The sequence below is a fragment of the Schistocerca americana genome, chromosome 3, assembly GCF_021461395.2.
Source record: "Schistocerca americana isolate TAMUIC-IGC-003095 chromosome 3, iqSchAmer2.1, whole genome shotgun sequence".
Lineage (NCBI taxonomy): Eukaryota > Metazoa > Arthropoda > Insecta > Orthoptera > Acrididae > Schistocerca > Schistocerca americana.
In genome coordinates this window covers 328982860-329918614 of record NC_060121.1, presented here as the reverse complement: position 1 = coordinate 329918614, position 935755 = coordinate 328982860, and the positions used below count along the sequence as shown (strand labels likewise).

Sequence of the window (935755 nt, the reverse complement as noted above, 5' to 3'; positions counted from 1 at the left end):
CATACAATGATAATACTATATGTTGGATTTCTGAGTCTCTACATCAGTGCTCAGTAATACAAACTACTGAGCAGTTCAAAGATTGGAGCTAAACTTCTAATAGTTGTATTTTATTTTTTATTTATTGCATGTTTTGATGGAGGATTGTGAAGTCTGTGAAATTCCCCATGTTACTCTTTCCAGCGGTTAGTTTTTCTTTGTGACATCTGGTATATGTGATATTTGAGGTGTTAAAATCTGTCTTGTGAGTGATTGTTTCAGTATTTTTTAAAGACATATTCTTTAGGCAGAGGAACCTGTTGTCTGCATTTATCCTAAAAAAGACCTACTTTTCCTACCTATGTCAACAGGTATTTGACCATGTATGGCCCGAGATCCACCCCCTATACTTTCATGAATCAACTGTACCAGTCTTCCCTTCCCAGTCCTATTTAGGTGTCTAGTGAAACCTCATCTGTTGATAGTCCCAGCGGGCACCAGTGAAACATGAGCAAAGTTGGCTGTCCTCAGAGCCATCCTTACCCCTGCATTGATTGGTCTCACAGCTCCATCAAGATGTAGTCGATCATGACACCGGAACAGCTCAACAAAGTGTACGTTGGTGCCATGAGTCAGGGAAGCTATCTTGTCCAGGTTACCACCTATGTCATATGCCCCATCCCTCTCCAAACTGTTTCCTGCCCCACCCACTATCACTATATGGTCCTCTTCTGTAAAGCCCGTATATAAAGACCCTAGGTCCTCTATTACATGACTTAGCCCTGCATTTGGCTTGAAGATACTGGTGAGCTTGTACGCTGTCCCCAAACTTTCCTGTAGCTGAGGGCCTACACCTAGCCCATGGCTACTACCTAGCAGCAGCACTTTGTTCTTCCTAAGACTTTGTACATTCCTAGGCTTCTTGGCCTTGGTTGAAGTGTGCTGCACATTTCCTGCTCCTCCTTCTACCTGAGGCTCTTCTCCACTTAACGCTGGAAGTGGTAGATACCTGTTTTTGTTTTTGATGATAAAACTGTCAGATCACGTTCTCTTTCTTCCTATCCTCCTACCAGCTGCCAGTTCCCAACCACCCTCTTCCCTTCTACCTCCCTTGCTTCCTCCAACAGTGCCTGAAGGGCACAGATTTTCCTTTCCTGTTCCCCAATCAAAATGTTCCTACTGCATACTCTGCAGTTCCAGGAGAAAGCCTCTTCTGTTCACCCAGCACTCTCCCCACTGCTGTGAGTACAATACTGAAGTAACAGATACAGGATTCTCTGACCATATGGCTTTAAAAATAAGGAATGAGAACAATAAGAAATGCACAGTCATTGAAAAATATGTACAAAGAATGCAAACAGCATAAGGGTATTTAATAGCATGCTAAAAAGGCTGCAGTGGGGCGTAGAATGAACTGATGATGCAGAAAAAAAGTTTGACAGTTTTCTCGCTGATTATAAATAATGCTACGATGTAGTGTTCCTCCTAAAAAGAATTAAAGTCAGTGAGAGGACGAACACATGGGTAAAACAAGGGATTAAAAAATCAGCAATCACCCTTGGAAACCTAATTAAACATGCCAAAATAAATACAAGAATAAAACCATACTATAGAAAATATAGAAGGGTCTATAAGAAAGTTTTACAGGCGGCAGAAAGGCTAAACAATGATTCATACATTAACGAGGGAAGCAATAAATCAAAGTCGTTTGGAAGATTATAAAGAATAGCACAGGAAAATGTAAAACCAAGATCCATAATTTCAAAATTAAAAGTGAGGAAAAAGTGATAAAAGATGCTCAAAAGATAGCCATTATATTCAATAAAAATTATGTGTGAGCATAGCACCGAACCTAATTAAAAGTCTGTGCAATTCGAACAACAAAAACATAAAAGGACCGACTTGTGAAAAGATAATGTTTCAGTACCCAGTAACTGAATGTGAAGTTACAAATGCTACTAATAAACTAAAAAATAAAATGTATAATGGTATTGACAGAATTCCAGACAAGGTAATCAAACATAGTTCTACCAGCATAAATTCTCACCAAACTGAAATTATTAATATTTCTTTCAGGACAGGGGTGTTCCCATCAAAACTAAAACTCTCCATAAAAAAGCCACTTCACAAAAAGAATAGTACAGCTGACATAAATAATTATAGGCCAGTGACATTATTGCAAGGTTTCTCTAAAGTGATTGAAATAGTAATGTATGAAAGGCTAGCTGACTTCCTGAATAAAAATTAAATACTGACTAATGCTCAAAATGGGTTTAGAAAGAACAGATACACAGAAACGGCAGTCTTCCAATTGATGAAAATCGTCCTAAATGCCTTAAACGAAAACGAATTAAGCTGTGGGATATTCTTAGATTCATCTAAAGCGTTTGATCTAATCAGCCATAACTTTTTACTTATGAAACTAGAATTGTATTGGGTCTGGGGACTTGCCATCAAGTGGTTCAAGTCTTATCTCTCTGATAGACAACAGAAAGTACAAATATGTCATGTTGCAAAGAGTATCTATCAGATTAAAAAAAAACTAGCTTTGAAGTGTCCCAGGATAACGTGTTGGGCCCTCTGTTGTTCTTGGAGTACATAAACGATTTTCCAAACCATCTGACAGTTGCAGAGGACACTAGCATTTTTGTACAAGTATACATGAGGATAATCTACAGCAGAGTGTTTCTAGGCGAATAAATGAGACAGGAAAACGGTTTAGCGATGATGCTTTGATCATAAATAAGGATAAAACGGTATTTATGAATTTCAGTAATATTAAACGTTAAGTTAGAAGAAGAGTATAAGTTGAGTTAGGGAACTATGTTGATGCACAAGCTCCATACACAAAATTCCTAGGTATATGGGTGGGTGAGCAATTGAGATGGGAAAAGCACTTAGAAGCTTTTAGTAAAAAACTAAGTAAATGCTGGTATGTGCTAAGAATGCTTCAGGAATGTTGCAACACTGAATCATTGCTGTGTGCCTGTTTTTGCTTAGACAGTGTGTGATTTTCTGGGGAAATACAGGTATAGCAAAGCAAGCTTTCAAACTACAAAAAAGGGCTATTAGAATAATGAAAGGGGTGCCCTGCAGAGTGTCATGCAGGGAAATATTTAAAGACTTTAAAATAATGACTCTTCCTAGCTTATACATCTATGAATGTGAATGCTTTCTGCAAACTCAACAGGAATTTTCAAAATTAAATAATCAGGTTCATAACCATGAAACAAGGAGCAAAGACTATTTTCAGAGACACCCACAAAGGAGTGCTCTACCAAAAAAGTGTAAACTACCAGCTCAAAATACTTTTTAGTGTATTGCCTTCTACAATAACGAAAATTAAAGAATTTCATAAATTCAAGGTAGATCTTAAACAATTTTTACTACCACATAGTTTTTATAGCATTGAAGAATATCTGAATATGGAAAAGTGATATTATTTATATATACTGATATAAAACATTTGTATTTATTATTCAAGTTTTTGAAACAAATTAAATATAAGAATAAAGAGATTGAACTGAATTGAATTGAATTGAACTCAAGCTATCACAGATGTCAATAATTACTGGCCAGTATCCTAGCTCAGAGCATTTTGAAAAATTGTAGAGAAAGTAATGTACTCCTCAGCAGTTAGTCATCTCAGCAGTAATGGGATACTCAGTAAATCACAGTTTGGATTTCAAAACTGCTATTCAAATGAGACAGCAATATACAACTTCACTGCCCACATAATGGAGTCTGTAAATAGTAAAATGTCACTAACAAGAATTTTCTGTGACTTATCAAAGCATTTGATTGTGTGAACCATGACATTATGAAACAGAAATTACAATTCTGTGCTATAAATGGAACAGCATATGAGTGGTTTAAGTCATACCTATAGAATAGGAAGCAGAAAGTTTCTTTATATGGTTTAAGGAAGTTTCCCACTTCATCTAACTGGGGTGAAAATACATTAGATGTTCCACAGGGTTCGATCAAGGGTCGCCTTCTGTTCTTGATATATGTGAATGACCTCCCTTCTTATCTGAAAGAAGAAGCTAAACTGACACTGTTTACTGATGATACAAGCACATTATTAATCCAGTAATAGAAACTCCAATTGAAAATGATACAAATAATATCTTTGGAAAAGTTATTGATTGGTTTTCTATGAATGGGCTGGTTCTGAACTTTGAAAAAAATAAATCCAATTTTCTACTGCAGGGATTACAGTTCCTTCATTAAAATTAACACATCAGCAGAAGTCTGTAGCCAGACTAGAGCACACTAAGCTTTTGGGTGTACATCTATAGTTGAGAATCTTAATTGGAAAATTCACATTTTGGATCTCCTAAAGCGACTAGGCTCAGGAACTTTAGCAATCAGAACAATTGCTAATTTTGAGGATATAGAAATTAGCAAGCTAACATACTTTGCATACTTTCTCTCTCTGATGTCACACAGAATATAATTTTGGGGAAACTCAACACTTAGGCAAAAAGAATTCACTGCTCAAAGGAAAGTAGTTACAATAATGAGTGGGGCTCGTAGTCGCACATCTTGTAGGCATCTCTTTAAAAGGTTAGGAATTCTTACAACAGCCTCACAGAACATTTTCTCTGTAATGAAATTTGCTCTCAACAAAATGGATGAGTTTAAAAACAACAGTGACATTCATGATTATAATACCAGAAGAAAGAAAGACTTAACACTATCCTCTACTTAATGTATCTTTGGCACAGAAAGTGGTAAAATATGCGGCTGTAAAACTTTTCGATAAATTACCAGATGAAATAAAATGCCTGAATGACAGCAATGTCAATTTCTAAAAAAATTGAAATCATATGTCCTTGACACCTCCTTCTATACCATAGATGAATTCTTGAATAGTAATAAATAAATCTATAGGTATAATATATGCATTTTGTTCCATTTAAGGGAATGGGTTGGATAATAAAAATTTTAAGCTTAAAAAAAACAAAAAAACTTCATTCATATGCACTTGACACATGCTAAATCATAATGGTTACTGTGAGTTTGATCAATGGAACATGTAACTAACCAGCTAACTCTCATTAAAGAATGGGAACGGATATCACAGGGTGACCTCTGCAGCCTTATGCGAAGCATGTCACATAGGAGTCAGGTGATGATTAACGCTCATGGAGGACACACATCTTATTGAAGTTCTCAACTCAAATAAAAATATGGGATGAATTATTGCTTCTAATTTTTTCTTGACACCCATTGGATATTTTAGTTCTTGTTATGTAAATTAATGAGAATTTAATGATGTATTGTAGTGTAGTTAATTTGTGAAAGATAAAGGTATAATTTGATAACACTCCCAGTCCTCAATTATTGGACATTGCAGTGTGGCAGGTGCCGAAAATGATGTTCCCCTAATTCTTTTGAGCTGTGTATAGGGTTAGAATAGTAGAAAATCCTCATGGCTTAGTAAGTTTTGAAACCAATAAAATATTCCTAAAACACAAGCAGCACTCACAATATCTCACACACCAAGCACAGTGATGTTCTCCTCAACAGAAATTGTAGTCAGGAAGACAATACAGACATTTAAAAGAAGGGCTTTGGCAGGCATAGATGAGGTTTCAGCCTTGGTTCTGAAGATGAGCATAGACAGCATACAAGCTCCATCAACCAACATAGTAATTGAGCCCTTAAGTTTATATATTTTTCTGGAGTAGTGCCCTTACTAATGGAAGGTAATGTGGAAAATATTGAAAACTACGGCCCAGTTTCACTTTGTCTGCATTCTTGAAAATAACTGAACCATGAACCACAGACTAATCCAGGGGCGAGCAAACGTTGCACTAGGCTCATGAGCACACAGCGCTACACATGTGCTTTTCGTGAAATCGTCGACTGGGGCAGAGGCGACAGCCGGCAGGTTGCGGCAGTGTAGTACCAGGCTAAGCTGAGGACGTTGATGCGAAGCAACCGCTATGTAGTGAACATTGTGTTTCAAGAACCGGAAAATGCAGAGTGAATCAAGGAAACGGAGAAGTGAAGATTTGCTATCTTTTAAAAAGGAAAAAACGTGAAGATTCGAAAAGTTTAATATGTGGCAGTATTCTCGGTGGTCATCAGAAGTTTAGTATTGAACGCCATTATAATAAATTTCACATGGATGAGTACAATTTATTGTCGGATTCTGAGCGGATGGGGAAATTGACTGAGCTTAAGAAGTGTGATCTGACGATACTAGATGAATCTGACGTAAGTTGCTGTTGTCACAAGAGATCTGCGACTTTCTTTCGTCATGTCTCTCATCCAACTGATTTAACATTTTATGGAGCACTGTTTTCAATTTTTCAGGACGACAACAATGATAGCCCAGTGGCACGTGCAAGTTAAAAGATTGTGCTCAATATAGCGAGAGCAGGAAAACCATTTGCTGAAGGTGAGTTTGTAAACGAGTGCATCAATGACGCTGATGATTTACTTTGCCCATTGAAGGCAAATCAGTTTCGACCTATCACTCTTTCTCAACGGACTGTAAGTCGTCGTATAAGTGCCATGGCAGGTGATGTTTACTGTCAATTAAGGAGTGCAGTGTAGGAGTTTATTGCATTTTCCATCGTACTTGATGAGTCCACAGATATTTCAGACACCACGCAATTAGTGATTTATGTTCGTGGCGTAGACACTGCCCTGCACATAACAGAGGATTTTTCAGATATGATACCTTTAAAAAGCACGACCACCGCTGTGGACATCCTAAAAGACGTTGAAGAACATGTCGATTCAGGTGGCTTGAACTGGGAACGTTTGGTGTCGGTGACAACAGACGGAGCACCTGCAATGAAAGGGGAACAAATGGGATTTGTTGGATTACTAAGAAGAAAGCTACAGTGTACAGAAGAATCATATTACAGCATCTACTGCAATTTGCACGAAGAAGTACTCTGTGTAAAAGCAGCAAAACTGGGGACATCATGCAAGTGGTTATGCCGGCAGTTAATTATTTGTCATCCCACGGGCTTAACATAGACAGTTTCACACATATTTAGTTGAAATTGGGTAAGAGTACAGTGACGTGCCGTACCACAGTGAAGTCCGCTGGCTTAGCCTCAGTAATGTGCTCAAAAGATTTTTTGAGCTGAGAATACCAATAAATCAGTTTTTAAAGGAAGAAGGAAGGTACGACCCCAAGTTAGAAGATCCATAGAGGGTTGCCGACCTTGCATTTTTAGTGGACATTACTGGACACATAAATGCATTGAACACAAGTTTGCAAGGAGAAAATCAGCTAATTTGTGAAATGGTTGAAAAGGTGCAAACTTTCACTAACAAGCTTGAGCTGTGAGAACGACAGCTCTCGTCAGGGAACACAGTGCATTTCCCTACTCTCTCTACCGTGCGAGAACAGAATTGCAGATAATATGTTTCCGCGCTTAGTTCAATAAAAGAGGAATTTCTCAAGCGATTTGGGGATATATCATATATTTATCTCAATTTGCAAATGTAATTAATAGATCTACAGTGTAATTCTCGTCTGAGAGACAAATTTCTTTTGGCACGATGTGTAATAGATTTTTATGACGTCTTTCCATAGCAAGAGTTTCCTCGTCTCCTTCGTGAAGCCGCGAAGATAACATGAATGTTTGGCTTGACATACGTTTATGAGAGATTTTTTTCTGTTATGAAAATTAAGAAGTCTCAGTTAAAAGCAAACATCAGTGATGAAAATTTACGTAACTGTTTGTGTTTGTCTGTCTAGAAATTTTGTTCCAGATATTAAACGTATTGTAAACGCCACCTGTGATAACTAAATAAAACGTACCGTAGGTAATAGGTACCCTTTCAAACCATGATTTCTTTCAAGCACTTCTACTAACCTTATTCCTACATTCAATAAAGCAAGCTAGGAAACAAAATGCATTACAGAGGAAGGGCCGGAGAGTCGGTATGGTGGGGAGGGGAGAGAAGTGGGTGGCCTGCTTGCCCCTGTGTGCACGCAGAACACCTGTTAACTGAACACGGGCAAGTGCACCACACACATGCAGGGTTCCTGCGCGCCCCTGGACTAATCAGTTACTGGAATAAAGTCAACCGTTTTAATAAATCACAGTTTGGTTTCAGGAGTGAGAGAAGTACAGTATTGGCCTTTACTGAGGTAACAAAAGTGTTTCTTGAGGTTATTTACAAGAATGACTGTAATGCATACATATTCTTAGACTTGCCCAAGGCACTGCCGACCATAAAATAATACTTAACAACGTAGAAGTACTTGGTGTAAGAGGAATGGCAAACTAGTGGTTCCAGTATTATCTGCAAAGCAGAGTACAATAAGTAGTAACAGTTCACTCATTCGCTGAGGATAAATTTTTTGGAACAACAGTTGTCTCCCAAGAAACATAAACATAGGTGTTCCTCAAGGTAATGGATTGGGTCCAATTCTGTTCTTAATATATGTCGATTACTTTCTAGACAGTATAAGGCATGGAGAAAAAGTTCTGGAACTTCCATTAGAGAAAGCAAATGAAAAAAAACAAAGAATGTTTATGATTGGGCTATAAGTAACAAATTAATGCCAAAAAAGAGTATTATGTGGTTCAGCATACAGAGGGATACAATTCTGTCATATTATCTATCGATTGTGTAACAAAAACGAGGTTCTTAAGGACGAATATTGTCAATTAACATGAAATTAACGCAGAAAGATGGTAGCAGAAAGAATGTTATCAGTATATTTTGACCCTAAGGTTATATCATCGGTTTGTGACTGCTAACATCAGTATGTAACTGCCAAGGTCCTGTAGCGATATATTATTCCCACATACACTCATTTATTAGCTATGGGATTTTTTTCTGTGGATAGAAGGCACAACACATAGACCCAATTTTGAAACTGCACAGAAAGGCCATAAGAATAATAACTAGAAGTAGTAGTGTAGAGAACTTTTTGCAGAACTGGGTATCCTTAATACACCAAGAGAGTGCTTCTACCAAATTGTTGTGTATAAAAGGGAGAACATAGTTTTATACATAATCAAGGAACAAGAGGCAGATTGTACTAACATTTAACCAAGAAAAAAAATCAAGACAGTATTTTTTTCTAGGAATAAAACTGTACAGTAAACTGGCCAAGGATGTGTAAAAGATTACTAAAATACATCTGTTAAAAATAGCAGCACAACACCCTGTCACATTACAATACTTGATCACAATGCAAAGCTTTTACAAGAAAATCAAGTGCCAATATCTATAGTACATAAGTGCAATGAAATGAATTCACAAGCTGTCACCCCACCATAACCTGCACTTATAGATCTAATATTCATATTTCTGTACAGGAAACAACACAGCAGTGCAATATTGTGTTTATCTGCTTATACTAGGCAAGCAACTTACAATTAAAATGTCTCCTCTGTTCAGGAATGTACATAATGGGTGTATGAGTGCAGGTCGTAGACACAGGGATGACAACATGCAGAAGTTTGGGTCTGGCCATGAACTGTACTTAGATAGCCTAATGGCTAGGCAAGTGGGAAATCTAGGTTCATGTCCCAGTCCGACACCAATTTTCATTGTTGTCATTCTGTTATACAGCTGATGGTTGTTCATAGTTGTAGGTGCTAATACATTTCATGTATTTCATAATAGCTGTGGTTGCCATAGTACTTGTTTCTTTGAACTTGCAAGCAGGCGCGAAGGAACACTGAATCATACTTCTGAACAACACTACGACATCACATGATAATAATGTGTTGTTGTTATCCTCAGCTATACACCACACTCATCACGAGGGCATGCTGACTTAGTTTTTGAGACAGACTCAGAGGAGGACATGACGACATTCATGGTGCGTAGTTACATGTCTACAGGACTGGAGTCAGTTTTTAAAACAGATTGGAGCTAGTGCAGTAGGAACAACTGTGTTGTTGGTGGTCCAAGGTCATCAACGTGGATGTCCTTACCTGTGCAGCAGTCAAGTGCAAAACTATGTTTTAACCTGTAAGTCATCTGGAGCTAATTTTCTGTTAACTTTAGAACTCTGTACAATAGAGAGTAACCGAAATAAAATAGTGCAGTTGTTAAAATACTGGTCTCATATTCAGGAGGATGGGGTTTGCTCTGTTCAGTCATCCTGACTTATGTTTTCCTGTATCACTTCAGACAAATAATGAGATACCTCCATCATAAGTGCCTCTGGCAACCAAGTGTCCTTTTCTTATTAAAGCATAGTTACATATTCTGTGTTAATGTATATTTTGAGTTATTTCTTTTCACTGTGTTATGTGACAAATCTTATATCAGTGAGGTGATTACTGAGTGAATAAATAAATAAACAAATGGTACCACATGTTATGGTATCTTCCCCTTCCAATCACATAAGAAGCAGGAAGAATGAATGTTTAAATGCCTCTGTGTGTGCTGTAATTAGTCTGATTTTGTCTTCAAGGTCCTTACAGGAGTGATATGAGTGTCATTCATTATTAATTTACACTTCATGTTTTCCCACCATTTACGATGCAACATTTGACTCATTACAATTATGTATTAAGTATGCAGTACTTTTGTATAATTTTAGGTGTGGCACAACAATCATTAGAAGTGTAATCACTGTACAGTACAGACCAGTTTCCCAACTGCTGTAATTATGTGAGTGGACAATATGGATTGTGATCATCAAGGATAGCACTGGATGACATGGGTTCTGTGGAAGAAGAGTATAAATATTGTGGATATTCTCAGGTGAGTGGTGGCTGTGTGGAGAGTGTGCACCATCATGAAAAGTGCTCTTGCAATATGAGAATGCTACTGTCCCCATATAAGTCAGAAAATCTTGGCTGTCATCACTGAAATGGGGTTCCAGGTACTACCACACACACTGTATTCCCCTGAGGTGGTTCTTTTAATTTCTTGATGCCCTCCTCAAACCGCTTTTGCTGGAGTGCAGTCATAACACAATGGCAGTTCACAGTACCTGGAAGTCTCAGAAATGAAGTATGAGCAGAGGTTTTTTCATAGTCACCAGCAGGTGGTATAAGAAGGGCCAAGTCAGGAGAATACAGCGGTTGTAGCAGTACCTGGAACCACATTTCAGGAATGACAGTCATGATTTTCCGACTTGTATGGGGATGAGCACTGCTGTGTTGCAAGGGCGCTTTTCGTGATGTGGCACAATCTCCACACACTCCCACCAAACGCTTGTATATATCCACAGTGTCTACACCCTCCTTCCACCAAAACCAAGCCATCCAGGCCATCCAGCACATTCCATGTTGTCTGCTTATGTAGCAGTATCAGTTGTGAAATTGGGCTGTACCATGCAGGGATTACAACTGCAGCGATTGTCCTGCCACCGATGGTTAGGCCAAAAGAACTACATACTTGCAGCTGTAATAGTGAGTCTAATGGTTCATCATGTACGATGGGAAAAAAATGAAGCGTAAATCAATATGGAATACACCGCATACATAGGGACCTGAGCTGCCTCTCTAGATTCTTCACTAATACTGTTCTCAATATTTTGTAAATAGGTCTTTCCAGAATAATTTGTGTCTGTCTTTAAGTATCTGCTGCGTCATGATTTTTTTAACATTTCTGTAATTCTCTCCTAGGAGTCAGACTTGTGACTATTCACGCTTCACTTCTTAGTACTCATTCAATATCCCTTGTTACTTCTATTTAGTGTAGATCTCACACACTTGATCAATATTCAAAAATGGGTTGCATGAGTGATTTGTAAGCAGTCTCCTGAGCAGATTGACAGCATTTTCCCTAGGTTGTAACAATGAGCCTGCCACCTGCTTACATACAAATGAGCCTATGAAATCACTCTACTTCATATCCTCAGAACTGTTACATCTTTTACGTGTATGAACTGACTGACTGTATTTGTCAGTCTCTGATGTAGTAAAATATACTACATTTTTTCGATTTATGTAGCCAGAGCAAGTTTTCAGTTTTTGCACCTCTCTGAAATTTTGTCAAGATCTGAATGATATTTCTGCAGCTTATTTTCAGGTACGGCTACATTTATACAGAATCATCCAAAAGTATCCTTACAATTCTGATCCTGTGTATTTTAGAAATGGGGATAGGTAGGGGTTGTATGTAGCGTAATGATCATGCACATCTTCAGTTTTAGTAGCCGCTTAACAGAGATTCAACATATGCACCATCTCCAGGAAGCAGGATTTCTAAGTGATATTTCAGTTCCTCTTAAGTGTTGGTTTACCTTCCTGGACACATAAAAGCAAGGAGCAAGCTTCAGCACATTTGATTCTATGAGGAAGCAGTTGTACCCAGCGACTGTATTTATTTCAAGTAGTACGGAGTAGAGAAATCAGTAACAAACAATGTTTACTTCATATCCAATTTGGTCACTGTGTATCCATCTTCAGTGCTAACTGATGTTGAAAAATAAACATCACAAAATAAACATCATTAAACGTAAGTTAAAATGTTAAAACCACTTATACATGCACATAGTCCCAACTGGGCTATTCATATCCAAAGCTGAGTTCACACTGAGGCCACTGTTTACAATTATAGCACAGTTTCCTTCAGTGTATGTCTTAACAATCTATAGTGCCCTCTTTACATGTGTGATGTGCTGACAACATGTATTAACTTTGGTTTACAATTTGTATGTAATCGTTATACTTTTTAAAACAAAAGCAAATAAGGTGGTTGTAACTGAAAACAATGAATAATATTTTATAATTATTCATGATGGTAATTGTGTGAACTTGGATGCTCAGAACTCATTCTCTTCACAGCACTTCTGGATTCTTTTACCTTGTTTAATGTTCTCCGATGGTCAGATGTGATGATGGACTTGGTGGTCAGATCTGGTCTCCGTCAACGATTCGACATGCTGTGGCAATTGCCTGGAGTATTGCCTCTTTTCGCAATAACTAACATTGTAAAAGAAACTTTACACATGTGAACATTACGCCACACCTTTCCACCTATCCTCATTCCTGAAATATATGTGATCAATGTTGTAAATATCATTTTGGAACACCTTGTGTATAGGTACACCATATCCCCATTACCGTTACGATAACTAGGTGTGGCTTGCCCATCCTCATGAATCAGATCTATTGAGTCGAGCACTGAAAGAAAATACTCGAGATCATATTCGGGAACAGTTATTAATTTTTCCCTAACATTTGCAGGTAACTAGTTCTTTAAGATTTTCAGTACATCGACATGAGATATCGGATTATTCCAGTAACGGGTCTTGTTTAGGTATTTTTCAAAATAGCTTCTTAGCCCCCCGAATTTTGAATGATATGGTACTGGGTTAAATACCTCTCGTCTTAACCTCTCCTGGAAAGCTGTTGACCAGTATTTATCTAAAAATGCATTCTCAAACTGCTCATATGTCTCGCAAAGTTCTGACATCTCCGTAGCCCACAAAAGGGCATCACCCTCGGTGTGTCCTACTACATATTTAATTTTTTTTGCTTCTGTCCAAGTCCTGGGCAGTACGTTTCTAAAGGCTCGGACAAACACTACTGGGTGCGTTCGCTTTTTCTCATTTGAGAATACGGGAAACTGTCGATGTTTTATTAAGCTCTCATCCATTAACAACGCTGTCCAGCACGGCGGAACAGCATTTCCCTGCGGTGATGGTATATTTGTTTCAGCAAAGTTTTGCCCGCTGCTCGCGTCGCGCGTCGACATGTGGTCGCGCGGCGTGGGTTGGGCATTGTTGTCCGCGCCACTGATTCCTCCCACTGGCGGATGGCTGTTTATCGCTCCGCTTACCGCCCCAGGCGATGATATTACCGTACTTTGTTTGTTAACTATTTCGTCTCTTAACCGTTGTTCTAACTGCCTGATATCATGTTCTACGCGTTTTAAGATTTCTTCTTCCTTGTCCCCCATTACTTCTTTTACCGCTTCCACATAGGTACGCTGTTCACGTACGCATTTTTCTGCGAACGTTGTATTGTCGTCCTTTGCATTGCTCTTTACCGATTCATAAAGGTGCACAATGTCTGAGTTGATCCTCTTGTGTTCTAACTTGAGTAATCCTACCTCCAATGTGATTTTTTCTACATTTTCTGGCAAGTCGTTACAGAAAGAATGTAGTTTCGCTACATCTGATTGTACATTGTCTAAGTTGACCTGCGTATTCTTTTGCATTGCCTGTAAATTCTCTTGGGTTTCTCTAATTCCGGATAGCTCCTGTCGATACGTGTGTGTTAGTGTTTCAAATTTTTCGCCCACTATGCCTTTTAATTTCTCACCCATATCGTGAACCGAAATTTGTATTTGTTCATTAATTTTACTATCCACCTCCGTGGAGATTTGTGAAATCTGCTGTGTGAACTTCGTGTCCAGACTCTTGAGTTCGGTGCGCATATTTTTTACGTCGTCTGAAATGTGTGTCATGTTTGTATTAACCTTCTCGATCTCGGACTTTACTGTGGTCATGTCTGCTTGTATCGTTTGTAAACTTGACATTTTAGTCTCTAAGCCCGACATTTTTGAATTTATGTCTGCTTTCATTGCACTCATGCTTGTTTGTATGGATTCTGTTAAGGCTCGAAATAAGGCTTGCATATCTTCCGTATTCACTTCCGGCCTACGCCTGTCAGTATCTGTGTCCGTACTACGCGTACTGCTCTCATTTAAAATATTCTCTGGCCTCGAGGTGCCATTAGTTACGTCTACTGTAATTAACGTATTGCTTGTAATTAAATGTTCTGTATTCACGGGCGTCGAATGCAAAAATGGCATGTCGTGCCCAGCATCCAAATAATCACCGTTAAACAGTTCCAGACCACTCATTGTTGCATTTTGCAAATGAACATCCACTACATTCGCATTATGATTTTCGAATGACATTTCCTTATTGTTTTGACCCTCCATTATAGAAATCCTTATACCACTGCAGTTATCAAAATAAAAATTTTCTTTTTTAAGATTTTACTTCCGCGCTACTTCTCACGCGAAAAAAATGCATATACAGTTGTATGTAATTATAGTCTCAGCTATTCTTTAGTCAATATACTTTCTATACTAATAAAGAAATGTCATTATCTCCACTTGACTACAATAGCGTTAATATCTGAAGCTTTAGGTTCTGGAATTTAGGAAATAGGTGGATGGATTTTCTAATAGGTCTACTGGGAACGCATTCTCTATATGCATTGCGCAGTCCTACCTGATTGTTGTCTTGTAAATCGTACTTCCTCTATTGTGCTTTGTTGTGTGCTCTTGGTATTGTCGCCTTTTTTCCTTCTAATTTATTTATTATTTCCTTTTTATAGCATTTCTTCAGTACCACATCATCGTCTCCGTCACATCATCAGCGTACATGGAACATAAAGAAATCGTTAACATACATGTATATTCATTTTCCTAACAATACTAGTACTCACAGTTTTGCCCACTGTGTATCGTGCCTGTCACCTGTCGCCACTTTATAGTATAATAAAATAATGGAATAGATGATAATAAAATGCGTGGCTTTTTAAAATGTATTGAATTAATGAGATTAATTTTTCGGCGTGAATGACAAGCACAATAAGCTGAGCTATGCCTGGAAATAAGTCCGTATTAGTTCATATTATTTTGCAGGGCGGAGTAGTTTCTTTCTCCGCTGTAGATTTGTGCTTACCATTCTTTATAATACTACGTTTGGTCGCCGCGTTCACCTTTGAAGTCTTGACCGTGTTCCTATTAAGCTTATCGGATCTTCGTAATTTTCCAAAGTACACAGGTGGGCTTCAGTTATTGTAATTATTGTAGTATTTGAAATAACAACTCACACGACCTTTCTGTTAATAAAACAATACTGTATTTTTCTAAACGGTGCACATATGAAATCCACACTCCTCACTTATTCATAGCGACCCCAAAATGGCGGTCTACAATTACTCGCTAAAAAATTGACGTGCTTCTCACTCTTTCACTAGCTGAGCGCGAATCCCTCCTTCCTCCTACCGGTACCAGAAAAAAATCCTCTGTTTATTAACAACTGAAAGTCAAAAAATACATGACGGTAGGCATAGGCTCTATGATGGGCTACCGCTTCATCTTGTCTCTTTGCCTTTAAGGAAGACGAAAACATAAAGGAAATGCAAAAGGTTTATCACAAATGCCCCCCTACTGTATACTGTCGGAAATAAGTCTCTTTATTTAGGGAGACAGTATACAGTAGTCTTATTAACCTTGGGGCTCATAGTTCAGTCACTTGGTGCACGTCAATGGAGTTTTAATACCCTTATGTTACTACAAATATATCTAAAAAGCTCATTTTCTTGGCCATTACAAATTCATACATATAAATACATTCACATATACTTATATCACGTAATTACATTCACATATATTCATATTACATATCGCACGTCCATGGCGTGCTAACGTCGTAGTCTCTTATTTCTCCTTACATTTATTAAGCAGTATTATCAGGAGGAAAATGTTACATTTCTTACATTGTCCTTTCACCATATTTTAATAATTGTTTTTCTCCTTGGTGTTTGGTTCATTAGCCATTCTGATAAGCTGTCCTTTCGACACACGTTATCTCATTGTTCGCTGCACTTACGGCCAGCAGCAGCTCATTGTTTAACGCGCCCTACTCAGTGACGCAAACGCCACGTGAGCAGCAGCACTGCCCGCGCCCACACTGTAATGTCGCTCCAGGCTCGTGAAGTCGGTGTTGTATTTGCCCTCCAGTCTGGAGACTGGATACGACGGATTCAGCTCCAACGCTCAACCGAAGAACACCAATACCTCATCTCGCGCCTGGGCGAGGATTTCGGCCAGTGACATTGAAGGTAAGAGCCGCACTGCAGGATACGGCATTATCTTCCGTCGTGCATTATAGTTAGCGGTTCTCACACCTCAACTCGTGGTCATACTGATTTCCTCTGATATCTCCGTCGCACACGCATCACACTCTCTGTATTCACTTTGCTAGACTGCAGCGTTTACTCATATTACGGCTGAGCCGTTATTTTCAATATTATTACGCCTTAATATTTTTGTATCACTTCACACGTGCGAGTATTTTACTCGTCCGTCGCGTTGCACTTCACATACATACATAAGTTGTTGTTCTTCAAGTATAAAATCTCACATAAAATTGATAATAGTACATACATAGACATAAACATTGACAATAATAGAGTTGACACATAAATTTACAATTCACACCCACATTTCATATACGGACTCCATGACATGCACCCTCTTACACACTAATATGTAAATCAGGAAGTATCTTTCATTTATTCTGAACATTCGCATTTTCTATTCTTGTCTTGCAGGACCGACCTCCTGCGCGTTTTTACGTCCACAAATACACATAGAAAAGAAGAAAAGAGTACATACATACATTTTATATGGACATCGACATTAACAATTATATAGTTGGCAAATAAATGTCCATTCACATTTCGTATATGGACTCTATGTTAAGCAGCATCTGACACAGCAATAAGTATATTAGAAGGAATCTTGCATTTGTTCTGAATGTTTGCTCTTTCTTGTTATTGTCTTGCAGGACCGACCTCCTGCGCGTTTTTACATCCACAACTACAATAGAAAATACTACATACATATTTTCATAGACATCGACATTGGCAATAGTAAAGTTGACACATAAATGTACAAGTCACATTCATATTTCCTATATGGGTTCCATGTTAGGCATCATCCATCTTACACACTAATAAGTAAATTAGAAGGAATCTCTCATTTGTTCTGAATTTTTGTTTTTCTCTTGACTTGCAGGTCCAACCTTCTGCATCTTTTTAGCATCAAAAATACACATAGAAAATACGTTCCAGCACTACTCACTACATGGAAAACAGGATTTGCTAAGGTCTGCTTCAGAGATCAAGCTGCTTCTAGGATTGCTATTTGTAGTGCGTCGTTAGTGTACTTATTCTATCCTTGGCATTTGATAAATCTTCATACTATGTATAATATTTACAAATGCTCGTTTGTGAGCGAGTGTGGGGAATGTTTTATCCCTTGACAAACCTGACTTCATCACTGCTTGTTAATCGTCGTAATATTCCACATTCGTGAATATATATTTCAAGCCATATTTCTGCCTTATTGATTCGACGACATGTACATGTTTACCTTTGTGACGTGTGACCGATAATTTTACCGTATTTTTGTCATGTGTTGCTCCACTCATAATTCATTACCGATAGATAAGAACGCGCAAGTGCTAAAATGATGCTTTCGCTTCTGCGTGCAAGAACTCAGTGTAGAAAATATTGTTTCACTGCATTTTGTGTTCATTCCTCATACGAATCGTGTATCATATTTTCATTTATATTAACCTGATAGGTGCTTCAGTAATTCTGTGGTATGCTTTTCCCAACTGAATTTATTATTGAGTTGTAATCCCAGAAATCTAACACTGTCAACATCTTCGATCTGCATGTCTTCATATGTTATACACATGCTGTAGCTGGAGAAATCGAGCAGTTTTCCAAATTTAAAATAAAACTTGGATTAGTGTTTCACACTTTCCCCAATAGGATTATCTTGTACAAGAATGAACAAATCTACACATTATGTATATTTTTATATTGTATTACTAGGCTGCACACTTATCCTACAAGAGGAACTGCACAAGAAATTAAGCTTCGAATTTAACTTACAGTATTCAGTTTACATATTACTTCATATTAAAAACGTAGTGCTGTGGCGAAGTTCCTCGTACGTTCTGTTGCAGCTGCCAGGATAATATGTCCAATAGAGACTGTTAACCTATATGTCTAATAGAGACTGTTAACCTAAACACAAATAATACGAAACAACAACAATCGTTCAAACATCAACTGAAATGTACCTGCAGTTAATTAGCTAAGGTTATGTCACGATTCACACGACATTCCTGCCATTTCGCAGATGGATCCCACCTATGCCGTTATTTAACTGTAGCCCTGTCAGGGTATCCGTAGTGGTGAGCAAGAAATCGCGTAAGTGTTAGAAGTCACAGATATCACAATAACAATTTTACAGAATCTGGCTGCGATTTCACTCACAACTAGGAGTTGCAGGTACCCGGCAACTTTCTTCACCATGTGCCATGTGTTGAACTAGTGATGGGCTAAACTGCGATTTTCCGATATCAGTGATTTCTGTGAATGCTACTTTTCAGTATCTGTTATTCTTAACTGTGATTTGTCGCAGTTAAGAGTCGCAGTTAAGGAACCTAAGTCGTGTATCCCTCCGCCACTGCTATTTCTGCTACTTCCGCGATTTCTGCGACTTCTGCTACTTCTGCGACTTCCGGGATTTCTGTGACTTCTGCTACTTCTGCGATTTCTGTGACTCCTGCGATTTCTGCGACGTACCACCGTATGAAAAAGTTACATCTGTCCACACAGAAAATTGCATCTCAACAAACCTGTCATTGGTAAGTATGTTTTACGTTTATTCTTCCGTTGGCTTTAATTTTGTATTAAGGAAACAACTGTGAAAATATTAATAGTGTAATTAATATGTAAGTAGCCGCACAGTACCTTAATAGTTCGTGTTTAGAAAATGAATTCTAACATATTGTTATGTTCATAGGTACCTGAACTACATTTCAGTCACTCAGTAAAGTGATAATTCAAAATATCATTGTCAACAGATCTGAAGAAATTGCCAGTCTTTAGACCGTTTTCGTCAGACGAGAGGTTAGTTTCTAAGCGTTTTGATGGACTTAATTACTTCAGTGAGATCGTTCTTGCGAATGTGATATAGCAAATGTGATATAGCAAATATTAGCAATCTACTCTGTCAATTATATTGCTAGTAATTAGTGACAGCAAAAATTGTTTAATAATCCTTGTGTTTTTGCAGACGCAGTTCTGACTGATTACTGGTTGCTGTACATATCTATCCACATCAAGGCTGTTGAGAGAGACTCGTGAAGATTCAAGACAGCTCTTAAGAGGATTTGCAGTTTAAAAGTGAAACAATTATGAAATAAGTGTGTGACTGATTAAAGTGTTTTATTGAAGTTGTTGTGCGATTTTAAAGGAATAATAAATGTTGAATACATTGAGTGAATAATAAAAATCTCAGTTTCCACATGTTAAGCCGTCCTATACCCGTAATTTTCCGCCACTTATTTATTGGTAAACACTTGTTGGAATCCGACGTGCCGCCCCCCCCCCCCTTTCTCCACAATCTTGGTGTGACACTGACCTGTAACATATACCGAAGTCTATAATATGCATTTTGAGGCTGTTGATATGAAAGTGGGAAGTACAGATCTTCCAGTTAAATCAGGAATAGCTTAAGTGCATTACTTGAAAGTGACACAGGAAAAGCTTACTTATGTAGGTGGTAGTAGTGTCGGCTAAAAGTTCTTGTGTGTGAAGTTGCCATGTAGAACACCAGGTGCAAAACTTTTCTCCCGAGTCTTGAACTGTGTCGGAAAAAAAAATGACTGTTTTCATTTTTCTACATTTATACAGATGTCTGAGTTCTGCTGTGTTAACATTGCAAAGTCCTGTAGGCATGTAGAGTATTAACCAAAACTGTCATATTGGAAGCAGAATCAAACACATTTGTTACGTTACTTGATATTTTCAGGAGAAAAAGGCAATGTTGCTTCTTATTAATATAATACATTCAGAGTCGCAGCAGTATTTGACCAACCATAACTGATTCTGAATGTGCATGTCGTCATATAATATGAAGGGCTTATTTCAATAGTGGTACAAGTCCATTACCTACACTTTTCTGTCTATAATGCTTCTGAAATTAGTGATCCAAACAAACAAAAATAAAGGTTCATCTCTATCAAGAAGCCATATGCTTGAATATTTCTGGTATCTCAACTGCAGATTTTTCAGCACTCATTTAACTTTACGACTCTATATCTCAAAATTAACAAAAATGGACTTGTACCACTATTGAAATAAGCCCTTCATATGCACACACAGCACATCGATCTCGTGAGGCACAAGGCTCTCATAACGAAGTACGTACGTCGGTCAACAGATGACACTAGGAAAAGTATGTTAACTGCGCTTTTTAGTTGCTACTTGCGACTCTTAGTTGCGATTTGTCACAGAAATCGCAGTTTGACTCGGTAGCGAATAGCGTAGTATGAACTTTGCTCAACAGATGGCAGTGCTAATTGCGCTTTTTAGTTGCTACTTGCGACTCTTAGTTGCGACTTGTCACGGAAATCGCAGTTAGACTCCATAGCGTACCGCAGAGATGGACGTAGTACGAACTTTGGCCAACAGATGCCACTGTTAACCGCGCTTTTTAGTTGCTACTTGCGACTTTTAGTTGCGACTTGTCACGGAAATCGCAGTTAGACTCCATAGCGTACCGCAGAGATGGACGTAGTACGAACTTCGGCCAACAGATGCCACTGTTAACCGCGCTTTTTAGTTGCTACTTGCGACTCTGAGTTGCGACTTGTCACTGAAATCGCAGAAAGCAGTGCTATATTCGACCAATAGATGGCTCACGTCTTTGAATGTGAAATACTACTTGCGACTGCTAACTGTGACTGAAATCGCAGTTAGATTCTGTAAAGTTGCTACTGTGATATCTGTGACTTCTCAGTCACTGCGATTTCTAACAGATACGCGATTTCCTGCCCACCACTATGTTGAACGAATTTCGTACTTCTTTCTGTGAAACTTTCGTCTAGCTGCGATTTCAGCGACAAGTCACAAGTAGCAACTGAAAAACGCAGTTAACATTCAACGTCTAGATTTCTGTGACAAATCGCAGCTAGAAGTTGCTAAAAAGCGGGCACTTATGCAGTTTAGCAGGTACGGAAAAAATTTTTCATTCCAAATGTATCTGGCTTGGAGAGCTTTGTGGGTGAATATGTAAAGTTTGTTGGCGATTGTACTTTGTATTTTCATAAATAAAGTGATCTGTAGGGTAGCCCACTTGAGGTTAGGTTGGGAGTTTTTTTTTTGGAATGCGGCCGCGGCAGCGGCCGCCTATGATTTGAAAATACTGATTAGTTAGTGTATTACGCAATGTTGCGTCAAGGGAAAATGAAAATGGATGTTATATTCGAAATCAGCGCATCAGAATTCACTATATCGACAAAATATTGAAAAATAAAAAAAATTTAAAAAAAATTAAAACAATTTTTTGATGTAAATAATTGACTGGGGCGAAAATAAATATCGTATTCGTAATCAGCGTATCAAATTTGACTACAATCGATCAAATTTTGTAAAAAATTGATAAATTTTCCGTACCTGCTAAACTGCATAAGGGCCAAAAAGCGCAGTTAACGTTAAATGCCGTATGCCATCTGTTGTCCTACGTCCGTATTTCGTTCCAAGGGCCTTGTGTCTCGCCATATTGATGTATTACATGCATATGGCCGAAGAAATGAACGAAGAAGCTAATTTACTCTGAGAAAAATTTTATACTCGGTTAAGAATTGGCGCAGTCAAGAAACGTGAAGACCAAATAAAGGTTGTGTTACTAGACAGACCTATAGCACAGCCTTCAACAACTAAAACTGCAGGGTAATTTCAAAAACAGGAATGTATAAGGCTCCGATGAGTATTTGGATGAGTATTACACACACATATACAATACATAAACTACTACAAATGTAGTCTAGTGTCTGTTATGTAAGTTTTACCAAATGTCTAACAACTGTACTCAAAGGATGGATATTTTTCCCGACAGTACATTAGGTAGTGAAGCTTTTGTCTGCATTTTAAAATACTGGATTATTGATACTATTCCCAATGTCAACTTGCAACTGTAAGATCAGTTCTTTCCACTGTTTTCTTTTGCACATCACCACCTTAAAACATGCAACCTTCCATCCTAACCAAGACCTTGGGTTACGCTACAAGTTACTCTGTCATCACAACCAACATTCAAGGCAGGAGAGGTGGACGGATAAGAATCACACTCTAGCAAATTTTTATCACTAAATACACGGCAGAAAATTTTGGGGTATGGGATGAAAGGTCAGAATAGAATTTTCATGATTCACTCACAGTGTGGTTCACATTAATTAATCACCCACTCAAATCACATAATGACTTCAATGACACGCTGTGCCAGTACCTATTTTGTGAACTTATGTTATCGATTGTGGCTCTTATATAATGTGAATTGTTCAAGGGCCGTTTTGAATTTTCACGATTCTCTCTTATAGAGGTGGATGGGTACATAGAGCAGTCAGTAATCGAAATAGGAACTACGTCTGGAAACTTCCACACTGCTACTTATTACTAGCAATATAATTCACATCATACAACCCCTAATACTTCTGGGAATGAAAGCAGTTGAATGGGGGGAGGTTTCACACTTTGCATAACCAAAGCCCTTACATTTATTCAATAACTTAGACACTAACCTTACTTCTGACGAAAACGGTGTAAACACGATGTGGAATTTTTCCAGTTCTGTTGTCACCGATATTTTGAATTATTGCCATATCGAGTGACTGACCCTGTGATTCAGATACTCGTGAACGTAACAACGTGGTTAGAATCCATATTCTAAACACGAACGTCTATGGTACTGAGTACTATTTGTGTTACGATTCTCAACATCACACTATCAATATTTTCTCACTTGTTCCATTAATATAAAACTAAAGCCAAAGGAAGAACATACGTAAAATATACTTAACACTGACTGTTTTGTTGAGACGAAATTTTGTCTGTGGACAAGCGTTCTTTCGTACATCATGAAACAACTAAGGAAGAATCGTTGGAAATATTAATAATACCATTTCAGGTAACTTTTGTCAGTTGGGTTGCTGAAAAGTTACATTAGGCCCTCACAAATAATCTCTCGGTTGCATTGACACAGTTCACTTCTTACTTGCGCCTAATGACAGTGTAACATCTACGCCGATAAACCGCTTAAAGCGCAGAAGTCACAGAAATCGCGCAAGTCGCAGAAATAGCGGGAGGATACAAGTTATGATTCGTTAATTGCGATTCTTAACTGCGACAATTTGCAGTTAAGAATTGCAATTACCAAAAAGTCAACATTTACAGAAATCACTGATATCGAAAAATCGCAGTTTAGCCCATCCTTACTCTGAGGTAATAGCCGTATTCCAAGGGGTTCACATTTTTTATGACAAATGAATTTCTATTAGTTTCAATTATTACATTATAAATGAATAGAGAAATAAACACAATAAATAGTACCAGATTATGTAATTAATAATAGAAATTTAAAGTGTGCAAATAATTCGTAATTTTAAACTTTCTTTAAAAAAAGTTAGCTGTACATTCTGAGCTAATACATATCGATTGTAACAACGAAAATAAAGTAATTCCTTTTCATAAACTTGAGCTTGAAATAAGGCATATTGTGTATACAATTATAAGAAACTTTTCAGAAAAGCAGCTTAGATAATATTGACCTGTCTAAAATTCGAAAAATATTTCTAGTAATGACTATTACTGTTGAGGGAAAGTAATGCTACAGGAGGATGTCCCTTTACAAGTTCTTATTTTCGGTCGCCACTTTTGATTTATCATTCCCTTCGGAAATTATCAGTGCTTCTTGCTTTCCATGATTCTACAGCCGCCTGCAAGAATATTGCTGAAAGTCAATGAACCTAATCTCTTCACCTGTAGCCCATCCTTTTCCCAGACATGTTCAGATTAAAAAAGTGAGTCAATGAATATTGCTCTCAGCAATACTCCACCAACAGCAATTTTTGAACTTGTAGAAACAGGTTTAAAGCAAATCGTTTCGAGTTTCACTACTTATTTCTTCCTCACTGCTGTCACAAACAGAATCTGTCACAACATGAATTACAACACCTAAGTGCTCGCCATTTTTTTTTCATTTTCGCTTTGAGTTACACTTCGTTCCGTATTCAGGATGTTTTGAAAATGTCTAGTCATCTGCCGCGATCGGATTCCGAGCCGAACATCGATTTCATAGCCTGGAACTGTAACATTTTTCAGTATTGAATCGCCATCATAATGGAATTCACTACTTTCAGTCGGCTTTTATGCGATACTTCGACGTTCGCCCTCTTTGTACGTCACTTTTTTCCATTTATATTTATTTACAAATATTCCAGTGAATAGGTTCCGTATGTTATCGACCACATTTCGCGCAAGTGTGTTTTTAAAAGTTTGTGGCGACTACCGCACATGTCGATCGCAGCCGACGGGTAAAATTCGCGTCAACCACAGAGATTATTCTCCACAATTCGCACCGGAGTCACGGAGAAGAGAGCCGTCGACTGTGATTCTAATACCTACCTTTTTACGCTTTGTTGTTGATTCTCTTTTATTTATTCTCTTATTTGACAACCTGTTATATGTGAAAGAAATAAAAAAGAAACTTGAGTTGAGACTCCGTTAGTTTCAGATTTCTAATTGGGTTTGCGTGGGTACACACCTACTTACGCAACAAGTTTTATTCCCTACTTGCCAAAGGTTTTTCATACACGCCAGATTGTTGCACTTAATTCCATCCGATGGATTCCACGTACATAGGACTACTTTTCTTGTATTAGTTTATCATTTTCTTTCTTTGTAGTCATCAATTCGGTTTTGAATTCCTCAGTTTATTTTTGTTGCAACTTGATAATTTTGTTGCCTGAATCTTGTATTTCCGTTTCACACGCACAGAGCTGAGTCTTGTATTAATCTATAATTTTCTTTCTTTATAGTCACTATTTGGGTTTTTAGTGCCTCAATGCTATATTGTAACAATGTTATAATTTCCTTTTTTGAGTCCAGTGTGCTTACTGCTTAGGAAATGAGCATTTCGATACGTAAACGTGGCATGTCGACGGAATATCGTCATAATGAATTTGAGGTCAAGTTCCGCGCACTTTTCATATAACCACAAGTTGTACTTGACACATAAAATTCCTTTCATCACTTGCTTTTCACATTCTGTACACGAGTAACTTTATTTGTTGCCTTTTTGACGAGAGCTAAGTGTTTACCTTCATGTGGCGCCATCTTGAAAATTTTTGATGGTGCGGAGCATAATGTTTGAGCTTAGATGATGTTCGCGGATCCTACAATAGACAGATGACAATGATGGGTGCTAGTTTTGTAGATCACTTCCATTACCCTTCTTGTAGACAGTTTTATTTTCCACCAGTTATGTATTAATTTCCAGTTGCTGGGCAGAGTTTTTTTTCTCACGGTAGCTGTGGTATATTACGGTTGAAATGGAAACAAATCAGCAGCAAATTCTTTAGAGAATCAAGTAGGGGTCCCATTGGGTCATGGAGCCATGTTTAGTTTTAATTGCCTAAATACCCCTGAGGCTGATATCTGTAGCATCTCTCTTCACAGCGGTTCAAGAAATTAACTGAAGCACTACATCCGTGTCGTCTTTAGGAAAGGAATATTTGAAAATCGAGTTGAATAATTCTGCTTTTGTTTTGGCACCCTCAGTTTCAGTTCCTGTGTCGTCCACGAGTGTCTGGACTCAAACTTTGGTTCTATTGATAGTCTTCCTATATTATCAAAATTTCTATGATTTTTGGGAGACATCTTTTGATAAGATTGGGCTTCAGTCGTTATTAAAGCATCACACATTACTCTCTTGACAGCCAAAGACATTTCATTCGGTATCTATATATGGTTCTGTCCTTTTGTAGTTTCTTTACACCTGGCTGTATAAATGGAGTGCCTGTCCCATCATGAACTGCTTCAGGTACATATCTATCCAGTGCATTTTTTAAAACTTCAGCCACCGTTCTTCTGTGTGTTTCCTGCCCAGAGGTAAATGTTTAAGATTTGTCTTCGGCATTTGACAAGACTGTATCTTTATCTGACTTACTTTGTACTTGGTTAGCTACTTTTTGTACTTAATTAATCATTGTTGTTGCAGTTGTCTCTTGGTCACTCATACTAGTGGACATCCTCAAAGAGATCAAATGTGTCTGTTGCCATTAGGTCTATTATATTCCCACCATGAGTGAGCTCCTAAATACACAAGATGTCTTGTCATGCTCGCCACTATATGTATCCCAACTGATTTTTGGATGCTTATAAAATCTCTGCCAATTATTGGTGAACTGAGCGTTACTGTTATATCTGGGGGCAAATCTAGTGGTCAGTAGAAAGAACCAGTTACAAGTTCATCTTCTTCCTCAGTATTGAGTATTGCCCAAACAATTTCTCATGCATTTTTAATGTCTGTCTGGATGGATTTAAGTTTATGTGGACGTCTTCAAACTCTTAGTTATTAGTGATTTGACAGTTGGTTGTAAGGATTTTTCGTCATTAACTTTATTGGGACCATTTCTTTCACTTTTACCCTGATACCTTGGGGTCTCCTACAGCTGTTTTCTGAAGTGGATGGAAAGTCACCCAAACTGAAGAACTGTGAGAGCACTACACACACACACCCAGTCATGTAAGTAGCAGGCTGTGATGAACAATGTGATCCAGACCCATACAGAGGGACACTAGTACAGTTCTCAGCCATATGGTTTCTGGTTCAAGCCTTCTACTCGTCTCAGACCCAGGGAGGCCCATTCAGTTATGGGTATGATGCATTGTTGAAACTCTGTGAGCAAGGGTGGTTTACTCACCTCTCTCTGCCAGTCACTGCAAGGTTCCTTGTATGGCATAAGGCCCCAGACAACAGGCATTATTTGCTCCAATGTGTACCACAACTTGCAACCGTTTGCACTCTATAACTCCAATGGCTGCCAGACTAGCCTCTTTAACATGTTGAATGAAGTGTCCAGGCATTTGCATATAGGGCACAAGGTGACCCCTCCCATCAAATGTCGCCATTTCCCCGACTGGCTCCACTATTCCCCTTACATTTGAACTGATTACGGTTAACAGACCCCCACCGTTTTGTGTTTGCGCTTATTGCCCCGGTATACAACAGATTTCCCCACAAGTGAAGTGTGTCTCACTGACTCAGTTTCAGTGGAAATCTGGAACTTGAACTTGTTAGGTAGCTGGGTGGCTGTACCATACTGAGTTCTTCCTAGGCCCAGTCTCACCTATACAAGTCTCCTAGGCCTATCATAGGAAAGCTACTCACATTCAAGCAAATGACTGGTGATAGATCATGTACTTTCTGCAGCAGCATCCATTAGAAAAATGGTGTACCTTTGAAATATCTGGTACACGACACTCAGCATTTCAGACAGCACACACATTCCAAAAGAAAAACCTGGGATAAAATTTACACATTTCTTGAAGATAGCTTGGTTCACCAAGCATTTTTCGGAGTTATGCTCTCTAGAAATTCTTGTAAAATATATAGAAAATGATGTTAATGTATGACACATCAACAATGTTAACTACTGTTGAAGTGGGAAACTAAATGGAACTAGTTATAACCATAATAATATGCACAAAAAACAATATTGCAAAACAGAGGTTGAATTCATAACAGCTAAGTTTACTAACTTAGATGAAATAGGTAATTATATGAACCAAATGGTAATATCGTATGATTACATATAACGTAGTACTGTTGTAAGTGGGAACTGATTTTCTAATAAGATATTATTGTCTAAGTTTACAGAATACACAAGTATAGCTGACAATTTACTACAGAATGTTTACACCCGAAAGTTAGAAGCATCTGAAAATTCTCAAAAATATGCCTTTTTTGCATAAATGCACAATGAAATTAGGTAATGATTGTTTTTTAATGTGTATACTGCTGCAAAAATTTTCCGAAAAGCACAAATTAAATTTACAATATAGTATGGATGACGCACAGCACCTGCATATGACCAAAAGTATACACCGTATCATGTAAGAAGCAACCCTTGACACATTCAATGAAAGATTATCTGAAAGTATCAGTAACAGTAAAATACTGAAGTCTATAATTTTGAACTGGACCTATCGAGCACATGTTGTTTCACAGAAAGAAATAAATGGAAGCTGACTTACATACATACATAACCATGTGAAATGCGCATATTTTTTACTTACCTGAATTTGTGGCACATTCTACACTAGTGCGTACCAAAGATGAATCTTGGTGTGTTAGTTGGATAAAATCTTAACAGGTTTCTTGCCACATAAGATTGCAGTGTGTGTGTGACATTTTGGAAAGGCTGTCCTCTCTTGGAAATCAAATAAGGGAAACTCCAGGTAGGAATATCAACAATGTAGGAAAAGACAGATTGCTACTTACCGTAAAGAAGACACATAATGTTGCAGACAGTCACAATTAAAACTATTTAAATAAAGCTTTCAGTCATAGCATTCATCACTAAAAGAGAGACACACACCGTTCACACACACACACACAAGCCAAGAACACCTCACACACACACGACTGCCAACTCCAGGATATTGGCGGTCGTAAGTGCTTGACGTGTGCTTGCTTGGTGGTGTGAATGGTGTGTGTTGGTCTTTCAATTATGAAGGCTGTGGTCGAAAGCTTTATGTATGTGGCTTTTAATTGTGCCTGTCTGCAACTTGCCAAGCCTTCTTTACTGCAAGTAGCTATCTATCCTCCCTTTGCATTTTTTGGCAAGGTGCCAGCATGTCAGTCTCTCTCCTCATATAGGTATTGACAGTGAGCATTTAAATCTCACAATGGCCTTTTCACAGCAGTTAAGCAGTGGCCTGACCAATTATTTACGTAGATGTCAAAGTGCATCCATTGTCCACTGTTACTCTATGAGATGAAGGCAGCTGCCTCTTCTGCTTATTGCCCCAAAAGCTCATTGCCAAGCTACGCTGACGGCTAAACCCTTATCCCGATTAATGAGATTTCTCGATGCTCGTGTCTCTAATGTTTCGTTAATAATGCTGTCCCAGAAATCATTAACTGAGCCGATGATGGACATCTTCAAAATTGAAAATGTGCTTTTCCATTAAGCTGTGCTCAGTGTAATGAATTTGGCAGGGGGAATACTGGAATAATGGCAAAAATACAACAAAAATAATTATTGAAAGGTCATTTGATTAAACAGAGAATTTGAAAAGTTCGTTGTTATACTTCTGTTCCAATGATATCAAGAACGTGTGATCATGGGGTTGTCTTTGTTAATGTCTGCAGCTCGTGGTCTAGTGGCTAGTATTGCTGCCTCTGGATTACGGGGTCGCGGGTTCGATTCCTGGCCATGTTGGGGATTTTTCACTATTTGGGGACTGGGCGTTTGTGTTCTCCACATCATTTTATCATCATTCATGACAGTGGCGAGTATGGACTGGGTAAAGATTGGATCTTTGTACGGACACTGATAACCGCGCAGTTGACCACCCCAAAAATCAAATATCATCATCATCATCTTTGTTACTAATCTCACTGGCTTCACCCTTAAAAGAAATCTTTGAGACAAATGCGTATGTTTATTGCTAGAACAGTTTCCAAACATTACACTTTAGTAATTAGTTCTGCAGTGACATATAAAGTTTAGTTCATTGCTTATACATACCTTAGTTTGGTGTAACTCGGAGTAATCTGCATCTTACCGCTGATGCTGAAGTCGCCGTCCAGTCCATTTCATCTGCAAACTGGATCTAGTTACATGAATTCCATGGAGTAATCCAATTACCAGGTCATTTTATAGTGGTTTATTAATCACAATCTGCACAGCTTATTCTTGGTGGGAGCCCATCCCACAAAACAGGCTACACAGTCACAAAAGCAATGTAGTACAACAATTATTTTATTACATTGATGTGCGACACAGTGGTCACGTCTGTGAACTGTTTCCAACTGAGCCTCCTCTGAGCCTTCTGCTCCCCCTATTTATATGTTCTTAACAATAAAGTTAACTATAGTGCAAATTTATAAAATTGGCAATTAAAAGTTCCAAGTTATTACGAATGACTGCACACAAAACCTTCCATATTTTACGCCCAATCTGGAGTACACAATATAAAAGATTTTTACACAAGACATATATCACATTATACAAAATAATGAAGAACAACAATGCCAACCTAATTTTTCTTAATTATGGCTTAATTAGTGAATGCAAAATTGGGCCAGTATGTATTGGATGAACATGACATACGAGTAAACAAATGAAATAATAAATTTTATGAAATTTAATGTATTATACGAAGTCACTTATTTTGTGCAGGTATACTAGATACAATTTGAATTAAGAAACTTTCAATAAATTGCCTCTTCAAATAGTATTTCATTAGGGTACCGAAAAAGGAATGTAAAATGAGGGGTTCTTTTATTTCATCAGCCAGTGCGGATTTATTTTCCTGCTCGAGTTGTACATTGCATATTTGTTCCCTGCTGCTGCATTTGTCCATTGTAAGACTTTCCACATTTGCACATGATGTGATAGACTTCAAGTGCATAAAGTCTGAAGTCACCTTCCACACTGCCCAGAAAGTTCCTTATTTTTGTAGGTGACAGAAATATGGGGCTGATACGTTGCTCAGACAAAGGTTAACCTATTTTTGTGGAGGCTGTACCAGTGTATGGCAGAAACGCAAATTTCTGTTCTCTTTCATGGTTTTCTCCTTCTCTGCTCTTATCATTGCACCTGTGTGCCCCAGTGCCTTCTTGATTTCATCACTTCTACAGCCACTGGAAGCAAAAGTCTTTTTGAGGGCAGTCCAGCTCCATTAGTAAGATGCTTTCATCACATATTGTCTTTGCTCTGTGGACCAGCATCATCAGGCAGGAGTTTCGCTGTCCTGCATATTGGCAGCTAGTTGTTGTAAGATATAGGCCCATTGCTACTGCCGATTATGGGTTTAAAAAGACTAAACATCTAAGATTATCAGTCTCCTGTTCACACGCCAAGACGGAGCAAGTGTATCCCATTTTCCTGTGCCTTGAGTAAATTCTGTGTGCAAGTGTTCTAAAAGTTTATGTAGCATGTAACTCAGGTAGGATGTGGGTACCAGCCTAGTATTCACCTAGTGGGATGTTTAAAACCACCTAAAAACCATATACAGGCTGTCTGGAGATTCAAACTGGGGCTGGCATATCTCCCTGACCTGGAAGCAGATGCTTCAACGTCAGACTGACACTGAATTCTTAGGTGCTAAGCAGGCCTTGATTTTATTGCAGTGATAAGCAATGAAAACCTTCATAGACATTATAGTGGCAGTTTATCTCAGTCAAAATAATGAAAACCGTTTGATCTCCCTCAAAGCATATCTTTCACTTGGTGCGACTAACTATTATGGAGAACACAATGTGAAGGAACTCTCAAAGGAAAAATATCAAAGTCCTCATTGATCTTTTGCAACATGTCACTAAAACCAACCACTATGATAGTCTGTTTGTAACATAATTGACGCTGTTCTTTCCCCATGGGCCTGTTTCAAACCTGGGTTTTATTTAATTTATCATCTCTTATTTCACCATCATCTTGCACAGCTTCCTGCTACTGGCAGGGCCTGCTTCAAATATAAGCATCTCTGTCTTCTCTGGTTCTCCACCACATCTCTGTTGATTCTCTGGCCCAGTCTTCTCCTCTCTTCTGGGTGTTTTCTTCCAGTCCTTTGAGACAATTGTCACTTTGCATTCCCCTTCATCTTCTACCCTCCACCTTAATTTCATTCATCTTCTTAGGCATCCTCGTCGTATTTACCTAATGTAAACACCTCTGGTTAGTCTTATTTACGTACTTAATGCAAACATCTCTGGGTAGTCTGTCTGAAGATAAATAGGGAGACTACATGATCAACAATAATCATCAAATTTGTCTCTATCTTCCTCATGCCATTAAATGTAATGGCTATGAAGATATCTTCTTAATTAATGTCCTCTTTAGTCACCAGAAATATATTTAGGAACTAAACAAACTGAAAACTTGACTTCACAAAGAGGATACACACAGTATTTGGAAACATGCAACATTTAAAATCAGTCAGGAAAATCAAAAACAAAATAAAAGAGTGCCTTACTAGTCACAGTTTCTACAGTATCGTGCCTCTTATTTGGCACTTTTTAATTTTTTTAAAATAATATTTCTTGAGCTACTCCCGAGTTCGGTTTCATTTCATGTGAAAATGAGCAATGTGTAATTTGGACTCAGTTGAACAGTGCGAAAGGGTATTCAGTTTATTTACTATTGACCACACACAGGTAGGTTTGAACATTAAATGTACAACTAAGAATAATTTTTACAGTGAAGTTTTTACAATTTAGTTCCGTATTTTTTTTAAATATCCTTAAGTAGTAATGTCGATCATATTTCTTTCAAATATTTTGGCTATGTAGTAAAATAGGTGTTTGAGTAACAAGTCATAAATATTAACTTTGTAAATATTACAGGGAAATGTCCAAGCAGGTATTGGAAGTTTATTAAGAAATTTTAAGCATGTTATTTTGTTTGAGTTTGCAGTTTTAGTGAGTCTATGTCTCAGTACATCAAGATTCAGTTTGTGTCTGGTATTGTGGGGTATATGATCTCTCTGGGTTGAACGCATTTAAACTGCTTTTGACATAAGGCAGTGCTTTGTATAAGTATATATTAACAACAGTTAATATGTGGAGTTTACATCTACATCTACATTGATACTCCGCAAGCCACCCAACGGTGTGTGGCGGAGGGCACTTTACGTGCCACTGTCATTACCTCCCTTTCCTGTTCCAGTCGCGTATCGTTCGCGGGAAGAACGACTGTCTGAAAGCCTCCGTGCGCGCTCTAATCTCTCTAATTTTACATTCGTGATCTCCTCGGGAGGTATAAGTAGGGGGAAGCAATATATTCGATACCTCATCCAGAAACGCACCCTCTCGAAACCTGGCGAGCAAGCTACACCGCGATGCAGAGCGCCTCTCTTGCAGAGTCTGCCACTTGAGTTTATTAAACATCTCCGTAATGCTATCACGGTTACCAAATAACCCTGTGACGAAACGCACCGCTCTTCTTTGGATCTTCTCTATCTCCTCCGTCAGACCGATCTGGTACGGATCCCACGCTGATGAGCAATACTCAAGTATAGGTCGAACGAGTGTTTTGTAAGCCACCTCCTTTGTTGATGGACTACATTTTCTAAGCACTCTCCCAATGAATCTCAACCTGGTACCCGCCTTACCAACAATTAATTTTATATGATCATTCCACTTCAAATCGTTCCGCACGCATACTCCCAGATATTTTACAGAAGTAACTGCTACCAGTGTTTGTTCCGCTATCATATAATCATACAATAAAGGATCCTTCTTTCTATGTATTCGCAATACAAAGAGTGACAAAGAGTGGATGGCAGTGCCCTTAGATGTAAGTTTGCTCATTGCTCTGATTACTTTTTTGACTTCTCAAAATTTCACTGACAGATGGACTGTCCCTTTAGCAGTATGCCATAGTAAATGTGTGACAGAAATAGGCCAAAATATGAACCCTTCGGATACTCAACAGTTACTGCCTCAGTCAGTTTCCAGGTGAGATAGCTTTCTCTTGCTATTGCTATTGCTTTGCAGACATGGCTAATATGTTCCCCCCAGTTAAATTTCAAATCAATGTCAAAGCCTAACAGCTTTACTGATTTACTTTCCGCAGCTGTAGCCAGACCCAGAATTAGTTCCTGTGTTTTATCACGATTGCTTAGGAGTTCACTGGAAGAAAACCAATTAATTGCTAGTTGTAATTTTTCCTGTTTTGCCAAATGCAGTCCTGTCATGTCATGGTGGGTACTGAGCAGTGTTGTGCCATCTGCATAACACACTATGGAATCTGCTCCTCCATTGTTACACCGACCGTTAACTGTTACAATGGACAGAAAGGGACCTAGGACCGAGCCCTGAGATGCTTCAGTTCAAACTTCCTTCAAAGAAAAGCAACTGTTTCTGACTGATACAAACTGCCTTCTGTTGCTTAAATATGATTGTGATTATATCTAAAGATGAATTGCGTATGCCATAATACACCAGTTTTGCAGGTAGGGTGTTAAACAGTATACAGTCAAAGGCTTTGCTGAGACTAGATTCTTAGATGCAGTTAACATCTGATTACAGGCGCTGACGACCACGCAGTTGAGTGCCCCACAAACCAATCATCATCATCATCATCATTCATCATCATCTGATTAACAACTTCAGTGACAGCTGTTGTGGTAATTTTTGTCCTCTTGGGATCCAAACTATGTGTTGAAGAGGAAATCATGTTTCTTGAAACAGCTATTTAGCTGGTTGTACATTAGATGTTGAAAAACTTCAGAGAAAATTGGGACATTAGAAATTGGTCAGTAGTTTTGGGGCAGATTCTTTCTCCCTTTTTTAAAACTGGTATCACTTTAGAAATCTTGAGCATTCCAGGGAAAAGTCCACATTCTAAACACACACTGAAAAGGGCGGAAAGAGGCTAACAGTTAAGATACATTATTTTTTACTTAAATAGTTGGAGAACCAGTAACAGTCCATTCTTTTGGAGTTTGAGAATCTTGACACAGCTTTTATAATATCCTTGAGGGTGCTAACATTCCAGTAGAAGGCATACCCCTCAAGTGGCTCAGCACCAAGATGATCTAAAGCACCGGTGCCATTTTGATTAATTTCTCTTTCAGCACAGGTTATAAAATAATCATACTTCTTCTTGGTCCAGTGCCGTATACTGGGTGTGGTTCGGGACTTTCTGTCACTGATGATTTGCCCATGGACCTTCAAAATAATAAAATCCAGAAAGAAAGATAATCATAAACTTAGAAAAATATTATTTCTGCAAGACAGATTCATTCACTAACCAATGTATGCAGCTAGTTTAGCTCTGTTCTCTTAGCTGAATGCATTCTCATGCCACAGACTGCACTAGTTGGGCGACACGATGGGTCCATGACCCCCCAAGAAAGGTAGAGTGTGGGGAGAGTGAGCTGAGCTGTTTATTTTCATGACCCAAGCTGGACTACATGAACAGCCTTTTATTTTTGTATGTAGGCAGTAGTCACAGCAAGGGCAGTGACTTTGTCTTCACCTTGTTTAAGGGAGAAAGTTTGTTTACTTGGGTATTAATCCAATGAAACAACGGGAAACAAACTGTCACCTTGCAAATAAACAAAGGTTTTGTTTTACAATCTGCAGATGTGTAAATTAAGTCTGTCTCAAAGTGCCACACTTGTTCTTTGGGAAGAGATGATTTGTTAGGAAAAAAGTACATATTGCAACACATGAGTTGACAGATTGCATACCAAAATTAAAGTATTAATAATAACACTGGAGGCAGCTAGCAAGATATGCTGTGACATCATTGCATAATCACAGGGAGACCATTGGGAATTCATAGGTGGAAAGAAACAGGTTTCATTAAAAAAAAAAAAACTTGATGAAACTTTTGACAATGCACAGGCAAATGCTTTAAATACCATTACTTTTGAATAATATAAACAGTTTTAATTAACTAATGGTTGAAAGGATGGCCAGGGTACCTGCACAGAATCGATCTCCAGCTATCTGAGAAAGAAAGAAGAGTTTCTGAATACGCAGAAGCTATTGGGAAGAAACGGGAGTGACTCGAGTAGGAAACTTAACAATTTGGTAAGCAAATTAATTTATTAATTTACAATAAAAAAACAGTTGAAATAATTTTTTTTTCTCTGACCAGCTTGCCAAGTATGTGACACCAAGTTGAAGTGGTATTGAACCAGAGGTACATGAATTTCAGGACTTGCCAGGAACACTGTCTGCTAATACTGTCTCAAAAATTCCTTTGCACAAGTAAAACGAGAAGAACCACACTATAATTGATGGTCTGGCTCAAGATATCGAAGATTTTGCTATCAATAGGTATTCTATTGCAAAATTTCTGAGAGAAAAAGACTACTAAAATCAAGAAACAATTTAAGGATAAGAAATTGACGGCTGATAGCGTTTATTGGGATGGTAAATTACTATTACCATTAACAAGTAACAATACAGTAGAAAGACTTTGTGTGATTCTTTCAACTAGTGGTACTCAGCAACTTCTTGAGTGTCTGCTTTGTGATCATGGATTGGGAAAGAGCAGGTTTTAGTCTTATGGTAAAACAAAAATTTTTAACACAACAGCATCAAATATGGATAGTTGTAGAGAGGCATGTGTTTTGGTTAAAAACTTTTTAAATAAAGACCTCTTGTACTTCCCCTGCAGGCATCACATGCATGAAATTACTCTCAGAAATATTTTTGAGGAAAAGATGGCTTACAGTAATATAGGTCCAACTACAATAATCTTTAAAAATTTTCAAAATGTGTGTCCCAGAATTGTTAATAAATTTCAAACTGGCATTCATTGTAAAAAAAAGTCAATGAAATCTTGGATTGAGTAGAAGAAATTTGTAATATTTTTATTATCCGTGTTTATGTCAAAACACAGTTCTCTGACCCTTCTGCAGCCAAAGCAGCATATATGGATTTTATTTATGGTACCTGTCTCCAGAACCTGTTGCATTTACATTCTTATCTTAATTTGTTTTCTGATCCAAAATTTAAAATGGTCAATACAATGAACCATCAGATGCAAACATCATACGAAAATATTAAAAACGTTCCTAAATCAGTCAAATCCGAGACATCAGCAACACTGGGATCAAATGTTTTGTTTCTAATAAAATGAGACTGTTCTCTACCAGATTTGACTTGTGTGATGAGTTTCTTAAGACTGGTCCTTCATAGTGGCATGAAAATAACTTTATCAACTCTCTACACCTAGTCAGTAAACTGAAAGCTGTAAATGATGTGGCAGCACGAAGTGCAAAGCTCATGGAGGACTACAATAAATTATTTTTAAAAAAATGTTCAGTTTTTCCAATTTGGTGGCCAGCTGTCAAACATAATGGGATAATGGGCATAGAGAAAAAGTCTGTTTGATGGAGACAGTGAGTGATCAAAGTGCCCCAAGAAAAACTGAAGAATTCTGTCTTATGGTTTTTCAAATGAACCTGCCTCATTAGATGACTGACCAGCACATTCATTATAAATAGACTCCAAATACAATTTTAGTATTTGAATAAAGAAATGAAACACACAAATTGCAAAAATCAAGTGTTTATTAATAACAACATATGTGCAATAATTATATAAAGTGAAATGTAGATAAGTTTATTACAATTAGATCTCTCAGTGTATGAATTTTGAGGATGTGATTCTATCATACAATCATTAAAACACTTTCTATGCAATTTATTATTTGATGATTATGTACAGAAAATGGCTTATGGCTTGAAAGGAAGGAAAAAACTAGTTTTTATCTGGAACTAGTATTGAATGGTCTAATATCAACAACACGATGATTAATTTTCTTTCCTTTCAAATGAGGTTCCAGAGAGAAGTTAGCTGCATCCTTCAAACACCAGTTTTGTCTATTGCCACCCTTTATAAGGTGTTTGAAGGAATCCCAAACTCTTTTCTGAAAATCTTCATTCCTGATGAACTCCTGAGGTTGGCAACCTGAAAGTTGGGGCAGAAAGATCAGGATCTTTAGTACTAACAATTACAGGTATCATAAACAAATAAATGTCCATTGCCAGGCCACAATATTATCTGCAGCTTACCATTTAAATAAAATACATTCTATTATAATATGAATGCCCTCCCTACATACTTTGCATACAATCATTTAATTTAAATCCAATTCCAAAAGTAATTGTAGCTACTGTTCTGTTACAAAAATTATAAAAAAGAAGTAAAACACAAATTGCTTTTTTAGGACTACAGAAATTCCACACACATAAAAAAGGGCTGATGAAGTGTGCATTGTTTGAGTGTGTTTAAGCGCACAGTTTATTATATGATTAGGCCAAAAGTTAACATCATCAGGCGATTCAATATTCCTTGCAAATATATATCTGTGAACCAGACTTAGTGGATCTGCTGTTTTGAAGGAACACATTTGATTTGCATTCCATGCTGCTTCACCTGCAACACTTTCACCTTCTGAAATATCATCTATTATCTCGTCTATGTCTAGAATATGAGCTGTAATAATGTTATCAACCAAACTGAGTTTTAAAAGTGGACATCAATGGAATTCTTTGCAAGCTATCAGCCAGGCTTCATCAAAGATCATTAACACGGACATTTGCCCCTCCATATGTCTACAGCAAAAACTATATCCACTCAGCCATGTAAACTAGCATGACATCAGTAAACCCCTGATTCTTTTAACAATCAAACTGTCACGTATAAAATAGCTACAGACATCTGATTACTTTACAAGTGAGTTATTGTGTTACATGTGTGACATTAAGCATGAAAAAGTTTGGAGAAGGTTTGAAATTATGTATGAAGTTCATTGGAAGACACTAAGTGCTCTCATTCTCAAATAATAGATGAATATCGCCTCAGTAATTGATGTGCCATGTGCCACACTGCCTCAAGACAAATAAACAGTTTCTAACTGTAATACTTGTCATACTACATTTAACTTTTAATATAAGATTATACCTCTTAATTAGAGATTATGACAGCATTTTACATTTTTAACTTCGATCAGTGATTATATGAAACACGGAAAATTAAATTTTTGTTCCCCCTGGAAGCTATTAGATAGTCTACCTGCAACTGTGGACCACAAACGATGAACCATGAATTGGATTAGCCATTTAGTAATATAGCTATCCTCAAAAATTCCAAGGGACTGATATACACATTTTGTTACTTGCCCTTCTAGGAACACTTGACAATGATTTAATGTTCCACATCCCAAACAGCTGAAGTAAAACTCAGATTATCCCGGAGATTCAGCAACTTCACAGAATCTGTTGTAGAAACTGTTATAAAACAATTTTGTCACATTCAGAATTCCTTGATCCACGAACTGAATTTTGCTGGTTGTGATGAGAACAAGGCAAGCAAGTTTAACATTTTGCAGAGATTCATCTTTCTGGTGGGCAGGAAAGTTGTCTGCAAGAAACACAATCCTGCAGTTTTCTTTCATATTGTGATGAAATGCCTTCAACCACGTGACAAATTGTAGTCTGGGCTTCCAGGCTAGATGATGATTCATGAGCTTGCTTAGCAGTTTCATACATTTTTGAAGCAACTGAAATGACATGAAACTTCAATTTCTCTATATTCTCAGCATTAGCACAAGCTAGTACTGTTGTTCTGTCTTTTTTGTGATTCCCAGCACGTAGAGTGTAAGTTTCCAACACCAGCTTACAATATAGTCCAAATTTGCCTGCATTAAATATGGCACGACTTTCATTCTATTCCCTGTTGCCTACTGTGATGCCATTTTTCCAGGCTTTAACATAATCTTTGTTCATGCATTTGCCCACACCACTGATAGGTAAATAATTACAGTGTGTCACTTAAGCAAGGTGAGCCACCCCATAGACACAGTAAAATTCACTGTTTTCACCTTACTCACAATTTTTAAAGCCTTGGCTTAAATTACTGGTCCACATAGAGTAATTGACACAACCCTTGTTGTGTGAATTGAATTAAAATGTTTTCCAGCTCAGCACGTCTCTCAGCTTTTATCTTCTGGCACTTACTTCCTTACCAAACAATTTGTTAAAGGTTCTCTCGTTTTCTAATAATACCTCTAAATGTCAAAGATGGTCACCCGAGATGCTGGAGTTGTGTGCATGAGGTGTGCTTGCTTGTGTGTATGAATGGTGTGTGTGTCTTTTTTGCTGATGAAAGCCGTGGACAAAAGCTTTATGTAAGTGTCTTTTAATTATGTCTGTCTGCAACTTAATGTGCCTTCTTTATGGTAAGTAGTAATCTGTGTTTTCCTACACTGTTGAGAATAAGTACATCAGAGGAACCAATGACTGAGGAGAGACTTAAGCCTCATGAAACAGTCCAATTTTACTCAGCCCAAAATATTGTTTTGGTTGTATTAGATTACAGAATTTATTTCATTTGATATTGCAATATAAAAGGCAGGAAGACTCAGAAAGGAAAAAAAAGAGGGGGGTAGGGCAGGAGGAGAAGTGGTTGAACATCTTTCTGTGGATAAAAAAGTCAAAATGAAGAGAGACATGAAGGTAGAAAGAGGGAAAAGGAGTACAAAATTATGAAGCATTGAAGTAGAAAGTAAAAGTAGTGTGGAAGAAATTGCATGTTGCAAGCAACACTTAACTTTTAAGGAGAGTTATAGTTAAAATAAAATGACTTCATGAATGAAAGTTTGCAGTGGTAGAAGGCAATACTGCCTGCATGCAGGCACCATGCTTGACAACATTCTACATGTTTCAACAGACGAGGCAACATGCAGGCATTCAGGACCTGAGGAAAAACTGTGATGCACCAAGTTTCAGCATACTAGTTGGGGCCACAAAACAAACTCCTGTGACAGAAATCAGATCACTTCACTTCCATTTGCAAAATAATACAGATGAAAGGTCATGACACACAGGATCCATTTCAGGGAAGATGGAATTTGTTACAACACCCGAAAATGATGCAATTTTATTTATATACATCACATCTACATCTAATTGTTTCACAGATGTCATAGAATAGGTGATGTTGATGCACTGGAGGTGTACTTGAGAAGGAAAGCCGTGCTAATTAGGGCAGTGGCCAAGTGATAGAAGATGTACGTTCTGATCCTGGAGAGATTCTGTGTGCTCGGATTCAAATGGCACTCTGGGTAACATTTCTTACTCTTTGTTGGGAGCATAGTCTTTACATCAAACACAACAAACTTTATTATGAGCAATGAAAAAAAAAAAGTGGGGGGGGGGGGGGGGGGGGCAGCAATGTATACTTGATGACACGTGTTTCATCCACAACGCAGACTGTATAATTATATATTCTCTTTGAGGGCATGTGACAATGAAATGTGACCATATTATTGCTGGAATATCACCCCAACCCCCACCCAGAAAAAACCCACATCCTGAGCTTCCCCCCCCCCCCCCCCCCCCCTCTCTCTCTCTCTCTCTCTCTCTCTCTCTCTCTCTCTCTCTCTGTGTGTGTGTGTGTGTGTGTGTGTGTGTGTGTGTGTGTTTTTTGCTAAAGGCTCACTTATTTTGTTCCTGTAATTGTAATCATCACAGTGTGTTGGATGATATTCATCACATAAGTAGGGAAAGCAGAGAAATCTTCATCATCAAGCACACTGGGTGCTTGATGTAACAACCCAGAACATAGCTACAGTGCAGAGCCATAACTAGGGCTCAGTCATCAATGACCTGCCTACTCAGCAGCAGCAAGACATTTCCACATGGAATACTGTGCGCCAATGGCCTGTGATGTTGACTGACCTCTAGGAAACTTACGCAATTTGATCTACTGCCATGTGACGACAGATGGACCTTGATCATGCTGGTCCAGAATTAGACACTGGGTGATGCTGCGACCTGCGGCAAAGTCAGGAGACATCACTGGCTGCCTTGTATCTGTAGCAGAGCCTCATTCAGAACCCTGGCCACCACTGCTGACTCAGTGCCCAGCATGCCAGCAACACTAGGCCAGATGGCTGCCTCCCTGACAGCGTGTGGATGCCGCATTCTACGTGCTGTGTCCACCTTGCCTGCCACTACAAGTGGAAATATTATAAGCTGATACCAAACTGCACCAGATATGATAGTGCACCTGAATGACTGTTCAGTTCTATAGTGATTCAAATGAGACAGCACCATAGATGAATAGTAGTGCAGGCTTTTGATTTTTGCTTGTTGGATGCATTCCCTTGGGTATCTTTGTTATCTTGTATTCTTATACTCATGTAGTCTTGCCTTCCACTAAGTTGAGTTTAGACTCAGATGTTGTTGTTGTTGTTGTTGTTGTGGTCTTCAGTCCTGAGACTGGTTTGATGCAGCTCTCCATGCTACTCAATCCTGTGCAAGCTTCTTCATCTCCCAGTACCTAATGCAGCCTACGTCCTTCTGAATCCGCTTAGTGTATTCATCTCTTGGTCTCCCTCTACGATTTTTACCCTTCACGCTGCCATCCAGTACCAAAATTGGTGATCCGTTGATGCCTGACAACATGTCCTACCAACCGATCCCTTCTTCTAGTCAAGTTGTGCCACAAGCTCCTCTTCTCCCCAATTCTATTCAATACCTCCTCATTAGTTATGTGATCTACCCATCTAATCTTCAGCATTCTTCTGTAGCACCACATTTCAAAAGCTTCTATTCTCTTCTTGTCCAAACTAGTTATCGTCCATGTTTCACTTCCATACATGGCTACACTCCATACAAATACTTTCAGAAATGACTTCCTGACACTTAAATCAATACTCGATGTTAACAAATTTCTCTTCTTCAGAAATGCTTTCCTTGCCATTGCCAGTCTACATTTTATATCTTCTCTACTTCGACCATCATCAGTTATTTTGCTCCCCAAATAGCAAAACTCCTTTACTACTTTAAGTGTCTCATTTCCTAATCTAATTCCCTCAGCATCACCCGACTTAATTTGACTACATTCCATTATCCTCGTTTTGCTTTTGTTGATGTTCATCTTATATCCTCCTTTCAAGACACTGTCCATTCCGTTCAACTACTCTTCCAAATCCTTTGCTGTCTCTGACAGAATTACAATGCCATCAGTGAACCTCAAAGTTTTTATTTCTTCTCCATGGATTTTAATACCTACTCCGAATTTTTCTTTTGTTTCCTTTACTGCTTGCTCAATATACAGATTGAATAACATCGGGGAGAGGCTACAACCCTGTCTCATTCCCTTCCCAACCACTGCTTCTCTTTCATGTCCCTCGACTCTTGTAACTGCCATCTGGTTTCTGTACAAATTGTAAATAGCCTTTCGCTCCCTGTATTTTACCCCTGCCACCTTTAGAATTTGAAAGAGAGTATTCCAGTCAACATTGTCAAAAGCTTTCTCTAAGTCTTGTTCCTCCTGCCACCGAACTTCACTAATTCCCACTATATTTAAGTTTAACCTATCCATTTCCCTTTTTAAATTTTCTAACCTACCTGCCCGATTAAGGGATCTGACATTCCACGCTCTGATCCGTAGAACGCCAGTTTTCTCTCTCCTGATAACGGCGTCCTCTTGAGTAGCCCTGCCCGGATATCCGAATGGGGGACTATTTTAACTCCGGAATATTTTACCCAAGAGGATGCCATCATCATTTAATCATACAGTAAAGCTGCATGCCCTCAGGAAAAATTACGGCTGTAGTTTCCCCTTGCTTTTAGCCGTTCGCAGTACCACAACAGCAAGGCCGTTTTGGTTAGTGTTACAAGGCCAGATCAGTCAATCATCCAGACTGTTGCCCCTGCAACTACTGAAAAGGCTGCTGCCCCTCTTCAGGAACCACACGTTTGTCTGGCCTCTCCACAGATACCCCTCCGTTGTGATTGCACCTTTGGTACGGCTATCTGTATCGTTGAGGCACACAAGCCTCCCCACCAATGGCAAGGTCCATGGTTCATGGAGGGTGGGGTGGGGGGTTGGACTCAGATGTATTTCTTAAAGGCCAAAGGGCTCGCACTCAATGTAATGTAGTCCCATGCATCACGTCACACAATGCAACTTGTTGGGCGTGTCAATGGGTAGGGCATTACGTTAGCATTTGCCAGGAGTGCATCTAACTTAGACATGGGAAACCAGGGATTCTAAGAGGACTTAGGAATAGGCCAAAATAGCCATAAGTTTCTCTTGTAAATAGGAATTTTGTAAGTACTGTAAATAGTAAAGTTTAGGTAACAGATTAGAAATGCTTTTAGACTGAACTTATATGTGAATAGTTATTGGGACTTTGCACATTTAGTAGTAAAGGTAAATGTAACCAGTGGTAGTTCAGCACTGACATGGTCTGCACAACGGAATCAGATGGTTTCCTGTCTTCGTATTATGTGACTCTGACTCAAAGCAGCAATATGCTGAGACACCACATGGATACAAGATGATCCATTGCTCTTGGCACCACCAATTAAACTGCTCCATGTCTGTGAGGACACTGTGCACATAAATGCAGAGAATTAGGCTTAGATATCTGTAGTGTTTTAACACTACAGAACGTATTGAGTACTAGAGAAAGTTTTGTATGTTTTTGAAAGGTGTATTATGGGCATAGGAGTGTAACTGCAAAATGACTTGCCTACCCAGCAATAGCCAGATAATTCCCTGCAGTCGATATGGTGGTCATAGCCTCCATCACAGAGCTGGCAATGTCCTAGCCAGCAATGTCCTAGTGATGTGATGGCTGGCAGTGTCGCCATGGAGATGAACCCTATACTTTAGTCTGTGGCACCTGTGGTTGTGCCATTACTCTACTGATAACATTTAGACACAATGGTTGTAGAGTCATTCAAAGAGAGCCTAAACTCAATAACACTGATACACCCCAGTCATACGATAGAATTAAATGGTGACTTTAACCTGGCCAGTATTGTCTGGCAAAACAGTGCACAATGTACACTGTATGGCAACTGACTCAAATAACTGGTTCTACAACTGATGCGAAAGAAATATTTTAGCTGTCCTAGTTATTAGAAAATGTGATTTTCTCAAGAATAATGAAAGAGGGATTAGTGACTGTGACGCTATTACAGGAAGCTGATCATGAAATTTGGGAGTGCATTTGTGTTAGGTCAAACTGACTGTCACTGTCAACTTATTTGAAGGATGAAATGAGAAAATTTAGTTCAGATCTGTCATAAGTAGAACAATTGTGACCAAAGCTGAAAGATGTCATCAACTGTAGTCTGGACAAGTACTTTCCAAGTGAAGGAATAAAAGATGGTCAAGAGACACCCAGGTTTAGTAGCACTATTTGGAGAACATTGTAAAAACAGAATTGTTACTCGCTTATACAAAACAGGCTGCCAGGATACTGACAGGAAATTTTTGCATCTCTGTAAAGTCAATGGATATGCCCAAACCTTCCATTCAATCTCTCATGTATTTGTCTGACGTCAGCAGACAAAAATTCTCAACAAACTACAAAGTGACAAAGTGTGTGTGTGGAGGGGGGATAGAAAAGTTCTCTGTATCACAGGCCTTAATCTCAATGTAATGTTCTGAGAACCCACATTCAGATATAAGTCAATAAATCTATCTCTCACATAACGAACTTTTCACATGATATAACTACAACATCAAAATTGGAGGAATTTGGGCAAATACATAAAGATACCAATTGTGGTATCGGCCAAAGAGTGAGGTGTGAAATCGAGGTTGGTAACTCACAATGCAACCACAAGAGAAGATATTTGTTGCAAACCGCACCAATGAATGAGCACACCAGTGTATCAATGCCCAGAAATGTTTTGCTACGCCGTCACAACCACTTTTACTTAAGGCCTAGAACAGTACCACTCAGCCCAATCCAACATCAACTAAGATAACATGGTTGACAGCTGTAAACATAAATAAATTTTCTATATATAAAGTATACAGACAACCATATGCATATTTAATGTAAAAAACCTTGATTAGGTTTCGATACACCAATGGTATCTTCGTCAGAAGGAAGTCACATAAATTACATGATATTAAAATTGTAAACATACATGATGAGCTAAGGAGATCAAATCAAATAGGCTGCAAACAGGTTACAACAGATACAGCTACTAATGTCTGCTCTTTTAACAAGCTGTACCTATTGCAACAATTTTCACTGTTTCCTTGGAGGACTTCGTCATATTTTCTACTGTTTAACTTGAGCTCCTTCACTCATCATGTACATTTACAATTTTAACATGTTGTATTTGCTCCTGCTATTTTTCAACATTTCCTGGAAAGATTAATGGCAAAGGTCACTTCTTGTACAAACTATTGGATGATATTGTTGTCGTGAGGTCATACGTCAACATTTGGCAAATTTAGACTACTTGTTGCAAGTTTTTTCCGTGGTTGGTTTAACGTGCAACAAGGAAAAGTGCTCTTTCTTCCATAAACATCTTGACTGATTAGGACACACAATAAATGCACATGGAATTCATCCTGCTACTTCGCACATCAAAGATCTGCTGGCATCCCATAACATTAAGGATCTCCAAGCTGCAATGTGGAAGCTTATCTTTGACATCAAATTCATTGCCAACACTACACAAATTGCTGCTGCACTGAACCAAACATGCCAGAAAAATGTTCCTTGGTGTTCTTTCAAGAACTTCAGAAATTAAAGCAAGTGTTATTAAGCCATCATTGTTTGATGCATCTTCTTATAGAACTGGAGCTGTGCTTTCCCATACAATTGGTTCTCCTGGTAGGTCTATCTCTTTTGCTTCAAAAAACTCGGTGCAGAGTAGTTACAGTCAGCTTGAAAAAGAGGCATTCGCCATTATTCTGGTGTTACCAATATGCGCCAAAATTTGTACTGGCAGAAGTTATATTTGATTACAGATTATCAGCCTTTAATGGCCTTGTTCAATCCTGTTCCATCACAGACAGCACAAAAATTGCAATGTTGGGCTTTAATATTGTCTAATTATCAGTATGAGTTGTAGTACAAGCACCAACATTTGAATGCTCACTTGTTTTGGTTACTGGTCAGTACTGACACAGCATTTGATTGATATGAAGAATCAGGTTTTCAAATTTGTACCCAGTATTCTGAAACTCTTCAAAATTTTTCTCTCAATTTTTGGTGCATAGCCACAGCAACTGCTGCTGACCAGCTCTTCAGGTTGTTCTGTAAAATGTGTGCCACTGGTGGCTGCATGGTTTGAAATAATTTCCCCACACAATGGTGCATTGCTATTTTTCCCATTGTTACATGCTATGCACAGTCAGGTGTTCAATTTTTGCATATGGGGAATGCTGATGGATGTGTTCGTAACTCCTCACTCCGTCAGTGGGAAGTTTTTCCTTTATTGGATCAACATCATTGGGGCATAGTTTGCACAAAGCAACGCTAAACATCACTGTACTTGGCAAGCCATAGATGCTCGGATTGAACAAATGACCTCTCCTTGCAATATTTGTGGAGACCATCTATCAGCAATATTTGTGGAGAACATCTATCAGCAATATTTGTGGAGAACATCTATCAGCAATATTTGTGGAGAACATCTATCAGCTCTGCCCCAATGCTGTTTTGAATTGCCATGCCTGTCCAGACCATGGCAATGCATGCAAATTGAGTTCATAAGTCTGTTCTGGAACATGCGATGGTTGCTGGTGGTAGATGGATATATTAAATTTCCTTTCGTTGTCCTCATGACATCCACCACTACTGCGAGCACAGTATCAGCTTTGTTTTCTATTTTTTTTGTCTTGAAGGTCTTCCTAAGGGCATCGTCTCAGACAATGCACCACAATTCATCTCGTCTTCCAGTATGCTATCTGTGTGATCACTATTAAGCAGAATTTTACATGAAAGCTATTGTTAAGTGTACTCTTGAGTGAGAGGCTTGTATTTTGTGTGTATCAAGAGCTACATTAATGTTCAGAGACAGTTGTAAATACTCATGTCATTCCTGTGGAAATGGATTGTACAGTTAAGTAATTCTTCTTATCAGTGTTATTATTAAGTGAAATAATATTTTGTGTGTTATAGTGCCCATACGTTCTTCTCCTGGAGCAAAACAAAGAGCCCACCATTGTACTGGTGAGTGTATTTTCGTCCAGTACAACACCAACAATTTTTCTTTGTGTGTTTCTGCTCTGGATGGAACAAGAATGGGGGAAATGTTTCTGATACATCATTTGCCCAGTGCTGCAAACCATACATTGGCTTGTGGAGCACGATAACTGACTATTAACTTACAAGGTAAAATTCACAAATGAAAAATTACAACCGATTATAAAAGTTTTACAGCAAATGATCATGGTAATAGAAATGTATTAAATATAAATCACCATTTTCTTAAGCCTGTGATTTTTTAAAGGAATATAATGAAAGTGAGAGGTATGGTACAGTGATCAGAGAGAAGGAAGTACATAGCAAAGAATGTTGGTTTGAAGGGCACTTATGGTTGTAAAGGAGGAAAAACATACTTACTGTATTTACCCGAGTATAAGACAACCATGATTACAAGATACACACTCTTTTTCAAGAGGTGTTTTGAGAAAAAATTATTTTTAAAATGTTCTTATTAATCAAAATTATGAACTGTTTTACTGACATAAAAGAATCTGCCAAAAACTGAACGTTATACCTATTCTAAATTTATGTCATTTATTGATTGCCTACATTTTGATAATATAAGGAGAAATAAAATAAACAAAAAAAGTCACTTACTTAATTTGCAGACCATTTTCTTCTCTACATTTTTCACTTACTAACCCTATCATTATTTTTAATCACCAGGATTCTCGTAACACAGCTGTGAAATTTGTATCTTTGTTGTCACGAATACTTGACTGTTTCTTCTAAATACGTTGTGATTTCTGAGGTTTTGGTTACTGTGGGACCTGAGATCAGAGCTGTTTCTTTTCAAATACATTTGGATTTCCCTCCTATATTGACATGGGAATGTTACAGTTTCTTGCTTCCAAACATATTGTCTGCCCACTGCTCTCATTGGCTGCACAGTAACAGCAACTGATGTAAACCCTTTTGTTCCTGACATATGTTACAGTGAGCATCGACAACATTGCAGTATGAAACACATAAGTATGCCATTGGCCCCCCTCTGGACTTCTACCGCCTCCTGCAGAAATGAATACTCTTGTTGAGTATGTGTCCAATTTTAAAGTCAGTTCAATTCAACTACAATTGGACTCAAGCAAACTGCAGTTTAAACTTAGTTCATGTTCCTAAAAAGCCAAAGTATGCAACACAGATTCCCCTGGTTGGCAACATGACATAATTTGCTGCCCGCTCACTACTACCCTCCCAGCACACATCTAGTTCTCAGCCAAGCTGGTATCACAGTTCCCCCTCCAACCCTTCCATAGTGCTGTGCAGGAGCAACTGCGAAATACTGACTGCAATATCTTCTAGGGTGCAAACATACTAACAACAAGAAGAACAACAAATACAAATAAAAGATCGCAACCACAATTCAATCTAATTCTTGAACTTACATTCATTCCGCTTTCTACAGATGTCTGTTAGTACTATCTCCATGGCAGATCTCGCTGCTGTAATTTATTCTTGTGACAATAATTGCAGTCTGTTTAATATAATTTATTTCATTTGTTATACATTTCATTCTCAATAAGTTTTCTTTCTTGTTTTACCTGAATGTCAGCATCATGTTCCAAAGCTGATTACATTTTTATCTGGTACTCTAAAACATGAACATGACCGAATTTCTCATTTGAACCCACTCAGTAAATCATTACAGTCTCGCATGATCAAATAAAATATTGATCTGGATTTAGAATCAAGTAATGTTATAACATTTCTGCTTTTGGATGTTATCTTTAGCTTTTCCTGCTAACCTGTTCAAACACACCAAGTGTGTGTAAGATGATAGAATTTGGTGCTATGTCCACCAGTGTTTAAGCATGGTAATAAATAGTTGTAGTGACTAGTTCATAGTTTCTTGCATATCCCTTGCACTATTGCTGTGTGGGTTAAATGTCACGTCAGGAAATCTAGAGCTTGTTCGAAGGTGAGTATCATTTGCCAATCCTGCCCTTCTGAATTCTTCAAAATAAACCTGCATGAGACCAAAGCTTTATCTCTAAATGTAAGACGAGCTCTACAGACTCTATTAAACATTGTAAAAATGCTGCAATAGTTTAATCTTTGATTATAAGATGACCCATATTTTTTGAATGAAGAACTGGGTAAAAGCCTTGTCTTATAATCAGGTAAATAGGGAAAGTATACATAGAAAACAAACAGTTCTTATTTATCTTTTATTGCTTATGGCATATTACTATACCAACACTCTAGCATCGACAGAACCTCTCATAGTTCTTCAGTGTCCTTAATGGAACTAATGATCATTCTGATGCTAAAATAACTGTAATTTACTGTCTACTGATAAAAATCTGTGTCACACATGCTGTGAGTTGTTGCCAAACTATCCCAGAAGTTTGTTCCACAAAGGATAAATAATGAAATAAGCATACAACAAATAATGGGAAAATCAATGCAGACTCAGTGCTACTAGCTCCAAAATACTTACCAAATAGTTTTGTTGCCTGATCACCAGCAAGAGCTACTTTCATCGTCTCCTGGGTCTCATCATATATTTCAAGCTCAACATAGAACATTAACTTCAGAGATTTCTGAGAATCTGAAACAGTATTTATCAAACATACACATACCCTAGAAATAATATTTTCCAATATTTAAAACACATTTTTCTTGTGCTGCATTATTTTTACAGGCGGAAACATTTACATTAGCTCATTTTCGGAAAGTGGTTTTGGTAATACATATGTTGTAGAACTACAGTACCAGAATCACTATAAAATGAGTACCGGAAAAATCCACAGGTTACTTGCATCATCATCTTGGTTCTTGTCACAAACTAAATGTAACTTTAAATATGAACAGTGTAGGAGAAAAGGCAGACTGCTACTTACCGTAAAGAAGACACGCCAAGTTGAGACAGGAACAATTAACAGACACTCACATATAGATTTTTGCCACAGCCTTCATCAGTAAAAGAGAGGTGCACGCACGCACGCACGCACGCACACACACACACACACACACACACACACACACACACACACACACACACACAAGTGCATCTCACCTCACGCAGATCGACTGCCAATCCCAGCATCTCAGGCTGGAATGCAGCATCACATGGGATGCAAGCAGCAATCTGGGTGGGGTGAGGAAGGGGAATGGAAATGAATAGTAGTGCAAGGGGTATCGGCAGGGAGAGAGACAAAAGCTGTTTGGCGGAGTGTTCAAGGACTAGATTGTCGACAGACGTAGCGTTGGGAGGTTGTGGTGGCAGGGTGGTGGGGGGGGGGGAGGGGGGGGGGGAAGGAACAAAAAAGGAGAGGAGTGGGGAAATATGGGTGGCTGCATTGGCAGAGGGCTGCAAATAAACAGGGTGGGAGATCAGAATTGGGGGGTGGGGGGGGAGTGATGGGGCAGAGGGTGGAAACTGTTGGGTGGCGGGTGTGGGAACAGTGTGTTACCTTAGGTTGAAACTGGGATAGTTACAGGAGTGGAGAATGTGTTTTAAGGATAACTTCCAGCTATGCAGTTCAGAAAAGCTGGTGGCGGAAGGGAGGATCCAAATGGCTTGGGTAGTGGAGCAGCCATTGAAATCATGTGTATCAACGATTGTCCGTGCACAACACTGACTTCGTGATGGCGTGAATTGTTGATGCAGCTTTTATTGCCCCAGATTACTTCCTCCGACAGTTATAATTACATTTATTCCTACTGATCTCACTTCACCCTCATCCTGACATATTTGAGCGTTTTGTTGTCCACACCTGGTCCTGCCACATGAACTTTTGATCCTCGATATAACGCATCCTCCACCACCTGTCTTCGATTAATGCAACACACACACTCTCCCATACTTCACTGTACATTATTACCCATGTTTCTGCATGTTTTTAACATATTTGTGTGTCATGTCACATGGTTTCAAGTATTTTTTATGGACCTGTGCATACTTTTGCGTATCTGTTGGGGGTTTCTGTGTGTCTTTACATATTTTATATGCATCTTTTCGCTTATCCAGCTCCTTTCACATCACCTATTTTGCCCTTTTCTGCGTCATTCCTATTTCCATTACATCATTTCTGCCACCATGGACTCTTGCTCCATATTTCTGCACCAGTTCAGAAGAGTATCCCTCTCCCTAGCTAAAGCTCAGTCCAACATCCTGTTTCTCAAATACTGCCTAAACCATGGAATCTCCCCAAACGGCCTAACTGTAAAAACTACTTTCTCTGGATACCACCTCCCTTTCAGTATCACCTACATATTTTCAAATTCCGACAATCCCTTGCCCTCGCAAACCTGTTGCTGCAAAAACACATCTCCATGGCACAGGCATCCCACAACCACCGCCTCTGCTCCCTCCACAAGATACTATTACTCTGCAATCCCTATACCATACACCACAACTCTGACATTGAATCCCTTGCTCTCTAGCACCTAGGGGAGCATTCCAGACACCACTTCTGTAAGTTATCCAACCCGCTGGCAGCCTATTGCTGCCTCGGGGCACCACAATCCAACCTGTATCATATCCACATTGTTTCACCTCATCTGTCCCTCACAGCAGCTAAACCCTGCCTAGCCGACCTTTTCAACTTGCCACATCCTCCAAAACTCCCTACCAACCCTCCACCAAATCCATATCCAGGGCCAAAACATTCCCATAACAGAGTTGTTAACCTCTCCACCAAAACCCTCAGCTCCACAGAAGTTTCAGTCATATACAAAGGCATTATCTTTAGCCCTACACCCAAATTTAACCATGCTAGACTTGTCGAAGACCTCCTCTCCTTCTACCGATGGCCACAGTGGAACCACTTCTTTGCCACCAATCCCTCCAACCAAAACCACCCTAATTCTAACACTGAACCCTGCATCTTCCAGTTCATATCACCATCCAACCATGATCCTACTCCTGTTCCACCTAACCACCCACCCTTCCTGGAATTCCTTACCTCCAACTTGGCCTCACCATCCTTCCCCAGAACATCAACATTTTATTAGAAGAAAGAACAGCCACACACAACCTTAAAACAAATCCTGACTTAATCATCCTGCCTAAAGACTACGGTTCTACCACTGTTGCTATGAATCACAGTGACTATCTCTCAGAATGCCTCTGTCAATTATCTGACTCCTCCACCTATAAACTCTGCCAGAGTGATCCCATCCCAAAAGTCCAACACAAACTCCAGTTCCTGCTTAAAGTCATAGGCCCTTCCCAGAATATTTCCACTGAATCCATTTCCCTCCTCACCCCTATAGTAACCCAACCACCCATCTTCTAGATGCCCCCAAAAATACACAAATCCAACAATCCTGGACACACCACTGTGGCTGGTTATTGTGCCCCCACTCGAAGAATTTTGGCCCTCACTTGCCAACACCCCTAACCAACTGCCCGTAATGTAGCCTCCCACATCAAAGACACCAACCAGTTCCTTCACCAATTCTCGATCATCCCCACCACTTTACCTTCTGAATCCCTACTCATTACTGTTGATACCACCCTCCTATAAACCAACGTCCCTGATGCCCATGGTCTTACCACTATTGAAACTACTGTTACCAACATCCTTCAGTCTCCTAACCTTATCCTAACCCACAACTACTGCTCCTTTGAAGGGAAGGGTATACAAACAAAACCATAGCACAAACATGGGCATCTGCATACCAGGCTCCTATACAAACCTTTTTGGCTCCTATACAAACCTTTTTATGGGCTATCCCACAACACCAAATCCCTAGTCTGGTTCAAGTTCACAGATGATATCCTCATGTTTTGGACCCAGGGCCAAGACACCGAATCTTCAATCCTTCACAACCTCACCACCTGCTCTCCCATCTGCTTCACATGCTCCTCCTCATCCCAGTGTGCAACCTTCTTAGATGTTGATCTCCGCCTCTCTCGTGGCTCCATCTGCACCTGTGTCCACATTAAACCCACCAACAGTACCCATATTCAGTCATCTCTTTCACACCAAAAAAATTGCTCCCTTACAGGCTTGCTACCTGGGGACGGCATATCTGCAGTGACAAACTCCCTTGCTCAGTATGCTGTGGGTCTCACCAAGGCCTTCACAGGCAGGCACTATCCCCCAGACCTAGTCTGCAAACAAATCTTCCCCTCACTCCAATCCTCCCACCACTCCCAGAAACCAGCCACAAAGGAATGTCCCCTTCATCACGCAATACCACCCCAGACTGGAACAACTGAACCACATACTTCACCAGGACTTTGATTACCTATTATCGTACCCTGAAATGAGGGGCTTCCTACCCAAGATACTTCCCACCCCTCCCTAAAGTGGTGATGCCCACCCTACCTCCACAACATCCTAGTCCATCCCTATGCCACTCCCAATCCCAAACCCTTACCACAAGGATCGTGTCCCTGTGGAAGGTCCAGATGCAAAACTTGCCCAATCTACCAACCCAGCACTTCCTATTTCAATCCTGTCACAGGTTTATCCTACCCCATCAAGGACTGGGCCAACCGTGAAAGCAATCATCTCATTTACCAGCTCTCCTTCAAATATTGCACCGCTTTTTATATTGGTATGACTGCCAACTCACAATCCACCAGGATGAATGGGCACTGCCAAACAGTGGCATGGACCAGCATGCAACTGAACATAACACACTTGATTTCAAATGCTGTGAATCACACAATTTAAATCACTTCCCTCATTCCCTGCAGCATCTGGCAGTTAATTTCCTCTTACTGCCATGTGGTCTGGTTCCCAGCACAACCTTCCCCATTGCTGTAATAGGAAAAAGACATTGCCTGTAATCTAGCCTCCTACATCAAAGACACTGACCACTTTCTTCACTGACTCTTGACCATCTCCATCCCTTTACCTCCTGGATCCCTAGTTGTCACTGCTGATGCCACCTTCCTACACGCCAACATCCCTTATGCCCAAGGTCTTACTGCTACTGAACAGTACTTTTCCCAACATCCTTGACACTCCAAGCCCACTACCTCATTCCTCATACACCTTAGTAACTTTACCCTAACCCACAACTATTTCTCATTTGGAGGGAAGTTATATCAACAAATCTGCGATGCAGCCATTGGCACACTCATGGCACCATCCTCCCGAAACACCAAACCTCTAGTCTGGTTCAGGTTCATCGATATCTTCATGATCTGGACCCAGGGCCAAGACACCCTACCTCAAATTCCTTCATGACCTCAACACCTCCTCTCCAATCTGTTTCACGTGGTCCTCCTCAACCCAGTGTCCCACCTTCCTAGATGTTGACCTACTTCTTCACTATTATGGCTCCATCTGCACCTCTGACCACATTAAACTCACCAACCACTGACAGTACCTGCATTTTGACAGCTGTAATCTCTTTCACACCAGAAAATCCCTCCCACACAGCCTGGCCATCTGGGGGTGGCCTATCTGCAGTGACAAAAACTTCCTTACTCAGTATGCTGAGGTCTCATCAAGGCCTTCAGAGACAGGCAGTATCCTTCACAAACCTAGTCCACGAAAAGATCTCCTGTGTCATTTCCTCTCATGCCCCCAATCCTCAAATGACCACCATGAACCAGCTACAAAGGTGCATTCGCTTTGTCCCAGTGCCACCCCGGACTGGAACAACTGAACCACATCCTTTGCCAGGGCTTTTATTATCTGCCATTGTACCCTGAAGTGAGGGACATCCTACCGAAGATACTGCTCACACCTCTTGATGTGGTGTTCCATTGCCCACCCAACCTCCACAACATCCTAGTCCATCCATATGCTACTCCCAATCCCAAACCCTTCCCACAAGGATCATATCCTAGTGGAAGGCCCAAGTGCAAAACCTACCCAATCCACCCACCCAGCTCGTCCTATTGCAGGGTTTATCCTACTCCATCAGGGACTGGGCCACCTGTGAAAGTAGCCATGTCATTTACCAGCTCTGCTGCAATCATTGAACAACTTTTTATATTGGTATGATTACCAACCAGCTGTCAACCAGGATGAAGAGCAAAGTAGACCACCCTATGGCAGAGTATGCAGCTGAACATAACATGTCTGATTTCAATGGCTGCTTCACTATCTGAGGCATCTGGATCCTTCCCTCCACCACCAGCTTTTCTGAACTGCATAGATGGAAGTTATCCTTACAACACATTCTCCACTCCTGTAACTATCCCAGCCTCAACCTAAGGTAACACACTGTTCCCTCACCCTCCACCCAACAGTTTCCACCCTCTCTCTCCCATCATCATCCTCCCCCCCCCCCCCCCCCAATTCTGATCTCCCACCCTGTTTATTTGCAGCCCTCTGGCAATGCAGCCACCCGTTTCCCCACTCCTCTCCTTTTTTCCCCCCACCTTCCAGCCTCACAAACTCCTGACACTGCACCTGTTGGCAGTCTAGTCCTTGCACACTGCACCAAACAACATTCTTCTCTCCCCCCACCCACACACTACTATCCCTTTCCCTTCACCTTCACCTTCCTCTTAACCTTCCCCACCCCCTCCAGATTTCTGCTTGCATCTCATGTGATATTACATTCTGGCCTGAGATGCTGGAGGTAGTGGTGGTGGTTGTTGTCGTTGTCGTTGTTTGTGTGTGTGTGTGTGTGTGTTTTACAGACGAAGACTGTGGCTCAAAGCTATATATGGAGTGTCTTTTAATTGGGCCTGTCTGCAACTTGACGTGTCTTTTTTACAGTAAATAGCAATCTGTCCTTTCCTACATTGGTGCTATCTGTACTTGGAGTTTCCACTGTTTGACTTTAAATATCAAATTGACTTAATGGCCTCAAAATTAGTGTGGTATGATGTATAGTCCAAAGATATATTTACTGATAAGACAGCAAAACATGACTACTTGGTATTACCAACAGCAGTTGAAGAGGGTGTTTGTTGTGCCACATTGCACTGGCTTCACAGCTGTGTCACACAGCAACCATACTTTGTCCCTGCTGCAAATACTTTATGCTTTAGTTTTTCATCACTGGTTTTTTTGACTGGACACACAAGATTATATTTTAGACTTTATTATTTTGTGCAGTGAGAACCACATTACTGTTTCCTGCTGACATTGAGTATAGTATGAAACACTATGTCCAGCCTGATTCAATCTACACATCACAAAAATGAAACTGAAAATATCTTTAGAAACATCAAACAAACAAACAGTTCTTAGTAGTGACATCCAGTACCTTTATAAAGATGAATAAAAAACAGAAAATCCACTTTCTTAAAGGAAGAAATTATTACTGTAAGTCTGTTAATCTATAACAATGTATTAATAGATTACTTTTATACTGAGTGACACACAACCAGAAATACTCACCTACTACACGCCTTGAACACAAGTGATTGGATTCATTCTCATCATGACAGTATTTTTTATGACAATCAACACAGAATTTTATCACCAAATTTGTTGGAGGCCCTGTAAAAAAAAATAAAGACTACATATCCTTCTACTAATTTTCTTCCTTACCCCCCCCCCCTCTATCACACACACACACACACACACACACACACACACACACACACACACAGAGAGAGAGAGAGAGAGAGAGAGAGAGAGAGAGAGAATATATGTAAAAGATTGAAGACAAAATATTTCTTAATTGAAGGTGACCGGTGAGATAGACGTGTTGAAACCTGTATTTTTTAGATTCTTGTGGCTGGCTGACCACTTGTGTAAAGGGACAACTACACCATTTTGAAACTCGTGCTACATTTGTTTAATCTTAGTTTAAAGTCTGAGGTAACTGTAGGATTATCAAACAGCAAATAAGGAACTAAAATATGGCATACCACAATTGGTATTCACAAGCACTGCATACTGGTTGGGCCTCTCACTGACGGAGAAATAATACGTGAATTATTATTAATGAATCATGGGGCAATGTCTACTCAAAATTTAATTATGTGATTATGATGTAGAGTACAGCTTATTGTAGTAGTACTCAGACTCTCATCGATGCACAGCACATCTTCGCAAATATTATAACCACAGTATGTAAGGGTATGGCACAGTGAATTACACAATTTACACCACTTTCCTCATTGCCTGCCGCATCTAGTGGTTAATTTCCTCTGATTGCCATGTGGCCTGGTTCCCAGCACAACAACCTTCTCACATTGTTGTAATAGGAAAAAGACATTGCCCATAATCTAGCCTCCTACGTCAAAGACACCAACCACTTTCTTTACCGACTCTGCCCCATCCCCACCTATTTACCTCCTGGATCCCTAGTCATCACTGTTGATGCCACCTCCCTATACACCAACATCCCTTATGGCCACGGTCTTGCTGATACTGAACACTACCTTTCCCAACGTCCTTCACACTCCAAACCCACTATCTCATTCCTCATACACCTTACTAACTTTACCCTAAACCCACAACTATTTCTCATTTGAAGTGCAGTCATGGGCACCCTCATGGCACCCTCCTACGCCAACCTTTTTATGGGCCACCTAGAGGAGACTTTCCTTGCCTCTCAAAACACCAAACTTCTAGTCTGATTCAGGTTCATTGATGACATGTTCACGATCTGGACCCAGGTCTAAAACACCCTGTCTTCATTCCTTCATGACATGAACACCTTCTCTCTCATCTTCTTCATGCGGTCCTCCTCAACCCACTGTCCCACTCTGCTAGATGTTGACCTCCTCCTCCTCCTCCTCCTCCTCCACTATGATGGCTCTATCTGCACCTCTGTCCACATTAAACCCACCAACCACCAACAGTACCTGCATTTGGCAGCTGTAATCCCTTTCATGCCAAAAAATCCCTCCCATACAGCCTGGCCACCTGGGGACAGTGTATCTGCAGTGACAAAAACTCCTTTACCCAGTATGCTGAGGTCTCACTAAGGCCTTCACAGACAGGCACTTCCCTCTGAACCTCATCTACAAACATATCTCCTGTGTCATTTCCCCTCACACCCCCAATCCTCTAACCACCCCAAAGAACCAGCCACAAAGGTACATTCTCCTTGCCATCCAGTGCCACCCTGGACTGGAAGAACTGAACCACATTCTTTGCAAGGGCTTTTACTACGTATCATTGTACCCTGAAATGAGGGACATCCTACCCAAGATACTGTCAACACCTCAAAGTGGTGTTCGATTGCCCACCCAACCTCCACAACATCCTAGTCCATCCCTATGCCACTCCCAACCCCAAACCCTTCTCACAAGGATCATATCACCATGGAAGGCCCAGGAGCAAAACTGGCCTAATCCACCCACCCAGCATTTACTATTCCAGTCCATTCATGGGGTTTCTCCTAGTCCATGAGGGGCCGGGCCACCTGTGAAAGTAGCCATGTCATGTACCAACTCTGCTGCAATCATAAGACAATTTTTTTATATTGGTATGGTTACCAACCAGGATGAAGAGCAAAGTAGACGACCCTGTGGTAGAAAATGCAGATGAACATGACATGTCTGATTTCAATGGCTGCTTCACTAACCAAAGCATCTGGAGCCTTTCCTCCACCACCAGCTTATCTGAGCTGCGCAATGGAAGTTATCCTTACAACACATTCTCTGCTCCTGTAACTAACCTGGCTTCAACCCATGGTAACATACTGTCCGTCCCCACACACTCCACCAAACAGATTCAACCACCTCTGACCTATCATCTCCTCCCCATTCTCATCTCACGCGCTGTTTGTTTGCCACCCTCTGCCAACGCATCCGCCCATCTTCCCCTGCTCCTCTCTTTCTTTGCTTCTTTTTTCCCTACCTCCCTGCCCCACAACTCCCAGATGGTGTGCCTGCTGGCATTTTAGTCCCTGCACACTCCACCAGACAGTGTTCGTCTCTCTCCCCACCCGTACACTACTATCCTTTCTCCTTCCCCGCCACCTCCAGGTTGCTGCTTGCATCCCGCATGATAGTTGCATTCTGACACGAGATGCTGGCGTCAGTGGTCGAATGGCATTTGTCTCTCTTTTACTGATGAAGGCTGTGGCTGAAAGCTATATGTGAGTGTCTTTAAATTGAGCCTGTCTGCAACTTAACATGTCTTCTTTATGGTAAGAAGCAATCTGCCTTTTCCTACATTGTTGTTATTCTAGCAGGAGTTTCCATTGTTTGATTTTGCCAACCTTTCTTCCATCCTACAACACTGTGATCTTTTCCTTTGTTATTCTTCTCTACAGCATTACTTTTCTCAGTGTCCATTCTTTCACTTCTTTCCTGTGTTTATTGACTGTCTTCCAAACTACATCTCTTCTGAGCCACACTGTATCAACGATTGTCCACACAAAACACAGACATCATGACTATGCTGATTGTTAAAGCATCTGATGCCCCAGATTGTTTCCTCCGATAGTTGTAGTATAACTACTGATCCCATCCTGACAGACTGTAGCATTTTGTTTTACCACATCTGCCCTTGCCACATGGACTGTTGATCCTTGAGCTAACCCATCCCCCTCCATCTCTCTTCACTTACTGCAAAACACACACACACACACACACGCACACACACTCTCCCCCCCCCCCCCCCCCCCCCAATAACTCATCCTTTCTTTTCTCCCACATTTCTATAAGTTTTTAACATAGTTGTGTGTATTTTTAAATGGTTTTACACATTTTTACATGTCTGTCATGTTTTTGTGTGTCTTTACATATTTTTTTACGCACCTTTATGCATCTTTTTGCTTATCCAGCTCCTCTCACAACCATCAACACCTATTTTGCCCATTTCTATGTCATTCCCATTTCCTTTACACCATTACTGCCACAATGGGCTCTTGGTCCATCTTTTTGCACCAGTTCCCTTGCTAAAACCCAGTCCCACATCCTGATTCTCAAATGCTGCCAAAACCATGGAATCCCCCCAAACAGCCTAACAACCGTAAAGATTCCTTTCTTTGGATTCCACCTCTCTTTTCACAATGACCTACACCTTTTCTGATTCCGCCAATCCCTAGCCATCACAAACCTGGTATTGCAAAAACATATCCATGGCACAGGCATCCCAGAACCACCTCTGCTCCCTCAGCAAGATATTACTACTCTGCAATCCCTACTCCATACACCATATATCTGAAACTGAATCCTTTGCTCTTTGCTCTCCAACACCTGGAGGAGCATTCCAGACACCACCACCGTATTTTATCCAACCTGCTGACATCCTACTGCCACCTTGGGGCATGACTATGCAACCCCCACCAAACCCACAGTGTTCCTACTCTTCCACCCCTCATAGCAGCTAAGCCATGCTTAGCTGACCTTTACAACTTGCCACACACCCCCAAACTCCCTACTGACTCTGCACCAAATCCAGAGCCAAAACATTCCCGTAACACTTCTGTTAACCTTCCCACCAAAACCCTCAGCTCCACAGAAATCTTCAGTCCTCTCCAAAGGCCTCACCTTTAGCCCTACACCCAAATTTAACCATGCTGGACTTGTAAAAGAGCTACTCTCCTTCAACCGATGCCTTCTTTGCTACCATCCCTCCCACCAAAGCCACCCTAATTCCAACACTGAACCCTGCCTCTTCCAGTTCATATCACCATCCAACCATGGTCCTACTCCTGTCCCACATAACCACCCACCCTTCCTGGAATTCCTTACCTCCAACTTAGCTTCATCCTTCTCCAGGTCCCTTCCTCAGAACATAAACCTTTCAGTAGATGAAAGAACAGCCAAACAAAACCTTAAAACAAATCCTGACCTAATTATTCTACCTGCAGACAAAGGTTCCACCACTGTTATGAATTGCAGTGATTACCTGGCAGAATGCCTCCAATAGTTATCTGATTCCTCCATCCATAAACTCTACCAGAGGGATCCTATCCCAGAAGTCCAACAAAACCTCCAATCCCTGCTTAAAGCCTTAGGCTCCCCTAAATCCATTTCCCTCCTCACCCCATGACACCCTGCACACCCATCTTCTACATGCTCCCCAAAATCCACAAATCCAACAATCCTGGGCACCCCATTTTGGCTGGTTATTGTTACCCCACTGAAAGAATTTTGCCACCACCCCCCCCCCCCCCAACCAATTACCCGTAATCTAGTCTCCAATATCAAAGACACCAACCATGTCCATCACTGGCTTTTCAGCAACCCCACCTCTTTACCTCCTGGATCACTACTTGTCACTTTTGACACCACATTCCTATACACCAACATCCCTAATACCCATTGTCTTATCACTATTGAACACTATCTTTCCCAACATGCTTCAGACTCCAAACTCACTACCTCAGTCCTCATACACCTTACTAACTTTATCGTAACCTACAAGCTACTGCTCCTTTGAAGGGAAACTGCATGGCACCTTCCTATGCCAACCTCTTTACGGGTCACCTAGAGGAGACCTTCCTAGTCTCCCAAATCACCAAAGCCCCAAAGCCCTAGTCTGGTTCAGGTTTATTGAAGATATCTTCATGATCTGGACTCAGAGCTAAGACATCATATCTTCGTTCCTTCACAACCTCAACACCTTCTCTCCTGTCCGCTCCCTCCCGATGTCCTATCATCTCCTCTCCATTCTCATCTCATACCCTGTTTACTTGCCACCCTCTGCCAACGCAATCGCCTGGCTTTCCCTGTTTCTCCCCTCTCTTGCTTCTTCTTTCTCCACGACCCTGTCCCACGAGCTCCTGATGCTGCACCTGTTGGCATTCTAGTCCCTGTACACTCCACCAGACATCATTCATCTCTCTGCTCACCCACACACTACTATTCCTTCCCCTTTCCTGCCTCCTCTAGATTGCTGCTTGCATCTCATGTGACAGTTGCATTCCAGTCTGAGATTCTGGAGTTGGAGGTCATGTGTGCATGAGGTAAAATTTGGAAATTTGTGTTAAGTTCCTATGGGACCAAACTGTTGAGGTCATCTGTCCCCTAGGCTTACACACTACTTAATCTAACTGAAACTAACTTACACTAAGGACAACAAACACACCCATGCCCAAGGGAGTGCTTGAACCTCTGATGGGGGGGAAGCTGCGCAAACTGTGGCAAGGCACCTCAGACTGCGCGGCTACCCCATGCAGCTGTGCATGAGGTGTGGTTGTTTGTGTGTATGAATGGTGTGTGTGTGTGTCTCTTTTAACTGTGCCTGTATGCAACTTAATGTGTCTTCTTTACGGTAAGTAGCAATCTTTTTCCTACACTGTTGATGTTCTGAGTGTGTTGGACTGACTTGTCAGTTTGGTCCAGTTGCTAACTGGTCTGCACAATGTTCGGCGTACACAAAGAATTTTTACCTCTGACTGCATCTGATGTGCACCAGTGATCAAGTTTACCATCAAACACTATAGTAACTCACCAGGCATATTCTGATGCTGGGACTACAGACAGAGAAACAACAAAGGCGCAACCAACATTATTCCTCTCTTTGGATCCATCAGTGATGACTACCTTATAATTAAGGTATCTTCTTAAACTATCAAAGCAATTTCTCTTAAAAATGTAGTCTGTGCAACAGATTGGAAATTTCTTCCAGTCTTGTAACAGAACATTCATGTCTGCCAACCTCAGTTTTGTCAGCTGCTGCTTTAGTCACTCTCTGAATGGTTGCATGGCTCATGCTCTCCACATGGTTACTGGTGATGGTAGTGAAGGCAAGTGATATCAGGGTGTGCTCAAAACTTGCTGCTGTCTCTGCACTAAGAACAATTGCTGCTTCGGCAACTCAGCTGGTTAAAGGGCTGATATATAGGTTCTAGTAGCTAAAGAAATGTTCTCTTGGTGGAACAAGTCAAGTATTTTAAGGTAAGATGATCGTGCAGATCCACAGACAATGCAGCAACCATCTAAGAAAATGAACAAAGCTCTTACAATATGGAACAGACATGTTCTGTCTGTCCTCCAGTTTTCCTGTTTCAGACACTTTGAAATATTCATGGGTTTGAAGCAACTTAATTTCTTATCCTCCAAGCAGGGTAAGTGATCAAAGTTTTTCATCTAATATACGACCCAGAAGTATTACTGTCTCCTTAAAACTGTCTCTTAGTTGAAACTGTGGTCAGAATGAAACAATACGACTAATAAAACAAATGCATAGTTATGATGAAGCTAATGGTATATTTGAGCATACGACATCATGCACTACAAATTCACAGTTATGATGAAAGTAATGAATAATATACCTCAGCATACGACATCATGGACTTCAGTTCCTGTACTAAAATGTCTCATGAGATTAATGTGGTTAAAAGAAAACCATAAAAGTTTTGACATAAAAAAAAAAAAAAAAAAAAAAAAAAATAAAATAAAAAAAAAAAAAAAATAATAATAATAATAATAATATCGCTATCATCTCCCCCCCCCCCTCTCTCTCTTTCAAAAGAAACACACACACACACACACACACACACACACACACACACACACACACACACACACACGGAGGGAGGGGGGGAGGGGGGAGGGGGGAGGGAGAGCAAGAGAGAGCACCACTTTGCAGTACATTAAAACCTCCAATCCAAGTGTTTCGGTCGTAATCTGAACAAGTCACAACATTTTAAAAATAGTTAATATACAGAGTGAATCAGGAGGAAAGGTACATGGTATGATAGGTGATACTACTGGCGATCCTGAACAAAAAACTTCTAATAAACATATACCCTTTTCTTAACCGCCTCCAGGTACACCAATGAAAACAGCTATGAACGAGAAAGGTGCAGGTGATGGTAAATTAAGATACTGTCATGTTATGGTTTGTTTAATTGTGTACGTTTCCTCACAGATGATATTCAAACAGTCCACCGTCAACTTCAATGCATATTGCTGCTCTTGTAGACAGGTGTTGTGTCACCAATCAGAGCTCAGTTTTGCATTCCTTCACTTGGGCACAAGTATGTAAAATATGTGCGAGAAGTTCCTCTCGTGTCCACTCTGCACTTGTAGATGTTGCTCTTCAGCCACCCCCACAAACAGTAATCCAATGGGGTAATATTGGGTGACCTTGGTGGTCAAGCAATGACTCCACGGCGGCCGATCCAACGATCAGGATACCTTGTGTTGATATACCATGTCACTGGCTGTACAGAATGTGTAGGAGTTCCAGCATGCTAAAGTACATACGAGCTCATGTTGCCAAAGGGATATCCTCCACACAGTCTGCTAACACATTTCGAAGAAACTCAAGATACCATGTCCCAGTAACACGGTTATCTAAAACAACTGGACCGATGAGTTGGTCATCAATAATACCGCACCACACGTTGACTGAGAAACGTTGTTGAAAATTCGTCTCCACAGTAGCGTGCATATTTTCATTTTCCCATACATTAGAGTTGCGTGTGTTGTTGATTCTGTTGCAGGTAAATGTTGACTCATCAATGAACACAATACATGGAATTATCGCTCACTGGCAATGATCCACCGACAGAATTGTTGCCGGACGACAGCATCTCCTTCATGCAGATGTTGTACACACTGCCGATGAAAGGGATAAAGACCGTGCTCGTGTACTGTGCATATCACTCAAGTTTGTGGAATACCAAGGTGCGCAGCAATTCTTCTACAGCTAGAAGTAGGGCTGAGTTCCACTACTTGAAGAATGGAGTCAACTTCATTAAGAGTTTGTTGTATGGGACACTCGGAGACAATATTTACACTGGGAAGGGTGTCACACTCATACAATCCATGAAACACCCTGCTATCTGGCACTCTGAGATTTGGAAATCGTTATTGGTATTCTTGCACAGCAGCTCTGGCATTCCCATTGGACAAACCATAGACAAATACTGTGTCAGCATACTCTGCAGGTGTGAAGATCTGTGGCGTTTTCACTACACAAAACTGTATTTGTTGTTCATGTAACAACACTGTAGTGCTGTGCACTGTTGGACTGAGATTTGAGGGAAACAACTGCACCATGTGCAAGTGAATGGTGTATTGACACCGTTAATAAGGATGACACTACACGTTTCCCGTTCCTAGTTGTTTTCATTGGTTTACCCGGAAATGGTTAAGAAAATGGCATATGTTTCTTAGGAGTTTTTTTGTTCAGAATCATCAGTAGTATCACCCCCCCCCCCCCCCCCCCCCCCCAGAGCATGTACATTTCCTCCTGACTCACCCTGTATAGTGCAGATTCCCACTTAAATTTACTGTTGCCCTCGCCTCAAGATATAAAATGCAGTCTAATAAAATATACTGATAACAACCCCAGCTGGCTGTAAAATGCCCAGTTTGTCCTGCTGAGTACCCATTTTGTCCAGCTTTCTCTTGTGTAGCACTACGATTGGTGGACATATCAAGATTGGAAAGTTGTCACTGTAGTGTAAATCATCATCCAATTCCTGCTGAGCAGTCCGTAAGTGCTGAAGAGTATAAGGACAGACTGATGGCAGAGAACAACTGTGTGATAGTGCTGAAGTGCACACACTGCTAACAAGTGGCTCCCCGCAACTAAAGACTGATATAGGTGGTAGGAATGCGTCATAGAAAAATTAATGGCTTGGCAAAAAGAGGACAGGAGAGTTATGCACAAAGCTAGCAAGAGTCTCTTGGCCAACTAGATAATGAGGTGGCAGAGAAATGTGACACACAGTAACTCTATGCTGCATACACACTGTAAAAGCAACTGTTTGTAGGCTGCTGTTGATAGAGGGAAGGAGTGCCACTGGACTTATTACGCAAACCTGTGAAGAAATGCACTGCACTTTTTTGGACCTTTTCTATTTCATTTATCAGTTTTATCTGTAATGGATCCCACACTTATAAGAGATACTCAAATATCAGTCAAAAGAAGGTTTTGTATGCTGCTCCTTCATGAACAACCTACACTTTCTGAGGATTCTTCCATAGCCTACACTTCCTAAGGACACTTCTGTCTGGCATCTGCCTTTCCTATGACTATTTTTATGTGGCCATTTCACTTTAAATTGCTCCACATGCATACTCCAAAACATTTAATCAATTTTATCTCTTCCAGCAACTGTTCAGTAATTGTATTATCATACAATAACGGGATTTCCACCTAGTTCTGTAAAATACACTCCTGGAAATTGAAATAAGAACACCGTGAATTCATTGTCCCAGGAAGGGGAAACTTTATTGACACATTCCTGGGGTCAGATACATCACATGATCACACTGACAGAACCACAGGCACATAGACACAGGCAACGGAGCATGCACAATGTCGGCACTAGTACAGTGTATATCCACCTTTCACATCAATGCAGGCTGCTATTCTCCCATGGAGACGATCGTAGAGATGCTGGATGTAGTCCTGTGGAACGGCTTGCCATGCCATTTCCACCTGGCGCCTCAGTTGGACCAGCGTTCGTGCTGGACGTGCACACCGCGTGAGACGACGCTTCATCCAGTCCCAAACATGCTCAATGGGGGACAGATCCGGAGATCTTGCTGGCCAGGGTAGTTGACTTACACCTTCTAGAGCACGTTGGTTGGCACGGGATACATGCGGACGTGCATTGTCCTGTTGGAACAGCAAGTTCCCTTGCCGGTCTAGGAATGGTAGACCGATGGGTTCGATGACGGTTTGGATGTACCGTGCACTATTCAGTGTCGCCTCGACGATCACCAGTGGTGTACGGCCTGTGTAGGAGATCGCTCCCCACACCATGATGCCGGGTGTTGGCCCTGTGTGCGTCGGTCGTATGCAGTCCTGATTGTGGCGCTCACCTGCACGGCGCCAAACACGCATACGACCATCATTGGCACCAAGGCAGAAGCGACTCTCATCGCTGAAGACGACACGTCTCCATTTGTCCCTCCATTCATGCCTGTCGCGACACCACTGGAGGCGGGCTGCACGATGTTGGGGCGTGAGCGGAAGACGGCCTAACGGTGTGCGGGACCGTAGCCCAGCTTCATGGAGACGGTTGCGAATGGTCCTCGCCGATACCCCAGGAGCAACAGTGTCCCTAATTTGCTGGGAAGTGGCGGTGCGGTCCCCTACGGCACTGCGTAGAATCCTACGGTCTTGGCGTGCATCCGTGCGTCGCTGCGGTCCGGTCCCAGGTCGACGGGCACGTGCACCTTCCGCCGACCACTGGCGACAACATCGATGTACTGTGGAGACCTCACGCCCCACGTGTTGAGCAATTCGGCGGTACGTCCACCCGGCCTCCCGCATGCCCACTATACGCCCTCGCTCAAAGTCCGTCAACTGCACATACGGTTCACGTCCACGCTGTCGCGGCATGCTACCAGTGTTAAAGACTGCGATGGAGCTCCGTATGCCACGGCAAACTGGCTGACACTGACGGCAGCGGTGCACAAATGCTGCGCAGCTAGCGCCATTCGACGGCCAACACCGCGGTTCCTGGTGTGTCCGCTGTGCCGTGCGAGTGATCATTGCTTGTACAGCCCTCTCGCAGTGTCCGGAGCAAGTATGGTGGGTCTGACACACCGGTGTCAATGTGTTCTTTTTTCCATTTCCAGGAGTGTACATTACATTTGAGTATACTGAGGGTTAATTGCCAATCCCTGCACCAAGTGCCAATCCGCTGCAGGTCCTTTTGCATTTTGTTACAATTTTCTAGTGTTATGACTTCTCTATATACAACAGCAACACCTATGTACAGTCTTCTGGAGCTTCTGGCATTATCCAACAGGTCCTTGGGATCTTTTGCAGCAGTATGCCTGAATAAAATCCTCTCTGTTTTCAAACTGCATCAGTTTGAATAAAGTTTTATTCTATCTGTCAGTCTGGCATTCATTTATATTGTGAACAGCATTGACCTTAAAACACTCAATTGGGGTACACCCAAACTTGTTTTTATGTTGAAAGATTTCTCTCCATTGGACTTGACATACTGTGGTCCCATTGCTAGGAACTCTGCAATCCAGTCACAAAGCTGGTCTGAAGTTCTATGCACTCATATTTCATTCTTTAGGCAACAGTGTGTAACCGTTTCAAATGCTTTCCAAAAGACGAGGAACATGGCATCAACCTGACCACCAATATCGGCCACCTTCTGGGTCTTGTGGATGGACAGAGCGAACTGGTTACACACAATCATTGTTAGAGGAATCCATGGTGATTCCTACTGTACAAACTTTTGATGTCCAGAAAGGTCGTAATGTATCAGCATAAAACATTTTCAAAAATCTACAATAGATGTCAGCAATAAAGTCCTATAGTTTTGAAAATTGTACCAACCTGCACATTTTTCGCATCAATTGCAACCTTTGTTCCTGCAATAACCTACAGTAAACAGCTGTTAGAAGAGATGCAAGTTCTCTTTTGCATTCGCTATGTAGAACTGTACGGGTATCCCATCAGCTCCAGTCACTGTAGTGATTAGAGAATTTCTGTGTAAATTCTAGAACCACTTAGCCTTCTACCATCTCGAACACATGATATTCTGGATATGAGTGTGGGATGGTAGAATCCTACCTACTGCGTGTCACATGTTTGTGTGTGCAGGTTTAAAATCAGTTGTGGAAAGAAAGTAGACGTGGTGGACGAACGGCACCAACAAACACCTGTCGGGCAATCCATAGATGTTTTAGTGTGTGTGTGTGTGTGTGTGTGTGTGTGTGTGTGTGTAAGGAAGAACCATGGAGTTTATATGCAGCTCTGTGCTTATTGGGTCATTGACTTTTTTTTATTAAAACAAAGACAGTTGAAAAAGAACTCTTGACGTAAGCTTGCTATAGGCAAGACTCATTTTCTGATTCATATTAAGAAAAGTTATGGTCTCTAAGCCAACTTTCTTTTAACTGTAACTCAATTTGGCCGTACGAGAGACTTTCAGGAAGTTACATATTTATGTGGAAAGTGAGAGTTTTATTGAGTGTGGAGATCAAATACATCGTTAACGGACGAAAAGTAAAGTTTGTATGTCTACCTATTTCATAAGTAGACTGAGTCTAAATATTCCTGTACCTAGTGTTCTTTGACAGGGAAGAAATCTAGAGTGTTTCCAGCAGGCAGCTAGCCAGGAAAGAAGAGTGGCTGCAAGTTCCAAGTAAGTCACCTCGTAAAGATGTGGAAAGGTGGTTTGGGGGAAATAAACTGATACAAACCAGATTAACACTCACACTTTAAGTTGTTTGAATGTTAGATCACCTTACCTTTATTAAGTGATTTTCAATCATGCGGTCACTTATTTCAGTATCTCTCATTTTGACATTTGTGTAATGATTTAAAGGAGGAATCTCAGTTCAATCTTCACCAGTGAAACAATTTTGCAAAGATAATCTAATATTTTGGCCTTTTCTCAGTTATCCTCCTTTTCAATACAATTAGTCACAGAGTGTCTGGCCTGATGGCTTTACTGATTTAACATAAGGTTACAACTTCTTAGGACTTTGTCAGCTTGATAGAATTGTACTATAAAATTCACTTTACACTTCATTTGTTGCCTCCATGGCTACTTTGGGCTTCATTTAGTTAGGGATGAATTTACAGTGCTGAGGGTAAGTTTGTCTTTGAGGTTTACTTGTTGGGTAGTAGTGAAAATTGCCTTTATGGCAACTCCCCACCACTGCAAGTGTGTTTGCATATTCAGGTGTTTGTGGCAGCTGCAGCTGATAAAGTCTGAACTGAAAAATCCTTTTTTGAAATGATGTTCTGGCTACAGAAGCAAATGACATTAAAAAGCTTGGTAGTTTCTGAACAATGCTTGACAGTTTGTGAACAACGTAACTTGAAAAATAGGGCTTTCACCTTGTGACTTTGATCTCATGGATTTTTTGCTCCTGAATCATGTAATACCATACAAATTGAGTGTCATCATTCAGGACATCTCTTTGTAGTCTTTGTTAACACTTTGTTGTTCATTCATCTGTCATGTGAACAGTCCCATCATTGGCTAAAAACCACCTTCCTGATTCCAACACTTTTGAGGAAATGCAGAATGGCTGATGGGATACAGAATACAGGTCGTAAGGTTCTCCTTAGGAAACACTGTTTTTCAACCTCCACAGTATCACCAGTCTGTCCATCTCTCAACCAAGAGACAGGCTTTCTTCTTATGCAGTCTTAAGATGTGTGTAATGACAACCTGGCAGCTTTGTGGATATCTTGTTTATATGAAGGAGAGACTTCAAGGATGTATAACATGTCATGTTACACATTAACAGTTAGAAGCAACCACTTCTGTCTATTTCTGTAAAGTATAACAATAACAAATTATGACTAGCACTAATCTACTCAAACTGATAACCCCCTCCCTCCTCCAATAATGAACATGACATGAAGGTAACTTTTTAAAACTACAAACCAAATGATTTCTTCAGGTGTGCAGCTGATAAGAGATACCAGTACTGGATGATGATGTGCACACTGCACATAGATATGTTACTGATTTTTTAGTATCTTCTTTATATCACAATGTGTATCAAATGAAAAATATGAAAAATATTTCACATGTGTGCAGCAATCTAGCACTGTAATGGTCAACATCAAAGTGCAACTTTATACTTCTGTGGAAACTGACCGGCAATACAAAATTTGTACACAATAACTGCATGTTATCTGTAATATTTTTGTTGAGCCTTGTGCAAATACAAACCTGATATGGGCGGGTGAATTCCCTTCACCCACGCCTTGACAACATACCGTGTAGCAACTTCCAACAATTCTCCTAAGTCTGAAGGCTTGCCTCTTGGAAAATATTCTATGACAAGAAAAGAATAGTAAATTAGTGAGAATCTAACATCTGGAAAACACTGCACAGAATTTCATCTATGGGGAGAACAGAACAGATCAGAACAATGATAGCAATGAGGGAGACAATTGAGGAAGCAATACATATTCACATACAGTTGACAGCTCACATTTATGACAAGGCACTGCTAAATAATGCTTTCCAAAATACTAACTAAGGAATAGGAATAATTTCAAATTATGATTATTGGAGTTGGTAGTTTCCTGTCAAAGAAAAATACAATCTAATACTGAACTAGCAAAGTTTAATTCTATTCCTGGAATTAGCTTTGTGAAACACACATCATTCAATATCCAAATGTTTCCTTTTTTTCATTATGAAAGTGCTAGTCACTTGTCCATTATTCAAAATGGTTCAAATGGCTCTGAGCACTATGGGACTTAACATCTGAGGTCATCAGTCCCCTAGAACTTAGAACTACTTAAACCTAACTAACCTAAGGACATCACACACATCCATGCCCGAGGCAGGATTTGAACCTGCGACCGTAGCAGTCGTGCAGTTCCGGACTGCGCGCCTAGAACCGCTAGACCACCGTGGCCGGTTGTCCATTATTGGTAAAACATGAAGAACCTCTCTCTATTTCAATAGTGAGTGATAAATATGCAGGTCATTTGCTGTAAATTTACACATTGTTATCAGTCAGTGTTCAGAAACAGTGTCAAACAATGGCTGAGGCTTCAGTACTTGAGACAGTAGAGTGTGTGTGTGTGTGTGTGTGTGTGTGTGTGTGTGTGTGTGTGCGCGCACACACCCAGTAGTGAATGTAGACTTTCCCACAGCATATTAACAGATCAAATTCTTGTTGGGTCTTCAGCTGGATCGAACTGTCATCTGCACACAACATTTCCATGGTCCACCTGTAAGGCAATGCACAAACGCTCAATTGTTGCTGCTGCCCCTTCGTGCATGAAGAGTTGCAGTGCCTCCAGTGGTGAATATTGTTAAGGATCGTTAAAAATCATTACTCATAGCTGGCTGATTCAAATGCAGTTGTTTCTCCGTATCTAATAACACAGGATTCCAAGTTTTACTTAACAGGTATCCATTGTTATGGACAATGATATTATCTGTTAATAATTCCAACATATTCTTTTAAAACACAATCCTAGTAACATGCAGTGTTTGCTACCACTTGTGTCTCATTGTATAGCATCCTATGTCCATCTGTAAGACAGTGCTCAGTCACTGCAGATTTGTCAGGTTGTAATAATAGCTTATGGTGATGATGCAACACATCTGTCATTGACAGTACTAATAGTTTGGTCATTGTATATTTTACCACTCACACATGGTATTTTGTAAATGCCAAGCTTCCTCAAACCTGAATCATCGATAACAGAGCCAAGAAGTGCTCTACTCTTAGCTGGCAGATGGAATACACGTGTGATTTCATGTTGCTTCAAACCCTGCCTATCTTGGCAGACATGCTCCCAGAATGTTGAAGGAAAGCCACAGAACTAAAAGTGCCTTCAGCTAAAATCTGTCTGACCACATAGCTGTTATGATAAAACATGCCCTTAAGATGTTGCAGCTCTTGTGGTAAATTCTCAGCATCCGAGATGCATATGCTCTTTTGACCAAGGCCTGAAGGACTCCTGTACGTTGAAATGGTGGATGACAGCTGGTAGCATGTAGATACCTATCAGTATGTGTTGGTTTCCAATTAACTCTGCGTCCAAAAGTTATCATTTTTTTTATAAATTAGTACAATCTATTCCATGTGGCCAGACAAGAAACATATTGTCAACATACCTCAAAAAACAAGCAGCCTTCAGAAAAGAAGTTTTCAGGGCCACATCCTCAAAGTCCTCCATAAAAATGTTAGTGACTATGGGGATAAAGAACTCCCCATACCCACGCCGTCAATCTGTTCAGAATATTTATCATTGAATAAAAAATAGGTGGACATCAGTATACGACAGCAAAGCATCATTTCCACATCTAGTTTCTTATTAATTAAAATCAATGACTCTTCAAGAGGGACCTGACAAGAAAGAGACACCGCATCAAAACTAACAAGTAAATCAGAGGAATCAAGATGACGAGACTTTAAATACTGAATAAAATCCATGGAATTGGAAATATGGTGTTCACATTTACCCACATGAGGGGGCTGAGGACCGATGCTAAATATTTTGCAAAGTTGTAAGTTGGTGCACCCAAATTACTAAAATTGATATCGGGAGACAATACTTGTCAACAGACTGTGATAAATATAACAAGCAAAGAACTGGATGATGTCACGGTTTCAGTATTACTAAAATTGATACTGGGAAATGATACTTGTCGATGGACTGTGATAAATCTGACAAGTGAAGAACTGTATAATATCACAGTTCCAGTATTGGGAAAAGGTTTAAATTTTGCACCCAGACCTAGCAGTATTTCCACCATGGAATTCATTTCTTCCATTAAGCAAGCAGTGTCATATCTTCTGGAAGAATGGACGAAAGAGATAAGACAAAACATTTCTCACCTCTTGTGTCAGGCTCAGCCTCCACAGAGTAACATTTCCTCAGCTTTACGGGCAGCTATTTAGTCTATTAGAGAGGACTCTTAATTATTAATTTTACCAGCACACAAAGGTAATACTACCATTCTAATCTCCAGGACAATTATGTGAATAAGATGTACGATCTACTTAAGGATCCATCGTACCATAAATTACATAAGGATCACACAAGGATCGCATAAGAGGGATGATGACTTTACTTCTGAAGAAGAGCTCATGAACTGAATACATTATTAAAAAAAAACTTTGTCCTGGTACAGCTGTTCCACCCGCATTATACGGACTGCCAAAAGTCCATAAAGGTGAGGTCCTATTACACCTGACTGTTATTAATTTGGGTACAGCGACTTACAACTTGGCCAAACACTTAGCATCGGTCCTCAGCCCTCATGTGGGTAAAATAAGGACACCTATTTCCAATTCCATGGATTTCATTTGGGGTTTAAGGCTGCTTAGTCTTGGTCCCTCCGATTTATTTGTCAATTCTGATGTAGTGTCTCTTTCCTTTTTTAATTTGGGTACCTCTTGAAGAGTCACTGATTTTAATTAATGAAAAACTAGATGTGGAAATGACAAAAGTCTGCCATCATGTGCTGACAGCCACCTAATTTTTATTCAATGACAAATATTTTGAATAGACTGACGATATGGCTATGGGGAGTTTATCCTTTATACTCACTAATCTTTTTATGGAGGACTTTGAGAATATGGGTCTGAAAACATCTTTTTTGAAGCCTATTGTTTCTTTACGTTTGTTGACAATATGTTTCCTGTTCGGCCACATGAAATAGATTCTTTGAACCAGCTATTGGCCCATTTTAATTGTCTTCATCCTAGCATCAGATTCACAATGGAGACTGAAAAGGAGGGAAGTTACCCTTTTTTGGATGAACTGATTTATAAAAAAGATGATGGAAGTCTTGGACACAGAGTTTATATGAAACCGACACATACTGATAGGTATCCACATGCTACCAGTTGTAATCCACCATTTCAACATACACGATTGTGTTTTAAGAGAATCTGTTGGAATCAGACTAACAGGTAATATCATTAACCGTGATAATGGATACCCACTAGTAAAACTTGTAATCCTGTTTTATCAGATATAAAGAAACAACTGCTTGAATAATAATTTTTAACGATATATTGTTTTTCACCAGTATCCACCACTAGAGGTGCTGCAACTCTTCTTGTGCCAGGGGGCAGCAGCAACGATTGAGCACTTGTGTGCGTACAATTTTGTATTTTTGCTGTATATAAAGGTTCCGTCATTCATAGTCTGAATCAGTTATTGGTGAGAGCAGCTTATCTTTCCTTACTTGATGATGGCAGCCAGGTGGACTGTGGAAATGTTGTATGCAGCTGACAGTTTGATCTGGGTGAAGACATGACAAGAATTTGATCCAGTAGTCAACTTTTAAATTTGCTTGTCTACTGTTCGATGCCTCCTCTACACAGTGAGTAGCAGCCAATCCTAATTTATATTGGAAATGTTTGAAACTGTGTGTTATAAGATCTTTAAAAAATTGAACCAAACAGCATATGCACACACATGCTTGTTCACTTGTGTGTTCTAGTAATTAGCACATTCACCATCCTGGGGCTGGACCAGAAATCGTGTCAAAGCTATTTCTCTGATTTTACAGAAGAGAATTCATGTTACAAATTTTTCTTTTGCTGGTTATAATACATCTCACCTTTGAACAGAACGCTTGACATTTGGGGTTTTACTGGCAGATTCTTCAGCATTGACATTGTAACTGATGACAAAATATTTTTCCATCAAATTACCCTGAGATAAATTATGAACCATATCAACTGATCTTATCTAACAACACCATAAAGAGGACAAGATATATGAGAATGAATTATGTTTCTTCACAGTAAAAAGCAAACTTTGTCACATTTAATGAAGTTAGCGTAGTAATCAAAGATAGGTAAGAAGAACTACACTTTTCTTTCAAGACACTGTAGGAGAAACAGTCAATAGCAGCCATATAAAGAACATTGTTGTCTCATGACAGCACATCTGTTAACAGAGTATCCAGTTCTCAAGATTTCTTGAGGAATTGAAAATACACACACATTTCTGTATCTACCTTCAATGTAGAGTTAGTCATTTCACTGTAGTGACAGAAAGCACCTATTGGGACACTGAGTCTCCAGCAACACATAACAACTGAAAGAAAAGTAGTTTGGAAAGATAAGAAGTTTGAGTTATCAAACAAGTGATAATTGGCATTACTATTTCAAAACATGTTTAAAGTCACCTTCATACATACATAAGTTTACAAATAGCAATACTGTTTGATCTGAGGTTAATGATATTACGAAAAAGCAGATGTATGTGGCTCTTACATTTTTTCCTTTTTAAAAAATCATATTTTGTTCAACAAATACAGGGGACCAGTTTTCAGTGTTTCTCATTGTGGAAAGGCATGCAATAATATAGCCAGGTTAATTTTTAATAACTATTCATACACACAGCAAACAGAACTGTCGATTCATGTGTGTTAAGTTGTTGCTTGTATCAGCAAGTCATTCAGTAGGCCCTAAATCAAACAATCTTTAGACTGATTTCACATATGACGTGACAAAGATTGTTGATGAGATATTTAGACTGAGCACAAGCTCAGAGTGGGAACCAAATGGATCACACTTGCCAGTGTCCTTTCCAAGGCAATCACTCAGCTACAAGGGTCGGTCAGATAGTAATGCTTCCTATGAGGGGTGCTCAAAAGAAAAAGCACAGTGGACATAACTGAAAGCTTTATTCAAAAGTAATCACTAGAGGCCTCAGCACAAATATCCCACTGTTTCATGAGACTAAGGATTCCCTGTTCCCAGACTTCCAGTGTCTGTGATGGGAGCCAGTCCTCCACTGTGTCCTTCAATTTGTCATTTAAGTTGAAGCACTTCCCTTAGCTATTTTTTTTTTTTTTTTTTTTGAGCAGACCTCACACATGAAAGACACAGGGCAACATGTCCAGGATGTACGGCAGATGCTCAAGTTGCTCCCACTTGAAGTTCACTATTACACTTTGTGTGACCTTGGAGACATTTGGATGCACATTACTGTGGAACAGACTCCCTCCCTCTGTGAGCAGCCCAGGCTGTCTGCTCTTGATGGGACTTGCTTAGGCTATGGAGTAAATGCCATGGAGGAATTCAATGAGTATCAGACATTGGACATTAAAAAAAGACAGTGAGTAGTGCATTGCCTGCTGAGGGCACAAATTTGAATTTTTTAGGAGGAAATGTCAACACATGTTTTCATTGCCTAGGTGTCTCAGTACATTATCCCAAAGTGGCATATGCAAAATTCAAGCAGTTCGGTTGTTCACATTTCGTATCTTTTCATTTGAACACTCCTTTTTAATTTGTCAAGAATTCTACATGCAGTTACACAGGTCGAAAACCACAACATTGATGGTTAATTTATGATATGAATGGATGGTGACTGTATTTTCAGACACGTCCAAAAGAACAGACACCACACATTCAAATAACTAATTTACCTGATTTCCACAATCTTCAGTGCGGAGGCACACTTATGTTTGATCTCCAGTGGGAATCTAAAATATATCAGCCTGGAGGACATCGACGGAGATTGCGGATAGGTGGCGCTAGGTGGGAGTGTGGCTCAGCTGGGGACTGTGCTGAGATAGTCCGTGCATTTGCAATAAACATTGTCTGGGTGGCACATTGGTTAATGCAACTACCTATCATGCAGGAGATCCCAGATTCAAGTCCTGGTCCGGCACACATTTTCACTCATCGTCGCTGATTCTGCATAAGGTCCTGAAGCAGCTACTACCATTAGTTCCTCCCCTTTCCTTTTCTTTCTCCCCCTGCCACGATCAATTTACGTAATATGTATCACAGCTGTAGATTATGCGTGGTCTGTTCTTTTGGATATATCTGAAAGAACAAGACAGCATTCATATAACTGATTCACCTTGATGGGCAACAAATCCACAACCTTCAGTGTGGGTGCACTTTTACATTTGACCTCCAGCGGGAATCTAAAATTAGTGAGCACATAGAACATTAGCAGTGATTGCAGACGGGGGGCATTAGATGGAACTGTGAGTCAGCTGGGCAATGTGCTGAGATAGTTTGTGCATTTGTGATAAACAATGTGTTCGGGTGGTGGAACAGTTATCGCAACTGCCTGGTGGAACAGTTATCGCAACTGCCTGGTGGAACAGTTATCGCAACTGCCTCATAAGCAGGAGATGCTAGGTTTGAGCCCTGGTCTGGCACACATTTTCACTTGTTGCTGCTGAGTTGTGTAAAGTCCTAATGCAGCTGATATCATTAGTTCCTTCCTTTTCTTCTCCCTCCACCTTCAGTTTACATAAAACTAATTTATGATTTTTCAGTATAATCTCTGTCCAGTTTCACAGTTTTGGTCCATCTTTTAATAAGTGCATGTATCCAAGTGGGGTAAAATGCATGGTCCTGCTTCTGAAGCCATTTACACATATGACATCTTCATGCCCTCCTCATCTTCAGTGTGTGTGCCACATTGAGCTTCTCTGAGCAGCTTGAGCAGATGGACAATGGATGGTGCCGGGTCAGTGCTGTATGAGGGAGGAGGCAAGACTTCATTGAATGTTGTATGGAGTCAATGTAGTCACTAACCTGCTGCTCCGCATTTAGCCAGCCAATGGTGCTTGCCCTTCAGCTTTGTTACAGTGATGAACCCATCGTCTAACAATGCTGATAACCTCTGTTGCATCACCATTCATATTTTCCAGTCTTTTATGAATTCAAATGGCCGTTTCACATTTTGCATTCAAGAATTCATCTCAGAACGTCATGCATACAAACTTTAAAGTTGGCCATTTTGCAAGTGACTGCAGTGCTGGCATCAGCTGACACAGGAAGTTACTCCTGCAGAAGATTAGAGAAGAAGCTTTGCAGAATAGTACTAAATTCCAGTGTTGCACTTAACAACTTTATTTAAGCAGAAAAAATAGGATACATTATTTTTTGAGTGACTCTTGCATGTGAATTAAGCAATTTGTGTAAACCACACAAAACCTAAATATGGATGGCTACACAAGGAACCACCGTCCTCCAACATGAGAGTCCAGTGTCTTACAACTGATTAAGAGATGAAACCTAATCAATTGTTGAATTTACTTATCTTTCCATTTCTGTGCATGAACATCTAAACTATCTTCATACAAAACTCTACAGCTCTAATAGCCTTGTCATTGCATGAAAACAGGTCTTCAACTGTGCAAGCAAACTCCATCCTTGGAGTACATGAGCAAATATTTAAATACTTGTGTTTCTCCACATTCACACTGATCATCTTCAGAGCAGCTCCACTTAATGATGTTTACTTTATATTTTGGGACTCCTGTCCTTAGTCTACTCAGTGCCCTCTATCAACTATACTGCAGGTGTTGCCCTAGTGTGATTTCCTCTTTGGGGTGCAGTTTGTATTGAGCAGTGTCCAACCACAAAGGTATGCCAAGGGTCTCAGGTCAGCCTTCTGGAGACAGGAGGAGGCACTGTCTGTTGGGTAAAACTCTTCCTTGACTTAAGGTACATGAATGATCTGATGGACATTGTGAGCAGTAACTGTGGCTGTTTGTTGATGATGCTATGGTATATGGTAAGGTGTCACTGTTGAGTGACTGTTGAAGGGACAAGATGACCTAGACAAAATTGCTAGTTGTGATAAATGTCAGCTAGCTCTGACTGTAGGAAAATGTAAGTTACTGCAGATGAGTAAAAAACAACAATCTCAAATAATGTTCAAATATAGCATTAGTAGTGTATTACTTGAGATAGTCAAGTCGATTAAATATATTGGCGTAACAATGCAAAGCACTATGAAGTGGAATGAGCATATAAGGATTGTAATGGGGAAGGCGAATGGCTGACTTCAGCTTATTGGAATAGTCTTAGGAAAGTGTGGTTCACCTATAAATGAGACTGCATATAAACCACTAGCGCGACCAGTCATGAGTACTGCTTAAGTGTTTGGGGTCCCTAATAGCTCAACTGAAGGAAGACAACACAGTTCAGAAGTCGGCTCCAAGGTTTGTTGGTGGTAGATTTGATCAATATGCAAGTATTACAGAGATGCTTCAGAACTCAAATGAAAATCCCTGGAGGTAAGGTGCTATTGAGAAAATCTGAAGCTGACTGCAGAATGATCCTACAGTCACCAACATACATTTCATCTAAGGACCACGAAGATATGATAAATTAGGGCTCATACAGAGGCATCTAGACACTCATTTTTCCCTCGCTCTATTTCCGAGTGGAACAGGAAGAGAAACGACAATCAGTGGTACAACATACCCACTACTGTGCAGCTTGCAGACTATGTATGTAGATGTCGAGTAGAAGATGAGCTGGAACTGTCTTGTGGTTATACTTGAAGTATTATGCGTCAATTTGTTGATTTTTCTTCTTTATTTCGCTGGCTACTTTGCAGCTGATATGTGGTGGTGTTACAGGTGCAAGTGGGTAAATTTTGTGGGCAGGTGTAGGCCTCAGACATCTGGTGACAATCCTTACAGTTTTGTTCAAAGCGAGTGTCTATTTGTTTGGAATGTCAAGACACGTCCCATCCTGGTGCTGCATATTCTCCAGCTGCAAAACCGAGGTCCATTGCTGATGATCTAAGAGCTTCAGGCTGCTCTCCCCATCTTGATCCTGTTAGTTTACGTATAATATTGGTTCCTGCACATATTTTTCCCTTAAGCTCAGTGCCGCATTTTTTAAAGGGCAGCATACGGTCTAGCCTGACTCCCATGTATTTTGGGTTGGTGCAATGGTTTAATGTAATCCCTCCCCATTATATTTCCAGCTGTCTTGTGACATTCTAATGCAGGTGAAATGCACATACCTGAGGTTTTCCAGTATTAGATTACAGTTGATTTTCCTCACAGTAGTTCTGAAGGTTTCAAAAGTCTGCGTCAGTTTTCTTTCAACCTCTTAAAATGTTCTTCCTTGAACTGTGGTGGTGGTGTCACCTGCATACACGAATCTTTTTATTTCCGACTGGTATGCTGGTCATTTGTGTACCATAAATATTGTACAGTATAGGGTAAAGAATGCTCCCTTGTGATATTCCATTCTTTTGGTATCTCAATCTACTATTTTTTCCTTGGAGGGTTACATAGACTCTTTGATTTGCAGCATATCTCTTAACATGTAAGTCAGTCAGATGTCCTGAGTTACTTCACACACTTTCGTGAGGGGTCGTTGGTTGTTTACTGTATTGTACACAGTGAAGAGGTCAACAAAGACAGCAGCAGTCATTAATTCTTTTTCAAAACTGTCTTCAATGTGTTGAGTCAGAATTAGTATTTAACTACAACATGATTTTCCTTGTCTGAAACCAGCTTGTTCAAGGATAAGCTTTGTGTCGATTTTGGTTGGTATTCTTGAGAGAATCGTTGTTTCAAATAGCTTATTTTTCAAATAGATTATTTAGGTGGAAGGTTATGGAAACAGGATGGAATTTTTTTGGTTCAGTTGGCTCTTTGCCAGGCTTTAGTAAAGCTATTACTTTTTCCTCCACAGTCTGGGAGTCTGAAATGTTTCCAAACACCTGTTCATCATCCTCATAAAACAATCATTGGTTTTTGGACCAAACTGTTTTATTTGTTCAGTTCATATGTTATCAGAGCATGCTGCTTTATTTTCTTTCAGTTCTCACAATGCTTGTCAGGTCTTCAGGTGAAAAATGGGTTTTTCTAGAGATTCACTCTCTCCTTCTATGCTTTACTTGAGATTCAATCTAGTCGCCCCCTTTGTTGTCTTTTCATTCCATAGCAGTTGATGAGCCATCTGGTTTGGACTGATGTTTGTGCTCTATGGTGATCCTGTAGGATCAATGCTATGATTTTTTTATCAGTTTCCACACTCTTAAGTCATTCTGTTTCATGTCCAGATCAGGCAGTAATTTAGCCCATCTTTTCCTTCTTTTCTCAGCTATGTTTTGGAGTAGTTGTTCGCCTGCTTCAATCGTATCTGCTGAGAAAGGGTCTGCATTGTACTTGCTACGACAGCCATTCACGATGTCTTGAGAGCCTGAGTCAAGATCAGATATAAATTAAGATCCTACATCCATGTGGAATATGCCTCCTTGGTATTTTCTTTACAAGTCTGACAAATTCTTTGTAGTTTTTTTGGTCTGCCTCTATGTTTTCAACTATGAGATCCAATTCTTCTCTGAATACCTTCCATTTCACTTTCTTGAAGTTAAAATGACATTTGAAGGGTACATTTTCTACTTGGACAAATCCATAAACTGTCCAAGATATGGGTCAATGTTTCATACTGGGGACAGGTTTTCCTACTCTTCCTGTAACATGGCGCACAATGTTCTCACTAATGAAAATATTGTCATGATTATACTCTCTCTGCTATCTGCCACTATTAACTGATGAACCATTGAAGTGGGAAATGCTAAATGAAAGACTCTTGGTATGACCTTCCGAAAATCACAAAGAATTCAATTATTCATTGGTACTTTTGGTTTCCAGTCACCTTGGAAAGCATATACACATAACATTAGTACAAGATGTACACACATTAGTATGGCTGACATTATGTCAGTACAAAAAGAATTGAGACTGCTTGTATTTTTAAGGAATTGTTTGTTGTGACTTATTATTTTGTAACTGTTTTTGTCTTAATCTGTGTGACCAACTTCATCAAAACCTTTCAACTCTGTACCAGTGTTCAGATGCTTTCACACTTCTAAATTACCGTCTTCCTTTTTCCTAATTACCGTAGACAGACAGTTTCCAATCAAGTTATTCCCGTCATTTTTCATTGCATGGTACTGAGTTGGCAGCAAGCATAGTTCTTGGATCTTCTCTCTTTCACATAGAAAAAGAAAAGTTTTTTTAAAAAAAATTCTCTCGGCATTGCAGTATCAAACAAACGGAAGGACCACCTAAAAACCTCCCTAGTCTCAGACAGAATAATTTCCTTGCAAATCTGAAAAAAAAAAAATTCTGATAGAAAAAGGATTCCATAGTGGGTGGAGTATATGTGAAACAATAAGTTGAAGTTACATAAAATGAGGGAAAGGCAACTACTCACTTGTGATAATGTATGGTGCACAGAAACACACAACAGAAAACAATTCAACTAGCTTTCAAGCTCTTGCTCCTTTATTCTAGTAAAAGACCACACAACCACACACATGAAACCACACAGACCCAAACATAACTCCCACGGTAGCTGAACTTACATTTTGAAACTCTGTAGTAGCTGTATTATCAGAGATACCTATAGAAAAAGATACCTACATAGAGATACTTGTGTAGATTGTGTCTTGTGTATTGTATGTGTGTTTCACAACATTTTGTGTTATACAGTGTGTCCCAGGAGGAAAAGTCAATAATCAGGGCCATGACAGGAATGATCTGTTGTGGGTGAACTTAGGATATAATTTCATAGCAAGAACACAACACTTTTAGGAATAGAGATCTTCTTCCTCTAATATCTAAAAGATAACTTATAGCAACAACAAAAATCCGTAGAGTAAAATAATGGAAAAGAAACTCTTAGGAGCAAAGAAATACACACAACACAAAACCAAGCACCACCATAGGAAAGGAAAGGCGTAGACAGGAAACACACTGTTATGATTTATTTACTTTAACACTTCCCCCTAAATCAAACTGTGGTGCACTGAACAACTTTTAAATAAAAAACAAGAACTCAAAACACATTAGTTATGAAGTCATATCTTGGTACACATTGCTTTAAATTTGTTTGATTTTAAAGGCTTTGTAGACATGTCACCAAGTTGATTTTCAGACCGTATTCTACACTGATATCCCCGTTTTGATTGAGTTCCCGCACAAAATAGCACTGTACTTTGATGTGCTTAGAGCATTTGTGGAACACTGTGTTTTTCAATAATTTAATGGTACTTGCATTGTCAATGAACAAATGGGCATTTCTTAACAGCAGTATGTTGAGCCAAACTAATTCTCAATCGAACGCAAATTCTCAATAAGAAGCTTTGTCGTCTGCTCAGATTTAGGAACATGATACCCGGCCAACCTGTAAAACTGATATTCGGGTCCTAACGTTTTGAAAATACGATGGTGGAGCAATGAAAGGGCAAAGTTGCATTTGGATTAATTTTGTTCAGTTCACGCACAAGTAATGGAAAATGTTCGCAAGTAGCGACACGTGTTTTGTTATAGACGTGGCATCATCTTTTGATGTTTCAAAGAAACAATCGAACAACGTATATAGTCACTGCAATGAAGAAAGTTCATATACTGACATAAGGGTATCTCAAATTTCTTTTGAATCTTCTTTGTTACATGAATAGCAGGTTTCTCATCAAGCACTGTTCCAATGATACAAGCTGCCCAAGCATTGTCCCGTTGCCAGTGCTGATACACATCGGATGGTTCATCTTCTTCCACTAATGATGGACACTGATGTGCACCATCTATAATCGAATAAAGAGAATGTTTCTTTAAACAAAGTTGAATCTGTCATATCCATGTTCCCCATTGATCTTCACTTGACAATTTGTGAATGTTTGTACGACTACTATCATCGCTCAACTGGAGCGCTGTGTCTGCCATTCCAAAAGTTTTGCAGTCTCTCAAATATCCTAGTAAATGAAAAAATAGTCTGATGAACAAATACTATAATTCTCAGAACCTGAAGTGTTCAAATCTGGGCCCATAGCCTGTTGTGGGTGAAGTTACGATATAATTTTACTGCAAGAACATAACACTTTTAGGAATAGTGATCTTCTTCCTTTAATATATAAAAGATGGCTTATAGCAACCCAAAGTTTGGTACAGATTTATTGATGATAGCTTCATGATCTGGTCTCACGGTGAAGAACAACTCCAGAATTTCCTCTCCAACCTCAACTCCTTTGGTTCCATCAGATTCACCTGGTCCTACTCCAAATCCCATGCCACTTTCCTCGACGTTGACTTCCATCTGTCCAATGGCCAGCTTCACACATCTGTCCACATCAAACCCACCAACAAGCAACAGTACCTCCATTATGACAGCTGCCACCCATTCCATATCAAACGGTCCCTTCCCTACAGCTTAGGCCTTCGTGGCAAACAAATCATCTCCAGTCCTGAATCCCTGAACCATTAGACCAACAACCCGAAAACAGCTTTTGTATCCCGCAACTACCCTCCCGACCTGGTACAGAAGCAAATAACCAGAGCCACTTCCTCATCCCCTCAAACCCAGAACCTCCCACAGAAGAACCCCAAAAGTGCCCCACTTGTGACAGGATACTTTCCGGGACTGGATCAGACTCTGAATGTGGCTCTCCAGCAGGGATATGACTTCCTCAAATCCTGCCCTGAAATGAGATCCTCCCCACTCCAAAAACAGTGTCTTTCCACAATCTATCTAGCCTTCGTAGCCTCTTGGTTCATCCCTATGAAATCCCCAAACTACCTTCCCTACCCTCTGGCTCCTACCCTTGTAACCGCCCCCGGTGTAAAACCTGCCCCATGCATCCTCACACCACCACCTACTCCAGTCCTGTAACCTGGAAGGTGTACATGATCAAAGGCAGAGCCACGTGTGAACGCACCCACGTGATTTACCAACTGACCTGCCTACACTGTGAAGCCTTCTATGAGGGAATGACCAGCAACAAACTGTCCATTCGCATGAATGGACACAGGCAGACAGTGTTTGTTGGTAATGAGGATCACCCTGTGGCTAAACATGCCTTGGTGCACAGCCAGCACATCTTGGTACAGTGTTACACCGTCCGGGTTATCTGGATACTTCCCACTGACACCAACCTATCAGAACTCCGGAGATGGGAACTTGCCCTTTAATATATCCTCTCTTCCTGTTACCCACCAGGCCTCAACCTCCGCTAATTTCAAGTTGCCGCCCCTCATACATCACTTGTCACTCAGTGACATCTTTGCTTCTGTACTTCCACCTCGACTGACATCTCTGCCCAAACTCTTTGACTTTACGTATGTCTGCTTGTGTTTGTGTATGTGCGGACGGATATGTGTGTGCGTGTGAATGTATACCTGTCCCTTTTCCCCCCTAAGGTAAGCTTGAAATTTGTGTGTGTGTGTGTGTGTGTGTGTGTGTGTGTGATTTTTATTGTGTCTATCTACTAGCGCTTTCTCGTTTGGTAAGTCACGTCATCTTTGTTTTTTTAATATATTTTTCCCATGTGGAATGTTAACAAAGATGATGTAACTTACCAAACGAAAGCGTTGGTATGTTGATAGAGACACAAACAAACACACACACAAAATTCAAGCTTTCGCAACCCACGGTTGTTTCATCAGGAAAGAGGGAAGGAGAGGGAAAGATGAAAGGATGTGGGTTTTAAGGGAGAGGGTAAGGAGTCATTCCAATCCTGGGAGGGGAAAGACTTACCTTAGGGGGGAAAAAGGACGGGTATACACTCGCGCACACACACACATATCCATCCGCACATACACAGACACAAGCAGACATTTGTAAAGGCAAAGAGTTTGGGCAGAGATGTCAGTCGAGGCGGAAGTACAGAGGCAAAGACGTTGTTGAATGACAGGTGAGGTATGAGTGGCGGCAACTTGAAATTAGCGGAGGTTGAGGCCTGGTGGGTAACGGGAAGAGAGGATATATTGAAGGGCAAGTTCCCATCTCCGGAGTTCTGATAGGTTGTAATATCTGACATATTTAAAAATGTTAGTATTATTTATGCAATCTAATGCTAATTATTAAATTTATTTCTGTTCATTTATAAAATAATGTTATATCTTGGTGATAATTCTTCTTTTGTCAAGAAAGTATGTAAACTCTTTTGATTTGTAAACCCTTTGGGATATTATGAGTACTGCAGAATGTAAGTAGTGGTGGGCATTCCTCTGATGGAGATGGACGTATTTTTATAATTGGCATTAACATTTATAATCAACATTAACAATGTATTTTCAGGGTGTTTTAGAAGTGGAAATTGTAAAGACAGTGTGATATTGAACAATGTGACAAAGAATGAAATTCAAGAGTAAAACAGGCAAATCTTCACATATCATTCAGATCAACAGGAACCTGAAAAATCAAAATTTCAGCCTCAAGAGTGTACCACTACACGTGAGAACTGCAGCCAACAAGAGAAAATGAAGATAAGTAAAAAGTTTTTCTTTTTGTATATCTGAGGCTTCTCGAAGCTTTCGAAACTTTATGGCGATGTGTGGGAGGGTAAGAATACAAGTGTGAGTGTCAGCTGGGACCTGTTGACTGATGATGACGATGATGATCTGCGTTATGTGGGTGCTCGACATCACGGTCATCAGCGCCCTGACGTAAAATCAACATGAAATCTCATGGGTGGGGATGAAGGCAGAGCAGAGCAGTTTATAACATACTTAAGTCTGCCACCCTTCCCCACCAGTTTAGGAATGTGAGTGTTGACTGATAATGAAGTTTTGTCTGTTGCAGAAGAAGAAAGGACAATCATTTGTGTATTTGCAGTTTATATAAAATTCCAGTTACTTTAAGAAAGAAGACCGAGAGCTGTCCAACAAAGTCGTATCAACAGTGATGAGATACTATCAACAACCATGGACCAGATGAACTGAAAGAGGACTTTACAACTATGATGAAGGACATCAATAAGAAAAATTAGATAAGCACAAACTATTTTTGCTGCTAGAAAAATGAATGGAGAGTAACAAGTGTAGTGGTGAAGAAGTGAAAGCTGTAGGACCCAACTCAGACATATTTGAAACAAGTGAAAGTGTAGCAGCAAAGAAACAGTTAAAACTGATGTTATGAAATTGATTTTGGCAAAATTGAGTGCAGTTAATGATCAACTAACAGAAATTAAAACAAATAACAATAGCAAATTTCATGCAGTTAATGAGCAGTTAACTGAACAATTTACTTCACTACAAGGACAATTAAATGACCTAAAAATTAATGGACAGGGTATAACACCGAATAGACCCAACTTAGTAATCAGGCTTCGGAACTAAAAAATGAGTTGTCTGAGGGATTAAAAAGTGTGAATGAAAAAGATGATGTATTAGAAAATAAATTAACTGTTTTGGAAAATGAGTTCGTTGCACAATTTGGACAACAAATGAAGAATGTTGATGACGTCAGAGTTGAACAGAAAGCTGTTGCAAAAAGATGGAACAGAGCTTTAGTAGTTTAGATCAAAAAATTTTGAATGCTGAAAACAGTATACTAACTAATGTAAATGTTTTAGATCAAAAAATTTCAGCAGTTCAGGAAAACTGTATTCACAACAATCTGTATTCAAATAATGATGTTGCGTGGTCCAACATTCCAATCAAAAGTTTTCCATCAGACAATTTACATCCAGTGGATTTTCTACACCACTGTAGAGATAGTTTTGTGTCAGGCATTAGTGATGACCAAAAGATCAAGTTTGTTAAAAGACATCTTGAAGGCAAAGTTCTGTCTTGGGTAAATATAAATTTAAGTCAGTGGGAGATATATCATAGTTTTGAAAAAAGTTTTTTAAATAAATTTTGGTTGGAAGCTGAACAAGGGAGAATTAAAAGTGAATTTCTGAAAGGTCCAAATTATAAGAATAGGGATGGTACACTGAAAGAGTTTTGTAAGAATCAGCTCAAGAAATTAGAACGCCTTGACAGGCCATTTGACGAAATGACATTGATTGATGCACTAAAAAGGAGATGATCAGAGAGGTTGCAGTGGGATTTAGTAAACAAAGCTGATGATTGCCTTGAACAATTTTTATGATATGTTGACAGGCTGGATAGGGCAGTAGAAAGGAGCATGAACCATAATAATCGAAATGATAGAGATCACATTGGTAATAACTACAGAAACAGAGATAATGGTAATTTCTATCAGGGTCAACATGGTAAAAGAGACAGAAATTTTGAACATCAGCAGAATAGGAACATGGTCAGTTTAATAGCAGAACTAATCATAGAGGCAACTATTCGGGAAACAGCACTCTGCCTAAATGAAGGTCCACAGTTTTGGGGTGAGGAAACACAAGTAGTTCAGGACCCCCAATTTACACTTACAATTAGACAATAACAATGGTGTTAATAATGTGGCACAGGTATCTGAAATTGGACAGAAGGAAAATCAGATTTCTCATTTATGTTTTGATCAAAAGTTTTGGAATACTATGTTTAATTATAGTAATGCAGATACTAATTACAAACCAGAATGTGAGAGTAATGAGAGTTTTGATGTAGTGTGTACTAATGATTTTTTCTCTTGGTCAGAAAACAGTATCATTGGGATATGTAAAACAGGTGATGATTGTATTGGATCTAAATTAGGTGGTATTTTTGATGTAGATGTGAATGAGAGCTGTGAAATGACTGAGGTTGGTAAGTGTGAGACTGGTAGCTTATTGCAAATGAATCTAAGTGAGGAGTGTGACTTTGATGGTGATGAGACTTGTGTTGTTAATGATGTTATTGATGAAGTAATTTTGGAAGAGTATGGTGATGGTGGTGATTATCATGTATTTGTAGAGTTTAAGAATAATGAAGTTTCAGAGTTATTTGTGAATACAGGTAAGGTAAGTGGAGTATGTGATGATGTCAATGACACTCATGGAATACCAGTCGAGTCAAAGCAGTTTTTCATTAATGTCATGGGGAGTAACGATCAAAAAAGTAGAGGTGAGTTATCTGTAAACCTAGAGAATAAAAGTGAAAACTTTTTGAAATTTGTTTCAGACTAGATTGAGGATAACACAGATAAATGTGCATTCTGGAATCAGTTAGCTGTGGTTAGTCAAAATTTGTATCAAAATTGGTGGAATGAAGTGAAAGGAGATCTAAATAGAAAACATAATTTTGACAGTAATATATTTTGTGTCCCTTCTGTAATAAGTGATGCTTGTTGTGCTATGGAATCAGTTTGTTCAGTCTTTACCTGACAACATGAGTAACCAAAGTAATTCTATGATACCAGTAAAGTTGATAATACCCTGCAAGAACAATATGGATGTAGCATTTGATGAAATTGAAAATGATCTTTTACAAGAGATGTCTAATAACAGAGATGATGATTCGGACTTTGGATGTCCTTACATTAAGATTAAGATTGATCAGTGGGATGGGAAGTTTGTTTGATACAGATAGCAATCTATGATATTGTAAGCTTTTCCATAATAGTTTATCAAATATCTTGCCAAGAACATTCAAAAGACAAATCAGTCAGTAGGATTTTGGTATTGTTGGATTCTTATCTTGCCCTTTACTTGTTATTACAATTTCAGTGTTCTTCCATGGTGCAGGCACTCTTCCTTACAAGAGACACTCATTGTACAGTCTGTACAAGTAACTATTTATTACTTCGGCAAGGATCCCATCTGGTCCTGGAGATTATTTCTTTTTCATTCTTAAAATTATTTGCCTAATTTCTTCTTGCATGATGGGGTCCACAGGTTTATTGATTCTATAGTTTTCCCATAACGTTTTTCATAACTTACACTGATCATCTGCCTCACCTCCTTCTCCATCATCAGGAAGTAGTGTTTCCACTAGCAGGTGACTATTCACAACTTTTTGTTACCGTACCATCATTCCTTTTGAGTGTGGCTGTTGGCATCTGGAGCAGAGTCAATGTTCTGACTCATTCTAAAGATATTCCACTGGGATTAGTTTGGGACTCTGGGCAGTCCAATCAATTTCAGGAATGTTTTTGTCCATAAACCGTTGCCTCATAAATCCTGCTTTATGACAGGGTGTACAGTCATGTTCATACAATCAATCATTTCCTCTGAACTGCTCCTCTATTGCATACAGTACACAATGCGGTAAAATGTATTCATATCCTTCCACATTGAACATTTTCTGAAGCACAATAAGGGGACCAGCCTCTAACTGTGAAAAACAGCCCCACACTATAATACCACTTCCTCTATATTGTACTGTTGACACTGCACACGGTGGCATGTAATGTTCTCTAGGCACTCACCAAACCCAAATGCTTCCATTTGATTGTCACATGGTATAGCACAGTTCATCACTCCAAAATCACTCATTTCCAGTCATCCATTGTCCAGTGGCATTGATGTTTACAAAAAGTCAAGTGTCATGTAGCACTGGCTACAGAAATGTGTTATTTGTGAGAAATTGCTTTACCATTGTACCTGATTCTTCTTAATGCCATATGAACAGTCATTGTGCTAATTTAACTGCTTTTGCAGTTTGGAACTCATAAATAATTCCCTCTGCTGATTTTTGTAGTGACTTTCTGCAATAATTGACAGGTCCTGTCCATCAGTACATGAGGTGTGCCTGGTTTTGGTTTGGCTATGATTCTTCCTTCGCATTTCCACTACAAAGTTATATCAACAACAGTCACGGATGAAATGTCCCGATGGGTTTGTTACTCAGATAATATCCAATGACTAGTTCACATTTTAAGGGGCTCCGGAAAGGCTCAAAATCATGAAAAGTTCAATTTTTACTTTTTTGCGTTTTCTGAATCTGCAGACTATTACCTTTTAATAGATATATAATTTATTCAATTCCGAAGACTACAACTATTTTTAAATTTTTTTTGAAATGTGTCCTACATGGGCGTGACCCACTGTGGCGCTGTTAAACTGCTGTCAAATGGTGTTATTATTAACGTCCGTGTTCATCAGGTACATTTTAGTGATGTGAGATAAAGTATGTGTTGTGGCTAACCTGTGATGATTCAATATATATCGCTGGTGTGATTGTCGATTGTTTCATGTTTATTTACTCTGTCGTTATCTCGAAAATATTCGTAATTAATTCTGTTTCTTTAGTCTCTGTTTTGTTGAAGTATAATAATGAATAAAAGTAAAGTTATTAGAAATCCTCTGAAGGCTTTTAAGAAAAGGAGAAATGTTGGAAAGCCAAAGGTATGTGTTATTACTGTAAACAATAAAGACGATAACCAAGTGAGTGAACCTAACCTCTCAAGTACACCTGCCCATAGCAGTCAAAGTGGGAAAGAAAATACTTCACAGAAGAAGCTTGGTTCAATGAGCGAAAACTATGAATGTTTTATGGGTGAATCGGATGTGAATGAAATATTTGATATGTCGGTTCTCAAAGGAATTTTTTCAAACTGTGTAAGATGTATTCATTGTAGTGAAGTTGGTCTGGAACTCTCCATAATAAAGCACGTAGGACTTGCTAGTGAAATACAACTGAAATGTGATAAGTGTTCATACATGACCACCTTTTGGAACAGTGTTGCAGTAACTGCAACTGAAGAAAATGGTAGCAAAATCTACGAACACAACAACGAGCGATGCTTGCTTTAGACAAGGGACGCCTTCGGGCTGCAGACAAGGCTGTAAAGAGTCTAGAAACACAAGCAAGAGTAAACAGGAGGAGGAACAAGAGGAAGTTGGAGGAGGAGTTTGCAGAGGATGAAGATAATCCATCCTATGGACCTGGAATGCACTAAAAAGTTAATCCAATCTTTGTCGCTCGATTCCCAAAACTTTTATTTTCTCATACTAATTACATGTTTTCTAAGGATCTTCCAAACATATTTGTTTCAAACTTTCAGTAAATGTTACACAGTACCTTCTGCATAATTTAACACAGCCTTTTTCCAAAAAACTGTATATTTTTGAATGTATAAATAAAAATTGCAAAAAAATGTTGTGAATTTTTATTACAATTGAAAAAAAATCATCTTTAATAACTGAACTAAAATTTTGTAAAATCCATGTGTTAAGTTGTAGCCCATATTCCAATAAATAATCTGTAAAAAGTTCAACTTCCTACCTCAAATACTTTGTGAGGAAAGATGTAATTTATAAGCGTTATTTTAACATTGCAAGTATAGGGCGTTCCGGAGCCCCTTAAGTCACTGAGCTCTCCTGAGCGACCCATTCTGCTGTTACTGTTTCTCTATTCACAACATAGTACTCCCCACCTCATTTCATACTTCTGGGTCTACCTTTGATGACATCTAGAAGCCCATTCCACATAACGTAAGGGTGTCCAGATGCTTTTCATCAGATAGAGTATGTAATAGTAGACTTTCAAAATGACTATTGGTTCCTTTCCTCTTTTGTATTTGACAGTGATTCAGATTCCAAATACAGCCCAAATATTGGTACAGACATGCAGTCATATATCCTTGGGTTAGATAGCTATCAAGTTAACTCACAGACCCATGCCATATGATCATCCAGAGCTCAACCTTGTCTCTTTATGTTTCTTGATTTAGAATATTCTCTGCGCAGATTTATCACATTTTGTAACAACCTCCACTGTGTTCTCGAAATTGCTTCTGGTAAGCCATTCACTATGTGACCTCTGTTGTTACTGACCACATACAACTGCCTGTTTGTTCCCCTGGTTTCCATGTCACTACTTGTACATGTGATCAAGAGCTTTGAATCTCCCTACATCTGAGTAGGATAGAAAAGCTTTGGTTCACGAGAAAGCAGGATTGCTGCCACTTCAAACACAACAATTTATATTCATATACCCAGTTTAATGTAGGTATCCGGGGCAATGAAGTCTTCAAGAAAACAAGCACAAGTATTCATATGAATTATGTAAGCAGCAAATACTTTAACTGCATTGGTTGTCCAGTGTAGTGGAAGATGGTGCAAAATTCAACATCTGTTAATCCACCTGCTTATCCTGTTTTACAAGTTACTGACAAATTTTCAGCTGTTACTATTCATTATTTCCATGTGCACACTACAGTACAAAAATCATATTTCACACACGCTAAGCCCCTTTTAGTTGGTCTAAGAATGTTTTCTACCACTGCTTGGTGAACCACTTGTTGCTCGCTAGCATTGTTCAGTACTTGTCTAATAATCCAGCAACCCCCTATTCATCTACATCACAGAGTTGTTAAATTTTCACTGAGTGCACTTATCCTGCACACTTTCTCAAGTTAGGATGCCTCCTCCATTCCCCAGCCTCCCTTCCTCCTCTCACTCATTTCCCAACCTCTAGGCCCCGTTTCATTCTATTGTAATGCTGATTGTTTTTAAGGAACATATGTGTATAAAAAGGGGGGGGGGGGGGGGCAACACAAGCATCACCTCCAAAAAAATTATCAATTACCTGACTGAGCTTCTGACCAGACTGACAGGGTCTGAGCTGATCCACCACCATCCTCATTTTGTCCTGTAACAGAAAAAAATGAAGCTGCTATAATATAATAATACTTGCTGTAACATCAAGTGATCAGTTAAAAAAAAAGACACAAATATTGCCAAGTCTGTGCGAATGTTTGTATGTTAAAGTTGGAATAAGAATGTATGTTGGAAATCTAAAAATGAATGTCTAATACTTTTATTGTGGGACTATGCACCACAGACAGTGAACTGTAGGTAACTAGTGGTATGTTATTTTTTGGATAGATGTCAATTTAACATGTATAGTCATAAGCTTCATCATCATGGATTATAGGAGAGAGATGTCATTTCTCACTCTATGTTCGGAGCTACACAGCATGCTTAGCCTCCATACTTAACACATTTCATTTGCACATAGCAAGGTAAGAGATGCAATAATGCATAAAATAATTACAGTGTGTTATTATTGACAGCAAACTGTTTTCTTCCAATTATTCAAATGTCATCTGATTGACATATAATCCTCCAATGGCCACTGAAGTCCCTAAGTTCATTTCAGTTGAACTAGTTCTTTACTTGCAATTGGCCACATACTGAATCATTCCACATCATAGTCAGGCTCACAATTATGATAAAAAAAACAACAAAAAACTAATTAACTGACAACAGAACAGGCTTCATCATTAAAAAACTATTTCTTTTCCCCGCCCAATAGGATTCTTATAAAAAATTAGTTTTATGTATTCCACGAAGTTTCGGGTTTGCAGATGGATAATGTCAACTTCCCATCATGATATTTCAGCTGACAACCATTCAGCCATCTTCAGGTGAATGTTTTGCACTGGAGATTGCTAGATCACATCACTATCTTTATATAAAAAACAGACCTGGAGACGCATGCACAAAGGCAGCCGCTGCATGAGTGACCTATGTGGACATGCACATCCTCTCCGAATATTGGCCCATCTATGCCACACAGACATGTGCATAGTGGTGATAGTACATGCACATTCTCTGTCAGAATGTGCACTCATGGAGCCAACATTCAGATGTCAAAATTTCAATATTAACAAAATTAACTATTACGTGATGTGTCGTTGGTCATAAAATGTTTTGTTTCTGAAGAAATTAAAGCAATCACTGGGTCTCACACCTTAGCCAGGTGAAAGCCACCATCACGATTAATAAGATCTTGCAATAAATGTATTTCCACAAATTCCTTAATAACAGAATCCCAGAAGGATCTTGTTGAGGTCAAGATTTCCTTGGACCGTCCTGTGGAGATACAATGCTCACCTATGGCTGACTTACTGGGTCATGAAAGATGCACTGAACATCACTGACACACATGCCTTCCACAGCCAAGTAAGTCAGCCATAGCTGAGCAGTGTATCTCCACAGGACAGGTTCATGGCTTATTTTTCCACAGAAATCTTGGTCTCAATTAAATTCTTCTGGGATTCAATTATTTAGGAATTGGTGGAAACACGTTTAGCACAAGACCTTATTAATAGTGATAGTGGCTTTATACTGGCTAAGGCATGAGACCTGGTGATTTCTTTAATTTCTTAGTAACAAAACATTTTATGATCAATGACATGTTTAGCGATAGTTGACTTTATTAATTTTGGCATCTGAATTTCAACTCCACGAGTGTGCATTCTACAAGAGAGTGTCACCATTACGCATGCGTCTATGTGCCACAGATGGGGCAATATATGAAGATGGCACGAAACTTGACAGAAGCTGCTCATGTAGTGGCTGCCTTGATGCATGCATCTCTGCACCAATTTTTGGTACAAAGTTAGCAAAGAGATCTAGCAATCTCCAGTGCAAAACACTCACCTGAAGATGGCTGAATAGTTGTCAGCTGAAATATTGTGGTAAGAAGTCGATGTTACCAAGCTTCAAAATCTGAAACTTCGTCGAATACTCTTTACGCAGGAAAATTTCACGAATCACAAAGTTTTATTTATCACAATGAAAAAATCAAGATGCAGCCATAAAACTTGGTGATGGTAGTGGTTCATCCCCGCATACTCATATTTCAAAGCAACAATATACCCACTGATGAATGACTTGGCCAAGACCCGGATTGTAAAAGTCTGCATTTTGGCTGTCCAGGAAATGTTTCACCTTGAAAATCATATTATCATTCTGGAAATGTCTGCCACACAGTGGATTCTTATTTCTTTGTCCAAGGAAAGAAGATGAAGTCACTGGGTGCTGCATCAGCAGAACATGGATTGGCGTAGAGGGGGGATAAAGCAACATTTTATAGCCCAAAGAATCAGCATATGTGACTGTACCCTGAGCAGAATGAGCTAGGGCTCTGTCTCGGAGCAAAAGCAGCCCCATGGACAGCTTGGCTTGCCATGATGCTTCATCTTAACAGCCACCCATAACCTCATCAAGTGATTCAGACAGTATGCATCTGTAGTGGTTTGCCTCTTACAAGCCTAATCTGCCAATACCTCACCACGGCAGTCCCAGAAACACTCAGCATCATCTTGCCCAATAACAGTAGGGTCTTTGTCTTTCTTGGTGGGGTCAAATCCATGATTCCACTGCTTACTTTGTTCCTTTGTCTTGGTGTCACAGTGAAACACCCAGCACTCATCCATGGTGCTTAGGCACCTTGATTGAGACTGATACATCTTCAACATTCTTGCTCCTGACTCAGTTCAGTGTGCTTTTTGAATGGGTAAGAGCAGTTGCAGAACCTAAGAGGTGGCAAACTTTGTCAGGTGCAAAATGTGTGCAACATGTTTAAAATTGATCTAGGACTGATTGTCATTTTTTTATGATATTGTCTCAACAGTGATACACTGGTCTTTGAGTACCAGAACCTCCACTTCTTTTGTAATTCACAGTTCTTCACAGAGAGATGGTATGCCCCTTCGTTCATCATCATTCAGATTTGTCTGACCATACTGGAAGTGCTGCTTTTTTTTTTTTTTTTTTTTTTTTTGGCTCCTCTAAACCTGTGCAATGATACTGTGGTGCAGGGATTTCAATATGTACCAGAACTGTAAAAATAATAACAATCTGGAAAAGGTGGATTGCTATGCACGATACAGAGGTGGTGTTGAGTCACATGCAGGCACAGTGACAAAGACTGCTAAACATTTACGCTTTTTGGAGAAAAGTACTACTTCTAAATAGAAAAATACACATACATTCACACAAGCACAACTCACACACACATGGTCACTGTGTCTGCCCACTGGACCTCAATTGCAGTGAATGTGTCTGGTGTGGTTTTGGGGGTAAGGAGGAAGCATGGGCTGGGGAAGGGGAGGTATAGCAGGGTGGGGGTGGATGCAGTGCTGCCTGTGGGAGAGTGCAGGGATGTGGTGGGGACAGGATAGGACTACTAGATCCAGAGCTGGGAGGCTGTTCTGGAGGAGGAGGGGGGGGGGGGGGGGGGAGGGGAGACAAGCAGCACTGTAGTGGGAGCAGGGAGGTGGATACTTACATGAGGGACAGAGACTACGAAAAGTTGGGGCCAAGGGGATTGTGGGAACAAAGGCTATGTTGTAGGGAGAGTTTCCACCTGCATAATTCAAAAAAGCTGGTGTTGGCAGGAAGAATCCAGATGGTGTTGGCTGTCAAGCTGTCATCAAAGTGAAGCACTTTGTGCTGTGCAGCATGTTCAGCAACTGGGTGGACCTATCCCCTTCCTTGCTTCCAATCCACCACATGTCTTCTATCCAAGTAACACACCTCCTTGTCTTCCCCTTCTCTACTTTTCACCCCCCCTGCTCTCCCCAAGCACAGACTCCCAACACTGCACTTAGCAGCCCTATCCTGTCCCCATCATGTCCCTCTATGCTTCCACAGGCAGCACACCATTTTCCCGAGGGAAACATTCCACATGGGAAAAATATATCTAAAAACAAAGATGATGTGACTTACCAAACGAAAGCGCTGGCACGTCGATAGACACAAATATACACACAAAATATTAGCTTTCACAACCAATGGTTGCTTCGTCAGGAAAGAGGGAAGGAGAGGGAAAGACGAAAGGATGTGGGTTTTAAAGGAGAGGGTAAGGAGTCATTCCAATCCCGGGAGCGGAAAGACTTACCTTAGGGGGGGAAAAGGACGGGTATACACTCGGGCACACACACACATATCCATCCACACATATACAGACACAAGCAGACATATTAAAAGGCAAAGAGTTTCACTTAATGGGGTCATTGTGGGGGTGTTGTGAGGTTGACATGGTATTAGAAGGTGGAAAGTGTAACATGAGGCTGAAATGAAAATGAAAATAAAAATATATGGGGAGAGATAAAGGTGAACTAGAAAGTAACTGGAGATCTGTCGTGAAAAAAAAGGCGAAAAAGTGTTGGTTAAAGCTGGGCTATGTTGATCCTGTGGTGAACTTGGGTTGGTAGACAACGATGTGCACAAAGGATAGGTGGTTGTGTTGCCGCCAAAACACGTTAAAGGATGGAGAAATTCGGGAAAATTTCGAAACAACTGCGTGTAAATGTATTAAAAGGAGTGGTTTTGTGGTGGCAGATTATGAAAATGAGGCTAACAATTGTCTGGCGCAGAAATAATGACGTTAAAACCTGTGGGAAGCGGCTAAAAATTATCAGTGATGTGGGAAAAACGGAAATGGATATAAAGCGAAAGTTATCAGAACTAGCCGAAATGGTTGTTAAATAGGTGAAAGGAACTGTTCGTGAACCAGAAACGGTGGATTTTATGGCAGCGGTAGTGTTGAAAGCGGATTATTATTTATTTATTTATTCATTTTTTTTTGTTATGGTTTGGAAGTGGGTGACATATTATTGAGTATATATAGGCGGAATGAAATTGTATAGTAGACTACGGTAAAAAGGAGAAGGTGAATACAAAGTGAAACTACTGGCACAAACAGAAAGAGAAAATAAGACGACAGAAAAGATTTCGAAATGCAACAGTGACAATAACAAACGTAATTGTTGGGTTCAGATTAATGATATGAATATAATAGAGGGAAACATTCCACGTGGGAAAAATATATCTAAAAACAAAGATGATGTGACTTACCAAACGAAAGCGCTGGCACGTCGATAGACACACAAACACAAATATACACACAAAATTCTAGCTTTCGCAACCAACGGTTGCTTCGTCAGGAAAGAGGGAAGGAGAGGGAAAGACGAAAGGATGTGGGTTTTAAAGGAGAGGGTAAGGAGTCATTCCAATCCCGGGAGCGGAAAGACTTACCTTAGGGGGAAAAAAGGACGGGTATACACTCACGCACGCACACACACACACACACACACACACACACACACACACACACACACACATATCCATCCACACATATACAGACACAAGCAGACATATTAAAAGGCAAAGAGTTTCGTCTTTCCCTCTCCTTCCCTCTTTCCTGATGAAGCACCTGTTGGTTGCGAAAGCTTGAATTTTGTGTGTGTGTTTGTGTTTGTTTGTGTGTCTATCAACAAGCCAACATCCTTTCGTCTTTCCCTCTCCTTCCCTCTTCCCTGACGTAGCAACCGTTGGTTGCGAAAGCTAGAATTTTGTGTGTATATTTGTGTTTGTTTGTGTGTCTATCGACGTGCCAGCGCTTTCGTTTGGTAAGTCACATCATCTTTGTTTTTAGATATATTTTTCCCACGTGGAATGTTTCCCTCTATTATATATAAAAACAAAGATGCTGTGACTTACCAAACGGGAAAGCGCTGGTAGATAGACACAATAAAAACGCGCACAAACACACACACAAATTTCAAGCTTTTGCAACCCAAGGTTGCTTCATCAGGAAAGAGGGAAGGAGAGTGAAAGAGGGAAGGATGTGGGTTTTAAGGGAGAGGGTAAGGAGTCATTCCAATCCCAGGATTGGAAGGACTCCTTAGGTTTGAGGAAATATAAGACATGTTATTTGATCTTAAGTGAGCCAAAGTGCAGCGTATTTCACTCTGGGGAATTCAAATTTGTATTTTTTGTAATGGAAGCCATCAAATCCATATTCAGAACAGTGGACATTAAAATGTTCTGTGGTGTCTCTCTAGCTCCCTGTTGGCTGGTTTGACATCCTACCTCCCTTGGAAAGAAAAAAGCCTAACAATTAATACAGGGTGGGATTATTTGCGAGTGGGAGAATAAGAACTCTTCAGGAAATTTGCACTCTTCATTGCCTATTAGCTAAAAACTCTCTCTTTTGTGCGACATAAAATTAAGTATAGGAAACCTAAATCCAGTAAAGACAAAAGACAAGCAAGACAGTCTGGTACACATTTCTTCAATCCTTAGGTCCCAGCATTTATTCCCTGTAATCTTACTAAAGCTTTACACGGCATGCTTTTCTTTCTGTGAAAGAATCTATTACCTCACCAAAGTTCATCCAATGTTATGCTACATGAAAAATTAAAATCTCCTTGTCTAATACTGGAAAAGCTGTTAATATGTATAGCACCCAAGACTGGTGTGGTTTCTCAATTTGATTACACCTACTTTGTCACTGTCTGCTAGATAAAATGAAATAGACCTTTCTAATATTGCAGCAATTGTAACACATGCCAAATAAGCGAGACTGTTTTGGCACAAATGACCATTTTTATGTACGTCTTTTACATAAATAACATGACAGAATATAATTCAAGAAGTACCAATATCAAATGTCTATAGGCCTACTACAAGAAAAAAGTTTTATGTTAGGAAATAGTTTTGCATTTGATTCATATTCTCCAGTTTCTCAAGCATGACATCGAAAAGTAGTGGTACAAAATTTTTGTATAAGTTCGGAATCTCCATATTCTTCCATATAATTTGTGTGATGTGCCCATTTTCTTTTCCTTCCTCATTCTAACAATCAATCTTGTCATCACTAATACTGTAACCATTCCTGCCATTGTCAAAACTCATTCTCCGGTTAACTTCACTAACACTATCACAATCACCAGTTCAGTTATCCTATGTTTATTCTCCGATTAGGCATTATTAGATGTTCCTACAACGCATTTTCCACACTATTACGAAAATAGAACTTTAGCAGCTGCTAACTGGGGATGGTACAACTGGCCCTTAGTGGTGTAGCAACCTGGCAAAAATTTTGTCAAAAATTTCATTTTCTTGGATACACCAACAAGATAATATGTGCTCTTCCTTACCTGTTACTCCTGTTAGTAATTTATTTTCATTGTCGTAATGTGAATCTATGGATGTCACTAATAATTATAACAATGCTGAACATTCGCACACCCACTTAACCACAAACTGCGATTGGCATTCACCCATTCGGGTTTATTTGGCTCAGCTCGTATAGCCCTATCCCATTTTGTCTGCAGGAAATTTTTTTATTTTAGCATGCGCTGGGGATTCCCCAAGCAGAGACAGCATGAACACTATGCACACATTCAAAAATCAACTTATGATTCATTCAGACATCAATGTGTAGTGTGTTCAAAAACCAACAGGGATGAGTTTCAAAATCAAATGAATAATCGATAGACCAATGTGCGCGAGATGCTAGGTGCTCTGGTTAAAATGGCTCTAAGCACTATGGGACTTAACATCTGAGGTCATCAGTCACCTAGACTTAGAACTAATTACATCTAACTAACCTAAGGACATAACACATATCCATGCCCAAGGCAGGATTCAAACCTGCGACCGTAGCAACAGCGTGGTTCCCGCTGAAGCGCCTAAAACTGCTCGGCCAGTGGCTGGCTAGGCGCTCTGTGAAACAAGGTTTTTCTCTCCAAGAATATGAATTTGGCACCCCTGAAATCGCTTCCTGGGTCGGATACCGTGGTTTGACCCCCCCCCCCCCCCCCCCCCCCCCCCCCCGATCCGGGCCTGCTTCAACCAATTTCCACAGATGCTCACAACAGAAGCATATGACAAGCACCAACCATGATGTTTTCCGAGATGATTTTTTGCTGGTGGCAGATGATAACAATTTGCTCTTTGTCAAAGTTGCTTATGTCAGGGGATTTCCTCATTTGCAGCCTCTATCATTGCTAACATGATTCACAATTTGTCTCTGCTCTGTTTCTATGCTTTCCTTACCATTTCACATGTTCGCTGTGCCACCACGTGACGTTCAGTCTAGTGGTGGGCATGGTCATAATATTTGTGTCATCAGTGTATTTAAACACAACAGAAGAAAGAATGCATTGCTGCTAATCTTATACAAGTCATGACTATGGTGAAGTAACTAATGTATAATTTAGAAAGATGTACTTCTAATCGAGTCCTCTAGTGGGAAATAAATGGCTGCTAGTCATTCCTACAGATATCTGCTGAAATTTTCTAAGACTCTTCCATTACTCTTTTCCAGCCACTCATGTGGCATTAAGGAATTTTTTCAAAAGTTTCAATGGAAGTGATAAGAGAATTTATTCTTTGAGACAATTCTCTAGTATTGAGCACTTTGTGACACAATGTTAAATACACGAGAGAACAAATACCAGCCCTCTGGGGCTTCCAAGTCCTTACAATCAACTATCTCAGATAATTGATTCCTACTAGTGTGAGAGTCAGGAGATTAATAATCGCACAGATTATTTACTCTACATAAAAGGTATACCACTAAGAAGACTGAACTGGCTCTATTCTAGTGAATAAAATCGTTACTGTTCGCTGGCAACAGAATAAAAGACTTGGGGTTCATTGGCTTATATAAGGAATAAGACAACAAGGAAACTTCATTGCAAAAAGGAATGACATTGTGTTATCTGAAGCACCATACTGCCACAAATTTACCAGAACAATGTAAGAGAGTGCAACAATTGATATTTAGTCAACTGTGCTGTAGCATAACTATTGCTGACCCCAAAACCCTCAATAATAACTGTATTCACCGTGAAGAACATCTTGTCTTAGAACAAAGATATAACAACAGTAATAAATAAAATTATAAACAGCCGACCAGTTGCAATGGATAAAGAAATCTTTACCTAGGTTTCAACAAATTTAAATTTGTCTTCTTCAGAAGGTGGCCTAAGGACAATGAACATCATAGCTTACATTAAAAGGTATGAAACTTGTCACGGTTATCCTACACAGACAAGTCAAAGGGCGTAGACTAGATCTGTGGGAAGAGTTACAAATTTTTAAACATCTAGAGCTCAAAGACGGTAATATACTGAACGACCAGTTGAATCTTGCTTGTAGACAATTTTTCGAAGGCTTTAAACCTGTACTGTTTATGGTATAACATTAATGCTGGTAACCTCAGTGGTCTATTTTCTCAGGAAGCTATGATGCACTTTCAAATCTTTGAGCTCACTACCCTTTATGTAATGTGGTTTTCTCACGATGTATGGCTGCCACTACATCGGCCCTTATGTGATTTTCTCTGGCTCTAAAACGTTGGCTCCCTGAGAATGTGTATTAACTGGATTGTGGACCAGGGTTCGTAATTTTGTCTTAAGAGCCATTATTGTTAATTTTAAAGTTCTGACATATATACGGTGTGTGCGCTTCACTAATATTGTAATGTAATTTTTTATATTCTGGCTGTATATGCCACTGTACGTAACTCTCAGCGTAAGCACCACCTGCCTTTTTGATGTATAACTACATTAATGCTACCAAGGCTCCCATACTGTTATAAGGGGAGTGTTAAACGCTTTCCTTCTCTTTAATGTTACTTTATCTAAAGACGCTATTAATACTGATAATTTACACGTTGCTTTTGTACGCCAATCGGCACATGGTTCGCGCCATGAGCGCCACCTGCCCTGGCCGCAGTGTAACTACGCTGGCCGATTACATTCAGTCGCTCGTGAGCTCTGTAACATCCATGTACTAATTTACATATACATGACAAACCCTATTTTTAGGGCTATATTTTAATTTGGACAAATGGATCTATGCAGAAATTTGTAAAAACGGCGATGATACATCAGTGCATACTAATGTAAAATTGTAAGTACCAGGCGTCCTTCTCATATTTTTGTAATACAAGAGCTCTCTAATATGTGTTAAAATCTATTCTTGACTTAAGTTTCATACCTTTTAATGTAAGCTATGATGTTCATTGTCCTTAGGCCACCATCTGAAGAAGACAAATTTAAATTTGTTGAAACCTAGGTAAAGATTTCTTTATCCATTGCAACTGGTCGGCTGTTTATAATTTTATTACGTGGAACCGTTGCTGTTGTGCAGCTATGTTTAAAAAAAGACAGTAATAAATGATGGAACAAATGTTCTTCATTTTGTGATTCTTATAAGAGGTTATCTAAAATTGTGAAAAAAAAACACAGTTCAAATAACTTGCAATTGGGATTATTTGCAAAGCTTCTTGGATTAAATTATTTATTGTTTCACCCACTGATCAGCTGACTATTGATTCAAATGTGTAATGGTAGGAATAAGTTAAAGCACATCTCTAACTGCCAATACCCCCACTGCCTTGTCTACCTCTGTAACGAGATATATGACAAAGGGGAATGGCCTGATGACTTTCTTGCAATTGGTCATGATACCAACTGAGAAAAAGAGAAATGCCAAAAAATGTGAAGAGTGTAGGACTAGTGGCCTAATTTCTCAAGCAGCTAAAGAATTACTGAGAGCGCTGAAGGCTATATGGCTAGCTGGACAGATGGATTGGGGACAAATAGTTCGGATTTAGAGGAGGAAAAGGAAGAGAAGATGCTATTGGTTTGATAAGAATCATAGGCGAAAGATATATGGAGAATGGTAGAGAAATTTATGCTGGTTTTATTGATTTGGTTGGTTGGTTTAAAAAAGGGGGAAAGGGACCAAACTGCTAGAACATTAATCCCTTGTTCCGAATAAAACAATGCCACAAGGGTGAGAATAAACAAGCAACACCGACAGCACAAAATGGAGAGAAAGAAAAAAACCACAAGAACGACTGAAGGGCAACAAACACTTAAATGGAAAAAAGGGGAGAAGAAAACCACAGAAATGCAAGAAACAGGTAGAAGAGATTAAAACAACAAAACAGATTATCATGGCTGGCTGATCATGAGTATAAAAAGAAGCCAGCCACTCTGCAACACATTAAAACCGCCATCCTAAAAGCACTAGGGTGGAGGACACAGAAGGACAAAGAGCACATCTAAAATTTGGATCAAATGACAAAACCCATCCTCACGAATAAAATGTAAAACTAAATCAGCCAATGAGGCGTTGTCAGATAAAATTAGCGACAACGAGTCTGGTAACTGAAGATTACATCACAGGTCAGTCAAAGCGGGATAGTGCACAAGAATATGGGCCACTGTCAACCGGGCGCCACATCGACACTGAGGCAGGTCTTCACAGCACAGGAGGTAGCCGTAGCCATGGGTCGCCCAAGCATGGCCAATGCAGAGCCAGTAAAGAACCACAGAGACCCTGCAAGAGGCACGCATGGAGGACTGCCACACATTTGTAGTCTCCTTAATGGCATGCAGTTTATTGTGCATACTGAGACTATGCCATTCCATCTCCCAAGCCGAAATACCTGGTGACGTAAAAACGAATGCAGGTCAGTTATTGGAATGCTGATCTCCAAAAGCGGTTTCCGTGCAGTGTGTTTGGCCAGGAGATGGTAATTTGGATGAGCAGGAGAACTGTGAACGTGTGCAACATAGCTGGCAAGCAGTTGTGCACGTCCGACCTGCAATAGAGGGACTCCAGCTTCCACGAGAATGCTGGTCACAGGGCTCGTCCTAAAAGCTCCCATCGCTAGTCGAATGCCACAGTGGTGCACTGGGTCAAGTAAATGCAATGCTGAGGGTGCCACCGAGCCATAAACCAGACTCCCATAGTCAAGGTGGGATTGAACAAGGGTTCTGTATTGTTGCAGCAGTTTAGAGCGATCTGCACCCCAGTTGGTGTTGCTCAGGCAGCAGAGGGCATAGAAGTGCTGCCAGCACTTCCACTTAAGCTGACAAAGGTGAGGAAGCCAAGTCAACTGGACATCAAAAACCAGTCCTAAAAACTGATGCATCGCCACTACAGTGAGGGGATTGTCAGTAAGCTAAAGTTCTGGTTCTGGATGGATGGTACGACGCCGACAGAAGTGCATAACACACGACTTTGCGGCCAAAAATTGAAAGCCGTGGGCTAGAGGCCATTACTTCGCCTTGTGGATGGCTCCCTGTAGGCACCGTTCAGCAACACCTGTACTGGTGGAGCAGTGCAAAATGCAGAAGTCATCTGCATACAGAGAGGGTGAGATGGACGGCCCTACAGCTGCTGCTAGACCGTTCATGGCCACTAAAAATTGAGATACACTCAATACAGAACCATGCGGGACCCCATTCTCCTGTATATGGGGGAACTATGGGAGGCACCAACTTGGACATGGAAAGTACAAAGCGACAGGAAATTCTGTATAAAAATCGGGAATGGGCCTCATAGACCCCACTCGTATAATGTGGCAAGGATATGATGTCGCCAGGTGGTCTCATACGCATTTAGTAAATCATAAGAGATGGCAACAAGGTGTTGGTGTCTGATAAAGGCTTTTCGGATGGCAGCCTCGAGGGACACAAGGTTATCAGTGGTACAGTGACCCAAGCAGAAGTTGCCCTGGCACAGAGCCAGTAGGCCATCTGATTCCAGGACCCAACCCAACTGCCGAGACACCATACTTTCCAGTAGCTTAGAAAGAATGTTGGTGAGGCTGATGGGCCGATAGCTTGTAGTCAGACAATCATCTGACTGTGGAACTGATCGGGCCCAGGAGCTGTGTCTGGGCAATGTACAAGGGCACCGAGGAACTCCCACTTTGTAAATGGGGCATTATAGTTTTCACTGTGATGTGTAGTGAACGAGAGGACTTTTCCCTCCATCCGCCGTCTGAGAGTGCGAAAGGCTGGGGGGGGGGGGGGGGGGGGGGGGGTAATTCTCCGATGCAGAGGTGCGAGCATAGTGCTCAGCAAAGTGCCTGGCAGTTGCGTTTGCATCGGTAGGTAACACGCCATGTATGTTAACACCAGGAACACCTGTTTGGGTCTGATACCCAAAAGCTCGTTTGATCTTTACCCAGACTTGGGAACGTGATGTATGTCACCCAATGGTGGAGTCGACACATACCTCTCCCAACACTCCCGTTTCTGTCTGTTGATAAGCTGGCGAATGTGGGCACAGAGCCGTTTAAAGGCTATGAGGTGCTCCAGGGAAGGGTGCCGCTTATGCCGCTGTAGAGCTCGCTGACACTTCTTAATTGCCTCAGCAACTTCTGGCGACCATCAAGGGACTGTCTTTCGCTGGGGCATCCTCAAGAACAAGGGCTCACATTTTCCATTGCAGAAATGATCATTATAGTTACCTGCTCAACCACCACATCGATGTTAATATGTGGGGGTGATTCAACAGTGATAGCAGAGGTGAAGGCTTCCCAGTGTGCCTTGTTTAAAGCCCATATGGTTAGGCGTCTGTGGCCCTGGTGCTGGGGCAGTGACAGGAAGATGGGAAAGTGGACACTACCACACAGGTCGTCATGTGCTCACCAATGGATAGATAGGAGAAGGCCAGGACTCCAAACTGAGAGATCAATGACCGAATATGTGCCTTGTGCCACAATGAAATGTGTGGCGGCCCCAGTATTTAAGAGGCACAGGTCGAGTTGTGACCGTAAATTTTCGACATCTCTGCCTCGGCCAGTAAGACCTGTGCCACCCCACAAGGCGCTACGAGCACTAAAATCTCCCAAAAGTTGGAAAGGTTTAGGGAGTTGATCGATCAGTGGAGCCAATGCATTCAGGGGTACTGCATCATCTGGAGGAAGATATACGTTGCAGACAGTTATTTCCAGCGTCTTCCTTATCCTGACAGCCACAGCTTCAAGAGGGGTTTGTAGGGGCACGGGTTCACTGCATACTGAGTTCCAGACATAGACGCAAACTCCACCTGGCACTCTATTATAGTTGCTACGGTTCCTGTAATATTCCTTATAGCTTCTAAGGGCAATGTGAAAAGCAGATGTAAAGCTTAACAGTTGCTGTAGCTCAGCCAGGTGGTGAAAAAAAAAAAAAAAAAAAACAGTTCCAGTGGAGGATGACTTTATTGTGAGGATGGGAAGGCATGAAGCACGCAAGGAGGCAGGTTATGCCTGAGGGTCACCTGCTACCTCCGACTGAGTATTTGTAGCCATTTCTATGGTGGATGAGGCATCAGTGAGATCCAGGTCCGCAGGGGATGCTAAGATGTCCACTGCATCCTCAGATGAGGAATTGATAGGGAGTGGTGGTGTTGGGGCCACCAGAGGGTCCTGTTTCTTCGCAGACTTTTTCTTAGTTTGCTTGCGCTCTTGCTTCTCTTTAGGGGATTGCTGGAAAGATTTTTCCAAAGCAGCTTCAGGTATGGAGGAAGACTGTGAAGCTCTTCGTCCAGCAGCTTTTGGCTTCTTTATCCGCTGGTGAGTGTCCGCCATGGCATTAGTGGAGATCTTGGGAGAGAGGGCCCAACGGACCCCTTCCACACGAGAGGAGCCGGAGGAGGCTGTTGCTTCTCTGGCAGGGGGGAGGGGACCAGTGATCTCTGTGTTTAGGAGGGGGGGGGGGGCTTGCACATGAAGTAGGTGCTTTGGAGCAATGGAGGAAGATTTTCCCCCTACCACCAAGGGGGCGGATGTATTCTGGTGGCCCGGAGGGCCCACTGTTCGTGGCACAGAGTGAGGAACCTCTGGCACCTGGAACGGCGATGGTGACGTAGCTGCAGTGTATGTCGATGTCAACCAAACTGGGTTTAATCTTTCGAATTTACATTTAGCCTCTGTATAAGTCAACTGGTCCAGGGTCTTGTACTTCATGATTTTCCGTTCCTTTTGAAGTACTGGGGAGTCTGGTGAGCACGGGGAGTGGTGCACTCCACAGGTGATGCAAGTGGGAGGTGGAGTATCAGGGCTCAGTGGACCTCCGCAGGGGAGGTGGAGTATCAGGGCTCAGTGGACCTCCGCAGTCTCGACAAGTGGCGTTAGAACTGCAGCAGGAAGAGATGTGCCCAAACTTTCAGCATTTAAAGCACCGCATAGGAGGAGGGACGTATGGTTTCACGTCACAGCGGTAAGCCGTCACCTCGACCTTTTCAGGCAATGAATCGCCCTCAAAGGCCAAGATGAAGGCACCGGTAGCAACCCTGTTGTCTTTGGGTCCCTTGTAAATGTGCAAGATGAAATTAACACCATGACTTTCTAAATTAGCGCAGAGCTCATCGTCAGACTGCACTAGGTGGTCACGATGGAAAATAATCCCCTGGACCATGATGAGGCTTTTATGGGGAGTGATGCGAAACAGGAATATCACCCAGCTTGTAACAGGTGAATAGTGCTCGGGATTGGGCAGGGGATGCTGCCTGAATCAAGACTGCACTGTTTCGCATCTTGGGCAGCGCTGCCACTTCTCCAAATTTATCCTCAGGGTGTTCAACGAAAAATTGAGACTTCAAAGGTAGAAAAGAGTCTCCATTGGTTCTGCTACAGATTAAAAAATGAGGTGAATGTGGCTCTCTCCATTCTGTAGCTCTACATTCCTCCCATGCTGTAGTGAGGTAGGGAAACAATTTAGGGTCATACTTGTTGGCATTGTATTCTATCTTGTCTTTCTTAGAGACTGCTGGTGCCATACAGTCACCAGCAGGAGATGACTTAGTCTGCTTCATTGCAGGTCATCCGCCCTTATACCACCCACTCCTATCAGGGGCTCTCCCCACGGGCACCACACAGCCATAGCAAAGGCCAACTGGCGTGATGGCAGTTGCCGGGAGTCTTGATGCCCCAGGAAGACAGGCATATACTCCTTGGCATACTTGGGGAGTTTACAGCTCAGGCATCAGCAGTGCAATCCCTGTGTTGTCAGGGGGCTACCACCAAATGGGTACATGACAGCCCCACCACAATGGACTGGCTACCGTGCCGGATAGTGGGTGCAGAGAAACCCAATATTGTCATGGGGGTGAAAGAGGACAGCAGACAATGGGGGAAGATGACATACCCCAGAAAGTGTCCTCGCTCAAACAGTTGAATTGCAGGTGGAGATGGAAAGCCATGACGAGAGATTCAGGAGAATGAATCTAAGGGCACTTGTGCACCACATAAGGAATCCTTCCCCATATGGCCCTCACTTCTGTGGAATTTTGAAAGTGGCAGATCAAACTACAGAATGGGACCTGAACTTGGCTAAAAAGTGAGAGACTTCTTTTAGTTGCCTCTTACAACAGGCAGGAATACCTCGGGCCTATTCTAACCCTTGGACCCGCAGAGGGATATTGATTTCGGAAAAGCTTTCAACAGAGTACAATGGAAAAAGCTGATTGATATTTTGAAGAGAAAAGGAGCAGACGGGAAAGAGAGATGATTGATACAGAATCTATAGTTACAACAGACAGCAAGAATAAGGATTGGAAATTAAATGTCTGAAGCAAGTAGCATTCGAAAGTGTGTTAGGCAATGTTGTTGCCTCTCTCCTTTATTGTGCAAGTTATATCTAGAAGAGATTATTGCAACAGGTTTAGATGGAAAAAGAGGAGTGTGTACTGGTAGAAAGAGAACAGAATGTATACAATTTGCTGGTGATATGGTATTAGTGGTAGAAAGTGAACAAACTGTAAATAAAATTCTTAAAGATCTGAATGATGCTTGCGTGGAATATAGGATGAGAATCACTATTGCAAAAACAGAGAGTATGGTGATCAGCATAGGAAGAAGACTGAAATATATCAAGATAGGACAAGTTGTTATTAGCCAAGTAAGAGCATGTAAATATCTTGGAAGTATGATTACTGAAAACTTGGAGATTCCATCAGGAAGTAAGAACTCAACTGCTATAGCTAAAAAGGCATTCAATAGAAAGTGGAGATTATTATGTGGCAAACTAGACAAAAGTCTGAGGAGAAGACTTGGAAAGGATTTTGTCTGGAGTGTAGCACTCTATGAAGCAGAAATGTGGACACTGAGACAAGATGGTGAGAAAAGGTTAGAAGCACTTGAGATGTGGATGTGGAGGAGAACGGAGATGATAAGCTGGATGGAAAGAGTAAGTAATGAAAGAGTGTTGGAAAGTGTTGGTGAGAGGAGAAGATTGCTGTAGGTTATAAGAGAAATGAATAAGAACTGGATGGGTCATACCAGGAGATGGGAGTGCCTGCTAACAGACACTTTGGAAGGTGGATTTCATGGGATGAGATTGAGAGGAAGGAGGAGATACAAGATGAAAGATGACATAAATAAGTGGAAATTATCTGGACCTGAAGAGTGTGGCAGAAGACAGATCACATGAAAAGCTGCCTTTGGCCAGGACACTGATGACAATGACTGTATCGTGTGGTTTCATTTGGAAGTAAAGTTTGGAGCTAGAGCTTCAATGTGAAAGACTTTGATTTGTGACAAATAGTTTATGGTTACACACCGGCGTTTGGACATGAATATGGAAACACAAGAAACACAACACTTCACCTAGCATAATTCATGTTAGGAAAATTGTTTGCACTCCTAAAAGCTTCCAGTCATCTCCAAACGGACAAATACAGGTCCTGTATGATTTTCAAATAGTGGCAACTTTACATAACAATGATGGAGATAGACGGTGATCACACACAATTCACCCCGTACTAAACCACAAAGGCTCAATAATATTGTGATCTGGTGACTGTGGTGGCCAGGGGAGATGCAAGAACTCATCCTCATACTCACAAAACCAATTCCAGATGGTGAAAGCTGCATAAACAGGGGACCTGTTATCATGGAACACAACATCACCACTGGGAAACAAACATTGTACCATGGGATGAACATGGTCAGCCAAAATTGTCATGTAGTCCTTGGCAGTAATGTGGCCTCACAGAGTAACCACGGCACCCACGGAGTAACACAATATGGAAGCCCAAACCATCACTTAACCACCCTGGTGCACTCTTGTGACATAATCTTGTCCAGAAGTTGGAAACAGTGTGAAATAAAACTCATCTGTCCAAATGACATTTTTCCATTGCCCCACAGCCCTGGTTTTATTGCTTTGGCACCTTGTTTTCCAGTAACAGGGATTTGCATAACTGACGAGTGGGTCTGGAATTCCAGCTCACCCTGAAATTCACTGCTTCTGGTGCTCCCTCACTGTTGTTTTGATGCTGAAAGAGTTCGCGAATATGACATCCAGTTCTCCAGTGATTTTTCTGTTGTCCTCTATTTTTCGTTTAAGTCATATTCTGTGATGGCCTATCACGATCACTTAACACACTTTTGTCCACATTGTGACTTAGCACATGATATTTTCCTTCTGTTCTTGGGTGTGGTATAAATCTTCGACATGGTGCCTCTTGAAACACCATGCAGTTCGGTTACCTTGGGTACGGAAGCACCCCATCAAACAAGCCCAAATTCGAATTCACTTACCTCTGACAGAACCACACATAACATCGTTCTGACTATGACTGACACTTGCAATGTATTGAGGACATCACACAGGTGCTGTTCATGGTGAAATAAAACAGCACAACCTGCAGGCTTGGCTAGCATCTGCACTTGTGTTCAAGTGTCCATTTCTCACGGTGTTTCCATATTTTTGTCCATCCCTATACTGTTATTGCCTGTTGAGTTCCTTTACTAATTAATGGCTAAACAAAACACATTCATTAACCACAATTAATTTTTCCATTTTTGCATCTTCGTTAATCATGTAATACTTTGTTTTCTTTGAACACTGCTCCACAGTTGCATCCGCAACTCTCAGATTTTAGTTTATTTTTCATAGTAAGGTTAAAACTGCATAACAGTGTCAAAATAAACTAAAAATAGGCTGCTTTGCAACTTAACTCAATGATGGATTAGAAAGCAGACGACGATATTTTTGACGACTCTATTCCACATGCAGCTGACAATTTTTGATTTATTTTCCACGCTAGTGTATAACTTCAAGTTTAATATGAAAAATAAACCAAAAACTGACAGATGCCTCATACATTCCAAAAACTCATGAATTCTGTTCTGGTGGGGCTGTAGGAGGAACCTAGCAGGAGTCTTACATTGAAGAAGGATGTGATTGTGAAAATCCAGGCAGTGTTCTTGTATTTCTAGTTTTCCACTTCTTTAACAATTGTATTATGTTGTATCTGCTACATATTATGGTGAGACCTACCCCCTTGGGAGTAATAAATAACTGGGTATTGAAGCATAGGTAGATCCATAGGTTACATTGTTAATCTAACTGCACTCTGATCAAGTCCTCTAGAATTTTGCATTCCAGTCTTAACATTCACATTTTACATTTCTCATGACCATATGTGGAAAGTAAAATGAAGATTTAGTCGCAAACCTTGTGATAGATCCAATATTCCTGAACTGTAGTTGTTTCTTGTGCACTCTGGCACAGCAGCATTTGGCCTTTCTTAACAGTATAAGCTCTAGAACTAACCTTCACCTCCTCGTGTCAATTGGTAAACAGAAATACCACATAGCTGTACAGGCAAAAGAAAATCCTTATCATTTCACAAAGCCCAAAGCCAGCAGAGTGTACGTTCTACATTTTCTTAAGGGGGAAGGGGTGGAGGGAGAGCACACAGACTAGTTTCAGAATGCATAGGAAGCTTTTCCTGTAGGGCTACTTTCAGCAGTGAAAGAGAGTTTCACATTACTTACTTCCTCTATTTTGTTGTTCCACAAATTCTGGTGATTCACGTATCGCGGAGTCTTGACGACTGAAACGGAATCCTGTAAAATTAGGCCGGTAAAGCTGGAAACCAGTTTTACTTCTAGAAGGCATCTTTTTTCCATCTGGAGGTAAAACATAGTTTGGCAACCCCTGTCGATCAGATACAAGTATTTGCCTTCGTACCCCAATATCTTCAGGACAGCTATGACTGATAACAGTAAGAGAATGCCCAATTGGAGGAACATCATGGTTATTTGATATGATCACATCTTCAAGTTCTTCACCTTCTGCCACACACTGCCCTGTTTTTTGAGAAGCACATATCTTACTCAGACTGAAGTTTTCATCATTATGTGGTCTTTGGGAAGTTATGGAACTTCTTGGTTCTCTGGAAGTCCTGGAATTTATAAGAGAATAAAAAATTTAACACTAAAAGAAATCAAGTAAGTAGCAAGAACAAGTACATAGAAAGAAAAGATAATATCTTGAAATGCATATATTCATTATTAACTTCTTATGTCACTATCAGAACACAACCATTTTCATTAACACTGACCAACATCTCAAAACAGGCACAATAATCAAATAATTTGAAACATGGGCATGAGTGCAGAAGAGAGAGAGAGAGAGAGAGAGAGAGAGAGAGAGAGAGAGAGAGAGAGAGAGAGAGAGAGAGAGAGAGAGAGAGAGGCGTTAAAGTCTTAAAGATAGTAACTTTTAGTGGGATGAAAAATGAAATTATATCTGCACACTACTGAATGTTCTGGATGTTATAAGATAATGTTAAAAAATGGCGGCTTTGAAGTTCTATCTTTGTTTCATGTTATATCACTTTACAAATAAAATCAGACAGCTCTAAGTGGGTGTATGAACTTAAAACACTTACAAATCTTGGTTCTATAATGTACTCTGGGTCTATAGTCCGATACAGGAACAATGGCAGTTCATGCAGACCAAACTAAGGACGGGGATAGCATTGTTGTTGGTTCCAAGAGACATACATGTACTTTGCACTTGATAAAATAATGTACTTGTATACTGCGAATAATGCCTCTCGCTTGCTTGTGTAGAATTTGTCGTTCAGCACCATTATCAGCAATGAAAACTCTCAAAAAGAAGTAAAAATTCACTAAATAACTCACTATGACCACATATAATGCTCGTATACATACATTCACAGCAGAGCACTCAGAACACTACTGAATTTTCACTGCCTGTTGGAGAATGTGTGATGTAGGCATGCAGAACAATTCTGAACTCTCTCACCATCGTTACAGACTCCAACTATGGCAGACAATTGTACTACTTCTTTACAATTGGTGAATTTGAGAGAATTTATAGCCATATTGACTGTTTTTTTTCTATGCATACAAAATTTATAAGAATGTTTTGAAGGAAAATTAGCCGAGAAATCTAATACACTACTGGCCATTAAAATTGCTACACCAAGAAGAAATGCAGGTGATAAGCAGGTATTCACTGGACAAATATATTATACTAGAACTGACATGTAATTACATTTTCACGCAATTTGGGTGTGTAGATCCTGAGAAATCAGTACCCAGAACTACCACCTCTGGCCGTAATAACGGCCTTGATACTCCTGGGAATTGAGTCAAACAGAGCTTGGATGGCGTTTACAGGTACAGCTGCCCATGCAGCTTCAACACGATACCACAGTTCATCAAGAGTAGTGACTAGCGTATTGTGATGCGCCAGTTGCTCGGCCACCATTGACCAGACGTTTTCAGTTGGTGAGAGATCTGGAGAATGTGCTGGCCAGGGCAGCAGTCGAACATTTTCTGTATCCAGAAAGGCCCATACAGGACCTGCAACATGCGGCCGTGCATTATCCTACTGAAATGTAGGGTTTCGCAGGGATCGAATGAAGGATAGAGGCACGGGTTGTAACATATCTGAAATGTAACGTCCACTGTTCAAAGTGCTGTCAATGCGAACAAGAGGTGACCGAGACGTGTAACCAATGGCACCCCATACCATCACGCCGGGTGATACGCCAGTATGGCGATGACGAATACGCGTTTCCAAAGGGCGTTCACCGCGATGTCGCCAAACACGGATGCCACCATCATGATGCTGTAAACAGAACCTGGATTCAACCAAAAAAATGACGTTTTACCATTCGTGCACCCAGGTTCGTCATTGAGTACACCATCGCAGGTGCTCCTTTCTGTGATGCAGCGTCAAGGGTAACAGCAGCCACGGTCTCCGAGCTGATAGTCCATACTGCTGCAAACGTCATTAAACTGTTCGTGCAGATGGTTGTTGTCTTGCAAACGTCCCCAGCTGTTGACCCAGGGATCGAGACGTGGCTGCACGATCTGTTACAGCCATGAGGATAAGACACCTGTCATCTTGACTGCTAGTGATACGAGGCCATTGGGATCCAGCACGGCGTTCCGTATTCCCCTCCTGAACCCATCGATTCTATATTCTGCTAACAGTCATTGGATCTCGACCAACGCGAGCAGCAATGTCGCGATACGATAAACTGCAATCGCGATAGGCTACAATCCGACCTTTATCAAAGTCGGAAACGTGATGGTACGCATTTCTCCTCCTTACACGAAGCGTCACATCAACGTTTCACCGGCAACGCTGGTCAACTGCTGTTTGTGTGTGAGAAATCGGTTGGAAACTTTCCTCATGTTAGCATGTTGTAGGTGTCGCCACCGGTGCCAACCTTGTGTGAATGCTCTGAAAAGTTAATCATTTGCTTATCACAGCATCTTCTTCCTGTCGGTTAAATTTTGCGTCTGTAGCACTTCATCTTCGTGGTGCAGCAATTTTAATGGCCAGTAGTGTAAATTATGAGACAGAACTGCTAACCAGTACTTACTGCTGACAGACACATACAAAAATAAAAGGAACACAGAACCCCCCTTTCAGAAATACTAGTAGAGAGAGGGATATGTTCGGGAAGATTAAAAAGAAAAGGCAGGTTCCTCTGGGCTCAGAATTAGAAAGACCCACTTGTAGTGAGGATCAGGGTTCACGAAGATGAAGCAGAAGGCATCAGAGAAAGTAGGTCACAGATGGTATATTGGTAAATGTTGTACCAGCTTCAGCCTGGGGATGATGATAACACAGTGAGAAGTAAACACAGATTAAGGGGAAGAGAGACGAACAGTTCAATTAAGAATTAGGACAGAAGAAAGGGTTATGTAATAATTAAAAATACAATAATGAAAATAATAATAATAATAATAATAATAATAATAATAATACCCCGTGGAGGCCCGGGAAAAGAATAGGCCTCCGGTATGTTCTGCCAGTCGTAAAAGGTGACAAAAAGAACAAACCACTAATAGGGCTAACCCCCCTTTTGGTCTGACTAGTTGGTTCAGGACAGAACTAATGAAGCCTCGGACAAGCACTGTCATGGTCGGGGACAACGCTTGAACCGTATGCCCGTCCACAATGGTAACGACACTGCTAGCCACACGGAAAATGATTTAAATCCAAATAGAGGTGTTTTGCAGGATATGCTTCCTGCAACCACACTAGAAGGAAAACAAAGACAGAGGATGAGATGGTCAGATGAAGTTAACCGACACCTCATGTTCTGTTATTACCAAGCAACAAACTTAGGAACCAACACAACTGGATACAGATCACAAGTATACACAACATTTATTACCAGATACCCAGAATTAAAATTTTTAACAGAACAACGACTAGCTGATCAGATCCGTGTAATAATCAAAAATAACAGGATACCCCAGTCAGAATTAGAAAACATCAAAAACAAGTACAACAAATACTGGAACAAAATAATGTGCAATCAGAAGAAGAAGAAAATACAGTAATGGACTCAAACATCCCAGAGCAAACAAACAAAGAACAACATGCATCAATTAAACAATCAGAGGAAAACAAAATCTTAAGACAGCCACCAGAACAAGCACAAATAGAACGCAAAATGACACACATGTTAGATATAGAAGAAAAATTTCAGCTGACATATATAGAATACAAAGACACAAATACAGACATTAGACCATTCTTGCATAGACCCCCAAATAACCCACAAGCTGAAACAACATCAACAACTATCAACACAATCATACACAACAAAATAAATGAAAATCCACCTATGGAAGAAACACAAGTAATGTCTGCTTGTGACTGTATATGTGCGGATGGATATGTGTGTGTGTGTGTGTGTGTGTGTGTGTGTGTGTGTGTGTGCGCGCGCGAGTGTATACCTGTCCTTTTTTCCCCCCAAGGAAAGTCTTTCCGCTCCCGGGATTGGAATGACTCCTTACCCTCCCCCTTAAAACCCACATCCTTTCGTCTCTCCCTCTCCTTCCCTCTTTCCTGAAGAAGCAACCGTTGGTTGCGAAAGCTTGAATTTTGTGTGTGTGTTTGCGTTTGTTTGTGTGTCTATCAACATGCCAACGCTTTCGTTTGGTAAGTTACATCATCTTTGTTTTTAGATATAAATTATGGATATAATATGACTGGAACATACCAACACAAAATCACACGTTTGCTATACATGGATGATCTAAAACTACTGGCAGCAACACATCAACAACTCAACCAATTACTAAAGATAACAGAAGTATTCAGCAATGATATAAATATGGCTTTCGGAACAGACAACTGTAAGAAAAATAGCATAGTTAAGGGAAAACACACTAAACAAGAATATTACTTATTGGATAACCACAGCGACTGCATAGAAGTGATGGAAAAAAACAGATGCCTATAAATATCTAGGATACAGGCAAAAAATATGAATAGATAATACAAATATTAAAGAAAAACTAAAAGAAAAATGTAGACAAACACTAACAAAAATACTGAAAACAGAATTGACAACAAGAAACAAGACAAAAGCTATAAATACTTATGCTATACCAATACTGACCTATTCATTTGGAGTAGTGAAATGGAGTATCACAGACCTAGAAGCACTCAATACACTTACAAGATCACAATGCCACAAATATAGAATACATCACATACATTCTGCAACAGAAAGATTCACATTGAGCAGACAGAAAGGAGGAAGGGGATTTATCGACATAAAAAACCTATATTATGAACAGGTAGACAATTTAAGAAAATTCTTTATAGAATGAGCAGAAACTAGCAAAATACACAAAGCAATCACTCATATAAATACATCGGCTACACCATTGCAATTTCATAACCATTTCTACAACCCTTTAGGTCACATAACATCAACAGATACAAAGTAAGTAAATTGGAAAAAGAAAACACTACATGGCAAGCACCCATATCATCTAACACAGCCACACATCGATCAAGATGCATCCAACACATGGCTAAGAAAAGGCAATATATACAGTGATTGCAATACAGGATCAAACAATAAACACCAGATATTACAGCAAGCATATTATTAAAGATCCCAATACCACAACAGATAAATGCAGACTTTGCAAACAACAAATAGAAACAGTAGATCACATCAAAAGCGGATGTACAACACTAGCAAATACAGAATACACCAGAAGACATGACAATGTAGCAAAAATAATACATCAACAACTTTCCATACAACATAAACTAATAAAATAACACGTTCCCACATACAAGTATGCACCACAAAATGTACTGGAGAATGATGAATACAAATTATACTGGAACAGAACCATTATAACAGATAAAACAACACCACATAACAAACCTGACATCATACTCACCAATAAAAAGAAGAAATTAACACAACTAATCGAAATATCCATACCCAATACAACAAATATACAGAAGAAAACAGGAGAAAAAATTGAAAAATACATCCAACTGGCTGACGAAGTCAAGGGCATGTGGCATCAGTATAAAGTTGACATTATACCAATTATACTAACAACTACAGGAGTCATTCCACACAATATACACCAGTACATCAACGCAATACAGCTACATCCAAACGTATACATACAACTACGGAAATCTGTAATTATTGATACATGTTCAATTACCCGAAAGTTCCTAAATGCAATGTAACATATACTGTACAGTTAAAAGGAAGTCACGCTTGATCAAGGTCTGCGTCACTTTCCATTTTTAACCAGACATAACGTCTGAGAAGGGAAAGAAATAATAATGTAATAATAATAATGAAAAAAAGAGAGGGAGGGGAGTGTTAAAGGAGATTACGTCCAGGAGGGTGTCAGGTTGCAACGATGTGTCAGAGGGCAAGTTCCCATCTCCACAGTTCACGGAAATTATTATCAAGTGGAAGAACCCAAATAGCCCATGTGGTGTAGCAAGCACTGAAGTCACTCAGATCTTGCTGTATAGCACATTTAGCAACTGGGTAATGGCATCCTCAAAGTGGACTGGTCTCAATCTTCCCCTGAACTCTGGGGATGGAAGCTTACCCTACAACACTTCCCTGCATTCAGGCATACTCCTGGTCTTAAGATTTGTTATCACATCCCCCCTCCCCTCTCCCACTCATATAATGTTCACCGTGTCCTCCTCATATAGTATCGGAGCTGGAGCTGGCACAATGCTTACTATTGTACCATCTCTGATCTACTCCCTTTGATCCCCCACACCCTTTCATCTTCATTTACACTCACCTTCACTTCAGGTGAGTCTCTCTCATTCTGAGATTCGAGTGACCTGCCCTTCCTTTTTTCATACTGATAAATACATTTTACAGTAACTGGAACTTAGTAATATCTTATTGCCATCTTTCTTAAATTTACTTTGTGGACCATGTTTTGAACTTAATTAAAATGTATTATTATTTATATATTTAAGCAAAAACACAACAAGCTACAACTAGTACAAGTTAATGTGAAACATACATACTCATTTTGAAAGACAGACAACAGTATAACTAAAAACCACTATTTTCTTCTGCACACCTTCTGAAATGTGAATATTCTTATGTATCCTATCATAAGAACTTAGGCACATCTTACCACTATGTGACAATAGAGTCACACTGAAAAGTGTGTGTGTGTGTGTGTGTGTGTGTGTGTGTGTGTGTGTGTGTGTGTGTGTGTGAGAGAGAGAGGAGAGAGAGAGAGAGAGAGAGAGAGAGAGAGAGTTTTAGCATGACTACAGTTAAAAAGGAGTCCAAACCACTTGCCATTTTTCACACAGATAGTGCGTTATTGGATGTGAAAGAAATAATAAGCGAGGGAAAAAAAGGTCCTAGGACCAACTGGAGATACAACATTGGACTTCTGGACTTTGAGTCTGGCACTTACACCATGAGTCACCAACATCAACATTAAGCTACATTAATTCACAGTTTCTTATTTTCTTGAGGGGAATTTGCCATATACAAATCAATATCAGACTGCTGCTTCATTGTAATCAAAAAGGTAAGAAATAATTAGAAAACTAATCAGTTTTACTAACCCAACAAAAATTTCAGTTTCTGAGCTGTCAGCATGACCACTGTTACTTCTTTCTGCACATGCAGTACAGGCAGGAAGTTCTAATTCAGTCCCTTTATCTGACACCTGTGATGTAATGTTCACTATCCGTAGCAGTTGTCTCATTGACTTCTCTGAATCACTGTCATTTATGTATGCACTTGGAGCATCTGTTTCAACTAGTTCAATTGCTGTATTTGGAGGGCTCTCTGGTTCTTGTGAGGAGACATTAACTTCTTTTGAAGACTCAGCTGCCTTCTTCGAAAAGTCTGTTTCGAGATGTTGCAAGGCTTTATTTGAAGAACACGCTCTTTCTTCTGAGGAGACATTTGCTTCCCTTAGAGTGTCACCTGAACCTGCCTTCTCTGAGGATTCACCTGTTATTTCTGGATGACTGGATTCTGAGGAGACATTTGCTTCTCTTAGAGTGTCACCTGCCTTTGCCTTCTCTGAGAAGTCACCTGTTATTTCTGGATGATTATTTTCTTCCAAAAACCCTTGTCCAGTCGCCAGGGGGTCTTTTTCTTTTATTAGACAGCTGTTCCCTGCCTGTGGCAACTGCCCATCATTTTCTCCTAGTTCGCTTTCTCTATGAAGATTTCCATCTTGAACACAGGTTTCCTTCTGTATTAATTCTGCATCCTTTTCTGGCACAGAAACACCCAAGCCACTGTCAGCAATAGCCTTTCGACGTCTCTTCTTTTTGGGTGCCATTGAGATAATACCTGTAACAATATCAAACAATATGAAAAGGATAGATTGCTACTCATCATATGGAGGAGGCATTGAGCCATAGACAGGCACAGTGAAAAAGATCGCTACACATTTAAGGTTTTGGACAAAAAAGCCCTTGTTCTAAAATAACGCAAACACACACACACACACACACACACACACACAGACACAAGCGCGTGGCCACTGTCTACAAGGGCTCGACTGGCATTTACATAATATATTACGTACTTACTTACTTACCTACAATCTTTTCTTCAAAATTGACTTAAAAGTTTATAATTAATAAATTTAATGTTGATGACCTCAAATAATAATGAAATTGCATAAGTAAATTTCAAAATACATCCAACACTTTAAAAATAATTAAGTTATTGGAAAAATAGTGATGTTAATATTATTCGTGTTATTAAATCTATATGAAATGTGAAATAATAAATTTGAATTTTTTGTATAGTATAACAAATTTATGATGTGTATCTTGCGATCCTTTCCTTAACTATATCAACAAGTACCATACTGAACAAAAGATGAGCCACTGATCAGTTCCGTTACAACACAAAACTAAAAATTGGGAAACATTGAATTCAAACAGAAATCAAAAACTCATTGTCTACAAATTGTCAGATTATGTATGGTATTTAAAAAACTTTAGCTCAATTTATGTTTCTTTGATTGGAAACATCTTTCTAAATACTCGTCTGACCACAACAGATCTCTGTGTAAAGCTAATGTCTTCTGGTGACACTCTATTCCTACATACACTCAATTCTTAGTGATGGAATTCTTTTCTAGGGATTATACGTAAAAAAAAAATATGGAGTCAGTTTTTAAACCGCAGAAAAGGGCTGTAGCAATAATAATCAGAAGTAGTACTCGGGCACTGTAAAGAACTGTTTGAAAAATTGTGTATCCTTACTGTACAAAATGAGTACTGTATTCACCAAATAAGATTGGTACCCAACATAAAGGTAACAGGAAGCGAACCCCCTACCACAGAAAGCAGTTGCTGTATTAAGGTGGCATGCTTGCACACAGCATCTGTCTTGCCACAGTGCAAATTAGACTACAATGAAAATAAGGTACACACAAATACCAGCTTAGGTGTTATGATCATTAAGGTGAGGTGTGGCAAACTATGTTAAAGGTATGAACTCTTCTCTAAAACTAACTCAGCGGACAACGACTGACTAACCTAATAGTAAGTCTGGTCTGGCTCTGGTGTTGGTGAACTTCTAACTCTGTTACTAATACAGCTGCAACACTCAACATATCCTGCAATATGGTGCATGACTGCAGCAACATGACAACTATCAGATGACTGTTGGATGACTGATAGCAACTGATGATTGATGGCAACTGTAAGCAATCGGTGACTGGCCAACTCATGTTACATCCACGGTTGGTGGATGAATCTCAATTTGCGAACTATTTGTCTGTCAGGCAGAATCAGGATGTAGGCCCCGTTATCAGTGCCCTCTATGGCGTCAAAGCTTAACTTAGGTGTATGGATGGGATTATCTGCATGAGTTACAGCAGAAGCATAATATGGTTCCCTGTTACGCACACCCTCTGTGGCGATTAACCACAACTATGCAACACCGCATGACTGACCCTGCCATGTGGCGCTCTCTGTGTATATAGCTGTGTACCATATCTGTTGGTAGACACAAAAGCAAGCATTTCAGGGAAAACATTACGTAATATTTCACGAACAGTTCTATACAAAATCATGGAACAAGAGCCTGTTAAGACAGACTTCTTGCACTTATCGAGGAAAAAACAAACAAAAAACTCAAAGCAGCATCTTCTTCCACAGAATAAAACTGTAAAATAAAATGCCAAATCAGGTGAAAAAATTACTAAAAGAAATCTCTTAACAGGCAGCAGCTACAACATTCTTCATAAGTAGTGCATACTACACAATTAAAAATTACTTAGAAGACTCAGAGTATGGATTAATAATAAAAGGGGCCAACTACAACACCCTGTCACATTACAGTACATGAACACAATGTAATGCTCCTGGAAGAAAATCATGTGGCAAGCTCTATAGCACATGTCAGTAATATCTTATCATTCTCAACCTCTCTCTCATCAAGGGGGGATGCTAAATCTGTTTTTCAAGTGGACTGAGGGGAGGATATGAAGATGTTCACAGCACTGTATGTTTACAGATCTGGTGTCAGTTTTCTGAAGGGGCATACCAGCAGGTTCATGGTTTAAGAATCATCAGTGGGCACCCTAAATGTGCACAGCAACAAAGAGAAAAACTGTGTTTTTTTCTTTTTTTTTAACATTAGAAGTAGTTGTTGTGGTGTTTAGTCCAAAGACTGGTTCATGCAGTTCTCCACACTACTCTATCCTGTGCAAGCCTCTTCATCTCTGAATAACCGTGGTAAACCAAAACCATTTGAACCTACTTACTGTACTTGTCTTTTGGTCTCCCTCTGTCATTTTTACCCTTCAAACTGCCCTCCAATACTAAACTGATGATTCCTTGATGTCTCAGAATGTATTCTATCAGCTGTCCCTTCCTTTAGTCAAGTTATTCCACAATTTTTTTTCTTCCCAATACTGTTCAGTACCTCCTCAGAAGTTAACGATTTCTCCATCTAATCTTCAGCATTCATCTATAGCTCTACATTTCAAATGCTTCTATTCTCTGAACAGTGTATCATCGACATTTCATTTCTGTACAAGGCTACACTCCATATAAATGCCTTCAGAAAAAGACTCCAGCACTTAAATTTATTTTTGATGTTAACAAATTTCTCTTCTTCACAAATGCTTTTCTTGTCATTGTTATTCAACATTTTATACCCTCTGTACTTCCATTATCATACATTATTTTGCTATCCAAATAGAAAACTTCATCTACCACACTTTACGGACAGTAAGATGCACTTTTTTCTTCGAAAAGTTCTGCAAAATTCAGGTGCATCTTATAATCAAAATTAATATAAAAATGTCCACTATTTGATTTAAAATTTCTGCCAGTTTTAAAAATGGCCATATATTTGATGCTGCAAAAAACCCATCTCTATCTGGCAACAGTGGATTCAACTGGCAGCAGAACTGTACTGATGCAACGAACATGAGTTCAGGGGATTCACAGGTTGCTAACACTGACTACCTCCTGCCCTGCCATCACAAACCCAGAAAACAATCTAGCCTATGATGCATCACTGCAGCATGTGGTGCCAGTGAACTTAAACTGAAAGTGATTTGTGTTATTGGTACCAGTACAATATTTTTGTTAGTAGCTAGTTTTGTAATGAAAAAATAATGAAAGTTATTCATACGATGCGGGCTATAAACTGAAAGTAACAGCACATACAGAACAACAAGGAAACAGAGCAACTGAGTGGCATTTTGACCCTCCACCAACACAAAAAATCATTTGTAATTGCTGGGCTAGTAAAGAAGAACTGAAAAAAGTGAGGAAGACTAAATGTGCAAATACAGGACTGAATGCCAAATAGCAGAAACTGGAAGATGATTATTTTAGAAATCAGTTCGGTTTTATAAATGAAGATTTTTTTAAATTGGCTTTGCAATCTAATATTAAAAATAATAAAAATGTTATTTTTTTAAAGAACTGTTTAAAAATTCAGGTGCATCTTTTAATATGTACAATACGGTATTACTTTTAGTATATCATTTCCTAATCTAATTTTGTCAGCATTTTCTGATTCAATTAGACTACATTCCATTACCCTTGTTTTGCTTTAGGTAATGTTCAATTTATATCCTCATTTCAACATGCTCTTTATTCCTTTAAACTGGACTTCCAAGTCCTTTGCTGCTTCTGGCAGAATTGCAATCTCCTATGCAAACTGTGAAGTTTGTATTTCTTCTCCTTGAACAGTAATTATTACTTCAAATTTTTCTCTGGTTCCCTTTACTGGCTGCTCAATGTACAGATTGAATAACATCAGGGATAGGTTACAACACTGTCTCACTCCTTTCTCAACCACAATTTCACTTTCATGCCCTTCAACTCTTCTAATACCTGTCTGGTTTCTGTACAATTTGTAAATAACCTTTTCGTCCCTTTATTTTACCTCCGCTACCTTTACATATTTTAAGATTGTATTCCATTCAATATTGTCAAAAACTTTCTTCAAATCTACAAATGCTATAAATGTAGGTTTGCTTTCCTTGGCCTATTTTCTAAGATAAGCCATAGAGTCACTATTGCCTTGTGTGTTCCAATATTTCTCCGGAACCCAAATTGACCTTCCCTGAGGTCGGCTTTTACCATTTTTTCCATTCTATTGTAAATAATTCATGTCAGTATTTAGCAACAATTATTTATTAAACTGATAGTTCGAGCACCCCCTGATCTAGGGGTAGTGTCTGTGACTAGTAATCGAAAAGTCCTCGGTGGCGGCTTATAACCTCACTACTACTTAAATTCTGAATAAAAATAATCAGCAATTGTGGCCAAAGACTTCTGGCATAAGAAGTCACCCTCATTCTGAAATGGCCTTGTCAAAGAGGGCATAGGAGCAGACAGAGGTTAAGGGTACTTTTTGTACTTAGGGTGCAAAACTGTCCCTAAGGGCAGAAGAATCTGCAATGATCAATGACATGATGATGCAGAAGGCAATGGAAACCACTGCATTAAAACACACAACATATATCCACAGGACATGTGGCCTATAACTGAAAAAGTATCATGAGAATGCCAGAAGTTTGACCATGGTAGAGAAGCTAAAAAATCTGGAAAGGGAAATACTAAGGCTCAATCTAGATATAGTGGATGTCATCAAAGTGAAATGGAAAGATGACAAGGATTTCTGTGTAATACTAGCAGCTGCAGAAAATGGTATATTGGGAGAAGGATTAATTATGAATAGGATGGTAGGACAGAGTGTGTGTGACTGTGAAGTTCATGATAGGAGTTTTCTCATTGGAATCGACAGCAAACCAGTATTGACAATGATAGTACACGTATACATTCCAATGTGGTAAGCAGAAGATGAAGAGATAGAGAAAGTATATGAGGATAATGAACAAGTAATTCAATACATAAAGAGAGTTGAAAATCTAATAGCCATGGGAAATTGGAATGCAACTGTAGGGAAAGGAGTAGAAAAAAGGAATACAAGAGAATATGAGCTCGGTAATAGGAATGAGAAAGGAGAAAAACTAACTGAGTTCTGCAATACATTTCAGCTAGTAATAGCAAATTCTCTCTTCAAGAACCACAAGAGGAGAAAGACTTATCCTTAGAAAAGGGTGGGAAATATGGATAGATTCCAGTCAGATTACATTGAGGTCAGGCAGAAATTCCAAAATAAGATACTGGATTGTAAGGTGTACACAGGTGCAGATATAGACACAGACCTCAATTTAGTAATGACGAAAAGTAGGCTGAAGTTTAAGAGACTAGTCAGGAAGAACCAATGCACAAGCAAGTGGGATAGAGAGATACTGAGGAATGAAGAAATATGCCTGAAGTTCTCAGAGGCTACAAGTACTGCAATAATGAATAACTCAGTAGGCAGTTCAGTTGAAGAGGAATGGACATCTCAATAGGGCAAACACAGGAGTTGGCAAGAAAAACTTAGGTACAAGAAAGGTAATTGTGAAGAAACCATGAGTAACAGAAGAAATACTTCAGTTGAGCGATGAAAGAAGGAAGTACAAAAATGTGGAGGGAAATTCAGCAACACAAAAATATGAGTTACTTAGGAATGAAATGATTAAGAAATGCAGGGAAGCTAAGGCGAAATGGCTGTATGAAAAATGTGAAAAAATAAAAAAGAAACGATTGTCAGAAGGATTGGCTCAGCATATAGAAATGTGAAAATAACCTTCAATAAAATTAAAAGCAGGGCCATAACATTAAGAGTGCAATGGGAATTCCAGTGTTAAACGCAGAGGAGAGAGTTGATACGTGGAAAGAGTACACTGAAGGCCTCTATCTGGGGAAGAACTTGTCTGATGATATGGTAGAAGAGAAACAGGAGTCAATAAGGTATGCAGTATTAGAATCAGAATTTAAGAGGGCTTTGAATGACTTTAGATAAAAAAAGGCAGAAGGACCAGATAACATTCCATCAAATCATGGGGGAAGTGGGAACAAAATGACTATTCACACTGTCGTATAGAATTTATGAGACTGGCGACATACCACCAGACTTTTGGAAGAAACATCATCCACACAATTCTGAAGATAGTGAGAATCATTGCACAATCAGCTTAACAGCTCATGCATCCAAGTTGCTGACAAGAATAATATACAGAAGAATGGAAAAAGATGTTGGGAATGATAATGGAAGCAAGACCGAGGAAAAATCAAGCCATGTTCATATGATTTGTTGACCTGGAAAATATGTTCAATGACGTAAAATGGTACAAGATGTTCAAATGTCCGAGAAAAATAAAGGTAAGCTTATAAGGTACCCTTTATTTACAGATAAGAACACATTGTACTTTATTTCCAGTTTTGCTATTTCACATACACTGCAATATGTATGGAGTAAGGAGCAAGGGGTAGGTTCCCACACTGGCTAGCAGAGATGGTTGGCAATCTGGCACTTTCAGAGCCAGCGGGATGAGGTGCAATGCAGAAATCGCTCATGATGTCAGCAAAGAGATACATTGGGAATGTACATTTATTTTGGTGCAAATCAAGTGATTGTTATTAATATTTGCTAAAAAAATGTTGTTGATAGGATGCCTTTCGATCTAGTCATGCGGTAGACCATGCTCTCACACTGTTAATAGTTAGCTTATAATCAGTGTGAACAAGTCCATTTTATGGTTTTCGTAAATAAATGTACCATAATGGTACCCTGTGTAAAAATTATTTGAACAAAAAACCTATTCCTGTTTCACTGCATAAAACATGAACAGTAGTATTGCACTTTTAGAATATGATGGCACTGCTACGGCTTTGCAAGTGGACATAAAGCTAAGAGTGTACCTCCACATAACAGGTAGGAAAAATTCCTACATGGCGGCTCACTAAGTCAGTTCAAGGATGGACTGGCTTAATTACTGCAAAACTCAGGTGGGAAAGTGTGGCCAGTTATACTGTTCACCCGTTATACCACCATCTATCAACTCACAGGCCAATCACACACATTTCTTGAGGTTTAGGAAGAGAAGAGAGCTCAAGCACTTGAATTGTGGTACACAGAAGAATGTTGAAAATTAGGTGGACTGATAACGTAAGGAATGAGGAGGTTCTCCACAGAGTCAATGAGGAAAGGACTACGGGAAACGGTAACAAGGAGGAGGAACAGGGTGACAGGGCATATGTTAAGACAAAATGAAATAACTTCCAGGGTACTAGGGGAGCTGCAGAGGGTAAAAACTGTGAGGAAGATATAGATAGGAATACATTCAGCAAATAATTGAGGATGGCAATTGCTACTCTGTGATGAAAAAGTTGGCACAGGAGAGGAATTCATGGTAGGCTGCATCAAATCAGCCAGAAGACCAATAACTAAAAAAAATCGGTGGTATTCACACCTGTCAGCACCTGCCTTCTTTGGAATTGGAAATGTTACATTCTTCTTGAAGTCTGAGGGTATTTCCCCTACATATCTTGCACACCAAGTGGAATAGTTTGGTCATGGCTGCCTTCCTAAGGATATCAGAGGTTCCGAGGGAATGTCGTCTATTCCAGAAGCCTTGTTTCAGTTTGGGTCTTTCAGTGCTCTGCCAAATTCTTCCCGCAATGTATCTTCCACGTTATTTTCATCTACTTCCTCTTCCCTTTCTATAATACTGCCTTCAAGTTCCTTTTCCTTATACAGCCCCCCTCCTATGAATTCCTCTCACCTATCCTTTCTTTGCTTAGTACTGGTTTTCATTCTGAGCTCTTTATATTCTTACAGCTGCTTCTCTTTCTACAGAGGCATCTTTACTCTTCCTGTATGCAGTATCTTTATTTTGCCAAGTTATACATGCTTCTATAGATGTACTTTCATCCTCTATCCAGTCTTGCTTAGCCATTTTGCACTTCCTATCAATCTCAATGTTTAGACATTTATATTCTCTTTTTCCTGCATCATTTGCTGCATTTTTATATTTTCACCTTTTATGATTTACATTCAATATCTCCTGTGATTATCCAGGGAGTTCTACTATAGTTATCTGGTGCAAATCGAAGAATTCTGCACAACACTGAGCAGCCAAATGAAGCAGTGAGGTTGTTAAGCCTCTGACGTCGTATTTGGGAGAATAGAATTTGCTCTGTCTGGCCACGCCAGTTTATGCTTTCCGTGGTTTTCCTACATAACTTTAAGCAAACACCAGGATGATTTCCTCATCAAGGCCACAATTGACCACCCATCCTATATTCATAAAAGCATACTTATACACTGAAGTACCGTAGAAATTGGTATAGGCACGCGTATTCAAATAAACAGATATGTAAACAGGCAGAATATCACACTGCAGTCGGCAATGCCTATATGACAACAAGTGTCTGGCTCAGTTGTTAAATTGGTTACTACTGTTACAATGGCAGGTTATCAAGATTTAAGTGAGTCTGAACATGGTGTTATAGTCAGCGCACGAGCGATGGAACACAGCATCTCCGAGGTAGCGATGACGTGGGGAATTGCCCATTCTACCACTTCACAAGGGTACTGTGAATATCAGGAGCCCGGTAAAACATCAAATCTCAGACATCACTGTGGCCAGAAAAAGGACGGGACCAACCATGACTGAAGCGAATCATTCAACGTGACAGAAGGGCAACCCATCCGCAAATGGCTGAAGATTTCAATGCCAGGCCATCATCGATATGGGCTTTTAGAGCCGGAGGCCCACTCATGTACCCTTGATGACTGCGTGACACGAAGCTTTACGCCTCGCCTGGGCCCGCCCGACATCGGACTGTTGATGACTGGAAACATGTTGCTGGTCCGACGAGTCTCGTTTTAAATTGTATTGAGTGGATGGACGTGTATGGGTATGGAGACAACATCATGAATCCATGGAACCTGCATGTCAGCAGGGCACTGTTCAAGCTGGTGAAGGCTCTGCAATGGTGTGGGACGTGTGCATTTGGAGTGAAATGGGAACACTGATATAACTAGATATGAGTCTGACAGCTGACATGTACGTAAGCATCCTGTCTTATCAACTGCATCCATTCATGTCCATTGCGGATTCTAATGGACTTGGGCAATTATAGCAGGAAAATGCAACACTGCACACGTCCTGAATTGCTCCAGGAACACTCTTCCCCGACATGAACATTATTGAGCATATCTTGGATGCCTTGCAATGTGCTGTTCATAAGAGATCTCCACCCTGTCACACACTTATGGATTTATGCACAGCCCTGCACGATTCATGCTGTCAGTTCCCTCCAGCACTACATCAGATATTAGTTGAGTCTATGCCACATCATGCTGCGGCACTTCCACATGCTCGTGAGGCAGGTGTACCACTTTCTTTGGTTCTTCAGTGGATGATCTGTGTGTATGTGCATTTTTGAACTATTTGGTTTCATTGTATTACAATGACAAATCCTATGTCATTGTACAATGATCCCTGGCTGAGTGAATAAATATCTGAGTAATGGAGTTAAAAGTAAATCTGCAAACTTGTAGCAGATCAGTAAGAGCGCTCTGTAATGTCAATCATGAACAAGACAGTGTGTCTTTTGTCCAGTGTTCCGCCTATAAACATGCTTTTTGAGGGTCATTTCAAACTTAGGTAGTCTGAGCACATTACAGCAAGAAGTGTTCACAACAAAGGTAGTTCCCACCAAATTGGTGTACACTACAGTGAAGTCATTCAAACATTTAACCACTTTTGTGACAGGCAAACTTTATAGGATCGGCCTTGCAGTGGGTGCCCATGGTTAGCAACACTAACTGAAGACATTACCTACAAATTATGACTCACAGGTACCCAAGTAGAATGCAGCGAAAATGTGTACTGCCTGCTAGGAGACAATTAGGATAGCTGTGTTACTCCAGACAATTTGCAACCTACTCAACATGTTCAATACGGCTTCTAGGCATCCATTACGAATAACTGTATGAAACCTCCAGCACTATGGTGTGTGAGAGAACAGCTAAATGGAACCTGGATCAGTATCAGGTTATTTTCATAGATGAGTGCAGGACTTATTTGCATCTGACCACCATCAAAGGTTGTGGAGGCAACCAAAAACCAATGTCTGTTGTGAACATGCAGCCCCACACGTTCCATACGGAGGTGGATCAGTCACGTTTTGGGACAATATGTTTAATGCCTCCTGATCATTATTGAGAATAATTCAAAGGTCAATGACAGCATTGGTAATAAATGGTATACTATGATAATTCATAACCACATCCATGCCTATATTCCTCACTTAATACTGGTTCTTAAAGCTCTGTAACTAAGCTATTTGGGGTAGCTGGCATGTATCTTCAAGTGTCTACTACTTCAGGTTTATCCCCTGTTAGCTCTATTTGGTATGGGTTCCACACTCATGAGTAATACTGCACGATGTGATGTGTGAGTGTTCTTTAAGCGATCTTCTTTGTAGACTTATTGCATTTTCCCAGTATCCCAATGTAATCTCCCCACGGAAAATTACCCTCTACCACGCAATAATTAATAATGGTCAACCAAATCATCCACATGTATTTACGTTTGAAAAGTATCTGATCAGATTTTCTAGTAATATATGCGCCGACAGCTCGTCGACGCCAAGGTATTTTTCTAGTACGTTTATTCTTTGGAACAACAGAGGTACAGAAATGTATGCTCCATGGTTATTATAGAGAGAGAGAGGAACAGCTTCGGAAGTATCGGTTGGAAGATTGTCGGATTGCTAAAGGAGATTTATTTACTCTTCTTCGCGCTAAAGCGAGCTAGGAAAGTTTGTGCCGCTAGCGTGATAGATAAAGAGAAAGAAAAACCTGTAAAAGAAAATTACATGAGACTTGGAACCAACAGAAAACGGAACATGTACGGAAATGGATTAAATATACAATTTTCCTCAGAAATAAGGTTTGTGACCATTTTATTCTGGAGTGAATGATGAATGAGTTCTCTGTCTGAACCATTGATGATTGTCTCGGCCCTGTAATTAATTGGGAAGTTTCAGCTGTGACGAAGAGAGCCTGCAATCTCTGAGTTTTTTGAAATCGTCCAAAAAGGCTTCGTCCACATCTGAATTTTTAGATCTGTCGTAAACTGAACGAATTGTTCAAACGATCGATTTTCCCAACTGAATGCAGCGCTTAATAATAATAACAAATGTAAAGATCTTTTCTAGCAAGCCAGCCGCTGAATATTAAGACGAAGGGCTCCACCAGAGATTCTACTAGGCTGATTTCACGTAAATAATATATTTAAACTGTACACAGATAAAGGACAGAGAGAGAGAGAGAGAGAGAGAGAGAGAGAGAGAGAGAGAGAGAGAGAGAGAGAGAGAGAGAGAATCCTCCATTAGCATAATTGTTTCTTTGTCTTTTCACGGATCAGCCTAACTAGAAAACACGAAGCCCTGACTTTATTGTACCGATTTATGTGTGAGAGGGAAAGAGCGATAAAGGCGACAGATACACTTCTGTACAGACAAAACATTACACCAAGTTAGTGGCAAGCTGCATTCACATAGACTTTCATCATTTACAGAAGCAGAGTAGAATTCATTATAATGGCCAATCTGTGACAGGACACGTTTTTGGACGTTGTTAAAATAATTTTGTTCTCTGTTTCATGTGAACTACGACGAGACAACTTAACTTGGAAAAGAGAAGAAATACTCGCAGGCAAATTAAGTGGATCTACAAATAAAAGCAGCACGCTGGGCGCAGAAAAAAGGCCAGATCTATAATTTTTTATTAAAGCTTGCTAGTATTGAGGAAGTAGACGTAGATTTGAACATTTACTAATTGTGTTCATGCCAGACGTAGTTTGATTGACCTGCCCTAGTTGTATTTACCTGTATAAGTACTATAAGAAAGTAGCCACAGAAGTATTCTTGTGTGAAGGGAGATATATACACTCCTGGAAATGGAAAAAAGAACAGATTGACACCGGTGTGTCAGACCCACCATACTTGCTCCGGACACTGCGAGAGGGCTGTACAAGCAATGATCACACGCACGGCACAGCGGACACACCAGGAACCGCGGTGTTGGCCGTCGAATGGCGCTAGCTGCGCAGCATTTGTGCACCGCCGCCGTCAGTGTCAGCCAGTTTGCCGTGGCATACGGAGCTCCATCGCAGTCTTTAACACTGGTAGCATGCCGCGACAGCGTGGACGTGAACCGTATGTGCACTTGACGGACTTTGAGCGAGGGCGTATAGTGGGCATGCGGGAGGCCGGGTGGACGTACCGCCGAATAGCTCAACACGTGGGGCGTGAGGTCTCCACAGTGCATCGATGTTGTCGCCAGTGGTCGGCGGAAGGTGCACGTGCCCGTCGACCTGGGACCGGACCGCAGCGACGCACGGATGCACGCCAAGACCGTAGGATCCTACGCAGTGCCGTAGGGGACCGCACCGCCACTTCCCAGCAAATTAGGGACACTGTTGCTCCTGGGGTATCGGCGAGGACCATTCGCAACCGTCTCCATGAAGCTGGGCTACGGTCCCGCACACCGTTAGGCCGTCTTCCGCTCACGCCCCAACATCGTGCAGCCCGCCTCCAGTGGTGTCGCGACAGGCGTGAATGGAGGGACGAATGGAGACGTGTCGTCTTCAGTGATGAGAGTCGCTTCTGCCTTGGTGCCAATGATGGTCGTATGCGTGTTTGGCGCCGTGCAGGTGAGCGCCACAATCAGGACTGCATACGACCGAGGCACACAGGGCCAACACCCGGCATCATGGTGTGGGGAGCGATCTCCTACACTGGCCGTACACCACTGGTGATCGTCGAGGGGACACTGAATAGTGCACGGTACATCCAAACCGTCATCGAACCCATCGTTCTACCATTCCTAGACCGGCAAGGGAACGTGCTGTTCCAACAGGACAATGCACGTCCGCATGTATCCCGTGCCACCCAACGTGCTCTAGAAGGTGTAAGTCAACTACCCTGGCCAGCAAGATCTCCGGATCTGTCCCCCATTGAGTATGTTTGGGACTGGATGAAGCGTCGTCTCACGCGGTCTGCACGTCCAGCACGAGCGCTGGTCCAACTGAGGCGCCAGGTGGAAATGGCATGGCAAGCCGTTCCACAGGACTACATCCAGCATCTCTACGATCGTCTCCATGGGAGAATAGCAGCCTGCATTCCTGCGAAAGGTGGATATACACTGTACTAGTGCCGACATTGTGCATGCTCTGTTGCCTGTGTCTATGTGCCTGTGGTTCTGTCAGTGTGATCATGTGATGTATCTGACCCCAGGAATGTGTCAATAAAGTTTCCCCTTCCTGGGACAATGAATTCACGGTGTTCTTATTTCAATTTCCAGGAGTGTACATATTGACTGTAGAACATTTATATGGTTTTAACTAGGGCAATGTTTAAGATGAGTCAAGCAGAGCAGAGCAACATGCAACAGCCTTCAGCTGTGAGCACGGATAATAGTGATGTAGTAAGAAGTGTTGTAGAACCGATCGCTACAGATAGTGCAATAGAACGCCCGGTAGACACGGCTGGAGATGTAACAGCAAGTATGCAACATGGATTAGATCCATTAGTAATTATCATGAGACAGATGCAGATGATAACCGAGAGCATGAATAATATGAAAACCGACATTAATGCGAAGTTAGCCTCAGTTACCGAGGGGCAAAATGATTTGAATGCGAAATTAGCCTCAGTTACTGAGGGGCAGGAAAATCTGAAAGCTGAGATTAAGCAGCAGTTACATGACAGTTTTTCCGAATTAGAGCAGCGGATAGAGGCGAAGACAAAGGAACTTAAAGATCAGGCCGAAGAGACGGAACGAAAATTAACTGCACAAATAGAATTGGTTAAAGCTCAATGTGAGGAATCTACTCAACGCGTACGTGTAGAAATGAAGGAGTATGTGGCTATTAAGATAGATACCGTACGGGAACAGGTGGAAATGGTTCCGCAATTAGTATGTCATGTGCAATTGCGCAACTTCCTGAATTGGCACGTACGCAGACGAACCTAAAGGAAAGTGTTAAATATCTGACCGAACGTCAAGACGTTATAGACCACCAAATTAATGTATTAACGGGTAAATTATCCGAAATCACATTAGAAAACAAAAGGCTAATGTGTGAAAACGTTGAGCAAAATGTTAAAGCAGCATTCCAGAGTCTATGCGGCAAACAGGAAGAGAATTTGTTTGCGAAAGAACTTGAGGAAGTGCGACAGCAGTTAGGTGCTGATTTCGAGCATTGGAAACAAACGATAGAAGAGTCGATACGCGTTTCACAACAAGGCTCAGAACAAATGAATACCGGCCAGCAGCAGAAGTTGGCAGCGTCTGTAGAGCCAGTTACTGCACATTCGCACACGATACCGACTTGTGTGAGTAACTCGAATATTAAATTGCCACGAGCTAGTTATTCGCGTGAAGTTTTATCTGACGGAGATTACAAAAGCCTTTGCCATGCCGAAGAAAAAATGTTAAAGCATCGGCAATTCCAGATTTTTAACACTGACAAAAGGGGGGTCCATCCGATTGTTTTTATCCGAAGTTTTAGAGGAGTGCTACCCAGAAATTGGTCGGAGTGGCAGAAAATCAGTTTCGTGACTGGGTATATACAAGGTTCGGGGGCGATCTGGGCCTCGGACATGACTTCTGTTTGCTCGACATATGACGATTTTGAGAAAGCGTTTTTAGCAAAATTCTGGTCAGAAGGGGTACAGGAACGCCTAAGGCAGGAGGTGCTCTACCCAGAGCCTTTCTCTTTTTCAAAAGGAAGCCTTAGGAAGTATTTTGAAAAATATATAAACAAAACTAGATATTGGGACAGACCTATGCCTTTGCCAGACATAATAAACATACTTAAGGCAAGATTACCAACTAACATCCGGAATCAATTAATTTACGGGAACGATAAAGACTTGGAGTCGTTCCTCACGACGTTAGATCATATATATAGACATTATAGAAGAGAGCAACCAGAAAGCCCGTAACAACAGATTCCAATATAGGGAGATAGAACCTCCGCCAAATGGTAGGCAAGGGAACGCACAGAGATCGATAAATAGTGGAGAAACCCATCAAAATCTCAATAATAATACCGGCAATAGTCTTGCGAGGGGCTATCCAAGGAACAACAGGAATGGGAAACGATACAATCCCATATGGGGGAACGAAAGGAATTTCAGACCGCAAGCCTGGAACAATAACAGTAATAGAAAGTGGAATCAACCGGGGGGAATAGATTCAAATAACCAACATCAGTGGGGACGGACATCTACGAATCAACCGGTAATTACCGAAGTGACGGACGATGTCAACCACCAGGCGAATCAAAATCCAACAAACTTGTAAGGACCCACTCGTGCCCCGGAGGAGCGGTCAACATTTGGTTGAGGGGCAACAGGATATGTGTACCCATGCTAACGTATAATGATGGACGATTACTGGCAGATGAATTGACCGAGGACTTAGAACTCCAAGATGAGGATAAGGAACAGGTGGCAGTAGCCGAAGTGCAAGTCATTTTGGAGACTGTACCTATACTGGCGGTTTTGGACACAGCTGCAACCACGAATGTTATTTCGGAGGCTCTATTCAACAAGATCAGAAATATAAGACGAGTACCAATTTTTCCAGTTCAAAATTGCAGAATAATAGGCGCCGTTGGCGCTAGATCGGCTAATGTAAAAGTGCAGCCACTACTTAGTGTATAAGTCGGAAATGTAGCAATATTAAGCACATTCCTTGTTGTAAAAAATTTGGTGGTAGACTGCATTATAGGAGTCGACAGCCTACGTCAATACGGATGCAGAATAGATTTTAAAACAGGAAAAATTTGGTTAAATGTAAATAAACAAGAAATTGAGTTGGACTTGTTGAAAAAGGAAAGCCTTACCAGAAAATATAACAGTGGGATCAGTGTGCAAGTAATCAGGACTGCACAAAATTCTAAACAGCACGTAAATAATGAGTTCCAAGTCAAAGGAGACTTCGGTCAATTAGTGTATGGGAAGTTAAATGAATCCGACTGCATTATTGAAGAGCAGAAGAAGCAGCTCAAAGAATTATTATTAGTGTATGAAAACGTGTTTGACGAAAGGCCAGGAGTTATTAAGGGATACATATGCCATCTCTACGTTAAGCCACACGAAACGTACTCGACGCCAGGGAAATAAATAAAATCATAATTCCAGTGAGAACACATCCGGAAAACATAGACGAACTGATACAACGGTTCCACGATGTCCAATATTTGACGAGCATCGATTTGCGGAGTTCGTATTGGCAGGTCAAGCTGGATGAGTTATCAAGGAAATATACAGCTTTCATTTATGCCGGAAGAAGTTACCAATTTATTGTAGTTCCTTTCGGACTCAACATTAGTGCTGGAATCTTTATAGCAGCTCTAGATTATGCTCTAGGCCCAGAACTAAGAAGCAGGATAACAGTATTTGTTGATGATATGCTTATTGCATCGAAGACCTGGGAGGAGCATATTACCTTGCTGAGTCGGGTGTTGGACGTGTTCAAAACCATGGGAATAACTGCTAACCTACAGAAATCCCATTTTGCACTAAACAGAATCAAGTTCCTGGGGCATATAGTTGACGCAAAGGGAATTTTACCGACCAAGGAGAAGCTAATTGCGATTAGTAAGTTTCCAACACCGAGAAATAGGAGGCAATTAAAAGGGTTTATGGGTCTTGCCTCATTTTTTAGAAGATTTATAACGAATCAGGCCATGAATGCAGCAGCTCTAAATAGTTTGCTGAAGAAGGATGTGCCCTGGCTCTGGACATTAGAGTGTCAAGAAGCATTTGAAGACATAAAGAAGCAATTAGTAAATGCACCGCTTTTGTACCATCCGGACATGCAAGAGGAATTCTACTTGTCAACAGATTCGTCAAATGTGGGTCTTGGAGTGTGCCTTTTCCAAGTACGCAAGATAAATGGACAGCTTACCTTTTGTCCTATTGCGTTTGCTAGTCGTGTTTTGTCCAACTGTGAACGAACGTACACGACGACAGAATTAGAGGCTCTTGCGGTCGTCTGGGGATTTAAAAAATTTCATTATTATTTATATGGGTCGAAGACTATCGTATATTGCGATAACCAATCATTAACGTTTTTACAAACGTGTAAACTGTTACACCCCAGGCTGGCTAGATGGACGCTCGCTCTGCAACAATACCAGTTTAAGATCGTACATGTCTCAGGGCAGCAAAACATTATTGCTGACGCTCTATCAAGGTCACCGCAGGGTTTAACAAAAGAGATTGAAGTAAATAATTCCTCAGAATTCCCTGTATTGCTGCTGAAGGAAAATCCATTTAAGACGCACTACGTCAATTTGTGTGTGCATATGGCCCAGTTACAGAAAAAAGATGCTCAATGGGGAAGTGTCATTCAAAGGTTACAACAGCAACCTTCGGATCAGATGGCAAATTATTACAAGCTGGTAAATGACGTATTATTTTTCCGCTGTGGAAGGTCAAACAAAGTCCGTCGGTGTGTTTGTATACCTGAGGCGCAAATAGAGAAACTTGTATGGTTCACTCATTTAACCTGGGGACATTTCGGTGCGACAAAATGTGCAGACAAGATAAGTGGGTACTGTTATTTTCCCAACATGAAGCGCAGAGTGCGTGAGGTCTTAAAGAGATGCATAATCTGTCAAAAAACAAAGCCGGATTCGAAAGGGACTAAGCATCCATTATGCTCTATATTAGTACAAAAACCAAAAGAATTAATTTCGTGCGATCTGTGTGGACCGTTACCGACGTCAAGAGGTGGTGTTAAATATGTGTTGGCATTTCTCGATGTGTGTACGAAATATGTGAAGCTATACCCGATAAAGGTGGCTACAGCCAAAGTAATTGTATTAAGATTGATAAGGGATTATCTTCCACATGTGGATACACCTAAGGCGATCATAACAGACAATGCTAAAAATTCACGGGACTCCGATGGAAGCAGACTTTGTCTCAAATCGGTGTGAAACACATACTAACATCATTTTACCACCCACAAGGCAATTTGGTTGAGAGGATTTTTAGAGAATTCAATCGATTTATGAGGACGTATTGCCATAATAAGCAAACTGCGTGGGCAAATTATGTGGAAGAGTTTGAGCAAATATACAATAACATGCCCCACTCCTCAACGGGATATACACCTTGTGAATTGATGTTCGGAGCAAAAGAGGAAAACTTCTGGACTGACCATATCCCCAAAACTCAGGAAACTGAGATGCCTTGGGAAGAAAAAATAAGACAAGCTATCATAAATATGACGAAAAAGGCTGATCAAAGAAAACAACGATATGACAAATTAATCAAAAGGGTACAGACATACCATGTCGGAGAGAAGGTACTAGTTAAACGACATACCAAATCATCCGTAATAAAGAAAAGTATAAAGAAATGGGAGTTACTATATACTGGACCATACATTACCCTACAAATTCCGAATCCGGGGGCTTATCTGTTAGCATACCCGGGATCGAACAAAATAAAAGGGTTATTTTCTCATAACGACTTAAAAAAGTATAATGAAGATTAGAAGATAGGGAGGAATGGTGTTCCGAGCGACAGAAATGAACGCTCGTAAAAAACATAACAATAAACTGCGTGTGTAGTGATAGAAACCTTTAAATTGAAATAGTTAATCAGTGACATAGAGTATAGAAATAGTGACTAACTATTATTATCGAGTGTTGTAAAGAAGATAGTGGAGATAGGCTTCACTTGTGGTTTGGGTGAACATAGAACTTTAGCATTGCTAATGTCATCAAGAATGATTAAGGATCTAACTGACCTTCAAGAAGAATGAAATGTTTCCCGCAAATGACGCGGAATAATCAAAAGAGGTTCCGAGTGAATATTCATATATAATCTCATGTGAACGCTTACATGTGTAAACGTGTGAAGGGATGTGTTGTGGTAGTGAATCGTGAGTGACGGTTAACGCCGCAAAGATAATTTCCCGCGCAAAACAGTTGACGTCGGCGCGAGAATTAAAATCGATACAGACGATACAGATATGCTTTGTAAGAGACTCGCACCAAACGCGAGGATAAACTGATTCATGTTGAACTCTAAAAGGAATAGGTGTTATAATTAGAAGTTAAGAGTTTTTAATTTATTAATGAATGATTAAAGAAAGTAATATTCATAGATTCAGTAGTAATTTAATGGTTCGTGTTCGTTTGGGAATTTTGTGTGAAAAATCCATTTCCATATATGAGCATGGATGAACACCGTATGAATCGGAGAGTAATTGAAAGAAGCGAATCCGCATTCCTCAATGCTAATAACTTTTACATTTCAGCACTCAAGCGAAGAAATATATGTATTTAGAATAAAAAGTTTTGAGTATAGCTAAATTATATGACTTATCAGGGAAATATGGATGTCTTGGTATAAAATGAACTACACTTTCCATTATTCGATGATTTGAATCCAAAATCTATAGTAAGTTACATGAATCCTTTAAATTACGAAGAACAAATCAGTGATAGAAAATGTGTTAGAACTTTTGGACTTATAAGCACAAGGGGGGAGGCAAAGTCAAAAGGAGTATTCAAAAGGGAGTAAATCGGATGATGCTTTTGGCAACATCATTAGTTAATGGTTGAAGTCCTTTAAGTACGTCGTAACAAAAAGGATCCATGAAGCCATAAGGATTTTGCTTTCAAAAAGGAGAATCTTGGACGGTGCAACCTAATCAGTTCTCTTACAGGAAGAGTTTTCCTTTTGGTCATTGCTAATTCTTTTGGAATGAATGTTGCATGTGAATTCGAGTATCCCTGTTCCTTCTACTCTTCCCATTGTGGGCCGCGTAGAAGATCAACTACAGAGGGGGCCGCGTAGAAGACCGACTACAAATGCGGACGTCGGGGACATGCAAGACCCGGGGAAGTTTAGCACCGCAAGATATTGTACCAGGAGCAAGATTGTAAAACGAGAATTCACGTTATTTATTGTAAAACGTTTTTTTTTGCTAGAGGCACAAACCACTCTTCTCCAAATCGTGATACAAATTGATCCCTGTCTTTCCTTTAGAGATCTATTTCAAAATTATATATTTGTTTCTTCTATAGGCTTTCCTATCTTCTATGTACCGTAGGCTGGGGGTCTAGGTTTAAGAGGTTTTCCAAGGTTTCCCTGCTTAAGAAAGTTCCCGAATGGGTAGACCCTGACATCAGTTCATGAAAGATCATCTTCCTTGGTTGTGCACAGCAAATATAACACCTAGATGCACGTAAAAGCAATACAGCCGCGGTACCGGTCTCTTCATTTCTTCTGTCTTCAACATTTCTTTTCTTCGTCTGTCTCAAATATAATATTCTTTTTCAGTAGGAGGACTGACAATCATCACTTCCGGGTTATCCACGCTAATAGATAGCTCGCGAAGTGTGTTCGGTGAATCAAAATTGAGCTCACAAACTTCGCTCGCTGCGAGGGGCATTGTAATCTCCCCACGGAAAATTACCCTCTACCACGCAATAATTAATAATGGTCAACCAAATCATCCACATGTATTTACGTTTGAAAAGTATCTGATCAGATTTTCTAGTAATATATGCGCCGACAGCTCGTCGACGCCAAGGTATTTTTCTAGTACGTTTATTCTTTGGAACAACAGAGGTACAGAAATGTATGCTCCATGGTTATTATAGAGAGAGAGAGGAACAGCTTCGGAAGTATCGGTTGGAAGATTGTCGGATTGCTAAAGGAGATTTATTTACTCTTCTTCGCGCTAAAGCGAGATAGGAAAGTTTGTGCCGCTAGCGTGATAGATAAAGAGAAAGAAAAACCTGTAAAAGAAAATTACATGAGACTTGGAACCAACAGAATACGGAACATGTACGGAAATGGATTCAATATACAATTTTCCTCAGAAATAAGGTTTGTGACCATTTTATTCTAGAGTGAATGACGAATGAGTTCTCTGTCTGAACCATTGATGATTGTCTCGGCCCTGTAATTAATTGGGAAGTTTCAGCTGTGACGAAGAGAGCCTGCAATCTCTGAGTTTTTTGAAATCGTCCAAAAAGGCTTCGTCCACATCTGAAATTTTAGATCTGTCGTAAACTGAACGAATTGTTCAAACGATCGATTTTCCCAACTGAATGCAGCGCTTAATAATAATAACAACAAATGTAAAGATCTTTTCTAGCAAGCCAGCCGCTGAATATTAAGACGAAGGGCTTCACCAGAGATTCTACTAGGCTGATTTCACGTAAGTAATATATTTAAACTGTACACAGATAAAGGACAGAGAGAGAGAGAATCCTCCATTAGCATAATTGTTTCTCTGTCTTTTCACGGATCAGCCTAACTAGAAAACACGAAGCCCTGACTTTATTGTACCGATTTATGTGTGAGAGGGAAAGAGCGATAAAGGCGACAGATACACTTCTGTACAGACAAAACATTACACCAAGTTAGCGGCAAGCTGCATTCACATAGACTTTCATCATTTACAAAAGCAGAGTAGAATTCATTATACCAGCTATCAATTGGAGTATCTGACCTGTTTCACCTATAACTGAACCTATGTGAACAATTCATTTCCTTTTTTACAAAGTTTTAAATGTAGGTAATTGTATGAGTTGACTGATTCAAACTGTAAGCCAATGGTATTGTTATCAGAGGGTATTATGCTTCCGGGTTTTGTGAAGAGCATAACTTTACATTTCTGAAGCTAATCTTTGTACCACTTTGAAATCTTATTAAGGTCTGACTGAGTATCTATGAAGCTTTCCTTTTCAGATAGTACTCCAATATAGATAACTGTATCATTGGCAAAAAGTCTGACGTTACCATGCATATTATCTGCAGAGTCATTAATATACACCATGAGTTACAAGTTTCCCGATTCACTTTCATATGGCACATCTGTAGATACATCAGTTGATGATTCTTAATACAATGTAACTTGCTGTGTCTTCCCTGTGTTCCTGCAGAACGCTTCACAGACGTATGCGTGAACAGTACCATCAAATCAGAGAACTTGAAAGAGGGTGCACTATTGGCTCACGAGTTTTCTTCAATACCCCACGACATTGTACTTTCAGTAATAACTGTTGGTGTGCTACTGAATCAAATGCTTTTTGGAAGTCAACAAATACTGCAACTATTTGTTTGTCTTGATCCATGGTTTTTCAGGTCATGTGAGAACAAGCCAAGTTGGATTTCACATGAGCAATGTTTTTGCAATTGGTGGTGGTTGGCGTGCAGGAGGTCACTGAGTTTGAACTACCTCTTTACGTCAACTCTGAATATGTTCCAAGAGACTACATCTAAAGGATGTCAATGATATCAGACAGTAGTTTTATGGACTTCCAAAAAGCATTCAGCATAGGTGCCCCACTGCACTTTGTTAAAGCAGGTATGAGAATATGGAATAGGTTCACAGATATGTGAGTGGTTCGAAGACATCTTAAGTTATGAAATTCAGTATGTTGGCCTTGAAGGTCAGTGCTCATCACAGACAAGGGCATCGTCAGGAGTGTCCCAGGGAAGTGTGATAGAACGCTCATGTTCAGGAAAAACAGAATGCCTTGAATAACTAGAGGTAGGACATTCATATTCACACAACATGTACATTTGTGTTTCTGCAGAAATGATTAGCACTTGAACTGTGTCGGTCCGCAGGTTCAGAGTTGACGTCAATATCCCAGTTCAATGCCACCTACCAGTAAAATGTGCCTGTGGCTCTCGTTGTCACTATAAACTGAAGGTAATGGATCAGTGTGACTTGAGCAGACATGCAGAACGCTTCACAGATGTATGCGCAAACAGTACCGTCAAATCAGTGAACTTGAAAGAGGGTGCATTATTGGCATGAGAGAATGTGATGCTTCCATCCGGGAAACTGGTGCTCATGTGGGACGAAGTGTTTCAGCAGTGCAACTGATGTTGCAGAATGGTTCATGGAAGGTCTTAGAACAAGGCGAGATGGGTCAGGTCACATCAAACAGACCACTCCCTGAGTACACTTACACCTCATATGAATGCCATTAGAGGACAGATCAGTGTCGTCCTCCGCTCTGGTGCAGTAGTGGAACAGTGTAGCACATTGTACACTATCAGGCATGCCAGTCCATCAACATTTATTACAGCATGGGTTATGTCCATGTCATCCATTTCTCTGCCAACTTTTGATGAATGTGCAGAAACCTGCTAGATGACAATGAAGTATGGAACGACATCACTGTAGCCAGGAATGACATCAGATAGTGTTTTCAGATGAAGCCAGGATCTGTTTGAAAATTATGGAGGCAGTTTGGTTCACCACTGACTGGGGGTGGGGGGCGAGCTGCATCACAGTGACTGCATTTACACAAGACATACAATGCCAACTCAGGGCCTTATGGTGTGAGGTGCTATTGGGTACAACCACAAATCACAGTTGGTGTGTGTTCTGGGCACTGTGACCAGTGCGACCTATGTGAATGACATGTAGCCATATCCTTACTGCAAAACACCCCATATGCCATTTTGCAGCAAGACAATGCATCGTCACATGTTACAAGAACATGGGCTTTATTGGTGTCACAGGATGTCAGCCTTTTGTCCTGGGCCACCAGATCACCAGACTTGACATCAATCAAAATTGTGTGGGATATGGTGAAACGGAAGGTGCAGTGCTGTGACTCAGTGCCAACCACCTCAGATGAACTTTGGAACCTGGTGAATGAAGCATAGACTACTATAATACAGGACACCATTTGTGCCTTATATGCGCCAATGCCATTACGCATGGAACAAGTTATCAGGGCATGCTGAACTGAGGTGACTGAAATGCTAATTATTTCTGCAGAACATACTAGTGTACATGTCCTGTGAATATGAGTGTCCTATCTCTAGTAGTTTGAGGTGTTCTGTTTTTTTTTTTTTTAAAACCACGAATGAACACAAATGATTTTGCAGCAAAACGGGCATAAATGTTAATTAAAAGTAACACCAGAACTATGGAGCACATCAAAAGCATAACTGTGAGTAACTGACACATGTTGCTTACACAGGAAATTTGGTAGAGTGACAGAACCTCATACCAAAGTCCCAGGTTCAAACGTCAATGACAACAAATTTTTACTGTATTATATGTCAAAGTGTTAAATGGGACAACATGTTTATGGCATGTAAAAGGGCTGTTTGGAGTTTACAGCAATGTTCTTTCAAAGTGGAAACATATTGAGTACATTTGTAGTTGCACAGAATATATAATCATAACAGAAAAATAAAGAAACAACTGCATCACACTTGCGGAAGTAATAATAATAAACAAAATAATAAGATCAGTAATAAGTACATAACATTCAACTAACGAAAGGAAAGCAGATTGCCAAAAGAACACTGCTACAAATTCTGTAATATCCTTTTACATGTCAGGAATTTGTTCTCCAATATACTAGTGTCACGCATAAACAGTTAAAAAAATTGTCATCAGTGGGATTTGAACACAGGACCTATGGTATGATAACCATATGCTCTACCTTCTCACCCACATGAGATCTACTATATAATCACTCACAGATAGGTTTTTCCTGTGCTCCGTAGCTCTGGTGATACTTTAAATTACCATTTACACAAGTTCTACTGAACAATAGCACACAGCATGAACTAAATCGGTGTTTTAGTTCATACTATATTGACATACAACATTTGGTACCGATCTGCGTGTCTGACATCTGAAGGTTTGTGTGTGAGCCAAAAATTCTTATAGAATCCAACAGCATTACAATCTGGTTCTGGAGCCTTGTTCAGCTTTAGTGATTTCAATTATTTCTCAACACTGCTGACACTGATATCTAGAGTACTCACCTTTAAAGTCATGTTAGAATTAAATTGGAGCAGCACTGAATTTTCCTTTGTAAAGGAGCATGTTAAAGCAGAGTTCAGCATTTCGGCTTTTGCTTCCCTATCTGCAATTTTAGTCCCTGTGTTATTCATTAGTGTACACACATTAACTTCAGTTCGAACAATAGCCTTTACATAGGCCAGAATTTCTTTAGGTTTTATGAGAGATCTATTGATCATAACACACTAATGAAAGCAATCATTGTAAGCTTCTTGCACTGCTCTTTTCATCACGAAACACATTTCATTCAGCATCTTCTACCTATATTCCCATGCTTCCTACTTTATTTTATGCCTACTATGCAGAAGTTGTTTTTCTTCAGATGTTTCTTTATGGACACTGTATACTATTCCCATTTAGAACTGTTCTGCTAGGTACATACCTACACAGTGATTGGACAACTATTCTTCTAAACTTGAGACACATTTCTTCTGTGTCTTCCAGTCTAGAACTGAATATTTTAAGTTCATTTTATCTAATTTACTGGTAATGTAGATTTTTATACTTGTTTTAGTTGCACTTTGTGCTTTGATAAGCACCGTTGCTAGAAATATGCATCTCATAGCTACTGTCACCAATTACAAGGAACACATCCACAAAAAGGTCAGGTCTATTTGATGCCTATTGATATATTTCCATAGTGAGTGGGTTTCTGAACTATGTATTCAGTATTAATATGATGTTCAGCTGTGCCATCACATCAGTCAAAATACCTTTAGACTTTCCTTTCTGATAATGGAAGCTAATCTTTCTTATTTAACAGGCTATTTACACTTAAGTGAAAAATATCAAAATGTATTTTTACAGCATGCCTTGATTGTCATGTTTTGTAAAAATTTCAGAACATTTTATTATGGTGAATGAGAAATTTACAAGGGACTAAATCACTTTAAAGGTGGATGTGTACCTGTTGCGATGTAGATCGTTCAGGTAGGCCATCTATGTCAAAAAAAGACAGGACCATTGAGACACCTGCATAAATGATTTGTAGTGCGAGAACTGATGTTAGTACTGATGATATAGATAAAACAGAAGTCAAATAGGATACAGTTACAGGAAGAAATAACATCATCAAGCAACTTACAGTCTATGTGGGTTTCAGGAAGACACAACAGTTAGTAAGTAACCACCTACGGAGTTACTAAAGGAAATATCACCAATGTGATATCTTCAGTTGAAGGTGCCTGATGGAAACCTACAGTGAGAGTAGATTGTAGGATTGCGAGTCGGTGTCCACTGAGAGACGGATTCTACTAAGATGACTGGCTAAACTATTTTTGGTTGTCTTCTTCTTGAGTGTTCATGTGCAGTATGGGATGCGTATCAGTGATGACTGATCAGGGACCTTGAAAAAGTCCAAAGAAGGGGAACTCGTTCTATATTGTTGTGAAATAGGAGAGAAAGTGTCACAAATATGGAAAGTGAGATGGTGTGGTAATCACGAAAACAAAGGCGTTTTCCATTGCCGCAAGATTACAATTGCTAACTTCCTCCTCTGAATTCCAAATCATTTTGTTGATTTCCATCTACACAGGGAGAAATGACTATTGTGAGAAAATAAGAGAAGTCAGAGCTTGCATTGAAAGAGTTAAGTGTTCATATCTCCCATGTGCTACCTGAGAGTGGAATGGCTGTAAGTGGTTGTATGAACCATCTGCCAAACACATATGTGTGAAATGCAGAGTAACCATGTAAACTACACGTTTAGAAATTCTTCTATGGGGTAGAAAGAGTTGTCAAGTAAATATACGATTTTGATCTGTGTTTGAAATCATCTATTAAATTTTCTATACAAGTGGATACAGAATCAAAGATTTTTATGGTTGAATACCTCATATCTTCCTGTGCTGCAATAGGGCTGAGTGACGGACAGTGTAGATCATTCCTCCTCCTAGTATTATATTTACTTATGTTACTGTAGTTTTCAAACTATGTGACTGATTGATGACAGCAAAAATTTATAAGGGAATAAATGTATTCTGAGGCTGTCGTCAATATGCTGAACTGTTTCAAGAGCTATCTACAAGAGGTTATGGAGTGGACATCACATACTGTCCTTATTACAGGCTTCTGTGCAACAAAAACAATTTTCCTCAATGAGTTACAGCAAAATGCCTTAAGATATTAGTGAATGAAAACAGGACAAAAAAGGCAACTTTCCGACATTTTCATCTCCAAGGTATCTACACCTACATCTTTATTTGTGTCTCTTCCTGTCCCAGTCAAATACTGAGTGCAGGAAAAATGCCTCTGTGTGTGGTGTAATTAATCTAATCTTGTCCTCATGATCCCTGCGTGAGCAATACGTGGGGGTCTGTAGCATATTCCCAGAATCACCATTTAAAACTGGTTCTTGAAACTTTGTAATTAGGCTTTCTTGGGATAGTTTACATTTATCTTCAAGAGTCTGCCAGTTCAGATCCTTCGGCATCTCTGTGACACTTTCCCACAAGCCAAACAAACACTTGACCATTTGTGCTGCCATTCTCTGTATACATTCAATATCCTCTGTTAGTCCTATTTGGTATGGGATCCACACACTTGAGCAATATTCTAGAACCAGTCACATGAGTGGTTTGTAAGCAATTTTCTTTGTAGACAGATTGCATTCTCCCTCTATTCTACCAATAGACCATAGTCTACCACCTGCTTCACCCACAACGAGCCTATGTGACCATTCCATTTCATATGCCTACACAATGTTACACCCAAATATGTCGGAACCTAGTAATTCTATAGGTAAAGGATCTGATGCAAGGAGCAGACAAGAGGTGAACACTTCAGACCGTAACTTTGAGGAAACTGTGAGCAAACGGTTGGAGGAATCAGACGACAGTGACTGTGATGATATTCCTGAAGAAGCTGAACCCATTGTGAGTGAGCATTTACTTTGTCACAACAAAGTGCAACAGAAAATTACTCTGATGAAAGTAGTGATCCATGTGACGAGCAACGGAGTAGCAATTACTTCTATGGCAAGAGTCGTTACAAATGGCCCAAAGCACCTCCGAGCTGAGCTGTTAGAACTCCTCGGCATATCATCATCATGAAATTTCCTTACACCACATTGACTACAGGAGATCCAAAAGGCCCATTTTCATTATGGCACATCTATTTTGATGATGAAGTTCTCAATCACATCCTACTATGGAGAAATGCTAAAATAGATTGCGTCAGGCAGGTGTACTCTGACAAAAGCAAAGCTGAACTTCAGAACCTGGATTTGGATAAACTTCTGGCTTTTTTTAGGACTTCCAATATATTCTTCTGTCTTTAAATCCAACCAAGAAAATGTAAATTATATATTTGTAACCGATGGTTCAGTCAGGAAATTTTCAAATGTGTCATGTCTAGGAACCAGTTCCTAATGCTGTTGAATTGCTTACGGTTTGATGACTTTTGAACTAGAAAAGAGAGTCTCAAAGCTGACAAAATGGCAGCAGCCTCTTTCCTCTTTAGAAAAATTATGGAACATTCCCAAAAATATTTCAATTTAGGCACATGTGCTACTGTAGATGAGCAACTAATTTCCTTCGATGGTAAATGCTCATTTGTGGCCTACATGCCAAAAAAGCCTGCTAAATACGGTTTAAAAATAATGTCCTTGTGTGATGCCAGGACCAGTTACTTTTATAATGGGTATATGTAGACTGGAAAAGGCTCTGATGGTGATACTTTGCCGGACAATGACAAGAAACTGATGATACCAATGCAGTCTCTGTTGTGATTGTGTAAACCAAACTATGGCAGTAATCGCTACATTATTGCTGACAACTGGTTCAGCTCAATACAGGCTGTAGCAGAGCTAAGGAAAAGAGGATTGACTTTTGTTGGAACTCCAAAAAAGAATAAGAGAGAGATTCCACAAGCCTTCCAACGAAATAAGCATAGGTCAGTTGGTTCGTCTTTGCACGGTTTTACGCAAGGCACCACTCTATTGTCGCATATGCCACAGACAAAGCAGGGTTCTTCTTGTCTCTTCCATGCATCATAGCCCTGCTGAGGATCTGACTTCTCAGAAACCAGAAATAATATCATACTACAATGCCACTAAAGGAGGTGTTGAACTGGCCAAAAAGTGCTCCATATACTCCTGCAGTCGAAGAACTCGACATTAGCCGATGTGTTTATTCTACTGTTTATTGGACCTCAGCACAGTAAATGCATATGTTCTTCAGAAGAGTGGATCAGATGAAGCTCCTGTTGACAGAGGTATCTTCCTAAAAGAGCTGGCCCATAGTCTTGTGCTGAAACATATGCTAAAGCGAGCTCAGAACCCACGACTTCTGCAGGAGTTACAACCAATGACCCGCTGGATTTTAGGCCCCGACGCTCCAACAGAAGAAGCAGGGGAAGCAGAATTAGGTCCTAGGAATAGGAAAATGTGCAGAATCTGCCCAGCCAGCAAGAAAAGGAAGACTTCATATGTTTGCTACATCTGCAAGAGACCTATGTGCATGCAGTGCTGTTCCCAGGTGTGCAAGCACTGTTGTGAAAAATTGTGGTTTTGAGGGCTCTGATTTTTCATTGGGTATTTTTTCAGGTTAAAAACGTTACATTTTTTGTTCCAATGGTTCTTCAAGAAGAAATACAAAATCTATCCAAGCATTAATTTTGTTATTAGCTTATGAAAAACATATAAATGTATTATTTTATGAGATGCGCAGTAAAAATATCTGAATGCCAGTTTATCAATAATTATTTAATGTTAATGTTTTGCATTTTCATGTTTATTTACATTGTATTAAAGACTCTGCCATATGCAAAACAGAGAATTTCAAAGAGATTCAAATTGTTAACATTACACCCATCTAGAATTAAGAGGTCAGATTGACCGCACCATAGTGTTAGTGTCCCATGTTTGCCACTATGTAAGTTAAAGGTTAGGAACCCCACCCGTGATGGAAATACAGGCTGGAGAAAAATTGTGCCACGAAAGTTTAACCCTGGATAACTGATGCCAGTAGGAACCAAAATTACTAATGTTAATGCACAATTCTTAAACTATGGAAACTTGGCGCCATGCACTCCGATTGACCGTGGGGTTGCTCCGTTGCTGGATGATCTGGACAACGCATGACCGTGAATGCTTTACCTGCTGGAGATTGTGATGTATCCAAGGCGGCCTGCACACTTGGTGGTAGTGCACCAGCCTTTCACTCTCAGGGCCTGGTGGCGAATCCGCTGGGGCCCCTACACATCCATTGTAGTTTCATGATAAGATGTACCAGGAACAAACCCATCAACAGCTGTTCAGAAAGTCTTTCACAAATTTTGTCAGTCCTGAAAAGGGCCATTTTTGTGGCTAGAACATTGTTTCCTTTAAGCAGGTGCTTGAACTGGTAATCCTCTTATGCAACATAAGCTTGGTAACGTCGAACAGTGTTTTGCCGAACTCTTTCAAAGATTCTTGGCATTGCCTTGATGTGATTGGTGGCATGTTAAATGCGATCCTTAATTCCTCTTCATTTCTCAGTGGTTCGCATCCGGGTGGGTGAACTAGAACCCTGAAGAATCCCCACAGGAAAAAGTCCGGTGGCGTGAGGTCTGGTGATCGTGGTGGCCATGTCCTATGAGCACCTCTGCCGATCACCCAGCCATCAAAGAGTTCATTTAAATATCCACGCACAGCATGACTGTTATGCACGGGCACCTCATCATGCTGCAACCACATGGGTAGCTGTATGTCCAGGGAAACATCTTCCAGCAGGCTGGGTAGAATTTCTGGCAAAAAGTGGATTTAATTTGCCCAGTAAGTCGAGGAGGTAGACAGACCGGCCCAATCAGATGATCACCCACAACGCCTGCCCAAACATTGAGCGAAAATCATTCCTTGTGTCCATGGACGTATATGATGTGAGGGTGTCCCCTTACCCAGTAATGAACGTTTCGACTGTTGTAAAGACTATCCTGATGGAAGGAGCACCTGTCGGTAAACAACACAATGGTGGGGAAGTCGGGATCTCATACAACACGTTGCAGAAACCACCGGCAAAACCCTAGCCTGTGTTCATAGTCCGCCACAGGATTTAGGTCTTGCACAGGGTGGAAACTAAATGGATGTTGGCCATCATCCCTCAAAACCACCCAACTAAATGATAAGTGACCTCCATGTCATGTCCAACCACTCAAGAACTTGTCATAGGTGCTTCCTCGAAGCACTCGAGAACAGTCTCTTCAAATGCAGCATCCTGTCATGTTCAACGTCTTCCAGCATCACCATGATATTTCCCTAATGAGCCTGTTTCGCCAAGTCACTGGCGAATTGCTGTAAATGTTAGCAGGTGTGGGTGGTCTCTCGCTGGGTAACGTTCCTCTTACAACTGTCGAGGTTCGTGTTCATTACTGTCAGCTAGTCCATAAACAAAAACCATATCTTGTTGTTCTTCAAACAAATACTGTGCCACCATGCTTACTGTATGACTAAATCGCAGGTGACGTGTGTGCTCCAAAGCGAAGCTGACGTGCAAATGCTTCTGACGTGACAATATTATGAGAAGGAAAGTTGCTACTCACCGAGAGTTGTGTGTGTGTGAGTTGTGTTTGTGTGAGTGTTTGCGTGTGTGTATGTGTGTGTATTGTTGACAAAGGCCATTGGCAGAAAGCTTTAAGTGTGAAAATCTTTTTGTTGAGCCTATCTGTTACTCAGCATCTCTGCTATATGGTGAGTAGCAACCTTCCTTCTCATAATATTATTACAGTCCATCCTGGATTTTCCATTGTTTGCTTCTGATGTGAGAGTGGAGACAAACAGCAAGATCTATTCGAAATGTGTGCATATCACAATGGGGCAGTGATGGGGCGAGGGACATTTGTATGTGTGAACCGACAACCATAGCGCTGCCTGTCAATCGACAAATGGAAACAGGGCAATCCCACGGCCAATCGGAGTGCATGGCACCAAGTTTCCATAGTTTAAAAATGGTGCGTTGTTGACATACACAACATTAATAATTTTGGTTTCTACTGGCATCAGCTATCCAGGGTTAAAATTTCGTGACACAATTTTCTCCACCCTGTATATTGGATCTAACAGCAAAAACAGACCTGATGTCTTTGGGGATGTCCACATTGAAACTGGTGTTTGTGACCAGGACACAGTTGTGGTAACAATGATTAACAAACTACAAAGGACAACTAAAACAAGCAGAAAGGTATATATGTTCAGTAAACTAGATTTAAAAAAATCAGTAGGATCATATCTCAATGAGGAGCTTGAAACGTTCAGCACAGGGCAGGAGAATGTAGAGGAACTTTGCCTCGTTTAAAAGAATAGTTGACCATGCGCTGGAGGGATATGTACCCAGTAGAACAGTTTATAAAGGAAAGGACCGTCCGTGGTATACAATCATTGTAAAGAAACTTTTAAAGAAACATAGATCACTGTGTAATAGATGTAAAACATAGCTTAGAGCTACAGAAGGAGAGATGCTGAATAAAATGTGTTTGGCTGTCAAGAGAGCAATGCATGATGCCTTCAATGTATACCGTATCACAATATTGTCAAGTGACCTTTCACAGAACCCAACGAAATTCTGGTTCTGTGCACTGTGGAGGAGGAGGAGGATATTGGTGTTTAACGTCCCGTCGACAACGAGGTCATTAGAGACGGAGCACAAGCTCGGATTAGGGAAGGATGGGGAAGGGAGTCGGCCGTGCCCTTTGAAAGGAACCATCCCGGCATTTGCCTGGAGTGATCTAGGGAAATCACGGAAAACCTAAATCAGGATGGCCGGATGTGGGATCTGTGTACTGTAAAGTCTGTTAGTGGCACCAAAGTTAGTGTCTAGTCCCCAGCGAATTAGACACGAACTGAACTTGAGGGTAGCAGAGCAAAAACTGAAATGCTTAACTCTGTTTTCAAATGTTCCTTTACAGGGGAAAACCCTGGAGAATTGCCCCAATTTAATCCTTGTGCCACTGAAAATATGAATGAAATAAGTATTAGTGCCAGTGGTGTTTATAAACAGCTGAAATTGTTAAAACTGAGCACAGCTCCAGGACCTGGTAGAATCGCTGTCAGATTCTATACTGAATTTGCTGCCAAGTTCACACCTTGTCCACCTATAATCTATCATAGCTGTAGCAGTAGTAGTAGTAGTAGTAGTAGTAGTAGTAGTTGTTGTTGTTGTCTTCAGTCCAGAGACTGCTTTGATGGAGATCTTCATGCTACTTTGTCCATGCAAGCCTCTTCATCTCTGAGTAACTACTGCAACCTACATACTTCTGAATTTGCTTATTTTATTCACTCCTTGGTCTCCCTCTATGATTTTTACCTTCCAGACTTCCCTCCAATACTAAATTGGTGACCCCTTGATGCCTCAGAACATGTCCTACCAACCGATCCCTTCTTCTAGTCAAGTTGTGCCACAAACTCCTCTTCTCCCCAATTCTATTCATACCTCCTCATTAGTTATGTGATCTACCCATCTAATCTTCTATAGCACCAGATTTCGAAAGCTTCTATTCTCTTCTTGTCTAAACTATTTATCGTCCACGTTTCACTTCCATACGTGGCTACACTCCATACAAATACTTTCAGAAACAACTTCCTGACATTTAAATCTATACTCAATGTTAACAAATTTTTCTTCTTCAGAAACGCTTTCCATGCCATTGCCAGTCTACATTTTGTATCCTCTCTACTTCAACCATCATTACTTATTTTGCTCAAAAATAGCAAAACTCCTTTACTACTTTAAGTGTCTCATTTCCTAATCTAATTCCCTCAGCATCACCCGATTTAATTCGACTACATTCCATTATCCTCGTTTTGCTTTTGTTGATGTTCATCTTATATCCTCCTTTCAAGACATTGTCCATTCCGTTCAACTGCTCTTCCAAGTTCTTTACTGTCTCTGACAGAATTACAATGTCATCAGCAAACATCAAACTTTTTATTTCTTCTCCATGGATTTTAATACCTACTCCAAACTTTTCTTTTGTTTCCTTTATTGCTTGCTCAATATACAGATTGAATAACATTAGGGATATGCTACAACCCTGTCTCACTCCCTTCCCTACCACTGCTTCCCTTTCATGTCCCTCGACTCTTATAACTGCCATCTGGTTTCTGTACAAATTGTAAATAGCCTTTCGCTCCCTGTATTTTACCCCTGCCACCTTCAGAATTTGAGAGAGAGTATTCCAATCAACATTGTCAAAAGCTTTCTCTAAGTCTACAAATGCTAGAAATGTAGGTTTGTCGTTCCTTAATCTTTCTTCTAAGATAAGTCGTAGGGTCAGTATTGCCTCATCTGTTCCAACATTTCTACGGAATCCAAACTGATCTTCCCCAAGGTCGGCTTCAATCAGTTTTTCCATTCGTCTGTAAAGAATTCGCGTTAGTATTTTGCAGCTGTGGCTTATTAAACTGATAGTTCGGTAATTTTCACATCTGTCAACACCTGCTTTCTTTGGAATTGGAATTATTTTGTTCTTCTTGAAGTCTGAGGGTATTTCGCCTGTCTCATTCATCTTGCTCACCAGATGGTAGAGTTTTGTCAGGACTGGCTCTCCCAAGGCTGTCAGTAGTTCTAATGGAATGTTGTCTACTCCGGGGGCCTTGTTTCGACTCAGGTCTTTCAGTGCTCTATCAAACTCTTCACACAGTATCATAACTCCCATTTCATCTTCATCTGCATCCGCTTCCATAATATTGTCCTCAAGTACATCACCCTTATATAGACCCTCTATATACCTCCTTTGCTTAGAACTGGGTTTCCATCAAAGCTCTTGATATTCATGCAAGTGGTTCTCCTTTCTCCAGAGGTCTCTTTAATTTTCCTGTAGGCAATATCTATCTTACCCCTAGTGAGATAAGCCTCTACATCCTTACATTTGTCGTCTAGCCATCCCTGCTTAGCCATTTTGCACTGCCTGTCGATATCATTTTTGAGACGTTTGTATTCCTTTTTGCCTGCTTCATTTACTGCATTTTTATATTTTCTTCTTTCATCAATTAAATTCAATATTGCTTCTGTTACCCAAGGATTTCTATTAGCCCTCGTCTTTTTACCTACTTGATCCTCTGCTGCCTTCACTACTTCATCCCTCAGAGCTACCCATTCTTCTTCTACTGTATTTCTTTGCCCCATTCCTGTCAATTGTTCCCTTATGCTCTCCCCGAAACTCTGTACAACCTCTGGTTCTTTCAGTTTATCCAGGTCCCATCTCCTTAAATTCCCACCTTTTTGCAGTTTCTTCAGTTTTAATCTACAGTTCATAAACAATAGATTGTGGTCAGAGTCCACATCTGCCCCTGGAAATGTCTTACAATTTAAAACCTGGTTCCTAAATCTCTGTCTTACCATTATATAATCTATCTGATACCTTTTAGTATCTCCAGGGTTCTTCCATGTATACAACCTTCTTTCATGATTCTTAAATCAAGTGTTAGCTATGATTAAGTTATGCTCTGCACAAAATTCTACCAGGCGGCTTCCTCTTTCATTTCTTAGCCCCAATCCATGTTCACCTACTATGTTTCCTTCTCTCCCTTTTCCTACTGACGAATTCCAGTCACCCATGACTATTAAATTTTCGTCTCCCTTCACTACCTGAATAATTTCTTTTATCTCATCATACATTTCATCAATTTCTTCGTCATCTGCAGAGCTAGTTGGCATACAAACTTTTACTACTGTAGTAGGCATGGGCTTCATGTCTATCTTGGCCACAATAATGTGTTCACTATGCTGTTTGTAGTAGCTTACCCGTACTCCTATTTTTTTATTCATTATTAAACCTACTCCTGCATTACCCCTATTTGATTTTGTATTTATAACCCTGTATTCACCTGACCAAAAGCCTTGTTCCTCCTGCCACCAAACTTCACTAATTCCCACTATATCTAACTTTAACCTATCCATTTCCCTTCTTAAATTTTCTAACCTACGTGCCCGATTAAGGGATCTGACATTCCACGTTCCGATCCGTAGAATGCCAGTTTTCTTTCTCCTGATAATAACGTCCTCCTGAGTAGTCCCCGCCCGGACATCCGAATGGGGGACTATTTTACCTCCGGAATATTTTACCCAAGAGGACGCCATCATCATTTAATCATACAGTAAAGCTGCATGCCCTCGGGAAAAATTACGGCTGTAGTTTCCCCTTGCTTTCAGCCGTTCGCAGTACCAGAACAGCAAGGCCATTTTGGTTAGTGTTACAAGGCCAGATCAGTCAGTCATCCAGACTGTTGCCCCTGCAACTACTGAAAAGGCTGCTGCCCCTCTTCAGGAACCACATGTTTGTCTGGCCTCTCAATAGATACCCCTCCATTGTGGTGGCACCTACGATACGGCTATCTGTATCGTTGAGGCACACAAGCCTCCCCATTAACCTTAAGCATTCTTCTGTAGCAGCACATTTCGAATGCTTCTATTCTCTTCTTGTGTGAACTGTTTATTGTCAATGTTTCACTTCCACGTGGCTATACTCCATAAAAATACTTTCAGAAAGGACTTACTGACACTTAAATCTATACTCAATGTTAACAAATTTCTCTTCTACAGAAACACTTTCCTTTCCATAGTCACACTACATTTTATATCCTCTCTACTTCAACCATCATTACTTATTTTGCTCAAAAATAGCAAAACTCCTTTACTACTTTAAGTGTCTCATTTCCTAATCTAATTCCCTCAGCATCACCCGACTTAATTCGACTACATTCCATTATCCTCGTTTTGCTTTTGTTGATGTTCATCTTATATCCTCCTTTCAAGACATTGTCCATTCCGTTCAACTGCTCTTCCAGTTCCTTTGCTGCCTCTGACAGAATTACAATGCCGTCAGCAAACCTCAAAGTTTTTATTTCTTCTGCATGGATTATAATTCTTACTCCATATTTGTCTTTTGTTTCCCTTACTGCTTGCTCAATATACAGATTGAATAATATCGGGGCTAGGCTACAACCCTGTCTCACTCCCTTCTCACAACCACTGCTTCCCTCTTGTGCTGCTTGGCTGTTATACCTGCCATCTGATTTCTGCACAAATTGTAAATAGCCTTTCACTCCCTATATTTTACACCTGCCACCTTCAGAATTTGGAAGAGAGTATTCCCGTCAACATTGTCAAAAGCTTTCTCTAAGTCTACAAATGCTAGAAACGTAGGTTTGCCTTTCCTTAATCTTTCTTCTAAGATAAGTCGTAGGGTCAGTATCGCCTCATGTGTTCCAACATTTCTACAGAATCCAAACTGATCTTCCCCGAGGTTGGCTTCTACCAGTTTTTCCATTCGTCTGTAAAGAAGCGTTAGTATTTTGCAGCTGTGACTTATTAAACTGATAGTTCGGTAATTTTCACACCTGTCAGCAACTGCTTTCTTTAGGATTGGAATTATTATATTCTTCTTAAAGTCTGAGGATATTTCGCCTGTCTCATACATCTTGCTCACCAGATGGTGGAGTTTTGTCATGGCTGGCTCTCCCACAGTTATCAGAAGCTTTAATGGAATGTTGTCTACTCCTGGAGCCTTGTTTCGACTTAGGTCTTTCAGCACTTAGTCAAATTCTTCATGCAATATTACATTTCCCATTTCATCTCCATCTATGTCCTCTTCCATTTCCATAATATTGCCCTTGTATAGACCCTCTAAATACTCCTTTCACCTTCCTACTTTCTCTTCTTTGCTTGGGACTGGTTTTCCATCTGAGTTCTTGATATTTCCTCCAAAGGTCTCTTCAGTATTTCTGTAGGCAGTATATCCCTCCCCTAGTGATATATGCTTCTATAACCTTACATTTGTCCTCTTAGCCCTCCCTGCTTAGCCATTTAGCACTTCCTTTCGATCTCATTTTTAAGACATTTGTTTTCCTTTTCACCTACTTCATTTACTGCATTTTTATATTTTCTCCTTTCATCAATTAAATTCAATGTCTCTTCTGTTATCCAAGGGTTTCTATTAGTCCTCATATTTTTACCTACTTGATTTTCTGCTGCCTTCACTATTTCATCTCTGCAACCTCTGGTTCTTTCAATATATCCAGGTCACATCTCCTTAAATTCCCTTCCTTCTTGTGGTCAGAGTCCACATCCACCCCTGGAAATGTCTTAAAATTAAACGTTGTTCCTAAATCTTTGCCTTACCATAATACAGGGGGTTTCAAAATGAATTTATGGGTTTTAGGCTTTGTAGCACATATTACAGTCACCTTACAATTATAAATAATACACCAAATGAAAGAGAAATACAAACAGTTTTTCTTACAATTATTTAGTGTGAACACCGATCATACATCGAGTCGATACGCGAGTTGTTCCGAAACCTTGATCAAAGTGTCAGGAGTAACTGTTGCAATAATACCGTTTCTAAAGTCAGATAAATCAGCTGGCATCAGAGGCACATACACATGATTGTGTCAGATTGTGTGTGAATGTGGAGGTCATGCATAAAATGCTGTGTCAACCAGCCCCTTGTGCCCAATCCACTGGTACAACGTCGTTTAACCAGTCGCATACTGAGTTATGGCAGTGAGACGGCATACCATCTTGCTCCCAAAAAAAGAGGTGTTGTTCAGCTTCTTCCCATTGAGGCACGGGCCATAGCTGTAGCATGTCAAGATAAGAAACATCAGTTACAATTGATTCACCGAAAAAGAAAGGCCCATAAACTTTCCGCGGAGATATTTCTTGGGGCTAAGCATGAAAGACTCGCACTCAAACCCATTTTTCAGTCACTCTTTGCCATTCCATACTCTTCCCATTGCGCACAGGTATACAAACAAAACTGTTTGAGTTGCTCTTTCATTAGGTGTATTCTTTAAGATTATAAGTTGAATGTAATAAATGCTACAATGCCTTAAAAACCGGTATGTTCATTTTTAAACACCCTGTATATCTATCTGAAACCTTCCAGTGTGTACAGGCCTCTTCCATGTATACAACCTTCTTTCATGATTCTTAAAGCAAGTGTTAGCTATGATTAAGTTATGCTCTGTGCAAAATTCTATCAAGCAGCTTCCTCTTTTATTCCTTACTCCCAGTCCATATTCATCAACTACTTTTTCTTGTCTTCCTTTTCCTACTATCGAATTCCAGTCCCCCATGCCTATTAAATTTTCGTCTCACTTAACCATTTGAATAATTTCTTTTATTGCATCATACATTTCTTTAGTCTCTTCATCACTTGTGGAGCTTGTTTAATGTGGTGTCGCCCTTTGAGCTTCAAGGCTAGCAGGATTTAAGTTTATTATTAAAAATATATCAATTACGTATCCAGTACAGTGTATTATGTCAATCATAGAAGAAAAACGGTAAACCAGTGTTGTGTTTCGATAAGTCTCCGCACATTAAATAAATGGCGTCACGTGTGGAAGTAATAATAAATCGTTCTCCAGAAATTGACTTAAAAGTATCAGTTAGCTGTTTATATTGTAGCGAAATTGTTCGTAAAGGTGTCAGACTTTGTTCTGTGAGACAAATTTGGTGTCATACGAAATGTATTGCAGAAGTAAATTTGGAAAACTCGGACTGTAATTGCGGCGTAGTGACTTGTAACGGACGCCGAGCCGCAACAGAAATGGTATATTCTGGTGTTGAAGATTGTGTAGCGAGTGCATTGCAGCGTGATCTTGAACTTAGCAAAAAATACGCATCAGTGCTTCTCAACATGCTTAAGTATATCTCAAGCAGTTCTCATTGTAACGGCATACTAACAGAAACTAGCCGTGACTTTGAAATACCTAAAAAGTTCCGCTCCAAATCTGGTGAAACAGTGTACAAAGTACCGTTGCAGAATCGTTTTGATGCCTCGTATCCAGGCACAAACACGATAGGCCGCGAAACGTGTGAACTAAATAAACATTCACAAGAAAAGTGCATAAACACAATTTCTGAGTGCAATGAAACACAAGACTGTTACACAACTGTACAGACTGATGTAAACACAGTAGGCCTAGCGGAAGAAACGTGTGAAGTGAACAAATTCAAAATTGATAAATGCATTATCGGAAGAACGAAGACGAAAAAGTGTTATAAACGTACAAAAGTAACAGTTTACTCTGATAACCATGGACGAAATCTTGCAGAAATATTGCGTGCTGAACACAATGTGATAGCGTGTGGATATGTTAAACCAGGGGCTCCTATACAGGAAGTAGCTAAAAACATTGAGCAAGACAGATTACAAAACAAAAATCGGCGCATTGTACTGATTGCGGGCGCAAACGATGTGTATAGGAATGAACTGGCAACTGCAGTCCGCAACCTAAAGAAAACTCTTCATGCTACCGAAAAGGACACAGTGATAGTAACAGGAATACCTCATAGGCATGATCTCATACCTAATTCTTGCGTAAATTTAGAAATTAAAAAAGCAAACAGGCAATTCCAGAAAATCTGTAAAGCCTACTCAAATGCCTATTTTCTCAGTGTGAATTTTCTTCAGAGATGCAGCTACACAAATCATGGAATGCACCTAAACAGAAGAGGCAAAAGACTGCTCAGTGAAACTTTAGACAAACTCAACATGCAAGACGACTTTTTAACTGAAACTGTTATGCCACTGGACTTTCATGCAGAAAGCAATGATGACCAAAACACACATTCAAAGGAGGTTACAGCAGAATTAGCCGCCATCCCAGGCTATCCCAATAGCAAAAACGATGAAAACTCAACACTAGTAGAAGTAAGAGTAACATCAACAAAAATAGAGGCAGAAACACCAGCACAACTGCCACCAGTGTCACTAAAAGCAGCAGTACCAGAAACAGCAGACACAGCACCGTCAGCAGCAGCACAATCAACAGAAGCAGTACAGACAACAGGAGCAGCAGCAGTTCCAACATCAGCAGTGGCAGAAAAGTACACAACCTCACATGGAGCAACAAGCAGACGGAAGAGAGTGCCTCCCTCCCATCTGCAAGATTTTTTAGTCACAAGCATGATGAAAAAGAAACCTCCAAGATAAGTAACATTAAATCTCTAACAGTGCTTCACCAAAACATTCAGAGTATAAAAAGCAAAGTGCAACAGCTAGAAGTTGAGTTACAATCCTTAGACAGTCCAGTTATCTGCATCACAGAGCACTGGTGCAAAGTCAATGAAATTCAATACATAAATTTGCCCTCATATGTACTAGCTTGTTCTTATTGCAGAAACTCAATGAAAGGTGGAGGATCATGTATTTTTGTTAAGAGTGGTATTTCATTTAAAGTCAGGAATGATATTATCCTACTAAGTGTAGACAAGCATTTTGAAGTGTCAGCAGTAGAGATACCAGCTGTAGATATGCCCAAAAAACTAATTGTACTATGTGTATACCGTTCTCCCAGTGGTGATTTAGAAACATTCTTTTCAAAACTTATGCAAAGCCTAGAACAAGTGTCATCCCTGAAAAGTAATATACTCTTGTGTGGTGACTTAAACATTAACACAGCTAAGGCAGATGAAACCAGTAACACTTTTCTGAATATTCTGAATAGTTTTGGCATGTCCTCTTTAGTTAATTGTGCAACAAGAATAACCAAACACTCAACATCTACCATTGACCATGTAGCTACAGATATAGGTGGGGAAAACTGTGTCATAACTGTCAAAAATCTTGGACTGTCAGATCATTTATGCCAAATCATAAAAGTAAAAGCTTCTGTAGAAAAACCAGTAAACCTCCACATGTTTAAAAGAGTCTACTCAGACGCAGCAATACAAAAATTTTGCTTACAATTAAGACATGAAAGATGGGAAGAAGTATATTCAGAAAATAATGTGAATCAGAAATTCTCCAAATTCATGTCGGAGTTTAAGATAATATTCGAAGAAGCCTTCCCCAAAGCACTAAGTTCTACTGGAACATCCACCAAAAATAAGTGGATTACCACAGGAATTAGAAAATCTGCCCAAACTTTTAAATACTTAAACTCTATAAAAAACAACAACAGTGATCCAGATTTTCTTCATTACTACAGAAACTACAAAAAAATCTATAGGAAGGTGCTCAATGTTGCAAAAAAAAAAAAAAGGCCAATGATAGACTAATAAATCTAGCTAAAAATAAAAGTAAAGCTACATGGACTATAGTGAAACAAGAGACAGGAACAGCAACACAAAGGCAAATAAACACCCAAATCAGGAACAAAGAAAACCTAACAAGTACCCCAAAAGAACTAGCAAACTTTGTTAATTCTTACTTTAGTAGTATAGCTACAAAGTTACAGGAAAATTTTTCAAAATCTCATAATCCACGAACACGGGAATATACATCAAATTCAATGGTATTGCTACCCACTACTGAGGAAGAGTATGTAATGTGGTAAGGAAATTAAAGAGCAAAAATTCAGCAGGTTTAGATGAAATTCCAATGTCTGTGCTGAAAAAATGCATAAATAGTATCAAAGCCCCCCTAACCAATATCATAAATGAATCTTTCAAAGCCGGTTGTTTCCCTGATTATCTGAAACATGCAAAAATTTTACCTCTACACAAAAAAGATGATGTAGAAAACATTGAGAACTACAGGCCAATTGTCCTACTGTCATCATTTTCCAAAATAATAGAGTCCATAATGAAGAACAGACTTATGAGCTATCTAAACAAATACAACCTTCTTTCAAATGACCAATTTGGTTTCAGACCAGGCAGAGATACAGAAATGACAATAGCACATTTCACTAAAGTGGTTCTAGAAGCACTGGATGAAGGCAACTATGTATCTGGCATATTCCTTGACCTGTCAAAGGCCTTTGATACAGTTGACCACCAGAATCTATTACTTAAGTTAGAAGCACTAGGAGTAAGAGGGGTAATCAACAAATGGTTCCATTCATACCTTAAAAATAGAGTACAGTGGGTAGAGATCTCGCATGTCTCCAGTAGATCAAAGTTCATAGAAAAACACCTGTCAGATCCACAGCATATTAATATTGGGGTCCCTCAGGGAAGTGTGCTGGGTCCGGTGTTGTTCTTGATTTATATAAATGACTTTCCACAATATATCCGACATGGAGAGAAGATATTGTTTGCCGGTGACAGCAATATTATAATCACCAGTGAGACATCAGCACAAATGTTGGAAAATTGTAATGAATCACTGAAAGATGTCTACAAATGGTCTACAGAGAATAAAGTGACCTTAAATATTAAGAAAACAAATAGCATACGCTTTAGAATAAACAGAAAAAACAGTCCCCTAAAGTTAAAGCTACATAACACCTCTGTAGACGAAGTGCCCACCACAAAATTCCTAGGTTTGCATATTGACAGCCAGCTTAGGTGGAGTGAACATGTTAAAAAACTCACAAAAAAGATATCTACAACGTGTTACGCACTTAGAGTTCTCTCCTCAGTATGCAGCGATGAATGTCTAAGAACTGTATATTTTAGCTATGTACATTCAGTCATAAGCTATGGGATAATTTTCTGGGGAAATAATGTACTCAACTTACAAACAGTTTTTAAAGTGCAGAAGAGAGCAGTGAGAATTATAACTAAAAGCAGTAAGTGGGCTCACTGCAGAGAACTATTCAAAATACTTGGTATTCTAACTGTTCCCTGTTTATTTATGTTCCACACTATAGTATATATAAAGAAAAATATAGTGAATTATAGTACAAACAGCATTTTACACAGCTATAGCACAAGAACAAGCCACTGCCTTCATCTAGATAGGAGAAACAAGCATAAGACCCAAAAAAGTTTCTTGTATCAGGGTGTAAAATTGTATAACAAGCTGCCACAGGAAATCAAAGAAATTAACAGCATGTACTGTTTCAGAAAAACTCTTAAACTGTATTTTCAGGAACACTGTTTTTACACAGTAAGTGAATATTTAAATGTTTGAATGTAATTTAAGTGACATAATGACATTGTATTGTATATTCTGTAAATGTATAACAAGCTGCACAGGACATCAAAGAAATTAACAACATGTACTGTTACAGAAAACCCTTAAACTATATTTTCAGGAACACTGTTTCTAAACAATAAGTGAATATTTAATTGTTTGAATGTAATTTAAGTGATAAATGTCATTGTATTTGTATACTCTGTAAATGCATATAAAAGTGTCAATGTATCTGCAAAAATCACTGTATCCAAACTGACAACATCCATACATTGCAAAATGTCTACGGATGGCTAATCAAATAAATAAATAAATAAATAAATATAAACTTGTACTACTGTGGTAGGTGTGGGCTTCGTGTCTTGGCTACAATAACGCGTTCACTATGGTTCATAGGAACTTGGTCCATGATCCTAGTTTCTTTATTCATTACTCCTATTTGATTTTGTATTTATAATCCTATATTCACCTGACTAGAAGCCTTGTTCCTCCTGGCACCGAACTTCACTAATTCCCACTACATCTAGCTTTAACCTATCCATTTTCCTTTTTAAATTTTATAACCTACAAGCCTGAGTAAGGGACCTGACATTCCGTACTCCCGGACATCTGAATGGGGGCCTCTTTTACAACCAGAATATTTTACCCAAGAGGACGCCATCATCATTTAACCATACAGTACAGCTGCATGCTCTCATGAAAAATTACAGCTGTAGTTTTCCCTTGCTTTCAGCCATTTACAGCACCAGCACAGCAAGGCTGTTTTGGTTGATGTTACAAGGCCAGATCAGTCAATCATCCAGACTGTTGGCCCTGCAACTACTGAAAAGGCTGCTGCCCCTCTTCACGAACCACACGTTTGTCTGGCCTCTCAACACATACCAACTGTTGTGGTTGCACCTACGGTACAGCTATCTGTATCGCTGAGACATGCATGCCTCCCCACAAATGGTAAGGCCCATGGTTCATGGGGAAGATACTTTTGCTTACAAATCACTATCATAGTTACCTCGAACAAAAACCTGTGCCCAGTTCTTGGAGAAAGGCACAGGTCACACTGTCCTTGACATCAATTTGTTGTAGAGTCTTAGAACATATTTTGAGCTCAAATATAAAGAGGTATCTTGAACAAAATCACCTTTTCAATGCCAACCAGTACGCATTTCGAAACCTTGATCATGTGAAACACAACTCGCACTTTTCTCACAAGGCAAACTGAAAGCTTTGGATCAAAGCAACCAGGTAGATGCAGTATTTCTTGATTTACAAAAAGCATTTGACTCGGTACCACACCTATGCTTATTGTCAAAAGTATGATCACATAGGGTGCCAAGTGAACTTTGTGACGGGATTAAGGACTTTTTGGTAGGGAGGACACAGCGTGTTATTTTGGATGGAGAGTCATCGTCAGATGTAGAATAACTTTGGGTGTATCCCAAGGACCTGTATTGGGACCCTTGCCGTTCATGTTGTATATTAATGACCTTGCAGACTATATCAATAGTAACCTCAAACTTTTTGCAGATTATGCAGCTATCTATAATGAAGTACTATTTGAAAGAATCTGCATAAATATTCCGTCGGATATTAATAAGATTTCACTGTGGTGCAGAGACTGGCAACTTGCTTTAAATGTTCAGAAATGTAAAATTTTGCACTTCACAGAACGAAAGGACGTAGGCTAGTACCCTATGACTGAACATCAATAGTTACTGATGGTATCAGCCACCTCATACAAATGCCTGGGTGTAACACCCTGTAGGAATACGAAATGTAATAATCACATATATACAGTTGAGGCATGGCAAGTAGAAGACTCTGGTTTGTTGGCAGAATACTGGGGAAGTGCAAGCAGTCTACAAGGGAGATGGCTTACAAATCACTTGTGCGACCGTTTCTAGAATACTGATCAAGTGTGTGGGATCCATACCACTTAAGACTAACGGGGGGGTATTGAACGGATACAGAGAAGGCAACACAAATTGTCAAAGATTTTTTTAATCCATGTGAGTGTGTCACAGAGGAGCTGAATTGGAAGATTCTTGAAGATAGACATAATCTACACAGAGAACGTCTGTTAAAGTTTCAACAACCGGCTTTAAATGATTACTCTAGGAATACACTACATCACCTACGTATCTCTCACATAGGAATCGTGAGGGTACTGTTGGAGAAATTACTGCACGCACAGAGGCATTCAATCGGTCGTTCTTCCTGTACTCCATACGTGAATGGAACAGGATGAAACCCTAGTAACTGGTACAATTGGACGTACTCTCTGCCATGCACCAGTCGGTGGTTTGAATTGGATAGATGTAGACCAATTACGCATCGATCTAAAAGGTTAAAAAATGTAGCACAAACAACTAGGTTTATAGTTGAAGAGTTTATGTAGACAGCAACACTATTAAAGAATACAGCAAAAGTTGACGAAGTGACAAATACCTTTGTTTCATGTCATTCCCTCTTTCACGGTTCCAAACTCGCGCTAAACGGTGTGCATTTTACTTCACTCTCACTGAAAGTCGCCTATCTCTCAGTCAAAGAAATTCAGAGCAGTATTGCAAAAAAAAGAAAGATGTTTGAAGATAGGAAATTATTTTTCTTGATAATAAGATTCTTTTTACACCGTTGGCTATATTACAATAGCTTTTAGCAGTAATGGATATTTAGAAGCAGATATAAATTGTTTTACGGGTTTACGGGAGCGTAGCTGTTATGCGCACCGAAACTGTCATTTGTCTTGCGGTGGGCGCTGTGTGTTTACATATACTGAGCAATTTGAATTGGCACAGGTTGGAACTAAAAGCAATTTTCTCCCATTTGAAGTTTTGGAATATTGTCATAGTCCTTTATATTGTAGAAAGAAAACATTAATTTTGCCGTAACGTGTAATGAAGTAAATTATCATTCAAAGCTAATGCAAAATATATGAAGTCATTAGTTACTTAGGTCGTTAGAAAACGACACTGCTAAAATTCATAACCTCCGATCTTACGATATAAGGATACACAAAACCGCTATAGTAAATGAAATTTTTGTCGTAGCACGCAATATTCCATGGTTTTAATAAAGTTCGGGGCATAATTAACAACTGCTTATAGACTCAAAACGTAGATCAATGTCACCAATTATACGATCTCACGCGAAATTTTAACCCCAAAGTTGGCAGATTAATATCTTAGAAGTGAAGGATATTTATTGAAACGTAAATTCGCAGTTATGAATTAAGTTGTATTGCGTGGCAACTTATTTCGAGTTACTAATGTGATTTACAAATAGGGCCTAAATTTTTATATTGCCTTTCAAAACATAATCTACTGTTTACAACGCGGTATAAATAAAACATCACGTACAACAAAGTAAAAAAGCGACATTTACTGCCACATTGATCAGGTGATGCCCTTTATTTTCTAGATTGCATCGATATCATTAAAGAAAATAATTACTGCATGTATAAATAGAGGGTGATTTTCATTTGACTTTACGAAGAACACTGCTACTTGTCTTATAGTTGACATAACTTTTCAATCCTTGACCTAGATATTCAGAGAATTTTTTGATGTAGTTGCTGATTAGGTATTTTTTTTTTTAAATTTTCTTTTTGGTTGGAGATTCCTAATTTCTTACATAGGCTAGGTGAGAGCATGCTGATTGCCTTTACAGCAAAGTATTTAACTGCATTCTGAACGCTAGATAAGTAGGCAAAGCCTACTTGAAAATTATTTTTGTGTCTTGTATTATGACTGTGTAAACCGCAATTCAGATGAAATTCATTTTATCATAAGCACCTTAAAACTTCAGCTCTAAGAAGAAAATGAAGCGGAAAATGAGTGTAAGAATTCCAATATCCTTAAAGAAGCCTCAGCATCATGTATGTGTATCTTTGTTCCACAATATTCTTACTACTTGCTTCAGCTGAATAAGTGTTTTATTTATGGATGTGACACCAAAAGAAAATTCTGTATGACAGCAAGCAGTGAAAACATGCAAAATAAGTTCACACACTCATCTTCAGGTCAATGCAATGAGAGATACTTCCAAGAGCAAAAGATATCCAGCTGTAAGCTGCTTTGGTGGTTTATCTTTGTGCTGACTCCTTTTGAACTTATCATTCATGCAGAATTTTACACCATGTGTCTCATTTATTGTATGATCATTAATGTCTTGTGCTATCAGTCAGTCTGTCTCATCATGTACTGAGATTTACTATCGTTTTCTCATTTTTTCAATTCATCATAGAAGTCTTCTATCCTCTCAATGGTTTGAGCACCCTTTGGCGCAAAACTTTCAGTGATTCTCGTGGAACACATTTTGTTTATTTTAAGAGCAAGTCTTGATATTCTCACCCAGATTCCTTTAGTATCTGTAATGAGTAATCTCCCACTTGGTTCTGTAAAAAATGAACTCCCACATTTAAAAGAGCTTCAGACATCTGATTATTTTACAAATGAATAAATGTGTTAAATACTTGATGTTAAACTGGTTTTTTGTACAACCTGGTGTTTCTGACATCATATCTCCTGAACTGTGTGTTGTACATTGATTTAATTTTACAGGTAGTTTGTGTGGTGTCTGCAAAATATGATGTGAAAAGAGTTAGTAGTAGAGAAGGAATAAATTAAAAGTCATGTCTTATACAGAAATTTTACTGCATGAACAGCGAAAATGTGACTTAACTTTTTCCTTTTAATTATTTTGTGGGGATGTAATTAAAATGAAGTCATATGGCATGATTGGCTGGGAGACACTGAAGGGCAATTTCAGCCACCTGAGTTTCCTGGGACTTACATGCTGCAACAACTCCTCCTGTCCCCTCTGCTATGAAGGCAAAGGGAAAGTTATCATCACACAACATATACCCACATGGTCACTCTTCCAAATACTGGCCACTGCTGGTGTTGCTTAACTTCAGTGACGGGAACCATTGTAGCCACTATGTCACAACTATTGGTGGGACGTTTTATTGAGAATGACAGAATTGGAATAAAGTTTATTGGATGTCGCTAAATGCTCTCATTCTCAAATTTTGGTTGAATATAGTCTTATGCATACCACGAGTTACACTGCCTCAAGACACATACACATTTTCTAACTTTAATACCTGACATACTGCATTAAACATCTAACTTGACTGTACCTGTTAATCTAATCTACATCCATACTATGCAAACCACTGTGAAGTGCATGGCAGATGGTACTTCCCACTGTACCAATTGTTAGGGCTTTTTCCTGTTCCATTCACATGTGGAAAGAATGACTGTTTAAATGCATCCATGCATGCTGTAATTAATCCACTGTAGTTTTAACAACCCCTATGGAAGCCATCTATAGGGAGTTGTTGTAAATTCCCAGATTAATCATTTAAAACTGTTTCTTGAAACTTAGTACATAGGCTTTCACTGTATAATTTGCATCTATTGTCAAGTGTCTGCCAGTTCAGCTTCTTCGGCATCTCTGTGACACTCTCCCATGGGTCAAGTAAACCTTCTCTGTATACATTCAGTAATCTCTGTTAGTCTAATTTGGTACAGGTCCCACACACTTGAGCAATATTCTAGGATGGATCACACAAGTGATTTGTAAGCAATTTTCTTTGTAGACTGGTTGCCTGTCCCTAATATCCTATCGGTAAATTGAAGTATGTCACCTGTTTTATCTGTGACTGTACGTATATGAGTATTCCATTTCATGTGTCTACGAAGTGTTACATCCGTGTATCTGTATGAGTTGACATTTTCTCATTCTAGGAAGCACAGAATTTTACAGCTCTGAATATTTAAAGCAAGTTGCCAATATTTGCACCACTTTGAAATTTTTATCAAGATTTGCCAGAATATTTGTGCAGATTTTCTCAGATAGTTCTTTATTATAGATATCTGCAGCTATGAAAGCCAAGTTGCTGTTCAAATTGTCTGCAAGGTCATTAATATACAACACGAATGACAAAATAACAATGATACCAACACACTTCCCTGAGGCACACCTAGAATTACTTCTACATTCTTTGTCAACTCTCCATCTGAGATAACATGGTGTTTCCTCCTTACCAAGAAATCCTCACTCAGGCTCCAACTCTCAGCTAATATACATCTACAAACCAGCAGGTTAAGCGTTTAACTTTTTGTGTGTTTTCGTCATACTATATTTATTAAATTTTGTGCATGTTTTTCTGTTTAAGACTTTAATCTCTCGTTTTTGTTAGTTGTTCACTCTGTAGTGCAATAGTTGCTTACTGAACAGTCAGCTACATAGCTCATTAATGCATTAGCATCCATTGGGGACACATTAGTAGGGTAGCAAGTTGCATATTTAGGATTCTGTTTGCTTTACTCCTGTGGTTAGTCTTGCTAAGATGGTTAGGATGTGGGCATACTATGTGAAGATGCAGGAGGAACTGGCTGCAGTTCATGAACAGCTTGAATGCACTTTTGGCTATGGTCAGTCACCTACAGGGAGTAGCGGTGTTGGAGAATCTGGCACGTTGCATGGGACAGCTCAGGTGTCACTTGTTTTGCCTATGGGCTCTACTTCCAAGACACCTCTTAGTGCATGCGGCACAGTGGATCTGCCTCCACAAGAGTGAGTGGCGGGTGGTAATGCATTTGCATTGCTGGAGGCAGAGAACCAATGTGGAAACTGGCTGCTTGGCCTTGCCCATTTCTCCTGTGAGTGGACAGGGAGTCGCTCCTTCAGTAGGGTCCAAGCAGGCCCACGGCGGGAGCTCCAATGTTAGGCACATTATGGAGGCCCTTTGGCAGATAACATTCAGGGATGGAAAGAAAGCCAATGTGCACTCAGTATGTCTGCCAGGGACCTCATCCGAGATGTGGAGGCAGCCTTGCCTGTGGCTTTCGAGTGTGCAGGGTACAGTCATCTGCAAGTTGTGGGTCATGTTGGCACCAGTGACGCGTGTTACATGGGCCCTGAGGCTATCCTTAGTTTGTACTGGTGGCTGGCGAAGGAGGTGAAGACTGCTGGCCTTGCGCATGGGGTGCAAGCAGAGCTAACAATTTGCAGCATTGTTCCCAGAGCTGATCGGGGTCCTTTGGTTTGGATCAAAGCCTTTGTTGACTTCATGACAGTCTTGGTTGCAGATTTCTAACCCTGCATTATTGTGTGGGGATTTGTAGGACTCCTCTTGATAGGTCAGGGGGACACTACACAAAGGAAGCAGCCGCTTGGGTAGCAGGATTCTGGTGGAGTGCACATGAGGGTTGTTTGTACTAGATGGTAGTTTGAGGTGCTCCGATGAACACTTGCCAGCCAATACACAGCAAGGGAAGTCAGATGACATTCGGAATAAAGACACTTTGACTGTCAAAATTTTATCAGTAAACTGTCGAAGCATTTGTAATAAAGTTTGAGAATTTATTTCCCTCCAGGAAAGTTCTCACTCTAAAATTATTTCTTGGGATTGAGAGCTGGCTGAAACCTGAGATGTATAGCGAGTCATGGAATGTATATCAGAAAGACAGATTAAAGGCAGTAGGAGGGGGAGTGATCACTGCAGCTAACAAAAATATTATCTCTATTGAGCTCGATATTGAGTGTGACAATGAAGATGTTGAGTCACGTATAACAGGTGTAGGTGAAACAAAGTCGATTGTTGGATGTTTTTACTGGCCATCCAATTCTGCTGTGACAGTTATAAAGTCATTCAAAGAAAGTCTATTGTCAGCAGCATGTAAACACCCAGATCATGCAATACTAGTTGGAGGCAACTGTAACCTGCCATGTATAGACCGTGATGTCTATGGATTCATTGCGGGGGTACAGACGGACAGACAGTCATGTGAAATACTTTTGAATACTTTTTCTGAAAACTGTCATCAGCAGCTAGCTCGGCAGCCCACATGTATTGGAAATATCTTAGACCTTGTAACTGCAGATAGACTTGATCTTATTGATGATTGCAGTGTAGAAATGGGGCTTAGTGATCATGATGACATTATAACAACTGTGATTACGAATGTTGATAAATCAGTCAAGGAAGCTAGGAAAGTGTTTCTGTTACATAGAGCAATAAGTAGTTGTTAGCATCTCTGTTAGACACTGAACTGGCATCGCTTAGTTCCAGTAAGGTGGATGCAGAGGAATTACGGGCAAAGTTTAAACTGATTGTAAATCATGGTCTGGAGTGTTATGTGCCTAGTAAGTGGATGAAGGATGGAAAAGATCCACCATGGTTCAGTAATGAAATTTGGAAGTTGCTGAGGAAGCAGAGGCTGTTACAATCTTGGTTCAAAAGAGAACATGCAAATGATGACAAGCGAAGGTTGGTAGAGATTCGTGTGTCTGTGAAAAGGTCTATGCATGAAACATGCAACAACTACCATCATCATGCCGCAGCAAAAGATCTGGCAGGGAACCTGAGAAAATTTTGGTCCTATGCAAAATCTCTAAGCAGGTCTAAGACTCCCATTCAAGCCCTTATTGAACAGTCTCATCTCGCAGTTGAAGATAGCAAAATGATTAAATTTCATGGTCAAGAAATCATTTGCACAAGCGACTTGTGCAAACATAGTGTCATTTGACCATTGGACAGACTCCCGTATGGTCATCATAGTAACAGGCATCCTGGCTTAGAGAAACAATTGAAAGATTTGAAAGCAAATAAATCACCAGGTCCGGATGGAATCCCAATTTGGTTTTACAAAGAGTACCCTATTGCATTCGCCCGTTACCTAGCTTGCATTTATTGTGAATCTCTCACTCAATACAAACTCCCAAGTGAACAAAAAAAGTGCAGGTGCCTCCAATATACAAGAAAGGTAAAAGAACAGACCGACCATATTACACAACAATATCCCTTACTTCAGTTTTGCTGCAGAATCCTTATATTGTCAGTTTAAATGTATTAAACTTTGTTGAGACTGAGAAGCTTGTGCCCATGAATCAGCTAGGTTTTAGAAAGCATCACTTGTGCAAAACTCTGCTTTCCCTTTTCTCACGTGATATATAGTGTGGACTACGGATGAAGGGCAACAGGCAGATTCCATATCCCGAGATTTACGGAAAGCATTTGACACGGTGACCCATTAAAAGCTGTTAACAAGCATGTGGAATAATTTCACATATACGTGACTGGCTTGAAGATATCTTGTTCTCGACGGTGAATGTTCATCAGAGACAAAAATATCATCAGGAGTGCCCTGTGGAAGTGTGATAGGATCGCTCTTATTCTTTATATACATAAATGCTTTGGTTGACAGGGTGGGCAGTGACCTGCGGTTGGTAGCTGATGATACTGTGGTGTATGGTAGGGTGTCAAAGTCGAGCAACTGTAGGAAGTAACAAAACGACTTAGACAAAATTTCTAGTTGTTGTGATTAGAGGCAACTATCTCTAAATGTGGAAAAATGTGGATTAAAGCGGATGAATAGGAAGAACAAACCTGTAATGTCCAGATATAGCATTACTAGTGTCCTACTCAACACAGTCAAGTCATTAAGTATCTGGATGTAACATTGCAAAGCAATGTGAAATGGAATGAGCATGTGTAAACTGGTAGGGAAGGTGCATGGTTAGCTTTTATTGGGAGAATTTGGAAAAGAGTGGTTCACCTGTAAAGTAGACCACATGTACGACAATGGTGCAACCTATTTTTGAGTAGTGTTCATGTTTTTAGCATCTGTACTAGGTCAGATTGAAGGAAGACACTGAAGCAATTCAGAGGTCTGCTAGCTTTGTTACCAGTAGGTTCAAACAACACGTAAGTGTTATAGAGGTGCTTTGGGAACTCAAATGGGGATCCGTAGAGGGAAGGCTATGTTCTGTTCACAAAACGCTATTGAGAAAATTTAGAGAACTGGCATTTGAAGCTGACTGCCAGGCGATTCTACTGCCATTAACATACACTGTGCATAGAGACCACAAAGGTAAGATATGAGAAATTACGGCTCATGTTGAGGCACGTAGACGGCTGTTTTTCCCTCACTCTGTTTGCAAGAGGAACAGGAAAGGAAATGACTAGTAGGGTGCAGGGTAGCCTCCGCCACACTCCGTACAGCGACTTGCGGAGTACCTGTGTGGATGTAGATGCAAATGTAGAAACAATCAAAAATTTTGCTTGATACCCCATATGATCATACTCTTCTGGTACTGAGTGAAATGCTTTTTGGAAATTGAGAAATACTATGCATCTACCATACGGCTTTGGTCCATAGCTTGTAGGATGTCATGTGAGAAAAGTGTGAACTATATTTCACATGATCAGTTGTTTTCGAATCCTTGATGTTTAGCATGGAGGAGGTCAGTTTGTTCAAGATACTGTGTTACATTTGAGCTCAAAATAAATTCTAAGATTCAGCAACAAAAAGATGTCGAGGATATTGGATGGTAGTTTTGTAGATCACTTTTTATAGAGGAGTCTAACCTGTGCTTTCTTCCATCTATTGTGCCTAGATTTTAATTTGAGGGATCTGTGGTAGATTTTGTTTACAAGAGGTGCTAACTTAGCCACAAATTTGGCATGGAATGTGACCTTTTTTTTTGTGTGTGAGAGGTCCTTCAATAATAATCTGCTATGGTAGTCTTCAAAGGCATCATGCAATGCAATGCCCTCTTCACAGCTAAATGTACATCATTAAGCATCTCCCATCTATGCCTAGTTTTATACCTACCACACTCCCCCTGCAGGTCCAGGGGTTAGAATAGGCCTGAGGTATTCCTGCCTGTTGTAAGAGGCTACTAAAAGAAGTCTCACCCTTTTCGGCCCTATGAGTTCAGGTCCCATTCTATGGTTTGACCTGCCACTTTCAAAATTCTACAGAAGTGCGGGCCATATGGGGAAGGACGCCTTATGTGGTGCACATGTTATCCATAGTGCCCTTAGATTCGACCACCTGAATCTCTTGTCATGGCTTTGCATCTCCACCTGTGATTCAACTATTTGAGTGAGGACACTTTACGAGGTATGTCATCTTCTTCTGTTGTCTCCTGTCTTCTTTTGCCCCCATAACAATATTAGATTTCTCTGCGCCCAATATCCAGCACAATAGACAGTCGGTTGTGGTGGGGCTGTCATGTACCCATTTGGTGGTAGCCCCCTGACAACACAGGGATTGCACTGCTGATGCCTGAGCTGTAAACTCCCCATGCATGCCAAGGAGTAGATGCCTGTCTTTCTGGGGCATCAGGACTCCCGGCAATGGCCATCACGCCAGTTGGCCTTTGGTGTGGCTGGGTGGCACCCAAGGGGAGAGGCCCTGATCAGAGTGGGTGGCATCAGGTTGGATGACCTGTAATGAAGCTGACTAAGTCATCTCTTACTGGTGACCGTACGGTACCATTTGTCTCTAAGAAGGGCAAGATCGAATACAATGTTGACAGGTACGACCCTAAATTGTTTAATCGTTTCCCTCCCTCACTACACCACGGGAGGAACGTAGGGCTACAGAATGGAGAGAGCCATACTCACCTCAATTTTTAGTCTAATGAGTACTCCTTTCTACCTACAAAGCCTCAGTTTTTTGTTGAACACCTTGAGGATAAGTTTGGAGAAGTGACAGCACTGTCCCAGATGGGAAATGGCGCAGTCTTGATTCAGACAGCATGCCCAGCCCAGTCCCAAGTGTTACTCGCCTGTGACAAGCTGGGTGATATTCCTGTTTCCGTCACTCCCTATAAAAGCCTCAACATGGTCTAGGGGATCATTTTCCGCTGCGATCTCCTCTTTCAGTCTGACAATGAGCTCCACGCCAATTTAGAACAGCTGGGTGTTCATTTCATTTACAGGGGACCCAAAGACAACAGGGTTGCTACTGGTGCCTTCATCTTGGCCTTTGAGGGTGATTCATTGCCTGAGAAGGTCAAGGTGATGGTTTACCACTGTGACGTTAAACCATACGTCCCTCCCCCTATGCGGTGCTTTAAGTGCTGGAAGTTTGGGCACATGGCTTCATACTGCACTTCCAGCACCACATGTCAAGACTGCGGACGTCCACAGCACCCTGATATTCCATGTGCACCACTTCCCACTTGCATCAACGGTGGAGAGCACCACTCCCCCTGCTTGCGAGACTGCCCCGTATTCCAAAAGGAGTGGAAAATCATGGAGTACAGGACCCTGTACCTGTTGAATTACATAGAAGCTAAACATAAATTTGAAATAGTACACCCCATTCGGTTGATGTTGACACATGCACAGCTACGTCACCATCACCGTCCCAAGTGCCAGTGGTTCCTGACTCTGTGCCACGAACAGTGGCCCCTCCGGGCCACCAGAATACATCTGCCCCCTTAGTGGTAGGGGGAAAATCTTCCTCCATTGCTCCAAAGCACCTACTTTTGGGGCAAGCCTACCCCAGACGCAGGGGACATCAGTCCCCTCTTCCCTGCCGGAGAAGCAACAGCCTACTCCAGCTCCTCTCATCCGGAAAGGGGTTCCTTGGGGCCCGCTCTCCCAAGGTTTCCACTAATGCCACAGTGGGCACTTGCCAGTTGATAAAGAAGCCAACAGCTGCTGGACGAAGAGTTTCACTCTGTGCCTGGAGCTGCTCTGGAGAAATCTTCCCAGCAAGCTGCTAAAGAGAAGCGAGAGAGCAAGCAAACTAAGAAGAAATCTGCTAAGAAACATGACCCTCTGGTGGCCCCAACACCAGCACTCTCCATCAATTCTGCATCTGAGGATGCGGTGGAGATTTTAGTGTCCCCTGCAGACCTAGATTTCACTGATGACTCATCCGCCATAGAAATGGCTACAAATACTCAATCGCTGGCAGCAGCTGACCCTGAGGCTTAACCTGCCTCCTTGTGTGCTTCGTGCCTTTCCAGCCTCACGATAATGTCATCTGCCTGTGGAATTGCGGCGGTTCTTTCCACAACCTGGCTGAGCTACGGCAACTGTTAAGCTTTAGCTTTCTGGATTGCCCTTCAGGAAACCTGGTTCCTCGAAATGCAGACTCCTGCCCTCCACGGCTATAGGGGATATTATAATAACTGCAGTGACTATAATACAATGTCAGGTGGAGTTTGTGTCTATGTCCTTTCCTACTTTTGGAAGATTTTAACGCTCATAACCCATTGTGGGGAGGCACCGTGATTACTGGCCGAGACAGAGATGTCGAAAATTTACTGTCACAACTTGACCTCTGCCTCTTAAATACAGGTGCCTCCAATCATTTCAGTGTGGCACATGTAACATATTCGGCCATTGATCTTTCGGTTTGCAGTCCTGGCCTTCTCCCACCTATCCACTGGATACCACATGATGACTTGTGTGGTAGTGACCACTTCCCCATCTTCCTGTCACTGCCCTGGTGTCAGGCCCACGCACGCCTGCCCAGATGGGCTTCAAACGAGGCAGACTGGGAAGCCTTCACCTCTGCTATCACCATTGAATCTCCCCCACATGGTAACAATGATTTGGTGGTTGAGGCGGTAACTACAACGATCGTTTCTGCGGCAGAAAACGTGATCTTTCGTTCTTTAGGGTGCCCCCCAGTGAAAGACATTCCCTTGGTGGTTGCCGGAAGTTGCTGTGGCAATTAAGGAGTGTCGGCAAGCTCTACAGCGGCATAAGTGGCCCCTTTCTCTGGAGCACCTCATAGACTATAAACAACTCCGTGCCCAAAATTCGCCAGCTTATCAAACGATGGAAACAGGAGTGTTGGGAGAGATACATATCGACCATTGGGTGCCATACATCACCTTTCCAAATCTGAGCAACGATCAAATGAGTTTTAGGGTACCACACCCCAACAGATGTTTCTGGTGTTAACATAAATGGCGTGTTATCTACCGATGCAAACGCTATTGCAAGCACTTTGCTGAGCACTTTGCTGAGCACTGTGCTCACACCTCTGCATCGGAGAATTACCCCCCCCCCCCCCCCCCAACCTTTTGCACTCTCAGACGGCGCATGGAAGGGAAAGTCCTCGCATTCACTACATGCCACAGTAAACCCTATAATGCCCTATTTACAGAGTGGGAGATCTCAGTGCCTTTGCACATTGCCCCGACACAGTTCCTGAGCCCGATCGGTTCCACAGGCAGATGATTAAACATCTCCTTGTGATCTTCAACCGGATCTGGAGAGATGGCATCTTTCCATGCACTAGCGGGAGAGGACCATCATTCCAGTGCTCGAACCCAGTAAAAGCCCGCTTGATGTGGATAGCTATCGGCCCATCAGCCTCACCAACGTTCTTTGTAAGCTGCTGGAACGTATGGTGTGTCAGCGGTTGGGTTGGGTCGGGTCGGGTCGGGTTCTGGAGTCACGTGGCCTACATGCTCCGTGCCAGGGCAGTTACTGCCTGGGTCGCTCTACCATTGATAACCTTGTGTCCCTTAAGTCTGCCATCCGAACAGCCTTTACCAGGCGCTAACACCTTGTTGCCGTCTCTTATGATTTACGAAAGGTGTATGAGACCACCTGGCGACATCATATCATTGCCACATTATATGAGTGGGGTCTATGAGGCCCATTCCCAATTTTTATACAGAATTTCCTGTCGCTTTGTACTTTCCGTGTCCAAGTTGGTGCCTCCCATAGTTCCCCCAAATCCAGGAGAATGGGGTCCCGCATGGTTCTGTATTGAGTGTATCTCTATTTTTAGTGGCCATTAACGGTCTAGCAGCAGCTGTAGGGCTGTCCGTCTCACCCTCTCTGTATGCAGAAGACTTCTGCAATTTGTACTGCCCCACCAATACAGGTGTTGCTGAGCGGTGCCTACCAGAACTTTACCTTACTGACAATCCCCTCACTGTAGTGGAGATGTATCGATTTTTAGGACTGGTTTTCAATGTCCGATTGACTTGGCTTCATCACCTTCGTCAGGTTAAGAGGAAGTCTGGCAGTACCTCTATGCCCTCCACTGCCTGAGCAACACCAACTGGGGTGCAGATCGCTCTACGCTGCTGCAGCTCTTCAGAGCCCTCTTTGAATCCTGCCTTGACTATGGGAGTCTGGTTTATTGTTCAGCGACACCCTTAGTGTTGCATTTATTCGACCCAGTGCACCACTGTGGCATTTGAATAGTGATGGGAGCTTTTAGGACGAATCTGGTGACCAGCGCACTGGCTGAGGCTGGAGTCCCTTCATTGCAAGTTAGGCATGCACAACTGTTTGCCAGGTATGTTGCACACGTTTGTAGTTCCCCTGTGCATCCGAATTACTGTCTCCTTTTCCCACCCATGGCTGTTCATCGCCTGTATTGCCTGCTTATGGCAGGGCTCACAATTGCAGTTCGCGTCCAATCCCTTCTATCTGAACTGGAGTCCTTGCCTTTACCACCTATACTTGAGGTCCATTTGCGTACACTTCCACGGTGTACACCTAGCCCGCGGCTTCGCGTGGACCTTTCACATGGTCCAAAGGACTCAGTTCACCCCACAGCTCTCCGCTGTCACTTTCTCTCGATTCTTGACGTGTACCAAGGCCATGAAATGGTTTACACCAATGGTTTGGTGGCTGCTGGTCACGTTGGCTTCCCATATGTCCATGGAGGAATACTGAACAGCATTCCTTGACCAATGGCTGCAGTGTTTTCACTGCAGAGCTGGTAGCTATATCTTGTGCTCTTGAGCACATCCATTCATGCCCTGGGAGTCGTTTCTCCTGTGTACTGACTCCTTGAGCAGCCTACAAGCTATTGACTAGTGCTACCCTCATCATCCTTTGGTAGAGGCCATCCAGGAGTCCATCTTTGCCTTGGAATGGTCCGGTCGTTCAGTGGTGTTTGTTTGGATCCCAGGACACATCAGAACCCCAGGCATTGAACTTGCTGACAGGCTGGCTAAACAGGCTACATGGAAACCACTTATGGAGATCGGCATTCCAATAACTGACCTGTGTTCATTTTGACACCACCAGAATGTTGTGTTTTACAATGACACTTTGAAATCGGCATCTTAATTATCCAGATTGATACACTGAGGAGATTTTATGGAATTCGATGCTTTTGTACTTTTGTGATAATGCATTATGTAGTTGCCTGTTATAATTGTGTGGTTTAGTATGACTGTTTGTATTTTAAAATATTGTAGTGTATGTACAGTACTCTCACAACCTTTGGCGTCAGGATATTAATTTAACCCTGCACTTGGAACTTCTAAGAGTTTTCTAATAATTATACACTCAATCACTGCAAATGGAAGGAGAAACCTAGTTTTTTAGAGTCTTTGTTTTCAAAATGTTGCCATGTATGTTTCGCATCGTGTAGCCATCTACCCAGTTATTCTGCACTTGGGAAGGGGTGGGGGAGGAGGGGGGTGCAGTCGTTCAGATACTGGATTTATGTAACAAAAGAGCAGGGTTCATATTCTCATCTTGTTGACCCAGTTTACGTTTTCCATTTTTTGTTAAATCACTTTAGTTAGGTCATGGCAAATTTTTTTCCATATCTACACTCATGCTCATAAATTAAGGATAATTGCAGAATGTGGTGCCACACAACATGGCACTACAGAAAACTGGCACTAATAACATAGGCACATAGGGAACACACACGGCACAGATACGTAAGTCCAAAGTATTGGTGATAAGTTAGAAAACCGTCCCAAAACACATGTGCTACAAATCGCCACTGTTTCCTGCACATGTACCCTGATATCAGTATGGGATATGATAACCATGCACATGTACACAGGCCGCAAAATGGGTTGGCATACTCTGGATCAAGTGGTCGAGCAGCTGCTGGGTTATAGCCTCCCATTCTTGCACCAGTGCCTGTCGGAGCTCCTGAAGTGTCGTAAGGGTTTGAAGACGTGCAACTATACATTGACCGAGAGCATCCCAGACATGCTCAATGGGGTTTAGGTCTGGAGAACAGACAGGCCACTCCATTTGCCTGATATCTTCTGTTTCAAGGTACTCCTCCACAATGATAGCTCAGTGGGGCCGTGCATTATCATCCATCAGGAGGAAGGTTGGACCCACTACACACCTGAAAAGGCGGACATACTGGTGCAAAATGACATTTCGATGCACCTGACCTATTACAGTTCCTCTGTCAAAGACATGCAGGGGTGTACGTGCACCAATCATAATCCCACCCCACACCATCAAACCACGTCCTCCACACAGGTCCCTTTGAACGACATTAAGGGGTTGGTATCTGGTTCCTGGTTCACGCCAGATGAAAACCCGGCGAGAATCACTGTTCAAACTGTACCTGGACTCGTCCATGAACATAACCCATTGTTCCAATGACCATGTACTGTGTTCTTGACACCAGGCTTTACAGGCTCTCCTGTGACCAGGGGTCAGTGGAATGCACCTTGCAGGTTTCCGGGCAAAAAAACCGTCTGTTCAGTCGCCTGTAGACTGTGTGTCTGGAGACAACTGTTCCAGTGGCTGCGGTAAGATCCTGAGCAAGGCTGCCTGCAGTACTTCGTGGCTGTCTGTGGGCACTGATGGTGACTTATCGGTCTTCTTGTGGTGTTGTACACTGTGGACATCCTGTACTGTAGTGCCTGGACACGTTTCCTGTCTGCGTTGTGGCACACAGAGGGCCCGTGCTACGACCTGCTGTGTTTGACCAGCCTCCAGTCGCCTTAGTATTCTGCCCCTCATAGCGTCATCAATGTTGTGTCTAGACAAGACAGCCTAGACACAATGAGAGGAAGCCGAAAGGCATGCGCTTAAACTCACGCAGGCTGGCGTGAGGTCTGAAACAGGATACATAATGAATGCTATAAAGAAAAGTACGTAGCTTCTGGAATACTTAACTTTAATCCACATTTGTAGAACATCGCTCTTGATGATACATGCTTCACACTATTAATTATTAAAGCTATGGCGCCTTGCTAGGTCGTAGCAAATGTAGCTGAAGGCTATGCTAACTATTGTCTCGGCAAATGAGAGTGTATTTGTCAGTGAACCGTTCCTTGCAAAGTCGGCTGTACAACTGGGGCGAGTCCTAGTACGTCTCTCTAGACCTGACGTGTGGTGGCGCTCGGTCTGCTATCACTGACAGTGGCGACACGCGGGTCCACCGTATACTAACGGACCGTGGCCGATTTAAAGGCTACCACCTAGCAAGTGTGGTGTCTGGCGGTGACACCACAATCAATATGCGTTCTTTGAGCCATTTTCAACACACAGTCATCATTAGCACATCTGAAAAAGTCTGCACATTTCCTCGATGCACCGTACTCGGACATGCACCAACACACCTCTGTGTTTGTGGACTGCTGCCAGTGCCACCGTGCAACGACCACAGGTCAAATGCACTGCATGGTCATACCCCGAGGTGATTTAAACCTGCAAACCACCCAATAGAGCATTGTTTCACCATGTATCAGCATTATCTTTGATTTATGAGCATGAGTGTAGAACAAATTGAGTCTGTTATCTTTCTCTTAACCCAATCTTGAGGAGACATTTAATCTCCTCCCCTTTCCCCTTCATGCTGCCCTGTGCAACTGTATTTTGATTGCACATATGAATAATGTATTTTTATAATTGTGCTCCTCCACTGACATTTTCTGTTTCACTGTGATTTATTTTGTTAAAAAGTATTCTAGTCAGGAACACTGTGTTTGACTTGGCCTAACCAAACTAAATTAGATTTCGTATGGGATACAAAATAATAATAATAATAAAAAAAAGTTCAAATGGCTCTGAGCACTGTGGGACTTAACATTCGAGGTCAGCAGTCCCTTAGAACTTAGAACTACTTAAATCTAACTAACCTAAGTACATCACACACATCCATGCCCGAGGCAGGATTCGAACCTGTGACCGTAGCAGTCTCATGGTTCCAGACTGAAGCGCCTAGAACCGCTCGGCCACCGCGGCCGGCGGGATACAAAAGCCTTACAGTTAATGACAGGATGCATCCCTACCCTGGAATTTAACAAGTACCCTTGCCATCTTTCATCAAGTGAGAGAATGAGCAAGGTTACTAGAAAAACACTTGTTGGAACCTTTCCACTTTGATGTCAAAATTTCACTTACTTTTCATCTTAGTGCAGTATATGTGCACTCCGCTTACAGATCATAGTTGAGACTTGTTAGGTTACTTTTGCCTACAGATATGAATATTTTAAGCAGAATGATCACTTTTATATATATAATATCTGTACTTTTAACATCTAGTAACTGAGCTTTATTTTTATGAAGCTATTCATATATTGTGTCTCTTACTGGGATACTGACAATGATGTCCTCCCCCCCCCCCCCCCCCCCCCGCCCCCCACTCTCTCTCTCTCTCTCTCTCTCTCTCTCTCTCTCTCTCTCTCTCTCCCCCCCCCCCCCCCCCCTCTCTCTCTCTCTCTCTCTCTCTCTCTCTCTCTCTCTCTCTCTCTCTCTCTCTCTCTATTAGGAGAGGTTGGAGAGGAAAGATGTGTGACAATTGAGAGAAGGTAAGGTGTAAACAAGGAGGAGGTTTGGGGAGGGGGTAGAATAATTAGAAGTATGATACAGGACAAGACAGGTGGCTTTGAGCAACAGTAGCAAAATGAGGACTCAGAATGTGAAAGTGACAAAATTGAAATAAAGAAGGGCGACAGGGGGGGGGGATGGAGAAAAAGTGAGTACAGTGTTTGGACAGGAGATGAATAGTACAGAAATTGGTAGGAGGTGGGAAGCCTCACATCTTCTCACTCCTGTCTGCTTGAGCAGTCATTTATAAACTGTCAGTATTGCCATGGCTGTGGGTGGACACATTTGAATTGGTGTATTGAGTGTATTTTAACTAGAAATGTAGTGGTACCCTCAAAAGCTACTCCATCAGCTACTCCATCAGTGGTGAAACTGAAGTCCCAACTGCCACTCGGAGCAGCTACTCTGTAGCATTAGAAAGCTGAATGCTGACTAGCAGTAGCACCCAAAGTTTGGTCAGTGTTTCTCTTGTTCATCTGGAGACTTCCAGTCCCCATTACAGCAGCCACTGGGCACCTTCCTCCTCTCCCAGAGACTCTCCTGATGGTATCCCATGCAGCCACACTTTCAGCAGAACAATTTACAGTGATCAGGAACTGCTGTTTCTAATAATGTGGTGACATTGTCCCCCCATTACATGAAAGGCTATGAGATTCTCTGCAGTTGACCTCCACTTGAACCTATGCAGAGCTGTCTACCTGGTCCTGGCTGTAAAGTGGCATTTGTCATTCCCTCAAGGGACAGGCTGCCTTTTCAGCTGGAAAGGATGCTTCAGAAGCATGGGGGATCCTTTTGGTAATATCATCTGTTCATTTCTTGGATACCGTCGTGGCACTTAAACACAGCGAGTTGTCTGTAGAGTATCCAGTCTGCCCTACTGAGGATCCATCTTGGTGGCTTTCCTTTGGGCACCACTGTGCCTGGGGAATCCAGATCAAGAAGTGATCACTTGAGTGCAGGTCATTGACCATTTCCCTTTGAGCCGTGTGTGCAAGGGCTAGAGAGCAAACTGAGAGAATAACAGTAATAGACCCTATTGCAGTGCTGAAGTGAGTGTTCCTCCCCATGTTCAACAAACATGAATATGAGGACATGAGAAGGCTGTCAATTGTTCTGCACCTGGGACTAGGGGTGGGGAGGGGGGTTGAGGCAGCTGATTAAGGAGGTCACAGAGAGCCTCGTCGTGTAGCTCCTCATGTAGGGGCAAGTAGGAGGAACACGTAGTCATTTGCACTGGCACAGCAACTGCTTGTGGTGAGTAATACAACTGACCCTTTTCCATGTGGGATCTGGATTTTGCAGTATCTGTGATTTGTGAAATGCACTGTAAGTTTATATTTGTTGATGAACTACAGTTTCGAATACTGAAATTTATTCCTGAAATTCAGCTTAACTGTAATAGGTACAGGTATATTGCCTGAAGTGATGTATGAAAATTTGTTCCAGACCAGGACTTGAATCCAGATTTTCCACTTATGGCAAGTGGTCGCCTTACATTCAGGCTATGTAAGCATGCTCCCTGAACTGACCCAAACTTTCATATGCCACACACACATACGGTATCTATGTCTTCTCATATATTATTTATTAATTCATATGCCCACACATGCAAATCTTGAGAATACTGTGCTGGTTTTAGGATCAAGACAATGAGAAGTTGTAGGCTAGAAATAAGGTGAAAACAGGCCTGTGACAAAAATGACCATGATAGTTTATGATTTCTTGTTGTCTTGACTCTACAATCTGCACAGGAATTACAAGATGTGTGAGTGTGGGTACATAAATTAATAATCCATGATGAGAAACAGATAGGTGTGTGGCATATGGAAGTTTGGGTCGGTCCAGCAGCCACTTGCGGTATGCAGGGAATCCTAGTTCAAGTTTTGATCCGGCACACATTTTCTTATGGTGCTTAGGTAGTACATCACCTATTGCAGCTAAGTTGAATTTCAGGAATAAATTTCAGCGTCACTAAAAGGTAGTTTAAAGTACGTTACAGCATCTTACAGGACACAGCAAAGAAGTCCTCCTCATCCTTTTTAACCTCATTTGGGCGTCCTGACACTTTTCCAAATCATGGTGAGGGGCAATTTTAAATTCTAGTTTTAAATCCTGGGAAGGACTGTAGAAACACAAATCGTTATTGTAGTGTTTCCATCACTAGTCATCTGGAACTTAGAATCCAGACAGCTCCATAGTCAGTTTAAGTGTGGGTTCAGGAGATACCCCTCCACCTTTGGTAACCTGGCCCTCCTGGCAGTGGCTGTACAAAATGCTTTCCTGCACTGGCATCACCTAATGGGTATATTTTAAAATGTCATAGCCACAATTCATGGGGAACAGACTGAACTTTTCTGCTCCAGTTTTACAGGACCTTTGTGTGATCTTGGGTTGATTGCCAGCACACAGTATATGTGTCTGCATGACCCTCTTATTTAAAAATGTTGGATGTGGTCACCGAGGCCTTTAGAACCAGCCACATACCGAGCCTACATGCTGAGGCTGGTGAGAAATCACTTCACATGAGGGGATAAATTCTAACGGTGCCACATGCGTATGAATCAATATGCGTGCCAAACACACCCACATACCATACTATTGCTGGTCAATGAATGTAAAGGCTTTTACGTAATCAACAACAATCAATGAGTCCCTTTTGGGATTCCCACGAAGGATTATCTTTTAGAGATGGGTGTGACTGGTTTTAAAGTTTTACACCAAGGTTGAAGCAGATCTCCACCTTGACTCCTACAGAGGTCCAACATTATTTTAGACTTGACAGATTATGGGACAGATTACACTTCAGATTTTATGTTTCAGTCTCTGTTTTTTAACATTTTAGGTAAGCATTACTGTTTTAGAGTTATATTCACTGATGGTCCTAAACAAGGGGACTCCCTTGGATATTCAGTAGTGTCCCCCAACTGTGTTTTCAGGATTTGCCTTCTCCGTGAATACACTGTATTTATAGCAGAGCTCCTTGTGATCCTGAAGGCACTCGAGAATATGAGGCATCTACAGGGCAACCAGTTTCTCATCTGCTTCGATTCCCTAAGTGTCCTGCAATGATTGTAGTACATGTGTCCAGCAGAGAAAATGGTCCGGCTATGCTTCAGTGACAGGGAAAGCAGGTACTAGCGACATGAACAAGCATATTGAGCCACTGAGCCACCAAGGAGGCCTGCAGGGAACGCAATGTGACATTCCCCTGAAGGCTATCATTTCATTCTTGCCTCAGAGATCCATGCAGTTGTGGGGGGGGGGGGGGGGGAGGAATGGCCAATGGTGAAGGACACTAAGCTATGGTTGGTGAGACCAACTAAACAGCCATGGCATTCCTTATGCTGATTACTCAGGTGGGATGACGTGACCCTGACCTGCCTCCGTATTCAGCACTGTCCCCTAATGTGGCTTCCTACTCCACTGATAGGATCTCCCAGTCTGTGTTAACTGCTGTGTGTAAATCACCGAGTGTGTTTTATGTTGTGGTGAGAGGGCAGAAATGAATTTCAGTGGTGATCTTGCCTTCCACTTTAACTGATGATGGGACAAGTGTTGTAAAATTTTGTGGTGTCTGTATTCCAGCCACAGCTATCAGCTGTATTATTTTTTTATGTTACTACATGGTTCTATGTGCCTCTCATCAATCTGCTCCTGGTGAGTAGTTATACATATATTCTGTCAAATGACTGTGTAGTGTATTGTGCACATCACAAAACAAAAGAATGTATTATGTTATGATTAGAATATCAGTGGAACTGACTGTCATATAAATGTGTGGGTGTAATGCCTTGTAGGGTTGGGAAATGCAATGATCACATAGGCTCTGCTGTTGGTAAAGCAGGTGGTAGACTTCAGTTTATTGGTGGGATACTGGGGAAGTGCAGTCAGTCTACAAAGAAGATTGCTTACAGGTCACTCGTGTGACCCATTCTAGAATACTGCTCAAATGTGTGTGGAACGTGTATCAAATAGAACTAACAGGGGATATTGAATGTATACAGAGTAGGGCAGCACAAATGGTCACAAGTTTGTTTGGTCCTTGTGAGAATGTCATGGGATGTCAAAGAAACTGAATTGGCAGACTTTTGAAGATAGAAGTAAACTGTCCCGAGAGATCCTGCTTACAGTGTTTCAAGAACTGACTTTATATCATGAGCCTAGGAATATACTATAACCCCCTGTGTAGTATCACTCACATAAGTATTGTGAGGACAAGTTTGGACTAATTACAGCAAGCACAGAGGGATTCAAACAATCATTTCTCCCACCCTCCATACATGAATGGAATGGGAAGAAACCCTAATAACCTGTACAATAGGATGTATCCTCTGCCATGCGTAGCTTGATGGTTTGCAGAATATGAGTGTAGGAATAGATGTAGTGTATGGTGGGCGGGGGGGGGGGGGGGTACTCTTTATATATTTGCTAGTCACTCCCAGTCCGTTCCTGCTAACAAATGGAGTGAGGAAAAAAATGAGTGCCTGCGTGTCTCTGAATGAGTGACCCCTAATCTCTTTTATTTTATCCTTATACAGGATAAATGTAGGTGGAAGCAGATCTCTTCTGCAGTCTGTTGCAAATGCTGGTTCTCTGCACTTTTTCTGTAGCATTTTATGAAAAGATCATCATCTTCCCTCCAAGAATTCGTATCGAAGCACTTGAAGTATATCAGTAACACTCGTGTACTGATCAAACCAACCCCTAAGAAATCTAGCAGCACTCTATGAATTGCTTCTAGGTCTTCTGCTAATCCAGTTTGGTGGAAATTCCAAACATTTGAGTTGTACTTGATAATAGGCTGCTTAATGTTATCTGGATGATCTACTTTCCCTCAACTCTCTCAATACACCATAGTTAGTCATTTGCCTTCACCACTACTGACCTTATGATTTTGTGGAATTTCATGTCATTTTGCATTGTTATGCCTAGATATATTGTATAATTGAGGTGACTGAGTCAAACAGCATACCATAATACAGTATTTGAGTAATATTGTGAGGAAGTTTCTTCTGTCCACCCACATTAACTTAAATTTATGCACATTTAAAGCAAGCTGCTATTCATCACACTAGATAGAAATTTTATCCAAGTCATACTGAATCCCATTACACACATGCTGTCCCATTCATCACATCAGCAACAGCTTACAGTCTCAGACTGCTTGTTTATGTACATGAGGAATAGGAGCAGTGCTAATTGTCTTTGGGGCACTCCTGGCATTACTTCTGTCTGTGATGAACACTGTCATCCTGGACAATGTACTGGTTCTATTGCTCTAAAGGTCATAATGTCACCCACAGATCTGCTAATAGTCAATAGTATGGAGCAGTGTAGAATGCTTTCCAAATAGTTAGGACTAAAGAATATGTTGAGCTGCATCCACAGTTCACAGGATATTGTGTGTGAAATAAAAGACATGCTTTTCACATGAGCAATGCTTTGTAAATCCAGACTAATTTATGGACGGAACCTTCTCCTCTGTCTAGGAATCTTATGATATTTGATCTTAACATGTGCTCAAGAATCCTACAGGAGACTGATATTAAGGATATTGGTCTATAATTTTGCATTTTCTTATTTTTACTTATTACTTATTTTTAAGCAGTGATGTCTGTAGTGTTAGGAAGGACCCATCATCGAATCCTGTGGAAAATCCAAAGAAGGTTAGGAGTTACAAAAGATTACAAGTGCAAACCAACTGCACATGTCTGGACTCCACAGTAATGTCTATATATTTGTTTGGGACTTACAAACAGGGAGTTTCTGAACAGTCAGACCATTTCAGTGAGACTGTCAGAGAACAGATTTTGCCTGGTAAAAACCATTATACTGTATCAAGATCAGTGAATGCTTTCGCATTTGCACTAACGCAAGTTTATTTCAGTAGTGTCTACTCCCTGAGCTGAGTGATCAGCATGTCTGACTGCCAGGCCAGGACCGGGTAGAAAATTTTCTCTGCTTGGGACTGATTTTCATATTGACTTCATCATTCCATCATCATTCACATGCGAATCACCTGATGTGACATCAACTGAAAAGACTTGCAACTCAGTGGCTGAACTTACAGGTGGGGACTCCCGGCCATCAATGCCACGTGATCATTTCATTTTAATACCACCATAGAAGCTCCAGATGAGCAAATATAGACGCAAACAATGGTACGTCCAGAGAAGCACAGTCATCATAGTCTAAAGAGAAAACTGTGTAGAAACAGTCCACAGAAAATGTGTCAGCTGCAAAAGTTTGGTTACCAGAGTTACCAGTAAACAACCACTGTACAGTCTGAGACAAAACAAGTCCGCATCAATTCTCTGATAGCTGGTGCAGCGAGAAGATGGTTTGGCAGTTTATCACTGACATATGAGGTGAATATCTACAAAGTGTATGCCATAATATGTCTTTTGGCAATCAGTGCCAACAAGTACTGGAGCATAATTTTATTATGACAGCAAATAATGTAAGAAAACATTGTCAACCTCTAATTAAAAGCTGTAACATACAGATGCTCTCATGACACTTAGTTTCCATGAAAAATACTGACTTTTGATAGTAATGAATTATTTAGGAATAAAGGAGGTGATTAACCGAAAGGCAGAAGCACTGTGATTCTGATAGGTGCACAAACAAAAGATACAGAACTTGCCTAACTTTTGGAATGCACCTTCTGTGGGGAAAACACACACACACACACACACACACACACACACACACACACGTCTCCCTACATTGTGCGTGCGCACCCACCCACACACACACACACACACGCACACACACACACACACACACACACACACACACACACCTGTCTCCCTACATTGTGCGGAGTTGACTTTTGATAATAAACAGTCTACTGTTCTGTAGCTTACATCCCCTATTTGCATAAATGTTAAGCATACGTAGCATAAGCCTCATACTTTGCTGTTGGTGAAGTTGTCATTTTGCAGCAATTGGATCTCTTTGTAAGTTCAAAAATCTAACTGGCCTGTACAGATCAGTGCTGTGTAAACCCACATGTACTAGCTGGTATATGTCACTAGTTTAGTGCATGTGCATGCCCCCCCTCCCCCCCCCTCTCTCTCTCTCTCTCCCCCCCTCTCTCTCTCTCTCTCTCTCTCTCTCTCTCTCTCTCTCTCTCTCTCTCTCTCTGATGGTTGATGAACAAGTGCTTGCTCTTGCACAAGAGTTTTGGTGCACACCATTCAACACATGTAGTTGAAGACAGGGCTCCACAGCAGATGACTCCTACGTTTTCCCATATTACCCCATGACACTGTCAGTTACGTTTGTAATGGGCATGGGACCATCAAGATTGGACCTTAATTAGTGGAAACATGTCACCTGGTGATGAATCATGTTTCTTGCTACATAAGACCAGTGATCATTTCCTGATAGTTGTCATTCAGTGAAATGTCTGCTGGAAACATGTACCACACTACAGCCACAATCCGGTGGGGACAGTATTTTTCTGTGTGTGTGTGTGTGTGTGTGTGTGTGTGTGTGTGTCTTGGTCACCAATTTTGCTTGACCTGAACCCATGGAACTCACATGGGATGCTATTAGTTGTCAATGAATGCCCAAGCTTTACAATGTCATGTAAGAGATCTGCCATAATTTCAAATCGCCTAAGACACCTTGCACTCTCTGTATTCCACAAGAGCAGAAAGGTGTCTCCACACTGATGTAGCCTATGCAGATTTCTTTTTAAATGCCCATCATTAAATTGTAGTCTAGATATTAAAGAAGCAAGGTGCTTAGAGATTGAACGTAGGTGGGATTTGGTGGAATGGGAAACCACATTCTGCAGGTCATGTCTTTGTATCTTGATGTCTGGTTCCACTCTCTTAAGCAGGTCTCTATCGTGCCCCTAAATAACAAGTGTTTATAATCTGTAAGGCTGCTTGGGATTCCAGTCCAAATTATGTCCACCACTATAGCAGCTTCTCTGACTGTATGGCAAAGAAGCACAAAATCAGAAATCAGACTGTGATTTCACTGATTTGGAGTTAACATATTTGTGTACTTTCGCGTCAATTAGTGTTTCAATGCTTATAATGTATGAGGCTGTAGTTATCCATGAGCTAAAAGGTAGTGCTTTTAGTATGACCATGAATTTCACAGCTATGATGCTTACCTCTTTCAGTAATATCAATAAATTAGTCTAAGGGGAACTTGAAATGTAGAACATGCTTCCATTATTTAGAACTGTGTTAGAAATGAAACTGACTTGGCAAAGCAAAAGACACTAGCAGCAAGACAGATGATAAATTTAAATCATTGGCCACAAAATTCAATGAATTCTTCATATAAGTAGCTGAAAACACAGGGACAAATAGTGGACCATCAAAAGCAGATACACTAGATCTAGTTGCACAACCGCTGCATACTTCATCATGACACCAAATTTGTCAAAGCAACTCTTAGAGAAATTGCAAAACTATTACATGAAAAGTAGTAACCCTCATGGTTATGAAGGTATTTTAGCCAAGGTAAGAAAATCTTGTACATGCGTGGTAGCACCCTCCCCCTCGCATACACCCCTCTCCTCCCCTCCCAATTTTAACATTTTGTATATTAACAGATTTGAGCAAGTGTGTGTGTGTGTGTGTGTGTGTGTGTGTGTGTGGTCCTGATGACATTGAGGAATGATCAGGGGAAGAATTGTCCAATAGACAGGGAGAAATTTGAATCTGACTGTAATGCTGCAAAATGGGAGTACGATTGGGTTGTATTCCGGGTCCACTGTTTTTCTTGTTACATATCGGTGACCTGTCACTGATGTCATAATCAAAAAATATACGCTGGTGTCCAAAATTAAAGTAACAAATGGAAATTTTACAAGCTTGCATTTATTTTGACACTAAACAGTGCAAACAGGTGATAGTAAAGAATGCACAACATAAACAACTTCAACAGGCATAACAGTAGACAAAAATGTTCTTCATTTTTTCCACAACTGGTTAATGTGCTCATTATGGGGTGTTACCACATCTGGCTGCAATACAGGCCTGATAACGTTGTGGTATGCTGTGAGTGATGTCATCAGTCTCATGTTGCAATAATGCCCATTCTTCCTGCAGAGCTGCTCCCAAGTCTTGGAAAATGGTTGGTGGATGCTGACTTGATGCATACTGTCTCCATAGTGCATCCCAGACATGCTCTATGGAATTTAATTCAGGAGAGTGTGGAGGATATGCCATGCATACAGTATCTTCTGTTTCCGAGAAAACATTAACCACCCGTGCTCCATGAGGTTGAGCATTATCGTCCATCAGTACAAAGTCTGGGCCCACACCACCTTGTGACAAGCACACATAAGGGCCCAAAATCTTGTTGTGATACCTGACAGCAATTAAAACTTGCCGATTCACCCGTACAACTTTACAAACAAGCGTTTGAGTGGTCAGCATAATCCCTGCCCACACCATTAAGAATCCTCCTTGATATCAGTCTCTTTCCATAATGTTTGGGTCCTAAAATCATTTTCCATGTTCCCTCCAGACGTGAATGTTGAGAATCACTCTCCAGACCAAATTGGGACTCACCTGCAAAAAGAACATTGGCCTACTGTTCAACCTTCCAGCTGGCATGTCGATGACTCCCTTCTGTGAAGATGCATCAGAGGTACACATACATAAGGTCACTGACAATAAAGAGTACTCTGCCAAAGTCTTCTGTGCAGTGTTTGTTTCAATACATGATGTCCCATGGGTGCTGCGAGGTCGGATGCCAGTTACCGTGCACTACTAAAGCGGTACCGTCATGCCCTTATGGCCAAATAACTGTCGTCTCTTTTTGGTTTCACACATGGTCAGCCCTACCCTGTTCTTTGGCATACTGTTTCAGTCTCTATACATTGTCACCATACATGAGAAACAACAGAATGCTTCACATTAAGCCTTCGGGCCACATCAATTTGCACCTGTCCTGCATCCATTCATCTTATGGCCCTCCACTGCAGACAGTCTGGTAGGCATCTTCTTTGTTCTGTACTGCACTGTTGGTGACAGTATACACAGTGAATGTGGATGAGGGACTACCCAGCAAACACTACTCCGTTTGATACGTGCCCTGACAGCACTGTTGCCGTGGTTGTCCATTGACTGGAATGCCATCTTCTGTGCGGAATAGGATTGTACGCACATCTGTTGACATTTTGCATGATTATGCTGTGAATTAGGCACAAGACTGGGAAATAGCAGTTTGTTTCTTTAATTTTGGACTCCAGTGTATGATTTCAGGAGTCACCAGTGTTGTAAATGATATTGGAGAAAAATCCTCTTTGGTTGAGATAGATTTATAATTTCCTGGAAGTGTTTTGAGTATCTAAGTCCACCTCTACTGATGGAGGAAGAGGTCTAACAACCCAGAATAGTGCAGTTAAGAATTGTACGCTTGAATTTTAAATGACTGATTGAAGCTTGTTTGATTTGATTTAAGCTGTTTTTGACAGATAATACATAGATACAAAAGTACTGTTGTAGATGAGATGGTGGCTCATGAGATTCAACCAACAATGCACTGGTTGGGTTGGTTACTGGGTAACAGCAACACATTGCTCACAGAGAGCAGGTTGTCCCCCAAATAAAGAAGAATAGGAAGAAAAGTAGGTGTTGATGCAGTTTCTGGCAAAAGAACTCTCATAAACATAAGATTTTACTAGATGAAGCTGACTGAATAGTCTGTGTACTTGAGCATTTTAATTTCTAAGGGCTGAAGATAGGTGAAAAGATTTGTTGAATCTGTCTCTTGCAGGATCTTGTGCAAAGAGCACTTATGTCAATTATAAGTCTAAACCTCATTGTCACTGATTCTGAAACATACAGCCTATTTGATTTGTTCATTGTAATATGTCCTATGGTATCATATTTTGGTGCAACGCTATGCATTCACAAGGAATATTCTTAGTCCAGAAGATGGCTAATGGAGTGCTCTAGGGAGTTGATTTATTCAAAGGAATTGCAGGATTCACTGATAAAAACTAGAGAAAAATACTTAGGTAACACTTCTTTAACTGTTACACATTTTTAGGCTCCGTTTGCAATTGGTTTCCAGAATAACTGGAAAATGTGAGTGATACACATAATCTTTTCAAATGTTATTTGAAAGTATAATTTGGGGCAGACTTATTTTATTCTGTTCAGATGTTTCAGATACTAATTTAGATTCTTTCTGTTTGAAGTGTTACTTCACTTGTATATTCTCTTGTAAATCTGTAGTTTTAATTTTTTCCCTAATTGTCATTCGGTGGATTATATATACAGTGAATCATTCTGTAATGGATTAGCATTTTCTTAAAAGGCCTGTTTACTACTACTACTACTACTAATAATAATAATAATTCTCATTTGTTCTTATTCTGAGAGAGAGAGAGAGAGAGAGAGAGAGAGAGAGAGAGAGAGAGAGAGAGAGAGAGATATGGGGGGGTTAGCGGTTCAAACCATTCAGGGCATTGTTAGATAATATTTTTTACTGATAATGGAGTATTACTGTGATGGAAATTTTACAGAGAATAGTTAAAATTCTGTGCACAGATGCTAAGGAGTGCTGAGACAAGAGACAAACAAAAATTTAGTCAGTCGGTCAGTAATTTTTGGGCAGCATAATTACTAGTGCAATGCTAGTGATTCCAGGTGCAAGGATTGGTTCTGCACAAAGTTTTAATTTGTCACAAAAATGATACAGACGTCATACAGGGCTCATTCTTGTGCTTCAAAAGTAAGGAAAAATTGCACCATCCATGTGCTGGGTAAACTTGGCTCTGGTAAAGGAGGTGGCCTGAAGCTTCACTTCAGGTCTCACTTCCTACCAACTCTATCCTACCGGTCCTGATACTGGCAGAAGACCTGTCTATTCCCACCAATCTAAATTCTTAGGTGTGCATGCTGATCAGTACTTGAATTGAAAGTCACATACTGTAGATCCTTTAAAAGACTTGGGTTCAGCAACAGTTTCTCTGAGTGCGATTGCTGGATTTGGTGATTAAAATATCTGGAAGTTTGCATCCTTTACGTTCTTCCATTCAGTAATGTCACACAGAGTAGTTTTCTGGTGTGATTTCACACGAATGTTAGACGTGAAATATTCATCACACCCTACCCTGCTGTAAAATAATACAACTACTGTCCATACTAGAACCTCATGGAGACATCTGGTAAAAAATTAGTCATGCTAAAAAGAAACAATACATTACTCTCTATTAAAGTTTGTTTTGAAGAACCAATCACTAATTCAAAATAATAGTAGCATTCATAAATATAACTCTAAGGACAAAAATGGCTTTCAGTAACTTAACCTTACTCTTGAACAGAGAGGAGCAAAGTATAGAGTCAAAAAATATTTGACCATCTCCATTGTGAATTACAGGCACTACAGCCAATGAAAACAGTTAATCCAGAATTGGTATGCCAATCAGCCAAAATCACCCAGAAGATTGAGGTGATCATCACACCAACGCAACAGGTTGAAGATACCAGTTTGGTAAAACACCATGTCTTGCTGTGTGAAGAAGTCTGTAACTGCCTGCTGCACATCGTCATCTGACAGGAATCATTGGCCCATCAAGGCCTTTTTTAAGGGGCAAAAGGCATGATAATCACGTGGGGTATGATCAGGACCATAGGGTGGGTGCTCAAGTGACTCTTACTTGAGTTGGTGTAAGTTCTGCATTACGACATTTGCGATTTGGGGTCATGCATTATCATGAAGCAGAAGCACCCTTTGGTAACTTGGCACACCATTCCACAATGATTGTTTTTGACAGACATGCTGTTCCATACACATTCTTCCTTCTCTGATGGATGTCTACCAAAGTTTGTCCTTTGGTAACCAAGGAAAGATTAACAGCATGTTGGTCCTGTTTGGATGCATTTGGTATTAATGTTGCCATAGTTCAAATTTCCACACTTACAGCATTTATGCTGGAAAGATGTGAATGCCACACTAATCTCTTACCTACAAGTCAGTGTCTATATACCTGCGTAGGAGTCACGCTACATTGTATACATGCTGCAGCAGTGCCCACAAATGGAAACTTTTTGATTGTTTTAGTATCATTTCTGGTTGATAACCCCTCCCATCTTGTAGCTGTAAATGTACTTCTGAATTTATAAAATCTGTGTACAGTTGGGTTGCATTTATTAAATTTTATGCGACAGAATTAGTGAGCAGTACATACCTTCAGGAGAAATGTTAGTACTACTGACAGACACACATAAAAGTCTGTCCTCATTCTCACAATAGGTGAGTATCTCTCAACTCGTGGTCTGAGTGATCTACCTTTCCTTTTTATCATTCCTGATTCTATCCCTCTCTTCTCACCTAGGAAGAAACTATTGGTTCTGAAAGTTAGCATAGTGTGGGTACTTTTACATGTGTCTGGTGGTGGTACTCACCTTTTTTCCTAAAAGTACTGGCCTACAGTTCTGTCTTATAATTTTATAGATTTTTGGAAAGAACTTTCCTTTTGACACAATTACTGAATTTAATCTATATTAAGATTAAAGTAAAAATTGCATTTTATAAATGGTCGACATGCAGCCATTTTTCACTTAGTGAGTAGACAACATTTGTAAACCTACAGACATGTTTTACATCTCTGAGAGAAAGATGATCTGTAGAACATGTAAATAACTAAACTGAACTAAATAAATTTCATGCAAGTGTGAAAATCTGTAGAAAGACAATCGTCTTTGTCTCCAGCCACAACTGGTGTGCTATGGTCCAATGTTGTTTATTTGGCTACGCCTGTTCACAGTACCATGCCTCAAGGAACTTATTTCCCCTACATTTGGCCGTTTTTGTGACACATTCAATTAAAGCCCCCACCTACACCACCCTACCCTACTGAGTCTCCAGTGATGTGGTGTTATTTCATTAAGTTAGAAGCCAAATATGAGGCCAGAAATACCCAGAGTCAGTATTTCCCTAAACCTCACTGAGCGAGGTAGTGTAGTGTTAGTACTACTACCTTTAGAGAAGCAAGGCTCAAATCACCTTATGGCGAAACTGATTTAGCATGTTCATGGTTCATCTAAATCACTTAAGGCAAATTCTGGTGCGGATCCAATGAAAAGGACAGTCAATTTTGCCCTCCTCCTCTGACCCCTTCATCCCCTCCCCTCCCCTCCCCTCCTCTGGTCTAGTTTGAGCTTGTCCTCTGTCTCCAATGACCTAGACATTGATGGGACGTTAGATCCCAGTCTCCATTCATTTCCCTGTAAATTTCTTCAAGCAATTGTTGATATGTATCTAAGTCCACGTCCTTCCAAAATAATTCTCCACATGAGCTGAACTCCGCGTCTCAAAATCTCAATATCAACAAGAAATTAAATATTAACCTTCTTTTCTTTCGTGCAGTTTTGAGCACCTGTAGAAAGTATTAAATTTAAAAGAGTGATACTGGTCTTTGACACATTTTTGAAGGGGGTATCTGTTCCATAGTGACAGTGGGAACTTGGTTTTGAAAGAGGAGGTGTTTGTAATTCAAAAGCAGTAGCACAAGAAAACTTTGATTTTTTACTGCATATGAGATATGTAGAGATTGTCTGGATCAAAAATATTTTTGACTGTGGGATATACAGGTGTAACGTATTTAAGCAGAAAGCTATGGAGCATGCAGTATATTGACTGTTTATGAGACTTGCTAACAGAACTGTTAACCCAAAACTGCATGACAGTCTGGAGTTTGGTACACCTGTGATCGTCTAGAATCATGGAGGAAAGGACGCTCTGCTGCAGGAAGAAAATGGTCGAACTAGTCTTCACAAAACCCAGAATTCTGGCCACTGTTCCTTTTCACAGTGACTGCTGAGTAAAATGTAACACATAATTTGACTCAAGTCACTGTTAGTTTGCCTCTGTAGCGTTCAAATCAAAAGCAGACCCCTCTCCTAATGTACCACAATAATGCATCTGCCCTCACATCAGTGTGAATTCGCCTAATCTACTCTTTTCAGTTTTTGGAAATTGTTTTGGTAAATTCTATGGGACCAAACTGCTGAGGTCATCGGTCCCTAAGCTTACACTCTGCTTAATCTAACTTAAACTAACTTACGCTAAGGACACCACAAACACCCATGCCCGAAGGACGACTCGAACCTCCGACGGAAGTAGTCGCGCGAACCGTGACAAGGCGGCGGAGACCGCGCGCTTCTTTTCAGTTTGTCTAGTGCTAGAGCGAAGAGTAGCACTTTTGTTCAGAAGAAGAGATCGCAATTTCCTAAATATGTCCTGTGAACGTGCCCCCAAAAAATGAACCCATTTTAAACGTGGACCTAGAGAATGAAAATGCACAAAAGTGTTCATACGTAGTATTAAGAATAAAATACAGCGTGTACTTTTTGGAGAACTTTATTATTATTGATTCAGCTTAAGCAACTGTTGTTATGGCCCTTGTATTCAACGAAGGCGAGTTACTCAACATCAAAATGGTTCAAATGGCTCTGAGCACCATGGGACTTAACATCTATGGTCATCAGTCCCCTAGAACTTAGAACTACTTAAACCTAACTAACCTAAGGACATCACACAACACCCAGTCATCACGAGGCAGAGAAAATCCCTGACCCCGCCGGGAACCCGGGCGCTGGAAGCAAGAACGCTACCGCACGACCACGAGCTGCGGACATACACTCAACATCATATTCATTATTCAGAGAAATTTCCTGCTGCAGCCGGTCATCGTTCACTTCAATGCACACCACCTTGACAAGCCACGTATGTTACCCTCAGGTGACCCGTCAAAGACTGTTGAATATTTCCTCTGTCCTGCAGTTTATTAGTGCATAGTGTGTATTCCGCACATGGATTAAGGTTGAGGTAACTGGCCGACCACAGTACCTGCCTGGCAGCATCATCGCTGGTGGAATTGTGGAGCTCAGCTATCCCCAGGGTTGGCGCTCACTGCAGTCATCGGCTAACTCTCATCTTCATTTGGAGAAAATGGTGGAAATGATGGGGTTCCATGATTTATTCAACTGGGAGCCGCTATCATGGATCATCAGATTCTCCATCATGTGTAGTTTCACGATTCTCTTATAATGGAGTGCCAAAACATATTGTTGTGCCCAAAATTACTATTTTATCATACTCCATTGAACGTCTAATGGAAATGCAATGCTTAGCAATAGAAACCTTGTTTGCTTGCTAATGGCGATTGTAGTGTTGATGTTTGATGCAGAGTTCTTCCATGGTGCGAGTCATCTGACCTATGTAAGCCGTACCACATTTGCAAGATATTTTATAAATTCCAGCCTTCCGCAATAGTAAATCGTCCTTCACTAATTTCAAAATGTCTAAAATTTTACATCGTGGATGGAAAATCACTTCAGCCAGAAATTTAGGGAGGATTCCGCTGTCTTGAACAAAATATCGCCAACAAATGGAGGAAGACTGAGGGATTTTGCCGGCGTACTCTCCTCTTCATCCTCTTCGTATTTTTTACCTCAAATAATAGTTCTCTTTTACTCTGTCGGATGGAATATCCATTTTCTCTGAACATTGTTATAGATGGACGAACTCTTTAGGCAAAGTATCTGGATCTGAGACTGTGTGAGCTCTGTGTGCAAGTCTTTTAAACCCACTCACAGTCTGTGAAAGTTGACGACAACTCGACGATTGTAGATAAATGTCGGTGTGAGTGGGCTTACGATAAACTGAAAGCCCCCAAAGAGCCATCAGTTGTCTGTCTAACAAAAAAGTCCAGGAAAGGCAGACAAACGTCATTCTCTGTTTCCGTAGAGATTTGAGAGTTACACAAGTGTAGCTGAGGAAATGTAAAAAATCCATTATTTTATCTTTTCCATGAGACCATACTGTGGAAGTATCGTCCACATACCTATAAAATACAATTTATGATGATGGATGAAGTGATCGCTAGAGCAAAAATCTACTAATACCAGTACTGCTGGCCCCTGTTTTGATCACAACTGAGGTAGAATCTTCCTAGACGTGGGTCAGGGGCCTGAAGATGGCGTAGTAAAATTCCGAAACTGATTGCCAAATAAAATAAGATTGGAAACCAGACGGCTGAAAGGTCTTTAACTTGACGTCGTGTATCGAACAGCCGAGTCCCGGAACCATCTCTAAAAGACGGACATACAGAGATATGTTTAAAAATTTGAGAAGTATTTGAGTCACGCAATTCGTTTAAGAACGACAGTAGCAACAGCTTGTCGCAGCTTTGATAACGTCGCAATTTACACAATAAACATTGAAGCGTACACTCACAGTTATTATTATTTCACGAAGCACTACAATTGCGAACACTGGTCTGCAAACTGTGGCATACAACGGGTAAATGAGGAATGTTCTTTCTTTCAGTAGTCTTTCGGGAAGTCGGCCTTTCTGTTGCTTGTCTTATTTAGTAGAGTGTCTTTCCTTTCCTGTCCTGCTTTACTCAACTTAGTGTTGTTTGTCCTTTCTATGTGTGGACTCACAAACCGTGATGGGTTTGTTGTTAGGAGCACCTATGTTTAGGCCGTGAATCTCCGCCGTCATCTGGCTGGAACGTAACTGGTCGGATCGTAAACACATCCCTCAAGTAAGCAATGAAAAGTATCATGTGTTAAATGTTGTTGTAAGTTATCAAGACTCTTAGTTTTCGTTCTACTTTATTCTCCGAAAGTTAGCTAGAAATTTGGAAATTGATGTATGAAAAAATACAAATGCTTCTACAAAAATTTGGGTCAGCACCTATTTAGTGAAGGATGAATGACTTGGTGTGTGAACTGTAATTAGCTTTCCTATCTTTACAAGCCCTACGTGGGCAGTAAGTAGACGTTAACAGGACAGCCTTAGATTTATCGCTTTATATTGGCTATTGGTAGTGGATTTTTCACCACGTAATCGACACTTTACTTAGAAGTTTGCCAAGCTATTACGATAGTCTCTGTTGTCATCGGCCAGCCTTCGCAACTGGCCAAGGGGCGTGCAAGCAAGTCGTCTGCAAAACCGTGCCTCTTGGTGCTGAAGTAATGCTGGCATAATACTTGGCAATACAACCGTCTGCCGTAGCTGCGGGCTGGGTTCCCGCATGCTTTGGCATAACGCTGCGCTTGCTCATCCACCTACGTGACAGGAGCCCGCCTCCTGTCATACCATAGCTGCCCAGAGTGACTATAAATTCTACCCGCTCATCTCTAAGCAACCAGTGTTCCTGGACTTCAAGACTCCAGCCAACGCCGTGAAAGTCTCCTCACCAGCCGACGGACCAATGTGGGGCTGAGCAGCTTCAACCTAACCAAGCGGCGTCATCAGTTAGGTGAAGCCGCTAGTCCACGAGTCGCCAGCTAGACCGGATGGTTGTGGGTCTCGATCCGGTGCCACTGACTGGAGGCCACTTCCAGGTTATCATTGTCTGACACACTGACGGTCCTGGGTTCAACGCAGGGGTTCTGCATGTCTGACTAGCAGTTTTGGGCTGCCAGCAGTCCAACAGAAGCTTGTCGACTGCCGCGCTGATGCTATCCTTGCGTCAGCAAGGCTCCAACACTAGCCAGTGCTGTTTCACTGTGTCAGGCTCCAGCTGCTACTGCATAGACACAGGCACTACATCTACATCTACGTGACTACTGTGAAAATCACACTTAAGTGCCTGGCAGAGGGTTCACTGAACCACCTACACACTAATGTTCTATTATTCCGCTCCAGAAAATCGCGCGGAAAAATGGAACCCCTTTATCTTACCGTGCGATCTCTGATTCCCCTTATTTTATTATGCTGATCGTTTCTTCCTATGTAGGTCGGCGTCAACAAAATATTTTCGCAGACGGAAGAAAAAGTTGGTGATTGAAATTTTATGAGGAGATCCCGCCGCAACGAAAACGTTTTTGTCTTAATGATTTCCATCCCAAATCCTGTATCATGCCGTGACACTCTCTCCCCTATTTCTCGACGATACAGAACGTGATGCCCTTGTTTGTTTCCGTTAATACTATCTGGTAAGGATCCCACATTGCACAACAGTACTACAAAAAAGGACAACAAGCGTAGTATAGGCAGTCTCTGTAGTAGATCTGTTGCATCTTCTAAGTGTTCTGCCAATAAAACGCAGTCTTTGGTTCAGCTTACCCACAATATTTTCTGTGTGTTTTTTTCCACTATAAGTTCGTTGTAATTCCTAGTTATTTAGTTGAATTTAGGGCCTTTAGATTTGATTGATTTATCATGTAACCGAAGTTTAACGGATTGGTTTTACAACTCATGTGGTGTATTTCACCTTTTCATTATTTAGGGTAACTGGAAATGAGCGTTTGGCGTCATTTGCCGGGAAGCCCTTTACGGGGCAGGTCCGGCCGCCTTGGTGATTATTTAGGGTCAAAGACGATGAACGACAGCATCATTTGCAAACAACTCTGCTCAGATTGTCTCTTAAATCGCTTACAAAGATAAATAACAGCAAAGGGCCTGTAACACTACTTTGGGGAACGTCAGAAATCACTTATGTTTTACTTGATGACTTTCCGTCAATTACTACGAACTGTGACCTCTCTGAAAGGGAATCACCAGTTCAGTCGCATGTTGTTGTTGTTGTTGTTGTTGTTGTTGTGGTCTTCAGTCCTGAGACTGGTTTGATGCAGCTCTCCATGCTAATCTATCCTGTGCAAGCTTCTTCATCTCCCAGTACGTACTGCAGCCTACATCCCTCCGAATCTGCTTGGTGTATTCATCTCTTGGTCTCCCTCTACGATTTTTAACCTCCACGATGCCATCCAGTACCAAAATTGGTGATCCGTTGATGCCTGACAACATGTCCTACCAACCGATCCCTTCTTCTAGTCAAGTTGTGCCACAAGCTCCTCTTCTCCCCAATTCTATTCAATACCTCTTCATTAGTTATGTGATCTACCCATCTAATCTTCAGCATTCTTCTGTAGCACCACATTTCAAAAGCTTCTATTCTCTTCTTGTCTAAACTATTTATCGTCCATGTTTCACTTCCATACATGACTACACTCCATACAAATACTTTCAGAAATGACTTCCTGACACTTAAATCAATACTCGATGTTAACAAATTTCTCTTCTTCAGAAACGCTTTCCTTGCCATTGCCAGTCTACATTTTATGTCCTCTCTACTTCGACCATCATCAGTTATTTTGCTCCCCAAATAGCAAAACTCCTTTACTACTTTAAGTGTCTCATTTCCTAATCTAATTCCCTCAGCATCACCCGACTTAATTCGACTACATTCCGTTATCCTCGTTTTGCTTTTGTTGATGTTCATCTTGTATCCTTCTTTCAAGACACTGTCCATTCCATTCAACTGCTCTTCCAAGTCCTTTGCTTTCTCTGACAGAATTACAATGTCATCGGCAAACCTCAAAGTTTTTATTTCTTCTCCATGGGTTTTAATACCTACTCCGAATTTTTCTTTTGTTTCCTTTACTGCTTGCTCAATACACAGATTGAACAACATCGGGGAGAGGCTAAAACCCTGTCTCACTCCCTTCCCAACCACTGCTTCCCTTTCATGTCCCTCGACTCTTGTAACTGCCATCTGGTTTCTGTACAAATTGTAAATAGCCTTTCGCTCCCTGTATTTTACCCCTGCCACCTTCAGAATTTGAAAGAGAGTTTTCCAATCAACATTGTCAAAAGCTTTCTCTAAGGCTACAAATGCTAGAAACGTAGGTTTGCCTTTTCTTAATCTAGCTTCTAAAATAAGTCGTAGGGTCAGTATTGCCTCACGTGTTCCCATATTTCTACGTAATCCAAACTGATCTTCCCCAAGGTCGGCTTGTACCAGTTTTTCCATTCGTCTGTAAAGACTTATTAAACTGATAGTTCGGTATTTTCACATCTGTCAACGCCTGCGTTCTTTGGGATTGGCATTATTATATTCTTCTTGAAGTCTGAGGGTATTTCGCCTGTCTCATACATCTTGCTCACCAGATGGTAGAGGTTTGTCAGGACTGGCTCTCCCAAGGCTGTCAGTAGTTCTAATGGAATGTTGTCTACTCCCGGGGCCTTTTTTCGACTCAGATCTTTCAGTGCTCTATCAAACTCTTCACGCAGTATCATATCTCCCATTTCATCTTCACCTACATCGTCTTCCATTTCTATAACATTGTCCTCAAGTACATCGCCCTTGTATAGACCCTCTATATATTCCTTCCACCTTTCTGCTTTCCCTTCTTTGCTTAGAACTGGGTTTCCATCTGAGCTCTTGATATTCATACAAGTGGATCTCTTTTCTCCAAAGGTCTCTTTAATTTTCCTGTAGGCAGTATCTATCTTACCCCTAGTGAGATAAGCCTCTACAGCCTTACATTTATCCTCTAGCCATCCCTGCTTAGCCATTTTGAACTGCCTGTCGACATCATTTTTGAGACGTTTGTATTCCTTTTTGCCTGCTTCATTTACTGCATTTTTATATTTTCTCCTTTCGTCAGTTAAATTCAATATTGCTTCTGTCACACAAGGGTTTCTACTAGCCCTCGTCTTTTCACCTATTTGATCCTCTGCTGCCTTCACTACTTCATCCCTCAAAGCTACCCATTCTTCTTCTGCTGTATTTCTTTCCCCAATTCTTGTCAATTGTTCCCTTATGCTCTCCCTGAAACTCTGTACAACCTCTGGTTTAGTCAGTTTATCTAGGTCCCATCTCCTTAAATTCCCACCTTTTTGCAGTTTCTTCAGTTTTAATCTACAGTTCATAACCAATAGATTGTGGTCAGAGTCCACATCTGCCCGTGGAAATGTCTTACAATTTAAAACCTGGTTCCTAAATCTCTGTCTTACCATTATATAATCTATCTGATACCTTATAGTATCTCCAGGCTTCTTCCATGTATACAACCTTCTTTTATGATTCTTGAAACAAGTGTTAGCTATGATTAAGTTGTGCTCTGTGCAAAATTCCACCAGGCGGCTTCCTCTTTCATTTCTTAGCCCCAATCCATATTCACCTACTACGTTTCCTTCTCTCCCTTTTCCTACTACCGAATTCCAGTCACCCATGACTATTAAATTTTCGTCTCCCTTCACTATCTGAATAATTTCTTTTATTTCATCATACATTTCTTCAATTTCTTCGTCATCTGCAGAGCTAGTTGGCATATAGACCTGTACTACTGTCGTAGGCGTGGGATTCTTGTCTATCTTGGCCACAACAATGCGTTCACTGTGCTGTTTGTAGTAGCTTACCCGCATTCCTATTGCTTTGTTCATTATTAAACCTACTTCTGCATTACCCCTATTTGATTTTGTATTTATAACCCTGTATTCACCTGACCAAAAGTCTTGTTCCTCCTGCCACCGAACTTCACTAATTCCTACTAAATCTAACTTTAATCTATCCATTTCCCTTTTTAAATTTTCTAACCTACCTGCCCGATTAAGAGATCTGACATTCCACGCTCCGACTCGTAGAACGCCAGTTTTCTTTCTCCTGATAACGACGTCCTCCTGAGTAGTCCCCGCCCGGAGATCCGAATGGGGGACTATTTTACCTCCGGAATATTTTACCCAAGAGGACGCCATCATCATTTATCCATACAGTAGAGCTGCATGCCGTCGGGAAAAATTACGTTTGTAGATTCCCCTTGCTTTCAGTCGTTCGCAGTACCACAACAGCAAGGCCGTTTTGGTTAGTGTTACAAGGCCAGATCAGTCAATCATCCAGACTGTTGCCCCTGCAACTACTGAAAAGGCTGCTACCCCTCTTCAGGAACCATACGTTTGTCTGGCTACTCAACAGATACCCCTCCGTTGTGGTTGCACCTACGGTACGGCTATCTGTATCGCTGAGGCACGCAAGCCTCCCCACCAACGGCAAGGTCTATGGTGCATGGGGGGGAGTCGCATAACTGACACGATATTCCATAAACACGCAGTTTGATTAAAAGCTGCTTGTGAGGCACGGTGCGAAAAGACTTCTGAAAAAACGGAACAAATTTGAAATTCTTATAGCTAGCACTCAACGCTTCGTGCGAGTAAAGAGCTAGCTAGTTACGTTTCACGAGAAATATTTTTTCTAAATCCATGTTGACTGTGTCAACAGACCGTTCTCTTCGAGGTGCTTCATAATGTTCGAACACTATACATATTCCAAAATCCTGCTGAATATCGACGTTAATGGTATGAACCTGCAGTTTAGTGGATTACCCCTATTGCCTTTCTTGAATATTGGCGTGGACTGAGCAACTTTCCAGTCTTTGGGTACGGATCTTTCGTCGAACGATCAACTGTATATGATTGTCAAGTATGGAGCTATTGCATCAGCATACCTTGTAAGGAACCTAAGTGATATACTTATTCTAAATAGTGTATTTTGGTACTGAATTAGCTTTCCTGACTCTGCGATCGCCGCTGTATTAGTAGAATGCAATCCACAGTTGCCGCACACACCATTCTAGGACAGAAGTGGCTTTCCTGGCTAGTTCTGGTGCCAGTGTTGACTGTCGGTCTGCCACGTAGGGTGCTGCTGTGCGGTGTCTGATGCGGCAGACCTGATACCATGGCATCTTGTTAAGCTCTTTCGAGAGTTGCAGTCCCTCCATTACTTTCGTTCAGTGTGTAACTTGTTATAAACGTATTATCCTCCAGATGTAACCGAAAACTGCACTCCACTAGTACGTATGTTCTCTTATGATACTATCATTACTAAAGGATATTTCGATCATGCACAATCGATTTGTAAATGGTAGGCAGGACCAAACATCCTGCAAGATAAACTGAATGCTTTCTCAGAGAACTATTTAGAATAGATAGTTCTGAATCCCACCCATTACAGAAATACATCCTAAGACAAAAAAAGGCGCTTCATGAAGCAATTATCCGAATGGGAAGGAAATTAGTAGGGGTAATGCACATGTAAAGGCAAACAAAAGATTGCAATTAAAGAAAAGTCGGATCATTCATTAAAAAAAAAAAAAAAAAAAAAGAGCTGCATAAATTGATCAAGTTGGTTATGTGTTGGTAGACCTCTGGCACGTAAGCAACCTGTTATTCGGCTTGACATTGATTGGTAGCGTTGTGTGATATCCTACTGAAGGACATCGTGCAAAATTCCGCCCACTTTCCGCGTTAGATCCTCAAAGTCTTGGCTCAAATTTAATTTAGTCTCTTGGATAGAATGTTTTTCCTGTATGCCAACCAGCGTGGATTCCTGAAAGATACATCTTGCGGAACCGACCTCTCATTTTTCTCACATTACACCCTGAAAATTATGTATCAAGAGAGAGAGGTAGATGCAATAGTCCTCGTCTTCCAAAAAGCATTTCACCTAGATCCACACCAGCGTCTACTAACGAAAGTGGGATAATATGGAGCATCAAACAAAGTTTGTGACGTAGTAATGATTTTTGATGGGGAAGACACAGCATGTTATCTTGGACGTGCCCCAAGGAAATGCGTAGTGACCTTGCTGTTCATGTAGCGTATTAATGACCTTGCAAACAATATTAACAGAGTTTTCTCGGAAGATGCGGTTATCTGTAATGAAGCAATGTCCGAAAATAAGAATACTGCACAAATATTCAGTCGGATGTGACTTCTGTCCATTGGTAGGACATTGGGAAAATGCAATCAGTCTACAATGGAGATTGCCTGTAAATCACTTGTGCGACCCCTCCTAGAATGCGGCACGTTTGTGGTGCCAGTATGAAATGGGACTAGCAGGGGATGTAGAACGTAGATTATGCTATTTACAGTGCACAGAGAGCAGCAGTCATACGCGAATGGAATGGGAAGAAACCCTTATGCGTGGCACAATGGGAAGTACCTTCTGCCAAGCATTTCATATTGGTTTATAGAGTATGGATGTAGATGTAGACGAATACGTAGCCTGCCGTTCCTTGTACACACGACAAAACTTGTGAGCTTATTCTAATCCATTACATGGAAAGTTTTGGATTCCATTCGTGAGCGATAATCCACTCACCAAAGGGAGCTGGAGTTTCTTCCCCAGCCGCAGCAGCAGGCACATTCGTATCTAGGTACACTCCTGGAAATGGAAAAAAGAACACATTGACACCGGTGTGTCAGACCCACCATACTTGCTCCGGACACTGCGAGAGGGCTGTACAAGCAATGATCACACGCACGGCACAGCGGACACACCAGGAACCGCGGTGTTGGCCGTCGAATGGCGCTAGCTGCGCAGCATTTGTGCACCGCCGCCGTCAGTGTCAGCCAGTTTGCCGTGGCATACGGAGCTCCATCGCAGTCTTTAACACTGGTAGCATGCCGCGACAGCGTGGACGTGAACCGTATGTGCAGTTGACGGACTTTGAGCGAGGGCGTATAGTGGGCATGCGGGAGGCCGGGTGGACGTACCGCCGAATTGCTCAACACGTGGGGCGTGAGGTCTCCACAGTACATCGATGTTGTCGCCAGTGGTCGGCGGAAGGTGCACGTGCCCGTCGACCTGGGACCGGACCGCAGCGACGCACGGATGCACGCCAAGACCGTAGGATCCTACGCAGTGCCGTAGGGGACCGCACCGCCACTTCCCAGCAAATTAGGGACACTGTTGCTCCTGGGGTATCGGCGAGGACCATTCGCAACCGTCTCCATGAAGCTGGGCTACGGTCCCGCACACCGTTAGGCTGTCTTCCGCTCACGCCCCAACATCGTGCAGCCCGCCTCCAGTGGTGTCGCGACAGGCGTGAATGGAGGGACGAATGGAGACGTGTCGTCTTCAGCGATGAGAGTCGCTTCTGCCTTGGTGCCAATGATGGTCGTATGCGTGTTTGGCGCCGTGCAGGTGAGCGCCACAATCAGGACTGCATACGACCGAGGCACACAGGGCCAACACCCGGCATCATGGTGTGGGGAGCGATCTCCTACACTGGCCGTACACCACTGGTGATCGTCGAGGGGACACTGAATAGTGCACGGTACATCCAAACCGTCATCGAACCCATCGTTCTACCATTCCTAGACCGGCAAGGGAACTTGCTGTTCCAACAGGACAATGCACGTCCGCATGTATCCCGTGCCACCCAACGTGCTCTAGAAGGTGTAAGTCAACTACCCTGGCCAGCAAGATCTCCGGATCTGTCCCCCATTGAGCATGTTTGGGACTGGATGAAGCGTCGTCTCACGCGGTCTGCACGTCCAGCACGAACGCTGGTCCAACTGAGGCGCCAGGTGGAAATGGCATGGCAAGCCGTTCCACAGGACTACATCCAGCATTTCTACGATCGTCTCCATGGGAGAATAGCAGCCTGCATTGCTGCGAAAGGTGGATATACACTGTACTAGTGCCGACATTGTGCATGCTCTGTTGCCTGTGTCTATGTGCCTGTGGTTCTGTCAGTGTGATCATGTGATGTATCTGACCCCAGGAATGTGTCAATAAAGTTTCCCCTTCCTGGGACAATGAATTCACGGTGTTCTTATTTCAATTTCCAGGAGTGTATTAACATGTTGCCGAAAAGTGGACGGTGAGGAAGGAAGACATGAAGCGGAAGACGCAGAATAATAAATACATAAATAAATAAAATGGGCAGAGTGACAAATGAAGAGGCGCTGAGGAGAGCGGGAGAAGAAAGTCAATAACTGGTTGTAATTTTTATACTGGAAAATAAACTAGATGTAGGCGTGCTGTTAGAGTGTATGACTAAATTTTAAAAACCATTTTAGAAGGATATATGTAGGGGAAAAGAAGGCAAGGACGGGAGAACTTAGATCCTGGAAGATTTACCTAATGGGTGTAAGGACAACAACATGAAGAAAGATATGCCAACAGCAAGAAGTGGAGCAAACAACTGATATTGATGGCGGCGGCGGTGGTGGTGGTGGTGGTGGTGGTGGTCGTGATCACGAACATGATCAAGGTGATTCACTCGTATTTGGCAAATGCAAGATTCAAGTTACCGTAGGCTCTTCTCATTTCGATTTTCCATAATTAATTTGGCTCACTTCAGGAAAATGGTGACTTGGTTCCTTCACCAGAGTTGCGTCCAATTCTTAACCAACCGATCATGCTCCAACTTAGATGGTAGATAGTTCTCTTCTTCAATAACAGTTCGTGCTTCTTGTGTCTGTGCTAACGAAACCAAATAGAGCAAAAGTATAGCGACTTTAAAAATATGTATTTGTATCTATAAAATCTTCTTGTTTTGTACATTTTTAAAAGAAAAGTAAGTGGTTTTTATTTCCATTGTATCATTTGGCTGCAGCATATTTTAGTATCATCTCCGAACTGTGTCCCTGCTGGAGTGTAGATAATATGAAAGTATGGAGCCATATGGCGAATGAGTTTTGCTCTCTGTTGCATATTGTCAGATTATCTTTACGTAGGATAACTAAAAAAAAAAAAAAAAGAAAAAAAGTAAGTTAATTGGGTACAGCTTTTCTCTTAGTCTAGTCTTAGATAAGTCTTATAATAATTATATTACGTTGAAAATTTCGTAATTTTTACCCACAAGAATCTAGTTAGGTTTACGTCTCCATGAGACAGAAACGAGTTCCTCGTAGTGTTTCCTCACTTTCATTCCAGTTCCTAGGTGCAGTTCTCAGCTACGATGAGTCTATAACGATCCTATCTTTGTACTGACAATTTTCATTCTTGGTACGTTAAAAATCACCTTCATTGTAAGCTTTAGCCAAGTGCAGTCTCATGAAGTCTCTTGCATGCAAACTGCTGTGGAATATGTATCGTTATCATGTAAGTCTTTTTTTGTTTTTACTCATTACGATCCTTCACTTATCTCTTGATTATGGCTCAGCTTCTGTTCCAGTGGGAGAAATACTTCCTACTTCTGCTCTTTCTCCTTACCTCTTTGTTCCTTATTTACTTCTGTCTCTCCCCACCATCATTCCTGTTTTTGTAGATACCAAGATAGACCTAACAGCTTTATTCCACTTCAAACTTCAACAAAATGCCTATCCTAACCGAGTTTGGAATAAAACAAGGAGTAAGTTTAACCGAGTTTGAGAATAAAACAAGAAGTTAATTTGCTGCTGGCCACCAGAGGACGTATTCCCACCATGTATAAAACACACTTACAATAGCATGAGTCGTGCTTGATTTTCTTCGTCTCTGTTACCTTCTTCTTATTGTGAAATGGTCTAACGTTAGCATGATTCTCGTGCACCGTTTAAAAAGATTTTCGCAAACCAAACTCGCATGCTGCCTTGCCAGACAGACACACACGTATTAATTCAGTACGTCTGAAGAACGCCAGAACATGCGATAGATATTGACTAGTAGCAAGTGTACCTGGATCTATTCGTCGTGAAATCTAAAATTTGTCGGTCATTCACAGGACTAACGTGATTTGCCGCTGCCCCCCCCCCCCCCCCCCCCATACACACACCCATCCCTCCTTTCTACTGGTACTACCAGCGGAGTTCTGTTACCAGAAGATAAAAATGTAAGTTATCTTTGTTTTCTAATAGCATTTACGTGACCATGAATCCATTCATTCAAGTAGCGTGTGACAGTACTCACTTGTAACCGTACTTGATTAATACTGCTGCTTCTCCTCAGATGTGACCAGAGGGGTGCTGCAACTGCGGCTGAGTCTACAGCTGTGTGGTAAAACATCGTTTTATGGTTAAGATATCCATAAATGCAAAAACTGGAATTATATCGTTTACGAGGGCATGCTGCTAAGTAAAGTCTCCGAAATTTTATATGAAAACTCTTTAAAGATTTTTATCCAAAACAAACGTTATTAACATTCTACATCTTTATTCTTTATGTCTATACATTTATTCTTCAACGTAATCACCCTGGCGACGGACACATTCTCCCTACGAGAGATCAGTTTGTAGATGCCGTCACTGTAGAATGTTTGACTTTATCGATGGAGCCAGAACCCCACTTCTGCTTGCACGCCTCATGACCATCAACGTGAAGTTCTTGAAGGTGTTCTCTAAGTTCTGGGAACAGGTGAAAATCGAATGGGGCCAAGTCGGGACTGTGTAGAGGAAGATCGAAGGCATCGGACTGCTGCCAGATGTCGCAGTGGTCGTGTGTGATCTGGCACTATCATGCTGAAGGAGAGGTTACTGTATGTGTGGACGAACTCTTCGAATTCAAAACTCGATTACAGCACGCTGTTTCTCAAAGATCGACATTATTACATTACATTACACGCTGCCATGTTACACACTACAATTAGCAGCCTTCTAGAATAAAGATGCAGACGGCTAATAACGTCTGTTTTATTTAAAAAGCTTTAAGAGTTTTTACATAAAATTTCAGAGGCATTACTCTTCAGCGTGCCTGTATAGAAATTTTGCCAGACTTTCAAACTGGTGTAAAAGTTAATCAAATGGTTTGACTCAAGAGAGTACCCAGGTCCTGTGCCAGGGGAAAGTGGGGAAACTCATGTTAGTTTCAAAGTGAATGCAGGAATAGTTTTGAGATTTAACAGCAAATGGTTCTGGGTACACATGCTGTATTACATGTTTTTGCTTTCGTCACACTTGTACTGGACTGATACTTTCTGCGTGCCTGGCGGAGCAGGATTCGAGTTAGGCTTGCAAAGTCTTTTCTTCTTCTTCTTCTTCTTCTTCTTCTTCTTCCACTCCTTCTCTCTCGACCTCTGTACTATCTATCTTTACTCCCTCCGCCACTTCCCTCTCTATTGCTTCCCTCTCCATTCCTTCCCTTTTTTCACACCAACTCTTCCCACTTCGCTTCTTCCCACTCTACCCCTTTCTGCACTCAGTCCACCCCTTCCACTCTTACTTCAGCCCTTCCCCCTCCCATTCTGCCCATTCCCCCCACATCACCCCTTTTCCTCTCACTAAACCTCTCCATTCCCTTTCCACCTCTCTCCCCTTTCAATCCACCCCTTCCCCAATTGAGATCACCCCTTCCACTCCACCAGTTCCCCATAAGCTCTCTGCACTTCTCCCCCTCTCTCTAAAACTCGTTGCTCTTCTGATTCCAATTCCATACCCATCTTTTTTTCTCTACTTCTCACTCTCCAACTGCACTCCTTCCCATTCCGACTGTGCACTTGTCCTTCCCTCTCCACCCTCCTCCCTATAACATCCCTTCCCCCTATCATATCCCTTCCCTCTCCCATTCTGCCCATTTCTCCTCCCATACAATCCCGTCCCCCTTGCAGTCTACCCTTTCCCTTGGAATTCACCCTTTCCCCATTTCAGTCCAACCCTTCCTTCTTCCATTCCACACCCTCCCTCATCCACTTCTTTCACTCTACTCATTTCCTCTCTTCCACTCCACTCTTCCCTTTCTCCTCCCACTACACGCCTTCCACTCCCTCTCCCCCTGTAGTTCTCCCTTGCACTCATATGCCCCTATTGTTCTATTCCTTCAGCTTTCCATACATTCTCCATCTCCTACTCCTTCCTTTCACACTATAATGCGGCCATTTTCTTTCTCACCCCACCCCTTCCCTTTCCTGCTATGCTTCTTCCCCTCCCATGTCACTCTTTCTCTTTCCATTTTCATTGTCACCATTCCACTCTTATCACTTACCCTTCCCTTTCCATCCCTTCTACCCACTCATTCTACCCTGTCCCCTTCCTATTCTACCACTTCTGCCTCGTTCTCTCCTCCTGCATTCCCTTACTTCACCTTCACCCTCTCTCACCCTACCCCTGTAAATTATTGCGTGTGCCTTATGTCTCTCCTGTATTGTTATACATACTAATCTCTCTCTCCCTCCCCACTCTCTCTCTCTCTCTCTCTCTCTCTCTCTCTCTCTCTCTCTCTCTCTCTCTCTCTCCCTTCCCCTCCCTCCCCCTCCCTCCCATCTGTATCTTCACTTCCTCTGTATTGCTACCTTCCTCAGCTCTCCATGTTGATAACGTCTTCTCTTTTCACTTGTCCTGTTGGGATTGACAATTTATCTTCCTTTTCAGGTGACTGCAACAGCAGAGAAATTCGACAGAACGTAATCAGTGGAAACAGTAAGTGTAATAATGATTACGCTCTTCATTTTTGAATTTTGCTTATGTCTGAGACTTATTTTTGCTTTTTTATGTTGTCTTGATTTGTTGTTACTGTGCTTGGAAAGCTGCTTGACTTTAGGTGTGTCTGATATGCTGTCATATTTAAACAATGGGAACATGGATCAGTATCCTTTCATTTTGTGTGATGTTCGTTTACATAGCATCAGTGCAGTGGATACTTACCTAGATTATTTCAGCTTAGCTTCAGGAAGTGCTGCTACAACCCGTTACACAGAATTAGTGTGTCTACAGTGTGGTATCAGAAAATGGCCTTAGCTAACAATATGAGGGACTTGAGTCCACTAAGGAATTCAGAGAAACTTGATATGTCATAGTGTAACTTGTTCACGACTTGCTGAAATCTCTCTGTAATCAGAGAGCTCCTAGCAATCACTAGTTTCAAAAAGTCTAAATCTGTAACTTAATGTTTCTTCACTACTTTCTGGTTTTCCTTCAGACACATGGAACACTAAAATGTAATAAAATACAGGCACTTAAACGCAACTTGAAACATATAATCTAAATGTACTTCTTGTTCTAGACCAGGCACGCCACTGTAGAGAGGACTTATTAAACTTCAGACAATCACAACCAGGGTAATTGGAAATTGATGCGACTTAAGTGTCTAAGTATTGTTTATTTGTACCAATAAACGTATTCCAACGCCCATGTCTTGAAATGCAGTTAAATGTGTTGTGTTTAAGCCAATCACAACATCCCCAAATTTGTGCCAAACTCAAGGTGATCAGGGAGAATGTAAAATAATAGTAAACGTTCTGTAAATGTTAGTATCTGAATAATGGGCAACTGAATATCCCAAATTTTGCGTCAGTGAAGCTGTCGTATTTGTACCATAGGCGTATGGAGCAGCATTCTTTCATTCTGTGTAATGTTCGTCTTCATTACATCAGTACAATGGGTACTTACCTTGATTATTACTGTATTGGTTTAGGAAGTGCTGCTATGATCCGTTACACAGAGTCAGTGTGTCTGGAGTAAGGTATCCAAAAATGCCCTTAGCTGAGGATATGACAGATCTTAGCACACTAAGGAAATATGAGAAATGCTTCATACATTGAATTGAACAGAATTCGCAAACTGCGACAAGTACCATTCGAGAGCTAGTAAAAAGAAACATTTTCACGAATGCTAGACATTTATTATACATTCATAGCCAGCACAAGTATGGGAATATCTTTTAAGCAGAAGGTACAGCAAAACAAATGTTAGCGAATAAAAAACAATAATTAACGAACCAATAATTTATTACAATATGTAGTGTTAAATTCATGCAAAGATACAATACTTTAGACAGACATAAATACCTCTGTAGTTAATTGTTCGGCTCTTCCAGTTTACACAAAATTGTCTACAAAGGATCATCTAGGTATTTTATTGTCATTGTTGTAAACTGTATGGGGGACTTTCAGACCCGAATGTGGGAGTGAACTTTCAGTGACGATCTCTGACTCTGCTACTGCCAAGGGCCCCGGTGCAGTAACTTGAGTTCGACGTTTGCAACGGTGGAGCGTATTTTCCGTTTAGCGTTGACTTACCGCCACTATGCTTTGAGGCAGATCTGTTTCACATAATGTATGGATCTTCACGAAAATCATAGGTAGAGAGAATGCTCTGCTGTACAGATATGAAAGTTCATCTATGTACCAGAGACACCGGTGAGCGTACACTGTGGTTACCAGTAGCTCTGTGCTGTAGGTGAACATTATCCATTATGAAGGATCCTTGCGCTTTTCATCTCAGTGTGTGCAAGAAATTGGAGCTAAACATCGTCCCACGGAGACGAGTTCACAGCGGTTTGCATGCTGTTCACCCCACCGTGCTTCCAAGGTACCGAGCGAATGAACAGCGAGAAGTAATCACGGCACAGGTGACTACATATTAATACTGCATTGCATTCAGTTAAGATTAGTTCGAGGTTAGCGGGTAAGAAACGATAATACTAAGAAAAATGGCGTAGTACTCCAGTTCGTCCAGCGGATCGTACATGCGCGCGTAAGTACATTTCGGTCGACAGTCAGAAGCGAGAGCAACAGAATAGCTGTAAGCGGCCCAGATTCATTGCGATTGCCAATAGAATCGGGTTGGAGCAGCGAAAAGGTGCGAACGGCGGCTGCGAAGGCGGAGGCGCGATGCGGAGTGGAGGCGTCGCCATCGGCGTCGGCGTCGTGGCGCGGCGTGGCGTGGCGTCGCTCAGTGCGCGCTCCTCGCGCCCTTCTGCTGGTTCCGCTTCCGGCCCATGTGGCAAATCTTGAAGTGGCACAGCGTCGGCATCATCCCCTGCACTGTTGGGACACACGGAAAATGCGTGGCATACACAGTAATGCAAGCTCACGAGAGAAAATATTGAGTCTCTGGTAATCCCCGAAGGGAAGTGGGATTGCAGCTCGACACGTAGTACTTGAATAATGATAACAAAACCAGCGGCTGTATTTGAATCTATCGTCGTTTATTCTTTCTAATTAATGCTACCAGTTTCGACCCAACATAGTGTCATCTTCAGGCCACGAACGTAACCTACCATCCAGAACGGTTTTTCACGTGCAGTGAACAGAATCGTATACAGCGGGCCAAAGTAACTGGAGTTCATGAAATGGACTACCCGATCACCAGATCTCACTCCGTGTGACTTTTTTCTGTGGGGACATATTAAAGATCTGGTGTATGTACCGCCTCTACCACGTGATGTAGCAGAGCTCCGGGAGACAATATGGGAAGCGACTGCCAGAGTCGACGATGCCATGCTGGGACGGGTACGGCAAGACCATGTAAGACAGAATACAGGATGTACATAAGGTCCGGGAACACTTTCAGTTATTTATTGCTCAAGAATCAAACATACATAAAGTCCAGGAACACTTTCAATTATTTATTGCTAAGGAATCAAACATTGTACTGATATCATACGTATGTCATTTTGAAGAGAAACCCTGGAATTTTTTTTTCATGTATTCCGCCACAGCGTAGTTTGGTAACTTGCCGATAGTGAGCGCTAGTCGCAAACGAGTTCAGGTGCGGAGCGAGTTTTCTTTGTGTTGGAGTTCATGAATTGGCCTCCCCGAACACCAGATCGCACTCCGTGTGACTATTTTCTGTGGAGACACATTAAAGATCTGGTGTATGTACCGCCTCTACCAAGTGATGTAGCAGAACTCCGGGAGACAATATGGGAAGCGACTGCCAGAGTCGACGATGGGTACGGCAAGAATTCGACTATCGTATTGACGTCTGGCGTGTCACCCACGGTTTGCCGGCCGAAGTGGCCGTGCGGCTCTAGGCGGTGCAGTCTGGAACCGCGCCTTGGGCATTGATGTGTGTGATGTACTTAGGTTAGTTAGGTTTAACTAGTTCTAAGTTCTAGGGGACTGGGGACTGATGACCTCAGAAGTTGAGTCCCATAGTGCTCAGAGCCATTTGAACTCATGGTTCGCATATCGAATGACTAAAAAAAAAAAAAAAAACTTTGTTTCTCTTCAAAATGCAATACTTATGACATCTGTGCAATGTTTAGTTCTCGTGCAATAAATAATTGAAAGTGGTTCGCATATCGAATGATTACAAAAAAAAAAAACCTTTGTTTCTCTTCAAAATACAATATGTATGACATCTGTGCAATGTTTAGTTCTCGTGCAATAAATAATTGAAAGTGTTCCCGGACTTAATGTACACACTTTATTAGTGACTTCTCTTAAAAGGGCACATTGGTCACTTTGGAGTGAACGCTGGGTTAGAGATTTCACCAGTTGGTGAAGTTGTCTTCAACCACTGACGTAAGCCATGGAAGGGAAGTGACGTAGATGTGCCAGTCGGTCGCATGGAATCAACGCAATGAGATGGCGTGACGTGGAGCCATGGCAGAAAGCAGCCGACGTGTTGGGAAGTGTCATGACAACAGTGAGAATGAAGTTGCCTGATTTCCTGCGATATCGGTGTGAACTGTCCAACGTGTCTGCAAGGAATGGTGCACCGCTTGCAGCTGTGTAACACTACTTAAGAACAGTAGTAAGAAATCCTAACCGAAGGGAAGCGGAGACGAGTGTCACGCTCAGTGTCAGTCATTTTCATAACTGATAGGAGTTGATACTGTCCGTGATTGCAGGTCCATCTCAACTAGCGAATATTGCCGCGAGACCTCGATACGAGCCTACTTGTAGAAGGGTACAACGCAGATGCCCATTGCTCAGAGCAGCATCTAAAGTGGCTCATCTCCAATGGACCGAACAACACAGAAAATGGACATAGACGACTGGTGGCGAATAATGTCTTCAGACGAGTCGCGATTCTGCGTCTGTTCAAGTGATGGAAAACGTGGAGTGCACCAACGGATGAGAGAGGCGTTTAACCTACGTTGTGTGAAGGGTGTACAGGGTAATTCTTATTAACGTTTAAAAAACCCCGAAGCGGTGTAGAGTCGAGACAAGTAATTAAATATAAGATACATTGGACTACAAACGTTGGAAAATATCCATAAAGTGGACGACAGATGTTGAACATGTAACATCACCAGATGATGTACTTAGCCGTACGTGCAGCGATTGAGCATGTCAGTCCTATACTTGCCGGTAGGGGCTAGTGCTACACATTGTTTCACTAGGCTACAGTGTTTTCGAACACCTTTCGTAAATGTAATCTGTTGTAAACGTAGAAGTTACAAAATTGTTGTCCCCGTTGTAACCAAGCAAAAGCTGTCCCTATTTCGTGTTTCTTTCCTTTGTTTCTTCTGTTTTTTGTTTCCATACGAGGTCTGTTCAAAAAATTACGGAACATTCCTAATTTCGCGCCAGAGATGTGTTGGAGCGTAATGCGGTTGGCATCTCTGCACACGCCTGTATTCAATCTGTAACTACCGGAAGTTTCATTGTTGTATGCCAGTTAGTTCAGTGGTGTATTGAGTGGAACGTTGTGTCGCACTGTTTGCGAATTTAGAGATGGCAGAGTTAGAGGAGCAACGCGGCTGCATTTTATTTTGCGTGAAACTCAAGAAAACCTTCATGGAGATACACCAAATGATGCATGAAGCCTACGGTAATGAGTGTTGAAGCCTTTCTCGGTATTATGAATGGTTTAGATGGTTTTAAAATCGCCGGGCGGAAGATAAAGATGCCGGCCGAAGTGACCTAGCGGTTCTAGGCGCTTCAGTCTGGAACCGTATGACCGCTACGGTCGCAGGTTCGAATCCTGCCTCGGGCATGGATGTGTGTGATGTCCTTAGGTTAGTTAGGTTTAACTAGTTCTAAGTTCTAGGGGACTGATGACCTCAGCTGTTAAGTCCCATAGTGCTTAGAGCCACTTGAACCATTTTTTTACAGCGTGTCCACTGCTATTAATGGTGGTGTCTATTAGCTCCATACGATGCGGATGCTGTTCTTACTAAATGACAAGCATCGAGCGTATGAACGGGGAGGAATGCAGCCAGCAGCAACACTCATCCTGAGCTCTTCCCTGTTATTGTCTGTGACATTCAAACCGACAGATCGAGATGGTAACACCATACGCGGGAGTCTTTCGTATTGAAGGTATTTGCCACCGTGACGAGCTCACTGTGGCCGAGCGTTTTCACTTGGTCAAAAAATTTATCGCCAAGTGCACCGGCATAACGACTTCAGTAAACGTCATGATGTACCATCTTCACGTTTTGGGTCCAACCACAGAAACCCTATGTCTTTTACTGACATTTCAACCGTGTGTCTTTCGGCCATCTTCCGAGACAGATGACAGATTGAAGCTGCAGTACTCGCTGCGTTATTCTAACCCGCGGAAACATCACGTGAAGAAACATGGTTTCTGCAGTTGGACGTTCGAAATCTAATGGATCGTGAATGACTTCATCTGCGCATTCTGTTCTCCCAGTTAATAATGTTGGATTTCGAAGCCACGGCAGCCATTTCTCCTTCAAATAGGTTTTCTTTTTGGTCTTCCCATAAAGAAATAAAAGTCTTAACACTGCCAGGAATCGAACGTTTGGTCTTCTGTATGGTTGACAATTCAATTATTAAGACGTACTGTTCTTGTATAATACCAGTGTATTGTTCTCGTCTGATATCAGTCAATATGGTTGAAACACCTCTCATCCTGCGTTTCCGACCGAGGTTTTCAAGAGGTTTCCCGTGGTTGAAAAGCAAATTCCCGGACTAAAAACTCCTTCCTAAAAATTCCCAATTGGGATTCACTCTTCCCTTAGCAGCTCGCTTGGTTTTTGGGTCAGTAGTTTCTGACTCCACATGCGTCTATACTCGGAGTAGTCCGCTAATCTAGCAGATAAAATGGGTGTTAAAAAATAAGAGAAAGATCCCGACATTTCTTGAAGGAAACAGCTTGGAATATTTCTCCAACACAAGGTCGCGATTTGACTGATAACTCGAAAAGATGGTATCGGTGAAATATGCCGAGACTGCATTCTCATAAAAAATGTCGGCTCCTGAATGAATGCATTTACACCACTGGCCATTAAAATTGCTACACCAAGAAGAACTGCAGATGATAAACGGGTAGTCATTGAACAAATATATTATACTAGAACTGACATGTGATTACATTTTCACGCAATTTGGGTGCATAGATCCTGAGAAATCAGTACCCAGAACAACCACCTCTGGCCGTAATAACGGCCTTGATACGCCTGGGCATTGAGTCAAACAAAGCTTGGATGGCATGTACAGGTACAGCTGCCCATGCAGCTTCAACATGGTACCACAGTTCATCAAGAGTAGTGACTGGCATATCGTGACGAGCCAGTTGCTTGGCCACCATTGACCAGACGTTTTCAATTGGTGAGAGATCTGAAGAATGTGCTGGACAGAGCAGCAGTCGAACATTTTCTGTATCCAGAAAGGCCCATACAGGACCTGCAACATACGGTCGTGCATTATCCTGCTGAAATGTGGGATTTCGGAGGGTTAGAATGAAGGGTAGAGCCACAGGTCGTAACACATCTGAAATGTGACGTCCACTGTTCAAAGTGCCGTCAATGCGAACAAGAGGTGACCGAGACATGTAAGCAATGGCACCCCATACCATCACGCGGGGTGATACGCCAGTATGGCGATGAGGAATGCACGCTTCCAATGTGCGTTCACCACGATGTCGCCAAACATGGATGCGACCATCATAATGCTGTAAACAGAACCTGGATTCATCCGAAAAAATGACGTTTTACCATTCGTGGACCCAGGTTCGTCGTTGAGTACACCATCGCAGGCGCTCCTGTCTGTGATGCAGCGTCAAGGGTAACCGCGGCCATGGTCTCCGAGCTGATTGTCCATGCTGCTGCAAACGTCGTCGAAGTGTTCGTTCAGATGGTTGTTGTCTTGCAAACGTCCCCATCTGTTGACTCAGGAATCGAGACGTGGCTGCACGATCCGTTACAGCCATGCGGATAAGATGCCTGTCATCTCGACTGCTAGTGATACGAGGCCGTTGGGATCCAGCACAGCGTTCCGTATGACCCTCCTGAACCCACCGATTCCATATTCTGCTAACAATCATTTGATCTCGACCAACGCGAGCAGCAATGTCGCGATACGACAAACCGCAATCGCGATAGGCTACAATCCGACCTTCATCAAAGTCGGAAACGTGATGGTACGCATTTCTCCTCCTTACACGAGGCATCACAACAACGTTTCACCAGGCAACGCCGGTCAACTGCTGTTTGTGTATGAGAAATCGGTTGAAAACTTTCCTCATGTCAGCACGTTGTAGGTGTCGCCACCAGCGCCAACCTTGTGTGAATGGTCTGAAAAGCTAATCATTTGCGTATCACAGCATCTTCTTCCTGTCGGTTAAATTTCGCGTCTGTAGCACGTCATCTTCGTGGTGTAGCAATTTTAATGGCCAGTAGTGTATGTACTAGTGTTGGCAGCTGTGTACGTTGTGCACTTTCTTCACTAAGGTGGTACTCACAGTTCCTCTTGTCATCGGGAGTGTGCGGGCCGCCGTACGGGAGCGGGTGTTCGCCGTCTCCCTCGGGGTCGTCTGCGACATCTCCCGGCTCCAGCAGTGGCCCGACGTCGTGGTCGGCCTGCGCGTGCTGGTCACGCTCCTGCATCATGCGTAGCAGTAGCATGCGCAGCAGCCGCGTCTGCTCCTCCTGCGGAACACACATGCACACACACTCACTCACTACGAGGCGTCCATCTGACGGTCAAAGAGGCGAAGTGCTATCCATAAGTTACCGAAATTCGAATTTTGCGCGTGAATTGCGTATAAATACCCTGTAGTACAGCTACTTGCCTCCACGTACATACCCACTAAAAGTCTGGCAAGTGGCTGCGAGCTGAGTGGTTTGGTTAATGAACATATTTCCGTTGTCATGTTTCCGTAACTTAACGACAGCTGGCCTGAAAAAGCTGTGTGTCTACAAAGTTTTAAACAAAACTTGGGAAAATCGCTGCAGAAACATGCCAAATTTTGGAGCAAGCTTTTTGAGGCATTTTTAGGTCAGGCACAGATTTACGACTGGTTCCCCGCTTCAAATTCATGCGAACTGATGATGACGCCCGTTCCGGTCGTTCGTGTCCTAGAACCACACTAGAAAGTATTCAGAAAGCGAGGATTCTTATTCAGCAAGATTGTATACAGGCCATCCAAATCCTTTGCAACACCCTGGAAATAATTTACGCTACATGTAAACTTAGATCAGAAGCAAAATCACTTGCAAGTCGGCAGGGAGCTTAAGCAACTGCTTCAGGACGATCCGAACTTTCTTTCAAAGGGTATCACCGGCGATGAAAGTTAGGTTTATGACTATTAACTTGAAAGATCTTACAAGATGGCACTTTTCTCCATCCGCCGTACTCACGACACTCACCTCCATGTAACTTCTTCATGTTCCTCAAGATGAAAGTCAATTTGAAGTGGTGAATATTTAATACAGCGAAGGAGATTCAAGAGGAACCGTAGAGGGTACCAAACACTCTAAGACAGACAGACTTCAAGGATGCATTTCAAATGTGGCAGAACTGTTGGAATCCACGTACTCGCTCCATAGGGGACTAGTTTGAAGCTAACGGTACAGAATGAGATCTAGGTGAAACATAAGAATTTTAATTTATGTATTTCGGGAACTTTCAAACACTATCTTGTAACTTGCGTAACAAACAGTAGGTAATGTTGAAGGTGAATCTTCCTGACAGATTAAAACTGCTTATCGGAGCGAAATTAACATTAAATCTTGTCTTTTGCGGCCTACGCTCCTACCAACCAAGCTATTCAGGCACAACCCTCTACTATGGTAACAGCGCACACTCCGCTGCGGAATGAAAGTTGTATTCCGGAAACAACCCTTGCACAGTGGCTAAGCTGCTTCTCCGCGATATCCTTTGTTTCAGAAGTGCTAGTCACGCAAGTTATGCAAGAGATGTACTGTGATGTTTGCAACGAAGGAGGGAGACGTTAGTGAGTCGTGCTGGGATATCAGCCGGTAAGAACATTGTCCGTGAAAGGCACTGTTCCAGGCTCGATTGCCAAACTGGCACACAGTTTTAATCTGCGAGTAAGTTTCAAGACAGTGCGCACTCCGCTAGAGACTGAAAGCATCGTTCCGGAATGCCGGACATGTCACTATGTACCACAGAATTCTGATAATTCTTGTTTTGTGTCTAATTGAAACTTGAGTATCAACTATGCAAATGCGGTTGGTTACATACACGCTTTGGACACCTATCTCCTTTCGTTCGTTCGTTCATTCGTTACAGAAACCTCACCTTGTACCGAAATTTCAATGGAAAATGATCTGGGAAACTACACTGGTGGATTTTGTTTAAATGCTGCTTGGAATCCGGCTCTGTCTCTCCTCAAAAAACAGAGGGACACAAAATTAGTGCTACCTCATCTGTTGATTAATAGTAACCATCGATATTTCTGATGTTGGTTATCTTTGGTTGTGTTGACACTTGTTCTGTGTGTGGTATCTTCCTTGTTTCTCCTCTACGAACCGAGGTATTAAATTTGCTTGCACATTTTTTCTTCCTTGCATTTGTGCCTTGAGAATGGCAGGGTGTGCTCCTGTCGAAATATCGGCGGTGTCCGACGACTTCACCCGGCAGCAAACCCGTAAGTTATTTGAACATTCGAATCGCCGGGAAAAGTTAAGGTCTCACTTCCTGTATTGTTTGTTACACTGAAGAGGTGGAGCCTTAAGTGCGCTGCAAGCAGTGACGTTCTGGGAGGTATCCCTCCCCTCCCCCATATTTCTATTGCATGCAGTTCTCTTTGCATTGTTCGCTCGGAAAATGATTCAAATGTACCTACATTTACTGACAGCAGCTATTCTTGTCGAGTATGAAACCGATTGTCCTTGATAAGGCGTGATACTTGTCTCTGGTCCCTGTCAGGATATTTTTACAGCCACAGTTCTTACGCCGTATTACGTGGGTGCGAGTGGTACAGAATTGTAGACACTTTGACAGTCTGTATTGATACAAAACAAGTCGGGCAACTTCATTCATGGTTTGGTTATGGCGTGTCCAAACACGATACTTCGTGAAACTTCCTGGCAGATTAAAACTGTGTGTCAGACCGAGACTCGAACTCGGGACCTTTGCCTTTCGCGTGCAAGTGCTGTAATCTGCCAGAAAGTTTCATATCAGCGCACACTCCGCTGCAGAATGGAAATTTCATTCTGGAAACATCCCCCAGGCTGTGGCTAAGCCATGTCACCGCAGTATCCTTTCTTCCAGGAGTGCAAGTTCTGCAAGGTTCGCAGGAGAGCTTCTGTGAAGTTTGGGAGGTAGGAGGCGAGGTACTGGCGGAATTAAAGCTGTGGGGACGGGTCGTGAGTCGTGGTTGGATGGTTCAGTCGGTAGAGCACTTGCCCGCGAAAGGTAAAAGTCCTGAGTTCGAGTCTCGGTCTGACAACAGTTTTAATCTGCCAGGGAAGTTTCATATCAGCACACATTCCGCTACAGAGTGGAAGTTTCATTCTGGTTCACGATACTTCCGATTCTGCCACTCTGTCACGTCCCACGACGCGCCACTTTACTGTGGGAGTTCCATCCAGTCTACTGGCACATACACACCGCTTCACTGGCATGACTTATTGTACGGGTGGAGGTTCACACGACCCCTTCGTAGATGTTGTACATCATCTGCAGTGCTCCAAAGCGACAAATGTGGCCGGCCGGTGTGGCCGTGCGGTTCTAGGCGCTGCAGTCCGGAACCACGGGACTGCTACGGTCGCAGGTTCGAATCCTGCCTCGGGCATGGATGTGTGTGATGTCCTTAGGTTAGTTAGGTTTAAGTAGTTCTAAGTTCTAGGGGACTGATGACCTAAGATGTTAAGTCCCATAGTGCTCAGAGCCATTTTTTTCGACAAATATGCTCTTTTAAAGGGGTGAGTAATGATATGTCCAGTGAGCTCATTTCTATTTGAGGAACCCTTTGCTTCACTTCCAGCTTTTGCGATTAGGGTGAAAGCAATTGATTTTTTTCACTGTGCTTGATCTCAAACCGACTGCCCTGACCATTCAGTCAAGAAATGAATTTTACTTCTATATAAAAGGCGCACGAGGCACTGTACAGTGCATGGCTGAAGGTAAATCGTACCAGTATTATCAGTTTTCTTTCCTATTCCATCGGTATATTGAGTGAGGCAAAATGACACTCTGTTTGCATCTGTATGTATCTTAATGTCCTTTTTTTCATGTTTCCTACGCGAGATATGCGTTCGTTTCAGCATAATAGTCGCCCATTGTTTTTCGATTACAGCTTCTCTAAATGTACTGAACAGTGTTTCACGAGAATTACACTGTCTGATCGAAAGTGTCCATCACGTATTAGTGGACAGTAATATGGTGTATCTCCATCTTTTGCCGTGATGGTAGCTTGAACTTTGCTGACGACGCTTTCAATGTAGTCTCTGAATGTCCATGGAGAAATGGCAGCCCATTCTTCGTCAAGAGCCGAAACCAGAGAAGGTGGTAATGTTCGATGCTGGGGTCCACCCAAAAGTGTTCGTTTCGGTTCAGATCGGTGCTCTGGGGAGACCAGTCCATTTCAGGAATGTTTTTATTCACGAACCATTGACTCACAGATGACGCTTTATTACAGAGTCCATTGTTACCCTGATACAAACATGTAAGCGTACTGTCATATCGCTGGTTTAGTTGTGGAGTAGCTTTGCGGGCAGCCGCGTCTGTAGAGTGTCGAGCATGGGACAGGGAACTGTTATGTTGTGTAGTGTGTAGCTCTGCATCTGAGAGGCATTGTTAGTATGGAAGTTGAAGTGTTGCTACAAGTGCTATTACAGTAAAGTGATAAAATAAGTAAATGATTTAGAGGAAAGTGCGTCAAGAAGTAATTTAAAAATGAGCAGTGCTGCTGATAACGGATTTGTGTATCCTCTCATTGCGTGTCGTACCGTACTATATCAATCATCCGTGCCGTGTTGCCGCAGTTATTGGAAGACATCCCATTGGACGCAAGACAATCAGTGTGTTACCAACATGACGAATGTGCCTCCCACTCCACAAATGTAGTGACAGACCCTCGTAAAAGAACATTTTCAAAGCACTAGAACACAAAATCGTGTGCACGCTCACCAAATTTACTTTTATTGGTGGTGAAAATTAAAACAAGAGGCCTATTAGGGAATACAGACGACTCCCGAAGACATGAAACGCCTTGCAACACGGACCTGTGCTGCCATAGACTTCAGATGAAATTCAACGTGCGCTGTTGTTATTCCAGAACCACTTTATAGCCTGTAGCAATGTTCCAGGTAAATTTTTTGAGCTCCTGGTAAGATCGCTTTAATAATAAACGCAGGAACCGAACCTGAGTTGTGTGTTGCTTACGTTTGTTATAATACGGCTGACGTTTGTGGAACCTCTTTTTCTGCCGGCGGGACAGTGATTTGCGGCGCTGTTATCTTGACACTGTTTGATCCCATACGTTTTATGTCGCTGAAGTTTTTCGTAGAAGCTTGCTTCAGATGCCACAGAAAACAGCATATAATTCCATTAGAAAAAAAGAAAGACAAATAATTCAGCGACTGTAAACTAGGGATGGGAAAAACCGACCTGTTAAAATCAATACCGGTATTATAGTTCTGAATAACCGGTATTTTTCGGTATCTATTTGGTATGTGTTATAATATGTGTTTTTTTAACAAATACCCGAGTAAAAAAATCGAAATATCAATAAGACAAAGTGGCAGTACTAAGATTTTTAATTTTTAAATAAACCTTTTTCAATAAGGGGGTAATTTTTGTTCGTAAAATTTACACTGGTTTAAAATATGACATTGTCATAGAAAATGGGAAGAGTGCAAGACTTTCCCCCACATGATCTGTACGGTAATTTCTCACTGTCGTCGCTGGACATCCGTTGTATTGCATAATGGCACCAACCCTAGTCTGGAAATATTTTTATGAGGTGATTAGCAGTGAAGTACAATGCGTCATTTGCTCTAAAACATTGAAGAGTTGTCTGCCATTTCTATGAAATACTGAAAGAGGAAGGAAATTTGGTAACAGTAATAAATTAAAAACTTAACAACAGTTTATTCATAATGTAAAAAAAAAAAAAAAAAAGAAAGAAAGGAGCGGATCTGCTGCTTGTGTCTACATAATATCCCTTTATCTGCTTGTAGCGCTTGAAAACGAACAGATTAACAAGAAAAACAGAATTCTTCAACCTCATTTTTCACGGTTGAACACAGACTATTCGTAATGCCCAAATAGTGGTATGATCCCCGATTAAAACACTATTTCTGAGCGGAGATTAAAAAAATTAGAATCAAAGAATACGCGTGGTTTTTTGTAGTATTCAACCACTTATCACTTTTAGAGAAAAGCAGAGAACCGTGAACGGACTAAGTATTCTTTTATTTGTCTAGTTAATATTTTAATTCTACAAATCCTGAAACTGCGAGAGAGAGTGTCAAAATGTCTTAACAATTGTTCGATTTTTACTTTTATTACAGGAAGTAATAGGAAAGAAAATTCGGTAATTTTGAGCGTTTGTAACAGTTCGGGTTTCTGACGTGAAAAAAAGATACAACCGAACACCGGTTGTTTCAGTGATAACAGCCAACCTTACTCCAAACGATAAAAATGGAACATCAGGAAATTCATCATACTGTGCGCTATAACTGGGCGAAAATCTCATCTCGATATATTTTTTCATTCTAGATATACAAGGTGAATCACCAAAAACTTGCACTGCAAAACTGCGAGAATGGAAAGTGCTACTGATGTACGATTTTCACAGAATGGATTGGTAGGCAGGGGCTCGTATTGTTATCCAATAAACAGATTGTGCGTTCTCGCTTCCCACGGCCGGGTTCCCGGGTTCGATTCCCGGCGGGGTCAGGGATTTTCTCTGCCTCGTGATGACTGGGTGTTGTGTGATGTCCTTAGGTTAGTTAGGTTTAAGTAGTTCTAAGTTCTAGGGGACTAATGACCATGACCATAAATGTTAAGTCCCATAGTGCTCAGAGCCATTTGAACCATTAAACAGATTGTGATAATACTTAGAAGGTGTATTTTTTTTTGCAAATACACGTTTTTTTTAATGGAACAATTCCTATTGACATTAAGAAACTAGAAGTAAGGTAAATTAGAAAATCAGTCGTGTTTGTTGTAGGATTCTTGTGCCAGTCGTTTATGAGATATCGTATTTTAAAAACTTCCTACCCCGACAATACCTGTGGTAACACATACTAAAGAACAACCCAAGTGCGTGCACCTGTTATGTGGATTCTGACCAGTAACGAGACAATTAACCACTACAGGATGCGTTCAAAATAACCACCGGCAGCGGCAACACACGCTTCCAGTCTGGTACGGAACGACTGCTGCACACGTCCTATCGTTTCAGTGGAGATGTTCGAGCAGGCTGCGGTAATACGACGTTGCAAATCATAGGATGCTGTTGGTATGACCCCGTAGACCGCGTCTTTCAGCTTTCTCCACATAAAAAAGTCTACAGGAGTCAAATCGGGGAACGGGCCGGCCAAGGTATAGGTTCTCTGCGTCCAATTTGGAAACAATTCGTGAAGACTTACTGCAGTACTTCGTGCACTGGGCAGCCATCATGTTGGTACCAAAGTTTCCTCCTAGTCTCCAGGGGAATGTCTTCTAGCGTTCTTGGAAGACAGTCGTTTAGGAATGTGGTGGTTTCACTATCCCACACCACGCGTTTACACTCGGTGGTTGCTGACGTCCCACATAACGAAGCCAGCAGGGATTGTCAACAGCCAAATAGTGCATGTTTCGGCGGTTTACGTGGCCGTGATTGGTAAACGCGGTTTCACCACTAAACAAGATACATGTATAGTATCCTGTCATAATGCCTATATACGGAAGTTAACACGATTCTCATAATCGTTTCCATGAAGCTCTTGATAGAGAGAGGTGTGATAGTGATGGAATCTATGTCGATGGAGTATGCGTAGGACACTTGACTGACTCCTGCCACTTCATCGTCCGATTGCGCGGGAGCGGATCAACTGCAACAGCAAATGGTTCAAATGGCTCTGAGCACTATGGGACTTAACATCTATGGTCATCAGTCCCCTAGAACTTAGAACTACTTAAACCTAACTAACCTAAGGACAGCACACAACACCCAAACTGCAACATCAGCAAGACCATTAATTTCCCCCTCTTCCGTCGTCATTTGTTTCCTTCTGTCACGTCGTGTAGGTGCTACTGTATCACTTTCGCGTAACTGGTTGAAGAGGTTGATAAATAATTGCCGAGATGGTTGACGTCTATTGAGACATCTTACCGCATGCACCGTGCAAGAACGAACTGCATTTTTCCTACACTCTCCATGCACCATGAGCATGTCGCCTTTTTCTCCGATGGTGAGTCCCATCGTCCACTCACGACCTACTGCTTGGACTGGTCACACACTAACTGATTAGCCAGTCGCAAAGCACTCGAGGGATAAACAAGCACATTGTAAGCAAACATAACGGCATCGTACCTAGCTACTACGCAGATTGAATGGCCAAACAAGTATCGGTGCGGGAGCTACTTAAAATACCATGTCTCGTAAACGGCTCGCATTAGAATCCTGCAGCAAACCTCACTGACATTCTAATTTATGCTACTTTCATTTTGTTAATGTCAATAGGCATTGCTCCATTTAAAAAATGCATGTTTGCACAAAAATACACTTTCTAACAAGGGAACTTCCCCATCGCACCCCTCTCAGATTTAGTTATAAGTTGGCACAGTGGATAGGCCTTGAAAAACTGAACACACATCAATCGAGAAAACAGGAAGAAGTTGTGTGGGACTATGAAAAAATAAACAAAATATGCAAACTGAGTAGTCCATGTTTAAGACAGGCAACATCAAGCGAGTGGGCGGTCAGGAGCGCCGTGGTCCGGTGGTTAGCGTGAGCAGCTGCGGAACGAGAGGTCCTCGGTTCAAGCCTTGGGAAAACTGTAATTTTTTATTTTCAGTCTGTGACAAACTCTTACGTTTTCATCGCTTTTTGGGAGTGATTACCACATCCACAAGAAAACCTAAATCGGGCAAGTTAGAAGAATCTTTTTACCCATTCGCCAAGTGTACAAGTTAGGTGGATCGACAACATATTCCTCTCATGTGACGCACATGCTGTCACCAGTGTCGTATAGAATATATCAGACGTGTTTTCCTGTGGAGGAATCGGTTGACTTATGACCTAGCGATCAAATGTTTCCGGTTCCCATTGGAAAGGCACGTCCTTTCGTTTACTAATCGCACGGTTTTGCGGTGCGGTCGCAAAACACAGACACTAACCTTATTGCAATGAACAGAGACGTCAATCAACGAACGGACAGATCATAACTTAGCGAAAATAAAGAAATTAAAATTTTCACACGAGGGAGGACTTGAACCATGGACCTCTTGTTTCACAGCTGCTCACGCTAACCACGGGACCACGGCTCTGCTGAGCTCACGCTATCCTTGATGTTGTATATCTTCCTCATGGACTACTCAGTTTGCATATTTTGCTTATTTTTTCATACTTCCACACAACTTCTTCCTGTTTTCTCGACTGATCTGTGTTCAGTTTTTCTAGGCCTATCCACTGTGTCAACTTATAACTAAACCGGAGGGGGGTGCGATGGGGAGGTTCCCTTGTAAGTATTATTACAATCTGTTGATTGGCTAACAATACGAGTCCCTGACTACCAATCCACTCTTGAAAACCGCACGGCAGCAGCACTCCCCCTTTCAGCAATATTTTCGGTGCAACTTTCAGGATACTGGTCCTGTATTTGGGGTGGCCGTCTTAGCTGCCTCACCCAGTATACGGGGTGCGGCGCTTAGATCCGGACAAATTTCAATTTGAATTTCCCGCGATATCGTACTTCCGCCGGAGGTCGCGATTGGCGTTCTTGAAAGCAATAGGCATCTAGTAAGCAGTCAGAACTTCTAAATGCCCGAGATGTTACGGACAAATGCGGAGTACGCCCGAAGAGGCGCGATTATCGAAAGTCTTCGTGCTGAGCGTTCGCACACAGAAATAGTTCGATTCTTGGAGTACCCGAGATCAACTGATTACGATATTGTGGCCAAGTATAATGCTTCGGAGAAGTCTGGTGTTCGCGTCCAATTATTGTGTTCAGTGACCGCCACACTTATTTGAAAATGGACAAATTGTCACAAAAGAAGTTTATCTGCGAGTGTTGGCGAATGGCGTGAAACCGTGGATGGTAACTGTGGCTTTGGGGAGACAATATGTCTTTCAATAGGACGTTGCACCGGCTCATATGAGCCATTTAGTCCAAAACTGGCTGTCGGATGATGTTGCATTTTCTGGTCAAAGGAGTTCTGACCCCGAGTAGCCCGGATTTGAACCCCATCGACTACTATGTTTGGAGCGTAGTTGAAGAGTTATGCCGGCCGCTGTGGCCGAGCGGTTCTAGGCGCTTCAGTCCGAAACCGCGCTGCTGCTACGGTCTTAGGTTCGAATCCGGCATCGGGCATGGATGTGTGTGATGTCCTTAGGTTAGTTAGGTTTAAGTAGTTCTAAGTCTAGGGGACTGATGGCCTCAGATGTTAAGTCCCATAGTGCTCAGAGCCATTTTCGAAAGAGTTACCAATAAGACGAGGCACTCTGATGTGGCATCTCTGCGCACCGCTATCGAAGCAGCATTTGCGAAAATAGACAGTGCTGTTTTAAAGAGTGCGTGCGATCGCTTCAGTACAAAATTGGAGGCAGTTATTGCGGCTGAAGGGAGTTACATCGAGTAATGTCACTCTTGAAAGGTACCACTACTTACAGGGTGACAATTATTGAACTATGTGAAATAAAGTCGTCGTAACTTCTGAACGGTTTGCGTTAGGACACTCAAACTGCACGGTTAGCCGCGGGGAATAATGGGAATTTGTGTGGACTTTCTATGGTTTGGTTTAGCGACGAAGCCCACTTTCATTTGGATGGGTTCGTCAATAAGCAAAACTGGCGCATTTGGGGGATTGAGAATCCGCATTTCGCGATCGAGAAGTCTCTTCACCCTCAAGAGGTGACTGGGTGGTGTGGACTGTCCAGTCACGGAATAATCGGTGCGATATTCCTTGATGTCACGGTGACTGCCAAACTGTAGGTGAAAGTTTTGGAAGATAATTTCATCCGCATTATCCAAAGTGACCCCGATTTCGACAACATGTGGTTTACGCAAGACAGAGCTCGACCCAATCGAAGCAGGGAAGTGATGTGCTGGAGGAGCACTTTGGGGACTGCTTTCCGTCTCTGGGGTACCCAGAGGCCGCTGGCATGGGCTTCTATTGCCCGTCATATTCTCTGGATTTGAACACATGCGAATCCTTTTTGTGGGGCTATGTTAAGGGCAAGGTGTATAGCAACAAACCGAAAACCATTGCTGAGCTGAAAACAGCCATTCAGGAGGTCGTCGACAGCATCGATGTTCCGACACTTCAGCGGGTTATGCAATTCTTCTGCGTCACATCATCGCCAATGATGGCAGGCATGTCGAACATGTCATAACCTAAATTCGAATATCTGTAGTGACGTTTACATGCTGAATAAAGTGTGCGCACGTTTCTTTTCATATAGTTCAGTAATTGTCCATTGATAGTGATCGGGCCAAATATCTCATGAAATAAGCATCAAACGAAAAAACTACAAGGAACGAAACTCGTCTAGCTTGAAGGGGGAAACCAGATGGCACTATGGTTGGCCCGCTAGATGGCGCTGCCATAGGTCAAACGGATATCAACTGCGTTTTTTTAAATAGGCACCCCCATTTTTATTACATATTCGTGTAGTACGTAAAGAAATATGAATGTTTTAGTTCGACCACTTTTTTCGCTTTGTGATAGGTGGCGCTGTAATAGTCACGAACGTATAAGTACGTGGTGTCACGTAACATTCCGCCAGTGCGGACGGTGTTTGCTTCTTGATACATTACCCGTGTTAAAATGGACCGTTTACGAATTGTGGAAAAGGTCGATATCGTGTTGATGTATGGCTATTGTCATCAAAATGCCGAACTGGCGTGTGCTATGTATGCTGGCCGGTATCCTGGACGACATGATCCAAGTGTCCGGACCGTTCGCCGGATAGTTACGTTATTTAAGGAAACAGGAAGTGTTCAGCCGCAGGTGAAACGTCAACCACGACCTGCAACAAATGATGATGCCCAAGTAGGTGTTTCAGCTGTGGTCGCGGCTAATCCGCACATCAGTAGCAGCCAAATTGCTCGAGAATCGGGAATCTCAAAAACCTCGGTGTTGAGAATGCTACATCAACATCGATTGCACTTGTACCATATTTCTATGCACTAGGAATTGCATGGCGACGACTTTGAACGTCGTGTACAGCTCTGGCACTGGGCACAAGAGAAATTACGGGACGATGACAGATGTTTTTGCACGCATTCTATTTAGCGACGAAGCGTCATTCACCAACAGCGGTAACGTAAACCGGCTCAATGTGCACTATTGGGCAACGGAAAATCCACGATGGCTGCGACAAATGGAACATCTGCGACCTTGGCGGGTTATTGTATGGTGCGGCATTATGGGAGGAAGGCTAATTGGCCCCCATTTTATCGATGGCAATCTAAATGGTGCAATGTATGCTGATTTCCTACGTAATGTTCTACCGATGTTGGTACAAGATGTTGCATGACAGAATGGCGATGTACTTCCAACATGATGGATGTCCGGATCGCGTGCGGTTGAAGCGGTATTGAGTAGCATGTTTCATGACAGGTGGACTGGTCGTCGAAGCATCATACCATGGCCCGCACGTTCACCGGGTCTGACGTCTTTCTGTGGGTAAAGTTGAAGGATGTCTGCTACCGTGATCCACCGACAACGCCTGACAACATGCGTCAGCGCATTGTCAATGCATGTGCGAACATTACGGAAGGCGAACTACCCGCTGTCGAGAAGAATGTCGTTACGTGTATTACTAAATGCATTGAGGTTGACGGACATCATTTTGAGCATTTATTGCATTAATGTGGTATTTACAGGTAATCACGTTGTAACAGCATGCGTTCTCAGAAATGATAAGTTCACAAAGGTACGTGTATCACATTGGAACAACCTAAATAAAATGTTCAAACGTACCTACGTTCTGTATTTTAATTTAAAAAACCTACCTGTTACCACATGTTCGTCTAAAATTGTGAGCTATATGTTTGTGACTATTACAGCGCCATCTATCACGAAGCGAAAAATGTGGTTCAACTAAAACATTTATATTTCTTTACATACTACAGGAATATGTAATAAAAATGGGGGTTCCTATTTTTAAAAAAACGCAGTTGATATCCGTTTGACCTAAGTCAGCGCCATCTAGCGGGCCAACCACAGCGCTATCTGGTTCCCCCTTCAAGCTAGACAAGTTTCGTTGTTTGTAGTTTTTTCGTTTGACGCTTATTTCGTGAGATATTCGGCCCGGTCACGATTATTTGGACCACCCTGTATATGTAAAAGGATTTTAATATTGATTTGTACTTTTTAGTAAATTTGCTCTTTAAAAAATATTTCGTTTGTCCGGATTTGAGCGCCGCGCCCTGTAGATTCACTTTAGCTGTGAGGTTGCGGTAGAAGCGTTGCCCGGCGACTGACCTGGCTGAGCCCCTGAGGCGGCGGCTCGTCGTCCGGCCAGTTGGCGCCGGCGACGGCGTCGTACTCTGCCTCGGCGGCCGCGGCGGCCGCAGCGAACCTGGCGGCGTCGCGCGGCAGCGGCAGCAGCATGGCGCGCGCCGCCACGGGCGCCGGGCCCAGGCCCGGGCCGGCCAGCCACAGCCCGGCCGCCAGCAGCAGCGCCGCGCTGCCCAGCGCGCTCCTCCTCCTCATCCTGCTCGCTCCTGCACACGCAAGCACGGCAGAGCCGTCGTCACAGCGACCCTCCTCTGGCTGGAACAAAGCCGCGGGCTGGAAAAAAATTCCTTAAAAAAAAAAAAAAACTGGCGACGTGCGAGTAGGATTCGCGCACTGAAAGTTCCCTACAAACTTAATTATCTACACACATTAGGCAACACCTCAGTTACGAGAGTTGCGGAAACTGTACAGAAAATTGGAATAGAAATCAACATAAACATTTCCGCCATTTTTATTGCCCATGAAAACCACACATTGTGTGTTGTACCACCATGCAGCGAGACCTTGGTCCGGATTGCTGTACACACGGGTACCTCTAATACCCAGTAGCACGTCCTCTTGCATTGATGCATGCCTGTATTCGTCGTGGCATACTATCCACAAGTGCATCAAGGCACTGTTGATCCAGATTGTCCCACTCCTCAGCGGCGATTCGGCATAGATCCCTCTCAGTGGTTGGTGGGTCACGTCGTCCATAAACAGCCCTTTTCAGTCTATCTCAGGCATGTTCGATAGGGTTCATGTCTGGAGAACATGCTGGCCACTCTAGTCGAGCGATGTCGTTATCTTGAACGAAGTCATTCACAAGATGTGCACGATATGGGCGCGAATTTTCGTCCATGAAGGCGAATGCCTCGTCAATATGCTACCGATATGATTCCAGTATCGGTCGGAGGATGGCATTCACGTATCGTACAGCCGTTACGGCGAGTTCCATGACCACCAGCGGCGTACATCAGCCCCACATAGTCCCACCCCAAAACAGCCCACCTTGCTGCACTCGCTGGACAGTGTGTGTAAGGCGCTCAGCCTGACTGGTTTGCCTCCAAACACGTATCCGACGATTGTCTGGTTCAATTCACATGTGACACTCATCGGTGAAGAGAACATGATGCCAGTCCTGAGCGGTCCATTGGGCATGTTGTTGGCTCCATCTGTACCGCGCTGCATGGTGTCGTGGTTGCAAACATGGACCTCGCCATGGACGTCGGGAGTGAACAGCTGCCGAGAATTATTCTGGGTCGTATGGCCGTGGTCCATGGAACTCTTCTATCCCTCACGTTACGTCCAAAGCTTCGTTGGACATCTTCGGAGGTTCTTCTGGTTGTGCTGAGTCTTGCCGACTCACCACAACCAGGAGCACTTCCAAAAATGTCCAACGTAGCTCTGGACGAAACGTCAGGGATAGAAGAGTTCCATTAACCACGGTCATACAACCCGGAAGAATTGTAGGGATCTGAAACATCTGGTCGTGAAAGCCTTCATTGTATGGTCGGGAGTGAAGTTGCGCATCATGCAGCCTATTGCGCACAGTTTGAATCGTAACACGACGTCCTGTGACAGGACGAAAAGCTTTATTCAACATGGTGTCGTTACTGTCAGGGTTCCTCAGAGCCATAATCCGTAGGTAGCGGTCATCCACTACAGTAGTAGCCCTTGGGCGGCCCGAACGAGGCATGTCATCGACAGTTCCTGTCTCTCTGCATCTCCTCCATATTCGAACAATATCGCTTTGGTTCATTCCGAGACGTCTGGACACTCCCCTGTTGAGAGCCCTTTCTGGCAATAAGTAACAATTCGGACGCGATAGCACCGCGGTATTTACCATCTAGACATGGTTGAACTGCAGACAACACGAGCCGTCTACCTCCTTCCAGGTGGAATGACTGGAACTGATCGGCTGTCGGACCCCCTCCGTCTAATAGGCGCTGCTCATGCATAGTTGTTTACATCTTTAGGTGTGTTTAGTGACATCTCTCAACAATCAAAGGGGACGGTGTCTCTGATACAATATTTACATTCAACGTATATCTTCAGGAATTCTGGGAACTGGGGTGATGCAAAACTTTTTTTGATGTGTGTATATACACTGATGTGACAAAAGTCATGGGTTACTGATATGCACATATACAAATGGCGTTACTATCGTACACACAAGGTACAAAAGGGCGCTGCATTGACAGCGCTGTCACTTGTACATAGGTGATTGACGTGAAAAGTTTTCTGACGTGATTGTGGCCACATGACGGTAATTAACTGGCTTTAAATGCGGAATGGTAGTTGGAGCTCGAGGCATGGGACATACCATTTCGGAAATCGCTAGGCAATTCAATATTCCTAGACCCACGATGTCAAGAGTGTGCCGAGAATACCAAATTTCAGGCAGTACTTCTCATCACCGACAACGCAGTGGCCGACGGCTTTCACTTAACGACCGAGAGCAGCGTCGTCTGCGTAGACTTCTGCTAATAGTCAAGCAGCACAGCGTGAAATGTGCGCTGAAATCAATGTGGGACGTACGACGAACGCATCCGTAAGGACAGTGCGGCGAAGTGTGGCGTTACTGGGCAGACGAACCACGCGAGGGCATTTTTTAACAGCACGACATCGCCTGCAGCACCTCTCCTGGGCTCGTGACCGTATCGGTTGGACCCTAGACGACTGGAAAACCGTGGCCTGGTCAGATGAGTCCTGATTTCAGTTGGTCAGAGCTGATGGTTGCGTTCGAGTGTAGACTTGGACCCAAATTTTCAGTGAGGCGCTGAGCAAGCTGATCGTGGTTCCATAATGATGTGGGCTGTGTTTACATGGAATAGATTGACAAATGACTGGAAATGGTTATGTTCGGCTACTTGCGGGCCATTAGCAGCCCTTCATGTTCCAAAACAACGGCGACATTTTATGGATGAAAATGTGCCATTTCAATGGGCCACAGCTGTTCGCGATTGGTTTGCAGAATATTCTGGACGTTTTGAGAAAATGATTTCGCCACCCACATCGGCCGACATGAATCCCATCGAATATTTACGGGACGTAATCGAGAGGTCAGTTCGTGCACAAAATCCTGCACAGGCAACACTTTCGCGTTTATGGACAGCTGTAGAGACGGCATGGCTCATAACTTCTCCAGGAGACTAACGACGACCTATTGAGTCCGTGCCACGTCGAGATGCTGCACTATGCCGGACAAAAGGAGGTCCAGTACGATAGTAGCAGGTATCCCATGACTTTGTTCATCCATCCAGGGAATCGAGGGACCGATAACCAAGCAGTTTGGTCCCTTCCTCAACCCCCTCCCCCCCTTTAAATCAACCAACGAGAGAATCGAGACTCTCAACGAATGTTGGCTGTTAGGGTCATCGATACTAGCAAGATATTAGTCCCAGGAATTCCAAGTTCGTATCAAAAGCCGGCCGGAGTGGCCGAGCGGTTCTAGGCGCTACAGTCTGGAACCGCGCGATCGCTGTGGTCGCAGGTTGGAATCCTGCCTCGGGCATGGATGTGTGTGATGCCCTTAGGTTAGTTAGGTTTAAATAGTTCTGAGTTCTAGGGGACTGATGACCTCAGAAGTTAAGTCGCATAGTGCTCAGAGCCATTTGAACCATTTGAACCGTATCAAAATCTCTACAGTAGTTCCTCAGACTAACCCAGACATGCAAAAAGAAGCAAGCAGTTTATGTATGTAGAGAGAGAAGATTCATTAAAACATTTTTATTTAGTTACTAAAACATGACGATGAATTACATTTTGTGTTTGCATTGCGGGCTTTCAAAATAAAATGGAGGAATGATGTGTGGCCCTCAACTACGTACTCTCCAACTCGGAGCTGCAATATTAAAAGTTTTGGCTGGTTTCGTTGTCTATTGGCTGGGATACGTAGTTGCCGCATTACAGGCCAAATACTGCTGAGTCTACAGTATACGATACGATTACACACTTGAATCGAATGGTAGAAGGTTTGTATCACTCGACAATTGCGAATTATGAATGTAACATATAAATTTATAAATGAAAGTCTGCAATCAAATAAAACCTGCAGGTACTATCTTAACGACTTTAAATGGTGAGTACGATAGTAGAAGTACTTTTGAGAATGCGGTATATTTCTACCAAACACTTATTGGTGTCGATGGTCCAGCAATTGAATAAAATATAAACTAAATAAAATGGGAACATTAGATTCCTACTTCACGTAATTAGTTATGAATAACATCATAGCTCGCGAAATATTCACTTTTAATCGCTTCACTGTAGAAACTACGGAAATCTCACAAGTTCACAAGTCGGTATTCCGAAGTATATCTCTTGCGACCACGCGCAAACCGCTCCACACTCTCCAAGTCTCTACCACGACCGAGCGTCCGTCGCGCCGATACTTTCAGCAATCCCGTGTCCTGTGCCGTACTCCAGAACCCTTCACCCGAACTCGCTTCCATCCAGTCTCCCCATTTACGAGCGCTGTGATTGGTTAGAGCGCTCGCGCCATGTCTTCATGCCAACGCACCCACACAAACATAATGAAACACATTCGAACTACTGGATTTACATTTAAATAACTTGAAATTAAATAAATATCCCTACGGCTGGACCATAAAGACGCTTTAACCCACATTATTAGATACATAAACAAATTAAATAAACATATATATAAAAAGAATAGAGCAAAAGGTAGGCCAGTAGTCTAATGTCTCTACTTTCTATAACATAGTAAATATGTTACTAATTTCATCATGAATGGTATATATTGGATACAAACAAAGACATAGATGAATAAATATATTTATAAGCATGCTGCTACCGTTTTTTTCGTGTAACTGTGGAGTACGTATGGCCTGACACAATCGATAGTAATCGGTCACTTTGACCTCCAATAACTCATGTAATATTTAAGTTACATGCCTGTAATTCATACCAGTTTAGGTTTACACTGGTAATAGCTTTCTAAAGACATGTAGATCGACGAAATCGGATGAACCGTTTAGATTTAGGAAGTTCCTTGCTAGGTGTTACTTATATAATTTATCGTCAGATACTAAACTTTAACTAATAAATATATTAAAAGTCTGATTACACCATCAGAATCGTCGTGCAAACAATGGCAATGTACATGTTTCTTTTTGAGGTATCGATTCATCTGGCTACTATTAACTTGTGTACGAACTGTGAAATGTCTGCTATGAAGGTTTCACAAAGTCCGCCATCTTTGGCACTCCCTGCCTGTCTCCTTCATAGACACAGCGCCACCATAGGATTCCCAGCCACGCGGCTGATGCACCACGCGGTGGCCGCCACTCTGAACTTGGAATGTTTTCGGAGCGCCACACTCGCCCGTTATCTCACAGCATGTAGTGATGTTCGTCCATTATGCTTTTGACGTATGATAAGTAGAAATCACGTTCAAATCGCAAAAAATGGTCGTGCCGAAGTTAAACACCGTCGGTCATGACCAGTACTTGGATAAGTGACCGCCCAATTACTCTGCGCTCTTGGCTTTTTCCACTTTGCGTTTACGGTAGAGGGGACAGGAGAGGTGATGGCGTAAAATCCCTGATTACCAGTCTTTGCCCAAATGTCGTGGATTCTCCGCTGTGGCTCATGAAGTGCGGACATGCGGCGGTGTTGATGGCGATCCGTGCGTTCCGTTCCAAACTTTAAGTTCGGCGGCCCCCATGGTGCTAATCGAAAGGAATAGGCTACGTGCCGGAACCGGCTTTCGCCATCTCTCTTCTCTCATCATCTCCAACGCTAACATGACACTACACTACAAACACACCCATTAAGTCACCGAGTAACCGACACACTTACATACACAGCTCTCATACTTCGCGAAGGAGAGGTGCCTACGGGCGCGAAGGGTAGGGAAAAACAATTAGACGGCTGAACCTGCCCTTCGAGGTCTCTCAGCCATTCATGCCGTACAGTTTTACTTTAATAAATAGCAAAATATATTTTTTATGTCATATAATTACAGTTTAAAGAATTTCAGATTTTTTTGTTCTACTTGTACTGCGAAAACTTGCTGAATTTTATGAGACTAGGTGAGCGGGAAGCATCTTATAGGTAAAGATGAGAGAGTTTTCGAGTGCCGAAATATGTAGCATAAATGGCTGTATCTTATTATTGCACTGTCTTAAAAAGCTTAAAATTTTTACACTTCCAAGGGAGCATAGACGTTAATATGTCGACCCGTTCTTGAGAAAAAGGACTCTTAATGGTTTGACTGACTGACAGACAGACAAACAACAAAACGGTAATATCTACATCTACATTTATACTCCGCAAGCCACCCAACGGCGTGTGGCGGAGGGCACTTTACGTGCCACTCTCATTACCTCCGTATCCTGTTCCAGTCGCGTATGGTTCGCGGGAAGAACGACTGCCGGAAAGCCTCCGTGCGCGCTCGAATCTCTCTAATTTTTTATTCGAGATCTCCTCGGGAGGTATAAGTAGGGGGAAGCAATATATTCGATACCTCATCCAGAAACGCACCCTCTCGAAACCTGGACAGCAAACTACACCGCGATTCAGAGCGCCTCTCTTGCAGAGTCTGCCACTTGAGTTTGCCAAACATTTCCGTAACGCTATCACGCTTACCAAATAACCCTGTGACGAAACGCGCCGCTCTTCTTTGGACCTTCTCTAACTCCTCTGTCAACCCGACCTGGTACGGATCCCATCTCTCTCTCTCTCTCTCTCTCTCTCTCTCTCTCTCTCTCTCTATTCGTTTAGTCGGTTGCGACTCTTCGTTACCCCATGAACCAAATCACGCCACTTTTCCCTGTCTTGGACTTTCTCCCGTAGACCTTCCAGGTTGGAACACATTGCTTCTGTGACGCCATCGATCCATCTCATCCTCTGACGTCCTCTTCTTCTAGTTCCTTCAATCTTCCCCATCATTAATGTTTTTTCCAGCGAGGCATGCCTTCGCATTGTGTGCCTAAAGTAGGTCAGCTTTTGTTTTAACATTAGACCTTCCAGTGAGAAATCTGGTTTTATTTGCTCCAATATTGATCTGTTGGTTCTCTTTGCAGTCCATGGAACTCTAAGAAGTTTCCTCCAACACCACAATTAGAAGGAGTCAATTCTTCGCCGTTCAGCCTTTCTAATGGTCCAGGTCTCACATCCGTACATCGTAACTGAAAATACCATAGCCCTCACAATACGGATCTTTGTTGCTAGTGTTACATCTCTGGGCCCGCATCTCGTGGTCGTGCGGTAGCGTTCTCGCTTCCCACGCGCGGATTCCCGGGTTCGATTCCCGGCGGGGTCAGGGATTTTCTCTGCCTCGTGATGGCTGGGTGTTGTGTGCTGTCCTTAGGTTAGTTAGGTTTAAGTAGTTCTAAGTTCTAGGGGACTTATAACCACAGCAGTTGAGTCCCATAGTGCTCAGAGCCATTTTTTTTTGTTACATCTCTGGACCTTATAACCTTGTCAAGGTTTGACATCGCCTGTCTACCGAGCAACAGGCGTCTCCGGATTTCATGGCTGCAGTCGCCATCAGCATATATCTGGGAACCTAGATAACGGAATGTGGTCACTACCTCCATGATTTCTCCTGCTACATTCCACGAATTGGTAGGTGTAGTTGCCATAATTTTCATTTTCTTTACATTCAGTCTAAGACCGGCCTTTTCACTTTCGTCTTTCACCTTCACGGGTCCCATACTGGTGAGCAATACTCAAGTATAGATCGAACGAGTGTTTTGTAAGCCACCTCCTTTGTTGATGGACTACATTTTCTAAGGACTCTCCCAATGAATCTCAACCTGGCACCCGCCTCACCAACGATTAATTTTATATGATCATTCCACTTAAAATCGTTCCGCACGCCTAGTCCCAGATACTTTACAGAAGTAACTGCTACCAGTGTTTGTTCCGCTATCATATAATCATACAATAAAGGAACCTTCTTTCTATGTATTCGCAATACATTACATTTGTCTGTGTTAAGGGTCAGTTGCCACTCCCTGCACCAAGTGCCTATCCGCTATAGATCTTCCTGCATTTCACTGCAATAAAGGTTCCGTTTTTATAGATTGGGGCACGGAACCCTAAAAAGTTCTTGTTGTCATAGAGGACGTAATTTGTCAGTCAGTCACGCTACTCTGTTTCCCACTCTTCACTACTCGTGTTCTTTCGAGTCCCTTTTCTGTCTCACGCCGTCTCTCACGTCCACTGCTGCCAGTGGCCTCAGCTTAAATCTACCAGACAGTAATTTGTCTTTGGAATTTCACTTTCCATGTTGTTGCTATGGTTTTCAGGCCGAATTCTTGTTTGATGCAGCTCTCCCATGATAATCTATCCTTCGCAAGTCTCATCATCTCTGGATAACCGCTGCGATCTATTTGAACTTGATTACTATAGTCAGGACTTGGTCTGGCTCTACAGTTTTTACTCCCTCCCCAATAGTTCCTTCCATTACCAAACTGACCAAATGTTTGACACTTCTGGATGTGTCCTATCAACCTATCCCTTCTTTCAATCAAGTTGTGCCATAAATTTCTTTTCTCCCCGGTTCGATTCAGTATCTCCAAATTTGTTATCCGATCTAACCATTAATTAAGCATTTTTCTATATCACCGCATTTCTAAATCGTCTATTCTCCTCTTTGATGTACATATGCAGACTGCAGCGGCGCATGAAAATTTGTACCAAGGCCAGAATTCGAACTCGGGTCTCCTGTTCACTAGGCAGATGCGCTAACCAGTACACCATTCTGGCACAGTCGGTTTGGACAGCTCCACAGACTACCATAGCTCGACTCCCTCATAAAACCTAGGCCAGGGGTAGGGGAAATACTAAGTGAGCTGAGATATGACCGGGATTTTGGATTGAGTAAGGAACATCCTAGGGTAGTGCGACCAGTTGTGCAAAGCCACTGTGCCAGGGTGGCGTAGTGGATAGTGAGCAAGAGACGCAGGTTCGAATTCTGGCCTTGATACATGTTTTCATTCGTCTCTTCAATCTGCCTCCTTGTTTAATCTCCTACATGCTACTGGCCATACGTCTTGCCCTCATTAACGTCCGACTTTCAGGGTCGGTTAATGCGCACTAGCTGCCATGTTCACTACATGTCTGTAATAAACCTGCTCAGATATCGTGTCTACACTTGCGCGGTGCAGCATCTGGCCGTCTCATTATGGCGTTATACACGACACATATTCAAATGCAGCTACCCTCCACATGACTTTTGACCACCTAGTTCATATAGGAAAGCTGCATTGCCTGAAAATGACTGCCAAATGCAAGAAGACCCATAGAGGATGGATGATTCGTGCAGCAGCTAGCATGGGAGTTGACCTTCGGCATAAATAAATGTAAAGCATTGCGTTAAATAGACAGAGCGAACCATTACTGTTCGATTACACTATTGGCGACCAATCACTGGGAACAGTAATAGCCTGAAATTCCTTGGTGTATACGTACAGAGCACACAAGTCCAAATAAACCATAAAAGTAGTTGTAGTAAAGGGTAGTGCCAGAGCGAGATTCGCTGGAACAATATTAAAGTAATATGAATCTCCCACAAAAGAAGTAGCTTACAAAAGCCTCGACCGTCCGATTCATGAGTGTTGCTCGGTTATCTAGGACCCTTACCAGATATGATTTACAGAGAAGATAGATAAGATCCAAACAAAGCAGCACGATCAAAACAAGCCAGTACACAATCCAACGAGTATGTCAATTTAACCTCAGTTCTGAAGAAGACGCTGCTCGTCTCTGCTGTATTTTGAAATAAGTGGTAGTGGCTACAAATACAGATAAATTATTTCTACCAGTGACTCCGGCGTTGTGCATAAAGAAGAAGAAGAAGGAGGAGGAGGAGGAGAAGAAGAAGAAGTAGACGAAAATATGACATTGGTCCAGGGAATGGTTTAAAATGAGAGACATATACGCATGAAAACCTGTTGAAGGAAATGTTACATTCGGAACCTGATGGGTACATCAACTTTCTCCAAATGAACAGCGAACTTTTAATAACCTATTTTGAATTACTTCGCTCACATATTGAAAAAGATGACGCAAATATACAAAAATTTATGTCTTCTACTTAGACCTCTGACAGTTCAATAAAATACGACAAAGTGGGAACATATAGCCTATATCACCTGTGGAAGAACCAGACAGCTTCGGTTTTTGTTATTTATTGCACTCCCGCTTGTATGTTGTACGTAGAATATTGATTTTCTTTGTAACCTCGTCCTGCGTAATATACTCGTATATGGCTGGGAAAGACACGACACCTACACCATTTTTGTGATTGCCAGTACTATTTCGTTTATGTCTTTGATCGTAGTATCCATAGTTGTGAAATTCACTGTACAAGGAGGTAAATTGTCATAAAGCTCTTTTTCACTCAACATATGCGACGAAACATCAACACAAACGACGTTCGCCATTTTGTGAAATTTTTTGTCAAACAAAATTTCTCTCAAACACGCCTGACACGCTCTGTGCTTGACAAACACGTTAAATAGTACTGTACACGGTCAAATATTTGACAATCACAGTACAGCAGGACAAATTTCTTGATCGTGTAGAGGAGCCTTTAAATATCAACCATATAGTTCGTTTATGTAAGTGTATTTTGATTCAGCGTAAGTTATTTGTTTTAACATGCTACATTTCTGAATGTGATATATGTTGCATTGTGTACAAAAGTTGATTAATTTACTGATTTTTTTTATTGAAAATTATTTACGTCAGGAGTGTACAGGCCGGCTAGCACCGCGGGTCGCCAATCCCTCACGGTACTACGTCCTAAGGGTCACAAAAAAGTTCACATCATTTCTTTCACAATTATTTATTTTATTTAAATTTTATACGTTTCCTATTATTATCATTATCAACCGATAATCTTGAAATAAATGGTTACGGGTTCACAGAAATACATAAAATGGTTGTTTACCTTGCTCATTAAAAGTTAAACGCGCTAAAGAGTAGGCTGACAAAGCTTGTGATGCAGTTATATACTGCAGAATACACAAACCACTGATGACTTAACATCTGACGACTAAATAACGTCGTTCCCTGCAGCCCTACGTCCAACTCTTGTTGCAGCTATTGCATTGGTGCGCAAGTGCGAAAGTTTAAAAATAACGTGTCGTGAGAATTTGTTTCGATTTGGGATCTCTTTGCCCCAGTCGCAGCTGGATTGGTGTGAATAAAAAGAATTAAGTTCTACGAGGACTAGCCGTCTCTTTTCCGGGAGGGAATGAGAGATGCGAAAATGACCTCTATATAAACGAAATGAATGAACAGAATGTACGTGTCATTGCGCGGAAAATGGAGAGGATCGCAATGTCGCCATATTTAGCGCTCGCAGATACCTGAACACACCCACTGTTTGTAGGATATTGCGTGTTAATGCCAACATTGGGGCACTCCGTTCAGAATGGATAATGACGACATCATTACCGATTGCTTTTAATGCAAGAAACCAATACCGTAAAATCGACGTTTACCTGAACCTTTTACCCCCTCTACATGATTACTCCACAGTTACACTAAACTGTTTAACAGAACTTCATTCAGACCATTTCTCTGCCGTTCCAGTCTCGAATAGCACGTGGGAAAAATAAAAATTTAGATCTTCCTCTGCGAGATGTGATATCTCTTGTTGCTTGTATTACTGTGATTTCTCTACGTAGATCGGAGTTAATAAAGCATTTAAACTTCGACAAAAAATCTCATCGCAAAGGAAAACGCCTCTGTTTTAAAGGTCGCCACCTCGACTAATTTATCATATCTGTGACACACTCTCCCCTATTTCGCGATTATAGCAAACGAGTTGGTCTTGGTTGAATTTTTTCGGTGTCCTCCGTCAAGGCTATCTAATAAGGATTCAGTACCGCGCAGCAACGCTACAGAAGAGGACGAACAAACGCAGTGTAGGCAATCTGTTTAATAGAGTTCTTGCATTTCTGGGTGTTCTGCCAATAAAACGCAGTCTTTGTTTCGCCATCTCCACAACATTGACTAAGTTATGGTTCCAGTTTAAGTTGTTCGAAATTTTAATCCCTGGGTGTGTTTTATCGTGTAATCGAAATTATACGAAATTTTTTAGCACTCACGTGGAGGAGCGCCGTGTAGATCTTCTTGTTCTTCTTCAGCGTTTGTCACAAAGTGTAGCAGGTTCCGCATTTTTCGCTTTCTGTCCCCACTAGGTAGTAGGTACGATGTTGTGCTTGGTCAGATCTTCATCTACCTATGTTCTTGTTATATCTTGAGGTCTATTTGGGGGAGGGAGATATGCAGTCACCGTTAGCTCGATCCCCGAATAAGTCATACGCCACCGCCTTTCAATGAAAATCGGCGTTTTGCTATTGTTTCTTCCTCTGATAGAAGTACGTGTCTATACCAGCTCATCTTCTAAATTATAGGTGCCATTCAATAAGGGCTTGATTAAATTATTTTGAAAGCCGTTTTGATCTTTGGATGACTTTAATAGACGATAAACGATGGTATCACTTGCAAACAATCTAAGAGGGTGCTCAGAATGCCTCCTAAGTCGTTTATACAGGGTGTCTCAGGGGCAATGGTCAGTATTCAGGGATAATATAGCAACGATCATTCAAACCATAATGTCTAGTAGACAGGGGCTCTAAAATGCATACCTTAAGAGCTATGAGCACTTATTCATTTCGAAATCTCTTTTATTAAATTCTTCATTTGTGTGGCCACATTGCCTGTAATTGCTTTACAATTTGTGAGGATATTTTTGTTCTGTCGTTACAGCTACAAGAAATGCTGGTTTTTCTCACCAGACGCGTTTCACTTTATTGAAGTAAAGCATCATCAGTGGTCTGTAATTAAAGATATTTACAATGTGATTTGATTTGTACATCGAAAAACAGTTCGTTAACAAATTGGTGGTAGCCGTAAAATCAAGCAGAAATTCCCGTATGTAAAAACCAACAATCTGTTAACGAACTGGTTTTTGATCCAGAGAATAAATCAAATTGTAAATATCTTTAATTTAAGACCACTGATGATGATTTACTTCAATAAAGCGAAACGCGCCTGGTGAGGAAAACACGCATTTTTGTAGCTGTAACGACGGAACAAAAATACCCTCAGAAATCTCTTCTAATGCAAGCTCTTTTGCTTTTCATATTTTGAGAGATGCTTGTACGGACCCCAAAATAAGAAAAAATGTCCAATAAACGTGGGCTCTAAAGTGCATAGCCTAAGAATTATGAGTACTTGTTCACCTTCGCTATTGTGAATCACATGTCCTCTATTGAACAAGTGCCCATAGCTCTTAAGGTACGCATTTCAGAACCCATGTTTACTAGACAAGTCTTTCAAGTTTTGGTCGATACTACCTCCTCCCAAAATAAGGAAAGCAAGGAGCTGGCAGTAAGAGAGATTTGTTTTATTGTATCGAAAATGAAGTGCTCGTAGCTCTTAAGGCATGCATTTTAGAACTCACGTTTACTGGACATTTTTCTTTCTAATGATTGTTCCTTTCTATCCATGAATATTGACAATTTTTCCTGGGACACCCTGTGTAGATTGGGAACAGCAGAGGGCCGGTAAGACTGACTGGTGTCTCACTCGATGACTTTTCCTCAGGTACTACTACGAGCAGTGACCTTTCTGACAGGAAATCATGAATTCAGTCCCTCATCTGAGACGATACTACATAGGAACGCAGTTTGATTAGAAGCAGTTTGTGAGGAACGGTATCGAAATCCTTCTGGAAAATTAGAAATATAGAATTAATTTGTGATCCTCTGTTGATGTCACTCAATACTTCGTCCGAGTAAGAAGCCAGTTGCGACTCACAAGAACGATATTTTCTGAATCCGTACTTGTTATTTCTCATTATATGTTTTTCTTTGAGGGTTTTATAAAGTCGGACACAGTACATGTTGGACAATTTTGCGGATGTCAGCAGGGACACCCGCGGATACGCACATCAGTGCAGGCTTCTGTCCACAAAGTCAGTATTACTGCGGACATGTCACCAGCCGCACAGACCTGTGCCGATAGGTCGGTGCGGCTGCGTCCGAAGTCCAGCGGCAGGTCGGCGCCCACGCCTTTGCGAGGTGCGCGCCGCGCCAGCAGAGACGGCTAATTGTGAGTGCGGCGGGGGCGAGGGTCCTCAATGAGGCGCCCCCGAGCTGCGACTCCTCCCTAATTGCGCACCGCCCCCAGCGCTCGCCGCTGTCGTCAGCCGCGCGTACGCCAAACCTTGCCACGTAGAGGCCGGCCGACCCCCACCGGCGGGTGGGCTACATTTCCGGGCCGTTTCTCAGACGCCGTTCCGAGGTGCTCTGCTGACGTAATGAGGTCGTGAACCCACTACCAAGGCCATATTATTATTACTACCATTATTATTATTATTATTATTATTATTATTTGCGAATAAGTCTATTAGACTGTCCAAACAACTTGAGATGGGCAGTAGCTCTGCTTTATGCCAACATTTATTTAATTCACGTCCTGTGGGGCTCCTTTCCCTCTTCAAACCACATTGTTCTTGTGGTATCACATGTCGATACCACCCTACTGGCGTTTCACAGTTGGTAACGTAACTGCAAGTTTCCGTTACACGCCAATAACGGTCGCGCGGGTTGTGGTAGACCCAATGGTGCATGGCCGATGAGCCGCGCCTCCAGTGGCTCTGTACCACGAGTGCTCTCTGCAGTTGCAACATAGGATGGCCAGTGGCAGTCCCTCGCCCCACTTGCACATAGCTTCTTTTCTGTGATACATAGTACAGCGAGCCTCATCTTTGTTGCTATTGTGTGAGGTGGACTGTAATTCCTGCTGCATTATTTGTGATGAGTCTTCCTATGCTTGGAATAATACAAAATAAGTAAACCTTTTGTTTGTTTTTCGCTAATAACTTCTGATCCTGGCCAGCATTCCTACAACAACAGTTGCTGCACTATTCTGTAGTCCATTTCTCCTTATTGTTGTGTACAAATTCGTACCCGATAGTTCTAGTCTTCTTCTTTGATTTTTCCTCTTGGTCACCTTGCCATGTGAATTTAGCAGTTGAAGATATTGCAGTTTCAAACGTGTTCTGCTATAGTTCACAGATCAATGTCGATCTTACCAGTCTGTTTCATCATGTCCTTTTGGGATATACTATCAAAGAATCCATTTTTTTCCATAAACCTATCTTGGTTCTTTCTTTTTTTGGATATTAACCTACATTTTTAATCGTCCTATGGACACTAGTGTATTGTTTGATGTCGCATTTGCCTCTGACTCGATATTATTCGTCTTTAAGTTTTGAGCCAAGAATTTTTCTTACATTTTTGGGTTCTTTTTTTATTTTGTTTTCAGTCATGTTTTCCTATTCAGAATTAGCGTTACTGATCCATAGTTGCATTCTAGTTTAATTGTAATTAATGGTGTAATGTCTTAATTTTATGTGCTTGGAGATACAGCTCTTGTTGTCGGTATTTTGGGTAATTATGTACTCAGTTTACATTTTTTGACACCTAATTTCGTTTCCTATTGTTCAATTCCACCTACCTAAGTTGTGTCACAGAGATATTTAAATTGTGGAACTCGTTCAATAATGCCACATTTCTTCTGCCCAGTGTGCCTGGAAACCAACTGCTCACTAAGTCTCGGCTGAGTGCACTTCGAGGCTCTTCGTCCGCCTGCAACGCTCGCTATGACCAACGGTCCACCTGCAGTTCGAATCTTCGTTCAACCTATTCGATGACCGCTTGAACAGTTACCGTGTGTACGACTGTAACTTTCGTAGTTCGTGCACCTTGTGTGTTTGTATGCATGTAGTTTCGGTATGGAAGTATCAACGATCGTCCGCGGTAAGCCATACGGTTTCTGCAAAGATTAATAGAAAATCGAAGTAGTGCGGGCTTCGATTTGACGCTGTTCAAAACAGGAATCAACTTATTGCCGAGAAATGTTTAAGACCAAAGGTTGTAAGGCGTTTCGTTCAAAAGAGCATCACGTTGCAGTTCCGTGTAACACTTGCTAAGTGCACCAGTAAACACCCGATTCTTTAAAGAATCGAACTCCCAAGCCTTCAAATGTTTGATTAATTTGCAATTGTGCTAACGTGTTAAATATTTCACGCTAAGCATACAAGCGAGAAAAAAAGTTTAGTGAAGCTTTGAAATAATTTCTTGGAAGTCGCTAAGTGCTGTCATTGCCCGCATCTCGTGGTCGTGCGGTAGCGTTCTCGCTTCCCACGCCCGGGTTCCCGGGTTCGATTCCCGGCGGGGTCAGGGATTTTCTCTGCCTCGTGATGGCTGGGTGTTGTGTGCTGTCCTTAGGTTAGTTAGGTTTAAGTAGTTCTAAGTTCTAGGGGACTTATGACCACAGCAGTTGAGTCCCATAGTGCTCAGAGCCATTTTTTTGCTGTCATTATGAAGCAGTGGATGAATATAGTCTCTGTTTTTAAGGATTAGCAGTTTTTCACGTACACCAGTGTTTATGACGTCATATCTCGTGAACTGTGTATCATACAGTGATAAAGATTTGCAAATGGTTCAAATGGCTCTGAGCACTATGGGACTTAACATCTGAGTTTCTTCAGCCCCCTAGACTTAGAACTATGTAAACCTAACTAACCTAAGGACATCACACACATCCATGCCCGAGGCAAGATTCGAACCTGCGACCGTAGCATCAGCGCGGTTCCGGACTGAAGCGCCTAGAACCGCTCGGCCACAGCGGCCGGCTAAAGATTTGCAGGTACATTATATGTGGTAGTGTCTGCGAACTTCGTTGCGAAAAGAGTCGCTATTAAGGAAGTAATAAATTGAAAGGTAGTGTCTGACGGTGAAGTTTTATTGAATGGACAGTGAAAACGTAATAAGCGATAAACTTTTTTCCTTTCATCATTTTGTGGGGGCTCTTAGCGAGAAAAAGGTGTGGTAAAGGTTTGAAACTATGTGTAAAGTTTGTTGGAAGTTGCTAAGTGCTCACATTCTCAAGTCCGCAGTTCGTGGTCTAGGGGCTAGCGTTCCTGCCTCTGGATCACGGGGTCCCGGGTTCGATGTCCGACCGGGTTGAGGATTTTGTCTGCCCGGGGACTGGGTGTTTGTGTTGTCCTCATCATTTCATCATCATTTGTGAGATTGACTAGATTGGATTGTGAAAAGTAAATGGACAGTGTAAAAATTGGGACTTTCTATGGGCGCTGATGACCGCGCAGTTGAGAGCCCCACAAACAAACATCATCATTATCATCATCTCATTCTCAGATACTGGATGAATATAGTTCAGGTACGTGCGCGCTGTCAGTAACACTCCCTCAAGACAAAGACACAGTTTCTAGCTGTAAAACTTTTATTACTATATTAGACTTGTAACATAGGATTATACCTCTTAGTGAGTGTATGAGAGGAATTTGAATTTTTAAATTCGATCAATAATTACGCGAAATATTGAAAATTGGATTTTTGTTGGCCCCGGAAGTCGTTAGGCAACATGCAATGGGTAAGAGGTTCCGGGGTACTCGCTTAGTAATATACAGGGTGTTTCACATGCCATGTTACGCACTTTTAGAGGTTGGTGTGGGGACTTAATAGATCAAGTTTTACATAGGAACCCATGTCCGGAAAAGTCATCCAACGACGCTACACAGCGTCAGAGTTGTAGGCGCCGGTGCCTGTAAATCTATGCGTATACTAGGCGATTCCGTGCTGCCGTTACAAACTTTCATGGCTGATGGAGAAGCATAAATGTAGCAATTTGAGGTAAGATCCCTGATTGGGAAACGAATGAGTCGAAAGTTATAAGCGAAAGCCGTTCTGATACCTCCGACTACGGAATACAAAAAAAAATGTTCAAATGTGTGTGAAATCATATGGGACTTAACTGCTAAGGTCATCAGTCCCTAAGCTTACACTCTACTTAACCTAAATTATCCTAAGGACAAACACACACGCCCATGCCCGAGGGAGGACTCGAACCTCCGCCGAAACCAGCCACACAGTCCATGACTGCAGCGTCTTAGATCGCTCGGCTAATCCCGCGCGGCGCGGAATACATTTACCGGATCTGTTGTCGCTACGTATGTAGGCTATGCAACTTTCAGAGGTGGTAGTATGGACCAAAACAAGAAAAAATGTCCAGTAAACATGGACTCTAAAATGGGAACCTTAAGTTCTATGAGCATTTGTTTCATACTAGCGGAGATAAACAAGTGATCATAGCTCCTCAGATATGGTTTTAGAGCCCATGTTCACCAGACATTTTTTTCTTTTCTTGGTCTATACTACAACCTCTGAAAGTTGCATAGCGACAACAGTACCGGTGCACGTATTCCACTGTCAGAGGTATCAGAATGATTTTTGCTAGTAACTTTCGACTCGTTTTATTTCCGAACGACGGGCTGTTACCTCAAATTGATACAATTATGCGTCTCCATCACTGTTGGGATTTTGTAACGTCATCGCGGAATCACACTGTATATACGAGGGTCACTCCAAAAGAAATGCACACTATTTTTTAAAAAAATCCCTCTTTTATTCTACATGTTTGAAAGTTTTACAGTGTGTAGATACATCCTTTAGGAGCAATATTTTCATTTTTCCACATAATTTCCATCCCTCTCAACTGTCTTACGCCATCTTGGAACCAGCGCCTGTATACCCGCACGGTAAAATTCGGGACCAACCTGTTGGAGCCACTGTTTGGTAGTGTGCACAAGGGAGTCATCATCTTCAAACCTTGTTCCACGAAGAGAGTCTTTCAGTTTCCAAAGAGGTGATAGTCACATGGAGCCAGGACTGTAAGGCGGGTGTTTCAGTGTTGTCCATCCGAGTTTTGTGATCGCTTCCATGGTTTTTGACTGACATGTGGCCGTGCATTGTCGTGCAACAGCAAAACATCCTGCTTTTGCCGATGTGGTCGAACACGACTCAGTCGAGCTTTAAGTTTCTTCAGTGTCGTCACATATGCACCAGAATTTATGGTGGTTCCACTTGGCATGATGTCCACATGCAAGAGTCCTTCGGAATCGAAAACCACCGTAGCCATAACTTTTCCAGCAGGTGTGGTTTTGAATTTTTTTTCTGGGGTGAATTTGCATGATGCCACTCCATTGATTGCCTCTTCATCTCTGGTGAAAAATGATGGAGCCATGTTTCATCACCTGTCACATTTCTTCCAAGAAATTCATATCCACCATTCTTGTACTGTTCCAAAAGTTCGCTGCATACCGATTTTCTTGTTTCTTTGTGAGCCACTGTCAACATCCTGGGAACCCATCTAGCACAAACCTTTTTTAACGCCAACACTTTCAGTATTCTGCAAACACTTCCTTCGCCTGTCCCAACGTAGCGTGACAATTCGTTCACTGTGATGCGTCTGTCAGCAGTCACCAATTCGTTAACTCTCTGCACATTGTCTGGAGTGTGTGCAGTACGAAGCCTGCTACTGCGAGGATAATCCTCAATACTGCCGTGCCCGCTTTCATCACGTAATCTTCTTGCCCACCGACTAACTGTTCTGCGATCGACAGCAGCATCTCCATACATCTTTTTCAACCTCTTATGGATGTTTCCCACTGTCTCATTTTCCCAGCACAGGGATTCTATGACAGCACGTTGCTTCTGACGAACGTCAAGTGTAGCAGCCATCTTGAAGACATGCTGTGACGGTGCCACTCACGGGAACAGGTTGAACTAAGTTTGAAAACAAGCGGGAAGGATGTATGTACACACTGTAAACTTTCATACATGCAGAATGAAAACTGTATTTTTACAAAAATAGTGTGCATTTCTTTTGGAGTGAACCTCGTGCAAACATTTATCGGCGCCGGCGCCTATAACTTTGACGCCCCGTAGGGTCGTTGGATGACATTTCCAGACATGGATTCACGTGTAAAACTCGATCTACTAAGTCCCCGCTACAACCTCTAGAAACGTGTAACAAGTGTGAAACACCCCGTAGGAATCAAACGTGGAAGAGACACTAGAGGAATTGCCGAAATGTTTCCCTTGGCTCTACTATCTGCCGGTAAATTTTGGAGTCAGGCCTTGAGGATTAGTGGACCTCTACTCGACCTTTTCTGGGTGCAAATTTCAGTGGGGGCATTTAAGAGAACACGCCCTTTGGCTTGTACCCAATGTCCTGCTTGTAGTCTGAGGTCTGAATGGTACGTATTTCTATGGAGTCGATCTTCGTTTCATAACCAAATGGAGGGACGTGAAGGAACTTGACACGTATGCAAGTCTCGGTCTGTGAGCAGGTGCAGCCAGCTGCTCTCCGAGGCGAGCGCAGGAACTGGATCTCGTTCCGGTCAGTAGCAACGCTGTCTTTTGTCCGTTCCCGCCTCGTCCCTGACGCACAGGTCGTGTTCCCGCAATTCTGCCGGCGGACAGCTTAGTGTGATGCAGGGCGGCGAGCGCAGCTGATCGTGGCCGGTGGGCGCGATGACATCGGGTGTTTCAAGTCGGCGACCGGCCGATTTCTCTGTGGTAAGCGAGGCGGCGCACGTGCGGGCCAGCCCCAGCTGCGTATGCGAATGCCGCTCAGGCGCTGCGCGCGTGCAGGCAGGCACCGGGGAGCGGCGCTGTTACGCTCGTGTTTGTGGTCCATTTCGCTAGCGCGCTCCTGAATTAAGATCCACCGTTCAGGGCCACATTCAAGCGCGGGATATCTAGCCCTCAGCCAAGGGACCCGCGCCACGAAACTTCAAAACACAAAAATTAAGTCTTAGTTTCAGTACTGTTACCTAATTGTTTTGTATGGACTTATTCGTCCGAGTTGTTCAGTGGCCTCTCATGCGAATTTAGGGGGGGGGGGGGGGGGTAGGACGTCAAACGGGCCGACTTGGAGCAGGAGAGGCACCACATGACATTTTAATTTCCACTTTCTATACTTTTACAAATAAATTCATAAAAATTTGTCAGCATGACCAGGAAGGATTCAGAATTCACACTCATAGCAGTGGAAGTTCGAAAACATAACGAAGTAATTTTTTTTTTACATGTGAAATTTCATCATTTTTTTTCACTTACTAATGGCAGCATTTATTGCTATAGGCACACTTTTCTTCACAAGTAAGAGAGATGGCTCGATGAATTTTGCACAGCATACAAACCATACTTACAGGTGTATGAAACTCTAGAATTTTCCAAATCTATTAAAAACTGTGGTAAAAATTGAGGTAATTAACTACACAATTTGTGTTTTTTTCTAAACATGAAGTTTAAAATACAACAGATCATTCGTTTTTTCATAAATTAACTTAATTCTAGAGTTTCATACACCTGTAAGTATGGTATGTATGCTGTGCAAAATTCATCGAAGAATCTCTCTAACGTATGAAGAAAAGTGTACCTATAGCAACAAAAGCAGCCATTAGTAAGTGAAAAATGATGAAATTTCACACGTAAAGAAAAATTATTTTGTTATGTTCTCGAACCTCCACTGCAATGAGTGTGAACCTTGAATCCTTCCTGGTGATGCTGACAAAGTTTTATGAATTTATTTGTAAAAGTATAGACACCGGAAATTAAAATGTCTTGTGATGCCTCTCCTGCCCCAAGTCGGCCCGTTTGACGTCCTACCCCCTTTAAGTCAGATTTTACCTATTAAATCTCACACTCCCTTTGCGTCAAATTTCCGATGGCGCTCGGTCAAACGTGTGGTACTTCGGCCATCTTGTAATGTTGCGTTATATCGAAAGTAAAACAGGCGTAGACGTCGCAGTTAATGTCTCTACACCTCTGGAATAAGATGTGAATGGAGAACAGAGCCTTTGTTTTTAAGGCTCATAATTTGAGAAAGTACTGAGTATGATATATATATATATATATATATATATATATATATATATATATATATATATATATATATATATATATAGGTAAAATGTGCTTGGTTGATACTTTCCTTTTGTTATCTTGCATTCGCTAACAAACATTTTCTCTTGTAGTTGGAATATTTTAAGCAGATGCTGGTAGAGACCACACCTCAGATTCAGCCTAGAGGCGCGAAGAGCCTGAATACGGCCCTGCGTCTTAAATTACGGGTGGATAATGAAAGGGTAGTTCCCTCCATAGTACTGTAATTGGATACTAATATTTCGTACACAATTTTTTATAAGGGGTGTTTGTTTTAATTTGAGACAACTAAATATCTCGACGCCATTTTTTTTACTGCACAATCACATTTGAAACACTCAAGTAACGTTTGAACATCAATATCAACGGTTAGAATCCATCGTAAATGAAACGTAGAATAAAATGGCTCGGTTCTTAATTGTAAAAACGGACTCACTTGATATTTGTAAAGAAATAAAGAAAGAAAAGAAGATACAAAATTGACCCTGCCCTGCCGGCCGTTGTGGCCGAGCGGTTCTAGGCGCTTCAGTCCGGAACTGCGCTGCTGCTACTGTCGCAGGTTCCTGCCACGGGCATGGATGTGTGTGATGTCCTTAGCTTAGTTAGGTTTAAGTAGTTCTAAGTCAAGGGGACTGATGACCTCAGATGTTAAGTCCCATAGTGCTTAGTGTCATTTGAACCATTTCTGAGCCTGCCCACGCGGAGGGGCTAGCTAGGATGTGGCCAATTGGAGCACAGACAAATGTGCCCTTTACTAAATTAACTTTACACCTACTACATTTATTCGTACAATGCGTCTTTTCCGAGATATTTAGTTGTTTCAAGGCAAAACAAACACCGCGTATACTCGATTGTTGAGTTCTGGTGATGTCGTTTCATGTCAAAGAAAGAAAGTAAAGAACAAAATCCAGCGTTTGTTTCAGCGTGCATTTTTTATGTAATAACAGAAACACAACATACTGTAAGTTTAGTTCTGCTATTAAAAAAAGTGCCTTTTCTAAGAGGCACCGTTGGTAAGTAATTAGTGCAAAATACGTGTTTGCCTATCTCTTTCCTAACGTTTATTCCTCAATACCGGAGCCGTTGTTTTTTATGGTTTCGCAAGCTCATTTAATTTTCAACTTTTTGGCCGTATGCCTTTCCTGTCGCCATAGCCATCAGGCAATTTAAAAGAGGGGATATCGTGTGCGCCATCTGTCTGCCTATCGTGTAAACATCTTTCCGTGCGTTTGTGTATTTAACTGTCTTTGCATCATACATTCTGAGGCAGAAATGGAGTGCCACCACAGCATTTGCCTAGCTGAGCGAGGAAAACAGCCTGAAACCAACTCAGGCTGGCTGGTGCAGCAGTTCAGCGGTAGTTAATTATGAATTCTATCCTCGTGCCGCAAACTAGTGCGCTGCGCGCTACCAACATCTGAGTTAATGTTGTCAGTATTTTCTGCCGCCAATTGCTATGCCCTTTATTTGTGTACTTAGTGCATTTATCGCAGTGCCTTACAATGTTGTTTACACTTGCGTTGAGTTTGGACTCTCTCTTTTCCTCATCTCTTACTGTCTCAATTTTCCTGTCTTTTGTCGTACTGTAGCAGCAAAATTTGATTTTACTTGTAGTCCATCTGGAAACATGTGTTGTTGTGTGTTGATTTGGACAACTTTCTTCAACTCCTGTTTGTTGCCGTAAGTGGTGAAACAAAAATGGCAGGCCGCCCGAAGTGCTAGCTTATAAACCATTGGTTCATAAAGGGTTGCCTTTTAACGTTATGGTCGGTACATGTAATTAATAGTTGAAGGAAGAGGAGGAGCAGATGAGGTCTCTTTCCACTGAAAAGCATCAAAGTATTGTCCGAACGCGGCAGGAGTTCACTATTTTACGGCAGAGAAAAAATAAGCTCTGTGTACTTAGGAAATGAAGAAATGATTTTGTTACGTGGCCTGCACATGTTATTACATGTGTATTATATTTAAAAAATTCGGACGGTATTACAGGATGGTTATGGAGACCAACAGCATATTTAGAAATCGTTTTACATCGATTTTGAAATAGCCACTCCGTCATTCCTCTGTAGAGCATGATTTAAATTTGGACACTTTGTCTCGGGATTTTATCATGTTTGAAATTTCTAAATAAGTATAAAAATCTTTGAAAAACGAACTTATTTCAAAGTAGAAGGCAGTGTATGACACAGTTTTTAACAGTTTTGTTGTCAGACACAATCATTTTCAATTTTTTGGAACTGACATGTTTCGATCGCCATTAGTGATCATTGTGACAACACGTACCTTTCCATTAAGTTTGCCATAGCAAACTGCTTCATGTATTAGGTTTTGAAGCTGACTGGCTGCGGCAGAAACCGATCAGTTTTGAAAACTTAAAAGCGGTAGTTGTATTTGGAGGTGCTGGGTTCAAATCCTCGCGTCACTGCCTTAATGTGCTTTCCTATGATTTCATTATTGAATCAGATTCGGTAGCGTTCTCGCTTCCCACGCCCGGGTTCCCGGGTTCGATTCCCGGCGGGGTCAGGGATTTTCTCTGCCTCGTGATGGCTGGGTGTTGTGTGCTGTCCTTAGGTTAGTTAGGTTTAAGTAGTTCTAAGTTCTAGGGGACTTATGACCACAGCAGTTGAGTCCCATAGTGCTCAGAGCCATTTGAACCATTTGAATCAGATTAATACCGACAAGTTCCGCACCCGCCTCTCTGAAGCAGAAGAATAAGATCCGAAACGTGGCAGTTTAAACCTTTGACCTTCGTAACTTTCTTTGTTTTGGACCATGGATGTCTTGGTCACCTACGTAGAAGAACAAGAACAGGGAATGCATATTTGTGCAGTAAAAGTTCGTAATGATCGACGGTTACAAACAGTTGCAAGTGTCAAAGGCCGGGCCGAGATTGATACACCAGTTCCTGTCACTGAAGTTTTAAGCATTGTTGGGGGTGGACAGTGCTTGGATAGGTGATCGTCCGGGTGAGCTGCATACTGTTGAGAAATGTCAATTTGCCTTTACGGTAGAGGAGCAGGAGGTGTGGTGGCGCTAAGTCCCTAGTTACCAGTCTTTGTTCCATTGCCCTTGGATTAAATTCCAGACATCCTCAGAGTGTTTCATGAAGTAAGGGCATATGGCACTCTTGATGGTGATCCGTCCGTCGGATGGGAACGTTAAGCTCAGTGGCCCCCTTGGTGCTATTTGAGAGGAGTAGCCTATGTGCTGGCACCCGGCTTCGCCATCTCCCTTCTCTCATCATCTCCAACATGAACATGACACTACATTACACACAACTATATCAATCACCCACACTTACATTCACTGCTATCATACTTAGCGAAGGAAAGGTGCCTATGGGGTGCCAAGGATAGGGAAAGCCTTTCAGATTAGGCAGCTGGACCTGCCCTTTATGAGGTTTCACAACCAGTCGTGCCATACGACTTTACTTTTACTTTACTGTTTCTTTCAAGTGTATACTACGTATATAGTAAGAGATAATAACTTTCACATATGTCTGAAATATGACAATCTAAATTTTTATAAATACATAATAGATTTAATGCACGTAAAAGCCAAAAGTTAACTCGTTTGTTGCATGGTAACCTAATGTATGGTAAAAGATAAAAGCAGGTAACCAATTTCAAATGTCCTGAAAGCTGTGTGCATACAATTTGATCACAAAGACTTCATGTGAAAAGTGATACATCTCATCACAGCTGCAACACTACTTAATACACCGTGACCCATAATGCACGATATTATATCGAAAGTACCAACGATTTAAAGTATATGTTTTCATTTATATTTTCTCATTTTCAGAACTGATGTTGGCTGCAAAGCCGAAGCTGGTAATCAGTTTTAATAAAGTAGCATGTGAGCTAGACACTGACTTACGTAATTAAAAAAAATCACAAACCAAATTCAAATCCTCCCCATGATGCAGACGACATATCAATTCAGTATCATCAGTAAGGATAGAACCTGAAGGAATGAATTAAAATTTATGCCACGGCTGGGCCTTGAACCCAGGTCTCCTGCTTACTTTTTTTTTCTTACTAGGCGGATGTGCTAACCGTTACATCACTGTAGCATTGCGGCTGCCGGAGATACATGGATTACCCTAGGGCAGTGCCCTCCCTAACACAAAACTTCAATTCATACCTTCGGCCCATTTTCTGTGACTATTAAAAAGGGGAAAATTGGCTAAAGGTACGAATTGAAGTTTTGCTTTAGTGAGGGAATTGGACTACGTTAGGCCGTGCAGCTGTGGTAGGCACAATGCTATGGTGCTTAATGGTTAGTACATCTGCCTAGTAAGCAGGAGACATGGGTTCAAATCCCGGCCATAAGACATATATTAATTCATTGCTTCAGCTTCTGTCCTTCTCGAAGATAAAGTTGAGACTTTTATGTCTTCATGAAATTCCGTCATATCAATAATCCACTATCAGTTTCAACTGGTGGATGCTGACTAGTAGGAAGTTTCAACCTCCCCCCCCCCCCCCCCCCCCCCCCCCCCCGGTCGCCCTCCTGCTGCAGCCGAAAATCTACGAAGCGCCTCGATAATAATTTTCCTGGAATCGGCTCTTCACCACAGCCTACAACGATGATGAGGTCGGCATGTGTAGCTTTTCAGCAAGTGTATGGGCAAGGTATTACAGGTATGAGACTAGCACCTCCACTCGCTCGATGCCACCCGACTGACGAGCACCCACCGCCAATCGTCGGCCGTCGTCACCCCTGGCCGCTTCTGCAGAATTCGACCCTGCTGCTCTTTGTGCTCCTTAATTACTGCCCCCTTCCCCCCCTCCAACTTCCGATATAGATAGCTGCCGTATTTATTGTCTAGCCGGCGGCCCGGTGTGATGGAGTCGATTGCTGGCGAGGAGCACCCACGGTTCGGGCGGGCGCCGGGCGCCGCCGCCTGAGTGGTCCGTATCTGCAAAACGCCGGCTTGCGGTCGCCTGCGCTATCCACGGCCACTGGAGCCCGTCCCCCATTGGCTAAGAATAATCGTCGCTCCTCTTCGCTGCCCTGACTGCGTTGTTAATTTTTTCGTTTCTTCTCTCGTGTTTTCATCCCATTTTTTTATTTCTAGCTGGAAGAGTTGTTACGCTCCGTCAACTAGAGAGATTAGTTTTGGGAGAGGGGGCTATCTATTGAACTGGTGCATAAGTTCCTAGCGTTTAGATTAATAAACAGAATAGATACATACATGTAACAGAGACTTTAGTCATCAGTAATACGTTGTCCTTCACTATTTACAACAGCCTGCCAATGATGCGGTAACTTTTCGATTACGCGACTGTACAGAACACGTGGTTTTGAGGCGAAGAACCCGTCGGGTCATGTTCGGAACGTATTTTCATCCGGAAAGATCGTTCCAGTGCGATAGAGAGCGGAAAAGGTGAAAATCTGAGGGCGCAAGATCGAGCGAATAAGGTGGCTGCAGAATGACTTCCCTGCCCAACTCCTGTATAGTGTTTTTTTGTCAGTCTAGCAGAATGCGGGCGGGCGTTATCGTGGAGTAGTATCACTACACGCAGTCTCTCTTGTCGTTCAGCCGGCCGAAGTGGCCGTGCGGTTCTAGGCGCTGCAGTCTGGAACCGTGAGACCACTACGGTCGCAGGTTCGAATCCTGCCTCGGGCATGGATGTGTGTGATGTCCTTAGGTTAGATAGGTGTAAATAGTTCTAAGTTCTAGGGGATTAATGACCTCAGAAGCTGAGTACTATAGTGCTCAGAGCCATTTGAACCATTTTTCTCTTGTCGTTGTTCTTGGACTACGTCAGCAAGATGTCTCAGTTGTTGACAATAAATGTCAACAGTGATGAGTACACCGCAGGGAAACAAATCTTAATACACCTCACCGTCGCTGTTCCACCAAATCCGTAACATTGTCATTTCTGGAGGCGCGCAACGGGTAGTTGCTCCTTTTTTTGGGTTCAGCCATTACTTTCTTTTCCTTATGTTACCATAAAGACAACATTTCTCCTCACCATTAACGATACAGGATAGAAAGGGTCGATGTTGTTCACGAGCCAATCGATAACGATCAAGCACACATACACATACGACCACCCGATGATTTTTGTGATTTTGGCTTAGAGCATGCGATACCCATACAAGTGATTTTTGAACCTTCCCCATAGCATAGAAATGTCACACGAAGGTGGAATGATTACAGTTCAACAAATTTGCCAGTTCTCGAGTACACTGACGTGGATCATTGTGGTTTAATGCGTTTAAACAATCTTCGTCAAACTCCGAAGATCTTCCTGAACGTGGAGAGATATTAATGTTAAAACCATCCTCCTTAAAACGGAAAAACCATTTTCTTACCGTACTACACGACTGGTCATTAAAATTCCTACACCACGAAGATGACGTGCTACAGACGCGAAATCTAACCTACACGAAGAAGATGCTGTGATATGCAAATGATTAGCTTTTCAGAGCATTCACACAAGTTTGGCGCCGGTGGCGACACCTACAACGTGCTGACATGAGGAAAGTTTCCAACCGATTTCTCATACAGAAACAGCAGTTGACCGGGGTTGCCTGGTGAAACGTTGTTGCGAGGCCTCGTGTAAGGAGGAGAAATGCGTACCATCACGTTTCCGCCTTTGATGAAGGTCGAATTGTAGCGTATCGCGACTGTGGTTTATCGTATCGCGACATTGCTGCTCGCGTTGGTCGAGATCCAATGACTGTTAACAGAATATGGACTCGGTGGGTTCAGGAGGGTAATACGGAACGCCGCGCTGGATCCCAACGGCCTCGTATCACTAGCAATCGAGATGACAGGCATCTTATCCGCATGGCTGTAAAGGACCTTGCAGCCACGTCTCGATCCCTGAGTCAAAGATGGGGAGGTTTGCAAGACAACAACCATCTGCACGAACAGTTCGACGACGTTTGCAGCAGCATGGACTATCATCTCGGAGACCATGGCTGCGGGTACCCTTGACGCTGCATCACACACAGGAGCGCCTGCGATGGTGTACTCAACGACGAACCTGGGTGCACGAATGGCAAAACAACATTTTTTCGGATGAATACAGGTTCTATTTACAGCATCATGATGGTCGCATGCGTGTTTGGCGACATCGCGGTGACCGCACATTGGAGGCGTGTATTCGTCATCGCCATACTGGCATATCGCCCGGCGTGGTGGTATGAGGTGCCATTGGTTACGCGTCTCGGTCACCTCTTGTTCGCATTGACGGCACTTTGAACAGTGGACGTTACATTTCAGATGTGTTACGACCCGTGGCTCTACCTTTCATTCGATCCCTGCGAAGCCCTACATTTCAGCAGGATAATGCATGACCGCATGTTGCAGGTCCTGTACGGGCCTTTCTGGATACAGAAAATGTTCGACTGCTGTCCTGGCCAGCACATTCTCCAGATCTCTCACCAATTGAAAACGTCTGGTCAATGGTGGCCGAGCAACTGGCTCGTCACAATACGCCAGTCACTACTCCTAATGAACTGTGGTATCATGTTGAAGCTGCATGGGCATCTGTACCTGTACACGCCATCCAAGCTCTGTTTTGCTCAATGCCCAGGCGTATCAAGGCCGTTATTACGGCCAGAGGTGGTTGTTCTGGGTACTGATTTCTCAGGATCTATGCACCAAAATTTCGTGAAAGTGTAATCACATGTCAATTCTAGTGTAATATATTTGTCCAATGAATACCCGTTTATCATTTGCATTTCTTCTTGATGTAGCAGTTTTAATGGCCAATAGTGTATATCCATTTGCATTATTCCTATACACGGCGCAGGTGTTTCTGTCTGCCTCCGCTGCTGTAACCCCTCTGCTGGACTCATACAGAAGAATATGTCGAAAATGTTGCGATTTCTCCGCTTGGTACTCCATTTTCTAGCGTCCACAACTCCACTATCACCAAATGACGGTATGTAAACTCAAATAGCAACAGTGAAGTACAAATAAAAAATGACACTCGATAAATAAACCTGTAGCAACCGGAAACACAACATGCAAGACAAAAACGCTCCGAACTTACGCACCAGCCGAATACATCTACACCCTGGAAACCACTGTGAAGTGCATAGCAGAGGGCACCTTACACTGCGATCACAGGGTACCGTCATCGCGTAACTCCGCCGACGACTGATATAGGCCGAAGACGACCATACTTTTCAAATCAGTGCAGCAGTACGTGCGCGATCTTAGTGCGCCGATATGAACGCCCGTACAAACTGACTTCCCACGACCATCGCTGGACCTCCAATCAGTTTGATTTCTTCAGCACAGTCGGGCGACGTTCCCACACACAGGACATGAATTGTGAGTAATTTTTAAGTTTAATACGGAATTTATGGCTTCTTGAGGATGAGAAAATATAACAACAGGGATATGTCTCGGAATCTAGTGTGAAATCGCTACTTTATTGGAAGCCGTAAGGTTTGAACAACTTAAAATTTTAATAATAATGAGATATTGGACGTTACCTTACAATGTCTTATCCATACTGTATGGCTGTGAAGCCATTTCAGCCTCATGGATATACTTAATAGAGCGTGTCATCTGCAAGACAGACAAAATCTGTATTTTAGGCTTATAGTGTAACATTAAATAATCCTGTATTCAAGTGAGAAAGGTGATGTGTGTCCATTTTGATGCTGGAAGTTGCTGTAGTGTGTCTTTTGTGGATTGTGGAAGGTGGCATTAGCTGTTTACGAATTATCATAACTCCTTGCTGGCGCTTTCAGCCAAGCAGGGTGATGATTCTGTTATATGAAGTGGTTTGCAAATGCGGTGTATATTTTTTTCACTTAACAGTGGTTTAAGCGTTCAGATTATCTTATTCTAAAATTCGTGTTTGCCTTTCACACATATAGACCAGTGGCCTTGCTGCTTCCCGTGAGATTACCGAAGGTAAGCGCTGTCAGGCTTGGCTAGCGCATGGATGGGTGACCGTCCGGGTCTGCTGACCGCTGTTAGAAATCGTGGTGCACTCAGTCCTTGAGAGGCACTACTTGACTGACAAGTATGGGCCCTGGTCAAGAAAACTTACAACGGCGGGGAGAGCGGTGTGCTAACCATATCCGCATCCACTGGCGCCTATCGGCTGAAGATGATACGTCGATCGGTCGGTGCCATCCTTCCGAGGCATGTTCGGACGGAATTGAGTCACACGTTTGCCGAATGGCAGCCATTGAAGTTTAACTGATATACGTCTATTTTACTAAATTTTATTTGAAGTTGTGCAGAATGTTTGTAATCTTGATTTTGAGTGTCGTCGCGAATCCTCATGAATAGGTAATGGAATATTTCTCTCTTCATTTCATCTACATCTACATGGATATTCTGCAAATCACATTTAAGTGCCTGGTAGAGGGTTCATCGAACCATCTTCACAATTCTCTATTATTCCAATCTCGTATAGCGCGCGGAAAGAACGAACACCTATATCTTTCCGTACGAGCTCTGACTTCCTTTATTTTATCATGGTGATCGTTTCTCCCTTTGTAGGTCGGTGTCAACAAAATATTTTCGCATTCGGAGGAGAAAGTTGGTGATTCGAATTTCGTGAAAAGATTCCGTCGCAATGAAAAACGCCTTTCTTTTAATGACGTCCAGCCCAAATACTGTATCATTTCAGTGACACTCTCTCCCTTATTTCGCTGTAATACAAAACGTGCTGCCTTTCTTTGAACTTTTTCGATGTACTCCGTTGATCTCATCTGGTAAGGATCCCACACCGAGCAGCAGTATTCTAGACTAGGATGGACAAGCGTAGTGTAGACAGTCTCCTTAGATCTGTTACATTTTCTAAGTGTCCTGCCAATAAAACGCAGTCTTTGATTAGCCTTCCCTACAACATTTTCTATTTGTTCCTTCCAATTTAAGTTGTTCGTAACTGTAATCCCTAGATATTTAGTTGAATTTAAGGCCTTTGGATTTGACTGATTTGTCGTGTAACCGAAGTTTAGTGGATTCCTTTTAGCACTCATGTGGATTACCTCACATTTTTCGTTATTTAGGGTCAATTCCGAATTTTCGCACCATACAAATATCGTTTCTAAATCGTTTTGTAATTTGTTTTGCTCTTCTGATGACTTTGTTAGTCGATAAACGACAGCGTCATCAGCAAATAACCTAATACAGCTGCTCAGATTATTTCCCAAATCTCCTATATAGATAAGGAATAGCAAAGGCCTATAACACGACTTCGGGGAACGCCAGAAATGACTTCTGTTTTACTTGATGACTTTCCGTCAGTTGCTACGAACTGTAACCTCTCTGACAGGAAATCAAGAGTCCAGTCACACAACTGAGACGATATTCCATAAGCACGCAATTTCGCTATAAGCCGCTTGTGTGGTATAGTGTCAAAACCTTCCGGAAATCCAGAAATACGGAATCAATCTAAAATCCCTTGTCAATAGAACTCAGCACTTCATGAGAGTAAAGAGCAAGTTGTGTTTCACAAGAACGATGTTTTCTAAATCCTTGTTGACTGTGTCAATAGACGGTTTTCTTCGAAGTAATTCATAATGTTCTAACACAATATACGTTCCAAAATCCTGCTGCATATCGACGTTAATGACATGGGCCTGTAATTTAGTGGATTAATCCTACTACCTTTCTTCAATACTGGTGTGACCTGTGCAACTTTCCAGTCCTTAGGTACGGATATTTTGTCGAGCGAACGGTTGTACATGACTATTAAGTATGGAGCTATTGCATACTCTGAAAGGAACCTTATTGGTATACAGTCCGGATCAGAAGACTTGCTTTTATTAAGTGATTTAAGTTGCTTCACTAATCCGAGGATATTTACTTCTACGTTACTCATGTTGGCAGCTGTTCTTGATACGAATTGTGGAATATTTGCTTCATCTTCTTTTGTGAAGGCATTACAGGAGGCTGTGTTTAGTAACTCTGCTTTGGCAGCCCAGTCTTTGATAGTATTTCCATTGCTACCGCGCAGAGAAAGCATTTATTGTATCTTGCTGTAAACATACTTCACATACGACCATAATCTCTTTGGATTTTCTACCAGGTTTCGAGCCAAAGTTTCGTTGTGGAAACTATTATAACATTGATCATTGAAGTCCGCGCTAAATTTCGATCTTCTGTAAAAGATCGCCAATCTTGGGGCTTTTGCGTCTGTTTAAATTTGGCATGGTTGTTTCGTTGTTTCTGCAACAGTGTTCTGACCATTGTGTGTGCCAAGGAGGATCAGCACCGTCGTTTGCTAATTTATTTGGTATAAATCTCTCAATTGCCGCCGATACTATTTCATATACCACAAAACTTGTTTAGTTATTCTGGCCAAGCTATCGGCCGATGTTGTCGGGCGACTTTTGGCGAAGGCGTCAGGCGACCATTTTGTCTGTGCCATTTTAAACGCAGCCTTATTACCGCTTACCATATCTTTCTCTCGTTGCATTCGCGTATGGAGGGCGGGGAAAATGATTGCTCAATGCTTCTGTGCGTGTTGTAATTAATTTCATCTTGTCTTCGCGTTCCATACGAGTGAACTACGTGGGTAGCTGTAGTATATGGCTAGATTGCTCAGTTACTGCCGGTTCTACTTTGAAACTAAAGTTTCGCCGGATGAACGCCAACCATCTTCAAGGGTATGCCAGTTCAGTGCTTTCAGCATTTCCTTGACACTCTCCTGCATGTCAAACCAACTTTTGATCATTCGTGCTCGCCTTCTTCGTAAACGTCCAGTAAATTCTGTTCGGAATAGATATCACAAAGTAAACCAAAAATAATGCGAAGTACCAGAAATGAGAACAACGACAAATTCATCATCAGAATTGGTGAGCAGGAAGTAGATGAAGTTAAGGAATTCTGCTACCTAGGCAGAAAAAAAAAACCTTGACGGACGTAATAAGGAGGACATAAAAAGCAGGCTAGGACTGCCAAAACGAGTGTTCCTGTCCAAGGGAAGTCACTAGTATGAAACATAGTTTTTAATTTGAGTAAGAAATTTCTCAGAATGTGGCACAGTGTTGTATGTCAGTGAGACATGGACTGTGCAAAAACTGGAACAGAAGTGAGGTGTTTCTCCGAAAAATCGGCAAGGAAAGGAATATATGGAAAACATAGACAAGAAGAAAGGGCAGGATGGTAGGACATCTGTTCAGACATCAGGGAGTAAATTCCAAGGTACCAGATGGAGCTGTAGAGGGTAAAAGCTGTAGAGGAAGACAGAGACTGGAATACATCCGGAAAATAACTGAGGACTTCGACTGCAAGTACATCTCTGAGGTGGAAAGGTCGGCACAAGAGAGGAATTTGTGACGGGCCGCATGAAACCAGTCAGAAGACTGGTGAGTCAGTAACAAAATACAAACGTGCACAAAATAAAATGCAACTTTAAATCTGAGCTGAAATAATTTCTTCTGCACAGCTCTGTGTATCCAACAGACCAATATGTCATCAAACACTAGCTGCATGCGCAATATAGTACGTAAATGTGTTTACTTTTTCGTTAAGTTTGTGTTTGCTTTTTGTACGAATAGTTCCAAAGACGTATACTTTTCTTTGCATTAAATTTAAACCACTGTGTTATTTAGTAACTGTAAATGACCCAGGTGGAAGCCATGCATACAAAACAAATAATCTTATAAAGAGCCTCTAACCTGAATTGTTCTGCATCATTTCAACACAAATATAGCAAAAGATCTGTGAGGCATATAATGTACGTGACGCCTTTGACTCTTCACAGTTGGCAGCAGTTGGTAGCGCTCTACGATCTTTTGTCTCTGATGTTCATAGCAAAAATTCACTCGGCCAGAGAGGAAAACCTGATATCTAATGTTGTTTGTCTCTCATGTGTGCTAGCAAAACCCCGTGGCGGAGTACTCGTAAACCGGATAAGCATCGGTTCTCTGGGTGGATCGTGGTAAGTATGGATATTTTACGGAACCCTCTATAGCGTTACTTTTATACACGAATTATAACTGGCTGGTTGAATTCAAAATGTCGGAGGAAGAGAAGGCATACCGCCTCAAATGCCTAGTAAAGCACTTCGGTTTCATGACAGCTTTATTTTCATTGTGTGTAATAAACACTGTTACATGTTTTCGCCGTACAAATATGTTGATATAATTTCTAACTGTGTAAATGAAAATCTGTGACAGTCTTTGTCTTTCGCCGTTTAGTTTCGGGTGATGTCCGTACAACAAGTGGTTGATTATTCTTTTGTTTTTTAATTCCAATTACTGCAGATTTCTCGCGGAGGGCGGCAGTGACAAATAATGGTGTGCTTAAGAGGGGCCCGCTTGGACTGCCATGCCTCTGTGTGCCTCTGCGCTCGCGCCCTCTTCGTAGCGGCGCACGCTCGTGCAAGCATTCGCAACCGAACAGGTGACAACCGCGTTTCATATACCCGGTCAGAGGCGGCTAGAACTTCACAAATATTCCGCGACTGTAAGAGTATTTAGGTGCGCCTCCCGCCGGTGATATTAGCGCGAAACGAATTGCGGCTGCGTGTTTATCTGCAGTTGCAAATATTGATTCTTTCTACATCTAATGTTTGGCTTTTGCCTCTTGCTATTTGAATACTGGTGCCGGAAGACTGGTCGTTTAGAGCAACGAAATGGGTCGCACAGTTCAGATTGCTCTTCCTCATATTTCTTAGATTTGGACGACCGCGTTAAAAGTAACGGTAAGTATTTTCGATGACAGTGTCGTGACCTTTTCCCAGTAGCTGTTGAGTAGACGTCACTGTTTTCGTTTTTTGTGGCATGAGTTTGGGGGTCTAGTGAAGTTCGCAATATTGTCGTTCTACTTTGCTGCTTTGGCAAATTACACCACTGACAGCATTTTTTTGAAGGCGCGTTAACCTATCGATATTGAACATCTGCATTGACATATGAAGTAATGATCTGCTGAGTGTCGTCACACGTGCGCAAACAGAAATAGAGCAATGTTTTTTTTTTTTTTTCATTTTACTTCTATTGTTTTTGGAATGCAGACTGCTGTGACAAACTGATTTGTAGGGCAGCGCAAGGGTCTCGGCTCCCGCTCGATCGAATTACTTTAATAGTTGAAATACTCGTAATTGCATGATTTCTTAGTCACCACAGGTTGCTTAGTGCTGAGGAATAACTGCCTCTTGTCGAATCTGAGAGGTTATATCGTGTGTTGATGTATCTTGGTTCTCTGTATATATCTGGTGCAATCTGATAGATTCCCAGCTAATGGGTCCCAAGCAGTTCGACAGAAGTCACATAGATTTTTTTTAAAATGAGCGTCCATAATATTAATAAAAGATTGGAGTGCATTGATAGCACGCTACTCATGTTATGCGATAGCGGGGTTCAGTAAAGAGGTCGGTGGAAGAAATTGCTAACAAAGCAAAGCGTAATTCAGAGTTTTTGCTTACTGTATATTGGTTTAATTCCAGGACAAGAACATAAACAAAGTAAGATAAAATAATTATTTGCTAGACAGTTCTTTCTAGTGCTAGAAAGTGCTCTACTTATTACCAGTATGCGGCGCGTTAGAAACAGATAACGTGAGCAGACTAGGCCTTGTTAGCAATTTCTTCCGCCGATCCTTTTCAGTTCTGCCTTCAGACATCGATTTGCATTTTACGCGGTTTTCGTAAATCACTGCAAGCAATGGGCTATTGGTTCCCAGCATAATTCCAATTCGGCGCTTGTCTCTGAGGAGGTCAAGAGGCTTAAATTCTTTTGTATACCGTACTGTGATGTGACGCATCTACGATTTCTGGCTTTGTCCGAACGATGAATCCTTCGTGCGATAACGTTTTACTAACCAGTTCTCCATACGTGGGATATTTCTTTGTGCGAATGGAAATTGATATTTAAAGTATAGAAATAAACAAAGAAGTAGCTAATTTTGTGAAACTTGTACGGCCATGAGAGGAATAACGATACTATTGTATTAGTGCTAGATGCGTAGCTACGAAATGAACTGACGACCGTAGTCTGTGGTGTAAGATTTTGAATCATACTGCATTTATTTAAATAAATAAGATGGTAATTTGCGTCTTTTGGAGGTCTTTTAAGGACTTAATTTCTAATTAACACAGTTTGAGTCGTAACGCGACGTCCTGTGGCTGCACGAAATGCTTTATTCAACTTGGTGTCGTTGCTGTCAGGTTTCCTCCGAGCCATAATACGTAGGTAGCGGTCATCCATTGCAGTAGTAGCCCTTGGGTGGCCTGAGTGAGGTATGTCGTCTCTCTGTATCTCCTCCATGTCCGATCAACATCGCTTTGGTACACTCAGATACGCCTGGACGCTTCCCGTGTTGAGAGCCGTTCCTGGCACATGGCAATAATGCGGACACGATCGAACCGCGGTATGACCATCTAGGCATGGTTAAACTACAGACAACACGAGCCGTGAATGACTGGAAGCGACCGGCTGTCGGACTCCCTCCGTTTAATAAGCGCTCCTCATACATGGTTGTTTACATCTTTGGGCGGGTTTAGTGACATGTCTGAACAGTCAAAGGGACTGTTGTCTGTGACATATCCAGTCAACATCTATCTTCAGGAATTCTTGGGACCGGACTGAAGCTAAACTTTTTTTGATGTTTGTATATTACCCTGCTAAATGAACTGAAGACATGATCTGGGGGACAGCGCCCTTGTATTGAAACCTGAGAAACAGAGGAGGTAGTGTGTGCGTTCCGTTCAGTACCTTTGAAACTGAAGCATTACCGTACGCATCACCTCTCTTGGCTACTTTTACAGCTTGCTTACGAAAATGTTAATTTCGTTGTTGGTCTTTTTGCGTAGTTTTCAACACTGTGGGCAGAGAATGCTGAGAAATTTCCCGAAGCAACGAGGAACGTGTAGTTACTTTTCAGATCTACGTTGCAGTGTAGAGCAATGATCTTAGCGATAGGCTCTGGGTCCTGTCTACTAATGTAGTAGCCAATGCACAAGTAAAAACTTCGCATCCGACATCTGAAAACGATATATACACTCGTCAGGTAAATACTGAGCAAGGGTAATAGTCCCTCTTACCAGTTGCTCACTATCAAAACTTCGTGTCTTAATGCCTCCTGGAAGATTTGATTAAGAATTCATCCTACCAAGAGTTCGAAGAACTGATGATTGACCCCTGAGAATTCTGACACAATAATGTTTGACTTCTAGCTTACCTCAACCTTCCTTTACAAACCATGCACGATGTATTTGAAGGACGCCTTAGCACTTGCTAATCAGCTGTTCATCTTCTGTGTGTACTCATCTTACCTTATATGCTGTCCTGATGGAGATGAGATTGCGGCAGGTACACAAGAATCGCCTGCACGGAGCGATTGGAATTCGAGCGGATATGGCGCAGAGGGCGCGTAACATCACAGCGGCATTCTGCCAATGTATGACGTGACTGCTGTGTTAACATGTAGAGAACAGCAACACATTGGGCGTTTGCCGCCCATGAAATATTCATGGCTTCTCGGTTACTGACATTTTAAAGTTCACTCTTGCTCAATGTCTGCCACGCAGTATCTACAGATTGTCATTCTGCGATGGTTTATTTCGCAGATAGCTGGTAGGATTAGGTGAAAGTTGTGATGAATGAAAAACACCATTTGCATCACTACTTTTATTAATGACTGGTTTCTATGACTTGTATATCTTAAAGACCTAGTTGCGGAAAGGAAGAATGAGACGCAGCGATATAAAAACTACACTAGAGTAACGCTGTAAATTATACCGCCAGTGGCACTATAAGTAACAAAATACCATGAACTTATCCATACATAGTGCGGCAAGGTGCAGATTGTCAGTAGTAAGAATGTAATATAAAACTACGTTACAAAAATATGTAGCATGTAATGACGAAGCTTTCGTAGCCAGTATGTTTCAGCGCAACTCAGTATTGGCCCGAATGGTTTGGGTGATAAATCCCTACTTCGATGCTAATATTTGGCCATTGTGTTCCGGAGCCTGAAAGCTGGTGTGTTACTAGTAAAGTACGTGGTTGTCTTAAAGCAGGTTCTCAAAGACTGCGAGATGTTGAGGTGAAAAGCGCTTGGTACAAGGAAAATGAAGACACCATATTTGCGCCGTCTGGATAGTGGGATGAATTCGATGTGACGAGACTAGAGGGAGCTTCGGTAGTGAATTATAGTAGTTGCAACAAAACTACCACTGTTATGAAGACGTAGGAGTATCTAAAGAGCAAAAATAGTGATCAACAGGCGGGATTCAGTGTTCTGTACATAAAGAACAACTTCGTGCTAAGTGTTCAGGCATAGAGCACATGAAGAAATTGGTGGTACGAATAGTAAAATTTCGGAAGTCGCATGCATTATCCCATTGTCTGTTGCAAAAGTCTTAAATGGAACTGTACGAAGAATGAGACGTCATATATTATTGCAAAGTAAGTTGGTTAAGGCCCATGCCTGGAACGATTTGTCGTTTTAAAAGTCGCTGTTGCTGAATTCACGAAGCAAAAAGGAGCGCAGAAACGAAAATTAGAATATTCGGAATGGAACGGAGGCTTCGCATTTTAAATGAACTTGACTGTACACTGCCCGCAGTAAGACATTGCAAGGGAACTTCTTCCTGATTTGACGAGGGTGCAGTTAAAAAGAAAATCACGTTACAGAAGGAACACATTCTGACAGTCCAGTTCCCTAAGCTCAACTGGCGTTGAAGAAAACTTGAGGTTTGAAGAATTCATTGTGGCCTTGAATAAATTAGGATAGTTTTATAGAGGTTTGGAGGATACTGTCTTGCATACGTTTTAGAGCTGTTTTCGAGACCATTTGCCGTTTCAGTTGACAGTGCACCTGTGCATGTGCAGATGTAACTGACTGATCTGCAGGGTAATTTTAATGACAAATCTTTTTACGTTAAAAGTGTCCAGGACGCCTACATTGCTTCCCTCAGGTAGAATTTCAAGTCTCCATAATGGGGTTGCAAAAGGGCGAAAATGTGACAGTTTGAGAGCGAAACTTGAAACGTACTTTTGTAATGTGATGGATATTACGCAACTGACAGTAGTCTGAAACACAACTGTTAGAGTGGGAATGACATGTGAACGTGTATTCTGCGTTTGCGGTCAGAGATGCGAACGAATCAACTGTACCTCTGTGGTGGAATTCTGTAATGGTACGGAAGAAAATCATTTAACTTTTAATCAAAATGCGATCTGTAACACCTAGATATTTTTTCTAAATTATCACTTGCGAATGTTACATGAATGTGTGCGTAGGAAAGAATATGACAAACGACACACATTTGAAATTTAAATGTCAATTTTATATCTTCATCATCGGTTTCGCTTTTATATGTTTATCAAAATCTCGTTTATGAGTGTCGCTAGTATATCAAGACGTCAGAGGTGTATGTACTACTTTCTCTGCAGCACAGGCGGACGGGGGAAGGAAGGAAGGATCATTTCGATACAACAATCTTTTAAATTATCCATGGAACGTGTAACTGACCAACACGAGAATTTAACTATCGCGCTAACCACAGATGAGCAACAAGTTGCTCCGTCCTACGTATGCCTCACACAATGAAGACGACGGCGGCGACAAAATCAGAGAAACTACAGCTCATGCGGTGTATCATCGACATTGTCACGAACCATTTACGAACTGAACCGGGAAGTAGTAAGGGTTAGTGGTACCAGAAGTGCTCTGCGTCACTCAGGTCAGGTGCCTTGTGGAATATAGATGTGGATGAAGCCGCCCATTTTTTTCAGAGCACCCCAGTGGTAAGCGGGTTTTTGACGTGGAATTGATAAAGATGCGAGATCTATGAATACGCTCGAGAACCTGTAATTTTTGTGGGCCTAGAGATCAGTTGAGAGGAAATACGGGCGTTGCTGTCAACAGTTGGGAATTTTTTAAGCAGACACTCCACGGGGAATATCGCCGCCATTGGACGTACTCCGCCAGCGACTTTGCCCGGAGCTGTCTCTACCGAGCACTGGGGCTGGCGTGAGTGCTGCGCGGTGCTGCCTACCTGGACGCCTGCAAAGCCGCTCATACGAGCCTCGACCGGCGTTCAATAATGGATCCTCTCGTTACAGTCGTCGATTACCTCTGGGGCGTCGGGGACAGACGCGGTGGGTGTGGCTAAAGCGAGTGCCTATGCATTGCTCTCCCCGGAACACTGTACAGCGCTGTCGTGACCGTCTAAAGTTCTCTGGCGTTAGCGTGCAACTGCTGGGCACTCAATGTGACCAGGCGTTTTGGAACTCAGGCTTGGTTGTGGGATGAAGACCATCGTGAATTGGATGCACAGGAATCTTGTAAGAACAACAACATGCAAACCGTAATCCTGTTCCATTAACGAGGGACGGTCATGAAGCTTTATCACCTCGAAAAAATAGTTACAAAACTAAAGAATTGAAATAAGATCTGAGTGCCGACATCTCGAATTTCAGGAAAACGAGTTTTAATTATACATTACTAGATAATCAATGATCATAATTGCACTATTAATATGTTTCGTTTGAAGGGAAATTACAAACACTGTGTTGAGATAGTATGAAAAACTCACTGAAAAAGGAAATGCAATGAAAACTGCTAAGTGCCGTAGTTCATCACTCAGCAGAAAGATAGTAAAAGTTCGTTCTGTCTTTGTGAAACTGTATGTAGTCATTTCAATCAAATCTTCTTCACAGATGCGGCTTGTAACATCCTGGACATGTAGTTGCATTTTCTTGACGTGCTGTAATCTTACACCTTTTCTCAAATTATGGATGCCTTCCACGGGCTCCAAGTCTCAACAACATGAGGCTTATGTTTGTCCAACCATACTCGCTGTATTTCGATTATATGTAGATATGCTGTGTTTATATTAAAACCTGCTGCGTTCTTGAAATCTAAGAAGTCAAGTGCATTTACGTTACTGACAGCTTTGTTTTGATTGCTGTATCGTGTCCTTTACATCTTTTAGAACAATACATTTGGTAACTCAAGAATAAACAATGTTTAATTATGGTGTTGATTACCGATCAGTAATGAGACTTACCTCCTGTGTTGGATGAGCTTTTGCCGGAATATATTTATTACCTGAACTTAGGTATTTGTTCCCTCCATTTTTCAGCTTTTCCCTCATTCTTGTCACAGCATTTCCTCCACTACTTCGTTTATTTCCGCCGAAACTCTTACAAACATCTGCTGACTCCGCCATTTTATCTAACACCAAGGAGTAAGTGCGCTTATCATAAAGCTTCTCACATGTCAACAGCAATGGCTTTTAAACCGCATACCATCTGTTGATTGCATTTGGTACTACATTTTCATTCGTGGCAGTTTGAGTCTTTTATACGTTGTTGGGGTTGGCATGTAGATCTCATTTCACACACATCCTAAAAATTTCTCATTATGGCACTTAGAATATTTTTTTTTATTTCAAATCTTCAGTTTGTGTTTGTGCGTTCATGCCTGCAGTCCTGGTACAAGTTGAAATCACTTTCAACAGTACCATGCCATGTTGCTGGAGAAGCCAAAACAAAATGGTGCAGCCCACTGATAAATTGCAGTAGTTGTTTCATCCATTTTGAACGTACTTGGTATATTTAAGGCTTGGTCTCCTTCTACATTTTCAATCCCCCCCACCCCCCTCACTTCCTTCCAATACGAAATTTGCGAGTCCTTGATGTTTCAGGTGGTATCCTGTCAGCCGCAACCCTTCTTCTAATAAAGTACTGGCGTAAATTTTCCCCCCGTTTCGATTTAGTAGCTCATTAGCTATTCGACCTACTAATCTGATTGTCAACATTCCTCTGTAGCACCATATTTCAAAAGCTTCTGTGCTCTCTTCTGCCTGAACTGCTTATCTTTCCACGTCCGTACAAGCATCGTGCGGTAGTTTTAGACGGCAGCTAAAATGTTGTATCCTCGTCAGACCACTCGAGATGCTATCCTGAATCACCTGGATTGGCCTGACACGGTTGCTACTTTGTCGCTGCTGCCGCACTGCCGCACGATTCTCCAGTTTGTCAGTAAGCTGAACCATTTTGTTTTGGCTCCTAAAGCGTTGCGCTACGATACTGCGGCATGGGGATTTCAGTGTGTATCGGGGCTGCAGACATTTACCAGCGAGCAAACAAAAAATTTACCTAACTTTATTTTTTGAAGGAGATAATTAAAACTTCGCCTTCTCCTTGTACATGAGGTTGTAATGACACCCGCTTTTTCCCCTTGTGAGCGGGGAGTTTGAAAAACATTTATGCGAAGATGAAGAAATTGTCGAGCAGGCATCGCCTGGTACTGATAGAGGAGCATAACTGACATGGAGAAATTAAGTCGTTAAAGTTCCAACGCACTCGGCTGCCACTTATACTATAAAACCCCTTACATCGTAATTCCCTTAGCGAAAAACCTGCTTTCCTTTTTATCACCGTTTTCGCTTTTTCAGTAGTTTGGATTTAATGAAGTTCGCAATAGCGTCATTCTACTTCGACCGATGATGCCACCGAAGGTAATATCCTTTTTTAAATTTTTTTAGTTGCGTTGAGTCTATAGACATTGAGCATCACTGTTGACATGCGAAATGTGTGATGAGTCACGTCACACATGCGCAAACAGAGATAGAACATTAATTTGTTTATTTTACTTGTCTTGCTTTTAGAATATAGCTTGTTGTGACAAACTGATCTGTGGGGCAGTGCGAGAAGTGGGTTCCTGCAGGATTCGAACTACTTTCATAGATACCGTAAAATACGTGTAATTGCGTTTGACTTCATAGTCATCGCAGTTGCGAAATGCTGATGAAGCTGAGAGGTTGTATCATACTCTTCACATGTTTATGGTTTTGTATGTGCGTGTGCGCAGATCGACAGATTCAAAGATTACTGTTAAAACAATGAGCCTCTATAATGTTTTATCGTGTGTCTCGCATTGAATAGGTGCCCACCTCTCATCTGAAACATGGTAATAACTCGAAAATAGCGAAGGTCCTGATTAGTCACTTCGGTACAGACCTTGGTTTTTTTGTGCTTACTGCCGCGTGGGATTAGCCGAGCGGTCTGAGACGCTGCAGTCATGGACTGTGCGGCTGGTCCCGGCGGAGGTTCGAGTCCTCCCTCGGGCATAGGTGTGTGTCTTTGTCCTTAGGATAATTTAGGTTAAGTAGTGTGTAAGCTTCGGGACTGATGACCTTAGCAGTTAAGTCCCATAAGATTTTACACACATTTGAACATTTTTGTGCTTACTGTTTTTTACTTAATGTTTTCATGGAGTTTTATCACTATTACCAAAATTTGTCTTCCGCCTCCTACACTGCAAGGCATGAAGAACCAATTCGGAATGAAAAAGAAATTTTTAAAATAATTCTTAATGTTTTCCAGTGTTTAATGAAAAATTCTTTTATGCTATCTAACAATGTGAACGGGTGATTAATTTTGACTGATAGCTGCATTAAGTTGTAAATAGAAATGTTGTGTGTATGGACTATTGTACCTTCTACTTCTAGAGAATGTTGAGAGCTGCTACTGCACTTTACAAACTTTTACTACTTTCACATTGTTGTAACCAAGGATTTTAATCGCAGTGATGGGTTATGCAACTATGAGAACGTCAGGGAGAAAACATGATTCTCAACTTGAGGTCATTTAATTACTACTAATCGCCTACTTACGGAAGGATTAAGGAGGAAGGTTCCACTAGGGCCTTAGGGAATGGAACGCCGGCATCAATTAATGAGTCTGTGATGGGATACTTCATGAATTTACGGAGATAGTCTTTCGGAATACAAACTAAAATCTAATCTACGTAAACGAGTTTTGATTTTAAGACTAGAGCTGCATTTTAGATTTAACGATTTTTTGAAGTTCTTTGCTTTCCCGTTTCGTCACTGCAATTCCGACCTAAACTCAAGTACAGGCAGTCACTTTACTTGCGTGTGATTCAAATTTTGATAAAAGCTGTCAAATCTGTGACTGCTGGTCTCGTGCTATAATTTCAGCAAATATATTCGGACAGAAAGCAGTAATACGTCGTTGCATATCATAGGGTGCAGTTGGTATGTCCTTGTAGACAGCATCTTTCAGGTTTCCCTACAGAAAAAGGCTACACGCGTTGAATCGGGGTAACGGGCCAGTTAAGATACAGGTCCTCTGCATCCAATCCAACGATTTGGAAACAATTCGTAAAGACATATAATAGTACTTCGTGCACTATGGGCTGGACAGCCGTTATGTTGATACCACAGGTTCCTCCTTGTTTGCAGAGAAACGTCTTCTAGCATGCGTGGAAGATGGTTTGTTAGGAGGCTGCGATATTTGTGCGCGTTCGGTGTTGGGTGTCTGCAAAACGCACATACTGACTGTTTACTATCCAACACCTCACATGTACACTCCGTGAACGCCGACGTTCTAAATGACGAAGCCAACGGGGACTGTCAACAGACCGATAGTGCATGTATCGGTGATTTACCTGTCAATGATTGGTAAATGTGGCTTCAGTACTTAACAAGATACATGACTGACTAGCAAGTCGCAATGCACTCGAGAAACACACAAGCACACTGAAGCAAACATATCATACCTAGCAGTTACTCAGGTTGAATGGCACACACAAGTGTCGGTGTGGAAACATACCAAATTGGAAGCGTATGTTGCCGCTACCGGTGGTCGTTCTGAACACGAACTGGGATGGTTAGTTCACTTTACTGGTCAGAATCCACGTAACTATTGTATGCGTTTGTGTTGTTCTTTAGTGTGTACTACCACAGATATTATACAAGCGTCAGTGTGCGAACTTTTCAAAATACGATAGCTCGTAAACGACTCGCACTAGAATCTTTCAACAAACAGCATTGACATTCTAATTGTCCTTAATTTTAGTTTGTTAATGTCAGTAGGCATCGTTCTATTTAAAATGTGTATGTTTGTACAAAAAATACTTTCTAAGTATCAATGCAATATGTTGATTGGCTAACGATACGAACCCCTGACTATTAATCCGTTCTGTGAAAACCGCTCACCAATATTCACGGTGCAAGTTTTAGATGATTCATTTGTATACTCCGCAAGCCACTGTGCGGTCCATGGCAAAGGGTGCATCGTGTCGATATTATCGTTTTTCATTCCAATTACATTCGCGTTGCTTCTGCTCTTCCCCAGTCGTGGAGATGGCAAAGCGACGAACGAGTTGTCCAGATTGTAACACTATTCTACAGTAAAGTAGGGCTACGCGAGGAATTACGTTCCACGCGTGCTAGTTTTCCCGTCCTATATTGCCTGCACAAAACAGTCTATGCAAATGTCAGGATGGTTCGCTGCACGCAGCCACGGCCGTGTCCTTGCCCCGTCTGTATCAAGTATGAAGACAGGCTCCGTGTGTGGTGACCTTACTGATGAGAGATTGCTGAACCATGCCTGCAGAAACACACGAGTAAATAAAAAAAGCGTTATAAGGCCGGGAAATGACATGGCTCACAAACGGGGCGGATCTTTCACATTTGATGAAATAATATGAACAACTATCTGCAATGTTTTTCACGGACGTTTAACTTATTTTCGTTTTTGTTATTCGTTGATCTAGTCAGAGACTCTATCGCAAGTATTCTGTACCATACACGGTGGTCGGAAAGTCCCGTTACAGACTTCTAGGACTTGTAGAGGGGAGTGAGTACATCGTATTTTGAATCGGAACCCATGTCCTGAAACGTCATCCAACGGCACTACAGAGCGTCAGTTATAGGCGCGGGCGTCTGTAAATGTATGTATTCACGGGGTGATTGCGTGGTGATGTTACAGACTTTCTAAGATGATGGAGAACGATAAATGCATTAATTTGAAGTAAGGATCCCTATACTGGAAACGAACGAGTCGAAAGTTATAAACGAAAACCGTTCTGATACCTCTGACAGATGAATACATGTACCGGTTCTTCTGTTGCGAAGAGTGTAGGGTTGGGAACTTGGGAACTTTCAGTGGTGGGGGTCCCCCTGCGGGTCCGGGGTAAGAATAGGCCCGAGGTATTCCTGCCTGTCGTAAGAGGCGACTAAAAGGAGTTTCAACCGTTTCGGCCTTCCATGTGATGGTCCCCCTTGGGGTTTGACCTCCATTTTTCAAAATTCTACAGAAGTACGAGCCTTTTGGGGAAGGACACCTTACGTGGTGTACTACTGGTCCTAAGTGCACTAAGACCTTGGCACTCAGCATTGTGCTGGCGTTGTAACCATACCCACTATTCCTCAAATTGGCCCTAAACGCCTGATGGGTTGTACAAGTTACGCCCATAGTGCGTCCCCATCTGCACCAACGATCATGATGGACTTTCCATGGCACCAGAAATCCAGCACGGTAGCCAGCCCGTTGTGGTGGGGTCGTCATGTACCCTCTAGGTTGTAGCCCCCTGACAACACAGGGATCGTACTGCCGATACCTGAGCTGCACCCTCCCCACGTCGGCCAAGGAGTAGATGCCCGTCTCCTTGGGGCATCAGGACTCCCAGCAACGGTCATCCTGCCAGGTGGCCCTTGCTGAGGCTGGGTGGCGCCCGTGGGGAGAGCCCTTGGTCGGAGTGGGTGGTATCGGGGCGGACGTTTCGCAGATGAAACGTCAACACGTATCAGGTCGCTCTGCGGCCGAGTCTTTCAAAAGAAAAGGTACCGTTTCTGGTCCTGGTTCTCCTGCCCTTTCCCCCTTGGCCACTCCCTGGGAGGAGGGACAGGCCCGCCGGCTTGGGGCGAAGTACTTCCCCCGCTATTTGGTCTGTTCTCGAACCGATGGGGGGACGTTCGCCACCTCCAAGCCCATGTTCTTTGTTCAGCACATTGAGGACATCTTCAGGGAAATCGAGGCTCTCAGCAAGATGCGATCAGGGTCCGTTCTTATCAAGACCTCCGCCGCCACACAGTCGGCGGCGCTCCAGGCGTGCGACCGCCTAGGGGACATCCCAGTGTCCATTGTCCTGCATCTGGCACTAAATAGGACGCAGGGGGTTATTTTTCATCGTGACCTCCTGCTACAATCTGATGAGGAGCTCAGGGCCAACCTGGAGCGCCGAGGCGTGCATTTCGTCCGGCGAGTCCAGCGCGGCCCCAAAGACCGTCGCATCGACACCGGGGCCTTTATCCTCGCCTTCGAGGGGGACGTTCTCCCGGAGAAGGTAAAGGTGATGTGCTACCGGTGCGACGTGCGACCTTACGTCCCGCCTCCTATGCGCTGTTTTCGGTGTTTGCGCTTTGGGCACATGTCGTCACAGTGTGAGGCTGAGCCCCTTTGCGGCGATTGTGGACGTCCTCTTCGTGAGGAACATACATGCACCCCACCACCTCGGTGCATTAATTGTCCTGGCATCCACTCGCCTAGATCCTCAGACTGCCCCGCCTATCAGAAGGAGAAGGTGGTACAAGAACTCATAACTTTGGATCGGCTCTCTTATTCTGAGGCCAGGAAGAAGTATGACCGCCTCCATCCCGTGCCATTGACCACTTTGTTTGCCTCAGTTGTGTCCACTCCTTCCGCGGTATCCTCACCCCTATCCTGTCCCCCCTCCGCCTCCTCCGCCCATCAGGGGGCTCTGCCTCCGCCTCCCAAATCCCTCCCTTCCAAATCCTCCTCCCCCGTGGCCCCCGCCCCCTCTGCCCCAGGGGCCACCCTTCTTCCTCCTCCTCTGACCCCGCCACCTGAGAAGCGTTCCTCTTCTCAGGTGTCCATCGGGGAAACGTTCCGGACCCCAGCTTCCGAGGTCCGGCGTTCCAAAACGGACCCCGCGCGCGAGGACCTTCTTCGGGTCCAGCCCACCATCCCTGTGCCTCCTCGGCCTTCCAAGAAGAAGTCTCTCTCCCCCTCTCCACCCCGGCGCGTTTCGTCTGACGCTCCATCCGTGAGTCGCTGCTCCCGGCCGTCCTCAGTTTCGCCGGGACGCTCTGCTGCCAGGCGCTCAGCTGGCCTCTCGTCGGCAAATGATGCTGCCCCTCCTACACAACCAGGGACAGCGGCCGCAGCTGGCGACGACTCGATGGAACCGGATCCGCCTCCCGCCGGTTGTAGCGTTGTTCCCTCGCAACCTGGCCCTCCGCGGCCGTCGAGGTGACCAGCTCTTCCCCCAACTTTTTGACTAGCGATGGCCTTGTTACATTGGAACATAAGAGGTATTCGATCTAATCGGGAGGAATTACAACTGCTCCTCTGCCTGCACTGTTCGCTCGGTCTCCAGGAAACCAAGTTGCGCCCGACTGACCGTATTGCCTTTAGCCACTATACCTCGGAGCGGTATGACCTCACCCCTGTGGATGGTATCCCAGCTCATGGTGGGGTCATGTTGCTCGTTCGGGACGATGTCTATTACCATCCCATCCCATTGACCACCCCACTCCAAGCAATAGCTGTCCATATTATTCTTTCTGCTTTTACTTTTTCAGTTTGTACCATCTACACTCCACCGTCATCTGCTGTTAGTCGGGCTGACATGATGCACCTGATCGTTCAGCTTCCCCCGCCGTTTTTATTGTTTGGGGACTTCAATGCCCATCATCCCATTTGGGGCTCTCCTGCATCCTGTCAAAGAGGCTCACTCTTGGCGGATGTCTTCAACCATCTCAATCTTGTCTGCCTCAATACCGGCGCCCCGGCTTTCCTCTCGGACTCTACTCATACCTACTCCCACTTGGACCTCTCAATCTGTTCTACCACTCTTGCCCGTCGGTTCGAGTGGTATGTCCTTTCTGACACCTATTCGAGCGACCACTTCCCCTGTGTCGTTCGTCTCCTGCACCACACCCCATCCCCACGTCCTTCGAGCTGGAACATACCGAAAGCTGACTGGGGCCTTTACTCCTCCCTGGCGACCTTTTCGGACCACGATTTTCTCAGTTGTGACAGTCAGGTCGAATACCTCACGGCTGTTATCATCAATGCTGCCGAACGTTCCATTCCTCGTACTACCTCTTCTTCACGTCGCGTTTCCGTCCCCTGGTGGAACGAGGCTTGTAGGGACGCTATCCGTGCTCGACGACGTGCTTAACGCACCTTTCGCCGCCATCCTACGTTGGCGAATTGTATTGAATACAAACGACTCCGAGCGCAATGCCGTAGAGTCATCAAAGACAGCAAAAAAGCTTGTTGGGCCTCTTTCACCAGCTCCTTTAACAGTTTTACTCCCTCTTCCGTCGTTTGGGGTGGCCTGCGCCGGCTGTCGGGCATTAAGGCCCACTCCTCAGTACCTGGCCTGACCTCAGGTAATGAGGTCTTTGTTGATCCTGTGGATGTCTCCAACGCCTTTGGCCGCTTTTTCGCGGAGGTTTCAAGCTGTGTCTGTAAGGTGATGGAGCTCATGGTTAATGCTCGGTTAGTCTGGATTCTTGAATCTCGATGGCTACTTACTAATGTCCAATGCGGCTTTCGTCGCCGCCGCTCCGGTGTTGACCACCTTGTGACCTTGTCGACATTCATCATGAACAACTTTTTGCGAAGGCGCCAAACGGTAGCCGTGTTCTTCGACTTGGAGAAGGCTTATGATACCTGTTGGAGAGGAGGTATCCTCCGCACTATGTACAGGTGGGGCCTACGCGGTCGCCTGCCCCTTTTTATTGATTCCTTTTTAACGGATCGAAAGTTTAGGGTACGTGTGGGTTCCGTATTGTCCGACGTCTTCCTCCAGGAGAACGGAGTGCCTCAGGGCTCCGTCTTGAGCGTAGCCCTTTTTGCCATCGCGATCAATCCAATTATGGATTGCATTCCACCTAATGTCTCAGGCTCTCTCTTTGTCGATGACTTCGCGATCTACTGCAGTGCCCAGAGAACATGCCTCCTGGAGCGCTGCCTTCAGCGTTGTCTAGACAGCGTCTACTCATGGAGCGTGGCAAATGGCTTCCGGTTCTCTGAAGAGAAGACGGTTTGTATCAACTTTTGGCGATATAAGGCGTTCCTTCCGCCATCCTTACATCTCGGTCCCGTTGTTCTCCCATTCGTGGAAACAACTAAGTTTCTAGGGCTCACGTTGGACAGGAAACTGTGTTGGTCTCCACATGTCTCTTATTTGGCGGCCCGTTGTACACGTTCCCTTAATGTCCTCAGAGTTCTTAGCGATTCATCTTGGGGAGCAGATCGCACTGTCTTGCTTCGCTTGTATCGGTCCATAGTCCGATCGAAGCTGGATTATGGGAGCTTCGTCTACTCGTCCGCTCGGCCATCCCTCTTACGCCGGCTCAACTCCATCCACCATCGGGGCATACGTCTTGCGACCGGAGCCTTCTACACTAGTCCTGTCGAGAGTCTTTATGCTGAAGCTGCCGAATTACCATTGACCTACCGGCGCGACGTACTGCTGTGTCGGTATGCCTGCCGGCTGTTGTCTGTGCCCGACCACCCCTCTTACCAGTCCTTCTTCGCCGATTCTCTCGACCGTCAGTACGGGTTGTATGTGTCTGCCCTGCTGCCCCCCGGAGTTCGCTTCCGTCGCCCGCTTCGACAATTGGATTTTGCCCTCCCTACCACCTTCAGACAGGGTCAGAGCCCGACACCACCTTGGCTCCAGGCTCCGGTTCATATTTATCTCGACCTCAGCTCACTCCCGAAGGATGGTACTCCGACTGCAGTGTATTGCTCACGGTTTGTCGAACTTCGTGCTCGACTTGCCGGTCACACCTTTATTTACACCGATGGCTCCAAAACTGACGATGGTGTCGGCTGTGCCTTTGTCGTCGGGGCCGCCACCTTTAAATACCGGCTCCTCGACCAATGTTCCAGCTTTACGGCCGAGCTTTTTGCTCTCCATCAGGCCGTTCAGTATGCCCGCCGCCACCGCCATTCATCGTATGTACTCTGCTCTCACTCACTCAGTGCTCTTCAGAGCCTTGGAGCTCCCTATCCGGTCCATCCCTTGATTCAACGGATACAGCAGTCCCTCCATTCTTTCGCTGATAATGGTGGTTCTGTCAGCTTTCTGTGGGTTCCCGGACATGTCGGAGTGCCTGGGAATGAGGCTGCTGATGCTGCAGCCAAGGCTGCAGTCCTCCTGCCTCGGCCAGCCTCCCATTGTGTCCCGTCATCTGACGTTCGTGGGGATGTATGTAAGAGGCTTGTGTCGTTGTGGTGGGATGCTTGGTCATCCCTCCAAGGAAACAAGCTCCGGGCGGTAAAACCGCTCCCAACTGCTTGGACAACATCCTCCCGAGCATCTCGGCGAGAGGAGGTCCTTCTGACCAGGTAGCGGATTGGGCATTGCCGATTTAGCCACCGCTACCTGCTCTCCGGTGACCCAGCCCCACAGTGCCCTTGTGGTCAGGCATTAACAGTGCGCCATGTTTTATTGTCGTGTCCCCGTTTTAGTCAGTTTCGTGTTGTCCTGTCCCTGCCATCTACTTTACCAGATGTTTTAGCTGATGACGCTCGAGCAGCTGCTCGTATTCTGCGTTTTATAACTTTGACTGGCTTGTCCAAAGACATCTAACCTTTTTACCTATTTTATCTGCATCTTTGTCAGGTCCTTCTGGTGTCCCCCCATCCCCTTGAGTTTTACTAGATTCCATGTGCTCTAACAAGTGACTGGGCGCTAATGACCTCAGTAGTTGAGCGCCCTTAAACCCCACCAAAAAAAAAAATTCAGTGGTGGTAATGTGGACAAAAACGAGAAAAAATGTCCAATAGACGTGGGCTCTAAAGTGCGTACGTTACCAACTATGAACACTTGCTCAGTAGAGGAAATGTGTTTCACATTAGCGAAGATGAACGAATGGTCATAGCTCCTTCTCTGTACACAAGTGACATCTGCGAAAAGCTTCGTGGAACTTCCAACGTTATCCACTATTTTTTTTGTATATGTTTTGTTAACAGTAATGGCCCTATGACACGCTCTTAGGGCACGACCGAATCTGCTTTTACATCTGAAGACTTGTCTCCCTTAAGAGCAGGCTGGCGGGCGATAATAAAGACTCAGGCGAACGCGTGTTTTTTAAGCCACTTCTTTCGTGGATGAATTGTATTTCGTCAGAGTTGTTCCAGTGAATCGTATCCTAACTTCTGCTTTTAGTACAGGTTTTCAGAGGTCGTTCTACTTTGTGACGATACTCCCAAATATTCTACGGTTTTTATTGTTTCTAGAAACTTACCGCCAGTATTGCTATCGGCCAATACTGGATGTTTCCGCCTGTTTGTGTTCAGTACGTTATTTTAAGTTGAGGATCAACTGCTAATCCTTGCACCAAGCGTCGTCTGCAGGACTTTGCTAACATTTTGTAGCATTGCGTCTTCTCTACATACAACAGCATCATCTGTGAACGGTCTGAGTTTCGTACGTTATACGCCTGATAATTTATATATATCGTTAACAGTAACACATCTATAATACTCCCATGGGATTCACCCGAAGTTACTTTAAAGTTCCACGACGCAGATAAATTGCACGTACTTATGAAACTTACTGGCAGAGTAAATGTCTCGAATGTGCACTTGATTTCAAGAGTCTTGCTTTTCACGGATGATGAGAGAAGCCTTCGGGAAATACTCCTTCTGTAATATTAATGAGCCAGATGTGAAATGGAACTGATAATGAATATAACATGTTATGCAGAAGCTCATTGTATCGGTTTCGTAACGCTAGAATGTCAGCTGAGAGCTCTTAATTGGAACACAATTAACATTTGTAAAAGTTGTGCACTCTTGTTTATTACACTGAACTTCTGATCTAGAAAGACATCCAATATGGCTGACGTCATGTCTGCACTCTGAGAGTTCATCTCGGGAGTCATCTAGACGGCCGGCGATAAGTTTTCTGTAAGAGTATTGACCTGATTCTGCCGCCATCCGAAGACAGTGTTATAATGTCACACAGTTTTTGTTCAGTCTGTCGTAGATATTTTTTTGTTATTTCACAGCTGGGAATTCTGTTATGTAACAGTAGAATTCGATTTTTGTGATAAAACACTATTGATTCAGGCTGGAAGGACAGCGTTTCCAATGCCGAAACATCGCCTTTGTTCTTAAAGAGTAAGAGAGCATCGCATTATTAGGAATTTACTCAGTAGTGTCTGAAATATGTTATGGTTTCGTTTGGTGCAATGTTTGCAGCATTTGCAATCTCGTTAGTAGCGCGGTTATTGTTTGATCTAGATTGTTCCACTGAGGTTACAACCCAAGCTCCACTGCCAAACACGACGAGAAAAATGTATAACCTCTTGATTCGTAGCCGTACTGTCGCGAAGCACGAGCGTCGGTTTCGGGTTCACTCTGCACAACGTTATCAGTGCTTGGTTTGCAGGTTGACTAGTGATGTCCTTCGTGAGGTCGCACGTCGTTTATGACAAAGTTCGACTAGGTATTCTCGGAAGTTTCTGGGTCACTGGACATTCCACGTTGAGTGGAGTATTAGGCAGTAAGCGGTGCGTGTTTTAACATGCCATTTTTTATTATGAGATTTCCAATTTGGTTATTGCACTTCACTGTAATAACACTTGACTATTCGTCAAGCGTGTTGAACGATATTTTTCAAAACCTGAGAAGGTTAGGCTGTGTCATTGATATTACTGCCGTTAAACGGCCCGCTTCCGAAAGGGGAAGGCGCACAGGGCCCGGTTCGAATCCGCCCTGCCAATGGACGATGAGAGCTTGGATGTGGTTTCCTATTGTAACAATACGAGTCAACGGAACTTGAATAGCGTATTTGCCTCTATTGGTTACGGTAGAGAGCTCGATCTTTCGGTCCTGTCTGTATATTTATATATAATATTGCATGAATAAAGGCTGGGCGAATGTAAAGCTATCGTTAAAAACGCACGCCGCACGATTTGTTACGATTTGGGCGGTCATAATAATAATAATAAATAATAATAATAATAATAATAATAATAATAATAATAATATGCTTTTGAATACAATTAAAATATAACGCCGATACCTGTTTAGTGTTATTGGAAATATGTAGTATATTAATGAGTAAGGTAGCCGATCCTATAAGAAGAGGTAAAATTGGGCATATTGAGGTGTTTTGCTTTATATCGACGAAGCTGATGATACGGCGTCATTTTTTTGTTTACTCTTAGAAATAAACAAGTAAAGAAGTGCTAATTGTGCGCAGTGAAAAAATGTAGGGGCGAGTTTTAAATAACTACGGTATATAATCAGAGTAACAAAAGGACATTTAGTTACACGAAATCGCGGATAGCGAAGTGTGGTCATGAAATTGAGTACACCTACAGGGCGGTCAATTCCGGGATAAATCTATGCGCATCTCACGAGGGACGCGGTATTGAGACCGTTTTTTTTTTGTTTTTTTTTTTTTTGTTTTTTTTTTATTTTTATTATTATTATATCGCGGAGAGCGGGCTCCAATTTATGAAAAGGAGAAAAACTGTATCATTGACTGTTGGTGTCGAGCAACCAAAACTGTTCATCAAAGGGTTTCGATGGAACTTGGGAGTTAGGATTCAGGCACTCGCATATACTCCACATCAGAGTGTGAATGAGTGGTGAATGCGAAATAGAACTGTGAACAAAGTTACGTTAAATAAAGCAGAAGAAACAAGACAGTTTGGTCGTATCTGTTACTATTCCATGAACTGTAACATTTCTTATCGTTGTACGAAGCCTTTATAGACGATCGTTATGACAATTTGCTTCGAAGGGATCTCTTTACGAGTTAAGTTTAGGGGACCTGGTCAAGAGGGGGTAGTTCGTAGGTCCTAACTACTGCAGCTATTCTGGAATCAGGTGCTACCGTGACCGTTGTGTGTTGTCAATGACTTAAGGTTACCATATCTCATGCTCTAAGATCGACGCGCCTTTCCACTTGGTATAACGGTACCTCACGACAACAACAACGACAACGCCGACGACGTAGGAAGATACGGTAGACTACATCCCACTAAATGAATATTGGCTGGTACCCACGTCTCGCCTCTGCTATACGCTACATGAACGTTTAGAACCTTTCCTAGCCATCACACACAGAATTTAATCTAGACGCAGACCGTTGGGGTGCACTGATTCCGTCCTGGGGAATGAATAGGAGACTGATGACCTTAGAAGTTTACTCTCCTTAAGCCCGTAATTAGCGGCAGTTTGTTACAACTGAGACGCCATCCGCCGGGGTGGCCCGGACGAGTGTATACGGTTGGACGTGAATTTGTGGCAGCATTAACGGAGGAGGAAAAGACCTACAGTTACTTCCAATAGGATGGAGCAGCTGCCCATACAGTCGCCGAACCGTGGAGCTCATTTACACAATCTTCACGCCTGAGAGTTGTTAGCTGAGGTCCGTCCGGTCGCGGCCCTAGCTGGCTGGCTACCCAGGTCATCTGCCAGTGTGGGGAGCCCTCAAATCTAAGGTGTATCCCACCAACCCTCATAGTCTTCAAGAACTGCAGAAGAACGTTTCGGATGAGATTGCAGCAATTACAGCAGGCCAGATTCGATCCGTCTTCAGCAACTTGCTGGCCAGAGCCCATTTCATTACCTTGTTTCAAGCCAGGATGATCCGGAAAACCAGGCGTTCAGTCTGGAACCGCGCGACCACTACGATCGCAGGTTCGAATCCTGCCTCGGGCATGGATGTGTGTGATGTCTTTAGGTTAGTTAGGTTTAAGTAGTTCTAAGGTGTAGGGGACTGATGACCTCAGAAGTTAAGTCCCATAGTGCTCAGTCATTTTTTCATCCGGAAAGGAAAACTCTGACTACATCAGACACACATCTTGTACAGTCCGAGGTAATCCTCAGGGGTACCTCCGCCATACTACAAAATAGTCGCTTCAGGGCACAATAACATTCCGGAGAATGACTTTCGCGTTGACAGATCAGTTTTACAGTAGACTTTGAGGCGTTCTGAGACAGTCCCGCTGGCAGATAGTTTTCCAGTCGGTCGCAGAGGGGTTAGTGCGACCATTCATACTTCGAATAATTGGTGAAATGTCGTATGTGATCTGAATAACAGGGCTTGTTTGGCGTTTATTATGAACATCTGACAGTCTTCTTAATGTACATTTATTGTGGTTTGATGTTGGGTGCCGCCCTCCGTCTCCTTTCTTTTGGTGATCTCGACACGTTCTTGTGCTGATCTCGACAATTACACGTAACCGTTAGAACGAGGATCCTCGATCTCTATTTCAAATTTTAATTTTTATTGGTCCCTTGCAGAGTTATATATAGATGCAGTAGTGGATACCGAATTGACTTGCACCTGCTTTTTGACGTTCGTTTTCTATAATTTTATTACTTCCGTATTATTCGTATTACCAATTTTTTAGTTCGTATTTGATATGGTAACGTAACTTTCAACAATTTCTAGGAACAAAATATTCACTCTCAAGCTTTAGACGTACATTTTTAGGAGCTTTATGTTCAGTTTCATGCCAGGGCTTAATAGCAGTAAGGATTTTTCTTCAAACAAGCCTTCTGGGGCAATCTACGTCTTGTATCTTCCTTATTTTGGCCATATTTTTTAAAAATAATTTCGCTCTTCTCCGTTCTACTGCTCATCGCCACATTCGTTTTGACTTTGTGCACCATAAAACATTGACTAATGCTACGGAAATGAAGTGCATAACATAGTTAGAACAACGCACATTTTTTTAGCCGATGATTGCACTAATGTGAACGTAAATTAATATCATAAAATAGCATATATGAGGTCCTATTTAAAACGTAACTTGACTACCCCCACTATAGTGTAATTTGTAGATGATGCCTGACGGTCAGAGTTGTCTGAAAGTAAAAGTAATTTTGGTAATCTGTTTCGTCCTTCAGTTGTACTTCCCTCTACAAGTTTTGCTGCTTAAAATTCGCTTCATTACTAAATTAATTAGTCGTTTATGCCTTGGGATGTTGTATCAACTTAACTACACCTTTAGTCCAGTTGTGCTATAAATTTACTTCTTCCTCGATTCCATTTATTACTTCTGCATTTTTTATGGGATCTATCCATCAAACAGAAAAAGATAAAGTATCACTGTTTAACATTTCAGAAGCTTATATTACGTTGTCGGTATAGTTGATGGTTTGTTTGACTTCCATATAAGGCTACATTAGAAAGAAATCCTTCTGGAACATACTCGACGAATCTTAAATTTATGTTCGATGTTACCTACTCTTCTTCATGAAAGCTTTTCCTGGTATCGGTAATCTGTATCGCATATCTGCACTCCTACGAATTCGTGATTGTGTTGCGCAAATAGTAAAAATTCCTACTACTTTGTGTCTGAAACTTCCTGGCAGATTAAGACTGTGTGCCGGACCGAGACTCGAACTCGGGACCTTTGTCTTTCGCGGGCAAGTGCTCTACCAACTGAGCTACCCAAGCACGACTCACGCCCCGTCCTTTCTTTGTATCTTATTTCGTAATGAAATTCCCGCAGGCATTACTTGACTTGATTCGATTAGGCATTTAACTTTACTGTTCATTCTGTAACAGTTTATCAAAACATAACACATTCGGTACGACTGATCTCCCAAGTCTCTTCACGTCTGTGGAAGAATTGAAACGCCATCGCAGACCTTAAAGATTATACTTCATTCTGGTCTTTAATTCCTTTCACGAATTTATTTTTGATCTCCGCCGAAGGCTTTGCCTCGTTGAACCCACCGGTTCCTGTGAGATAACCGAAGTCAAGGAACGCGGTTGTTGCCGTACTTAGGCGGGTAACCGCCCGGGTTTGTCAGGCGCTGTTGGCTGCTTTTCGGCAAAGGGGAGGAGGGTTTCTGATCACCAGACTGTGCGCCAATGTCCTGGATTAAATTCCAGATATCTTCTCAGTGTCTCTTGGAGTGGAGGCCACGCGACAATGTTGTTGATGATCCGTTACACACACACACACACACACACACACACACACACACACACACACACACACACATATTCTCTCTCTCTCTCTCTCTCTCTCTCTCTCTCTCTCTCCAGTCATCAAGACGTATCAGGTATACTTAACACAAGACTTACACTTCACGGAGGAATGACAGTTTGCGCCAAGAATAGACGAAATCTTTGCAATTAAGCGGCTGAACCTGCCCTCCTTGTCTTCCGGCCAATCATGCCAGACGGGTTTCCTTTTCCGCTTGTTCAATGCATTTGTAGAAAAACCTGAGGGGATAGGCTACAACTCAGTCCCTTTCCCACTACTCTCTATTTCATGTGCAAGGGGCATTAAATAAGTAATGCAACACAGTTTCGGTAAAAAAAAAAGGTGGAATTTGTAATGGGACTTCACCTCTTATAGTTTCAAGAAATGCTCATAGATGGCAGAATTGTACGTAGCCTTAAAAATAGGGTCTATAAAGGAGGCGCGTTCTTTTGGCGGAAAAGCAGAGCATCGCATACTTTCGTAGGCACTTGCAGAATGTGTACGGAGACCTGGCAGTGAACAAAAGCTCAGTGAGTCGTTGGGCGAGGCGTTTGTCATCATCGCAGCGAGATCGCGCTAACCTGTCCAATTACCCGCGTGCCGGCCGGCGGCACAGAGCTGTGACTCCTGCAGTGTTGGAACGTGCGGACACTCTCATTCGCGGTGCTCGGCGGATCACAAACACCTCGCTGCTCAACGAGAGGCGCTGTTGGCAGTGACACACCAGTCCACCAGTTGGGGTACTCAGAGGTGTGTGATAACTGGGTTCCTCGCTGCCTAATAGAAGACCACAAAGAGCAACGAAGGACCATCTGTGGTCTTCTGGGAATCTGAAGCGGCTATTCTATTTGATGTTCTCCCTCATGGTGTAACAATCGACTCTGAAGTGCATTGTGCTACCCTCAGGAAACTGGAGAAACGACTTCAGTGTTTTCGTCACCACAAAAATGGAAACTAACTTGATGTTCTCCATGAGAAAGCAATGCCTCACCCGAATCTGTGCACCCGAGAGGGGCTCACAGAACTTCATTGGACTGTTCTTCCTCATCCACCCTACAGCCCGGATCTCGTACTTTCTAACTCGCATCTTTTTTGCCCAATGAAGGATGTACTCCGCCCGAAGCAGTTCGTGGGTGATGGGAAGGGGAAAAATGCGATTTTTTTTTTCCCTTATAGAACGCCTCTCATACTTATTGAAAAACATTGGGATAGGCTGTAACCCTTTCCCACTCCTTCCCACTACTGTCTCCCTTTGATGTCCTGCGGCTCTTTTAACTGTAGCCTGTTCTTACTACGAAAACCTAAATGACGTGTAGCTAACCTGGAACGCTCTGTATGTAGTCACTAATTATTTGTCTTCATTTAGGATATTTAGGAAAAAATAGCCAATCTACATTGGTGATCACAGTTGACTTGATTTCATCACCTGCTAGGAACTCGTAGATTGACTCACCTCGTTCGTGGGAGATTGGTCGGATCCCGTTTGCCTTAAGCGTAGAGTGCAGCTGGTATGCGTCGGATTCGGCAGCATAGCACCCGCGGCGGGTGACGCGTTCTCCTGTTGTGCAGCGGTCGCTGGACTCGGACTCTGCTACTGTACTAGCGCCAGCGCCTCTCTACACACACTGACCAGGAGGCGCGGCCATCGAAGAGTCCAGCTGAATGGCGAACTGAGGGGCAGGCGCGGGGCCGACGCGAAACACGCGGGCCGTGTTGTGAAACGCGCCCTTCGACCCCAGCCCCCTCCTCTGTACTCTGTGCCCGCGAGAATGTGGGCGGCGTTCGCCAGTTACGGCCTGCGCGTCTGCAACATTTATCGCGTCGCTTTGACCACCGAGAAAGTAGCGAAAAAATCAGATCGTTTCTTGGTACTTCTCGTAGTTTCCACACACCAATGCGAGAAAAGGGTTTCATAAACGCTACGTCTGAGTTTTGTCACACTTGCCTAAAAGGTGAATTCTAGTTACCATTCTTACGATGGTACATCATGGGAGCAATCATCTGATTCCGGAAATACTGTATAACAATGAGGTTACTGACCCACTTAAAAATGCATAGAAACTGGACCACACTGAACCAAAAATTAGTACCTCACCAGGAGACACCACACTAAAAGCCCCTTTCTTGCTTTGGTAATAGTCTCAGTTCGTCGAGTAAGTCTGAGCGTGGTTCGTTCAGGTATGCCATATCTATATACAAGGGACGTTCAAAAAGGAAAAAGCCGGAGTCTGGAATGCTCAAACCAGTGACAGGAGGGTAATATTGTGGGGTGTGTAACGAGGTGTGGTTCCGACCAAAGCGTGGAAATTCACAGCCCGTCGCTAGAGAGCACGCGGGCACATCACGTGAATATACGGAACTAGCTGCAGCATGCATCAATCGTCCACACGAGTGCAGGAAAGGTTATGCTGACGTTCTTCTCTGACTAAGATTCACTTCTGATTCGCTTCCTGCAGCACGGGACAACAGTGAATCCCAGCGTCGCTAGCAAACATTGACCACCCTTTGCCAAGCGCTCAAGTCAAAACTATCAGGCAATCTCCCCCTTGGGGTCATTCTGCTCCACGACAATGCAAAGCCTCATACGGCCAACACAGTTGCGGCACTCGTGCAGAAATTCAAATGGGTGGTTCTCGGCCACCCTCCATACAGTCCGGACCTCTCTTCCTGTGATTACACCACTTTTGGCCCCCTTGAAAAGGCTCTGAGTGGCAAACGATTCACCTCGGACGACGACGTCCAGCTGTACGTGCGGAACTGGTTACCATGCAGCCCAGGAATTTTATGAGACAGCCTTTCACCGCCTTGTCACAGTGGGACAAGTGTGTCAACAGCCAGGTTCAATACTTCTAACATAGAGGTAGTGGTTTCTGTAATTATGCCTCCGGCTTGTTTCGTTTTGAACACCCCTTATAATACCACTCATTGATAGTTAGATCCTGCAGACCAGTAGTCTTTTGCCTTTTTTGCTTAAGAGCCATTTTAGGGCGACACTTCAGGACGCATAGGAAGGGGAGAGGGGTGTAAAGTGGCCGCTCAAAGAGGAATTCAATTTCCACCAAATCATGGTTACTGATACCTTACCATTTATACGTTTTGAATCTACATACTGTAAGGTATCATAACAAGTATTTTTCACTGAAAAAGAAAATGTATTGGAACTAGAAGCAATTTCTGAAGGTTTACGTACTGACCAATTTTCTGTACTTAGGCGAGCACTGTGGCCAATGCAATAGCAACAGGTACCTATGTTTATTTCTGTGATTTCCGGGCACATTTTCTAGGCATATTTGAGCCCCACTATCTGAAGGAATACAAAGCGCTTGTCGCAAGCCGTTTTCAGTCGGACTTCCGTATTAGGACAAATATAGCAGAACAGAGAAGGTTTTAAATAACGTGACTATCTACATAAATACTCCGCTAGCCACCAAGAGGTGTGTGGCGGAGGGCACTATTCACGCCAAAGTCATATTCCCCCCCCCCCCCCCCCCACCCCCCTCTCCTGTACCACTCGCGGATCGCGCGAGGGAAAAACGAATGTCTGAACGCCTCATTACGAGCTCTAATTTCACGTATCTTTGAATGGTGTTCATTGCGCGATTTGAAAATTGGTGGTAATAACATGTGCTCTACATCCTCGGCGAAGATCGGATTTCGGAATTTACCGATCAGCCCCTTCCGTTTAGCGCGTTGTCTATCTGCAAGTGTGTCCCACTTCAAACTTTCTATGAGATTTGTAACGCTCTCGCGATGGCTAAATGTACTAGTCACGAATCTTGCCGCTCTTCTTTGGAACTTCTCAACCTCTTGAATCAGACCCAACTGGCAAGGGTCCCATACAGACGAACAATACTCTTAAGACTTGACGAACTAACGTATTGTAAGCAATTTCCTTTGTTGGACTGCATCGCTTCAGGATTCTACCAATAAACCGCAATCTAGAGTTCGCCTTACCCGTTACTTGTATAATCTGATCATTCTATTTGAAATCATTTCGTATAGTGACATCCAGATACTTGACGGATGTTACCGCTTCCAAAGACTGGGCATTTATTTTGTACTCCTACATTAATGGGGTTTTTCGCTTTGTTACACGCAGTAGGTTACACTTACTAATATTCAGAGGTAACTGCCAATCATTACACCACGCATTTATTTTCTGCAAATCCTCATTGATTTGGTCACAACTTTCGTGTGATACTACTTTCCTGTAGACTACAGCATCATTGGCAAACAGTCTAATGCCGCTGTCATTACCATCAACCAGATCGTTCATGTAAATCGTAAAAAGCAGCGGATCTATTACGCTGCCCTGGGGCGCACTTGATGTTACGCATGTTTCTGTTGTCTCCTCATTCAGGACGACATACTGCTCTCTGTCTGTTTAAAAACTTTTTATCCAACCCTATATGTCATCGGATAGCCCGTAAGCGCGCACGTTTTGGAGCAAGCGACAGTGGGGAACTGAGTCAAATGCCTTTCGAAAGTCGAGGAATATATCCTCATCTTGGGAGCCGGTATCTAGAGCCGGTTGTATACCATGCACAAAGAGGGCCCCCCCCAGGGGATCCACATCTCTTTTGTGGATACGTGCGTAGCGAGCACGGGGCCCCGAGCTAATGTGGCCTTCCTTCCTTTCCGGGCTGCATACCTTCCCTTTCCGCATCCATCCCCATCCCCTGTCTTCACCCCCCCCCCCTCACCTCTTGCTCTTTCCTTTACTTTCTCCCCCTCTGGGAGCATGGTTTGCGCCTACGTCCGGAGACGGACGCTTGTAAATGTACCGCATTCTTCTTCTTCCTTGCTTGTCTGTCTTCTTCTTACCTTTGTCCTTCTCCTTTCCTTACCTCTTCTCTTTACCCTTTTCTCCGCTGCGGCGTTTGAGACCCCCTCTTCTTTCCTTTCCCTTTCTCTTTCTTCCTCCCTGTGCGTGTCTGAAGGCCGACCCACGCACTTCCATGCGTAGCCGGTGACGGGGTAACGCGTAATTCCCCGCCCCGGGTAGACAGGTAGGACACGTACGTACCCCCTGGTAAAGGCCAGGCCCAGGGAGGGGTGATTACCCGAGCTGATACCTTCCGAAAGTGCCGATTGGTCCCTCCGTCCGTATGTCGGGAGGTGTGACCTGAGGTGTGAACAATCACCTAAGGCGGGTGTGCCCTCGGTGAGGGCCCCCACAAGGGAGGAGCGCGCCATCGGAGACGCCGGTAATCATGGGGGATTCTTCCGCAATGGTTTCCTCACCTTCCACTATGTCTGCTCACAAACGTAAGTTCACTGAGTCTCAGCCACAGACGGTTCTTCCATCGTTGCCACAGTTCCTTGTTGTTTCTCGGTCTGACGAAGGTCACGACTTTTCCACAGTCAACCCTTTCATTATTCAGAAAGGTGTCGACGCAATTGCGGGTCCTGTAAAGTCTTGTTCCAGATTACGGAATGGTACCCTGTTGTTAGAAACACACAGTGCCCTCCAGGCTCAAAAATTGCTGCGTACTTCTCTGCTCCACACCTTCCCTGTCCGGGTGGAACCGCACCGTACCTTAAATTCCTCGCGTGGAGTCGTTTATACACGCTCCCTCGATGGATTGTCTGACGAAGAAATTCAGCACTACCTGTCTGACCAGGGCGTCACCGCTGTTCATCGGGTTATGAAAAGGGTTGACTCGAACATCATTCCAACCCGCACTGTCTTCTTGACTTTTGACAAAGTTCAACTCCCATCAAAAATCAAAGCAGGCTATGAGATAATTTCCGTTCGCCCATATGTCCCAAACCCTACGCGTTGCTATCGATGTCAGCGGTTCAATCACACCAGCAAGTCCTGTTCCAATCCGGCCAAATGTGTTACGTGTGGCAGGGATGCCCATGAGGGTGCTTGTCCACCTCCATCCCCTCGCTGCATCAACTGTATGGGTGACCACGCTGCTTCCTCTCGAGATTGCCCTGTTTTTAAGGACGAAAAGCTGATCCAGGAAATAAGAGTGAAGGAAAAGGTGTCGACCTTTGCTGCTCGAAAGTTACTCGCCAGTCGACAGCCCACCATGCCTCAGAAAGGAAAATACAGCGCTGTCCTTGCTTCTCCTCGGCCAACAAAGGAGGCGGCCACGCAGACTTGCGACCTCACATTTAGTACCACGGTCGTCAGATCGGCCAGCGCAAAGATCGCCCGTTCAACCTCACCTCTTTCGCCTGCCCACTCTATGGCTCACCCTTCGTCGGGTTCTGCTAAATCTCGAGCCCAAAAGTCAGACGCCAAGTCTACAAAAAAAGAGCATTCTCGTGAAGAGTTTTTACGTACTGCAACTTCACAACCATCGGTTCCTCCTTCATCTAAACATACCTCCAAGAAGGCTACGAAGAAACACAGTTCCTCTCCTTCTCCGCCAAGGCGTGTCCCATCTACAGCACCACCTGGCGGAAATCGCCCTCGGCCATCTTCTGTGTCGCCGAGGCGCACTGTTGGTGGCCGGTCAACTGGCCGATCGTTGGTGGCAGGAGCTGCTCCTGACCAACCTATGGATCAGGATCTTCTGCCTTCGACTGAATGCCATTCCATGCTGTCGGTCGCAAGCTCTGAGCAGTCGTTGAGTTGACAGCACCCTTGGTGCCGTTCCTCCATTTTCTGTTCACCCTATGTCCATTATCCACTGGAATATCCGCGGCATTCGCGCCAATCGGGAGGAATTGTCGATCCTCTTACGATCCTACTCGCCGGTCATCTTCTGTCTTCAGGAAACAAAGCTGCGTCCCCATGACCGCTTTGTTCTCCCTCATTTTCAGTCCGTCTGATATGACCTCCCCTCAGTTGAAGGCACTCCAGCCCATGGAGGACTCATGATTCTGCTCCATGATACTCTCCATTATCACCCAATCCCCTTAAACACTTCCTTCCAAGCTGTCGCCGTCCGTCTTTCCCTTTCTGGATACACGTTCTCTCTTTGTACGGTATACATTCCATCGTCTAAACCAATGGCACGAGCTGATCTCCTTCATCTTCTTGATCAGCTTCCACCCCCCTATTTGCTGGTTGGGGACTTCAATGCCCACCACCCGCTTTGGGGATCTCCACATCCTTGTCCACGTGGCTCACTATTGCTAGACGTCTTCCACCAAGCGGATCTAGTCTGCCTCAACACTGGGGTCCCTACATTTTTGTCTGCCTCCACGGCAAATTTATCCCATTTGGACCTTGCGGTCGGTACTGTTCCGCTAGCTCGGCGCTTCGAATGGTTCGCCCATGATGATACACACTCGAGTGACCACTTTCCATGTGTTCTTCGACTGCAGCCTCAACTGCCATATATGCGCTCGCGACGCTGGAAGTTTGCCCAAGCCGATTGGACACTTTTTTCGTCTCTAGCGACATTCGATGACGGTCGCTTTCCCAGCGTCGACGATGAGGTCACACATTTTACCGACGTTATTCTCACAGCTGCGGAACGTTCAATACCACGCACCTCCGAATTGCCCCGGCGCCCTCCAGTTCCGTGGTGGAACGAGGCCTGCCGTGACGCAATACGTGAGCGGCGACGTGCTCTTCGCATTTTCCGTCACCATCCAACTTTGTCCAACTGTATCCGATATAAGCAGCTCCGTGCGCGATGCCGTCGCGTCATCCGCGATAGCAAGAAGGCAAGCTGGAAATTCTTTACTAGCTCATTTAACAACTTCACTCCCTCCTCGGAAGTTTGGAGTCGGCTTCGACGGTTCTCAGGCGCGCCTAGTTTCTCCCCGGTCTCTGGGCTCACTGTCGCGCATGATACCTTAGTGGACCCCGTCGCAATTTCTAACTCATTGGGTCAGCACTTTGCTGAGATTTCGAGCTCTTCAAATTACCCGCCAGCGTTTCTCCCGAAGAAACGTGCAGCGGAAGTGCGACATCTTGCTTTCTCCTCTCAAAATCGCGAAAGCTACAATACTGTTTTCTCCATGCGCGAACTCCAACATGCACTCTCTACTTCTCGCTCCTCCGCCCCAGGACCGGATGGTATCCATGTCCAAATGTTGCTGCATTTATCAACCCATAGCCTGCGTCACCTCCTTCGCCTTTATAATCGAATTTGGACCGACAGTACCTTTCCCAGGCGATGGCGGGAAGCTATTGTCGTTCCCGTTCCGAAACCTGGAAAGGACAAACATCTCCCCTCTAGCTATCGCCCCATTTCTCTCACGAGTAGTGTCTGTAAGGTTTTGGAGCGTATGGTGAATTACCGTTTAGCTTGGTGGCTGGAGTCCCGCAGTCTTTTAACACCAGCCCAATGCGGATTCCGAAAGCATCGTTCTGCTGTTGACCATCTTGTTGCTCTCTCCACTTATATCATGAACAATTTTCTCCGGAAACGCCAAACGGTAGCAATATTTTTTGATCTGGAGAGAGCGTACGATACCTGTTGGAGGACAGGCATCCTCCGCACACTGTTCTCTTGGGGCTTTCGAGGCCGGCTGCCCCTTTTTCTTCGCGAATTTATGGCAGAGCGCACATTTAGGGTGCGGGTGAACACTACTCTCTCCCGTACCTTCTCCCAAGAAAACGGGTTACCCCAGGGCTCCGTGCTGAGTGTTGTACTGTTTGCCATCGCCATTAATCCAATTATGGATTGTCTCCTTCCTGATGTCTCGGGCTCCCTCTTTGTGGACGATTTTGCTATCTACTACAGTTCTCAAAGGACCAGCCTTCTTGAAAGACGTCTTCAAGGATGTCTCGATCGCCTCCACTCGTGGAGCATCGAAACCGGCTTCCGTTTCTCACCCAGTAAGACCGTTTGTGTTAATTTTTGGCGACGTAAGGAGTTTCTTCCGCCCTCCTTACATCTAGGTCCTGTCAACCTTCCGTTTTCCGACGTCGTTAAATTCTTGGGTCTTATGTTTGACAGAAAACTGTGCTGGTCCTCCCACGTTTCCTATCTTTCGGCTCGCTGTCTGCGTTCCCTTAACACCCTCCGTGTCCTGAATGGTACCTCTTGGGGAGCGGACCGGGTGGTCCTTCTCCGCCTCTATCGCGCCTTAGTGCGCTCGAAATTGGATTATGGAAGCATAGTCTACTCCTCTGCTCGGCCGTCTATTCTTCGGCGTCTCGACTCTATCCACCACCGTGGATTACGTTTAGTGTCTGGAGCTTTTTACACCAGCCCTGTGGAAAGCCTTTATGCTGAGACTGCTGAACCTCCGCTGTCCAATCGGCGGGCAGTCCTTCTGAGTCGTTATGCTAGCCATCTGTCTTCCATGCCTGCTAATCCAGCCCATAACCTTTTTTTCGACGCCTCCTTTGATGTCGGGTATGCAGGCCGCTCCTCCTCCCTACTACCCCCGGGAGTCCGCTTCCGTCAACTGCTCCATTCTCTTTCCTTCCGCTTTCCTAAAACCTTCTTGACAACTTGGGGTACAGCACCGCCTTGGCACCGTCCCCGGATCGACTTGCTCAGAGACCTATGTCAATTTCCCAAGGATGGTACCCCTACACTTGTTTACCGTCGGGCATTTGCTGCTCTATGTGCACAAATGACGGAAGCCACATTTATTTACACCGATGGCTCGAAAACATCGTTAGGTGTAGGGAGTGCCTATATTGTTGGCGACACCCCAAATCACTTTCGGCTTCCCGACCAGTGTTCGGTTTATACTGCGGAGCTTTACGCTGTTCTCCAGGCTGTCCACTACATCCGCCGCCATCAGCGGATACAGTACGTAATCTGCTCAGATTCTCTCAGCTCTCTCCTAAGTCTCCAAGCTCTTTACCCTGTGCACCCTCTGGTCCACCGGATTCAGGACTGTCTGCGCTTGCTCCATCTGGGGGGCGTCTCAGTGGCGTTCCTCTGGCTCCCGGGACACGCTGGTATCTGTGGAAATGAGGCGGCCGATATAGCGGCCAAGGCTGCAGTTTCTCTTCCTCGGCCAGCTCTTCAGTCTCTTCCGTTTAGCGATCTACGGAGCGGTTTATGTCGCCAAGTTACTCATTTATGGCATGCGCATTGGTCAACACTTCCCCACAATAAATTGCGGGAAGTGAAAGCCGTTCCTTGCGCTTGGACCTCTTCCTCCCGAACGCGTCGTCGAGAGGAGGTAATTTTAGCTAGACTCCGGATAGGGCACTGTCTTTTTAGTCATCGACATCTTTTAAGCGGTGATCCTCCCCCACTCTGTCCCCACTGCTCTCAGCTGTGGACGGTCAGACACTTTTTAATTGAATGCCCCTATTTTAATCCGTTACGCTCCCGTCTACAGCTATCGCCTGATCTATCGTTGATTTTAGCAGATGACACGCGCTCAGCTGACCGCGTTCTACAGTTTATTAGTGACAGTGAAATGACGTCAGTCATTTGAACCTTTTTTTTTTTGGGACAACCAACCCCTTTCTATAGTGGACTTTTAAGCATTCCTTCTGCCTTTAGTTTCTCAAATTTTCTGACTTTGTTTCCATTGCTGCTGATTTTAAATTTCGTTTTTTTCCTGTTTTCTACGTCACGGGCTGGGCGCTAATGACCATAGAAGTTTTGCGCCCTAAAACCACAAAAAAAAAAAAAAAAAAAAAAACAAAGAGGGCCAGCTGTGTTTCGTTTGACCGCTGTTTCCTAAAACCGTGGTGGTTTCTGCAGATGTGTTTCTCAGAGTCTAGAAAGGTCATTGTGTCGGAACACAAAGTATGTTCCATGATTCTACAACAAATCGATAACAATGAAATTGGCCGGTAATTATGTGCATCCGATTTTCTACCCTTTTTATAGAGTATTGTGACCTGGGCCTTCTTCCAGTCCCGTGGAACTTTCCGCTGTTCCAAAGATCTATTATAGATGATGGATAAGAATGGTGCTATATTTGTACCATAGTCAACATAAAATCTTAGGTGGATACCGTATGGACCAGATGCTTTCCGGGCGTTTAAGGATATTAACTGTCTTACAATTCCATGTACACTAAACATTATGTCAGCCTTCCTTGTGTTTGTTCCATAGTTGAAAGGGGGAATGGTGCTGCAGTCCTCTACCGTAAACGAGTTTTTGAAAGCTAGGTTTACAATTTCGGCCTTACGTTTATAATCATCCTTTACATTACCCCTACTGCCAGCAAGAGAATGCATTGATTTATTTGTAACGTTCGTAGATTTTACGTACAACAAAAATTTTTTGGCTTCATTTTTAGAATCTGCAGATAAAATACCGCTTTCAAAATCCTTAAAAGAATCTCTGATTGACGTTCTGAGAGCTGCTTTCATTTCGCATAATTTCTGTTTATCACCGGGGCAATGACTACGTTTAAAACAACTGTGCAAAATCCTCTGCTGTCTCAGCAACTTTCTAATATGTTTGTTTAACCCAAGGGGATCCTTTCCCTCCCCTATATTTTTGCTAGGCACGTATTTCTCCAGCACGTGTTGGACAATACCTTTAAATTCCGACCAAAGATGCTCAATATCTTTGTGTCCCACAGTGAATGCTTGGAGCTGACTATGAAGATATTCATTAATGACACTTTTATTTGCTTTCCCAAACAAGAAAACTCTACGCTGTTTTATTTTTCCTCTCTCCATCTTCGACTGACATAGAAACCAGGACAACATTATGGTCGCTAATACCTCCTTCAAGTTTAATTTCCTCGAGAAGATCAGGTCTGTTTGTAGCCAAGATATCTAATATGTTCCCATCTCGAGTTGGTTTTCTAACCAATTGCTCAAGGTCGTACGTTGAGAGCGCTTCTAGAATAACTTCACACGAGTCTTTGCTTCTGCCCCCTGTCATAAACGTGTAATTTTCCCAGACAATGGACGCTAGATTAAAGTCTCCACCTATAACTAACGGAGAATTTGGATATTTATTTCCTATGTACTCAAGACTTTCCCTGAAACGTTCTGTGACGTTTGTTGCGGGTGGTGGTGGTCTAACTTAATTCAGAATTGTCTTTAGTGGTGGATGATAGCTTTGTATATAAAATGGTGTAGAACTCTGTTTTATTCGTTGTATTATGCGTGTTTTTGTGGAAGTCGCTAACTCTTATTGGGGGCTTAACATCTTCGCCCCTTTTTCCGACATGTAGTGTGTTGTCACTTCTTTCGATCGGACGCTAAGTCGGCATTAGTGAACCACAGAAAAAACCATTAAACTGAAATAAATAACAGGGAACTGTATTTATGGGCATTACTCACAGTATAAGTGAGATTACAAGGGTAATATAAATGAGTTACGTCACATCAGACGACCCAGAAACAATGTTATCACCGATGAAATCTTCTCGGGTTATCAGCCGAGTCGTGGCGTCGTCTTGTCGCAACGTTTCAATGAGTTTCGTACCCATCATCTTGTGGCAAAGTGTCGGGATGCTTCGCCAGATGATGATGATGATGATGATGATGATGATGATGATGATGATGGGTAAGAAACTCATTGAAACGTTGCGACAAGACGACGCCACCACAAGGTTGATAACCCGAGAAGAATTAATCAGTGGAATACGCCGAGAAAGACTGAAATCGCTTAAATATTTTCACTAAAAAAATAACGTAACAAGCTTCCTCGGTCAGTCTTAGTGACGACAAACCAGATGTGTATTACTAGTGTGACCACTTCTGGGCAAGCAGCAGCGCGTTTCAGGAGTAAGACTATGCAGTGGTCACTTTTCCCGTCCTGACAACTGTACCACACCTTCCTCTACCGATCTTACTATTAAATGGTAACTTGCAAAATGAGTGTTACGTTAATTTATAACAGTACTTGCATTATGAGAAACTACTGCATAACTTTAGTAAATGTTTTGCAAGTAATTTTTTAGAAGTTTGTGATAAGATCTTATGGGACCAAATCGTTCAGGTCATCAGTCCCTAATCTTACATAATACTTAATTTAACTTAAACTAACTTAAGCGAAGGACAATACACACCCATGCGCGACGGAGGACTCGAACCTCCGACGGGGGGAACCGCGCGGACCGTGACAAGGCGCGTAGCCGTGCGCAAGTCATTTTTCTTCTTCTCATTCCGTTGTATTAAAACAAACTTGGTTTGATTTCGTATTACTACAAATATGGACCAACTTTAAAGGTGGCCGCTCCTATAAAGCGCATGGACGAACCCATGTTACTTCCGTTTCACATTCATACCATAGTACCTAATCGGTGCTAGTTGCGCACGCTCGTGACTTGCCAACACTGCAAGACGAACAATAAAATACTCCCCTTCTCACTTCTCTGAACCCCGCAGTGGCTTCGCTACATAGCACTCTCCCCCTGACGTAAGTGGCAAACTTTACTTAGCTCCCGGCCGAGTTCACCCACTTCAATTAAATTTAAGCGCAAATTAAAACATTACTGTTGCCGTAATTAGTTTTGTTTGTTAATGAAGCTCTTAACGTCAGTTGTAGTTTCTGGATTCAACTATTAGATGATAGAAGCATATTATTATAAAATGCAGCTGAGAAGCGCAAGCCGCACGGACACTTGACTCGGGCAGCAGTTTGACGACCAACGCTGTAGACCTATTGTATTGCGGAGATATTGCTTGCTACGTTCCCTCCTCTGTTCTAAATAGTCACCAAAAATTATTTTGGAGCGCTTGGGCGTTTGTTAATCTAGGAACGTGTGCGTGCAGCCCTGTGAACTTACCCGAAGACAGCCTCGAAAATAGAAGCGTCTGCAGTATACTATTCGAGAAGAAGAAGAAGAAGAAGAAGCTACTCTCGGTCAACGTTAAAGTTGAAATAAACATCCTTGTAATGCCCATCTTAATCTTAATGAGCGGACTTGCATAATCTCAAAAGAGACAACTCGCGAATAGTCGGACCATAGCACACGTCTCCAGTCACATATTGTCCAGTCTCTATATTGCTTGGCTCATCGAAGATACGCATTAAGTGCCGCAGTCAACAATGGACTTTTGCGAAGTACCTGACTCCACATGCACATGGCGTGCAGTTCCCTTCGCAATGGTTGCTCGGAAACGGTTTGAAGTGAAGTGGGCCTGAAATCACAGACAGCAGGAATTCCTACCAGGTATGAAATCAGCCGTCACTGAGAAGGCGTGACACTCTTCTTCTGTCCCTGTCGGTTAGCATATTTTTGCGACCACTGTTCTTACGACGTCCTATGTGGGGGTGCGAGCGCACGCAGTTTCTTGTAGACATGTTGGCAGTCCGCGTTGATACACCAACAAATGGGATAACTTCATTCACCATGTTGTCATCGGCACATCTAAGTACGATAGCTGTTTTTTGCCATTCTGTCACGTCTCCACGTGCGCTGATTCCATACAACGGACTGACATATACGCATCGAAAGACTAGCAAATACTGAACACCGTAACGCACTCTGCTGGTGTCGGTGTAAGACGTCACTCGTGTAGCAGGCGAAGGTTATTCTTGATTATTCTTGATTATAGTTATGTTCGGTTTCCAATGACACTAGTTGGTTTTGCCGATTAGCTAATGTTCATCGCGACTGTAAAAAGATGAAAGTACTATGGACCCATTTAAACACGAAAAATCCTTGAGTAAAATGTTTAGCTCAAAATCCGTCCTCGGACACCATATTCCCTACATGTATGAGTGTGTCTGTCTGGAAGGTGATAAAATTTTTTAGATAGGCAACATAGCGGGCAGGCTGAAAGTGTTCTCTAGCGGCTGATTGGTGGATAGGTCAAATTATGAAACTGTGAGGATTTTGAGGTGCTTTCTCGGAGACCAAAACCATCGTATTTAACACAGTTGTCCTCGACGAGCGTTCATCGTAGACAAGGGAGGGTACCGTCACGACTGCCCTAGGAAAGTGTGATAGGAACGCTCTATCCGGAGGACAGAGTAAGCAGTAGTCGGCGGGTGTGGTGTATGGGAAGGTATCGTCGTTCAGTGATTTTAGGACGACACAAGACAGAATTTCCAACTGGTCTGATGAATGGCAGCTAACTTTAAATGAAGAAAAATGTAAGTCAGTGCAGACAAGTAAGTAAAACAAACTCATAATGTACTAGAACAGCATTATTAGTGTGGTTCCTAACAGTACCTTCGATTAAGTATCTACTCTTAACATTGCAAAGCAATACGAAATGGAATGAGCATGTAACGATTGTAGTAGGGAAGGCGAATGGTAGACTTCGGTTTATTGGGAGAGTTTTAGGAATGTGTGGTTCATGTGTAACAGGGACCGCGTTAGGGCACTCGTCCGAGCCACTGTTGAGTACTGTTAAGAGCGTTTGGGATCCTCACCAGGTCTGATTAAAGAAAGACATCGAAGCAATTCAGAGGCGGGCTGCTAGGTTTGTTACCGGTAGGTCCGAAAAACATGCAAATGTTACGGAGATGGTTCGGAAACTCAAAAGGGAATCACTGGAGCGAAGGTGACGTTATTTTCGAAGAGCACTATTGAGTAAATTCAGAGAACCGGAATTTTAGGCTGACCGCAGAAAGATTCCACTACAGTTCGCGTAAGGAGCGTGAAGAAAAGATTAGAGAGATTGGACTCCCGTCTGTTTGCGAGTGGAACAGAAGAGGCAGTGACTAATAGTGGTCCCGGCTACCCTCCGCCACGCACCGTATGGTGACTTGCGGAGTACGTGTGTACATGTCGAACGTTTTTGAGACAGCCTAGTTCCTGATTTTTCGCTGTGGGAGAAACTGCAGGAAGTCATTCTATATGCACGTAGATTCCTTTCAGTTACTGCCCAGCCCCAAATTGTGTAGCTATGGTGTGTTCTGCTTGATAAGTTACTCTGAAGGCGAATAAGTGCTCATCAAATTGCGAGTCAACAGTGTATTACGCGGTCAATATCCCAAGCAGCGGATAAGGCTACGAATGCCGCGATGTGTACGTGTAGCGTTGTGGTTTTTTGTGGGCAACAGTAGAGTCGTAGGTTGTGAGCCGAGTTCCACTCAGACCCGGGAAACACAGCGCAGTCGCCCCTTCCCCTGACGCGCGCCCCCGTTAAGATGGAGCGGCGCAGCACATCGAAAATTTCCACGGCCCGTGAGCCGGCCGGCGGCGGTTCGGTGCGGAGTACTTTTGATAAGCGTCCGTCCGCGGATAGCTTGACGACGTATGCAGCTGGCGGCCGGATGGGGGGCCGGCCGCCTGTCTGCCCCGCGAGACACACACTTGCCAATGGAGCCCGCGGGTCGCGTCCAGCCGCGCCACGCCGCCGGTTCGAATTCGGTCAGTCGCCCGGCCGTCTGGACGCTTTATCTGAGGCGGCGAGTCATGGCCCGAGGTCACGGCGGCGTGGGGATTTTGTCTGTGTCAGCGCCGACAGTGTTTATATCGAGGCAACTCCATCTTCCGGACGCTATTAAATCATTCGGCCGTCTCCGTCGGATGCCACGTTCCTCTCAAGTTGATAGGCCGCCGTCGAATACTGTACAAAACAGCTGACGCAGCAGTAGAACCGCGTTTGGGAGAAGTCTGTAAGTTCAACGTTGTCTCAATATGAAAGTCATTAGGGACGGAACACTTGTTTGGATTGGACAATCACGGGAAAAACAATCTCTTTAAAATAACTATTAGTTGTCAACTTCAATGAAACCACGGATGCGTATCAGGGAATTGGAGGAGTCGTCGGAAGAGTGCTGAACCACAAGAGCGTATGTTTACGTAGTGCATGTTCGATCAAATTAAAAACCAATAACTTAAATTCTAGCGGAACATAAGGAGCTACCTGTTACCAGCGTGGTGTGCATTTGAAAACTCAACAGATAAGGTGATGACGGTAATCGTTTCTGAATTTAGGATTTCCACTATTCTTACGACGTGCTATGTGGATGCGAATGGACGCAGTTTCTTGTAGACATGTTGGCAGTCCGCGTTGATACACCAACAAATCGGATAACTTCATTCACCATGTTGTCATCGGCGCGTCTAAGTAAGATAGCTGTTTTTTGCCATTCTGTCACGTCTCCACGTGCGCGTGCGCTGATTCCATACAACGGACTGGCATATATACGCAACAAAAGACGATCAGATACTGATGTCGCAAATAACAGCGTAACGCACTATCTTCCGGCGACCCCTTCAATTTGTATTCCGATTGAGGCGTGGCTTGGGGGGTAATTGCTAGATTACGGGCTGGAAGGTGTGAGGTTGGATTCCTGACGAGTTCTAAGATTTTTGTCACTAGTCACTTCTGGTTTATGACTTCAGTGTTTATTAATGTGAAAAATGTGAAGCTGCATCGTGTTTCGGTGTCCACGCCGAACTGTAACTTCCCTTATAACTTACTGATCGAAGGCTTCTTACGTAACAGAACCCAGTATGTTGTCCTGGATGGCGATTGCCCATCAGAGACAAGCGTACACTGGGAATTTCTCTCCTCTACTTAACCCCTCGATGTCGATGCGCTGCTAAATTCTAAAGTCCATCTTAGCCTTTAGAATCCCATAGATAAATACATATCCAAGCATCGTAATTGCCTAGAAAACTAGTAAGAACCATCCATCCGTCAGTATGTACATCCACTGTTCGATAAAAGCCCCACATAGGCTTTCGCATGCTTAACGGTTTTTAGGGCCATGCTCCTGCATGTTCTCTAATGGTACGTGTTCAATTCCGATTAAGGCTTTGCCTCGGTATTTCCTTAGCGCTCTCTCTCTCTCTCTCTCTCTCTCTCTCTCTCTCTCTCTCTCTCTCTCTCTCTCTCTCTCTCTCTCTCTCTCCCCCTCCCTCCCTCCCTCCTCCCTCTACCTTTCTTCTTCGCCTCTGCCACGATTTCCCAACATACATACCTCCATTGCTCCTATGAACAACTCACATTTAATGAAAAAGCAAACCGAAAAAGTGTCACATTCATACTATTACTAAGTCAAAAATAGTGCTACATATTGTTGTGTAAACTTTCCTCCTCACATACTTCAGAAGTTTAGTTTTGGAAACTCTGCTATTTACCAGAAGGACTCTAGTCATTTTTACTTTTTCTTTTCGTGCCCATGTAGCTGTTGTTTTGTTATCCTCAATAAAAACCTCGCCCACTGTTCCATGACTTAATTGTTAATTTTCTTTCCAGTATCTTGATTATACATTATTTAGCCTTACTGTGATTAGTTTCCGCGGCTACTCTCGAATAGCTTCTAATGAATTCCATTAAGAGGCTTCCCTTCTTTTTCCAGATGTGAAATAGGGAAACTTCTTGAAGGCCTGCGAATGGTTTTGGTGGCTGTACTACTATATGCAGTTTAGTGATTGAGGTAGCATTAATCTATATGTTCTTCAGTATGCTAAAATAGGTTAAAAGAGTGCCATTTTTCTTCAAGGCTAGTCAGTATAGATTAGTTGAAGCGTAGTTAAAAGATATCTCAAAATACGTGAATCCCAGTCAATGTGTTAATTCATATTTGTCGTTCAGTTTCGAAGATGCTCTATGGGATCGGTATTCTCTTCTAAGGTCAGCTTTGTTCCTTTGCCTGATTAAAATACAATATGTTTTCTATGTGGTTGCTGATGACGTTAGTAAATAGCTTGTTCATTACGGAGAAAATTCTGATAGGTCTATAAATTTGTGTTGTCTTGGCTGTCAAGGAGAATATTATTATTCTCGGAAAATTCTACAAAGATTTCAGGTTATCTGAAGTTTCCCGCTGCAGATTTGATTTTTAGTTTTTATTCTGCCTTCGAGTTACCTTCGAAAAAATTCCTCATTATCACCTTGTTGTAAGATTAGATCTCATTTGTTTCCGTGAATCTTGGTAGACGCCATCAGCCTACCCATAAGATTTTGAGCAAGTTAAAGTCTGTGCACTGTTGCTTAGTACACTGTATAAATGGCATTTGACATGACTGTTGTATATGAGAACAGCTGTTAAGGATTATGGAACCGACCCTCCCTCCCTCCCACCCTATGGCAGCAAGCACATTATTTCCAGAAAATTTTGCATTGGATTCTCTGTGAACGGCAGGTCCGTTCAACTGGAGGACGCCACAACGCAATATTTACGAAATATTATGGTAAATCGAACACGCCCTTAGGTGATTTATTGGCATTAGTGAAAAATTAAGACACTATTTTATTGCGTGGAAATTCAGCCGTAGGGGAACGCACCGGCCTTAACAGAAACCAAGTGAACATTTGAGTAAATATAAATTATTTTTGGTGTTTGCAGATATCATGTAACTGCAAGAACAAACAGCTGTGATCCATAAGCAGCAGAATCAAATAAGTGCCATCTTTTAATGCATATTGCTCTTCGTTATTCTGCGGCCACTTCTCATACACAGGCTGCATTTAAAGCTTTCTGCAAAGCACTGTTGTATCTATGACTGACAATGGGTTAACCATGCCAGTAACTGATGGGTGTGGTTAGTTTGTTCGTGACGCTGGCTGGATGAAAATGGATTATTCTGGAGCGTTGGGCGCTGCTGTAGTCTCTCTCCAGAATAACCACCCCGCTCTTTGTGTGGCGAGCATTGTTTTTATGTGGGTCATTGAAAAAACTACAGGGATATTTCTGACCTTTACCCCTGCTGGAACTGTTGTCGCTTTCTTTACTGTGCGTGCTGTGGGTTACTGTGCAAGTGTCTGGGCCCGTAAGTTGCTATGCTAACACCAGAATACACTGAATGGGAGTATTGAGAAACCTCACATGTCCGTTTTTGATCAAATCGAGTTACTTATGATTTTGTACTTTAAACATATAGCCCGATCATGATGTACAGAAATCCCGTATGTTCTGGAATTTTTTGTATTATGCAGCCATTGTATCACCTAAACCGAAGAGAAACCACCATATGTACAAAGATAAGGACTTCCTCAATATTTCATGTCGTCAACACCGTTTTTGGCAGAGAATAATTGATATGTGCATATAGAAGACAAGAAAATGGATGACCTAAGACGATTTGTATTAGTCCTACGAAAAGAAGAAATCATCCAGAACCTCTACACGGACACATACAGTTGGCAAACATGTGTCAAACAATTAACCATCTGTGGAATAAACTGCAAAGAGAATGGGAAATAGGCATAAGTTGTTTGATCGTTGTCCATATTAGCAATAAAATGAGTTAAGTAATGATTTATGCCTATTTTTTACGAAATATTGAGAAAGCCCACGTGTTCGCGCAATAAATTTTAACCCAATGTCAAAAAGTCTCAATTTTTACAGCATTTTGGCGTTCTTCTCTCCGCATTCCTTTTAACGTAAAATAAGAAAACCGAGATTTCAGCATAATTTTGGATCTTAATTTTATCTATTTCTGTCGGTGTTTCTTTCGTGACGGTATTACTTTCGTAAAACAAAGAACAACCGCCTGCAGTCATAGTCGTGATTTTATTTCAACACATGATGCATTTCGAGCCCTAGGGGCTCATCGTCAGGTGCTTTGACAGTCTACATCGGTTATTTTTCCAGATATAGGTTCATTCTGGTCCTGGTGAGATGACAATGATACATTAAAAAAACGGGAACATTGTGACATTTCTTTTTCTGACTCTCCCTAGTTAAATTTGTATACTTGGAAAACTGTACCTATCTCTTCTTACCCTAATACTTGCATGCCGTGTTTGCGTTATTATATCATCCATAATAATCCCTAGAGTGATTAAGAGCGTTTACCATGTAAAAATCAACCCAAAATGTTCCAAGCGCATCCCGAAGCGTATGCTGCGTTCAGAATAAATCAAGCGTTGGCTGGTGCGTGACGGGTACGCTGCCCCTTACCTTCCCTGGCTTTGATAAGCAATTGTAAAAATTAGAAAACAAGTCGCCAGGTTCAGATGGAATCCCAATTAGGTTTTACGGAGATACTATTCGGCATTAGCTCCTTACTTCAGCTTGTATTCATTGTAAATATCTCGCTGAACACAAATATATACAAGAAGGGTAAAAGAACGGGCCCAAAAAATTATAGGAAAATTTACTTAACATCGGTTTATTGTAGAATTCTTGAGCATATTCTGAGTTCGAATGTAATAAATTTCGTTGAGACAGAAAAGCTTCTGTCCACAAATCAGCACGAATTTAGAAATCATCAGTTCTACGAATCTAAGCTTGCCCTTTGCTCGCATGATGTCCCGTGATCCGTGGATAAAGGTCTATAGGAAAATTCCATATTCATAGATTTCTGGGAAACGTTTTCACAGTGCCCATCTGCAGACAGTTAGAGGTCCTAGTACACGGAACTGATCGAAGGCTTCTTACGTAACAGAACCCAGTATGTTGTCCTGGACGGCGATTGCCCATCAGAAACAAGCTTACATTGGGGATTTCTCCAGGGACGTGTGGTAGGATCGCTCTTGTTATCTAGATACATAAAACGATCGGAAGGCCAGGTTGAGCAGCAATCTACAACTTTTAGCCTTTGACGCTGTAGAATATCGAAAAGTGTCTTTTTCGGTAATTTTAGGAGGATGTAGGATGACTTAAAAAGAATTTCTAACTGGTGTAATGAAAGGCTCTAAATGTAGAAAAAGTCAAGTTAACGCAGATGAGTGCGAAAACAGTCCCGTAATGTTCGAATACAGTATTAGCGGTGTACTCGCGCGACAGTCATGTCAATTAAATGTCTAGACGTAACGTTGCAAAGCGATATGAGATGGCTCGAACACTTAAGTCGATAGTAGGATAAGTGACTGGGCGACTTCAGTTTATGGAAGAGTTACAGGAAAGTGAAGCCTATCTATAAAGGAGATGGCCTGGTCAGACGAGTGCCGATTTCAGTTGGTAAGAGCAGATGGTACGGTTAGTGTGTGGCGCAGACCTCACTAAGACATGTACCCAAGTTGTCAACAGGAAACTGTGCAAGCTGTTGGTGGCTCCATAATGATGTGGGTTGTGCATACGTGGATAGACTGGGTCCTCTGGTCCAACTGAACTGATCATTGAATGGAAATGCTTATTCATGGACCTCACTTTCCAAACAACGATGAAATTTTTGTGGATGACAATGTAACATGTCACTGGGCCACGGTTGTTCGCAATTTGTTTGAAGAACATTCTGGACAGTTAGTGCGGCTGATTTAGCCATCCAGAGCGCCCGACATGAATCCCATCGAACATTTGAGTATAATCAAGAGGTCAGTTTACCCACCAGGGTAGCCGAGAGCGCTAATGCGTTGCTTCCTGGACTCGGGTAGGCGCGCCGGCCCCGGATCGAATCCGCCCGGCGGACTGACGACGAGAGCCGGTGTACCGGCCAGCCTGGATGTGGTTTTTAGGCGGTTTTCCACATCCCGCTAGGTGAATACCGGGCTGGTTCCCACGTTCTGCCTCAGTTACACAGCTTGCAGACATCTGAACCCATTCACACTATTTCATGGATTCCACTAGACAGACAGTTGGGGTTCACTAATTCCGTCCTTGGGGGTACAGGGTGGTGGCAGGAAGGGCATCCAGCAACCCCTTAACATTAACATGCCAAATCCGATTAACCATGGCCGACACTGCGTAACCTCGGGACAAGGCGCAAGCGATAGAATCAAGAGGTCAGTTTTGCACAAAAACCTGTCTTGGTAACACTCCACAATTATGGACTGCCATAGAGGCAGCATGGCTTAGTATTTCTGCAGGGGACTTTCAACGGCTTGTGTCCTTGCCACGTCGAGTTTCTGCTGCACTACGCCGGGTAAAAGGTGGTCCTACGCATTATTTGGAGGTATCCCACGACTTTTGTAACTTCAGTGTAGATACGTATAACATTGCGGATCGCCCAGCCAGCGCCGTTTGTACCTTCACACCACTGCATTTGACGAAGAGTGCCTGCTACAGATTTCAGAGTTTCATATTAGTGGAGGCCCCAGACCAAAAATAAATAAGAAGTGATAACTCTTTCTCCGGCAACGAAAATTAGAAGACAACGAGAAAGGAAATCTAACTGAAAACTTCTTTCCAAACATCAAAAGAAGACTCGGTTTCCATTATTTGAATACCCTCCAATTGATTGCCCCTCTTTCTAACGGGTGTGACAGTTTCACCAAATCCGAAGAAAGGAAACAGAATAATGTCCGTATGGATTGGGCACTCGAGGAATGCCCACTTCATGCAAACACAAAGTGCAGAGCGGGAGCTAGTGACTCAGTTCGGATCAACCTGGCTCATCATAGACGACATTACTGAAGCAGTGTCAGGAAGGTTTCGTTGGCTCATCGCAGTTCTTGTTAACCTATGCCACTTGTAATGGAACAGTAGCACCGCTGAGTTACTTTTCTATATGTCCGACGAATCGAGAGAGATCAGGATGACGAGATTCGTCATACAGCGACGGTTGATATCGGACCTAGCATAGTGCCTTAGGAGCAGTGGTATGTCCCGTGCAACTAGGGAACCCGGGATAAGGAGCAGACTGCTACCCGAACAAATCGACGAATTCGACAAAATATTTCAAGGAAAAAAATCTTAAATAATGAGTCGTAATTTGTGCTTTACACACCAGTGGTCATTTCGCGAGACGTATCGTGGGAGGAAGTAATATGTTGCCCGAACCTTCCTTGACACTTTTCGCACCGCCTTCCCCCCCCCCCCCCCCCCCCACCCCCCCATTTTCTTGTAGCATCTGCAACTGGAGTTCGTTGAGCATCTCCATAATGCTCTTGCGCAGACGAGACAGTCCTGTGACGAAAGGCGCCGACCTTTGCTGAATATTCTATCTACTATGAATCAAAGCTGGTTAAGGTCCCAGGCTGATAAGTATTATATAATAATCCACAGTAGAAATGTTTTGTAAATCACTTCTTTCGTGGATGAATTACATTTAGTCAAGATTTTCCCATTGACTCTCAGCTTGGCATCTGCTTCGTACAATCAGATTTATGTGATCATTCCATTTGAGGTCTTTCCAGACGGTTACTACTAGGTATTTTACGATAGTTCTGTTTTCAGTGATTAGTCGCCAATGGATTAATCGACCTCTAGTGGATCACCTCAATTATTTATGCGGAATATGTATTTACGTTCAGAGGCACTTGCCAGACAAGGCACAAGTTATCGGTCCTCAGCACGTCTTTCTGTATTTCGCTCCGTTCTTCTGCAATTGCTACATGTCAATAGGCGACCGAATTCTCTCTAAAAATCCTCATTAATCAACTTGATTCACTAATCATTTATATATATATATATATTGTAAACCGTAGCGCCCTTATAACAATGGCTTGAGGTCCTCCCAAAAATACCTTTACGTCTGACGGTTTTGTGCCTAAGCACAGAATGTTGAGTTCTGTTTGCTGCGACGTCCTGTATGTTGTCACAAATCTGGTCCGATACACAGAACCTCGTATTATTTTCACGAAACTGTAGTGCGATTCGTGTCAAATGTCTTTCTGAACAAGCAAAAACAAAAAGGTCGTGTTTGGCTACGGCGCTTTGGATCTCGTGGACGAACAGAGCGAAGTGAGTTTCATAAGATCTCCGTTTGCTGAATTCATGTTGGTGTTCTTAGAGGTTCGACAAAAGAAATTTCGCAATAGATGTCACCGTTCTGTTGACCTATCATTATGTGCGTTGTAGAAATACTAATATCAAAGACTGCTTAGTAAAATAAAGAAAGCACGACAGGATATAACTGAGTTTTTTGTTTGTTAAAGAAACGGTGTTACTTTTAAGACTCTGATTTTTGAGAGAGAGAGAGAGAGAGAGAGAGCGAGAGAGAGAGAGAGAGAGAGAGAGAGAGAGAGAGAGAGAGAGAGAGAGAAAGAAAGAAAGCAAGCAAGCAAGCAAGCAAGCATTGGCACAACTTCGAACGCGCATGGCACTTTCTTTCGCAATGAACGGTTTTAGCGCTGATGAGGCTTTGCTGTATTATACCGGTCTTAAAGGCGCACGAGATCAGTATAATACGGCAGTCGGCGCCTTTCGCAGAGTGGAAACGGCATAGCTCTCGAGGAGCTTTACGTAACGACCGCCCCCAATTGTTTCTTAAACCTGGAGTTCGCTGTGGTCGACAGGGGCTAGGTGGTTACAAGGGTCTATATTTAATTGAATTTTTTCTTCTAAGGAGAAGCCCTGCAGCTTACAGGGCCATAACGAAGCTGTGGAAGTAAAACGGACTTTGCTGCTCGAAGTTACGGAGTTGTCGCTACCCGTTGATTGCGAAGGAGTTGAGGTATGTTCTAGAAGGCCAGAAGATTCCGTTGTTCAGAGCGCCGTCGCAATGCTGCATAGTACATTTGTTTAATGATGCAAAAGTAGCCTCATTCTGTGCTAAAAATAACACCGTGCCCTAAGGGTCTTGTTAAATGCCTTGTAGAGATAATTTCCCACAGTAGAGTTGTATGGTTTGTAACTTATTAAAACATATAATTTCGAAGGCAAGGTGGAGATTCGCGGGTTTTCAGAGATGGCCTTGATATTGATATTTTTTATCGGCACATAAATGCACACTAACAAAAGCGTCTGTTCCAACGGTGCAATCCTTCAGTTTATACAACGTTTTGAAACGGTCAGTGCATCCAACCTAGTCATTCAACTTAGAGTGAGCATAAAATGTGTGTATTGAAAGATGGAAAGAAAGTATTTCAGATGGGGCGGCAATACTATAACGAGCAGTCTGTCACCCTTAAATTTGTTGTAACCGATAGATGTTTTACTAACGTAAAACGAGAGGTCTTCAAAAAGTAAGTTACACGTTATTTTGACAGGTCCAGTAACTTCTATAGAATGATGTGCTACACTTTAAAGTGACAAAGACACATGACACTACGTTTTAGTATAGTCGCAATGTCTCTCTACCAATCGTTCGATTCCTCGACTGTAGACATTCGCTCCTTGCTCACGGAGTCATTCGACAAGCGCTACGTGAATACGGAGGGCAGTGGTTAAATTGTTGCTACCATTTCCTTTGGTCCATATACTGGAAGACTTTCTCAGTGAATCTGTGTGCAATTTAAACGTTTTTCCCACAAGATTCGTACTGCCCCGCGTATTTCAACGTTAGAGGAAGTTTCAAGTTCTCGCGGCATTTCATTCGCAGACTGTGATGCACCTTTTAACCGTACCACAGGAGAACTCTGTGCGCAGAGAACACATACTCTCTTCTGACAATGCGCTACTTTTGTTATGGAATGGTATAAGGCTGACATTGGCAACTCACTTTTTGAAGCCCACTCATATAGAAGAGATACCGATAAAATTAAAAAAAAAGAAGTGGTCTTTTGTGTCTTTTTTTCAAATGAGTAAACTCGACTTATCTGTCGTCATGAAATTCCTTATTGTGGACTGTTTTTTGCCAAAAAAATCATCGAATGTCGTTGAAGCTGTCTGCTCTTTCTTTTGTATAGTTGAGAAATAGGCCATAGAATTCTTCCGTGGATGTACTTCTTTGAAGAATGTCCTGGAGGATGTCACAGAACTGCAACCACAGATAGCACGGCATAGCATTGACCGATCGGGTACATTAAGGTGTGTGGAATATATTTAATAAAAATCCTTTCCAATTGCCAGTAATATACTCAATTTGTTTCACGACCGGTTTCGAAATTTAAAAGCTTCATCTTCAGGTTCCACCAAGTAATTACGGGAACACAAATGTGTGGCGATCGGGCCAGTCAGGGAGGACCACATCCACGTCAAACAAACGCATGGGTCCGTAGGACCGGCAACCACCCGGACAGCTCGACACGGAAGTGACTAATCCTAATTATGTTCCCATAATTATTAGGGGGCACCTGAAGATGAAGCTTTAAGTCTCGTAACCGGTCGTGGAATAAATTAAGAAATTTACCGGCAACTGAAGCGGATTTTTATCCTGTAAATATGTTCCTCGGTTGCAGATGTTCACCTGATCAAATATTTTGTCTGCGAAATAGCTGGCTCCCATATTACGTGAAAGAGTACAGTAGTCCAGGATGAATCTTTACATTCTGCATGGGTCTGGGTGCTGTTTCGAAGCTTGCTACTTGATTAAAACTGTGTTTCGGGCCGTCACTCGAAACAGGAACCTTGCCTTCGGCGGCACTCCTCTTATCTAATGAGCGTGCAGACACGACTCAGAATTCTTCCTCAGGCTTTAAAATTCTGCCAGAGCAACTCTCCTTATGGCAGAGTCGAAACTGTGAGTCGTGGCTGGATAGCTCAGTCGATGAGTATTTTTGTGGAAGGTAATGTCGCGGGCTCGAGTCCCGGTCCCACTGATAGTTTTAATCTGCCATGGTGATTGAGTGCAGGATATTTTACACTAGGACTTCACAATGAGGTTTTTTTCAACATGTGTGTCATACTTGTCGAAAGTAAAAACGAATTTCTGTGCAACTGATTCTGTGCGCAGATTTGTTAGTGTGGATAAATACAGTAGCTTGGGGCCAGAAGCGAAACTGCAATCAAAGAAGAGGACTGAGGCTGTTTCGGATTCTAAAGATGGCCCAATGCCAAAATAGGCGGTGTTGTTATGATGCGTGTAACATCCGGATCCCCGATGTTATTCAATCTGTAGATTGAGCAAGCAGTACAGGAAACAAAAGAAAAATTCGGAGTAGGTATTAAAATCCATGGAGAAGAAATAAAAACTTTGAGGTTCGCTGATGACATTGTAATTCTGTCAGAGACAGCAAAGGACTTGGAAGAGCAGTTGAACGGAATGGACAGTGTCTTGAAAGGAGGATATAAGATGAACATAAACAAAAGCAAAATGAGGATAATGGAATGTAGTCAAATTAAGTCGGGTGATGCTGAAGGAATTAGATTAGGAAATGAGACACTTAAAGTAGTAAAGGAGTTTTGCTATTTGGGGAGCAAAATAACTGATGATGGTCGAAGTAGAGAGGATATAAAATGTAGACTGGCAATGGCAAGGAAAGCGTTTCTGAAGAAGAGAAATTTGTTAACATCGAGTATAGATTTGTCAGGAAGTAGTTTCTGAAAGTATTTTTATGGAGCGTAACCATGTGTGGAAGTGAAACATTGACGATAAATAGTTTAGACAAGAAGAGAATACAAGCTTTCGAAATGTGGTGCTACAGAAGAGAGCGGAAGAAGCTACAGAAGAGAGCTGAAGATCAGATGGGTAGATCACGTAATTAGTGCGGAGGTACAGAATAGAATTGTGGAGAAGATGAACTTGTGGGACAACTTGACTAGAAGGGATCGGTTGGCAGGACATGTTCTGAGACATCAAGGGATCACCAATTTTGTATTGGAGGGAATCGTGGAGAGTACAAATCGTAGAGGTAGACAAAGAGATGAATACACTAAGCAGGTTCAGAAGGATGTAAGTTGGGGTAGGTACTTGGAGATGAAGCAGCTTGCACAGTATAAAGTAGCATGGAGAGCTGCATCAAACCAATCTCTGGACTGAAGACGACAACAACACCTGGATGCTCATCAGTAGATATACTAATTTGTAACAACAGTTTTCTTTTACTGTAGATTGTAATCTTCTCATTACTGTGAGCTGAAGAAACTGACTCTGAATCTACCACAGTATATGATGCTAAATAATTGAGTCTATTGAGACAGCTGCTTTCGTAAATAACAATTAAACGTCTTGACTATTGACCTACATAGAAGTTTGTTTTTTTTTCTCCTAAAATTGCGTAAATTTATGCAACAGAAGCAAATTAATTACGATATTTCTCTCTATGTACTTCTTGCATTAAAACATTTGTATTCGTGAGACATTTAAATAAAATTTTTAAATTTTCTTTGATTTAGATAGGACAAGTACATGGGTAAATCTTCGTCCATTGAAAGCAGTATTTCTATTATACAAGAGTTGTTCATACTCATTGGCAACGTAATGAGTGACGTGATGAGGAAAGAAACGTTGCTTTGTTTCGTAAATGTTATGAAATCAGTGGTTTTATCTTTCTGCTTGCTGAATCAGCAGAGGATTTTCTGGCTTAGGGTAGCTTGATGTCCGTTGCATCATCTTCCATCTGTGTTTAAGGCAAATCCTTCATTCCCCCCCCCCCCCTCCACCCCTCCCCCTATCAGAGGTCGCAATGGAAACACTAGGCTTTAAATGGATATCGGCGCAGAACAGAAAGACTGTCTCTCTTATCACATCGTGAAGGTCTTATAGAAACATTGTGGGTAGCATTTTCAGGAAAACAGTTCCCTTTGTAACGATTTCCTGAACTACTGACTGCTACTTTGGAAGGCATTTCCGTCTAGAGATCGGCGTTGCTTGAGTGAAGACACACTGAGCGAGCGCATCACCCCTCCGGTTTCTGTCGCCACCTGTTGCATCGTTCACTTGTTGCCTGTAAGCGAGACAGAGGTACTCTTCATTATCGAAGTATTTACAAACGGTTAACTCTTCACGTGTATCCAAAGGTGTTTTCTCGAATGCACATGAAAAGCCCCTCTCAATGACATGCACCAGTCTTATTGTCGTGATAAGTCACTGGCTATCTTACGCCACTTACATAGCATTGGCCTATAGGGTAAGAAGTCTAAAACTAAATAGCCAGACTGGTTTCCAACTGTGGTTCTACCTATCCCATGTTGTAATAGGCCATAACTTTATTCAGATTTCCATGCTTACTTTTGTCTTACAGAGGGAATGGTAAGTATACAAGTTTTAAAATAAAATGTTTGGAAGTAAGTATAAATGAAGGAAAATATTTCAAGATGTGGGTCTAAGGGTTATGTTGTTGCAGTATTCCTAAATAATAAAAACACATCTATGATTAGTAGTTAGCTCAAAACTCGTGTATTATATTATGCGGCTTATTACGTCATCTACAGAAGGGTCACGATAACAGCGCTATAAGTTACTCTGCGATAGCACGCCCGGTTAGCCGTGCGGTTTAAAGCACAGCTTTCCCGGCGGTAAGGGGTGTCGGTCCCCGGCACGAATCCGTCCGGCGGATTAGTGTCGAGGTCCGGTGTGCCGGTCAGCCTGTGGATGGTTTTTAAGGCGGTTTTCCATCTGCCTCGGCGAATGCGGGCTGGTTCTCCTTATTCCGCCTCAGTTACACTATGTCGGCGATTGCTGGGCAAACACTTTCTTCACGTACGCGTACACTGTAATTACTGTATCATGCAAACTTTGGGGTTATACTCGTCTGGTGAGACGTTCCCGGGGGGTCCTGGAGGGCCGAACCGCACAATAACCCTGGGTTGGGTGTGGGGCGGCGGTGGGGTGAGTGGACTGCTATAGCCTGTGGTGGGGTTGTGAACTGCTGAGCGTTACGGCGGGTACGAAGTCTCTCCGTCGTTTCTAGGTCCCCAGTTAAATACAATAAAATACAATACAATGCAATACAATAAAATACTCTGCGATGCACGTGAAGTGTAGGTATCTTTGGCCCCGTGCCGCTCATATTTTCAGTTGCATTCTGTTTCAGGAATGCGTTATGTTACTCCTTTGAATTTACATTGACTAAGTAGAAGTATGTGAATACGTATGTGATCATTTTGTACACGATTTCCCATTGGCCCTAAGTTTGTTTCTTGTTCTTAACCATGGATTTGCATTTTCAAGACCCGGTCTGTTTCAATCCAGTTGAGGCGACAGACAACAAGGTCTCTCTGGCAATTCCTGACGAAGACCAGTTGCCCAGTCATCGAAGTGTTCAACAAATTAAAGCTATTCAAATTTAATACGGGATAAGCCGCACGGGCGACGTCTAACATGTCTTACACTGCATACGTTCTGATAGTAATTCCTGTTTTGGGTGACATTCCGTTACTAGTTAAGATTACAGACGTGGCCCATTTATAAGATGGATGAAAGAACTCTTCTTAGAATCACAGATTGCAAAAAAGTATTAAAACCGAAGTGCAAATGTCACTTCTGTGAAACAGTGCTCGATCAGTCCAAGTACATTATCTTTCGAAAAGAAGATACAAATAAATAGATCACGCCTCATTAGTTTACGGTTTCGTAATGTTCCCTGATAACCGTAATACGACCACCAGGACTACCTTCCCAAATGCTTACTTCAGCTGAATTTTTGGTGGAGAGAATCCAGTATCCCGTAAGTTACACTGGACGACGAATATCCAACAGAAGCGAGAGTAACATCGTGAGAACCCCAAGAAAACGTGATGGCACTATTAATGCTTTGTGTTCGTAAACAGTTATCAAATGCTCGGTAACACCGGCAGATCATTCTCTGACGTTTCTGTTGCCCTCACGAGAATATCCTAGTTAAATGAAGGTGAGGTACTGTAGAACGTATCAGTAGTTACACTGATTTACTGAATGGCATAGCTCTTGAAATGCGGGTAAGACAATAGTCGAGAATAATAATAAAAAAATCTTCAGATGTGAGATTAGAGGCAAATGTATAAATATTAAGGTTAATAGTACTAATCGATATGGAATGGAGGGAACATGCGAAATCAGTATTAGGGAAAGGGACAAGCTGCCTGTCAAGTGGATACAAATCAATGGATCAGTCGCGAACGTAATTATACAACACAGTACTGAAAGTGAATTACCAATATGTCCGAGAGTCATAGATTTTTTGAGAAACATTTTGATTCCAAAATGAAACTACATGGTTCCAGAGACCTTTCCAGGTCTCAAACATGAGTGATGTATACAAGCAGATTGATGTGGCGAATGAATACGTGGACCCAGTTCGTGATTCGAACCTCGGTCCCCTGCTCATTGAGTAGATGCGCGAACGACTACGCCTCCCTGGAACAGTGGCTTTGCACAACTGCACGGACTACCCTAGCATGCCGCCTCCTTCAATCCAAATTCCTGTTCACTCCTCAACTCACTTGGTATTCCTCATAAACTCAGTCATGAGCAGGAGATCCGGGTTCGAATCCCGGTCTTGGTACAAACTTTGTCATCGATTCAGTCTGCGCGCACACACACACACACACACACACACACACACACACACACACACACACACACACCTAAAAAAGTTTTGTCTCGTCTCGCTTCCCAGAGTTCCGGGACCTGCACATTGCTCGTGAAAACCACACATTGCATGTTGTACCAGCATACAGCGAGACCTTCAGAGGTGGTGGTCCAGATTGCTGTACACACCGGTATCTCTAATACCCAGTAGCAAGTCCTCTTACATTGGTGCATGTCTGTATTCGTCGTGTCATACTATCCACAAGTTCATCAAGGCACTGTCGGTCCACATTGTCCCACGTCGATTCGGCGTAGATCCCTCAGAGTGGGTGATGGGTCACGTCATCCATAACAGCACCATTCAATCTATTTCAGGTATGTTCGATAGGATTCATGTATGGAGAACATGCTGGTCATTCTAGTCGAGCGATGTCGTTATCCTGAAGGAAGTCATTCAGAAGATTTGCACCATGGGGGCACGAATTGTCGTCCATGAGGACGAATGCCTCGCCAATATGCTGCCGATATGGTTACACTACCGGTCGGAGGATGGCATTCACGTATCGTACAGCCGTTACGGCGCCTTCCATGACCGCCATGCCGTACGTCGGCCGCACATAATGCCACCCCAAAACAGCAGGGAACCTCCACCTTGCTGCTCTCGCTAACAGTGTGTCTAAGGCGTTCAGCGTGACCGGATTGCCTCCAAACATGTCTCCGACGATTCTCTGGTTGAAGGTATATGCGACACTCATCGGTGAAGAGAACGTGATGCCAATTCTGAGCGGCCCATTTATCTGCATGGTGTCGTGGTTGCAAAGATGGACCTCACCATGGACGTCGGGAGTGAAGTTGCGCATCGTGAAGCCTATTGCGCACAGTTTGAGTCTTAACACGAAAAGCTTTATTCAACATGGTGTCGTTGCTGTCAGGTTTCCTCCGAGCCATAATCCGTAGGTAGCGGTCATCCACTGCAGTAGTAGCCCTTGGGCGGCCTGAGCGATTCCTGTCTGTCTGTACCTCCTACATGTCCGAACAACATCGCTTTGCTTCAATCTGAGACGTCTGGACACTTCCCTGTTGAGAGCCCTTCCTGGCACAAAGTAACAATACGGACGCGATCGAACCGCGGTATTGACCATCTAGGCATGGTTGAGCTACAGACAACACGAGCCGTGTACCTCCTTCCTGGTGGAATGACTGGAACTGATCGGCTGTCGGATCCCCTCCGTCTAATAGGCGCTGCTCATGCATGGTTGTTTACGCGTTTGGGCGGGTTTAGTGACAACATCTGCGAACAGTTAAAGAGACTGTGTCTGTGATACAATATCTACAGTCAACGTCTACCTTCCCGAGTTCTGGGAGCCGGGGTGATGCAAAAGTTTTTTTGATGTGTGTACATTTCGATTCTCTTGCAACAAAATCTCTAATAGAAGTCCTTGAGAAATGGACAGTGATTAAAGTTACTATGCTGAAGAATATAACTTCACTAGGCAGAGTACTATCACCTTTAAAAAAATTAAAAAATACACTTGGAGCTTTGGAGCGCTGTATATGTTGCTCATCTGATACCAGGCTGTCATGTGACTTTCTTCCCTTCGCATTCCTGCATGGCTCAGTGCAGTAAATATTGCTTAACTGCATCTGTGTTTAGGTTCACGTTTCTACGTGTTCGACGCATCGGGGCCTGTGTAGACGTTGAAAGCAGATTTCTGGAATTCACTAATGGAAGAAACAAATTTTAGGTATGAGTCCGCAATCATTATTTTACTCATAAAACTGTCTAGATCGCTGGATTAAAGTCTTTATTACATTTCAGCAGTAGCCTCCATCAGATAGCAACCCTGCTCCGACTAGATATAGATTTTAATTGTGATACTAAACATTGTTCCGCAGATTCAAAGTTTTTTGATATCTGATGGTGACATGGCGTAGTGATCTTAGACGGTCTTATTCGTATAAAATTCTGAAAAGGTCCAAGTTGCTTTTTCGCGATTCTCTCTCTCTCTCTCTCTCTCTCTCTCTCTCTGTGTGTGTGTGTGTGTGTGTGTGTGTGTGTGTGTGTGTGTGTGTGTGTGTGTGTGTGTGTGTGTCACTATTTTTTTTTAGTCGTCGGACTCCTGACCTTAGCAGCCCACCTAATTTTTCAACATTCGTCTGTAGCACCACATCTCAGATGCTTCGATTCTCTTCTGTTCCGGTTTTCCCACAGTCCATGTCTCAGTACCACACAATGCTGTGCTCCAGCTGTACATTCTCGGAAATTTCTTCCTCAGGCTAAGGCCTTTGTTTGATAGTAGCAGACTTCTGTTGGTCAGGAATGCCCTTTTACCAATTCTAGTTTACTTTGATGTCACCCTTGCTTCGTCCGTCATTGGAGTGTGTTATGATCAATATCTGCTTTTTCCATAACTTGGTCAGATCAGGTTTCTCGTACGCCGGTTAGAAGTTAAGACGTAACAATCTAACGTTTTTTTCTTCGCTCCTGAATTTTTACATCTCGTGACGTGCTCTATTTTGATAGTAATATCTAGCGTCAATGTTTACAATAGGCTTATATTTTGTCGCATCTGACTGGGTAGTAACTAAAGGATTTATTCTTTTATGGTGGGTCGGGACTAGATTTTATTGTAGATAAATGTCATTCGAGAAAAAATCCAAGACTGCAGTCGATTCCATATCCTGAGGAGGAAAATACGCCAAATGCCAAAAAGCCGATTTTCCAGAAACTTCGCTCTGTGGTCTAAATAAGAGAACACCCTTCTCGGATTATCCGTATATACTAGACTGGTTCTGAGAAAAGGTTGTCATAGTTTTCGAGGTACTTTACGTGGCTTTTAGCATGCTATTATCTCAGCCGAAATGGTGGTGAAACGGCTAACGTCGCGAACTATCCAGTTCTGCGCTCCGTGTTTGAAACCCTGTTGCTCTTTTTTTTTTAATTTTCTTTATTTTGTTTTTTCATTTATTAACCGATGTCCGTAGAAGATTACTACGCGAATGTTTTCCAATGTATATTGAATTAACATTGTCCTTATTCGTCTACTACTTGTATTTCTTATGAATGTCATTAATTTGTTGTTAATTCAGAATTATTTGAAATTTTTTCGTTGAAATTCCCGTAGCGTATCTGATTCATAATCAATCGCAAGCTCCAGTTTTGAGAAAAGTGGTCCGTTATACGTGATTCACCGCGGCATTATTGCCAATGTGTGAAATCTTCAACAACGTTAACGACCCTTCTTTCCCGAATGAGATTCATACGATGTAGTTTCGCTGCGATAAACGTGTCTTCACGCGCTGCCCATAGTGTTCGGAATTTCTATGTTCTCGAATGTTTCTACGATCGGTTATCATCCAAGGGAACGCGCTAAATCTTCCTGAATAATAAAAAATAAGAATTGATACAAGGATGGAATATAAGAATATCAGAATTTAAAAAGACCGTGACGTCTGAAAATATCACACACACATATGTTACGTAATTAATGTGATACATACTGTGAAACACAGCTCTAATTTTACAATTAATATAACGCCCTTGTATCCCCTAATTTGGGAAGAAAAATTAGTGTAGCAACCCTCTAAGAACATAAGTAGATAAATGAAAAATACACAGATAAAATAAAATGCATAGAAAATTCAGTTTTCGAAGATGGGGTGCAAAACTGAGATACCGCAAAGCTAGCCACTGTGACACAATTTCGGCTGAAATTATGACACCCTTAATGACAATTTGTCGGACTAATACGTCTAGTTTACTGTGTGTGTGCACATGATAAAGGTTGTTGATGTGGGAAAATGACTGTTCTGAATTATTATTATTCATGAATGTAACAGCTAATGCGATTTTATGATTCAAAAGGTTTGACATGTGACTTCCATGAGCTAATTTTTCTTTGACCGAAACCGGTAGCAAATTAATACATTGTATTAATGAAGACAAGTGACGTGAGTTTCCTGAAACATAATACACTGCTGACAATTGCCGGGAGGAAACTAATAGACTGCAAACTGTCACCGTTATTTTGTGTGAATCGTTAGAGTATCTGCGCGTAAGCGAAGACACTTGCTCCCTTATTTTGAGTCTTCTCCGACTGAACGATGTTTCTGGAAGTAAGGGTTAGCCGGCCGCTGTGGCCGAGCGGTTCTAGGCGCTTCAGTCCGGAACTGCGCTGCTGCTACGCTCGCAGGTTCGAATCCTGCCTCGGGCATGGATGTGTGTGATGTCCTTAGGTTAGTTAGGTTTAAGTAGTTCTAAGTTCTAGGGGACTGATGACCTCAGAAGTTAAGTCTCATAGTGCTTGGAGCCATTTGTTTGAAATAAGGGCTGTGGCACCTATCGTGTTCTCCTCGTAAATAGTTTACAGTCGTTGACGAGTGACATGGACGGTTTTGCACTAAGTATCTAGGGCCGAACGTCTTGCCTGTAGTGTCGGTAATAGATAGTATGCAGAAACCTCTCTTGTGAATCAGCATTATCTGTTAGTGAAAACAGTATCACATCCACTATAGAAGTTCCTGGTATTAGCGTGCACACACAGATAGAAAACCACTGCCAGGGAGTTTACTTTAGTAATATTTATAGATTGAGGTAGAACTTAAGACTGCTTGTTCATTATCACCCAATTCATTAATATATAACATGACCTATTATGGCCGTATCCAGGATAATCCGCTGCCTTCAGCGTGGGTATCAATACTCAACTCCGTTGCAAAACTAGACAGATACCGGTGTAGGGTGCACTGAAGTGCTGCATCGATGCTGTATGAAATTCTAGGAACACTTCTGTTCTTGGGTCTTTGGGATTTCTTAAGTCTTCGGGATTTCGTGTACGAAGAGTACAAGTTTTTTTTTTTCCTAACAGTTTTTACAGGTACGTGATAATTGGCATGAAAGATACCATTGTCGATATGACATTAACATTCTAATAATCCTTCTCTGATTAGTAGTATATAACATCGCAGTGCACACCTTTACATGCTTTGCTGCAAAAAAGTCTCTGGTGACTTAAGGTTCTGTAATATTACAAAGGACACTTGTACAGGCAATGTTCCGTTACATTGCTCGCTGCGGACCAATAACGCGTTCTTCTCGTTTTCCCGACCGCGCCGCGCGCGTTATTTTCCCCTTCATTGCAGAGGAGAGTCTGAAGCAGGTGGCATAGCAGAAACCAACTTCACAAAGGAGAACCGCTGCCTTAACGCAGTCGTTGTTTCGTATATGCATGAAAAAACACGTATCGGAACACGAACATTCCTGGCTGAATTGTTTCTGTTAATTATTTGGTCAGCTAAAGAAAAATAAGAGTATAATACATAATATTGAATTTAATTGATGAAAAGAGAAAATATAAAAATGCAGTAAGTGAAACAGGCAAGAAGGAATACAAACGTCTCAAAAATGAGATCGACAGGAAGTGCAAAATGGCTAAACAGGGATGGCTAGAGGACAAATGTAAGGATGTAGAGGCCTATCTCACTAGGGGTAAGATAGATACCGCCTACAGGAAAATTAAAGAGACCTTTGGAGATAAGAGAACGACTTGTATGAATATCAAGAGCTCAGATGGAAACCCAGTTCTAAGCAAAGAAGGGAAAGCAGAAAGGTGGAAGGAGTATATAGAGGGTCTATACAAGGGCGATGTACTTGAGGACAATATTATGGAAATGGAAGAGGATGTAGATAAAGATGAAATGGGAGATACGATACTGCGTGAAGAGTTTGACAGAGCACTGAAAGACCTGAGTCGAAACAAGGCCCCCGGAGTAGACAATATTCCATTGGAACTACTGACGGCAGTGGGAGAGCCAGTCCTGACAAAACTCTACCATCTGGTGAGCAAGATGTATGAAACAGGCGAAATACCCTCAGACTTCAAGAATAATATGATAATTCCAATCCCAAAGAAAGCAAGTGTTGACAGATGTGAAAATTACCGAACTGTCAGCTTAATAAGTCACAGCTGCAAAATACTAACACGAATTCTTTACAGACGAATGGAAAAACTAGTAGAAGCCAACCTCGGGGAAGATCAGTTTGGATTCCGTAGAAACACTGGAACACGTGAGGCAATACTGACCTTACGACTTATCTTAGAAGAAAGATTAAGGAAAGGCAAACCTACGTTTCTAGCATTTGTAGTCTTAGAGAAAGCTTTTGACAATGTTGACTGGAATACTCTCTTTCAAATTCTAAAGGTGGCAGGGGTAAAATACAGGGAGCGAAAGGCTATTTACAATTTGTACAGAAAGCAGATGCCAGTTATAAGAGTCGAGGGACATGAAAGGGAAGCAGTGGTTGGGAAGGGAGTAAGACAGGGTTGTAGCCTCTCCCCGATGTTGTTCAATCTGTATATTGAGCAAGCAGTAAAGGAAACAAAAGAAAAATTCGGAGTAGGTATTAAAATTCATGGAGAAGAAATAAAAACTTTGAGGTTCGCCGATGACATTGTAATTCTGTCAGAGACAGCTAAGGACTTGGAAGAGCGGTTGAATGGAATGGACAGTGTCTTGAAAGGAGGATATAAGATGAACATCGACAAAAGCAAAACAAGGATAATGGAATGTAGTCTAATTAAGTCGGGTGATGCTTAGGGAATTAGTTTAGGAAATGAGGCACTTAAAGTAGTAAAGGAGTTTTGCTATTTGGGGAGCAAAATAACTGATGATGGTCGAAGTAGAGAGGATATAAAATGTAGGCTGGCAATGGCAAGGAAAGCGTTTCTGAAGAAGAGAAATTTAACATCGAATATAGACTTAAGTGTCAGGAAGTCATTTCTGAAAGTATTCGTATGGAGTGTAGCCATGTATGGAAGTGAAACATGGACGATTAATAGTTTGGACAAGAAGAGAATAGAATCTTTCGAAATGTGGTGCTACAGAAGAATGCTGAAGATTAGATGGGTAGATCACATAACTAATGAGGAAGTATTGAATAGGATTGGGGAGAAGAGAAGTTTGTGGCACAACTTGACCAGAAGAAGGGATCGGTTGGTAGGACATGTTGTCAGGCATCAAGGGATCACCAATTTAGTATTGGAGGGCAGCGTGGAGGGTGAAAATCGTAGAGGGAGACCAAGAGATGAATACACTAAGCAGATTCAGAAGGATGTGGGTTGCAGTAGGTACTGGGAGATGAAAAGGCTTGCACAGGATAGAGTAGCATGGAGGGCTGCATCAAACCAGTCTCAGGACTGAAGACCACAACAACAACAACAACAATACATAATATAGCTGCATCCTCTGTAACGTGGAGTATCCTTCTGTGTTTGCATTTTGTTCTTTGCAGGATGTGCAGTTTCAAATATTATAATACTCGAAGGAAATGTTTTGGTGTCACTATTCTTTTTTACATTTGGGTTCGCAGCCACATTAACTTCTTCAAAGAAGTCATTTTCCTACGAGGGTTTTTAAACTTCACGTATATATCTTACATAGTTTGTGATAAAGGAATTTTTCCCCTGTAAGCATTACCAAGCAACCTGATTGTAAGAACAATAACTAAACTTACAGGCGGTTCGAACAAATAACAAAATACAAGGCTAAATAAATGCAAGTAAATAACGTAATTTTTGGTTTGGTGTGAGTAACCAGTGAACTCCCACCCCAGATTCTATAAATAATCTTACTCCCATGTAAAAAACAGCTTCAAACGTCTTATTACTTTACAAATGAGTTGATGTTATAAATATGACATTAAGCCTGTAAGCGGGAAAAGGTTTAGAAAAGCTAGTTTTTCACGCATCTCAGTGTTCATGACATCACGTTTCCTGAACTATGTGTCGTACAATTATATAGTAATTTTGCAGGTACATTCAGTGGTATATGTAGGTGCAAAATGTGTTGCGAATGGAGCTAGTAGTAAAGAAGCAACAGGCCCGCAATTAAAACTTCATGCTTCGTGCTGAAGGTTTACTGCACGAACACTGAAAATGTAGTAGCCGATAACTTCTTTTCCTTTCATCATTTTGTCGGAAAGGGGAGGGGGGGGGGGTGATGTCAGCGAGAACAAATTTCATAGAGATTTGATATTATGTGTGAAGTTTGTTGGAAGCGTCTAAGTTCTGTATGAATATAGTCTGGGTAATTTCCGCGACTTGAGTAACGCTGCTTCATGACGTATCCACAATTTGTAACTGTAATACTTAATATATTGTGTTTAACCTTCAGCATGTGACTATACCTCTTAATAAGTGGATTTTAAACTTTTAAATTCGATCCATTAGTACGGTGTATGAATTACTGAAAACTAAGTTTTTGTTGCCCTCGGAACCTGTTAGATAGGCAGCCTGAAAGTGGATCCTTGCAGAGAGTTAGTCGTTTACTATCAGTCGGCACGTGAGATGACTACTGGAACAGTATCATCCCCCCTCTCCCCCGCCGCCCCCCCCCCCTCTCACAAGGAGGATTGTCGATACTTCTCCGCATGAGTCCAGATTAGTATAATTGTACCATCTTGGTCGATTCGCAAGCCGTATGTTGGAAGTATAGTTTGATTCTTGGTTCTGCTTGGAAGGAGGTCTCTCGGAATTTTCTAAGGCACTCCGCGATGGATAGACCTTCATTGTAATATCTCTCCAGTTGCTGTTACGATTCAGCTAGTGAGTCTGAGTCTGTTTTCTAGGTTTCTGTGAACGTTCCACGTTAAACTACTCTACGCAGATATTCCTGGATGCTTCCCAGTTGTCAGATCCCAGTGACTGAACGCCGAACGCCTAATCAAACGGTGTTGCAACTTTTCCTCTTTTTAAATATGCCTGGAGGAGGAGCAGATCTCTGCTGTATGCGCTGATAACCTGCAAGTCTCTCTGCACTTTGCAAGTTTCTAATCATGTTCCGTCCCAGTAAAACTGCCACCAGACTGCATGAGTGTTGCTCGTGTTTGTGTTGTTACAGGCCTGGTGGGATATAGAAAGGGACGTGAACAGTGTCAGACGTTGGGTGATCACTGTGAATGACACGGAGATGCAGTGTACTCTGAGACAGCGTTATCAGCACCTGACAGTATGAAAGGGCCCATTGTGAGTCTCCATTTGACCGGCTGATCGAATCGTACAACTCCAGATTCGTGGGGAATTCAGATGTTGCACTGACCCCATGTTGGACTGCCTGGGAACCTGATGACAGGCATATTCGTCGTCAAGGTTCCGGTCGTTCACGTCTGATTTTCATGAAGGATCACTGTACTGTGCCCTAGGCACGTCCTAACCCCTGCGTACTCTTTCATACCAAACTAATGGTCAAAGACCTGCTGCAGCCGGAATAGGGGATTACCATCGCATGCGTAGGGTGCACAGCAATGACTGCATCTGGAGTGGTGTCGTGACGGGGAAGGGTGGACTGCTGATGAATGGCGTCGCATTTTGTTCAGCATTGGAACGAAGTTCTGAATTACCGCGGATGAACGTTCGTTGGCGAATAAGGGGATCACCTGGGGACGGGTGGGTCCCATTCTTCCGAGGACTCCTGGCGTCATAGTGTGGGGGCCATCAGGTATGACTTCAGGTCTTGACTGGTAGTGACTGAGGAACTCTGACGGCACAATGGTACGACACCGACATACTGCGTCTTCGTGTGGTACCTCTCATATAGCAGTGTCGTGGCGCACTTCAACGGGACAATGCACTTGCCCACATGGTATCTGTCTCTGTGAACTGTCTGCGTAATTTTGACATACCCTTGTGGCCAGAAGGATCCTCGGGTTTGTCCCGATAGAAGATACGTGGGACCAGCACCTGTGTCAACTCCTTCGCAGTGCCAGTATTCAGTATATAAGGGGCCAGTAGGACAGTTTTGCACTAGCTGGTCTCAGGAGAGGATACAACGTATTCATGACATCCTTATCAGCCGAATTTGTGCTTGCAGGTAGTCCAGAGAGCGGTACAACGTCATACTTGGGCTCATACTGCCAAATTTCTCGTAAATCTCGTTTGATTTTGTAATCACTTTAGTAACTTCACATTTCCTTTCAGATTGTGATGTTTGATTTCCTCCTCATTCTTTATTGAGGAAGGGGAGATGTTGCTTTTACTTCTGACGATGCCTGTTCGCTAAGTACGACGCACTAAGGAGACGGCCTACACTGCGCTTGTCCGTCCTCTTTACTGCTGCTCGGTGTGGGATCCTTGCCAGATGAGACTGACGGAGTACATCGAAAAAGTTCAAAGAAAGGAAGCACGTTTCGTATTATCGCGAAATATGGGGAAAGTGTCACAGAAATGATACAGGATTTGGGCTGGAGATCATTAAAAGAAAGAAGTTTTTCGTTGCGACGGAATCTTCTCACGAAATTCCAATCACCAACTTTCTCCTCCGAATGCGAAAATATTTTGTTGACACCGACCTACATAGGGAGGAACGATCACCACGATAAAATAAGGGAAATCAGAGCTCGTACAGAAAGATATAGGTGTTTATTCTTTCCTCGCGCTATACGAGATTGGAATAATAGAGAATTGTGAAGGTGGTTCGATGAACCCTCTCCCAGGCACTTAAATGTGATTTGCAGAGTTGTGTTTTCGTGGATGTTTTCTAAAAAATATCATATCTGATAGAAAAATTCCGAATGAACTTTTTTCGAAGACGACGGCGCGGATTTACAAGTTGTGTTGAAGGATTTACGAAAGTTGAGGCACAAGGCATTAGCCGTAGCTGCACGATCTACTGCCTTCTGGATCACGTCAGTGAAGAGAGCTAGCTGCGTTTCATATGATCGCTTCTTGTGGAAATCATGTTCAGTCCTAAAGAATAATTATTAGGTCTTCAGAATGAACACTACACGCGTTTGCAATATACACTCCTGGAAATGGAAAAAAGAACACATTGACACCGGTGTGTCAGACCCACCATACTTGCTCCGGACACTGCGAGAGGGCTGTACAAACAATGATCACACGCACGGCACAGCGGACACACCAGGAGCCACGGTGTTGGCCGTCGAATGGCGCTAGCTGCGCAACATTTGTGCACCGCCGCCGTCAGTGTCAGCCAGTTTGCCGTGGCATACGGAGCTCCATCGCAGTCTTTAACACTGGTAGCATGCCGCGACAGCGTGGACGTGAACCGTATGTGCAGTTGACGGACTTTGAGCGAGGGCGTATAGTGGGCATGCGGGAGGCCGGGTGGACGTACCGCCGAATTGCTCAACACGTGGGGCGTGAGGTCTCCACAGTACATCGATGTTGTCGCCAGTGGTCGGCGGAAGGCGCACGTGCCCGTCGACCTGGGACCGGACCGCAGCGACGCACGGATGCACGCCAAGACCGTAGGATCCTACGCAGTGCCGTAGGGGACCGCACCGCCACTTCCCAGCAAATTAGGGACACTGTTGCTCCTGGGGTATCGGCGAGGACCATTCGCAACCGTCTCCATGAAGCTGGGCTACGGTCCCGCACACCGTTAGGCCGTCTTCCGCTCACGCCCCCAACATCGTGCAGCCCGCCTCCAGTGATGTCGCGACAGGCGTGAATGGAGGGACGAATGGAGACGTGTCGTCTTCAGCGATGAGAGTCGCTTCTGCCTTGGTGCCAATGATGGTCGTATGCGTGTTTTGCGCCGTGCAGGTGAGCGCCACAATCAGGACTGCATACGACCGAGGCACACAGGGCCAACACCCGGCATCATGGTGCGGGGAGCGATCTCCTACACTGGCCGTACACCACTGGTGATCGTCGAGGGGACACTGAATAGTGCACGGTACATCCAAACCGTCATCGAACCCATCGTTCTACCATTCCTAGACCGGCAAGGGAACTTGCTGTTCCAAAAGGACAATGCACATCCGCATGTATCCCGTGCCACCCAACGTGCTCTAGAAGGTGTAAGTCAACTACCCTGGCCAGCAAGATCTCTGGATCTGTCCCCCATTGAGCATGTTTGGGACTGGATGAAGCGTCGTCTCACGCGGTCTGCACGTCCAGCACGAACGCTGGTCCAACTGAGGCGCCAGGTGGAAATGGCATGGCAAGCCGTTCCACAGGACTACATCCAGCACCTCTACGATCGTCTCCATGGGAGAATAGCAGCCTGCATTGCTGCGAAAGGTGGATATACACTGTACTAGTGCCGACATTGTGCATGCTCTGTTGCCTGTGTCTATGTGCCTGTGGTTCTGTCAGTGTGATCATGTGATGTATCTGACCCCAGGAATGTGTCAATAAAGTTTCCCCTTCCTGGGACAATGAATTCACGGTGTTCTTATTTCAATTTCCAGGAGTGTATAATCCATAAGTTGTTTGCTAGGTGCTTGCTTATAGCAAACACACCGTTGTATTATTAATTCCATTATTTGTAATTTTATATCCACTGTGCAAATCCATGGTACAAGACGTATGCTTTAGCAACTAATTATTTAGTTAAAACCTCACTTTCTTAAAATGTTTTGGCAGTTCTCTGTCAGAAGTCGGCGTGAATAGTGGTTCTGTCGTCACAAAGGCATACTCAGTTCTAATGGTGTGGCGAAAGCTGTATGTGTAGAAAGTGGCGGTTGGAAAACCTCAAAAGAAAACCTCACCGTCGCCCTTCTGTCTTCTGTGGGTATCTTAACAATTGGACTGGAAAATGTATTTTAGAGATGTTTCATTCTGCTGCAATGACGCCAATAGAAGTCATCAAAAGGCAGGCACTTCATGAGTACTGTGTGAAAATTTTGAGTAACAGGTAGCACATGATTTCTTTTCACGCGCATATCAAATTACCAAAAAAAAAGCATCTTCTAAGGCGGAAAGGCAAGGTTTATCCACAGTTAACGTTTCCCAGTTGCTTTTACGGTATTTACTGATGCCATGAATAAGTTTCTTTTCGGCAGCTTTTTCTTTCATCTCAGACACTGAGGTTCTTCATTGGTGAAGGACGATTCGCTCCTTATCCCCCACCACTCTACTAGAGTTCTACCACGTTCCTCTTTCTCTCCCTCTTCCATCCTTTTCCTCGTGCCCGTTGCTGTCGTTGCGGCGCCCCCCCCCCCCCTTTCCAATGTGAGTCTACCTGGCTGTAACTTCTTTGTTCTGCATTTCATGAACGAATATAAAATACTTTCACTTTTTTCCTGGTATAACTGTTCCCATTACTCCTGTCACAGTCCTTTGTAAGTCGTCTCATCCCATATTTCGTGTAAGACTTTTTATAATGTGTGTGTCATAATGAACAAAATGTACGAGGGACGTTGAATTAGAGATGCAATACATTTTTAACAGTCAATTTTGGTTCAAAAAAATGCAAAATTTGTTGTACGACATAGCGGAATATTCCTGCTTCGGTCCCTATAGTTCAATGAAGTTCCGTTAGGTAGCGGCAGTATACTTAGCCATCAAAAAGGCATCTGCAACGGAGGTGCGTTCCAAGCAGAACTGTCATTGAGTCTCTTTGGCGGAAAACCAGAGATATTCATAGGCGCTTGCAGGACATCTACGGAGACCAGGTGGTGAACAAAAGCACGGTGAATCGATGCGTGAGACGCCTATCATCGCAAAAAGGTCGCGCAAACCTGTCCAATCTCCCGCTTGCTGGCCGGCCGCGCACACCTTCAGGAAACTGAAGAAATTATAACAGCGTGTTCGTCGCCACAGAAATACAAACGAATTTCCCACTCTCCATGACAACGCAAGGCCTTACAGAAGTTTGCATACCTGAGAGGAGCTCACAAAACTTTCTCATCCACCCTACAGCCGGGATCTCTCACCTTCCGACTTCCATCTGTTGGGGCCAATGAAGATTGCACTCCGCGGGAAGCAGTACGTGGATGATGGGGAAGTCATTGATGGAGAAAGACGTTGGCTGTGACGTCGACCGGTAGAGTGGTACCATGCGGGCATACAGGCCCTCCCAGTAAAGTAGCGTAAGGCTGTCGCAATGAAGGGAGATTATGTTGAAAAACAGTGTTTTGTAGTCATAAGAGTGGGAAATGATACAGTGTATTGGAATCCTGAATAAAACCTACCTGCTTTCAGAAAAAATTGTTACATTACTTATTGAACGCTCCTCGTAAGGTATTCTGAATGCGTGGTCTCACGGAAGGGAGGACGTCCTGGCTCTAATCTTGTCAGAATAAATTAATAAAATAAATTCTGTGAAGAAAACGGATGGTATCGCTTTAGTCCCATAAGATGAATCCAGTGAGATCTTTGCTTCTACTACCTCGTCTATATCCCAATCATTTGAGATCTTTTACCTCGTCGAAATCTCATTCATTTGAGATAGCAGCTATTCGAGATGAGCTAAACCGAAAGCATTTACTCGAGATTTTCTCTAAATTGTTTTAGAAACTGCGAGAAAGTGCTGCTGGCGATATTAGGACTGTGGAATGAAATGGTGGTTCCGAATACTATTTCAGGGAGTACCATTTTGCCGCTATGTTCTTCGACGAGTTGCTGTGAGTAAAATGTGCGTAGACCAGTGTTGTTGGGTTACAGTGGTAAGACACTTTCACAGAATGTCGTAATATGCACGCAATGTCATTGATCGTCAATTTACAGCTTAAACGTCACTTCAGCGTTATACTGATTTATATACTCGTAGCATTGATCAGTGTTAATGTAAGTATTTGTAAATTAAAAACAATGTCGCCGTATATGTCATTTGGATCTATATTTGATGGCTGATAATATAGGCGTGCATCAAGTGCTTGTTTGTTTCGCAGACCGCTCGTGAGTCATATACAATGTACTGGGTACCAGTACAACTGACTGACTTGCCTCGTAGCATTTCATTGGGGACAGAACCGTAGAGGCAATGCACATTTTTTTGCATGTATAAACCTCTGATTCTATCTCGCCCCGTTTTACACTGATTGCATATGAAGATCTGACCTTTTAAATATAGCAGGCATGCGAACTGGTTTACTTGCTTGCGATTACTCGTTCAGATCGCAATAAGCCCTGGTGATTATGTGTGCCATTTGATATCATCCCGTAACCGGTATTCGAAAAATAACGTTTTGAGGTAGAAGCGCGTATCCATTTAATGAGTATTTTGATAAATGCTTTTTTAGAAAACAAAGGGCCGAGCATCTTTGTGAAGTTCTGGCAGCATTATTTGCTTAATATACGGTATGGACCAAAGCACATCAAACTGAAATTGCAAGGTGGTCGCTAGGATCAATACTAAATACAAACTACTGACTTCAGATATTAAAATATTGTTTCATGTTGGTTCAAGTAAGTAGTCGACTGTATTTCCCCAACATAAATAGTGCGAGAACTAGTACTGTATCTCATACATTTTCTGTCATTTGACAGAGTAAATATTGGGAGTGTTTCGTTACGTGTTTCGAATAGGGTGGTGCGTATATCCGTGACTACGAGGTTTACTCTTTAAGGCAGTGGAGTTTCTTGCTTCGAAATACATGTATAAAACATTTTTGGTTTGCTTGTCTCGCTATTTTCTGGTCGATATGCTGTAGTGCATACTGTACAAAATGTGAAAGCGTATTGATGAAGTCAGTGGAGGATATCGTCGAAAGCTCAAGATATTAACCAGATTTGGCGCGCTAAATAAACCGAGAGTGTTTTATACGAGAATTTCACTTAGCTGCCACAGTCCAGAAAATTTCACTTGTGGAACTTTAATATGCTGTATTGGTCCTTTTGACCACTGATTATGTAATTAATGCCCAATGATGATGAGTGGGTTTCCTGTTTCGAATTGCTGAAGTCTTTAAAATGTCTGATCGTGATGAAATTTTCTTCATGCTGTTTCTGCCTGGTGGTTGTGTGTAGTTGACCAGTGTTGATAATCGTTGACACGGGCGTGTGACAAGAGAAACTGACATAAAAACTATTGTAGCGTAAAGAACAAAATTCTTGCTTTCATCTAGTAAAGGCATAAGAATCCTAATAAAATGTTCATAGAGATGTTTTGGTAATAGTTCTGGAGATGCAACGAAAGTATTACGCATGAAAGGGAAGGTTTTCATGCGAAGAAATAAGTGTTGATGTACTTGATTGCAAGAGAGAATTCTTCAAAATCGGATGGATTTGCTGATGTTTTTGTACGGTAGTTTCTTTGCATACCACAGTGTCGTATCTTGCTATGTTCTGGGCATGGTGAAGCGAGTTACTGAATTGCGCTCAAATGAGAGCTAAGCAAGAGGGCATTGTGAGCGGTGTATTGCTTCTAGGGACGTTTTACAACAAATTCGTTACGATATTTGGTATCGACAACAACATCTAAAGTAATATCGACACGAAAGTATGGACTTCTTTTTTATGTATTAAGCCATTGTTTGACACGGACTTATTTACGCAGAGTACAAGGCTAAATATGAAATTCACGCTGTGTGTCCGTGAACTAACTCCAGTATAAAATCAAATACGAACATATGCAGTAAACGAAAAGAATCCACACACATATGTAGGCCTTGTCGTAAAAATAATGCTAAACACATCCGCCCCTTTACTATAAACAAAACTGTTTCTCTGGTGAAAAGTCATGTCTACTTGAACCAGTCTTTTTCTCATACGCTGCTTAGAAATATAACTTTCCTCTGAGTTAGCCAGATAGCTAATACTCATGTCGGGTGACTAGTTCGAGTTTTGGAGAAAACTTTCGAAATTTAGTGTAGTTGCCATGTTAACTAACGTATTCTTGCCTGTTTGTGTAATCCAAGGCAGTGGGTACATCCTTGACATTTCTGACACACCTGGCTCAAATCTTATATGTTCATTATATACTACACATGGTACGCAGCTTTTAATACATCACTTGTTTCCAGTCTTTTCATACAATTTAATTCACATGAAACTAGTAGCAAAAAGTTATTCTCACCTCAATCATTCGATACCTTCGATTCCAATATTAGGATATTTATTAAGATACTACGAAATTACCTAGCCCTAATTCCACCATCGTAGTTAAAGGCCATGTTGATTGCGATTAATACAGAAACCGTGAAAAATTACGCATTGTGTAGTCCCTGTAATAAAACAGAATTGATATTCCTAACGTATGCTATAAAGGGCCCAAAACATACCGAGGCAAGGGCGTCTGTCACGGTCCGCGCGGCTTCCCCCGTCGGAGGTTCGAATCCTACCTCGGGGATGGGTGTGTGTCGTTCTTAGCGTAAGTTAGTTAGATTAAGTAGTGCGTAAGCATAGGGATCGATGACCTCAGCAGTTTGGTCCCATAAGACCTTACCACAAATTTCCAGGGAATCTGGATATCTACGACTTTTGATACAGAAACACAGCTCGTGAGATCTAAAGACTTAATCGAAATACTCAGGATTTACGTTTTTGCGGGCCCACGTTGTGATACAAGTCGTGTAATCACATTGAAAAATAATATGAATCCAAGTGCGCTGCTTCAATTGAATTTCTGTATCGCAGTAGGCCTATTTCGGCAATAATAAAGTATTTGTATGGAGTGTGGCCATGTATGGAAGTGAAACATGGACGATAAATAGTTTAGACAAGAAGAGAATAGAAGCTTTCGAAATATGGTTCTACAGAAGAATTCTGAAAATTAGATGGGTAGATCACATAACTAATGAGGAGGTATTGAATAGAATTGGGGAGAAGAGGAGTTTGTGGCACAACTTGACTAGAAGAAGGGATCGGTTGGTAGGACATGTTTTGAGACATCGAGGGATCACCAATTTAGTATTGGAGGGCAGTGTGGAGGGTAAAAATCGTAGAGGGAGACCAATAGATGAATACACTAAGGAGATTCATAAGGATGTAGGCTGCAGTAGGTACTGGGAGATGAAGAAGCTTGCACAGGATAGAGTAGCATGTAGAGCTGCATCAAACCAGTCTCAGGACTGAAGACCACAACAACAACATCAAGCTATATACGAATAATACCTAGAATTTTATCATTATTTTCTTAACACTCTTTATTTCCATGTTATGGCTATATGGTTTGTGTGTGTGTGTGTGTGTGTGTGTGTGTGTGTGTGTGTGTGTGTGTGTGTGAGCGCGCGTACATAAATATTTTACGTCTAGTTATTCTTGACTTTAATTTCACATCAGTGGATACTGTCACTTATCAACCTGTCACAAATTCGGTAAAATAAAACAGTGATAGACAGTAATTTACAGTACCCACCTATATGAAACGGAAGTCAAGAATAACTAGGCGTAAGTACCAATTTATAAACACACTATGTAGCCATAACACGTAAATACAAAAAATTAAACAAATAATGAAATTCTAAGTATTATTCGCGGATAGCTTCAGAATGGCAATTACAGCCGAAATAGGCCTATTGCAATGAAGATACTAAATTGAAGCAGCGAACTTGGATTCATATTTATGTCATTACAAGAAATACGAAGGCCATGCGTGTAACTCTCGTCCGTGACAGTGATGTGAAGAGATGAAATGTTGGGCAATAAACTGACAAAGGATGGAGATTTTCGTACACACGACTAACGGCCTTTGATTGTCTCATATTTTTCTTATTTTAGGATAAGTACACAAGGACCACCACTTCCTCAGCTTTTTTAAATTTCATTTTGACGCTGTACCCGGGAGAGTATTCAGAAGTGCTGCTTTCACCAGTATTGCGAGGCACTTATACATGATGAGCTCCATAAAATGCAGATGAGCACTGTGGATTATCTGTTTAGCGAGTCTGCTTGTTTCTTAAGCTAGGATTTAATGTAACGACAGTGCATTCTTCAATAATTAAAAATGTTGTTTCTGTGCGGAGAGAGAGAACTGATGGCAGACTGAATCTTTGCGTCAGATCGTGAGGTGTGGTTTCACAGCTCATCGGGTCCCTAAAGGCATGAAGAGAAGCTTTTGAAATGCGTTGCTATAGAAGAATGTTGAAGATTATGTTCTATGTACTGACTTGGCAGAAAATCCTAAGAAATTTTGGTCTTATGTCAAAGCGGCAGGTGGATCAAAACAAAATGTCGAGACACTCTGTGACCAAAGTGGTACTGAAACAGAGGATGACAGACTAAAGGCCGAAATACTAAATGTCTTTTTCCAAAGCTGTTTCACAGAGGAAGACTGCGCTGTAGTTCCTTCTCCCATTTTTCCGCACAGATGACGAAATCGTAGATATCGAAATAGACGACAGAGGGATAGAGAAACAATTAAAATAGCTCAAAAGAGGAAAGGCCGCTGGACCTGATGGGATACCAGTTCCATTTTACACAGAGTACGCGAAGGAACGTGCCTCCCTTCTTGCAGCGGTGTACCGTAGGTCCCTAGAAGAGCGTAGCGTTCCAAAGGATTGGAAAAGGGCACTGGTCATCCCCGTTTTCAAGAAGGGACGTCGAACAGATGTGCAGAACTATAGACCTATATCTCTATCGTCGATCAGTTGTAGAATGTAGGAACACGTATTATGTTCGAGTATAATGACTTTACTGGGGACTAGAAATCTTCTCTGTAGGAATCAGCATGGGTTTCGAAAAAGACGATCGTGTGAAACCCAGCTCACGCTATTCGTCCACGAGACTCAAAGGGCCATAGACACGGGTTCCCAGGTAGATGTCGCGTTTCTTGACTTCCACAAGGCGTTCGATACAGTTCCCCACAGTCGTTTAATGAACAAAGTAAGAGCATATGGACTATCAGACCAATTGTGTGATTGGATTGAAGAGTTCCTAGATAACAGAACGCAGCATGTCATTCTCAATGGAGAGAAGTCTTCCGAAGTAAGAGTGATTTCAGGTGTGCCGCAGGGGAGTGTCGTAGGACCGTTGCTATTCACAATATACACAAATGACCTTGTGGATGACATCGGAAGTTCACTGAGGGCTTTTGCGGATGTTGCTGTACTATATCGAGAGGTTGTAACAATGGAAAATTGTACTGAAATGCAGGCTGATCTGCAACGAATTGACGCATGGTGCAGGGAATGGCAATTGAATCTCAATGTAGACAAGTGCAATGCGCTGCGAATACATAGAAAGAAAGATCCTTTATCATTTAGCTACAATATAGCAGGTCAGCAACTGGAAGCAGTTAATTCCGTGAATTATCTGGGAGTATGCATTAGGAGTGATTTAAAATGGAATGATCATATAAAGCTGATCGTCGGTAAAGCGCATGCCAGACTGAGATTCATTGGAAGAATCCTAAGGAAATGCAATCCGAAAACAAAGGAAGTAGGTTACAGTACACTTGTTCGCCCACAGCTTGAATATTGCTCACCACTGTGGGATCCATACCAGATAGGGTTGATAGAAGAGATACAGAAGATCCAACGGAGAGCAGCGCGCTTCGTTATAGGAACATTTAGTAATCGGGAAAGCGTTACGGAGATGATAGATAAACTCCAGTGGAAGACTCTGCAGGAGAGACGCTCAGTAGCTCGGTACAGACTTTTGTTGAAGTTTCGAGAACATACCTGGACCGAGGAGTCAAGCAGTATATTGCTCCCTCCTACGTATATCTCGCGAAGTGACCACGAGGATAAAATCAGAGAGATTAGAGCCCACACAGAGGCACACCGACAATCTTTCTTTCCACGAACAATAAGAGACTGGAATAGAAGGGAGAACCGATGGAGGTACTCAAAGTACCTTCCGCCACACAGGTGGCTTGTGGAGTATGGATGTGGATGTATATGTGGGCAGATCAAATAACTAATAAGAAAGTTCTGAGTCTTGAAGGGAAAAAGAAATGTATAATACGATTAAAAGAAAGGTTTGGTTGATAAACCGTGTCCTGAGGCATCACGGAATCAATTTGGTAATGGAGTGAAATGTGAGGGTAAGAACTGTAAATGGAGACCAATGCTAGAATACAGTACAAAAAGGTCTAATAAATGTAGGTAGCAATAGTTACGCAGAGTTGCCTACTCAGGATAGGCAAGCGTGAAGAGCCGCGTCGTACCAACCTTTGGACTGAAGACCACGACGACAGAATGCACGCCACATGCCGCGATGACCAACGCTCAATAATAGGCCCGAGTAGACTCAAATTATATTGTTTTCCATAGGTTTAATGTATCGCGTGTGTACGACTCGTGGGAGTGCAGTCAGTATTTGAAATATTACTTGAGTGTTATTAGTAAAATTAAATGTTCAAACGTTCGAAGTGTGTGAATTCCTAAGGGACCAAACTTCTGAGGTCATCTGTCCCTATACCTACACACTACTTAAACTAATACGCTAAGAACACACACACACACACACACACACACACACACACACACACACACACACACACACACCAACCAAGGGAGACTCGAACCTTCGGCGGGAGGGGCCGCGCAATCCGTGACATGGCGCTTCTAACCACGCGACCACTCCACGCGGCTTAGATGTTCTTAATCGAAGAGAGATCGGGGCATGTGAGTAATGTTTCAAGTGCTCCATTTTTGAGGCTCCTAGACTGATGGGAAAAATCACAACACAGAGAGATAACTGACGTAGAATATTGAAATTTCAGAAATACATTGGTTTAGGTAAAGCATTCAGTGATTAGCGTTGCAAGTTTAGAGGTTAATGTAAGTGCGAGAAAAACCACTTCAAATGTAACATTTTGCTACATTAATTATCGGTGTAACCGCCAGAATGTTGAACGCAAGAATGCAAACGTGCATGCATTGAGTCGTAGAGGTGCCAGATTGCAGCTTACGGGATGGAGTTCCATGCCTCTTGCACTTGGCCGGTCGATTCAGAGGCGATTAATGCTGGTTGTGGATGACGCTGGAGTTGTTGTCCGATAATATCCCATATGTGCTCGATTGGAGAAACATCTGGTGGAGGAGCATGCGAAGACATGTCGAGTATGTTGGGTTGCAACAGCGGTATGTGGGCGAGCGTTATCCTGTTGGAATGCTGTCCATGAACGGCAGCACAACAGGTCGAATCAGCAGATTGACGTGCAAATTTGCGGTCAGATTGCACGGGACGACGACGAGAATGCTGCTCCTGTCATACGAAATGGCACCCCAGACAATAACTCTAGGTATAGCTGAGTGTGTCCAGGCAGCAGATAGCTTGGTTACGGGCGCTCACTGGGCCGCCTTTTAAACACAGCCACCACTGGCCCTGAGGCAGAACTGGCTTTCATCGGAAAACACAACAGACCTCCACTCCGCCCTCCAGTGGGCTTTTGCTCGACGTCACTGAAGTCGAAACGGCGGTGGTTGTGAACAGTGGAATGTACGCTGCAGGGTGTCTGAGTCGGTGCTTGCCTTGAAGTAACCACGTCACAGTTTCTCGTGTCTGTGTTGTACCAACTGCTGTTGAAATTGCTGCTGCAGACGCAGTACGATGCGCCACACCAATACGCCGAGCAGGACGGTCTTCCCTCTCGGTAGTGACACGTGACCGTCTTGAGCCTGGTGTTCTTGCGACCGTACATTTTCCTGCCCACCGCTGCTAGTAATCATGTACAGTGGCTACATTCCTGCGAAGTCTTTTTGCAGTGTCGCCGAAAGAACATCCAGCATCTCGTAGGACTATTACACGACCTCTTTCAAATTCAATGAGATGTTGATAATGGCATCTTGTTGTCTTAAAAGCATTCTTAACTAACAGCAACTCACGACGTCCTGTCTCAAAGATGACTAACGCTCACCACCGGTACAGCGCTTATTTAAAGCAAACGTGATTTGCAAAAAAAAAAAAAAAAAAAAAAAAGGCTCTGAGCACTATGAGACTTGACATCTGAGGTCATCAGTCCCCTGGAACTTAGACCTACTTAAACCTAACTAACCTAAGGATATCACACACATCCATGCCCGAGGCAGGATCCGAACCTGCGACCGTATCAGTCGCGCAGTTCCAGACTGAAGCGCCTAGAACATGATTTGCAACCTCATAGTGACGCTACTAGCGCCGCTCATATGCGATTGGCGCGAACTTTGAATAGAAGTCATCTTTAAGATTTAGAAACATACTTACACACTTCAATGTATCTCACACAACTCATCCTTGGTGTTGACATTTTTTCCCGGCTGTATATTTACTAAGATTTACTTCCATGTTTCGGTTAAATTGTGTAAGACAGTGGAGACTAGTTTGCTTTATTTTTCCTCAAGTTCTACCGCCATATTACTTCCATTGACCCAATTTCGAACAATACTATTTTGATGCAATAAGATCAGGACTATAAAGGTTTTTTTAAAAAAGTGAAGTTAACAGAAGACACGGTCAATGCCGGATTATTGTTTTCAACGTCCTTGCTCTCGTAATAGCGCCATAGCTGCTGCGCACGTCGTGTATGTACCACCGGAGCCTTCCATAAACCTGATACCGGCGGAGAGTGTGTGCATATACTGCAGTTTCCTTTTACTGCTCCCAAGAGAATCGTGAAGTTAAGATGGATTACTACATGCAGAAGTAGTCTCTCTTCCTGAGCTTTATCGGTGAGCGGAAAGGAAAATCAGAATTTAGTTCAGAGGAGAGTACCCTTGTGATCTGCAAGGTATAGATGTAAGTGCGGATGTGAAAGTATTTGATTGCAGTTGCCTGTTGTACTGCTACCTAATGGGTGTCGATGGATATTACAACCTGTTACGTATAATATGACGAAGCTGTGACTCACTTGATTGACCGTATTTCAGTGAAACGTGAGTAGAGTTAAAAGTAGCTTTTAAGTTAGAAACAATAGGATGACAATTTAGTGTGCTGTAACGTTATGTGCCGGATATCCTGAGGTTCTTCTTGGTAACCGACAGTCTAAATCCGCGTAGAAATCCATTTATCTACATAGTCTGAACCACTAGTGAAAACATATTCATTCGGCTTAAGTTTCTTCATTGATTCAGACTTAAAGAACGTGAAAAGACAACCATTTAACGGGAGACTAATACAGGCGAATGTTTTTTCGTGTAGGAACCGAAGATACAGAGAAAAGTAATGTAAGGCGGTAGTGGGGTGAAACCGGGTACTGTGTTTCTGATGTCACTATTTGGTGGAGAGATACAGAGTTACACTTCTCAAGTCAGGAAGAGTGAGACCATATTGGTGTGCTATTGCTAATCATTTCACCGCGTGTATGAGAGTAAGTTTGTTTCTCAGTATCAAATAACAACGGTTGTATAGTTCTTAAACTGCGATTATGTCATAGCCATTACAGTTACAAAAACTCTATTTAGTCAGTATTACATGATTAGTGTGTGTTTATACATTAATAAACAATATCAATTAGATTCAACAATGGCGTGCTTGTGTTTCATTTTTGTAACGTTTGCACACGGTGTTTGCCTCATGTAGTATTGCGCTACAAACTTTTTTCGTCTTTTTTTTTTTTTTTTTAAGACAATTAGACAATCATGTGGCGAAGAGAGCATGGAAGGGCCAATAGACGAAGTGTTATCGGGTAAAATGGGTTACTTGAAAGTTGGCTCTGAGCACTATGGGACTTAACTTCTAAGGTCATCAGTCCCCTAGAACTTAGAACTACTTAAACCTAACTAACCTAAGGACATCACACACATCCATGCCCGAGGCAGGATTCGAACCTGCGACCGTAGCAGTCGCGACTTGAAAGTTGCAAGAACCTTGAATGTTCCACGAAGTACCGTTTCAGAAAAACAAGGAAGAGAATTAATGGACCATATATCAATGCTAGAGAAAAGGCTTTTTGTTTTAACTTTGAAAGATATCCGAAGATCAGCATACGATCTTGCAACCAAAAAAATTTGGAGCATAAATTAAACGATGAAACGAAGACGGCTGGAACGGACTGGTTCTACTGTTCTCTAAACAGACGTAAGGACAAACTTTCTTTTAAGATTTCCAGAAAATAGTTAAATGTCAAGAGTCTTGCATTTCAATAAAGTAAGTTAACAATTTGTTTGATTTCTTAGAATATGTGTATGAGAAGCATAAATTTTGTCCTTGCGATATATGCAATGTCGATTAAACGGGAATAACCACTGTTCCTAAAAGGCCTTTGGAAGCTGTTGCTATACGAGGGAAAGTATAGCTTCAATCACTGGTCTCGGCTGAGCATGGTACTTTAGTTACCACTGAAATGTGAGCGCAGTCGGCAACTTTATGAAAACGCCTTGGTCATTGATGAAGCACCATCAGGTACCTTTGCTCAGCATCATCCTTCTGGATGGCTGCAAACTTATTGTGTACTGGTTTCAAAAGTGTATTTCGTTTTCTAAACCATCTGCAAATAAACCAGTTCTCTTGATTTCGGACGGGCATATGTGACATACGAAGAGCCTCGACATGATCAGCTTGGCGCGAGAAAACAATATTACTTCGTTGTGGTTGCCATTACTTTGTTCCCACAGAATGCAGCAACACATCCTGGAAGGTCTGTGACCGTTCATCAGGTACCCGTCGTATGGTTCTGCTTTCCTCAGAGCAGCAGGAATGTAAACTGCGGTGAATGGGTTCAGGAAAGTAGGAATTTATCCACTCAACAGAAATATTTTTCCAGATCACTTGTGTGCCCTTTCTGTGACCAAAGATAGACGTGGTCCGTCAGAGATAGCTACTGTTCCAGGAGAGAGTATATCTGTAGAGGAAAACCTCGCTCTAGAAGAGAACCCACCTTCACAGGCAAATTTCATTCCATGCTGCAGCAGAAAATCTTCCACCGCAAACAAAGAATAAACCTGAAACTCTAGTTTTTGGAAACCAAGAATGTTGAATCGTTTATGAATGAGCCCTGCTGCTCTAAAAGTTTGGAACCCCAAGTTTTTGGGAGTGACACTGTGGCTACACTGTCGGTGTTTGTTATATTGCCACCAGGTCGAGTTGCAAATGGCAATAGAAGGGGATAAACTATCATTTTATCATCACCATGTAAAACTGAATTGGAATGTCATATAAAGGAAAAAGTATTCAATGCTGAAAATGCCTTTGCTGGCCCACGAAAGCTACATTGGAGCAGGTGATGAGAAATGTTACTTTGAATATGAATTTTTTGAATAATAGTGTTAGTTAAATTATATTTTAATAAACATTTCTGCCGCTTTTCCACTGATTATATTTTATCTGTATTCCCGAAAAGTTAGTATATATACCCAATTTTACCCTACCAGTGGGGTAAAACAGGATGATTTGACTTGTTCTATAAAAGAAACTCTCATTAAAAAAGTATCGAAGCTATGAGTTTTCAATTAATATATTCTACCCAGTTAAACAATGATTATTTTTACTAAATCTGACAGTCTCTAGGTTAAGTAGTTTAGCTCCAAAGAGCCTTGTAGTATCACCTATCCGAGCTTCCTCTCTTTCTCCTAACCGCTATATTAATCTCTTGTGATTAAATTGTTTGACAAAAATAGACAATTCAGTAATCTTTTTTTTTTTTTCATGCCCATTCGTATTTGACTTGGAAGATGATATGACCTAGGACGACTAATTGCTATTATACGTTCAGTCCGCAGCTCGCTTATTCGGAGAATTTGGCTTCATCACTCTTCTTCTTCTTCTTCTTCTTCTTCTCGGAACTTTGAATTACTTAGTGAGGACAAAGTTTTCACCACACAGAAAGAGACGAAAATCATTATTAACGCAGAGGACATTCTTTTAAGCTCTTGTCTGGTACGCTGTCCGTTAGTGCTTTACCAAAATACTGCCTAATTATGTTGATAAACGGTAGTTTTTCTGCTTGAAAGGATTAAGTGAAAAAGATTTTAGTTTATTTTAAAATTAAACGTTCACTCTGCAACTGAATGAGATTCTTTTAACTTCATCTCTTGTTAAAATTGTTTTCCTGATCAGGACTTCAATCAGGAAACTTGCTTTTCGCTGACAGTGCTCTAACTGTATAACCTATCCGTGTACAACTTGCGACCTTAGTTCGTAGAATTAGTACTCTCAGTGACTCGCTCTCCTACTTTCTGAACTTTACAGAATCTCTCCAGCCTAGATGGCTGGGCTAAATGGCTGGTAGAAAAGGTATTAGGTTTAGATGGTATTCAGTCTGAGAAGACGTATCGTTAGCCGTGCCTGGACAGCTCATCCCTAAAAGCACTGGTCGCGAAATGTATGGTTCCGGGTTGATGTCCTCGTCATGTACTCAGCTTCAATCCGCAAGGGATTTTGGCTTTAGTTCAGCAGTCCAAAGGCTTATAGGCAAATGTGAAGAGTGCAACATACACTGCATGTGGAACGGTTGCTGTAAGACGTAAATCTGTCAGTGCTTCATATGAGGCACTGATATAACTTCGCAGAAACTAATCGAAATCTTTAGTTTATCCTGCAAGAGATACAAACACATCAGAGATGAGAGGAAAATGGATGTCGACGAACTAAATACGCCCAGTTACTATAATTTTTTCATTGTGCTAACTGCTGAAAACAGGGAAATACGTTAAGACAATGTGTTCGATGCATAATCGACCATGCTCCGAATTTGCAAAGGAAGGGTTTTCTTAGTGCGTTTTGAAGCGGAACTACTTCGAAAATGTATCGAATAGCGAGCGCGAATGTATGGCATACAGGCAGATTACCCAATTTTTTAATTAGCAACGTGTTGCTGCCCATCCTACATAGACGACCAGATATTCTAGCATTAAGATCTGCTGGCGGCATGTGCCACTTCATTGCATTTTTACGAATATTGATTTATATTTTATCACCCTCTAGTTCCCATGCCGTTGTTCGCACTTGGTGCCTATTTGTTTCGTCATAATGCTACTTGACATTTGACACCAGTTTTCGCAAGTGTGTTCAGCGTCTTACATCATCCACTTTTAAATGTTGTTCTTGGGTAATTCAGTGATAACGCTCCGTTTGTCAGCAGGTCTCTACATATAAATTGTGAAGTATTACTCGCCGGTGTGAAATTAACGTACAGAAACAGCGCATCTTTGGGCAGAATACGTATCTTCTGCTTATTTGTATGAACTGCAGTGTTCCAAGATCAACGACAAAGCTGCACTAAAAATGTAACTCCAGTAGCTTAGTTTGCGAAGCACACCCAAATCCTAGCTTTTGGTAACCATGAATGAAGTGTAGTAGAGGTGACGAAAATACCGTACTACAAAAGGTAATTTAAGCAATGCAGTGTATCTCCAGACCGATAGACACACTACATACTACTGATGCCAGCCGCTCAAGTTTCAGGATGTATATTAGAGTTAAAAAATGCTTTATTCTTTGTTACAAATTAGCAGGAAAGATTATTTGGCTTGTAGCTATAAAACCTAGTGTACATACTACGTATCTAACAAAAACTTTTTGTTCGTTTGTGAGGTAACGTAGCATCCGGAAAACATTTCTGACCTAACCACCACTGCTCTGAACACTTGGGCTGCTGAAATAGGAAGAACGTGTAGACCATATTAGTTGTTTTTGGGAAAGTTTCCTCTGCTTTTCTTCCACATGGATGTGTTCTAAAGGAAAGAACTTCACTTGTTTCTGTCTTGAAACATGTTCCCTTACTAATTCACTTGAATCCTATGACAAGTGATAGTCGCAAAAACCGAATGATACAGCACAGTGGTCGAGGCCCTGAACTGAACTGGCAGACGGCAGGAGTGGGTTCAAAACCCCGTCGGCCTGTCCAGATTTAGGTTTTCCGTGGCATCCTTAAATTGGTTGTGGTGAATAATGGGATGGGTGCTTTCAAACCACGCGGACGATTTACTTCCACATCGTTGTGGTACTTGTGTTAGAGCTCCGTCTCCTATGAGCCCGTCATCGATGGGATACTGCAGTCAAATCCTTAGTCAGTAGCGACTAATCCTACGATGCCTAAACCTCGATGTTACTGGAAAACACAGACCAAGTAAGTGGCAAGAAGAGGGCGGGGGAGAGGGGAGCAGTTCGAAAACCGATGTGCTTGCTTTACTGGGCTCGTGATTCATTGAGAGGTACGACGACACAATCCAAAAAAAAGACTGGAATAAAATGCGATTATTAGCAATAAAAAAATTTCACAATTGACAATAAAATTTTACGCGAAAATATAGCTGTTTTTTATACCTACATCTCTGCTCACCACACGGAGGCTACATCATGCAATACTGCCAAACCCCTCCGTATGATCAACATACGTACTTTCACTGTTATTACGAGAGATATGTGGGGGTCATAGGAAGTAATATTTTGCATTATAGGTAAAATATTTGCAGTGTTTAAAGATAGTTTCTTCTACGGCCTGTGAAAAATAACTGTATTTCCGTTGAATAGATGTGAAATAACTTATATATAGCAGAAAATTTTACTGCTTCAGATAGTTAGAACTCCTTGAATACTGTGATACATGAATTAAATAGAATTCTCTTCATTTTTGACACACTGTCTTTTTTATGACACAATCATAACCGGTTCCGGCCCACAGTGGCCATCTTCAGATGCTGGTCAGACAGCGCCTGAACGTTTCTTTGCCAAATTCCGCTCGTAGCCTCTTAAGACAGGCATTAAGGGACAAAACCGGTTATGATTGTCATTAAAAGTGATTTGTGCCAGAAACAAATAAAACTTCATAACGACTGTCGCCGATCTTCTTAAACGGAATGTCGGTTTTTATATGAATTAAAGATTCTTGGTCCAAAGTTAACCGATGAAACGTGACACTTAAAACCTTTCGATAACTCCCTCCGCGGTGACTTTCCGTTATCCGAAGCAACGCGTTCAAGTAGAGTTGTTCAGGGGCTTAAGAATAATAACTGAACGACGAGAATGTCATACACAGCTGTTCAGCGGAAACATGCTTATTTGCTACACAGACATCAGAAACGAATATGTGAAAACACTGCAGATATTTTACGTAGAAAGCAACGTATTACCTCCTCCCACATAAATCTTGGGAAATAATCTTGATAGCAAAATTGGAGATCATACGGAGGGATCTGACAGTAGTGCATGAAGTACCTTCTACCACACACTGTAATGTGGTCTGGCGAGTAGAGATGGAAATTTAAATAACAGCTGGATCTTACGTAAAATTATAGACAAAATGTAAAATTTTTAATGTTAATAATCTCATTTTTCTTCCAGTCCTCGTGACAAAATTAGTGCAGTTTAATAAACAAGAAACACTGAAAAGACGGATGCGTTTGCAATGAATTGAGCAAAAGCAGCCTCGGTAAAGAAAGGAAGGAGGACAAAAGTAAAAAAAAAAAAAGTTATATAGTTGCTACCATGGACGCAGAAAGGTTAGGTTAGGTTAGTGTTGTTTAACGTCCCGTCGACAACGAGGTCATTAGAGACGGAGCGCAAGCTCGGGTTTGGGAAGGATGGGGAAGGAAATCGGCCGTGCCCTTTCAAAGGAACCATCCCGGCATTTGCCTGAAACGATTTAGGGAAATCACAGAAAACCTAAATCAGGATGGCTGGAGACGGGATTGAACCGTCGTCCTCCCGAATGCGAGTCCAGTGGACGCAGAAAGCGACTGCGATTGTAAACTCTAATGAGATGTCGACAGTGGTCGGAGTAGTTGTACAATCTTGATGATAAATTCTATGTTAATATTTTATGGCCCACCGCAAAACAACCTCTTAATTTAAAGATTAATGGAGAATGAAGAACTGACGTTAGCGAATCATAGGTATTCTAGCAAACGTTGTGCCATTCCTGAGAGATCAATATACCAGCTCAGATGCTGGAAATCGTCTCGCAGCTCGTACGTAGCGTCCCTTATTAGGTTTCTAGCAACATTTAGAAGTAACTGAAAGGCTGCAGTGCGGCTACGATTGATATTATTCCATCCGATGTTATTAATCAGATTTTGTCATATCTGTTTGTTTATTAAATTGGATGTCTGTATTAGAGGCTCACTGGCATAAAATATAAAACAACCAGAATTGAAAGAAAACAGAGTAACAGTACATGGAAATATCAACTTCCCAAGTTATAACTACACACAAAATAGTAATAACAATTTACAGTTTAGAATTTACTTAATTGTACAAATTTTAATAATGGACCAGGAAAGAGGAAGATGTCAGTCATCCGCTAATGATAGGATAAATCCTGGTTTCATTTGTATTGATTTGGCGAAACAGTGGAAATCATACATCAGGCATACTGTAAGTGATGAAAAATCAGTATCGTCGTCACACTAAAAAATTTAGTACTCAGTGCGTTTTAATGTCTAACGTTGCAGGCGAATAGGTCTAATACATGAAAAATGTTATCGGTAATTTCATCATTTCAGTGAATTACACATTCTTAAACACAATTAAATTGACCAAAAGTGATTCCTAGAGGAGAAGGGAGTAATTTTCCAGGAGAAAAGCTGTCAACCACGGGATTAAATCCTGCAGATTGTTACCCAGAGCCTTGTACTCTTAAGGAATGCATTGGAAATGCATGCTGTAGGATGATACAATTATTCGGGTCACTAATTAGCATCCATGTCCGTTTTTGAAAGCCAGTATAAAAACCATTCACCGTTCCTTACTAGCAGTGGGATATTAAAAGATGTGCTAGCATCTGCGGCCACTGAAAATCATCTCAAATTCAACTATTAGTTAAATTGTATCTGAATAAAAAAAGTCGCGTCAGTTCTATACTATTCACCAACATTATTATATTCTTACAAATACAGAAATGGTGCGTTTACTATTCTATTCACGCCCATGCAGTCAGAGTAGAAATGAGTTGTTCGTTTATCGATTTTGAGGATAAAAAAAATTTATCTCCGATAAGCATCAGCCAAACAGGACTCAGTTGACTTACCTAATAGACTGAAAGAGCAAAAAATATACTAAAAAACTTAAGCGAAACTCGGGAAATAGCTTCCCGTCCAATTCTCCCCGGGGTGGTGATTTCACAATAAGCGGACAGATTTACTGGATTTCAGTAGTAGAATCCTTATCTTGTAAAATATAGCGTACAGGAGGCTCGTAAATTGAAAATACTATGGTGCTGAGTTTTGAGGTGAAACATTTCATCTGTCTAGAGTGAGTCACCAAAAATACTATTCTATGCGTGCAATAGCGCCTATCCAATAGCCCCATCCGTCAATGGGACACCGAACCCAAAAAAAGAAAACGCTTTGTTCGTAGGAAAGAGGGTTCTTGAAGGCTTCGTGCTGTATGTATGTGAATAATACCCCTATTGTACGCGGTACACCAGGTTGGAGGTTAGAAAGGAAAAAGAAAGATGGCCAGGTACGCGAAGGACCCGTGCGCTCAGGGTTCTGTACAAACTTAATTATGTAGAGAGAGACAGTTTATGCATTCCAGGAATCGAGGATTTCGACGATTTTTGCCAGTTATCGACATGGATATCGACAATATGTCAGTACCAGGGACTGCAAAGGCTTTTGAGAACGGTTCAAGTTCTCAATTGGATAACAAATGACAAAAGAAATATTTATTTCGTGTGATATAATTATAAATTAACAATTTTCATATTTTTTTCGTTTACTTGTTCTGTGAAACCTTGTTTCTTGCAATATTTCACGATTCTACGTCAGCTGCAAGCATCCTAAAAGCTTTGATTAGTGATTTTTGCGAGTAGCAAAGTATGTGACATAAATGGCCGTACCTTTCGGTTGCATTGACTTAGAAGCTAATGTTTCTTGTAGCGCCGAGACCATAGACCTCAGTTTGTGACATAAAATTCAACTCGATACATCATCCTGTTCCAGGGTTCCGTTTTTTAACGACTGCGGTGCGGAACCCTAAAGTCATCTTACTGCTGCCCTTTAGTTAAGTTCGACAAAGCCGTACGCGGCGTGCCTCTCTCTGTCGTTATGGTCGATATTAATGGGACCAGTGAGTCGAGTACCTCAAGACAGCCGAGGACCGCAGAGAGCAGCGGACGCGCTACCAGTGCGGCGGTGGCTGCGGAAGCGGGCAAGCGCGTTCTAGTACTGACCGTGAGTGTGCGGTACGGTGCCGGAGGCTGCTTCCCGGTGGCGACGGCCGTCGGCGTGCTTCTGCTTCTGCTCGGTGAGCGGGGCGCGCGTGCCTTGTGCTATGTGCTGCGTGCGAGAGGGGGGACACGGAGAGCGTGTGCAGCCTGTGGGAGCGCCGCGACGCCCGCGCCGCGCCGTTTTATAGGCGCCGACGGCGGCGCCCGCCCCCGCACCTGCGCACCACCTTGCGGCGTCGGGGGCGGCTGGGCGGGGCCGAGGGGTAAAACAATGAAAAAAGCCACCGTATAGGCTTATCGTCTCCTTCCTCGATGGCAGGCGCTAATCCGAAATCGACACGTTTCGTACGCAGTTAGCGATAAACGCTAATGCCACTGTGTGCCGTGTCCGGCAGCCGTTGTCAGCGTCGTGTCAGATTTGAGGACGGTGCGCAAAGTGGATGGTGCTACGGCGGAGCATCTGTTACTGCTGTAGATAAGGCATGAATTAAATCTTCGATGTTACGTCGCGCTGTCAGTTCCCTCTTCACGGCTGTCAGTGCTACCAGTACGCAGATTCTAGTATGCTCTGTTTTACTTCCACGCACACGCACGCTTGCGCTTGTGAAAGGGAAGACAGACAGACAGACAGACAGACAGACAGACAGACAGAATGGAAGAAACGGAGACAGGCAGGAACACCGACGGAAAGGGAGAAAGTGTACTTACTTAGCTGCCACAGACTCAGTATACATCGATACCTCGGAATATACGTTGTTTTACTACTACTGCTACTCCTCCTCTTGCTATGACACACCTGAGTGTGTGTTTAGCGTCTGGATATCGTCAGTAACTAGTAATAGTAGTAGTAGTAGTAGTAGTAGTAGTAGTAGTAGAAGTAGATTTTATCTTCAGTCTGAAGACTGGTTTTATGCAGCTCTCCACGCTGTTCAGTCCTCTGCAAGCCTTATCTCCGAATAACTACCGCAGTCTACATCCTTCTGAATCTGCTCACCGTATTCATCTCTTAGTCCTCCTCTAAGATCCTTACTGTCACCCCACATCTCCCTCCTCCATACTAAATTAGTGATCCCTTGATGTCTCAAAATGTGTCCTGTTAACCGGTCCCTTCTTTTAGTCAAGTTCTCACAAATTTCTTGTCGCTCCAATTATGTTCAGTACCTCCTCATTAGTTAAACTTTCTCCCCATATAATTTTCAGGATTCTTCTGTAGCACCACATTTCAAAAGCTCTATTCTCTTCTTGTGTGAACTGTTTATCGTCAGAGTTTCACTTCCATATGTGGCTATACTCCAGATTCACACTTAAATCTATATTCGATGTTAACGAATTTCTCTTCTTCCGAAATGCTATTCTTGCCATTGCCAGGCTATATTTTATATCCTTTCTGCGCCTGTCATTTGTTATTTTGCTGTCCAAATAGCAAAACTCATCTACTACCTTAAGTGTCTCGTTTCTTAATCTAGTACCCTTAGCATCACCTGATTTAATTCGGCTACATTCAGTTATCCTTATTTGCTTTTGTTGATGGTCATCTTATATCCTCCTTTCAAGACACTGTCCATTCTACTAAACTGCTCTTCTAACAAGGGAACCTCCCCATCGCACCCCTCTCAGATTTAGTTATAAGTTGGCACAGTGGATAGGCCTTGAAAAACTAAACACAGATTAATCGAGAAAACAGAAAGAAGTTGTGTGGAACTATGAAAAAATAAGCAAAACATTCAAACTGAGTAGTCAACATTATCAAAAACTTTCCTTAAGTCTACGAATGCTATTAACGTACGTGTGTCTTCCCTTAATCTATCTTCTAAGATAGACGGAGGGTCAATATTGCCTCGCGTTTTCCTACAGTTCTCCAAACTTATTTTGCTCGAGGTTTCCTTCTACCAGTTTTTCCATTCCTCTGTGAAGAATTTGTGTAAGTATTTTGCAACCAGGACTTACTAAACTGGTAGTTTGGTTAACTTCCACACCTGTCAGCACCTGATTTCTTTGGATTAGGTATAAATCACATTTTCGTGTTCAGTGAATGTGTCACTACGTATAAAGTACATTGTCGTCTATGGAGGGAACCGAAGTGACAAGAATGCAGCATCTGAGCGCATGTTGTTTATTTTTTGGGAGTAAGCCCTTTAGGACTACGCGAAGCATTTAAGATATTATTAGCCTTCCTTTGTGCCCACATTTCTCTTTTGTTTTTACTTCTAGTGGGCTTCCTTTCTCTCTTAAGACCTGGCTGTTCCAGTCTTCTTTGGTTTTTCCTCTTGGTCAACGTGCCAATAGTGACTTTTGGACTTGTGGTTTTCGTGCTTTTCGGCGTTTTCTGATGTAATTCCTGCCAATTTAAAAACAGTTTTCATCTCGCCAGTCGGTTTCATCGTGTCTGTTTCAGCTTTACTGCTGTTGCGAAAGAATCCGACAATTTTTTCCTGAAATATGTGCGGGCTCATTCTTTTAATGTGTCCATAGACTTTTAACTTGCATTTTTAACGTTGCTATTTATATTTGCGCACTGTTTGATTTTATACTTGTCTCTCAGTCGCTGTTGTTCGTCTCTAAGTTTTGGGCGTAGAATTTTTCTTACGACTTTGCGTTCTTTTTCTCAAGATTTCCAAAGTCTGTCTTCCTTTGGAATATTAGTATTTCTGATCCATAGAGGTATTCCGGGTTAACTGCTGTATTCTAATGTTTTAATTTTTTGTGCTCGGAGATGTTCATATCTTGTAGTAGACATTTTGGGTAACTCGCGCATTTTCAGTCTTTCGGAGTCTAATTTCGTTTCCTTTTGTTTCGGTTCCATTTTCCTGAATGGTTCCGCAGTGATATAAAACTGCGGAACTCGTTAAATTTTGCCGTAAAAAAATTTTTTTTGGTGCTTGTTCGTAGTAGTCATGTATTCTGTCTTATCAGAAGTATATGGAGGCCGGTTTTATTTGCATTTCCTCGTCGTGTGGCATGCTTTTCTAGATGACACCGTATCACAGTGGCTTGCGTATCAGTTGTGTTAGTTACATATTCCATAGTTCATTTTAACGATTCTTTTATCGAAATGAAACGAAACGAGTTAATTTACAGGATATGTCTATATGATTAGGGTTAACATTAATACACACATTATTAATTTTACTCCTACTCATGCAACTACACTTAATTATTTTTTTTTTTACTGGCTACCAGTTTTTAAGTAGAAATTCGCCAATGGAATAGAAGCTGTCCTTGAGAAATGATTTTAAATTAGATTTAAAACTTGCTTCTCTACCTGTCAGACGTTTTATGTTAGTTGAACAGTTGTCAAAAATTTCTGTTGCTAGATATTGAACTTTTTATGAGTGACTGACAGCTTAAACCGTGCGTAATAAAGGTCATTTGTCCCCCCCCCCCCCCCCTCTTGTGTTGTAGGTGTTTACATCACTGTTCTTATCAAATTCTAATGCGTAGCTCCTTGAAGGGGTACCTACATGACGTCCGTGGGTGAACACCAGATAATATTCTTACTACTCGCTTTTGTGCCATCAAAACTCTCTAAGTGATGAGTTAGCCCATAAAATTATTCCTTATGACATTACTGAGTGGAAATATGCAAAATATGTCAGGAGGTTGATACATTTGTTTCCAAGATGAGCAATTACACGAAGAGGAAAAGTAGATGTACTGACCTGTTAGAGAAGCTCAATAATATGCTTCTTCTAGTTCAAGTTTTCATCAAGATGCATTCTACCCTACTTACTGTCTCCTGCTCATGTGCTGCATCAGTCGTTGGTATGACTATTTGTTGTAAAAAAAAGTATATAATGTATTTTTCAAAATTTATGGAGAGTCCATTTTTCGAAAACCACTTAATAATTCTTTGGAAAATATCATTTACAAATACTCCTGTTACTTTCTCGTTAATGGGATAAATTATAACGAGAGTATCGTCTGCAAAAAGTACCAATTTTGAATGTGATGTGGAAGGTTATTCACATACATAAAGAAGGGAAGTAAACCCAAAAGTGAACCTGTGGCACTCCTCCTGATTTTTATTTTCCTACTAACTAAAATTTTCTACCTTTTCGACAATGTCTGAATTATTCAGCACAACCTTTTGCATTCTGTTTCTTGAGTAAGATTCAAACCAACTGTGTGTAAAGCCATCAGTTCCATAAAACTTCAGTTTTTCGAGTTGAGTAACATGATACACACAATCAAGTGTTCTGGAAAGATCACAAAAGATAACAAGTGGCCATATGATGTTGTTATTATTTAAGGCTTATACTGTTTGATAAGTGAATGTATAAACTGCATTCTCAGTCCAGGAACCTTTCTTGTATCCAGACTGTGATGCGCTATGTAAATTATTTGCCCTTAATTGCGCGTCTTGATCATATTACTTTCTCGAATATTTTGGAAAAAGACGCCAATACGGAAACTGGACGATAATTGAGTCTGTATTGTCACCTTCCTTACGAAATGTTTAACAGTTGGATATTACCTGTCTGGAAAAATGTCCATTGCAAGTATGCATTTGCATATGTCACTAAGGACATTACTTACTAAGCTGGAACAACTTTTCAGAAATCTGTCTCAAGTTCCATCAACCTCACATGAGCTGTTGCTTTTTAGAATTTTTATAACTCCATTAATTTCACTAAAGGATGATGGTGCAACTTCTGATTGCTTAAAGTTTTGTGGAATGGCATTTTTTATGTATTCTTTTGCTTCTTCAACTGAACCATTTAATTCTAATTTGCTGCTACGTTTAGAAAGTGATCATTGAAAGTACTTGCAGCTTTGAATTATCAGTCACAAATTTGTTGTTAATTTTATGTGGCTTGTACACTGATTGGCTGTTGTCTCCCAGTTGACAAAGTCCCATATATTTTAATCTCGTACAGCGTAACTGGTTAGTGTAAACGAATGTGATAAGCGCTTGAAGAATATAGTCTCGTGTTTGTTAAGTTGCTGGTTGTCAGAGAGACTGGAGACGGCATATAGTCTACACCCTTTCTCTGATAGTAGCAAAAGGGCTACCCAGTTTTACATCCCCGTCCAACGAACGTATAACCTGCAACAGTGTGGGTCAGTTACAGGTAAAGGAAGTGGCCGGTTGCGATTCAACGCTAACAGAGTGAGAAACTGCAGTTTCTCCATAAAAAGATGCTGCAAACAACTCTCCTACAGCCCATACTTCAATACTGCATAACTGTGCGAGACCCAAATCAGGTCAGTTTAATAAGGGACCGACAGAAAGGCGGTGCGGAATGGTTCTAGGATTTTTTGGCTGGCGGTAGAATGCAACGGAAATACTGGAGGATCTTAACTGACACACTCTGAAGACGCCGTGCATCCAGCGAGAAGTTTTTTTATTTTAATAAATAGTCATCTGACTGGTTTGACGCGGCCCGCCACGGATTCCTCTCCTGTGCCAACCTCTTCATCTCAGAGTAGCACTTACAACCTACGTCCTCAATTATTTGCTGGATGTATTCCAATCTCCGTTATTCTTCTACAGTTTTTACCCACTACAGCTACCTATAGTACTATGGAAGCTATTCCGTTATGTCTTAACAGATGTCCTATCATCCTGTCCCTTCTTCTTGTCTGTGTTTACCGTATATTCATTCCCTCGCTGTTTCTGCGGAGATCCTCTTCATTCCTTACCTTATCAGTCCACCTAATTTTCAACATTTTTCTGTAGCACCACATATCACTTTTTCAGATTCTGTTCCGGTTTTCGCACAGTCCATGCTCCGCTACCATACAGTGCTGTGCTTCAAACGTATATTCTCAGAAACTTCTTCCTCATATTAAGGCCTATGTTTGATACTAGTAGATTTCTTTTGACCAGGAATGCCCTTTTGCCAGTGATAGTCTGCTTTCGATGTCCTCCGTGCTCCATCCGTCATAGATTATTTTGCTGCCTAGGTAGCAGAATTCCTTAACTTCGTCTATTTCCGGACCATCAGTTTTAATGTTGAGTTTCTCGCTATTTTCAGTTCTGCTACTTCTCATAAGGTGACTGTGCGGTAATTCTCGCACATGTCGACTCTTGCAATCTTCGGAATTGTGGGATGATATTTTACCGAAAGTCAGATGGTATATTCCTAGACTCATACATTCTATAAACCAAAGTGAAGAGTCGTTTTGTGTCCACTTCCCCCAACGGTTTTAGAAATTCCGATGGAATTTTATCCATCCCTACTGCCTTATTCGATCTTGAGGCATTCAAAGCTTCTTCAAATTCTTATTCTAATTCTGAATCCCCTATCTCTTCTATCTCGACTCCTGTTTCTTCGTATCCCACGTCATCAGACAAGTCTTCAATATACTCGTTCAACTGCAGAGAACTGTTGTATTAGCGCCGTCAGTCATCTGCCACGCACAGCAAAGTTTTGATAACAGGGGCCACCATCGATATTCATTGTTTCTAACGGGATAGCGATCGCTAGTGCAGTAAAGCATTCACCAGTTCAATTCTGGACAACAACCATCGATGGGAAGATATGTGATAGAGAACCATCTTCTCATAACGGGGCCCAGAAGCCACCGTACCTCAAGCGAATCCTTCACAGCTAGTTATTGGTCACAGGCAGTGAAAGGGCGCAATAAATTCGCCGTTGCAAGCATAGAAAAATTTCACGGGCTCATGAATTATTGTACACGTCCTTACATATCAATGGCAGTTGTGAGGAATTACGTGAGATGGATCTATGGATAAAGGACGGCAGACTTTTGCCAGAAAAGCTTGCTCGCCACTCTCATCAAGAAAAAGGGTGGAAGACGGTTAATCCTGCTACCAGAAAGTTCACAACATACCTGAGAGACGGAAACATAGTACATGTGGACTGAAAACCATGTGAAAGTAAAGGCACTCGATGCGATCTCAGATCCGCAAACCACTCTGAAGCGCATAGTAGAGGGTACTTCCCATTGTACCAATTGTTAGGGATTCTTCCTGTTCTAGCGCGGAAAGAATGATCGCTTAAACACCTCTGTGCGTGCTGTAATTGGACAAATCTTGTCTTCGCGATTCCTGTCAGAGCGTTACTAGGGGTTGTAATATACTCCTTGATTAATAACTTAAAACTGCTTCTGGAATTTTCTAAATAGGCTTTCACAGGACATATTGCGAATATGGCTGAATTTTGGTTACACTAAGCATTGATGACAATGAAAATGTGTGCCGGACATTGTCGATCGCTGCTGTGCCTATTTCTTGAGGTATGCGTGCATGCCTGAAGGACATCGCAGAGCACATTAGAAAAAAACATGAACTACAATTAAGTACTTCACAGAACAGTTTTCGTATATCTTAAGAAGGTCTGGCAGTTCAGTCGTTTCCGTATCTCCGTTGCATTCTCTCTTATACCAGACAAACGTTTGACCATTCGTACTGCACTACTTCATATACGTTCAGTATGCTGTGTTAATTGACATGTCTGTGGTCAATTAATATGTATATATAGTGTGTGTGTGTGTGTGTGTGTGTGTGTGTGTGTGTGTGTGTGTATATTGAACCGGGACTCTAGAAACGATGGAGAGGGCCGAGGGACGGAGAGGCTTCGTCCCGCCGTAGCCCTCAGTGGTTCACAACCCCACTACAGGCCACAGCAGTCCACCCACCCCACCGCCGCCCCACACCGAACCCAGGGTTACTGTGCGGTTCGGCCCACGGTGGACCCCCTGGGAACGTCTCATTCCAGTCGAGTGTAGCCCCACCGTGTGGTAAAGTAATTGTGGTGTACGCGTACGTGGAGAAAGTGTTTGCGCAGCAATCACCGACGTAGTGCAGCTGAGGCGGAATAAGGGGAACTAGCCCAAATTCGCCGAGGCAGATAGAAAACCGCCTAAAAACCATCCACAGGCTGGCCGGCACACCAGACCTCGACACTAATCCGCCTGGCGGATTGGTGCTGGGGACCGGCACGCCTTCCCGTTCGGGATCTATATATGTAGTACATCATATAAATGAGATCTGCAATGGTATCTTAAGCATTTCAGATAAGAAAAACTCATTACCATTTATGACCGTCTGCAGGCTCTCTTGGGTTTTCGTTGTGACGGTCAGCGACGTACGGAACATTTACCTTACAGTGCTCTAACTTCATCGTTAATGAAGTCTGGAACACCAACACTAAATTGAGTCTACACCATCTCAAGCACACACGGAGCAGAGTACAACAAGAAATAACATGTAACGATGTTAAGTAAAGAATTCAGAGAAATATTTACCTTAATGTATCTAACTGAGCTTAAATATTTCTCCACAGAAAAATGGCATTAAACGCACGCCAGTGAGCGCATATGTACATGTTGAAATGTTACTTTGTCCTACTGAAAAATGCGATCAACGTGGAGTGATTATAAGAATAGTTGCACTCGCGTCCTAGCTCTAATGGTGATGTAGCCAGACAGACAGAAGGGAGACATAATCCGTGTTCTCTTATTTATAAAAAAGGTTAAATATTAAATCTATTTGAGCGCTATCTTTTAATATCGTAATGGAACTGCCCCAACGAGGGAATTTAACTATCGCCTATGTCGACGATCTATTAAGAACTGAAGGCGAAATTTTTAAATACGAAGAGTAAGTCTTCATTCACAATGAAAACTTAATGTATTGTCGATAGCCATGTGCACAGAGAACGACATAACTGCAATCTGTGAAACGATTGTTCGTAATGAAATGAAATGTCGTGTGGCTAAGGCCTCCCGTCGGGTAGACCGTTCGCCTGGTGGTCTTTCGATTTGACGCCACTTCGGCGACCCGCGCGTCGATGGGGATGAAATGATGATGATTAGGACAACACAACACCCAGTCCCTGAGCGGAGAAAATCTCCGACCCAGCTGGGAATCTAACCCGGGACCTTACGATTAACATTCCGTCACGCTGACCACTCAGCTACCGGGGCCGGACTGTTCGTAATTACTGATGTATTGTTGTAATCATAATTTGAGTTATTTAACTCGGATGTAGGAATGTTGAAAGATTTAAAATGGTATCTGTTTACAAAAATAGGACTACTACTTAACGACAATTGGTAGTGTTTAAATTCTGTAATTACATCAGGTACTAATTACCTGTATCAGAGATTTATGTAACAGTGCGTTTCTGTTTTGTATAGTAAACAAATAAGTTAGGCGTAGCCTTACTGCCGTATCATGATTGGCGTTTTTTAAACTAGCTGTCAACCAATCGGTAATTTTTGTCATATTTCTGTATGCCATTGAGATTTGGCGTCTGCTCAGAGGTGACGTCAAACTTCTGAATAGCTTCCTCATGTAATGTTCCCCGTCCAATTCTAAAAGTGAAATGACAACATTGTCTTCTAAATATCAGATTTCTGCAAAACTGTAGAAGACTTGGAATACTTCCTGATGGAACGCTAGTTAAGATGGCGTGGACACATAGTTTGTCCAGAGACTGCTAAAGCTGTGTTTTGTTCACATTTTTATAGGGATGAGCTTAAAATTGTTGGCCAATGCCTGCGCTACCAGGACATTTCAAATGAGACCTAGCGTCCTGAGGTGTCTCTGTCGACGCCTGAGAGCAACGCTTCACAGAGGTAAGAGTGGCGATCCAACGTAAAAGATCGAGTATTTGAAATGATGTTGCCACCGCCCACAAAAGTACGTCCGCAGCCAGCTTATGTTTACACAGTTGACAGCAAGCAGTTGCTCTGCATGACCTCCAACAGCGTCTGCAGGGCCAAACTTGACTATCCCAGTAACATCCGCGCCACTCCAGAAGATGAGCCGGAGCGTCTAGGGAAGATAACTTCACGCGCCGCGAGGAAGCGCGGTGATTCGTCCCGTCCCGCGTCCCGAACGCCATTCGACCGAATTTACAAGCTGGCTACATGGTCGTAATTTTGCGATCACTCGCTGAAATTTTAGCGAAAACACGAATTTTCTCGCGTTGTGCAAATGTTGAGCTCGTTACTTTGTTTCTCAGTCACTGGATGGAAGAGAAATATGGAATTATTATTTTCATGTGTAACAGTCGCAGCATCACGTCCGATGGAATACAGCACATTGAAAAACCATTTTAGAAGATTTGTTTTACTTTACATAAGGCAACTTGCTTACCGAACATGCGCCTCCTCTACGAGCCTCTTCCATTCGTTTCTGTCGACTGCCTTGGTTGTCCATTTGGAGTTGTTCGTCCTTATTAAGTCACCCCTAATGTTTCTAGAACGAATTTTCACTTTAGAGCAGTATGTACACTTGATTGAAACTTTCTGGCAGATTAAAACTGTGTGCAGCACCAGGACTTGAACCCTGAAACTTTCCTTTCTCCTAGGAGCTCTGGTCCCGTAAATTACACGGGAGAACATCACAGACGTTCAGAAAGTAGGAGAGAGGTAATGGTGGAAGTGAAGCTGTGAGGGCGGGCTGTGAGCTGTGGCCGGATGCTCAGCTGTTAGACGGGTAGAACATTTGCTCCTGGTGGGCGAAGGTTGAGTTCGAATCCCGGTCCGGCAAAAATTTTGATCTGACAGTAAGTTCCACATCTTGGATGTTGTCTCGCTATCTGATTCTGGGCCCTCCTCCTCCTCCTCCTCACATTCAAACTATTGTTTCTGATATGTCTATTTTTAGGTAGCCTATTCTGCGACGTTTTTGTCAGATGACTAGCCCCAGTCAACCTCATCTTTAGCACTTCGACGATGTTATTTTCATCGATAAAACTTTAATATTTTCCTTTCGCATGTTAAAAACTTATCGTCTTCATCTCTTTATATCAAAGATTTACGTCCACATATTACTGTTAAAATGGTTGACATAGGCGAATTTTGAGTGTTCGAAGATACCATATGAAGTACGTGCAGACGGTTCATCCCACATAGGAGCAACACACTGACATCACTTCTTAGTTCGTTGTGTAAGAGACTTTAGAAATTATATTTATTTGCTCATTGTTTCTCAAATACACTGTATAGATATCACCTTGAGACCTAAAATAGGCTGTACAATATTACATGTTTGTATATGATAATGTGTACAGTGCTTATTACTGCGTGCTACATATTCACCATCAATGGCCTATGCTTCCTAACGGAAGATTCAAGTAGCATCAAGCAAAATTTTTTTGGTGACTCAGGAGCTCAATGCTAGAGTCCCCTTGGTGCACACAGGTGGGACAAATGTATGCCACATCAAAAGATAGGTTCGCCGGAGGCGCTTGTCTACACGCTCGTTTTGCAGCTAAGTTGTTCAGCCAGGCGCCATCATGGAACTTGCTGCCGTCCTTTGATGAGTTTCCTCCTTCTGCTACGGTCTTCGGCGAGCTCCTCCCATTTCAGCGGTAAATGTTAAATGCGTTCCTACCACTCTTGACACCATGTTTAAAGCGCAGAGAAGGTCTTCCAGGGGGTCTCTTGGCATGCGATATCTCACTGAGCAGTGTACGGCGAGGAAGACTGGAGTGGTCCATACGATGTAAGTGTCCTAGCCACTGCAAGCGACGTTCCTTTAGAGTGGCAGTGGTACTCGCATCATTCATGTCCATCTCATTTACCACATGGTCCCTCCATGTTGCGCCTAGATTGTTTCGTAAACACCGCAGATGGAAGGTGTTGAGCTCACTTCTTGTTTGATGTACGACGTCCAGCTTTCGGCGCCATACAAGAGGGTGCTCAGCACGCATGCTTGATAGAGGAGAATTTTTTTGGTCAGCGTAACGTATTTGCTGTACGCCGCTTTGCCAATTCTTGCCTTTACTTCGTCGTAAGAGAAATATCTTCTGACACCAGCGAACCGAGATAGCAGTGTTCGTAGACTTCATTTAACAAGGAGCCATGTAATCTTAAGGCAGGCATATCTGTGTATTCTTGCACCATAATCACAGTCTGCTTTTCATTCACAGACATGAAGAACAACGTCTTGTGCTGTGAATACTGAATCATCAGCGAATAAACAGCTACTTACGTATAAGTCCTTAAGATAGCGGTTGGATCTGAGTAAGGAGATGTTGTGAAGTTTCCCGTCAGCCCTGGTATGCAGATGGATGTCCAGGTTCGTTTCACGGAAAGCAACTTTTGAGAAGTAACGAGAAGAATATACCAAACAAAGTTGGCGCAAGTACACACCTTTGCCGAACTCCTCTTCGCACAAGAAAGGAACCTGATGTGCTTTCTGAAAATAACACAGCATCGTGAAAAGTACTGATCATCTTCAGAAGTTTTAGAAAACACCCTATCTTCACTAGTAAAGTATACAGCCCTCGCGGCTGACTGTGTCAAGTGCCTTATTAAGGTTGATAAAAGGAAGTCTACTAGTATCAAACATAAGCTTTATTGTGAGGAAAAAATTTCTGGGTCAGGGCGTTTATAGCAAAGCGTTATATTGTAGTGAAACAGACTGTGGAAAAAACTGGAACAGAAAATGATCGAAACATTTGCGATGTAGCTCTACAGACGAATGTTGAAAATTAGGTGGACTGATAAGGTAAGGAACGAGGAGGTTCTGCGCAGAATCGAAGAGGAAAGGAATATATGGCAAACACTGACAAGGAGAAGGGTCAGGATGATAGGACATATGTCAAGGCATCAGGGAGTGACTTCCATGGTACTAGAGGACAAAAACTGTGGAAATTGGAATACGTCCAGCAAATTATTGAGGACCTACTCTGAGATGGAGATAGGCACAGGAGAGGAATTCGTGGCTGACCGCATCAAAGCAGCCAGAAAACTAGTGACTCAAAAAAGGGAACGAACAATGGCTTCTTCTGCTCGTGCCATTTTTACTGAATCGGAGTGTGAAGGTCATGTCAGCCGTAGATCACTAGCGTACCAACTCCCATTGAAACTTAGGGTACACATGCTCGGCGAATTTCTCCATTCTACCCAGCACCACATGGGCAGACACGTTTCCAACTATACTCAGCAATGGAACTGCGCGGCAGCAGTTGTAATCATCGCGATCGCATTGAGCTTTGTATAGAGTGACAATATTGGCATCGTGCATATTCTACGGCAAAGTGCCATCAGCCCAACATTTCAGTAAAAGGTTGTAGAGCTCTGGGAGACACGGAGTCAGTTTGAAAAGATCTGTGAGGGTGTTGTCTTTTCCAGAGCATTTCCCGCATTTAAGCCGCGCACAGCTGTCTGAGCCGCCTGCTTAGTAGGCACGGCATCCAGCGCGTGTCAGGTTGGCAACTGAGAAATTTATTGCTTTTGCGATGATGTTGCGCGAATGTGACTTGAGATTGGAATAGTGTTCCACCCATCGTTGCAGTAGTTGAGTACAGTTTCTGATGTCTGTTCCATCGATCTCCTTAATTGGGACCTATGTTTGCAGCACACTCCTTTACTCTTACGCAAGTATGTGTTAATGCTGTGCTCTGAACAATTGCCTTCCCTTTGCTTGGATCCTTGCGGGTGGCGTTGCAATAGTCTGAGTGCCAGTTGATAGCTGCCTTAGGCTTAGAAGCAAGGAGCGGTAGTGAGACATCAGTATTCTCGAGGAACCAGTCTGGGATTTTACGGTGCTAAATGGAGTGTCGGCCGTAACGGTAAGAAATGACTTTTTCAGCCAGTCTCCATGCTTCAAAACAGCTGCAGCAGTGTTTCTACTGTAAAAACAGATTCCACGATTCACTGCACCAATTCAGAAACTATATTTTTGAAATCATTTGCACCAATGCGTCGAACAATCTTGCACTACGTTTACTTCGGTCATTGCCGACCTCGACTGGCTTTTTCCGTCTGTGGGGGATACTGACAGGCAAATTAACGCAACCTCACGTCGCGAATCTGTCATGGACACGTCTCAGACGTTCCTAAATACCACGTGTGCATTTTGGTCGAACGAAAATGCGCCATGTCGACTCGATAGTAACCGCTACCTTGGGATCCCGCCTCTTGAATAGCTACTCGCCATGACATGATCTGCGAGATGAGGTCATAAAGTTTTAATCATCACCTCGACAGAATAAAGCTATTAATTGAATTTTTTACTTGACTGCAGTCGTCGTACACATTGAAATCCCTGCTCTACGGTACCACAACACGCCACTAGAGAGACGAAACACGGTGCAGCCCAGAGGTAAAGTGGAGATGGGCTGTGCTATTGTCTTTCTTCTCTTTTAGCGGCGTGCTACGGTACAATGGAGCAGGGATTTCATTGTGTACCAAGACTGCAATCAAGTTCACACAAAAAAATTCAATTAATGGCTTTACTTTAGTTTACAGGGCAACGTCATTGTGAGGCTGTATTCCTTCCCCATGTGCGTCTTTCCAGAGCTATAGCCAGATCAGACTTCATTTTTAGGGTTCCGTGCCACAGTCAATAAAAACGGAAGTCTCGTTGGATCACTTTGTCGTCTGCCTGTCTGACAGTTCAGAATACTTTTTCTCAGGAACGGGTGGACGTGCCAAGTTCAAATGAGTTAAATTACAATGAAATGAACACCCTTAGCTGCTTACAGGCGTTGACATACGTCAACGGGGGCAGATGAAAATGTGTGCCCCGACCTGCACTCGAACCCGGGATCTCCTGCTTACATGGCAGACGCTCTGTCCATCTGAGCCACCGAGGACACAGAGGATAGGGCAGAGATTTCTCTCTGGCACGCCTCTCGCGAAACCCACATTCTCAACGTATTGTCCCGCACTACATTCGTAGTGCCCTCGCCCATTATACTCATTACTCGCGGCGCGTTGCCGATTCCCGTAAGAGTTCGGGCACTGTTTGTGCATTCACATAGAAGAAGAAGATGGTCAAGTGGCCGGTGAGCCTTAACTATATATATATTAAGATGGTATCTGTTCTTTCGGGAATATATATATTCAAATGAGTTAAATACTAAGGTCTATAGCCATTTGGCGGTGTAATAAATGGAAGTGCAGCCAAAGGAAAAGAGCATTTGTAATATATTTTGATACTCCCAAATTCACTTATCAAAACCTACAGGTTGCTTCCTGTTGACCTAGAAGCAAGGTTTCTCACCACAACCTAAGGGAAAATTGTTACACTGTAGTTACATCGCACGAAAAAGTAACTCTTTTGTTATCCGATTTCAAGCATGAAATTAAAACATACTCGGAAGTCTTGGACTCACGGGGACAGATATCTTGCCATTGTCAATGTCGACAGCAGGCAAAAATCGTACAGATCAGCGTTTCCTGGAATGGATGAACTGTGTGTTTAGGTAATTAAGTTTGTACGGAACCCTCAGTGCCAGAGTCCTACTCGCACCTGGTCAATTTTTGTGGATGACGATGCAAGACCACATCGAACAACGCAGGTTGCGGACTTCTTGGAACGAGAAAAATTCGACAAATGGGGTGGCCTGCACGTTTATTGGACTTAAATCGCCTCGAGCACGTGCGGGATGCTTTCGGGAAACGTATTGCAGCACGTCCACATGGACAAACGATCATCCAGTAGTTGTCAAGCGCGCAGGTGGAGGAATGGAAAGCCCTGCCACAAGAACACCTTACCGGCCTTGTGGCCAGCTTGAGAGTACGTTGTAGAGCATGCGTTGGCGCCCGTGCTGATCATACACTCTATTAAGAACCAGCCTATTGTAATGCTCAGGGGGCCATCATAAATCGCGCTGACTTCATTGTAATATTGTATGTGAATAAGTGTCATTTCTGTTTGTCTCTTTGTATGTTTCTTTATTACCTTCTGTACTATATTGTAGAAGTTCTTCCTATGTATGGTTCAAGTTCCATTGAGCTATGTTACTTGGCAGTGACCTATTATGCGAAAGATACTTTCGTCCTTAAGCTTTGCACACATGTATGCCCTTTTATTTATCGCAGTACTCTGGATATAATTAAAGTGCGGTTAACTTGGAGCTGTGTCAGATATAATCCTGTCGTCAGTGATTGACTGGGCGCCATTACGGTACAAAAAGGATTTTAAGGGAACTCGTGGTACTTGGATTTGTTGTTTTACTTCTTTCCAAACCGAACTGTGTATGAAAAACGTTACTCTTATCAAAAACATTACTCTTATCAGAAAGCCGTAGCTCAAACGATATGTGACGCCTTAGGCCTCAAGTGTACGTTCAAAATATCCTATTGTAACACTCCGTATGGCTCAAGACCGGGGCACTGCTGCGAGAGGGTGAAAGCGGGCGCGCGGACAGCTGGCGGAGATACTTCTCTGCTGCTGCGGGGGTGTGTATAAGCCGTGCAGCTGGTTGGCTTAGCCGCGCTCCGTAATGAAAAGAAGTGAACTGAGAGAGAGAGAGAGAGAGAGAGAGAGAGAGAGAGAGAGAGAGAGAGAGAGAGAGAGAGAGGGGGGGGGGGGGGGGGGGGTTAGGGGCCACGTGGAATTGCGCTCAACTCACACCATGGGTATTAATTCCTGGCACGCGCGTGGCCAAATGTTTCATTCTGTAATTTCAAATATGTACAGCTCATAAACGATTAGTTTGCCTTGATATCAGCAAAGTAGTGAACTACTTAGTTTGTGTGCTCTGAACAGTTTGTCATCAAGCAAGACTGAATGTTCACTGCTCCGAGGCATCTGGACATTTATGGCAGTTAATTTCTCTGTGGCACACAATCATGTTAGCTTTTATGACGTTGACTTCAACCGACTGCCAAACATTTCTTTTGAGTTGTGGGGGTATGATTTAGACCTATATTTGAATACAGACTCTAGGACCTGTGCTTCCTTCAAATCAACTTAGCACTTACTGAAGCGATAGAGAGACTTTACTTACTACGGAAGATTCGGCCATGTGTCACGCACCAACACGAGGCGAGACGGCCCGTAGTTAAGGCACAAGACTCGGTCTTTCTGGAGCGCGTTTCAAAACCACATTTGCTCATCGTAATTTTTCGTCATTTCTGTTAATCACGTGGGCGGAAGCGGGACAAAATCCTTCCGCCAGCCTTCTCAGAGGTAATGCTTCATATTCAGTATATGGACGAAAGGAACTGTAACTTATGGTTCCCCTTGTAACTGTCTTGAAAGAAGTGTGAAGTCCGAGAGGGGTAATTTTTGTTGCCATGCTTTCTCCGGGCAGTGCTTGAATAAACAATTAGAAACATGAATAAAAAAGAATTTACGAAACACACAACTGACGAATTATGAGCATACAGTGGACGTTGAATTACGAAACTGAATTTACTAGAGAATTGACGAAACAAAAGTAAAATCGTTTTGAGAGTTTTGTGAGGGGAAAGTTAATTGCCTTAACTCTTAGACAAAAGGCGAAGATAAAGTCAGAAACACTGATAATTTATTTTTTACTTAGTTAAGCAGCCAGTTTCTAAGAACTTCACGTTGTTCGTCTTTAAGAAGCAGCACTGAAATCATACTGGCATGTATGACAAATAGTGAATAGGCGTAGAATCCCAGACGCTTGCTGTCAAAAAGCCGGGGGGGGGGGGGGGGGGAGGGGGAGGGGGAGGGAGAGGGAGAGGGAGAGGGAGGGAGTTGACAATGAAAAATGACTATCATTCCAAAACGAATTTTCGTGATACCGCTGTGGCAGAACTAAATTAAGGATCTTGAGTGAAACACAGACGTTTATAAGCTGCAGTGTACTCGCTGCAGAGCTTGTGGCCATATCTCGTGCACTTCAGTACATCCGTTCCTGTTCTGGTGAGTCGTTTCTTCTCTGTTCTGACTCCCCGAGCAGCTTCCAAGCTACCGCCCACTGCTACCCTCGCCATCCTATGATAGCGAACATCTAGGAGTCCATCTCTGCCCTGGAACAGTCCAGTCGTTCAGTAGTGTTTGTGTTGACCCCAGGACACGTCGGAATACCAGGCAACGAACTTTCTGACAGGCTGTGGCCAAACAGGGTACGCGGAAACCGCTCGTAGATATGGGCATCTCCGAAACTGACCTGAGCTGTCTTAACGCCGCAAAGTTTCTCGGCTTTGGGAGACGGAGTGGTATAACAGTATTCACAACAAACTGCGTGTCATTAAGGAGACTGAGAATGTGCGGAAGTCTTTCCTGCAGGCTTTTCGCAGGGAATCAGTTGTCATTCGTCGACTCCGCATTCGCCATACGTGGCTCACACATGGTTACCTTCTCCGTCGCGGTGATCATACAGGCTAGGAAAACAGTGGTACCTACACCACGTGTAGTCAGACGGTGCTCTCCTAAATAATGGTATACGCAGTTAGTTGCATTTGAGGTTAATACATTAAGGTTTCAAACTTTCCTCTGACGTAACGGCTTCTATAGACATTGTCATCAATACGTAAGAACTGGTATCTAATCTCCCCAAACACACACACACACACACACACACACACACACACACACACACACACACACACACACGCGTATATGTGGGGGCACATTACCACATTAGGCCACCAGTAGCGCTTAGCTCGCACGCCGATCTTGATGTAAGTCACATGAGACTCATCCAGAAACGCTGTACCTTGCCTTTCAATATACCACCCGCGGCATTCATACTCTCATTACACACTCAGGCTTCGGTTTTTTTGGGCGACTGCAGCCGACGCAGTGGGCAAGTATGCTACCAGTGTAGCCCGCAGCAGACGGTAATGAACCATCATTCTGCGCAGATCCACACCCGGTGCACTGCTTCACCGTCGAGTCAGCGACTTCAGAATATGTTGCGCCTTAAAGATTATTGAAAGAGAAGATGAAGTAGATGGAGATAGAGAAGATGGTGTGATACAGCGAAAATAAATTGACAGATCACTGAAAGGCCTAAGTTGAACCAAGACACATGGAGTAGACGACATTCGCACAGAATTATTGGGACTCTTCAGGGAAAATACTGAGATAACTCTATTTCATCAGGTATGCAAGACATAAGAGGCACGAGAAATACCGCCATACTTAAAGAGGAATGTGATAGTCCTAGTTCCAAAAAAAAGGCAGTTGCTGAAGGTGCGATTGCTGTCGAACCATCAGTTTAATAAGTCATGGCTACTGAATTCTGACACGAATTACCTACGGATGGATGGAAAAATGGTCGAATGTAACCTTCTGGTATGTGGCGTAGGGTATTCTGTGAAACACTGTCACATCCCCCTTTTGCTATTCCAGTAGTGACTGGTTTACGGGAAGAAAGACTGCTGGTCAACTCTCTCTAATTTTACGTTCATGATGATGTTCCTGCAAGATGAACGTAGGACGAAGCAATATCTTGGTTGGCTCTTCTTAGAACGTACACTTTTGAAACTTTTAGAGGTAAACCTTACCGTGATGCGGAACGCCTCTTGCAGCTTCTGCCACTGGAGTTGGCTGCGCGTCTCCGTGACGCATTCACTCTTTTTAAATGAACCTGTAACGAAACGTGCTTCTCTTCTTTGGAACGTCTCTATTTCGTACGGATCTCAGAATGGCAAGCAGTATTAATGTATAGGTCCAACGAGGGTTTTGTAAGCTACCTCATTCATGGGGCGAACTATATTTCCAGCTAACTCTTCCTTTGAACCTGTCTGACATCTGCGTTACCCGCGATTAATTTTATGTGGTCGTATCACTTCAGATCATTACGTACACATACTCCTAGATATTTTATTGATGTGACTGCTTCCATGGATGTACTGCAATCGTGCAGTCATACAATAATGGGTCTTCTTGCTTATTTACACACAGCACATTTGTTCATGTTGAGTGTCAGTTGGTAGTTTCTGCACCAAGCGTCTATTCTCTGCGCGTCTTATTGCATTTCGCTACAATTTCGTAACGTTGCAACTTCTGTTAGATCATCATCTGCAGAAAACTTCACAAAATTTCCGACGTTATCCACAAGGTCGTTTATATGTACATTGAAAAGTAATGGTCCAGCTACGTTCCCTTGCGGTACGCTCAAGTTACTTTTAAGTCTCAAGATTAATCTCCGTTGAGAATGATATGCTGTATGTCTCTTCAATCCAGTGAGAGTAGAGTTATTCTGATGCTCTGCACGCTCACAGTTTGTTAGGCGGCGGTGTGGAACTGTATCGAACCCCTTCCAGAACCCTGTGGATACGCCATCAAACTGGGCTCCGGTATATACTGGTTTCTGTATCTAGCGAGACGAATAGAGGGAGCTGGGTTTCACACGATCGTCATTTCTCGAAACCCATGTTGATTCGTACAAAGAATATTTTCGGTCTGCAGAAATGTTATAATACGTGAGCATAAAATAAGTTCCAAAATTCAACAACATACTGACATCAGAGATATAGGCCTGTAGTTTGTGCCTCTGTTCGACGACCGTTTTGAAAACGGGAATAACCTGCGATTTTTCCAATCATTAGGAACATCGTATTGACGTTCGTGCGACAATCTAGAGGATCTCCAGCAATGAACAGTTTAGAAAAAAGACGTTTAGCATTTCGGCCGTGTTTGTCACCCTGCATTATGATGCCATTATGGTCAAAGTGTATCTGGACAGGGGGCTTCGATCAATTTACTGGTGTAACATAAACCCAAAGCTTAGGATTTTCTGCCAGTTGGAGTTCCGGAGAAATTTAGGAACACGCCAGACAGTACTGACCATAAGAATCATCGTAGAAAATAGACTAGAGAAATTCTTAATGTAGTTTGGATAAAATAAAGGTAGCGAAAGGTTGTCTAAGACTTGTACAGAAAGCAGACCGCGGTTCTGCACTAATGAACCAAAACACTGACCACTGCCAACAACGAAACTGAATGCCGCCAGGTGGTGTTGAAAGATGAATGATGAATAATTTATGCGAGGATATGGGCCGAAATGCGGGACATCCACTTGATGTTGAAAGACGGTGAGACAACGAGATGGCGACAAGGTTTCGGACGACCACGTCTCGTCAAAGAACGTAGAGGTCGGAGGTTTTCCCGCTCTGTAAATTAGGTTAGGCGGCGTCCTGTGAAAGATCTGCCTAAAGAGTACAATGCTGGCGCAGGCACGAGTGTTACGGAGCACACCGTTCAACACACTTAGTTGAAAATGGGGCTTCGCAGGAGACTCTTCGTACGTGTTCCGACGCTAACCGCACTACATCACCAATTAGGATAGCAGTGGCTATGAGATCATCGAGACTGGACCGTGGTTCAATGGAAATGCGTCGCCCGGTTGGATGAATCAAAGCTTCTTGTAACGCCAGGTCGATGGTAGTGTCCGGATACAATGGCTGCTCGAAACGTGCACCGCGCCGTGGACGCACCCCGGTGGAGGCAGTGATACGGTGCGGAGGACATTCAACTGGGCTTCCACTGGACTGCTGGTGGTACACCTTCCAGTAGGATAACCGCCCGTTGCAGAAGGCCAGAATCATACTACAGTGGTCTGAGAAGCATCGTAGCTAACTGGCAGTGACGTCTTTCCCATCATTTTCGCCTAGGACACAAATATTTTGCATGAGAACCGAAATTGTTCGTACTCAGTTCTCATGGACTCTCCGACTAACTGTGCGGGAATGATAACTTCATTTGGGTAAGTGGCACCAGGAAAAGGTCACGGTTTGACTGCTGATGCTGTATCATTGGATTTTAGTAATTTATATGAGTGAGTGAAATGTGATTTTCTGAATACTCTTGTATTTTTAAGCTAACCAGAATTTTTTGGAAGAAAAACAATTGTTGGCATTTGCCAGGGAGCACGCGGTATTCACGCTGGACGAGTCCGTGAGAGCGCTCCCGTTGCCTCTGAACGTGCCAGAGGCTCTCGGCGGAAATGCGGACGCGCTGAAGTGAAGTGCGTCTGTCGGAGGACGAGAAATGTAATCCGCCGCGGCGCGCTATCGATTGTCGGCCGCGCCGCCTTATGCTAATCTTGACGGGCGCTGTTGATGCACAAGGGAAGCGCATTACTGCGTGCCGGCCGACACTTTGTCCGCACGACGCCCACTCGCCGCTCCGACCGACCCTCAGACCGTCCGGCTCTGTTGCTCCACCACAGTCCACACCCCAAGGCTCCCACTGGCCACCCGCGCTCCACTGCCTGGCGTGGGCTCTGCGTCTACGTCGCACAGTGTGCCGCGGCAGTAGAAACAGACTACCTGCATCATTCCCCCTTCCTACTTCACTCGCGACAGATTCACGTGGAGAATGGCTGTGTACCTCTGCTGATGAAACAAAATTTCTCCAATTTTAGCGTCGTTGTCATTACGCGAGATGTATTTAAAAGGAAATACCGTATTTTGCGGACCACTCTACGGAATACAAGCCGCACCTTCATTTTTAAGCAAATTTAAGAGAGACTTTACCATTTTTATTATTAGATTGCAAAGCCAGAATAAAAAATTCGTAGTTTGGTTTTATAAACTGTTTAAAAATCTCTGAAAATCGTCACCTGAACTTTCATCTTCTTTTCTTCCTCTTCTTCTTTTCTTCCTCTTCTTCTTTTCTTCCCATTCCTCTTCTTCTTTTCTTCCTCCTCCTCCTCCTCCTCCTCTTCCTCTATAAGATGGTCTTCACTGCCATTTAGATCGTTACTTATGCCGCACTTCTTGAAAGATTCAACAATAATGTCTTCTCTCACTGTAGAACACAACTTTTTTATCCACTGAACTCTTGCTTGAGCATAGATCGTTTTGTAGCTACCTTCAGTCTGAATTCACGTTGGGTTTCATTCATTTGTCCCATTCCTCTCTCATATAAACTTCAAATGGTTTGCTTATCGATACATAAAGAGTTTGCAATTGTGAGGAAAGTTCTCCCGGCGTAATACCAAGCTGTGTGTTTCCCTGTCTCGGTTTCTTTTTCACAGAATTTTTCAAATGCCGACTAAACTGATCTAGCACAAGAAGAGAACTCTTCTTCAGTAAATCACCTTTCGTTCTCTCCCACTATCTGTTAATCCATAATTTCATACCAGCGAACCCTTGTCAAGTACGTGAACAACACCTGGCGGTATTTCATAAGGTTTTGGCATTGTTTCTTGATTGAAAATGACTATTGAGTTTAGTACCGTTAGCATAACCTGAAAGGATAACAGTGTAGTGCAGTGTTTCATGTCCATTTGTTTTTATATTTACAATTTTAGCACTTGTCATGGCAACAGTTGTTCCTCGTCACATCAGATGTCAGAGTAGTTTTGTCCATATTCGCTATTTGGCTTATTTCTGCACTGGTTGAATAGTCTTGTGGCATTTTTGTGGTATTTTCTGAGATTTTTGGTTTTGGTTCACACGCTATGTCCATGACGCTTCATAAACTTGTAGCACCAGCCCACTCCAACCTTAGAGGCTGTTTAGTTCCATTGTATCGCTAGCTTACTAGGGTGTATTTGAACCATTTTTGTCTTAATTGTAATGTCATTTTGATGGTATTCTTGAATCCATTTCATATGCCATCTTGTAGTTTTGACCATTCTACATCCAGTCCTCTAATTACACATTTAGTCTTTCTCATTTTTTCAGTTCTTCTTTACTAGCCCGCCACTGCCTATGGTTTTTTCCTGTTGGAGGAGGAACTGCCGATTAACTGCTCTGTTTCTATTTTCTTCTACATATGCTATTGCTCTCAATTTATAGCCCGCATCATATGAATAGCTTTTATTTTTTCCATTACGAAACTAGCTACTAACAAAAACACTATACTGTTACCGATAACCTAAATCTCTTTTAAGTTCACTGGTACCGTAGACTGCAATGACGCATCATCGGCTGAACACTATAGTTGTTAATAGCAGCAGCGTAGTTGATGATGAAAATTTTCATTTACCTTTAACAAATGTTCAATTCGCTGTTCATCGGATGCACTACGTACACACACACACACACACACACACACACACACACACACACAGACAGAGAGAGAGAGAGAGAGAGAGAGAGAGAGAGAGAGAGAGAGAGAGAGAGAGAGAGAGATAGAGAGAGAGAGATAGAGAGAGAGAGAGAGAGAGAGAGAGAGAGAATGTTAATGACAAGCCCAATAATTTTTTCCTGTCTTCCATTTCTTTTAATCATCTCTCTTCCCTTTAACACTTCCAGTTTGTTTTTTCTTTCCGTCCAACCTGTTCTTGTCATTTTTCCCCATATTCACATTTCAGCAGCTTTAAGTGGATTCCTTTCCGATTTACCCACTGCCCAACTTTTATTTCCATTGAGCATCTATTTTCCTCTGTGATCTTACTACCGACATGATAAAATTTTTACTTGGTCAGTTCTGACTCGTGATTTTTTATGTTGGTTTTCAAGAACATAATAAAGATGTGTAACCAGTTACGCCGCTATGAGTATTATCTTTTTTATTTGAGCTATAGGCCTATTTCAGCTATACAGCTATCATCAGGTTATGTGTAATAGAGCACCTTATAAATTTTGGTACATTTTTGAGTTACTTATGAATAAGACGATTTCACATACGTTTTCAAATCCTGATTTCCATGTAGTATCGTTGTTTCTGTTGCTGTCTTTTTGTTACTGATTATATTTTACTTTGATGTAGCAATGATAATCAGTTTTGTGGTATGCTCTGACTTTCGTTTAGTAGTGGGCAGAAATATATCTGTCTGTAGTTATTTAAAGACAACAGTTGGAGCAGGTGATTAACCAGTGCTACATCAACGTAAATCAGTAACAAATATATAGCAAAGCAAACAGTGATACTGCGTGGAAGTCAGGACCTATAACAAACATAAAATCGTATTATTCATAAGTAACTCACATTTACTACAAGAAATGTACCAAAATTCATAAAATGTTCTATTATAAATAACCTAATGATGGCTGTATAGCTGAAATAGGGCTATAGTTCAAATAGAAAAAGATAATACTCATAGCAGCGTAATTGGTTACAGAACTTTATTATGTTCTTTTATGACATTTATTACGCAGCAGGCCCAGAATTACAATTTTTACACTGGTTTCAATAGTCTACTACTACTATAGTTTTCTGTTCGTTCACTTTTAATTTCCGTTGTTTACCTGAGAGTACTAGTAGCATTCTATTAATTTATGTTTCGTGATCGGAATAGCTTCCTGAACAAAAACATTTAATAAATACGGAGATAGGCGACATCCTTGGATAACTTTTCGAACCCTGGTCTCTTCCTCTACCTTAACTCTACTTTTTAACACGTTTTTGTTCGGTGGGTTCCTTGCCTGTCTTTTTTTGCGATTGGTTTTTAACTAACTTCCCGATGAACTAGAGACTTGAAATTTTAAATATAACTCAGAACTGCATAACAGTGTGTGTGTGTGGGGGGGGGGGGGGAAGGCGCGAAGGGGTAAGAACCACCTACCTGCAGTAGCGGGTTGGGGTGAAAACGGTGCAACAAAGAAGCATAACGCAAAACCCGCTTGATCCAATTGGGGTTCCTGCGTGATAGCGGTGGTTAGCAGGTTGCGTCACAGCACCGACAGGCGCAACGTGCGTAGATTACTTGCTGCAGAGTGAGTCTGCGACAACCCGTTCGATTTACAGGTTCGCCTCTGTTACGCCTGAATTGCCAAGCTAGGCAAATGCTTAACTAGAAGACAAAAAATACGCCTGGAGCAATTCCAACCAAATTTTATTACGTTTTTATTAACTCGCTCTCATCTATCCGTTAGGTACAGATTTTGCAGTTGATTGTAGACTAGGCTCCCAATGAGCTAGAGACTTTAAACAAACCTCAACCGGAATGACAATGCAATATTAACTTGCTTTCTTGTCTGGTTGTTGGCGGAGGTTACTACGTGTACAACTTCCATTTCCCCACTTTCCCTGTTCAACTTGCGATTGTTTCGTGGTAAGTCTCCGTGTGAGCTCGAATCTCTCTCTAATTTATAAATCCGCGGTCTTTTTGTGAGATATATGTGGATGACCCAGATGACGAGAAACCGAAATAATCCTGAAATACACCTCACGTCTCTGTTGTAATCTCATCAAGATGTTTGAAATCGACTGGTAAATTTCACACTCACAAGACTAAAAAACAGAAAATAGCTGCTTAAATAAAACTAAATGTTTCATGTAACACGTATTTATACTTGATTAAAAAGTATAAAATAATTTCAACTAGCCCCATACAAATTTCTAACCCCATAGACAGGTCCGAATATTTGTGATTGAGAATTTTCAGTTGCCTTGAAAACACTTAAGATCTATAACGAAAAACTTGGGAAAATGCAATGCATACATGATTCACGAATAATTCACCTCTTAACTATTATCTGTTGTATGTGCCCCACATTTTTCGCTATAAATCTTAAAAGCTTTTTCATAGCTGTTAAAAATTCAGAATAACACTTTCAGAAATCTCTGCATGGTACTAGGAGAAATTATTTTACCCATTTTAGTCTGATATAAAAACGTGCTGTGTTAATTTATTCAAATAATTACTCAGACCAGGCGACATCGGAGTGAGAGGTGGAATAGAGCAGTAGAACAATACGCCCCTTTTACTGTAGGAGGTTGTAACTCATGGGCACATGATGAATGGGATAATTCCTTCGTGTTGCGTCCGTTTTATGTCTTAGTGTATTTACATATGTATTTTGTGTGTTATTTCGGGAAAATGGACCAAAGAAATCCGTCCGATTTCAGTTAACAATTTCAGCCTGCTCATCGTATTTATAATGTGGACGAACTCGTTGACAGTTCAGACCAAGAACAGCAAACCATTTCCACGTTCCAGTGCATGTGTAAGTTGAAATTCACCAAAAGTTTCTACTTATTTTATTGAGAGCATAAAGACATATGAAATAGGCTGAGTCTGTTTGACACACCCTGCATGTCTAGAGTTGAATTGCAACATGGGCTCTTGGAATCTGAGTGTGTCTCAGTGCTGTTTGTTTAGTATTTCTGTGTCATTCTCATGCTGACTGAACAAGCTCGTGGCGAAACGTGCATCTCTTCTTTGAAACTTTTCCACCTTTTCCGTTAAAGGAATTAGGGAAGGATAGCACACCGCCGAACAGTACTCAACCATTCGTTGATCTGGTAGACAGATGTATCCCACATTTACTACTTTAAGAGTAGGTTCGGCTCAATTGTTCACCTCTCTTAGATAATGTAGGTTCCAAATAGGAAGTTAAGTATTGAACCTTGGGATCATCATTCGCAAGTAGGTAATTACAGATGCACACATTTACATAACCAACATCGTGGTTCCAGTCACATAATTGTTGTAGTCTAGTGTACGTTTAGTAATAGAGTAAATGTTATAATAATAAATTTTATGGAGTTGTAAAATACAGATGCAATTCTTTCATATTTAAAATGACCAACAGAGAAAACTTCTATAGTTTAAGCTGAGAAGCGAAGATTAAAGGAGTTGACAAGTGTTAGTCGTCGTTTTGGTGACATCTTTGGAATCAGTTGTGTACTCGAAAATCGGGTTACAACCCGAAACTGCGTTCGTACAAAAATAAAGTTCGCTTAAACAAGGGAATAACAGTTCAAGAAGACATTTTTCCATTTCATTGTTTAATAAGTAAAAGAGCAAAGATTGAATGTGCTAATGTACAAGACATAACTATTTGATCTTTGTGTACATGTTACGGAGTTTACACAGTACTAGACTTATGTACAGAATACATACTTGTATGGTTTATGCAGAGTCATTCATACAAAGGAAATTTTCGTAATGATACAAACTTTTACGAATTTTTGGAGACGGGCATATCTATTAATTTCAGATAGGGACCTCTGATACCAGAACGAGAGGGTCGCAAGCTATAAATGAAATTGAGAAAATAGCAAAAGAACCTTCGTAAACTGACGATAATAAAAATGGGCTCATTTTGTAGTAATTGTATTTACTGTACAGCTTGCGTAATATGCCACATTTACGACACCTGTTTAGAGTGGTATTCTTTAGTTTCTATTTAGGCTTGAGATCTTCACGTGAAGTTATCATACCCCTTTGAAGAACAATGGAATTTATGAATATTGTCACAAGCAGAGAAAATTGTTGCCGGGAGATCCTCTTCAGTGTCGAGCAGGTGTCTCGTACGGAAGACCATTCTAAACACCCAGAAAAATAACGTGGGCTCGAATTAGAATCAACTCGCTGGCCACGAAACGGAACCTCCTCTTCCTATCAACCGTTAGGTAACTTCTGACGCGGAGGTTCACGAGCAAGATGTGTGAAGTCAACTAGAGCTAAATCATGGTGGAACCACAAACGTCCATGAAGATAATGTAGGCTATCTTCCAGGAGCATGGATAGCATTTGTCTCACAAAGGAACCATACACCCTAAAAGTCACCATTTCGCAAATCTTTCGCATGGTTGCTGTACGTCTTAGATGTAAAGAATGCTGCTCTAGTACGATGCTCTTTTGAAGAGTTTTCAGAAATATTCAGTGTTCAATGTGTGGTGGTGGTGGTGGTGCTGGTGGTGGTGGTGCATTGGTAACGAAGTATTATAACAAATCATAATGAATAGTACGTTTATTTATTGGTACGTTCATCCTCGTAGCGAATACTACGTTGTTCTGATTTCCGTGCAATACAAGCATGAATGTATCGATGAACAAATGTTAATTTCACCATAGTACTTTGTTATACCTCATCACGAATGCATCCCAACAATTATTATTGTTATTCCTTTCTGAAGAAACAAAGTTCCTATAGCGATACAAGTGTTTGGTGGAAGATAAAAAACATGGAGGAAAAAGGAAAAGTATGATTCGAACACTGTAAACTGGTACAGTCTTACTCACCAATACGCATGTGCGATAACAGTCATTGTATAAGGAAAATTAATTATCAAGTGACTCAAGACTGAGTGCGCATACAAGGTCCTCGGTAACATTTTCCTCACAAAAAATGTTAAAGAAGTATCTTCTTTGGAGCCAGTGACTCTAAGATAATTCCAATTACTTAAACGCCTTACCCATAATGAAGCGGAGACTTAACTAAGTGTTTTGACTTAAAGCCATCAACAATGACGGATTATCGGCGAGGTCGTTCCGGATGGACGCTACGTTGAAGGAAAGTAACGCATGAATCGAAGTTGCATCGCAGCGTAGCGCCCAAGTGCCCCCCCTTACTGGGAGTCCGCGTGTATCAATGACCTATTGCGTCGTCTCTTTCCTTCGTGAATTCTCAACATACGTAGTAACCTCATGAGTCAAGCAGCCTTGATATAAACAAGCGTCTGTGCGAATGTTTGTCGGGAGGTTTACACGTAGAATGAAAGGCAGAAAACCAAATTATCGAGTGGAGTCTCATTTCTGTTGACTGGTTAAATGTAAGTACTGCGACAGTGAAATAAGGAACAGGAAGTGAGAAACAGAAGGAAGAAAAGGCATAGAATGCTAATGGTAAGCAGTGTAGGGTTTTCAGGAGTAAGCTTGCGATGTCTGGAAAGCAAAGTTTACAGTCGGCCTGCATTTACCAATTTGGACTATTGGGCTTGAGACATGGGCTTTTAATACGAAAAACAATCAAAAACAGTGTGTTGCTGAACGTGTAATGGGAAGGATACATGTTAGGAATTACTTAGAGAGAGACGGAAATAAATAAATATCAGGGAACATACTGAATTGGAAAACGTAATTATTATCCTAGTCGAAATGAAATTCACGTGAGCGGTACACGTAGCCAGGTGAATGGGCGTTACGTGCCCCAACAAAGTTCTTTGCGGAGTTGTAAGAGATGATGGTGTTGGTGCATGGAAAATTCTAGAGGTGGCCTTTATCCAGTGTTGGATTATATGACGACGACACCGGGTGTTCCAGGAGGATAAGTTAATTTTTAAGTCGACAGTGTGGCCGGCGTCTATTAAGAAAATTCTCATGAAAACATTGTTTCAGATGCTAGGCTTGAAGCTGCTTTAACGTGGTTGGTGTAGATATGCTACGCGGTTATTTTTGTATCCAAAACCAGCACTCTAGTATCGATTTCCTGACACAATTGACGTCTCGTATTTTCTCTATACTAGTAATGACACACAGATTTACACTCGAAGTGTCAAAATTCATAAGATAAAGTAGACAAAAGTCCTCCAGCAATCTACGTTTAGCCGGCCGCAGTGGCCGTGCGCTTCTAGGCGCTGCAGTCTGGAACCGCGAGACCGCTACGGTCGCAGGTTCGAATCCTGCCTCGGGCATGGATGTGTGTGATGTCCTTAGGTTAGTTAGGTTTAACTAGTTCTAAGTTCTAGGGGACTAATGACCTCAGAAGTTGAGTCCCATAGTGCTCAGAGCCATTTGAACCAATCTACGTTTAGCGTCAGTGCGTAGATGGCCTCCCAGATACAGCCAACTCCACGGGACGGAGAACAAATTATAAACCAGTGTCAACACTTGGAGCTATCAGTGTAGTTTGTGCGAAATGATAATGCGTTTGCACCGGAGATATTCGGAATAGTTACTACATAGACAAGACTTAATATACTCTATCTTACTGTCTTACGGCTGCTCGGCAACAGCTACAGAATATTCCCGCCGTTTACCGTGTGATTTCATTGTTTCTGCCACAAAGGGGATTTACTGAGTGCAGTCTAACATCTATCTGCTCATAGGTATGCACGAGTAGAAGCTTCACTAGGATAAATGTTTCATGTGGCAAACTACTTATAGGAGAAGACTCTGGATCTCGCAAAGCTTGACAGGGTTTCTTTCAGCCAGGACAAGAAACTGCGTAATCATTCTCTTCATTTAATAATCATTGTTTTCATACGTGATATTGTGCGAACAACCAGGCATAAATATTATGTCACCTAAAAGCGTATTATCAGGACCACATGCTTTGGTTCATGTAAGACGTCGTTCTGCAAGCTGGAGAATTATACATAGACATAGAACTATGTTGGTCCATTTTGAGTTTTATGATTAACAATATGAGCAGCATCCATTCAGTAAACATATGGCCTTGTAACAATTGTTGTTGGACTTTTAAGTGGCGGGGACTTTTAAGTGGCGGGGACTTTTAAGTGGCGGGGACTTTTAAGTGGGATTTAAAACACTAATAGAAGACTTTATACTGAAACACTTCTGTTCTGTGCAGGAATAATTAAGATGTACTGGGTGATCAAAAAATCAGTATAAATTTGAAAACTGTACATATCTATCTACATTATTCCGTGATTTATTCAAATTGACACACATGCTTGGAATGACAAAAAGTTCAAAAAATGTTTGACAGATGGCACTCCATCTGATCAGAATAGCAATAATTAGCATAATAAAGACAAAGCAACGATGATGTTCTTTACAGGAAATGCTCAATATGTCCACCATCATTCCTCATCAATAGCTGTAGTCGAGGAATAATGTTGTGAACAGCACTGTAAAGCATGTCCGGAGTTATGGTGAGGCATTGGCGTCGGATGCTGTCTTTCAGCATCCCTAGAGATGTCGGTCGATCACGATACACTTGTGACTTCAGGTAACCCCAAAGCCAATAATCGCACGGACTAAGGTCTGGGAACTTGGGAGGCCAAGCATGACGAAAGTGGCGGCTGAGCAAGTGATCATCACCAAACGACGCGCACAAGAGATCTTTCACGTGTCTAGCAATATGGGGTGGAGCGCCATCCTGCATAAACATTGTACTTTCCTGCTGGTGTTTATCAGCCAGGCTGGGAATGATGCGATTCTGTAACATATCGGCATACCTCACCCGTCACGGTAGCAATTTTGCTGTCCAGTGCTATCTGTCGGACATTTTGAGAAACTTTTTTCTCTTTATTTTTTTTATAAAACCCCATGTCATTCCAAGCATGTGTGTCAGTTTTTACCTCTCTATCTACATTATTCCGTGGTTTATTAAGTTTTCAAATGTATACTTTTATTTATTTATTTATTTATTTATTTATTTATTTATTTATTTATTTATTGTTCCGTGGGACCACATTTAGGAGAAGTCTCCATGGTCATGGAACGAGTCAATACATGAAATTATAACACGATTGTAGAAACAGATAAAATGAAATATAAGAAACATATTCAGGCGACAAGTCGTTAGTTTAAATAAAGAAAATCAAGAATGTAACACTGGAATTTGCTTAATTTTTTAGCTCTTCCAGGAGCTCCTCGACAGAATAGAAGGAGTGAGCCATGAAGAAACTCTTCAGTTTAGACTTAAAAGTGTTTGGGCTACTGCTAAGATTTTTGAGTTCTTGTGGTAGCTTATTGAAAATGGATGCAGCAGAATACTGCACTCCTTTCTGCACAAGAGTCAAGGAAGTGCATTCCACATGCAGATTTGATTTCTGCCTAGTATTAACTGAGTGAAAGCTGCTAACTCTTGGGAATAAGCTAATATTCCCAACAACAAACGACATTAAAGAAAATACATACTGTGAGGGCAATGTCAAAATTCCCAGACTATTGAATAGGGGTCGACAAGAGGTTTTCGAACTTACACCATACATAGCTCGAACAGCCCGTTTTTGAGCCAAAAATACCCTTTTTGAATCAGAAGAATTACCCCAAAAAATAATACCATATGACATACGCGTATGAAAATATGCGAATTATACTACTTTTCGTGTTGAAATGTCACTTATTTCAGATACTGTTCTAATGGTAAATAAAGCGGCATTTAGTTTCTGAACAAGATCCTGAACATGGGCTTTCCACAACAGCTTACTATCTATCTGTACCCCTAGGAACTTGAACTGTTCCGTCTCGCTTATAACATGCCCATTCTGTCTGATTTAAATGTCAGTTCTTGTTGAATTGTGGATTAGAAACTAAAAACTGAGTCTTAATGTGATTTAGCATCAAATTATTTTCCACAAGCCACGAACTTATATCATGAACTACATTATTTGATAATGTTTCAATATTACACACAAGATCCTTCACTACCAAGGTGGTGTCATCAGCAAACAGAAATATTTTTGAATCACCTGTAATACTAGAAGGCATATCATTTACATAAATAAGAAACAGCAGTGGCCCCAGCACCGACCCTTGGGGAACGCCCCATTTAACAGTGCCCCATTGGGACTGAACATCATTATCACTCTCAATATTGCGGAGGATTACCTTTTGCTTTCTGTTCTTAAAGTAGGAGGCGAACCAGTTGTAAGCTACTCCCCTTACTCCATAATGTTCCAACTTCTGCAGTAATATTTTGTGGTCAACACAGTCAAAAGCCTTCGTCAAATCAAAGAAAACACCTAACGTTCGCAACCTTTTATTTAATCCATCCAAAACCTCACAGAGAAAAGAGGCTATAGCATTTTCGGTTGTTCAGCCATTTCTAAAACCAAACTGTACATTTGACAGCAAATTACGTGAATTTAAATGCTGCAGTAACCTTGTATATACAACCCTCTCGATAACTATAGCAAACACCGATGGCATAGAAATAGGTCTATAATTGTCAACATTATCCCTGTCTCCCTTTTTATAAAGTGGCTTCACTACCGAGTACTTTAATCGGTCAGGAAACCGACCACTCCTAAAGGAAAAGTTACAGATATGGCTAAGTACTGAGCTAACATACGTGGAACAATACTTCAGTATTCTGCTAGATACCCCGTCATATCCATGAGAGTTCTTGGTCTTTAGTGATTTAATTATTAACTCAATCTCCCTCTTGTCAGTATCATGGAGGAGCATTTCAGGTAACAGTCTCGGAACACTTTTCTCTAAGAGCGCTATATGATTCCCTGTTGGGACTAGGTTTCTATTTAGTTCACCTGCTATATTCAGAAAGTGATTATTAAGTACTGTACATATATGCGACTTATCAGTAACACGGACATCCCCACTACGCACTGATTCTATTTTCTCGACCTGTCTCTGCAGACCAGCCACTTCCTTTACGACTGACCATATGGTTTTAATTTTATCCTGAGACTTGGCTATTCTATCTGCATACCACATACTTTTTGCCTTCCGAATAACATTTTTAAGCACCTTACAATACTGTTTGTAATGGACTGCTGCAATTAGATTTTGACTGTTTCTAACGTTTTGATATAATTGCCACTTTGTTCTACAAGATATTCTTATCCCTTTAATCAGCCACCCAGGCTGCCTGTTTGTGCTAGTACCCTGTTTTGAACGTTCTAACGGAAAGCAACTTTCAAAGAGCACGAGAAAAGTCTTGAGGAAAGCATTATATTTATCGTCTACTGTATCAGCACTATAAACATCTTGCCACTCTTGTTCCTTGATAAGGTTTACAAAAGTCTGTACAGCAACTGGATCAGCTTTCCTAAAAAGTTGGTAACTATATTTAACATGTGTTGCAGCACAAAAATCTTTTAGACTTAAAATTTGTGCATCATGATCTGAAAGGCCATTCACCTTTTTGCTAACAGAATGCCCTTCTAATAATGACGAATGAACAAAAATATTGTCTATGGTTGTTCTACTGTTCCCTTGCACTCTCGTTGGAAAGAATACGGTTTGCATAAGATTATATGAATTAAGGAGGTCTACCAGCATCCTTTTCCTTGCACAATCACTTATACAATTAATATTGAAGTCACCACATATAACTAACTTTTTGTATTTCCTATAAAGTGAACCAAGAACCTCCTCTAGCTTTAGCAAAAATGTTGTGAAATCGGAGTCTGGGGATCTATAAATAACAACAGTAAGAAGTTTAGCTCCACTAAATTTAACCACACCTGCACAACATTCAAACACCTTTTCAGTGCAGTACTTTGAAACATCAATTGACTCAAATGGGATACCGTTTTTCACATACATGGCTACTCCCCCACACCGCAAAGAGCTCCTAGAAAAGCTGCCAGCCAACCTGTATCCTGGTAAAGGAAGCCTCTGAATTATCTCCTTATTTAAGAAGTGTTCAGATATACCAATAATTTCAGAGTCAACATCTATAAGCAGTTCACTAACTTTATCTCTAATACCTTGTATATTTTGATGAAATATACTAATTCCCTCATTAATCGGATACCCAAGCTTTGTAGAAAGTGGTTTCTTTGTTAGAGAGACTTCCCTTAAGCAGGAATACCTATCAGCTGACTTCAATCTAAAAAAGGTACAGCTCTAACACCCACAACTACCGGAATTTTCCCATGAGTGATCCCACCACCCCCACCTATGCTGTCACCTATAAGTTTTGCCAACCTCCCCTTCACATACCTGTTGAGGTGCAGGCCATGTCTAGTGAAACCCGTCCTACTGATAGACTCCACCGACACCACTGAAATGTGACTCATGCCTTCTGTCATATGCGCACCCCCAAGTCTCATGTTATTACGCCTGACGGCTGTATTAAGATGACTTTTTGATCACCCGGTACTTAGCTGTAATACAGGAACTGAGGATGCAAAAATGAAAGTAGTAGAATGGTGGACTATAGTGTGCTTTAGGTCAGCTTGAGTATGTTATGGTAACTTTAATTCACTAAAATGAATTTAAACAGAGCAAGAACTGTAAGTACAGCGATGATTCAGGCCTGTTCGCCTGACGTAGCTATCTCGTATTTCGGCTGTTTTCTCAGGTAATTCCAGGCGAATGGTGCGATGATTTCTACTTATGGCCTATGAAAGACACCTTCCTAACTTGCTGCTCGCGTTTGATATTCCTAAAATGAAACAATTTCTTAAGGTGCTTGTTTTTCGTCTCTGACATTGCAGTGGCCTTAATAATGCAACATAGAATTATTTCGAATATGCTGCGTGAAAATGTTATGACATGTTGTATGACCTTTGACATTTCACGGATCAGATCATTTTAAAATATAGTAACATTTATGAAAATGACTTGTTAACAAAGAGATCTATTTCATGCTGCTAAAAAAAAAGGATGTCTGTAATTAAATTCCACAAAGGGTGTCAGCGTTGTACCCAAGTAATAACCTTCTCAAGAAGTATGTGCCAACTCATTGAAACCGCCAAGAAAAACGTTTGTTGTTATATTGATGAAAGGAATGTTTGATTTTGTGTCGTAGACAGTACGATCATTAGAGACGGAACGCTTGTCAGCTGAACTAGGAAGGTGAAGAAAATCGATCGAGTCAGCTTTGAAGGAAGCAACTAAGCGTTGGTCAAAAGTGATTTAGGAAAACTGTGGAAAAAATTTTAATCTGGATGGTATGACCGAAATTGAGCCCCGCCCGTCGTGAACGCGAGTCCTGTGTTAATCGCCCTCCATGTGTTTGTTGTTTATAGTTGTTAGCTCAATTTTATGACCAATTTGTAGAAAAATCTTGATTTCCACTCGCGTTTCGTTGACGCCTGTAGACGCGCCTCTAGGTTTGTAAGTACTGTTGACCTGCTTTCTGTAGTGTCCGTTCGGTTGAACCATTGTCCAGAAATCTACTGCAGTTTTGGGCCTAAGATTGGACCACATTGGGCTGCTAAGACTGCCATTAGTGGCATTAAATTCCCAAGCAACACGCAGAAAAATGGCTCTGAGCACTATGGGACTTAACATCTGAGGTCATCAGTCCCCTAGAACTTAGAACTACTTAAACCTTACTAAGGACACCACACACATCCATGCCCGAGGCAGGATTCGAACCTGCGACCGTAGCGATCGCGCGGCTCCAGACTGACGCGCCTAGAACCGCTCGGCCACACCGGCCGGCAACATGCAGAAGCGGGAGACAGTGACGGTACGTATTTTTCAGCTGTGTGACTGTAAACTGGTCTCGTCCACACAGAGGCAGGTTTATGAAACCTTGACGTACTATCAAGTGGAGCCAATAGCAGCGTCTGTCACAGTCAACTTTTACTGTTTTTCCGTGATGATAACCGGTTTAGTTTGGTTGTAGAACATCTTCGGTTGCAGAGCAGTCCGTTTGAGGCGCAGTAAAACAGACTGATGATTTTTCCTTTGTGGGGGACCACAATTATATAGAATTTTTTGCAAGAAATGTCCGCCATTTGACTGTTAATTGTTCGTATATTGTACGCAGTCATGACTGCGTCTTTGTAGCCGTTCTGAAGTGCATGCTGAGATGTTAAAATATGTCTGATATGTCTGTGACGTGTCATCGTCGAAAAAATATATTTATGGTGTTCCGTATCCATCTATATTGTATATATTGGATATGTACTCGTACCTTGTAATACGACAAGTGGTCTGTAAGACTAGAAACATGTATCTTCGACGGTGACATCTCACACATATATTTCAACATTTCAGCATGCACTTGACAATGGCTAGAAAGCCGAAATCATGATTGTGTACAATAAATGAACAATTAAGTCAAATGGCGAAAATTTCTTTAAAAAACAAAGTAAAGCAGACTGGTTTCCTCGTAGCTGTAGACTGTAATAATACACGTTCTAAGAGCTATTTTTGACTGTGGTACGTGAAGACATTACCTTCCATATAAGCATCAAATTCTAAATTCCTCGTCACAAGTGCTGTATTTCCTGATGAGCTCTCTAGAATATTTTACTAACAGGTATTACGATATATAGTTAACGAGTGGTTGTTTGCCATTACCCGTCTTTGTCAGGATGAGTCAAAGAGGAAAGACAAACTTTGGCGTATCTTCTAATGGAAACGTCGTACTTAACAGCCGGGAAGGGAAGCAGAAGTCGACATTACTCGGCAGAAGTAAGGAGCAACACACGTTGCGTCAGATTTCAGCAGTTGTTACGAGCTCTGTGTTCACATGTTCTGCCATTCTGAATTTTGCTTTTTGTACTTTAGTGCTGTGCTTTCCATGTGGCCACTGATGGCGAAACAGTTTCTCGGTTGGGCAAGCACGGAAGTAAGGATCAGAATGAAGTCTTTACATTAAATTACGAATAATGTAATCAGTGATTCGACGTTTGCTCTTTCTACTTATTCTTTTACCATTGTGTCGCCTTGTGTTGAGGAAATACTTTATTGCCCGTATATGGTATGTTTAACTTCATACACGAAACGGAATACTTTTTTGCTTTCTTTGCCTCCAGAAATTCAATTTGAGTTCTTTGTCTCAGATTCTTATAGTGGTATCCACATTTAGGCGACGATTTCATGCTGTTACGTCAGAAAGGCAGTAACCTTAAACATATTGCGAAAATCTGATGAAAAAATGTGTATTGGACACATTTGATTTTTTTAATTCATGCCCTCAGATACGCAGCATATAGTTGATTTCTTTGTATATAGGATGTTAGAACGAGGATGAAACATTCTATGAGTAATGAAGGGAAATCTAATTCGTATTTGGAGTTTTCTTATTTGTATTTTCGTTATTGCCTTGCTTCATTGCAAACTGTAGAAGTGGATGTTTCTCCAGAATAGTCGCTGCCGTGTGATTCCGGTACCTTTCATGACTAACTCTCATATCAGTTTACGTTTAGGTACCGAAAGGGGACATGAAAGGGAGAAGAGGAAGCAGGCTACGCACTTGTTGGATTTGTGGGTTCAGCTCTTTTTTTTTTCGTTAACTTGCATTTTCGCGAATGAGTCCATGCGACCCGTGTGCTCCCCGTGTATCGGTTTTCCAGTTACCAACAGACAACAATTTTGCATGTGGGTAGTCCCAAAATTCAGTTCGTATTGTTTTCATCAACTGCTGTAAAAGTGGTTGTCTCGAAAATCCGGGTAAAGGCGTTGCAAAGCTGATTGTGCTGAGATATAATTGTTAAGAAAAAAATCGATACATTTTCCAGTTAATTAGCATTGAAGATAGCCAATCAAGCGGTTGTGCGCGAAAATTCAACCGTCTCGCCAGATACGATTGGTGTTCTCATAGCGTATATGATAGTGCAGGAGACTGCTCCCACGTCCAGTTTTGTATTGTTCTCTAGTGGGAAACCAAACGAACACGTTTGGCGACACGATCTCTGGCGGGCCGCTTAAATTTGCGCGCTCTATGGCCTGATTGACTAATTTCAGTGCTAATTAACCCGGAAACCGCCCACTGTATCGAATTTTTTCCGTAACTATGTTTTTCAGCACGATGTAATCTGCAACACCCTTACAAGCTTTCCAGGCCGTTTCTGACCACTCTGTATTCTGGCTGGCAACATGTCTTCCAAAATTTTGATTTCAGACCAGACCAGAGCTGCAGAACACGTGAAATTCTAGAAAATGAAAAAATGAAATTTATTCTAAGGAGCTGTGTTTTACACTTCTTCCCTGTTTAGTAGTCAGTATAAAAAGTATTGTCCTACAGCTGTTCTAGTGTGTATTTATACTGAATCCCAAAGTTTCATGACTGTCTACGTCAGGTGTGCACAACATATGGCCCACGGGCCACTTGCGACCCGTTACGTCTCTCGCTGTGGCCTGAGGGAGACTCTTCCAGGAATGGCCAGTTCCATATTTTGTGATATAACTGATTTTTTAGATAAATCCATTATGATAAATCTAGATATCATTTAAAAATTCTGTAACCTGTCAGCAATGGCAGTCTCTGCGACAGCTAGGTTACGATAGGTTTAAATTATTAAACTAATTAGTAACGGAAGTGCTTGCGAGAAAATGAAAGTTCTGTGCTAGGGTCCACTGCCGCTTCCATTAAACAGCGATCGGAACAAAAATTCACTATTAATGCGGTCCACTGAACAGGCGATGCGCGCACCTGGAAGTGGCACACGGATGGACATAGGGTGGGGGAAGCTGCATGATCGGCTGCTATCCTACGCGGACAGAGTCGAGAGTATAAGCTAGTTACTTCATGTACATACAAGCAATACAAGCAAACACTGCATCTGACTGCTGCGCTTTAAGTGACGCGTGAACTGTTGCCAGTTCTTAGAGGTTGTTGCAAGGGGAAAACTGGCAACATACTGTACTTCTGTGTCTGTGTCCTGTGGTCAGGTCGCCTCACAATATTTAAATTTAATTTCTGACGAATATTTATATCTCAGCATTAGAACTGAGTCGTACATAAGCCTATGTATTAGACTTTGAAAGACTTGAAGCTGACAGATGCAATGTCTCACATTAAAGCTTTGTTTCAGTTTATTATCTTTTTATACTGTTTTCATAAGTAATAGTTTGTCATGCCAGTATGCTACTAATACAATCATTCCTCACTGTCATTAAATGTGCCTTTTAATGAAAAAAAGTTTAGTAAATAATGTATTTATTCAAGAGTTCAAAGATAATGTTGTGTAGTTCCACTAAGTTTAATATTTTTGGTTGCTGCTTACGTCACGTAGTCCGTATCTATGTCACAATTCAGCGAACATATATAATAAAATAATTGGAATAATGATTGTTATTAGTTTTAAAGGTTATATTCAGCACAATTGACCAAGAAGTCTACTGTGGCCCCCGCTTTAGATTCTAGTTTCGGTTTGGCCCCAGACTACTTTTGAGTTCTGTAGCCCTGGTCTACTCAATGAATTTCGGTATGAGCCTAATTAATCACAACAACATAATTCACCCCTGCAATAAATTATGTTTGATACATTACAGAGGTTTTTTTTCTTCCTTTCTTTCTTGCCTCGAATTTCAGGTTGGTTAGTATTAGAAATTCCAGAAGAAAGGAGATATCTCGTAAAGAATAACTTTATGAAACATGTAAATTTCTTTGTATAACAAGTATACCGTAATCTATTCTTTCTTCAAATGACTCGTCTTGAAACACAGTATATTAACATCCCTTAAAAGAACTGCTTTCACCAACTTTTGACAAACTGGTGAGTACTAACATTCTCTTTACATCAGATTAGGTGTGCCCGTCGGCTGCAAAACTGCGTTCTCCGGCACAGAAAAAGGTCTGCTTTAAATGAGAAAGACGATACTGCGTTGTCACGATTCTCGTCAAATCCGGATGAATTAAATAAAATCACATTTGCATGGATATACTGAAACATAAATATTGTTAATACATGAAAATATCACAGTATGGAGATTTACCTGTTGTCGCTCAGGCGGAAAAGACAGCATGTCACCAGGACTAATTTGTGGCACTGAAAATCCATCAACCGCACACCATAACTGCATCGGCTTCTATCGATAGCCTAGCATTACCGCAAAGTGGTAGCGGTTCATTTTAACGTCTAAATTTCGTAAGTGCTTGATACAGGGAGCTTTGCAGTCTAAGTAGAGTTGCTACTAAAGAGCTGTGTGTTCGAGCCCCGACTTGGCCATTTACATCTTTCACGCAGTGAAGATGCGCTTACTTCATTTGCTTTTTTAAAAAAAAAAAAAAATTCTCTCCGCGCTATGTATTTTTCTTTGTCGGATAAAATGCAGGGAGCTTTTATCTTCTTGAACTGCAGAATATAGAGCATTGTCCAGCAAACTAGGCATTTATATGGGGATCGCGATTGTGTCACTAACGGCAATGTCTTTGGAAGCGTCACTATTATACATAATCAACAAAATGAAGGGGCAAACATTTTGCCCTGTATGCGAACAATACCTGTGTTTCCAGAATGAGATTTTCACTCTGCAGCGGAGTGTGCGCTGATATGAAACTTCCTGGCAGATTAAAACTGTGTGCCGGACCGAGACTCGAACTCGGGGCCTTTGCTTTTCGCGGGCAAGTGCTCTACCACCAGAGCTGTGTTACTCAAAACGATTAATCTTCACTATACATTTTAAATGACCTAGTGCACGTGGGAGCTCCATAGGGCTGTACGCGGATGATCTGTTGTATATAGAGAAGTCGCAAGGCCAGAAAATGATAGTGGAATACTGGAAGACCTGCGGAGGATCAACGGTAGGTGCCGGGGTTGGCAGTTAACCCTTTAACATAAACAAGTGCAGCATAAGGCGCACAAGTAGGCGGAAAGACCCTTTATTGTATGGTTACTTGATTACTGAACAAGGACTGGAAGCAGTCACATCCATTAATTATCTAGGAGTTCACATACGGGCCGATGAAGTGGAACCTACACACAAATTTAATCGCAAGAAAGGCAGATGCCACAAACAATCCTCAGGACGTGCAACGAACTCACGAATAAGACGGCTTATTAAACGCTCGTGCGAGCCGCCCCCTCCTCCTTTTAAGTCCGCAGCTCGTGGTCTCGCGGTCGCGTTCTCGCTTCTCGAGCACGTGGTCCCGGGTTCGATTCCCTGTGGGGTCAGGCATTTTCACCTGCCTCGGGATGACCGGGTGTTTATGTTGTCCTCATCATTTCATCATTCCTGGAAGTGGCGAGATTGGACTGAGCGAAGGTTGGGAATTTGTACGGGCGCTGATAACCGCGCAGTTGAGCGCCCCACAAACCAAAATATCATCCTCCTCCTCCTCCTTTTCTCTCGCGAAGGGACTAAGGAGAGCGAAGGGACTAAGGAGAGGAAGTCCCCAGCGGTGCTTTCGACTTTTTGAAGCCATGTATACGTTTGTGTTGGCTAAGATCCCAGATATCGCACTCTGCAGCCCTCATTTGCGAATAATTGACCGAAAATCAGTTTCATAATTTTGCGCGACTCTCAGTAGATTTGCGTTATGTGGACCAGGTTATTGCATTCATTATATCTATTCCTCATTCTGCTTGAATTTCGGTTTACGTATAAACCGTTCTTTCGTTTAAATCTTCATCTGAATTTAGGCTATGTTTTTAATGTTTGTTTGAAGAATACCACGCAAATAACTTGGACATCTTGTAAAGAAAAATACGTTTTTCGCAATATTGCACTGTCGATATAAATAGATTAGTTTATCTTTTGTTTTTGAACTGATAGATTGGAATTATCAAATAATTTAATATTATAGAAGATAAATGTTATCAAATGGACTTTCTCAAAAATTCTGAATGAAGGGAGATTGATACAAATAAAAAATGAAACAAATGAAATAGTTCATACATTAATTAAAATTGTTACAAAGGAACAGAAATAAAAAATTACATTTATATCATTTAATTGAATAAAAAATGACCAAAACAATGGCGATGAAGATTTAGGAATAAAAATTAAATTCACTTGCCAAGATTCGAACCCATAACCTCCTGCATGTGAAGCCCTTACCCTAACCATTACATCATACAACCAGTCAATTACAGCTCGTTTAATGCTATTGCATATCGCGCAAAACTCCGGAAGTTTTTCGTCAGTTACGAGGAATCACGAAGTTAAATGGCTGCAGGGTACGATACTTCGGATCTTATTCTGTATCACCGTATATTTGATTTCAGAAAGCCGATCCCACCGCGGGGGAAGTATCCTTGTAAGTAGTTAACATCAGAGAGGTTAAAGATCACACAGAGAAATGCGAACAATCTTTTTCTAGAGCACCGTTAGCAACTGGAACAGAAAAGAGGAGAAAGTCACACTGGTGTACAAAGCACACTCCTCTATACACCATCAGTTGCGTTGCAGAGTGTAGACGTAGGTGTGAAGACAATGACTTGCGCTCGCAGAAGAGAACATTATTTCCTCAATCCACGACTCTTGACAGCTCGCGTGAAGAGTTAAAGTACTTGTCGCCGGTAAAGACACACTGCCTAAAAAAAAAAAAAAAAAAAAAAAAAAAAAAAAAAAAAAAAAAATTTAGGCGCCCATAAGACATCATAGGATGACATTGTAACTTTGTTCACGCACGCACCGTCGGTGAGTGTGTAAATGATTGGATTTGCACTTTTGTGTGATAGAACGGCCACCAGAGTGCATTAGTGTTGTTGATGTTTACTGATGTTACCAAGCCTGGTAGTGTTTATAAGGGGCGTCAACAGCGTCAGATATTGAGTGGTCACTGGGACTGACACCGCGATGCTACGCACACGTATGAGATAGTGTTACTAGGACGTAACAAATTTGAAAGTGGTCTCATTGAGGGTCTCCATGTGGGATATGACAGTGGTCCATCGGAACGCGAACGCTGGCATACTTGTCGTCAAGGTTCCGGTTGACAATGTCTAACCACCCCAAGGGAGGATCGCCGTACTGTGCCCCAAGCATATCCCAACCCATCCATATCTGCACGTGCCATACTAGCACAAGCGATGGACGCCCTGAATCATTCTATCATCCCACACCACTGGCTGGAGACGAGCAACAGCCGGACTAGGACTACCGTCGACACAACACGTACGGCTGCGTTTGGAGTGGTGTCGTGATCTTGAAGCATGAACTGTAGAAGAACGACGTTGCAACTGTGTTCATCGATGAATCGCGGTTCTGCACTATCCCAGAGGACCATCGCTGGCGAGTAAAGGAGCGACTTCAGGTCACAGCTGGTATTAACTGAGGGAAATCTGACGGCACAACGGCACGTCATGGACATTCTGCGTCCGTGTGTGTTACGTGTTATGCGACAGTATCGTGGTGTCATTTTTCAACAAGGTATAAATTGTTCATCCACGCGCGGCAATTGTTTCTGCGAACAGTCTGCGAGGTGATGAGGTATTCTCGCGACCAGATCTCCAGTTCTGCCCCCGATGAACTGTGTGGGGGCTACCTCCGTCTCAGTGGCAGTACCCAGGATATAGGGGACCAGTTACAACCGTTATGGGCCAGTTTGCCTCAGGAAAGGGTACAATGGCTTTGTGATACTCTTTACAACCGAATCAGAGCATACGTCGAGTACAGAGGGGATGCAACGTGACACTAAGTAGGCTCATACTGCCAAGTTCTTTACAAATTTGACACGATTTTGTAAACGCTGAAATAACATCACATACCCGATTGCAGGCTTTCTCGGCATGTTTCAGCTATGAAACCTTCACGGGTTATGAGCCGAGTGGCGTCGTCTTCTAGTCGCAATGCCTGAAGATGATGGATACGCAATCCATTGAAACGTTGCTATTAGAAGACGATGCCACTCGGCTGATAACCCGTGAAGATTTCATAACATCACATACCGTCTCAACACGGAAAGTTTCATTTCGTTTCCTCCTCCTCTTTTCAGTAGTTCATTTTTTTTTCGCGCGCAATGGATTTCAGACGCGCTATGCAGATGCTGATTGGTAGATGGGTGGGAAGTGTCACTCGTCGACGTCGACTTAAAAGCGCCGCCCAGGTGCCGGCGTGCCGTCTCCGTACTTGGCCAAACAAACCACCTACTCAACAGCTCGCCAGACAGCCGCCGAGTTGGCACGGCTGCCCTCTGCACAGTATTTCCGGACCGCTGAATCTACAATAGTAGTTTCCATTGGCTGTGCACGCGTCACGTTTTCCACGTCTCCGTCGGCCGTGTGCACGCCGTAGATCAGAGCAAGCGGACATACGGAAAGAAATGTTCGCACGCTAGTAGATTATGAGGTTCCCAGTGTCTCCTCAGCGCGTCCCGGTACTGCTCTTAAGAACAACATGTCGATATTTTTGTTGACTTTGTGAATGAAATGGGCAATCACACATGTGTGAGTGGTAGTCATAAAAATTTAATAGTCTGCTCGCAATAAGGTGCTTTCTTTGTTTGTTTTGCCGGTCTAGCTACGCTTTGCTGGTACACTACGTATTGAACTCACCGCGCCGTAGTACGCCGCAAGAAGAGCCAAAACAAGACGAACCAACCTACCTTCTTCACTGTATCAGTGCGCTGCTACATACTATTTTGGCTCCTATAACGGTGAGCTATGGTTCTATGGGGTGGGATTTAAAAATTCTACCAGCTCTGCAATCATGTATCTGCAAAGAAACAAAAACTTGGGTACTGATCCGAGGCATTCTGCCACAGGATGGTAGTTCTGCAGCTGTTCAGTGTTGAGGAAATTTAATAATTTTTTTTTATTTTGTCCGTCCCAGTCGCATCAATATACAATTTTTGCTGCAGTGGTTACCGGTTTCGTGCTGACACGACCATTCCCAAACCACACACTTCATTGTGACCCGTAACTCATACAATATAGTGTCAAAATGCGCGAATAGCTACTGGTTGTGTTAATCAGGTGCAACAGTAGATACATAGGCTCTTATTAGTGGGAGTACTTTTTACCTACAGTTTGACTTCCAGTACAGAAGTTACTCGTGCCTTTCGGCACCATAACGTATGACTAGTTACGGTTAATAACGAGGTGTGCGGTTTGAGACTGAGCGTGTCAGCCCGAAACCGGTAATAACAGCAGTTAAAATTGTATATTCATGCAAATGAGACGGACAAAATAAAGAAATCATCAAATTTCCTCAAAAACGTGCATAACTTGATTTTTTCGTGGTGATGATTAAACGCCAAGATTCTCTCGTACTGCGTGTTTGGTGATGCTACGCAATTTTTCGAGAAACAATTTAAAACATCTGAACCATTTTTAAAATGTAGTTACAGGATAGAGGTTTGATTAGGTACGTGGCTTTTAGAAGTGGTGTCATGTACCGTACGTGGTCCGACAGATCCCAAGCTTCCTCATGCTTTCCAAGGAGCAATTTCACCGTTGGTCACGCATTTATTTGCACATAGACGGGCGTCCTTAATTCTCCGTAGAAAATTAACGATCTGGTGATGCTTCAGTAGGCTGTCGAAAGAGATATCAAGAAATGACGGAATCTGAGCTGTAGGCAGGGTGTTACAACGGAGCCGTTCCAATACGGGTGGCTGTAGGCATTTTTCGAACCTATCCTGAAACAACACTTTCCCGACAATTTCCCGACAATAAGCCTGTACATTTGATACGAATTGATGACTTAGAATTGTTGCAAGCATTTATTGTACCCTGCACGGTTTCTAGCACTGCTCTTCTCAAGGTAATGTTCCAGTACAGGTCCTGTTGAGACACTAAAGGTAGTGAACGCCAGCCATCCCGAAGAAGCCAGTGCCTCCAGTTTCTTTTTGGCAGCCGATCCCGATGGTCTCCACGGTATACCCTGGCTTCTCCGTTCTGGCTCATGGTGATGAACCAACATTTAATCTCCCGTTACTGTTCTGCTTAAGACTATTAGACTTCGTTGTAGCGGCCGAATAAGTGCTGGCAGCACTCATCACGTTTGCACTCTACGGTAAGCTCTACTGACGGTTACTCAACGGTTCAGCCAAACTATTTTATAATAGCACACACGTACATACTCACGTACTAAAACGATGTGATACTGTAATCACGACAACACCGAATCTAAGAACACATCCAAATACGACATTACCACAAACCTATACATGCATTATAGAGAAAGTCCACATAATCATTTACCAAAGGTTACCTCACGGATTTAAAGACCACCAAATGCCAAACACACAAACTGGTAGAGGTAATAGTTTATGATCACCATTTATTACTCAACAGCAAATTATTACAGGAAATATGTTTCTTACTTCATACATGGTTTGTCATCCTTATCACTTTGCCTCAAGAAACTAATTGCACTCGTCTGTCAGAGTGGGTCTTTTTTCTTCTTTTTACTCAAATCACAATAAATTAAAATTACTCATTAGGTAAATTATGTTGAGCCTCTATAAACTGATTTACGAGCATAACTGACCTTTCAGCGTTAGTATTGTCTGAGAACCTGATCGAAGGTGAACCAATATCTATAATACCGAGACACAGAGGAGATTGTGTCTCCTGCGTGGACATCATGATTAAACTAAGCGAAAGTGAGAGATAATCTTAAGCTAAACACTTTGAACATAAGGAAGAGCTCCAAAATGTTAGCATCACCGGGAGCCTTCTTGAAATAAACATAGCTTACATAATGTAGTACCGAACGACAGCGACTTTATCATCAAATTACCTGGAGGATTAGGTGATACTGTAAATCGGACACTATTCTTCTGCTTTCGCGATATTAATGAAAATATCATAAAATGGTGGCACGTAGTAAATTTTTCGAAAGGCTCTCGTTTTAAGTCTTCACAGTCGTTCCAAAATGTTAGTTCGAGAAGTCAATGTCGATAATCAGGTTTATGGCGTCGTAGTTTCTCGTTGTGCATCATAACGTTACAGTGTTCCTTAATAGTGGTCAGTCTCTAACTTATATAATGCGACAAAAGGTGAGCTAGATTGCACAGATTACTAGTAGACTATTTCTGGATTATTACTACGCTTCTAATTTTCGACCGTGAACTGTGACCTCACGGTGTTAAAAGTATCGTGAAGATGAACCACCTCCATGACGATGGATGGACGAGCAGATTCCTGCGGAGGTGGTGTCGCGCTTACCTGCAGGGCAAAGACAACTGAGTTCTAGCGGAAGCTTACCGAAAACTACTCGCAGAAATGTTTCGAGTAGTGGAACGAATGAACAAAGAAGGGTGTAGTCTCAAGTAAGTTCTACGTCCACTGCTAACGACATGTGGGAAGTAGACATTTTCGGCATCAGTCTCGTTGCTTTTTGAGTCATATGTACACACCATTTTTCAGCAGAACTTATGCCAACGGGTCCTGCGTTTTACCGTCGTGGTTTAAAACCGCCACCAGACTGTCAGTCCGCTGTCATGACCGTTGCCTGAAGGTATATTTACAAAGGCCAAAAAATTAAATTTTGCTAACAGTATAGTCCGGTAATGTTGTATGGAAAAAATGCGTACACACCTTTTGCAGCCACATGTGCGACAACATTGCCGCCACTGTTGCCTGGCGATGTTTGCATTAATATATTTCCGGGCCAGGAGTATTTACGCGAGCAACACTATGGTGCGAAATGGACGAAAGGGAGGTAGTGTGATTGAGTGCAGGTTTCATGCATTTGCATTCCAAAAGAAAAGAAAAGTTACCGAAAAAAAAGAATCTGGCTTTGTGGAGGTGTTTTATCAAGTAAGCGAAACTTTAACTCGTGGACTGATACTGGACACACAGCCTACGTTTTCCGGAAAGCCGAAACATAATTTTGAGTATGTATTTTAAAAATAGCTAGTCCGAGATTTGGTAAGGCGAGTACCACTATGAATCCCTTTATACCAGTTAGAACCGGATTAGCTTTTCAGTTTTCGATTCACGTAATGAAGCTTCAAGAAAGTATATACGTCTTAAGAACCTATACATAGTACAATTATGGCCTGATAGTGCATATCTACTGCGACGGTAACAATGGAAACCCCTTTTTTCAGTTTAGTTAATTGTGCATATTATTTCGTGTTGTATACCAGACGTACGTATCACATTTATGGAATTTATGTTTGTCTCTTTTGCCCACGTATACAGTTCTATAGACAACAGTGTCTCTACGATCGTGCATTAAATTTCGAACTGAAGGCCAAAAGTGTTTCATGTGACTTGTGCCTGCAGCGCTCGACCAACACGAAATATCCTCCGCACTTGGTGGACAGCACCAGAAACATCTTGGCAGTATGCTGGCGACTGCCAGTAACAACTTTCTGCATTAACGACATTGAGCGGTCATATCGCAGCATTGCCATGTATTGCATCGACATCGCAGCACTATTGACGGCAATACGGTTGCGGCCACAGACAGCCCTAAAGTATGTCTCGAGTAAACACACTTTAGAGCACCTCTCTCCCTCCCACTGCTGTCGTAATTCGCCATGGCGTCAAGCTTGTTGGTGGAAAAGTGTGATTAAAAGAGGGGTCAGGATTATTCGACTTAAAGAAGGGTCGACTACACACTCAGTTAAACTTTTCCTATAGACCGATGAATATATCTCCACGAAGACTCGCACATTTAATAAGAGGGGCGCTCAATAAGTAATGTCACACTTTTTTTCTCGGCCAGCTTACGTTGAAAAATGCGGAATTTTTATGGGACATCGTGGAATATTCCCGTTTCAGCCCCTGTGGTTCCGGTAGGTGGCGGCGCTATACGAATCCTTCAAAATGACGTCTGTAACCGAAGTCAGTTCCAAGGAGAGACCTGTCATTGACTTTGTTTCGACAAAAAACCAGAGCATCGCAGATGTTCATAGACTCGCAGAATGTCTACGGTGACCTCGAAGTGAACAAAAGCACGGTTAGTCGTAGGGCGAAGCGTGTGTCGTCATCGCAACAAGGTCGCACAAACATGTCCGATCTCCTGCGTGCCGCCGGCCACACACGACTGTGACTCCAAATGCTGCAACATGACACACTCATTCAAGTTGATAGACAGTTCACAAAAAAACGCCTCGCTGCAGAACTGGACGTCTCTGTTGGCCGTGCTTGACACACTCGTAACCCCTCAAAGGTGTGCGCTCGCTGGTTTCCTCGCCGACCGACAACGCACATTAAACGGCAACGAAGGACCATCTGTGAGGAATTACTTGTGCATTACGAGGCTGATCGTGACAATTTTTTGTCGAGCATCGTCAAAGGCAGTGAAACATGCGTTCATCACTTAGAACCGGAATCAAAACGGAAATCTGTGGATTTGCGCCACACCACGTCTCCTCCAAAGTAGTAGTTCAGAGCCGCACCCTCTGCCGATAAGGTCGTGGCGACGGTCTTCTGGGTCTCTGAAGGGGTTATCCAGTTGGATGTCCCCTGTCATGGTGCAAGGATCAAGTCGGAATTGTAGTGTGCTACCATCAGGAAATTGACTTCAGCGTGTTCGCCGCCACAAAAATGCAAACGATCCTCCTCTTCTCCATCGCAATACAAGACCCCACGAGGATCTCCCTAAACTTCATTGAACTGTTTTTCCTCATCCACTCTACAGCCCGGATCTCGCACCTCCCGACGTCCATCCGTTTGGCCCGATGAGAGAAGCATTACGTGCCTGGCCAAGCAAGCTGTTGGCTCGGACATCGACCAGTAGAGTGGTCACATGCGGGTATAAAGGGCCTCCCAATAATGTGGCGTAAGATCGTCGCATTGAACAGAGATTGCGTTCAGAAAATAGGTTTTGTAGCCAAAAGAATAGGGAGTGATGTGGTATTGGAATCTTGAGTAAAACAAACCTGCTTTCAGAAAAAAATTGTTTCATTACTTATTGAACACACCTCGTAAATTACAAAACTCTGAAATGAGTGGCAGAAATGTTGTTATTGTAGAGAATTAATTTGTAAAGAACCGGCAGCCAAAGCTCGGTAAATCAGAAAAAAAAGAAGCCACACACAAGAAATCACGGAGCGTAAAGGAATAAGGAAATTAAACATGACAAACTGCGGGGAAGCGAGAGAGATTGGCTATTGAGGGGGCACGGTAGTAGAATGTCGAAGATTACCTTAGTAGCGGTATAGACGTGTCTGTGGTCCGAATACGTTCGTAATTAGGATTTGGCATTGTAATTTCAAGTATCGAACTGTAATGATTAGCGAACGAGAAGATTGTAAGCAGCTTCGACAAAACAGACATTCTCTCCTGAACGTCTGATGCCTTAGGTACTCAGATGTGTTACTGCAACATGGCGCCTAAACTGTAGGTCATTGTGACTTGAAGGCTGACTGTACTAACCGCAGGAGACGGTCGTTGTCAGTAGTAGATCAACCAGCACACTTGAGACCGACCCCCCCTCCCCCCCCCAAAAAAAAAGCAATAAAAGTGATTGCTTATGACTGAAAAGGTGTGGTTATATAATTTTTGATGTTCATGGAATGCTTTAGCAGCATGTTTTACCTGCACACACATCAGTAACTGGACAATAGTACAGGGATGCCCTGAAATCCATGTGAGGCACAAAGACAACACATCCTTGAAACAGGCTGCACCACGGTAATGCACAGCGGCGTATTGCAGGTGGTGTTACTGAATATCCTGCAAAAACCGATGTGAACTTTATCGCTCACCCTCCTAATAGTCCGGATTTAGCCCCGTGTAACTTTTTTCTATTCCCTAACCTGAAGAAATACTTTTGTGAGGCGTTTTCCATCAGATCGTTCTTTATTGTACTGCCTCGTATTTACTATATCGTGTCTGCCGTCGGATCATACATAAAATTAATAAAAAATTCAGGAACTCATAAGCAAAATCAAAGCTGTATGCCATCGGTGGCCTCGAAGTCTTCCTGTGCTTCCATTACCATGAGTAATTACTACAGTCTGCCACTCCTGACGTATGTGGCATCACAAGCTGACGTACTTTATTATTATTGTAATAATATAGAATTTGTTTAATGTCAGGGATATCGAGATTCCTCTGTTTCTGAAAACTGGATGGTAGGTGGGAGGGCAGATAACACTGGTCCTGTAGCCCTGCGCCTGCTATACGGAAGTTTGAGTCACAGCTCACGTACAAGATAAGTAATTTAAGTAGTAATAAACTGTTTCTAACACTTTAAACTAATTTATTACGTTAATTATAGTGCTCTTCAAGCGTACCATTAAAAGTTTTTGTCTTACTCGCGTATTTTCACAGTAATCACGTAAAGTTCGTTTTGTTTACATATCGCGGCCAGGCCGAACTTTTGAGCTTTCAGATTAAACTTCATACCGCAATTTTAAGTGCATTTACTGATAGTTTAGTGTGCTAAATACGTTTGGTGCCCCTTTATATCTGTACAGTATCGTCTTCTCTTAAGTAATTTCCAGTAATAAACTTCTGAACCATTGTTTACATTGTCGCGAGTAGGCCTAATTTTTCGTACACGTATTTTCATTGTTTTCCGGTAACTTAATTGTCTTTCTGTCACTAAAATCGATTTGTACCATGAGTGTAAAGTGCCTGACGTGCCGTAGAATCGTTAGCTCCGGGGTCTGGTGTGATGGATGTAGTAACTTTTTTCATTGGGGCGATTGTAGTGGCGTGGGAATTGGGAAAATGAGCGAGACTCATCAGTGGTTCTGTAGGCTATGCAGTAGAGATAGAAAGATTGTGGAACAGGAGGGGAAAATTGCTGCCCTTCAGGCTGAGTTAGATGAGGGTAGGCGAGAACTGGGCAGGTTAAGGGGGGAGAAGGTTAAACAGGGGTGGGAAGTGGCAACAGGCATAAGGAACAGGTCAAGAAATTCTTCTGACAGCTTTGTTATTAATGTACAAAATAGGTTTGACCTGTAGCCTCAGTCAGAAACTGATGAGCATCTCACAGAAGTAGATGTAGACAGGGCTCAACAAGCTTTCAGCAGCAAATTGAATAAGATGGTAGGGAAGTCTGCAAAGAGAAAGTAAGTCTTGTTGCTAGGTAGTTCGCATGCTAGGGGTGTGGGCCAACTTCTGCAGGATGAATTAGGGTCAGAATACCAGGTCACAAGTTTTTTCAAACCTAGTGCTGGACTGGGGCAGATTACAGAGGATTTAGGTTCACTATGTAGAGGCTTTACTAAGGAACATACCATGGTTATTGTGGGTGGGCCGGGCAACAGTATTGACAGAGATCTGGGGTACAGCATAGAGTGTGACCTGGCAAAGATTGCATCAGCATCGAGTCATACCAATGTTGGGTTTGTGTCGGTTCTGGAGCGCCACGGCCAGCCTCATTTGAGCTCTTCTGTCAGGAGAGTTAATTTGGAGTTGGAACTGCTACTTGGATGTGGTGTGGGGTCACACATTGGTATGGTTCCTGTTGATTCACTCTGTAAGTGGGACTATACTAGACATGGCCTACACCTCAACAAGAAAGGGAAGGGTAAACTGGCTGGGCTGATAGCAGGAAATTTAAAGGGGGGAGGAACTACATCTCATGGTGGAAACTCTTTTTTAGTGTAAGGTCAGTGTCCAGTGGGAAACTCAACCAGGCAACTACTAAAGATGCTAAAAAAGTTCAAGATACTCACAAAAGTAAAGTGAAAAATAATGTTAGTATATTTCATCAAAATATTGGGGGATTGAAGAATAAAACTGATGAGCTTCTGCTTTGTTTAGAAGATATAGAAACTGAGAATGTAATAGATGTACTATGCCTGCCTGAGCATCACATTGTCACTGATACGCAATGGGTACAAATTAGCTGCACATGTAAGTAGAGATAATATGATGAGAGGAGGAGTTGCCATATATGTCAAAAGCTTCCACAGTGTAAAAAATTTAGAAACTAAAAAATTTTGTGTAGAGCAACATATAGAAGCATGTGCCACTGAACTAAAACTAAATGATGGCACTTTCATAATTGTAACACTGTATAGGTCCCCCTCAGGGAATTTCCAGCTATTTCTAGAAAACTTGGATGCTTTGTTGTGCTATCTGTCAGACAGGGGGAAGCAAATTATCATTTGTGGGGATTTCAATGTTGATTCCCTGAAAGAGTGTAATAGGAAGAATGACCTTGTAGTATTACTCAGTTCCTTCAGTTTGAGCTCCGTCATTGATTTTCCTACTCGGACAACAAAGAACAGCAGGAGATTGATAGACCAAGATAAGTTTAAGGACATAAATGCTTATCCCGTTGAGAATGGTCTTTCAGATCATGGTGCACAGCTAGTTACAGTACGTGACATAGCTCCATGCAGTATATCAAATCAGAATTTCAAAGCAGTGCGTTCAATTAACAATATAAATATTGCAAACTTTAGGGAAAGCCTAAAGCAGCTAGACTGGGATGAAGTGTATATGGAACCCGATGCAAACTTGAAATATAACTTATTTCACGATACATTTTAAGGGTATTTGAATATTGTTTTCCCAAGAAAATAGTTAAACATAATTCCAAGAAAACATATAAAAAACCTTGGCTAACTAAAGGAATAAGAATATCTTGCAACCGTAAAAGAGAACTGTATCTAACAGCAAGAGGGAGTACTGACCCCGAAATTGTTCAATATTATAAAAACTATTGTGTGGTATTAAGAAAAGTTATTAAAAAGTCCAGAAGCATGTGTATCATGTCTGAGATCAGTAACTCTGATAATAAAATTAAAGCAATTTGGATTACTGTTGGAAGGGAAACAACCAAGAGCACTGGAAGACTTTAGTGCCATAAAACTGAATGACAAGTGTACTAACAAACAATCAGAAATTGAAAATATTTTCAATAATCATTTTTTAAATGTTGTGGAGAAAATAGGATCTAGATCGTCACTAGAAGAGGCAAGGCTTCTAATAGAGGAGGCCATACCTGTGCAGTTTGAAACAACTGTATTTCCACCAACCTCTCCCTCTGAAATCAGTAAAATAATAAACTCACTGAAAAGTAAAAGCTCTGGCGGAATTGATGGCATTTCCAGCAAGATACTTAAAGATTGTTCCCCACAGATAAGTAGGATTCTCAGCCACGTATGTAATAGCTCTTTGGAGCAGGGTGTTTTCCCCCGATAGACTGAAATATGCCATTGTAAAACCATTGCATAAAAAGGGGGATCCGTCGGATGTCATCAACTATCGCCCAATCTCTCTTCTAACAGCTCTATCAAAAATTTTTGAGAGAGTATTGTATTCAAGAGTAGCATCTCATATTTGTAAAAATAAAGTACTAACAAAATGTCAGTTTGGTTTTCAGATAGGCTTTTCAACAGAAAATGCTATATACGCTTTCACTGATCAAATATTAAATGCTCTGAATAACCGGACATTGCCCATTGGTATTTTTTGTGATCTCTCAAAGGCCTTTGATTGTGTAAATCATGGAATTCTTTTAGATAAGCTCAATCATTATAGTTTGAGGGGGGGGGGGGCAGTGCACAAATGGTTTAATTCATACTTAACTGGAAGAATGCAGAAATTTGAAATAAGTGGTTCATGTAATGTTAAAACAACAACTGATTCCTCAAACTGGGGGGCTGTCAAGTACGGGTCCCACAGGGTTCGGTCTTAGGTCCTTTACTGTTCTTGATATGCATTAATGACTTACCATTCCACATTGATGAAGATACAAAGTTAGTTCTTTTTGCTGATGATACAAGTATAGTAATAACATCCAAAAACCAAGAACTAAGTGATGTAATTGTAAATGATGTTTTTCACAAAATTATTAAGTGGTTCTCAGCAAACGAACTCTCTTTAAATTTTGATAAAACACAGTATATACAGTTCCGTACAGTAAATGGCACAACTCCAGTAATAAATATAGACCTTGAACAGAAGTCTGTAGCTAAGGTAGAATTTTCAAAATTTTTAGGTGCGTCCATTGATGAGAGGTTAAACTGGAAGCAACACATTGATGGTCTGCTGAAACATCTGAGCTCAGCTACGTATGCTATTAGGGTTATTGCAAATTTTGGTGATAAGAATCTCAGTAAATTAGCTTACTATGCCTACTTTCATTCACTGCTTTCGTATGGCATCATATTCTGGGGTAATTTATCGTTGAGTAGAAAAGTATTCATTGCTCAAAAACGTGTAATCAGAATAATTGCTGGAGCCCACCCACGGTCATCCTGCAGACATCTATTTAAGGATCTAGGGATCCTCACAGTAACCTCACAGTATATATATTCACTTATGAAATTTGTTGTTAATAATCCAACCCAGTTCAAAAGTAATAGCAGTGTGCATGGCTATAACACCAGGAGAAAGGATGATCTTCACTATGCAGGGTTAAATCTGAGTTTGGCACAGAAAGGGGTAAATTATGCTGCCACAAAAGTCTTTGGTCACCTACCAAACAGCATCAAAAGCCTGACAGATAGTCAACCAACATTTAAAAATAAATTAAAAGAATTTCTAGATGACAACTCCTCCTACTCATTGGCTGAATTTTTAGGTATAAATTAAGGGGAGGAGGGGGGGGGGGGGGAACTTAAACATTTGTGTCATGCAATATTTTGTGTAATGTAATATCTTGTACAGACATCTTTTATTAACCTGACACGTTCCACATCATTACGAAGTGTCGTATTCATGATCTATGGAACAAGTATTAATCTAATCTACTGATAATTTCAGCAGACACTCCTACGAGCTCTTGACTTATATCCTCGTCCCATAAATGATAGTTTGCTTCAGAAAATCAGTTGCCTGAGAGCTATGTTCTCTGTATTTCATTTGCCACCAGATACTCGATCTCATCTTCTCTGTAAGCCTATTGTTAGAAATATCTTCTGTGGCACCAAAAGACCACATCCACTTATCATAAACACTTACGTTTAATGAGCGAATCTAAATTTGAGCTACTGAAGTTCTTAACGAGCTCATCGCTTCCTTACAGGGTACTTCTGCTGCAACCGGTACTAATTAGGGAGAATGCTCTGATCGACTGAAAATTGTGTATACCAGAAGAGCTGTCGGTTACGGCAGCAAATAACTAACAAGTACTGTCCTACGCCGCTGTGTGTAAGACTCGCATAGAAAATCAACGGCTTAAGAGCTAAAAGTTTTCAGTTACGTTCAATAGTCGCAGATTTTCGTATAGCAGTGGTGAGTTTTCATTTGCGTCTTATTGATACGTTTGATTGTTTCTGGCTGTCAGTAGTAATAAAAAACGAGAAGAAACAGCACTGGAAAGAAGTCTTGGAGGAATTAAAACGTATCTCTCTTTTTCGACTCCAAGGACGCGAGTATTAGAATAACAGAGATTGTGGGGAAAATACTGATAGAGAGGATTGAAACGGTAGAAAACGGAAGATGTGTGTGTGTGTGTGTGTGTGTGTGTGTGTGTGTGTGTGTGTGTGTGTGTGTGTGTAAACGTACTGAGTGGTTATAATTAAAGTACAGCTACTCGTGGAGGTCCGATATTGGGCTGTAATTATCGTACAGCAGTGAAACTTGGTAGATATACTAATACATTAAAGCTAAATCGATTTACGCAGGAAAAAAATTAGTTCCAGTTTTGGCCACCAGGTGCAACTCTGGCGCTATACTCTGATCGTATGACGATAAAACATCCACTCTGCCATCTGACAAGTGAGTGAACAGTACGGGTAACGTGAAGCCACCGTGCGCTTTTAGCGAAACTCTTTAATGCGAATGGCTGTATAGCAAGCAGTCTGATACGTCTGAGGAGGAGCTCGATGTCATTAAATGATTTAAAGGTGAGAATGGAATTCGAAAACATGAGTGAGCTTGGTGTGGCACCTGGAAGAGGAAGTTATTGACGAGATTGCTGTAACTGACCATGCAGCACGTGTCTTGGCTGGTACTAGTGTTAGTGCTCGTGTGGTGTCACGAGAATGGTTCCTGTCGTGGTCAGTAATACGGAAAGAGAGCCAGACGGTGCAGCATCTGAAACCTCATGATCAGCAGCAACGTTCTGAGTTTGGTCGTCAGTTTCTAGCACGGATCGAAGTTGATGACGCGTGGCCGGACAGTATTTTTTGGAGTGACGTACATTTTACACTGCAGAGTGCAGTGAATATACAGAACTTCGGCGCGTCTGGAGTACTGTTAAACCGCGTATTGCGCAGGAAGAGCTGTTACACTCACCGTATGTGGCTGTGTTGTGTGGATTCACAAGCACCTTTATTCTCGGTCCATTCTTCTTTGAAGAGAATACGTCCAGTGAGCCTGGCATGTATACCGTGGCGTCTGCACGTTTGTGAGTCGTCCTTGTACAGCACGTTATTCCTGTATTGGAAGAGCATAACTGTGTGGAATCCACTGTTTTCATGCAAGATAGGTCAACACCTCATGTCGCTCGCCCAGTGAAAGATCTGCTTAATGCAAGCTTCCACGAACGTGTGATTCCCAGAGGTTTTCCAGATGCATGGCCTGGAAGATCAACTGATGTGAATCCATGTGACTTTCGGTTCTGGGGATATCTGAAAGAACATGTTTAACAGGGACACGACCGATCTCTAACTGAACTGAAGGCTAGTCTACAGGAACGTTGCTCAGATTCTACCGGAACTGCTGCGAGCAACTGTTGGTCTCGTCGTTTGTAGGTGCAGCATCTCAACATGTCCGGTGCTTATTTACAACAACAGATGGCAGAGTACAATGACGTTGCAGGCACATGTGTTTCGGAGTGTTGACGCAGCGTCATCGTCAGCTACCAATTATCCAGGCTATCGGTCAGTAATCGGTGGCGCAGGTTCGATCCGGGTCGGGCTCAGCTTGTGCGGCACGTTAGTGCGCAGTTCGAACGATACTTGTGTGGAACATCGGTCCTCAGACGTTAATTTTCGTTACCGTTGGCTTTCCTTCAGTCAGTTGATACAATGCAATTTTCATTATGAATGAAAACACACGCAACACTGGTATAATGTTGTACAATATTATTTCACAAACCGGTTTTCGGCTATTAAGCGATCACCAGGTACAAAGATCAATATGTAGTGCATTGACAAAGATAATTATAAAATAGATGCAGTGCATTTCTCACTTGTTTGGTCTTTTTTGCCCACGTTGGTAGCTTAGTGGCTAACGTGGCGGCCTCTCACTTTTGTCTCCCATGATCGAAGCCAGGTTATTTTTTTATTTTATATTTTCGTTCATCTACCCATGTCCGCAGAAGATTGCTACACGAATTTTTCTTAGCGAGTTAGGAGGTGCTAGGGCATTATATCAATTTTGAAATTACAACTGTGTTTCACAGTAAGTCTCACACATTCGTTATATAACGCGCGTGTGTGTGTGTGTGTGTGTGTGTGTGTGTGTGTGTGTGTGTGTGTGTGTGTTCTTATATTTCATTCTTATATAGATTCTTATATTTTATTTTTATGTTAATTTTTGAGGATGATTCGGTGCATGCCCTCGGATGATACCGATCGTAGAAACATTCAAAACGTAGAAATTCCCAATCGCCCAAAGGCAGATTTCCCACAGTGACATTTCTTTGCATGAATCTCACTCGGGAAATAAACGACGCTTTGACGAGTTGTCAATAATTTCGCGGCAGACCACGCAGAACGGATCTCTCTTCCCGAAAACTGGTGCTCGCAGTTGGTTGTGAATCAAGATACGGTACAGGAATTTCACCGAAAAAAGTTTCAAATACTTTTCCATTCATTTACTTTTTTTACTTCATTTAGCAGTGATACAATTAGTAGACCAGTAAGAAGAACGTTATTTCAGTATACATTGGAAGACATTCGTGTAGTAATCTTCTACGTACACGGGTAGATAAATGGAAAATAAAAGCAAAAATAATAATCAGGTTTCGAACACGGGACGCAAAACTGTGAAGCCGCGATGCTAGGCACTGTGCCATAACTTTGGTTGAAACATATGCTCGTAAAAGGCAGATAACTTGAGGCACACACACTTATTTTTGAGCCCTCTTTCAACAAGCGAAGTTTCTGGGAAACAGAGTTATGACACTAGCCGTGTTCTCCTCGTTAGTCAGCATTGCTCTCACTGTCAGTACATTTGATTTATAGCTGGGAAATTCCGGACTTTTCAGTGGATCAATATTCCCCCAGCTCGATTTACCTCTAGGGTTAGGGAAAGGAAAAGTACAAAAAAAGGTTGAAATTTACTCGATGAGTTCGTTGTATTGGTTGGAATAGTGTTCTCGACTTATCAGATTCACAAATGTTGAACTAATTTTCTTATCACAAGCAAGACGAACAAACAATTTGTGGAACAGCCTTCTCGACTTAAACAGCTCAGCGCTGTCAGACTTGCAGTTTGCCAAACAATTCTCTGCATAGAGAGCTAAAAATAATTTTTTTTTTTTTTTTTTTTTACGGGTTCCCAAATAATTTCGTTAAAAGTTAATGGTTGCTGAGTGTAATTTTATCCAAATAAAATAATTGAATCACTAGAATCAGTTACGTTATTAAAAATATTCATTATGGTTCTGGATTGTGGGCGTCACACGTAGTCAGCTCTCGAAACAATCTAGGCACTGCACTGCACTTCAGTCAGTCAGTTCATTTACGAGATAAATGAACTAAATTTCCGTTGCAGGGTTTGCACCTGCCGCCATCAAGAAGCTAAGACATTCCGTAGTGTTATCAGGAGTGTAGCGCTCAGAGGGACAGATAGTTTATGTGTAAAAATAAAGATGACTCACTTTACAAGCTAACAGCCTTCTCTAATTAAATCCAAGCAAGTGATTTTGTCTGTTAATACATATGAAAGGCTGTTAACTGCAAGCACGAGTAGCATTCATGTGCAGTAGTGGAGAGGAACTCGTTGATCAAATGTCTTACCGTTGTGATGCTGGTAGTTTGTGGTCTCGTTGGGCGCCGTAGCGGTGTCTCCATATATCGGTTTCCGGTTTCGCGTATACCTTGCTTTATATTCTCATATAAAACATCAAACATGTAGACTTAAAGTTAAATGAAGCACTACTCCACCATTTTCACCTTTAGCAGCGTATATTCTGTTACAAACAGCACCCACAACATACAGTTTTGACCACGAATTACATAAAAAGATCAAAATCCATAGGGTCTCTGACAAACTCATGAAATAATTATTTCCTTCTCAGATCATCAAATTTTAGTGCTTTACAACGAGTTAACGGGTGCAAATATGAGTAAACAAACATAAATATCAATAAGCAGATTTAAATATTAATCCTAGAACACTAAAGGAGAAAAATATTACATTGTTACTAAAGCATCGTAAATTTTACTACTACATGCTTTATTCAAAGGAAATCCTAATTTATAGTTCATGCACAAGCTAATTACACTTACAATGTGTCCATGGTATGTCACATACAAAATAAGTACAAAATGTTCTGTCTCACACCCTATATTGACAATACCAAATTGGCGGGAACCGCGGATTGGTATCAGCTGGAATCGTAAATTTTATGAGAGTTTAGTAATCTAGGATTAAATCACGTGCGCGAGTGAATGCTGTTATTTACGCCATTATGTTAACTCACAATGTAACCCTCATAGATAAAGTGCAAGACGTTAGGTTTGTAATTAATAAAGAGAAAACGATGTACATACAACTAAAAAAGGCAGGAGATTGGAAGGGTGACAAGCGCAATGGAGGATATGAAGCTAAAGATGTTGAGTTCATTAAAGTACCTGGGATCCGTAGTAAACTGGAATGTAAGTGTGGAGCATAAACTTCGGGTAAGGATAAAAACTGCCGAGAGATACACGTATATCTCACAGAAAATGTACAGTAGTAAGTTGCTGTCAGGGAAAAGAAAATAATTAAGAGTGTGTGTAACAGTGATCTGGCGCGTACTGTTATATGGGTCAGATAATTGGACAACGAATCATAGAAAAATTGGAAACTGATGATATTTGAAAATAGTCGAATTTCGCATCAGTAGAAGAAGTTGCAAATTACGTGTCGAGTTAGAACAAAGATTCTGGACGCGTGGATTGTCGCAGATCCAGTAGAAATTAGTCGGGCAGCTACAGTGCCGGGCCCAAATGCGAGTTGTTGTAAGCGACAAAAATGTTGTTAGAACAAGTCTAGATGTGAAAAGCCTACCAAGACGACTCAAAGGTAGATGGTAATATGGGGCAATGAAGGACATAGATCTTCTGCAGAACAACATGTGATGTAGGTTAGAGGTAAATGATTAAGGCTGAAGAGATCAATCTGAATGTGTGGCAAGTACTTAATACCAGGTTAGTGATATTGGCTTACGGAAATGCGCAGAAAAAAGGCTTATGTTGCAGTAGTAAAGTGTATTGAAAAGATTCTCACATTTTTCCGCTATGTTAGCTTTTTTGGATGAGTACTTTAATTGTAAGATGCCGTTCTGCGGTACTATGAAACAGGTAATTACGGGAACGGGGCAAAAGCCATGACAAACATTACCCAACGAGACAGGAAACAAAGCCAAGCAAGCGTAACGAAAGTGTGAGCTTCTAGCGTATTGGATCTCTTAGGAGGTTAAATGTGGCCGCTTCGTCTGGTAATACGATGAATATCTTGATTCTTCCTGCTGCATTTCCTCGACTAGACCCCATGACGTTCTCGGTTGAAATATCAGTTAAATATGTAAACTGCACCCAGCTGCATACGTACGATAGCATTAAAATATTGAAACCATTCCTTACTGCCGGCCGGAGTGGCCGAGCGGTTCTAGGCGCTTCAGTCTGGAACCGTGCGACCGCTACGGTCGCAGGTTCGAATCCTGCCTTGAGCATGGATTTGTGTGATGTCCTTAGGTTAGTTAGGTTTAAGTAGTTCTAAGTTCTAGGGGACTGATGACCTCAGCTGTTCAGTCCGATAGTGCTCAGAGCCATTTTTGAACCATTCCTTACTCAAGACACAATGAGTGTTGGTGTGTTTCGGCAGGTATAAGTTACAGACTAGGGAAGTGGATGCTCGGAATAACATCTCCTTTTGCTGTAAGCTTTCAGAAAAGAAACCGCAAATGCAGCTGTGCAGATACTTTCTACGTAGCTGTCCGTGGTACAAAAATCTAACTTACCAAATAAAATACAGAGGCTGTCGAATTTAAAAGCAGATGGCTGGCGATGTATGGATCGCAGCAAGAATACCCTGAAAATAAAGCATATTTGTTAGTTCTATTCTAAATATGCAACTGCTGAAAATAACACTCTTTCCTTAAAAGTATTTTGTTCAGAAAAAAATACATCAAAGCAGTTACAGATTTTTATAGCAATTATAATGGCTGCAAATCGTGAAAATTAGCAGACATAAGATACTTTGAAAAGGACATATTATGGCCTGGCACCTGGGATCAAGTATCTCGTACTCATGCGTATACAGTGAGCATCTACGGAAAGTGACTGTAGGTCGGCGAAACCACGAGAAGGCGAAAGGTCATTAACGTCCATACTTCAATGTAGAAGGTAGGTTTCGACGGCTCGCGTACCCTGTAAAGCAGGATGGGCGGCGATCTACGGCAGATCTGATGAGTGTACAATGACGTTGCATGCACGCGTGTTTCGGAGCACACTGTCCAGTGCACGTTGTTGAAAATGCGGCTTCGCCGCAGACTTCCCTCCAGTGTTGACGCAGCGTCATCGTAAGTTACCAACTAACCAGGCTATCGGCCAGTAATCGGTAGCCGGCCGCGGTGGTCTAGCGGTTCTAGGCGCGCAGTCCGGAACCGCGCGACTGCTACGGTCGCAGGTTCGAATCCTGCCTCGGGCATGGATGTGTGTGATGTCCTTAGGTTAGTTAGGTTTAAGTAGTTCTAAGTTCTAGGGGACTGATGACCACAGTATTTACGTCCCATAGTGCTCAGAGCCAGTAATCGGTAGCGCAGGTTCTTCGAACGATACTTGCGTGGAACATCGGTCCTCAGACGGTAATTTTCGATATCGTTGGATTTCCTTCAGTCAGTTGATACTATGCAATTTTCATTATGAATGAAAACACACGCAACACTGGTGTAATGTTCTACAATATTTATTATTTCACAAACCGGTTTTCGGCTGTTAAGCGATCACCAGGTACAAAGATAAATATGTGGTGCAGTAGCATTTTGTAGGACCAAAGATTTTAAATTGGTTCATCTACAGTGTATCTCCAGAGATAAGATTTTAACGTTAGATTTAGGAATGAAGCTAGAGGAATTATTTCAGTCTAAATGCGGTGTAAGATTATTTAACTAAGATGAAACACGGAACATTAACTAATGAACTATATACTAATTAAAACATTGTTCACAGAATAAAATAAATTGAACAGTAAACTTCTGTGACATGTTCCAAAGGTGTGTCTGAGCAAAATGATCTTGCCTTTAATAGATCCTAAATTACAGACAGATGCAATTTCTTTACTATGTTGTAGAAAGGCCAAGAAGATTGCATGTGACGTATAAAACATTACGAAGAAAGGTGAAAACGAATTTTACTGCTACGGTATATCTGGAAGCCATGTTATAGTGTGTGGCGGATAGGATTTAATGTGTCCGTATCATCCAACCTCATTATTAGGCCATTCAGAAATGATATACGTGAAAGGCTACCGCTGCGCCTCCACATAAGCTTTAGTTTATCTTATCATATTGGTAATTACGCAAGATGCGAGAGAAAATATCATATTTTTAGTCTGTTTTCAATGTACTCTGTTGGAAGTTTGATTAAAGTTTCGCGCGGTACCAATTCCGAGCCGTGCTGGTCACGTTGTTCAGGGTCAAGCAGTCGGGTAGGATTCTTTTCATCATCTAACTTGTTAGGCGACACCCACCACCTCAGAGGCAACGATCACACATACTCAGAACATTGACACAATGATCTGTGAAGGAAATTGTCGTGGAGCTTCAGGTGTCGCTTAACTGACTTTTTCTTTTTTTTCTTTTTTTTCTTTTTTTCTTTTTTAAATTCGTGGTAAGATCTTATGGACCAAACTGCTGAGGTCATCGGTCCCTAAGACTACACACTACTTAATCTAACGTAAAGTAACTTAAGCTATTGACAAAACACACACCCATGCCCGCTGGAGGACTCGGTCCTCCGACGGGGGAGCCACGCGGACCGTGACAAGGTCCGCTAGACCGCACGGCCACCCCGCGCGGCGCATAACTGTTGCCACCATTTTCATAGATCCATATCATTGATGAAAAGTTCCTATAAATGCGAGATAAGTCACCTACAGTTAAAGAAACAGACGGTATGGTTTCGATTGTCTAATTGGGCTGTGGATTCGATTTTTGTGCGCAATATTTCGACAACTACCTGATCGTTTTGGTACGACGAGTTATGATGTAGCCTATAAACACACGAAAGATAAAGACTCGTGCTAAGAAGACGGCTGTATCCTGTTTCAGCCCCTTAGGGTTGGAATTTAGAGAAGTCCCGTCTTAAACGACGCCTACAGTATCAGGTCCACACCTTCCCTAAAGTTTGCGGTTTGGACTGGGCGATGTTGAGTCAGTCAGTCAGGACAGTGCCTTTTATTTATACAGATAACAGGTAGCTTCATTAATAAGACATTTTGAAATATTCATTTTAAGACTGATTATTTATTTTGTAGATAGTACTATATTTTGTATGTAGGTAAATTCTGATTGGCTGCTACGTTCTATTTATTAACTTCCATTTGGCGAACAAATCTGTTCGTTAATGGTTACAGTGCGTTATTTTTTAAATTGAAAGACTTATTTTTGCATGGACTGGAATCTCGTCTGTAGAGTTTCCTCTCCTATCCAATAAGTGAACGAGAAGAAATTTTCCTACCGTGACACACAAACATGTGGGACACACTAACCGTGGCTTTGCGAAAGTTCACATCTGCAAACAACAAATTTCTCCCGATTCTTCGCTAGATCGGGGACGATTTTCTTACTTAGGCTGTTTGAAAGCTATGTCGATTTCCCCAATGGATTTCTCCTCCATAGGCTGTGGCTCCTAACGTGGGCTCTAAAGCAGTGAATTCTGTAGGGCATTTCGGAAATCTTCTACGATGTTACAGTAAAGCCTCAATACTTGGGATGCCACGTCATTTATTAATTCAAACAAAAATGAGTAAAATGTGTTTTCACAATCGTCGTTCTCTGAGTGTCAACCTCAAATAATTAATCACAGTAACTTTCACAGTGTCTGGTTATAGCCTTTCGAGTACCATGATGTTCACAAAACCATACACGGTATCTGTTCCCATGTTCCTTCCATTCTAATCGTCGCACTAGTTAGCATAAAAATTAGTTATTTTCCTAAGTGAGAATTGGCACTCGAGATTTGTGTTGACAATCTTCATGGCAGTACTCGACTGGCTACAAATGTTTCCTGAGCCAAATTTAAACTTTCAGCTCACTTTTAATTAATTGAAATAAGCTCTCGTATAGCTGACATGTTGTCTGCAAGAAAGTTAGTCTTAGACTGGGCTGTCCAACTCTTTCCCGCCTGCCCGAGCAAGGCGCACTTTTGTGATTGGTCAATTAAGTCAGCCAAGCACTTTCAACATTACATTAATTCTCTTATTAATCTTTGCACTCAATTTGGAAAAGCTGAAATTGTAGTTACATGTACGTTCGTGTGGATAAAATCCTCAGCATTGTCAGAATAGTTTATTAAGCCTTTAGACATTAAATATTAATACAACAGGCTAATCATATTGGGGGGGAAGAGGGGAAGGAGAGAGGGTGGGTGGGTGGGTGGAAGGAAATGGACGTAGGAATTGGAAGTGAGAAGGCGGCCAGGCAGAGAGGGGGGGGGGGGGGGGGGAGGGAAGGCGGATATGCACAAGGAGGGAGGGGGGAGAGGAGTTTGAGATTAGGACGCATATCCAACTCCCATATATATTAGAAACGTGCCCTTTCTCTTTTCTTTATTTTCCGTTTAATAAGACTTAGCCACGGCCACGCTTGGCTGGGGGGATGATGATGATGATGATGATGATGATGATGGCAATTTGACTTTCCTCCTGTTACTTGTGACTCGCTACCTACAGGCTTGCATAGCTTCAGCAGTGTAAGCAATTAGATACGATGTAATAAATTACGGCCCACAGCTTTGTTATTTTAAGAAACTAGTTATTCATAACGACGTCTATAAATTGTTTCAAATACCTTGATTTGAATTACACTTTTTTGCGTCATCAGTAAAATTTTATACAATTAACAACACACCGTGATTGCTGCGTTATAGGCTTTTAATTAAAAATTGCTCTAAAATGCTTCTGTTACTGGTTAGTTTTCACAAAATTTCCCGTTGTAGGTTCCATACCACAGGTTCAGCCTATGGATCCATAGATCCTGAACACGCCCTTGGTCAGTAGATGTCTACTGGGAAAAAGCTTGTTACTACATTCCACGCGGACTGATACTAGCAGTAAAGCGATAGTTGGTCCTCTGAGGCTTCGTTTGGCCTTTTACAGAGCTCTGCAGGCAGTAACGCTTTCCTGAAGATCCTCTTTTCGCGCAGCCGCCTGAACCCGCACGGCCGGCTGTCGTCGCGCTGTCGTTCTTTTATTGATGGCAGGTGCCGGCGGGCCGGGGACCTCGTTAATAGATTCTGCTGTCGCTGGACGTGGGTGCCGCGCCGCGATACCATCTGTACATAAAGCGACGGCCGCTCTTAATGGATTCCCATGCTCGGCGCCCTCCTCCCGAGGAAAACAGTGCCGCCCCCGGGCCGGCGTTGATGCGTGGTAACTCCCACGCGCAGCCGTTTCGCCGTTTCACGATTTCCTGTTTGCGATCTGCTAACACGTCTGTTGCCGGCGCCCGCCGCTGCACGCGGAGGGGACTCGCCTGGCTAAAAGAATACTCTGACGGCACATGACTGACTCGCCAAGTAAACAAATAGCGGCAGCCACTTACGTCGATATCGGAAGAGAATTTTTCTTTGTGTACTGTTTTCGAGAGTTTGCCTGCGTGTATATGCGTAAATTAAATTCTCAGACACACATGTGCGCCGTAAACAGAGGCGTCATTCATGTTCAACCACGAACATATTACGTAAATGTAAATATTCGATATAAGTGTTGATCTATAACAAATGTTGCGAAATAAAAACCTCTAATATGATATTGGAAATGAATTGTGAATTTTATTTCGAAAGTACTTACTTTGAAGAATATGTTAACCCAACCACCTGAGACAAGAGGATTTAATCTGAGAGATTGAGATTTTTGCCTACAGGAAATATCACAATGTGTAAGATCTTTGAAAACTACTACTTACGAAAAACGAAAATTTGTGTTATACGACGTGATATTTGTGAAGTCAGAATCTTTTTACCGGGAGTTACAGTGGAAGATTACGTCGTAGTAGCCTAAAATATCAGAATCTTGGTCGGTTATCTGTAGAGCATTTCTTGCGGCTTGCGTGGAGGTTAAACGTAAATATATTATTGCTGCTGAACCTCTCGGTTTTGTTACGTTTTACCCGACTTTTTAAAAGGATTGCGATTACACCTCTTTTGTATCACACGGATCGGCAGTCCCATGACGTTCTCTCGAAATAAGTCGCTAATTTTTCTTGCGTACTTGGAGGCAGTGCTTCTACAAAATAACTCGTGCTTCCCATCAGTCGCCCTATAACGTATTGCATAGCCCTATTAACGACTTTTGGATACCCCCTTTATATAACCTCATTCGTCCCTCGCCTTGTAGTGTGAAGGGAGGACACGATGACGACTAGTTGCGTTGTCGAGAGATTCAATGAGAAACATAAAAAGGGCAGCATTCCCGGGACGACGACATCAACGGTGTCGGCAAGACATCAAAACTTAATTATATCTGAAGGTGTCCCAACTGGCTTTTGCAGGTGGTGCCCTAATTACGTTCAGAGATTCTAATTGTTGACCACGACTTGTAACTACTAGAGAAAACTGCCGTAGACTACCGCAGATTATCATAAGTAAGCGTAAACTACTATAGTTTCCTTAGTAACCTTGGTTAGTTAAGATCGTAACCGCATTACCAGCGGGTTAGGTGCGTTGCGTACCTGTGGGGCGTTACCTCATTCCGATCTCATTGCTTGAGTATGCGGTCACTGTCTTACTATGTTCCGCTAGAAATCGGAACTGGTGTACAGTCTAGAAAGTAAGTGAGGATATGCAGAGGACTTCGTATCTATGAAACATTTTTGTTCTACATGGTTATCCTCCTGTCCGTTGCTAAAGAATAAACAATATTTACAGCGAAACTGAAACTATCAATGTTTAATTCACGTTTTATTCGAGGATTATTGATTTGTAACTTGAAACAGAGGTCTGTTGTGGTAAAAATAGAAAAAAAATACAGATTTATCATATAGCAGTAGAACACAAAATTTCCTCAAAATATCTAAAAAATGCGAGACAAAATATATCATTATTTTTAATACTTCGTCGAGATTATATAGAACATGTTCCTATTATTCATAAACAGCTTTCGGACTTTAAGAAGAATCTTTTGCATTTATTGTGATGAACTTCCTAAATGTTCAAAATAACAATAAGTATATTTATATATTTATGTTTGTACATAGAAACTGTACTTGCGTCAGAAGTAATTGCCTTGGTTACATAAAAGCACAGAGCTTACGTGGTCAACAAATTTTTATAACTTAAAAAATACAATTTATATTTTGCGGAGATATAAAATACACAATGGACTAACAGAGGACGATGTACGGTTCTAATTATGTGTAAAACAAACACACAAACAAAGAGAGAAAAAACGAAAATTTCTCTCATTTCCTGTCGCACATCCATTTTTTTTCTTTTCCTGCCAATTCTGCCAGTACTACCGGTAACCCTACTACGTCATTTATGTACTGTACCAGGGCTACCGGACGGCGGTTTTGGTACAGCGCAGCTCTACTAACTGCGATCCGAATTTTCCACGTCTGTGAAGAACCGCTCTGCCCCTGGATTTCACAGTTGTCGGATGTGACGAACTTCTGTGCAGGAATTCCTGGTCTTGAACCTTCACTTCATTGGAAGTTGTTTATCCTGAAATCTAATCAAACGGCATTCCCCGTTTCTCTGAGGGGTCTACTTAGAGCTGTTCTGTTTTTCTCTTGCAGAAATGTCTGACGAAAGCATGGGCGGAGAGGGCGGCGATGCGCCGCAGATGGAGGACAAGAAGTTCTTCGTGGACCGCGCCAAATCGGGGCGCGCCACGTGCCGCAAGTGTAAGCAGAAGCTGGAGGCGGGCGGTCTGCGCATCGCCAAGGCGGGCCACAACCCGTTCGGGCCGGGCCTCATGAAGCTGTGGCACCACGTGCCCTGCATGTTCGAGGTGTTCGCCAAGCAGCGCGCCTCCACCGCCCGCATCAACTCGCCCGACGACGTCGCCGGCTGGAGCGACCTCGACGAGGACGACCGCAACCACATCCTGTCTTTCCTGCCAGGTTAGTCACTGTCCGCCCTCTTCCACTATCAATCATCTCTCCCCCCCCCCCCCCTCCCCCCGGGGGCCTGTCACACCTCCACCCTCTTCACATTTACACAAACCAGTGACTCACTTGTTAACTTTTCACGCGCTACTGATATTCGTTATGTGGTCATACACTCAAGAACAATAGAATTACTCATTTCTCTTGAGTAGAATGTGGCACCCCGTTTCGTCGTGATGGCGGCACTGACACAATGTCACCGTATTGATTACAAGAGAGACTGAAAGCATTTGGGCGACATCATAATGATCCCACCCCCTCTCCCAACACACATACACCAACAAAAACCGATGCACATGATTGGACAGAATGATAGTACACTCCACAACAAAATTAAAGGATCACTTTTTCGAAACCCCGAAATTTTTTCCCACTGCGACGCATAAGCTCGAAATTCGGCTAAAGATGCCTACAACCTTGGTCTGTGATGGTGCAAGAGAGTGTCGCCCCGCAATTTCACCCTCGGGCTCGGCGGCGCTTCAAACAGCAAAGTGTCAACACATGCGAAAAAGAAGGCCACAGCTCAGAAGTTCGTGTGTGCTGACAGGTTGGTTAATGATGTCATAAAGGCAGAAAAATTTAATAGATTTATCCTTAACGCTACCGTTGACGTGTCGCTCTATGGGAGGGATGTCACACTCCTTATCCACATTTCACCCCTTCTTTTAACTCCTCTGCGATGGAAGTCAGAACCGCAATGCCCAGCGTTGAAATCACACGGTTTTCTTATGTGCGGCGAAGGAAAATATTTCAGACACACCGCCCTCAGGAACGATTCGAGAACGACCAAGGGGATGACATAAAGGGCGTGACTGAAACCATTCCTTCCTTTGGGTCATTGATTCCCACACATTTTGTTGTGGAAAATGGAATTGCGTTGTAACCCTACTGTATGGACATTGCGCTGGTACCACCGAAGATGTAGTCGAACGTGGTGATCTTAGAGGGACACTTTGCCATTTTATTCACACATCATGTGGCAATGCCAAACTTTTTCGTCATCAGGCCACAACTCGGCGCCCAAAAGGAGGGATGAAAAGAACAAAATCACTTTTCTGCTTCGGCTCACGTAAAATTTGGTCGAATGATTTTCAACCGTCCCTAGTGGCTCCACCCTGTGTGGCACAGCAATACTTTTTGCTGCATTACAATGCGGGGAGATGAAGTTCAGTGTGGTTGCAGCCCTGCGGTGTCTTCAGAGTGTAGTAGAAACGTTCAGGTGGTGGCAACAGTGGCCAAATTTGTCAAGAACGTGGACCTGTTGCTCATTGCACCGCGAACTGTCGTTTTCGAGCGCAAAATGTATGGGAATCAATGTGCCGAGCGAAGGGGTGGTTTCGTTGACTGCATTTACGCAACCCTGCAAGACATTTCGTATCGAATCTGAGCGGTGGTGTCTCCGAAATGTTTTCCTCGGCCACCTATACGAAAACCGCAAGGTTTGAACCCTGGGTGTCGCAGTTATGACCTTCATCGAATAGGCGTCAAAGAAGGGATGAAATGAGGGTAAGAGTGGGTGTGAGGACCTTCCCATCGTATGTCGCGTCCACGGTGGCACTGGGCAGAACTGTAGCAAAATTTCCTGGCAACGTAACATTATTAACCCACCTGACAAAAAATGGTTCAAATGGCTCTGAGCACTATGGGACTCAACTTCTGAGGTCATCAGTCCCCTAGAACTTAGAACTACTTAAACCTAACTAACCTAAGGACATCACACACATCCATGCCCGAGGCAGGATTCGAACCTGCGACTGTAGCGGTCGCGCGGTTCCAGACTGTTGCGCCTACAACCGCTCGGCCACAGCGGCCGGCCCCCATCTGACAGCTCACATGAACTTCTGTGCTCTGGCCTTTTTTTTTTTTTTTTTTTTTTTTTTCTCCACATGTGTCGACATCTTGCTGTCTGAAGCGTCGCCGCCGAGGCGGAGAGTGATGTCGTAGGGCGCCAGTCTATCGCACCATTATAGAGTAAGGTTGCGGCCACTTTCGAGCGAAATTTCAAATTTTTGCATCGCGGTGGAAGACAATTACGTGATTTCAAAAAAGTGATCCTTCAATTTTGTTACCCAGTGGACATTACTGCGTGACTCGACACTGAGAGACGATGACCGACAGACCATTTCATGCCATCCGTCGACAGCCTTTTCTAAATCCACGAGTACGGAACATGCATGTTCATCTGCGTTCTTTATTTGCGAGAAATAGGAATTTGCTAGAAATAGGAGCTGCGTTTCACAGTAAGCTGTTTCTTACATAATTTTCGAGAAAATTTTTTATTCCCATAGGACGGTCATAATGTTCGAACTCAGAATATATTTTAGTATCATACAACAGACTGAATTTACTGATGCGCTGGGGTATTTTGTTGGAAAACTCCACGAAACATACCTTCCTACACTGAGAGATAATGCCCCATTTCCAGTGACCTTATGTTGATAGGACACTAATTATCTCGTGTTGTTATTCACTGACCAAATCTGGGTGGTGGATTAACAACCTGCTACATAGTTTTCCACCGTTTTCATTACCTTTGGTCACATCGTCCTCCTGAATTTTCTCCTTGCTGCACTTGTTGAAACCATTGTTTGTTTAAATGTTGATTAACTTATTGTTGGAAAATGACTTTATCACGTTTAAATTACTGTGAAAGTGGCGGATTATTGGCAGATCTTGTGGGAACCTGTCTGCGCAGATAGTACACAACGCTGTAGCAATACGGAGCGCGATCAGTGTGGTGCCGAATACCTGCAGGTGGTTATGAATCAGCCGTCATTTTGTGGACACGAAAATGGGCCTTATCTTGCACTTCTCAGTAGAAGGTTCTGAAACACACACTTTCAACTGCCACGAGGTAGCTGGAAGCACATAGTAATATTGTCGCCATATTCACCAAAACGAATTTTGCTACGTACCAAAGGGGACAGCAGATGTGAACATGTGGCTGCTAATAAACTGAGGGAAGATCAAATCAAGATTCCAATGTTCGCCGATGGTATGGTAAGTTGTCTTCACATCTCCTATTGGAGGTGGGATGCTCTTCTCTGCTTCAGACTTCAGAAGGACCTACAGTTGAATGTGGACTTGGTATTTTTTTTCTTTTTTTTTCAAGTGCAGAACACTACCTAGATGCAAGAAGCATAACAGAAAATATCCTAACGTTGATGGAGAACTGAACCCTGATATTTGGATATGCAACCTGACATCCACTTAGTCACAGTCACAAATAGTTTTTCAAATCAGTGGAAACATTGTGACACCGACACCTGGACACTTGGTTTGCCACACACATTCAGACTGACTTGGATTTAAAGACGGCTCTATAGAGAGAACAGACTTTTTTCCCATTTGGAAAGTACACTGAGATTCCGACCCGAGGGTAACTCAGTTTGCAGTATTACCATTTGCTTTATGATGTATGAGAAAAGTAATTTTTTATCTACCAAAGTCATTATTTTTGTGATACAACGGTATTGTCGCCTTCAAAGTGGTTCTCTGTGACAGCTATACACGAATGGAGTCGTTGTTCGCAGTCTTGGTAGCAGCGCTGAAAGGCTTGAACTGGTAGGATCTTTAACATGTCGGTCACATTTTTTTAATGTTCTCCAGAGTCCTAAAATAGCGACCAAAAGACATTCTTCAGTTTCAGGAAATAAAAAAGTCGCGAGGACTCAGATCGGGAACAACAGGAATGTCTTTTCAGGTCAAAAATTCCGTGATGGAAATGGCCGTGTGACATGAGCCGTTGTCATGATGCAGCATCCACTTGTCTGTACTGTCCGGTCTCTCTCGAGTAGGTTCGAATCCTGCCTCGGGCATTAATGTGTGTGATGTCCTTGGTTAGTTAGGTTTAAGTAGTTCTAAGTTCTACGGCACTGATGACCTCAGATGTTAAGTCCCATTGTGCTCAGAGCCATTTGAACCATTTTTTTTCTCTCGACTCATCCTTTTTAAAGGACCTCTTTTTACATCATTTGGTTCACAGTTTGCCCTGGAGGAACACATTCGACTTTTTCGTAGGTTTTGAAGTTGACTTTCTCCCAGAGCAAGGCTCATCTTCAGCGTGTTCTCGGCCTTCCGAAAATGATTTGTGCCGGTGAAAAACTTGTGCTCCTGATCAGAAAAGATCCACTTAGACCTGTTTAAAGTTTTCGAAAGTCACATTCACCTTCAAAGTAGTTTTAACACAATACTTGATGGCATAACGTTGGTCTAAATTCCGCTGTTCCATTTTCGTAACGCACAACAAAAACACAACTTCATCCATGGCGATCCCAAAAATCACATGATGGCAGTGCGGAGCTGAAATTTGGACTGAAGAATGTGAACACACAGGTCTACACAAGTGGGACGACACAGCGTTGCAGATAGCTCGCAATGTTGTCATTCTTATTACTTTACACACCCATTGTATATACTCTATGACTTCGAAACAGTGATTGCTAGAGGAAGATGGTTAAAAAGAAACTTGACATTTTTCAAAAGCGGAGTAATGATGAGTGTATGTAGACCCTTTAAAGGCAGAACGAGGTGGGGCCAATGTACGAACAAAGAAGAATATGTGATATTATGGATGGTTATCCGAATGAAAACATCATAAGAAGGAAACTGATAAGTCTGTCTGAGCGTGTGGTGAGGCTGCCTGAAGGAGTAATTTGCAGAGTTGTGTTACAGGAAAAATCAGAGAACAGTGCATGTAGTGGAACAAGACTGCGTTGTTGAGGTGAGATGGAAAATGTCTTACCCTTCTGCATAGCTCAAGGAGACTGGAAAACAGTCGAAGGAGATGAAAGCAACGCATTTAGGTTCCTCACGGTCTAATAGCCAGAGATCGCTGGATGATAACAGTGAACACGTAGTTTTGTCCTTCATCAAATAAGCATTCAAGAAAGTTTCACATCAAGAAAGTCCCACACTGACGAATTCAGCAGCACTGGCATACCACTTCATTCTTCTTTAGAATGTACAGTTACAAGAGTGTTCAGATTCCATTTTAATGTTTAATCGGGTAATGCAATGCTGACAACTTCATCTACAACTCCATTAAGTGGGTTTAATAGAAAAAATCGGTTCACTTTATCGTAGATCGAATGGAAGCTACTTGCTGAGATGCACAGTTTCTAGCTTTACAGTGCTACCAGTCATCCTCGACCGACATAACAGGATTTGGGGTAGACATTATTAAAACAAAGGCGTTTCTCGTTGCGGCGGGATCTTCTCGCGAAATTTCAGTCAAAACTTTCTCCTCCAAATGCGAAAATATTTTGTTGACGCCGACCTACATAGGGAGATACGGTCATTACAATAAGGCAAATCAGAACTCACACGGAAAGATATGGGTGTTCGTTCTTTCCGCGCGCTTTTTGAGACTGGAATAAAAGAAAATTATTGTGGAGGTGGCTCGATAAACCCCTCTGCCAGGCACTTGAGTGTGATTGCAGAGTATCTATGTAGATGTAGGCCAGTGAGTGTCCGCTTCTCTTTGAGCTACTAATACGTTTTTAGAGCAAAAAAAAAAAAAAAATGAAATGGGGTAGTTAAATAAACTTTAATGAAATATGCGAGGTCAAAAACTGATGTCAGTGTATGCGGGACGACGCTAGCGCAATATTTGGAAATAAACATGAGCCACGTTTTCCATGATTGCCCTGAATCACTTCAGGCGAACCTCAAGTTGGCTCCTTTGAAAAGACAATGGCCAATTTCTTGGCCCTTTCTGGGCCAGCCTTCGTTAATCCAAAGTGGCAAAAGCCAAGCATAAAGAAATAACCTTAAAGACCAACCAGCGTGAGTTGTTAGCTACATTTCCATGCATACTGTGCAAACCACTGTGACATATATGGCTCAGGGTACTTAGCGTGATTCGACATGTTAGTGCCCATTCCCGTTCCAGTCACGCATAGAACTCCGGAGGAATGATTGCTTAAATGGCTCTATGCTCACTGTAATTAGTCTAATTTTGCTCACACGATCCTTAAGAGAGCGATACGTAGTGGGATGAGAAATCTCTCTAGACTCTGAAATTGTTACTGGTTCTTAAAATTCTGTAGGTAGAATTTCGTGAAATGGTTGGTGTCGGTCTTCAAAGTGTGCCAATTCAAGTTTCTCAACGTTTCCATGATGGTCTCCAGTGACGGAATAAAAAGCCTGTGACCGTTTTCGCCGTTATTTTAAATTTGCATAGACACACATACTGGGTAAGCCGCCATATGGTGCGTGGTGACGGGTACCCTGTACCACAACTAGTCGTTTCCTTTCCCCTTCCACTCGCAAATCTAGCGAGGGAAAACGACTGTTTACATGTATCCATATCAGCCTAATCTGTCTGATGATATCTTCGTGCTCCTAATGCGAAATACACGTTGGCGGCAGTAGAGTAGTTCTGTAGTCAGCCACAAATACCGGTCCTCTAAATTTTCTCGGTATTTCTCCTCGAAAAGAACGTCGCCTTCCCTCCAGCGATTCCCATTTGAGTTCCCGAAGTATTTCCGTGATAGTTGCGTGTTGTTTGAACCTACCAGTAACAAACATGACAGCCTGCGTCTGAATTGCTTTGATGTCTTCATTTACTTCGACCTGGCGCGTATCCCATACACTCACAGTACTCAACAGTTACTCGGACTAGTGTGCTATATGCGGTCTTCGTTGCAGATGAACCACACTTTCCTAAAATTCTCTCAGTAAACCGAAGTCGACCATTCGCCTTCCTTATTACAATTCTTATATGTTCATTTCATATTGCTTTGCAACGTTACGCCTAGGTATTTAATCGAGGTGATTGTCAGGCAGCACACTACTAATGCTGTACTCTGACTTCTTTGTATTCGTTCAATATCTCTTGTTAGCCTATTTGGTATGGGGGTCCATAACTTGTGAACAGTGTTTAAAGACAAATCTCACAATGGATCTGTTTTTTAGACAACTTCATTTTCCTAGTATGCTGACAAAGAACCGAAATCTGTCATCGGTCTTGCCTACGACTGAGCCTATGAATCGTTCCATTTAATATCCCTACAGATTGTTGCACCTAGGTATTTTTACGAATCAGTTGAGTCCAATGGTGACTCATTCTTACTGTAGTCATAGCATATTTCTGTTCTGCGTTTTGTAAAGCCCACAGTTTTACATTTCTTAGCATTTAAAACAAGTTTCCATCCTTGCATCAGTTTGAAATCTTTTTAAGATCTTACCTGATATTTATGCAGCTTTTTTTAGATAGTATTTCATTATAGGTAACTAAATCATCTGTGAAAAGCCTGAGGTTAGTATTGATGCTACTTGCCACGTCGTTCGTTAATTGACAATAAGAAAAACATGGGTCGCAACACACTTCCCTGTCGATGGCTCTCCGTCCGCGATAACATGCTGCATCCTCCCTTCCAATCAGTCTCAAATTTTGTCTTATACCCCGAATCAGTGCTAGTTGACATGCAGCTGGCGATTCTGTTCGTGATCCCTCACTATGTTTGAGCCTAGAATATCATTGCACACTGTTCTGCGTTCTGTGAACAGCAGACGCTGGTTATATCTCGCCACCTTACTTAGCTTGTGTGGCAATTCTACAGCAGGTCGTGTTGCTTTTGGTAGTCGTGCAGTTCCTTCACATATGTCCGACTGAACCCTTTGTACCACGTCCGTCTGGACAGCGTTTTCCCTCGCAGCAGCGAATCAATAGTCACGAGCTGACGTTCCGGCAATTAGGAAAGCCAACGCGTCGTGGAATGACTCCTCTGCCGTCCGAAATTACCTCTAGGGATTACTTGCTAATGGGTATGGGGCTGATTCTTAATTGTAAACGGCACCATTTTTTATTCCGGTTTTATTTCTGTTCCTCTTTCCCACCATTCAGTTGTTGCTCTCTCTGAGTTTACTTTCTGGTTGATAGACGCGCTCGTCTGGTACGACTGTGCGTGTTTCATTCATCGCGCGCAGATTCCTGGAACCGTGGAGGCTGCCTCTATGTAAAGTCCAACGTTCATCCACCTTCAAGTAAATATTTAATATGTAAATTTGTTATTCATATAGGTATTAAAGGAATTCACGCAGTGCTACCAATTTTGAAAACAGTTTTCATTGTCGTGATGTAGTTCACTACTGGTGAGGGAGGGGCAGATGGAAATATTGCGCGGTCCATCTTCATTCGAATTACGAATGAAATCGTGCTTGCACCTGAAACTAGACACAGTATTGGGTTGCAATAAATAGAAAAAGGGAGGAAGGTTGTAATTTAGATTACTCTGAAACTTACTGAGAGAGCGGAGTAATACGAAGATATCGTAATGTGTATAATACCCATGCTTATAGTAGGGGGTTCAATGCGGTCAATAGATTAATGGTGGGATGTGCTAAAGCGAATCATTGATACACTAGTATAGTCAGGTACCAGCCTGTTTCGTATCAGAAACCTATTTGAAGCATGCTTTGCAAATTATTGATACAATTCGTGAGGCCGTGGGCCCTGAATGCAGTCAGATATTAGTTAGTACCCCTTCACTCCAACCCCCCACCACCAACATTAGCGCCTAACTGAACTTTAAATAAAAAAGAATTTTCTTTGCACACTTTCATTTTTAAAATGACGAAAGATAAATGATGTTTAGTTTTTGTAGCTGTTTCATTAAACCCTTAAGCAATGAGTGAAAGAGACATTAATTAGTACTGCTTATTTCTAACAACCTTCTTTATGGACTGATAAAGTAATTCTCGGTGGATCGTGACCGCTGCCTACTGTTCCTTCTCAGATGGGAGAGGTAAGTATCCACACTGAGACTAGATACTTATTACAAAACACGCTTCCCCCTACAGCACTCATCTCACTAGCCACACTTGATTCGTCCACACTCTGCACCCACATTTAAAATAAACCATGTTAAGATGTGTGCATTACATTTGGACCTGCTCTTTGTAAATTACTTGATTATTGGACTCCTTATTTCTGAACTGGCAGAAATTGGAAGACTCCAGGTTGCCAGTGGTTTGTGTCTGATCACTGCGAATAATAATCAAAATACTCTGTACCCCACAGCATTGTAGTAGCCATCACGTAGTTACTGCTATGATGTGCTGTCTGCCAGTTCGTTTATTGTTGCAAAGTGAATAATGAGGAATTTTCTGGTCTACTACTGGAACTACCTAAAAATCTGAGAAGACATTTTTATGAGAGATTAAAGCATATGTCATGTATATGCCACAATTCTACTATCGTCGATGCATGGTACAAATCATGAGTGTAGTCGGTGGACTGTGCAAGGGAAATGTTGTTCATGAATTCAGTCATTCCACAAGCTCCATCACATTGTGTAACGTGTTAACGCTAGAATTTGGGAAAAATGAGTAATTATTGGTAACGTATGTAATCGGTATTACGGTCTAACGAAATAGTGGTAATAGTAGTGATATTTGAAAGAAAATGTGGTTTCGTTACCAAAATACACTTGAACCCTTTTGTTTTTACCCCCCCAGAAAATTACATTTTAGCTCTCGGGAGGTAATTACCCTGTTTGGTAATCACAGGTTTACTGCAACCGCTGCGTCAGAATTTTTGAGGACGAATGCTGTGCATTCCTTTTATCACTCGCAAGGTGTTACTTTCCAGCAAGGGAACAAAAAACCATATGATGCCGAGGCCAAAATGTGGACATGCTATTTTATTGCGGGGTATCTGCCCTGCAATTCTCCAATAGCAAAAACCATTATATTCACATTATCCAGATCCTTGCCACTAGCTGCGTTTTAATCACTTCAAGATGACCGTCAGTATTGCCTGTGCTCACTTACATTGTTTCAAGCTATTGTTTAGTTCTTGCCAAATAAAACATTTATTACAAGTCTTTTGATTCGTTAATCTTCAGATATCTGTCGTGTACAAATGCAGAGTTCGACAGATAACTGACCTTGATGGATGACAGAACACACACAACTCATCTTAAAATAATTTTTCATTTGGTTTAAGTCGTTTGAACTGTGTTACTTCCCTTGTTACTGAAACTGCCATTTTTGGTAGGGTGTCAAGTTGTTGAGGTATGTCAGCTTTTTACTACTTTGTGCGCGTTATTCGTGTAAAGCTGAAAATATCTCTGGAACAAATAGGTACTAAATATGTTGCTTTAGTTGTGTTGCTGATAGTAAGAAGAAACTTCCTGTGAAATGATCACGGTGACAGCTGACAAGAAGTTACGCGTCGAGGCTGGTTTAAGCGGCGCTTAATATGCCTCCTGCGAAGGGTTCATCACTAACGGACGCGACGGGAAATGGAAAGTGTCTCCGGCAACGTGCTTGTAATCGCTCCATGCCGAAAATAGCCTACTCGTTTGTTAGCAGTGCGCTGTCTGCTCTTGTAATTCTAATGTCCAGCTAGTGTTTGCATTACAAAAATGCGACAGCTGTCCGCTGTCCGTCTTAAGATGTAGCTTGTAAATTGTAACGTTTTTTTCGTCGGTTTGTCACCTCATGTGAACCATTTGTTGGTTCGCCGCCATCTTCTGTATGGTGACGGTAATGTTAACTCCAGAGGCGACGAGGAATAATCTGGTAGGCGTACGTGCATGGAGCCGTTGTTACAGTAACTGCCTACACTAAGCTACACAGCGTTGGTTTCCGAACTACCGGACTCCCGGTATCTGACAATACAGTATCCGTACTTCCGTGGAAATATTGTTATTTCGTAGATAAAACAGACTGGATTCCAGTAATCTTACCCCTGTGGCATTAACTTCCCTTGACAGAGAGGAGCGTAGTCGAACTTAGGGCACACCGTTCATTCTTATTTTCGTGGTAATGCCTGACAGTTTTGTGGAGAGAGAAATACTATGGAAATAGGTACGAGTATTTGGTAGTTATCATTTCGGTTGCCTAATCGACTACTGCCGACCCCAAGGAAGTCAGGGTTAGATATTTCCTGACTATTTTAAATTCTTATCTAGACAGTCAACAAATTGTACTTGAGTGGGAAAAAAGTTGCTAAAAAATTGAACCGGTGTGGTCTTATAAATACCGTGTTTTATGTCTACTTGCAGATTATTAATAATTTTTGTACTAGACTACAGAGACCCTTTTGAAATTCTAATAGTAAAACAGGTTAATTTTTTTTTCCACCGTGTGCAAATTCTAGGGGTCGATGGCTGAGAGGATACGGAACAAAAAAGGTCTAATGAACTTATTTACGGAAATGCATGGTTTCCACGCTAGAAACCACTTATTGAATCATACATTGTTACAGAGACTGTGGTCTAATACGCGCTGTACCACGCAGCCACAGTTAAAGTATCTACTGAAAATGGTTTCCATGTGCCTCAGCGCATGCGTGTACGCGTCATAGCATGTTCTGTCTCACACTTTCTCATCGACCAGGCTGCATCCGAACAGTGTCAAAGGCAGCATGAATACGCTACTCCAGTATCTCCACATCTGGAATGGGCTCTGCAAACACATACTTTTGAGATGGTCCCATAACCAGAAATCTCACGGGTTCTGATTCAGTGAACAAGCAGGCCATGCAACTGGACGCCCTCGTCCGATCCATCGACCAGGGAACATAGACTGAGATGCGTCCGGACGTTACCGGCGAAGTTGACTGGAGCACCATCATGTAGCAGTCACATAACTCTTCGATCATCAATGGCACTTCTTCCAGTAGGGGAGGCAAATCACTCGCAAGAAATGCCGATAGTTCCGGCCTGTTAGGCGACATGGAAGGAAGACTTGGCCCAAATACGGTCGCCAATTATCCCGGCCCACACATTCCGGCTGTAACGATGCTGATGATTCGCTGTCTCCATACTATGGGGGTTCTGCATACTAACCCACAGATGACTGTTACGAAAGTTGAAGATATCACTCCGCGTAAAAGTGGCCTCGACTGTTAATAGAATAGATGACACAAATCCCGGAATCGTGGTTGCCTGGTGAAGAAACCAGTGACAAAACAGCTCCCGATATGATGGAAAGTCTGTCACTAATCAGTCGTACACATGCTGTAAGGGATAAGGGTAGTAACAGTTGTGATGGAGAATGTTCCACACGGCCGTCTGTCTTATCCTGTACTGATAGGCCAACTGCTTGGTACTGACGGAGCCGATCACCTTCCACAGTGTTAGCCATATTTTCCTCCAAGTCTTGTGCCTGAACATTTCTGGTACGTCCTTCATGATTTTCTGCTTCCTGGAACAACCTTGTCTCAGAGAAACACCGGAAGAGTAATGCAAACATTCAACACTGTGGTGGTTATTGGCGGGGATAGGTCTTAGGGTACTACCTTGCTGCCCGCCGCCTGTCGCCGTTTGCCTTTCCGTAAGTAAACACCATGTTAGCAAGCTCTCGATTCGAATACGGAACAATGGTGTACAACTCTGTATCACATCCACTACAAGATGAGTTAGCAAGAGAAGTGAATCGGACACACTACCAGTTACTATGCCGGGAGAGTGTGCTAGGGCATGACCTATGAGGAACAGGAGCAAACCATGCACACTGTAATTGTGGCTGCATGGTGCAGGGAATATTAGACCATAGTCTCCTAGTCTCTGTAACAAAGTATGACTGAATAATTGGTCTCAAGCATGGAAATAATGTATTTCTGGACATAGGTTCATCAGACCTTTTTTGTTTCGTATCCTCTCAGCGATCAATCCCTAGAGTTTGTACACAATGGAAAAATCACCCTGCATAATTTTCTTGTGTTCAGATTCTGAATTTTCTCGTTTTTTAACTATAAATATTGTTAAACAGCGTATGCAGTAGGATATGTATGCGAAGCATTTTACGGACCTTCTATACGATGTTAGATGGGCAACTCTCTGAAATCATTAAAGCGTAGCTTTCACAATGTAAATATACGAGTACATTAGAACTGAAATGTGTTCCACGAATAAATTGTCTAGTAATACAGGACAGGGAGCGAAAGATATTTATGCAAAGGACATGCACATTTCTACCAATTACTAATAAATACAGTTACGATTAAGCTGATAGACTGAACACTGAAAGGTTGTATGTACATAGTGAAGATTTCCGAATGCCCTCGTGGAACATTCATTTGCAACATACCAAAATGGTAATGCTTTTACATACTGATAGTTGTTTTCCGCCATTTTACTGTGAAAAACTCCACATAATCTATGCGGTGTCTGAGTGAGTAATGCCCGGTGGCCCGAAAATAGTATTTTGTCATTTCACTGAAGTTGTGCTACGAGAACCACCATGTAGATCACATCACATTACGTTCGCAACGATGTTATCAAGTACGACATCTGGCCTTTTGTTCTTTGTCAGTCACAGTGTAGACAGTGGCAGTTGTTAGTCACCGCTTAAAAAGACAAAACCTCGAAAAATAATTTTTACTGTGGTAATTTGCATTACAGTATATGTGCTTACTATTTGGTTATTCATCGAGCACTATTAGGCAGTAAGACAGACATGAAGTGTAGAATTACATTACCTTGAAAACAGAGGCAGTGCGGCCACACGAGGGTCGTATAGTGTTTTCAAAAGGCCCAAAAAGAGATCCACAGAACAAAAGAATTGTTTTGATATGAAAGAGCGCTTGCACGGACAATTGTTTGGGGATTTCCGCTGAGACAATGGGATGGGAGAAAAAGCCTCGGTTGAGTAACTCTCGCGGCCTTGTTTTTATACCATAATTTTGTGTGACTGTGAAAAGACTTGAATTTAGAAAGGTACTGCTGTCTCTCTTTTTCAGTTGATATCGATATTCTGGACGCTATTTGTTGACAGTATTGACGTTTATTACCAACTTTGACTAGAGCATAGATCCTATTCTCTTTGACTGTAGATCTGTTGATCTTCATATGTTTTTTAAGCTTTGACAGTATTGTCTTCAACAGTTAGTAATATACGTATCTATAAGCCTGAACCTACGTGTTAACCACTAAGTGGCGTTTAGTATATTCTATTGAATTTTTATGGTTCGTAGTGTTTGAAGATACACTTCCCCGTGGTCTAGGGGTAGCGCCTTTGATTCATAATCAAAACGTCTTCGGTCCCGGGTTCGATCCCCGCCACTGCCTAAATTTTGATAAATAATCAGCATTGGCGGCCGAAGACTTCCGGCATAAGAAGTCAGCCTCATTCTGCCAACGGCCTTGTCAAAGAGGGCGGAGGAGCGGATAGAGGTTCAGGGCACTCTCTTGTCCTAGGGGTGGGAAGTTGCCCCTAAAGGCGGAAGAATCAGCAATGAGGGTGCAGAAGGCAATGGAAACCACTGCATTAAAGACACGTAACGTGTATCCACGGGACATGTGGCCTGTAATTGAAGAAGTGTCATGATGATCTCTCCATTGGCAAAAGATTCCGGAATAGTCCCCCATTCGGATCTCCGGGAGGGGACTGCCAAGGGGGAGGTTACCATGAGAAAAAGATTGAATAATCAACGAAAGGATAACGTTCTACGAGTCGGGGCATGGAATGTCAGAAGCTTGAACGTGGTAGGGAAACTAGAAAATCTGAAAAGGGAAATGCAAAGGCTCAACCTAGATGTAGTAGGGGTCAACGAAGTGAAATGGAAGGAAGACAAGGATTTCTGGTCAGATGAGTATCGGGTAATATCAGCAGCAGCAGAGAATGGTATAAACAGGTGTAGGATTCGTTATGAATAGGAAGGTAGGGCAGAGGGTGTGCTACTGTGAACAGTTCAGTGACCGGGTTGTTCTAATCAGAATCGACAGCAGACCAACACCGACAACGACAGTCATGGGCGACTGGAATGCAGTTGTAGGGGAAGGAGTAGAAGAAAAGGTTACAGGAGAATATGGGCTTGGGACAAGGAATGAAAGAGGAGAAGGACTAATTGAGTTCTGTAACAAGTTTCAGCTAGTAATAGCGAATACCCTGTTCAAGAATCACAAGAGGAGGAGGTATACTTGGAAAAGGCCGGGAGATACGGGAAGATTTCAATTAGATTACATCATGATCAGACAGAGATTCCCAAATCAGATACTGGATTGTAAGGCGTACCCAGGAGCAGATATAGACTCAGATCACAATATAGTAGTGATGAATAGTAGGCTAAAGTTCAAGACATTAGTCAGGAAGAATCAATACGCAAAGAAGTGGGATACGGAAGTACTACGGAATGACGAGATACGTTTGAAGTTCTCTAACGCTATAGATACAGCAATAAGGAATAGCGCAGTAGGCAGTACAGTTGAAGAGGAATGGACATCTCTAAAACGGGCCATCACAGAAGTTGGGAAGGAAAACATAGGTACAAAGAAGGTAGCTGCGAAGAAATCATGGGTAACAGAAGAAATACTTCAGTTGATTGATGAAAGGACAAACATGTTCCGGGAAAATCAGGAATACAGAAATACAAGTCGCTGAGGAATGAAATAAATAGGAAGTACAGGGAAGCTAAGACGAAATGGCTGCAGGAAAAATGTGAAGACATCGAAAAAGATATGATTGTCGGAAGGACAGACTCAGCATACAGGAAAGTCAAAACAACCTTCGGTGACATTAAAAGCTACGGTGGTAACATTAAGAGTGCAACGGGAATTCCACTGTTAAATGCGGAGGAGAGAGCAGATAGGTGGAAAGAATACATTGAAAGCCTCTATGAGGGTGAAGATTTGTCTGATGTGATAGAAGAAGAAACAGGAGTCGATTTAGAAGAGATAGGGGATCCAGTATTAGAATCGGAATTTAAAAGAGCTTTGGAGGACTTACGGTCAAATAAGGCAGAAGGGATGGATAACATTCCATCAGAAATTCTAAAATCATTGGGGGAAGTGGCAAGAAAACGACTATTCACGTTGGTGTGTAGAATATGAGTCTGGCGACATACCATCTGACTTTCGGAAAAGCATCATCCACACAATTCCGAAGACGGCAAGAGCTGACAAGTGCGAGAATTATCGCACAATCAGCTTAACAGCTCATGCATTGAAGCTGCTTACAAGAATAATATACAGAAGAATGGAAAAGAAAATTGAGAATGCGCTAGGTGACGATCAGTTTGGCTTTAGGGAAAGTAAAGGGACGAGAGAGGCAATTCTGACGTTACGGCTAATAATGGAAGCAAGGCTAAAGAAAAATCAAGACACTTTCATAGGATTTGTCGACCTGGAAAAAGCGTTCGACAATATAAAATGGTGCAAGCTGTTCGAGATGCTGAAAAAAGTAGGGGTAAGCTATAGGGAGAGACGGGTCATACACAATATGTGCAACAACCAAGAGGGAATAATAAGAGTAGACAATGAAGAACGAAGTGCTCGTATTAAGAAGGGTGTAAGACAAGGCTGTAGCCTTTCGCTCCTACTCTTCAATCTGTACATCGAGGAAGCAATGATGGAAATAAAAGAAAGGTTCAGGAGTGGAATTAAAATACAAGGTGAAAGGATATCAATGATACGATTCGCTGATGACATTGCCATCCTGAGTGAAAGTGAAGAAGAATTAAATGATCTGCTGAAGGGAATGAACAGTCTAATGAGTACACAGTATGGTTTGAGAGTAAATCGGAGAAAGACGAAGGTAATGAGAAGTAGTAGAAATGAGAACAGCGAGAAACTTAACATCAAGATTGATGGTCACGAAGTCAATGAAGTTAAGGAATTCTGCTACCTAGGCAGTAAAATAACCAATGACGGACGGAGCAAGGAGGACATCAAAAGCAGACTCGCTATGGCAAAAAAGGCATTTCTGGCCAAGAGAAGTCTACTAATATCAAATACCGGCCTTAATTTGAGGAAGAAATTTCTGAGGATGTACGTCTGGAGTACAGCATTGTATGGTAGTGAAACATGGACTGTGGGAAAACCGGAACAGAAGAGAATCGAAGCATTTGAGATGTGGTGCTATAGACGAATGTTGAAAATTAGGGGGACTGATAAGGTAAGGAATGAGGAAGTTCTACGCAGAATCGGAGAGGAAAGGAATATGTGGAAAACACTGATAAGGAGAAGGGACAGGACGATACGGCATCTGCTAAGACATGAGGGAATGACTTCCGTGGTACTAGAAGGAACTGTAGAGGGCAAAAATTGTAGAGGAAGACAGAGATTTGAATACGTCAAGCAAATAATTGAGGACGTAGGTTGCAAGTGCTACTCTGAGATGAAGAGGTTAGCACAGGAAAGGAATTCGTGGCGGGCCGCATCAAACCAGTCAGTAGACTGATGAAAAAAAAAAAGTGTTTGAAGATTGTTGAATTTATGCACGCAATTATTTGATTTGAGCAATTTCGTAATGGACATGGAACTGTACCCTGTTTAATGTATTATTGATCCATCGATGTACGGCTTAGCAAGTACTTTAAAGATGATTGTTCTTCAAACACGTTTCTTGTTTCTAAAAAGTTCGTCCGTGTATACCACATACATTTCTCTGTTTCTTTATTTTATAGTCCTCCGTGAAGATGGTTGCTGAAACTGAATGTGGTTGAAAATAAACATTATATATAAAGTATAATTGGCAGGGGCAATATGAATGTAGTGCGGGACAAGAAGTTGGGAATGTAGGTCCCACAGGAGGTGTGCCAGAAATAAGTCCCTGTAGTCGCACTATCCTGTGTGTCCTCTGTGGCTCAGATGGACAGAGCGTCTGCCTTGTAAGCAGGCGATCCCAGGTTCGAGTCCCGATCGGGGCACACATTTTCAACTGTCCCCGTTGACTTACATCAACGCCTGTATGCAACTAGGAGTATTCATTTGAATGTAATTTCAAAGCTCTACTTGTACATCTAGCGGCTCAAAATGCTTTTCTTCTAATAGACAGTAATGACACAGCAAAGAAAACACACATTATCTTCTACTGTTGTTTCGTGCAATTTTCACTATATGTACCGTCTTAGACAATAAAACTGACCGCCGGCCGGCCGCCACAGAGACTAAGACCGAGTCATTCACTTAAGGTGGCCAATAAAACTGACCACCCCTGACAACTCTAAAAGTCCGGCCATATGCACAATCTGGCAACACTGTAAGATGCGGAAGTGTTAGGAGCAAGTGTTGTCTACTTCCGAGACGTTGTCGGACTACGTGAGCTCGTGGTCTAATGGCAAGCGTCGTGCGCTCTAAACTTATAGTCGCCTGTTCGAATTCCAACTGTATTTTTTTTTTTTACCACAGTCGGTCTAAAGTTATGAGTCTGACTGATCATCGAAGATAATTCGCTTAACATTCTACCCACCAGCAATGACAAGTATTCCAGAAACAATTCCGCAGGACAGCTCGTGGCTGCGTCGCGATCATAGCAGCTTACGCTCGGGCGTTTCCTCGCGCTGCAGCGGCTACCGGCCACCGGCCAGACGCCACCCGCCGCCTGAAATCCGGCGCCGCCTGTGTGAACGCGGCGCCACGCTGTCAGTGTATGTATCAATTGTCATTTTCGAATTTGAAGTTCTAGTTATCATGTTGCATTGGATTTTGCATACTTGAAAATCGTGAACTACAGTTAAGCATTGTAAAATTGAGTCGCACGTGGAAATAGATGTAACGTCTGCAACACAACGTTTACTTTTGGTATAACAGAGGGGTGAATGCAGAGGAGGCAGCTAGAAACATTTGAACTGTGTGTGGAGCGAGTGCTTTTGGGAAAAATACGCCAGAAAAAGATATTATTGTTTCAACAAAGATCGTTCTGGCATGAATGATTTTCCACATTAAGGAAGTCTCGACTGCTGATATATGTGATAGATTACCATTTTACCATCATGCGACATTTGCATTCAACAGGCAAAGTTCAGAAGTCTGGTTGTAGGAGTACTGCATGGTCTAATTCGAAACAACAAAAATCAACGGAGTGACTATTATTGAACGTCATCAGGCCGCTCATTGAGCATTCGTATGCAGTACTGTTACTGGTGACGTGTTATGATGCCTTTATCGTTAACTTCCTAAGAAGAAATGAAAGGCTGAGCCCCTCCGAAAGACAAACTCGAGCAAAGAGTAGTGTGAACGTAATATTTTACATCTGATAGCTCCAAAAGTGTGTTTTGGGCTACGAATTCTGCCCCAAGGGCTGTGTGCAACACAGCTGGAATTTGTTGCCAACAACTGAGGCACCTTTCGGTGTCAACGTAAGAAAATCGAGCAACACAACTACATCACATGTGCTACTGCATGATAACCCACTTCTTGATTTGAGAAACAAAACTATCCAGGAGACTGAAATTAAAGTCGTCTCTCAGGCACTTGTATTGATAGAGAAGTCCTCTCTCAAGCACTTGTCCCTCTCTTCATATATTCGTAAAGTTTTACCTTTCCCGCTCTTGATCGATCAACCGTCAACGCAATTCATTTCTAGACGAAAATACTCTTAAAACTACTCTGGTATAATGATATCGTTCGAACCAGTAGGTTTCTACTGGCGTTGAATTTGTAAACAACTTTAGCATTGTCAGATCGTTTTAAATATCGTGAAAGAAAATTCTTTTGCTGATTAATTTCTCTTTGATGATTACTATTGCGTTTAGTAAACTAATGGAAAATCCAATGAAAATATTCACTGTACTAATACAAATTAAATTCAGCTTACTACAGAAACATCACGGCGGCAGACTATCTTAACAAAGCATTAAGTATCTGTAAGACGATTGAGCCTATTTTAACACGAATTAGTAGGACATTACCGACTTTTGACTTCGAAAAGATCTGTATTGACTTCATTTCCTGTATCATTTGCAATTATAATGAAAATGTGGCATTTCATAGATATAATTATGTATTCATAACAACAAAAAATATGTCATTATGAATTTGGCAGTACCGTAAGGATTTCGCTCTGACACTAAGGGTTACTGAAAGTAGCAAGGCGCGTTGTCTTACGATTCCCTTATTGCGTTTGTATCTGCCTGCTTGTAGCTCCGCTAGAAAGGAATTAAAAATCTGGCTTTCAGCGAGTCTCGAAAGGCGAACGAAAGCAGCTTGCACCTGGTAGCCAAACATGTTTCTTGGGAACAGGCCACTTCCTCAAGTGGGAAGACATTCTTTTGTGGTTGAATTGTTGGCAAATGTTAGTCAGACGTGTGCCGTTGGTCTAAGCGTTTCGGTGTGTTGAATTTGTACCAATGATTTTTCTACAGGTTTTTTCTGTCCCAAATAGAGAGTTGAAGTCTCCCATTAGTATGTTCACGTCATCTTGGTGAATTTTGCTCATAGTATTTTCGAGTGTGTTCAACAATTTTTCGACATTTTCGGTGTTTTCCTTATTTTCGATGTTGGTGGGGGCATGTGCATTTATGAGTGCATATTTTTTATAGGGGCTCTGAATGAGCATAGTCATAACTAGATTGTTGATGGGTGTGATTTCTTCGACAGAGTTGTTGATAGATCTGTGTTCGAGAAATGCAATGCCGAAGATTGGTGCGCCTTTCGCTACCTTTTTTGTATTTTGCTCTTGAAGATGCCATGGTTTCCGTAATGCAAGTTTTAATTGTCAGTTAATCGTGGTTCTTGAAGAGCAAGGATGAGAATTTTTTGGCGGACGATTTCTTTTGTGAGATTATTTAGGTTTCTTGTTTTGATCAATGTATCGATGTTTAGTTTTCAAATGAATGTTTTCTGCTTGTAGGGAAATTTACCAGAGATCTTCGATATTGTCTGCCGTGCTAACCTGGACTCCCCAGAGTGCGGAAATCCAACTGCCGCCTATCGGTGGCCAGGTTGTGTACTACCTGGGGTAAAGTTACCTTTGCTTGCATAGTTCATGTTTTCTTGTGTTACATTGGTTTGGCCTGGGTGATACCAGGTCCGGACAGGACCAGAGGGTGTTGAAGCCTTTGGAAGCAAATATTTTCAGCCAAGTTCATTGAGCTAACAGACGGTGACCGGAGTAGCGGTGATTTTCACTCAGATGTGTCTGGATTTTGGGTTCAACGGATTGAGTAGCCGTCCAGGATTGAGTTAGTATTTGGTTCACCCCAAGTATTTGATTTCCTCGGTACCGCCCATATGGGGGAGGGTTTCCCCTATCTGCCACACGGGATTTTTATTATTATTATCATTGTCATTATGTCATCAGCAAATCTGATATGGAGTATCTTCCCACCACTGAAATAGATGTGTATTGTTCGATTCAATATTTCCTTCAGATAAATATGGGTTATAATTACGTTACATTGCTGCTAGTCGACATATTTCTCACTTTTTCTTAGACAGTTGCTAGCTGTTACTCCATCATAGGAATTTATGTGCGCAGCATTGTTGCAATACAGACGTTCAAATTATCCGATTTCTGTAATTTCATTTCGATACAAGATCGTCTCAATCGGATTCAGCCAGTCAGTCTTAATTTGGATATCCGACTACGACTCTCATCATATGATAGACTGGGTGAACCACATTTTTAATCGGACTGTTGAATCTAGATCACTTATCTATGACAGGACCTGAATTCTTAAACACTGTGGAAAATAATAATCCAATGTGCTTATTACAAATACGTTATTTAAATATAAATATATGAACTAACGAGATAACAGTTTATTTACAGGAGCAGAGACCCATCCATCATAGCAGAGCAGTGCGAGATTGGTTTCAGGCCCAAGAGAGGATAAAGCTGTTGCCGTTTGTTCCACGATCACCGAACATCAACCAGATAGAGAATATGTGGGCAGAGGTAACAAGGCCATTGCCATGTGTCCCTACAAATGCAAGCGACCTTTGGACGAATATAGAAAACGTATGGTGGGAAGTAAACCATCACGCTAAACTGTCGACGACTTAATGAAATCAATTCCCCTACGCCCTCGAGAAATCTTACATAATGATCGTGGGTGGGTTCGTTACTAAAAGTATACTCGTCCACAGAACCCACGTGGACAATTATCTGACAATCGGTCAAGCTTGGCTTTGTCGCAGCTCTTTAGCATACAGCAAGTCCATTTACTTTCAGTCCCCTCCTTACAATTCTTTATTTTTTTACTTCATACTAAAACAAAAGTTGTGATATGAGAAGAGGAAATGACTTATATGCTTCTCAGGAACTTTAGTTTTTCGTGTTTATTTTCTCACTTCATATTAAAACAAGGGCGTTAATATGAGAAGAGGAAATGAAATATACGCTTCCAAGACATAATACAGGGTTATTACAAATGACTGAAGCGATTTCACAGCTCTACAATAACTTTATTATTTGAGATATTTTCACAATGCTTTGCACACACATACAAAAACTCAAAAAGTTTTTTTAGGTATTCACAAATGTTCGATATGTGCCCCTTTAGTGATTCGGCAGACATCAAGCCGATAATCAAGTTCCTCCCACACTCGGCGCAGCACATCCCCATCAATGAGTTCGAAAGCATCGTTGATGTGAGCTCGCAGTTCTGGCACGTTTCTTGGTAGAGGAGGTTTAAACACAATCTTTCACATAACCCCACAGAAAGAAATCACATGGGGTTAAGTCGGGAGAGCGTGGAGGCCATGACATGAATTGCTGATCATGATCTCCACCACGTCCGATCCATCGGTTTTCCGATCTCCTGTTTAGGAAATGCCGAACATCATGATGGAAGTGCGGTGGAGCACCATCCTGTTGAAAGAAGAAGTCGGCGCTGTCGGTCTCCAGTTGTGGCATGAGCCAATTTTCCAGCATGTCCAGATACACGTGCCCTGTAACCTTTTTTTCGCTGAAGAAAAAGGGGCCGTAAACTTTAAACCGTGAGATTGCACAAAACACGTTAACTTTTGGTGAATTGCGAATTTGCTGCACGAATGCGTGAGGATTCTCTACCGCCCAGATTCGCACATTGTGTCTGTTCACTTCACCATTAAGAAAAAATGTTGCTTCATCACTGAAAACAAGTTTCGCACTGAACGCATCCTCTTCCATGAGCTGTAGCAACCGCGCCGAAAATTCAAAGCGTTTGACTTTGTTCAAAATGGTTCAAATGGCTCTGAGCACTATGGGACTCAACTGCTGAGGTCATTAGTCCCCTAGAACTTAGAACTAGTTAAACCTAACTAACCTAAGGACATCACACACATCCATGCCCGAGGCAGGATTCGAACCTGCGACCGTAGCGGTCTCGCGGTTCCAGACTGCAGCGCCAGAACCGCGCGGCCACTTCGGCCGGCGTTTGACTTTGTCATCGGGTGTCAGGGCTTGTAGCAATTGTAAACGGTAAGGCTTCTGCTTTAGCCTTTCCCGTAAGATTTTCCAAACCGTCGGCTGTGGTACGTTTAGCTGCCTGCTTGCTTTATTCGTCAACTTCCGCGGGCTACGCGTGAAACTTGCCCGCACTCGTTCAACCGTTTCTTCGCTCACTGCAGGCCGACCCGTTGATTTCCCCTTACAGAGGCATCCAGAAGCTTTAAACTGCGCATACCATCGCCGAATGGAGTTAGCAGTTCGTGGATCTTTGTTGAACTTCGTCCTGAAGTGTCGTTGCACTGTTATGACTGACTGATGTGAGTGCATTTCAAGCACGACATACGCTTTCTCGGCTCCTGTCGCCATTTTGTCTCACGGCGCTCTCGAGCGCTCTGGCGGCAGAAACCTGAAGTGCGGCTTCAGCCGAACAAAACTTTGAGTTTTTCTACATATCTGTAGTGTGTCGTGACCATATGTCAATGAATGGAGCTACAGTGAATTTATGAAATCGCTTCAATCATTTGTAATAGCCCTGTATTTCCTTGTGTGCTACTACTGCATACATGAAGGCCCTGCAGTTAATTTTTGTATGTTGGATAAATTTTGATATCACCTCACATTCCTTTGTGAGAAGGTTCCTGTTTTCTTGGGATTCAAATAGAGTGGACATTTCATCACTGGTTAATATTCTGATGACTAATGACATGATACCCGTTGCAATTGCTCCATGGCACCTGTGAGTAGAGTCTCACGTTGGTTACTATAAGAACACGCAGGCAGTGATATCCGCTCACTGCAGTCAGAGCAAAGGTGATTTCTTTCTGTTTAGGGCGAAGCGTCTGCTGCAGTGTCCACGCTCAGGCAACATAAACAAATCGCGGCGGCATTGGGCACTGCTAATCGCTGCACTTGTCGCGAGCCTCGACAACAAGAGCGCACTGTCTCTGCTAACGATACTATGGAGTTAATACATCTTACTTAGCGTAATACGCAGGACGTGGGATGGGTAAAAATTCAGTTTGTAACTTCCCATCGCATTAAAATACTTTACATTCATACTTGATGCAATATTTATTGTTGGTTGTCTCTCTAATGTTAATAGTATTGATTCAGATTGTGCGTTAACACGGAACACACACACACACACACACACACACACACACACACACACACACTCAAACAGTCATTGATTCCAGTGAGGGTGACAACTACTGTGTGTTGAACAACACATGCACCAGTCAGTTCCTCAGATGGCGTCAAGTGGATGGGATTTTTCAATTACATTGCATTGCAAGAATTGTAAGGAGGGGACTGAAAGTAAATGGACTTGCTGTATGCTAAAGAGCTGCGACAAAGCCAAGCTTGACCGATTGTCAGATAATTGTCCACGTGGGTTCTGTGGACGAGTATACTTTTAGTAACCAACCCACCCACGATCATTATGTAAGATTTCTCGAGGGCGTAGGGGAATTGATTTCATTAAGTCGTCGACAGTTTAGCGTGATGGTTTACTTCCCACCATACGTTTTCTATATTCGTCCAAAGGTCGCTTGCATTTGTAGGGACACATGGCAATGGCCTTGTTACCTCTGCCCACATATTCTCTATCTGGTTGATGTTCGGTGATCGTGGAACAAACGGCAACAGCTTTATCCTCTCTTGGGCCTGAAACCAATCTCGCACTGCTCTGCTATGATGGATGGGTCTCTGCTCCTGTAAATAAACTGTTATCTCGTTAGTTCATATATTTATATTTAAATAACGTATTTGTAATAAGCACATTGGATTATTATTTTCCACAGTGTTTAAGAATTCAGGTCCTGTCATAGATAAGTGATCTGGATTCAACAGTCCGATTAAGAATGTGGTTCACCCAGTCTATCATATGATGAGAGTCGTAGTCGGATATCCAAATTAAGACTGACTGGCTGAATCCGATTGAGACGATCTTGTATCGAAATGAAATTACAGAAATCGGATAATTTGAACGTCTGTATTGCAACAATGCTGCGCACATAAATTCCTGTGATGGAGTAACAGCTAGCAACTGTCTAAGAAAAAGTGAGAAATATGTCGACTAGCAGCAATGTAACGTAATTATAACCCATATTTATCTGAAGGAAATATTGAATCGAACAATACACATCTATTTCAGTGGTGGGAAGATACTCCATATCAGATTTGCTGATGACATAATGACAATGATAATAATAATAAAAATCCCGTGTGGCAGATAGGGGAAACCCTCCCCCATATGGGCGGTACCGAGGAAATCAAATACTTGGGGTGAACCAAATACTAACTCAATCCTGGACGGCTACTCAATCCGTTGAACCCAAAATCCAGACACATCTGAGTGAAAATCACCGCTACTCCGGTCACCGTCTGTTAGCTCAATGAACTTGGCTGAAAATATTTGCTTCCAAAGGCTTCAACACCCTCTGGTCCTGTCCGGACCTGGTATCACCCAGGCCAAACCAATGTAACACAAGAAAACATGAACTATGCAAGCAAAGGTAACTTTACCCCAGGTAGTACACAACCTGGCCACCGATAGGCGGCAGTTGGATTTCCGCACTCTGGGGAGTCCAGGTTAGCACGGCAGACAATATCGAAGATCTCTGGTAAATTTCCCTACAAGCAGAAAACATTCATTTGAAAACTAAACATCGATACATTGATCAAAACAAGAAACCTAAATAATCTCACAAAAGAAATCGTCCGCCAAAAAATTCTCATCCTTGCTCTTCAAGAACCACGATTAACTGACAATTAAAACTTGCATTACGGAAACCATGGCATCTTCAAGAGCAAAATACAAAAAAGGTAGCGAAAGGCGCACCAATCTTCGGCATTGCATTTCTCGAACACAGATCTATCAACAACTCTGTCGAAGAAATCACACCCATCAACAATCTAGTTATGACTATGCTCATTCAGAGCCCCTATAAAAAATATGCACTCATAAATGCACATGCCCCCACCAACATCGAAAATAAGGAAAACACCGAAAATGTCGAAAAATTGTTGAACACACCCGAAAATACTATGAGCAAAATTCACCAAGATGACGTGAACATACTAATGGGAGACTTCAACTCTCTATTTGGGACAGAAAAAACCTGTAGAAAAATCATTGGTACAAATTCAACACACCGAAACGCTTAGACCAACGGCACACGTCTGACTAACATTTGCCAACAATTCAACCACAAAAGAATGTCTTCCCACTTGAGGAAGTGGCCTGTTCCCAAGAAACATGTTTGGCTACCAGGTGCAAGCTGCTTTCGTTCGCCTTTCGAGACTCGCTGAAAGCCAGATTTTTAATTCCTTTCTAGCGGAGCTACAAGCAGGCAGATACAAACGCAATAAGGGAATCGTAAGACAACGCGCCTTGCTACTTTCAGTAACCCTTAGTGTCAGAGCGAAATCCTTACGGTACTGCCAAATTCATAATGACATATTTTTTGTTGTTATGAATACATAATTATATCTATGAAATGCCACATTTTCATTATAATTGCAAATGATACAGGAAATGAAGTCAATACAGATCTTTTCGAAGTCAAAAGTCGGTAATGTCCTACTAATTCGTGTTAAAATAGGCTCAATCGTCTTACAGATACTTAATGCTTTGTTAAGATAGTCTGCCGCCGTGATGTTTCTGTAGTAAGCTGAATTTAATTTGTATTAGTACAGTGAATATTTTCATTGGATTTTCCATTAGTTTACTAAACGCAATAGTAATCATCAAAGAGAAATTAATCAGCAAAAGAATTTTCTTTCACGATATTTAAAACGATCTGACAATGCTAAAGTTGTTTACAAATTCAACGCCAGTAGAAACCTACTGGTTCGAACGATATCATTATACCAGAGTAGTTTTAAGAGTATTTTCGTCTAGAAATGAATTGCGTTGACGGTTGATCGATCAAGAGCGGGAAAGGTAAAACTTTACGAATATATGAAGAGAGGGACAAGTGCTTGAGAGAGGACTTCTCTATCAATACAAGTGCCTGAGAGACGACTTTAATTTCAGTCTCCTGGATAGTTTTGTTTCTCAAATCAAGAAGTGGGTTATCATGCAGTAGCACATGTGATGTAGTTGTGTTGCTCGATTTTCTTACGTTGACACCGAAAGGTGCCTCAGTTGTTGGCAACAAATTCCAGCTGTGTTGCACACAGCCCTTGGGGCAGAATTCGTAGCCCAAAACACACTTTTGGAGCTATCAGATGTAAAATATTACGTTCACACTACTCTTTGCTCGAGTTTGTCTTTCGGAGGGGCTCAGCCTTTCATTTCTTCTTAGGAAGTTAACGATAAAGGCATCATAACACGTCACCAGTAACAGTACTGCATACGAATGCTCAATGAGCGGCCTGATGACGTTCAATAATAGTCACTCCGTTGATTTTTGTTGTTTCGAATTAGACCATGCAGTACTCCTACAACCAGACTTCTGAACTTTGCCTGTTGAATGCAAATGTCGCATGATGGTAAAATGGTAATCTATCACATATATCAGCAGTCGAGACTTCCTTAATGTGGAAAATCATTCATGCCAGAACGATCTTTGTTGAAACAATAATATCTTTTTCTGGCGTATTTTTCCCAAAAGCACTCGCTCCACACACAGTTCAAATGTTTCTAGCTGCCTCCTCTGCATTCACCCCTCTGTTATACCAAAAGTAAACGTTGTGTTGCAGACGTTACATCTATTTCCACGTGCGACTCAATTTTACAATGCTTAACTGTAGTTCACGATTTTCAAGTATGCAAAATCCAATGCAACATGATAACTAGAACTTCAAATTCGAAAATGACAATTGATACATACACTGACAGCGTGGCGCCGCGTTCACACAGGCGGCGCCGGATTTCAGGCGGCGGGTGGCGTCTGGCCGGTGGCCGGTAGCCGCTGCAGCGCGAGGAAACGCCCGAGCGTAAGCTGCTATGATCGCGACGCAGCCACGAGCTGTCCTGCGGAATTGTTTCTGGAATACTTGTCATTGCTGGTGGGTAGAATGTTAAGCGAATTATCTTCGATGATCAGTCAGACTCATAACTTTAGACCGACTGTGGTAAAAAAAAAAAATACAGTTGGAATTCGAACAGGCGACTATAAGTTTAGAGCGCACGACGCTTGCCATTAGACCACGAGCTCACGTAGTCCGACAACGTCTCGGAAGTAGACAACACTTGCTCCTAACACTTCCGCATCTTACAGTGTTGCCAGATTGTGCATATGGCCGGACTTTTAGAGTTGTCAGGGGTGGTCAGTTTTATTGGCCACCTTAAGTGAATGACTCGGTCTTAGTCTCTGTGGCGGCCGGCCGGCGGTCAGTCATATTGTCTAAGACTGTACCTTTGAATATTCATCAATTCGTTTAGCTGCGGTTTTAACACATTGACAGTACAAATTTCTTAGCATCGCCAAGAAAAGTATTCCGAGTTGATCAGTTAAAACCAAATAGGAATGATTTTAACATATGCAGGCTTTCGTTTTACGACCCATCAATTTATCTGTAAAAACGCGATCTTTGTTCAAATTAATATTTGAAGGTTAACGATTCTAAAGATAAGTTGCTTAAGACACAATACCGTGCAACAGTCAGTTATGACCAGCTGATTCAAAAGAGCCATAAACGAGGTACTGCTTGGCAAACAGCTGAACATTTACTAGCAAAAAAAACCATAAAATAAAAAATGAATATCGTATCGCATTATTTGACCGGGAGATGACATCTGAGATTGTTCAGCTGCTAGCTGTGTCTTTGTGTGTGTGTGTGTGTGTGTGTGTGTGTGTGTGTGTGTGACACCACACTGACTACTTGATAGTCGATGAAGACGAGATAAAATGATTGTGATAGGTGGGTCATTAGCTGTCTTTTGATGTTTTAAAGGAGTTTAATTTCGATAACATTTTGAGGAAGGTCGTTCCAGTCAGGTTCTTGACACAGAAAATTATTTAGAGAACATGGCAGTGACTTGTATCGGTACAGAGGGGATTCTGCTTTATTGAAAAGAGTATTTCTCCTGCGCCGTTCACATAGTAGCGCAAGGCCTGAAGATAAATAGGAGGGAGTGCAATGATTGACAAGACGATAGAGCAAACACGGGGCACGGTAATGTCTACGCTTATCGGCACTTAGCCGTGGTAGTTGTTCGTGGGCAGGAGTGATATGGTCGAAATAGCGTACTTCACAAATTTATCACACACAACCATTCATCCGAGTTCCAGTTGGCGTGAGCAGTCGTGCAGTAGTCCTTGGGGAATAACATCGCCACAATCAAGAATGGGGAATATTAGTGACTCTGCCAGTTTCTTGTTATGCTCGAGAGGAAGTACCTTTTTATATTTCAATAGTGGGTAAAGTGATACAGAAAACTTCTTACAGGTTGCAGTTGTGTGTTCAGTCCAGCCTAAGAGATTGTCCAGAATTATTCCCAACTTCTTTGCAGGAGAAGTTATTTCTGTGCTGTTTAGGATTAAGGGTGGAAGAGATTCTCGGAACTGAGAGATAACCAGTTTTTTGTGAACGATCAAGATTGCTTTCATTTTAGATGGGTATAGTTTCAAACCTATAGTCTGCGCCCGCTCTGATAAAGCAAGTCAGTCGGCATTTACGTACTTGATCGCTGTGTAAAGGTTTTTGGGCTTACTCTTAAATACCTAACTGAAGGTCGTTGGTGTATAAACGATATCTGCAATAGGAGATAATAGTCGACACATTATTAAAGTATGATGTAATGAGAAAAGTATAGGGCTCAATACTGATCCGTGTGCTACCGATGATATTACATTCCTCCATTGTGGCTTCTTTGCTGCGATCATAACACAATACTACCGGGATGTAAGATTTGAATGGAACGATTGTACAGCACCTGAAAACAAATTTAGGTATTTGAATTTAACAAGTACTATTTCAAAGTCGAAAGTGTCGAAAAATTTGTTGAAATCCAAGGAGCACATAATAGTCTTGTCTACAGCATGGTTCAGTCAGTTTTACAAGAGCCGCCGTCGCGCTGCAATTTTTCCAGAAACCAGATTGTTGTTCATCCAGAACGTTATTTGATGCTAAGTAATTGGCAATCTGGTCATGTATTATGTATTTTAAAGCCTTAGAAAGTGCTGGTAGAATGCAAATGCATGTGTAGTCAGAGGCTTCTTTGACAGTTTCGTTTTTGGGTAGTGACATTCTGAGCATTTGCTTCCAGGCTATTGCGAAGGAGCTGGAGGTCAAAGAATGGTTAAAAATGTTCTTTATTGCGGACAGTAGTGGATCGACAAGGAAGTTGATCATTTCCTTATAAAATTGTCGTGTCCTTTAACTGCCGAACGCATGTGCGCAATTTACTTCCTGACTGTTACTATCATCCCATGGTGGAAGACTGGTACACATTTTCTTCAGCACCGCAATCCAAATTTCATTCAATATTAGTTCGCTGAGGTGAAAAGAGCGTTGAGAGCACCGCTTAGAAATCATAGGGATGCTCAAGCGCCGGGGAAATTGAAAGTTTTCCTGCCACTCATTAAGCACGTGACTGACCGCATAGGAAAAATCTCGAAAAAGCGGAATATCACGGTTATCTACACACCCACACGGAAGATACAATATCACCTACAATAGGCCAAGGATGCTCGCCAACCGCTGGAAAAAGCTGGAGTTTGTAGGTTTCCGTGTACGTGAATACTACAAAAAGAACTGTCAAAAAAACTGCTCGAAGAGCACAAGGGCAATTGCAGAAGAGGGGAGATTGACAGATCAGCTGTTTGCGGAACATACTTCACAGCCAGGAGGTCACCACATTCTTTTTGATAGGTCTCAAGTAATGGCAGCCACAAGCGCGTACCACGAAAGGCTTTACAGACAGACAATAAAAATTGTGAAACACCCCAGGAATTTCAATAGGAAGGAGGAAGGCGTGAAACTGAATGAAATTTGGATTCTGGTGCTGAAGATAATGTGTACCAGTCTTCCACCATGGTGCGGTAGTAACAGCGGACGACGGCAGTTGACAACGGCAGTTGACAACGGCCAGTTCGCTCCCGTATTCAAAACACGTGACGTTACGCCACTGCGCGGAAGCGAAATTTTGCTGTAGTCATTAACGAGCCAGGGTGTGAATCGGACATTCAACGAAGCTGCGATCCCCCTTGAAAATGCCCTCCGCAGATTGGTATGATACGTCGGGTTTTTAAGTGAAATCCATTCGACCACGGCATAATAGCCCGGAATATTTTATTAACTGTGACTATTATTACACTGCAACTATTTCACATTTAGTAATAAAATTTAGATGCAACGTAAAGATCTCGCAATGGATTCAGTATAGCATGTACAATTGTCAGCATATATATTTACCACCTGGAGTAAAACACACTTGCAATGAAATCGTCCTCTACAGATGAAGTTATTTACTATAAATATTCCCCTGATGACGCAGCGCTCTTGATAGATGGGAACGCAAATGATATTAACAACGCACTTGATATGCTCGATAAACAGGATAAAAATATAAAATTTATTGTTAAATATGAAAACAATGGTAGCGTCAGTTCCTAGACTTGAACATTAGTAAAAAAAAACCACACACACTTCCAAAGTCGACAGAAAAACAGTAACAGACATAACCATAGAAACCCAATCTTTTCACCCCACAACACACAAACGTGCTGCATACAGAGCACTAGTTAATAGAGACAATAAAATACCACTGGATAAATATGTGAAGCATGACGAACTCAGCATGATCAAATAAATAGTTCCAACTAGTGACTTTGATGATACAAGTATTGACAACATCGTACAAAATAGAAGAAAAAATAAAACTGCTACACTGAAAAAAAGGAAAGCCACTACTTGCACACCGTTCACAAGATTCACAATCTCTGTTACAAATTAGCAAATATGTTCAGACTGCACAGTATTTCGTTCAAAAGGCACAACAAACTAAAACACTCTCCCACACACAACATAAAAACAGAGTCAGATAAACACAATCAGGCAATTACAAAATAAATGGGTGTATTACACGCAAAGCCATCTATGCACGGCCTGTTCAAGAAAATTTTTGCACACAAGCGACTTACCATTTGCTGCCCTACTTTGCTCCCTTTTATCCTTGTACACTTTCAGTGTCAGTTTTTGCTACTAATTCATATATGCATTGAATACAAATGTTTCACTAGAACGCCGTTTATAACAACCCTCTCAGCTTGGTGCCCTAAGCAGCCGCTGATAATTGTGATTCGTCCTGTGTAGCAAACTTAAAGTTCTGGTGTGTTTGTGCTCGTCAACTTTGCGCCCCAAGCGGCGAGAAGTGTCACTTGGACTTAAACCATACCTGCATGTAAGTAGTCAAGACTGGGAGAGATTTTCAAAAATTATACAACTATCACACAAATGTCTACCACACAAAAAATTACTCTAAATCATCAATAGCCACCCACGACACTGGCCATCGATTCCAGGATATCGCGAATGATGATCACATATTACATAAAATGGACAAGGGATGCTAAAAGGACTTACATGAATAAATCGAAATCTTCATTCATGGCACAATACAGGGTAACAAGTTGCTAAGTAAGCGAGAACATTTTAATGTAAATTTATTCAAAAATTCACTATGTGGAGTGGTCATTTCATTAATATAAACCACTAAATCACACTACATACTATGTGTCATGGTATATATATTCTTATTTTGGTGTTTGTTATTTTAGCAACCAAAGTAATTTTTTATCTTAGCTGTTACAAAACTTTGAAATGTGAGCAACGGAAGCTTGGAGTGTTAAGTGATGGTAGTGTGTTCATTCTCGTACTCTGTGTGTCGCATTCAGTAAAGACCTCAAAGAGATGGTATAAACATACAACTCACTTAAGGTAAAAATTGAAATAAAGTAATATTTCTGTAGAGGGGCAAATTGCTTTGCATAGCTTCTCTGGCACACCCAGCGAATACACATCATCACACTGCAGAATAATCTAGAATTAAAAATTACCGCACGTATAATTGTATAGCACCTGATGACGGCAGCATGCTGTCGAAATGTGAGTCCCCATAAATACTGGTAAAACGCGTCTGAAGTAGAAAAATTATTTTATAAATTTTATATTACATTCGCTGACATAAAAAAACACCATAAAATGTGGATAAATTTAAGTTCACTGTTATTAAGTTATTTTTGTAAATAAAGTGTAGACATTTGAATGATAAATGGTAATGGCAAGAACCAATGAACTGTTTTAGAAACATATCAGTTTAGCGGCTAGTAGCTGTTATAAAACCTATTTTAGCGAGCAGTTGTTACCTCGTCATTATTTCGACCGTCATACGTCCTAGACCACACCCACTATGTACCGAAGAAATATAAAATTTTGGAAAGGATGTATACTGTCCATTGTCATTGACTATATTCATTTATTTTTTATGAGAACCACAAAAACGTTTAACAATGCCGTAACCGGTTTCGACCAGCCAGTGGCCGTTATCAGCCTAAGGCACATACTGCAAGCGGTGACGCAACATTTCCATTGCACTGTGTTGACAACGCATTGCGAAACGTCGGCACTTGCGGCATGTTCCTTCAATCTGATAATGACCACTTGCTGGTTACGGCGTTGTTAATTGCCTTTATGCTTGTGTTAAAAATAAAGAGCATAAATAAAACATGTCAGGATTTTGTTCAATTTGCTTTGCTGCCCGGCAGTGTTGCAGCTCTCTTGTATTTTCAGTTTATGGATATCCAAACTATTGCGTGGACGAGGGACTACAGCTGATGATATACAGGGTGTTACAGAAAGGTACGGCCAAACTTTCAGGAAACATTCCTCACACACAAAGAAAGAAAATATGTTATGTGGACATGTGTCCGGAAACGCTTACTTTCCATGTTAGAGCTCATTTTATTACTTCTCTTCAAATCACATTAATCATGGAATGGAAACACACAGCAACAGAACGTACTAGCGTGACTTCAATTTGTTACAGGAAACGTTCAAAATGTCCTCCGTTAGCGAGGATACATGCATCGACCCTCCGTCGCATGGAATACCTGATGCGCTGATGCAGCTCTGGAGAATGGCGTATTGTATCACAGCCGTCCACAATACGAGCACGAAGAGTCTCTACATTTGGTACCGGGGTTGCGTAGACAAGAGCTTTCAAATGCCCCATAAATGAGTCAAGAGGGTTGAGGTCAGGAGAGCGTGGAGGCCATGGAATTGGTCCGCCTCTACCAATCCATCGGTCACCGAATCTGTTGTTGAGAAGCGTACGAACACTTCGACTGAAATGTGCAGGAGCTCCATCGCGCATGAACCGCATGTTGTGTCGTACTTGTAAAGGCACATGTTCTAGCAGCACAGGTAGAGTAACCCGTATGAAATCATGGCGGTGAATCGAGGAAGTACAGCACATACTGACGAAACTAAAATGACCTCTAACATGGAAATTAAGCGTTTCTGGATACATGTCCACATAACATCTTTTCTTTATTTGTGTCTGAGGAATGTTTCCTGAAAGTTTGACCGCACCTTTTTGTAACACCCTGTATATGAGAAAAAGTCCACCACCGCTGTATCATGAGAATGTCTTCATTCTCTCAAACGACTAGTTTCGGCGGCACATTACTGCCATCCTCAGGCCCCACCACTGATAAAATTGTATTAGATTTCCTTGGCGCTTTCGTTATAGAGTCCTCGGTGCTAGCGCACGTGGGCTAGCTTCTCTCAGGAGTGTCTACTCGACACGGTGTTGTCTCCACCGTGTGGTATTGGCGACATCACGGTGTAGAGACTCTGAGGAAAGCTAGCTCACGTGTACTAGTAATAAGGACTCCACAATAAATGCGCCAAGGAAATCCACACTGAAGCGCCAAAGAAACTGATACAGGCATGCGTATTCAAATACAGAGATACGTAAACAGGCAGAATACGGCGCTGCGGTTGGCAGTGCCTATACAGACAAGTGTCTGATGCAGTTGTTACATCGGTTACTGCTGCTACAATGACAGGTTATCTAGATTTAAGTGATTTTGTACGTGATGTTATAGTCGGCGCCCGAGCGATGGAACAGAGCATCTCCAAGGTGGCGATGAGGTGGGAATTTTCCCGTATGGCCACTTCACGAGAGTACCGTGAATATCAGGAATCCGGTAAAACATCAAATCTCCGACATCGTTGTGGCCGGAAAAAGATCCTGCAAGAACGAGACCGGCGACTGAAGAGAATCGTTCAACGTGACAGAAATGCAACCCTTTCGCAACTTGCTGCAGATTTCAATGCTGGGCCATCAACAAGTGTCAGCGTGCGAACCATTCAACGAAACATCATGTGGGCTTCCGGAGCCGGAAGTCCACTCGCGTATCCTTGATGAGTGCACACCACAACGCTTCACGCCACGCCTGGCCCGCCAACACCGAAATTGTACTGTTGATGACTGGAAACATGTTGACTGGTTGCACGAGTCTCGTTTCAAATTGTATCGAGGGGATGGACGAGTACGGTTATGGAGACAACCTCATGAAACCAGGGACCCTGTATGTCAGCAGGAGACTGTTCAAGCTGGTGCTGGCCTTATAATGGTGTGGGGCGTGTGCATTTGTAGTGACATGGTACCCCTGATACATCGAGAAGCGACTGTGACAGGTGACACGTACGTAAGCATGCTGTCTGATCACGTGCATCCATTCATTTCCATTGTGCATTCAGACAGAACTGGGGAATTCCAGCAGGACAGTGCGACATCCCACACGTCCAGAATTGCTACAGTGTGTCTCCAGGAACGTTCTCCTGAGTTTAAACGCTAACGCTGGCCTCCAAACTCCCCATACATGAACTTTATTGAGCATATCTGGGATGCCGTGTAACGTGCTGTTCAGAAGAGATCTCTACCATCTCGTACTCTTACAGATTTATGAACGGCGCTGCAGGATTCATGATGTCAGTTCCCTCCAGCAGTACTTCAGACATTATTAGAGTTCACTCCACGTCGTGTTGGGGCACTTCCGCGTGTTCACGGGGGTCCCCCACGATATTAGGCAGGTGTACCAGTTTCTTTGGCTCTTCAGTGTAACACTCCTCTGGCAGTGGTGAGGCCTGAGGATGGCGGTAATGTGCCGCCGAAACAGGTCGTGTGAGACAATACACACATTCTCAAGATAACAGCTGTGGTGGTACTTTTACTCATATGTCTCTGGTATTTTATTTGTAAAAACCGCTATCCAGGTTTAGGCTTTCCCTGGGTACGCAGAACTTCTCAAGGAAAATTTTGCAACGGTTCCTTTGAAAAGTAGACGGGCGACTACCTTTCCTATCCATCTCAAATCCGAGCTTGTGTTCCGTCTCTAGTGGCCCTAGTGTAGCACCTGTTGGGTCGCGCGTGTTTACAGAGGGCGCTGCTGCCGCCGCAGCCTCAGCGAGCAGCCAGAAGGGCAAGGCGGCGCCCGCGCCTGCTGCCGCCCCGTCGGCGCCCGCCTCCAGCGCGGGGAGCAAGCCGTCTGCGGAGGACCGCGCCCACAAGGACAACTCCTTCCGGGAGTTCCGACGCCTCTGCGCGGAGGTCGCCAACCTGCCGGCCTACGGCGACAAGACGGCCGCCGTGCGCAAGATGTTCACCTCGGGCACCAGCGGCGGTGAGTCCCTCGCTCCCCTGTCTCTGCTCAGCCTGCTTGCGAGCGAACTGAACGCGGCACTTGTCCCATCCGCTCCAGTTGCTTTTTCAGAACTTCATTAAGTTCATACGTTTCGAGCACAGCATTGTATAGTAGTGAACCGTGGACTGTTGAGAAACCGGAACGGTAGGGAATCAAAGCATTTGAGATGTGGTGCTACAGACGAATGTTGTAAGTTAGGTGGACTGATAAGGTACGGAATGAGGTTTTGCGCAGAGTCGGAAAGGAACACGTGTAAAACACTGACAAGGAGAAGGGACAGAATGATAGGAAATCTGCCAAGACATCGGGGAAATGCTTCCACTGTACTAGAGGGAGCTGTAGAGGGCAAAAACTGTAGAGGAAGACAGAGATTGGAATACATCCAGCACATATTTGAGGACGTAGATTGCAAGTGCTACTCTGAGATAGAGGTTGGCACACGAGAGGAATTCGTGGCGGGCCGCATCAAACCAGTCAGAAGATTTAGGACTAAAAAAAAATAGTTCATATGAGCGGTTTCGGTTTTCATATTATTCCATTATCAAGTGCATCTGAAACTGAAAGATATTATTCTCATCTTCTGGCGAAGATGAACTGCGCCAGAAGATACGAGAATGATACTTATCGAAAAGTCGCGGATTTTCGACGCAGCTACCCGGATGGAAGCCCGAGATGATTTCATCAGCAGTATACACCAGGAAAGCCTACATTCACATTTGAAAGATATTAATACATAAAATGATGGGCATATAGATATTTTAGGATTTGAGAGACAATTCATATATTACATTCGAGCATAAGTTCGTAGCGGTTTTGTTTTTCATGTTAGAACTCAGGTTACTACAGGTTTATTTATCGATTGTCGTTTTTTATTTGCGGGGTGTTGAAAGCGGAACATTTCCGACATCATCTTCTGTTTCAGTTCAGTAGAGCGAGGATAGCAGCTAAGGCAGCCAGAAACATTTGCGCCGTGTGTGGGGATAATGACACTGGACAGAGCACGGGAGGGAAATGGTTTTCTCGATTAAGAAGGATCGTTCTGACCTTAGTGACTCTCCATGTTCGGGAAGACCTTCGGGGTTTGAAGATCGTTTAAACGCATTAATCCACAGTGATCCACGTCGGTGTACTCGAGAGCTCGCAGCTGTGGTTAACTGTTGGCAATCCACCATCGGGCGGCATTTGCATGGAACGTGGAAGGTTCAAAAATCTGGTGTATGGGTACCGCATGCTCTAAGCCAAAAGCACAAAAATCAGTGGGTGACAGCATGTGCATCTCTGTTTGCTCTTCATCAACTGGCTCGTGAACAACACCGACCATTCCTGGCCTGTATCTTTACTGGTGAAGAGAAATGGTGTCTGTAAGAAAGGAATGGTTGAGCCCAAACAAGCAACAAATCCCTGTACAAAGACCTACGTCTTTAGTTGTTAGTTTCACAGTACTAGTTCTACCTACCTAAATATCTACGAGTATAAAGAAGAGTGTCTCTCTGTAAGTCATAAAAAATCTACAGTTTTATTTCGATCTTGATGAAATTTTGCACTCTTTACCTTCAAGACAAGAGGAAGAGATCACTGTCCACATAATATTTCGTAATCTGAATTGAAATTTGTGTGTGTGTGTGTGTGTGTGTGTGTGTGTGTGTGTGAGAGAGAGAGAGAGAGAGAGAGAGAGAGAGAGAGAGAGAGAGAGAGAGATCACAATAGCGATACATCAACACGATATCGACCTTTTCCGAAATAGGTAAACGATCCATTTTATTTACCGTCCACACTGGCGGAATGTTACGTGATACCACGTACTTATACGTTTGTGACTATTACAGCGGCATCTATCACAAAGCGACAAAAGTGGTCCAACTAAAACATTCATTTTTCTCTACGTACTACACGAATATGTAATAAAAAATGGGGGTTCCTATTTTTAAAAAACGCAGTTGATATCCGTTTGATCTATGGCGGCGCCATCTAGCGAGCCAACCATAGCACCATCTGGTTTCCCCCTTCAAGCTAGACAAGTTTCGTTCTTTGTAGTTTCTTCGTTTGACGCTTATTTCGTGAGATATTTGGCCCGGTCACGATCAATGGACCAATGCACTCGCATAAGCGACGGGTACTCTAGATTTGCTATGAAACGACTTGCAATACCACGCAGAAAGAGTTTAAATATTTAGTTGGCGATGAGAGAGCAAAAACTTACAACGATCGACAGTTTGGATTCATTATCTGTACATCAAAAGCACTATGTGCTAAATTTGCGGGCATGCAGCACGTGAAGACATTGCTGGTACGAATAGTAAAATTTAAGTTGCACACAGTGTCTCAGTCGCAGAGGTTTCCAATGGAACTAAATGAAGAGTACAGAGATTTTATGTATTGCAGGAAAATACGTTGGTTAATTCAAGGGTAGAATGTTTCGATCTAAATCTCGCTAGTGTGGAATTTATGAACGAAAAAGGAGTGCAGGAACGAAAATTAGAACGCCCGGAATGGATTGCAGACCTCCCATTTTAAGTGGACTTGACTGCACACTGCCCACTGTAAGGCACATTGCAAGGTGTTCTTCATTGCTTAGTGTAAACTTTTAGATGGCAGACCTCTCCCTAGTCCTGAATCGGTAGAAGTCGGTAAACGTCGGGAGGCTTCGGTAGGCACGCAGTTTCGACTGCTGCAAACATTACGTAGCTGACTGTGTTGTACAAGGTAGCCATTGTCGTCCGCTTCGTTATTGTTTTGCGCTGTACTGTTCTGCGTGTTTTTATTGTGCAGTTGTGCTAAACATTATCAAAATGAGTGAAGAGGCAGTTGCTGGCCCATCTCGGGAGTCGCCAACAACCCCTACCGGTAGGCCTAAGGTTAGAAGGAAACCAGTATTACGTAGCGATGTTCGCAAAATTATATTGCGTGTGATTGAATAAATACGAAAAACAACCTGCCATTCATGGGTCGTAAATTTTATTTCTATTTCAGACTGTTTCCTTTCCTTGCGATAAGCGTACTTCATTGCTGCAGTTAAGATATTTATTAAACACTAGCTATACGCCCGTGCTTCGCAACGGAAGAAATCTCGGAAAGTTGTTGACCGATTGATTTAAAATTTTGGCACAACGTTTCTTAGGAATACGCCCGTGGTTTTATATACTTTTTTAACACGTTTGCGAAACGTGTTGCGAATAGAAATAATAGAACAAAACGTCATGCCTGACGCGGCACTTTTTCACGCATCTCGGTGTTTACCACGTCATATCTCCTGAATTATATGTCGTAAAGAAACATAAATTAGCCGGCGCATTTACTGATACATGTGGATACTGTATGCGAAATATGTTGCGATTAGAGTTAATAGTAACGAAATAATACATTCAAACGTCATGCCTACTGCGGCAGATTTACGGTATGTACTGAGAAAATGTAGTAGGGGACAACCTTTTTTTCCTTTCATTATTTTGTGGAGGGTGTCAGCGAGAAAAATTTTGGTAAAGGTTTGAAATTGTATGTGACGTTTGTTGCTAGTCGCTAAGTGCTCTCATTCTGGAACCTTCGTGGGCGTACGGAGAACAAATCACCAAAATTTCATCGCAATTAGGTGAATGGCTTGGGAACGCACAGAGGGCAGACTTACATACATTCATTTTTATATATAATGATTGACAGTTATGTTATTCTATATGACCTGTTTAAGTATATTTAAATTTTATAATTAATAGTTTAACATTGCGGGGACTGAAATAAAATGAAAAAAAAAAAAATTGCTAGCAGTGGGAAACGAACCCGGGTCCACTGCACGACAAGCCTTTACCTAATTAATTGCACTACGCAAGTTACAGTGTCTAACTGTTGAATCATTGTCCATTACTCGTTTGGGCGTTCGGAGAACAACTCACCAAAGTTTCATTACAATCGGATGAATGGTTTGTGAGCGCATAGTAGACAAACATATATATATATATATATATATATATATATATATATATATATATATATTTTTAATGGACATGACGATTTCAGTTTCGTTTACGAACAACATTTAAAGCGAGTTTTACTTCCAAGCCTTTCGTCTGCTTTCGTGTAATCATGACACGCAATTTTTAGTGCCAGCACTGGAACTGGTAGGCGTGCCTTGTCCCCCCCCCCCCCCCCCCCCAACGGCTCCTCTCCCCTCGCCAGCCAATGCTTCCTTCCTCCTCTCCCCGCACTCCCCTCACATCTCTGCCGTCTTATAGTTAACACTCCGTAGTTTCCACGTCTCCATAACGAGGTTGCAAAGATGCTACGATATTTCTATGAACATATATATCCGAAAGAGGATTTTTCTTTTATGAAACTAAATAATTTACGTTTTCGTGGCAACCTGAGCGTGAAAATGTGTGAAATTATCTGCGCCTGTCGTATGCCGACAGTTTATGCCAGATAAAAAATATATTTCTTCGATGCGCCAAAAATAATTCAATAATACTAAAAATTTGTTTCGCTTTTGATCTATGTTGTTGAGAAATGTGAAGAAAAAAATCAGGTTGTACATAGTGCAGTTGCATTGCCATGTAAATGCAGCACGTTAGCAATTTCCCTCTCATGCTGAGACAGCGCGGCGTGGCGGTGTGGGAAATACTATGCCAGCCGGGCTGAGTGCTATAGCACTCGTGCCAGGGCAAGGCCCGTGAGCTGAATTCCTAGCCTCCCCTCATATAGACCGATCTGTAGGATGCAACAGTAATGGAAGATGGAGAAAACTAGCTCTCAACCATTTTCCTTTAGTTGCCTCTGGGAAAATAACTATTATTAGTATAAGAAATCACGTATACAAAACCAGGTTGATTTTATTCGGTATTCCAATACAACATATTCTTTCCCACTGTTTTGGCTAGGAAACCCTAGTTTTAAGCATAATGTCCGTTCAATGCAACGGCCTTACACCACCTTACTGGCCGTGCGGTTAAAGGCGCTGCAGTCTGGAACCGCAAGACCGCTACGGTCGCAGATTCGAATCCTGCCTCGGGCATGGATGTTTGTGATGTCCTTAGGTTAGTTAGGTTTAAGTAGTTCTAAGTTCTAGGGGACTAATGACCTCGGCAGTTGAGTCCCATAGTGCTCAGAGCCATTTGAACCATTTGAACCACCTTACTGGGAGAGCCTGTATGCCTGCATTGTAACACACGGCTGGTCGATGTCAGAGCAAACGTCTTGCTGCATCAATAACCTCCCCATCATCCACGTATTGCTTCCCGCATAGTGTAATCTTAATTAGACCCGTCCGCCCCGATAGCTGAGTGGTCGGCGTGACGGATTGCCGTCCTACGGGCACGGGTTCGATTCCCCGCTGGGTCGGAGATTTTCTCCGTTCAGGTACTGGGTGTTGTTTTCATCAGTATTTCATCCCCATCCGGCGCGCAGGTCGCCCAATGTGGCGTCGAATGTAACAAGACCGGCAGCAAGGCGGCCGGACCTGCCCCACAAGGGGCCTCCCGGCCAATGACGCCAAACGCTCATTTCCATTTCCATTAGACCCAACTCGTTGCTCCTTATGATGTTCTGGTAGATGGCGACGAACCCATTGGGCGCACACCTTTGAGTATCCCAACTGGTGGACGAGTGGGCCAGCACTTCGAACACACACATCCAGTTTTGCAGCGAGGTGTCTGGTTGTGATTCGTCGATCACCTCAAATGAGTGTGTCCACACGTTCTAACATTGCACGATTCACTTCTGTGTGCGGCCGGCTGGCACACGGGAGACAGGACAAGTTTGAGCGACCTTGGTGCGGTGATGACAGACGCTTCGCCCACCGACTGCCCTGCTTTTGTTCACTGCCAGGTCTCCGCAGACGTTCACCAAACGCCTTTGAACATTGCGATGCTCTGTTATCTGACGAAAGAAACTCAATGGCAGTTCTCTACTTGGAACGCACCTTAGTTACAGACGCCGTTTTGAAGGCTACGTTTAGCGCCGCCACATATCGGAACTTCATGGGCGGAAGCGGGAATATTTCACGATGTCCCACAACAAATTTCGCATATTTTCAACCGAAATTGGTCGGAAAGAAAGTGTTGCGTTACTTATTGAATGCCTGTCGAAAAGCACAGTTCATTCTCTGCAATTTAATTGCGCAAATCTCTGAGGAACCAAAAGAAAATTCCCTATTGTTTATAACTTGGTGCTGTAGGAAGATAATAAAAAGCTGATGTCACAACGTATGTTGTCTGACACGTTTGTAACGTGATTGTGCTAAGCCCGTAGTAGCTGCATCGTAACCACACCCACTTTGACGGAGAAAACCAAGAGCGTTCGCCCGGGTGACGTACTGCCCATCATCGGAATTTTCCGCTCGCGGAAGCTAGCACAACAAACACGCGCATCGAGGGACGAGTCGGCGGTCTTTGTCTGTTAACAGACCTCGTGGTAACGTCCCGTTCTGCAGTCTTCAGTACTTCGCGCCAATATTACTAGTCTCCGATGCAAGAAGCGTCAAGTTTTCTTCTCTTTATCAACATGTATAAGTGAACATACCTTGCACTGATTGACGAAAAATTATAATTTATGTAGACACGAAAGAAAATACTATAAATAGAAATGACCATATCTTTCTTACGGAGAGAAGGAAGACGGGCATACTACATTAAAGGAAATGGTGCTCTTGGGGTAAGTTGTTAACGAGTGTGTTGGTCGATCGGCTGGTCGATTATTCGTAAACAGAAAATTTCACCGTGAATTTAAACATAGCAGATTAATAAAACGATAAAGCACAATTAAAAGATAAAAGTGAAATATTTAAGACATCATACTCGGAGACTTCAATTACTTACAAAACGACCTCCCCCCCCCCCCCCCCCATACACACACACTCAAACACAAATACGCTTACTCTTACAGGTAATATGACATTCGTGACGATACCCCTGTGTCCATGACCTGATATGGATAAAGCTAATCACCTTTCGCTTTTCTGATCTCAACCTCTCAAATACAGCTCGGGTCTTTAGACAGAGAAAAACCATGAAGAATATACTAATGGTTTTTCTCTGTCTAAAGACCTGAGCCAGCATCCCTTCATACTGTATTTCAGAGGTTGAGATCAGAAAAGCGAAAGATGATTGGCTTTACCCGTATCAGGTCATGGGCATACGACTTCCCGTAAACACTTTGATCATTCTGTGCTCCAATGCTGTATAGCGTAAAAGTTAATCAAAATAACTGTATTTCTGGTACCTTTATTAACATAAAATCGGTTACGCTGTAAATGACCAACTTCAGCTGACACCGAAATTTCACTAACAGTCTTCGTAATTCAGAAAACAGCAGAAATATATGGCAATTTCATGGCTTAAAAAGTCTGATCGCCATACATAACGCTAAGAGGCACATTATGGAACACGAGTAGCACACTAAACGCTTCGCTGACCGCTTGGATCTAGGACGGCCATCAGCCAGTTCATGTAGAGAACATACAGCGGCTGGACAAAAAGAAATGGGAACATCGAAAACACAACGCACTGCAGTAGATAATACCGCGTAGGAAACCCGTTGGCATTCCAAACAGCTTCTAGTCGTCTCGGAATGGATAGAGATAGGTCTTGTATTATTTTCATGGGATTTTACATCATTTTTCCTGCAAAATAGTGGCAACCTCAGGTACATACGCTTCTCTTCAAAGCAGACAACAAAGGCTCAATAATATTGAGTCCTGGTGACTGGTGGCCAGGAGAGATGCAACAAACTATCCTCTTGCTCATAAAACCAATGCTGGACGTGTGAGCTGTTTGAACAGGTGTCCTATCGTCTTGGAACACAGCATCACCATTGGGGAAGTCCGCAGCTTGTGTTCTAGTGGCTAGCGTTGCTGCCTCTGGGTCATGGGGTTCCGGATTCGATTCCCGGCCGGGTTGAGAATTTTCTCTGCCCGGGAACTGCGTGTGTTGTCCTCATCATGTCATCATCATTATTTGTGACAGCGACTGGATTGGATTGTGAATAAAAAATACACTGCAAAAATTGGGACTTTGTACAGGCGCTGACGACAGCACAGTTGAGCGCTCCACAAACCAAACACCACCACCACCACCACCACCATTGGGAAACGAAGATGCCATGGAATGGACTTGATCAACGAAAATGGTCACATAATTCTTGACAATAACACGGCATTGCAGAGGCAGTTTCAGCCTGGTGCACATAGCCTACCATGATATGGCTGCCCAAATCTTCACCGAACCCCCACCGTGTTTCACTCTTAGGAGGAAAACTCGGCCAGCAGTTGGAAACAGTGAAACAAGAACCATCCGACCACGCGACTGTTCCATTGCTCCGTAGTCCATGTTTTACGGCTTCGGCGCCACGTTTACCTATTTCGCCCTTTTGCATGAGTAGTCTTGGTATTCCAGCTCGCCTTGCAGTTACCACCTTCAAGAGATTCCTTTGTGCTTCTTGGTGCTGACAGGGTTCGCAAGTCGGATATTTGGTTCTGCAATGTCTTTTCCAGCTATCGTACTCTTATTTTTCCGAAAAACCTCCTCAGTGACCATCTGTCACTCTCGCTCAACACACACTTTCATCGGAGTTTTGACTTAGCGGATAATGTTTCATCGCTTTCCCAGTATGTGGTATACAACTTTGATGTGGTGCCTCTTGAAACACCCATCACTTCAGCTTCCTTGGTTACAGACACACCCACCATACGAACATTAACAATTTGCCTTCGTTTGAATTCATTTAGCTCCGGCATAATGGACTCAGAAGTGCGCAGAACACTGTTCTGATCACAGCTGGGGCTTGCGAAGTAGGACATTGGACAAGTGCTGTTCGTAGTCAGATGCAGCACTGAAACCTGCAGACTTGGCTAGCAACTGATTTTGTGTCCAAGCAGCATTTCTCTCAATGTTTCCCTATTTTTGTCCAAACCATGCATGTGACTGTTTACTTTCAGTATAGCAGCGCAGACGTTCGGGGGACTACTACTCGGCACAGTGGTTTGCGGTACTTGCTACTACTTAATCAAGTTCCACACACACATTATGTCGATTTAGTACCCTTCGGAAGCTCTTACCAGTGCCACATAACAAGGTATATACACTACTGGCCATTAAAATTGCTACACCAGGAAGAAATGCAGATGATAAACGGGTATTCATTGGACAAATATATTTTACTAGAACTAAGATGTGATTACATTTTCACGCAATTTGGGTGCATAGATCCTGAGAAATCAGTACCCAGAACAACCACCTCTGGCCGTAATAACGGCCTTGATTCGCCTGGACATTGAGTCAAACAGAGCTTGGATGGCGTGTACAGGTACAGCTGCCCATGCAGCTTCAACATGACACCACAATTCATCAAGAGTAGTGACTGGCGTATTGTGACGAGCCAGTTGCTCGGCCAACATTGACCAGACGTTTTCAATTGGTGAGAAATCTGCAGAATGTGCTGGCCAGGGCAGCAGTCGAACATTTTCTGTATCCAGAAAGGCCCATACAGGACCTGCAACATGCGGTCGTGCATTATCCTGCTGAAATGTAGGGTTTCGCAGGGATCGAATGAAGCGTACAGCGACGGGTCGTAACACATATGAAATGTGACGTCCACTGTTCTAAGTGCCGTCAATGCGAACAAGAGGTGACAGAGACGTGTAACCAATGGCACCCTATACCATCACGACTGGTGATACGCCAGTATGACGATGACGAATACACGGTTCCAATGTGCGTTCACCGCGATGTCGCGAAACACGGATGCGACCATCATGATGCTGTAAACAGAACCTGGATTCAACCGAAAAAGTGACGTTTTGCCATTCGTGCACCCAGGTTCGTCGTTGATTACACCATCGCAGGCGATCCTGTCTGTGATGCAGCGTCAAGGGTAACCGTATCCACGGTCTCCGAGCTGATAGTCCATGCTGCTGCAAACGTCGTCGAACTGTTCGTGCAGATAGTTGTTGTCTTGCAAACGTCCCCATCTGTTGACTCAGGGATCGAGACGTGGCTGCACGATCTGTTACAGCCATGCGGATAAGATGCCTGTCATCTCGACTGCTAGTGATACGAGGCCGTTGGGATCCAGCACGGCGTTCCGTGTTACTCTCCTGAACCCACCGATTCCATATTCTGCTAACAGTCCTTGGATCTCGACCAACGCGAGCAGCAATGTCGCGATACGATAAACCGCAATCGCGATAGGCTACAATCCGACCTTTATCAAAGTCGGAAACATGATGGTACGCATTTCTCCTCCTTACACGTGGCATCAGAACAACGTTTCACCAGGCAACGCCTGTCAACTACTGTTTGTGTATCAGAAATCGATTGGAAACTTTCCTTATGTCAACACGTTGTAGGTGTCGCCACCGGCGCCAACCTTGTGTGAATGCTCTGAAAAGCTAATCATTTGCACATCACAGCATCATCTTCCTGTCGGTTAAATTTCGCGTCTGTAGCACGTCATCTTCGTGGTGTAGCAATTTTAATGACCGATAGTGTGGTTCAGTTGGTGTTAATTTGACAGCTGTCAACGTTAAAAATTACTTGCGTACATCAGGAAATTGGCCATGTTTAGACACCGTTATCAGTTCCGTATGGGCATGACAAAAGAATCTTCACCATGTTACTAATTAGTCACGATCACAGTTGTGTAAGTATCCCTTAGAGTTATTTTCCATAACCAACCTTATCTGACTTTCGATTAGCTATTACTTTGACGAAGTTTAGTTGAAATGTCCTGCAGAGTATTTTTATTCCTCGAGCAGCATGTTGTGGTTCCAGTGACCGAAAAGTATCCACAGACCTAGGACAGCCTTGGCCCCGCGGCATCACGTACAGTACGCACAGTGGCAAAACTCTCGTGCCTGCGTATGTTCACCTACTTGCACCTGAAGACGTTGTCTTCAGGTACAATCCCGCAGCATTGTTAGCAACGATGTGCGTGTGGTGCTGCCTTCTGACACGGTCCCCGATAAAATGTCGCGTGGGAAAGCTGTATCTCCTATTGCGTAAGTGCGTGCCCTAATTGGCTTATCACTCTTTATCAGTTCGTGCCAAGTGCGTAGCTGAGAGCAAAATATTGTCTCACTCGTAACGACTTAATCACGAAGGGTCGCGGCTGCTGTATTCGGTCCTGCTATACGGCGGCATTCTGCTGAGCTCTCTGACGTCATGTGCGCCTCGCTGTCTCTCACGAGACGGGTCTTATTCTTTTTGACTGTTCTCCTTGCGCACCCGAGGAGTCCCGTTCAGGCCGCGATAATACTTGCGATTACGCCGACCCGGGATTTCCGCGGACTTTGCCAGTCATACTGTTGTTAGTAAATCTCTCTGAGACAATTCCATCTGAAATTGTTTAATTCTGCATCACCGTATATTCACATTTCCACCTCCATTCTCTGACTGTTTACGGCGGAGAGTACCGCTTTCGCTTCTCACGTTCCCTGTTCAGTTCGCGAGTGGTATGCAGTAACAACGACTATAATTTCTCTGTCTTCATTGTCATTATTTCCCGAGATATGCAGGGCGAGACGCGTGATACATAACACCCGTTTTATTTCGTGGCTGGTTCATGACATAGATACGAGATTTTCGATAAAAAAAAAATGCACGCAAAGGAGCACGGCATTTCGGAGTATGTTTATAAATCTTAACTCTTGCATAAACGAAGATACAGAAGCAAGCGTGTTTGTTTTTAATGCCATTACAAAACTCTTGAAAAGACCAGTGCAGTGATATAAAGCATGTGAATTTGAACTGCAAATTTTCGCAAAAAGACCTGACAATACTAATATTGGAAAGCAACACAGGCGGAAACTGCTACTACGGTGCAAATACCCACCATGTGGAGTTCTCCTGCCAAATTGCAGAGTAAGATACATTGGTAATTACAAACTGGCACGTGTTTATATTACAGCAGAGGTGTCAGATTATACATCTGCTCACACATCGCTAACATCTCGCGAAAAAAAAAAAAGTCGTCATATACGAAAAATAAATTTGAGAATAAAATTATTTCCCGAAACGCGTCGTTAAAAAAATGAAGAAAAATTTGACAAACAGCGTCTTATGCTTTTTAAGAACTAAGAAAAACATTTTTACTGTCAGTCTTTCACCAACCATTTTTAGGTATAAAATAAAATTATTGTATTCATTAACAAGACCTTAGCTGTGCTGAGAAGGAAGCACGCCATTTCCAATTATTTAGGTACAGAGTGGACAGCTGAAAGTTGTACGCTGTCAACTGACAAACTTCAGCAGACAAAATACCGAAGTGTGAAGAAGAAGAAGAAGAAGAAGAAAACTTTGTGTCGTCATACTTCCTTTGCCAAATTTCACGAGGGGTGCCGTGCAAGCCGCTAAGTAACGATCCTCTTGCATTATTGTAGTGCCGTACAACTATAACACAGTAACTTTCAGTCCGCAGCTCGTGGTCTAGTGACAAGCGTTGCTGCCTCTAGATCACGGGGTCCCGGGTTCGATTCCCGGCCGGGTTAGGTATTTTCTCTGCCCGGAGACTGGGTGTTTGTGTTGTTCTCATCATTCCATCATCATTTGTGACTGTGGCTAGATTGGACAGTGTAAAAAAAATTGCACTGTGGAAAAATTGCGACTTTTTCAGGGCGCTGATGACAGCGCAGTTGAGCGCCCCCACAAACCAAACATCAAACTGTAACTTGCAGCGGTCTTACACTGTTCCCGAGTCAGCTAGCGAAGTGTTTTGCACCACTGAAGTCATCAGTATGTTGTCAGGTGACACTTGTTTGCTTCAGCTGCTCCGGATCTGGTAACACCATGTTTCTAACCAACAATAGTGATCTGATTTCACTGCAGGCCTGAAGCACCTGAAGCATCAGTTAGCGTTTGAAAATATTCGTTGCTTTTCTGTAGACTCGCATGGTTTAGATGCTTCGTGATTACATTTCACCACTAGTCACATTGTTGGTGGTCGTACCTAAAATTTTCCCAACATATCACGGTTGTAACGCTTACGTCAGTGCCACCGATTGTCACAATTATTTCATCCGTACCAGATGTCGTTGAGGCGCGCTGGTGCCAAGGCATTTGTGTTAAAGTAGCCTTTTTCGAATACTAATACAAGAAGAAAATTTCAGCAACAGTATTCTATAGAGTGGCTTCTTGTAGTTCCTGATCACCATATTTTATATTACTCTTGGTTGAATATCAAATCTTTTACAGGATGTCATGGAGTGAAATCTTGTGCCTTCCTCGCCAGCCTCGTATTGCTACTCGAGGGTAGTTTGGCTACGTGCGGGCTATCGGTTGCATCTGCTCCCTGCATTTAATTTCCATGATGGACTCTAACCACAGACACATTCCGAAAAAACTGTAAAATAAGTCTTCAGTTATTAACAAGGGATTGACATACTTGATACGCTAAACTGGGGACGGGGAGCGAGACTACTGGATTCATGAATAAGACTTTAACTATGCTGAGTATGAACCCAGTTCACACACACACACACACACACACACACACACACACACACACACACACGTCCTAACGTAGGGTTCGAATTAGTGATAATATAGGCTGGCATCTTTCGTCGTCTGTATAAGTCTATAGCATAGGGCTGAGGAAGAGAAAGGCCGGCCGGAATGGCCGAGCGGTTCTAGGCGCTTCAGTCTGGAACCGCGCGACCGCTACGGTCGGAGGTTCGAATCCTCCCTCGGGCATGGATGTGTGCGATGTCCTTAGTTCAGTTAGGTTTAAGCAGTTCTAAGTTATAGGGGACTGATGACCTCAGATGTTAAGTCCCATAGTGCTCAGAGCCATTTGAACCATTTTTTTGAGGAAGAGAAAGGGTGACAGCAGAATGGTGTTCACTTCAGTAACGTCGTTAATATCTTAGCATTGCCTCTTTGCATTCGATGTCTCTCATGCCCACTTGATTATGTACAAATCATTAGAGAGATACTCGACAATAGTCACGGTAATTTCTTCTAGGTGCTTTTCTCTACAGATGTGCTCTTCTTTTCCGAACCATTCCAAGCTTCCAATTTATGTTCCCTACTTCTTGTTTCATGTATTTACTCAGTTTCATAGCGCTTCATAACCACTAGATATTTAAAGGTTATGACAGGTTAGAGATATTTACGAACTATATTTTGATGGGATACTATCAAGATTTCCTGTGTAAGGGCATTGACTTGAATCAGTTATCAGTAAAAGGGAGCTGCTATTCATTAAGCCAGGAGGAAATATCTCACGGATCTGCAATTTCGTTCGATCTACAAATCAGTATAGTGTCTTGTAAATATAGTCAGTGAACACTCTGAGAATGCTGCCATTTTGATAAATCACTTGGTTTATTGATAACATTAGCGATTAATTATTATACCATGAGGCACATCTGATGTTACTATTACATTAGCTGAGCATTCGCTGTCCAGTATAACACACTGGGTTCTAAGAGTCAAAAATTCTTGAAAAAAGCCACATATTTCTGAAGATACTCATTATGATCATATCTTGATTATCAGTCGGCCACGTGATACAGTTTCTACCGCCTCAACTAACATAATTGTTTTTCACATGAATACTTAACTTCATGCGAGTCAATTGCAGTGCAGTGACCTGAATGCCTTTAACTGACAGGAGACATATTGTCGTGTTCACACAGCAGACCGAGTTGATTGAAGTACTTTGTTCTCTGAAAAAACAATGGGAGGGACGTTTTTCAGGTAGTTCTTGTAGGATGTTGTATGGGTGATTCTGTGCGTGTGTGCAATTCTCTGTACACCCCTAGCGGATATCCTCACCTTGTAATTTTTGCGTTTGCTGTTGAATAAATTCGTCGTTGAATACATCAGCGTACAAATTTGCACCAACTTTCTCATAAAGTAGTTCATTCTTGCCTATGTTATATTCATTTGGTTAGGTAATGCCTCCTTTGTAGTTTAAGGCATCGCTTTTCATCCAAAAGACATTTATACTTGCCTGAAAGTGCCGTAAGAAAGCCGGGAGATGGTAATTGGTATTTCAAACACGATGCTGCATGTATCACATTCTTAACAAGGTTTCAGCTAAGTAGAACGCTTCTGTTTTGTCGAACCTCGTCGGTGGACTAGTTCTTCTTGAAGGGCCTTGCATATTGTACAGTTATTTTTCTGATACAGCTGTGCATGAACGCATTTTGTTTCTTTGCAACCTTGTCCAGGCACCTGTTTTTTGTTAGTCACCTGCACTCGAGAATCGATGATGATAGTAACCCATACGAACTCGGCGTGAAGTTTCGAGTCGGCAGTAAATTGTCAATATAATGTGTTGTGTAAACAGATTCCTCGTTTTACAAGCCATTTATAATGCAATGACAGACGTATCGCCGAAGAAGTGAGTTGCGTTTCTCATTTGGTGGAACAAAATTCCAAAAATGGCGAAGTCTTTCTGCTTATCCTCCCTTTCCCCCTCTCTGCGTTTCTTAATACCACACTACGCGTGCACACTAAGACGATTCCTTCCCCATTGTCACGCCTGATCTCTACTTGTAGCTCAGCAAGTGTTCCGTCGTCAGAGACCCGGTGCTGATAGGACTTCAAAATAAAAGCGACGTGGGAGGGACATTGGTGAATTCTCCATCAAAATACTTAGGTTTTGATTTTTTAATATATAAACTACTAAATATTGCACTTCTGGAAATACTGACACTATATATGCTGTTAAAGACCCCATTTAACAGCTTACTTGTAATAAGGTTGGTGCCGAAAGCTTGGTCATTTCTCATGAACTTGACAAGCCTCTCTGTGGGTTCTGACATTGACGTCAATCTGCACGTCTTTAGTAAATTCTCTTTTGTTTGTTTATAGAAGCTGTCACGCGCCAGCTGCTCTACACAGATTACGTTGATACACAAAGATACAGTCATGCATGGTTCCCGGAAAGGGAAAGGAAGGGAAACAAAAATTTCTAACACAAAGACGGCTGTCAGCTTACACAGAGCAACTCGACTGGCCACAAACAGTATGCTTCTTGCCACATGTGATTATCATACAGCTCGTCAATGACAGGACTATGCGTTTGACAGATCGCTACCGCCTCCATTTTATGGTAACAGAGACAGTTGTTGTATGAGTTTTCATCCTTGGGAACGTTTCATTAAAGTCTCCAATGTATTCGTAATTTTTTAAAGAAGTCCTTAGTGCAATTCACGCCTATACAAGGACTCCAGTTGTGCTGAAGAGCCACCTCGTTGTTGGTGAAAGTTGGTCTCCCCCCCCCCCCCCCCCCCCTCTCTCTCTCTCTCTCTCTCTCTCTCTCTCTCTCTCTCTCTCTCTCTCTCTCTCTCTCTCTCTCTCTCTCTCTCTCACACACACACACACACACACACACACACACACACACACACACACACACACTCAATCATTGTGTATTTCCACCCTGACTCGTGTCAGGATTTTGCCTCGCTCACAAATGTTAATTCATATTGCACATTAAACGTAAACATTAGCTGAACGCCGTACTGCAGCCTATACACTACCCTCAGACTCCTCCTGAAATTCTTCATGTCCATATACATACGTGAGCAGTATGTATATGGACGTGGTCTTTTGGCCAAGGTACTGTTAGTTTTTAAATATTTTAGCGAAGACAAACACACAAACGTTTATGATGTGCTGACTTTTATCCACTTGACATTTTGTGGCCGGCCAGTGTGACCGTGCGGTTCTAGGCGCTTCAGGATGGATCCGCGCGACCGCTACGGTCGCTGGTTCGAATCCTGCCTCGGGCATGGATGTGTGTGATGTCCTTAGGTTAGTTCGGTTTAAGTAGTTCTAAGTTGTAGGGGACTGGTGACCTCAGATGTTAAGTCCCATAGTGCTCAGAGCCATTTGAACCATTTTTTGACATCTTGTGCGTGAAACTCAGGGTAAAATGAACAAGTATTTCTAAAAAAAAAAAAAAAAAAAGTTTAGGACCTGAAGATGACAGCTAAGACTGTTCAAACCAGTTGTCTTCAATTATTAATATTTTGTGCGATCTGAATGGTTTTTACCAGACATAATCCAAAGAGCTCAACACTTAGTAAAATTGTATAAATTGTTAGCAAAGGATAGACTAGCTTAGCGAGCTGCATCCTACCAGTCTTCGGACTGACGGCGGCGACGAAGACAACTATGCTTCATATCGTTACGCAGAAGTAAAGCACACTTTTTGGTACTAATGATGACCTCCCTACTCAAAAGCATCCCGACCATGAAAGACGGAAGCGGCGGTGTGTTGCCATTGCTGAGGTGCTTGGCAGCCCCCCAGCTGTTAGGAGCTCTTGCCGGAGCTCGTTTGCGCGCGACATACCGCCCTCTGTCAGCACTCGCAGACCGTCGTTTGTTTGCTTGTCTGCCGGTCCGCCTTGCCGCTGTCCGGCGACCTTCCAAGACGCTCACCACGTGTTCCAGCCGATACTTCCGTACTTTATTTCTGCAGGACGTGGGTCTGGTTCAGTAATATAGAACGTCAGAAACGTTTATAGCGACGTTGTCAGATTTCTGAAACACGAGGCTAAGTAATCGGAAATTTAGAGATTTTTCTGTAGTACTAGGATCGGAAGTTAGGCCCTTCTTGGTCAAGAGTGGAATATATATATAGGGTGAGTCGCGTAAGACGTAACACCCCCATTATTCCGGGGGCGATTGCACGTATCGACAAGCGGTGTTCGGCGAATCATAGCCGACTACGGGGCACATACTTTGGTACATGCACAATAATCACAATGTTTATATTGACAGAGATAATGAGGCATGTACATGTTTTTTTAAATGGGACGCTATACTTTTTACCATCATTCGAACGCTCTGGAAACGACGCGTATAGTGATGTAACGCATGTTGCTAATAAGATTCAAACTTCGCTTAAAAGACGCTGGGAAATATTGTACGATTGAAGGTCGAGGCGGTCGGAAGCGGCTGCAGACTGTAAACACGCCTCGCACGACCCGCAGGCCGAGTTGCCGTGCTCTATGTATATAGCATGCACGGCCTACGCTACGTAGGTAAATCCTCATCCGCCCTCTTTTAAGCAAAGTTTGAATCACAATAGCAACATGCGTTACGTCACTATACGCGTCTTTTCCAGAGCATTCGAATGATGGTAAAAAAGTATAGCGTCCCATTTAAAAAACACGTACTTGCCTCATTATCTCGGTCAATATAAACGTTGTGGTTATTGTGCATGTATCTACATATGTGCCCCATAGCCCGCTATGATGCGCCGAAAACCGCATGCCGATACGTGCAATCGCCCCCGGAATAAAGGGGGTGTTACGTCTTACGCGACTCGCCCTATATATTGCGATTGAGTCAATACCCGAACCGGCCGGAGTGGCCAAGCGGTTCTAGGCGCTACAGTCAGGAACTGCGCGACCGCTACGGTCGCAGGTTCGAATCCTGCCTCGGGCATGGATGTGTGTGATGTCCTTAGGTTAGTTAGGTTTAAGTAGTTCTAAGTTCTAGGCGACTGATGACCTCAGCAGTTAAGTCACATGGTGCTCCGAGCCATTTCAACCATTTGAATCAATACCCGACATTGGAATAAAAGCTAAAGATAGAATCATACGACATAAATAGCCGCGTTCACGCTTTGTAATCAGTTAAAATTCTCATGTATCTAGGACAGATCCTATAAATGTAACAGTAGGGAAGACAGATGGATGTCGGGATTTGATTTATCGGAAGATCAAAACCACGTAATAGGTTGTTTACAAAACACTATCGACCAGTTCCTAAGTAGTGTTCGTTGGACTGGAACACGTAGGAAGAGAGAGAGAATCAAAGAAGAGCCGCAAAATCAAAATTGACGGGCCCCTTCACTGAGCGCGTGGCTTGAGTTCTTCAGTGGAAAATACTACAAGAAAGATGTGCATTACGGAAAGTTGTACAGTCAAAGTTATGAGAACGCACAATTCAGTACAAGTTCTCTATAACTTCTACAACAAATCTTGCATCACGTAAAAGTTTGAGTTATTCAGTGGGAGCAGACAGTCTCAATGCGCCGTTGGACTAACCGAAAAAACCACCACCCTCACACGTAAGTCGAAAATGCGAGTTGCGATCTCTCTCCCCCCCCCACCCCCTCTCTCACCCCCCTCCCCCTCTCTCTCTCTCTCTCTCTCTCTCTCTCTCTCTCTCTCTCTCTCTCTCTCTCTCCTACAAGCAATTTCAGAATTTTAAGACTTAAAAGTTCACGAATTTTTTTTATGCTAATTTAGTGTACTGAATAGGATCTTAGCCTTGATATTAGTAGCTTAGGAAACTTTTGAATAAGCAAGTTTGTTACGTAGATCAACAGTGAACTGCTGCTGCTCTTATGATATCAGTTTTTGCTGCACTCGATAGGAGAGCCTCACTGTGTTTCTTATTAATTCGTGAAGAATTCTCTCTAATTGCAGACCACGGGTTTTTTAGGCCACCCTACATAAATTTCCTCTCTGTAGCTGTGTCTTCTCTAGTCTTTCGAAACCAGTTATAAGATTTAAAACTATGGTGCCTTCCTTTAGCAACGCCACTCATTTCGACAAATTTCCCAAACGTAGTGATAAAAGTGAGGTCAACGACTGACTTGAATTACAACGAAAAAATTAATAAATTACCAGTAATTGCATGCCCAAAGAGCTAGTAAAGCAAGTTACAAAATACATTAGCTTCACAGCAAACGAGAGGACATAGCTTTTTCTGGCACTATGCACTGCGCGGTAGTCTACCTGCTAGGGGAGCGTGCAAGCGTGGAAAGATTAGTCACAGCTAACAGTTGTATATCAGCGCTAATGGTAATAAGAATACAGAAAATTATTTATCGCCTAGAATCATTTTGATGCCATTCATCTATTAGCCCTGAAAAAAAAAATAGCAATTCATGGTGACGTCCGGGTGCTAAAAGAAACTTTACGTGAAATCGTTTTGTCACCCTCTTAGTACTAAACAACTGCGATGTCCGCACTACCCTTTGATTTGTGGTATCGCAGTTTTTCTTAGTTGAAATATAACGGGGAGAATTTAAACGTGTTTATAGACTAGTTTGCTGATAGTATCCGGTTTCGTGCCTCGATGCAGTGCGGAAAATCGTCCTTAGGCCCTGTAGATCATCTGAAAGCGAAAAAATGGTAACGTCGTACTGTGTATCGGGTACAATGGTCGTCATACATGGCGCTAATACATGAAACGTTCAGTTCGTAGTGTGTGCTCGCTGGTAGTTAACTTCCCTGACAGAATATCAGTGGTGTTACTGGAGGAGTGAAGTAGTTAACAAGATAGCTCACCCGATCACTTATGATTCTGTTCTGATTGCCTCTTAGCCTTATAAGTGTATTTTTGCGTTTTTTCTCTTTCCTCTGATTCAAGAATCGCTAGCGATACCGATGAATTTATGGGGAAGATACCAGCTGTAGCCTTTCGTAAAATAAAAGTAAATTTCCTGGATACTCGTGGAAGGGTGTTTTTTTTTAAGAATACCTAGCTGCTGGACTGTATATTTTCTGCTCAATCTAGATTTCTGTTATTACGCGATTATCGAGTAAAATGTTCTTTGACCATTAACACGTCATATCTGGTAATGTCAGTCCCAACCATACATGTCGTGTCAATGGTCTAAGAATATTGTACTCGGCAACGGCCTAAAACCGAAATCTAGAGTGCACAGAAGAAAAATACAGTAATATACAGTCAAATTGTGGTGTATTTTTTTCAAAAAAATGCTATATAAATTTGCGTTAGCACTATCGAAAACTTTTTATTTATAGAAGTATTTTAAATACGGCTTAAAAATTTAGAAGGGAATACCAGTACTTGGAACAACAGCAAATGATTTTGTCGTGTCGCACCGTTCATAAGACAGGAACAGTACCAATGATTTATGCTATAAATATTGTCTACCAAGGAAATGAAACTTGCTAAGTGGAATCAATTACAGGTTTCGTGATTAGCTCCATTTTTCTTAAGCTGTTGCAGCCCTAATGGCTGTTACAAATCGATTGTTTTAGCGTGGTGATGTTGTTGTTGTTGTGGTCTTCAGTCCTGAGACTGGTTTGATGCAGCTCTCCATGCTACTCTATCCTGTGCAAGCTTCTTCATTTCCCAGTACCTACTGCAACCTACATCCATCTGAATCTGCTTAGTGTATTGATCTCTTGGTCTCCCTCTACGATTTTTACCCTCCACGCTGCCCTCCAATGCTAAATTTGTGATCCCTTGATGCCTCAAAACATGTCCTACCAACCGATCCCTTCTTCTAGTCAAGTTGTGCCACAAACTTCTCTTCTCCCCAATCCTATTCAATACCTCCTCATTAGTTATGTGATCTACCCACCTTATCTTCAGCATTCTTCTGTAGCACCACATTTCGAAAGCTTCTATTCTCTTCTTGTCCAAACTGGTTATCGTCCATGTTTCACTTCCATACATGGCTACACTCCATACAAATACTTTCAGAAACGACTTCCTGACACTTAAATCAATACTCGATGTTAACAAATTTCTCTTCTTCAGAAACGATTTCCTTGCCATTGCCAGTCTACATTTTATATCCTCTCTACTTCGACCATCATCAGTTATTTTGCTCCCCAAATAGCAAAACTCCTTTACTACTTTAAGTGTCTCATTTCCTAATCTAATTCCCTCAGCTTCACCCGACTTAATTCGACTAAATTCCATTATCCTCGTTTTGCTTTTGTTGATGTTCATCTTATAGCCTCCTTTCAAGACACTGTCCATTCCGTTCAACTGCTCTTCCAAGTCCTTTGCTGTCTCTGACAGAATTACAATGTCATCGGCGAACCTCAAAGTTTTTATTTCTTCTCCATGGATTTTAATACCTACTCCGAATTTTTCTTTTGTTTCCTTTACTGCTTGCTCAATATACAGATTGAATAACATCGGGGAGAGGCTACAACCCTGTCTCACTCCCTTCCCAACCACTGCTTCCATTTCATGTCCCTCGACTCTTGTAACTGCCATCTGGTTTCTGTACAAATTGTAAATAGCCTTTCGCTCCCCGTATTTTACCCCTGCCACCTTCAGAATTTGAAAGAGAGTATTCCAGTTAACGTTGTCAAAAGCTTTCTCTAAGTCTACAAAAGCTAGAAACGTAGGTTTGCCTTTTCTTAATCTTTCTTCTAAGATAAGTCGTAAGGTTGGTATTGCCTCACGTGTTCGAACATTTCTACGGAATCCAAACTGATCTTTCCCGAGGTGGGCTTCTACCAGTTTTTCCATTCGTCTGTAAAGAATTCGCGTTAGTATTTTGCAGCTGTGACTTATTAAACTGATAGTTCGGTAATTTTCACATCTGTCAACACCTGCTTTCTTTGGGATTGGAATTATTATATTATTCTTGAAGTCTGTGGGTATTTCGCCTGTCTCATACATCTTGCTCACCAGATGGTAGAGTTTTGTCAGGACTGGCTCTCCCTGGGCCATCAGTAGTTCTAATGGAATGTTGTCTACTCCCGGGGCCTTGTTTCGACTCAGGTCTTTCAGTGCTCTGTCAAACTCTTCACGCAGTATCTTATCTCCCATTTCATCTTCATCTACATCCTCTTCCATTTCCATAATATTGTCCTCAATTACATCGCCCTTGTATAAACCCTCTATATACTCCTTCCACCTTTCTGCCCTCCCTTCTTTGGTTAGAACTGGGTTGCCATCTGAGCTCTTGATATTCATACAAGTGGTTCTCTTCTCTCCAAATGTCTCTTTAATTTTCCTGTAGGCAGTATCCATCTTACCCCTAGTGAGACAAGCCTCTACATCCTTACATTTGTCCTCTAGCCATCCCTGCTTAGCCATTTTGCACTTCCTGTCGATCTCATTTTTGAGACGTTTGTATTCCTTTTTGCCTGTTTCACTTACTGCATTTTTATATTTTCTCCTTTCATCAATTAAATTCAATATTTCTTCTGTTACCCAAGGATTTCTATTAGCCCTCGTCGTTTTACCTACTTGATCCTCTGCTGCCTTCACTACTTCATCCCTCAGAGCTACCCATTCTTCTTCTACTGTATTTCTTTCCCCCATTCCTGTCAATTGTTCCCTTATGCTCTCCCTGAAACTCTCTGCAACCTCTGGTTCTTTCAGTTTATCCAGGTCCCATCTCCTTAAATTCCCGCCTTTTTGCAGTTTCTTCAGTTTCAATCTGCAGTTCATAACCAATAGATTGTGGTCAGAATACACATCTGCCCCAGGAAATGTCTTACAATTTAAAACCTGGTTCCTAAATCTCTGTCTTACCATTATATAATCTTTCTGATACCTTTTAGTATCTCCAGGATTCTTCCAGGTATACAACCTTCTTTCATGATTCTTGAACCAAGTGTTAGCTATGATTAAGTTATGCTCTGTGCAAAATTCTACAAGGCGGCTTCCTCTTTCATTTCTTCCCCCCAATCCATATTCACCTACTATGTTTCCTTCTCTCCCTTTTCCTACTGACGAATTCCAGTCACCCATGACTATTAAATTTTCGTCTCCCTTCACTACCTGAATAATTTCTTTTATCTCGTCATACATTTCATCTATTTCTTCATCTTCTGCAGAGCTAGTTGGCATATAAACTTGTACTACTGTAGTAGGCATGGGCTTTGTGTCTATCTTGGCCACAATAATGCTTTCACTATGCTGTTTGTAGTAGCTAACCCGCACTCCTATTTTTTTATTCATTATTAAACCTACTCCTGCATTACTCCTATTTGATTTTGTATTTATAATCCTGTAACCACCTGACCAAATGTCTTGTTCCTCCTGCCACCGAACTTCACTAATTCCCACTATATCTAACTTTAACCTATCCATTTCCCTTTTTAAATTTTCTGACCTACCTGCCCGATTAAGGGATCTGACATTCCACGCTCCCATCCGTAGAATGCCAGTGGAATGCATTCTAGCGTGGTGATATTCGGCGAGATTCTTCGCTAACAGGCGCTGTGCATGAGGATCATTGTAACAGATACACATTACCGTGTTATTATTTTTTTACACATGCAAATGATCCACATGACAGAATTACTATTTTCCACGCTGCGTCGAGGCCACAGAACTAGAGTCCAGCAGTAAACTAGACTATACACATCTTATACTTCAACTAAGAAAAATTCCTACGATACAGTGAATCAGTGGGCAATGCGAACATTACATTTATTGAGTTCTGAGGGTGATAAAAGCATTTGATTTAATGTTTTTGAGAAACCACGGGACAGACGATGCGAATTCGAGCGACAGCGTTAAGATAATTAGTGGATAGTGTCTCTAATGTAGACCTGTATTATCTTTTCTATGATTTGACCAAATTTTGGAAAATTATGTGCTGACCTTCTAGATCATAGAGGACATCAGTTGGGTGCTATTGGAGCTGCTTCTGAGGCTTAGACAACAGAAACTAAAATATAGCTCCGTTTAAACTATGTAATAGTTTACCAAGCTGTAACACACCACGACTTGTTAGGAAAGATATAAGGAAACGACTATATCGGAAGGATCTGTCATTCATGTAGGAATATTTGGACAGATAATGTGTTCTGGGTGTTGCACATCGTTCATAGGTACCACCAGTTCAGTAACAAGGTATTTCCTCCAGAGAGCTTTATATATCCAGAGAGTAGCGGAAAGGTGGACTAGAGTTTCAGGATGCCAACTCACACTTGGACGAAGGAAATGTCACATGGAATGGTTTGTTTTATTGTTAGACTTCACTCTCTACAACTCTATGCAATGCGTTAATCATGGGAAATAAAAACAGGAACAGAACAATGCCGGCTTGCCACATGAAATTCTTTCTTAGATTACATGTTAAAAATGTCCCCCGTTAGTCCTGAAACATGAAGCAACCCACCGCCGCACTGAATCTCTGATGATCCGGTGTACCCCTGGAGTATTGCGTATCGTTTCGTAGGTTCCACAATATGGGCACAAGAACTTCCTGCTTCTGTCGCCGGGGTTCGATACACAAGAGTTCTCAGACAACTGCCACAAACAAAAGACTAGAGGGTTTATTCCGGAGAACGTGGTGGCCAAGTAATATATTCGTCTTATCCTTCCGCCACAAACTCGTTTACTTGGAAGTGGAACTCGTTAACACTGAAATGAGGAGCAGCTCCATTGTCTATGAAATAATGTTTCATCGCACTGATAGAGGTACTCTTTCAACACCACAGATATTCTCTCAGAATTTTTTCTAAATTCGTCCTTCCAGTCTCTGAGGAAAAACATGAAGTCATGGCAGTCACCATCTTAACCAGATGGCATCAGGTGGATGCTTGAACACTTCATGTAAGAATGAGTTCCTATGTGGTAAGTTCGTTCCTGTGTTTGTCAGTGATAAATCTGCTATGAAGAGCGGCAAAAATTATTTCTAACTTCCAAATAATGCGTCTACAGACTCACGTCCATAAAATATATTTTATTATTTTGTATGTGAGAAATGTGTCCTGAAAGTTTGACCTTACCTATTGTTACACCCTCTAGCTGCCAGGATGGCAGCGAAGGTCCGCCGTGACCGCGATGTTATAGCACTGTGAGTAGGAAGTGAAATTCAGAGGATTACGCAGGTTGTAATTTTAACCGAGAACATTTTAATATTTATTGGAGCTGTCAGTTTTGTCCGCAGGTCGTGGTCGTGCGGTAGCGTTCTCGCTTCCCGCGCCCGGGTTTCCGGGTTCGATTCCCGGCGGGGTCAGGGATTTTCTCTGCCTCGTGATGACTGGGTATTGTGTGATGTCCTTAGGTTAGTTAGGTTTAAGTAGTTCTACGTTCTGGGGGACTGATGACCATAGATGTTAAGTCCTATAGTGCTCAGAGCCATTTGAACCATTTAGCTGTCAGTTTATAGGACCAGTTCCCTAGTTTATCACAGGTAATATGAACACATTTTACATAATATGACAAAGGTAATAACTTTTCTACCTTACGTTAGTAAGATAATAATAATAATAATAATAATAATAATAATAATAATAATAATAATAGGAAAATAGACGATGATTGAAAATAGAACTACCCAAAATGTACTTCCTTGCACATAATAAGAATGAAAAACACACAACTTACAGTGAACTGAGTCTGCGTGTACTAGCAATAAAAAGTGTACAATTGCAATTACAATAATGCAATTTGAAAGGCAAATGGAAACAAACTTAATACTGTAGAAATCCGTAACTGTATTTAGAGATATCTGAAAGTATATCTTTAAATGCTTGGCTCTTCGACAAACTTTCGCAAAGGTACTTAGTTGCCGGCCGCTGTGGCCGAGCGGTTCTAGGCGCTTCAGTCTGGAACTGCGCTGCTGCTACGGTCGCAGGTTCGATCCTGCCTCGGACATGGATGTGTGTGTTGTCCTTAGGTTAGTTAGGTTTAAGTAGTTCTAAGTTCTGGGGGACTGATGACCTCAGATGCTAAGTCCCATAGTGCTTAGAGCCATTTGAAACTTTTTTTTCGTACTTAGTTACCCAGGAACTAGGTTTTTTAAAAATGCGTAGTGAAGTTTCACATCTATAGCGTAATACAAAGTGATCTGATATACCGTTTTCTCCGCATCTGTTTGACTATATTCTGCTGATTTTATGCAGACAGAGGGGGCGCTATCTGTTTACCATCATGAAATGAACCATGCCGCTACTTAGGTTGATATACTGTTGTTTATTCCTTTTGCGAATGTTTAAAAACAGTTCGCAAACATAATGGCCGCTGACGTGATTGTCCAATTCCCTTTAAAGGACTGTTCCTCCAGTTCTTATATTGTATCTTATTCGTGGTCTCCAGTGATCTACGTCTTCTCAGCGTTTATTTCTTCTGCAAACAATATGCAGATTTGTACTTCAGCATTGTAAAAGCAAGGCAGATCCCTAAAATTAGTGACAGTGGTTACAATACAGAATACTGTCGAACGCTGCGCGAAATGCACATCTCGTGTGTTGGAGGAAGGTGGGATACAGTGACCACTGAAAGAGAAGTTGTATTTCCATGAAGCCTTGGTTATTGATAGAAGCTTGCTGCATACATATTTTGAACTTATGTATTTTAAGGTATCACACTACATACAAGAAAAAAATGTGTGTATAAATAAAAGCACCTTTATAGATTTTTCTGAACCCTTATGTGGGACCTCTTTTCACACACTAAGGGGATCAAATGACCAATGCAGGCATACATACTCCGAAAGTGCACAGTAACCCTCTTTCGGCTGAACTAACGCCACCAGCTTGGTGTCTTGCTTGAGGTGCAAATACCTCTCTGTTGTTGGACTGAATCGTCAACGGTTTCGTCTATGTAAGTGCCATGAGCTGCATGAAATTGTTTTTCTTGTCCTGTTTTAAGGATGTCAAAAACCTCGTCTTCTTTGACATTGTTAAAAGCTCCTTCAGCAATTGAGAAAGCTTCCCAAGACTAATGTTAGGGTGCTGTCTTTTCCTGCCTTCTCCACCCCTTGTTAAAACGATGTGATACTTGGTTCCGCATTGCCAACTGGAATACTAATTTCCGTAGATCGCTGACTGTAAATCTATGAAATCGCATTTCTATTTCAAAAACATAATCAAGTATTTTTTGTTCTTTATTGAACACATTCGATAAACTTTTTCTGATCTTTTTACCACTTTCTCCACCTATATTTCTTCCTAGATCTCTTCTTCTCAGCTTATTACGTGTAACATGAAACGGCTTTGCTGCTGCAGCAGAAGGCGTCTTATCAACCTTTACACCTAAGTCGTATTTTCTACTGCGTCAGAATTCTACGTTTCTTGCTCTGCTTTCTGAACATATTGTCTAGGTATCTTCTTGCCCTAATGTCTGAAACAACACCAGGTGGCTGATGCAGACAGTATTAGCCCAGATATGAGATATAAAAGAACAGAGACGGTTTTAAGACTAGATTACTAAACCTTCGTAAAAGTTGTGATTGCAGTTGGCGTCTGTTCGCGGTTACCGCCAATCTAGACACAGGAGCGACACGTGCTCTTGAGTACCTTCATGGCAACATTGCTGTTAACAGTGGCTGAATTACTTATAGCCTGACTCCAGCGGTTCGCTGATATTCGTGCTCTTGTCGTAAATGTTTCGTATTTTTATTGATGGTGTACTTGCTTTCTAATAGCCGGCATATTTGTTTTATCGCTTAGCACCATAAGTGAAATATCAAGAATTCACAGTTAGAAGAGTGTTAGTTTATATCACACTACCCCCTTTCAGTGCTAATCTCGTCTTTTGCTACTGAAATAAGCGCATTATGGATGGTGCTGAGTTTGATTTTGACGTTAACATAATGCACGATTTGCTTGAAGACACCGATAAATATACGGACAATGGAGAATTTAATGAAGACAACAAATACCTTAAGGGAGAAATATAGGCTCATGTTGTCCTTCGAGCAACTGAAGAGTGGCGACGACATTTTGTAACCACTGCTCAAGAACAATGTGTGCAGAACACCGAGATAGGTCTTGCTTAGATGGTAACAATAGTGTTTAAAGCAGAAGACTCTGCTCACGTTGTGAGTAAAATACTGTTGGAGTTAAACTAATTGGAATAATTTGTAAGTAGTACGTAACAAAATTTGACTTGAGCAGTAAAATTGTCATTACAGGGTATAAAACGGGACGTTTTGTACTTATTGTGTATGTAACTTACCATTGGATATCTAATAATTGTAATTAACTTGTGCATAACATGTAAATTATGACTTCCTTTGAATAAAATTTGGAGTAGAAAAATTTACGATGATTTGGTAGAAATGTAACAGATTCCCCCCTTTAGCGTTGTAGGGTGAAGCAACATTAATTAAAAATCGTCACAAAAGGATAGATTGATTGATGGTAGCTTTGTGTGTATAAGGATGTAAGTCATTATGTGATACCACGTATGATACGTGGAAGCAGCTAAGTGTTACTGGGGTAAACAGATTAAAAATAAAATGTTTACGATCGGAGCGGCAACTTCCCGCATTAATGTTTCACAGATGAAATTATCAGACCGGAAGAAACTCCATTTGTATGCCAAAAGTCGTTGTTTAGTAGTTGATATTGTAAAAAAGTATCTCTCTACGTTCAAGCGAGCTAATAATGCATATAACCTACCTCAGACGACTGAAAATCAGAAAAGTTTTTTGCTAAGAAATAAGGGCACGCGCTTCCTCTGTCAAACTCACTGACAGCAGCGGTGCTGATGTGTGTTAAAATTAGTTTGAACTTTTCTCGACAGGGAGCAAGTGTCCATGGCGAAAAAATACGGAATAGCCCTTTACCCCACCTTCCCCTAAAACACCGCAATCTCCTGTTCGCCATTAATCTCTGCCGCCGATTGAACCAGTGGCAGCAAGTCAGTCCTGAGAAAGTTGGTTGGGCAGCGACCTACCTCGGGTAGCCTTCTCGGAGAGTGCTGTAGTCGGCGGTGTCGGCGTCGGCGGACACGACGGTGGCTGTCTCGTCGGCGGCTTCAGCGGGAGTGTAGAGTGCGTGGGGCGCGCGTCAGCGAGGCGCGGCCGCGGCCGACCCCAGCCAGTCCAGCGGCCTGGGCGGCCCGGCCAGCCAGCGCGTCTGTCGCCTCCAGTGACCTTCCTTATCGCGCAACACACGCTGCCCGCACCCAGCCAGCCGGCGGTCGCCGACGCCCACAGGAAGCTGACGACGCTCGCTGGGGTGGTCCTCTGCCCCTGCTCTGTCATCTCCTAAACAAAGTGCTCTGCATCAACGACAGCATGCAGCTCTGGAGCTGCTTTCAGTGCTCCTTTGTCTTAGGGTCAACGAAAGGCAGAGAATGGACGAATGAGCTTATACGAGGGATACTCGGAAGTTTTTAATTATCACCTCGGAAAACGCTTGCTGCGAGAGTGAAACATGGCGGGTTGACTGGTGCTATGAAAAATAAGTCGTGGACTATGTTCACAGAATCACTGTATTTATTCAGAATAGTCTCCCCCTGAATTAATGCGTTGCTGAAATCGTTTTAAAAGTGTTTTGATAAAAACCTGTAGTACTTTTTAGAATTACATGTAGTAATTCAGTAAGATTTTCCTGGATGTCCTGAAGCGTCATAAGTGTCCTTTCATTGCCAACTTAAATTTGGGAAATTGCCAAATCCGGCGAATATGGCTTCAAGGACTACGATTCGTTTGCTGGCCAAAAACTCACGCACATCTTGGTTTCGTGGGCTGCGACTTCATTTTGGAGGAGCGATCAGGAATTTGCTTCTTGGTATTCAGATAGAATTCGACGAATTCTCGCCCACGAACTATGGAGGACTCCTAAGGTTTGATGTTACCTTGCCGCTCCACCGCAATTTTCCGACGAGTGTCAGACGCGTACTGTTCTATTCGCGGCTATTACACCTGCTGCAGCGATGCTTGTGCTTTGACCTTCTACACGGCTGTTGTTGAAATTTCAAGGATCGTAACGCCGCAGCTCGCCGCGAGGTAGCATGGTAGTCTGGAATTTCACACAAGCAGTGCTAACAGAACTTGGCACAGGGTGCAGTTCAGATCTTGTTCCGTACATATTCACCCTCCAGAGCGGATCTGTTTTATTCCAACGACGGATGACTTGACGGGGACCTTGCTTGTGTGCGTTTTGGCTCTCTAGGAGACGTCCCACTTCGAAAATTAGGTCATTACTTTGGGAATTCCTGCACGCAATACTTTCTTCATCCGAGGAACAGAGAGAAGTTAGCCCGTCAAGGGGCTCGCCACTTTTGGGCGGACTCGTGCTTGGCTACCACAAGGCCCCGGCCCTTCCAGCATCTTCTCCCTTCCATGCTGCATGTTTGGGATGTGTATGGAAAGGTGTTCTGCATACTCACTAACTAATATCAGATAGGTCTCCCAACTATTTTTCCTTTCTTTTTTCTTTCTCGTTCCTCTTCTCCCATCCTTCCTCTGCTTCGGCGTTTGAGGTTCCTCTTTCTCTTCTTCCTCCCTGTGCGCTCCTGAAGGCCAGCCCACGTGTCTTGCGAGTAACAGATGCCCGGGTAACGCATAATTCCTGCCCCAGGTTGACAAGGGGGGCGGGGTTTCGCACGTAACCCCCTGGTGTGGGCCAGGCCCAGGCAAGGGTGATTGCCTGAGCTGCTACCTTCCCAAATTGCCAATTGGTCCCTCTTTCAGGTGTTCGGGAGGTGTGACCTGAGGTGTGAACAGTCACCTAAGGCGGGTGTGCCTCACTTCTGAGGGGGGGGGGGGGCATTTGTAAGGGGTGTGGCAGCCCCTCCCAGCCGCGCCACGGTTGCTCATGGTTTTACATAATGCAGATGGTCAGTCCTTTGCAACGGTAAATCCATTTATTATTCAGAAAGGTGTTGATGCAATTGCTGGCCCTGTGAAATCCTGCTCTCGTTTGCGCAATGGCACTTTGCTTTTGGAGACGACTTCTGATTCTGAAGCACAACTACTGCTTGAAGCTTTGCTCCTCCATGGCTATCCTGTTCATGTTGGGGCCTATCGCACACTGCGTTCTTTGCATGGTGTTATTTACACTAGGCTCTCGATTGTCTGACCAAGGCAGAAATCTAAATGTACTTCTCTGATCAGGGTGTCATTGTTGTCCATCGGCTGATGAAAAATGTAGATGCATCCTTAGTGCCGACATGCACTTCTTTTGGCATTTGCTTCCATCCAAGATCAAAGCAGCTATGATGTTATCACAGTCCGTCTGTACATTCCGAACCCTATACGCTGCCACCAGTGTCATTGTTACAACCACACTCTAATTTTCTGTCGACACCTGGCCAAGTGTGTAACCTGTGATAAGGATGCTCACGAGGGAGATTGTCCATTTCCTTCTCACCACTGCATCAGTTGCATGGGCGACCATGCAGGCTCCTCCCGAGATTGTCCCATGTATCTCGATCAGCGGGGCCGGCCGCGGTGGCCGTGCGGTTCTAGCGCTGCAGTCCGGAACCGCGGGGCTGCTACGGTCGCAGGTTCGAATCCTGCCTCGGGCATGGATGTGTGTGATGTCCTTAGGTTAGTTAGGTTTAAGTAGTTCCAAGTTCTAGGGGACTGATGACCTAAGGTGCTAAGTCCCATAGTGCTCAGAGCCATTTTTGAATCGATCAGCGGGCCATCCAGGAGATCTGGGTGAAGGAAAAGATGCCTTTCCCTGTTGCTTGCAAGTTGTTCGCAAGTCAGAAACTCTTTTATACCATCCGGCACCTATACATATCGCGCCACGAACGACATGGCCGTACAGACATGCGATCTCAAATTCAGCATACAATTGTAAGATCGCCCAGTGTCCCGGTAGCATCCCCATCTCCTCCTCCATCTGTGTGACAAGTCACCAGACTTTCGCCTCACGGGCTGAAGTCACCTGCTACCACCAGCTGGTCGGAAAGGACAGGAGGAATAGTCCCGTAACAACTTCTTACGTACCTCCAGCAAACAAACATCTGAATCATCATCTGCCACCCGTAAAGGCTGCAAGAAATCAAACGCAGGCAAACAGTCTTCTCCTTCGCAGACTCGGAGATCCTCTTCAGTGGTGTCGCCACGTGATAGCCTCAACAGGCCTACCTCCATGTTGTCGGTGCGCACCGCCAACCGTTTTTCTGCCTTGGACTCCACAGAATGACAGAGGAGAATGCTGACGCCTCTGTAGGTCTTACGGAGCAGTATCCTCCACCCTATACCCCCAGAAGCAGTGAGTCTTCAAAGGCTGGCACTTGGCAGCTGCTTATATGACACCCCTTCATTCTTTTACTCCTCCCCTTTCCTCAACATGGCTCTCCTCCAAAGGAACGTTCTAGGCCTTAGATCCAAAAAAGAGAAATTGCGGCTGCTCCTGGAATCACAGCGTCTACTTCTTCTCTGCCTCTAGGAAACAAAATTGCGTCCACACGACCACTTGGACCTCTCACACTTCTTTCCAGTCCCATTTGACCTTCCCCCTGAGGATGGGATTCCATCTTGTGGTGAAGTCATGCTGCTCATCTGGGATGACGTTCATAGTCAAACCATTTCCGTGACTACGCGGCTTCAGGCTGTTGCAGTCTGCATTTTCCTTCCTCACTTCACCATTTAACTTTGTACCGTATACATTCCTCTGTCGTTTCTTGTCATCGGGGTAGACTTCTGCCAGCTTATTAGGCAACTCTCTCATCTCTTTCTGCTGTTTAGTGACTTTAATGCGCACCATCCCGTTTGGCGTTCTCCCAGAACCTGTCCAAGAAGAGCCCTCTTGGCTGACCACCTCAGTCAACAACTTCATCTGCCTTAGCTCGGTACTTTGACTCCACGCACACCTATTCCAATTTGGACCTCTCCTTCTGCACTGCCCACCTTGCTCATCGTCTCGAGTGGTCCGTTCTCTCTGACACATACTCAAACAACCATTTCCCATGCGTCACCAGTTTCCTGACTCCTACCCTGCCTATGTTAACACCTAAATGGCAGCTTTCTAAGGCCGACTGGAGGCTTTACTTCTCCCTGACGACCTTCGACGAACAATATTTCCTCAGTTGTGATGACCAGGTAGACTACCTTACCAATGTTACCCTTACTGGTGCAGAATGTTTCATTTCTATCGCTTCATCTGTACCTTACTGTGTCCCGGTCCTATGGTGGCCTGATGCATGCCACGACGCAATTCGCGTGCGGTGACGTGCTCTCCGCGTTTTTACCTATCATCCTACGACGGCAAACAGTTGCGTGCGCAGTATCATCGCGTTCTTCGGGATTGCAAAAAAGCCAGCTGGATTTCATTTACTATTTATTTTAAGTTTCACTCCCTCTTGCGTCATGTGGTCTAACCTCCAATGGCTCTCTGAGGCCAGGGTCCATTCCCCAATTTCCAGCCTGACCATAGCAGATGATGTCATAGTAGACACCATTACTATCTCAAACAGCTTGGGGGACTACTTTTCGGAGATTTCAAGCTCCAACCCCTTTCACCTTGCCTTCCTTCATCGGAAACGAGTCGAGAAGGCTCGGGCGATACCCTTCTTGTCTCAGAATTGTGAGTGCTACAATGCCGCCTTTACTATAAGGGGGCTAGATCATGCTCTCGTTTCAACCCGATCCTCTGCCCCAGGGCCAGACGATGTTCACATTCACATGTTGCAGAACCTTTCTCTTGCGGGCAAGCACTTTCTCCTTCTTACAAACAATCGCATCTGGGCAGAGGACACGTTTCCCAGACGCTGGCGTGAAGCCACTGTCATACCCATACCTAAGCCCAGTAAGGACAAACACCTTCCTTGTAGCTACCGCCCCATTTCTCTCATCAACTGAGTGTGCAAGGTGATGGATCGTATGATTCACGGCCGGCTGGTATGGTGGCTCGAGTCTCGCAATTTTGCTGACCACTGCACAGTGTGGATTTCGAGCGCGCCGTTCTGCAGTTGACCATCTCGTTACTTTGTCAGCCCATTCATGAATGGTTTTCTGCAGAAAAACCGGACACTGCACGTATCTTTCGATTTCGAGAAAGCCTACGACAACTGCTGGAGGACTGGCATCCTCCGTACTCTGTACACATGAGGCTTCCAAGGCCGCATGCCCCGTTCCCTTCAGGAATTTTTAAAAGGCCGAGTTTTCAACGTACGTGAGAGTTCTGCCTTGTCGGACACCTTTATTCAGGAAAACGGTAGGCCTCAGGGTTCAGTACTGAGCGTCATCCTCTTTGCTATCGCCATTAACCCTATTATGACTGTTTCCTGCTGGATATCTCCGCCTTCCTTTTCGTTGGCGATTTTGCGATCTATTGCAGTTCCTCCACGCACTTGTTTCCTTGAGCGGCATCTTCAGCATTGTCTCGATGGTCTTTACTCGTGGAGCATTGATAATGGCTTTCGCCTTTCCGGTGACAAACCCGTTTGTATGAATTTCTGGCGGCGCAATTGGTTCCGTCCACCGTCTTTACATCATGGACCTGTTGTTCTTCCGTCCGTGGAAACTACGAAATTCTTGGGGCTCGTGGTCGATAGGAAACTTTATTGGCCCTTCCACGTGTCTTACCTGGCCGTCTGCTGTATACAGTCCCTCATTGTCCTACGTGTCCTCAGTGGTACTTCTGGGGTGTGGATCGGACCTTCCTCCTCTACTTATACTAGTCCCTTGTCCGTTCGAAATTAGACAATGGGCACCTCGTTTATGCATCTGCGCGTCTGTCCATATTATGCCGTCTGTATTGAGACATCATGACATACGTTTATCCACTGGTGCTTTTGTACTAGCCTGCCGAACTTCTGCTGTCATACCTCCGTGACTGTCTCCTGAGCAGATATGCATGCTGTTTGTCTCCAATTCCTGGCGACGCACCCTATGCCTCCTCCTTCGATGACTCGTTTGATCACCAATATAGTGCGCATCCTTATCTCTCTTATCTCTCTTATCTCCTGGAGTTCGCTTTCGGTTATGCTCTGGCGGCTTAACTTACGCTAACTGCCACTGTTTCAGTGGGTGTGAACCCTTCACCACCTCGGCCTTCATTCGCTTCCCAAGGCCACTACTCCAGACTGGCTCTATCGCCGTAAGTTTTTCGACCTTCGCACGGAACTTCGCGATAGTGCCTTTGTGTACACTGATGTGTCTCGGACTGTGGTTCGCGTGTGCCTTCATCATTGGTACGGTCCCTATTCGGTATCTGTTTTTGGAACACTGCTCAGTATTTACAGGGGAGCTCTGCGCCCTGTATCAAGCCACGCCGTAATTCCAACTGTAATATCTCTTCATATTCGATGAATTATTCTGATACAATTCTACCCTTGAATGACGTTTACAAATTTTCTATCTTCATACTCGCAGAATCCATGCGCAAAATAGTTTCATACAATAGCTATGCCTTGAGCGCATAATTATTCTTTGTAGTACTCTCTCTGGTGGTTGTTAAAAGCAAGCTTTCGAGATTGTCTTCGTGCCGATTAGCCTGAGCTTGGTTTGAAGAATTGTAATCTGAATATTGCGATTTATGACAAAAGATAACTGAGACGAAATTGTACGATTAAAAGGGAAATATACATATATATTGCTCCTTCACACAAAAGGTGTGTATTTGACATTTGAGAATTAATGATATTCATCGATACATTGCGTAGTTGTTAATCAGAAGGGAACTTCCGAAAGACTGGATACGAACCTGCATTTAATAATCCAAGAGCCTCCATCACTTCTTCGGAAGGTTAAACTTCATCAAAGCCAAATATCCGCTTGATCTGAGGTTTCTCGACTGATTATACAACGCTCCCAAAAATACGAGGCATTTTATTTGTACAGATCAGCAGACTGCCGCAAAGCACGAGCCTGCAGAGAAGAAGAATCGTCGCCTGATTTCATTCTAACAAGTAAAATTTCTGAATCATTTTGAGTGACTGAGCTATGACTGTGTTTCCTATTATGGATGATTGATGGCTCGAACGAATTGAGAACCACATAATTACATAGATAGGAGGAAAAATTACACAGCGACAAAGGGTTTTAGATTGTGTCATTTGCTCCAACTCTCTGTGCCCTTCAGAGCCTCTGTGTGCTGTACACCGTCCATCCATTAGTTGAATAGGTCCAGAAATGATTTCACTTGCTTACTCCTGGTGGAGCCACTGTGTTGTTTATGTGGGACCCTGGTAAACGCTGGTCTGACGGGCAGCGAGACCCCTGATGCTGCTGCCAAGGCTGCAGTCCTTGAAACTCGGTCTGCTAGTTCTTCCATTCCCTCAGATGATCTCTTTTTGCCGTCTGTCGCCAGATGGTGTCACTTTGTCATCGCCAATGGTCATCCCTTCATGGGAATCAACTCTGGGGAATTAAACTTCTCCCAGCGGCTTGGCCGACCTCCCCGCGGCGAGAGGGCCGCGAGGAGATCATTTCAGCTAGGTTGTGTATTGGACACTGTCGTTTTAGCACTTGCCATTTGTTAAGTGGTGATTCCACGCCACTTTGTGCTAAATGTCGTCAACCTTTGACAGTTCGTCACTGTCTAGAAAGAAACGGCTCTAATATTATAACGCAGTACATAGCCAGACACAAGCAAGAGGGTTGCCATGCGCCACCGCCTCCGGCAGACATCTATGGTATGAAGATGATCCTATAATAAGATCGAAATCGGTTACCACATTAAAAAAATTATGCGATCAAGACTGCTGCCAGTTTATTTATGATAATTATAGATCGCTGTTTCCTATAATAAGAAGTATGTTCTTTAAAATGTTAGACGTTAGTATTGCTGAAGATTTCTCGCGTTGACAATTTCGCGGCAAACCGCGCATAACGGATAACTTTACCAAACACTGGCACTTGATTATGAATCAAGAAACACTACCGGACTTTCCCCGAAAACATTTTAAAGTAATTTTGTCATTTATTTATTGTTTTTTCTTTCCAGTTCAGTGACTGGACATACAACTAGTAGACAAAAGCGAACATTATTATTTCAGTATGCATTCGAAAACATTCGTGTAGTAATCTTCTACGGACATGGTTACATAATTGAAAAACTAAAATAAAAGTAACTATCGGGCTTCGAACACAGGGCCCGAAAATGTGAAGCTCCGATGCTAATCACTTTGCCACTGCGTGGGCTGAAATACTTCAACGCTAGAAAGCTCGTAAAGTACCTCGAAAACTTTGACCGTCGTTTTCTCGGTAGCAGTCGCTAATTTACAGATAAGCAGAGACACGTGTTCGCTTATTTTGATCCCTCTCCCACTGAGCGAAGTTTCTGAGACATCGGGTTTTGGCGCTTGCGTGTTCTCGTTAGTTCCAATCTTCAGAATAATAATTCGGTCACTTGGTTGCTCATGCTCACGCCACCTGTTAGCTATCTTTCTATTCATAATGATGCCAACAGCTGTTAAAGTATCTCTCTGATATCTTGAACGTCAACAAGTGTTAAGAACCGACATAAGATCACCCTAGTGCAAAGTAGTTAATGAGACAATACCGGTAGAAAAATATCACAATATTCAATCGTCGGAAACTGACAATGATAGTCCAAGATAGAGGACGTCATACAGGAATAGCGTAAAAAGAATGCTTGATTTGCAGAACAACAATACAGCACATCTCACTAACATCGGTGCAACAACCAGACGAAAACTATTATCCTATAACAAAGAAATATACCTGGCTATATTTGTTAGAAGATACTGTGGATTACTGAACTAGTGTCCAGGAAGAGTGATTACATTCGGGCTATAGAGTAAACATCGTGACCCAGGTACAGCTACTAATTAAAGACGCTAAATAATCTCACTACTGACGCAATGAAAGCATGAGGTGGAAAAAATAAAAAAAGAGAAGAGAGAGAAATAAGAATGCTGCTATTGCAGCTTCCGTCTGGTTTGCTGCTGCTGGTGGCTTCTTCCAATGAATTTGGTGTTTTTTGCCCCTGCTAATGGATACAGTATGCTGTATGGTAAAACAAGGAAGCATATGAATGGATGACATACATTGTGATCAAAAGTATCCGGACACGTTGCTGAAAATGAGTAAAGGTTCGTGGCGCCCTCCATCGCTAGTGCTAGAATTCAGTATGGTGTTGGCCCACCCCTAGCCTTGGTGACAGCTTCCACTCTCGCAGGCGTACGTTCAGTCAGGTGCTGGAAGGTTTCTTGGGAATGGCAACCCATTCTTCACGGAGCACTGCACCGAGGAGAGGTATCGATGTCGGACGGTGAGGCCTGGCACGAAGTCGGTATTGCAAAACATCCCAAATATGTTCTATAGGATTCAGGTTAGGACTCTGTGCAGGGCAGTCCACTACAGGGATGTTATTGTCTTGTAACCACTTCGCCACAGGCCGTGCGTTATGAACAGGTGCTCGATCGTGTTGAAAGGTGCAATCACCATCCACGAACTGCTCTTCAACAGTGGGAAGCAAGAAGGTGCTTAAAATATCAATGTGCTGTGACAGTGCCATGCGAAACAATGGGTGCAAGCCTCCTCCATGAAAAACGCGACCACACCTTAACACCACCGCCTCCGAATTTTACTGTTGCCACTACATACGCTAGCAGATAACGTTCACCGGGCATTCGCTATACCAACACTCTGCCATCGGATCGCCACACAACGTTTTTCCACTATTCAATCGTCCAATGTTTACGCTCCTTACACCAAGCCAGGCGGCGTTTGGCATTTACCGGCGTGATGGGTGGTTTATGAGCAGCCGCTCGACCATGAAATCCAAGTTTCCTCACCTCCCGCCTAACTGTCATAGTAATTACAGTGGATCCTGATGCATTTTTGAATTCCTGTGTTATGGTCTGGATAGATGTATGCCTATTACACATTACGACCCTCTTCAACTGTCGGCGTTCTCTGTCAGTCAACAGACGAGGTCGGCCTGTACGCTTTCTTGCTGTATGTGTCCCTTCACGTGTCCACTTCACTATCACATCGGAAACTGTGGACATAGGGATGTTTAGGAGTGTGGAAATCTCGCGTACGGACGTATGACACAAGTGACGCCTGACCACGTTCGAAGTTCGTGAGTTCCGCGGAGCACCCCATTCTGCTCTCTCACGATGTCTAATGACTACTGATATGGAGTCTCTGGCAGTAGGTGACACCACAATGCACCTAATATGAAAAACGTATGTTTTTGGGGGTGTCCGGGATACTTTCGATCACATAGTGTACCTGTGACTAGTCTTTCCTAAGTTAATCTGTTTTATTGCACTGAAATGGGAACGAGGGCAAATGACCATGTTCTTTAAGATTACATTCTGAAACGAGTAAAAGCAGACAAGATTACTAAGGAGACAACTGATGACACAAACGCAGTAGGGCAGTGAAGTAGCCAAGACGAAAATTCTAATGGGCACTTCGTACAAGTGCTGACTTCAATTGGGGCAAATGGCAGCAGTAAAATGCCACTGTCTGAATGGTGACATCTTTATCAGTGGTTTTTGAATAACGTACATGGTGAAATGTGCTGTTATTCCGTGAGTATACAGTTAGTTTTAAGGTACTGGATTTTATTTTGAAGAAAAAAAACATGCTTTGATGCTATTATTGTCATGTAACCAGAAATCTTGGTCCTATTTTCATCTCAGTAATCGATACCAAGCCTACTTTAAGCCGGTTCATATAAGTTTTTAGATTCTCGTTCCCTGTCCAGACCTACAACATTCCACACACCAATTCGTCCTCTTGATAGTTTTCGCGAGAGCAGCCCTTGCTTCCGAAATTTTTCTAGTGGATTCATTTCGTGTCTTTAATGCAATGGTTTCCATTTGCCTTCTGCATCCTTACTGCTGAAACTTTCACTTTTAGGAGCAATTTACCACCCCAAGGGCATGACGGTGTGCTGAATCTCTCATCTTCGCGGCACTGTTTTTGAAGAGGCCACAAGAAGGCTAGAGTGAATCCTTACACCTGAAGTCTTCAGGCCCCATAACTAATAATTTTCATAAAATTTTAGTGACACCTGAGATTAAACCGAGGATCCATAATCTTTGAATTAGTAGTCAAAGATGCTAACACCCCTGATCGCGGGCTGGCCGCCTAAGCGAGTGTTACACGCCCGTTGCTACACGATAAACAGCATGACGCAAATTTTTAAATTCAAAATCATGCAGATGATAAAGGATTCGAAACTTCGTTTTTTTGATGCAACACATGCGAAGTATTGCTTATAAAGAGGCGGTAACGGTCTTGATTGTTTGGCTGTAAGTTTGCCTATCAGGAACTGGAAAGCTCAAAAACCATAAAATAACAGGTAGTATGCGTTCGGAGCGACCTAAAGTAGAACGACTACATAAAACTACGTTGTTTCAGGAAAAATGAATACCAGGGTGAGATGTATTGGAAGAGTCCTAAGGAAATATAACTAATCCACAAAGGAGTTAGCTTACAAAACTCTCGTTCGACCGATTCAGGAGTCTTGTTAATCAGGCTGAGACAATTACCAAACATGAAGCTATATAGAAGATCCAAAGAAGTGCTGTTCCTTTCGTCACGGGTTCATTTGACCAGTTTCTGCGTGACTCTTGCACGCTTATTAAACTCATGTCATCTCCTAAGAGGGAGCTTTACTGTAAAAATTCTGAAAGCAAGCGTTCCAAGAATAGTAAGGTTTATATTACTCTTTGACAAGTGTTGCCTGCTTAACTCCTAAACTGACGTGCTAGTTTATGGGAAGTTAGATTTGAAAATGGATTGCTTGTTGTCTGAATAAACTTTTTTATACCAGACTATCAAATAAAAGCATGTATTAACATATTAGTTTCTCACACACGGAGCACGACCTGAAAAACCACAAATTCGACATCATGCGGTGGCTTACCGACACCTATTCTTCCCGCACACTACTCGCAGATGGTTGAAATGGAGGGAAAGGACTGTGGAAACGAAAGTATTTGCCGCCACATAGTGTAAGGTAGCTTGCAGAGTGTAGATTTAGTTATAGCTGTATATCGTCTGCCAATAGCAAGATCATTATAGGTTCACCACCATCTTCGGATTGACAGTGTCGTCTGTTGATTCAACTTTATAATTACCCCTATAACCATGATCTTGTAATTTACAGGATTTGAACATAGCTGTTGCTTTAAACATATGTTTAAGTATTTTTCAAATTGATCAATGCATTTTACCCGTGACCTTCTTCCACGTTTAATCCCGTCTAGTCAGTCTTAATTAGGCCCTGAACTGACAGAGTATCAAATGCGAGAGTAGTCCATCGAGTTGGAAAAAAAGGGTACTTCAGAGATGATTACGTGACAGCAAATACTTCATCATCATGCGCTCACATTAACTCGAGCTTGAATCATGATTTTATGGTAGGCTCGTTGGAAGGGAAGAAACATGAAGTAAGAATCCCGATACTTTCTTCGACTAAATCAAGAAAGAAGCTTAATAGACGAAATGAGGAGTGCCACTTGCCGCTAAATTGGAGTTTGCTGTGTAAATTGCAAGGGAGCCCGCGGCCATATTGAAGCAATTATCTCACAGTATACACAAGTCGAAATTGCCAGGTGACAGTAAATAATTAAACAGCAAAAACTAGCTGGAAATTTTCACAGCATTAGTCTACCATCTAGTACTTGCTGAACATTGTCCGAAACAGTGTACAATCAATATTTGTTCCATAGTTCTCACTTTTGTGCTGCAGTTGATCAAATGTCAGAATTTGGCTTACGTGTCATATCAAACCGAGCGAGGTAGCTCACTGGTTAGGCCACTGGACACGTATTTGAAAGGAATGAGATAAAAACAACCGTCCATTCATTCTGATCGAGGTTTGGAGCAGTTTCCTTGAGCTACGTGAGGCGAATTGCAGGAAGGTGGCTTTAATGAAGCCACGCCTTATTTTTTTTTTTCCTCTTGTTAGCACAGCATCTATAGTCCCTCTTCCTGATGACCTCGACGGCAATTGGATTCTAAACTCTGTTTCTCTTCCTTTCTTCGTGATGGAGAAAAAAGGCATTTAATGCAAGATTAGTAAAGGAGTAATTTTTGTTTACATCGAGGAACGGTCGAAGCCATCTGTCTACAAACTTTGTGACCATAATGACACTGAAACATAAGTTTACACAGAAATGGCAGAAATACAGAACGTCATTTCCCGAAACTGTAACACAGAGGCAGATAGCGCTGTAGTTTCTGTTGTAAATCATCGCACGAGCGACAAAATGACAGACATCGAAATAAGTGTCCAAGGGATAGAAAAACAGCTGACATCGTTCAACACAGCCAATGATTGGCAAAAAAATACACAGGTCAGTCCCATTTTCCATTTTTAAGAAGTGTTGTCGAACAGATGCACAAAACTATAGGCCTACATCTCTGACGCCGGACTGTTGTAGAATTTTGAAATATGTTTTATGCTCGCGTATTATATTTCTGGATACCGAAAAGCTCCTCTGTAGGGACCAACAAGGGTTCCGAAAACAACAATCGTGTGGAACACAGCTCGTTATGTGCGTCCACGAGACCCAGAAAGCAGTATATATAGGCGCCCAGGTAGATGCCGTATTCCTTCCGGAGTGGCCGTGCGGTTCTAGGCGCTACAGTCTGGAGCCGAGCGACTGCTACGGTCGCGGGTTCGAATCCTGTCTCGGGCATGGATGTGTGTGATGTCCTTAGGTTGGTTAGGTTTAATTAGTTCTAAGTTCTAGGCGACTGAAGACCTCAGAAGTGAAGTCGCATAGTGCTCAGAGCCATTTGAACCATTTTTTGCCGTATTCCTTGACTTCCGGAAAGCATTCAACACAGACCTGCACTTCGCTAATTAACAAAATTCGAACGTACGGAAGGTCGTACCAACTTTTCAATTGGATTGAAGAGTTTCTAGCAAAAAGAACACTGCATGTCATTCTGAACGGAAAGAAGTCTTCGGACACAAAAGTAGCTTGTGGCGTGCCCTAGGGGCGTTATTATGTGGTCACACGATTTTAGTAAATTCACTGGAAGCACTTCCTTTCATAAAATATCGAGGAGTATGCGCATGGGAAGAGACTGAGATTCATTGGAAGAACTCTCAGGAAATGTAGTCCTTCAACAAATGAAGTAGGTTACAAAACGCTCTTTCCACCAATACTTAAAAATTACTCGTCAGTTTGGGATCCGGACCGTATAGAATTAATAGAGGAAATAGAGAAGATCCAAAGAAGAGCAGCATCTGTCGTTACAGGTTCGTGTAGAAAGCGAGAAAGCGTTACGGTATGCTCAGCCATCTCCACTGGCAGACGCAGCAAGAGAGGCATTCTACATCACGCTGTGGTTTGCTGTTGAACGTTCCGAGAGCGTAAGTTCCTAGAAAAGTCAACGAATATATTGCTTCCTTCTACGTACAGCACCGTGAAAGACTGTCGAGACAAAATTAGAGAGATCCGAGCCCTCGTGGAGGCTTACCAGCACTCGTTCCTCCCACGAACCATACAGAAAAAGGGGGAAGCGACACTGGTACTCAAAGTACCCTCCACCATACACCGTAAAGTCGCTTAAGAGTGTAGATGTAGCAATAGATGTAGATGTGCCTTACATCACTGACAGTGCCGTGAATTTACACTGTAAGGGGAAGAAGAAAAATACACCGCGAAGGAATATCCGAATGGGACGGAAATCGGTAGATGTGTGATGTACACGTGCAGGCAAACATATGATTACAGTTTCAGAAAAGTTGGATGGTTTATGAGAGAGAGAGAGAGAGAGAGAGAGAGAGAGAGAGAGAGAGAGAGAGAGAGAGAGAGAGAGAGAGCGCTAGCTAGCTTCACGAATTGAGCAAGTCGAAAATGCGTTGGTCCACCTCTGACCCTTATACAAACAGTTATTCGGCTTTACACTGATCGCTAGATTTGGTGGATGTCCTCCTGAGGGATATTGTGCCACACTGTGCCCAGTTGGCGCGGTAGATCGACAACATTCCGAGAGGTTTGGATGACGCAGTTGTGGCGTGCTGAGGTATTCGTGGGTTGATCATGTGGTATTCGTGGCTTGATCATGTGTTGTGCTATTTCAGCAAGATCACCAATAAAACCAATTATCCATAACCAACGTAACAATTCGTTTGATCTCAACATTACTTTTCCCGGCTAATAATCGTCGCTTTGCTAAAGAAATCTCCACATGAGATTTGTGTAGCAATGTTGTATGTATAGTAGTGTAAATGGCACTAAATTGCAGATCGTTTATCAAATTTAATACTACTGTTCTATGAGGTGGAAGCACTTCCTTTAGCAAAATGAACAGTTTGTCACAGAATACTACACGCGCACAACACTGCCGTATTTTTCCTGTCAAAATATTTCATGAAAATAGTGCGAAATAATCAGGCTTCATACATCAGCAGATAAGAATTTATATAACGTAACGTGCTATCTGCACTGTATTTAAAGATTCAACCTAAACTGAATTTGTCTTTTCAAAGTAGGTTCTGGGCCACCAATCCACAATTATTATAGTAATTATTTATAACCAGCATTTGTGTCTGATAAAATTTCTATTCAAAACTGACGCTGCAGTATTTTACTAAGATGGCGGCTGACATGAGACAATCACTTATCAATTGTCGCTTCAGATCCTATTTTACCACAAACAAATAATATATATTAAATCATTTTGCTTTAGCCTCATTATGCATTAACATTTGAAAATATTATCAATGAAAATTGCTTATTACTTTTCTACCATTTACTAATAAACTGCGCTGTAAATCACTAACGCTAATGGCTGCGCTCCTTAGTGTTGTTGTTGTTGTGGTCTTCAGTCCTGAGACTGGTTTGATGCAGCTCTCCATGCTACTATATTCTGTGCAAGCTTCATCACCTCCCAGTACCTACTGCAACCTACATCCTTCTGTATCTGTTTAGTGTATTCATCTATTGGTCTCCCTCTACGATTTTTACCCTCCTCACTGCTCTCCAGTACTAAATTGGTGATCCCTTGATGCCTCAAAACATGTCCTACCAACCGATCCCTTCTTCCAGTCAAGTTGTGCCACAAGCTCCTCTTCTCCCCAATTCTATTCAATACCTTCTCATTAGTTATGTGATCTATCCATCTAATCTTCAGCATTCTTCTGTAGCACCACATTTCGAAAGCTTCTATTCTCTTCTTGTCTAAACTATTTATCGTCCATGCTTCACTTCCATACACTCCATACAAATATTTTCAGAAACGACTTCTGACACTTAAATTTATACTCGATGTTAACAAATTTCTCTTCTTCAGAAACGCTTTCCTTGCCATTGCCAGTCTACATTTTATATCCTCTCTACTTCGACCATCCTCAGTTATTTTGCTCCCCAGATAGCAAAACTCCTTTACTACTTTAAGTGTCTCGTTTCCTTATCTAATTCCCTCAGCGTCACCCGACTTCATTCGACTACATTCCTGTCAAGATGCTGTCAATTCCGTTGCGCTCCTTAGTAGCTGAGCGTAAATATTAACACTTATATAGGATGAGTATTACAATGGATTAAACTCTGAAATAAATAAAAATCATTTCACAACCAAAGTAATTCTCTTTTGTAAATATTAATTAACAACACATTACAGTTTCTTACAAACCTCAGTGTTACATCAATCGCGTCCAGTCAATTCAATGGTTCGAAGAAGCAGTCTCCTTGATCTACAATTATCACAGATAACCAAAGATGATTTGCATTGTCTATTTTCCATGAACATTGCCTGAGATATTATTGACACAGAAAATTAAATTATTACACAAATAATAATGATTTATTATTATTTTTTAGTGTCGATGAAGTCCTTTTGATTAATAACACGATAATGTTCGATCAAATTCCACACACAATTTTGTGGTGAAAATTATTCTGAGGAAATGATAGTCGTGAATGTTACACTGGCCATAATGCTCCAAAGAGTGTCAGATGGGTTAGAGACCCGGCGACCTTGCTAGGCAAGGTAGGGTTTGGCAAGCACGAAGAGAAGCGGTAGACATTCTCGCCGTGTGCGGGCTGGCATTCTCTTGCTGAAATGTAAGCCTATGATAGTTTGCCGTAAAGGGCACCAAAACAGGGCGTAGAATATCGGGCTGTAAAGCGTGCGACAGTCAGTTTGGTATCCTACCGCTCTCAGTGGCGTCTGGAAACACGTGCTTGGCCTGTAATCGTATTGAGTGGAGAGAACTTTCTTCAGTGATCAGTCCCGCTTCGAATTGTATACCGATGTATTTGTGGACATTGCTTAATAATGTACGTTATGAGAGGAAATCTGATGTCAATAGCTCAAGGCAGTAAGTACCTAAAAGATAAAAAACCTTTCGGGTTCGTAAAGGTTTCGTCACCGATTACTAAATTTCCGCCAGCAGCATCTAGCTTCACTTGGTCAACAGCATAATGTTCTTGTAACACCGCCATCTGATGAAGAGCCTGCAGTGGCTGGAAAACATGCTCGTGGTTGAATAAATTGTAAAAAAGAGACTGGCTGCATATTTATTACCAGGTAAATCGCCAAGTGAAGACAAGTCTGGAGATGGCCCGGACAACGGTGGAGTGCCCACCTGTAATCACTTGTCTGTCTGCACATGTACATCACATATACCGATTTCCGTCCCATTCGGATAATTTCTTCGTGGTGCGTCGTTTTTTTCCTTCCTAGAACATATATTAGGGAACATTGTTAGCAAAAATCTCCAAGTCCTCGACCACTTTACAGCAAATTTTTACAGGATACGAATAAACATTCATATGAATATATGCTGTATATGTTTTAACCAACAATTTTCAGATTTCCTGTGAAAACAGCTGCGAGAAAGAAAATGCTGTGCTTAGCTGTGATGTATGTGCGCTTTTGTTTTCTCTCTTGCATTCAGTTCTAGCTACGGTAGTAGGGCATTGAAACCATTAGAAAAACTTTCTGCCATACATATTCATTGTCACTGCATATATTTTTAATCAAAAAATTTATACACAACGATGTGCTGTTTTTCTTCCTCACAGTCTGATCTCACAGAAAAGTTTTATTTATGGCTTATCCGCTTATGATTAGAATAGTACTACGGAATCTCAATTGGCAGCAACAGTAAACAACGCTGGACAACAGATAGGCGGAAGGAGGAGTGGGACAGAGAGTGGGGAGGGGGAGGAGGAGATTACCACACTATTCAATCCCTATACATATTTAGCAATTGCGAAGCAGTGCAGGATTCGCTAATGTAAGATAAAAACGACAACAGCAGTTTCACTGGCAGTGGAATAATTAGTGTAACGCTGTTTACAGTAAGAGACATAATCAGTCATTTGAAATGGACTGCTGCATTAAAGCCTCCTGCAGATTTCTCCACGGATTGCAGTCTTCATCTACGTTGTTGTTGCAGCTCGTGATGTCGTGTACCAACCTTAAATTATGCCGTCATGTGTTTAGTATCTTAATAACTGTCGTTGTTGTTGTGATAGTAACTGTAGAATGAGGTAATTTTAACATAAGGAATGTTGCATAAGTAATAATGTTATGGCCTTTATGATTTTCAAAAAATAAAAATGCAGATAGGCTGTTCCAGCTAGGATGTAGGTCGTTAGTTGGCTGTGGGAACTGGAGATACACACAGGTTGAACAAAGCATCATGACCACTGGCAGGGCCGGTTCAAGAACATTTTGACATACAAGCGACTTATTATTTGGCACCCCCCCCCCCCCCCCCTCTTTTCCCATACACTTTCTCTCGTGTTGGTTTTCGCAACTAATTGTCGTAAGCACTGTATACGAATCTCGCACACAACTGCCTAAGGCGCCTTTCAGCAGCCGTTACTAATCGTGGTACATCCTGTACAGATATCTTATAGTTGGGGCGCCCCCTTCAGTTTCGAGCCCCCGAGCGACGGCTTGGGTCCTCTTGTGCTGTAAACCAGGCTCTGACGTTGTAAATTGCAAATGTATGCCCAAATTTGTATTTGCAATACCGAATATTTTTATTGTAAACATATATTTAGCAATAATTATTTCTCTGTAACACTTATTTTGTAATCTTACTCTAAAATGTATTTTTTGTAGTGGGACCAAAGTTACTGTTTACTGTTTTTGTGATCTCTATCTCTCAAATGCATTTTTTGTAGTGGGACCTAAGTTACTGTTTTTGTTTTGTTTTATGTATTACCATAAATTCTGGGCAAAAGCTTGTAAAATTGACACGTTCCATATCCTGTGATAGTGTCACAACATGGATCACCGGAACAAGAGATAAATAAATAAATAAATAAATAAATAAAAATCCACCGTGCGTGGCGTTACGGGCACGTGACGCAGAACGGAAAGTATACAATCCGAGCAGAGACGAATCGGAAATCATTATAACGACGATACGCGCTGGAAATGGAAAAAACCTATTGACATTGGCGACTTCGACGAATGGCAGATGGTTGCGGGTCACCGCCTGTGAACGAGTATCACGGAAGAAGCGAAGGTGGTCGGCTCTTAGCGTGCTACCGTCGTGATCATCTACGTAAAGTGGATGAAAGGCGATGAAACAACGAGTTGGCGACAAGGTGTTGGACGTACACATCTCATCAAAGAACATAGACGTGGGAGGCTTTCCCGCTCTGTAAAGTGGGATAGCCGGTGATCTGTGGCAGGTCTGGCAGTAAAGCAGCGTACAGTGCTGGCGCATGCACGGGTGTTACGGAGCACACCGTTCAGAAGATCCCTTCGTGTGCCCGTATTGGTCCAACGACACAGTCATTTACGATTACAGTGGGCACAGGTTCACAGAGACTGGGCCGCGGGTCAATGCCAACGTGTTGCTTTCTCGGATGAATCGCGTTTCTTCTTACACTAGGTTGATGGTCTTGTCCGTATACGTATACGTATATTCACAGTTCCCACCTCTGTACGGTGCTACCACCTAGTGAACAGTGTAGGGTACTACTTCCAATCGGAAGTTCCCGCCGTTTTTGCTGTACCTTCGCGCAGAAGCATTGTATAGCTTTGTGTTGCTCTGTAGAGGAGCCTGTCAGTGCTGTTTACGTGATATGTTGTGATTTTTTCCTCAAAGCTATAGTATGAGGTAAATACTTTTGATTTACCCAAATTTTGTAAAATTGGAACGAGGAGAATTCCAGTTTAAAACAAAAGAAGCCATTTCTGCAGTAAAATGGATGGATAACCGTCCAGTCACTTTCCTGTCCTCTATTAATGACCCATGCGAAACAGCCACAGTGAAAAGGAAAAACAAGGACGGTACTAGTACAGAGATTTCTTGTCCTGAAGTTGTGGCAGAATAGAACAAAGTAATGGGTGGTTTCAATAGAAGAAAGTAATGGGTGGTTTCGATAAGTTTGATCAATTACGAGAAAGGTATGCTATTGGCAGACGTTCTGTAAAATTGTGGCACAGAATATTTTATTTCCTGGTGGACGTTGCTGCAGTGAACAGTTTTATCCTGTGGAAAAAAAGAGAAAGTGGACAGCATGATCAGCTCACATATAGGATCCATCTAGCCAGACGATTGATCGCTGGTTTCGCATCCCAAAAAAGGCGTGGACAAAAACCTGTCTTTCTGGCAAAAAGGGGTAAAGTACCTGAAGATTTTCGTCATGTGGCTGTAGGGGAGCATCAACCCATTTTAGAAGAAAGCTACTGGACGTGCCGTCATTGTAGTACCAAAGCCGCAGAAAAGAGCACTAGCTGTGTTTGTACATATTGTCAAATACCACTTTGCATAGACCCATGTTTCAGAAAATTTCATGGAAAGTAATTGTGAACAATCATTGTAACAAGAGAAGTAAATTTATCAAATAAAAATCACATATATTGAAAAAAGTTGTTTTTGTCATTTAACTCCAAGGAAGGGCAGTGGGAAGAATACTTCCCACCTTGTTGTGTGACCTCACTTTCACAGTTGGAGCAAATTTTATATTCTGTATGATAAATATACCTATCTGTTAACTACTATCTGATCTCCATTCATTAAAAAAACTGTTCAATAATTTTTCCCACGAAAGAGTTAAGATTCTAACGCTAAATTCCAGCCTGCTGTCTGCTTTTCATACAGTTAGTGATTTGGTTTAGTTCTATTTTACCTTGCCGTTTTTGCGTACACCTAGATATTTTGCTGCTGTTCTTACTGCCAATTAATAATTGGCAACCAGTGCTGTACAGTCGCAATAAAGTTATGAGATGTTCAATTGACTCTTTCATTAGAACGTGTAACGCATTTGGAGGTGACACCCTCCCTCAGACATCCCAAACTTCAACTCCTCCCTAATCAACCAGGCGTACAGCCTCGACAACTCAAAGAAAGTGTCAAATAACATATGACTGCGACACAAGCAGTCTTGAAGCAGAGCGTATTAGGGAGGAGTTGAAGTTTGAGATGTCTGAAGAGGTGTAACCTCGAAACGCGTAACATGTTGTAATAAGAGTCAATTGAACATCTCATGGCTCAGTTTCAAGTAGTGTGGTTCACGACGTAAGTTCATGGCTTGTAGAAAATAAACTAACGCTAAATCACAGTAAGATTCAGTTTTTACAGTTTCTAACACACAATTCAATAAAACCTAACGCCTTAATTTCACAGAATTGACATGTGATTAGTGAACTGTCGTGAAAAGCCCGCATTCAAGATCTTGTTCAAAGACTTAATGCTGCCATTTTTACTATTCAAACGGTATCTGAAGTAAGTGATTGTTCGACACGAAAATTAGTCTACTTTGCATATTTCAGTACCTTATGTCATAACGTATTATATTTTGGGGTAACTCTTGCCATTCTAAAGGGATATTTTTGGCCCAGAAACGAGCAGTTTGGGCAATAAGTGTGCAACTTCGCAAACCTCTTTTCGACCCCTGTTCACTAGTTTGGGTATTTTGACATTGGCCTCTCAATATATATGTTCTTTACTGTCATTTCTTATTAACAATATCAGTGCATTCCCAAGAATAAGCAACATTCACTCAGTTAATACTAGGCAGAAATCAAACCTGCATTTGACTTGGACTTCCTTATCTCTTGTGCAGAAAGGTGTTCAGTATACAGCTGCATCCATGTTCAATAAGCTACCACAAGAATTCAGAAATATTAGCAGTAATCCACGCTCTTTCAAATCAAAACTGAAGAGTTTCTTCATGGGGTCACTCCTCCTACGCTGTTGAGATCCTTGAAAAATTAAGCTGCTTCTTGTGTTCTATTGTTGATTGCATTTACTTAAACTTATGGCTTGATTTTTTTTTTGGTTCATAAACATTTTATTTCGACCATCCTTAAGAGATTGAAAAAGGTTGGGTCTGTCTGTTATTAGATCATCAGTACCGTTGTCCTCACTAATTCATTTCCAGAAAAGGTGTTCAGAACGATCTCACATTAACTCTTACTTTGGTCCATGGTTGAAATGTGTGAGCCTTCCATCGTATAGATGGGAAGTTAAATCTGTGTACATTAAAATTGTGGTGCTCAGGGGCTCAAATCCAGACCTTTGCCTTTTGCATGAAGTGCAAAGTAATCCTGGACGCTTCTGAGAAGGCTGTGAAGTAGGAAGGAGAAACTTGCAGATGATAACTGTGAGGCAGGCAATGAGTTTAATGTTAAGCATAAAGTTCCCTGATGCAGGCCCTGAGCTGCCACACAGTTTTATTCTGCTAGAAAATTTCAAAAGTAAAAGGAAGTCCTCATGAAGTTTTCTTTTATTTCATCTGAAATTCCACAATTTTGTTGCTACTGCATTCTTTTTATATAACTGTTTTTTCATTTTATAGGTTTGTTTTCATGTGCATAAAAATAGAAAAAAATTGACTCATACAAATGCTGTTACCTTGATCGGAATCACACTAGATGGAATCCAGTCATTGCAGCTGGCCTGCACTTACATTTGATGGAAGTGAGGCTTCCAGAGTTTAGATTTTTCTTAATTTCAATTCAGACAAGAAGTTCCTTAAATAAGGACATAGTCATATAATTTCTTCCTCCATCCTACAACTGAACTATTGTTTTATTTCTAATAATACTGCAGTCAACAAGATGTCAGACTGTCAGGTTCTTAAAGTCATTACTTAAGCTTGGAGGATCTTTTATCAGACACCATGTTCAGAGCTTTTGGACTGATGTGATTGGTGTTATTTAAATAAAAATGTTTTATGTGCATCTAGGAAATAGATGACCCCCATATGAAAATATTTTTACATAATCTTGATTCTGCACATAAAGCCATATGAGAAAATGTTGACTATACAAATAACCATGTATGAAAACCACAGTTTTGTTGTGTAGAATGTAACTGGCTGATTCCTGTCAGTGGTTAAGTAATATAAGAGGCACATTATTAAAACTGTAATGTGCAAATGACAGCATAAATGCCAAAAGATGATACAATTTTTGTCCTATTTCATGTAATTAATTTGCTGGTTGGCAAGTAATCTTAGATCTTGTGGCATCAAATGTGTAATGGTTCTACAACAGTGGTGAACAGGCTAAAATTCATTGAAATAACTGACAAATAAACTGAAGACAATTTTAAGTTGTATCTTATGTCATATTAACTTGTACTCAAAGAGTACTAGTTAGTTATTTTGGTAAAAAGAAAAAGGAATTCTGTCTGGTTATAACAGCGTTTCCATCATGGTTATCTTACACGAGATTGCATTCATGTCCTAAAACTGGCACAGCATGAATGAAACTGATGCTGTGACCATTTTGTGATGCGTCATTACGTCTGACCCAGTGAAAAAAGGCTGTGACCTGGCTTCTGATAAAGTCTCTGTTTCCATAATACATCAAGGGCCACAAGTGCTTTCAATTAATGAGGGCTCTAACCTCAGGGACAAAGTTTGTTCTCAGACTGTATCCTAATTGGCAGCCAGTCACTTTATAATTGGGAGAAATTTCAAATTCTAGCCTTGAGATGATCTTTAGGTAAAACTGAAAAGTCCAGGATGGAAAAACAATAATATGGAAATGACGCTAGATTGCTACTCACCACATAAAGGAGGTGTAGAGTTCCAGACAGGCACAATGACAAGAATGATAGAAATAATTCAGCTTGTAAGCACAGTTCTTAATCAGAACTAGAATTCTCACTCTTTCACACAAAAAGATACGTGGGTAATGTATCTAATGTCTCTGGCCACTAGGGCCCAACTCCCAAGTAATACTGAGACTTTCCCTATGGAACTGTTGCAAATACACTTCTCAGTTTTGCTATCAGATCATATTGTGTAAACCCACAATATTTCATCGATGCAATTACTAGGCATCTTCAGGTGGGGGTAGTAGCTGCTGTCACTGCTGCAAGATGCGATTGATGAAGATCATGCATTGGCATTGAAGTTTATCAAGCCAGGAGCAGACAATACATGTGTGTGGGAAGACGCTAGTAGTTAGAGGAAAGGGTGCTCCTAATGCCCCCTCCTGGGAGCCACAGAAAGGTCTTCGATGGGTTCGCTGTGGAGAATAACAGTGCTGCCAGTTGCTCCTGTGCTTAAAAGCTGAATTAAATCTCAGCAGTGCATTGTGTCAAATCATAAATTAGAAGTTCTTTTTTTCCCTGCTTTGATTTAATGGCTGCTAGTACCGGGTTCCACGTGAAGCTTACTTGAAAACCAGTACCCCTGTTGATGAGATTGTCCACCATACAGATATGCATTGACACCTTAACAACCCAGTCCCAGAAAGATAACACTGGGGATAAAATTTCCATCTTTTCGTAAAACATGCAATGCCTCCTCCACGCAGTGCTTTGCTACTGCTGATTTATCGGGTTGCACAAGGCATATATGATGATGGTGGTGTTCTTGCGTGGTTCAGCTCATGTACCCAATATAAGACTTTCCACATTGGCATGGAATCTTATACACACCACAGTTCCTAGGGTCAAAGTTGTCTTTTACTGAGCACAATAAATTCCTCAAATTTGTTGGTGGCTGAAAAACACACTTGATGTCGGGCCTTTTGAGGATTCTTTCTACTCTTGAAGACATGCTGCAAAAATAGGACTGGAAAGACTGCAAGTATTTGAAAGAGAAAACCACTCATTTATTGGATCCATTATGGATGGGCAACAAATATCTAGGGAAAAATGATGAACTACAAATGCTGTGCAAATATCATGCCATTATGGAATCAATAAAGATGATAAAGCTTCACTATATGGGTTAGGTTGAGATGCATCGGAATACAGCTTTTCACATAAATATTCCAGTGACCTAGTAGAACATTGATGAGAAAAGCCCAGAACAATATGGAAGGAGAACATCTTAAACTACATGTAAAAGCTGAATAGAATCTTAAGTTGGATGGACAGATGAAGCACAAGACAGAACCCAGTGGAAGAGGATGACTGAGCAGGTTTTTCAAGTCTGTGACAAATCTGAAGTAAATATGAGATTAAATTGATGACATGGATAATTATTATAAATGTATTTTTAAGAAAACAAATATCAAAACGAGAGCCTAAAAGAAATGGCCTTTCCTTCTTAAAGGCTCCTTGCAGGTAACTAAATCAGTCATTCTCAGATCAATTACTTGTGTTTTCTTTATTGCCTCTAATTGTGATTGCCTGTCTGGGTTTCATCTTAAAGAAATTTATTCATTTTACAAATTAATTGTACTGGTGAAAAAGCACAAGATGAAAAGAATCTACAAATGGCAAAAAAGTGAGAGAGATACTCAGTGCACTGATTTTCCAACAAACCCACTACAATTTGAAATCATAGATGCTCTAGCTTTGCTTTGAATGCTTTTGTTGATGTTTTCAACAAGAGATGAATCTTGGATATTGCCCTCCTTGGGCAAAAAGTTAAAAAATCCAAATTTTTAAAGAGTAAAACAAAAGTAATGAAGAAAGTGAAAAAGATTTCTTTTTTTTTTTTTTTCCTTTTTTTTTTTCCTTTTTTTTTTGTCGTGGGGGTAGAGGCAATGGAAGCTGTCACATATAGAATGGGTAGAGATGCAACAGGTGTAAGTAGCTACTAAAAATAAACATTGGTAGAATACTACACACACTGTTGCTGACAGTTATTATATTTGACTGAGAGGGACATAAATACGTTGTTGTTGTTGTTGTTGTTGTAATTGGTGGTGGTGGTGGTGGTGGTGGTGGTGAGAGTGGAAAGCAAAGTGAACAGATCATTACTGCAACTCTCAGTTCATTGAGGGCCAGCCACCACTCAGATTCCAATACTGTGTCAGAATGTAATGGATCTAATTTGTGTGTTACCTTAGTACACTAATTAGATTACATGCAAACATTTCATATTGGGCAAAGAACAACACAATCATAATATCAAAAACATAAACAAAGTAGTAATCTAAACCTAGTGGATGATGTTGTATGTAAATGGTTACAAAGTATGAACACATCAAACCTATAAACCATAGTCAATTGACAGGAACATTGAAATTGTTGTATTCTGTTTTAATTAACTTATAGTGAAAACACATTACACCATGTGTCACATTTTTATTTATCAGTGAAAATACACCAAGAAATCTTCAGAATATTATAAGAACTGCTATTATCTCCCTGTATAAGCAAAGTATTTATCAGAGTTCAGTGACATCAAAGCATAATGTGAGTTTATCCAAATGACAAATAGTCAAAAGACAAAATACAAAATTATTATAAATTTTAACTGAAAGCTCTGTTAAAATGTATGTTTAAAGCATGGTGGGAACACCGTACTTAATTTTGCTTCTGTGTAATTAATGAAATTGTCAAAATCATTGTCTATCCCACATACCTGATGTAATTTCAAAGGTTATCATTGCTTTCTGGCTAATTTGTATGTGTGAAACAAATGGCAATGCTTAACCTTTTTCTGTACATATGTCAAATTGACTTGCCGAAATACTTGTCATTTGTAATTACTGAAAACTGTAAAAGCAACAATGAGGTAATTGTGTGAAAATGTATGGAAGGATGTGGTTTAGTGAGTTCAGAATTCACTGTTGAACTGTTATTTATGATGGACCACCTGCATCACTGTGAGTAATAAAATGTCTTAAAACATGTGAAAGTGTACCTTTTGTTTAAAGTCATATAGTACACTGATGGTAATCCTGTTCCAGATCACCAGGACATTGAATAAGAAATTGAGTATCTGTTTTCTGCACCCATCTGAAGAACGATCATTTGAAGCAGGAAACATCATGTGGCCATAGATCCTACTCTGGATGGTTTCAGAGATAGGACACATTTAACATACATTGTCATTTATTTTCTGTATTACTCAATACCCTCTGAGGTTTACATGTGTACACATGTACAGTCATTAATAAACATTATAACATGTATTTTACAAAGTACTGATTAAGAAATACATATTTTTGATGCATTCATATCTAAACAATCTCATGCACATCACATTACAGCTGTTGTACAGGTAACAATAAATGTTGGAATATACCACCGTCGACTTCGCTGCAGCTGTGCACTCTTGGGAGAACTTGGTGCATTGCTTGTCTGAAGGCATTTGTAGTTTTTCTGATGACACCACATCCATGATGCAACCAAACAGTTCGTCTTGTTTATTCACCTTTCGTTTGACCTCATATTTCATCCAACCCCAGAAACAAAAATGTGATGCCGTAACGTCTAGTGATCTTGGTGGCCAGTTAACTGTACTACCGTGACCAATACAGTAATTAGAGTAAATGTGGTTAAGATATTCCCTCCCACGTGTGGTAAAATGTGGGGATTCTCCATGATTTTGGAAGTACATTTGCAATTCATATGGCAAAAGAAACATCCTCAAAGTGTTCAACAAACATATTTTTCAAAGAATTCACGTAATTCTGTCATTCATTTGCTCTTCTAAAATGACTGGACCTGTCAACATGTTACTGATAATGCCTCACTAAAAATTGATATGTTTGTGGGACATTGGCACATGCAGAAAGTCATCAGTTGCTGATAATAGTACTATGCTGCATGATTTCAACAATGTGTTTCTGTTCCTCCACAGGTTGTTGAACTAAATGTTCAGAAGAAAAATGGGAACTTGGGAGAATACCTCTCACACAGTGTACTTGCAACTATGATCAGAAATTCAATTTGTTGGAAAGCCCTGATGGTGTACTTAAAAAGCAGCAGGAGCGTTACTATCACAGAAGCTGTAAACATGCACTGTATCTACATATTCTTCATTAGTGTAAATGTTTGGCAATTTAGCCAGGTTGTGTACACATACAGTTAACTGATGCTTACCTCTGATGACACTATCAGTCCCTTGGAGCACACAGTGGACAACTGTGTTTTCACCAAGCAAAGAGGTTGAAAGCAGCACAGTAGGTTGAGCTACAATAAAATGTCAGAGGCTGTGTGGGTAAGATGTATATGAGTATGCCACTAGGCCAAAAACAAATATATGTTAAATGTGTTTTATCTTTGACAACATTCGGAATAGGGCACATACCCACATAAAGTTTTTTGCTTCAAATGAGTATTCCTGTCACATCCCTGAGTATTGACCATTCCTTCTGCAACATCCTGTATGCAATACAATTTTACCAGAAGTCAGTCCATTTAAAGGTAATGTAAAAATACACACATAACACTTCAAGCCCATTATGGGTGATAATGTCACCATGGATCCGTTCAGGCAGATGAAGATGCAGGGAGGTGGTGCACTGAGCTTACACCAGATTTGGAGGGCCAGATTCTGCAGGATATTAAGATGAATCTTAGTACAAGCTCCAGCAACTGACCCATCAACATGATGTAAGCCGAAGTGAAATTATGTGTATCCTGCATGACAACTGCTACTATCACAATCACCTGCAATGAGTGCAAGGATTATATATCACCATGATTATGGGATTGCTGTCATCATTCCTCTTTACTGACAAAGCAACCTTTACCAGAACTGGCATAATCAATCTGCATAATCATCATCTGTGAGCTACAGACGATCCTCCAGGAATGGTTGCGGCATCTCATCAGCATCATTGTGTGAAGAGTGTTCCTTTGCGACCACATACTTGGACCAGTTATTCCTCAACACTGCTGTGGAGAAACATGCCTGGACTTCCTGCGGAATACTCTATTTGGGCTGCTTGAGAACGTGCCTTTGGCAGTATGACAGATTATATGGTTTCTACATGGTGGAACACCACTCCATTTCTGCATTACTATTAACTGACACCTCAACAAAATCTTTCCCAGATGTTGGATTGGATGTAGGGGCCCTGTAGCATGACCTGTTAGATCACTGGATGTAAACACCCTGGATTTTTTTCACTGGGGGCATCTGAAAAACGTTGCTTATACTGAGCCAGTTCCTGATTCACAGGACCTCCAACAGTGTGTTCATGACACCTGTAAAGCTGTTCAGAGAAAGATTGGAACATGAGAAAGAGGGTGACAATCCATAATGTGACATGTGAACACACACATTGCAACCCATGGAGGCCACTTTGAAAATCTGTTGTAACATGGATGCAATGCAGCTCTATTCTGTGTTCTGGAACGATTTGTTGTCAGTGCATGCACACCGTCCGCTTCTGGGCACATTTTCATAGGACCTCTTTTCCACCATTTCAAGTCAGGAAGATGCCACTGCAGTTTGTCACTGTTATTAATGTTCATCCTGTATATGTGGCTTTTTGGAAATGAAAATATTTCCTTTCATATCTTGGGGCAAGGGATGACTGCAGATCTTAGGGCATTGTGAAGAGTAGGGTAATATTTAAGAATCAACAGACATTAACTTTAAAATGTGCAATCTGGCAAAATGTATTGTACAGTTTTTTTAAGAGGCTATCAGTACTACTACCTGTGTATTGACTGTCATTGTATCTTCAGTTCCTTACACAACAGGTGGAATAGATTAACTCAGTAGTATACAATAGCTATTTGATCTGAGAGACACTATGTTCTTGTCAAGAAGCAACTTAGAAGTGGAGATATTCAATCTTCCAACAGACTGTGACAGCTGTGAGTCCATAGATAGTATTAGCTGGTCGAAGTGCCTGGTCATTATGTTGATAAAGACCATAAGTGAATTTGTTGGGTAAAGCCTCCCTTCAGTGCCCTATAAAACTGACATCACAAGAAGCCAGGGTGTGCAGCTGCTTATACGTAGCATCTGGTAACATGCTGTAAACATTCTAAAGATAATCACTGTGTTATTGCACCTGGACTTTCTTTGTTTATTATTGGATTGTTATTTTCTGGTTTACATTGATTTTGGCATTTGTTCTGAATGTGAAGTGATTCACAAGATGTTTGATAGTCTTACTTGCTCATGACAAGCTGGTGTGAACCTGGCTTGGTGTTGGTCACAGACTAACTTAAAGCATTTGTACTAGGGGAATTTGTTATAGAACTTATGGAGCTGGCCCCCAAGTGTACTTCCATCCATCCATTACTTACGTTGTAAGATCAGTAATTGTGTTTGCATGACACTAGAAGTTACTTTTCCATTGTGCAAATACTATGGAAATGAGCAGCATACCACAGTAACAGGTATTTCGTGTCTTGTTTTTATAGACATGGGGGATAGAGTCTTACATTTTCTTATTTACATTCTTCATTTGTAATTCACAACAATCAAGCAGTTTCAGATTCATTATGAATAACTGGAAGAAAATGTGACTTCATTCATTAAACAGTGGCATAACTTCTGTCTTTTTTTTCTTTTTTTCTTTTTATCTTTTTTCTTTTTTTCTTGTTTTTCTTTTTTTTTTTAAAAAAAAAACAAATTGAGCTACTGTGCAGTATGTCACACAGATGATCTAACAACTCTGCTTGTTGTGATCCCAAGAACGACCTCTGGCCACTCTGCTCTCTTAGGTTATCCACCTCACTGTGAACAGTAAACAGCCAGACTGTGCTCATGCTTGTCACACAGGCTCAAGTTATTGACATAGAAAATAAGGATATATTGTGGTACATTCTTTCTTACTTGTTATGTTTTGTGAAATCCTCTTAAAAGTATGATAAAACTATTGTCTAATACATAGTAAAGTACAGAGCGATTTCAGGTATGGAAGTTACAGTTAGGTCATTTATACAATACATATCAGATGTGGAGAAATAGGGTATTGATTATTCATCACTGAATAAATTTTGTTGTTGTTGTTTGTGGTGGTGGTGGTGGTGGTGGTGGTGGTGGTGGTGGTGGTTTTCAGGTCTTCGACCACTGATACACTTATTTCATGTTGTAGATTTTCTCTTTCTAAATTACTTTGTCAGTTATCCCTCCTTTTAGATTTGTGTAAGATAATCATTTGCTCATTGTGAATTCAAAATTTTTGTAAGTTCTGTGGCCAGATGCCATTCTTGCTGCCAAAAAGCCACTTAAGCAAAGATAGGATCTTTCTGCAGGTAATGTCCTTTGTGCTGTATTTTCGCATTGTCATTGTTTGTGCTGAGGTTCTGAGACAAAACTGAAGAGTCACTCTGTCATTTGGCTAGGAGGAGCAGGAAACCACTTGTTTGCTTGATAGTGCACTGGACAAATAGTTATTAGTTAAATATATTTAATTCACAGCTGGGTCACCTATCTTTATCATAAGCTAGCACTCCATACATCTCTTGCACCTAAGTTAACAATCTCAAGATGTCATAAACAGAGTAATGTTTCTCAGTGATGCACATATGCTCAAACAGCTCACAGAAGGTAGTGCAAGTATTTTATAAACAAATATTACATGATTTCATTGAATTACCAGTAATTACTCCTCTAAATGCGTGCTAATGGGCATGAAGTATAAAATTAAGGACATTTTGGGAAGGGTCTAGCCGGCCGAAGTGGCCGTGCGGTTAAAGGCGCTGCAGTCTGGAACCGCAAGACCGCTACGGTCGCAGGTTCGAATCCTGCCTCGGGCATGGATGTTTGTGATGTCCTTAGGTTAGTTAGGTTTAACTAGTTCTAAGTTCTAGGGGACTAATGACCTCAGCAGTTGAGTCCCATAGTGCTCAGAGCCCTTTGAACCATTTTTTGGGAAGGGTCTAGACTCTAAGAAACTAGACAAGTCTGTGCTTGTTTCTGTGTAACTTGTTAGTCAGATTCAGGTGAGGGTTGCTTTTTCTTATTTTGTTTAATTTATTTATAAACTGATTAAACATAAATGTCATTATATTTAAACATGCACTGATGGAAAGTAGCTCATTTAGAACTCATAGATTTAGCAGCTAGTAAAATTAATCTTTTCATACAGATGAAGTGATCACTTTGTTGAAGATAATACCTCTGCATGAAGTTTTTCAGTACAGAATAAAAATAATAGTTTTTTATACATGGTGTCTGTTCTTTCAGGCATGTCTGAAAGAACAGGTAGCATTTTGATCCAGCAGATAGCAGCCAAAGGAATTACAGACATTGGCTGCAAGTGGTCATTGATTGAAATCAATGGTGCAAGTTGAAAACTTGTGCAGGACTGAGGTTCAGACATAGGTCTCTTGCTAACTACGCAGATGTTCTGATCACTAAGCTGTCTGGACACAGTGGTCATTGCAGCTCCATGGACTACCCCAGAATGGCTTAGCAGTCAGAGTGTCTGCCTACTAAAGTAGGAGACCCATGTTTGAATCCCACTGTAGCACAAATTTTCAACTTTCCTCATTGATTTCAATCAGTGCTTTCTGAAAGCCAATGTCTGTAATTCCTTTGTGTCTTAATGGTACATTTTCTACTTTTTGATATTTGTGTACATTGCAGTTAAACAGCAGTAGCATAAATCAGAACAACGGAATTTTTTTTTAATTTATTGATATGGATAAGGTAACACTGTTTTCAAAACAAAGATTGATTTGAATGCTGCAATGATTTAGTAGAAATGGAGGGGAAATGCCCTTGCCTTTCTTCAGCATTTGCACTGATGCAACCACCCAGTTATAGTTGGACCTACAGTTTAATGTGAACTGTGAACCACAGTGCACCTTGGCACCTTTCAGTGCATTCAACAATAATTTGGTGTTGTATAAGATGTGCAGTAGAGTTTGATGAGGTGTGCATTTATTTGCTTTTGATTTATTTTGAACCCTTAATGTTTTGTTTGATAATTCTCCCATAAAACTGTGGTGTGCTTGATTGATGTTGAACTGCTCAAGCCTATAATGCCACAGACTCCTTTATTTTTCTACTCAAGGGAATACCTACATGATAGTACATAATTTCGTCAACTGCAGATAATTTTGTAAAAATCCTTTTTGTATTCATTTAAGCAAAAAACATTGTCCTTTTAAATATACAGTGTATCTGAAACATTAAATTCAGGTTCCACACTCTTTGCAGCTGTGTAGAATCTACACAGTTAGCTGTAACAGGCTTTTGATATGTTACTACTGAACATCTCTAAATTTCCAGAACAGAAGCTATTATTTTCAATGTTCGGATACATGTACAATGTGCAAATAAAAGTATAGCTTTCAGTTTGCAGCTGAATCCAAAACAATATATGAAAGAGCTTGTAAATGGAGGTGGATGACTGATGTAATCAAAGGATATTCCATAAGACACAGTAGCTACAATGTTCATAGCAGCTCCTATATTTCTATGTCATCTCCATTATTAAGTTAATCTGTGCTAAAATTCAGCATAACTTATTATCAGAATACTGGCCCATAATTGCACCTCATTGTTCGGTGGCAGGAGGAACAAGACTTCTGGTCAGGTGACTACAGGGTTATAAACACAAAATCAAATAGGGGTAATGCAGGAGTAGGTTTAATAATGAATAGGAAAATAGGAATGCGGGTAAGCTACTACAAACAGCATAGTGAACGCATTATTGTGGCCAAGATAGATACGAAGCCCACACCTACTACAGTAGTACAAGTTTATATGCTAACTAGCTCTGCAGATGACGAAGAAATTGAAGAAATGTATGATGAAATAAAAGAAATTATTCAGATTGTGAAGGGAGACGAAAATTTAATAGTCATGGGTGACTGGAATTCGAGTGTAGGAAAAGGGAGAGAAGGAAACATAGTAGGTGAATATGGACTGGGGGACAGAAATGAAAGAGGAAGCCGCCTGGTAGAATTTTGCACAGAGCACAACATAATCATAACTAACACTTGGTTTAAGAATCATGAAAGAAGGTTGTATACATGGAAGAACCCTGGAGATACTAAAAGGTATCAGATAGATTATATAATGGTAAGACAGAGATTTAGGAACCAGGTTTTAAATTGTAAGACATTTCCAGGGGCAGATGTGGACTCTGACCACAATCTATTGGTTATGAGCTGTAGATTAAAACTGAAGAAACTGCAAAAAGGTGGGAATTTAAGGAGATGGGGCCTGGATAAACTAAAAGAACCAGAGGTTGTACAGAGATTCAGGGAGAGCATAAGGGAGCAATTGACAGGAATGGGGGAAATAAATACAGTAGAAGAAGAATGGGTAGCTTTGAGGGATGGAGTAGTGAAGGCAGCAGAGGATCAAGTAGGTAAAACGACGAGGGCTAATAGAAATCCTTGGGTAACAGAAGAAATATTGAATTTAATTGATGAAAGGAGAAAATATAAAAATGCAGTAAGTGAAACAGGCAAAAAGGAATACAAACGTCTCAAAAATGAGATCGACAGGAAGTGCAAAATGGCTAAGCAGGGATGGCTAGAGGACAAATGTAAGGATGTAGAGGCCTATCTCACTAGAGGTAAGATAGATACCGCCTACAGGAAAATTAAAGAGACCTTTGGAGATAAGAGAACGACTTGTATGAATATCAAGAGCTCAGATGGAAACCCAGTTCTAAGCAAAGAAGGGAAAGCAGAAAGGTGGAAGGAGTATATAGAGGGTCTATACAAGAGCGATGTACTTGAGGACAATATTATGGAAATGGAAGAGGATGTAGATGAAGATGATATGGGAGATACGATACTGCGTGAAGAGTTTGACAGAGCACTGAAAGACCTGAGTCGAAACAAGGCCCCCGGAGTAGACAATATTCCATTGGAACTACTGACGGCCGTGGGAGAGCCAGTCCTGACAAAACTCTACCATCTGGTGAGCAAGATGTATGAAACAGGCGAAATACCCTCAGACTTCAAGAACAATATAATAATTCCAATCCCAAAGAAAGCAGGTGTTGACAGATGTGAAAATTACCGAACTATCAGCTTAATAAGTCACAGCTGCAAAATACTAACACGAATTCTTTACAGACGAATGGAAAAACTAGTAGAAGCCAACCTCGGGGAAGATCAGTTTGGATTCCGTAGAAACACTGGAACACGTGAGGCAATACTGACCTTACGACTTATCTTAGAAGAAAGATTAAGGAAAGGCAAACCTACGTTTCTAGCATTTGTAGACTTAGAGAAAGCTTTTGACAATGTTGACTGGAATACTCTCTTTCAAATTCTAAAGGTGGCAGGGGTAAAATACAGGGAGCGAAAGGCTATTTACAATTTGTACAGAAACCAGATGGCAGTTACAAGAGTCGAGGGGCATGAAAGGGAAGCAGTGGTTGGGAAGGGAGTAAGACAGGGTTGTAGCCTGTCCCCGATGTTGTTCAATCTATATATTGAGCAAGCAGTAAAGGAAACAAAAGAAAAATTCGGAGTAGGTATTAAAATTCATGGAGAAGAAATAAAAACTTTGAGGTTCGCCGATGACATTGTAATTCTGTCAGAGACAGCAAAGGACTTGGAAGAACAGTTGAATGGAATGGACAGTGTCTTGAAAGGAGGATATAAGATGAACATCAACAAAAGCAAAACAAGGATAATGGAATGTAGTCTAATTAAGTCGGGTGATGCTGAGGGAATTAGATTAGGAAATGAGGCACTTAAAGTAGTAAAGGAGTTTTGCTATTTGGGGAGCAAAATAACTGATGATGGTCGAAGTAGAGAGGATATAAAATGTAGGCTGGCAATGGCAAGGAAAGCGTTTCTGAAGAAGAGAAATTTGTTAACATCCAGTATTGATTTAAGTGTCAGGAAGTCATTTCTGAAAGTATTCGTATGGAGTGTAGCCATGTATGGAAGTGAAACATGGACGATAAATAGTTTGGACAAGAAGAGAATAGAAGCTTTCGAAATGTGGTGCTACAGAAGAATGCTGAAGATTAGATGGGTAGATCACATAACTAATGAGGAAGTATTGAATAGGATTGGGGAGAAGAGAAGTTTGTGGCACAACTTGACCAGAAGAAGGGATCGGTTGGTAGGACATGTTCTGAGGCATCAAGGGATCACCAATTTAGTATTGGAGGGCAGCGTGGAGGGTAAAAATCGTAGGGGGAGACCAAGAGATGAATACACTAAGCAGATTCAGAAGGATGTAGGTTGCAGTGGGTACTGGGAGATGAAAAAGCTTGCACAGGATAGAGTAACATGGAGAGCTGCATCAAACCAGTCTCAGGACTGAAGACCACAACAACAACAATTGCACCTCATGTTCTTAATTCCACATCTGCTATTCTATCTTTTTTCTCTGCATTGCTTGTTCTGCCAGTAATGCAGATGGATTATATGATGAAGTACTTTCACTTCTTGGAAAAAGTATTTGACTATAGGTCATTTGACACTATTTGTTTGTATGTTTTTATAAATGATTTTTAATAATTTGAGAATAAAATTGTATCAAAAACCTTAAGTCCATAGATTTCCAAAGCAGTTATCATGATGTTTTTCTTTAATGCTGATCCTAAATAATCTTCAGATTCTAATGTAGCACTACTGTTTGACCTTTTAAGATGCATGCTTCAATGAATTCTCTTATGATTGTAGTATAGTGAATAGATTTGGGCAGCCCATGGGATGCAGTGAGAAATTTTCAACACAAATGGCAGATGATAAATATAAATGTATATATATATATCAAGGGACATTTTTGAAGTGACTTTGCAAATGATGAAAATAAATTGGAAAAATGAGAACCAAACAAAAATGATAAAAGATGTGTTTTAAATCATGTCATACAGTTAGTATTTTGAATGTTTGACTTTTGTGATTAGAAAGGGGACCATCTCTGGAAGTGAAAATCCTATACAGGACAATAGAATGCAAAAGAGAAAGCAACTAGTTACTGATATCATGATAACATTGTTCCTACACATGCTATCAAGCTTGTTTGTATTATGGAATGTGTAGTGTGCCGCTTTGTAAGAATGTTACACATAATCTCATAATTGTTCATTTTCTGTCAGAAAAATATTAGTAAGATTTTATATTAAAGATGAAAACTCAATTATTTTTAAGGCATGCTGTCATTTGTATCATAATATTAAAGAGCCACACATTTTCCTTGATTTCACAGAAGCTGACAGTTATAATTTATTGGTGCTTGATGATGTGAGTGAGCTCTTTCTGTCAGTTCACCAGAGATTTATGGCATTATTGATACAGAAAGTGTTTTAAATCTGACAGTTGCAAGGAGCATATATCATCTTGTAGAAGATAAAGTCTTTAACACTTATCTCAGGGCAAAAAACACACATACATACATTTTGCATGGTGATGTCATATCACAAAACAAAAAAGTCGTTGGCTAAGAGATTTTGCAACACATGTTCTTGCTTTTTGAGTCATAGGAACAGTTTTGGTAATGCAACATAGACACATGGCAATCTTTCCTCCCTCTGCACCCCCCCACCTCCCACCTCCCCCTCCAACCCCCCCCCCCTTTCCCCCATCACCTGAATATTGCTTTCAAATAACAACATTAGCTTTTTTATGTTGTGATTGATAATTTTTTAATTTTTATTGGCTTCATTATGAATAATTTGTGTTTCATATTCTATGGTAATATTTTATTGTGTTCCAACAGCTCGCATTACTGTAGGAGGTCAGTGAATTCTCAGGTTTATTCTTTGCAGTGTCACTATCTTCTCAGCACTCCCTTTCTCTAATGACCTGGATGTTCATAGGACATTAAACTTTACCCCTTGTTGCCACCATCTGTTTCTTCTGCTTGTCTTCATCTTCTTTTGTTTCCCTTGGCTGTGTAACCTGCTATAGCTGAAAAATGACTTAATGACAGCTGCTCTGAGCTTGCTTTCATTCATTCATTCATTCATTTGTTGCTATTTATTTATTGAATCATATTGTTTATTACCAAAAATGTTCTTTCTTTGCAGAAAGCTTCAAAGGTGATCTCCTACTATGGGTTCGCCTGCTCCTGCCTGGTGCTGTGAAGAGAGTTTACAATATCCAAAGCAAGCAGATTGTGAAACTGTTTAGCAGAGTTAGTACTTTACTTTCTGATCAATTACATAACACGTTTAGATTTAAATACTTTGGGATTTTGTATATCCATGTGCCACCACTCAACAAAACAAAATAAGACATCAGTCTGAATACGCTTTATGCAATTAAAGTGTATTCATTTCTTAATTACTTAAAAATTACTTCAACATGTAATATGAAGATTGTTTGTTCAGGTACCTGTTACTTCAGTCACTTTATTTTAGATACTGAACATATCGGTTTAAGACATTATGTGTGTAATGATAGTTTAAATTACAATGTAAGGTGGTATGGTGCGGGGGGGGGGGGGGGGGGGGGCGGCATGGAGGGTGAAAATGCTTTATTTGGAAGAAAATGTTTTACATGTTAAATATTTTTGCCTGGGTTAAAAATTGGTTTTCATCTTAAAGGATACTGCCAAACCAAGCTGAATGGGTACCAGGCCAAGATTACCATTGTTGGTCAGATTACTTTGTAATAGTTTGATGCAAGAAATATTTGACAGACCAACCATCATCATTGCAGTTGTATGCAATTCATTATTTTTGTCTAGTGCAAGCAAACTAGAGAATTGAAAATATATGGTGTGTGTGCTGTTGGCATTGATACTGAGATCAGTATGATCTCAAATGTTTCTGTAAAATGTCTGCAAGCACTTCTTCCATTTATTGTACTTAATTGTCATTGAAATTGAACTGTTCTGTCCTGATAAGTCAGTGTGCTAAGATGTCTTCACTTAAAAGTCAACATTAACTTTAGATGTAGTGCCAACATATATTCTAAGCTTAGTTTTTGAAGGCACAGAAAACAGCATGGCTAATTTTTCTCTTTCTCAGGTGTGTTTTTCTAAACCCTTATTTCTTCAGCAGCCAACAGATATGACAGGTCAATGTCCTTTAAAGTTTATGGGTCTCCCCTTTTCTTGGAAAGATCTATGGCAAGAATAAATTACTTAGAAATGCAAAATGACTTCATTTTAATGTAAGATAGCATTCCACAACACTTTGACAAATTGATTTCTGATATTACCTGCACACCATTATTTCAGGACACTGGTCTGAAAGCTGTGAGGTGTAAGATCATGCTCATTGTCAGTAGCCTTATGAGTGACCAAACATTACTCCATGTGGTTTTTATCTTCGGGGCTACATACGATTATGGGATTGCCTCATTTACATCTTGTACTCTTGAAGATTTGCTTCAAAAATTTTTTGAGGCTGGGAGTTCAATAACTAGGGGATGATGTAGGAAGGAAAAAACTACCATTTCTTATATTTGCCTATATAGTGCCCATATTGAATGTATAAAATCATGACATTTTGTCTGTTTTCTGAGGATTTCAAATGAGCTGTTAGTGAACTAAATGAGTTTTTGATGAGGTATTTGTATAAAGTGGAAAAAAAGTAGTCATGAAGCAGAAAGTTTCTCAGATGTTTTGTTAGTACAGGACATGTAAGAGTATATAAAGAAATTTGTCAAAATGGAATTTTGTCACCGATTAGATTAGATTAATTATTCATTCCACAGACCCACAAGCTCATAATTATCCTACATGGTATCATGAGAGTTATTCAGCATGAGAAACTAGTGTTTTGGGAAGGTCATTTTATATATGCACATAGGAACTGATGTGGCATGGAAGCCATAGTGAACCTTTCTGCTATTATATTCCCTTAGAATCTACTGAAACTGTGCAATTTACATAATTCATAGCAGCCTTTGTAGCTATCAAATGTTTCTGAGCTATTGTTCATATCTTAAAAGATCATCAAAACATTTTATGTATTGTACTTCTTAGCTGTGTATCTGTTCTTACATGTGCAACCAACTCTTTTCTCTCTTCTACCATTGAAAAATACGTAAGACAACCACTTACAGCAAAAAGCATAAACACCACTCATGAAGTTTTATCACCCTGAAGAAAACACAGTTAGGTAACAATACTTTGTTTGAAGTTAGAATGTCTGGAGGCATGGTGCACCCTGAAATATCTGCACCGCAGGACAATAGCACATTGCTAGGGAAACAAAAGTAATAATTTCCTTCATTTTAAGGGAAACTCCTTTATGTCAGTTAATGCCGAGTTGGTGGAATCATACAAAAACAGTGCCCCATACTGTGACACCATGGATAGGTGACACAGAAGATTCCAGTGTGGTCAGGTAAGCTGGTATGACAGAGGGTCAGACATCTCTCTGCAAAGAATTGGGAATGTCAAGAGAAAAGGAGGACTTTGTGCATAAAGACCAACGTATTACAATTAAGGCGGTAGTATAAAAATTGAAAATCAGTCAAGGATCAGTTTTCAACATCGTGCACGACCTTTTGAACATCACAAAGCAAGTCACCTGCAGGTTTTTGTGACCCCTGAAACTTGTTTAAAATGGCTGCTGAACTGAGGCAATAGTGGCAATGTTACAGCTGCCTCACGCCAATCCAAATGACTTCCTTAGCCACCTCATCATCAGAGAAGAGTGCTGAGTGCATCATTGTGACCCCAAGATAAAGGAGCAAAATAAGAAATGAAAAGACATGAACTTACCACAGCCAAAAAAGGGAAGACCCAACCACCATTGAGACAATTTATGCTGAATTTTTTTTTTTTGGCCGTGTGTGTGTGTGTGTGTGTGTGTGTGTGTGTGTGTGTGGGGGGGGGGGGGGGGGGGGGGTTGTCACATCATAGTGGTAACAGATTATGCTTCTAGAGAAAGGGCGGGGGGGTGAGGGTGAGACAAGAGCAATGAGCAATCTTTCAAAGGAGCATACCAATGAAATGTCCTGATGAGCTTACATGAGCTGTAAAGATAATGCGTCCAGAGAAATTGTCCACAGGGGTGTTTTTCTTCACAACAGTGCCTCAGCTTCTTTAGTAAAAGACACACAATCACACTTGCTGCTCTCTTAGGCCATCAAATTTTGCCTCACTCCTGTATTCTCCTGAAATGGCACCCAGTGACTTCTATGTGTTTTTTCTACCTTTATGTGACAGGCATTTTAAGAATGACTATGTGGTGATTTTTGAAGTCAAACAATTCTGAATGGCTAGAAAGAGATTTATACAATTGTGTTCTTTACCAAGTCATCCATTATTGGGGAAATGTCACTTTTACCAGTGGATATGTAGAGAAAGGCAAACATTGTCACCAAATTTCACAGTTACAATTTGATTTTTCTGAGGTGATAATTAAAACTCTGACTGTTCCCCATATTTACACTACAAAAAGCTGATAAAGCATTCAACTTGTGGAAGATGATATCTTGGTACCTTCACAACCTTGATACGAAGAAAAAGGCACCTCTCCTGACTGTGTACAAGTCTCACTGAAGTCTTTGCTCTGAATTACAAAGTGTTGTCTGATAATTCTCTGGGTTCAAACCATTTTGAATCGGTAGCCCACTGCCAAGATGGGGGTCTGTGATATGAAATGGCCAATAGCATATGCTTGGGATACATCACAGAAAATCACAATTATTATAACATCTTGAGTTAAAACTGTATCTTCAGTCCAGTGGTTTATATATCCTTTCTGCAAACTCTGAATTTCCTGTTATTGTTAAGATTATCACAGTCCAACCAGATTATGATTTATTTGGTTGTAACTATTTTGTCTGTGTCAGAATAGTTTCTAATTTTTTAGTGACAAACCAGAACAATTTCTTCACAAATCTGAAAATATGTTTTGTGACGTTTACTTACACATTATGACTAAACTATAGAATTAATACAAAAATTTTGCATACATGTTGTATTCACTGTTTCAAATCTTTTTTCAAGATTTTGCATGCTGACCAAGATGAAATGTTGGAAGACTTAGAACAAGGAGATGTGGCTGAAACAGTTCGCATCTTCTTTGAACGCAGCACCCACCTGCAACCTACGAAAAAGAGTACATTATCTTTATATGATGTAAGCACAGATATAGATTTTAGTACAGCAAAGACTTCACAGTATTTTGAAGTAATATATTTAACAAATGGTACCTATGTGCAGTTGTATTCATGACTGCTTCTCTAAAGCAGAAGTTAAAATGATATGACTGAAACACATTAAAGAGAGCAGAAAGATGCTTTGACAGTTATGTTTCCAAAGCTAAGATGTTGATACAATTTATAAATTTATAGTGCACAGCTGTAGGGGGGAATAAAACTGACATGTAATGATCTAAAATATAAAATTTAATGATGGCATTATATATCACACCAGTATTCTGTTTAATCTTGACCAGTTACTATTTGGTTTCTTCACATCTGCTGATTTACTTACTTGCAGCAAGTTACATTAATGTGCAATCTCTCAACTTCATACATGTGGTCTATCCTCTTGTTTTATAGTTGAACTCATGATAATTTTATGAAAATTCTTGCTGTTTCTGTGGTTTTTCTGTTGTTGAATAACGTTAAGAATGTTACATGTGAAGAAACAGTTTTGATCATAATGTTTCTTAAACATTCATTTTATGTTCTGTAAAATACCTTCTGCAAAATGTGCAGGCAATAAATTCATACAAAGCAATGGAGATAATTGAATGAGTAAAACTTGGGAAAAATCTGAATTAATTCATAATTTTTTGATTAATGACATAAAGTTGGCAGTGATAGGTTCAAAACACTCACCATTCAGCAATAACTGCAGAAAAAAAAATTTAGTAAGAAGGGGTGCTGCCCAACTAAATAAATGCAGCATCAACTGCTGTACTACAGTAAGACACTAGCTTGTTGTACTGATCCTACAGTCAAAGGTCACACCTCATAACTGTAGAGTTAACCAAGGAGTAAATACAAGAGAGAAGAAATCCAAGCAACAGAACTCGGGAAACATGGAAGAATATTGGAAGACTGCATATTATAAGGGACAGTAAAATGAAATTGAAACGGACAGAAAAAAGTAAGTATAAACTGTTTATTATTTCGAAAGTAATCTCCATAACTGTTAGTAGAGTATCTATGACAAAATGGTCTGTGCCTTCATGGAAAAATGGTTGTGGCTGCTTATAGAACCATGATTGTATCCAGTCATGCACCTCTTCATTTGAAGCAAATCAGCAGCCACAAAGGTCTTTCTTCAGGGCCCCAAAAATGTGGAAACGACACCGAGAGAGCTTGGGACTTAGGTAGGATGTGGAAAGGCTTACAAGGAAAATTAATGCAGTATACTCAAAACACAAAGTTCACTGCAGAAGTTTCATTGGGAAGCCCTTACACATCCTCCAAATGGTTCCCAATCTCTCCTCACCCAATTTCCATATTTTTTGAGCCATGGATGACAGTTCTGGCCATTGATTTACTTTGTATTATGTGGTGCACACTTGCATACAATCATGGTTACTTGGAAAACTGCAAACATTTTTACGTGAGGGCACTGGCCATCATGTCTCATAGTGAGATAAGTTGCAGTTACGGCAATTACTTGTGAAATAATAAACAGTTTACTTACTTGTTTCCCATTTGTCTCATTTTCCTTTGACAGCCCCCTACAAAAGAGAACAACATTTAAAATATTACAAATCTGGATATAAAATACTGTGTATTTTGATAAATAGTTAAGATGTGATTATTATTTGTTAACTATTAATTTAGGTATTATTTCTTGCAACAAAGCAATTACATTGTTAAAGAAAATGTGAGTGAGTTTTCAAAAGAAATGAACAAATCTCCTATAACTTACAACAAGCTGTTCAACATACAAAAGGTGAAACCATTGTCATCCTGAAGGCTGATATGAACACCACAGTGCTAGGTATGGTCCAACTGCAGGTGGTATGCCTATCCTTTGAAATGACCTAACCAGCCTGTTATAGGGGCACCTACAGTTCAATGTGGACTCTGAACCATACTGCAACATGCCATTTTTCAGATTAACAAATATTGCCAGAGATGAAAGAAATGATAGATATTAGATAAAAATCCTAAGACTTACTGGGATCAAACCCAAGAGCTTTGGATCTGTAGTCAAACACTTCACCACTAACAAAGCCACCCTCTGTGTAACACATTTGCCATAATTTGTTAGACATTGATCTTAGCATAACACTGTCACACACATAGCCTCCCATGTGTCAACAACAAAGACTAGAACAAGGAGATGGTTGCTGTTTGCATCTCACAGTAGCTGTCTGTACATCTTTCCAGAAAACACTTATGCCGAAATGGTGAATGAAAATTCCTAGATTAAATGTGAGCAGAACAGGAGAAAAGTAAAAATATTCCTTGGAGTTGGTGTGCATTGGACTGTGTATCATTGTTGGTTGTTGTGAAAGAAAAAAAGAATTTTATGAAGTAATGCAGCATCAGTCTACATCAATTGCCTTAGATTGCAGAGCACATCATGTTGACGGTAGAAGAGACAGTAAGTGTTCTCAAAAAACCTTGCCCGTGTAGATCTGGTCTTAATGTGATTTCTCATTTCTGCCACTGCATTGATTGATGTATGTTTGTTTTGTGCTGTGACATAGAATCAGATTTCTTTTAACATATTAAACTTTTTTTGAATGTTAAAAGAGTTTGTGCAATTTAATTTTCATTCCTAACATTGAATCATATTATGTTCATAGGTTGATGAATTTTTGGAGAAGCTTTCTACTATGACAAAAGAGGATGAACAAGCCCATCACTTCAAACAAATAGCAAAAAGGTAATGTGTATAAACTGCATTTGATGTAGCCACAAAAAAAAAAAAAAAAAAGTTTCCACGTATGCAAAGTGTTTGTTCCTGTGGCAACAGTATTATAATGACTCTGATAAATTATTATTTTATCTGATAAGGAAAGCTGAATTTTTTTTTCAGATGTACATCAAATGACTTGAAAATGATCATTCGACTAGTGAAGCATGACCTGAGAATCAATGCTGGTCCCAAACATATGTAAGTTGTCCATTTTATCAGCTGTTATTATAGTAACATCCATGTTATACAGTGTGTTGGCACACACACATGTAGTCTTCTGTGTATGATACTTCCATTCATTCACAAAAGCGAATGTTTAAACCATTATGCCATTCCAAGAATTTTTTTATTTGATTTGATTTTTATTGATTCCAGAAATCCTGTTGTGTGGTATTACTCACAGATATGGGACAAGGCACAGTTTCAATGTGTATAAATATTATAATTAACTTATAAGAAAAAAAACCGTTACATCAGTATAATAAATCAGCTGAAAACTTGTGGTGGCATTTGACGTGATTTTGATTCACTCATGAAAGAAAAATAAGTTATATCTGTAAAATAAACTAAATTGGCTATGAACGTGTGGCACATAGGAAAATGTTTAACTTTCTTACTTCAGACTGGCATTCATAATTTCTTCTTCTGTATAGAAGCAGTTCTTCTGAAGCAACATATTTACATTTGCTCAAAATCCATCTCCATTTGACTTAATGTTTTTGAGTAGCTTGTTGTGTAGAACAATTCCTAGGTGCCATATACTTCAGAGTCCCTTGCATAGCTCTTAACTAATTGTAGACATGTCTTTGGAATGACAGGTCTGATGATGGTGGATATTTTCATTTATTTTTTTGTAAAAATATGTCAATTTTCATGAATAAAATGCACTTTTTTATTCATGTAAGTACAGAGCACTGGCAAGATAATAAGCTCCAGAAAGAGATGTTTAGTGGTGGAGGGGGGTGGCTTTCCTCTCATGATATTGACTATTATATTCTGTGTAGTAAGTATCTCTGTGATTGAGATGCCTCAAAGTAGAATGCAATGTGAGAGTACAGAATATACAAGTGCAAAGTATGCTTGTTTTAGTATTTTGATATCACAAACTTCACTCAGGACATTAATTGTATAACTCAGATTACTCAGTCTATTTATTATCTTGTTAGTAAATCTAGCTCTCACTATAGTGTATGATCTATTCAACTCTGAAGAATTTATTTTTACTTACTTAACCTTGTCTGATTAAGGTCATTAGCCCTTCTTTTATATAAGAACAGGATTTCACACAGACAGTATCTCTTTTACATCCTAGTTACCTATGAAATAACAGTTTTAGCATGACAAATGGTATTAAAATGATTAGTGTGTCTGTAGTGACAATGTGAGTAAATAATACTGACGATGAACTAATGAAAATATTACAAAAAGGATAGATTCATGCTCAATGTGTAGTTGACGTGCTGAGTCACAGAGAGGCACAACAAAAAGACTGCTAAATGATTAAGCTTTTGGCCACCACACACACACACACACACACACACACACACACACACACACACACCTAATAATCATTCCCCCCCTTTCCCCACCCCTTTCCCCACCCCTTTCCCCACCCCTTTCCCCACCCCTTTCCCCACCCCTTTCCCCACCCCTTTCCCCACCCCTTTCCCCACCCCTTTCCCCACACCACCCTTCTGATGTAGTAACTGGCTTAACAAGAAGGTCTTAAAACAAAGTGTAGGCTGATTTGAAACTTCCTGGCAGATTTAAACTAAGTGATGGAGAATAGCCCGTGATATCTCTTCATCCAGAAGTGCTAGTCCTGCAAGGTATGCATAGGAATTTTTGGAATGTAGGAGATGAGGTAGTGGCCAAAGTAAGGCTGTGAGGGTGGGTTGTGAATCGTGCTTGGATAGTTGAGTCAGTAGAGCACTTGCTCGTCAAAGGCAAAGATCCCATAGTTAAAGTCCCAGTGTGGCACATAGTTTTAATATGCCAGGAAGTTTCAACAATACCTTAAACTTTCAGCAGAGGCTAGATTAATGAGAAGCAAATTCTGTTCAAGAAAGTTAAATATCTTTAGAATTTAAATTAATGTGGTGTTACTTTCAGCCTTGATGCAGTTCATGCTGATGCCTATCAGGCATTCCAGATGTCACGTGACATCTCTTCTGTTATTGCACGTGCCACGGGTAAGAATTTTCTGCAAGGGAAAGGCGAATCTGGGAAGAAACAAGGAACTGCACCTGGTGGCATGAGTATTGGTGTTGCTTTGATGACACCTGTCTTGCCAATGCTGGTGTGTATCAATAAAATTAGTATAAAGTTAAAAATAGAAGATTAGAAAAATTATTAACATTGGTAATTTTGCTTTGTAGGCAGATGCAAATGAAATTTACTAAATATTTTATATATTTAAAAACAAAGATGATGTGACTTACCATACGAAAGTGCTGGCAGGTCGACAGACACACAAACACACACATACATACATACACACAAAATTCAAGCTTTCGCAACAAACTGTTGCCTCATCAGGAAAGAGTGAAGGAGAGGGAAAGACGAAAGGAAGTGGCTTTTAAGGGAGAGGGTAAGGAGTCATTCCAATCCCGGGAGCGGAAAGACTTACCTTAGGGGGGAAAAAAGGACAGGTATACACTCGCGCGCACACACACATGTCCATCCATACATATACAGACACAAGCAGACATATTTAAAGACAAAGAGTTTGGGCAGAGAATCCATTCCAAACCAGCCACTGTCGCACTGGATGGGGCAGCTGGAATGCTATTTTTAACACATTTTAAAAATTACTTTGTAACTGTGAATGAATGCAATGAATGTCTGTGATATTTCATTTGGAATGATGGAACTTGGTTTATATAATCTGAAAATCTTATTACGAAATGTTAGCTGTAGCAGGTATGTGAAAAGTTTTACTGAGTCCCTTTTTATTGCAAAGAAAATCTTGTCTGCACCATTCTTGCACATAATTGATGTGCGTGTGATATGTTTTGAAACATTGAGGCATGCAAAGAGCTACATCATGGTTTGGATTCAATGAATATATTTCTTTTTGGCATTTTTCCCTTCTTGATCTTGCTATATTCTGATAGAAAATTGTGAGCCAGAAATAAGAAAGTGACACAGTTCTTAAAATAACTAACTAAAATTTAGCTTTAACTTTGTGAAGTTCATGAGCCATCAACACCAGCTGAAGACAATGATGTCATGTATTTAAGGAATATGGCATGAATATACCACAGCTCAAGCAGGCAGGAAAAACTTGACTGTAAAAATGGTGGCAGTAATTGCTTCAGAGGTAGTCCTCCTCTGTGGAGCTCACAGAGACATCAAAACAACTTCGTAAAAAATTGTTACAGTGAAAGTAAAGCATTAGAAAGTATATGTGCAAATAAGCACTAGAAATATTGGCAGATGTCTGCAGAAACCATAAGAAATTTGTTTATGCAATTTTGCTTAATAAAACTGGATGCAAAATTGATTTTTCATCAAATAAAGGTTTCTTATCGTGGTGTGGTGTTTAAACAGCAACCCATGTTGAGGGGAAGAAGGGTGGAGAAGTTGGGAGAGGAAAGAGAAGAGGCATAGAGTAAAGGAATGAGAGGATGGTGGGGTACCATAGCAGTGGTTGACGATAGGAGGGAGGAGGGGGAGCTTTGGCTAGGAAGAATGTGGTGTGGGAGGAGAACAAGAAAGAGGTACTATGTGTAGGGTGAAGGGACAACCCAAAAGAGAGAAAAAATGTGTTAGGGCTGTACGAGAAAGGAAAGCAGATCTGTGAATGAACTTTCATTGCTTACTCAAAGTGCATAATGAGCTCAAAATATATGTTGAAGAACCATATAACTTATTTCCAATTCAGTAGAACACAATTTTGTGAGGAGAGGATGCTAAGAATAGTGATGAAATAAGCAATGACAACTCTGCTATGGACATAAAGCATTTGATCAAAGATGACTTTAGAAGCTTTAAAAATATTGATAGAGAGAATATTGTTTTGCTGAATAATTAAATAAACTTTTTTCCTTGTTTAAGGCTGTGTTGTGTTATACAGGTTGGGCAAAATAAAACTGGCCTGGGAAATATGTGTAAGACTGACGGGAATTGACCCTTGTTAATTAACAGAAAATGTTGAAAACCATGATATTGATGCACCAGTTTGGTTGTTGTCACATATGTGCACATAGATATCTCCCACACATCCTCTCCTGAATACTTCTCTTTGTCATTGCATTTAAGTGATGGAAAGATGCAAACATGTTTAATGACCAGTTGAATGTAACACAAAGTGGTGCTCGTGATAAAACTGCACTTGTTTATTTTTGCTTGTTAAGGGCAATTCAGACAGAGGTGATACGATAAGCGATATGATACACGATGTGACTTACGATATGATGCAGAAGCTACCTGCATCAATAGAGTGCATAGAAACATAGTTGAAGCAACATAACTGGTTCACACTGGGATGACAGCAATATGACACCTTTGTCTTATCACCGAGCATAATATGAGGTGCTGATTGCTACACACAACTAGGGTCATATGGTACATGGTGAGGAAAATTTCAAGTCATTTGATTTGGCTAAAAAAAGTATCTGTAGTTAATTTCTCAGGAAACATACTTTTTTCATAACAAATTGAAAACCACTGTTTTGGGATTTCCACATTCTTCACTATCCATCTTTTCTCATTTGATTTTGAGGAAAGTATTTAGTAAAAAATTGATTTTTCAATGTCTCATAATCTGAAATCACAGCTTTTTAATGAACTGGTTTTCTTTTTGTTACTGCCTATAGCTATTATGATACTTAACAAATAAGAAAACTCCCGGGCATATTTTGAAAAGTTTCCAGTTAATAATGTAGTTACTGTCCAGTTTGTTAGGTGGGTTTTAGATCATAGATTGCTGCATACTAAATGTAATAATAGTAATAGTAATAATAATAATAATAATAATAATAATAATAATAAACCAGCATGGCAATACAGGCTACAGATCAAAATAGAAAAACTGAGAAAAGACATCGGACAGCTAACGCAATTTATAAGAAATGAAATCTCAGAAAAAAAACGAAAAAGGTTAGGTAAAATCTCACAACAAGAAGCGACAGAGCAATTAGACGAAAAGAAGCAGAAATTACAAGCATTCGCCAAACGACTCAGAAGATACAAAAAAAGTGAAAATAGAAGGAAACAAAACCAAACATTCAACACAAACCAAAAGAAATTTTACCAGACAATAGATAACACACAAATTGAAATAAACAATCCACCAAACATAACAGACATGGAACACTTCTGGAGCAACATATGGTCAAACCCGGTACAACATAACAGGCATGCACGGTGGATACAAGCAGAAACAGACACATACAAGATGCTACCACAAATGCCTGAAGTGATAATTTTGCAACATGAAGTCACCCAAGCAATTAATTCTACTCACAATTGGAAAGCCCCTGGAAATGATAAAATAGCAAATTTCTGGTTAAAGAAGTTCACCTCAACACATTCACATCTAACTAAATTATTTAACAGTTACATTGCAGACCCATACACATTCCCTGATACACTTACACATGGAAACATCTGAAACCTAAAGATCAAGCAGACACAGCAAACCCAGCTAAATATCGCCCCATAACATGCCTACCAACAATATACAAAATATTAACTTCAGTCATTAAACAGAAACTAGTGACACATACAACACAGAACAAAATTATAGATGGAGAACAAAAAGGCTGCTGCAAAGGAGCACGAGGATGTAAAGAGCAACTGATAATAGATGCAGAGGTGACATATCAAGCTAAAACTAAGCAAAGGTCGCTACACTACGCATACATCGATTACCAAAAAGCTTTTGATAGTGTACCCCACTCATGGTTACTACAAATATTGGAAATATATAAAGTAGATCCTAAATTGATACAGTTCCTAAACATAGTAATGAAAAACTGGAAAACCACACTTAATATCCAAACAAATTCAAATAATATCACATCACAGCCAATACAGATTAAGCGTGGAATATACCAAGGAGATTCATTAAGTCCTTTCTGGTTCTGCCTTGCCCTGAACCCACTATCCAACATGCTAAATAATACAAATTATGGATACAATATTACTGGAACATACCCACACAAAATCACACATTTGCTATACATGGATGATTTAAAACTACTGGCAGCAAGAAATCAAAAACTCAACCAATTACTAAAGATAACAGAAGTATTCAGCAATGATATAAATATGGCTTTTGGAACAGACAAATGTAAGAAAAATAGCATAGTCAAGGGAAAACACACTAAACAGGAAGATTACATACTGGATAACCACAGCGACTGCATAGAAGTGATGGAAAAAACAGATGCCTATAAATATCTAGGATACAGACAAAAAATAGAAATAGATAATACAAATATTAAAGAAGAACTGAAAGAAAAATATAGACAAAGACTAACAAAAATACTGAAAACAGAATTGACAGCAAGAAACAAGACAAAAGCTATACATACTTATGCTATACCAATATTGACCTACTCATTTGGAGTAGTGAAATGGAGTAACACAGACCTAGAAGCGCTCAATACACTTACACAATCACAATGCCACAAATATAGAATACATCACATACATTCAGCAACAGAAAGATTCACATTAAGCAGAAAGGAAGGAGGAAGGGGATTTATTGACATAAAAAACCTACATTATGGACAGGTAGACAATTTAAGAAAATTCTTTCTAGAACGAGCAGAAACTAACAAAATACACAAAGCAATCACTCATATAAATATATTGGCTACACCACTGCAATTTCATAACCACTTCTACAACCCTTTAGATCACATAACATCAACAGACATGAAGAAAGTAAATTGGAAAAAGAAAACACTACATGGCAAGCACCCGTATCATCTAACACAGCCACACATCGATCAAGACGCATCCAACACATGGCTAAGAAAAGGCAATATATACAGTGAGACGGAAGGATTCGTGATTGCAATACAGGATCAAACAATAAACACCAGATATTACATCAAACATATTATTAAAGATCCCAATACCACAACAGATAAATGCAGACTTTGCAAACAACAAATAGAAACAGTAGATCACATCACAAGCGGATGTACAATACTAGCAAATACAGAATACCCCAGATGACATGACAATGTAGCAAAAATAATACATCAACAGCTTGCCTTACAACATAAACTTATAAAACAACACGTTCCCACATACAAGTATGCACCACAAAGTGCACTGGAGAATGATGAATTCAAATTATACTGGAACAGAAACATTATAACAGATAAAACAACACCACATAACAAACCTGACATCATACTCACCAATAAAAAGAAGAAATTAACACAACTAATTGAAATATCCATACCCAATACAGCAAATATACAGAAGAAAACAGGAGAAAAAATTGAAAAATACATCCAACTGGCTGAGGAAGTCAAGGACATGTGGCATCAGTATAAAGTTGACATTATACCAATTATACTATCAACTACAGGAGTCATACCACGCAATATCCACCAGTACATCAATGCAATACAGCTACATCCAAACTTATATATACAACTTTAGAAATCCGTAATTATTGATACATGTTCAATTACCCGAAAGTTCCTAAACGCAATGTAACATATACCGTACAGTTAAAAGGAAGTGACGCTTGATCAAGGTCTGCGTCACTTTCATTCCGAACCAGACCTAAGGTCTGAGAAAGGAAAGATAATAATAATAATAATAATAATAATAATAATAATAATAATAATAAATCCCGGGAAAGGAATAGGCCTCCGGTATGTTCTGCCAGTCGTAAAAGGCGACGAAAAGAACAAACCACTAATAGGGCTAACCCCCCTTTTAGTGTGATTAGTTGGTTCAGGACAGAACTAATCATTCCTCAGACAATCGCTGTCGTGGTCAGGGACAACGCTTGAACCCTATGCCCGCCCACAATGGTAACGACACTGCTAGCCGACTGGAAAATGATTTAAATCCAAATAGAGGTGTTTTGCAGGATATGCTTCCTGCAACCACCCTAGAAGGAAAACAAAGACGGAGGATGAGATGGTCAGATGAAGTTAACCGACACCTCATGTTCTGCTATTACCAAGCAACAAACTTAGGAACCAACACAACTGGATACAGATCACAAGTATACACAACATTTATTACCAGATACCCAGAATTAAAATTTTTAACAGAACAACGACTAGCTGATCAGATCCGTGTAATAATCAAAAATAACAGGATACCCCAGTCAGAATTAGAAAACATCAAACAACACGTACAACAAATACTGGAAGAAAATAATGTGCAATCAGAAGAAGAAGAAAATACAGTAATGGACTCAAACATCCCAGAGCAAACAAACAAAGAATAACACGCATCAATTAAACAATCAGAGGAAAACGAAATCTTAAGACAGCCACCAGAACAAGCACAAATAGAACACGAAGTGACACACATGTTAGATATAGAAGAAAAATTTCAGCTGACATATATAGAATACAAAGACACAAATGCAGACATTAGACCATTCTTGCAAAGACCACCAAATAACCCACAAGTCGAAACAACAATAAAAACTATCAACACAACATACACAACAAAATAAATGAAAACACAACTATGGAAGAGTTACAACTACTGTTTTATATAGGAGCACTCACTACACCAAATATACACACTAGGCAGAGATCAGAACCAACCAACACACAGAAGAAACCCACAAAACCAGCATGGCAACACAGGCTACAGATCAGAGTTGAAAAACTGAGAAAGGACATCGGACAGCTAACACAATTTATAAGAAATGAAATGTCAGAAAAAAAAAAAGAAAACGAAAAAGGTTAGGTAAAATCTCACAACAAGAAGCGATAGAGCAATTAGATGAAAAGAAGCAGAAATTACAAGCATTGGCCAAACATCTTAGAAGATACAAAAAAAAGTGAAAATAAAAGGAAACAAAACCAAACATTCAACACAAACCAAAAGAAATTTATCAGAAAATAGATAACACACACATTAAAATAGACAATCCACCAAACATAACAGACATGGAACACTTCTGGAGCAACATATGGTCAAACCCGGTACAACATAACAGGCAAGCACGGTGGATACAATCAGAAACACCGAGCGAGGTGGCGCAGTGGTTAGCACAGTGGACTCGCATTCAGGAGGACAACGGTTCAATCCCGTCTCCAACCATCCTGATTTAGGTTTTCCGTGACTTCCCTAAATCATTTCAGGCAAATGCTGGGATGGTTCCTTTGAAAGGGCACAGCCGATTTCCTTCCCAATCCTTCCCTAACCCGAGCTTGCGCTCCGTCTCTAATGATCTCATTGTCGACGGGACGTTAAACACTAACTACCTACCTACCTACCTACAATCAGAAACAGACACATACAAGATGATACCACAAATGCCTGAAGTGATAATTTTGCAACATGAAGTCACTCAAGCAATTAATTCTACTCACAATTGGAAAGCCCCTGGAAAAGATAAAATAGCAAATTTCTGGCTAAAGAAGTTCACCTCAACACATTCACATCTAACTAAATTATTTAACAATATAATAGAGGGAAACATTCCACGCGGGAAAAATATGCTTAAAAACAAAGATGATGTGACTTACCATACGAAAGTGCTGGCAGGTCGATAGAAACACAAACACACATACATACACACAAAATTCAAGCTTTCGCAACAAACTGTTGCCTCATCAGGAAAGAGGGAAGGAGAGGGAAAGACGAAAGGAAGTGGGTTTTAAGGGAGAGGGTAAGGAGTCATTCCAATCCCGGAAGCGGAAAGATGCAAATGAAAAATTCAAAAATTTCATGACATTGTTTAAATTAAATTTTGAAGAAACATTTCCTAAAGTATTATGTCCATTACCAACAGCAGGAAAAAGCAAGTGGGTCACAAAAGGAATCAAAAAATCATCTGAAACACTAAAGTACCTGAGCTCCATTAAACACAGCCAAACTAATCCTGCTTTCTCACTCTTTTATAAAAGATATAGGAAAACATATAGGAAAATATTGTTTGCAGCAAAGAGAGCTCATAACTCCAAAATAGTGCACTCTGCTGAAAACAAAAATAAGGCAGTATGGAAGATTGTGAAGCAGGAAACTGGTACCAGGAAAATGAATCTGTCAAACTTGAAAATCAAAGAGGAAGGGACTTTAATAAAAGACCCAATATATTTGGCAAACTATGTAAATGATTATTTTAGTAGCGTAGGAATAAAATTACAGGAAAATTTTCTAACAGCCCCTCAGGTCAAAAAGCCAAATAATAGTGTATCACACTCAATGGTGTTATTCCCTACAACACAGAAAGAAGTCTATAAAGCAGTCAGCAAACTGAAAAACAAAAACTCAACTGGTTTGGATGAAGTCCCCATTTTTATAATTAAGGACTGTATCAAGAGCCTACTTCCACTTTTAGTTGATATTATAAATCAATCTTTCAAGCAGGGCTACTTTCCAGACTATTTAAAATATGCGAAATTACTACCTCTCTTCAAAAAAGGTGATGCAGGAATAATTGAAAATTATAGGCCAATTTCTCTACTATCATGCTTTGCAAAAATATTAGAAACTATTATGAAAGATAGGCTAATCAATTATTTAAATAAATACAACTTACTGTCTGTTGACCAGTTTGGATTTCGATCAGGGAAAAGCACAGAATCAGCAACAGCACACCTCACAAAACACATTCTAGAAGCATTAGATAAAGGGAACTACACAACAGGTATATTTCTTGATCTAACTGAAGCGTTTGATACAGTAGACCACAACATTTTGTTAAATAAGTTAGATGAACTTGGAATTAGGGGACTTGTGAAAAAGTGGTTCCAGTCATATCTAAAAAATAGAAGACAGATAACTGAAATCTCACATATTTCAAGTTGCTCAAACTATATTGTAAAGTATACTTCAGACCCAAATTATGTAAATATAGGTGTCCCACAGGGTAGTGTCCTTGGCCCAGTACTATTCCTCATTTACATAAACGACTTCCCACAGAGCATCAAGCATGGACAAACAATATTGTTTGCAGATGACTCAAATGTTCTAATCAGTGACAAATCACCAGATGCACTAAAAGAAAAAGCCGAACAAATACTAAACAGTGTATGTGAGTGGGCATCCAATAATAAACTAACACTAAATCTTAAAAAAACAAATGCTGTTAACTTCTATGTCTGCAAAAAACCACACTTTAACAACTTTAAGTTAAACAATGAAACTATAGAATGTGTAGACTACACAAAATTTCTTGGTATGCATGTTGACAGTCAGTTAAAGTGGGAAGAACATATTAAAATACTTAGTAACAGAATCGCTACAGCATGCTATGCTCTGAGAATTCTGACTGCAGTTTGTGATACTACATGTGTCAGATCTGTATATTTTTCTTATATCCACTCTGTTATTACCTATGGAATAATATTTTGGGGAGTCAACAGTAAAAATATTCAAATAGTTTTCAAATTACAAAAAAGAGCAATTCGTATAATAACCAAGAGTGGCAGTAGGGCTCACTGCCTTGAACATTTCCAAAAGTTGGAAATCCTAACTGTCTCCTGTGAATACATTTTTCAAAGTGTTATGTATGTAAAAAAAAATATTGACTGCTATATGAAAAATTCATTAGTACACAGCTATGAAACTAGAAACCAATTCAATCTGCATCTAGAGAGGAAAAATAAAGTTAAAACTCAGCAGAGCTTGTTGTACAATGCTGTTAAATTATATAATAAATTACCCCAAAAAATAAGAGATATTGACACAATCGGACAGTTCAAAACAAAACTAAAATTTTTTTTATTAAATAAAAGTTATTACGCAGTAACGGACTATCTGAATTAAAACATGTAGTGTAATTAAAGTAGCCTGCATTGTAATACATGAGGAAATAATTATGATATGTAATCAAAAATTGTACAGTACTATAAGAAAATTACAAATTACACAAGGATATAAAACTAATTTAAGATACCTCAAAAATGTGTGTAAATACTAATTTTAAGTGTATAATTGTAGGTATATTGTATTGTATATGATTTTGCTGACGAAATCCACACAATGTAAATTGTTACATGGATTAATAAAGAAATCAATCAATCAATCAATCAAACTTACCTTAGGGGGAAAAAAGGACGGGTATACACTCGCGCGCGCGCACACACACACACATATAGAGACACAAGCAGACATCATTTAACAGCACAAGCAGACATTATTTAACAGTTACATAGCAGACCCATACACATTCCCTGATACACTTACACATGGAATAACGTATCTGAAACCTAAAGATCAAGCGTTCACAGCAAACCCAGCTAAATATCGCCCCATAACATGCCTACCAACAATATACAAAATATTAACTTCAGTAATTACACAGAAATTAATGACACATACAACACAGAACAAAATTATAAATGTAGAACAAAAAGGCTGTTACTACAAATATTGGAAATATACAAAGTGGATCCTATATTGATACAGTTCCTAAACATAGTAATGAAAAATTGGAAAACCACACTTAATATCCAAACAAATTCAAATAATATCACATCACAACCAATGCAGATTAAGCGTGGAATATACCAAGGAGAGTCATTAAGTCCTTTCTGGTTCTGCCTTGCCCTGAACCCACTATCCAACATGCTAAATAATACAAATTATGGATACAATATTACTGGAACATACCCACACAAAATCACACATTTGCTATACATGGATGATTTAAAACTACTGGCAGCAAGAAATCAACAACTCAACCAATTACTAAAGATAACAGAAGTATTCAGCAATGATATAAATATGGCTTTTGGAACAGACAAATGTAAGAAAAATAGCATAGTCAAGGGAAAACACACTAAACAGGAAGATTACATACTGGATAACCACAGCGACCGCATAGAAGTGATGGAAAAAACAGATGCCTATAAATATCTAGGATACAGACAAAAAATAGAAATAGATAATACAAATATTAAAGAAGAACTAAAAGAAAAATATAGACAAAGACTAACAAAAATACTGAAAACAGAATTGACAGCAAGAAACAAGACAAAAGCTATACATACTTATGCTATACCAATATTGACCTACTCATTTGGAGTAGTGAAATGGAGTAACACAGACCTAGAAGCGCTCAATACACTTACACAATCACAATGCCACAAATATAGAATACATCACATACATTCAGCAACAGAAAGATTCACATTAAGCAGAAAGGAAGGAGGAAGGGGATTTATTGACATAAAAAACCTACATTATGGACAGGTAGACAATTTAAGAAAATTCTTTCTAGAACGAGCAGAAACTAACAAAATACACAAAGCAATCACTCATATAAATATATTGGCTACACCACTGCAATTTCATAACCACTTCTACAACCCTTTAGATCACATAACATCAACAGACATGAAGAAAGTAAATTGGAAAAAGAAAACACTACATGGCAAGCACCCGTATCATCTAACACAGCCACACATCGATCAAGACGCATCCAACACATGGCTAAGAAAAGGCAATATATACAGTGAGACGGAAGGATTCGTGATTGCAATACAGGATCAAACAATAAACACCAGATATTACAGCAAACATATTATTAAAGATCCCAATACCACAACAGATAAATGCAGACTTTGCAAACAACAAATAGAAACAGTAGATCACATCACAAGCGGATGTACAATACTAGCAAATACAGAATACCCCAGATGACATGACAATGTAGCAAAAATAATACATCAACAGCTTGCCTTACAACATAAACTTATAAAACAACACGTTCCCACATACAAGTATGCACCACAAAGTGCACTGGAGAATGATGAATTCAAATTATACTGGAACAGAAACATTATAACAGATAAAACAACACCACATAACAAACCTGACATCATACTCACCAATAAAAAGAAGAAATTAACACAACTAATCGAAATATCCATACCCAATACAACAAATATACAAAAGAAAACAGGAGAAAAAATTGAAAAGTACATCCAACTGCCTGAGGAAGTCAAGGACATGTGGCATCAGGATAAAGTTGGCATTATACCAATTATACTATCAACTACAGGAGTCGTACCACACAATATCCACCAGTACATCAATGCAATGCAATAAAATACAATACAATACAATGCAATACAGCTACATCCAAACATATATATACAGCTACAGAAATCCGTAATTATTGATACATGTTCAATTACCCGAAAGTTCCCAAATGCAATATAACACATACCATACAGTTAAAAGGAAGTGACGCTTGATCAAGGTCCGTGTCACTTTCCATTTTTAACCAGACTTAACGTCTGAGAAAGTAAAGAAATAATAATAATAACAACAACATGTTCAATTACCAGAAAGTTCCTAAATGCAATGTAACATATACCGTACAGTTAAAAGGAAGTCACGCTTGATCAAGGTCTGCGTCACTTTCCATTTTTAACCAGACATAACGTCTGAGAAAGGAAAGAAATAATAATAATATAATAATAATAATAATAAGAATAATAATAATAAGAAGAAGAATAAGAGCCGGCCAGTGTGGCCGAGCGGTTCTGGGCGCTTCAGTCTGGAACCGCGCTGCTGCTACGGTCGCAGGTTCGAATCCTTCCTTGGGCATGGATATTTGTGATGTCCTTAGGTTAGTTAGGTTTAAGTAGTTCTAAGTTCTAGGGGACTGATGACCTCAGAAGTTAAGTCCCATAGTGCTCAGAGCCATTTGAAAAATAATAATAATGTTGCAAAGGAGCACGAGGATGTAAAGAGCAACTGATAATAGATGCAGAAGTGACATATCAAGCTAAACTAAACAAAGGTTGCTACACTACGCATACATTGATTACCAAAAAGCTTTTGATAGTGTACCCCATTCATGATTACTACAAATATTGGAAATATACAAAGTAGATCCTAAATTGATACAGTTCCTAAACAAAGTAATGAAAAATTGGAAAACCGCACTTAATATCCAAACAAATTCAAATAATATCACATCACAGCCAATACAGATTAAGCGTGGAATATACCAAGGAGACTCATTAAGCCCTTTCTGGTTCTGCTTTGCTGTGAACCCACTATCCAACATGCTAAACAATACAAATTATGGATACAATATTACTGGAACATACCAACACAAAATCACACATTTGCTATACATGGATGATCTAAAACTACTGGCAGCAAGAAATCAACAACTCAACCAATTACTAAAGATAACAGAAGTATTCAGCAATGATATAAATATGGCTTTTGGAACAGACAAATGTAAGAAAAATAGCATAGTCAAGGGAAAACACACTAAACAAGAAGATAACATATTGGATAACCACAGCGATATCTGTTGAGAGACCAGACAAACGTGTGATTCCTGAAGAGGGGCAGCAGCCTTTTCAGTAGTTGCAGGGGCAACAGTCTGGATGATTGACTGATGTGGCCTTGTAACACTAACCAAAACGGCCTTGCTGTACTGGTACTGCAAATGGCTGAAAGCAAGGGAAACTACAGCCGTCATTTTTCCCGAGGCATGCAGCTTTACTGTACGGTTAAATGATGATGGCATCCTCTTGGGTAGAATATTCCAGAGGTAAAATAGTCCCCCATTTGGATCTCCAGGCAGGAATTACCCAGGAGGACGTTGTTATCAGGAGAAAGAAAACTAGTGTTCTACAGATCAGAGCGTGGAATGTCAGATCCCTTAATCGGGCAGGTAAGTTAGAAAATTTAAAAAGCAAAATGGATAGGTTAAAGTTAGATACAGCGGGAATTAGTGAAGTTCGGTGGCACGGGGAACAAGACTTCTCGTCATAAATACTTCTGGTTATAAATATAAAATCAAATAGGGGTAATGCAGAAGTAGGTTTAATAATGAATAGGAAAATAGGAATGCGGGTAAGCTACTACAAACAGCATAGTGAATGCATTATTGTGGCCAAGATAGATACGAAGCCCACGCCTACCACAGTAGTACAAGTTTGTATGCCAACTGGCTCTGCAGATGATGAGGAGATTGTTGAAGTGTATGATGAGATAAAAAAAATTATTCAGATAGTGAAGGGAGATGAAAATTTAATAGTCATTGGTGACTGGAATTCGATAGGGGAAAAGGAAGAGAAGGAAACGTAGTAGGTGAAAATGGAATGGGAGTTAGGATTGAAAGAGGAAGCCACCTGGTAGAATTTTGCACAGAGCAAAACTTAGTCATAGATAACACTTGGTTCAAGAATAATAAAAGAAGGTTGTATACATGGCAGAAGCCTGGAGATACTGGAAGGTCTCAGATAGATTATATAATGGTAAGACAGAGATTTAGGAACCAGGTTTTAAATTGTAAGACATTTCCAGGGGCAGATGTGGACTCTGACCACAATCTATTGTTTATGAACTGTAGATTAAAACTGAAGAAACTGCAAAAAGGTGGGAATTTGAGGAGATGGGACCTGGATAAACTGAAAGAACCAGAGGTTGTAGAGAGTTTCAGGGAGAGCATTAGGGAACGATTGACAAGAATGGGGGAAAGAAATACAGTAGAAGAAGAATTGGTAGCTCTGAGGGATGAAATAGTGAAGATAGCAGAGGATCAAGCCTGGAGATACTGGAAGGTCTCAGATAGATTATATAATGGTAAGACAGAGATTTAGGAACCAGGTTTTAAATTGGTCTCCTATACGAGGGCTAGTAGAAATCCTTGGGTAACAGAAGAGATATTGAATTTAATTGATGAAAGGAGAAAATATAAAAATGCAGTGAATGAAGCAGGCAAAAAGGAATACATAAGTCTCAAAAATGAGATTGACAGGAAGTGCAAAATGGCTAAGCAGGGATGGCTAGAGGACAAATGTAAGGATGTTGAGGCGGATATCACTAGGGGTAAGATAGATACTGCCTACAGGAAAATTAGAGAGACCTTCGGAGATAAGAGAACCACTTGCATGAATATCAAGAGCTCAGATGGAAATGCAGTTCTAAGCAAAAAAGAGAAAGCAGAATGGTGGAAGGAGTATATGAGGATCTATACAAGGGTGATGTTCTTGAGGACAATATTATAGAAATGAAAGAGAATGTAGACGAAGATGAAATAAGAGATATGATACTGCGTGAAGAGTTTGACAGAGCACTGAAAGACCTAAGTCGAAACAAGGTCCCGGGAGTAGACAACGTTCCATTAGAACTACTGACAGCCTTGGGAGAGCCAGGCCTAAGAAAACTCTACCATCTAGTGAGCAAGATGTATGAGACAGGCAAAATACCCTCAGACTTCAAGAAGAATATAATAATTCCAATCCCAAAGAAAGCAGGTGTTGACAGATGTGAAAATTACCGAATTATCAGTTTAATAGCCACAGCTGCAAAATACTACCACAAATTCTTTACAGACGAATGGAAAAACTGCTAGAAGCTGACCTCAGGGAAGATCAGTTTGGATTCCGTGGAAATGTTGGAACACATGAGGCAATACTGACCCTACGACTTATCTTAGAAAATAGATTGAGGAAAGGCAAACCTACATTTCTAGCATTTGTAGACTTAGAGAAAGCTTTTGACAATTTTGACTGGAATACCTTCAAATTCTGAAGGTGGCAGGGGTAAAATACAAGGAGCGAAAGGCTATTTACAACTTGTACAGAAACCAGATGGCAGTTATAAGAGTTGAGGGGCATGAAAAGGAAGTAGTGGTTGGGAGGGGAGTGAGACAGGTCTGTAGCCTATCCCTGATGTTATTCAGTCTGTATATTGAGCAAGCAGTAAAGATAACAAAAGAAAAATTCAGAGTAGGAATTAAAATCCATGGAGAAGAATAAAAACTTTGAGGTTCGCTGATGACATTGTAGTTCTGTTAGAGACAGCAAAGGACCTGGAAGAGCAGCTGAACAGAATGGACAGTGTCTTGAAAGGAGGATATAAGATGAACGTCAACAAAAACAAAACGAGGATAATGGAATGTTGTCGAATTAAATCGGGTGATGCTGCGGGAATTAGATTAGGAAATGAGACACTTACAGTAATAAATGAGTTTTGCTATTTGGGGAGCAAAATAACTGATGATGGTCGAAGTAGAAAGGATATAAAATGTAGACTGCCAATGGCAAGGAAAGCATTTCTGAAGAAGAGAAATTTGTTAACATCGAGTATAGATTTAAGTGTCAGGAAGTCGTTTCTGAAAGTATTTGTATGGCGTGTAGCCACGTATGGAAGTGAAACGTGGACAATAAATAGTTTAGACAAGAAGAGAATAGAAGCTTTCGAAATGTGGTGCACAGAAGAAAGCTGAAGATTAGGTGGGTAGACCACATAACTAATGAGGAGGTATTGAATAGGATTGGGGAGAAGAGAAGTTTGTGGCACAACTTGACTAGAAGAAGGGATCGGTTGGTAGGACATATTCTGTATTGGAGGGCAGCGTGGAGAGTAAAAATCATAGAGGGAGACCAAGAGATGAATACACTGAACAGATACGGAAGGATGTAGGTTGCAGTAGGTACTGGGAGATGATGAAGCTTGCACAGGATAGAGTAGCATGGAGAGCTGCATCAAACCAGTCTCTGGACTGAAGACAACAACAACAACAACAACAACAACAACAACATGAGAGAACACTTTTCTGACATTTAAAAGGACATTTCACAGTTTGTAGCACTGTTCTTTTGGATGTCTGGTTTTGCTTCATTGGTTGAAAGTAGCAAATCTACAGAGTACATTTTATACATAGATGTGGTATTATCTATACAAATGTATGCTATAGGTTTGTTATTTCCAAGTAATGAAGTGAAAGCAGACTGCCAAAAGAACAATGCTACAAACTCCAAAACATCCTTCTAGATGTCAGAAAAAATGTTCTCGCATGTAACAATTTCGCACGTGAACTATTAAAAAAAATTCAGCATCAGTAGGTTCCAATCTCAGGACCTTTAGTATGATGATTTGACGCTCTACCAACTCGCTTACCAATGATCCTCATGTCCAGAGTTCATAGGTACCCTTCTCCTATACTCTGTCATTCTGGTGTTAGTTTTAATTACCATTTACACATCTTCTACCAGACAACAGCACACAACATGAACTAGAGCAGTGTTTTGGTTGATACTCCATTGGCAGGCAATGTTCGGTACCAATCTGAGTGTCTGAGATCTGCAGGTTTGGGTGTTAGTCGCAACAGCTGAAATCAGCATGGTCAGTTTGTCTGATTGATGCACATCCCAACTATTCTTAGTCACGTATGACCTATGAAGAAATTTTAACTAAAAAAAAAAAAGCATCTTAAGGTTTTGAGAAGAAACTGGAACAAAGGAAAAGGAATGTAAAAAAAGTCACGTAGGGATCCTTTAACATATGCCTTTTTTTTACTCTTGTTAATTTTTGGCACTTGAAGAACCACCTTTTTTATAGGGGAAATACCTGCTTGAAAATAAAGTGTATGTGAGTGACCAACAGTCACCCCTTTAAGTGCTGAGTGGTGAACATGTGTGTTAGAAGTGGAAGTGACAACCTGCTAAGCTTTTAAAATGTTCATTCATGTAGATGTAAACAAATCTGTGGTGAAGCAACTTTAATATGGTATGTAATGTGGTGATTAGGGAAAAGGTTGTAGCAGGTACCTGGGGGGTGTAACAAGATGGTATTTTGCAGATTAAAATAATTGCAAAACTATGTATTTCCACAGAAATTTTATGATTAAGTGCAGGAATAGTAAATTTATGTGCTGAATGCAAGTAGGATTGAGGTGGGGAAGGGCTTGAGATGTGGAGGGATGGGATAGTGTAGGGTGGGGGAGGGATGGGGTGGGGACGTGTTCCCTAATGTGTCAGGTTTGTGTGCAGCACATTTTCTCATCTGAACACAGCAGCCAGTCAGTGCAATCGAATTTCACTTTCACTTGAATACAGGACCCAATGGGAAACATGTCACAAATACACAAAGTTGTTACACTTGGAGAAACTGAATAGTTATTTTATGTTCCTGTAATGGAACTGTTTAGTGTAAGTTTGGTCCTCATGTTCAACTGCTGTTACCAGATTTAAAAAACAACTACACAAACTAACTATAGTTGTTTGGCCAACATAGCTTTGATATTGTGGAAGTTGTAGTCAATACCTGATAAAATTTGTCACTATATCAAGTGACTGAAAAACACTCTAATGATTGTTTCCATTTGTGAAAATGGCTCATAATACAAGTGTATGTACTTTCTGTTTTGTTAGGCTGAGGCATGTAAATCTGTTGAACAAGCAATGAAAAAATGTCCTAATGGGATGTTCTCTGAAATAAAGTATGATGGTGAAAGGGTTCAAGTTCACAAAAGAGGTGATGATTTCAAGTATTTCTCTAGAAGCTTGAAGCCTGTGATGCCCCATAAGGTATGTTAAAATAAGTCATGAATTTATAAATAGTTTGTTATTCATATAAATTTGTAGTTGTTAACTTTTATACCAAGGCTGTACCCATTTTGATGTTTAATTCAGTACATACCTTCTGATTCCCCAAGGTTTCCCATTTTAAAGACTACATACCAGAAGCATTCCCTCATGGCAAAGATGTGATACTTGATAGTGAAATCTTGATGATAGATACACAAACTGGGAAGCCATTACCATTTGGTACTCTCGGTAGACAAAAGGTAAGTATATTTTTGTTTTGGAATCTTGTGAACCATGTTGTAGCAATTCTAAATGCAAAGTGAAGAAGAATAACTGCAGTCAATTGTAAGATCATTGATGGATATGGATTGCAAATGTGAAACTGATTATAGTCATTTAAACTTCAGTGATCAGACCTCTCTGAGAGCATCAGATGCATGCATAAAATAAAAGCACACTGTATCTGTTAACAATATCCCGTACTATCTCTGTTAAAAAGTTACTAAAGTTGATCTTATGAGCCTAGTCAAGTCACTCATGGATTTGATAAATATAATCAATAAGCTCCAAATAATGATATATTGATTTGTGGATTTTTACTTCTTGCTGTCAAAATATTTCTCTCTTTCTCGTGCAGTAAATTTTTTGTGTTGGTTTGTCATTTAGAACAAACTGCATAACAACATTCACTAAAAAAATAAATTGACTTTGTTTGTTTTCTGGTTATTTCTAAATGAACAAGGTGGTCAGAAACTCTTTCAGAGTTGCCTTTTAATGTGTGCAGAATGAAATAAATTTAATATGTAAACAGTCAAATTATATTTTTTAAATTAAAAGGCAGATGATAATACATGAGCTTAATATTTTGATTCAAGCTTTCATTTTAATTTTTTCAGAAAGAGGGGCTGAAATCTGCCAATGTATGCCTGTTTGTATTTGATTGCATTTACTACAATGGTGAAATTCTACTGTCAAAGTAAGTCTGTTTTAAGTCACAATGCTTGTTACTCTGTCACATAAAAACAGAAAGTAAATGAATTGGAAATTCACTAACTGGTCTTGTTTCATAACTTTCAGACCGATCAAAGAAAGAAGAAAGATTCTGCACAGTGTGATGACACAGATACCAAACAGAATTATGTTCTCGGAGGCAGAGGAAGTTCATGTAAGGTGCAACATGCTTAAATTCTTGTGGACCATATGACATAACATAATAATTAAAGTGTTTTGTCATAAGGTCTTTTTTCTTCATATGTTGTTCACTGAGGCATATTTCCTTTGAACTTAATATATATTTTAAATAATAGCCATCAAATTCAAAGGCAAGCTAGCTCATTACCCTCTTAAAATTTTTTCCTTAGAATCCAAATGTTGTGTAAAGCATCAACTGGCAATATACACCTATATACATAGTCTCTTGAGGGATGTCAAATGTTGGTGTATCAGCAGTTTTCATTGTTGTGTTATCTACTCTATTATATTTGTATCCAAAACAGCTGTAAACAGATGTGTTACACAACTGGCAGACAGCTGTTACTGCAAAAGAGCTGGAAGTGAACCTAATTGAGATTTCAAAAGATTGTTGAGAACATCATATATTTTCAGTAATGACTGATAAATTTTGTTGAGGCTGTGATCCATACCTTTTTATTTTACTTCACAATATGATTATTTTCCAGGAAAATATGAAAGACGTGAGAGGAGTGAGAATGTAGTGCCTCTCTTTTCTGCCACAATCTGTTTGGAAATATTGCTACAAAGTCTTTCACAATGTATTTCTTGAATAAAAGTCTCTCGGTGTACGTGCCATGTCAATTCAGTATAAAACTCCAAGCTTTCGACCACTACCTCCACGGTTGTCATCAGGGCTAAAACTGACTGTCAGAAACTAGCGGGGCTCTGACTTTTATATGAAAAGGATGGCTTCTGATTGCCTGGAATACATCATAGCAACAGCGATATGGCGCGTAGTGAAGTGGTGCCCTCTACTTCCATAGATGTAGTTTCTATCCCGCGTTGCTTGCAGCACCATCCCTTGAATCAGGAGGTAAAGTGCGGGAAGTTTTCCTCCGCTATTTTTCTTTATCCAGTGCACTCTTCCAGGTGTATCTAAGTGAATAACTGTTGTCTCTGTTAAAGTTATTATTGCTAAGTCTAATTTTGACTGCTTCACGGTTCACAGAGTCCCAGTAATTGGATGCGTGGGCTGTTACTCTCGTTTCTTCAAATAAAATCTTATGCTTGTTAAGCAGGCTATGCTCAGCCACCGCTGATTTTTCCAAATACCTGTATTTCAGGTGGTGCTGGTGCTCGATGCAATGGTCGGCAGCGGTTCTTACCGACTGGCCCACGTTTGGAAATACATATCAATAAGGTTGTGAGGGGAGAGGGAGGGGGAAGGGTGTGAGAGATCAGGCATCAAGAGACAAATGTATTACTTGTGATATGAAGTCAAGGTATGACAATTGTGACATAAAATGAGGTTTCACTAAAAGCACTTGCAAAAAAAACCAGTTACCCAATCATATGTTCACACACAAAGGCACATCATCATGTGCATATGTGAATTATTGTAACCTTACGGAGCTCAAGCAATAACTGTTTACATAATGTTAAGGGCAGAATTTGAAGTTTAAGTTATGAGGTAATTATTCTTTCATTGCAGCAACCAAAGCAACTCGAAGTAATGATTGAGAAGGTGTTTAAATTGGGTCTGGAAGGGCTGGTTCTCAAGGATCTGATGGTAAGCTGCATTTATTTGTACAATCTTTAGTGTTATTAATTTATATTTATTCATTTTAATATTTTTCAAAGTAAATAAAATGCATTAGTTAAAAAATAATGACAGGAATGTCAAAAATAACATTAATGCTTATGATGCAAAACATAAAACTATTGTATTGTTTCTCTGCTGTGGTCTCATTAGCTTATTCTGTTTTGTAACCTTAAAAGAGAGGCCTACATACAACAGATTTTGAGTGTGAAATCAGATAATTATTGGCAGATAAAAGGATGAAGGAAGAATGTCCGACTGCTGACAAGTTCCTTGGAAGTGGAGCACATGTTCAGGTTAGGGAAGGATAGGGACAGAATTTGATCACTATCCCAGTATTTGCCACAAGTGATTTATGGAAACCATGGAAAGCCTAATTCTTCTTAACAGCTGGAGAGGGATGTGAACAGCTATCCTCTTGGATGCGAGCCCAGTGTTTTTCCACTAAGCCACTGCACTTTGTGAAATAATGAGAAGTGTACTTGCTTCGTGCATTAGAGTATGGTGTGTGGAACATGCCATCAGTGATAGAAACAGGCTTGGTACATATGGTGTCAGACATATGATGAAGTGACTTAAGTCACACTAAATGGATATGATAGGTGATTGTTTACTTAAAGATCTCAGATGGGTAACTTGACCCTATACCTGACCACTTGACACTGTAGAGTAGATCGAAATGAATATCTGGCAACTACCTGATATCTGGTATATCTGCCTAATTTTAATATCCAGCCAGATACCATCTTGGCCTTGTTTTCTTAGATTGGATGAAACTTCACATTCTTTTTGTTAGGTGATCACCATCCATCCTCATGATATGACCAAAAAATAACAATCGTCTCTTCTTAATGGATGCTGTGGTAGGTTCTGTCTTGCTGTACAAGTCCTCATTTGCTCTCATTTGCCATTGTCCATCAACCCATCTATTACCTAGGATTTTCCTTAATATCCTACGCTCTCGCTTTTCAGCCGCTCAGCTTGACCTTGTTTATTCATGATCAAAGTTTCAGACTTGTAAAAGCCCTCAGGTTTTACAACTGTGTTATAATGTTGGTACTTGGCCCCTTTACTCATAGACTTTTTGTTATAGGTATTCTTTGGCAGTTTGTATGCCTGGTCTAACTTCCTCATCCTGACATTAATTGCTTCTTCTTCTAATCCATTCACCTGGATGACTTCACCAAGATAACTGAAACTCTTAACACGTCCGATTTTTTCCAGTTTGGTGATAATTCATTCAGGTCCATCATAGTGTCTCCCATATATTTTGGTTTTTGAATAGAGATCTCGAGTCCAACTTTTTCAGCAATTTCTGACAGCCTATTGATCTAGTTGACTGCTGACTCTTTATTGTTAGCAAAAATGGCCAGATCATCTGCAAACGCCAAGCAGTCAATATACACCCCTTTGTTCTTATGACCAAGTCTGAACTGCTCTTCATTTGTTTCTTCTTGTGCTAACAACCTTCTCCACTCTCGAATGACCTTTTCCAAGATGCAGTTGAAAAGGAGCTTGTCTTTCACCTGTTTTGATTGTAAGAGGTTCTGAAATATCACCCATAACTTTTATTTTTGACACTGTGTTAGTGAGAGTTCATTTGATCAGCTTTCTTGATGTATCATCCATCCCAAACTCTTCCAAAATATTTATTAATGCCTCTCGGTCGATGGAGTCATTTGCCTTCTGAAAATCAACAAACAAGACCACGTAGTTATTTCCTCCAGTTTTTTTGTACCTGATGATGTTCTTTAAGTTAAAAATCTGTTCTGGGCAAGAACGGCCCTTTTGATAAACTGCTTGATATTCCCCAATCAGTTGGTCAAGATGACCTTCTATTCTGTTCTGTATTGCTTTGGAGAGAAATTTTATATGAGATGCCCCTATAGTTATTGACATTCTTTTTATCGCCTTTTTGTGTAGAGGATGGATTAAAGCTGACTGCCATTCAGTTGGTATCATCCCAGTTCTCCAGATCTCCACAGAAAGTTGGACTAGTATATCTAGAGTTTCACTATTTGCCAGCTTCAGTAGTTCCGCCACTATTGAATCCTCTCCAGCTGCCTTATTATTCTTAAGGTTGTTGATGATCTCTTTGAGCTCCTCTTTACCAGGTGGAGATGAGTTGGGTAGTTCATGGATCAGGGCACATACAGTGAATCTTTCTTTCAGTTCACCACAATTACATAGGTTTTCAAAATAACGAGACATGATTGTGCAGTTTTCTTTGTTAGTCAGGCCGACCTTTCCATTTTTGTCTCTAAAACAAAGACTAGGGGCTTGGTATCCTTTCAAATTCAACTTGAACATCTGATAGAAGTCTCTGGCATTGTTTTTTCAGAAATCCTGATCAATCTGTTCTAACTGCTGTTTCTCATACAATCGTTTAGCCCTTCGTAAAGTTTTGGCTGCATGTTTTCGAACTTCATGGAATATATCCAAATCTTCAGGTCTCCTGGTTGGGTTCCATATTTTCCAGGCATTTGTTCTTTGGGCCACCACCTCATCACAAACCTCATTCCACCATCTATGCTTTCTCTTTTTAGCTGTCAGGATTGCAGTATTAGCTGCTTGTTAGATCTTGGAGGCAATGTCCGTCCATTTATGAGATTCAAATGTCGGTTGCTGGTGGTATTGTTCCAATACATTTTGATTGATTTTGAGTTTCACGATGTCATATTTATGAATTTTATTTCTGGTTTTCATAGACTTATTGAGGGGGATGAAATTCATTTTGATCTTGAAGAGGTAATGATCAAAGTCAAACTGGGCACCTCTCTGTACTTTAACATTCACTGTTTATTATTCCTTTTAACAAAAAAATAAATTAGTACTCATACAGAAATATAGGTAAATTGTGGCAAATAAACATGCTCTTTTTCTGCTTGGTAATAAGAAATTTCACTTTCTTGAAAAATATGGTCAGCGTAACAGAAAAGTCTTTCTCTGTATACATTGCTGTAAGGAGCTGAAAGATAAAGCTGACAAATTGTGTCAAACTCACATGCTGTGTCACATTAACTGACAACCAAATATAAGGATTGCAATTATGGTCAGTTCAAATTGCCTTCATATTATAGTCAGTATGTCTTTAATGTTGCACTGTCATTATTTTCATTTGACACCTTGCTAAAACTACCCCAGAACATGTAGTGAGCTTTGCAAGTCACAACTGATTCAGTCTTATCTCCCCAATTTCTTTTAGCAGGCATTGGACATGAACTACTACATATGGAGGATTCTTCATAAAATTCCATTGGGATCTTCTGCCAAGCTCTTCCAGCTTCAACAACCATGAAATAGTATGCCTGGGATGTTGGGCCTACAAAGGTTGCAGTCAAGTGTATTCAGACCTTTATTTGAGAAGCTAAAATGAATTTCTAATTCAATTTTCAATGAGGCTCTGTTGTGTAGTAAGTCAGATGTTCTTTATGTTCTCTCAGCCTTCCCTAAATACTTATTTAATGGTGCAACATGTGGTATTACTTTGGATGACCAAGAAAGACTAGAACTTACTTTTGGTTTTTCTTTGAAGGACTTTGTGAGCTGAATGCACAGCTCCATCAAACATCACTGATCAGATGTTAGATTAGTAACCACATTTTGGTCACTCATATACAGTGATGTGTCCCATTTTTGTCCCAACAGGTGCTCTACTTAAAAGAAAAGAGGAATTGCACATTGTTCTGATATCTCACAGCAGCTGATGTTCTGATAAATATAACTCCTTTTGAATCTCCCAGTAGAGCTCAAATGACTGAAATGTGTTGTGAGATGTATATCAGTAGTGATCGTTCCTGTTCCTTCAATGATTCAGTTGCAACCCTCTCAAGTGAATGGATGAAACTCAGTGAGTTAAGCATCTTTCACAATGTTAGCATCGCTTTCATGAATGAGTAAATGTAATTTGCTTTGGTGAAAATCTTGGTGATCCATGATGATATTAAGACCCCTTGCCATGCTTCCTCCAGTGTGAGAGCTAAGGATAGATTTCATAGCAAAACTCTGTTCTGACTGGAATTAAAGAGCCAACCAATGAGCTGTGAAACTCAGGAAGCAGTTATGCAAACAGGCCCATATATCAGACATTACATAAACCATGAGAACACCTGCAGTATCTCTCTTCATTTTTTTCATAAATTCTATCATAGATGGCAGGAACAATTTTGTGGAAAATGTGTGTTTGGTTTAGTATTTTATAGCAGGGTAAAGATTTTTCTACAAGTCCTGTAAATCTTCTCCTCCCTTTGAAGGATAATGGTTCATTGTCTAGTGAAATAATTTCTGCTATTAAATGACGATATTTCTTGTCTTTTGCAGTGTTCATACACACAAGCAATTTCCTTTCAAACTGTTCTCAGATACTCAGTTGCTTATGTCAGTGTTAATGATTATCTTCTTCCAGGTTTGGCTAATGATGATGTATAGGCACAGCAGCAGCTGTACCTATATTAATTACTGAGAATATATCTGAGTATTTCATTTTCAAATGATTTTTTTATAGCTGAAATACCTGTTAGACAAAAAAATATTTCATTGGATATTTTCTGTTAGTTTCAATGTTTTTTATAGGTACATTTCACAAAAACATTTGCACAACCCAAATTAATTTAATTCAACTGTTTATATATAAAAAACAAAGATGCTGTGACTTACCAAACAAGAAAGTGCTGGTAGATAGACACAATAAAAAACACACACACACAAATTTCAAGCTTTTGCAACCCAAGGTTGCTTCATCAGGAAAGAGGGAAGGAGAGGGAAAGATGAAAGGATGTGGGTTTTAAGGGAGAGGGTAAGGAGTCATTCCAATCCCGGGAGCGGAAAGACTTACCTTAGGGGGAAAAAGGACAGGTATACACTCGCACGCACACATACATATCCATCCACAAATATACAGACACAGGCAGACATATGTAAATGCAAAGTGGTTGGGCAGAGATGTCAGTTGAGGCAGAAGTACAGAGGCAAAGATGATGTTGAATGACAGGTGATGTACGAGGGGCGGCACCTTGAAATTAGCGGAGGTTGAGGACTGGTGGGTTACAGGAGGAGAGAATATATTGAAGGGCAAGTTCCCATCTCTGGAGTTCTGATAGGTTGGTGTTAGTGGGAAGTATCCAGATAACCCGGACGGTGTAACACTGTGCCAAGATGTGCTGGCCATGCACCAAGGCGTGTTTAGCCACAGGGTGATCCTCATTACCAACAAACACTGTTTGCCTGTGTCCGTTCATGCGAATGGACAATTTGTTGCTGGTCATTCCCACATAGAAGGCTTTACAGTGTAGGCATGTCAGTTGGTAAATCACGTGGGTGCTTTCACACGTGGCTCTGCCTTTGATTGTGTACATCTTCCGGGTTACAGGGATGGAGTAGGTGGTGGTGGGACAGGTTTTACACTGGAGGTGGTTACAAGGGTAGGAGCCAGAGGGTAGGGAAGGTGGTTTGGGGATTTCATTTTATATATATTTTTCCCCCATGGAATGTTTCCTCTATTATATTCATATCATTAATTTGAACCCAACAGTTACATTTGTTATTGTCACTGTTGCATTTCGAAATCTTTTCTGGCATCTTACTTTCTCTTTTTGTTTGTGCAAGTAGTTTCACTTTGTATTCACCTTCCCTTTTTACCGTAAGCTACCATACAAGTTTATCCTGCCTGTATATACTCAATAATATGTAACTTACTTCCAAACCATAACCAAAAAAGTTTTTACCGCTTTCAACACTACCGCTGCTTTAAAATCCACTGTTCCCAGTTTACAAACATTTCTCGTGTAATCTCATGAATACTGTTTCACAGCTTCAGTTCCTTTCACCTATTTAACAACAATTTCGGCTAATTCTAACAAGTTTTGCTTTACTTCCATTCCTGTTTTTCCCACATAACCAATCATTTTTTAGCAGCTTCCCACAGGTTTTAATGTTATTATTTCTTCATCAGACAATTGTTAGCCTCATTTTCATAATCTGCTACCACATAACCAGTCCTTTTAATACATTTACCCGCAGTTTTTTCAAAATTTTCCCTAATTTCTCCACCCTTTAATGTATTTTGGAGGCAAAACAACTACTTAACCTTTGTGCACATTGTTGTTTACCAACCTCAGTTCACCACAGGATCAACATAGCTCAGCTTTAACCAACACTTTTTCGACTTTTTTCACACCAGAACTCCAGTTGCTTTCTAGTTCACCTTTATCTCTCCTCATATATTTTTATTTTCATTTTAGCTTCATGTTACACTTTCCACCTTCTAATACCATGTCACCCTCACAACATCCCCATGACAACTCCATTAAGTTTTATTTACAGTCCCTCCACAAACATGCCTTCGCCCTAGCCAGATTACGCTCCGATATTTTATTTACTCAGGCTTGTCTGACATTTGGCATTACCCCCAAAGGCCTCACACTTAAAGTTCCCATCTCTGGCTGTAACTCTTCTTTCCATCAGTCCCTATACCATTTCCAAACCGAACAATCCATAGCCCTCACCTGCCTAATCCTTCACCTACACATCAACTTGGCCAATGAACACACCCGTCAACTCCTATCCCTAATCAAAGTCCTCAATCTTTCCTCTCCCTCTTCCACATCGGCTGTTCAGAGCATCCTCCTACAGGCCAACCGAAAATTAGAACAGCATGCCACCCTCCACCTCAAAAAACTATCCAATCTCCTGGTTTCCCACGTCTGGAAAGGCAACTCACTCACCCTCCACAACCTTTCCAACAAACCTCAACCTCCTCTCATTGCACACAGACCCAGTCTCTCCCATCTACTCATCTCCCACTTCCAGCTCCACTCCCCTCAAAACCTCAAAATTCTAGTCAACACAGTCGGAACCACAACACCCCAATTCAGTAGTTAACCTTTCCTCCAAACCTCTCTCCCAATCTGAAACCTCTGTCCTATCCAAAGGCCTCACCTTCAGCCCTACTCCCAAATTCAACCAAACAGCCCTCGTCAAAGATTTACTGTCCTACACTCATAGGCTCTGCTGGAAATATCACTTTGCCATGAAGAAAAATAATCCTAATCCTACTCCTAATGATCCAACTCCCCAAGACACTATCCAAATTGAACCCTGCCTGGAACAGTTCCGTCCTCCGTCACAGCGGGACCCACCTCTTCCTCAAAATCACCCTCTCCAAACCTTCCATTATTTCTCACTTCCAGCCATGCCTCTCAATCTTTCTTGAAAAACCTTAATCCTACTCCCAACATCACCACAGCTGAAGCCCAGGCTATCCATGATCTGAAGGCTGAACGACCCATCGTCATTCTTCCGGCTGACAAGGATTCCACGACTGTGGTACTTGATCATCGGGAGTATGTGGCTGAGCGACTGCGTCAGCTTTCAGATAACACTACATACAAAGTTTGCCAAGGTAATCCCATTTCTGATGTCCAGGCGGAGCTTCAAGGAATCCTCAGAACCTTAGGCCCTCTACAAAAACTTTCACCTGACTCCATCAACCTCCTGACCCCACTGACACCCCGCACTCCTACCTTCTACCTACTTCGTAAAATTCACAAACCCAAACATCCTGGCCGCCCCATTGTAGCTGGTTTCCAATCCCCCACAGAATGTATCTCTGCCTACGTAGATCAACACCTTCAAACCATTACATGCAGTCTCCCATCCTTCATCAAAGACACCAACCACTTTCTTGAATGCCTGGAATCTTTACCCAATCTGTTACCCCCGGAAACCATTCTCGTAACCATTAATGCCACTTCCTCATACACAAATATCCCCCACGTGCAGGGCCTTTCTGTGATGAAGCACTTCCTTTCACGCTGGTCACCTGCTACCCTACCTAAAACCTCTTTCCTCATTACCTTAGCCAGCTTCATCCTAACTCACAACTTCTTCACTTTTGAAGGCCAGACATACCAACAATTAAAGGGAACAGCCATGGGTACCAGGACGGCCCCCTCGTACGCCAACCTATTTATGGGTCGCTTAGAGGAAGCCTTCTTGGTTACCCAGGCCTGCCAACTCGAAGTTTCGTACAGATTTATTGATATTATCTTCATGATCTGGACTCACAGTGAAGAACTACTCCAGAATTTCCTCTCCAACCTCAACTCCTTTGGTTCCATCAGATTCACTTGGTCATACTCCAAATCCCATGCCACTTTCCTCGACGTTGACCTCCATCTGTCCAATGGCCAGCTTCACACATCTGTCCACATCAAACCCACCAACAACAGTACCTCCATTATGACAGCTGCCACCCATTCCATATCAAACGATCCCTTCCCTACAGCTTAGGTCTTCATGGCAAATGAATCTGCTCCAGTCCTGAATCCCTGAACCATTACACCAATAACCTGAAAACATCTTTCGCATTCCGCAACTACCCTCCCAACCTGGTACAGAAGTAAATAACGAGAGCCACTTCCTCATCCCCTCAAACCCAGAACCTCCCACAGAAAACCCCAAAAGTTCCCCACTTCTGACAGGGTACTTTCCGGGACTGGATCAGATTCTGAATGTGGCTCTCCAGCAGGGATACAACTTCCTCAAATCCTGCCGTGAAACGAGATCCATCCTTCATGAAATCCTCCCCAGTCCACCAAGAGTGTCTTTCCGCTGTTCACCTAACCTTAATAACCTCTTGGTCATCCCTATGAAATCCCCAAACCACCTTCCCTTCCCTCTGGCTCCTACCCTTGTAACCGCCCCCGGTGTAAAACCTGTCCCATGCACCCTCCCACCACCACCTACTCCAGTCCTGTAACCCGGAAGGTGTACGCGATCAAAGGCAGAGCCACGTGTGAAAGCACCCACGTGATTTACCAACTGACATGCCTACACTGTAAAGCCTTCTATGTGGGAATGACCCGCAACTAACTGTCCATTCGCATGAACGGACACAGGCAGACAGTGATTGTTGGTAATGAGGATCACCCTGTGCCTTAACATGCCTTGGTGCACGGCCAGCACATCTTGGCACAGTGTTACACCATCCGGGTTGTCTGATACTTCCCACTGACACCAACCTATCAGAACTCTGGAGATGGGAACTTGCCCTTCAATATATTCTCTCGTCCCGTTACCCACCAGTCCTCAGCCTCCGCTAATTTCAAGGTGCTGCCCCTCGTACATCACCTGTCATTCAACATCATCATGGCCTCTGTACTTCCGCGTCGACTGACATCTCTACCCAACCTCTTTACATTTACTTATGTCTGACTGTGTCTGTATATGTGCGGACGGATATGTGTGTGTGCATGAGTGTATACCTGTCCTTTTTTCCCCCTAAGGTAAGTCTTTCTGCTCCCGGGATTGGAATGACTCCTTACCCTCTCCCTTAAAACCCACATCCTTTCATCTTTCCCTCTCCTTCCCTCTTTCCTGATGAAGCAACCTTGGGTTGTGAAAGCTTGAAATTTGTGTGTATTGGTGTGTTTTTTATTGTCTCTATCTACCAGCGCTTTCTCGTTTGGTAAGTCACAGCATCTTTGTTTTTTGTATATATTTTTCCCACGTGGAATGTTTCCCTCTATTATATTCAGATAATTAAACTGTTTGCTTGATAAATTGGTATCTACTTAACAATAGTAATCATCACATCAATAATCAAACATCTTGTTGATCAGTGTGATAAAAAATTCAAAATAAGAGTTCAGCTAAGGCTTTGGCACAAATCTACTTTTCTCTCTTCTGTGCTATTAGAAATTTGATCTCAGCATGACAAACAAACAGGAGACTTATTATTGTCACTGTTTCTATAAAAATAGTCTCAAATGACATTTCTCATAATTTATCTTGCGATTAACAAATTACTTTCAATATTAATGTCAAACAACAACAATGACAAGTGAAGGTGATTGACATTTGCAACAAATCAAAAAGTAAAGTCAGTCAGTCAGTGTCATTTACTTGCTTCACTCATGAACAACAGCACCAAAATTTACCCATATCAACCCAGTCACCAGCACTTTATCTTCACAAGCTTGATCAGATCTACCCATTACAACATGCTTCATGGCCGTGTTTGGATGAACATTCAGTTCCCAGATACCTGACTACCCATCTTATAGGATGGCCGAACATCCATTATCTGGTATCCAGAAAAATCACTTTCATCTCTAGTGTGTGGCCTCTATACATAAAATAAATCTAGAACTGGGAAAGGAGCGGCAGCCCAGTTTTGACCACAAAGTGAAGGTTCATTTAATAAAAAATGTGAAACTCACATCATGGGAGATTTTTTTCCCATGAATATCTAAGAAGGGACACATTGAACAACACATAGCCGATTGTTTGGATTGAAAAGTATGTATAAGCCACAGCAACATAACACAGTTCACCAGTGGTAACAAAAACATGTCATTTTAAACATAAAAATAGTAACAATGCATTTTGCAGACAAATAAAAACAAAGTACATCTCAAGACAGTTCAATTACAGCATTGATGTTGGGATTTATTAATTAAGACTAGCGGTTGATTTCTGTTGACAGTCGAAGGGCAAATAAATAAATAAATAAATAAACCACTGAGGATGCTACATCTGTGAAACATGTTTGGGGATTAAAAAGTTTTCTTGCAGGAAGGCAGACCTTCTTCAATTCGTGCTTTTGTGCAAGCAGGGAACAGAGCTTAAAATTCCATTATGACACAAGTAATGCTTGAATGTAGGATGCTATAATAATAACAAGCCTATGGCTTCTGTATTATAAAAATGAGGGGATACAGCAGAAAGACATTCTCTTTGCGACTGTTTCCTTTCTCTGCATGAATTACTTGTTCTGTATCTGTTGTTGGAAAACCAAACTAATGCTTGCCGTGGTATCTTCTCTCAAATTACACTCAGTCTGAAGTGTCTGGGAGCTACTAAAAGCAACACCCACAACCACACTATTTATGTGTTAATCTCTTTGCATTTATTTTGTCATGTCTTCCATTTAATTTCATGTTGTTACAACTTTGTCCCTTTTATTCATATTTCTTCCTCTTATCTTCTTCTATAATTATGCTTGTTTCATCATCTTCCTGTTCATGTTTCTCTGTTTCCTTTCTCCAACATAGTCTGACCATTATTTATTTGGTTTCCATTTTTCTTTAGTTTTTTTCTTATCTGTATATTCTCCACTTCCTCAGTTCTAAAAATACCTCATGGCCCTCTCCATACTGCACAATTGCTAGTGCTGGCTATTGCTTCCAAGCTAGTTGACTGCGTCCATCACATCGTGGTTATTAAAGTGTCTCATACATTTCTATCTGTTAGTTACTTCCTGTCCATTTGTGTGTTCTTTCTGTTGGAGCCATAGTCTGCTGTCATTGCAGATACACGTCTGCAGTTCTTCAGATTACCTTACTTCAGTCTGAAAATGTAAGCTTGTGTGTTTGTTTTCATTTCATGCCCTCAACCAATTTACAAGAAATTACTTTGCAGTTACACAGTTTTCACTTTTTAATTTATTGGTTACAGAGCACTTATGAGCCTGGCAAGCGTCATTGGTTGAAAGTAAAAAAGGACTACTTGTTTGGTGGAGCCATGGCAGATGCTGCTGATCTCGTGGTGCTGGGTGCCTGGTTTGGAACAGGACAAAAAGGTATAATAGTGTTGCAGACTGCAGTCAGATGGTTTTACTGGAGGTCAAAAAAGAATTGATTTACGTCTTTAACAGTAAGCTAATGGTGAATTTAAATTTCCTGAGCATGTACGTATGTTGAGAGTTTCATATTGTAAGAACTAACATTTCTGTCCTTAGCATAGCTTTAACTTTTTTCCCCAATGCTCCTTATCAGCTGAATTGAATACAGATCCCAGCTATTTGAGTTTTATTCAAGAGTAGGTAATGTGAGAGTGTATATTTGGCAGTGTTTACAGATGAGCTGTATTTTCACAGAATTTTCTGAAAAATTGGCCTTTCTTTAACTTTTCTCAAAATTGAGTTTGTAAGTGCGTGTGACTTCATGTAACTTTGTGTTGTTGCTCCTAGATATTTAATTTGTATGAATGAATATGTAGGCATGTTTCTAATGGTATAATGAATGGGTACTGGAGTGTTCTTTCAGCATGTGTCCACATTTGAGGGAAGTTGCCATTTAATGTCTTAGATGGAAATTTTGTCTATGTTGTTGTGAATATTCTTAACTCAACCTACAGTGCATAGGCATCACATTTTTCCAAATGAGAAGGCTGATGATACAGTAACAACATGGAGACAATTATAGAAGCATTCAAGGATATCTTAAATGTTTTTATAATTCACAATATTAATCAGATATGAAGATAGTTAACAATTAAAATTATGGCATTTTGGAAGTAAGTCCAGGTAGTGCAAAACTATCTGAACTATCTGAGGTATGAAGAAAAGAAAGGCTCCAGAAGATGACAATGTTGCAGCAGAAATGATTAAAGGTGGAGGGAAAGTAATGGTACTGTGATGGGCTCAAAGTAGAGGTGGGAAACTATAGCCATTACATTTCCTGGGGCATGCAAAATTATTTATGGACTCACTGGCAAGGAAGATAATCCTCAAACTTGGAACAATGCTGTAATTGTTGTGCTTCACAAGGAGGAGGGGGAAAATCTGAAGACTTTCAGCTTCCTCATCCTTCATAAGTACAAGAGGTACATTAAAATTATTACAAAGTTCATGGAAAAAATACTGCAATTTTAATCAGGAAAAGGAACATATTGCCTTTAGAATGACATTTAATCAAGTTTTGAATGGAATTCTATAACAGAACAATACGTATGTAACCACTTTACTTGGGATTCTTGTGGTCTGAGAGTGTTTTTGCTTCAGTTTCAACTAAATATGTATTAACAGTTCAGTTAGGTAAGGAGTCTGATAAGGAGATTCCATATCACCAAAACTATTCATATCCACCACAAAGCAATCTTTCATACCTGTGAAATGGGAAAAACGAAGGCTTCCCCTCATCTTCACAGCTCTCAGCTGGAGACCTGTGTTACTGGGATCTGAGTGACTTTCACTTCTTTTTTTAATGTTCCCTCAAACTATCCCTCTTTTCTCACCAAAGTTCACTGAATACAAAAGACAGAGCCATACGTTCCTGTGTTTGGTGGTGGTATCCATGGCTCAAAACCTTTCTAACAGAAATGGTGTTTTGTAAAGGAATGAAAATAGCTACTGATCCAATCCCCAAGAGTGCAATGATTGGTGTGAAATTGCAGTGTAAAATCTCTGCAGTAATCCTCAGAATGTTACTTATTTTCTTTGGTGATCACTGTTATTGAATGACTGGGCCTGAGTACACATGGTGAGGTTGTGCAGTGATAACACAGTGAGCTCATACTTCAGAGGAGTGAGGTTCAAATTCCAATTGAGATATCCCAGTTTATATTTTATGCAGTTTCCATAAATAATCTGAGGTGAATGTTAAGAAGGTTCCTTTACTTAGCTGAAGATGATAGGAAAAAAGAGAGCAATTGCAAAGTAATATAGTACTTTGTAATGAACAAATGCTCTTTAATTAAAAATAGTTGTATAAAGTCCACAGCTCGTGGTCTTGCGGTAGCGGTCTTGCTTCCCATGCATGGGGTCCCAGGTTCGATTCCCGGCGAGGTCAGGGATTTTCTCTGCCTCGTGATGACTGGGTGTTGTGTGTTCATCATCATCATTTCATCATCATTGACTCGCAAGTCGCTGAAGTGGCGTCAACTAAAAAGGACTTGCAATACAGCGGCCGAACTTCCCCACATGGGGCCTTCCAGCCAACAATGCCATACATCATTTCAGTTGTAATATAATACAAAATTAAGAAGTCACATTTCAGCATGGCTTGATACTATTTTAATTTGTCTTACCCCAAGCAGTGGCCAAACAACATGAGGTGATGAACTGTCAGTGATCACTAACTGAATACAATCAGCTATTTATTTATTTGCATTTCAATAGACATTCCAGTTTCAGAAAATTTATGTTACTTTTCAAGTGCTTCAAAAAAATAAAGTAGGTAAAGTACTTAACATTCCAAGAGTTTCACCTAGTGACAGTATGTTCACAGTATTAAAAGAATCTGAATTGAATGTCTGGGGAAAAATGACCAGACAACCTAAGTAAGATGTGGTTATTTCTGCCAGACATGCCTAACACACACTTGTTCAGTCACCATCATGGAGTTTTCTTGGCTGAAAATTAGATTCTTAAGTAATTCCTGTTTGACATACGCTTGCCAAATGGTGTTTGTCTTCTTAAACTGTACATATTTGTAGTATTTGTATCCATTGACATAAATGACTGCTTCATGAGTTGCACATCTTCCTTTTTCAACAACTTCTCTCCATGTTAATGCTCAGCAAATGTGTGCATATTTGCTGATAAAAATGCAGTCTGAAACTACCGATCATTCGTGAACTCACAAAATCCTGTGTCTTTATGTCAGAACAACAATACACCATCTCTGATGAGTCTTTGTCATCTCTGTGATGTGTATTCTGAAAATTAAACCATTGGAAATATTTTGTAGTAACAGTACTGACTTTTGTACTCAGTCTTCAAGTGTTTTTATTGAGGTAGCTTACAGAATTAGTAGATGTGTCATTTTATAGGTAACAACCTCAAGTTTGATTCATGTAGAGCATCAGTAACCCATTCCACTACCAGGAGTGGCAGCATAGTGCACAAAGTGACTACTTCCACTGTTGCAGAGAATGCTTGTTGTGCTTTCTGGTTTCAGTAAAAAAATTCTGGAATAACTGTTCAATGTAAATTTCACACCTTATATGCTAAAGAACCTACACGTAGGCCTAAAGTTTAGACTTGACACAATAATGTTGTGAAGCATGAAATTGAAAGTGTGCAGCTAGAAAGAGCTTTGTGAAAACTGTCACTAGCATTGTGTATCTGGATATGCTTGAAAACGTTTTAATTCCACAGGTCAATAAAGATGATCGAGATGGGATGGTTTACTACAAGCAAGATGGTTCACCACCTCATTTGCTCATGAAAGTTGGAGATTTCCATGATAACTGCATCCCAGGTCAGTGGATTTGCCATGAAGGGCCAATTGCATGGCCACCTCACTACCCAGACTTCACAGCACTGGATTTCTTTCTCTGATGTTTCATTGAAGACTGTGTGTGGGTTCCTTCCCTGCCAAACAATTTAGCCTCTCTGAAAAATTGAATCTATGCTGCCATTGCACAAGTTGCACCTGATTTGCTGCACTGAGTGTGGGAAGTTACTGGTTGGATGTTTTCCATATCACAAATGGCAGTTACAACAAACCAAAATGACACTTGACACTTTTATATGACACTTGAGGTTGTTTGCTACAAAGTAACAAATCTACCAATTCTGTAAATTTTCTCAATAAATTTCTGTATTATTCCAAAGTTTTAAAGTCTTTTTTTTTACTTACCCTGTATAATGGGTGATGAGGATGATTTATGACTTTCTGTCTGTGGTAAGGTAGCAGAATTCTGCAACTTTAGTTAATTTACTGATGTGTCTACTATAATGAACACAGTTTATTTCTGAATGCGTGTGGCTGATTAACTCATTTCAACAAAGGTTTTGTTTAGTAAGTGTTTAAAGTGTCAAAGAGATGTTCATCCAAATCCAGTGGAAAGTGCTACAAGAGTGTTGTTGTGCATCACAGTGTGCTTTACTGTTATAATTCCAAGAGCATACATATCTACAGCAGTCATCCTGTGTATATATGTCTCAGAAAGATTATGAGGACAATATTAGAGTGTTTTGAGATCACATGGAGGTTTACTAGCAGTCATAGTTCTCACATGCCAGTCGTGAATGTAATCGGAAAAGGTGACATGCCAATGGTACATAGTGTTCTGTGCCACGCAGCACACAGTGGCTTACAAAGTACAGCTGTAGCTGTAGGAAATGTGTGTAAATAGCATCAGACTCTCATAACTTGCATGTGTGTTAATCAAACTCCACTACATTAATAGGAGCTGTAATTGTTAAAATCAGAAAAGTGTAATCTGACAAGAAATTGTAAGTACCACAAATATATATAAAATGGCAATCATTAATAATGAGACACTTTTACCCACTTTTTTTCACACTGCATTTTAAAAGGCTTTTCAGAATCTGCAGTGTCATAGCCCCAAATATCGAACACTGTCCATGACCTTGTATCCTAACTAGAAAATGATCTCCATTTGGTCAATGCATTCATATACTTTTGGTCCTAAACTTTTTGTAAAGTACTTGCACTTCTAATAAATGTATGCATGCAGGTATTCAGCTGTCACATTTTGAAAACAAAATTTATTACACAATTTCTCACACAACTTGTTGCACAGTCTGATATCAATATTTTGAACTAAGTCTTCTTCTGAAGGTTAAGTACCAGTGTGCACACAAGCTGGAAATGTCAGTATCATGAGAACCTTGGTGTATTTTGTTGACAAATGGGAGAAACTTCTCTGAAAAATAACATCTTTTTTTTCTTTTTGCAGGGGGGATGATGTCAGTATTTCTGATGGGATGCTATGATACATACCGTGATAAATGGTGTACTGTCACCAAAGTACACACAGGTCATGATGACAAGACTCTTGAGAGATTACAGGTAATCAGCTGATGGATTTCCTTTTCATTAGTCTGTATGGTCTTTCATTTAGATCCAGACACGAGAAACTCGAGCCCATATTGTCCTCCCACACCCATATCACAATCAGTAGATTGTAAAACAAGGCTGTCACTTTCTAGGATAAACTTCTGACTCTTGGTACTGGGTACTGTGTTTGATCAATTATTACTGAAAAGGCTAAGACAAGGTTTCAACTTCCACTCTGGAAACACATTCTCATCTTACAGAATGGGAGTTGCTCTTATTGTACTTAGCAGGTTATTTATAAATCATTTACATTCATTCAGATACATTTTTGAATATTAACCAGCCATCAAAAGCAAATGTGTTATCAGAAGGTGATAGCCACATCAGGTAACAAAATAAAGACAACATGGCAGTTCCTTTTCTGACAGTCAGTTGTACATTAAGTGATACGAAGAAGTATGGGTAGGACTGCTGATGAAGATTTGACAACATCACAGTATTTCCATATTTATGCATAAGATGTTCATGTGAAAGTGCATCCTTCCACCTTGGAATGATTATATATTAAGACCTCTTCTTTTTTTTTTTTTGGAAGTGTCTACACAGAATCAAACGCAACTGGGGTAACAAACAGAATAAATCACAGTAATTACTTTATTACTGTATAATAACCCATTGAAGATGGATTCCCTTATACCAAAATAATCAGCAAATATTCCTAAATAATCCATGAAACTTTCCTGGAGTTTTGGTTCCCCCATATATTTAAAATTTGAAGACAAGCAGATGGAAGAGGTCCCTAGTGTTAAACTGTAGAGAATAAAAGCTGATAGTAAATTAAGTTGAAGAGGCACACAATGGAATTACTGAAACAACAACAACAATATTTGTTTGTAATGTAAATGTCTTCCACCTTAGGTGCCGTAAAAAAGAAAAAAAAGGCATAAAGAACCTGGTGCACTTTGTTTGCCTTCATTCCACAATTTTATGTGGTAGCCAGTTTCAGGATAACACATTAAGCTAAGCTAAGGTTTTTCCAGTCCACAAGTGTGTTATGAAATTTGTGATGTAAATTCAAGACCATATTGCAGGAGCCTCTTCAGAGAACTATGTGTACTAAATATAACTCATTATGAACAAGTAGTCATTCACTTTGGCCCAGAAAGTTCTCCATTATTCAGGGATACTAATTTTCAATACCTTGCCAGCAGCCATAAAAAGTTTAGCTATAAATACAATGTAACAGGAGCCTACAGGATTTATTGAAGGCCAACTCTTCCTACTACAATGGCGAATTTTGCAGCAGAACACACAGATTATCTTATTAATAACTCTCACATTGTGTGAATGCAGACTTGAGCAATGCTTCATTGCAGTAGAGCTATCTGTGTGAGTGACCCGTGGAAACTGATTTTGTTATTGGCAATGGTTGGCTACGAACAGTCCTCACATTGTCTTCTGCATTTTAGTTTACATGAGCCCCCCATGAATGAACCATGGACTTCACCAAGGTAGGGTGCTTGCATATCTAAATGATGTTGATAACTGTACCGTAGGTGCAACCACAACTAGAGGGTTATCTGTAGAGAGGCCAGAATAACTTGTGGTTCTTGAACAGGGTCATCAGCATTTTCAGTAGTTACAGGCCAACAGTCTGGATGGATGACTGATCTGGCCTTGTAATGTTAGCAAACATGGCCTTGCTGTGCTACTATTGTGATGGGCAGAAAGTAAAGGTGTGAAACTATAGCCATTACTTTTCCTGGGGCATGCACCTCTGCTTCATGGTTAAATAATTGTGGTATCCTCTTTGGTAACACATTTCAGAGGGACAAAAGCCTGCCATTTGGATCTCCAAGTAGGGACTACTCATGAGGATATCATCAACAGGAAAACAAAAATGGTGATTCTATGAGTGGGAATGTGGGAAAAGAGAAACTGATATGTTGAAGTTAGATAAAGTGGGAATTCGTGAAGTGCAGTGGCAAGAAGAACCAGATTTTTGGTCTGATGAGTGTGGAGTTACATATAAAATGTCAAATAGAAGTTATGCACGAGTCACTCTAATAATTAATATGAAAGTAGGAATGTGGTTAAATTGCCATGAATAGCAAACGGAATGTGTCACTTTAGCCAAGACAGACATGTAGCCAATATCCACTTCAGTAATATAAATTAATATGCCAACTAACTCCACAGACAGTAGAGAGACTGAAATGGTATAGTACCCCTAGTGCAGAACTGAGTATGTTGTGTCTTTTTGAAAACTGAATGTGAGATTAATTGCAGGAAACAACTTGATAATACTTTTAAGAACATTGTTTACTATGGCCACTTGCTGGACACACACACACACACACACACACACACACACACACACACACACACACACACACACGACAGTCTCTGGCTGAGGGCACAGCAGCAAGAGACTGTGGTCGCGTGTGCGTGTATGGGGGGGGGGGGGGGGGGGGGGGGGGAGAGAGAGAGAGAGAGAGAGAGAGAGAGAGAGAGAGAGAGAGAGAGAGAGAGAGAGAGAGAGAGAGTGGCTACATCTACATCTACATGACTACTCTGCAATTCACATTTAAGTGCTTGGCAGAGGGTTCATTGAACCACAATCATACTATCTCTCTACCATTCCACTCCCGAACAGCGCGCGGGAAAAGCGAACACCTAAATCTTTCTGTTTGAACTCTGATTTCTCTTATTTTATTTTGATGATCATTCCTACCTATGTAGGTTGGGCTCAACAAAATATTTTCGCATTCGGAAGAGAAAGTTGGTGACTGAAATTTCGTAAATAGATCTCACCGCGACGAAAAAGTCTTTGATTTAATGACTTTCATCCCAACTCGCGTATCATATCTGCCACACTCTCTCCCCTATTACGTGATAATACAAAACGAGCTGCCCTTTTTTGCACCCTTTCAATGTCCTCCGTCAATCCCACCTGGTAAGGATCCCACACCGCGCAGCAATATTCTAACAGAGGACGAACGAGTGTAGTGTAAGATGTCTCTTTAGTGGATTGTTGCATCTTCTAAGTGTCCTGCCAATGAAACGCAACCTTTGGCTCGCCTTCCCCACAATATTGTCTATGTGGTCTTTCCAACTGAAGTTGTTCGTAATTTTAACACCCAGATACTTAGTTGAATTGACAGCCTTGAGAATTGTACTATTTATCAAGTAATCAAATTCCAACAGATTTCTTTTGGAACTCATGTGGATCACCTCACACTTTTCGTTATTTAGCGTCAACTGCCACCTGCCACACCATACAGCAATCTTTTCTAAATCACCTTGCAACTGATACTGGTCTTCGGTTGACCTTACTAGACGGTAAATTACAGCATCATCTGCGAACAACCTAAGAGAACTGCTCAGATTGTCACCCAGGTCATTTATATAGATCAGGAACAGCAGAGGTCCCAGGACGCTTCCCTGGGGAACACCTGATATCACTTCAGTTTTACTCGATGATTTGCCGTCTATTACTATGAACTGCGACCTTCCTGACAGGAAATCACAAATCCAGTCGCACAACTGAGACGATAACCCATAGGCCCGCAGCTTGATTAGAAGTCACTTGTGAGGAACGGTGTCAAAAGCTTTCCGGAAATCCAGAAATACGGAATCAGAGTGTGTGTGTGTGTGTGTGTGTGTGTGGGTTTGTTTTGAATAATATTGTTACAGTCCATCCTGGATTTTCTATTGTTGAACACAGTCAAATGCCTTAGGTAGGTCACAGAAAATACCAAGTGCTATTTTGTAATTTAATGTTTGTAAAATTCGGTGAGAGAAGATGCAGATGGTGTTCTCAGTTTAGCAACTCTTCTGAAATCCGAATTGTGGTTTACTGAGGGTGTTATTGTTTTTCAGGTGGTATACTGTTCTACAATAATCACCTTCCAAAACTTTTGGGAAATGTCAGAAGTGTAATGGGTCAGTTGTTATTGACTTCTCTGCTATCACCTTTCTTATAAAGGGGTGTAAGAGGGGCACATTTCAATCTCTCTGGAAAAATGCGCTGAGACAGTGATGCATTACATGTTTCAGAAAACACACTGCTTATTATGTGGAAACAAGTCTTTTGTACTCTGTTTGAAATACTAGCAAATCCAGATCACCTTTCATTTTTGAGAGAACATATAAAGTTCTTAATTTTAGAAGGAGAATCAAATGAGACATCCATATGATTGAATTTTATGTCAATTGCTTTTTCAACATGTTGCTTTGGTTTTTCCCTTGAATTGTTTGCCCCTGTAATTTCTACTACATTTAAGAAATGGTTGTTAAAGATGAATGCTACCTGTGACTGATCTTTTGTAGCCCTTCCATATAAGTCAATATAGTGTGATGTTCTCGTGTTCTGTGGCCTGTTGTCCTGCCTCTTCTTTTACTACAATCCATATAGACTTAAATCTGTTGTCAGAATTGCTGATTTCTGACATAATGTGCATGTTCCTTGATTTATCATAACTCTTTTTACAAGGGAACCTTCCCATCGCACCCCCCTCAGATTTAATTACAAGCTGGCACAGTGGATAGGCCTTGAAAAACTGAACACAGATCAATCGAGAAAACTGGAAGAAGTTGTGTGGAACTATGAAAAAAATAAGCAAAATATACAAACTGAGTAGTCCATGTGCAAGATAAGCCACATCAAGGATATGGCGGACTCAGGAGCGCCGTGGTCCCGTGGTTAGCGTGAGCAGCTGCGGAGTGAGAGGTTCTTCGTTCAAGTCTTCCCTCGGGTGAAATAATTTTATTCTTTACTTTTGCAAAGTTGTGATCTGTCCGTTCATTCATTGACGTCTCTGTTCACTGTAATAAGTTTAGTGTCTGTGTTTTGCGACCGCACCGCAAAACCGTGCGATGAGTAGACGAAAGGACGTGGCTCTCCAATGGGAACTGTAAACATTTGATCGCAAGGTCATAGGTCAACCGATTCCTCGACAGGAAAACACGTCTGATATATTCTATACAAGACTGGTGACGGCATGTGGGTCACATGACAGGAAAATGTTGTCGACCCACCTAACTTGTACACTTGGCGAATGGGTAAAAAGATTCTTCTACCTTGCCCGATTTAGGTTTTCTTGTGGATGTGATAATCACTCCCAAAAAGTGATGAAAACATAGGAGTTTGTCACATAAACTGCAACAAATGAATGCAACAGTTTCGCAGTCGCACAGTTTTCCTTGTGCTCTGTCAAAACATATGTTTTTAACATTTTCAATTTTTTCCGCGTGTAGACCGTCAAATCCTGCATATGTCCAAGCAAATCTGAACATGTCCTGGAATTTTGGAGAGCGAAGTTGATTTTGTGTAAGTGCTTGAACTTCGATAATTCTCTGAAAATAAAAAATTAAAATTTTCGCTGCCGGGAAGACTTGAACCATGGACCTTTCACTCTGTAGCTGCTCACGCTAACCACGGGACCACGGCGTTCCTCAGTCAATATTCACATTTATATTGCATTCGTTGCACATGGACTACTCAGGTTGTATATTTTGCTTATTTTTTTCATAGTTCCACACAATTTCTTCCTGTTTTCTCGATTAATCTGTGTACAGTTTTTCAAGGCCTATCCACTGCGTCACCTTATAACTAAATCTGAGGGGGGTGCGATGGGGAGGTTCCCTTGTTAGTAATTTTGAGCAGTTTTTGTGGTTTGCAACTACTACAGGGCCTTAGTTTATCCCTAAAAATAAGTTTCATTTTCATTTTCCTTTCACAAGATGGTTTAATCCCTTTAGTTATCTATGGCTTTTTGCATTGCTATTTAATGTCCTTTCTGTTTAGCTTCTGCAAATTTCTGTTTTCAACTAATGATATGAATTTATCACGGAATAGTTTAAATTTTATTTCAGCATTTCGTTTGTTACAAATTTCATTCCAGATCATCTCTTGTAAACTATGCTTAGAAATGTTTGTCCTGGAGTCATTAATTATTATAACTAATTTCCACTGAGAAGTGTCTATACCGTAAGGCACTATGTTGTTGTTTTATCCTGGCTGACTGTGCATCATAATCAAAGAGCATTTTTATTACTAGGTATACAGTTTATATTTTCTTGCTTTGAGCTTCATTAAGGAAAACATTGTCAGTTAGGATCCTACTGTCTTCATCCACTTATGTTGGAATTTTTATTACTGAGGTTAAATTTTAGGATCCAAATAATATTTCTATATACTTTTTCCTATCAGAATCTTTCAGAAAATCTATACTGAAATCACCACAAACTGCTTGCTGTGTTTGATAGATAGCAGAGTAAGGAATCCATATGCCTCACAAACAGTTCAAAATTTCCTAGTGAGGACCTGTATTCAGCTACAATTAAAAGTGAACTATTTTTACTATTAATAAGTACAGACCACTACAAAGTCTATATTCTGATTTAAAAATGGTTCCCTTCTGACATCAGTAACTACAGGAATCTTGCTTTGTGTGGTGGATACCATTATAAATTTCTGCAGATATTTAAGGGAGATGAAAATTTGTTATGGACTGAAATAAAGCAGTATGGAGGGGGGGGGGGTAGGAGGGGGGGGGGGAGAGAGAGAGAGAGAGAGAGAGAGAGAGAGAGAGAGAGAGAGAGAGAGAGAGGGGGGGGGGGCAGCATGGGGTCAAATCTGCAAAAAGGTAAAGTGCAGTAGAAATTCTCAGAAAACAGAAATGATATTAAATTTATATGACAGAAGGAGAAAATATAAAAATGCAAGAAATGAAACAGGTGAAAGGGAGTACGAAAAATGATTCACAGAAAGTGCAAAATGACTAAGCAGGAATGGGTGCAAGACAAATGTAAGGCTGTGGAAGCGGCTTTAACTATGGGAAACGTGGATGCTGCCTACATAAAAACTGAAGACCTCTTTTGGGGAAAGCGAAGCAGCTGCGTATCAAGATCTCAGATGGTATGCCAGTAGTTAAAAGCAAAAGCTGAATGGTGGAAGGAATACATTGAATGGCTGTATGAGAGAAATAAAGTTGATAGCAACATTACAGAAAAGGAAGAGGAAGTGTGAGATGTGTCTGTGTGAGACGATTTTGTCAGAGCAGTGAAAGTCCTATGTCAAAACATGGCCTCTGGAATAGGTGAGATTCCCTAAGAATAATGGAGGTCTTCGGGAGAATCAGCTGTGACATGATAGGCTGAAGAAGGAAAATCTACATTCGTAGCTTTTCTAGAGCAAAAGAGAGCTTTTGGTTATGTGTATTGTGATACACTCTTTGAAACTCTGAAGGAAGCAGGAATAAAATACAGGAAACAAAGGTTATTTACAACTGCTACAGAAACCAGACTTCAGTTGTGAACTGAAGAACAGGAAAAGAAGCACTGTTTGAGAAGAAAGTGAGGTATGGTTGTAACCTATTCCTTATGTTGTTCAATCTGTATGCTGAACAAGCAGTAAAGGAGAGACAAGAGAAATTTGGAAGGATATTCAAGTTCGGGGAAAAGAAATAAAAAATTTTGAGGTTTGTGAATAACACTGTAATTCTGTCAGAGACAGCAAGGGACTTGGTAAGAGCAGTTGAATGGAATTGGTAGTGTCTTGAAAAGAGGTTGTAATATAAAAACAAGTGAAACAATGGTAATGGAATGTAATCTTATTAAATAATACAGTGCTGAGAGAATTAGATTAGGAAATGAGACACTAAAAGTAGTAGACAAGCTTTGCTATCTGAGCAACAAAATGACTGATCATAGCTGAAGTATAGAGGATATAAAATGCTGATTGGCTATAGCAAGGTAAGAATTTCTGAGGAAGAGTAGCTTGGTAGCATTGAATATAAATTTGCATTAGGAAATCTCTTTTTGAGATTTTGTATGGAGTATAGTCCTATACAGAAATGAAACATGAACTAGACAGACAGAAGCCAGGTTCGGTAGTAGATCGAGAAATGCAAGATTGCCAAAGAACAGGAACACTTTTAATGCCTGGATCCAGAACTTATGTAAGTGAACCAACTCAGCGCATTTTAAAGGATGATAATCAGAGTGACCAGTTAAAAATACTACTAAGGCTCATGCATCTAAACATACAGTACCTTAGAAATAAGCTAAATATATTACAGGTTTTTGTAAATGAACAGCCACCTCATATAGTAGTGCTAACTGAGCATGGATTAAAATCTGATGAAATTATTTACTGTAAACTAGAGGGCTACTCCTTAGCAAATAGTTATTGTAGACAGCAACATAAGGGCGGTGGTGTGGCAGTTTACATTAGTGAGAATCTTGAGTACAAGAAATTAAACTATCTAGACCAGTACAACAAAGAAGGCTTGATTGAAGTGACAGGCATCGAAGTCCACACCAAAGAGTGTAGAGAGGTTATGAGAAAACATAAAGTTATTGGGATTTATCATCCACCAAAGGCTGATGTAGTTAGCTTCATAGACATATTTAGTAGAGTAGTGGGACGTTGTGGTCCCAGAGACCTAACTATACTTGGTGATGTGAATATTGAGGCAAAATCTTCCAGTTTGTGTAATATGAGGTTAATAGATACTCTTAACCCATATAATCTCGTAAATGTAGTAAATAGTGATACCAGGGTAACAAAGTCCACATCTAGCAGAATTGATTACGTTATACTATGTAAACATATTAAAGACAGTGTTAGGTGCTGGAATATGGATTTTCACTACTCTGACCACAAATTCCAGCTTGTAGAGTATGTAAACACAAGCAACCCAAAAATGACAAAAGTTACCGAAAATAAAAGAATCCTAAAAGAGGGTAACATCCTTGCCCTAAGAAATAAATTAGCTATAGAGGACTGGGATCTGGTTTACCAGACTGAAGGATCTGAAAACAAATGGGCCAAATTCTATGATACTATGCTAAGACACTTTGACAGATGCTGCCCTGTTAAAAAAATACAAAGAGTGTTCACCCATAACCAAAGTGCAAAAACCAACGAACTGATACTTCCAGCAAATATGATAAAACTCAGGCAAAACATCCAGGACCTGGATGTGTTACACAAGTCAACAAACCTGCAGGTTTTTAAGGCCAAGCACAATGAAGCCAAGAAAATCTTTAAGAAAGAACTTTCAAATCTAAGAAAACAGATATACAGCAGTGAAATAGCTCAGTCAGACAATATAGCCAAGACCTCGTGGAGAATTGTAAATCAATTTCGCAAAGCCACACCGAAGCCAGAAACTGAAATTGTAAGTATAAGACATGAAGGAAACACAATTAAAGATCCTAATAAAGTCTGCAATGTTTTCAATAAATACTTTATATCTGCAGCTGTTAGTCCAGTTAATAACACAATTGTGAGTAGTGAGGTAAAGCTCTGCCCCTTTGAAGAGCCACCTTTTGAATTCAAACAAGTAAGTGAAAAAGAAATAGGCAGGATAATAAATAACCTAAAGAATAAGTACTCATCCGGATGGGATGGTTTGAGTAGTATCATGATTAAAAAATGTAATAAGGAATTAGTTAAAATAATCACCCACCTGGTAAACTGCAGTATTAGAGAACATACATTTCCAAATGTATTGAAATGGAGCACAGTTAAACCAGTGCATAAAAAAGGATCCAAGGAAGAGGTTTCAAATTTCAGGCCCATATCATTAATACCTGTCTTCAGCGAAGTATTTGAAGTTGTGCTGCTGACACAACTTAGTGACTATTTCTTGAAAAATATGTTCCTAACAGACAAACAACATGGATTCCGAAACGATCATAGTACTATCACAGCAATTACGGAATTTCTTCACAAAACGTTTGGTGCCCTTGATCAAGGAATGCAAACAGCTGGCATATTTCTAGACCTCACTAAAGCCTTTGACTCGGTAAACCATGAGTTACTTTTAAGTAAGCTTGAGTCATACAATGTAAATGCTGCATCCATGCAATTGCTGGCTACATATTTATTTAACCGCAAGCAGTGTACAAAGCTGACTTACAAAATCAATAATCAAATCATTAATTTCCAGTCTAAATATGAGAGAGTCACACAAGGTGTACCCCAGGACTCAATTTTGGGCCCTTTCCTTTTCCTAGTGTATATAAATGATATAGAGAAACCTTTCAACTCCCAATTGGTAACCTATGCAGACGATACCTCACTGTTATTTCTTGGTAAACAAAATGATGAGTTAACATTGGTAGCAACTGAGGGCCTACGTCAAATAACTACTTATTTCCAAGATCAAGGTTTGAAAGTTAATATCAGTAAATCTCAGTTATTGCCATTTAAACTTACAAACTCACACCAAATCTCTATCAGTAACATAGGTGGAATTGAAGTAGTGGACACAGAAGGCTGCAGATTTCTAGGTATTTACCTAGATGAAAATCTAAGATGGGTAAACCATATGAAATTTTTATGCAATAAAATCAGCAGTTCATTACATCTAATCAGCCAGTTATCAAAAGTAGTCCCACATCAGATATTAAAAACAATTTATTATGGAATCATTTTTGCACAGATTAATTACAGGATAGAGATATGGGGTTGTGTTGCCGACATACATATGAACAGAATATTAACCCTACAGAAAAGAGCAATCAGAATTATCCATGGATTAGGGTATAGAGATTCATGCAGGGAAATCTTTGTTCATCATAAATACCTCACAGTCTACTCACTGTATCTTTACAAATTAATTATTTTTTTTGTGACACATCAAAACAAAGCAACAAAGTGCTCTGATATGCATGCCTATAATACAAGAAATAAAGACTGCTACTACAGACAAAGAACAAAATTAAAAACAACAGACCATAGTCCATGCATTAGTGGTCCAATATGGTACAACAGATTACCGAGCTCTATAAGGTGCCACAAAGGGAACTTATTCAAAGTGAAACTGAAGTATTTCTTGATTGACAAGTGTTTACATTCTTTAAGTGAATATTAATATTAAACTAAAATAAAATATTGTGTATATATATATATATATATATATATATATATATATATATATATATATATATAAAAAAAACAAAGATGAGGTGACTTACCGAACAAAAGCGCTGGCAGGTCGATAGACACACAAAATTCAAGCTTTCGCAACAAACTGTTGCCTCATCAGGAAAGAGGGAAGGAGAGGGGAAGACGAAAGGAAGTGGGTTTTAAAGGAGAGGGTAAGGAGTCATTCCAATCCCGGGAGCGGAAAGACTTACCTTAGGGGGAAAAAAGGACAGGTATACACTCGCACACACGCACATATCCATCCACACATACAGACACAAGCAGACAATATGTCTGCTTGTATCTGTATGTGTAGATGGATATGTGCGTGTGTGCGAGTGTATACCTGTCCTTTTTTCCCCCTAAGGTAAGTCTTTCCGCTCCCGGGATTGGAATGACTCCTTACCCTCTCCTTTAAAACCCACTTCCTTTCGTCTTCCCCTCTCCTTCCCTCTTTCCTGATGAGGCAACAGTTTGTTGCGAAAGCTTGAATTTTGTGTGTATGTTTGTGGTTGTTTGTGTGTCTGTCGACCTGCCAGCACTTTCATTTGGTAAGTCACATCATCTTTGTTTTTAGATATATATTTCCTACGTGGAATGTTTCCCTCTATTATAACACACACATATATATATGTGTGTGTGTGTCTGCTTGTGTCTGTGTATGTGCGGATGGATGTGTGTGTGTGTGTGTGTGTGTGTGTGTGTGTGTGTGTGTGTGTGTGCGCGAGTGTATACCTGTCCTTTTTTCCCCCTAAGGTAAGTCTTTCTGCTCCCGGGATTGGAATGACTCCTTACCCTCTCCCTTAAAACCCACATCCTTTCGTCTTTCCCTCTCCTTCCCTCTTTCCTGATGAAGCAACTGTTTGTTGCGAAAGCTTGAATTTTGTGTGTATGTATGTGTTTGTTTGTGTTTCTATCGACCTGCCAGCACTTTCGTATGGTAAGTCACATCATCTTTGGTTTTAGATATATTTTTCCCACGTGGAATGTTTCCCTCTATTGTATATATACACACAGTTGTGTAAAATCTGAATATTTGTAATAGGTACAATGTAACACCCAATATTGTGCCTTATTGGGTACAATGGTACATTTGTATCATGTATACGTAATCACATATGTATATATGACTGTACTAAACTTGTAAAAAAATGCTATGACGTTTGCAAAAGACACCAGTTGGTGTCTCCATGCAAAAAAATACAATAAATAAATAAAAATAAAATAAATGATAAGGAGCTCATACAAGATAATAGAAGCTTCTGCATGTGGTGCTACAAAAAATATTGAAGATCAGATGGGTAGATCAAGTAACTGAGGAGGAGATACAGAATCAAATTGGAGAAAAAGTAATTTATGGCATAACTTAAATAAAAGAAGGGATCCACTGACAGGACACATCCTGAGGCATCAAGGCATTATCAGTTTGCTACTAGAGGGAATTTGGGGTGGCGAGGGGGGGGGGGGGGAGGGGGGTGCATTAATTGTAAAGAAAGATGTGAGGATGTATACAGTATGTTTTGTTCCTTTATGTCCTGATAATCATTTCTTCTAATTATTTCATATAATCGCAGGATGAACTGGGGCCACAGGTGACAAAGATTAGCAGAGAGGCCTCTCGTGTGCCCAGTTGGCTAAATTGCACAAAGACAATGATTCCAGACTTTGTTGCCAAGGATCCTAAGGTAAGTTTCTGTGAACTTAGTTTTCACTTTGTTAATTTGTTAATTATCTCAAAAGGAAAATCCACCATGAGGAAAATTTAAAATCTCATGGAGCAGAACATGTGGTCATTAATTAATTTAAGAAGACAAAATTCAAAGTATATCTGGCACATACATTGAGAAGTAGAAAAACTCTGTGTACCTGTCAGAACTGTTTACTTCTGCCTCAGGAAGAAAAGGAGATAGGTTGTGCAAGGCTGGAAACAAGGTATGTGTCACGTACACCAGGGACTGAAAAGGACTCGCATGTAGACCTTTTGAGGACAAACAGACTAGTGATGCACATTCCATACATTTCACACGTGTACAGTCTGTGAAGGACTGAAATTCGCTAGGGGAAATAAAAATGATGATGATATACAACTTTTTTACGTCTACTCAACAAGCCACGTTTTGCTATATTTAGTGTAGGGTAGGCTTTTTTTTTACTATTATAATCTCCCCACCCCAAATTGCCCCATACTGGATGCAATGAAGCACATTCAGTTTCAATAGTAAATCCCTGCAGTCCCATCTACATAGACACACATACATAAATCATAAACCCCTGTGAAGTACCGGGCAAAAAGTGGCTATCATTGTATGGCTATTTCCATCACACACTACACCTCTTGTAGTTTCTGTTATTGGAATACTTGTCTATTCAGCAATACTAAACAGTCCTCCAAAGTAGTATGTTCAGTCAACGATTTAACAGTTGCAAATTTCAGAGAAAGCCTACAGCAGTTAGACTGGGATGAGGTGTACCGTGAACCTGATGCCAATTTAAAATATAATTTATTTCATGACATTTTTGTAAATGCATTTGAAAACTGCTTCTCCAAGAAAATAGTTAAATATACTCGTAAGAAACCTTGTAACAAACCATGGCTTACTAAGGGTATAAAAATATCTTGTAACCGGAAAAGGGAAATGTATCTGACAGCAAGAAAGAGTAGTGACCCAGAAACTATCAAAAATTATAAAAACTACTGTGTTATATTAAGAAAAGTTATTAAAAAATCCAGGAGTATGTGTATCAAGTCTGAAATCACCAACTCTGATAATTAAATTAAAACAATTTTGAATATTATTAAAAGAGAAACAGGTCAACCAAGAGCAGAGGAAGACAGTATTACCATCAAATTGAATGAAAACTTTACGAACAAAAAGTCAGAAGTTGAAAATATTTTTAATAATCATTTTCTAAATGTTGTGGATATAGTAGGATCCAGGTGTTCATTAGAAGGTGCTAGGCTGTTAATGGAAGAGGCCATACCTATGCAATTTGATACAATTGAAATCTCACCCACTTCTCCCTCTGAAATTAGGAAAATAATAAACTTGCTTAAAAGCAAAAACTCACATGGAATTGATGGCATTTCGAGCAAAATACTAAAAGCTTGTTCTCAACAGATAAGTAAGATTCTCAGCCACCTGTGTAATAGCTCTCTGGAACAGGGCATTTTCTCTGGTAGACTGAAATATGCTATTGTTATACCTTTGCATAAAAAGGGGGATAGATCTGATGTCAGCAATTACCGTCCAATCTCCCTTCTAACAGCTTTATCCAAAATTTTTGAGAAAGTAATGTATTCAAGAGTAGCTTCACATATCTGTAAAAATGAAGTACTAACAAAATGTCAGTTTGGTTTCCAGAAAGGTTTTTCAACAGAAAATGCCATATATGCTTTCACCAGTCAAATTTTGAATGATCTGAATAACCGAACACCACCCATTGGGATTTTTTGTGATCTCTCAAAGGCTTTTGATTGTGTAAATCATGAAATTCTGCTAGACAAGCTCAAGTATTGTGGCATGAGTGGGACAGTGCACAAATGGTTTAATTCGTACCTAACTGGAAGAGTGCAGAAAGTTGAAATAAGTAGTTCTCGTTACATGCAAAGATCAGCACATTCCTCAAACTGGGGAACTATCAAGAATGGGGTTCCACAAGGGTCAGTCTTGGGTCCTTTGTTGTTCTTATTATATATTAATGACTTGCCATTCTATATTCATGAAGAGGCAAAGTTAGTTCTCTTTGCTGATGATACAAGTATAGTAATCACACCTGACAAACAAGAATTAACTGATGAAATTGTCAATACTGTCTTTCAGAAAATTACTAAGTGGTTCCTTGTAAACGGACTCTCACTGAATTTTGATAAGACACAGTACATACAGTTCCGTACAGGGAATGGTATGACGCCATTAATAAATATAGACCTTAATCAGAAGCATATAGCTAAGGTAGAATATTCCAAATTTTTAGGTGTGTCCATTGATGAGAGATTAAATTGGAAGAAACACATTGATGATCTGCTGAAACGTTTGAGTTCAGCTACTTATGCAATAAGGGTCATTGCAAATTTTGGTGATAAACATCTTAGTAAATTAGCTTACTACGCCTATTTTCACTCATTGCTTTCATATGGCATCATATTTTGGGGTAATTCATCACTGAGGAATAAAGCATTTATTGCACAAAAGCGTGTAATCAGAATAATAGCTGGAGTCCACCCAAGATCATCCTGCAGACATTTATTTAAGGATCTAGGGATATTCACAGTAGCTCCTCAGTATATATACTCTCTTATGAAATTTGTTATTAACAACCAAACCCAATTCAAAAGTAATAGCAGTGTGCATAACTACAATACTAGGAGAAAGGATGATCTTCACTATTCAAGATTAAATCTAACTTTGGCACAGAAAGGGGTGAATTAAGAAGAAATTAAAAGAATTTCTGAATGACAACTCCTTCTACTCCATAGAGGAATTTTTAGATATAAATTAAGGGGAAAAAAAATAAATAAAGAAAAACAAAAAACACAAAAAAAAGTTGTTATATTAACTTAAGTATGTTGTTAAATTAACCTAATTATGTCATGTATCGGAAAATTCGACTCGTTCCACATTATTATGAAATATCGTATTCATGATCCATGGAACTAGTATTAATCTAATCTAATCTAATCTATGATGTTCTTGTGCTTAGTAAATGAATCAAAGATTAAACATGATGTTCTTCATTCTTCTATCTGTCCCCCATTAATCCTGCCTGATAACGGTCTTGGGCTGGCGAAGTAAATAAAGATCTTATAAGCTGCTGCTTTCATGGGTGAATTACATTTCCTTAGGTTCTTCCAGTGAATCTGCTGTCCAATTTTCCTACAGTTAATTTTATGTTTTTGTTCAATCTTAGTTTATTCTGTGCAGATACTCCTAGATATTTTAAAGTTGTTTAGGTTTGTAGTGATGATCAATAGTGTAATAGAATAGTAATGGCTCTTCAGGCTCCTTTATGCACAGTACCTTACTGTTAGTCCCTGCACCAAGCATTTTGCTTAAATAGTGTGACATTGTGATGTTCTATCCACAACAACCACCACCACCACCACCATGACCACCACCACCATGACCACCACCACCATCACCATTTGTGAACCCTCCACAGAACTTATGATGGTATCCGCCATATCACCACCTGGGAGTTGCTGTTTGTTGTCCTCTGGATCTCGTGTGTAAAAAAGCAAGCTGAGTTTCAAAAGGTGGTTGTTTGCAGAATGCACACTGATTCCTACAGAGGCATCTTCCATTCCCCAGTAGGACCACAATACACTTGCATGAAAGTGTTTCATATCTTGAACAGATTTACGTCAATGGTGCGGGCCTATTCTTGTGTGTCTCTCTTGGATAATATACCTTGTAAATGGAAATAACCTGCATCCATTTCCCAGTCGCTTGGAATGCCTCACTGCTCCAGTGACCTATGAGAGTGGCATAACAAAGGAGAGGAAGTAATTCCACAGACTCTGTATAAAATTATACAATTATCTCATCAGGTCTAGTTGCTTTTCCTCTGTAGAATAATTTTAGTTGATTTTTTGTTCCATTATCACTTACCTGAAAGTTATTTCACCACTCATGCAGTGATTAAAGGGATGACCATATTATGATCTACCACAGTGAAACAATTTTAGAAGATTGAATTTAGTATTTTGGTCTTAACAAGAAGCCGTTCTTCATGTAACACTTGGTTTACATTCATGGAACCATCATCAGTGCACCTTTCTATATGTTGTTGTTGTTGTTGTTGTGGTCTTCAGTCCTGAGACTGGTTTGATGCAGCTCTCCATGCTACTCTATCCTGTGCAAGCTCCTTCATCTCCCAGTACCTACTGCAACCTACATCCTTCTGAATCTGCTTAGTGTATTCATCTCTTGGTCTCCCTCTATGATTTTTACCCTCCACACTGCCCTCCAATGCTAAATTTGTGATTCCTTGATGCCTCAGGACATGTCCTACCAACTGATCCCTTCTTCTAGTCAAGTTGTGCCACAAACTTCACTTCTCCCCAATCCTATTCAATATCTTCTCATTAGTTATGTGATCTACCCACCCAATCTTCAACATTATTCTGTAACGCCACATATCAAAAGCTTCTATTCTCTTCTTGTCCAAACTAGTTATCGTCCATGTTTCACTTCTATACATTGCTACACTCCATACAAATACTTTCAGAAACGACTTCCTGAGACTTAAATCAATACTCGATGTTAACAAATTTCTCTTCTTCAGAAATGCTTTCCTTGCCATTGCCAGTCTGCATTTTATATCCTTTCTACTTCGACCATCATCAGTTATTTTGCTCCCCAAATAGCAAAACTCCTTTACTACTTTAAGTGTCTCATTTCCTAATCTAATTCCCTCAGCATCACCCGACTTAATTCGACTACATTCCATTATCCTCGTTTTGCTTTTGTTGATGTTCATCTTATATCCTCCTTTCAAGACACTGTCCATTCCATTCAACTGCTCTTCCAAGTCCTTTGCTGTCTCTGACAGAATTACAATGTCATTGGCGAACCTCAAAGTTTTGATTTCTTCTCCCTGGATTTTAATACCTACTCCAAAATATTCTTTTGTTTCCTTTATTGCTTGCTCAATATACAGATTGAATAACATTGGGGAGAGGCTACAACCCTGTCTCACTCCCTTCCCAACCATTGCTTCCCTTTCAAGCCCCTCGACTCTTATAACTGCCATCTGCTTTCTGTACAAATTGTAAATAGCCTTTCGCTCCCTGTATTTTACCCCTGCCACCTTCAGAATTCAAAAGAGAGTATTCCATTCAACATTGTCAAAAGCTTTCTCTAAGTCTACAAATGCTAGAAATGTAGGTTTGCCTTTCCTTAATCTTTCTTCTAAGATAAGTCGTAAGGTCAGTATTGCCTCTCGGGTTCCAACATTTCTACCGAATCCAAACTGATCTTCCCTGAGGGCGGCTTCTACCAGTTTTTCCATTCGTCTGTAAAGAATTCGCGTTAGTATTTTGCAGCTGTGACTTATTAAACTGATAGTTCGGTAATTTTCACATCTGTCAACACCTGCTTTCTTTGGGATTGGAATTATTATATTCTTCTTGAAGTCTGAGGGTATTTCGCCTGTCTCGTACATCTTGCTCACCAGATGGTAGAGTTTTGTCAGGACTGGCTCTCCCAAGGCCGTCAGTAGTTCTAATGGAATGTTGTCTACTCCCGGGGCCTTGTTTCGACTCAGTTCTTTCAGTGCTCTGTCAAACTCTTCACGCAGTATCATATCTCCCATTTCATCTTCATCTACATCCTCTTCCATTTCCATAATATTGTCCTCAAGTACATCGCCCATGTATAGACCCTCTATATACTCCTTCCACCTTTCTGCTTTCCCTTCTTTGCTTAGAACTGGGTTTCCATCTGAGCTCTCGATATTCATACAAGGGGCTCTCTTTTCTCCAAAGTTCTCCTTAATTTTCCTGTAGGCTGTATCTTTCCTAGTGAGATAAGCCTCTACATCCTTACATTTATCCTCTAGCCATTCCTGCTTAGCCATTTTGCACTTCCTGTCGATCTCATTTTTGAGACGTTTGTATTCCTTTTTGCCTGCTTCATTTACTGCGTTTTTATGTTTTCTCCTTTCATCAATTAAATTCAATATTTCTTCTGTTACCCAAGGATTTCTACTAGCCCTCGTCTTTTTACCTACTTGATCCTCTGTTGCCTTCACTACTTCATCCCTCAGAGCTACCCATTCGTCTGCTACTGTATTTCTTCCCCCATTCGTGTCAATTGTTCCCTTATACAAGGGCGATGCACTTGAGGACAATATTATGGAAATGGAAGAGAATGTAGATGAAGATGAAATGGGAGATACGATACTGCGTGAAGAGTTTGACAGAGCACTGAAGGACCTGAGTCGAAACAAGGCCCCCGGAGTAGACAACATTCCATTGGAACTACTGACGGCCTTGGGAGAGCCAGTCCTGACAAAACTCTACCATCTGGCGAGCAAGATGTATGAAACAGGCAAAATACCCTCAGACTTCAAGAAGAATATAATAATTCCAATCCCAAAGAAAGCAGGTGTTGACAGATGTGAAAATTACCGAACAATCAGTTTAATAAGCCACAGCTGCAAAGTACTAACACGAATTCTTTACAGACGAATGGAAAAACTAGTAGAAGCCGACCTCGGGGAAGATCAGTTTGGATTCCGTAGAAATACTGGAACACGTGAGGCAATACTGACCTTACGACTTATCTTAGAAGAAAGATTAAGGAAAGGCAAACCTACGTTTCTAGCATTTGTAGACTTAGAGAAAGCTTTTGACAATGTTGACTGGAATACTCTCTTTCAAATTCTAAAGGTGGCAGGGGTAAAATAGAGGGAGCGAAAGGCTATTTACAACTTGTACAGAAACCAGATGGCAGTTATAAGAGTCGAGGGACATGAAAAGGAAGCAGTGGTTGGGAAGGGAGTAAGACAGGGTTGTAGCCTCTCCCCGATGTTATTCAATCTCTATATTGAGCAAGCAGTAAAGGAAACAAAAGAAAAATTTGGAGTAGGTATTAAAATCCATGGAGATGAAATGAAAACTTTGAGGTTCGCCGATGGCATTGTAATTCTGTCAGAGACAGCAAAGGACTTGGAAGAGCAGTTGAACGGAATGGATGGTGTCTTGAAGGGAGGATATAAGATGAACATCAACAAAAGCAAAACGAGGATAATGGAATGTAGTCGAGTTAAGTCGGGTGATGCTGAGGGTATTAGATTAGGAAATGAGACACTTAAAGTAGTAAAGGAGTTTTGCTGTTTGGGGAGCAAAATAACTGATGATGGACGAAGTAGAGAGGATATAAAATGTAGACTGGCAATGGCAAGGAAAGCGTTTCTGAAGAAGAGAAATTTGTTAACATCGAGTATAGTTTTAAGTGTCAGGAAGTTATTTCTGAAAGTATTCGTATGGAGTGTAGTCATGTATGGAAGTGAAACATGGACGGTAAATAGTTTGGACAAGAAGAGAATAGAAGCTTTTGAAATGTGGTGCTACAGAAGAATGCTGAAGATTAGATGGGTAGATCACATAACTAATGAGGAAGTATTGAATAGGATTGGGGAGAAGAGAAGTTTGTGGCACAACTTGACCAGAAGAAGGGATCGGTTGGTAGGACATGTTCTGAGGCATCAAGGGATCACCAATTTAGTATTGGAGGGCAGTGTGGAGGGTAAAAATCATAGGGGGAGTCCAAGAGATGAATACACTAAGCAGATTCAGAAGGATGTAGGTTGCAGTAGGTACTGGGAGATGAAGAAGCTTGCACAGGATAGAGTAGCATGGAGAGCTGCATCAAACCAGTCTCAGGACTGAAGACCACAACAACAACATTACGTCTAAGTACAATAATGGAAAGTCATCGGTGCATTACAAATAAAAGGTGTAGTGCTGGTAACAACTTTCCATATATGTTGTGAGTGCTACTTTTATTCTTTCCTTTATCAGTAAAAATAGGTATTTTACTTTCAAATTTCATGGAACATCTCCGGTATGCCTTGCTGCCCTAACACACCTGGAGGGAAAGTTATTTCAGAGCAATGTCTTACCTAGAGCCCATGGATTGTTTCCAGAATGAATCATTCACTCTGTAGTGGAATGTGCATGGTTTTGAAACTTTTTAACAAATCAAAACCATGTGGAGAGAACAACTCAAGGTAGGACCTTGCCATTTGTGTGCAGTGCTCTTATTAAGTAAGGTATCTAGGAATGACTCATAAGTCCCCTCACAAACTGAGTCCTATCTATGTGTTTCAATTAATTTCCAAACTTTATATGGATAGATGCATTCTGGAAACACCCCGTAGGCTATGGCAAAACTAGTTTTATATAATATCCTTTTTTGTGGTATGTTGGTTCAGCAAGGTATCCAGGACAACTTCGGTGGACTTCAATAAGCAAGGTTAAGATACTGGGATAATTGAAGCCATGAGAATGATTTGCAAGTTGTGCCCAGCTTGTTTCTCAGCCCACAAACCATTCATAACTGGATCAGGGAAGGAGGAAGTGACAGTGTTGCACACCAGAAAATGACTGCAGATGTAAATGTAATTGTATTCTAAAATAAGTGTAAATTTGTCGTACCGCCTCCTTTCCTGACCCAGTCATGAATGGTTTGTGTGAAAAATGATTATTCATAAGCGTCTGTATGAGATGAATATATAAGTTGGAGGAAGCAATCTTTGTTGACTCTTCTAGAAATTTACACACTTTGAATTTTAACACTAAACCACACCATGACTCAGAATGCTGCTCTTGCAACCTCAGCCACTGGAGTTGGCTGAGCATCTCTGTAAAGCTTCTTGCATTTATTAAATGAACCTGTAACAAAATGAGCTGCTCTTCGTATGATCTTCTATATTTCCTCTTATCAATCCTATCTGGTATTACTCCCAGACTGATAAGCAATATTGAAGTATCTGGGAAAAAAGTCTGTCTCTTGCCTCTCTCATGGATTACTACTGTATAATTAAAATAAATAATGTAAGAGAATATTGAATTGTCTTGTAAGTTGTTATTATGTTTGATGAATATTATCCTATGAACTGGGAAAGGAGGTAGTTCTAAATGTTGACCATGTTTTTTTGAGAGAAGCAGCTTTTAACACTCTGGCTAGGCAACATACTACAAAAAGTTCTGTATGTTTGTAAAACAACTAGGATAACAGTGCTATTTTTAAGGCATGCGGAGTACTGGGGCTAAGAGAGATTTAGGTCAAGGGGATAGTGAGAATCAAGCATTCATTGCAGGGATACTTCTCAACAGGACAAATTAGAAGTGTGATGTCACATTACTGACTCCATCAAAGGTACAGTGACCTGCTAAAGCAACAACATCATGTACTAACTTCATAATGACCAGTACACAGGACTCAATATGGGTGTGACCACGAACAAAGTATCCACTTGGCTCCACAGGAGAGCTCATAACTGTTTTGTGAATACATGCAAGGGGAACTTGGTGCACCATGCTGTTGCAATACTATTTCCTTTCTTGTGTAGCAGTTACATGCTCTGAATGTATCTTGTCTCAGGCTTACTTCCCAGGAGAGATTATCTTTTGACAACCTAGCTCACTTAAAGGATTTTGATTATAGCCTTTCCCATTATGTTCCACCTATTTTACAGAATATGCAGGCCATGCAGGGAAGGTTTGTCAATGCTCAGCTTGATTGCTAGTCCATATGGAGGTCATCAGATACATATAATGTGGTAGCCCTTGGGATTCACCATACTGATGCCTGAGTTGTCACCACTTTGCGTATGTGAAGGAGTAGATGGCTGTCCATTTAGGGGTAGCAGGTAGTGGGACTCAAGGCACTGGCCTGAAAGCCAAGTGGCCTTCACCATGGCTGGGTGGCACCCAGGGGAAGAGCTCTCATTCATAGCAGATATTTGTCATTATGAAGTGGCCAGATTTATTAGCCGATAACTTTGAGGCTCTTGCAGTCTCTTCATACAGACCACAATTCAGTACACTTCATTAGGACTCTTATGAACTTCCCCTTCTTGGCAATGTCATGAGAGGAAAATGAGACTGAGCAACTTGAACACACATTCTCCCCTCTGTTCCTGGTTTGTACAAATGGAGGATGTTTTCTCTCAACTAAACTGGTGTCCTTTGTGGACAATACGGAAAACGTGTAGTGAATTCTCTTTCTGTAGTAAATTATGAAGCGGTTCTATCTTAATTAAGACAGCAAATACTATCCAGTTCTGACTGTTATTATCATTTAAATGACTTGGTGATACACTTGTTGCCATAAAAGCCCATAAGCACTTAACATGGTACAGGGATTAATTTTTCACCAGGACTTAATGCTGCAGATGGATAAAAAACTATGTGAATCCTTCATGAGGTGTGGCATCCACTTCATGCATTGTGCACATTGAGACCTGCCGGACAAGAAGGTAGATGCCATCTCACTCATCCTCACTATTATGGGGATTTGCTCCCAAAGAAGACCAAAATGTTTGACTGTTGCAATGTGAAGCTGTACTTCCAACCCTAAAGTGGTGCTTTAAGTGTCAATGCTTTGGGCACGTCTTCCTGGTTCACATGTGACTTTATTTGTGGAGACTGGTCAGCCACTTAATGAAAATTCATCATGTGTTCTACCAGCCGTCTGTATCAATTATGACCACCCTCTCTGATTCCTGTAGTGTGTGACCCTAATTGAGAAATGTGAAACCTAAAAATGTAGGTCACAGACTGTCTTTCATTTTCTGAACATCAGAAAAATATGATTGTTCATGTCAAGGCTCAATGATATAGACATTAACTATTGCTGTGGCCAGGTCAATGGCAGTATCTGGTATATTTACTCCCTCAACATCAACCTCTGGTAGTGGTGTGCAAAACTTTGCCGTAGTGGTGATGGGCTCTCCCGCTTGTGGCTTCTGAAGCATGTGGCTATAAAGGCAGCATGTCCCTCAGATGTTGACCAATGGCAGCACTCCCTTCTAGAAAGTTTGTTGTCAGGAAGCTGTAGATCAGAAACCTGACACTAACCAGTAGCTGAAGGAACCACAGATTACACTGAACAACAAATCTGAAGTGAAAGTGTGTGAATTGCATGATTTTGAATTAGTTATGTTTATTTGAGTATAAAATGATACAAAATCATCATCTTCATAAACATTTAGCTCTAGTTTTTTTTTAAATTGTATTTTCCTTTGAGCATAAAATGATACATAATCATCATCTTCATAAATATTTAGCTCTAGTTTTTTATTGTTTATTTTTTTTAAAGTAATCTACAGTTTTGTATAAATAACTCACTAACTAAAAATGCATTCATGTTCCAAGATTCAGCGTAACAAATTTTAAGTGAATAATTACTTGAATTATGTTGTGTATTATGCATTGATAAATTTCAGTGCCATTCTGGAAGTACAAAAGTAAAATTTAAGGAAGAATGAAGATAATATTACATGAATGAAAATACTGTGCAAGTCTAATTTGTACTAGAAGTGTGTAAAGCACAAAAGAAAATATATAAACCAAATGGTCACAAATGTATATGAAGGATTACAAATGTTAAATGTCCATATGTACAGTGTATACAATTACATATTTTGTTCAGAGATAAATTCAGATGATGACCGTTTTCGCTTGGCTTGACATTTATACACATAATCGGGAACATCCTTTATGACAGTCCAGCAGTAATCTGCGAAAATAGTAGGGCTCCACTTTCTGGCATACTTCTTCTCAAATGTGGCAATATCTTGATGAAATCACTCCCATTTTCATCACTTATTGCATCACAATCTTTAGGGAAGAAGTCAAGATGACTATGTAAGAAATGCATTTTCAGTGACATGTTGTAACCAAGTTTTTCATAAGATGACAACATGTTATCTACAATCTCCTAGTAATTTATTGCTCATTTGTTCCTTAAGAACTGTAAACAGACTGTCTTAAAACATTCACATGCATGCTTCTCATCACCTTGTGTGACTCCATCAAAAGTATGGTCTCCAAGAAGCTCTCGAACCTGTGGGCCTACAGAGATGCTCTCCTTTACTTTGGCATCACTTAAGTAAGGGAGTGTTTGCCTTAAGTACTTAAACGCGTCACCATCCTTGTTCATTCCCTTAACAAAGTTTTTCATGAGACCCAACTTGATGCGCAAGGGTGGGAGCAGAATAATTCTAGGATCTGCTAGAGCTTCACTCTTAATATTCCTTATACCTGGTTGAAGAGATTTTCTGGGCAGCCGTTCATGTATACTGTAATGCGATGCATGAGCTCAGCTATCCTATTCACAGACAATATTTAGTATACCCTAACTGCATACCTAATAGCAGTGCAACCACTTTCAAGTCACCACAAATCTGCCATCGAGAGGACAATTTTTGTGGATCATCAGTTGATGATATATTTGGAAGAAACTTTGGATCTTGTGATGTACATGGTTCAGGACATTCAGAATCCCCATCAGAAGCAATCTCATACTCTGTCAGTGGTTCAGGTATTGGCAGTCCTCCCCCATGTAGAACTGGACATATGGCAGAGGGAATGTTAGGATAGATCACTGTCCACTTCTTCTTCTTCTTCTTCTTCTTCTTCTTCTTCTTAGATATTCCCTTTTTGATAGGAGGAACCAGACAAAAATAGCAGTCACTGATGTGGTTAGTTGGCTTGCACCAGATCATGGGCACTGCAGAGGGCATTGATCATCCTTTCCCATGCATCCAATTCCTGAGGTTGCTGGCACAAGTGTTTCAGATCACATGTGGAGCCCAGGGTTTATCCTGGTCACCTATTTTGCACCCAAAATAGCAACTGTAAGCTTTTTTAATCAATGTAGTTATTTGCGGTTTTGTGAAGCAAATGTCACTTCTACACACACACACACACACACACACACACACACACACACACACACACACACACACACAGCAAAATGTGCCAGCACTGTTAACACAAACTCTTGGCATTTTTGTTCACTTCAATAGTAGTCAACTTGAACAACTGGTAGTTAATCTGGAAACAAATGTGCAGAAATTATGACATGCATTAATAAAGTCACTGAAGTTGAAGAGGAGGGAGACAAAAAGATCACCAAAATTGGTATCAAAATGTTTATATCCAAAATATTGCACACAAGTAAGACCAGGGACAATAATATAATCTATTGCTACTATTTATTATGACTTTGACAAACCATTATAATATTTGATTTTAAACTTAACATAAAAATCCGTATCTAATTATCTTACCATAATAAAAGTGTAAAATGAAAACTAGAACTAAATTTGTGATATTCGTGATCAGCACATTAGAACTGATAGGAATTGACTATTTTCAATCGATTTAAACTTTCATTGTTGCACAGTGTTACGGATTCCAGGACTGCCTGCTCTTCTTCCATTCAAATGTCCTCAGCCTATAATCCCTCACAAGACTCTAAACAGCTAAAAGTTGTAGAGGAAAAAAGAATAAATCTTGGGAGAAGGGCATTCCAGTGACCTCAGAGGGACCAGATCCACCCATGCCATTGGACTCTCAACATTCATTGAAATTTACGGCTCTCAATGATGGCAGACAGTGATCATGTGGTATGACTTGTCCTCCTGGTGTCTTTCATATCTAACCATAACTTCATTATTGTGATAATTCAATGTAACTGCTATGGCTATTAGTATCAACTGCCAGAACTACAACAACAAATTTCCTCTTCTTCTGTGATCTTCACTGGTGACCATTCTTCAACCCTTCAAAATTACCATGTATTCTGCCTGAACTACACTGGTCCCAAGACAGCATCTGGATGGGTCAGTAGATTGGTTTGCACAAATGTAATCAGTGAAAGGTTTCCTCTCCATCCCATGTTGGAAGCAATAGCAGCCTGAATGCAAATGACCCCAGTTATTACCATCTGTAACATTTACTTACCTCTACATGTCATTTACTTACCTTGAAATGACCACCTTAATCCACCCCCCCCCCCCCCCCCCCCACCCCCACCCCCCTCCAATTTTCTCCTACTTTATAGTTTCAGTAGCACCATTTCTGTGCAGAAGTACTACCACTTCATCTGGTAGGGTCCCTTGGATTAATAAACTTCTTTTCGATTGCAATCTGTGCCTCCTCAATGATGGTACCCCTACCCCCTCGAATGCTGCCTGTGGCACTTTTTCAGCTGTCAGCATTGTTTTCTCTTCACTCAATCCTGAAGCTGTGCTATAATGTCACTGCATGACAATTGTTATGACCATGACCACTTTCTGGTGATTGTCACTTTCTTGGTCCACAGCTTGTGGTCTAGTGGCTAGCATTGCTGCCTCTGAATCACGGGGTCCTGAGTTCAATTCATGGCCAGGTTGACGATTTTCTCTGCCCAGGGATTGTGTGTTTGTGTCATCATCATTATTTTTGACAGTGGCTAGACTGGATTGTGTGAAAAAAAGTGAGTGTGTAAAAATTAGGACACTGTATGGATGCTGATGACCATGCAGTTTAGCACCCCGCAAACCAAACATTGTCATTGTCACTTTTTTGTCATTGCCTGATGGACCATTTATCATGTTGCACTGTTTGAAGAACCAAGTGATAATTATGAAATGATAATTAAATGGACACCCTAGCTGCAAACAGGTGTTGATGTACTTCATTGGGGACATATTGAAAATGTGTGTCCCGACCGGGATTCAAACCTGGGATCTGCTGCTTACATGGCAGACGCTGTATCCATCTGAGCCAGGGTGTCCATTTAATTATCATTTCATTTCTAGCAAAGCTGCATGGTCATCCACGGTAACTGTTCTTTCGGTAACAGATACCACCATCATATATAGTTAAAATATGGCTTCCCGGCCATTGACCTTCTTGTGCGAACGCACACGCTATGCCCGAATTCGTACGGGACTTGGTAGATTAATCTGCCACGAGTAATGAGTATGATGCGCAAACATCTATTAGGCGCACTACGAATGTAGTGGTGTGGACATGTTGGGAATGTGGATCTCACGGGGAGCGTGCAAGGGATAAGTCCTTGCAGACGCACTATCCTCTGTGCCCGCGGTGGCTCAGATGGATAGAGTGTCTGCCATGTAAGCAGGAGATCCCAGGTTCGAATCCCAGTCGGGACACACATTTTCAACATGTCCCCAATGAAGTACATCAACACCTGTTTGCAGCTAGGGTGTCCATTTAATTATCATTTCATTTCTAGCAAAGCTGCATGGTCATCCACGGTATCTGTTCTTTCGGGAACAGATACCACCGTCATATATAGACAAGTGATAGTTGTTTACCTCTGCCATCATCTTTGCCCCTCACCATCAGATTGCACTGATGAGTTTGTGGAAGACTTCCACAGTGTGATCATTGCACCACTGGAATTGCTGTTCCCCATTTTACGGATCACCTCTTTCACTGGCTGATGCCATGGTTAACTAAAGACATCGAAGCAGCTGTTCAGGATCATTGAAGGGCCCTGAAACATCTCTAGCGACATCCTTCACAGACCAGAGGCTCTTTGCTAACATTCCATGATCTAATTAAATGCAGTAAGAAGGAATGCGGAATATCTTCCTTCAGAACATATGCCTCTTCACTGCAGATGTGGGCCAGGCTCCATAGACTACTGGGCTGTCTAAGATCAGTAACTGCCCTGAGCCCCTCTTTCATCATGGTATATCTACCGATGCACTGGTTCTCAGCAAACACTTTGCAACCAAATTTGTGTCCTGTTCTTACCTGGATTCCTTCTGAATGCATAAATGAGTTACATAATGAACCATTCTCTTACATAATGAACCAGCATATGCGGCAACCCCCTGGCCTTTAGTCAGTTCATAATCAGATGAGCCAACATCTGAATGTTTCTCAAAGAATCCATCGTCTGCCCCCGGTAGCTGAGTGGTCAGCGTGACAGACTGTCAATCCTAAGGGCCCGGGTTCGATTCCCGGCTGGGTCGGAGATTTTATCCACTCAGGGACTGGATGTTGTGATGTCCTAATCATCATTATTTCATCCCCATCAACGCACAGGTTGCCGAAGTGGCGTCAGATCGAAAGACCTGCACCAGGCGAACGGTCTACCCGATGGGAGGCCCTAGCCACACGACATTTCATTTCATTTCATTTCATTTCAAAGAATCCATCTATACAGTTTCTTCAACTGTGTTTGGCTGGAAGAGTGTGTGTGTGTGTGTGTGTGTGTGTTCTTTTTTTCTTTTTTTTTCCCCCCAGTGGTGAGATAACAGCTAGAAATGATTAGCATCTGTAGCATGCTCTGCAAACAGTTTGGATGGAGATTGCCTGATGATTGTTTTGGGTTCTTGAATCATGAGGCCTTTTGTTTCCCCATCAGTGTGGTTTCTATGAGGAATGATCCCCAACTGACCACGGGAACAGCAATATGATAGGCCTTTTCTAAACACAAACACCACACTGCAGTCTTTCTTGATATGTACAAGACATGTGATGCTGCTTGGCATTATCACATTTTACATACCATGCATGACTGGGGCATTGGAGGCTCTCTATCAATTTTTGTTTCAGTTTTTATCCCAAGAGGCTAAGGCTGTTACATTACTCAGCTCCTGATGAGTCCACAAGAACAGCATCACCCAGAAATGGAAGAGGGATGCCAATTAGACCTTTGGTCATCCCTACACTTTGTGTCAGTGACTTTTGCTTTTGGAAATCTGTAGCCTTTGCTGAATGCCAGCTCCAAGGTGCCATCCAGAGAGCTTCAACTTGAACTGTTTGCCATGGCTTCCAATTATCTCCCACTAAGTGGGAGTTGTGCATTTCCACCATCAACCCATGGTCCATCCTGACCCAGAACTCTATTTGGGTATGCAGCACTTGGTCATGTTTGTACAGTCACAATTTTTGGAACTCCTCTTTGTTACTACATGATTTGGTTGACACAAATTCATCAAACAAAGTCTAGCTGCATGTGAAAGTTTAACACTTTCTACACCCTTGCCCACACCTCATTGGTTGTGGATTTTGTATACTGGGACCTGCATTCATCCCAGTTGGACTATGGTTGCTAGGTTTATGGCTTGACGATGCCTTCAGCCATGAAATTGTTGGACCCAGTCCATCATTGTGGAGTTCAACTGGCCGTTGGCACCTTCTGTTCTATTCTCATAGACATCTCCTTTCCAAAATGTGGATCTTTCCTCTTCAGTTTCAGTGGTACCAAGTCATACTCACTTACACAGTCACAAGGGGCATCAATCCCCTAATTACCAGTTGGAATGCACCTTGAGGCCCTCTGCCAAAACCTCTGCCTAACCTTAGAATGTCCCCTCCTTCGTGCCCTTGATTAGTATCCAGCATGAATTTGGACCAATCTATTGCAAGGACAGACCCGAAGACACTTCAGAATATGTTCCTCTCTGTTCTTCAGGAATATAAGGGTGCTACCCTCATTTATGCTGATGGCTCTAAAACAATGGGTAGGATGGGATATGCTTGCTTGTGTGTGTGTATGTGTGTGTGTGTGTGTGTGTGTGTGTGTGGTGTTCTTTTTGCTGGTGCAGATTTGCAGACACAGATAAGACCTCTCCCCACTCAAACGTGGATCATCATCTCGTGGGCTACTGATCCCTCTAATAAATTTCCCACTACCCAGCAAACTTACTACTGTAGGGTACTCCTGTTTCCATTCTTCCTGGAAGGAATCCACTGTCCTGTGTCACCTCCATATTGGTCATGACAAATTAACACACAGTGGTGTTCTACATAACAAGCCACCTTATGTTACAGTTGTGAAACCTTACACCCCGTAGCTCACATCCCTGTGGAATGCCCTCTTTTTTTGGCTCTCCAGGCTGAACATAGTCATTTGAATTCTTTGTAATATTAGCAGACAACACACAGACATTGAACTAGTTCTACATTTTCTCCATGAAAGTGTTTTTTATTCTCAGATACAATGTTTCAAACTACTTTCAGGACAGGGGCAGGGCGACTGGGGGTGGGTGCCTCCTGCTACTGGCTGGATCTGGGGTCTCTTGATCCTCCCTCTTTTTTTTTTTTTTTTTTTTTTTTTTTTTTTTTTTTTTTTTTTTTTTTTTTTTTTTTTTTTTTTTTTGATACCTCTTTTACTTACTTTTAACTGTGGTTAGCCAATTTTTTATGCCACATTTTGTTTTTGATTTTAGGGGTAGCTGCTAATCCCCTCTTGACACTTTGCCTATAGCAGATTGGAAGTGGGACAGTTGCAGTGGGAGGATTCAGATGGCTCAGGTAGTGAAGCAGCCATTGAAATCAGACAAGTTATGTTCAGCTGCACATTGTACCACAGGGTGATCTACTTTGCTCTTGGCCAGTTTTGCAGTGGCTATTAATCCTGGCAGACCACTGGTTGGTAGTCAAATCAATATAAAAAGCTGTGCACTGATTGCAGCAGAACTAGTGTATGACATGGCTGCTTTCACAGGTGGCCCAGCCTTGATGGTGTAGGATAATCATGCGACAGAAGTGCTGGGTGGCTGGATTGGACTGAGTCTTCCACAGAGATGTGATCCCTGTGGCGAGGGGTTGGGGTTGGGAGTGGTGTAGAGATGGAGTAGGTTGTTGTGGAGGTTGAGTGGGTCTTGGAATGCCACTTTAGAAGGGGTGCGAAGGATCTTGGGTAGGATGTTGCACATTTTAGGGCATGATGATAGGTAATCAAAGCCCTAATGGAGGATGTGGTTTAGTTGTCCCAGTCCTGGATGCTATTGGATGACAAAGGGTGCACTCCTTTGTAGCTGGTTCTTGGCAGAGGTAAAGAGGCTTGGGAAGTGTATAGAGCAATGGCATGGGAGATTTGTTTCCAGACTAGGTCTGCGAGAACGTTGGTGAGACCTTCAACATACTAGGCAAGGGAGCTCTTGTCAATGCAGATATGCTGTCCACGGGTGGCTAGGCTGTACAGGACAATCTTCATTTGGGACACAGAACTGTATTACTGACACTAAAGAATTAGGTGCAGTTTTTTAAAGTGAGGTATTTAACATTTTTGTTGGCAAAAACTTGTGTCTTACAGAAAAACGCATTTCTGTAGACAATGTATATTTGAAAGTTTATAAAAATGCATGTAAATTCTAAGCAACTCTCAATAGGTAATGCTTCATATTGTTTTCATTATTGTACTGCAGTTCTGGTATCGTAAAAAAAAAAAAAAAAAAAAATTCTTCATTTGTGTGACCTTAGTGTCCGTAGTTGCATTATAATTCTTGAGAGTATTTTTGTTCTGTGTTGCAACTACAAAAATGAGTGATTTTATTCACCAGACGGGTTTTGCTGTGTTGAGGTAAAGCATCAACAGTGGTCTGTAATTAAGTTATTTACATTTTGATTTACTTTTAGATTGAAAAACAGTTCATTAAGAATAAGTTGATTTGTACTTACAGTGATTTTCAGTTGTTTTCTTCCTTACATCAGGAAATGCTGTCTGCTAGCACACTGCTGTTTTTCTGCCTCAGACACTAATAATTTTGGTTTGCTTTTTAGATGTTCTGCAGCACAATGCATTTATTATGTTTTTCACAAAACACTTTTATGCATTCTGTTTGTTTTTGTACTTCAAGTATATGTTGTGGTTTGTGTTTTGTAGTGTTGCTAACATCACCTTTCCACTACTTTGTCTTTGACCTACAACCTTCTTTTTTTAAAAAAATAGATTATTGTATGTGTGTAATTCTGTTTAATTATATTTTTCTGTATTTATGTACTGTGTAAGAGTAGAGAAGGAACAGTGATGGAGGGATTTTTATTTTTTTTTTTTTTTTTAGCCATGATAAGTGGACATAAGTATATAGCAGTGTGATGGAGTGTGAGTTAGAGGAGAGGGTGAGGAGTGAGAAATGAAAAAGTGTGGGGGGGGGGGGGGGGGTGTAAAGGATGGGAAAGGCTTTTTTCTTGTTCATGTAATTTCATCAATTATTCTATATATAGGCTGCTTTCCAATATTTATTTGGTCATTGAGCAACTGTTTTTGTTTTAATGCTTTTTGTATGTGGAAATTTTCTTGGAAAGGGATGAGGTGTCTGTCTTTACTGATTTTTATGATATTCATATCATTTTCAATATTGCTTGGTCTATGATGATCTTGTTTTTGATGATCCTCAAATGTTGAATGATTTGTACCATATTTAAATGCTCTGGTGTGTTCTTTATATCTTGTGTTGAATGTCCTGCCAATCATTCCAATGTATATCTTCTCACAATCTTTGCAACTGAGCTACAACTTTGTAATGAAAGGGTGACATTATGATGAATCTTGTGCCATTAAAATCATAAATGAAATGGAAAATAGCAAATGTATAATTTTTTAGATACAGGTATTTGTTTTACCATTTAGAATACGATAAAATTAACAGGTGAAGGAATTTTTATTTGTCATTATGCATATATGTCTTGTTCTTACTTCAATGTTGATTCTTCACAGAGTATGCCAGTGTGGGAGATAACAGGAGCAGAATTTACGCGCCATGATGTGCATACAGCAGATGGTATTTCTATTCGTTTTCCCCGTGTTACTCGAATACGCAGTGATAAAGATTGGAAGACAGCCACCTCCTTAGCAGAGTTAAAGGTAATGTATTTAACAAACAAGAGCAAAAAAACAGAAATGCATGTTTCTTTAGAGTTGATACTACATGTAGTATATACTAAAACACTAAATTTCCACCAAAATTTTCAGCTACATTTTGCTTGCTCTCTGTCCCTTGAAAGTGATTGCTTGATATTGTGTGAGAGAACTTGCAAGTGAGAGAGACTGGAGTGTGCTTGATTAGTTGCCATTTACCAGCTAGACTTTTCTGGGGATGTGTGGTACAACAGGCAGCTTGGCCTTTGTGAGAATGGTAGCTTGCAGGCATAGTGAACATTGCTGCAGTCCTAGGTCACATAAAATTGCAGTTTAAAATACATTGTGGTTGTAACCAGTAATAGATATATTCTGTTGATACTAGGCTTTTTAGTTTTGAGATGTGTGGATAGAGTTAGATCAAATAAAAACTGCTCATAAAGTAACATGTGATGCTTAATGTTAACTGAAAAAGGTGAATTTCTTATACAAACAAAGTGACAGATTAAGTGGAATTTGTGCATCAGTTTGAAAGGGCTGTCCCAAATTAGTCTAGTGGAATCTACAATTGAATGATATTTATTAGCAGAAAATTGTGTAATTTGAAGTATAATGGTTAGCCTACAGTGACCGAGAGGTACTGTAGCATGGTGGTAGTTGAAAGACATCACACTGTGTCAACTCATGAGATGGGGCAAGCTGGGTAAGGAAGATGTAACAAACAAATGTTTACACTAATCATTACGAAACCATTTTAAGTTGCTCAGGAAGAACATTTATTTGTTGATGACCAGGTTTGGACTGCTTTCCATTATCAAATCAGGTATAAATGTAAGTCCTGTGTAACACCGTTCATATACATGAAAAATTGATCATGAAATCAATACAGGTTATAGTGAATAATGTGGCCTCCACATGTGCTTGTCATAAACTATCAGAGCTAACTGTCGGAGTTTTTACACTGATAATTAGCGATGAGCACATGTGGAAGCCACATTATTTACTATCATATGTACTGATTATATGGCCACTTTTCCACTTGTATGACTAGTTTAATGCAAGTCTTACATTTACGGCTGATTTGTTAATGGACAAGCAGTCCAAAACGTGCCATCAGTAAGTAAGTGTTCTTCCTGTGCAACTTAAGACAGATTCTAGAATGGTTATTGTAGTCATACAATAAGTTACAGATCCATTCCATTCCCAGTATGTTGTAGATACAGAAATGTTTACACCTTGTTTGGTATTTGCCATTGGAGATAGACAGCGAGAAAGCCAAATAGCCACAATTCTTATGCATCATATATAATATGGCTTCAAAGATGTTTTCACTGAATGGTCTGTTGTTTAAGGTTCCATATCCTTAACATGATACTTTTTACAACATTTTGCTGTGATTTGGGATTAAAAAAACCTAACTGAAAGTGGATGAAAATGCATAGTAACTGCACTCAATGAGTTTTGTTATATCGGGAAACAATTGTGTGCTGTAACTTTCCTGCCTAACATCCTGAACCTCATGTTACAGTCCACTCCTATGTCTTTGTGTGTGTGTGTGTGTGTGTGTGTGTGTGTGTGTGTGTGTGTGTGTGTGTGTGTGCACATCAAATTAAAGCTGTGTTATTATTCACAGGAACTTTATAAGAAGTCAAAGGACAATGCAGATTTTTCATTGATACAGAGCTCTCCAAAAAGTAGTCCAGATGTGTCGAAACGCCAAAGATTAACAAGATCGCGTTCACCCACACCTGTGAAGGACACAAGGAAGGTATGTTTGAGTATTAAAAAGTAAATTAAGAAGCTAGGATAAGTGATAGACATAGACGTGAGTGAGTGAAGTGTCATAAATATGGTAGAAAATATGTGAGAACAGGAATGAGATTACAGTAATATAAGAAACTGCAAGTTCTAATGGCTGGTAAGAGGCATTTATATGTTGGGAGATTAATTCCACTTTGGGGAGCCCAGTTGTATAACAGAAGTCATAATGGGCCTGAATTAAATATGTATTGTTATAAGGTAAAATGTGATGTGGTCATAATTATATTTATGTTCAGAGGGGGGGAAAATTAGCAATACATGGACCATGTACGTGAGAGTTAGTATTTTATAAGGGTATGCTGGAAAGTAATGCCTCTGAGCTTTTTATTTGAAAAATTTTCAAGTTATTTTTTTAAAAATAAACATTATTAACATTCTATGCCTTATTCTTCATATCTACCGTAGATATTTGCAGTCCTCTGCCACTAGAGGGCTATGAATTTTAGTGTTCAACATGGCAGTGTGTAACTTAACTTTGTAGGTGCTGAGAAACTGTGTGCTGTAGTTAAGTTTCAACTGCAAAATGTTTGCCCACACGTGGAGCACCCTGTCCTTCAGCATGACAACACCAGATCACAACCAGGAGCTAACACATCTGCGGCAACCCAATGCGTTGGGTTCACTGTGGTTGATCATTCACCATATAATCGTGACTTGTTCTCTTTGATTTTCATCGGTTTCCAAAACTCAAAAACCCCTTCAAGGACTTCACTTTGATAGTGATGAAGCAGTGCAAGCAGAGGTGAGACTGTGGCTCTGTCAACAAAGTCAAACATTCTACAGTGGCAATGTCAACAAACTGGTCTCTTTTTGGGAGAAATGTGTTTGTCACCATGGTGACTGTATTGAGAAATAAATATACAGACATGAAGAATAAAGATGTAGAATTTAATAACATTTATTTAATTTAAAAACTTTAAGACCCCTCACATAAAAAATTTGGAGGCATTACTTTTCAGTGTGCCCTCATGTTAGGATGAGGCGTAAACAGTGGCAATGCCTTCAGTTAAAGCTCACTGATCGTACATTCAGGAAATAAATTGTGGTCCTGGATTAGAAAAGATAATTTTTGTATGTAAGGCTGTTGTTTTTAATAAAGCATAATGAACATACTTTTGTGATACAACATAAAGGTAAGGAGGAGGATGGCCATGAGCAGCCAACACTGCTGTACTTGATAAACTACAAACCTGGTTGAGGTCATTTTTATGTCCCATTATTTCCTATAGTAAAAAAAGCAAACAATGTTTGAACTATAGTGAGAGCAGAAGATTGTTAACATGGTGAGAGTTATTAAATTTTGGTATGTCCTAAGGTTAAGACCCATAGCTAATCCAAAGATTTCTGTCTAGGAGTAGAGGAAAACTTTACTGCACTTCTGAGATTTGCATATGACCAGTTGCAAGCATTTGTTCTGAAGAACAGGAGCAGACTGTGTGTATTGAGTAGAATGGATATAAGAGAAAATTAGAAAATTTATTAGGACAGAGAATAGGAAAATGGTGGGGAAAGGATGAAGGATGAAGATGATACTTAAAAAAATTTTACACCGCACTTTGGGTTGTGTACATGAAGCTACGACAGATTGCTCACTGACTCTTTCACATTTGAGTGTGTACTTCCTGTGGTAGTTAAAAAAGTTCATAATTTCAGCTGCCCAGTTGTTCATAGACTATTTCTCAGACTAACCACTATTTTTAGAGTTCATGAAATCTACAGTGTGTTAGGTTGCAACTTCGACTGTTGAACTTGATCAAATGGACCTGACTGCACCACAATGTCATTACAGCCAATGTAAAAGTACTATTACAGCATCTGCATGTTTTGGACAGGTTTGGTGTATGTGATACATTCCATCTGTTCCTGCAGCTCGAAGCCCAAAGAGTTAATTTCTGGTGACTGGATCAAGCAGCTGGAACACCATGTCAGATAAATGACTTGAGGAAGACCTTGCCACTGTAATACATGCATGGAATGGAACTCTAATATGCTGTATACATGACCACACATATCATTGATAACACTTCTTTCAGTGGGGGTGGGGGGGGGGGGGGGGGGGGTGCAGTATTTCCACAGTATGTGTAAACATGTATCTTCGGTGAGGCATTATGGCAGGCTGCTGAGTCCCATGAAATGGTCATAAATAAGTCTTCTACATTAGAACTTTTCCTTTAAACTCTCTGGATTTAAGCATACAATTTGTCCTCATTCTTCAAAATTGCCCTCTGTGTCAGGTCTATTCAGCTCCATTCTTATTACTATTGCTGATTCAATCATTTACACCACTGTCACTCACAAAGTTGGCTTCCTCTCGCTCACAACTGTATTACTTCACCTCATTCCTTATAATTCTGACCACTTTAAATTAGACTTTTGTGATCAAAATTTATAGCAAGACATGGGCCTTTTATTTCTTAAAATATCTGGTTCCATGATATCAGTTTCAGATAAAAGGGATCTTTGTTGTTTTATCTCTTGGTTCACATAAATTACCTATCACAATTTTTTTGCCTGCTGTATTAATGTTGGCAGGTCTTGCTTGCTTATTAATGTTTACCCTAAAGTAATATGAATAACAGATTTTTTTATCACCAGGAAAGATAGTACATTATTTGCTTATCCTAGAAAACCGTAGACAAATGATTATATGTTACCTTAAACTTACATCTTTTAAGACATTCCCATTTGTTGTCACCCTCCTGGACATTTGCCTCCTGAATAGTTGTTATTGAAATAGTTCTTGTTCTTCCATGATAATTGCTTCTTCCTAATGCTTTAATGAAATAACTTGTGTACTTGGCAAGCTTGACATTTTGTGTGATAGTCGAGATGCGTTTAGACCTGTGTGTCTTGCAGCTAATCACTGTGTGGCTCTAGCTTGGTCCACACAGAAATAGAGGCATCCACTCTGAATACAGATGTGAATGGAATCACTCACACAGATATGTTGAGGAAGAACATACAACCTATATGCACATCTGTACTTGTGTCAGAGACATGGTGACTAGTGGAAGGCACACATGTAAATGCTTCTTTATGTTACAGGTCTTGTATGTATCTGCCATTATCTGCGGACAGACTAACATATGTGATTGTTATTTAGTTATAACTTGTGTGCACAAATGTGTAGTAAGAATTTATAAAAAAACATATTAGGTTTATTAGATGTTCTACTTTAAATATACGTATTTTGGTATTGCTTGTGTTAATCTGAATCCACAGATGAAATTACAAGTTAATAGTAGTTAACACAGAAGAAATTGAAAAGGAGTTTTGGTTTACAAGTACATACTCTGGTAAGCAAACAAGTGATCTTTCTTTTCAAATATCTTTTGCAGCCCATTTAAACCTAAAGAAACACACAAAAACACAGCAAAATTTTGCATACACAATGGGGTACAAAGTGATACAAACTGAAACATGAAGAGATAGAAAGTCCATCATCACATTCACTGGAATCTTGCTCTTGGGCTGGGTTCTTGATTTACCTGGAGGTACAAGCTGCAAAATAATATGATAAATGAGTAACCTGAGTTGTCATCAAATATTTCATGCTGATCATCTGCAGACACATCAAGGACATCTTAAATCATTTGTTTGAGATATCTCTTCTCTTCACTGCACATTTTGAACACAGAATCAACACAAAAGCACATGAAATAGAGAACTTGAACATCAACTAATGCCTGCAAAACAAGAGACGATAACACAAGTTTCTAAGAATGACTAATTTTTCCAGTGATATTTCTACTACCGTCTAGCAAAAACTATGAAACCTGCAGACCTGACAGACATTTGCAGGAGCCACAAATAAATGTCTGACACCATGGGAAATCATCACAACTGCCGTGATGTAATATTACATCTGCCACACATTCCCATTTCCCACAGGCACTGTAATATTATGTCAGCCGCACACTATGTGTGAAAGAGAATCCAAATGATGCCATTATAAAAGCACATATTTTGTTTGATAAGTAAAACTTCTATAGCCAGTTCTGTGGAAAACAGATTAGTCACCTACCATTTGTAGAACATCTATTAGCAGGCAGTCAAATGAAAATGAGATGGATGGGGAAAAAATAAGTAAACTGTTTATTATTTCAAAAGGTACTGCAATAACTGTTAATATGATTATCCCACTGTGAGACAAGGTGGTCAGTGCCTTCATGGAAAAGTGTCTGCAGTTGCCTATGGAATCATGGTTGTATCTAGGCATGCACCACTTAGTGTGATGCTAATGGACAACTGTGAATGCCTCTTCAGGGCTTCAAAAATGTAGAAGTCACATGGGGAGAGATCATAATTGTATGATGGCTGGGCCTGCATGATGCCAAAGTTGTCACAACACCACTGCAGAAATTTCACTGGGAAGCCCTTCCTTATCCTCCACACAGTCCTGTTCTCTCCCCGTGTGATTTTCCATATTTTTGAAGCCCTGAAGATAGGCATTTTTGACCATTGATTTGCTTCAGATGAAGAGGTACAGGCATGGATACAATCAGTGTTCCATACTCAACTCCAACTCATTTGACTGCCCCTTACTCACAGATGCATCCACAAATCAGCAGAGATAGACAAAATAATGGTAAGGCTTCACTATACCAATCACTTTTGAAAGGGGATTCTTTGTAGTTGATTGGATAAATGTCACAATCTAAACGCTGCTCATGAGCATGACACATGAAGGTGACTTCTGATTACATGCTATAACTCTTGAAGTGTGTTCCATTGGCTACAATAAAGAAAATTGATTAATTAATTACCATCACAAGGATAAGAACAAATCAATAAATAAAAATGCAAATTGGTTTATATAATAATAATAAATTTCAGAATAATTACTTTTATCTCCAGTAGCAGTCCTCTTATTAGCCACGATCTTCATTGTGATGCTACAGTATGACAAACAGTGCAGTATGTTAGTTAGATCAGTAACACTTGTGACTGCTTCCAGTTGCTTGTTTTCATGCTCATTTGATATATCAGGACTAACACCATGTGTGTACATCTGCGGTTTATTAGAACAATCTCATGTTTACACTAAATTGCAAGACAGATATCCCCCAGCCCCTACCTACCTCCCCCCCCCCTCCCCCCCCCCCCCCCACCCCACACACACACACACACACACACACAAGGATCACACATACAAAATTAATCAAGGATTATCTGTAGCCTTCCATATAGTGTATATTATTGTTATAATCTTAAGGAATGTTACAGTTAATGACTGTGCATGTCATGTCATATTGGTGTATCTCTTCATTCACATTGTAGCCAATGTTATGGTTTGCAGCACTCCCAAGAATACTTTGAATAAATGGCTTGCAGTAGTAACTTGCTTCTTCACATATTTCAAGCTGTGAACTTTTTAAATGCTATTTTAACATTAGTTGTTTTAAGGTTATTTGTCATCTGCAAATGGCTGCCATAACATGGGATTAATACCATTTTGAAATTTTCTTTGACTCTTAGATTTTATTTCCTTCCTCAGTTTTTTAAACCAGGCTCCACTGACAACTGTTCACTTTAGCTGCCTGTTCAATTATATTGACCGTCTCATTCATTGGCAACTTGTGTGCTGTATCCACAAAATTTATGAATGTGTTGTCTTTTTGAATGTTTATGTGACACACTTTACAATTTATTTGACTGCTAGTCTCTTGGATTTCTGTAAACATTAAATGCATGTGTTCCACCCCATTTTCTAATATGTAAGTCAAGGAACTGCATTCTATCATTACTTCAATATTCCACTGTTAAACCATATTATTATTTTAGCTATTAAGTTAACTATGTTAATTTCCATAGTTCATGTCCTCATTCACCAACAGAAATGTGTGTCCACACAATGTTTATATCATAAAATCTTATCTACCAATAGCTGGTTCTCCCTTTCTTCCCCAAAATTTTCACATCCAAATAATTAAAAAAAACATTTGCCAACATTCCGAAAAAGCAAGAGCTCATAGCCTTCACATTTTCATGCATTTAGAATGTAGCTCAATGAATTCAACTGTTGTGTGCATTGTCAACATTTTGTAGTTAGGTTTGTTGAATAACTTCAAATCATTCATTAATCGGTAAGTTTATGTATACATTTCTAATCTCAAGGGGTGCACTGCACAATATGCCTGCAACGGATCTTCATTTTGCTTCATTTTTAGTGCTGTATTATTATTATTATTATTATTATTAATCAAGTAGCTCTCAGTGAAAAAAATTCCTTTTTGAAGGACCTGACTAAGTGTGTTAATAATTTTGTGATGACAGTTATTTGAATTATTAAATAGGCATAATTGGTCACCTTATTTCATGTAATTTGAACTGGGATGGTAAGTTGTGGAGTTGCAGGACTCATTACTACAGATCCTCTCTTTTCTGCTTCTGTCAGAAGGAAAGAGGTGGTTCTGAAAAGTGGGGTAATGAGTTAGGCCAATAGTTAACTGGAAGAACAGACCAGCATATAGAAGTTGGACAAAAATATGTAAAGACTGCAAGAAATGCATGCTTGAAAATAGATGTAGAAGCTAGCCAAACCTGCGAGTCGCACTGTTGTATTTGACCACAAACATCACCTATGCAATCTCCTCAACATGTCGCAAGCATCACTCATGTCCAAAGCAGTGTTGCAAGCATCACTCATGTTCAAAACAGTGTTGTATGTAGTTGTGATTGCATTATGTCAGAACTAAGGGAATTTGAACATGGGCAAATTTTTTGTGCTCATATAGTGGGTGCTTCTGTAAGCAAGGTAGATGGAATGTTTGGTGGTTTGAGGTGCACCATACCAAAGATTTACACTTCACACAGAGAAAGCGGAAAAACTTCATCCACTAAATCACAACATGAATGAAAGTACATGTTACATTATCATGACTGATGTTCATTGAAGAGTATTGTGACAAAAAATAAGAGGACCATGCTGTAGCAGTCACTGCAGAACTGAATTTTGCACTGGTGAACCCTGTTTGCATCAAAACATCATGAAGGGAGCTCCATAAGAAGGAAGTTGCAGGGGAAACTGGAATTATGATACCACTTTTCAGTAATACAAATGCTCATAGCATAACAGGAAGATATGGTGCCAAAGCTATAAAACCTGGACTGTGGAGTTACAGGAGAAAGTAATGTGGCTAAACAAGTCATGTTTCACATGGTTTCCAACTTTTGGCCAAGTTGACGTCCCAGGAGTGAGACACGATGGGGGTTAGGTGATTTTGGCAGCCATATTGTTGTATTCCATGTACCCCATGGTTACTCTGCAAGGTCAGATTACTGCCTCTGGCTGACCAGGTCCATCCTACTGTATGATGTTTGTTACCCAATGGTGATACTGTATTGCAAGAAGACAGGACCCCTGTTCACGCAGGTCTTATCATCCAGGACTGGTTTTGTGAACACAAGGGTGAGTTACTGTACCTCTCATGACCATCATAGTCACTAGATCTCAGAATTTGTCTGGTCTGGAGAGCAGAGTGCATGATCGCTATCTCCTCCATAATTGTTACCTGAAGTTGATGCTATTTTGCAGGAAGAAAACCTATAGAACCTCTGTTTATCCATTCTGAGATTATTGGGAGCTGTTTTGAATGCCAGTGTCTTCCCTACAGTATGTTACGCTAGGTAATGTGTAATGATTCAGTGTTTCCATATTTTTGGCCACCATCTGTATGAATGACTAACTAGCTTACTCAGATCATTAAGAAATGAAATCAAAAGGAAATCTGTTGCAGATACATCATGCTTTGCATTCTGTAAATTAAGAATCTATGTATGTGAAGCTAGAGGTGGACTGTAATTCACTGGTAGGATATTGTAAAAATGCAATCCATTTTGTAAGAAAGGTACTTACACAATCCATCCTAGAGTATGTCTCAAGTGTGTGGTACCCACACCAAATTGGAGTAACAAGGGATATTGAATGTATGCAGAGGAGGACAGCTTGAATGGTCACAAGTTTGTTTAACTTAGAGGAGAGCACCACAGAAATCCTGGAAAAATTGAACTGGCAAATGCTTGAAGATGATGCCAATCATCCCTGACATTTCATCCAAAGCTACATTGGACATCTTTGGAGGTGCTCCTGGTTGTGCTCAGTCCGTCCAACTGATGAGTCAGACATGGAATAATGGCCTAAGTACCATGGAAAGTGGGCTTGGTCTGGATTTCACTTGATAGCAGAGATAAACCTTGTCAGGGATAAAATATAACTATTGATCATAGTACATCAAAGATAAACACTTACGATTGATTCTGTAACGCCACTGTCCGTATATCACTGAGTTTCATAGCTTCTTCTTTTCTGTTAAAATTATCTCCATGTTTATAAATTTCAATCGCTTCTCTATATAGCCATGGATAATAGTTTGTCACAGTACACAAAACTTCAGTTTCCGAAAATTTCACTATGTGATTACCTGACTGAAGAGCATGTTCTGCCATGGCTGACTTGTCTGTCCACCCTAGGCGACAAAGACTTTTATCTTCCTTCAACCGTGTATTCACACTTCTCTTTGTACACTACTGGCCATTAAAATTGCTACACCATGAAGATGATGCACTACAGATGCAAAATTTAATAGACAGGAAGAAGACGCTGTGATATGCAAATGATTAGCTTTTCAGAGCATTCACACAAGGTTGGCGCCAGTGTCGACACCTACAACATGCTGACATGAGGAAAGTTTCCAACCAATTTCTCATACATAAACAGCAGTTGACCGGCGTTGCATGGTGAAACATTGTTGTGATGCACCGTGTAAGGAGGAGAAATGCGTACCATCACGTTTCCAACTTTGATAAAGGTCGGGTTGTGGCCTATCGCGATTGCAGTTTATCGTATAGTGACATTGCTGCTCACGTTGGTCGAGATCCAATGACTGTTAGCAGAATATGGAATCGGTGGGTTCAGGAGGGCAATACGGAATGCTGTGCTGGATCTCAAGGTCCTCATATCACTAACAGTTGAGACGATAGGCATCTTATCCACGTGGCTGTAACGGATCCTGCAGCCACGTCTCGATCCTTGAGTCAACAGATGGGGACAACAACCATCTGCATGAACAGTTTGACGACATTTACAACATCATGGACTATCAGTTCGGAGACCAGGGCTGCAGTTACCCTTGACGCTGCATCAGAGACATGAGTGCCTGCGATGGTGTACTCGATGACAAACCTGGGTGCATGAATGGCAAAACGTCATTTTTTCGGATGAATTCAGGTTTTGTTTACAGCATCATGATGGTTGCATCTGTGTTTGGCGACATTGTGGTGAACGCATATTGGAAGCGTGTATTCGTCGTCACCATACTGGCGTATCACCTGGCGTGATGGTATGGGGTGCCATTGGTTAGACATCTTGGTCACCTCTTGTTCATGCTGACGGCACTTTGAACTGTGGACGTTACATTTCAGATGTGTTCCGGCCTGTAGCTCTACCCTTCATTTGATCCCAGCAAAACCCTATATTTCAGCAGGATAATGCACGACCACATGTTGCAGGTTCTGTACAAGCCTTTCTGGATACAGGAAATGTTCAGCTGCTGCCCTGGCCAGCATATTCTCCAGATCTCTCACCGATTGAAAACGTCTGGTCAATGGTGGCCGAGCAACTGGTTCATCATAATACGCCAGTCACTACTCTTGATGAACTGTGGTATCGTGTTGAAGCTGCATGGGCAGCTGTACCTGTACATGCCATCCAAACTCTGTTCGACACCCAGGCATATCGAGGCCATTATTGTGGTCAGAGGTGGTTGTTCTGGGTACTGATTTCTCAGGATCTACGCACCGAAATTGCGTGAAAATGTAATAACGTGTCAGTTCTAATATAATATATTTGTGCAATGAATACCCATTTATCATTTGCATTTCTTCTTGGTGTAGCAATTTTAATGGCCAGCAGTGTAGATCCTACCACATGTACGTGGAATTCTGTATACACCACTTGCAGACAGAGGGGGGGGGGCGTTTATCCTTCCCGGAACGAAGTGCTTGGCCTATTTTCTTAATTGGTCTGAAAATCTGTCGAACGTTATGTTTCCTTAAAATCTTACTGAATCATCCTTAGGCCTCCTGTTATTCGGTCACAAAACTCGATTTCCTTACTAGAGCACCCATTCTTCTCAAAAAAACTGTTTTAGATGTTTTAACTCAGCATCCAGGTATTCCAGTGCACAAATCCATTTAGCTCTTTCCTCTAGACTTTTAATTGCACCTCTTTTCTTGTGTGGATGATGATTGGAATCCTTATGCTAGTATCTGTCGGTATGTGTAACCTTCCAAAAGACTGCTGCTATCAATCTGTTTCATAACAAAGACATCCCAGAAGGGTATTGAATTATCTTTCTCCATTTTTGGTAAACTGGATTTTAGGATTTATACTATTTAGATAACAAATAAGCTTTAGAGGAATTCTTTTGTTATTTAAATAGTATAAATCCTAAAATCCAGTTTACCATGGAAATGGAGAAGGACAATACAATATCCTTCTTGGATGACTTTGTTATGATACAGACTGATGGCAGCTTGAAACATAGTCTTTTGGGGGGTTATACATACCAACAGACACTTGCATAAGCATTCCAATCATCATCCACAACAGAAAAGAGGTGTAATTAAAAGTCTAGTGGACAGAGCTAAAAGGATTTGTGCCCAGAATATCTGGACACTGAGTTAAAAAATCTAAAACAGGCTTTTGAGAAGAAGGGGACTCTAGTAAGGAAATAAATAGAGGTTTGTAACCAAATAACCGGAGGCTTAAGGATGATAGGACACAGCAATGGAAGAACACAGGTTCTCTACCCTTCATCAAAAAAGTAACGGATCAAATCGGTAAGATTTTAAGGAAACATAACGTTCGACCGATTTTCAGACCAACTAAGAAAATAGGCCAAGCACTTTGTTCTGTTAAGGATAAATGTCCCCCTCTGTCTGCAAGTGGTGTATACAAGATTCTGTGTACATGTAGTAGGGTATACATTGGAACCACAAAGAGAAATGTGAATACACGGTTGAAGGAACATAAGTCTTTGCCGACTAGGGTAAACAGACAAGTCAGCCGCGGCAAAACATGCTCTTCAGTCGGGTGATCACATAGTGAAATTTTCGGAAACTGAAGTTTTATGTACTATGACGAACTATTATCCATGGCTATATAGAGAAGCCATTGAAATTTATAAAAATGGGGATAATTTTAACAGAAAAGAAGCAGCTATGAAACTCAGCGATATATGAACAGCGGAGCTGCAGAATTGAAGAGAAGTTTTTATCTTCGACGTACTATGCTCGATAGTTATATTTTATCCTTGATAAGGTTTATATCTGCTATCCCGTGAAATCCAGAGCATGCCCAGTTTTCATGGTATTTAGGCCATTCTCTGACGTCTGTCTCATCAGTCGGCAAGACTCAGCACAACCAGGAGCACCCTGGAAGATGTCCAACGTAGCTTTGGATGAAACGTGAGGGACAGAAGAGTTCTATGGACCACGGCCGTACAGCCTGGAAGAATTCTCGGCAGCTGAAACATCTGGTCATGAAAGTCTTCATTGTATGAACCAGTATGTATCACACTTGTACAGACGGCAAAGGCAAGATTAGACTAATTATAGTGTGCGTATATACATTTAAGCTATCATTCTTCCTCCATTCGACATGCAAATGGAACTGAAGGAAATATTAATATGTGGTACAATGGAAAATACCATCTGCCATGCACATCACAGTGGTTTTATAAAGTATGGATGTATAGATGTATGTATAATAAAGAGTTGACATTGACATAGCTGTTGAACTATTCAAACAAATTGGCTAAACCACAGGAGGCTGATACTGCAGAAACTGCTGAATATATTAAGCTGGTACAGTTTATTCTCAAATAAAACTGTTTTATTCGTTAGTAAATTCCCCATTCAAGAATGTGTAGGCTATGGACTCCATCATGTCTGGAATGTTATCTGGCATTTACATAAATAATTTGGAGGTGAAAATAAAAAAAAAGTCCCAACAGCTAATGGACAACATTATAAACATTGCATGCTCTATGAATAGAGATGAAAGTGACGTAAATAAAACAGGTGAAGTGAATCCCACTGTTTCAGTTTTAGGGGAAGACAGAACCTCCACTTATTTGCCAGAGGTATCCTGTATCATTCTTGGTTTTTTCTGGCCTGTACCCATCATTGAAACTGTACTCACAGTCAAGTGAATTGACTGATTGGTGTACATTTCTCAATTTTAATTACTTCTAGCTTACTTCATATGCATATGCTGCATGTGTTAGGAGAAAGATACTTACTTCATCGGGAGGTGGGAAGGGGAGGGAGTGGGAACACTGCGTTTCTCTTATCCTACTCAACTGTGTATGCATTTTTACCTAATACTTCAAACAAAGCATTTATGTAATTTTACACATGCTACTATCAACTGCCTGTATACTGGCAAAGTTGTGATTTGCTTATATTAAACATTAGTGTTTTTGGGATCTACATCTCTGAGTTCAAATACTCTTGGTTGACTTGTTCTCATGCTTAAAGTTTACTTCAGGCTGAATGCTGTAATGAATGATCAAACATGCAGTGTATGAAAATGTATTTTGTTGTTAGAGGAATGGAGAGGAGCTTCAGCAAGTTATCCACTCCTATTTTTAGATGAAATATGAACAATTCAAAAATTTTCCATAATGTGTCCAATGTCTAAAAGATGTTACACTTTTAATGGTGACACTGACATTCCATTTAGCAACTACAATGCTAAATTTCAAACTTTCTAGGAAATATAGGCTATAGTTGTAAATACACTTTACTGTAATCAGCATATTTTCTCTCACTGAAGCACTCTTTCTAAGAGCAGAGGAATGAAGCATTGTCACAAGTAAAAAGAAAGTGTTGATGATTGTTATTAATACTGTTGCATAGAAAGGCTGTATGAAATTAGGAAAAGCCCTAGCAGATCTCATGTGCTCAGGTTTGGTTAACAGCTACTGTATAACATATTTGTGATAACTCATTATGACGTAAAATGTCAGTAGGTTTACAAGTATTATACTTTTGTGGTGAAAAATAGTTAATAACGTAACTGAGTATTTACTTTTTGTCTTGATTTATAATAAAATTATGGAAATATATCCCTATTAAAAATATACTATCTGTACAGAAATTTGCCTATGGTTTCAGCAGAATAGTTTAGCTGAGATTGTCTGCAAGCACCTTCAACTCGCAAGGAAGGTGATCAAATATATTTATGGTTGTGTATTTGGCTCATTTAGTCAAGCATTGTGGAGAAGGAATTACTCAGTTTTCATGAAGAGAGATATAGATAACTCAGTACATTTTCTATGTTGGGTGTAGGAAGAGAGGTGAGGTTTTCCAGTCTCCAAAGTTTACATAATTTGCTTGACTTCCAACAAAGATTATTGGAAAGATGAACACAGCAACACAGATGCAAATAGCAAACCACCTGCATTTGAAAGAAGCTGAACAATAATGTAGCCAACTTGACTTGTTGCTACGTCAGAGCTTTTGAAGATGAATTCAAAGGTATTAATAACAAAACCAAGATGACATGGGAGAACAAGGATGAGAACTGAGCTGAGGCCACTGAATCAGTAACACCGGTAAATTGTGACGAATCTCATTCAGAAGTTTAGATCACATAAAAAATATTGTCTAGGTCAGCCTCCTCCTTATTCTCCTCCACCCTCCCCCACCTGCCATTGTCCCATTCCATGCAATGGTAAATAAAATAAAAAAACAATAATTTTTTGGTATATTCAGTGATCTTGCCAAAACTTGTGATTGTATTGACCATGAAGTTCTACTTTTTAAAATAAAAATATTTTGGTATTAATGACATCCCTCTTGCGTAGTTACTGCTACCTTCATAAAACAAAGCTCACCATTACATAGGCAGACTGTGTCACAAGAATGAAACTAACCTCAGAAAGGGAATGCGGGGACTGTAATATGTGGAACCTTACGAGGATTAGTTCTGGGTGGCAGGTGAACAAAGAAATAAAGCTTGAGTGGTCATAGGTTTGTGTGACCTGCAGGAAAGAGTCACAATATTAGTGAAAGAAAGCTTGAAGTGGCAGGCAAAGAAGACTCACCAATTCAGGAAGTGAATCTGCAACAAAAACAGTACAGGACTCAGAGCCAGCTAGCACATAAAACAAACACCTTCCACAAAGAAGTAAACAATAAAACATAGACCAGAACAGATTTATGAAAACATAGAGAATGTTATGCAACTCACTAGACTGGAAGAGCCAAGAGTGCTTACTGCAGTGTTAAGACATCTAGTAAGGTATAAGCATCCAGAAGGGGAATACATTACTTTTCCTGTACCTGATTTTGTGGATAGAATCCACATTACAGTGAACAATCTGCAAACAGAAATGGAAAAAGTGGAGAAGTTAGTGAAGCATGTTTCTGTCAGGAGAAATTAATGATTCTCTTTTGATACTTTGTACAAGCACTTTGTGATGATGCATTGTCATATAGCATTTGATTGCTGGCGAGTAGGCCAAGACTGTCGAATATATACCTGTCACCTCTAATGGAGATCAAGACAAGACAGCTTAATGCCAAGAGAAGTGTCAGTGTATTGCATGAGGCTAGAGGAGTGGCAGAGAAGTTGCAGTTAGATGTATTGTGCCTACAAGAATCATATATGAAAGCAGGAAAGCTCCCCAGTATGCAACTGCCCAGGTAGCATCCTAGGGCAACAATAATAGTACTTAACAAGGCCATAACAGTGACAAAAATATCACAATACTGCTCAGAACACACAATCTGTGTGGAAATGTTAACCAGAAAGGAGAGTTTCCATGTATTTTAAATTTAGTGATGAGATTGACAAGTATTAAAGAATATTAGTCACCTAGGACAAATTAAGCCTCTTGCGTACTCCACTGGTTCAAATGGAAAGTCAGTATTGTGGTATAGCCACCTGACTGATAACCATGGAGGACAACTAGAAGAGGCCATTATGGAATTCAACCTCAGCTATTAAATGCATCTCACAAGCCGCTAACCTATGTAGGAAGGGTCGGAGCAGCATCAAATATTTACGTCACTTTAGAAAACATGGCAGTGGTGCACCATGTGAAAGACTAGATGGTTGCAAGTGGAATGACATTGAGTGATCACAATATCATACACTATACCATCGCTGGAAGGGAAATCCAAGATGACCCAAAAAATATGCGCATAAGGCTTGCGTTCATCTGTTGGTCGTTTTTGGAATAACCGTGCTGGGAGGTAGCCCAACAGGTAGCACAAAGAGTATGAATCGGCATGAAATTTATGTAATGAGGGATAATTACTACTTGCAGTACTGGAATTAAAGCATGGATTCTCTTTGAAACTAAATTGGTGCCATCAATAGTCTTCCTCGTAGCATAAGAAAAATACAATGCAATGTTCAAATACTGAAGTCACAAAAATGAATTTATTTATTTATTTATTTATTTATTTAGATAGTTTACGCCCACATTGTAGCACTAAAATCAAACATAATACAACAGAGTCTACAATGATTAAGTTTAGGTCTTAGTAGTCAGCAATTTCTTCGTTTCCCAAAATTTCTTCATTCACTGTGATCTGGCTGCTCATTCTTATGCTAATGTCAGCAATGGGTATTTATTCTTCAGAAGCAGATTCTCTTCTCTGTGTCGAGTTTGGTGTGTGGTGGTGATAAATTCATCCAGATCACTAGGTACTTCTTTAAACCAGATGTTTTTGGTTTTACTGTTCCAGAAATAGTCAAAAAGTTGCTTCAGGATTCTAGTATTTGGTAGGTGAGATATGTGGTCAAAAAATGCAATCCTTCTTTTCTGCATTGTATCCATAATGGATTCACTTTCTTTGTACACTACTGAATTGGGGAAAAGTCTCCACTGCCCATTAGCTTGATGATTTTTACTAATAATTGTTCAGAGTATTCGTCTATAAACTATCTGCTATTTGTCAGTTGTTGCTTGAGTATTTAGTTTGAATAGTGTTTCACTTGTGTATGTTGCTTCTGGTTTAACAACAGAGGAGTAATGTCGAAATTTAGCCTTTATTGAGAGAGAGAATTTTTTGTAGGTTGGCCTTGTGGCTCTCTGCACTTGCTGTAGTTTTAATGTTCTACAATCTATTGATGCTCTTTCATTAACATTCCAGGTAATAATCTCACCAAGATATTTAAACTTTTTTACTACTTTAATTTTTTGATAATTATGGAGTATGATATAGGATGTGTCAACTGGGAAGCTGGGCATCATTTATGTTTTCTCAAACAAAATTTGCAATCTAACCTTTGCCGCTAAAAATTCTGGTTGTTCTATCTGAACCTTTGCTTCATCAATATTGTTTGCCAACAGTGCCAAATCATCTGCAAATGCAAGGCAGTTAAGTCAAATCTTTCTTCTAATCTTAACAGATGGTGGGCTTATCTTGTCTCATTCTTGCGTGGTTTACTCCAGCACATAACTGAACAATAATGGAGACAATCCATCACCTTGTCGAAGGCCAGTATGAATCTCAAAAGGTTCAGAGAATTCATTTCTGAACCATACTCTAGCTCTGGTATTTCAAAGGGTGACTACGACGAGGTTGAAAAGTTTCTGATGTAAACCAAATTCCTTGAGAATTGACAATAAAGATTCCTGATGGATACTATCATAGGCCTTTTTAAAATCAACAAAATTGGTCAGTAGCTTCTTGTTCCTGACCTTTTTATGTTTCATTACTCATTTGAGACTAATAATTTGATCAGGACAGCTTCGTCCATGCCGAAAGCCTCCTTGATATTCACTTAGTTCACCATCAAGCTGTTCATGAATTCTGAAATTCAGAACCTTTGAAAAATTTTATAAGTAATTTTATAAGTAATATCCAGCAGCTATATACCCCTATAATTATTTGGATCATTTTTTGTATAGTGGCTGGACTATTGCAACATTCCATTCATCTGGTAATTTCTCAGTATTCCAAATATTAGTAAGATGTTTGTGTAAGTTCAGAATTATTTGCACATTTGCCTATTTCCAAAGCCCTGCCACTAGTTAGTTGCTGCTTTATAATTCCGAAGTGAGTTAATTGCTGCTTGTACTTCATCTGGATGTGGTGGTATAACTCTTTCTAAACGCGTTTTGTTTCTTGGATAGGGGTCAAATTCCAAATGATGTTCAGGTTCCGCACTAGTTAGTAACTGTTTGAAATATTTTGCCAATATCACTGAATTGTCATAATCGTCATGTGCTACCTTTGCATTTGCATCCTTCATCATAAGAGTAGGTGAAGTGTGTCTCAGCTGGTACTCTTTGAATGTCTGATAGTAATCTCTTGTGTTGTGGTGATTGAAAGCATCCTCAATAGCTTTTAGTGAGTATTTATGAAATTACCTTTTGACCCTTCTAATTTCTTGGCAGTTGATCATCTATCATTTATCAATTCCTCCCTGGAGCTTTCAGTTCTCTTTTGTTGGTCATTTAACCAGGCCTTATGTCTGTGTTGAATCGCTACATCGCATTCCTCATTCCACCAAGGGTTTCTTGCGTTTCCCTACAGGAGCTACATCTTCAGCCAAGACTTTTAATTGAGTGACAGTTGCTTCTAGATTGTCACTTAAAGATATTCTTGATCTCTTGTAATATATCTGATTATTAATAATATAACTAGTGTCATATGATCTCTTTGTATCCAACTTTTGGCATGGTCTGAATCAACATCGATGCCATGCAGCACTTTAACATTATAGATTTCCTTGTGGAATTTCTGATCCATGGCCACATGATCCATCTGGTACTCTCCTAGCTTGACATTAGGGAATTTCCATGTCGTTAACTTATGTGGTGTTCTCTTAAACTTTGTAGTCTTCAAACCCAATCCATTTGTAGTGCAAAATTCAATTAACTGTTCACTGTTCTTGTTTGTAAGTTTATGTGCTGGCTATCACACGACCACACTTCAAAATTGCTTCTCTTTTCCTTTCTTCATATTACAGTCTCCAAGCATAATTTTAATGATAGTATGTGGTATGGTCCTTACTAGCTGATAAAGTTCATCCCAGAATTTTTCTGTTCCATCCTTGTCAGTTCTATTTTCAACATTAGTTGGAGCATGAATATTTATCAGTGTGTATCTTTTGTTTTCCACCTTAATTGTGAACAATGCCATTCTTGAGGAATTGTATGAAAAATTCTCAATGGAGTCCAATATTCTATTACGTACCAAGAAACCCACACTGAATAGGGGAACATTTTCTATTACCCTTTCTCCTGGTGGTCCCTTATAAAGTTGATATCCTCCTGATTCGATTGAGTCCTGGTCAGTATTGCATAACTCTTGAAGGACTGTGATAACTGTGTTCTGTTGATCTAAGACATCAGTTAAATGTTTCAATGTACCAACGTTCCTTAAGGAATTAATATTTACTGTTGCAAAATATGGAAATCTTCCTAGTTTGTTAAGTTTTAGCACCATCTTATGTGGAATATGTTGCATATTTGTTTGTTCATTCAGTGCATCACTAGGCCCTCTGACTTGTCTTTGTCCTCTATGTGATGCCCCACTGTATCCAAATGGTGTCTTTGCCTGGATAATCTCATAATGACTGTCCAAACTGGTGGATTCTTTCAATAGAAGACTCCTCATATATGTTTGATTGTTTGATCAATGATCAAGTGTGTGACCAAGGTCAGGGCTTACAATTCCAGATGTGATTTGGAAAGGTGGTGAGTGAATTATGGATGGTAAAAAACGAGATTGATGCGATGTGTGTTTGGTCCACGAGAGCTATTTCATTTTGCTCAAGTCTGCCAGCAAGCTGGTGAGGACCCCCCTATTTGCCACCTGGGGCATGCCACATAGGGGTACACCTCTCCTCCTATTATGACACTGTAACAGGTTGGTGGACAAAAATGAATAATGTATATAGGATAATTTTTCTTACTCTGTCTGTGGAGATTTTTAGTGTCTGATTTTGCAGCAAACTTGGTGCTTGACAAAAAGTCAATTGCTTGATTATTACACATATTTATTTAATAGAAGTCACTATTAGGTTGCACTGTTATCGTAATTTACCTCTAATTTTCCATGGTTGCCGGTCATGCAGTCCATCCGCTAAATCTTGATGATTGGCACATATATATTTTAAGATGTCTTGCAGGATGGAAGAAACTACTGCCTTTTCTTATGATTGCAGGCAGAAGTCCTGCTTATGAACGAATCTTTTGGCATAATAAATAAAAATATTCTTGCAGTTATGATGATTTTTTAATATTTATATTTTCTTGCATTTTTATATACACATAGCATTTACTACACACATTGTTGACACGTGAGTAAAAATTAAAGTACCTTTTTATGTGAGATCTTAAACATAAGTAGTACTCTCAAGTGGAAAGAAGAAGAAGAAGAAGAAGAAGAAGAAGGGGAGGGGGGGGGGGGGAGGATGAATATTCTCTGGACATTGCTCTTCTGTTACAAAGATAATTTTAAAAAGCCTATTTTTGCTGTTTTCTGTGGCAATGTACAAATTTATTACTAATGAGAAAAGGAAAACATTCATGCAAATTAATAATGAGGGGAAAATAAAATGGTATGATACTGGGAGCTAGTTGTTTAGGTATTACACAGGCCCAAATATAAGATCAAGTACACTAATGGGGAAGAACTAAGAAGAATGTTTCAGTTCCAGGAACTCCATGGCTGGGTGATAATGTAGATGTTAAAGTGGAAGAACTGACAGTGGCTATACATAGAGAAATGGAGGCATCGATACCTATCAACAGAGGTCATTCTAAAGGTTTACCTTTCAACTGGAGCGAAGTGCTGCAGAAATTAGGATGTGAAACAAGAAGAGCCAGAAAACTATACCAGTGCAGCATGACTTGAGAAGAAAGAGTCCAAAGGTTGCATAGATACAGGTATTTTAAACAAGGTTTTAAGGAAGAGTTGTGGAAAACAAAAATGGAACGATGGAATCAATACATGGAGGCTAACTCAGAAACTTATCCCTGGGGTTTATATATAAAATAGTTTGTGAGAAAATACGGTCACCAACAGTCTTATCCACTCTTAGAACAAATGATGGGATGGTAACAAAGTTGGGAATAGTCAGCTGCCCTGCTAATGGAAACACTACTTCCTGATGACAGAGAAGAAGACAAGACAAATGATCAGTGTAGGTTATGGGACATGTTATGGAAAGAGTATAGGAACAACAAACCTGTGTACCCCTTTGCATAAGAGGAAATTAGGCATACAATTTTAAGACTGAAAAAGAAAAAAATCTCTAGGACTGAACAGGATCTCTGCCAAAGTAAAACAAGCCTCATGTGACCAATTAACAGTTACTTGTGTGATCTGTGCAATGAGTGTCTCTTGCCAGGAAGGATCCCTGCACCATGCTTAGTAAAGGACAAGATAAAGATCCAATGATACACAAATCCTACAGACCAATTTGTCTTTTGAATGTTCTCGGCAAGATATTTGAAAAACTATTATGCAAAAGACTACAAGATCACAGACTGCTAGAAGGGATGTTCCCCCACCGGTATGGATTTAGAAGAGGCAAGTCAATTGAAAACACAATTAACAAAGTGATTTTGCTAGTGACAGATACTCATTCTACGTAAGCGATGATGATTGATATTGCTGGTGCTTTCAATAACCTTTGGTGGTCGCCTTTATTTGGTTCCCTTAGGGATTTTGAGTGTTCAGAAGCGCTGTATAATTGCCTGAGAGATTACTGCCAAGGGAGACATGCTTTTTTAACATGCCTGGGAAAGAAAAAATGAAGACAATAACAAAAAGCTGTCTGCAGGGATTAGTGTGTGGTCCAGATTTCTGGAATGTAGCACTGTAGCCCATACTACAGAAGTTACATGACAGCAGTAACATAAGCGGTTTGGTGGCATTTGCAGATGACTTGCTGTTCATTGCAAGTGATGACTCCAGAAGAATGTGGAAGATAAATGTAATGTGGTCCTCCACAAACTTGAGGGCTGGTGTCGAAGTGTTAAATTATCACCAGCACCCCCCAAAACAATGTACCTCCTGCTGAAAGGGAACATAATAAGGAACCCTAAAATAAATTTAAATGATATAATAATTAGAAGTAGTGTAGTAATAAGATATCTAGGGGTATTTCTTGACAAAAATTGTAACTTTGCACATCATGTAGAGGAAGCAAGCAGGAAAGGTACCAACATAATGAATAAAGTTACAACCATTGCAAATAGGAAATTTTGGCTTCCCTTGAAGACAATTACAGTACACCCCCAATCTATATTAGCATAAGTTGTAAGGTATGGTGTGCGTGTCTGAGCTCATAGACTGCAGCTAGTGAAGCCAGTCTCAATAATGAGAAGAGTTTACTGAGTCATGCTACTAAGATTAGTGGGGGCCTCCAGTACTGGCCCGAATGATGCTTTGTTAGTAGTCCCAGGAATATGCCCACTGGACTTGGAAATTAGGAAAAGGAAAATCTTTTACTGGTTAAAGAAGGGCAATCAAATGGAAGTACGAAGGGTATTTGGAACTGAGGCCAGTTCGAAAAAGGCAGTAAAAGATTGCATATTACACCTGTGGCAAAATGAATGGGACATTTCAGGCACTGGCGGGAGAACATATGAATTTCTCCCTGACATCAGGGAGAGATTAAAGATGATATTTCTTAACCCATCAAGTGGATTGATACATTACCTGACTGGCCATGGCCCTTACGCTATGTATCCATACAAAATCAGAAGACAGATGAATGACAGCTGCGCCTGTGGCAGTGTAGGTACTGTGCATTCTATGAAGATGCAGTGGGTAATGGATGTCAGGTATTAAGAATGTTGGAACCCAAAGCACATTAAGGAGTGAGTAGATGTGGTGCATCTTGAATGATATTACAGCTGCAGTATCCAGGAAGGCCAAGGAGGACTTCACAAGGCATTCAGCCGTAAGTCGTCATGCTTCTGTCCAGGCTAGACAAAAAACTCTGCAGATGGAGAGATGGCGACTGAGGTTGGTGACCTCAGAGTGAAAGACTCTCCCAAGAATCTATATTATGTTTGTGCAAGCGATCATCGAAGTGTGGACTTTAAGAAGTAATTGTGGTGGATGAAATGACTCACAATGGTGGAAATGCTGCTGATGTGCTCCAAGTAATGCAGCAGACCTTGGCTGTTGACCAGGGTACCATGAGGGTGGATCCAGTAGCAGAAACAATGACTTAAAAGTTAAATGCACCAAAATAAATGAAGAAACAAAGAACAAATTCTAGTGTTTGTAGTCGATTAGCAGTGGGGTAGTAGGTTAAGGGTTTTAATGTAGTTTTTGTACTAGAACAAGAAGTTGTTGTTTTTTTTCTTTTTAATCTTTTTCTTTTTTTTTTAAAGTATAAGAAATGAACAAATAACTTATAACTATTCAAGGAAATGTGATTCGTATGGCCTATTTTAGCTTTTTAGATAATATGTTATAATTATAAAGAATAAATAAATACAAAAATATACTATAGCCCCTCTTTATCACTTGATTAATTTCAGTGTGCATGGGGCATATGCACTGTCATTTTTTCCCATGTTCCATTGAGCAAAAAGAGAGACAAATATGATGAACAGTGGAAAGTATCCTCTGTCATGCAGTTACCAATAATTTTAAGAGTATAGATGTAGATGTAGATGTAGAGGCATTCCAGACTCCTTAGGATTCTCCTATTTTGTGGTAATGCACTAGATGGAAGGAAGGAACCAACCTATATGATGGAAAGGTTCCCATACCCAATCTCATTTGCTGACATTCAACAATTTGTATATTCAGGGAAAATGCATATTATGCCCACTAAATATTGGAAGGACTGACAGATGTTGATCACTTGCTGCCACATAATTTAAGTGCTGAGTTCTCTAGTAATTTTCTAGTGCACCAGTGAAAGTACATTAACTTTCTGTGCCACCACAGACATTGGGTGATTCCATGTTGCTGTACAGGCATTACTTGGGGGTGCTTTACAGAAACCAAATGGAACAGTTATTAGAAGGTTATTCTCAGAAAGGTGGTTAAATATTCTGTTGTAAACCCACTTCTCAAAAATATGTTGAAAACGCAGGAAAGGGAGAGCATCAGTAATTCTTTTTTGTGAGTGGAAGCAATTTTTTACAGTCCAATCAATATGTAATTTTATGTCAGTCATGTAAAAATAAAAAGAAATAGGTCACACTATATCTGAACACACTGTGGCCTCATTTTTTCCCAGTGCGTCTTGGTTGAGAAATGGCACAGAATATTTCTCTGCCTCCACAGTGGGGCTCCAGGACACTAAACTCATCTTTGGATTTCCGTTTGTTCATATGCAGCAATGGGCAATGAAAGTTGCTTAATAAATATACCTATGAACAGTATCCATTTAGCCCACTAAATCAGGCCTGTTCACTACTCTGCTCGTGCAAGCTGGCTTGTGCTCATGCCACAGCAGTGAGAAACTGGCCAACTCACAGTGACTACTGGCAGGGGAAGAGGAGAGGGAGGGGGGGGGGACAGAGAGAGAGAGAGAGAGAGAGAGAGAGAGAGAGAGAGAGAGAGAGAGAGAGAGAGAGAGAGAGAGAGAGAGAGAAATAGGAATATGTAGCTCTGTATGACAAACTGTAGTCAATAATGCTATTCTATGGTCTTTTGACATGAATCACATTACGATGGGGAATTAATCCCTTCTACGATAAATTTATTTTTGTGTATTATTACATTAAAGAGAAATAACAGTGAAATGAAACTTACATTTCTTTCAATTGATGATGAAATGAGCATGGGACCAGATAAATTGAAGACATGACATTTCTTGTGACCGATGCAGATTTATGATGAATGGCATTTTCAGACAAGTTTCAATTGCCATCAATTTGTACTTCTTGACTACATTATTCACATCTTAAATGTAAAAACACTGGATGTCAATGGATACTAATTATTTTGCTTTTTGCTGAAGCATCAATGTCTTGTTCTACTGTCTGAGCACTGCATATGTGAAGGTGAGCTTTTAAGCTGAAGTCTTCATTGTGGAAAAAAAGTTGCTCATGCAAGTATGTAGGTCCAAACATAGACCTAGTCATAGCTGAAAACTTGTACAGTCATGGATGGAAATTTATGTTTAGGAAGATTTTGACATAGATCTCAAGACTTATTGTATTATGAAACTTATCATCAGCTGCCTGTTACACTGTAGGTCTATAAGTTCTAACTATAGCTAAATAGTTGTAAAGTCATGTTTGTGTCTCTTACTTTCACTTTGAAGTTTGTAACATGGCCATCATGCTGTGTTTCATTGATTTAAAATGTGCTACTCTCCACTTTAAGCACTGAGCTGTAACTGTATATGCTTGCATCTATTGCTGTGGTGAACATAACACATTGCTCTGAAGAAAGCACACACTTCACTCTTTTCTTATGCGAAATAACACCATTTTACCAAAAGCACTCATTTCCCAGGTTGCGAGAGAGCACTTGTTCTTGCCTAGGTACCCTCTGTACAGGCCTGCCCTAAATGGACCTCTTCATGTGTCTACGAATCAAAATTTATCATAGGTCTCATATTTTAATGCACATATTAGTGTGTGCAAGTTTAAGTAACTCTAAAGGAGCTACACACTGTTATAGATTATGATTTGCATAAATGTTATCAGTGTGTTGGATCAAAAACATGAACCAATGAAATGTATGATACAAACACTCCCTCATTATTGATATAAATGTCAATGGCCACAGGTCTAATGGATTTTTTATTGAATCATGTAATTGGCAAGATTTGTGTTCATCCAGGAATCTAAGAAGACAAATAACAAACAAGAGGAAATTGTGGACCAAGAAATGAAGGAGGAAGTGAGTGAAGAAAACAATAGTGCAAGGAAGAGATCACTCAGTCCTAACAAGAGAGGTGAAAACTCTGGCTCTGGACATAAAAGAAAACTTGGCAGTAACCAGTCCTCTCCATCTGAGGAGGAACCACGAGATAGCAGTACACCCAAGAAGGTAGGTAATTAGTTCTGGTCTCTCTCTTTCATTCGTGTGTGCGTACAACATCGTACACGCGCACATGCGCACGTACACCCCCCCCCCCCCCCCCCCACACACACACACAGTACTTTTTATGCTGCACGCTCTACATGAGAATTTATTGGAGACATTTTTTTTATTATAGCCTTTATTTTTTAAAACCAAAGATGTATGGGGAAAGTGGTACAACAAGCAAAACAACTTAGACTGCTCTTTTTTTCTTGTTTCGTTGTGTAGTGCTTGTGCTGAACACACACAGTATCTGCAGCAATATGATCATTGGCATCTCCTTTAGGTATCATTGTTTTGAACTGTATGTCATTGAAGTTACCTATGAGTAAATTTGGTATTCTTCTTTTTTATTAGGAAACCTAGTTGTACATGACGTGTGATGAGCACTGTCATAGTCACACGATAGCTCAAATGTGTGTTCTATGTGGATAGTAGATGAAAATTTCATATGGTATAATTCTTTGTGGCAACTCATCAAGCCAAACTCAAGTTTTATCAGAATCCAGAATGTAGGAGAAAACCAGGTCCAACTTTCACTTAAACTGTTCATTATTTTCACAGTTACAAACTTCAACAATGACCAAAAATGAAGAAATTAAAGAACAGTCTATGGCAACTCATGTCTTCTCCATGAAGAGAGTTTCTACATCCACACACAGAAACTACTGTACTATATTTGTCTTTTCTGGTGTGTCACTTGTCTTGTTGATAGGAAGACCTTCAACCCCACTCTCTGATCCCACATTTTGACATCTTGACAATCATCCAACTTGGATAAAGCGTAACCACTTGATCAGGTTTGCGTAAATCTAGCACACGTTAATGTTGTCCTTGGACCCTCATGGTTATCATCTTCTTGGCACACATTAGCATTCAGAACTCTGCAAATTTCTTGGCCTTCAGCTTTAATTTTGGTCCAATTTGTTTTCATTTTATTGTCACAAGATCACTTTGTACTTTTGATGGCCTTTTTCGTATATCAATTGAAGGTAGCATTTTTGTGTGCATGCATGTGTGTGCGCTTGCACGCGTGTGTCCTACTGATACATAATTTAAACAATGGATCCTTCAAATAGGAACATCGACAATGTAGGAAAAGACAGATTTCTGCTTCTGTAAAGAAGTCACATTAAGTTGCAGACAGACACAATTAAGGACACTTACATAAAACTATCAGCCACAGCCTTCATCAGTAAACACACACACACACACACACACACACACACACACACACACACACACCCCTTGCTAGCTTGTGTGTATGAATGGTGTGTATCTCTCTTTCACTGAAGAAGGCTGTGGCTGAAAGCTTTATGTAAATGTCCTTAATTGTGCCTGTCTGCAACTTAAAGTGTCTTCTTTATGGAAGCAGCAATCAGTTTTTTCCTACATTGTTGATATGTAATTTAGCATCTTCCCTCTGTTCATTGCATCTTTCTTCGAATGAATTAATAATTTCTTCTGCTAATAATTTTGTAACACAAAGATCAGTCTGTCTGTGCATCTTAACTTCTGTCAGAAGTTGAAATGGTGTTTTTCAACACTTCTGTGGTATGTTGATTTAAGGGCATATTGAACTGACATATCATTTTCCACCATTTGGTAGGGTTGTCAGTAGTAAGCTTAGCAATGATGGTAGCCAAAGTAAAACTGATTTTCTGAATCTGTCAGTTGGCTTTAGGGGTTCTTTTTTTCAGAAGCAAAGAAAGTCCCTCTATCACTAATTTCTTGGGCTGGATTTCTGAAATTAGTTTTGTGAAATTCCATCTTGCTAATCGTGTCGGCTGATTTTGTGGTCTTCACAGCATACAGCCAGCCAAACTTAGCAAATGCATCAACAATACTTAGAATGTAGTAGCAACCCATGAGAGTTGATTTAACTGTTCCACTATGATCAACAAAAGTATATAGTGGTTCACTCTCTTTGAATAAGGATGAATAAAACTTTCTTTCCTGATTTCTTATTCACAATTAAATGTTTTACACAACTGAAGATCACTCTTCTCACATTGTTGGTAAAATCTGATATATAATAATCCTGTTTTACTTCCTGTTTAGTTCACTTCTCCTTCCTTGTGTACGATGATTTCACATTGTATAATGTGTGGAACAGCTAACATCTCTCTTCCATCACTGAACTTGAAAATAATTCCAGCTCTCACTCAAAAGTTTGTGTTACGTCATTCTTTGAGAATGTTCTTGATTGCTGGCCAACCATCTTCCTTCTCTTGAGCTTTGCTGATTCTAGCTATTAATCTGTATGCAAAACCAAACAATATATGTACACAGCATCTGAATGTCTCATCCTGTAATGAAATTAGCACAAAATGCTGTAGCAATACTCTTGTGAAACTAAAACCCAGCTTGCTGCTCTACATGATACATCTTTTTTGTCCATGGTCTTTTGGAGTGTTGTACAGTTGGTTACAATTTCTAAAATGTATTCCTAGTAAATACACTTGCAGTTTCTTTAAGGGGTTAAAAACAGCCACGAATTCAAGCTCAAAACTACTGTCGTTTTCCTCTTGAAATGTTGCCTTTTTTGCTCATGTAAGAGGCTGGAGGGCACTTATCATTTGGTTTGGAGATTTTTGTAATAACACAACTCCAAAGTCTTCTTTACTTGGATCTGTTTGTATCTTAGTTCCGTATTTGTGTTCTAAACTTTGAAAACTGTATCCATTGAGTGACTTCAATATCCCCCTCCGATATTTTTCTGTTTGGTCCTCAGTAAATCACTCGTGGGTTTAGATATTGTAGAGTAATTTGAGATAAACTTTCTAAACTGTCATGTTAGTCCCAGGAAACTTTTTACTGTCGGAAAAAAATTCTGTTCTGCAAATTTCCAACAGCCGTCATCTACTCAGGAGGAGACTGCATTTGTCCATACTGTATATCATATCTGAGAAACTCAACAGTTCTCTCTGTGAACTGGCATTTTGAAAAATTAATTTACAAGCTATTTCTACTGCAGTTCTTAATCTTACTCAAAGCTGATGAAGTGCCTCATCCTCAATCTTTGCTGGTATTATAACATCATCCACATTGAGAAATACTATGTTCTCTCAAATGAATGCCAAAAAACAGTGTCTATAAAGTGCTGGAAAACTGCAGGTGACTTTTATAATTGAAGTGCAAGTTTCTTAAACTGGAACTGCCCTGCTGTGTCTCAGACAAAGTATACCTTTTTTGGCTTTGCTCTTAAACATCAAAATGGAAAAAAAAATCCGTTATTGAGGTCTAGTGTGTGAAAACCACAGTAACTTATACAGGGCAATCATCACTATTTTTCACCTTTACAACTACAACTGTGCTGGCATATTCAGATGAAATTGATCCTAACATTTAACATAATGAAAAGGACAGTTGTCACTCACCTTATAGTGCAGATGCTGAGTCACAGATAGGCACAACAAAAGACTTTCAGGAAATGAGCTTTTGGCCAGCAAGGCCTCTGTTGAAATTAGACAGAAAACACACACACACACACACACACACACACACACACACACACACACACACACACACACACACAAAGCGCAGCTCAAACAACAGTCTTCATAGTGCCTCTAGAAACCGCGTAAATATCTGTCCCAATTTTCACATCATCAGTCACAACAGTAGCTGTAAAATAAACTTGTGGGAGACAGTTTTCCTCGAGTGCTATCAAGATCACATTTCTATCTTGTGAACTTGAAGCACCCACAGTCTTATAAACATCATAAATTACATTGGCTGCCACAGTTGTCACAGTCACTTGACCTGTGGCTGCTGCCTTTACATTTGAAACTCTTGGTTTGGATCCCAAGCCTCACATTGTGTTCTTGTTACTTGAGTCTCCAGTTGCTGTAACTTTTATTTCTTTTTGACAAAGACTTTGCTGCTCTCTCATAATGCCCCATAGTTGCTTAAATTCACATTTACAGCTCCATCTTTTATCCTATCAGTCACACACTGGAATAGTGAAGCAGTATCAATATCAGCACAGCTAGCAATCTATTTCATTGCAAGGAAATATTCCTGAAGAGACTCTTCTCCTCATGTCTTCTTCCATCAGTGCAGCAGTTTGTGGATCTCTACAGCACTTGCCTTCACATCAGATCATTTGTGCAAAGCTATCTTCAGTGCAGTTCATGATGCAAGACCCTTCTTACACCACGTAAAAAATGTAGCCATACCTTAAAGAATTTTATTTGTACCCAAATAGGCATTTCCAGTAGGTTCCAACCCATTAAAAACAGTTTCCTAAAGCCCAAGATCCTCTTTTTAACAGCATATCTGTTACTGCTGCTAAATGACTTAACAGCACCCTTAATGCTGTGAAATGACAGAAAATTTACATTGATCCTGTGAATGTGGTGAGAACTGTATTCCACTTTTGCCATCTGTTTCTGAACTGGAAAATCTTTTCATCTCCTTCTCCTGTAAATTCTTAACATTTCTCATTTGGATAGCATCTTCTGCCACCACCATAATCTTCACATTCTGTGTTATCATCAACTTTCAATGCAAGTTTGTCAATTTAAGATAAATAACTAGAAATTCTGGTAGTAATTTCATTTTTTGTCCCACTGTCTATACAGAGAACATTGCAGATTATAGAAATTCTGCTTCTGAAAATGGTGCTTCGATAAATGACTTCTTAGCTTAAAGTTCACCTATTACTGATTGAAAAATAAATAAAACACATACTGGTGTGCAAAACTCAAGAATGAAAGTGACTTTCAACACGATATGTCACTGCCAAGTAACACAGTTCTATCAAACTTGACCATACACAAAAAGAACTGCTACAGTCTAATACAGAAGGTAGCTGAAAGAAATAACAGTGAGATGAGCAGAAATGACACTTTCATTCAAAGACAATAATTACACTGAAGTCACTGTGATTATTATGGCCCCCTGGACATTACAGAAGACAGGACATGATTCACAATAGGATATGTGATAACCGTGTTAGAGATGCATGTTTGCAATGCGCTCCTGTGGTGGCCGCAACGTTCGTAAGTAGTTCTTGTGGTAGCGATTTCCACGCATCCATCACTATGATTGATGACTGCTGGTGCACATGGAAATTGTACAATACACCTCCCTGATATCTTCCACACCTCTCTGATGGGATTTAAGTTGGGGGAAGGGGGGGGGGTCAATGGGCAGGCCAGTCCATTCACTGAATATACTCTCTGTCCAAGAGCTTCTCCACCTGTGTTGTTTGATGTGGTCACTTGTTGTCACCCATAAAATTGAAATCAGGGTGGAATACATCCTTGAAATATGCATATGCAAGGAGTACAGTGTCATGATGACACCGAATGGTGATTGTACTATGTTCAAAGATTTGGAGGTCAGTTTGCACATAGTACATTATGCCTCCCCACATTGTAACATGTCAATCGTATAGATCACCAAAATGAAAATTATTTTAATTCATCTATGACAGGAAGGAAATTCTTAGTTTTTTACATTTTTGATGAGGTCATTTCAACATATGTTGGTTCAAAAGAATAATGAGGTCATCAAAATATATTTGTTTTGGCTGTGTTTTACTTTCATGCTCAGTGCAGTAAGTTGATTTAGCAGCTTTCACTTCACATTATTCAAAGCCCTCATTTTTTGTATCTATGAAGTTTGTTACACATGTTGATGCTGAGGCATTTGCGCTCATGACCAATCTAGGGACCTACTGAGTTTCACTAGTTTTGCTTACTTGTCTCAAGATATCCCAAGTTACTGTGTAGAGCCCTGGTTCAATCTCTGCCATTTTGTAGTGCAAACTTAGAGCAGTAACATATGATTTTTCTGACTCCTTTTTCTTCTGAAATTTCAAAAAGTGCATTTTTGCACATTTTTTTTAAATTTCTTTATAGCCTCACGGGATGTTTTTTTGTAGCCTCAGCTTTGCATGCCCAACATGTATTTGTTATCTGCTTTGATATAACGTGTTATAACATGTTTCCCAGTGCCTTCTTTTTTGAAGAAATCAGATAGAATTTCATACCTGTTAGTTGAAGCTGTAAAGAAGTAAATAAATAAATAAATACACACACTTATTCCAAACATTCAAATAATCTTACTGCAGTTGACTGATACCTGCACAACAAAACTGATTGAATGTACAGCACAATGTACATGTACTGACTAAATTATTTTCTGTCAATACAAACGCTCAAAGGCCATTACATTTTCCACTCATTGGAAAAGTGGCAGTTCTTAATGTCTGTGCCATTATGTTGCAAAACTTGTTGAAGCCTTAAATTTTATCATTAATTTTCCTACCCCGATAAGACATGAATATTAAAAATCTTTCAGTAGGTGAAAATTAAACTAATCTGATCAGTGTGACCTTCATCTGGAGTTCAGTCTGATGACACAGAGTTGTGTTTTAACTACTTAATTGGAGAGATAATTTAGTTGAAAATTCATTTACCGATTGTTGCAAAACTTCCTTCCCAATCATCAATGAAAGATAGCTCGTATGACTACTTTCACAGTTTGCATGGTTTTTCATGTGACTGCTTAAGCCGTCATTCTCTGAACTCCAGTCTCAAGTTGTTATAGAAAAATTTGTTTGAGTAAACCATTCAATATAATTACATCTCTACCTTTTATTATTATATGAGGACCTGCACTACACCATTAAAACAAATACTTGTTTTATTTTAAACGGTTGTGGTGTGGTTCCCTAACCTGTAGCCTAGATAGCCTGCACCTAAATGTGGCTCCAGCTAGTGTCCCATAATTGTATGATTATATTGCTTCTGGCCTCTGTTATCATGTCTCTAAAATTCATCCACTCCATTTTCTTCTCGTTTACCAACATGCAATTACTGCATCTCTAAACTATCTTTTTGCTTCTCCTATTGCCGCAGAGACCTCCTGCTGTAAACCAGCTTCTTTGTGTCCTTCAATAATAATGCTGTTATGATCTGCTACAATACTGGCTCTACTGCTGACAAGTAGATTATTAACCATTTACAGAAATGTACCGATTGGAAAGAAACATTAACAGCAATACATCTAGTATAAAGAGGTAATGATATAAACAAATTGAAAGGTAAAATGGAACAAAGACTACAGTGCTTACTATCTCTTAGTAAGAGATATTATTGTATATCTACCTAATGTGCCTATCTGAATGTATCTTGATTCTGAAACAGTGCATGTAAATACCAAACATGTACAATATAAATATCCACAGCTACTATTTTTCTATTTATTTTTGTATTTATTATTTAGTTAGTAAATTATTTTGTCAACTAATCTTGATGTAGATCACACATATATTCACCAACAGTAAGAAGACATTAACACCCCCCTTTAGATGTCATTGTTTTAAAAACTGTACCTTGAAGGTTTCTACAAAAAAAATTGAATTGTTTCTTCTCATAAGCAGATATTATTATATGTAATGAAATATGTTGAGCACTGTCATAGTTACAAAGAATTTACATGCAGATTCTGTGTGGATGTAAAGTCACAGTGTTGCTGAACACCCCAAAGGGCCGGTGCATAGTAAGAATACTGGCATGTGTGTCGTCTGTTTGATTCTGAAATGAAAACAAAAGTGATGTAGAACTTACTAAATTTGAGTCAGTTTGAGAGAGTTGTAACAGATTACGGACTACAGAAATTTGGTTTATTATGTAGTGAACCATGGACCTTGCCATTGGTGGGGAGGCTTGCATGCCTCAATGATACAGATAGCCGTACCGTAGGTGCAACCACAATGGAGGGGTATCTATTGAGAGGCCAGACAAACATGTGGTTCCTGAAGAGGGGCAGCAGCGTTTTCAGTATTTGCAGGGGCAACAGTCTGGATGATTGACTGATCTGGCCTTGTAACTCTAACCAAAATGGCCTTGCTCTTTCTGGTACTGCGAACAGCTGAAAGCAAGGGGAAACTACAGCCGTAATTTTTCCCGAGGGCTTGCAGCTTTACTGTATGATTAAATGATGATGGCGTCCTCTTGGGTAAAATATTCTGGAGGTAAAATAGTCCCCCATTCGGATCTCCGGGCGGGGACTACTCAGGAGGACGTCGTTATCAGGAGAAAGAAAACTGGCGTTTTATGGATCGGAGCGTGGAATGTCAGATCTCTTAATCGGGCAGGTAGGTTAGAAAATTTAAAAAGGGAAATGGATAGGTTAAAGTTAGATATAGTGGGAATTAGTGAAGTTCGGTGGCAGGAGGAACAAGACTTCTGGTCAGGTGAATACAGGGTTATAAATACAAAATCAAATACGGGTAATGCAGGAGTAGGTTTAATAATGAATAAAAAACTAGGAGTACGGGTAAGCTACTACAAACAGCATAGTGAATGCATTATTGTGGCCAAGATATACACGAAGCCCACGCCTACTACAGTAGTACAAGTTTATAAGCCAACTAGCTCTGCAGATGACGAAGAAATTGATGAAATGTATGATGAGATAAAAGAAATTATTCAGGTAGTGAAGGGAGACGAAAATTTAATAGTCATGGGTGACTGGAATTCGTCAGTAAGAAATGGGAGAGAAGGAAACATAGTAGGTGAATATGGATTGGGGGGAAGGAATGAAAGAGGAAGCCGCCTTGTTGAATTTTGCACAGAGCATGACTTAATCATAGCTAACACTTGGTTCAAGAATCATAAAAGATGGTTGTATACATGGAAGAAGCCTGGAGATACTAAAAGGTATCAGATAGATTATATAATGGTAAGACAGAGATTTAGGAACCAGTTTTTAAATTGTAAGACATTTCCTGGGGCAGATGTGGATTCTGACCACAATCTATTGGTTATGAACTGTAGATTAAAACTGAAGAAACTGCAAAAAGGTGGGAATTTAAGGAGATGGGACCTGGATAATCTGACTAAACCAGAGGTTGTAGAGTGTTTCAGGGAGAGCATAAGGGAACAATTGACGGTAATGGGGGAAAGAAGTACAGTAGAGGAAGAATGGATAGCTTTGAGGGATGAAATAGTGAAGGCAGCAGAGGATCAAATAGGTAAAAGGACGAGGGCTAGTAGAAACCCTTGGGTAACAGAAGAAATATTGAATTTAACTGATGAAAGGAGAAAATATAAAAATGCAGTAACTGAAGCAGATGAAAAGGAATACAAACGTCTCAAAAATGAGATCGACAGGAAGTGCAAAATGGCTAAGCAGGGATGGCTAGAGGACAAAATGTAAGGATGTAGAGGCTTCTCACACAAGGGGTAAGATAGATACTGCCTACAGGAAAATTAAAGAGACCTTTGGAGAAAGAAGAACCACTTGCATGAATATCAAGAGCTTTGATGGAAACCCAGTTCTAAGCAAAGAAGGGAAAGCAGAAAGGTGGAAGGAGTATATAGAGGGTCTATACAAGGGCAATGTACTTGAGGACAATATTATGGAAATGGAAGAGGATGTAGATGTAGATGAAATGGGAGATATGATACTGCGTGAAGAGTTTGACAGAGCACTGAAAGACCTGAGTCGAAACAAGGCCACCGGAGTAGACAACATTCCATTAGAACTACTGACAGCCTTGGGAAAGCCAGTCCTGACAAAACTCTACCATCTGGTGAGCAAGATGTATGAGACAGGTGAAATACCCTCAGACTTCAAAAATAATATAATAATTCCAATCCTAAAGAAAGCAGGTGTTGACAGATGTGAAAATTACCGAACTATCAGTTTAATAAGTCACAGCTGCAAAATACTAATGCGAATTCTTTACAGACGAATGGAAAAACTGGTAGAAGCCGACCTCGGGGAAGATCAGTTTGGATTCCGTAGAAATGTTGGAACACATGAGGCAATACTGACCCTATGACTTATCTTAGAAAAAAGATTAAGGAAAGGCAAACCTACATTTCTAGCATTTGTAGACTTAGAGAAAGCTTTTGACAATGTTGATTGGAATACTCTCTTCCAAATCCTGAAGGTGGCAGGGGTAAAATACAGGGAGTGAAAGGCTATTTACAATTTGTACAGAAAGCAGATGGCAGTTATAAGAGTCGAGGGGCATGAAAGGGAAGCAGCGGTTGGGAAGGGAGTGAGACAGGGTTGTAGCCTCTCCCCGATGTTATTCAATCTGTATATTGAGCAAGCAATAAAGGAAACAAAAGAAAAGTTCAGAGTAGGCATTAAAATCCATGGAGAAGAAATAAAAACTTTGAGGTTCGCCGATGACATTGTTATTCTGTCAGAGACAGCAAAGGACTTGGAAGACCAGTTGAACAGAATGGACAGTGTCTTGAAATGAGGGTATAAGACGAACATTAACAAAAGCAAAATGAGGATAATGGAATGTAGTCGAATTAAGTCGGGTGATGCTGAGGGAATTAGATTAGGAAATGAGGCACTTAAAGTAGTAAAGGAGTTTGCTATTTGGGGAGCAAAATAACTGATGATGGTCGAAGTAGAGAGGATATAAAATGTAGACTGGCAATGGCAAGGAAAGAGTTTCTGAAGAAGAAAAATTTGTTAACATTGAGTATAGATTTAAATGTCAGGAAGTCGTTTCTGAAAGTATTTGTATGGAGTGTAGCCATGTATGGAAGTGAAACGTGGACGATAAATACTTTAGACAAGAAAAGAATAGAAGCTTTCAAAATGTGGTGCTACAGAAGAATGCTGAAGATTAGATGGGTAGATCACATAACTAATGAGGAGGTATTGAATAGAATTGGGGAGAAGAGGAGCTCGTGGCACAATTTGACAAGAAGAAGGGACCGGTTGGTAGGACATGTTCTGAGATATCGAGGGATCACCAATTTAGTATTGGACGGCAGCGTGGAGGGTAAAAATCATAGAGGGAGACAAAGAGATGAATACACTAAGCAGATTCAGAAGGATGTAGGCTGCAGTAGGTACTGGGAGATAAAGAAGCTTGCACAGGATAGAGTAGCATGGAGAGCTGCATCAAACCAGTCTCAGGACTGAGGACCACAACAACAACAGCATGGTTGGATGATATGATCAGTTATTATGAAATAACAACTGAGGTGATCATCATCATCATCATCATCATGATGTTATTATTATTATTATTATTATTATTATTACCACCCAGTGTCCAGTCCCTGGCTGGGTCTGTATGGAGCATAAACCTCTCTATCCTTTCCTATTTTTCTGCTCTGTACCAATCTCCTCCTCACATTCTTTCACTCCAAAGATCCACCTGTTTTCCATCTTCTTCTAGTTCTCTTTCTCACCATCTCATACCTCACTCTATCCATTCTAATGAGTCCTGTCCGACATTTTTGAAATCTCATCTCAAAGGCCTATATGCTGCTCACCTGTTTGTTCTTCTTTGCCCACATTTCTGATAGAGATACGAGTATGAAGTATAATGTGCTTGGTATAATATTTGCTTACTTTTTGGTGATACAATCTTGTTCTTTGCCAAGATTCTTACACTCTGCAGGAATCCATAGGCTTGCCTTCCCCTTTCTATAATCTCATCATCACTTTTTCTTCTATCTTTTATTAAACTCTTCAGGTATTTGAAACTGTCCACTTTCTCTAACACTTGCCATCTAATACTTAAATCCATTGCTATTCCCATCTGTTTCCTCATTGTGTCCATCACTTCACACTTATTTGCATTAAATTTCAATCCATATTGCCCCACCACTTCCACCATACATTTACACTTTCTTGTACCTCTGCTTCTCCGTATCCCCCTACCATTAAATCATCTCCAAACATCAGTGATTTTATATTTTTATTTTCTATTCATGCTTCCACTTAATCCATTATCTCATCCATAATGGTCATGAAAAGTAGTGGAGGTTGTGCACTCCCTAGCTCATTTTTCTGTTCAAACCATTCTGTCTTCTCTCCTCCAACGTTTCTACAACTCACACTGCCTTGGTATAGTTCCTTTATTCTTTCCAATCAGCCTTCCACTTCTCCAGATCTCACTTCAGATTTGTAAGATATTTTTACAACCTTTCTTAGACAAACCACATTAGTTCACAAAAGATATGCAGAGGTCTGATTTGATGTGACAATTGTGTTGTGTAGACATCGACCAGTTCTTCTAAGAAATTCATCAATGGGGTAGGCGAAGTTGGCAATCAATACATTTATTACTGAATAATGGACACCTTTCTGGACCAACACAAGTGACTTTTAAATTGTTATGTAGGTTATTCTTATTTTTAATACTAATTTTATGGAGTGAGTTGCTGGTTTGAAAGAGATACTTCATTGATGACAAATTTCATTTAGGAATAAACATTTTGGCAGGCAGTAATTGGTATTCAGTTCCTTGAACAGATCTCTGCACGATCTTTAATTCACACCACAAATAATTCATATTACACACTTTTATACATAAAAAACTGTAGCTGAACTAGGTATGTTACACCAAAATATTATCCCATATTATAAAGTGAAAGCAAGCAAAATATGCTCATTTTTGTAAAAACTATCATTATGTATCATGTGCATTGCCAATAAAGATATGTTTAGGTGTTTCAGGAGTTCTGTGGAAAGGTCCACAAAACTATATTTGTCATAAAGTTGTAACCCCCAAGAATTCAGCACTTTCAACCTGTACTATTTGTTTGTCATTATATGTTGGGTAGCAATCTCTTACAAATTCTGAGTTGCATGTAGCTTGTCCTTTTGAAATTAAGTGGCAAAGCTTAGTTAGAAACCTTTTATTAATTTCCATTACAATGTCATTAATATATCTTTCTGAAATGGAACTTCATTTGCTATTTATTTCCATCTTTGTATATATATATATATATATATATATATATATATATATATATATATATATATATATATATATATATAAAAATCACACCTTGTAATGTTAGTGATGAATGATTGTGAATATAGGCTTACACAAGAAAATATAAGAGCCCTATGATAACTTGTAGGACAGTACATGCAAATAGTTAATAGTTGGATGATGACTGATAATTTAATATGGGCCTGTTGCCTGCTGAACCACCTTGCTTCCTTGTAGGCAGATGAATTTGTACAGTTTTGCAGAAGTTCCTTTGGTGCCATATAATATTCTAAAATAATGAACAAGGTATTGTGATTTACACTGTCAAAGGTCTCTGACAGATCACGGAATATAATAGCCTTTAATTTACAGAGTAATGAATTAGGTCCATTCTCATTGTAGGTCTAAATAGCCTTTTCTCAATAATGGAGCCCCTCAGAAATTCAAATAGTGACTTTGAAATTATATTATTTGAAACTGTTTGTATATTAGCATTTCTAAAATTTTCGAGAATGCTGGCAAAATTGAAATTAAAGGAAGTTTAATGGTATTTCCTTATCTTCTTTTTGATGGGCCTGTTAGCGAAGATAGGTGGCTGCCACAAGGATGACCTGGGTTTGATTCCTGATACTGTTTGAATTTTTGATTGGTAGGATGACTTGTGCAGGGTGAACGCAGCATTGTGAGGACAATTGAGGAGTTACTTGATGGAGCAGTAGTGACTCCATGGTCCAGAAAGTCTGCCAAACAGCCAGGAGAGTGATTTGCTGGCCATATGCCCCTCTATACCACATATGCATGATACCACAAGATGGAGGATGACAAAATGGCCTGTAAGCATCCCTTGGGCCCTCATGGCCTAGGTGAGGAGTTCAGTCTTCCTTGGTCTAGTGGTAAAGCACATGCCTGGAAACAGAGGTTGTGGCATTGAATCCTGGTCGGACCATGGACTTCACCTCTCAATGATTCGGAGAGCCATCAGGAACAATACTAGGTTCAGATACCACATTAAACTGTAGGTTCCTTTCACTGATTGGACAATTAGAGTACATTTGGTACAGGAAAGTTGCCAAAGTGGTGTCCAGTTGGCTCAAGACACTCCGGTAGATTAGTATTTCTTGATTTCTGAAAAGCATATGACTCTGCAGCACATCCACACTTATTATCAAAAGTAGAATTATATGGGGTACCAAGAGAAATTTGTGATTGGAATGAGGATTTTTTTGAAGGAGGGTGGAGAGTCAAAAAGTGTAGAAGTAACTTAGTGCGTGCCCCAGGGAAGTATGTTGGGAACTTGCTATTCATGATGTATATTAAGGACCTGTCAGACAATGTTAATAGTAACCTCAAACTTTACACAAATGATGTAGTCATCAGTAACAAAATACTGTTAGGAAGAAGCTGCACCAATATTCAGTCACAATTTTATAAGATTTCGAAGTGATGCATAGAATGATGCCACAGGATAGTGGATGAATGGAAATGAGTGATGTACCATGCTATACCATGGGGCAATCAGATGGAGGGTGAGTGGGCAAATGCCTGTAGTAAGTTACCTACCATCATGTGTAGTTACAACAGTGAAGTATGGGAGCATTTTTTGTGGTTAGGGTGTGGTCCCATTATTGTGCTTAAGAAAACACTAAAACCAGAAGCATATGAACGTATTTTACAGCACTGCATACTGTGTACAGTATAGGAAGAGTTTGGAGACTGGTTGTTTTTATCAGCATGACAAGGGACCCTGACACAAAGCAGCATCTGTGAGGCAGTGGTTTGCGAAAAATAACATTGCTCGATAGGGGGAAGGGCATCATCATTCGTAAATTTTTAATTTATCTGTTTCAGATTGATTTCAGCTGCTGAGTACCAGTCTTCAGTGCATTATATCCAAGTTATGACGACTTGGATATAATGTACTGAAGATAGCTACACTGTAGCTGGAATCTATCTGCAATAAACAGATTGAAAATTTGTAACTGATGATGCCCTTACTTTTATTGTAGATGTAATTAATACAGTCATGGAATATGCTGTTCCTGATAGAAACATTTCTGAAATTGACTGATCTGTCCAGGGTCTAAACTTGAACCCAATGGAATGCCTTTTGTATGGGCTAGAACAGCATCTTCACTCTAGATCCTGTGTCCAACATTGTTACTTCGTCTGTTTTTGGCTTGTGAGGAAGAATGAGCTGCCATTCCTCAACACAGTCATTCAGATACCTCATTGAAAGTGTCCCCAGAAGAGCTCAAGGAATCGTAAAGGCATAGATTGGACACATCCCATATTACGGTTCACTATGAGGTGTCTGGGTGCTTTTGATCAAATATTGTATTGCCTAAGGTGGGTGAGTGGTGGAATATCAATGTGAGAGGATAATGGGGAGGATATTTCTCATTTTAGGACATGATGTGAGGTAGTTGAAGTCCTGGTGGAGAACATGATGCCATTACTCCAGTCATGGGTGGTACTGAGTCATGAGAGGGGTGCTCCTATGTGGCTGGACAGTAGGTATATGGAGGATGGTAAGTGATGGAGTGACAGGGGGAGGAGGGGGGGGGAGGTAATTTTAATCTGCAAATGCCTCAGTGAGACCCTTGGGATATTTTGTTTGTTACTACAGGTGTGACAGCTATGGATGGCTGGGCTGTATGGAAGGGTCTTCTTATCGTAGAATGGGATGGCAGCTGTCAAAGTGGACATATTATTGGTGGTCAGTAGGCCTGAAGTGAATGGAGGTACTGAGCTAGTCATCCTTCAAGGAAGGTAGCTGGTTGGGCTGAAGAGGACCAGATGAAGAGAATTGTGAAATTGTTGAGATTCTGCAGGAATGTGGACAGGGCACCCTCACCCTCTGCCCAGGCTATGGAGATGTCATTGATAATTCTGAAATAAGTGAGAGGTTTGAGATTCTGGGAGCCTATAAAGGATTCTTCTAGATGTCCAAAGGACATGGGATGGTGCCATGTGGACACCCATTACTGTTGCAAGACTTTAATGGTAAGTTATGTCTTGAAAGGAGAAGTAATTGTGGATGAGGATATAGAGCCTCATGGTGACCAGGATGGAGTGGAGGTTGTAGGATTGGAGTCAGTTGGGCATTGGGAAAGGTAGCATTCAATAATGACAAGGTCATAGGCATTTGGCTGGTTACTGTATAGGGAAGGTGGCATCAGCAGTTATAAGCAGGGCATTGTGTGGTAAACAATCAGTAACGGTGGAGAGTTAGTGGAGGAAATGGTTTGTGTCTTTTGTATGGGAGAGTAAGCTATATGTAATAATCTGACAGTAATGATATACAAGGTCTGAGAGTTTCACACGCAACTGTCTCCAAATGTACAACCTCCTTCCTGGTTGATACGAGCAACTGTGTCCTCACTCACAATTACTTTTCCTTTTCAGCACATCACCTGCAGACAAATCTGTTGACAACAGCATGGCATCAACCAATGCTGATTTATTCATATGCCATCTAGAGGAATCCTTCCTAGCCACCCAGAATCCCAAACCACTCATCTGGTTCAGATTCACTCATAACATCTTCATGATCTGGGCTGAAGTTGAGGACACCCTATCCACATTGCTTCAGAACCTCAAGTACTTCTTTCTTATTCGCTTTACGTTGTCCTCCTCGGCTCAACAAGCCACCTTCCTCAGAGCCAACCTCTACCTAAAGGATGGCTCCATCAGTACCTCTGTCCATATGAAGCCCACTAGCTACCAACAGTATTTCCACTTGGACAGTCGCCACCAACTCCATGTCGAGAAGCCCTTTGAATACATCCTGGCCACCTGTGGTCATCACATCTTTAGCAGTGAGCAGTCCCTCTCTGTATATGCCAAGGATCTCACAGACCAAAATTACCCTTCCCACGTTGGCCAGAAACAGATCTCCCAGTCACCTACCATTTCTCACATACTCTCTGACAGGTCACAAGGGAGCATCCACTCCCACCCCCCACCCCCCACCCCCTCTTGTGACCCATGACTGGAGCAACTGAGTCACCTTCTGTACCAGTGATTTGACTACCTCTTGTCATCCCCTGAGATGAGAAATATCCTCTCCACCATCCTCCCTATCCCTCCCACAGTAGTATTCCACCACTTGCCTGCCATGTGAAATAAAATATCCTTACCTGTCCCTATTCCTCCCCAGCTCCCAGCCCGTTGCCCCATGCCTCATATTCCTGCAATAGACCTAGATGCAAGATCTATCACATACATCCTTCCACTGCCCATATACTCCAGTCCCTTCACAGGCATCTCCTACATCACCAAAGGCAGGGTCACGTGTGAAATCAGCCATGTTATCTACCAACATAATTGCAACCACTGTATGGCTATCTATATGGGCATGCCGTCTGTCCACATGAATGGCCACTAAAAACTGTGACCAAAAAACAACTGGACCAAAGAGTTGCTGAACATGATGCCTAACATGATGTACTCGTCTGTTTTAATGACTGCTTCACAAGATGTACTCAACTTTTTAACAACAGCTTCACAGCATGTGCCATTTGCATTCTTCCCACCAACACCAATTTTCTGAGTTGCACAGGTGGGAACACTCTCTGCAACATATCCTTCATTTCTGCAACCCTTTGCTAGTTCCTGGCCTCCAACTGGTTCTACCCCCTTCCCTGCCTTAACTTCTGCCAAACACATGCCTTCTGTCTGCCAGTGTACCTACATGGCCCTTACCCTTCTCTACTTTTCTCCTCTCCCATTTGCTTCCACTTCTCACCCTCCCCTCCCCCTAATCCCCTCCAACTCCTTCGCTTCATCAGCACTGCTCTTGGTACTGCACCTAGCAGCCCACTGTCCTGTCCCAGCCATGTCCCTGAATGCTCTCGGGCAGGACTAGCATTTTGCTGCTCACCCATATCCTGCTATCCCTTTCTCTTCCTGCTCCATTTACCCCATGCCTCATCTGTACTATCATGACCCACCAGAGTCAAGAGTGTTTCAAATATGTCATTACAGTACAATAACCCTCATGGAATTAGCTGTAAATAGTGTATTGCGGTTCAGAGGAGTAATACTTTCAGTGATTACAATACTATAAGAAAAACTTACCACTGAGTTGGGTGACGCAGTAGTTAGTACACTGGAGTTGCATTTGGGAGGACAACAGTTCAAACCTGTGTCCAGCCGTCCAGATTTAGGTTTTCCATGATTTCCCTAAATTGCTCCAGGCAAATTCTGGGATGGTTTCTATGAAAAGGCATGACCAATTTCGTTCTTGTGCTCCGTCCCTAATGGCCTCGATGTTGATGGGATGTTAAACCCACCTTATTTCTTGCCTTTGAAAATCTTACCTTTGTTAAAACTGACTTTAGCTCAAAAGGAGAGAAAATAAAGTACCGGCGAAACTCTTGCCTGATGATACACAAGGTAGTGTGTAACGATTCATGTTGAATGTTGCTTAAGTTTCTTCTGGCTGGTCGATTGATGAATGAATGCAAAATTTTTATGCTTAACAAAATTTATTCATGTTAATTGACATCTGAACTGCACACTTGTCATGTAGACTTCACTGATCTCTTTGACTTCCAAAAGTAACTTCAAAACTGATCTGTCGCAGCATTGCTTTATAAAGAGTTTTAACAATATCTTCCAAAATAAGGCATTATTATTTTTTTACAATTTTGATTTTACAAAACTTAAAGAAACTGACGTTACAGCCAAATAAGGTATAAAATACAATATTGAATGACAGTCTTTTATAGTAATATCTTTAGTTTTCCATAAGAAAATCATTCTGAACTTTAATTACAACAATGTCTCTCACATTATCTTAGTTATGTAATTAATTACAGTTTCGGTTTGGTTACTAATATTCAGTGGCAGTACAGAGCTTGTGCTTTACCCGATTACATACATAAAATGCACAAATAAGGCCACAAATTCTGGAAATAGGAAAACTGTGAGATGTATACAATTGGAGAGTTAATTAGAAATGTAATTACAAAGAATATTAATTACAGAGGAAGACATAAAAATAAATAACAAATGAAAATACATCGCTTGGTAATAACTTTTAATCCGTTTCTAAAATAGTGAGGTCTTCTGTTACTGGATTTTTAGATTACCATTTTGTTCATTAGAAGCAAATTATTTTTCATGCTAACAGCTCTGCAGTATCTATTTATTTATTTCTAAGGACTTATTACTTCAATTTCTTGATTAGTTACTTAATTTAGTATATGTACATAATTTTATCAATGACAACAATCCCACGATAATTATGACAACACACACCCTTCCAGAACATTCCACATGCCTTTGCAATGTATATCAGGGTTTTATTATCAAATAGGACAGAATGATACATATAAAGACACACATACAAGGCCTTCGGAAGCACTGAATTGTCAGATATCTACCTTGATGCATATAAAACAAAAGGTGGTATCAGACATTTCATATGAATTTTGGAGAAGGCTGTATCATTATAATTGGACAGGTGAGGAAATTAAATCCGAAAGCAAACTGAAAAGTTACTTCTGTCAAAATCCTTCTATTGAACTGTAGAATTCTTATTTAGAAATTCTGAGCTCGTCTAGTGGAAAGTAATAAATATTTTTAAGGGCATAAGAAAGCGTGTGCAAACAGTCTATGTTTGGCCATATTTAAATGTAGATAAATGTAATAGGTTGTAATTTTGGTGTATTACGGAAATGAAATGCGCAGCTAGCTAACTAACTAACTCTGAAAACATCTGAAAATTAGAGAAACTTTAAATTTGAATATCTGTCTGCCCTGTACCAGTTGTTCATTTGTTGGTGGCTGCCTAAAGTATTATTTCAGTAAACCTGTTTCTATTTCTCTCTCTTATCATTTGCGCTGAGTGACATCTATTTAAGGGAGATCAAATTTTATGCAGATAAATTAGGGAACCTTCCATTATTTAAAAGGCCAATTTCTTTCATTATCTTTTTCAAACATTATTTGTCCTTATGGGCTGCAGTTACTTTGCTTAATGTGTCGTTGATAATAAGTCTCTGTAGATATACACAATCTGTAGTTATTTCAGTCCTACAGAGAGCTTTTAAATGTCTCCTAAAAGAAACATACAATTTATTCACAGGAAAATAAGGCCCATGGTTCAGAGAAATTTAACAAATGTGATACTGATACAACTATGCCAGAAATTATGCTGTGGAAGTCTTCTTCATTGCAACCTCCTCATGATCTCTGGGCTTTTGCTACATTTCTGTCATGGGAACTGAATGGTATTGATGATAGAGTACTTCTTGCTCAGGCTAAGAGAAGTATAGTAGATACTGTCACAAGGTTTCGAGTTGAGCAAGAAATTCTGTGCAAAGCCCAAACATCTAGAAATCATGAAACTGAGGAAAGTAATATAAAAGAAGATGAGAAACTTGTAGAGGACACTGTGAGTGCAGAAATGGAAACAAAGATGGAAATTCATTCTCCACAAACTCCAGAGGATAAAGAAACAAAATCTAATGAAGAAAGTGAAGAAAGGAAGGACAAAATGGATGATGTTCAGTCAGATAATGAGGAGGAGGAAGAGGAGGAGGATGAGGAGAAGGAGGAGGAGGAGGCAGAGGAGGAGAAGAAGAAGAAAGCAGATTGGGAAAAGGACAGTGATTGGGAGAGTTGTTGTGATGAAGACAAGAAAGGCCTGGCTGATCAAAGTCGCACAAGCAATAATGTGGAACTTGCAGATCCTAACAGTGATGAAAGTTTGCAGAAAGATGAAAAGAGTGTGTGTTGAATGAGAGGACTGTTGATGTGTTACTTTACACAGCTGCACAGGATCAGTATGTGGCCAGAAGGAGAGGTAGCATTTGGAATGCTAGTAGCCAATGCACATTTTAAATATGTTTCATATTTTCAGGCAATGTTTTCTGTCTACAGAATTGTTGAGAAATGGAGTAGAAGGAATGATGCATTTATGGAATGGAAATGCTCTGATTACAACAATTTAAGATATTTTCATGTAGTTTAATTACATGCAAAACAATTGATTTATTTCACCAGAGCTGGCGTTTTTTAAATAATGATTTTGACACCACTTTCAAAATAATCATTATTGCATGCTTAATGGTGACTGCTTCATCTACCATTCCATTATTTTACTTTTTCATTGTTGTATTGCAGAAAAATGCTTTGACATCACCTGAAGTGACTGTGTGCACTTCAGTGTGCACAGTGTCTGTCTTATAAGAATCTTTCTTACACATGTCTCAAAACCAACAACGAAATTTTTGTTTCTTTTCTTTTCTATTTTCTTTTTCCTTTTTCTTTTGATTTCTGAATGTAACTAGAGCAATATTTCAAAAGAAGTAATTCAGTATTTTTGTTTATATACCTTTATTTTATGTTCTTATAAATGAGAAAAGAATGTGTTTATTCCTTTAATGATTGTGATATGCTTGATGATATTCTGTATCTTTAACAGACACATTAGGTTTTGTGTAATCAAATTTATGATTTATTGGTAAAAAATTCTATAATGAGTGCATATCTTAATATGTAATAAGTCAAAAGGTGTTCTTATGTGCAGAGCAACTTTGTTCACCAAGATAGATCTGACAATTTCTGCTTAGCTATGGAATACCTGTTGATAATCAGGTGTTATTATTAGCTATCTCTGTGTGTAGTGTATGACAGTTGCTGCATGGAATGCAGATTTTAATATAATGGCTGTCATTTCCAAAATGGAAGAAAATTGTGTTCTCTGCTTATTATACTGCTGTGTAATACTTTTCTTAATGCTTCATATTGTGTTAAGAGTGCCTAGAGGAATAATATTTCCTCATATGCCTTTTGATATTTGTCTTTTTTTTTGTGAAATGTTAAATTGACCTGAGGCATAAAAAATAATTATTCCAATTGCTGCATTAAAAATAGATCTGAAGATGACCATCTCCTGACACTGCATTTTCATTATAATCAAAACATCTAAAACAATGTTTCACATAATTAGATGGGAGCATAAGGGTGAGGGGGAATTGTTTTGTGTAACTCAACTGAAAGTGATTAGACTATTTATGAGACACTTGCAATTGCTGCTGTTGGTAATTGTAGTATTACAATTTTTAAATTAAATAAGATTGATAAAGGTTAGCATATTTATTGTCATCTTGATAAAGAAGTTGTTAATCCAGTTAAACGAAAATTCTTTCTTTTTCCCATTTACTATGATTTCTCTTTTGAAGACATTAAAACCTAGATGGTTCCACCTCAGGTTTGCTGTTGTTTACTTCATGTGCATCAGGCTAGAGGATTCTTTTTCTCTCTCAGATGTGTGAACTCTAAAAAACTCAAATTGTTAGCTATACCTGTTGCTATTTTTATTCTTTTGTGATGTCAGTGGTACTGTTTATACACAGCATAATTAATTCATTTAGAATTTTAGCATAGTGCCAAAATTTAGAGTGATTATGATTTCTCTGATATTTGTTTATAATTGTATTTAGTGTAAATTTGTTTAATTTACTCAAAACTGATATTCTCACTATGGAACTCCCTTGAAAGAATATAAGTCAGAAATTTAAAGATTAACAGGTATGGCAAAGAGTTGACACAACTGTTTTGCTGTTTTCGGTTTGTTGGTCACTTATTAGTTACTGTTTGCTACTATTATAAGAAAATGAAGGATAAACTATGAGCCATTTTTGTACCTGATTATTGATGTTCTTGAAATGTTGCTGCTCAAAATAATTTATCTATTGATTATTTGTGAGAAAGGAGAAATATTTAATTTGGTTATTAAGTTGTACAAAATATATTTATTTCTTCATTCTCCAAATTTACATCAATGTTGACACAGTTTCACAAATTCTTATGCAAATTTCTTGTAAATTTGTAATCTGAAAAAAATAAAAAATAAAATAGTGAGTGAATTTGGGATCTACCTGTAATGTTTCATAATATTTTTAGATCATCTGAAGCAAAGAAACTGAGTGACAAGTCACACAACAGTCATTATAGACAAGCGAATTACTGTTAGAAGTTGAGTATATTTCAATATTTCACCCAGAAAAAAGAATAACAGTTAGGCAACTTTTAATACCTTTTACAGAAATAGGCAGGGATTTATTTCTGAAGGTATTGCATGTGGAGAGAATAAAATTCAATGAAATATGAGAGATGAGAAAGCCTAAGCAGAATAAATTAAAATGTAGGAAAATATTCTGTTCAATATCCTGCATACTCTACATTCATATTCTACCATGCATGGCAGAGGAACTTATCACTGTGCCCCTTATGAAGGCCCTTCCCATTTCATTCATGTATGGAGCATTGCTTAAATGCTTCCATCTGCACTGTAATTAATCTAACTTTGCATCCACATCACAAGTGTGATACATACACTGATGGAAAAAAAATCGCAACACCAAGGAGGAGTAGTGGGACATAAGCAAAGTTGGTAGGTGTGTTTCTACATCTGAAAGATAATGATCACACCAATTGCATAAGAGTGGTGCTACTAGCAGCATTATGAGGATGGATATCAAGTTTGCTTTAAATACACATTGTAACGGTTGAGACTGAATGTGGTGGGTTGATGTTAGTCAAGAATGGCTTTAGGGTGAGAAAGACACCATTATCACCACCTCACTGAGTTTGAATGAGGTCGGTTAACAGGACTATGAGAATATGGACGTTCCTTCTGAAATATTGCAGGAAGACTAGGAAGAAATGTATCCTCTGTACATAATTCCTGGCAGAGGTGATCATGAGAATGTATGGCCACAAGAAGACTGAGCCCCAGACAGCCACGTGGCACTATCGAGAGGGAATAGCGTCGTGTTCAGTGTATGCCTCTGCTGTATTGTACTGCATCTGCAGCAGCAATTTGCACAACAGTTGGCACCACAGTGACACATTGCACTGTTACAAACTGGTTACTTCAAGGACAGGTCTGAGGCACATGCCCTCTATCGTGCATTCCATCGACCCCAAGTTGCCGCCATTTGCAACTTTTGTGTTGTCAAGTGAGAGCTCATTGGAGGGCGAGGGGGAGGGTCTGTTGTGTTTTTTTGATGAAACCTGGTTCTGCCTTGGTGCCAGTGATGGCTGTGTGTTGGTCAGGACGAGGACAATTGAGGGCCTCCTGCATGTTAGACACACTGGACCTACATATGGAGTTATGGTCTGGAGTGCAATTTTGTATGACAGCAGGAGCTCTCTCATGGTTATCCTATGCACCCTGATTGCAAATTTGTATGACAGTCTGGTGATTTGACCTGTTGTGCTGTCATTCATTAACAGCATTGCAGGGGATGTTTCCCAACAGGATAACACACCCCACGTGCTCTACAGTGTGTTGACATTTTGTTCTGGCCTTCTTGATAACCAGACATGTCTTCAGTCAAGCAGATGTAGGACTTCATTAGATGACAACTCCAGCTTGTTTTACAACCAGCATTAACTGTACCTGTACTGAGCAATCAAGTGCAACAGGCATGGAACTCCATCCCACAAACTGACATCTAGCATCTGTACAGCACAATCCATGCATGTTTGAATGTTTGCATTCAAGGTTCTGGCAGTTAGAACAGTTACCAATGTACCAGCATTTCACATTTGCAATAGCTTATCTTTTGCTTACATTAACCTGTGCTTATGTAATGTTAATCACTTAAATGTATTACATAGACAAGTGTATTCCTAAATTTTTATTACTGTACATTAATTATTTTTGGTGTTGCTAATTTTTTACGCCATTGTATATTCCTAGAATCCTCACTTAATATTGAATTTTTAAACTTTGAGATTACACTTTTGCTGCATTGTTGGCATCTGTCTTAAAGAGTCTTAAAGTTCAGGGTTCTCAGTATCACTGTGACCCCTCTCTTATGGGCCCAACAAATGTGTGACTACATGTGCTGCCTTTTTTTATTGCACATATTGTGTCATGCAAGTATTTAGTAACCAATGTTGTTTATTTCCACTATGTAGTTCCACTGCACATCAGAGTGTGCACTGATTTGAAACTTGGCAGATGAAAATGGTCAGATCGAAACTCAAACCTGGAACTTCCACCATTCCACAATAGCTAGTCTTGCAAGGTACGCAGGAGATTTCTGTGAAGTTTAGAAGGTAGGAGAAGATGTACTGGTGGAATTAAATGTGTGAGTAGTGCTTGGGTAACTGAGTCACTAGAGCACTTACAGCAAAAAGCTAAGGGCTCAGGCTCAAGCACTGCTCTAGCACATAATTTCAGTCTGCCAGTAAGTGTGAATCTCCCTTTGAATTCTACCTATCAATAAATCAGCAACTGGTGCCTGCTTTACCAACAGTTCATTTCCCTGCAATACCATGGTATTTCTGTGAGCTGGTAGATTCCAGTTGTGACTCATTGATATCGTAGTCTTGTCTCAGGATACTATGTTTTTTGTAAAGATCACAAATGTACATTTCTGAACATTTAAAGTGAGTTGCCAGTCTGCGCACCACTTTGAAATATTATCACAATTTGACTAAATATTTGTGCAGCTTTTGAAACAGTGCTTTGTTACAAGTAACTGCACTATGGATACTTCAATGTTTTGTTTCTCATGATACCTGTTCAAAGATACTGCTGTGTCATAGGCCAAATCAGTTAGCAGCTTCCATCATGTGATAATGTGTGCTGCACTGTCTCTGTTTGAAATTACTCTTTGAGTTGTGTTGACAAAAATGAACTATGTACACAAGCCTCATTTTCATGTTCATGATATATAACCTTCTTGTGAACATGTATACTTTTACCTCCATTATAAATGTGGCTGTGAGTATGATACACTTTTGAGAAAAAGGATACCCTTTTGAGAAAAAGCTTCCTGATATAAGAAGAAAAGACAAACTATAGCCATGAGAGTGATGTATATTTCTACAGCATCTGTCAGAGATGAACATGTTCAGTTCTACAGTTCCAAAGTTAGATACATCTTGTGATTTCCAAGACCATGAATCTGTTCAGTGCAATCAAATTTTTGTGTGCTGGTGTGCCTAATCGAATTTTTTTGTCCCCTTCAGTTTTATTTCAAAATGTATTTCTTTTGGCAGTTCTATCTAATGCACACATCACAAAGAACTATCGAACAGCCTCACAAGTAACAAAAAGAAACACACAAATAATATACTTTTATCAGCCAAATGCAGTTAGCATCCATGTAACTCATTCACAACAGAATGGAACAACATGTTTTGCTTTCTTATGTGACCTAATCATTTGTGAAACTCCAGCTACGTGGTGACACTTACATTACTGCATTCTATAGTGCACTTTGGTAAGTTATTTGTGAATGTAGCATGCCTTTACTACAGTGGATGGGATTGCCAGTGACAAAACAAAAAAAAAGTATCCCTTAGATATCAAAACATTAATATTAAACATCGATAAGTGGCACATCAAAGGATACTACATAGATTCAGAGGCAAGGGTTAGTGTGTGAAGCTTCAGCCACTCCGTTCATTGCTTTTCCTTATAAGTAGTGGAATGTAAAAAGCAGAGGGGGAGCTTGTTGCATTGTAGAAATGGTTGTTGGACTCCAATATTAAATGGATAGAAATATTGCCTGTAATATTCGATGTTCTTTAAATAAAAGCACGCGCTCCCCAAGGAGTGAGTTTGACAGATTTTGTGAAGTTTTTTAAGCTGATGTTCCTTACCAACTTTGTATGGAACTTTCCTTTGTTCATGGCTATTGAAGTTTTTATGTAATTTATTTATTTATGTATGCTACAGATGGAATAATATGACTAGAATATGGACACCGGAGGAAATGTGCATTCTAATAGGCTAACATGGGAATTTTACACGTGCCCATTTTCTTAAACAAACTGTGTGGTTGGGGACCCAAATACAGCCAACTGAGCAAAGTGGCGCAGTGACTAGCACATTGGACTCACATTCAGGAGACAATTGTTCAAACCTACATAATAGGCTGAATCATTCTTCATGTTTTCCCCCAACTCTGAGGACTCTGAAATGTTTTAATTGTGTGTGCTTAATCTGTGCATGCAACTTTCTATAATATTTCTTATAAAATATTTGATATTGCATATATGAAATGTAACGAACAGCAATTAATGTGTATAGAGATATTTAGAATGCCCTTCTCACATGACAGAAAAATTGAAATGTAATATTATGCAGCTATGAAATGTAGGGTTGAAACTTGTGTGGTAGTTTGGAAATATTAATGTATGAATTGACACAGGAAGCATGATCAGTTGTATGAATTTTTTAACTCGGTACCAATGTCTTCAAATAAGGGTGTTCTGCAGTAACAACCTGTGACTATTTGTTAGTTTTTATCCAGTAAAGTGGTGTTTGCTTTTTAATCATATGTAGGTACTTAAAGAAATGTGGCATTTTTATTCTACAGAGGGGGGGGGGGGGGGGAAGTAGAGTTTCATGTCAATTAAAACGAATTTTTGTTACTAGTTTCATTTGTTGCTTACTGAGTTGTGCTCAAAACTGCATTCTTTGGAGGTTATGTTACTTGTCCAGGTTCCCTCACAATGATCAATCCAGTATAAAAATATCTTAATTGTTACTCATCCTAACGTACCTATATAAGAAATGGTGTTAAGTACTGTTCAGTCTGTGTACATATGTTTGTGATAAGGAGATATAAATACATCACATTAAAAAGTTTTATAGCACGTCGCATGTGATGCGGTCATTCTCTCTCGTGCAGTTGGATTTCCTGTCTACGTCTACATCACCATTAGTTGCTTCATGACATGGGAGGATGGGTGTTACTCATATAGCGGAGTCTTCTAGAAGCCCGTAGAGCTGCACTACTTGAAAGCCATCCTCCCAAACCTCCGCTATATGAAAATAAAGGGCATTTCAGGGTACAGCCTCAGTTAAGGCTACTATGTGAAAAACTTCACTCATTATCAACTGCTCTAGGAAAGTTAACTGTCTATATGCAAATGCATTTGGCAATACGTGTAACGATATTCCTCTCAACAGTGAGTAGTTCGCCTTCCGTAATGTTCGCACATGCATTGACAATGCACTGACGCATGTTATTTGCGTTTTGTACGCGTCGCGCTGTACGCGTGGCACCGCGTGGCCCTGTACTGTTGTCGCTGCGCGTGACCTTGATTCGGACTTAGAAATTTTCAGCGTGCCTTATATTTACTTGACCCGTGTTGCTCGAAAACTCACGCTGAAAATTTCTAAGTCCGAATCAAGGTCACGCGCAGTAAGAAACGTACAGCGCCAGAGAATAACGAAACACGATCAAGCGCAGCAACTCGCGTAATGCGAGTAATGATCGTTACCGGGCCACATACCTCACAAAATAAGCGTCAAACGAAGAAACTACAAAGAATGAAACTTGTCTAGCTTGAAGGGGGAAACCAGATGGCGCTATAGTTGGCCCGCTAGATGGCGCTGCCATAGGTCAAACGGATATCTACTTCGTTTTTTAAAATAGGAACCCCCATTTTTTATTACATATTCGTCTAGTACATAAAGAAATATGAATGTTTTAGTTGAACCACTTTTTTCGCTTTGTGATAGATGGCGCTGTAATAGTCACAAACATATGGCTCACAATTTTAGATGAAGAGATGGTAACAGGTAGGTTTTTAAATTAAAATACAGAAAGTAGGTATGTCTGAACATTTTATTTCGGTTGTTCCAATGTGATACATGTACCTTTGTGAACTTAACATCTCTGAGAACGCATGCTGTTACAGCATGATTACCTGTAAATACCACATCAATGCAATAAATGCTCAAAATGATGTACATCAACCTCAATGCATTTGGCAACACGTGTAACGACATTCCTCTCAACAGTGAGCAGTTCGCCTTCCGTAATGTTCGCACATGCATTGACAGTGCACTGACGCATGTTGTCAGGCATTGTCGGTGGATCGTGATAGCAAATATCCTTCAACTTTCCCCACAGAAAGAAATCCGGGGACGTCAGATCCAGTGAACGTGCGAGCCATGGTATGGTGCTTCGACGACCAATCCACCTGTCATGAAGTATGCTATTCAATACCGCTTCAACCGCACGCGAGCTATGTGCTGGACATCCATCATGTTGAAAGTACATTGCCATTCTGTCATGCAGTGAAACATCTTGTAGTAACATTGGTAGAACATTACGTAGGAAATCAGCATTCCTTGCACCATTTAGATTGCCATCGATAAAATGGGAGCCAATTATCCTTCCTCCCATAATGCCACACCATACATTAACTCGCCAAGGTCGCTGATCTTCCAATTGTCGCAGCCATCGTGGATTTTCCGTTGCCTAATAGTGTTTATTATGCCGGTTTATGTTGCCACTGTTGGTGAATGACGCTTCATCGCTAAATAGAATGCGTGCAAAAAATTTGTCGTTGTCCCATAATTTCTCTTGTGCCCAGTGGCAGAACTGTACACGACGTTCAAAGTCGTCGCCATGCAATTCCTGATGCATAGAAATGTGGTACAGGTGCAATCGATGATGTAGCATTCTCAACACCGACGTTTTTGAGATTCCCGATTCTAGCGCAATTTGTCTGCTACTGATGTGCGGATTAGCCGCGACAGCAGCTAAAACACCTACTTGGGCATAATCATTTGTTGCAGGTCGTTGTTGACGTTTCACATGTGGCTGAAAACTTCCTGTTTCATTAAATAACGCAACTATCCAACGAACGGTCCGGACACTTGGATGATGTCGTCCAGGATACTGAGCAGCACACACAGCACATGCCCGTTGGGCATCTTGATCACAATAGCCATCCATTTACATTTACATTTATACTCCGCAAGCCACCCAACGGTGTGTGGCTGAAGGCACTTTATATGCCACTGTCATAACCTCCCTTTTCTGTTCCAGTCGCGTATGGTTCGCGGGAAGAACGACTGCCGGAAAGCCTCCGTGCTCGCTCGAATCTCTCTTATTTTACATTCGTGATCTCCTCGGGAGGTATAAGTAGGGGGAAGCAATATATTCGATACCTCATCCAGAAACCCACCCTCTCGAAAACTGGCGAGCAAGCTACACCGCGATGCAGAGCGCCTCTCTTGCAGAGTCTGCCACTTGAGTTTGCTAAACATCTCCGTAACGCTATCACGGTTACCAAATAACCCTGTGACGAAACGCGCCGCTCTTCTTTGGATCTTCTCTATCTCCTCCGTCAATCCGATCTGGTACGGATCTCACACTGATGAGCAATAAATGGCTCTCAGCACTATGGGACTTAACATCTGTGGTCATCAGTCCCCTAGAATTTAGAACTACTTAAACCTAACTAACCTAAGGACATCACACACATCCATGCCAGAGGCAGGATTCGAACCTGCGACTGTAGCAGTCGCGCGGTTCCGGACTGAAGCGCCTAGAACCGCTCGGCCACCGCGGCCGGCGATGAGCAATACTCAAGTATAGGTCGAACGAGTGTTTTGTAAGCCACCTCCTTTGTTGATGGACTACATTTTCTAAGGACTCTCCCAATGAACCTGGTACCCGCCTTACCAACAATTAATTTTATATGATCATTCCACTTCAAATCGTTCCGCACGCATACTCCCAAATATTTTACAGAAGTAACTGCTACCAGTGTTTGTTCCGCTATCATACAATAAAGGATCCTTCTTTCTATGTATTCGCAATACATTACATTTATCTATGTTAAGGGGCAGTTGCCACTCCCTGCACCAGATGCCTATCCGCTGCAGATCTTCCTGCATTTCGCTACAATTTTCTAATGCTGCAACTTCTCTGTATACTACTGCATCATCCGCGAAAAGCCGCATGGATCTTCCGACACTATCTACTAGGTCATTTATATATATTGTGAAAAGCAATGGTCCCATAACACTCCCCTGTGGCACGCCAGAGGTTACCTTAACGTCTGTAGACGTCTCTCCATTGATAACAACATGCTGTGTTCTGCTTGCTAAAAACTCTTCAATCCAGCCACACAGCTGGTCTGATATTCCGTAGGCTCTTACTTTATCAGGCGACAGTGCGGAACTGTATCGAACGCCTTCCGGAAGTCAAGGAAAATAGCATCTACCTGGGAGCCTGTATCTAATATTTTCTGGGTCTCATGAACAAATAAAGCGAGTTGGGTCTCACACGATCGCTGTTTCCAGAATCCATGTTGGTTCCTACAGAGTAGATTCTGGGTTTCCAGAAACGACATGATACGCGAGCAAAAAACATGTTCTAAAATTCTACAACAGATCGACGTCAGAGATATAGGTCTATAGTTTTGCGCATCTGCTCGAGGACCCTTCTTGAAGACTAGGACTACCTGTGCTCTTTTCCAATCATTTGGAACCTTCCGTTCCTCTAGAGACTTGCGGTACACGGCTGTTAGAAGGGGGGCAAGTTCTTTCGCGTACTCTGTAGAATCGAATTGGTATCCCGTCAGGTACAGTGGACTTTCCTCTGTTGAGTGATTCCAGTTGCTTTTCTATTCCTTGGACACTTATTTCGATGTCAGCCATTTTTTTCGTTTGTGCGAGGATTTAGAGAAGGAACTGTAGTGCGGTCTTCCTCTGTGAAACAGCTTTGGAAAAAGGTGTTTAGTATTTCAGCTTTACGCGTGTCATCCTCTGTTTCAATGCCATCATCATCCCGGAGTGTCTGGATATGCTGTTTCGAGCCACTTACTCATTTAACGTAAGACCAGAACTTCCTAGGATTTTCTGCCAAGTCGGTATATAGAATTTTACTTTCGAATTCACTGAACGCTTCACGCATAGCCCTCCCTACGCTAACTTTGACATCGTTTAGCTTCTGTTTGACTGAGAGGTTTTGGCTGCGTTTAAACTTGGAGTGAAGCTGTCTTTGCTTTCGCAATAGTTTCCTAACTTTGTTGTTGAACCACGGTGGGTTTTTCCCATCCTTCACAGTTTTACTCGGCACGTACCTGTCTAAAACGCATTTTACGATTGCCTTGAACTGTTTCCATAAACACTCAACATTGTCATTGTCGGAACAGAAATTTTCGTTTTGATCTGTTAGGTAGTCTGAAATCTGCCTTCTATTACTCTTGCTAAACAGATAAACCTTCCTCCCTTTTTTTATATTCCTATTAACTTCCATATTCAGGGATGCTGCAACGTCCTTATGATCACTGATTCCCTGTTCTGCACTTACAGAGATGAAAAGTTCGTGTCTGTTTGTTATCAGTAGGTCCAAGATGTTATCTCCACGAGTTGGTTCTCTGTTTAATTGCTCGAGGTAATTTTCGGATAGTGCACTCAGTATAATGTCACTCCCTACCACCTGTCCTAAACATCTGAGTGTCCCAGTCTATATCTGGTAAATTGAAATCTCCACCTAAGACTATAACATGCTGAGAAAATTTATGTGAAATGTATCCCAAATTTTCTCTCAGTTGTTCTGCCACTAATGCTGCTGAGTCGGGAGGTAGGTAAAAGGAGCCAACTATTAACCTAGCTCGGTTGTTGAGTGTAACCTCCACCCATAATAATTCACAGGAACTATCCACTTCTACTTCACTACAGGATAAACTACTACTAACAGCAACAAACACGCCACCACCGGTTGCATGCAATCTATCCTTTCTAAACACCGTCTGTGCCTTTGTAAAAATTTCGGCAGAATTTATCTCCGGTTTCAGCCAGCTTTCTGTACCTATAACGATTTCAGCTTCGGTGCTTTCTATCAGAGCTTGAAGTTCCGGTACTTTACCAATGCAGCTTCGACAGTTTACAATTACAATACCGATTGCTGCTTGGTCCCCGCATGTCCTGACTTTGCCCCGCACCCTTTGAGGCTGTTGCACTTTCTGTACTTTCCCAAGGCCATCTAACCTAAAAAACCGCCCAGTCTACGCCACGCAACCCCTGCTACCCGTGTAGCCGCTTGCTGCGTGTAGTGGACTCCTAACCTATCCAGCGGAACCCGAAACCCCACCACCCTATGGCGCAAGTCGAGGAATCTGCAGTCCACACGGTCGCAGAACCGTCTCAGCCTCTGATTCAGACCCTCCACTCGGTTCTGTACCAAAGGTCCGCAGTCAGTCCTGTCGACGATGCTGCAGATGGTGAGCTCTGCTTTCATCCCGCTAGCGAGACTGGCAGTCTTCACCAAATCAGATAGCCGCCGGAAGCCAGAGAGGATTTCCTCCGATCCATAGCGACACACATCATTGGTGCCGACATGAGCGACCACCTGCAGATGGGTGCACCCTGTACCCTTCATGGCATCCGGAAGGACCCTTTCCACATCTGGAATGACTCCCCCCGGTATGCAAACGGAGTGCACATTGGTTTTCTTCCCCTCTCTTGCTGCCATATCCCTAAGGGGCCCCATTACGCGCCTGACGTTGGAGCTCCCAACTACCAGTAAGCCCACCCTCTGCGACCGCCCGGACCTTGCAGACTGAGGGGCAACCTCTGGAACAGGACAAGCAGCCATGTCCGGCCGAAGATCAGTATCAGCCTGAGACAGAGCCTGAAACCGGTTCGTCAGACAAACTGGAGAGGCCTTCCGTTCAGCCCTCCGGAATGTCTTTCGCCCCCTGCCACACCTCGAGACGACCTCCCACTCTACCACAGGTGAGGGATCAGCCTCAATGTGGGCAGTATCCTGGGCAGCCACAGTCGTAGTCCGATCGGGGGATGCGTGGGACGAGCTGGCCGTCCCCGACAAACCCCCATCCGGACCCCCACAGTGATGCGCATTGGCAACAGCCTCAAGCTGTGTGACCGAAGCCAACACTGCCTGAAGCTGGGAGCGAAGGGATGCCAACTCAGCCTGCATCCGAACACAGCAGTTGCAGCCCTATCCATGCTAAAAACTGTAGTGCAAAGAACGTCTGAAATAATCTACAGAGAGCACAAACAATTCGACACAAAGTTTAAACGGTTGTTGAAATACAAGATTGCTTAGTAGATGCAGTAATGCTGCTACTTGCGCACTGCTGACACACTGCTCGGCGGTGGAAGGAGACTACGCTATTTTACACTATTCAGGTACTAAAACACGATGCTAAACTCTCGAAATTTATGAATTAAACAATGCAAGTACCAAAAACACGCAAATAAATTAAGAATTTATGTAACAAATAAGTGAGCTAGGAGTATACGACTTGCTGCAGGCAGCTGCTTATCCAACGGCGGCAGGGAGCACACTGACAATATCGACGACCTTTTCCACAATTGGTGAACGGTCCATTTAACACGGGTAATGTATCACGAAGCAAATACCGTCCGCACTGGCGGAATGTTACGTGATACCACGTACTTATATGTTTGTGACTATTACAGCGCCATCTATCACAAAGAGAAAAAAGTGGTCCAGCTAAAACATTCATATTTCTTTTTGTACTACACGAATATGTAATAAAAATTGGGGGTTCCTATTTTTGAAAAAACGCAGTTGATATCCGTTTGACCTATGGCAGCGCCATCTGGCGGGCCAACGATAGCGCCATCTGGTTTCCCCCTTCAAGCTAGACGGATTTCGTGCTTTGTAGTTTTTTCGTTTGATGCTTATTTCGTGAGATATTTGGCCCAGTCACTATCAATGGACCACCCTGTATATACGCGGTGAGGTCGTCCATGCCCAGGGCAAGGGGGATGGCACACTCGCCCGCTGAGTGGATCTCAGGGAGAGCAAAAAATACATAGTAGTCAGGTGGTTTTCGTCCAAGAAAAGATATGAAAGTCGGTTTAATGCTGGTTTTTAGCAAATTCGGAACTAGAACTTTTTATTGTTACTTACAAGTCGCCATCCCTAGTGCAAGATGTTAAAAATACTCCTCGCCAAGCGAGCTGGTACAGTGGTTAACACTCTGGAGTCGTATTCAAGAGAACGATGGTTCAAATCCCCATACGACCATCTAGATTTAGGTTTTTAGTGATTTCCCTAAATTAGCTTGGGCAAATGCCGGGGTGGTTCTGTTGGAAAGTTACAGCTGCTTTCCTTCCCCATCCTTCCGTTAGTCGAGCTTCTGCTCTCTCTCTCTCTCTCTCTCTCTCTCTCTCTCTCTCTCTCTCTCTCTCTCTCTCTAATGACCTCACTGTCGATGCGATGTGAAACTATAATCTCCCTCCACTCTCTGAAAATACACCATACCCAGAGCCATGCCCCCCTCCCCTTTACAAACAACCGTACGGATACCATTGATGTGGAAATATAAACGTTTTCTGATAATTAAAATTCTGTAATACTTCATTACAAAACATTTTTTAATGTATCTTTTGCGGCAGCTCCACCTCGGACCCTTTAAATACAATGTCCAATGTGTGTATTATGGTTTTTCGGTAGTTTGAGTTAAATTCTATGTAGGTGTAATTGCATTAATGTAAAAGTGTCATGAAATATTGGGAGACGAGTGGTTTTTACCGAAAAGTGAGTGATCCATTGCATACCACGCTGTGAGTGATTCCTGAAGCCTGCTCGCTGCTTTCTGTTCGCGGCACTGTGCTGGGATTTCCCTGCTTTTTGAAAGCTGGGCTACCGCAAGTCGCGTAATGAGCTACCGCGCTGTAACGAGTAGGTGGGGCGGGCAGCCTCCCATCCCATGCCATCCGATCCGATTACCTGGCTACACGATCAAAGAAAGAAAGAAAAGAAAGAAAGAAAGGCTCCCTCCTGCGGCAGACGACGGTGCTCTTCCTGGTCTCTTGACGGGACGAGAAAGCAGATGGCTCCTGTGTAGCGGTTTTCGGTTATATCGCTTTTTCGAACATCAGTTTAACCTGACCGTTACAATCGCTCAAATTAACCAGTTTCTTAAATAACCGGTATTCAGTTTTGTATTTCCGTTAATTCCAGTAATAAACGTAGAAATCGAACAAAGATTGAAAAATTTGGACTCTGTTTCAAGAGAGACAGTCGAAATATTAAATTAAATAGGCAAATAAAAGAAAACGCAGTTCGTCCATAGTGAGCTGCTTTTCTTGAAAAGTGATGGTTGGTTGAATGCTACTCGTGTTCCCCAATCGATTCTAATTTTTTGAAACTCAGCTCAAAAATCAATTTGTAATCAGGGATCATACCACTATTTGGGTATTACGAATAATAACTGCTAAAGGGTGAAAACTGAGATTGAATAACTCTGTTTTTCGCTTTAATTTGTCATTTTTCTAGGGCTACAAACAGATAAAGTTATGTTATGTAGACACGGGCAGCAGATAAGCTAATTTCTATTTTTGCTATGTACTATGAATGAATCCTTAAGTTTTTAATTTGTTACTGTTACCATAGTTTCCTTCCTCTTTTACTACTTCAGAGAAATGGCAGACAAGTCTTTAATCTCTTAAAGCAAATGAAGCATTGTACTTCATTGCTGCATCACTTCATAAAAATATTTGCAGACTGAAACTTCCTGGCAGATTAAAACTGTTTGCCGGACCGAGACTCGAACTCAGTACCTTTGCCTTTCACGGGCAAGCTGTGAGGACTGGTCGTGAGTCGTGCTTGGGTAGCTCAGTGGTAGAGCACTTGCCCGCGAAAGGCAAAGGTCCCGAGTTCGAGTCTCGGTCCGGCACACAGTTTTAATCTGCCAGGAAGTTTCATATCAGCTCACACTCAGCTGCAGAGTGAAAATCTCATTCTGGATTTGCAGACTATAGTTAATGCCACTCTGCAATACAACAGATGTCTGACGATGACTGCGAGAAACTACCGTATAGACAACTCTTGTACACTTAACACAAGACACACGGCAACATGAAAATTGTCATCTCAGCAATGCTGGTCCATTTTTTATGCTTTGTGTTTGTAGCTCGTGTCCCTCGGCGTGGTTATTAAAATGGTACTGATCGCATTTTCCATTTTCTATATAATGCAGTATTTCAAACCAATACAACCAAAATTGTTCCTTTTTACAAAAAGGTTTATTTAAAAACGAAAAATTTAGCGCTGCTCTTATGGCTAATTGATATTTCGTTTTTCTTTAATCGTTTGTTAATAGAACATAAAATACCTGTTATAACAACAAATACCGAAAAAATACCTAAAACACCGTCATCGATTTTAACCGATGGGGTTTTCCCATTCCTACTCGCAGGCCGCATATGTTCGGAATCAAGTATTCATGTGACTCTGCGGTTCTCAGCAGTATTTAATAATAATAATAATAATAATAATAATAATAATAATAATAATAATAATAATAATATGCTCATAGCAACTAAGAGCCGAAACGAGATACGTCCACTGACAGTATGACCTGCTTAAGAGGATAGTTTTCCTGCTAGGAACAAACAAAAATACTTACAAACAGTAATAAAGTGTGCTTCGTTTCAGTTCACGTTGGTGAATTCGACCGTGAAGGAAGTTGGCCGCTTACTTCTGAGCAGAGGGAAAAGGTGGGGGGGGGGGGGGGGGGATGCTACTGCGGCGTTAGAGGATGTGAGGGGGTATGTTTTATCGTTTGTCGTCCAGTACTGACAATTCCCGGCCTTAGGCAACTCATACCGATCAGCAGCTATGGTGTAAATTTTGACAAGGCAGTAACGTGCATTTATGAATGCACATTACAGAGATGATGATCTTCAAATGTAGTACGTATTTGCAGCAAGGAATATGAAATTAAATTAAAGCTGTTATAATAAACCACAATGAGTGGAAGAAAAATAACATTCAAGATATTTAGTAAACATTTGCGATCCTGTCTCACATTGCATAATGCATTTAAATATAAGTAAAGTTACTGTACTATCCGCTCACAGAAACATCACAATACTTTATCAGGCAATTACAGCGTTAGAACGTTGGAATCGCTGAGGGCGACAGCAGCCCGCAACGGAGAAGTCTACACCAAGTTTTCCGAATGGTGCCAACTTTTAACGATCACTATTTGGGGGGCGGCTGCTTTATGGCGCCCTTACTCATAACATACTAATTTACGTTGGTTATCAATTACTGTTAAGCTCGGTAAATATGCAGCCCGAGGTTCCGTCCCTCAATGACAGTAGTGAGCAAAAGTGTCTGACGACCACTGCCCTACACCGTCGAGGTTATTGCGCAAAATTTCCGGATGCGCAGTAATATTGAACGCGTAGCGGTGAAATTCGGAGGTTACGCGGTAATACTGAGCACATAAAAAAAAGCTTTGAAATATGTTGCGCTGCCTGGGAATATTTTGCCGTCTGTGTACAGTATTGACAGTATCATTGCGTGCTACAGTCCTTGGATAAATGTCGTCGTCGTCGTTGTTGTTGTGTTCAAAATGAGTTCAAAACAGGACGAAAGAGCGTTCTTATCAGAGTTCATGGAAATGTATAAATCATTGCCGTTATTGTGGGATGTTGGAGCAGATGAGAAAAAGACTAAAACGTTGAGAATAAACTGTATAACTTGTTACTTACAAAACACAGGGAACGCAACCCTACAGCCAGAAAAGACAAATTGTTGAAAAAGCGTAATGCAAAGGTGTGAATAAAAGTATATATAGATATTTGTGTATATGTGTTACTTACCAGAACAAAATTCTTTGGTGTACGTATTATTGCACGAAACGATTCCACAACTCTGTTTCAAATACTGTAAGGTGAAACTCCTCTCGTAAATTTGAAATCGTAAGAAGAACTGCCAGTAGCAAGGTATAGTAGTGCAATAACAAATTAGCGCTGACTTAGTGGAGTTACGTCCCTCATTGTAGTATTTTGTTTCTTTTCTATCGTAGGCGTAGGGGTCGTCCGTAGAAATTTAACCAGCGCTGTTGTAGTGGGGTGGGGGGGGGGGCGGAGGGAGGGAGGGAGGGAGGGAGAGAGAAGGGGCGGGAAAGACTCTAAAACTGCCCAACGTAGTGCTTGCAACATTTGGCTAAACGTAAACGAAAGGTTTAGCGAAATCACGGTGAATCACCTACAGAATGTATGAAAATTCTGTAACTTTGTACTCAAGTTTCCATTATATATATATGGTATTACAAAAAGGTACGGCCAAACTTCCAGGAAACATTCCTCACACACAAATAAAGAAAAGACATGTGTCCGGAAACGCTTAATTTCCATGTTAGAGCTCATTTTAGTTTCGTTCGTCCACCTACGCTCAATGGAGCACGTTATCATGATTTCATACGGGATACTCTACCTGTGCTGCTAGAACATGTGCCTTTACAAGTACGACACAACATGTGGTTCAAGCACGATGGAGCTCCTGCACATTTCAGTCGAAGTGTTCGTACGCTTCTCAACAACGGATTCGGTGACCGATGGATTGGTAGAGGCGGACCAATTCCATGGCCTCCATGCTCTCCTGACCTCAACCCTCTTGACTTTCATTTATGGGGGCATTTGAAAGCTCTTGTCTACGCAACCCCGGTACCAAATGTAGAGATTCTTCGTGCTCGTATTGTGGACGGCTGTGATACAATACGCCATTCTCCAGAGCTGCATCAGCGCATCAGGGATTCCATGCGACGGAGGGTGGATGCATGTATCCTCGCTAACGGAGGACTTTTGAACATTTCCTGTAACAAAGTGTTTGAAGTCACGCTGGTACGTTCTGTTGCTGTGTGTTTCCATTCCATGATTAATGTGATTTGAAGAGAAGTAATAAAATGAGCTCTAACATGGAAAGTAAGCGTTTCCGGACACATGTCCACATAACATATTTTCTTTCTTTGTGTGTGAGGAATGTTTCTTGAAAGTTTGGCCGTACCTTTTTGTAACACCATATATATATATGGTGTACATAAAGCACGGGAACACTTTCAATTATTATTGCAGAAGATCGGAACATTGTACAGATATCATACATATGTCATTTTGAAGAGAAACTCTGGACTTTTTCTTTTCTCCTTTTTCTCTCCTCAAGTATACCGTGACAGCGTAGTTTGGTAATTTGCCGATAGTCAACGTTAGTCGCAAACATGACGAGGTTCGGAGCGAGCTTTCTGTGCGTTGGAGTTCGACAAAACAAGTGTGCTACAGCTGTTCAACGGATGTTTAGAACCAAGTACGGTAAGAAGCCACCAACAAGGAAGGCCATTTACCACAGGCACAACAAATTCGTTACGACGGTTGCTTGTGCCCAGCAAAGAGAAGCGGACGTCCCAGTGTTACTGAAGTGAATGTGGAGCGCGTACATTCATAAGGAGTCCAAAGAAGTCGGTGCGTCGTGCACACCGTGAGCTCGAAATGGCTCCAATGACAGTGTGGATAGTCCTGCGACAGAAGCTGTATATGAAACCATTCAAATTGGAGCTAGTGCAGGGTACGGAGCTGTCACATTGATGGATCGGCTGTGCTACGGAAGGGGTCATCGGTTTCATGAAATGGCCTTCCCGATCACCAGATCTCACTCCGTGTGACTCTTTTCTGTGGGGACACATTAAAGATCTGGTGTATGTACCGCCTCTACCACGTGATGTAGCACAGCTGTGGGAGAGAATACTGGAAGCGGCTGCCACAGTCGACCATGGCATGCTGGGACGGGTATGGCAAGAATTAGATTACCGTATTGACGACTGCCGGGTCACTCATGGCTAGTATATCCAATGATTGAAAAAAAAAAACCTTCAGAGTTTCTCTTCAAAATACAATATGTATGACATCTGTACAATGTTTCATTCTTGTGTCCGCAGCTCGTGGTCGTGCGGTAGCGTTCTCGCTTCCCGCGCCCGGGTTCCCGGGTTCGATTCCCGGCGGGGTCAGGGATATTCTCTGCCTCGTAATGACTGGGTGTTGTGTGATGTCCTTAGGTTAGTTAGGTTTAAGTAGTTCTAAGTTCTAGGGGACAGATGACCATAGATGTTAAGTCCCATAGTGCCCAGAGCCATTTGAGCCATTTTTCATTTTTGTGCAGTAAATAAATGAGAATTCCCGAAGTTTAAGTTATAGTCAGAACTCAATTCTCTCAACACATTTTCGTGAGTGACATTTGGCGGTACTTGAAACAATTTTTCATTCATCTCCTTTTTTCTGCTTGCAATGAAGTAGAGCAGTTATTACAGCAGCAACATTCAGAACAATAATAGTATTGACCATCTAGAGGACCCAGTAACTGCAGGCGTCCGTATCTACCATGTTTACACTTTCGAAATTTGATACTAATATTGCGCGGTATAGATTCCATCTGTGGAGCCAATCTTCAATATTTGCGCAATATTATTGCCCGATATTATTCATAGACTAGGGGCCGCATAACACTAACGTAAAATTTGCATGCAGGACGCAGGTGCCAGGGTCGATCGATAAATGTATAAATGTTTTACAGGCTGTCCACAAATTATTCTTAAGGCTTTAAGACTAAATTAAATAATAAATCGTTTTCAGCACGATACAAGATAACTCTCATTAAGGTTTGTTTCTTCATTCGTAAATGTCAGTTTCCCTCCCTCTCATAACGCTGCAGGGACTCCACACCGACATGTTCAAATGCACTTCGAACGTGGATCTTGAAGTCCTATAGGTATGCCACCTTAGTTCGATATGCATTAGCCTTTATAAAATCCCATAGGAAGAAGTCTAGTGGCGCGAACTCAGGTGTTCGTGTTGACTACCGAATCAGACCACTCATCTCTGTCTGAAAATTTTTGGTTCATAAGTTGACAGATATTTAGGGACCAGTGAAGCGGTGCCTCATCCATCTGGAATATAACGCCAACCCACAGTTTTTATGATTATGTGCACAGGAAACTCCTGTCCATGTCCAAATAAACATCACTGTTGATGGCAAACTCGGTGAAACGAAATGGACCCATGACGCAAATGTACATTATACTGCGCCGCACTTTGGCATTGCGACTGTCTCCTTTTTACGTGCATGAGGCCACTCTGATACCCCCGCACGAACTATGACGGTTCAGTTTGCCCGCTGGATAAAAAGTTGACTGATCGGAAAAACAAATTTCTTCCAGAAAGTAATTGTTTGTGTCAGTCTTGGCTAGCATATCCACTGCAAACTGTTCGCTCTGAATTTATCTATCGGCTTTCCAACTTGAAGAAATATAATGACGGAAACTCTTCTTCAAGACTCTGTGCACGGTTGCTCTTGACATTACCGACACTCGTGGCCACCGTGCACACTGAGTTTGTCGGACTCTCTGCAAACGCCTGCCGTACCTCGACCACACTGGCGTCTGGAAAACAAGGGTGACCCTCCCCCCTGTTTGTGGATAACATTACGTGCTTCCGTAAATGACGTATGCCAAGACCGAATATTTAGTCGGGACATTGGTTTCTTTCATACTGTGTCAGAAAGTTTCATTGCACTTGAGTATCGGACTTTGTCTTTATAAACTGGGCTACTCACTAAGCTTTATCCTGCGGCTCCCATAGTTTTCGTCAAATCTGCAGGACCTGGAAAAGAAAAGAAAAAAGCTTTGAGTCGTCATGTCACACGCTGGAAATCAGCATTAGCATAGTTTTAAAGTCTAAAACCGTAAACATTATTTATGAGCACACTGTACTTCTACGAAACAATCATTGCTTTCACAGAAATTGGCGGTGTCGTTTTTTGGAGATAATCCACTATCAACGACTGTACAACAGATTTTATTGTACATATACTAGATTACGTAAAAGTCCGTTAATGTTCCAAAATTCACTAATTCATGGAAAAATGTATGTAGAGAGGTGAAAGTTGACACACAAGCGTGAAATGATATGGGGTTTTATTGAAACCTAAAACGAGTGCAAAAACTAGCCAACAAATGGCGCTGGACAGCAACACGTCAGTGGCGCCGCATGGGAATTGTGTATGAAATGGACTGTAGTTAGAGAGGAGGGGGTCATATCATCCCTATTCTGGCTGATAAACACGTGCTGGAAGGTACGATTTTTATACAGGATGGGGCTCTACCTCGTAATGTTACACTTGTGAACGATCTCTGACGCACATCGTTTGGTGAGGGTCGCGTGCTTAGCCGCCACTTCAGACATGCTTGGCCTCCCAGGTCCCAAGACGTAAATCCTTGTGATTACTGGTTAGGGGGTTACCTGGAGCAGCAAGTCCGCCGCGACTCATTACGGATGCTAAAAGACGGTATACGACGGTAATTTCTCGCCATACCTACTGATACGCTGTACAGTGCTGTTCGCAGTATTGTCCTTCGACAACAGTTATTGTTGATCAGTGACGGCCGACATGTCGAATAGTTGTTATAAAGAACACCGTCTTTGCCAAAAAAGTAATAAATAAATAAATAAATAATGCTATAATTATTGCTTATGTATCATATGAAGCGCCATCCGTTAGTCATTTGCAATTTTTGGTTTCAATAAAATTCCGTGAAATTTCAAGTATTTGTGTCAATTCTTCTCTCTCTACCTAAATTATTCCGTGAAGTACTGAATTTCCAAATGTTTACGGAGCTTTGGGCCACCCTATAGATAGCGTATATTTTTAATGTTATGACCAGTTTCAATCCAATCGAACCATCTTGAGATACGATTATATCGGCTAAAAGAGTAATACATCAATTTCTTTAACTCATATGCATGCTACAGTTGTGGGGGAACACAGTATTGTAGTACATTTCGCTTTGTTGATGCGAACACGCGAGGCAACTGCTAGTAGGTGGATAGATGGAGTGAGTGCTGCAAGTCGAACTCGCGTATCACGTCTGGTATAATTGTTAAAAATACTTCCAAACGTAATATTTACTGTTCTTGAGAATAAAATAAAATGTAAACTTAAAAGATCTTATGTTTAGCGAATCTACTATTACGACACACACACACACACACACACACACACACACACACACACACACACACACACACACCATATCTGTTTTAATGCCTTAGAAGTCTTAAGAGTACTGAAAAAATACGTCCATTTTTGGAGAATGTTGTTGTTCAGGGACCAAGAAAAAGAAATTGGCAGGTTACACTTGGTTTGACGTAACGAAAACCGATCATAAAATTAGAACAGTATGCAATCTAGATGGACAATAAAATTGGTGGTGCAGCCATTATTGTTGTTGACAGGTGTGATCCTCGACACGGTTTAGTGTGAACTTTAAAACATTATGCAACGCTCAGTTATTTGTCAGTAACTATTGTAAGCAGTGCGTGCCATATGCTTTACAGGAATAGAATCAGGCACGTGTCGTGCATCTGATAAATAATTTTGTTTCAAAACAGCGGTCCAGGGACAACTAGTAACCTAACTCAGACATTGTGTTAGTGCTGTTGCTCAATGATTATTATATGTTTCTTCATAACCACTTGATATATCGAGTTCTATTATTGAGAACTATGTGGAAGCGAAACGATGACTGACTGAAATTAAGTTGGCAGATAAGATACGAAATGTGGTATTAAAAAGAATGTGTGAGGGAAGAAGTCTGTGGCGGACCCTTGCGAGCTGCGAGCTGAAGGGGCAGGTTAAGGAGATGTATAAGGCATTCAGCAATAGTTAACTTGGGAGAGAGGAGAAATTGTAACGCGAGACAAACACTTGAGAATGGGCAAAATAAATAATACAGGATTTTAGGTATGATATTTACGAGAGCAGGATTGGTAACGATTGAGGACAGCGTTGTATCAGTCTAAAGTCTGAGACAAATGCATGTCTGCATCTGCCTCACGAAACGTCGAAGAACATGCAGAGTGCAATCACTGCTAGGACGACACTAGGTAACAGACAGTACCACACGATCTGGGAACGTTTTTGTAGTATTCTCTTTGACCACTAATTAATATGAAAATTACTTGCGACTGATTTGGTTTCGGATCCATCATTTTGTGTGTTCATGTGTATTTGATAATCTGTTCCCCAGGCCTTAGACTGTTTAAATGTTTGTGGAACCACTTCGTTCGGCGTGTTCGCTTTGTGAATTCTCCACAACACGTCCTTCAGCAGATGTGGGGATGGCGGCACGCAGTGTGACTCCAGAGAGCGTTGGCAGTCTGTTATCATCACATTGAGTTACTTCCAGTTTGGGTTCCTGCTGTGTGTGCTGAAGTCGCCACTTACTGTCTATTATAGCAGTTGGTCGTACTAAAGTAGCTCGAAAATGTGTAACGTACGAATATTCAGTGACCATTGCAAATTTTTGCCCGACCGGGACTCAAAACCCTTCAGTACGTATTCCTTACCTTGCATACGCTACCCTCAAAAAATACCTTGGCTGATCAAGCTCTAGAAAACGGCTTATGGAACAGCGTAATTAATGAAATAATTGAAATAAAAATCGGTAACAACATTCTTAATTGAGGCGGCGGCTCAACGCATCTTAGGATCCAGCGAGCGCATCCAACGTGGAGTCAACTTGTGATGCCCATACATGGCGATACGTCGGGCGCCAGTGACGTCACTGCCGGCAAATAGGGTATATAAATAGTAGCAGCAGGCCTTAAGCAGAGATTAGATTAGTACTTGTTCCACAGATCATGAATACGACACTTCTCAATGATGTGGAACGTTTCCAGAATGAAATTTTCACTCTGTAGCGGAGTGCGTGCTGATATGAAATTTCCTGGCAGATTAAAACTGTGTGCCCGAGTTCGAGTCTCAGTCGGGCACACAGTTTTAATCTGCCAGGAAGTTTGATGTGGAACGTGTCAGGTTAATAAAAGATGTTGAGACTTTGAGACTTTCCTCTGAAGATGTTACATTAGACAAAATATAACATGACAATAATTTTTTCTTTTTTTCCGTTTGACAATGGCCAAGGAGTACTTTGTCGAAAGCTCGTGCCATTTTAACCACATGACGCGGCTGGAATCCCGAGAAAATTTTATTCGACAAACTGATACTGTCAAAAATTGGGATGAAAACTTAAAACTTACTGGTCCGAGAAGGCAGGCTATGACACGTAAATCACCAAGTGGGAATGTGGCCCAGCGATTGGTGTACCTGGCAGTGGACAGTGAATCTCCAACAGAAACAAAAGTGACATCGAGTGCATCCCAAGGAAATGCAGGACGACTGCTAATATGCCTAAGATGTGCCGTCAGAAGAATTTAATTTTGATTTAATATCTGGGAATAACACTAAGAAGTGTGGCTCTGTGCCTGAGTACCAGACTGCAAATCTGAAGGTGTACGGTACGACATCTCGTCGATCGCAGGACTTTTCTGTCACTTATCTCTTCTTTTTCCTCTGTAAATAATTTGTTAATGTGAAAAATGCCAAGTTACTATGTGATACGTAGTCCACGCCCTACTGTAGCACAGAGGTGTCCAACCTTTTAGCTTACTGAGCTATGTTGAAAGAAGAAGATTATTTTTGGTCTGCATGTAGATACTTAACAATAATAATAATAACCGCTGAAAATAAAAGCGGGATGGACCAATGAGAGAACAGCATCGTATGCCGGGAATTTCAGACTGAAAATATTCAGTAAATCATAACTTTTCAAGAACAGAATTGTACATTTATTTTTTAACCGATCGTATTATAGATGCTCACATCATGGGACACATTGATACTTACTTTGGGCCATATGGGGTCTGTTGGCCGTGGGTTATACACCCCTGCTGTAGGCCCCTCCTATTAAGTCATTTCAGAGGTCGCACGAAGTCAGAGGCTTCACTCCTCGAATAAAAGGATGTACGGCAAAGCACAGAGGTGCTGAAATGAGCTTTGGGGTTACGACAGCTTTACTTGGTATTTAAGAGGGATATGAACTGGAAATAACTCGTAAAACTAATAATAAATAAGACCTAGAGAAGACTTAGATCGCGTGAAGATTCTAGAAAAATGCGACGCATCTGTAAAGAAAACTACAAACTAGATACAAAGACGACGTGTTCTATAAATCTGTACAGTGTTTGGAGTTTTTATCAAGTAGGGGTGAGACAGATATGGATCTCATCCAGAGAAGTGATATTACAATCAAAACATCGCGGTACAGCTTGCACGAAAGATAAGAGCAAATACCCAAGAGTATGCAGACAGAAAGATGGCGATGCTGTGTGATCCGGTATTCAAGAAGACTGTAGGTCGTCATACACCGTATCAGGATGTGCTACTTTCCACACACGAACTACTGATGTAATGCTTAACCCATACAACAGGTGCACACTACTTCATAGTTCCGAAGATAAAATTAACAAAGTCATAGGTTCTAATTTGATGGTCGATCGTCGGGGGCTTGAGATTTTGATAACTAATAATAGTTGTAACGTTCGTTATTTGCAAATTGCTTCATCACAGCCTTGGTTATTCGTTGATGCAGAAACTTAGTTATTCACGTCGTGCAAGTTCGGCGTGGGTGAGGAGCTCGACGTAGTTTTCTACCTTTGGTCCGTCAAAATTCAGTTTGGAAATAGTCTGTAACCAACTCACGAAATATAAATGCAACTAAGCTGCGCAACATTTATAAGAAATACTTTTGGCTCGAAGAGAAATATCATAGTTCTTTCTTTCATACGACGGTACTTTGCATTAATACTGCATCTGTCGTAATTTATAACGTCCAGCAACGTTAGTATTGCTGATTCCTTAAGTTTCGCTTTAGTCTCAAAGATATATCTGTATTATTATTTTAGTACTATTACTTGAATGGTTTCTTTACCATTAAATTCGTATTTCCCCCATCCAAAATGGAAATAAGGTCCATCCTGCCATGAAAAATTTCCCAAATAATACTTTCACCAAAATATCGTGAAATAAAGTGATCTCGAACTCAGTAGCGTAATTCCAGTAGTTCAGAATCTTGGTATTCCGTATTAGTTCTTGCGCTATCTAAGTTAAATGACAAAAAAGCTTCACTCGATCTGGAAGAACTTTTTTCTTGATCAGTAATTCATGAAATAGCCATGAAATTATGATTTAAAATCTTCAAAACACTTTCGTTCATTTTTTGAATCTTTATTACATACACACTGGTTCTATAGAAACGTCTGAATCATTAACGAATTGTAATTTTATGGTGTGTGTGTATATATAATCATAAAAAGTATACGGACTCTTTAATTTTTTTCATTAACGTTACAAAACTTATATTTACTTACTGTCCACGTATTCTGAGCCGGAGGATTATTGCTGGTACAGTCTAAAAACGAATGTACATCGAACCTGAGACGATTCTGCCGTCTCCATCGTACATATCGCTTAGGGACGTTGAGAGAAAGATACTAGAGATTAGGATCCCTTTTCTTCGCCTCAGTTGTTTGGAACGAAGTGGGTAAGTGTCGTACTAAAAGTCGAAAGGCCCAGGGCTCAAGCTCAGTCGGTAGAATGTTTTTTTTTTTTTCTTTCTTTTCTTCTTCTTCTTCTTCTTCTTCTTCTTCTTTTATCACTCTCGCTTCTGTCACATGTGGCAATAATTTGTATCAAAAATGCTAAATTGTACCGTAGTTCTCAGTCCATGTTAAACTTTAGAACCGTGTACAAGAAGTTGCGTCAGTTCGAAGGAAGGTAACCTCCAAAATAGCCTGGTTAGTAAAACATTGTGGTTTCCAAACCAGCCTTCAGTCTGATTCCAGTTTTAGTTAGTTTCTCAATTAAACAGGACAGGGAATTGTTAATATTTGTACAAACTGCCCTGCACCAAGCTCTGCTCAGTAACTTACACATGTTGTAAATTGATTAATCTAAATTTGCTGTCAGTTAAGAAAAAAGTGTCGTAACGGGACTTGAACTCAGGCCCTTCGCCATTCACAGACAAGTGATCTACCGACTGAGCTACCTAAGGACGACTGGGAAAAAGTAGTAGTAGTTCCACAAGATTGCGTCAGAAGTTCTGTGAAGTTTGGAAGGTAGGAGAAGCGATACTAGTGTAAGTAAAGCTGTGCGGGCAGGTCGTGCGTCGTGCTTGGATAGCTCAGTCTTTAGAACACTTGCCCACGACAGAGGAAGGCTCCATGTTTGAGTCCCGTTTCGGCCAGGAAGTCTGAAGCACACACTCCGCTGCAGAGTGAAAATGCACTCTGGAAATTGTTTCATTTTATATACTAGCCCGAAATTAGGAGATTCCTCGAAACAAGTTAATGGGGAATCACATGTACAATATAGGGTGTACAGAGATTTCTGAGGGGAATAAATTCTCCAAAATGTACTGAGTTGAAATTTGTAGCCCCATGCAATAAAACAATTTAAACTGGCGTGCAGATACACAGACATACATTCAAAAGACACGTTACCACACAGTACAGCTTTACGAAGACAGCTGCCCCGCTTAATGTTGATTACTGAACAGCGTCTGGTGTCATGAAATTGTTTTAAAGTTTGTAGTGGAACGGAAGCATATTTACACAGTGTGTCATGATGCAAAATCCAAAACAAAATATAACAGTTACATTAACGTTTAATGCTAATCTTGATGTTAACGCAGAAATCAATTTTTTTAGGTGGAAGGCTATCAGATAGCTGACTAGGAACTTGGGAAGTCCCACTACTGTTATGTGAACCACCGATATTACTAAACGGCTAAAACATTCTTCAGTTTCCAGTTACTGGTTGCCTATCTAACTGCTTCCAGGGGCAACAAAAATTTGATTTTCGGTATTTCATGTAATTGTTGACCGAATTTAAAAATTTTAAATGTTATCATCTATTCACAAAGAGGTTTAATGTTACATTAAAGGCGTAATATAGTAACTCATTACAGTCAGAAACCGTGTACATATCTTGAAACAGCGTAACTAACAGCGCGTAAATTACCCATATAGTATTAATCCAGTATTTGACAATGAGAACACAAAGCAACTCCGAGCAAAATTTACACACGATTTCAGACCTTTACAAAATGTTTTCGCTGACTCCCCACCCCCACCCACAAATTAATAAAAGCGAAAAATTAGTTTGGCGTTATTTCAGTTTCACATGAGAAAACTATCAAAATTTTACTGACCCTTAAAGGGTGTTTTCATATGAGTGCAATGCCCTGTTGTGGCAAGGATAATAAAGCAATCAGTGGAAAGAAATGCTCCTCTTTATTAAAAGACTGTGACTGAAAAATGGGGTACCAGCTCCTCTTTCTGCATTCTCAGCACCTTTAAAATTTTGGCAAATGTATTGTGATACGAAAATATTTGCGTTTTTATGCTGAGAGGGGAGCAGAAAGTTGCAGCGGAAAGGGGGAGGATTGGTAATACATACTGGAAGGTAGAAGACTGTGGTTGTGGTGCAGAAAAAAAAAAATGGTTCAAATGGCTCTGAGCACTATGGGACTTAACATCTATGGTCATCAGTCTCCTAGCACTTAGAACTACTTAAACCTAACTAACCTAAGAACATCACACAACACCCAGTCATCACGAGGCAGAGAAAATCCCTGACCCCGCCGGGAATCGAACCCGGGAACCCGGGCGCGGGGAGGAAAAAAAAAAAAAGATGAGGACACGATGGCAGTTTGGGAGACAGTGAGGCACGCAGTCGCAGTGGAAAATAATAGACAGCGAGAGAACAGTGCTAGGAAAAGACTGAATAAGACAATGCCAGTGAGAGACTAATAAAGAAGGAGAAAGTGGTGTGGGTGAGAGCAATTGATTATGAGACACTGAGTCTATGACAATGACAGCGGGGAAGAGAGAGGTAGTGACAATGAGAAGAAACAGCAGCAGTGGGAAGTAATGAATGAGGTAGTAGCAGTGAGAGAGAGCAAGTGGGAGACAGTGACACAGTAGTACTTGGACATATGGAGGGAGACTGTGGCTGTGAGACAGGAAACAGTCACAGTTAGGTAGACACAACGAGATAATGACAGTGCGTTGTCCTAATTAAGAGAGAAAATGGTGAGCAGGGAGTGGATGGGTATGAGCGACTTACAGCGATGCACTAGAGGGCGTGAGCGAGTTAGTTAGCGGACCTTGCGGTGGTGAGAGGTGAGTTGCATGTTAGAAAGATCGCGAATATGTTCTCATGCCAATTTTTTGGCGAACATTTTCAAAGGTGCTGAGGAAGGTGGAATGAGCTGGTACCCCACTTTTCGATCAGAGTCGTTTAATAAAGACGAGCACATTTGCCTTTTTTTTTGTGCTACGATAGGATCGTTTTTCCGCTGGTGAAGTACTGCTTCTTGTCAGATAAAATTTGTGACAGCTAGCTTCCAGTCTTCGAGGAAGACTGTGTGCAGAGTTGGCTGCTGTTTACGTAGAACTTGGTTCAAATGGCTCTGAGCACTATGCGACTTAACTTCTGAGGTCATCAGTCCCCTAGAACTTAGAACTAATTAAACCTAACTAACCTAAGGACATCACACACATCCATGCCCGAGGCAGGATTCGAACCTGCGACCGTAGCGGTCGCTCGGCTCCAGACTGTAGCGCCCAGAACCGCACGGCCACTCCGGCCGGCCGTAGAACTTGCTTTGTGCCCTTGTAAGTGCGGCGCCTGCTTTGAGATGTGATGCCAGCTTGCTGTGTTACGTGGAGCCACCCCGGAGTGAATGAGAGGCCGCGTACGTTGGCGATTAGAAGCTGACAAGAGTGAGTGTGCCGAGTTTTGCGTGTGCAGGTTGATGGCCTGCTGGCCTGTTATTAACGCTCGCAGTGACCGTTGGCTGAACGGGGACTTCTGAACGCAGCCAATTGTAGGAGACGCGAGTGCAGTCCTGGTATTAAGCGGTTTCAAACTTCAAAGTAAGACCTACTAGCTTCAGAAATAGACATTGATCGTTATACACTTAATGAAACTCAGTGTGAAAAATTCGTTTGGTGTTCCAGCTGCAGTTATCACACTAATCAAGCATCTCAGATCAGCAGTTTTGCTCTTAGAAGCTTATCATAGTACTGACCTTAACGCAACTGTACTGGCATATTTTGCATATTTTCATTCCCTTTTGTCTAATGGAATTTCCTTGTCGCACAGCACCTAAAGTGAATAAAGCGCTTGTTCAGCAGAATCGAGGAGTAAGAATGTTGTGTGAAGTACGAGGGTCGTTCGGTAAGTAAGGAAACACACTTTTTTTTTCTCGAAGCAGGTTGGTTTTATTCATGATTCCAGTAAACCGTATTATTCCCCACTCGTCTAGCTACAATACCCTATTTTTCAACATAATCTACGTTCAATGCAACGGCCTTACGCTACGTTACTGGGAAGGCCTGTATGCCCACATAGTACCATTCTACTGGTCGAGTCGGAACCAACGTCCTGCTGCATCAGTATCCTCCCGATCAACCACGTAGGCCTACTGTTTCCCGCGGAGTGCATTCTTCATTGGGCCGAGCAGATGGAAGTCGGAAGGTGTGATATTCTGGCCACACGGTGGGTGAGGAGGAACAGCCCAACAAAGTTTTGTGAGCTTCTCTCGCGTGTGCAAGGTAGTGTGAGGCCTCGTGTTGTCATGGAGAATGAGAAGTTCGTTTGCATTTTTATGGCGACGGACGTGCTGAAGTCGTTTCTACAATTTCCTGATGTACAACACACTTCAGAGTCCCAGAAGACCGTCGCTATGACTTAACCGGCAGAGGGTGCGGCTCAAGACTTTCTCTTCGCAGCAGATATGGTACGGTGCACACTCCACGGATAGCCGTATTGTTTCCAGTTGAAAGTGATGAGCCAATGTTTCATTGCCTGTGAGGATGTTCGGCGAAAAATTGTTACGATTAGCCTCGTAACGCGCAAGTAATTCCGTACAGAGGGTTCTTCGTTTCACTTTATTTCACTCGTTTTTGGCGGCGAGGAGCCAAGTGGGCACACACCACTGAGTATCTTAACGGGTGGATGAGTGTGTCAGCACTACCAACAGAGACGTCCACTTGATCACTGAGGTTCTTGACTGTGTTCCTCGAATGAGTAATGGTCACAGCTGTGTGCGGCTGGCCAGCGCGAGGGAGACCATATAGGTTAAAGCGATCGTGTTTCGACGATGAGAGACGCCTCGTCCAACGACTCACCGTGCTTTTTGTTCACTGCCATGTCTCCGAAGGCATTGTGGAAGCACCAATGAATACCTGTGATGCTCTGGTTTTCCGCCTAAACAAACTCAATGACAGCTCTCTGCCAACCAGTGATCTCTATACTACCTGGATGTTGAACTTCAGCTGATCGTGCCAGCCGTAGATTCTCGTATTTAGTTTCTTGCCAAACTACAACATGGCTGCTAGGAAATGTTACTAGAACATGAAAAGAAAATACTTTCCGATTCCTCTCCCACATCACCCTATAACATCACGTGTTGACATGAAGCTCGAAACAAACAAAAAAATGGTTCTGAGCACTATGGGACTTAACATCTTAGGTCATCAGTCCCCTAGAACGTAGAACTAATTAAACCTAACTAACCTAAGAACATCACACACATCCATGCCCGAGGCAGGATTCGAACCTGCGGCCGCAGCAGTCGCGCAGTTCCGGACTGAGCGCCTAGAACCGCGAGACCACCGCGGCCGGCGAAGTTCGAAACAAGATATCAGTCTGCAAAGCTTTGTCACGTACAGACTGATGGAAATTTGTTTGCCAAACTACAACGTGGCGGATGATGCAAAGCACTTAAGTCTGCAGACACATGGTAGCTCTAAACTCAGAGGCCAGACTTCTACACCCAGTTTGTATAGAGATCACTGCTGCCAACAGACGCCATTTTGGAGGCTACGATAGCGCCACCATCTATTGGAACTTCATGAAACTACAGCGGTTGACTTGAGAATATTGCACTATGTCCCACAACAAATTCCGCATTTTTGTCAATCGAAATTTGCCGAAAAATGTGTCACATTACGTACTGAATGCCCCTCGTATCTTCTTGCTCAGTGCACCAAAAGTAAATAAAGTTTTTATTCAGCAGAAGCCAGGAGGAAGAATACACTGTAAATTAGATGAGCACAAGGCTCTTGGGATTCTTATACTCACTTGCTAATTCTTTAACGATTTTTTTTGCTCATAATAAAAATGAATTTCAGCGAAACTGTGAACTCCAGGCGTGCACTAGTGAAGTTCGTTGAGATCCTTGTTGTTGATTTCTACTTCTGAAACACTTTGCAATCCTCACTTGTAGCTACTATTAGTAATTAAAATGCATTAAACTCTATCATCGTATTTTACCATTGTCACTTATGCATTTACGTGTTTTTTTAATTAACACATATATTCATTGCCTATGTTGTTGTATGTATTTGAGGTTATTTTGATAACATAAGCAGTAAGCAGTGGCGATAGTTCTAAATCAGGTCGGAAGAAAGTGGGCTGCAGTTGCACTCTCTTGCAATTGGCTGCATGAACTATTAGAGGAAAATCATTTGATGTAGTGCTGAACTGTAGACCTCAAAAAAGAACTACAAAAAGTCTCCGAGAGCATATGTTTATCTTTTGCGGTTGATTCGCAGTCACCCTTTTTCTGCTTTGGAGGTGCTGAAACGGGCGACATCTAAAGACAAAAATCATCGTAGTTGGTCAACCGTAAAAGAAATGCATATGTTCTCGCGGACTGTTTAGATCTTTTTGAGCTCTACAATCTGGTACTACGTAAGCTCACGCAGCTCTTATGTAATATGTAGCATTTATCAAGAGAGCGCGTTGGCGGAAAACATTTGTACTTAATTTAGCTGACGAAATTTAAACGGCTGAACAGGCTGTGATGGAACATACGTAAGAACCACCCCGATTAAACCAACTTTCAGATTAGGAAAAAAAAAAACTGCGTTAAAATCGGACCTTTCATTTGGGAGCTATAATGCCCGAGACAGATACACACTTTCAAAACAATGTCCCTCTGTTTTTTCATCATCCCCCCCCCCCCCCAAACACACACACACACACACACACACACACATATATATATATATATATATATATATATATATATATATATATATATATATATATATATCCCCTGGGTGGGCGGAGGGCAACTTTTAAATCTTAAATGGAAACCCCCATTTTTATTGCAGATTCGGATTCTCCATAAATAGTAATCAGGTTTCGTCTGAAACATTTTTTTAAACCATTGAAAAATGGCGCTGAAATCGAGAAAAATTAAAATTCGGGAAGAAGTCCGATTTATTTAGAATGATCCGAGAAGGACGAATCAAATCTATACAAAATGTGCACCAATCCTTTCATTACGTCAAATTAAGCTTTTTTTTTCTTACAAAATGTATCCTACCCGGCACAGTTTTTGATAGAGGGAGGCGGAATGGTATTAAAATCTCGTTAGGGAACTCACCCGACTGTGGCGCTACCATGGCCAAACTGCCAACTATGTCTCAGTATAAAAGTCGGTGCAATGCGATCAGGTGTCACTTCACTTTCAGATTGTGAACCGTAAACATCAACTGACGAAAATAAAATATTCTTTAGGGAAACATGGCTCACCATCCTCCTACAAAAATTGTTGATATGATGTTAATTTTAGGTGAATGCCATAACAATTACGCTGCAGCTACGCAATTGTACGCGGATCGTTTCACAAACAGAGACATCCAAGCGAAAACATTATTCTAAATTGCACTCAACGAGCTCGAAATGGATACATCCAGCGTCCACCTCGTCATCGCGAATACAGTGAAAATGACGCTCGTACCCTTACCGTTCTCGCCTGTGTTCAACTGGATCCCGAAATGAGTAGCCGTGCGATACAGAGACAAACTGGAATACCGAAATCAATTGTTTTGAGGAGTTTGAAGGCACATAAATATCATGCGTATCATATCACACTGACACAGGCATTAACGCCGAAAGATATACAAATACGCGTGCATTTCTGCCAATGGGCCTTGGAAATAAGAGGTGACAATGATTTTTTTAGATACGTTATGTTCACCAATGAAGCCACATTCAAAAACAATGGTGAATTAAATCGTCATAATTGCCACATGTAAAAATCACATATGTAACTATTAACAGATTTAGTAAATAAATTAAAATGTAGTGTAATGACATTTGTTCATCTGTGAGTATATACTAATAGAAAATATAGTCATTCGAGCAATAAGCTATTACTGGGAACAACAGGTGTGACAAAATTCAGTAAGGTACGCATTACCAAAAATAATTAATTTTTATGAATATTTTCTTGAAAGAAAGTGATTAGAGATGAAGAGTCAGTTACAATTAATTTATCAAAAGGCTTTTTCAAGAAAGCGGCGCAGCAGCGATCACTTTCTGACATTACGGTCGGACATCGCCTAGTCCTTTTCCGGCTGTCGCCATAGGTTGCTTCTGACGTCGTTAGCTAATCACCTCAATTCTCATCGCCCGTTATTTCCACCACAATTAATTTATATTTCCAGCTGCGTGAATCTCTGTATGTCTGAATGTTGCGTAGTTTTTCTTACAACTCGACAGCTACTACTTGACTGCGAGAGGGCGACTGCTCCTTAATCGCGCTCTCAAGCATCAACTACTAGGCATGTCCAGAAATTAAGAGCACTTGTTTAAAAATCGAAAAAGCAATATACTCATGAAACATTTACAAATCCGCAAATGTACGTCAAGCATTTTTTTTCGACGTAGTCGCCACCGTTTTCAATGCTCAATTGTGAGCCGAGGAGTAAGCCTTTTTGGCTAAATATTTGACAGCGGTCTGTACCTTATCGTTGGTATCAAACATTTTTTCAACTATAAACAACTTCAGGAAAGTGAAAACTTAAAAATCTGAAGGTGCCAGATCTGAGTAATGAGCCGGGTTGTGGACGTTGTCCCAACCAAATGAATCGAAGAGTTGCTTTGTACCGTTGGCTGTGTGGGGACGCGCATTATTGCCAAGCACACTCCCTTCGTCAGCATTGGCCTTCTTATGTTCCTTGATGCTCTCCGTAGTTTTTCAGGTTTTCGCAGTCTCATGCAGCAGTTATGTTTCCCCTTGGGACAAAAATTCGATGAGAAGAATGCCTTTACGGTTCCAAAAGACAGGGGCCGTGATTTTTCTGCCCGAAACAACTGTTTTGAATTTTTTCGCTGATGCTGATGAGGGATATCATCAGTGCACTGACTGTTGTTTCGCCTCAAGGCCATAGAGGGGACACTCATGTTTTGTCGCCATTCAAAGCACAGTCAAGGAATTGTTCACCTTCCTGATCGAAGCACTGGAGATATTCCTTTGAAGATGCGATCGTGTTGAATTTTTATTGATCTGTGAGCTGTTTTGGTACCGACTTTGCATATAATTTTCGAAAACCAAGTGTTTCACTGCAGAAGAGATCTGGTAATTTCTGGAAACATCGCGTTCTTCTCGTCCAAAGTCAATCCACGGTCCCCACGAATCAATTCTTCAATATCGTTCACCGACTCCTCAGACACGGTTGAGAGACGCCTCCTCTGTGTTCATCGTGAACGTTCGTTTTGCCTGCTTTAAACTCACGACACCATTGTACACATTAGTACGATTCATTAAACCGTCCTAGTAAACAGTTTGGATTTCGGTACAAATGTGCATCGGCGCATTTCCTTTCGCAAGAAGAAGCCACCTTTCAGCTGGCAGAATTCAGAATTGAGACACTCATTTCAACACTGCAGTACATTTAAGAGTTTTCAGCCGACTGAGAGAAACGAGAGTGCATTCTACTGCCAAAACCTTGTCCATGAACGCAGTAGTGCCAACTTTGACCGGAAAAAAACCTTTGAGCTCTTACGTCGTGGGCATGGCTCGTTTGGTCATTTTAACGTCTGTAATAGACGGAGTGACTCTGTTGCCATGACCGATGTCATCTTATGCTGCCCGCAGATCTATATCTCGCTTTCGAAAACCACGCGCCAGATTTTCACATTCTCTCGCTCGCTACGCGCAAACTATTAGTCCTACAGGAAAAAATAAGCTGGACGTTTTTACAGGAAATATAATGCATTTAAATTTTGCACCGGGGTACGTTTTCGCTGGGGGCGAGGGTTTTAGAGTTATTCAAGATAAACGTACAAAAATGAGTCTTAACCCTCACTGGTCAGGATTTCTAGTATGTTGTTCGGGCACTCTCTCGTACCACTCTACAAAATTTCCGTCTGTACGAACAGTTCCCGATATTCGACCTCTTTTGGTCTCTATCGATTGGGCCCTTACGCCACAAGCATAGTCTGGTGCCGGTCGTTGCGGCCGAGCGGTTCTAGGTGCTTCAGTCCGGAACCGCGCTGTTGCTACGGTCGCAGATTCGAATCCTGCCTCGGGCATGGATGTGTGTGATGTACTTAGGTTAGTTAGGTTCAAACGGATCTGAGCACTATGGGACTTAACTTCTGAGGTAATCAGTCCCCTAGAACTCAGAACTACTTGAACCTAACTAACCTAAGGACATCACACACATCCATGCTCGACGCAGGATTTGAACCTGCGACCGTAGCGGTCGTGCGGTCCCAGACAGTAGCGCCTAGAACCGCCCGGCCACCCCGGCCGGCCGGTTAGTTAGGTTTAAGTAGGTCTAACTCTAGGGGACTGATGACCTCAGATGTTAAGTCCCATAGTGCTGGAACCATTTGAACCATAGTCTGGTACTTCGTTAACATTTTAAATTCAAACTTGCCGTAAGAACAACGAACGAAAGACGACTTTTGCAAACGTTACATTAAAACTAATTACGTTGACAGTTCTATCCAAAATTCTACAAGCGCTTTAGTTTCGTAGTCAGAAGGCCTGACTACTATAACTATGTATTGCTTACTTTATGCTGTTAAAATTCGCAAAATCGTTATGTAAAACTTACACAAACGTCGATTTTACAATTTGTAAGTACTCGATTAAGCAGGCGGCGTAATAAGGCCTGTCGGTGAAGACTTAAAAATCGTTGAATGTGTGCGAAATAATTCGTGCAGTCGCAAATATTTTTACAGTGGAGAGAATGCCATGAACAACATACTAGAAATCCTGACGAGTGTGGTAGCGGGGTTGCATTTGAAGGTCACTTTTTTACGTATCTCTTGAATAACTAGAAAACTGCGAAAACATATCATAGTACAAAATTTAATTGCATTAAATTTCCCTTAAAAAGTGTTGTTTATTTTTTCTGTAGGACCAACCTTACGCGCATAGTGAGCGAGAGAATATGAAATTCTCGCGCGTTGTTTGTGAAGGCCAGCTGTAATGCTGCGGGTTGCACGAAACTACAGCTGTAGGGGCAGCTGACTCACCCAGTGTATCTCTGTCGCTCATGCAAATTACATCAGTTCATATAAAATATCTTTTCACCGTGTTACAGTTATTACAGCAATAATTATAGAGAGATTTACTTATCGGAACAGTGAAATATAATCGAAATAGCTTCTAGTATCAGGAATGTGGTGCAGTATAACTACAACGTTCCTTGCAGATCCTAACACAGAGGGACGTAGGACGAACGAACAGCTAACATTCTAGTGTGAGCATGCTTCGCGAGACTTGAAGCGCTCAGTCTGGCCGACGTAAATGGACAATGCGGGTGACCCCGTGGCAGCGCGCTGTGGGGGTTTATTTGGCACGTCCGTCCGAGGATTGTGAAGCGTCCGCCGCAGCTGCGAAGCCGTACATAATGTACGTTGGCACCGCGGCAGCCTCAGATTTCGGTGCCTCCCTGGTAGCTGCCTGTTTGGACAACATTTGCGCTTTGTGTACAGTCTGCGTCTGCGTTTCGCTTTGTCCTGTCTCGCGGCGCCAGCGTTTGGCAGTTGCTAAATATTTAGCGCTGGGCAACGCGTCACTAACTGTTCAAAGCTGTCTCACTTTTTGTTGGATTTTTCTGTGTTCGTCATTACAGCGTCCTTTACAAACATTTTCATGCTGTCACACCGCTCTGTCTTTTACGTACATTTTTACTTACTCCCACAGCATTGCTTGCCTTTTTTATTTAATTGTCCGCCATTGTAGGGATTTTAACGCGTGGGCGTGTATTTGTATCGTCAGCTTTTTAAATGTTCCGCGGAGTATTTTTGTTTTATATGACTCGTCCTTCCAAGTCAGAATCCCGTATTATCCCCAAATATTAGAAAGAGAAAAACTGATTTCTTGTTTCACAATTATTCACTTTATGATTGTAATTATTGTTTGACTAGCCATTCCAGAGTGGTTTATTTTTATGTAGCTTCATGTCTGTTTAACATTTCGCGGGTGTTCACTGAGTGAAATTGGGAGAACAGTAGGGTGATCAAATTAAATTAAAGTCAGTGCAAATAAATACCACCACAGTCAAAAAAAATGGTTCAAATGGCTCTGAGCACTATGGGACTCAACTGCTGAGGTCATTAGTCCCCTATAACTTAGAACTAGTTAAACCTAACTAACCTAAGGACATCACACACATCCATGCCCGAGGCAGGATTCGAACCTGCGACCGTAGCGGTCTCGCGGTTCCAGACTGCAGCGCCAGAACCGCGCGGCCACTTCGGCCGGCACCACAGTCATATTTAAGATGTGTTTATTACGCCTGGAAATCGGTTTCGTTCTACTGAACATTATCAGGTGACACTGTAAACTCACCAACAGTCTTGAGTCAGAATTGCACCGATATGACTATGCGAATCGTGATACAAGCATTTCATAAACAAATCTTCTCGTACCACGAGGCAAATGATGGTTTTGAGAAAAGAAGCTTTCATGAATGTAACGGAAATCAAGCAGAATGAGCAATAGAACTAACGATTGCAATAAGATGGATTAAAATATAAAACAATGAAAAGGAAATAAATAAATAAATTTAAATACATGATATTGTTAAAATTGCTTGGGCAAACACTCCAAATAAAAGAAAAGAATAAAAGAAAGAAAACAATTAGTTACGAAAACTGTTGAATTTTCAGTGTAGGAAAAAGTTCCCAAATGAGAAAGGAGTTAAAGGAAGGAAAAATTGAGAGAAAATAAAAGTTAATGTCATTACTAAAACGATACAGCGAAGGATTAGAAATGAAAAAATAGATTTAAACTAATAGATTTAAACTAATTAAATGAATAAAAATAATGATCATAGTCATTTCGATAAAGGTGCAAAGAAGTAGATGGCAACTAATAGAACCCGAACCAAAACATTCAGCTTACCAGCCAAGCACCTAACACACTACTACGGCACCGTTTTGAAACTAGTGCTTTTTTTCCCCTTCAATGCAGTAGAACACAAGAAATGCTTTTTTGTCGGTTACTCGCAGACGGAGACCGACCAGGGTGAATGGCTGCAGAATGTGATTGGCTCAAATGGCTCTGAGCACTATGGGACTCAACAGCTGAGGTCATCAGTCCCCTAGAACTTAGAACTACTTAAACCTAACTAACCTAAGGACATCACACACATCCATGCCAGAGACAGGATTCGAACCCGCTACCGTAGCGGTCTCGCGGTTCCAGACTGAAGCGCCTAGAACCGCTCGGCCACTCCGGCCGGCCAGAATGTGATGCCTTGGACCCTAACGTAGACCATCGCATAGGTGGTTTCAAAAGTCGATCCCACCCCTGGGGGCGTTACCTTATGAGTCGACTTTCAGCAGTACTAGTAAACAGAAAATAGAAGTGCGGGACCTGCACTCATTTCGCATCATCCTGTAAAAGGACCCGAGCGACAATCTTGTACTAGGAAGTACTAATGTGACATTGTACATCGTAGATACATGTATATAAGGAGAAGGGACGGTGGACATAATATAAACAAAGACGCCTTGAGCATGTCAACAGCTCTTGCTACCAAATGCAACAGAAAATAAAATTATACAGTGGAGCTTTAAGGTACTGAAGATAACGATTTATTTTTTTCGTAAAGAAACTTCAGTCCTTGGTTTCATTTCCACCGACCTCTTTTTGAGATCCAAGGACGCTGCGCACTTCTTTTTATTTATAATCTAGAGGTAGAGCTGGTCACGGAGCGTTTTTTCCAGAGAGAGATTTAGCGCCATTTCACTCGGAACTTCGCGGTTGCTCCGGTTGTATAGGGAGCGAGAGAATTTCAAACAGCCGGCTTTTCTGGTCTCGAGGTAGCTTCGCTTCGTCGAAAACCACAGAAAGGGGTGAGGTATTTTTACATACTTTTGATACACTAGAGATATTGATAATCTGTTTTTACTTTGACAAATAGCTAAGTACAGCTTCATCGAAGTGCAAAAGCATGTTTTCATAACCTTATTAACCGTAGCCATCTAGGTTTAAACTTCTTTTTCTTTTTTCTCAAATGAAACTACGCGGTTTTTTGGTTCCGAAATAGTAATTCTAGGTGATTTATAAGACTCTTTGTGTATTTTCCGTATGTTAGGACATTGTCGCCTTATTTTCCATTACCAAAAATCATTATAAACTCAGAAACATTTAGAAATTACTGAGGGAACGTCACTAAATATTTTACGAGCATAACAACAAAAATAATCTTAGTCGTATGGCCCAATATGTTTGATGTACACAGAGTTTGATTTCACACTATCTCATTCATGTCTTCAGAAGGTCAGTAGGCAATTTATCGAGTATCTCCTATCTCTTCGAGCCGTTTTGTTGTTGAGATAAGCACAAGCGGCTTGTAGTGAAATTGCGTGCTTATGGAATATCGTCTCAGTTATGTGAATGGATTTGTGATTTCCTGTCAGGGAGGTCACAGTTCGTAGTAATTGACGGAAAGTCATCGATTAAAACAAAAGTGATTTGTGGCGTTCCCCAAGGTAGTGTTCTAGGCCCTTTGCTATTCCTTATCTATATAAACGATTTGGGAGACAATCTGAGCAGCTGTCTTCGGTTGTTTGCAGATGACGCTGTCGTTTATCGACTAATAAAGTCATCAGAAGGTCAAAACAAACTGCAAAACGATTTAGAAAAGATATCTGAATGGTGCGAAAAGTGGCAGTTGACCCTAAATAACGAAAAGTGTGAGGTCATCCTCATGAGTGCTAAAAGGAACTCGTTGAACTTCGGTTACACGATAAATCAGTCTAATCTAAAAACCGTAAATTCAACTAAATACTTAAATTGGAGGGAACACATGGAAAATGTTGTGGGGAAGGCTAACCAAAGACTGCGTTTTATTGAGAGGACACTTAAAATGTAACAGACCTGCTAAGGAGATTGCCTACACTACACTTGTCTGTCCTGTTTTAGAATACTGTTGCGCGGTGTCGGATCCTCACCAGATAGGACAGACGGAGTACATCGAAAAAGTTCAAAGAAAGGCAGCACGTTTTGTATTATCGCGAAATATGGGAGAGAGTGTCACAGAAATGATACAGGAATTGAGCTGGACATCTTTAAAAGAAAGGCGTTTCTCGTTGCGACGGAATCTTCTCTCGAAATTCCAGTCACCAACTTTCTCCTCCGAATGCGAAAATATTTTGTTGACACCGACCTACATAGGGAGGAACGATCACCACGATAAAATAAGGGAAATCAGAGCTCGTACGGAAAGATATAGGTGTTCATTCTTTCCGCGCGCTATACGTTTTTTATCCCGCCTGGGAGGCGGCGCGTGGGTAAGGAACAGGAACAGGAACAGGTACTAATCTCTCGGTACTGCAAATACGGTTTAAGCACCTTTACTAGTGGATAAAGATATGCAAACATATTACATAACTTGCAAGGTGGTGCGAAGTTGAAGCGAAGTGTCCTGGCTGTCCGCACCTGATGAAATGGGCTGAAGCAGTCGCGGAGCTCGTTGAGCTGCAAAGCACCAGCTAGAGGGCGCTGCCGTCGGTGTCTCGTGGTAGTGCCAACCTTTGAAACTATGTGGCATCGTTACTATCGATACCACAATACGAGATTGGAATAATAGAGAATTGTGAAGGTGGTTCGATGAACCCTTTGCCAGGCACTTAAATGTGATTTGCAGAGTATCCGTGTAGATGTAGATAGAATACTTTGGATCTCCGTTTTGAGGTATCTTAAAAATATATTTTTCAGTTACAGATATATTAATAATCTCAGGTAAAGCCCATATGCAAGAATAATCCCCGAATCTAGTGTAAACTTTGAAGTACGTGCTAACTACATGACACGTTAAGTACACTGACGTGACAACAGGTCATGGGATAGCGATATGCGCATTTACAGATGGCGGTAGTTTCGCGTACACGTAAAAAGGCAGTGCGTTGGCAGAGCTGTCATTTGTCCTCAGGTGATTCATGTGAAAAGGTTTCCGACGCGAGTTTGGACGCCGGACGGGAATTAACAGACTTTGAACGCGGAATGGTAGTAGAAGCTAGATGCATTGGATATTCTATTTCGAAAACCGTTAGGGAATTCAATAATGCCAAATTCACAGTGTCAAGAGGGTGCCGAGAATACCACATTTCAGACATTACCTCTCACGAAGAACAGCGCAGTGGGCCACGATCATGACTCAACGACTGAAAGCAGCGGTTTTCCCGTAGAGTTGTCAATGCTAACAGACGAGCAACACTGCTTGAAATAATGGCAGAAATCAGTGTGGGGCGTATAACGAACGTATTTGTTAGGACAGTGCGGCGAAATTTGGCGTTAATAGGCTACGGGAGCCGACGACCGCCGCGAGTGCACTTCCTAACAGCACGACATCGCCTGCAGCGCCTCTCGTGGGCTCGTGACCGTATCGGTTGCACCGTAGACGACTGGAAAATCGTGGCCTGGTCAGATGAGTCCCGATTCCAGTTGGTAAGAGCTGAAGTCAATGAAGTTAAGGAATTCTGCTACCTAGGCAGTAAAATAACCAATGACGGACGGAGCAAGGAGGACATCAAAAGCAGACTCGCTATGGTAAAAAAGGCATTTCTGGCCAAGAGAAGTCTACTAATATCAAATACCGGCCTTAATTTGAGGAAGAAATTTCTGAGTATGTACATCTGGAGTACAGCATTGTATGGTAGTGAAACATGGACTGTGGGAAAACCGGAACAGAAGAGAATCGAAGCATTTGAGATGTGGTGCTATAGACGAATGTTGAAAATTAGGTGGACTGATAAGATAAGGAATGAGGAGGTTCTACGCAGAATCGGAGAGGAAAGGAATATGTGGAAAACACTGATAAGGAGAAGGGACAGGATGATAGGACACCTGCTAAGACATGAGGGAATGACTTCCATGGTACTAGAGGGAGCTGTAGAGGGAAAAAACTGTAGAGGAAGACAGAGATTGGAATACGTCAAGCAAATAATTGAGGACGTAGGTTGCAAGTGCTACTCTGAGATGAAGAGGTTAGCACAGGAAAGGAATTCGTGGCGGGCCGCATCAAACCAGTCAGTAGATTGTTGACAAAAAAAAAAAGAGCTGATAGTGTGTTCGAGTGTGGCGCAGACCCCACGAATCTATGCACCCAATTTGTGAACAAGGTACTGTGCAAGCTGGCGGTGGCTCCACAATGGTGTCGACTCTAATTGATATGGGATGGACTGAGTCCTCTGGTCCAACCGAACCGAACATGGATTGGAAATAGTTGTTCGGCTTCTTGTAAACGATTTGCAGTCACTTTGGACTTGTCGTTCCCAAACAACGGTGGAATTTTTATGGATGACAACTCACCATGTCATCGGATCACAATCGTTCGCGCTTGGTTTGAAGAACATTCTGGACAATGCAAGTGAATGATTTGCGTACCAAGATCGCTCGATATGAATCCCTTGGATCATTTATGAGACGTAATGGAGAGGTCAGTTCGTGCAGAGAATCCTTCACAAGCAACACTCGCAATCATGGACGGCTGTAGAGGCGGCATGACTCAATATTTCTGCAGGGGACTACCACTGACTTATTGAGTCCATGCCACGTCAAGCTGCTGCACTGCTTCGGGCAAAAGGAGGTCCAGCGCGATATCCCATGACTTCTGCCACGTCAGTGTATAGTGGAACACGCAGTGTCGATGCCCATTCGATACCTTTCGTTTAATGACCGCCCCATACATTTCCTCATCGCCCCCTATCGCGGGTCTGTGGACAACGGAAGGGAGAGCACTGTTAGAAATTCTGGGTATCTCTCAGGTTAACCTGATCCACTGAGTAGCTCTCTGTAGAGGCCTATCAAACTCCTCTGTCCTGAGTGTTACGCTTTTGTTCCATTCAGTTAGCAAGCGCGGCGGCGCTTGTTAACTGAATGTAACTAAAGCGTAACAGCTAACACGGTACACGCTTCACAGAACTAGTTACAGGTTGCATATATAACGGTTTCTAGGAGCAAAAAATATTTCATTTTCATTGTTACGTATAGTTATCAGCGGAACTTAAAAATTTAAAATGCTTTTAGAATCCACTCATTAAGAGGTAAGTTTTACATTAAAGCTTTAATAGAGTAAGGCAGGTATTACAGTTAGAAACTGTGAATATGTCTTGAGGCATTGGAGCTCACTGTGCGCAAATTACCCATAGTATATTCATCTGGTAGTTGAGAATATCATCACTTGGTGTCCTCCAAAAAACTTAGGCATAATTTCAAACTTTTTCGACATTTTTTCTACTTTCACATCCTACAAAGTAATGAAAGGGAAAAAATTATCATTTGCTGTACTTTAGCTTTTCATGCAGCATTATTTAAGCGTCTGGCATGACGTTTTAATTTATTACTACTCTGCTACTAACTCTATTCACAACATATTTTGCAAACATTATCCACATATTTCATTGAATGTACCTGATATCATTGTAAGACTCCAAAGTCCATAACATATGACGTCAAGAATATTGAAATACGAGAGGAACTAACATTTCTTAAAGTGGAGTTCGATTTTGTAATCAGTAGTGGATGGGGGGGGGGTTACTTGCTTTAATAATAGTTTTCTTTCGACAAGTTTCTGTTTCTTTCAGTAGCTCTGCCCCCGCCCCTGTCACCCTCTTCTTACTGCCCCGTCCATAGCAGTACTCAGTTTTATTCCGCGGCCGGCCACGGTGGCCGAGCAGTTCTAGGTACTTCAGTCTGGAACTGCGCGACTGCTACGGTCGCAGGTTCGAATCCTGCCTCGGTCATGGATGTCTGTGATGTTCTTAAGTTAGTTAGGCTTAAGTAGTTCTAAGTTCTAGGGGACTGATGACCTCAGATGTTAAGTCCCATAGTAATTACAGCGATTTGAACCTTATTTTTTTTTTAATTCCGCGTTTGCCAGTTACTGGTTGTCTACAACGCATTCAACAATTAATCCACGAAGAATTTCCCAGAAGTGTGGGTTGTTTCAGCTTTTCTTATCTTCATTGTATCGTTTTCTGTCTCCAATTTGCGGTACAACGTTGAGAAACGCGTCTTAAGTCCAAGTTTCTCGAAAACAAAAGTTGTTAGCTGCCACTATGCTAGATTTCCATTTTTGAGCTCTCCTGGGACACCACTGAAAATAAGGATATTAATTTTTTATTGGCCTTTTTTATACACAATTCAGTCAGTTATTAGAGTACTGCGGTGTGTACAATAGCAAAGACTTCTTGTTCTACACTGAAATGAATCTTGACATCTGACATAATATTTTATGCAGCACTTAGAGTTTCGTCTCTCCGTGTACCTAAGTGATCAGCACGGCTGAATGCCACGCAGGGATGCGGGTTCGATTCCGTGTACTGCCTTAGTTTTTTTCTTGGTGAGAGGACAGTGCTATAAGGCCTACTGAGAAGCTACTCGACCGATTAGTACTGGTGTTGAGGTCGAGAAACCGGACGACGACCGGACGAGCTGTGTGCTGTGATTACATGGCCCCCCATACCGCCTCAGATGATAGCATTGGCAGAGGATGACACGGCGGTCGGTCGGACCCGATTGGTCTGCCTAGGACCAGAACGCGGAACATAAAAGTGTTACGTATGACGCGACGCTATGTCCGTCGTAACGCGGAAACGAAAGCCGAGGAGGCAGGCTCCGATCTCCGCATACTGTGCGCCCCTTCGCTCGGACTCTGGCTAGTGGGCTTTCGGTTTTAACTAGACGAATTGGGTGCGGCCTCACAAGGAAATAGAGAAAAATCGTTGTGTCATTTAGCACTTCAGACGTTTGTTAGCAACTTCTGCTAACAGAGCTGTGTGTAAACTGAAACTGAAACCTTACAAAGTGACTTTAGTTCATCGACTAACCAATTGCGGTACCGGTGCGTGACGTCAGTACTGCAACTAGCTACTGCAGTTTTTGATAGGGATGGACAAATTTTTAAAAATAGTGATGTATATCTTATCGATGTTTCTATGAGACGTCGTCATTACCGAGACAAAAATATTGATATTTCGATATATCGGTCGGCACTTTCAGTAATTACAAGATTTAAAAAAAAATGATCGAAGTCACAGAAATGATTAACCAACACTTAAAAATTGAGAAATACTTTATCATATCCGACATTAACCAGTAAGAGACAATGTGTTACGGTGTAAAGTCCAGCACCGGCACGTCAGTCGGGAACGACAGAGGAAAGATGCCTATGAAAAGACGTCAGCCAATCGCACTGGCCGAACCCTCTCCAGGACGACAACGCAGACTTAACATCTCAGATCATCAGTCCCCTAGAACTTAGAACTACTTAAACCTAACTAACCTAAGGACATCACACACATCCATGCCCAAGGCAGGATTCGAACCTGCGACCGTAGCGGCCGCGCGGTTCCAGACTGAAGCGCCTAGAATCGCTCGTCCACACCGGCCGGCCAACGCGGTAGCAGTGGCCCCTATGTGAAGAGGACACAAACGCCGCGACCGACTGGTGACGCCGCAGTCGAATGGCAGCTTCAAGATTAGGCACTTGTACAGCAGTGTGGACTCTAGTTACTTCGCTTGTAGCTATGTAGCACAGACTTGTGTTTGTCTATACTGAAGAAGATTGATTATTTTATATGTCGCCCTTTGCTTGCGACACTTCTGTGTAATTGTCAACGTTAAGTATTGTCATTTATTTTTTTATACTAAAACTCATTAATACGATTTGTTTGAATTGTTTGCCTAGCGAACCGAGTACGGAGCTTTCCTAGACACCACAGAATATACTATGAAATTACTTATTTCCAAAAAGCTAACTAACGAAAAGAAAAATGATCACCGATAGACATTAAAACTACTCTTTAATATGTTCTCCTATAAGACTGTTTCGTTATCTGAGACAACCAAATTTACTAAGAAAGTCACTCTTTCGGACGAAACAGAATAGGCTTGGAATATACAGTGATTATGAGCAATTTATGAGAAATAGGTGTGAAATGACGACTAGACAACAGAGACCATTTTCCCTTAAATACCATATCAATGATGCGCGTGACCTGTGCCGAGTGAACGTTACTTTTATAGTGCGTCTATCTTTTCTTGATCCATGCAATCTGGGGTTGAGAGAATCCCACAGTTGGGAGCTAGGGGTAATAATTTCCACCATTCGCATACAGTACTCTCACAAAATTTGTGTATTTTGCACGCTGTACGTGTCATTTGCAATGATAGGACTTACACACGAAAGCAACAAATTTTAATGAATATGCAGTATAGATAGATTCATGTTCAAATATGGTGCTGATTTGCAGTACTGCAATTAAATTAACTCCACTGTAAGGCACTTAGCCGGCCACGGTGGCCAAGCGGTTCTAGGCGCTTCAGTCCGGAACCGCGTGACTGCTACGTTCGCAGGTTTGAATCCTGCCTCGGGCATGGATGTGTGTGATGTCCTTAGGTTAGTTAGGTTTAAGTAGTTCTAAGTTCTATGGGACTGATGTTAGTCCCATAGTGCTGAGAGCCATGTGAACTATTTTGTAAGGCTCTTACTGTCGGATTGCAAAGATTAGTAGTAATTGGAATGGGCAAGAAATCTGCTGATAAGAACTACAGTGCCTATGAATCAAGAAAAGATAGACAATAAAAATATCGCGTTCGATATTTAATATTGTATATCTGAGTTCGACAATATATATCGATGTTATTTCGAAGTAATATCGATATTTGATGGAGAGGACGATCTGAAATTTTCTTTCTTTTTGTGTTGGAGCATGACTGTTTTCATCAGCGTACGTGAAGCTGCAGAAAAATGGACGACAGAGATATGAAAATCCTCGCTTTTGAAATACGTAAAAACGAGAGTGTGGTGTACAATTTGGGTAACACAAATTGTTGGACCGATTTTTCCCACATAATACGTAATTTCTGACCAGCACGTGACCAGTATTGAACAATGAGAAAACACGGGATTAGGGAAGTGGAACGTGCTGGAGGTTTACTGAATGTTTCGAAGAACTTTTAAAAAAACAATTATCTGACAATAGCAGCCGAAACAAGAATCATTCAATGCTGCACAGTTGTACCTCGTTGTATTTGTTAATTCTTACTAAAAAGATTAGTTCTCGAAAATATTGTCTACGCAAGTAAATTCTCTTTTCAGATTTATGTAGAACACCAGTTGATAAAAATTACAACTTTAAAAAATATAAACTTCGTATGCCGTTAACTGCGTTACCAGGTCTTTACTGATCACACTGACGTTTAAGCAACTACGCTCTAAACGCGTTAGTCTTGCAATGAGGCAGAAAATTTATAAAGCTTTTCTTGTGATTAGCAATCGTATATACCCATTTAAAAAGTATATAAAATGTACACTCACCATTTAACTTTAACCTAATAAACACATCACCTCGGTTCCGAGACCTCCGGAACCTGTACAGGAAATTGGAATAGAGATCAACATAAACATCATTTTCGCCCTTTTTATTGCTCATAAAAACGATACTTTGCATGTTGTACCACTATACAGCGAGACCATCAGAGGTGGTGGTCCAGATTGCTGTACACACTGGTACCTGTAATACCCAGTAACACGTCCTCTTGCATTGATGCATGCCTGTATTCGTCGTGGCGTACTATCCAGAAGTTCATCAAGGTAGTGTTGGTCCAGATTGTCCCACTCCTCAACCCTCAGTGTGGTTGGTGGGTCACGTCGTCCATAAACAACCCTTTTCAATCTATCCCAGGCATGTTCGATAGGGTTCATGTCTGGAGAACATGCTGGCCACTGTAATCGAGCGATGTCGTTATCCTGAAGGAGGTCATTCACAAGATGTGCACGATGGGGGCGCGAATTGTCGTCCATGAAGACGAATGCCTCGCCAATATGCAGCCGATATGGTTGCACTATCGGTCAGAGGATGGCATTCATGTATCGTACAGCCGTTACGGCGCCGTCCATGACCACCAGCGTCGTACATCGGCCTCACATAATGCCACCCCAATCCAGCAGGGAACCTCCATCTTGCTGCACTCGCTGGACAGTGTGTCTAAGGCGTTCAGCCTGTCCGGGTTGCCTCCAAACACGTCTCCGGCGATTGTCTGGTTGAAAGCATATGCGACACTCATCGGTGAAGAGAACGTGATGCCAATCCTGAGCGGTCCATTGAGCATGTTGTTGGGCCCATGTATACCGCGCTGGACGGTATCGTGGTTGCAAAAATGGGCCTCGCCATGGACGTCGGGAGCAAAGTTGCTCATCATGCAGCCTATGCGCACAGTTTGAGTCGTAACAAGACGTCCTGTGGCTGCACGAAAAGCATTATTCAACTTGGTGGCGATGCTGTCAGGGTTCCTCGGAGCTATAATCCCTAGGTAGCGGTCATCCACTGCACTAGTAGCTCTTCTGTGGCCTGCTGAGGCACGCCATCGACAGTTCCTGTCTCACTGTATCTCCTACATGTCCGAACAACATCGCTTTGGTTCACTCCGAGACGTCTGGACACTTCCTTTGTCGAGAGCCCTTCCCGGCACAAAGGAACCATGCGGACGCGGTAGAACCGCGGTAGTTACCGTATAGGCATGGTCGAACTACAGACAACACGAGCCGTATACCTCCTTGCTCGTGGAATGACTGGAACTGATCTGCTGTTGTACCCCTTCCGTCTAACAAGCGCTGCTCATGCATGGTTGGGCGGGTTTAGTGACATCTCTGAACAGTCAAAGGGAATGTGTCTTTGATACAATATCCACAGTCAACGTATATCTTCAGGAGTTCTGCGAACCGTAATGATGAAAAACTTTTTTTAATGTCTGAAATTAAAAGCAGTTCAATTCTTAAGCAGTACCCACACATCTGACCGGTGTATTTCTGAAAACTTCAGACGTTAGTGTTTCTCTCCGAATGAATAAGACAGCCAAATTTAATATAGTGTATCAAATTACAGTAGGGCAGTGAGATTTTACCTGTATTGAGCAGAACTGTAACACACTTTCATTATGTTCGCGATTTCCCAGATTCACGTTCCGGCTGTCTTAGCACGTAGTCGAATATCAGCTGCACGTTCGCCTGTCCTCGCTGATGCCTTGCCATTCCACGCACGGTGATACAGAATAGTCGAGCAGCAACTGACTGATACAGGTCCTGTCCCCGCGCTGACCGCCTCACCACCAGCTGCAGGGTCCACTGCTTTCCTTGCTGCGTGTGTCAGCGGCCAGCGACAGAGTACTGCTCAGATCGGTGTGTCCTCTCTTGACCACAGCTACTCGCAGACAGCCACACCCAGCTCGTGCTCTCCACTCTGTCCCAGCCCCACTCTTCAACACCGCTCTCCAACTGCTCCACCTCTGCAGCAGTCGGATATCGATTATATAGGCCAGCTGCTTAGCATGTTCTCAGAAAAACAGACAAAAAACTAGAGCTCGACCGGGATATAGAATGTTTGCTACTTCGACACGTCTCACATGTACTGCAACCAGTTTTCACCGAATTAACAAGTAACGAAAAAACCCATGATCATTTCATGCATTGCAAAGCAAGACCATCGCTAGTGCGGCCGTGCCAGTATTAATTGAATAGCTCCTGTCGTCGGGAAACACCTAATATTGTCATAGACACATTGGCAAGAAGTTCAGCCGTGATTCATTACAAAAAGAACATTTCAGTATCAATCTGTCCATCAGGCACAGATTTCAATAGACGGTTGCAGTACTCACGTCGAGTAACAGTGTATTTGTCAGTCGACGAACTACCGTTACTCTGTAAGATTTCTGTTCGAGATTGTGCCGATGTTATTGACGCAAGAATTTGATGCTGATGTACTGTGGTTTGCTGTGCTACCGATTTTGCTACCGTATCTGGTTGGATTATGGAACTGCTACAGAAATAAGTTAGTGCAATGTAACCCAACGCTGGTTTATTGCAACACCTAAAGTATGTGTTGAGTTTAGCTTAGAGATGTATACGAATCTATCCTAGCTGAGAACAAATTCCCATAACAAAACATTCCCTTCCAGAATGAAACACCCGCCCAGACTTAACCCATTACCGACATCTTTGTACTGAGGGCTGCAGCAGTTTCTATCCTCGTGGGCTGTTTGCTGCAGGCAGTTGATTCCAAACTGGTGGCTAAGTGCGAACTTCGGACTGCGTGGGTGATGTATTCTGATTCCTGCTGAAGATGACCTCTATTGTTGCTGGCGAAGAACGAGGTGACGAATCTCACGATGTACTCTTGCTACCCAGCGAGGATTTATCACTTTTAGGCTCGCCTGGATGTAGGCTATTGCGCTACCCTACTGTGACGGCAGGGTGGGCTAACCAGCAGGGGTAGTCATGTGGGGGACAACTGAAGTGCTCAGTGGTCCAACGGCGTTTTCCGACTTCCTTCTAAGGCCGCTCCTAACCCGCTTCGTTTGACTGAAGCCAATATACCGCCGTCTAGAGACCGAAAAAAAGGGTCACAGTGTATGCGACGATCGGAGCCTCCATCCACGGCTTTGATTCCCATGCAACGACGCACGGCGCACGCAAAGTACGTGAAACGCCCTATATTTCAGTGTAGTACATTAACTCATGTTTTTAACTTATCAGAGTGAGAGAGCACATGGTTGCCGAATTAAAGTTTACTGACTTAGTGGTAAAGACTATTCCGCATTACATGGAATCGTCGTCTGTCCCTGGTCACTACAAACGTACCTAAATATTACTTTTAAGATTTTAAAATTAACTTTGGCTTTTATTTCTATGCTATACAGGTACCTAATTTGGGTCGAATGTAACAGTATCTGTTGTTACACGTAGCACATATTCCTATTTAATGTACGTTCAACTTACTTTCAACATGCATTAAACAGGAATATGTGTTGAGTTTTAAGTGAGTTTCTAAATAGTACACACACAGTCAAGGCACATTTAAAACTCACACCCATGCTCGAAGGTAGACCCACAGTATAGATCTTGATTTCAACCACTGTTTTGCAGTAGTCGTATTGTAACTGGTCGGGTTCTCGCAATGGTATCGTTTCCCGCTGTGGCTGCATCATCGTTTTTATCAGAAGTGTTTAGCTACAGGGTGATCAAAAAGTCAGTATAAATTTGAAAACTGAATAAATCATGGAATAATGTAGAAAGAGAGGTACAAATTGACACACATGCTTGGAATGACATGGGGTTTTATTAGAACCAAAAAAATACAAAAGTTAAAAAAATGTCCGGCAGATGGCGCTTCATCTGATCAGAATAGCAATAATTAGCATAACAAAGTAAGACAAAGCAAAGATGATGTTCTTTACAGGAAATGCTCAATATATCCACCATAATTCCTCAAAAATAGCTGTAGTCGAGGAATAATGTTGTGAACAGCACTGTAAAGCATGTCCGGAGTTATGGTGAGGCATTGGCGTCGGATGTTGTCTTTCAGCATCCCTAGACATGTCGGTCGGTCACGATACACTTGCGACTTCAGGTGACCCCAAAGCCAATAATCGCACGGACTGAGATCTGGGGACCTGGGAGGCCAAGCATGACGAAAGTGGCGGCTGAGCACACGATCATCACCAAACGACGCGCGCAAGAGATCTTTCACGCGTCTAGCAATATGGGGTGGTTCTAATAAAACCTCATGTTATTCCAAGCATGTGTATCAATTTTTACCTCTCTATCTACATTATTCTGTGGTTTATTAAGTTTTCAAATTTATACTGACTTTTTGATCACCCGGTACATAAAATAACGAAGGGTTCTCGTGGAATACAGTGTGGTTTATTTTGCATAAACTGCTAAATCTCTACACATCGTTGGTGTCACGGAATGAACTTTCATTGTCTAAGCTATCAGTACACAAGGTGCAAAGTCCTATTATGTATCTAAAAACTATACAAAAACGAGCTCGAATCTCAATAAATGAAATTGTTATTTGTGATGGTAATTTTAGCAAATACTGTCGAGTTCAACATCAACTGCCTGAACGAAACGTAAAAAATAATTTTAAGAAACTGGACGATCGACTCATATTCTTTCAGCGAAGAAAAAAATTTCAAAATCGTCTAATTGTCTCTTATATAAAGCAACAATCCTCTAAGGTCATAAATGCAAAAAGATTAGCTACAACTTTGTTAGGAGTGGTGATACCGATAATTTTTGTAACTCTGTGATAGTAATGATCAACTTCATCGCTTTCATGTAAAGCTAAGAAGTTTACCATCAGTTTTACTTTACTATAGACCGACAATATTTTGAATAATATAATTTTGGGTATTTGGCCGCGTCATTATAAGCTACTGAAGCAACTAAAATGCCGAAGTTTCGATTGACTTGTTGTGGTGAGGGCATTTAACTGTTCAACTGCACCAATATCCAAAATTATTTTGTTCAGAATGACACCGTCTTTGAAAGCCTACGAACTTACGTTCTGTGGTGCAATGGTTCGCAACCATACAGCAAGCGCTGGCCTATTACAAAATGTGATTTAGTCTAAGCTCGCCTGTCATCTGTCTTGTGTTGCAGCCGCTGCCTGATGTGTTCGCTGGCGTCCGTCTGGTTCTTCCTCCTGCCACCACCGACGAGGAGGCGCTGCTGCGCCGCTACTTTGTCGGGTATCCTTTTATTGCGACAATATGTGAGTGGTAATCGAGTTTGGTGGTCACGTCGTGTTAGTTACCAAATGACTATGGCTGTTAGTTATTGTTGAGTGAAACGACTGCTTAGTTTTGATATCACGGAGTCCACATTTTTTTCACAATACTTTGCGTTTTTCTCAGACTTAAAGTTTAACATCAGTTACACAAGATCGTATCTTGTATATAAATATCATTATTATTATTATTATTATTATTATTATTATTATTATTATTGCACCTGTTGACAGAATTAAATTCATTTTATTACCAGTATTTACTTCAACGAGAGCAAATGTGAGGTAGATAAGTTGAACTGACATTAGCTAACGGATACAACACTCAACAATTCGACAACTACCATAGTATAGTTTGTTTCTGAATAAAAGTAACGCCCAAATAAAGAAACACCAATAGCTAAGATTTGATGATGTGCCTAATTGTAAGCTTTTGACATTGTGCTAGAGCTGCATGATTATTAGGTGCTAGCTGTACGCTATGGTCAACATAAGTTCGTATCTTCACGCTGGAATAACTGGCTTCTTTTGGAGAATGTATAATATGAAGAGCATTCAATAAGTAATGCAACACTTTTTTTTATTTTGTGTTGTAATGCATCATATTATTCTCCACTCTTTTGGCCACAAAGCCCTATTTGTCAGCACAGTCTCCGACTAATGCGGCCGTCTTACGCCACATGGTACCACTCTACTGGTCGATATCGGAGCCAGTGAGTTGCTGCATCATCCGCATACTTCGTCTCGCGAAATGCATCCTGCATTGAGCCAAACAGATGGAAGTTGGAAGGTGTGAGATTCGGGCTGTAGGATGCAAGAGAAAGAACTATCCAATGAAGTTATGTGAGTTCCTCTCGGGTGGTCAGACTTGTGTGAGGCCTTGAGTTGTTGAGACGTCCAGTTGTGCAGCACGGTGTTTGATTGTAATCCGTCGATCACCTCGAATGAGTGAGTGCGCACGTTCCAACTCTGCTGGAATCACAGCTGTGTGCGGCCGGCTGGCACGCGGGAGATCGAACAGTTTTGCGCGACTTTGTTGCGATGATGACATATGTTTCGCTCAAAGACTCATCGTGCTTTTGTTCACTGCCGGGTCTACGTAGATATTCTACAAGCGCCTATGAGTATCCGAAAAAAAAACAACCCTCAATGACAGCTCTCTACTTGGAACATACACTATGTGATCAAAAGTATCCGGACACCCCCAAGAACATACGTTTTTCATATTTGATCTCACGTACTGCCAGGTACTCCATATCAGGTACCCCACTAGTCATTAGACATCGTGAGAGAGCAGAATGGGGCGCTCCGCGGAACTCACGGACTTCGAACGTGGTCAGGTGATTGGGCGTCACTTATGTCATACGTCTGTACGCGAGATTTCTACACTCCTAAACATCCCTAGGTCCACTGTTTCCGATGTGATAGTGATGTGGATATGTGAAAGGACACGTACAGCACAAAAACCTGATCTGTTGACTGACAGACACCGCCGACAGTTGAAGAGGGTCGTAATGTGTAATGGGCACACATCTATCCAGACCTTCACACAGGAATTCCAATCTGCTTCAGGATCCACTGCAAGTACTATGACAGTTACGCGGGAGGTGAGAAAACTTGGATTTCACGGTCGAGCGGCTGCTCATAAGCCACACATCACGGCGGTAAATGCCAAACGACGCCTCGCTCGGTGTAAGGAGCGTAAACATTGTACGACTGAACAGCGGAAAAAGGTTGTATGGAGTGACGATTCACGGTATACAATGTGGCGATCTGACGGCAGGGTGTGGGTAGGGCAAAATTTCCGGTGAACCTCATCTGCCGGCGTGTGTAGTGGCAACAGTAAAATTCGGAGGCGGTGCTGCTATGGTGTGGTCGTGTTTTTCATGGAGGGGGCTTGCACCCCTTGTTGTTTTGTGTGGCACTATCACAGCACAAGCCTACATTGATGTCTTAAGCACGTTCTTGCTTCCCACTGTTGAAGAGCAATTCGGGGATGACGATTGCATCTTTCTATACGACCGAGCATTTGTTCGTAATGCACGGTCTGTGGCGGAGTGGTTACACGACAATGACATCCCTGTAATGGACTGGCCTGCACAGAGTTCTCACCCGAATCCTATAGAACACCTTAGGGATGTTTTGGAACTCCGACTTCGTGCCAGGCCGTACCGACCGACATCGATACTTCTCAGTGCAGCGCTCCGTGAAGAATGGGCTGCAATTCCCCAAGAAATCTGCCAGCACCTGATTCAACGTATGTATGCGAGAGTGGAAGCTGTCATCAAGGCTAAGGATGGGCCAAGACCATATTGAATTCCAGCCTTACCGATGGAGGGCGCTACGAACTTGTAAGTCATTTTCAGCCAGGTGTCCAGATACTTTTGATCACATAGTGCACCTCCGCTACATAGGCCATTTTGAAGGCTACTTATAGCGCCGCCACCCGTCGGAACTTCATAAAACTATATGGGCTGAAGCGGGAATATTTCACAATGTTCCACAACTACCGAAACTGGCAGAGAAAAAATGTTGCATCACTTATTGAGCATCCTTCGTAGTTCTGTCGTTACACAGGGTATAAAGAGAACGCTGGTAATAAGTTTAGAGCAGGGTAGGGGACGCCGAATCGAGCAAAATGTATCAACTAACCACAGGTCGGAAATGCATCTTTGTGCAGCTGCAAGCATAAAGCTGCTGCCTATCACCCAACCGCACACAAAAGTGTGCACACTTAACCTAATGTACCCAGCTATTACCTGTTAGGCTAAAGAGGACAGTTATTGGTTAAAGTAGATCAAATAAATTGTTGAACCTGAATAGTTAATGCCAGGTAAACTTTAAAATCATATCAGTGGGTAAGATCTTTTCTGTGATGTTTACTGAGTAAATAAAGCGCAGCTATTAAATCAACTACACTTAGAATTGTTTGACTGCCATAAGCTACTGCAGACTACTGTAGTTTTCATAGTAGCTTTGATCAGTAAAGGTCATTCCCACATTACCTGTGCGTTAGGTATGTTGCATACCTGTCGGGCGTTACTCCATAATGATCACTTGCATGCAATTAGTGTCTTTCCCCCAAAAGACCGGAAGCGGTGAACAATCTAGAAACTTTTCGAGGATTTATAAATGGCTGGGTAACCTATGGAACAATTTTGTTCTGCATAGTTACTCTCCTGTCTGTTACTTACAAATGAACAGTTTTTACAGCAAAATTGAAATTGTGATTGTGTAATTCAGGTTTCATTTGAAAATTGTTTAGTTGTAACGTGGAACAGAGGGATGTTGTAGTAAAACTAAAGACAACAATAGAAATTTGACATACAGTACCAAAATACACAATTCCCTCAACAAAAAGGTATAATAAAAGAACTGAAAAACAAAAATTTTCAAACATAGCTTCAATACTTCATCCAACTTACATAAAACATGTTTCTCTTATTCATAAACAACTTTCGTATTTATCATTAATAATAGAAATGTTATGTTTGTGCATGTAGACTGTTGCTGCATGAAAAGTAATTGCTTTGGTTACATAACAATCCAGAAGTTAAGGGGTAACCTTACTGTAAGGTTATGAAGTACACAATGAACTAAACTGAATGATATGTGGTAAGGATATAAAATAGGCATTGGACTAATACTGAATGATGTATGGTAACAAACAAAAAATGAAGAGATGACGTCAGCTCCCAGTTTCTCTCTTACATGTTCATTTATGTTTCTTACCCCACTAATGCTATCAATGCTACCACTGATCCTACCATTTTTTTAGTCATTTATGTATGGTACCAAAACTACCAACTGTAGTGTTAGTAGAAGACGACTCTAGCTACACTAGAAGAACAGCAATTCAATTAATTTTTTAAGGCAATAAAATGCACTACAGAAACAGCACTGCGCTGAAGTTGTCGACGTGCGGGGGTGTACTGTAAACTCCACTGTTTTTAATAATGAAACGTGTAGGCCAGTTTTTTTTTAATTTTTTCTAATGTACAGAAAGTTACAGTGAATATCACAACAAACATACAATATCAGTAACTGTATACTAAGATGCTCATGAAAAGTAAAACAGAAATTACTTTTTCGTCTATCTTTGTTTCCTTAAGTATTTTTCTTCTTCCTACACTCATTCCGCATCTTCATGGGATGGCATGTTAATTTGTATGTGGCAATGTGAGTAGCAGGTGACTGGATTCATTTCCTGTCCCCACCCACTTCCCTCCAAGACAGAGTTGTGTTCTGTCATCTGTCTACAACTAGTGTTAGTCCATGTGAAAGTGTGAGAGAGTTTTTGAAATATTTGCGAATTATGTAAATAATGCAGGATGAGGGTACCAGCCCAGCATTCACATTGTGGGAAGTGGGAAACCGCCTAAACATTCAATCCATGCTGGCCTGGCACACGGGCCCTCGCCATTAATTCGCCCGGCGGTTTCTTTCCAAGGCCGTCGCGCTTCTTTGAATCCTTGGAGATGCGGGTAACGTGCGCGGCTACTGCATATGGGCGGGTTCTTTTGTTTTCTTAAATATCTATTCCTGCGGTAAATGCTTGACATTTCTAGCATCACTACAAACTTGACATAAAGTCGCGTTTATTACAGCTAAATTGTGTTGATTTCTGGTAAGATTGGCAGTACCTCCACAATGGCGCGTTTCCTACCTTCGGTTATCTGGCAAACTTTGCTCGATTCGGTGTACGTCGTGATGGCGGCTATCGCTGAAACAAATGGTCGTCGGTTATATAATTTTTTTTCGCCAATTTAACCTCATTGTTAAACCGCTCAAAATAACTGATTTTCGGTTTTTTATTCCTGATATTTCCTGTACTTAGAAATCGAACAAAAAATGAAAAATTTCTACTCTCTCAGTTTCGAGATACATAGAATCAAACTATTAAATTAAGCAGCAAATGAAACTTAGCCAATCCACTGCTTGCTGCTATTCTCGAGAGGTAGTAAGTGGTTGAATAGTATTAAAAAATTATCATTATTCTCGTATTGATTCTAAATTTCTAAAACTGTGCTCTAAAATCATGTTGTAATCGGGAATCATACCATTGTTTCTGCAGTACGAATAGTCAGTCGTAAAAGGTGAACACTGTGGTTGAAGAACTCTGTTTTTGGTACTAATTTGTCCGTTTTCAAGTGATACAAGGGGATAATAGCATATTACGTAGACACAGGCGGCAGATCAGCTACGTTGTATTGTGTGCCATGAATAAAATGTTGCTAAGTCTTTTATTACTGTTACCATAATTTCCTTCCTCTTTTATTGTTTCATATAACTGGCAGACAGAACTTCAATTTTTTAAAGCAAATGAAGAATTGTACTTCATTGCTACGTCACTTGGTAAAAATATTTCCAGGTTAGGGTTGGTACCATTGTACAATATATTGGATGTCCGGCGACTACAGCGAGGAACTGCCGTGTGGACCAGGTGGGGGCAAGTCATACACTGCACGTACACGCGTGCCTTACGCCACGACACACGGCAACAGCGACGTTATTGCCTCAGCAGTCCTGCACCAATTCTGACGCCTGTGTTTGGTGCTCGTTTCTGTTGGCGTTGTTATTAAAATAGCACTGATCACTTTCCACATTATTTTAACGCAATATTTTAAACCAATTCACTTTTCACGAGTAAAAATTACTTAGTTTTTAAAAAATGTTTATTTAAAAACGAAAAATTTTAGCGCTACTGCTATGGCTAACTGATATCTCATTTTTTATTCAGTTATTAGTAAAAAATAAAAATAAAACCTGTTATAACCGAGACCGGATAAATACCGAAAAATAAAGGTTATTCAGAACTGAAATACTGGTATCAGTTGGTTGTAACAGATCGGTTTTCTAATCCCTAGCGTCCTATGCCGCCCTCTGACTTCTTTATGAGGTTTCTTTCTGCAATCTCTATATTACAACAAGCTATACCCGGCGAACTTCGTTCCGCTTCTGAAAATCTTTATATGTTATTGCTGACCCAGCAAACGTTTTCCCATATAAATTATCTCAAGTCTATGAGAATAATGTATACGTGTAACACAATGTATACGTGTAACACGATAGCCGTTGTTGGCGGGAGCTCGTGACAGAAACAATAATAATGGCCGAAAACTGTGTAGGGAGTGAGAAAAGGCCTAGGGGGAAGTCCGACAGTATCGGCCATTATTAGTTCTAGCGTTTCTGCGGTAGATCGCGCGTATTTAAGAATTGCAGCCGATACACGGCTCGTCCTTGAACATACAAATATAGCGGCAATTTCGTGACGAAACGTGTTCGCCAGCATTATGAATAAGGCCAAGCGCACAAGCATCGATTTTTATCGTATGTAAAAGTATTGCACGATTAAATTCTTTTAGAGGAACAAAGGAGTGCATAGGAACTTCTTTGTCCACTAAAAGAATTTGATAGTACGATAAAAATCGATGCGTGTGCGCTAGGCCTAAATGTCGGTTTGGCGAATGACGCGTGCTACCTAGTTAAACTTCTCGGTCTAGTTACGTTGATTCAAAGAGGGATATTCGAATCATTGCTTTTGGTACGTTTTCTGCCATTAACTATCTATTGAATCGTGAAAGCCTATCATCGGTAGACACCTGGCGGGGATAACTGATAAAATGATAATTTATCAGTCATCGACCTGGGTTGAACATTATTAAATTTTAAAATCGCTATTAAAAAATAGGGGTTGGTTGTAGAAGGGTGAAAATTTAGGGTTGTGTGTATTTTTTAATGTCACATCATAAAAAAATAAAAACTTCTAACCAGAAAATAAGAAATTTTTTTTTGAGGTGGATCACCCTTATCACCTAGAGGTATGAAAAATAGATTACGACCGATTCTCAGACGTGCCGAATATACATGTAAAATTTCATGAAAATCGATTGAGCCGTTGATCAAGTGATAATTGATGAGTTACCGACCGGGGTTGAAAATTATTAAATTTGGTTGGTGGTAGAAGGTTGAAAATTTAGAGTTGTGTGTACTTTTTAATGCCAAATCATAAAAAAATAAAAATAAAAAGTTCCATCCAAAAAAATAAGAAATTTTTTTTGGGGGTGGACCACCTTTATCACTTAGGGGTATGATAAATAGATTAAGACCGATTCTCAGACCTATCGAATATACATGTAAAATTTCATCAGAATCGATCGAGCCGTTTCGGAGGAGTACGGCAACTAACACTGTGACACAAGAATTTTATATTTAAGGCTTAGCACCCACACATGGAGTATTGCAAAATACATTTGTTGCAAAGTAAATACCGCTCTTAGCGACTGCAGTTAATTACCTTTCTACTGTCTTCATAGTTCGTAAATTGCTCAGCACGCTGTTTCCTGTCCTCTGTAGAGGCTTCCCCTGCCGAAAGCGCTTTCCATTGAATATTCCGCACCAGTTCCTTTGTTCGTTTACCGCGAAATCCGGCCGTGAGACGCAGCGCAGCTTAATTGGAAGGTTTCCTTTTCTTAAATAAATTGTCTGTGCCGTAAATCGGGAGCGAATTTGAAGCTACAAGTCCCGCGTGGCCGTTTGTCTTCCGCGGACCACTCGGTTGGCCCAGCTGCATGATTAACGCTGCACATCTTCTTCGCAGTCCTGGAGGGGCTGTCGCGGAGGCATCCGGACGCTGCAGTAAAATGATGTCATTCCTGGCGTAATATCTTCCAGCGTCTTTTGTGGGAAGTATCTCCAGTGTTAATAACGGCATTTGAAGAAGCGCACGTCCAGCAGTTTCATTTTGAGCGTTGGTTTGTTTTCATGGTCCCAATTGTTACATTTACTTTTCTACTTCCACTAAGATTATGGTCCACGATGTCTATGGTTTCTCATTATGCGATTCTATATACGAACAAAGCGCCTCTCCTTCAGATCTCATCCCACTCGTCCTTCCGGTTCGTCCTGGTTTCACCAAAATTCTTGAGACTATCCTCACCCAACGATTCCATCAACACATAGCAACACATTCACCTATTCCCAACATCCAATGCGTTCTCCTTTCTAACGACTTAATAGACGACTGATTCCTTCTTTCCAAATTATCTCCCATCAACTAAGTAAACTATTTTCCACGCTTTTTGTTTATCTACACATCGAAAAAGCCTCTGACAAGGTGTGACAATCTGGTGTAATCTTCAAACTCAAAACTGTTTAGAGTTTGAAAATAAATTTATACACAATCAGATGCAGTAGGTATGTGAAACTGTATCACAAGCGCCATACCAGACATGTTTCTTAGTACGTTTCTTTAATTCAAACTGGGCAGTCCTAAATAAAATTATCTATTACCATATGTTGATGACACACTGCTACTAGTAGATGAAGATGAGGAAAACAACAAATAATCAATCAGCAACTAAACAACTTGAAAAAAATGGCTCTGAGCACTATGGGACTTAACATCTGTGGTCATCAGTCCCCTAGAACTTAGAACTACTTAAACCTAACTAACCTAAGGACATCACACACATCCATGCCCGAGGCAGGATTCGAACCTGCGACCGCAGCAGTCGCGCGGTTCCGGACTGAGCGCCTAGAACCGCTCGGCCACCGTGGCCGGCAAACAACTTGAAGCCTAACATAAAATTCACAATGGTTACATAGCAAAACAAATCGATAAACTTTTTAAACCTAAAAATGAGCAACGAAAACAGTCACCACCGATAGAAAATGTATAGAAAGCTACCACGAGTGACATTATCATCAATAAAAAAAATTCCCACCCAAATCCGCATAAATATGGATGTTTCAAATCAGTGAGTAACAGAATTTTAAATTTACCTCGCGTTAATAATACGATACAAAATGAAATAAAAACGCTGCAGTTACATAGCGCAACGAAATAACTTCAACCCCAAAATAGTGCTAAAATTATGTGAACAGTAGGGTCCACACAAAACGAAAAAAAGAAGCCATACGTAAAGAGATAACATTAACAAGGGAAGAAAAAACTACCTACCCATGTTACAGCATCATACATAAGCCAAATATCGGAAAAGATGAACAATTTGTGTGAGAAAACAAAAGTAACATTTAGTAGGAATAAAAACTTAAAGACAAAATTATGAGCAACAAAAAATATCTCCACTTTTTCAAATCCAGGCGTCTAGGAACTTACTTGTGACGACTGCAATAAATTTTATATCGGGCAAACAGGTGGAAATTTCCAAATCAAATTTAAAGAACGTATACGAAATCGCAAAAGCAACCAGTCTACATTTTACTTGCATTTAAAAAATGCCGTAAAATTTTTACACGACGTACGTAAGGGACACTCAATGAACATTTTGGAAATTTACATTCCCTCACAAAAATACGTGCAAGACATCCTCAAGAAAGAAAAAGATTTTAAACATAAAAAATACCACGAAAATTTTACTGGCGTTATTAAAGAAAAACGGTAAATTATCGCGATAAACACAAAACCATAGAACACTTAAATTACAAGTAAAAACAAACCACAAATATATTATCTCTGAAAAATTAAACGTAATCCGTGAATTTCCGCGAAATGGAAATTCCATTGTAAACATATAGCATCACTGGAGTCGAAGCTGTCAGAAAAGCTGTCAAAATAGTTTTATATGATTACACAAATACAAAGTAAACATATAAATAACATGATGCAGTATAAAAAAAAATGGTAACAGACATTTACGCTCCCAGGACCACGACATACCACCTAAGACGTAAGCGTAAGATGCCATATGTAGACATTAACATAGACCTAAGAAACAATATTACACCTGTTATACCATCTTCGCAGGTACACTTGATACTGGCAAATCGCCGAAACGAGTTCGTCGTGTAACTTTTATCACTGCGAATAAATAAATAAACAGTATAGCAAAAAGCTTTTAATTAAAATAAAATGTCTTAATAACTCAATAAAATACTTGGGACTAATCCTTGATGGAAAACTAAGTGGAAATGCACACTTCCTGACCAGCCACCACAAAACGTGTAAGTGACTAAAACTACTTACAAGCCTTTTTTGGGACCTACATCCTTTTACCTTCATCAGGATCCATAAATGGTTCATTCTTTCCATACAAACATATTCTAATGTCGCCTGGATCTCTGCCCCATCCCGTTCCCCTCCAAATTTTATAGATCTTTTAAAATAGTAGAAACGCATGCACCCATCTTGCCCTTCCCATCTCTCGTCCTGTAAAAACTCATCCATTTCCTACACCTCTTTTTCCTTGTGCGCAGGCGAATCCAGTACATCAAAGGAAAACCCCGCTCACAGATCCCAATATCCTATCTGACAACTAAACCTAAGCTGTGCCACTACACTCATATCCCACTCTCCATGCACCGCCATGGCTTAGCACATTGGACTCGCATTCGGGAGGGCGACGGTTCAAATCTGCGCCCGACGATCCTGATTCGGGTTTTCCGTGATTTCCCATAATCGCTCCAGGCAAATGCTGATACGATTGCTTTGAAATGTTGCGGCCGATTTCCTTCCCCATCCATGAAACATTCCGAGTTCTGTTCCATCTCTAATGACGTTGATGCCAACGGGATGTTAAACCTAATCTACCTTCCTTTCTTCCTCCACGCTCCACGCTCTCCCTCCGGAACTTCAACGAGCTTCCACTTCCTAACCATCAAATCAGTACTGATATATATTTTACCTACCAGCCATAGCCTACAACGCTCTATCCCACAGTTATACGTATGTTTCCCATCGTTTTTCTGTAGTAAAAATGCTCGCGTTCAGTATATTAGCTACGCCACACGCAGTTCTTCATTGTCCAATTACTCTAAACGATTTTACATCTTTTAATACGAACTTAACTGTTTTCCGTACATTACTGGCACAATCATTACGGAATCGGAGCGCTGTCATCGTCACCCCTTTATATTATTAACTACCAGTAAATGATTGGTCTGAATTGAGAATATGTGAAACTGTCGTGTACGTATAGTATTTTAACACGAAATAATCTCTTGATTCTCTTATACAGTACAACTTTGTGAAAGAAGTAACAGTTTGGCAGACGTCGGTTGTATCCGCTACCGTGGCGCTCCCTTGTGGGAAATCGAAATAAGAATAAGGAAGAAAAAATATTTTTGATGTATTTCGCAATCATACAGGGAGTGAATGTTACGTAATCAGTGAGTGATCTGCTTCTTGTTAACGCTTGCCCTGGGATTCTCCGTGCTGTAATTATCTTTGAGTTACTGTCGTCTGATTTCTACTCCCTATTCGTTAACAGTTAATAACGCCCCTGCCGACTGTATCGCGAGAGATGGTGCGTTACTTTCGGTGACTGCTGGCTCTTAGCGCCTGTCTCGGGTGACTTCATTAGGACGACAGTAACTAGACGCAGTGATTACCTGGACGCCTTCGATCCACCTGTTGCAGCGGCTTGTTAACGTCCCAGCACCGGTAGCGTTGGGGCGCCAGGTGTCCTTTCCTTTGTGTGCGCTTTCGGCGTTATTTTTCATAATTTTAATGAGCCATGCGGAGCTAGTTAGATCTCATTAGGAAACAGAACTACCGGAGTTTTGTGTCTCTGTTATCAGGAGGGGACACGATTGCCTCAGGGTGCGAAACGACGAGCACGTGAACACCGTCTCCTTTGATCTGTACGGCTTAACGAGTAGCTACTGCAGATGGACGTAAGACCTTCGGACATCAGAAGACTGATCTTCCTCAGACGCACTTTACACCTGATTTGGAACTGAATCTCCTTCCGATACCAAGGTCACTTGAGGCGATACAACCTAATTTATGTCTACGTCTGGGAACAAAAACTGCGGACAGCGTAATATTTCGTATAAGTATTTAGACGTGGAAAAGAATAGGATAAATAATACGAAACTTGGTCATTAGTGTTTATTTCTCACTAGTCGTGCCCGGCATGTTGTGCAGTGTCTTTTCTTTTTTATAAGTGGGTACACATATGCAAATTAGACACATTTATATGTACAAAATAAATGAAAAACAATTATTTTTGTGCATTAAATGAAATTTGAAAAAGCTTATTCTAGTGATTTTGGATATGCAGTATTTTTGTCTTTCCGTCTTCTGCAGATACAAATAAATTCTTCAGCTGTCCAACTCGTGAGCGTGAGACATATGACAATGTGTTACATGAGGTGTCTCTTCTAAGAGTTGCCAAGAGCATTTTATCTGGTGTTTCAGCAGATATTTGCAATTTCGTTTCTGCATTGTGTATCTGGACTCACTCCAGACAAATAGCGCTCATCACGTCTTTCATGCGACGTCCAGTGTCGGGGGAAAGCGTTGGTTTGTTACCTGTTACAAACAAAATAATTTTTAAAGTGGAGTTTTACATGCCCATTCGACAGAGCGGTTCCAGATTAGCCTGGGTCGATATTCGCTGTGTCGGTACGTATTACCGGGGCAGTAAAACTCGAAGAATCACCAGCGGCAAGACTGTCCTGGTCCGCGCTGACTTCTACCGCCAAGCATGCAGCGCTAGTGACTCGCTGTATTCTTGTTTTACTGTCCCTGTTAATACATATCGATAAAATGAATATCGAACGAGTCTACTTTGGAAGGCTCTGTCCAATGAGCATATAAGATGGAAACAAAGCGACGTTCCTGTTGACACTGGGCGTCTCTGAAAGACGTGACGAGCAGTATTTATTTGGGCTGACTCCAGTTACACAATGCAGAAACGAAATTGCAAATATCTGCCGAAACACCAGAGAGAATGCGCTTGATATCTGTAAGGGCAGACACTCTGGATCCTCATGGAAAAAATCCTGACACCAAGAGGGAGTTGAGCGGTATAAGCAGAGGTTGGTAGGTGTGTTTCAACATCTGAAAGATGATGTCTATTCAAATTTCGCACCTGTCGTTAGTAGCGCCACTATGAGGATGCAAATTAGGTTTGCTTTAAATACACGCTATAACGGGCTTGAGCGTTAGTTACCTTTGAGACTGGACGTGGTAAGTCGATCTTAGCCAAGAATTCCTTTAAGGCGAGAAAGACGCCACTATTAGCACGTGACTAAGTTTGAGCGACGTCGTGTAATAGGGCTATACAGAGGAAAGACTAGGCAGTCATGTAGCCACTGTTGATGACTGTAGACAGCAATGGTCGCGACAATGTATGGTCGCAAGAAGACCGGGCTCTGGACGGTCACGTGATACTCCCGACCGGGAGAACCACCGTGTTCGGTGTATGGCTCTGGTGCATCGTATTGCATCTGAAGCAGCTACACACTCCAAAACAAGTTTTGCATCACCTCAGTTCGGAGAGTTCCGGGACCTTTACAAAAAACTGGAATAAAGATCAACATAAACATCATTTCCGCCTTTTTTGTTGCTCATATAAACCACACATTGTATGTTGTACCATCACACTGGGAAACCTTCAGGGGTGGTGGTCCAGATTGCTGTACACACCAGTACCGCTAATGCCCAGTAGAACGCCCTCTTGAATTAATGCATGCCTGTGTTCGTCGTGGCATACTATCCACAAGTGCATCAAGGTACTGTTGGTCCAGATTGTCCCACTCCTCAACGCCAATTCGGCGTAGATCCCTCAGAGTGGTTGGTGGGTCACGTCGTCCATAAACAGCCCTTTCCAGTCTATCCCAGGCACGTTCGATAGGTTTCATGTCTGGAGAACATGCTGGCCACTCTAGTCGAGCGATGTCGTTATCCTGAAGGAATTCATTCACAATATGTGCACGCTGGGGAGCGCGAATTTTCGTCCATGAAGACGAAAGCCTCGCCAATATGCTGCCGATATGGTTGCACTATCGGTCAGAGGATGGCATTCATGTATCGTACAGCCGTTACGGCGCCGTCCATGACCACCAGCGTCGTACATCGGCCTCACATAATGCCACCCCAAACCAGCAGGGAACCTCCATCTTGCTGCACTCGCTGGACAGTGTGTCTAAGGATTTCAGCCTGACCGGGTTGCCTCCAAACACGTCTCCGGCGATTGTCTGGTTGAAAACCTATGTGATGCTCATCGGTGAAGAGAACGTCATGGCAGTCCTGAGCGGTCCATTCAGCATGTTGTTGGGCCCATCTGTACCGCGCTGCATGGTGTCGTGGTTGCAAAGATGGACCTCGCCATGGAAGTCGGGAATGAAGTTGCGCATCATGCAGCCTATTGTGCACAGTTTGAGTCGTAACACGATATCCTGTGGCTGCACGAAAAGCGTTATTCAACATGGTGCCGTTGTTGTCAGCGTTCCTCCGAGCCATAATTCGTAGGGAGCCGTCATCCACTGCAGTAGTAGCCCTTCTGTGGCCTGAGCGAGGCATGTCATCGACAGTTTCTGTCCTTCCCTCTGTATCTCCTCCATGTCCGAACAACATCGCTTTGGTACACTCCGAGACACCTGGACACTTCCTTTGTTGAAAGCGCTTCCTGGCACGAAGTAATACTGCGAACGCGATCGATCCACGGTATTGACTGTCTAGGCATGGTTAAACTACAGACAACACGTCCCGCCGGCCGGTGTGGCCGAGCGGGTCTAGGCGTGTCAGTCTGGAAGCGCGAGACCGCTACGGTCGCAGGTTCGAGTTCTGCCTCGGACATGGATGTGTGTGATGTCCTTAGGTTAGTTAGGTTTAAGTAGTTTTAAGTTCTAGGGGACTGATGACCTCAGCAGTTGAGTCCCATGGTGCTCAGAGCCATTTGAACAACACGTCCCTTCGTTTGATAGGCGCTGCTCATGCATGGTTGTATACATCTTTGGGCGGATTTAGTGACATGTCTGAACAGTCAAAGGGATTGTGTCTGTGATACAATATCCACTGTCAACGTCTATCTTCAGGAGTTCTGGGAAACGCGGTGATGCGAAACTGTTTTTTATGTGTGTATTTGAGCAGTAGTTGCTGTCAAAGTGACACAGGTCAACTGTTACAAATCGGTTACTTCAATGACAACTCCAAAAGACTCCCTGTACCGTGCATGCCAGCAATATCAAACTACCGCCGTTTACGACTACAGTGGAGACAGGGGAGAGCACATTGGAGGGAAGGGTGGAGGTCTGTCGATTTATGATGAAAACTAGTTCTTCCTTGGTGCCTGTGATAACCGTGTATTGGTTAGGAAGAGTCCAATTGAAGGCTCGCAACTAACCAGTCTGCATGCCAGACACGCCGGACCTACACCTGGACTTGTGGTCTGGGTGTGATTTCGTATGACAGCAGGTGCACTCTCGTGGTTATCCCACGCATCTCGACTGCAAAACTGTACGTCAGTCTGGTTATTCGACGTGTTATGCTGCCATTCATGAACAGCATTCTAGCGGGAGTTTTCCAACAGGATAACGCTCCCGCACATACCGCTGTTGTTATGCAACATGCCCTACGACATGTCGACATGTTGCCTTGGCCTGCCCTATCATCAGATCTGTCTCCAATCGAGCACATATCAGACTACAAATACAGCGTTATCCACTACAAACGTTAACCGTCCGTTTACTGACCGACCAAGTGCAATAGGCATGGAACTTCATCCCACAAACTGACATCCGGTACCTGTACAACAACAATGCATACAGATTTGCATGCTTGCATTAAACAGTCGGGCGGTTACACTAGTTACTAATGTACCAGCATTTCAAGTTTGCCTTGCCTTATCTCGTGCTTTCATCAACGTGTGATCCTGAAATGTTTATCACTTAAATATGTAGCCTAGAGAGATGTACACTACTGGCTATTAAAATTGCTACACCAAGAAGAAATGCAGATTATAAACGGGTATTCGTTGGACAAATATATTGTACTAGAACTGACATGTGATTACATTTTCACGCAATTTGGATGCATAGATCCTGAGAAATCAGTACCCAAAACAACCACCTCTGGCCGTAATACGGTCTTGATACGCCTGGGCATTGAGTCAAACAGAGCTTGGATGACGTGTACAGGCACAACTGCCCATGGAGCTTCAACACGATACCACAGTTCATCAAGAGTATTGACTGGCGTATTGTGACGAGCCAGTTTCTCGGCCACTATTGACCAGACGTTTTCAGTTGGTGAGAGATCTGGAGAATGTGCTGGCCAGGGCAGCAATCGAACATACAGGACCTGCAACATGCCGTCGTGCATTATCCTGCAGTCGCAGGGATCGAATGAAGGGTAGAGCCACGGGTCGTAACACATCTGAAATGTAACGTCCACTGTCCAAAGTGCCGCCAATGCGAACAAGAGGTGACCGAGACGTGTAACCAGTGGCACCCCATACCATCACGCCGGGTGATACGCCAGTATGGCGATGACGAATACACACTTCCAATGTGCGTTCACCGCGATGTCGCCAAAAACGGATGCGACCATCATGATGCTGTAAACAGAGCCTGGATTTATCCGAAAAACTGACGTTTTGCCATTCGTACACCCAGGTTCGTCGTTGAGTACACCATCGCAGGCGCTCCTGCCTGTGATGCAGCGTCAAGGGTAATCGTAGCTACGGTCTCCGAGCTGACGTCGTCGAACTGTTCGTGCAGAGGTTGTTGTCTTGCAAACGTCCCCATCTGTTGAGTCAGGGATCGAGACGTGGCTGCACGATCCGTTACAGCCATGCGGATAAGATGCCTGTCATCTCGACAGCTAGTGATACGAGGCCGTTGGGATCCAGCACGGCGTTCCGCATTACCCTCCTGAACCCACCGATTCCATATTCTGCTAACAGTCATTGGCTCTCGACCAACGCAATCAGCAATGTCGCGATACGATAAACCGCGATCGCGATAGGCTACAATCCGACCTTTATCGAAGTCGAAATCGTGATGGTACGCATTTCTCCTCCTTACACGAGGCATCACAACACTGTTTCACCAGACAACGCCGGCCAACTGCTGTTTGTGTTTGAGAAATCGGTTGGAAACTTTCCTCATGTCAGCACGTTGTAGGTGTCGCCAACGGCGCCAACCTAGTGTGAATGCTCTGAAAAGATAATCATTTGCATATCACAGCATCTTCTTCCTGTCGGATGAATTTCGCGTCTGTAGCATGTCATCTTCGTGGTGTAGCAATTTTAATGGCCGGTACTGTATTTCCGAAATTTCATTACTCTACACTAATTATTTTTTGGTATTGTGACCTTTCTTTGCGCGTTGTGTGTGTGTGTGTGTGTGTGTGTGTGTGTGTGTGTGTGTGTGTATGTACGTATGTAACCACTTTTAATCCCTACATGCAAAAAGGAAAAAAGAAAAAACATCCCGGGAAACTGTCGAAGGAAGTTTAATTACTGTACGACCACCTAACCACACAGTGTTCCATCAGACATCGCCGCACGTAACTGCTTTGGAATATGAAATTTCGTTCCTTCCTCGAACTATGAGCTATTAACTTATTGCATGGAGAGGCTTCCTCCACGGGCAATTTCAAGACGAACGGAAGGTGATAGTTTTGTCAGAGCCCAAGTAAAAAGTCTTTTGCTGTTGTTGTTGTTGTTGTTATTGTTGTTCGTGGTGGTGCTGGCGCTGGTACTGGCTTAAGTCGAACTGGTTTGATTTGCAGAGCAGTGGTGCAGGTATTGGCGAGCAGGTCTTTTCGCTGGCCAGCGCAGCTTCTGTAGCCCTTTCCAGTGCCCTTTCAGGCCTTGCCTTGGGACCTCCGCCGGCAGCAGACCGCATCGCGCCCCCCGGCGCGCCGGCCGTGGCCTTCCGCCCTGGCGGTCCTCCACTTCGCCGAGGGCCCTCGAGGCTGCACTCGCCTCTGGCGGGCCCTCAGCTGCCCCCGCCTCGCACTCTGCGCGCTGCGCGCTAAACGCCGGGCCCTGCCCTTTGTACCATCCTGTCTCCCAGCCAACACCGCAGCACGGGGTAGCGTTTGGTATGACTCTAAAGGAAAAAGACAATCTTCCTTAGATGTGCGACTAACCTGTTCCTACATCGATGCCTTGCGACTCATCTTACGATACGTATCTTACCGTATCTGTCACTATTTCGCCCTCTCTTATTCCACTCACGAATGGTGCACGGAAGAACGACTGTCGCTAAACCTTCGTATGCGCACTAATCTGATTTTCACGTTGTGATCGTTTCGCAAGCCGCATATGGGACGAAGTACAATGGAGTCTTTTTTGAGCCATCAAGTTTCCTACTGGTTTGATGAGGTCCTCCACGAATTCGTCTTCATCTCAGAACAGCATTTGCAACCTACGTCCTCAATTATTTGCTGGATGTATCTCAATCCCTGTCTTCCCATACACCTTATGGCTCCCTCTAGAACAGTGGACGGTATTCCATGATGTCTTGACATATGTTCTACCATCCTGTCTCTTCTTCATGTCAGTGTTTTCCATATATTCCTTTCCTCGCCGATTCTGCGGAGTATCTCTTCATTCCTTACCTTAACAGTCCACCTGATTTTCAACTTTCATCTGTAGCACCACATCTCAGATGGTTCGGTTTTCTTCTGTTCCGTTTTTCCTACAGTGCATGTTTCACTACCATACGATGCTGTGCCCGAAACGTTTATTCAAATAATTTTTTTTCAAATTAAGGCCTATGTTTGATACTAGTGGACTACTCTTGGCCAGGAATACCCTTTTTGCCAGTGCTAGTCTGCTTCCTATGTCCTGCTTGCCCCGTCAGTCATTGTGTATTTTGCTGCCTATGTTGCAGAATTCCTTAACTTCATCTACTTCGGTTTCACCAAACCTGATATTAACTTTCTCGCTGTTCTCATTTCTGCTACTTCGTACTACTTTCGCCTTTCTTTAATTTACTATCTGTCCATTTACTTTACTCATTAGACTATTTATTCCATTCAGCAGATCCTGTAATTTTTCATCACTTTCACGGGAGATAGCTATGTCATCAGCGAATCTTACCGTTGATGTCCTTCCACCTTGAACATTAAATCCACTCTCGAATCGTTCTTTTATTGCCGTAATTGCTTATTCGATGTACAGATTGAACAGTAATGGTGAAAGACTACATCCGTGTCTTACTCCCTTTTTAATTCTTGCGCTTCGTTCTAGGTCTTCCACTCTTATTGTTTCCTCTTGTCTCTTGTACATATTGTATATCACCCGTCTATAGCTTACCTCCGTATTTCTAAGAATTTCGAACATCTTGCACCGTTTGATATTGTCCAACGCTTTTTCCAGGTCGACAAATCCTGTGAACGTGTCCTTATTTTTCTTGTCTTGCTTCCATTATCAAACGCAACGTCAGAACTACGTTTCTGGTGCCTGTGCCTTTATCTTTCCTAAAACCGTATAATACATCCTCAGTTTGTTTTTTGTTTTTGTATATATTATTCATGTCAGGAGTCTTGATTGTTGTTGTTGTTATTGTTGCTGTTGTTGTGGTCTTCAGTCCTGAGACTAGTTTGATGCAGCTCTCCATGCTACTCTATCCTGTGCAAGCTTCTTCATCTCCCAGTACCTACTGCAGCCTACAACCTTCTGAATCTGCTTAGTGTATTCATCTCTTGGTCTCCCTCTACGATTTTTACCCTCCGCGCTGCCCTCCCATACTAAATTGGTGATCCCTCGATGTCTCAGAACATGTCCTACCAACTGATCCCTTCTTCTAGTCAAGTTGTGCCAAAAGCTCCTCTTCTCCCCAATTCTACTCAATACCTCCTCATTAGTTATGTGATCTACCCATCTAAACTTCAGCACTCTTCTGTAGCACCACATTTCGAAAGCTTCTATTCTCTTCTTGTCTAAACTATTTATTGTCCACGTTTCACTTCCATACATGGCTACACTCCATACAAATACTTTCATAAACGACTTCCTGACATGCAAATCTATACTCGATGTTAACAAATTTTTCTTCTTCAGAAACGCTTTCCTTGCCATTGCCAGTCTATATTTTATATCCTCCCTACTTCGACCATCATCAGTTATTTTGCTCCGCAAATAGCAAAACTCCTTTACTACTTTAAGTGTCTCATTTCCTAATCTAATTCCCTCAGCATCACCCGACTTAATTCGACTACATTCCATTATCCTCGTTTTGCTTTTGTTGATGTTCATCTTATATCCTCCTTTCAAGAAACTGTCCATTCCGTTCAACTGCTCTTCCAAATCCCTTGCTGTCTCTGACAGAATTACAATGTCATCGGCGAACCTCAAAGTTTTTATTTCTTCTCCATGGATTTTAATACCTACTCCGAACTTTTCTTTTGTTTCCTTTATTGCTTGCTCAATATACAGATTGAATAACATCGGGATAGGCTACAACCCTGTCTCACTCCCTTCCCAACCACTGCTTCCCTTTCATACCCCTCGACTCTTATAACTGCCATCTGGTTTATGTACAAATTGTAAATAGCTTACGCTCCCTGGATTTTACCCCTGCCACCTTCAGAATTTGAAAGAGAGTATTGCAATCAACATTGTCAAAAGCTTTCTCTAAGTCTACAAATGCTAGAAATGTAAGTTTGCCTTTCTTTAATCTTTCTTCTAAGATAAGTCGTAGGGTCAGTATTGCCTCACGTGTTCCAACATTTCTACGGAATCCAAACTGATCTTCCCCGAGGTCGGCTTCTATCAGTTTTTCCATTCGTCTGTATTCGCGTTAGTATTTTGCAGCTGTGGCTTATTAAACTGATAGTTCGGTAATTTTCACATGTGTCAACACTTTATTTCTTTGGGACTGGAATTATTATATTCTTCTTGAAGTCTGAGGGTATTTCGCCTGTCTCATACATCTTGCTCACCAGATGGTAGAGTTTTGTCAGGACTGGCTCTCCCAAGGCTGTCAGTAGTTCTGATGGAATGTTGTATACTCCGGGGGCCTTGTTTCGACTCAGGTCTTTCAGTGCTCTGTCAAACTCTTCACGCAGTATCATATCTCCCATTTCATCTTCATCTACCTCGTCTTCCATTTCCATAATATTGTCCTGAAGTACGTCGCCCTTGTATAGACCCTTTATATACTCCTCCCACTTTTCTGCTTTCCCTTCTTTGCTTTTTTTCCATCAAAGCTCTTGATTTCCATGCTAGTGGTTCTCCTTTCTCCAAAGGTCTCTTTAATTTTCCTGTAAGCAGTATCTATCTTACCCCTAGTGAGATAAGCCTCTACATCCTTACATTTGTCCTCTAGCCATCCTTGCTTAGTCATTTTGCACTTCATGTCGATCTCATTTTTGAGACGTTTGTATTCCTTTTTGCCTGCTTCATTTACTGCATTTTTATATTTTCTCCTTTCATCAATTAAATTCAATATTTCTTCTGTTACCCAAGGGTTTCTACTAGCCCTCGTCTTTTTACCTATTTGATCCTCAGCTGCCTTCCTATCTCATCCCTTAAAGCTACCCATTCTTCTTCTACTGTATTTCTTTCCCCCAGTCCTGTCAATTGTTCCTTTATGCTCTTCCTGAAACTCTGTACAACCTCTTGTTCTTTCAGTTTATCCAGCTCCCATCTCCTCAAATTCCCACCTTTTTGCAGTTTCTTCAGTTTTAATCTACAGTTCATAACCAATAGATTGTGGTCAGAGTCCACATCTGCCCCTGGATATGTCTTACAATTTAAAACCTGGTTCCTAAATCTCTGTCTTACCATTATATAATCTATCTGATACCTTTTAGTATCTCCAGGGTTCTTCCATGTATACAACCTTCTTTCATGATTCTTGAACGAAGTGTTGGCTATGATTAAGTTATGCTCTGCGCAAAATTCTACCAGGCGGCTTCCTCTTTCATTTCTTGGCCCCTATCCATATTCACCTACTATGTTTCCTTCTCTCCCTTTTCCTACTGACGAATTCCAGTCACCCATGACTATTCAATTTTCGTCTCCCTTCACTACCTGAATAATTTCTTTTATCTCATCATACATTTCATCAATTTCTTCGTCATCTGCAGAGCTAGTTGGCATATAAACTTGTACTACTGTAGTAGGCGTGGGCTTTGTGTCTATCTTGGCCACAATAATGCGTTCACTATGCTATTTGTAGTAGCTTACCCTTACTCCTATTTTTTTATTCATTATTAAACCTACACCTGCATTACCCCTATTTGATTTTGTATTTCTAACCCTGTATTCACCTGACCAAAAGTCTTGTTCCTCCAGCCACCGAATTTCACTAATTCCCACTATATCTAACTTTAACCTATCGATTTCCCTTTTTAAATTTTCTAACCTACCTGCCCGATTAAGGGATCTGACATTCCACGCTCCGATCCGTAGAACGCCAGTTTTCTTTTTCCTGATAACGACGTCCTCTTGAGTAGTCCCTGCCCGGAGATCCGAATGGGGGACTATTTTACCTCCGGAATATTTTACCCAAGAGGACGCCATCATCATTTAATCATACAGTAAAGCTGCATGTCCTCGGGAAAAATTACGGCTGTAGTTTCCCCTTGCTTTCAGCCGTTCGCAGTACCAGAACAGCAAGGCCATTTTGGTTAGTGTTACAGGGCCAGATCAGTCAATCATCCAGACTGTTGCCCCTGCAACTACTGAAAAGGCTGCTGCCCCTCTTCAGGAACCACACGTTTGTCTGGCCTCTCAACAGATACCCCTCCGTTGTGGTTGCACCTACGGTACGGCTATCTGTAAATATTTATGTCAGGAGTCTTGATTATCCGAACCAATTAGGGGACATGGATGTGCGGAAAAACGGTTTATTCGAAAACCTGAACTGTTTGCCTTTATTTACCAATTTACTATTTAAAACTACATATATTTATAACAACATGAGTCTCTTTTATTGTTACAAAGGCTAGTACAGTAGGAACATATGTAGTACAGCATAGCAAACAAAAATGCATTTTTCGTGTACAGTACATAAACATGGAACGCTTTAAAAAAACTTTAATTTTGGTCTGTCTAAGCAAGCCCATCCACTTACGAGCAGCTAAGTGATTCACATTTGTGATGACAGCTATCTGCTACTGGTCACTCTCACCTTGAACTTCGGACAATCGCAAGGCAGTTTCTAAACAAGTAAAAGTTCAGAAGCAGCCGATAGATCTTCATTTTCTTTTTCTGGGCTGCTAGTTGATTAGATGCTTTGGGCGTCATCTTCACCAGGGACATGGTTTACAATTTCGCAATCCTACATGATTTGGTGCCCTGGATCTGAGTCGTCGACACTCGTCCATTCTTGATCGTCTTTTTCCTGACATGCATGAGAATCGAATTTTTTTAGTACACTGGGCATTTCGGACATATCATTCTGTCCGTAATTTTCAATTTGACCTGGGGAGTTTTGCTCTGGATCCAAAATTTTATTCCAGGCTTTTTTCAAATTCTGTTCCTTTACACTGTCCCATGCTGTTCCGATCATGTAGGACGCATCTTTCAAATCAATAATTTTATGATTTCTTAACAGAGTTTCTTCACCTTCTTCAACTTACGTGACAGATCATCTCTGTAACACCGTTCGGTAGTCTCAATAAAGCGTTGATCTCTGGACAGTAATAAGGAGGTTACTTAGGTCCTTACCACATTAAAGCGTGTGAGTAAGATATATCTATAAGTTAATAACAGACACTGAGGCGACAAATGTCATGCGATACCTCGTAATATCGTGTGAGCCTCCTTTTGCCCGACGTAGTGCAGCAACTCGACATAGCATCGACTCAACAAGTCACCAGAAGTCTCCTGCAGAAATATTGAGCCATGCTGCCTCTGATTTCGAAAGTGGTGCCGGTGCAGGATTGTTTGCACGAACTGACCTCTCGACTGTGTTTCCCCGTGACATGACATCCGTGTTTGGGAACATGGAATCCATGAATAGCTGCAAATGGTCTCCAAATAGCCGAAGATAACCATTTCCAGTCAATGATCGGTTCAGTCGGACCAGAATACCCAGTCAGCTCCATGAAAACACATCCCACAAACTGGAGCCACCGACAGCTTTCACAGTGCCTTGTTGACAACTTGCGTTCATGGCTTGCATGGGTCTGCACCGCACTCGAATCCTACCTTCATCTCTTACCAATTGGAATCGGGAAACATCTGACCAGGTCGCAGTTTTCCAGTCGTCTAAGGTCGAACCAATATGGTCACGAGCCCAGGAGAGGCATTGCAGGTGACGTCGTTCTGTTAGCAAAAGCGCCGCGTCGAACGTCTGATGCCTCAGCCCGTTAACGCCAAATTTCGCCGCACTGTCCTAAGGGATTCGTTCGTCGTACGTCCTACATTGATTTCTGCGGTTATTTCACGCAGTGTTGCTTGTCTGTTAACACCGACAACTCTATGCTAACGCTGCAAACACTGTCGGCCACTGCGTTGTCCGTGGCGAGAGGTAATGTCTGAAATTCGACGTTCTCGGCACACTACTGACACTGTGGATCTCGAAGTGTTGAACGCCCTAGTGATTTACGAAATGGGATGTCCCATTCGTCTAGCTCCAACTGCCATTCCGCGTTCACCGTCCGTTAATTCCTGTCGTGTGAATCACGTCGGAAACCTTTTCACGTGAATCATCTGAGTACAAACGACAGCTCTGACGACGCACTGCCCTTTCATTCCTCTTGTGTATGAGATACTATCGTCATCTGTGTATGTGAATATCGGTATCCCATGACTTTTGTCACCTCAGTATAGATATCTATGTGATATTGCTCATATGCTCGTGTGTTATTAGAAACTGGCACGTGACATGTGCTTCTGCTGCGAATGAATGTTAACTTCACGCTCAAGTTAAACTATACGAATGGGTTCGACATATTTTACAGTTTTTTCGTGGTATTTGGTACATAGCATGCTGGCGCTGAAGTGTGACGTGGACTAACAAATTTCATAAAACTTTTTCCGTCGAAAATAACAGCTTCGAGAAGTAATCCCTGTTACAGTAGCATGACCTGGAAACTTACTCGCAATTTTCTCAAAATTTTCTCCGAAGCGCCCTCCCCCTGCAGCTCCTAACGCAGATTGTCTGTAAAATTCGATTGCCACGATATATCACCCACATTGGATGCATACTTTCAGCCATATTATTTCACATTAGGATTCTGTTATAACCTCACTCGACAGTATAGGGTTTTTGACGACGGTAAATCCGCCGCTACCATTGGCGTCGAGCTTATTCTTGCGAGATATATTCCAATCTGAACGTAGTATTTCGCTGGTATTTACTTCTTGCTTCAGAAAATTTTCTGCTACAAGTAGTTTTAAAATGCGAAATGTGACATTGTGATTAAGTGGCTTAGTTGTTTCTAACGTGGGCACACAAGCCTGGAAGATTAGTTCAGAAGTGGCTACCCATCATCTCTCAACCATGAACTGCGAACTGTCAATTAAGTTTTATTATAACGAAACAGAATACGTACACTGCATTGCTGCAAAATTCACTGCCTCAGGATCGATATAATTTTCTGAGCACCTTGTCGTGAGACAGAACTAATTAGAGTACAGAATAATCTTATATGTGAGCACTGTAACTTACTATAAGCAAGTGAAGACTTCAGTGAGTGAGAGTAAATAACATATTTAGGTAATGAAATGAGCGTTATGCTTGTATATATCAGTGTTGTTTCGACTAATTTTGGTGTAAAGAAATTATTTTCAATTTAAAGGCAGTTCTTTTTTCCGCATGAAAACAGTTGTAACACTAAATAAATGCGCTCCGTTCCCATTATATGTATGTCTAGTCTTCCATTCCTCCTTCAACGCCTCTTTCTGTGATGTTTTCGCGTATGTGCTTTACTTGCATTATTATTTTGTTGCAGCGTCTGTCTATTCACAGTACTGTTACTTATCTTACGCCTTCCATTAATTTTGCACTTCTATTCTGAGTAATTTTTCACTTGCGTTATCGAGTATGTCGGTTGCTGCAAAATTCACTGCCTCAGGATCGATATAATTTTCTGAGCACCTTGTCGTTAGACAGAACTAATTAGAGTACAGAATAATCTTTTTTCAACTTCTGATACCGGTCTGCGCTCCACGAGGTGTTATCGCTAGTAGACATTTTATTCACCTTTATGTTTTGCCTACCAAGGAAGAATGGGTTATACGTCCCATCGACAACAAGATCATCAAAGACGGAACAGAGGATGTGATAGTAACTTGAAAATGCCCTCTTCAGGACCACCATTCCGGTATTCGCGTTAATCGATTTAGAGAAACCATAAAAAACGTAATTACAAATGCCCAGAAGGGGATTTTAACCCCGCTCTTCCCGAATGAGAATGTGCTAACCGTTCCGCCACCTCGCCTTATCTCTCGTTTACTCTTAAAGTAACTATTCTCTTTAATTACTTTTTTATTTTATTGGGGTAGAAGTATTTTTATAAGCCAAGTAAATGCCTTTATGTTCAAGAAGGGCGTTCCTCTTTCCTAAAATGCAGTGTACGTATTCTGTACACTAGGTAACTGCTCGACTATAATCTACAGATCAGCAACGTTTAGTCGTTTCCTGATGCTTGTACGGTCTGTGATGGAATTAAATGTATTTTCAGTACATGACAGAGATCGAAGGTGCTTAACAACTCTGTCACAAGTGCCGTTTGTGCTTGTGTTTTGTATTTTTCCTGACCTAGATTTTAGATATGGTGGAACTGTGGTCACTTCTGTAGATGACAGCACGCATGTGTTGCATCCTAAAGGCACTGCCAAGCGGCCGGTGAGTACGCAATGTGCACTGATTCTACTGTAGTATTGTACCATATATGCAGGGTGTTTCACTAAATGTGTTTGCCTCTGTAAGTTACGAAGTAATAGGCGACGAAAATATTTGCTGCGGTATGTCACCATAAGAAACGTTACACTGCCTGCGGAGCTATGAATATAGTTTATTGTGTTATTATCCAAAGAGTTACAGCAAAATTATACAATTTTTAAATGGAACAATAGTTGTGTCTATCATGCACTAGAATCAGTAACACCATCTGTTTATACATCAATTTATGGTTCAAATGGCTCTGAGCACTATGGGACTCAACTGCTGAGGTCATTAGTCCCCTAGAACTTAGAACTAGTTAAACCTAACTAACCTAAGGACATCACAAACATCCATGCCCGAGGCAGGATTCGAACCTGCGACCGTAGCGGTCTTGCGGTTCCAGACTGCAGCGCCTTTAACCGCACGGCCACTTCGGCCGGCTACATCAATTTAAATTACATTCCTATCACCTTTAGTTTGGGAGCTAAAACTCTTCAAAGTTTCAGGGGCAGATACCACAAACGCTGCGCATAACGCAATGCGCCTTCTAAATGTGGTGCGGCCGAGTTGTAACGTCGCCGGTGTCGCGGAGCGAGAAGCTTCCTCGATGCGCTGTTAGAATGCCGCACACGGCCGTATACCCGACAGTTCGAGCCACACAAACAAATGGGGCTCAATATACCACAGTTACTGGCATCTGATGAAGATGGCATACACGAACAACGAGTACGATGACATGTTGCTGATGCTCGGCGAGTGCCGACACGATGCCACTGAAGCGGCCATGGCGTACGCTGTGAGATATTCTAAGCGAAGAGAACAGGCAGCTTTGTAATGCGCCGCAGTAACAGACGAAGAACTGCAAGAAGTGAGAAGACGGAGGTGTTTGTTTTAGCTGCAGTACACCACGATCCTCATGTCAGCTTACGAGCCGTTACTGTAGTCGCCGGTGTCAGTCTCACATCTGTGTGGCGTATAGTACACGGTCAAAGGTTTCACCCGTACTGCCTGTCACTGACCCAGCAGCTGCATGGGAACAATTTCCGTGCGAGAGCTACATTCTGTGAATGGGCCATGCGTAATTTCACGCTGGAGTCTTTACAAGGTGTTATGTCCTCTGATGAGTCCACGTTCACAAATTATGGTGCAGTGAATCGCCATAACGTGCACTACTGAGCCGTAGACAATCCTCGGTGGGTCCGACCTGTCGACCGTCTACGTAGGTGGTCTATTAATGTATGGTGTGGAATCCTTGGGCATGAATTCATCGGTCCACACTGCTTCCCAGGTACACTGACAGCTGAGTTATATCGCGCGTTTATAGTCGACAGTTTGGGTGGTCTCCTTGAAACATGTGTGTCTACACACGAGAATCCATATGTGGATTCAGCACGGTGGTCACACAGCCCATTCTGCGCGTGCTGTTGTGGAAGAACTAAACAACAGGTTTGCAGGAAGGTGGTTGGGGCGCCATGGTCCTCATTCACTGCCCGCAAGGTGCCCGATTTAACACCATTAGATTCATTTTTGGGGGGATATCTAAAGGGTCGTGTTTATGTCACTGAGCCCACATCCCCAGATGATCTGAAACGGCGCATCGAGGACGCATGTTGCTCCGTGACACCGGCGATGTTACATCTCGTCCGCAGATCCTTTAGAAGGCGCATTGCATTGTGCATTCCGGAACATGGACACACATGTGAACATCTCATTTAAATCAACTCCCCACCGCCAGAACATCCATCACCCACCACACAGCCATGTATTATGTACAGCGTGTGGTATCAGCCCCTGAAACTTTAAAGGGTTGTAGCTCCCAGACTAAAAGTGATAGGAATGTAATTTAAATTGATCTATACACAGTTGGTGTTACTGATTCCAGTTCATGATAGAAACAACTATTGTTCTATTTAAGAAATTGTATCTTTTTGCTGTAACTCTTTGGATAATGCCACTATGAACTAAGTTCATAGCTCCACAGACAGTGTAACGTTTCTTATAGTGACCTTCCACAATAAATATTTCCGTCGCCTGTTACTTCGTAACTAAAGAGGCAAACGCATTTAGTGAAACACCGTGTATATTAACTGCATGTTTTAGTATTAGTGTATTAAGAAAATGTTGATAACTTCGATAAAGCTTGGCCAAAGTCACTTATTTTAGAATTTTTTTCTTGAGTTAACATACATCAGTCATTTACAAAACATTCAGTCTGTTTGTTTCCTTCAGCTTAATGATGATAATATGAAAGCATTTGGCATAGGCTGCCCTGCATTACAGTTATGTTATGTGGGAACAGAATCAGCTTGGGTAATCGACATACCTTGCAGTGCAGACTACATCTCAGAGGCAAGAAATAGTGTTTCCAGTCCAGAGGTATGGGCCACCTTACACAACAGATGTGTTGTGTTGGAGGAGTGTCGGTGTACCTTATCGATCTGCTTTGCAGGGCAACCTACATGTCAGGGACAAAAGAAAGCATTACAGTGTAGTGGAAGTGGCTTTCAGGGTTTAGATGTGTGTATAGGCTTGGCAGGGGGATGGTTGACATAGAGGGGAGGCAGGAGGGTGTGGATTGGGATAGAGAAGGGAAGAAGAGATGTACAAGGAGAGGGAGAGGAGGAGATGTGCAGAGAGGTGGGTGTTGGACACAAAAAAGGGGATATGGGGAGATGGTTAGGGGAAGATGGCGAGGCAGACTGTGATGGACAGAGAAAAGGGGTTTTGGAGGAGATGGGCAGACAGAGGGGCAGAGGGGAGGCAGGGAGGATTGACACACACACACACACACACACACACACACACACAGAGAGAGAGAGAGAGAGAGAGAGAGAGAGAGAGAGAGAGAGAGAGAGAGAGAGAGGGAGGGAGGTGAGGATGTGATATAGAGAGAGGACAACAGTGAGCTGGTGAGCTGCACAGTGCACAGAGAGAATGGGGAGGAGTAAATAGACAGAGAGAGGGATGTGGAGAGTACAACAGAAAGAGGGATGGAGGAGATTGTCAGAGAGAGGAGGAGGTTGTTGGTTGTTTTTGGGGGGAAGGAGACCAGACAGCGAGGTCATCGGTCTCATCGGATTAGGGAAGGAAGTCGGCCGTGCCCTTTGAAAGGAACCATCCCGGCATTTGCCTGGAGCGATTTAGGGAAATCACGGAAAACCTAAATCAGGATGGCCGGACGCGGGATTGAACCGTCGTCCTTCCGAATGCGAGTCCAGTGTGCTAACCACTGCGCCACCTCGCTCGGTAGAGGAGGAGGAAGGGGTGATGGAGGAGGCAGGGGGAAGGTACAGAGGGCTAGTGAGTGAGTGGAAAACAAAGACGGGGCGGAGGAGATGGACAGAGGAGGGGGTAGTGTTGTAAGGGGAGGAATGCGTTGTTGGCGAGAGGTGGGAAGAGATGGGCAAAGAGAGAAGGAAGAAAGGGAGAACAGAGGGAGTGGGGAGGAGGAAATGGACATATACAGGTGCGAGGACAAGGTAGGGAGAGAGATGGGAGTAGGAAGAGGTGTACACAAGGGGGGGGGGAGGAGATGTTTGTCGAACGCGTTCGTGAGTGCAGCCATGGGGAAAAGGCTAGTCGAATATATGAAGTTGCATATGAAATCGTTATTCAAATAGGCCATTATTAATTTTGAGTGCAATCTACTGACAATGTGATACATAGCTGAAAGTGGGTTACTGTTGAGTAAGGACACTGCAAGTCAAATTATGACAATCATCATTAGCAGATGACTTGTAGAGTTTCGAAATCTATATTATTGTGTAGAGTAGAAATTGCAGAAATTGTGACTGCTGCCTCTATCGCTAGGAGAAAATATTCATGTAACGCATACATTATGATATCTTTAGTTACAACTTTCTTTAGTGTAAAATTATTGCATGTGACCGGAAGTGGAGAATCAGTTTGACTCCTTATTCTGGAACATTGTGTCAGTCGTTACCGATTTAGAAGTTGCCTAACCGTTCCACATCTATAGATGAGTTGAAAGATTTTTTCTTTCACACATCAACATATGTGATCTTTCCACTGGTGTCGGATTTACATGAAAGGTATAAAAGAGTGCAAGATCACAACTGGAAACGAGATTAGTCCTGGAAAATGTAAAGACTTGCACCAACTTTGAGGCTGGCCTGTGTGGCCGATCGGTTCTAGGCGCTTCAGTCTGGAACCGCACGACCGCTACGGTCGCAGGTTCGAATCCTGCCTCGGGCATGGACGTGTGTGATGTCCTTAGGTTAGTTAGGTTTAAGTAGTTCTAAGTTCTAGAGGACTGATGACCTCCAATGTTAAGTCCCATAGTGCTCAGAGCCATTTTTTTGAACCAACTTTGAATTTGCTGTGATAAATGGCAGCTATTATTACACGTGGATATCTGCAAGATAATACGCATAACGAAGAGAAAGATTCGATAATTTCGGATTAGAGGTTTAGTGGTAGGCATCTGGAGCACTTCACATGCAACTATTACGGGCGATGATCCTAAAGCGGAGGTAATGATTACGTGTGTTATCTTTGGATGAAGTCCCCTTGTTGCTGATTTTTGAAATGCTAATTTTATCATTGTAATCGTACCAACTGAAATGGTTCCAACCATCTTAAGGGGAAATTTAACAGATCCTTCTTTCATTCAGTGGTTTTTTATGGCGTAGAATGTTGGGCAGCAACGACAAAACATGTAAAAATGCTGCTTGGAGACGAAAATGTTCAGTAGTTACGCGGATGTAACAAGGGTGAATCACGATAAAATGAACATGTAAAGGAACGAATGAGAGTGACAAAATTAAAATGTACAAATGTGTGTGAATTCCTAAGGGATCAAACTGCTGAGGTCATCGGTCCCTAGGCTTACACAATACTTAAACTAACTTATGCTAAGAACACCACACACACACACACACACACACACACACCACACACACACACACACACACACATTTCCGAGGGAGGACTCGAACCTCCGGCGGGAGGGGCCGCGCAGTCCGTGACATGGCGCCTCGAACCGCACGGCCACTCCGCGCGGTGAGAGTGATAAGAATCATCACCAAATTAAGAACAACACACCTCAGTTGTTATGGGGACATCACCAGAAGTGACGGAATTCGCTGCCTTAAACCCCTGGTAGCGCTTGCTCTGCAGGAAGTTGCGACGGCAAACAATCAAACCAGAGACTTCGCATAAATGTGAGAGACACGTCATGAAATTCGAATGTAACGCTGATGAAGTGAGATTCAGACTACACTTAAGGCAGTGATTTTTATTAACTATTTCTGTTATTGAGCAGTTTGTACCCTGAATGTGATGAAAATCTTGTTTTTATAGAAGTTTTGTTTGTTATCGTTCTGAAACAACCATCACTGCAGCACAGCTATAGACAGGGTGGTTGAGCTAGCTCTACCTAGGAATTTTATGAAGGCTGCAACACCTTCGAATACCACATGTGAGATTTTCATATTCTCTCACTTGCTATATGCAACTATTAGTGGTACAGAAAAAAATTGATCAGGACCTATTGTAAAAAATTTAGTATAGTTGAATTTTATACTGGGATACGTTTTCGTTAGAGGCCATAGTTCTCGAATTATTCAAGAAAAATTTACAAAAGTGACCATCAAACGCATTTTTGTTGAATAACTCCAGCGAAAACGTACACCATTACAAAATTTAACTACATTCAGTTTCATTCTAAAAGGTCCTGTTCATTTTCTCCGTAGTACCAATAGTTTGTGCTTAGCAAGTGAGAGTATGTGAAATTTCGCGCGTGGTTTTTGAAGGCGCTGTGCGTTGCATAAAACCGATAGGTGCAGCCAGTTGAATCCCCCCATATATGATGTTGCTGGCCTCGAACACATAGCACTTAATAGGAACGTAGTTTTCTGAAGATGGATGAAATTATTCGTGTTTGTAAATTATTACAACAGATTTTTAATTTTTTTTCCTTTAATGGTGAGTAAGGGAATTACAACGTGACAGATTATGACCAAAGTAGAATGGATATAAAATGCACACTGACAGTAGTAAGAAAAGCGATTATCAAAACAAGGAAGTTGTTATCTAATATAAATGTAAGTGCTTGAAAGTCTTCTGTGAGAGTGTTTGTCTGGGGTTTAGCCTTGTACGGAAGTGGACGATAAACAGTTCAGGCAGGAATGGAATAGAAGCTGTTGAAATATGGCGCTACAGGAGAACATTGAAAATTAAATTAATAGATGAAGAAGAATATACGATGGGCGTTCAGTAACTAATGCAGCATATTTTTTTCTCGGCCAATTTCCGTAAAAAAAATGGTTCAAATGGCTCTGAGCACTATGGGACTCAACTGCCGGCCGAAGTGGCCGAGCGGTTCTAGGCGCTAGAGTCTGGAACTGCGCTGCTGCTACGGTCGCAGGTTCGAATCCTGCCTCGGGCATGGATGTGTGTGATGTCCTTAGGTTAGTTAGGTTTAACTAGTTCTAAGTTCTAGGGGACTAATGACCTCAGAAGTTAAGTCCCTTAGTGCTCAGAGCCATTTGAACCATTTTTGAACTCAACTTCTGAGGTTATCAGTCCCCTAGAACTTAGAACTAGTTAAACCTAACTAACCTAAGGACATCACACACATCCATGCCCGAGACAGGATTCGAACCTGCGACCGTAGCGATCGCGTGGTTCCAGACTGTAGCACCTAGAACCGCTCGGCCACTCCAGCCGGCCGTAAAAAAACCGAATGTGTTATGGGACATCGTGAGATACTCCCACATCAGCCCATATAGTTTCATGAATTTCCGATAAGTGGTGGCGCTATACGTAGCCTTAAGAATGGTGTCTGGAACGGAGGTGTGTTCCAGGCTGAGAGCTGTCATTGATTTGTTTTGGCATTCATAGGCGCCTGTGGAATGTCTATGGAGACCTGCCAGTGAACAAAAGCACGATGAGTCGGTGTGCGAAGTGTGTGCACTTGTAATATTCGCAACTAGGGCGAGCAAACCTGTCCGATCTCCCACGTGTCGGTCGGACGCACACAACTGAGACTCTTGCAATGTTCGAACGTGCGTACACTCTCATTCGACGTGATCGACGGATCATAATCAAATACCTCACCGTTTAATTGGACGTCTCTGTTGGTAGTGCTGCGCACTGGAGAGGAGCTCAAAAAACTTTGCTGGACCGTTCTTTCACACCCACCCCACTAGAGCCAGCATCTCGCGCCTTTCGACTTTCATCTGTTTGGCACAATGAGGATGCACTCCACAAAAAACAATACGTGGATCACGGGGAGGTTATTGATGCAGCAAGACGTTGGCTCCGAAGTTCAAATGGTTCAAATGGCTCTGAGCACTATGCGACTTAACTTCTCAGGTCATCAGTCGCCTAGAACTTAGAACTAATTAAACCTAACTAACCTAAGGACATCACACACATCCATGCCCGAGGCAGGATTCGAACCTGCGACCGTAGCGGTCACGCTGTTCCAGACTGAAGCGCCTTTAACCGCACGGCCACACCGGCCGGCGGGCTCCGAAGTTGACCAGTGGAGTGGTACCAACGGGGCATAAGGCCCTCCAAGTAAGGTGGCTTAAGCCCCTCACATTGAACGTATATAATATTAAAAAACAGCGTTTCGTAGCCAAAAGAGTGAGAAATAATATGGCACATTGGAATCCTCAATAAAACCAACCTGCTTTCCGGAAAAAGTTTTGCATTATTTATTAAACGCCCCTCGCCTCTCATAATTGTGGAAAAAAGAAGTTTATTGTAGAACTTGACTAAAGGGAGGGATTAGCTTACGTGACACAGCCTAGGGCTTCAAGGAACCATCAGTATGGTAATGGCGGGAAATGTAGGGGTGAACATTGTAGAGGGAGACGAAGACTTGATTGCTGTAAGGTTTAAATTGGTGTAGGTTGCTGGGTTATGCAAAGGTGAAGAGGCTTGTAGAAGACAGACTAGCGCGAAGCACTTCGCCAAACCAGACTTAGGACAGAAGGCGACAGAAGTAACAACAATCACCATCTTCATTTTTTACTACTCGTTCACGTTTTCGAATGTTCTGTCATAATGCCTACAAACACTTCAACTTTTTCGAAAACGCGTTGTAATCCACTGGTTTTTGTTAATTAAAACAGATTGCAGATGTGACATTGCACAGTGTGTGGTCGGGGCGCGTCGTGTGTAGACTTGATGTAACCGGAGCACAGTTGACGTGCTACATGGAACGTGGCTCAGCATGTACGGCGACATAACAACAACACGCGACATAATCAGTGTGAGAATCACGTCCAGCTGTGTTTCGTGCCCTTTTTCCTTTTTTAGTTCATCATATTGGTTGCTGGCTGGCTCCTGCTAATCTCCGCTATTCGGCCGGACAGAATTTGAAATACAAATTAAGCAGTTTTTGTGCGTCACTTGTTATATTAAAATTACGAGGCGAAAAACCGTTAAATTTAATGCCTCATATTCTAGCGAGCGTTGTTGTTCTAAGCCATGATTGTGCTGTTAATGTGGTCCTTTGTTCGTGGTCATCGTTAGAGTAACAATTGTCATGATGATGTCAGTCTGTACGGAATAAGCTTCTGGCAGTGGAGATGTGATTTTAGATCATGGGTGGGTTATGTAGTTCAGGAGAACTAAACAGGAAAAGTTACGTGACATGGGGGAAACAGGACAATTTGAAACATCGAAAAATCGGATGAGGCTGGGGACAAAGCAAAGCAGACATGTATGCTTCGTCGTGTACGGCTATAGAATGATAGATTGTAGCTAATAGATGAAAAATACTATCGATATCCAACTTGCATGAACCGAGTTAAAATTCTCGAGCTTTCGACAGCTGTACTGCCATCGTTGTCATAGTTGAACCACTGGCTTCAGGAAACAGACATCCTCTTCATATGTGTTAATTACACATGAAGAGGATACGTAGCAATTCCAAAAGTTAGTAGTTTCAACTCCTGGAGACGATGGCGGTGAGGCCGGCCGAGGTGGCCGAGCGGTTCTAGGCGCTACAGTCTGGAACCGCGCGACCGCTGCGGTCGGAAGTTTAAATCCTGCCTCGGTCATGGATGTGTGTGATGTCCTTAGGTTAGTTAGGTTTAATTAGTTCTAAGTTCTAGGGGACTGATGACCTTAGAAGTTAAGTCCCATAGGGCTCAGAGCCATTTGAACCATTTGATGGCGGTGAGAGGTGTCGCAATCTCAAGAATTTTAATTAGGTTTACATGGCTTGCAAACCAAGAATATTTTCTTCAGTCATGCCACTGCTAAAAATTCAGGGGTACAGTAGCGGTTGGTTTTCTGCGACACTGAAGGGAACCTATTTCTAGCTTACGCTGTCACATATATTGGTAATATCATGTAAAGCAGACGTATTGTGGCAATCATTTGGTGCTCGAAAAGGTGGATTACCTCCAAAGTTTTCCGGAAGTTTTGAAAATTGGTATTTCTATTGATTTTTAATTGCTGATTTCGCATTTTCACTTAGCCACCTCTTATCTTTGCAGCTCGTGTCAGCGTATTTTAAGATGACACCCCCAAAGCAGTTTTTTGACAATGTCTCCTTTCTGCATCGTTTTACGGTGAAAACAGTTATGTAATAAATAGACTAGAGAAAATTTTCTTTCATTTATGTGGTAAACTTTTTTTACCGTAGCTTGAAATTGACGTGCCGCAGGTAGAAAAGGACACCACACCTCGGCATTGGGGATCCCCCTTCTACGGAACATCTAGTGACAGAGCTCAAACATTGTGCGTGAATCGTCAGTACGAGTCTATCGTTCTATAATATCGTTCGCATTTTTAAACACATGGCTTGTAAAGAAATGAATTGTTTTATATCTCAAAATCCATTTAATGGAAATGAGGCAACTGAATTGAAGGGAAAAAGAATTGGAGACATCTCGTATGGCAAGTGTTCGAAAGAAAGGACAACAAGTGCAAACTCTTGGAGGGACAGAGATCGATAGTAGTTCACAATGTGTGTCGAAAACGCTACAGTAATGAGAGATTAATCTCTACATGAGATGAACAAATAGAGAAAGTGTATGAGGATATTGAAAGGGTAATGCAGTATGTAAAGGGGGACGAAAATCTAATAGTCATGGGCGGCTGGAATGCAGTTGTAGGGGAAGGAGTAGAAGAAAAGGTTACAGGAGAATATGGGCTTGGGACAAGGAATGAAAGAGGAGAAAGACTAATTGAGTTCTGTAACAAGTTTCAGCTAGTAATAGCGAATACCCTGTTCAAGAATCACAAGAGGAGGAGGTATACTTGGAAAAGGCCGGGAGATACGGGAAGATTTCAATTAGATTACATCATGGTCAGACAGAGATTCCGAAATCAGATACTGGATTGTAAGGCGTACCCAGGAGCAGATATAGACTCAGATCACAATATAGTAGTGATGAAGAGTAGGCTGAAGTTCAAGACATTAATCGGGAAGAATCAATACGCAAAGAAGTGGGATACGGAAGTACTAAGGAATGACGAGATACATTTGAAGTTCTCTAACGCTATAGATACAGCAATAAGGAATAGCGCAGTAGGCAGTACAGTTGAAGAGGAATGGACATCTCTAAAAAGGGCCATCACAGAAGTTGGGAAGGAAAACATAGGTACAAAGATGCGAAGAAACCATGGGTAACAGAAGAAATGCTTCAGTTGACTGATGAAAGGAGGAAGTACAAACATGTTCCGGGAAAATCCGGAGTACAGAAATACAAGTCGCTGAGGAATGAAATAAATAGGAAGTGTAGGGAAGCTAAGACGAAATGGCTGCAGGAAAAATGTGAAGACATCGAAAAAGATATGATTGTCTGAAGGACAGACTCAGCATACAGGAAAGTCAAAACAAACTTTGGTGACATTAAAAGCAACGGTGGTAACATTAAGAGTGCAACGGGAATTCCACTGTTAAATGCAGAGGAGAGAGCAGATAGGTGGAAAGAATACATTGAAAGCCTCTATGAGGGTGAAGATTTGTCTGACGTGATAGAAGAAGAAACAGGAGTCGATTTAGAAGAGATAGGGGATCCAGTATTAGAATCGGGATTTAAAAGAGCTTTGGAGGACTTACGGTCAAATAAGGCAGAAGGGATAGATAACATTCCATCAGAATTTCTAAAATCATTGGGGGAAGTGGCAGCAAAACGACTATTCACTTTGGTGTGCAGAATATATGAGTCTGGCGATATACCATCTCACTTTCGGAAAAGCGTCATCCACACAATTCCGAAGACGGCAAGAGCTGACAAGTGCGAGAATTATCGCACAATCAGCTTAACAGCTCATGCATCGAAGCTGCTTACAAGAATAATATACAGAAGAATGAAAAAGAAAATTGAGAATGCGCTAGGTGACGATCAGTTTGGCTTTAGGAAAAGTAAAGGGACGAGAGAGGCAATTCTGACGTTACGGCTAATAATGGAAGCAAGGCTAAAGAAAAATGAAGACACTTTCATAGGATTTGTCGACCTGCAAAAAGCGTTCGACAATATAAAATGGTGCAAGCTGTTCGAGATTCTGAAAAAAATATTGGTAAGCTATAGGGAGAGACGGGTCATATACAATATGTACAACAACCAGGAGGGAATAATAAGAGTGGACGATCAAGAACAAAGTGCTCGTATTAAGAAGGGTGTAAGACAAGGCTGTAGCCTTTCGCCCCTACTCTTCAATCTGTACATCGAGGAAGCAATGATGGAAATAAAAGAAAGGTTCAGGAGTGGAATTAAAATACAAGGTGAAAGGATATCAATGATACGATTCGCTGATGACATTGCTATCCTGAGTGAAAGTGAAGAAGAATTGAATGATCTGCTGAACGGAATGAACAGTCTAATGAGTAGACAGTATGGTTTGAGAGTAAATCGGAGAAAGACGAAGGTAGTGAGAAGTAGTAGAAATGAGAACAGCGAGAAACTTAACATCAGGATTGATGGTCACGAAGTCAATGAAGTTAAGGAATTCTGCTACCTAGGCAGTAAAATAACCAATGACGGACGGAGCAAGGAGGACATCAAAAGCAGACTCACTATGGCAAAAAAGGCATTTCTGGCCAAGAGAAGACTACTAATATCAAATACCGGCCTTAATTTGAGGAAGAAATTTCTGAGGATGTACGTCTGGAGTACAGCATTGTATGGTAGTGAAACATGGACTGTGGGAAAACCGGAACAGAAGAGAATCGAAGCATTTGAGATGTGGTGCTATAGACGAATGTTGAAAATTAGGTGGACTGATAAGGTAAGGAATGAGGAGGTTCTACGCAGAATCGGAGAGGAAAGGAATATGTGGAAAACACTGATAAGGAGAAGGAACAGGACGATAGGACATCTGCTAAGACATGAGGGAATGACTTCCATGGTACTAGAGGGAGCTGTAGAGGGAAAAAACTGCAGAGGAAGACAGAGATTGGAATGCGGGAAGCAAATAATTGAGGACGTAGGTTGCAAGTGCTACTCTGAGATGAAGAGGTTAGCACAGGAAAGGAATTCGTGGCGGGCCGCATCAAACCAGTCAGTAGACTGATGAAAAAAAAAAAAAAATCTACATTTTTCCGTAGAGGAAGCGATGTTGCACCTTCTCATTCACAACAGATCCACTGACCCAGCATTCTCATTCAAGAGATCACTGAGATAACAGTAGCGAAACAAGAACAGGCGCACTTGTGCGATCGTACTGCTGCCTATATATTTTTCGTAAATTATCGATGAAACGCAGCATTTCAGAACTTTCTAGAGCTCGTAATGATGACTGAGGTCGAGCGATTGCCGAGTGTCTCGAGCATGGTTTGGTCGCGGTCGATGCACAGTATAACTCGGGCATGAAAAAATTGTACTGCCGAATGGACAAATTAACAGAAGAGGTCCATATTCAAACGCAATCGATACTGCAGTGTTACTGCTTATCTCGAGCATAATGCTCTGGATGAAATGATGCCAAAACTGAAAACGATTACCACCACAAATAAAAACTGTGACAGTGCTCAAGAAATATGGTGATGACAGTTTGATTGCCTTCGCTGCCAATGAGGCTCCTGTTGTTTGTTTCCGAAAAACAGGGTATGAGTCGTTGATGGAAGCCTGATATAACCAAAAAATCTGCAAGAAGACGGAAGAACGTCGGCATATTGTAAAGACAACTGCAGCAATCAGTCTAGAGGACATTCGCTCCATAGTCTACGGGTCAAAATATTATCCTCAGACAGATATTTTCTTTTTAAGAAACTGAGTCAGATATACCTGAAACTTTATGCTTTTTCCTGGATGATTTGATGTTGAAGCACAAACATGCATCTCTTGATAAATGGAACAAAAGGAGTATTGCTCTCATATATTACGTAATTGCCGTACGCCGAAGGGATGCTTTTTTGAAGTTTAAGCTACAATATGCTTATCTGCGGATATCACAAAGTAAAAATACGAAATGAGCACGTCGAAATCAATAAAAATACCAATTTTTAAAACTCTGGGAAAAAATTTCCCGATAGAACTACCAAATGACTTAACTGCGTTGAGAGTATTGGATCGCCACGACAGACAGTTTTATATGGACAGTCCCATCAGTTGTTCGCATTTTTCAGGCGTTCGATTTCGTGCTTTAACACTTTTGGGACACTGTTTAAATTGACAGCTAGTGACACGGTTGCTACATGGGAAACTACCTCTTTTTTAAATATAGTTAACTTAAACAAAAGATACAGTGATTCAACCCAAGAACAGTCGCATGCCGCATCCGTATGGAATGCAATACCACCCGCCTTTCTGAAACTTATGTGAAACTACATAGACTTTTTCTCTTTATTAAAGGGAGTGAAATACACTGGATTTCATGTTTCCGCAACATTTCTCATGTGGAGCAGATGATTATAACAGTCCGGGAGAGATGCACGACACATCAGCGACACGTGCAGCTAGAATAAATAAGAAGATCGCCTGTCGCAGAGCAGTGCCTCGAGTTATTATACGACGACACCACTGTTGCTGCGGGACAGCTTAGTTAAGCAGTCTGTCGAAAGGAAGATGTCGCTACAACCAAATAAACAGCAGGGGAGAGAGAGGCAGGTGGTTTCCAATTAAAACAATACTTGGGATCCAGAACCAATTTTATTAAGATATCAGTTGTGACTCATGTCGCTCTATGTCCTAAGCTGAAGGCTTGAGGAATATGCTGCAACCCCCCTACATATCGCTCCCATAGGGACCGTGAGAATATGAATAAATAATTACAGGACGTACAGAGGCATTTAAACATTCATTCTGCGCTCCATACAAGAATGGAAGGGGAAGAATCCTTAGTAACTGGTATAATGTGAAATACTCTGTGCCATGCACTTCCCAGTGCTTTACAGAGTATGGATGTAGATTTGGAGGCAACTGTCAGTGAGCAGATCTAGTGTAGGCCTAAGTGTTCCGGGATTGCGCAAGTGTCTCAGCATACTCCCTTTCCACACATGTTATCGTCTCTACAGAGCTCTGGACTACTTCACCAGATATTATCTATGACATATTTTGCAAAATGGTTCAAATGGCTTCGAGCACTATGGGACTTAACATCTATGGTCATCAGTCCCCTAGAACTTAGAACTACTTAAACCTAACTAACCTAAGGACAGCACACAGCACCCAGCCATCACGAGGCAGAGAAAATCCCTGACCCCGCCGGGAATCGAACCCGGGAACCCGGGCGTGGGAAGCGAGAACGCTACCGCACGACCACGAGATGCGGGCACATATTTTGCATGTTCTGTGTCTACCCCTACTATCTTTACCCTCTAGTGCTCCATCCAGATCAGACTCTTACATGGACTTCATTCATTCCGTTCTTTTTATTACTTCATTTTTCATTTGATCAGTATATGTAAATTCTACCGTTCTTCCATATCACATCATCTCAAATGCGTCCCGCTGCTCACTCAGGAGTTTTTGTGGTCCACGTTCACTGCTGTGGTCCAGATGTAGGGTTACTCACTCCTGTGTGGTTCCCACTGTTGTTGTTAAGCAAGACATTATTCTAGGTTATAATAAGTTTCATTACATTTGTCTCTGTGTTTTTTTTTTTTAAGCCATACTATCCTGTCTCCGCCTTTCTGCTGGTACGCCAAGTCTTCCTTACATTTGCCTGTAAGAGCTATGTCGTTTGCGCTGATACCCGGGGAACGGTCGTTTCTGTTGATAGCTATCTATCGAGTACGTGAAGTAGAAGGTAACAGTTCGGAAAGGAAAGAGGAAGTAAATGAAGATGAGATGGAGGATATGATACCTCGAGGAGAATTTGAGAGACGAAGGAAGACCTAAGTTGAGACAAAGCCTTGATATAGTCGATAATTCTTCAGAATTATTGAGATCCGTGGAACGGGCAGCCATGACAAAACTATTCCGTCTGGTGCGCCAGATACATGAGACAGGCGAAATAACCTGACTTCAAGACGAACGTAATTATTTCAGTACCAAAGAAGGCAGGTGCTAACAGGTGTGAATATTACCGAACTGTCAGTTGGACGAGTCATGGTTCCCAAATACTGACACGAATTATTTTCAGAAGAATGGGAAAACTGGTAGAGGCACCTCGGAGAACATCGGTTTGTGTTCGATGAAGTGTAGGAATACGTTAGGCAGTAGTGTGTGACCCTACAACTTATCTTAGAAGACAGGTTAAAGAAACAATAATCTACATTTATAGTGGATTTAGAGAAAGTTTGTGACAGTGTTGACTGGACTAGTCTCTTCGAAGTTCTGAAAATAGTAGGGATAAACTACAGAAACCAGACTGCTTTTATAAGAGTTGTAGAACATGAAAGAGAGGCACTGATTGAGAAGAGATTGAGGTAAGGTTGTACCCCATCCCCGATGTTATTCAATCTATGCATTGAGTAAGAAGTAAAGGAAACCAAGGAGAAATGTGGGGAAGAAATTAAAGTTCAGGAACAGAAATAATAATTTTCAGTTTTGCCGACGACATTGAAATTCTATTGGAAACAATAAAGGACTTGGAAGTATAGTAAAACAGAACGCATAGTGTTTTGTAAAGAGATTGTTAGATGAACATCAAGAAAAGTTGAACTAGAGTCATGGCATGTGCTTGAATTAAATCAGGCGATGCTGAGGGAAATGCAAAGTCTCATGGTGCATTTTTAGTAATTTTTTTAACAACTAAGTACAGCAGTTGTGCATGACATACAGTTTTTTTATTTTTTCAATGTAATATTTAAACATAATATTTGACCATGAAAACCTCTTACATTGCGTCGTGTATCCCTTATGCAATGGTTGATATGCCGCATGTCGCAAAACTGCACCGTTTTTTAAGTGAACACACACACACACACACACACACACACACACACACACACACACACATACATACATTTTTGGTTATGGTTATAAACATGTTGTGGAGTGAAGAAAAAACGATGAAGTGTTAATAGTACTTTTTAGTGATATCTTATTTATGTGTCTAAGTAGTTCACTGGTTTAAATAACTGGTTTACTTATTGTTTACGTTAAAAACATCATTTTATTTACAAATTAGGTATACGTATTTTGTATCCGGCGAATAGGTTTTAACTTGCTGACCAATATACATATATATATGTATGTATGGGGTATTGAATATATTGTGCATTGATCTTCATGAGACTGTAAGACCACCCTAAAAATGCATCAAAGTCATTTGAACTACAACACAAACAAAACGGAAAAGTTTTTGTTTGTTTAAAACTATTATTTGATTTGTGGGACATGTATCACTAACGAAAAAATGTGTGGCATACGTACCGGATTTTCTTGCGGCTTGTGTACCGATCTGTAGAGGAGAGACACCACAACCTTATACATTCGTGACCTCAATAGCGAAGGTGGCTGCTCCAGGCTCAAAACACGCCCAGTGGAACTTACATTTGGAAATATTTGACTATTCAGCATACACTGAGAACTAATGGTGACGCTGAAAAAGGTTTTGAAGGGATGTTCATAGACCTACCTCAGTTATTACCCCAAAGCTTGTGTAAAAGTTACTCGCTCAAAACGCACACACTTTTATTACGGCCTGACGTCCACTGAGCACCTGCAGTTTCGGTATTTGCCGAAATTATGAGGGTGTGCTCAGTCTAACTATGCGGCGCGTCTCCCGGATTTACCCTTATTTTTCTCTTATTGAGAAATGGCGCAACGTTCATTGTTGATGGTGGCGGGTATTCTTCCTACTGCATCTGATACGCATGTAAAAAGAATACAATGGTTTCAGAATAAATTTGGATCCTGAAGTTTTTACCATTTACGAGCCGTTGTAATATAACAGCACCATCAGTTCAGTGCGGCCTGTATCTAACAAAAGCGAGAGCAGCAGGTCAAAGTTCAAAGACGATGACCAGATCATAAGTAATTTGTACATGCTCAGAATGATCGCAAGTCACTGTTAAATGATCCGCAAATAATCTCAGGGATGCGCTTTACTTATAGCTGCAATTACCGAAAGCGAATGGCATTAGGCACATAGCGTTTCTTTACCAAGATGTGCTAAGTTCGCGGCTCCACATAGCTTTTCTGAAACAAGTATCACAAAAACCGTAATTCACACACAAATTAATAATTTCTGGGAGAACATTTACTTATAAATGAAAACAAGAATGTAACCCGATTTTAACATATTTAATTATAAATCAAATCTGTAACTACTACAGAGACACTTACACAAAATACGTCTGCACATTTCGATGGAGATGGAGACAAGGAAAGAAGTGAGCTTCAGTTTTCTTCGTTTTAGCCACAGGCTGATTTCTCTGAATTTGTTGGTCTGAATTTAAGTTCGTACACGTTTCGTTAGGCAACTTGAAATATTTCTATAATAAAAGAGCGCACTTTTGCGAGAGAAAAATGTATTGAAATAATTTTATATCTAAATATAGATGACATTCTTCAACTAGTGTTTCAAGGTACTGTACCGAATAGGGAAAAAAGACATTTATGGCTCACCTTAAGGGGGGTAGGACGTCAAACGGGCCGACTTGGAGCAGGAGAGTCACCACAGGACATTTTAATTTCTACTGTCTATACTTTTGCAAATAAATTCATAAAACTTTGTCACCATGACCAGGAAGGATTTAGGCCTCACACTGATCGCAGTGGAAGTTCAAAAACGTAGCAAAATACCTTTTTTGACGTGTGAAATTTCATCATTTTTTCACTTATTACTGGCTGCATTTGTTGCTATAGGTACACTTTTCTTCCTCAGAAAGAGAGATTCTTCGATGAATTTTTCATAGCATACAAACAGTAGTTACAGGTGTATGAAACTCTAGAATTTTTCAAATCTATTAAAAAACTGTGGAAAAATTGAGGTAATTATCTATAAAACTTGAATTTTTTCTAAACATTAAGTTTAAAATGTAACAGTTCATTCATTTTTTCATAAATTAAATAACTTCTAGAGTTTCATACACTGTAACTATGGTTTGTATGCTGTGCAAAAGTGATCGAAGAATCTCTCTTACTTAGGAAGAAAAGTGTACCTATAGCAACCAATACAGCCAGTAATAAGTGAAAAAATGATGAAATTTCACATGTAAAAAAAGGTATTTTGCTACGGTTTTGAACTTCCACTGCGATCAGTGTGAGGCCTCAATCCTTCCTGGTCATGAAGTTAAAGTTTTATGAATTTATTTGTAAAAGTATAGACAGTGGAAATGAAAATGTCCTGTGGTGCCTCTCCTGCTCCAAGTCGGCCCGTTTGACGTCCTACCCCCCCTTAAACAAAAAGGAAAGATCTGTTGATAGGACCTATCCTGAGGCCTCAAAGAATAATGAAATTGGTAGTTGAGTGAAGTGTGTGTTTTTGTGTGAGGGAGGCGGGGAAGGTAGTAAAAATTGTAGAAAGAGCCCATGGTTCGAATACAGTAACTAGGTTCCGAAGAGAAGAGTACTGCACAGGATAGATCAACATGGAGAGCTGCACCAGAGCATCCTTCGGTCTGAAGACATCAGCAACAACATGTGTCGAGAATAGCTTACTGAGTCCTGGATCCATTGAGAGCAGTCGTTTCCGTGTGCCCAGGTAAAAAAGCCGTGAAAGGTAGTGTTGTGCCTTCAACGGCGAATCCCCGCTTTGATTGTGTCGTCTGTGTCACGCACAGAGGCGCCGTGTGCCCGTGTCATTTCCGATAACGTGTCCAGCGCCGTGAACCTTGGCAGTTGGCCGTGTGACAGGCGACGCGACGAACATCGGCTGCTCCCGCTCCCCTCCCCTCCTTCCCGACTGCAACCCCTACCGCCGCCCTCTTCGTGTCAGAAGGGCGGCGGCAGCGGGGGTGGGCGCCTCGCGCCGACGCTTCTGACCGACGCCTGCCGGCGAGCCGTTTACCTGCCTGCCTGTTTTGCACCAAAGGTTTCTCCGAAACAGATTTTTTAAACACACAAACACAAAAGAAGGGTAATTTTGAAATTACTGGCGGGTAATGTCTGGTCATACTATTATCATAGTTACGGGAATTGTGTTGTCATATTTTATCCTCTGTGGGCGCTACGAAGACGAGAATTTTATGCTAAAGTCGTTAGAAAGGTCTCGGCTTGTGAAAATATAATGGGATTTTATAATTTTTAATTTGGCTTGAGCCACAGTCATGGTAAATTTTTTGAATGATGCTATCGCCATTTGACTGTAATAATTTTTATTTTATTGCTATACGATCCAGATTCCGGCCTCAGACCATTTTCAAATATAAAAACTGGAATAAGGAATAGAAGTAGAAATAACAAAAATAAGAACCAGGGCAACCATGAAAAAATAATGTATAAGTACCATGATTCTTTGCCTTACTTATATCTCAAAACACATCAGACTGGTATGAAATCAAGTCCTTGTCGAAAAACTGTATCTGGTCATATAAGCCAGATCGGTCAGTATTAAAAATGAGAAAATCTCTAAAACGCCTAATTGCAGAATTTCATTTCTGGACCCTGTAGCACAGCTGTTATATGAAACTGCTGACCAATAAACAAGCACGCGCCACACTATTGTGTCTGAATAACAATTGACGTCGACATAAATGAAACTATCTTCCAAAGATCGCCAGAGAGACATTACAGCCTGGATAATGCAATCTGTGGTCTGTTAGAAAACAAGGAGGGATCAAGATAGCCGCACTCTTTATTTTGCGTGATCGTAATTACATTATCTTTGCATACACTGGTACAAAACAGTGTCATATAATGTAAACACTGCTATGTAGCAATTATGCAAAGCTAAGGTAATTATCACGCAAAATAAACAGTTCAGCTACCTTGTTCCCTAACACACCACAGATAGATACACTTTCCGAACATTTAAAGGTGTGTTGCTAGTTGATGGTCTACCAGAACGGTCGTCGCCATCATTCGATGTTGACCTGCTCTTGAAACGCGTTTATCAGTCTTGAGTCTTTGTGTAATCAACAGCGTTGTCTCCAAAAGCACGCTTTAACATTTGGTGCAGCTGTTTTCCCACGTTTAAAACAAAACTCCGTACGGACACACAAAACCGCAAACTCACGGAAACACAACGATGGAGCCGGCCGGTGTGGTCGAGAGGTACTAGGCGCTTCAGGCTGGAACCACGCGACCGCTACGGTCGCAGGTTCGAATCCTGCCTCGCGCATGGATGTGTGTGATGTACTTATGTCCTTAGGTTAGTTAGCTTTAAGTAGTTCTAAGTTCTAGGGGACTAATGACCTCAGATGCTAAGTCCCATAGTGCTCAGAGCCATTTGAACCATTTTTGACCCACTACGATGGAAATATGCTCATCAATAACTTATCAGACCACTCAGCAGGCAGCCAATTCCCAAACAAATGCAAGAAGACTGTATGGAAAGACACCTAGCGGTTTTTCAGTGTAGTCATAATCATATCCACCGTAAATTCAAATTTCGGAAACTTTTGTATATCATTCCGCGTGTTCAGTTTTCATTTGGGTATTTTCAAAGGATTTTGGTTAAGGATTTACGTCTAGGGATACGACAAAATAATGCGAACATTTGTAAAAAGAGACGGTAACTTTAATAGCAAGCTGTTGGCTCTCCTTTTGAAGGAATGGCTCTGATCCCAATGATTCGACTTTTCTCAGATTCTGAAAGATAGTGATGAGTTGCACGTACACGTACGCTGGGCATGCTGAGTTGCGATCTACCCTTAAGAAGTTCCAGTAACATTAGCCACATTCAATAGCCATAATGTACTCACACCATTTTTCTTGTGCAGGAATGATTATTTTCTTTTATGAAAATACTGAAAAGATGCTCGTATTAAGATGAACGCATATTCTATACATTCCACATCCAAGGAAATTCTCGAACACCAATTTTGTAGCGTTAGAGCTTGTTGTTCGTGGTGCAACACTTTCAGTCAGTGTAACTGCAGAGTTGAGCGCTTTCTCTTCAAAGTTCTCAACCAGGCGTGAGAGAAGGCTGTCCACGGAAACAGTGTAAATCTGGAATTAATTTTCACTCTGCAGTGGAGTGTCATAGCTCCCAGGTTCGATTTCCAATCCAGCAAACCATATTAGTCTGCCACCAAGTTTCACTACAAATCTTTTCAGAGTCATGATCACTACCACAGTCATCAGTTTCCTGGTATGTTAAGAAGTTCTTTGTGTCCCCATGTCCTGCGCTCTGTCGTTTCCTTCTTAATGTTCCTATATGCCATCCTTCACACTCCGAGCATCTGACATCTCCTCCTCCTCGCCTCCTCTTCCCTGACACATGCCTCTGTAAGACTGTCTCTAAAAGACGCTCCTTCTTTTGTTAATATACAGTGTGATTCAGGTGCCCCTACCGCTGTCGTTTTATGCAACCTGGCCTTCAAAACCCACGCTCGAGAGTTTCATATTCTCTCTCTCGCTACGTGTAGACTGTTAGTCCTACAGAAAAAATGGATAGGACTTTTTTGTAGGAAAATACGTATAATTAAATTTTCGCTGGAGGTCACTGCTTTCGAGTTCATCAAGAAAAATGTATAAAAGTGACCTTCAAGCGCACTTCAACCCCACCCTCACCCCTCACAAGTCAAGATTTGTAGTATGTTGTTCGTGGCACTCCCTACAACTGTACAAAAATTTCCGACGACACGAAGTATTTCCGACTGTCGACCTTTTTTGGTCTACTGATTGGCCTAATACGCCACCGGCATAATCGGCTATTTGATTAAGGTTATTGATTTAAACATGCCCGTGATGATAATGAAAGAACAACGACTTTTGTAAACATTACAATAAAACTAACTGCGCTGTCAATTCGACCCGAACTCTTCCTTTCCTCTGGCCTCTTGTACATATTGTATTTAACTCGTCTTTTCCTATAGCTTATCTCTATATTTGTCACAATTTCGAACATATTCCTCCATTTCACTTTGTCGAATACCTTTCCCAGGTTGATAAATCCTATGATCGTGTCTTGATTTTTCTTTAGCCTTGCTGCCGTTATCAATTGCAATATCAGTACTGCCTCTCTTGTGCCTTTACCTTTCCTAAAGCCAAAGTGATAGTCATCCAACACATCCTCAATTTTTTTCATTATTCTGTATATTATTTTTGTCACATCTTGGAGCATGAGCTGTTAGGCTGATTGTGTGATAATTTTTACACTTGTCAGTTCTTGCTTGCTATCATCAGAATTTTGTTGATGATGTTTCTCTGAACGCTTGATGGTATATCGCCAGTATCATGCATTTTACATCCTAACGTGAATAATCATTTTATTGCCACTTCCCCAAATGATTTTAGAAATTCTTCTGGAATGTCATCTAATCCTTCTGCCTTATTTGAACTAAAAGCTTCCAAAGTTGTTTTAAATTCTGATACTAGTAGTGTAGCCCCTATCTTTTCTGTTTCCTGTTTCTTCTTCTATCATATCAGATAAGTATTCCCCCTATATAGGCCTTCAATGTACTCTTTACATCTATCCTCTCTCTCCTGTACATTTAGCAGTGGAATTGCCATCGCACTTCATCGATCAACTGAAGTATTTCTTCTGTTACCATCTTTATACCTTTGGTTTCCTTTCCAACTACCGGTCACGAAAACTGAAAACGGCCGGTAGAGCGGTGTGCTGACCACATGCCCCTCCGTATCCTCATCCGGTGACGCTTCAGGGCACAGGATGGTACGGTGGCAGATCGGTCCCGTTGGGTCTTCACGGGTTGTGTTTTTTTCTTTTTTCTTTTAATCTTCTGTGATTGCCCTTTTTAGAAATGTCCATTCCTCTTCAACTGAACTACTTACTGAGCTGTTCCTTATAGCAATATCTATAGCCTTAGAGAAGTTCAAGCGTACCTCTTCATTCCTTAGTTCTTCCATATCCTACATCTTTGCTTATTGATTCTTCGTGACTAGTCTATTAAACTTCAGTCTATTCTTCATCACTACTAAATTGTGATATGAGTCTATATCTATTCCTGGGTACTTCTTACAATCCATTATCTGATTTCAGAATCTCTGCCTGACCATGATGTAATCTGACATCTTCCCATGTACCCTAGCCTTTGCAAGTATACCTTCTCCTCTCGGGATTCTTGAATAAAGTATTCGCTATTACTAGCTGAAATTTATTGCAGAACTCATTTAGTCGTTCTCCTCTCTCATTCCTAGTTCGAAGCCCATATTCTCCTGTAATCCTATCTTCTGCTCCTTCCCCTAAAATCGTATTCCAGCCCCCCCCCCCCCCCCCATGACTGTTAGAATTTCATCTACCTTTACCGAGCGAGGTGGAGCAGTGGTTAGCACACTGGACTCGCATTCGGGAGGACGACGGTTCAATCTCGCGTCCGGCAGTCCTGAATAGGTTTTCCGTGATTTCCCTAAATGGGTTCAGGCAAGTGCCGGGATGGTTCCTTTGAAAGGGCACGGCCGACTTCCTTCCCCATCCTTCCCTAATCCGATGAGACCGATGACCTCGCTGTTGGTCTCCTCCACCAAATCAACCCAACCATCTACCTTTACGTACTGAATTACTCGTTCAATATCCTCATATACTTCTTTCTTTTCTTCATCTTGAGCTTTATACGTCAGCATGTATACCTGAACTATAGCTGTCGGTGTTGGTTTGCTGTCGATTCTGATGCATTATACAGCTGTAATCGCCGCAGTGCCTGTGCCTCCAGACATGCATGCATATCCGAAGGAACTTTGCACCGTGTTTCTGAATAACACAGCCACTGCAGTATCGTAATTATCACTGAACTGTTCAAACTAACACACTCTATGCCTCACCTTCCTATTCATACCGAATCCTACTCTAGTTGTAATATTTTCTGCTGCTGTTGATATTTCACTATACTCATCTGACCAGAAATCCTTTTCTTCTTTCCATTTCACTTCACTGGTCCGCATTATATCTAGACTGATCCTTCGTATTTCCAATTTCAGATCTTCTATCTTCTCTACCACGTTCAAACATCCGACCTTCCACGCACCGACTCGTTGGTTATTCAATCTTTTTATCGTGGTCACTTCTCCCTTGGCAGCACCTTCCAGGAGATCCGAAGGGGGAACTAGTCCGGAATCTTTTGCCAATGGAGAGATCATCATGACACTTTTTTAATTACAGGCTACATGTCCTGTGGATACACATTATATGTCCTTAATGCAGTGGTTTCCATTGCCTTCTGCATCCTCATGCCGTTGATTATTACTGATTCTTCCGCTTTTAGGGGCAGTGTCCCACCCCAAGGGCAAAAGACTGTCCTGGACCTCTGTCCGCTCCTCCGCCCTCTTTGACAAGGCCATGGGCCGAATGTGGGTGACTTTTTATGCCAGAAGTCTTCGGCTGCCATTGATGATGATTTTTATTCAAAATGTAAGCGGTGGCAGGGTTCGAACCCGGGACCGAGGACGTTTCGATTGCTAATCAAAGACGCTATTCCCAGACCACGGGTAAAAATGTATGACTGCCGAAATCATCACTGAACCCCCTCCGCGTTTCGGAATCACAGCTAGAAATTCTAAACAGTATGAAACAAGGCCCATGCAACTAAATGAATTTCTTCCATTGCTTTATAGATCAGATTTTACGGCTTCGACACATGTTTGCCTTTTTGCTGACGTGTGTATCGCTGATGAGTGATCTTGAAATTCCTGTTTTTTCTGCAATTCCTTGCTTATTTACTTCCCTTACTGTCGTTATGGTGCTTACAGGATTCGAGAGTCTGACATTCAATTCTGTAGTGACATTTACAGCTGTCGTCGTCTTATTTCTCGTCACAATCCTCTTCAGTGACCCTCTGTCACGTTGATTGGAACATACAGATTCGTCCGCGTTGTAACTTAGTGAACGATGTTTTTCCGCTTTCTTTGTATGCGGTTTAAATCTACTGTACCGTACCTATTGAAAGGCGTAAGACATTGCCTATCTTACCGAAGCAATCACCATACAAGCTGCAAGAATTTGCCCACGTTCGAATTTATCCAGCTACGACATAATGCTCTCACGACAGTACAGAACGCTGTTCTGACCACGACTAACGCTTACATCGTGCCGTTCGTGGTCAAATACGAAGGTGCAACCTGTAGTCTTGGCTAGCACCTGCATTTATGTTCAAGCATACATGTCTGGCGGGAGTTACCATATTTTTGTCTAACTTCTGTAAGTTTTCTGGTTTTCCAGTCCACTCTCATTTTCTTCATTACAGTTGCAAGCTAATTCCAAGCAACATTATGAAATACCTTTTCCAGGTCTATAGAACACTATATATACGCTGACGGAAAAGCACCAGAAAATAATTGATGTAGACTAAAGAAACTTTGGGAATACATTTGTCTAGGTGACACTTCAAGATATCAGAGGTTAATATGAGCGCAGGATAAGCCATTGCAATTAATTACCGGTGTAATCGCCAGAATGTTATGTGCAAGTATGCAAACGAGGATGCATTGTGTTACACAGGTGTCAAGTTTCATTTTGTGGGATCGGGTTGCCTGCTTGTTGCACTTGATCGGTCAGTAGAGGTGTAGATAAGCTGTTTTTGATGACGCTGCTATTGTCGTCCATATGTGCTCGATTGGAGACAGATCTGGTGATCGAGCAGGCGAAGGCAACATATCGACACACTGTAGAGCGTGTGGGGTTTACACAGCGGTACGTGGGCGAGCGTTTCACTGTTGTAAAATACCTCCTGGGATGCTGTTTATGAATGGCAGCACGAGAGGTTCAAATGGTTCAAATGGCTCTGAACACTATGGGACTTAACATCTGAGATCATCAGTCCCCTAGAACTTAGAACCTTACTAACCTAAGGACATCACACACATCCATGCCCGAGGCAGAATTCGAACCTGCGACCGTAGCAGTGGCGCGGTTCCAGACTGAAGCGCCTAGAACCGCACGGCCACCGCGGCCGGCGCAGCACGAGAGATCGAATAACCAGATTGACGTACAAATTTGCAGTCAGCTTGCGTGGGATAACCACCAGAGTGTTCCTGCTGTCATACGAAATGGCGCCCCCAGACCTCAACTCCAGTGTGTCTAGCACTGGCCTCCTTCTAACCAACTCACGGCCATCAGTGGCACCGGGCAGAAACAGCTTTCATCAGAAAACACAATAGACCTCCACCGTGCCGTCCAGTGAGCTGTGGCTGGACACCACTGAAGTAGCAAATGGCGATGGATGGTGTTAGTGGAATATACGCTACAGGACGTCTGTCTCGGAGCTGTCCTTGAAGTAACCGATTTGTAACAGTTCGTTGTGTCACTGCGCTGCCAACTGCTGTTCAAATTGCTGCTGCAGATGCAGTAGCATGCGCCAGAGCCCCACGCCGAACACGATGGTCTTCCCTCTCGGTAGTGCCGCGTGGCCGGCCGGAGTCCGGTCTTCTTGCGACCGCACATTCTCATGACTATCACTGCCAGCAATCATGTACTGTGGGTACGCCCCTTCCAAGTCTTTCTACAGTGTGGCAGAAGGAGTACGATAGTCTTTGTTTTCAGTTTTACACATCGCCGCTTGGAGCCCGGTCTTCTTTTGACTGCACTTTCTCATGATCACCGCTGCCAGCAGTCTCGTAGCCATATCACACGACCTCATTCAAACTCCAGCAATCATGTACAGGCCACGACATATGGAACGCGGATTTACTGCAAACTTCGTACACTCGTGGTACTCCATTAGGACAACAAAATGTGCAAGCGGTAGCACGTACTTCTCAAGCGTTATTGAGAAAATCGCAAGAGAATTTCGGTCGTCAAATATATACCTGTGTTATACCCGTGAGTGACTATTTTTACCAGGAAGCGCCGGCAGCCGAGTGGTTAGCGTTCAAGCCCCGTAATCGCCGGGTCGCTGTATCGAGACGCGCTCGTCAGTTATTTTTTATTTCTAACACAGTCATTTTCTTTACTATTTGTATTACAATTGATGTAATGGGAAAAATACGTGTAATCGGATGAACTCTTATTAAATTTACAATGTTATTTGGCAGTCTACAAAGTTTTTTCTAACACAGTCATTTTCTTTGCTATTTATATTACAATTGATGCAATGGGGAAAATACGTGTAATCGGATGAACTCTTATTATATTTACAATGTTATTTGGCAGTCTAAAAAGTACGCGCTACCGCTTGCACATTTTGTTGTCCTAATGGAGTACCACGAGTGTACCAAGTTTGCTGTAAATCCGCGTTCCATACGTCGTGGCCTCCCATTGTCAGTGATACGTTGATAATGGCATCTTTGTCGCCTTAAAGGCACTCTGACTGACATCAACTCACATGTCCAATCTCAGACGCTCACGTGCGTTATAGTGTGTATTTAAAGCAAACCTGATTTGTATCTTCGTAGTGGCGCTATTAGCGCCACTCGTAAGCGACTGGCGCGAAATATGAGTAGACATCATCTTTCGAATGTAGAAACGCGCCTCCCAACAGCTTGTTCTTGATGCTTTTTCCGTTAGTGTAGGTCTGTTCAGCAAACTGGCTATTAAATAACTACTGGAAGATAGCACACTCTTAAATAATTATGTTATTTCGGACTTAAAGTAGCTGCCAATAAGCACGGGGATTGATGACCGTAAAAAAATTACGTAATATTCTATACGTCGGGACAAGTTCAAGTATCAGAGATGTGAAAACTACTTCCATCATCAAGATTCTAAATTGCTAACGGAGCAGAGTTCGTAATGATCCTGGCTACAGATGTTAGTACAGAAAGAACGGCATACAACAGGTGAAGAAGACGTAGAATGCTGGCTGGTTGCTCGCTTAAAAACAGTGGATATCGGGAGAAGGAGTCGCGTCAGCGCCGGCTGGCGAGCGACCACCTGCCGGGGCGGCGCGGCGCGGCTCGCTGACGCGGGTAATTACGGCGTTTTATCGCCGCTGACAGCGGCGCGCGGCCGGTCAAATACACGCTCACGGCTAATTATCGCGTCTGCCACTGCGCGAGCGCGTGCCTCGGTGTAAACTGGTGCGTGTACGTGGCGCGAAACACGGCGCTTCTCTCTCGCACTGCCCAGCCTTCCTGCGCCTCTTCTGGAATGAAAGCATGTGCTATTGCTGGAAACCGTGGACTCTGTGTACACAGCAGAACAAACTGTCTCCAGCAGGCGGCAAGTTAATTTACAAACGCACGGTTGTATTTATTTTTCCTCTCTTGTGGGAATCTGGAAATATCATCTTCAGACTTACAGTTTGGCTTCAAGAAAGATGCAGCATCAGAAAGTGTGACTTATTTTTTGTGTAGGAGCCACTTGCAGAGGTTGTTAATGAGCTGAGGACACTATTTATCTTCTTTGATTTAACAAAATCATTTGACTGTCGCAAATTCTGAGGACCATGCTACACTCTAGGAGACTGACAATAACCTGCCGCAGTGCTTTTATTAGTCGGATTGAAGCATCCCTTTATTGTGGATTTTTCATTATGCACTGCTTCAACTTTGTAGCCATTTTTAAGTTACTCAAATATGTAGCAGATGTAACACACTTAAAATGTACATACGAAACTATCATCCGTTGGTCGTTTAGTCAGATGTAGTAAAATGTTTTGTTTACCCTTTATATCATGCCTACAACTTTCTAATTCTATTCTGTTTTATTTTATTGCGTACTAGACAATACTGCTGCATTTTAATGATGTATGACTACACGAAAGTTTTGAATGAGATCCAAATATGTATTACTTTTGTAAGCTGGTGTTCTATAGCTGCAATATGTTCCATGAAAGATGTGTTTATGTAGCTGTGCTATCAGCTGTTGCTAATAACTTCATGAAGTTGCTACTAGTTTTGGGCTATAGCTCTGGCACCTCGTAAAAAAAAGAGCCTTATACCAAAAGTAAATGGTGTACTTCATAACCACAATATGTTGTTACTTGTAAAAAAACTGATTATATCATTTTTATTTCTAGTGCATTCTGCATAATTGTCTTAATATTAATTTAAATAGGCAATCATCAGTGTTGCCATTACCCGACATGACATAATAAACAACATGCACATATGATGCTTTTATTCTGGTTAGTGGCCCCTCTGATGAAGGTAAATGACACAAGCAGTTTCAGTTACATTACAATTCTGGAACATTCATTGATAACATAAATAATGCAGACAATCATAATTGATCCATAAGAGGGTCTTTTGCTATAGACATAATAACAAAATATGAAAAATATCTTTAAGCAAATGTATTAGATGGTTATAGTGATCAGTGAAAAAAAAGGAATTTTTTCAACCTATTTCTGAGCTACCTCTTGTATAAGTTAGAGAGGCGTATTTAACAGAATTTTTTAGATTTTACAAATGTATGAATAGGGGCTACAATAGGGAGAATTTTATATTATACCTAAAACAGCAGAATACTTATATGCAAAACACATGTAATATGAAGCCCAACAGCCGGCCGCGGTGGTCTCGCCGTTAAGGCGCCCAGTCTGGAACCGCGCGACTGCTACGGTCGCAGGTTCGAATCCTGCCTTGGGCATGAATGTGTGTGATGTCCTTAGGTTAGTTAGGTTTAAGTAGTTCTAAGTTCTAGGGGACTGATGACCACAGATGTTAAGTCCCATAGTGCTCAGAGCCATTTGAAACATTTTGAAGCCCAACAAAAAACTGTCTTTAAGATCTTTTATGTAAATGTATAAGAAAATGCATGCTTTACGTATTTCAATGCTTTGTAACTTATTTATTCTTTTTTTATTTACGCCATAGATGTTAAAAATATATTTGTCTTTCGGTTATTACCTCATGAAAAAAATAGCTGTCTGTGATACATTTGTATGTAAAGACACACTGTTATTTTAGACATTATTTAATAACGCATCTGGAGGAAAGGATACACTATGTGTAAATTTATTGTTAATTTCTTATGTGTCTTTTACTACACACTTTGGAAGGTTACTGGAAAGTAGGAGTGTTCAGTCTGTAGTTAAGCTAACTCTTCTACAAATAGAAGATAAAATATTTTAACAGATTTTAATAGAAACTGACATTAATGTACAAATAGGGGCTACAACAGGAAAAAAAATCATGTGATATCTAAAATACCAGTATTCAAGTATAAATAATATGAGGCTTAACTTTGCACTGATTTTTAAAATCTCAAGCATCGAAAGTAATATGAAAATTTCAGTTCTGGGTTGGCCTTTACAGGTGCATCATAACTCATATGCTTTTATGATGTACTCCAAAAGATGTTTGACTTATATGTTAGTGTCTTTAACTTATTCCCATACATTTTTGTATAAAGAAATACTGTTATTTTACATTTTACACAATTATACGTTTTAAAGAAAAGATATAGTATGTGCAGCCGTAAGTGTTATTTTCTTTCTTGCAGCTGAAACTTCAGTGTAACATAACATTTAATGTTAGGAATTACCCTACAGTCATTTGTGACAATAGTTTACATAAATTAAACTTTGAAATAATTGTTTCCAGTATTTCAGAATTGTTTTCTATGCATTTGACAATGTACTTTTCCCCATGCCAAAATGTGTGTACTTATGAACATACAACATAACGGTCAGATATCATTTACGATATTATTATGACAACACTGATGCAAGCAGATGAACTGACTGCCGTTTGTAGATATTTAAGTATCTGAAAATTGAGAAGTAAATGATAGTTCTCCATAGGTAATTGCTTCAGTTCAGTGATAAAAAACCATATTACTCCAGAAATGGCTGGCATCTATTTTCAAAGAAATGCCTGCAGAAATATAGCACGCATATTTAATAGTAAGCACAGCGTGTATGTGACAGACTGATATGTCAGTGTAATATCTCTGACGGTCACTTGTGTCATAAACGTAGCTGTCTTACAAGAAGTGTATCTGCCACCTTTTGCAATACAGATCTGCCCGGATAGCAAAAGCTTATTAGTGACACGTAATAACAACACTAATGCTTGCCTATTTAACTTAATATTAAGGCAACTATACGTAATCAGAAAGCAAAATGCCATAAAGAATTTTTCACCATTAACTACATATTTACCATTAAGCAAAACGAGGATAATGGAATGTAGTCAAATTAAGTCGTGTGATGCTGAGGAAATTAGATTAGAAAATGAGACACTTAAAGTAGTAAAGGAGTTTTGCTATTTAGGGAGTAAAATAACTGATGATGGTCGAAGTAGAGAGGATATAAAATGTATACTGGCAATGGCAAGGAAAGCGTTTCTCAAGAAGAGAAATTTGTTAACATCGAGTATAGATTTAAGTGTCAGGAAGTCGTTTCTGAAAGTATTTGTATGGAGTGTAGCTATGTATGGAAGTGAAACATGGACGATAACTAGTTTGGACAAGAAGAGAATAGAAGCTTTCGAAATGTGGTGCTACAGAAGAATGCTGAAGATAAGGTGGGTAGATCACGTAACTAATGAGGAGGTATTGAATAGGATTGGGGAGAAGAGACGTTTGTGGCACAACTTGACTAGAAGAAGGGATCGGTTGGTAGGACATGTTTTGAGGCATCAAGGGATCACAAATATAGCATTGGAGGGCACCGTGGAGGGTAAAAATCGTAGAGGGAGACCAAGAGATGAATACACTAAGCAGATTCAGAAGGATGTAGGTTGCAGTAGGTACTGGGAGATGAAGAAGCTTGCACAGGATAGAGTAGCATGGAGAGCTGCATCAAACCAGTCTCAGGACTGAAGACCACAACAACAACAACAACTACATATTGATTTTATGCAATATGAATTAGTATAATTTTTATATTTTTGGTCATTTACTCTTGGTATCATTGCGTGTTTTGTTTGTAATTACCAGGTGCCAAACGATGGTCCATGAATACAGTAGACAGAAACTAGTAACAACCAAATAAAGGTTTAGACAGCAGCTTGTGAGGTCGTCGTTTCTGCGTCTCGATCTATACGAAAACAAATACAACTCCTGTGGGTTGCGACAGTGCGCGGTTAAGCATTTTAGGCTTAACAATGAGTTTTTCGGTTGTTTGGTTTTGAATGCGGAACAGCGCAGCATCTATAAAAATGGAGTCTCTAGATGGGGTCGGTTGCAAACACTCGGTCGGAGGAAAGATTCGAAAGAAAGCAAAGTAGTGTACCGAATTTGGCTGTCACATATCGGAAAAATATTGAACAGTAATTTGAAAGTGCCGGCCGAGGTGGCCGAGCGGTTCTAGGCGCTTCAGTCCGGAGCCGCGAGACCGCTACGGTCGCAGGTTCCAATCCTGCCTTGGGCATGGATGTGTGTGATGTCCTTAGGTTAGTTAGGTTTAAGCAGTTCTAAGTTCTAGGGAACTGATGACCTCAGAAGTTAAGTCCCATACTGCTCAGAGCCATTTGAACCATTTTTTAATTTGAAAGTAGAGAAAGTGTCATCGAAGATTGAAGCGTTCATGAAAGTTGTAGTTGTATTCAAATTTTGTCGCCGATTTTTGTTACTATAATTCAACACACCACTTTAACCAATGCAAGGAAATGTGTGCTTTTCTGGATGTTTCGCTTTGATCAACCTTCGAACAGAGGTAAAAAAAATTGGAGTCATAAATCAGAAACAATTTAAATTTTATTCTTTAGAGAAATTCCTCCTGTAAGTTTCTTGCACTGTTACGTAATACCAGTGTACGTAATAACACAGACGTATGAACAATGTGCTCACGTTAGAATACAGCAACGTATTCACATGATATGCTTCTGTTCGTTAGATAGTTGGCGCACCAGCTGTCGATTCATCAAGAACTGTACAAAACAATTTGTAAATCAAAAATATTTCATTTGAATACTTCCTTCCTTCATGTGGCACCTAGCTCAAGGTAAACACTTGACAATAGCTTAAAAAAAGGTGAAACTAATTTCGCAACGAAGAACGGGTCTGAATAAATACAGCCTAAGTGGAAAACGGCGCCTTCGTTTAATAAATCAATGGCTGCATTGTCCACTATTAAAAATGACACAATATTTGTCGCATCCTTCACGAACTGCACTAATGATAACAAGTCTTTATTACTAGTGTTTTATTCCTTTTCTGTACCTTTTTATAAATTCTTTTAACTATTATTATTATTATTGTGTTTTACGTTTGTAATATTAGGTACTAAACAGTTTAAAGAGCAAATAAATAAAAAATTACATAAATGCACATAACCGAAATGGTGATCTTGTATGCCGTATTCTGAAAAAAAATTAACTTGTCTAAGGAGTTCAGTTGCTACTTCCACGAATAATCGTATGCCTTTCGTTTACAATGGCACATGTAATTTTGTTTGAAAATAATTCACATCCTATATATGTGGCACTAACCGATTTCCGTCTCCATTTTCCACAGACTGGACGGAGTGATGCAAAGCACGTACGAAAATCGTGGCTGTGGCATTCTATCCGTTTTCAACGACTGCAGCCTTTATCGCCATATAAGGTTGTCTGGGTTAAGTAGCGACGTCTCAGAGAGTTCATTTGTCGCTGGGTAAGTAAGTAAAATTCTTGAAACGTACTGTGTGTCGCTAAGAGTTGCCGTACATCACGCAATTATCGAAATGTCATGTGTCAGACGGAAAGCATGGTATGAGTTCGATTGACGCAAGGTAGAGGGGATCCATATGTTAGGTAATTTTCTGAGAAAATTTCACGTAACATACGCGCGCCCAAGTTCATGCTGAAGACACTGTGGAAAATTAGCAAAGTACTAAACCCAATAATTCCACTGGCGGGCCTGTTAAATTAACCGATAGGAACTGTTGAACCATAAAGTTCAGTGCATGAAACAATCTTGTGAAATCTTTGTCAATTAATAAAGATAACTTCCGTTGCAGCCCAGATAAGTTAGTTTGTAACAGTACCGTCCGTCGTTGATTGCCAGATCGAAGACCTTTACGCCACTTGGAGTGGTGCCAACAACGCCATAGCTGCTCTGTGGAACTGCGGAGGAAGACTCTTTGTAGTGACAAGTCCTGGTGCAACCTAGGGGTACTCGGAAGGGCATATGTGGACCAGACCACGCAAATACCTGTATCTTCCTGTAGATGTCGTTGTGACGAAATTTTATGAAGGTGGTTCCATGTTTTGGCATCAGGTAGTTAGTGTTGGTCGACAGAAGAATGAGCGCAGCTGTTCAGGCAAACGTTTTACGCAATCTGGGATGGCAGTGTGTTTTTTATTCATTACTGGAGTATACGCTGAGAGGAGGACCGTGGCAAGTTAAAACTTTATGCTCCATCGGGACTCGAAACTGGGTCCCTACCTTTCGCGGGCAGTGTTGCGTTGGGTTGTTTGGGGGAGGAGACCAGACAGCGAGGTCATCGGGCTCATCGGATTAGGGAAGGATGGGGAAGGTAGTCGGCCGTGCCGTCAGGGCATTTGCCTGGAGAGATTTAGGTAAATCACGGAAAACCTAAATCAGGATGGCCGGACGCGGGATTGAACCGTCGTCCTCCCTAAAGCGGGCAGTGTGTTACCGTTTACACCATCATGGTACGCCAGTAGGTGGAAACTTTGGAGGAGACCTAGTGGTAGTAAGAGCTAATCCGAGATGTGTGATCGGACAGCGCATTTGCCAACCGCTCGTATTAGGACGGACGCTGGTAAGTTATCCGGCCCGGCGCACCGTTTAAATTTAAACTTGTCACATACGTGTACCTCAGTCAGTAACTTACGTACCAAACAATGATAGCAGATTAAAAGCGATCCTTTTCTGTGTCACCATGACAGTGCCTCGGTCCACAATACGAGTACCATTACATCTTGGTTAAAGAAAATAAAGTGATTTTTCCGGAGGTGCGTGCTTAAAGGGTCCCTTACAGGGTCTGATACGAGGGTCGTCCACAAAGTAAGTTCGGTTTCTATTTCTATTCGCAGTAGCGCTACGATCGCAGTTACGAGCAGGCGCGGCAGTTACTCTGGCTCAAGGAGAAGCCATGTAAGCCATTTTCAGATCGCTGCTGCCGACGTGTGCTTTGTAGTGCTTATTTATAATGTCAGCCGTAATTGAAAATGCCGCCGCGTGTGAAATCAGATCTTTGATTCGTTTCCTAAATGCAAAGAAAATTAAACCAAAGGAAATTCATCGGCAAATATGCGAGGTTTACGGCCAAAATGCTATGAGTGATTCAATGGTTAGAAGATGGGTCAGACTGTTCAAGGAAGGACGTGATCAAGTGTACGATGAAGTACGAAGTGGACACCTGTCTGTGATTACTGATGAAATGGTTCACACAATTGAAGAGAAGATTAAGCACAACCGTAAGTTTACACCTAGTGCCGTTGCCATGGAAGTTCTGCAGATCTCACGATCACTAATTCAAGAAATTGTTACTCAAAAACCGAAATTTCGGAAACTTTGCTCACGTTGGGTACCCAAAATTCTTACTGAACAAAAAAAAAAAAAAAAAAAAAAAAACAACGGATGGGAAGTGCACTTCAGTTTTTGACACACTGCAGTGAAAAAGGCGATGGTTTTCTTTCTCGGATAGTCACGGGGGATGAAACTAGGGTATCATAGGGCACCCCTGAAAGAAAACGGCAATCAGTGGACTGGAGGCACACTTCATCCCCAACGAAGGTTAAGCCTAAGCAAATCTTGACATCTCGAAAAGTCATGTGCACCGTCTTTTGGGACAGTAAGGCATTTTTCTGATTGATTTCTTACCACGAGGCCAAAAAATCAATGCACATGCTTACTGCGAAACCATTAAGAAATTGCGCCGCGCAATACAGAACGAGCGCCGAGGATTACTGTCCAAAGATGTTGTTTTTTTCTACAATTATGCCCGATCTCACACGGCGAATATGACCAAATAACTCTTACGGGAACTTCACTAGGACACGTTTGATCATCCTCCATACAGCCCGGACCTCGCTGCTAGCGACTTTCATCTCTTCTTACGCCTAAAATCTGTCCTTGGTGGTCAACACTTCAACGATGATGACGAGCTGAAAGAACATGTTACCACATGGTTGAATACACAGGCAGCAACCTTCCATGAAGAAGGCTTACAAAAACTTGTGCCACGCTATGACATGTGTTTACAAAATTTTGGAAGCTACGTAGAAAAGTAGTTTAACAGTTGTAGATTTTTGTACTATAAATATTTTTTCTATATCTGTACACGTTTGTTTTATTAACCAAACGGAACTTACTTTGTGGACGACCCTCGTATTTGCACCGACTTGTTTGTACAAACAGTGTTTGCACAGGCAAGTCGTCGTGGGAATGAATCAGAGACTGAAAAAAATTGTCTGTTTTATTGTCTTATGTCCGTCCTGTTTGAAGTGTGGCGGCGCTTGAGATGACTCATACCAGATGTGCAAACCAGATGAAGCGCTTTACTACTTCACAAATGGCACGACATGTTTCCAGCATGACGTGGCGCAACGATGACATTGATATCACAGATGAAAATCTGAGATCAACATAGCATCTGTTTGTTGCCAAGTATCTCACTGTTACTATAAGTCTTTCATAAGCAATACCAATTTTCTCATTTCTCCTTGTACACAAATTATATACACACTTCAACAACATAAAGAATGTCCCTTTGTCCCAGGTAGTTAAATCAGCCCTCTTTCTCAAATTTTTGCCTCTTCGAAGGGCCGTATTTATCTTGAAATAGTGCGAAACACATCTCAAACGATTCCTGATGATGCTTAGTGATTAGTATTGAACATTACACTTAATCAGATACTAAAACTTTTGTCGCAGTCAAACTTTCTTCCTCTCTTCACGTCAAGCGTTTACCACAGAAATTTTTTTCCCTTTATCAGGGTCGCTCTTTTGCTGCACGTACTTGAAATAGTAACCTTTCGGTCTCGTGTAACGAGGAATGTATCTGTGACGAGTAAACACAAGTCACCATTTGTTCGTCAACATAGCAGCATGAATATTAATAAATGCTACTAGTTGGTCTTATGGAACAAGTGTGCACACGGGAAAGTTCGGCTAAACTAACGACGAGGACACAACCTATTTAGAATGTATTAATTTCGTCTTTAGTCACAAAAAGACTATTTAAATTATTGAGAACGATGTCTAGAACGCTGAGGATACATATTCATGTGCCGTGAGACGTACAGTTTCTAAATGTGTCTTTTTATATAATTTCCTGAATTGCGGCTATAACGATGTTAAACGGTGTACATATAATGAATATTACGATAGGAATGGTTATTTTTGTGCATAGGGCCGTTTGTTACCAATGCAGCAACTTAACATAGTCCAATTATACAGAAAACTGTATAATCGTATATAATAAAATGACAACACTTAGTACGCGACATTCTATAAAATTATTAGTTAACAAACCAAAGATACGTACAAGTTTGTGTTCAGAGACGTAAGCTTAAAGGTACTAGCTGCATGTGAATGTTCTAAGTCATTTATCATTGCTGACATAACCAAGTGATTATCCCTTATTTCGCTTATTTAAAATAATAGAATTTGAGCTATGTCTTATTAAAATTATCATGATCATTATAAACATAGTTTTTTTAACTCATTCCTTAATCAGTTAGGATGATTCGAAATTTCTGCTACAAATTTTATGGTTTGCAGTGTGTATTGCACTCATTAGGTAACGTTTTGATTGTGGATCCGCATATGCTGGGTGCATCAACTAAAGGAAACTCAAATGAAGTTTATAACCCCACCATATTTTCTAGAGTGAATACCCACCACTAGTGTGCGTCTGCCAATGATACTGTGCACCATCAAACGTGGGGCATGGGCCGTCTATGGTCATTTCCGCTAAACACTCCAAAAAAAGATGACTATTGAGGTAACGCAGTTGTTGGGCTTCTCTAGTGAAGGATTTAGTTCCTATAGGATTGTACGTATACGGCTACCTAAAATAAGTCACCCTATGCAGTTCTGCACGACGGAATTGTAACTGTAGCTGAATTAAACGCTGGGTGAAATTTTATTTTACTTGTAGCTATGCACCTAGTGAGCTGGTGCAGTCATTAAGAAACCAAACTATCATTCGGAACGATCATAAGGCTAATTCTTCTATGGTTCCTTTGCAAAGGACAATGCTGATTTCCATTTGCATATTCGTCCTTTTACAGCTATTGCTCTGTCGCTAAAGATTTCATCATCGACGGGAGGCACCAAATGAGGTTCATCGCTGTATTTTATTTTTAAGCTTGTAACGAGTTGAAACACTGACAGTCCTTAACTTTTCATGTGGCCCTTTCCGCATTTCAATACCAAAGTTACACAGTTCAGCGCGTCTGTTACGAGCGTTTTACGTCGTAACTCGTATATTCTTCAATAGGTTAACCACGAACACGAAGAAAATAAATGAAGTCTACTGAGAACTCTGCACGCATACTAGGGAAATACGTGTCTGCATACACATCAGGCTCCTACTTTGTAGACTGCTTGTCCAAATAAAGGCTCGTGGGGCCTTTAACGTTTATTTTATTCCCGTGCGGTCTTTCATAATTTATTTGTCGTTCACGAATGGCCATTTAGATGCGTATGCAGCCCCATTTTCCCTGCATCGTCTGATTTCCCAACTGTGGTATTTGCACACATACATGTTGTACTAATGTAACCATATCGTTATGATTTTTAACAGTTTTTCACAACAGAGCAGCTATTCAGACCTAAGTGTTCCCCGTGGTGTATTTCATAATGCTTAACAGTTCGCCAGTAAACGATTTTAATTGCACAGAGCAATGGCCACGTGTAGTAGCACAGCATAATTTGCAGCACAACAAATCACTAGCTCCAGGGACTGCTCAGAGACATTGGGAGAGGGTGCTCTATTCGCAACGGGGTGAGGTGGGGTCCTAGTGCCACACACGAATGCCAGGTGTTGATACATCGCACTGATGAATGTATATGATATCCCTCCTGAGGGAATTGTCGAATTGGAGCGCTAAATTGTCAAAATCCCGAGCTGGTTGCAAGGCCCTGCCCGTAATACTCAGTTGGGGAGAGATCCGGCGACATGGCTGACCAAGATAGGGTTAGACAAGCACGAAAAGAAGCAGTAGAAACCCTCGCCGTGTGCAAGCGGTCATTATCTTGCTGAAATATAAGATCAGGATGGCTGGCCATGAAGCGAAACAAAATGGAGCGTTCCGCTGTGCTGTAAGAGTGCTACGGATGACAACCGAAGGGCTCCTGCTATAGAATGAATTGGCACCCCATAACATCGCTCCTGGTGATGAGGCGTATGGCGAGTGACAGACAGATTGGTATTCCACCGCTGCCTGGGGCGTCTCCAGACACGTTTTCGTTGCTCATCGGAGCTCATTTCAAAACGGGACTCATCATTGACGACAATTCTACACCAGTCAATGAGAGCCCAACCGATGACATCTCTAGAGGCGCCCGGTGCAGTGGTATGATACCAACCTGACTGTCACCACCATACAGCCCGACGACCAGCAGTGATGGTCTGGGGTGCCATTTCTTTTCATACCAGGACACTGCACCCTCACAGCACAGCGGTATGTCGACGATATTGTTCGTCAAGTTTTCTGGCCCTTAATGGCAAGCCATCCTGGGATTACATTTCAACAAGATAATGCCTGCGCGCACACGGCGAGAGTTTCAATTGCTTGTCTTTGTGCTTTCCGAACCGTACTTGGTCCTCCAAGGTCGCCGGATCTCTCTTCAATTGCGAACGTTTGGAGCGTTATGGGCAGGACCTCGAAACAGGTTGAGAGTTCGACGAACTAACACGCGCCCGGCCCTGTGGCCGAGCGGTTCTAGGCGCTTCAGTCTGGAACCGCGCGACCGCTACGGTTTCAGGTTCGAATCCTGCCTCGGGCATGGATGTGTGTGATGTCCTTAGGTTATTTAGGTTTCAGTAGTTCTAAGTTCTAGGGGACTGATGACCTCAGATGTTAAGTCCCATAGTGCTCACAGCGATTTCAACCATTTTCGAACTAACACGCCAGCTGGACGGAATTTGGCACATCCCTCAGCAGAACAGACAATCAATGCCAAGCCGAATAACTGCTTGCATAAGGGCCAGAAGTTGACCAACGCGTTATTGACTTGCTCAATTTATGAAGCTCTTTCTCTTGAATAGATCATGCAATTTTTCTGAAACTATAAATATTTGTTTGTCTGTACATGTACATCACATCTTCCGATTTCGGACCCATTCGGATAATTTCTTCGTGGTGCGTCGTTTTTTATCTTAGAGTATATTTGTGTTCGCGTTACCGAAGGAGAAAAATAGGTGCCTGTGATATGCTTGTCTGTGTGCACATATACATCACATCTACCGATATCTGACCGATTCGGATAATTCCTTCGTTGTGCGTCGTTTTTCTTGTCTTAAAGTGTATTATAACGATTTAAAACTCGGCATTAATTTCATAAAGAGGTACTGCCGCGTTTTCTTTCCATGTCTCATCTGTTTTTCATTTGATGTGCGTGATAAAGGCATACTGTGTAGACAGTATAAACTATATGTACTGAGACTGAATAATCCTGGAAGCGTAGTCCCATTTATTAAATACTGTAAAAATATCTCACCCTCACATTGCGTAGCCGAATCCTGGACTCGAATCAGTACACCACGTCCTTACGGCCAGTCTGAACGAATGTTCGGCGAATTCCTGTAGGAATTTAGGCAAACACGCACCAGTTACGGTTTTCGCGAATCTGTAGAAACGTTTCGGACGTTTCTCCTGAAATACGTGGAATGCTTTTCTCTTGTGTTTCTGCGAGTATTTTCATTGTAAATTCTGTGATATCAAGTGGAGCTTAATTCCTCCCCCTGCCCCACAAAAGAAGTCTGTTTATGCTGTGAGGCAAGTGACACCCAGTTTAAACGAAAAATGTCATTTTCGGTCTCATTGCAAAAAAAGTTTTTGAAAGAACGATTGTGTGTATCCAATAACTGTTGTATCGACTTTCAGTCAGTTTGAGATGTTACTCAGTTCAAAAATATCCGTTGACGACAGCAAAAAATGAAATGCAATCAGTATTTTTGCTGTTTACACAATCGCAGCTTGTAACAGCCTTCCTCTGTCGCTGTTTTAAGCTCGGCAGTAAGTATCCTTGAACTGAATGTCACGCCAAACTAATCTTAGTCCTTTCTTTGGATTGGATTCACTAAATTACACTTTAAACGAAACTTCGTATGCAATAAGAACAATAACGATATTTCTAGTCAAAAATGGGCGGCTCACAAGCCACCCTATGAACAGTCGTTTGTTTTTTCTTTTTGTTCCTCCCCCATAAACACATTACAAAAATAAACTGCAATAACTCCGGAAAGAAAAGCAAAACGGCATGTAACAATTACTAGGAGAGACACCGATGTAACACATGTCAAATGGAAAGGGATGACGTGTTCTATAGTAAGTTGTCAGTTAGCCAACTGTACCCACACCTGTCGTGGCCGTGCGGTTCTAAGCGCTTCAGTTTGGAACCGCGTAACCGCTACGGTCGCAGGTTCGAATCCTGCCTCGGGCGTGGATGTGTGAAATGACCTTAGGTTAGTTAGGTTTAAGTAGTTCTAAGTTCTAGGGGACTGAAGACCTCAGAAGTTAAGTCCCATAGTGCTCAGAGCCATTTTTGAACCCACACCTGTCAGTTCTAATCCTGCTGCATCTTGTTACATCTCTCGGAAGATTTAGCCTATATGCAGATGAATGTGGTGCAATGATTAAGGCAGTTCTGTCATATTCCGTAGAAATTCAGCTTTTCCGTTGTTTCCTAAACCACTAAGCAAAAGTCATAATGATTCATATCTAGTTTCTTGTCGACTATTTCAAGCTTGTTCGTTGTACAAATTACTTATTCACACTAAGTTCTGTTACACTCGATCAAAAAATGACTTTTTGTGACGACTCATTTCTGTCACAATCTTATTACCTCGGGTGGCTCTTGTAAAATGTGTTGGTATGTTGTCATTTTAAAATCACATTTTTCTCCGAAATGTCAGTGACACGTCATCCAAGGCTTCTGGTTGTAGTTCTTACTGGCTGAAAAATTAGGCACATGAGCCTATGATACGTTAATCGAACGGGAACTTGTGTACTGGCCAATGTAAATTGTCAATGTGGGTTGCCTACCACTCAGGGAAAGTACGTAGGAAATCTCAACATTAGCGCGAGCTTATTGTTTTGAACATGGCTGTGGTCAGCAACCGTAATTAATTACAATGTCACACAAATTTCCAGCCAACCGGTTGCAAATAGAATTTAAAATTCTTTAACTAGTTTTCAACGCCAACTAGGGTTGCCTTCTTCAGAAGAAACTGTTACCGTACATGTGGTTAAAAGGAAATTTGAGCGACATCGCTCTAGTCAAAATATGAAAACCACAATTAAAACATTTCCACCTGAGTACATAACAGATATAATCAAAAGTTTAAAACAATATGTAAATATGCCACTAAGGGCACTACAATGGTACAGGACACGAGTAAGTAACAGCGACTATACTATGTCGCTCAAATTTCCTTTTAACCACATGTAAGGTAAGAGTTTCTTCTGAGGAAGGCGCCCCTAGTTCGCGTTGAAAACTAGTTAAGGAATTTTAAATTCTATTTGCAACCGGTTGGCTGGAAATTTGTGACATTTTAATTAGCGTGAGCATTAAAAACGTGACTCACTCTCTCTCTTTTTGTCAACAAGGAAATGGGCAGTTTCAGAACGTACGATTTAAGTTGTCATTGTGGGTTGCGCACCATACAGGAAAGGTATGTAGGAAATGCAAATATTAGCTCCAGAGTTAAAAGCGTGATATACGTTGGTTTTCTCTGTCAACACGGAAACGTGTCTTTTCAGAGCATATGCTCATATCTAAAACTTTTTATGCGAGCTCCCTTCCATGACGTCTGTAAATGTGTAAATTCCACATATTTGGTGACTGTACAGAGGACTGTGGAAATTTCTCTGTGTTTCTCTGCGACAGCATATATGGTATCGGCCAGTGACAAGGAGATAGAAGACACATGCAGCACGAGTTTTCGGTGTATCTAAAAAGTCAAATGTGTGGATGATGCAGAAAGGAATCGAAAAGTTACAATATCTGATCACCAGTACTCAGGCCCATATTAGTGGACAATAATACTCGATGTGTCCACCCTTCGTCACTCGAATTGTTTGTATACGACCGCTTGCAGTACGTCTTTTAAAAAAGGTCTTCGAGTGGAATTTTTCCTGTAGCAGAATTAAACGCCGGATGTAATTTTATTTTACTTGTAGCAATTGACCTATCTAGCTGGTGCACTAATGAAAGAATTAGATTAGCATTCGGTACTTCAGGGGCGCTGCTGGGGATACTTTCAGTGAGCTGTCTAAATGTCTGTGGAGGAATTGCAGCGCGTTCTTCCTGAAGAGCCGAAATGAAGGAAAGTAGTGATGTTGGACGCTTTCGTGTGGAGCGAAGTCGACGGCTCACTCACCTCAAAGGTGTTCCATTGCGTTCAGAATGAGACTCTCAGCTAACCCGTCCGTTTCAGTAATGTTATTATTCATATAAATTTGTTAACATCGAGTGTAGATTTAAGTGTCAGGAAGTCTTTCTAAAAGTATTTGTATGGAGTGTAGCCATGTATGGATGTGAAACGTGAACGATAAATTGCTTAGACAAGAAGAGAATAGAAGCTTTCGAAATGTGGTGCTGCAGAACAATGTTGAAAATTAGGTGGGCAGATCATGTGACTAATGAGGAGGTACTGATTAGAATTTTGGAAAAGAGGAATTTGTGGCACAACTTGTCTAGAAGAAGGGATCAGTTGGTAAGACATGTGCTGAGGCATCAAGGGATCACGAATTTAGTATCGGAGGGCTGCGTGGAGGGTAAAAATCGTAGAGAGAGACCAAGACTTGAATACACTAAGCAGATTCAAAAGGATTTAGGGTGCAGTAGTTACTTGGAAATGAAGAAGCTTGAGCCGGCCGGTGTGGCCATGAGGTTCCAGGCGCTTCAGTCTGGAACTGCGCGACCGCTACGGTCGCAGGTTCGAATCCTGCCTCGGGTATGAATGTGTGTGATGTCCTTAGGTTAGTTAGGTTTAAGTAGTTCTAAGCTCTAGGGGACTGATGACCTCAGAAGTTAAGTCCCATAGTGCTCAGAGCCATTTGAACCATTTTTTTGAAGAAGCTTGCACAGGACAGCGTAGCATGGAGAGCTGCAGCAAACCAGTCTCTGGACTGAAGACAACAACAACAACAACAACAACAAAACAACATCGTTGCTTCACAGATGCTGCTTTATGACAGGATGCGTTGTCATGATGATACAATCAATCATCGTCCTCGATATGTTCCTCTACTGTACACAGTGCACAGTGCTGGTATCTCTAGGGTCTAGCATGATTAATCATTTCAAATGACTTGCTTCCTGTCATCGACTGTCCAATGACATCGCTCTGGGCACTATCTCAAGCGTCGCTCAGCACTGACAACGGAAATGTGTGACATATGAGAAGGTGTTTGACCGTTAACTCCGTTCGCGCAGTCACTGTACTGGCTGAATTGCTGGCAGCACTTGGGCACTCACGAGTGATTCCTTCCGCTGGTTTCACGCGATTTTTCGTTGCGGCGGAATTTTCTCACGAAATTTCAATCACCAATTTTCTCCTCCACATGCGAAAATATTTTGTTGATGCCGATCTACATAGGGAGAAACAATCATCATAATAAAATAAGGGAAATCAGAGCTCGCACAGAAACATATAGGTGTTCGTTTTTTCCGTGCGTTCTTCGAGATTGGAATAATACAGAATTATTGTGAAGCTGGTTCGATGAACCTTCTGCCAGACACTTAAGTGCCGATGTAGATGTGGATGGTCTTTACCCGCCATGACGTAAGGTCTACCCGGTATTGGTTCAGCTATGTTTGTTATTTCGCGTTTCTGCATCACAATTACACCATCTGCGGTTGACTTGGGTAACCTTAAAGGTAAAGAAATCTCAGTGACGGATTTGTTGATCAGCAGACGTACAATGGCTAGTCCACGTTCGAAGTCAGCTCTCCTGGCCGACCCATTCAGCAGTTATCGTATGTCTCCTAACAACACCACATTCCCTGCTTCCTTTTATACTAACGGTACAGCTCTGTGATATCTAGTGATCAACTCCGCATTACGCGCGGGCGTTAAAATGGTTCAAATGGCTCTGAGCACCATGTGACTTAACTTCTGAGGTCATCAGTCCCCTAGAACTTAGAACTACTTAAACCTAGCTAACCTAAGGATATCACACACATCCATGCCCGAGGCAGGATTCGAACCTGCGACCGTAGCGGTCTCGCGGTTCCAGACTGTAGCGCCTAGAACCGCTCGGCCACTCCGGCCGGCACGCGCGGATGTCTGGATAGTTTTGATGAAATAGTATATGTATCATTTCCCACGCAAATCTATGTTTACAGAGTGTTGCTACTTTTCTGTAACTCGAAAACAAGTCCGAGTATATAACTACGTAAGTAATGTGTAAAATTATCATATTAGAAAGTTTTGCTGCGGTGCATGAAAAGTTTCATCATTAAACCCCCATGCGCAAGATGGTCATAACTTTAGAAACACCTCTGGATTTGTTAGTAACGCCACCTGGTGAGTGAACGTGGCAACCTTTTCCTTTTACGTATTCGACGTGTATGGTCAACAGACAGAGTTGTTCTCCACCAAATCTACGGTCCGGTAGTTTTGGTACAGTGCATAAATAACGTAGCAAATGGTAGGTTCACCGCTAATACCGGTAGCATTGGTGGGGAAAGGAACAAATGAATGTGTGGGAGAGGAACTAGGAGCCGATGAATTTTGTTTGTTTTTTGTTTGTTTGTTTTGTACATAAATAGAACAACACATAGTTCAGTGTTAGTCCATTGTGCATTTTACATTCTTACAAAATATAAACTATATTTTATAAGTAATAAAAAGTAGCTGCTCGCGTAACTCCTACGCTTTTATGCAAACAAGGCAATTACTTCTGATACAAGTACAGTTTACATGCACAAACACAAAAAAAAATCTTTACAGCTATTTCTGTTTTTTTGTACTCAACAGAACTTTCTTCATCATGATCAAAGGCAGGAGTTTCTTGTTATTATTGATTAGTGCAAAAGTTGTTTAGCAACGATGTTTTTATGTAAGCTTGACAAAGTATTGAAGCTATGTTTAATTTTTTTAGTCACTTGCGTTTACTAGTGCTATATGATAAACCAGTATATTTTTTATGGCAACATCCCTATCTTTGCGTTAGAAATCAACCAGACAGGGGAATTACTGTGTAGCACAAAATTGTTCTGTAGATTACATGGCTCTTTATATATCCTTACTAAGTTTCTATGCAAACAAAGCGATCGAACGAGGTAAGGCCTGATAGGTACGCAACACACCTATCGCACAAAAAAATGTTCAGATGTGTGTGAAATCTTATGGGACTTAACTGCTAAGGGCATCAGTCGCTAAGCTTACACACTACTTAACCTAAATTATCCTAAGGACAAAAACACACACTCATGCCCGAGGGAGGATTCGAACCTCCGCCGGGACGAGCCGCACAGTCCATGACTGCAGCGCCTTAGACCGCTTTTTTTCATCGCTGTATTTGGTCGTCGCGGACGTCAAATGATATCCGTTCAAGTTCGTTTGTTAATCTTTCCACTCAGTTTTTTATTACAGAGGCCAACCAGCTCTCTTACCGAACACGCTGAGCTACCGTGCCGGCTCGGATATGTAGACAGATATGTATTGGAAAAGGTGTTATAGGTCTGTTACTGTGCATTTTATCAATATTAGTTCTGCTTAATATGGTAATGGTGAAAACATACTTTTCTAAGAAGAAAAAATCTGATGAATTTATCAAGAACTTCATTGAGGAAATATTTGACTTAAGATTAAATCCCCAGCACCTTAATAAGATTTCATTGTCAGTGACCGCGCCGCTAATATATGCAAGCCATTCAAATTGTTTCAGCATCATGTATGGGTTATACCTGTTTTGAACACAATCCTGCAGTATATTTTCGTTTACGCGTATATGAAAAATAAAGTTTTTGTAGTTGACTTCATGATTCATGCTGCCAACACACTGTATACTGGTGCTTTGTGAATAAAACTGGTGGTATGAGTTCAATACAGACGAGATTGAAACAATAAATGGAGACTAGGTGGAACAGCTTGCTTAGGATGCTACTATGTGCTTGTAGGCAGTATCCGCATGTAGGCAGCACTATAAAACCATGGAGGTACTAGCCGAGAAAGGTGCCTCTGTGAAATGTACTGTTTACGGCAAGGACCCTGTAAATAAACTCGTGACTGTTCAGGGCCATTCAAAGATGCCACAGAAGCGCTCGAAGGCGAGAAGTGTCCTACAGTTCAGTTTCTCGTGTGACTGGTCTACAAACTGAAAAGTCATTGTAACGCAGGGCCTGAAGATATAGAGGTACCGGTACGTTTACATTACGATAGACCCAGTTTTATTGATTAATACACGCTGTGTGTCTAGTAAATGAAAATTATACTTAATCTGCAAAACTCTAGTGTCAATGTCGTTGGTACAACTGTCGTATTACCGTCTATTCAACGCAGATACTACCAGCGCTGAACGAGCGTTGTCTCCGTCTCACAGAGGAGAAAACCGAAATTGGGACGTTGCACACTACAGAAACATTTCAATGGCTGATCTTCTGATTATTAAAAATAGCGTCCTTCTCTGATAGATAAGGGACTGTCAGTCAAATTTGTTATGAAGTATCAGTTGTAGATAAACTAGAACGAAATTATAACATGGCAGAGATATCTCAGTTATGTAGTTTCTTACCCTGTTTTCTATGATATCTGTAACTACCGGGTATTTATAATTAAAGTGCAGCTATTCAGGGAGGTCCAGTGTGGGCTGTAATTACCATATGGCAGCGAAACTTGGGAAATATGTTAATACGTTAATGTGAAATCGGTGTAGGCTGTAAAACAGATTAGTTCCAGTTGTGGCCACCACGTGCATCTGGCGCTGTCACTGTTTGTACGATGGTATGACATCCACGCTGTCATTTGAGAAGTCATAACGTGAGTGAACAGTATGGCTACCGAGAAGAGAGCGCATGCTCTGTTAGTTCAACTGGTTTAGGTAAATGACAGCAAGTACAGTGGCATTGAGAAAGTACCGCCGACTGGAAAGTCTGAGAAGAGGCCCAATGTCATTAAATGGTTTAAAGATTATGCTCATAAAATTCGAAAACACTGTTTAGCTTTGTGTGGCACGTAGGAGAGGAACGCGTCCTGTGCTGGTGGAAATTATTGATGAGGTTGCTACAACTGACCATGAACCACATGCCGCGGGTTGTTCTAGTGCTCGTGCATTGTCACGAGATTTTTCCATCCCATGGTCAACTGCACAGAAAGTTTTGTGATCACTTTACGCAGGTACGCGTACAATATCCAGATAGTGCAGCAACTGAAACTTCATGATCCGGGCGTAGCAACGTTCTTAATGGGCACAGTGAATATACAGAACGGCCGAATTTGAGGTACTGTTACACCGCGTGCTGTGTACGAAGAGCCATTGCACGTGTCGTATATACCTGTATGGTGTGGATTCGCAAGCACCTTTATTCTCAGTAAGTTCTTCTTTGAAGAGGTTACATCCAGAGTGCCTGTCAGGTGTACCGTGACGTCTGCACGTTACCGAGACCTCCTTGTACAGCGTGTGACTCTTACTTCGGAAGAGCGCAACTGTTTGGAAACCACCTTTTTCATGCAAGATTGGGTAATACCTCATGTTGTTCGGGCAGTGAAAGATCTGTTTAATGTAACCATCTACGAACGTGCTATCTCCAGAGGTTTTCCGGATGCATGGCCTGCAAGATGACCAGATCTGAATCCATATGACTTATGGCTCTGGCGATATATATTAGAATGTGATAAGTTCGGTCTCTACCTGATCTGAAGCCACTATACCGGAAAAAGTTGCTCAGATTCCATCAGAACTGCTGCGAGCAGCTGTTTATAGCATTGTTTAGTGGATGCAGCATCGCGTCGACGTGTCCGGTGCCCAAATTGAACAAATTGTGTAAGCGGCGGTTTATAATAAAATCAATATCATGTCGTCCTCATTGTTTGCCCTTTTCTGGCCACGTACCCTTCCTTTTTCAACACATACGGAAACATTTCTATGCGTCTTTCTGCATTCAAAAATGGTTCAAACGGCTCTGAGCACTATGGGACTTAACTGCTGTGGTCATCAGTCCCCTCGAACTTAGAACTACTTAAACCTAACCAACCTAAGGACATCACACACATCCATGCCCGAGGCACGGTTCCAGACTGTAGCGCCTAGAACCGCTCGGCCACTCCGGCCGGCCTTTCTGCATTCACAGCAGCAGATTTCCACCTGGTGGCCAAAATTGGAACAAATTTTTTCAGCGTAAATCGATTCCGCTTTAACGTATTAGAATAACTTTCAAGTTTCGCCGTGTTGCGATAGTTACGACCCACACTGGACCTCTGTGAGTAGCTGCCGTTTAATTACGACCACCCGGTGTTTATCTACAAGGTTGCCGAGAGGAGCCGCACTCACAATCCAAAAAAATGAAGTATCTGGTTTCGGAGTGACTAGACTGTGGGGCCCCATCATACTCAATCTAGTCCGACGACGATCCGCTTGTGAGGTGGAAAGGAAGCAGTAGTCTCTTTCTCAGTCTATCTAACCTACGATGTTGTGTGTTCCAGCCTCATATGTGACTAGCGAAAGAAATTCCAGTCAGCATGGAACCTTATCTAGGACATGCGAAATGGACTTGTTTCGAAAGAGCAGCTGAAATTTGCCCGCATCTCGTGGTCGTGCGGTAGCGTTCTCGCTTCCCACGCCCGGGTTCCCGGGTTCGATTCCCGGCGGGGTCAGGGATTTTCTCTGCCTCGTGATGGCTGTGTGTTGTGTGATGTCCTTAGGTTAGTTAGGTTTAAGTAGTTCTAAGTTCTAGGGGACTTATGACCTCAGCAGTTGAGTCCCATAGTGCTCAGAGCCAGCAGCTGAAATTTGGACAATTCACAGTAATTACAACGCTAACACAGAATAATTTGAAGACAACTTTGTCCTGTTAGATTTCTAATTTATTATGTGGTAAAACTGATATATGTAAATTTGAATCAATGAAGAACATGTTATAAAAAAATGTAATTTTTTATTCCGAGACCTAACACCATTACAAAATTTGAGAGTTACACTATTTTCAAATTTTCTTTTTTGTATAAAACGAGCTATTTTCTCTTGTAGATCTTAAATATGTCACCATTAGGCGCAACCATGGAGCAATATACCCCTACAGTGTAAATTGATGTCGCCATTAGGCGCTATAATGGAGCAATATGCCTCTACAGGATAAACTGAAGTGAGTGTAGTTCCATCAGCTGGAGCGAGTATGACGGAAGCGACGCCAGTCCGCAGACAGACACACACGGTGTCACTGAAGTAGCGCGCCAGGCCGGGCGGTCCCTGGTCTCTCATGGCGCGGCGCCTCGGTCGACCACAGCCTGACCCACCGAGCATTCACACTCGTGCACCCAAGCGTTTAATGACTGAGTTTTTGAAATTCCACGTAGCACACAAAAAAGTTCCTCAAAATGATACTATTTCAGCAACTTTCCCCAAATACCTTAACCTACCTATTCTTTTAAACTATTATTAGTTGGTGTTGGCGTCTTGAAGATGGAATTGTGTGTTCAGAGCTGTAAAATTGTCGTACTTATCACAAAATTTACATAAACAAAAAGTTTCAATTTGTAATTAGAAACAATAGCCTCATCATAAATAAAAAATAAAAAAAAAACCATGCTGGACGGGCGCCCCATTTGCTTTCTTCATTGTTATATTCGTCCACGAGACTCAGAGGGCCATAGACAAGCCGTGTTTTTTGACTTCCGCAAGGCGTTCGATACAGTTCTCCACAGTCGTTTAATGAACAAAGTAGGAGCTATGGACTATCAGACCATTTGTGTGATTGGATTGAAGAGTTCCTAGATAACATAACACAGCATCTCATTCTCAATGGAGAGAAGTCTTCCGAAGTAAGAGTGATTTCAGGTGTGCCGCAGGGGAGTGTCGTAGGACTGTTGCTATTCACAATACACATAAATGACCTTGTTGATAACATTGGAAGTTCACTGAGGCCTTTTGCGGATGATGCTTTGGTATATCGAGAGGTTGTAACAATGGAAAATTGTACTGAAATACAAGAGGATCTGCAGCGAATTGACGCATCGTGCAGGGAATGGCAATCGAATCTCAATGTAGACAAGTGTAATGTGCTGCGAATACATAGAAGGAAAGATCCCTTATCATTTAGCTATAATATAGCAGGTCAGCAACTGGAAGCAGTTAATTCCATAAATTATCTGGGAGTACGCATTAGGAGTGATGTTCATATAAAGTTGATCGTCGGTAAAGCAAATGCCGGACTGAGATTCATTGGAAGAATCCTAAGGAAATGCAATCCAAAAACAAAGGAAGTAGGTTACAGTACACTTGTTCGCCCACTGCTTGAAAATTGCTCACCAGTGTAGGATCCGTACCAGATAGGGTTGACAGAAGAGATAGAGAAGATCCAACGGAGAGCAGCGCTCTTCGTTACAAGATCATTTAGTAATCGCGAAAGCGTTACGGAGATGATAAACTCCAGTGGAAGACTCTGCAGGAGAGACGCTCAGTAGCTCAGTACGGGCTTTTGGGCTTTTGTTGAAGTTTCGAGAACATACCTTCACCGACGAGTCAAGCAGTATATTGCTTCCTCCTACGTATATCTCGCAAAGAGACCATGAGGATAAAATCAGAGAGATTATAGCCCACGCGGAGGCATACTGACAATCTTTCTTTCCACGAACAATACGAGACTGGATTAGAAGGGGGAACCGTTAGAGGTACTCAAAGTACCCTCCGCCACACACCGTCAGGTGGTTTTCGGAGTATGGATGTAGATGTAGATGTTTCACTGGCTCACCACCTATATCTCACTTCACAACTCAACACCTCCATTCACTACACTACTGCTCTTCCGAACATGCCTCGGAAGGCCCAACGGTAACGACCGGCCCCCGAGTCATCCTCAGCCGATACGTATCACTAGATGCGGATATGGAGGGGCATGTGGTCAATATCCTGCTCTCCCGGCTGCTGTCAGTTTTCATGACCAGAGGCACTACTTCTCAATCAAGTAGCTCCTCAATTGGCCTCCGAAGGTCTGGGTTCATTCTAGTCGCCAACAGCGCTCGGCAGATCCTAACGGTGATCCACCCAAGTGATAGCTAACCCGTCAGCGCCTAACTTCGGTGACCTGACGGGAACCGGTTTACCACTGCGGTAAGGCGGTTGGCTCCACTACGCTGCCGTGAACTCACGAAATTGTGTATTTTACTTACACCTCGTGACTGCTCATAATGGCCCATCTCTCATTACCTAACATATAATTTCAAGAAACTGTACCAAATCCGAAGTGTTTTCGAGAGAACCTCAGTGTTTGAAACAGCATATACTCATAGGACATACGCTGTAATATAAAACCTTTCAAAGGCAGGCCTCAACTAAAACGACGAAATACCACATGGCGTCTTCTCAGAACTCTATACGACCACAAAGTCAATAGACATCCCAAACGGTCGAAACATAGCATGTACACATCATAATGATGTCACGGAGCGTTACTATCGCGGAGAGTCTAACATCTCCCACAAAAGGAATGCTGTATCGTTTGATTTGAAGAGAGGGAGTGATATCGGCTGAATATCTAGAAATTAAATATGTGTGTTTGAACTAAAACGTCAGAGATGACATTAGTGGTAAGACTAGTCTGATAAAATACTTCCCGATTCCCCGTAATCGAAATTTCTTTCCCAAATTTTCCCCAGGCTTTCCATTTCCGGAAAAGTTCTCCAACAACTGCGAAAAAAAAATCAATCTGGAGTAGCTGGGTACACCATCCCCTAGCGCAGTGCGCTCTAGTGAGTACGAGCGTGCAAAATGCCTTTTTGCAGACCTCTTATTGTGATCACGAAACAGGAAGTCTTCCACGCGGGTATTTGTTCCGACACCTGTATGCGGCTGCACTTTGTCACAGGTGGTGTCCGAAGCTAGTTTCTAAGAACAGAAAATATTGACGTTAATTGACTAAACCGTTACCCAAACAAAAAGAAAACTAAGAGAAATTGTCGTCTGCAAATTATCTATTCTTCTTGCAGGCGACATTGCCATTCACATTGAAAACTCACCCAATATAGCTGCGTGTTGTTCTTGTTGTGGTCTTCAGTCCAAAGACTGCTTTGATGCAGCTCTCCATGCTACTCTATCCTGTGCAAGCCTCATCTCCGAGTAACTGCTGCAACCTCCATCCTTCTGAATCTGCTTACTGTATTCATCTCTTGGTCTCCCTCTACGATTTTTACCCCCATGCTTCCCTCCAGTACTAAATTGGTTATCCCTGATGCCTCAGAATGTGTCCTACCAACTGATCCCTTCTTTTAGTCAGGCTGTACCATTTCTCTTCTCCCCAATTCTATTCTGTACCTCCTCATTAGTTACATGATCTTCCTATCTAGGCTTCAGCATTCTTCTGTTGCATCACATTTCAAAAGCTTCTATTCGCTTTTTTGTTTAAATTGTTTGTCGTCTCTCTTCAATTCCACACATGGCTACACTCCAAACAAATCCTTCCAGAAAGGGCTTCCTGACACTTAAATCTGTACTCGATGTTAACAAGTTTCTTTTCTTCAGAAATGATTTTCTTGCCATTGCCAGTCTATATTTTATATCCTCCGTACTTCGACAGTCGACAGTTGTTTTGCTTCCAAAATAGCAAAACTCATCTACTACTTTTAGTGTCTCATTTCTTAATGTAATTCCCTCAGCATCACCTGATTTAATTCGACTACACACCATTATCCTCGTTTTGCTGTTGCTGGTGTTCAGCGTAAGTGTCATTTTGCGTTCAAAACCAAGAGCTTTGAAACCTAAATTTCTCGCAGAGTGCAGTGCAATGGTTTCGCTCATACCTGACGTCTAGCCAGCAATGCGACATGTATGACACCTTCTTTGGTGTGACGTCATTAGCGAGTGACTGCGTGTGAGATCGCTCTCTAAGTTTTTATATATTTTTAGATTTCAGATACATATTTTAACGGTTTTTGTGATAACATTTACTATATAAGTGACGTATTAGTGGTTTCTTCATTCACCTCTGCCTTTCTTGTGTTGTGACCTGGTATTTGTGTGTGTTTCGTATCGAGCAACGTAACCTCTTACCTGTGTTTACATTCCGCGCTGACCAGTTGCAGCTGTAGCGGCGCATCGAAAGCTAAGTACTAATTAATTGTTTGTGTATAGTGATTTATTTAGGAACTTTAGTAATCTTCAACCGGTGTTCTTGGTGTTTTCTGGTGAAATAATTTCAGAAGAACCTTTTGGGAACTGTTTTCAGCTTCGTTACTGTGTCATTAGACGTTTGATTCTCTTTCTGCATTAGTCTTTTGTTGTATTCACATTTGTTGTTTATTAATACTGTTAATAATAGTAGTTACTTCCATTGCAGAGTAAGTTTGTGATTATTGTAGTCAGGTTTTTAACATCATCTTATTGTAGTAGCGGAACTTATAAAAAGTAAAATTTTACCATGAGTGAGAAGTGTGGGCTTTGCCGTAGGTTCGTGAGTAGTGGATTGCTGTGTGAGACTTGTTCGAAGTATTTTCACTGGGGGGAATGCAGTGGGGAAGCCAGTGGAGATCCTCTCCTGGAACTGCAGTTTATGTAGCAAGAGTAAGTTGATAGAGGAGCAGGAGCGTAAGATCTGTGCCCTTCAGGTGCAGTTGAAAAACGCACAGGAGGAGCTAGATAGGATGAGGAGGGAGAAGGGGGTTGGGGAATGGGAGCTGGCTGTTGGCAAGAGATCTGCTAGGAGAAGAAGATTTTCAGATAGTTTTACTATTGGTGTTTGTAATAGATATGACCAACTGTCAGAGTCTAGTGGAGAGGAATCTCTAGTAGCTGTAGATGTAGGAAGTATGCAGCAGACCTCAGTAGTTACGGTGGCTAGAACAGTTGCAAAGTCGAAGAGGAAGGAGGTGGTTCTGCTGTTAGGTAGTTCTCATGGCAGAGGTGTAGGCCAGCAGTTGCAGGAAGTGCTGGGGAGTGAGTACCAGGTCACCAGTATTGTGAAGCCTAATGCAGGATTGGCTCAGGTGACTGTTAACATAGGGGGGTTATGTAGGGATTTTACTATAGAGGATCAGGTAGTGATTGTGGGTGGGGCTGGTAAAAGTATTGATGGGGATGGGGAGTACAACATAGACGGTGACCTGGAAAAGATAGCCACTCAGACTGGCAACACGAATGTGCATTTCGTGGAACTGTTTCAGCGTCACGATCGGCCCCACCTTAATACAGCCGTCAGGCGTAATAACATCAGACTTGGGGGTGCGCTGATGACAGAAAGCATGGGTCACATTTCAGTGGTCCCCCCAGGGGGTCCACAACTCTTTTGTGGACACGTGGGTAGCGAGCACGGGACCCCGAGCTAATGTGGCCCTCCTTCCTTTCCGGGCTGCATACCTTCCCTTCCCTTTCCGCATCCTTCCCCGTCCCCCATCTTCGCCCCCCCCCCCTCACCTCTGGCTCTTTCCTTCCCTTTCTCCCCCTCTGGGAGTATGGTTTGTGCCTACGTCCGGAGACGTACGCTCGAAACTGTTCCAAATTCCTTGCTTTCTACACTTGCAAGTCCTCGTCCTTCCTCTATCCTTCTCTTTTCCTTCCCTCTTCTCCTTGCCCTTTTCTCCGCTGCGGCGTTTGAGACCCCCTCTTCTTTCCTTGCCCTTTCTCTTTTTTCCTCCCTGTGCGTGTCTGAAGGCCGACTCACGCACTTCCATGCGTAGCCGGTGACGGGGTAACACGTAATTCCCCGCCCCGGGTAGACAGGTAGGACACGTACGTACCCCCTGGTAACGGCCAGGCCCAGGGAGGGGTGATTACCCGAGCTGATACCTTCCGAAAGTGCCGATTGGTCCCTCCATCCGTTTGTCGGGAGGTGTGACCTGAGGTGTGAACAATCACCTAAGGCGGGTGTGCCCTCGGTGAGGGCACCCACAAGGGAGGAGCGCGCCATCGGAGACGCCGGTAATCATGGGGATTCTTCCGCAATGGTTTCCTCACCTTCCACTATGTCTGCTCACAAACGTAAGTTCACTGAGTCTCAGCCACAGACGGTTCTTCCATCGTTGCCACAGTTCCTTGTTGTTTCTTGGTCTGACGAAGGTCACGACTTCTCCACGGTCAACCCTTTCATTATTCAGAAAGGTGTCGACGCAATTGCAGGTCCTGTAAAGTCTTGTTCCAGATTACGGAATGGCACCCTGTTGTTAGAAACACACAGTGCCCTCCAGGCAAAAAAATTGCTGCGTACTTCTCTGCTCCACACCTTCCCTGACCGGGTGGAACCGCACCGTACCTTAAATTCCTCGCGTGGAGTCGTTTATACACGCTCCCTCGATGGATTGTCTGACGAAGAAATTCAGCACTACCTGTCTGACCAGGGCGTCACGGCTGTTCATCGGGTTATGAAAAGGGTTGACACGAACATCATTCCAACCCGCACTGTCTTCTTGACATTTGACAAAGTTCAACTCCCATCGAAAATCAAAGCAGGCTATGAGATAATTTCCGTTCGCCCTTACGTCCCAAACCCTACGCGTTGCTATCGATGTCAGCGGTTCAATCACACCAGCCAGTCCTGTTCCAATCCGGCCAAATGTGTTACGTGTGGCAAGGATGCCCATGAGGGTGCTTGTCCACCTCCATCCCCTCGCTGCATCTACTGTATGGGTGACCACGCTGCTTCCTCTCGAGATTGCCCCGTTTTTAAGGACGAAAAGCTCATCCGGGAAATAAGAGTGAAGGAAAAGGTGTCGACCTTTGCTGCTCGAAAATTATTCGCCAGTCGACAGCCCACCGTGCCTCAGACAGGAAAATACAGCACTGTCCTTGCTTCTCCTCGGCCAACATAGGAGGCGGCCACGCAGACTTGCGACCTCACCTTTAGTACCACGGTCGTCAGATCGGCCAGCGCAAAGATCGCCCGTTCAACCTCACCACTCTCGCCTGCCCACTCTATGGCTCACCCTTCGTCGGGTTCTGCTAAATGTCGAGCCCAAAAGTCAGACGCCAAGTCTTCGAAAAAAGAGCATACTCGTGAAGAGTTTTTACGTACCGCAACTTCACAACCATCGGTTCCTCCTTCATCTAAACATCATACTTCCAAGAAGGCTACGAAGAAACACAGTTCCTCTCCTTCTCCGCCAAGGCGTGTCCCATCTACAGCAGCACCTGGCGGAAATCGCCCTCGGCCGTCTTCTGTGTCGCCGAGGCGCACTGCTGGTGGCCGGTCAACCGGCCGATCGCTGGTGGCAGGAGCTGCTCCTGATCAACCTATGGATCAGGATCTTCTGCCTTCGACTGAATGCCATTCCATGCTGTCGGTCGCAAGCTCTGAGCAGTCGTTGAGTTGACAGCACCCTTGGTCACGTTCCTCCTTTTTCTGTTCACCCTATGTTCATTATCCACTGGAATATCCGCGGCATTCGAGCCAATCGGGATGAATTGTCGATCCTCTTACGATCCTACTCGCCGGTCATCTTCTGTCTTCAGGAAACAAAGTTGTGTCCCCATGACCGCTTTTTTCTCCCTCATTTTCAGTCCGTTGAAGGCACTCCAGCCCATGCAGGACTCATGATTCTTCTCCATGATACTCTCCATTAACACCCAATCCCCTTAAACAGTTCCTTCCAAGCTGTCGCCGTCCGTCTTTCCATTTCTGGATACACGTTCTCTCTTTGTACGGTATACATTCCATCGTACACACCAGTGGCACGAGCTGATCTCCTTCGTCTTCTTGGTCAGCTTCCACCCCCCTATTTGCTGGTTGGGCCCACCACCCGCTTTGGGGATCTCCACATCCTTGTCCACGTGGCTCACTATTGCTAGACGTCTTCCACCAAGCGGATCTAGTTTGCCTCAACACTGGGGTCCCCACATTTTTGTCTGCCTCCACGACAAATTTATCTCATTTGGACCTTGCGGTCGGTATTGTTCCGCTAGCTCGGCGCTTCGAATGGTTCGCCCTTGATGATACACACTCGAGTGACCACTTTCCATGTGTTCTTAGACTGCAGCCTCAACTGCCATATATGCGCTCGCGACGCTGGAAGTTTGCCCAAGCCGATTGGACACTTTTTTCGTCTCTAGCGACATTCGATGACCGTCGCTTTCCCAGCGTCGACGATGAGGTCACACATATTACCGACGTTATTCTTACAGCTGCGGAACGTTCAATACCACGCACCTCCGAATTGCCCCGGCGCCCCCCAGTTCCTTGGTGGAACGAGGCATGCCGTGACGCAATACGTGAGCGGCGACGTGCTCTTCGCATTTTCCGTCACCATCCAACTTTGGCCAACTGTATCCGATATAAGCAGCTCCGTGCGCGATGCCGTCGCGTCATCCGCGATAGCAAGAAGGCAAGCTGGAAATTCTTTATTAGCTCATTTAACACCTTCACTCCCTCCTCGGAAGTTTGGAGTCGGCTTCGACGGTTCTCAGGCGCGCTTAGTTTCTCCCCGGTCTCTGGGCTCACTGTCTCGCATGATACCTTAGTGGACCCCGTCGCAATTTCTAACTCATTGGGTCAGCACTTTGCTGAGATTTCGAGCTCTTCAAATTACCCACCAGCGTTTCTCCCGAAGAAACGTGCAGCGGAAGTGCGACATCTTGCTTTCTCCTCTCAAAATCACGAAAGCTACAATACTGTTTTCTCCATGCGGGAACTCCAACATGCCCTCTCTTCTTCTCGCTCCTCCGCCCCAGGACCGGATGGTATCCATGTCCAAATGTTGCTGCATTTATCAACCCATAGTCTGCGTTACCTCCTTCGCCTTTATAATCGAATTTGGACCGACAGTACCTTTCCCAGACGATGGCGGGAAGCTATTGTCGTTCCCGTTCCGAAACCTGGAAAGGACAAACATCTCCCCTCTAGCTATCGCCCCATTTCTCTCACGAGTAGTGTCTGTAAGGTTTTGGAGCGTATGGTGAATTACCGTTTAGCTTGGTGGCTGGAATCCCGCAGTCTTTTAACACCAGCCCAATGCGGATCCCGAAAGCATCGTTCTGCAGTTGACCATCTTGTTGCTCTCTCCGCTTATATCATGAACAATTTTCTCCGGAAACGCCAAACGGTAGCAATATTTTTTGATCTGGAGAGAGCATACGATACCTGTTGGAGGACAGGCATCCTCCGCACACTGTTCTCTTGGGGCTTTCGAGGCCGGCTGCCCCTTTTTCTTCGCGAATTTATGGCAGAGCGCACATTTAGGGTGTGGGTGAACACTACTCTCTCCCGTACTTTCTCCCAAGAAAACGGGGTACCCCAGGGCTCCGTGCTGAGTGTTGTACTGTTTGCCATCGCCATAAATCCAATTATGGATTGTCTCCTTCCTGATGTCTCGGGATCCCTCTTCGTGGACGATTTTGCGATCTACTACAGCTCTCAACGGCCCAGCCTTCTTGAAAGACGTCTTCAAGGATGTCTCGATCGCCTCCACTCGTGGAGCATCGAAACCTGCTTCCGTTTCTCACCCAGTAAGACCGTTTGTGTTAATTTTTGGCGACGTAAGGAGTTTCTTCCGCCCTCCTTACATCTAGGTCCTGTCAATCTTCCGTTTTCCGACGTCGCTAAATTCTTGGGTCTTATGTTTGACAGAAAACTGTGCTGGTCCTCCCACGTTTCCTATCTTTCGGCTCTCTGTCTGCGTTCCCTTAACACCCTCCGTGTCCTGAATGGTACCTCCTGGGGAGCGGACCGAGTGGTCCTTCTCCGCCTCTATCGCGCCTTAGTGCGCTCGAAATTTGATTGTGGAAGCATAGTCTACTCCTCTGCTCGGCCGTCTATTCTTCGGCGTCTCGACTCTATCCACCACCGTGGATTACGTTTAGTGTCTGGAGCTTTTTACACCAGCCCTGTGGAAAGCCCTTGTGCTGAGACTGCTGAACCTCCGCTGTCCAATCGGCGGGCAGTCCTTCTGAGTCGTTATGCTAGCCATCTGTCTTCCATGCTTGCTCATCCAGCCCATGACCTTTTTTTCGACGCCTCCTTTGATGTAGGGTATGCAGGCCGCTCCTCCTCCCTACTACCCCCGGGAGTCCGCTTCCGTCAACTGCTCCATTCTCTTTCCTTCCGCTTTCCTAAAACCTTCTTGACAACTTGGGGTACAGCACCGCCTTGGCTCCGTCCCCGGATCTACTTGCTCCTTGACCTATGTCAATTTCCCAAGGATGGTACCCCTACACTTGTTTAGCGTCGGGCATTTGCTGCTCTATGTGCACAAATGACGGACGCCACATTTATTTACACTGACGGCTCGAAAACATCGTTAGGTGTAGGGAGTGCCTATATTGTTGGCGACACCCCAAATCACTTTCGGCTTCCCGACCAGTGTTCTCCAGGCTGTCCACTACATCCGCCGCCATCAGCGGATACAGTACGTAATCTGCTCAGATTCTCTCAGCTCTCTCCTAAGTCTCCAAGCTCTTTACCCTGTGCACCCTCTGGTCCACCGGATTCAGGATTGTCTGCGCTTGCTCCACCTGGGGGGCGTCTCGGTGGCGTTCCTCTGGCTCCCGGGACACGCTGGTATCTGTGGGAATGAGGCGGCCGATATAGCGGCCAAGCCTGCAGTCTCTCTTCCTCGGCCAGCTATTCAGTCGCTTCCCTTCACCGATCTACGGAGCGGTTTATGTCGCCAAGTTGCTCATTTATGGCATGCGCATTGGTCAACACTTCCCCATAATAAATTGCGGGAAGTGAAAGCCCTTCCTTGCGCTTGGACCTCTTCCTGCCGAACGCGTCGTCGGGAGGAGGTAATTTTAGCTAGGCTCCGGATAGGGCACTGTCTTTTTAGCCATCGACATCTTTTAAGCGGCGATCCTCCCCCACTCTGTCCCCACTGCTCTCAGCTGTGGACGGTCAGACACCTTTTAATTGAATGCCTCTATTTTAATCCGCTACGCTCCCGTCTACAGCTATCGCCTGATCTATCGTCGATTTTAGCAGATGACACGCGCTCAGCCGACCGCGTTCTCCAGTTTATTAGTGACAGTGAAATGACGTCAGTCATTTGAAGCTTTTTTTGGGGACAGCCGACCCCTTTCTGTAGTGGATTTTTAAGCATTCCTTCTGCTTTTAGTTTCTCAAATTTTATGACTGTGTTCCCATTGCTGCTGATTTTAAATTTCGGTTTTTTCCTGTTTCCGAAGTCACGGGCTGGGCGCTAATGACCATAGAAGTTTTGCGCCCTAAAACCACAAACAAACAAAAACAAAAAAACATTTCAGTGGTGTCGCTGGAGTCTATCAGCAGGACGGGTTTCACTAGACATGGCCTGCACCTCAACAGGTATGGGAATATGGGAAGGGGAGGTTGGCAAAGCTTATAGGTGACAGCATAGGTGGGGTTCGTGGGATCACTCATGGGAAAATTCCTGCAGTAGTGGGTGTTAGAGCTGCACCATTTTTAGATTGAAGTCAGCTGATAGGTATTCCTGCTTAAGGGAAGTCTAACAGAGGAACCACTTTCGACAAAGCTTAGGTATCCGAGTAATGAGGGAATTAGTATTTTTCATCAAAATATACAAGGTATTAGGGATAAAGATAGTGAACTGCTTATAGATGTTGACTCTGAAATTATTAATTACTATTAAAAACAGTCTTGATCACGATTTATTTTACAAGGTGACCGGTTTCGACCACTACTGTGGTCATCTTCAGACCATTGAGTAGGAACCCCTTTCTGTTGGAGAATCAGTGATTCTTCTAGTAATGAGGAATGAACAAAAATATTGTCTATGGTTTGTGATTCTCCAACAGAAAGGGGTTCCTACTCAATGGTCTGAAGATGACCACAGTAGTGGTCGAAACCGGTCACCTTGTAAAATAAATCGTGATCAAGACTGTTTTTAATAGTAATTAATTACAAGACATTGATCACTGCTGTTCCCATAATGCATTCAAAAGTAATTCTGAAATTATTGTTATATCTGAACACTTCTTAAATAAGGAGATAATTCAGAGGCTTCCTTTACCAGGATACAGGTTGCCTGGCAGCTTTTCGAGGAGCTCTTTGCGGCGTGGGGGAGTAGCCATGTATGTGAAAAACGGCATCCCATTTGAGTCAATTGACGTTTCAAAGTACTGCACTGAAAAGGTGTTTGAATGTTGTGCAGGTGTGGTTAAATTTAACGGAGCTAAACTTCTAACTGTTGTTATTTATAGATCCCCAGACTCTGATTTCACAGCATTTTTGCTAAAGGAGGTTCTTGGTTCACTTTATAGGAAATACAAAAAGTGTGGTGACTTCAATATTAATTGTATAAGTGATTGTTCAAGGAAAAGGATGCTGGTAGACCTCTTTAATTCATATACTCTTATGCAAACCGTATTCTTTCCAACGAGAGTGCAAGGGAACAGTAGAACAACCATAGACAACATTTTTGTTCATTCCTCATTACTAGAAGGGCATTCTGTTAGCAAAAAGGTGAATGGCCTTTCAGATCATGATGCAAAAAATTTAACTCTAAAAGATTTTTGTGCTGCAACACGTGTTAAATATAGTCATCAGCTGTTTATGAAAGCTGATCCAGTTGCTGTAGAGACCTTTGTAAACCTTATCAAGGAACAAGAGTGGCGAGATGTTTATGGCGCTGATGCAGTAGACGATAAATATAATGATTTTCTCAAGACTTTTCTCGTGCTCTTTGAAAGTTGCTTTCTGTTAGAACGTTCAAAACAGGGTACTAGCACAAACAGGCAGTCTGGGTGGCTGACTAGAGGTATAAGAATATCTTGTAGAACAAAGTGGCAATTATATCAAAACGTTAGAAACAGTCAAAATCTAAATGCAGCAGCCCATTACAAACAGTATTGTAAGGTGCTTAAGTGTTATTAGGAAGGCAAAAAGTATGTGGCATGCAGATAGAATAGCTAAGTCTCAGGATAAAATTAAAACCATATGGTCAGTCGTAAAGGAAGTGGCTGGTCTGCAGAGACAGGTCGAGGATATAGAATCAGTGCGTAGGGGAATGTCCGTGTAACTGATAAGTCGCATATATGTAAAGTATTTAATAATCACTTTCTGAATATAGCAGGTGAACTAAATAGAAATCTAGCCCCAACAGGGAATCATATAGCGCTCTTAGAAAAAAAGGGTTCCGAGACTGTTACCTGAAATGCTCCTCTATGATACTGACAAGAGGGAGATTGAGTTAATAATTAAATCACTAAAGACCAAGAACTCTCATGGATATGACGGGGTATCTAGCAGAATACTGAAGTATTGTTCTATGTATGTTAGCCCAGTACTTAGCCATATCTGTAACTTTTCCTTTAGGAGTGGTCGGTTTCCTGAGCGATTAAGGTACTCGGTAGTGAAGCCACTTTATAAAAAGGGAGTCATTGATAATGTTAGACCTATTTCTATGCCATCGGTGTTTGCTAAAATTATAGAGAAGGTTGTATATACAAGGTTACTGGAGCATTTAAATTCACGTAATTTGATGTCAAATGTTCAGTTTGGTTTTAGAAATGGTTTAACAACTGAAAATGATTCTCTTTTCTCTGTGAGGTTTTGGACGGATTAAATAAAAGGTTGCGAACGCTAGGTGTTTTCTTTGATTTAACGAAGGCTTTTGACTGTGTTGACCACAAAATATTACTGCAGAAGTTGGATCATTATGGAGTAAGGGGAGTAGTTTACAATTGGTTCGCCTCTTACTTTAAGAACAGAAAGCAGAAGTAATTCTCCGCAATATTGAGAGTGGTAGTGATGTTCAGTCCCAATGGGGCACTGTTAAGTGGGGCGTTCCCCAAGGATCGGTGCTGGGGCCACTGCTGTTTCTTATTTATATAAATGATATGCCTTCTAGTATTACAGGTGATTCAAAAATATTTCTGTTTGCTGATGACACCAGCTTGGTGGTGAAGGATCTTGTGTGTAATATTGAAACAGTATCAAATAATGTAGTTCATAAAATAAGTTCGTGGCTTGTGGAAAATAATTTGGTGCTAAATCACAGTAAGACTCAGTTTTTACAGTTTCTAACTCACAATTCAACAAGAACCGATATTTTGATCAGACATAATGGGCATATTATAAGCGAGACGGAACAGTTCAAGTTCCTAGGCGTTCGGATAGACAGTAAGCTGTTGTGGAAAGCCCATGTCCAGGATCTTGTTCAGAAACTAAATGCTGCTTTATTTACCATTAGAACAGTATCTGAAATAAGTGACACTTCAACACGAAAAGTAGTCTACTTCGCATATTTTCATACGCTTATGTCGTATGGTATTATTTTTTGGGGTAATTCTTCTGATTCAAAAAGGGTATTTTTGGCTCAAAAACGGGCTGTTCGAGCTATATGTGGTGTAAGTTTGAGAACCTCTTGTTGACCCCTATTCAATAGTCTGGGAATTCTGACATTGCCCTCACAGTATATATTTTCTTTAATGTCGTTTGTTGTTAGCAGTATTAGCCTATTCCCAAGAGTTAGCAGCTTTCACTCAGTTAATACTAGGCAGAAATCAAATTTGCATGTGGAATGCACTTCCTTGACTCTTGCGCAGAAAGGAGTGCAGTATTCTGCTTCATCCATTTTCAATAAGCTACCACAAGAACTCAAAAATCTTAGCAGTATCCCAAACTCTTAAGTCTAAACTGAAGAGTTTCCTCATGGCTCACTCCTTCTATTGTGTCGAGGAGCTCCTGGAAGAGCTAAAAAATTAAGTAAATTCCAGTGTTACTTTGTTGATTTTCTTTATTTAAAGTTACGACTTGTCACCTGAATATGTTTTTTTATATTTCACTTTATCTGTTTCTAATATCGTGTTATAATTTCATGTATTGACTCGTTCCATGACCATGGAGACTTCTCCTTAATTTGGTCCCACGGAACAATAAATAAATAAATAAATAAAATAAAATAAAAAAAGTCATTGGGGGCGGGTAACATCAGGTGTCACCGAGGGTTCAGTATTAGGTCTTATACTCTTTTCATTGTATGTAAAATATGTGTCATCAGTTTTGTCCTGCTGCAAATACAACATGTACACCGATGACTACCAGTTGTATCTAAGTGAAAAACAAATAAACTAGATGACAGCTGTCGAGAATCTCAATATCGACCTGTATGCACTATCAAAATGGGCACAGAATATAGGGGAATCCCTACCATCTCTAAAGCTAAATGGGACAAATATCAATTTCTACCATCCAGAAAAGAGTGTAGGAGTAATAACAGGTGGAAATATAAATTGGACTGAGCACTTAACTACAATGTGCAAGTACACATCAGCGTCTCTTTATGCCTTACAAAACTGTAAAGAGCTATTCCCTATTGACCTGAGAAAAACTTGTACAGAAACCTGTACTTCCAATTATTGATTACAGCGATGTTATCCTACAAGATCTTTCCCAGGAAAGTTCACATGGAACTGGTTATAAACACATGTGTTCGTGATACCTGTGATGTTCGACTCTTTGGGGACAAATGCAGAGATTTTCATTACCTCTGTCTTCTCTACTGTCTTATCAACCAACACTGTCCCTCATAACTCTTCTCGACCTTAACGTTGTCATCTGGACAACAAGGCAGAGACACCCGTTCCAATTGGAGCAAAATCTTTTCTGTCCCAATTTATCGTTCCGCCACTTCATGGAAGTCCTCCTCAGTAGTAAGAAGCCAACTCTGGATTAACTTCCCCCATTACTTTAGAGAACTGAACAGCATCTCCAGGTTCAGAAGACAGTTAATGACGTAACTACTAAAGCAAAAATAATAATTGTTATTTATGTCACTGTTATTGTCATTATTATTATGATTTTTATTGTTATTATTATCACTATTGTTACGACTGTTAGTGGCAGCCGTTGCCGTTGTACAAGTACTACCAGTATTAAGTTTGCTAGGTCATAGTCAGAATGATTTACTCACGTTGGCACTTCAGATACTCGAATCATTTTAGTACCATTTGTCACATTAAAATTGTTATTTCTTAGGAAACTATGATGTAAAAAAAGTACCGTATGTTTGAAACCCTGGTCTGTTGTGCGAGGGCCCGATGGTCCTAATCAGATCAGGTTAAATAAATAAGAAAATGAAAAACCCTCGATGATTCTAAGGTATCACCGAAAAAACAGTTTATACCATGTTGCTCATGGAAAATCGTATCATAACGCCAAAATTCTGTCAATTACTAATCTACAATATAAAAGATAAACAAGTTCGTGCATAATTTTTTTAATTTTGTTGTCCTGATATGAATAGATGTATATATGATGAGATAAATTCTATTTGATTGAATTTGCTGTTTTATTCTGTTTCAGTTACAACGCGTATAGTCTGGAATCTCAACAGTGGATAGCGACATCGCATCTGTATATCAGAACGAGATCTCTGCCATGTACATCCGGCGGCAAATTTCCGGAATAAAGAGGAAATATTTTGCATTTTCGTACCTGAGTGTAAGAGTGCGAAAACCAGCATTATGCGACTCCTACAATTATCAGGGTAAAACTTGGTGTGGAAACTTGCAGTTGCTTATCGTACAATACATTATGCACGACCGTTTTGGGAATCTGGCTAATGGGGAAGGCTTAGTTAGGAAGAGTCCTTGTAAAATGTAGTACATTAAATATTTAACTACAAGACAGTATGATGCTGAACTCATGTATTTCGTGATTTTGTCCTGTATCGTACCTTGGAGTGCAGAAGTATATATTAGTCTTGTGAACATATGCAAATATTTTATCAACAGTGTACGAAATTGTTGTTAACTGTTCGGGAGTTTCTTGCTTGTTTGTCGGAAATAGTGAAATACTCAATTCATGGTATTTGTGAACTGTCAGCAACAAGAAAAATAAAAATAAAAATTAGTGTTATCACGTTTTGCGTTTTTTTTTGTCGGGAATAGTGAAATAATCAATTCATGGTATTTGTGAACTGTCAGCAACAAGAAAAATAAAAAAAATTAATGTTATCACATTTTGAGTTTTTTTTTGTTCATAACCTTCATACACATCCCAGTCTAAAAACGTCAGAATGTTGGAAAGAACATTAAATACTTTGAGCCTCTTAAATAGTGAGCCTATCAATCCTGAATAACGGATCTGAAAGATACGCCTTTAATCTTGATCCAAGCACAGAAAAAGAAGATAGCATACTTGTAAAATTAGTGAACTCATCCTCTGTCGCCACCGGCTTAGCGATGCGTGGTAACCTGCCGCTTTTCGGGACACGATGAGGACAACCTGATGCTCATGGAACCCGCCTCGTGGGTTGATAGGGTTCGTGTTTTTCGACTGATTTTCCTCATCCCACTATGTAAATACCGGGTTGGTTCTCACGTTCCGCCCTGGGATACCTGTAGGTAAACTTTTAGAAAAGGATCTCACACTTGCAAATGAGATACACTATAGACGCAGCCAAGTGGGATTCGCAGGTTCTGGCCTGGGGGGTTAATAAAAGACTGATGACGGTAGATGACTAGTCTCTTTTAAACCGCCACCATCATTCTTCGTGTTACACATGTTATTTTGCAGATCCATTATAAATCATGTAATTTCAGTTGCTTGAAGTTAATCATACACCGCGTTTCTCCAGTATAGAACACACTGGCTTCGTGTTGGATATCTCGAGGACTCTACTCGTCCTTGTGCTCGTAACCTTGCCCCATATACCACCACACAGACTCTACAGAATGCCTCGGGTTACAGTGGCACCGAATAACCTCTTCCGTTGATTCACAGACTTAAGTTTACGTTACATGGAAATACAGTGGTATATGTTTTTACAGCTCGCAGAAATCAACATTCGCCGTATCTTAAATCATTACTAAATTATGTTCAGTGAAATCTGGAAATAAATTTTCATCCTTTGTGAGCTGTTTGTGCACACGTCTCAACCTGTGTCACGAGTCGAAGTATGCCAAATACCCAGCAGACAGCACGATTTATCGGACGAGTATGAAGCGTGCGGCCTCAGTTCAGCTTCACACGTTGCTGTCACATCTGTGGCGCCTTGTTTCTTCACTGCATGCATTGAAACGGGATGTAAATAACTTGTTTACAGGTTAATTGCCGTCGTTTGCAACTGTAATAAAAATGTTATTAAGACCAGGCGCGTTTCGCTTTATTTTTATGCAACTTCAGCGGTCACTGTAACAATATGACATTTTTCTCTTACCACTCTGTTTGCTTTGATGATTAACAGATCTAATATTTTACTTACTGCTATAAACAGTATGTATTCTTTTCGTGACCTTTTTTTTTTGTTTATTCCGTTCTTCTTCCTCTTCCACGTGTTTGTGTTGAGTATTTGCATTTGCACACAGAGCTTTCACTGCACTTAACACATTCACAGTTCTGTGTTGGGAACTATCACTGTCCTCTCACCATTTTGCGTGTTATGTTTTGCTATTGCGGGAGGCGTTCGTCTTTTGTTTGTTTTCAAAGTGGTGGAGGTGTCTGCTATCGCTCTGTGAGTATACTCTCTCTCTCTCTCTCTCTCTCTCTCTCTCTCTCTCTCTCTCTGTGTGTGTGTGTGTGTGTGTGTGTTTTAACAAAACTTTTTTTTTAAAGTCGCTAAAGACGGCAATTAACCGATACAACTTATATACGTGCAGCTACGGAAAAAGAGGTCAAAAACAGGGAAGACAATATGTGTAAAAAAAGCTTGTGTTGATGACGATGATGATGATGTAATATCGCATTCAAGTTTTTTTACCACGTACTGAAAATGTCGCAAGTTGATTAAAGTTTTCCTTTGATTTGCAACATAATCTTGAACTGAATTTGCTTTATTGTGTCATTGTGAACGAATTATCGTTAGATGCATGCTTTGAAACGATAAATTCTCATGTCAGTTGTGTATACCGTATGAGTAGCGCTACTAGCTATGATAACGTATGTTTTCGCATCGCCAGTTTTGAATAAGAGTTCCACGGAGCTCTTGCCTCGTCAAATTTATGTTCAGTTAATTTGTATTCAGAATACAAATTTGACGTAGTAAAAGCTCCTTGAAACATTTATTCAAGGGCTACCAGATGTCTGGAATCTCAGACGTGCCTGAAATTTTAACTTTCTTTGCGCTGTCTGGGATGAACTCAAGAAAAATCTCAAACTTTGTACATTGTGTGGGAAAGGAGGTACTTATAATGCCAAGACTTTGGATTTAATGCGTCTTCGGTCCATGTTCATTTGCTACAGCAACTTTCCACCTGTAACAGCGAAGTGTGGACTCAAAAACATGAAACCTTAACTAAAATTGAGTACATTTTAAATAATTTTGTGTCTTCGGCTTTACTTCGCAAGAATGGCGAACCAGGTTTCCCACTGACACATTATGCGATCCTCCAAGTAACGATAAACATATTATTTAGGCACATATAGGTATGCACATATTCACATTTTTTATGTTCATATCCTTTCCAGTTCCTTTTCCAAATCCGATAGTCACTGCAGGTTTATTTTCTGGTGCCTCATTTCGAATGTATCTGAGTTGATGCTGGGGTTTAACTTTCGTATACTTTCTAGCATTCAACCACTGCAAAAACTGCATTCTTATCATCAGCGTCATCCATATAGGTGTTAACTACTTTGAGAGAAGGAAGAATTGAGTGGAAAATGACAATGAATAGTGTCAATGCATGTGCAACAGAAATATGACGAGTTACTTCAGTCTGCGGCCGAATGAGAAGGGGCGATGAGAAGGGCTGGTTTCGAATTCCCTGCTTCCTAGCGCACAGATCACGGGCATTCTTGTCAGATACAGGAATGGCGATCATCGCTGAAACAACTGGTTTTCGGTTACATCGGCCTTTTTCCGCGTCAGTTTAACCTCATTGTTAAAACCTCTCGAAATAACCGGCTTATGAAATAATTTATTTCCGGTTATTTTTATTCCTGTTATTTTCTGCAATAAAAGGTGAAATCGAACAAAGAATGAAAAATTGTGACACACTCAGTTTCAAAATACATAGACTCCAAATATTAATATAAAGAGACAAATAATGGAAAACATATTCTATCCACCGTTCACTGCTTTTCTCGAAAATTGGTAATTGATTGAGTACTACAAAAAATTACAAGTAGTCTCCTATTCGTTCCAAATTTTTGAAACTACTCAAAAATCATGTTATAATCGTGGATAATGCCACTATTTGGACATACGATTAGTCAGTGCTAAAGAGTGAAAATTGTGGTTTTCGTGTTAATTCGCCGGTTTTTAAGGGCTACAAGCAGAATAAGCCATATTATATAGACACAAATAGCAGATCAGCTATTTTCTGTTTTTATTGTGTACTATTAATAAATTATTAAGTTATTGATTTATTCCCGTTACCGTAATTTCCGTCCTGTTTTATTATTTCACTGAAATGGCAGGCAAAGTCTTTAATCTTTTGAAGCAAATGAAGCGTTGTTCAAATAAGTTACGGGAATGCGGCGGGGTTACGTCGCCGACAACCACCGATATTTCGATAGGAGCACACCCTGCCATTTTCAAGGCATAAAAATGGTACGGTAACGGCGGTTGTCGACGACATCACCCCGCTGAATTCCCGTAATTTATTTGAACATTATATACGCCGGGAGAAACTCAGGTCTAAATTGAAGCGTTCTGCTTCATTGCTACATCATTTCGTAAAAATGTTTCCACACTAAGGTTGGTGCCATTTTGCAATACAACTTATGTGCGGCAACGACAGCGAGGAACTATCGTATATAGTATAGACGAGGTGGGAGAATGTTTTGCACACCTCACATGCACGCGTACCTTAAGCCAAGAAACAAGGCAACAGGAACATTCGTAACAGGTACCAAAGACATACCTAAAAATACCGTTTGTTCCGAACTAAAATACCGGTATCGGTTTTAAACGGTCGGTTTTTCCCATCCTTGGCCGGCCGCGGTGGTCTAGCGGTTCTAGGCGCGCAGTCTGGAACCGCGCGACTGCTACGGTCGCAGGTTCGAATCCTGCCTCGGGCGTGGATGTGTGTGATGTCCTTAGGTTAGTTAGGTTTAAGTAGTTCTAAGTTCTAGGGGACTGATGACCACAGTAGTTAAGTCCCATAGTGCTCAGAGCCATTTGAACCATTTTTTTTCCCATCCTTAGTGACATACTGACACTACACACGCACACACACACACACACACACACACACACACACACACACACACACACACACACACACAGAGAGAGAGAGAGAGAGAGAGAGAGAGAGACTAGCACCCGTTTTCCTATGTACCCTGCTGACGTTTTGACGTACGATGGATACCTAGGATTTTAACAGCAACAATTTTAGCACTGCTACAGATAGATTATGTAATGGCACGACAGAGATTTCGAAATCAGACTGTAAACTGCAAAACATATCCAATTGCAGATGTAGACTCTGACTATAATTGATTGATCACGAACTGCAGATTAAAACTGAAGACATTGTAGACAGGTAAGATATAGAGAAGGTACCTTATAAATTGGAAAAAAAAACAAGGCTTGTTGAATTTCATAGGAGGCATTAGACAAATATTGACTGAAAAAGGAGAAAGAAATCCGAAAGAAGAAGAACCGAATATCTATGAGAGATATAATATTGAAAGAAGCAAAAGGTCAAATAGAGAAACAGACATGGCCTAGCAGAAATCCTTGGAGAATACATGATATATTGATATTAGCTGAGGAAAGGAGACAATATAAAAATACTGCGAATGGAGTAGGGAAAAGGCAGATGACAGATAAAAGGGTGTAGAAGCATTCATGACTATAGAACAGCTAGATACTGCCTACAGGAAAATTAAAAGATACCTGTGGAGAAAGAGAAGCAATTCTATGAACATCAAAGAGTTCAGATGCCTAACCAGTATTAAGAGAGAAAAAAAAAAGAAGAGGAAAGTGCAAAGACATAAGTAATATACAGGGTGAACCTTCCTGGCAGATTAAAACTGTGTGCCCGACCGAGACTCGAACTCGGTACCTTTGCCTTTCGCGGGCAAGCGCTCTACCGTCTGAGCTACCGAAGTGCGACTCACGCCCAGTACTCACAGCTTTACTTCTGCCAGTATCTCGTCTCCTACGTTCCAAACTTTACAGAAGCTCTCCTGCGAACCTTTCAGGACTAGCACTTCTGAAAGAAAGGAAACTGCGGAGACATGGCTTAGCCACAGTCTGGGGGATGTTTCCAGAATGAGATTTTCACTCTGCAGCGGAGTGTGCGCTGATATGAAACTTCCTGGCAGATTAGAACTGTGTGCCCGACCGAGACTCGAACTCGGGACCTTTGCCTTTCGCGGGCAAGCGCTCTACCGTCTGAGCTACCGAAGCACGACTCACGCCCGGTACTCACAGCTTTACTTCTGCCAGGAGAGCTAGTCCTGCAAGGTTCGCAGGAGAGCTTCTGTAAAGTTTGGAACGAGATCGATTCGCGTCCCAGCAAAAATTCTAAGGACGCGGGCACAAGATGAAATAAAGCAGGGACTGTCCCGCTTTTTACAGGACGAACGGCAGTTTTATGTTAGGTCCCTTCTACTATTTATAACAATTATTTTATCTGATTCAAGTTTTTTACCTTGATTTTCTGTATAAAGCAAAACACAATATATTTGGAAGGGGGAGGGGGAAGTATCGTTATTCTTGTGAAGCAATAATTAACACCATGTTGTTTAATCCTACTGTAAACGTCCGTAATGTTGCTTAGCTTCAATACAAGTAGCAGAACTAACCAACTGAACTTCTTGACAAGTAACAGTTACGTTAAATATCAGTTTTTATTTTTGTTCAAATCTCTTAAGACCAGTGCGAGAATATAAATCGTCAAACGACAAAACATTAGCAATCAGTGGACGAATTTTGATGATCGCTCTCCATAAAATTACCGTAATAACGTTGTCTGATTAGCTCAAATGGTACAAATGGCTCTGAGCACTATGTGACTTAACTGCTGAGGTCATCAGTGCCCTAGAACTTAGAACTACTTAAACCTAACTAACCTAACGACATCACACACATCCATGCCCGAGGCAGGATTCGAACCTGCAACCGTAGCAGTCGCGCGGTTCCAGACTGTAGCGCCTATAACCGCTCGGCCACTTCGGTCGGCTGTCTGATCAGCTAACTTATCCACTATTTAACTATTTCTGTATAAAGTTATATAATTTGCAGCTAATTAATCCCATTTAACTACCGCAAACTTGAATTCTAGGTACAAACTGCGTATTCAACGAACAGTTCAAAAGTAACACCCTCAGCGAACACTGCCGATTTCTAAAAGTACCGGCATGCTTCTTCCCCCCTTTTCTGGAGTACGCCAACAAAATTTTGCTTAAAACCGCTCTACCCAAGCATTGCCCGCTCTTTCTTTGTCGGTAGATGAAAAGTTCTTCCTTTCTCAGCGCAGACTTAACTAAGGGCCTCAATATTTCCATACAGCACATGAATTCAACTTAAATGTTTTACTAGTGTATCAGTGTGGAAGACATGGAATTCTTAAAAGTAACACGACTGAAATCAAATTACAGCACAAGTTGCACTTTTATGAGGGCTGTTCGGAAAGTAAAGAACGATAGGTCACGAAATGGAAACCTCAGTGAAAATCAATACCGTTTTCTTTGCAATGGTTAGCTACACCTTCCAGCTACTTCTCTACACAGCCGCCGCTCAGACTTGATATCTGTCGTAGCGTTGTACCAATTTTTCAATTCCCTCGTTATAGAAGACAGCCGCCAGGGCTTTTCAACAATTTTCTACTCTGGCCTGCAGCTAATTGTATGTGTCAAAATATTGCCTTCGTAGCCAGCGGTTCATTTGAGCACAGATGAACCTCAGAGGAAGCCGATTACGGGCTGTATTGTGTGGTTTCCCATCGAAAACGCTGTAGGAGTGTCTTCATTGCCCCTGCAGAGTGCGGCCGAGAATTTCTGTGTAGAGCGAACCGCATGACAGTTATGTTATGTGGATTGCATAGCTTCAGGCGAAATCTTTTGCCAGGCCCTCATGCTTGGCAGGAGACGCTAATTTTTTAGCCATCTTTACGTTCTCACTGTGAGCTCAGAACTGAAACGGGCGACATGATGTGATCGACGGGCGTACTACACACAGTGCCCAACGCACTATATTTCCCATTTCGTGATGGATAGTTCCTTACTTTCCGAATAACCCTCGTATTTTGATCACCATGACCTGTTTTGGCCACCAAGGCCGTATTCGACTCTAGTGAGAATTCACAGACAATACGTAAAAGATACTAGAATAAGAACCTCGTGAAAATCGGCCTGGTGGCCGAAACCGGTCGTGGTGATTGAAAATGCATATACAGTTGCTAATTTTGTTTGACGCCTGACAAAAAGGTGAAGCAAAACCGAAATGAAATGTCACGGGTTGAGATGGCATGTGCTATTATTTCAATGATTAAAATATCGAGTCAGATTTACAAAGAACTTGGCTGTGTGAGTGCATGTAACAGTATGTAGCTCCACCCAATGTGTCCTGAACATATGTACTGATTCGGTCGGTTAGGTCGTCATAAAGCCGTTGTTTACTCTCCTGAGGTCTTTCATATTCTGGATATTGGCAATGGGGCAGAGATGATGACCAAGCTGGTTCCATGCTCGTTCTATTGGGGACAAAACTGTGTTTCTTTCTAGCCACGGGAGTAACTCAACATCACGCAGCCAATTCATAGAGACACGTGCTTTGTGTGGACGAGCATAGTCCTGTTGACAAATGGCACCACAGGAATTTTGCTTGAGAGGTAACACATGAGGACGCAGCATGTCAGTGACATACAGTTGTGTCGTCCAAGTACTCTCTGTCACTACCTAGCGTGAACTGAAGTCATACCCGGTGGTTTGCAACATTATGACGCCAGGAGTAACACCACTGTGCCTCCGCAAAACACTGGAAGAACGAGGACTGTCCCGAAGTCGCTGCCATATTCGCCGATGATCATCATAGCTGCTAGTGCATAATCGCGACTCATCGCTGAATACAACGCAACCCCATTCATCATCATTCCAGGATTCCTGGTCACGGCAGCACTCCAAACGCAGCAGTTTTAGTGTGGTGTTGCCGGGAGCCTACACATGGTGTGACAATTCCCTAGTCCGGCTGTCTGCTTGTCTCTGAACAACTGTACAGGATGACACGGAATGCTGCACAGAGTCCGTTACTTGTTCTCGGATGGATATCATAGGCGTGGAGGGGTTATTATGTGCTTGGTGCACAATACGGCGATCCTTGGCGTTGTGGTGGTCAGACGAGGTCGACCAGTACCTGCTGCCACTTTCCCATGCGGTCCAATATCGGGCCACTGTCACATGGGAATAAATCTAGATATTGTATAACTCAACCAACTGGCCGAATGAAAGGGATAATGATGCCCCTTTCAAATCATATACTCTGAACTCTGCCTCAGATGAGAACGTGGTATTCCCATAAACTTTATAATGATTACTGAGCATCTGATGCTGTTCATGCCTCTTACATACTCAATCAGGCCTGGTAACATCACTAAACATGAACGATAATAATGCGCTCTCGTGGCCGTTCTATCTGTCATAGTGAACTGCTAGTGTTTCAATTACATGCTCAATATCTGTAAATGCACAAAAAGTTGACATCTATGTGTTAGGATGACGTGAGAGCTGATAGGAGCTCGTATCTACGAGTCCCCATACTGCAACATGAGACATCCACAAAACAGTACCTGCACTGACCTTCACCGACCACTTCGAGAAACTGCAATTCTCCGTCGGGTGCATGTTGTTGTGAGAGCACCAGATGCTGTGCATGCCACAATGGATTCAGGGATGCATTATCAATCTTTTCGCATCCTCTGGTAAGAACATCAGACAAAGAAAAAATAGAAGACGGTAGGATAATACCGTATAACACCGCCTCTAACCTTCTTAATGGCCTTTAATTCAGCGAGGAGCAGTCAAACGATTTTTTCGTAAGTCCTACATAAGCAAAGTATTTCAATGATGACAAGATCCCGTAACGCTGCCAATAGACATGAATGTTGATTGCTATGTGCCAAAGGCCTTGCTGCAGTTGTATCACTGGTTCCCGTCAGATCACCGAAGTTGAGCACTGACGGGCTTGGTTAACACTTGAATGGGTGACCGTCCAATCAGCCGAGCGTTGTTGGCAAGCGGGGTGCACTCAGCCCTTGTGAGGCCCGTTGAGGAACTATTTGATTCGGAAGCAGCGGCTCCGGTCATGAAAACTGACAACAGTCGGGAGACGGTGTGCTGACCACATGCCCTTCCATATCCGCATCCAGTGACGCCTCTGGGCTGAGAATGACACTGCATTCAGTCGGTACCATTGGGTCTTCAAGACCTGTTCGGACAGAGTTTTAGTGTAGCTGATTGCTACAATTCACTCGCTGTTCCAAATGCTACCAGACATTTCCTGTGCGATTAAGATTTGGTGATTCAGCTAAGCAGTGTAGAAGCTATATGGCTCCCGAATGTTTCTCAAATCATGAACATATGTGTCCAGCCCTGTGAACAAAACTGTAGTCATCCTGGAAGATGGGTGTCCTCAAAGTACAAGAATGTAGAAGCGACAGTAGTAGTAATTTTATTCATCTGCAGGCCTCTTTTACAAGGGTATTGGACATTACACTTTAAGAACAACAAAAATAAAGTGATTCGCATTTACAGACGCTTAACGACTTGCAGGTCTAGTATTACAAGGATGGGACAAATAGTCGACCATGGCCTTGACGTAGGAACCATCCGGCATTTGCCTCTAATAATTGAGGGATACCATTGAAAACGTAAATCAGGATGGCTGAAAGAAGACGGGAGTCTCCAGCCTTTCGAATAAAAGGCCATACTTTTTTTAAAACAGTGCTACCTCAATTAGTTTGTCGATAGTATGGAATGCTGCTTTACAAGTAAATTATTTAAAAATGAGAAAGGCTGATGCTACAGTGTTCATTCATTTCTCACTCTCATGCCTTGCGCACACTACATACATTGATTCACAGCACTACATACACTATTATCTGAAGTTAGGACTATTTTATGCACTGCAACTTCCCATTAGCTAATGTGATACACGCAGGCAGCCGCACTATTTAACGAGTGAGATGTTGAGCTCAGCCGCACGGGATTAGCCGTGTGGTCTTGGGCGCTGCAGTCATGGACTTTGCGGCTGGTCCCGGTGGAGGTTCAGTCCTCCCTCGGGCACGGGTGTGTTTGTTTGTCCTTAGGATAATTTAGGTTAAGTAGTGTGTAAGCTTAGGGATTGATGACCTTAGGAGTTAAGTACCATAAGATTTCACACACTTTTTTTGTTGAGCTCAAAAAGAGGATAAGGTATTAGTATTACACACTGCGTAGCTATGGGCGTACCTTGATACAGAAAAAGAAGAAAAAAGGAAAATTATAGAGTGAAAGTGTTATGAGGAAAGTCAGATGTTTTATTATCGTAATTATGATTTATTCTTGTTACATTTTTAGCAAACACCTACTAGTACAATCTAAGCAATTCCTGTATAAAATGAATGGCATAACAGATATTTTAACTTCCTTTTTAAAACGGTTCGTTTTAATAACTTCTTTGATCTCCTCTTGTAATTTACTGTACAGTTTTTGAAGCGTCCGGCCTTTCGGTACTTTCACAATAAGTCAGTGATTACACTTACAAATCAGTTTATTGATACCATCAGATTATGTTCACAACCATATGTTCTGTGACCCGTTAGCATTCAAAACAAATTAGAAAAGTCTTTCTTGAAAATAGAAGAATAATTTCTTTGAGAACTTAAAGTTCTTGGAAACGACATAAGTAAAGCTTTCCGTGAGACCATCTTCTGAAAAGTTCTCTTGCAAACGAAAATGATTATCTTCTCAGACATCAACAGTAGGCAGACAAAATCCGATCTCACGAGCAGTACAAGCACTTCCAGCATCAGAGTCCAAGGTCGTAGCACCGGTCGCGTGGTGGAGTGTTCCCGAGTGGCAAAGGCGACGTCGAGTCCAGGCGACGGTGTGGTTCTATCTCTGTTTCTGCTGACGAAGAAGGAACTCCTTGTTGCTCGCCGGGCAGTGGCAGTTACACCCGTGTGGCGGATGACTACTAGATGGCTATTGGTCTAGCGATGTGGGCTCGGATTGCCACAGGAAAATGGCGCGATGGATGCACCAAAAGGTCCGTAGATGTGGCGGCCTCTACTGCTCTTGTGTGCGCCCTGCTTCTTACAGGCCAGGCGAAGTTCGCCTGCCTTCGGTTGGTGCGCCTGCAGAGCTGGAGCGATGACCCGCATAGCGACACTACGTTGCGGGTTGGCAGCGTTGCAGGAGACCCCGGAAACACGCCGGTTTTATTCCTAGCCAGATCTTGCATGGTCATGAACAGAGTTGTTGTGCAGTTTACAATTAATTGATTGGTAAACACACTGACGGAAAAAATATCGCAATACCATTATCTGTTTAGCAAGAGTAATAGAAGGCAGATTTCAGACTACCTAACAGATCAAAACGAAAATTTCTGTTCCGACACTGACAATGTTGAGTGTTTATGGAAAAAGTTCAAGGCAATCGTAAAATGCGTTTTAGACAGGTACGTGCCGAGTAAAACTGTGAGGGAAGGGAAAAACCCACCGTGGTACAACAACAAAGTTAGGAAACTACTGCGAAAGCAAAGAGAGCTCCACTCCAAGTTTAAACGCAGCCAAAACCTGTCAGACAAACAGAAGCTAAACGATGTCAAAGTTAGCGTAAGGAGGACTATGCGTGAAGCGTTCAGTGAATTCGAAAGTAAAATTCTATGTACCGACTTGACAGAAAATCCTAGGAAGTTCTGGTCTTACGTTAAATCAGTAAGTGGCTCGAAACAGCATATCCAGACACTACGGGATGATGATGGCATTGAAACAGAGGATGACACGCGTAAAGCTGAAATACTAAACACCTTTTTCCAAAGCTGTTTCACAGAGGAAGACCGCACTGCAGTTCCATCTCTAAATCCTCGCACAAACGAAAAAATGGCTGACATTGAAATAAGTGTCCAAGGAATAGAAAAGCAACTGGAATCACTCAATAGAGGAAAGTCCACTGGACCTGACGGGATACCAATTCGATTCTACACAGAGTACGCGAAAGAACTTGCCCCCCTTCTAACAGCCGTGTACCGCAAGTCTCTAGAGGAACGGAAGGTTCCAAATGATTGGAAAAGAGCACAGATAGTCCCAGTCTTCAAGAAGGGTCGTCGAGCAGATGCGCAAAACTATAGACCTATATCTCTGACGTCGATCTGTTGCAGAATTTTAGAACATGTTTTTTGCTCGAGTATCATGTCGTTTTTGGAAACCCAGAATCTACTATGTAGGAATCAACATGGATTCCGGAAACAGCGATCGTGTGAGACCCAACTCGCTTTATTTCTTCATGAGACCCAGAAAATATTAGATACAGGCTCCCAGGTAGATGCTATTTTTCTTGACTTCTGGAAGGCGTTCGATACAGTTCCGCACTGTCGCCTGATAAACAAAGTAAGAGCCTACGGAATATCAGACCAGCTGTGTGGCTGGATTGAAGAGTTTTTAGCAAACAGAACACAGCATGTTGTTATCAATGGAGAGACGTCTACAAACGTTAAAGTAACCTCTGGCGTGCCACAGGGGAGTATTATGGGACCATTGCTTTTCACAATATATATAAATGACCTAGTAGATAGTGTCGGAAGTTCCATGCGGCTTTTCGCGGATGATGCTGTAGTATACAGAGAAGTTGCAGCATTAGAAAATTGTAGCGAAATGCAGGAAGATCTGCAGCGGATAGGCACTAGGTGCAGGGAGTGGCAACTGACCCTTAACATAGACAAATGTAATGTATTGCGAATACATAGAATGAAGGATCCTTTATTGTATGATTATATTATAGCGGAACAATCACTGGTAGCAGTTACTTCTGTAAAATATCTGGGAGTATGCGTGCGGAACGATTTGAAGTGGAATGATCATATAGAATTAATTGTCGGTAAGGCGGGTACCAGGTTGAGATTCATTGGGAGAGTGCTTAGAAAATGTAGTCCATCAACAAAGGAGGTGGCTTACAAAACACTCGTTCGACCTATACTTGAGTATTGCTCATCATTGTGGGATCCGTACCAGATCGGTTTGACGGAGGAGATAGAGAAGATCCAAAGAAGAGCGGCGCGTTTCGTCACAGGGTTATTTGGTAACCGTGATAGCGTTACGGAGATGTTTAATAAACTCAAGTGGCAGACTCTGCAAGAGAGGCGTTCTGCATCGCGGTGTAGCTTGCTCGCCAGGTTTCGAGAGGGTGCGTTTCTGGATGAGGTATCGAATATATTGCTTCCCCCTACTTATACCTCCCGAGGAGATCACGAATGTAAAATTAGAGAGATTAGAGCGCGCACGGAGGCTTTCAGACAGTCGTTCTTCCCGCGAACCATACGCGACTGGAACAGGAAAGGGAGGTAATGACAGTGGCACGTAAAGTGCCCTCCGCCACACACCGTTGGGTGGCTTGCAGAGTATAAATGTAGATGTAGATGTAGTTGTGCGACATAAACGGCATTTGGTAGGATCTTTCTACATATGAAATTTCGCGCCACTATGAGGATGCATATCAAGTTTGCTTTAAATACACACTGTAACGGTCGTGAGTGTTAGTATCCTTTGACATTGGACATGGTAAGTTGTCGTTACTCGAGAGTTTCTTTAAGGTGACAAGGACGCCGTTATCAACACCTCACTGAGTTTGAACGAGGTCGTGTGACAGGGCTCCGAGAAACCAGATGTTCCTTTGTGATATTGCAGAAATACAAGGCAGGAATTTAGCCACAGTAATATGACTGCTGGCAGCAGTGGTCACGATCGTGTACGGTCGCAAGGTGACTCCCTGTAGCCCGCATTCCAATGGCTTTAAACCTCCGCCATTTGTGACTTCAATGGTGTCAAGCGAGGGCAGGATGGAGATCTGTTGTGTTTTCTGATGAAAGTTGGTTCTGCCTCAGTGCCAGTGATGGCTGTGCGTTGGTGAAAAGGCTCGCATTCGGGACGACGATGGTTCAAACACGCGTCCGGCCATCCAGACTTAGGTTTTTCGTGATTATCCTAAATCGCTCCAGGAAAATGTCAGGATGGTTCTTTTGAAATGGCACTACCGCTTTCCTTCCTCTTTCTGCCCTAATCCGAGCATCTGCTCCATCTCCAATATCCTTAGCGTCGACGGGAAGTTTTACCCTATCTTCCTTCCTGTTGGTTAGGAGGAGGCCAACACACTGGACCTACACCGGAGCTATGTTCTGAGGTGCGATTTCGTATGACAGCAGGAGCAGTCTCGTCGTTATCTCACGCACGACTGCTAATCTGCATGTCAATTTGTTGATTTGACCTATTGTGCTACCATTCATGAACAGCTTTCCAGATGGTGTTTTCCAACAGAGTAACGCTGGCCTGCATACCACTGTTTTAACACATTGCCTTGGACTGCTCGATCACCAGATCTGTCCCCAATCGAGCACATGTGGGACATCATCGGACGACAATTCCGGCGTCATCTATAAACTGCATAAACCGTCCCTGGACTGACCGACCAAGTGCAGCAGGCATGGAACTCCATCCCCCAAGTAGACATCCTTCACGTGCGCAACACAACGCAAGCACGTTTGTATGCTTGCATTCAACATCCTGGCGGTTACACCGGTTATTAAAGCAACAGCATTCCATATTTGCAATGGCTTATCTCGCGCTTACATTGACCTGTGATCTTGCCACGTTAATCACTTAAATATATTACCTAGACAAAGGTATTCCCGAAATTTGGTTACGGTACATTAATTATTTTTCAGTGTTGCGATTCTTTCTCGTCAGTGTATACGTACACAATGCAGTTAATATCCCTATTGTTTTCAACAGATCTTTACAATGAGCCTGATCACTGTTTTTGGTTGTTATGCTTATGACACTTTATGCAGTCTTAAAATTGTTTTCAGGTTCAAATGGCTCTGAGCACTATGGGACTTAACATCTGATATCACCAGTCCCCTAGAATTTAGAACTACTTAAACCTAGCTAACCTAAGGACATCACACACATCCATGCCCGAGGCAGGATTCGAACCTGCGACCGTAGCGGTCTCGCGGTTCCAGACTGTAGCGCCTAGAACCGCTCTGCCACCCCGGCCGGCTGCCTTCAGGTTTTGTGCATTTGACCCAGAAAAATATGCCATATCTAAGAACTGAGTCTATGTATGAATAGTATGTATCTAAAAGACACTGGCTGTTACATACTGATGACAGCACTCTAAGGGTAGATCATGCTGATGATGTTTGCAATTATCTTCAAATGAGAATCAATAATCGTTCCTAGAAATTTTGCATTTGTGAAACAGTCTACAAAGGTGCCATCTACATTTAATTTAACAGAGTAATTTTCGCTCTTCAAACTTAAATTTATGGCATTTGTTTTGTTTAGTTCATTGTCCATTTACTGCTTATTGACGAACTTTCTTAATGGTGTCATTTACTTTCTCTGCAAGGAGTTCTCGTTTTCTCAGTGACTGTAATATTGCTGCCATTGATCTACCGGCTGTCTCTTCTAAGAGCCGCCAAGTGCATTTTCTCTAGTGTTTCGGTAGATATTTGAAATTTCGTTTTTGCTTTGTGTAGATGGAGTCAGCCCAAACAATTCCTGCTCGCCATGTCTCTCATGGGATGTTCAGTATCACAGAAAGCGTCAGTTTGTTTCCCATTACAAACATTTTTTTTTGAATCGGTATTTTACATGTCCATTCTACAGAGCGCTCCCAAATTAATCTAGTCCGATATTCGTTTTACCCGTTATGTATGGTTTTAAAATACTACCCTCAGGAACTTCTGTATTAGTGTAGTTTGTCTCTGGTAAGTGTTTTGCTAAAAACGTAGGCTTATCTGTGGTATTTGTCATCTCTACGCTTTGTATCTTTGTACTGTATCTGCTGGGTGGGATCGGAACCAGTAATTAGCTACCCCTCTTGTTCCTGATGCTTCTAGAACATATAGTAGACTCTTATGCACAACAGTATAAAAGCCTTAGAGAAACCTAAAGTTACACACTCATCTTTGTCGAGGGCATCAGTACCACTTTTGTAATTATACTATGGCTGATTCTGTACTTATTTATTGAAGTAACTCATTAATCTGTCTTTCATAATTAATTCTATAATTTTTGTGAACGATGACAAGAGGAAAATGGACCATTAATTTTCCATAACTTCTTCATTGTCTTTCTTTAGCGGAATTACAAGTCTTGCCTCTTTCCCTAATGCGAAGGATTAGGGAACTTGTATACGCTCTATGCATTGGTTCAGTAAACGCTTTGGTACTTTGTCTAAACCGACTGACATTTTATTTTTTATTTTTTGTGCAGTTTCACTGACTTCATGCTCTGTGGTTGGTAACAACATCATTGTACTTTGTACGTATTTACAGGTGTTGTATTTGTTTTTGAATAATTTGGAAAATGCTCGTTCACATAGTTTTCTAGGTGGTATGGTTCATTTATTACGTTATCCCACTTCCTTATCGGTATGTTATTATGCCTTTGTCTCTCACTGTTTCCTTTTTTATGAGATGCCTGACTGCTTTGATTTTATTCTCTGCACAGTATATTATTTTGTCATTAAGTGCCTCATTTGTAGCAATCAGCTCCTTCCTGGTATGAATTTTTTGCATCTCCACCATATTTCAGTGTTGATGCCTGCGCACAGTCAACGCACGGTATTGGAAAACACTGGAGCAAGTACAAGTTATTGTAAAATTCACGCTTTCACCACATTTGGCATCCTATTAATTTACCGCTTTCCGTGCAAGATAAAGTAACTGGACAAAACAGTTAATTTAGCGAAGAGATTAGCGTAGCTGTGGATGAAAAAAGAGTGTACTCTAACAAAGACGGAGCAATAGGAATCGAAGACCAAGACAGAAGTGCTCGGACTAAAAACGGTTTTTTTCTCATTACTGTTCGACTTGGACATCTAAAAAGCACTTACGAAACGAAAAGAAAGGTTAACGAGTGGGATCAAAATTGAGGATGAAAGTTATCAATTGTAAGCTGCGCTATAGTGATTACATTGCTATCCTCAGCAGAAGCAAGGGAGAAAGTCTAATGAGCACATAATGTGGATTGAGAGTAAAGCAAAGAATGTGGAAAGGAATGACATATATCAGAAAATAAATAGTAGTAGATTTACCATCACAATTGAGGTGTATTTAGTAGATGGAGTGAAAGAATTGTACTACCTTAGAACCAAAGTAAAGCGTGATGGACGAAGATGGATGAAGCAGACTTGCAAGGAAACAGAGGGAATTTCTCGCTGAGATAATTCTGATGGTCTCTAATACAGTCACTGATATGAGGAAGAAATTTCTGAGAACGTAATTCTGTAACGCTGCATTGTGTAGCAGTGAAACATGGACTTGAGGAACCGGGACAAGAAGGGTATCGATGCGATTGTGATTTAGTGTTACGGAAGGATGATGTAGATTAGAAGGACCGGTAAGATAAGAAGGGAGGTGGTCCTCCGCACTATACTATCGTCGAGGAAGCTTTACTGTGAACATCAAAGAATACCTTCCACGGTACTAGAGGAAGCCGTAGAGGCAAAAACTGCAGAAGAAATTCCGAGATATGTACATTAATTGATTACATTCAAAATTAACTAATAATTTACTACCTCTCCTTCCAGAGTCGCTACCATTTCCTACGTCTCCTCATCTTTGTGACTGCTCAGTCAGCTGTCAAGGGGCAATCAGTTACGCATATTTTATACAAGAACAATTTGTTAGCTAATTTCTCCGGTTCATCGACAAATTTGAACTCTGAACGCCAGCCAGTGAGATTTTATGCCTTTTTCGTAAAGAGACCACTTCCACTCCTTGAGAGAAGTCTTTTACTTGTTTTTCTAATATTAATCCCGCTGGTCAGATGATACGTGGACCCATCAATTTTTAAAGCTATTGAGAGTTGTTTCCGCTTTGTGCTCATCAAATAAAACAACCGTTCCAGTGATGTTATTATCATCTTTGAGGATGCAGTCTTAGGACGCGCAAGGTCACCTTCAGTCCCTATCGTGAATATCAGGAATCCAGTAAAACATCAAATCTCCGACATCGCTGCGGCCTGAAAAAGATCCTGCAAGAACGGGACCAACGGTGGCTGAAGAAAAGTCGTTCAACGTGACAGAAGTGCAACGCTTCCGCAATTTTCTGCAGATTTCATTGCTGGGCCATCAACAAGTGTCAAGGTGTGAAGCATTCAAAGAAACATAATCGATATTGGCTTTCGGAGCCGAAGGCCCACTCGTGTACCCTTGATGACTGCACGACACAAAGCTTTACGCCTGGCCTGCCCCAGACAACACCGAAATTGATGACTGGAAGCATGCTGCCTGCTCTGACGAGTCTCGTTTCAAATTGTATCAAGTCAATGGACGTGTACGGGAATCAAGACAACCGCATGAATCCATGGACCCTGCATGTCAGCAGGGAACTGTTCGAGCTGGTGTGAGGTGTGTGCAGTTGGAGTGATATGGGACCCCTGATATGTCTAGCTACAACTGCGACAGATGACACGTACGTAATCATCCTGTCTGATCACCTGCATCCATTCATGCCCATTGTGTTTTTCGACCGATTTGGGCAATTCCAGCAGGACAATGCGACACCCCACACGCTTAAATTGCTACAGTGTGGCTCTAGGAACACTCTTCTGAGTTTAAACAATTCCGCTGGCCACCAAATTCCCTAGAAATGAACATCACTGATCAAATCTGGGTGCCTTGCAACGTGCTGTTGAGAAGAGCTCTCCACCCCGTCGTACTCTTACGGATTTATGGACAGCCCTGCAGGATTCAGAGTGTCAATTCCCTCCAGCACTACTTCAGACATCAGTCGAACCATGACACGTCGCGCTCTTGGGGGCCCTACACGATATTAGGCAGGTGTACGAGTTTCTTTTGCTCTTCAGTGTAAAAGCTCCGGGTTTCCTGCACACACAGTTCTGCTGCGGTATGGTGTGCGGTGGCGGTGAAATGGCGTGGCTGCGTAGGCCTACTCCAAAACTGGAGTACGCAGGCCAGTACGATTATTGTGGGTTAAACGTTTAAACTGCACACGCCGTGAAATTCTGCCTGTATATGGACCAAATGCAAGTCCCCTTCAGCCGTAGTAAAACGGTGCCAACAATTTGACCAATTTCACACAGACGATGGTGCTGCAGATCGGGATTTACAGATCTTGCGCCATGCGATTTCCACTTTTCCTGCAAGCTCAAGGAACATCTGGAAAGTGGGGGTGGGTGGGGGGGAGAGGGGGGGGGGAGGATATTCACACACCGGTTCTCGAATGCTCCGTGGCTAAGGAACGAACTTCTGTCGCCGAGGAATCGAGCGATTGGTAGAACGTCCTGATCTTCGGTTACAGGAACTTGTTGACTATGTTAACAAACAGTGTCATGTATCTGTTTTACTCTGAGGTGTACAGCAGCATTCAGTACAGCCATCTGGCCTTCCAAATAATGTGTAACTTACTTTCTGAAGTCCCCTTGTATATCTGAATATCTTTTACTAGTTTAAACAAGAGCACTTTTTGACATGCGCATTTTATTCTTTGTTACAGTAAATTTTACATCTCTAAATCAAGCTTGTGCAATCGACAAACAATAAAGCGAGCATTTGACATACATTTTGTTATCTTTCCCTAGTTTAAGCGGATGCTGTTTTCTAAATGTGCGCTTTTTTTTGTAGATAACACATTTGATGCAGGGATGTAATCTTTATTGCAAGGGCGGTTGTGACACATGTTTTTCAGTGGATCGACGTATCAACGATTGACTCTTCCTTACTTTACGCCTCAGTGTCTGAAATTTACTTCAGCACAGCAATAACTTTTAAGAATTTTTAACGTCTTTCTATATCCCCTTTTCTCTCTCAGTTTACGGGAACATCCGACATTCTGGCATAAATAATATGAAGGACAACAATATTTCAAAATGCGCACCTCAGTGACTGTCATTTATTCTTACTCTATCTAAAAACATAAAATTTATTACAAAATGAGGTAAATTTGGACTGCACCTCGGTTATAATGCAAATACTTCATTCGATAAGCGTTTTGTCACATCAACTCTTTTATACCAAATGGAACTAACTGGGAATTTTGAACGTGTGCAAAGAAGGACAATAGAAATGTTCATATGTTTGTTTGACCTACGGGAGAGCTTCACGGTGATGGTAAAAATCTGGCAGACGCTTGAAGACAGATGCCAACTTAATACTTTAAGAATCAGTCTCAAATGGGGTAATACAGGAATGTAGAATGACCCATAAGTACCACGTATGTAAGGATCGCTAAGACACGGTTAGACTACTAGTGCGCACAGATACATCTAACCAGTCGTTATTCCTGTGATTCATACGTGAAAGGGTCGGAAAGGCACCCTAATAAATGGTACAACAAGAAGTACTCAGTCAGGCGCAACACATTGGTTTGCAGAGTATCAATGTAGAGATGCTGTCTATGTCTGAAATACTCTGAAATTACATCACAATGGTAACGGTCTGTTAGAATTTTGTTTTAACGACGTTTATTCTTTTTCTGTCTCTTTTACAGCATCGACCGATTCTCTGACACCAACGATATGCTAAGAGAGAGGAAGAAAACGTTATTTCATAGTATCTGTAGTATCTCAGCGAACATTTGACAGATGGTGTATTAAATATTCGATTCTTGTTACTAAACAACAATTTTCGTCATTTATTACGGCTGGTGCATTGCGAAGCGAAAAAGTAATCCGTGGTTAACGTGAAAGATAAATGAGTGTTTCTAACACCCAAGCATCCTTTAAATATTCCTTCACATATCATTTTTCCAAGCTCTGCAAGTTAAGGTAATATGTTAGCGGTGGCAGCAGGAGGCAGAAAATTATGGAAATTGGCAATAAGTCTCCTCAGAAACAGCAAATTTTGACGATTTGAGGTGTTCGTCACGTTTGGCCGTATTCGCCGAAGAGTGTTTTTTTCCCACACGGTTACGGTTACCGGCTCATCACTCATCAGATGATTATTGGGTTAGGTAGCTACCGAGAAGCAATTAAATCCTTAAACACAAATCTCTATTTTACAGAACTTTAATGAAACTTAATTGAATAAATTGTTGGCGTTTTTGAGAATAAGAATAAGGTAACTGAATTTCTTAAAAGAATCATGTAAGTTAGGGGCATAAAATAGCACATAGGAGGAAAGTGAGATGCGTTTTTGTTACTTTTGTATCCTCTATCTGACCTGTATTAGTCTACACGTAACACACATTAATTTTACCGATAGACCCTACATATCGTGTCGCATAACATAAAGAGACAGACGACAGTGAGTAAAAACCTCTCCATGTTAACTTGTTGTTGATAAGTCTAATCCAGAGAGGAAGAATGAATCTTTCGAGTAGTTTCCTACAAAAACCGCTGAAATCAGAGTTATATACTAATTTCAGCATAGTTCCAAACTTCACGGTATTATCGTCGTACTCAAATGGTTCACGATGAGCTGAACTATTTTTTTTACGTAGAATGCAACCGCTCTAACTCGGTTTGATATTTCATTTGCTTCATCACAAAACAGAAGGAAAGGTTTCTCGTTGCATAGTTCTCCATCTTTCTCTTGTAGCATTTTTCTCAGTGGAAGTGCTTTGACACTGGCTTCATAGGAGTTGTATATGCCAGTGTTGTTATAGAGGGTGATTCAGCTGCCCCTATCGACGTCGTTTTATACAACCCGTATATCTATGTCTGGTGTTAAAAAAATAACCCGCTAAATTTTCTTATTCTCTCGCTCGTTAGGCACAAACTATTAGTCCAACAGCAAAATGAACATGAAATTTAATGTAGTTAAATATTATGCTGGGATAAGTTTTCGCCAGAAAAAAATAAAAAAACAGAAAAAACGTGACCTTCAAACGCGTCCCCACTTCCATACTCAGCCCTCACCGCTCAGGATTTCTAGTATGTTGTTCATAGCACTCCGTCCTATCATTGTACAAAAATTAGCGACTGCCCGAACTATTTTCCACATTAGACCGCTTTTGGTCTTGATTCACTGATCTTATTATGCCCCCGGTTTAGTCAAGCCCTTAAAATTGTAAAAATGTAGTTTTTTTGTAAATTTTACCTAACAATTTTGTGAATTTTAATAGCTTAAATTAAACAATTACATAGTTGTATTCGTCAGGCCTTCTGACTACGAAACTACTGTGCATGTAAGTGTTATGTTTGCTTCGAATTGTTACCGTAGTCAGATTTATCGTAACCTTTACAAAAGTAGTTTTCCTTTAATTACCTTTACGGGCAAGTTTACAATCAACAGGGACCAAAAGAGGTCGAATATCGGGAATAGTTCGTGTACTCGGAAATTTTTGTAGAGTGGTAGGACTGTGTGCCACTAACAACATACTAGTAATCATGACTAGTGAGGAATGAGTGTCAGGGTTAAGTGCGTTTGAAGGTCACTTTTGTACGTTTTTCTTTATTAACTCGAAATTCATGACTTCCAGTGAAAACGTTTCCCAATACAAAATTAACATACATAAAATATTCTAAAAAAGGTCCTGTTCATTTTGTTCTGTACAGGTTTATAACAGCAGAGAAGAAAACAGCAACCAGAATCTTTTAATAATGCTGGTTATTCACGGAAATAGCACCGTTACTACTTTCGAACCGACAGGTTCATCATCATACGGCTGTTCACGTGCAGATGCACATTTTTTTATATTAATTTTCTCTTTTATTCTCCCTTTCTGTGAAAATTCGTTCTGGTGGTGTTGCCGTCGGAAAACCCGAGACGTTACGTTATATTGCTAACTGCTAGTGTCCATGCAAAAGGCTACAAGTGTAAGCTTTATATGTAATTTATTGTTTATGAAATACTGAATATTCTTTTTCAGAAACTTTCTCCTCGTGTAACGTGCCCTTACGATATTGTATTTAATTTCTGAGCAATACTAATTGTTGGTTGTCCCTGTATTGCGCTTGGTTTCGTGAAACAAAACTTTAATCTTAGTGAAATTCTGAATTTGAAATAATGAAAATGAATCTAATTAAGTTCCAAAAGAAACCAATTACTAACTCAGTTAAAACTATTTAACTGAAAGTCAATACTGAAGTGTTATGGAAGTTACGTAACATGAAACCCAATGTTTGACTTTAAATATCCACAAAATAACATACTGCTCAACTAGTAAGAAAATAACTGTTTAAGATTACCTTCACTGTTCACCGTGAATTAATCTGGTTACTCAACTCAACATCTGGAAATTCTGACTGAGTACTGTTTGTTCACAAGAATGCAAAGTGAGATCCACCCTGAAAGGAAAGTAGCTTACCTCTTTCCCACCATGCTATTTTGGTCTGAGGTACTGACATTCTTGAAAACAAACTAAAATCAACAAATGCAGCAGCCAAATAAAAATAACTAGCTCACTACTAAATTTTTCTTTGCTTGTCAGAAACAATCTGTGGCTGTGTGTGACGTAAGGTACAGTGCACGACAAAAGATTCAAAACTTTACTAAAAACGATGGAGAATGGGTTTATTTTAAAGAACAGCGTTCTTGAAAAATTAAACTGATTACTGTAAAAAAAAAAAAGACTCTAAAAAAAAAATACGGAATTCGCTCACTACAAAAATTACAGATATTTACACAAAATTAATACTACTGATGAATATTATTAGTTATCTAAGGGACAAATATTTCCTTCAGTCGATAGTTCTGACAAATAAACAAACCGTTCTTGTGCGTGCATTGAATACCTTGTAATATTCGTCCAAAAACTTCTCCATCCATATAGCCAAGAAAATATCTTTACAAACAGATTTACCTCCCCACAATAAAGTATTCCAGACAATTTCTCCCAGTTTCACAAATACCTCAGCTTCTTCTCTAAAACTCAACTGCTCGTTAGTATGCCTCTAATAAGAATACCCTAGCACTGTACAACTGACTGGCGATCAAGTGCACCACAGTGAGTCAAGGATATTATCCAGTACTTGGGCAGCGAGCTCATGTATATCTTAGTACAGTAAAGGTTAAATATCTACAATGGCGGAAAACATATAAAAACCTTACAAATGAAACCTTTTTTGATATGCACGTAATGTAAAGTACCACACACAACAAAAAGTTTTGCCACATGGACGGATGTGTAGAAAAATCTGCCTATGATAATTGTATTTTTAATAAAATTTACTAACAGTACTACATGAACAAATTCACATGTAGATTATGCGAGTGTATTTACAGAACTGCGTTTTCACAGGTTTACGTTTATAAGAGAATGTAGTGCACAGATTACGCAAAAGAAAAATTCATCTCAAACCCGTTTGGCTACTGAAAGGGCGGGTTAGTAACCATTGCAGACATACAAAAACAACGTAGACAGGGACCAGTGCATCACCAATAATAATTTCAGCAAGGTCGTGATGTGGGCCGGCATGATAGTGAATGGTAGTTTCAAGATGTCATAGCTGCGTATTAGTGTTATTATTGATGGTCCAAGGGAACCTCGTAAGAAGAGCAGGCACTGCTGATTGCATGGCGACTGCAAAACAAATTAGGGCCTCCGTTGCACTCAAAATGTCAACTGGAAGATGGGCTATGAAGAAGGCCACCATTCACCTGAATTCCTTTTAGTGTGCAACTCAGCCTTAGAAACACAGCGACAGGCGCGACTAGAGTGATGAATGGAGCAAATTTGTGTGTTGTGAGAGTAATGTTGACCAGCAGAGTGGCAAATACCATAACATACCAGGATGTCACGTGCAGGACCTACTCCAGGACTTTTGATGTGGTTATCCATATCCTGTGCGACTGTATATATCTGATATTCGTTTAAGAACTGGTAGGACACGTACAGAACATCGTCCAGAGCATTCTGTTGCCATTCATACATACAACTTCAGGCAAATATTTTTTCAGCAAGACAATATCTGTGCACGAGGACGTCGCGCTACCCAATCCTTTCTCCCGGATGTGGGTCAACCTTCACGACCAGCATTTCGGTTCAGCACTCTCCCCTGTAGCGCATGCATGGCGCGTTATGAGCATGTATGGTGGGTTACGAATTACTGTGTGGTGTGGTCTATTGGCAAACTGCCATGGACTGTTCCAGCAAAATATGGGAATTTCGGGGATGACCGTAGCTCAAGACAATATTCAAAACTTCTAAGGTCGTTTCTGTGCCGACCATGGGTCTCTATTCCAACACGAGACGACTATACAGAGTGAATCACCTAAAACTTACACCCGAAATATTGCGGAAATGGAAAGTACTATTGGTGCGCGGTTTTCACAGCATGGATTGATAGTCATAGGCTCGTATTATTAGCCAGTCAGCAGACTGTAATAATACCTAGAAAGTGTTTTTGTGTAAACTTATACTTTTCTAAATGGAACGATGCCTTTTGATATTAACAAACTAAAAGTAGGGTAAATTGGAATGTCAAGGGTATTTGTTGCAAGATTCTAGTGCGAGTCGTTCACGAGATATCGTATTCTGAAAAGCTTTCACACCGACATTTGTTTGTGCCATTAAAGCTGCATAGCTGCTAGGTACAATGTTGTTATGCTTTCTTACAGCGTGCTTGCATGTTCTACATCTACATCTACATTGATACTCCGCAAGCCACCCAACGGTGTGTGGCGGAGGGCACTTTACGTGCCACTGTCATTACCTCCCTTTCCTGTTCCAGTCGCGTATGGTTCGCGGGAAGAACGACTACCGGAAAGCCTCCGCTCTCTAATTTTACATTCGTGATCTCCTCGGGAGGTATAAGTAGGGGGAAGCAATATATTCGATACCTCATCCAGAAACGCACCCTCTCGAAACCTGGCGAGCAAGCTACACCGCGATGCAGAGCGCCTCTCTTGCAGAGTCTGCCACTTGAGTTTATTAAACATCTCCGTAACGCTATCACGGTTACCAAATAACCCTTTGACGAAACGCGCCGCGCTTCCTTGAGTATACTGCGACTTTCTAGTCAGTTAGTGTGAGACAGTCCTAGCAGCAGGTCGTGCATGGACAATGGAATTTACCAATGCAAAAAAGCTGACATACTCATTGTGTATGGAGAGAATGGGAAGAATGCAGTTCGTTCTTGTACAGTGTATGTGGCAAGATATCCTAATAGACTTCAACTAATCCGGCAATTATCAATCTTTTCAACCACTTACGTGAAAGTGGTAGTGTAACACCTAGACAACGTAACAGAAGAAGACATGGAACGATAATATTCTTGTTGCTGTTGCAGTTGACCGGCACGTTAGCTCCCGCGCAGTCGCACGGGGAAGTGGCATGAGTCAGGAGGTGTCCTACATAGTCTCCCTCGATAAAGGTTCCATCCCTGCCATATCTCTCTGTCCATCAAGAGCTGCATGCAGGCGATTATGTGAATCGTATTAACTTCTATACATGCGGATTAAGATAGGATACTCCAGATGTATCATATATCTTGTTTAGTGATGAAGCCACAATTATGAATCATGTCCAGGTAAACCGCCGAAACATGCACTATTTGTCTGTTGACAGTTCCCGTTGGCATCGTCAGATGGGACGTCAGCGTCCATGGAGTGTAAAAGTGAGATGGGGATAGTGAACCAACAGCTCATTGGCCCGTTTTTCATATATGGAACACTGAACACGTGCAAGTATCGCAGCCTCCTAACAGAGCATCTTCCACGGATGTTAGAAGACGTTCCTCTGCAGTCTAGAAGGAACCTGTGGTACCAACATGATGGCTGTCCAGCCCATAGTGCACGAAATGATACAGCATGTCTTCACGAATTGTTTCCAAATTGTTGGATTGGACTCAGAGGACCTGTACCTTGACCGGCGCATTCCGCGGATTTGACGCCTGTACTCTTTTTTCTGTGGTAAAAGCTAAAATACATACAAACTACGCCTGATGATATGCAGTGACGTATTACTGCATCCTGCTTGGATAGCTCCGCTGAAATGCTAGCACATGCGCAGCAATCGTTCCATACCAGACTGAAACCTGTATTGCCTCTGGTGGTGGTCATTTTGAATACAAGCTGCGATGGTCAGTAATCTCGCTACTGAGCGGAATCCAAGTAAGTAGTGTATACACTTGCACTGCCCTTTAGTGTGTGCTGTCACAGGTATTGTCCAAGTGTTGGAATGTGAACTTTTCAAAATACAATACCTCGTAAACGTCTCGCACTAGAATCCTGCAACAAACAAAACTGATTTATCCTACTTTTGCTTTGTTAATGTCAATAGGCATTTTTACATTTAAACATTTTATGTTTGCACAAAAACACACTTTCTATGTATTATTACAATCTGTTTATTGGCTAACAATACGAGCCCCTCGTTACCAATACATTTTGTGAAAAAAGCACATCAGTAGCACCTTCCTTGCTGTGCAAGTTTCAGATGATTCACCCTCTATAACGTGTTTATTCAAGGAGATCTGTGATTCTGATCGGATAAAATGTACAACCTGCACACTGCGAATAAAACTTCATATATGTGCCCCCTTTGGTTCAATTATCAATTAGCTTGAAGCTCTCTGAGGCTGTAGGTACTGCGATAATGAATAGCCCAGTAGGCAGCTCAGTTGAAGGGGAGTGGACATCTTTGAAAATGGTATTCACAGAAGTTGTAGAGAGAAATGTAGGTAAAAGGAATGTAACTGCGAAGAAAACATTAAATACTTCATTTGATCAATGAAGGAAGGAAGTATAAAGGTGTTAGAGAAATTTAGGAAGGCAGAAATACAAGTCACTTAGAAATGAAAAATAGGAAGTGCAGGGAAGCTAAGGCGAAATGGCTACATGAAAAATGAGAAGAAATCAAAAAGAAATGCTTGTCGGAAAGCTGACTTAATATATACAAAAGTCAAAACAACAGACAGGTGAAATTAAAAGCGAAGACGGCAATATTAAGGGTGCAATGGGAATTCCACAGTTAAAAGCACAGGAGTGAGCGGGTAGGTGGAAAGGGCACACTGAGGGCTTTTTTGATGTGGAGCATTTATCTAGTGATGTGACATAAGAAGAAGAAGAGAGTCCATAGGAAAGAGACACGAGATCCAGTATTAGAAACAGACTCTAGAAGGGCTGCAAGAGACATAAAATCAAATAACGCAGAAGGGATTGATAGCATCCCATCGGAATTTCTAAAGTAGTTGTCGGAAGTGGTAACAAAACAATTATTCACGATGGTGTGTAGAATGTATGAGGCTAGCGATATACCAGCAAACTTTCTCAAAAATACTATCGCCACTTTTCCTACACTGCAAGAGCCAACAAGTGGATAATTACCGCACATTGGGCTTAATAGCTCATTCATCCAAGTAGCTGACAAGAATGGTGTACAGAAGAATGAAAAAGAAAATTGAGCAGTTGTTACATTATGAGCGGTTTGGTTATAGGAAAATGAAAGGCGCTTGAGGAGCCGTTCTGACGTTGCGGTAAATAATGGAAGCAAAGACTGAAGAAAAACTGTAGGATTTGTTGACCTGGAAAAAGCTATCGACGGTGTCAAATGGTGCAATATGTTCAAAATCCTTAGAAAAATGGTGGTAAGATATTCGGAAAGACGGGGTCTAAGACGGCGATGTAGTCTCCCCCCCCCCAAACGCTTTCTCTTCAATCTATACGTCGAAGAAGCAGTGAGGAAAATAAAAGAAAGGTTCAAGAGAGGGTTTAATTTCAAGGTGAAAGGAAGTAAACGTTAAGATTCGCTGATAACTTTGCTATTCTCAGCGAAAGAGAAGAAGAACTGCATGATTTGCTCAGTGGAATGAACAGTCTAATGAGTGCAGAATATGAATTTAGAATAAGTAGAAGAAAGACAAAAGTAATGAGAAGTAGCAGAAATGAGAACAGCGAGAAAGTTGATATAAGGATTGATGGTCACGAAATAGATGAAGTTAAGGAAATCTGCTACCTAGGCAGCAAAATAACCAGTGATGGACGGAGGATGGAGGACATTAAAAGCATACTTTCCCTGGAAAAAAGGCGTTCCTGGCGAAGAGAAGTGTAATGGCATCAAATATAGCCCTTAATTTGAGGAATAAATTTCTGAGAATGCGTGTTGGAGCACAGCATTGCATGGTAGTGAAACATTGGCTGTGGAAAAACCAAAACAGAAGAGAATAGAAGCATTTCAGATGTGGTACTACGAAAGAAAGTTGAAAATTAGGTGGACTAATAAGGTAAGTAATGAGGAGGTTCTCCTAGAATCGTCGAAAAAGGAATATATGCAAAATACTGAAAAGAAGAAGGGACAGGACGATAGGACATACACTCCTGGAAATTGAAATAAGAACACCGTGAATTCATTGTCCCAGGAAGGGGAAACTTTATTGACACATTCCTGGGGTCAGATACATCACATGATCACACTGACAGAACCACAGGCACATAGACACAGGCAACAGACCATGCACAATGTCGGCACTAGTACAGTGTATATCCACCTTTCGCAGCAATGCAGGCTGCTATTCTCCCATGGAGACGATCGTAGAGATGCTGGATGTAGTCCTGTGGAACGGGTTGCCATGCCATTTCCACCTGGCGCCTCAGTTGGACCAGCGTTCGTGCTGGACGTGCAGACCGCGTGAGACGACGCTTCATCCAGTCCCAAACATGCTCAATGGGGGACAGATCCGGAGATCTTGCTGGCCAGGGTAGTTGATTTACACCTTCTAGAGCACGTTGGGTGGCACGGGATACATGCGGACGTGCATTGTCCTGTTGGAACAGCAAGTTCCCTTGCCGGTCTAGGAATGGTAGAACGATGGGTTCGATGACGGTTTGGATGTACCGTGCACTATTCAGTGTCCCCTCGACGATCACCAGTGGTGTACGGCCAGTGTAGGAGATCGCTCCCCACACCATGATGCCGGGTGTTGGCCCTGTGTGCCTCGGTCGTATGCAGTCCTGATTGTGGCGCTCACCTGCACGGCGCCAAACACGCATACGACCATCATTGGCACCAAGGCAGAAGCGACTCTCATCGCTGAAGACGACACGTCTCCATTCGTCCCTCCATTCACGCCTGTCGCGACACCACTGGAGGCGGGCTGCACGATGTTGGGGCGTGAGCGGAAGACGGCCTAACGGTGTGCGGGACCGTAGCCCAGCTTCATGGAGACGGTTGTGAATGGTCCTCGCCGATACCCCAGGAGCAACAGTGTCCCTAATTTGCTGGGAAGTGGCGGTGCGGTCCCCTACGGCACTGCGTAGGATCCTACGGTCTTGGCGTGCATCCGTGCGTCGCTGCGGTCCGGTCCCAGGTCGACGGGCACGTGCACCTTCCGCCGACCACTGGCGACAACATCGATGTACTGTGGAGACCTCACGCCCCACGTGTTGAGCAATTCGGCGGTACGTCCACCCGGCCTCCCGCATGCCCACTGTACGCCCTCGCTCAAAGTCCGTCAACTGCACATACGGTTCACGTCCACGCTGTCGCGGCATGCTACCAGTGTTAAAGACTGCGATGGAGCTCCGTATGCCACGGAAAACTGGCTGACACTGACGGCGGCGGTGCACAAATGCTGCGCAGCTAGCGCCATTCGACGGCCAACACCGCGGTTCCTGGTGTGTCCGCTGTGCCGTGCGTGTGATCATTGCTTGTACAGCCCTCTCGCAGTGTCCGGAGCAAGTATGGTGGGTCTGACACACCGGTGTCAATGTGTTCTTTTTTCCATTTCCAGGAGTGTATATTAAGATATCAGAGAATTGCTTACATGATACTAGAGGGATCTGTAGAAGGTAAACGTCTATAGAGGAAAGCCGACATTGAGATACATCCAACAAATAATTGAGAACATAGGTTGCAAATGCTACTCTGATGTGAAGAGGTTGGCACCGGGAAAAAATCTCATTATACTGAAAGGAACGTTGATTGCAAAAAAGAAAAAAATGGTTCAAATGGCTCTGGGCACTATGGGACTTAACATCTGTGGTCATCAGTCCCCTAGAACTTAGAACTACTTAAACCTAACTAACCTAAGGACGTCACACACATCCATGCCCGAGGCATGATTCGAACCTGCGACCGTAGCGGTCACGCGGTTCCAGACTGAAGCGCCTAGAACCACACGGCCACATCGGCCGGCCGTTGATTGCATGTATACCACTGAACATAAGTGCAAAATCATATCATTGTACGTCACAAGTTCAGGAGATGTGACGTCATAAGCACTAAGCACAAAGTCAGACGCTGCATAGTACGGGCATGGATGCATAGCTATAAATAAATATTCGGGTAACGCCAATTTTTGCCATTAGTAATTAATAAACGAAAATAAGGGTTATGGCCCACAGCCAGAGGTTAATCCCTCCACCTTTTATTACAAAGCCAATCAGAAAACAATCCGATTATGTTGGCGCAGTTTAATGCTATTACTGTAACCGGATAGTAGTATCTATCATTTCTATCTCACTCCACGTTATGTTGTCATGCGTTAGCTACTGTATCTTTGCTCAACTGGGATGTGACATGTGTGAATAAAACTATGGTTCCATTAACCAAAAATGTTACAATATACGTACGTAAAACACATTCTTTGTCTTACTGTAAAGCTAACGTTCTTCAGTAGCAGGATAATTTGTCGCGCAGAAATTGGTGACAGACAGCACCTGTTTATCTGTCTGGAAAAAGTGTAAGGCTCTATGGGTTTGTCCTCATAATTGCAGCGTACACATTCATTTCATATTAAAGCAAGCCTTATGCATTGCTTTCATGATTGCTCGAGATTCTGCGTCTGCAAACTTGAAGCTATTGATAGAGTTTATTCCACTCTGTATGAATCCAGACTCTTCCGTAACTGAGATGTTACCCGTACACTGCCAGTGGCAGAACTGAAAGTGGCATGACTGTCTTGTGCCTGCAAGCCTTCGTGTGCTATAAGTAATATGAGTGAAGCAAATGCTCGTGCAGAACCGACCTCACAAGAGCATAGTTTCTGCCTTATAACTCGTACTTCACTTTACGCGATGAGGTCCAAAGACCGCTCTCAGCTGATACGGCTCAACAAGGAGGACACAATCAACAGACCGTAGTTGAAGGAATGGGTAGCAAGCTGTACATCGTTTATTTCTTTTAAATAATATCCTGACAAAGTTTATTGCCACAGTATAGTTCACCAAATATTACAAATATACATGTTACTTTCTTTTGACAATAAACCATTTACTAATTACAAAAAATATTTTTTTCTATTAAAATAAAACAGTGCAACATTAGGGAAAGTTCATTACGTAGAGAATCCAGAATTAGCATTATGTTCCAAAAATTACAAAAGTACTTTACTAGTTTCAGGCATTACATCTTTTCTTATTAAAAGAGTGCAACATATGTAAACATTATGCTTCAACTATTTCAGGCAAAACAATTTGCTCAGAGAGGTTCTTTAGATCACAGTCAATAAATTATGAAGAGCCAGCCCGGTGTTTGATCAGGGGGCAAGCCCGCAGACTCACACTACAGTCCGAGGTAGATCTCCGCACACGATTCGCAGCGACGAGGTGGGAAGTCAACGCTGGCTCAACTACAACATACATAAAACCTCTCTTGAACAAAACAACGATAAAACAACAATTCGTTGGCCCATGTAACAAGACACTGTACTCAAGACAAAGGCAGAAGAAGACAAGAGAAATTAAACAACATTAAAACACAATCATTAATCTCAAAAAATTTCATATTCAAGTTAATCAAACGTGCCAAACGTTGCAAAGTGCCTTTCCAGGGTGCAACGCACGTGTCACCGATTACCTCCGTGAATAAATGCTCGACTAGAAAATTTAAGTTAACCACGCCAGCAAGTAACAAGAACGTCAATATGTCCGAAGGATTACTCAGGCAACTATTAACTAAAACTTGACAAGAACTGCAAATTACTAATGCTTCCGCACAACGGTTGTGTCTACTGCCAAGTGGAGCTCCCTTCTTGATAAACAAAAGCTGAACAGTTGAAGTATAAAACTACGCATACAGGCTACAAGACCATTTAAAAGAAATTAAAGACCAATAACACTAAAAAAACTCAACCTTAAATGATGTCCTTTCGGTACCTTTTTAGTTCTTTTTAGTTCAAGTGGAATTAGCCTTAATAGATCCAGTAATTTGACTACGAGGGAGAAGGTTGAGCACACTTGACGCAAGTTAGGAAATAGGCGTTACCACTACAGGACTGCAAAACTGATGGGAGAGAGTTGAGCACCAAGCAGTCAATAATCACTAAACCAGTGCAGCACAGACAAGAACCACCGGTCGGAACGAGTGTCACAGAAATGACAAAGAACGCTCACCATTAAAGCAGGTGGCGAAAAATCCCAAGCTTTATCTTCGACCAAGTGCGACAAGCAAGCCGGGAAAATATCCAGTCAAACTACTCATCAAACGGTCCGGCCGGAATCCACTAGTAACGGCTGGCCCTTCCCAATAACTGCCGCACAGCTGTATACTTTCAGCGCCGAGACATGAGCCCTGCTGCTGGAACATGCGCACACCGGAAGAGCGAGCCGCGCTGACTCAAAGCAAGTCCTCTCCAAGACTCCCTCCCCCCCCCCCCCCTCCCAACCCTCGGCTCAACTTTCTCCACAGCTCCTCTGTCAGAGAGCGCCACCACCCCAGATACCCAAAGATCGAGTTTCCCGTGTACGAGGTATCGATCACGCCACACAGCTCAGCAGAGCTTCTAATCCATTGGATTCAATTTCCTGCTTTCTGCCGCCAATTACTATCTATGCCGATATGTAAGAAGTCCTCACTGATTCCACATTTCCACCTTTTCTTTGGTCTACCTAGAGGTCTTCCTTCGCCGGTAGTAAAATTCATGAGTTTATAAGGCTATCAATGTTTATTCATATGAGTAACATGGGAATATAAGCTGTTTGATTCTCAACAGGACTCGAATATTCGGGCTGTTGTAGATCTTAATTTATGCCTCCAGCATTTCCATTTCTTCGCACACCCGTTTCAGGACCGTCTTCTATGCGTCGCAACGCTCACTCCTCCATATTTGCCTACAGCGTAGACTTGTACGGAAGTGAAACGCGGTCGATAAACAGATACTGAATCGTATCGTGGAAAAGAGAATTGATGGAACATCTCGACTAAAAGAACGAACTGCTCTAGTGGAAAGATACTAAGGCATCAAGGAATCGTCAGTGTGATGGTGGAGGAAATCTTTGGGCGTACAAGTTGTAGAGTGAGATTGCGACTTCAGTACAATAAGCATGTTCAAACGGACGTAGTCTGAAATAGTTATGCAGTTGTTGCGTAGCAAAACAAACTTATTGAACATGCCTAAATTTTTTAAAAAAGCTCTGCCAGGTGATCTCAGAACAGAGTAAGTTAGCGGCGGGCCGGTGTGCTCAGAGCACTGCAGACTGTGCTACATGAAAAGGCATTATGAGGTAACGTCCACATAACTTCACCGCCCGAGCACCGCTACGAAATCAAACGCAGGCAGAAAGCGTCGAGCTTGGTGATCCAGAATAATTGTAGAACGCTAGAGCGCGGGTCCGATGGGTCCGATAAATGGGGGCAAATGCGTTCACACACTCGGAGCCACGTCACAGGCGCAGGCTCTGCCCTATAAATAGCGTGGCTTACGGAGATCAGGTGTAACCTCCCGCTCACTTATAGACCTTAATGACAATGAAAAATTAAACCGCGTGCACCAAATGGAAATTTGGGGGAAAGCAATCGTCACCGAAGTTAATTTGTCGTTAAAGAGGGAGGAAAGGGTTACATCTAAATGAAAGGAAAAATGCAAATGAAGTTGGTGGAAATTAATTTTGAGAAAAGGGTAAGATTAATAAAGAAAGTAAATGTGCGGTCGTTACGTTAACAATTAATTGGCGTTAATTAGATATTTGAGGTTTGGGGAAAATTATAGTCGCCAGTCCTATGGACAACTACTATAATAACTGACTTAATTTATCAAAAGAATTAATAAAACCGGAAAATTGAAAGTTAATTTAGTGACTGAAATTAATAGTGAACTTTGTTTCTGAAGCACTACAAAATTCAATAAAATAAGGTTAGTCTTGGGCTACCTCAATAATCATTTCAAAAGCTACTTGAATCTACGCAATTTAGAAATAAGAGATTTAACTTTGAAGTTGAATTAAATGATTCTGAACAATTAACAATAGTAAAATTTAGTACGTACCAAGCTGAGCTGCAGTCACAGGTAAGCTAAAATATGGTAACAAAACTCGCACTCTTAATTTCAGCTTGTGTAATCTAAATATTGTAGCCAGCTATAAATACTTTAACTGAACTTTGGAATTAAAGCAGTGAAATGGAATGACATTACTTTAACGCTGGCGTATGAATTTCAACGACACTCGGGTTCATTCCAGAAAAGGTAATGCAATTGGGACAATGAGCAACAAAGGTTCATGCTAAGTTGCTGTATTTTTGTGATGCAACAGTTTGAAACGCTGAGGTCTGCCATACAATTCTAAAACTTTACGTGCTTATAGTCTTTCTTGTTGGTTGATTGAAGGTTTGCAGTCGTCGATCGGGGAGGTGGCGACAGTCACTCATTGTCGGCCGTCGCTGTTGCAGAAGCTGGATGTTGGCGCGCCTTCTTCTCGACACGGTCACGAGGCGAAACGGGCTCTTGATGTGCGCCAGCTAATGCTTCCCGTCCGCGACACAGCAAGTAGAGCGCAATTACATGCTGCCAAACCCCGAAAGCGCGGCAACTCGCGGGAGCGTCACACAACACACCTACTCCACCGCCCTACTCCAGCCAGACTCTCTCTGCCCGCGCTTCATGCAGCAGAGTTAACACTACCAAAGATACTAAACACTTTGGTTCTCCACACGACCTATCGATGTAATCGTTCGATAGCATAGTTTTCCCTAGGCCAGACTCAGCGTAAAAATACAAATAATATTTACAAAACAAACCAATTATACATCGACATAAATGCATATACATATATATATAGTAAAACAGTTTCGATATATAAAGACACAGAAATGTCATATCTTCAGGTAACAAAATAAGGAAAAAAATTTATAGTACAATGGATGGAAATAGGAGGATATGCATTTCCGGCGTTGCACAGGGACACATTTAGTCGTGCTGCCATTCTGTCTGTGTCACTAGAAATAGAGAGAATGACAGTGTATTGAGTTTCAGCGAAACCACGACGGCCAGCGTGCCACCTGCTTGATAACTTCAACGCTGAGATGCAGCCAACCCGGTGCACACGTCAGCCGTGGTGTGCCTTTGCTGCCTACTTGGTCATCACGGATGAGAAGATTACGGCGCTCCGTTAAAGGTCATCGTGGATGATCCGCAAGCTGTAATTGTGTCACCAACCAGGCGTGGTGCGTCCGCACAGCGTCCTGGCCAACTCGTTGCCATCTTCGTCGATTGGTGGTGGATGATCAGGGCCTAATCTTTACTACAACTGACATCCTCGAACACAGTTGACGGTCTACACCTAATTACTTTTGACGGATTGTCTTTGAAAGTGCTGGGGTCGTAGCATACTAGGTCATCACAGAGCGTCTGGGTGTGCAATGCCTTCCTCGCCGTTACCAGCACAGCACGGAGCTATGGCAGTGACCTGCGGAAGCAATGTCACGATTAGCTGACGAGGCGTCAGCACTTCTTTGCGGCATGCGCGTTTGCGCCCGACCAGAGACTGCATATCTGAACACACTTGTAACTCTGTATATTTTGCGCCATAAATAAATGTTATTAGAGGTACCACTGTGTCACTGTAGCCCCGAAGCATGAACTGGACCAGTCACCCTCACTCTGGGCTCGATCTCATATTCACAATGCGACCCCAGATCACAGGATGGACTAAAGTGGTGATCTACATCAAACCACTCTTGAAACTGATAACAACAACAACTCCATCACAACAGTAATTAATCATGTAATATGCAACCATGGAAACATTCGATACAAAAACACAGTAATGCAACAACCCTATACGAAGCACATACCACAGTGTGGTTACCGTTGCTGTTGGAAGTCTTCACTGACAAAAGTTTCCATGCTCCTGAGTATGACTACTGACGTACAACTAACTGTAGTAAAAAATAGTACTGAATGCAAACTCTAAGGCGAAGAGTAAAATGGGTCTTACTGCTGTCAACATCAAGTACTGGGAGTGAATGGAACAATCTTATTTTCAAACAAGACACACAGTGCATACAGTCGACATTTGCCCTGTCGTGCAGTATTTTCTGTTCAGTATCCATCAAAGACAAATGAGATAAGAAATCAAACGAAATGAAATTATTCTGTAACGAACCACCGAAAACGACTGGCTCCTCATGCCGGAGACCCGTTGGAATTCGGGGTTCATATACAGTGTGAAGAAAATAATCCGCACTTGGCTGTCGGCACGCGATTCCTCACCCCCCCCCCCCTCACCCCTCCGCCGCCCACCATTCAAGACATAAGTACAGCTAGCGAAACCTAGTCCCGTCAATAGGTTTAATGGAAATTCGTTTTAAGAAAAGACGCTGTAACTTCGTGCAGCGTGGCCAAGAACAAAGACTATGAACTCTGCACTCTGTTGGAGCTGTCCTGTAATGTCTGCCGGAATGGTAGCTCAGCGTGTTCGGTCAGCGGGCTTGTTGCCCTCTGTAATAAAAAAAACTAACTAAAGGAATCAACGATCAACTTGAACGGATGCCATGTCACGTCCGCCTAGCCCAAACACAATGAACAATACTGGAAAACAAATAGTTTCGTCAGACGAAGCGGTACCGTGGGGAAAGGATATGTAGACTCGCCGATGTTTCAGTCAGGTTTTGGCCAAAGTTTCTTTTTGCACTTGAAGCATCAAGTTGTATCCATTTTACACATTACCAATGTGGTCTCTCCTGTATTTCTTTCTGTTATTGTTATCTTTATTTAAACATTAAGACATAGTATCCACTCCTTACAGACGTAAACGACCACTTTGTTTCGTCCCTGTTTATGTCAGTGACTGCTTAGACACACTGCACAAAAGTTTGAAACATGTGATTTGGTCATCTATTTTATTCCACAACCATATCAAGTGAGTCATGCTAATTTCCAGTAAATTAGCATATTACACAAATGTTCTCGCATTTACTTTGAACAAAATTCGTTTATGTAACTGAAGATACATGTTTCGACGATGACTTATAATACTTGTAATACTTGACAATGACCTAACGCCGAAACCTAGATTGTGAAATAAAACCTGTTGTACAGTCAAATCTTTCAGAAAACAAACAAAGCCAACAGAAAATAATGGTGGATATAGTAAAATCGTCTGTATCCAACGTGGTACAAAAACACAGTAGGTATGCTACACCAGTATGCACTTTATGCTACACACAATAATTCCATTCAGTACGTTTGACGTGCAGGCTTATCTTCAGAATTAGTCCGTACATGTATGACTAACTTCCACTTTAGAGAAGATGTTCAAAGCGACCACCTTGCATTTACAAACACTTAATACTTCGGTGGATCCTACGCAACGCACTTGCATCTACTCGTACCTTTCACGAAGAGGCATGCACGCTAGCTATTACGTCATGTACACCCATATGTGGTATACTATAAACTTGAAGTGTCTCCACAAATGAAAATCTGATGAGTTAAGGTCCGAGAAACCTGGAGACCAGAACATTGGACCTCTAGAACCAACCCATTTCCCTGGAAACGCTTCATTTAAATAGTTACGCACATTCGTTCCAGTATGTGGCGGTACACCATCAAACGGAAACCATTGCTGTTGCCAAACACCAAGTGGAGCGTTTTGTAATGCGTCAGGTAAAGCACTGCAAAGAAACATACGATAAAGGAGCGCATTCAGCTTGTCCAGAAATAGATAGGGGCCCAAAAGCACTCCTCGCGAGATTTCAGCCCCCAGGTTTATGCCTGAAAGTTACGTTGATGGGTGACGTGGGTTGTATTCCGATCAAAAATGGCTGTTATGAAGATTGAAAATACCTTCAGGAGTGAAGCTAAATTCGTCATTTCATATCAAGATATTTATGAAATGACCGTTATCTTCTACTTGGTGCAAAAGCCATACACAAAACTGTACTCCTCGGATGCAGTCTTCTGGCCGCTGGCGTTGAGTTAACGTATAATGATATGGATGCAGTTCTTCTTTTAGAACACTTCAACAAGTCTTTGAGACTGCCTTGCTATATCACGGGTACTTTTACGAGGCGATTGGTGATTGGTTTCAAGACTCACATCTTCTGTCTGTGTAGCACATCAGGTCCTTCGACGACCTCTCTCCATTACTTGTGGACGAAGATTATCGGTTTCCCGCTTCAGGTGACGAAACACATTTTTGTCGGGATGGGTCTTCGAGGGCACCGTGCTGCATATGCACGATCAGCATCAGCAGCTTTGTTGTAGGATGTGCCCAGCGCGAAAAACGTATCGCCATGTTTATCATTTGTCTACTCCATCGGGAAGCCACCCGACATGAACTTGACGGGACTAGTCAAGTGCATTCGGTCTGATAGATCGCACTGTCATGTGATGGGCTACTGTCATGTGTCAAAGTGATGTCCTGCTTATAAACGACAAGAACTAGGGAACGGACGTCTACAAAATACTTAAGAAACCTGACGAGTATTCGAATCACAGCTTTGTTGTGAATGTGACTTTGATGTCGCAGACGTCTACTCAGTGAGCTACGAAGGCTAGTTCTGCGTGGTATACTTTCCTCTGTGAATTCTGATGCGCTGCACGATGTGGAACTCTTACCAGCTCCTCGTTTTCATACGTTTGTCTTCAAAATGCACCCAGTCTGATTTTATTAGATAAACTTGTCTTCAATCTGGATGATGAATCACACGCCGACCTCCAATTGCGGAATTTTTTCTTCGCCCTGCATATGGCAGTTCCATTTATCTTGCCCACCCCAAATAACTTTGTCCAGAAGTAAAATGCAAAATGCATCAAGCAAACGTCGCTTCTTCCAGGGGAACTTAAACCATCACGACAACTTTATTTACGAAGATATGAACTGCAATACATCTTTTCTAAATAGCACCCTCTATTCGGTAATCCAATTCCTCTCCTCAAAACTTGTTGAGAAATGTATCGCAGTGTACAATTTACGGGAACATGACGTTGTTAGAACTCTAAAAGCCAACTGACTCCGACTCTCGTGTACTACCACACAGAGCAATTAACCGAGATAATGTAACTGGCCCTCATTCTGGAGTCTAGAGTAAACAAGTGAAAACTCAAGGAAGATGCACACCGGTCGTACAGTCAGCGATCTGCAGTTGAAGGTTTTTGCGAGTACAATGGACACCAACAAAGAGAAAGTAGAGATGACAGTCACCGATATACAATTTAAGTTAACGGAACAATAATGACCAGCGTTCTTTTGCTTTGTACTTCCATTTTTTGACTGTCAACTCCAGCAAACGCGTAAGTTACGAAACAATAATACTGGTCTAAGCCTCCCCGGCAGTCGAATAACGTTTTTCTGATGCATTTTTCATTTGCTTTCGTCGGTATCGTTTTGTTACACGCTGATATATTAAGAAAGGCAACAGACCGAGAACAAATCACTTGGAATGTTAAGTGGTCATTACCGTCATCAAGTATTAAGAGCAGACACACGTGAACCATTTCCCCTAACCGGCAATGCAAATTTTAAAGGTATTTAGGCACAATTTCTGAACAAACTATTGAAGATAGAACCTTGAAACTTGGAAATCATTGGTTTAATCTAGTTCAGATTCAGGCACACTGAATTTGTAGAGTTCTGTTGCATTTGTTAAAAAACTGTAATACATTTTTTAAGAAATGGATCTTTTAGCGTGAATCAAAAGACATTCCCTTAGAAAGCCAAATGTGAATTTATTTGTTCATTTGTTGCCTTAGAGCATCTGCAGAAAATTTCATGTTTCTGTGACACAATTCAGGAAATAATGGTACCTATGGGACAAAAAAAGTAGTTTTGAGAAAACTTGATTTACAGTTTTATTTGTGTATTATTTACAAATTTTTATTTCAGTTTCTACAATTAATATTTTCCTGCGCCATGTTGAGCATCAATAGCATAGTGAACATCTTCTTTTATTCTTTGCCCTTCTTTGTTTTCTCATGTCCTTTGTGCAATTGAGTGCAGCTATACCTGCTTTACGAATTCTTGAAAAACCGATATTTCGTAACGCCAGTCTTGTGTTTACATCTGCATTGACTCCTAGTCTCTCCAGTACTTCAGTTTTTCTTGATATCATCATTAAAACATAAAACTGTATGTAATACAGCAAATATTAAAGTTTCATTGAGTACAAACACCGTTCCTGGCAAACTATTCCAAAGTACATAGTTAAAACCTTCGTTGAGATATTGAGTTTTACCATGTAAGCACTTCTTGAGTACATCTTTGTTAGCAAGGTCCACAAAAACAGGTTTAATGTGTCCATAACTGCTAATGGTAAAGAGTGGTTATGCTCATAATTTTCCCCCAAACTTTCAGGATCGCTTTGGCAAGGGCTATGTTGTGGGTCTTCATCATCACTTGATAACTTTTTTTGTCTTCAGTCTGCTGACTGGTTTGATGCGGCTCGCCACGAATTCCTTTCCTGTGTCAACCTCTTCATCTCAGAGTAGCACTTGCACCCTACGTGCTTAATTATTTGCTAGACGTATTCCAATCTCTGTCTTCCTCTACAGTTTTTACCCTCTACAGCTACCTCTTGTACCATGGAAGTTACTCCCTGATGTCTTAACAGATGTCCTACTATCCCGTCCCTTCCTCTTGTCAGGTTTTCCATATATTCCTTTTCTCTCCTATTCTGCGCGGAACCTACTCACTCCTTACCTTATCAGTCCACCTAATTTTCAACATTAGTCCGCAGTACTGCATGTCAAGTACTTCGATTCTCTTCAGTTCCGGTTTTCCCAGAGTCCACGTTTCACTGTCATGCAATGCTGTGCTCCAAACGTACATTTTCACAAGTTTCTTCCTCAAATTAAGGCGTAAGTTTGATATTATCAGACTAGTTTTGGCCAGGAATGCCTTTGCTGCTAGTGCTAGTCTGCTTTTTATGTGCTCGTTGTTCCATTCACATGGTTTATTTTGCTGCTAAGGTGGTAGGATTCCTTAACGCCATCTACTTCATGACCATCAGTCCTGATGTTAAGTTTCTCGCAGTTCTCATTTCTGCTAATTCTCATTACTTTAATCTTTCTTCGATTTAACCTCTCCTTAGTCTGCACTGATTAGTCTGTTCATTCCATCCAGCACATTTTGTAGTTCTTCACTTTCAGTGAGGATAGCAATGTCATAAGCATGTCTTATCATTGATATCTTTCCACCTTGAATTTTATTTCCACTCTTGAACCTTTATTTTATTTGCATCTTTGCTTCTTTGGTGTATGGACTGAACAGTAGGGGCGAAAGACTACATCCGCTTCTTACATCCTTTTTAATCCGAGCACTTCGTTCTTGGTCTTCCACTATTATTGTTCCATTTTGGTCCTTGTTGATATTGTATATTACCTGTCTTTCCTTATAGGTTATCCCTATTTTCCTCAGAATTTCGAACATCTTGCACCATTTCACATCGTTATCTTAAGGGAAAAAATTGCCTATACAGCTCTTCTCATACTTTCTAAATTGCTGCGGAAGCAAAGGGCACCTCACAGCAAACATAAACAGAGCCAGAGCCTTGCAGGCAAACAAAAATTATGTGAAGCGAAATGTGGTGTGAGGAAGGCTATGCGAGAGGCGTTCAATGAATTCGAAGGTAAATTTCTATGCACTGACTTGGCAGAAAATCCTAAGAAATTTTGGTCTTATGTCAAAGCGGTAGGTGGATCAAAACAAAATGTCCACACACTCTGTGACCAAAATGGTACTGAAACAGAGGATGACAGACTAAAGACCGAAATACTAAATGTCTTTTTCCAAAGCTGTTTCACGGAGAAAGACTGCAGTGAGGTTCCTTCTCTAGATTGCGGCACAGATGACAAAATGATAGATATCGAAATAGATGACAGAGGGATAGAAAAACAATTAAAATCGCTCAAAAGAGGAAAGGCTGCTGGACCTGATGGGTATACCAGTCCGATTTTGCACAGAATTCGCGAAGGAAATTGCCCCCCTTCTTGCAGCGGTGTATCGTAGGTCTACATCGTAGGTCTACATCTACATCTACATCTACATCCATACTCCGCAAGCCACCTGACGGTGTGTGGCGGAGGGTACCTTGAGTACCTCTATCGGTTCTCCCTTCTATTCCAGTCTCGTATTGTTCATGGAAAGAAGGATTGTCGGTATGCCTCTGTGTGGGCTCTAATCTCTCTGATTTTATCCTCATGGTCTCTTCGCGAGATATACGTAGGAGGGAGCAATATACTGCTTGACTCTTCGGTGAAGGTATGTTATCGAAACTTTGACAAAAGCCCGTACCGAGCTACTGAGCGTCTCTCCTGCAGAGTCTTCCACTGGATTTTATCTATCATCTCCGTAACGCTTTCGCGATTACTAAATGATCCTGTAACGAAGCGCGCTGCTCTCCGTTGGATCTTCTCTATATCTTCTATCAACCCTATCTGGTACGGATACCACACTGCTGAGCAGTATTCAAGCAGTGGGCGAACAAGCGTACTGTAACCTACTTCCTTTGTATTCGGATTGCATTGCCTTAGGATTCTTCCAATGAATCTCAGTCTGGCATCTGCTTTACCGACGATCAACATTATATGATCATTCCATTTTAAATCACTCCTAATGCGTACTCCCAGATAATTTATGGTGTAAACTGCTTCCAGTTGCTGACCTGCTATTTTGTAGCTAAATGATAAAGGATCTATCTTTCTGTGTATTCGCAGCACATTACACTTGTCTACATTGAGATTCAATTGCCATTCCCTGCACCATGCGTCAATTCGCTGCAGATCCTCTTGTATTTCAGTACAATTTTCCATTGTTACAACCTCTCGATACACCACAGCATCATCTGCAAAAAGCCTCAGTGAACTTCCGATGTCATCCACAAGGTCATTTATATATATTGTGAATAGCAACGGTCCTATGACACTCCCCTGCGGCACACCTGAAATCACTCTTACTTCGGAAGACTTCTCTCCATTGAGAATGACATGCTGCGTCCCGTTATCTAGGAACTCCTCAATCCAATCACACAATTGGTCTGATAGTCCATATTCTCTTACTTTGTTCATTAAACGACTGTGGGGAACTGTATCGAACGCCTTGCGGAAGTCAAGAAACACGGCATCTACCTGTGAACCCGTGTCTATGGCCTTCTGAGTCTCGTGGACGAATAGCGCGAGCTGGGTTTCACATGACCGTCTTTTTCGAAACCCATGCTGATTCCTGCAGAGTAGATTTCTAGTCTCCAGAAAAGTCATTATACTCGAACACAAAACGTGTTCCAAAATTCTACAACTGATCAACGTTAGAGATATAGGTCTATAGTTCTGCACATCTGCTCGACGTCCCTTCTTGAAAACGGGGATGACCTGTGCCCTTTTCCAATCCTTTGGAACGCTACGCTCTTCTAGAGACCTACGGTACACCGCTGCAAGAAGGGGGGCAAGTTCCTTCGCGTACTCTGTGTAAAATTGAACTGGTATCTCATCAGGTCCAGAGGCCTTTCCTCTTTTGAGTGATTTTAATTGTTTCTCTATCCCTCTGTCGTCTATTTCGATATCTACCATTTTGTCATCTGTGCGACAATCTAGAGAAGGAACTACAGTGCAATCTTCCTCTGTGAAACAACTTTGGAAAAAGACATTTAGTATTTCGGCCTTTGGTCTGTCATCCTCTGTTTCAGTACCATTTTGGTCACAGAGTGTGTGGACATTTTGTTTTGATCCACCTACCGCTTTGACATAAGACCAAAATTTCTTAGGATTTTCTGCCAAGTCAGTACATAGAACTTTACTTTCGAATTCATTGAACGCCTCTCGCATAGCCCTCCTCACACTACATTTCGCTTCGCGTAATTTTTGTTTGTCTGCAAGGCTTTGGCTATGTTTATGTTTGCTGTGAAGGTCCCTTTGCTTCCGCAGCAGTTTTCTAACTCGGTTGTTGTACCACGGTGGCTCTTTTCCATCTCTTACGATCTTGCTTGGCACATACTCATCTAACGCATTATGTACGACGGTTTTGAACTTTGTCCACTGATCCTCAACACTATCTGTACTTGAGACAAAACTTTTGTGTTGAGCCAACAGGTACTCTGAAATCTGCTTTTTGTCACTTTTTCTAAACAGAAAAATCTTCCTACCCTTTTTAATATTCCTATTTAGGGCTGAAATCATCGATGCCGTAACCGCTTTATGATCGCTGATTCCCTGTTCTGCGTTAACTTTTTCAAATAGTTCGGGTCTGTTTGTCACCAGAAGGTCTAATATGTTATCGCCACGAGTCGGTTCTCTGTTTAACTGCTCAAGGTAGTTTGCTTTGTCCCTGCCACCCGTTATGAACGTCTGAGTCTCCCAGTCTATATCCGGCAAATTAAAATCTCCACCCAGAACTATAACATGATGGGGAAATCTACTCGAAATATTTTCCAAATTATCCTTCAGGTGCTCAGCCACAACAGCTGCTGAGCCAGGGGGCCTATAGAGACATCCAATTACCATGTCTGAGCCTGCTTTAACCGTGACCTTCACCCAAATTATTTCACATTTCGGATCTCCGTCAATTTTCTTCGATACTATTGCACTTCTTATCGCTATAAGCACGCCTCCCCCTTCACTGTCCAGCCTGTCTCTGCGGTATACATTCCAATCTGAGTTTAGGAATTCATTACTATTTACGTCTGGTTTCAGCCAACTTTCTGTCCATATGGGCACTGTGACCGTTTATTAATGAGAGCAGTTCTGGGACCTTTCTACAGACGCTCCTGCACTTTACTATTAGCACATGAATACTGTTATTCCCTGTTGCATTTTGCCTACTCCTACCTTTCCGCGTCTCAGGAGGCATCTTGTCGAGCCTAGGGAGGGAATCCTCTAACCTAAAAAACCCACATGTGCACTCCACACGTACTCCGCTGCCCTTGTAGCCGCTTCCGGCGTAGAGTGCACGCCTGACCTATTCAGGGGACCATACATTTCTCCACCCGATAGCGTAGGTCGAGCAATTTGAACCCCAGATCTCCGCAGAATCGTCTGAACCTCTGGTTTAAGCCTTCTACTCGGCTCCAAACCAGAGGACCGCGATCGGTTCTGGGAACGATACTACAAATAGTTAGCTCAGATTCCACCCCGCGAGCGAGGCTTTCCGTCTTTCCGTCTTTCCGTCTTCACCAATTCCGCCAACCGCCTGTACGAACTGAGGATGACCTCTGAACCCAGACGGCAGGAGTCATTGGTGCCGACATGAGCAACAATCTGCAGTCGGGTGCACCCAGTGCTCTCTATCGCCGCCGGTAGGGCCTCCTCCACATCTCGGATGAGATCCCCCGGCAAGCAGACAGAGTGAACACTGGCCTTCTTCCCCGACCTTCTCGCTATTTCCCTAAGGGGCTCCATCACCCGCCTAACGTTGGAGCTCCCAATAACTAATAACCCCCCCCCCCCCCCCCCCGTGTGCCTGCTCGGACCTTGCTGAAGGAGCAGCCACATGTCCACTCACAGGCAGAGCGGGCGATGCCACACGGCCAGCCTCCACATTGACCCTCCGCCTCGTGCGCCGCGAACGCCGCTGAACCCGCCACTCCCCTTGGGGAGAGGGTGGCCCAACCGCGCCCAGTACACGCGAAGATGTCTCGACAGCAGGGACAGTGGGTGAAGCATGTAACACCTGGGGTGTACCTTGCGACGCACCAGACTCCCCACTGCCGCTACACTCCGAGGCAGCAGCCTGAAGACGGCTGACCGCGGCCATCAACACGCTCAGCTGTTCGCGAACAGTGGCCAGCTCCTCCTGCGTCCGTACACAGCAGTCACACATCCTATCCATCCTAAGGAATCAATTTACTGAAGAGAGTTAATCAACCTATAACTAGACTGCTAATTCACTAAAGGCGGCTGTTTATTCACTAAACTGTGGTTGCTAGGCACTTCTTGTAGAAAACAATGAAACTAGCACTACCTGTCTCTGGACTGTATTGCAAACAAACACTAGCACTACTGGCACTATGGTTGACTAAAGGGACTCTCTCTGACTGTATTCAAAACAAACACGAAATCTATGGAACTATTAATAGCACTCGACAATTAAAGCTTCCTAAAAGCAAATACACACGGAAGAAGAAGTGACAAGTAAGAGAAATACAAATAACACTTAAATTAAGGTAGCTCGCTGCACAGCAGACGTGAAGCAGACGGCAGTTACGAAGACACTGACTCTACTGGCACTACGGCTGGCTAGAAGAGCGTAGCGTTCCAGAGGATTGGAAAACGGCACAGGTCGTTTTCTAGAAGGGACGTCGAACAGATGTGCAGAACTATAGACCTGTATCTCTAACGTCGATCAGTTGTATAATTTTGGAACACGTATTATGTTCGAGTATAATGACTTTTCTGGAGACTAGAAATCTACTCTGCAGCAATCAGCATGGGTTTCGAAAAAGACGATCGTGTGAACCATAGACGCGGGTTCCCAGGTACATGCTGTGTTCCTTGACTTCCGCAAGGCGTTTGATACAGTTTCCCACAGTCGTTTAATGGACAAAGTAAGAGCATATGGACTATCAGACCAATTGTGTGATTGGATTGAAGAGTTCCTAGATAACAGAACGCAGCATGTCATTCTCAATGGAGAGAAGTCTTCCGAAGTAAGAGTGATTTCAGATGTGCTGCAGGGGAGTGTCGTAGGACCGTTGCTATTCACGATATGTATAAATGACCTTGTGGATAACATCAGAAGTTCACTGAAGCTTTTTGTGGATGATGCTGTAGTATATCGAGAGGTTGTAACAATGGAAAATTGTACTGAAATGCAGGAGGATTTGCAACGAATTGACGCATGGTGCAGGGAATGGCAATTGAATCTGTGTTGACAAGTTTAATGTGCTGCGAATACATAGATAGAAAGATCCTTTATCATTTAGCTACAATATAACAGGTCAGAAACTGGAAGCAGTTAATTCCATAAATTATCTGGGAGTAGGCATTAGGAGTATCTAAATGGAATGACCATATAAAATTAATCGTCGGTAAAGCCGATGCCAGACTGAGATTCATTGGAAGAATCGTAAGGAAATGCAATCGGAAAACAAAGGAAGTAGGTTACAGTACACTTGTTCGCCCACTGCTTGAATACTGCTCACTGGTGTGGGATCCGTACCAGATAGGGTTGATCGCTGAGATAGAGAAGATCCAACGGAGAGCAGCGCGCTTCGTTAGTAATCGCGAAAGCGTTACGGACATGATAGATAAACTCCAGTGGAAGACTCTGCAAGAGAGACGCTCAGTAGCTTGGTACGGACTTTTGTTGAAGTTTCGAGAACATACCTTCACCAAGGGGTCAAGCAGTATATTGCTCCCACGTACGTATATCTCGCGAAGAGACCATGAGGATAAAATCAGAGAGATTAGAGCCCAAACAGAGTCATACCGACAATCTTTCTTTCCACGAACAATACGAGACTGGAATAGAAGGGAGAACCGATAGAGGTACTCAAAGTACCCTCCGCCACACACCGTCAGGTGGCAAGTGGAGTATGGATGTAGATGTAGATGTGGATTACAGTTCATTCTTATGGCTAACCTATAGTAGGAATATATAAGTTTTTCGTGTCTTGTCAAAGCAAGTTTTGAGACGTTCTTCAGATATGTGGCGTTCAGATATTGTGCAATTGCGAAGCCTCAGCTGCTTGAGCGAGGGTGGGTGCTCGGCACAGCGAGATAGCCACCTTGCCGATCACGGTGTGGCGGTGCCTTGCTTTCGGCAGTTCGGCCGCGTGTCGCGCGCTAAACACCCGCTTCCAATTACAGAGGCATGCACATGCATGAGCCGCAATTTCCTCCGCTGTTCTTCGCACGGCGGAATTAATGGGACAGCTTCCGTGCTCGCTGCGCTCCTCCATCGGCCTGTGTCAGATACGCGGCGAAGGAGGCGCTCGGCGCTGGAACGTCGCCACACACAGCATTAATCAGCCACCGAGTAACCGACTGTTGTTTATTACTGCGGTTTTACTCTTGATTGCCTCCTCTGTAGTCAGTCATTACGTTTAGCTGTTGCGACGCCGCTGCTGAAATGGAGTGTAATTTGATGACAATTGTGCCTCGGTCTACCTTCCAACAAAATTACAAGGAGCCGTGTATCACATCTGAATAATGAATGCACAGTTATCTTCGAAACTCCCTTCATGAAACTGGTATCTGCAAATTTCGGAGTTTGCAGCCTAATCAAAGTACTTTTTTCGGTGACAAAGTCTTCTAGGGTTTGTTTTTATTTTGGCCATGGGGGAACAGGTCTATTGGGAATTTGTTATTTGCGTTTCTGGAATTTGTACGTACCATGGACGTCTCAAACGCCAAGTGACAATTTCGAATCGCTTATTATTCGCGCGCAGTCTTCGGTCAGAGTAGCTGTGTCGCTGAAAGATGTGCTTGTTTTTGTCATCGCTGCTTGGCTGTGAGGGGCACAGGAGTTCTGTCGCGAGAGAGTAGTGAGACAGTCGCCGAGCATGCAGATGTAAAGTTAAGTCCGTCCGTGTTTAAGTAAAATGGTTTGTGATTGATTATTGTGAAACAGAGGAGAAATCTTCGATTAGTGACTTAGAATGAAATGAAGTGAAAGGATATTAAAAAAAGCGTATAAAGAGGAAAGAAGGTGAAGGTTTTTATTTAGTGGCACTTCAGTCGCGCGTAGTTAGGATCCATTGTTGAATGAGACATCCATCAAAGGGAACTTCAGATTTTTCCTTAAAGATTGTGTAATTTTGACTGTAAAGTATTTCTCATGTTTGTCAATTACTTGTCAAACATTTGTGAGAGAAGAAGTTTGATATCAATGTTACCCTTTTGTCAATGTTAATGAGTGTTGTAACAAACAATTAATACTATATCAGATACTTTTAAAACAGTCTGTTAAAGGAATATTTCACCTAACAGCGTTGTCCATACCCTCGACCAAAGTAATTTTTATTTAATGAGTATCTCACTCAATCACGTGTATAGAATAGTTTACTTGTAGCCTAGAGCATCGCACTAAGCTCTGTGTAACTGTAATTAGCAATTTGCAGCTTGCCCACAGAGAGCAGCAAGCACCGCGTTTCCAAGCAGTTACTCTATGAGGTAAGATATTTTCATTTCACGATCAGTTTGCTACGATAATTATCAGCGCACAGCGACCATTTCATAAATAGCATTATAAGGACATCTTTAACGCACAGGGACCGCTTTGTTTAATTAAAGAGTCAAGTTCAGGATTTAATTAGTCTGCACATTTTTAGAAAGATTATTAAACAGGACCAAATGCATGTTGTATTCTCACAGGCAGATGTATTTGGTTTATTTCGCCGTTGGAAATACACAAAGTCACCCGAAGTTGAACAACAGCAAAGTCACACTAAACCAATTAAGTCAAAAGCAAAAGAAAATGATTTATTAAGGGAAGCTTTCAGTGGTTCGACCGCTATTGCGGCTCTCACCCTCTGGTGTGTCAAAAACAGATCCTCACTGAGGTGACAAAAGTCATGGGATACCTCCTACCATCGTGTAGGATCTCCTTTTGCCCGACGTAGTGCATGTAGTCAAGAATTCGTTGGAAGTCCCCGGCAGAAATAATGAGCCATGCTGGCTCTATAGCCGTCCATAACTGCCGGTTTACGACTTTGTGCACGAAATGACCTCTCGATTACGTCCCATAGATATTCAGTGGGACTCAAGTCGGGTTATCTGAGGGGCCAAATCATTGGCTAGAATTATTCAGAGTGTTCTTCGAACCAATCGCGAAAAGTTGTGGCCCGATGACATGGCGCATTGCCATCTATAAGATGAAGTCCACGAATGGCTGCAAATGGTGTCCAAATAGTCGAACACAACCATTTGCAATCAAATGATCGGTTTAGTTGGACCACAGCCCATTCCCTGTAGGGACAGCCCACACAATTTTGGAGCGGCCACCAACTTGCACAGTGCCCTTGTCAACGACTTGGAGCCACGGCTTCGTGGGGTCTGCGCCACACTCGAAACCTACAATCAGCTCTTAGCAGCTGAAATAAGAACTCGGTTTTCCAGCCGTCTTGGGTGCAACCGATATGGTCACGAGCCCAGGAGTGGCGCTGCAGATGATGACGCGCTTTCTGATGTAAAGAAATATTATTATTATTAGGCATCAGATAGAGAAGGGGAAGCAACATATACTTGCGTGGCTCCCTTTCCCGTTCAGAAAGTGCCGTGTACCATTGTGGAACAGTGAGGCTTTGTGCGAGCGATGTGCGGTTGGAGAAGTAAAGTATGCTAAGAGATTCCCGGACGTCACTCGCACTGAAAATGTAACTAAGGGCCAGTTTAATACTGAGTTTGAAGAATATTACAGGAGTAGGGGGGGGGGGGGGATATAAGTAGCATGTTAACGTCGGCCTCGACTGTTCTGTCCGGACCGAGCGAGGTGGCGCAGTGGTTAGCACACTGGACTCGCATTCGGGAGGACGTCGGTTCAATACCGCGTCCGGCCATCCTGATTTAGGTTTTCCGTGATTTCCCTAAATCGCTATAGGCAAATGCCGGGATGGTTCCTTTGAAAGGGCACGGCCGACTTCCTTCCCCGTCCTTCCCTAATCCGATGAGACCGATAACCTCGCTACAACCCAAACAATGTTCTGTCCGCACAATGACACGTCGGACACAGTTGTCTCTGTAAAAAAAAAAAAAAAAAAAAAAAAAAAAAAAAAAAAAAAAAAAAAAAAAAAAAAAAAAAAAAAAGTAAATGATTAAGCAAACACAAATTTAGAGTAATTGACACTATAATTACTAACTTGGAAGTTAAGTCCATATAACGTGTTAACACTTACGTCAATAACAATGACAGAGCTTGAGTGGTTTGAAAACTTTAGAAATCACTTAGAATTGTCCATTCAGTAACCACTCTGCGTTTTTGACACATGCTACTCCCACGTGCAACAAAATGACAGGATTTAACAAATTACAAGTCTCATAATGACGCCTATGTAATGGTGCGTTCATATTATAAAGGAGATAAAAAGAGAGTGATATCGTCCGGCAGTGGACCATGGGTTGCGCGCTTGCTTTTTTTTTAATATTCAAATGTCTTCAGAGTCTGTCTTTAATATCGATGTTTTTACATGCTCGTTGAATTAGTCTATAGTTTTTTTAGGCGCGTCAGTGGATCTGGATTAATTTCCCCTGTAAATCATCAAAATGCATCGTTACAATGCGTAGTTAAATATTATAAATTGGCAAATAAATGGTTCTTGGCCTTTTTCATTACTCAAATCAGTGTTTTATGTGACGAGATGTGGCGGTGTGAAAATACAACATCCCACCGCCTCTCGTGTGGAGAACGAGAACTCCTACTGGATTCTCATGAGCCACACGTAATTCCTGTGATGTTGTAACTGCACACAGTACATGTGAAACGTCCCCTTTGAACAATTATACATGACTGTGCTTAAACTGACACACAATATTTTTAGCGCAACGCAATCTGACTTTCAAAAAATCCCTACGAAAGAATGACCCTGACTAACATTAACCTATGCGTTTCACAAATCGCTTACCTCACAAAAATCTTGGTTACTCGAACTACTGCAATACAGCAGGCGTCACTACTGCCAGCTAAATAAAAGATTCAAACTATGGAAGGCACTAACTACTGATAGGGATAGTTAGCAAGTGAAAGATATTAATAGAGAACAAACAATGTATTTACCTTAATATCATCAAAATTCATAATATATATAGGAGTTCATAACATCCATTTTTACAAATATCAAAACTCCGCCATTTCTCTCTCCACATCCACCACTGCTGGCGGCTCACCTCCAACTGCGCAACGCTACGCGCTGTTAACATCCAGCTGCCGCTGCCCAACACTACAATGGCAGACAACAATGCAAACTAGCCACAGACTGCACACAGCACAGCCACTGATTTTCATACAGAGCGCTACGTAACGTTGCCAATAAGAAAACATAAACAGCCTACTTACATAGCCCCCATGCTCCCCACAAAAATTTTTACAAATTGTTTTGGGCAGTGGCCAATAATGATTTGATAAAATTTTTCATAATTACAATAACAAAGATATCAAATGCACACACTTATTGATACACTGTTGGTCAAAAGCCAAAATTTTCTCACAGTCCATAAAGACAGTCCTGATCGTTCATCACAGTAAAATAGCAGTGTTTTTCTCAAAGTCTGAGCAGTAAAAGAAAATGCACACAGAAGTAGTGGATTTCCATGCTGTCTTGAAGAAGTAGTGTTGTCCTTCCAATGGAAAGACAGTGCTGACTCTTGACATGCAGACAAGTAATGGGCCACAACAGAGCAAACCCACAGCAGAGTCAATCCAAGTTTTGAAGAGTGTTGGTAGGTCATCACAGAGCAGACCCACTGTAGTCCTGGTAGAGATTACGGTATTGGTGGGCCACCAGAGGCGCAGACCCACTGCAGTCCTTGTAGAAATAATGGTACTGGTGAGTCAGCAAAGACGCAGACCCACTGTAGTCCTTGTAGAGACGGCCAGCAGCCATCTGTTGCAAATGTGCAGGTGCACAATCACCATCGAAGAGTCTTGCGGACAATATAGCAAGTCCATAAACCACCACTTGTGCACTCACAAAGTTTCTGGAATTGTCCTTAGAACCAGCAATGCTGTTATCCAGTCCCTTGCTGAATCATTAACACACGTGCAAACACTGTCAGTCCCTACTTCTCACATATTGTCCATATACTATGACCAACAGAAACGTGTGCAGTGAAATGTAACTTAATTTGAAGAACTGGTGTCTATACAATTATAAATTTACAACATGAAAATACAATTACAAAGGTACAAAATACATCATTCAAGAACATAATAGTACAGATAACATTTGTAGTAATATGGGCTTTACAAAAGAATCGAAATAACATATACATCAGTGTTCAGGAATTATGACATAAGTACATATATAAAAGATCAGAATAATTATTGAAACATCGACTTCACACATGAGCATTAAAACAGAACAGAATTAATAATGTCTAACATCTTTACAAAGTAAATAACATATTATTAATGCAAATTATATTTGAGGATAACAGTATTCCTCATCATAGTTCATGTAGCTGAGTATTAGAAACATTCTACAACATAAGTCTTATCAGATAAACATGTTGAGACAGGAAGAACATAAATACACAAAGGTCCACAAACACTTTCTTTACTTCTTGGAGATCTCCCTTAGTTCTTCATTATTCCCAAAAGGTCCTATCTATACCTGCTTTCTGTACTTTTTTCATATAACTTCTCAATGCGTTTCTTCCAATTCATCGCAACTCATTCTCTTATATAGTCTACCCCCTCTTAAGCTAACTTAAATCTACTGAGCTCAGATGCTAAACTAAGGGGCGAGGCAATGCAGCAGCACAAAACAATTAACACAAACAGCAATGACAAAAAATGCAGATTTGCAAAGGAAGCAGCATTATAGAAATTAGCAAAGCAATTGCAATATTACAACTAATATAAGGCAATGTGCAGCAAACAAGAAAAATAAATCTGGCTTAGCAGAGTAACATAAATTCAAATTCAGTAGCACTATACCTGGCAAACAGCAGCAGAAAATGAAATAACTTATACCTAAACATGACATAGCTCAAGCAGAAAAAATAGTACACTAAAGATAACAATGCAGATAAGGGAAATGTATAATCACATCTTAATGTCTAAGTAATTAAAGTGGTGCACCACAAGTAGTTATTCTACCAGAAAAGTTACCAAGTACTTGAAAAGAAAATTATGAATGCAGTTCCTGTGAAGGTAAATGTCTTTTGTGCTCCCTCATTTTTTTGAAAAAATTATTGTTTACTCGATTTGTAGACAGAAAATATTTATATTAGTACATCTATGAAATTTTATTTTAACCAATGCTGCAGTGCCGCTAGAAACTAGATGTTAAACAAAATGAGCAATCTCTCAACTAGAAAGACAATGGATGTAAAATGTTTCTCATCATTTCATTTCAGTAAATATCATAAATTAAGAACTCTACAGTGTAATCATGTTTTCAGGTTTGAGGGTGTCGTATTTACGATGCTTTCTACAAGGGAATGTCAATAGCGAGGATAATGTCCTCCCTATTTTTTTGTCTTTTCTACCTGTGCCTCTGAAATGGCACACACACTAATGGCTTTTTCTCCAGGCGTCTGACACAGCTGGGTGCCCACGACGCATTACGTGCAGGTGGTCACTTAACTTTCTTACAGAAATATTTACGACAGCAGTTTCCGCTACAGTGACAGTCTCATATACAAAATTTCACGGGTCGAGAATTTGCGTTGCAAATGTGTAGAAACAAAATCTAATGAATACAACAGTGTCCAAAAAATTTTTGCCGGCATTGTGATACATTCACGCATTTACACACATTTCATAACTCTTAAAGTACGATTCTTGGTTTTCAACATCCTTTTTCACAAGTCAGTCCCTAACCACTATTCATTACTCCTTACCGTATTACACATACATATATTCGTCGACACGTCAATCTTGCGACGACACTCCAATATTTCATCATAATAAATACATAGCATAATCAAATTCCTCATATAGCATCAGCTTATTGATCATAAACATACCTCAACAGCATAATACACATCGTCGTCGTAAAAATAACATCATAACACCTCAGTCAACTCACAAAATCGTCATAGCTTCCTCCAATAATTAAAAAAATTCTCTGCTCATGTCAAAAGTGTCATCTGCCTCAAATGTACTTTAAAAATCGTGATCCCATACCAAATGTATCATTCAAAGTTCTCATAATATCACAATGGGTCTGAAAAAATACAACAGTTCACAAAGTACAGACGAAATACAATTTCATAAGTGTGAAGTTACCCAACTGTGTAATTGCGTAAACACGTGCCACTGATGTAGTAAAAAAAGTTTATCTCTCAGTTAAATGATCAGATAGCTGTGTAATTTGTGTGTTAGAGAAATATGGTACCGATGTGTAAAGTTGTATAAGCAAATACCATATTAGCTAGGGCTCCTTGTGCTTGCCAAATACATGATATACAAAGTAAGTGTGTACCCCCCTGAGTATTAATGTAATTATACCCTCAGGTGATACAGATTACAACAATGGAATGAAATTATTACCTTTGTATCATTGTACATCAAATATCTTTAAAAATAAATGTTTTAAGTATAAAATTAATCACTCAAATACGTGTACTGTAGCGCTAAACTGTGCGTCTTGTTGTGAGATAATCTCTGTGGAAGTGTCGTAGTTATTGTCCTCCAAAAGCTAAGTTCTGCAGAAGTCAATGTACTTACCTCATGATAAACAAAAGTGAAATGCTTTGCGTGTAGATATCTTAGTTATTATGCTTATTGTTGTGATGAAGAAATTACTGTGCTGTAACATATTGTTGTGCTACGGAAAAGGCTGTCTCATTGTAGCTATACCACAAAAGTTACTACTAAAACATGTTTTACTTTCCAGAATAATACAGAAAAACTGTGCAGATATAAAACAGATACACTGCAAAAGCAACATTGTAAATTGTCACTCATTAGTAGCGCCGTGATAAAATCGTGTAGCTGTCACATAAAGTAACCACTGTCTCATCTGGTATCTCACAGAAAGTACTTTAAATCCAGAATGTATTTTCAAGTAAACCAAAATGTTGCATTAGAATCTCATTAGCAGTATATGTTCTAAGAATGTAAACCTTATAGTCGTTACGTGATCGTGCAACTAACAAACAAGAATGTACACACACAGTAACACTGTGTCGTCTGTTCACTATAACAATGCACTCGTAACTACTGTCTGAATATGTATCCTGGTTCTAGATTGGATAGTTAACTTCAAACACTGTTGCATGTTAACGGTTTCTAAGTCTAACAAAGCATACTAGTAATGTAAAGTGAAAAATTTTATGGCAAAGACTAAGTTAAAAAGCAGATTATCTGTCAATAAACGGTTTTACATGTGAAATGTGGTGTAAACCTTTACTCTTCCTAGTATGCAGAGTTTCAACTTCAATGCAATTTTCATGTGGTATACGTCGGTAAAGAATACTGGAATTTTTCTCAAGGTCAGCTTCTATGTTATTTTTCTCTGAGCCAGCCGGCGCACGTGGGTGCCTGCGGCGCGAGTCATTGTCTGTCTCTTTGTTGGCGCGCGTTGTTATTGGGATTAGGAGACCTAACTTCTACAAATTCACCGTGACGAGAGGGCCCTGCCCTGTTTAAATCCCACCAGTACTGATGCAATTCAGGTCTGTCGTTACGATCACATCGTCTGTCGTCATGTCGGTAGTTCCTGTAGTTTCTTTGTTGTCGGTTAAGTGGTGGAGAATTTCTCCCTGAATCGTAACTGCGCGCTGGACCGTTGCGTCTAAAGTTATTCTGTCTCCCATAATAATAATTATTTTGGTTCCCATATTGTCTGTTTCTCTGATTGTCTCTGTAATAGTCATTACCGCGGAGAGGTGATCTTTCCCTGTAATTATTACTACTCTGCCAACAGTTGTCATACGGGTGGTGTCTGTTTTGGTCACGATTTACGTTATAAGAATAGCCTTGTCGTGTCCAGTTATTATTTCTTTCATCACGGAATTGTGACAGATGTGACCTGTAATTGTTGTGCTCCTGTTTTCGCGTTCCGCGATTGTCAGTGTCAATTTCCAGTTCTTGTAACAGTCCCTGAAAAGATTCAATGTCGTCTTTGTAACGTCCTGCCCAAATAATATTTCTTAAATGTTCAGGCAATTTCATTAAACAAATGCGGATGAGTTCTGAAGGGCTGTATGGGTTTGAAAGATATTGATTTTTATGCAACATGTCTTCAAAATATTTCACAAGACTGGAAAATTCAGATTGTTCGAAGTGTTTCATCATTATGATGCCATGTTTTACTCGGTCTTGTGTAGCTTGAGACCAATATGCTGAGAGGAAGGCATGGTAAAATTCTCCTTCACTGTGACAATCGTGAATGACCGATTGCATTCTTACAGCTGGTTCATTCTCCAAGTAGCCAAACATAAATTCTAACCTGTGCTCCAATGACCAGTTGGGAGGAAAACAATGAGAGAATTGATGGAGCCACACTTGTGGATGAATGCCGTTGGCAGAATTCTTAAACGTTTTGAATTTACGTGTAGTAATGAACAGCTTATAGTCAAAATCATCGTGTCGGCGAGTAGCATATCGGCCATTGTTACGTCGTGTCGGCGGTTCCATCTCAACATCCAATGCGCCTTGCCAATTTCTTTCATAATTTCCGAAGTGTCCTGTGTTATTATTTTGTGGTTGTTCCGTATTTCTATGTCCCTCTTCCCGTACTGGAGCGCGAGTGTCCTCTGAAACATGTAATTCTTGTATTACCTGCGTCAACTGATATTGTACTTCCCGGATTTCTCTTTTGTACTGTGTATTGATTTGATTTTGATTTTGTTTGAATTTTTTAATTTGTTCATACTCTTCTGTGTCAGTGAAGGCTACAGGTCTTGTGTCATTCAGATCATCATTTACCTTTGTAGATAAGTTAGTGACCTGATCCGAAAGTTCGGCTACTTTCTCCGATAGTGAACACATTTCCTCAGTGTGTTTTTCTGAACCAAGTTTCAGAGTGTCCATTTGTGTTGAAATCGAATCTACTGTGTCTTTCAAGTTTTCCTGAGTTTTTGCAAGTTGCGTAACCGAATCGGTAGATGCAACTGAGTCAATTTTAGCCCACAAGGTCTCATGATTTTCATGAACAGTGGTTTGCAGTCCTTTTATGGCTGCTTCGTGATTCTGTAATGCATTTTCATGCCGCGAAAAAATTGGTTGAAAATGCTTACAAATTTGTGTTTTTACGTCATTACAGACTTTTTGACATTTCGATTCAATGTTATGTAACTCAGTAGTTAAATCTTCACGTGTTTGTTCAAGTGTGGTGTCTAACTTTTGACGATTTTGTTCCATTGTGTCTAACTTTTTAAGATTTTGTTCCATTGTGTCTAACTTTTGAAGCTTTTGCTGTGTTTGTCTCTGATTTTGTTCCATTATGTCTAACGTTTGAAGCTTTTGTCCCATTTGTTGCATTAATTGTAATAACAATGCACTGGTGTCTGAAACATGTTCCTCGGTGCTATTCGGCAATGCATTTGAACCGGCAATATTCGCAGTTTGAAAAGCAGAAAATGTGTCTTGACTTATTTGAGAAAACGATGAGGACGCAAAACCTGAATCTACAGTATTTGCAAGATTGTGTCCTGTCATTTCGAATTCCTGAGGCAAGCTGTTGCTGACCGATCGATCGATAATGCTTCCCTGTTCACTAATTGTTTCACTGTCTACACCATTGTTTGCAGCCCGCTCCATTTTCCTATGCACAATTGCCAAATTACTACTTTTAACATCAGTTAATTCATTACTCCGTGGCTCTAACACACTGCTTTCGTTTTCACTGTCATTTCTCAGTTTACTTTGGAGCCTAGTATTACGTTTTCACACGCCATTATTGTCACAATATTTCACACGATAACACAGAAAAGCACAATTTGAAGAGCAAAATAAGAGAACACATTAACACAACACTGAAAATAATATCTAGTTAATTGCAGCTGCGAAATACTTGGTGTAAATCTACATGCATGCCAAAACTGTTTTACTGTACAACAATGAAAGACTGCAACTACAAAGGAGATTTTCTCTACAATTACGCGCTAGCAATAAACAAAAGCTACACTAATTACACAAACTATAAGAAAAAAACAGAAGATTCCAGTGAGGTATCCTCGGCTAAGGGTCGACATATGAAACGTCCCCTTTGAACAATTATACATGACTGTGCTTAAACTGACACACAATATTTTTAGCCCAACGCAATCTGACTTTCAAAAAATCCCTACGAAAGAATGGCCCTGACTAACATCAACCTATGCGTTTCACAAATCGCTTACCTCACAAAAATCTTGGTTACTCGAACTACTGCAATACAGCGGGCGTCACTACTGCCAGCTAAATAAAAGATTCAAACTATGGAAGGCACTAACTACTGATAGGGATAGTTAGCAAGTGAAAGATATTAATAGAGAACAAACAATGTATTTACCTTAATATCATCAAAATTCATAATATATATAGGAGTTCATAACATCCATTTTTACAAATATCAAAACTCCGCCATTTCTCTCTCCACATCCACCACTGCTGGCGGCTCACCTCCAACTGCGCAACGCTACGCGCTGTTAACATCCAGCTGCCGCTGCCCAACACTACAATGGCAGACAACAATGCAAACTAGCCACAGACTGCACACAGCACAGCCAGTGATTTTCATACAGAGCGCTACGTAACGTTGCCAATAAGAAAACATAAACAGCCTACTTACACATGCATTCATGTAAATTGTCAAAGCCACACTCTTAAATTAATTAACATATCATATACATCATAATATCCATAATATTTATCAAATAACTTAAAGTCCATTGTTTTCGCACTATTATGCTTCAGTTCATTGCGGTTGGTGCCACGGTCATTTGTGATCGTTTGTCAATGGACAGGCGGTGACCTTCATTCCTTGAAATATAATTGTACAACAGGTTGATCTAGTTTTCATATTCTTAATATTTATTATTTAATAAATTCAGTCTTGCTGAAAAAAGAGAAACTTATAACCTAACATGAAAATAAAAGGTAGATGGCTCATACACTAATCACTGTCTGTACATTTGTACGATGTTTTAGTTAGTCGAGGGGTTTTTGTGTCTTTCGTAGAGTTTTTTTTATGTGCGAATTGCACGGCATTTGCCGGCCGCGGTGGTCTAGCGGTTCTAGGCGCGCAGTCAGGAACCGCGCGACTGCTACGGTCGGAGGTTAGAATCCTGCCTCGGGCATGGATGTGTGTGATGTCCTTAGGTTAGTTAGGTTTAAGTAGTTCTAAGTTCTAGGGGACTGATGACCACAGTAGTTAAGTCCCATAGTGCTCAGAGCCATTTGAACCATTTTTTTTTTTTTTTGCACGGCATTTGCTTATCGCTTAAATTTACACTAATAAACTTTCATGTTGCACATGAACATAAAACACTTTGACGTTCTTCGCTGTGGGTTGTGGATGGTAGTTTGTGGTCTTGTCTCACTGCATCTTGACATGGTTTGGTGGGCAAGACAAAGACGTTGTGAAGATAGAGTCTCATTATGTTAAATATTCGTCCATGTAGCTAAATGTCCGTGACTTGTGTTCGTTTTGGTGCATTTCTTCATGAAACAGTAAAGAAAACTTGAGTTAGATTCTGCTTAACACTAAGCTTATATCACTGATAGGGTAAGGGATAAGGATGTGAACATCAGATTTACAAAGCTAGCGTGAGTACTCGCTCACTTCATTTATATACTGTTCAGTAATATCTTATTTCCGCTCCGAAATGACTATGCAACTATTCGTGTTTAGTGTACACTTGGTACTTGACATAAGTTCTTAGTTTGGATGCATTTATTGTTATACAGGTCTCTATATTTGGGGAAAAGTCCATGTACATATTTTGAATTGCCGCTGGGCACGCGGCCCTTAAAGTCAATCAGCTATCATTCATTGTCAGAGGCGACGCATGCCACTGTTGCCGTAGCTTGCCTAGCCGTTCGCAAGCAGTACAGGCTTGGCGGTTGTCGTCGGTACGCACGGGTTAGCTAAGCTGCCTTCGAAGTATTGTCTTTTCGTTGATAACTCATTACTTGACTGCATCGCGAGTGTGTTCGACGCATCTGCGTTGCTCACTATAGGGCGAACTTCACTTTATGGTCCTTGGATCATTGCTGTGGTTCTTCGTCTGCAAGCTGCAAGACTCGCCTGCAGGTAAGGACATTTAAAATTTTCAGCATGCACGCTGGAGTGAAAATTCGTAGCACTGGTTGTAATTCTCACTGCCTAACGTGTCTTGTGATGTTTTGTGTTAATCGGTGATTATCCACTTGAACTTAGTCACTTCCGATTCACATGAGTAACACACGTTTATACTTTTGTCACTCGTTGATTCACATGAGAAGTACACATGTCCATATTTTGTTCGTTTCAATCTACGAAGAAAAATTGCTACCAGTCACAATGTTTGCGTAATCACTAGTATGTACAGTTTATTTACTAGTCAGTTTCTTTGGTGTCGGTATAGCCATTCGGTTTCGCCTTCAGAGTAATTTTAATTTTCAATTCTGTCTCAAAGATACTCTTTAAAATTAATATGGTTTTTACAGATTGCTGTTACTTATGATTTTTAAACCATTTACTTCCATTGATTGTGCATTAGAGAGAATTGTATGCCAACAGATAGATTGCCTACTTGCAACAGCGAGAACGTGACTTTATCCAGCTGGAGCTGTCACGGCATTCGGATTTTCAATTTCGTGTGTTCCAGTCGATAAAAGTAATAAAGAAGGCAAATGACCGATAACTGACTATTTGCGGTAAAATCCTATCACAAAATAGGCGATTGTGGAACGAAAGTCATTGAAAGGATTAAAAGAAATTTGTAAGATACGTGGAGTCGCGAAGTGTCAAAATCCTTTGCATCCAGTGTGTGTTCGCATTCCGTTTACATGTCCTCCATTCAACTACTGATGCTCACTGTTGTCTACATAGTTCCACGTAGTCAGTGCGTACACAACTTTCCCACCAGAGCGCGCCCCGCTAAGCACAACAGCGCAGACGCAGCGCTTGTCCGTCTCCGCACTACAGATGGCGCTGCCATAGAGACAGACCAAATTCTGTTTCCGCCGATCCGCATATTAATATATAATGCAGCCAATGAGATTGCTGCTTACGTAGAACGTAAGCGTCTGCGCTGTTGTGCTTAGCGGGGCGCGCTCTGGTGGGAAAGTTGTGTACGCACTGACTACGTGGAACTATGTAGACAACAGTGAGCATCAGTAGTTGAATGGAGGACATGTAAACGGAATGCGAACACACACTGGATGCAAAGGATTTTGACACTTCGCGACTCCACGTATCTTACAAATTTCTTTTAATCCTTTCAATGACTTTCGTTCCACAATCTCCTCGCGGATCACATTCACGCAGTGATACCTGAATGTGCGAGGTATTATAACGAGTGTACAGACCTCCGATTAGGCAGTCTCCATTTGTCTGCACCAGTCTGTACCAGTCTGCATTTGTCTACACCAGTCTGTACCGATCTGCATTAGTCTGTACCAGTCTGGACGAGTTCTACATTTGTCTGTACCAGTCTACAGTCAAGTTCCAGTCTGCGCCTAATAAGATGACCGTAGTCCTGTACATAGCCATGAAAATAAATGTATAGACACTTTTGCCACGTATCAGAGATATACACTCCTGGAAATTGAAATAAGAACACCGTGAATTCATTGTCCCAGGAAGGGGAAACTTTATTGACACCTTCCTGGGGTCAGATACATCACATGACCACACTGACAGAACCACAGGCACATAGACACAGGCAACAGAGCATGCACAATGTCGGCACTAGTACAGTGTATATCCACCTTTCGCAGCAATGCAGGCTGCTATTCTCCCATGGAGACGATCGTAGAGATGCTGGATGTAGTCCTGTGGAACGGCTTGCCATGCCATTTCCACCTGGCGCCTCAGTTGGACCAGCGTTCGTGCTGGACGTGCAGACCGCGTGAGACGACGCTTCATCCAGTCCCAAACATGCTCAATGGGGGACAGATCCGGAGATCTTGCTGGCCAGGGTAGTTGATTTACACCTTCTAGAGCACGTTGGGTGGCACGGGATACATGCGGACGTGCATTGTCCTGTTGGAACAGCAAGTTCCCTTGCCGGTCTAGGAATGGTAGAACGATGGGTTCGATGACGGTTTGGATGTACCGTGCACTATTCAGTGTCCCCTCGACGATCACCAGTGGTGTACGGCCAGTGTAGGAGATCGCTCCCCACACCATGATGCCGGGTGTTGGCCCTGTGTGCCTCGGTCGTATGCAGTCCTGATTGTGGCGCTCACCTGCACGGCGCCAAACACGCATACGACCATCATTGGCACCAAGGCAGAAGCGACTCTCATCGCTGAAGACGACACGTCTCCATTCGTCCCTCCATTCACGCCTGTCGCGACACCACTGGAGGCGGGCTGCACGATGTTGGGGCGTGAGCGGAAGACGGCCTAACGGTGTGCGGGACCGTAGCCCAGCTTCATGGAGACGGTTGCGAATGGTCCTCGCCGATACCCCAGGAGCAACAGTGTCCCTAATTTGCTGGGAAGTGGCGGTGCGGTCCCCTACGGCACTGCGTAAGATCCTACGGTCTTGGCGTGCATCCGTGCGTCGCTGCGGTCCGGTCCCAGGTCGACGGGCACGTGCACCTTCCGCCGACCACTGGCGACAACATCGATGTACTGTGGAGACCTCACGCCCCACGTGTTGAGCAATTCGGCGGTACGTCCACCCGGCCTCCCGCATGCCCACTATACGCCCTCGCTCAACGTCCGTCAACTGCACATACGGTTCACGTCCACGCTGTCGCGGCATGCTACCAGTGTTAAAGACTGCGATGGAGCTCCGTATGCCACGGCAAACTGGCTGACACTGACGGCGGCGGTGCACAAATGCTGCGCAGCTAGCGCCACTCAACGGCCAACACCGCGGTTCCTGGTGTGTCCGCTGTGCCGTGCGTTTGATCATTGCTTGTACAGCCCTCTCGCAGTGTCCGGAGCAAGTATGGTGGGTCTGACACACCGGTGTCAATGTGTTCTTTTTTCCATTTCCAGGAGTGTATGTGAGAATCAGTTTAACATACCAATAACAAAAGAACTTCAGATTGACAATTGTAAATAGCATTCAGAACCAAGTTAAGTAATTTTTATGCTTGTTATTATTTTAAAAAATGTGTGTGAAAATTAATCAAGTTCTGTTTAAAGTTGGTCACCGTCAATCTGCTACTCTAAGAGTGCAAGTGGCATTTCTATCGCCTGACCTAACGGCAGAAGATAAACACGCCACAATAAGACCACGAGACATTTTGCTGACACTCGCCTACTTCGTTAGAGCGACAAGTCAAATAATCTGATGGTGTTTGTACTGAAGGTCTTACAGTACGCACACCACACCCACTTAGGTTGGGATAGGTAGAAATTCATGGATATATACATACATGTGTGAGCTCGGAGCCAGACGCCCTGTAGCATGTGTTCCACCGACCCCAAACCACCACCACTTGCGACTTCAGTGGTGTTAAGCGGTAGCTCACTGGAGGGCAGAGTGGAGGACTACTGTGTTGTCTGCCCTGGAGCTAGTGGTGGCCTTGTATTGATTAGGAGGAGGCCAGAACCTGTCTCTGTTCTTGACACACTGGACCTGTACCTCAAGTTATGGTCTGGGGTGCGATTTCGTATGACAGCAGGAGCCCACTCACTCTGACTGAAAATTTGTACGCCAAGCCCGCATCTCGTGGTCGTGCGGTAGCGTTCTCGCTTCCCACGCCCGGGTTCCCGGGTTCGATTCCCGGCGGGGTCAGGGATTTTCTCTGCCTCGTGATGGCTGGGTGTTGTGTGCTGTCCTTAGGTTAGTTAGGTTTAAGTAGTTCTAAGTTCTAGGGGACTTATGACCACAGCAGTTGAGTCCCATAGTGCTCAGAGCCATTTGAACCATTTTGTACGCCAATCTGCTGATTCGACCTGTTGTGCTGCCATTCATGAACAGTATTCCAGGAAGTGTTTTCCAGCAGGATAATGCTTCCCTACATTCCGCTGTGTTAACCCAACGAGCTCTGACTCTAATACTGGATCCACTCTCTCTTCCATATCGACTCCAATTTCCTCTTTTGTCATGTCGTCACCCAATTTCTACCCCTCATACAGGCCTTCAATGCACTTTATTCACCTATCCGCCCTCTCTTCTGCACTTAACAGTGAAATTCCCATTGTAATCTTAATGTTGCCACCCTTGCTTTTAAATTCACCGAAGATTGTTTTGATTTTCAAATACGCCGAGTCATTCCTTCAGACGACCATTTCATTTCGATTTCCTTGCAGTTTTCCTTCATCCATTTCACCTTCCTTACACTTCCTATTTATTTCATTCCCAGTCGACTTATTCTGTTCCATTCCTTTCTTTTCCGCAGTTACTTCCCTTGTACCTGTACCCATCTGTCCAGCTTCTGTGATTGCCCTTTTTAGAGATGTCAGTTCTTCAACTGAATTGACTATTGTAATATTCATAACGCAGAATCTACTACTACAGAGAGCTTCTAGGTGCTTCAGTCTGGAACCGCGCGACCACTACGGTCGCAGGTTCGAATCCTGCCTCGGGCATAGATGTGTGTGATGTCCTTAGGTTAGTTAGGTTTAAGTAGTTCTAAGTTCTAGGAGACTGATGACCTCAAATGTTAAGTCTATAGTGCTCAGAGCCATTTGAACCATATATTATGATCTGAATTCTAGGTATGACTTACAGTCTAGTACCTGAAACTGGAACCGCTCTCAGACCATGTTGTAATCATCATCACCACCACCACCACCATCATGATATTCAGTTTTGGTTTAGACTCCATCTCCTGTTCCAATTTCAAAGACACTGCAACTCATTTTTCCATATCTTCTTAGAACGCCCAACAATTTTTTTCCCGTTGAGGTGTTTGTTTGCACGTTTATTAATTGGTGTATTCGCTCGAGATGCTTTGAACGTGTTCATCCTATTTCTATCTGTACTCCTCTGCTTTCAGGTGTGTGCTTTTGACGCCCAGTTCATTTCTAATTTTACTATTCGTTTTTCGATCTATGTTTTTGTAACCAGCTGGTGACCTTATGGGATCTCATCCCTGCTGCTTCAATTCTAGCCCTTTAGAGCTGGTAACTGCCGTCACGTTATATAATTTTAATATGTCTGTTTCTCAACATTTCGTTTTTAGGGGAAGGTGACATATAACAACTATCAACTGATTAAATTTTTGCAATTTGAATTCTTGATCATTGGATGTAGTATATATAACATCTCAGGTATTTGTTCTAGCGATTTTGTTATTTTGCTCGTAAATACTCCTTATCGTGGATGGCCATTATCTTAATCTTATCTCTACAGATTGTTATACTACAAACATTTGCTACCTCGTGCAGCAACCAAATTACTCTCTGTAATTGATCTTCTGTGTCCGCTAAGATTATTTGATCATCTGCAAACAAGAATGTATTTATAACTTCATTATTAAGCTTATAATGGTGCACTACTTTATTTCGCCACGTTCTTGCGACGTCGTCTATGTGTATATTAAATTATGTGGGTGATAGAGGACACCGGTGTCTCTCTTCTTGAGAGATCGTTCTCGCAAAATAACTTCCCTTTTGTATATTATGTAGTCCAACAGGAATCTACCCGCGTCTTCAGGCGTTTTCAAAATATGCAGCCTCTTGTGATTTTTTAACAGCTACTTCCTAGCTGAACTTTATTGCAGAACTCAGTTAGACTTCCTTCTCTCTTGATCCTGCCCCCAAGTCCATATATTCCAGTCACTGTCTTTTGTAGTCCTTAACCTACTACAACGTTGCAATCACCTATACTACTAAATTTTTTATATCTTCCTTTAAATATTGAACTAAACGTTCAAAATCGTCATGTAATTGCCGTATTTCTTCATCTTCTGCTTGTGAGGTAGGCACATATAACTGAACAGTTGTTGTTGGCTTTGGTGTGCTGTCGATTGTGATAAGAATAATCCTATCACTGAACTGTCCATAATGACACGTTTCCTGCCGTGCCTTCCTATTCATGACGAATGCGACTCCTGTTACATCATTTTTTGTTGCCGTTGATATTACCCCATACTCGCCTCATCTGACATCCTTATCTTGTTTCAATTTCAATTCACGAATCCGCACTCTATCTAGTGTTACGACTTCTACACCACTTGTTAGCAGCAAACACAGTGGCTGCGCCAAACACTGAGACGGCGTGGAGTTTTACAATTATTTATTGAACTTTCTTTACAATTTCTCCCCCGTCGTCGCTGCCCAGCCCTGCGGATATCTCCACCTGGCTGCTGCTGTGTAGATTCTCCGACAATGCGTACCACGCGCGCCGCTGATCGCATTCGGGAGCCTCAGGCCACCAGTGCTCCGCTGAAGCCAGGATGCCCTGTGGTTGAGATGAACTCGTCGCTGTGTGGCGCCCCTGTACGTCGCACCCACGGAGCCGCGTCGCCGTGACGTCAGCTGCCGACGCCTGCTGCACTGGCGGCTGGGAAGTCGCGATGTCCGCAAAGTCCTGTCATGGACGGACCACGCGCCGTGGGGTCGGGTTGCCGTGAAGTCCGGGCGTCAGTCCCCGGCCGGGCCTGCTGGAAGTTCTCGCTGTAGTTAGTCAGCCATGGTGCAGACCGAACTCGAGCCAACCTCCAGAGCTGCCGTTGACATCTGGCGGCGAACGGATGACCCCTGCAAGCTGGAACAGACTTCCGGAATCGCCACCTACGAAAATTGAACAATCGGACAAGGATCACGTCCGTCCTCAGATCCGAACTGCTTCCTAATGGCTTCTGTCTGTTGCTGCCTGCGCTCCACTATTTATATCCGGCCGTAGTACGTTTTTTACCCTTGGTGGTAGCTTTTTGTTATTACTCCTGCTGTATATTGTAGCGTAACTTAGCGTGCTGGCCTCACTTCCCCTTACTCAACACTCTGCAGGCTTTGCTCGGCGCTCGGTCTTTGTGCGACTTTGCATCAGCGTGATGGTAGACTGCTGCTGTCAGCAAGGCTATCTGTGCTTGCCTACTTCGCAACGCCTCAGTCGCCAGCGTGCCTCTGTTTTGCCATTCTCCACTGCGTGACGCAATGCTTACTACATGTGGCCGCAACACTGCCTCCTCCTACAAATTAAATTCGTCCTCGAATTTACCCTACACGTTAACTCTAATTCTATTTTATATTCTACTTCTTCCCTATACACATCCAGGTTGTCCTGACTCATGCCCTACTGGTAATCCGTTCTGCAGGAATCTCATGGAGCGGTCTTGCATTAACATGCTGAATCCTCCGTTTTAATAAGACATATACCACACCGATAAATACAATCAACACGTTAATAGTACTTGTTGAAATACCAATGGTCACTATGCTACGTTTCCACTTGGTATCGTACTCCTCCACATGCGTTAATAATTGCTGCATTGAAATTTGCCCTTTCTCCGAATCTGCTAGTTTATCCATCGTTTGCAATAGTGTAACATCCAAGGTGTTGTAAATATACGTCAAATTTTCTCCTGGAGCGATGCTGAATGATGCATCTGGCCAGTACAACGTCAGATGAGTATCTGTAACCTTGGTGACTCCTGTGACTGTCGCTGGTAAGCTGAAACGATCGCCTACTATTTCACAATTTGTCCCATTGATTAGCAAACCACTGTCCCATAATTCCATCTCCTTGGTTGCTGTCCAATTCCCATTGTCATAACACTGGGCTGATATCCTCCCCGTAGCGAATACTGAATACAACCAGTGCCTCCCGACTTGCTGAAAATGTGGCGTAGGCTTCACTATTATTCTCCGACACTCCGAAGCTTCTGCTTCTGCCCTAAATAACTGGATCTCGCACGACCCCTTGCCCGTGAAAACAGCCCGTGATGGACAAATGGAAACTGACTCCGTTAGACATCTGCTCAACTCTAAACTCGACGTAGTAGCATGAGTATCTCCCTGCTTAGAAATTAATAAAACCTCCTGTGTCCTGAACTGTATGCCCTTCCCCATGCGCTCCCATCTGACCGGATAAGGTGTAACAGTGATACTGTCTCCCCACACTAGTTACTGGAAATCTAATCTCTATATACATCTTAACTAGATCCGTTGTTACCTTAATCTTATACATATGATAAAAAACTGACATACTCGCTTCAATTATCGGCACTACGTGCTTTACTCCCTCTGGAAACTCTCCCTCTGCCTGCTTCAGACTCTGTCTGAATTCTTCTGGTGACATCAACGTCACTCACCTGCCCGTGCAATGCGTGATGTACTGCCTCTTGCAACTCATCCATCCTCTCTCGTGCATCACCAATGCTGTTAACCAGTTCCCGCAGCAATTTAGCCATTTCCAACTTCCTTTCCACTATATTCAATCGCGTTTGTACCTGTTCCAGATCCGTATTCAATAATTTCTGTATTTGTTCTAAATATGCTCGCAACGCTGTAGCCATCCCACACATCACGCATGTCACATTCAACAACTTTTAATGTTTTTTGTGGGATCTGAAATTTTAAAAACCTCTCTCACACCGGCCTGTTTTATCTTCACTGATCAGGATGGTAAAAAAACATGCGTATATTAAGGGAATTTTCATTCACAAAGCAGGCCTTTCACATTCACACAGTTCAATACTGTTCTATCCTGATTAAATTGAGCTTAACTTAAATTCCATAAGGCAGTGAAGCAATTTCGAAGTCTCGGTGCGACGAAAATTGTCAGTCGATATCCTGAAAACGTTTGTAATAATTATTAACTTTCGGTGATCACATGGGGAAGACCGGAGATCTGCTGGTAAGACCGTGTTAGCCTATTTATTGAAAGTAATAAGCTGGATATCTTGAGCATACAAAACGGCAGGTTCGTCCAGTGTAAATCAGACGTTCCCCACTGATTCCGTGCAGCACAGCGTAGTAAGCAGACACTGTCAATAGTAATCAGTTAAATAATACGCGAACACACTTACTTTAGTTTAGTTCATGTATTACATTCCTTCTCATTCAGAATATCATCAAGATGGCGACTGGCTCAACAATACATACATATACATGTTCGTTCTTTCATGGCTAGTCGGCAAGATCTCAATCATTCTTTTCATAGATAGATAGCAGAGAACTATTCCATGGAGTAAATGCACGCTCCAAGGAATAATAGGGCTTGAAACTACTTTGCATTGATAATCATCGTATATTAAAGTTTAGGAATCGGTAAGATAAGAAGAGATATTTCGAGATATGTACTGAGTTATATAATTTATAACATTTCGGAAAATATCGCGGAGAGACCGCTGCAAAATACATTACAAACTCTGTACCTAATCGGCCACCATTGCTGATGAGTTTTATTCAAAATATAAGAAGTGAAATGATTTGATTACTAGTCGAATAAGCTACCCCTAGACTACGGTGATCTCGCTTACTCGACTGATAAATGCTCTGTTTCTCGATAGTCTATAAGTTTACGTTCCATAACTCACTGTTATAAATCAAAACTGACGATTTTCCTTTCACAGTTTTTAGAAGAAATTTATTTTATCGGAAGTACTTCAGAATTTTTTTACTTTTGTGCTTATTTCTTTACTTGTTCAGCCTGTCTGTTTCTGCCTGCCCTAAATGTAAAAACTAGCCCTGATCTAATACTTTACTGTTAGTCTGTAGTATTTTCCTTTTGATACGTTGGTTATACATTATATTAGTCCTGTTGTAACTGAAAATGAGAACTACTTTCAGACTTACTCTACTAAGTATGCCGTCTCTTGTAATACTTCAGCTGTTCTGAAGGAAAGCAGCACATTGTCCTAAGGAAAACGTAGGTGTTCAAATACGTATTATTTCTTCGTTCTCCCAGTTATAATGTCGGAAAACTTCCTTTGGGACAGTTATAGCGATACGGAGTCTCACTACATGACTTACTTTCCAATTTCGTTTTTCACACTTTGCTGATTATGCGTAATGGAAATAATTTCGAACTAAATTGTAGCCAACCTAAGCACGACATCATCAAATAATGCAGTCATATTGATGCCTTCTGTCAATCACAATATATACATTTTCATAGCCAATGTTGATGAAACTGGGAACTACATTAACTGACCATCAAACTAACAGTCAAAATCCCAGGGATTTGTAGCCGTTTTGCGTAGCCCTTCTGGCGGAAAAATAAAGAAGGAATGGAACACGACACACACACACACACACACACACACACACACACACACACACACACACACACACACGGAGGGGGAGAGAGAGAGATAGAGAGAGAGAGAGAGAGAGAGAGAGAGAGATAGGTTTCATTAGAGGGATGTGTCGGGGAAAAATGTCTAGAAGGCAACATAATTAGGACAACAAATAGTGGGTTAAATGTATACAGCGGTAATCAATAAATAAAGCAAATCCTTTGTTGTTTTTGTTTAGCGAACCATGTTCCAGACAAAGTAACAATCTTCACAGACCATCTTGTGGCGGAGAGAATGTAGCCTGCGACTTTCCTATCCATGCATGAATGGAGCGTGGGATGAGCGAATGTTGGTAGACTTGAACATACCCGACTGTTTCGTCATGATCACTCCGTGAGGCGTAACTGATAGCAAGTAATACGTTGCCTTACTCTTCTTTAAACGTACAATCTCTGAATTATAACAGTAAGACGCCAGTGATAGACAAGGATTCTTTCATAATGTCTGCTAGAGGAGCTAGATATGCATCTCCGTGACGGCCTATCGCTTACTGTTTAAACACGAGAGGGAGGGGGCAGCAGACGACTATACAAGTTGATGGGTAGAATCTATGAGTCTGGAGACATACAACCAGACTGACCGAAAAGAATCATTCAGAAAATTCCGAAGATAGCGAGAGAGAAAAATGCGAGAACTAACGTACAATTAGCTAGCAGCTCATACATTCATGTTGCTGACAATTATAATAGAGAGAATTGAGGATCTATTATTTTAAGACGATCAGGATGGATTTCTGAAGGGTTGTGGTACGAGAGGAGCAGTTCTGACATTGGGATTGGTAATGGAAGCAAGACTTAAGAATAATGAAGACACGTACATAGGATTTGTGAACGTGGAGAAAATGTTTGGAAATGTAAAAAGCGGCAAGGTATCTGAAAGTCTGAGAAAAATGTGAGTAATCTGTAGGGAAGAATGGATAATGAACTACACACATCAAAAACAGTTTTGCATCACCTCGGTTCCTAGAGTTCCGGAACTTGTTCAGAAAATTGGAATAGAGATCAACATAAAAATCATTTCCACCCTTTTCATTGCTCATGAAAACCACACATTGCACGTTGTACTATTATACAGCGAGACCTTCAGAGGTGGTGGTCCAGACTGCTGTGCACACCGGTACCTCTAATACGCAGTAGCACGTCCTCTTGCATTGTTGCATGCCTGCATTCGTCGTGGCATATTATCCACAAGTTCATCAGGGCACTGTTGGTCCAGATTATCCCACTCCTCAATGGCGATTCAGTGTAGATCCCTCAGAGCGTTTGGTGGGTCACGACGTCCATAAACAGCCCTTTTCAGTCTATCCCAGGCATGTGCGATAGGGTTCATGGCTGGAGAACATGCTGGCAACTCTAGTCGAGCGATGCCGTTATCCCGAAGGAAGTCATTCACAAGATGTGCACGATGGGGGCGCGACTTGTCGTCCATGAAGACGCATGCCTCACCAATATGCTGCCGATATGGTTGCACTATCGGTCAGAGGATGGCATTCACGTATCGTACAGCCGTCACGGCACCTTCCATGATAACCAGCGGCGTACGTCGGCCCCACGTAATGCCACCCCAAAACAGCAGGGAACCTCCACCTTGTTGCACTCACTGGACAGTGTGTCTAAGGCGTTCAGCCTGACCGGGTTGCCTCCAAACACGTCACGGACGATTGTGTTGTTGAAGGCATATGCGACACTCATCGGTGAAGAGAACATGATGCTAATCCTGAGCTGTCCATTCGGCATGTTGTTGGGCCCATCTGCACCGCGCTGCATGGTGTCGTGGTTGCAAAGATGGATCTCGCCATGCACGGAGGGAGCGAAGTTGAGCATCATGCAGCCTATTGCGCACAGTTAGAGTCGTAACATGACGGCCTGCGGCTGCACGAAAAGCACTATTCAACATGGTAGCGTTGCTCTTAGGGTTCCTCCGAGCCATAATACGTAGTCAGCGGTCATCCACTGCAGTAGTAGTCTTTGGGCGGCCTGAGCGAGGCATTTCATCGACAGTTCCTGTCGCTTTGTATCTCCTCCATATCCGAACAACATCGCTTTGGTTCACTCCGCGACGCCTGAACATTTCCCTTGTTGAGAGCCTTCCCTGACATAAAGTAACAAAACGGACGCGATCGAACCGCGATATTGACCGTCTAGGCATGGTTGAACTACAGACAACACGAGCCATGTACCACCTTCCTGGTGGAATGACAAGTGACTGGCTGTCGGATCCCCTCCGTCTAATAGGCGCTGCTCATGCATGGCTGTTTACATCGTTGGGCGGGTTTAGTGACATCTCTTAACAGCCAAATAGACTGTGTCTGTGATACAATATCCACAGTCAACGTCTGTCTTCAGGAGTTCTGGGAACAGGGGTGATGCAAAACGTTTTTGATGTATGTTTTTATACAAGAACCAACAGTGAACACTAAGCTATTAATAATGGTGTTGAGACCGGGGTGTAGTCTTTCGCCACTCCGTTCAATCTATACGTCGAAGAGGCAATGACGAAAATAATAGAAATTCAGAAGCAGAATTAATAGTCACCGTGAAAGGATATCAGTGATAAGTCTCACTAATGACATTGCTATCATTAGTGGAAGATTAATTACAGGCTGCTTGTGCTGCTTTGGAACAAAATACATAACTCTTTCTGTTTCTCAGTGGTCCGACAGTTTTTTGGTAAGTTTGTGGATATGTGCAGTAGATGTCTACGCACAGGTCATGTAATACCCGTAGGTAACGGGCCGCTGACTTGCGTACGCGATGATGGCGCCAGTCAGCGGCCCAGATGAGTACCATAGGACTCATATCAGGTGAATTTGGTCGCCGAGACATGAACTATAATGCTCCTCAAACCGCTGTAGCACGGTTCAGGCTCCGATACACGGACAATATACTGCTGAAAGGTGATATCGGCTTCGGGGAAGACATCAAGCATTAAGGGATGCAGGTTGTTTGCAGCTGTCAGCGTGTCTTTGATTACTACCATGCAAGCGCAGGAGAATGTCTCTCATAGCATGACACTGCTCGCACTAGCCTGTGTCCGTAGCGTGCTGCACGTTTCGAGCCGCCGTTCAACTCGATGACCGTATTTTTGGAGACGACCATTACCCTAGCGTAGTAAAAATGTGATTCATCCGAAGAGCCGACACGTTTCCATTGCTCGACGGTCGAATCCCGATGGTCCCGTGCCCACTGCAATCGTAACTGACGATATCTTTGGGTTAACGTGAGAACACATGGGGGTGGTCTACTGTGGAACTCCTTGTTCTCCAGCGAAAGATGAACGCTGTGCTCCGAAACACTTCTGCGTGCACCGACACTGTGCTCTTTCCGCAGAGATACCATAGATCATCATCTAGTCTAAAGCAGACAAGCCTCCGAACCCCACGTTCTGTGAAGAGTCGTGGACATCCAACCATTTAGTGCCTAATGGTAATTTCACTGTTCTCCTGTCTCTTTCCATGGATGCTCACAACAAGTAGCAAGCGAACATTCGACGAATTTCATCGTTTTCGAGATACTCGTTCAAAGGCTATGCGTAAAAGTAATCCGTCATTTGTCAAAGTCGCTTATCTCAATGGATTTCCCCATTTGCAGCCCATATCTCCTCTAGGGTGATCCACTTTCCCTATCTGCTCCGCTTACATACTTTTGTTACCATGTCACGTGTCCACAACGCCACGAGACGGCATCCAACGTCGCCTTGGGCAGTAGTCATAATGTTTTGGCTGTTCAGTGTATTCAGTGTTTATGTGAAGGACATCGCACTTTTTTATTGTTACAGCTCAATAGTCACTTTTTACGACATGCAAATATCTTGTCTAAATCATTTCGCAATTCGTTTTGGTCTTATTAAGATCTTCGTTGACGGTAAATGGCAGCATCATCTGCAAACAATCTAAGAGGGCTGCTCGTATTGTCTCTTAATTCGTTGATATAGATGAAGAACAGCAGAGGGCCTATAACACTTCTTTGAGGAACCCTAGGTATCACTTACGGTTTACTGGATGACCTGGCGTGAATTATTACGAACTGTTACGTTTCTGACAGAAAAATACCAAATCCACTCGCACAAAAGAGACACGCAGTTACATTAGAAGCAATTTGAGACGAATGGTGTCAGAAACCTTCTGTAAATTGTGGTGTGTGTGCGTTTTAAGGGCGCTAAACAACGAGGTTATTAGCACCCATCTAGAAATATGGAAACAGCTTCAGTTCTCCTATCGACAGCACTAATTATTTCGTTTGAATAAAGAGGCAGTTGTGTTTGACAAGAACAATATTTTTTGTATCCGCGTTGGTTGTATGACAATAGATTGTTTTCTTCGAGGTATTTCATAATGTTGGAACACAGTACATGTTAGAAAATCCTACGAGAGGATGTGAGAAATTACAATGACAATTTGATGAGAGAAATCATTAAAAACAACACAAGTATGAAGAAATCGATACAAAAACTTATTCTGGGACACTGTTGTGTTTCAATATAAATAATCATACCTATACAGAAGACACTCACAATATTATTTGTAGAATATTTGCGAATGAAGGCAGTTCTGTCAAACTAAAGTAGCGCTCTGATTTTCTACTGCGTTTGTAAGGAGGGGGACAGAGAGACAAACAGCTTCAGATCTAGCTGTGTCCTCTCTGGTAACGTGCAAAATGAAGTTTAATCAGGCAAAGGAATCGGCAGGCAGTAGCAATGAAAGCTGCACAATAGGCTCTGTACAAGGCTTGTGAACGAATTTTGAACGGGACAATGAGTACGAGTCACCACTTCCTCTGGGATTAGTATGTTTGCAGAAAGCTTTTGACGCAGTTTCCTCAAAACATGTTCTAGCAGCCCTTAAGAAACAAGAAACGCATTAAACCTATGTCGATATTTATAACAATATATGGATAAATATTACAGCTTCAATTAGACTGCTTCAGAATAGCGAGAGGTTCAGAATAGAAGGAGTAGTAAGACAAGATGGTTAGGTATCAACAACTATTGTGAACAGTGCAAGAGGAAATTTTCAGATCTTTAAAGTGGAAAAATTGACAAGGAATTCGTGTCAATGGAATACATCAGATAGATATTCGTTCCTTCATTGTTTCACCTTTGCTTTGACATTGGCAAATTCTAACGTAACTAGCTAACAGTGTAAGAAGGGGCTTGGGTGTTGCCAGCATTAGCAGGCGGCGAATCGTGCTGGGGAACGCACTTCAATTAATGCGAATGGTAATCAGAGGGTAGATATCGTAGCAGAAACTCGACCTGTGTAATGCCACAGTTTCTCGGCTTTAATTACCGTCGTAAGGAAAGCGGAGTCTTCTAATAAGAAAGCCGATACTGTGCCATCCGCTGCTATTAGCACGACAGTAGACTGCAGTGGTTCATGGCAATTCCACGAATAAGTCTGGATTCAGTTACTAAACATTTTAAAGTGCGGTAATTTTGAGCCTTAATCATCGGCAGAGTGGCAATGAAACTATTAGTCACTAAATACCTTGGATTGCGTTATGAAATTGAAATTATTTACGAAATAAAAACAACAATCTAGATTCTTACGGCATATGTATGGAAATCCGTTAGTAGAATACCTAATTATTGAAGTAATCGTAAAATACCTGATTACAGAAGTTTCGTTAATGTCTACCAGTTATAATCATTATTGCATTTATATGTCGATGAATATTTTATTTACAATTGTAAGACTGTACTAGGCTTCTATTTCATATGATATTAACGACTGACAACAGATAATAGAACCAAATTTTCTCACAATTCATTGCCAAAATCAAGAATAACGTGTACAATAACAACTGGAGAACTCCAGGATTTAACAAGATTTACACTATGTGGTCAATAGTATCCTGACAAATATCAGTGGATATTAATGTAGGCTGTGTCGGCCGTCGCCTTTATGACGGTTCGAACTCTGCAGTGGACGCTTCCATCAGGTTGTCTGAATGTACAGGGTGGGGCGCGGGTTTCAGTGCAATCAAAAGTGGGAGACTTAACTTTAAAAAAAAAAAAAAAAAAAGATTAGATTAGTAGCGATCATGCAATGGTCAAGAGAGGAGCACTCGCTCGCCGTTGCGGCCTACTTTTCAATGGACGTTCGGTCATCAGAACTCAGCTTGCATTCAGGAAACAGTTCAACATCGCGCCTGCATGTCGTGTTCCTGATGCGAAATCAGTTGTTATATGGGTAGACACCCTTATGGATACTGGAAGTGTACAGAAAAAGAAATGGGAATCTACAAGAATCACCAGAACACCTGAAAACATCGAGACGGTAAGGACGTCTATTTTGAATTCCCCCACGCGATCTGCAGGCAAACATGCTGCTGCCCTTGCAATTTCTGATCGCACAGTGAGACGAATTCTTCATGAAGAGTTGAAATTTCATCCGTATAAACAGTCAGTGGTGCACGAACTTCATCCACGTGACTATTTGTCAACGAAAAAATGCATGTGAAGCATTGATCGATGAGCTGCCTCATGACGCCTTAGTGTTCTTCCTCAACGAGACACATTAAAATTTGTCTGGCTGTGTGAATAAACAAAATGTGCGGTATTGGAGTGGCACGCACCCCCAAGAACTTCATGAGCAGCCCATTCATACAGAATGTGTGACAGGTGCGCACTATCTAAAGCTGACATTATTCGCCCATGGTTTTTCGAAGAGAACGATAAGGCAGTGACGGTCATTTCTGAGCGTTATGTTCTGATAATTGAACCGTTCTTCCAGAACTTGAAGAAATGGATGTGGGTGATATCTGGTTCCAACAAGATGGCGCCACAGTTCACACGGCACGAACGTCGATGACCATCTTGCTCGAACACTTCCCCGATTGTCTCATCCCTTCGAGGGGCGATCTCCAGCGGCCAGCAGGCTCGCCAGATTTAGCCCCAGGCGACTTTTTCTTATGGGAATATCTCAAATCCTTGGTGTATACCAATCGTCCACAGACTCTGGCTGAGCTACGGAACAATATTCGTGTTGCTATTGCCAACATCGACAAAGACATGTTGGTAAACGTGGACAGAAACTTCCGATTTCGACTCTCCAAATGCATTGAATCAATGAGCAGAACGGAGGCCACCTTCAAGATATCATTTTCAAAACTTAATGGAACGAATGGTTCAAATGGCTCTAAGCACTATGGGACTTAACATCTGAGGTCATCAGTCCCCTAGACGTAGAACTACTTAAACCTAACTAACCTAAGGACATCACACACATCCATGCCCGAGGCAGGATTCGAACGTGCGCCCGTATCAGCAGCGCGGTTCCGGACTGAAGCGCCTAGAACCGCTAGGCCATAGCGGCCGGCAATTAAATACATGTCTCTAAAACTTCCTGATTTAAATTTTTTAAAAATAATTCTCGCGCCGACCCTGTACATCTACGTCTACATCTATCTACATACATACTCCACAATCCACCATACGGTGCTTGGTGGAAGGTACCTCTTCCCTCCTCTTCTCCTCTCCCTGTTCCACTCCCAAACAGAACGAGGGAAAAAAGACTACCTATATGCCTCTGTACGAGCCCTAATCTCTCTTATCTTATCTTGTGGTCATCATCATCATCTTGGACAGTTTCCAGCCACTGGCTGGGTCTGTCGGGAACACAAGCCTCTCCATCGTGTTCTGTCTTTCCACCATTCCCCCTCTTCCACCTTCGTCCAGTTCTCTCCTCTTCTCATCACACATTCCTTCACTCCCTTCACCCATCTATCTCTTGGTCTTCCTCTGGGCCTCTTCCCCTCCAGTTGCAGATCAAACATCCTCTTTGGAATTCTTCCCTGCCCGCATCTCGTGGTCGTGCGGTAGCGTTCTCGCTTCCCACGCCCGGGTTCCCGGGTTCGATTCCCGGCGGGGTCAGGGATTTTCTCTGCCTCGTGATGGCTGGGTGTTGTGTGCTGTCCTTAGGTTAGTTAGGTTTAAGTAGTTCTAAGTTCTAGGGGACTGATGACCATAGATGTTAAGTCCCATAGTGCTCAGAGCCATTTGAACCATTTGAATTCTTCCCTCATCCATTCTCTTCATGTGTCCATACCACTGCAGTCTTGATTTTTCTATCCTGTCCTGTACTGGTTCCTCCTTTAGTCTTTCCCTCACATACACATTTCGCAATCTGTCTCGTCTTGTTACATTCAACCTGCTCCTCTGGAACTTCATTTCACTAGCCTGTATTCTACTTTTGTCGCTTTTGTGCATTACCCATGTCTCACTTCCGTATGCCAATATGGGGACAAAGTAGGTTCGGTATATAATTCCCTTGGATTTCTGTGGCACCTCCTTGCTCCAAATAAGCCCCCTAATGCATTTGTAGAACTGCCCTGCTTTTCTGCACCTTTTATTTATTTCCATCGCGTTTCCCCCCTTACTTTCAATCATGCTTCCCAGGTACTTGAAGTTCTCTACCACTTGTAGTTTTTCCCCTCCACAAGTTATATCCACATTTGGCCTATTCTTCTTCCTTGTTGTGACAATTATTTCACTTTTCTTTGCAGAGAAATGCATTCCATATTGTGCTGCCGTTGCCTCCCATACATCTAACTGCTCTTGCACGTCCTTCTCGCAATTTCCCCATAACATCAGGTCATCGGCAAAAAGCACTGCTTTCATTTTATGATCTCCAATTGCATCTGATACTTGCTGTAGGATTTCATCCATAACAATAATAAACAATAAAGGCGAAAGTGCACTTCCCTGTCGCAGCCCATTTTCCAGCTTGAACCATGCAGTACGTTCCCTCCCCACTTTCACACAACTCTCACTTCCCTCACACATTTCTCTGACTTTTCGTGTCATCTCTTCATCTATCCCTTTTGCGTTCAGCACATCCCAGAGCTTGTCCCTATAGATACTGTCATACGCCTTCTCAATATCTAAAAAGGCCATGATTAAGTCCTTCCCGTACTCATAGTGCCTTTCCTGCAGTTGCCTTACCGCAAATATGAGGTCCGTTGTTGATCTTCCCGGTCTGAAACCATACTGCTCCTCTTGCAGTCTACTTTCAATACTGCTTCTTATTCTCTTCTCCAGGATCTTTTCATAGATTTTTCCACAGTGGCATAGCAGGGTGATTCCTCTGTAGTTCTCACATCTCCTTTTATACCCTTTCTTGAAGATCGGGACTATAATTCCTTTCTTCCAATCCTCAGGATTTCTGTTCTCCTTCCACACCACCCTCAGCACTCTGTATAGCCACTGGGTTCCTACTTCTCCTGCTGCTCGTATCATATCCACTGTTACTTCGTCCCAACCTGGTGCCTTGCCCCCTTTCATCCTCTTTATGGCTTCTTCCACTTCATTCCAAGTTAGATCATCAGTTTCCCCACTATTATAATCGTCTGCTGCCTTAGGCTCTCCATCGCTGTTAGTTACCCGCTTGGCGGCATTCAACAGATCTTCAAAGTACTCCTCCCAAATCTTTTTGAGTTCATGCATTTCCTCCACAACTCTTCCATTATTATCCATGATTCTCAGGCACTCGCTTCTGTCATTCCTCTTATTTCTTACCATGGTGTAAAGTACTTTTTTGTTCCCTTCACTGTCCTCTTCTAACATTCTTGTCCATTTTTCCATCCACTTCTTCTTCTCCGCCCTTACTATGGTCTGTGCCGCTTTCTTGCTTTCCTTATATTTTACCCTAGCTTCCTCTGTTCGGGTCTGGAATCATTCTCTGAAGGCTTTGTTCTTTCGAAGTACTGCCTCTTTACATATGTTGTTCCACCATGGAGTTTCCTTACTTCTCCTCTTTGTGCTAGTTGTTCCGCACACAGTCTCAGCTGCCTCAACTAGAGCCCTCTTAAAATCTCCCCATTCTTCTTCCACTGTTCTCTGATCTTCCTTTGGCAGCTTCTTCCTGATCAGTGTCTGGTACTGGGTCCTCCGTTCATCCTCTTTCAGCATCCATGTCTTCAACCTTTTCTCCTGTATATCTGTTGCCCTCCTATCTTTTTTCTCTCTCAGGGTGGCTGCCAACAGCCGATGGTCACTGTCTAAGGCCTCAGATGGAATGACCTTAACATCTGTGAGGCTGCTCATCATCTGCCTATCCACTAGTACATAATCTACTACTGAAGTTTGGGACCAGTCTCCACTGTACCAAGTTATTTTGTGGCTACTTCTCTTCTTGTACCAGGAATTTGCGATCGCCAGCCCATTCCTCTTGCAGAATTCCAGCAACAATTTTCCTTCTCTATTCCGGTTCCCCCAGCCCTCTGGTCCCATTATCTCCTCGAATCCTTTCCTGTCTGTGCCAACATGTGCATTGAGGTCCCCTATTATAATCTGATTACCTCCATTTAGCTGCTTTTGCATGTCATCTTCAAATTCCTCCTTCTCCTTTTTTGTACACCCCACCTGTGGGGCATACGCTTGGATGATTTCAATGCTTTTTCCTTTCACTCGTACTCTGGCTTTTATCATTCGATCATTGATACCTTCCACCTCCTCCTGCAGACCCTCTCTGACCACTATTGCCACTCCATTTCTTCCCCTCTCATTCCCTATCCAGTACAGTTTACATCCTTTACTTAGTGGTTTTTCACCAACTCCTCTCCACCTAGTCTCAGCAAGTCCCAAGATGTCCAATTTCCTCCTTTCCATCATTTCTACAATTTCTTCTAACTTCCCAGTTAGAGTCTTTACGTTTAAGGTGCCCAGTCGTAAACCATCTCGTAATCCGTTCCGTGATCCGAGGCATGTTACCTTTTTGAAAGCAGTTGATTTATCCACTACTGGCTTGCTAGGCCTATCTTGTGGTCTTTCCGCGAAATGTAAGTTGGCAGCAGTAAAATTGTACTGCAGTCAGCCTCAAATGCTAGTTCTCTAAATTTCCTGAGTAGCGATTCACGAAAAGAACGCCTCCTTTCCTCTAGAGACTCCCACCCGAGTACCTGAAGCACTTCCGTAACACTCGCGTGATGATTAAACCTACCAGTAACAAATCTAGCAGCCCGCCTCTGAATTGCTTCTATGTCCTCCCTCTATCCGACCTGTTAGGGATCGCAAACGCTCGAGCAGTACTCAAGAATAGGTCGTATTAGTGTTTTATAAGCGGTGTCCTTTACAGATGAACCACATCTTCCAAAATTCTACCAATGAACCGAAGACGACTATCCGCCTTCCCCACAACTGCCATTACATGTTTGTACCACTTCATATCGTTGTGCAATGTTACGCCCAAATATTTAGTGTTGGGGGTTGTTTGGGGAAGGAGACCAGACAGTGAGGTCATCGGTCTCATCGGATTAGGGAAGGACGGTGGAGGAAGTCGGCCGTGCCCTTTCAAAGGAACCATCCCGGCATTTGCCTGGAATGATTTAGGGAAATCACGGGAAACCTAAATCAGGATGGTCGGACGGGATTGAACCGTCGTCCTCCCGAATGCGAGTCCAGTGTCTAACCGCTGCGCTTCCTGGCTCGGTCCAAATATTTAATCCACGTGACTGTGTCAAGCGCTACACTACTAATGGAGTATTCAAACATTACAGGATTCTTTTTCCTATTCATCTGCATTAATTTACATTTATCTATATTTAGAGTTAGCTGCCATTCTTTAGACCAATCACAAATCCTGTCCAAGTCATCTTGTATCCTCCTACAGTCACTCAATGACGACATCTTCCCGTACACCACAGCATCATCAGCAAACAGCCGCACATTGCTATCCATCCTATCCAAAAGATCACTATGTAGATAGAAAACAACAGCGGACCTACCACACGTGGAGGAAATGCTGCCCATTTTTCATCAAGAAGCAAAACCAGAAATTCGGTGATACTGATCGCTGGGTCTGGAGCGAAGTTGACGTTCTAATTCATTCCGAAGGAGTTCCACAGGGTTCAGGTTGAGACACTGGAGATGCCAAATGAGTTACATTAGGCTTAGGTCATGCTCTGAGCAGGCCAGTCCATTTCAGGAATGTTATTGTCCACGGACCATTGCTTCACAGTGCTGCTTTGTGTTAGGGAGCATTGTCATGTTAATACAATGAACCGTCGTCTCCAAACTGTTCCTCTACCGCACGCAGTGCACATTTCTGCAATATGTGTTCGTATCTTCCCGCAGTTAGCGTTTTCTAAAGCGCAATAAGGGGACCACCCCTATTCACGAAGAACACGCCTAATCTGTACTTTACTGCCGGCACTACACATGATGGCGCGTAATGTTCTCCGGGAATTCGGCGGACGCAACCCTTACATTGGATTACCACAGAGTATAGCCTGATTCGTCACTCCAAATGACTCGTTTCCAGCCATCCACTCTCCATCAGCGTCGCTCTTTACATCACCTCAAGCGTCGCTTTATGGCTTTTAAATCCCTACGCATAGCCACTGTGATAGCTGGATTGCTGGTAGCATTTTGGAATTCACCACCGATTCCTTCCGATGACTGCATATGATTATTTACAATCATTCTCTGCAATGCTCGACGGTCCCTGTCAATCATTACAAGAGACCGCTCTGGTCTTGGTTAAGATGTACTTGTTCCTTCGCATTTCCGCTTCACAATCACATCACCATAATTGAATTGGATGGCTTCAGAAGGGTTTAAATATCCCTGATGCCCTTGTTATTCAGTGACACCTAATGGCTACAGCGTCCGTATTTAGGTGTGAAGAGCTATGATTTGTCCACTTGACAGCTTTGTTGACACGTTCATACTGTAACAGTAAAAGAGGTTAGGTCCGGCTGCATGTTCTGTGTTCCCACGCGATGTGCTTAACCTGTAGTACATCTTCCGCGAAAATTGCATTGACTTGTTAGTTAGTTAGGATATATATATATATATATATATATATATATATATATATATATATATATATATATATATATATATATATATTACAATACAAAGTTAAGGATTAATATTTCTATTATTTACCACATTCCCTTAAATGGCACAAAATGCATATACTATATTCATAGTTTTATTTATTACTATTCAAGAATTCATCTATGGTATAGAATCAGTTGTCAAGGAGATATTAATTCAATTTATTTTTGAAGCTGTTACTGCTATCTGTCAGACATTGTATTTCATCTGGTAAGCTGTCGAAAATTTTTATATCAGCATATTTTATCCCTTTCTGTGCTAAAGACAGGTTGAGTAAAGGATAGTGTAAGTCTTTCTTTTTTCTGGTACCATAATCATGCATGTCACTGTTGTTTTTAAACTGGTCCATGTTGTTGAGAACAAATTTCATGTGAGGCTGTTGTAAGAATTCCAAATCTTTTAAGAAGGTGCCTACAAGATGTGCGTCTATGAACGCCGCACATTATTCTAACCACTTTCTTTTGAGCAATGAATACTTTTTGTCTAAATGTTGAGTTACCCCAAAATATTATTCCGTATGACATCAGAGAGTGAAAGTATGCAAAGTATGTTAGCTTACTAATTTCTATATTCTCAAAATTGGCGATTATTTTGATTGCAAAAGTTGCTGAACCTAGTCGCTTGAGAAGGTCCAAAATATGAATTTTCCAATTAAGATTCTCATCTATATGTACACCCAAAATCTTAGTATGCTCTACCCTGTCTACTGACCTCTGTTGATGTGTTATATTTATTGAAGGAACTGTACTTTTTGCAGCAGAAAATTGGATGTACTGTGTTTTTTCAAAGTTTAGAGCAAGCCCATTTGCAGAAAACCCCGGCTAAAGAAACACATCGTGATCTCAGTGAAAAAATCTATTATTCTGTGTTAAAGACCTCCATTCCTCGTCTTCTCTGCTCACTTAGTATTCGACTCAGAAAATGTAAAGATAACGAAATGTTTTAGTATGATACAGAGACATTGCATCAGTAAGATCGAAGTTCTCGCTTTCAATGTTCTTTTTGCTTGTTAAGGCCAGTAGCTTGTAGTACACTTTACACTTTCACAAAACCGTACGAAAAAATATATTTTACTCGACTTTAACTGAAACAATGGCTTGTTGACAGCCAGCTGAATACTACAGTGAACGTAATGTCCAGCGCAGTCACATCTATTTTAGTTCATTGGATTCCGTGCTAACCTGTATAGTCCCTTCTGATTTGTGCAGGTCTACTGCTCTTGTGAGTGAATTCCACAAGGTCTCAAGGGATTCTAGTTTACCCGTGCATTGTGACCTGCCATTTTTGAATCTTAAAAGGGTAAAATCGGGGCCCCCAAGCTTGCGTGATGTTGCTGATATGGATTCCAAGGATTTTAAACCTTTTGATGAATGTAAAGCTTAGTGGGAAGCAGAAACAGATGTGCGCCTGTATAACATCTTTACAGGTAGTAGACATCCAAGTGGATCCCACCTATCACGTAAGACCTGGACTGCCTTGAACGGAATTAGAAGGGGCCATAGCCGGTGTGGAGATGCTCTCCGCAAGTGGAAAATTTTGTACATTGGGTTAAAGGACTGGATGTCCAGTTGTGAACCACAAACATTATAAAATAATAATTCTGAAAAACTATTAGTCTCTGTTTTTGGGCTGGATGATGGAATACTTTCCAAAGAAAATTTTTGTCAGTCGTTGAGTTGTTACAAAAAGAATAAAATCTAACATTACAAGAAATTTTCAAGAAAAAGAATTTTTAATTTAACCTGTGAAATAAACAACAGACGCTTTAACATATTTGAACTGAAAAAATTATTAACATCCTGAGTGTTTATAGAAGCATATGATACATATTTTTTCGTGGATACATAAAAGTACTCAAAGATAAGAAATAAAATACCTCAAGAAGTGTGAAAGTGTTTCGTCCGTTTGACGAAAATGTCGTCACTGATGAATTTGCGATCTGTTGGACGTCGTGGATGCTTACAGCGAGAAAGTTGTCAAGAAAACCATAATAATTGTAACATCTCACCCGTCAACGCCTTTTATTTACGAGGGGCTTCTGTAGCTCGTGGAAGGTACAGCAACAGCAACAACTGCTCTTGCAGCAGCAATTGCAACACCAGTTCCGACAGGAAACTGTGTTCCTCCATCAGGAAAGTCAGCTTTTGCTCGATGAACTCCAGGCTCAGGAAACCCAGCCCATCCAAGCTGTGGTCGCTCTCAGGCAAAGAGTCACCAACCATGTTTCCGCAGTTTAGTGACACCAAAGAGAATTGGGACGTACACTATGTGATCAAAGTATCCGGACACGTGAAAACGGCTTACAAGTTCGTGGCGCCCTCCATCGGCAATGCTGGAATTCAATATGGTGTTGGCCCACCCTTAGCCTTGATTACCGCTTCCGCTCTCGCAGGCAAACGTTTAATCAGGCGCTGGAATGTTTCTTGGGGAATGCCAGCCCATTCTTCACGGAGTGCTGCACTAAGGAGAGGTATCGATGTCGATCCGTGAGGCCTGGCACGAATTCGGCGTTCCACAATATCCCAAAGGTGTTCTGTAGGATTCAGGTCAGCACTCTGTGAAGCCCAGTCCATTATAGGGATGTGTTTGTCATGTAACCACTCCGCCACAGGCCGTCATTATGAACAGGTGCTCGATCGTGTTGAAAGATGCAATCGCCATCCCCGAATTGCTCAACACTGGGAAGTTAGAAGGTGCTTAAAATATCCATGTACGCCTGTGCTGTAATAGTGTCACGCAAAAGAACAAGCAGTGCATGCTCCCACCATGGGAAACACTACCGCACCATATCACCACTCCCTCCGAATTTTACTGTTGGTACTACACTCGCTGGCAGATGACGTACACCGGGCATTCGCCACTTTGTGTACCGTGTTTTTGTCACTCCACACAACGTTTTTCGACCAGTCGACCAACGTTTGCGCTCCTTACACCAATCGAAGCATCGTTTGGCATTTACCGGCGCGCTGTGTGGCTTATGAGCAGCCTCTCGACCATGAAATCCAAGTTTTCTCACCTCCCGCCTAATTGCCATAGTACTTTCAGTGGATCCTGATGCAGTTTGGAATTCCTGTGTGATTGCCTGGATGGATGTCAGCCTATTACACATTACGACCCTCAACTGTCGACGGTCTCTGGCAGTCAACAGATGAGGTCTGCCTGTACATTTTTGTGCTGTACGTGTACCTTTACGTTTCCACTTCGCTATCACATCGGAAATAGTGGACGTAGGGATGTTTAGGAGTGTGGAAATTTCGCTTACAGACACATGACACAAGTGACACCCAATCATCTGACCACGTTCGAAGTCCATGAGTTTTGTGGAGCGTCCCATTCTGCTCTCCCCCGATGTCTAATGACTACTGAGGTCATTGATATGGAGTACCTGGCAGTAGGTGGCAGCACAATGCACCTAATATGAAAAACGTATGTTTTTGGTGGTGTCCGAATACTTTTGATCACATAGTGTTCATGGCTCCATGTCTAGCGTTGCAGCGGCAACCGCAGCGCTCGCAAATTATAGCGGTGGCGTCTAGCGGCTGTCATCGAGGTCCATGCCTTCCGGAGGGCTTTCAGACTCGCCGGACCGGGATACCAAAAGCAGGAAATGGACAGAGAGGGGACGGAGGAGGAGATGGCGAAAGAGAAAATGTACAAAGAGACGAACAGAGAGAGGGGAAAGAGACAATGGACCAAGAGATGGTGAGGAGATGGACAGAGAGTGAGAGAGGAAGAGATGGTGGGAGAGAGGGGGGAGAAGAAATGTGTTCTGAGGGCATCCTCGGCCCCTTTCGGCGGATGGATGATTTGGTGAAGGCAACTAGCATCGCATGTTTGATGCAGGCTAGGCTGTCTATTTGTACCATCGTAGCCAGGAATGATCGCGGTCCTCTGGTTTGGAACCGAGTAGAAGGTCCAAACCAGAGGCTCAGACGACTCTGCGACGGTATCGGACGATAATCTCTCGACCTCCGCTATCGGGTGCAGGATTGTCTCCTTAATAGCTCGGGCGTGCACTACACACAGGAAGCGACTACGAGGGTAAAGAGTACGTGTGGCGTGCACATGGGCCTTTTTTAGGTTTTTGAAACCCTCCCCTGGGATCAAAGACAATTTGCCTGATAAATTAGCCACAATGTCCTCAGAAAATGTTCAGCTTCGCAGATCAGAGATAGAAAAGGTTAATAAGATTCTTGTTCACTGCAGGAGCATCCGTGGAAAGATCCCAGAATTAGTATCGCTTGTTGGAGGTTATAATGCAGAGATAGTATTTGGGAGAGGAAGCTGCTTGAAACCGGATGTTGATGACAACGAAATCCTAAGTTCAGATTAGAATATTTATCGTAAGGATTAGTTAGTCGCCAATGCTGGCCGCGTGTTTATTGCAGCAAAGAATTCGGTAAAATCTAGCGAGGTTATCATGGATTCCGATTGTGAATTAATCTGGGAGAAGTTAAGTATCAAAGATCGGTCAAAAATGGTAATCGGGTGCTTTTATAGACCGCCTGTGTCAGGAGGTGTAGTGGTAGACCACTTCAGGCAGAACGTGCAGAGTATCGTTTATAATTTGCCGTTGTAACAGAGGGTGATTTCAACTTGCCAGGTTTATGTTGGAAGTGTCCTGCTATCAAAACTGGTGCCAGAGACAGGGATTCGGGTGACATTGTTCTGCAAATCTTGTCCAAAAATTACTTTGAGCAGATATTTAGAGAACCAACTCGTGAGGATAACGTCTTAGACCTCATAACTGAACTTATCAAATCAGTTAACGTAGAGGAAGGTATCAGTGATCATAAGGCTTTGATAGCATCTATGACAGAGGGTCTTACAAAGAATTTTAAGAAAGACAGGAAGATATTTTTGCTTAGTGACAGGATATAAATTTCAGGGTATCTGAGTAGTCAGCATAAAACATTCGTTGATGACGAAGATGTGGAGAACAAATGGAAAAAAATTCAAAGGCATCGTGAAATATTCCCGAGACAAGTATGTTCCGAGCAAGGTCTTAAGGGCTGGGAAAGACCCACCATGGTTTAATAGCCGTGTTAGTAAACTACTACGTAAACAAACAGAACTTCATCTCAGATTCAAGAGGAGTAAAAACCTAGCTGACAAACAAAAGATGAACGAGGCGAAAATGAGCGTAAGGAGAAAAATGATAGAAGCGTTCAATGCGCCTGAAAGTAAAATTTTGTCAATCTATCTGAATAAAAACCCTAAGAGGTATTGGTCTTATGTAAAATCAATAAGTGGGTCAAAATCATGTGTCCATTCACTTAGTGACCATAGTGGCACCGAAACGGAAGATAGAGAGAAGGCCGAAATACTGAATTCCATCTTTCGAAATTGTTTCATCGCAGAAGATCACTTCTTTCAACCGTCATACGAACGTCGGAAAGGTAGATACTGAGATAACCGATCGCAGAATAGAAAAACAAAAAAATGGTTCAAATGGCTCTGAGCACTATGGGACTTAACATCTGTGGTCATCAGTCCCCTAGAACTTAGAACTACTTAAACCTAACTAACCTAAGGACATCACACACATCCATGCCCGAGGCAGGATTCGAACCTGCGACCGTAGCAGTCCCGCGGTTCCGGACTGAGCGCATAGAACCGCTAGACCACCGCGGCCGGCTATAGAAAAACAACTTAGTGGTGGAACGGTGATAGTACCAGATGAGATACCTATAAGATTCTACAACGATTATGCGAAAAAACTTGCTCCTCTTCTAGCAGTAATTTATCGTAGGTCGCTTGAGCAACAAAGAGTAGCTGGCGACTGGAAGAATGCGCAGGTCATTCCAGTTCTTAAGAAGGGCCGTAAGACAAATGCATACAGTATCGTCAATCTGTTGTGGAATCATGGAACATGTTTTATGCTCAAGGATTATGACGTTTTGGAGAATGAAAATCTCCTCTATAAAAATCAACATGGATTCCGCAAAAATAACTCCTGAGAAACTCAGCTCGCTCTGGTCCTCCATGAGATCCGCAGCGCCGTAGACAACGCCGCTCAGATTTATGTCGTGTTCCTTGACTTCAGGAAGGCATTTGACACCGTCCCTGATTGCCTCTTAGTGAAAAAAAATCCGAGCTTATCGAGTACCGGAGCAGATGTGCGACTGGATCCAAGACTTCCTTGCAGACAGAAGTCAACACGTCGCTCTTAACGAAACAAAATCAACAGATGTATAGGTAATTTCCGGAGGACCCTAAGGAACTGTAATAGGACCATAACTGTTTACCATATATATATAAATGACCCAGTAGAAAACGTCGGATGCTCTTTAAGGCTGTTCGCAGATGATGCGGTTGTCTATAACAAAGTAGCAAGGCAAGGAGACAGTACGAATTTGCAGAACGACCTGCAGAGAACTGATGAATGGTGCAGGCTCTGGCAGTTGACCCTGAATGTAAATAAACGTAGCATTTTGCGCATACATTGGAAAGGAAATCTACTACTGCATAGCTACACCATTGATGACAAACAGCTGGAGACAGCGTCTGCCGTAAAATACCTAGGCGTAGCTATCCAGAGCGACCTTAAGTGCAATGACCACATAAAACAGATAGTCGGAGAAGCAGATACCAGACTTAGATACATCGGAGGAATCTTAAGGAAATGTAACTCATCCACGAAAGAAGTGGCTGATAAGACGCTTGTTCGACCGATTGTTGTTCATCTGTCTGGGATCCTTCCAACGAAGAGTGGCGCGTTTCGCCACGGGAGCGTTTAGCCGGCGCGAGAGCGTTACGAAGATGTCCAACAAACTCAACTGGATGACGTTGCAAGAGGGGCGTCGCGCATCACGGAGAGATTTAGTATTGAAATTCCGAGACAGCACTTTCCGGGAAGAGGCGGTCAACTTATTACTTCCCCCCACATAAGTCTCGAGTTATGACCACGAGGAGAAAATTCGAGAAATTAGAGGCAATACAGACGCTTACCGACAACCATTCTTTCCACGTGTTATTTTCGAGTGGGACAAGGTTGGAGGGCTCAAGTAGTGATACAAAAGCACCCTTCGCCACACAACGTTAGGTGGCTTGCGGAGTGTGATGTACACGTAAACGTAGATGTGCAATATGTGTGACATTCGCGTACAAGGGCGAAGTCGCAGTTCTAAAACTACTGTTTGAATAAAAATCAAGTGAAAAATTTATTTCGCTTACTCCTTCATCTTTAGTACACAAAAATTAACGAGAATGATATAATGGTACGTACAATACTATGCAATTTCAGATATTTTCAGGTGAAATGACACTGACGTAAAGCTGAAACTTAACACGTCTATCTTATAATCGGAACAACATGTTTAAAATCCACTGAAAAACACACGCAAAGGACTAAGAAGCATAAAATAATTATTAAAGTAACAATAAAATTTAAATGTACCACGTTTCTAAATAGGACTAAGAAGTACAAAGTTTTTCCCCAACTCTCATACAGATTCCTAACCCCCATATAGATAGTCCTGAAAATCTGTGACTGTGAATTCAATAGCTATGAAAATAATTGGAAGATCTAAAACGAAAAACGTGCGGTGCATGCTTTAGATAATAATAAGGAGATGAACAGTTCCTGGATCAGTTATGTATTGCACGTGACTCGCGTTTTTCATTTTCAATATTACAAGTATTTTCATAGCTACTCAAAATTCACACTCATAAATTTTCAGGACTATCACTATAGCCGTAGGAATCAGTATGGGGTTAGGTGAAATTATTTTATACTTGTTCAAAAAGATACCGGGCTTGCAGCTGGTCATCATCAACTTTGTTGCACGATATTTCGGCTGGGCAACTTTCAGCCATCTTCAGTTGAGGCGAATGAGGACTGACGAAGACGTGCTAAAAAAAAAAAGAGGTTCAAATGGCTCTGAGCACTATGGGACTTAACTGCTGTGCTCATCAGTCCCCTAGAACTTAGAACTACTTAAACCTAACTAACCTAAGGACATCACAAACACCATTGCCCGAGGCAGGATTCGAACCTGCGACCGCTGCGGTCGCGCGGTTCCAGACCGTAGCGCCTAGAACCGCTCGGCCACTCCGGCCGGTGAAGAAGTTTTTTTTTTTTTCCTTTATACGGCAGGTAGGCTGGCAGCAGCATTCTATGCTGCTCTTCAGCCTTCGAGTCGACAAAGATAAAACAGAAAGAAGACACATGATAGACATATTGACAGGCAAAAACAGTGGACATAGAATACAAAAACATGGAGCCATTCACACTCGACGAAAAATGCACTGAAACACGTTGGCACGGCGGACAAACACTGATGATCTTGACGGCACAGGTGAACGTTGGAGCATGATGGCGAACACTAAACACTAAACACGAGAAATGGATGGCGCTGATCTCTGGCGCGCGAATGTCCATGTAGCAAGTGTGACTCCAGGGACCTGCCGAGAGGGGAAGAAGGGGGAGGGAGAGGGATAGGGGTGAGCAAAGATGCCAATGGCAGAGGAGATGATAGGAGGGGTAGAGGAATGGGGGTGGGGGAAGCCCGGGGGAGGAGTGGGGAGAAAGGGAACAGGGAGGGAAGGGGGAGAGAAGGGAGAGAGGTTGTCCATAGGAACAAACACAGGAAGAAGGAGGTAGGATCAAAGTTGGTAGGAGGGGTAGATGGAGGGGAGGAGGGCATCGTCAGGGAGGGGGAGCTGGCGGATAGGGTATGGAGAGTGGAGAGATGGAGAGCAGGTGGGACATGGAAGTACAGTTGCAGCAGCGGACGGGGGCGGGAGAGGAAGGGAGAGACCAGTGGGTGAGGAGGATCGAGTTTACAGGAGATTTAGAGGATCCGTATCCATTCGAGAAAAAGGAGGAGGTGGTGGAACGGAATGAGGTCGTACAGGATCTGCATGGGGGAGGGGAGACAGATGCGATAGGTGAGGCGAAGAGCATGGCGTTCCAGGATCTGAAGGGATTTGTAAAAGTTAGGGGGAGCGGAGATCCAGGCAGGGTGATGGCAGCAAAGGATAGGGCGAATGAGGGATTTATAGGTATGGGGGATGGTGGAGGGGTCCAGACCCCAAGTACGGCTGGAAAAGAGCTTGAGGAGACAGAGGCAGGAGTGTGCCTTGGCTTGGATTGTCCGGAGGTGGGGGGGTCCAGGAGAGGCGACGGTCGAGGGTGACACCAAGGTACTTAAGGATGGGGGTGAGGGCGATAGGATGGCCATAGATGGTGATGTAGAAATCGAGGAGGCGGAAGGAAGGGGTGGTTTTGCCTACAGTAGTCGCCTGGGTGTTGGAAGGATTGACCTTAAGCAACCACTGATTGCACCAAGCAGTGAAAACCGGTCAAGATGTGATTGGAGAAGGTGTTGGGAGTGCTGCAGGGTGGGGGCAAGGGCAAGGAAGGCGGTATCATCAGCATACTGGAAAAGGTGGTTGGGGGGTGAAGGCGGCGGCATGTCAGCCGTATACAAGCGGCACAGAAGTGGGGAGAGGACGGAACCCTGGGGCACACCGGCGGAGGGGAAAAAGGTGTAGGAATCCGTGTTGTGGATGGTGACGTAGGAAGGACGTTGGGAAAGAAAGGAGCCGATCAGACCGACATAGTTGATAGGAAGGGCGAAGGTTTGGAGCTTGAAGAGGGGACCGGAATGCCACATGCAGTCATAGGTTCGTTCAAGGTCAAGGGAGAGAAAGATAGCGGAACGACGGGAATTAAGCTGTTCGGAGAGGAGATGAGTGGGTTGAAGGAGAAGGTCATCGGAAGAGAAAGACGACCAAAAGCCAAACTGGGTAACGGGAAGGAGGCGGTGCTGGCGGAGATACTGGTGGATGCGGCGGGTGAAGATGGATTCCAGCGAAGACGTTCTCAGCTCCGTCTTATGTAGTGCACTGACAGTACTGCCGCGCATGCGTTGCAGTTGCGGCGACAGAAGGCGCACACTGCCCAGCAATAGCGCCCTCTCTGGTGCAACTTTCTAGTCCGATTTAAAACTGTGGCATATTAAAAAAAATGGTTCAAATGGCTCTGAGCACTATGGGACTTAACATCTGTGGTCATCAGTCCCCTAGAACTTAGAACTACTTAAACCTAACTAACCTAAGGACATCACACACATCCATGCCCGAGGCAGGATTCGAACCTGCGACCGTAGCAGTCGCGCGGATCCGGACTGAGCGCCTAGAACCGCGAGACCACCGCGGCCGGCGGCATATTAAAAAAATTGGACAGTTTGAAACGTCCCCTTTGAACAATTATACATGACTGTGCTTAAACTGACACACAATATTTTGTTAGCGCAACGCAATCTGACTTTCAAAATTCCCTACAAAAGAATCGCCCTGACTAACATTAAACTATACCTTTCACAAATCACTTACCTCACAAAAATCTTCGCTGCTCAAGCTACTGCAATACAGCGAGCGCCACTACTGCCAGCTAAATAAAAGATTCAAACTATGGAAGGCACTAACTACTGATAGGGATAGTTAGCAAATGAAAGATATTAATAGAGAACAAACAATGTATTTACCTTGATATCATCATATATAAATATAGCAGTTCATGACAAATTTCAAAACTCCGCCATCTCTCTCCCCACATCCACCACTGCTGGCGGCTCACCTCCAACTGCGCAACGCTACGCGCTGTTCACATCCAGCTGCCGCTGCCCAACACTACAATGGCGAGTATTACAACAATGCAAAGCAGCCACAGACTGCACACAGCACAGCCAGTGATTTTCATACAGAGGTGGCATTACCAATAAAAAAACCTAAACAGCCTACTTACACAGCCGGTGATTTTCATACAGAGGTGGCGTTACCAATAAAAAAACCTAAACAGCCTACTTACATAGCCCCCATGCTCCCCACAAAAAGTTTTACAAATTGGTTTGGGCAGTGGCCAATAGTGATTTGATAAAATTTTTCATAATTACAATAACAAAGAAATCAAATGCACACACTTATTGATACAATGTTGGTCAAAAGCTAACCTTTTCTCACAGTCCATAAAGACAGTCCTCATCATTCGTCACAGTAAAATTGCAGTGTTTTTCTCAAAGTCTGAGCAGTAAAAGAAAATGCACACAGAAGTAGTGGATTTCCATGCTGTCTTGAAGAAGTAGTGTTGTCCTTCCAATTGAAAGACAGTGCTGACTCCTGACATGCAGACAGGTAATGCGCCACAACAGAGCAAACCCACAGCAGAGTCAGTCGAAGTTTTGAAGAATATTGGTAGGTAGGTCATCACAGAGCAGACCCACTGTAGTCCTGGTAGAGATAATGGTATTGGTGGGTCATCAAAGATGCAGACCCACTGTAGTCCTTGTAGAGACGGCCAGCAGCCATCTGTTGCAAATGTGCAGGTGCACAATCACCATAGAAGAGTCTTGCGGACACTATAGCAAGTCCATAAACCACCACTTGTGCACTCACAAAGTTTCTGGAATTATCCTTAGATCCAGCAATGCTGTTATCCAGTCCCTTGCTGAATCATTAACACACATGCAAACACTATCAGTCCCTACTTCTCACATTTTGTCCATATACTATGACCATCGGAAATGTGTGCAGTGAACTGAATGCTTACAAGTTACTTAGTTTGATAAACTGGTGTCAATTACAATTTTATAACATGAGAATACAATAACAAAGGTATAGAATACATCATTAAAGAACATAACAATACAGATAACATTTGTAGTAAAACAGGCTTTACAAAAGAATAGAAATAGACATATACATCAATGTTACAGGAATTATGACATAAATAAATATATAAAAGATCAGAATAACTTTTGAAACATCAACCTCAAACATGAGCATTAAAACAAAACAGAATAAATAATGTCTAAACATCTTTACAAAGAAAATAACATATTATAAATGCAAATTATGTTTGAGGATAACAGTATTCCTCATCATAGTGAATGTAGCTTAGTATTATAAAAATTCTACAACATAAGTCTTATCAGATAAACATATAAATACAGGAAAAAACATAAATACCCAAGGGTACACAAACATATAGCGGAATAATACAAGGAAAGGACAGGGTTTGTTTTACTGCAGTGTTTTGTGAACAAAACTTTCTTTACTTCTTGGAGATCTCCCTTCATTCATCATTATTCCCAAAAGGTCCTATCTATACCTCCTTCCCGTACTTTTCTCGTATAGCCTCTCAGTGCATTTCTTCAAATTCATCGCAACTCATTCTCTTATAGGCTACCCCCTCTTAAGCTAACTTAAATCTACTGAGCTCAGATGCTAAACTAAGGGACGAGGCAATGCAGCAGCACATAAAACAATTAATATAAACAGCAATGAAAAAAAAAAAAATGGAAAATCGCAAAGCAAGCTACAGCAAATCTAAATTACGAAGCAATTCAACATTACAACTAATATGAGGCAATGCGCAGCAAACAAAAAAATAAATCTGGCTTAGCAGAGTAACACAAATTAAAGTTCAGTAGCACTATGCCTGGCAAACAGCAGCTTATATCTAAACATGACATAGCTCAAGCAGAAAAAATAGTACACTAAAGATAACAATGCAGATAAGGGAAATGTATAATCACATCTTAATGTCTAAGTAATGAAAGTGGTGCACAACAACAACTTATTGTAAAAGAAATATTACCATGTACTTGAAAAGAATATTATGTATGCAGTTACTGTTACTAGTCCCCTCTTCTTGTTCTTTCCTTTCCAAGTGCTCCTTTTTTGAAGAATATGGATCACAAAATTATTATTTATTAGATCTGTTGACAGAAAGTGTTCACATTAGCAAATGCATTTAATTTTATTTTATGAAACCAATGCTGCAACACAGCTGGAAAACAGATGTCAAATGAAATAAGCAATTACGCAAACCAAAGCATAAAAACATCATTCAATAGCTATGTGGCATTTCGTAAGTCAGTAGCTCTCAACTCTCGTAGAAAGACACTTGTCATTATCAGGTTTGCAGTTTTTTTTTTTCTACCTGTGCCGCTGAAAGGCAAATGGTTTTTTTTCGGGCGGCTGTCGCCCAGGTGGGTGCCCGCGACGCATTACGTGCAGGTGGTCACTTAACTTTCTTACGGAAATATTTACGACAGCAGTTTCCGCTACAGTGACAGTCTCATATAAAAATATTTCACAGGTCAAGAATTAGCGTTGCAAATCTGTAGAAAGAAAGTCCTATAAATATAAGTGTCCAAATAAAATATTCATCAGCATTGTGATACAGTCACGCATTTACGCGCATTTCATAACTCTTAAAGTACGATTCTTGGTTTCCAACATACTTCTTATTCCTCATATACGGTAGCATCATCTTATTGATCATAAACATATCTCAACAGCATAGTACACATCGTCGTCGTAATAATAACATCATAACACCTCAGTCAAATCTCAAAAACGTTGTAGCTTTCTGCAATAATTTCAAAACCTAAAAAAATTCTCTGCTCAAGTCAAAAGTGTCATCTGCCATATGAAACGTCCCCTTTGAACAATTATACATGACTGTGCTTAAACTGACACACAATATTTTGTTAGCGCAACGCAATCTGACTTTCAAAATTCCCTACAAAAGAATCGCCCTGACTAACATTAAACTATACCTTTCACAAATCACTTACCTCACAAAAATCTTCGCTGCTCAAGCTACTGCAATACAGCGAGCGCCACTACTGCCAGCTAAATAAAAGATTCAAACTATGGAAGGCACTAACTACTGATAGGGATAGTTAGCAAATGAAAGATATTAATAGAGAACAAACAATGTATTTACCTTGATATCATCATATATAAATATAGCAGTTCATGACAAATTTCAAAACTCCTCCATCTCTCTCCCCACATCCACCACTGCTGGCGGCTCACCTCCAACTGCGCAACGCTACGCGCTGTTCACATCCAGCTGCCGCTGCCCAACACTACAATGGCGAGTATTACAACAATGCAAAGCAGCCACAGACTGCACACAGCACAGCCAGTGATTTTCATACAGAGGTGGCGTTACCAATAAAAAAACCTAAACAGCCTACTTACAAGTTGCGAGCAGGACTCGCCCTCTGGGGCTTTGGTACAAATTTAGTTATGTATGCAGGCAGTTGATGCATTCCACGAATCGAGAATCTCGACATTTTTGATGAGCAAGTTTGCGAGTATCAAGATATCTGACATAAATGGCCGTATAAGTTGGTTATATTGACTTAGAAGTTAACGCTTATTATATCGCCAAGGAACCATAGTCCTTAAAATGTGACATACATTTCAGCTTGATACGTCTACTCGTTCCTGAGAAAAAGGAATCTGAATAGACGAACGGACAGACAGACAGTCCGATAGCAAATGAGAATTTTTTTATCTAAGGTAATTAAAAATATTAATTTTTTTCCGTTTTGCCAAATTTTATGATTCTAGGTTGAGTGAGTTTGCGAGTATCACAATGTGTGACATAACTGGCTGTATCTGTTGGTTCCAATGATTTAGAAGCTAATGCTTATTATAACGCCAAGGAACCATAGACCTTAATATGTGACATAAATTTCAGTTTCATACGTATTCCCGTTCATGAGAAAAAGTGATCTTTACAGACTGACAGAGAGACAGTATCATAATAAACGACAAAAAAATTTTTTTTTACCTGTGGTGCCATTACAGATTTACAGTTTTCGGATTTTTTCCTTTGGTAGTACTGCGAGTCTTTGCATTTTGCCAAAGATCTTGAGTCTAGGCCAACGCGAAGTACCCTAAGGTGAGTGAGTTTGCGAATAACAAGATATGTGACATAAGCGGCCGTATCTTTTGGTTGCATTGACTTATAAGCTTACTTCAATTACACCGCCAAGGGCCTATAGGCAAATTATGGACAAACTATTCCAGAGAAAAAGGGTCTTAACAGGCGGACAGACAAATGGACAGAACGATAAAAAATGACAAAAAATGTTTTTTCGTGTCATATAATTGCAAATTAAAAATTTCCAGATTTGCTCCTATGATCGTACTGTGGAAACTTGCTTCCTGAAAAATTCTACGTTCACGGGAAGCACCCCATAGCTTTTAAAAACTGAGTTTTCGAGTATCAAAATATGTAACATAAATGGCCTCATCTTTAAAGTGCCTTAGAAGTATAAAATTTCTACACTCCCCAGGTACCACACTCCTTAATATGTGAAACAGGTAAGAACCTGATACATCTACCCGTTCATGAGAAAAATGATTACTAGAGTCGGACACGCAGACAGACGGGCAACAAAGTGGCTATCCTGTAAAGTTTCCGTTTATTCAGATTGTAGAATGGAACCCTAATAATTAATTTAAATAATTATTTTACTATACTGTGAGTGGCCAGTGGAAGGAAGACTTGGTAACTCCCTAGCTGGTTCACTCGTTCAAAACTTTCAATTGGAGTACACTTTCGCAAGAATCTTCCAGATACGTCTTTGTCAGTGCGGGCGGTCCTGGCGTCGTCAAATCCAAAACAAAACTCTTACCAAAATTTCTTCGCCAACCGTCGCACAATAATATGGGATCCTGATCTCGTGTGAAGTGACTGAAAAAATGTTACATCTGTAACTATATACATAGAAAATTCTATTTTGCATCAGAATCTTCCAAGATTTACGTTTTGCGTTTTCGAATTGCAGTGACAACATAAAAAAAAAATACGTCGGGGAAGGAGATTCAGAGAAACATACACGCATACATCACATGCATTACCTATTTAAACACGCAACGCTCTTTAAAATGGGAATAATTTCGCGACATGCTGCGCATGAAAAAGCATTACTGGTGCCGCATTTTATTATTTGAGTTATTATTGACACAGCTTCCGGATTTCAAAACATATCGTTTGTGACGAATGAAATTAAGCATCATTTTGTTTGACATGTGAGTAAATATGATTAACAATTGAGGATTACCCGATTTTACGCTATATCCAGAGGAACAGCTGTGTGTTCCGAGCGACTGTTGCACCACGGCTTCGGCTGTTACAGAACATTTCAGAATTTTTTCGGTGTGTAAGTCTGCAGCTCACAGATATCATCCAGAATTTTGTGTTATTATCCAGTGGCTGATGACTCACTGCCTACTCGCAGTACTTAATGCAATTACACACGAGCTTCCCCAGATATAATTTTAAGATCACAGACCACATCGCGGCAGTCGTAAACGCTGCAAAGCCGTGACGATGCACACTGCACCGCATTGCGGGTGGAGAAGAGAGATAATGCAAATGAGTACTTGTTCCACATCCAAATGACAGGCTTTAAAATTACATTACGATCATATTACTGTTAGCGGCTACTTTTTTTATCTGCCTCTTTTTTTGCGGTAAATAAAAAACAAAACCTGCAAATGCTCCATATCTTTCTTCTGCTAATTCAAACAAATGTTTGCTTGACCCAAGAGCCCTAAATTTTATGACGTGGCTTGTCATTTTGTGTTTGTACAATAAACCTTGAAAATATTTACTGCATGAGACAAATGAGTGAGTTTTTTTAGCCAAAGCAAAGTTTGATAGAGCTACTCTTAACATATAAGAACACACGTGATTATGAAAACCAACTATGAATATATATAAACGTCTCAATCCATATATTTGAGGTGTCAGTTTAACATTATTATGAAAATCAGCTCATATCCACAAATGTCTTTAGTCACATCTCGCTTTTTCTGGGTGTTTCTGCATTACACATCCTATGAAATGTATTTCTATTAGTATTTAACACACTACAAAGAGACACAGAAAATTTACACATAATTGTCATCCGAGTGATATTGATTTTAAATAAATCCTCCAAACGAAGATGCTGTCTGTGGAAACACAAAGTGACTAGTTGCAGATATAAATGTATTTCAGTCGATTCCCCCAAGTTAAAATGAGAAAACGCCGGCCGGAGTGGCCGAGCGGATCTGGGCGCTACAGTCTGGAACCGCGCGACCGCTACGGTCGCAGGTTCGAATCCTGCCTCGGGCATGGATGTGTGTGATGTCTTTAGGTTAGTTAGGTTTAAGTAGTTCTAAGTTCTAGGGGACTTATGACCACAGCAGTTGAGTCCCATAGTGCTCAGAGCCATTTTTAAGATGAGAAAACACATTTTTCCGGACGTTGCTGAAATCTTTCGTGTGAAAACATCGCAGCTATAGGATTGTCGTCTACAAGCGCTTAGTAATAGCCACTAGATAGTACTGTTAGATGTAACATTACCATGGACTTAAAATTTGTTAGTAACATAACAATGTCTCAGATATTGGAGAAATAATGACTTTATAGTTACAGTTTAACAGTGTTATGAAAAAAATTGATATTTCACACATAAATTTTCATTGAATGATTTTTTACAGTTACGGTAAAGGGCTAACTCTACAACAATGTCTCGAATCTGTTCTTTCAACTATTGTCAGTCACTTTCAGAAAAGATTATTGAAAAGTTATTTGCAGAATTTCGTTGAGGTACATCGTGCTATCTATCTCCACAATCTGCAAACCAATGTGAAGTGCACGTTACAAGATACTTCCCATTGCAGTAGCAATTCGGGCTTCTTCCCCTTTGATTCACGTATGTAGCGCGCGAAGAATGACTGCTTAAATGCGTCTGTACACGCTGTAATTAATGTGTTGCACGGGAGCGATATTCAGGTGGCCGGAAACATGCAGACACGGGGACTTTCTGAGGCGTGAAATTGGATAAGAATGTGCAGCGGGTTAACGGCTGCAAGTAGTACTGTTAAAGTTACACACTGCTACCTGGCTTTAGTAGGAAGGAAGAATAGGTTTAACATCCCGTCGACATCGAGGCCATTAGAGACGGAGCAGAAGCTCGGAATGTGGGTTGTGTCAGGGATGGGGAAGGAAATTGGACGTGACCTTTGAAAGGAACCATCCCGGCATCTGTCTGTAGCGATTATGGGAAATCAGAGGAAAACCTAAATCTGGATGGCCGGACGCGGGCTTGAACCGTCTTCCTCCAGAATGCGAGTCCAGTGTGCTAACCACTGGGCCACTTTGCTCGGTTTGGGTTTGGTGTTCGCTCCCTCTTGATTAATACGTATACGTACGGGTGTGCTATCAAATTACTTGAGAGGTCGCTTCCGCACGACGAGTACAGATACATACGTCTGTGCTGGTCAATCGTTGCACGGATTGCACTATTATAATTAATTTTTTACATATTTGAAACGAACCTTGTCATCAGCTTTGAGGACACACTCCAGTCACAATCGGGTATGGTACCCACTGACATCAATTAATATCTTAATTAATAGTTTTTTATTTACTCATTTCCCAGCAACAAAAAATTTTACACATATAAGTCTAAAAAAAAAATAGAACATTTTCTATCATATGAACTAACAATTAATGCAATGGTTTCTCCCATTTCTTTTTTTTTTAACATCATGGATATACATGACAAATCCGTTAATCACACGATAGCGAGCTCTCAAGTCACTTCTGTGTGTAGGTAAAATAATACTGCCGGCCGCCGTGGCCGAGCGGTTCTAGGCGCTTCATTCCGGTACCGCGCGACTGCTACGGTCGCAGGTTCGAATCCTGCCTAGGTCATGGACGTGTGTGATGTCCATAGGTTAGTTAGGTTTAAGTAGTTTTACGTTCTAGGGGACTGATGACCTCAGATGTTAAGTCCCTTAGTGCTCAGAGCCATTTGAATCTTTTTGAAAACAATACCACTTGCAGCCTCTACCGCGCTACATGTTGTTACGTAATCTTACTCCTTCCCCAAGCACAGATCCAAAGTGCCCGTGGTTACTTTGCTTCTGAAGTTTCTAGTGTAACAATAATTGTGGAAGTTGCTGAAACGACAAAGGGTAGACGTGCTCATTACAGCGGTTATCCGTATCGAAAAGTTAGGAAATTTAAAGAAGGTGTTTTACTTGGGTGTGCTTACGCGAAAAGTCTGATCATTGCAAAGGGAAGAGGCGTTCGAAGAATGGAGAGTTTTCGAAGATCTCTGAGTATCACCTGATGAAACAGCTATGGAGGTGAAGAAGCAAATGGAGACGCCGGCTCAAAAAGATATACGAGGATGAAATGGGGACTCTTCATCGTAAAGATTATGATTTTGTTGCGAAAACGCGTCACTCAGAAAACATAAAGAGGACCTCGCCTTCTCAGCGGAGTTACGTGCAGGAGAACCAAGAAAAGCCCAAGAAACTTTATAAATCGATCCATAAGAAGATTTCTTAAAGTGATTGACGGCAGTTGTTGTTTTCTAGAAGAGGACAGGAAATCATTTTTAGTGGAAGCAACGGAAAAGATAGCTTGAAGACGTCTTGTCATTTTTATGGATGGAACATTGCACCTAGCAGTTTGCACAAATCCACACCACACGTCTAGTCTCAGACGCCCGAATGATGACACAAACATAATTCCTGTTACATTTGCCCTGCTCCCTAACAAGAAGAAACAAATCAATGTTCGCCTGTTCCGTCTGATGAAACATCCAGTTCATCAGTGGTATCCAAGAAAAGCGAATGATGATTTTGGGGTAGCAGCGATATCGACCTTTCGTGGAGGTCGCTCCTCAAGTGAAACAAGTGGATGTTTATGGAGAAAAATCCAGGCTCTCGATCTAATTGACGAGTACCGTCAGAAAGAAGATTTAAGACTTCTCGTCAACTTGCGTGCAGCACTGACACTTGTGAAACCGCAAGGAGTAAGTAGTGGCTGGGTTGAGATTCATGTGCAAGCTCCTGATAACGAAAAACCCTCAATTTTTTGACTGTTTTATGGGTACCTGGCTCCAGAACGGGAATTATCCCATCGCAATGCGGAATTTCTACAGAAAAAGGTACCACAAGACGGTATCTGTTGAAGGATGGCACAACAAAACAAAAATATATTACAGGAAACACTCAACCTAGAATCAACTATTTGGCGGAAAGGTTGAAGAAGAAAGCGGAACTCACAACTGCATGTACGTGATGTTTGAAGTGAGTCTTGAAGGAAAGAAGAGGAAGACGAAAAACTTAAAGCTGATGACATGATCGAGAAAACTGTAAAAAATTATGAAGAGACTGGCGACGTTAGTTTCTACCTGAAAGCCACTTCGCACATTCAGAAACTGGACTACTCAAAATTACTACATTAAAACGCAATGAAAGCCACCAAGTTCTTGCAGATTATTTGGTTAAACAGACCTCGCATATTATTTGATTTAAATTATTAATTATATTTAAGAAACATTGTCAGCATTAATTTCAAGTTAAATTAATAAATAAAGTGTAATGCATCTCTAGCATTAAAATGATGAAGCCTACGTAAAAAACAATGTGAATTATTCGTCGCTGAAACACGTAATTTTCCAGAGCAAGTAAAGAGTTTTAAAAATGAATATGATACAGAATTTACAAAAAGTGTGTTCCTATTTACCTTAAATGTAGCCTATTCTTGAAGACGTCTGTACTTAACCATTTTATAAAATTTACTTTTAAATTTTTCGACGTTCATGATAATGATTTATATGGTTGTGTACAGTTTATTGGCCTCTGCTTAACTTTACTTATGCTTATAGTTGTGCCTCACGGTAATTTTTCTGAAACTGAACTCGTATCTGCCATTTTAGATAAGTCGTGAGAATCCTCAGCATCACGAAATTGCACCAAGAAATGCATGTTGGAGTATAACAGGAAGAAAGGATTAGTAAGCATGAAATCATCATAGCGACTTTGACATCGAAGTTAATAAACCAATCAAGAGGGCCAGGGGAATATTTCTGCTACAAAAGTATACAGACAGTTGTTAGCATCCCACTTAGACAATGAACTGACATCATTTATTTCCAGTACGATGGACGTAGAGGAATTATGGGCAAATTTTAAACGGATTGTGAATCAGGTCCTGGAGAAGTACGTGCCGTGTAAGTGGATTAATGACAGAAAAGACCCACCGTGATTTAACAACGAAATTCGAAAACTGCTGAGGAAGCGAAGGCTGTTGCAATCCCGTTTCAAATGAAAAGGTGCAAATAACGACAGAAATTCGTACATCTGTAAAGAGACCGATGCGCGAAGCTTAACAACTGCTACTAACTTCATATCTTAGCAATAGGTCATCCCGAGAACCCGAGAAAATTCTGGTTCTATGTAAAATCGCTAAATGGGTCTAGGCCTTAGATTCAGTCACTCGTTGACCGATGTGGTGTGGCAGTAGAAGATAGAAAAAGTAAGGCCGAAGTTTTAAATTTCGCATTTAAGAAATCATTCACTTAGGAGAATCGTACAAACATATCGTCGTTTGACAACTGAACTGACTTCCGTATGGAGGACTTAATAACAAGCATCACTGGTGTAGAGAAACAGCTGAAAGGGTTGAAAATAAATAAATCGTCAGGTCCATATGGAATCCTGATTCAATAGTACAAAGAATACCCTACGGGACTGGTGTGTTACATAGCTTGCATTAATCGTGATTCTCTCGCTCAACGCAAAAGCCCACGTTACTGGAAAAATGCGCAGGAGACTCATTTCTATAAGAAGGTTAAAAGAACGGACCCCAAAAATTACAGACCAACATCTTTAACATCGATTTGCTGCAGAATCCTAGAACATATACTCAGTTAGAATAATAATAAATTTCCTTGAGAGGATAAAGTTTCTGTCCACAAATCAGCATGGTTTTAGAAAGCATAGCTCCTGCGAAACTCAGCGTGCCCTTTCTCACGTAATATCCAGCGAACCATGGATGAAGGGAAACAATCGGATTCCATATTTCTAGATTTCCGTAAAGCATTTGACATCGTGCCATACTGCCGAGGACGGCACGAGCGTACGGAATAGTTTCCCAGGTATGTGAATGGCTCGAAGACTTCTTAAGCAACAGAATTCAGTGTATTGTCCTCGGCGGCGAGTGTCCATCAGAGACGTGGGTATGGTCAGGAGCGGAAGGACCGCTGTCATTTTCTGTATACGAGAATGATCTGGCGGACAAGGTAAGCAATAGTCTGCGGTTGTTTTTCTGATGATGCTGTGGTGCACGGTAAGGTGCCGAAGTTGAGTGACCATATGAGGACACAAGATGACTAAGACAATATTTCTGTTTTGTGTGAGCTCAAAAAGTAGAAAAATGTAAGTTAAGGCAGATGAGTAGGAGAAACAAATCCATGATAGTCGAACACAGTGTTAGTCGTGTACTGGGCGGCACAGTCTCGTCGATTAAATATCTATGCGTAACGTTGCAGAGCAGTAAGAAATGGAATGAGCGTGTAATGACTGTAGCAGGGTAGGTGGATGGTCGACTTTGGTTTATTGAATTTTAGGAAAATGTGGTTCATCTGTAAAGGAGATCGCATATAGAACACTAGTGCGACCTGTTCTTGAGTTCTGTTCTAGTGTTTAGGATCCGTCTCAGGTCGCATCAAAGGAAGACAAGGAAGCAGTTCAGAAGCGGGTTGCTACACTACTTCTTTACGTTCTTTTCGAGGAGCAGTATTGAAAAAATTTAGAGAACCGGCATTTGAGGCTGATCGCAGAACGATTCAACTGCCGCCAATGCCCATTTAGCCTAAGGACCACGAAGATAAGATCAGAGACTTTGGGAATTGTACAGAGGCATACGGACAGTCGTTTTCCTCTTGCATTATGCGCGAGTGGAACAGGAAAGGTAATGACTTGTAACGGTACAGGCTACGCTGCGTCACGCACCATGCGGTGACTTCGAAGTAAGTATGTTGATGTAATGTGGTTACTAAACGATTCTCTGTGACACTACTTTCACTTTATATAATGAAACACAGTTTTAGTTAGTAGAATTCAATCACAGCAGTATCCCACGATGCAGATGCGTGAAACTGCTTCCACTTCGAACAGCACATCGTATTTATGCGTTAACTGGTAGTCTGTAAAATGCACGTCAGTCTCAAGAAATTATCACAAATGATTAAGGAATCTCGATATCAAGCTGTAGTAATCTACTTCTACATCTACATCCGTACTCCTCTAACCACCTGACGGTGTGTGGCGGAGGGTACTTTGAGTACCTCTATGGGTTCTCCCTTCTATTCCAGTCTCGTATTGTTCGTGGAAAGAAAGATTGTCGGTATGCCTCTGTGTGGGCTCTAATCTCTCTGATTTTATCCTCATGGTCTCTTCGCGAGACATACGTAGGAGGAAGCAATATACTGCTTGACTCGTCGGTGAAGGTATGTTCTCGAAACTTCAACAAAAGCCCGTACCGAGCTACTGAGCGTCTCTCTTGCAGAGTCTTCCACTGGAATTTATCTATCATGTCCGTAACGCTTTCGCGTTTACTAACGAAGCGTGCTGCTTTCTGTTGGATCTTCTCTATCTCATCGATCAACCCTATCTGGTACGGATCCCACACCAGTGAGCAGTATTCACGCAGTGGGCGAACAAGTGTACTGTAACCTACTTCCTTTGTTTTCCGATTGCATTTCCTTAGGATTATTCCAATGAATCTCAGTCTGGCATCGGCTTTACCGACGATTAATTTTATATGGTCATTCCATTTTAGATACTCCTAATGCCTACTCCCAGATAATTTATGGAATTAACTGCTTCCAGTTTCTGACCTGTTACATTGTAGCTAAATGATAAAGGATCTTTCTTTCTATGTATTCGCAGCGCATTAAACTTGTCTACACTGAGATTCAATTGCCGTTCCCTGCACCACGCGTCAGTTCGTTGCAGATACGCCTGCATTTCAGTACAATTTTCCATTGTTACAACCTCTCGATATACTACAACATCATCCACAAAAAGCCTCAGTGAACTTCCGATGTTATCCACAAGGTCATTTATGCATATTGTGAATAGCAACGGTCCTGCGGCACACCTGAAATCACTCTTACTTCGGAAGACTTCTCTCCATTGAGAATGACATGCTGCGTTCTGTTATCTAGTAACTCTTCAATCCAATCACACAATTGGTCTGATAGTCCATATGCTCTTACTTTGTTAATTAAACGGCTGTCCCGAACAAAATCTAAATCTACACAGATTTAAGGCTTTTGTCCCTCTTTGTTAATACCGGGTGCGGCCGGCACAATGACCTGTTTTAAGTTGCATAATATTGTTGAACATGGCCATTAGCAAATCTCCGGCAAACCCTACTGTCGGCATACCTCCACGTCTGCTTTTGTTCTGCACATGGCACGCAGGGGTTGTAGTATGTTCGTACAGTCGCCATTAAAGCCAATTCTTGATTCTTCGTGAGTAGGCTTTCTCTGGATAGTTTGCGTCTATCTTCAAGTTACTGACAGTTCAGTTTCTACAGTGTCTCTGTAACATCTTCTCAGGGATCAGACAAGCCTGTAACCACTCCTGCTGCCCCTCCCTGTGTACGTTCAACATCCACTGTTAGTCCTTTTTGGTGCAGGTCGCACACACGTGAGCAATATTGTACGATGGATCCCACGAGTGATTTGTAAGCGGTTTCCTTAGTGCACTAGTGTTCTGTTAATAAACCGATATCAGGCACCTGTTTTATCTACGACTGAACCTATATGATCCTTCCATTTCATGTCCTTACAATACCCAGTTATTTGTATGAGTTGACCGATTCTAGCTGTGTTCGTCGGTACTGTAGTCATACGATACTACGTTATTTCGTTTTATGGAGTCCACAGTTTTATATTTCTTTAAATTTCAAGGAGGGTGCCACTCTTTGCACCACTTGGGAATCAAGATCTGTCTGAAACTTGCGGCGCTTCTTCAGACGGTATATCGTTATTGATAACTGCATATCAGCGAAAAGTCAGAGGTTACTATTAATATTGTCTGCGTAGTCACTATTTCGTATTGCCACCTGGAATGTTAGGACCATGTGTCCAAGGTACATTGACGATGCCCAAGAGGTTGATTTCTTCCGTAAGACTGCCGTAATTGACAGAGAGCTCCATCGTTTGAATGTAGACATCGCGGGACTGCAGGAGACGCGGCTTCCAGACGCGGCCTCAGGGAGGATAATTACACATTCTTCTGGCAGGGGAAGTCTCAAGAAGAGCCAAGACTTCATGGCGTAGGATTTGCTGTTAAAACACCCTCCTGGACTGTACTGTGCCACCATCCGGTGGAACAGAGCGAATTATTGATTTGAAAATATACTCCTCAAGTGGCACTGTCAACATCCTAAATGTGTACGCTCCTACCTTATCATCCAGCATGGAAGAGAAGGATCTGTTTTATGACTTACTCAGTGACAGAATAGCCAAGGTACCTAGCACCGAGACACTGTATATTCTAGGGGACTTTAATGCTAGAGTTGGATCAGATATCGACATATGGCCGAATTGCCTGGGACATCATGGGGTGGGAAAAATGAATGAAAATGGCCAGAGACTGCTTGAAGTTTGCTGCTTTTATGGACTCTGTATCACAAACACATATTTCCAGCTTAAGTATCAGCACAAGGAGTCTTGGAGACACCCTCGCTCTCATCACTGGCATCAACTTGACTTAGTCATAGCTAGGCGTACTGGTCTCAAAAATGTGTTACTGACATGAAGTTATCATAGTGCTGATTGCAACACAGACCACGCCCTAGTGGCGTGCACATTGAGGCTCACTCCTAAGAAATGTCACCACGCTAAACCGAGAGGTCATCCCCGTATCAACACAGATCATGTTCATGACACACAAAGAAAGCAGGAATTTGCCAGTAATTTTGAAAGTGCTTTCCCAGGAAACGTGCAAGCAGAAAGGAATGTTGATAAGAAATGGGCAAAACTCTCGGGTGCAATCTACAACTCAGCAGTAGTGGCCTATGGAATAAAAGGAAAAATAAATAGGGACTGGAAGGAGCAAAATTTGGAAGAAATGGAACCAGTCACGGAGGCTAAACGGAAAGCCCTGCTTGCTTACAAAAGAAACCCAAATGAAAGAACTCGAGATGACCTACGATAAGCAAAGAACAGGGCACAGCAAACATCCAGGAGATGCGCAAATAACTACTGGCTGAATTTATGTGCAGGTATACAGAAAGCGGCCGACTCTGGGAATGCTAAGGCAATGTACGATGGTATTAAGAAAGCAATTGGACCAACTGTCAGAAAAACAGCTCCTCTGAAGTCCAAGACGGGTGAAGTCATTACTGATGAAGGCAAACAAATGGAACGCTGGGCTGAACACTACCTCGAGTTGTATGCAGCCGAGAATGAAGTTAGCAAGGATGCATGTGACGCCATCAAACAAATGCCAGTTATGGAAGAACTAGATGCAATGCCTACTATGGAAGAACTTAGTAGAAAAATAGATTCTCTTGCTAAAGGAAAGGCCCCAGGTGAAGATGGGATCCCTGCAGAGGTTATTAAGTATAACAAGTCTGTTCTCAAACATTAATATTCATTTATCACAACCAGCTGGGAAGAAGGTTATGTCCCGATGAGTATGCGGAATTCGAGAATAGTTACTCAATATAAACAGAAAGGGAACAGAAGTAACTGTAACAATTACCGAGGCATTTCATTACTAAGTGTAGCCGGGAAAGCTTATGCAAGAGTCATCCTAATGCGATTACAGATCTTAGCTTCCAGAATCTACCCAGAATCTCAGTGTGGCTTCAGGCCCGGCCGATCAACCGTAGATATGATCTTCTCCTTAAGACAGCTACAAGAGAAATGTCGTGAGCAGCAGAGGCCGCTTTATATTGCTTTCATTGACATTGTTAAAGCGTTTGATTTAGTGAGCAGAAATGGGCTTTTCAAACTGCTGCAGAAGATTGGATGCCCACCTAAACTACTACAGATAATTGTCTCTTTCCATGAGAAAACACAAGCAGCAATTTGCTTCAACGGTAAAACATCAGAAGCATTCCCTGTTAATAGCGGTGTGAAACAGGGGTGTGTGTTAGCTCCTACATTATTTGGGATTTTCTTTTCCCTTCTGCTCAGATTTGCCTTTGAAGACTGTGAGGAGGGAGTGTATCTACATACGCGGTCTGATGGAAATCTTTTCAACATTGCTCGCCTCAAGGCCAAGACCAAAGTAAATACAGTTGTTACCCGTGAGTTGTTATATGCAGACGATGCAGCTCTAGGAGCGAACACAGAAGATGAGCTGCAGTATATAATCAACAATTTATCAAATGCCTGTGAAAAGTTTGGTCTACTCATCAGCCTTCAAAAGGCTAAGATCATGGCGTAGAGCACTACCAACCTTCCATCCATTAGCATTGATGTCAATCTTCTCCAGATAGTTGATGACTTTACCTACTTGGGATCCACAATATGTAGCAACTTGTCCATGGACACTGAACTTACTAACAGAATCGCAAAGGCATCATCTGTCATGGCTAGATAGAAAAACAGAGTATGGGACAACGGACTGCTTACCACAAAAACTAAATTAAAAGTCTACAACGCTTGTGTTATAAGCACCCTTCTCTATAGCTGTGAGACATGGACAACTCTTTCTAGGCATGAATCTCGACTCAACAGCTTCCATCTCCGCTGTCTCCGGAAGATCCTTCAGATCTCTTGGAGAGATAGAGTACCCAACACCGAAGTCTTTCTTCGTGCAAGCACAACCAGCATCTTTGCACTCCTGAGTCATCGACGTCTAAGATGGTTGGGACATGTCAGGCGCATGGATCCTGAACGGATACCGAAACAGCTGCTGTACGGCGAACTTCAGGAAGGTGTGAGGCCAGTGGGACGACCGCATCTTCGTTTCAAGGATGTCTGCAAGAGAGACCTGACCAAGACCAGAATCAATCCAAGTCGCTGGGAAAGCATTGCAGATGACAGTGTCAAGTGGCGAGTAACCGTGCGCAACGGCGTCAAGCTTTCAGAGGACGAACGCACACAGGAACAAATCAGGAAGAGGACAAAGCGAAGAGACAGAGCGGCTTATGTTCGAGGTCCCTCAAATTTCACGTGTCCAAACTGCAGTAGGGACTACCACTCTCGAGTGGGACTTTTTAGCCACAGCAGACGCTGCAGACTCTAAACCAAGCATGCGACACCATCATCCCTCAAGGATGGACGGATGCCATTATTATAGTCATTAACATACAACACGAACAGCAAGGGTGCCAAATCACATCTCTGGACACATCCGACGTTATTTGTACATCTGTCGACGACTCTCCAGCCAAGATATCACGTAACATCCTTCCTATCAAGAAATCCGCAATGCTGGAACAAATTTAGCTGGGTTTCACATACAATGGTGCTTTTGATAAAAGTCGTAGGTGTGGTACTGTGCTGTTGTTGTGGCAGAAAACATCGATGCTGTGTGCAGCCTGACTGATGCGACTTACAGTCTGATTGGGCATAAATTGCCATGTTGCAAAACGTTCGGTAGTACGTGATCATTTAGTTGGAAAATAGATCTGCTGCAGATGGGTTCCGCACTGCATGACAGAAACTCCAAAAAATCGCGTGTCAGCCGGCGTGAGGAAATGCTCAAAAAATTTATCCGAGTAAATGCAAAATCCGTCTAAAACATAGTGACAAGAGAAGAAATGTGGATATAGTCCTGCGAGCAGAAATAAGTAGCCATCAGCTGTCTGGTTGTTTCATAATGAACCGGAAACAACAAAAGTGATCCGTGCTCGAAGCACTTCCAATAAACTGATCGGTGTTTTTTTGGCTGGACTGATGTATCAAAGGGCAGTTAATACTGAGATGTATGCAACAATTTGCCAAACGTCACCGATGAAATCAGCAAAACAAAGGAGAACGACGCACTGTTCATCACGAAAATTCCGGCTGTCACAAAGCGGGTCAAACAAAGGTCATCTGAGGGAGACAGCATCAAATTAATGTCACATTGTTCTTTTTAAAGGTGCTGAGGAATGTAGAACGAGGCAGATGAAACCTGATTTTCGGTCAGTTTTCTAAACAGAGGTGTATCCGCCTTTTTTCTACTCCGATAGGAGCATTTTTCCACAGGTTCTCAGCATTTCCCTGATACAACAGGGCATGTCACCCATATAAAAAGAATTTTATGTGTCAGTAGAATTTTGATATTTTACTTACGTGAAATAATTCAAAACTAATTTTACACTTCAGATCGGATTTTACGTGCACAACAATTTTACAGGTATTTCAGTACTATAACATGGGGTTCCCAGACAATTTGAAGACATTTTACAGCATATTTTTCCGTGATATGTCACATTATAAACAACGTTTTCCGCTCACACCGGACTTCACGCGCATATTTTACCTGTTCATTTAGAGTGGGTTTGAATCTCGATATCTCGAAAACGGATAAAGATATCACGGAAATTGTTAGAGATCGGTATCTTATAAATATGACACTACTGAATAAATGATTAGAGAATACCCCGTTAAAATTTGTGAAATCTACTACGGTTAGGTATTCAGAAGTCCGCCACTGACGGCGAAAAATGGCGAAACAGATTTTTCCGGAGTTTCTCAGGAACCATGCGTGAACTAAATGGTGCCTCTGTAAGCCCCTTAAGATGCATCGTAGACCACATTTAATGCATCTGATTTGCTCCATTTGCCCTCTATTTCCCCAACCTGGAGAAAGTGTTTGATATTCAAACTTCGACCGTTCAAAATGGTTCAAATGGCACTGAGCACTATGGGACTGAGGTCATCAGTCCCCTAGAACTTAGAACTACTTAAACCTAACTAACCTAAGAACTTCACACACATCCATGCCCGAGGCAGGATTCGAACCTGCGACCGTAGCGGTCGCGCGGTTCCAAACTGAAGCGCCTAGAAACGCTCGGCCACAGCGGCCGGCTAAACTTCGACCGTGTTCTGTAGGACAGTTACAGTAAGACTGCTGCTGGGTATAAAAATGGTTCCTAGCGCAAGGGCTATCCAAACCACTTGATCCCTGACAGAAATCGAGGCATAAGCCCCGGAATAATCCCGTTTTTTTGTGTGGCGTTTTGGAACGTACCGTTTGCGCGTGGTGTCGGTGGGTACCGATTTGAAGGAGAAAACATCAAATTAATGTCTCAGTGTCATTATTAACCTGATTTATCGCCTAAAGACTTATTTTTGTTTACTTAATACAGGCAAAAGAATGCGTGCACGGTTTGTGGTTACCTCAAGAAGCTGTTGAATCATCCCAAAACATCGTTTTTGAGGTACCATTATCAGAGTGAAGAAAACTACTTTCAAGATTTTTTTCAGTGTAACGAACAATAAGGAAAGACCGTTAGAAACAAGCGAAGACCGGTCAGATGGCGACACCTCTCGCCGATCACATTCCACTACTAAACAGAAACAGTTTAGTATGGAAGAATCCGAAGAAAGAAAGAGAACACGCGATTGACACATCACATTAGTAGTGGCAACCCACACACTAATTGAAGTCGATCCATAATCAGAAGTCATCGAAAAATAACAGCGCGTAAGGCTGTGTGGCGGCGATGTGCTCGAAAGAACAGGAAATGATCGAGCACAAACAGTCTCAGGCTTTAATTGAAATGCACATATCAGCCCCAGACATTACGATACAGATTGCAAAAGAAAACAAACTGGGATGGAGAATTGTCAAACAGGAAACTGTTGCGAGTACTATGGACACAACATTAGGAAACAAAGAAACGTCGAAGGCAAACACGATGACTCAAGGCGTCGATCGAGGCAGGATCCAATCGCAGCCTAACTCAGCGACTTCTCCTAATCAAGGGAAACAAAACCTTAAATGGATGACACAGAGCCCAAGATACGTTATAAGGTCGCCACGGAAAATTAAAAAACACGTTAGCGGCGCAAACCCCCTCTGTACTGAGGACTCCGATGTCTTCCTGAAATCAACTTCGCAATTAGTCAACTAGAATAATTTTAAGATGATGTTATTTGAGAAAACATTATTGCAAAACTTCAGTGACAGCGGGATCTGTAATTTACTAACTGTTGATTTTCTTGTTTATATATTCATTCTCTTCTTTATTGGAGTAGTTATTCATTCCCTTATTGCAGTAGTTATACGTTGTGGGGCTAGGTGGTTTCTGGTGCAGATGGTATATTCCAAATGCGACTGGGCTCCCCCTGCCCTCTCTCCCCTCCCCCATCCCGCTATGATGTCACACCCCCCTCCACCCCAAGGAATGCAGGAAATTTTGGTGGTAAATAGGTCAATTGGACTACCTGCACTAACACATATCCCCTACCCGTCCTCTCACACGTATGATGGCACCTACTCCTGCCCCTCCTGTGATGTCACCTTTGGGAATGGAGGGAAATGGTCAGTCTCAGTCCAGCTGCTGGAGAGGAAGGTTAGGATAGAGCACTTTCTTTAATTTTGGTGGGAAACAGTAATTCTGCACCATAGAGCAATGCACAGTATTTAATTAATTAATTTATTTATAGCTCAACTGGGCTACCTCCAGTAACCTAACTTGGAGATTTGTTTGTTCATCTCGTCATGCAGGGACTGACTGAACTAGTTCACACTACACCCTTTAGGGGGCGCTGTTCCCCTCCTCCACCCCTCCCCTACCCAACTTCCCCCTCCCGCAATCCGCCTCTCCTCCTCCTCTTTAGTCTGTGTTGAGTTGCCAGATAGTCTTTTCTTTGTGCGATATGTACAACGAAAGAGATGTTGGCTCAGACAAGGAGGAGTTCAATAGTTATATTAGTTGTAATCATGCAGCTGCGGTCTGCATCAACTGCTCACTGCACCATGCTTGGAAATCGCAGATATTGGATGAGTGTAAGAAAATGTTTCATCAAATAATGTAGATGCAGTGGGATGAATTGAAGCTACATTTCAGAATTCATGCCGATAGATGCTTGTTATGGAACTATAGAACTTTCATGAAAATTCCGTTTAGTCTTCCAAAGTGGAAGAGGTGAAATGGTCGTCTGGTCTGGTTTAGTCATCTTGTTCAGAGCGTATACAATTGAGGAGATGCTGGTGATGAGCACTGAGGAGTTTAATAGGTGTACTACATGCAAGCACACAGCTTCCAACATGAGGATTGGAAAGGAAAGGAAAGATAATGGATGAGCGTAAGAAGAATATTTTTCTGCAAATAATGTTGAAGCACAGTGATGGGTTGAAGACGCATTTCCAACCTGTGCTGATGGCTGTCTGTGCTGGAACTTCTGCCCTTTTTGAAAGTCCCTGTCAATATGTCTAAGAGACGAATGTGGGTTCTTCATCAGCAGTCTCCGACCGATTGAAAAAGTTCACAATACTGCCACAGAGGCTGCTTGAAGTGGGATTTGCTCTTTCTCAGGGGGTCAATAGGAATGCAGCAGTGCCCCCCTCCTCACATGAATATTAGAGTTTGCCACTAGGAAAGCACGAATGCTACCTTCAGTTACGTGATCATGCCAGCAGGGGGTGATATAAGGCAAATAGGGCGGTCCACCACTCTCAGTTAGTGGAGTAGTACTAGCCATGAAGTGTCAACAGCTGCCACGATCCTCATCCACCTTCACCTTGCAAAAGAAGTGGAAGAGTAAGTACTCATCACATGTCGTTTGCTACTATCATTGCATGTAGCAGTTCTCTGTTCAACTCTATATCTTTGTAGATGCTTGTTGTTTCTTCTACTTCATCGTTCTGTGGACCCCTGCATGTCCAGAGCAGCAGCGGCCTTCAGCTTGTCAGGGCATGCATCCACTGACTTGTCGGAACCTGCAGCGACCTCCAGATCGTCCACAGTGGCGGCGGCAGTAGCCACCAGCTTACCAGCATCTGCAGCGGCGTGGGATTCTGTAGTACACCTGGCCAGGATGTTGGTACAGGACAACGAGTTGCTGTTACCCATGCCACTTATCTATTTGTGAAATGAAGACACCTGGCCAGCCCCTGAGTATCTGAAGAAGTGTGCTACTGGTCTTTCTCCACATGGTGCAAGTCAGTACTCCTCTCTGACATATGTGCTATCTTAGAATATTCCGGTGCTATTGCAAGGACATGGTGTAGATTTGATGGATGAGAAACTTCCAATTCCTCCCAGCGGTCTAATTCTATTCAGTTCAGGTTATAACAACCAGAAGCATTAGTGGATGGGGACTGGCGTGTTGTGCTAGAGACTGAAAATGCACTGAGAGGGTACATGGTGATTGGCGTGTTGTGATAGAAACTTTAATGGATTGAGAGGTGTTAAAGCAAGCTTTTCGGAGTCTGAGTAGGATGAGCTGTGGAATGCATAGCCATACGTTAATCAACAGATGACTGCCCTCCCCTGAAGATTTACTGTGGCAACCTGATGATCTCAGTAACATCACTGTACGATGGCACGGCTCTCAAGCTGAGATAGGGTGGTCGGTCCATTTATTTACAGCACTCCACCATTACTAACTTGTTTGGTCTAGAGATGGAAAGACCGAATCGATGATTGCCTTATGTTCAATATGCATCTAAAGATATTGTAGACTGTCTCTGAGTGAATAGTGTGCTCGCTGCCGGCCACTGTGGCCGAGCTGTTCTAGGTGCTTCAGTCCGGAACCGCACTGTTGCTGCTGTCGCAGGTTCGAATCCTCCCTCGGGCACGGATATGTGTGATGTCCTTAGGTTAGGTTCACGTAGTTGTAAGTCTAGGGGACTGATGACCTCAGATGTTAAGTTCCATAGTGCTTAGAGCAAATTGAATCTTTTTTTATTGTGTATGCTAAAGATTGATAACAGTGCATCAATATAGTAGCGAAAGAAACTAAAGGACAACCAATAAGTTTGAGAGAAATTCAAGCTGAATCTCATGTGTACAAGAAAACTTTATTTGGTAAATTGAGCACAGGAGTGAAGGTGAAGAAAGAACCTGTTGAATTTTTTTCAAATGTATGGCATCCAATGTTTGATTATTTAATAATAAATACAATATGTATATTACTCGCGTTTTATTTTCCTATTTCTCTCATAAAAATTATAATACTGTCACTGTTCTCTTAAATTTCAGTACAACTGCACCAGCAGCAAGCTGTGTGAATCATCAATCATACCAACTGCTACATTCATTGTGGAACTGTTTGATAGGCAAAATTTTCTGGAGTATATGTACGATGTAGCTTAGCTGATGACATAAATTCTTTTCTATAAAAGCCCATTGGACTCCAATACCTGATGTAGTCGGCATCATGACAGGGGGTGAAGCAGCAGAACTTCGTTGCAAGCCACTGGTCCTATGTGGAAGAAGAAGACCAGAAGAACAAAAAGAATGGGATACTCCTCGCTTGTGGTATATGAGCGATAATTGTAGGTCCATACAGTTGCGACATGACAAATGTGCTCATGTCACTGTTAACAGACTCTGATGGAGTCCGGTTTAAGTACGTATGTGTATTCTCAAAAACTCTATTTCAACCGAAAAGACGCTACAGGATGTTGATGGTGTAACATGCACGACATTCAGTCAAAGCAATGAAATCCCTCCACTAGACGAAGTAAGGCCAAACACGGTGTTCGTATTTGATGATGTTGCTGTGGAAAATCCGGATCAAATTCTATGATATTTCTGTTTTGGTCGTCGTACAGGTGTTGATGTATTTTATTTGAGACAGACGTATTCCAGAACCCTAAAACAGTTGGTTAGGAATAATGCAAACCTCATTACAGACTTCAAACATGACATCTTGAATTTTAGACAACTTAAACTTAAAACACATTTACCAAGCGAATGTAGGGACCGATATGCCATTCAATGAATTTGTAAAAATATGTGGAGATTGTTGGAATCACACACAGTACAGGTTTACTGTTATAGATAAAAAAAGAAAACTGAGTAATGGAAGACACAGGCAAAATTTCCAAGAATTCCTGTATAGGTAATCTGGCAAGAGAGATGAGTACATCAGCATACGCTGCACTATGGACAAATGTCTGGCTCCCAACCCGAGAGAATGAGTGCACATAGACAGAACATTCACTTGTACATGGATGAGAAAATTCAGACTATCGTGCATACAGTTGGCGGTACGCGCAGGGAGATAGAGACGTATTACCGGAGTCTTCTGAGAATGATCAGCGCATTAAATGTTCGATGTTTTCCATTAAACTATCCAGTTGAACACGCATTTGTCCATGATGTGTTGTGAGCAAAGTAGTGTGAGGGACTGATAGTGTAACAGAGTCAAGCATTGCTTATCTGTGGTTGCCCATGACCTGGTTAAAACGCCACACATCTGTGTTAATGAAGAACATACAGATATGACGTATGTTTACAGCTTCTGCGACGGTAGTGCTCCTACTGCTGTCGAAGAATACCATCGGTTCTGTCCGACACATCGAATTCTAATTGTAGAGTGTTTACCAGAGTTTTCAGCACACTGCGTGAAACAGGTATTCTTCCAAGCTCCCATTTTTTCTTCTGAACGTTCGACAGCCTGTGCTTGAGTGGAATCAACAGCACACGTGATAATCATCGATGATAGCAGGAAAATCCATACGCTAGCGTGGATGTTCGTTTTTCGATCAATGTCTGTTGTGATATGATCGATAACATATTGATAGGTCCAGTCATTTTTTGGAAAACAGGTAAATTGAACACCTCGAGGCCGTTCCTTTGGCCAGGCGGACTTCAATGCATTTCAGCATGACAGAGCCTTTCCACATTTTACTCGACGTGTGAGGGAACATCACAACCCTACTTGCCTAATCGCTTGGTTGGTCGTGCTGGAAGTATTAACTGGCCACCAAGCTCACTAGGACTTAGGCCGTTAGATTTTTGTTTATGGTTGTGGATGAAGTCTGAGACGTACAAACGAAAGGCGAATGCGAAAGATGAACACTTGGCAGCATCACGGACGCTACTGCCCTTATTAGGGAACATGCTGAGGGACTCAGACTATCAGCACAACATGTTCTCCTAAGAGTGTGCAAATGCTTTGAAGTTGATGGTGATATAGTCGAACATTTATTGTGAACATTACAGTAGCTGTAATGTGAGGCGTACAATAGTACTTAGATGTGAATGTGTTAAAAATGCGTATTTTTCAATTGACACTTTGTGCAACGCATGTTGTGATGTTTGCTATAGCACATGTGTACATTATAAACCTCACAATATGTTGAATAATAGAGAAGTAACGATGTTCATTAAATGTGTTCTACATTTCGTAAACCATACGGAAAGAGGCATACGCTCATATGAAGTTTTTTGCTTCAAATAATCGTTCCTGTCATATCCCTGAATACTGGCTATTTCTCTTTGGACAACCTGCACATTCATAACTGCAGCTTAGATAACTATCTTAGAAACTATTTTTATTATTGGGGCTTTCAGTAAATCGGACTGGACTTGTCTCAGCTAATCTGTATTAGTGAAGTTTCACTGCACTTTAACGGAAACAGTGTACTTAGTGAGCGAAAACGCACATAGCAGACAGCGAAAATAAGATATACCACAAAATACATTTACATAAAGAAACCAAATGTTGAGTGAAGCCAACCACAAGTCAAATGGTTCAAATGGCTCTGAGCACTAAACATCTGAGGTCGTCAGTCCCCCAGAACTTAGAACTACTTAAATCTAACCAACCTAAGGACATCACACACATCCATGCCCGAGGCAAGATTCGAAACTGCGACCGTAGCAGTCGTGTGGTTCCGGACTGAAGCGCCTAGAACCGCTCGGCCACCGAAGCCAGCCAACCACAAGTGAAAGGAAACGAGAGAGAAAAATCCGTTGTGGCGTTCTGGTGTAGTCTTCAATTGATTGTTGCATGCACAGATAACAAAAGAGATGGATAAGAGAAGGGGGATGCAAGAAAGTGTAAATTGGAATATATCATTTACTTTCTTTAAAGAGCTAGAAAACAAATTCTGGATTTGCAAAGCGTAACCAGATGAAGATATTGAGTCAGATCATGTATTGGTAATGAAATAAAATACAAGAGAGTAAGACAGATTAAAAAAGAACGAATTATACGTAAAAGTGTTCGAAGTACTAATCGCCGGATAAACAGGTGAGAGTAGTTCAGTGGAAGAGGAGAAGCAGATGATGAAGTGAAAAATAATTAAATCGAATATCCCATAGTAGGTATAGCAGAAGCAATACTAAAAATGCAATGACTATTTACAGAAATGAAGTAGCTGAATGATGAATGACAAAAACAGAAGATAGGAAACCAGCAGTTTAGATCACTTAGAATTAAAATCACACAAAATCCTAAGATACAACCATAGCGGATGAAAATATCAGAACAGAAACCAATAAAGTACGATCGTAAGAGAAATTGCAGCTGTGTACAGGAAAATTGGTAAACATTTCGAGTGAGAGTCACTATAACGAAGAATGAGAGACAAACAGACAATTAGAATGCCTTATACACAAAAGACAACTCTACTTCAGCAGAATGCAATAAGGAAATGAGAAGAGGAGATCATTATGGAAAAAATGGGTGTATGCACGCATCACACATAGTACACATTCATACACACACACACATAACAGAAGTTTTTGAATTTTGTCCGGTGGAATGGGCAACATTAACATTAATAAACTGAATATTGTTCCAATCGCCAGTTCTGACAAACGGTTATTAGGAGGATTTCCTTGTTGTAAGGCAAACGCCGGTGTTGGTAATTGCTCCCATCTATTTCAAACTGCAGATACCTCAGCATACTTACCAATTAGCCTAATATGTGAGTGGAAAGAACCGAAGTTTTACAATGGACAGGATCTCAAAAGCCCTCTGTACACCCTCGAACAGAGAATGAAAAATACAAAAAAATAGGTGATCTGATATTACATGCAGGGTTTGAAAAAACACAGACTTATTTAAACTCAAGTGAGCAGGAGTGTCTGTGAGGCTTTTGGAGCTGTTTAAACCGACGGGAGGAGTAGGAAGTAATCACGTTTTCTGTTAATCACATTCTATGAAATGGGAGACTTAACCTGAAATTTCATGAAAAATTATTATCACCTAAAGAAAGTAGACAACTGTAATTAATGTTAAAACTATCAAAATGGTTCAAATGGCTCTGAGCACTATGGGACTTAACATCTGTGGTCATCAGTCCCCTAGAGCATAGAACTACTTAAACCTAACTAACCTAAGGACATCACACACATCCATGCCCAAGGCAGGATTCGAACCTGCGACCGTAGCGGTAAAGCGGTTCCAGACTGAAGCGCCTAGAACCGCACGGCCACACCGGCCGGCTAAAACTATCTGATGATAGATATAACATCTGATGCAACACGTTTCGGACTATAATAATGCTCAGAAGGCAGAAAGACAATGTGAAGAAGTAGTGTACGGTGATGAAGTTGGATACAGAGAACGTAAAGTTACGGTAGATTAATCCTAAGGTTACCCTTAATAGTGGAAGGAAGAATAGATTAAAATTACGATATCTTCATGATATCATTTGAAGTTATGATAAGATATGAGTAATTCTGAGAAGAATGACGATAAAATATAGATGGCGATCACAAATGAAAAATTTGGCAAATCGGGCGTGACAAATTTAGCTTAAGAAGGGTAAAGACAACATATCTCAAGCCTCGTAATTTGCATGTCCACTGAGTAATGATGACAGTGAAAGAAACGAACAAATATCGATGCACAGCACAGCATTTGGACTAAATTTAAACAAAGAAATGACAGGAGTGATGGTAGGTAGTGTTTCGCTACATATGAAAACAATGTACTAGAATGCCGTGTTTGATATGCTTGCAAATGTGAATTGGCATAAGAGAGGAATACATGGCGACAGTATAAACCCAATAAGAAGTCTGATAATTAAAAATAATAACAAAGTAAGAAACTGTAGATCAGTGATTGTACAGTAGATCTCTTGTTGCATTATTTACTATATTTTCTAGTTGGATGTTGAGGAACGAGAGTATAAGAAAATAAAAATTTACACATATCTTTGTTTCAGTGGTGGTGTTTCCAACCTGCTTCAACATTTCGATTAATTTAATCCGCCTTGTTGGTATAATCAATCTACAGTCAAGTATCTGTGAACTACGAGTATAATTGTGAAATATAATGTTTTTCCAACTAATGCTTGTAAGATTGTGTAACATATTCCAGTAGTGGAGAATTCTACTACAGAATAATAACATTGCTTTGAAATGTACTATGGTGCTATCAAAGCTTACACTTAATAATGGGTGAATATTGCTGATGTGTTAAACACAAGCGTAGTTGGCGTTGTGAAACGTGGTTTTAGTGTGTTATACCGGAATTGTGCTGTACTAAAGCATCGACTGTACACCGACCAGCGCAGAGCCGCGAAACGGCATCAAGAAAGCGCTGACCCGACAGAAAAAGCGGCAGCGCCACACCCCCAGGAAGACAGAGCTCAGCACCCCCTGCCAATGCTGACGTAAACAGCCGCCCATCGCCGGTCGGCTCCAGTTCGGTCGCAGATTTCGAGTATATCAGTAGTGACGACGACGATACTTACCCTATGTTCTTACGAGTAGTAATAGTGTGTAAAGTACTTGCATGTAAGAAGCACAGGAAGGACAGCAAGCCACCTCAAAACAGATGTTATGTTTCTTTTCTTTTTAAATGTAAAGTGCTTCATTAAATTGAAAGTGTTATGTACAGTTCATTTTGGATTCCTTCCACCAGCCATCGCAAATTCTCTCGTTCCTTGTTTGTGTCGGTGCTGACAGCCCACAGTAGCCAATACAACAAGAACTATTTCTTTATTGTTGTTGTTGTGCTGATCTTCAGTCCTGAGACTGGTTTGATGCAGCTCTCCATGCTACTCTATCCTGTGCAAGCTTCTTCATCTCCCAGTACCTACTGCAACCTACATCCTTCTGAATCTGCTTAGTGTATTCATCTCTTGGTCTCCCTCTACGATTTTTATCCTCCACGCTGCCCTCCAATGCTAAATTTGTGATCCCTTGATGTCTCAGATCATGTCCTACAAACCGGTCCCTTCTTTTTGTCAAGTTGTGCCACAAACTCCTCTTCTCCCCAATTCTATTCAGTACCTCCTCATTAGTTATGTGATCTACCCATCTAATCTTCAGCATTCTACTGTAGCACCACATTTCGAAAGCTTCTATTCTCTTCTAGTCTAAACTATTTATAGTCCATGTTTCACTTCCATACATGGCTACACTCCATATGAATACTTTCAGAAACGACTTCCTGACACTTAAATCAATACTCGATGTTAACAAATTTCTCTTCTTCAGAAACGCTTTGCTTGCCATTGCCAGTCTACATTTTATATCCTCTCTACTTCGACCATCATCAGTTATTTTGCTCCCCAAATAGCAAAACTCCTTTACTACTTTAAGTGTCTCATTTCCTAATCTAATTCCCTCAGCATCACCCGTCTTAATTCGACTACATTCCATTATCCTCGTTTTGCTTTTGTTGATGTTCATCTTATACCCTCCTTTCTTTATTACATTGTTTAATTCGAAAACACCTCTAGCTTAAAAATGATGATGTCCTCTTTTAGACAAAGTTTACGTGAACTTTTTTACAAAGTTCCACGTCGCGACAACGCGACTCACTGCTATATCCTGAAAGGACCGATACAGATATAATTATGAGTCCTCGGCGTGTGACAAATTCCTTACCAGATGTGACAGCATTTACTGGTCTCTCGAAACTTCGATCTTCCACACTCTTGACGCCATCAAACAAGCCTGCTTCTCACCTCATTGAAACGAGGCGGCTTTTTCGTCCTTGCGTTTCTCATGTGTAAATTTTTCTTATTTTTTCAAAAAAAAGTCCATACACCTCCAATTCAGCGTCTGTTGGGTGATGTGAAATTGGGATAACGTTCAGCATACTAACCTCCTGAATAAACTTCCATGTTAACTACCTGTTTTGTAGCATCTACTGCAGATACCTTCGTTAGGAGCTCTATAAGCTTTTGTGGATCTTTATCTCGTGAACTGTATCTTTCAACAGTAACACCCCGATCTTGAAATACTCTACAATTACACAAATACATTGCATCGCTGCTTAATTGTAGTAATTGAAACCTTGAGTGTAGAAACTGTGGGGGACATCGAATGCGACGTACGGAACGATATGGTCGATTACAGCGTGTTTACGGCTGTTAGTTTTTAGTGGCCATTACACCTACTGTGTTACTGGAAGGATGATAGCAAGACATTAACCCCTACCTTTGTGGAATGTGACAGCAACCCTAGTTTGCTCGGCAAGCTCTGCATTTCGAATTTGAAAAAGATGTGCCTACAGTATAGGCAAGATAAGCTTTTCTATTAAGACTGAAAAATGGAAACTACTCGAATTGTTGGATTCCTAAATTGAAACAGATGGTTTAATTCGGCATAAAATATGCAAAACTAGGGAAAAAAGGTTTAGATGATACGGATATATTTAGGAACGCTGTAAGAACAAAAATATTTTTAATTTGCAATGACATGACTATTGTGTGGCTCAACGGGTAGGTAGTTACGTGTCAAAATCCAACTGTTTTAAGATTCGATCCCAGGTATGTTTTATAAGTCTGTCTTGCCCTTAGTTTAATGTTTGCTTAACAGAAAATTTTAAATTGGAGTTTCAGTTGTAGATTCCCATGTAACTAACTAGATGCCCTAGTTCTCAGTTTTA

General features: G+C 41.6%; 3 protein-coding genes and 1 long non-coding RNA gene across 9 annotated transcripts; 1 reads left to right on the top strand and 3 right to left on the bottom strand.

Annotated features, from left to right (window-relative positions):
* Positions 1-37793: 37793 nt before the first annotated feature.
* On the bottom strand, positions 37794-168410 carry LOC124605582. The gene is made up of 8 exons (XM_047137364.1): positions 168292-168410; positions 121389-122130; positions 113999-114408; positions 94424-94486; positions 71693-71797; positions 57550-57651; positions 50724-50834; positions 37794-38211 (listed from the first exon to the last, which is right to left on the bottom strand). Exons 2-8 carry the CDS (start codon positions 122117-122119, stop codon positions 38009-38011), a joined length of 1725 nt encoding a protein of 574 aa, XP_046993320.1. The 5' UTR covers positions 122120-122130; positions 168292-168410; the 3' UTR covers positions 37794-38008.
* Positions 168411-168581: 171 nt separating this feature from the next.
* On the top strand, positions 168582-809321 carry LOC124605280 (DNA ligase 3). 6 transcript variants are annotated; one of them, XM_047136858.1, is made up of 24 exons: positions 168582-168641; positions 215975-216022; positions 429460-429786; positions 466281-466523; positions 533856-533962; positions 537740-537871; positions 540516-540595; positions 540749-540826; positions 542741-542927; positions 560932-561087; positions 561216-561347; positions 561984-562063; positions 562165-562252; positions 563753-563830; positions 575318-575441; positions 580292-580404; positions 592909-593019; positions 613321-613467; positions 615095-615229; positions 640084-640293; positions 715302-715390; positions 741861-741936; positions 775699-775836; positions 808747-809320. In XM_047136858.1, the coding sequence occupies exons 3-23, from the start codon at positions 429462-429464 to the stop codon at positions 775804-775806; spliced, it is 2799 nt and encodes a 932-aa protein (XP_046992814.1). In that variant the 5' UTR covers positions 168582-168641; positions 215975-216022; positions 429460-429461; the 3' UTR covers positions 775807-775836; positions 808747-809320. The 6 variants fall into 6 exon arrangements, with proteins under 6 accessions (XP_046992814.1, XP_046992815.1, XP_046992810.1 ...); XM_047136859.1 differs by lacking the exon at positions 775699-775836 and having other exon boundaries at positions 808747-809321; XM_047136854.1 differs by lacking the exons at positions 715302-715390; positions 741861-741936; positions 775699-775836; positions 808747-809320 and adding an exon at positions 660144-661018.
* LOC124605281 lies at positions 217312-237290 on the bottom strand. The gene is made up of 3 exons (XM_047136860.1): positions 237133-237290; positions 223985-224171; positions 217312-218367 (listed from the first exon to the last, which is right to left on the bottom strand). The coding sequence occupies exons 1-3, from the start codon at positions 237259-237261 to the stop codon at positions 218276-218278; spliced, it is 408 nt and encodes a 135-aa protein (XP_046992816.1). The 5' UTR covers positions 237262-237290; the 3' UTR covers positions 217312-218275.
* On the bottom strand, positions 285510-297340 carry LOC124605283. The gene is made up of 4 exons (XR_006978629.1): positions 297125-297340; positions 286031-286035; positions 285651-285655; positions 285510-285519 (listed from the first exon to the last, which is right to left on the bottom strand). It is a non-coding gene; the product is annotated as an uncharacterized LOC124605283 (long non-coding RNA).
* Positions 809322-935755: the final 126434 nt, after the last annotated feature.

Bases quoted from the DNA above. Each gene is read 5' to 3' on its own strand.
- LOC124605582 (XM_047137364.1), bottom strand. From the start codon at position 122,119: ATGGCACCCAAAAAGAAGAGACGTCGAAAGGCTATTGCTGACAGTGGC. The intron at 71,798-94,423 runs GTAATTGATAAT...TTCTTGTCATAG, and splicing joins CTGGTCAGAAGCTCAGTCAG to AATATTTTCCAAGAGGCAAG. The intron at 57,652-71,692 runs GTTTGTATTTGC...TTTTTTTTACAG, and splicing joins AATTCACCCGCCCATATCAG to GGCCTCCAACAAATTTGGTG.
- LOC124605280 (XM_047136854.1), top strand. From the start codon at position 429,462: ATGTCTGACGAAAGCATGGGCGGAGAGGGCGGCGATGCGCCGCAGATG. The intron at 561,088-561,215 runs GTATGTTAAAAT...TGATTCCCCAAG, and splicing joins AGCCTGTGATGCCCCATAAG to GTTTCCCATTTTAAAGACTA. The intron at 615,230-640,083 runs GTATGTTTGAGT...GTGTTCATCCAG, and splicing joins CTGTGAAGGACACAAGGAAG to GAATCTAAGAAGACAAATAA.
- LOC124605281 (XM_047136860.1), bottom strand. From the start codon at position 237,261: ATGCTGCTGCCGCTGCCGCGCGACGCCGCCAGGTTCGCTGCGGCCGCC. The intron at 224,172-237,132 runs GTCAGTCGCCGG...TGTGTTCCGCAG, and splicing joins CGCCTCAGGGGCTCAGCCAG to GAGGAGCAGACGCGGCTGCT. The intron at 218,368-223,984 runs GTGAGTACCACC...GTGTCCCAACAG, and splicing joins TCCCGATGACAAGAGGAACT to TGCAGGGGATGATGCCGACG.